The sequence below is a fragment of the Meles meles genome, chromosome 14, assembly GCF_922984935.1.
Source record: "Meles meles chromosome 14, mMelMel3.1 paternal haplotype, whole genome shotgun sequence".
Lineage (NCBI taxonomy): Eukaryota > Metazoa > Chordata > Mammalia > Carnivora > Mustelidae > Meles > Meles meles.
The window spans coordinates 75,106,468-76,019,597 of NC_060079.1; the positions used below are offsets into that span (position 1 = coordinate 75,106,468).

Sequence of the window (913,130 nt, forward strand, 5' to 3'; positions counted from 1 at the left end):
TCATGATCTCAGGGTCCTGCGATGAAGCCCATGTACAGCTCTGTGCTCACCGAGGAGTCTGCTTGAGATTCTCTCCCTCTCCCTCTGCCTGCCCCCCACCCCCCGCCAATTGCTGCTGCTCCTTCTCTCTCTCGCTCTCACTAAAATAAATAAATGCATCTTGTTTTAAAAAAAGAAATGTCAGGGGTGCCTGGTTGGCTCAGTTGGTTGAGCATCTGCCTTCGGCTTCAGCTCGGGTCATGATCCGAGTCCTGGAACTGAGTCCCGCAGCAGGTTCCCTTCTCAGCTGGGAGTCTGCTTCTCCCTCTGCCCTTCACCCCACTTGTGCTGTTGCTCTCATTCTCTCAAATAAATAAATAAAATCTTTTTAAAAAAAGAAATGTCTGTTGTTTAAGCCACCTAGTCCATAGTCATTTGTTATGATAGCTCAAGCTGACTCAAGTACTGAGGTTGAAAAATCCTGCAAATTGCTAAGAAATTGGACTGCAATGTCCTTCCTGCCTCAGGGCCTTTGCATGAACTATTCCCTTGGCCTGGAATGCCCTTTCTCCACTCTCTGCATGTCTCACTCCTTCTAGTTATCCATGGCCTGCCTTAGATCTTCTTTTCCCAGAGAAGTCCTTTCTGATCCCCCATGCTCAAGCAGTACCCCCCCCGGCACTCTCTATCCGATTTTAATTTTTCAAATATGCTATCTGGTAGCTCTCTTGTTTTACCTGTTTATCGTGTTTCTCTCACTAAAATTAAGTTTCTTTTTTTTATTTTTTGAATATTTTATTTATTTATTTATTTGACAGAGAGAGAGAGAGGGAATACAAGCAGGGGGAGCGGCAGAGGGAGATGGAGAAGGAGGTTTTCTGATGAGCTGGGAACCCAATGTGGGGCTCGATCCCAGAACCCTGGGATCATGACCTGAGCTACCCAGGCGCCCCCTCTCCCCCTTTTTGGGAAAGCATTGGGTTCTACCCTTAATTTGAATGTAGAGGAATAAAGAACTTGAACTTTCTTCAGCGACATGTTTCAGAGAGAAGGCAGGCCTGCCGCTAAGAGGCCAGTCCCAGAGCTGGACGCAGAGGCGGCCACCCCAGCATCAGGGGCAGACGGACACTGCCTCTGTCCCGCGCCGCGGCTGCGTCCTTGGTCATCCAGAGCATCAGCGTCCACTCTTTTCAAAAGTAGAGCCAGACACAGGATCCATCCCCGAAAGGAAATACCAACAATATATAGCCTCTCATTTTTTGAAAGGAAAAACTGATTTCCTTTGACTGTTTAGTCTAATGAGCAGGAACCTGGGAACCTCCGGCTCCATCCAATGCATCCTGAGGGTGGGGAAAATTCTGCAGGACTTGCAAGCCATCCAAGTCAAACGCGACAGGAGGTATGACTGAGAACGTCTTTAAGTTGCAGACATTTCGGAACATGTTGGTCTATGTTTAGCCCCCCTGTCCTTACATTGCTTTCGCCCCATGGACAGGCCTGACCAGCAAGAACGACACCCTCCTACAAGAAGAGCTTCCGGGAGAGTGAAGAAACCAGCAACCAGAGGAAGCAGCCCGTCCTCGCCCTGGAGTGCTCTTGGCTGTCCTCCCAGAAAGGCTGCCTGAGCAAAATAGAGGCCGGAGGCAGTGTCTGGGCCTGAGGGTAACCGGCTTCTCACACCTGGGTGGGGTTGAGCACCCCCCATCCCCGCACTCCCCGACTTCCGTTCCTGGCAGGTGCACCGGACAGAGTTCCCCAGTACAGGGCAACTCACCAGTGGCCGAGAGCAGAGGCCAAAGCTGGGCTTCGGGGGTCACAAGGAGACCATCGCCGTGGAAGAAGGTGGGGCTCGGGCTGGGAAGGACCGCATCAGGCCCCGGAGTGGAATGACCCAGGGAGGCTGAAGCTCCTGGTATCTGATCAAGACCCAGATAAGAAAGAGGAAGAAGGTCTCTTTCTCCCAGCTGCGGAAGTTGAGGGGAAAGGGAGGTTGGAGGGGGGTGTCCTTTCTGAAAGCTCCTCGAAAAGATGGAGGGAGTTAAAGAAAGTGTGGCAAGAACCAAAAAAACGAAAATCAAAAATCTCAGAGCGGGGAAGGGACAAAGAAGCAGGGAGGGCCGGTGGGGGGGGGGGGGTTGCTGAGAATCCCAGGGGAGGGCAGAGAAAGGGAGGGGGGAACAGCAGCTCTGCTGGAGCCAGGAAGGGGGGAGCTGGGGGGGGGGGGCTGGCTGCAGCCCAGAAACCTTTGCTCAAAGGACTTGTTTGAGTTTAATCCTCCCCTAGGACTGTGGAAGGGGGGAAAAAAGGAAGGGAGAAACAAGTCAAAAGTCTCCAGAGGAAGCTTTGTGTTGTAAAGGGCTACCTCTTGGGCCTGTCCCCAATTTTCTCAGTTTTGTTCCTGGTTTAAAAGAAGTTTTATGTCACCCATGAGAGTCTGCATTTTTGTGGGACTCAAATATTCCTTAATTAGGTGTTGTCTCTTTACGGAAAGAAAAGACGCCTTTTATTTCATTTTACTTTGCCATTTTAATTTACTCCCTTTCGTGTTTAATAACTAGGTAGGGAAATGTTAAACAGCTGCTGTAAAATATTACAAACGCTGCTCCCTGGGAATGTTGAGAAGGAACGTTCTAGAACCATCTCCCTCCCAGAGAGGAGTCCCATGGGAGCGGACCCACGGGTCCCAGCTTCGGGGTAAAGGTGGACGGAGGGGAAGGGGCACCCTTTCGCTCCACCCCACCGGGTCAGCCCTCACTCCAAAGGGGGCTTTGGGGGCGGAGGTCTGAATGCAGGGGGAGCGTGAGGGGAGCTGAGAAACACACACCCACCTCCTCCAGATGCCTCCCTTGAGGCCTCCCTTTCCTCAGGCACCCCCTTCCGACGAGTGCGGACACGGACACTACCTATCCTACCTACCCCGATCTAGGGGATCTGCCCTGGGAGGCTCGGGGAAAATCAGGAAAGAAAATAAACGTCAGAGCAGAAAAGCCGAAGTGGCCAGGAAACATCTCTGCTTGGCTTGGTCTGTTGGACGCTGCCTTTCTTATTCTGCCCAGGACGACATCCAAGGGATGGGCTGTAGTTTTTACACAGCTAGAAAAGTGGCGGGGGCGGGGGGCGACCCTCCGGCCAGGGCTCAGTAGCCGGCTGCAAACGCCCCGGCTTCCCCAGGGATCTGGAACACAAATTTGCAGGGCAGCACGGGGCACGGGTTTCCGTCGCCCGAGCTGTGTATGACGCTTATACGCTCATTTTGCTGGTAAAAGAGCCTGTCATAAAATGTAATACTGACTATAAAACAAATCAGCGCTTTGAAACGACTTGCTTCAGATGTTTTCATAAATCCCTCATGGCTCAGGCACTGCCTGCTATTGATAATATTAATGTGTTAATAGTTCCTCTGAAGCAGCGGCGCAGGGTAGGGCTGGACACACACGCACACGCACACACGCGCGCACACGCACGCACGTGGGAATACCATGTAACAGGAAGACACGAGGCTTTGGCTCTCCCTTGAATCCCAGCTGCACTTGGCTGAACTCGGAAAGCCAGATCCAAGTGAGAAATGCGATATTTAAATTATTGGCCGGAGCTCCCCTTTGGTTTACAGTGTTTTCCATCGGTTCCTAAAAAGCTGTATTATATAGGCACAGACGAACACATGCAAGCATGCAAGCACACCTGTGTTCCCAGCAGCATCACTCACAAGAGCCAGAAGGGCGAGAACAACCCAAACGCCCACTGACAGAAGAACAGATCAAGCAAGTGTCGTTGAGCCACGTGCCGGAGTATCACTCCGCCATGAAAAGGAGAGGAGATCTGACACCTGCTAGGACACGGACGCCCCCAGTCACACGAGAGGGCATACGGCTCCACTTCTGCAAGGAGCCGAAGGCGGCGAGCTGGCACGGAGACACCAAGTTGATCAGAGGTTATCAGTGGCTAGAGGAAGGGGCTGTACAGGGTCTTTGGGAAGATGACGAAGTTCTGGAGATGGGGGATGCTGATGGGCACGCCCCCCTGTGGATGCGCTCGGTGCCACAGAACTGGATGCTTAGCCATGGTTCGTGTGGAAATTTTCACGTTGTATTTATTTTACCAGAATTTTTTAAATGGGAGGAGAACAGCGCATGAGGGATGGATAGGCGGCTTCTCTCCAGTCTCCCATGCCCTCCCTGCCTTGTAGCCCGCCGCGCTGAGTCTGCGGCTCTGTCCCCAGGCTCCGGAGCTGCCAGGGGCCACCCAAGGCTGAACCAGCCACGCTGGACTTCCTTTCCCCTTAAGAAAATGGCAAGTGTGGGGGCAGCATCAGTGGATGGAACGTTCGACTTTCCATGTCAAGATTGAGTTTGAGCCCCACGCTGGGTGTAAAGATTACTTAAAAATAAAGTCTTTCTTTAAAAGATTTTATTTATTTATTAGAGTGAGAGAGAGAGAGAAAGAGCACAAGCTGGGGGGAGCAACAGGCAGAGGGAGAGGGAGAGGGGGAAGCAGGTTCCCCACTGAGCGGAGAGCACTATGTGGGGCTCGATCCCAGGACCCCAGGATCATGACACGAGCCGAAAGCAGACCCTTAATGGAGCCACCCAAGTGCCCCTTAAAAATAAAATCTTTAAAAAAGAGAGTGAAGGGGGGAGGTTTTGTATTTACACTTCCCCCAGACATCCAAGCAGCCCAGGAAAGCCTCCCCATGAAAACCCCACTCCTGCCTCAAAAAGGAACTTAAGGAACCAAGAATGACATTTTTTCATGAAGCCATTTCTCTGCTCCTCTCTAAGAGGCGTCATTCAGGTCGGAGAAATCTCAGAAAATCAACGCTCCCATCTCCCTGCCCGGGGCCACAGACACTTAAGTGTTTTCGAGGTACATTTCTGTGGGAGGCAGAAAGGGGTGGCCCAATCTGAAGGCAGCACCCACCCAGAAGTTTCCCTCAGTAACACAGCAGACACCGGATGCAGACCCCAGGTTTCGCTAACTTGTTCCTTGGGGTCGGTTTATTTAAGAAATGGCCAGAGCGCGGGCGGCGGGGCTAGCTCCGTGGGTAGAGCATGTGACTCATGATCTTGTGGGTTCGAGTCTCGTGTTGGGTGTCGAGATGACTTAAAAATGAGCTCGTGGCAGCGCCTGGGCGGCTCAGATGACTGGGCGTCTGCCTTCGGCTCAGGTCATGATCTCCGGGTCCTGGGATGGAGCCCCGCGTCAGGCTCCTGGCCAGCTCAGCGGGGAGACTGCTTCTCCCTCTGCCTCTCCCTCTGCCTCTGTGCTCTCTCTGTCTCTCTCTCAAATAAATAAAGAGAAAAAAACTTTTTTTTTTTAATCTTTAGTGGGGCGCCTAGGTGGCTCTGTTAAGCATCTGCCTTCCGCTCAGGTCATGATCTCAGGGTCCTCAGATCAAGTCCCAGGTCCGGCTTCTCCCTTGGCAGGGAGGCTGCGGCTCCCTCTCCTTCTGCCCCTCCCCACCAATCGTGCGCGCTCTCTCTCTCAAATAAGTTAGTAAAATCTTAAGAAAAATCTTTAGAAAAAAACGGCCAGAGCAGTCAAACCCAAACCCTCACCTTCTCCCCCAAAAGGAGAACACTGGCATAATCTTTCTCATTAAAAGTCTCCTTTCAACTTCCCTTATCCTCCATTACCCTGAGCCAGGCAGCCAAGAGCTCCTGGGTCCCCTTACACAGGCTTTGGCCCAGTTTGCATCTGTAACAGGTCGGGAAGATGAAACCCACAGCTGGTATGAGATGCGTGTTCGGAGCCTCCACAGAGATGAGGACAGAATGGAACACAGTGCCTATTAATTTTAGGCTGATGGACCCAATGGCAAGGACCCCCCCCCCCACACACACACACAAAGGGGAGCCCACCAGAAGGGTCCTACACAGCCTACAGGGGGAGCCCCACAGGAAAGAGGTGGGGGGCAGAGCACAGGGCTCCCCGTATGGAGGGAGGGCCTCAGGTGGGATGGCCCCAGGGTTCAGCCCAATTATGGCAGCCAGGATTTAGAGTAGGGAGAGAGATGCATAATCCCAGTATCACTAAGAAAACTTCACAGCCAGCACCCAGATTTTCTAAATCAACCACTTCACCAAATTCCCAGCCAGCCCATACAATCCTTGCCTGACTTGCTTCCTTTCTCCAAATGATTTTATTAAACGGTGTTGGAGGTGGGGGGTGTGGGGGAAGTAGAGAGAACTCAGGGGTCAATGACATTTTAATTTTATTTTAAATGCAGTCTCCCTTAGTTTTGTTTCCTTGAAGGCTGTCCTGAATCTGGTTAGGTCCAGGATGGGTAGATGTGTAGGCCCTGATAACTTGCCACGTTGGATTTAAATGTGCTACAATTGTGTGTGTGTGTGTAGACTTCTGTGATCTTAATATGGACAGGCACTCATTACACCAGAGCAGAAACAGGACAACTCCAAGAAGTATTTGTGTCTACAGTATTTGCAGATAAATTCCCAAAAAACTGTATTTTGCTTTCTGCATACACTTTGTTTTTGGTTGTGATTGTTCTGGAAGCCTGACCACTTTAACTGGACTCACTTGAGGGGCAGGGAAAGTATGCAAAGCTGCAAAGTGCTTTCATATTTAAAAGGCTTCTCCAGCATTGCGGGCGGGTGGGTTGATGGGTCTTCTCTGGATCCATTTCCTGTTTTTCAGGCCAACCCAAGGTCTCGGACTACCCGGGGTGGGGCGGTAGCCGCTGGGGGGTCTCAGCAGGATCTCTGCAGTTCAAGGGGCCTATTCCCAGACAGGATCTGAGCTACTGGCTGCCTCTTTCTCATCCTGGCGTCCAGCAGTCACTAGGCTGTCCAATACCCAGGGATTGAGGCCCAAGTGACCTGCGAGTCAACTTTACAATAAGGAGGCTGGAAGGAGGAACAGAATGAGTTTAGGACGGTGAAACCCTAGGAAAGGAGGAAAAAATGCGAGACTGAGGAGCTGGAGGCTTAAGACACCCTCCCAGGAGTCCAAAGAAGGAGTTGGCCTGGGTTTTGGCTTAGCCGACTGGAGGCCTGGGGAGCGCCATGTCTGGGTCCCTGACAAGCTAAGCTGCCTGCCTCAGGAGCACAGCCCCAGCCGGCAGCATCGAGTCCCCCCAGGTCAGCCCCTGTCACAAGCAGCCACCCACTGCCGTGCTCTCTGGGCCCAGAGCACAAACATTCCAGACAACTGATTGAGTCTGCGTGGAAACCACGGGCCAGAAGATGACCAACAAGGCAGCAAGCACCTTTATACGTTCACTAACTCCAAATATTTCACCAAGTCAAACGTGCCTGGCCACAAAAACCAGGGGGAGAAATTTAAGACCTTCTCAAAAACGCAGATACACGGGGGCCCACCTAGGAGGGTAACCTCAAGGACCCCCCCCCCCTCCATGGACCCAGGGCTTCTGGAAGCCCAGTCGTGGGGTGCATTCCCACGGGCCTTTCCCTGACCTCGCAGGGGTCCCCACTGGCCCGCTCCCGGCCGAATCGGACCATCATCACCGACCCTTCCTCTCCCCCGGCCCTCCCTGGCCTCGCCATTTCCTGAGCTGGGATCTCCCGCAGAAGGCGAGCGTTTCCCGTGCAGGAGGGACTTCTCCAGCTGGGTGCGGAAACCGGGTGTGGGGCAGGGACGCAGGGACGCCGGGGCGCGCCTGGCCCCGGAGGCCAGAAACAGTATTTGCAGAAAAATCCCCAAAGGTCCCAAAGGACCCCGCAAAGGTCCGCAGGGTGCTTGGCCGGCGCCGCGGCGCGTGGGGGAAGAGGGTTACAAACGCGAAAGGAATCACGACTCCGCGTGCAGCGGCAGCTCGCGTCGCTCCGCACGCTGGGGCTCTGGCCCGACTCTCCCCCTCCTCTCTAACCCCGCGGCTCCTAACGTGGGGGCCGCCGCGGAGCCGCGCCCCGGGCTGCAGCCCCTGGATGAGCGCGCTTCTGCAGCGGGGACACCCAGCGAGCGGCCTCGGCGCGCCAGGCCGGCACCTCCCGCCCGCGCTCGCCTCCCCGCCTCGGCAGCTGGGATGGATGTGATTTCACGCACATCCTGCGCACACACACGTGCGCACACACGCAGTCGCCCTCGGCGCCGCCCGCACACCGCACGAGCCTGGACGCTTTCCTTTTGTGCTCGCTTCGCAGGACGCGCTTCCCTGCCCCCGGCTTCCGCTTTTCGCCCCTTCCTCTCCCCGGCTGCGCCCCGGCGATTCCCCCCCGCCCCCAACACACCGCCCCGGGCCTGGCTCCTGCCCGCCCCCCGCCGGCCCCTCCCCCGCGCGGGGCCCCTCGCCCGCTCGGCCCCGGGAGAAGGGCGGCCGCAGAGTCGCCCCGCGCGCCCAGCGACGGCCGGGGTCGGCGGGCAGCTGGGGCCGCAGGGCTGGCCTCGGGCCTGCGCCCTGTTTGTTTTCCCTTTGCCCCCTGAATGCTAGATTAAGACGTAAAGATTACCCGCGCTGAATAATGCCGGGAGTCAACACTCGAGCAAACAAAAGTGCTTGCACAACTCCGCCAACCCCGCTGGGACCCGGGCCGCGGGCTGGGGGGAGAGAACGCGCTCCTCGCTGCTAATTACAAATAAATGATGATGTGCTCACTAAGTAATTGATTTAATGAAGTTCCTATGAAACTATTAAACCCGGGTGGAGGTCAGGCTGGAGGCGCCCCAGAGCGCCCATTGTGGGCTGTTTAACTCCACCAGGCTCCTCGGAAAGACATCGGGGCTAATAGGTGAAGTCACAGCTGCTCGCGCTGACTTCTCGGAGCGCCCGGCCAGCCGCGGGCACCCTCGCGCCCGCGTCCTGTCGCGCCCTCGTGCCCCGCCGCCCGCGCCCCGCGCCGGCCAGCTTACCCACGCCACTCCCAGCCCCGCCGCCGGCTCCCGAGGGCCTCTCCAAAGGGATCCCGGGTCTCGTTAAGAGCGGGAAGTTGAGCGCCGAACTTGTGCGCACCGCCGGCAGTCGGCCGCGTCCACCGCCGCCCACCCCTCCCTCCTCACCCCACCCCCGCCACTTCGTGCAGGAACTGCAGCCAGTGTGCCACGCAGGGTGCTCGCGCGCTCTTGGCAAGGTGCCTGGAACCCGAGCGTGTGCCCAGTGCACTGGCTAGGGCGGGGGCGGAGGGGGTTGAGTTGTACATGAGTCTGTGTGTGTGTGTGTGTGTGTGTGTGTGTGAGAGAGAGAGAGAGAGAGAGAGTGTGTGTGTGTGTGTGTGTGTGTGTGTGCACGCGCCCGCGCGCCCTTGCGTTTCGGGCCAAAAGGCCACGTTTTTACATCCCTTACCCTGGCCTGCGGCCTGTTCGTGCAAAAAAAAGTAGAGGCAGGGAGAAGGGGACCGAAGACAAAGGTGCAAAAAAGATCACTCAAGGGGACAGTTGGGCAGGGGAGCCTTAGTCTTGGGGTTTGCAGACCTGCTGCGGGAGGAGGGGGCTGGCCCTCGCCGCTCATCCCCACCTCCCACTTCTGCCAGCGCCCTGGCCTGGCCCGGCGGTTCCTTCCGAGAGCGACGCCTCCAGTTCCCAGGGGGGCTGACTGTGTAGGCCGAAGGCCCGAGGCTGTGGCTGAGAGGCCCAAGCTACCTCCCTTCCCCTCGCGCACGGAACCCAGTCCCTGCAGGAAGGTGGGATGGCTCTGGTGGGAACCGTAACCTCCCCTTATCCCAGAGCCTGGGCGGGGCGGGGGGGGGGGGGGGAACCCCAGGGGGGGAACCCCCTGAGGGCCACGGCCCTTAGGTGGAAAAGCAGACATTGAGAACGGATCTAAAGTTAAGGATGCTAGGGGCGCCAGGGTGGCTCAGTGGGTTAAGCCTCTGCCTTGGGCTGGGGTCATGATCTCAGGGTCCTGGGTTCTCAGCTTAGGGGGGAGCCTGCTTCTCTCCCTTCACCGCCTGCCTCTCTGCCTACTTGTGATCTCTCTCTCTGTGTGTGTCAAATAAATAAATAAATAAATAAATAAATAAATAAATAAATAAATTTTAAAATTAAAAAAATAATAATAATAAAGTTAAAGATGCTAACCCCTGCACTGGGCAATGAGGGCGCGACGGAGCGTTTGACCGCATCTCCCGACCCCTTCCCGGCACCTTGTAATGAAAGGGAAGGCCCACGTCCATCTGGAACTCCACAGCAGCAGACCAGGCTGCCCGTGGGGGTTCCGGCCGCAGAGTCAGTCGGACAGGGTTCCCTGCACCCCTCTCCCCAGCCGAGTCTCGTCTCTCCTTGTCAAGAACAGAGAGTTCACAAAGTTTCTTAAAAGTGCTCATTTCACTTATGTCACAGTGAGTGAGCGGTAAGCTTTTTTTTTTTTTTTAATGTTAGTACTTTCCAGCTGCTGAAATCAACTTCCATTTGATTTTGAGTCAAATGTTTGGCATTGGGGAGGAGGGGATGTTTTGGCGCAGTTCTTGACGCCCTTAAAGAGAACTCCAGTGTGTCTGGGCCTTTGGTCTTCCCATCGCCTGGAGGGGATATTGACACAAATCTTGCTTGAGGTCTCAGTTTCGCCATCTGTAAATTGGAGCGGAGGTCCTTGCCAGAGCTCCTCTGGGCTTTGTGATCTGGGAAAGGGACCTGAAGGGAAAGGAGGAAGTCAGTAAAGAAGCCTGTTCACCAAGTTTTTGCCTTTCTTTGTACCAGCTAGGCCCTTTGTAAAATAACGCGCGGCCTGAGGGCCTAACCCCGCAGGATGCGCGGGGTTGGGGGCGGGTAAATTTTCTCCACGCAGGAGCAGACCAAAGCGAGTGTCCCCACCCAGCGAGTCCCGCGTGACCCTCCTGTGCTAAACAGCACTGTCCCCCAAACGGGCCCGAAGGGGTGGGCGCCGGCGCACTCACCTCCCCGGCCCAGGGCAGCTGTTCCCATTTTGTTCCCGCCTCCCCTCCCCCCAGGCCCTCGTATTCCTTTAACGCCTGCTGAGGACGGCCTCCCCGCTGCCCTTCATGGAGGACGGGCCCTTCTCTTCGGCCTCCAAATGAGAAGTGACATTTGCACTCGGCTCAGCCAACGCGTGAGCACCGCGCGGGGACACAGGCCCATTGACCGAGCGCGGCCGCGGGGCCCGCGGGCTCGGCGGCATCCGAAGCTGCCTTAATTAATACCATCTTAAATAGTCCGGCAGCCACCGAAGACAAAGTTGAAGAAAGACTTTAAGGCTGAGTGCCCCTCGACAAGCTCTTTTTCCCCGTGTCATTCAATATTTAATGCGCCCGCTTCGAATGCTACTACTGGTGTTCCTTTCTCAGCAAGGACATTATTTTTTCACGGTGCCCATAGCCAGGGAAAGCCCTTTAGGCAAAGAAAATCAAAATGTTTGTTGTTTTGGATGACTTATAACTGTTGTTTAACACAAGCACTTTCAGCAAAGTGTAACAGGCGCAGCCTCCAAAGCAAACAACACAATCCTGGCGACAGAGTCCGACACAAAAAGCACATTGTCTTGCGGACTACCCCTTTTCTCTGCTGCTAGATGGGGGCCTGTCTCCGAGTGAACACCACGATGCCATTTCACTTTTGAACTATTGTTTCTGAGTTATGCCATGTGGCCAAAAGGAGCGAGAAGGGGGTTGTTTCCAGACTCATAAGACAAACGAGTTGCCTTTTCATTGAAATCCCCCCGCGATTCTTGAAAACGGAGTTTAAATGTCACCTCCGCCTTTCTAATGGGCACAGGGCTGGAGGCGACCCTTCAAAGCGCCTGGGTGATAAACGACCCTTATTAAATATAGCGGGGACCGCTGGGAAAGTCCCGCGCCGGGGCCAGCACGTGGAAGAGCGCCCCTCGCTGGAGGGCCCGGGAGAGGCCCGGCCTCCCCTGCAGTCCGCGAGCCCCGGCCGGCGGGGACCCGGCTCCGGCTGGGGGGGGGGGGGGGGGGGTCGGGGTGGGGAGCCCGGGTGAGGGGGGCCAGTTGTAAGACAACTTCTTATCTGCCGCCCCCAACACGCCCGTGCGCCCCCAATCCCCGGAGGCTCGGCGTGAAAGCTCGGTGCGTTTCCCCCTGACTTCTTTTTGTCCGTTGCCCAGTGGCGTCTGCAAGTCTGAGCTGCAAAGTTACTGATTTGCAGGCTGCATGTTAAGGCAGCCCATGTAAGTAATTTCTCCGGGCACCCCAGCAAAGGAGAACAAATCGCTGACAAAGGCGAGCGCTTTCGATTCAGCGGCGTCGTTAAGGCAACCCCGAAGTATTCCTCCTATAATAAGTTCCACTTCAAAGGGTTTCTCATTCAGCGGTGACTGCTTCGCACTTTTATTAAGTCCGGGCTTTTTCACTCGGAGGAATCATCTGTTTGGTTATTTTTCATCGTGTTTATTTTTCACCATTCACACAGTACTTGTATTAAATAAACAAAGAACAATCGCTCTGCAAATAAAAGTACTTAGGTGGGGAGAGAAGGAAGAGGAACTGAAGCCCGGGCGCCCCTGGCTCGGTCCCCGCCTCTGAGCGCCCCCACCCCACCCCCACCCCGGCCCGCTCTCCTCCTCTCCTCTGTCTCCCTTTCCCCTTTCTCGCCAGATAGAAGGTTCCACAAGTGGGTGGAAAGACCTGTGTTATTAGGGGTCGCGCGTCTCCGATTATATGGGCAGCGTTATGCGTAATACAGATATTTCCGACGAGGTGAAAATTGAGCGCGCTAAGTTGGCATGGAAGTACAGGTCACTGCAAACTGTATCTTAATAGAGTGTCTCGAATCGCTGTCGAGCCTCTGCCAGGGAGACCCCTGGCCCAGCCCATTGCCATAGCAATCCGGACGCTCCTGTGGGTGTACCAGAAAAGCAGGAGTTTGAATTTCAAAGAACATGCCTTTGAACTTCTCCCTGCCTGATTAGGCACTTGTGCCCTGTGTGAATGTGTGTGCCCCGGGAGTGTTTGGGCGCGGGCGTGGGCGTGGGGGGGGCAGGGGTCTGTGAGTTTTCCTTCACGCAGGGAAAGTGCTGGGCTGGCAACCGCAGGGCAGTGTCACCGTGGGTCTCCTTAGCCATCCCTCCATCTCGGAAGACTGGGTTTTCCTGGCCTTGTGCCCATTTTGGTAGATGATGGGTAGTGTGATGTGAGGGCTGACAGTATGGGTAAGTGTCTGGGTTGTTTGCTTCTCTTGTATTCAGCTTTCCTTTCCTCTCTGATTTAGATGATCCCTGGAGGAACCAGATTATCTCCCCCCTCTCCCCCCAGTCCTATTTCCTAACCAAACTGGGCTAAAAAATAGTTCAGGGGGAACATCTCTCTCCCATTTCATAGGGAAAGAGATGATAGATCGATAGACAGATTAGATGCTGGTAGGTAGGTAGGTAGGCAGGCATGAAGGAACCACTATGATCTCAAACAACTTCCCCCAAATGCAAGATCTGGTAAATGACAAGGGGGCTGATACCTGGGCCTCGCTTTCAAGGACTTCGGGCCTCCTCCTTTCCTGTCCCGGGTGCTATCCCTCTTGTGTGGCCATCTCCAAACTCCTTAAAAGAATAGAATTCCCACCCTCAAGCTATTTCTCCCTGCTTTAGATTTTTGGAGCAGGAGTTTTACCAAAGAAAATCCTGAATGGGGAAAAGATACATCTCCACTACAAATAGCCATGTACTGGAAGATTCTCCTAGCCCAGAAAACAAAAGGTAGATGATTTAAAATGTTTGTGAGGGCCACAAGGGCGACGTTTTGCCGAGGAGAGATGAAGTCTTTGATGATAGCCAACGTAGTGTCAATAGTGGCTTTCTTTGAGACATATTCAGATGGGAACGTCCTGCTTGCCAATTGCCATAGAAATCTTAACACACCATGAAGATTGTCCAAGCGCCAAGCCTTCCGTTCTGGACTAAATTACTTTGAAGTGGCGCGGGACGGGCAGTGGTCAATTTTAACTCTATAGACTGGACAGAGAACTCTGGGAGTGGGAGATTGTGCGTTTTAAAGCAGAAAATAAGAAGGGGAAACTTGTTTTATACACTCTATACAAGGTTCTGCTCATTGTCAGATATCTTTTATCTTTTATATTTCCCATGAATGATTCATGTCTTGGTGGCTTTGTGTCACCCCTTTCACGAGAAACTTCATTAGAGAGCTATAAGTTTTCCCATTGATTGGGGCCCTTAGCCATGAGTGTTTTTCACTCCGTGAGCTGGTTATCGTCATCTGGCTAAAAACAACTCATTGCAACGTGTTTCACCTTCACTACATCGGACAAATCTGACTTTTAAAAACCACCATCACCTTATGGAGAACTGCTTATGGATGTGACTACCAATTTTTCTCTTTTCTTTTTTAAAACGAGTTGCCTTTTATCAGTTTTCTATCAGCTCAGTGAAAAAAGCAAGCCCACAATCAAATCAGCCCTGTTCGTGTGGATAGCCAATTACATGAGTTTGAGCCACTGGGATATTTTGTGGCCATGAGTCTATAATTTCTAGCTACCACCTGCCTTAAAATGCTGAGCTAGGCTTCCCAGGTCAGCTCCACTTGCGAATGAACCAGTCAAACTGGAAGCCGCCCCCCCCCCACGCCCGCCCCCCATTACCTGACCCGTGAGAGGCATTTGATGCCCACCATCCATTCAGGGTGTTAAACTCCACACCTATCCCAGTTCCTGAGTTTACCTTCTTTGTGTCTGGAAGCCTCTCCCTGTCCCTGCCTCTTTTCTTCATTCTTTTCACCCTTTTACTTCAGAGGCTAGCCACCAAAGAAATGCTCAGATTCACTTCTCAGATTTTTGGTGATTAGAATCACTCAGGATATTATTAACCAATGAATGCAGTAACCCTTAAGATTTATGCTAGTGTTACATGGCAACTTACAGGGCTTCATAAATACACTGTATTTTCTAGATTAGATTGTAAAGTAAACCAAGCTATAAAAATGTTATTGCTTGGGGAGAGGCTAAGAATAAAGAGCTCAGGAGAACCCAGTGTCCTCTGGTCAGCAACCTGTTCTGTTTGTACGAGAATGGCAGAAACTTGCCATAAGGTAAAACATAAAACAAGATATAGGAAGAATACCTTTATTAAACTTTTTACTTCATAATCATTCTTGCTTTCTTTCTAGTGGAGGTACACATTTTTAAGTTTTCATTTTCGGTGTATCGGGAACCAATAAATCTGTGGCAGAGCGACCCTAGGCATGGCAAAATACATAAAATACATATTCCTTTGTTTCATAATAAATAAACCTGTAGCATAATAAAGAATAGTGCAAACTACCATTGAAAAAGTTGTATAAATAAAACAACTCATTATAAATCAGGAATATTTTGTTCTAATAAGTTTACGATACATAAATTATCCCCCCGAAGTCCATACCTACTTTGTCTATTTGAAAGAGCTCTGAAAGTGGGTATATGAAAAGCAAATAAACTTTAAAAATGTAGAATTATTTTATATTCAAGTTTTATGGTCTTTTTCTTTATAAAGGAGGGTCTGCATGTTTCATAGTCACTGTAACAATCTGAAGACAACATTGAAAGGCTTTCAAAGTGACAGCACCATGCACCGTACTAGTAATATAATATATCTATAAACTATATATAATCTCGTCAACACAATGCAAAAAAGACATGCAGGAAGAGCCCTGGTTTTCACATTACGTTGTTCATTCAAGTAAGCTTAAAAATAGATTCCCCCATTTTCTTTCCTTTTTCCTTTTTTTTTTCTTAAATAAACCGTAGGTCATAAACGACAATCTTTCACCAAAATGTATAATATAATTCTTTGGTGTGCTTTGAACTCTTCCAGGAAAAAAAACAAAGGATGATGTCTGAAAATAAATTAATTCAACTGTACAAATAATAGTGTTCACACACGTTATTAACAATGACGAGACTGCATCAACCACTCACAGCACACAAAACAAATTTCTACAAACCCTGGGGAGGGGGTGTCTTCAGGGTCTCTGAGGATAAATTAGTGCTCTTTAGTATATTTGTATGATGTTTATGATGGGCTATATTTTGCACGGACTGCAAATAAATTGACTAAGAGTTATTGTCCTAGGTCCTTGACCTTTTTTATCCTTGCTTGACAGCTCTGGCAAAGGTCACACGTTCATCAGTGTTTGGTGGCAACTATAAACCTTTTAAAAAATTGTAATATGTACAGCAACTCCCTCCCCTCTTTTAATGTAAATCATACACTTCACACACTGTCGTTTTCAAATGGGATCCAGTTCCGTGCGCTTGGTGCTCAGGTGGAGGAAAAAAACGCACAAAAATGCAGTTTCGGGCATTGAAAAATAAAGACTTTTTAAAAGGTTGATACAACAGTATAAAAGAGGGCTTGGCCTGTTTTAAAAACAACAGCTTTCCCCAAAAATAGGCATGTTGCCGACATCACACCTCCTTAGACCTGCCTGATAATTTTGACAATCCCCAAACACTTATCCAAGACTTATCTTTTTATTACATGAGAAGTTTGAACCCAATCAAGAGGCAGCATCTGAGATTTCAGATTAAAAAAAACAACAACAACCCATACAGGAAAAGGAGAGCACTTGAATTTCTTCTATTTCACAAAAAAATCACAGTTGCACAGTTGTCTACTGCAGCAGCGCTTTTCTCCACTTTTGCTGGAACAATCACAGTAGCACAATCAATGGAGACGTGTTAAGTCTGCTGCATCTTTTTCTCTTTCCGTCACACAGGCAGGGTACTGGGGAAACAATCCTGTATAAAAATAGTGCGTTAAGAGGAGATCGGTAAGAAAAAAGAGTGGGAATTTCAAATCACAACTATTCGAACTTAAAGGGTTTTTACAAATAGTTTTGGACACAGGTACAGTCTGAGATCTGTTGGCGATGCAGCAAGTGTGTGGCTTACAATCAAGAGGCCTTTTTAGACTTAGGGCCCAAGGAGGAGGCAAAGGGGCTCCAAAGCAGCCCAGGTTGTGGTGGTAAAGGCATTCTCGAGGCACTGCGGGAAATGCAGAGGGCCTTGTTGCTCTGTGCAGTTCTGACTTCATGCTTTTTCTCGCTCCTTCCAAAGTCTACGGATATTGCATTGGCAGTGTGGATCTCGATTAACCCTTGGCACATCTTCCTCCTAGCCCTGTCCCCCTGCAACGTACAAGTCCAGTTCGATTGGGGTTTTTTGTGTTTGTTTGCTTTCTAAGAAGAAGAAGAAAGAAAAAGCCCAAATATCTTAATTAAATTAATTAAATGTACAAACACCATAGGGTTTCATACGGAATAAATAGGGCTAATTAGACCCGGTGGCAAGTCTGAGTCAAGGGTTTGTCTCAGGCTCGGCATTGTCTCAGGTTAGGATATGGTCCAAGGACTCCCACTTATGACTTATTATTATCATCACGAGGAAATTCTAACGTATGGTCCGCGCGACCTCAGAGTTCCCATACATCTCCTCATCTTCAGACTCCGAGGTGGTTCCATTGCTGGAAGGTGTGTGAAGGTGGCTGGGGGCTCCGCTGGCCTGGCAGACGTACCACTCATTGAGGTTGGTCACCTGAGGGGACAGAGTGCTAGAGCGACTCCGGGCTGGGTCCAGCACAGGGGACAAGGGGGCACCCACTGGAGTCCCCACTGAGGAGTAACCAAGGGCTCCTGGAGAAGGCGGGGGGGACTTGCAGTGAATCTTCATGTGTTTCCTCAGAGAGCTGGGGTGAGTGTAGGACTTGTCGCAGCCCCGGATCTTGCAGTAGTAGGGCTTGTCGCTGGTGTGGACATGGGAATGTTTCTTGCGATCGCTGCTGTTGGCAAACTTCCTGTCGCAGCCATCAAATTCACATTTGAAAGGCTTTTCCCCTGCAACAAAACATAGGGAAGGTCAACAGTAGCTTTTCAGAGACTCTTCCCTCACTTGAGAGAGAAATCTTGGAGCGGAAATCTGGAGGCATTTTCCCATTCTCTTGAAGACCAACTCCCCAGCCTCGTTTCCATTCCTAATCCCTGTGTTCCAGAAGGCAGCAGGGTAGGGATCCTTCAGGGATGGGCCTGGAGGCTCTCCCTGGACCTGGGCTTGTGAGAGGCTGGATGTCAATCCCTGCAGCACCACAGGGCTAGGGGTGGGGAGTAGGGGGGTGGACACTGGGGGGGGGGGGTAAGGGGTGAGGGGAAATGGGTACAGCGAGGTCCAGGAGGCAACACGGAAACCCAACCAGGACCCCAATACCCAGGTTCTCACTGCCCTCAGGGTCTGTTCCCGCAAAAATACAAGCAGATCCCCTGTCAAGATAAATGCTGATAAAATGGTTCTTCCAAAGCCACAGCTTGGGGGAAGAATACAAGAAAAAGAGAAGGAAAGTAAGCAAGTCCACTAAATTAAAAGTGAAGTGGGGGGGGGTGCCATAAAATTATAATAATGGCATTTTGTTTCAGAGCGGCCCCGGGGTTCCCCTGATGAGAAAAGAAATGAAATAAAGATAAATCCCGTTCTCTTCAGAAACAAAGGCACCTGTGAAACACACAATCACGTTGCTTGATTTTTTATCAGCCTGGCTGGGCAGAGACTAGGCCAACCACCTCTTCATTCTACCACCTTCCCTCCCAGCTTGCAGGGCAATTAAGAGCCTGAGGAAGGGGATCTTAGCAAACATTAGCAAGGCCCTCAAGGCCCCACCAGAACCAAGGCCGCACCTGACCTTCCAGGGAAACAGATGCTGACAGCTTCCTACCTTACTTAACAGTCAGAAAAGGGACTATTTACCAGTCTTTGGCCCACGGCCCCTTGAAACTGCTCTAACCACCTCAGGGACGCCATGCCTTTAAGCACAAGGCCCCTAGTGCAGGAAGTGGAAATCCTCAATAAGACAATGCTTAACGGACACCCAGCCATATATGCCGGCATTAAAGAGCAAGAAAGAAGATAGTTAACAACACGGATTTTCTCTCTCACCTAAGCATCTACGAACTTGACGTATTCCAGTCAAGACTGAACAAGCCATCTCAGACACATTATTGTTCAATAACACTTCAATAATACTGTTTGTTCGATAAAATTTACATGATTTTTAAAATAAAGTTGAATTTCTCTACATTCTAGCAGCTGTTCTGCTGGCTCACGAGGTCCGGCTTTTTCCTTAGTTTGGGATAATATATATATTTTTTTAAAAAACAAACAACTATTAAAACAGTTGAGTGTATATAAATTTTTGTGAATTTCCTTATACAAATATTTCAGTGCAGTGCTTTCATTTTTTTTCTTTTTTAATTTCATCAATGCTAACTGCTTCAATGCCAGAGCTCTGGAAGTATTCAGATGGCTGGAATGTAATTTATCCCACCTGGAAATACTGTCTAAACTTGAAATTAGGTTATTATTCAAGCATACGGCCCTCATGGATGTACAGAGGGAAAAACACAATCTAACACAATCATCCCAACCTTCTCAGAAGATGACCTGCAACGCCAACAAAAAAATGTTAAATCACTTTTTATCGAAACATGTTATCTGTCCTGACTTCTGTGTTCTACTTTAAAAATTGAAGATAATATTAACTGAAAAGGGCATAATTTACAAAATTATAATCATCCTTTCTTCAATACATAGGCCTAAGCGGCTTTATTCATCCTTTGGAAACCAGCAGTGTTGTCCGGAGCTCTCCTGCTTCGGGGCTCCCTGCGTATCCCGGGTCGGGAAGAGAGCGCACCGGCTTCCACACCCGCCGCCTCGCACTGCCCACGACACAGAGACGCAATCAGGCCCAGGGAAGGAAGATGGGGGATAGGGGCGGGGGCGGAGGAAAGGAGGGATGAAGGAGGTAGAGGAAGAAAGCAGGGGCGGGGGGAGTGAAGGTGAAAGGACCGCCTGAAAGACAGGCGGCCTAAGAGGGACACTGAGCAAATTCTAGCTAACTGGGAAGGGTGAGGGACCCCAGTGTTTACATTTCAGATTCTGACCGAGGCGTCAATCAGAATTTAACCACTTGCAGAATTCGAGAGAGTAAGGGCCGTGCGTGAGCTCCTCTCTTGCCTGCTCGTTCCGTGCCCCGGAGGGAACTCGAGTCCGGCCCGAAGGAAGGTTATAAACCGAACTGGCGGCACGTGGGTCAGGAAATGGGCCTTCGGGAGCGGCCGGGGAATCACTCCCTTTGATCCGTTTGTTCCGGGATCCCGGATAACCCCCAAACGCGAGAAAGCCATGGTAGGGAAGGGGGTCCCAGATGGTCCCCCGCCGCACACAAGGCGCCAGGGCGAGGCGGCCCGAGGGCCCGGCGCCGGCATCGCTCCCCGCGGCCCAGGCGAGAACCACGCGGCTCCCGGCAGCCGGGAGGGAACCGCAACCCTGCGCACGCGATGGAACCAGAAAGCAGCTCGGGCCTGCGCCCCCCAGCACCCGGGATCTCCGCCCCGCCGTGCGCGCGCGCCTCTCCCCGGGGGCCGCCGTCCGAGGAAGCGGGGAGCCGGGCACCGCGCCCCCCCCCCCCCGTTCATCGCTCCACGCGGGCGGAAACGGCCCCCCGCTCCGGTCGCCGCGGAAAGAAAGCACCCCCCCCCCCCAAGCCTCTCTCCGAGGCCTGCAAAAGCGGGAAGGGCCCGGAAACGCAGGCTCTGCTCTCGGGGCCCACTGGGGCCGGGGGTTGAGGGCGGCTCCACCTCCTGCGCCCCGCGTACCCCCTTTAGGGTCCCAGAACCCTGTCCCGGCAGCAAGGGCTGGGCGTAGGGCAAACAGCTGGCTAAGCGGGTCAGGGACTTTCCCCAAAAGCCTCAAGGGAAGTTCTTCCTTTTGGAAAACTCCTTAGGGCGGACCGATCCCGATTCGAAAAATGGGAATGGCTCGGGGACTTCCTGGGAAGACTTCCTCCGGCCCCTCAGCGGTCCACCTGAGGCCTGCCAGGTGCTGGCAGACAGGGGCCCGGCCCCGGCCCCGGGCCACCCCGACCCGGCTTCCCCCGCAGATCCGCCTGGTGCCCCCGATGCCCTCGGCCCCGGCCACCAGCCGGGCCTGGGCCCACGCGCGGCGGGTGCCTCCTAGCCACCCAGCGCCGATAAATCAGCTAAATAATTACTGAACGTAAACTCCAGTTACTTAAGTGTCCTCCGAGGGGTAATATCGTCTGTCCCTATAAATCCCGACGGCTCGCGCTCATCAGCGCTTCCGCCCAACGCGTTAGTGCGTTTGACCGGGACGCACGACCCACAGGAAACACCCCACCCGCCCCGCCGCAGCCTCTTTCACGGGGTGGGGGGTGGGGGCAGGACCCGGGGCTGGGATGGGTGGGGTCGCCGCAGCGCCGGGGGTTTGCCCCCCAAGTTCCTCCGCGGGGCCAATGCCCGCAAGAGACTAGCTCCCACCCTGTCCTCCTCCAACTAGAACCTTTTCTGGAAGGACAGAGCGAATTTCTCCAGCACCTTCTAGGGCACGTGTGCGTGTGTGGCAGAGCTGTGTGATGCTGCGAGTGTAAGCATGGGTGTATGCGAAGGCGTGTAACTGAGGAAGTGTGCGTGCGGGTGTACGTGGAAGGAGTGTGCCAGCATGTGGGTGTCCAGCAACGAGGCGGAGGTGGGTGGTATGAGACACGGGTGTGTGAAGTGGTTTGGGGGCGGTGTGGGGTGTGTGACTGTGGGGGGGGGGGAGGTGGGGGGGTAGGGGCGCATTCCTTTGGCCTTGTGCACCACGCCCCGGAGGGACAGGACCCCTCCCCTCCTGTTAGGGCCGCCTCGAGCTGGGCCTAGAGGCCTCCACACTGGAGTAAATCCCACGTGCCCCCTCGCACGCCCGCTCTCCGGAGCACGGCGACCGCAAGGGGGTCCGCCACCGGCTGGGGAGGCGGGAAGAGCCACCGGGGCGGCTCCGGCCCCCCTGCCCCATCGCCCTCCCCAGGTTCCCGGGGCCGGGCGAACGGGGGCTGCCGACCGTCCTGGGCGCCTTCCTGCTCCGACTGCTGCTGCTTCCGATCCGGGGCGGCGGCGGCGGCGGCTGGAGCGCGTTGCCGGTCCCGGCCGAGGGGCTGCGGACGCGCTGGAGACTCCACCGTGTGGGAACCCAGCGCGGGGCCTGTGTGTGCTATCGAATGACTTATTCGTAGAAAAAAAGGGGGGGAGAGAAAAAAAAGAAGTCACATGTCCGGGTTATACGTATGCGAAGAGAAGCAGCAGAAGGAAGGAAAATGAAGGCGAGCAGGAGGAGGAGGAGGAAGAGAAGCAGCGGCGGAAGCGGCGGCGGCGCGGGAGGCGGCGGCGGCGGCGGCGACGCGGCCGGGGACAGACACCCACCTGTATGAGTGCGCTTGTGGATCTTGAGGTTCTCGGAGCGCGCGAAGACCTTGCCGCAGCCCGGGAACGGGCAGGGAAAGGGCTTCTCGCCCGTGTGCACGCGGATGTGGTTGATGAGCTTGTATTTGGCCTTGAAGGGCTTGCCCTCGCGCGGACATTCCTCCCAGAAGCAGACGTGGTTGCTTTGCTCGGGGCCGCCCACGTGCTCCACCGTGACGTGGTTCACCAGCTCGTGCATGGTGCCGAAAGTTTTGGAGCAGGGCTTGGCACCGCCGGCCGGGGGCGATGGCGGCGGCGGCGGCGGCCCGGCCAGCTCGTCGGGGTCGATCCACTTGCAGATGAGCTCCTGCTTGATTGGCTGCCGCATGTAGCGCAGGAAGGCCCCGGCCGCCCCTGGGAGGTGGGGGTGGTGCTGGTGCGGGTGCTGCGCGGGCGCTGGCGGCGGAGGCGGCGGCGGTGGCGGCGGCGGCGCCGGGGGCGGCGCGTGGTGCTGCAGGTGGGGCCCGGGCCCGGCCGCCGCGGCCGCCGCCGCCGCTGCCAGGTTCAGGTTTAAGTTCACCGCTCCGTAGCCGTGCAGGGCGGCGGCTGCGGCCGCCGCCACCGCCCCGTAGTGCGCGTCCCCGGAGCGCGGCGCGAAGGGCGGCTCGGTGCGGCCGTACAGCTCCGCCGCGGCGGCTGCCGCGGCCGCCGCCAGCCCCAGGCGCATCTGGCCGTTGAGCGGGTGCGTGTGGCCGCCGGGAGCTCCCGGAGCGTCGTGCAGCGCAGGGAAGAGCGCCGGGCCCCCGCCGCCGCTGCCGTCCGGGCCCGCGTAGGTGCCGCTGGCGGAGATGAACATGCCTGCCGAGTGGGGAGGCGGGGCCGAGTGCTGGGGGGAGCCCGTGCCAGACCGCTGCTCCCCTCCAAGCGGGACCCCGTGCATGGCCGCCGCGGGGGCCGTGGCGGAAAGGTCCCTCCGGAGGACGAAGTCCCTGCTGTGGCCTTTGCCGCTGCTGCCGCCGCCGCCACTGTCGGTGGTGGTGTAGCCCGAGAGGGCAGGAGGAGGGGGAGGGGGAGGAGGAGGGGGTGAAGGGGAGGGAGGAAGAGGAGGGGCTGGGGGCGGGGGCGCGGAGGGCTGCGCGCGGCTGCTGCCCCCGCCACCCGGGTAGGTACAGGCGCCGGGGTGCGCGACCGAGAGTGCGGCGCGGGCGGCGGCCGCCGGCGCCTCGGGCTGTGCCGGGAGCGCCTGGGAGGGAGGGCTGAAGCCGAGCGCGCTCGTTTGAGCCATGTGCTCGGGTCCGAGCGGAGTGATGGCCACGCCGGGGTCAGCGCTCAGGTCCCGAGGGCGGAGGTGCGTGGCTATGGCGCGGAGGTGGGAGTGGGCGGGCGGGCTGGCCAGCGCCGGGAAGGCTGTCATATTCTGAAGCGGCCTGGCCTGAGCCGTTGCCAGATCCGCTAATCTCAGCGCTGGCGGGTTCCTCTTGCTCAAGGGGGGCTCCATCAGAACCGCACAATCAGACCCATAGACCCTCACTGGGGGGACTTTTTTTTCCCTCTGCCCACCTTCAAAAACATTTATATATTAGGCTCTCTTTAACTTCTTTGTCCTGGCCTCCTAACTCTGCTTATTCCTGTTCCCACTCTGTCCTCCAGCGATTGGCAGAGTGAACACCACATTTGAGCTGCACAGTGGGACCGAGATTTTGGAAATGGCACGGGTGGGATTGGAGGGAACAGCGTGATTGGCAGCAGCCCCGGCTGCCGGATTGGCTCCCATTCAGTCCTCCGGCCCAGCAGGGATCCGCCCCCGAGCTCGCAGCCGCCTTCGCTTTCGCTTCGCGCCCCCTCCTCCCTTGGAGCCCTGCGTCCCCGCCTTCCAGGGGATGCCCAAGTTGCACTTGGAGAAAGTTTGCGCTGGGCCTGCGCGCGCAGCGCCCCGCGTTCCCATGACGCGCCTTTCCGAGAGCGTGCGCCGGCACGCGGCCGAAGGGCGCGGCGTGGGTAAGGGCTGGGGACCCCCCTCACCCGGGACAAAAGGAGGGAGGGGAAGAGCCCCCAACTTCAAAAACCCCCGCCTCACCGCACGCAGCGTCTCCTCCAGCATGCAAACACTTTCTACCTCCTCAGTTGGAAGAGCCCGGGGTTGCTCTCTGGAGGAGGAAGGTGAACAGAGTGTACCCGTCGTCCTACTTGTAGAGGGGATGCTAGAAACTTTTTATCTGGGAAGGACACCCACTCTGCCGAGCGCTCCCGTAGGGCGCAGCGACAGGTGACGAGATGAGGAAGGATATTAAAGTCCTATTGGTTGCAAAACAATTTAAGTGATTTGGCTCCACGAGACACCAGGTGAAGTCAAAATAAATCTTTCCCGAAGAGGAGCCGTTTTACCTCGACTTTTTAGCTCACGCAGTCCTTTTCAACGTGGTTCAAAGGAGTTGGCTCGAAGTGCTCGTGGGTTCTAGACCTGCCACTTCCAATTAGATCTACGGGGGTCGGGGTGGGAGACCATCGCCCCGGTTCTAACTTTTGCTTCTCTGAGAGACAGTGGCAGGGCAGGCCAAACGGCATCTCTCCAGAGGGAAGCACCTAAGTAAACAATGTCCTTTACGCAGAATTTCTTTCCGGCCCAGAAAGCACTCCATATGTGTGCCTCAGTTTCATTGAAAGGACCACAAATTAAAATTGATCCAGTAAAATGAATATTTTAAAATCAAGCAACACCTTTGCCATTTATTCAGCAATAGACTAACCCTAATAGAGTAGGCGAGTTGTCTTATTGGGAAAATATATAAACTGGCTTTAAAAAAAAAAAAGGCAAGCCCTATCCTTTCCAAAGGATTTATCATCACACCTCTTTAAAAAGAGAAATAGGTTCCTGCATCACTTTGTGGGGGGAGGGTGGAGAAATATGGCACCTCCAGACTTATGGGTTGTTGCTGCCCAAAAGTGTCACTTCAGTTCTTGAAAAGAAAGCATCTTAAAATTTTGTGATGTTCCAAGATGTTCAAACATTAGAGTCAGGGGTTTTAATTTTTATTTTGTTGTCCTGCATAAAATTATTTGTAAAAAAAAGTGATAATGACTAAAACGTGATTTTTCCCCCTGCTTCGGGGTTACAAAAAAACAGGTTACCAGCTTAATTCGTTTGCAGTCCAAGTAAAAATAGACTGCATAAAGCCATCATCTTTATGTTGCTGGGAGATGGTGCTGGAAAGTGGTAAGAAATATTTTCAAAAGAACTGATTTGATAGCCCCACTTAATGTCGGTCTGAGCAATGTTCAACAGGGAAATTCCCTGTGAGCCTTGGGAGTGTCATTCCTCTTATAAAACTGACAAGCAAACAAAGAAAATACTACAATCAAATTTCAAATAGGTTTTTTTCTTTAAGGCTCCATGAAGTTCAAATATGGGCAAATAAGAAAAGCGTGAGTGCAAACACAACGGAAAAAAATTAATAAACAACAGCGACAAAATCCGCATCTGTATTTGGAAAGGATGAGTCCTTTCACAGTTTTCCTCTCATTTAAAATGTCTCAAGCCAACCAGGCAAAAGGGTAGCGAGGGCTGCCTTCTCTATGGATGGTTTCCGGGAAAGCATCATATCTGGATTTTTCACCAGTGTCTTCATCCTCTCTAAGAACATTTCAAAGGAGTTTCCCCTTATTTGAATTCCTTGGCAACCATCATCACTACTTCCATAACAGCTTTGCATTCAATCCTGCAGGTTATAAGTAAAAAAAAAAAACAAAAAAACAAATAATGAACGAATAAAGAAAGAAGAAAATAAATATAACCCGCCTTTTAATATGGACTGTTGAGCATTTTTATTGTGCAATAAAATGGGCACCTCCACCCCCTTCAAAATAGCTTTTCCTTAAAATTATAACTGCTTTGTTTTATTGAATTGCTGAAATTTAATGGTTTAATGGGTGAAGGCATGAAGGAAAAGGCTGTAAAAATGTGAATAATGGTGCAGCAGAGCCGTGCAGAATCTGGAACCCGCCTCCTTCTACAACTCTTGTTAAACACAGTGTGATATGTATCTGTCATCGATTTAATATGTCTTAATTCAAATACAGCTCCCGGATCAATTTCTTTTTATGGAAGCCTTAAAAAAGAAGAGACTTTCTTAGGAAATAATAGAGATTTGGGTTGCGATTGGAAAGAGGGAGATTTACAAAGTGAGTTTAATGAATATTTGCAAATTTATGGCCAAACCCAGACTCTAAAAAGATAATTGACTCAGGTAAATCGACTTGAGATGCTAATTCTTAAAAGAAAGAACTGGGAGCAAAATTTCAATCAACACCAATAAGGAGCCAATAAACTGCCTGCCAATTAAACCTGAGAATAGGCCTAGCTAGATGGTCACCAGGAAGGCTCGCAGTGGATTTCCGGGATTGCCTTTCTTTATAAAAGAGCTTTTTATTTTGTAGACGCGCTTTTTGTTATTGTGATGACCCGCCTGACCCCAGGTGCGCCGTTTCTTTTTCAAGCGGTTTGGGAGCCAAATCAAACCCCCTTAACATCCCGAGTTTCTAAGGACCCAATAACTGTGTCGCACTTCCTAAATAAACACCAGCAATTTCCAGGGCGTTGAGGAAAATAATAATAATGGTTAAAAAAAAAAAAAAAAAAGGCAGGAGAGTGTAGAAGTCGTTACGCCAGTTCCCATCTGTGGATGCAGCCCCGTGTTTCCGCGGTGGCGCCGGTTGTCAGGGCTGACCCTAGAACTCGTGCCCTAGTCTGCTTCTGCGGCGGAGGTACCGGTGTGGGGGCAGAACGTGGCAGTCTATGGAAATGCCCTTTCTGGGGTCAACAGGTGCTCTTGGGGAGCATCGATTTTCAGACTTCCCTGTTACACCCGGAATCCCAGCCTCCTTGCAGAGCCAAACAAAGGCAGGAGGAGGCCGAGGAGGTACCGTAAACGCCGAGCTGGCCCGAACCCGGCGGCCCCGCCGCGCCCAGCTGCCTTGAGGCAATAGGACCCGGTCCCCGGGATGCCGGGACTGGCGCTTCTGGTTTCCCGCTGCGCAGGGCTGGTGGTGACCGAGGCCCCCCGGAGCCCTCCGTTCCTCGCTGAGCACAGCCAAGTTTCCTTGTGATGGGTGTGGGCGATTAATAAACTCTAAGGGAAGTGAATTGGACATTTCCTGGCTTTTGAGCCTTTGTCTGATTGTTTCTGCAGGCGGAGGGAGGGGGTAAGCCGGGGACGTTGAGGTGGACAAGAAAGGATCTGGGGGACCCACTGAGCTGCTTTTTATTGCCCTTGAGATTGCTTTACCTCTCACCAGTCCCGCGTGGTTTCCGCGAGGGCGGCCTCCTTGCCGAAGGACCCGGTGCCCGGCGGGCTGGCAGCGCCTAGTGGCATTTGGGCCACGCCAGAGGCACGTTCAAGGGCGAGCAGGGTGCCCTGAATTCCTCCGGGGATCAAAGGAACCCAGCCCAACGGCGCCAGTGGGTGCTCAACAGGGAGGAGGAGGGTTACTAGCAGACCCTGGAGAAGGTGGGGGAGAAGAACACCCAGACCTCTCCAAAGCCCAGGCAAGGTGGGCTAAGGGGCCCACAAAGATTCCTTTTCATTGAGCTTCGCCATGCCGGAAGTGATGAGGACTTTGGGTTCAAGGCGTCTCTCCTATCCGGCTCGCTAGGCATCTAGGCGGTGAGGTACTCAGCCCCCTCTCTCGGCCCCTGGCCCGGCTTGCTCTCAGCAAATACCCCCACCTTCCCGCCTTCAGCACTCGCGGTCTAACCTCCTGGGAGTTTCGAGCCAGCCCGGGGGCCTGGGTGCTCCCAAGCGCCGGGCAATTCTCAGCCCTCTGAGCGTGCCTTCCCGCCCTTCTGGGCTAAGAGGAATCTAAAAATGTGCTTCTTGCTAAAGTTTATGATCCCTGTTCCATATACCTGGAGACTTAATGAGGATTTTTTTTTTTTTTAAGACATAAGACTGAGATTATGTAGCTATGACTACATAAACGTTGGATCTAGGGTTTGTTTATTTTGGATAGTCAAGAATGGAGACCCATCCCATGTCTACCTGACCTTAGTGCTTAAAAGCCCTTGAAAAAATATGGCTCTCTTTACTTTCCCATTACTAAAAAATAAGTTGAGTAAAATTGGCCTGTCATCAAATATTCTCATTTGGTTATCAATCATTTTTACCCTCAGAGATGGGGGTTGTAGAAGAATGGCCTTTGACCCACATTTGACCATCAGGATTGGTAATTTCTTGGAAAATGCCTAATTCTTGTGCTTGAAAATATGCTTAGAAGGTCAAAGCAGGAAGCACAAAACTCCCTTATGTGTTCACGGTTCATATAACCATCCAATATTTATTTATACTAGATCCAAAATATGCTTCTTCTCCTTTTCATTCTTTATCTTTTAGGATGTTTTGGGATGGGAACTGAAGGAGGAGCCGAGGTTGTGTGGAGTGGTGTTGTGTTGTTGTTTTTTAAATCTCAGATTTTGTGGACACTTTCCCCCGTTCCACACCCTTTCCAATATCTATACCTCAGTATTTGAAGAAGCTGTTGAGACAAGTCAAATAGTGACACGTTGACGGATTTACTTGTGGAAGCAATATGGTTGACATATGGCATTGTTATTTATGAATGACAGCATAAATTGTATTACAAAGTCTATTGCAATAACACTGCCGTTTACTGGAGAGGGGCTCCCCTGTCACCAGTATTCAGCCTCCCTGGAAGTAGTTCATTTGGGAGCCCAAAGGATAACGGTCCTCAAAATAATTAAACACATTCATGTAAGCTAAGGCCTCCTGTTTTCTGGTTTGTTTTTGTTCTGCGGCAGTAGAAACACTCCCATCAGGAAAGAGAGGACAAAGTCAGGACAATTAGTTAGTTTCTTCCCTTTGCAAAACCACTACCACTGTCACACAGAAATGTTGACTGTTTTTTCCCCATGAGTCCCTAACGACAAATAGACCAACATTTGCATCCCTATCGCTAACCTGGCTGGTGAGCATGTATTTTATAGGGAGACTTTTTATAAGCCCAGTTACAGAACAGTAAATTTTAACAGTAGGAAGAAGAGAAGTTCTTTGAGCAGACTGGACAGGGCTTTATCCTCGGATGCCTCCCTACCTCCATTCCACCTCCCCCTTCTTTAAAAAATGGTATTTAAGTTACAACACTGGCTGAGATTTTCATGATTTCCTCTTCTTTTACATTACATTTTTTTTCTCTTTTTTAATATTACCCTTCTCTGAAGCTCTGACAAAGAACTTTTGTTCTAGGTGGGTTTTACAAAGGAGGGGCTCCCACCACACATGTGGTCCTTCGTGGGTCAGGGGTCGCCCAGCCCAGGAGTGGCTGAGAGGGCAGAATCAAAGGTGCTCTGCAACTTAATATCCTGTTGATGATCTTGTTGAATTTATGAGTCTGTGATACAGAGGATGGTGCCAAAATCCTCTTTTCTTTTTCTTTTTCTTTTTTTTTTTGGTCTGGTATGTATAGACAGCTGATTCTACATTTGTTTCTCTCATCTTTACCCCCATTCCAACCCCCTTTCCTTAAGAGGAAATTAAAAATTTAAATGGTAGGGCCACTGAGTGTTTCTGCTTCCTAGTGTAAAGATCAGTTGTGTGTGCTTGTTTGTTTTGGGCCTCTCCTGACTACCGAGATATACCTGTGTGTGTGAGTATGTTCTGTGTACGTATACACCATTTTTTTAGTGTATATACACGCAAAATTCTGGTCATGCTACAAAAGAAGTCAGTCAGCCATTCACAAAGGCCCACAGAATGCAGTGAGGTGCCCCGCGGATGACTGCCCGCGTGTTTGAAAGGATCTGCGGTTTTTGAAGACACCCCGAATTCTCTTTTGCACTGCGGGGGGCGGGGGGAATGGACGCCAGCCGGTGCCCAGGGGCCGGCCAGGCGGGGCCATCCGCATACAGCAAAGCCCCGACTCGCGCCAGCCCCAGGGCCCAGGTCGGCTCCGTGAGATTCTCAAAGAACAATTTTGGAAAACTTACAAAGAGGGAACCTATTTGCCGGATGGAGACAGTTGTGGGTCCCGTGGGTCTGACGCTGCCAAGGCGGGCCCTTCCAGAAACCTGTTGAAAAACTGATCACTCGCAGGGCGCAGAGCGCATCTTAGCCGCTTTTTTCCTTTCGGCCAAGGAGCCCAAATCTACTTTTGAGGCGATGAGTCTGAAAGCCTGGGCAGGTTTCTCCCCCTTGCTTTCTTGCTCTCGTCTCTCTCTTCCCTTTTTCTGCCTTAAAAATAAAGAAAGAAAGAATATTGTGTCACGGGGGAAAGGGGTTTTGTGGTTTGTAGAGAAATAAAGCACTTCTAAGAGGGGACGGCGACGTGACTTTGAACTTGGCTCAGCTCCTCTGTGTCCTGCAGAGAGAGGAGAACTGGAGCCGGGAAAGAACAGCCAGGAGGGCCCAGCCCGCGGCCTCTCCCGCGGGAATTAAGAAGTCTGCTCCACCACCCAGCAGCGCGGCGGCCCCGGGCATCCAGCGCCGGCGAGCGCCCGGCCCTGCCAGCCGGAACCGTGGACGCTGCAAAAGGGGAATCAAAGCGAATGGAGAGAACGGGGCAGAGAGGAGAGGGACAGACGACAGGGGAGGAAGTGAGAAAGTGGGAAAAGACGAAAACTTGCAGTCTGGTGGCCTGAAAAGAAGGGAAGCGAGGTTTCTAGATGTGAAGGAAGACCACTCTCTAAGAAAATATTTTGTTTAGTAAATATTTTTGGAGTAAGTTCTTTCAATGACTCCCCACCCCTATATAAACAGATGAATGAAGTAAACAAGTGTGAAAGCCTGTATACTGGGGATTTTTTTTTTTCTAATTGATACAATGCAGCAGGGCAGCCTTTCTCCTTGGAGACTTTTCTCTTTTCTCTGTCTCTCTCAGTCTAATGCCCTCTCTGCTTAGGGGTACACTTTGGCATTTACCACCCCCCCCCCCCCCCCGTGTGTGGAAATGAGGAACATTTCCTCCTTTCAGGTAAGGGGAGAATCTCCAGCTTCCAGACAAAAATCTTGGGCTTTCAGACAGGATGACCCAGGCTTTCCTCCTTCTTGCCCCACCTCCAACGGCAATGGGGTGGGGGCAGCGGGAGGACACAGGGCACCTCCGGGAAGGCTTCGGCCAGCTCCGACCTTCAGAAGCCGGCTTAAGCCGAGAGTGGCAGCCGGTGACCGCCGACAGAGCCGGTTTCTCCCAGCAACAGCGAGCTAGAGCTGTCTTCCCGCGTTTTTGTTGATTTCATTTCAACGTGAAAATTTTAAATGCATGCTGATTATCTCCTCCTATTTGAATTTTATTCCAACTCTCAGAGATTTGTAAATAAAAGAGGTTCTCTAGCCAACTAGGCGAAGAAAGGCGCTGGCTTCAGGCCTTTCATTCACACCTCTGCAGCCTCCGGGCCCGGCGTACGCTCTCGGGTTACCTCTGGGAGTGCAGGCTTTCGGCAGCGGGGCAGGAAATGTCCCCATCGGCCAACCGGGAACCCGGGGGTGAGGGGAGCGGCTGTAGCCCCAGAGCCGCGAGGCAGGCCTGGCGCGGCACTAGGAGCTGCCCGGCCCCGCCACCGCCCGAAGGAGGGGGTGGTGGTGTTCCCATGTCCTGCAGAAGGAGAGTGGTAAATATCTTCTAGAAGGTTTAAGCCCTACCAGTCTGGAGGTTTCTTCTCTGGAGGCCCTGAGCCTGACCCTCGGCCCAGCTCCAGCCCGAGCCTTGCTTCGCCGCGCGCCTCCGGCGTCCCCACACGTCCCACCCCACTGCGGCGGCGGCCGGGGCATCTGGGCATCCACCCCGAGGGTAACTCTGCCTTTAAACGACTTCCAATCAACCCCCCCGCCCTCACGGGGGCCGCTGCCCAGTGTTTACTGCTGTAATCGGAGCAGGACGCGACCGGCGGGGGGAGCGGAGCGCGCTGAGCCGCGGGTGGGGGCCACCGCCAGGCAGGGGGCGGCGTCTGGGTGAGTGTCCAGAGTCGGAGAAAGGGGCATGTCTGGCTCTCCCGAGGCCCACCATCCAGCACCTGTGTTTTCAGTGCCCCAGCCAGAGGAAGTTTAAAGGGGGGAGGGGGGAGTAGCTAGAGAGAATGCCAACCGACCCCGGGCTGGGTCTCCGGGCCGCTCCCCGCCGCGCGCTCCCGACTGGGCCCGGGGCCTGGAAAGTCCCGGCTCGTGGCACCTCCCGCCCGGCGACCCCGGTCGCTGGCCAAGTTCTCGAGTGACCGCGGCCGCCCGCTCTCCGTGCCTGCCGGGAGCGGCCCGGGTCCCCGGGGAGTCGGCGGCCTCTGCAGAAGGGCGCGAGTGCAGGGTACTGGCTCCTCGGGACCCAGCCAAGGGCACGGCGACCTCGCTGCCCGGGCCGGCACTACGCGGGCCTGCCGGCTCCGGGGAGAGCCGCGGCCGGCTGCGAACGGGAGCCGCAGCGCCGGCCGCGCGGCGAGGAGCTGTAGGCTGGCAGGCCGGGCTGGCTGTGACGAGCCGCGGGATCCGAGGCTGCGGGGGCAGCGGGGAGCTCCGGGAGAACGCGGGAGGAGGGGCGGACCCGCCGCGGGGCGGGGGCGCAGGATTGACGGGGCCTCGGCGGCCAATGGTGGCGGCGGAAGGGCGGGCGGGGCGGGAGCCGCCGTTAAAGGGGCGGTGTGACCGGGAGTCCGGGCCTGGAGCGGGAGGGAGAGCGGGAGGGAGAGCAGGCGGGAGGGAGGCCGGGGCGGGAGACGCGGGGGCGAGCGGAGGAGGGGAGAGGAAAAGGAGGAGACAAAAAAATAAAAAATAAGTAAAAGGCTGCGGCGTCGGCTGCAGAGCCCACCGCACCCGTGAAGGGGGGGCGGGTGAGGTGGGGGTGGGGACCTGCTTTGGCTTCTTCGCACTTGCTCGGATCTCGGACTCCGGTCGGTCCTCGGGAGCGCGGCTGTCCGCTCCGGGTCCAGAGTCTGTGACCGACGGGCGAGAGGGAGCGAGCGAGCTAGAGATCACTTTTTTATTGTTGTTATTGTTTTTCAGCCCAGCCTCCCCTTCTCCCCTCCCTCTGCAAGCCTTCTCCCCTCCCACAGCCCCCGTCTTTCCTCCTCCCCCGCCTCCTCCTCCTCCCGCACAACTTAAAGAAAGAGGGAGCGGCGCGGCAGCTTCCTTCATCTGGGGGAATTCGCTGCTGCTGCAAGTTTACTACGCGAGGCGCAGCCAATGCCAAGCGCGGAGGACGAGGAGGGCTAAACGCCGCGGCCGCTGCGCCGAACAATACCCGCGGCGCGCGGGGCGGCGCGAGTAGGGCCGCGGGGGAGGGAGCGGCCGACCCAGCGCGCCGGGGAGAGGGCGCCCGGCCTCCGCCCGCCGCCCCAGTGCCCCCGCCGCGGTCAGGTGGAGCTGTGGGCGCGCCGGGCCGGGGCGCCTAGCGCAGAGCTCGCTTCCGTCCCCTCCTCGCCCGCTAGCCTGGCCGGTGCACAGCCGCTGCGCTCGGGCACGGTGGCCCCGCCGCGGCTGTGATTTCATTCTGCGGGCGCCGCTCGGCGCTGCCGGGCCGGGGGTCCGCGGGGCGTGCGAGCCAGTGAGTGTGTGCGTGCGCGCGCGGGTGCGCGCAGGGGTGGGGGCCGCGGCGCTGCGCTCGCCCCCCGTTGGCCCCCCTCTACACTCCGCTCCCCACACCTCCCTCCCGCTCCCTCCTCCAGCCCGCCCTCCCCTGCCCTGCCCGCCCGCCCCCGCCGCAGCTCCTTTAATACACTTTGGTTCTCCGCCTGGCTTTGGACTCTTCTCCTCCTCCACCTCCTCCTCCTCCTCCTCCCGCGCCTCCTCCGCCGCCGCCTCCTCCTCCTCTTCCTCTCCGCGCCTTCGCTCCGCGCCCGGCCGCCCGAGGCAGATCCAGGCGGCGGCGGAGGCGGCGGGCGCAGGAGCGCGGCTCCCGGGGCTGAAGCTGCCGCCACCACCACCACCGCCGCCTGCGCTCGGAGCCGGGCGGCCGCTGGACGCACCGCGCGCGGGGCGGGAGTGGGAGCGGAGGAGGTGCGGGGCTCGCCGGGGCCGGCGGGGCGGGTGGGCGCGCTGGCCATGCTCCTGGACGCGGGGCCGCAGTTCCCGGCCATCGGGGTGGGCAGCTTTGCGCGCCACCATCACCACTCGGCCGCGGCGGCGGCGGCGGCGGCTGCGGAGATGCAGGACCGCGAACTGAGCCTGGCCGCGGCGCAGAACGGCTTCGTGGACTCGGCGGCCGCGCACATGGGCGCCTTCAAGCTCAACCCCGGCGCGCACGAGCTGTCCCCCGGCCAGAGCTCGGCGTTCACGTCGCAGGGCCCCGGCGCCTACCCCGGCTCCGCCGCGGCTGCCGCTGCAGCCGCCGCGCTTGGGCCCCATGCCGCGCACGTCGGCTCCTACTCTGGGCCGCCTTTCAACTCCACCCGGGACTTCCTGTTCCGCAGCCGCGGCTTCGGGGACTCTGCGCCGGGCGGCGGGCAGCACGGTCTGTTTGGGCCAGGAGCGGGCGGCCTGCACCATGCGCACTCGGACGCGCAGGGCCACCTCCTCTTCCCCGGCCTCCCGGAGCAGCACGGGCCGCACGGCTCGCAGAATGTGCTCAACGGGCAGATGCGCCTGGGGCTGCCCGGCGAGGTGTTCGGGCGCTCGGAGCAGTACCGCCAGGTGGCCAGCCCGCGGACCGACCCCTACTCGGCGGCGCAGCTCCACAACCAGTACGGTCCCATGAATATGAACATGGGTATGAACATGGCAGCGGCCGCGGCCCACCACCACCACCACCACCACCACCCTGGTGCCTTTTTCCGCTACATGCGGCAGCAGTGCATCAAGCAGGAGCTCATCTGCAAGTGGATCGACCCTGAGCAGCTGAGCAACCCCAAGAAGAGCTGCAACAAAACTTTCAGCACCATGCACGAGCTGGTGACCCACGTTTCCGTGGAGCACGTCGGCGGCCCGGAACAGAGCAACCACGTCTGCTTCTGGGAGGAGTGTCCGCGCGAGGGCAAGCCCTTCAAGGCCAAATACAAACTGGTCAACCACATCCGCGTGCACACAGGCGAGAAGCCCTTCCCCTGCCCCTTCCCGGGCTGTGGCAAGGTCTTCGCGCGCTCCGAGAACCTCAAGATCCACAAAAGGACCCACACAGGTACTGCGGGTTGGGACGGGATGGGGCGCAGGGAGGAGAGGCTGTGGTTGGTTGGCTGGGGGAAACGCGCACACCGCCAGCTCCTGCTCCGGGATGGGAGGTGTTTTTGTGTGTGCGAGACAGCCAGCGGCTTGTTTTTGTTGGAGGAAGAAAGAATATTATCGGGCTGGGTTTTTCCATGTACGGAAACTGGGTTTTAAATGGTCGGTGTAACATCAAATGTATGTCTTGGGGGGTGGAATCGCTTCGTTTGCTCAGCCCCGCTTAATAATTTCCGTTCTAAATAGAACGCACAAAATAAAACTGCTCTCCAATTCGGTGCCCGGGAATCGAGCCTAGAGAGGATTTTGCCAGCTTGTCTGGATGTGCTTTTCTGCTCCGACTGCGTGTCTGTGTTTGGGTGGCTTATGTGTTTTCCCACTTCTACTCGCGATCCAAAAGTCCTTCCCGGGACTGTTTTCCCCTTACATGAATTTGTTGTGAGCCCAAGTTGTAAGGTATTTCTCATTTTAAAAAAAAAAGAAAGAAAAAAGAAAAAGAAGTGTTTTAAAGCCCATTTCGGGGTAGATCGCGGGGCCTTACGGTGGGTTCGCAGTAGTTTGTGAAATTCTCTAATGGGTACCAGAGGGTTTGCGATTCCAAACGTAGACCAACAACCCGGTCAAAGTATACCCTGGGGCACCACGGCCCCTCAGGGCAATCGCAAGAGAAGAGGAAGCTGCAAAAAGAAAGCGCCTCTAGACTCAGATTATTCATCTCTGACCAGGTCCCAGCCAAAATCGTGCCAGACGATTTCCTAAAAGAAAGCCAAATGTTTTAGCAACTTCCCCCGTCAATATTTACTCCGACGTGGGGATGCGCCAGCGGCCCATTGTTCTCTTCCGGGAAGGGAGGGAGCCGAGGTGCGAGACAAGCTTTTAACAAGGTTTAAAATTTGAGAAATTTATTTGCATGAAATGCTTTCGAGTCCTGTGTCTGAGCGGATGTCTTTAAAAAACAATTTAGGTGCTAATGGAATTTAACGTTAAATGGTCCCCTTTCCAAGAGGAACGTTGTTTGAGTTCTCACACCTCTAAATGACTTCCAAGCATTTGGAATTCTGGCAACAGGATGCAGGGACCGCCAGAAAATTAAACAAGGAGATTTTGAAAGCCTTTGCAGAGCGCCCCCCCCCCCCCAAGCCTGTGCCTTTGCCATTGCTAGATGCTGTCTTATCTCTAATATTTGCCTTTTTCCCGACCTATTTTAAAATGACTAGAAGTGAGACTAAGAATAACCGTTAATTTAAGTCGCAGAATTTTGGATGAAAAATACTGGCTCAGTTATGATCCACAGCCCCATCCCCAAACAACATAGCAACTCCAAATGTAATTGCCTATTGGCCCCAGAGACAAACCGACAGCAGCCCAGCAGCCTGTGTGATTTTGATAATGCCCTAAATATTTTGTCATAATAACAGCTTCTCCATGGCGAGACCAATTTGTTAGAAACTGCGAGTCCAAGGAGTCCTATGGAAAGGTGGGCAGGGCCGGGTGCTACCTGAGATTCATTATAAATAGGAAGAAATGGGTGTCAGTCTGGAAGAAAATTAAAATATGAAATAAAAAAGCAGGACGGGCAGGTGGGAAGGCGGTTAATTTCATGTTAGTTCTGCCACAGAGAAAATCCGACCTGTGAGGGGACCCAGACCCTTCCAGTTCCTCTTTTCCTTCGGGAAGCGGCCTTGCGCCTTCCAGAGTTGGGGGGGGGGCTGTGGGGGCGCTCTGGTGTGCCGGCAGCAAGTGCCTATGTTTCTATCCACAGGGGAGAAGCCGTTCCAGTGTGAGTTCGAGGGTTGCGACCGGCGCTTCGCCAACAGCAGCGACAGGAAGAAGCACATGCACGTCCACACCTCCGATAAGCCCTATCTGTGCAAGATGTGCGACAAGTCCTACACGCACCCCAGCTCGCTGCGGAAACACATGAAGGTACCACCGCGGAGGCCGGGAGAACTGCGAGGCGGCTGGCCCGCGCGGTGCGGGGCCGGCCCGGACAACCCTGGCCAGCCCTGGGAAGGCCAGGGTTCCCTGGGGACCGGACGGCGTGGAAGTAAGGGGGGGCCTTTCTGGGGGTGCTCCCCCCGGGACTCGGCCCCACAGCAGCTGCACTCACACCCAGTCCCCTTTGGTCTCCCCTCCCGGCTTTTGTCTTGCAGGTCCATGAGTCCTCCCCGCAGGGCTCGGAGTCCTCTCCGGCTGCCAGCTCGGGCTACGAGTCGTCCACGCCCCCGGGGCTGGTGTCCCCCAGCGCCGAACCCCAGAGCAGCTCTAACCTCTCCCCGGCGGCGGCGGCAGCAGCGGCAGCGGCGGCGGCCGTGTCTGCGGTGCATCGGGGCGGAGGCTCCGCCGGTGGCGGCAGCGCTGGCGGCGGCTCAGGCGGAGGCAGCGGCGGGGGCGGCGGCGGCGGGGCGGGCGGCGGGGGCGGCAGCAGCTCTGGCGGGGGCAGCGGGACAGCCGGGGGCCACAGCGGCCTCTCCTCCAACTTCAATGAATGGTACGTGTGAGAGGCTGGGGCCTCTCTCCCTCTCCCAAGTCCCCACCCTGGCGCAGCCCTACCCGGTGGCCAGCGCCGAGGGCACCCTGTGATGTGTTGTTAAAATTACGAATCTGATTTTTATGATGATGAAAATGATTTTACCAGCAGAAGGATTTTTAAAAGTTTTTTTAAAAAAAAATCTAGGCATGAAAAGCAAAAATATCCCTTCCAGAGTCTCAGAAGCTGAAAACTTAAAATAAGAAATAAAAAAATGAAAAAAATAAAAAACCCATAAAAATATTGAACCAAACCCCCATCCTTAACCCACCTCCCCTCCCCCCGCCCTCTTTCCTTCTCCCCCAGTCCCCAGTCTTCTGACAAACTGTACATAGCGAACTCCTTCCTTCTCCAAGGTGGTTTTAATGGCTTCTTGGTGTATAGACGTTTGTCTATTTGTAACTCTCCGGATTGCGTTCCTTCCTGCCTTTCCTCCCTTCCCTTCCCCAAATGATGGGCTTTTTCTTTTTCTCTTTTTAGTTTACCGGTTTCTTTTTAAGTAATGTGGAAGAAAATGGTTTATTTTGTATTGTGGTATTGAATATTGTGTTCCTTTTTATGAGGCAACTTGATTGTAAACTTCACGCAACTATAGACTGGAAAAAAACCGAGCCGTGCCAAAGTCTCCCTTCTGTTTCTTCAACACATTCATCCAACAGCGCACACACACACACCACCACCAACGCTTGTGAATGTATTTTTCTGTTAGCTGGGTTTACATGTGATGTTTTAGTGCTTTTGCAAGTTCAATTTGTTAGTTCCTGTATGGAAGATTGTGGGGGAAATAAACGTTGTGCCGTTAGCTTTTCCGTAATAACACCCTTCCTTCTGTAAATACCCGTTACCATATTTATCCATTTGTAATTAAATTATGGTATTAACTTGCTACAGAGGAAACAATATTTATAAAGAATGTTTCTTAACTATAAATATGTACAATTGTGGGCATAAACTGTTTCAGATTTTTTATTTGAAGGTTTTAAGTGGTTTGATCATTTCTTGTGATATGTTTTGAGAGTAATGCATACAGAAATATAATAAAATGTGTTGAAACTGCATGAACATACTATTTTTTTCTAGCAAAGTTATTAAAGAAAACGGGAAGCTGAGGGTTGTTGTGGGTATGGATCGGCCACCTAAATGAATGGGAGGTACCACCTTGCATTCTGGGGAGGAAGGTATGTGTATGTACAGAAACCGGGCCAAACTGCCTCTTTGGCAGAAAGTCTCAAAATTATTTTCTATGTCCTTTGTTTGTAGCTGAGAGTGAATTAAATTTTTGGAAGGGTCCTGTGAGGAATGGCGGCAGGAACCTTCAGAGTTTCTAATGGCTCCATTATCTGAGGGAATGCCTTTCTTTCAGCTATTTGGACGGGATTTAAGAGCACTAAACATTTCCTTATTCTTTGTTTTCCCTCTTCCCTGCCCCCCTTTCCTCTCCCTCCCTCTGAAAAGCTGAGGTATAGTTATTTTTAATTGCACGTTTAAAACTGAGCTGAGTACTTTGTTTTTGAACTTGGCCCAGTGATTAGAGTTTTAAGGGCCCTTTTCTACCAAAAGTTTTTTCTTGAAATTTTAGAGAGCTTGCTCAAGAAATTTTGCTTATCTTCACAAAGCTGTGCACCAAAAACTAGGATGTCCAAGAGAAGGTGATAGCACATTTGAATTTAGGAAAGCAATAAACCGTTGCCTCCAGACAAAAGAGAGTCCCTTCAAGAATTCAGTAAGATAGAATAAGAAAAAGATTGAAATGGTCAGGTAGACCTGAGAGAGGCAGACTCCAAACGCCAGCTTTGCGCCCCTCCCCTCCAAGAACTGGTCTGGATTTCAAACAAAATGCTCTAAGAAGGTAAAAAAATAGTTTTAATAATCAAAGGGTAAGAAGGGGGGGGAATTATTTAAGTCCCTGAGACATCAAAACATCTCCATCTCTTCTGAGTATCTTCAGAGAGTCTCTTACAGTCCCTGAGTCACCCATCCACGCAAGCACAGCTGAGTAGATGCTGAGGGCGACTGTGGTGACCCGTCCCTAGGATGTCCCAGTGAGCTCTCTGGACCCTGCGGGGGGTGGAGGGAGACCCAGGGAGCGGGTGGCCGCTTCTCTCTCCTTTCCCTTCTTCCCCTTCGGCAGTGGCCTAAGCTGCAGGGCCCCGCAGGCTAGGCCAGAGGGCCGCTTGAAGAGCAGGGCAACCCTGACCTATTCAATGGGGAGGAAAAGACTCCAGCCTGGGGTGTGCATGCTTGTGTGTATGTGTGTGTGTGTGTGTGAATGTGTGTGTCCCCCAGAGGGTGACAGAGGCCTGGCTAGTCCTCTCCAGCGGCCCAACGAGCTGCCCAAGCACCAGCTCCTGAAGCAATCAACCCCCTATTAAATTCAAATTTATAACCCCTAATAATATTAAGGAAAATTACTAAAATAATTGGCATATGTTACTGATCCTTGGGAGAGTTCATTGAACACATTATAAGCTGTGAGGAAAAGCTTATAGTTTTTCAATCCCCACCCCCACCCCCTACCCCAGGCCACCTCCGGAGGAGGAGGGGGCGGAGGAATCAGTTTAAATATTTATCATAACTTGGGCAAGAGTGAGATGGTCTATCCCAAATGTTTTAAACTTAAAAAAAATTTTTTTTTGTGAAAATTATTGGTTTTGAGGCCCCCCACCCCCGTCTAAAGGGAAGAGTGGTATGGAAGAAGGGGGGCAACTTTAGTATCAACTCAAGGTTCGGGGCTTCTCTTCTCGTTGGGCAGAAGAAGGGAAACAGCACGAAGAGGCAGACGGCCTCGGTCTGGGGTCGGCGGGCCGGCTTTCCAGCGCCGAGTGTCGGACAGCTACCGCAGGGCGCTTTCGGTCCGGGGGCGCTGGGTCTAGTTTTCAGGGAAATAAAAACGGGAAGGCGCCCGGCGTGCGGAGGAAGATCGCAGGCTGCGAGCGGTCTCCCGGGCCGCCGCGAGGATGTGAGGGGCGAACCGGAGCCGCTTTCCCGCGAAATGGCTCCCAGGCCTGCGGCCCTGGCGTCCCACCGCTTTGTCCACACTAGTCACCGAGCCGGTGGTGTGGCCCACTCCACGCCTTTCTCTCCCGCCCTTCGAATCCCGGAGACAGGATGGGGGGAGGGGGAGATGGCAAAAGTGGTCAAGGGAGTCAGAATTGCTCAACTTGGAAAGCGCGAGGGGGGCTGGCGGCCCAAGATTCTGCTTCGCCAAGAGGCGCCTGGGCCTGGGGGGTGGGGGATGCGTCCGCCTCCCCCCACTGCCTAAATGGACCTGAAGTCTAACCGGCCCTCTTCTGGACTCCAGAACTAGAAAACTGAATCCCATCTTCGCTTCCCTCAGGGAGCCGGAGCTGCGCCACTGGTTCGCTGCCCGCGGGGAGGCTGCACGGCCTCCGCCTGGGGCCCGTTTCTGCCGATCACAGCCATCAACTTGAACTTCAGAGCCGCCGAGCTCGCTCCCTCTGCGCTCCGCTCCATCCACCACCAAATTACTCCCCTCACGCGAGAGCCGCTTTATCCAGAGGCAGCTGGAGCCCCCTCGGGAGGCCCATCATTATTATTATTAATTATCGTGATCCTCACTGCATTATTAATGACCACAATGATAACTGGCATCGGTATCAGCTTTTCCCGGTTCAATGAAGTCCCCCATGTCCCAGGCGGGGAGGAGGTCACTCTTGGAGCAGAGGCCGGGTTGATTCTGCTCGGGGCGCGAGCAAGGGGAGGCTGCTAAGGTCGAGGCCCCGCGGGACGCGAGTGGAGGAAACAGGTCCCAGGCCCTGCACACCCCGTCCCAGCTGTCCCGGCCCCTTTCCTTTCTGCCGGCACCTTCTCTTTTCCTCCTCCTCCCCACCTCCTGTCCCTTTTGTCTTTTTCAGACGGATGTTTTCGGGATCCAGTGGTGTATTTGCCGGCCCGAAACTGTGAGGTCTAGGGCAGATTACAGGCTGGACCGGAGTTTCGGGCTTCCCTGTACACTGCGCGGTTCTCCCGCATTCCAGGGGTGGCTGGGAAGGCCTGGGGTTTCCGAGGGATCGGTCGCCCGGCCGAGTAGGCAGGACTGATTGGGGGACGTGTGCTCTGGTCAGTCTCTGGTGAGCGCAATGGTAGCACACCTGGACACGCGGGGGCCGCCAGGTATGCCTTGGGACTGGGGTCCTACCCTTCTCTGTATCAGTCCACCGACCTAACCCACAGGGCACGCCAGGCCTGTGTCCAGGAGCAATAAAGGCCTCAGAACCTCACCAAGACTTGGTTGAACCCTTAGGTGCCTTTTTACTTAAATGGACACGTGCCCCGGAAAGCGACCCACGGGATCCAGAGTGTGCGTTCAATAAGTACTTGAGGACTGATTGATTATATAGTCTGATACCGCCTTGGTGCTACAGAAACTTGGAGCTCCTCGGCCCACTGTTACCCCCAGCAGACCGCAATGAACGGTTTCTATTTTTAACTGGCAGCTTAGAACAGGGCTGGAGACGCATGGCCCTCCTGGCTAATCCCCCTCTCCGTGCCCTCAACAGATTGTTGCAAGGGTTTTATTTTAGGGAAGAATCTATATCCTTCCAGCCTGGATCGAGTGATGGGGTATAAATCCTCAGGTCGTCTCGCTGGGCTCCTGTGAAGGAAAAGGCAGCCTTGGCAGTTTGAACAGGGTGTTACCAATGAGAACTTCTGTAAACCATAACCAGGGCAGCCTGAGGGTTCGAGTTCACGGTCAAGGCTGTGGCACGAAAGCTGCCGCAGCTTCCACGCCCCGCTCCGCCCCGCTCCTCCGCGGCCCAGATCGCTGCCAGGGCGCTCAACGCCAGGGTTCTCCCACTCCCGCCCCGCCCCTCAGGACCCAGTCCGGGAACTGTCGGTGCTGGGACCACCTCGTCGCCCCTGCACGGTTCCCTTTTGTTCTCAGGGCTCGAAGAGCTTTTTCAAGAGGTGACACCTCGCTTCGCCTCCAGCCCAGCATCCTGTCCTTGTCCCGCATCCCGCAGCCACCAGGCCGGAGCTGGGGGGTTGGGGGCCGCATTCACTTGCGTGCGTGCACACAGACAGATCCCATGCATAGACACACACATTCTCTTTCACAATCTCTCTCCACGCCTCAACGCACACACACACACACACACACACACACACACACACACACTCACTCACTCACTCACATATGCTCGCCTCCTTCGGTATCCCCCAGGCGCCCACTCGCGTGCGTGGGATGGACCCGAGCTGCAGAGATTGGGGGCGTGTGGAGGGAGGTCGCAGCAAGCGATGCCCCTTCACCCTTCTACCCTTTCCCAGCCTCCCCACCCCCTAGGGCCTCCCTCCAAAAGCCCCCCCCTCCCATCCCCTTTCTGCCCTGAACACTCCATCCAATTTGGCTTTTGAGCATCCACTGCCTGGGCCTTATTTCTGAAACCCGCACTTGGAGCCACCAGTGTGAGACAAGTTGGGCGGGGGATCCCCAAGCACAGTCCGGGTCCCTCAGCCCACTTCTCCGGGAATGGGACAGGCCAGACTGTGCGCCCTCTGCCCCTGACACTCGCTGGCTCCCGGGTGTGCGTTGGGAGGTCGCTCCCTTACCTCTCCGGTAAACCAGAAGGAAGGGAAAGAGTTTTCTAACCCTCGCCCCCTTCCTCCAAGCCCTGCCCTTAGCCTTTTCTTTTCCTAACCACTGGAAGCCAGTATTTCTAGGTCCCCGAGGCCAAACCGGGTGGCCCAGGGGAGCAGAACCAGGCGCCACGCCTCCAGAGAGGTTGCGGGCAGAAATAATAATAATAATGTTAATAATGTCAGAGATAATCATCCCAGTTAACGCTCCCTGACTGGGTTGCTCCTCAGAGGCTGGCTGAGGCCCCGGGGCGGCTACAGACCGCACAGGGCTGGGAGTGGGCGTGGGGTCCTCTGCAGGGGAGGGTGTGGCAGGGTTCTTATGTTGCCCCCCCGCCCCCATCTTGGGTCTGGAACCAGGCCGAGCCTGCGACCGCCTGGCCAGAAGTCGCGCTGGGCCTCTTGCTTCCACAGCGCTCGGGTCATTCTTTCTCTTTCATTTCTCCTGGCCCACCGGGCCCACAGTGGTTGGCGTGGCGGAGTGTGGTTTCTCGAAACCCTTTGGAGTCGGTCGGTTCTGTTTGCCCGTTGCCCCCACCCCGATCTCGCTAACCCAGGCTCGTTCCCCCTCCCTCTCCCTGCCGGCAGATGAATGGTGGCTTTAATGATCCCGGGCGCGGCGATGGCCCCGCGGTTCTGAAGATGCTCTGACCTGTAGGGAGGGCGCGAGAGGTCAGGCGCACGCAGGGCCGGGCTTGGGCTCCTCCCAGGCCCACGCTGCTCCGATATTGATCTTGAGAGAAAGATAAACAGAAAAGCTGGACATTCGGTCATGAATACTAATGAGCCAGGGTAGGAGTTTTAATTGCTATGGACTTCCTTTTTCCAGTTAATCTTTATTGCAGACTTCGGAGTCAGTCTTTCGAGCTTCGTTTTGTCTCCCTCTCTCCCCGCCCTCCTTCTTATATTTTCATTTGAAATGCCCAGGCGAAAGAGACCCGCGTCAACTTGACTTTGTCCCTTTTCCCAGTACCCGTGTGAGCGCGAGAGCCCACAGCCCGCGTTCCCAGCGGGGCGCTTCTTCTGCTCACTAATTCTGGAAATGTAGGGGATCCTATAAAATAAATTGTTTCAATGTGGCTTTGGCGAGTCTGCTTCTTGACTTCCTCACCCGTATTGTTTCAAAGACTTCGTGTGTCCTTGGCCTTTAAACTTCCTCTTGACAATTGCATCTTTTCTCCAGGCACTGAGCTCCTTTCTACTCCGAAGGGGTGTACTGCAACCCCAAACGTTCCCGTTTCTCCTCTCCAGGATCTGACATTGGCTGTGCCAACCGCAGTGTCTGAGTGTTTCAATCTAGCAGTGAATTCTTAGGCAAGCTAATTCATCAGCTTACATAATTGCAGTGGTTTCTTTGGTACCTATAAGCAGCAGTGAACTCGGAGACAGGCACCCAAGGGAATTTCCAGAACCATTTCTGCCTCCATTCTTAATATGCATTGATAACTCAGTTATACTGTTTTTCTTAAAGTAGACCCATTTTTAGTTGAGTTTTCTCTTGAAAATATATAAATGGACTGTAAATCCCATAAAACAATTTCAGCTATGTGATCAGGAGAGGAAAAAAAAAAAATGCAAGCCCATTTCTGAAACAGACTCTGCAACGCAAGGCAAAACCAAACCAAACCAAAACAAACAAACAAGAAAACAGCTATATTAGAATAATTTCCAGTATTATTTTGATCTTCAAAGTTTGGGACAAAATCAACCCGCATTTCACATCATTGTCCATACGTCTCAGCATTAAAGTCTCCTGAGGATTGTTTCACTTACACTTTTCAGTCCAAACTTTTTTTCTTCACACAATGATTTATTATGTAGGTAATTTTAGGGGATACAGTTTACAGCTTGAATTATTAGACTGAACACCTCTGGCTGACACCACGACGCCTTTTTTTCAGGCTGCAGCTGTGAGTCACAACCCCATTTTCATACCCAACCGCTGCACATTCCTCCACAATGTATATTTCCTTCTTGCAAAGATCAAACATGCTTTGGTCAAAGTGTTTATTTTAAAATACAGGAAAATTAAAACTAAACACAGCTCTACCGAAAAATCCCCCAATGTATCATATTTTTCCTCCTCCTGTGCCCACAAAAAAGTAACAAGTTGTAGCACTTTCTGGAATAAAATTTCAAATCGAAGGGGAACACACAGGCACATACAGACTCCATTTTCATTTTATTATTGAAACACATCAGGAAACCTCCCACTTCTCTTCATGTTTGAATACTGTTTGGATGTCTTTAGTTTTACCATAAAAATATCACAAGCAACAACAGCAGCGTATCTTTCAGAAGATGCTGATGGGTGTCTGTTTTATTCACCGACCTATGCACACATTATTTCTAGGATATTTTTCTATCTTAGTATTGTTCTTTTAATTATATCCTCCAGAATGTAACTTGAGGGAGAGAAGGGTATTTTGAAGTATTTACCAACAGGAAGGAAGAAAAAAAAAGTAACTCAGAAACAACATTTCCCAAGCATCTGGGTAGGTTTTCGGTGTGCGCATGTTTCCTTTTTCCCTTCGAGTTAAGGTGAAAAATGACAAAGTAAAATCACTCTTTTTCAGCATCAAAATTGTGTGAAGTGGATTTTAACTGCAGATTTTGATGGACAAGTTGTCCTTCTACAGCCTACTATCTGCTGCTTTTCTCAAGCTTCTCGGGATTCCCAAATGACAGGGGTATAGACCTTAGCCAATCCTCTCCCTGGCAGTTTACTCAGCTTCTCAAGCCACGCAGCTCCTTAACGGGGCAGAAACTGGTAGGCTGTTTTTAATCAAGACTGGAAAGCAGAATCTTTTCCCTCTGACGACTGTGCCCAGGGGTGGATCCGGCTTAATGTCTGGCTCTGCGGGCTGCAGGCTGGGCCACCCCTTTTTCAGACACAACACCAGAGAGGGGTATTGAAATAATCGTGTGCGGCAGAAATGTTTAAAAACTAGTATTAACCCTTCTTACTTCCCATACTTCTGAACTAAAAGGCAAAAGAAGCCAAAAGGAAATCTGAAATGATATTCATTTACCGGCCTAAGGCAGACCAGAAACTGCAGAGACTTGATGTTTTGAGAATGTACTTTGCAGAGTCTTTCAGATTAGATGCTGCTTAAGATCCATGGCAGTAAAAAATGTTTAGTGATTTGATTGGGTAAAACTTTTCTAGGTATTAGTGATAATGAATTAGGCTAGAAGTCTCTTTCTAGAAAGAATTGGGAGGGCATATAGAAAATAATCTGTATGTGAGCCTCTTCTTCCTGTTCTTTAAGGGTAGATAAATTATAGTGCATACTATTTGGATTTTTTTTAACCTTAGATAAATAAATAAATAAATCTACCTCTCACATGTTATTGAGAATTCTTTGCAAGAGTGGAGAATCAAGGATTTTCAAGATGAAGAACAAAACAAGGAATCAGATAAAATCTTCCCCTAAAATACATGTCTTCTTCTGCTGGGTTTTCAAATGATCTCTTTGGTGATTGTTTGTCTGAAGTACTTACTAAATTAAAATGAAATGAATATTTTCCCCTGGTTAACTTCTGAAATACAAAACGTTTCTAAAAGTTCTAAATGAAAATCAAAGATTTTTTATAAAGATGTAGTAACAATATTTCTCATCATGGCCAAACAAATTTATTGTGGACTTCCTTTCATCTTTGGTAAATTATCTGATACAAAAAAAAAAACCCAAAAAACCAAAAACCACCATCAACAAAAAAACAACTCACCTTGAAAATATCAGCTTTTCTGTCAATGTTATGAGAAGTTATTTTCATGATATGCAATTGGAATTTTAAAATTTCATTTCTTTTTTTTAATCCAAGAGAATTAATTTAAAAACTGATTTGGACTAGGGAAGAGATATTATTAATGAAAAGTCCTAAAGTATAAATCAGACATACCTCAGCTATCTCCCAGTACATCCATAAACACATCCTTTCCGAGAAAAGAAAATATCTGAACTAAAGAGAGCAGTCCTATCAGTCATCTGACTTCAAATGCTTTCTAGAAAAGTCTATTATGGTTATTTTACAACATAACAAAACTGTCATCTAAAGTTTCAAGGTGACATTTTTCTAAATTTTTACTAACTTCCTAATTCAGAAATGTAAAAAATCATTGATTTTATTGAGCAAAGTATTGTGTCATCTGTTAACATAAGTATCTCCCATAGAGTGCTCTTGTAATTTATGTAAGTTCTCTTCTTTTTGACAAAAATTCATTTGTAGTCTACTATTCTTTTGTGCCCCCCAACATTTTTGTAGTTAAAAGTTGAATGCTGAGCACTCTGAGGTTGGAAACCCTACCAATTGCTTTCTCTGGAAGCATCTGACAGATGCTACTTTAGGTGTCCTCTCTGCTAAGTGGATCTCAGAATTAAATTAGCTTCATCACTTGCCACTATTTTTCTAAGCTTTGTGGTCCAAGTGGCAGCCCTCTCTGAAACATACCGTAGGTTCTGTCCCATAGTGGCAAAGTCGCCTATCTTTGCTTCAAATTTTGTTTCGTGTTTAAAATACAATAAAGTCAGTTTAAAAATCATTTTTAAGAGAGCACTTTCAAGAAGCACTTCCTCTCCTCCTGCCAGACAGCGCTGTTCCCCCACCTCTTGGCTGGAACCCTTGCTTTCGATTTGTTTGTTTCACGCATTTCCCTAAAGAACCGGGCTCTTTGCGCTATTTAATTCTGCTTTAAAAATGCATCGCTCCTGCCTTGGATCTTTGTCTGAAACAAATTGCTATCGAAAGTGTATCAGATTCGTTCCAAATATGGAATTTAAATCAATATTCCCATACTAGAATATTTTAAAACTTGAATATTTTAAAAATTGTTTTTGCCATAAGAGTCCACACTTTTGCAATGTATTTTCAATTGAAGAAGTGCTGCCTGTATTTCTCATGATAAACAAACAAAAAGTAACGGTTACTGTCTGCTTAGACCTTCCTTTATTATTATTTTTAGCCCGTGTATCATTACCTAACTGGTATGTGTTATTCTGTCCAGCTCTTGATGATCTAGTTGTATTCTAGACATTGTGCCAAGAAGTGTATTTGAAGCAGATAAGTACGTATAATACAAATGCGTTTTGTTAGACCTGATGGATGCTATTTTTCTTTTAATAGGTTTGTAGCAAACTAACACAATAACACAATGTATTCCTTTTCAAGGTACATTGTTGAAACAGGTCTATTAAGAGCGCGTTGAGCTATTTCTCGCTTCTATTGAACAGTCTGTTGCTCAAACACAACAGCCAACAAACGCCAGCTGCCTCAACAAAAGTAGAAATCTAACCCTTTTATGTAATGTTTTAACAGAAAGGGTAGCTCTGTTTAATTAAAAACATTGATGATTCAGTGAAACAATGGAAACTCAAGTTCAAGTGGTGCTCTATTGATTTAGGATGATTTTTACTAGCAATGGGTATAATTCTTTTTTTTTTTTTTTGGCTCTCTCTTGTGTAAAGGGGTTCCTTCTTGTGGCATTATTTGGGTGAATAGGAAAAGACAGAGATGGCTATTGCCTTAGAAACCTGATTAACGCACGCCGCTTTGAGGGTAAGGTGTTTAATTTATAAGTGCACCCCATATTTTTTGTCAGTTTATTCGCGGTGGGGAAGCTTTGAAAGTAGCTCCTCTCAGCAGGTTAAAAAGTGAAGTCTGCGTCCTGGCATTTAAATGTCTTTGTTATTGTGTCAAGCAAGTTGTTGAAAACCGCATGCCCGGAATACTAAGGTTGGGCAGCTAGATGAGGCAAGTTGTGTGTGTGTGTGTGTGTGCACGCGCGCCCCTGGGCGCAGGGCTGTGTGTGCTAGGACAATTATTTTCATCAGGACAATTATTTTCATCAGCTGCTTGCTTGCCCGCGCCCGACCGCTCCTCTTTGCAGAACCGACGGCCTCCGGGCTTTCAAGTTTGAAAGGGAAGCAGGAGGAATTCCTCCCGGGAGACTCCCCTCCTTGGGAGCGTCGAACTCTCAGTGCCCTGGGGAGCGGGCCTCGGTCAAGGGTATCCGAGTGCCCTCCCTCCCCCGCCCCGGCAGGAGAGCACTCGAAGGCCACGAGATTCTGGGTTTCGCCCTCCCGCGACCTCCGCGAGGACCGCCCGGGAGGGGCGCCCCGAGCTCCGGAACACGGCCCTGGGGTCAAGGTGGGCGGAGGCAGGTGCTTCCCTCCGCCCCGGCGCTCTGCAGCCGGCGCCGTTCTGGCCGCCATCGGCGGCCTCGTTCCGCACTCCTTCCTCCCAGTCCGGCCCGGAGGCTGGTCTCCGCCACTCCCGGACCCCCGAGTGCGGGGGACTTAAGAGCGCAGCTTCCGTCGTCCTCCCTCCCGCAAAACAACCGGCACGAGGGCCCGGAGTCCGCAAAGCTGGCCTACAGGCCGCCCCCCAGGGCCTCAGCCCGGGTTCTTCCCCGAAGGACGCCCCTGTCCGCCGCTGAGGGAGGGGTGCGGTGGGCCAAGGGCAGCGGCCTAGTGGGTCCCCCGGGATAGGGGCGGCGACAGAGCGCCTCAGGCATCGCTTGCTTTACGTGGCGGCCACCCTCTTCCGGGCGGCGGCCTTGCAGCCGCTTCTTCCGGGCCTCGACAGGCCGCCACAGGCCTGGGTACAGGACTTCCGCCCGCTCCCAGCGTCCTACGCGCCCGGGGGTCAAAGGGCGCGGGCTCCTTCCGGCGCTGGGGAGTCGTGTGCACCTCAGGCCACCGCCCTGTGCCCCAAGGTGGTGGGCGGGTGGCCGTGTGGCCTCTAGGCCGCAGGTGGCAGCGCGTCAGGCCCACGTTCCCAGAAGAAACCCGGCAGAACGTGGCCAGAAAGGGAACCCGGAGGGAAACATCCACATGGGCCCCGCAGGCCTAGAGTGAATTATTTAAGCTGTTCCCGGTGTTTAAAGAGGTTTTTCAGTTTTTAAAGAATGTTGTAAAAAAATATCAGCCGTTGTTAACTCCCTCATTATGTGCTTTTCTCTCCTCAGCTGAACAAGCCATATTTCCTGAAACGGAAGAGCTATGTAAGTGTTTAAACATGTGTCAAGTGTCTTATAAATAATACAAATTCATAAAGAAGAGGAGGAGATTGAAGTGATACCTGAAGTTCTTGGCAGGGCTGCGTTTCGCTCTTGGGTTATTTTTGGCTGCGGGATCCTAGGAAGGAAGCTACGGGGGGATTGTGTGGCACCTCATGGAGCCCGCCCTTCCTCTTGTTCGCGTGGAGTCTGTGCGCTTCTCTGTCTAGCAGTACCTTTGTCTAGTCCATGAAAGACGCCCAAGCGCTCTGCAGAGTCTGTCAGATCCAGAGGTGACACCCAGCTCAGTATTTGGGAGTCGCCTTGCTGTCTTTCCCTCTCCGCTCCCGCTCCCCCCAGGTGCCCGCTCCTGTGACATTGCGGTGACATCCCGCACCCCCTTGTTAGGATGAAGGTTAGTGCTGCTTCTAGGGAAAAAAAAAGTAGGAGGGATGAGGTCTGGGCTTTAATTTGAGATCTGGGTGAGTGAATCGCTTAAGTGTTTCTATTTGTTCTCTTACCTAGAAAAGCTGAAAAAAGATGTCGCCCTAACACGATTTGAGAGCCTCTGAGAAAACGTAAGTACAGAGTGTTGTTTGACGGTAAAATGACATATGTTGTTTTAAAATTAGATTGAACTTCAGGGTTACCTCCAGACTTCAGTTCTTTGGATGACATTTTTCATATTGATCGTCATTCTGGGAGCGATTTCTGAGGGCTGTCTATTTCTAGCCATTTAAAAATGTCTAAACGCATGTCAGGCATCCCTTCCGTGTAGAGCGTTGCTGCTGCTTCTGGAGAGAGCTGGTGGTGAATGTAATATGCCAGGGCTCTACAGTGTTCATTGCTGATTATCCATCTTCCTTGTCAGAAGGTTCCGAAATACTCCGTAGATGGTTTTAATATAAAGAGTCTTTTTCGTTCTTTATAGTCCTTTCTCTCCTTAGGACCTAACTTTGAATCTAAAGTGGTCTGAGCTGGGAATAATGCCTCATCTCAGGAACTATGGTGCATTCAAAATTACTCATCTCCTCTAAACACCAAGACTTTGTTTCCAGATCAAGCTACCTAATCTTCTCTTTGCTTAAGATAATAAGGTTACTCCCCCGAGGTTTCTCAGTCTCTCTTGTAAATAGATTTCAGGTGGTTGTCTTTCTATTCTTTTTTTTTTTTTTAAGATTTTATTTATTTATTTGAAAGAGAGAGAGAGGTCACCAGTAGGCAGAGAGGCAGGTAAAGGGCGGGGGGGGGGGGGGGAGCAGGCTTCCTGCGGAGCAGAGAGCGGGGCTCCATCCCAGAACACTGAGATCATGACCTGAGCCAAAGGCAGAGGCTTAACCTACTGAGCCACCCAGGCGCCCTGTCTTACCATTCTTTCGGAATTGCTCTGACATATATGAACCTCAGTGATGGGAACAGCTTAGACCGTGTAGTTGGGGAAGAGTTGGGACTACTCCCCTTCCCGACAAGTCTGCTCAGAATCAGATCTACATGCATACTGACGAGTTCCCGGGTTGACAGGGGAAGAGTGTGCTGAGCTGAACAAATAGCTTTTTGATGTTTAAACAGTCCCTAATAAGAATGCCAACCATCTGTTGAAAGCCAAACAATAAGTAGTGAACAGAATAGTCAATGCAGAGATAATTTACTCATTTGTTATTTGTACTTAAACATTAGCCAGTTGTCAACAAATCGATATCCAGGCACTCTTTGAGCCAAGTCTCTGTTGCTAAACTCAGATAGGACATTTTGATCTTTTTCTTTCTGTGCCACTCATTCCATACGAGAGCATGGGGCCTCTTTATAGGAAAAGCTGTACAGCATTTACTACCGTATCAGGTAGCTTGTTCTCTAAGGGTGGAGTTAAAACAGTTACGTAAAATGACTAAATAATACAAAGTAAATAATATTAGAGAATGGAGAATGACTAAATAAAATAAAGCATAATGAGTACCTTAAAAGAAATGTTTATACATTGTTCAAAGTGTTCAAAGATGGATAAAATAACACCAGAAACTGTAAAAGGAACAACATATTGTTGTATACTTCAACATATTGTTGAAGTATACTTCCCAGTATAAACAGGAGACGTCTAAAGACAATGGACTACAATTTCAAAAGGGGCTGAGAGAAGATAACTGTAATCCAGAATGCCCTACCCAGGTAAGCTGTTATCTGAAAGTGAGGGCTAAATAAACATGTCTTCAGACCAAAAAAGGTGGGAACTTACCACTCGCCTTTGATAACGATTATAGGGAGTTTTAGGAGGTACAGGAGGAAAAGAGTTTGTTGAATTCAGAAGGAAAGTGTGGGCTGCAAGAGGAAATGGTGCACAGGGAAGTTTTTCATTGACATGTGGGAAATTGAACAGTTATTGCATATGTAAAATAACATGACGCTGGCTATTCAGGGGGTTCATAACATGATGGCCAACACAACTTACCCAAACGGAGAGAATCTGATATAGCAGTTCATGATAGAAACGCCTAGCAAACTAAGAACAGAAGGCATCTTCCTCAAGCCAGACAGAGCATCTACAAAACTCACAGCTCACATAATACTCAAAGGAAGAAACTGAATACTTTTTCTCCTCAGACTGGGAGTAACATAAGGATGTTAGCTCTAACTACTTCTATTCAACATTGTACTGGAGGGCCTAGCCTTGTATCCACTTGCAATAATTCCAGACAAAAGAAGGAAAAGGCATAAGGATTGGTAAAGAAGAAATAAAATTTACTTGCAGAGGACAGCTGTGTCAATTGAAGATCAGAATGAATCTACGAACTATCAAAAGCAGTAAGTGCATTTTGGTAAGATTAACTAGATACGAGGTCAAACTACAAAAAATCACTCGTATTTCTTTTTTTTTTTTTTAAAGATTTTTTTTATTTATTTTTTGACAGAGAGAAATCACAACAAGGCAGAGAGGCAGGCAGAGAGAGAGAGAGAGGGAAGCAGGCTCCCCGCTGAGCAGAGAGCCCGATGCGGGACTCGATCCCAGGACCCTGAGATCATGACCTGAGCCGAAGGCAGCGGCTTAACCCACTGAGCCACCCAGGCGCCCCATCACTCGTATTTCTGTATGCCAGAAAGACACAAATGGAAAAAGATATTTTAAAAATACCATTTGTAGGGCACCTGGGTGGCTCAGTTGGTTAAGCGACTGCCTTTGGCTCAGGTCATGATCCTGGAGTCCTGGGATCGAGTCCTACATAGGACTCTCTGCTCGGTGGGGAGTCAGCTTCTCCCTCTGACTCTCCCCCTTCTCATGCTCGAGTTTGCTCTCTCTGTCTCTCTCATTCTCTCTCTGAAATAAATAAATAAAATTAAAAAAATAAAAATACCACTTGTAATAACATAAAAAAAGGAGAGAAAAAAATCTAACATAGATATGAAGAGGAAAGTAAGTATTAATAATGAGTACAGAAATGAATGCACTGGAAATCAAATTAGGAGGCTCAAGAAAGTGAAAGTTGATTCTCTGAAAAGATTAATAAACTAATAAAGTACACAAACTTTTTTTTATTAAGATTTTATTTATTTGAGAGAGAGAGAGAGAGCACAAGCCAGGGGGAGGGGCAGAGGGAAAGAGACAAACCTGGTCCCCCCACCTCCAGCAGGGAACTAGATGCAGGGCTTGATCCCAGGACCCTGAGATCATGAACTGAACTGAAGTCAGATGCCCAACCGTGTTGCCCAGGCACCCCAATAAAATAGACAACATTTTAATTAATTTTTTAAAAATTGGGGAGGCTGTGTGGCACAGTCAGTTGGGTGTCCAGTTCTTGGTTTTGGCTCAGGTTGTGATCCTGGGGTCCTGGGATCAATCAAGCCCTGCATCAGGCTCCACACTTGGCCTAGGGTCTGCTTGAGATTCTCTCTACCACTCTCTCTGCCCCTTCTCTCGTGCTCTCTCTCTAAAATAAATAAATAAATAAATTTAAAAATTAATTTTAAAAGGCACAAATGTATGATGCTAGGAATTTTTAAAGGAGGCAAACTGTAGATATACCAGAGATCTTTTTTTTTCAAAATGATAAGAGAATTTAGGAACTTAAGTAATATAGACAATATCCTAGGATAATATAACTTATCTAAAGTGAGCACAGCAAATACTGCCAATTAACAATTCAAAATCCAGCCTTCTTCCTCCTTTATTAACGTACCTCTGATTTTGTTTGGAGTAATGTGCCCAAATACAAATGCTTCCCTAAATTCTTTTGTGGCTAGATGAGTCATGTGACACAGTTTTGGACAGTAAGATGAAAGCTTTTCATTTCCTGGCATGGGTGTTACCTCTTTCTGCTTCAGTTTCTTTCTTACCTAAAAAAAGTGAAAACTGGAAATACAAGCAGCTATTCTGAGTCCAAAGAGTACCAAGCATGAGAGGACGACCTGTAAGCTAAGGGTAGTAGAATGGAAAGTCAGAGCCGACTTTCCTGACAGCAGCATTAGGGGCTTTGTCGTCTCTGGACAGTCTTTATCTAGCCTTCTTGTCATGTGAGGGGAAAAGTGAGTTTTTTGTCTTTTTTTAATAGGGAGTCAGCTTTTCTTTTATTTCTAGCCTAATGTATCCTTTACTTGATGCATTGCTTCAAGAGGAAATTGCAAACCTGTGTGAACATATGTCCACTAAACAAATGGAATTATTGTCTTAAAGTTTTTCCACAGTTGGCGCAACGGCTGCCTTGGGCTCAGGTTGTGACCCGAGGGTCCTGGGATCAAGCCCCTCATGGGCTCCGTGCTCCTCTGCCCTCTCCCCTGCTCCTCTTGTGCTTTCTCTGCCCCCCTCTCTCTATCAAGTAAATAAATAAAATCTTTATAAAAAATTGAATTTTCCATGGTAAAACATACCAGGCCCATAATGCTTCTATTTATTTATTTCCCATAATGCTTTTATGTATTTTTATTAATTTTTTTAAAAATTTATTTATTTATTTATTTGACAGAGAGAGAGAGAGAGAGAGAGAGAGTGTGCACTCCAGAGCACAAGCCTGGAGAGCAGTAGAGGGAGAAGAAGTGGGATCCAGCTGAGCAGGGAGCCCAACACCGGGCTTGGTCCCAGGGACTTGGAATCATGACCTGAGCTTAAGACACAGGCTTAACTGACTGAAGCACCTGGGGAACCCCCCTAAGTTGTTATTTTTCATCCTATTTGCCTATACAGAAAATCTAAGAAAACCAAACCGTTAAAGTTAATAAGAGAATTCAGCAAAATTATAGGTTACAGGATCAGTATGCAGAAGACCAGCAAGATTCCTATGTGCCAACAGCAAACAAGTTGAAAATCCAGTTAAAACAAATACTATGTGACGGGGCACCTGGCTGGCTCAGTTGGTAGAACACGGAACTCTCGATCTTGATCTTGAGATTGTGAGTTTGAGCCCCACATTGGGTGAAGAGATTTGTTTCTTTCTCTTTATTTTTAAAAAATTTAAAATATTTATTTATTTATTTGAGAGAGTGAGAGCAAGAGCAGGAGGAACAGAGGGAGAGGAAGAGAGAATCTGAAACTGACTCTGTTCAGCACAGAACTCAAAACGGGGCATGATCTCATAACCCTGAGATCACGACTGGAACCAAAACCAAGAGGCAGACCTCTAACCTACTGTGCCTCCGTGGCGCCCCTAGAGAGTGCTTTAAAAAATTAAAAAAAAATTTTTTTTAAATACCACAAGAAATGGTGAAACAGCTATAAAGGACCTTGGGATATATGTAACGGAAGATGTTAAAAATCTTTATGGAGAAAATTGTAAGAATTTATTTAAATACGTAATGTGTAGACACAACATGCTCATGAGTGGGAAGACTTGATTTTTTTTTTTAAGATTTTTTTATATTTATTTATTTGACAGAGAGAGATCACAAATAGGCAGAGAGGCGGGCAGAGGGAGGAGGAAGCAGGCTCCTTGTGGAGCAGAGAGCCTGATGTGGGGCTCAATCCCAGGACCGTGGGATCATGACCTGAGCAGAAGGCGGAGGCTTTAACCTACTGAGCCACCCAGGAGCCCCAAGACTTGATTTTATGAACGTGTAATTTGTTCCTGTATTAACTCATTCATCCCTTGCACTTCCACCCTAAGTCACAATAGTTGTGCACGTGTATGCGTGTAATTTGATAGGTAGTGTTAAAATTTAAATGGAAGAGGAAAATGTCAAGAATTGCTAAGATAATTTTGAAAAATGAGTGATTTGTCCTGCCAAATATAAAGATTTGATGTGAAATTTAGTAATTGAACTGTTGTGACATTGGCACAAGCTTATAAGCAATGGAAGAGGGGACAGTCATGTTTGATGTATCACAATTTGGTATATCACACAGGTGATATTATGAATCAGTGGGATGGTATATTCAATAAGTAGTGCTGAAACAATCAGCTAACTCCATATAAAAACTATAAATCCTGGGACGCCTGGGTGGCTCAGTGGGTTAAAGCCTCTGTCTTCAGCTCAGGTCATGATCCCAGAGTCCTGGGATCGAGCCCTGCATCAGGCTCTCTGCTCCGCAGGGAGCCTGCTTCCTCCTCTCTCTGCCTGCCTCTCTGCCTACTTGTGATCTCTGTCAAATAAATAAATTTAAAAAAAAAAAAAAACAACAACAACAACTATAAATCCTTACTGCAGGGACACCTGGGTGGCTCAGTTGGTTAAGCATCTGCCTTGGTTTCAGGTCATGAGCCTGGGTCCTGGGATGGAGCCCCACATCAGGCTCCCTGCTCAGTGGGGAGTTTGCTTCTCCCTCTATTCCTAGCTTGTGCTCTCTCTCTCACTATCTCTGTCTCTCAAATAAATAAATAAAATATATTTTTTAAAGATTTTATTATTTATTTGTCAGAGAGACAGGGAGAGAGGGAACAGAAGCAGGGAGAGAGGAAGAAACAGGCTTCCCGATGAGCAGGGATCTTGATGTGGGGCTCCATCCCAGGATAACAGGATCATGACCTGAGCCGAAGGCAGACACTTAATGACTGAGCCACCTAGGTGCCCCAATAAATAAAATCTTTTTTTTTAAAAGATTTTATTTATTTATTTGACAGAGAGAGATCACAAGTAGACAGAGAGGCAGGCAGAGAGAGAGAGAGGGGGAAGCAGGCTCGCTGCTGAGCAGAGAGCCCGATGCGGGACTCGATCCCAGGACCCTGAGACCATGACCTGAGCCGAAGGCAGCGGCTTAATCCACTGAGCCACCCAGGCGCCCCTAATAAATAAAATCTTAAAAAAAAATCCTTAGGGGAGATGCAACATGGAGGTTTTTGGGGGGTAGGAAAAGAAAAAATGAAAGAAGATGGGATCGGGAGGGAGGCAAACCAGAAAAGACTCAGTCTCAAAAAACAGACTGAGGGTTGCTGGGGGCAGTGGGGAAGGGATAGGGTGGTGGGGATATGGACATTGGGAGGGTATGTGCTATGATGAGTACTGTGAAATGTGTAAACCTGGCGAGTCACAGACCTATACCCCTATGGATAAAAATACATTATATGTTTATTTAAAAACTTAAAAATAAAAATTAAAAAAAAAATCCTTCCCCAACTATAAACAAACCGCATCCCAGAATTAAAACCTTAATCTCAAAAACAAAACTTAAACATTTTTAGAAAAAAAATACCGGAGGGGCACCTGGGTGGCTCAGTGGGTTAAGCCTCTGCCTTCGGCTTGGGTCATAATCCCAGGGTCCTGGGATTGAGCCCCACATCAGGCTCTCTGCTCTGAGGGGAGCCTGCTTCCCCCTCTCTCTCTGCCTGCCTCTCTGCCTACTTATGAGCTCTGTCTGTCAAATAAATAAATCAAATCTTAAAAAAAAAGAAAGAAAAAATACAGGAGAGTATCTTTATGATCTCAAGAGGGATTTCTTTCTTTTTTTTCCAGGAAGCAAAATTCAACTTAATAAGTATTTAAGTGTCTGTTTATACATTTATTCTTTCAAATACTATAATTAATTACATGCCTACTATGTGCCAGGCACTGTGTTACATAGTATCAGCATCCCCTAGCAACTTAAAATTTTTTAAATTAACATATAATGTATTATTAGCCCCGGGGGTAGAGGTCTGTGAATTGTCAGGCTTACACATTTCACAGCACTCACCATAGCACATACCCTCCCCAATGTCCATCACCCAGCCACCCTATCCTTAACCTCCTCCCTCCAGCAACCCTCATTTTGTTTCATGAGATTAAGAGTCTCTTATGGTTTATTTCCTTCCTGATCCCATCTTGTTTCATTTTTTCCCTCCCTAACCCCCACGACCCTCTAACCTGCCTCTCAAATTCCTCGTATCAGGGAGATCATATGATAATGGTCCTTCTCTGATTGACTTATTTCGCTCAGCATAATACCCTCTAGTTCCATCCATGTTGTCACAAATAGCAAGATTTCATTTCTCTTGAAGGCTGCATAGTATTCCATTGTATATATATACCACCTCTTCTTTATCCATTCATCTGTTGATGGTCATCTAGGTTCTTTCCATAGTTTGGTTATTGTGGACAGTGCTGCTATAAACATTCGGGTACATGTGCCCCTTCGGATCACTACATTTATATCTTTGTGGTAAATACCCAGTAATGCAATTGCGAGGTCATAGCATAGCTCTATTTTCAACTTTTTGAGGAACCTCTATGCTGTTTTCCAGAGTGGCTGCACCAGCTTGCATTCCCAGCAACAATGTAGGAGGGTTCCCCTTTCTCCAGATCCTTGCCAACATCTATCATTTCCTGACTTGTTAATTTTAGCCGTTCTGACTGGTGTGAGGTGGTATCTCATTGTGGTTTCGATTTGTATTTCCCTGCTGCCGAGTGACGTGGAGCACTTTTTCATGTGTCTGTTGGCCATTTGGATGTCTTCTTTGCAGAAATATCTGTTCATGTTCAAGAGGGATTTCTTATACTAGACATATAGAACAGTTCTCCTAAAATAACTATTCATGTGCTAAGAAATTTTTTTTTAAAGATTTTATTTATTTGACAGAGATCACAAGCAGGCAGAGAGACAGGCAGAGAGGGGGAAGCAGGCTCCCCACCCAGCAGGGAGCCTGATGTGGGGCTCTGTCCCAGGACCCTGAGATCATGACCTGAGCCGAAGGCAGATGCTTAACAAACTGAGCCACCCAGACGCCCCTAATAAATTATTCTTATACATGTTTGGCTTATTTGGTTAAGTTTCTTAAAAAAAACAACAACAACGATGCTCTAATGCAGTAGCCAATTAGGTAGCTTTAAACTTTCTCTCACATAATAGTTCATGGTAGGAAGGAGATGAACTTTGCTCTGTGAGGCCATCCTGGAGATCTAAACTATTTGCACAGCTTTGTTACCCTCAACACGTAGCTTGCAAGCTGTTCTAGTTTTTAACATTCAACATGCCAGTGTGGAGGGAGGTGAAGAGACAGTGACTGAGCAATGTGTGCCTAGTATCTGAAGCCTTATACGAGAAGCAGCACACTTTATTGCGAGGCACATTCCATTATTGGCAACTGAGTCACCACGCTGCAAGGGAGGCTGGGAAGTATAGGTGACACATGTCTGGCTCCAGCTGTTATTGTGGAAGAAGGGAAAATGGCTGTTGCGTCACTGGAGTGGATGAGATGCTCACTGTGGCTTGCTGGGATCTGGATTGTGCCCCCCCTTTCTGGTCTCAGTGTTCAGTGGCCAATACTCAGTAGAAATGAAGTAGTAAAAATAGGCTGCAATGCAAAGTCTAAGGTAGGCTTACCCCCAACAATAACAAAAAGAGCCTTTTCCCCCTACATAGGCATGTAACTTTATGACCAAATAGCATTAAAAAATTTTTAAAAAAATCCCAACACTTATATAAATATGCTTTGGAAAAGTTAAACTCGAAAGCAACATAGTATAACCTGGGCCCCTGGGTGGTTCAGTTGGTTAAACACCTGACTTCAGTTCATGTAATGATCTCAGGGTCCTGGGTTTGAGCCCTGAGTCCGGCTCCCCACTTAGCTGGAAGACTGCCTCTGCCCCTGCTTGTGCTCTCTCTCTCTCTCAAATAAATAAAATCTTCTTTAAAAATTCCATAAACACAACATTTTCTCGCTACCATCAGTGTTTAAGATACAAACTAAAAATAATTATTGTGATGACCCATTTTAGCAAATTTTCTAGGTTATACAACTTCCATTTTTAAAAAAGATTTTATTTATTTAATTGACAGAGAGATCACAAGTAGGCAGAGAGGCAGGCAGAGAGAGAGGGGGGGAAGCAGGCTTCCTGCTGAGCAGAGAGCCCAATGCGGGTCTCAATCCCAGGACCCTGAGATCATGACCTGAGCTGAAGGCAGAGGCTTACCCCACTGAGCCACCCAGGAGCCTCACAACTCCCATTTTTTGAGTTGCTTAAATTTCTGTACTAATTAGTAGTAACTTAGTTAAATGTTTCTTTCTTTTTTTTATTTATTTTTTATTTTTTTATTATTTTTTAAAGATTTTATTTATTTATTTGACAGAGAGAGATCACAAGTAGGCAGAGAGGCAGGCAGAGAGAGTGAGAGGGAAGCAGGCTCCCTTCAGAGCAGAGAGCCGGACGTGGGACTCGATCCCAGGACCCTGAGATCATGACCTGAGCCGAAGGCAGCGGCTTAAACCACTGAGCCACCCAGGCGCCCCTCTTTCTTTTTTTTTTAAATGATTTTATTTTTAAGTAATCTCTACCCTCATCACATGAGGCTGGAACTTAAAGCCCCGAGATCAGGAGTCATACGCTCTACCAACTGAGCCAGCCATACGCTCCTATTAAATGTTTCTTCATTGTTATTCCAAAGTGGTCTTAGATTTTATTTATTTATTTGAGAGAGAGAGCGTATGCACAAGCAGGGGTAGTTGGCAGAGGGAGAGGCTTGACATGGGGCTCAATTCTAGAATGCTGGTATTATGACCTGAGCCGAAGGCAGTCGCCTAACTGGCTGAGCCACCCAGGTGCCCCATCTTAGTTCATTTAATTAAGAGAAAGAATGTCTTTTTTTTCTTTTAATTCAGTATAGTTAACATACAGTGTTATATTAGTTTTAGGTGTACAATATAGAGATTCCGCAGTTCCACACACCGCCCAGTGTCCATCACGACAAGAGCACTCCTTAATCCTCATCACCTGTTCCAGCCACCCTCCCACCCCCTCCCCTCTGGTGACCATCAGTGTGTTCTCAATAGTTGAGTCTGTTCTTTGTCTTGTCTCTCTCTCTCTTTTCTCCTGTGCTGTTTTTTTTGGTTTGTTTTTTAAGTTTCACATATGAATGAAGTCTTATAGCACTCGTGTCTCTCTGACTGACGAATTTTACTTAGCACTACACTCCCTGGCTCCATCTGCGTCAGTGCAGATGGCAAGACTCCGTTCTTCTTCATGGCTGACTGATACTACACCGTGTGTGTGTACCACATATTCTTTATCCGTTTATCTGTGGATACACACTTGGGCCACGTCCATCACTCACTATCGTAAGTAGTGCTGCTAGGAGAATGCTGTTCCCTCTCTCACCGCCTTTCTCTCTGTCAAATAATAGGCAGAAGAAGAAGCAGGCTCCCTGCTGAGCAAGGAGCCTGATGTACGACTCAATCCTAGCACCCTGGGTTCATGAGCTGAGCTGAAGACAGATTCTTAACTGACTGAGCCACCCAGGCATCCCAAACATATGGATTTTTAATTCTTTTTATTTTAATGAATCTAAATAAAGCAGTAATTGGCATTGCTAAAAGTTGTGTAGATTACTTGAAGTTTTCTTTTGCCATTTTCTCTGTATTTCTCACATTGGAATTTTCCCCCATTTGTGTATCAATGCAGAAATAAGAAAGGAAAGCAAGTCAACTACTCTTGACCCTTGAGATTAGGGAGCAACCTTATTGAATTATTAATATGCTAAAACAGGACATGATAAATTCTTTTGATTATGAATAACATATAGGGGCTCCTGGGTGGTGCAGTTGGTTAAGCATCAACTCGTGGTTTCTGCTCAGGTCGTGATCTCAGGGTGGTGGGATTGAGCCCCGTGTCAGATGGAGACCCTACTCGGTGCAGCGTCTGCTGGAGATTATCTCCCTCTGCTCCTCCCTCTGCATGTGCTCTCTCTCAAATAAATAAATAAAATCTTAAAAAAAAAAAGGCAAAGGGTACCTGGGTGGCTCAGTGGGTTAAAGCCTCTGCCTTCGGCTCCAGTCATGATCCTGGGGTCTTGGGATGGAGCCCCATATCAGGCTCTCTTCTCAGCAGGGAGACTGCTTCCTCCTCTCTCTCTGCCTGCCTCTCTGCCTGCTTGTGATCTCTGTCTGTCAAATAAGTAAATAAAATCTTTTCCAAAAACCCAGAAAAACATATTCAAGAACAACTTTAAACATCAATTTAAAATAAATACAAATGGAGCGCCTGGGTAGCTCAGTCAGTTAAGTGTCTGCCTTCAGCTCGGGTCATGATCCCAGGGTCCTGGGATCAAGCCCGCGTTGGGCTCCATGCTCATCAGGGAGTCTGCTTCTCCCTCTGCCTCTGCCTGTTGTTCCCCTTGCTTGTATTCTCTCTCTCTCAAATAAAGAAATAAAGTATTTCTAGAATAAGAAAAATTTACCAATAAAAAATAAACACAAATAATAAAAACTTATGCATAGCAATAAATACCATAAACAATGTGAAAAGACCAATGGCTACGTGGGAAAAATATTTACAATTCATACTACAAAAAGATAATATCCCTAAAATATAAACACCTTTTATTTTTATTTTTTATCTTTTTTTGAAGATTTTATTTTATTTGACAGACAGAGATCACAAGTAGGCAGAGAGAGAGGAAGGGAAGCAGGCTGAGAAGAGCAGAGAGGATGGGCTGAGCAGAGAGCCCGATGCGGGGGTTGATCCCAGGACCTGAGGTCCTGGGATGGTGGGATGGTGACCTGATGACCTGAGATGGGATGGTGACCTGAGCCGAAGGCAGAGGCTTTAACCCACTGAGCCACCCCGGTGCCCCATAAACAGCTTTTAGAAATAAATCAAGATCAGAGCAAGAACCTAGTAGAAAAATGTAGAAAACATTTTATTATTTTATTTTATTTTTTAAAGATTTTATTCATTTATTTGATAGAGACACAGTGAGAGAGGGAACACAAGCAGGGAGATGGGGAGAGGCAGAAGCAGGCTTCCTGCTGAGCAAGGAGCCTGATGTAGGGCTCAATCCCAGGACTCTAGGATCATGACCTAGCTGAAGGCAGATGCTTAACAACTGAGCCACCTAGGAGCCCCTAGAAAGTATTTTAATACATAGTTCAGAAAAAGAAATCTTTTAAATATGTGAAAAGATGTTCAGTCTCACACATAAATTAAAAGCATACTGAGGGGTTCCTGAGTGGCTCAGTTGGTTAAGCGACTGCCTTTGGCTCAGGTTATGATCCTGGAGTCCCAGGACCAAGTCTCACAGTGGGCTCCCTGGTCAGTGGGGAGTCTGCGTCTCCCTCTTACCCTCTCCCCTCTCATGTTCTAAGTCTCTCTAAATAATAAAATCTTTATGTAAACAAACAAAACCATTCTGAGATAAATAATTTCTTACCTATGATATGGGCAAAAATTCAGAAGTTTGATAGCACACTTTGTTGGAGAGATGGGGGGAAATAGTCACATTGCTGGTAGAAGTAAGAAAGGTACAAACTTTATGGAGGGAAATTTGGCAATATATAGAAAGCTTACATTTGACCGACACATGTACTTCCTGTTGCTGCTGTAACACATTACCACAAACTTAGTGGCTTGACCAACACAAACTTATTACAGTTCTGGAGGTCAGAAGTCTAAAAGAGCTCTAGAGGGTTGCAATCCTTCTGGAGACTCTAGGAGAGTATTAATATTTATCCCTTCATGGCCAAGGATTATACAGCTTTGAATCGCTCATAGTGCGTTGAGTATAAACTCAGTAAATACTTATTATTGGTGACAATGTAAATACTAGTGATCCTTTTTTTTTTTTAAAGATTTTATTTATTTAATTGACAGAGATCACAAGCAGGCAGAGGGGCAGGCAGAGGGAGACAGAGAAGCAGGTTCCCTGCTGAGCAGAGAGCCTGATGCGGGACTCAATCCCAGGATCCCGGGATCATGACCTGAGCTGAAGGCAGAGGCTTTAACCCACTGAGCCACCCAGGCGCCCACTAGTGATCCTTTCAATTAAACACTTTTATCTTTCATTTTTCCCTGATTTTTTTATTTTGAAACTTTTTTTTTAAGTAATCTCTACACCAAACCTGGGGCTCGAGCTCATGACCTCGAGATCAAGAGTCCCATGTTCTATCAAGTAAGCCAGCCAGGGACCCCATTTTGAAACTTTTCAAGCATATTTGCACAAGCGATTTGACATCATGAAACTTTACCCTAGCATGCTAAGAACGTTTCCTGGTAAACTACCATGTCACAACTTAGATACCATCCAATATCCAATTCATATTCAAATTTCTCAGTTGTTTCAACAAATGTGTTTTACAGGTTAAAAATAACAGAGTTTCTACATTCTTATCTCTTTAGTCTTTTTTGGTCTAAAAAAGTCCATCAATTTTTATTTTATTTTTTTTAAAGATTTTATTTATTTATTTGAGAGAGAGACAGTGAGAGAGAGCATGAGCAAGGAGAAGGTCAGAGGGAGAAGCAGACTCCCCGTGGAGCTGGGAGCCTGATGCGGGACTCGATCCCGAGACTCCGGGATCATGACCTGAGCCAAAGGCAGTCGTCCAACCAACTGAGCCACCCAGGCATTAGTAGTAAATGTTTTTGAAAGGTCCGGTCTACTTTTTCTTATAGTGTGTCTTGCGTTCTGTGTTTGATTATTTCCTCATCGTGTCATTTAACCTGTTCTATCCCTTCTCTTCTCTATAAACAAAGACTTTTTTTTTTTTTTTAAAGATTTTATTTATTGGTGGAGGGGAGGGAGCAGGAAGGAAGGGAGGGAAGAGTGAGAAGGACAAGCCGACTCCCTGCTCAATGTGGGGCTTGATCTCAGGACCCTGAGATCAGGGCCCCAGCCGAAGTCAGACACTTAGTTGACATAACACCCAGGTACCCCAAGTCTAGAGGTTTGATTAGACTCAGGTGAAATTCATGATGTCATTTTGTTCCATTATTAGTGATGCTACATTTGGTCACTTGGTTAAAGTGGTGACTGTCAGTTCTCTCTATGGTAAAGGTATATTTTGTCCTTAAAAGTATCTATGGAATGATAATTCACTACGGAGTGGAAATATAATATCCCTTCACTCAATGGATAAACACATTTAACTGTCTGTTTGGCCTGCTGTGATATAGGGTTGATTCATATTCATAGGCTCAAGATCAGAAGACACTTCCGTTTAGAACAGTGGTTCTCAAATGGGGGTGATTTTGCCCCACAGGGACCATTTGGAAATGTCTGGAGACATTTTAGGTTGTCACGACTGCGAGGGGGTGCATACTGCTGGCATCTAGCAGGTAGAGGCCATATCCTGCAAGGCACAGGAAAGGCCCCCCAGCAAAGAATTTTTCAGTCTGGCATGTCAGTACTTCTACTGTTGAGAAAACGTGGATGACATACATGTACAATTAAACTTCCTTCTCACATACAGTTCATTTCAGAGCCACTAGTAAAGTTTTAGAGCCTGTCTTCAGCAGTGGTAGAAACCAAGCAGATGTCAGAGTCCATCACAATTTTACCATGTTTCAGACCAGACAGGTTTTTACTGCCCACCTGTTCTTTCTTTTTCCTTTGTAGATATCTTCTCAAGAAGGATTTAAATTCCTTTTCTCTACTTTTTTGAAGGATTTTATTTTTTAGTTGTCTCTACACCCAAAGTGGGGCCGGAACCGACAACCCCAAGACCAAGAGTCACGTGCTTCACCAACTGAGACAATCAGGTGCCCCGTTTTTCTCTACTCTTTTTTTTTTTTTTTTTAAGATTTTATTTATTTATCTGACAGAGATCACAAGTAGGCAGAGAGGCAGACGGGGAAGAGGGGGGAAGCAGACTCCCTGCGGAGCAGAGAGCCCAATTCGGGGCTCGATCCCAGGACCCTAGGATCATGACCTGAGCCGAAAGCAGAGGCCTTAATCCACTGAGCCACCCAGGCACCCCTTCTCTACTCCTAATAAACTAATAACATAAGGATGAAAAGAAAAAAAAATCCCACTAGAATTAACGCACTGAAACAGTTTTGTCTGCTTTTGTGTTTCCTAGAAGATTTTGTAATGTCATCTTAGAAGCCCCAGAACCAGGGAAGAGAAAATGGAGAAAGAGAAATACCAAGTTAAGAATTCACTGTTACAAAAATGGTCCAGAGAGAGTAGCCAGAGTTCAAGAAGGGGCAGGGGAGTGCAGAGGGCATTTCCACTCTCACACCTGTAAGTTATTAATGACCTTTGAAGTGACTGTTGATGGAAGCGCTTGTACATTTGAGCTGCTTCATATGTATACGTTGTGCAGTCAGAGAACCGCCGAGCTCTGGAGGCCTGAAATATTTTCAGGCTGCATCAAAGATCAAACGGTGGGATCCATGACTTGGGAATATCACGTAGCCATGTGACATGTGGAAGGATCCAGAGTAAGAGAACCAGTGCCTAAACACTTACAATGTATATTTTTAACCCTGAGAGATTTAGCATCGCTTCTGTAACTCGTAAAATTGCAGTCTCAGAAAACAATGTCCCACAGTTTCAAGATACAGTGGTTAAGAGGAAAAGTTTTTATACATTTATTTCGGGTTCCTGTACTTAAAAGGTTAGACCGCAAGTTCCTTATTTTCATTCAGGGTGTCACTGGAGAGCTTGTACAGCATTTGCTCATCTTGGGTTTTGAACTCTTGGGACAAGGACATTGCCTTTCCCTATGGAGGGCTGAGTCAACAGTTTCATTTGCACTTAACAAATAGGGAATCACCCAAGTCTGACTTTTCTCTCTTGTGCCGTGGGGTGGGCGTGTGAGTGCGTCCTGCAGCTGTACTTACACTTTTGGAGAAAGCTGCAGAATCTCTAGGTCTGTGATTTCATTTTAATTTTTTCCCTATCAGTATTTCTTAAAATTATTTTTCCTGCTTTTTCACAACATACTTTTCAACTAGAATAACATAGCAATTATCATCCTGACGTGGTATGAAGAAATACTCCTAAGGAATTCAGTGGAAAATTATAGAACATGATTTACTTCCCAGGTATAATTTTACTTCTTATGAGTAGGCAAGTGTTTCAGGTGGGCAGTTTGATTAGAAATTAGGAATTAAAACTAAATCTAAATCCACTGATTATTATTACTGTTACCTTTTTTCTTGTATTTGCTCCATTTCTGTGAAGTATGGAAAATTGAATAGATGACATAGTATATGTCATTATTCTTTTATTTTTTATTTTATTTTATTTTTTTAAATTTCTTTCAGTGTTCCAAAATTCATTCTTTTTTTTTTTCCAGAATTCATTCTTTATGTGCCACACCCAGTGCTCTGTGTAATACGTGCCCTCCTTAATACCCACCACCAGGCTCACCCAACCCCCCCACCTCCTCCCTTCCAAAACCCTCAGATTGGTTTTCAGAGTCCATGGTTTGTCTGCCCCTCCGATTTCCCCCAACTCACTTCTCTCCATCTCCCCATGTCCTCTGTGTTATTCCTTATGCTCCACGAATAAGCGAAACCATATGATAATTGACTCTCTCTGCTTGACTTATTTCACTCAGCATAATCTCCTCCAGTCCCGTCCATGTTGATACAAAAGTTGGGTATTCATCCTTTCTAATGGAGGCATAATACTCCATAGTGTATATGGACCACATCTTCCTTATCCATTTGTCTGTTGAAGGGCATCTTGATTCTTTCCACAGTTTGGTGACTATGGCCATTGCTGTATTTTAATTTTTTCTAAATATTTAATTTATTTAGTTAACAGAGAGATACACAGTGAGAGAAGGAACACAAGCAAGCAGGGAGAGTGGGAGAGGGAGAAACAGGCTTCCTGCCATGCAGGGAGCCTGATGTGGGGCTCAATCCCAGACCCTGGGATCATGACCTGAGCTGAAGGCAGATGCTTAATGACTGAGCCACCCAGGTGCCCCATCATTATTTTTTTTTAATATTTTTTATTTATTTGACAGAAAGAAATCACAACTAGGCAGAGAGGCAGGCAGAGAGAGAGGAGGAAGCAGGCTCCCTGCAGAGCAGAGAGCCTGATGTGGGGCTCGATCCCAGGACTCTGGGATCATGACCTGAGCTGAAGGCAGAGGCTTTAACCCACTGAGCCACCCAGGCGCCCCCCATCATTATTTTTTTATATCATTCTCTATAAATGGGGGGAGGGACTAAAAAAAGGGGAAAATGGGGGGGCCTGGGTGGCTCAGTGGGTTAAGCCTCTGCCTTTGGCTCAGGTTGTGGTCCCAGGGTCCTGGGATCGAGCCCCGCATTGGGCTCTCTGCTCGGCGAGGAGCGTGCTTCCCCCCTCTCTTTCTGTCTACCTCTCTGCTAAGTTGTGAACTCTGTCTGTCAAATAAATAAATAAAATCTTTTTTTTTTTGACAGAGATCACAAGTAGGCAGAGCGGCTGGCGGGGTTGGGGGGTGGGGAAGCAGGCTTCCCGCAGAGCAGAGAGTCCGATGTGGGGTTCCATCCCAGGACCCCGGGATCACGACCCGAGCTGAAGGCAGAGGCTTTAACCCACTGAGCCACCCAAGCGCCCCTAAATAAATAAAATCTTTAAAAAAAAAGGGGGGCATCTGGGTGGCTCAGTGGTTAAGCCTCTACCTTCAGCTCAGGTCATGATCTCAGGGTCCTGGGATCAAGCCCCTTATGGGGCTCTCTGCTCAGTGGGGAGCCTGCTTCCCCCCCCCCCCGCCTGCTGCTTTGCGTGCTTGTGATCTCTCTCTCTGTGTCAAATAAATAATAAATAAAATCTTTAAAAAAAAAAAGAAAGAAAGGGGTTAACGGGGACTCCTGGCTGGCTCTTTCAGTAGAGCATGTGACTCTTGATCTTGCGGTTGTGAGTCTGAGCCCCATGTTGGGTGTGGAGATTACTTAAAGAAAAAAAAAATCTTAGAGTGTCTGGCCAGCTCAGTTGGTGGAGCCTATGACTCATGATCTCAGGGTTGTGAGTTCAGGCCCCATGCTGGATGTAGAGATCACTTGAAAATAGAAAAATAAAATCTTTATTAAAAAAAGAACTAAGGTGTGCTTGAGTGGCTCAGTCATTACACATCTGCCTTTGGCTCAAGTCATAATCCCAGGGTCCTGGGATCCAGCCCCACACTGGGCTCCCAGCTCGGCGGGAAGCCTGCTTCTCCCTCTCCCACTCTCCCTGCTTGTGTTCCCTCTCCCCTTGTATCATTCTCTGACAAATAAATAAAAAATCTTTGAAAAAAAATTGAAAAAACTAAATAGTAAAATCTTTTTTTTTTTTTAATAAGAGTTTATTTGTTTATTCGTCAGAGAGAAAGGGAGAGTGACGGCAAGCAGGGGTGAGTGTCAGACAGAGGGAGAAGCAGGCTCTCCGCTGAGCAAGGAGCTCTGTTCAGGATTCAGTCCCAGGATCTTGGGATCATGACCTGAGCTGAAGACAGACGCTTAACCGACTGAGCCTCCTAGGCATCCCTAAAAAGTAAAATCTTTAAAAAAGTCTTTAAAATGAAACAGGGAATGGGAAGATGATCATAGTAATTTTTCTAATGTCTCGGGTCTTATCTGTTGTCATTGCCAGTTCTTTTCCTTTATCTTTGAAGTTCTCATTATTCGTTATGGAAGAGATTAATTTAGAGCAACACCAAAGCTAACGAGGGTAGTACAAGAAATTATAGGCCCATCTCATTCATGAAGCCTAAGTAAATCTAAGCAAAATAAATCCATTGATAAGTAACAGTGATAAAATACATCATGACAAAATTGGATTCATCCCAGAATGCAAGTTAGTTTAACATTTGAAAGTAGATTTTATTGCAGTTAATATTTATATAATTTACTAGATTAAGAGACTAAAAGATAAAAACCATATGATCATCTTAATAAATGCAGAAAAATAAAATGAGAACACTCTAAATAAGCTAGAAATATAAACGAACCCTCGTAACCTGAAAAAGCCTACTTCTGGAAAATTCATGGCAAGTATACCATTGATCCTTGAACAATATGGAGATTAGGGATGCTGAACCTCCAGTTGAAAATCTGTATATAACTTTTGACTCCTCAGAAATTTAACTACTATTAGCTTACTGTTGACCAGAAGCCTTACCAATAACATAATCAATTCACACATATTTTGTATATTTTATGTATTATATACTCTATCCTTACAATGAATAAACTAGAGAAAATGAAATGTTATTAAGAAAACCATAAGGAAGAGAAAATATAAACTGTTGAAGTGCTGTACTGTATAAAAAAAAATCCACATACAAATGGACCTGCACAGCTCAAACCCATGGTGTTCAAGGGTCAATGGTACTTAATTTTGAAACATTAATAACATTTATTTTATATCAGGAACAAAACAGAGATTCCCCAAACTATCATTTCTATTCAGATTGTTTATTGAAGTTTAATCTCAAGTAATGCAAAAAGAGAAAGGTATAATTTTTGCAAAGAAAAAATTTGACATTTTTAGAGATGATATCATTGTTGATATGGAACAGTTAAATCAACAGATGAACCATTCAGATAAATAAGAATGTTTAGCAAGGACTTTGGATACAAAGCACTATTAAAAACTCAATTACATTTAAACATCATGAAAAATCTGTTAGAAATATAATTTTTAGAGTTTTTTTAAGTATTAAGCTTTTTTTTTTTAAGATTTCATTTATTTATTTGACAGAGTGAGAGAGCGCAAGCAGGGGGAGCAGTAGGAGGAGAAGGAGAAGAAGGCTCCCCGCCGAGCAGGGAGCCCAATGCGGGGCTTGATCCCAGGACACCAAGATCATCACCTGAGCCAAAGGCAGTTACTTAATGATGTGAGCCACCCAGGTGTCTGAGAAATATAATTTTTAAGAAATTCCATTTATTAGGGGCACTTGCTTTGGTCAGTCAGTGGAGCATGTGATTCTTGATCTCAGGGTTGTAAGTTTGAGCCGCATGTTGGGTGCAGAGATTATTTTTTTAAAAATCCTTAGGGGCACCTGGGTGGCTTAGTGGGTTAAGCCTCTGCCTTCAGCTCCGGCCACGATCTTAGGCTCCTGGGATCAAGCCCCGCATTGGGTTCTCTGCTCAGCGGGGAGCCTGCTTCCCCCCACCCCATGTCAAATAAATAATAAAATCTTTAAAAAAATTGTTTAAAAATTCCATTTATTACAGTACCAAAACTTTTACAGTACGTTAGGAAAATGTAACAAAAAGAATTTATTTAAAATATCTAAATAAATGTATGGCTATTTTATGTGAATGGGCAAGATCAATATTGTAAGGATGCTAATTCTGCCTAAAGAGTCATTGGAATTCCAGTGTCCCCAACAGAGTTTTTCTTTGAATTTAAGATGCTGAATCTGTAATTGATATGAAGGAGCAAAGGCCCAATAATATCAAGACACTTCTTTTTTTTTTTCCTTTGAAGATTTTATTTATTTATTTGACAGACAGAGATCACAAGTAGGCAGAGAAGCAGGCAGAGAGACAGATGTGGAAGCAGGCTCCCCGCCGAGCAGAGAGCCCCACTTGGGGCTCAATCCCAGGACCCTGGGATCATGACCTGAATGAACCAAAGGCAGAGGCTTTAACCCACTGAGCCACCCAGGCGCCCCAATATCAAGACACTTCTAATGAAAAACAGTAAGGTTGTTCCAAGCTCTTAAAATTTACTTTACACAGGGTGCCTGGGTGGCTCAGTCGGTTAAACATTAGCCTTCAGCACAGTTCATGATCCCACTGTCCTGGAATTGAGTCCTGCATACCGCTGCCTTCTCAGCAGGGAGACTGCTTCTCCCTGTCCCATTCCCCCTGCTTGTGCTCTCTCTCTCTCTGCCAAATAAATAATAAAATCTTTTTTAAAAATGTGCATCATTACAAATACAGTAATTGAGAGTATTGAACTGATGCAGGAATAGAGAAACAGACCAGTGGAACAGAATAAGGAATCAGACCTCCCAAATATATGACCACGGGTAGTCAGAGGGTAGAAGAAATGGTTATTGGGGCGCCTGGGTGGGTCAGTCGGTTAAGCATCTGCCTTCAGCACAGGTCATGATCCAGAGTCCTGGGGTCGAGCCCCACGTCAGACTCCCTGCTCAATGGGCAGCCTGCTTCTCCCTCTCTTTCTGCCTGCTGCTCCCCTTGCTTGTGCTCTCTCTCCGTTAAAGGAATAAATAAAATCTTAAAACAAACAAACAAACAAACAAAACAAAAACTAAGTCTGGTCCCTTCCTCAAACCATAAACAAAAACTAATTCTGAGTAAATTAAATATTTAAATATGAAGACAATGCTATAAAAATTTTAAAAGGCAATATCTTTATCACCTCAGGGTAAGAAAGGATTCTGTTAACAAAACAAAAAATTCAAACCAAAAATGAAAGATTAACCAATTGGATTACATCAAAATGGAAAAGTTCTGGGGTTTTTTTGTTTGTTTTGTTTTTTAGACTTATTAATTTGTTTGAGAGAGAGAGAGAGAGAACATACACAGGGAGGGGGAAGGGCTGAGGGAGAGGGAGAGAGAGAGAGAAAAATCCCAAGCAGACTCCCCACTGAGCACTGAGCCCGATGTGGGGCTTGATCTCAGGACCCTGAAAACATGACCTGAGTTGAAATCAAGAGTTGGCACTTAACTGACTGAGCCACCCAGGTGCCCCTTGTTTGTTTGTTTTTAAGATTTTTTAAAAGATTTTTTAAGATTTTATTTTTAAGTAATCTTTACACCCAGTGTGGGGCTTGAACTCACAACCCTGAGATGAGAAAAAGCTCTGTTTTAAAAAAGACATCAAGGGGCGCCTGGGTGGCTCAGTAGGTTAAAGCCTCTGCCTTTAGCTCGGGTCATGATTGCAGGTTCCTGGGATCGAACCCTGCGTCCCGTCAGGCTCCCTGCTCTGAGCAGGGAGCCTGCTTCCTCCTCTCTCTGTCTGCCTCTCTGCCTACTTGTGATCTCTGTCTGTCAAATAAATAAATAAATAAAATCTTAAAAAAAAAAAAAAGACATCAAGGGGCGCCTCGGTGGCTCAGTCACTAAGTGCCTGCCTTCAGCTCAGGTCATAATCCCAGTGTTCTGGGATTGAACCCTGCATTGGGCTCCCTGCTCAGAGGAAAGCCTGCTTCTCCCTCTTCTGCTCCGCTTGCTCGTGTTCCCTCTCTCACTGTCTCTCTCTCTCTCTCTCTCTCTGTGTCAAATAAAAAATAATCTTAACAAAAAAGACATTTTAAAAAGTGAGAATATAGACTGGGAGAATAGAATTCTTTTTTTTTTTTTAAGCAAGTTAGCTCTTTTAATTTATTTATTTATTTTACTTATATGATAGATCACCAGGAGGCAGAGAGTCAGGCAGAGAGAGAGAGGGGGAAGCAGGCTCCCCACTGAGCAGAGAACCCAATGCGGGGCTCGATCCCAGGACCCCGGATCATGACCTGAGCCGAAGGCAGAGGCCTTTAACCCACTGAGCCACCCAGGCGCCCCAAATTCTAAGATGTATAATTGAAAAATGATTATTCAGAATGTATAAAAAAGTTTTACAGATCAATATGAAAAAGAAAACCCAACAGAAAAAAGTAAAATTATGAACAGGCATTTCCTAGAAAGACAAACATAAGTATATGCAAGGAGATCAAGTTCATTAGTAGTGAGGGGGATGCAAATTAAACCATAATAAGATACCATTCATATTTGCCAGAATGAAAAAATTTTAAAGCTGGATAATACCAGATGCTGACAAAGGTTATGAAACAAACATGTCTCTCATTTGTAGCTGATGGAATGTAAATCGCTACAATCACTTTGGAAACACTTTAGCATTATCTAGTGGTAGTTTACAGTACTAGTCACCAGTAAAGTTGAACACTGGCGCATTTCATTCCAGCAATTCCATTCCTAGGAATGTATCCTAGAGAAAGCTCAGGCATATGTTTATCAAGATAAAAGTGCACAGGGGCGCCTGGGTGGTTCAGTAGGTTAAGCGTCTGTCTTGTGTTCACCCAGCGTTGAGCCGCTAGGCAGGCTCCACGCTCAGTAGGGAGTCTGCTTGTCCCTCTCCCTTTGTACCCCTCCCCACAAGCTCTCTCAAATAAATAAATAAAATCTTTAAAAAAAAAAGATACAAGTGCACAAATGCTAAGAGCAACATTATTTAATAATGAAAACAGGAGCACCTAAAAACATAGGAACAACTCAAATGTTCATCAAACAGTAGCTAGATAAATAATTAGTGTACCGAAGTTGTACACTGACTTATTTCATAGCAATGAAAATTAATGAGCGTTAACTGTATTCACTAGTATGAATTAATCTAAAAAATGTAGCACTGAGGGGCGCCTGGGTGGTTCAGTTGGTTAAAGCCTCTGCCTTCAGCTCAGGTCATGATCCCAGGGTCCTGGGATGGAGCCCCCAGCCCCAAATCGGGTTCTCTGCTCAGCAGGGAGCCTGCTTCCTCCTCTCTCTCTGCCTGCCTCTCTGCCTACTTGTGATCTCTGTCTGTCAAATAAATAAAATCTTAAAAAAAAAAAAAGAATAAGCTGCATACATTAAGCCTCTTTGTCTCTAGAGACTTTATTGTACGTTTCCTCGGAGAAAGATCCCTGTGTTCTGTGACTGCAGGGCTTTGGCTAACTCCAGGAAGTCTCAACAGGGAGACCTGAAGGACTTAGCATCCCCATTCCGGTTTGTCAGCGGAGCGGAGTCTGTCCCAGCGTTTGCTTCCTCCACTAGAGGCTGCAGTGTACATGCTGCATTCAGCCGTTTTTCTCAGTCTCTGCCATGTGGAACAGTTCTGGAGCCTGTCTTTGTCTGTCATAACAGTGGTATTTTTTTTTTTAAGATTTTATTTATTTATTTGACAGACAGAGATCACAAGTAGACAGAGAGGCAGGCAGAAGGGGGGGGCAGACTCCCCACTGAGCAGAGAGCCTGATGCGGGGCTCCATCCCAGGACCCTGAGATCATGACCCGAGCCAAAGGCAGAGGCTTAACCCACTGAGCCACCCAGGCGCCCCAACAATAGTAATTTTGAAGAATACTAAAAAAAATGTTTTTAAAGGAACAATTCTTATTTTTAGTCTGTTTGTTATTTTCTCATGATTAGACTCGCTTATGACCTTAGTCAAAATGCAGTATAAATGATGTATTTTTCTCAGAGTATCGCGTCTTGAGGTGCCTAATATCTATGTGCCCCTCACTGGTTACACTAAATTTGGCATCAGGGCTTGAGCTCAGGACCATGAGACTGAGACTCGAGCTGAGATCAAGAGTCAGACATTCATCTGGCTGAGCCACCCAGGTACCCCCGGTTTCACTCATTTTGATGATTTGGCCAAGGTGTTGCAGTTTCTCCACTATAAGGGAGAGGAATTTTTAAAGGAATTTCTTTGGAGAGAGTTTTTGGTCGGCTCTGAACCTTGCTCCCCTCCCAATGGAGAAGTAGGTACGTGATTTCCTCCTCACCTCAAGTCCAAAGTGAGAGGCTTCCACTAGGAAAGCCTAATGTATGTTCTCTGAGTTTATCAGGTCACAGTTCACTGGTGTCTGACTCCTTTTCAGGAAATCTGGAGATCAAGAGGAGAGCTGGCTTGTTGCTTAGAATGGAGCAGGGGAGAGTGTCTAGTAAATTGAGATCCGCGTTTTTCTAGAATTTGTTAGGCCATCAGCGCATGAATGTTCTCCATGAACCCTCTGTGAAAGAGAGCCTGTTTGGGGTCATTGCATAATCTGACTCAAAGGCCACATAAATGAGAAGCAGGAGGAGCCCCAGCGAATTCCTAGTGTTTTGGAGTGAATTAAGGTACTTGGAATAGAGCATATCCGTTCAGAATGGCAGCTGAGACTCCACCAATGATTTGTAGGGTGCATCTCCTAAGAACCCATGAAGAGCCCGAAAGAGAAAGAGTGAGCTTTAAATACCCACAAGCATAGAAGGCGTACAACCATCTTTTTTTTTTTTTTAAGATTTTATTTATTTGTTTGACAGAGATCCGAAGTAGGCAGACAGGTAGGCAGAGAGAAAGGGGTCAGGGGGAAGCAGGCTCCCTGCTAAGCAGAGAGCCTGACGTGAGGCTGGATCCCAGGACCCCAAGATCATAACCTGAGCCAAAGGCAGAGGCTTAACCCACTGAGCCACTCAGATGCCCCAAGCATACAACCATCTTTTGTAAAGTAAGAACATTTCTTTCCTCCTTTTGGTGGAGGGCGGTGGGTCAGAAAGAAAGGGTAGTCAAATCCTAGTAAGCAATGGTATCAGTTTGGAGAAGGGAAAGAGCGCCATGCTCCCCTCTGCCACTGACAGGAGTTAACCCACTGCAGAGCACATCAGCAGGACAGGGCGAGAGCTAGCATTAAACTAACCTTGAAGCTTCCTTTATTTTACAGGATCAAACATTTTTATTTAAAATGGAATTGAGACTATGTTTCTGATTTAGAGTAACTATACAAACTTTAATTATATAAGAATGATTTTTTTAAAAGGATTTTATTTATTTATTTATTTATTTGAGAGAGACAGAGATATTGAGAGCATAAACAGGGGGAGTGGCAGGGAGAGGGAGAAGCAGGCTTCTAGATGCGGGGTTGGATGCTAGGACCCTGGGATCATGACCTAAGCCTAAGACAGACACATAACTGACTGAGCCACTCAGGTGTCCCAGAATGATTTTTTAAAAAAAGGTTTTGGGCGCCTGGGTGGCTCAGTTGGTTGGGTGACCGCCTTTGGCTCAGGTCAAGATCCCGGAGTCCCAGGATCGAGTCCTGCATCAGGCTCCCTGCTTGGCCCGGAGTCTGCTTCTCTCTCTACCCTCCCCTCTCTCGTTCTCTCTCTTTTTCTTTCTCTCACAGAAATAAAAATCTTAAAAAATATATATTCTTATTTATTTGTCAGAAAGAGAGCGTGCATGCGCAGGCAGGGGAAGCAGCGGACGGAGGGAGAAGCAGGCTCCCTGCTGAGCAAGGAGCCGGGTACAGGGCTCCATTCCAGGACCCCAGGATCATGACCCCTGCCAAAGGCAGATGCTTAACCAATGAGCCACCCAGGCATCCCAAGAATGATTTTAAAAAGCATGTGACTGCTTTAGTCAAGGAAAAACCATATCTGAATAAATGTTATTTAGTTGTTTGAAAATCTATTTTTTTTAAGAGATTTTATTTATTTATTTGACAGACAGAGATCACAAGTAGACAGAGAGGCAGGCAGAGAGAGAGAAGGGGAAGCAGGCTCCCTGCAGAGCAAAGAGCCCGATGTGGGGCTCGATCCCAGAACCCTGGGATCATGACCTGAGCCGAAGGCAGAGGCTTTAACCCACTGAGCCACCCAGGTGCCCCTCTATCCATTTTTTTTTTTTAAGATTTTATTTATTTATTTGACAGACAGAGATCACAAGTAGGCAGAGAGGCAGGCAGAGAGAGAGGAGGAAGCAGGCTCCCCACCGAGCAGAGATTATGCAGGGCTGGATCCCAGGAACCTGAGATCACTACCCAAGCTGAAGGCAGAGGCTTTAACCCACTAAGCCACCCAGGCGCCCTCTTCGACCCATTTTTTTAAAAGAAGATTTTATTTATTTATTTGAAAGAGAGAGCACGAGATGGGGGAGGATCCAAGGAAGAAGCAGACTCCCCTCAGAGCAAAGGAGCCTGATGTGGGGCTCGATCCTGGGACTCTGGAATCATAACCTAAGTTGAAGGCGGACGCTTAACCGACTGAGTCACCCAGGTGCCCCAAATCTATTCATTTTTGAATAGGTAGTATATTACATGATTTAAATAAAAATGAGACTAAGAGTCTGCATGGAGTAATCTCCTCAGGTCTGTCCCCATCCATTCAATAACCATTCTCTTACAGGTACGCACTTCTATGTGTTTATTGTTAAATATTTCTTTATGCAAATGTAAGCAGATATGAATGTTACATCCCTATCTCTTACACTAAAGGTAACATAACTTTCAAAAGTTCTTTTTTAAAAATCGTGGTAAAATATACATAACTAAATTTATGTCCCCTTTTTTTAAAAAAAAGATTTTATTTATTTTAGAGAGAGAGAGCGCACGCGAGCAGGGGAAGGAGCAGAGGGGGATGGGGAGGGAGATAATAGCAGACTCTGCTCTGAGCCCAGAGCCTGACGCAGGTCTTGATCGCACAACACTGAGACCATGATCTGAGCTGAAGCCAAGAAGTCGTTGCCCATCTGACTAGGCTGTCCAGGCACCCCAAAATCTACCCTTTTAAAAAAATTTAATTTTTTAATTTTAATTTTAATTTTTTTAAGTTTTTATTTATTTATTTAACAGAGAGAGGCACAGCAAGAGAGGGGACATAAGCAGGGGAATGGGAGCAGGAGAAGCAGGCATTCCACCGAGCAGGGAGCCTGACGCAGGGCTCCATCCCAGGACCCTGGGATCATGACCTGAGCTGAATCAGACACCTAACGACTGAGGCACCCAGGTGCCCCCAAATTTACCCTTTTAGTTTTTTTTTTTAATTTTTTAAAAGATTTTATTTATTTATTTGACAGACAGAGATCACAAGTAGGCAGAGAGGCAGGCGGAGAGAGAGAGAGGAGGAAGCAGGCTCCCTGCTGAACAGTGACCCTGATGCGGGGCTTGATCCCAGGACCCTGAGATCATGACTGGAGCCGAAGGCAGAGGCTTAACCCACTGAGCCACCCAGGCACCCCTTGGTTTACCTTTTTGAGGAACTGCCAAGCTGATATTTTAGGGCGGCTGCTCTATTTTACATTCTTACCAGTAATGTGGGAGGATTCCAGTTTCTCAACACCCGACACTCTTACTTTCTGTTTGTTTCTGACAATAATCCATCCTAACTGTGTGAAGTGGTATCTCATTGTGGTTTTGATTTGCATTTCTCTATTGGGTACTGATATCAAGCATCTTTTCATGTTCATATTGGCCATTTGTAATATGGCCAATTTTTTTGTTGTGGTAAAATATACATAACATTGTACCATTTTGACCATTTTTAAGTGTTCACGTCAGAGGCACTAACCGCACTCATGTGGGTATGCAGCCATCACCACCATCCAGCTCTAGAAATTTTTTACCATCTCAAACTGCAATCTGTACCCATTAAACAAGAACCCCTTATTCCCTTTTCTTCCTCCAGCCCCAGGCAGCCATCATTCTACTTTCTGTCTCTGTGCACCTAACTGTTCTAGGTACCATAGATGAGTGGAAGCATACAGTATTTGTCCGTTTGTAACTGGCTGATTTTACTTAGCTTCATGTCCTCAAGGTTCATCCATGTGGTAGTATGTGTTAGGGTTTCCTTCCTTTTAAGCCTGAGTGATATTATACATCTCTGCTACGTTTTATTTGTTCATTCACCTGTTGGTTGACATTTGGGCCTTTTCTACCTTTTGAATATTGTGAATAATGTTGCTATGAACGTGATGTACAAACACCTGTTCTAGGGACACCTGGGTGGCTCAGTGGGTTAAGCTGCTGCCTTCCGCTCAGGTCTTGATCTCAGGGTCCGGGGATCGAGTTCTGCTTCAGACTCCTTGCTCAGCAGGGAGCCTGCTTCTCTCTGGGCCTCTGCCTGCCTCTCTGCCTGCTTGTGCTCTTTCTCTTTCTCTCAGACAAATAAATAAATAAAATTAACTACAACAACAATAAATACCTGTTCTAATCCCTGTTTTCATTTCTTTGGGGTGTACAGTTAGGAGTGGGGTTGCTTGATCAAATGGTAATTCCATACTTCCCTTTTTGAGGAACTTCCGAGCTATTTTTCACAGTGGCTGCACCATCTTATGCTCCTGCCAGTGATGGACAAGAGTTCCATTTTCTTCACATCCCACATTTATTTTTTTATTTTTATTTTTTATTTTTAAGTAGACTTTTTATTTTTAAATAGACTTTTAAGTAGACTGGTGCAGAGCCCAGTGCAGGGCCTGAACCCACAACCCTGAGCTCAACACCTGAGCTGAGATCAAGAGTCGGAGGCTTAGACGACTGAGTCACCCAGGTGTCCTGGTTTTTGATAATAGCCGTCCTCAAGTGAGTGAAGTAATGTCTCATTATACTTTTGATTTGCTTTTCCCTCATTACTGATGATGTCCCTTTTCATGTGCCTGTTGGCCATTTGTGCTTTTTTATTGTTGTTGTTTTGTTTTGTTTTAGATTTTATTTATTTGTTTGAGACAGAGAGAGCGAGCAAGATCAAGAAGAGCACAAGGAGGAGAAGCAGCAGGCGAGAGGGAGAAGCAGCTCCCTGCCGGCGGATCCCAGGGCTCCAGGATCATGACCCGAGCCCAGCAGATGACCAAACCTCTGAGCCACCCAGGTGACCCATTATTGGCTATTTGTATGTCTTCTCTGGAGAAATGTTTATTTCAAGTTCTTTGCCTACATTCGAATTAGGTTGTTTGTTTTTTGTTGTTGGGTTGCAGGAGTTCTTTATATACCCTTATTTTAAAGATTTTATTTACTTTGGGAGAGGGGGAGAGAGAGAGAGAGCAGGGGAAGGGGCAGATGGAGAGAGAGAATCTCAAGCAGACTCCACACTGAGCATGGTGCCTGATGTGGGGCTCAATCTCACAGCTCTGACATCATGACCTGGGCTAAACCAAGAGTTAGGCATTTAACTGAGCCACCAAGGTGCCCTTGAATTCTTTATATATTCTAGGTATGAATCCCTTATCAAATATATGATTTTCAAATATTTTCTCCCATTCTATTGTTTTTTCATTTTGTTGATATTGTATTTAGATATACAAAAGTTTAGTTTTGATTAAGTCCTATATATCAATCTTTTGTTGTTGCCTATGCTTTTGGTATTACATCCAAGAAATCATTGTCGAATTTAACGTCATGAAGATTTTTCCTGAAATACAGGCTGCTGTACGGCTGAGGGATGGTAGCTGCTATGCAAAAGGTTAAAATTCACTAAAATTTACCAGCCTTTTTGTCAGGCTCTGGCCTGGATGTTCCAAGTGTTTGACTAAACTTCAGGATGTCCAAGTATTTGCTTTAGACAAGTTCCTGCTTGATTTTATTTTATTTTATTTTATTTTATTTGACAGGCAGAGATCACAAATAGGCAGAGAGGCAGTCAGAGAGAGAGAGGAGGAAGCAGGCTTCCCGCTGAGCAGAGAGCCCGATGCAGGGCTCGATCCCAGTTCCCTGAGATCATGACCTGAGCCAAAGGCAGAGGCTTTAATCCACTGAGCCACCCAGGCACCCCAAGTTCCTGCTTGTTAAGTAGTTGTTTAGGTAGCGAGATGATTTCCTGGTATCTTTCTCAAAGTCTCCTTGTGCTTTTTTAAATTTAATTAAAAAAAATTTTTTTAGGGCGCCTGGGTGGCTTAGTGGGTTAAGCATCTGCCTTCAGCTCAGGTCATGATCTCAGAGTCCTGGGATGGAGCCCCACCTCGGGGTCTCTGCTCAGCCAGGAGCCTGCTTCTTCCCCCCTCTCTTTCTCTCTCTCTCTCTCTCTGCCTGCCTCTCTGCCTACTTGTGATCTCGTCTGTCAAATAAATAAATAAAATCTTTAAAAAGAAAAGATTTTATTTATTAGAGAGAGAGAGAGAGAGAGAGCGCGAGCATGCACAAGCAGGGGGAGGGGCAGAAGGAGAGGAAGGCTCCCTATGGGGCTCAATCCAAGGACTCCAAGATCATGACTTGAGCTGATGGCAGATGCTTAACCCAGTGAGCCACCCCGGCACCCGTTTTATGTTTCTTGTATTTTTTTTTTTTGTTTTGTTTTTTTAGACTCATCAGTCTGTTCTGGAGATCTGTCTGTATATCACTACCTGGAAATTTCCCTCATTTTCTTTAATAGATACATAATATTCTATAGTATGGACATATCATAGTTTATTCTACCTTTTCTCTATTGCTAAATACTTGGGTTTTTCTAGTCTTCAGTATTACAAGCAGTGATGCAATGAAAAATTGTGTGAGTGTATGACTTTGTATGGGTACAGGTTACATACACAGGTCTATCTGTGGGACTCGTTCTAAAAGTGGAATGGTTGGATCAAAGGTAAATGCCTCTGCAGTTTTGGTAAGTTTTGCTAAAAAATCCTCCATAGAAGTTATACCCTTATCCCACCAGCAATGTATGAGAGTGACTATTTTCCTAGAGCTTCAAAACTAATGTGTTTTAAACTTTTGGAATTTTTGTCATTTTAATTTGCATCTTTCTCTTTATGAGTGAGAGTATCCTTTCCAAGATTTAAGGGTCATTTCTGGAAAAAGACTCAAGAGGACACAATGAATATAAATAAAATTACTTTTTCATTGAATCCCTTGAATCTTTGTTGTTCAAATGCAGCAGTTATCGTTTTCCTGGGGGAAACTATCACTGGGAGCTTAAATTTGTTGCTGCTTCATAATAGAGACAAAGCAGGAGATCAGAAAGAGAGTCAGTTGAAGAAGTGGAGTAATGAACTTTCTGGTTTTTTTTTTAATACAGAATGAATATTGTTGAATGTGTGTGAGGGTGCTGCCGGACTTGAATGGTGCTTCTCAGCTCCCCATCCTTTCCTTTTAGTGGCTCTGAAGGAGGGCCCATGTGATTATTCTCGGAAATAAATAGCAATAGTTTTTAATGGGGCTTCAACTACACAGGATATTCAGGACTCTTCAGCTCGCCTCTTACTTGGGTGTTCTGAGTTATATGGCTTACATATAGCCTAGTTTGTAGTTATTAGCCTATTTCCGGCTGTTTTGAAATTGTGTGTGTGAATCCTGTTTTAAATAATAAAAATTGCAAAGGATTAGTAAGTTAGTTTGCATGTGTATTTGGTGACTGTTCCAAGAATGCTTGCTTGATAAGAATCTTAGATGGGGACGGGAGAACTGCAAAGAAGGGAGGTCAAAGGGGAATGGAGAAGCAGCACAGGGGACATGCACCCACAGCTGTTTCTCTGGCGGTGGGGGGGGATCAGATCAGGATCTGAATTTGCATCGGCGATAGAGAGCAGTGGAGGAGGGTCCACTTCCAAAGACAAGAACTGGATCCTTTTCAAGGAACATTCTCTGCCACCAGAGCAGAAGATCCTGGCAACATCTGGCTAGCAGAATTCCAAAGGTTCTGTGAACAAGTAACTGTCCTGTGTCTCCCATTCTTGTCTTTTATGATGGTATCCTTTATTGTGGTTATCCTTCTCCCATCTCACGATTGCATGTTGGATATGTGTGAGGCAGATGATTTTAGTCATAAGAGCAGCCACACCGAAGGAGTTGCACCTGTCTCTGATACAGATCTCAAAATCTTGGATTTTGAGCCGTGTGTTGCAATTGGATGAAAGTTACCCAGGCAAAGCACCACATGTCGCGATTGCATTTATATGAGATGTCAGTAAGATGCAGGTCTATGCACAGAATATAGATTAAGGGTTTCCTAGGACTAGAGATTGGGGTAGGGGGAATGTGACTGCTAATGGGTGTAAGGTTTTGGGGGCTGATGAAAATGTTCTAAAATTGTGGTGGTGATTGCACAAGTTTGTGATGAATATACTAAAAAGCATTAAATTGTGCACTGTTTTTAAAAAAAATATTTTATTTATTTTCTTGACAGAGAGAGAGAGAGAAAGAGAAGAAGAAGAAGACTCCTACTGAGCAGGGAGTCTGATGAGGGACTCCGTCCCAGAACCCCAGGATTATGACCTGAGCCAAAGGCAGACACTTAACCAACCGAGCCACTCAGGCGCCCCTAAATTGTGCACTTTTATAGGTAAATTGAATGCTGTGTGAATTAAAATTCAATAAAGCTGTTTTGTTTTGTTTTGTTTTGTTTTATTTTAAAGCGGACTCCATGTTCAGTGACGAACCTATGCCCTGAGATCAAGACCTGAGGTGAAATCAAGAGTGGTACGCCCACATGACTGAGCCTCTCAGGTGCCCCATTAAAACTGTTTTTCTTTTTTTTTTTTAATTGAGATTTTGTTTAATTATTTGAGAGAGAGAGAGCACAAGCAGGGGTTGGGAGAGAGGCAGAGGGAGAGGGAGAAGCAGACACCCTGCTGTGCAGGGAGCCTAACACAGAGGTCAGTCTCTGGACTCTAGGATCATGAGCTGAGCCAAAGGCAGATGCTTAACAGACTAAGCCACCCAGGTGCCCCAGGACCTGTTCGTTTTAAAAAGACTGTTCAGAAAATGGAAAGATTTAGCCAACATTGGGTATAAGCGTATGAAATAATATTTATCTAATAAAGGATTTCTATGATGAATATAAATTAGGCTTGATATATATATATATATATATATATATATTTTAAGATTTTATTTATTTATTTGACAGAGAGAGACATGCAGGGAGAGTGGCAGACAGAGGGAGAGGGAGAAGCAGGCTCCCTGCTTAGTGGGGCTCAGTCCCAGGACCCTGGGATCATGACCTTAGCCAAAGGCAGATGCTTAACTGACTGAGCCACCCAGGCGGCCCAGGTTTGTTATATATTTATTCATATTGACATTTTCATTACCATTCTTCTTTGTCTACACTAATACTTTCTGGCTTAAGGTTTACTTGTTATGTCTCAAAATAAAAAAGAGCAAAAAATACATACTTTTTTTTCTCATCTGACATGATCAGAAATCGATTTTGTGGGGCGCCTGTCTCTCTCTCAAATAATAAAGAAAATTTAAAAAAAAATCAATCTTGTGGTTATAGAAAGATATGTTGTAAAGTGAAGAAAAAAGGATATGTTTAGTTCTATAGATAAAGTTTATTTTATGTTGCCCAATATAACATCTTAGGTATATTCAATTATATTTGTTTACAGATCCTCAAAAAGAGAGTGACTTCAATTTTTTTTTGGAAAGTGGCTTCACTTTTTAGAAAGCTTTCGCTGAACAGTTTATAACTCGGAGTTTTAAATTTTAATTAATTGACTAATTTATTTATTTTTAAAGATTTTATTTATTTATTTGTCGGAGAGACACACATGCACAAGCAGAGGTAGCAGCAGGCAGAGGGAGAAGCAGGCTCCCCACTGAGCAAGGAGCCCAGTTTGGGTCTCAATCCCAGGACTCCAGGGCTATGGCCTGAGCCAAAGGCAGACACTTAACCAACTGATCCACCCAGGCATCCCTATAACTCTGATTTTTAAACTACGTCATGTATGTATACACACACACACACACACACACACACACACATGCATAGGCATATTTATATTTATTTTTTTTATTTTTTATTTTTAAGTAACCACTATACCCAGTGTGGGACTTGAAACCACAACCCTGAGATTAAGAGGTGCATGATCCACCAACTGAACCAGGTGCCCCCGTTTATATACTTCTATCTGGTTTGAAATCACTTAAAGAAATTAACTTCTATGATTTAAAAAAAAATACTTATCAGATACTAATATGACTATATCAGCTTCATTTTTAGCTGGTGTTTGTATACTTATCCTTTTTCGTGTTTTTTTCTGTCAACCTTTCTGTTCTTTTTTTTTTTTTAAGGTTTTATTTATTTGAGGGAGAGAGAGCGCATGAGAGTAGGGAGGGGAAGGTGAGAGGGAGAAGGAGAGAGAGAATCTCAAGCAGACTCTGCACTGACCCCAACATGGGGCTTGAACTCACAACCCTAAGATCATGACCTGAGCTGAAATCAAGAGTCGGACGCTTAACCAACTGAGCCACCCAGGCACCCCTCTATGTTCTTATATTTAATTTGGCAACTTGTGCATAGTATATGGTGTATTCTTATCCAATCTGAAATCTGTCTCTAAATTGGTTTTTTATATTTACTTGGTTATTGTTGTAATTGGATTTAAGTCTGTTGTCTTGCTTTTGGTTTTCTGTTGGTCTTCTCTGGGTTTTTGTCCCTTTATTCCTTCTTTTTTGCCTTCCTTTATATAAAGGAAATATTTGTATTCATCTGTTTTTCTCTTCTATTCTCTTTTCATTTATAACTTCTTACAATTCTTTTAGTGGCCACCCTGGAAATTACAATATATATTTTGGTGTATATATATTTATAGTCTACTTCAGTTAGTACTTTGAGGAATATAAGAATCTTATTATAGTCAAAGTTAATTTACCTCTTCCTACTTTTTGTATTATTGTCATTTATTTTACTTCTGCATGTGTTTTAAGTTCCACAAGATCTTACTGTTGTTTTAAGCAACAACATTTATTTATACTTAATTATTTTTTTAAAAGATTTTATGTATTTAAGAGAGAGAGAGAGAGACAGAGCACAAGTGCATGAGCAAAGGGAGGGGCAAGGGAGGGGTAAAAGGAGGGGCAGAGGGAGACTGAGCCACCCAAGCCCCCTATTTATACTTACTTATATCATGAACTTTAACATACTTAAATTTAGCAATACATTTTACCTCTTTATCTTTAAGCAGTTCTTTTCTTTCATCTGAGGTCACCCTGAAGAACTCTCTCTAGTATTTCTTAAAAATCAGATCTGCAGGACACCTGGGTGGTTCAGTTGGTTGAGCGTTGGACTCTTGGTTTTGGCTCAGGTGGTGATCTTAGGGTTGTGAGATCAAGTCCCAAGTCTGACTCCGCACTCAGCATGGAGTTTGCTCGAGATTCTCATTCCTTCTCCCTCTGCCCCTCCTGCTTGTGCACTCCCTCTCTCTTTCTCTCTCAAATAAGTAAATTAACTAAAAAAAAAATTTTTTTAAGGGGCACCTAGGTGCCTCAGTTAGTTAAGTGTTTGCCTTTGGCTCGGGTCATGATCTCAGGGTTCTGGGATTGAGTCCCACATTGGGCTCTGGGCTCAGCAGGCATCCACTTCTCCCTCTCCCTTCTGCCCCTCCCCCTTGCTTGTGTGCTCATGCTCGCTCTCTCAAATAAATAAATAAACAAACTCATAAAAAAAATTTTTTAAGTTGTGGAAAAGAACATGCAACATGAAATTTACCAACTCTTCATGTTCAAGTATACAGTTCAGTAGTGTTAAGTATATTCACTTTTGTGTAATAGATCTTCAGAACAAAAACTCTGTACCCACTAAGCAATAGCTCCCCATTTCCCTCTATCCCCATCTTCATATAATATTTGTCCTTTTTATGGTTGGCTTATTTCACTTAGCATAATATCCTGATGTTGTAGCTTGAGACAGGATTTTGATTTCAAGACTAACTAATAGTCTGTGTGTATTTACCAATTTTGTTTCTACATTCATCCATTTATGGACATTAGAGTTGCTTCTACCCATTAGCTATTGTGAAAAATGCTGCTATGAACACGTGTATATAAATATCTCTTTGGATTTCACTTTCAGTTCTTTTGGGTAGATATCAAGAAGTAGGACTGATGGATCATATGGTGATTCTATTTTTATTTTTATTTATTTATTTATTTTTTAAAAATATTTTTATTTATTTATTTGACAGACAGAGATCACAAGTAGGCAGAGAGGCAGGCAGAGAGAGAGAGAGGAGGAAGCAGGCTCCCTGCGGAGCAGAGAGCCCGATGTGGGGCTCGATCCCAGGACCCTGGGATCATGACCTGAGCCAAAGGCAGAGGCTTTAACCCACTGAGCCACCCAGGCGCCCCTGGTGATTCTATTTTTAATTTTTTGAGGAAATGTCATACTGTTTGCCGTGACGACTGCACCATTTTACATTCCTAGCAACAGTGTACATGGGTTCCAAGTTCTGATCATACTTGACAATACTTATTTTCTGTCTTGTTTTATATTTTAGTAATAATCATCCTAACAGTTGTGAGATTGTCTCATCAGTTTTAGTTTCATATGATTGTTGACCATTTGTATGTTATCTTTGGAGAGGACTAGTAGAAAGAAGTATCAGAAAGAATTATTCAGGGGTGCCTGGGTGGCTCAGTCAGTTGGGCATCTGCCTTCAGCTCAGGTTATGATCCCTGGGTCCTGGGATCAAGCCCTGCATCAGGCTCCCTGATGGGCAGGGGAGTCTGCTTCTCCTGCCTCTGCTCTTCTCCTCCTCTTACCTCCCACCCCCTTGTTCTTGCTCACACTCTCTCTCAAATGGGTAAATAAAATCTTTTCTTAAAAAGATTTTGTTTCTTTGTCAGAGAGAGAGAGAGGAAGGGAGAATGAGTGAGCACAAGCTGGGGGAGTGGCAGGCAGAGGGAGAAGCAGGCTCCCTGCAGGGAACCTGATGCTGGATTCCATCCCAGGACCCCGGGATCATGACCCTGAGCCGAAGGCAGACAGTTAACTGAATGAGCCACCCAGGCAACCCAATAAATAAAAATCTTTTTAAAAATAGAGAAAAAAATAGAGAATGAAAGAAAGAAGTGTTCAAGTTGTTTGCCCATTTTTGAATTGGGTTATTTTTTGTTGTTGTTGAGTTGTAGGAATTCTTTATATATTCTGGATATTAACCCCTTATCAATATATAATTAGCAAATATTTCCTCCCATATTAGACGGTAGGCCGCCTTTTTACTCTATTGATTGTATCATTTGATGTATGGAAGTTTTTAAGTTTAATTTAGTCCCGTTTGTCTAGTTTTGCTTTTGGTGTGGTGTCGTGTGTGTCATGTCAAAGAATCATTGCCAAATCCAGTGTTATGAGTCATTTTCCATCTTCTTTTCCTTCGGAGTTTTATAGTTTTAGGTCTTGCGTTTAGGTCTTTAGTCCATTTAAGTTGAAAATATCTTTATATTGTCTTTGTTTTTGCTGATACAGAATTCTGTTTTTTCTTCCAGCACTTAAAAAACGTTATTTCGTTGTCTTCTGACTTCCATAATTTCTTTTGAAAAATTAACTTTCAAACTTATTGGTGTCCTCTCTTTTTAATCTTTCTGTTTTTAAGATTCTTGCCCTTTTAATTTTTTTAAAAGATTTTATTTATTTATTTGACACAGAGAGAGAGACAGTGAGAGAGGGAACACAAGCAGGGGGAGTAAGAGGGAGAAGCAGGCTCCCCACTGAGTAGGGACCCTGGGAGCACGACCCGAGCTGAAGGCAGACGCTCAAGGAGTAAGCCACCGAGGTGTCCCAATTCTTCCCCTTTTTAAAAAAGATATTATTTATGTATGTATGTATTTGAGTGGAAGGGGAGGGACAAGGTGGAGGGAGAGAGAATGTCAAACCAACTTTGGGGTGAGCATGGAGCCCAAGGTGGGGCTCACTCCACGACCCTAAGATCACAACCCATGCTGAAACTAAAAGTTAGAATCTTAACAGACTGAGCTACCAGGCGCCCCAGCATTTTCCCCTTTATATTTGGTTTCCTTCAGTTTGACTGTCTTATGCCTAGCTGTGTTTTCTCTGTCTCATCTGGGACTTGTAGAGCTTATTGAATGTGTGGTTTAAGAGCTTTCATCGGATTGGGGGAATTTTTGTCTACGGTTTCTCCATAGATTGCTTCTTTTCATTCTTTCTTTCCTCTGTTTCTTCAACTTCAATTACATGGTTAGATCTTTCTATCACGTTCTGTAAGTCTCTTATACTCTTTTCGTGTTTTCTTTTTGTGTCTTTTTTACTCTCTGTGCTTCAGTTTGATGCACTGACCTGTTCTCCGGTTTACTATTTATCTGTTCTATTGTATTTAATTTGGTATCAAACCCATCAATTGGATTTTTAAATTCAGATATAATCACTTTCTGTTATAGAGCTTCCAGTTGGCATTTAAAAAATATACAGATTTTTATTTATTTATTTTTTATTTTTTTTAAAGATTTTATTTATTTATTTGACAGACAGATCAGAAGTAGGCAGAGAGGCAGGCAGAGAGGGGAGGAGGAGAAGCAGGCTCCCTGCTGATCAGAGAGCCCGATGCAGCCCCCAAAAAATATATAGATTTTTAAACAGCAGGTGTTAGAGAGGATGTGGAGAAAAAGGAACTTTGGGGGCGCCTGGGTGACTCAGTGGGTTAGGTCTCTCAGCTTTCGGCTCGGGTCATGATCTTGGGGTCCTGGGATCGAGCCCCGCATCAGGCTCTCTGCTCAGCAGGGAGCCTGCTTTCCCCCATCTCTCTGCCTGCCTCTCTGCCTACTTGTGATCTTTGTCAAATAAATAAATAAAATCTTAAAAAAAAATAAATACATAAGAAAAAGGAACTTTTGTGTACTACTGGGAATGCAAACTGCAGCCACCATGGAAAGCAGAATGGAGTTTCCTCAATAAATTAAAAATAGAACTACCCTTTGATCTAGTAATAACACTACTGGATATTTACGCCAAGAATATAAGGAAACTAATTCAAAAGGATATATGCAACCCTGTGTTTACTGTAGCATTATTTACATAGCCAAATTATGGAAGCAGACCAAGTGTCCACTGATAGATGGACAAAGAATATGTTGTATGTGTATATACACATATACCCAGTGGAATGTTATTCAGCCATGACAAAAAATCTTGCCATTTGTAACAACATGGATGAAGCTAGAGAGTATATTGCTAAGTGAAATAAGTCAGTCAGAGAAAGACAGCTAGCGTATGATCTCATATGTGGAATTTAAGATGCAAAACAGGCAAACAAAGGGGAAAAAAGAGAAAATCCAAAAAAACCAGACTTTTTTTTTTTTTTTAAGATTTAATGTATTTATTTAACAGAATGAGAGAGAGAGAGAGAGATTACAAGTAGGCAGAGCAGCAGCCAGAGAGGGGAGGAAGCAGGCTCCCTGCCAAGCAGAGAGCCCGATACGGGGCTTGATCCCAGGACCCTGAGATCATGACCTGAGCCAAAGGCAGAGGCTTAACCCACTGAGCCACCCAGGCGCCCCAAAACCAGACTTTTTTTAACAAATCAAGAGTACACTTACTATGATGAGCACTGAGTAATGTATGGAGTTGTTGAATCACTGTTATTATGCTCCTGGAACTAATATAACACTGTATGTCAACTATATTGGAATTAAAATAAAAAAACAATAAAATAAATATAAAATATATAGATTCTTCTTCATTAGTGAAATTCTTTATCCCTTCTTCTCTTGGATATAAATCATAGATGTTTTGTCCTTGTTTAATTACATTCCAAAAGCAAATTCACCTATTGTCTGGGTTTTTCTTGTTTTTTGATAATTTTTTAGAAGATTTTATTTACTTATTTGACAGAGATCACAAGTAGGCAGAGAAGCAGAGAGAGAGAGGAGGAAGCAGGCTCCCTGCTGAGCAGAGAGCCCCATGTGGGGCTCCATCCCAGGACCCTGAGATCATGAGCTGAGCTGAATGCAGAGGCTTTAACCCACTGAGCCACGCAGGTGCCCCATTTTTTGATAATTTGATCCTTTTCTTTTACTATGTTTTGATTGGATTGGGCCATCATGGATGATGACTTGTACTAATTCTATCTGACAGATAGAACAGCAGTGTACCAGCTTGATTCTAATGTGTTTCTCTTCTCTAATTGTTCATAAACTTGAACTTCTGCTTGTGTTTATTGCACTGCAGTGGCTTCATACAGTTTGTCTTAGGTTGGATTCTTCTAGAGGTTGACTCTGAACCAAGGATTTGGATAAAATGATTAATTAAGAAAATGCTTCCTAGATAAACCATGAAGGGAATGGAAGAAGCAAGATATGCAAGACGCCAAGGGCGGGTACCACATAGGTGAAGACCCAGGATCAGGCTCATCTCCAGAACACTCTGGAACATCAAATATCACCTTAGAGTTGCCTTACCCAAAGGCAAAGGAATTGAGCTTTTGTATCCCCACAGTAGTCTGTTATTGGCTCGGTCTGTCCTAGGGAATGTCACACTTTCAAGCATTTCTTTTTTTTTTATTTTATTTTATTTTATTTATTTCACAGAGAGAAATCACAACTAGGCAGAGAGGCAGGCAGGGAGAGAGGAGGAAGCAGGCTCCCTGCAGAGCAGAGAGCCAGATGTGGGGCTCGATCCCAGGACCCTGGGATCATGACCTGAGCTGAAGGCAGAGGCTTTAACCCACTGAGCCACCCAGGCGCCCCTCTTTCAAGCATTTCTGGCTCTCCTTATGAAAAAGCAACGCCAGTGCCCGTGCCCAATCCCCCAAAGCACAACTTTTTGTTCAAAACTCAACTTTTTGCTCATCATCACACCCTTAGTTAAGGCACTTTCTTAGGCACTTTTTCCCTACTCACTTTCTATGAATTTTTATTACTATAATTATACCATAATGTAAATCTACTTATATACTGTATTTTTATCTGTACTTTATACATAAAAAGAGTATGATTTTTTTTCTCCCAAAGAAGCAATTGTAGCTCCCACTGAGAACACATATGCTGAAGACTGCAGGTGTGAACTGTTAACAACAGAGTGCTTAGTGTTTAGTTGCTGGCGATTGGGTGCATAGGACTGGGAAAAGGGGTCCGAGGGGATTTGGATGGGTTACCAAGAGTTTTGCCACAAAGTTGTTCTAAGTATTTTCTGTAGTTATTATTTTGTGGGAGAGTTAGTCCAATACAAGCTATCTGATCATGGCCAGAGCCAGAGGGCTCCCACTTCTCTTCATTTCTTTCTTTCTTTTGAAGATTTTATTTATTTATTTGACAGACAGAGATCACAAGTAGGCAGAGAGGCAGGCAGAGAAAGAGGGGGAAGCAGGCTCCCTGCTGAGCAGAAAGCCGGACGCGGGGCTGGATCGCAGGACCCTGAGATCATGACCCGAGCTGAAGGCAGAGGCTTAACCCACTCATTCAGGAGGCCAAAAAATACTAGGTGAGTTTTCTTTCTTTCAGCATCTGGTTTTTGGTTATGTGTACCCTTTTTATTAACAGAAAGTTGAGTAAATCGTTAGTAGAAAAGCTGTCTTCCTGAGTATCCACTGAAATTGGGTGTACAAATGAGCTTTCTTAGATTATACAAGTAATTGTCATTTATTTTCATCTTACAACATCTTATTACATCTTACTTTTATTTATAAGGTTTGTTAATAAAAGTATCTCTTAAGGAGTACAGCATTGATACGGAGGACTCTAAAAAAATTAGTGTACAGTCTGATTTTAACAAAGTAAACACATCTCTGTCATCAATCAATGTCCGAATTAAAAAGGGTATATTTCAGGAACAGCAGAAGCCCCCTGGGGTTCCCTCTCAGTTACTGTTCCTCTGGGGTAACCACTCTCCTCACTTTTTCTTTTCTTTTTTTTTTTTTTTTTTTTTTTTGAGAGAGAGTGCAAGACAGGAGAAGTGGGGAAGGGGCGGAGGGGGAGAGAGAGAGAGACAATCTCAAGCAGCCCCCTCCTCAACCCAGAGTCCAACATAGGGCTTGATCTCACAACCCTGATATCATGACCTGAGCCAACCAAGACTTGGACGCTTAGCTGACTGAGCCACCCAGGTGCTCCTATCCTCTTTTTCTGATAAGGCTTTTTTGGGGGGGTACTTGCTTTTGTGCAACTCAAATATCATCTTCAGGAGCACCTGGGTGGCTCAGTCGGTTAAGTCTGAATTCTGTCATCTCATTTTTTACTTTCTCTAATTTTTACCTGTTTTCTCAAAATTTCTATTGTTTCATTAATTTGTTTTAGCTCACTTTGATTTATTAAGCATTTTCAGCTATGATTTTTCGGCTGTTTTGTGGGCATGTTTTAGTTATTTTGTTTCTTTTTTTAAATTTTTTAATTTTTTTTTTAATATTTTATTCATTTGACAGAGAGAAATCACAACTAGGCAGAGAGGCAGGCAGAGAGAGAGGAGGAAGCAGGCTCCCAGCTCAGCAGAAAGCCCAATGCGGGGCTCGATCCCAGAACCCTGGGATCATGACCTGAGCTGAAGGCAGAGGCTTTAACCCACTGAGCCACCCAGGCGCCCCAAATTTTTTAATTTTTTTATTAACATATAATGTATTATTAGCCTCAGGGGTTTAGGTCTGTGCGTCTCCAGGTTTACACACTTCACAGCACTCACCATAGCACATACCTTCCTAATGTTATTTTATTTCTTTAATGATTTTATTTATTTATTTGACAGAGAGAGACAGCAAGAGAGGGAACACAAGCAGCGGGAGTCAGAAGGGAGAAGCAGGCTTCCCGCTGAGCAGGGAGCTGGATTCAAGGACTCTGGCTTTGTGACTGGAGCCAAAGGCAGTCGCATGACCAGCTGAGCCACCAGGGCCCTGGAATGCCCACTCTAAAGGCACTTTGGATGCTGCCCTGCCAGAAGGAGGGCTTTTACATTCAGCGGGAGTTGCAAGAGGCAGAAAGGGGAGAGAGGGCCCAGAGCAAGTCCCTGGGGTGACCGGAGCTGGCAGTGTTCCTGGACTACTTAGGAGAGGCAATGGAAGAAGGTGAATTAGACAGGCCCCTGTGAGTAAGACCCGAATTCCTTATGCTTTGTGAACTCTGCCTTCCAGGGTTAACAGGAAAGGGCCCGCTAGGGTGGCCTTTGGGGGAGGAAGAAAGAAGACCCAGGGGCTGGCACCCCACAAACTTCCCCCAAAGCCAGAAGAGAGAGGAGGCCTAATGAACACAAAAGGCCAAGGCAGCTTGAAAAGAGCCGGTGAGGGCTGGCCAGGGGTGACCAGCTCTGTCTCAGACTGGCGCTGGTGGGCAGGAACCAGGTCTCCCGCCAGCACAAGTGGAGCCCTCAGGCCTGAGGGGAGCCCCTCTAGGGGCAGAGCCTTGGGAATGGGGTCTTCAAGGTCTTCCAGAGCAGCACTGTAGCCCCTTGCTCAGCCCCTCCCCCCCAACCAGTGTGTGGTGTGGGATTGGTGAGTGGGGGCTGGTGGGGAGGTGCTGTTTCCAGGGCCCAGTGTGGCCTCTTGAAGTCCCTGAAGGTGCAGATCCCGGAAGGATTGTTTTCACTTTTTGTCTGGGCCTTTTTTTGCCTTTGTCCTTGTGTCCCTGTACTGGTCCAGCGGCTTCTATTCCCTATGGTGTTATCTCAGTGTGAGCCTTTATTCTGTCCTATTTCTGATTTTTACTATTTGCGTTTCCTCCTGTTCGTCTTGCTTCTATCTGCTTCCTCACTCACAAATGTTGGTATTATGTAGATCTTGCGGCCTCTTGTGTTTTATTTTTTTCTACCCATTTCTGTTTTGGCATTTTGGGAATATACGTGACTAGGTAATCAATGTCAGAAGAAAGATCAGAGTGAAGAGGAAGTAATGATTAATTCTGCTGAGAGAAATCTGATAAGGTTTTACAGGGCAGATAACACCTGAGGTGGGTTTTGAATGACAGTACCTCAGTAGATAGGCCAAATAACTTAATCAAAGAAATGATTTGGGAGCAGTTCTCTTGAGATTGGTTCATTTTTCCTCTCCCAGGGCAGTATTTTCCTATAGTACAGCAACTCATATCGATCTTAATTTTCTTATAATCATATGTTAATGTAAATATGTCTAATAGAAGTCAGGGAAGTATATGGTTTTACTACTCGGAGGGATCAGTAGATTAAAAAGAGTAAGTTAAGAATGGAACTGCCTAGGGGTGCCCTGCTGGCTCAGTCCGTGAAGTGCCCGGCTCTTGATCTCAGGGTTGTGAATTCAAGCGAGCCCCACGTTGGTTGTAGAGATTACTTAAAAAAAAAAAAAAAGAAAGAAAAAAATGAGTACTTAGAGCATGTGGCTTTTTTTTTTTAATATTTTATTTATTTATTTGACAAAGATCACAAGTAGGCAGAGAGGCAGGCAGAGAGAGGAAGGGAAGCAGGTTCCCTGCTGAGCAGAGTCCAATATGGGGCTCAATCCCAGGATCCTGAGATCATGACCTGAGCCGAAGGCAGAGGCTTAACCCACTGAGCCATTCAGGTGCCCCCCCCCCTTTTTTTTTAAGATTTCATTTATTTATTTGAGAGAGAGAGAGTGAGTGCAAGTGGGGTAGGAGCAGAGAGAAGGGACCAGCCCACCGTGCTGAGCACGGAGCCCGACTGGGGGCTAGATGCAGGATTGGATCTCATGACCCCAAGAGTATGACCTCAGCTGAAACCAAGAGTCATGGGCCCAAAGACTGAGCCACCCCAGTGCCCCAAGAGCATATGGCTCTCGATCTCAGGATTGTGAGTTCAAGCCCCACATTGGGCAGAAAGCCTACTTAAGAAGAGGAGGGGAGTCACCTGGCTGGCTCAGTTGATGGAGCGTGTGACTCTTGATCTCGGGGTTGTGAGTTTGAGCCCCATGTTGGGTGTAGAGATCACTGAAAAATAAAATCTTAAAAAAGAAAAAAAAAAAAGAATGGAAACTATTTATCTTGAAATCACAGGTAGAAGAAGAGGGCACGGTGAAGGATACTAAGAAGTGAAATCAGAGAATTATAAGGTAAACCAAAAAAGAGTGGTCTCAGAAAAGCCAAGGAGGAAGAGAGTTTTAATAATGAGTCAGTGATCAATAATGTAAAATGTGGACAGGTTAAGTTGAACGTACCCTCAAGGCATCACATTTAGTGGGTAGGAAGTCATTAAGGATTCTTAGTGATTTCATTGGCTTCATTTTCCTTTAGATACTTGGGGGTTGCTAAATTTTTTTTTAAAAGATTTTATTTATTTATTTGACAGAGAGAGATCACAAGTAGATAAAGAGGCAGGCAGAGAGAGAGAGAGAAGCAGGCTCCCTGCTGAGCAGAGAGCCGGATTTGGGACTTGATTCCAGGACCCTGAGATCATGACCTGAGCCGAAGGCAGTGACTTAACCCACTGAGCCACCCAGGCACCCCGGGGGTTGCTAAAATTTAATCTTGTTTTAGATCTATGTAAAATACTTACATGGTTTCAAAGTCAAGTGTTTAAAACATGTCTGGCTTTCATCTGTCTTCTGTATCCTGTTCTTCCTCCCACCCCATTGATAACAATTTCTTTTTAATTTTATGATTTATTTTCCCTTTGTGTTTTAGAGTTGAAACTTTTTTCTATGCTCAAGTACATATGGGTAGGTGGCCCCACCTGCCTCTAGTCCCACTACCCTTCACAAGTAGGAACATTTACCTTCCATCTGTGCTTTAGTGAATGTCTCAGCTTTGGTAGCTTGTAACCAGGTCAGAGTGCAGGCAGAAGGGTTGGCGGCGTGGGTCTGCTTGGGCATCTAGTACCTGGTGAGCCAGTTAGTCTGACCTGGGTAGCGGCATTCCAGGATTAATGGTAGTAATCACCTTTGCAAGTCTGAGGAGTACTGAGGGAAATTTGTGCCTTGCCCTCAGCATCATAGCATTACCAACCTGCTGTCCAGATATTCCTGTGAAATCTTTTTTTTTTAAGATTTTACTTTTAAGTAAAATAAACCCATTATGGGGCTCACACTCACAACCCTGAGATCAAAAGTCGTAATAGGCTCCATCGACTGAGTTGGCCAGTCCTGTAAAAGATTCCTGTAAAATCTTAAACCAGAAATTATGAACTGAGGTCATCCCATGACTGAAGGCTTCTGTTGGTCACTGGAGAATCTCTTTAAGGATTGGTTTAGAGTCTTCGAATATTCTTTCTCGGGATATGGTTTTCTATCCCATTCTTTGGAATTTTCTTTGCTGGTAGCATAGACAAGTAATAGGAAGAAAATCAACAATCCAGGAATGGGACTCTCAGTTCAAGTCCAAGGGCAACAGCAGTTTGATCTGTGTGGAGCACAACATCAAACAAACAGAGTTCCCTCAGAAGTTTCTCATTCTCGTTGGCTTTTTTAGAAGTCGTCTTTGTGAAAATATAAGTAACTCTGTAGAAGTACATCTGGACCTTCTCCAGAGACGATCACCACGCTATCTGGGTTCTCCCGGATGTACTTGGAAATTAATATCTCCTGAAGTGTGAACTGTTGCACGGTTCTAAGTTTCCAAGGAAAAGGTGACTTCATTCGGTATCTGAATGCCTTCCTCCAAGTCCAAAGGACTTCATGATGTCACTCCCAATGTCATTTGCTGCCTTTCCAGCAGCCAGTAAATGAGGACCGTCTTCCAAGCCAACTGCAAGTGTCTGGAGAACATAGTCTACCAGAGCCTCTTTTCGCTGCTTCAACAGGGCGACAGCAGCCAAGCCAGAATCAGCGCCCCCGGATCAAAGACATCCAGTCCTTCTGCCTGTCAGGTAATGTTCCCGACCCATGGAGATGTACATGTACATGCATAAGGATCCAAAGGTAGACATGTATAGGAAGAGGAAAAGAGAGCATGAGTGAATCTGCTTCTGCAGGCAAATGTTAGTTACTTTACCACCGAGGAATCACAACGGGTTTGCCTTGAGCTTCCTTATTAAGGATCGGTGTCCCCTGCCCTTGCATCATCGGTTTGTCCTCTCCGCTGGGTGGCTGGGAGCATTTGCACATCCACACCCCCTGCACCGGCTTTCATCTTCCATCTCTCCCTCTCCTTTATAGCAAAAGTCCTTGAAAGGGTTGTCTGTACTGCTGCCTCCAGTTCTCACCTTCTCTCCAGTTTCCACGTCAAGACCCGGGAGTATGTTCTCCACAGTTGGAGAGGGCATGCAGGCGTTCGTTTCTACAGTGATGATACGTAACCATTTCCATGGATGCAACTTTGTCGCTTGACTTTAAATCCAAAATTTGATAGTGTCTCAGAAGAAAAGGCTCCACTTTTTTTTTTTTTTGAAAGTCTCCATTTTGTTAAAGGAATTGTGATGTGCTTCAGGTTAAAAAGCCCTTTAGCTTCTAAACGCACAGCCCCAAATCCATCTTCTATCATGGCTTTAAACAAACGTCTGACTCCATAGGCATCTGTGCCCAGGAATACTTTCTCATTGGTGGTACCCTCTGAAATGAACGCGAGCACCCCGTTCGACATAGATTATTTGTCCTGTTGTCACAACAGTGAAGGGTGGTCCCACCATTAATTCTGGCCTAGTGAAAGGTGCTTGGGGGGCTCAGTCATTAAGCATCTGCTTTTGGCTCAGGTCATGATCCCAGGGTCGTGGGATCGAGCCCCACATCAGGCTCCCTGCTCAATGTGGAGCCTGCTTCTCGCTCTCCCACTCCCCCTGCTTGTGTTCCCTCTCTCTCTGTGTCAGTCTCTGTAAAAAAAAAAAAAAAGATAATTTTGGTCTAGTGATTCAAGTCAAAATAAATTAAAAGAGAGAAAGGGTAATTGAAAAGGAGGTGTGTTTCATCTCCTTGTGCTTGTAGATTTCACCCCGTAACAGAACCATAAGTAAGGAGGTGTCTTCCCTCAGATTGGCTGCATACCAGACAGGTGGTCAACCACTGACTACCAGTGAAATCCAAAGCAGCAGTTGGTTCATCTGTCGACTTTCTGAAGCTGAAGTGAGTCTGGACCTCTGTGTGCTATCTTCACAGCACTCAGGTGGTGGTCAGAGACGATCGTCACTGCCCAAAAGGGCACAGATGCCACACTTGGCCCAGCGGAGCTGCTGGCTCTCTGGGCAGAAGCAGGTCGGACAGGCAGCAAGAGTGGAGGCAAGGGCTATGGATTATCTGTTTTTGTCTCTAATATAAGCATTACCTATATACCTGTATCTGTAGTCTTCCTTTCTTAGAAAAATGGTAGCTTACACACATACTTTTCTCACCTTGAGGTCTTCTTTCTTTCTCTTTTTTTTTTTTCTGAAGAAGGCTCCTACCTAATGTGGGGCTTGAACTCACAACTTTAGGATTACGGGTTGCAGGCTCTACCAGCTGAGCCAGCCAGACACCCCTGTCTTGATTTCTTTCTCTCAGGAATGTATCCTGGCAATTCCTTCACTATTGTAGATAGAGACTTTCCTGAGCAGCCTAGTACCCTATTGTATGGGTGTTCTGATATATTTTAAGACTAAGGGGACTAGGAAAGACTCAAAGTGGGAAATCTTTTGGAACAGGAGGCCTTTTATTTTGCTAATCTGTGGGTAATTCAAGGGTCCCAGAAGAGGCTTAGATGGCAGAGAGATGACCAAGCGTTATTAACACAAGATTGCTGCTGCTCCTGCATACTCTCTTTGTTCTTTGAGCTGGAGAGGAGCCGGAAGGGTTTGAAAAAAGAAACAAGCCTTTCCCTCTCCTCTATACCTCCTTGGTTTATATACTCTCTGTTACTCCATTAGGTGTTTTTGTTTTTGTTTTTGTTTAAGATTTTATGTATTTATTTGACAGAAAGAGAGCAAGAGAGGGACCACAAGCAGGGGGAGTGGGAGAGGGAGAAGCAGGCTTCCTGCTGAGCAGGTTGCTGGATGTGGGGCTCAATCCCAGGACCCTGGGATCATGACCCGAGCCGAAGGCAGAGGCTTAGTGCCTGAGCTACCCAGGGGCTCACTCCACCAGGTTTCAGAGCAAGCCTTGCGTTAACCTGGAGTATGGTGGCCTCGAACAGCAAAGACAACCAGCAGAGTACCATGGAAGTCCTGCTTTCACCTTGCGAAACCACTTTCAGGATTCTTGTTATTTGTCCTCTGACTCCTTCTGGAATCAACTCATTGGGCAGGTGAGGTGTCCCATTACAAGTCTCTGACGTGAGTAAAAAATAGAATAACTTAATTCCAAAGCCCTATTACACACTAAATTCCTATATTTAGTCTCTAGTCTGTTTCCCATCCCATATCATGTTCAGCCATATTGTCCAGTAAAGCTTACTAAAGATAGTGTTTTTTCTTTCTTTCTTTCTTTTTTTTTTTTTAGATTTTATTTATTTATTTGACAGAGAGAGAGAGAGAGATCACAAGTAGGCAGAGAGACAGGGAGGGAGAAGCAGGCCCCCCGCCTAGCAGAGAGCCCAACGCGGGGCTCGATCCCAGGACCCTGAGATCATGACCTAAGCCGAAGGCAGAGGCTTAACCCACTGAGCCACCCAAGCGCCCCAAAGACAGTGTTTCAATGACTACTATATGGCAGCATAGCTAGCAACATACACATGGGTAAAACCCTCAGTGGGGCCAACAGAACAAAACTCCGGGAAAGGAGAACACGAAGATACTTGGCTCTTCTAGTTCCCTCTGTCAGTCTACTTCCTTATCCCTCCTCCAAGAGAAGAGCTGCTACCATGGCTGGCCATCCTCAGTAGACCTAGTTATGCAGATGATGGGAAACGTTGTTTTGAGATGATGGGTCAAACAGGATGATTTGGAAACAGCCGTGAAAAATCACAAAAGTATGATTAAGCAAAAATAGAAACACATTCCTTGTCTTCGATAGGACCAATTAACATCATAAATATTTCAAGTGTCTCCAAGTTAATATGCTAACTTAAGGTAATTCCCCAAAAAGATGCCAGCAAAAATTTTCCTGGCCCTGGATCCTAAGCTTCATATGGAAAAATCAATAAGCAAGAATATGCAGGTATATCTTCAAAAGGAAGAGCAATTAGAGGGGTTGGCCTTACCATATATTAAAAATTACCGTAGGGACCCTATAATTAGAACAATGTGGTGTTGATGCCTGGCTAGCAGACAAACCAGTGGAAACAATTTCAAGTATACATGGAAATTTAGCATACAACAATGGAAGCATCTTAAATCATTGAGGGGAAAGATTAACGTTTAAAAAAAAAGGTACCAGCACAATTGGAGAGCCATTTGAAAAACAAAGAAATAATAATAAATAAATATTTTTAAATTTATTTTTAAAGATTTTATTTATTTATTTGACAGACAGAGATCACAAGTAGGCAGAGAGGCAGGCAGAGAAAGAGGAAGGGAAGCAGGCTCGCTGCTTTGCAGAGAGCCCGATGCGGGGCTTGATCCCAGGACCCTGGGATCATGACCTGAGCCGAAGGCAGAGGCAACCCACTGAGCCACCCAGGTGCCCCCCCAAAAATAAATATTTAGATTTATGTCCCTTATTTTACATTAAAATATACTCCAATAAACCCAATCGTGGGACACCTGGATGGCTCAGTGGGTTAGGCTTCTGCCTTCAGCTCAGGTCATGATCTCAGGGTCCTGGGATGGAGCCCTGCATTGGGCTCTCTGCTCAGCGGGGAGCCTGCTTCTCCCTCCCTCTCTGCCTGCCTCTCTGCCTATTGTGATCTCTCTTTCTCTGTCAAATAAATAATAAAATCTTAAAAACAAAACAAAACAAACCCAATCACACTGAGGAAATATTATTATTATTTTTTAGATTTTATTTTTAAGTCATCTCTACACCCAATGTGGGGCTCAAACTTACAACCTCAAGATCAAGAGTCATATCTCAACTAAGAGATATAAGCCAGCCAGGCACCCTGAGCCAGCCAGGCACCCTGAGAAAATAATCACTTAAAGTTTCTTTGGAACATAGAACATTGTAACATTTTCCCCATATAAAGTCTAAGGACAAATAAAAGTATAAAGAAAGATATTTTGAATTGCATTCTGTAGTTTATTGTTAGTAATATTGTTGTTCTTGTGCTTTTGCATATTATAAAATAAAACAAGGAAATATTAATGTTATTAGGAACCAAGATTTCCCAGTTAAGAAGATGCGGGGAAAAAAGCACTATATGGATGCCCCAGGTGGCTCAGTGAGTAGAGCATGTGACTCTTGATCTTGGGATTGTGAGTTCAAGCCCCATGTTGGATGTGGAGATTACTTAAAAATAAGATCTTAGAAAAAAAGCACTATAATGCTAACTTTGAGTTGGAATTATCAACATAAACTCATTCTATATAGTCATTCTATATAGTCCTATGAGTCAGGCATAGGAGATACAATGGTGAATCATAAAGGTAGAGGCTTTACTATGATAGAATTTATAGGCAGCTGGGTGACTTGATTAGTTAAGCATCTGCCTGCTTCTCCCTCTTCCTCTGTTTGCAGCTCCCCTGCTTGCATGCACGCTCTCAAATAAATAAATAAATAAAATCTTAAAAAGAAAAAAGAAAGAATACAAGTGCTCAGAGTGAGGACAACTTGTGCCTCAAATGAGCAGTTTGGATCACTCCACGTGTGTGGGAAGTTTAGGGTTTCTGGTGGGAGGAAAGACACACACAGGCCTGTGCTGAGTTGTTCAGGCTTGTACTGAAAAGCAGCAACGCCTGTCCCTCCCAGACAAGACTGAGAAATGTTCTGTGCCTTCCCATCTCTCTCTAATAAGAAACATCTTGCTTTGGAGCCACACAAGTTTCAAAAGGAACTGTCAGCTCGTTTTCAGCCCAGCCCAAAATTTTCATGGGAAAAGATATCTTGTGGCACTTGGAGTGATGGTGTCCCTCATCAAGATTAGTCCAGTGACTGAATTTAAGGTGGAGAAATCACGAGCTAAATCTAAAGTGAGAGAGCTCCAGGCCGAGCCTTCGTGTCGTGTGTCTTGTGTGGTGTGCGAAGGCGAGAGGACCTCTGTATATACCATCAGTTTCTGATTTTTTTTTTAAAGCTCTGCGACTGTGAAAATTTCCTTACAAAGCCTAGCACTCGTGAGAGATTTACAAGTGGAGACAGGAATCTCCCTTTTCATACAATGTGATAAGGAGTTTCAGATTTCTGGTTGTCTGGCCCATGAGGTGTTTGCCATCTAAAAAGTTAGTGGTTGAGGGGCGCCTGGGTGGCTCAGTGGATTAAGCCGCTGCCTTCGGCTCAGGTCATGATCCCAGGGTCCTGGGATCGAGTCCCACATCGGGCTCTCTGCTCCACGGGGAGCCTGCTTCCTCCTCTCTCTCTGCCTGCCTCTCTGCCTACTTGTGATCTCTCTCTGTCAAATAAATAAATAAAAAAATCTTAAAAAAAAAAGTTAGTGGTTGAGAGCAGTTACCCAGGGAACCAACAAATACCTAGGAACTGGTACCAAGTGAAGCTGGGTGGTCCCCAAAGGAAAGTGAACATGAAGTCAGCTGATTAACGGTGTGTTAGCCATATCATAAACAAACCATAGTCCGCTGGACATATGCTTGGGAGTGAGTAAGGACCCAAAGGGCAATATTGATGATGGGGACCTTCTAGGCAGTGGTGTGCAGGTAAATGCTTAACCGCAGATTCTCTGGGAGAGTGGGAGAGGCCCTGACTTATAGTTTTCTGTTTTTCCACCGCGTAAATGTTTTCACAGGTTGGTTTCAAGCTGCGGAGAATTTAACCAGCAAAACTCCTGACAATTCAACAATGGGTTCTCCTAAGCTGATTCTGTCTGGCCCAGCAAACCATTGCTTGCAGGTACCATAGTTAAGAGGTAACAAGCTGTCAACAATCCAGAACCTTAAACCAAAAGAGGTAAAGGAGAATGCCTAGGAAAATTACGAAAATACGCATACAAATTGAAGTGCAACGATGTGTAGTGCTAGTCCCCTGACTTCCCATGTTCCCTGGGTCTTGGGCTGTTGCCTTCATGCAGTCATTAGTTTATTCTGATAGTCTTGAGTGGAAGCTGTCTTCCTGCAGTTTTCTGCTTCCGGAGGACTCCTCAGAATCCTCAGATTAAGGTCTGTAGCAGGAATAGTCCTTCTGACTCAAGAAGGGCTGCTTTCTCCTCCATTAGCCAGCAGGGAAGCAAGGGTCAGCATTCTGGACAGCAGCTGCCCAGTTAGTTGCATATAATGCCAGCCAGGTATCATTCCCACTGAGGCCAAGGGCAGCCTTTTTCTCATGTCTCTTTAAGATGACACCTCGGAGTTTCATTTATTTCACTTTTATTTTTAAAAATATTTTATTTATTTATTTGCGATAGCACAAGAGAGTGAGCAAGCATGGGCAGGGGTGGGGAGGGCAGAGGGAGAGGGAGAAGCAGGCTCCCCACTGAGCAGGGAGGCTGATGTGATGTGCAGGGCTCAATCCCAGGAAGCCGGGATCATGACCCAAGCCGAAGGTGGATGCCCAACCAACTGAGCCACCCAGGCTCCCCTCCTCTGGGTTTTAAACAGTGAACAGGTTTGTTTTATAGGATGTTTTAGAAAAGCTACTCACATCTGTTGATAAAATTGTGTGTTGATTCCACTTACATGAGATATCTAGTCAATAGTCAAATAGAAATAGTCAAATTCATAGGGACAGTAGAGTGGTGGTGGCTAGGGTCTGGGGGAAGAGGAAAAGGGGCAGTTAGTGTTTATGAACATACAGTTTCCATTTTGCAAGATGAGAAAAGTTCTGGCAATGGACGGTGGTGATGGTTTATACACTGTACTGTACACTTACAAATGGTTAAAATGGTAAATTTTAAATTAATTATAATTTACCAGAACTTTTAAAAAGTTCAAAAACTGAATGTATCACATGAGTCATTTTGAAAATTTGGCTATAACAGCCTGTAATAAGGCAAAGTCTAAAACGGGGGACAACATTCCCAGGCAGATAAGATGCCTAACTATTAGTTAATAGGTTGAGAGTCAGTGGACTGGCAATGGAGTTGATTTCATTGTATTAAGGCAAAAGGCAACAGTTTAGGTCAAGTTCCAGAGTTTCTAAAAATTTAGCTAGAATTGAAAGTTCGATGTGTCTTTTCTGTATTACCTGGGGATTGAAGATGATGTGGGCAGTGAAGTAAAGTATTGAGCCTTACAAAACTTCTTAATAAAAATTCCAATGAAATGAATATTTCTGCCCCTAAAAAGAGGGGAAGCGAAGATTCCTTAGGTAGGAAACTCTACGCCATGGTAAAATTGTGGCTCCTGGAAAAGAGAAAACTTCATTTTGATGATAAACATATGATTACCAAAATACATTCATATCCCATTTTGGGGGCAATTTTATATAATGCATTCAGAAGTGCTCCAGGAAGCTTTGGTTCTATTCTCTTTCCTATCTTAAGTTTTGCCAGGATTTTATTGCAGTCGGGTGATGATATGCCCTAGAAACATCCTACACTATGCTTTGACGTGTTTCCACTTCCACTGGTGGATTAAGGTGGTCACCAAGCTGTCTTTGCTATGGTAGTGAGACTGAAGAGCTTGTCCGCTGTGTTAACCACCACTGCTGGGATGGGAGAGGATGGGATCCTCTCTTGAAGTGTGACACATCGTTAATTTAGGAGGATATAATCAATGGTTACTTTGGGAGAGAACACGTTATGGACTTTAAGGACATTGACAAGCCTCCAGGGTCTTTTTAAGTCACAAAGTATACTATGTTTGGCCTTGATTGACAATGGTATTAAATCCCAGATATGATAATTTATAGACAATTACCATGCCAGTTTTAGTTCTTAGCAGTAGGGTGTCTTAGCAATCTATTTTTTTTGTCTTTTGGTGTCAACAAACCTGGTTTAACATATATACTCACACACACATACCTGTACAGAGACGGCCACATCGCAGTGTGACAAATGCCCCTCTTCAACCAGGAGAGTAGCTCTGCCATGCTCTGGGCTCCTGGAGGCTCTCCCGAGGGAGCCGAGGCCCAGCAGTCTTCACAGCTGACACCCAATGGGGGCACTTTTACTGGACAAGTGGGAAGGGGCAGGGTGCACCTTGGGGTGTACACTGTCTAGGGCCTCACACAGGCCCGGAGCTCTGCTGCACCGTCTTCGTCAGCTCTTCATCCTGCATAGACAGCTCTGTCAGCTTCTTGCCCACCGCTCGTGGATGTCCAGGGACTTGGAGACACAGCGGTCCAGGCACACAGACTGGCCCTTGGACAGTTCTGCTTCCTTGGAGTGGGGAGGCACACACTTCCGGTGGCAGGCACTGGTCATTCTGTTGTACATATCAGCCATCATCTCTACCTCCAGCTCCGCAGCCAGCTGCTGGGCCCTGAGCGGATGCATCTCAGCCCTGCACCGTGGAAGAGAGCTCCTTCTGGCCTCCCAGTCCGTGCCACCATGTAGGCTAAGGTGGAAGCACGTGGGTCACTTCCGGGAGGGAAGTCCCGCCTCCTCCACGATAGGACACCTTAGCAATCTTTAATCAGGAGGTGGGAGCAATGAAACAGAGCCGAGGGGGTCAGTGGTAAGTGTACAGAAGGGAGTTAACACAGCAAGCCTGAAGTGACTCTCTTTAGAAGGGCCTGCTTGCAAAGTTGGCCCGTGGCTGGATTTTGGGAGTGTTCCCACTGTTCCCTACTGATAAGGGTGGTCTTATCACTGTGCTCAGAACATGCAAACAATGTGGTTTATGCTGAACACTTGCTTTCCTTCTGGGTATCTGGGGTTTTGGTACCTGCTAAGCAGAGGGTGCTTACACGACGAGTCCTCAATAGAAACATTGGTCCCTGAGACTCTAATAGTCTTCACTGGGCAGAAGCATGGCACATACACATTTTCACTGCTGGGTGACGAGTGTGCTCTGTGTGACCCTTCATGGGAAGGTGTTGTGGGCTGAAGGTGTCCTCAATGCCTTGAAATTCGTTGGTTGAAGCCCTAATCCCCAGTGTGACTGTATTTGGAGAGAGGGCTTCTATGGTAGTAATTAGAAGTTAAATGTGGTCATTAGGGTCAGACTCTGAACTGACAGGATTAGTGACTAGAAGGCGAGGTATTAGAGCTAGTTCTCTCTTTCCCTCTCCTCGCACAGGCACAGGGTGGAAAGGGGGTGTGAAGACAGGATGAGAAGGCATCTGTCTATAAGCCAAGGAAAGCTCTCACCAGAAACAGAATTGGCCCGCACCGTGATCTGATACCTTTAGTTTCCAGAACTGTGAGAAAATAGATCCCTGTTGTTTAAGCTACCCAGTCTGTGGTATTTTGTTACTGTAGCTCTAGGAAACACAGACTCCCTCAGGAAGGGCAACCTGTCTCGCAAATTCAGACCAGTATTCCCATACATTGTTTCATCCCTTTATTACTTATGTTTGTGTTCTCCAGTACTATGAGATTGTTTCACATATGTCAAAGCTGTTACGAAAGTAGTATCAAACTGGATATATTCTTCAGGAATTTATTATTTGTTTATTTATGCTCTCTTTCATATTTGTGAGATTTATCCATGTGGACACTTTTGTCCACAATTTTGTCCAAAATACTTTTTTTGGGGGTGGGGCAGAGGGAGAGAGAGAATCTTAAGCCGGCTTCAGGCCAGCGCACAGAGCCTGATGCAGGGCTCAGCCTCAGAACCCTGAGATCGTGACCTGAGCCGAAACAAGAGCCAGATGCTTAACAGATTGAATCACCCATGTGCCCCAATTTTCTGAAATGCAAGTGCAAGATCACTTTCTGGATTAAGATGCTTCAGGTTTTCCACCTCAAAATAGAGGGACGGGAAACACAAGCATCTAAAGAGAACGAGTAAAGGACTGAGTGTGGCACACGGCCATGTCTTTCCATGCTTTCAGGTGGGAATCCCTGCACTGTTAGATCTTTCGCTTTCTCAGGAGAAGTAGAAAATTTGGAATTTCATTTGAAAGCTACCGTATGTTGAATATAGTTAACTAATGCAACTTAACAAGCACACATACATGCACATGTGGGCACACCACACGCACGCACACACAGACACACACACAAAGGACTGAGACCAAACGTGGCCTTGTGCCACATGGGGCCCACATTTTGCCACATTGTGATTTCTCGTCTTGAAGATGAAAACCCCAAACTCCATAGTATAAAATACACTTTCTTCGGGATCTGGTCTTTCTTCTTCCTTCAGCTTTGTCTCCAAATACTCATTTGCTCAGAACATTCTCTGGCATAGAATGAGCATTCAATAAATATTATTATTTTATCCACTCTCTCTCTCTTTTTTTTTTAAAGATTTTATTTCTTTATTTGAAAGAGAGAGAGAGAGAATGAGATTGAGCATGAGTGGGGAGGGACAGAGGGAGAGGGACAGGCAGACTCCCCACTGCTCCCCGGGAGCCTGACTGGGGGAATGGGAGCTTGATCCCGCAGGATCATGACCTGAGCCAAATGCTTCACCACCTGAGCCCCCAGCCACCTTCGCTCTCTCTTTCATCTGAGTGAGAAATTGACTCTTTGCAGCTCTTTTCATCTTTTGGGATCCAGTCAAGTTTATTCTTTTTTTTTTTTAATATTTTATTTATTTTATTTGACAGAGAGAGGTCACAAGTAGGCAGAGAGGCAGGCAGAGAGAGAGGGAGAAACAGGCTCCCCACCGAGCAGAGAGCCCGATGCGGGGCTCGATCCCAGGACCCTGAGATCATGACCTGAGCCGAAGGCAGAGGCTTAAACCACTGAGCCACCCAGGCGCCCCAGTCAAGTTTATTCTTAATCTACACATATTAAAACGAGTAAGCAAGAAAGTTTCCTAAGTAACAGTATTTACAAATGTTACTGGTTCTCTCAGTGCAGATATGAAAGGGTTGGGGGATTCTTACATACTTTGCTAAAAGGCAATAGTCATAAAGCTATTCCTAATGGTTTTCTGCGAAAGTAAAAATTGTTATGCATAGGTACCAGGGCCCCACGCACATTTGAGAATTTCCCCAAGATCTTCTGTAAGAGTTGGTTTCAGTTCTCATGTCAATAACTTGTGGCCAGGGGCACCCTGATGGCTCCGTTGGTTAAGTGGTTAAGCCTCTTGATTTCAGCTAGGGTCATGCATGATCTCAGCGTCCTGGGATCAAGTCTCATGTTGGGTTCCAAGCTCAGCAGGAGTCTGCTGGAGATTCACTGTCTCCCTCTGCCCTTACCACTTGTATTCTCTCTCAAATAAATAAATCTTAAAAATAAAAAAAAGTTGTGCCAAATTCTCTACTTCCAGTGATGGGACATAATGGCATTTGGGGTCTCTAGGAATTAGTATCAGTTCAGAGGCAGGAATTCCTGAAAACCCTGGTTATGTTTCCTTCCTTGGTGCATTCTCACATTAGTCATCGGCCATAGGCTCCTTTCAGAGGATCAGAGAAAGAGCGATTAAAATCGATTGCTCGATGCATTGGCAAGGTAGACAAGTTGGAGTTTGAGGGATAGCTGAGAAGCCCAACATATCTGGTTGCCAAACGGGAATGAGAAGGATCTTGCAGAGGGGTCAGTAAGAAGCTGTTACCCCTGGGGGCACCTATGTGGCCCGTTCTGTTAGCCATCCAACTCTTGGTTTTGACTCAGGTCACGATCTGTTTGTGTCATGATCTCAGTTTGTGAGATCGAGTCCCTCCTCAGGCTCCTTGCTCAGTGCGGAGCTGCCTGAGATTCTGTGCCTCTCCCTCTGCCCCTCCCCTTGCTCTCTCTCTCAAATAAACAGTCTTAAAAAAAAAAAAGCAGTTACCTCTGGTTAGTTATCCCTCTGGCTCTGCGGTCAAGCATCCAGGGGTGGGGCCAGGGCTGCTGGTGGTTGGCAGGGCTAGCAGGTGGGAAAAACAAACGGGATACAGGGTTGTATCTGAGGACAAACTGAGACTTTCCAGGAAACTATGTTACTTATCTTATGGTAACAGCTCTTCTGGGAGAAATAGCTACTATTCACTCCCGCCTTCAAAGTATCTTACAAGATCTTCTTTTGGTTAACTCTAACCAAGAACCACAGAGGGAAGAGGAGTTGAGGAAACATGGTTTCCAATCCAGCATACCTAGTCTGGATCTACTCTGGCTCAAAGGAGCCAAATATGTGTAGCTCCAAAGTCAGGGTTTCTTGGTAGAGGGCAAACTCACTATTTGTTGTGCCTATGACGGCTCGTGACTCCCTGATTTACAACCCAGACTTCTCTCTGCTCCATACCCACCACACAATAGTATAGCAGCTAGGTAAATGCAAGAAGATACATTGGGGGGGGCGCCTGGGTGGCTCAGTCATTAAGTCTCTGCCTTCAGTTCAGGTCATGACCCGCGGTCCTGGGATCAAGCCCTGCATTAGACTCCCTGCTGGGTGGGAAGCCTGCTTCTCCTTCTCCCACTCCCCCTGTTTGTGTTCCCTCTCTCTCTGTGTCTCTCTCGGTCAAATAAATAAATAAGATCTTTAAAAAAAGAAGATACATTGGATCAAGAGTAAGAACTAGAACTCTGGCAGCTAGAAAATGATGTAAACATACTTTCAAAATTCTGAGTAAAAGTTACGCTTCTGCCGTGATGGGGTAACTGCCTCCAGCTGGCCGTATTGAGTCACTGTCATGATGGTTAACGTGGACAAAGTACATGGAACAGCTGTTTTCAGATATTTCAGACAGGAAGTGGGGTTTGGAGATCATAAACATCACAAATGGGTGGTACAGCTCAGACAGGGTAGAACTGTCCAGCTTCAAGTGCCGCTCAGTTTTCCTTTGAAAACACTGTGCTCAAAGTACAAGGTTGTATCAATGATAGCGATAATGAGATTGTCCAAAAATTGGAAAATAACCATTTTCCCAAAGAGGTATATTGCCAATAAGAGTCATTAGCTCTCTGCTTCTTGTTTCCTATTTTGGGGTTGTCCCTGTTATTACCATTCTTCTCAGATTTCACTATGTCCGCATCGCAGTTCTGGATACTAAATTATGAGCTGGTTAAGTTACAGTTTTGGCTGCTGTAGTAAAGGCAGAAATAACAATGGTTTAAACAAGATAAAAATCTGTCGCTGAACCCTCCCTGCATTAGACATGACCCCACGGAGTCAGGGTTCTGGGATCCTCCCATCACTTGTTCTGCCATCTTCAACATGGGGCTCCTGTCTTGGCGTCCAGATGGCTGCTCCTGCACTCACCAGTATGTGTAATTTCAGGAAGGACAGTAGAGGAAAGGGAGGGCATGCCTCTACTCTTCAAGGGCACAACCCTTCCATTCCATAATCAGCCCTTAGTCACATGGCCACATCTTCTGTAAAGGAGGCTGAATGCTGCAGCCTTTGGCTCAGTGGCCTGTGTGCAGCTAAAACTTAGGAACTCTCTTAGTTAAGAAATGAGCGGAGAATAGATATGGGACAAGTAGTTTTTGCCATAAATGCCTTTCACGAAAAGAGCTTCCATATGACAAAACAGACAAGCTCTAAAGAGAACCAATCCAAAGGTTAAAATAAGAAGAAAAAAAGAAAAGTAGATTTCTTGGTAAGAAGTGATTCCAAACTTAGATACATCAGTGAGAAATCCTGTGAAACTGATACTTTTTATTTTGTCGTGAAAATTCCTACTTATATTTTACAGTTCCATTAAGTGTCACCTCTCTGATATCCCTGAATATTTTGTTTGACCTCTGGGCATTTGCCATGCTGTAACATACTCTTGGTCTCTCCCAGCTTTGTAACTCTCTCAACGTGACTCTGAAGTAGCATCAGAATAACGAGAATCAGAGCTTCTGATACTGGCTTATTTGTAGTTAAGATGACCCGATGTCTGAGATTTGCTTTAAAATACTCCAGCGAAAGATGAAAAAGGGGGAACAGATGGAACAAGATTGACAAATGGTTGATTTGTTGGAGCGTGTAATGAGGAGGGCCTGGGTGATCATAACCCAGTTTCTCTCTTTTGTGTCTTTTGTGCCTGTTTACAAATTTGTAATATAACGAAGCAAAAGGCCAGTCCTTGAAGACAGCCAGACCTGGGTTCAAACCCTAGTGTCGCCACTTACTAGCTAAATGACTTTACCTCTCTATAAACTCGGTTTTTCAAGATGGAAATACTGTGTGGGCCTTCAGGGTTCTTGTAAAGATTAAATGAGACAGAATTGGAGACATCTAGCACAAGGTCTGGCCCTTAGTAGCGGCTGGTAAAGCAACAGAAACGGACCCTGGTTTGGGCCGATTCCTCTGACCCGCAGATACTACGAGGCAAAGGTAGATCTTGAGCTCTGATCCGTGATTTCTAGACCTAGAGCGTCTTCTGTTGCCACACTCATTCAGAAACCTCGTCTTGACTTGCACTTCATGCCTTAGAAGAAAAGGAACAGAGTCTGGAACTTGGGACACTCGGTCCTGCGAGGCGGCCCCGGGGCGTGGGTGGTTACCTGCCGCGGGCGGGGGGGGGGGCGGTCTGGCCGCGGGCTGGGAGCTGGGCGGACGGCGGCACAGGACCGGCTTTAACCCTAGCAGGCGCCGACCAGCTGCCGCCCGAACCCAGGCGCCCTCCCGGCCTCGCTCACCCCGGGGCCCGCTCGAGCCCGCCCCCGCCCGCCGCGAATTTCCCCGGGTCTGCGGGTCGCCCCCCTTCCCCTCGTGCGCGGTAGGGGGCGGGGCCGCGGTCCCGGCGCGTGATTGGCCGAAGCGCTTGCGCTCCCCTTCTCCGCCCCCTTCGGCGGGGTGAGAGGTCAGCGGAGCGCCGGTCCGCAGGGGTGACAATGGCGGGGCTCTGGGTGCGGACGGCGGTGCTGGTCGCGGCCGGACGGCGGGGGCGGCGATGGCCGCAGCCGCTGATGAGGGGCGCAGCGCTGTGGACCCTGAAGGTGAGGAGGGACCGGGCGCCCCGCGGGCCTGCGCTTCGCTGGGCTCGCAGCCCGCACCGCCTGGGGGTGGCCGGTCGGTTCCCCCGGCGGCGCCGCGGCCCGGCTCGGCAGCCGTCGGCGACCCTCGTCCCTCTCCCTGCGAGGTCGCGCTGGAGCGCCCCCGAGCCGGCGCCGCCCGCCGCAGCCCTTACCCCGAGGCTGGTGGAGGGCAGAGGGGCCCATCCCGCCGGCCGGCGTGCGCCTTCGGCTCGCGCGCGCGGGGAGCGGCTGACAGCGGCCGGCCGTGGAGTCCGTGCCTTCCCGGGCGCCGGTTCTCCTGCCGTAACGGCTTCGGCGTGATCTCGAGCTTCCCGGCGTGAATTTTTAAGGGTCCTTACAGTTTCCATTTTCTCTTGCCTCTTTCCGGATTTGAAGGGACGCTGAATTGCCGCTCAAGTAGAGTTAGGGTTGTGAGTTTATCTCAGCCTTCAAATATCTGCGATGCCAGGATTGCTGCTACCTTTTACGTTTGAGAGCCTGTTTTACTTGAATTACTTCGTGGTACGCTGTGTACGCACCCTGTGAATTTATTTTTCTTTTCTCTGTGGTAGCCGGAGTTTTGTACTGCGCTAAACTCATTTGCCACTGTTCTGTATGTCCCCGGGTTTCGTGGTGGCAGCTTTGGCTCATATGTTGGAGTGTTTGTGGGTGGCCGTTAACGTTTTATCTCGAAAATGGAATCTTACTGTTTCTGAGCAAAGACTACCTTACTTTATTAATAGGGTTTATTAAGTTATTGGAGCAAATTCCTTAAAATGAAAGTCTCCCTGAAAACCACCTGTCATCTGGTTCTCTCTGCTTGTTAAACTTCCTTAAAAAAAAAAAAAAATCTAAAAATAGCCACACAATGTGATTTATTGTCACTGAACTCTAGAATTGGAAGACACCTGAGAGACGATCTGGCCCATCCAACTCTTTTTTTTTTTTTTTTTTACAGATAGAGATCACAAGTAGGCAGAGAAGCAGGCAGAGAGAGCGAGGGGGAAGCAGGCTCCCTGGATGCGGGGCTCCATCGGAGATCCCTGGAATCATGACCAGAGCCAAAGGCTGAGGCTTTAACCCACTGAGCCACCCAGGTGCCCCCCATCCAACTCTTTAAAAGAGGAGGGAACTGAGGCCCAGGTGAGCAGTGGGGGAGCTGGTGCTGGAAAAGGAAGTAAGCACCTGTATTAGCTTAGGGTCAACTTTGAAATGCCACTCTGAAGATACACAGCGTTCTTTGTGTTGCCACAAAATTTACTGTTTTTAAATGCTGTCTGTGTTCTGTAATCATTTGTTGGCCCTATCAGTAGACTCTTAGGCAATTTATGTAGGAGACAGCATAGTGTAGTGGAAAGGCATGGGATTTGGAGACATGCAGATGAAGTTTTGCGTAGTATTAGACAAGTCACTTTGCTAGGCCTCGGCTTCTTCCTTTCAGCTACTTTTTTATTCAACAAGTCTTTGTTGGATTATTTCCTGTGTTCCATTGATAGGGAACAAATATAGTTTCTGCTGTCTTAGACATTTTAGTCTATTAGGGAGAGACAAATAAGTGTAAAATGCTATTAGGGGAGAGGTCTTGGTGCTGTAAGGAAATAAAGTGGAGGGATTTGACTGAGTCAGATTTGACCGGGTCAAGATTTTGAGCTCTGTGTCATAGTTACTGTTCTGGTGCTTTACTGGAATTAATTTATTAAATCCTCACAACAGCTGTATAATCCCCATTTATAGGTGAAGAGATTGAGGCACAAAGTGTTACGTAATCTGCTCAAAACTGTGGATTTAGTAAGTGGCAGAACTAGGATTTAGAACTCTAGTACCTGTACCCTTAATCATGCTCTGCAGCTTAAGGGAAAGAAGCATTTTCTTTTGCCAGTGAAAACTGAAACAAGTTTGGAAGGGTAAAATGACCTTTTTTTTTTTAAAGAGATTTTATTTATTTATTTGACAGAGAGAGAGAGGTCACAAGTAGGCAGAGAGGCAGGTAGAGAGACAGGAGGAAGCAGGCTCCCTGCTGAGCAGAGAGCCCCATGCGGGGCTCGATCCCAGGACCCTGAGATCATGACCTGAGCTGAAGGCAGAGGCTTAACCCACTGAGCCACCCAGGCGCCCCTAAAGTGACCTTTTTTGTAGGCAAAGAGAGAAGAGAAGGGTTTTGGCATATGTAAAGGTCCTGTGGCTGGAGGGAATGACAAGGTAGAAGCACCGAGAAAAACCTGGTTGGGTGGTGGTGTGCAGAGATTAATAGGTGGTTGTAGGGAGGTAGGTATGAATCAGATCATGCTGTGCTTTGTAGATCAAACTATTTGTTTTAATCTTTGTCTTTTAGTAATGGGAAGCCATTCCTGTTGGAGGCAGGAGGGATTACACTGATGTTTTAGATTGGTGAGGGTGAGGGGAAAGGTGTTACCGTACATATTGCTATACACTTACTATACACTATTGTGTAATATGTGGGCTTTGATTTTTCTTTTCCTGCTTTCTTTCAGTGTGTCGGCAGAGACGCTGTCTTGTCTATTTCTGTGTTCTTACGAAGTTTTGGACCCAATAGGTGCGGATGTGTGGTAGTTCTGACTGGAGTAGAGTTACACTTGTGCCAAGAAGGAATTCCTCCTGGAGGTGGGAGGAATCTCCGGAGTTCACTGTCGCTTCAGGGGAAGAACTTGGAAGACCTTGAATTGCTGCTTAGCTTCTTTCTGTCCCTCCCTTTCATGAATTTGAAATGTGCTCTGCTGAGCCTGCATTTGAAGCAGAACCATATGAAAATTTTATTCCTCTCATTCCTCTTTCCTCTCCTGCAAAGCATTCGGTTGGCTAGAAGGCAGCCTGGCAACTCCAGGCCTTAGTGTAATCATTTAGCCAGTTAACAGAAGTTTGTTTGCTTTTAGGGTATATGTAGAGTTTACCTTTTAGTCTTATTTGTTTTGTGTATTAGCCTTTTAAACACGTTCTGTTTAAATACCTAGTTTTTTCTCCTGTCTGCATTTTTCACGGGCTCAGGAACCATGGTTTTATGGTGATTGCTACAGTTGATTGAACATCTATGTCCCTTACATGGTTTTTTGTTTCTTTTTTGTTTTTTTCCTTACATGGTTTTGACATGTACTATCTCTACCCATCTGACAACTAGGTAAAAAGTTGCAGTTTTACAAATGAGGAAACAAAAGTTCAGCAGTTAAGTAACTAGCTTTAGGGCACAGGTGGGGCGCAGGTGAGGTAGGATGTAAATCTTGGGTGGTGTGATTTCCAAACTTTCTTTTACAATTACAAATTCTCTCTCATTTGAGTGATGGTCTCATTATATGGTGCCTGCACAGAGCTTAAATGCTTAAGCTTTATGTTCCGTAAAATCCAAGAATTTCTTTCCTAGTCTTGAAAAAGAATGTTGACGCCTATCCGAGTGCTTTAGAATTGCCGGAGGTAAATCTTTCCAATGTGCTGATAGATTTCTTTGTTTGTTTTTAATTAATTTTTTATTTTTTATTAACATATAATGTATTATTAGCCCCAGGGGTACAGGTCTGTGAATCACCAGGTTTACACACTTCACAGCACTCATAGCACATACCCTCCCCAATGCCCATAACCCCACCACCCTCTCCCGACCCCCCCCCCACCCCCGCAACCCTCAGTTTGTTTTGTGAGATTGAGTCTCATGGTTTGTCTCCCTCCCGATCCCATCTTGTTTCATTTATTCCTTTCCTACCCGCCAACCCCCCCACATTGCCTCTCAACTTCCTCATATCAGGGGAGATCATATGATAATTGTCTTTCTCTGATTGACTTATTTCGTTCGGCATAATCCCCTCTAGTTCCATTCATGTGGTCGCAAATGGCAAGATTTCATTTCTTCTGATGGCTGCATAGTATTCCATTGTAAATATATATACCACATCTCTTTATCCATTCATCTGTGGATGGACATCTAGGCTCTTTCCATAGTTTGGCTGTTGTGGACATTGCTGCTATAAACTTTCGGGTGCACGTGCCCCTTGGGATCACTACATTTGTATCTTTAGGGTAATACCCAGTAGTGCGATTGCTGGGTCATAGGGTAGCTCTCTTTTCAACTTTTTGAGGACCCTCCATGCTGTTTTCCAGAGTGGCTGCACAAGCTTGTGCTGATAGATCTCTGACAATCACTTGGGAAGAAAAATTTTCTAAGTTTATTACAGAAACCAGTTTCTGGTATAATAAAATGCTGTGGGCATTTGTGTATCTATATATCTGCTTTTGGATTTTATTTTGTTCTTAAGATGTTCAAGGGGTGCCTGGATGGTGCAGCTGGCTAAGCCTTGAGCTCTAGTTTCAGGTGGTGATCTTGGGGTCGTGGGTTTGAGCCCCACTTTGGGCTCTGTGCTCAGTGTGGAGTTGGCTTGTGTTTTTCTCTCACTCTGTCTGTCCCTACCTCCCTCCTTCTCTCTCTCAAGTAAACAAAAAAAATCTTAAAAATAAAAAAAGAGGTTCAGAACAGAGGAATAATTGGTAAAACACTTTTCTAAATAAGGAGGAAAGATAGGGGACAGTTTGATCCAAAGAGTGAGGGAAAATGAGTTGTTCAAATGATTCCAGTCTTTTTTTAAAAGATTTTATTTTTTTTAACATAATCTCTACACCCAACATGGGACTTAACTCAGAACCCCGATATCAAGAGTTGCGAGCTCTACTGCCTGAGCCAGCTATCCACTCCTGGGTGTTGTATAATTTAAAAAAATGATTTATTTTGGGGTGCCTGGGTGGCTCAGTCATTAAGCGTCTGCTTTGACTCTGGTCATGATCCCAGGGTCCTGGGATCAAGCCCCACATCGATCTCTCTCACTCTCTGTCAAATACATAATAATAAAATATAATAAATGTATAATAATATATAATATATATTACATGTCATTTTAATATATATTTATATACAAAGCATTAAAAAGATTTTATTATATTTTATTTTTATAATAATAGATAATAAAAATAAAATATAAATCTTTATTTATTTATTTTTTTAAATATAAATCTTTAAAAAATGATTTATTTTAAATTCCTATTGACAATTAATTAATTATTAAAGATTTTACTTATTTATTTGACAGAGAGATACAGTGAGAAAGGGAACACAAGCAGGGGGTGTGGGAGAGGGAGAAACAGGCTTCCTGGTGATCAGGGAGCCTGATGGAAGGCTTGACCCCAAGACCCTGGGACCATGACCCGAGCCAAAGGCAGACGCTTAATGACGGAGCCATCCACGCACCCCGACATTTTTTTTTTATTTTTATTTTATTTATTTATTTGACAGAGAGAGAGATCACACGTAGGCAGAGAGGCAGGCAGAGAAAGAGGAAGCAGGCTCCCCGCGGAGCAGAGAGCCCGATGCGGGGCTCGATCCCAGGACCCTGAGATCATGACCCGAGCCGAAGGCAGTGGCTTAATCCACTGAGCCACGCAGGCGCCCCCCCGACATTTTTATTTTTAAAAGAAGACAGAAACTGTGATGGAGTCAGTGTTCGTAAAATGAAAATACAAGTGAATTTCAAAAATGTTGGAAGATACAGAGTTATAATTTTAGTCAGGAAAACTAATACAGCATCCGTGGGACAAAGCTGGTAGCTTAAAACAACACACACTTATTCCTTCATAGTTAGGAGGCCAGAAGTTGGAAATCAAGATGTTGGCAAGACCATGCTTCCTCTGAAGGCTCCAGTGAAGAATGCCTCTTTATCTCATTGAGCCTCCGGGGGCTCTAGCCATCGCTTAGCTTGCGGCTACATTCCTCCGGTCTCTGCCTGTGCCTTCACATGGCCTTCCCTTCCTTTTCCCTGTGTGTCTTCTCCTCCTTTCCTCCTCCTCTTCTTTTTTAAGGTTTTATTTATTTGAGAGCGAACACAAACTGCAGGGGGAGAGGCAGAGGGAAAGAGGGAGAAGCAGGCTCCCTCTTGAGCCGGGCGCCTGACATGGGGCTCCATCCCAGGACCCCGGGATCATGATCCAAGTCGAAGGCAGGGGCTTAATTAACCAACTAAGCCATGCAGGGGGTCCTTCTTTCTTTTCTCAGGACACTTGTCTTTGGATTTAGGGCCATGACAGGCTCCAGGATGATCTCATCTTGAAACCCTTAAATACATCAGCAAAGACCCTTTTCCCCAGAGAGGTCACAGTCACAAGTTCTAGGACATGGACACCATTTTGGGGGGCAACATTCAACCCGCTAGACCTGCTGTGCGCCAGGTGCTGGCTGTGCTGTGCTAGAGCAGCGAGCGGTTCTGCCCTCCCTGTGGTGGTATCCAAGCAGGGGCCACTGCCCAGGGTCACAGAAACAGGTAAGTTCAAAGAGTAGTGAGGGCTCTGACAGGAGAAAAATAGGATGATGGGATAAAGAGTTGTGGCGAGGTTGAGAGCTGGTTACCCAAAGAAAGTAGCGGAGACATTTCTGAACATGTGGCATTTGAAGGAAAACGGACCCAGCCTGCCCTGTGACAGTCTTGGGCACTGGCAGTCCGTGGCACGGCCAAAGCAGAAGCTCTGAGACGCCATTGCATTAGGTAGAGTCAAGGGATGGATGTGGCCACCGTGGTCGGAGTGGCGTGAGGGAGGGAGGAATGCGAGGAGATGAGGTGGACAGGGCACCCATGTCGGGGCATGAATGTGGAATTGACCCGAATAGTGGGAGTCATTGGAGGATTTTAAGCAGATTGGATTCACGTTGGAGAGGAGACTGCGCCTCCTCTGTGGAGACTGTCCCGGTGGGGACTGGGGAGGGCAGAGTGGCAGCCGGGAGACCAGTCAGGAGGCCACTGAGGAAATTCAAGTTAGTGACCATGGTCGGGTGGTGGCCCTGGAGTTTGTGAGACCTGCTGAGACCTGGGATGTACCTTGGGACTCGAGCCAGGAGTACTTGCTGTGGGGTTAGAAGGGAGATGTCGGCAAAGAGTGGAATCAAGGACCCTTGAAAGGAAGGCACAGAAGCTGCCACATATTGTAGGGTTCCACTTACACGAGATGTGCAGAACAGGCAGATGCGTGCAGGCAGAGGGCTGACCAGTAGGTGCCGGGGCTGGGGGGAGGAGGGATAGTGGAGACTGCTAACGACTTAAGGGGTTTCTTTGGGGGGAGGTGGATGAAAAAAGATAGCGGTGATGGTTCCACAACCTTGTGAATATACTGAGAGGCCACACTATTGCATACTTCAAAAAAGGAGTTTTACGGTATGTGAATTACAGCTCAGTTTACATTAAAAAAAAAAAAAAAGAGTGACTCTTGGTTTGACCTAAGCCCCTGGGTGTGATAGTGTGTTAGAGTTAGGGAAGGCTGCAGCTTGGGAGAGAAGATGGAGACGGTAGTTCTGTAAATGATTTGATTGGATTTACAGCGCAGTGGGGTGGTTGACCTTATTTGTTGTTTGTGCGGCGATGAGTGGTTGTGGGCAAGGAGAAGTAGTTTGAAACCATCTTCTGGGGTCGATGGATGATTCTGGGTTTGCTGCAAATGGCAAAGGAGGAGGAAGGCTGTATTCACATTGAATTACCTACCAGTCCACCTTCAACGATTCTCATTTTCACAGCTGTTTCCCGGGGCCAGACAACAATGAAGTGGGAGATTCGGGATTCAAACTCGAATCTGACTTCAGTGCTTTTATTATATTAACAAATTTGACAAAACGGATAAAGGGGAAATTTATACGGCTTGGGCACGAAAAGTAGTTTGAAACTCGTAGTAGCCACAGGAAAGAGAAAAGCAGTAGGCCAGAAGCTGTCCTTGTCTTATAGTAGTAAGGAACATTCCTTCATCGGTATGAATAAACCTTGTCTTAGCATTGACTGCATAGAATACATTATATAAGGCAACTAGCAATCCAGTAAATAACTTTAGTATTTGTTTTACAAAAAATACAACGATCTTACCTATCTCATTGGTTGCTGCTGATCTGGCCCTTTGTGAAAGCTAGAGTTGTGGAAAAAACAGTTCCGTTGAAGGTGGGTGGGATGGTTAGATTTTCTAGAAGCAGAGCCTGGAAAGGGATTTTGTGCCAGAGGGTGGTCAGCAGAAGCGTGAAGAAAGCAGCATAGTGCAGGGGGGAAAAAAAGCTAAGCAAGGAAGGGGCCCCAGTGGAGACTAGCTTTAGTCTCATTCCACAGGGGAGCTCTGGAGCAGTGGTTCTCGAAGCAGAGACTCGGTTTGCAGCAGAAGCAGCATTAGCTGGGAACTTGTGAGAAATAGGGATTTTGCAGTGGCATCCCAGGCTGGCCAGTTAGAAGCTGGGGATGGAGCCCAGCAATGTTTTCACAAGCCCTCCAGGTGATAGTGTTGCGCGGGGAAGTGTGAGGAGCCCTGCTCTAGGTTATCCCTGTCCAATAGAAACGGGACTGTGAGCTGCAAATGTAATTTAACGTTTTCTAGTACTCACATTAAAAAAGTAAAACAACAAGGTCATGATCTCAGGGTCCTGGGATCGAGCCCCACATTGGGCTCTCTGCTCAGGAGGGAGCCTGCTTCCCTCTCTCTCACTGCCTGCCTCTCTGCCTACCTGTGATCTCTGTCAAAAAAAAAAAAAAAGGGGGGGGGGGCGCCTGGGTGGCTCAGTGGTTTAGGCTGCTGCCTTCGGCTCGGGTCATGGTCTCGGGGTCCTGGGATCGAGTCCCGCATCGGGCTCTCTGCTTGGCGGGGAGCCTGCTTCCTCCTCTCTCTCTCTGCCTGCTTCTCTCCCTACTTGTGGTCTCTATCTGTCAGATAAATAAATAAAATTAAAAAAAAAAAAAAGGTAAAACAAGGGGGGGGGGGCGCCTGGGTGGCTCAGTGGGTTAAAGCCTTTGCCTTCGGGGCGCCTGGGTGACTCAGTGGGTTAAAGCCTCTGTCTTCAGCTCAGGTCATGATCTCAGGGTCCTGGGATCGAGCCCCACATCGGGCTCTCTGCTCAGCAGGCAGCCTGCTTCCCCATCTCTCTCTGCCTACTTGTGATCTCTGACTGTCAAATACATAAATAAAATCTTAAAAAAAAAAAAAAAGCCTTTGCCTTCGGCTCAGGTCATGATCTCAGGGTCCTGGGATCGAGCCCGAATCGGGCTCTCTGCTTGGCAGGGAGCCTGCTTCCTCCTCTCTCTGCCTGCTTCTCTGCCTACTTGTGATCTCCGTCTGTCAAGTAAATAAATAAAATCTTAAACAAACAAACAAAAAAAAGTAAAACAAAGGGGCGCCTGGTGTTGCAGTCGCTTCAGCATCCAGCCCTTGGTTTCGGCTCAGGTCTTGATCAGGGTCGTGAGATTGAGTGGCATGTGGGACTCCCCACTCCATGAGGCGTCTGCTTGAGATTCTCTCTTTCCCTGTCTCTCTCCCTCAAACAAGTAAGAAAATCTTAAAAAAAAAAAAAAGTAAAACAAGGTGAGATTAATATTAATGTATTTTATTTAACTCAGTATATTTAAAATGTTATTTCAACATATACGTTAAAAATATTAATGGAGGGGCACCTCGGTGGCTCAGTGGGTTAAAAGCCTTTGCCTTCAGCTCGGGTGGATTGAGCCCCGCGTCGGGCTCTCTGCTCAGCAGGGAGCCTGCTTCCCTTCCTCTCTCTCTCTGCCTGCCTCTCTGCCTACTTGTGATCTCTGTCTATCAAATAAATAAATAAAATCTTTAAAAAAAATTAATGGAGCCTTTTGCATTGTTTTGGTATTAAGCCTCCAGATCTGGTGTGTTATTTTATACTTGGAGCACATTGGAATCTGGACTGTTGCATTTCAAATGCTCAGTGGCTGCATATGGCTGGTGCTGCCGTATTGGACAGCCCGTTCTTAACTACCAGATGGCACGACTGAATTGGTCCCACCTTGAGGTGAGTGGGGATGGCCTTTTGAACCCCTTGCTAGCCAGTCATTGGCTGTGGGCTGAGAAGGGGTAGCTCCCCGGCATGATGGAGAACTCGTGTCTGGTTCAGACAGATTGGCCAGACTAGGGGGCAGGTGTGCGCGGTGCCTAGTCCACGCAGCAGCTGGGGTGCTGCCCTGCTTGCTGAAGCGGCTCCAGGTGGGCCCCCGCAGCATCTGCTACAGGTGGGGTGGGAAGAATGGCCGGGTGGGGGTGATGAAATTTCAGAGCTGGTGTGTATAGTTTCCTGGTGCTCTAACTTCGGGGAGGCAAAGCCAGAGAATCGTGAGCTTTGATCATCTCTCAGACACCGGGTATCCAGCCTCGACTTTGACAGAAGGTCATGGCAGACCGTACAAGATTGGGCTGACTGGTGAGGCTCCAAAGACTAAATAGTTAGTGTCTGTTTTGAAGAAAAAGCCATGCGTAAGTGAAAAAGCCTGACTTCAGTGTTTTTGGAGGGCGTTCCCGCGGAAGGTCGCTACTGTTAAAATGCTGTTGTAAATACTGAGCAGGTGCTCCCTAGCTCCGTGTCCTGAAACATGGAGGGGACCTTTCCTTAGAAAGTTTGAAGCTGAGGGGCGCCTGGGTGGCTCAGTGGGTTAAAGCCTCTGCCTTCGGCTCAGGTCATGATCTCAGGGTCCTGGGATCGAGCCCCGCATCGGGCTCTCTGCTCCACAGGGAAGCCTGCTTCCTCCTCTCTCTGCCGGCCTCTCTGCCTGCTTGTGATGTCTCTCTGTCAAATAAATAAAATATTAAAAAAAAAAAAAGAAAGTTTGAAGCTGAAGCACTAGCTTATGTTGAACTTTTCCTCGGTAAGATTACCTTCTGGCTTCATGCTAATCCCGTTTTGAGGCTGCCGGCTGCTTTGAAGCAGAGCGCGTCCTGATGGTGAATTAGCCTGATGGTGAATTAGCCTGTTAGCAGACTGAAGTGTTACCATCGAAACGCGACTGTGGGTGTGTTGGGAATAACAGTAGCTTTGGTTTTTGTATTAGCGTTTGTTTTTAAACTAGTGTTTACTTTTTTCTTTTTTTAAAGATAACCCTGTAAGATTTACTAGTTTGAGCTGCCACCTGAGGCCATGTTCTGAATGTGAAAATAGGCGCTGTGTTCGAAAAATATATTTATTTCCCTGTTTGCAATGACTGGTAGGCTTGTATCCAGTTTGTTGAAAAGCTGTAGCATTTCTCCCTTTTTTTGGGTAACAGTTTTTTTTTTCCTTTAAGATTTTATTTATTTGACAGACAGAGATCACAAGTAGGCAGAGAGGCAGGCAGAGAGAGGAGGGGAAGCAGGCTCCCTGCTGAGCAGAGAGCCCAACTCGGGGCTCGATCCTGGGACTCTGAGATCATGACCCGAGCTGAAGGCAGAGGCTTTAAGCCGCTGAGTCACCCAGGTGCCCCTTGGGTAACAGTTACTGTGTACTTACGGTAACGTGCAAATCAGAGTGTGGACCAGAGCTCTTGACTGTTACTGCTCCAAAGGTAACTCCCAAATGGTCTGGTACAACTTTAAGAAGGGGACAGCTGCATTACTGGGTTTAGTTATTGCTTAATATCATATTTTGTTGGTGCTTTACAGTCTGTAAAGATTTATGTGATCCTTTTAACAGCTCTGGGAAAGCCGGGAGGTGTCTTCATATTTTATTGAAAGGAAACGGGTCCAGAGAAACTGTTTGCTCAAGTGGGGCGTAACTATGAGGCAGGGGAGTTAAGAGCCGACTCGGGTCTTGTGACTTGTGATTCTGGAGGTTCTGCTGCCTTCTATTTCCATTTCTTTACTAAGTGTGGGAAATAGAGGCAATCTTTACCTTGCCGAAGGGAACCAATGGTAAGAGGTTATTGGGAAGTCATTTGTACACACTGACCTTTCTCCTTTTGGCTGTGATAGTCTTTATAGTTGGAGTTGGTTAAGGTTTTTCCCTAGGACTCCCTGTTTTAGGAAGTACCTGAAAAGAATCTGAACTGCAGGCACCTGGGTGGCTCACTCGGTTGAGTGTCAAACTCCTGATCTCAGCTCAGGTCTTGATCTTGTGTTTGCGAGTTCAAGCCTCCAGCATGGAGCCTACTTAAAATTTTTTTGCGGAGCACGTGCGTGGCTCACATGGTTAAGCCTCTGCCTTCGGCTCAGGTCATGATCCCAGGGTTCTGGGATCCTACTTCTCCCTCTCCCTCTGCTGTTCCCCCTGGTTGTGTTCTCTTACTCTGTCAAATAAATAAAATCTCAAAACAAAAAATTCTTTTTTGTGTTGGGCTTATAGCCAGTTAGTTACATGCTTAACAAAAATAATAAAATTCTGTGTAGCGGTTCAAATTAGCAGATTTCTACTAACTGTTCTCGGTATTGGAAAAAAAAAATTAGGGTCCCCTGGCTGGCTCAGTTGCTGAAGCATGCAGCTTCTAATCTTGGGGTTGTGAGTTCCACTCCCACATTGGGTATAGAGATTATAGAAATAAATAGAAAAATTTTATCTTATATCTCTACAGAATTGTCTGATTTTTGGCTTGTATTCTTTATAACTTCAGGCTTCCACGAAGGTCTGCTGGCAGTGAACAGCAACAGACAAAGGTTTTATGGGGCCCAGCTACAAACCAGTTCAGACTGGCTGTGGAAGTGGCCCAAACAGATTTCTTTTCTTATAGTTCAGCTGTTACAGTTCTGCTTGGATCTTTTCTACTTCTAGTTATTTGGCTTACCGCATGTGTTCAAGATACATATATATATACACACACATACGTATATACATATATATATATTTTTTGTACTGATGGTAAGATACAGTCTTAGATCTTCAGAATCAAGTATTTTACATAGTAATAAAAGAGTCCAAAAAACCAGCTCGATCACTTAGACACAGTGCTACAGCTCCTGTATTTTGGCCGGTGTAACTTAGAGGGGGTTTAATTTTAGGAACTGTGGCATAGACATATTTTAGTCTAGTGTTGGTTTCCTAAAGGTAAGTGTAGTATAATTGAGGCAGCTGACCCAAATACTGCTCAGAGTTTGGCCGCTTGAGATTTCTGAATGGTTCTGGGAGAGAAACTTTTTCCTTTTGGGGTAAGTTTAGGTGGTTCTTCATGGGTTCATCTCACGAAATAGAATCCTGAGGTTTTTATTCCCAGAGGTAGCCTAGAAACTTAATGCATGATTCCATATTTATTAAAATCTATGCAGTTAGCTCTATTTCCACCAAGTAGCTCTGCATGTTTGTTCCTCTCCGAGTAGTTAGCAGGGAGATCTGGGTCCCTGCGTTCTTGGCCTGCTTGTTGACTTTGGTTGGATTGATTGCATTTTCTCCCACAATCGTCAGAGTTTTGTACATGTTAGGTAATCCCTGTGGCCTGCTCTTGTTTTTGGATAGTAGTGGTTTTTGTTAGTAGGAGACCTTATAGAAGAGTCATGGAAGCTTTCCTTCTTAGAACAGAGCAGAGACGTCAGAGTGGTTGGTTCAAGTCCTAGAGTTAGGGTTAGAACTCAGATTTCTTCTCCTGTAGTTCTTTTCGTTTTTTTTTTTTTTTTTAAGACTTTATTTGGCAGAGAGAGACCCAGTGAGAGAGGGAGCACAAGCAGGGGAGCAGCAGAGGCAGAGGGAGAAGCAGGCTTCTCACGGAGCAGGCAGCCTGATGGGGTTTCGATCCTAAGGACCCTGGGATCATGACCTGATGCTCAACGATGAGCCACCCAGGCGCCCCCTCCCATAGTTCTTTGCTGGGTGTCAGACTGCCTTATTTATGTATTTATTTGAGAAAGAGAGAGTGCTCAAGAGTGCACAGAGGAAGAAGGAGAAGCAGACTCCCTACTGAACAGGGAGCCCAAGCCAGAGCTCAAACCCAGGACCCTGGGATCAAGACCTGAGCCAAAGGCAGATGCTTAACCGAGCCACCCAGGTGTCCCCAGGTGGCTCTTTGCAGGTTCCCTTCCCCAGACATGAACATCACTATTGTTCTCATTCTCTGAAGCTGATTCGAATACCTCAGGTGTCCACCTCAGGTTGTGTTTCGTCTCCGGAAGACGCACATTTGGTTTTTGCCCATTGGGTTTTTGCCGTCAGGATTCACTTACAGCCTTTATTTGTTCGGGATGAAAGACAGGTTTGATTTTTGTTGTTTGTAAAAGTATTATGTTGATCTGTTCATGCAGCAGACCGTTATGTGCCTTACAGAATTAGGGAGAATTTGTAAAAATGTAAACTATTTTGTTGTTACATTTTATAAAATGGATAGGAAGCTGGTATCTTTATTTTGTGTAAATATCCCCGTGCTGCCTTGTAGCAGTATAAATCTGAGAAATTCCCAGGGAGCTTTTGCTTTTCTTTATTCTTAAAATTTGTTTTCTTAGTTTGTTTTCTGCTTTGGCTGAGGCTGTAAACACAAGACCTGATTTTTCCGGGAAAGAAGTATTGCCTTTATCCTACTAAGTCTGATGTAGGAGTAAAGTAAATACGTCTGTTCTGCTGAAGGCAGCGGAAGACTGAATTTTTATTGGGGCACATAGAGAGTGGCGAGACTCTCCGGGTAAATTTTTGTTTCCTCCTCAAATCTTGTCTTTGCAGAGACATTGGTGTTAATGTGGGAGGTTTGTTATTTTTTTATTTTCTCAAAATAAACTCCAGAATGCTTTGAATGGATCGAAGTGCTTTGAATGGATCCAAGCCTAAATCTTGTAACCATTACAACTTAGCCTGAGGACTTTAGACAAATTAAAATTCTCTGGACTCGGGGCGCCTGGGTGGCTCAGTGGGTTAAAGCCTCTGCCTTCGGCTCAGGTCATGATCCCAGGATCCTGGGATCGAGCCCCGCATTGGGTTCTCTCTGCTCATCAAGGAGCCTGCTTCCTCCTCTCTCTCTCTCTGTCTGCCTCTCTGCCTACTTGTGATCTTGTCTGTCAAAAAAAAAAAAAAAAAAATCTCTGGATTCCCTTTACTCATTTTTTTTTTTTTAAAGATTTTATTTATTCATTTGAGAGAGAGAGACAAAGCACAAGCAGGGGGAGAGGCAGAGGGAGAAGCAAGACGCCCCACTGAGCTGGGAGCCCGATATGGGGCTTAATCCCACGTCCCTGGGATCATGACTGGAGCCCAGCGGAAGGAGCTGCTGAACTGGCTGAGCCACCCAGCCCTGTTAGCTTCACTTTTGTATTAAGATTACATTTTGTAGTTTGGGGCTTGATGCTTTACAAATTATATGAATTTTTGAGTTTATTGAAAATTGTTGCTATAAAAACATTGGCTTCTTAATTGCTTTGTCTTCTTAGAAAGTTCTAAGAGGTAGTACCAGTTGCCTTTCACTTCCCCTACCTTCTTTTCGTCTTTTTTTTTTTTTTTTTTTTTTGGATCTAGCTTTATCAGTAACTACTGGGAAAATTGTTCTCTTAAACCTTTGACTATAAATTTTATTAATGTTGGTTGTTGATGTTTTAAAGCCTTACGGTGCATTTTTTCCACAAACATTTGTAATAATGGAGTAGAGGTGAACTTGATTATTACCATTACCTTTTCACTGCACGAGAAAAAGTAAAAAATAAGAAATCATGTTCAAGATAACAGCAAACAAAAAGTCGTATTACTTTCCAGTCCCTGTAAGCTCCTTAAAAGCCAAGACTCTTATTTTATGTTGTATGAAGTTCTGTGTGGTATGTGACCTTATGATCCTGCCGTGTCAGTCTGCCTAATCAGACCTTTTTTCAAATTTTATTTGACCCATTGACATTTGTTTTTTTAAAGTTTTCATTTTAATTCCAGTTAACATAAGTTTGTTATATTAGTTTCAGATGAACGGTAAGTGATTCAACGCTTCTATGTATCCTCCCGTGCTTATCACAAGTGCACTCTTTTTTTTAAGTTTTTATTTATTTATTTGACAGACAGAGATCACAAGTAGGCAGAAAGGCAGGCAGAGAGAGAGAGGGGGGAAACAGGCTCCCTGGTGAGCCGAGAGCCCAATGTGGGGTTCGATCCCAGGACCCTGGGATCATGACCTGAGCTGAAGGCAGAGGCTTTAACCCACTGAGCCACCCAGGCGCCCCACAAGTGCACTCTAATCCCCCACCCCTCTGGTAACCGTCAGTTCTCCATAATTAAGATTGACCCGTTGACTCTTATTTTACTTTTCTAGAGATCCTTCTGATGCCCTTTGGTTTCTTTTGGGTGCCAAAGGGATATGTCTGAAATTAGGATTTATCTTCCACAGTTATGGCATGTGGCTTGGAACTACATGTATTGATTGGTAAAATATTTTAGGTAGAAGCAGAGTGGAAGAATTAGCCTGAAAAAATTATTTTTAAAGCCCATTCAAGTATCTGTAATTCATTTCACTTATTTTTTTTATTTTTTATTTTTTTGGTAGCATGTTCCACACTACTCAAGACCGCACTTAATGGTGTCCCGTTGTCTCTGTTCAGCAGGATATGATTCTAATGAAAAAGTAAGTATTTAAATACTTGAATAGCAAAGTTATAATGGTTTTACTTTGTCTCCATGCTGTGTTCACTGGACAGATTGTAAATGTTATTAATGATGTATAATTACTGCTCTAATGTCATAGGTTTTATATGTGCTCAATCTTCCTTTCTTCATTGTGGGCCACAATCTGAGTCTTAAATTTTGGTGTCTGTACCAAAAATTGAATAAATTTATAGTGTTTCCCTTGTTTTCAGTAGAGTAACATAACATTCTTAAATTCTGGTCATTTGAGAGATTTTGATTAAACTATTGATTTTTTTTTCCCCCCACTTAATATTTATAGGATTAATTTTGAAGGCATTTTTATATATTGTAAATTTTGGGACAAGGGAATTCCAGTGAAAATCCTGATACAGGATAATGGTTGAGGCTGTAATATGAGATGGGTAGACCTAGAAGTGGTGATTGTGGAGGTAAAACATAATTTGTGACAGCGAAGGCCTCAGAGGGCAGAAGGGAGTTTTGGTTAAGAGAGAGTTCAGGTCGAATGTCATGAAGGTCAAACTGGTGAATGATTATTTGAGAATGAAGTAGCTGAGGTATGTTCTAGATCATATCTTGAAGTAAATAAAACTCAAAAGAATCTGGAGGCTTGGAGGGACGCTGGGGTGGCTCAGTTCAGTTAAGCGTCTGCCTTGGGCTCAGGTTACGATCCCAGGGATCTGGGATCAAGCCCTGTATCAGACTCCTTGTTCAGTAGGGAACCTGCTTCTCCCTCTGCCTGCCACTCCCCCTGCTTGTGTGCGTGCTCTCTCTTTCTCTCTGACAAATAAATTAATAAAATCTTAAAAATAAATTCTGGAGGCTTGGAGAAAGGGTCTAGTTCCTTGTAGTTGAGTAGCAATATAGTGACACAGTTGCAGGGCATATCATTTTAAATTTTCTCATAGTCACATTAAAAACATTTTCAACAGTATGTTTCAATTCTCTATCCAAAGTGTTACTTTTTGTATTGATTATATATTGAAATATCAGTAAGATACTTTACATTCTTCTTTTTGTTTTGTACCAAACCTACTCAATCTAGTATATAATTTTATACATCTGGCATTTTGATTCAGTTAGCCACATTTGAAGAGCTCAGGAACCTTATGTAGCTGGTGGTTACTTTATTGGACAGCACTGATCCAGATGAATTAGCTGTGATAAACTCCCTGTTATGAAATCCATGTTTCTTAATTTTTTTAATTTTTGAAGATTTATTTGAGTGAGTAGGGGGAAGGGTAGAGGGAGAGAATGTCAAGCCAACTCCCTGCTGCGCATAGAGCTGGACACGGGCCCACGACCCATGAGATCATGACCTGAGCTGAAAACAAGAGTTCGATGCTTGACCAACTGAGCTACCCAGGTGCCCTGAAATCCATGGTTTAATATGAAAACTTCAGCATGGATAGTATGCCTTGGGGTGCTTGTATGTGTGTGTATTTCTGCACGTGTGTTGAGTTCAGTCTAGTAGTGAGCTGTCCTAACTGGAAACATTGCACAGGGTGGTTAGCTAGTACTTGTACTAGAGGTCACAGTCCGAGTGGGGGAGCAGTCCAGAATACTACAAAGGGTCCAGCTATCTTTCTCCCTGGTGGCTCTGGTAGCCTTCCTCGTTAGCTCTAATAGTTGTTAGAAATGGGCTGTCATTGATGAAATTAGTGCTATGCAAGATACGTCTTCTGGCTCTTACTTAGTATTAATTCTTAGCTCCTGAAGGAGCAGAATGGAAGAGTCTAGTTGGCCTTTGTTTTTTTTTTTTTTTTTAAAGATTTTATCTATTCAGTTGACACAGAGACATAGCAAGAGGGAGTGCAAGTAGGGGAAATGGGAGAGGGAGAAGCAGGATGACCTGAGCCAAAGGCAGACGCTTATTAGCTTAACAACTGAACCACCCAGGCGCCCACGGCCTTCCATTCTTTACCTTTAAGATAGAACCTAAGCTTGATCCATAAATGAAGTCCTGTATGCAGCTGCTTGTCTGGGGGTTCTCCATAGCTTGAGTCTGACAGTATGACGAGCCAAATCAGATTATTGATGTATTTGCTTGAGGTGAAACTTTCATGCAGTCTGTTGGAGCATTACAGAGTGAAGGAAATTGAGACTTCACTGAGCTTATCCAGAAAATTTTAAGATCCTTTTTAATGCTTTTTTGTTTTTAAAAGATTTTATTTATTTATTTGAGAGAGAGCGCTCAAGAGTGGGATGAGGGGCAGAGGGAGAAGCAGACTCCCCACTGAGCAGGGAGCCCAGTGTGGGGCGGGATCCCGACTCTGGGATTATGACCTGAGCTGAAGGCAGATGCTTAACTGACTGAGCCACCCAAGAGCCCCACTTAAGATCCTTTTCATGTCTGCTCATAAATGTCTGTATGTGTGGCAGAGTTTGGTTTGAGACTTGTTTTTGCCATAACCTCATAGTGAGCTTATAATAATAGCTGATTCACGCCTCACCTTGGTGGCCACTGGTAATTACTAAAAATAAATGTATGTGGCTATCTTGGGTTAGGAAATTTACAGTACTCCTCCCCCTCTTGGAATCTACTGAGGTGCATATTTTGTTGTAAATGTCTGAAATCAGATCTGCCTGCTGTCTTTGCTGATGTGTCTGGGAGTGAATGGTCAAGAAAGAATTCTTGAGATGTGCATAAAAGGTGGTTTTATAAAAGCACAGGGCAGGACCCATGGGCAGAAAGGACTGCACTGGGTTTGTGGGGAGGGACTGCCCATATACCTTCAAGTTGGGAGACGGTTAGGGATAACGGAAGTGAGTAAGGACTTTGGAAGCAAGGTTTCCAGGGCCTTGAGGGTCATTTGCTGTTGTCTCATAAAATTAGTCATGACACCCTGCAGGTGGATACCAGTGTGCCAGATGTTTGGAGGATGATTGCTAACCTCTGTCTTGGGGGGAGGGGGCTGGAGAGAAAGGAAATCTCCAAAGGGATTTTAATATGCTAAAGAAGACTAACAGGATACCGGAGGTGGGGCTAATGTCAAGCTAAGGTTACCTTCTGCCCCGAGCAAAGTACTGACCTTGAGGCAGTTGAGTTCCTGCAGGAAGGTCACTCTGTTTGTCCCAGGCACTTGGCCGTGGGCCGTAAGTTGTGAGGAAGTTTAATTTTTTCTCTGTTTCTTCTGCCTTCATTCTCCACGTCATTGGCCAGCTCTTTTGCTGTACTGTTTCCTGAGGTAATTGTGGAGGAACTGTGTGGCATGCTTAGTCATGAAAAAGTCTGTGATACTTTTTGGCCCCTGGTGGTGGTTCCGTCTGTGAGGCTTTCAGACCACATTGAAGGCTTGCCATCATGTAGAGGGCCTTTCTGCTTCTAGGAATTCTTGCTTATAGCCATTCATTAAATACTCTACTCTTTTTTCTACTTTATTATTCCTGTCTTTTTTTTTTTCTTTTTAAAGATTTTATTTATTTATTTGACCGACAGAGATCAAAAGTAGGCAGAGAGGCACGCAGAGAGAGGGGGAAGCAGGGTCCCTGCTGAGCCAAGAGCCCTATGTGGGGCTCGATCCCAGGACCCTGGGATCATGACCCGAGCCGAAGGCAGGGGCCTTAACCCACTGAGCCACCCAGGCGCCCCTAAAAATGTACATTTTAAAATGAAGTTCAGAGAAGTATAATTTTTTTTTTTTTTAATATTCTTTTCAACAGGGATTTACCATGACCACTTGGGTGTAGAATGGCAGATGATTTTGCAGTCTCAGGCTGGGGGTGAGATTAGGATATTTTAAGGGCCCATCTGTGCAAGGCTCTGAATGATGCAGGGTTCTGTCAGGTTAGGAGTTTACCAATTTTTAAGGCAGAGACATGTCTCAGTTTGGTGGAATAAGCCATGTGTGACATGAAGGTTAGGCCAAGACTTTGAAAGCCTTTTCTGATGCTGATATTGTGACTCCCTGTTGGGTTAAAATACTGCTTTCAGTTATGTAAGAGGACTTTTAAGATCATATATGGCTTTAACTGTCTTTTGGAAATGTAACTAAAACTTTTTCTATAGTTCTATTTAACTTATAATAATTCACTAACCCAGAGATAATTGCATACTAAAATGTATCCAAATTACTTATAATTGTGTTTCTTTAAAAGGAGTAGCCTGTACAATTTTAGAATAGTAAGAGAACCATATTAGTTTCCCCCTTAGAATGTTATCAGTTTACATGTGGAAGTAAAGACTTGCAGAGACTGATTTGCTTCAAGTCAGATAGGTTATTGTTAGTGGCAAAGCTGGGCTAAGAGTTGAGGTCTCTAGCTCCACCCAGAGTGGATCATCTCCATTATGAGGCATCAGCCGCTTCAAAATGGGGCTATATTGTATTCAAATCGCATAACCTGCGTGGTCGGGGAATCTTTGGGTATAAGCATAATTAGTTTCTATTCTGAGTTACTGAAAATATCATTTAATGCCCAACAAAGATGATGGAAAAATTAGACTTTCCTTTGATGAACAACTCATGACCTTAGAATGTCCCTGAATCTAGAATATATATTACCAAGTAAGTGGTCAAGCAGTTCTATCTAAAGTTTTTTAGCATTCAGAAATATCATTTGAAGATTATCTTTTGGCAAGAGAATTTATAAATATCCCCTTAGTCTACTTATGATTTAATTAGTTGATGCTTTAACAGAGTGATTACAGGGCCAGATCCTACCAGATGAGTTTAATGGCAGCCTGGTTGTGGATGAACATATGTATAATATTTAATGCTACTCTAGGAAGTGATGTTTTTTAGGATCACATCCAGAGTTGTGGGAAAGCTTGTTTTCCAAAGTGAGAGTAACAATTTCTTACGTGTGTTTTTCTCTCTTTAGACTTTTGATAAAATTCTTATTGCTAATAGAGGAGAAATTGCATGTAGGGTGAGTAGAATTTTAATCTTACTTTTCCATTTTCCTTTGTGAATTTTATTATTAAATCCCTTTAAATCCAAATCCCTGATAATAAATAATGTTTATGTATTTTAAAATAGGTTATTAAAACTTGCAAGAAGATGGGCATTAAGACGGTTGCTATCCATAGTGATGTTGATGCTAGTTCTGTAAGTATATTTTTGCTTTATTTGAATCAGGACCTTATTTATTTGTAGTTAAAAAAAAAAAAGGTAGAAGATGTAGTTCTTTCCCCCCCTTGGCTCGAAAAGGATACACACAATTAAAAAAAAAAATTACTGACTCCTGCATTAAGCAAAATGGAAACATCAAAATGTCTTTAATATGTGTCTAAACTTTTTCCCCCCAAGGTTTTAAAAACTTAGAGTTTAAAAATTGCTAGACTTGGTTGCTAACCACGAAGTAGATTTGAGCAAAGCTTGAGGAAGTTCAATTCAAAGATTCATTAGCTGTTTATACCATGCTGCCTTTTTTTTTTCCATTTTATTTATTTTTTCAGCGTAACAGTACTCATTGTTTTTGCACAACACCCAGTGCTCCATGCAAAACGTGCCCTCCCTACCATGCTGCCTTTTGAGAGCACATTTTCCCACAGCTGAATTCTGGTTAATTGTTTTAACCTTCCTGAATGCTTCGTATTCAGTTGAAAATTTGATAAAAGAAGGATAGGCTAATACTAATTGAACATAGACACAAGGAATAGTATAAAGCAGTGAATGATACATTATTTTATTGGGAATTTTTAACCATAGCAGGCATTTTTAGCAATAATAAACTATGAAGGAGTAGAAAAAAAATCCGTTGAGAAAAGAATGTAAATTATTGGAACTTTAGGGGATAAAATATAAGAAGTTGTACTTTAATGTAAGTGTTTTTCATTCTTGCACACTACTTTTGGTAACAAGACCTATTGGTAATGTCAGCTTTTACTTTATAGTAGTATAATGGAAATTTTGAGTATTTGTGATTTCTTGTTTTACCTATACAATGTTGTTCATTTAGCTCAATTGTGACTGTCTTCCTTCTTTAAAATAAGAGGAGAACCCTTGCAAGCTTCTCTAATTTCCTGAAAATAAAGGTTAAGTATTTATCTTGTTTATTTGACAGATACATTTAAAATAGTTATTGTTTACTTAAAAACACTTAAATGAAGCAATTAAATAAACTTATTTTATGTATGTATTTTTTTTTTTTTAATAGTGGTTTCTGGCCTCTTTGCTAATAATTTGTTTTAACTGATAACTTCAATAGTAGTTTATATTCCTTACAAGATAGTCATGAAATAATGAGAAAACTATTACTTTAATCTCTTTCTTGATCACTAAACTAAGGCATTTATCAACAGCAAATTCCTTTAGAAAAAATTTTGGGTCACCCTAAGGCTAGTAATAGATTTAAAGTTCCTCCTCCTTGGGACGCCTAGCTGGCTCTGTTGGTGGAGTGTGCCACTCTTGATCTTGGGATTGTGAGTCTGAGTCCTGCATTGGGTGGAAAGATTACTTTCAAATCTTAAAAACAAAACAACAACAACAACAATAAAAAAAACCCAGGTGCGCCTGGGCGGCTCAGTGGGTTAAAGCCTCTGCCTTCGGCTCAGGTCATGATTACAGGACCCTGGGATCGAGCCTCACATCAGGCTCTCTGCTCAGCGGGGAGCCTGCTTCCTCTACTCTCTCTCTCTGCCTACTTGTGATCTCTGTCAAATAAATAAATAAAATCTTAAAAAAAAAAAAAAACCAAAATCCTGACAACAAAACCCTCTCCTTGTTCTGTGTTCATTTTCATTGTGTTCATGAGATATTTTCATTCATGGATGAATTGGGAGAGAAAAAGGTTTGAATTGTGGACAGTCACTGTTTTTACATCAAGTCTGATAGTAACCTTTTACTTATTTTTTCTCATGTCAAAGTACAGGTAGTTCTCTATCCTGTGTTCTCATGAAGAGGACTGTTGGCATGGATTGGTCCAGAATTATATTTTGATTTTTTTCATGTTTATATTTCAGTGTTGGTGTTCTAGCCCCTAATAGCATGACTACCTTTTCCCATTCTTAAATTTCTTTCTTTCTTTCTTTTTTTTTTTTTTTTTAAAGATTTTACTGATTTATTTGAGAGAGACAGTGAGAGAGAGCATGAGAGGGGAGAAGGTCAGAGGGAGAAGCAGACTCCCCGTGGAGCTGGGAGCCCCAAGTGGGACTCGATCCTAGGACTCCAGAATCATGACCTGAGCCAAAGCCAGTCACTTAACCAACTGAGCCACCCAGGCGCCCCCCATTCTTAAATTTTTGGTTTTGTGTTCTTGTTAGGTGGAAGCTAGACATGACCAGGGGAAGGAGTGCCCTGAGACAGAGTCCCAAGTCTGTCAAGTGAAATGATAGAGACATGAACTAGAGGCAAGGATCAGGATAAGTAAGCTACACATTAAAAGTCTGGGAGCACAATATCCTGACCCTGTGGCTTCCAAGGCCTTGGGACTGACAGACCAAAGAGCCCCAATTGCAGAAAATGTGCTCTCCTCTTCCTCTGCTCCAGGGTAACCCCTAGACTCATAAGACTTGCTTCATGGGTAGAGCCCCCTGCTCCTGCCATGGAGAAAGTCTGCCTTGACAGATACTAACCTTGTAGGGTCAAACCTCCTCCTTCCAACCTGTGGGAGGAGTTTCTGAAGCTGTTGAAGCCTTCCTGCATTAGAGACATCTGTCCTGTCTGTCATAGCTCCTCACAGCCGAGAGAGACCAGTAATACCCAGTCCTAAACGACCCAGAGGACTTCCTGCTCTCCCACCTTGAGAGGGTAGTTTCAGCTTTACTGAAGTGCTTTGCACTTGCTACTTTCAGGCTGTCTTTATTCGAATGCTGGTCCTCATGTAAATCTTCTCGTGGCGAATCCAAGTACCCAGACCTCCATTCACAGAACACAGACTCTCTCACTCGTAACATTCTGATCTAGAGCTAGATGTCCCTTTCCAGGCTTTGAAAAAACTCGTTTCAAAAGAGATGGTCTAAGTTTTAAGATGGCCTTTCATATCCTTCTAAAGCAGAGATGGTAGTTTCATATAGTAAAGACTTTTAGTCACTTTTTGCTGAAAGTGGAAAGGAAATGAGTCTACCAGATACTACAATACATCATTTAGAACAAGACTGACCAGGCCCCTTCAATGGAAGCATGAATGCTCAGCCAAAACTTCTCTTAGTATGATCTGCTTTAAGTCCTTTACTAAAAAGGTACTGTTCAGGATAATAACGCTAGTTGGAATGTTCGAAGTTCAATTTAGGCCTCAGCAGTAGAGCCATAGCTGCTATTTGCTTTCTGTGTCAGTCTCAAGAAAGCCACAGGGATGAGTTCCTCTGACAGTTTATTTTGCTTCCTTCATGTATGATTGAAAAAGTTTACCATTGAAAGAGTTTACCATCATATCTAATGGGCTTTACAGTATGGGTAATCTGAACAAAGTGTGCTTTCAGATGTCTTGTTAATGTTGCAATGTTTGTTTTCAAGAGGTGAGCATCGAAAATGTTACTTGGAGTACAAAAGTCTTATGTGTCTTATATATATGTTAATTTCTTCTTCTTTTTTTTAAGATTTTATTTATTTATTTGACAGACAGAGATCTCAAGTAGGCAGAGAGGCAGGCAGAGAGAGAGAGAGAGAGAGAGAGAGAGAGGGAAGCAGGCTCCCTGCTGAGCAAAGAGCCCAATACGGGGCTCCATCCCAGGACCCTGAGACCATGACCTGAGCTGAAGGCAGAGGCTTTAACCCACTGAGCCACCTAGGCGCCCCTTATATGTTAATTTCTTAAATGGAAATGTAAATATTGCAGTAGGAAAATACTGCAACAATTGATTGTTTTTAAGTGGCAAGTTAATAGTTTTCACAGACAATTTTTTAACATTTAAGCGGAGGTGGGGGGGGGAGAACGGATAACACTACAACTGTTAAGCAGTAAGTATCTTGCAAACAATGTGTAATGGAAAAAAATTGGCTTTTAAAGAAGATTATGTAGTTTTTCCCATGGGTCCTCTTTCCCTTGTCCTTTTCTTTAAAATTGTCTTCAGTATTCTTATCTTTTTTTGCTCTTCTGTGTGAATTTTAGGATAAGCTTATTAAATTAGGCACATCCACCAGTGTTTAGCTCTTGTCTTTGTGTAAACATAAACTTTCATTTCTCTTGGATAAATACCTAGGAGTGGAATTGAGCGGCAAAGCAAGCTTTTCCTGTTTGGATAGTTAATCTGTTTGTAGAGAAACGTATTTTAGACTTTGCAAGTCTCCTTTGTATGGTCTCCTTTCCATGTGCTTTTCCTTCTTTTTCTTAGGACCCTTTAGAAATGAAAAAATCATTCGTAGCTTGTGGGCTATAAAAAACAAAAGACCTGGGCGCCTGGGTGGCTCTGTTGTTAAGTGTCTGCTTTAGGCTCAGGTCATAATCCCAGGTTCCTGGGTTCCAGCCCCACATTGGGTTCCCTGCTCAGCAGGAAGCCTGCTTCTCCCTCTCCCATTCCCCCTGCTTGTGTTTCCTCTCTTGCTGTGTCTCTTTCTGTCAAATAAATAAATAAAATCTAACAAAACAAAACAAAACCCCAAAACACCAAAACTGTCCTTAGATTGGATTTGGCCTGTGGGTGGGTGGTATTTTGCTGACTCCTGGCACAAATGCATGTTTCTAAGAAGCTGCCAAACAGTTGTCCTACATGATTGTGCCATATTCTTGATTGTGCCATATTGTTCCCATCAATAAGGTGTTAGTGTTCATGTTGCTCCATATCCTTGCCCGCACTTGGTTTTATCAGTCCTTTTGATTTTTGCTCTTCTACTGGTGATGATGTGCTTTCTCATTGTAGTTTTAATTTAAATTCTCTGATGAATATTGATGTTGAATATGTTTTTATATCAATCGCTATTTATATTCTTGTTTGTTCAGACATATAATTGGAAGAGTAGTACAGTGAAGACTTGTAGACCCTTTGCCTCGATTCACCAGTTGTTAACATTTTGATATATTTGCTTATATCTGTATCTGTATGTATGAATATAAGTATATATTATGTTTCTTTTTCTTCCTCCCCCCCTTTTTTTTTGCTAAAGAATTTGAAATTATGTAACAGACACTGTGGCATCTCACCCCTAAATACTTTAGTTTTAATTTCCAGGGAAAGGATATTCTCTTACATATACCTTATCAAAGCTAGGAAAATTACAAGTTATTCTGTAATATAATATGCAAACTGTATTTGGATTTCCCAACTTGTCTCCAGGTCTTAAATTTAAAATACATATTTTAATATATTTAAGATTTAAATATATTAAAATATAGTAAAACAATATTTAATATTAAATTAATACAATAAATATATTTAATTTAATATTAAATATACTTATATATTAAAGTTTTAAATATCTTATTTTATTTTTAAAGATTTTATTTATTTATTTGCCAGAGAGAGAGAGCAAGCGAGCGTAGGCAGGCAGAGTGGCAGCAGAGGCAAAGGGAGAAGCAGGCTCCCTGCTGAGCAAGGAGCCCGATGCGGGACTCGATCCCAGGATCCTGGGATCATGACCTGAGCTGAAGGCAGCGGCTTAACCAACTGAGCCACCCAGGCGTCCCTAAAGATTTAAATATTTTAAATTTTCTTCTCCCTCTGTCACTCCTGTTTATTCTCTCTCCCTCTCTCTCTCTTGCTTTAAACAAATATATATATTTTTAAATTTATGAGTGAAAGAGAGAGGGAGAGGGAACAGGCAGGAGGAGTGGCAGAGGGAGAGGAAGAAGCAGGCTCCCCACTGAGCAGGGAGCCCGATGCAGGGCTTGATTCCAGGGCCCTGAGATCATGACCTGAGCCGAAGGCAGATGCTTAATCCAACTGAGCCACCCAGACACCCCAAATGTCTTTTTTTTAATGTATGCTCTACACCCAATATAGGGATTGAACTCATGACATCAAGATAAAGGTGCTCTAATGACTAAGCCATCCAAATAAATGTCTTTTATCTATATCTATATCTATATATTTAACTCAAAGTTCAATCAAGGTTCATGAATTGTATTTGTCTATTATGCATCTTTAGTCTCTTAATCTGAAATAATCCTCCTATCTTGAAATACCTCAGGTCTGTTCCATTTTGAACCTGCTTGTTGGTATTATCTTTTTCTCCTATGTGTTTTTTTTTTTTTAATATTTTATTCATTTGACAGAGAGAAATCACAACTAGGCAGAGAGGCAGGCAGAGAGAGAGGAGGAAGCAGACTCCCTGCGGCGCAGAGAGCCCGATATGGGGCCCGATCCCAGGACCCTGAGATCCTGAGCCAAAGGCAGAGGCTTCTTGTACGTGTTTGAGGCCTCCTGTCATGTCTTGCTCATTTTTAACTATTTATTTTGAAGCTTCTATCCTACTGCTGTAGTATCCCAACTTCCTAGGTGTCTGTTTCTGACTTTTGCTTGCAATGGATGATCTTCTCACATGTGTGGTTTTCGGCTTTTGACTTCTTAATTTGCAGTCTCTGCTGTTGAATCCTCGAATGGTTCGGCTTGCAGTTATGGCCCTGTTGGGTGGGTGCTGTATTTGTTTCTTCCAGGCTCTCCAGGGTATCCTTGATCAGGGACTAATTTCTATATTAATTTACTGGCATAGCATTTGCTGAATAGATTTTTTTAATTTTGAGCCGCAGCAGGTAATTTTAGATATTTGTCTTCTGTGTACTGAGTAGATTGGTATGTTCCCCCTTCTCACTTAGGGCATAACTTTTTGAGCAGCCTGGCCTTGTAGGGAGTTTTCCTTCTAATCTTTAACTCCTTTTCCTGAGAATTAAAACTCTGTTCTTTAAATTTATTTTTTCCTTACTAGATTACCAGTTTATTAAGAAAAGGTATAGTTCTAAAACGGCCAGATGGAAGACCTGAATAGGGAAGGTATGGGGAGAGGATGGGAAGCGTGCGTACCTTCTCTAGGCCCACTACTCTCTTTGAATGCCCACGTGCCCACCAACCCGGTTCTTTCGATCTCGAGATCCCTGCTTCCACTCTCCGTGGTTAGCTGTGATACTGGCTCTGCTGGGGATTGTCTGACTTTCAGCTTCCTCTTTGTTTTTGATCCTTGGGGATTGCTTATAGTTTCTTGTAAGCCAAGTTGCTCATTTAAAGGGTGTCTGTTAAATTCAATCAAGGGTTTCAGGTGCTTGTAGGGAGGGTTTGCAGGTTATCTAGTTGGCTTATTCTTGGATAGTCTTAAAATAGTATGATATCCTATCCTCTGTTGAGGAAGTTGTCCTGCTTTTTTTTGAGAAGTGAAGACTGATAGAGAGCAATATCAAAATCGGACTTAGGAAGGCCTTTCACCGACACTGATGAGATTACTGTGGCTGCGTCCAGGGATTGAGGCCAGAGTCCACCAGCAGTTTAATGGATTACAGTGGGAAATGGTCAGGATAGGAGAAGCAAAATGGGAATTATGCCTCTTACCACGTTATGAATTGTCTTTTATGTGTTCTCCAGGCCCTTATTATTCTTTGGAAGGATTTTTCGAGAATGATAAAGGGAAGATAGGCCTAGTGGAAGACTGTATCCTGCTAGAATTTTGGATTGTGTTGTATCTGCAGGTCAATTTGGGAAGTGTTACTCTCGACCTAAGTCCTCCTATCCATGGACTTGGACATTCCATTTGATGTGGTTCCACTTTGATTGCTTTAATTTCAGCTGTGTTTTGCAGTTTTCAGTGTTTAAGTTTTGTACTTAACTTTGTTATTTTTATTAGTAAGTATTTAGTATTTTTAATATTAGGATTGTAATATTTTAAATTTCAATTTTTATTAATTGCAAGTTAATAGAAGTACAGTCAACTTTGATACATGATCATGTGTTCTGATACCTTGCTGAACTTGTTCATTAGTTCCTGTATATGTATGTGTGTGTGTTTTTTTTTAATAGATCCTTAGGATTATCACTAGAAGACCATGTGCAAATAGAAACAGTTTGACTTCTTTCTTTTCAGTCTGAGTGCTTTTTATTTTGTATTCTTTCTTAATTTTCCTGGCTTTAACCTTCAGAATGATAATTGAAGTAGTGAGAGTAAGCATTTTGTTTTATTCCTCATCTTTGGGGGAAAGCATTCAGTATTTCACAATTAAGTTTGATTTAGCCTCTGGGATTTTCGTAAATTTCCCGTTATCAGGTTGAGGAAATGCCCTGATATTTCTAGATTATTGAGTGTTTTTTCATGACTGGACATTAGACTATTTCAAATGCTTTTTCTGTGTCTACTGAGATGATATGGTTTTTGTCCGTTATTCTATTGATAGGGTATATTACATTAAGTTTTGAATATTAAACCAGCCTTGCATTCCTGGGCTATGTCACACTTGGTCGTGGTGTATAGTTTTTTGTATGTGTTGCTGGATTCATTTTATTAGTGTTTTGTTGAGAATTTTTCATCCCATGATTATAAGAGCTATTAGTCTCTAGTTTTCTTGTGATGGCTTTGTTTTTGGTATCAGAGTGATCTTGGCCTCATAAGTTGGGAAGTGTTCCCTCATATTTCACTGTTTTGGGAAGAGTCTGTGAAGAATTGGCATTAATTATTCCTTAAATGTTTTGGTAGAATTCACCAGTGAAGCCTTCTGGGTTTGGGCTTTTCTCCATGGGAAATTGTGTTTTTTCTTTTATTTTGGAAGATTTTATTTTCTTAAAGATTTTATTTTTAAGTAGTCTCTCCACTTAGCATGGTGTTTGAACTCACAACCCTGAAATCAAGAGTCGAACACCCTATTTACTAAGTCAGGCAGGATCCCTCTGTGGATGGTTTTTCAATTATTAAGTCTCTTGTTACAGGTTTATTTAGATTTTGTTTTTTTGTTAGTCAGTGTCTGTATTTGGTGTCTTTCTAGGAATTTGTCCATTTCATATAACTTACCTAGTTTATTGATAGGATTATAGTATTTCCTTATTTTTGTTTCTGTAAATTTGGTAATAATTTCTTTCATTCCTGATTTTTAGGCACCTGAGTGTTTTTTCCTTGGTCACTTGAACTAAAGGTTTTCAATTTTATTGATATGTTTAAAGAGCCAATATTTGGTCTCATTTTTCTGTTTTTAATTCTTTACCTCATTTATGTTTAGTCTTTATAATTCCCTGTATTCTGCTTGCTCTGGGTTATTTTGCTCTTTTTAAGAGTTCCTTTCCTTTTATTTTTCTTTTCATCTTTATTTATTTATTTATTTATTTATTTTTAGATTTAGTCATTTACTTGAGAGAGAGAGAGAGAGAGCAGAGGGAGAGAGCAATCCAAGCAGACTGTGCTGGGCATGGAATCTGATTCAGGGCTCCAACCCACGACCCTGAGATCATTACTCTCACTGACATCAAGAGTTGGAGGCTAAACTGACTCTGTCACACAGAAAACAAAACAAAACCTTAAAATTTTTTTAAACTATTTTTTAAATTTTTGTTAAAGATTTTATTTATGTATTTGAGAGAGAGAGAGTGAGAAAGCTCATGAGAGGGGAGAAGGTCAGAGGGAGACTCCCTGCGGAGCTGGAAGCCTGATACGGGACTTGATCTGGGGACTCCGAGATCATGACCTGAACAGAAGGCAGTTGCTTGACCAACTGAGCCACCCACGTGCCCTCCCCTTAAACGTTTGTAAGGTAGAAGATGAGGTTGTTGACTTGATGTATGTATGTATATATGTATGTATGTATTTATATTTTTTTAAAAGTTTTTTTTTGACAGCACAAGAAGGGGGGAGCAAGAGAGAGAAGCAGGGTCCCCACTGAGCAGGAAACCCAAGTATTTTGGTATTTTGTTCTACATTTTTATTTTGAAAGTATTTTATTTCCCTTGTGATTTTTTGACCCACTAGTTATTTAGGAGTGTGGTGTTTAATCCACATTATTTGTGAGAGTCCCAAGATTGTCTTCATTCCTCATTTCCAGTTTCCTTCTATTTCGGCTGGACAGCATGCTTTCTATTTCTTTCTTTCTTTCTTTTTTTTTTCTTTAAGATTTTATTTATTTGACAGAGTGTATGTGCACAAGCAGGGTTGAGGGTAGAAGGGGAGGGAGAAGCAGACTCCCTGCTCAGTAGGGAACCTATGTGGGGCTCAATCCCAGGACCCTGAGATCATGACCTGAGCCAATGGCAGACCGTTAACTGACCGAGTCACCCACGCACCCCTCTATTTGTATCTTTTAAAATTTCTTGGTGTTTGTTTTATGGCTTAGCATATGTTCTATCATGGAGACTATTTCATGTGGCCTTAGTAAGAATGTCTGGTCTGCTGTTCTGTGGAGTGTTCTCTAGATGCCTTTTACGACTGGTTGGTTCACTGCAGTATTCAAGTCTTCTGTTTCCTTGTTGATCTTCTGGTTGTTTCGTCCATTATTGAAAGTGAGGTTTAACATGCTTTTAAAAAATGTTAAGTATTTGTTTTGTTTTGTTCGGAGTACAAAATTGGTGATAGTTATAGGCCTGTAACTGTGCATGGAAGAGCCTGCATAAGGTAAGAGATCACTGACTAAGGGACTCTGGGTTGTTACGGAAGGAATGGAGTAGGGTGTTCAGGTAGAGATTCCCACAAGAATTCTTTGCAGTGTCCAGTAAGCAAGAAATTTTGACACTACTAAAATTGCTGTAGACTAAGAGAAAGAAAAATAGATTTCCTTTCTAGAAAATACTTATTTTTTATGAAGCCACTGTAATAACTCAGCAGTCAAAATCTGGGCAAAGATAGTAGTGAAAAATAAAATTACAATGACTGTCATATATTGATAGAAGAATCCTAATAGGAAATAGGGTAACATAATTTATTTAAATAGTACGCTGCAGCCATGTGGAATGTGTTCATGACATTTCAGTATGGTTCAGTATTAGAGACTATTAATCTAATGGAATGTACTAATAAGTTAGTAGAGGGAAACTAGATGATCATCTTGATAGAAGCCGAAATGTCATTACAAGAAATTCACTGTCTTCTTGTAAAATCCTTAGTAAAACAGGATTAGATGCACGCTGCCTTCCCTTAATAAAAAGGTCATACCTCATGGAAGCATTCTTATGAAATTCAGGATGAAGACTGATAGATTTATTATCACTACTATTATTTAACAGCATTTTTTTTTTTTTAAAGATTTTATTTATTTATTTGACCGAGACACAGTGAGAGAGGGAATATAAGCGGGGGGAGTGGGAGAGGGAGAAGCAGGTTCCTGGCTGTGTAGGGAGCCTGATGCAGGGCTTGATCCCAGGACCCTGTGGTCATGACCCAAGCCGAAGGTAGAGGCTTAACGACTGAGCCACCCAGGTGCCCCAATAGTCTTCTAGAAGTGCTAAGTAATGCAGTTAGGCAAGCGTTGTAAAATGGTGGGAGGGAAAGGCAGAAATAGTAAGATTGTATTGAGTTTCTAGTTACAGAGTTAACTGAATAATTCTTCAGAAATAGTTAAAAAAAGTCACTCTGGTAGTTAAATAATATATATAGCTTTCCTGTATATGTATCAACAAGGTGGAAAACACAACTTAAATACAGCTTCATAGAAATAGTGGAAAAGGTAAAACACTTTGATATGAAATTTGTAGGACTTAAATTTCTTCTTTTTGTGTAGGGAAATTGTATAGTATAAATAGTATAAATATTAGTTATTTGAGGGGCACCTGGGTGACTCAGTCATTAAGCATCTGCCTTCAGTTCACATCTGGGTCCTGGGTCCTGAGATCGAGCCTGCTTGGTGGGAAGCCTGCTTTTCCCTCTCCCACTCGCCCTGCTTGTATTGCCTCTCTCTCTATTGCTCTCTCTCTCTCTTTTTCAAATAAATAAATAAAACCTTTAAAAATAGAAATATTAGTTATTTGAAAGTTAATATACTTTTTTTGTTAAATCCTAATATAATGTAATATGGTTTGGGAGGGGGGAGGATTGACAAAGGACTAAATTTGCAGAATGGCCTAGCCAATTCTGTGGAAAATTGAATAGGGACTATTCAATACTATTTTGACAGATATTAAAGTACATTTTAATATTTTACTAGCAGAAATAATTAGGGCCACTCCATAAAACATTGGAGCAAGAAGAGACAAACCTATGGAGTAAATTCATTAGATTTTAGGCAGAGGGCTGCTACAGGAGAACTTCTTGATTTGTTGATGAGGACCTTATTATTATATTGACTGAGAAGGCAGGAGAGGTAAGTTCTAGGGTTTTATGCCACTCATCTGTGATTTTAGGTAATCCCAGGGAAGTTAAGAAGTCTAAAAGATGAGAAATATTTGGGTTTAGTGACTAGGACTTTATAAATGGGAAGGTGGATCCTTCTTCATTAGTTTGGTGGATAATGGGAACAAAGAACTGGTGAACTTAAAGGTTGTACTCAAAATGCATGTTAGATAATTATTTACTTTTACAACTTTAAAAAAAAAGATTTATTTATTTTGAGAGAGAGTGTGCGTGTGAGAGAGCATGAGCAGGTGGTGGTGGGAGGAACCGAGGGAGAAGCAGGCTCCCCGCTGAGCAGGCACCAGTCGAGGGGCTCGATCCCAGGACCCTGGGATTATGACCTGAGCCAAAGGCAGACACTTAACTGACTGAGCCACTCAGGTACTCCTACAACTTTGTTTTTAAAAGACTAGTATGCTTTCCCATCCCATGCGAAATAGCAAGATACTGCTATTGATATCAAACCTCTGAAGTTATGGTTTTGATTTTTCTTAAAATGGATTAAATGATTCTGTATTTTAACCTTTGACTATATTTTCTATCTGGACTCCTAAATTAAATGTGTCACAATTTGGTTCCTTTGTGTACAGTAGTGTTGGATTTAAATGAGAAATACCTGATATTGCCTGCTTTAAAAGCAAAACTTAAAATCAGGGAAGTAGTCATCGTGCCTCACATCTTGGTCAGGCAGCCTGCTGTTTGAAGTATGAATCCTGGTGGGTATTGTAGTCTTACCCTTAGGATTCAGTAATGAGATTGAGCAGGGTTTCCTGTGAGCACTCTAGGATGATTGACAGTAAGGTGAGGGGAATCATCACTTAGCATGCCTACCCTTGATGCTATTTCCCTGCTGTCTGGGGAGGTGCCGAGGACAAATAGGACTTCGTGATGTCTATGTAATTAGTGTATGTTGGTTCCAGCTGAACAAACTGGAGGGTAATGATCAGGTAAATGAAGAAGGAATACATTAATGTAGGCTAAGGTATAAAAGACCTTTGGGAAAACCTTAAAATTTTTATGGGGTTGTTAGACTATCTTTATTTTTTTATCTTTGCATATTTTTGTGTCTTTATATTTTATTAATATGTTTGTTAGAATATTTTTAGTTTTTTTCTTAGAGGTATAGAGATGAAAGCATTTTAAAGGTAAAAAACTCATGCATTAACTTTTTATCATTTGTATGATAGACTTTTCAGGATATTTTTAAATCTTATGTATTTGGAAAAGAGTTAAAGTTCTTGAGTTCACAGTCTGTTAAGAACTTATTTCACATTATTATTTCACAGTCTCTTAAGAACTTATTTAATCATTGATCCTCAAATAGGAATAGATGACTAGGGATAGGTTTGTAAAACTTCGGTGATAACTGAATTCAGGTGGCCATTTATTATATGTGTGTGTAGTTTAGATGGTATGTTTAAATGACATTTTCTTAAACTGCTTTTACTAGTACAGAGTATTTTAAGATGGTGGCCATGAGGGTCCATTTTTCCCATCTGATCTTAATTCATTCAGAAGCAAGATTGCAGTAGAAAAGCTATAGGTTTCCTAATTCCTTCTCTGTATAAATACTAATTGTCATTGTTCAATGTAAAGTTTTCTTATCAGCAACATAAAGTTGTACAACAAAGCCTCTGATAGTTACTGCAATTGTGCATTTTATGGAAAGGGAGGAATTGGTTTCATTAATGTGATTTTGGACCTTGGGGTTCTGATAATTGGGTAATTAAAGGGTTTTTAAATGACATATTTGCTTTAAAACTTGTTTTTGTTCACTTTTCTTGAGAAACTTAGTGCTTTCAGTAACCTTTTTGGATTAAGAATACAGTGTATCTACCTATGCAAATTTAAAACACTAGACTTTCCAGTGAAGGAAAAGAAAGTATGTGAGATGGTCAGACATTTTCAATTTTTGCTTTTATTGTCCTTGGAAAAATGTATTTTGCAGAAACATTATATTGTATCAGTTTAGGATGTTTTGATTATCTTTGGCTTGGATAAATTTCTTTCTCTACATTTTTGGGTAAAATGGAATAGGTTAGGATTCCTGGTAGGGATTTGTTCACATTAATATGGCTCATCAGGGACATTATATTTAATTGGAGATCCTGCCGAATAGTAGCAGGAGGCTGAAGAGAATTATTTAGCATTAGCAATGGCTCGTCTGGGAGTTGTGCACTAATCAAGGAGCTTGAGTGTTAGCAGTGGGGATGATGGGAATTATGACGATTATGACATGTAAGCATGTCTGTGTGCGAACTGGACAGGCAATGAGTTAATCAAGAAGTATATTAAATGGCTCCCATGCTGATTCATTATTATCTACCATAGTGCCTGTTAGGTTGTGTATTTTAAAAATACAAATTCAGCCACCATTCTCGCTTTTCAGTAAAATAACCTCAAATTACCTAATACATATAAAATTAGAAAAATGAACCAACCCTGCTGACTGTGTGATTTGTGTATTATAGTATCTCTCTCTCTCTCTCTCTTTTTTTTTTTTAACATTTTAGAGTGAACCCTTAATTTCAGATTCATTTAAAAATTGCTTTGCCCTTTGATTTATTTGTTTAAATACTCTGGCTTATTTCTACTGCATAAAAAGTTTGGGTTCAAAAGCAAACTTTTTATATCTTTATTTTTCAAGATGAAAAGTAATTCCAGTATTTCCAAAAGATACCAATATTTAACATATGAAGCTGGAAACAAATCAAAGCATTAATCTTTCCCACCATCAAAATGCTCCAAAATCAGGGGGTGGGCGTGGTAGTGGTAGAAATTTCCTTTGCTTTAGTGGGTGGTCTCTTTATGCCAGGTAGACCCATTCTGTGCCCAGCATGGTTAGAGCCATCTGTTATGAAACTATCAGTTAGAAATGCTAGACGTGTACGTATTTTGGGGAAATGGAACTAATAAATTGAATTCCTTTTAGAAAATAAATTGAAATACAGCATAAATCCATGAGCAAACTGGATTATATCTATGGGCAAATTTATAGAGTTACTGTACAGATGAACACACAATTTCTTTCTTTTGTTGTAAGCAGTGCCAAATTTAATAAAACTTTCTACCAAACTGTGACCTTCATGTGTTAATTAAAGCAATATTATAGGTACTGCTCAAAGTGTTAACCTGTGGGTGGTGGTTATTGAAATCCATTATCTATGGAGTCCGTATTAGTGGTCAGCTGCATCAGAAATAAAACTTGCAACCAAGACCCTCCCTTGGGTGCTGTGAGCTCAGCAGGTTAAATCGTCAAAACCTGTCAAAGCTTCTTAAAGGACTGATAGTTTAAGCCCCCTGGAGTTAAAGGTAAACCAATCATTCCAGTTAGGAAGGACTATGACTTTAGCAGCAATGAAAAAATTACATTTGGATAGGAAAAAAGGATTTATATCAATATCTTCATGTATGAATTACTTTATTGACACATGTGTTTGCATTACTTGCTGTTTAACTTTAAAAAAATTCCAACTTTAAATCTGTGGAGAGTAACTTGTGAAAATTTTCCTTTCTAAATTGGAAAAGGGTATCCCAAAACCTTCTCAATTTTGTTAACAAAACTTAAACACAGTGAAATATTGTGCATATATTTTGTTTTTGTAGATTTCAAAGTTTCTGGCAAAATTTAAACAGCATAGTTTGAAAAAGAACATTATGTGTTTCAATGTAATTAATGCCTGATGGTAAGAAAAGGTACTTAATCATACTTTTTCCAAGCATCTGTTTAAGATGGTTTAGAAGTTTTGTTAGTTTTACTGAAAAAGGATGTCAAAAATATTTGAAAATATAGCTTACCCTTATAAAGGTTTTTATTTTTATTTTGTTAAATTCCAGTACAGTTAACATACCGTGTTACAGGAGTTTCAGTTGTATAATACAGTGATTGAATAATTCTGTACTTAATGCTTATTTTAAGTGTACCCTTAATCCCCTTCCCCTGTTTCAACCATTGCTTCACCCACCTCCCCTTTGGTAACCACCAGGTCAGTCTCTATATTTAAGAGTCAGTTTTCTTTGTTTCTTCATTTGTTTCTTAAATTCCACATTGAGTGAAATCATAACGGCATTTGTCTTCTTGCACTTAGCTTTGACTTCATTCACTTAGCTTTGTACCTGCTAGGTCCATCCATATTGTTGCAAATGGCAAGATAGATTGATTTCTTTCTTTCTTTCTTTTTCTTTCTTTCTTTCTTTCTTTCTTTCTTTTTTAATCGATAATATTCCTATGTGTGTTTGTGTGTGTGTGTGTGTACATGTACCACATCATCTTTACCCATTCATATATCTGTGGACACTTTGGCTGCTTCCATAATTTGGCTGTTGTAAATAATGCTACAGTGAACATAGCAGTGTGTGTATCCTTTGAATTAGTGTTTTTGTATTCTTTGGGTGAATACCTAGTAGTGGAATTATTGGATCATATGGTAATTCTGTTTAATTTTTTTGAGGAATCTCCTCCATGCTGTTTTCCACAGTGGCTGAAATGAGTTTGCATTTCCAGCAACAGTGCGCGAGGGTTCCTTTTTCTCTACATTCTCCCTAACTATTGTAGTTTCCTTTTTTCCTTAAGATTTTAAGTAACCTCTCTAGTCAGTGTGGGGCTCAAACCTACCACCCTGAGATCAAGAGTTGCATATCCCACTGTCTTCAGCCAGCCAAGCATCCCTTGACTCCTTGATTCTAGCCATTCTGGCAGCTGTGAGGTGATACCTTATTGTGGTTTTCATTTGCATTTCCCTGATGATGAGTGATGTTCAGCATCTTTTCATGTGTCTGTTGGCCATTTGTATGTCTTCTTTAGAGAGATGTCTATTCCTGTCTTCTGCCCATTTTTAGTTGGATTATGTGAAGGTTTTGGTGTTGTCTCAGTTCTTTATGTATCTTTTAAATAACTTCTTTCTCTTGATGCTTTTGAAGTTACCTGTTTATCACTACTTTTTGTCACTTTAATTACTGTGTGTCCGGGTGTGGACATCCTTGAGTTGATTACGTTGGGAGCTCCCTGTGCCTTCTGGATCTGGATGTCTGTTTCCCTCCTCAGATTCAGAATTTTTCAGCTTCAAATATATTCTAAAAGTTTTTTCCCTGTTTCTCTCTCCCCTTCAGGGATCTCTGAAATGTGAATATTATTAATGCTTGATGATGTCATTGACTTCCCTTAGTCTATTTTCATTTTTAATTGTTTTTCTCTTTCTCCTGTTTGATTGCTTTCAGCTATTCTTTCTCTAGGTTGCTGATCCATTTTTCTGCTTCTTCTGGTCTTGTATTTATTCCATCTATTGTGTTCTTTCTTTCTTTCAGGGAACACACACACACACACACACACGAGTTTTGCCATTTTGGGGGAGCTGGGCAGAGGGGAGAGAGAATCTAAGGCTCCATGCAGGGCACGGAACCTGACATGCGGCTTGATACCATGAGCTTGAGATCATGACTTGAGCTGAATCAAGAATTGGATTCTTAACTGACTGAGCCTCCCAGGCATCCCCCATTTAGTGTATTTGTAATTTCATTTACTGAGTTCTTCATTACCGATTGGTTCTTTTTATGTTTTCTTTGTCTTTGTTGAGGTCTGACTGAGGTCCTCCACTCTTCTCAAGTCCAGTGAGTTTCTTTATGACCTTACTTTAAGTTTCTCTCTCAGGCATATTACTTACTTCTGTTTCATTTTGCTCTCCTGCTGTGAGTTTTGTCTTGTTCTTTCATTTGGGACATATTCCTCTATCTCCTCATTGTATCTAACTCTGTGTGTCTGTTTCTCTGTGTTAGGAAGGTCAGCTATGTCTCCGGCTCTTGAAAGCGGCGGCCTTGTGAAAAAGAGGGTCCTTTAGTGCCGTGCAGGGCAGGGTCTCCTCTTTGGCAGAATCTGGCACTTAAGAGATGTCTCCTGTGTTTGTTGTGTGTGCCCTACTATTATGACTGAGCCACGTTTGCCTTTAGTCCAGTCATCTTCAATTGTAGTGTTTGCCTATTGTAGATAAGGTTTGGTTCTTGTGTTGTTTAATGGGCCAGTCTGGGTCGCCTTGGGTTTGAGTTATGGCAGACCGCATTTGTCAGAGTTGCAGTAGCACCAAACTGTAGGGTGCTTTCCTTGTGGGGTCCCCTGAGATGGTCCCCTGGCCTGTAGTCAGACCAGATGTTTGTCCCCATCTCTCTGAGCCCATAGTCAAACTGGTCTGTGTGGATTTTCTTCCCCTTCCCTGGGGCAGGAGTTAACTTTGGAGTGGCACTGGCCCACTTAGGGCTGAATGGGTGGTTCCTAAGAGAATTTTGGGTGGGGTGTGGAGTGTCAGCAAGGGCTCTGCTGGTCTGTCCTAGGAAGACACTTGCAGCCACCTGGGAAAACTCCTTCCCAGGCTGGCCGGGTTTGAGGGGGTGGAAGTCTGTGGGTTGGGGTTTCTTGTTAGCAAGCTAGGTATGGAGTGTTGAGCCTGCACTGGTTCCCATAGGTGTCCGTGTATCTAGGCTGGGGGAGGGGAGAAGGGAAATGGCACCTGCCAGCTCTTTTGTTCTTGGAGAAGTCTCAAAAAGATCCCTGCCCCTCCAGCACATGCTCTGAGATTATTCAACAAATTTCCTTCCCGTATCCTCTAGCTGTTTTCCAAACTGCTGCTTTTTTTTTCCCTCTAAGATTTATTTTAGAGAGAGAGAGAGAGAGACAGACAGTGTGTGTGCATACACACACATGTGCATACACATGGGGGAGGGGCGGAAGGAGAGTGAGAGAAAGTTCCAGACTCTGCTTGGAACCCCACATGGGGCTCAATCTCACGACCCTGAGATCAGGACCTGAGTTGAAGCCAAGAGTTGGATGCCTAACTGCTTGTACCACCCAGGCACCCCCAAACTGCTTCCATGCTGTGTTTCAGTGGTGCTCTTTTTTGTGCCATGTCTTTAAGGGCAGGTACTCAGTTTCCTACTGCCCTCCCAGTTCTCCTAGAGCTGACCTATTGATTTTTATTTTTATTTTTTATTCTTGTAGAGATTTTACTTATTTTTTTTTTTAAGATTTTATTTGACAGAGATCACAAGTAGGCAGAGAGGCAGGTAGAGAGAGAAGGGGAGGCAGGCTCCCCACTGAGCAGAGAGTCCGATGTGGGGCTCGATCCCAGGACCCTGAGACCGTGACCTGAGCCGAAGGCACAGGCTTAACCCATGAGCCACCCAGCCCAAGGCAGGACTTGATCCCCTGACTCCGGGATCATGACCTGAGCTGAAGGCAGTCGCTTACCCAACTGAGGTGCCCAGGTACTCCTGAACCTATTTTTTTTTTTTAAAGATTTTATTTATTTATTTATTTGATAGAGAGAGATCACAAGTAGGCAGAGAGGCAGGCAGAGAGCGAGGGGGAAGCAGGCTCCCTGCTGAGCAGAGGGTCCGATTTGGGGCTCTATCCCAGGACCCTGAGATCATGACCTGAGCCGAAGGCAGAGGCTTAACCCACTGAGCCACCGGGTGACCCTGAACCTATTGATTTTTAAAGTTCCAGTTGTCAAGCCCCCTTGTAAGAACACGTGAAATTAGGTCCTTATGGTTTTCAAAGCCAAATGGTATAGGATTCATCTCACCAGTGCAGATCCCCTGTATCTGAGGTGGCTGGTGTGAGGTCTGTTTTAGGTCCCCTCTCTGCACCTGCAGCATCCCTCCCTGCTGTAGACAGTCTCTTTGGTCACTTAAGCTTCTGACCACGTCTCTGCCTTTCTTACCCTCTTTGCATTTAGCTCTGGAGAGTGTTCTGCCAGTCTTCTGGTTGTTTTCTGGGTTATTTATACTGATGTGGATGTTACGTAGGTGTATATGTGGGATGATGTGAGCCTAAGATCCTTCTACTCCACCATCTTCCCCAGAAGTGAGTGTAGCATTTTTGATGTTGCAGTGTTTATACGACCATGACTTACCTTGTATCTGTCACATCCTTACTTATGTAAGACTTCTTATTGGAGGGAAAGGTATGATCATTCTAAGTAATAACTTATCACTTACTAAGTAGCTACAGTATACTAGTAAATTAGAATAATTATGTAAGTGAAGGATGATTGTCATCATTTTAAGTTGAGAAAATTAGGGCTTAAGATACAGCTTGCCTAAGTTCATTTTGCTAGGTAAGCCGTGGAGCTCCCAAGGTGTGCTCTTGCCATTGTATCTTCTCAATCGAAGTTTGTGGGAAATTCCCCTTTCTTCCCCCAAAGAAAGTCAGTTTATTACTTTGAAGGCTGGGTGTTTATTAGGACCTGCTGTGGGCCAGATGCTATGCTAGTTGCTTGAATTAGAATAGTGACCCCGGAGCAACATGATTTCTGCTCTCGTGGCACTTACAGTCCAGTGGTAAGATGTAAAATAAGAAAACGTATGAAGAAGTATTTACAAATGGTGGTATTATGACGAAAACCAGTTGTTGAAAGAGAAAAATGGGGAACTCTTCATTAGTAGGATGGTCAGAGAATTTCTCTCTGAGGGAGTAAGATCTAGGGTGTGACCTGATAGATGAGAGTCAGCGCTCAGCGAGGCAGTCAGCTAAGCAGTCAGCGAGGCAGATGGGACAGCATTGGCAAAGACCCTCAGCCAGTGCGGTAGACGGGGATCGAAGCTGTCAGTCAGCTCAATTGTCTAGGCACTTGTGTACTAGGTCTTGAGCTCTAACTGTAGCCAGTTCATTGAACCTGCTTGGGACAGCCGCTTTGCTGCTTGCGGCTGTTACTTCTCTGTGATTCCATTGGCAACTGCCAAGTGGGAGTAGCAAAAGGGATGAGACCAGGAGGCATCCTCAGGAAGATACAGAGTTGTGTGATTGAGGAATATGACACCAGTGGATTTATATCTGATGCATTTACCCGAACTGGCCTCTCTCTCTTCATTAGGATAGGCGTCAACTCAAACGAATACATGAGATACGAATTTGCCGTTGCTGTCTCCATTCATCTGTTCAGTGTGTTTACTGTAAAGCACTGTCCACATATAGGGAATGGGGTGTGGTCTAACAGATTTTGTAGTCTTTGGACAAATGGCTGTTTATATTATTTTCTTCTATTGCTTTAGGTTTATTTTGCTCTTCTTTTTCTAGTTTGTCAAGGTGGGAGCTTAGATTATTAGTTAGAGGTATAACCTCTTAAATAATATTTAATATAAGCACTGTGTAGGTATATCTAATACTTTTTTATATATTATATTTCCATACGTATGTATTTTCATACTGTTGAGTTCAAAGTATTTTCTAATTTTCCTCCTTTACTCATAGGTTATTTACAGTTTTTCAGCTTCCAAGTGTTTGGAGATTTTCTTTTTTCTTTTTTAAGTAAGCTCTATACCCAATGTGGGGCTTGAACTCATTACCCGGAGATCAAGAGTCTCATGCTCCTCTGCTCTACCAACGGACTGAGCTAGCCAGGCACCCTGGAGACTTTTTTGGTGTCTCTCTGTTACTGAGTTCCACTTCGATTTCTTGTATGGTCAGAGAACATACTTTATGTGATTTGTCTTTTTTTTTTTTTTAATGTGTTAAGGTTTATTTCCTGATGCATTTCTGGTATATCTTGGTGATTGTTTCATGCGTACTTGAAAAGACTTTCATCATCTGTTGGATGGATTAGTATGTAAATGTCAGTTAGATAGAGCTAATGCATTGTGTAGTTTCTCTCTATGCTGATTCTCTACTGCTAGTTTGTTGTGTGTCATTGAGAGAAGAGTGCTAGATTCACCAACAAGAATTAGATACTTGTTTCTCTTTAGTTAGTTCTGATTTTGCTTTATGAAGCACTGTTGTTAGGTGCTTATGTGTTAAGGATTTGTATATTGTTTTGTTAAGTGACTTGCTTATTTAATGGTATTTTTGATGCTTTGTAACTTCAAAGATTGCTTTGTCTGGTGGTAATAATGGCATTCTAGCCTTCTTTCTTTGAATACTTGTATGGTATTCTCTCCTTCTGCCATTTTACTTTCAACCTGTGGGTTATAATATACATACTTAACTTTCCATCATTTATTTAGAATCCATTTTTTATCACCTTAGTTGGAATGTAGAAATCTTTCTCTCATACAGGCATCTTTTCTCTTCCTTTTATGTTATGGTTCTCTTATGTCTGCCTTTGGCTCAGGTCATCATCTCAGGGTCCTGGGATCAAGTCTGCATCAGGCTTCTTGCTCAGCATGGAGCCTGCTTCTCCCTCTGTTTGCCACTCCCTGTGCTGTGCTCTTTCTCTCCCTCTCTGACAAATAAGTAAAATGCTAAAAAAAAAAAAAAAAAAACAAAACCCAAAAAACCCAAACTCCATTAGACAATCTTTCTGCTTTCAGCAAACACATTTTAAAGTATTCAAGAGGATAAGAATTTTTTATTATCATCACCCTGATGGTTGCTATTAGTGTTCCTCCCTCACTCCTGATGTTCCAGGTTGTCTTCTAATAGCATTTCCCTTCTATCTGAAGAACTTCATTTAGCCCCCTTTTTTAGAGCTGATCTGCTGGCAATTAATTCTCTTCATTTTCCTTCTTCTGAGAATGTCTTTATTTTTCCTACATTCTTGAGGGTAGATAGAGAATTCTGAGTTGATACATATATATTTTTTTACCCCAGAAGTTTAAAAATATTGTGCCACTTACATGGAGAAGTTGAATCACTATGTCATACATCTGAAATTCAAAGTAAAAATTGAAGGGGCACCTGGCTTGCTCAGTCGGTAGAGCATATAACTTTTTATCTTGGAGTCATTTATTTGAGTTCCACATTTTGGGGGTAGGGTTTACTAAAAAAATTTTTTTTTTTTAAAAAAACACGATGCCACCTCTTTTTGGCTTCTCTGGCTTCTATGTGAAATCTGTGGTTCTTAAAATTAAAAAAAAAAATGACATCTGTAGTTCTTTGAGTTCTTTGAATTCCCCTGTAATTAATGTATTGCTTTTTCTCTTTGTTTTCAGGATTTGTTTTCTTTGTCTTTAACTTTCAGTGGTTTGGTTAGATGTGTTTGATCACTGATTTCTTTTTGTTATCTTTTTGGGATTTTTTAAAAAGATTTTGAATCTGTAGTTTTATGCCTTTCACAAACTTGAGTTTTCAGCCATTTTGATTTCAAATATTTTCTCAGCACTGTGCTATTTTTCTTCTTCTTGTTCTGTGATGACCTGTATGTTAGACCTGTTGTCATTATGCCATAATTCTCTGAGCTTTGTTAGTTTTTTTCCCAATTTTTTCCTCTTTGACTCGTTTTGTTTCATGGATTTCTGTTGACTTATCTTCAAGTTTATTCACTCTTTCCTCTGCTATTGAGTCCATCCATTTTTTAAAAAATCCATTATGTTTTTAAAAAACTTTTTGGTTATATATTTAAAGTTTCTATGTGTTCCTTTGTTATTAATTAATTAATAATTAATTAATTATAATTAATTAATATATATAATTATATATATTATATATAATATATAATAATATATAATATATATAATATAATATATATAATATATAATAATATAATAAAATATATATAATATATATAATATATATATTATATATATATAATATATATAATATATATATAATTATATATAATATATATATAATTAATTAATAAAATAATAATAAAAAATTAATTCCTTTGTTAATTCTGTTTCTTACACTTTCTCATTTGTCTCAAGAGTGTTTACTCTTGTATTTTGGAGTTTTTTATAATCACTTCTTTAGTCTTTGTCAGATAATTTCACCAGTTTTGTCATCTTGGCTTTAGTGTCTGTTGATGATCTTCCTAAGAGTTGAAATTTACCTTGTTATGGGTGTGCTAAGCAATTTTGGATTGTGTAGTTGACCCTTGAACAATGCTGGGATTAGGGGCACCAAACATCCTTACATTAAAAAATCCACATATAACTTTTGACTTCCCCAAATCTAATAGTCTACTATTGACTTTCCTGTAACAGTCATTTAACACACACACACGCACGCACACATTTCAGCTTTTAGAAACTGTTTATTTCCATCAACCTTATTTCCATTTTGTTTCCTTTTGTGGAAATGCAACTTAAGACTCAGTGGTTGTTCCTACCCATTCAGCCAGTCTTTAGCAGCAGGCTGAGTGCTCCTATAGGGAGCACTCAGTAGGGAACTGCTGTTGAGGCACAGAGGGCCCCTGCATGTTTGTTTTTTTTTTAAATTTTATTTTATATTTTATTTATTTGACAGAGAGAAATCATAACTAGGCAGAGAGGCAGGCAGAGAGAGAGGAGGAAGCAGGCTCCCTGAGGAGCAGAGAGCCCGATGCGGGGCTCGATCCCAGGATCCTGGGATCATGACCTGAGCGGAAGGCAGAGGCTTTAACCCACTGAGCCACCCAGGCGCCCCCCTGCATGTTTTTAGATCAGTCTGCGACTTCACGTTGAGTTATCAGTGAACTCAGGAATTGGAACAGTCCGTTCACCCTGAAATTTCTCCTCAATCACAGCCTTTTCAGCAGTGGCCTGCTCTTTTCAGTCTCTTGAGGGTCTCTGTGGAAGTAAAGATTAGGCGTGATCTCCCAGATTAACACATACTTTGTGTCTTTTGTGTATTATATGCTATGTTCTCACAATAAGCTGGAGAAAAGAAAATGTTACTAAGAAAATCATAAGAGAAAATATATTCAGTGTTGTAAAAAAAAAAAAATCTGTGTATAAATGGACTTGTGCAGTTCAAACCAGGCTTGTTCAGGGATGCAGCTGTTTGAGATTGAGTCTTAAATTATTTTAAAAAGATTTTTGTTTATTAATTTGACAGAGAAAGAATGAGAGCACACAAGCAGGGGGAGCAGCAGAATGAGAGGGAGAAACAGGCTCTCTGCTGAGCAGGGAGTCCCATGCCGGGCCTGATCCCAGGATCCTGGAATCATGACCTGAGCCAGAGGCAGCTGCTTAACTGACTGAGCCACCCAGGTGCCCCGAGTCTTAAATTCTTGAGAGCATGTTCTTTTTGTTTTAGCAGCAATCAACATGGTTGGCTTTGAGTGAATGTGGTCATCCTTTTTCTGTTTGTTGTAGGCCTCTGTATGTCTCAAAGGTGTAATAATACCACCTGGTTAGTCAGTCCGAGATCTGTGGTCTGTTAGTTGAGTCTTAAAATATTTTTGGTGTGCTTACTAGGATCATATCCATACATGCCCAACCTAGGGATGGGCCGAGGAGCTGATAGACAACTGCGTTGGGTCACTTCAGGCTAGCTTTTCCTTCGTTATCTGTGCTTATTCCTCAGGCCTTCCGTTTTCATTCCTTTTACCGAGAAAGCTGGGATTTGGGTCACTTTGCATTGCTGCATCTGTGTCTGTGTTTGTGACCAGGGGCTGAGATGTTGAGAGTACAGGGGAGACTAAGGAAAACTCTTTTTACTCCCCACATTTCTGACACTGAATGTGTGGAGTTTTTCCCTCATACCAAAAGCCAGTTCTCTGGCTCTCTGGACACCCGCAGGACTTTGTGCAATTCAATTCAGCCCTAATACCAGCTTCCTGGAGTTCGATCCTGCAGGTTAAGCCTTGGGGGACTGCCCCTACTTCAGATGCCTTTCTCAAGTCCGGGGTTATTGATTGTACTTTTCCCCAACTGGCTATAAATTGGGTTTCCACAGCCCCCTCCTCAGGTTTGATAATTTGCTATCATGACTTCACAGAAGTCAGGCGAATACTTAGCATTTACTGGCTTACCAGAAGTGATATCCTAACAGATACAAATGGATAGCTAGGTGAAGAGGTACATGGGCAGGGTCCGGAAGGGTCTTGAGCACAGGAGGTTCTGTCCGTGGAGGTAAGGTAATGCCACCTTTCTGGCATGTGCGTGTGTTCACCAACTCAGAAGCTCTCTGAATCCCATGGTTTAGGGGTTTTATGGAGGTTCCATTATGTAGGCATGATTAAATTGTTGGCCATTGCTGATTAACTCACTCCTTAAGTCCCTCTCTTCTCCCCTGGGGTTAGGGGAAGGGGGTTGAGAGTTCCAGCCCTCTGTTTGTGCCTTAGCTAATCTGGTGACCAGCCCCCATCCTGAAGCAGTCTGGTCCCCCCCCCCCCATCTGATTAGCATACAAAAAGACACTCTTATCACTCCGGAGATTCCAAGGATCTTAGAAGCTCTGGTGTCAGGAACTGCGGTCAAAGACCAAATATTAGAACAAAAGATGCTCTTAGCCCCCTATTTATCAGGAAATAACAAGGGTTTTAGAAGTTCTGTGTCAGGAACTGGGGGCAGAGACCAAATATATATTTCTTCTTAGGTCAGAAAATAAAAAGGCAGTGGGAATTTACCTACCCTCCTGGGACTGCAATTTCACTGACGGGAGAAGAATGTTCCTTCTCTTGACTGTTTTGACTCCTGCAGGCTCCCATTTTGCCTCTTGGCTCCTGTTGCAGCCATAGAGTTACTTGGTGGCTGGAGCACAGAAGACTCAAGTTTAAAACAGTAACAAAAACCCTGGAAGATTTTTGTAGTGTTCTGTGTCTTCAGAGCTCCCTTTTCTGCTTGCTTAGTCAAGTACAGGGCTTCTCCTGGAGCCAGTCTCGGTCAGCACCCCAGTACCTACTTTGGGTATCAGATTTTGTTGATTAGGCAGGTGTAATCTTGGAAAATGTGAAAACTCACCACTGGCTTGTAGAAATTTGAAGTTTGTTCTTCCTCGATCTGCCTGCTACTTCTTGGGGCTCACAAGGAGTTGATTCATGTATTCTGTTCAGATTTCTTAGCTGCATTTAGTGGGACAGACAGAACGGACTCATTTACTCCATTTTCCTTGTAATTATAATGGCCAGGGTGTTTCGTAAGAGTCACTTAAAAACAAGTGTGCGAAGGCTTTCGATGTAGCTGAATGGGTGTTTGTGTCCGATATTATGCTCTATATTTTCTATTATGGGAAAAGTTTGGTTAGAAAACATTAGAGGAAAAGAAAAGAGGTTTTCACTGTTAACCGCACTGCCTGTTCAGTTTTATCTACGATTTGTGGGAGAGAGAGCATGTTTACAGCTAACTGCTTGGAGTGCCCCAACTGCGGGAAGCTCTAGTAAGCCGCTGTTGGTGATGAAGTATACTGGTCCTCATCTGAACAGTATTTTCTTCTCATCGGAGATAAATGTTGAGAGCCACGGACTTCCCAGTTAAGGCCTCAGCTCTTTACTAGGACACTGAAGATTGCTTTCAAGGTGGTTTCCTTTCTCGTCTTCCTGTCTTTCTTCCCTCATCCTCTCCCATCAGTACCTCTTTATACGCCTTTGCTGTCAAGCTGTTTTGGGGATGTCTGCGTAGGCTGGGCCTTTCCCATTCCCACCACTTTGAATACAGAAGTTGTCCATTAGTTACTCTCTTCACTTTTTCCATTTACTAGAAATTCCTTTTTATAGAACTTAACAGATTCTTCATCTTTCATTTTCTATATTAGCAATGTGTACCTGCTCTGATTTCTCGCTTCTGGTTGCAGTCAGCGTAGACGTCTGACTTTTGTGCTAGCCTGAACTCCCGGAACGGAGAGGGCTGTGCTGGGCCACCTCTGTGCACCCTGCTGCAGCGGACCGCCCGCGATGAATGTCTGCGTGAGTTGGGGAGGGGAGAGGCAGGTGTTCAGGGTCTGTTAATGGTGAAGGGACGGAAGGTGGGGGGAGCGGAAAATAGTTGGATTAGCAAAGAGAGTGCAAAGCCGAAACCAGCGCTGTACGAATGGAATTTGGAGCTTACGTTTTGGGGGGAAATGTTCTAGTACTTTGGGTTTTGGAAATAATAGTCCTTTTCCATGTCTTTTTATTCCATAGTTTTGTTTTTTGGCGGGACAGCATTTTCTCTTGTGCTTTCTGTCCAGAGAGCCAGCTGCCACATCCCTCTTCGGGGAGCCAGCTGCCACAGATTCTTCTGGCGTGTGTTGTCCAGATGTTCCTCTTAATTTGAATACATTTATTTACTCTTCAATACAAAGGAGGCATGTGGAGAGCTGCACCAAGTATTCTTTCCTAAGCCAGCCAGGCATTTGTATTTGCAGAGAAGTCAGATTCTGAAATGAAAGACAAGTCGCTTGTGCCTCTAACTGTTCATGTCTTCCTTGCCCGTTGCTCTCGGTTGGGCACCATTTTACCTTTGTCTTCATACCATGTCCTGTGACAAATCTATTTCCCAAAGTAAGGACCGAATTCATCCTGAAGTCTGAGATGCAGTGAGCCTTCCCACAGACTGGAGTCTCTGCCCTGGTACTTCAGTGCCCCTGGGAAGCTCTCTGAACTTAGGCACGCTTGGGCATTTATCTGGCGACATTTGCCCATGGCCTGGAAGGGTGGACCAGGCTCCCTTTGGGAGGCAGTACTGTGGGAGGCGGGTCATGCTACAACCCAGCAGGTAACTTGATCTCCCTGCCAGACATCGACTCCCATTCTCTACCTTCTATGATGCTTTAATTCGACAGAAGGCGGAAAATGGGAGCCCTGTCTTTGCCTCAGTCCTGATTCCCGAGCCCTGTTTATCTGATTTGGTTTCTCATAGTCTCCAGACTAAGTCCTCAAAGAAGCACTTCTCAGCTTTTACTCCGTTCCTGGTAGTCGCTAGGCCCAGGCATAGAGCCATAGGTAAATTCAGAAATTTCACTGGCAGAAATCACTTTGGATCTAATTATTGAGGGTAATTATTAGGCCTGGAGCTCATTCAAAGTATTCTCCACCAGAGGACGGGATGAAGAAATTTTCTTATTTGGGAGATGGTGAGAAAAAAGATGATTTATTTTTAGAGAGAGAATAAAAACATTTCTCAGCTATTTTTGGTGGCTTCGTGTATCCTCTCCCTGCTCACTGAGAATGTGCTGACAAAAACATTTTGAGCTCCTTAACTGCTTTTCATGATTGCTGCTTCATGTAAGGGAGCTAACTGTAGAGTGCCAGGAATTTTAAGAAGTAGACCATTTGTGTGGTTGATTTTGCAGTTTATAAAAAAAGACTTACTTATTTGAGAGCAAGAGGGAGAGACCATGAGCACACACGCATGAGAGGGGAGGGGTGGAGGGAGAAGGAGGATCCCAAGCAGACTTGCTGCTGAGCACAAAGGCGGAGGCAGGGCTCAATCTTGGGATCCTGAGATCATGACCTGAGCTGAAATCAAGAGTTGGAGGCTTACTCGACTGAACCACCCAAGGCGGCCCTCATTTTGCTGTTTTTTAATAATCATCTAAAGCTCTTGGTGAGAAAGCAAGCAGCCACAGACTGTATGTAAGTCAAGGGCTTTTGTGTCCTTTGTGAACCCAGCAGCAGTATTGGACGATTTGGGGAGCGGAAACTGAGGTTGAAAGGCCAGCTTTGGGAGCTTCTGGGAATGCCTTGGTATCTGGTAGAATGGCTGCTCTGAAAAGACTATCTGGGGGCGCCTGGGTGGCTCAGTGGGTTAAAGTCTCTGCCTTCGGCTCAGGTCATGATCCCAGGGTCCCGGGCTTGAGCCCCACATTGGGCTCTCTGCTCAGCAGGGAGCCTGCTTCCTTTCCTCTCTCTGCCTGTCTCTCTGCCTACTTGTGATCTCTGTCAAATGGATAAGTAAAATCTTAAAAAAAAAAAAAAAAAAAAAGACTATTTGGCATTTGCTGCAGTAATGGAGGAATGGTAACAGGTGCTCCTTAAAGCGAGGTTGTGTTTGTGGTTTTGATCATTGAGGTACTACGTGATGATTTTCACACGCCCCTTTTGATACCAGATTAGATTTTCAGTAGGAATTTGTTGCTGTTTTTCATGACCATCTTAAAAAGTTTTAACTTCCATTTAGAAAATAATATTCACAATTTTTGATTTTTTAAAATTAAAAATATACATGTATTTCCTGTGGTAAGAAGTACAAAATTTTAAGAATTCTGACATCTAATTTAAGCTGTGGGGATAAATCAGACCTCATCTTCCTGTCCCAAATTCCCAGGGAAGAGAAACACTTAAAAAACCAAAAGGAAAATAACCAGACTTCTGGTGCAGAACAGCGGGAAGTATTGTCCTGAAAACGATGAGACATTTCTGAAGGAGAGATGGCAGATGTATTCGCTGAGCAGAGAACCCCGGTCTGACAACACACAGGCAGGGGAGAATGGGTACAAAAGGTGGAACAGCTTCTGATGAGAAAGGTCCAGAGCAGGGGCAAGTGACAGGGTGTCTGGTTCCGAAACCTCAGAATGAGCATCCAGCTGGGTTCCTCCGTGCTGAGCGCCTATCAGGGGAATGGTTGGTAAACCGGGGAGCTGTAACTTGGAATTCTTCAGTAGCTAAAAAAGAATGAGGTAGATCCCTACATATTGACAGGACATCTCTAAGACATATTACAGATTGAAAAAAAAAATGTGTAAAATGGCACTAGAATCATACTGTTGGTGTTTTAAAAAAAACTCCACACTAAGAAGATTTTATAGCTTTGTAGTTAAATACATTACATAAAAGCAAAGATGGGGTCGGGGGAGATGCCCAACAGTGATACTATTGACATTGTGCACTGGATAATTCTTTGTTGTAGGCGGCTGTCCTGTGTGTTGTAGGGTATTCTGAATCCTCCCTGGCTTCTACCTAGCAGACACCGGTAGCGTCCCTGCAGTCCATGGCAGTGACAAGTAAAACTGCAGATTTGGGCAGCTGTGTCCTGCAGGACAAAATCGCTTCCCATTGAGATCCCCTGGCACAGACAAAGGTCTAAGAATGTATATTTACCTGAGAAGTGATTCCTGGACAGGGAAGATGTAATGGGGACAGAGGTATGTTTTGTGGGGTTATTAGTTTTATTTTTATTTATTTTTTAAAAAGATTTTATTTATTTGAGAGATAGAATGAGAGGAGAGAGCATGAGAGGGGAGAGGTCAGAGGGAGAAGGAGACCCCTTGCTGAACAGGGAGCCTGATGTGAGACTAGATCCTGGGACTCTAGGATCATGACTCGAGCCCAAGGCAGTCGCTTAACCAAATGAGCCATCTAGGCGCTCCTATTAGCTTTATTTTGAACAAGAATGATGTTTAGGTATTATGTGTAATTAAAAAAAAAAAAACAACCCAAGATACATCTTCGCTTCTTTGTAAGATCCCTATATTAAAGTTAAAAATGGCTAATAGTCAAAAGGAGAAATACAGATAGCTCACAAATGCCAAAATATGTCCAAAGTCACTAATTATTAGGGAAATACAAATTAAAAAAAAAAGAAAAGAGACGAATCCTTTTTTCCCCTCCGTTAGTTAATTAAAATCCAAAAGATCAATTATTCAGTGGTGGTGTGGGAAAATTCGTCCCTGGTAGACATGTTAATAAGCTTTTAAGCATGTAGTTTGTAGCATTTAAACTTTCAAATATTTTTCTTAGAGACACGTATGTACGTGTGCAAATCGGCATGTTCAGGGAAGCCTAGTGCTGCTCTTAGTATCTGCATATTGAAAACCATATCCATTATTGGAGGAATGGTTACGTAAGTTGTGGCTTACACGGGTTACTAGGACACTGTAAAGCAGTTAGGCAAGTTGCAGATGTTGTATAGCAGTTAAGTTGCAAGAATAATACATAGCATGATGGAAAGAAAATATTTTTTTTTTAAAGATTATTTGTTTATTTATTTGTTCACAAGTAGGCAGAGAGCAGGCAGAGAGAGAGGAGGAAGCAGGCTCTCCGCTGAGCAGAGAGCCTGATGCAGAGCTCGATCCCAGGACTCTGGGATCATGACCTGAGCCGAAGGCAGAGGCTTTAACCTACTGAGCCACCCAGGCGCCCCTGGAAAGAAAATCTTAAACATAAAATAAAACAATGCACTTTCATGCCTGCATGTACATTTGAAAATGTTTAGGTGAGTCCAGAAGAACATGGAACTGTTGGTAATTGCCTTTAGGGTCAGAAGTGGGATCTTGAAGGGGGTGGGAAGTACTGGTTATCCTTATTGCTTAAACTGTTTGTTTTAGGGGTGTGTGTGTGACTCAGTGGTTAAGTATGTGCCTTTGGCTCAGGTCATGAACTGAGGGACCTGGGATCAACCCCTGTGTCCCTCTCCCTGCTCAGTGGGGAGCCTGCTCTTCCTCTCCCCTCTGTTTGTGCTCTCTCTCACTATCTCTCCCTCGCAAATAAGTAAATCAGATCTTAAAAAAAAAAATTGAAGTAGTATGTTCATATATTACTTGAATGATTAAAAGAAAACCAAAGTTTAATACCGTCTACATGATTTGTTTTTATGCATAGTGTCATCAGTTAGTTAGAAGAGTTATAGTGATGGTGGGGCTCCGGTAGTTTTTTGAGATCTCATGACTTTGTTGGCTGTCTGTAGTTTACATGTACTGACATATAACTGTTCATATGCTCTGGAAATACTTTTTAAAAATTCCTGATTTGGACACCTGGATGGCTCAGTCATTTGAGTGTTGGACACTTGGTTTCAGCTCAGGTCATGATCTCAGGGTAGTGAGATTGAGCCCTGGCCCTGGAGGGGGGGCTCCGCACTCAGTGGGGAGTCTGCTAGGGATTCTCTACCTTTCCCTCTGTCCCTCCCTCTGCTTTCTCTCTCTCTCTAAAAGAAATAAATCTTAAGAATACCCTTAAGATTTGGCTCAGTTAGTTAAGCGTCTGCCTTCGGCTCAGGTCATGATCCCAGCATTGGGCTCTTTGCTCTGTGGGAAGCCTGCTTTTCCCTTTCCCACTCCCCCTGCTTGTGTTCCCTCTCTCCCTGTGTCTGTCTCTGTCAAATAAATGAATAAAATCTTAAATCTCTCTCTCTCTCTCTTTTTTTTTTTTTAATTTGAGAGAGAGCTTGTGCAGGCAGGGGGAGGGGTAGAGCGAGAACTTGAGAATCCCAAGCCGACTCCCTGCTGAGTGTGGAGCCTGATGTGGGGCTTGATCTCATGACCCCGAGATCATGACCTGAGGCAAAACTAAGAGTCCAGTGCTCAACTGACTCGGCTACCCAGGGCCCCAACAAATGGAGGCTATTTCTTAATCCTATTCCTCAAATTTCACTCTGCCATTGTTTCAGAAATATGTATTCTGAAATAGGCTGTACATGGACTTAAGTCTCCATCATTACAATCCCGAATGTACGTGTGCTAGCTTTTGTTCAGCAAGCGGAAGATGGTTACAGGCTAGAGCTGAGCCCATACTCTCGTTACTGGTATTTTCTTGTTTCTTCTTTTTGTTTTCGTCTTTTTGTCCCTCGCTACAGGTTTTCTTAGGTAGAACTATTTATATTTTTTACTATATAACTAAGCTTTACAAATGCATTCTTTCATAATTGCTTGTTAGTGATAGGCTGTATATTGTGATTGAATCAATATGGCTTTTGTTTTGTTTTTAAAATTTTTATCTTCAGGTAATCTTTAAACCCAGTGTGGGGTTTGAATCACAACCTGGAGACAAGACCTCCACACTCTACTGACTGAGCCAGCCAGGTGGCCCATATATATATATATATATTTATTGTAAGATATACAGGAAGTAAAATTTACTGCTTTATTAACTTTTAATTGTGTAATTCATTGGCATGAAGTGCATTTACCATGTTGTGTCACTATGACAACCACCGTTTCCAAAACTTTGTGATCAAATCTCCACAGATTTTATAGGATCGCCTTCTAGGTTGTCTTACATCTTTAAGGCCATATGTGTGGCTGCTGGTCATGGTTTTGTTCCCATCCTAGGGACTTCTAGCCATGTTGGTGAGGTGTGTATGCTCACATCTGTTAGGTATTTCTCTGGGGTGGGAGGATCTCTTTGAAAAGTTGTATCAGTCTGCAATCAGAAAGTTGTGTTGACCACCTTGTGTGTGTACTGAGCTTTCCCAGTAGTTACAGAGAAAGTAAAATGTCCTGCATTCCCCAGGATTATAGCTAAGCCCCATGGAAGACTAGCCTTCAGTTTTTCTTTCTTTCTTTGCATTTGCTCTTCACCTGGGGGAAGCCAGGCTTCTATTTGGTGTTCTACTAAGTTGGGCCCCACGGTTGCTGGAGATCTGATTTGTCACATTCAGTAGTTGCTTCTCTGAATCCCCGTCTTAGTCGGTCTGTCTGCGTCCTGCAGCACTGCGGACTGGTCCTCTGTTTCGATGGCTTTCTTCTCCTCCCCATCCCCTGATGTCTCTGGGCTCTGTGCATCAGATGCCTTCTGTCTGCTGCGGGAGCGGCCTTCTGAAGCATCTTCTATTGCCCGAGTCCTCTTTGTCAGGTGAATTCCGATTTTCTCTTTATAGCTGCAGTCACTGATCAAACATTTATACTTCATGTTACTGTGCTGTGCCAGAAGATCCTCACGTAGCACAGCTCAAAGCATAGTGGGTTAAAAAAATGAATATGAGGGGCGCCTGGGTGGCTCAGTGGGTTAAAGCCTCTGCCTTTGGCTCAGGTCGTCCTGGGATCGAGCCCTGCATCTGGCTCTCTGCTCAGTGGGGAGCCTGCTTCTTCCTCTCTCTGCGCCTGCCTCTCTGCCTACTTGAGATCTCTGTCAAATAAATAAATAAAATCTTTAAAAAAAAATGAATATGAAACTTCCTAATTTTTATTTAATAGTGTTATTGAGGTACAGTTTGCATATTTTAAAGTTTATGCATTTTAAGCGTACAGATTTAGTGAGTTATAGTCAATTTTCAGAGTTGTGCAACCCTTGCTGCTGTCCAGTTTCAGAATATTGCCATCGCCCACGCAGATCCTTCGTGTCTCTCTCGTGTCCATTTATAGTCACTCCTTGTTCACCTCCATCCACGTAGCCACTGGTCTGCTGTCTGTAGTTTTGCATTCTCTAGAAACGTCAACTAAATGGAATTGTGTAGTTGTAGGTATTTTTGTGTTTGGCTTCTTTTCGCCTAGCATAATGCTTTCGAGATTCAGTTTTGTTGTTGCATCGATCAGCACAGCCTCCCCGCCCCGCCTTTGGCTGAGTATTGTTCTTGGTATGAATGTAACACATCTTACTCTTTTATCCATTGCTGGGCATTTGGGTTGCTTCTAGTTTTTTTTTTGTTTTTTTTTTTTAAGATTTTATTTATTTATTTGACAGACGGAGATCACAAGTAGGCAGAGAGGCAGGCAGAGAGAGGGGGAAGCAGGCTCCCTGCTGAGCAGAGAGCCTGATGCGGGGATCGATCCCAGAACCCTGAGATCATGACCTGAGCCGAAGGCAGAGGCTTAACCCACTGAGACACCCAGGCGCCCCTGCTTCTAGTTTTTAATTACTATGAATAATGCTGTTATGATTATGTGTATACAGGTCAATGTGTGAGCGTATGTTATCATTTCTCTTGCATATATACTTAGGTTGGAATCGCTGGGCCATTTGGTAACTATACTTAAAACTTTTAGGTATTACCAGACTGTTTTCCAAAGTGGCTGCACCATTTTACATTCCCATGAGTAGCGTATGAGGGTTCAAATTGCTTCATTCATGCCAGTGCTTGTTATTATTTGTCTTTTTTTTTTATTACAGTCATACTAGTCAGTGGACATTGGCATTGCATTGTGCTTAATGGTGTCTTTAGAAGAGCAAAAGCTTTATATTTTGAACTCCAGTTTCTCAAATTTCTTTTATGGATCAGTCTGCAGGACACTGGCATCTATGGAGTCTATCACTTGGCCTTCCTTGCCCTGTGTTTCTGCTTGGCTGTTGGAAGATATCAAGCAGATCATGCTGCTCATCCTACCTCCACTTCTGTGCCTTGTCTCAGTTTTGACAGTGTCCACATTGTCCCGGGGTCAAAGCAGCTGTTGGGCCCGCGCCAGGACTGGGGTGATTGTGGCTTCCCACTCATGCTAATTTCTTGAACCTCACCATCTTCTGTTGGTTTTTCTAGCCCAACTCACATGTTCGTGTTATTTTTATGTAAACATGTGTGATCATTTGATTCCTGTAGAATCCTGACTGGCCCAGTTCGGACTGAAAAGCATTTCTGAGATGGGTTGGAATATGATGGCCTGTGAGCTAAATCTGGCCCAGCACATGGTTTTTGTAAATAAAGCTTTATTGAAACATAGCCATGTCCATTTGGTTTTGTATTGTGTATGGCTGCTTTTGTGCTACAAAAGCAGAGTTGAGGGGTTGGTGGGGTCTTGGCTCTACAAAACTTAAAATATTTACTCTGTGGCCCTTCACAGAAAAAGTTCGCTGATCCTAGTTCTGTTGCATGTAAGTTAGCTCACAGAATCTCCAGGAGGGCCAGAAGCCACGGACAACCCAGTCAGGTAAAATGAGTCTGTTAGGGAATAGCCTCAACTTCCACCACTGACCATTCTTGCCACTTCTGATATTCTGGGATGGACCCCAAAGTTCCTCTAGCTCGGTCCTAGAAGCACTGAGTCCTATAATTCTGTGCCTGGCCTGAGATGTAATCTGTCTGCAGGGGTAAAGCTACTTCACATTACTCTCATTTCTTTGGGTGTGCCTGTTTGATGGGGTCACATATATATGGGGAGGGATACATATATATTGTGAGAGAGTCTGGGAAATTTTTTTTTTTAAGATTTTATTTTTAAGTAATGTCTACACCCAGTGTGGGGGCTCAAACTTATAACCCTGAGATCAGGAGTCATGTGCTCCACTGACTAAGCCAGCCAGGCACCCGTGGAAATGTTCTCTTTTGCTTTTTGCCCTTGGCAGTCAAGGAAAGCAAGTTAGAGAAAAGTGTTGGAAGGGTCATTTAGTCTTCATGCAGCATGGGAAGTTATCAGCCACTATTGGCGCCTTTTGGTTTGAATACCTCTTGTTATAAAATTTAGTCTTATTTTCTCCTCATAAACACAAAGAAAAAAATCCCCTAAAATAGTTATGTCAGGGAAGTGACCCATGTCCTGGAAGATGGCAAGGATGACCTCTGCCACAATGCCGTCAGTGCCCCGTGGTAGAAGCGCCTGTGTGCTAGCAGTGGTCGTCCGCTCACAAGTTCCCCAGGGGCATGTGATCCTTCCGTTGAGTGGCGGCAGATGAAGTGGGCTGTGTCCCGGCTAAGGAGCGCAGGCCTGTCAAGAGCTGTGTTTTACTCTAATCTTTACTGTGAGATTTTACTCTCCTTGCACGCTAAAAAGCTCTCATGGTTTCATGGTGCTGATGGAAGATAAACGGCAACCGGGTCAGACATGAAGGACCGATTACTTCTCCCAGCCGTGGTAGTGGTCAGAGTCTCAGCATTTTTGCTCTGGTTCCCAATGTCCCAGTTCCCAGAAGGTGATATAAAGAGGGTTAGATGATACCTGTACATGAAATGGTTTGCGTTTAGCCTACTTCTCACATAGTGCATCTTTTGTAATAGACTATTACGTCTCTGCGCTTTGCCCGAGAGTCGGACACTGTCCTTCTCTTCTAGGGCTGTTGGCTCTTTAAACACTTTTGCAAATATACTTTGAGACAAAAGGTAGTTGGAGGCTTGCTCCTATGATGTGCAGAAATATTAAATACTCAGGGAAAGTTCTAGCCGACTTGACTCCAGGACTCGGCATGTTTTCTAACAAGCAGTAGACAAACAAGAGCCCCTCCATCAGAAGGCAAGTAGTTCTAGAATAGTCACCCTGCGGCTGCTTGGTTTACTTAGTTGCCTAGCTTATGTGACCAGCCGCAGAAACTGCTCAGGATCAGGTTCCTTTGCCATTTGGAACACTTGGCAAGGCTGTTTGGGGTGATCAGATCCCACGGTGAACGGTCTGGTCAAAAAGTACATAACAACCAGTTATTTCCATCTTTGACTCCGAGGACCTCTAAGATAGGCCTGGCCGTATTTTTATGAAATCGCTCTATCCAGTTCACTAATCTGGTTCTTCTCATTAAGAAGAATCGAGTTGGTGCTTATGGCAGTGATTATATTTGAGATATTATTTCAAGTAATAGTTCCTGATATTACAAAATACAGTGGTTTAAATAGGACGAGCTCATCTCAAATGTTCTCTCACGTAACGTCTCATTATTTTAGGTTAGGGTTGACAGTGTATTTCCAAGGATGTCCAGGGACTTTGATTATTGCTCTGCCATCCCCTAGGGCATAGACAGACAAATTTTGCCTATTTACTCCAAGTAAAATATTTTACGTGGCTGTCCCAAGTACTCAGCTTTGCAGTTACAGCACAAAAAATGCCATAGGCAGTAAGTAAATGAATAGGTGTAGCTGTGCCCCATGAAACTTCCTTTTACAAAAGCAGGCACTGGGCTGGATTTGGCCCTCACTGTAAGGGACTGCTGTCCCTTGTCCTAGGAAGTTGCTTTAGTTTGCGTTGTTGAACTTGGTTACTATAGCCTCTGTGTTCCAGATTAAGGGAAGGAATGCGGCCAAAATTCAGAAAAGAGGCTTATGTTTAAGTTGTAGAGAATTTGCAGTTTCTGATCCCAGTGACTGAAACTCTCTTAGTCTGATAAATCTTGTCTATACTTGGGCAGTCATGTGCCATGGGAGCAGGGAAATGAAGGTTTTTTGGGCACAGTAGTGGTCTGCACAGTGGTACTATGTCTTTATTTTAAACTCCTTCAGAATGGAGGGGCGTAAACCCTTGTGTTCATTTAAACTACATTGTAGGTCCATTCAGTTCCTCTTGCTGGGAATCAACACTCCAGGGATGACTTTTTTTTTTTTTTTAAGATTTTATTTGAGAAAGATTGAGAGAAAGTGCATACAAGCAAGGAGGGGGCAAATGGAGAAGAAGAAGCAGACTCCCACTGAGCAGGGAGCCTGACATGGGGCTCTATCCCAGGACCCTGGGATCATGACCTGAGCCGAAGGCAGATGCTTAACCCACTAAACCACCCAGCTGCCCCCCCCCATGGATGTCTTTTAAAAGCATTTACAACTTTGCGTATCTCAGTCAAGACTAAAGTTTTTAGTAAATGGGTTTTCATTGGTGACATTAGTTGTTTAATATTTAGCAGTATGGATATTAGAAATGGATGCTTATTAAGACCTGGAGATCTTACTAGATTTCTCTTGTTAATTTGCTTACTTATGCTCCCAGTGACCATTTCCAGCCCTTTTGATAATCTTATAGCACCCATGACTCCTCTTTCATTGTTCTTGTCTCTTGATTTACACACAAAACAGCAACTGCCGAAACCAGAGCCTCTCGGATGTGTACACCTGCCTGCACTTATGCCCGTTCTTGGCGTCTTCCGAACCCCCCGTTTGTTTTGTGGGATTAAGAGTCTCTTATGGTTTGTCTCCCTCCCGATCCCATCTTGTTTCATTTATTCTTCTCCTACCCCCCAAACCCCCCATGTTGCATCTCCACGTCCTCATATGAGGGAGATCATATGATAGTTGTCTTTCTCCGATTGACTTATTTCACTAAGCATGATACCCTCTAGTTCCATCCACGTCGTCGCAAATGGCAAGATTTCATTTCTTTTGATGGCTGCATAGTATTCCATTGTGTATATATACCACCTTTTCTTTATCCATTCATCTGTTGATGGGCATCTAGGTTCTTTCCATAGTTTGGCTATTGTAGACATTGCTGCTATAAACATTCAGGTGCACGTGCCCCTTCGGATCACTACATTTGTATCTTTAGGGTAAATACCCAGTACTGCGATTGCTGGGTCATAGGGTAGCTCTCTTTTCAACTTTTTGAGGAACCTTCATGCTGTTTTCCAGAGTGGCTGCACCAGCTTGCATTCCCAGCAACAATGTAGGAGGGTTCCCCTTTCTCTGCATCCTTGCCAGCATCTGTCATTTCCTGACTTGTTAATTTTAGCCGTTCTGACTGGTGTGAGGTGGTATCTCATTGTGTTTTGATTTGTATTTCTCTGATGCTGAGTGATGTGGAGCATTTTTTCATGTATCTCTTGGCCATCTGGATGTCTTCTTTGCAGAAATGTCTGTTCATGTCCTCTTCAGGCACAATTTTTTTTTTTTTTAAGATTTTATTTATTTATTTGACAGAGAGAGATGACAAGTAGGCAGAGAGGCAGGCAGAGAGAAAGGAAGGGAAGCAGGCTCCCTGCTGAGCAGAGAGCCCGATGCGGGACTCGATCCCAGGACCCTGAGATCATGACCTGAGCCGAAGGCAGCGGCTTAACCCACTGAGCCACCCAGGCGCCCTTCAGGCACAATTTTTATGTGTCCAAGTGTTTAAAGTCATTTGGAAAAAGTCAATGCAGCAGGTGATTTTTTTTTTTTGTTCTCTAAGTTGAAAAACACTTTGTTCTGTTAGATTATTATTTGGGAAATAAAAGCCAGGTTCAAGTAATTTTTTTCAATTTAAATAATAAAATTTAAAATAGGAAACTAAATGCTTGAGAAAATTACTGGAAAATTTTCTGAAGACTACTTCATACTTTAAATCTTTTTTCTTTTTGTAGCCAGCAATATCCTAGTTAATTGATGAGTTCAGTTTAATCTTTTCCATGATTGTTATATATTATTGAAGTATAAAAAAAGGAATTGGTATTTTTTAAGATGATGAAATTCTTGAAACATAAATCTATCTGGTCAGTGTAAGCAGTGATAAGTCGCTCTTCAGAAGACCACCCACATGGCTTGGATGCAGTTGATTTTTCTCCTAGTAACGCAGTAAAATTACCTCAGGCATTTAATACAATAATAACAAAATTGAAGTTTGAGTTTCAAAAGTTTTTTAAATTTTTCTTTCTGATTGAGTCAGAGGTAAGTATCTCCTTGGGAACTAAGGCAGCAGAGGATTCTAGTTTTTTCTTTCAAATGGCCTTGCCCAGGATTTTTGCTCTTACTGAACCTGGGCTTCACTGGGTTTGTTGAGATGCTAGTATAACTTCTGCCCTAAAGAAAGGTATGTTTCCAGTCAGCCATTTATATTTGTTTATTTAAAGATTAAAAAAATGTATTTGTCAAAGAGCAAGCAGAAGCACGAAGAACTGCAGGCAGAACAGGCATAGCAGGCAGAGGGAGAAGCCCGATGCGGGACTCATCCCAGGACCCTGGGATTATGACTTGAGCCAAAGGCAGATGCTTAACCAACTGAGCCACCCGGGTGTTCCCAGTCAGCCATTTAGAAACAGCATGTTTTGCCTTTTCTTTGTAAAGCCCATAAGCAGTTTTATCCTGCTTTCGACATTAATTTATTTGAATGTTTATTTGAATAATACTGATCATCTGCTTAAATATGTTAGACTCTGAGCTAGATAGTCATGTGATAACAGGAAACATGTCTATTAAGATGTTATAAAACAAAGGGATATAAAATTATATATGCGGTATGGTTGAAAAGTGTGTTTAGAAAAAACGACTAGGGGCGACTGGGTGGCTCAGTGGGTTAAAGCCTCTGCCTTCGGCTCAGATCATGATCCCAGGGTTCTGGGATTGAGCCCCGCGTCGGGCTCTCTGCTCAGCGAGAAGCCTGCTTCCCCCTTCTCTCTCTCTGCCTGCCTCTCTGCCTAGTGATCTCTCTCTCTGTGTCAAATAAATAAATAAAATCTTTAAAAAAAAAAAAACTAGAAGCAAGTAATTCAAAATACTATTTAGAGTCTCTTTTACTTTCTGATGCACGTTTATTAAAAGAATTTTGGACGTATAAACATATACACATACGTGTGTATGTGTCTTTTAATTTCTTTCTTTTTTTTTTTTAAGATTTTATTTATTTATTTGACAGAGATCACAAATAGATAGAGAGGCAGGCAGAGAGAGAGAGAGAGGGAAGCAGGCTCCCTTCTGAGCAGAGAGCCCGATGCGGGACTCGATCCCAGGACCCTGAGATCATGACCTGAGCCGAAGGCAGCGGCTTAACCCACTGAGCCACCCAGGCGCCCGTGTCTTTTAATTTCTTGCCATGCAACCTTCAGTTCCCGTATGTATTGCTAAGATTGGAGAATTTTTAATTTGGATAGACTTTTACCTCAAAGACAATGGCTTAGTGGTTCCTGTGTGGTTCACTTGGTTAAGCATCTGCTTTCTGCTCAGGTTGTGATCCCAGGGCTGGGGATCGAGCGCTCCATCGGGCTCCCTGCTCAGCGGAGGCCTGCTTCTCCCTCTCCCTCTGCTGCTCCCCCTGCTTGTGCTCAGTCGTTCACTCTCTGTCAAATAAATGCCATCCATGTGTATCTATGAGTTAATAAGCTTTTAGCACATTCCATTGTGCTGGGAGTGATTTTTTTTTTTTGTTTAAAAAGCGATTTAAGACATAATCTCTCCGTTGTAGGACCTTCTAATCTGGTTGAGGAGAGCTTCTCAACTGTAACAGACAGAATCTATAAACAGAATAACATTGCTAGGCAGGATGTAATTAAATGCCAAAATTTGCACTAAGGACTATCAGAGTTCAGATTAAAGGAGATTCTGAAGCTGAAGTACCTGGGAAAGACCCTTTGGCAGAAGTGAAACTTGAAGTGCATCTTTAATAGGTAGTACTTGGAGGAGAATAAAATACACAATGTGGATTTAACTTTACTTCATTCCCACCTGGCTAATGCATTCTTTTTAAAGGATTGCTCGGTGTTCAGTTTCTTTTTTATAGAAAAAAGCCCACAGCCACAATACAGCAACACAGTTGTTAGTAATAGGGGCTGAACTGGGAAAGCACAGTAGAGGAGGAACACTCTGGTCTGAGAGGAGAAGAACCACTTGAGGTTGGAGGGCTGGCAGAAGCGAGGCAAAAATAATCACAAGGAGAGCCTTGCTTTGAACATGGGAATATTTAGGATCCCTTCGTGAGCCTGGCTGATTTTTCTTACAAGGACACTATTAAAGATATTACAGAGTATATGTATCTGAGTATTTTCTATTAAAATATTGATGTGTAAATCTCTTGGGCACAATATAATCTTTTACTTACTGGAAAATATTGAATTGATAAATATAACTCTGAACTTGCTAAAACATGACTTAACTGGTTGTATTTTTTTCCAATTTCATTTAAAGCAATGCTTCTTAAATATTCATGGCTGAAGAATAGAACCTAGCAATACTCAAAAGTATTTTCCATCTTAGACTTTTGTATTGGAGGTGGGGTCATAAATGTCCAGGTAGATCTCGGTACTCTAGTTTTTTTTTTTTTTTTTTTAAAGATTTTATTTATTTATTTATTTATTTCACACAGAGAGAGAGAGAGAGAGAGAGATCACAAGTAGGCAGAGAGGCAGGCAGAGAGAGAGAGAGAGAGGGAAGCAGGCTCCCTGCCGAGCAGAGAGTCGGATGCGGGACTCGATCCTAGGACCCCTGATATCATGACCTGAGCCGAAGGCAGCAGCTTAACCCACTGAGCCACCCAGGCGCCCTCGGTACTCTAGTTTTTATGTCTGCCCTGTGAAATAAATTTAAACAGATTGGAAGTACCTTAAACTGGAAACCTGGAAAACTGTTTGGGAAAGCCTTTTCTTTCTTTTTTTTTTTTTTTTAAAGATTTTATTTATTTATTTGACAGACAGAGATCACAAGTAGGCAGAGAAGCAGGCAGAGAGAGAGGAGGAAGCAGGCTCCCTGCAGAGCAGAGAACCCGATGCGGGGCTCGATCCCAGGACCCTGAGATCATGACCTGAGCCGAAGGCAGAGGCTTTAACCCACTGAGCCACCCAGGCGCCCCGGGAAAGCCTTTTCAAAGATATATGAATCCCTTTATCATTTTTTAAAAGAATAGTTTCTTTTAGAAATAAGTTACTCTTTTCAGTAGTGAAGGCCTCACCTCCAGCAAAAATAGGTTTAAAACTTTGTACAGTGAGTAGTCTTAAAAATGTTGCATACACCCCAGAGACAAATAATACCTTATTTGTTAATTTAAAAAATGGAGCATATATTTTTAAGTTTTCAGTAGACTTAGAGTTAATGCACATATCAGCTCTTCTAGGAGTAAAAGTAAAAAATGGATGAGGATCAAATGTGAGAGTATTTAAATGATTGTCAAGATTTTCGGGCTCGTTGATATTGAACCCTTTAGTTCTGGACTTTAATTTGTGCCTGGTGCTGACCTGATGCTGTTCAGGGACACACACTGCATCCCTTCATTTAGTTTCTCTAATTATCCCCACTTCCTGGGGAGCTTGCTTCGAACTGGGCATGAGTGCTTGTTGGGAAAATATTGGGTTACTCTGGCTACATGTAACAGGGTAGTTTTTGATATGACTTATACGTAGATGAACTGAATAGGGGGCCAACGTTGTTTGCAGGGGTTTTATTTAATCAAATTGGTAGGGAATATTATGGACGTTATCTGGCTAGACAATGATTAGGCTTGTAATACATGAAAGTCATGGTTATTAGAGTTCCTGAGATGTTATGTTACACTGCTCTTTTTTTAGTGCACTTTCAAAAAGGAGCTCTGACTACCTGAATGATAAGGGAAACAATCACAAATGCAGTTTTGTGTGTGTTCACACATGGGAGTTCTCTTTGCTGGGAGCATCAGTAACGCAGAGATTTGTCTCTTCAGGTTCATGTGAAAATGGCGGATGAGGCTGTCTGTGTTGGCCCAGCTCCCACCAGTAAAAGCTACCTCAACATGGATGCCATCATGGAAGCCATTAAGAAAACCAGGGCCCAAGCTGTGAGTCTGAATGAATCTATCTGCCGCAGCTGTTTCATATATAGTGAGCAGAAAGCTAGAGTTTGTATTCAGAAAAAAAAGAAAGAAAAAAAAAAAAAGAAAGAATGATTGAAAATGCTGTTGCAGTTAGTTCACGTCACGTGAATTAAATGTGGCCGAATTCGCTACTGGAAATCAAAGGCTTTGTAGCATCTGGCAGTGTTGGTCGCTGATCCTGCAGGTGGCTGTTGGATTCAGCTTTCACACCAGGGAGCAGTTTCAGTTCATTTCCAAATTTGTTAGGGAAAAAAAAAAAAAAAAGAAATCCCAATTAGTTTTGAGTATTAACCCTTTCAGTGCAATAAGAACATTAAAAAGAATCTGTGTTATGAATAGGATCCGAAAGATTCTTGTTTAAATTGTTTTAATCATTTAAAATTACATATACGTGGTTGCACTTCCAGAAATAAAAGCTATGCAATTGGTAATAATTTTAGTTTGACAGTGTCAGTAGAACACAGTTAATGTACATGGAGATAGCAGTAATTCTTCCCCATCTCCAGTTCTGTTTGAATGGGCTGGAATCCGAGGAAAAAACTGGTTTCTGACATCAGAAATCGTGTTCTGTTGGTGCTGTGTGTGTGTGTGTGTGTGTGTGTTTGAGATCAGAGACCTAATTATATATAATGTTGTAAACTATGCAGAGTTATCTCTGAAATTGGTTGAAAACAGCCAGCAGCAGCAGTTAGCCTGGAGTGCTTCAGTTAGTGTTCACATGTCTTGTGAAAGAAATGTTTTAGTAAGATACATAGTGAAATAAATAACTGAATTCATGAACCCATATAATAGATGTTTACAGTTTATTGTCAGAGTTAATGAAGGTAAAACTCTTTAACCCTTGAGCAATAGCTTGTCAGAATACAATCTTTCGTTAAATGTCTCTGTAAAATGCATTTGGTGGAGTGAAATTTTCCTGTGATGCAGTTGTTTAAATTTTGTACGAAGTTCCTAAAGCTTAGTTCAGCATTTAAAAATCTCAGATGTGTAGCTACTTCTGGATTATGATATTGGCTTCTTGGAAATTTGGCTTTCTTTACAGTAGAATTATTTTCCTGGCAGTATGTCCAATCTTGACTGATAATAGAGGGCTAAATTTGTTCAGCCAGTGTGATAGGCCAGGACGATAGAACTTCTGGGATAACAGCATGGCTTGTGAGAGAGGATGGCGTAAAGTGGTTGTGAATGGTTAAGTGGGCCAAGGAGGGAAAGAAGAGTACATGTTAGCAGAAGGAAATTCAGTATATAAAGAAAAAGTAAACCAGATTTCAACTTGAGTTTTGACAAAACTGCTCATTGGGTGGCTGGAGTGTGTTCATGTCAGGAATAAAATATGTTAGTTGGCTTAGCCAGGTTTTTGGAAAGCAGCATTTCCCAGGAAGGTAAAGAAAGAGGAATTAAGAGTGTTTCATCTATCTCACAAATGGTTTCTTTTAACCTCGTTCTTTGACCCTCCAGCCATTAGAAAATTTTCCACGCTTGTGACCAAAATTAACCTCAGAAAACGTAGGGAGAGTTCAGGTTGTGTCGAAATAGATAGATGTATGTGGTGGACCAGGCAGATTTGTAGGTCAATGGTCCTGATTATGGTTGGGACAAAGGTAATGTACTACAAGTGAGTTATTACATGGGCAGTTTCTTGGAATTTGAATCTGTACTCAGGAATGTGTATTGAAGCTGTCAGTATGTAAGAGAAGTAACCTGACTCCAGGCCCTTGAAATATAAATACATGAGTATACTCTCTGTGTTGTTTATAAAAGTTTTGTGATAATGATAAAATTGAAAGTGCTGTTTGTTTTCATTTTTAAGGTACATCCAGGTTATGGATTCCTTTCAGAAAACAAAGAATTTGCCAAATATCTGGTAAGCGTGTAATGAACCAGAGTCTGTTAACTTATATTTCAGAAAGCAGTATAATGGTGTTGCTTTTGTAAATGTGGGTAGTGATGGGTTACAGGTTTTTAGAACATTTTTTATTTACTTGAGAGAGAGGAGAGTGACGGAATGAGTGGGGGGAGGGTGGTGGACAGTGGGAGAGGGAGAAGCAGACTCCCCGCTGGGCAGGGAACCTGATAAGATACTCGCCCCAAGATCCTGGGATCATGACCTGAGCTGAAGGCAGGTGCTTAACCCACTGAGCCCCCCAGGTGCCTATGAATTACAGAATTGTAATTAAGTTGTCAATTCTCTGAAAATTATTTGTGAAAAGTCATCTTTATACCTAATGAATGACACCAAGTTTCTTATATATTATATAGACTTTTAAAAAATTCAGCGCTTGAGTACCTGGTTGGCTCAGTCGGTTAAGCATCTGCCTTTGGCTTAGGTGGTGATCCCAGGGTCCTGGGATCAAGTTGCTCATTAGGCTCGTTTCTCAGTGGGGAGCCTGCTTCTCCCTCTCCCACTCCCCCTTTTGTGCCCTCTCTCTCTTTCTCTGTCAAATATATAAATAAAATCTTTAAAAAATATAAACATAAACATAAAAATTAGCTCTTCAGCAGCTAACTATGTCAAGAAGTCAGGTGACTTATTATTATACAAGAACGTTAATTTCTCTTTTCATTGCATATTGTGGCATTTAAGGTTAAATCTTACTACTTTCTATTTTGGGAAAAGACTTATGTATGATCTGAGTCTCTTTTAGATATTACTACCCTGACCAGGTAAGTTGAACTGATTTCCCAGGTGTATTTATAAATACATTCAAGATGGTACTGAAACCTTAGTTTTCTGGTGCTAAAATAGTATTTTTTGAATGCTTCGAGGAGCTGATTTTAGTTATCCCAGGTGGTATCTTAATTTATTATTCTAATATGTTATACTTTGTTTCAGTGAAATACTTGTGTTCTTTCACGGATTCAAAATTATTTATGAATGTACTTTTCTAGATGACATTTCCGCTTAAAAGCCATAAATTTAATTTGGGCAGTTTTTAAGAACCAAGAGTTCTAGTTTAGAATGATCTATTTTAACCTATTGAAAGATTGAAACTAGGGCCTAAAGATTAAACCGAGGCCTACAGAAATTGTGATGTAAGGTGACATACGTTGCTAATGGTGACACGTTGGAGGGCCGATTGGGTAGAAGCAGCCAAAGGTCCAGATTTACCAGATTGTGTGTAGTATAATCACATTTTCCCATTGACATTCTTTTCTGTTACCGTCTTATATGAAATTTCGGCTGAGTTCTGTCATTATGTCAGAAAGTGCTTTGAATATAACATATACGAAGGTGCCTGTACAATATAATGTACTAAGTTTAAGTTGTAGAGATGAGGCGTCTCTAAACCATGACCCATGGGCCAAATGCAGCCTGCCACCTGTTTTTTGTAAGTTACATTTTGTTGGCACGGAGTCAAGCTCTTTGATTTATGTGTTGTCTGTGGATGCTTTTGCTCTGTAAAGCAGAATGGTATAGCTATAGCAGAGACCGAATAACCCGCAAAGCCTAAAGTATTTACTGAGTGGCCCTTTTGTAGTAAAAATTTACCAATACCTGATATTCATGAATATTTGGGTCTCAGAGGAGTTAAAGGACAGGCCATTATGTTTATTCATGAATTCATTTAATCATTAAAAAAATGATTATTTGGTGTCTATCTTTAAGGTATCTGAGGAGGATATAAAAATGAATCAGATATGTGCCCTGCTCACGAGGAGTTCATAGTCAAGTCAAATAATTCAAGTACACAAATGACTTCAGTTCAGGGGAGAAAATATTACAAAGAAGTTCACATTCTCCTTAAATGAAGGTTATTTCCATCAGGGGTTTCATGTTAGAAGATTGTAGAATATGTGAATGACTGCCTTCCTTTCTCATGAATTTTCTTTCTGATCTCCTCTCCTCCATTTCCCTTTCAAGTCCAGAATTGTATGCAACTCTGATTTGATCTATGTGGGCTGTGATCTTGGTAACTTACAGAGGTGCTTTGTGCATGACTGTTGAAATTTATCTATATTAACGCTTAAAAATGTTGAGAAATAGGAGGGGGTTGTTTAGTAGATTAAGCCTCGGACTCTTGATTTTGGCTCAGGTCATGATCTCTGGCTTCTGAGACTGAGCCCTGCCTCTTGCTCCCAGTCTGGCATGGAGCCTGCTTAAGATTCTCTTTCCCTCTCTCTTTCTTTCTGCCTCCTCTCCTCCCTTCTCCCTTTGTTGTCACCACTGCCTCTCCTGCCCCCGCATGCTTTCTCTCTCTCTCTCAAAAAAAAAAAAAAGAAAGAAAGAAAAGTTGAGAAATGTTACCACTAGTATGTTTTATAGATAGTTTTAACTACATATGTTTTCTTAACATTAGTAGAATTCACATTTTGGACCCAGTTCTCTGACTTTATTATGTTAAAGTTAAAAATTTTCAGGAATGTAAAATCTTAAAGTTAAATCACATGTGTATGTTGAAAGAGAAGGTTTCCTTCGTCTGTGCAACTCTGACCCCAACCCCCATTTAATTCCCTGGAGGCTGCCACTGTACCATTGCACCCGTGTTTATATCCTGCTGGAGTGAGTGAGTGTGTGGGTTAGAATTTTGCTGTAGATTGTTATGTAGGGGACTCTTCATTTGCTGAAGTAGGATTTTGTTTATAAGAAAAGAAGTGGCACAGAACATTTCTTGCCTTCCCCCAGACTCTTAAAAATAGGTGTGGTTAATGCCAACCTTCAGATAACACTAGCACCATTCTTATTTTATCTTCCTGACAATCGGTGATGGTAAGTATTACCATCCTCGGTGTTAAGAAGAGAGAATAATCTCAGTAGTAAAGGCTTTGCTTGGTGTCACGTGGCTGGTAAATGAGACTTTAGTTTCTAACAAAAGTTAGAAATTCCCAGCTCAGTAAATGTTCCAAACTGCTTCAAAGATGAATTGAAGCTAGACCAAGTTATTAGTGTTTTCTGTTTTGTTTTTTGAAATGATAGCTTTGGCCGGTGCCTCTTTTTGCTCTTGGAGGCTTTTATCTTTTCGCTCATGCTTTCCCTCCATTGGTGCGTCATATTTAAGGTCTAAAAACAATTATTTTTGTTTTTCTGACCTTTTGCTCTTGGACACCAGTGAGGGTAACTGTCTGCACTTGGATTTGCTGACTTTATAAGTAAACTTTTTAAAAAAAAAAGGTTTTATTTATTTATTTGACAGAGAGAGGGAGACCACAAGAGAGGGAACAGAAGCGGGGGAGTGGGAGAGGGAGCCGGATGCGGGGCTTGATCCTGGGACTCCAGGATCATGACCTGAGCCAAAGGCAGACGCTTAAGGACTGAGCCCCCAGGAGCCCCCTGACTTTATAAGTAAAGTAGTTGAGTGAGTTGGTAGAGCTGTGGAATGGTCATTGATAACTTTTACTGCTCTATGATGTACTTACTTTGAATGAATTAATCTGGTTTCTATGGATTTAGAGGAGAAAGTTAGTGACTTTCCTTCTGACAGTTTTATAATATATTTATAATTATGACTCTTAAATGTTATGTTCCGGAGCATTTATGAAAACGTATGCAAGTAAGTTCATAAAACCCTTATAACAGAATGTCCTTTGAAATGTTTGAGAATATGTTTCTTTTCCTGCATGTCGGATTAGAGATTACTTTCCAGAATATTTGTTGAAGAATTTGAAGATGATATTGAGTAGAAATGTTCTAACATGAATACTTGCAAAGGAGAACTCTTCCTTTATTTCTAGGGAGTTTTTTAAGGGTGTAGATAAGGCAAATACATTTAGGATTGTGGGGTTTTGGTGACTTCAACAGGAAGATTAAGAATATGGGATTTTCTACCCTTCGCTTAAAGTTAAAATAGCTTGAATATTATACTTAAGCTTTCCTTTTCTCACTCCTTACTGTCCCCTTGCACTTACTAGCACAGTCTGGAATCAGAGTTAGAATGCTTGCTCTGCCTTTTTGTAGCTATATGATCTTGGACAAGTTGCTTAATATTAACTCCAAAGTCTTTTAAGTGTCTTCCGCTCACAGTATGCACGGTGTGCACTTCTCCGTCTGACTCCTTATATTGAAACATGTCTTTTGTAGCCAGCTTGTAGGTGGGTTGTACTTTTTAAATCATTCTCCTAATCTGTATCTTTAATTGTAGTGTTTAGTCTATTATGTTTTTTGGTTTGCCTTATTTTCTTTAATAACAGCTTTACTGAGATATAATTCCCATGTCCTAATAGTCACCCTTTTGTGATAAGCAGTTCAGTGTTTTTATTGTCATGGATTTGTATACCCTCAACAGTATGCAATTCCAGTAAGATCTGTTAACATTTAATATATTAGTGATGTCACTGGGTTTGTGGCTACCATTCTGTTTTCTTTTCCTGTCTTACTTGGATTATCTTAATTTTTGGAATTCTCTTTAAATTTATGTATGAAGACCTTTTCTATTTTTTAGTTGTTTTTCTAGGTACTGCAGCATGCATCCTTAACTTTTCATCATCTATTTAGAGTTAATGTTATACCATTTCAGGGGCACCGGGGTGGCTCAGTCAGTTAAGCGTCTGCCTTCCACTCAGGTCATGATTCCAGAGCCTGGGATCGAGCCCCGCATTGGGCTCTCTACTCAGTGGGGAGCCTGCTTCTCCCTCTCCCTCTGCTGCTGCTCCTGCTTGTTCTCTCTTGCACTCTGTCAAAAAAATAAATAAAATCTTTAAAAAAATATGTCATAGCATTTTAGGTGAAATGTAGAAATGTTGATACTGTATAGTCCCCAGTCGCTGCCTTCTGTCAGCGTTCTCTGTGCTACTGTTGTCATGTGTATTTCATCTGTGCATGTTACACATTCCATCAGGAAAATGTCATAATTTTTACTTTAAACATGTTTGAGGACATTTCTCATTAATGACCCAAATATCAGCCTCTTGAAATTGAGATTGATTTCTGTGTTGCTCTATTTTTAGGGTACCTTGAAGAAATTATGATGTTTTATTTTTGTCCTCTATTATGTACATATTTAATTGTGGTATATCATATATAACATAGAATTACCTGTTTCATCATTTTAAAAAAATATGGAATGCTGCATGAATTTGCATCCTTGTGCTGGAGCCATGCTAATAATCTTCTCTAGCCTCCCAATTTTAGTATCTATGGGGCCCTTCTCACCATTTTAAAAAAGAAATTTGAGGAGCGCCTGGGGGGCTCTGTCGGTTAAGTGTCTGCCTTCAGCTCAGGTCATGATCCTGGGGTCCTGGGATTGACCCCGCGCCAGGCTCCCAGCTTAGTGCAGAGCCTGCTTCTCCCTTTCCCTCTGGCCCTCACTCCCTGATCCCCCGCTCTGTCTCAAATAAATAAATAAATAAATATCTTTAAAAATTAAAAAAAAAGAAATTGAGAAAGGGAGAGTGAGTGAGTACCTTAACTGAGGGTGGGGAGGGGCAGAGGGAGAGGGGGAGAGAGAATCCCAAGCATGCTTCCTGCTGCTGTGTATGGAGTCTGGTTCCTGGGACCTTGAGATTATGACCTGAGCCAGAATCACTAGCTGGACACTCAGCTGACTGAGCCACCCAGTGTTCACCACTTTTAAGTGCATAGTTCAGTGGCATTAAGTACATTGACAGTGTGCAACTATCACTCCTGTAAATTCTTCATCATCCCAAACTGAAATTTTGTATCCATCAAACAGTAACTCTCTATTATTCCCACCCATTACCCCCCCCACCCCGCCCACTAAGGTCTGTTTTACTTTGTGTTTATGAATTTCCCTCTTCTAGGTAGGAACTCTTATAAGTGGAGTCATAGAATATTGTACCTTCTGTGTCTGGCTTGTTTGAGTGAGCATCATGTCCTCAGGCTTCATCCCGTTGTAGCGTGCGTTAGCATCTCATTGCTTTCTAAGTCGGATAAAGCCCATGGTACAGCTCTGCCACATTTTTATCTGCCGGCTGTTGATTGTCACCCAGCTTGCACATGAGTTAGAATGCTGAAATCATCCATTTTAATTCTTTTGTATCACTGAAGCTCTTAGTAGTACTTGTAACTATCCAGTATCAGAAGTTGCTGAATTAAAACGTGGAATCCTGGCAATAAATATAGAAAGGGCACATTGAGAAACATCCCTGTATTTTTAGGTTGTAACGCTATTTTTAACCTCTTAAAGTTGAATTTCATCTATTTATTTGTATATAACCCCTAAGCTTAGAAATCAGTAGGAAAGATTTTTTGTTGTTGTTGTTCTAGTGAAAGTAATAGATTGAAGATTTTGTCAGATGCAATGAAGTACATTAATTATCACTGTTACATATAGTGATTCTTATTGCCTCAGATACATTCTAAAATTAAGCTTTTAAGTGCATCCTTTCTAAAATGGGCAAAGAGGCAGAAATAATGAGATGATTACTGGGGTTTTGTTTTTGGACTGGACCTTATCTAAAGATATTGTTACAGAGTTCTTGAGGCACCATATTGGAACAGAGTGTGATATGCTAATTTGCCAACCAAAGAGTATTCTCTTCTTGTGTAGGCGTAATTCCCAGCATACTTAGGGCACATTTGTTTGAACCCTTCAGTGGGTACACATGTGTGCATTTTCTTCGCTTTTTATTTAGTTCTTCATGTGCTCATTGTTTCATTCCTTGCTCCCCAAATTTGAGAAATGCTGTGCCAGAAGGTAACTAGGTGACCTTTTTAGAGAAGGTAGTACCAAAAAATCTGAGTAGGTGACCTTTAAGCTGAGATACCATGGGAGAAGAGCATTCTAGTCAAAAAGCAAGATTTCTTTGAGTACCCTTCCCTTCCCTGCTTTGGCATTCTTTTCTGGCCTTACAACTATGTGTCATGTCAAGGGCCTTTATTTATTCATCTCTGAATTCATGTTGTTTACCACTTAACTTACTAGTTATATAAATAATTCTTTGCCAATTTTATTTATTTTTTAAAGATTTTATTTTACTTTATTTTATTTTTTTTACAGAGAAGAGACACAGCAAGAGACGGAACACAAACAGGGAGTGGGAGAGAGGGAGAACAGGCTTCCCTCAGAGCAGGGAGCCTGATGAGGGGCTCGAATCCTGAGATCATGACCTGAGCTGAAGGCAGATGCTTAACTACTGAGCCACCCAGGCACCTCTCTTTGCTAATTTTAATGGAATTGTTTATGTATATTTTCAAATATGAGACAAATTAGGAAAGAGGCTAATCTCCTTGCTGCTCACAGCCAGCTCATTGGAAATACAGTTTTACTTTTAGAAATAACAAATATTTATTAGAATCTAATTCCTATTTATTTTATATGAAAAAATCTTATATGGATACCTATATATGACTGTTAGTATAACATGGCTTTGTCTTCTATACATATTAATGGTAAATCACTTTTGCAGTCTTCATGCTTTGTAGTTAAAACTTGGGCCATAATTAATTGTTGAAGTATATACAGACTGTTGTTTTTATAATTATTGCTGCTATTACTATTGTTTATCACACCATTTAAAAGCAAAAGCAATTTATTTATTTTTAAAAATTTATTTTTTTAGAGAGAGAGGTAGGCACAAGCTGGGGAAGGGTGTTGAGGGAGAGAGAGAAACTCAAGCAGACTCCCTGCAGAGTGTGGAACCCCATGCAGGGCTCAGTCTCATGACCCTTAGACCATGACCTGAGCAGAAACTAAGAATCAGACACTTAACCGGCTGAGCCACGTAGTTTCCCCAAAGCAAGAGCAATTTTATTTATTTATTTATTTTTAAAGATTTTTATTTATTTATTTGACAGACAGAGATCACAAGTAGGCAGAGAGGCAGAGAGAGAGGATGGAAGCAGGCTCCCCGCTGAGCAGAGAGTCCGGTGTGGGGCTCGATCCCAGGACCCTGGGATCATGATCTGAGCCGAAGGCAGAGGCTTTAACCCACTGAGCCACCCAGGCACCCCAGCAAGAGCAATTTTGAAAGCGAATAGTAGGGAGAGATGAAATAAGAAATCTAGATCAAGTAAGAGTACAGGCAACAAGATTGATTGTGACCATGGTATAAATGGATGAGATTTCTACCAATGGATGAAATTCTACGCATAGTAGATTGTCAACTTGTTTTGAGTAGTTACGGTGTGCCGGGAGCTATGCCAAGCACTCTACATGTACTAGCTCCATTTGCTTTTTATTTTTAAATTTTTGAATTAAATTTTTTTTCTTTTTTTTTTTTTTAAGAGAGGGACCATGTAAAGTAGGCTCCACACCTGGTATGGAGCTGGATGCAGGGCTTGATCTTACAGCCCTGAGATCATAACTTGTGCTGAAATCAAGAGTCAGACACTTAATAGACCGAGCCACTCAGGCACCCCTCCATTTTTTTTTTTTTGTTTGTTTTGTTTTTTGTTTTTTGTAACTGCCCTGCAGGTAGATAGTTCTGTTTTAGCTTTATAGGTATAGGAAGGAAAAGGAAGGTGAGTGCTCAGGTTGCTCAAGGTCATTCAGCTGTTAGTACCAGGGCCAAGACTGGAATGCCAGCTTACCTACGCTCCTGTAGTAGTCTGACTGCTAGTGGGCTGTGCTCCCTCTGAAGGAGAGAATGTACAACTTGTTGCAGAACAACAAATAAAACCATAAATTGTTTTCAATTTTTTCCTTCACCCATAATTATTTTTTTCCCTGTAAGCCTATAATTGTATAATTTTTATAACAAGTTAAGCCTCTTGGTATCTTCAACTTGTAAAACATTGTCAGACCTAAAGGGACTCTATGAAGAGTTGTCTGTAAAAGTTCAGGTTTCTTCCCTGAAAGCCAGAACTGGGAAGAGAAAGCAGATGAAACAAGAGGAAAAACACAGAGAGGAAGGAGAACAGTGGAAAGCAGTAATGGTGGTTTGTAGTAGAATCTGCCATCTCTGGCAGCTACCGCAGCCCCAAGAGCACACATAGTAGAGGACTCACTTTCCAGATGCATTGACCAGTGTAGTTTTAATGAATGGGGTGTAGGGGCAGTAGTAGCCTTATCAGGATTTGGTAGAGGTTAAAAACAGTAATGGGGATAACAAGCTGCAGATATTAAAGATATAAAATAAGAAATAAGAAGAGCTAGAAGATAATACAGTTCTCCAAGGGGCCAAAAAAGTGACCAGTAATGCAGAAATTCATAGTTTAGAAGGTGGACAAATGTGTTTATCCCTTTAGCAAATTACTTGGATCACTGTACGTTTTCTTTAAGGTAAAAGAAAGTTGGAGCTACTGGACTCGTGATGCATAGGCAGGTGTACTTTTTTTTTTTTTTGAAAGATTTATTTGTTTGACAGAGATCACAAGTAGGCAGAGAGGCAGGCAGAGAACGAGAGGAGCAAACAGGCTTCCCACTGAGCAGAGAGCCCAATGTGGGCTCGGATGTGGGGCTCGATCCCAGGACCCTGGGATCATGACCTGAGCCAAAGGCAGAGGCTTTAACCCACTGAGGCACCCAGGCGCCCCTAGGCAGGTGTACTTCTAAAGGACCTTACTAAATGGGACTCTGATAGCAGGAAGGGGAGGATTTGTATTCCTAATGAGCTAATGAGTCTGTTTTTTGGGGATTGTCAGATAATATGAAAAGTGTTTCATAATGTGCTTTTTCCTCACTCTTTATATGCTCTGGTGATATCACTACCTCTAATTTATACATGAAGGAACTGAATCAAAATAATTTTCCTGGAGTGCCTCGATGGCTCAGTCTGTTAAGCATCTGATTCTTGGTTTCGACGACTCAAGTCATGAACGATCTCAGGGTTGTGAGGTCAAGCCCTGCCTTGGGCTCTGTGCTGAGTGGGGAGTCTGCTTGAGATTCTCTCTCTTTCAAAATAAAATCTTTAAAAAAAAAAAAAATGGTGGGTGGGGGGTGGCACCTGGGGAGCTCAGTCAAGATTAAGCATCTGATTTCAGCTCAGGTCGTGATCTGAGGGGCCTGGGATGGAGCCCTGTGTCTGGCTTCCTGCTAAGTAGGGAGACTGCTGTACCTCTCCCTCTGCCCCTCCCCCTGCTCATGGTCACTCTATCCCCCCCCCCAAAAAATAATAATTTTCCTAATCACGTGCTGGTAGATGATCAGTTCTTTTGATGTCTATTCTTTTCAAGATCTTGTAAAAAGCTGGTTTATCTGCACACATTGTATGGAAAACTAAAATTTACTCAGAATCAATGAAGAAAAAATATTGTTTTAATGTTTATGATATTGTGATTAATCTGGGGGGTGCTTTAAGAATCTGGCATACTTTTTAGGTCATCAGAGAATGATAAAATTATATTAAAACAATATTACAAGTGCTTACTTATCATTTTCTTTAGAAAAATGTCACGCAGTAACTGAAAATAGCAAATTAACATATTAATGATACCTTCATTCCATTATCCATTACTTTGAAATTTTAATTTTTAAAGTAAGCTCTGGGCCCAACATGGGGCTGGAACTCATGAGCCCAACATCAAGAGCCAGTACCTCCTACTGACTGAGCCAGCCTGGTGCCCCTGAAAAATCAAATTTATTTCAAAAGTTAATGATAGATACTAGATGTCTGTTTGCATTTCATTTTAGGTTTTCCTGTTGTAAATTGCAGATGATATTTTGGTGAGTTAGGCCAATATTTTGAGTGCCAATAAATGGGGCCCTTCTCATGTAAAGCAGGTATTTTGTTTATTTTGTGACCTAAATCATTAGTTTATAGGATGATTTTTTTTTTCTTGACAAACTTCTAAACTTTTCAGAGTTTTGCCAAGTCCCTGGTGAGCTTTAGATCACTAAGCCCAAATTTGTTGACTGATTAATGAAACCAATAATTGAGTACGTTGTTGGTCTTCCTTTTTTCTTTTCTTTTCTTTTCTTTTTAGATAACCAGAGATTTTATTTTCACTCTTAGGAAATTATTTGAAGTCAGGGTGGCTTTGGAACAGGTCCAGAAATCTTAACCAAAGCTGACCACGTTGACAGTCACGTTTTGCACAATATTTTTAGTTGAGGAAGGGTAGAAATTTTGTGTTTGTCTTAGCTTTTCGGTCTCTGAGGTATTAAAAGTGGTGACAGGGCTGCTCTGTTACTGTTTTGCAGCTCGCTCCGTTAATTGATGTTGAATTGTGGCCCTCCGTGCGCACAGGGTTAAGTAAAAGGGTTGCAGTCATCCAGCTAGCAGTTTCCTTTAATGTGCTCATTAGTGGTGGCAAGTCCAGGTTTCAGCACATGCCAGTAATTTACATTTCATTGCTGAGTGGCTGCCCTTGTTCCAGAGTTGTTTCTAAGCCCGATGAATATATATTGGGAATAAACAGAGTAGAAGAATTGAAAGCCAAATACCCTGCCAGGCCTTTCAGTGGGTTCTGAAGCTTCCAGTGGATCTCTGATTAGCAATGCATGAAGCAGGCTGAAAATGCAAAGATGAGGCCTACAAAAGTTGTTCCAGGTAGGCTAGCCCCTTAAATCCCCTTTTTGTGACCACCTTTCCATTTCATCTTCCCCAGATTCTTCTCTCAAGGCAGACTTTCTGTTAAAATGAAAATACCCTGTTAGACCTAGGAAGTGAACAATAGAGGATCAACCTGGTTCCTTTACCCCTTCTAGCTATTAAGGGAAGTCTGATTGTTATGCAATGAATCCACACAAGCAAAGGGCTTGATCGGCTTTACAGCTCCTAGGGACCCCATTATTGTGATTGGGATCTCTGTGGTGATTCCTTCTGGGATTCATTTTTCCCTCTCTGCCTGATTGGTACCAGCTTGTTCTGGCTTTTGAAAGCTTGCATAGATCATTAAAGGGTAATCTGGAGGCCGTGGTCAGTGTTCCCGGACGCAGCGACAGACTCGTGTTAATGTTGTCTTTGAAACTGGGGTGTTGGGGAAGATCTAGACGTTTTCTTTTGGTAGAAAAATTTGATATTTTATAAAAGCATTTTTAGAACTCAGCATTTTATTACAAGTTACTTTGTGCACAGAGGAGACACTAGCCTAGCTATCTTTAGAAGATTAAATATACGCTGCTAATTCTTACTTTCATATATATGGAAACCTGAGTTGCAAGAACGTGGGCATTAATATTGCCAGTTGCTTGTGTGTTTGATCATCTGGCGTCTGTTTATCTACTTGCTTATTTTTGTGCTGCGTTCCAAAACATTGAATTTAAGAAGTTTTGTTCACAATTCATGGTTAGAATCAAAAGTGAATTAATTTATGACTGACTACAGTATTAAAAGACATTGAAAAACATGAGTACTTAAAGTCAGATTATTATTATTTTATGGTAAATTCAAGTGGGATGTGATTTAGCTTTTGGATCACTTAAGCATGAAGGTACGTTAGCCACAGTTTATTAAATCTTTTCGTTTTTATTAGCTAGAGTTTTAATAGAGGAGCAACATGGTTTTGAAATCTTTCATTTGTATGAAGGTGAAGAGGAGAATCTTGAGACTATTAACTTAGTAATGTTCTGATCAGTACTTGAAGCCTTTGCAAAAATGTAGCAATAAATTTACCTTCTAGATGACTACTATTCTTTCTGGATGCTTGCCAGCTAAAATCCCATGGGATTAAGTTCTGGAAAATCACTTGCAAATTTGTGGAGGATATCAGTGACTTTGAATATTTATCTGTCTAAACTGTCATCTACGTGTGTTCTGTCTGTGCATTGGGTAAAAAAATTAGAAGTTTGTCAGCCAGTTAGAATTAAAGGTGACATCTGCTTTTAATTGGTGTTTTATTTTCTTCCAAGTCAGTAAAAATTCAGTAAGACGTGAATTATCAAATTTTGCAATGCTAAGCAACTTGTCAAGTGACAGTAAGCACTACCTTGAGCCCTTGTACAGATGGGAAGTGTTAAAATGTTGATTAATCGTTCCAGTTCTGATATTGGTTTTAGAAGGCTAAAGCTTGTGTAACCATTGCCAGCTTTCTAGTGTCAGAATAGCACTCATTTGTTAATTTTGTAGGCTTTTTTCAATTACCGGCAAATTGCCTCTTGTATAATGAGCGTGTAAATAGTTCTAGCGATACTTGGTTAGTAGACTTAGGGCCAGATAAAGAAATGTAGAATTCCCTGTTTCTCAGGTCCATTATTTATTTAGTAAACACTTTAGTTCAATTCTTCTTAGTAAAAAAGAAATTGAAAAAAAATTTAAAAGTGAGCTGTAAGATGGTATTCTTTTACACACACCCGTGATGTGCTGAGAAGGGTGCTGTATCTGTTTGAATCTTGGCAAAGGAAGCCTTGCCTGGCCCCCTGTAGAAAAAGAAAATTGATTACTTCTGTTTTTGCCATTTCCAAACCATTTTAAGATACAAAACATAAAGAAATCAGTTCCTTCAAGAAGAGAGTGTGAAAATAGCTCAAGACTTCAGACATTCTCAGAGCTTAAAAAAAAAAAAAAGACCCATCATACTGATTACATTTTGATATTCTTGTTACTGAAAATTTGAGCATGGTATTAAGTGGTCTCTTTTTATAAAGTGTGTCTTTAAAAATTTCACTGTGAAGGAGATTTTTTTTTTTACTGCTGTTAGATAAAAGGGGAGTTTCTCCTTATTTGTAAAGATCTGCATTGTAGAGGTAGAATTCTGTTTTAAAAGTGGTTAGGACTTGAAGCAACATTTCTTAGATTAGGTTCTTAATATTACCAGACTTAAGTTACATTCAGGTCTTGTTTTTTGTTGCCCACTTCTGAATATCTGATAAATGTTTTATGTAGTGATATAGTCTTCCTACCAGAGAACATAGGGTTATTTAATTTGATTCATAAAATTTTCCTGTTCGGTTAACTTGGATAGTGTATAGATTTTATTTCAACTTAAAAAAGTAGTTGAGATGCTTATGTAAATTCACTTAATTGTTTTTGTTGATAAGTAGCCTCTTAAACCCAGGAGCCAAGTTTAGCAGTTCTCACAGATTTTTAGAAAATAGTTGAGAAGTAGAAAATGTAGATGTTATTTAGCTCAACTGTACAAAACTTTCTGATGCTGGATAACTTCAGGATTCATTGCCCCTGTACATTTTCCAAATTATTTGGTTTTCAATGCATAAGACTTTAATTTACCTCCTACTCACACCCCCCAAATGGGTTTTTCAGAATTTTGAGAGGGGACCACTATAGCTGCTCTTAGAGCATGGTTTGGGTTGCTGGCCCAGACTCTCCTAAGATGCCCCAAATCTAAAAGGATGGGAGGTTCTGGCAACATCTACTGGGCAAATGTCTTCAGATATTTTCTTAGGTACAGAATTACTGTTTTCTGCAGTACTTTTGCTTCTATGAATCCTGTTTTAATGCCCGTTTATTTTAAGAAGTAACTTAGACATAAGATTTAGCAGCATTTTTTTTTTGCTGTTAACTTAGATTTTTGTCCGTATGATCTTTTTCTTTACCTTGAATTTACAGAATAATAATGAAGTTAAATATTTGTACCTTGAACTAATTAATTGCCTCTGTAAATAACTAATTTTATAAAGTAGAATTTATATGCTGATAAAAAGTACTGTTTTATTTTTTTAAGTTTAAATTTTGTCAGTTAATGTACAGTACAGTATTGGTTTCTGGAATCGAATTCAGTGATTCATCGAGTACATGCAGCATCCGGTGCTCATCATAACAAGGGCCCTCCTTTATACCCATCCCCCACCTAGCCTATCCCCCACGCACCAAAAACTACTGTTGAATAGTAACATCTCAAGTGCATTCTCTTAGAGATGCTCAGTGACTTTGTGTCCGCTTATGCTTGCTGTGTTTTTGAGGAATAAGAGAAACCGTTTGGTATCTGTATTTTATTGAAAAGAAGAACCTACAGCTGGTATTTGCATTGGGGCAATAACTTATTTTTTGGCTCCAAATGCTGTTACGATCTTTTAGGAAACGGAGAATCTTGATAGACTTGGCTGGTTTAATCATTTCTGTGTTTTCCGTTCAGTTTGGTCGCTAATTCTTGACTTGTTTTTTTTTATATTCTTGCTGCTCTTGGCGGGTAGCAGCAGTTCCTGTTGTTTAGATTACCAAGCTTTCTTTATCATGTGATCCTGTCCCTCTATTGACAATTGATTGGATCAGGGATTAGTGTCTGACCCAAAGGCAGTGCTCTATGGAGGGGTCATAGCTTAGGGGTGTGTGTGTGGGAGGGGGGTCGGGTAGGGGTGGTTGTTGATGTGGATATATGTGTGGTGGGACTCGTAGGTGGGGTGGGGTGCCGAGAACGTTGCGACACTTGAACTGAAATAACAAGATGAGAAGGAGCAAGCAATGTAAAGATCCAGGGCCAGCCCTCTCCACGCAGAGGGAATGGCAGATGTAAATGCACTGAGGCAGGAATGAGATGAGCGTGTGGCTTGAGAGAAAGAAGCTGGTGCGGCAGGAGAATAATGAATGAGGAGGCATGTAGTACAGTTTGGAAAGGTAGGCTCAGGGCAGATCAGTTGGGATTTTCATTTGTGTGGCATTAGGAAGCCACTGGGGGAATTAAAGTGTGTGCTGACTTAATGTGATGTACTCTTTTATTACTATTAGGAGAGTGCATATCAAATTAAGGAGTAATGTGATTAACAACGGTTATGATAATATGAGTGGAGAAATGTGAGTTCCATACTGAATATGACAAGAAGCAGTGCCCTAGAAGTGGGTGAAGTCTCACACCTGCCCACCTGCAGATGCTTTCAGGACACAGCTCTGTGAAAACAAAGCTATCTGCTAATTTATACTTTGCAAATCATGGACTTTTCAGTAAGCCCCACCCTTACCAGCAAAAGTTAATCTTATACCAAGAATCATTCCTCTTCCCACAATGGTTTGTTTCCCCAAGTCCAGATTATTCAGTCTTTGAAAAACACTCTAGTTAGACCGCTCGTGGGAACCTTTGACCTTCAAGTCCCAAGAGCATTTAGCGGCTAGGTGTGGATGCAAAGGGAATATATGGCATTCCAGTTTAAGGTGGCCATTTGAAGTTCTGTATCCTTTGATATCTTCCCACCAGTGTTAATTACGGATATGCTTCTTTGACTCTCTGTCCGGCTAGTGGGTAATTGTTGTACCTTGTAGACACGCTTTAATAAATGCTTGTAAGTGTCAGCTGTGCATGTGTGCCTGCGCGCTCCCATTGTAGTGGAGAGTTTGCCCGTCCAGCATCCTCTCTGCTATGGGTGATAGTTAAGCCAGTTATGATCACCTTATCTTCCCTGACCATTACTGATTCAGGGATGGGTCAGTGAAGGCTTGAGCCAGTTTGAGTCAATGAAACATGAGAAGCTTTTCTGAGATTCCTTAGGAGAGAAAACTTTCTCATTCTAAGCCTTAGCATCAGTGTGTCTCTCTCCTTCCTCCCCCTCTCCCCTTTCTCCTCCCACACATTTTGTGATGAGCTGACAGCCGAATCGTCACCATGAGGGTAGCCAGCAGAATGGGATAGATACAAGAGAGTGGCAGAGAAATCAAGAACTGTGAGATGTACTTTTAGAAGGATTTCTGTCTGAGAGGTTGGTGGGGTGTGTGTTGGCGGAGGGGAGAGTTGGGATGTTTCATGGGTTAACAGCATTTTGTGCTTTAACAGATATTTATTGAAAAGTATTCCCATCTCATTATGTTAGATACTGAGGAACTAATTTAAAAAATAGAGTACAGAACTTGCTTTTCCAGGAAATTTATTTATGGGTATTGGCTTTTGATTTGTTTTAAGACTGTCTATTTTTTGCTTTGGATTTAGGGACTGAGAAAACACTCTATTATTAATATTTAGTGAAAATTAGGAAAAAAAACAGCTTAAAGACTTAACCCTTAATTATTAGGGAACCAGTTTTAGGACTGTGAGTTGCTTTAATGATGTCTCCAGGCCGTCAGAACTATCTGCATATCGTGCACCGGTGTGTTGAGAGATCCAAGAGTTAGAAGATAGGTAGGCTTGAGGAAAGTATCAGAAACAGACGAGCCAGCTGTCAGCTCTTGTTTCTCTGTTTTTGCCTCTTTCTTTACAATCTTTCTGCATGCCTGTCGACTTTAATCCTCTGCTCCTCTACTCACATGGTCCAGTGTAACATGTCAGAATCATAGCCCCTGAGTTAGGTGAAAAGAGGAAAGCTGCGTTTTTCTTTGTCCTTGTTCTAGCTTTGAAGGGGACTAGGATAGAGTGAGTTTGGGTTAGCTGCTTTTTGCTCCAGTCGTCTGTGTTCAGGGAGCAAGATCATAGCATTCAGAAGGGCTGCGGCTGAGGGGTCTTTTGCTGTGGTTGGGAAAAGGACAGTTCAGGAAGGTTGTGAGCTGGCTAACTCTGCCACAGCTGTCTGTTACACCCCCCAATTACAGGGCAGTGTGAGAACTTCACCATCAGAGTGTATCTAGTGTAGGTGCTGCTTGGAAGTAGTAGTTAATTCTGGCGGGTTTGGGAGTGGGATAGCTGGAGGGAAAATTGTCAAACTTTAGATATAAGGTGCGGGAGCCCGCGTGTGTGTGTTCAAAAAGCTTCGTGAAGAAGAGTATTTCGTATGTGTATAGCTGTTGGTTTCCTCCTGAGGAACTGACACCTGTCATAAAAGCTCTGTGCCCCCGTAAAGCTCTGTTTCATGACTGTAGCTGCTTTTGGAGTTACGAAGTATACATGTGAAGAAAATCACAGAGTTTTTGAGCCAGGAGAAACTTAGAACTTAACTAATTTGGTGGTTTGGCTTATAGCTTTTGATGCGGTGGATGCTGGTGAATACAAAGATGGCGAAGGTTCACTCCCCTCATGAAGTTGGTAGAAGAGATGCGGGGGAAGGAGGTTCATCAGAGAGTCCTAGATGGCCTGTGGGGAAGTCAGATGAAGAGGTTACTTTTGATTGGGGAGCATTGTCTAGGGAAGCCTCCTGAAGAAGGCGGCATTTCAACTAGGCTTTGAAGACAGATAGCATTTAGATAGAGAAGATGGTAGAGGAAAAGCATGGACATACAAAAGGGGGGAGGATATTTCAGGAGGGAGGTTGATTTTCTTGGCTCTCTCTTCGAAATGAGCTTGGAATCTGACCACTTCTCCCCACTCCCAGCGCTACCGGCTATTCTGGTCCCTGGCATCTCTCATCCGCATCATTGCACTAGCTTCCGACTTGCTCTCCAGGTTTCCATCCTTACCTCCCTCCTGGGGATTCTCAAACCCCGATCAGAATGATCTGTCAACATGTAAGTCAGATATCAGAGCATTTCTTGGCTAAAAACCAAGCTACAAAATATCTTTATTTGCTTCCAATTTCATTCAGAATCAGAGCCAAAGTCCTTCAGGACACCCACCACCCTGCACTGTTCCGACCTAAAAATTTTATATTTTTTCTCACTTCCTTTGTGTTAGCTCTTTTTTTTTTTTTTTTTTTTACTCTTTTTTGAGATATAAGATATACTTGCAACCTCAGAGCCTTTTCACTTGCTAGTTTCTCCAGTGAATACCGCGCCTCCAGATAGCTCTTCTTCTTCTTCTTCTTTTTTAAGATTTTATTTATTTATTTGACAGACAGAGATCACAAGAAGGCAGAGACGGAGGAAGCAGACTCCCTGATGAGCAGAGAGCCTGATGTGGGGCTCAGTCCAAGGACCCTGAGATCATGACCTGAGCTGAGGGCAGAGGCTTTAACCTAGTGAGCCACCCAGGCGCCCCCAGATAGCTGTTCTTTTTTTTTTTTTTTTTTTTAAAGATTTATTATTTATTTGACAGAGATCACAAGTAGGCAGAGAGGCAGGCAGAGAGAGAGAGAGGAGGAAGAAGGCTCCCAGCCAAGCAGAGAGCCCGACGCGGGGCTCGATCCCAGGACCCTGGGATCATGACCTGAGCTGAAGGCAGAGGCTTCAACCCGCTGAGCCACCCAGGCGCCCCCAGATAGCTGTTCTTTAGGCCATTCTCCGAAGTTATTTTCTCGTAGAACTACTCTGGCTAGCCTAATTAAAATTGCAGGTCACCATTCTCCCACCATCTCATGTTCTTAATTCCCATTTCTTAATTTATTTTTCTCTGAAGTATGTATTGCTGCCTGATATGTATTTAGTAACCTACACAACCACAGGAATTGTTTATTTCTTTTGATACTTTATTTCCTCAGTGCCTTAACTATATCTGACTCATATATTTGTTTAATGAGCAAGTAAATGAGTAAGAGGTGGATTGTCTACCTTTGTGTTTGGGCCATTCATGGAACAGATTTGATACCCTAAATTCCTCTCAAGTAAGTGGATATTTATAAATGTACAAATCACTCGTACAGCTTCTGTGCAAGGTGGTTATTCAGCTGGCGCTCATGATCATAATGCTGGAATTTTAAACCTTTTATCGTATAAGCCAGTGTTTGGCAAACTTCATCTGTAAAGGGCCAGATAATAAATATTTTAGACTTTGCAGGCCATAGTGTCCCAGCTGTTCAACTCAGTTGTAACCATACAACTTTGCAGTTGCAATGTGGAAGTAGTCCTAGACGATAGGTAATATGAATGGGTATGGGTATGTTTTAATAGAATTTATTTATGGGCATGAACATGAGAATATTATATAATTTAACATGTCTTGAAATGCTCTGTTTTTGATTTTTTTTTTCCCAATTATTTTAAAAGTGTCCCTTTTTAGTTGGATAGGATTTGACTACTCTGTGGTCTGGGTGTGGTGTTTGAAACAGCTGTGTAGCTGCACAAATACATTTAGTCTAGTTCACATTCACTATCATGTTGGTAAGCACATACTTGGTTATGCCCATTAGAAAGAGACTCGGGGCAAATCAGAAAGCCCATGGTACAGTTATCTGTGCTAATGGATGGGGAGTGTAGAGTAATAGGGGAAATAAAATCAGGATGATATAGAAATAATCTTAGACTGTGTTGTGTAGTTTGCATGTGCAGGACCTGCTAATCATTTTCAGGTTTTTCAGTAACATTCGGTTTACGTTCTCTTTAGTGCACATCGGTTGAGAATGTGAACAGTGAATTCAGATGTGCTGTGGAGGAATTATTTTCAGAATTAAAAGTCTTCATGGATTGATTGAAAAATAATTGCATTGGTAAAATATATGTAAAATATAGTAGCTTATGTAAACATTAATGTTAGATTTAGAAAATGGTTTTCCCAGGTGATTTGAATGATGGATTTGAAGAGGCCAGGTTTCACTTTCCCAGCCCGAATAGAGTAAGGCAAGACTTGGCAGCATGGGAGATGTGGGATTGAAGCCTCAGGTTTAAACATAACCCATTCTATGGGTGCTTGATAAATTCATACCTGCTGATGTTTACTTGTATGGATTAGGTATTATTCTGTGTGATGAAAAAATTGCAGAAAGAGGGTAAACATGTAAGAAGGAATGAGAATTCTATCTTAGAATTCTAAGATAATTCTTAGTTGAGACTAATGTAGGGAAACGGAATTCTTGGATATAAAAGTCAAATGGGATCTGCGAAAGAAATGAGGTTTTTAGGCAGATACAGGGATTAGTGCTAATTTAAGTCTGTTTGTTTTCATGAAGCTGACCACGAGGTGGATGTAGTGTGATCTCTGGATGACCTATGACATCATCCCAAATTGTTGCAATAGGACATTTACATTATTTTAAATAACTTTTAAAAATTTTATTTACAAAATTACAGATGATTAAGTTTGAAGCAATTATCTTACAGATATATCTTGACTCTTTGGTAGTATGAACAATGATTCTAATTTTTTGTTTCCCAGTAGTATAAGATTCTTATTTTAAACTCATAAAGTTATCTTTCCATTCTAAGGTAATTTTTATGCTGTCCTCTCATCTTAGTAAATAAGTAAATAAATACCTCCCAAATCAATTTACATGTGGTTAATTTGAAAATTCTTTGTAGATTGGACAACCATACTGGAAAAGGACAATCTTTTGAGGGCTTTATTATAGGTAAACGTAAAGAAGACAGAAGACTGTATTTTAAATTAGTTGCGTCTCATGAGGTGCCGGCCTTCATTTCTTGGTAGGTCTTAACTAGGGTTTAGCCTCCTCTGATAATAGCTGGAAATTGCGGGTGACTGAAGACTCTTCAGTGAAGAGCACTGTTTTCTGATGGTATGGTGGGTGGACCTTTGTGTTCTGTGGAAATGCCTTTGCATGTCATCCCAGCTCATGGACTTCCTCCTTGACGGCAGTTTGTATGTTCTGCTCACTTGTCACATTCTCTCTGTTCAACTTCTTGTGTGGATATTGAAGGCCAGGATTTAAGAAGACCTTTGAAGTGTATTTGTAATTAAATAGCATTAAACTGGAGTTGAAGTCTTTGGTCAAGGAGAGCGACTGCAGTGTCAGAAGTGAGCTTCTAAAACAGAAAAACATCCTGAGTCCCGGAGCTTTCCAGCGTGAGCAGTAGTACTCCAGAAACACCCTTCTGGTTTCGGAGCTGAAATACTGAAGGTAGTAATAACGGGAGTAAACCGCGTCAAGTCTCAGAAGCATTTCCCGGCACCCGGCGGTGGAGGTGACGCAGTAGCTGTGAGGTTTTCAGTGCTGGTGATTGGTTTGGGTCTGATCCGCTGAGGACCCGGCCAGGTCGGGGAAGAATGTCTGCCCCCGGGGTCTCCTTCTGGCTGTCCTACTACTAAGCCACTAACAGGCAGAATGCATCTTTCTGTCCCCGTAACCAAACCTGCTTTTTGGTTCCGTATTTCAGGGGGCTTTTCTGGTCCCAACAGCCTTACAGTTCTGAGAGCTCCCCTCCCTCCCACTTCTCTCCAGAACCATTGCTGTGTCTCCTGTTGGTGTCACCGCAGCTTCTCTTACCCTTTCCGCCCCGGATCCCACAGTGGCTCCGGCACCCCCTTCCCTTCTTTCCACCTGCGCCGGGGCCTTTCCTCCTCGGGGCCGCCCCGCGCCGCCACCATGCTCCGTCCTGAAGCGCTTCGGCGCTCGCCAGGGCCTCCCCGGGGACTGGACGGCTGCCTTGTCCCTCTGGCGGGCCGTTCGCCGCCTTCCGTTTGTCCGCTTCCCCGCTTCCAGGACCGCCCGTGCCTCCCTGCGCGGAGTCCCCGAGAGCGGAGGGAATCTGGCTGCTGGAGCGCGACGTCGTTTCAGGGCAACCGGCTGACGCTTTCGCTGCCGGGAGACCGAGTCTCGCTCTTTGCTGGGAAGAAGGCTCGCCTGGACTGGAGCCGCGCCGGGCTCCGGCTGGGGAGGGGAGCCCGCCGAAGGACGCCGTGCGCCGTGTGGGGGCGGTGGGCCTAGCCTCTCGGGAAAGCGCCGGGGTCGCCGCGGCTTCCGGCTGACGGCGCGGCCCGGCCGAGTTCAGTCTGCGCAGCCGGGCGGGCGGGCTGGGAGTCCTCGCCGGCCGCAGCTCTGTGACGGGCTGCCAGAGTCGTTCACGCGCGTGTGGCAGCTTCCTGCGGGTCCCCTGCGCCCCGCGTGCTTTACACCTGTCACCTCATTGAGCCCCCACGGGTTCAGACTCGGGCACAGAGCGGGTAAGTCCCCTGCCAGCGGCCCACCGACCCGTTCGCGGTAGAGCTGCGGTTTCGGGCCGACTCCAAGGTCCCTGCGCTCAGCTGTTACTCTGCTGCTTCCGATTCCAGCCTTTCCTCCACGAAAATAATGAAAACCTGCCGACACTTGCGTGGGATTCAAGGGCCACGGAGGGGAGGGTGTATGGGTGGCGTCGGCTGTGGCTTCGGAACTCCCAGCGGCCGCCTCAGGCGGTGGTCACGTGCGCCGGAAGGGAGTGGCGCTGCCGCTGAGCTCGTTGAGAAGCTCCTTTTGCTGGGGTTCATGCCTCTGCCCACTGGATGTTGCCGCGAAGGCAAGCTTAGCCGTCCGTCTGTGATGCCCGTTTTCTTCTCATCAGTCACTGCTTGGACGTCGGCAGGCGCGAATCTCACTTACTAGGAGTTAGGAAGGCGCTGGTTGGGCATTCTGAGAAAGACAAATATCAGGTCATCTGAGGATGTTAAAATTAGAGCATATCGAATATAGTGGAAGGGAGAAATTTTCTGAAGCGAAGGGCAGGGAATTTCTGGAATATGGCGCTCCATGTATGGTCAACTTACATTAAGTTGGCTCACAAAGTTTCCACCTGCTTGCTTTATTGCAGTTGCCACGATTAGTTTCCCAGAATATTCTAGACTCCATCAGAGTCCTCATGCTGGGTTGTGATTTTAATTGCTTGTTGTATCACATCTTCCGAGTTGCTTTGTCAACTAAGAGGCCAGTGATACATCTCTGTCTTGCCTGTCATTTTATCCCCACATTTAGCACAGTGCCCGATACACACTGGGTATTTGGCAAGTGTTTGTAGAATGAATGCGTGACTGGCTGTTGAGCTGATAGCAGAGAAGTCTGTAATTGAGATCTGGTTGTTGCTGGACTTGAGGGAAAGAGGAGGCCCTTCCGAATGAGCGCTGGTGGTGTGTAACCTCCTCCTTCTCTGATGACCGTAGAACCCTTTGCAGACCAGTGAGCGCAGTTTTCCTGTGCTCTCAGGAAATGTGTGCTCTCCCATGCTACTTTTCCAGCTCCTAGTTGCCTAGCCCCTCAGATGCTTCCCTTTCTGTGAAGCCTTCCCTGGTTCCCACATTGGACTCTGTTGATAGTAGTGCCTTACTTATTTTTTGGGGTGCTTTTATTACTCTCTACCCTGTATTGTTTCTGGTTCTACCAGACTATACACTCCTTGTGGGCAAAACCCAGGTCTTGTCCAAACCGGCATGCTTCTGAGAGTAGAAAGGAGCGCTAACCAGGTGGTTCCTGGGGTAATAGTCAAGTCCGAGAACTGTGCCGGGCACACCTAATGTAAGAGCGGTGTTGGTTGTCCGTGCACGGTCTGACTTGTTGCAGACGCACTCGCCATCTGGACCTGTTCACAAGCATGAGAAGGTAGCAAGGTCTTAGTCTTGTTTCTGTCACTTTACCTGTTTATTAGTGACAGTGGGCAATTCATTTCATCTCTTGGATCCTAATTTTACTGACATATTCAGTGGAGAGGATTATCTATATCCTGCTGGTTTCTTGGCTCCCCCCCCCCCCCTTTGAGGAAAAGATACTAAAAAACCTTTAAAACTGTGAGATGTCCTACAACATAAGATACTACTGTAGAATTTAGAATAAAATGAAGATTTTCTGACTTTGTAAACAAACTAGAAGCTGAGGACTGAAGTGTTTATAAAGTGGTTTTTAGCAAAACCATAATACAATGCCCTATAGACAGTGTTAAATAAGTAAATTAAAAAAAATATTAGTGCTCGCTTCAGGAGCACATATAGTTAAAAAAAAACAAAAAACAAACCCACATTATTGGTGTTATTGAATTCCTTTTTCTTTTACTTTTTTTTTAAACTTAAAGAAGTTTCCCACCTAGAGATAACCTCTGTTTGGGTCATTCCTCTACGTCTTATTGTCACTTTCACTTCATTGCGTCCTTCTTAATGACCAAACTGAAGGGTGAAAGTAGCAGGTTGGTGGGTTAGACTGTGCTGAGGAGTGTGAGGAATTACTCAGTTGTTCCTGGCAATTAATTGGAAATTGTGATCCTGCTTTTTTAGCATTCCATTCAGTATTTGAAATAAGCTTTATAATGTCAGCTATCCTAGAGCATGGCAATTAAATGTGCCAACAAAAAAGAATATCCCAACTGTAGGTAGAACATGCTTTATTCAAAACATATGACTCTTATTTCCATCCAGTGGTGGTATCGAAAACTTGATGTGTTCCAGAAAGCAGTAAATTAAGCAAGCAGTACGGGAGGACTTGTACTTGTAGTACATTTTAAAAAGAAACACATAAATATTTTCAAAGGAAATAGGAAAAGTACATAATTCAGATCATATCCCAGACCAATTTAAAAAGAAAATTTTAAGTGAAATTTAGTATCTAATACTTGGACCAAACAAAAGCTCTCTAGCCTTTCACCAGCTTACCAAGTGACTATTCCTACTCACTACTGGCAGTAAATATTAACACTGTGAGGAATGAACAGGAAGCCGAGTCATGAGGCATCTGCATTAACATCCCCTCATGCTAACTGAAGTATTATTAAATCTTAAATTTTTTTACTTAGCACTGTGAAATTGCTCATCTAATTTCATAGTCATTATACGGTGTATTCCAAAATTGAACTGGGAAGGTATTTGTTTTCAATCCAAAAGTACCAATTAATTTTAGTATTCATGAAACATTAAAAATAATTGGATCAGGGAGAAATGAAAGCAACTCATTTTTAATATCCAGACTGTAGGGACATAAAATATTTTATGTGAAGTGCAAAAGAAGGAAATTACAGCTTCATAACTAGTTTCTGTGGCCAGTTTACACAAGGAGAACCTTAGCAACACATACAAATTTAAATGTGAAGCTTCTTACTTTGTTCTTTAAGGTACCCATTCTAAAAGGAAAACTTTAAAATTTGTTCCTGCATTTTAAATGAAAACTTTATTACTTTATAACATAAATTCTTGAAAATGCCAGGTAGGTCAGTAATAAATTTGACAGTTTCGTCTGAGAAAATTTAGTGTCATTGAATTGATCATCAGTATTTTGCCAGTGTATTTTTTTTAAATGTTCTAAATATTAAACCAGAATTTCTTTAAAGGAGGGAGGCTAAAATTCATCCCAACGCCTGACTTTTTTAGTTAACTTTGATTTTCTCAATGTGATTGCCAAGGAAATTATTGAATTCATTTTCTCTGGGTATCTTCTCTATTGCTTTTCTTTGATTCTTGCCATTGCAACCAGCCTGAGATTTTACATGATAAAGGAAATCTGTGGAACTAATCCTAGAAACCTCTTTCTGTTTTCTCACATAACACCTCCAGGCACAGAAAAGACAGAATACTTCATTTGCATTCTTAAACATTAGGATCTTAGAATGAGTCTTTCAGCTGGAAATGTTATTGCATCTACATTTCCCCTGAAGAAGAAGAAAAAAAAAAAAGGTTAACAGCCCACTCAGGTTTATGTGAACTCATCTTTTTTTAGTCTCCTGGTCTGCACTAAGAGTGTGATCAATGAAGCTTAAGTGCCCAGCATCTTTCTTCTTTATAATCAGTGAGCCTCTGGAAATAGATATCAGAGCTGATTACAAGGAACTGAAAAGAAGAAATCAGATATGCACAAAAGAGATGGCAAACACTGACAAACTTTAATCTTAATCTTCTGAAGTGCAAGGAACATTCCCAAAGGTGATACAGAATATAGTAACGAGAATTTAAAAAACTAGAATATCTTCCCTATGAGCTTGAAAAGTTTATTTACCCCAAAGGTACAAAGATATTCAGAGATTTATAGTTGATTTCAGTGGCTTTTATTAAATTAAGAAGTAACGGGGCGCCTGGGTGGCTCAGTGGGTTAAAGCCTCTGCCTTCAGCTCAGGACATGATCCCAGGGTCCTGGGATCCAGTCCTGCATCAGTCTCTCTGCTCAGCAGGGAGCCTGCTTCCCTTCCTCTCTCTCTGCCTGCCTCTCTGCCTACCTGTGATCTCTGTCTGTCAAATAAATACATAAAATCTTAAAAATAATTAAAAAAAAAGAAAAAAAGAAGTATCCCAAACCCTTTGTTTGCTCCAGGTACTTTTGTCAGAAACCCAAAACATTTAATAAAAGAAATGTAACCGTTCTCAGACTTAGTAATAGCTGAAAAGTAGACATGGACATCATTCCACTGTCTAATATTAGAAGTAGAAAGTGTTCTGTTGCTGTAATGCTCACTTCCTGTGAATGAAAAAGAGGGTTTTATATGTAACTATATTCCTCAACTAGAAAACCTGACTTCTGCCAATTGTTACAGTGGGGGCAGTTACTGCCCCTCCGTTTCCCTAACTAAATATTGTACATGGCTATCATCTGGAAGTAATAATATTGCTTGAGTGCATTGTGCCAAGTAGACACTTAATACAAAATATACACTAGCCCGAATGAAATCCAGATACTGGTGATATTGAAAGAGAAAGACACAGATTTCTTTGGCTAAATTAAGTCACAGCATACACGGTGCTCTGTACGGTAAATACAGGTTATAAGTATGTCATTAGATTCATTTGATCTTGCAATTAGCATCCCAAACAAATTAACAAGCTGTATTGGCTTATAAGTTTATACTTAGAATTTTAGAATGAAACCTTTGTCTCCCCTCTACCACCCACCCCCATAGCAGTCAAATGCCTTAGTGTTCTTAACCCAGTGAGTCATATAAATGAGTTCTAAATTCCCAGTGAGCTGACCTCACTTCAGAGAAAGTGATTCCTGTAAATGCAGAGGGTTCGAGACTGGTGGCACCCTTTTCTAGGGCTGTTCTGCACCTCTCCTGATTGACACCCCATAGTCAGTGTAGAGGAAAAAGAAATAGGATTTGGTTTCCAGTCTTCTCTAATCCCACATGTTCTGTTGGACCTTCTGGACCCTGTAGTAGAACCTTGAATGGTAGTGGCGGGAGGGCTCATTCACACCTCGTTCCTGTCTGCTCCTGGGCCAGCTCCTGGTTTCACTCCAGGAGCTGGTGTGGTCACTCTGAAATCACTTTAGAAAATTTTTATTGTAAAATGAAAGTGCGAAACTGCAAGACAAATGTGTGGCTTGCTTAAGGTAAATAACCTTGTAGTTACTGCTTGGGTCTAGATAGTAGCTGTTTGCCCTGGAACTTGTCCCTGTGGCCCGTCTCAGTCCCGTACTCGGATCTCTCCCTATTTATACTCACTACGTGACTTATCTAGTAATCCTTTTCTTGCGTTTTAAAATAATTTTTACTGTCCAGATGTGGATCCCTAGAAAACTATGGTTTGTCTGGTCCATTTGTTTTCAGATTTATGCCTTTTAAATTTCTCTTAATCCACAGATTCAGACCTTTCTTTGCCTTATAATTTTCTGTTGAAGAACCTTGGGTTATTGCCTTGTAGAATTTCTGTCCATCTTGACTTTGTTGAGTACGTGCTCATGGTATAGCTCAGGTTTTCCTCCATTCTTGGCATTTTCTGTAGATTGGATTCCTACACCTGAATTTAGAGATGGGATGAGGTCCGGGTTTGGATGCCTTCAGCCAAGACTGTAGGAGGTGCATAGTGTCTTGTTAGCACTTCTTATAATGGAAGCAGCTTTTGATGCTTACTGTCTGTATCGACTTTTTCACTGGATTGCAAAATAGTGATATTTTAACTCTGACATCTTTTTCGTTAATTGACTGGAATATATTTAGGGGCTCCTAGAGGCTCAGCTGGTTATGCATCTGACTCTTGATTTCAGCTCAGGTCATGATCTCAGGGTTGTGGGATTGAGCCTTGCCTGGGCTCAGCGTGGAGCCTGCTTAAGATTCTCTCTCACCCTCTCCCACTGTCTCTCCACCCCCTCCCCAACTCGTACTCTCTCTTTCTCTCTCTCAAATAAATAGGAATATATTTATAAAGAGACCCTTTGCCACATTTATTGTTTGGTTACCTTGTGGTACAATTCATACAGAAAGAGCAAGATAAATGCACAATTCTTTACCTTTATCTACTAGTTTTTGAGGTAATGAATGTTTCCTTATCCTTCAAAGTTGACCCAGCTCTTTTAAAAAGTATCATTATGAAGTCATGGATTGAAACCTATTTTGTGTGCTTACATCTGTTGGAATTACTAGCGAAGCCTAACTTGTTTCTCTTAGGCCAGAGGGGATCCAAGTTGGGTCATGGTCTTTTTGACTTGACCTCATAATCTTTTAGAGCTTCCTTGTTCTCTAGTCTGACAAGACATTCTAGGCTCACGTTTTACATTCCTGCTCCAGGCCTTTAGTCAGCTATCACTGTTGGTTTTTTTTTTTTTTTAAATGGTATTAGAGACCACAGTCAGGGTGCCAGGCATGGTCATTGCTGCTGATGGTCCTTGCTTCTAGGCCTTTTAGTTTATAGGACTAGGATGATATGTGTATTAATAGGTTTTTTTAGACATATGTTAATTACATATGATGTATGATTAACTATGTTCTGTTAGTAGAATATATAACATGCTAATATATTTAATATGTATATTTAGATATAATGCTATCCCCAGGCACAATTAGGGTGTATATAATGTAAATATATAATATAGTTATTGCATAATACACATGCTATATAACATAGTGTTTTTCATATATATAAGTGTACACACACACACACACACACAAAACTTGTAATAAAAGTATAATTAAATATACCCTGTACTTTACGTGAGATTAAAAATACCTTCTGTGGGGGTGCCTGGGTGGCTCCGTGGGTTGGGGCCTCTGCCTTCGGCTCAGGTCATGATCTCAGGATCCTGGGATTGAGTCCTGCATCGGGCTCTCTGCTCAGCAGGGAGCCTGCTTCCCCCGCCTCCCCCCTGCCTGCCTCTCTGCCTACTTGTAATCTCTGTGAAATAAATAAAATCTTTAAAAAAAAAAAACTTCTGTGTTCATGGTGATATTTTCAAACAACTTTTTTTTTTTTTTTAAAGATTTTATTTATTTATTTGACAGACAGAGATCACAAGTAGTCAGAGGCAGGCAGAGAGGAAGCAGGCTCCCCGCTGAGCAGAGAGCCCGATGTGGGGCTCGATCCCAGGACCCTGAGATCATGGTCGGAGCCAAAGGCAGAGGCTTTAACCCACTGAGCCACCCAGGTGCCCCTAATGGTGATATTTTCTATTTTTTCTTTTTTTTAATATTTTATTTATTTGATAGAGAGAAATCACAACCAGGCAGAGAGGCAGGCAGAGAGAGAGAGGAAGGGAAGCAGGCTCCCCGCTGAGCAGAGAGCCCGATGCGGGGCTCGATCCCAGGACCCTGAGATCATGACCTGAGCCGAAGGCAGAGGCTTTAACCCACTGAGCCACCCAGGCGCCCAAAAATTCAAGATAACCTCTTCTTTGTTACCCCTGCATCTTTGTTTTCATGTTTAGAGTTCTGACCGTCTGGGACAGGGGAGATGATAAAATTAGAATACTTCATGATTCCTTATGTAGTCAGTAGTAGACACACACACACACACACAGAACAGTCTGAAGATGACTGTGTCAGTATTAATATGATTACTGAAAACTCTAAAGAAGTTTTATACATCATCTTGCTGTTCTTCCCTTACTTTAAAAATAGTTGCACTGTATGTGTGTTGTTAGGAAATACATATGGGGCACCTGGGTGGCTCAGTCGGTTAAGCATAGGACTCTGATTTTTGGCTCTGGTCATTATCTCGGGGTTGTGCGATCGAGTCCTGTGTTGCGCTCTGTGCTGGGCATGGAGCCTGCTTAAGATTCTCTGTCTTTTGCTTCTTTTGCCTGCCTCCTCTCTCTCAAAAAGAAAAAAGAATTAAGGAAAAAAAAAAAGGAAATACAGCTGGTATAAAGCATACTCTCTCCTTAGCCTTCATTTGGTTTTAGTCCTGCAGGTGATCACAGGCCCTTTACTTGACCTCTTTAGTTATTTTGTTTTTCCGAAGCTCATTCTGTAGAAGGGAGTGGACAAACCTTTTTGTAAAGGGCCAGATAATTAAATATTTTTGGCCTCAAAAAACTGTTAAAATTACTCAGTCTTGACCATGGTAGCAAGAAAGCAGCCGTACAATGTGTAAACTAAGGGCACAGCTGCTTTCCAGTAAAACTCCTTCAGTTTCATGTGATTTTTTTTACATGTCCGTATACAGTATTTTTTTTTAATGCACTTTTAGATTTTATTTATTTTTGAGAGAGAGGAAGAGTGAGCACGGGCAGGGGCAGGGGCAGAGGGAGAGGAAAGAGAATCCCAAGCAGATTCCATGCGGGGCGCTGAGCCTGATGCTTAGTCTCACGACCCTGAGATCATGACCTGAGCCAGAATCAAGAGTTGGATGCTTAACCGACTGAGCCACCCAGGTCCTCTAGGATTCAGTGTTCTTAATTTTTTTTCTGAAAAATGTTGTTCCCCCCCCCACAGTCCATATACATATACGTAAATATATTATTTTTAAGTAGTCTGCACCCAGCGTGGGGCTCAAACTCCCAACCCTTTGATCAAGAGTTGCATGCTCCGCCGACTAAGCTGGCCAGGTGCTGCTGCCGCCATCCATTTAGGGTGGCGGACTGTGTACAGACAGGGAGCCGGCCAGCTGAGGCTCACAGTCTGTAGTTTGCAAGCTACAGGTTTATTCAGTTCCTCAGAAAGAGGCCCCGAGTTCTTGTTTGTTGTTACATTTTCTCTGTACTTTTTTCTTGGATGTCAGTTTTGTTGGATTTAAAAATCCTTGGCTCATACTTTTTCTTGACTATGTTACTCTGTTTTCTTTTGGCTTGGACGACCATTGTCCGAGTCTGGTGATAATTTAAACTTATCTTTTGTAGAAATCACATATTCTTTATTTTTTTTTTCCTTGTATTATTTTCTTCTTCTTGTAAGCAGTATTGTTAGAATAAATCGTGGTCATTCTGGATTGGAATTTCTCAGTTTTGCTCTTGTATGTCTTTTTGCTATCTATTTCCAATTTTAAAACTGTTTTCTTGAAATAAAGTTTTCGGTATTTTTTTCCTTTGCTTTAGTTTTCTTAAAAGACTCCTCTTAGCCGTATGTTGGATGTTCTTTCTCTTCAGTTCTGTCATTTTTCTCTTGTATCTTTTAAAACTAATTTCATTGTTTTGATAGTTAAATTCAGAAAAGTTTCTTCCTTTCAGTTTCTGTCTATTTCCTATGAGGCTTTATCTGTTTCCTTTATTCACTCTTGAGTTTCCTCTGGGTTAGTCTTCATTTCTAGAATGATATTTCTTCTTAATTTGTGATTTTATCTTGAGTTCTATCACCTCATTTCTGAACTTTTTTTTAAGGATTTTATTTATTTGACAGAGAGACAGTAAGAGCAGGGATATAAGCAGGGAGTTGCCAGAGGGAGAAGCAGGCTTCCTGCTGAGCAGGGAGCCGGATGTGGGGCTCTATCCCAGGACCCTGGATCATGACCTGGGCCGAAGGCAGACACTTAATGACTGAGCCACCCAGGCGCCCATTTCTGAACATTTCTAAATCTGATTTATGTTATTTCATGTCTTCTGTAAGTTTAGAAAATGTTTTTTAACAGTTTTGATCTGTTACATATTGTTACATTTTTCTCCTGTGGCCCCCCCCGCCCCGCCATTCATGGCTGTTATTCTAGTATTTATTTTTTTTCTTATAAAAACATTGTATGGGATTTTATCTTGATCCTTTTATTTTGCATAGTTTTATCTGTAAAGTTTTCCTCTGTATTGCTTTTTAAAGAACTGTATATATATATATATATTTTTTTTTTAATATTTTATTTATTTGACAGAGAGAAATCACAACTAGGCAGAGAGGCAGGCAGAGAGAGAGAGGAGGAGGCAGGCTCCCCACGGATGAGTGATACATGTCTAAGAAGTTTAAGTATTTGAATAGAGATAGCAGGAAAAGTTTTTCTGAAGTCTTTTTTTTTTTTTTTTTTTTTTTTTTTTTTTTTTTTTTAAAGATTTTTTTTTTTTTAAAGATTTTATTTATTTATGACAGAGAGAGATCACAAATAGGCAGAGAGGCAGGCAGAGAGAGTGAGAGGGAAGCAGGCTCCCTGCCGAGCAGAGAGCCCGATGCGGGACTCGATCCCAGGACCCTGAGATCATGACCCGAGCTGAAGGCAGTGGCTTAAACCACTGAGCCACCCAGGCGCCCCTGAAGTCTTAAAAAGATAAATTAACCTTGTAATCTCCGTTTTTTTCTTTTTTCAAATTTTTTTTCCTTAAGATTTATTTATTTATTTGACAGAGATCACAAGCAGGCAGAGAGGCAAGCAGAGAGAGAGGAAGGGAAGCAGGCTCCCTGCTGAGCAGAAAGCCTGATGTGGGGCTCGATCCCAGGATCCTGGGATCATGACCTGAGGTGAAGGCAGAGGCTTTAACCCACTGAGCTACCCAGGTGCCTCTCCCTGTTCTTCTTTTTGATGCTCATACTATTATCACGGTATTTGGGGGTAGCCTTTCTATCTGCTACTGTGTGCTTTTGACATAATCATATTAATTTTTGGAAGTTTTCTCTCGCTGGCTTACTTTTTTAACTCATGTGTTAAGTTCCCCATACCAGTCTTGAACTGACCTTTGCTACCAGAAACACTTTTTCCTTTTGGCAAGGAATACTTTAAAATCTAGAATCTGAGTCCTTTGTGCAATTCAGCAATTTTTTCATGGCTCTGTTTCTTGTCTGACCCTGGTTTTAAAGTTATCCAAATAGTATCGTGGTGAGCCTAAAGTGTACGCATTTAAAAGAAATCTGAATTTATAGTGTAGTGGTTTACTTATATATTTCTGAGAACGAATTACATATCATGCATTTTTTATAAATGATGATTATTTCTGTCCTTCATTCACAACATAAAGCCTGTTTTAAGTTAAATTTCATTATTCCCTAACACGCTATTCAAAACCCTTTTTTTCATTCTCTCAAAATTTGACCAGAATCATAAAATCACAGAATTTAGAAAATGAATCTTAGAGCAGTGATTTTGGCTTTTTGTAATTTCTTTCCTATGTAGTGCTATTAAAGTGGTTTTCAATGCTATTTTTAAAAAGGCCACTTTTTTTTTTAAAGATTTTATTTATTTATTTATTTGACAGAGATCACAAATAGGCAGAGGGGCAGGCAGGGGGAGAGGAGGAAGCAGGCTCCCCACGGAGCAGAGAGCCCGATGTGGGGCTCAATCCCAGGACCCTGGGATCATGACCTGAGCCGAAGGCAGAGGCTCTAACCCACTGAGCGACTCAGGTGCCCCTAAAAAGGCCACTTTAAAAAAAAAGATTTATTTAAAGATTTATTTATTTATTTTGAAAGAGAGAATGCAGGAGCGGGGCTGTGGTGGGAGGAAGGGCAGAGGGAGAGAATCTCAAGCAGACTCCCTGCTGAGCATAGAGCCTTATGCGGGACAAGACCTCGTGACCCTGAGGTCACCACTGGGACCAAAGTCAAGGGTCGGATGCTCAACACTCTGAGCCACCCAGGCCCCCAAAACACCCATGACTGTAATAATACCTTCAGGTATTATATTTGTCATTCAATGTAAATTTACAAGGATCTTATAAAGCATATATTTGGAAGTGTATGTTATTGCTATGGAATGTCAAAAAGACTTGTCATAAAGAGAGACAGAGAATCGGATCGATGACAAGAGATCCAGGGTGAACAAAAGATTATCAAAAGGGTAGTCATGATAAATTCTGGCCTTAACTTTGAAATCACACAGATGACTCTCGTCAAAAATCTCAGAACTTTTAAAACGTCGTCCATCAGGGGCACCTGGATAGCTCCGTGGGTTAAGCCTCTGCCTTCGGCTCGTGTCATGGTCTCAGAGTCCTGGGATTGAGCCCCACATCAGACTCTCTGCTCGGTGGGGAACCTGCTTCCTCCTCTGTCCCTGCTTGCCTCTCTGCCTACTTGTGATCTCTTTCTCTCTGTCAAATAAATAAATTAAACAAACAAAGAAACAAAAAAACATGGTCCATCATTTTGCAGTTGCCATACTGTCTTACCCTGACCTCATCCTTGCTCTTGTGGTCAAAGGATTATGGGAGTTAAGAACTAGGACACTGCCTTCTAATTTTGCCTTAATGACATTTAAGAGCTAACCTAGGGAATACTACCAAAACATCTAAAAGAAAGAGAAAATTAGTTCATTGAAACATCTGTCTGAATAGTTACCCAGCTTACTAATACTGGCTATTTTTCTTTTCTGTTGGATGGCACAAAAGAATAAGTCACTAAATCCTTGATGTGAGCTTTTTTTCTTGGTAATTTTACATTTTGGGGTAAGTAATTTGCCTCAAATTGGAATGTGTGAGAAAAATCTAGTTAACTAATCAGAGGTTCCTAGTTGTTGGGCTCCTGTTAATCAGAATTTTTACTGTATAATCATAATTTATGTTATTTTTTCAACTCTTTGTGTAGGTATTCTGATTACTTGATTACATCTGTCTACCATAGTGGTATTTAAAATGCATTTATAACACAAGTTCCTCCATCTTAGCAAATAAAATGAGACTATGGAAAGACAACCGATAGTTGAAACATTATTGTTTCCTCTTGACTTGGCTTGGCATTTAGTGCGTTGCAGGTTTGGGATGGAGAGACACGAATTTGATAACTGCTGTGGTCCAAAATGACTAGTTTATCCAGCTGGAGACACGTGGAATATGTGGAGCGTGTGGAGATGGAAGCCTATGACCATTTTGCTCTCTTACAGATCAGCTCCACTTTTCATGTGTTTACATTTTGAGGGTCTCACAAAAGATTCTTTTTTTTTTTTAATTAAGAAAATAAGGTTCTATTAGTAAAACTAAATACAAGCCTTTGGTGGGGAGGAACTTTATGGGCCTCTGTCTTGGCTGAAGACGCATTCTGCCATTTACAACTGGTAATTGTAGGTATTTGGGTTCCTATAATGTATTTTGAGGTCCTGTGGACCTAACTGTCTTACTTTTTTAATGTTCTCTTTTTATCAGGACTTCTGCTTAAGAGATAAGAACTGACAGTTTTAGCACTCAGCCAGGTGTTTTACATTATTATTTTATTTAATCTTTCAATCAAACTTGCAAGGTGGTTATTATTCCCATTGTCACACAAAGAAAAGGAGACTTTATTTGTTCAGAATCTAAAAATTCCCTTTTCTTCTGTGTTGGTTTTGGGCACAAGGGAAGATACACATCCCGAGTTTAAAGGCTTTGGTTTTTCTGTATATTTTATCTGAGTGATTTCATATATAACTTTTAATTTTCTCCTGTATTTAATGCCTTTGAAAATCCATATCTCAGCCTGGACTCATCTTAGAACCTCTAGACCTCTCTGGCAGCTTCCTGTACGCTGTCATAGACATCTCACCCCCCAATTCTTTATCTTCTATACATTGCTTCTGTTGATTCCCTGCTTTCCTTCCGTCTTCTGCTCTGGGTGGGTTTAATCCTCTTGGTTCCTAATGGCCGAGAGACCCGTCCAAGCAACATGCTGCCGTAGCTACTCTGGACAGTACAAGGAGAATGAAGCTCCTTCCCCAAGCCATGAGTCCTTTCAGGCCCCAGTTCTAATAGATAGAATGCGAGGCATAAAATACACGATGTATTCTTTATGCCGATCTGACCAGAGGTCATGGGAGAATCAACAGTTCAGGGCCTGGCCCTAACGGTGCCAGGGATACATTCTGGTTTTCCATTTTTCATATTTAATCTCCATCCTTCACCCAGTAACCTCCTTTACTTCTCTAGACGGTGCCCTGTGGTGGCACTCTCTGCATCATGTTTTGTTCTCTCCCTGATTAGTTTGTTGGCAAAATTCATTAGCATCTTGTTCATTATAATACCGTAAACGGATGATCCATTGCTTGGGAACTAAATGTGATTTATACAGAAGAGTTTTTGTTGAAACTATAACTCTACCTGGTAAATTCCCACTGTATTCTTGACTCATTTCTTGTAGTCACAAAGGATGTAAACATTCTGTACTTTCTTTTGTCTATTTCCCTGAGGTATTAGTGACCACGTTCCCTTGAATTAGTGGATATCCTGTGATTTTCATCCATGTCCCCTACATTTAACTCGAGGCCTGACACAGAGTTGGTATTTAATAAAAAAAGGACATTTGTGTTAAACTAGGCAGTGTGCTGTTGGGGAGGGAGAATGCAAAGATTTATGAGGTGTTTTAAAGGTGAACCTACTGTTTAGGTTAGGTGGCAGGATACTGTATATAAATATAATACTATAGTAGTGGCTTTCCCAAAGAATACTGTTAATATCACACAGGAATTCTTCATTTGTTACTTTTCTTTGGCTCGGCTCTGTTTCCTAGATCTTTGTGCACTTGTACTGTATACAACGCTGTATATTTTAATGTATTGTCTCAAATGCTTTGCTTTTAAGTTGCTTTTGGTATGTAAATAATTAGTAAATATACATATGGGTTTTTTCTTTTTGTAAAGTTGTGACTGTATCAAGTGCTGTATTGTGTGTTTTACACATTTCTACTTGTGTTATTCTACAGGCAGCAGAAGATGTCGTTTTCATTGGACCTGACACACATGCTATTCAAGCCATGGGTGACAAGATTGAAAGCAAATTATTAGCTAAGAAAGCAAAGGTTAACACAATCCCTGGCTTTGATGGAGTAGTCAAGGTGAGAAACTATGTTATTGTAATATACATGTCCTTAAGTCAAACATTTTGTGAAAAGCATGAGATAAAATGCAGTTACTACTAAATGCAATAATATAAATGTAAGACGAAATGCAAAAATATGGATGTGTAGGTTACAATAAATCAGTGTTGTTTACACTGGATTAGTCTATTTTTTTAAAAATTTATTTATTTGTTTTATTTATTTCTTTTCAGTGTAACAGCACTCATTGTTTATGCACCACACCCAGTGCTCCATGCAATACGTGCCCTCCGTAATACCTACCATCTGGCTCCCCTGACCTCCCACCCTCCGCCTCTTTAAAACCCTCAGATTGTTTTTCAGAGTCCGCAGTCTCTCATGGTTCATCTCCCCTTCCAATTTCCCTCAACTCCCTTCTCCTCTCCATCTCCCCATGTCCTCCACGTTATTTGTTATGCTCCACAAATAAGTGAAACCATAGGATAATTGACTCAGCTTGACTTATTTAACTCAGCATAATCTCTTCCAGTCCCGTCCATGTTGTTACAAAAGTTGGGTATTCATCCTTTCTGATGGAGGCATAATACTCCATCGTGTATATGGACCACATCTTCCTTATCCCTTCATCCGTTGAAGGGCATCTTGGTTCTTTCCACAGTTTGGTGACCGTGGCCATTGCTGCTATAAATATTGGGGTACAGATGGCCCTTCTTTTCACTACATCTGTATCTTTGGGGTAAATACCCAGTAGTGCAATTGCAGGGTCATAGGGAAGCTCTATTTTTAATTTCTTGAGGAATCTCCACACTGTTTTCCAAAGTGGCTACACCAACTTGCATTCCCACCAACAGTGGAAGAGGGTTCCCCTTTCTCCACATCCTCTCTAACACACGTTGTTTCCTGTCTTACTAATTTTGGCCATTCTAACTGGTGTAAGGTGGTATCTCAACGTGGTTTTAATTTGAATTTCCCTGATGGCTAGTGATGATGAACATTTTTTCATATGTCTGATAGCCATTTGTATGTCTTCATTGGAGAAGTGTCTGTTCATGTCTTCTGCCCATTTTTTGACATGATTATCTGTTTTGTGCATGTTGAGTTTAAGAAGTTCTTTGTAGAGGCGCCTGGGTGGCTCAGTGGGTTAAAACCTCTGCCTTCGGCTCAGGTCATGATCCCAGGGTCCTGGGATCGAGCCCCACATCGGGCTCTCTGCTCAGCAGGGAGCCTGCTTCCCCACTCTCTGTCTCTCTGCCTGCCCCTCTGCCTGCTTGGGATCTCTCTCCGTCAAATAAATAAATAAAATCTTTAAAACAAAAAAACTTGGGGTGCCTGGGTGGCTCAGTGGATTGAGCCGCTGCCTTCGGCTCAGGTCATGATCTCAGGGTCCTGGGATCGAGCCCCACATCGGGCTCTCTGCTCTGCAGGGAGCCTGCTTCCTCCTCTCTCTCTGCCTGCCTCTCTGCCTACTTGTGATCTCTCTCTCTGTCAAATAAATGAATAAAATCTTAAAAAAAAAAAAACAACAAAAACCCCCCAAAAAACTAAACAAACAAAAAAGAAGTTCTTTGTAGATCCTGGAAATCAACCTTTTGACTGTACTGTCATTTGTGAATATCTTCTCCCATTCTGTGGGTTGCCTCTTTGTTTTGTTGACTGTTTCCTTTGCTGTGCAGAAACTTTTGATCTTGATGAAGTCCCAAAAGTTCATTTTCGCTTTTGTTTCCTTTGTCTTTGGAGACATATCTTGAAAGAAGTTGCTTTGGTTGATATCGAAGAGCTTACTGCCTATGTTCCCCTCTAGGATTCTGATGGATTCCTGTCTCATGTTGAGGTCTTTTATCCATTTCGAGTTTATCTTTGTGTGCGGTGTAAGAGAATGGTCGAGTTTCATTCTTCTAAATATAGCTGTCCAATTTTCCCAGCACCATTTATTGAAGAGACTTCTTTTCCACTGAAGGTTTTTCCTGCTTTGTTGAAGATTATTTGACCATAGAGTTGAGGGTCCATATCTGTGCTCTCTACTCTGTTCCACTGGTCTATGTGTCTGTTCTTATGCCAGTACTGTGCTCTCTTGGTGATCACAGCTTTGTAGTAAAGCTTGAAATCAGGTAGCCATCCAAGCCTCCCTCAAAAAAATTGAAAAATCCAGAATACACCAGCTGTCTCTGCACCTTAAAGAACTGGAGAATCAACAACAAATTAAACCAACTCCACACACAAGAAGGGAAATAATCAAGATTAGAGCAGAGATCAATGAGATAGAAACTAGAGATACAGTAGAACATATCAATGAAACTAGAAGCTGGTTTTTTGAAAGAATCAGTAAGATGGATAAACCATTGGCCACACTAATCCAAAAGAAAAGAGAGAAAGCTCAAATTAATAAAATTATGAATGAAAAGGGGGAGAGATCACAACTAACACCAAGGAAATAGAAACAATCATCAGAAGTTATTATCAACAGTTACATGCCAGTATGTTAAGCAACCTAGATGAAATGGATGCATTCCTGGAAAACTATAAATTCCCAAAATTGAACCAGGAAGAAATTGACAACCTGAATAGACTGATATCTAGAAATGAGATTGAAGCAGTGATCAAAAACCTCCCAAAAAACAAGAGCCCAGGACCTGACGGATTCCCTGGGGAATTTTACCAGACTTTCAAAGAAGAAATAACACCTATTCTCCTGAAGCTGTTTCAAAAAATTGAAGCAGAAGGAAAACTTCCAGACTCTTTTTATGAAGCCAGCATTACCCTGATCCCCAAACCAGGGAAAGACCCAACCAAAAAAGAGAATTTCAGACTAATATCACTGATGAATGGATACTAAGATTCTTAACAAGATCCTAGCAAATAGGATCCAACAGCACATTAAAAAGATTGTCCACCACGACCAGGTGGGCTTCATCCCTGGGTTACAAGGATGGTTCAACATTCGCAAATCAATCAATGCGATAGAACAAATCAATAGGAGAAGAGAGAAGAACCACATGGTCCTCTCAATTGATGCAGAAAAAACATTTGACAAAATCCAGCATCCGTTCCTGATTAAAAGGCTTCAAAGTATAGGGATAGAGGGAACATTCCTGAACTTCATAAAATCTACCTATGAAAAACTCACAGCAATATCATCATCAATGGGAAAAAGCTCACGGCCTTCCCATTGAGATCGGGAACACGACAGGGATGCCCACTCTCACCACTCTTGGTCAATATAGTATTAGAAGTCCTAGAAACAGCAATCAGACAGCAAAGAGAAAAGGTATCCAAATTGGCAATGAAGAAGTCAAACTCTCTCTCTTCGCAGATGACATGATACTTTATATGGAAAACCCAAAAGACTCCACCCCCAGACTACTAGAACTCATACAGCAGTTCAGTAACATGGCAGGATACAAAGTCAATATACAGAAATCAGTTGATTTCTTATACACTAGCAATGAAAATACAGAAAGGGAAATTAGAGAATCGATTCCATTTACTGTAGCACCAAGAACCATAAGGTACCTGGGAATAAACCTAACCAAAGAGGTAAAGGATCTGTACTCGAGGAACTACAGAACACTCATGAAAGAAATTGAAGAAGACACAAAAAGATGGAAGACCATTCCATGCTCTTGGATCGGAAGAATAAACATTGTTAAAATGTCTATACTGCCTAGAACAATCTATACTTTCAATGCCATTCTGATCACAATTCCACAGGTATTTTTCAGAGAGCTGGAGCAAATAATCCTAAAATTTGTATGGAATCAGAAGAGACCCCGAATTGCTAAGGAAATGTTGAAAAAGAAAAATAAAACTGGGGGCATCACGTTACCTGATTTCAAGCTTTTTTTTTTTTTTTCTTTAAGATTTTATTTTTAAGTAATCTCTGTGCTCAACATGGAGCTCGAGCTTACAACCCTAAGACCAAGAGTCACCTGCTACACAGACTGAGCCAGCCAGGTGCCCCTGGATTATTTTAAATGGTATAAATTAAAAGGATTTTTACTTAAAAATTAAAAGGATTTTCTGGGGTGCCTGGGTGGCTCAGTGGGTGAAAGTCTCTGCCTTCAGCTTGGGTCATGATCTCAGGGTCCAGGGATTGAGCCCCGCATGGGGCTCTCTGCTCAGCGTGGAGCCTGCTTCCCCCGCCCCTCCCTGCCCGCCCACCCGCCTGCCTCTCTGCCTATGAACTCTGTCAAATAAATAAATAAAATCTTAAAAAAAAAATTAAAAGGATTTTACTTAAGCATTGTATTTCATGATCAAGAATTTATTTTAAATTGGAGTCTCATTGACACATAAAGTCACATTAATTTCAGGTGTATGACATAGTGATTTCACAACTCTCTACATTATGCTCTGCTCACCACAAGTGTAGCTACCATCTGTCACCAGACAACCTTACTATAGTCCCCTTGACTGTAGTCCCTGTGCTGTAGCTTTTATCCCTGTGACTAATTGGATAAGTGGAAACCTGTACTTCCCAGTCCCTTTCACCCACTTACCTTCCCTTTTGGACATTTACCAGTTTGTTATTCATGTTTATGTTTATGAGATTCTACCTTTTTAAAAAAATATTTATTTATTTATTTATTCAGAGAGAGGGCATACAAGTGCAGAGAGGGGGGAGGCAGAGGGAGGGGGAGAAGCAGGCTCCTGGTTGAGCAGGGAGCCGGATGTGGGGCTGGATCCCAGCCCCAGGATCACAACCTGAACCCAAGGCAGCCAGTTTAACCAAGTGAAGTCCCCAACTGAAGTCCCCCAGGCGCTAGGAGATTCTGCTTTTTGTTTGTTTTTCGGATTCTGCATATAAATGAAGTCATATGGTATTTGTCTTTCTGTGACTTATTTCACCTAGTATAATACCCTCTGGATCTATCCATGTTGTTGAAAATGGCAAATTCTCAGTCTTTGTTAAGGCTGAGTCATAATCCGTGTGTGTGTGTGTGTGTGTGTGATCGTGATCTCTTCTTTATCCATTCATCTATCAGTGAACACTTGGGCTGCTTCCATGTCTGCGCTGTTGCAAAGAATGCTGCAGTAAACATAAGGGTACATATATTTGAATTCATGTATTTGTTTTCTTTGGGTAAATACCCAGTAATAGAATCACTTATCATAAAATATTTCTATTTTTAATATTTAAAGGAACTTGCAGGGCATCTGGGTGGCTCAGTCGGTTAAGCCTCTGCCTTCGGCTCCAGTCATGATCCCAGGGTCCTGGGATTGAGCCCCACATCAGGCTCCCTGCTCAGCAAGGAGTCTGCTTCTCTCTCTCCCTCTGCCCCTTCCCCAGTTCATGCTCTCTCTCTCTCTCTCTCATTCTCACTCTCTCTCAAATAAATAGTTTTTTCCTTTTTTTTTTTTAAGGTACTTCCATACTGTTTTCCTCAGTGGGTGCTCTAGTTTGCCTTCCCACTGACAGTGCAGGAGGGTTCTTTTTCCTCCACATTCTCACCAACCCTTGTTATTTCTGGTCTTTTTGATTCTAGCCATTCTGACAGGTGTAAGATGATGATCTCATTGTGGTTTTGATCTGTGTGTCCCTGATAATTTGCGACGTTGAGCATCTTTTCATGTGTCTGTTGGCCATGTATTGTCTATTTTGGACAAGTGTCTATTCAGGTCTTCTGTCCATTTTTAATCAGATTATTTGTATTTTGGTATTGAGTTATATAGATTCTTTCTATATTTATTGGATATGTCATTTCATATATCTTCTGTTCGGTCATGATTAATATTGACTCATACTTTCATAGGAAAAAACTTGATAATTTAAAAGATGTTCTCTTAGCGCTCTGGATAGCATTTAATGATGGTATGTGTTTAACGTTTATAACATTATGATGTTCTATGTGTATCTTTGTGTTGAGCTTCTGTCCATATGCATAAAACATCAATTATAAATGTCTTTCTGGTAGAAAGTGGTATAGCTGTAGATGATTCTAGATCCCAAACATAACTCCTCATTAAGTAAGCAGCTTTCGCACCTGATGCCCAGGATCCCTCACTACATGGTGCTTCCAGTTTAGTGAAAAGAAATGTGGTTGTTCTCTTCCTAGAGCACAGTAACTCCCTGTCACTTCGTAACTGTCACCTTAGTCTCTCTTCCCTTTCACAGCCACAGGTCTTAGAAGAATTGCCCTTACTTGTTTTCATGTCTGCACGGTTCACTTAATCATTAATCTACCACAGTCAGGCTTCTTTCCTCATTCGCATGGAAATTTCTCCTGCAATGGCTACCAGCAACCTTTCCTTCTCAGTAAATTCAGTATATAATTTGTAATCCTGGTTTTTAGCTCTTCAGAGCATTTGAGTCTCTTGGTCACTTTTTCCTTCTTGAAATATCTACTTCTGGCACACGACTCAGTTCTAGTTATGTTTTTGTACTTTTCGGCTTGTTTTGAATGCTTGTTCTTAGTCTTCATGCTGATTGTTCTTCCTATCTTTGTTCTGTAAATGTGGTTTTATTTTGGATTCTGAGTAGGAAATGTTTTCTTATTGTACACTCTCTGGGGCAGCCTTACTTACTCATCCGGCTCACATCTCAATTCTCTATGTATTTATCTGGGCTAGATCTCTCCTGAATTTCAAAACTGCATGTGTGTGGTTGCTTCTTAAATAGTTCCGCTTGAGGCCCCTGAGGCATCTTGAAAGTATAAGTTAAAAGCTAAGCTAATAATTTTGTCTTTGATTAGCAATTGGCAAACTATGTCTCCATGCACGTCTGATTAATAAATAAAGTATTACTGGAACACAGCCATGCTCTCTCCTTTAGGGATTGCCAATGGCTGTGTTTTTCCACGAGTGACTGAGTTGAGAAATTGTGACAGACTGCGTCACCCAGCAAACCTGAAATATTTATTACCTGGTCCATTCAGAAAGTGTTTGCTGATGCCTGCTGTAAGCGTCTCAACCTGATTCTTTCCTCCCTGGGAAAGGGGCGGTATTTTCCACACTGTTTCTCGAACTAGAACCTTAGAGGCTTTACCAGCTGAGACCCCCAGGCGCCCCACCCAATTAGCTTTCAACACCGTGGCTTAAGTGACCTTTCAGAAATCCAGATTGAATCTGATGCCTGTGTTTAAAAACTCTTGAATGCCTACTAATTCAAATCATTTAAATAGCTGGGCTTTGTTTTTTCTCTTCAAACTGAAGAGTGCTGGTTTACCCTTTACATTGCGTATGCCAACCATATATGACGTCTTTCAGGTTCTTGAAACTTCTGTATTAGATTCTGTCATGCATGTTAATTCTGCTTCTCTCTCATTCCTTATTATCTCCTCATTGTTTGGCTCTTGGCTTAAACATACATTCCTCACAGAGGCATTCCTTAGCTGCCTAGATTAGATTAGGCCTTCTGCTATATTTTCTCTTAGTACCCTGTACTTCGCCCATCACATTTTAAATCATTCATACATTCATCTACTAATTAAATATTGAAGTGCATACTATTTGTCCAATGTTGTTTGAAGTGCAATGTGTATAGTAATGAACAACAATCATAAAAATATTCCTGCCTTCATGGAGCTTATACTGTAGAAGAAGGAGACAGACAATAGAGAAATAATGAAATACATAGTACATGCTATGGTGAAACATGAGAGGGGGGATGGGGGAAGGGGATGCTAGGAGGGTGGTGACAGGGCAAGTCATGCGGATCCCAGGAGGAAGAGCAAAGCGTATTAGGCAGAAAGAGTAACAAGTGTAAAGGTGTTGAGATTGAAATGTACTTGATGTTCAACAAACAACCAGGAATCTTGTGGCTTCTGTGATCAAGGGAGAGAAGAATCAGAGATGAGATGATTGAGGTAGGGTGTAGTAGGGAGCTCAGATTTTATAGGCCTTTCTGTCCATTTTAATGATGGGTTCAATGTATACTTCCTGCACGCATTTGTAAGCTCCTTGCTGGAAGGGATTGCATTCTTTTTGTTACTGCATCACTTACACATGTGGCTGGAACAGAGTCAGTGCTCATGAAATACTTGTTGGATGAATAATCTCCTAGGAGATGAATTTTTACACATATAACCGTGGTATACACACTATCTGTCATGCAATACGTATTTACTAGGCACACCAAAGAAAGGAAAGCATAATGAAAAACCGAGAGAAAACATAAAACAGACAATAGAAACAGATTCACATATGCTGTAGATACTGGAGTTGATGATAACTGTGAAATAAGTATGATTGATCTGTTAAAAAGGTTTTTTTGAAGAAAATGTGGAAAAAATAAATGTATAAAGTGGCTCAGTGGGTTAAGTTGCTGATTCTGGCTTTTGGCTCAGGTCATGATCTGATTCCTGAAGTCATAGGATTGAGTCCCATATTGGGCTCTGTGCTCAGTGTGGAGTCTGCTTGTCCCTCTCCCTCTGCTTCTTCCCCTGCTTGCTCCCTCTCTCTCTAAAATAAATAAATTAAAAAAAATTTTTTTAAAGAATTTAGCCAGGGAATTTGAGTCTCTAGGTAAAATTAAATGGAAAGTATGTAATGGCAAATATGTGGAGGTAAGGACTTTAGATAGGTTTAATAATAAACTAAGTAGAATATAGGATCCATGTGTAGTGTATATCAGTATTTGATTGCTTTTTATGGCTGAATAATATTCCATAATAGGATTAAACCACCCTTTTTTTTTTTTTTTTCAAGAAGCTATTCTTAGTTGATGGATGTCTGAGTTATTTCCATCTTTTGGTGATTATAAATAATGCTGCTACAAACATTTATGTGCAAGTGTTTGAGTATCTGTCTTGAGTTCTTTGGGGGTATTTACCCAGGAATGGAATTGCAGGGTCATATGGTAATTCCATGTTTAACATTTTGAGGAACTGTCAGGCATCCAGGACTTTGTATAATCCTCTCTTCAGTTTGGGTAAAACCTGTGACTTGCTTCTCTAACTGTTAGAATATGGCAAAGGGTGATGGCATGTCACTACCTGAACTAGGTTATATTATAGAGCAAAGGTGATTTGCTATCACTGCATTAACTTGTGTTGTAAGGCAGAGTAATTGAGTGTTACTGCTGTGAGTATGTTTCATTTCATTATGTAAGACTCCATTTTAGGAGACTTGAGAACAAATTCTAGTTTTTGACTTGACATAAGCAGCCATGTTGAGGAAGTCCACATGACAATAAAATTCAGGTAGTTTCTAAGGATCTGAGTTAGGGCAGTCTCTGTCTGAGAGCTAGCAGAAAGGTAGGGTGCTTGGTCATGCAGCCACAAAGAAATAAACTCTGCCAACCATCTGAATGAGCCTGGATTTGTCCCCAGTTGAGCCTCCAAATTAAAAGGCAGTATAGCTCACACCATGACTGCAGACTTGAAAGACTGAGCTGAGTGTGACGAGTATGACAAGTCTTTTCTGTAGTAGGCTGTCAACTGTTGTGTTTTTTTTTTTTTTTTTTTCCTTTCATTCTTGTTTTAGAGAGCTGTATAAATTCAGGTGGTGGTTTGGATGGGTTATTATGAACTGTGATCTATTTTGCCCCAGTATTTCTGCCAGTATAGTTTTAATTTTTTTCAACAAAATATCTGGCCTTCTTGAGATCTTCAGTGTGGGTTTGATTTTTGGTTACAAAGGTAGTAATGGGTTAGAGTCCAAGTTAATCCTGTCTTGATGATGAATAGCAGAGTCCTCAGGAATTCACACATGTGGTCATTAGGAGAGCATATGTTCTGGAAATTCTGTTTGTCCTACATATTCTTTCTCACAAAGTCAGTGGGTGTGGTGTCTTGGAGGAAGAAGATGACCTAAGCTGAAATCAAGAGTCAGATGCTTAACTGACTGAGCTACCAAGGCGCCTCTCAAGAGATTGCTTTAAAGTCTGGAGTAGAAACATCTCGTTTTATCTGTAAGGCCATCAATTTATTCTGCTTCTTATTCTGCTTTTGTGTATGGGCGCTTTCAAAATTTAAGGTATCGAATTAAAGATCTGTCTGTGTGACTCTTTCCATCCAGTTTTTGCTTGTTTATAAAATTTTCTGTTTCTGGCTTAAGGCTACTCACAAAAAGTGAGGAAGGAGCTGGATCACAGCTGCTTCGGGGGCCACTCTTGAATGCCTACACGTACTACAGAGACTGTTTCTGAGGTGCCCAATAGATGTCTCCTTTCTTTGCCAGGACAACTAGATCAGAGGCCAACCTATGTTCCTAGGAAAGATTCTGATAGTAGCTTCCCCAGGACCCTTCCCATTATTTCCAGTTTTTCTAAACCTGTCTGGTTTCCTGTACAATTAGGAGTCTGAAGTCACTCGTAGCTCTTACATTTTGCCCTTTTATCCAATATGTATGTATTTATTTAATCTCTGATTCTTTTTTTTTTAATTTTAAATTAAAAACATTTTTTAAAAAGATTTTATTTAACACAGAGATGGAGTACGCAAGCAGTGGGAGCAGCAGAGGGAGGAGCAGGCTGAGCAGGGGCTTAATCGTGGGATTAATCCCAGGACCCTGAGATCATGACCTGAGCTGTAGCCACCCAGGCGCCCCTTTTTATCTCAGGTTCTTTCTTTCTTTCTTTCTTTTTTCTTTTAAGAGAGCACTAGAGAAGAGAGAGCCAGCACAAGTTGGGGGCAGTAGGAGCGGAAGAAGCAGGCTCCTTGATGAACAGGAAGCCCGACGTGGGGCTCGATCCCAGGATCCTGGGATCATGACCTGAGCCGAAGGCAGACGCCCAACCTACTGAGCCACCCAGGCACCCATTATCTCAGGTTCTTACTAGCAGTGTGAGCTGATTCCTATCAATCTGGGGACCCTGGATTATTTATACGTTCCCCAATTTCTCTCTATAAATTTCTGTCTAATCTTTGTAAGCTTTGGAAAGTCTTTGGTAATGCTTCTTAGTTCAGAATGAGACCAAAGTTTTAATTTAGCCATCAAGGCTGACCCAGTTCTGAAATTAGCTTAATTTTAAAAGATAATGTAGCTTCGAGGGTTTCTGGCCAGTTAGAAGAAAGCGGGGGGCAGGTCAGTGCAAGAAAGAGCAGGGCAGAAGGAAATGGAGAAAACAGGATAGAGGAAAGGAACAGCAGGATAAAGACCATCGGGTTCGACAGAGTTTTAAATTTTTCACATTTTTCATTTGACTTTTACTATGCCTTTCCTTCTTCCTTTGAACTTTGTCTTCCCTGTGAATTTCATAAGGAAGCAAATTTGGAGTCTAAATTTCGTTTGGAAGCTTCCTTATTATAATGAAAAAAAATTACAGAACACTAGGTGTTTGAGCTTTTTATTAACTGCCCCCCTACCCAATCAGGTGACTCTCACATGAACCATTTATATCAAAAGCTTACAAAAGAGTCTGTGATAATTTTTAATTATCCTAGGTAAGATTCTGTTTTTTAGAAGCATAGGAACATAAACTTGATTTCTGGATTTAGTATCTTTAAGGAGAGGTTTGCTTCAGAGAGAGCATAGACTTGGCCTGAGACGAACCCATGAGAATCTTGTAATAACATATCAAATGTGTTGTTTGTTCACCTCATGTCTTGGGCCATCAGCGGAATGGTTGGCTGTCTCTAATGGTAGACCTGACAATATGCAATGCCTTGGTGGTTTAAATTTGGGAGGGCGCGCTCTCCCAGATCCAGGCTCCCATGGACAAAAGTCAAGACAAAAAGTTCTCAAGTTTTGTTTGTTTGATTTTACTTATTTATTAAAGAGAGTGAGTGAGTGAGAGAGCATGAGTGGGAAGAGAGGGAGCGGGAATAGTGGACTTGCCGCTGAGCAGGGAGCCCCCTGTGGAGCTTGACATCGTGACCAAAACCAAAGGCAGACACTTCACTGACTGAGCCACCCAGGCGCCCTTCAAGGTTTTGATGCAGGTTTCAAAGGAAATTTTATCCTGTTCATATACCAGCGTGAGGAGATCCTCTGAATACATCAGCTTCTGCAGCTCCATGAAGGTGAGCTTACAGGTCCTATACTTGTCTTCTTCCAAGTAAACTTTGTCTGTGGGCTTTGAACAAAAAATGTTGAGGATATTTTCTTTCTAATAAGGAAGTCTTCCTCTAGTAATAAACACTTTCAAATCTAATCCAAATATCAAAGGATTCCTCATTCCTGAGTTTTCCTAAAAAGGAAATCAGAGCTGTCCCCAGTGAGATTTTTGTCACTGTTGTGGTTGGGGACATCCCTGGGTCGGGGCTCAGTGGGCATCAGAGGAGCTCTGCGGGTTTTCAAATCCAGGGTCTTTAACAGAACTTAGTGGAACCTCCCAGATTGCCTCAAAGTGACGGTATTTGTAAATGTAGTAGGTATGATAAAGTTGGCTTTGCTTGTTCAGCGAGTTCGTCTTTTCTGGGAACTGCATTTGACAGTCTGCATTTGAACTCGCAGCTGCATTACTTTGTAAAATAGGGATCAGGAGCAAGTAGAAGAAAAATCCACTTACCTTGTCCGTTTTGTCTCCCGTATGCTTTAGGCCACTTTGAACATCCATTCATGGCTTCCCGTAATGGCAGATTCTCATTACCTGCGTCACTTTTGACTGTGGTGTATAGTTCTTGACACCTGTTGTCTGAATTTAGTTAAGCCCCCACTGAACATGCAGGTTATATTTTTCAGATAAACATTTAAAAATAATTTTAGGAATGCCCTTTTGTTTTGCTCCTAAATTTTCATTCTGGTTTTATTTCAAGCTTACTTTTAGTTATTTGTTATAAGAGGCTGCACATACTTTTAAAAATTTGGTTATTTAGTTTTCTTTTGTAGTAACTATGTTCTTTGGAACTGAGCTGTTCTTCACATTTTATAGTTTTAGATTTGTTACATAAGAGATTACTTTTAAGGGTATCTGTGCAGGTAGAGTTTTGCTGATGCAAGTAAATAGTATAAATTTTTGGAATACCTGTGGTTTTAGCAATTGCGTTAGCAGTCTTTTCCATTGGAAGCATGTATGTGTTAACTATAGGTAGTTCTATCTTTTTTGAATCTGTAGGTTGGTTTTTTGTTTTGCTTTAGTTTTGTTTGTTGTCCCTCCCCTCCCCCCCTTAGCCTGTAGTATCTTTAAGGCTAGATTTCTTTCTTTCCTTTTAAAACAGATTCTATTTATTTATTTGACGGAGAGAGCGAGAGAGCACACAGGCAGAGGGAGCAGTAGAGAGAGAAGGAGAAGCAGACTCCCCACTGAGCAGGTTGCCCAATGTGTGGCTCAGTCCCAGGACCCTGGGATCATGACCTGAGCTGAAGACAGTCGCTTAGCCATCTGAGTCACCCAGGTGCCCCTAAATTTCTTTTTTTCTTGACAACTGTTTTCTAGTTTTCCCCCCTAAGTAATGTTCACCTAATTTGAGTAAATTAATGTGGTTTCAGTTCGTTACATTTCTTTTTAAAACGTTTCTTCCTTTCCCATTTGAATATTTAGGCTAGTGTATGGATGGTGTATAGAGATGGTTTGCCACAGTCTTTAAAAACCTTGTGTGTGGTTTTCATTATGTCTTGTTCTTGAATCATTCTTTCGATTAGAGGGAAACCACATTATTTTAAGGTATAATCCTCAAGTAGTCATCTGATAACAAGTATTTGCCTTTAACAAGTGTTGTCTATTCAACATCTTACTGACTTGATCTCCAGAGCTTGGGGGCATTGTGGGGCACGCATCTGAAGCTGGTCGGAGACAGAGTTTGGAACCCAGCCCACTTGTTTAACAAAGAATGACGAGCTACAGACTCTGATTTCCAAGGGTTTTAAGTCCCCTCAGGTGACCTACAAGTAGACAGGCGATTTAGTACATTTTAATAATTCGAAGCTCAGAGTGCATGGGTCTCCAAGAGGAGGGCCGCCTAACCTAGTTTGAGGACGCCATGGCAGAGGGAAGTGATAGCTAAGTGATAGCTGAAGTTTGAGTAGTAGTGAGTTAGCTAAAAAGAGATGGGAGACACAGCTTTTTTTTTTTTTTTTTTTAAAGATTTTGTTTATTTATTTGACAGAGAGAGAGATCACAAGTAGGCAGAGAGGTAGGCACAGAGAGAGGGGGAAGCAGGCTCCCTGCCGAGCAGCCCCGAGACACAGCTTTAAGGTACACGAGAACACCTTATTGGTAAAGTTTGTTGTGGGGCCCCTGCGTGAGCTTTAGAAAAGTGCTGGTTGGGGCACCTGAGTGGCTCAGTGGGTTAAAGCCTCTGCCTTCGGCTCAGGTCATGATTCCAGGGTCCTGGGATCGAGCCCCACATCAGGCTCTCTGCTCCTCGGGGAGCCTGCTTCCTCCTCTCTCTACCTGCCTCTCTGCCCAGTTGTGATTTCTCTCTGTCAAATAAATTTAAAAAAAAAAAAAAAGTGCTGGTTGAACATCTGAGGCGGCAGAAAGAGTGAGCTGGAGAGAAAATGAGGATCCAGATACATGTGGCCTTGACTTCGACGTGCCTGGGTTTGGGGGTGGCTCTGTTCGCATTGGGAGCCTCTGAATGGTTTCCTGTAAAAAAGTTAACATAATAAAATTGTAGAACCAGGTAACTTACTTTGATTTGTGATGTGGAAGACGGATTGGAGCAGTGCAAAACAAGGTTGGTCAGTGAGTTAAAAGTACTTTTCCTGGGCACAAAATGATAGAGGCCTAAAATAAAGTAGAATTTGTCGTTTCTCTGATCTGGTACACGTCAGGAGTGGGGCAGAGGGAGGGATCACTGCATTTCGTGATATCAGCATTCCAGCTTTGGGGGGAAGTTCATTAAACATCTCTGAGTTCCTGTTGGCGGTTTACATCTCAGAGCAGAGTGTGGTAATGTATTTGAATGAGGTTGGTCAATTTCACAGTGTAGGCTTAAAGTAGTGATTGTTTTTGTCACCTAATTAGCCGGCTTTTAAAAACTGCACTCTTGCTTTAGCAAAAAGAGTCAAATAATAACAACAAAAACTAGCACAAAGGGAATCATTTTAAAAACCGAAATAGCCAAAAAATTGGAAAGCTGTGTCCTGGTGATTACAAAGTACATTATTAGACATCAGTATCCTTTTGTCCTGCTAAACCAAGAGTGACCCTCCTGATAATGCCTCAGAGGCTTTTTTATTTTTGAAAAAGGATTCAGTTACTTTTATTCTGCTGTTTTACGGTTACAAAAATGTGTATAAAGTGTGTTAAAATGGTATAAAAATGTTTAGAAAGATTTGAAAGGATATTCATACAGCCTTCTGTTTGATTCAGAGTTGTCTGGAAAACACAGTCAGCTAGAACCCATTTCCTGAACTCAGGACTATTGAAAGTTTTTGCTTTACTTTTACAAGAATGCAGAATAGTTTGAGTATGCTTGTTGTGTACAGATAAGTGTTTACCCATAGCAAATAGAAGAGTAATTCTTCCCCCCAAAACAGTTGCTGACTTGTTCTAGAACCAGCTGAGGAAAGTAAGCTCTTAAGTAGCTTTCCACGTGAATGAGTAGAAGGACTCTTACCCAGTGAGTACAGAATTCAGGGTTGGTAAGTAGGCGGTATTGTAGCAAGTGAGAAGGAAGATTTTTGGTCTGAATCACTGTTGGAGTGAATTGGGTGTTTAGCATCAGGGATGACTATTTAAATATGCCTGTCCATATTACCGTTTTTGCTTCCCTTCCCCACTCTTCTTCCCTACCCACCAGCCACAGTGAGTGCACAGATCGTCTGACCCCAGTGGAGTGTCCTGGGGATGCAGGTGCACATTTTTTGGCGGTATCGCAATGCTCGTATTAATTCTGCATTATACGGGTTCAGAGGCTGAATGATGACCACAAGATTCCCCGACCAAAGCCTGGCAGGCAAGGAGCAGACTTGGCACTCCGTGGTGGCGGGCTGCCCATTTTATCACATGTTGCCAGGCATACTGTGTGCCAACTAAATTCATCTTCTCAATGACCCTAGGAGACAGATTGCTACTATCTCCATCCTACAGATGAGGAAACCAGATTCCAGGGAGGCTCCCGGGGAGGTAGTGGGCTCACTGGCCAAGAGAGCCAGTGCGCCCGTGCCTTCTGGCCCAAGCACCCGCGTTCGTAGGCTTTGCACTTTGATGCCTCCCGGGTGGGGGCTGGAGAGTATGAACAAATAGGCTTGTAGAAAAGGCACCCGATTTTTCTTAGCCCCTTATGACATTTTCGTGATCTGCTTATTTGTTTATAGCAACATCGCCCACCCCTCCTGTCACTGAATTTTTTTTACTGTTTTGCTCTTGGGTTAAATGATGGCACTCCTTTATATAAGTCGTACTGAAAAAGAGGGGTAAAAGAGATGGCTAGTGGTTCTGGTACTGTCTTTGCTCTTTCTCCATTTCTGGAACTGCTGGAACTATATGGTTTAATATGGTTAAATATTACCTCACCAGGGTTCCCAAGTGCTCTGTAGCTTTAGAACTAAGATGTGGCTTTCTTCAAACTGGGATTATCGGCTGTGATTACAGAATGAACCACAGGGATTTGAATCAAATCATATTGTTGGACCATTCCTTTTTCCTACTCCCTGCTTTGAAGCCGTAAGACTATGGTTGCCAATACTTGGTTTCATTTGGTTTTGTGCTTTTCAGTGTTTTCTCAATTGTATTAACCTTTGATATGAAAACAGAAATATTCTATGTTCTTCATTTGAAAATTGTGTAAAGGCATCAGTGGCATTAGATTTGTTTTATTGCTTCTGTTGAAATTTTTATATTTGACTTTTCTTTGATTTTCAGGAGATCGTTGTCCTGCCTGTTAGAAATTTTCTTTTAATAAATTACAGAATATCATTGAACACCTCCTCAAATAGAATATGCTGTCTTAATCCCTTAATGTAGTATTTTCATATGTTGTATCATATGTCATACAGTTAGTAGATGTGGGAAATATCTTAAGAATGCTTTGGGGGGGTAGTGCGTTGGTGGCTCAGTCAGTTAAGTGTCTGCCTTCAGCTCAAATCATGATTTTGGAGTCCTGGGATTAGGGGCTCCCTGCTTAGAGGAGTCTGCTTTTCCTCTCCCTGTGCGCCTCCCTCTGCTTGTGCTCACTCGCTCTCTCTCTCTCTTGCTTATTACTCTCTCTCTCAAGTAAATAAAATCTTACAGAAGAAGAAGAAAAAAAGAATGTTCTAAGGGCACCTGATTGACTTAGTCAGTAGATGTGACTCTTGTGAGCCCCACATTTGGTGTAGAGATTACTTAAAAATAAAATCTTTTAAAAGCCCCAGAAGTTAGGGGCGCCTGGGTGGCTCAGTGGGTTAAGCCGCTGCCTTCGGCTCAGGTCATGATCTCAGGATCCTGGGATCGAGTCCCGCATCGGGCTCTCTGCTCCGCAGGGAGCCTGCTTCTCTCTCTCTCTCTGCCTGCCTCTCTGTCTACTTGTGATCTCTCTCTGTCAAATAAATAAATAAAATCTTTAATAAAAAAAAAAAAAAAACCCAGAAGTTAAAGCTAGGAGTAAGTAGAATCAGTTCTACTTTTTCTTCAAATATTGCCAGGTTGGATTTATGAAGAAATAATGATGTTTTGCTTAAAAGAGATTTGTTTTATATAAACAAAGAGTGAAGTATATTTGGTAAGATAAAATTTAATACTTATTTTACATTTTTATTAAGTGTCTGTTTTCTCTTACATTTTAATATAAACTTGTGGCCCTTCAATTTGAAAACGTATTTTCATAGAAAGTGATCTTTTAACTGACAGAGCCACTTAGGCGCCCCTGATCTTTTAAACTCATGAAATATGCATTTAAAATTACAGTTTTTAAGGGACTCCTGGGTGGCTCAGTTGGTTGGGCGTCTGCCTTCAGCTTGGGTCGTGGTCCCAGAATAATGGGATTGAGCCCGTACTCAGGTCCCTACTCAGCTAGGAGTCTGCTTCTCCCTCTCCATTGGCCATTCCCCCTGCTTGTGCTCTCTTACTCTCAAATAAATAAAATATATATATTTTAAAAATAACATTACAGTGAAGAAGTACTATTTTTTAAGAATAGGCTCTAAAAATAAGAATGGGTTCTGTGAAACCCACCCACGTTTCAACATTCTAATTTGCAGGACGCAGTAAGAAAAGTGCTTGACTGAGGGTTGAGAGAGGAGGGAGGAGGCTCCACGTGGGGCCGGTTTTGCCGGCAGCGACGGTGCGTCACGGAGCGTGCTTAAAGCCCAAGCCGAGCTGGTTCTGGAGCTCCTGCTCCGGACCGTGTGGCACTTGCTTGCTGTAAATCACGTAGGCATGCGCATTTGAACAAGCTGCTACCTCTCCTTGGATGGAAGTTGATTCGCGTACAGCTGGGGATGAGCCGTTCCGGTGGCGCCGGAGCAGATCCTTAGGCAACAGACTTGCTTCTGTGGAAGCTGATGGCTAGTTGTTGATTCGTTCAACAAATAACGTGTTGATGTGTCGCTTTGCCAGCCCTGGGGGGTTCTTAGAGAGCAGCTGACCTAGTCATTGCTGTCCTGGAGATTAAGTGACAGGGCTGTCATAATTGAAGGGCAGAGTGTAATCTGGTCATGCAGCAGTTGACACCTGACCTGTGTAGGAGGACTGGAAAGGCTTTCTGGAGAAAGTGAGATTTCAGTGAAACTTGAAGCACGTACCCCTGAGTTTAAGAGAATATGGTAGTTTTTCTCTCCTAGGCCCCTGCTTCCCAGCTAAACTCACATCCCTCTTGCCTCTCTCTAAACTCTTCATTAATTTCTTGGTTCCATCAGGCTTTCGTTCAGCAACAGCTGTTTCCCGAACGATGACGATGCGCCAGACAGTTCTAGGAATTAAAACCTATCCCTGAGCCAGTTAGAGATTGTTGCTTTTACGGAGCTTATACCTTAATGTGGTAGGGAGATGCAGAGGGTAGACAGTACTGAAAATAATAAGTAAATTATATGCTCCGATCCTTCAAAATGCAGCCATAGTGAGGACTTCTCATTTTCTTGCTCTCAGGCTCAAGTGCAGCCCTGCTCCACTCTGCGCTTGGCTGGCTCGCTGTTCCGGCCCCGCACTCTGTTCCTCCACGCTTTCATTCGTCCAGTCTCTTTCACAGTAGCTGCATCTGAGAAGTGTCCTGGACCTCTAGTTTTGGAATCGACATTCCCTGTCGTCACACGCCCTCTTCACTTTTTCTGCGTAACATGCATCTTGGTAATGGTTTCTTCGCTGCTGTATAGTCGTTTAAGGGCCTGCCTTTTCCTCCAGACTGTAAATTGCATGAAGACTGGGGTGGTGCCTTTCTTGTTCCCTCCTGTCTTCAGGGCCTGGTATTGGCATACAGGCCTGGGAGCTGGAGAATGTCTGGCGGGCTTGGGGGTGGGAAGGAGAGTCAAGGTAGGAAGGGACCTGGGGGCTGGCAGTGCAAGCAGGCAGGCTGGATCAAGTACTGACACCAAGTCACTTTACAACCACGAGGGTTTCTACAGTGGATTATTACCAAATGCTGGCAAAGATTTGGAGAAGTGAGAGCCTTTATACACTGCTCATGGGAACGTACAACAGAGCGACCACTTTGGAAAACAGTTCAGCGGTTCTTTAAAAGGTTAAATATAATGTTACTGTGGGACCCTGTGATCTCACTCCTAGTTATAGCGCCCGAATATGTATGTGCACTCAAAAATTTGTACACAGGTGCCCAGTGGAGCATTTTTCATAGTAACCAAAAATTCAGAACAGTCTACATGTCCGTCAGCTGATGGATGGATAAAAAAATGTGGCATATCCATACCAAGGAATAATATTCAGCAATCAAAGGAATAATACTGATACATTAAAAAAAAGACAAGGTCACACTGTACATATTCTCCTACAACTTGCTTCCCCCACAGCACACGCTATATTTGAGGTATTCTCGGAGTATAGGGGTTACCTTCCGAAACCCCAGTCCTCTTTCTCCGGCATGGAGCCAGGGCGTTTGGAACTCTGTGCTGAGTCCCAAAAGGTCCAGCCCATGGGCCGTGCCCGCCACTGGACTTCCTGTTGTCCTTTTCTGCCACTTGCTTTTTGTCTTCAGTTTTCACCTCATGGATTCTCATGATTTCTAGAACATAGGAAATACCTTCTGATTTTGGGTTTTGTTCATGTTGTTCTTTCCGTTTAGACTTCTTTCGCCTAAAATCTTGCCAAGGCAGTGTTTGTTCTCTTCAGGCTTCAGCTTACAGTTTACTTCAGAAGGACTCTTTCATTTTCTTCTTTAAAACAAATTTATTAAGTAGTCTCTGTCCCCAACGTGGATCTGGAACAACTCACAACCCCAAAATCAAGAATCACATGCTCTACTGATGGAGCCGTCCGGGTGCCCTGAGGAGGACCCTTTCTGGGCAGTGTGTTGACAGCATGTTCTCCCTGTCTGTCTCCTGCAGTCCCGGTTGTTTGCATGTAACGTTGATTTCAGCTCTCAGTTGGTCTGTTTGCTCTTTCGGTTTCCCTTACTAAGGAAGCCTGTGAGTTCCATGAATGCAAGAGCTATTTCATGTAGTACCACGTACGGCTCAGCCTCATCTTTCCAAAGACTGTGATGTATTCCATTTCATGTATGTATCCTTTTTGGTACCAGTCCCTTATTGAAGGCCTTCAACGTTGTTTTCAGATTTTCTTATCAAAATACTAGCCACAAATTAAAAATTGTTGATTTATATATCTCTGTGTGTGCGTGCATGTGGATATATCTATAGGAGAGCTTTCAAAAAATGAAGTTGCTGGGTTGAAAGATTGAGGTCTTAAAACTTTTGATAGATAACCAACAGTTCTTAAAAAGATTGTACCAATTTCATATGACATCAGTCGTGAGAGTCATGTCTGCTTACCTTCAGGCCTTCACTCCTGGCTCTCGGCAGGTTTTGGCAGATCAACTGCGGTGTCTCGTTGTTTTAGCTTGTATGCCTAGAATTATGACAAAGTTGTACATATTTCATATATTCTTGTGGATTTCACTTGATGGAAGCTTCTCATTTAATCTTTTGTCCATTTCCCCTGGTAACTGTTGATCTTCTTCTTTTTGATTTAAGGCTTTTTATTTACAAGGTTTTCCTGTCTAGTCTTCTCAGAAAGTTATACTGTGTCATATGTCATTGCCGTTGAATTTGGAGCTATATAGGGCTTTTAATCTCTTTATGGAGCCTGAGAATAGCTAAGTATGCTAAAAGAACACATTAGAGATGATTGTATTTAATAGTTTCTTGTTGAAACTGATAATAGTATGTAAGTGTCCAATATATAATATGTCTTGAATAAAATATCTTGGGATGAATGAGTCACAAAGGAAAAATGACTTTTTAAGACAGTTTGATTTTACTTGGAAATTTATTTAGTGAAATTTGCTTTTCATCGTAAGAAATACTTTTTTCTTAAGAGTTGCCAGATAGGGGCGCCTGGGTGGCTCAGTGGATTAAGCCGCTGCCTTAGGCTTGGGTCATGATCTCAGGGTCCTGGGATCGAGCCCCGCATGGGACTCTCTGCTCCGCGGGGAGCCTGCTTCCTCCTCTCTCTCTGCCTGCCTCTCTGCCTACTTGGGATCTCTCTCTCTGTCAAATAAATAAATAAATAATCTTAAAAAAAAAAAAAAAAAAAAGAGTTGCCAGATAAAAATATAGGTTGCCTAGTTAAACCTGTATCTTAAATAAACTATTATTTTTTTAAAAGTATGTCCTAAATAATGCATCATAGAAAGGAAACTTAACATATCTATTAGTTAAAAGCAAGATTGTTTCGAGACAGTTTATAGACGTGTTGGATTTGTGGTAGTTACCACAAAAATTTTTTTTAGAAGTTCTGCTTTGTGTAAATATATGTTCTGCTTTGTGTAAATATATGTCCACACATACATCCATAATGTGTATATGATAAATATGACTAATGAATTCTGTGAATTATCTTTTAATATTTGCCTGCTTGTCAGATCTCTCAAGGTACAGCTGTTTATTTTCTCTCCGAGTATACTTTGCAAATATACTATTGTATACTATATATACTATTACACATCTGAAAGAAAAGACATGTTAAAAGTTTCCTTCTAGGCTCTTATAATCCAGCCTCCATCAGCCAGCGCTCTTCCTGTATTTTGTTCGCGAGGCACTAATTGTCCGCATTTGGCAGGTTTAACACTTCCTGACAGAGAGGCTATTAAGGGGAAGTATTCTCCAGTAACTGTCACTGGCTTGAACAAAGAACCTTCAAACTCAATGTGTGGAAACCACTAACATTCTTAAATGACCCTTTTCATGGATTTTTATCCCTTTAAGCTAAAATTTGGAGAATGTAGGGTCAGCGAAAACAGCAAGGTGTAATAAAGCAGTAAACCTTGATTTTTGGGAGAGTAGAGTGGGAGGTATAGATTTATCTCTGCCTTGAAAACAATTGTTATTTGGAAAATCTCATTAGCAGATGTGACTGCTTGGAGTTAAAAAAAAAAAAAAAAGACTTAAAACTGATGTCGCTTTCAGGACCGCTTTGAACTTAACAAGCACCTATTTGTGGAGCAGACTGGCTAATGAAAGGAAATTAAATTTTTCTGACAACTTCCCCTGCCAACCTCCTTATTCAGGGGATGTTATTAGGTACTGAAGACTTTTAGGGAAGATTTTTTTTTTTTTTATTAGGCATAAATGAACCAGTTATAAACATCCCCTGCCCTTCCTTTTGGGGGAGGATTCTGACATGGTTACTCTATATTTTTAAATTACTGGCTTAAAAGCTTACAAAATACAAGCCTTCCCTTTAATATTTTAAAGTAATTTTCCAAAAATTCAGGCGTTCTCACTAGCTAATGGTTTCAAAACATTGTTTACATCAATGAGTTGTAAAGAAAAGCCACATTTCCTAGGAAGGCTTGGGTTTAACACGTTCTTTTTTAGCTTTCTCCTTATGGTTCTCGGGGAAATGTATCAGGAATGTCTGTGCTTGTGCGTTTGGTGAGCATTAATGATCAATGAAATGGTTTAGATTCAAGGGAACTGTTTCTTCTCTCAGTTGCATTGGTTGGTATTTATCAATAATTAATCCCTATATTCATCAACTAACTCTTACCTTGTACTTCTTTGGAAGGCATTTGCTTTCCTTGGCTTTTGGGAAGCTTCCCCCCACAAGTTGGTTCATGGAATTTAAGGTTTTAAATTACGTAACAAGATGTACCCAGTAAAGATAAAATATGTACCAGAGAAAAGGATGAAAAGAAAAGGAAAAAGTAATGGAGATTTCTAAAGGAATTTGTGGGGGGACAATTGGCAATTGCTGTAGATACTGGAAATTTACTTTTTATTTCTAGAAAATCTTGAGCCTCTCCCAAACAATAGAGAATCAACTCCCCCTGCTGACAGAATCCAGGAAAACATGACATGTAAATATCAGAGGGAAAGAAACAAGCTGGCTGTAGACAAGCTTTAATGATCTGATTTATGATTCAGTATTGATTGTAAACATCTAAATTCTGCTGTTAAATTCCAGCAACTGCACCAGATCATTTGGCAATTCTGGTTGTGCTTCCTGCCAGCTCATTTCAAACTGCTTTGAGTTTCTTAATATAATAATGATGAGGTAGAATTTACATTCCACTTATGGTATTAATTTTACATTTCTCTGAATGAAAAGAGTTAGAAGGTTGTAAAATCGAACATTAAATGAATCAGAGGAGACAGTAGTGCAATATATGACTGCCCTAGAGACATTGTGCAGTGGCTGATGGGATTAATGTTGGGTCTCATTTCCTGCTTTTACAGGATGCAGATGAAGCTGTCAGAATTGCAAGGGAAATTGGTAAGTTCTTAAATTAACTTTCGTAGCATTTCTGGGTCTTTCAGCAGATACGGTCGAGTAAACATGTAACAAGTGACCCTACAGAGCAAATAATATTTTAATACGTTTAGGATTTTGATTTCTTGTCCCTTTGGAAGAATGTATCAGCTGACTTACCACGTTCTGTTATGAAACATAAAGTGGACTTTAATTATAGCTCTTTTGTAAGTTGAAATCACAGGCTAGATAAAAGAAGGAGTTGTCTTAACTCTTGAGCTTGGCTGTAATGTAAATTTTATGCACTTACTTAGTAGAATACAACTTATTAACAACACAGATGATTAAAATGAAGATTTCCTATTTGACAAGGCCCTTCAAGTTTCTACCTTTTCTTAAGATGTTAAATATCAACTTTTAATAACTGTTCTAGGAAAAGGAATGTGAGAAATCAGGACTGAATATTATAAATTGGAGTAAAACATAAACTGAAGGACGTCTGAATGACGGTTTTCTTGACTGTTTTAGGTACAGTTACACTGGGCAGGGCTTATCAATTTTTTATTTTTAACAGATATTCCTGTTGCTCATGACGATTCTGTTTTCAGTATTTGCTAATTATATGTACTGCCGAAGCGAGCACTCAGTATTTGCTAATTAAAAAATGTATGAGGGCATATTGTTATCAGGAATTAGCAGTACTATTAAATAACTTCACAGTTGTATTAATCAAATTAGTATTTGTATACATTTGCCAGAACTTCCCTAGGTATTTGAGAGGAATCAGACAATTCTTGGCGGTCAGGAAATCTCAGCATCTTAGCATTCCTTCTTGGGTAGGGCCAAACTTTTCAGCATCCCACATTAACATTTCTTTAGTCCTGTTTTCTCATTAAGATTGATGATTCAGAATTATTTTTTTCACTGGGAGAGCATTTGATTTGGCAAAATTTACATAGTTGTGTGTGTACACGTGTACACGTCTAATTTCTGAAAGTAACCAATTGAGTTAGTAAATAACATTTTTACACTAGGCTCAGGCTAGCTTAACAGTTCTTCAGTGATCTGGAAAGTTGTTGGGTTCGTTGAGTTCCTGTTTCTAGTTGGGTCTGGCTAAATTATTTTGGTTTGACTCACGGTTAAGTGTGTTTTGTTTATTTGTTTTGCAAATATTGCTGCCAGTGATGTAGATTTGGACTTAAGACCAGGTCTTAGACAATCTTATTTTATCAGACTATAACATCTCTTAATCATTTCTTCAGACATACCAACATTTTCAAGAAGCATTTCAGTATTTCACAGGAAGTACTTGCTGAATAAGTTGGACTACATGGAACTGATTTGTGGTTCGCTCTTTGAAAAAATCAAAAACATCTCCCTGAGGTTTGAAATCACTGGCATTCATCACAGCGTTAGAGGCATGGAGCATACCTGTTGGCTTTTGAGGACACTTTTTTCTAAAGTCATTTCATTTTGTTCTGTTGTATACTCTTAGATTTAAAAAAAGTTGTCTTTCTGGTTTTAGTTTAGATAGTATTGTTATTAACTCCATAATATGGTTAGCACAGTAGTATCTACATAAAAAGGACAGAACGTTTGAAGGAATTTGAGAAACAAAACGGATTAGAAGAAAATCATGAATTACGTTGGCGTGCCATATTTCGAACTATAACTCAACCAACTCTTGAGCATTTCCTTTGTATAAATGGCAGTCTGCAGATTGCTTGCTTTCGTGTCTTGTCTTTTGCCTTTTTTTTTTTTTTTAAAGACTAATCTGTGACCTTTAAAATAATCAGTTAATCATAAGGGGACTCTGAACGGTTCTCATCACTTGGCTTTCTTCCCTTAATATTTTAATGTTCTGCTTTACTCTCCTTTGAGCTTACTCCTGAGGTTACCTAATTTGATCTCAGGCTCTTTTTTTTTTATATTGAGGCATAACCTTTACAACTCCTTCCTCTTTCCTATCTTCTAATTCTTCTCCAATTATGCCTTCTCATTTTTGAAATAAATGATCGTAATCATGGCTGTTAAGTGTCAGAGTGCTAGTTTTTGCTTATGCTGAAAGAAAGGGAAGCCATAAAACTTGAGGTGAAATAAAACATAATAAAGAACTAGGGTCATCAGCTTTATAAAACATTTGGAATTTCCCTGAAAATCCTTCTGAATCACCACGGAAACGGCCCATAAAAACCTTTTCCCCTCAAGTGCCAGGTTCTAAAATAAATGGAATTATATATTATTAGTCTCTTGGTATTCTGTTTCTTTTGGTGATTGATCAGTTTTGTTTTCTACTAATTTCATTGAGATCTATCACATTTTAACTACAATATGAGTTTGATGGGCCTTTCTGAATTCATTGAAGAGTTGAATTAAACATTGATTCCAGAGGAATCACAGGAAAATACGCTCCTAGTTCTAAACAGCTGAATTATAATCAAACCTTTGAACCTGTCCATTTATGGGTAGCTGATTGTCCTTGTCATTCATACCTATTCAGATTTCTGTGCTTCACTTCTTTCTGTGTTACATGGAGAAAATAAATTGATCGTCTTTTCTGTGGTTCCCTCCTCTCTTGTGTCTTTACTTCTCATTCTGGAAACAGGAATCTGTGCAGCCAAAGGAGGAAGCTAACTGCCTGGAGCATTGACGAATTAGGTGTCTTTTACATAATAGTAGCTCTTGTTTGTGGAGCGTTTTTTTCCTTGTTGGCACTTTGTGAATGTTATTTCTAATGCTAATTCTTGGGTTAATTATTTTCATTTACATTTAAGAAACTAAGGATTAGAAATGGTAAGTAATTTGCTCAAGGTCACAGACCTACTGAGTGGTGGGTCTGCTTTAAATTTAGGTTCATTTAGGGCCAAAGACGATTGATTTTTCATTATACTTTTGCAAAACTAATGGGCTTAGAGGATGAGAGCTAAGATTTGAGTCACCACTTTGTGTAAGATACTATAAGGCACTTAAGCATGTTATATGTGGAATTGAAGAAACAGCCTCTTATCGTTGATAGGGTGAGAGACCATCAAGGCTTAATATGTTACTTCTGCTTGCTTGTTTTTTTGTCTTCTTGTCTCTCTCGTTCTCACTCCTGCTACTTTCCTTTGACCTCTCCAAGTTTAGAGATACAGGGCTATAGATCCTCAGTTTATCTTTAACCTCAGAGATAGACAACAGTAATCAGTGAGCTCCATTTGCATTCAAGTTTGATCTTTTTACTCGATCAAAGGTCCTCAATACAATCAAGCCGAATTGATTGTAAAAAAGAAATTGTAGATCTAAAACCTGTCCTTTAACTACTTCTGGATTATTCTGAGTCTTTTCTTTTGCCGTCTTACTCAGAATCGCACATCTTTCTGATTTAAATAAAATTTTTTTTGATCTTCAGGTTCACCTTACACTAAGCCTGCTTCATGCAGTTTCTACATGTCAGCAAAGGTCACTCCGTTTACTCAGTGGCTAAAGCTAAAACCCAAGTTCTATCCTGGTGTTGTTGCCCTGTCATCCTATTGTCCATATATCAATAGATACTGTCAATCCTTCATTCAAAATAACCTCCGATATTCATTACTCACTATCTTTATTACCAGTACTCTCTCCCAAGCTACCATTGTTCTTGCAAGGACTGTGACAATAGTTTCTCTCCTCCTTTTGGTAAACACTTCAAAGTCATTCTTCACATAACTGTCAGTGTGATATTTTAAAACTCTAAGAAATAAGGACACACCCCATTTCATCCCATACTGTATCTGCTTTAAGCCTTCTAATGACTTTTCCTTGCATTTAGATAAAATCAAAATTCCTTCCCCTCATTGCAACTCCAAATGATTTGGCACCTGCCTTTCTCTCCAATCTCATTTTATACTACTCCCTTCATTGCCGTATGTGCGTTAGTTATACTCCCTTTCTTGAATACACCAAACTTCAGAGTCTTAGAGTAAGGTTTTTTGTGAGTGTCTTGGGGGGGGTTTGCATACTCTAGCTGGTACTTTCTCACAAAGGACTCCTTGTAGCTTTTCATATATTGGCTTACACCGCCATTTCTTCAAAAGAAGACACTCTCATATTGCCACTCAGTCATTCCTCTTATAACCATATTCTCAATCTCTGCATAAATGTTTTTCTTGTTAACTTTTTCCTCTCTTATTTTGAAAAATTAAAGTCATACTACATTTTGAAAGAATTTTACATTGTGTACCTATATTCCCATCACCAGGATTCCACTACTAATTTTTTGTAGATTTGCTTTATCATTTATCTGTCCGTTTGTTAATCTGTCTGGATTTTGGTGCATTTCAAAGTATAATTGCAGATATGTATCCCACTAAATTCTTTTTTTTTTTTAAGATTTTATTTATTTATTTGATAGAGAGTGGGAGAGAGAATGACAGGGGAGAAGGTCAGAGGGAGAAGCAGACCTCCTCATGGAGCTGGGAGCCTGATGTGGGACTCGATCCAAGGACTCTGGGATCATGACCTGAGCTGAAGGCAGTGGCTTAATCAACTGAGCCACCCAGGAACCCCTCCCACTAAATTCTTAAACATAGATTATATGCATATATATATATGTGTCCCAGATATCTCACTGGGGTATTGGACATGACTATCACCCCAGGGAGTTCCCTCATGCTCCTTCCAAGTCAGTCCTCACCGTCTTCCCCAGGTCCAGAATCAGCTAGTTCTAAATTTTTGTACTGAAGATTCAATTTTTTAAAAATTCAGATAAAATTTCAGTACTGTAAAAGTCTTTCAGCGTGTGCAGTTCAGTGGTTTTTGGTATGTTCACAATGTTGTGCAACCATCGCCACTGTCTAATTCCAAAGAATCTAGGTCCAGAAGAATCTCCATGCTCATTGGTATTCACCCCTTCTGCCTTCCAACCCTTGGCAACCACTCATTTACTTTCTGCCCCCATGGATCTACCTGTTCTGAATGTTTCGTAAATATGGCACCTTTTGTGTCTGACTTCTTTCACTTAGAGTTGTTTCCAGTGTTCATCCATGTTTTACTGTGTATCAGGGCTTCCTTTTTGTGACTGGGTCATATTCTGTTGCTTGTGATGAATACCACTTTGTGTTTATCCACACACTTGTGGGTGAACATTGGGTCATTTCCTCCTTTGACTGTTGCATCTAGTACTGCTTTGAACCTATATCTACATGTATTTGGGTACCTGTCCTTAATTCTTTGGCCTGTATACCTAGTTGTGGAATTGCTGAGTTGTATGGTAATTCCATGTTTAACTTTTGGAGGAACCACCAAAATGTTCTCCACACTGGCTGGACCATTTACATTCCTAACAGCCATGTTCCAGTTTCTTCACATCTTCACAAGCATTTATGTTCAGTTTGTTTTTTTTTTTAAATATGGCCATCCCTATGTGCAATGGTATCTCACTATGCCAGATATTGACAGAATGGATAAAAAAACTCAATCCAACTACATGCTGTTGACAAGAAACTCACTTAGATCCAGAGACAGAAGTAGATGGAACGTGAAAGGATGGAGAAAGATACCCCATGCAAACAGGAATCAAAAAAGAACTGGGGTGGATTTACTAATATCAGACAAAATAGACTGGGAGTCTAAAACCGTTGCCAGAAACAAAGACGTTTTGTACTGATTATTATAAACATATGTGCACCCAACAGCAAAGATTCCAAAATACATGAAGTAAACATGACAGAATGAAAGGAGAAATAGACAGTTCTGCAGTAATAGTGGGAGACTGCAGTACCACGTTCTAGGTAGTGGCTAGAACACCTCCAGAGAGGATCAGTAAAGAAATAGAGAGCTTGAACAACATCTAAACCAATTATATCTTATATATAGAACACTCTGCCCAACAGTAGAAGAATACACATTTTTCTCAAGTATCTCTTCATTAAAAGGAAGAGCGACTGACTGAATGATTGAGTTATAAAGAGTTTTTAAGGGAAGGGAAAAAACGATCAAACTGAAACAGGTATCTCACGAAGTGTGTTCCTCATCTTACAGTGTTCCCAGAACTTTGTTCAAAATGGAAATATCTTCCTTCCCCTTTCATGGAATTGTCTTGATGGATTACTTTTCTCTTAAAATTACATGAGATTCCCTGCATTAAATAGATTTTATTTGTCTTTGCAAATGATTGTTTTATGTTCATTTAGTTACTGTTTTGTAGATAGTTGACCATGTGGGTTAGTTTCCTTTGTATTTCTAGTACTTAAGACTATGCTTATCACAGAATATATATTCAGCAAGTGGTTATTCAGTGAATGAATCCAAATAAATGTGTGTATCAGTATACAAATGAATATACAGAATACAAATATACAGTATACAAATATACAGTATACAAATGAATAATATATCAGTATACAAATGAATATGTTTATTATAAATAAACACACATTTAAAATTTTTTTCCATAATATTTATAGATCATAATTTGACATTAATTTTCTTATTCCTTTTCCCTTGATCTTCAGTTTTGTAATGGAGATACCTGGGAAGAACAGGAATATTAAGTAAATTATGCTGAACTCTCAGCAAATAGATAATTAAAAAATAATCTAAGATTATTCAAGTAAATTTAGTATGTGCTTATTAACAGCTACTAAGCAATTCTTTTAGGTTGTTCTTGGATTCATTAGGCTGGGCTGATGGAAGCTTCATTTTAAGCTTCTTTCTTAAGATTCAGATGTATGAAATTATGGGACTGAATCTTACTGCCTTCTTAACTCTGATGCTGACATTTTACGTTCTCTGCAAGATAGGCTCTCCTATGTCTTGTCTTTTCTTCCTCCCTCCACTCAATGTGGGGCTCAAACTTAAAGCCCCGAGATCAAGAGTCTTGTGTTCTACTGACTGAGCCATCCAGGTGCTCCCTTCCATTTGTTTCTTTTTAATACTAGTCTACAGACTGCTTCGGCCTCTCTCTCTCTGGTGAGTGTGTAGGGGCTTACGTCTTCCTTTCTTCTCTGCCTGGGCCGTTTTCCTTTGCCTGTTCTTCCCACCTTCCTTTTGACATGGCGTTACAGTAAAGACGTTGCTCTTTTTTTTTTTTTTAATAAAAACAAATTGTCCACACTTAAGAGGGATAGAAATACTCGGCTAAGCCACCAAATCTTTTATTTCCTCTGTTTCATGCTGCTTAGGAAATTTTTCACACGTGGTATATGGTTGTGTGGTTAAAGATACATTGAAGAAACCTTTGAAAAAAATTATAATTTAGACCTTCTTCACAATATCATATTGTGTTAATTTATTTTCCAGTTTGGTCCTTAGTAGAAGATATGTTTCATGTGCTAAGGAGATTTAATAAGAAATGCCTGAAGAAAAGTTGTTTTGAAGAGAGTAGTGTTAAAGTATTGTTTGCGAAATCCATTAAAAAGTGAGGCTTTTTCCTTTGCTGTTTTCCCATTGATGAAAGAATGTGGTCATTTGAGGGCAGGATGATAATCCCTGGGAGATGAGAACATGAGTTCTGTACACACCCCCTCCGGTCACTTAGGGTACTTATTTATATTTTCTTTTATTACTCCAGCATAAGAGTTCTGGGTTTAAGCATGATTTTACAAGTTCCCACTGCCTTTTTGTTTTTCTCAGTCCTTAATCATCTTTCTTTTGTTTTATTGTTCTTTCTTGCATTCCTTTTCTTTTGTCTATTCTATTGCAAAAGGCTCCGCATAATGTTTTGATGATAATGTGAAAACGTGGAGCCTTTGGGTTTTGTTGGGAAACTTCCCATGAACCCCTTTTACTCTAATTTATCATTACATTGAAATGTGCTTGATTTCTGTTTCCTGGAGCAGAGTTAGGGATCTAATTTTTATTTGTCTGAGGGAATCAGGTAGACAAGATCAGTTTTTCTGAAAAGCATAATTGCTTTTCCTTGCCAAATCAAAACAATTAATGTTATTTATTGGTTTACTTCAGCTTATAACATGTCTTGATTGTATCTTTACGTGTACTGGGTCATTCTTTCTTAAGCTAAATATATTTATATGGTTATTTGTTTATGTGTGTGGATGGCCAACTTAGGAAGGGCAAACAACCCTGTGCCCTCTCACACTTTTTCATTTTCCAGTGGAAAAAATAATGTTAATAAGGATCATCTTCTGGTATCTTTTTTGGAGATTATATGTATGCTATATCTGTAGTAGTAGCAGAGATATGGATAATTCATAGCTGGACCGCAATAAATAACATGTTTACTTTCTACTTACTGGATGATTGTAGATCCCAGATAGTATTAACACATATGGGCTGTATCACCTTTGTCTGAAATGAGCGAACCCAAAGTATACAGCAAAACTAAGTTGATAATGTTAAAACTAGCTATAACTAATTTGTAATTAAAAGACAACAATAAGATCAGTAGAAAATTATGACCAAATATATACAGCATGGGTAATGTATTGATAATGGTATTTATTTCCCCAAATTGCTTGAATTTAAACTACCTCTTTGTGTACGCAATAGGAACTTTTCCATGTAGCCAAGTGTTGTATGGTAGCCACATTTCCTAGTGTATTCTGAATTGTATTTCCTTGGAAACTGTAGTAATATGCTAATTTCTATTTGAGTCTGTGCAGTTGTCGTTCGTTCATGAGAGTTCTAAGATTGCGCATTTGCATTGCTCTTTCCTTGTGATCTTAAGCAACAAAGACATTTTCTTCTTCCTGTGTGTTCGCTTCCCATCGGTCACGTTGTGGGGTTGGAAGGAGTTCTGTTCTGTTGCCAGCCTCATGCAGAGAATGAGGCTGATGGAATTTCTACCATCTGCAGTGTCATGGATCGCAGAGGCAGGAAGTAGAGAGGGCTAAATTGTGAGATCAGCAGTGAAGCTTTCCCCATGATTCAGTGCTCACTGCTAGATTTCAGCGTATGGTTTCACTATTCATGCGTGATGGTCATCACCTCCCAAATCCGGAATTCGTCAGCTTCTCTCCATTTCTCGCTGTTCTGTCTGTTTAAGCTAACCACTGTATAGCCTTCCAAATGTGTTCCTCTGTCACAGGTGGGATTCCTTTGGAAACAGGTTCTGGAAGTTTGTTGGGGAACATACTCTTGGGGCCAGCATGCGTGAGGGAGTGAAAGAAACTGGACTGAAGGAGAAGTTGAATTGAGTTGAGATGCAGATTCAACAAAGGCCATAGCTGATCCTACAGAGACCTCTGGTCTTTCATGGTTGTTGGAAATTGGGGGATTGAGCCTTTGTATACCCATGTCCGTTTACCACTGATTGTGGGCTGCCTCTAAGAAGGGACAAGACTTTGGGCAGAAAGCTGAAGACCAGTCTGCTATCGGTTGCCAACAAGACTTTCAGCAGCTGGGGGAATGGCCTAAAGTGGAGATCTCAATAGAGATCCCTACTTAACAATTTTGATATGTATTTTTCATGATTGCTCATTTCTGAGCTTTCAGATTTCCCTCCCTCCCTCCGTCTCTCCCTTTCTTCCTTTTCAGATTTTATTTTTAAATAATCTCTACACCCAATATGGGGCTTGAAGCCACAACCCTGAGATCAAGAGTCTCATGCTCTACCCTCTGAGCCAACCAGGCACCCCAGATTTCTCTTAGGATTTTTGACTTGTATTTCCTAAGAATGTATTTTAAAATAACTGAAAATTTTCTTTTTATTAATTTCTAAATTGTTTTCTGATCAGTGAATATTTTCTTTTGTATTTAAAATCTTTCTGATTTGGTGAGAATTATTTTATGGCCAAGCAGTAAGTTACTTTACATCTCACATATATGCCTGTAAAGAATTTATATTCTCAAATTATTGTATACTGTATTTTATAAATAACCAGTAGGTCAGAACTACCTATTAGGATGTTTAAATCTTCTGCTGACTTTTCAACTGTTTGATCAATTTTTGAGAGACTAGATTTCCCAATTCTTCCTTGCTTCTTAGGTTTTGCCTCTGTATATTCTTAAGGTAAGTTAATAGGTAATATAACAGTATAACAGGTGTCTTTTGGTAATTTTTACTTTTAATGAAAATGTAGTGAATTTTGGCTTTTAATATGATAATATGTTTAAACCAGCTTATTTTGGTCTTTTCCTTGTATGTTCCTATAACTTTCAGTCAACCAGTGAACCATTATTTTAGGTGGATCTCTTATAGGTGTTTGGACTAGCATTTTGTTCTGTTTCTATTCAGAGTGTCAGTGTCTCTTAATCAGTGAGTGTAGTTCAGTACATTTATTGTATTTACTACTGTATTTTGATTTATTTATATTGTCTGCTTTTTATTTTTGTTCCTCTTATGGATTCTGTTTTCTCTCCTTTCTTGATTTCTTTTTGATTGTAATGATGACTTAAAAATTTTTTTCTTGTTCTGTTTTTATTTTTCCATTTTCCCCTCCACTCCTCTCCACTGTGGTGATAATTTTATACTCTTGTTTCCATTCTTTTAGTGTTTACTATAGAAATGTCAGCTTTGTAGATATTCCTTCAGGTGTCCTTCATTCTCCTATATTAAACTTTATAAAACATTCACTTATCTTAAATTTCAGTCTAAAATTTATTCTCCTACCAAAAAAATACATTAATGCTGTTTACCCTTTATATGCTATTTTATATTTTGTTTTCTTATTTGTTTACTTCACTAATGAGACATTATAGGGTGTGATCATCCATTGTTTATTTAGCTTTATCCAAATGCTTATTGTTTTCGCTCATTTTTCCTTTCATCCCTGATTCTTTCTGTTTTTCTTGGAATTTACTCTTCAGAAGTTAGTATGGCTAGTTAACTCAGTGTTTGTTTGCATGAACTGTCCATTTTTCATTCTTTCTTGAAAAATAGTTTTCCTGAGTATGCAAATCTAGGTTGATAGTAGTTCTGTACCAGCCAAGTGCTGGAATGTTTGTACGTGTTATGTAGCTATTGAACGGATAGCTCTAATTTTTGTTACTTTGTAGGCATTCTATTCTTTCTGTCTGCTTCATAAACCATTTTTATTCATGTACACTTTATAAAGAATAAAATCTAGCTATTTTAAGTGTATAATTTAATGAATTTTGGTAAATGTAACCACAGTTAAGATACAGAACATTTCTGTCCTGTTTGAAAATGTCCCTTCTCCCATTTTACGTTACCACTGTAATGTAAATGTTCCGGTTATTCCAGCAAAACACTGAACATCACCTGTCTTTTTAGTTTCAGTCATCCTAATGGATGTGTAGTTTTATTTCACTGCGATTTAAAATTGTGTTTCCTTTTTAAAAATTTTTAAAAAGATTTTATTTATTTATTTAAGAGAGAGAGAGAGAGAGAGAGAGAGAGAGAGAGAGATCTCAAGTAGGCAGAGAGGCAGGCTCCCTGCTGAGCAGAGAGCCCGATGCGGGGCTCGATCCCAGGACCCTGAGATCATGACCTGAGCTGAAGGCAAAGGCTTAACTCACTGAGCCACCCAGGTGCCCCTAAAATTGTGTTTACTTTATACCAAATACTGTTGAGCATATTTTCATGTGCTTAATGCTGTCACATTCATTAATCTTTTGTAAACTATCTTTTCAAATTTTTGCCCCCTTTAAATAATTAATAGACTCAGTTATTATTATTATTTTTTTGCAGTTCTAGATTTACCGAATAGTTCGTTAAGTAAATGGAATTCCATCCGTACACCACCCCAGCCAGAGCCCTCTGCAGCTTTCCCAGTGTTAACCCTTGGTGTTAGTGTGGCACATTTGTTACAATTAATAAACAAACATTAATACATTATTAACTATAGTCCACAGTTTCCATTGAGTTTCCCTGTTTGTATTGTATAGTTGTGTGTTTTGACAAATGCATAATGACATGTATCTACTATGTTTCATACAAACTAGTTTGCCCTGTGCTTCACCTTTCCAACCCTCCTTTCATTACTCTTGACAACTCTTGGCTCACACTGCTTCCTACACGCTATGCTTTTGCCTTTTCCAGAATGTCCTATAGTTGGAGTCATATAGTACGTAGCCTTTTCACAAGGGCTTTCTTCACGTAGCTGTATGCATTTAAAAAATTCCTTCATGTCTTTTTGTGGCTTGATAGCTCATTTTTAAAAATTGTTGAATAATATTCCGTGGGATGAATACAAGATTGTTTCTCCCCTCACCTTTTGAAAGATACCTTGGTTCTTTCTGGTTCTTGGCAGTCATTAACAAAGTTGCTGTAAATATTTTTGTGTGTGGACATAAATTTTCAACTCAGTTCAGTAAATACCTAGGAGTATGACTGCTGGGGTCTTGGGTAAGAAGATTTTGCATCCCCCCCTGCCCCCCACCCCCCAGCGGTGAGTAAGTGGTCCTGGTGCTTTCCTGTTGCTCTGCACCCTCCATAGCCTTTGGTATTGTGAATGCTTTGGAATATTAGCCATTCTAATAAGCGCATAGTAGTATTTTGTTTTGATTTGTATTCCCCTGAAGGCAAAGATGTTGAGCATCTCTTCATATACTTATTTGCCATCTTGTATCTTCTCCACAGAAGTGTCTCTTCAAATCTTTTACTGATTTTTTGATTGGGTTTCCTTATTGTTGAGTTTTAAGAGCTCTCTTTTAGATACAGTTCTTTATCAGATAGGTATTTTGCAAAAGTTTTCTCCTAGTCTGTGACTTGGGCCTACACTCTTTTGAGTGTTTTTTTGTTTTTGATTTGATAGAGAAATGTATAATTTTAATAAAGCTCAATTATCAATGTTTTCCTTTTAAGGGTTGTGCTTCTGGTATTGTATCTGAAAACTACTTGTCAAACCCAAGGTCATCTAAATTTTCTCCTATTCATCTTCTAGAACTCTTCCTGTTTTTATATTTGGGTCTAAGGTTCACTGAGTTGACTTCTAAGGACTGTGTGTAGATTTACTTTTTTGTGTATGAATGTCCAGTTCTAGCACCATTTGTTGAGGAGACCATCCTTTCTCTGTTGATTGCTTTTGCTCCTTTGTCAGAGATCAGTTGACTGTATTTTTGTGTGTCCATTTTTAGTCCCTCTATTTTATTCCATTAATTGTGTGTGCTTTTACCAATACCATGCTGACTGTAGCTTTATAGTAAGTCTTGGAGTAGGGTAATACCAACCTTTTGAAATTGTCACTCTCCTCTTAACTATTCTGGGTCTTTTGCTTTTCTTTATAAATGTTAAAATCAGTTTGTTAATAGCCACAAAATAACTTGCTGGGAGTTTTGATTGGGATTGCATTGCATCTGTAGATCAGGTTGAGGAGAATTCATAGCCTACACATGGATATTTATCCATTTATTTAGATCTTCCTTAATTTCATTTGAATTTTGTAGTTTTCTTCATATAGGTACCATACATATTTTGTTAGATTTATGCCTGAGTTTTTTGGGGGGTGGGTGGGTGGGTGAGTGCTCATGTAAATGGTATTGGCTTTTAATTTAATTTTTTTAAAGTTTTTCTTAAATTTTATTTATTTATTTATTTATTTGACAGAGAGAGAGAGAGAGAGAGAGATCACAAGCAAGCAGAGCAGCAGGCAGAGAGAAAGAGAGGGGAAAGCAGACTCCTGTCGAGCAGAGAGCCCCATGCGGGGCTCAGTCCCAGAACCCGAGACCATGACCCGAGCCGATGGCAAAGGCTTAACGCACTGAGCCACCCAGGCACCCTGGATTTTAGTTTTAAAGTTAAGTTCTCATGTTGGTATATAGGAATGCAATCACCTTTTGTATGTTGACCTTGTATCCTGCAACCTTTTTATAATCCACTTACTAGTTCTGGAGTTTTTTGGTGGTGGTGGTTGTTGGTTCTTTCAAGTTTTCATTATAGAAATCGTATTACCTGCTAATGAAGAGTTTTATTTCTTCCCTATGTGTTTATCTGTTTCTTGTCTTATTGCATAAAATAGAACTTGTATAGGACATTGAATAGGAGTGGTTAGAGGGGACATCCTTACCTTGTTCCTCATCTTAGGGGGAAAGCATCTAGGTTCTCACCATTAAGTATAAGGTTAGGTGTAGGCTTTTTGTAGATGTTCTTTATGAAGTTTAAGAACGTTCCTTGTATTCGTAGTTTGCTGAACTCAATGGGTGTTGGATTTTGTCAAATTGCTTTTTCTCCATCTGCTGATATGGTCATGTCATATTTTTTCTTCTTCAGCCTGTTGATGTGTTGGATTATGGTAACTGCTCTTTGAATGTTGAACTAACCTTGCATACTGGGAATAAATCCCACTTGGTCATGGTATAATTCTTTTCTACGTTGTTGGATTTTTTCCCTTTCAGTTATTTTTATACCTAGGAATCCAAATGTTAATTTTTTTATGTTTTCTGTTTCTCTCACCATCATCATCTTCTGTTTATTAGAAAATTTTTTAAAGATTTATTTATTTGGGAAAAAAAAGATTTATTTATTTGGGGGGGAGAGAGACATAGCAGGGGAATGGGCAAAGGGAGAGGGAGAGGGAATCCTGAAGCAGAGTCCCTGCTGAACATGGATTATGTTGTCGGGCTTGATCCCAGGACCCTGAGGTCATGACCTGAGCCAAAATCAAGAGTCAGCCACTTATCTAATTGAACCATCCAGGCACTCCAAAAATACTTTTTTTTCTTGAAGTATAGTTGATAATTTTTTAAAAAAATCTTTTCCCATACTTACAGTGTTTGTAATAGCTTTAATTTATAATAGGTCTTTTAAGGTTCTTCATTTCTGGGTTTGTTTCTATTGACTGTTTTCTTCCAGAGGTGGATTACCTCTCATTTTACCTCTCTGTTGACATGTCTCTCTCTCTCTCTCTTTTTTTAAAGTAGTTACTAAGCCCAATGTGAGGCTCAAACTCATGACCCTGAGATCAAGAATCACATGCTCTCTGGCTGAGCCAGCCAGGCATCCCTCTTCACATCTTTTCTTTTCTTTTTATTTATTTATTTATTTATTTATTTGAGAGAGAGCACGCATGCGTGAGAGTGAGCGGGGAGGGGGTGGTGAGGTGGGGGGTTAGGGGAAGAAAGTCAAGGGGGAGAGGGAACGAGTCTTAAGCAGACTCCCCCTGGAGCCCAAGGTGGGGCTCCTTGTCTCAACCCTGAGATCACGGCCTGAACCGAAACCAAGAGTCATTGCTTAACTGCACCACCTGGGCATCTGCATGCATCTCTTAAGTTTTGATTGGATTGTAAACATTGTGAATATTATATTGTGTGTTTCGGTTTCGTCATGTTTGCGTAAAGGGTGTTAAGGTTTATTTTGTTTAATAAGTCAGTTAACTGATGTTCATAATAATATGTTTTAGCCTTTTTCTTTTATTTTTTTTCCTTTCTTTCTTTCTTTTTTTTTTTCTTAAAGCTTTCTTGGCTTAAGGCAAGCATAGCCTTACCTGGTATTGTGATTCAACAAGTATATGTTAGACCATCTCTCTGTACCTTCCATGCTTCCTGTCCTTGAGTTCATAATTTCTATTTCTTTAAACATCTGTGGTTTCTTGGTGCAATGTAAACTCAGTGAATGTTTTAGGCAAGAGAGAGAGATGATCATATATATATATATATATATATATATATATATATATATATATATATATTATATATTTGAGGATTCCAGTGACTGCAGTATATTTTGAGGCGACCAACTGTAGTGATAGGGAGCTGTGTTTGGAGGCTACTGTAGGTGTCCTGTGAAGAGGCAGGTGTTGGTAGTTTGTATAACTGTTGTGGTCATGGAGATAAAGAATAGTGAAGAAATTAGATTTTTCATAAAGACTTTATGACTTGCATCCTATCCAACAGTTATAGTCCTAGGTATATACTCTAGGAATTCTTATACAGGGTTCCAAGCAACACATTCAGAAATATTCATGGGAGCATTGTATGTATGCATCTGAATATCTCTTCCTAGTAGAATAGATAATGCTTCGGTTTGTTTGTACAGTGAAATAGATTACAGTAGTAAAAATAAAATGATTTGCAGCTACTGAAATTATAAATCAATACATTTACTTAGTACCATTTAATGTTCTCTTCTCCAGGAACTCTTAGCCACTGGAGAACCAACAGTGAGGAGAAGCAAAAAGTTGGCATCATTTTTTAAAACTCATTTTGCTACAAAAAGTGTAAAAATTATATAAAGCAAGAATTATTCACATTTATTATTACCGTTGGGTAGAATATAGGATATTGTTTCCAAGTGTCGATCTATAGATTATTTGCTAATTATAAACAGAAAGTGGCGTATTTTCCATGAGGAAATGGGCACCATCTGAATCAAATAATCAAATGTCATCAGGAAATAGACAAAGGGTCTTTTTTTTCTTTTTTCTTTTTTTGTTTTCTGGTGTCATAAGAATTAGGGTACCAGTTATGTGATATTTAATATTTTTATTCTGAATGTGATAACAAGGAAGCAATCAGTTAAATTCAAATTGTGGAATATTGCTTGCAATAGTCACCTAGGAATTTTCAAAAATATCACTTTCATGAAGGACATCCCTCCCACCTAACCCCTCCCCCCCACACATACACACAAACGCCAAACCAGAATCATAAGTGAACTCTTTTACATTAAAGGAGAAAAAGGGAATGTAACAAATGCAATGCATAATACTTGATTTCCCTATAATTATAATGTACAACTTTTATCTGGAGATTTCCTTCCTGGCTGTCTCAGGAACCGTGTCCCTCTTACCCCCCAGGTTCTTTTGTTCTCTCTTCTGAGGTTCTATTATCAGATCCTGTTCTCTCCATCTGGAGGACTGTCCTCCTCTCTAAAATAACTTTCGTTTTCTTTTAACTTGTAACCTTTCTTTTGGGAAATAAAGGCCTTGCAGTTTTAAGTGTTTTCCAGCTGTTTTGATTTTATTTATTTATTTTTATTTTTTAAAAGATTTTATTTATTTATTTGAGAGAGAGTGAGAGAGAGCTGAGAGGAGAGAGAGGAGAGGGTCAGAGGGAGAAGCAGACTCCCTGCTGAGCTGGGAGCCTGATGCGGGGGGGGGGGGGGGGGGGGGCGGGGGGGGGGAGGTCGATACTGGGACTCCAGTAGCATGACCTGAGCCAAAGCCAGTTGCTTGACCAACTGAGCCACCCAGGCGCCCTTCCAACTGTTTTTAAAAGAAGGCGAGGGGCACTTGGGTGCCTCAGTCAGTTGAGCATGTGACTTTTGATTTCTGCTCAGGTCGTGGTCTCAGGGTCCTGGGATCTAGCCATGTGTCGGACTCCTTGCTCAGTGGGGAGTCTGTTGGAGATTGTCTCTCCCTCTCCCTCGGCCTCTCCCCCTGTGCTTGTATGCAAATCTTTAAAAAAAAAAAGACCAAAAATTTTTATACTTTTTGAAAGATTTCTGATTTGCACCACCAAATTAGGAATAGGAAAGGTGAAATACTTCAGTTTTTTTTTTTTTTTTTTTAACTATTTGTCTCTGTCAGTCGTTAAGTTCTGAGAAATCTTAATTCAAGAAACCCTGGGTGAAAACTACATAAAATTCTTTATGACTGTTGCGTCATTAAGGCGTCACTTCGTTTATCAGCTTTATGTTACCAGGATATGCTGCCATGTATAGGGACAGGTTTTGCTCGAAGCGGGGAGGTTACGTGTGCGTGGGGCAACATGGTGCTATTAGTTGGTCCCAAAAAATTGATGTTTTAGACCTGTATTCCATAACAAAAGGAGAGAGTGCTGAAGCCTCTAGACTCTTCCTCCCTTTCCTTATCATCCATAGCCAAACATCCGAACTGTCAACAAATCATGCTGACTCTACCTCTGAACCAGTCAGCCTTTGTCTGTCTTCGAGCCGAGTGGGGGTTGCCGCTGGCTTTCCCTTGGAACACGGCAGAAGCTTCCTGCTCCGTCTCCCTGTGCCACCCTTGCCCTTCTACAGCTCAGGCCTTGCAGAGTAGCCAGAGTGAGCTTCAGAAATCCAACATTAGGTTGCTGCCTTCTCCTGTGTAATTTTCCTGCTCATTCCTTCCGTCAGGAGTGTTCCTTCCTCACTGGTTGTCAGACGACTGGCTCCAGCTGTCAGGCCTCACTTTCAGCTTCCGTCTTACAAAGAAGCCTTCAAGGAGAAGTAACCCTGATCACCCCCAATCACTTCCTTCTGTTGTTGTCACTGTCCCCATCTTCCGTGAAGTATGTGTATTACTGCACACACGTGCACCGGATGCATGTTCAGGCACGTGTGTACTCACGCATCTTTCTCCGCTAGATGGTAAGGGCCATGAGAGCAAAGAGCTTTTCTGAATTGTTCATTTTGTATCCCCCAGAGCCACATCAGTACTTGGCACATGAAATGTTTACTGAGTGTATATATTTGAGTTGATGAACGAAAATGTGGTGGAAAGTTAGCAGGAGGATTGCTGCTTTACGGTGGAAAGTAAACCTGCTGATTGCTGGGGGGACGGGAGACCAGACCTGTCCTTAAGGTCTGAGGACAGAAATGTAGGAATAGTGCTTTGGTAACCCGAGTTTCTGTATTTTCTTAAATAATTTTTAAAATTTAATTTAAAAAATTAAATTAAATTTTTTTCTCATGTAGTATTTAGTCCATTAGGGAGCATTAGGTGGAGGGGAAATAAAGACTGGAGACACGCTGCATGTCGGAGTTGGGTGAATCTCTGAGTGGTCTGGGTGGCGAGGTCAGGTAGCGGGGGAGTAGGCATCCGGGGTGAGGATGAGAAGCGTGAGGGAGAACTTGCCAGCACCACTAGGACCTGAGATGTCTTTTTTTAAAGCAGTCTTTTCATACCAAGAGATTTTTCTCCTTTTAAACACTTGAGAATTCTGTTCTGTTTGTTGTAAGGAAGGCGGTTCTGTTTCAAACCTATGGCAACCGAGGAACATAAATTAAAGATCCGCATCGTAGACCAACGCTGCATGCGGGTGTGAGTACTCCGGTGGATAATCAGTTGGGACAGAACAGTAGTGGAAATTTTGTGCCTAGACCAGGTAAAGTGAAGGAATGGTGACCGACAACAATGGAATATTTCGGATTTTTCCAGGAATGTCAACTTTTTGGCTGAATCTTCTTTTACCTTTTTCTTCCCGTTTGTGGTATCGTATAACTTATCCCAGTTAGAGTTGCAGAGACGCAGTAGGAAATAGGAAAGTAGGGATGAGAGACTGGGCTTTTTGATATGATGTAGCGTCATCTGCGTGGAATATTCTTTCCCCTCTCTTCAACTGGCGAGGTCTAGTTTCTCCATGGCACGGTGGCAACATAAAAATATGTTCTATCTGAAATTTAATGACTGACTTGGCGTAAGAAGTTGAGTAGAAAACCTTAGCTCTACATTATTCCCAATTATAGTTCAGAAATTGCATTGAATTGGTGACTGCAATGTCACTGGCTTACGCCAGTCTCTTCCTTGCTCCCAGCAGTGTTACATTTGGCCTATTCTGTCAGGGAATCCTGTCTTTCCGGGTTGCATGTATTCACAGGGCTGATGCTCCATTGCCTCCTGTTGGGGGACCATTTTGTAATTGCCTTATCACACACTGCCCTCTTTTTCTGAACATATAATAGTTTCTCATTGACAAGTTACTTTTTGTGTTTTGTTTCTCCATCTAGTTTCTTGTGACCAAGGACAATTTCCCAGTGTTATTTCGAGCCTCATAAATCACTGTATAGCCCAGACCCATAGTAAATAACCAAGACGAGAGTAATACTGGAATGAGAGTAACTGCAAATTTCCTAATTCTCAGAGGGAACTGAGAACAGAGATAAGGGATGTATATATCTTACCTCTTGTGGTTTCCTGTTTCCTGCTTATATGGATAAATAGTTTTGGAACGTGAATTGGTAAAACTTTTTTTTTTTTTTTTTTTTTGGGGGGGCATATGGATCCATTTGTTTAAATTTTTTGTGAAAACGTTTTCTCAGGCATGGTAGCTTCTCATTGTTAGATATTATTTCTTCACTGCTCCAAAACAGCCTAATTATTCTTTAATGAGTTCAGTCTGATCCTTTATGTGACATTCATGGTGAGGTTACAGCATGGAAGGAGACATATTCCCTTCTTCTCACTCTTGTGCAGGGTCTCGAATGTGCGAGAGGGACAAGCATATTTTCTCTCTTAATTTATATTTTAATTCTTTTTCTTCTGCCATCCCATGGATGCTCTCCAGCTGGATTATTTTAGTCATTTTTTTAAAACCAATTCCTGCTATTCCTGACTAAAATGTTCAAATCCCACTCATCCTTCATAGCCTCATGTTAATGGCTCTTGCTTTCCTTAATCTCTCTTCTGTTACCTTCTTATGATACCTTTCTCTTCTGAATTTCCAACGATAGACTTATTGAGTATTTCCCCCCTTTTCCTCCTAGAATCTTAGACTACCAATGTGAAAAAAGTATGTTAGTCTTTCTTCTCACTGCACTTAACATTGCTTTTAAAATGCTGTCCCACGTAAACGTAAGCAACGTCAGAATTTTAAAAAGTGAATGAAACAGAAAGCAAGTGCCATCTTAACTCAGTTGACGTTAAGCCTGATATTTGTGGGTTGGGGTTAAAGGTCTATGACATTTGGCCCTCTCTTCCTTTTCCTCTAGGATCCTGTAGTTAGAGTGTAGTGCTGTTTGAGCATCACAGGCTGGGAAGAGTCTTTCAAGCACTCACTGATCTTTCTCTTCAGAAAAGATCATAAACAAGTGTCTCAGACGTGAATGTATCCACCTTGTTTTTGGAAAACCTCTAAGCAAGGAGATTTTTTTATAGCCTTTCTTGATAAATTGATGCAGGTGACTCAAGCTGTCAAAATTTTTACCGTATAATAATCTAAATAGTTATTAATAATTTTATGATTTAATATTGTCATATAAAACTTTAGCTGGAGATCATTTGTTCAGGCCTTATTGTGTGTTTTCATCTTACTTGCTAGCGTACACATTCCCTGTCGGATGAGTGGAAATGGTGCAGTAGAGCCTTTTCACCCGTAACAGCGAGTCCTGGAACTTCTGTTTCTGCCCATAGTATAAAAGCGGTGTGACTTGATTTCCCCCCACATCATTGTGTCAGTTCTTGCTGATAAAAACTGTAGGGGTTCTCTGTGACTTTTCAGATAAAAATGCCTCAAATACTGTAAATCATTACTTTTGGAAAAGGGAATTTAATTTGTTATGCATGCAGATAGCACTTTTGGGGAATATTGTATGTGTATGTATATGCTTGATATTATTTAAAAGTTGCTTCTTGGGGCGCCTGGGTGGCTCAGTGGGTTAAAGCCTCTGCCTTCAGCTCAGATCATGATCCCAGAGTCCTGGGATCGAGCCCCACATCGGGCTCTCTGCTCAGCAGAGAGCCTGCTTCCTCCTCCTCTCTCTCTCTCTCTCTCTCTCTCTGCCTACTTGTGATCTCTGTCAAATAAATAAATAAAATCTTAAAAAAAAATAAATAAAAGTTGCTTCTTATCTTTGTTTAACTAATACTATATGTACTTCTGTTTTTGGAATCCATAGTCAAACAACTTATTTATGTTTCCTTAGCTTTTTATTTCATTACTGGGGAAAATGTTTTATTTATTTGATACAAACAGTCCTTTTCTTTTGAAATGCTAACACTCTTGTTTTTAAAAAATATGTGAGATCATTACACTGGTGCCATTTTCCTGACTCTAAAAAGGAACTTTTGAATAAATTAGTTACTGTCTTCTGCGCTGTTGAACATGTGGTCAGTTGTCATGTTCACGCATCCAGATGATCAAAGTCTGAACTTCCGTCTAATTCTTCCCTGCTCTTAGGCTACCCTGTCATGATCAAGGCCTCAGCAGGTGGTGGTGGGAAAGGCATGCGAATCGCCTGGGATGATGAAGAGACCAGGTGAGGTGCTGTCCAAAATCTACTTTTGATGAAAATTGCAGTTACTAGAGTTTTATTAAACTGACAAGTAAACAGATACCAAAAGTGTAATGGAATAATTACAGTAACCATCTCATTTTTACTCTTCTAGGTGGGAAAAAATGGAAATTATGCTGAAAACTTCCTGGTTTATATTTTGTTGATGATTATTCTGTTACCGAAAGGTTTTTTACTTTCTTAAGTGTTAATGAAGGATTGTCTTTTTTTTTTTTTACAGTATATTTTTAAAAATTATGGTCATCATTCTATTTCCTAGACAAAAGCTACTAATGTTTGATGCTGTATATTATGAATGTGCGGCAGAGATTTGAAGCAATTACATTTAAAAGGCAATCATGATTTCATTTGCTTATGTGTTACTCAGTACACACTTTCCATTGATTGTCTATAAAAATAGCAAACTACTTTGATAATTTTTGACCATGGAATAGATTTCTTTTTGAATTTGAAACTACTAAAGCCCAATGCATTATTTACATGATTAGAAAGTCATTTTTTGAAAACTGCCTAGTACAAACGGATTTTAGGGGATTCTCTTTAGGTTTGTGTTTTTATTGATTTTCACATTTGGCAGAAGAGACTTTTGTCTTTTTTTTTTTTTTTTTTTTTTTGAGGTTGGAGGAGACAAAAAATGACTTAATTATAGTGTTATGTTGCCTTTCAGTTCTCCTTCTCTACCCAGAAGTATTGTAGTCTTCCAGATGGTTCTCCTTTCTCCCTTTCCCTTGCTTTTCCTTTCCTCCCCACTCCCCCAGTCTCTAAAAGACAGAAGTCCAGAGCAGTTGATGCAAAAGTTGTCCAGTACAAACCTAGTCCCGAAATCAGGTTCTCAAGGAATAAGTAAGGTAAAAATGTCCTTGAGGCAATACATTATCCTTTAAAATCTCTTGGGAGGGCACCAGATTGCAGACTTGCACAGATGGTTTTATCTTTGCTAGAAAAGTGTCTCAGAACACTGGTGTTTCTTTGGTTGAGCACCAGAGAAATTAATCGTTTGTGTTATGGGGTGACAAGAGATGTACTACTGTTTAAACCCCAGTTTTACTCTGAATGTCAGTGGTAGCAGAGACGGACTGCACGAATTCATTCGGTGCATGGACTGATGATACTTGTTGAGAACCTGTGTGGCAGTCACTGTTTTAGTAGTGCTCCTGAATACAGCATTGAAGAAAAACAGAGTAAATCTTTCCTTTGTGAAGTTTATACACTAAATCACGAGTTCTTAAGCTTTGAGTTCCTAGTCCCATAAAATTCAGAGGAGTTTTACGCATCCAGAAGAGAGAAAACAGGACCTATTTCTTTCACTCGCCTTTAATGGGATTTAGTGTTTCCTCCAATATAGGCAGTGAACTACAAGAGTAGTAGTATCTTTGGAACTTTCTACCACTTTGGAAATCACATATCTTCAGCAACTGTAATGTGCTAATATATCTCTAAGTAACAGTGATTATTAGATTTGTTCTTGGAGCTTATTATGAGTAACGAACCCTATCCATATAGTATGTACCAAATTTGTCTTTAGAAAATAAATTGAGGGGGGGAGGAGTTAAGATGGTGGAGAAGTAGCAGGCTGAGACTACATCAGGTAGCAGGAGATCAGCTAGATAGCTTATCTAAACATTGCAAACACCTCCAAATCCAACGGGAGATCGAAGAGAAGAACAACAACAATTCTAGAAACAGAAAATCAACCACTTTCTGAAAGGTAGGACTGGCGGAGAAGTGAATCCAAAGCTACGGGAAGATAGACCACGGGGGGAGGGGCCGGCTCCCGGCAAGCGGCGGAGCAACGGAGCACAAAATCAGGACTTTTAAAAGTCTGTTCCACGGAGGGACATTGCTCCGAAGTCTAAACCGGGGTGAAGCCCACGTGGGGTCAGCGTGGCCCCAGGTCTCGCAGGGTCACAGAAGGATCGGGGATGTCTGAGTGTCGCAGAGCTCGCAGGTATTAGAACGGAGAAGCCGACTACAGAGACAGAGCCCCGGACTGAACTCTCAGCTCAGGGTTACCTTGAACCGGTCGCAGGCTCGGTGAGCTCAGAGCGCGGCTAGAGGCCGGGGATACGGGAGTGATTGGGCGCTGTTCTCTGGGGGCGCACTGAGGAATGGGGCCCCGGGCTCTTGGTTCCTCCGGGCCGGAGACTGGGAGGCCACCGTTTTCATTCCCGTCCTCCGGAACTCTACGGAAAGCGTTCAGGGAACAAAAGCTCCCGAAAGCGAACCCGAGCGGATTACTTAGTCCTGCCCCGGTAAGGGCGGTGCAATTCCGCCTCCGGCAAAGACACTTGAGAGTCACTACAACAGGCCCCGCCCCCAGAAGATCAACAAACTATCCAGCCAGGACGAAGTTCATCTTTCAAGGAAAGCAGGTTCAATACCTAGGATAGCAGCGGAATTCCAGAGGAGGTGAAAGCAAAGCACGGAACTCATGGCTTTCTCCGCATGATCTTTAGTCTTGCGGTTAATTCATTTTTCTTTCTTTCTTTTTTTTTTTCTTCTACTAAATTTTTTAAAACTTTTACCCTTTTCTTTTTTAATGTTTTTTGACTAGTTTATCTAAAATATATATTTTTTCTTTGTTTTCTTTTTAAAATTTTTTTCTTTTTCTTTTTTTCTTTTTTTTCCTGAACCTCTTTTTATCCCTTTTCTCCCCCCGACAATTTGGGGTCTCTTCTGATTTGGTTACAGCACATTTTTCTGGGGTCTTTGCCATCCTTTTAATATTTTATTTGATCCTTCATATCCTCCTATCTGGACAAAATGACAAGGTGGAAAAAATCACCACAAACAAAAGAACAAGAGGCAGTACCGAAGGCTGGGGACCTAATCAACACGGACATTGGTAATATGTCAGATCTAGAGTTCAGAATGACGATTCTGAAGGGTCTAGCCGGCTCGAAAAAGGCATGGAAGATATTAGAGAAACCCTCTCTGGAGATATAAACGCCTTTTCTGGAGAAATTAAAGAACTAAAATCTAACCAAGTTGAAATAAAAAAAGCTATTAATGAGGTGCAATCCAAAATGGAGGCTCTCACTGCTAGGATCAATGAGGCAGAAGAAAGAATTAGTGATATAGAAGACCAAATGTCAGAGAATAAAGAAGCGGAGCAAAAGGGGGAATTCGAGAGATAAGTGACACCATAAGACGAAACAACATTAGAATAATTGGGATTCCAGAAGAAGAAGAAAGAGAGAGGGGAGCAGAAGGTCAATTGGAGAGAATTATTGGAGAGAATTTCCCTAATATGGCAAAAGGAACAAGCATCAAAATCCAGGAGGTGCAGAGAACCCCCCCTCAAAATCAACAAGAATAAGCCCACACCCCGTCACCTAATAGTAAAATTTACAAGTCTTAGTGACAAGGAGAAAATCCTGAAAGCAGCCCGGGAAAAGAAGTCTGTAACATAGAATGGTAAAAATATTAGATTGGCAGCAGACTTATCCACAGAGACCTGGCAGGCCAGAAAGAACTGGCATGATATATTCAGAGCACTAAATGAGAAAAACATGCAGCCAAGGATACTCTATCCAGCTAGGCTATCATTGCAAATAGAAGGAGAGATAAAAACCTTCCAGGACAAACAAAAACTGAAAGAATTTGCAAACACCAAACCAGCTCTACAGGAAATATTGAAAGGGGTCCTTTAAGCAAAGAGAGAGCCTAAAAGTAGTAGATTAGAAAGGTACAGAGACAATATACAGTATCAGATACCTTATAGGCAATAGAATGGCACTAAATTCATATCTCTCAATAGTTACCCTGAATGTTAATGGGCTAAGTGCCCCAATCAAAAGACACAGGGTATCAGAATGGATAAAAAACCAAAACCCATCTATATGTTGCCTACAAGAAACTCATTTTAGACGCGAAGACACCTCCAGATTTAAAGTGAGGGGGTGGAAAACAATTTACCATGCTAATGGGCATCAGAAGAAAGCTGGAGTGGCAATCCCTATATCAGATCAATTAGATTTTAAGCCAAAGACTATAATAAGAGATGAGGAAGGACACTATATCATACTCAAAGGGTCTGTCCAACAAGAAGATCTAACCATTTTAAATATCTGTGCCCCTAATGTGGGAGCAGCCAACTATATAAACCAATTAATAACAAAATCAAAGAAACGCATCAACAATAATACAATAATAGTAGGGGACTTTAACACCCCCCTCATTGAAATGGACAGATCATCCAAGCGAAAGATCAACAAGGAAATAAAGGCCTTAAATGACACATTGGACCTGATTGACATCACAGATATATTCAGAACATTTCATCCCAAAGCAGCAGAATACACATTCTTCTCAAGTGCACATGGAACATTCTCCAGAATAGATCACATCCTGGGTCACAAATCAGGTCTCAACTGGTATCAAAAGATTAGGACATTCCCTGCATATTTTCAGACCATAATGCTCTGAAGCTAGAACTCAATCACAAGAGGAAAGCTGGAAAGAACCCAAATACATGGAGACTAAACAGCATCCTTCTAAAGAATGAATGGGTCAATCAGGAAATTAAAGAAGAATTGAAAAAAATTCATGGAAACAAATGATAATGAAAACACAACGGTTCAAAATCTGTGGGACACAGCAAAGGCAGTCCTGAGAGGAAAATATATAGCGGTACAAGCCTTTCTCAAGAAACAAGAAAGGTCTCAAGTACACAACCTAACCCTACACCTAAAAGAGCTGGAGAAAGAACAAGAAAGAAACCCTAAACCCAGCAGGAGAAGAGAAATCTTAAAGATCAGAGCAGAAATCAATGAAATAGAAACCAAAAAAACAATAGAACAAATCAATGAAACTAGGAGCTGGTTCTTTGAAAGAATCAATAAGATTGATAAACCCCTGACCAGACTTATCAAAAAGAAAAGAGAAAGGACCCAAATAAAATCATGAATGAAAGAGGAGAGATCACAACTAACACCAAAGAAATACAGACAATTATAAGAACATACTATGAGCAATTCTACGCCAACAGATTTGACAATCTGGAAGAAATGGATGCATTCCTAGAGACATATAAACTACCACAACTGAACCAAGAAGAAATAGAAAACCTGAACATGCCCATAACCAGTAAGGAGATTGAAACAGTCATCAAAAATCTCCAAACAAACAAAAGCCCAGGGCCAGATGGCTTCCCAGGGGAATTCTACCAAACATCTAAAGAAGAACTAATTCCTATTCTCCTGAATCTGTTCCAAAAAATAGAAATGGAAGGAAAACTTCCAAACTCATTTTATGAGGCCAGCATCACCTTGATCCCAAAACCAGACAAGGATCCCACCAAAAAAGAGAACTACAGACCAATATCCTTGATGAACACAGATGCAAAAATTCTCACCAAAATACTAGCCAATAGGATTCAACAGTACATTAAAAGGATTATTCACCACGACCAAGTGGGATTTATTCCAGGGCTGCAGGGTTGGTTCAACATCCGCAAATCAATCAATGTGATACAACACATTAATAAAAGAAAGAACAAGAACCATATGATACTCTCAATAGATGCTGAAAAAGCATTTGACAAAGTACAGCATTCTTTCCTGATCAAAACTCTTCAAAGTGTTGGGATAGAGGGTACATACCTCAACATTATCAAAGCCATCTATGAAAAACCCACCGCAAATATCATTCTCAATGGAGAAAAACTGAAAGCTTTTCCGTTAAGGTCAGGAACATGGCAGGGATGTCCATTATCACCACTGCTATTCAACATAGTACTAGAAGTCCTAGCCTCAGCAATCAGAAAACAAAAGGAAATTAAAGGCATCCAAATTGGCAAAGAAGAAGTCAAACTATCACTCTTCGTAGATGATATGATACTATATGTGGAAAACCCAAAAGACTCCACTCCAAAACTACTAGAACTTGTACAGGAATTCAGTAAACTGTCAGGATATAAAATCAATGCACATAAATCAGTTGCATTTCTGTACACCAACAATAAGACAGAAGAAAGAGAAATTAAGGAGTCAGTCCCATTTACAATTGCACCCAAAACTATAAGATACCTAGGAATAAACCTAACCAAAGAGGCTAAGAATCTATATGCAGAAAACTATAAAGTACTCATGAAAGAAATTGAGAAAGACACAAAGAAATGGAAGAATGTTCCATGATCCTGGATTGGAAGAATAAATATTGTGAAAATGTCCATGCTACCTAAAGCAATCTACACATTTAGTGCAATCCCTATCAGAATACCATCCATTTTTTTCAACGAAATGGAACAAATAATCCTAAAATTTATATGGAACCAGAAAAGACCTCGAATAGCCAAAGGAATATTGAAAAAGAAAGCCAAAGTTGTTGGCATCACAATTCCGGACTTCAAGTTCTATTACAAAGCTGTCATCACGAAGACAGCATGGTATTGGCACAAAAACAGACACATAGATCAATGGAACAGAATAGAGAGTCCAGAAATAGACCCTCAACTTTATGGTCAACTAGTCTTCGACAAAGCAGGAAAGAATGTCCAGTGGAAAAAAGACAGCCTCTTCAATAAATGGTGCTGGGAAAATTGGACAGCCACATGCAGAAAAATGAAATTGGACCACTTCCTTACACCACACACGAAAACAGACTCAAAATAGATGAAGGACCTCAATGTGAGAAAGGAATCCATCAAAATCTTGAGGAGAACGCAGGCAGCAACCTCTTCGACCTCAGCTGCAGCAACATCTTCCTAGGAACATCGGCAAAGGCAAGGGAAGCAAGGGCAAAAATGAACTATTGGGATTTCATCAAGATCAAAAGCTTTTGCACAGCAAAGGAAACAGTTAACAAAACCAAAAGACAACTGACAGCATGGGAGAAGATATTTGCAAACGACACATCAGATAAAGGGCTAGTATCCAAAATCTATAAGGAACTTAGTAAACTCAACACCCAAAGAACAAACAATCCAGTCAAGAAATGGGCAGAGGACATGAAAAGACATTTCTGCAAGGAAGACATCCAGACACATGAAAAAGTGCTCCACATCACTCGGCATCAGGGAAATACAAATCAAAACCACAATGAGATATCACCTCACACCAGTCAGAATGGCTAAAATTAACAAGTCAGGAAATGACAGATGCTGGGGAGGATGAGGAGAAAGGGGAACCCTCCTCCACTGTTGGTGGGAATGCAAGCTGGTGCAACCACTCTGGAAAACAGCATGGAGGTTCCTCAAAATGTTGAAAATAGAACTACCCTATGATCCAGCAATTGCGCTACTGGGTATTTACCCTAAAGATACAAACGTAGTGGTCCGAAGGGGCACGTGCACCCGAATGTATATAGCAGCAATGACTACAATAGCCAAACTATGGAAAGAACCTAGATGTCCATCAACAGCTGAATGGATTAAGAAGAAGTGGTATATATACACAATGGAATACTATGCAGCCATCAAAAGAAATGAAATCTTCCATTTGAGACAACGTGGATGGAACTAGAGATTATTGTGCTTAGTGAAATAAGTCAATCGGAGAAAGACAACTATCATATGATCTCCCTGATATGAGGACATGGAGATGCAACAGGGGGGGCTAGGGGGATAGGAGAAGAATAAATGAAACAAGATGGGATTGGGAGGGAGACAAACCATAAGTGACTCTTAATCTCACAAAACAAACGGGGGGTTGATGGGGGGAGGTGGGGTTGGGAGAGGGTGGTTGGGTTATGGACATTGAGGAGGGTATGTGCTATGGTGAGTGCTGTGAAGTGTGTAAACCTGGCGATTCACAGACCTGTACTAAAAATACATTATATGTTTATAAAAAATAAGAAATTAAAAAAAAGTGCAGACAAAGGCACAGGCAAAAACTGCCTGACCTCTGTGCCAGGAACATGAGGGCTTCCATGTCTACGGAAAATGTAGATATCATATTGGTAGATAAAGTTCAATAAATCCACTCTTAATATTTTCTTAAAAAAAAAAGAAATTGAAATTTCATAAATACGAATAAATAAATAACAATATAATTATATATTGTATATAATAAATAAATACAAATTGAAACCTGTATTTCAATATAATTTGTTTTCTGTGCAGTCCTACACATTTTTTTTTTTGCACTTGAAGCCTTACTTTGAGAAGTTCCTGTGCTGTAGGATTAGGCAAAAGTGTTCTATAGAGTAAACCCAAGAAATGGGAGATAATGCTGTGGCCATCTTTGGGAAAAATGATCTGTTTACTCTAACTTCTAGGTGGGGAAGAATGACATAGTAAGGATATTAAACACAACTTAATGGTTTTATAGGAGATGTGTATTTTACAAACTAACTTTCCTCCTTGTGTGGCCCTTTTTGTATGGCACTTACATAGCAATTAAGCTTAGCACTTATTTTTCATTATTCTTCTTGGGATCTCAGGTTTCTTCTCCCTCATTTCTCTAGCGCTTACTGATAGCAACATATTTTATGGTGAAGATAACTCTTCTGTTTCTTGGCATTGAGATTTGCCATGCTGCTGTTGACCGATGGATTTTATTTTATTTTATTATTATTATTTTTTTAAAATGTTATTCATATATTTGACACAGAGAGATCACAAGTAGGCAGAGAGGCAAGCAGAGAGAGAGGGGAAGCAGGCTCCATCCCAGGATCCTGAGACCATGACCTGAACTGAAGGCAGAGGCTTAACCCTTTGAGCCACTCAGGTGCCCTAACTGATGGATTTTAATGTAGCATTTGGTATTTTCAGAAGTCATTGTGTTCACTCACACAGTGGACATCTTTTTTGGGGGGAAAATAACCCTTTAAATGGCACATTGAATCTCAAAATATATTAATAAAATTAATCCACTGAGCCACCCAGTCGCCCCAGTAAAATTAATAAAAATACATAAATAATTTTCTGTCTAAAATATTGCTCTCAATTTGATAAAAGTCGCTCTATATCTCCTGTTACTTTGGAAGAATCTAAACTACAGAAAAATTGAGAGAATATAGAGTCACCAGTTTTTAATATGCCACATTGTATGTACTCCTTCCTTTCTCATTTCTTGGCTGGGGGGGAGGGGTGGTGGATTTTTTTGCATGATCCACAAAAATTTTACTCTTCTTTCTTTCTTTATTATTTTATTATTTATTACTTTATTATTTTATTCTGAGGAGTGTGTCCCTCTTGGAACCTCTTTTGTAAGTGTTTTCAGGAAAGTAGCATCTATGGCTTATCTTGGAATCTAGAACATTAAATTAGGGAGAGAATCAGGAAGGTTGTTTAAAGTAGGCTCATGTCTTCATATTGACCTCTGGCTTTCTTTTTCCTATCCACGTTTCAATGAAATATGGCGCAATGGAAAATTGACCACGTTTACGTTTTTGAATACCCCTGCTAGACTTTGCTTTGAGAGCTGTTTCTGCTTTATTTTGTATTCCCATCACCTAAATATGCCACGGGCTCATGGTTTCATGATGAGTAAAAAACTTGTTGAATCAGTGTGTAACAGAGCATAACAAATGTTTTTTAAAAAGTAGTTTTCCGTGAGCTCCAAAATATCCTGGTGATGCTTTTGAATGTGATCATTTATTTGGGTGATTTTGATTTTTTTCTCTAGCATTCTTGGTTTAATGCAACATGAAAACTCTTAGTCATTACAGCAGAGACAAACTGTAATGAGCTTTGTTTTTTCTTTATGAATCATCATACCCTATCTAATAAAAAGTTGGTCATATGGTACTGAAAACAGTAATTCATTGTGCATTAGTTTCTTTGAGGTTTGCAGTCTCCAGAGATCTAAAAGCTCCATTCCCCTAAATCAAAGAAGTAATAGAGGACTAAGAAAACTTGATACCTTTTCTCTGAGAACTCTGAGAAACGGGAATTGTTGCAATATGTTTTGAATTTATCTTCTGGTCATTGTTTACTTGCTGTGTTGTATTTTTTAAGCACAGAAACAAATGTGGTGTTTATTTCTAATAATGCCAGTACTCGCTTCGGCAGCACATATATTTCTAATAATGCCAGATGGAATGTTTGTAAATTAAAAGGTTGGACGAGTTTTAATGTTGTATTTAAGTAGAGATATTTAATCTGAATATTAAGAAACTATTAGTGACATGTAAAAGGAATTAAACTGCATTCTGAATATATCAGTGAGTGGACAATAATATACTCAGTTTTAGGTAAGCAAGTGTGCTTACCTAAAGCACTTTTTTTTTTTTCAAGTGTGCATTTTTAAATGTGAATGAGCCCATTTCATAGTATATGAATTCGGTGAGTGTACTTTAATTATAACAATTTAAATTATTGTAGTTTGGGAAGAAAATGGATAAAGCTATAATTATATCCATATTTTTATTTTCAAAAATTATGCTTTTATCTTTTAATTATTAATTTTGAACAATTTCAAAAGATGAAGTTGTTACGATGTGTATGGGTATGTGAGGGCAGTTACATTTATGTGTGTATATTTAAAATATCATGAAAAATATCATAAAATGTTCTTGAGGATCCTCCTCTTGTATGTTCATTCTCACTGAGTATTTCGTTATAGTTTTGCCCCAGTCGTGCCGTTGGCCAGGTTGGCCCTTTGCATTCCTGTTATACGTGTTCTGACTCTTGAGTCAAATGAATATGCATTGAAAAAAATTTTTATTAGTGGAATTTAAATATGTTAGGGGTGAGGAAATGGAATTTTGTGTGGTTTATTAAAAACATCTAATTTTTAACAGTTGGTGAACTAAGTCTTGGTATTCCTATTTCATTATATAATCTAAGGTCCGGGAAGTTAAATCATTAACCCCAGGTCACAAAGCTGGTGAGTGTAGGAATTGTTGGTCAATGAAAGTCAATTTAGTTATTTGTGCATTAAGTGAATTTTTCTTTGCTTTGTTCATAAACCAAAATAAATATTTAAGTGCTTTGTTTTCTTTTATATTGAGGGCTGTATTTGCTTTGTTAGTTTGATTGTTCTCAAACCCCCCCCCCTTTTTTTTAAATTAGGGATGGCTTTAGATTTTCGTCTCAAGAAGCTGCTTCTAGTTTTGGCGATGATAGACTACTAATAGAAAAATTCATCGATAACCCTCGTCATATAGAAATCCAGGTTGGTACATCTTAAGATGCTTTCTTATTATGACTTAAAAAAAAATAATTTCTTTCTTCCATTTAGAATGATTGTGAATTGTTCTAATATGTTTTAATAACTTAAGAATAGAAAATGTACATGAATTGATCACTTCCTTTTGGAATCTGGTATACTTCTCATCAAAGTGCCAGAATGTTAGTTAGCATAGGGAGTAATACAAAAATCCTGCATAGAAACAGTTCCAAGCTGTCTGACCAAGCTAAAAACATAGCATCTAGAGAGATTCATTCAGTCCCATTCTGAGAATGGGCCATGGCAGGGCTTGCTTCTTTTTTTTTTTTTGAAGTGCTTGATCTGGACTCCTATCATTTCGATTCACCAAATGTTTGCATGGCTCACTGAGATAGGCATTCTTTTAGGAGCTGCTAGTATAGAGATGAGTAAATAATTTTTTCTATTCAGATTAAGATTTTAATCCAACTGCTAAAGCAGTTGTGGGGTGTGGATTTTAGCAAGACAAAAAATTGGTTTTCTGAAATAACATGTGGAAGAAGACAGGGTCTCCTGAAGTTTTCATTTCTGTGAAGAATGTCTTCTGTTAAGAACCTTATGGCTGGGGCGCCTGGGTGGCTCAGTGGTTTAGGCCACTGCCTTCGGCTCAGGTCATGATCTCAGGGTCCTGGGATCGAGTTCCGCATCGGGTTCTCTGCTCGGCAGGGAGCCTGCTTCCCTCTCACTCTCTCTGCTTGCCTCTCTGCCTACTTGTGATCTCTCTCTATCAAATAAATAAATAAAATCTTTAAAAAAAAAAAAAAGAACCTTATGGCTGTGAATTGAATTAAAATGGATAAAATGTAAACACCAAATTTGAAATCCTCCTGAAGTTTAAGTATTGTTTTACTTATATAGAGAATTTATAGATATACTTATAGAATATATGTATATTCTATGTATATATAGAATATATAGAGAACAGAGAGCCACAAAATTAAAATAATAGGTTATTTTCTGTCCTTGCCCTTTCCAATGAGGCATAATAAAAGTCTTCAATTTTGTCATTGTGGTTTTTTAAGTTAATTATAATTTTACATAGCCTTTTTTAAGATTTTATTTACTTATTTGAGAGAGAGTGAGGGAGAAAGAGCACAAGCTGGCAGGGGGCAAAGGGAGAGGGAGGCACTGACCTCTCTTACCCCCCACCCCCAGAGCCCAATGTGGGGCTTGATCCCAACACCCTGAGATCATGACCTGAGCTGACGGCAGATGCTTAACTGACTGAACCACCCAAGTGCCCTAGATATTTTTTATGGGTAGAAAAATCTTCATCTAAATCCTCCAGTTTTCCAGAGTGGGGAAAAAATGTGCAGATATATCTAATCAGCACGTAGTCTTAAAACATTGAATGTAGTGTATTTCTGAAGTTAGTGGGGTTTTTGGTTGGTGGTGGTGGTTTTTTGTTTTAGGTATTCTGAAGTGAGGTATCACATCTCTTCAGTAAAGTCCACCAATCTTAAGGGTACAGCTCAATACATTCTCATGCACACGTGGCTCGCTAGCTGTGCGGCAGCCACCAGACCTGCGTATCGCACATTGCTGTGACATCCGAAGATTTCTTCATACAGTTTCCCCTGCGGCCCCTCGACTTGGCCGCCACAGTCCCTCCTGTTCTAACACTGCAGAGTATTTCTGCCTGTATTTAAACTTACATAGATGGAGTCATACAACATATTTTGGTTATCTCTGACTTCTTTTATACAACATCATATCTTCGAGATTTTTCCTTGAGGCTGTCTGTTACTGTTAACTCTAAAATAATTGCTCGGTGATATTTCATTGTTTGAATAACCTGCAGTTTACCCATTTTTCTGTTGCTGGATCATCAGGGTGTTTCCAGCTTTTTGATATTATGAATACATTGTTATGTCTTTTTATGGACATACACATATTTTTTTAGATACACTGAGGAGAAGTATTATTGGATTAGATGGCAATGTTATGTTTAGGTCTGATAAATACTGTATTGCTCTGTGTGTGTGTGTTTGTGTGTGTGTGTGTGTGTTTAAAGTATGCTTCCCACCCAGCATGGGGCTGGAACTCATGACCTTGAGATCAAGGAACATGCTTCACTCGCTGAGCCAGCAGGTGCCCCTCTCCTTTATGTTTTGGATATTAACCCTTATTATTAAACAGATAATTTGCAACATCTCCTCCCATTCAGTAGGTTACCTTTTTTCTTGTTGGTGGTTTCCTTTGCTGTGCAAAAGGTTTTTATTTTGGAGTAGTCCCAGTAGTTTATTTTTGCTTTTGTTCCCTTGCCTTAGGGGACATATCTAGAAAAATGTTGCTGTGGTTGATGTCAGGGAAATTACTGCCTGTGTGTTCTCTTCTAGGATTTGTATGGTTTCAGGCCTCACATTTAAGTCTTTAATTCATTTGGAGTTTATTTTTGTGTATGGCGTTAGAAAGGGGTCCAGTTCTATTCTTTTACATGGAACTGTCCAGTTTTTCCAACACCATTAACTGAAGAGACTGTCTTTTCCCCGTTGTATAATCTTGTCTTCTTTGTCATATTTCTTAGTACTCCGTTCTGTTGATGTGTGTGTCTGTTCTTGTGACGGTACCATACTGTTTTGATTACTGTAGCTTTGTAGTGTATCTTGAAATCTGGGATTGTGATACTTTCAGCTTTGTTGTTCTTAAAATTGCCTTGGCTATTTACGGTCGTTTGTGATTCATACAGATTTTTTTTTTTTTTTAAGATTTTATTTATTTGACAGAGAGAAATCACAAGAGAGGCAGGCTCTCTGCTGAGCAGAGAGCCCGATGCGGGACTCGATCCCAGGACCCTGAGATCATGACCTGAGCCGAAGGCAGCGGCTTAACCCACTGAGCCACCCAGGTGCCCCAGATTCATACAGATTTTAAGATTATTAGTTTTAGGTCTGTGGAGAATGTTGTTGTTATTTTGGTAGAGATTGCATGAAATCTGTAGATGGCCTAGAGTACTACGGATATCGTAACAGTATTCTTTCAGTCTGCGAGCATGAAATAGCTGTATATTTGTTTGTGTCATCTGCAGTCCCTTTTATCAGCGTTTTATAGTTCCCGGAGGACGGGTCTTTCCATACTCCTTGGTTAATTGGTTAATTTTGTTAATTGGTTAATTTTGGTTAATTTTGTTCCTTGGTATTTTATTCTTCTTAGTGTAATTGTAAATGGAATTGTCTTCTTAATTTCTCTTTCTGCTGCTTCATTATTGTATGGAAATGCAGCTGATTTCTGTATATTAATTTTGTATCCTGCAACTTTACTGAATAAATAGAGGTATGAAAGGGTAGGTGTTGAGTAGACTATTGGCTATTTAAGTCTGTAACTTAGGGGAGATATTTGGGCTGCCCTTTCTGTACGATTGTACAAGCAAAATTAATTTTCCCCTTCTCTGTATTCCCCACCTGTCCCATATGTTAGATGACCACTGATTTTTATCTTGAATTGTCTGACTTTTCGAATAGACCAAGAAGGCAGGTAAAGGCAGTTAGTAGGTCTTATTCACTTGTTGGTCCCAGCAACCAGGCCATTGTCTTTCACATTACTAATACTCAGTAAGTGTTTGTCAGATTGTGTTAAGTAATTATAGATCTACACCAGCTTTTAGTTTATTTTCATTAGCTCTCCTTATATAATCTAGGTGATAATCTTAAACAAACGTGAAAGTGTCTCCTAGCAACTTAAATAGGTAACATAGGTGTTTGCTGTATCTGGTCTCTGCTTGAAGTTTTTGTTAAATCATTTTCCTCAATTTGCACGTTTTTAATCATATATGAGGGAATTTGTGCGTATAATAAAGGACGTACAATGAAAAGTGAGCATTCCTTTCACCCGTGTTCCAAGTCCCCTGGTTTCTGTCCCCAGAAGCAGGCACTGTTACATGCTGCTGTTTTTCAGCTGCTGTGTCCTTTCTTATGCTAAGACTGCACTGGTGGCAGGTCGGCCGCGCTCTGTGTGGTTTAAAGCCCTGTTTCTGCACCTGGGCGCTCCTGGCAGGGTTGGCTCCAGAGATAATAAATGGCTTGCGTTTGGTGGACAATCTGTTATCATGAAGCTTTTTGCAGTAAGCAGTGTATTTGGGAGATTTTTCCACACTGAAGACCTGCACATTGTAAAAAGCTATATTAAAAGTAAAAGAAAACGGAACAAAACTCACGATAGGACACTGTCTTACTGAATCAGTCAGTGGAGCATCACTCTTGGTCTCCAGGTTGTGAGTTCTAGTCCCACACTGGGTATAGAGATTACTTAAAAAATAAAATCTTGAAAACAAAACAAAACTCATGAAGATTTAAGTATTAACTTCCCTTACAGGCACTCTTTGTATTGTCTATTCACTTAGTCTCTTCATTTATTTAGTGGAATAAGTCACTGTCAAATTATTTTTGTTGAGCATGCTTAGGTGGCTCAGTTGGTTAAGCAGCCAATTATTTACTTACTATGATTCTTAAAAATTTATGAGAGAGGATGAGCAGGGGGAGGGGCAGAGGGAGAGTGACAAGCAGACTCCCCATCGGGCAGGGAACATATTTGTATGGGGGGGATTCAGTCCCAGGACTCCCAAGATCATGACCTGAGCCAAAGTCAGATGTTTAACTGACTGAGCTCCCGGGTCCCATGCAGCCGACTCTTGATTTCTCCTCATGATCTCAGGGTCCTGGGTTCAACTCCTGGGTCAGGCTCCATACTAAGTAGGGAGTCGCCTTGAGGATTCTCTCTCCTCCTCACTCTGCCTCTGCACCCACTTGTGTGCTCAAATAAATGAATCTTTAAAAATACTATTTTTGGGGGCGCCTGGGTGGCTCAGTGGATTAAGCCGCTGCCTTCGGCTCAGGTCATGATCTCAGGGTCCTGGGATCGAGCCCCGCATCAGGCTCTCTGCTCCACAGGGAGCCTGCTTCCTCCTCTCTCTCTGCCTGCCTCTCTGCCTGCTTGTGATCTCTCTCTCCGTCAAATAAATAAATAAAATCTTTAAAATAAAAAATAAAAAAAAATACTATTTTTGTTGAATGCTTACAAAATAACTTTTTTTTAAAGTGGAAGTATGTCCCAGTAAGTATTTGGGACCTGTTTTTATTAAGGTTTTTTGTTTATTTGAAATTCAAATTCACAGGTGCCAGGGTGGCTCAGTTGGTTAAGCCTCTAACTTTTGGTTTCAGCTCACGTCAGCATCTCAGGGCCGTGAGATTGAGCCCTGCATCTGGCCCTGTGCTCTGTGGGGAGTGTGCTGGAGATTCTCTCTCTCTCCCTCTGCCCTGCCCCCTACTCATGTGTGCACCCACTCTAAAAATAAATAAACAAGTCTTTGAAATTCACATTCATCTGTGAATGTCCTGTTATTTTATCTGGCAACTCCAGCTTGTTTCTCAGTATTACAAACGGGAAAAATCATAATGTGTTTCATGTTAACCCCAGACCTTTCGTCAGTTTCTATAACAAAAATAAAGCACAGTAAAAACATATAAGAACAGAGTAATATTGGATGTAAATAAAATAGCATTTCCTGATCAACAGACACTTAATTATGTTAAAAACAAACATGTAATAACACTTATGGTTTTCCTAAAGCACCACGGATATCTAGAATGTATATTCTCTTTCTTGATACTCTATGTCCTTCACAAAATTTGTACAATTGCTGTTACATTCCCAGTGTACTGGGTGAAATATCATGTGAGAATTTTTTCCTCAAGTCTTTCTAAAACAGTAGTGAGTTTCAAGGTTGCAAATTAGGATTTCTTCTATTAACATCAACCAAAAGAGGAACATAATTGAGGGGTATGTATGTTCTGGGAGGTTCTGGTAAAAACCAAGGGGTGTTGCACGGTGGGAATGTTAATCGGGCACATACTCTGGAGGTATGAGTGTGCAGGTGTTCAAGCGGTATTGCTCTGTCAGGTTTTAGGTGACAAACACGGGAATGCGCTGTGGCTCAACGAAAGGGAGTGCTCAGTTCAGCGAAGAAATCAGAAGGTGGTGGAGGAAGCACCAAGGTAAGTGTTTTCCCTAATGACCGTTCAGAATAGAGCGTTTTCTTTAGCCTACTTCTTTCCCATTGTATTGGCGGAAACCGCTTCAGTAGCGATTCGGTCGGAGTGTCATGGTAGAGTCTGTTAGTGAGTATTTTTATAATCAAGAATTTGTCACTCGGTCTTCCTCAGTCCTTCAGTGCATGACACGTGAGAGACTACTTGGGGAGAAGGGGGTTTGTTTGAGGAGAGAGTTGGGTGGATAGCCAGCTCTGACTTCCATGAGCTTCTAGGTAGTCGAGACCCTGCTGGTGTTTCTGGGCTTGCCGAATGTCTGGGGATACATGCCTTCTAGGATCTTATGTTGGTGAAGGCTTCATAAAATTGATCCTGACGTTTTGAATTTATCCTACCTTCAGAAGGCTTCGGAAGCATGGATTTTGGGAATTTGCTGATTGAGTTCTTCTCCAAGAAGAACCTTTAGACTGTGTTTAGTGTAGCAATTTCAAGGAACTTCATTTCTAGTTTGATGCTAGGTTGGTATTTGTATATATTGTAGTTGGCTCTGCATCCTTAAAAATCCCCCAGTTGAATCTGTGTCGTTATTTTTAATAATCAGGTGATAAGGAGGGTAGCCAGTTGGAACTTAGTCATACCAGTGTGCCTTGATATGTATAATTTCTACAAAGAGTAGGTGTGAATATGAGTGAATTTTTAATTATAGGGTAATGGTCCAAAGCAAGCCCTGCTTTAATTATATTAGGTTTTAAACATATAGTATGGTGTGGTGGTTTTAAAATGTGGTTCCCAAGTTTTTTGCCCTTCTCTTGATGAGTGGAGGTAGGGATCTTTGTATAACTTCCCTTGATTCTGTGCCCCGAGAGTAGACTCCATGGGAGTGATGCTGTGTGCAGGCCTTAGGAACCTGCCAGCTTCCATTGCCTGCCTCTTGGGGAACTCAGCTTGAAATCCAGCCACCAGGCGGTGAGGAACAGCCCACTGCAGCTTACGTGGGGCATGACCCTACCTCACGGCCCAACACCAGGATGTAAGGGGGAAGGAAGAAGAAAAGGCAAAAGGAATGTTCTACCTGTATGTTTAAGGAAGGGCCCCAGAATCTACTAGTGCTGATTGCTTGGTGGTGATCTGAAGTTAGGGACTTCTCTAGGGAAGTTGGGAAATGTCTTTTTAAAATTAAGTAACCATGTACTCGGCTAAAATTCTAGTTGTGTGGAAGAAGGGTACATTGCTAGTAGATCAGGATTATCTCTGACACACCACTTCTACAGTTTTGTGTCCTCTTCTTATTCCGTCCAATGTAATTACCTTTTTATTTATTTATTTTTTTAAAAAATTTATTTATTTATTTCTTATTTTTTTTTTCCCCTTCCAAATTTTTTTTTTTTAATAAACATATAATGTATTTTTATCCCCAGGGGTACAGGTCTGTGAATCGCCAGGTTTACACACTTCACAGCACTCACGATAGCACTTACCCTCCCCAATGTCCATAGCCCCCTCCCCCTCTCCCAATCCCACCTCCCCCCAGCAACCCCCAGTTTGTTTTGTGAGATTGAGAGTTACTTATGGTTTGTCTCCTTCCCAATCCCATCTTGTTTCATTTATTCTTCTCCTACCCCCAACCCCCCCTGTTGCATCTCCACGTCCTCACCCATTCAGGTTTTACCTGTGATAAAAATCTTTCACAGACTGGGAACCTTGAACTATTACTTTGTTTCCTCTCCCTTTCTCTAGAAATAAAGTCTTTCATACGAACTCATCTGTTAATTGAGAGAAAATGAGGAAACTTTAAAGCAGTAGGAACAAAAACAACAAAAAACAAACCCCCAAATGAGAACTGGTCATTAATAGTGATTTGATAGGTATTTGTTTATTATTATTTGTAAAATCTTAAATAAGTGGAACATTCAGTTTTAGTTTCTAGAATAGAAATTTACTGCTGTGTTTTGAGTGCCGTCATGAGGTTGCTTACAGCTCTGAGTGTTACTAGCAGAGTTTATGACAAGAGAAAGGACAAGGTCAGATAGTACAAAAATAGTTTTTCTCCACTGTCTTTGAGATTCTCCAAATGTTATGATGTTAATTTTGGGATTCTTTTTTTTTTTTTTTTTTTTTTTGGTATTAATTTTGTCAGTTATCACTGAAATGTCATCTATGCCTATATCCATTAGGTTGATGCAGAACTGTTGTTTATGATAGGTAAATAAGATTCAGAATAACTAAGTTCAGTGATTAATCCTAAGCACCAAAAGGGACACATTAGGAGGTATTCTTCCCACCTGAGAAGTATCCATGCCTCCCCTCCCCCAGTTCAACCCGAAATCTATTCAGGGTTCTAGATCTAGCCAGCAGTTTATGAAAAATAGAAATATAATGCAGATGTTAAAATGCTGTGCAGCTCTGGGGTTGAACCAGATTGTGAGAAACGAGAGGAAAAGGAGCAGATCCTTATCTTAGAAAAAGGGGAAGAGAGCATTACAAGTTAAAAGAACTGTAAAGGTGTAAAAATAAATAAGCGAATGGAGTGACTGGACCTTATTTGAGTTCTGACTCAATGATATTACCTGAAAAAAATGGAAATGATCCGGGAGATTTGAATACTCACTGGGTATTAAATGCCATTAAGAAGTGCTTACTAATGTTTTAAGTGTAATTATGTTACAAATGTTATAGAAACAGATGGAAGTTTCTGTAGATGAAATGATATCTAATTAGGGATTTGATTTAAAATAAAATTTGTAAAAAACAAAACAAAACAAAAAACCAAAAACAGGTGGGCCTGGTTGAAAAGAAGATGTGTGGTATAGACAAGACCAGCTGTGTATTAATAATTGTTCCACATGGGGACCAGGTGCATCGAAGTTCATTGTGCTCTTCCATAATAAAGATTTTATAAATACACCTAAACCTTGATCCATAAGGTTTAATCCATGAAGAGAAAAGTAGTCAGTGTTCTATTTCTTAGAGTCTTTCTCTCATAGAAGCAAAATATGTGAAAACACACAAATGTTCTTTTTTTTAGGGTTTATTGAAGACATTTGAGCTTTTTTTGCCTGCTCGAGGGTAATTTTGATATCGTGAAACCAGAGTTTTGAGATTCACTAGATGTACAGTCAGTTCTTATCACAGAGTCACTGCGAGCCCTGAATTAGCGGATGTGTAGGGGAAGTACGGAGTTAGGTCCCGTGAGCCTCTAGTCAGGATGTTTGAATTAGTAGGTAACCCTGCTGAAAACATCCTGACATACCCTTGTTTTATATACATTTCTGTTGAAAGCTTCCTTACTTCGTGCGTGTTGTTGATTCATTACTGAGCTCCCCGTCCTGGTCAGGGCTCGCCCGACGGCCGCTCATCCGGCACATGTGTTCTCCCCAAGGCGCGTCTCCCCACTTGAGCTTAGGGAAGTTCTGAATGTGGGTGTTAAGTTCTACTGGTTGAAACAACTACTTATGCTAAAATGGGTGGAAATCGCACTGTCATGTGGGAAGTTCACATGTTGGTTTTATAAAAATCTGAAGCTGACTTATTTAAGCATGTTAGGCCTGATAATACAAAAAGCCTGTGTTACAAACGTATGTAAAGCATATGGTATAAAATCTTAAATTGATACAGATGATCACATTTGAGTAGACTTTAAGAAAAGTTTTAAGAAAAGTTTTTTTTTTTTTTTTTTAAAGATTTATTTATTTATTTGACAGAGATCACGAGTAAGCAGAGAGGCAGGCAGAGAGAGGAGGAAGCAGGCTCCCCGCTGAGCAGAGAGTCTGATGTGGGGCTCGATCCCAGGACCCTGAGATCATGACCTGAGTTGAAGGCAGAGGCTTAACCCACTGAGCCACCCAGGTGCCCCTAAGAAAAGTTTTATATGGTACATGCAAGAGGTGACTTTAGTTCAAAATGTTGATTACTCTTTCTGTGTTTGTAGCATTTTTCTGGATTCGGAGACTCGAAGAGCAATGGGAGAACAAGCTGTAGCTCTTGCCAAAGCAGTGAAATATTCCTCTGCTGGGACCGTGGAATTCCTTGTGGACTCAAAGAAGAATTTTTATTTCTTGGAAATGAATACGAGACTCCAGGTAACTTTTTCATTCCTCACCTAGATTCTTTACTTTCCCCTTCCTCTCCCACTCCTTTTTGTTTTCATGAAAGCCAAAAGTCCATAAAGTGTTAAATAAAGATATTATTTTTTTACACTTGTGCTAAGACATCTGTTGGGAACGACGGATAAGTATCAGGTTAGTTTAATGGTCAGTGTCTAGCCCTTCTGCCTCATTACTGTTAACACTCCATACTGGAAATTCCACTTTGGTTCTTTCACACCTCTCTTGATGACTTGTCTCAGGGGTTCACGTGCTGTTAAGAGAACTGCTGTTAGATGTGATAAACAGAAGGGATTCCGTGCTTCCAGATCTCTGAAGGGATGGAGGAAGGAAGAGTACCTAGAGTGACTTACAGGAATGGCACTCAGAACTCTCCCCCTCAGCCTGGCTTCCAGAGGAGCTGCCCCCTCTGCCACGGGGTTGAGGCTGAGATGTTCAACAGCAGCTCTGGAGCTATTGACTTAGGGACGTGTTCCTTCTGTTCCAACCAAGGTCTCTGGAGGACTCGTGGCTTTCCTTCCTTCTTGCCCCTTTCCTTTTATTCAAATTGTAACCTAATAGACACATACAGAAAAGTACATAAAGCACAAAAATGCCATGTAAACATCAAGTGGATCTACAAGTCCCCAAATGCCAGCACTTCTTACATCCCACCTGTCACCCGCTTCTCCTTCTAAGTGTTCTCATCCATCCTCCTAGAGCTCTTTACTGTTCTGAGTTCTAAATGCTTGCATTTCTGTATCATTTTTCCTTTTAATTATGCACACCTAAGAAATATATAATTGTACCTGTTTTTTAACCTTCAAATCAGTGGGATCATGTAATATGCAGTTTTCTATACCTTGCTTTTTTTCAACATTATGCTTATAAGATTACGCTGTGGGCTGGTTTTCATTTATTTATTTATTTATTTTTAAGATTTTATTTATTCATTTGACAGAGATCACAAGCAGGCAGAGAGGCAGGCAGAGAGAAAGGAAGGGAAGCAGGCTCCCCGCTGAGCAGAGAGCCTGATGCAATGCTCGATCCCAGGACCCTGAGATCATGACCTGAGCCGAAGGCAGAGGCTTTAACCCACTGCGCTACCCAGCGCCCTGGTTTTCATTTATTATGGCAGAATTTATGGTATCTAGATGCATTTGAAAGCAGTATCATAAATATTTGTAGAATTGTTTAAGTTATTGTTGTTCAAAACTTAAGATACTTGTGTTTGTGATAACTTATTTAGCCTATAATTTATCGGTGTGATTATCTTTAGGAGTGACAGAATTTTGTCTCTTAGAGATTGATTTGATTTTGATTAAAATTAGTTCTTATAACAAAGAATATCTAATTAGATAATTAGCTGAGAAATTGTGTTTTTGATTAAAATGGAGATTTTATTATGCCATGATGGGAATACTAGATTGTAATACGATTCTGAAGGCAATTGAGAGTGACTATAAGACATTTGTATTTTATTCCAGACAAAAGAGCTACTAGATGGTTTAATTAGGGCACTTAGCAGAATTTACAGAATTAATAACCAGTACTGTTTTAGGACACTTTATTACTATGTTCGTGTGTGTGTGTGTGTGTTTCTGGTTCATCTGTCTCAACCCATAAGCTTTTCTGGAGTTTGTACTATTGTTGGTTTTGGTATAAGACCTCTGGAAGTTGGGATTTATATCAAATAATGCTATGCAGTTGGTCAAAATCCTTAGATACTTAGGTTTATGTTTTATATCTTGGATGGTTGTCAGCAAGTTATGTTGTATACTTTCAAAAAAATAGTATAAATGAATTTAAAGAAAAAATTAATTTCATGAAGAGATTCATTTTATTATATCTGATAGTACCTCATTTTATGCTTTTTAATATCACACTTGGATTCATTTGTGTCTCCCATTTAATGTTTTAGTATTTCTTTACTGTGCATATATTTCCAGTGACCATAATCCTGTCAGTTAACAGATAAATTAATTTTGATTTTCTAGAAGCATCTTTGTGATGGGGGGGATATTTGGTTGTAGAGGCTGTGACGGAATGGGAGCGTGATTAAAGAACTTTGGATTTCATTGTATTCAGAAAGCCATTCTTAAATATTTCAAAGACCTCTGTCTGATATTTAATAACTCAAAGGTTCTTTTAATAGTAGATTTTCTTTTTCAAAATTTTTTACTAACCTTAAATTATAATACTTAAGGCACATTTGCCAAATTCTTCGTCTTCTGAGATATATGTTATCTCTAATTAGTGTTTCATTTTGAGCCTGGAGAGCTATAATTTTCTGTGTTCTTTTTTTGTTTTTTCCTTCCTTGAAATATCTTGATTGAACTGTCACTTTTTCCAGCTTCAAAAGTTACACACTTTTTTCTGGTAACAGAAATATGAGTAGCGTCTTTACTTTGCTTGGTATTTTTTTTAAGAGTGAAATTTGAAATAACAGTTTCTTCCTAAAGAGATATAACACTGAGAAAGTCACCAGGTTTGGTGTATGGATACTTGGTTCAGTTGACTGGTTTTGTTCTCAGTCTGGTTAAAATTTATTTATCAGAATTACTTATGCTGTCCTTATATATGTTGGTTTGTGTTCACAGCTGTTGGTTTTCTGTTTCTTACTGATAAAATTCAAGTGTTTCTGCCTTACAGGTCCCTTTTCACTGTGTCTTTCATCTTCCCCTCAGAGTCCTCTTTCCTGCCAGTGCCATTCTTGATGCACTAGTTCGGAGAGACTCCTTTCTTTCCTGAGTACGCCGTTCTGTTTGACCTCGGTGTGCCTTTATATGTTACTCCTTTTGCTCGAAATGTTCTCATTTTCTGTCCTAGAAGCTCTCATACATACCCACCCACACATACATATCTGTGTCTGTGGCACCTGTTTCCTTCCTTCTGCTTAGGAAAGATGGGTAGGGAGTTGGAGAAATACACTACCAAAAATCGTAATTTTGTTGAAATGCTATTTTAATTAACTAAATTATATGTAGTTTTGCTTGAATAATTTTAGTTTCTTATTGGATGATAAAACTAAGAATTGGCAATATTTGATAAAAAAGAGAAAAGAACAGAAAAGAAATCCAAACATTTCAAAACCGTATACAATGGAAGAGTAACTCTCCATACCACATTTTATCACAACCATTTGATTTTCCTCAAACCTGTTTTACTTAACAGGTGTCTTTTTTTTTAAAGATCTTATTTATTTATTTGACAGAGAGAGAGAGATGACAGGTAGGCAGAGTGTCAGGCAGAGGGGGAGGGGGAAGCAGGCTCCCTGCTGAGCAGAGAGGCCCGGTTGGGGGCTCAGTCTCAGGACCCTGAGATCATGACCTGAGCCAAAGGCAGAGGCTTAACCCACTGAGCCACCCAACAGTGTGTCTTTGGTAGTGTTCCACACTTAAAGCATTGTCTTCTTCATTTTTATGATTTAATACTCAGCTGTAGATGTAATCCTGTAATTTCACCAGTTTTCTGTTGGCTGTTTTCCCAGCATTTTGCTGTCACAAATACTGGCAATTATGAATGACCCTTTATATCATGATTTTGCACATGCGGAAGAGAATTTCTGGGGGAAACATGAATTTTAATAATTTAGTTAAATATTGTCAATGCCTTTCACTCCCTGGCCAAAAGGATCTTTGACTTCTGGTCTTTTTCTGATAGTGAGGGATAATATTTCATTTTCATTTTCCTTCTTACGAGTGAGGTGTAATTTTTCTTCATAGATTAACATTTCATTTTCTTTGAATTGACCATTAGCTCCTTTGCCCTTTGCGTTTTCTTATTAAAGGTGTCCTTTATTTTTTTTAAGCAGTTAGCCATTTGTGGTATCATGAAGAAGCGATGCTCCCTGAATATTTTTCACATTTCTACAGAGTCGTTAAGATAGCGTGTGCTGGAGAGTCTAATTTTTCCTTAGAGCCATTTGTTGACATTCCCCTTCTCGCCCAGAAAGATAGATGTACATTCCAGAAGCAAGTCTGCCCGCACTCCCATGCTTCCCCTCCACTGCCCCGCCCCCCCAAAGTAGAGGAAGGGCAAATAAAGCAGCAACTCTTCCATAAGCTCTGAGTTTAATAGTTTTGGGCTTCCTCTCCTGTGCTTCTTACCCCCTCTGTGCGGGGAATCAAATTGCCCCGCATGGAAATGAGGTGTGGGGAGTAATGCTAAGATGTTCTGTGAGTAAGTAATTGGTGTCTTCTCCCATCCACCAGCCATTTCCTGGTAAGATTATCAAATAAATGTAGATTAAAAAAACACCAAACCCAGATGTGATTTATTTTTCCTTCACCTGTTGCCTTTTCGACTTTGTATATTGTTTTTTCTTTCTATTTAGAAATTTTTTGTTTTTAAATCTTACAGTTGAATTTTAAATCTCTCATTTCTGGTGTTAAAACATACTTAAGCTTTTCCTACGCTTTCATAAATTAAACATTTTTCTTTCATGTTTTCTTTTAGTACTTACTGCATCACTCCTGGTGAAATTTTCATTCCATCTGGAATTTGATTTTTTAATTTAAAAAATGGCTACCTGACTGTCACAACCATTACTGAATAATCGTTCTTTTATGTAGTAATTAGAAATCATCTTACTTATATACTGAACTCTCCTATGTATGCAGATCTATTTGACTGTTCTTTTTTTAACCTGGCTGCTTAGTCATGTGCTAGTAGTACCACACTATTTCAGATGTTAAATCTGTGTTACAACACAGTATCCAACAGGACTGTTCCTTTCTCATTACTCTTATTTTTCCATATGATGTTTTAGAATTAGCTTATTTCATTTATATTTAACCAAAGAAAAAGAAATTAAAAATGGTGAAATTCCTGAAGTATTAGATAAATGTTTCGAATTTTCCACAGATAGTAATTCTTTAAAAGATGTTCTTAATAATAAGAAAAATGGTTATTAAAACCATTTATATTTTTGTCATCATATTTCTTCATACTCCAGTTCGAGAGAATGTAGTGTTTCCCTTTTACAGAAATGAATGGAAATTGGCATATTTATATTTAATCCTGCTGTTTTTTCCCCTAACTCTTCATTTTTCCTATTTTTATTAGTTTTTTATTACTGTAACATGACTTTTGTTCAGGCCTGGCTTTTCTAGTGTCTTCCCGGTTTGTGTTTTAAGTTGTTTTCATGGACACCATCCGCATCTCACTGTAGCTCTGTGATTAATCGGTTCTTCATTTTGATTCATCTTAAGGTTGGGTGGTTCTTCTGTTTCTTTTTAAAATCAAGAACTTACTTTTGAGAGGTATCGATGGGTACTCTCTGTTCTGAGTTCTTAGATGGGTGATAAGCTTATCTTTGTAACTGATGAATTTTCACCTGGTTATGAAATCATGGGGTTTAGAACAGCTGAATTGGCATGTTCCTGGCCTTTTGATCCAACAGCAACCTTTGAGTAACTCCCGAAACCCACCAAAAAAGGAAAAAAAAAAAACCCAAACAAACAGAAAAAGGAGAAGTGGGAGATCCGTAGAAAGAGGGAAGGCTCTTTAAACTGACACGGGTGGGGCCCTTTGGGCAGGGAACAGCCAGTGCTGCCGGGGAGGGAGGGAGAGGGAGGAGGAAAGCTCTTGCTGATCCTCTGCCTTTGTTTAGGGACAGTTATTGCCCCCCTCTCACAAGGGAGCTTAGTATTGATGGCTGTGACCAGTTTTAATTAATTTAGTTGATTCTTTTAATATTTTTTGTATCTTTTTAATCAGTGCATGTATATGGGTCTTTCTCCCTTTTCCACTTTCTTCTGTCAGCTTCCCACCCTGCCACACCCACGGCACAGTTGCACACTTCGGTCTTCCTGCTGCCACTCTGTCATGATTTGGGGGAGCTCAGTGTTTGGGATTTTATTATGATCACAGTGTGAATGCTATTCACAGCAGTCCTCTTGTCACCTAAGATTACTTGCACTTTCCAGAACCATTTTTTTCTTTACCACTAAAAATGATCTTTGCCAAGTTTTCAGTGTGTCTGTCCCTGATTTATCCACAAACTTGTCCCATGTTTGAATATATTCGGGTACATTGAATTTTCTGTCAGTTTTGTCTTTTTGTAGAAATATTTGTTTGTTTTCTTTTTTAACCTTCTAGAGTCTATACTGGTTGCCTTCTACTTTTGTATTTTGACTTTCTAGCTGAGATGTCCCTGCTTTGTCCTGAAGATTCCTTAAACATCTCTTTTTTGGATCTCTTTTTTCTGAGATTTTTGTCATGCACACTGTGGTTTATTCCCCCTTTTCCCGGGATAGATCTGTAAGTAACTTCCCGAGAATGAGTGCCCAGGAGCTAAATTATATGAGAATTAACATGAGTGCAGACGACTCTATTAACTTACTGGGGGAAAAAACCCAATAGTTTTTCTTGTGGTATAATCTGCAAATTGTAACATTCATCCATTTTATCTAGCTAGCTAGCTAGCTTTCTTTGAATCTTTTTTTTTTTTTTTAAAGATTAGAGAGCCAGACCACACACGCAGGAGGAGGTGGGGAAGAGACTCTGAAACAGACTCCCTGCTTAGTACAGAGCTCGGGTGGGGCGTGGGGCTTGATCCCAGGACCTTGAGATCCTGACCTGAGCTGAAACCAGGAGTCAGACGCTCAACCAACTTGAGTCACCCAAGTGCCCCACATTCATCCATTTTAAGTAGACAAATGCAACAGACTGGATGTTTGTATCCCTCCCAAACTCATATGTTAAAACATAAATTCCAAGGTGGAATTTGGAGGTGGGGCTTTAGGAAGGTGATTAGGTTATGAGGATGGAGCCCTCATGAGTGGGATTTGTGACCTCATGAATTCACTCCAGAGAGAAAGCTTATCCCTTCTATTACGAGTGAGTGACAAGACTGCCATCTGTGACCTAGGAAGTGACTCCCGCAAGACATTGAATTGGCTGCCACCTTGATCTTGCTTGGACTTTCCAGTCTGAGTATTGCAAGAAATAAATTTCTGTTTTTTATAAGCCACCCAGTCCATGTTATTCTGTTCTAGCAGCCTAAATGGAAGAGGACAATAAATCGGTGATTTTAGTTAATACACAAGTTGTGTTGCTAACAGCAGAATCACAGAATAGAACATTTGCATTGCTCATAAAGGTACCTTTGCACATTAATAATAGTCCTTCCCTTTTTTATTTCTTTAATTTTTTAAAAGATTTTATTTATTTGACAGAAATCACAAGTAGGCAGAGAGGCAGGCAGAGAGAGAGGGGGAAGCAGGCTCCTTGCCGAGCAGAGAGCCTGATGTGGGTGGGGTCAATCCCAAGACCCTGGGATGATGACCTGAGCTGAAGGCAAAGGCTTTAACCCACTGAGCCAGCCAGTTGCCGCAGTCCTTCCCTTTTTTACATCTCTGTTCCCAGGCAATTGTTATTTTACTTTCTGTTTTTATTGGCCTTTTCTGGACATCTGTATATATGAAATCAAACAATATGTAGTCGTTTGTGTTTGACTTAGCATAATGTTTTTGAGGTTTATTTATGCTGTAATGCATAGTAATCCATTCTTTTTTTTATTGCTGAGTGGAATTCCAGTGTGTGGATGTCATATAATTCCCTTATCTATTTACAAGTTGGTGAATATCTGAATTGTTTCTCCCTTTTGGCTGTTAGGGACAATGCTGCTGTAAAGATTGACATGTAAGTCTTCGGACAAATTGTTTCATTTCTCTTGGGTAGATACATAGAGTGGAATTGTTGGGGGTGTGGTAAATTATGAAACTGTCCAACTGTTTTCCCAGTTGGTGCATCATTTTATGTTTCTGTGAGTAAGGTGTTAAGAGTTTAGTTTCTCCACATTTCTATATCCTCCTGAACAGTTCTTTTTTTAATTGCTTTTTTATGATAGCCTTTCCAGTGAATACTTAGTGCTATCTTATTATGGTTTTAATTTGCATTTCCCTAATGCTTAATGATAACAGATCTCTTGTCTGTGCTCATTTGGTCAGTCATGTATCTCCTGTGGTTGCAATGTCCAATGTCATCCTTTGCCTAGTTTTGAATTGGTTCCACTTCTTATTGAGCTTTAAGAATTCTTTATACATTCTTGATACAGATATGTGGTTTGTAGATATTTTCTCCTAACCTGTGACTTACCTGTTTTTTTTACTTTTTTCCTTATTTATTTATTTATTTTTGGCTTATCTTTTTCTTAATGGTATCCTTTGAAGCACAAAAGTTTTTATTGATAAAGCCCAATTTACCCCCCCCCCCCATTTATAGATTGTGTTTTTGGTGTCATACCTAAGTAATCTTTGTCTAACCCAAGGTCACAAAGACTTTCTCTAAATTTTCTTTTAGAGTTTTGAGTATAGTATTCTGGATTGGAAATAACTCCTTTAGCATTTTGAAGGCTTTTTTTTTTTTTGCATTCTTCTAGTTTTGACTTTTGATATTGAGATGTATTCTGATTCTTAGTAGTTTGTTTAAAGTTGTTCCCCCCCCCCCATCTAGAAATTTGTAAGTTCTTATCTTTTCTCTAGTTGTGTCCAAAACTGCTGGTGGTCTACCAATTACTAGTAAGAAAAATTGCTTTTCTCTTTTAGTTTATTAACATTATAGCCTCTTGAGATAATTTTGCTTTATGTTCCTGGAATAAATTTTAATTAGACCTACTGATTTTCCTTTTGTCATTTTACTGGATTATAATATAATGATTTACAGTTTTTACTTTTTAAAATACTGTCTTTACCAGATTTGAGTAATAAAGCTATATGTATTTTTTTAAGCTAACGGTGGGAATAGTGTATAGGTAGGAATAGGCATTATCTGTTCCTTAAATATTAAAACTCAAATGTGAATCCATTTATACTGATATCTTTCTTAATAGTAGGTCTTTTTTTTTTTTTAAGATTTTATTTCTTTATTTGACAGAGTGCACAAGCAAGGGGAGCGGGAGAGGGAGAAGCAGGCTCCCCCCCTAAGTAGGGAGCCCAATGTGGGGGTTGATCCCAGGACCCTGGGATCATGATCTGAGCCAAAGGCAGTCATTTAAACAACTGAGTCACTCAGATGCCTCTGACTCCCCTCCGTTGTAGATTTTTTTTTTTAAGAGTTTATTTATTTATTTGACAGATAGAGATCACAAGTAGGCAGAGCGGTAGGCAGAGAGAGAGGGGGGGAAGCAGGCTCCCCGGTGAGCAGAGAGCCCAATGTGGAACTCAATCCCAGGACCCTGAGATCATGACCTGAGCCAAAGGCAGAGGCTCAACCTACTGAGCCACCCAGGAAGCGCCCCCCCCCCCTTGTAGATTTTTAAACATTGCTCTAATCCCTTCTTTGGTATACTTCCAGTATTTTGAGGTAATACAAATCAAGGTTTTTGAAGATTATTGATTGTTTTATTCATATTCCTCTAGATTTCTTTCTTTTTTAATTGGATCTGTTTGATTTAGAGATACATGGAGTTTTTATCGTAATTAAAAAAAAAATAGCCTTTATTTTTCAGAGCAATTTTAGGTTTACAGAAAAATGAGAAGTACAAAATGTTTCCACATACCATCCACTCTGAATTCCCCATTAGTAACATGTTGTCTTAGTGTGGTATATACGTTACAACTGATGAAATTGAAAATGTTGAAATAATTGTTGATGCAGTATTATAAATATTGATATAAATGTTGACACGTTGTTATTAGTTCAAGTCCATAGTTTGCATTAGGGTTCATTCTTGGTGTTGTACATTCTGTGGGTTTTGACAAATGTATGATGACCTGTATCTACCATTAGGTATCATACAGAGTATTTTCAGTGCCCTAAAAACTCTTGGATTCAAGACCTCTTTGCATTTCTTTCCTTGGCCTTTCCCCCCTCTTTCTTATTTCTTTTTCCCCTCTTTCCTTTCTTCCTTCTTTTTTTTTTCTTCCCTCTGTGTGTCCTTTTTTTTGTCCCTTTGACATGTGGTAATCTTCAAACGTACAGAGGTACTAAGAGTAGGAAGATTCATATCCCATAAAACTGTAACCTTTCTTCATGTTTACATTGCCAGGATTGTTTTATGCATACCTTCTTTTCCTTTTGCCACTTTCAGCTGGAGTATTTTAATGAAAGTTTCAGACATTATGTAATTTCATCTATTGCTACTTAAGTGTACGTCTGTATTCATTATACTGGTTTTCCTTGCATTTTAAATATTTGCGTATTTACCTATAAAATAATTTGATATGTATAGGTTTATGACTCTTCTATGTGAATTGTATACCTTTTATCATTACATAACATCTTCGTCCTATTCAAAGATTTTAATTTTAAATTCCACCTTGACTCCTATCATGTTTCCTTCCTTTTGTTTTACTTGCCTGTTTTATTTCAAAGCCTTCTTTATCACTTATTTTGTGTTTTTTAAAGTTTAAATGAAAAAAGAACCAATCTGACACTCTTTCTTTTTGTATGACAGTTTTGTCCTTGTAATATTAAGTACTTGATTTTATTTCATCTTGTATTTCAGTATTCCTTTTTTTTTCTGTTTTCCCCTTTTTTATTTGTTGCTTGAATTAAATTGCTAATTACTCTTGTTTCCCATTGGTAGATTGGAAATTTTCTTGTCCTTTAACATTGTATTTATGTTCATCTTCCTGTTTAGACTGGCATTTTCAACATTAATACTTGTAAAGAAGCTCTGATTGCCCCAGCTTTCCAGCACTAAAGATTCTCTGAGATCATCTCAGACCTCTAGGCTGTATTTGGATTTCCCTTGTAGTTGATCTCTTCTGTGTGTACACAGGTTTCTCATTTCTGTATCTTCTCTCTTTCCCTTCTTTGAGAGTTCTGCCCTAGTTCATTGGTTTCACCAGCATTATGACATTTCCTCAGCTGGAATCTGTGGAGGCTGTGCTCGAAAATGCCACATCCTCAAATATACTTCTTTAGCTTGAAGGGGAATGGTATTTTGAGTCTAGGATTCTTGGGTTTCTGTTTTTCTCTTTCAGTAGTTGATACACTCGGCTGTTTTCTGGCTTCTATTGTTAAGTCTGAGGTCATTCTGATTTGTCTTCCATTATATGTGAAGTTTTCTTGCTGTCTGAAAGGTGGCCCAGTTTCCTCTTGATCATTGGAACTTGGACCTTTTTTTTTTTTTTTTTTTTTTTGGTCTCCACCAGGACATGCCTAGGTATGTGTTTATGTCCATAAATTCTGCCTTTTACTCTGGGTATTCTTTGAAGTGTCCAGATGTAAGTGTTTCTTCATTTCAGAGAAAGTTTCTTCTGTTAACTGTTTTCCTTTTCTCATTTCCTTTTCTCTATCCATACTCTCCTTTGGGAATTCCTTTTATTGTGGGTTAGGTGTACTGGACAAGCCCTCTGAAGCTTGTGTCTTCTTGCTCATGATTACTCTCAATTTGTATTTGTGTTCTGTTTTTTGAGGTTAATTCTTTATGTTGCTCTTCCAGGCTACTAATTTGAGTTCTAATGGCGATCGTCCTCTCCTTAACGTAATCAACCAGACTACATAATTGGGAAATCATGTTATTTTATCCCAGAAAGTCTCCTTTCGTACGGGGGTATGTGTGCATGTATTGATACTCTTGAAGTTTCTAAGTGCCCAGTTACTCTTTGGATGCATTCCCCCCTCCCCCCAGCTCTCCCTCCCACCCCGCCCCAATCCTCAACTGCCTCTTGGTGTCTGTAGTCATTATTCTGAATGTAGCCCTGTCTCTGGTGGATAAGCCACTTGCCCTGGTTTTACTGTGGTTGATTTGGGTTCAGTACTGGGTGCTGTTTGGTATAATATTCATAGTGGCAGCAGTCCTTCCAGTGGTTGGAGGTACAACCGTATCTGCCGCTGAGGTCAAGAAGAGCATGTATCTCGGAGCATTGACTTCATCTCAAGGGCAGAGTCTAGCTAATATTTATTGACTACTCGGACTTCTTAGCAAAATGACAAGGGACTCTTGGAGCCTTTAAGTGACTGTTTTCAGGCCGCATGGATCTCCGCAGGCCAAGCTGTCCCCCGGACTTCTTTCACATCTTTCCCTGGAGATCTCTGAAGCTGGCCTCTGGGCTGCCCCCAGTCCATGAGAGGCAAGAGCTCATTACTTGTGATTGGCTCTCACTTTCCCCCAGATGTCCCTGTTGGCAATATCCTGTGTCACTCACTCACTCTAGACCGTGGGATTTGGAGTGGAGAGGGGGTGAACCATGCTGATTTTGCCATCTTCCCAAAGCAAAAATATTTAACCAGGGTTATCTGGGTGTCATTAATGAGCTTTGGGGGAGTCTGTGGACCCTCTGAAATTGGGTACATGCTTTTCTAGAGAGAAATTTAGTGAGGTTCTAGACCTTAAAATGGTTCAGAACAACCAGAGCTGATGAATGGGGGACGCCTTTAGTCATCGTTTTCATTAATTGCAACCACCCATGTTTTGACTTAGTGCAAGTAAATCCTAGCTCTACTCCTTCCTAGTTGTATGACTATAAGGAAGTTCCTTAACTTCACTGTGTCTCATTGTCCTCATCTATAAAGTGACAGTAACTGTAGCAAGTGCTTTTATAGGATTGTGAGCATTAACTGAGTTAATTCATTTAAAAATGCTCAGAAAAGTGCCTGGTTTAGACTGAGCACTCATTCTTCTTCCTGACTGTGAGAATCTCACCAGTAATAACTCCGCATGCCATGTTTGTTAAATATTGGTTAACATGTTTCCTTTTACTGTTGTCATTATTAATAAAGCTTGCCAGTAGTCAGTTATTTTTTCAGATGGCAAACTGAGCTATAAATTAATAACTTTCTTTTATTATTTTTCTGTCAGTTAACTGCAAAATTATTGTTATGAATGAACAAACATACTTGCAATAAACAACTTTGAAAGACATCTTTTTATCATAAGGATGTCTGTGTAAGAGTCTAAGAGAAAAATGGAGATGGAAGTCTTCTAAAATTGAAACTGATGGGTAAAAGTGTTAAATTCATAAGCTGTTTCTGCTTGGACCCTTGTCTTAAGATTAATGTTAGGACCCTCACTGTACCTTTCCAAATTCGTGTGTGTGTGTGTGATCATTTCCAAATGTAGGTTATGATTAGATTTTAGTTATTAGGAAAAACAGCCTTTTTGTAGTCTTACAAAGATTATAAACATTGGAACACTCTCAAGTAAGTAGAGAGGAATAACTTCTTATCATAGTTAATAGCCCAAGTGTGGTCAGCTGGCTGTTCCATATCCTTAAGAACAGAGCTGAATTTCCCACCTTTGTTAGACCTTGGTCAGTTGCTTATATATGATTGCCACAGTGAAGAAGGAATCTACTTTTGTGATGGGATAGAAGACAAAGTGCTATGAAATTGTTAAAATTCTATGGTAACCAGACCCCCCATCAGATAATCCTGTACCATGTGGGATCTTTATATTCTAGAAGAATTTTAGAAACTCTAAATTGATTCTTACCTTTTACTGTTCCACTTATTTAAAAATTAAGAATTATTGCAACCCATATTCTGGTTTCTTTGAGTTGACTGTAACTGAACAAATACCATGTTCTATTTTCAGAGTTGGAGCATTGATTGAAAGAATATCTGATAGGAGAAATTACAGAGAAATGAATTTGTGACTAATTCATAAAACTGCATTCTTGCCAGAAGGGGCATTTTAGATTTGGGCAGAAGTTGACTTTTTCAATTATTTTTAAAGTCACAGAGGCCAAGATTCTCAAACTGGATTAAGTAAGCCAGAACTGGGATGTTCTGGAATATTCAATGCCAATATCCTAGGAAACTGAGAATACAAAGCAAGGTATATTAAATTTTCCCTTAATATTTATTGTGTCTTATTAGAAAGTTGAAGGAGGGGCGCCTGGGTGGCTCAGTGGGTTAAGCCTCTGCCTTTGGCTCAGGTCATGATCCCAGGGTCCTGGGATCGAGCCCCACATCAGGCTCTCTGCTCAGCGGGGAGCCTGCTTTCCTCTCACTCTCTCTGCCTGCCTCTCTGCCTACTTGTGATCTCTCTCTGTCAAATAAATAAATAAAATCTTTAAAAAAAAAAAAGTTGAAGGGAAGAAGTTTTTTTGACATGATGTGACTAGGTAAAATTGTCAGATACTTTCAGGTGTGTGTTGTAAACTATTTTGGGTCTTTGAGTTCTGTACTCTTACCTAGATTTAAATTTTTCAGATTTGTTCCTGTATTAGTTTCCTAGAGCTGCCATAACAACATACCGCAGACAAGGTAGCTTAACCAACAGAAACTTACTTTCTCACACTTCTGGCGACTAGGAGTCTAAAATGAAGACATTTGCAGGGCTGCGCTCTTCTGGAGCCCCTGTCTTTGGCCTGCAGATCGCCGTCATCCCCCTGTGTCTTCACATGGTCTGTCTGCTGTTCTGTGTGTTGTCTGTGTCCTCATCTCTTCTTTTAAGGACATTAGTCATATTGGATTAGGGCCCATCCTAATGACCTCATTTTAACTTAATTACCTCTTTAAAGACCCTATCTCCAAATACTGTCAAATTCATAAGTACTAGGGGTTAGGGCTTAAACATAGGAATTGGGGAGGGGCGAACAGAGTTCAGCCCATAACAGCTTCCTTACCCTTTCTTCATCTGATTATTTGTGTTGGGGTCAACAGGGAAGCTCTGTAAATAGAATCTGTTCAGTTCCCACTGCCACCCTTGAACGTAGCCATTATTTTCAAGGTGAGTTTACAGGAATGGTATGTTGGGGCCTGTTTCCCAATGTGCTTTTTATCTTTGAGTCCTGTGGATCAAAATCTAGTAACTTCAGATCTTTATTCTGAAATCCTGTATTCTCAGGAGGTAGAGCTTTAGAATTTTAATAGGTAAATGTTAGAGTCTGTTCTGGACAAAGCAGTTCTCTGAACTGAAAGAGCAGAACCAAAAATAATGGCATCAGTTATCCTTTCGGGCTGGAATAACAATAAACTAAATGGAGACCTGTTACTGCCAAATACCGTTATGGAACTTAGTTTTACTTAACAGGACAATTTCCGTATAATTCAACAGGTCATCATGCCTAAACTGCTCTGCTGAGTTGAGTTGAACAAGTTCTGCTTACCAGAGGTAGCTTTCACAAATCAAGTCTTGTAATACGTGTCAGTGTAGACTTGGTATATTTAATAAAGATGTTATCTAAAATCATATTAATTTAAAATAACATTATTTGGATATTAGATATTCTTAATATTCACTCACCATATACCTCTTGTTTGTATCTCCTTTGCCTTCCTTGGAAAATGACAGTGGAATGTTGAGGAACAGCTTCATGCATTGGGAGGGGTTTTGTAAATTTCAGTGCCATTTGGATGTTAGCTACAGCCTGTTTGTTGGGTCTTCCAGCTTTGGGGACAGCTTCTGCTTTGACTAGGCAGTTGATCCACCATTCAGCAGCAGACAGTTACAGCCAAATATTCTTCCATTTAAGGAACGTCCAATCCTTCTCATCACCGTCCTTCTCTGTTAATGGCCAAGTTTACACATTCATGATCCGTCTGACTTCTCTCCACACTTTTTGTGACTTTTTTTTCTCTTTGGAACTTCCCTCAGTGTTAATTTTCATTGAAAGTTAACTTAAGCGTGTAATTAGAATTTGCCTGAATCTTGCTCCCCTGGAGGAAAACTTGCCTGGCACCTAGTTACCTGTTCTTAAAATCTTAGGAATTATTAGGTAAATAAACACAAAATATTTGTAAGTTTAAGTCAGAGAAAACCTATTGAATGAATCATCTGCTATTTATTATTTTTATTTAACAGAGTAGATTTTGAAGAGAAAATATTGATCAAATTGGATTATTTTTAATTGAAGATAAAATGATCAAATCAGTTATCTTTATTTTGGTAATAGTTTATTATATGTAGAAACAAACTAGTGATGTTGCTTTAATGACTATTAACTTTTATGTGAAATTATTTCAGATATAGAGAAAAATTGCAGAATGTTACAAAGATGTTCTGAACACCTTTGCCTAACATTTATGTTTGCTTTATCTGTTTTATCTGTGTCTATCTTCTTTACTTGAAACGTTCCAGAGTAAACTGCAAGCCTGGTGACCCTTTACTCCTGAAAATGTTTGTATTTCCTAAAAACAGGAAAATTCTTTTACATTACCACAGTAGCGTTATCAAGATCAGGATATTAACATTTACATATACCTATCATCCAGTCTAGAGGTCATGTTCAGATTTCACCATTTGTTCCATTAATGTCTTTTATAGTAAAAGAAACACATTTTCTGATTTGGGATCCTGTATTACATTTACTTGTCATACCTCTTTCTTTCCATTGAGAACAGTCCCTTAGTCTTTTATTTTACTTATTTGGTGGAGGGAGGTCAACTTTTACATTTTTTCAGGAGCATAGGCCCTTTATGTTGTAGAATATCTCTCATTTTGCATTTGTTTTCTCATGATTGTGTTGAGGCTCTGCTCATTGGCAAGTATTCTACAGGGAATGTTTTGTGCTTCTCTGAGCACCACACCAGAGAAGCGTGATGTCTGTTCATGCCATTACTGCTGAGGTCGGCTTGGTTAAGGTCGTGTCTCTCACATTTCTTTTCTGTAGAGTTACCACTTTTCCCTTTGTTGTCAATAAAGTATCTTCTCAGGAGGTACTTTGAGACTGGAAATGTCTCATTATACTTTCATCCACTAGTTGTAGGTAGTTCCTCGTTTGTATTTAGTGAGGAATAAGTCTAAAGATTACAGTGGCAACAGCAGACACAATGCCAGAAAGATATGTTTTCTAAGTTCATCACTCTGACGTTTTGAAGCAAAACCAGATTTACCTCACTGTTGCATTTGATAAACTCAGTTATTCATTTTTTGAGGTAAATACATTTAAAGCAACAAATACTTGTGAAAATAGTAGCAAGAGGTCTAAACACAATGATACTAGTGATAGCTTGATGGTGATCAAGAAGACAAAACTAAATTAAAATAGCAAATGGATGAATAAAAAGTTGGATGTTTGTGGCCATCTAATCTAGGCATGTAGAACTATATATACTCACTGTCGCATGATTGTGTGTGATTGTATTCCATAATACGACCTTTCATGATTGTAGTTGCCTGCACCTGTTCGAACAAAAGACTCGTGGAAAGATAGAGGCATTGCCAGCACAGACTGACTGATGAGCTACTGATAGATCTGCAGAGTGCACACTCTTTGTCTTTGAGAGTTTGGAAATTCTGACTTGGGGCACCTGGGTGGCTCATTGGGTTAAAGCCTCTGCCTTTGGCTCAGGTCATGATCCCAGGGTCCTGGGATTGAGACCCGCATCAAGCTCTCTGCTCAGCGGGGAGCCTGCTTCCCCCTTCTCTCTCTGCCTGCCTCTCTGCCTACTTGTGATCTCTGTCTGTCAAATAAATAAATAAAATCTTAAAAAAAAAAAAAATGGATAGAGGGGCACCTGGGTGGCTCAGTGGGTTAAAGCCTCTGCCTTCAGCTCAGGTCATGATCCCAGGGTTCTGGGATCGAGCCCCACATCGGGCTCTTTGCTCTGCAGGGAGCCTGCTTCCCCTTCTCTCTCTGCCTGCCTCTCTGCCTACTTGTGATCTCTGTCAAATAAATAAACAAAATCTTTCAAGAGAAATTCTGACTTGTTTTGGGCTCTTCTTTTCTTTCTCTCTTTGTGGCTGGGGGTGGGGGTTAGGTCTTTTGTTGACTAAATCATAAGACTTATCAGAATGTCAACATACTGATCTTCAAGTGCGGAATCATATTATTTCGTGTATCCCTTATTCATACGCTTCTTGAAACTATCACCCATTTCTATTGGGTAAAAAATATATAATGTATGAAGCCAAGTTCTCAAAAATTTGCTTGGTGAGGATAGTCACAATAAGGGAATTCAGTTTTGTATTTTGAATGTTTAAAGCATCGTTTCTAAAAGTGTGTTCCGTGGAATTCTCAACCCATAAGGGTATCCCGTAGAAGGGGGAGTGCGTGGTTAAAGTAGGCACTGTAGGATACCGTCCTCTTAAGAATCCCAAAGCATAGTAACTGATTGAGGAGTCCGAGGGATCTTTCTTAAAAGTACATGTTTAATGTAGTTGAAGTCAATGTTTTCCAAATAGAAGTGACACAGAAACCTTGGGTTTTTTTTTTTTTTCCTTCTACATGACAGCCTTCAGAATACACGTTTAGTGGCATTAGACTTGTGTGGATTTTTCCTCCAGGTGGAACAAGACAAACTCCTGAGCCTACCAGACAGCCATCTTTGATTCTCGTTCTTTGTATATCCTTTCTTTCCAGGTGGCTACTTCCATTTTCCAGTGATCCTCCTTCCCTCCCTCCCTTTCTCCTTCTCTTTCTTTCTTTTCTTTTTTTTTTTTCTCCTTTTAAAGATATTTTTAAAACTTCTGTTGAATTATATTTTGGCCTGGGAGCTGTTTTGTCTCTTTGTATATCTCCGTTTTGATCTCTTAAGTATTGAGTTTGACTTGCAGAGGGGACCTCTTTCCGAGTTCTCAGAAATGGAGCTGTACATGGTTATTTAAACAATGTTACGCCTACAAGATTCCTGGTGATAATAGTGCAGGGTCTAAAGGAAATGTTTCACACCATCCAGTTGAATAACTTCAGAATTCTACTAACATATGGTTAGAAAGATTTCTTTAACAATATATGAACCCAAGTGGATATATTTTTTAAATTCTGCAAGTAATCATCTTGCCTTTAGCAGCTAGTTATTATTCTAGTTATCTACTTCATTATTTTATTTTGAAATGCTTGCAGCTCACTAATTTAGATAGTGAAATGTGCTGTTTCTGTTCTATAATTCTAAGTTGTGGTTAAGTGGGTCCATTTTTGGATTCCATTCAATAATGGGTCTAATGTACTTTTTTCTTACACGGTTACAGTTTTCCAAGGTAAAACAGAGCCTTACAATGAATTTATATCTTTAAACTTTTATAATACTGTCTTTATAGAAGACAACAGCTCATAATTATGTAGCTGTTTATGTTTACTACATTTTTTAAAAAGTTCGTTATTGTTATTATTATTTAGTAATGTCTACACCCAGTGTGGGGCTTAAACTCCTGAGATCAAAGGTTGCATGCTGCACTGACTGGGCCGGCCAGTTTCCTACATGTTTTTATATATATTTTTCCTTGAAGAGAATAGGAAGGTCTACCATCTCTGGAGTGACCTCAATTCCAACCCTACCTCTACCATTTACTGTAGATGTGGCTCTGGAGTTGCTGCTCATTTATTCTTTCAGTATTTATTTATTTGCCTAGTGTGTAGTGCATACTTTTCTTAGAAGGAGTTAATCATAGATTGGAGTGAAATCATTCACTTAACTTAAAATTTTTTTTAACCTAATGAAGTGTGTGAATAGTATTGGCACACAGTAGGCTCACTTTGAATAGAGTGGTAAGATGGCTTCTCACACAAAATTTGTTTCTAGCAGTAATAGATATGCTTCACACTTGTTCCTTTTTTGTTATATTTGTCGTATGGAATCTTGTTTCTCAAAAAACTATAGTTTGCCTTCAAAAATTTATTATTTGAACTATCTAATAAGATCTTTATTTAGTGTCACATTTATTTTACAAAGGGTAGATGCTTATTTTAGTGATGATTTGTCATTAAAATTATGTCAAAATGTCTTAAAATGTTGTTGAAACTGTAAACAAACTCATAACACACACAGAGCTAATTATGGATGCCATCTGTTTATTTTTACAAAGCTTTTTTTTTTTTTAAGACCATGGCATTGTCTGCTGATGATAAGCTTCAAGATTATTATGATAACTAAGTCCTGTCCTTCAATTAGTGTAGTTGAAGATGGGAAGACATTTCTTTTGTTCATTGACCTTTTCTCGTTTCAGAGTGTATGGAATTAGACATGTCATGATAAAGAAACTGTTATGAAGTGCATTTAGAACATGCTTAATTTTTATAAGAGAAGAAATCGGTATTAAAGCAGGATATGTGGCCGAGCTTATATTTAAATATCTAAAACTTATGCAGGGATTTCAGTGACAGACAGATCATCTGGTCTTCATCAGTGCCATAGTGGCCTTCTTTTAGCTTTGTTAAGTTTAGGAACTTGTAAGCAATCAAGTTCATAATGCTGCGCATCCCTGTTAGTATCCCTATATATATGCCAGAGTATGTTTTTGTACGTGTGTGTCCCATGTGTGGGTCTGGAAGGCCTGGGATCCCCATGACAGCATCATCCAAGATAGTTATCAGCAATTTGCTGAGAGAGCAGAGTGATTTCACTGGCTCCGTTTTGCTATTGTGCATGCTCAGCACTCCCCATGTAAGTCTGAAGGGAAAACAACCTGCAGGATCCATCTGCTCCTTTCTGCTACACTGCACTGATGTAAGAGTACGCTAATCTGGTTGCTTGTCAGGACAGGTTAGTGAAAGCATGAGCCTGGGTGAGACTCGGCTCGCCTCGTGCTTTGAAAGATCCTAAGCTGCCTCTGTGGGTGCCATGCTAAGTGTAGCAGAAGAGCTTGATTATCTGCCATATGGAGGATTGCAGCTAAATACGTGATTTTCAGATAGGAAGTAGTTTCAAAATTGATGACAAATGGAGACAAGTAATACAGATAGTTTACAAATACTTTTTAGGTGTTTCTTTTAAAAAAAATCATGCCTGGATAGATTGTGTTTAATTTTATTTTTTTGGTTTTGTAGTTCATTGTGATTGAATGTTAGACATAATTAACCTTATTTTACCTCGAAGTTGTTGAACTTGTTCTTGCTTATTTCTGTTTGCCTTTTCCCACACCTATTGATGGGCTCATATCGGCCTTGCAGGTTGAGCATCCCGTCACAGAATGCATTACCGGCCTGGACCTCGTCCAAGAAATGATCCGTGTTGCCAAGGGTTACCCTCTCAGGCACAAACAAGCTGATATTCCCATCAATGGCTGGGCAGTCGAATGTCGGGTTTATGCTGAGGTAAAATGAATGATGTCGAGAGGAAGCATGGTGGTTGTGTCCCAAAGCCATGGGACCAGGTAGAGCTAAACAGAAGGTAAAGTTAGGATTTCAGAACTGGTGTCGAGTGTGTGCTTATGTAATAAAGAATCCAACTGGGGAAAAGGGTAGATAGTTTTGAGGTAATTCAAAGTAGTTTTAAAGATTGAGTTTGATTAAGTTCCATGTATTTTTTCTGCATGGGAAAAATAGCTCCCAGTCAGTTTAAGGGGCAGCAAAGCATTCGTTAAATGTTCTTGCTTTTGCTAAATATTCACTATGCTTGAAGGGACCGCGGTTTTTGTTTTGTTTGCTTGTTTTTCAAATCCCATTTGAAGTAAACAGAAGCATTTATTTCTGTGGTTTTGTTTGTTTTGTGCTTTTTGGTTTTTAGAGCCCACCCTGGGTGCACGAGTTATTAATTCAATACTTAAATTTTTGCAAGTTTGTTTTCTAATAATTTTATCCCTTATGCTTACATGAAAGTAGCAATTAAAATTTAAATTGCAAAGCTTTCATTCATGATTTTAATTATGGCTCTTACTCCTGAACTGTCAGTCTGGTACTTTTATACTATTTTATAACTCTATTAATGATCAGATAATAAAGCAGCAACATCTGAGAAGGCTTTTTTCAAGTGATTAAAATAATTCAAGGAAACATGTATACTATGTTTTACTTTTAGAACTTGAAGTTTGTCAAAACAAAAAGTAAATTTACTAGTATCTGTGTCTAAGGATACTGGAAATTGTTTTCCGGGGTTTTTTAAGGATATTGAGAATATACGTGGCTTGGTTATTCTTGCTTTTTATTATATTTTAAGTGGCGTTGTTGGGACACTGGACTTATTTAGTACTTATTCTGATGATCTAAGCTATTTACAAATGGAGCACATGCGAAGTTTCTTTCAGGTCTTTATCTGAAGAACCAAAATTCTCCAGTTTTACCATATGTGAACTGTTTTGAGAGTAAGAAAAACAAGTATCTTTAGTGCACTACAGTTGTTGTTCTGAACTGGGGGATGTTTTGATGTAGCGCCTAGGTTATTTTATTTTTGCCCGAAGCGTTCTAAGGAGATTTATAAAATGTTGGAATTTTACCAATTTCAATAAAGTATGCTAAGGTCAGGCTAAATTCTGCTTACAGTTCTGTTCGATTTTTAAATACTTGTCTAAGTAGTCTAGAGTGAGAATAAGACAGTAATATTCTGAAATCTGTGATTTGGTAAATACTGTCTGTTGAAAGTAGATCTATAAATGCTTCTTCATTGTATAAATATTTAACCTTACTCTGCTGATTTATATTTCAAAGACTGTGCTTCCTTTTCTTTGAACTTTCAGGACCCCTACAAGTCCTTTGGCTTACCGTCCATTGGGAGATTGTCTCAGTACCAAGAACCAATACATCTACCTGGTGTAAGTCATTAAACTGTAATACCAAGTGAGGGGGTAAAAACCTTGGTTTATGTCATACTTTTATGTTAAAGCATGTCATCACCAAAGGGTGTAAATTGAAGGACTCGTGGAATTCCTGGGAAATGACAGTTTTTGTTGTTTTTAAAAAACTGTTTTGTACTTTGTGATATGTGGGAAAGTCAGAATTCACTTCACAGGGGACATCCAGAGACATCTGACTTGTAAATAAACGATAGTTTACAATGTTCCCAATTCTTTTGAAAATTGTGGTGAAAAAGATCACAGAACCCTAAGAATGGGAAATGACTTTTCTGTATTACACTTTAATCTTTTCCCGAAATCTAACCCAGCTTCCCTGTATAGTGAGACATCAAAAATTCAAGCACAAAATCAGCCCCTTAATGGAAACGGATTAAGGAAAATAAAGTGTGCCTCATTCTAGGAAGTGTCACGGACTTTAAGAAGTACATGTTTGCACCGGTTAAGGAAAAGTGATCACTGTCCACATAATTCATAATTCTTCTATATTTAATAGCTGGTCTTTAAATAGTTTTTGCTGCATAAAAAGAACAAGGACATACCCTTTTTCTTAATCAAGGTAATAAGTGCATATATATATGACATTATGTTAACTAGTGGATGACAAGGCTGTAACATCTGTGAATATGATTATTCAGTTTGATTACTGGCATGAAGATGGTAAAAAATTACAGGAAGGATTCTAAACTCAAAGATGTTATTGGATATGTGATTTATTTCACTTTTTAAATTGTTTTTGCCCATATGCCTTCTGAAGAGACTTGACCCTTTCTAGGCTGGGAGACTCCATGCTGTGTTCAAAGCCTGAAGGCAGAAAAAAAATTGTAAAGATTTAACAGGCATTATGTGACGTTAAATAGCAGATGAGAAAACAAGTATCATAGGAACATATCTAAACATTTTTTTAATCAAACAAAAAAGTATTAAATAAGAATTCATAATGATTCCTCTAGTTGTTAGAAGTTTTCACCACGTTGTAATAGCTAACAAGATGTCAAACATTTTGCCCTCGCAAGTTTTTGCAATTTGCAATTTTCAAACGTGAGACCTGTTGAAAGTACAAGTGATAATGGACAAACTATACCCCCTACAGTCTTTGTCCCACCAAATCTTTCTTCAATTAATGCTGCAGCAGGAGTTTTATGTAATAACATTTGCGGTTGTGAGCCATCCATAGAAAGAAAAAACAATTAAAATGCCTTAAATGTTCTGCTTACTGCTGTTATTTGCTTGTGTGAATGTTGCATGTCAGCTAAATGGACCAAGGAATAGATAAAGTGATTGGGTGCGGGAGAGTGCACACCAAGCTTTGTCTATCATTATTGCTGGGAGCGATCAAATTGATGTCAGCAGGACAGTAGATGCGTTGACAGCTGTAATTATGTATCTCCATGGTGATCACTTTTGGCCCGTCATGGAGGCCCACAAGTCCCCTCCCTTGGAAGCATTTAATCAGATTGGGCTGTCACTTGTCAGGTAGACATGGCGGGCTGGGAGTTGGACTGAAGGGGAGAGGTGACTCGAGCATGAAGGGTGGGAGACGGCTGATAGTTTCACACGGTCCACCGTCGATACAGAAGAAAGACATTTAAATTATGCCAGAGCTTTCTGAGCGATGGCTTGGGACCCTCATACACAGGTGCCCGGGTGGTGGTGGGTGGTGGCTTTTCCTCCTTGCCTCTTTAGCTAGATCAGTCAGTTCGAACTTGGAAAACTCTTTTTGGCTGTTACCGTTTTTTGGTCATAAGAATACATCTTCAGGGTTAACTTACAGGCCGTACACTGCACATGCTTCTTTAAGCCTAAAATTTACTTACAGGGCATTGATGAAGATTTTTAAAAAACCTTTGATCACCACATTTTATAAATTTGTTATTTTCAGACAGCAGTTTTGTTCTGCTCAGAAATTTGGTTACATTTCCATTTGACTTTATTCTTAAAAGCTTTTTGTGCCAAAGCTAAAATACATTTTTTTGGGGTAGCCTTTGTTTCCATAAAGGAGTGGCGACTTAGTTTGATTTTTACTTCATTGTTAGAAATAAAAAATAAAAAAGCTGATGATTATTGGAAATAAAGCCATATAAGCAGGAAGTTACAAGTCAGAGTCTTCATGCGTTGTTACATTTTTAAATTAGAAATGTTGATTTGCTAATGAAATGTGTTTGATTAGAGATGTGTTTTATTATGTATTATATCTCTCGATTTTACCCTGTGTATTTTTAGATTAAAATGACATACCTTCTGTGATCATAATTTTAATGGATGACATGGTTATATCCAAGAGCCCTAGGTTACTTAACTTTTAGGATGGTGGTAGTAAAGATAACTAAAATGTTAAATTGTGAACTATAGAAGAAAGTAATAAATAATCTTTATTGTCTGTTATTTGACCAGTGGGCTGAACAGCAAAGTTCCACCCTACCCTTGTAGCAATTTATGTAGTAAATAGGATATATTTAAAGTCAAACATTGTAGGATTTGTACTAGTCTCAGTTTGAAATGCAGCTTCAGCCAAGCATGCTCTGGTTTTAAATAATAATAAATGGTGGTAAAATGAGCTCTTTAACTTTTTGCTACTAAAATTAAGAAAATGCAAGTTCAGAAGGCTCTTTTCTGTTATGTAAGTTGGTGGTCAGCTGCCGTTTGGGGGCTAATTGTGGGGGAGAGGGTAGATTATGATTTTATTGCTTTCACAGCTGTCCCATTAATTCTTTCCTAGTTTTTATAAACACTGTGAATTTCATAGAACTGAAGTATGTTTCCAGAAAATAGAAAGCCAAGATATGTTTAAGTGGGCTGAGTGACTTTCATTTAAAATTCTGATTTTCATGTATGAATGCGAATGTAAATACAAATATCTATACTTTTTGTGTTTGCAAATACAGAAATAAAAGCACTCTGTGTTTGTTACAATGTTATCTTCTCAAGCCTTATGAACAGAATAATAGTAGTGTGGATTTTTTTTTAAGAGAACGAAACTGTGCTTTATCTTTTGATGTCACTGTATAATAAAGCCATCATCATACCCTCATGTGGATATCCTAGACAAGAGGTTCTACATGCGGTCCCTTGATAATTGCCTAAATTAAAATATTAAAGGCCTAACAGCCGCTGTGTTGACCTTTTCCTGCCTCGCTGCAGACAGATGAGCTGCTGTTTATTAGGAAGTCTTCTTCCCACAGGTGAAGAGCTACGTGAGCTTCCGCTCTTCCCTTCCCACCCCTTTACAATGTCGGGCATCAAAGTCCTGCTGTTCTAGCAGCTTCAATTAAATTCCTCTATCTTCAAGACCCCTAGGACATGCTTGACAGTCTTAAGTATTTTGATTAGGTTTTAAATACTTCAGATTCCAAAACTTAGGCACAGTAATTTAATAAATATTTCATCCTCAGCAACTGCTCATTTTAAAAGTTTTACATGGCTAACCTCTGTGCCTTACTGCTGGTATCAAACTGGGAGATGAAAACAAGAATCAGCGATGTACTAACTAACTTGTTGGCTGGTTAACAGCAATCAGGCTCTTCAAAAGAATATTTTGAACTTGCGCTGTTTTTCTTTTCCCCCATGAAAATCACAAAATCGGAACTCTAATTGGGGCTGTGTCTTTACAAAGCAAAGCTATGAGAAAAGCTGTACAAACATTAAAGTCTCAGGGGACTAACAGTAACAGAGAAAAAAACATTGTACAGTTTGGGAGGGTAAGGCAAAAAAGGAAAGTGTTACAGACATGAAAGCCACAGGACCAGTGTTCCTGGAGAGCTGATCAGCAGAACTGCTGAGTCCTGCTGCCTGGCTTGACTGGGGTCCTCCCTGGAGCTCTCAGAAGGGTACAGTGGGGAGTGTGCCCAGAAGGGACGTGTCATTTATGCCATGCTTCAGTTGGAAGACCCCATCAGATAGCTACAAATGCATCCCAGGATAGTGATGTATGAAGTATTATCATGGTTATTTTTTGAGGTTTCTTAGTTCTTTTGTTTAGTGGAAGAGCAAAAAAATACGTTGTACTACATACAGCTCAAGACAATTTGGTCTCTGTATGGTTTAGATTGTGTTTCTCTTTTCTGGAAGCTGAACTGTTAACTTGAAATTAAATTATCCGTCTGTTCCTTAGAAATTAAAATTGTGAGAAAAATGGCTGCACAATATGAAGTTACTTTCATTTCTTTCTTTCTCCCAGGTCCGGGTTGACAGCGGCATCCAACCAGGAAGTGATATTAGCATTTATTATGATCCAATGATTTCGAAAGTTAGTTCAATTTCTTAATGGCTTTGTTCATTTTTCTTCTGAAGAAGTGGAAGTATTTAATTAAAAAAAATCTGAAATTGAGCTGTTCTCTGAATCATGTGCTATAATTAAACGAATAATTGTGCACTGATGGAAAAGTGAAAGCGGAGCAGATTTTTTTCCTCTGGAGAAATTTTAGTACTGTTATTTTGTAACACGCCCCAATCAAGTCAGTCATTGGCTCTTTCCCGTCAAATGGAATGATGATCCATTTAATTAGTTAGGTAACTATTAAATAGTTAGGTAACTAAGTTACCTAACCAGGGGCTCCAATGCAGCCCATACAGTTAGGATGAATTAAGTTGTATTTGGTCATTTCTGAAAATTACCTGAGATAGAAGTATGAATGGCAGACCATTATCAAGGAGTTGGGGTGATAAGTTCTGTTTTTTGGAGTACTTTTTACCATCTCTCTTCAGTTTTTATGAATCAGTAATTATTTGTGGGGATTGTACATAATTAAGGTTTATGTAAGAGTATAAGATGTCTTTTTGCCTACCTGTCTTTCAGAAATTTGACTTTACAGAATAACAACGCTTAAAGTCTTCCATCTTTTAAAATCTTTAGAATTGTAAGATATCATAAAATGTAGAATTTCTGACCACAGAATTTACTAAAAACCCTTTCTCAAGTTGATGTACTTACAGCAAGCAAACCACTTTTTCTTTATCTTTTTTAACTTAATTTTTTGCAGTAACAGTATTAAAGTGAACTTTAGTTATTTTGTTAGAGATGTGCTATTTAGTTTAAAAATAAAAAATAAATATTATAGATGGATTTTTAATAGATGTGGTTCCATTTTCGGTAAATACATTTCTGTTCAAAAACGTGACCTACAAATAAATTTTCAACCTGGCTTGATACTGAGGAACTAATGGAAGGCACTGAAGTAATTGCGTACTACCCATTGACTAATGTAATAATGAGAAGAATATTTTGTGAATACTTATGATCTTATTAGCAAGCAAATTAGTAATAAAATGTTACTTATTGCTTGTATTTAATTGCTAATTTGGTTAAGATTCCTCTAAATAGGCACAAAGTCATATAGAACAGGAAGACCCTTCGGATTTTCTAACACAAGAACCCTTTGCGTCTGTGCTGTTACGTGTAAAAGCCAGCTAGCAGGGTGTCAAACTTGGAAATGACATTCTCGTAGGGAGAGAAAAAACAAATCTTGCTTACTCCTTCCCTATCCCAGACGTTCATATTTTATCCCAAATCATGTTCACATTTTGATACCTTCCCTTTTAAACTTTTTATGCTTGTTTTTATTATATTGTGATTGAGCTCAAAAAGCTCTTTTCTGTGATAGTGAGTGTAGAAGAAATGTCTGAAATAGCTTGATTTTTGTATTTATTTAGTTTTAAAATTTTAATTGCCATACTTTATGTTACAAACTAAACCACTGTGAAGTTTCCAAAGATGTTCTGGGAAATCTCTTAGGAATTATTTTGATTTTTATTAGAATGCATTGTTTGACTTTTAGATAGATTGATAGATACTGATGTAAATTGTTTGTTTTTTTGCTTTTAGCTGATCACGTATGGTTCTGATAGAACGGAAGCACTGAAGAGAATGGAAGACGCTCTGGATAATTACGTTATTCGAGGTGAAAACAGACGTTTGGGTCTTAATATTATACGTGGTGTCCAGTTCTAGAAAACAGCTTGAAGATACACTAGAGAATTCAGTAGAAAATTTGCTTACAGTTTATTTCAATAGAAATAAGAAAAACTTGAATAAGAAAATAAGAAAAAATAAGAAAAACTTGAATTGAACTGATAGCCCTATACTTTATGTATATACTTTCAGTTATTTAATTAAACTTATGATTCATGACCTTTCATGACCTTTCCTAGGTGAGCTTTTCGTATTTTATGTACTGTATGGAAAACCATTCTATATTCTGAAGTCTATTATTAGCCAGTGCAGCAGATTAGCTATTTATTGTCTTTTGTCATTGTCGATGATGTTTTGAAGGATGAAACTTGAAAATGTATAGACATATAAAATATAGTGACCTGCATTTGACTGACTTGGGAGTAGAGGGTATAACCCTTTGTGTCTATAAGGGCAAATTATAAAATATTCTCTAGCAAATGCAGTTTTGTTACCTCATGTGCATATAGGTCAGTTCTATTGCTTAACAAAGTGTGATCCTACAAGCCTTTAGGATGTAACGCAGTAACTGACTTAGGAGCAACCATTTTACTTTTATATGTATATATAAAGGATTTTATCTTTAAGTGATCTCTACACCCAGTGTGGGGCTCGCGCTTAAGAGTTGTGTGCCTCGGGGTCGCCTGGGTGGTTCAGTGGGTTAAAGAGTTGTGTGCCTCACCAACTAAGCCAGCCAGGTCCCTTGCAGCCATTTTATTTAAATAATGAAAGCAAAGTTATACTTACTCCTCTTAAGGAGTAAGTTACCTTATAATTTGTATTAGCAACTTTTCATTAGTTGTGAAAAGATCATTTCATTTTAGTCCAACATAAATTATCGTCAACTTCAGAATAATGGAGTTTTAACATTGAATTTAAAGTGTAAAATACAAGTTCACTTTGAGTTGTGAGTGAGTAGTGGGGGTCTAAGCGCATTCCATGGGAAGGACTGGCCTGGTAGTTCTGCTCTTTTCTCATGGCTCATTAAAACAGTGGCGCTACGAGGCTGGAGTTCGGAGGCTGAGGGGTATAACAGTGGTGGCGTGTGATCACCTAGCCCCCATCCAGACCCTACAGAGCTTTATGCGGCTTCAAAAGGATTCCCTTCAAGGGGACATAGCCTGTAAGTCAGAAGGCTTGGCGAGTAGACAGCAACTTTGTGTGAATTAGAAAACGTGCTCTTTTCTCAGGTGCGTTCCGCTGTGAAACTGAGAGCCCCGCTTAGCAGTGGAGCGCGTTAAACCCTTAACACTGCACGGTTGACCCGGTGCCTTTGTGCAGTAAACAGTTCATGCGGGTGTGCAGTAGTGGCTCAAGACAGTTAAGTGACTTCGTTTTGTTTTGAGAATGTGAGCGGTGGGATGGCATGCTGGCCGGTTGAGGGGAAGGGCAGGGCAGGAGGGAGAGAGAGAATCCCAAGCAGCCTCCTTGCTGACATGGGGCTCCATCTAATGACCCTGAAATCGCCAGCTGAGCCAAAAATTGAGAGTCAGATGCTTAACTGGCTGAGCCATCCAGCGGCCCCTGGTGACTCTTTACATATCTACCTTCCTCTGCTCATTTTTGTCTATGGCGATTAGTCATCCAGTCCTCACTTTTCCTCATTTTTTTCCCCTCTTAGGGGAGCTGTTAGAGCTGGAGAAACTTCTTACCTCCCTTTCCTTTTACTGTCAGTCTCTTTTCTTAACATTTGTTAACTAACAGGTAACAGTGATTGTATCTAATCTTATGTGCTAGTGATTCACCTTTGTCAATGGAAGGAAAACAGTCAGCTCTCAAGTGAACTCAGATGTAATAAAAAAAAAAAAAAATCAGTAACATCGGTATCCAGAGCATGTACACATTTGAAAAATCCTCTTCACATTGTTTTTAGCTCATTCTCTAGTTCATTTTCAGCCTGAATTGTGGAGTAGTTACTATTTTTTTTTTTTAAACTCTGTCATGTTCCACCATAAGCAGCAATTACATATTTTCTCTATAGATTGGTTAAGTAAGCCTGGAGGGGTCTGTTTTCCTTAGAAATACTGTCCCCCCAAATGAGCGTTTGGAACACACATCTAATTTGGGTATGTGTTTTTCTCTATGTGTTTAACTACACACGCAGAGACATGAACAAGGTATTTGGGACTGTTACTCCCAGAGGCCTTTAAAGTATCTGTAAGAGTTTTCTAGATTCCTGCCCCCAACCAGTATTTTTGCATTTTTTTTTTTTTTAAGATTTATTTATTTATTTATTTATTTGACAGATAGAGATCACAAGTAGGGAGAGAGGCAGGCAGAGAGAGAGAGAGAGGAGGAAGCAGGCTCCCTGCCAAGCAGAGAGCCCGACGCGGGACTCGATCCCAGGACCCTGAGATCATGACCTGAGCTGAAGGCAGCAGCTTAAACCACTGAGCCACCCAGGCGCCCCTGCATTTTTTTTTAAAGTGATTCTTTTTTTTTAGGATTTTAATTATTTATTTGACAGAGAGAGACACACAGTGAGAGAGGGAACACAAGCAGGGGGAGTGGGAGAGCTAGAACCAGGCTTCCCGCTGAGCAGGGAGGCAGATGATGGCTTGCTCCCAGGACCCTGAGACCACGACCTGAGCCAAAGGCAGATGATTAACGACTGAGCCACCCAGGTGCCCCCATATCTTTGTAATTTTTATTGTGGTTGTTGAATTATTATATTTTGGCTAATTTGAGTTATGCTCTAGTGAGCTTGAGTGGTAAATTCATGAATTTGAGACAGTCGATTTGAGTAAGAATATTTTGTCAAATCACATCTCTATTAAACTTTGATGTAATGTAGTGACAAGACATATGGGCAGTTTGTCAGAATATTAGTGTTCTACTCTGGCTTCTGAAACGAATACTCTTTCATATTTACAGAATACACTTTCATGTTTTATATGTAAATGAACGTCTGCCACTAGTTATTACATGTTTATTTTATGTTTTAAAAAGATTTTATTTATTTACTTCTTAGAGAGAGTAGAGGGGAGGAAGCACGAGCAGAGGGAGGGGCAGAGGGAGGAAGCCGACTCGCTGCTGAGCAGGGAGCCTGATGCAAGCCTAGATCCTAGGGTCCCCAGGTCATGACCAGAGCCAAAGGCAGATCCTTAACTGACTGTGCCACCTAGGCGCTCCTAGTTACTACATTTTTAAATGAAGTGACTTAAGTATGGAGTGGTAGTAGGCTTGCTGTTACTCTCCTCTCTATGTATCATACGTAAAATAAAATGTGTTTTATTGAGCAGATAGTTTTTTTTTCCAGGCTGAGTGTGAAATTTCTGCCTTTGGTTCACTGTGATACAATAGAAAGAAATCAGACAGCTCTGGGTTCCTGTCCTGCCCTGACACCATCTAGGAACTGTGATTTTCGTTAAGTTACTCACTCTCTCTGAATCTCATACTCCACGTGTAAAAATGGAGTATTGGCCTCTGCCTTATAAGCTAATTAACTGAGAGATTAACTGAGGTTAAGTATATAAAAGGACTTGACACAGTGCCAGCTCTGTAACGTTAGGTCCTACCTTCTTTTGTCCCTCTCTCATTACAGTTATAAAACTACATATTTAAAGACCATGTATCAGAAGTTATTATCCGTCAGTTAGTGTGATGCGTGAAACTGATGAAGCCATAGATAAACAATATGGAAAGTCCATTGTAGGTCGTTCTTGGTGCTGTATCCTCCTGCTCTGCTTCTTCAAAGCATTTACCATAACTGTAATTAAAATACTAGTTGTCTAACTAATTGCTAAATGTCGGATTATCTCATAAGAAAGTTAGGTGCGGGGGCGCCTGGGTGGCTCAGTGGGTTAAGTCTCTGCCTTCGGCTCGGGTCATGATCCCAGGGTTCTGGGATCGAGCCCCGCATCGGGCTCTCTGCTCAGTGGGGAGCCTGCTTCCTCCTTTCTCTCTGCCTGCCTCTCTGCTTAATTGTGATCTCTGTCAAATAAATAAATAAAATCTTTAAAAAAAAAAAAAAAGGTGCGTGAGAGCAGTGATAGGTATTATCTTGTTTACTTGTATATTACTAGTGCTTAGCAGTGCCTGACACATGGTAGGTGAGTAGTACTTGCTGAATGAATTAATGAATGAGTGATAATATCCCTATATCAAGGAGTTTCTAGTGAACTCGGAATGAAACAGACAGATAACGTAAATTCATAGGTGTCCTAATGGTGGCGTGAAAAAATATGGGGGGAATTGAGATGGGGGGCTCTTTTTCTCTCCTCACCTCTGTGTTTGGTTCTTGGAAAGCATGTGAACACTGCCTTAGGACTTACCGGTGACTCGGTTGAGAGTAACTCACTTTGCGCTATCTTTGAGCGGTGTCTCAGGTGGCAGCATTTTTTTAAAAGACTGAACTCACTGTGGAGGGCAAGTACTGGGGATGGGCACACTTGGGAGTGTTTGGAGTGTGACTTGGTCTTATCTTTTGGGAAAGTGGCCTGGCATCAGAAGTTGAGAGTGCATGCTCTTTGACCTACCTGTTCAGTCTTTAGGAATCTTATCCTATGAGTTAAAAGACCAAATTGTGCAGTGATGTTGATGAGGGCATTTATGACAGCACTGGTTACAGTAGCCCAGTACTAACCAACCGAGGTGTCCAGCAGATGGGTGGACTGAAGGAATTACTATGCGTCCTCAGTGTAAATTACTGCTTAGCTGGTTCTTGAAGGCATGTCCGTGCATATTGTCAGGTAGGGAGGCAATTTGCAGAGTGAGGTATGTGCAGTCTGACATTAGTTAAGCCAACCTTCCCATCCTCCAGTATCTTTATCGTATTTGGATGAGCATAGAGAAGGCTGTGGATGTATACACATCCACATATATGTGTATACACATATATGTGTATAACACATATATAGTTAGCTCAAAAGGTTTATCAGAAGTTTGTTTTCTCTTGATATATTGCTCACAGGCTTTTTATTTTAGGTATTTTCTTTTTTTTTTATAAAGATTTTATTTATATATTTGACAGACAGAGATCACAAGTAGGCAGAGAGGCAGGCAGAGAGAGAGGAGGAAGCAGGCTCCCCGCTGAGCAGAGAGCCCAATGCGGCTTGATTCCAGGACCCTGAGACCATGACCTGAGCCAAAGGCAGAGGCTTAACCCACTGAGCCACCCAGGTGCCCCTATTTTAGGTATTTTCAAACCTAGAGAAAAGTTGAATGAACAGTACATTGCACACCGGTACGCTCCTTGTCTGGATTGCTAAGTTTTTTTTACATCTTTTTTTCCCTCCGGCTCTCCCTTTCTTTGTCTTCTCCTTTCTCCTCCTTTTAGCATGTCTTCTTCCCTTCTCTCCTCATTTTTTTCCTCAGCTATTTAGAAGGGAAATTGCAGACGTCATGATACATGACTCCTACATATTTCAGTATGGATCTTAAGAATAAGATCATTTTCCCATGACTTCCAAAATCACAACACCGTTACCACACTCAAGAAAATTAACAGGCATCTCCTAGTATCATCATGTACTGTCCATATTCCAGTTTTCCTTGTTCTGCAAAGAACTGTCTTGTTTAAAAAAATCTTTTTTTAATCCCACCCACAATCCATTTGGAGTTTACACATTGCTTTTACTCACGTCTCTTTATTATCTTGCTCTTTTCGTTTTTGGATTTCGTATCATAAACAGTAGAGTCCCGGGTAGCTGACTTGCAGAATATCTCACATTCTAGATTGGAGGTTTCATTATTGGTCTATCAAGGCACTTGGGGAATGAGGTGGAGAGATGGGGGTTGCAGCTAGAACAAGCAATTTAGTTTGAATTGGTGATTTTGAATATGGTGTAGTTAGTGAACCTTAGATGATTTCAGGGTGTGACTCTGGGACTACGTGGCTAAGGTAAGAGAATAGATTATTTGAAATGAGATCCTAGGAGCTGAGTGGTGAGGATGTTCCCTGAGTCATCCACGTAGGGTAACAGGAGTTAGGATCCGAAGGAAGGTCGTGAGTCCGGTGACATAAAGTCTGGAGCAAATACAGGGTTATGACGAGAATGTTGGTAGATGACAGGGAATTGGAGATTTTTTGATCTGATAAAATAAACCTCAAGGAAAAAGAAGTTTCTCCAAGGATTAGAAGAGGTAATGTTCTAGGGGCGCCTGGGTGGCTCAGTGGATTAAGCTGCTGCCTTCGGCTCAGGTCATGATCTCAGGGTCCTGGGATCGAGCCCCGCATCGGGCTCTCTGCTCCGCGGGGAGCCTGCTTCCTCCTCTCTCTCTGCCTGCCTCTCTGCCTACTTGTGATCTCTCTCTCTGTCAAATAAATAAATAAAAATCTTTAAAAAAAAAAAAAAAAAGAAGAGGTAATGTTCTAGAAATGGCTGTGGATCTCAAGGACATATGTAAGGGTTGCTGGAGAAGTGAGGTTTTCATGTCCTGGGATGCTCTGTCCCTTTCTTACCTGAGGACCTTCATAGTTAGGCTGTAATCTAAGCAGTTGTAACAATAAAACGTACAGTGACCTAGGAAAGATTTCTCTGCCATGTCATAATCTCAAAAGGAGATTGTCAAGGGCTGGTAGGGAGACGCTTAGATTTACAGCAGATGGTTTTCACTTGGGGGCCCCCAGAGCGGCTGCTTTTATGCCCGTCATCCAGCCTCAGCAAGAAGGTGGCAGGGGGAGTTCACACCCATTTTTTTTTTTCAAGGTATAACCTAGAAAGTACCTTTATTTTTGTTCCCATTCTATTGGTGTTTAATCACATGGTAGTACATTGCTTCTAGGAACTTGGGAAATGTAATAGGTGTTCAAGGGAGCCATATACTAAGCTAAAAAATGGCATTTCTTTTATTAAAGGAAAAAGAATAGATATTGGTGGATGACTGGGGAAGTAAAATATGTATGTGTGTGTGCTCATTTCTGGAAACACACACACAAGGGCAGAATGAGTACGATGGTGTACTTACAGGGTGTGGAGGGAGGATCAGGTAGAAATGTTTGGCAGATAGGAAACAAAGTACATGGAATGAAAAGGAGAAACTTCTTTGATTTCACTTTTAGAATTCTGACAATATTTCAAAATGAAATTATAACGTTCTGGGGAAGAAATTCAAAATGGAGTATAAGCAAACAGATGGATATACTCTATGAGTAATCATGGTGATGGGGTGGGGAGGAGGGAGAGGAAACAAAAATCTAGCCTTAGATAACTGCTAGCCATGTTTTGACCGGATACTCTCCAGCTAAATACAGCGTTATAAACATTAAACTCTGGTTAATAGGTTTGTGTGTCCTAGTTCATGGGTTAGCAGTTCTGAAACCAGTTTATGTATGTTCTGGGATTGAGGAAATAAGTACACGGATTTTGGATAAAATGAGTGACATTTCTCACTGTCCGAGAAAGAAGTTGGAGATGTGGAAATGGATGAGGATACAGTGAGTCCTGTGGTGTTGAGGTGAAACTGGGGGTGTCCGTGTAAATTCCTGGTTTGTAACATAGATTGGATGTAAGTGTACAGATATGTTTGTGTGTACATATATACACCTATTCTGGAGCTCAGGGTTTCGTTAGTATTACTGACATTTTGGGGTAGACAGTTTTTTGTTGTGGGGGGCTGTCCTTCACACTGTAGGGTGTTCATCACCACCCTTGGCCTGTACTCATTAAATGACAGTAGCGTCCCCTCAGTTGTGACAGCCAAGTATTTCCAGACACTGCCATATGTTATGAGGGAGGGGGGCAAATCACCCTCGACTGAGAACCACAGAGAGGTCATGGAAACATTGACACCCATAGCAGTGAGCATACCAAGAACCCAGATCTCTTTTTTCCAATACCGTTGTCTCATAAATGGAACCAGCACTCCATGGTAAAATGGCTGTTTTCTGGAAGAGTGTTACGATGAGCCTGAAGCATCTTGTATGAGAAAGCGTTCAAGTGCTCAGTGATGATGATATGTCGGAAAGACACAGAGCCGGCTCTCAGGGGTTCCCACTGGCCAGTCTGGGGAAACTTCAGCAACAGAATAAATAATGTTAGCAGTGGGTTAAAGCCCATTGTCATACTGGCATAAATAGATAAGAAAGATAAAAGAGGGAAGAGGCACAGCTCTTTTCTACACTAGATTTTTAATTAGTGTAGAAAAATGCCTACTTGTGCCAAGTTGTTTATTTAGGTAAGAATCATCAATGACAGATGCTAAAATGAGTGGGTGAAAATAGGAGCAACAGGTATTTGCATAGTTTCATAGTATATCCGCAGAAGATACTAATTAATTATAGTGGGGAATGAAATATCTTAAAGATGGACAGACCTAGCAGTTTACCCAAATGATCACAATTAGTATCACTGGTCGTGGGATACAGCAACATCACGTGCCTCTTGAGGTGTGATGCGCTGAAAATAGCACATGGTTTCTGTGATGTTCTCCCCAAAACGTATAATCTGGATATAATCATGAGGAAACAGCAGGTGAACCAAATTGGAAGATAGTGTATGAAATAAAGGGCTTGCAGTCTTCAGAAGTGTCAAGGTCAAGAAACACAAAGTGGATCAACCTTATCTAGATCAAAGGAAACCAAGGATACGTGACAACTAAGTGCAGGGTTAGTTCCTGAACCAGAAAAAAAAAAGTTTGTGTTTTGTAGTAAAGGTCATAAATGAGACAGTTGGTGAAATTTGAGTAAGGTTTGCAGATTAGATAATGATACTGTTATCAATGTTAATTTTCAGATCTGGTCATTGTACTGTGATTACATGAGAGACTTACCTTGGTTTTAGGAAATACTGAAGTACTTAGAGGTAAAGTACATCCTGTTTTTGACTCATCCCCACATGTTTAAGGAAAAGAAGTCTGTGTGTGTGTGTGTGTGTAAAGAGGGAAAAAATGAATGATAAAACATGTGTTAACAGATGTTACAATCGGTGAATCTGGGTGAAGGATATATAGTAATACTTCATACTATTTTTGTGAATTCTTTTATATTCAGCAATTATTTTTTAAAAAAGTTACAAAGATAGATGAAGAGGAGCATGCGCCCCCTCCCCCCAAAGCTAAGGAATTTCACTTAAGGAATAAAAACAGATGCTTTTGTGATTCTGTATGATTCATCTGATGAATTCTAAGGGCTAGAGGGCTGAAAGAAATTGTTTTGTAAAGGACAGGAAAGGAAGGACAACTTACTCTCTTGTTGGCTAACCACTTAGTTGTTCAAATAGTATTTTTTCTCCTAAGTCGATTGTGAGCTTTTGTTAACATAAAAAATCTTGAGAGCAGAAATGTAATTTGGTTAAAGTTAATTTCTGAATCCCCATGAAATAAGCAGTGGCTTTTGGCCTCCGTTTGATCCTGGCCCTGTGTGCAGCTAATGTCTGGCCAGTGTTTTGGAAACAGCAGGTAGTCAGGAGAAAGCGGCTCCTAGGGGTCCTCTCTTCTGTGGGCCTGGTCGTGATTTCCCATACAGATGGGACCCCGTGAACTTTGGCAGGGGTCATTTTGAATTCCCTGTCTAAAACTCAGAGCCATAATTTTTATGAGTATGTGATTAATAATATCGTTGAAGTTATAAACTGTGTCTCAGAGTACCTCTATGGCCAACTTCATGTTTGAACAAAGATCAGTTTAAAGAGCACTGTCTTTCCTGGGACATGGAAAGAAAGTAAACTCCATACGAAATGATAACTTTCAGATGTGTAGGCTATCTCTTAACAGTTCCATGATTTTTTCCCCATGATTTTTTTGTCTACCTGCTCTCTTGAGCTTTTAGGAAAAAAGAAAACAGTTTTTTGATTAGTCTCCCATTTGGCTTTAGAACTAATTACTGTACAGTAGTCTTTGGAGTCAGTGGAGGCCCCTAGATTTTGGTTGTCTGCCATCAGCCACTGTTTCATCTTCTAGTCCTTCGCAAAGAGAAACAGATAATGAGTGGATTTTGCATAGTAATCGGTAATATTTTATTCAGAGAACATTTTAAAGAGAAAGTGCTTTTGTGTAGTAATTTTATTCCTGAAGCCTCTTTTAGCAAGATAAAAGTCTGTTTTCATGCTCTATTTACTATTCAAGTAGAAAGATTTTTGAAAGTCTGGGCTTCATTTGTGTGCTTGAATGGCTCTGCTCTTTGATATCCAAAATGTAAATTAATATTTGCTTATAATAACTTTGACTTAACGTTTTCTAAAATCACTTATTTTTCATCTTTGAATGTGGAATAAAAGTGCAACGTACCATTTATCCTGTAAAACTGCATACATTTTAATTTTTCGATGTCTTCAGTCACAAATTGATCCCTGGGTGTCAGAAAGCAATCTTATTTTTGTTCAGATGATCATTATTTCTGAAATCCGTGTTGGGGTTTCCTGAGGACAGTCTGATGCCAGCTACTTTGGCATCAGCCTCACAGAGGAGCACGAAAATTTATACTGTTACTAGGCTGTCACAGGAGAGCCTGTAAAGTCAGATAGGAAATAGGAGTCCAAACAGTATTATCTTTATTTAACTGAAGGACAAAAAGCCTGAGAGTTTAGATTGCCTTTCTATGTTACTTACTATTCACACATAAACTAACAAATGGAAACATTCTGAAATATTAATTTGCACATAAGAACACTTTTTTTTGGAAATAAAATCTAGCTGCACCTTGACCTTCTAAGTTTCATCCTTTCCAGCTCCTTCTTTAATATCATATTTTTTCTAAAACTTCAGTTATGGTGCAGGAGTAAGTTACACACTGCTGGCTTTGTCTTGCATTTCTCTGTTCCCCATCCTGGATTCCTCCATGTGGACATCTGCCTCCACGCTTTCTATGTTCTGGGTGGCTCTGCGTCCTAATTGGCCTTCTCTTCTCATCTCTGACCCCTTGGACACCATCAGTCTCCTCTCCCAGGCTTCTCCAGTTTAACTTCTCCGTAGTGAATCCGAGGTTTTCCTCTCAACTTGTTTCTTTTCTGTGAAGTGGTGGCTTCTGTCCTGTAGCGCGCCAGAGCCAGAAGTGACTCATCACCCCCATTCATTTTTTTTTTAAATACAGGATTTTATTTTATTATTTTTAAAAAAGATTTTATTTATTTATTTGTGTGTGTGTGTGAGAGAGAGAGAGAGAGCACAAGCAGGTAGAGTGGCAGGCAGAGGCAGAGGGAGAAGCAGGCTCCCCACTGAGCAAGGAGCCCGATGTGGGACTCGATCCCAGGACCCTGAGATCATGAGCTGAAGGCAGATGCTTAACCAACAGAGCCACCCAGGCGTCGCACAAGATTCTGTTTTTAAGCAGTCTCTACTCCCAGCATGGGGCTTGAACTTGTAACTGAGATTGGGAGTCACATGTTCTTTCGACTGAGCCAGCCAGGCACCCCCGTCTCCCTCATTCTTGACATCCACTAAGTCACCATGCCCTTTCAGCCTGCTGAATCTCTTTCAGGCCCAGCCGCTTTTCTCTGTCTGTGTTGCTCACACCCTTGCTGTGGTGCCGGGGGTGTGGCGGGGGGGATGGAGGGGACTTGCCGGGTTTCTGCATGTCTCCTGCAGTTGTCAGCTCATGGTTTTTTCCATGCTCACTCCCCACCCCTCCCCAGTGCCCTTCCCAGCAGCAGCCTGCATGATTGCTGGAGCTCAGACCTGGTTGTACCTCCCCTGCTTCACTCGTTCTGGTTGCCCTCAAGGAGGGGTAAAATCACATGGCTGTCAGGCCGGCACACCGCTGTCGCACTTCCACACACACCCTCTCTCCTTTGCTCATGCTCTTTGGCCATCGTGTACTTCCTTCAGTTCTCCCCACAGAAATACCTGGTGGTTTCCATTTGCTTTTGACAACCGTAAGAATTCTTTTTTTTTTTTTTTAAGATTTTATTTCGTTTAGAGAGGGAGCAAGCACCCATGTGTGCACACGAGAGCAGGGGAAGGGCAGAAAGGAGGGAGAGGGAGAGAACCTCATGCAGACGCGGAGTCCTGAGCATGTAGCCCTCGTGGGGCTCCGTCCCAGGACCCTGAGATCATGACCCGAGCCGAAACCGAGAGTCCAACAGTCCACTGACGGAGCCACGCAGGCACCCCAACACCAGTGAGAATTCTTAAATATTTTAAGTTTTTCCTTGATATTACCTGCCTTTGTGTCCTTCTGTGTCTTTCTCTATTTCCTCTCCTAGCCAGGAAGTTTTGCGTTAAGTCTCTCCTACTTTCCTCTTCTTGGAATGCCACATCTGTTGTTGCCAGTGCATAGAAATCTCTCCGGCGAGGGGCGCCTGGGTGGCTCGGTGGTTTGAGCCGCTGCCTTCAGCTCGGGTCATGATCTCAGGGTCCTGGGATCGAGTCCCGCATCGGGCTCTCTGCTTGGTGGGGAGCCTGCTTCCCTCTCACTCTCTCTGCCTGTCTCTCTGCCTGCTTGTGATCTCTGTCTGTCAAATAAATAAATAAATAATCTTTTAAAAAAAAAAATCTCTCCGGTGAGCCACACCCTTTTCTTCTTCAAAAGTGCTTTAGTTTTGTCTGTAAAACATACAGCAAAGGATTCTGTTTCCTTTCATAGCCTCACCTTTTTCAAGGAGTCTTTTTTTTTTAATTTTTGCTTACTGAGTTCGTCTCTCTTAGCACTCCTAGCACTTCATTTTCATTTACCCGAATATCACCTGTAATAGAGGCAGGTGTCGCATTTTTGCAATGATTTGTTAGTTATATTTGTGTCATCAGGGGTTTTTTTACACCTTCCAATACTTTCCTCATAAAAATATGCATAATTGCAACAGCCTTCTGACCGTTAGTTGTCAGAAACTGTCTAAGTCATTACCCACAGAGCAGGGCTGGGAAAACTGTGCCTTTGTCCAGGGCGTGTCCTATGAATGGTACTTATTAGATCATTGTCTATAGGTAATAACTTCTTCCATGAAAGTTTAGCTAAGGGAGTGACGTTAATATTTTAATTTGGAACGTTCTTTAAATGTTTTGAGGCAGTTTGAATAGATTGCAGATTGTCTTTTGTAGAACTTTTAGTCACATGGTATCCCGAGGCAGGACTAGAGATGCTCAGTTTTGCACGTGGTTGCTAGCCAGCATGGTCTAGCGTGCAGACATGCCTAGAGCAGTGCCTGGTCGGATGTATTAAGTTGCTTGGCTCAGAGAGAGGAGATCAGGTTGAAAGGTGTGCCCTTCTCCCCTGCATGTATATATTAGAGTTCAGGTTAATGTACTGTAACAAAGATTCTTAAGTACAGTGGTATAAATAAGATAGAAAATTATTTACTACCCTTTTTTTGGGGTGGGGTGGGGGTGCAGTGGGAGAGGGAGAGAGAATCTCAAGGAGGGTCCACTCCCAGCACAGAGCCCAACATGGGGCTCGATCTCACAACCCTGAGATCATGACCTGAGCTGAAATTAAGAGTCAGACACTTAACTGCCTGAGCCACTCCGGCGCCCCCAAAATTATTTACTTCTCATTTAACTCTCTGGGCTGGGCTGTGCGGAGGGGGCAAGTTTGTGCTCTGTAGTCATTCCAGGAGATACACCCCTTCCCCCCCCAAACCCCTGTTGTGTTCCTGTGTTTCACAGTGGCGTTCCCGCCGTATCAGGAAGCCCATCGGAGGAGGCAAGAAAGGAAGCCCAAGCAATTCTTTCCAAGTAGCAAGGCTGGAGTTGGACGCTTTGCTCTACATTCCCGCCCCTCCTCTAGGAATTAGTCAGGTTCCCCCGTAAGATGGACGGGAACATGGAGTCTGCATCTGTGGGGTCCTTTTGTTCTGCTAAGGCTCTGTTACTGTGGGAAAAATGAGGAGGTCATTTTAGGGGAAACCCACAGGCTGCCATAGTTTTAAACATATATTGCTGTTGTAATTTCTGTTCTATTAAATTTGAGATAAGTGTTTCAGTGTCTCTGAATCATGATGTTCTTACTTTTAAATCTCGTTTCTCCTTGCAGTTTTCTTATTCTGTGACTGGTTACGGAAAGTTCCCCCAAATCGGGCGCCGTCCTGTTGTTCAGTGTTGGCTCACACTTTCTTCCTGTGATGCCTCATTGATACGGGCAGTAGCCACAGAGTCAGTGTTGATAGGTAACAAGTAATTCGCTCAGAGTTTCAACATTGCTGAAAACCTTATAGCACATGGGAGCAGCCCTTTTCCGGGAAGGGCCCGATAGTTAACAGCTTCCACTTGGTGGGTCACACGGTCGCTGTTACAACCGCTTGAGTCTTGTGGCACACACGTCGGCTGTGAACACTGCTGTATTCCAGAAATACTTGATTTATAAAAACGGGCTGGTTGGGTTTGCAGGCTGAATTTTCTGACTGTTGCCTATTAGGATGGCTGTGTCCTGTCAATAAAGAGTTGGAAACTTGGAGGAATGGGACCCGTGCCGATGTGAAACCGGAAGTTAGGGAGGGAGGTCATCGCAGAGGCTCTGGGTGCGGCAGGGCTGCCGTGGGATGTGTCCGTCCTGCACGCTGTCTTCTGCGCTGCGGCCGTCCTGCATGAAAGGATGACAACGAGCTCAACATTAATGTGCCAGCCCCAGTGGCTGGCATTGCCTTAAGCATCACCTCCTTTGGACCTCATGATGATAAAGCCAAATAACTTCTGTTGTGACCACCATTTTACAGATGAGGAAACTGAATCTTTGAGAGACGAAGCAGCTTACCCAAGGTCAGGGGTAGATCTGGTGCGTGAGCTTGACGGTCCGATTCTTTGCTTCCTTTGGAATTATTTTTGTGAAAGTGAGCACTCTGTAAGATTGAATAGCAAGATCAGAATCGGGCTTTCTAGGTTTGTTTCGCAGCAGAACCGTGCAGATGAGGACGGTAAGGAAGTGGGGTGGAGAAGGTGGAAGGAATTAGCAAATCTCATGCTCTAGTCCCGCTCCTCTTGTGGAAGCCTGAGCGAATTCCTGCTTCCCCTGGATTTGACAAGACCCATCCTGCCTGTTTATTCCTCTTTACATCTTTGTAATGGGCACGACCAAGACCAGATACTCCGTTCCTAAAGTCCTTCTGTCTCACAGAACTTCCCTGATGCCCTTCGAATGCTTCTTGTGGCAGTTACCACAACTACCACAACCAACTGAACTTTGTAGAACTCCTTGTGTACTAGGCTCAGTGTTTCTGAGTTTCCTGTTGGATCACAAGCTTCTCTCCCTTTCCCTCCTCTTCTTTTCTTTCTCTCGTTCTCCTCCTCTACTACTGACAGAAGTATACTTGACATAATGGACTTCTCTGATGTAGTGTTTTCAGATTAATGAGTTTTGACATGTGTCCACCTGTGAAGCTATCAGCACAGTCAAGCTACTGAATATTTCTATCACCTCCAGAAGTTTCCTCGTTGCCTTTGCAATCCTCTGTCTTTCTGTCCCTGTCCCAGTGCAGCCAGGTGATCTGCTTTCTGTTACTGTAGGTTGTTGAGACTTTTCTGAAATTTTACATTAATGGACTCCTACAGTAGCCTTGTTAAATTCAGCATAATTAGTTTGTGTATTTTATAAAAATTTTTAAAAAGATTTTATTTATTTAACTGACAGATCACAATTAGGCAGAGTGGCAGGTAGGGGAGTGGGGAAGTAGGTTCCCCGCTGAGCAGAGAGCCTGATGTGGGGCTCGATCCCAGGACCCTAAGATCATGACCCGAGCTGAAGGCGAGGCTTAACCCACTGAGCCACCGAAGGCGCCCTCATTCTTGCAAATTTTAGTAATTCATTTCTTTTTATTGCTAAATAGAATTCCATTGAATGGATAAATCGCATTTTGCTAGTTCATCTAGCGACGGATATTTAGATGGTTTCCAGTTTGGACTATTGCAAATGAAGCTAATAATCTTGTGTGCAACTGTTTGTATAGATACATATTTTTATTTAACTTGGGCAAATATTTAGGAGGTACTAGTCTGAATCATATGTGTGAGTCTGTGTTTAACTTTCTAAGAACTTCCCAGCAGTTCCAAAGTATTTGTGCCGTTTGTAGCCCCACCACGGGGTGTGACACGTCTGTTGTCGCACATCCTCACTGACACTGTGTTTGGGGCATCTCATTGTATTTCTTTGACGATGGTCATGTGCAGGAACTTTCCGTTTGTGTATCTTCTTTTGTGAAGTGTCCGTTCAGATCCTTTCCCCACTGTTACCCCTGTCATCTTACTATATTTTAAACATTTTCATATATTCCAGATGCAAGCTTCTTGTCTGATGTTTGTGTTTTGAACATTTTCTGTCAGTCTGTGGCTTGCATTTCATTTGCTTAACTGTATTCTTTGAAGCAGACTTTCAACTTTCGATAAAGTATACTTTCTTTTTTTGTGGCTCATGGTTTTTGTGTACTACCCAAGAATCTGTGGCCTACCTCAAGATAATCAGAATTTTCTCCTGTATTTTTCTGTAAGTCTTAGAGTTTTAGGTCTTACATTTGATTTGTGGTCAGTTTGAGTTAATTTTGGTGTATGGTCTGAGTTAGGTTTTTCTTTTTTCCCCAAATGCATATCTAGTTGTTTCAGTTTTTTCACCGTTTACTGAAAAGATGTTAATTTCCCTCCTGGATTGACTTGGCAGCATAAACTTCTTAAGTTTGTGTTCGGTGTTTTATTGCTACCATAGCTTCAGACATTTTTTGTTGTTACTTGAAGTCGAGGAGATGAGTAGTCTCGTCTGGTTTTTGCTTGGTCATAAGACACAGATGATAAATTGCTGTAGATAGGAAGAGACCTTTAACTGACTCGTTCTCTAATCTATTCTGATACTGCTTTATTTTTAGGTGTTACACATAATATTGCATTACTCAGAGAGGTGATAATCAACTCACGCTTTATTGAAGGAGACATCAACACTAAATTTCTCTCTGATGTATATCCCGATGGCTTTAAAGGTTTGTATGCACTGAAGTATTTTACTCTATTAAAGTTACTACTTTTATACTTTATTATCATGCATAATTTTTCTATTTTGGAATTAAGACTTTTAGCCCATACTGTACTTGATTTATTAACATAGAGTATCCTAGACTATTGACATTCGTGATTTTGAGTATTCATGAGTGACTCATGAATGTGCAAGAATCCATCATTTTGTTGAGTGAGGAATTGAACTCTGTGGAATGTGGTGTGAGTCCAGTGTTGAAGCAAAACATGTAGACACAGCATTAGCCTACCTGATCTTCTTGTTTCTGAAAGCCAATTCAAATTTGTATTCCCTGCTGCTCCATTATATGGGGATATGCAGGAACTCTAATGATTAAAACTTTATGAAAATTAGCACCAAAAATTTCAGAATACCACATGCTATTTGATGAAAATGAAGATGTTTAGGAAAATTATTGTTTTTTTGTTTGTTTGTTTGTTTGTTTTTTAAAGATTTTATTTATTTATTTGACAGAGAGAGAGATCACAAGTAGGCAGAGAGGCAGGCAGAGAGAGAGGGGGAAGCAGGCTCCCCGCTGAGCAGAGAGCCCGATGTGGGGCCCGATCCCAAGACCCTGGGATCACGACCCGAGCCAAAGGCAGAGGCTCTAACCCACTGAGCCACCCAGGCGCCCCAAGATTATTGTTTTTATTCATAAAGTGAAGCTTTTAATAAAGTAATGAGGGGAATGTGAAATTTAGCACTGTGGAGTTACCAGTGTGTTTCCTGTGGTAGAAAAATTGCTCAAGTGAGAGACAGAGAAATCCCGTTAGTGAGCGTTAAAAACGTGGTTCATATGTGAGATAAACCAGCTGGTCTTCCATGAGACTTAATAGAAATGTTATTCAGGTAAAAGTCAGAAGTATGTACATATGTTTCTGATGGATTTGGGGATATATGAAGATGAGATTTTTCTTTCACAAATGACAAGTGTTATTTATATCCATTTAGAGTGTTTTAGTGTGTGAGATAACTCAGTCATATTAGGCGCTGTGTATAAATTCAGGTCAGCTTCATGTATAAGGCTTTTGAAAACATTCACAAAGCAGTTTCTTAGCTTAGATTTTACAGGACAGAGTTACTGGTTTGATAGTTCTTTTAAAACTTCAGTGTTAGAGAGTTTTATCATTAGTATCAAGGGAAATTAAAAATGATTTTTATTTGGGATCTTGAAAGAAAAAAACTAATGAATAATATGTTCTTTTTCCTGAATTTTTGAATTTTTACAAATAAAACCCTAACATGAACTACACAGTTTTACACTTGTGTGATTAGCTCATTCAGATGTCTGTTCCTGGTTCATGAAGCCAGGAAGCACTTACGTTATTGCTTTTAAGTGTGCATCTGGCAATTCCAACATAATAGTTACTAAGTGAATATTTAATGAGTTAATGGTAAAAATCGTATTGATAGTACGGATGAGAAGGGACAACATTTGAACGGCACAGGCATCTAGATTTCCAGTGTGTTCTGTTTTGATCCTAACGTTCTGGCCTCTTGTCCTTTCTAAAGTTATACTTAAAAGTTACAGTAAGTTGCAATGTAGACTCAGGATTTCCGTATGCTTTTTTTTTTTTTTTAAATATATATATATATATTTTTTTTTTTTTTTTTAAGATTTTATTTATTTATTTGACAGAAAGATCACAAGTAGACAGAGAGGCAGGCAGAGAGAGAGGAGGAAGCAGGCTCCCTGCGGAGCAGAGAGCCTGATGCGGGGCTCGATCCCAGGACCCTGAGATCATGACCTGAGCCGAAGGCAGCGGCTTAATCCACTGAGCCACCCATATTTTTAAAGATTTTATTTATTTGACAGAGAAAGACACAGTGAAAGAGTGAACACGAGCAGGGAGAGTGGGAGGGGAAGCAGGCTTCCCACCAAGTAGAGAGCCTGATGCGGGGCTTGATCCCAGGACCCCAGGATCATGACCTGAGCTGTAGGCAGACACCTAATGACTGAGCCACACAGGCGCCCCCATCTGTATGCTTTTATGTCTACCTGGCTCATGCATCAGTGAAGGTGATGTGTTATCAAACAGTGGGCACAAGGAGACAACCAGGGAACACATCAGGGAACTTTTAGAACAAACATATATATGCATACATATATTTATGCGTATGTCTGTATCATACATATCTGGTGTTAGGTCTCATTACTGTGGAGAAGAAAATGAGGCATTTAGAATTTCTAAATTCTAAATATATGGGTTACTATGTACTGTACATTTGGCAGTAGTACAAAATGTTCCATGTTCTTCAGAAAACTCAGAAATCTATTTAAAAACCTAACATTGCCATTTTCCAGGATAAACTTAATATCTTACAGTTTTGTTTTGATAGGGCATTGTCAGCATGGACACTGTAATTCTCTTAATGCTAGTACGAGATAGGAACACAGTTTTAAAAATTGTTATAAGTTGTTAGAAGGACCATTATTGAATCTCGCCTTTATTTTGCATGTGAGGAAACCAAAGCTCAGAGAGATTGATAAGGCAACATGACCAGTAACATATTAAAGCCAGTAACTGAACTTAGAGTTTCCACTTCCCGTTTCGGTACTCCTTCAGTTCTGCTAGGACTCAAAATCCTAAATCATGATGGGATTTTAGAGTACGCTCTGTGTTGTTCCTGCCTGTAAGCCCTTCAAAAATAAAAACCTAGCTCTGGCGTTCTTAACGTGGACCTCTTGCTGTCTCCCATCATACCGTTTTCATGTCCGTTCTTCTCTGAATGGCTGCTATCTCTTGTTCTTCATATCTATTTCCGTCTCCGTGTTTTTCCCTAGAGCAGGTATTTGATATATCAAACTGTATCATCTTTGATTGTTTGATATACGTGCCTGAATGAGACAGCAGGAAGTGGCCACTGAAGTTAATCCAGAATCTTCTCCATATGTTTGAGGCCAGGTCATTTTGCCCCTTTGGGATTACCCGTCTGCTTCCCATCTGTCCAGCTATCCTAGGCACTGTTCACAGGCAAGTGCCTGTTTTTATGACTGCGTTAACATTTTCTGTTATATATGTTTATTATCCCAATTTATTTGTAGACTAGGACAGTGTTACTAAAGGTTCTAAGACTGACCTTTGGAATGACTGTGCTTAAAACTAAAACATAGGATACACAGGAATGTATTCTTCATATATACTTACTAGGTTCTGATGTTGAAAAGCTATTGTTCTTGGATTCTGGAAAGTAAATGAAAATGGGGAGGATAATATTTTGATTTTGGAGTAAAGGGAAAATGAGGAAGAAAATATTTCTAGAACTGTCATTTCAATTGGCCTGGAATGAACATTTTAGACTCCTTTCTCTGCTGCCTTGCTATAGTTTAAGCTCTAGCCCCATCAAAGAAAATGAGCAGAATTATTTTTCTCTTCTGGAAAGTTGCATATCTTTAGTGAAAATTTGATTCAACGCAAGTAATAGACCATTAATTATACTTCTTTTTTGCTGTTAAATTTAGTTCTGTATTTCTATACCTTTAGAAGTGGTGTAACGATCAATGAGTTTCAGTTTCACAGGATATTATGCCTGGAGGATCTTTTTTCTGAGTTAAGAGAGAAACTGGAAAGAAGGGTGTAAGGAAAAATTTGGGCCAGAGCTTGGTGAGCCCAGGCAGGTGGGCAGTAAAAGCTCATGTCTTAGGGTCTAGCTGGTGATAGTGATACTTTGATACTTGGACGGTTGTGTTGTCTTTGAGAATGCAGTCATTATGGGTACCTGGGTGGCTCAGTGGGTTAAGCCTCTGCCTTCGGCTCAGGTCATGATCTCAGGGTCCTGGGATCGAGCCCCGAATTGGGCTCTCTGCCTAGCGGGGAGCCTGCTTCCCTTCCTCTCTCTCTGCCTGCCTCTCTGCCTACTTGTGATCTCTCTGTCAAATAAATAAATAAAATATATTTAAAAAAAAAGAATTCAGTCATTAAAATCATTCAACAAATAATTGGTGTCGGCTCTCAAAGAAATTGAAAAACAAGCGACCTATTTTCCTTGCACTTAAGGAGCTTACATCACAAGAGAAGCACATACGTAAAAACTAACTACGCTACAGGACAAAATAAGCGCTAAGTGAAGACTGAAGCAGAGAGTCTGCAGCATGGAGGGAATCAAGGATGAGTTCAAGGATGAGGTAGCGTTTAGACCACTGTAGCTCCTCTCCAAGGGCTGTGTAAGGGTGCCGCTGCTCATCTCTGCCTCGTCTGTCCTTTCTCGTGAGAATCCTGTAGTTGGAAATCAGCCTTGGAGAAAGTACTTACCACAAGGAAACTGGCAAATGCTGTAGGCTGGTGGGTGTGCTTTCCCTTCATACCCAGCTTGATTGGTAATCACTTACCAGCAAACCAGTGCCTAACCCTTTGGCAAACAGAGCCATTAGGAGAAAGGAAAAGGATCTGTAGGGTGGAAGCCCTGGAGGAACCCCTGAAAACGGGAGGTGTGCTGGAACTCCTCAGGGAGTCAAATGACTGAGCTTACTGAAAACTAGTAGGAACAGTTAATTAAGGACATTAAATTAGAGGAGAAAGACTTTAATAAACTAAGAACTGTCATTTTTAGAAATGTTCAGCAAAACGAAACATGGGATAGACACTCCTAAGAACCAAATTAGTGACCCTAAGGAATAAATGGAAATTTCTCAAAATATGTAGTAAAAAGGTATAGAGAAGGAAATAATGTGTGAACTCAGAGATGTGAGGGCAGACCCAAGAGCTTTTGTATGTACGTAATAGTTTTCATGAAGAGAAAATGGACAAATGAAGGTTAATTTAAAAAGAAGTAATAGGGGAGGTTTCTTTCTTCCTTTCTTTCTTTTTTTTTCACTGTTCTTGAGAAAACCTTGAGGTGTCATTGGAAAGATTTGTTGAGTTTCAGACAAGATTAATGATAATAAGTAGCTCTTAAAGGCATACCTAGAACAAAACATTTTTGAAGTTTCTAGAAAGAAAAAAGAAACACGAAGTCATATGCGGAGAATATAGACTGAAATCATCTTCAGACCCCATAAACTGGAAATGAGAAAATCTTAAAATATCTACTTCATTAGAAAGAACTTGACCCAAGAGTACTATATACTCAACTAACATACATATCCTTTGTTTCTCAGTTATGGAAAGAGATTTTAAAATAAAGATTCAGAAATATATCATTATATTTATCTTTTGGGGGGAAAGAACTGAAGAAAGTGCTTTAACCAATTTGAGTTAAAGATGACAGGACGCCTGTGTGGCTCAGTGGTTAAGAGTCTCCCTTTGGCTCAGGTTATGACCCAGGATTCTGGAACTGAGTCCTGCCTTGGGCTCCTTGCTCAGCAGGGAGCCTCCTTCTCCCACTGCCTGGTGCTCCTCCTGTTTGTGCTTTCTCTGACAAATAAATTAAAAAAACAAACAAAAAGAGATCCTGAGTGGCTCAGTCAGTTAAGCCTCTGCTTTTGGCTTAGGTCATGATCCCTAGGTCCTGGGATCAAGTCCTATGTCAGACTCCCTGCTTGGTGGGGAGTCTGCTTCTTCTGCCCTTCCCTCCCTAACCCCATTCTCTCCTCTGTCTCTCTCTTGAAAAATTAATAAATAAAATCTTAAAATACATATACAATTTTCCCCAACCACTGAATTGGTTTTATTACTTATTGTTTTTATCATTTATTTATTTTTAAGTAGGCTCCCCACCTAACATGGGACTCGAACTCATGACCCTAAAATTAGGAATCAACACGATCCTCTGAGCCAGCCAGGCACCTTTGAATTTAGTCTTTTAAAAATGCAAGCCCAGGGGTGCCTGGGTGGCTCAGTGGGTTAAAGCCTCTGCCTTCGGCTCAGGTCATGATCTCAGGGTCCTGGGATCGAGCCCCGAATTGGGCTCTCTGCTTAGCGGGGAGCCTGCTTTCCTTCCTCTCTCTCTCTGCCTGCCTCTCTGCCTGCTTGTGATCTCTGTCTGTCAAATGAATAAATAAAATCTTAAAAAAAAATGCAAGCCCATAAGGACAAAGAAGAGATAACATTCTGGAAAATGAAGAGCCAAAAGATGATTCTTAACTGACTTAGCAACTTAAGAAAGTTGAATCCTAAGCTCACAATGTGAAAAACTGGGAAATAGCTCATTATCACCATGGAACCCTGCAGAAGTCTTAGCCGCTATTAATTTCAGATACCTTGGGGAATTCCTATAGGCAAGACTCTTAATCTAAAATCTGTGGAAGATTTTCTCTATATTTCCTCCCTTTTAAAGGGGGGTGGCCCCCCCCACCCCGGAAAAAATTTGAGATTATTCTCCATAGAGCATAAGATACCCTCTATCCAGGGACACCAGGCACGTTTGGACAGAGGATTGAGTCAATGTGAACATCCTGAATGTGGTGATGTCCCCTCTCAACCATCATTCCCCACATGGTTCCCAACGTCCTGGCAGGCACATACCCTCAGTCCCCATGGTAGAGTGTCCTCCTCTGAGAAACCTAACCGGCCATAGAGAGATTACTACGGATCCGCCAACACATGAAGCCTCCGTATGGAGCAAACGGCCAGCGAAGCCGCATCCCACAAAGGGAGGACATGCGTGGCTCAGGATCAGGATATCCGTCATTCTCGTTTAAGACAACACTGGATGGGAAGGGAGGCACCAGGTGACCGTTAAAAATAGCTGACAGAACTAAAGCCACTCAAGAGAACACAGATCCGGCTTCTAGAAACTGGGTCATGAACAGGGGGCTGATAACGGCATGAGGTTTACAGAGGTGTGTCACAGACCTTGGGGGTGCTGCTCTGTGATTGGACCTCCACGCGGTAACCACCAACTTAATGAGGAAGGCTGGGAGAACCTAGACATTATTTGGGGTTTGGGGCTCTTGTTTGAAATCCCCCCCCACACAGCTATTCCCCAATCCCCACAAAGGCTAAGAAGGTGAGGACTAATGTGAGGAGAAGTTCTTCTCCTTTCTTTCGCAAGTAGGTGCTGAATCCATTAGGTTAAAGATGGTCATCTAGGGTCTCCGGATACTGAAAACTGTTTAAAAAAGACCAAGGCTTTTTAAATTAGGAGCTGCACCTTTTTCCAACCTGTCGTCACCAGAGAATGCAGTAGAGATTTCAAGCTTTAATAAAACTCTTGAAGTTTTCAAAAGATGGATTTGAGAGACTCTTAGAGTTCCTCTCAGCTTAGGGTTCTAGCTTTTACGTGGAAGGGACTTGCTGCCATTGAAGACGTCTGCCACTGGGGTATGAGGCTGTGTCTGTCCTGTATGCCGTACTGGCGGTTCTCGGTGTTTCTGCCGCCTCACTGTTCAGGCCCCCCAGACTCCCAGGATCATGCTTGTGAATCTGCCCCATCAGGATTGGCAGAGGTGAAAAACAGGTGTTAGATTTCAGTGCTCTCTTGTTGACCTTCGCACTTGAGAAAGGGATAGGAAGAATCAAGAAGTATTTTTTTTTTTTTTAAAGATTTTATTTATTTGTCAGAGAGAGAGCGAGAGAGAGCGTGAGCAACAGGAAGGGAGAGGGGGAAGCAGGGTCCCCACTGAGCAGGGAGCCTGATGCGGGGCTCGATCCCAGGACTCTGGGATCATGACCGGAGTCAAAGGCAGACACTTAACGCACTGAGCCATCAGGTGCCCTGTATCAAGAAGTATTTAAATACACTTTGTCTACATCCTGAAGTTCTAGGTGCTTAGGATTTCTTGGTCAGCAGAAAGACTTGCTCTGTGTGGGGTTTTCCTTGCTGGGAGTTAATAGGCAGCAGGTGTTCTCAACCCCCCTCGTCGAAACTTGGCAGGTCTTTCCAGATGCGAACCTGCTCACAAATGGCAGTGCAGCGCGGTTGCCGTGGCTTATTCATGTAAAGCTGGGAATTGAATGCGGGCATGTCTCCATTCAGCACCAGAGTAGCACACCACCCCAGCCCGAGCTGCTGCCCTCTTGCCTGGACTCCGAACAGCCTTCTCATTGACCTCCTTCCTGCCAACGTTGCACTTTCCAGTTCATCTTCATTCAGCGGCCGGAGTTCACTTACAGAACCAAATCACATCTTCCCCCCTTACTTTAAAAGCCCTCGGGGCAAGTGTGGCTACACAAATTGCAGTATATTCAGGCCAAAGACTACTTCTCAACGTAAAAATGTTAGAAACTGCTGATTCATTACAAAACATCAGTGGATCTCAAAAATATTATTTTCAAAAGAAGCCAGACATAGAAGAGTGCATTTATATGAAACTAGAAAAGCATTTAGTCGCGTGAGGCCAGGGAGGGAAAGCAGGTGTAGAGGTTTTGATTGGAGAGACTCAAGGGAACATTTGGGAGTAGGGGAAAATTCCAAGTAGATGGTTGTGGTGTTTATATGGGCACACACATTTGTCAAAACTCTTGAATTGCATGTTTAAAATGGACCCATTTTGTAGCAACTGGTACCTTGCAAATGGTACCTCAAAGTTATTGTATGCATACAATACATTATATTGTACAATACAGTGTATTGTACTGTATTGTATGCATACAATACATATGGTACCCCAAGTTAAAAAGAAAACCCTAACCTTGATAATGGCATCCATTGCAATTAGAATAAAATAAAAACTGATGGCTTACCAAAAAAGTAATAAATGCTGGAAAGTTATTTGTTCAATATTCAGTTGCCTTTTCTAATTAAAACACACTCTGAAATCAAAATTAAACTAAATTTGACTAAAAACCAATTAAAAAACCAATGAAGTTTTAATGAAAAGTAGTAACAAACATAATTTTAAAGGAGATGCTATAAAAATTTCCCTTAAAGTCAGGACCAAATGAATTATGTAAAAGGATCATTGTTATCAATCATTGTTTTAGAGGATAAAAAGTCCAAAAAAAATTGGTGTAAATATTTTAAAAAGAAGAAATTTTGGGGGGTTCCTGGGCAGCTCAGTCATTAAACATGTGCCTTCGGCTCAGGTCATGATTCTGGGGTCCTGGGATCGAGCCCCTCATTGGGTTCCCCGCTCAGCAGGAGGCGTGTTTCTCCTTCTCTCGCTCTCCCTGCTTGTGTTCCCTCTCTCCCTGTCTCTCTCTCTGTGTCAATAAAGAAATCTTTTTTTTAAAATAAATTTTCTTTTTCTATATATATAATTGTGTCCCTAGAAAACCCAGAATATACTACTAAAAATTTCTAGAATAAAAGCACTTTTGGCAAGGTCTGAACGCAACAAGATAAACATGCAAAGTTATGTCTGTCTCTGTTAGTAAGAGCCAGCTTGAAATGAAAATGGAAAAAAAACAGCCCTATTCATATTAACTGTAGTATCTTGTAAAATGGTGGGGAGAAATTTAATAGGGAAGACATAGAATCTATATGATTCTGTAAACTATAAAATCTTGTCAAAGAAGAAGAAGTAAGATGTGAACAGTTGGCAAAACATAGGAATTATTGTTTGGGGACGCAAAAGTATAGGAGCGTCGATCTATCCCAAATTGATACAGAGATTTTATGTCATTTCAATTAGGTTCACAAGGTCCACTACATTAAGTGATTAAAAAGCTTACATGTATTCATAAGTTTCTGAAAATAGCCAAGGTAATTATGAAAAATAAAATTGTCCCTCTGTGTATTAAAATGTATTGCCAAGCCAGTCTTTCTAAGCAGTATAATATGAAGTATGAGAATGGAAGTACTTGAAAACAGAAAAGTGAATTAATAGTCAGTGTAAGGAATAGAGAGCTCATAAACAGAAATCAGTATATGTAGGAATTTTTCCTCTTACTATTTATGAAATGTTAACCCCTTAATTTGTACCAAATACAATGAATCCCAGATAAAGATTAATTATAATACATAAAGCTGAGGAGTCTAGTCACTACCTAGAGATTGAAGTGATCTTTTTTTTAAAAGATTTTATTTATTTTTTATTAGATAGTAGGGATGAGCGTGGGGGCTGGGCAGAAGGAGAAGGAGATGCAGACTTCCTGCAAAGGAGGGAGCCCCACATAGGGCTCGATCCCAGAACCCTGAGATCATGACCTGAGCTGAAGACAGTTGCTTAACCAACTGAGCCATCCAGGCACCCCTGAAGTGATCTTTTAAGGGTCTATTTCTGGGCTCTCTATTCTGTTCCATTGATCTATTGATCTATGTGTCTGTTTTTGTGCCAAAAAGGTTTTTTTTTTTTTTTTTTTTTTGAGAGAGAGAAAGAGTGTACATGTACGTGAGCAGTGGTGGGGGGACTGGGGACAGGAGGCAGGAGAGGCAGAGGAAGAGAATCTTAAGCAGTCTCTGCCCAGCGTGGAGTTTGATCTAAGGGCTCTGAGATCACTACCTGAGCTAAATCAAGAGTCCCGTGCTTAACCGACTGAGCCATGCAAGAGCCACTCAAAAAGATTTCTAATGAAAACTAATGATGCGACAGTGTTCTGTAAAATGGGCTGTCTCTGTGGCAAAATGCTAAGCCGTAAGTTAGCATTTAAAAAAAAATTTTAATTGGCCCATAAACTTGAAATTGAAAGCTGTGTGAAAAAAATGTTCGTTGTAAATGATCACCGTGTTTTTTGGACTTCATGTGTCGATTGCAAATTACTTGTTGAAATTTTGCATTTGGACTTTCTGTAAGTTTAAAAAATTACTGTGTATTATGCCTTGGAACCTACAAAAATAGCAGATATATTTTTAAAAACTAAAATAAGGTTTTTTTATATATTACATACTATTATATACCATAAGTGTAGTCTAATAGTATCTTGTATTGAGCCGTAGTATGATTACGTAATCTCTAGCCGCAGACTATCTCCACATGGTTCTGATGCTAAACAAAGCCCTTTACATTTGTAAATGTTACTGTTGTTAGAAAAGAACTAAAAAAGACTTATCTCCATTTTTTTTTGTTTGTGCAAAAGAAAGTGATTATGATAGTGAAAATCCTAATCTCTCACTAGAGTTGGTTTGAGAAATATATGTTGTGTGAAGAACTTTGAAGGAGCTCCAAGTGGTTAGCCTGGAGAATTGGAGACTCATTAATAAGGAACAGTCCAGCTGTCGTCAGTTCAGCCCACTTGAGCCCTAGGCACTGATTTATGTTTATTTGTTGACCGTGTCTGGCACAAAAGAGGTCACTTTTGTAGTTGGTAGGACATACCATATATTGATCACTCTGGTCAAAGAGCCAGATGATGGACTAATCCTCACCTCAAACGCAAGATTCAGTCAGGGCCCGTTTTTGCCTTGGACCAGCTTTCAGGTCCAAATGGTTAGGCTGGATTTGAGTCTGACCTAGTTAGAACAACATTTGGAACCTGTATTACCAGACATCAGGACCAGCTGGGTCAGAGATTTCGGCAAGGGAAAAACCAGAGGGGAAAGTGATGAACATTCAGAAGGAGTCCGAAGTCAGAGCCAGGGCGGGCATGTCATGGGCGTCAGGCCACGAGAGGACAACAGGTTATCAAGGCCCCTCTGATCTGAGATCAGGGGTAGCCTTATGCTGGAGCTCATTATCATAAAACTAGTCATGGCGGGCAGGGTTTATCTTTCAAGATTGGTAATGTGCAAGGGTAAGAAAGAAGAGAATTATTTGGTGTTAGGTCAGATTGGAAAAGTTGCGTGGAAGTCACAGACGGTGATTCAGTATGAGAAGTAACTATCCAGTGATTTCGAAATCTTCGAGTTTGTCGGTTTGCAGGCATTGGAGTTTTAGAGATCCTAGATAAGCACCTGTCAAACAGTTCTGTAGAAGGTGCATTTGTACCGTGTGGAGGATGAAGTAGATCTTCGCTGTTTCTGTTTGTTTTATTAGAGAGCATGTGCATGCAAGCCTGGGGGGCGGCATGAGTAGGGGAAGAAATGGAGGCAGAGGGAGAGAGAGAATCCTGAGCCTGACATAGGCTCGATTATGAAAGTAGTTTTGACCTTGCAGGCCCTCAGAGGCTCTTGGGGACTCCCAGTAGTCCCCAGGCCACATGCTGAGAACTGCTCTTGTAGAGGGTATGTAGTGAGAAGACTGAGACCAAATTTTTGTAATCCTCATATAGGGTAATTGTGGGATCATATGAGATGTTTTCATCACCGCTTAAGTGTTGGGGACAATCAGGAACTACTCTAAGCCTGTAAGAGTGTGGTTTAATCAGGCCATTGAGGGTCTATTACTGAACTTCCAGAACTAGTTGATAGATCCCACTTGGGGTTTTTTGTCTTATTTGAGAAATCTTGCTCCCTCTCCTCCCCCACTGCATGCCTGGTACAATACTAACCCCATAATAGATGTTTTATAAAATACTGATTTGCCTGACTAACACTTCTGTAAGATAGAAGCGCTAGATATTAACATGATGTATGTGATTGATTGATTGATTGATTTCCCTAGGGCACAAGTTAACAGAGAATGAGAGAAACCAGTTGTTGGCAATAGCATCATCATTGTTCGTGGCATTCCAATTAAGAGCACAACATTTTCAAGAACATGAAAATTCAAGGTATGTTAGATCATTTAAAACAGCATAAATGAGAGAAAAACACTGATAATCTAAGCAGCGTGGGAAGTAAGCATGGGAAATAGCTAATAAAAGATGTGACTGATCTTGGTTTTGAATCTTGTGTTTGGAGAAGCATAATACAATCACAGTATTTAAAAGTGATAATGTTTCTATTTCTTCAAATGATTTTTTCAAAATTCAGACAAAAAGGATCTTTTTGTCTCTAATTTGGACACTATTAGAGGTAGGAAGATGTTCTGAAACCTTATGGAATGTCTGTTTAAGTAATTTTTATTTATTTTTTCTGTTTTATACCTTCATTAATCTTGAACAAAGTTTTAAAAAGTGTTAGAGTGCAAAAAATTAGGATCGAATCTGAGCAGTTAAAATACACATGTGTGTTTAGGAATAAGAAATTCCTCTAAGGGGGAAAAAAAAAAATTCCTCTAAGATACCAGAAGGAATTAACACTGGGTTAAATTAGCTGTTTGTGAGCCCTAAGGATACTTTTTAGCTTCCTAGTAATGTAAGTGAGAGAGAAAACATGCTTTATAGCAAGGCAAGCAAAAACGAAGTCAGCATGACATTAATGCCTCTAAATGACAGGAGAATTTACTATGAATGTTTATGTCCTTGTCAGCATAATCCTTGCTTTAGCAAGTATAGTCTGTTTCTTACTTGCTAGAGTGATGTTGTTGATAAAATTGTGTCACTTCAACTTCTTTTCCATTCTTTTTGCTTTTCCACAAGAGGAAGAACAAAGATAAAAAGAGAAAAGATGGCAGGTGACTGAGCATCCTGAAGAACACAGATCAGAAACTCAGGTTACCCTTGAAGAATTAGGTGGAAGAAAAGTAAATTGGGTTTGGGCTATTACATCTTAATGGCTAACTGCTTTTACTCAGATAATCTTAGAGTAATTGGTACTCTTCATTTGTTCTCATTGTCAAGAGAACGTATAGGAAGCTTAATGTATGATTTTTTTTCACTTTTTTTTTTTTTTTTTTAAAGATTTTATTTTATTTATTTGACAGAGAGGTCACAAGTAGGCAGAGAGGCAGGCAGAGAGAGAGGAGGAAGCAGGCTCCCTGCGGAGCAGAGAGCCCGATGCGGGGCTCGATCCCAGGACCCTGAGATCATGACCTGAGCCGAAGGCAGCAGCTTAATCCACTGAGCCACCCAGGCGCCCCTTTTTTTTCACTTTTTTAAAAAATTGAAGTATAGTTGACACACGGTGTACCTTAGTTTCTGGTATACAATATTGTGATTGGACAGAGAGCTCTATACTTTACGTGATGCTCTCCGTCAACATAGTTACCATCTGTCATCATGAAACACTATTAAAGAACCACTGACTATGATTCATCTGCTGTACCCTTCCATAACTGGAAGCCTGTATCTCCTCCTCCCTTCCTCCCCTTCACCCATTTTGCCCATGCCCCCTCCCCTAATCCCTTCCCTGTGGCAGCCATCAGTTCTGTGTATTTGTGGGTCTGTTTCTGCTTTCTGTTTGTTTTGGTTTTTAGATTCCACATGTAAGTGAAATCACATGGTATTAGTCTCACCTTTTTCACTTAGCATAATCTGTTCTAGGTCCATCCATGTTATTACAGATGGCAAGATCCCATTCTTTTTTTGTGGCTGAGTAATACTCACTCTCTCCCTCGCCTTCCCCCGTCCCCCATCTCTGGGTATATAAATGAAGGAAATGGCGATTGTAAATAATGCTGCTGTAAATGTAGGGGTTTATATATCTTTTTGAATTAGTATTTTCATTTCCCTTGGATAAATACCCATTAGTGAAATAACATATGATCTTTTTTTAAGTTATGATTTGATGTCTAGGGAGAGATGAAAGATGATAGAATATCAGTAAATTACTGAATGACTGGAAGGAGGAGAAAAATGGGCAGTAGAGCCATGAATCTGATTTTTTTCCCCCTGTAAAGTTGTGCTGACCGATGTGGTAGCCACTGGCGATGTGTACTTACTTGAATTAAAATTAAATTAAAATTTCAGTTTCTCAGGCATGTCCATTGCCACCATTTGTGTAATCACCAGCCGTATTTCCTCCTGTACTGTGGTTAATGGCTACTGAATTGAGTAGTAGAAAGAACCTTTCATCATTATACTTTATTTCCATCAAGCTCTGTTGGGACAGGGGTGTTTTGGAGGTACATGCGTGTCTATCTTTTGTTTTAAAACCAGTATCATACCTTGTATTACTTTTTTATTCTTTTGATAAATACAGTACTTGTATCTTGATTATCTTCAGATGTTATTTGGACCTTGATCATTTCTGAAGTCCTGAGTGTAGCTAATGAACTGGTTTGATCTTCAAGAAATGTATTCAAGTCATTTTCAGAGGGTGCTGACTTGCCACTAGGAAGAATCTGAAAAAGGTTTAAGAAGGAGAAGAATAAAACTTACCTGTAATCCCACAAACTCTTCAGTAAACACGTTTTCACATTCTGATGTATTCCCTTCTAAGTGTATTTATGCGTGTCTATTGATAGACGCACATACATGTAGCATATATAAACCTTACATAGAGTCTATGGAGAATATAGTTTGAATTTTGTTTTTTTATTTATAATTTTATGTTGTAAATATGTCTTATTCCCTAGTCTTTAGAAGCATATTTAAAATTTTCATTACAGAATTTAAAACATATGCAAACTTTTGTTCTTCAAAGGGTATCACTGAGAAGATTATAAAACAGTAGAGCAAATGGTAGAAAGTATTCAGAGATATATAGATTTATATAAATAAGTATAGTTATGTATATAAGAGGATTGAGTCTGTAATATATAATTTTTAAAGTTCAGAAATAAGCCAGACACCCCAATAAAAAAAATAGATCTTTCTTAAAGAAGTTATATGATTGACAAGTTCATGAAAAAGTTGTTCAGCATTGTCAGTCACTAGGGAAATCCAAATTAAAATCACAGTGCTACACTAATGCACACCAACTGAAATGTACATTAAGTGGTAAGTGGGTAAATAATTGTGATATATCCTTATAATGGAATACCATTTAGGAGTAAAATGGAAAGAAGTACTGATACATGCATCATGATGCAAAAATCTAAAAAATAAGTCACGCTGAGAGAAACTAGTTCGAGAAGACTATCTAATCTGCAATTTTATTTAAAATATCTAGTAAAGCAAAAGTATAAAGACAGGAAGATGAGTATTTCCCTAGGTGCAAGTGTTGATTTCATAGGATGACATCTTTATACATTCTGTGCCCCAAACCATAAACCAATAATTATTTTAAATGTATTAGTTTTTTAAGTTATATAGAAAACAGAATGTGGAGTTTCAAGCCAGAGTTACCATAATACTAGGTTTTATAATTGTTCATGTGTTTGCCTTTACTGAGGGCCTTCCTTACTTGGCTTCCTGGTACTGTCATTTCAGGCTTGCAGGACCCTTACCAGTTACTGTGGGGAGGCCTAGCGTCACAGACTGCCTCAGCTTTTGTTTATCTGGAAACGTCTTAATTTCCAGTTTCAGTGTCTTAACCAAGTTTTGCGTTTAGGAATCTTGGTTGACAGTTTATTTTGGTTTCCTTTTTTCCTTTAACACTTTGAATATATCAGCCCACTACTGCCTCTGGCCTCCACAGTTTCTGATGAAAATCTGACAATCTCTTGACAGTCCCTTGTATGTGATGATTTACTTCTCTCTTGCCACTTGCAAGATTTTCTCTTTATCTTTGGTTTTTCAAAGTTCGATTATAATGTGTCTTGATGTGGGTTAGATGTGGGTCAGATGAGTTCATCTAACTTGGGATCCATTGAGCTTCTTGAATTTTTTTCTTTTTAAAGATTTTATTTATTTATTTGACAGACAGATCACAAGTAGGCAGAGAGGCTGGCAGAGAGAGAGGAGGAAGCAGGCTCCCGCTGAGCGGAGAGCCCGATGTGGGGCTCGATCCCAGGACCCCCGGATCATGACCTGAGCCGAAGGCAGAGGCTTTAACCCACTGAGCCACCCAGGCGCCCCTTGAATTTTTTTTTTAAGGTTTATTTATGTTTATATGAGAGAGAAGGAGAGCACGAGCAGAAGTAGACTCTGTGCTATGCACAGAGCCCCACATGGGACTGGATCTCAAGACCCTGAGACCATGACCTGAGCCAAAATCAGGAGTTGGCTGCTTAACCAGCCGTACTACCCAGGTGCTCCAGGCTTCTTGAATGTTTCTTTCTTTCTTTTTTTTTTTTTAAAGATTTGATTTATTTATTTGACAGACAGAGATCACAAGTAGGCAGAGAGGCAGGCAGAGAGAGAGGAGGAAGCAGGCTCTCTGCTGAGCTGAGAGCCTGATGTGGGCCTCGATACCAGGACCCTGGGATCATGACCTGAGCTGAAGGCAGAGGCTTTAACCCACTGAGCCACACAGGCGCCCCGCTTCTTGAATGTTTCTGTTCATACCTGTCATCAAATTTGGGAAGTTTTCAGCCATTATTTACATATTTTCTCTACTCCCTTTTCTCTTTCCTTCTGGGACCCCCATGATATGTACATTGGTCGGCTTTATGGTATCCCACAGAACCATTAGGCTCTGTTCACCTTTCTTTGATTTTTCTGTTCTTTATCCTCGAGAATTTCTCTTGTCTTGTCTTCAAGTTGGCAGATTTTCAGTTGCACTGTTCAGCTCTAGAATTTTTAAATTTCCTCCTAGGTTTTTAACTCTTTATTATTTTCATTTTGCTTACATATTGTTTTCCTAACTTTCTCTATCTCTTTAGTTTTTCGAGCATTTTAAAAAAGATTTTATTTATTTGACAGAGAGGGAGACAGAATGAGAACGAGAGAGAGAGAGAGAGAGAGAGCGTGCGCACAAGCAGGGGAAGCGGCAGGGAAAAAGAAGGAGGCTCCCCACTGAGCAGGGAGCCCAACACGGAGCTTGATCCTGGACCCTAGGATCATGACCTGAGCTGAATGTGGTAACTCTGGAACTCGGATTGTCCTCCTTCTCCAGGGTTTACTCTTTTGTTATTGTTGTTGTTGTTGTTAATTTCTGTTTATTTGTTGGGGGCTGTCTCTGTGCCAAGGATCAGCCTCAGGTATAAAGGTAAGGTCTTCTCAGGTATTTTCTGAGCATTTCCCTGTGCTTGTGTGGTCACTTGCCAGTTTTTCTCATAAATGCAGCCATTTTTGAATGTCTTAGTCTTTAATGTCTGGCCTCTAAAAGCGAAGAAAGCAAAACATATAGGAAAATGGGGGAACTGACCTTTTAGATCCCCTGGAAGTCACTTCAGCCAGAGGGCATGGGGCTCACAACAGTGGGAGAAGGTGCAGTAACAATGGCTACCGAACTTCTTTTCTGTACGTCTGTGATGAGAACAGTAATCAGTTCTCATAGCACAGGTCCCCAGTATTTGGAGGGGTCCCCAGTATTTTTTTTTTTTTTTTTTTTTTTTGGCCTACCTGGGTGCTCACAAGCTGTGTGTGAGCCGCCCCAGGAGTACATGCACAGCTTCCTGCCGCTGGCTGGGGATGGGGATGAGTAGCTGCCACTGGGCTAAGAGCCGAAATTGACCCAAATTTATTGTGGTTTACCATCCAGCTTTTCCCCTAAAATTGCAAGCCTTTGACTGGACTGGAGTTCGAAACTAGTTATCAGAGAGATCCTGCCAGTATGATCGTCATCTGGGTGGAGAGACATTCCTGGTGCTTCCTAGTCCACCCATCATCCCAGAGTCGTCCTCCTCTGTATGTTACTGTTGCAGTCATTACCCTTTACTTTTCTTTTAATCTTTTAAAAAAGATTTATTTATTTATTTTAGAGAGCATGTATGAGCGGGAGGAGCAGAAGGAGAGGGAGAGCGAGAGAGAGTCTCAGACTCCCCGCTGAGCGTAGAGGCTGTCGTGGTACTTGACTTGGGACATGATCTCACGACCTGTGCCGAAACCAAGGATCCTCTGTTAACGGACTGTGCCACCCAGGCATCCCTCGTTACCCTTTAAAAGTTGGAAAAAAGTACATTAATGATACAGATAGGATATATAGAGGCCAAAAAGTTCAGTTATATAGATAATTGTGCATGTCTTCCCTATATAACAATGATTTGTTTTTGGTGAATTTATTTTCTGCGGAACTTACTTATTTAGTAAGCCAGCTTATTGTCAAATAGGTCCTATCCATGACAACAGAGATCTGGAACATGCAGCAAAAATATATTGATTTATTTGACAGAGTATAATCTTACTTTTAGGCAAAGTGAATCTAAGTTACTTTTGCTTGTTTACTGAAAAGGCCCCTGACATCAAAGCTGATGTTAGGTGATCAAATCTTTATACTTCGCCTTAGGAGGCCTGTTTTCCTTATTGGCTTGGGAGTGGAGTCCAAGAGTCAGCCTCCAGGTGTGGCTGCACACTGCTCAGTCATGGGTGTGCTCACGTAATGTTTATGCTTCCAAACCCAGTAGCCCGCAGCCCTTCCTTTGTGTGGCTTGTTTTGGCTGCTGATCTGATTTTCCCAGTATCTTTATGGATTTTACTCTTTCATCATTTATGACTTGGAAAAAGACACTGACGATATGTACCCATAGTATTTGGATAGTAAGAAGATAGTGCATTTTAGGGGGGGAAAAAAGTTAATGTCAGAAACAATAGCAGTTTTTCTTAGGATAACCGTAAATAAATTTGCTAAACACAGTTTAGCGTCAAGTACATGCTAATTATTCCAAAACACTGCTGTTGACAGAAATGAATCCTTGCAAGCGGTGTTAAACAATCACCTGTTATCTGAAGCTAAAGTGATTTTGTCCGCGTTATAGTTTGATTTAATAATTTGTTGCACTAACAGATAATGATGAGAGGAAAAATTAGTGAAGGAAACTATTTAGTCCCTTTTAGTGATCTTTCATTTAGTTTTGCTCAAGATGCCTGTTTTCCTTAGGTCCAAATGCCGTTGGCGGGTCAGGATTTACTTTTCTGAGCGAGGCCCTTGCATGTCCTCCTCTGCCATCGCAAGCTTCTCAGGGGCTAGTGAGAACACCTCAGGCTTTCTCTAAACTTCTCGACTTCCGCCGTTCCCCCGTGATTTCTGCACTTGTTGCTCTCTTTTGTTAGATCTGGTAGCTAAGGAAGGCGTCCTCCAGGCTTTAAGCTTCATCACTTGTATTTCCTAATTCCGTGATTATTACTTGTTCAGCTGCCTAATTTGTCCTGTAATGATTATTAGTTTTGGGGAGAGCGGTGCCAACTTTCCTGGTGGTAGAATGGCTGGGGACCAAATCCCTTTCCCAGCAGAGGACTGTTTTGCATTCACTTACCTTGTCTGTTACAAGAAGTTGGCAGGGAGTATGGCTCAGAGTAAGCCCTTGACTCCTGTGAAGGCATCAGTCCTCAAGGCTGAGCTACACTGAGGTGGTTGTGGGGAGTGCTGTCTGTTTTTATATATTAAAGTTATTTTAAAGTGTTTCAAAGTAAATGTTGATTCCATGGGTTTTATAAAAGTATTTTTTTTAAACTGCAGTTACATGGTAAATTCATCAAAATTTCTTGGCTGCTTTTGCTTGTTTGCTTCATTTTCTTTCTTTACAAGTACTTTTCACCATTTCTCAGAGAACATGTTCATCAAATTCCTAAGCATTTACGGGGCACCTGGGTGGCTTGGTTGGTTGAGCGGCCAGGTGAGCCCCTGGTCCTGGAATCAAGCCACATGTCAGGTTCTTAATCTCCGTATCTTTCTCCCTCTCTCTAAAATAAATAAATAAATCTTCAAATTCCTAAACAATTCCATGTGAGCTATTGGGAAATTCAGCAACATCGAACTCTTTAATTCATTTGGAATTCACTTACATGTGGGTTATAAATGGGTTTCCTCATTGTGATTTGGCAAGCTTTTATTTATAAAATATTCCAACCGATTCCTCAAAGTAATATCTCTTCATATGCCCAAGAATAGTAAGACAGAAATACACATGAGGGGCGCCAGGGTGGCTCAGTGTGTGAAGCTTCTGCCTTCAGCTCAGGTGGTGATCTCAGTCAGGCTCCTGGGATCGAGCCCCGCATCAGGCTTTCTGCTCAGCAGGGAGTCTGCTTCCCCCTCGCTCTCTCTGCCTACTTGTGATCTCTTTCTGTCAAATAAATAAATAAAATCTTAAAAAAAAAAAAAAAGGAAATACACATGAACGTCATAGTCAGTTTGAGCCACTCTGGGAAGTTACCATTGACTGGATGATTTAAATACCAGACGTTTATTTGTCGTAGTCCTGGAGGCTGGAAGTCTGAAATCAGGGTGCTTCCCTGTCTGGGTTCCGGTGAGGGCTCCCTTCTAAATTGCTGAAAGTCCACTTCTTATATCCTCACATGGTGGAAAGAGGGCAAGCTAGCTCTCTGGCCTCCTCTTATGAGGGCATAATCCTGTTCATGAATGTTCTCATGACCTAATACCTTCCAAAGCCCCCTCCTTCAGATAGCATCACAGTGTGCGTTAGACTTCAACATAGGAGTTTCTCTAATGAGGACACAAACATTCAGTCAGTAACAGTCAGTGTATACTTATGTACCTACTCCCTCTCACTCCCTCTCCCCTCCCTTCTCTTCCCTGATGCCCTCCCTTCTCTTTCCTTCTTTTGTTCATTTATGTGACTCGTGCATGTGCGCAACCCCCCACCCATCTAAGTAAGGTATACATATGTTGCATAAATATATTCTGTGGTTTCGTGGAAAGAGTTAGAAGTCTGGTATTTAGTTACAGATATCCGTATTATTTATTAGTAATGTGACCTTAGGTATGTTACTTTACTGTAAGCTTAAGTAAAATGGGAATAGTGTGTATTCTGTACTGTTTTATAAAGTTTTTTGTGAGAATAATGCATCCTGTATAATGTTTCAGTACCCAAATTATTCTACCTAGTTTGTTACAAAGAAATAAAAAAGGAATTCTATATGATGGTACAAAACCAAGGAATGCTTTATGGATAAACAAAAACCATCAAGAATAAGAAATCCCTTTGTTTATATCAGATAGCTATAAATAGGACAAAGTAGAATTTGGGGTCTAATTCTCTTCATTGAAGTAAATGAGATGTCTTGTATTACAGTCCAGCAAGTGGGACACCAGTAGGGTGTGTTTTTAATGTTACTAAGACCGTTCTTTTTCTTTGTGGTTTTTTATTTTGCTTTTTCCTGCGAAAGACCTAAGTAAGGTTATATGAAGTACTTGTTTGTATTCTTTTTCCATTCTTTTGTAGTTTTCCTTTATTACACTGGTATTTCATATTTTAAATTTATTGTGTAGGGTGATATGAAGTTGAGATCTAATTTTACTTTTTCATATATTTAGCCAGTAGAATCAGTTCCAAAATTTTAATTCCAGTATAGTTAACATACATTGTTATATTTGTTTCAGAAATACAATATAGTGATTCCACAATTCCGTACATTACTCAGTGCTCGTCACGACAAGTGTACTTAATCCCCTCCCCCCTCTTGTTCTTTATAGTTAAGAGTTTGTTTTTCAGTTTGTCTCTTCTTCTTTGTTTCATTAGAGTTAGTTCATTTATTCACTTGTCTATCCTTTCCTTATTGATTATAAGTGTTACATTGATTCTACGCAAAATTCTTAAAGTATATTATGGTCTAATTTCCAAATTTTTCTCTTTATTTTCATTTGTCATTCTCTCCTTATATTAATAATTTATTATTTTCTTCTAAAATTTATTGATCATTCTTCTAGCTGAGCTTTGAAGGCACTTTGATATTGGAATTGCCTTAAAGTTATAGTAAGTTTGGGTAGGATAGACATCAAACGTTGAAGTTTTTTAAAAAATATACAACTATATTTATCAAAGTCTCTTTGTTTCCCTCATTAGAGCATTATAATTTTTTATTGTTGATCTCTTGTTATTCTTAGTTTATGTCTTTGTGTCATTATTCTTAGGTTGTTTATATGTTGTATTATGGTTGGAATTTTTTTCTCATTTTTAAAATGAGTACTTATTTGGTAAGGAGAAACTAATGATACTTGTATTTTTTTTAATTGTAAGAAAAAGTCAGAATTTGCCATCTTAACCATTTTTAAATCCACTGCGCGTTCATGCTAATTACGCACACTGTCGTGTGGCAGATCGCTGGAAGGTTTTCATCTTATAGAACTGAAATCCCACCTTCATTGAATGACTTCTGTTTCTTCTCCCCCAGGCTCTTGACAGCCGCCGTTCTTTCTGTTACCGTTGAGTTTGATTACTAGTTGCATTTCTTTTATAATAACTCTTCTTCCTAAACTCAAAAACAAATCCATTATAATACTTTCTTACTTGATTTCAAGAGGGGCAAGCCTGTAACCTTCTGAATCGCTGGGGATGCTTCTGGGTAACAGAAACCCCTGTTCAGACTGACAGCAGTTCTCACCTCACAGTGAACAGGGAGCTCAGAGGGGAGAAAGGACCAAGCTGAGCATGTTCCTCTGCCGGTGCCACATTCTCTTAGCCTCCCCTTCTTCTCTCCGCGGCTCTTCTGTAAGGCTGTGCGGGATGGCTGTAGAAGTCCCAGGAGCAAATCTAGATAAGGTTCCGAGGATTATGTCTGTCTCTAAGTGAGGACACCTTTCCCGGCTGTTCCCCAACCAGTTACTTCACAGAAGTAAAACTCCTGCCCGTTCCTAAGGCAGTCACTGCAAAGGGAATTGGATTGTCATGACTGTCTTGAACTGATTTTCTGGTATGAAGCAGATGTTGAGTCGTCAGCTAAAGTGGCCACGACATTTTCCAGTTGTTTCATGCCTTCCCCTCTGCGAGAGCTTCAGTACGGTTTCGTGTTTAGGAGCAAAGGCCTCTGTGCCAGGGACTTGGATTTGCCCTGCTTCTGCCAGTCCCCAGCTATTATCTTAGTATCTGTTATTTAATTTATTTTGAACTCCATTTCCTCATCTGTAATATGGAGATAATAGTAGTTCTTAAAGAGTTTATGTCAGTGTCAAATGACCTATAAAATACCCAATATGCCCTTTTAATTTTAGCTATCCTTGCCAATTTTCTTTTTTAGAATTCCTAATGACAAAGATTCTGTTTCAAGGATAATGGCCATGATGCATGCTTGTTTTATTTTTAACTAACTGAAATTCATTGAGTGTTTTAGTATCAAGATATATTAGCAATTGGTAAGAATTTTTTTTTTTCCTGCGTTAAGGATGTGTTCTTCCATTCCATTTTGAATAAGAGAGTCAAACACAGATATTAAGAATAATCATATTTCTTTTAATATCATCTATTGATTGTTGTGAGAGTTGAGTTAGAAAATTTAGACGATTTAGCAGGGAACAAGATGTTTTAAAAAAATCCTACCCGCACTGAGCTTACATTTAAGCAGACGGTAGATAGACAAAACAGGTCAGTAAGCTGTGTGATATGAGAATGATAATGATGATAAATATTTTGGTGATAAAACAGAGAAGGGCTATAGATTATCCTGGAGGTGGATGGTGGGGTAGTTGGAGTTTTAATTTGGGTCACAGGGCAGTGGATGGCAGGAAAGATCAGCAGGATGAGAAGATTAACTTTAGAGCAGAGATCTAGTGGAGGAAAGGAGCTAGTCACATGAAAATCTGGCAGAGGAATCTTCCTGTTAGAGGAGGAAGCAAATGCAAAGCCCCACAGGTTGGGGTGTCTGGCTGGCTCAGTTGGTAGAACGTGCAGCTCTTGATCTTCGAGTTATAAGTTCAAGCCCCACGTTAGGTATAGGGATTACTTAAAAATAAAGTCTTTGAAAAAACTCAAACAAAAAAATAATCCCAAAGGCCCCTGAGGTCAAAGTATGCCCCACTTGGTTGACAAGTACCAAGGAGGCCAAGGTAATGAGAGGAGTTGGTAAGCTACAGTAGTAGCGCTGGTGTTGGTTTGGGTAGACTGTGGGAAGGACTTGGGTTTTCAGTGAGTGAAGTGGGGAGGCCTTGCTGAGTCTTGAGCAAAGAACTTGTACCGTATGTAGTAACAAGGGCATTGTGGCTACAGTGTTGTAAATGACTCTAAGGGGGAAAGAGGGGAAGCTGGGAAACTGGTTAGGCCTAGAGGTCCTAGGCCTGAGCCCTGGGACACTCCACAATAACAGGTCAGGAAGGTGGGGCAGATCCAGCAATGAGGCTAAGAAGGGACAGCAGAGAAGATAGGCTGAAGAGTAGTCTGGGGTGAAGTTCAGAGGGCCAAGTGCGGAAAGGGTTCAAGGAGGCAGAAGCGTTCAACTGAAATACGGCATATTTGAAGAATGACTGCTGACCATTGAAGTTAACAATGTGGAGGTCATAGGGGACCTTGACAAGGGCAGTGTTTGAGAATGTTGTGTGGGAAGTGGTGGTTCAAGGTGGATTTGAAGGGGGTTGGAGAACAAGTGAGAGGAGAGAAAGTTGGAGAGTGTAAGTTCCAGCATCTCTTAAAAGGATTTGCCTTTTTAAAATAAATGTACTTGTAATGTCTTATTTTGATTTTTGCAGAAAATGGGCCATTCTGCTTGGAAGGATGTTGGTTGTCAACATTTCTCTGAATTAAATGGTTTTTGAAAAAGTGGTTTTCAAAGACTCTACAACATTAGTAGCTTGGAAAACATGAGCATAGAATAGGAAAACTTGTTCTTACAAAATTGATAAACCCAGAGAATTAGTTTCGATTAGGGAATGTGGTATATTAGGGTCCCTGCAGTGCAGGGTGAGACTATGTACCCCACATGTCTTACAAACACTGCAGATGTGTACCAGGAGTTCTGTCTGGCTTATTTTATTTATGGCAGTCCCTCTCTTCAGTCAGTTTGGCTAGGAAAATTATATCATCTTTGGTTCTTTTGGCTCCTTCACGGGCACTGAAATGTCGGTGCTTGGCATGTGCAGCGGAACCGGCACTGAATGATGCGGCCAGATTCAGGATTCTGGTCCCAGCCCTGCTCCCCAGTTTACAGGTGGCACAAGTCTGCATACAAATGCTTCAACTTTTGACTCCAGTTTCCTCCTCTGAGAAGTGGCGGTGCTGGATTGAATGGTTCCTGACATCCCCCCACCCCTTCCCAGCACTGATCTAAGTGAATTACATGAGGTCAAACAAGACCCTTTGACTCTCTGGTTTCTACTTAAGGCTTCTAGTACCTCTCTTGAGATTTCAGCAGAGGTGAAAGACTCAGGAACCGGAACTCCTTCATTGTGGTCAACGATAACACCGATGAAAAGACTTCAGCCTGATAGGTTTTAAAACATGTCATGTCCGCTTTTGGGGAGATTGCTCTGGGCGTGTGGAGTCAGTGTTTCACTACCCCTGGGAGCTGATCCCCAGGAGAACGTATCAGGGGCATTGACGGGGCTACAGAGCCTGCCCTGGGTTTCACTGTTCACCAGAGTAGCGTAATGGAAAGGTACGTTCGCCTGACTCATACTCGTATTTTCTTTCCTTCTCTGGCTTCCTGATAAAATAGAGAATCAATTTTGTAGTGATTTTTACCTAACACATGCAATTATCTTTTTTTTTTTTTTCCTCCTCTTCCTTCCTTTCCGGGTTGTGGGTTTATAATTAACTCACCTATTATTAAGTTTTCAGTTAGATAATCAAGGTTTGAGGTTTTACAATACTGCAAGCATGGAAAGATAGCTGGGGAAAGCCGCAGAATAAACAGCCCTGTGAAAATAGTTGCCAGGGAGAAGCAGTTTTGCTGTATGGTAATGGTTGGTTCCTTTACTTAAATGTCTCTGTGGAAAAGGACATAGCAGACTGTTAACACGCTTACATCATCTCTGACAATAAAGGACAACTTTATACATACTTGTTTCATATATCCCCTCAGGTAAGCTGCTTCCTTATGGCCGTGGAGTCCTCCTAACTGACTGTATAATTAAACCAGCAGTACTTTGCGTGTATGCTCACACTTTGCGTGTATGCCTTTGAAAGGGACCCGCTTTCATTTGAGCAAATCAGTCTCCCAAAAGCAACAAAAGGAGAAAATGTTAATTCAGTCATTAGCCTTGAAGCTTGCTTACCTTTTACTATCTGTCTCTGTTACGCTCTTTTTAGTTACTTAACATGAGTACGTCCTGGATGATTTGGACATCTGCGTGAGGTGGAGCACATAATACTAAGTGGCTGAGATGTCTTATTTATACATTTTTTGCTAAATATTACATTTAAAAATATTTTCCCTTTGATTCCACTATAACAGCTGAACGGAAGACAGAATCGCCTCATTATTGCGGGAGAATTTCTCTGTTCCCTGCAATGATTCCAGAAGCTCTCGCACACTTCATCAGGGTTATTGTAATTCTTTGGCTGCAGGATATTTGGCAGCTGTTGCACCCCACTGGCAAATCCTATTCAGACTTCGTTTCCATTCACCACTGCCATTGGAGAATTGATTTCTCTCTCCTCTACTCTAACCTTTCCCAATTCATTTTGGATTGTTCAATGTGAAACATTTTAATTTCATATCATACAGCTATTCAGCTCACAATCCCTTTTTTAACCTGTCACCAGGGTAACAGCATAGCATGCTTTCTTTAGGCAATCAAGTTTTTATTTCACATGCTTAATGTTGCATTAAATGTTTGCATTTTGTTTAACCCCCCTTAAATACTTTGAACTCCAGATACGTTTTGTAGGATAATAAATTCCTTGATTTTTGAATTGAAACTAAGTCAACACCATCACTCCATTCATAGTAAAATGTCAGATGATTAATTTACATAATTCAAAGATGATTAGTAGAAATCCAAGTTATTCGATCTGTGTAAGGCAATTTTCTGTAGGTAATGGAGGAATATTTGTGTATATTTATGTTTAGCCTTGTTCCAAAAGAAGATTTAAGGGGGGTTTAGATTTGTCAGAGAAGTTTAAAAGGGCAGTGGAATTGGTGCAAATAGAAAAATATATCTTTTGAAGACAAGACAGTTTTTCAGTATAATGCTCTTTTCTGTGTGTGTGTGTGTGTGTGTGTGTGTGTGCGTGCTTAGATGTATATACTATAATGATCTGTGTATTTGATGATGGATGAGGGGATCCACCAGAATGAGAGAGTTCTAGGAGATTGATTTTGGCATTATGTTGATTACCAGCCATTTATACATTGACGTAATAAGTACAGGCACACCTCAGAGATACTGTGAGTTTGGTTCTAGATGACCACAATAATGTAAATCTCACAGTAAAGCTAGTCAAATTTTTTGGTTTCCCAGCACATATAAAAGTTATGTTTACACTATACTGTAGTCAGGCGTGCAAAGCATTGTGTCTAAAGAAACTATTTATACACCGTACTTTAAATTACTTTGTCAAATAAATGCTCACCATCATATGAGCTTTCAGTGAGCTATATCATCACCGACCACAAATCACTCTAACAAATCTAATAAGGAAAAAGTTTGAAATACTGTGATAATCACCAAAATGTGACAGAGACACAAAACAAGCAAATGGGAAAGTGGTGTTGATAGACTTGCTTGAAGCAGGGTTGCGATAAACCTTCAACTTATTTTTCTTTAAATGCAGTATTTGTGAAGTGTAACAGAGCAGAGCACAATAAAATGAGGTGTGCCCGTACTACTTTTTCTTTAAAAGAAATAATCTAATAATGATAGGTTAGCAGAGATGAAAATGAATGTTTAGATCTTGATTCTTTGAACTGAATACACTTGAGTTTCTCTTTATAGAGCTGCTTTCCATCTTTGTTCAAAATAAGTTTCTGTGAAATTTGTTCTCTGAGTAAATTTTATGAAATTTGGAATATTCCAAGAAATATAAAGAAGTGTGTAAGAAAACAGAGATTAGTAATCCATGTTGTTTGAAAGCACTGTTAATTTTAAAAAAATTAGCATAGTACCTCTTTAAGTATCCTAATGTTCCCTTATATAATCATTAAAGTTCTCACATTAATCTATAAGAGAAACATGGAATTAAGATGCCCATTTAAAAAAAATTATGATTCAGAACCCTTTGGAATTTTTGACCTCTCACAGTGTGTCAGACTGATTTCATACCTTGAGTGCTCATGTGTAATGAATGGCTCTGAATCTAGGTAACATCGGTCTAAATGATCAGTGTCCTGACCTACCTCACAAAGGTCCTTTTCTTTTGGTAGAACAAATTCCTGAATATATATTTTAATGATAGTAACTTTTTGCCTTCAGAATTAGAGTTAATAGATTATTCCAAAAGTAGCAAATAACAGTCCTTGTGATAAGTTGCTCGGGCTTAGAGTAATAACAGTTCCTGCCCTTTAGGAAGCTTAAAGTGGAAAGGGATAGGCAGACATTACACAGAAAGTTGTCAGTTCTGAAGACTGCTAGAGGAGAAGTGCAGCTTGTCCTGGTGAGGGAGAGGAATCTCATTTTCAGGTTAGCCACATTATGTCAATGTCCAGTTTTCAGTAAAATGTCATAAGACATGCAAAGAAATTTGGAAGTTTGTTCCTTTTATAGGTTAAAAAAATCAATAGAAACTGTTGAGGAGGGAGCCCAAATGTTGTGCTTTATTATGCAGTAACCTAAAATAACCTGTTAAAAATATATTGAGAGGACCAAAGGAAACGAGATACAGAGAATTAGAGAACAGAATGACAGCCATGTCTCACTAAATAGAAAATATTGATAGAAATTTGAGAGATGAAAATACAGTGCCTACAAGAAAAAAGTACACTAGAGAGGACTCAACAGTAGGTTTAAGCTGGCAAAAGAAACCATCAGAAATTTTGAAAATATGTTAAGTGAGATTATCTAGTGTTAAGAATAGATAGAAGAATGAGTAGAGCTTCAGAGACTCATGGGACACCATGACATGTACCAGCACGCATGTGGAGTCCCAGAAGGCCTGGAGAAAAATGATAAAGGGGTGGAAAGAATATTTAAAGAAATCATAGCCAGGGTACCTGGCTGGCTCAGTAGATAGAGCATGCAACCCTTGATCTCAGGGTCATGAGTTTGCGCTCCAATTTGGATGTAGAGCTTACTTAAAGAAAGTCAGAACAAAACACATTCCAAATTTCATGAAAAACATTATATATTCAAGAAGCTTGGTAAACTAGGAGAAGCTCAAAAAGATCTCTGTCTATACACATCATTGGTCAAATTGTCAGAAACCAAACAGAATCTTAAAAGCAGCAAGAGAAGAAAAGACTCATCCTGTAAAAGGGACATTCACAATAGGATTAGGAGTTAACATCTCATCTAACATCTCATCAGAAACCATGGAGTCCTAAAGAGAATAGGATGGTATATATAAAGTGCTGAAGAAAAACAAAAAAAACCAGAATGCCACCAAAGCATTTTATATCCAGCAAAACTATCGTATAAAAATGAGGGACATTCCCAGGTAAATAACACCCAAGTAAACAACACCCAAGAGAAATCTGTTGCTAGCAGACCTCCCTCATCAATAAGACTTGCTCAACAAGAAATAAGAAATGGAGTTCTTCAGGGTGAAATGAAAGAACACTAAACAGAAACTAAAATACACATGAAGTAGTAAAGTGGTTAAAAATTACTACATCAGTAAACAAAAGACAGTGGAAATGTATTTTTACTTTGTACATCTTTTTTCTTCTGATTTAAAAGATAACTGCATAATGGAGTAGTTATAATTCTAAGTTGATAGGTGCACAATATATACAGATGAAATTTGTATGACAATAGGACAGATGAGGGTAGAGGAAACAAGATAAATTGGAGCAGATTTCCTTTATGATAACTGCAGTTGAGTTAACGTTAGTCCAAACTCTGTTTAAATTAAGTAAGGTACTAATTGTAATCCCTAGTGTAACCACTAAGAAAATAGTTTTCAAAAATAGTAGATGAGGGGTGCCTGCGTAAGTTCATTTGGCTAAGTTTCTGTCTTCAGCTTAGGTCATGATCCCAGGGTCCTAGGATTGAACCCCACATCGGGCTTCCTGCTCAGTGGGGAGCCTGCTTCTCCCTCTTCCACTCCTGCTTGTGCTCGCTCTCTCAGTGTCAAATGAATCTTTTTTTTTTTTAAGTAGTAAATGAAACATCAAGGGAATTTAAAGGGTACACTAGAAAAATACCTATTTAAACAAAAGAAAGCAGTAATGGAGGAATCGAAGAACAAAAAACACGTGATATACAGAGCAAAAATCAAAATAGATACAAATCCCACTTGAGTATATTAAATGTAAATGGATTAAGCATGCCAATCAAGGGCAGATATTGGCAGAATGGATTAAAAAACAAGATCAAATTATATGCTTTCTACAACAGACATACTTTATTATTATTTTTAAAGTTTTCCATCCATGTATTTACTTTCCATCATGATAAGTGTACTCTTTACTCCCCGTTCCTCCACCCCCTCCCTTCTGGTAAACCAACAGTAGTTACGAGTCTTTCATTGGTTTGTCTGTGTTTTTCCCTTTGCTCATTATGATGTTTTGTTTCTTAAATTCCACATATGAGTGAAATCATATGGTGTTTGTCTTTCTCTGACTTCACTTAGCATTATACTCTCTAGGGCCATCCATGTTGTTAAAAATGGCCAGATAAAAAAACAAGATCAAACTGAATGCTTTCTAGAATAGATACACTTAGATACAAAGATATAATCAGTAGGTTGAAAATAAGAGAATAGGGTTATCAGACAAATATTTACAATACTAATTTTGTTACTACTAATGCTGATACCAGACAAATTTTTTTTTTTTTTAAGATTTCACTTATTTATTTGACAGACAGAGATCACAGGTAGGCAGAGAGGTAGGCAGAGAGAGAAGGGGAAGCTGGCTCCCCGCTGAGCAGAAAGCCTGATGTGAGGCTTGATCCCAGGACCCTGAGATCATGACCTGAGCTGAAGGCAGAGGAAGGCGCCCGATGACAAAATAATTTTTAAAAGATTTTATTTATTCATTTGCCAGAGTACAGCAGGGGGAGGAGAGGAAGAAGCAGTGGCCCCGTCCCCTGCCCGCTAAGTGGGGAGCCTGTTGCGGGGCTTGATTCCAGAACCGTGGGATCATGACCTGAGCCAAAGGCAGACATGCAACGGACTGAACCACCCATGTGCCCCCAGACAAAATAATTTTAAGACAAAAATTGTTATTGGAGACAGGGAGAATTTATAATGCCACACGTGTCCATCAGAAAGCTATAAATGTGAACTAATTTATGTACAAAGTAACACAATTGTAGACTGTTGTACTTCATTTTCAGTAATGGATGTAGAACAATTGGACAAGATAACAAGGAAGTGGAAGACTTGAAAAACACAAACCAAATAGGTCCAGTACATTATCTATAGGCCAGTCCATGCAACAGCAGCAGAATATGCAACTTTAGGCAATTCAGAAATATGTGGAAATTAACCTAAATAATCAGTGGGTTAAAGGAGAAATTACAAGAGAAATTAGATTATATTTTGGAACGAATGATAACAAAAGCATAATATTCAAAATCTTTGGGACGCATTGAAAGTAGTGTTTGGGGGGCGCCTGGGTGGCTCAGTGGGTTGGGCCTCTGCATTCAGCTCAGGTCATGATCCCAGGGTCCTGGGATCGAGCCCCACATAGGGCTCTCTGCTTCACGGGGAGCCTGCTTTCTCCTCTCTCTCTGCCTACTTGTAATCTCTGTCAAATAAATTAAAAAAAAAATGTTTGGGAGTGTTTGGGAGGAAATTTAGAGCTATAAACATATTTTAAGAAAGAAAAAAGACACCGATCACTTCATCTGCCATTGTAGGAAAATAGGAGAAGAGCAGACTAAACCCAAAGCAAGCAGAGAGAAGGAAATTCTAAAAGTTCAAATGAAAATAAATGAAATAGAGAATAGAAAAACAAAGGAGATAAGTGAAAGCAGAATTTGGCTCTTGGGCAGATCAACAGAAATGCAAACCTTTAGGTAGACTGCCCAAGAGAGAAAGACTCCAGTTCAAACTGGTAATGAAAGAGGAGGTATGCATATGGACCTTATAGAAATTAAAAAGATTATAAGCTAATAACTTGAACAGTTGTATGCCAACAAATGAGATAACTTATAAAATGGAGAAATTTCTGGAAAGATGGAAGCTACAGGCATGGAATCAAGAGGAAATAGAAAATCTGCATAGATGTGAAAGAGACTAAATCAGTCATCCCAAAACTTCCCAGAAAGAAGAGCCTGGGAATAGAAGGCTTCACTAGTGAATTCAGTGAGGTAGTTAGAAGAGAGTTAATGCCAATTCCTTACAAACTCTTCCAAAAATAGAAATGGGAAAAATTTGCAACTCATTCTATGAGAGCAATATTACCACACTAAAATCAAATAAAGATGTTCTGTGAAAAGGAAACGAGAGACCAAAATCCCTCATAAATGTTAATGCAGTAGTCCTCCACCAAATACAAACAAATGGAAGCCAGGAATACATAAAATGATTAGCCACTGTAACCAGGTGAGCTTTGTCTTAGGAATACATAGTTGGTTTAACATCCCAAAATCAATCAGTGTAATAAACCATATTAATAAAGGACAGAAGTCACAGGATTATTTCAAATGCAGAAAAAAATTTGACAAAATCCAACAGCCTTTCTTGATAAAAACCACTCAAAAGATTAGGAATAGAAGGGAACTTCCTCATCCTGACAAAGCCCGTTTCTGAAAAACCTACAGCTGGCATTATATTTAATGGATATGACTGACTGTCTTCTCCCTAATATCAGGGAGAGGACAAGGATGTTTGTTAATTTTTTTCAGTGTTGTATTGGAGTTCCTAGGCCACTTTGGCAAGAAAAATAAAAAGTGTTAAGATGGGGAAGAAGCAAAATTCAAATGACACGATCTTGTATGTAGGAAGTCTTAAGGAATTTACAAAAAAATCTCTCCTCTCCCCCAATTAAAACAGGGAGTAGTTTATTTAAACCCATCAGAGCAATGGACAGCTTGGGTCTGTAACAAGCATTGTGTTTTATAGCATAGGTCAGTAACTGTATATGAAAATAGACATGGGTACATACACGTTAACTGATCAGAGCACAACTTCTCAATGTTCAGGATAGAATAAACTTCCTGTTAAAGCAGCACCTTTGTGACATTTTTAACTTTAGTATGCCTTTCCTTTTTCATGCTCTCCTTCAACAGAACCCACACCATCCTCCTCATAAGCCTTCTCAAGGACAGCCATGTCCTCACGGGCCCCCGAAAACTCTCCTTCCTCCATGCCCTCCCCCACGTACCGGTGAACAGAGGCACACGTGGCATACATCAGGTCAGACTTGTGGTCCAGGCGAGCCCAAGCCTCAGCGACGGCTCTGGTATTGCTCAGCATGGACACAGCTCGCTGGACTTCGGCCAGGTCTCTGCCAGGTGCCACATTGGGAGGCTGGTGATTAATGCCCACTTTGAAGCCAGTGTATTAATCCATACACTGGATGGTACGCTTGGTCTTGATGGTGGTAAGGGCTGCAGTACACCAGGCAGTAAGCCGTGTCTTTACCATGGCGAGGGGCACATTCTGCTGGCTGGCTGCTTGGCTGGCTCACGCGTGTATTCATGATCTCTGCTACAGAAAGCTGTTCCTGGTAGGCTTGCTGAGCAAAGGTGACAGGGACATAGTAACTAGAGGGAATTGGATACGGGGATGGGGCACCAGGCTGCTCTGGAATTCTGTCCGTTCAGCATTCTGGGCTTCAGCTGTGAGGGATGTAGCGATGGAGGACGGTTGGACCTGTTAACATGTTTAGGTGAGTGTAGCTTGGACATCCAGTACTGACATGTCAGTAATGACATGTCATAGATGGGCTCGTTGTCTACCATGAAGGTACGGTCGGAGTCCTCCGGGGCGATGTGGGGAGTGAGGATGGTGCTGTGGGGCTCAACTACGGCTGTGGGAACCGGCGGGGGCGGGGTTGGCACGGCTGGGTAAATGGAGAACTCCAGCTGGGACTTGTTGCCGTCGTCGACAGAGAGATGTTCCATCAGAATGCCGGTGAACCGGAACCAGTTCCCCGTCCAAAGCTGGGAAAACCAGGAAGACTTGAAGACCTGCGCACTGGCCGGCCCGTTTCTGAATTTGGTCCAAGACAAGGTCAGTGAGCTCCTCGCCAATGGTGTAGTGCCCTCTGGCATAGTTAGTGGCAGCACCGTCCTTGCCTGAGGTGAGCAGCTCAGGGTAGAGGAGCTGGAGGTGGGTGCCATGCAAAGTCATCATTGACTGGTTTCCAGGTCTACAAAAACTACTCTGGGTGCATGCTTGCTAGCACCCTTCTCCCTGAAGAAGGTGTTCTCCTCCCCCAGTGGTCTTGTCACTTGGCATCTGGCCATTGGGCTGAACGCTGTGTTTTTGGCAATAGAGCTCCCAGCAGGTGTTGCCCATCTGGACACCAGCCTGGCCGACATGGATGGAGATGAATTCACGCCTGGTTGCTGCTTTGCAGCTGACGAGCAGATGGCGGAGAGGAAGGAAGAGGAAAGGTGGTAGCTTCTTACAGTGCGACTCTTAGGTGGTCAATAGGAGAGAACCTCAGGAATGCACAAAAATCTATTAGAACTAATGACTTTCGCAAGGTTGCAAGATAAAAGAATGATACGCGAATATCAGTTTTATTTTTATACGGTACCAGTGTACAAACTGAAAAAGCAGTTGACGAAACAATTTTATTTACGATAGCACCGAAGAGAATATAATACTTAAGCTTAAATTAAAAAAAAAATAGAAGTGCAAGACTTGTGTGCTGAAAACCAGAGAACAATTGTTGATATAAATTAAAGACAACTAAAATGAATAAACTTTTCACGTTCAGGGGTCAGAAGACCTAAGATGGTAATACTCTCCAGCACGATGTACAGATTTTGTGCAGCCCCTCACAATCTCAGCTGTATGTTTTGCAGAAATGGTCATCTGATTACAGAATTTGTGTGAAAGTGCAAGGGACTCAGCGTAGCCAAAATAGGCTTGGAAAAGAACAAAACCAGGGAACTTTTTCCTGATCACGGAATTTGTTACAAAGCTGCAGTGATCAAGACAGTGTTGTACTGGCGTAAGGATAGATGTGTTGATCAATGAACAGAATGGAAGATCCAAACATAGTTAAACTATGGTCAGATGATTTCAGCTGTCAATGAAGACAGCTTATTTACATATACTCTTGAATGCTGCTGGGGCACCTGGGTATCTTCATGCAGAAGATCAAAGTTGGTCCCCTCCCTACACCACACACAAAAAGGAACCTAAAAAGAAAACAAATGACAGTTGTAAGAGATTTGTTAACTTTTGGTTAGATGATGATTTCTTAACGTAAGATGTCAGACGCACAAGAAACGAAAGGAAAAAAAACTTAGGTGCTTTAAAGGGCACCATTAAGAAAGTGAAAAGACAACTAACAGAATTGGAGAAAATACTTGCAAAACTTGCAAATCATGTATTTGTTGTGAGGAGACTTTTGTCTAGAATATGTAAAGAACTCTTACAACTCAATAATAAAAAGAGCCCAGTTTAAGAACGGGCAAAGGATATGAATAGAAATTTTTCCAAAGATGATACACAAATTACCAACAAACCCATGAAAACAGGCTCAGCATTATTGTCCTCAGGAAAATGCAAATCCAAAGCACAGTTAGCTACCGCTTTAAGCCTACAAGGGTGAGGGTAATAAGAAAGATGGACAATATCGAAGTGTTGGTGAGGACGAGGAGAAATCGGAACCCTCGTACGTTCCTGGTAGGAATTTGATTAAATGGTGCAAAGTTGGAAATAATTTGGCAGTTTCTCAAAATACATGACACGACTCCTGACCCAGCTCTTCTTCCGGGTTATACCCGTGGGAAATGAAATCCGATGTCCACACAAATGTATATAAATATTCATACTCACATTTTTCAAAATAAGTGAACAGAAACAACCCTAATGTTCCTGAAATGATAGATATATAATATTAAGTAGAAAGAGGTGTCTTTATAGAATGGAATATTTTTCAGTGACAAAAAAATAACATATTGACACTAACTACAGCATAGATGAAATTTGAAAACACTCTGCTAAATGAAGTCATTGTAACAGACTGTAGATTCTCTGATTCCACTTACATGAAATATCTAGAATAAGCAAAGCTATGGAAATAGAAGGTATATTAGGAGTGGTGTAGGGCTGTGGAGGTTGGGGGAGGGGAACATGGAGTGACTACCAGAGGTTTCCAGATTTTCCTTTTTGGGGTTACGAAAATGTTTTAAAGTTGCCTGGTGTGATAGGTACAGAGCTCTGGATATACTAAGCACGTTGAATTAAGAAGTTTGGAAGGGTTAAATTTGATGTGTGAATTTTATGTCAGTAAAGCTGCTTAGTATTTTAAAAACTTACTGTATTTTATACCCAAGAACTTATTTTCCTATTAGCATAAAATAAGTTTTAATTTTAGGAATTAAAATGAGATGATGTATCTTCTAATAGGATGGAGTCTTCTTTAAGATTATTTCTTCTCAAGTGTTTATATGACTGCTTTCAATTTAGTTACATGAATAATCTTTACAAGTATAGATGTCAGGTGTTCCTGGGCCACTGCCTGGTTGGTAGAAATGGTACAAATACGTGATCCAGTGTTCTTCCCTTCCTTGTTTCCTCCTTTGCGTTTGGACATTAGTGATACAAAGTTAAATTGGCATGGAGAAATTCCAGTTTCTGTAATGGTGGTATGGCTTATCTCTAACTGACCCTCCTCCCGATAGTAGTTACACGCTCTGGAGATTTGAAGGCCCTGGATAACAACTGAAACCAGTTAGAATTCGGATGGACTTCGAGCCTGTGTAGAAGGAAGCCACACTGGAGCTCGACCTGTGCATGGCGCCACCCCTGGAGGTGGTCACCATTGAACGCATGCATCTGAGCATGGCCAGAACTCAGGAGTTAACCACAGTCTTACTGACTTGACTCTGGAAGAACGATGCTCAGAATTGTAAGAATGGCTGAAAATTGAGCAGGGATATCATGCAGAATGAGAGCAACAGAGTGAGGAGTTCCGTATCTGAATTTAGCCTCCCTCAAATGGATGGGTGACTCCTGAAATGTGCATAAAGACTTCAAGAATCCCAGGATGTGAATCCTGCTGGAATGCAGAATGAACCGAGCTGAAATTTCCCCGCTGCCCACCGAGATGGTAATGTTTGGAGTTTGAGCCTCACCAAATTGGAGGAGCTTATAAATGCCTTGAGTTTTCCATGAAAACCCCAGAGGGACCGTGTCTTAGGGGAAACTCTGTGTTTCTGGAATGAAGACGTGTAGTGACTTCTGAATTTGGACTTTTAATTCCCTGAGAGCAAAACCAAATAGACATCCTGGCAGAGCACAAAGCTGAGTCTCCATGACTTCAGAGTGATCAGCTAGTAATTTAACTGCCTGCTGTAATGAGGTACTTCCCAGGAGAAGATAACAGAAAAATGCAGTGTCTACAACCTTTCCACAGCCTTGGATCCAAAAAACAATTCACTTGACCAACAGTTCAAGCATTAAAGTTGGCCCATGGTCACGTGAAAAAGCAGTCAGTAGAAACTGAGAGACTACTAAGATGTGCGTCATGGATGGGACTTTGACACAGTTATTAAAATTATTGTCAGATATTAAAGATCAAAATGAGGGAGTTGATAGGGCATATAAGCATAGATCTGGAAACTAGCAAATTACCAACTAGAAATTCTAGATCTAAAATGGCACTATCTCTGCAATGGAAAACTTGTAGGCAAGGCTGAAAGCTGTTGGCATTGGCAGAAGGAAGAGTTGGTAAACTTAGAAGAATAGAGACGATACAGGCTGAAGAGGGTACTTATTTTGCAAGTCTCTGTGACCTAAGTTGATAGGATTAGGAAGCCTAACTAATACCAATTTGGAGATACAGAAGAAAGAGAAGACGGAAAATGGGGGGAAATATCTGGAAAATATTATGTTATCTCCTTTAGGTTGGAACAGGACAGGGTTGGAATTTTTACTTTTATTCATCATGATACTAGAGATCCTGGCCAGTATGATAGGAAATTAAAAAAAAAAAAAGTTATGGAGATCAGAACTGGAGAAGTAAGGTCATTCCTCTTCACAGAGGAATTGTGTTTACATAGAAGCCCTTAAGGAATCTGTGAACACTGGAATAAATTTAGCAGGGTTGCACGATAAGAAGTCAGTCAAATATAAATTGTGTTCCGACAAACTAGCAACACTGAAAAAATGACTACTAACAGTTGTATTTAAACAGCATGCACAACTTAGGCAAATACTTTAACAAATTAAAATCTAGACGGTTACTTGTCTGAGTACTAAGGCTTGGAAAAATAATGAGGCAAAAGGGTTGGGGAAAGGAAGCTTTCCTGGACAACTTAATAGATTACCTAAGAAAACTCTTAAGGAATCTATAATACACCACTGATAAAACTAAAACAAAAATCAGTATAATTATAGCAGAAGAGATCCAAGACTGCCACACTTTGCCCAGAGAAATTAAAAATGTAAAATAGATAAGAGCTATTATTTTCATAGGATAAATACTGTTAAGTCGTCAGCTCTCCCTCCATGAATGAAGAGATTCTGAGCAAGCCCAGCCATAATCCCGTTAGGGTTGCTTTGGGGAGGATGGAGAAGAAACTGCCTGTGGGATTTGAAATTTGTAGGGAAATGCAAAGGGATCTGGGCTAGCTAATATTGTCTTACTGATGGACAAAGCTGCAGAACTTGGTCTACAGATTTTCTTGAAACAACTAGATGAACCTACCTCTTCCCCTTTCCCATCACACAAGAAGATGATGAATCACGGGTCTACATAAAAAAACTTCTAAAGGAAAATATGAATATTTTTTCTGGGCCTTGGTATAGTCAAAACAGTTCTTAGCAAGGGCATAAAAGCACTAAATATAAAAGGGAAAATCCATATGTTTTTACAGCTATTGAAATTTTCCATTAACAGCAGAGAGAGATGTTTGTTACACTAAAATCCTAAACACTGACAATACCAAATGCTTGTGACAACACCGGGAACTCTTGTTCATTGCTAATGGGACTGCGAATGGTACAGCCATTTCGGAATACAGTTTAGTGGGTTTTTTTTTTATAAAACTAAACATCCTTTTACCATTTGACCTGGTGGTTTTACTCCTTAGTATTTAGCTGAATGAATTGAAAATGTTGCTGCACTAAAAGCTGCCTGTGAATGTTTATAGTAGCTTCACTCATCATTGCCAAAACTGAGAAGTAACCAAGACGTCTCCTTCAATTAAGTGAATGGTTTAGTAAACTGTGGTACATCCAGGCAATGGACTTCCATTCAGCAATGAAGAACTATCAGCCATCAAGCCACAGAAAGACCTGGAGAAAGCGTAAATTCCTAATGCTAAGTGAGAGAGGCCAGTCTAAAGGTTCCATTCTGGCTCTACAACATTCTGGAAAAGGCAAAGTGTTGGAGACAGTAAAGATCGGTGGCTGCCAGTGATCCGGGGGATGGAGGAAGGGTTAAGTAGGTAGAGCATAGGGAATTTTTAAGATAAAACTATTCTATATGAGATCTTAATGGTGGAGACATGTCATTATACATTTGTTCAAACCTGTAGAATGTGTAGCCCAGAGAGTGAGTCCTAATGTAAACTGTGAACTTCAGGAAATACTAATGGATCAACATTGGTTCATCAATTTTAAGAAATGTACCATAGCAGTGCAGAATGTCAATAGCAGGGACACTGTATCCAGGGTGGGGTGAAGGATGGTATATATAGGAACTCTACTTCCTGCTCAATTTTCTGGAAAACCTAAAACTGCTCTTAAAAAAAAAAAAATTAAGTCCATTAATTTAAAAAAATCAACAAAAACTGCTGAAGGTAAGACATTTTTAAGAACATTTATAAACCATAGAGGGGGAGAAGGTATTCACAACACATAAATCTGACAGAAGCTTTCTAAAAAGGAATTCCCACAAATCAGTAAGACCAATATCTTAATAAAAAATGGGCAAATTTTTGAATACAAGTGACCAGTGAGACAAATATTGAGGTCCCCAGTGTTATTTGTTATAAGGGAAATGGTCATTAAACTGTAATGAGCTATATTCTCAGCCACTGACCTGGCTAGGAGTAGAAACCAACATGAAACAGTGGCAAGATTATGGGGCAAGCTCCATTGCGGGGGGTAGTATTGATATGTTTTAAGACCCTGTAACACGGGGTGGCAGTTTTTATAAAATTAAACATATGTTTACCCTCATATTTCCAATCCTAGAGTTTTCACCCACAAGAAAACAAAACATCTGTCTTCAAGAAAGGCTCATAGAAAGAATGTTTATAGCAGTTTTGTTCTTAAGAACCCAAAACTGGAAACAACCCAAGTGTGCATCAGCAGGATGAGCTAGTTTTGGTATGCTTGTGCAACAGAATACCACTTGGCAAGAAAAAAAGAGTGAACTGTTCAATATGCGTGAACCTCAGAAACATTCCGTGAGGCAAAGAAAAGCCACACATAAGAGCGCCTGGTTTTGGTGTCTCTTTACATGAAACTTTAATCTGCATTGAAACTACTGGGGGAAAGGGGCAGATTTCCTGGAAGGATAATGATGAACTTACAGTTTTGAGTTTCACGGTATATAAATTGTATATTAATATATTTCAAAAAAATTAACAGGTTGGAATAATAGAAGAGGATTTCACATATTGTACCAAATTTTAACGATTGATGGTAATAAATATTACTTAGCATTCTGTGCCATGCACTAATCTGTGTTACACGCATTATCTTTTTTAATGAAATGTGGATAGAGTGTTCTTACCATTTTGGCCTCACTGATCAGGAAAGATACCAAGGAGGCTGAGTAACTCGGAGAGTCACGTGGTGTTTGGAGTCCATGGTCAGCCCAGTCTCAGGGCTTGAAGGGGTGGTGGTTAAACTCCATCGCCTTTCATGACTAGTCATGCCCAGCGTTTAAATTGAGAACCCGAACCCTTTATTGGTGGCAAAAGAAATAGGGTTTGCATAATATTAAATTCTCTAAGATTATAAGTAATATTAGTATTCATTTCCTGATTCAGGTGTCATGTGTGGTGTCATTTGTAATGCTAATGATACCAAAGTCGGGGGCGGGCCGTCACGCTTTCTAGGCAGTGTTTTGTGATATACAGTCTTCTACACAGCCTCTTCTCTTTGAATGTACACATTTTAAATTGCATATAGGCAGGATTCTGTTCCTCTACTATGACAGTTTTAGCTTTGAAGAGGTTCTCTGAAAATGCTGCTTTTATCTTTCTTCTGCAGTGATGAACTTGAATGTTGGAATGTTGTAAGTTCTCACATAATACGGCTTAGATTTTTGTTTGCTTTGGCAGTAGACCTCTGTTTAAAATTCCTTTAATCTGTTCATTCCATGCTTTTTATATTCATTTTGATAGCTGATGGCTCTGTGAAGAATTTTATATGAATTTATTGAACTAATAAAACTTGTATTTGTAAATTTTTCTTCCATCCCAGTTGCTAAAAGTGAGTTTTTCAGCAAATTGCTGAATTTTTGTCTTTACTTTTTTTTTTTTCCCTCCTGGAGGAAATAAACAATTCATATGCTGAATCTAAAGTTTCATTAAAATTGCTTATGCCCCGTCTCAGGCATTTTAAGTGGGCCATCTGTCTAAACATCTCTCTCTTTTTTTTTTCTGATCATTTCCTCGACTTATTCATGAACCATGGGAGGGCTCCTTTGTAGTCTCTATGTAACTGCTTCCATCTACCCCCACTGAATACATCTATGTGCTTGCATAACATAGCTTTTCACCGTGCTGGCAATTCTCTGAACTTGGTTCAGATGAATGGCCCACTTTTCTGAAGGCCTTTTTCTTCCTGCAAAGATTTGTATGCAGAAGCTGACCTCTGTGGCCATGGAATGCAGCATTATTATTCTTGATCATTTTACAGACCACCCACTGTTAAAGTTATGATCAAGGATTGCTTAATGATTCTTTGACCACTAATATTGTTTTAACTCAGTATGTCACTCTTAAATAGGTAATGGCACCATTAAAAACCAGCTTTTCTGAGTCTCATAATACGGTCTCGAGATGCTTATGATCCTTGATAACCAAAATGCTGTGAGTGATGTTTCCATAAAATCTGCCCTAAAACTTGACATGTAGTAGCAATGTAGGTGGGTTAGTAGCATTTACACTTTTTTTGAGTAAAATATTCTAGTAAGTTAAATGTTTTAGCAGTAAGTAACATTTGTGATCATCAGCTGGCCATTTTTACTATAAAATACAGAAAACTGTTGTTTTATTGAACAGACTCATTCTGGTTGGCTGATGATAATCAGAGCGGACAGGTCTGGGTAAGGGCTGTTGTTTGACTTGCTTGGTGAGTTGCTGTTAATGTGAATTCCCTTGTCCTGGATTTCGAGGGTTTCATTTGTTTTTCGAAGTCGTAACTTCAACGATAATCAGCTTTGCAAGTAACTCATAAGCTGCACAGATGAAATTTGTGATCAGAGGGTACCCTCTTTCGGCGTGTAGTTCGGCAAAGAAGCTGTTTTCTGTGTACTGTTACTCTCGTGAGTTGTGTGAAACTTCTGGACCTTTTCTCTCCTTCCCCAGAGAGTTGTTTATAAAAATCTTGGAGACTGCTTTGGATTTAATGGATAAATTAACTCTTCTCTAAAATTTGAGATACCGCTCTAAAATATAACTGGTACCATTATAAGCGTGTTTGTGCCGGTGAGATTGATATCACTGTTTCAGAGTGATCGTCGCTACTGTAATTGCCCGGGATTTGCAGAAGTAGAACGCACGGTCTCTCAGGTTGGTATGTGTGATGAGCTTTATTTATTCATAATTTGTTGTAGTTTATTCCTGCCGCGGAGCTTACGGACCCTTATACTGAACATACATGCCACACCCGTCCTTTGTATTGTAAAACAAAACAAAAGGACTTTCAAACTTAGATGGAGCCAGGAGGGATCTTACTGAGTTGTGTTTGTGGGAGAATGAACTTCTAAGGAGAGTCCAAAGTGTGACCATTTTTAGCTCGTATCTCGTGGGCCTGCTTCCCCTCTTTCCCACGACCTCCTAACATGTCACCTAAAAAGATACGGTGTGGCGAGTGCCGCTGCAGGGGCTGTGTGCCCGGAAGAAGCCATAACTTCGCTGTCACCTCCCAGCACTGCGCCAGCCGGATTTCACAGGTGCGGACATTCCGGTTCCCAAGGACTCAGGGAGGCCCGGCTGCACTGTTAGTAAGAGAAGGGGCTGAGATGAAACCTCGGGATTTCAACTCAAAAGAGCCTGTGCTCTTTGCACAAGGTCCCTCTTGGGGTAGGTTTGAACATATATGAAACAGATGTGGATCAAAATAAGACAATGGAAAAATAAATAGTAGCTAGGTTCTGAAGGGTGGCAACTCTACCTCGCCACCATCTGTGGGATTGCTTTCTGTGGGAAAATGCAGTCTGGCTTCCAACAGGATGTTAGGATGAACTCCGCAGCTCCGCGGGAGACAGAGGCTTGTTGCATAGCTGAAAAGGGTCTCCAGGTTTACCGGCAAGAATTACCTCCTCCGGGCTACTGAGCTGTGAAAAATACTAAGCATGTCATATAGGTTAAGCAGAGGGGAGATGACTGAGGTTTGTACTAAGGTCAGTGCCTGTAACTAGGGAACAGTTTAGGAGAGCGATGATGGCCTTGAAAAATCTGTTAGTTTGTGGAGCAGAAGGAATCCAGGGTTTCCATGAAGGGCTTTCAGTTCTGGGGCTGGGGGACGGGCAGTGAGTGTTGGTCTAGGGTTGGGACTAATCAAAGTAATGAAAGTTACCATTTATATGCACTGCTTAACGTGGTCCTCAGCACATCGCTCTGATGGAGATGCCCTTCTATGTCTGGTTTGATATATACGGAGACTGAGCCAGCGGTTGGCTCAAGGTCAGGGCTAATTAATGGCAGGGCTGGGTTCTTTATCTGCTGCCTCAAGTCACCGGAGCCTGAGTGTGTGACCGCTGTGTTAGTTCTCTTGCTTGTTCTGGCTTGATCTGTGAAGTACTTTAAGAGTTTGGGGAAACCAGATACACAAGTCAGCATAATCAGAAATAAAACTGGATACGAAGAGTGGGGCCTTAATTAAACAGGAAACTTGACTGGTAGGTAGCTTGGTTAAGATTTAACCCAAGGTGAAGTAGAAAAGCATGGAACAATCTGGAGCAGGAGAGTTACGTAATTATTTTGATAGGAAAGATTTAAGAAAGCAGTGTGGCCAGTAATACTAGCTGTCAGGTTGTTTCTGTTGTGACAGTACCCCTGAAAAGGTCGGGTGTTAACCTCTTCGGAAGGTAAACAGAGGGAAGCCTAGTGAGGTCGTCTGTATAGTTCAAGAACATCCGGGTAGTAAGCCAGGAGCCTGGGGTCCATGCTGCTTTTGCAGGCACTCTGTCCCTTGGGGGACCTGGGCTGCCCCGGCAGTGCTCGGCCATAACAGGTGCTCCTCACATTCGGCCCTACGGACCCCTACCCCCCACCCTTTCTCCCCAGCCTGCGCTGGGTCCTGGGGATGCAAAAATAAGGTCTGATCTTGGTCTTTTAGGAGCTCCCAGGCCAGTGGGGGAGACCCACTTGGACAGACAGATGCCTGGTGGAAGAGAGTGCCAAAGTAGGGATGGCGTTGACACGCGGGAGCACTGTGCCCACCACGCTTTCCTCTCTCCTCGCCTCACTTCTGCCTCCGCCTCCGCCTCCCGTACGCTTCCCTGTTGTCCTTTCAAGCCCTCCTGTGAGAAGCTCTGTCCTCTGAACGCGTCCTCTTCAAACCGACTGAAGGGAATCCTCCGTGTCTCTGCCTTGTGTATTAGTGGTGATTTACGGATGCATTTTTAAACTTTTCTCTAATTTCCATTTCTAGAGTTTTAAAACATTTCTTCATCTTCAGAAAATAAACAGTGGGCCGAATACCAGTGTTCGCCTAAATTACCCATCCTCCTCTGTTAGACATTGTGTCTAGAGAGGATTTGATTATAATCATAGTTTATGTGACTGATTTTTTTTTTTAGTAGAATACGCAGAGAATCATTTTGGACTTTGGGGGATGGGGTGTTAAAACATAACCTGCAACATTTTTTCAGAGCTGTGACTTGAAACAGAATCTGGATACTACCTACTTAGTGTTTTGGAAATATTCTTTTACAACGTAAATAATGAAAACACAGTATTTAAATTAGGTTAATTCAAAAATCATTAAAATTTTGTTACTTTAAAAAATTGTGGGAAAGGGGCGCCTGGGTGGCTCAGTGGTTTAGGCCACTGCCTTCGGCTCGGGTCATGATCTCGGGGTCCTGGGATCGAGTCCCGCATCGGGCTCTCTGCTCGGCGGGGAGCCTGCTTCCCTCTCACTCTCTCTGCCTGCCTCTCTGCCTGCTTGTGATCTCTCTCTGTCAAATAAATAAATAAAATCTTTTAAAAAAAAAATTGTGGGAAATATTTATAGTCTAAAAATGTTTTTGTCTATTGACCGGTTTTTTCTGGACCACATAATGTGGCTCATTGGCAGGAAAGACCTTTGTGTTAAGACTAGCATCACTGAAGTTGTATTCTTACCCAAACAAACAAAAAACCAAAACAAAATGAAAGGATACAAGGAGACTTTTTTGGAGGTGATGGATATGTCTATTACTTTAATTATGGTGATGGAAACACAAGTGAATAACTTTGTCCGAACTCTCTAAATTATATGTTAATTTTATGCAGTTTTTTTGATAACAAGTATAACTCAGTAAACCTGGAAAAATAAGAGACTAACGTCGTAAATTTTTAAAAACTGCCTGGAACAGTAACCAAATATTGAAAAGAAATGAGTAGTTGTATAAAGTTCATTTTTGGAAGACTGTCACAATTAAATCGAAGAAGAGATGATGGTACTTGGAGTAGGTGGAGGGACCACACTTATCCCAGAATGATTGCTCTTCTCCTCAGAATGTCTGCGTGTGTTTTGTTTGTTTTCAGTTATTCCAGTTCAAACCTGAAAGGTTTTTTCCCAAGGATAGAATCTTTTAAAATAATGTTCTGAATTACGGTCTTTGGCTGTTTCACCCTGCACACTTAATGTCAAAGGAAACTCAGCTTACTAGGAGAATAATATAAAATGATTAACTCTTTTTCTTTTTTCCTACTTCAGAGTGCCTGTTGTTAAACCACAAGTGGCTAACTGGGAGCTCTCAGTAAAATTGCATGATGAAGTTCATACTGTCGTAGCATCAAACAGTGGGCCAGCGTTCTCTGTGAGTTTTATTTCTTTATTATTTTTTTGGCAATCTTGAAATTATCTGTGAATATTTAAAGCAGTTTTTTAACCTATTTATCTTTTGAATCTGTAACATCTTTTGAATCTGTAACACAGCTCTGTATTTGTCTCATCTTCTTTAGGAAGCTGAATGCCAATGGCAGTTTTTGTTGTCTCACGTTAATTAGGAAATATACATTCTGAGATTTAGGCACATTCTAAAACCACTTCCTGACACCTGATTCATTTTCCTTTTGTTATTGAGAAGTAATACTTCTGCTTTTGTGACAGAGAAGAGCATTTTTAAGTATAATTCCAAACATATGATAGCTGTGGTAGGTGATCATTCTTTTAAAACAAGTAATCTGAAGCCTATCTAGCATTTCTTGAGACATCATGTTGTGTGAGACATTCTTGAGGCTAAATTTACCTTGTGCTGACATTCCTTTTATTTCAAAGGAACTTGAACTTCAACCCCTTGGATGGTATCCATGATAGAACTGCTTTAGTTTAATTCTGGTCTGTACTGAACAGCATTACATTAAGATTTAGTATTTGTACTGTGGTATGAATGTTATGTTTAAGTACTGTGATTTGAGATTGCCAGAAAAATACCGTGAAAGGTTAACTCGCGTCCTTTTTTGCTTTCAGCATGAACCCACAGAAGCTGCTATGTAGTTAGTACAGTGAATATTTTATTAATCTACATTTCTCTTCTTGTGGCTAAGTTGTGATGAAACGTTGTTTTGTTGTGTGGGAAAATCAAAAGATTTCAACAGGATATGAAAATTAATAGAATTTCACAGAAATAAAACCTGGTGAGGCCGAGGTATATGGTGGCAGTTTTGTTTGTTTTTATGTAAACTCTACCCCCAAAGTGGGGCTCAGACTCCCCACCCCCAGGTGCAGAGTCCCGTGCTCTACCAAATTCAGCCAGCCAGACACCCCCTGGTGGCATTTTCCCGATAGAAAGTACCCCACGTTAAGAGTTACAGAGAATTCGTTAATGCAGCATATCCTTATTATGTACCTACTGTGTGCTAGGTAAGTGCTAGGCTGTTACCAGTTGAGAAGCTGACATTCTTATGTGGTGATCAGTCCCAGGTAAATGAGATTAACTCAGGAATTACGTGTAGGCTCCTTAAATTTGTGATTCATTCGATATGCCAAAATTGCTAAAGCATTTGTTCCTAAAAGGTATTTCAGTCCACTCTCTTGAAATGAGAACTATGGTGGAGTTAAACAATTGTCTTACAGTGTGTTTTGGGATGGACTTACGGGATTCTTTACATTCCTCTTTTCTATATGATCATTTTAAAAAGTAGCTTCATAAGTAGAGATTTAAGTGTGCATCGGGTTGAGAAGCAAATTATATATACTGAAGTAAGGAGCATAAATATTACAGTGCAGCATTTTCCTTGGGGAAGGTTAACTTTTCAAAAATGTAGACTTAGCATAATTTTCAGTTCTGTACTGAGTCACCCTGAAGTGTTACTGTTCATCGGATCCTCCAGTACAGTGTTTTTCTAAGCAGTGCCTTGCCTCAGTAAGAAAACTGCTCGGATTACTTCTCAGAGCTGTTATTCTTTGTGCTGCTTTCCCATTCCGTGTTGAAAACCAGAGACCATCAGCTTGAGTGGTGTCTTTGACTTCGCTATAGAATGACCTCCTGTTTTACTTTTTAGCCCACGGGCACAGCAGGGCTGTTTCAAAAAAATATTCCACTAAAAATTTCCCTGGAAAATATCCACCTTGATATATAGTATCAATAACTACTACCCCTGTTTATTGGCTTTGCTACTCTCAGAAGCGGCAAACGTAGCAAGAAGCAAGTACTCCTGACCGCGTGTACTTTCCCGACAGTGTGTACTTTTCTCCTAAGCACATTAGACTGCGCTTCCCTTGACATCAATCTTAGCGAAAAGAGTCAAGGTGAATAGTGTAGCCGAAGTAAAGGCTCATTGGTATGAAGTCTGTAATCGTGTGGAACCTCTGCTTTTTGGGTCTCAGGGGAAGAGCTGTGACTGTTGATTGTCTAGAACTCCCACTAGCCACATCAAGAAAAAGTTGAATTGTCCTAGAGGTGACTGTCTAGGTTAATGATCCCAGAAGTAGTACTGCAAGGTTTTATGCCTGTAGTAATGCTTTGGCTATCCCATATTTTCAGAATGATTTTAATTACAAAAATTTAAATTACAAGTTGTTTCAAATGAGGAAAGTACGCTGTTCTATACAGCTGTACAAATGTTCTATATAGGTCTCTAATGAAAGAAAAAAGATTCATAGTTACAGCTAGATCTTTTTATGCGATTCCATTCTGCCCTTTTCCTCTCCAGAGGGGACAGCCATCCTACAGATGCTGTGTGTCCTCCTTGTACTCATTGTTACACTTTCAGTGTGCATGTGTATATTCTAAGAATAGTAAAAAAGAAAGTTGTAAAACTATAAATACTTAATGATACACTTGTAAAATTTTGAAATACACAAAGCAAGAACAATTTCACTTACAGCAGCACCAAAAAAAAATAAGACACTTAGGAATAAACTCAACCGTGGAGGAGAAAGACTTGTACATAAGATACTACACAGTGTTCTTCAACTGAAGAAGACACAAACGTATGCAAAGTCCTCTTGTGTCCCTAGGTTGGAAGTCTTATGTTGTTGTGATGTCAGTACTACCCTAAGCAGTTTATAGATTCAGTACGATCCCTATCAAAATCCCAGCTGAAGGTTTGCAGAGATAAAGAGATCATCTTTATCTTAAGAGAGGGACCCCAAATAGCCAGCACAATTTTGAAAAAGAACAAAGTTGGAAAGCTCACACTTCTTGATTTTTAAAACTTATTACAAAACTACAGTAGTCACAATGGTGTGGTACCGTCATAATACAGGCACATAGACCATTGGAATAGAACTGAGAGCCCAGAAATAAATCCTTGGCTATCTGGTCAATGATTTTTGGTAAGAGTGCCAAGGCAATTCAGTGGGGGAGAGGATAGTCTTTTCAATAAGCAGTAGTCAGTGGGGTGCCTGGGTGGCTCAGTCGTTAAGCGTCTGCCCTCGGCTTGGGTCGTGATCCCAGGGTCCTGGGATTGAACCCTGCATCGGACTCGGAAGGAAGCCTGCTTCTCCCTCTCCCGCTTGCCCTGCCTGTGTTCCCTCTCTCACTGTGTCTCTCTCTGTCAAATAAATAAGTAAAATCTTTACTAAATAAATAAATAAATAGTAGTGGCGACAGTGTATATGCACATGCAAAAGAAAAAATTTAGATTCTTGCCTTACACCATGTACAAGATCAACTCAAAATCTATTAAAGACCTAAATGTAAGAAGAAAACCTGGAAAAGTCTCATGACATTGGATTTGATGATAATTTCTTGCACGTGATGTTAAAAGCCCAGGCAAGAAAATAAACATAAGTTAGATTATATCACAATTTAAAACTGATGCATTGGGGTGCCTGGGTGGCTCAGCCAGTTAATCATCTGCCTTCAGCTCAGGTCATGATCTTAGGGTTCTGGGATTGAGTCCCGCATCTGGCTCCCTGTTCAGCGGGGAGCCTGCTTCTCCCTCTCTCTCTGCTGCTGTTCCCCTTGCTTGTGCTGTCTCTCTCTTTCTCAAATAAATAAATAAAAAATCTTCAAAGAAATAAAAAATAAAACTGGTGCATCAAAGGTCCACAGCCAGCAACAGAGTGAAAAGGCAGTCCACAGACTGGGAGGAAATATTTGCATATATCTGACAAGGAGTTATTATTCAAAATATATGAAGAACTCTAGTAACTAAACAGCAATAAAACCAAAAAAACCAACCTGATTTTTAAAATGGGCCAAGAACTTTAAACATTTTTCTGCAAAGAAGGTACAGAGATAGCTGGTAAACACATGAAAATATGCTCAGCATCACTAATCATTAGGGAAATGCAAATCAGTACCATGATTTGCAAATCATGATTGCAAACCAAATGCAAACCAGAACCACCAACTCAGAGTTCTTAAGATGCTACGATAAAAAACCAACACAAAATACAGTAAGTGTTGGTGAGGCTATGGAGACCTTGGAATCCCTATGCAGCTGTTGGTTGGAGTGTTAAATGGTGCTGCTGCTGGAAAAACAGTTTGGTGGTTCCTCAAAAACTAAAAGTAGAATTCCCATATGACCCAGCCATACCACTGCTGGGTATTTACCCCAAAAGAATCCAAATCAGGGTCTTGAAGAGACATTTGCACATCCATGTTCAGCCGCATTGTTCCAATAGCTAAGAAGTAGAAGCAGCCCAAACGTCCAGTGACGGGTAAGTGATAAACAAAACGTGGTGTTTACAGATCACAGAATATTACTCAGCCTTACAAAAGAAGAAATTCTCATACATGCTGCAACATGAACGAACCCTGAGGACATTGTGCTCAGTGAGATAAGCCAGACACAAAAGGAGGGATACTCCCTGATTCCAAATCCTACAATATGCAGAGTAATTAAACTCATAGACAGAAAATGGAATGGTGGTTGCCAGGCGCTGGGAGGAGTGGGATGGGCAGTGGGGAGTTCCTGTTTAAAGGACATAGAGTTTCAGTTCTGCAAGATGAAAGGATGGAGCTGGCCAGTGGTGACTGATGCATAACAAGGTACACATATTTCATAGCACTGAACTGTACTTAAAAAATGGGTAAGCTATTAAATTTTATGTTATATAAAAAATTTTAAAAAGATGCAAACCAACACAGATGAGCATTTTTTATAAAATTTAAAAGCAGGAAGGAGGAACCTAGGAAGTGAAGGAAGCATGGTAGAGGAAAACGTGATGTGAAGGAGGGGTAGATGGAGTGAAATTTTATGTTTTAGGTCTTTGGTTCTGAATATAAGGGTCAGAATGAATAGAATAATTAAGTGTAAGATCTGCTCAACACAAAGTTGAAATATTATTTTACATAATAAGATGATAAACGTCAAAATACCAAAAACAAACTGAGTTTTACTTATATTTATTTCACGATTCTCTTCTGGATTCCCAAGATATCATCTCTTCTCTTTTACCCTGCGTGATGTGAAACTGATTAAAATAGTTCATGATAAAAGAAAAGATTAATGCATCTGTTATCTTAAAGATGGTGGCATAAATTCACATTGCAGACAGTTAGTTCACTTGGAAGAAAAATGTCAGGGCACTCCTGAAGTGAAGAAAATTTACTCAAGAATTCAGGCTTCCACAACCCGGGGCAGCAGCTCTTTCTGCCCACGGGTCCTGTCCCCGTGCTTTAATAAACCACCATTTTGCACCAAAGATGTCTCAAGAATTCTTTCCGTCATCGGCTCCGGACTTCAGCCCACCGAACCTCACCGAATCTAGAGTTGGATGCTTAACTGATTGAGACACAAGGGCGCCCTTGACTGTTCTTTCGTAAGTATTTAATCATGAATATTTAAACAAGTATTTTTAGACTTAATTATATCCTTGTTACTATGGTGGATATGTTCTACCTCCTAAATATTTCAAATAATGAATTTTCCAATAATAGTTGCTGAGCTCTGAGCAACTCGAAGGTGAATTAAACGGGAATATATATCCCTTTACCCTTTCTACAAAATAATTTGATAACATCCATCAAAGACCTTTAAAAATGTTCATAGAACTTTTAAAAATGTTCTAGAACTTCATCATATGGCGCCCGAATGTGGGGCTGTGAGTCTTTACATTTGGACTCTGAGCTTCGGTGCAAAATGGTGTTTCTCTACTTGGCGCCGAGACTCCACTACTACAGTGACTTCACCACGACAGATGATCCTTACGGTGCACAGAGACACTTCTTCACTGTCAGCACTGGATTCAGCTGCCTCCACCTTTCGTAACTCCCCTATACGTTCCTCCACTGATCAATGTTGACCCGAGTAGGTAGGGACAGCTCTACACCCCTATTCAGCAGGAAGAAGTTAACAGAAGATGAGACCTTCCACCTTCAACTACCTTAAAGATTTAAGGATCAGAATTGTTCAGGGGGCAATGATGAGGGAGCAGGAGGCTGGCTGAGGACAAAGCAAAAGCTGGCACCTTGCACCCCCTCTCCACCCGCTCCCCTCGGTAATATGCGTAGCATGCCTCAGGCACCCCTGACCGCCATAAACGAGAAACAAATAGTTAACTTGCCTGCAAGACAGGAATCTCCCAACTATCTGGATGTTAATGACTTGCCAAAAGACAACAGTGATCAAGCTGGAAGACCTCTGGGATACTCGCAGCACCTGGTAGGCCCTCTTTAGCATATGAAAACTCCATTGAAACCTCCCTTCCCCCTCACCTTCCCCCTCACCTTCCCCCAACCGCAGGGTACAGAACCCGCCGTCCCTCACAACCCGGGGCAGCAACTCTTACTGCTCAGGGGTCCTGTCCCCGTGCTTTAATAAACCACCATTTTGCACCAAAAAAAAAAAAAAAAAGCAGGCTTCCTAAAGACAAAAAAATGAGTACTGTACGTGCACTTAAATTTTTTTTTTGCCTGATACTTACGTTAACTACAAATAAGCAGAAATAATAAAGAACAGTTATATATCGAGTTCATGTTCCTAAATGAGATTTTTATTATTATTTTTTTGCTTCTTATGGAAAGGTCAAAACTTTCCTTTTGATAGCCATAAAATTTTGCTGCATTTTTGAATTACAATCAGAATCTTTTCATTCTTCCAATTGAAGTTATATATTGATAAAACTTATATTAAAAGTTAAATGGCAGAGATCCACTCAAGCAGTTTTGTGCAGCAAAGCAACTATAACTGGTGAAAGTTAGAAAAATCTGTATTGTAGGTGACACATTATTGTATGTAGAAAATCCTATGAAATCCATTAAGGAAATATTACAGATAATAAACAAGTTTAGGAAGGGTCTGGGATACAAAATAAATGCATAAAATCAGTTGCATTTCAACTTACTTGCAATTGAACAATCCAAAAATAAAATTTTGAAAACAGTTCCATTAACAAGAGTATCAAAAGAACGAAGAACAAAAGAAGTACAAATTTATACTGTGAAAACCACAAACCATTGAAAAAGAAGTGAATGGAAATCCAGATATAAACAGAAAGCATCTCATATTCCTGAATTGAAAGACTTAATATTATTAAGATGTCAGTATTTCCTAAATTGATCTATATATGCAATGCTGTTCCTTCCAGAATCCAACGTTTTTTTCCAGAAAGTGCCATGCTGACACTAAAATTTATATGGAAACTTACGGGACCCTGATAGTAAAAGCAATCTTTAAGAAAAGAATAAAGTTGGAGAACTCTATTTCCCTCTTCAAAACCTACCACAAAATTGTCTCATAAAGATAGTCTAGTTAGTACTTGTGTAGAGATACAGAAGTGAGAATCCAGAACTGAATCCCTGTGTGTGTGTTCAAGTGATTCTTGACAAAACTACTGGAGTAATTCAATGAAGGAAAGAATAATCTTGTCAGCAAATGGTATTGGAACAAGTGGGTATCTAGATGTAAAAGAATAAAGTTGATTCCTATCTCATATTGAGTTAATACACCAAAATTAACCAAAAGGGGATAAAAGATCTAAAGGTAAGAGATAAAACAATAAAACTCTTAGAAGAAACATAAGGATACATATTCATGACCTTGCACGTGGCAGTAGTTTCTTAGGACAAAAGCACAAGCAACAGAAAAAGTAGATAAGTTGGTCTTTGTCAAAATTAAAAACTGTGCTTCAAAGGATACCTACAAGAAATTGAAAAGATAGACCAGAGAATGAGAAAACACATTTGCAAATCATATATTCAGTAAAACACTTGTATATAGAGTATGTAAAACTGGAGTGCCTGGGTGGCTCAGTTGGTTAAGTGTCTGATCCTTGATTTTGGCTCCGGTCATAATCTCAGGGTCATGAGAGCAAACCCCATGTTAGGCTCCGTGTTAGGTGCAGAGCCTGCTTAAGATTTTCTGTCTTCTTCTCCCTCTGCCTCCTTCCACTCTGCTCACACACACACTCTCTGCCTCTCTCTTTCTCTAAAAAACAAAACATAAAGAAAACTTAAAACAGTAATTTAAAAAACCCCACTATAAAAATGGCATTTTTGGGGGCACCTGGGTGGCTCAGTGGATTAAGCCGCTGCCTTCGGCTCAGGTCGTGATCTCAGGGTCCTGGGATCGAGCCCCGCATCGGGCTCTCTGCTCCGCGGGGAGCCTGTTTCCTCCTCTCTCTCTGCCTGCTTCTCTGCCTACTTGTGATCTCTCTCTCTGTCAAATAAATAAATAAAAAAAAAATCTTTAAAAAAAAATGGCATTTTTTTATCTGAATAGGCATTTCTCAAAAGCATATCTACAGTTGTCAGTAAGGAAAAACAAAGATGCTTAATTAACATTGTTACTCATCAGGGAGATGCAGATCCAAACCACGCAGAGAGAACACCTCACACCCCTAGGATGATTGTGGTCCAATAGATAACAACAAGGGAATTAGGAGATGCGCAGAAATTGGAGCCCTCACCCACTGGTGGTAGAAACGTAAAATGGTGCCGAGGCTCTGGAAAACAGCTTGGCCTTTCCTTAAAGGTTTAAACATATGGGTTATCCAGATCCGTGACATAGTTTGGGGTTTGTTTGTTTGTTTGTTTATGAGTTTCATTTCTTTCAGTAGAGGCAGAGAGACAGCGAGAGAAGGAACACAAGCAGGGGGAGTGGCAGAGGGAGAAGCAAGCTTCCCGCAAGCAGGGAGCCGGTGGGGCTCGATCTCAGGACTCTGGGATCATGACCTGAGCCAAAGGCAGGCGCTTAATGACTGAGCCACCCAGGCACCCCAGTTTTGGGGGGATTTTTTGAGAGTGAGAGAGAGCATGGAGTAGATGTGGGAAGTGGCAGAGGGAGAAGGATAATCTTAAGCAGGCTCTGCTCCCAGGGGGCTGAGAGGCTCGACCGGAGTCCAAATCTAGAGTTGGATGCTTAACTGATTGAGACACAAGGGCGCCCCTGACTCAGTTCTTTCGTAAGTATTTAATCATGAATATTTAAACAAGTATTTTTAGACTAAATTATATCCTTGTTACTATGGTGGATATGTTCTACCTCCTAAATATTTCAAATAATAAATTTTCCAATAATAGTTGCTGAGCTCTGAGCAACTCGAAGGTGAATTAAATGGGAATATATATATCCCTTTACCCTTTCTACAAAATAATTTGATAACATCCATCAAAGACCTTTAAAAATGTTCATATTCTGTGGTCTGGTGATTCCACATCTAGAAATCTCTCCCAAGGAAGCAATGAAAAATTGCTAATGTGAACATGATATTATGTTGGAAAAAAGATGACTTAAAGGTAACTTGCTTTGGAGATAGCCATGTCAACAATCTCTAGTTGTTATGATAAAGGGAGACTTGGAAGTAATTAAAATGCGGTGATAAATGCTATAATAGAGGTTCCTTCAACCAGTTACATCTCAGAGAAAGATTTAAAAGAAAAAATGTGCTCATTCTTTCCCCCAGCCAGTGCTCGAGTGGCTGGGGGAAAGGAAGGATCTCCGTGAAGGTGAAGAAGTTCTCCTTGGCGCAGATGACTAATGAGTAATAGCTTAGAACGTGATTAATACGGAAGTCACGACTTGCCTTGGAAATGGTGCTATAAATAGGCAAGGCAAAGCCCAGGCCCGTGGTAGCAAGCTAAGTTGCCTGAAAAAAATCAGAGACATCTTCTAGAGATAACTTCGGTTCTTATTATGGAAGTGTGTGCTTCCTTAATTTTTTGTTTGTTTTCCACACACGGAGTGAGGATGGGGTTCCCTGGTCTTATTCTGATTGCAGTGTTGGTTTTGATACCGAGTTTAGCCTCTTTGGAGGTATTTTCGTGAAGTTGCTGATTACTTTGGTCTGCAGTGAAGTGTGGCCTGTCCCAGGCGCCATGGTAAGCGCCATATACAGCTTCTCTCTAAATGGGGCAGCAGGAAGACTGAAGGCGGGTGTTACCAGCCTGGCGTGGAGAGGGAGAGGCTCTGTCAAGAGCCTGTGAGCGTAGAATCTAAGAGAAAACCAAGGTTGGTGTGGTCCAAAGCCCACGCGCTGGTACGTCTTAGTAACTCATCTTACAGAGTCGTTTTGCTAGACAAAATTCTGGGAAATAGTAGCACTGTCATGGAAAATTGCAAGGAATAATGCACTTATTTCTAACCAGAATAATTCTGTCACAGGATACAAGGGGTTTTTTTTGTGATATGCTGAAAGTTAAGGCTACGGTCATACTGTTTAAGGAAGGTAGGACAGGGACACGAATAAAGCACAAAAATGTGCACAATATTGTATGTACACGTACCCTGTGGTGAAAAGTACACAGTCAAGGAATGCTTGGTTAGGAGAAGCTGTTAGGAAGCATTTTTAGTAGCTTATTAGCTCTTCTAGATGTAAACGGGTTTTTTGAATTGGCATTAAAATTCAGAGTGTTGAATTTTAGCAGTGATTTTAGTTTTATCCAAGTTAGTAATAATATTCAAGAGCGATACAGGATTTGAGATAAGTAAGATTCTGCATCTGAAAGAGTTTTCATTTTGGTTTCTTAACAGTGTTTGGTTTGGTTGATGTAAAATTGTCTCCTCTTTAGATGCCTGTGGTGGAGGGAGGGACATGTTTTGTAGGATTCATATCATTGAAATTACCACCCTATAGTTTTCTTTCCAAACAGAGAAAATGGTGATGAACATAAGAATAAAAAATAATAATTACATATGGATGTATAATAAGAAATAATTACATACGCATTGCCTGAGAATTTCTTACTCTAATCTAGCTTACCCTTTTCCATTTGTTCTACCACCACATATTTTGTTCTAGACTTCTTGACTAAGAAGACATCCCACCAGGGGTGCCTGAGTGGCTCAGTCAGCTAAGTGTTTGCCTTTGGCTCAGGTCATGATCCTAGAGTCCTGGGATCGAGCCTGGTGTCAGACTCCCTTGCCCACCGGGGAGTCTCCTTCTCTCTCTCTCTCTCTCTCTCTCTCTCTCTGTCAATTGAATAAATAGAATCTTTCAAAAAAGAAAGAAAGAAAAGATCCCACCAGTTTTTTGTTTTTTTTTTTAAGATTTTATTTTTAGGGGTGCCTGGGTGGCTCAATGGGTTAAGCCTCTGCCTTCGGCTCAGGTCATGATCTCAGGGTCCTGGGATCTCTGCTCAGTGGGGAACCTGCTTCGCCGTCTCTCTGCCTGCCTCTCTGCCTACTTGTGATCTCTGTTCAAATAAATAAATAAAATCTTAAAAAAAAAAAAAGATTTCATTTTTAAGTAATCTCTACACTTAACGTGGAGGCTCAGACTTAATAACTCGACCTTAAAACCCCAAGATCAAGAGTCACATGCTCTAAGGACTGAGCCAGCCTGGTGCCACCCCCCCCCATCAGAGGTATTTAGAGGGTACTTTTGCAAATATGGTTTTAAGTACATCTACTAAAGTATTTTTATGGAATATTTTAATAAAAATTAAGATTTAAATGAAGTTAGCATTTATCAACAAATAATTTTGTGCACAAAATCATATTTTCTTTATGTTTTCAATATGTATTTATACTTGCATTTTATTTCGTAGTCTCTGTTCCTTTTATCCCATTTTTAGAGTAGAAAGTAATGCCAAATCATGTAGTTACTGGAATTTCTATACGGACATGCTAAAAGCATGGTTCTTTTAAAGAAATAATTTTCAAATACTTCCTAGAATAAAATACAATATTATTCTTTCTTTCCTTTTGCCTGTATCCATGGTCAGTTTTTAGTGTAGACTCTTTTTTTTTTTTTTTTTAAATATTTTATTTATTTATTTGACAGAGAGAGAGGTCACAAGTAGGCAGAGAGGCAGGCAGAGAGAGACGGAGAAACAGGCTCCACACTGAGCAGAGAGCCCGATGCGGGGCTCAATCCCAGGACCCTGAGATCATGACCCGAGCCAAAGGCAGAGGCTTAAACCACTGAGCCACCCAGGCGCCCCTAGTGTAGACTCTTAATTTGAACGTGAAAAGGACATCAGCAAACAAGGTCCCTTCACTTTTACATATATGCCTACTGTAGGCTTTGTATTAGAAATTATATATGGCTAAAGTGCACAGTAGACAGAAAACATTTTGGAAGTAGCATTTAAAAATGAATACCATAATGCTCTTAGGTGCTTATAATAAAGGACTTTAATCCTAGTTAGAAAATTGATACATAGTACATGGTAAATGACAAAAATTGAGGTAAGTTTTTGAAGTCATGCAATATTTTATATTTAAGACTTTAAAATCAGGCACCTGGGTGACTCAGTCAGTTAAGCATATGCCTTCAGCTGAGGTCATGATCCTGGGGTCCTGGAATGGAGCCCCGTGTTGGGCTTACTGCTTAGTGGGGAGTCTGCTTCTCCCTCTCCCCCTGCTCATGCTTTCTCTCTCAAATATGTAAATGAAATCTTAAAAAAAAACAAAAAACTTTTTCTAAAAACAACTCAGCGTTATGATCATGTAAACTACATTTTTTGTTAGGTAATTTTTTCACTCAGACTCCCCCCCCCCCCGCAAGTTTTTAAAAATATGCTAGACAAAGTAGCAAAAATATTATCCTATTGGAGAAAAATACTCTCTTAATGAATTTTTTTCAGAAAACATAATATCGTGTGAACATGAAATTCTTTCACTTTGGCAAAAACATTTGTTTTCTTGATATAGTTATTTTTCCAGTTGAGAAAAAATTGGGAAATAAGTTGATGCTTAAAAATGTTAAATATTGGGGCGCCTGGGTGGCTCAGAGGGTTAAAGCCTCCGCCTTCGGCTCAGGTCATGATCCCAGAGTCCTGGGATCGAGCCCCACATCGGGCTCTCTGCTCAGCAGGGAGCCTGCTTCCTCCTCTCTCTCCCTGCCTGCCTCTCTGACTAGTTGCAATCTCTGTCTATCAAATAAATAAATAAAATCTTTTAAAAAAAAACGTTAAATATTTCCAAAAATGTAAAACCACCACAAGTAAAGCCAGCAGAGAAGCCAACCAACCAGAAGAGAAATTTGTCACTCCTTTGGTGACAAAAGGGAAATGTTCTAAATATATATAGAACTCGTTTAGATCAATATAAAAATGACCAACCTTCTAAGTAAAAAATGCTCACGTGGCTTGTAGCAAAGGAAATACATAAATGGCTCCTACACAGGTGAGAAAATGGGTCCATTTACACAGAGAAATTCAAGTTAAATTATGACATAACCCTTTTCCACCTGCATTTTGGCAAAGATGAAAAGCTTGATAATTCTCTAATGGCATAAGGTTATAGAGAAAGAGCCCCATGTATGTTTATTGGGGGTGTACAAATGGATACAGCCTCCAGGGAGAGCGGTTTGACAAAATGAATTTGTACTACAGGCTGTGTTCCCAGGTCGCACGTGTATTAGTATGTTCGTGGCAGTGTGGTTTGTAGGTAAAGGGCTGGAGACAACTGGAATGCCCATCAAAGTAGGATAACCGAGTAAAGCCCTATCATGAACGACTGCATGGCCGTCTCAAAGGTTCTGAATTTTCTCTGTATACTGATCTGTCAAGTGACAAAAGCCTTGGGTTTTCATTGTGTAAAAGAGAATATGTGTTTGTTGTGAGTATGGAATATCTTTGGAAGGAGCCCCAAGACACCGATTAACCATGGTTGCCTTTGAATTGGGGGGCCGGATGGCTGACCCCATGACGGAAGTACTTTTTGAATTTTGAGCCTATTTTGTGTTACCTGTGTCCCTACCCCCGCCTCCCCCCAAAAAGATGGTTCAAAATTGTGCAGTGGAAGGGTCAGGAAGATACGCGACTCTTGAAATAGTGGAATTTTAATAACGTGTCAGGAACCTCTTGGAATGCCTGCGGCATCCAGGGAAGCGGTCGCATGGGCAGCTGGCTCGTTGAATGACGAGCTCTGGCGCTGCCCACCTACGTCCACGAAGTACAGTTACCCTAGCGCCTTCAGCCAGCCCTCGCAGCTTGAAGGTAGTTGCTGGAGGTCGGGCAGGCTAGGTGAAGGGATTGAGCTAGTAAGAATAAGAGACTGGAAGAAGTGAAGGAAGGATGGTAACGTGGGTGAGAGAGAGGAAACTGAGTCCGAGAGATCCGGACGGCCTGTCCACCAACTTTCTGTTTTTTCCTCCCTCATGAGTGTCCGCTGTGCAGAGGTTACTGTCTGCAAGAGCCAGAGAGAGGTGTGTCTTGCTGATAGCAAAAGGAGTGAAAGCTTACTGCAGAAGTTCTGCTCGGGGTCCCAGAATTCATAGGAATCTGGTCGGTCCTGACATGTGCGTGGCGGAATGGAATTACTCTCCGCTCCTCTTGGGTTAAGGAAGAAGGCTCTCAGGTAACTCACTTTGCAGTGTGACTTACCTCAAGCTAAAGAATATCCTTTCAAGGCCAACTCCAAAGGGGAAAAACAAAAAACAAAAAAAAGAGACCAACTCCTTCAGATCAGCTTGACGTCTGATAGGAGGGGGTCAGGTAAACGAGGTCATCCGGGAATTGAAGAGTAACCTCGCACCGCTTGACCTGTCTACTTGCCAGACGCGCCCTTGCTCAGTGGATACGGCTCCGTACTTCGGAACCACAGGACTGAATTTTCACAAAAACGGGGAGGCTCCTGCCCATGTAATCTGGAAAATTGCTTGTCTGATTGGGTGCACAGTTGCACCCGGACCCTCTTGAGTGACTGTCATGTTGTGCTCGAGAGTCAAGGAACTTGTCATGTGACCAAATGAAGAAAACATTCGTTCTAAAATCCACTTGCTTTGGAAATGGAGAACTTCGTATGGTGCTGGTTGTTACCATATTAGAGTTGGCAGATACTGTCACTGAGACTTTTTCGTATTGTTCCCTGGTTTCAGCCACTTTCCGAAGCATTTCATTTAGAGTAAAACTGGAGTTTTCCTCCAGACACCAGGCATCCAGGCTGTGTCAGTTCCGCTTCATAAACTTACAGAAACTCTCTGTAGTCTCGTTGCTGTGGAGGGCACTGCCGGCATTTCTACCACAACAACTTCCTAAAAGTTATTTTATTCATTTTGTTTCCGGCCCCCCCACTTACTTACCCACGGACAGTGAAGCGAACCGTTAAGCGTGCCTTTGCTGAGTGACCCAGCCATGAGATGAATTCTGGTCTGCTGAGAGTCCGTACATGTTCATCCTCGCTGCTGTGATATAGTTCAGCGGCTGCTCGTTGAGCTCCTCCTCTACAACGGAGGTCCCGGAGAACCAACGGGAATCAAGACAGAAGATGTTTCACTCCTCCTAGAAGTTGTCTGTCTCTTGAGGGCGGTCGAGGAGAACAGGGGAGCTCATTGGGATTTCGGGCATGTTGTTGGCAGTGTTTGAGACAGACCAGGGCACCTGTCTACTAAGCCTTTGTATTAAGATTCCATGTTTTAAGCAAGTATTTTATGAAGGTGGAAAGGTCGGTGATGCCAGTGAATATTAGGAAGTCACCAAAAAAGAAGAAAACCGAGGTGTGCCTGTTGGATTTAGCAGAAGTAATTGATCATGAGGAGAGCGGGGCCTGAAGCAGGGCGCGGGGAGGAGGGGGCCGGCAAGCTAATGATGGGCAAAGCGGACGCACACGGCTCCCGGAGGGCCTTTTAAACCAGGAGTTTTGATTTTACTCGGAGGTGGTTCATTATCTCACCATCTCTTGTTAGAGCGTTTTATAAAGTCTGCTCTGGAAGAGGCCCTTGATCAAGAGTTTTTGAAAGCCTAAATTGTGTTCAAATTGATGTTTTATGAATTAATAGCCTGTGTACTTTGATCACCATTAGGAATGAATAAATTTATCCTACTTTTGGTCAATTCATTTTTTTTTAAATTTTTATTTATTTATTTATTTTTTATTTATTCATTTGACAGAGAGATCACAAGTAGGCAGAGAGGCAGGCAGAGAGAGAGGAGGAAGCAGGCTCCCCGCTGAGCAGAGCGCCCCATGCGGGGCTCGATCCCAGGACCCTGAGGTTATGACCTGAGCCGAAGGCAGCGGCCCAATCCACTGAGCCACCCAGGCGCCCCTGGTCAATTCATTTTATATCAATTTCTTTTACTCACTGATTCTGGCATGAGAAGACTTTTTTTTTTCGGTTATTGTTTTGTCTTCATTCTTGTTTTTACATGGAGAAGCAGGAAGAAGTTTTAGGTCCCTTAATCGTTACTTGCTATCATATCACAGTATTTATTTTCTTCGTTACACTTAGTGTAAACTCGAATTCTCTTTATTTCTTTGCCCACTTGTGTAATTGCAGCCTCTTTATACGAAACTCTAAGCTTCATAAAAAATGAGGGCCGGGCCCTGTTTGCCACTTGTACTTCTCAGGACATGTTGAGTGGGGGTGGGGTGAGGGAGGAGGGAAGGAAGGAAGGAAGGAAGGAAGGAGAAGGGGGTAGAGAGTTGGAAAATCATTCCCTGATGGTAGCATGAGGCTTCAGCTGATAAATTCGGATATTACATCTGTTACATGCAGGGTGATCTGCACTGGTACTTGCCTTTTGTATGCTCTCAAGCGATTAGTTACATAACAGGATATCAAATTCAGCCAATGTGTTTGCCAGTTTAATTTGTTATGATTAAAGAAAAGACTGATTTTATTTCTTACAAATTCAGCACCTAGGAAATGGAATTCCAGGTATCAAGCTTAAGCTCTCTTCATTTCAAAACTGAAAGTTTCTTAGAATGGATTTATGTATATAGTATAATTAAAACTATAAAATCACTGTAAGTATCATTAAAAGGGAGACAGTTCTTTTTATTCAGTAATGGAATATTCTGAGCTTTAAAATTTAAGAGATTTTTATTTGCCATCAGATACGTTGATCAAATGCAGTGTTTTCTGGCCTTTCTCGTGATCACATGGCAAGCATGTTGTCCTTCCTATATTGGTCTGCAAAAAAGCACCTCCAGAATGGGAGGGCCTACAAGTGATTGCCTTTATATAAGGAAGTGTAAGGAAAAATTAGAGTATCAGCTCGTTGTAGGGTAAACCAAACAGCCAACCAACCCACTCATGGGCACCTGGGTGGCACAGTAGATTGAGGGACAGACTCCTGGTTCCTGCTCAGGTCATGATCTCAGGGTTCTGTGCGACTGAGCCCTGCTTAGGGCTTCCTGCTCAGTGCGGAATCTGCTTAAAACTCTCTCTATGCCCTTCCTGCTCCAACCCCCCCGCCGCCGCCGCCCCGTGTTTGTGTATGCTCTCTTTCTCTCAAATAAATAAAAATTTAAAAACAAAAGTAGTTTATGGGACGCCTGGGTGGCTCAGTGGGTTAAGCCGCAGCCTTCAGCTCGCGTCATGATCCCAGGGTCCTGGGATCGAGTCCCGCATGGCCTCCTTGCTCGGCAGGGAGCCTGCTTCTCTCTCCACCTCTGCCTGCCTCTCTGCCTGCCTGTGCGCTCTCTCTCTCTCTCCTTCTCTGACAAATAAATAAAATAAAGTAGTTTAAAAAACCCCCACAAAATCCCTGCCGTTGTCACAGTCTGGCTATGCCATCTTTTGTGAGGTTCAGTTTTGGTTCCAGCTTAGAGGTTGGCCTGGGCTGTCTGGTTTGACGACGTTCAGCTGGGCTTGGGTCTAGCCCACCGGCCAACCTCAGCTTTTTCATAAAATGGGACAGGAGAACGGGAGGGCGAGTCATACCATGCAGACACACTGATAGTCTGATCTCAGCCATGCACAAAGTTTATCTGCCCAGAGCAAAAGACACGGCCAAGCGCATCATGAGTGTGGAGCAGTGTAGGCCTGCCACAGACGGAAGAATGAGTTCGGTGATATCCAGCCTACGGTCGAGAGCTAGCTAGTGAAGAATGCCCTGGCTCGGTCATTAAGCGTCTGCCTTCGGCTCAGGTCCTGATCGCCTGGGATCAAGGCCCACATTGGGCTCCCTGCTCAGCGGGGAGCCTGCTTCTCCTTCTCCCTCTGCTTGTGCTCCCTCCGTTGTCGTGTGCCTCTCTCCATCAAATAAATAAGTAAAATCTTAAAAAAATAAATGTGGCGTCCCTGCACTCTGGAACTTAACACAGTGAAGTACTTTGGCTTTGAACTTTATTTTTTAAATCCATCTTATTTTTCTTGTGATTATTGTACTCACCTATACAATTAATAGGCTGAAAAATCTTTCTTTAAATGTTATTAGCAGGGCACCTGGGTGGCTCAGTCTGTTAAGTGTCTGCCTTCGGCTCAGGTCATGATCCCAGGGTCCTGAGATCGAGCCCCATGTTGGGTTTCCTGCTCAGAGGGAGCCTGCTTCTCCCTGTCTCTCTGCTGCTCCCCCTGCTTATGCTTTCTCTCTCTCTCAAATAAATGAAATTTTTAAAAAAATGTTATTAGCAATAAAAGTGAATTTTTGTTTTGTATACTAAGTTTTAACTGCCAAGATTCAGTCTGTTTTTCAGGCTGGGAATGATGGATGTTTTCTAAAAGATCATTTCCTAAAGGACCATTTTAATGTCACCGACGTTAGTTACAGACTCAGATGAATCTTAATATACCATTAGGTGATTTTTGTTTTTGCTCACATAGGACTTTGCTGGAAAGCAAAAAGGAAAAACACACACCACGGATGTAACATCACTCAGAATATGCTTTGTGTAACCTTTCGGGTCCTGTAATAACAACCACCCTGAAATTGCAGGGACTTGGGTTTGTTTCTTACACACACTGGATGTCCATTGTGTGTCTGCTGGGGTGCTTCCTCGTTGTGAGGCCCAGGATGCCATGTTGTTAGTTGCCCCAACAAAGGGAAGAAAGAGGACGGCGGTCATGCCCTAGTCCTTAGAGTTTGAGCTTGCTTCCTTCTTTTCACTCCGCTGGCAAAAGCAGATCACGTGACTGCTCCCTCCACTTTAGGTGATGAGAGATGTAGTCCTATTGTGTGCCCACATGAAGGAGAACAGGCTTCACTACCGCCTCACAAGATATGGGGTTGGGGGGGAGGAAAAGCATTATTTTTGTTAGAAAGTTGCTTTTGAAGAAATAAAACACTTTTATGAGTCAGTCGTGCAGGATAAATATCCACTGCATATTTTGGTTGGAAGTTTTGAAAGTCTTTGCACTGAAAAGTATGTATATCTTTGAATTTTAGATTTCATTAGATTTTCAGTGAAGTTGTTAGCAAAGTTTGCAACTTAACAGGTTAACTGTTGCTTTACCAACGTGAAGTACCTTTTGACAGAATGTTAGCTAATCATTGTTAGGACAAATAAAAAAATATTTAGATTTATAACATTACGAAAATTTTTTTTAGGATACAAGAAGTTTGATTAATCTATTCCAATAATACTTCAGATTTCCTCAGGGCCTCAGGAAAAGCAAAGTAATAGGAAATTTTGTGTGTGTGTTTTTACGCAACAAAAGCAATTTAAAAGGCATTTGCCCTTTACCGAGAAGAACATGACTTCAGTCTCTTAAAAAGCAAAACTAGGGAACATTCAAGCTGATTAGTTTCATCTATGTGACTAGAAGAAGATAACCAATTAATGTTATATTTGGACATAGATAAAAATCAACAGCTTGAATAATACCAAGAGATGACTCGACAGTGGAAACTGCAGAGCCCCAGATGTGGCTTCACGCGAGGGAGCTGAAGCTCCGTGGAATGGCGTGTCACTGCGATGGGAGGGCAGCTGGCCGGCTCAGTGGACATTCCGTAGAGTGACATTCCCAACTTCCAACAGCCCTTTTTTTTTTTTTTTTTTAATGTATTTGACAGACAGAGATCACAAGTAGGCAGAGAGGTAGGAGGAAACAGGCTCTGCTGAGCAGAGCGCCCGATGCGGGGCTCGATTCCAGGACCCTGAGACCATGACCCGAGCAGAAGGCAGAGACTTTAACCCACTGAGCCACCCAGGCGCCCCTCCAACAGCTTTTATAACTTCACTTGTTTACACATTTTATAGATCTTATTAATTTAGTTCTGAGTGATTAGTAACATGGAACACATTTAAAGCTGTGCAGCGTACATGTTTTGTCTGGAATTTAGGAAGGTATTTTAGATTTGATATTCATTCAGCTACCCCAGTTTTTTAAAGATTTTATTTATTTATTTGACAGAGAGAGAGATCACAAGTAGGCAGAGAGGGAGGCAGAGAGAGGGGAAGCAGGGTCCCTGTTGAGCAGAGAGTCCTAGGCAGGGCTTGATCCCAGGACTCAGAGATCATGACCCGAGCTGAAGGCAGAGGCTTAACCCACTGAGCCACCCAGGTGCCCCCCAATTTTTATACTTAATGTTTCCAGCACTATAATTGGGACCCATGTGAATTAAATGTCTACTTTCTCCTATAACTGACGTTTTTTTCAAGTTCTCATTCACATTCCAGTTAACATACAGTGGAATATTAGCTTCAGGTGTAGAATTCAGTGATTGAACACCTCATACAGCTTGCAGTGCTCATCGTTGGCAAGTGCATCCCTATATCCGCATCCCCCCACGTCCCCTCTGGTGACCCTCAGTGTGTTCTCTCTAGTTAAGAGTTCATATAACTGACATTTTTTAATGCTAAGATCAGCTTCGTTTGTGGGTAATGCCTATTACTGAGTACAGATTCTTGAGTATATGATTCCAGGCAATATTTTAAATTAGATAATAATGTCAGTATTTAGAAAAAGTGGTTTTTTTCTTTAATCATTTTTCTCTTTCAGTAATACATCAGTGTGTATTTATTTCCAGAAATTATTCTCTGCTATGTAATGTCCTTTGAATTGAAATCTTTCCTTTGGACTTAATTTGCTAAACTGTCACGGTATGCCCCAAATTTTCTTGGGGCGAAAAAGGTAGCACAGAAGTGGGGCATTCGCATGTTTCTGTTCCGAGGCTTGTAATAAATGAGCATGCTTATTCTTAGTCTCTGTGAACTGAGATGCGGTGATCAAGGCATGGCGTTAGCTGATTTCTTTCAGGCTGGCGTAGAGGGCCACCCTGCTCTGCCTGCTGGGTCGACCGTGCAGTGACTGCCTTTCCCCGTAGCCCTGTGGACAAAACTATACCTTCCCCTCTGCTTACCTTCACTGCCTAACTTTAAATAATTCTGGGCTGAGTATGTAATTTTTTTGTTTTAATTACTCTTATTGAGATACAGTTGACAAGTTTCTGGCATCTGACATAACGATTCAGTTTTTGTATGTATTAATGTATATGCAGCAAGCCCAGTTAACATCCATCCCCATGCATAGGTACGTTTTTCTTTCTTGTGAAACTTGGAACATATGATACGGTATTAACTGTAGTCACTGTGCTGTATATTCTATCCGCACGGCATATTTATTTTATAACTGGGAGTTTTTACCTTCTGACCCCCTTCTTGCATGTCACCTACCCCTGGCAAGCACCAGCCCATTCTCTGTATCTCTGACATTGTGTATGTGGTATTTCGTCTTGTTTCACTTTGTTTTGTAAGATTCCATATTTAATGGGATCCTGTGATATTTGCTTTTCTCTGATTCATCTCACTTAATGCATTAAGGTTCATCTGTGTCATCACACATTGCAAGATTACTTCTTTTTTATGGCTGAATAATATCCTTCTGTAGGTGCGTGTGTGCGCGCGCGCACACTCTAGCACGTGCGTGCACACGCGCATGTAAACGTGTGCATGGTACCCATTTTCTTTATCCATTCACCCATCGATGGACGCTTGGGTTTTCCCCTTATCTTAATTATTATGAATAATGCTATAAGGAACATGGAAGAGCAGATACCTTTTTGAGTTAGTATTTTCATTGTCTTCGGATAAATACCCAGAAGTCGTGTTGTTGGATCATACAGTAGTTTGTTTTTTAATTTTTTGAGGAACGCCCATACTGTTTTCTAGAAGTCACAAGTATTTGACTCCCCTAGACCAGCTCCCTAGACCAGACCGAGTGCCTCACCCAAGTTATTAGGTGAGCAAAGCCAGAAGCCTCAGGTCCCCTAATGGCTGGTCCTTCTCTTTTTATTGGGTTTTCTATAGTGAGAAGAAATTCAAGTTTAGCAACAGTGAGGATGGTGTTAATTTCAAAGAAAACTAACAAAAAGTTGAAGGATTGGATTTCTTCTATTTAGAGAGTGTGCTGCCTACCCTCACATCTAATAGTGTTCCTTAAGAAAAAGATGTGATTGCTTAATGGGATTATAAGAGCCCACTATAACCAAGTGCAGAAAGTTAAAAAGTCTTGGTAGGATAGACACTTAAGTCTACTTTATTCTGTTGGGATGATATTCCTGATCTGAATATAACTTTCTTTTACCACTGTCTAGTCCAAATAATGGCTGTTAAATGGAATCTTTTTGTCAAATCAACAAGTTTTTAAACTTTTGAGCTCTTTCTGCTGGCTTTTATTAAACTACTCAAGAGTCTTAACATCAGAATCCTATGTCTTTCCTCCACCCCCCGGGAGAAAAGTTAACTGTGCAGCCATGGCTAATTTTTTTAATTAACTCTTTAACTACTTCCAGCCAACAAATATTTGAAACACTCGAAATATTGATGTATCTTCTCTGGTTTTGAGGGCTCATGAAAGATGTACAAAAATAGAGCTGGAGGCCAGGAAGAAATTTCAGATAGAAGTAAAAACGTTCGGCCTTAACTCTGATTTTTCGGTAATGAAATCATGTAAACTCGTAACGTTACTCTTACGGAGCTTTGTAGTCCATAAAAATAACATTGTCGTAGAGTCTCGATGTGCGTCATTTGTGACTGAGGGTTTTGATGTCTTTGCAGAAGGCAGACTAGTGCCTGCCTTTGAAATGTGTGAGGCGGTTTTCGACGCGCTTCTCAGATGGATTTAATTAGCCCTTCCTGGGACTGGGTGTCCGCTGGTTGCCACCGAATTCTCATTTCATTCACCCATAACTAGAAACACCTCGCTTCAAACGGGCTTCTTCAAAGAAAGAGGGCTTTAGGGTTCTATGTTTTACTGCTGTTTGATGTTGGTTTCCCTTTAACTGAGAAGACCTTCTGTTTATACAACTGTTATTATTAAGAAAACACAGCTTTCTTCACCGAGGCTCCTTTTGTATCAGTGCTGGGTGTTGGGGGAAGTCCGAGATCTGGGGAATAGCTCTGGCGCTGTCGGACTGTTTGAGCAGCTGCGTGTTCGCATATTTTGCTTGTGGGAGGCGTGAACCAAAATGGTGGCGTGAACCTATAGACTCTGTCTTCAAGCCCGAAATGGGAATGACGCCATAAGGTGAGAACTAGTAACTGAACATGTTAGTAGGGCAGTTGTTTGAGAAGCTGACAACATGAACCACAAGTTGTTTGAGAAGCTGACAACCAGAGCAAATCAGCTAATGAGGGCTGCCATAATTCAAGTAGTAATCGTGTTTTCATTTACTCTCCCTACAGTGCGTGGCTTGTGATGAGCTTTCAGTAAAGACGCTGAGAGGATCAAAGCGTATTCTCCATAGTAAAGTTACCTATTTAAAAAAAACTCTATCCTACTGGCAATATTTGGGGCCTTCACAAAATTATCCCTAAATCTTCCCATTTCATTAGAATAGTGACTTGGATTTACCCGGAAAATAATGCTTTTTCTTCTCTCTCTCTCTTTTTTTTTCCCAGCTAGTGTATCTAGGGTGTGGCATGCTTCATCATCAAGGCAGCTTTTATCTTCTGTGCCCACGATTCTAATTACATTTCAGGGGTTTGTGATCCCTCCCAGAATCCTGGTCACTCACTGTATTTAGGATGAAGTGCTTCAGGGGCTTTTGGGCGGTTCACTCCTGGGCACAGGTTTACATTTCATCTCTACAAGTTTTTCTTGCTTTAGCATCCTGATTTGTTAAAAAAGAATCCTAAAAAACAACAAAAAAACACCTCTTTAACTTACTACTTTTTTCTTTTTGTGGAAAGACAAAATTAATTTAGACTATTCATGCTTAAGATTGTCCCACAGCCACAGATCATGCTGAAAAAATGCATTAGCAATATACGCCACAAATTCTTTTCATGTCTTGTTTCAGTATTTCTGCCTAGTTTCTTTGCCATAACTGTTCTTTCCCGTGTTATTCACCAGACCAGTTGGGAATTGATCTCTGTGTCTTTTATTACACATTTGTGACTTGTCACTATTTTGGAGGAAGTCCTAGTGTTAAAATTATGGACATGTGGATCAGGAATATTTCATTAAATTTAGTAAATTTAATAATTAAAATTATTATCAATATGATTTATTTAAGTGTTCTCTTAAGGGTTCTGCCTTTAGTACGGTGTTAAATGGTTTCACAGTCTGTATTTCCTGCAAATGTTCTAAAAAATCTCTGTAAAAATATAAAATGTCAAATACAAAGGACAGAACACTGTGAATTTTCTTTTATATCAGTTTGCAAGACAACTTGTTACGGAACCCTATTTGTAACATTTGAAGTTAATAAGTAGCATGTTCCAGTTATCACGTTTTCTCTAATGCAGAGTGGGCCATTTTATAAAAAAGAAACATCAGAAAAAAAAAAAGAAAAATCAGTCACATTGGGTATAGGGGAACATAGGCAATCATATTCTTCCTCCGTGATTTTCAGTTATAGAAATTAACTGTCAGCATTTACTAACAGGTTTAGCTTGGGGCTAGGTAAGTGGGTGGTGGGGGATTACTAATGTAATACCGTATGGAAAACAGCTGTTTCAAAGACACATAAACCTCCTTACCAGTCACTTAGCAGTTATGTCAGCGTGGAGGGGTTCCCGAGTCTCTTCCAGCCGCTGCTGTGATAGGCCCCGGAACTCAGGAAAACCTAAAGCAGGAAGATGGAGGGACTTCAGTTTCTGTACCAGTCCTGCCATTGCTGGATGTGCGATCAGTTCAAGTGACTTCAATTTTCCAAGCCTTCCTTTTCTAACGTATGACATGGGGTTAATGTTCTCCAGGGCCTGGTAGAAGTCAGATGAGAGAAGTGTCTGTAATGTTTCGAGTACGGTGGCTGGCATGTGGTATGCACTTGAGAAACCATCTCCCCCTTGCCCACCCCCCAAAATAGACAACGTGCCGTTGAAGAGAATCGAGAGTAGGTCTGACGTTGCAAGCAGTTCTTTTCCATTGTATGAGAAATTTGTGAAAAGCTGTAAAGATAAGACTAAAAATGGATGTACACACACACATTGGCAAGACTTGTCAATACGGGTTAATATTTCAAGAGTCTCATATTCTTGGGTGGGATTGTAATACTCGTTTATTTTATGAAGCTCTTTTTGAGGCCGGAAGAGAATACCTAGAGAGCGGTTACAGAGGTAATCCTCACTACTTGGTGATTCGTCTTGGGGATATTTTGTCAAGTGAGACTCAGAGGCCAGTGGCTGTGGTCCCCACCCTCCCTCAGGATTCTGTTGTGGTTTGAAAGGCCAAAAAGCCTGCAGTTCCACCTCCCCCCACTACCAGGCTTGCAGGGCTGAGGGGATCAGGCTCTTTGGGGGATCTGTACCTTCTCCCCGTAGAGCCTTTTTCTTCTCCGTGGACTCTACTGATGTCTGTTAAAACCCAGGCATCATGGAATCACCATACCAGTTGTTAGAGTGACCATTTTTTGAAAAAATAATAAAAAAAAAAAATATATATATATAGAGAGAGAGAGAGCGCGCGCGAGAGCTATAGATACAGATATAGATTCTTGCTACTGGATTGTCCCTTCAAATGGATTTATCTCCAGATACCTAAATTGGCTCAGTTGAGGTATAGTCAGATCATCCTGGGTTTGGATATGCTACTTTGCTAGTTTTGAAGCCTTGGGCAGTTATTTTAACTTTTCTGAGCCTCAAGATTTGTCTTCTATAAAATGGGATTAAAACCTCTCCATTGTAGGATTGCTCTGAGAATTCAGTGAGTTTAGTGCTTATTAAAATATCTGATGGATAATTGGGCTTAAGTGCATGTTCCCTTTTATTTAGTCTAAGTTTTGTGATCAAGTGACAAAAGTTAGACAGCTACAAAGAAAACCAAGGGGCATTCATAATCTGGGTATTCCTACCATTGGAGCTTCTCTTCTGATTCAGTGTTTTCTTTTCTTTTTAAGGTATTTTACTTCTAAGAAGGAAATTGTAAAACAAACCATGCCTTTTGTTTCTAACCCAGTGTTTGAACCGCCCCCTCAAAAGTAGATATTGCTTAAAAATTTTAAAATTTGGTGCAGATGACTTGGAGCACGGCTCTGCGTGGGTATATTTGCGCTAAGTCGTATTTATCACGCGAGTGTGGTGGTGGCCATATATTGCTGTTCCCCATTTTGTCACTTGGCTTTCTGTAAAAACGGCTGGCTGTGTGCGGATGTGTGACGTGCGGTTGTCATATGGAACGAGAGTAAGGAAACCAGCTGGAGATTCAACCTAGCACAGTGCTCTGTTGTAAATAACCATCGGCAAACTTGTGTGTAGCTACCAAATTTACCCAGTTGAACAAAAAGTGTTGCGTGTAGCTTTTAAAATCTGGCGATGGTTCTTTGAGAGCAAGCTTAAATGTATCTCTTTAACCATACAGGTTCAGCATGATTAGTAGAAGAGTTGTTGCCTCTTGTTTCTATGATCAGATATGAAACGCAGTTGAGAAGAATTTGTGATTTGGTTTATGGCCAGCTCTTAAAACACCAAAGAAGCGTAAGAGCGGGTGGTGATTGGCGAGATTGCTGGCCGTGGCCCTGACGTTCCATTAGTTTATCAAAGACCAAGGAAAGGTCTGTTCTGTTGAAGCCCACACCCCTGCTTGGATGTCCCCGTCCAGTGATGAATGCACTAATGGAGGTTTCAACCAAAAGTTTGATCTAAATCAGGTCTTTTAGGTTTAATCTGTTCCATTGGGTTTTGAATGATCATATATCCATACTACACCACGGTCCACCGCAGCTTGAGAATTTTACCTCAACACGGAGGTGTTTCCTCTTTGTTGAGGATAGGATACCAGCTTGGAATTAAGCCACAGTACGAGACCTATACTGACTTCTGGGGGGAGGATATTCTTGCTAGCATTCTGTATCATCTGCTTATTCAACCATGTAAAACTTCAACAAGAGGAGGTAATTGCTTAGATTTCTTGATTTGAATTGTTCTACTATTTGGCACTCGGTGGAAAGAGGGAAAAAAAAATCATATTGAAAGCATTGTTCTGTTAATGAAGTTGCTTGTCCCTTTTTGTGCCAAATTTGGCAGGTAAAATTACCATTTATTCTACTTGCTAGAGCTGGAGAATAGATTGTTGAGGAAAAGTAGCAATTTAAGTAATGACACTAGATAGAATGTGCTACACTATATACATCTCCCATACTTTTAGATATTGACATGCAATTTTTATTTCTCTTTAGTAGTGCACTTTGTGTTTAACCACTGTATTACTTCCAGTAGCTTCCATCAGCGACATGCAGTTTGCTTCGATTGTGAAATTTGAAAAAATGCTATGTTACTAATTATAACCAAGTGAAGCGTTTTGATCTGAGGTTAAAATAACGATTATATTTTGTTCTGGGTATTTCAAAAGTATTGCATGCATATTAATTATGAACAATTACTTAAGAATTAGAAAGGATAGGTGAAATATACACTTTAATATGATGACATATAATTAATATCAGATTCTGGATGTCCGTAATTTCTTCCATGTTAGTTACACTTTGTTCTTTTATACATGCTTTAATATTTGGCCAATTCTGAAAGACAAATTTGAATCAAAAATCTTATTCTAAATTGAGAAGTGTCTCATTCAAGATATGAAAGGTATTTTTTTTAAACCATGTGTTTATTTATTTATTTTTTAAGATTTTATTTATTCATTTGACAGAGACACAGGGAGAGAGGGAACACAAGCAGGGGGAGTGGGAGAGGGAGAAGCAGGCTTCCCGCTGAGCAGGGAGCCCAATGCGGGGCTCCATCCCAGGACCCTGTGATCATGACCTGAGCCGAAGGCAGATGCTTAACGACTGAGCCACCCAGGCGCCCCAATTACTATGTGTTTAAATGATGCATAAATTTAGCATTTGTGAAACTCTGAAGTAAATCTGTAATCCCCTATATTTCTTGTAGATTTGATTCTCCCTAGTTATGAAACTTCGGGTTTTTAAAAAATTGTTACTGTTACAGTTTAAAATATAATGGCTAAACCTGCTCTCCTTCCAAAAACAAAAGAAATCCTCTGTAGAAACTGATCTGCAAAATACATGAAAAAAAAAAAGCCAGTTGGTGTATTTGTAGACGTGCCAGTGTGAGTGAAGAAAGAGAGTTTGGTGTTGCTGAAACTTGTAACCATCGGTCACTTCTTTCTGCCCACTAAGCTAACTGGTAGGCAGGTGCACACGCTACAGAAGCGAACATCGCAATTGACACTAATTGGCATAGTTGTTGGCAGTCTTATCAGAAAGCAAAGGGCTGAATGGTTGAATGGGTTTAGAGAACTTGAATGATAATAAGCATTTTTATATGCATCTTGAATTACTTTTGTGACCCAGACTAAAGGGACCACTTCATTCTGACCTCATCCTTCAATGAATAGAAATTATAGAAAGCACGATAAGCAGTGTGTGATTACTGATTATTTTTCAGGTAACCTTTTACAGCTCTGCCTGCTCTGCTGCTCCCTGTCCACCTCTCCCTCCCTTTGGGCTCAAAGACACCAAAGTGTATGTGTGGAAGAAAAAGGAGATAGCTAACTATTGTTACTGAATATTAGATTAATTTCTTGATGGATTTGTCGCCACAAGCTTGGTGCATGTCATAGTACTTTAGGCTCAACTTAAGGAAAAAATATTCAATGAATTTATGGATGAAAGAACAAGAAGTCTGGGATTGCTTCTAAATAGTCAGTTGGGGGAAGCAGTGGGGATGGAGGAGAGACAGGACTAGCTTTAAGGGGAAAAGCTTTGAGCAGGGGTGCTGGAACTGTGGGGGTTATTAAGCTCTTCTCACTGTTGATGTACTTGTTTGAAATTTTCCATAACAGAAGGGTTGTGTTTTTGTTTCTTTAATGTGCCAGTCACCTCACCCCTGCTTTGGCAAGGTCTTCTGTGCTCACCGGTTCCTTCCCAGTACCTGCTTTTAAATTTTTTTCCCAGTTCCTTTTATCAAAAATGTCTCTAAAATGAGAGCTGTATTACCCACGGAACTAATCTGTGTGCTCGTATATAAACGAGTTAATTTCTAGGCAGTGTGCATTTTATATGAGCTTTCTAAAGATAGTTTCTTGATTGAAAGGAATGACTGACTGTGTGGAATTTTTGTCACTGGGCTGGATCTTTATGCTTATTCCGACAATGACCCCTCACAGAAGGGTTAACAATTTTAGGTTTTCCATAATGATTGATCTTAGCTTTTTTGCGCTAGAGGCAATGGTGTGTTTTTCTCCTATAGAAATATTTTCCATGAAGTATTTTTCTTCAGTTAAGAGAGGGCATGACTGTATTGTTTAGCTTGTGTTTTTGGCCATGTAGGTATTTCTGTGTGTTTTGGTCCACTTTCCACCCCCAAATAATTTAGAATTACCAGTGTTAGAAATAAAGTCAAGTCTTCGTTGGCTCAAAGGGCTGTTTTGCAAAGGGACATCTGGGGAGGGGTGCTTACTCGAGGCTTTTGCTGGAAGGTTCAGTGCTGCGAGCAGTGACTGTCACCCTTCCGTCTACCGGTTATTACATAGATGAGTAGTTTATGTAAATTGTGTACTCTGCTCTTGAGCCAAGTTCCCTTGAGGTTTATTATGATCAAGTAATAGTAAACTTTTTAGGTGTTTGAAATGTCGATCCTTGGCTACTAAGAGTTGGAGAAACTAAATTTTTCAGACTGTTGCGGCTTTTCCACCCTTCTGATCTGTCCTGAGAATTGATTTGAGTTGAGCCTGATTTCAAAGTATCATTGCTGAAAATACCTCAGATTTTTTTTATAGCTTTCTAAGAAATTAAAATATAAAGATGTCAGTATTTCTGTTTCAGTTTGTATCTCTGGAGGTCCTCAAGAATGCATGCAGCTTGCATGCATTAATTTCTTGTGCTGTTCCTGGTCAGTGTCCATGCTTCCCTTGGCTCCATAGCTTTTTCTTTGGTCATGATAGGTGTATTATTTCTCGTAACTGCTACCCAAACTGATATATTACATTAGCCATACTGCTTTTCAAGGCTCCTGGAAAAGTGCCAGTTTTCCTGTCCTTTCCGTTTGGGAGCACAGTTTTAGGAATAATGGAATGGTCTTGCTTTGTTCGCAGTCATCAGAATGAAAAGGATTTATCTAACAATTTGAATAGATAATTTTATTTGTGTGGACATGAAAGTGAAACCTAGAAATGGGATAGAATTTTAAGTGGCATTTTTTATTTGTTTTGAAATTCTTTCTTTCTCTCTTTCTATAAATGAGCTATGTTAAATTTGGGGGGGGGATGGGGTGTTCGTCTCTGATACACTAGATCCTGTGTAGATTGTATAATCGTAAAAGGGCTTAATGGAGTGTATATCTATGATTGGAATAACTTTAATCTGCTACTCTAAGCACATGAGGGTTTTTAAATACAAGTATTAGCAACACTTCACAGGACAGTATGACTAAAAATACTTTGGTTTTAAAATTTTTATTTAAATATAATTTAGTTTGGCTACTGTGGACATTGCTATTCTGAACATGGAGGTACATATGGCCCTTCTTTTCACTGCATCTGTATCTTTGGAGGAAATACCCAGTAGTGCAATTGCAAGGCATAGGGTAGCTCTGTTTTTAATTTTTTGAGGAATGTCCACTCTGTTTTTCAAAGTGGCTGCACCAGCTTGCATTCCCACCAATAGTATAAGAAGGGTCCCCTTTCTCTACATCCTCTCCAACACATGTTGTTTAATGTCTTGTTGATTTTGGCCATTCTAGCTGGTGTTAGGTGGTATCTCAGTGTGGTTTTGATTTGAATCTCCCTGATGGCTAACGATGATGAACATTTTTTCACGTGTCGAGATGCCCTTCAGCAGACAAATGGATAAGGAAGATGTAGTCCATATACACGATGGAGTATCATGCCTCCATCAGAAAGGATGAATACCTAACTTTTGTATCAGCATGGACTGGACTGGAAGAGATTATGCTGAGTGAAATAAGTCAAGCAGAGAGAGTCAATTATCATATGGTTTCACTTACTTGTGGAGCATAAGGAATAACTTGGAGGACATTAGGAGAAGGAAAGGAAAAGTGAATTGGGGGACATTGGAGGGGGAGATGAACCATGAGAGACTATGGACTCTGAGAAACAAACTGAGGATTTTAGAGGGGAGGGGGGTGGGGGTGGGGTGCGCCTGGTGGTGGGTATTAAGGAGGGCACGTACTGCATGGAGCACTGGGTATTGGTGCATAAACAATGAATCTTGGAACATTGCATCAAAAACTAATGATGTATTTTATGGTGACTAACATAACACAATAAAAATAAATTCAGTTTAGTTAACATAGAGCACATTATTAGTTTCAGGGGTGGAATTTAGTGATTCATCAGTTGCATATAACACCCAGTGCTCATTACCTCACGTGCCCTCCTTAATGCCCGTCACCCAGTTACCCCTCCCCCACCCCCTCCCCTCCAGCAACCCTCAGTTTGTTCCCTAGAGTTAAGAATCTCTTGTGGTTTGCCTCCCTCTCTGTTTTTATCTTATTTTGCTTTTCCTTCCCTTCCCCTATATTCATCTTGTTTTGTTTCTTAAATTCCACATATGAGTGAAATCGTATGGTATTTGTCTCTCTCTGACTTGTTTCACTTTGCATAATACCCTCTACTTCCATCTCTGTCGTCGCAAATAAAAATACTTTCACTTAAAAGTCACTTTATTAGTCTTACCAAAAGCTGTCCTGGAGAGTTTTGAATGAGAACGATATTGTCAGTGGTCAGCAATCTAAGATAAAAGCTACTTATCTGAATAACACGCATTAAGGCTACATGAAAGCAAGTAATTTTAGTTTTGTCTGCTTTATGTTGTGATACTTAACTTAAAAAGCTTAGCTTTGGTAGCTCTCCAGCTACCAACTAAACAAATGTATAAATGAAAGTTATGTTTTCTATCTCAGTGAATTTGATAATTTTTATTTATTTTTATTTTTATTTTTATTTTTTGATAATTTTTATTTTTATGTATTTATTTGAGAGAGAGAGGGCATGAGAGTAGGGAGAGGTCGGAGGGAGAAGCAGACTCTCCACTGAGCGGGGAGCCCGATGCGGACTTGATCCTGAGACCCCCAGGCTCATGACCGGAGCTGAAGGCGGTTGCTTAACCAACTGAGCCTCCCAGGCGTGCTGATCATTTTTATTTTTAATACAATAGATACATATCAAAGAGCTCTCAGTCCTCAACATCACAGCACTGTGCTAAGCTCTTCATGATGTCCATGAAAGAAGAAGACACTAATCTGCCCCCATGAGCTTCTGGTTTCCTTGGGAGGTTTTGAGATATCTGTAATATAATGCATAATTTGATGAGTGCACAGAGATTCAGAATGTTACAGAAAGTCAAAGACTCCACGCAGTAGAGCGTAAGACTAGATGTGGTGTAGGTGGGTTTGGGGGTATGAGGCAGAAAGTCAGGAGCATATGGAGTAGGTAATGACAAACAGATGGGAGAAGGCTGTTCGGCTGAGTTGACTATTTCAGGTTTAAATAGTAAGAGTAAAACTCACAGTAAAGAGCTGGTGCACCGGGTCTCTAAGAGAGAGAGGGAAGAAGAAATGGGAATATGGTTGCCGGGTTGACACCGTCAATACTGAGGACCTTGAGGGCCCTGCTGAGAAGTTAAATTTTTATTTATTAAGCAACCAGAGGCCGAGGGAGATTTTGAGCCAAGAAAACTTGTAAGATAAAGCCACATCTTTAACTGCTCAGTGGAAGGAAATAGAATTGTTGTTAACTGCTGGTTGGGCTTTGGGAAGGTTTTCTGTCTGGACGGGTTGCTAATAGGAAAAGAAAGAGAAAGGGTTTGCCTTTGCTCAGTAGTTGATAAGAGAATTTGGGCAGATACGCTAGAGAGAAGTCAGCAGTAGTAGGAGGAGAAAGAGAAAGGGTCAAAAAAGCAAAACTCAGTAATCGGAGTATCTTTTCGAATGCGTCTGTTTCTCTGAACGCCACCTGGGATATGAGTCCGTCTGTAAAGTGTCTCTGCGATATGAGTCCGTCTGTAAAGTGTCTCTGCTTGTGGCCACCTTGGCTTGATAATTAATCACCGGTAGGGATTGGAATTCTTTGGTACCAAGTATGGCTGTCCAAATAGTTGGCCTGACCTGAGAATCTATGTTTTTAAGCTTTTTACTGTGGAAAACCCGAAGTATACACAAAATTGAAAGACAAGCACAATGAGTACCATGTGCTCTTATTTTTTCTGTGTTCACCTTTTAAGACCACGCATGCTATCAACGGACGATTTTATTGTTACTTATTTATTTATTTATTTGTTTTTAGTTTTTGGAGTACCAGGTCTTTCTGCGTCCCAAATTCCTAAACCCTTCTGCACTGATCATGTAACACACTGTTACTTTTTTCTCCAAAAAGAAACGTATTTTTTTTTGAAATTCACATTAGTGTCAATCAGTTGACCTTTTTTATAGTTTAAGCAATATCACATTCTTTTTCTAATACACACTTCCTGAATTATTGTGAAATATATTGAAGGAAGATTTTATATATATGTTTATATACATGTGTATATATATATGTTTATATATATGTTTATATACATGTGGACAAACGAAAAAAAAGTGGCAGACTTATTAGTTGGGTGGATGGGTAGTGGAAGGCAGGTGTCTTACTGTCAGAGAAGGGAGTAACAGATAAAGCATGGAGGACAGCTAGAATGTACCTAGCAGTGTTGAATGGTAATGAGAGAGATCAGTGTGAACTCACGATTTTTAGAGGTAGATTCTGAAACAGATGTAGATGCACATAGTACTTAATATGCCAGTGGGCATCACCTCCGTGGTTATGGGACACATTGACCATGGACCTCGTGGTATGATGCTGAAGAAAGCACAGTATCACTGTTGTATAGTTCCTGGTAAAAATGTATAATCATGAGGAAACATTCTTCTGAATTCAGGCATATTCTACGAAGTATCTGATTTATACTCTTCAAAAATGTCAAGGTCATGAAAGATCAGGCAGAATTAAGAAACTGATCCAGGTCGACAGAGACCAGTGAGACATGACAGCTAAGTGCAGGAGCATACATTAGATCTAGGATATGCCTAATGGGCATCACTGGGCCACTTTGTGGATATTTGAATACAGTTTGTGGATTTGATGGTAAAATTAGATCAGTATTAATGCACCGATTTTGCTGGTTATACTGTACAGAGGGCATCTGTGTTCTTAGGATTGCAGCTGGGCTATTAAGGGGGCAATGGGACATCATAACTGGCAAAAATTGTTAACAACTAGGGAATCTGAGCTTGGGGCTGCTTGCTGCAACAGTATGTACATTTTTAAAAACAATTTATTTTAAAGAGCACATGAATGGGGGGAGGGACAGAGGGAAAGGGAGAGAAAGAGTCTTCAGACTCCCCGCTAAGTGTGGAGACTGACTTGGGGCTTGTTCTCACAACCCTAACAAGATCATGACCAGAGCTAAAATCAAGAGTTGGCACTTAACCGACTGAGCCACCCGGGCGCCCCAGTTTTTTATGTGCATTCAAAATTACTTCACCCAAGAAGGAACAATGTAAAAAGAAATACTTTCCCAGACCATTCATTAGAATGATAGAAATGGATAGTACCGTTTTCCTTTAAGAAGCAATAGAAAAGGGGCGCCTGGGTGGCTCAGTGGGTTAAGCCGCTGCCTTCGGCTCAGGTCATGATCTCGGGGTCCTGGGATCGAGTCCCGCATCGGGCTCTCTGCTCGGCAGGGGCCTGCTTCCCTCTCTCTCTCTCTGCCTGCCTCTCTATCTACTTGTGATCTCTCTCTGTCAAATAAATAAAAAATCTTTTAAAAAAAAATATACAAAGAAGCAATAGAAAAATTGTGGTTACTCCATAAACCTTACCTTGTACCAGTACAGTTACACCAGTGTTTTATAGAGTTGATAAGCTATCCTACTGCCTCGTTCCAAGTGTGCCTTTTGAAAAACTGTGATCAACTTAACATATAGATTTTTATTAGTGTTTTTCTTGAGATATAATTGGGACTTACAGAGTAAAAGGCTGGTTGTTACCATATCCAGTGGGGGGGCTTGGTGAGTAGTTCTTGGGCATCAATTCCAGTATCTCACTTCTTACCACGACAAAAAAGTTTTATTGTTCATGCTTAGAAAACATTCTGTTACTAGATCTGCAATTCATGAGCAGTTTTAAGGATATAAAATACGTCCTGGTTTTTTTTTTTTTTTTTGGCGGGGAGTGCAACAAATTTACTACTACAATTTTAAAATTCAAGCATAAAACTACCAAATACATGTTACTGCTATTGTAGTAAAAAGAAAGAGATAATAAATATACCTGTATATGTATTAGGAATAATATCACCAATGGCCACAGGAGCCGAGAAGAGAGTGCAGGACTGGGAGTAAGCCTCGGCAGGTAGGATCACAGAAGATAGAAGAATATCAAATAAATTTGTTGTTGGCCTGGAGAAATGAACAGTTAGGGCCAGTCGTGTTTCTAAGGGTGGAACTAGAGTGCACAGTCACAGATGAGATAAAGGAGGTGGGATTAGGAAATGGCATGTCACCGTTGCAGCGTCGGGGAACGTAGGATGAAGAAGGACTTAGACGTTGCTGTGAAAGTGGTACAGACCACTCAGGTCTTGTGTGAGTGAACCGGTAACTAACGTCCTGGGATCTCGTTGTGGGGGGCATCTCTGGTAGCAAAATGCACCGGAAAAGCAAAAGAGATACTAGTAGAAATCAGATAAAATTAAAAGGATAAAAATGGAGGAGATATGAATGGAAGAACAAGCAGAAGTAGGCCTGTTGAAAAATGGATCCAGAATAATCGTTATTGTGGGGGGAGGATATAGTATCACTATATTCAACGTCTACCAACAGCCAGCATTTGCTGAGGGCTTACTACGTGCCTGGTACTGGTCTCAGTGTTTGACTTCATTCCTCATAACCACTCCGTGAGCACAGATTTAACACATGAGGACACAGAGACATGAACAGTTAGGCAGCTTGAAAACCTGAGATTCAAATACAGGCATACTGACTATTGACAAAAAACCATGAGACACTGTGCACTCTGAGAAACAAACTGAGGGTTTGGGAGGGTTTTGGGGTGGGAGGTTGGGTGAGCCTGGTGGTGGGTATTACGGAGGGCACGTATTGCATGGAGCACTGGATGTGGTGCATAAACAATGAATTCTGGAACACTGAAAAGAAATTTTAAAAAATAAAAATTTAAAAAACCACAAATCTACAGAGAGAATGCAAAATTCTGCCATAATTTCGTAGATTGAGTAGAAGAAAAGGCAGTTTCACTTGCTCCTTACGTTAAACTCATCTTCCTACGGTTATCCACTAAGCTGTGATGTAATTTACAGTATTAACTGCAGAGAATGACCTTATCACACCAATCCAAAAGAAACTACTACTATAATTAAAGTGTGGGCAAAATAATGTAGGATTTTTTTTAAAAAACCATACAGCTGAAATTACAGTTGTTACTGATCAATTAATGAGGCGATAATTAAAGAGAAATTGGTCACCCTGGCTGATTGTAGACCAGTACCTAAAATTTGTTTTTGTAATTCACATCCTTTGAGATATATTTAATTACATTTATAACACGTGCATATTTAATATAATCTTTTGTGACAGATTAACAGATCTTCATCATTGTGTCTAATCCCTTTTGATGTTTTTGTCATTATTGCGTTTTCTATTTGGGAGAGAAATAAAAGACTGTTTCCAGGGCGAAAGTGGTAAAGAAGAAACTTACCAAAATGGTTGTCTCCTTTTGTTCTCAGAAAACAAGCATCTCATTTCCCTCTGGAAGGGCAGTAGAGGTATCATGACTATATTTTGTATATTTAGTAAATAGGGGAGCAGGATAAAGAAAACCTTCCCTTTCTGTGTCATTTTACGATCTGTATTAAGGTTGTCCTGTGGTTTATATTAGAATGTTAGGAATTGTTATTAAAGTTGAACAAGAATGTTTGAGTTATTTTTGTCATGTTTTACCTGAGAAATTAATGTCGAAGCCAGTAACTTAGCAGAGTTATTGGATCTAAATTTTAGGAAAGTTATGTGCTTCTTATTGTCAACATTTTAACTTCAGAATTTTTTTAAAAAAGTTTATTTGCATTTCACTTATCCAGCGGGAGTGTGTGTAGAGGTCAGGGAACTATAATGATGGTGGATGGTGGTAATATCCCGTGTATTTAACTGCATGGTCTACAGATTTCTTTGTTATTAGGGAGTGTTGGGTAGGCCTCATCGATTTGATACACAGTTGAATAATATTTTTGTTAGCAGTCACTAAGAGATAAGAACCAAAAGGAACCAGTAAGCATCTTTATCTCCTGAATAGTCTTCTTCCAAGGTACAGATAAGCTATGAGTTTCTGCTACAGACAAGCCTTGTACCTTCGCGTATGAGTTTCTGCTACAGACAAGCCTTGTACCTTCGTGTTTACAGGTGTTACTTTTGCTTTTGACATGTGGATTTCAGTGAAGTACTCAGAATTGCAAGATAATTGCTTCTGTTGCTTCCATAATTTATATGGCTCTTTAATGTCCTTACATGTGTAATAGGAGGAGAGGGTTGGGTTGGAGGATGTTTTTCTAGGATCCTATCCAGCCTAATAGCCAAATCAGAAAACCGCAGATCTTTTTCCACGTTCTGTGCGGACTGATAATTTTTAAGGTAGGCTATGAAAGGGCAGACTAGTTATTCCTTTCTGGAAATTAGCTATAGCTTGATCAACAAATCCTTTTTATCCTTTATATTGTTTTCAGAAATAAAAGCAAAATATATGATCAAAGTCTTTTTTAAGTAGTGGAATGAACACCTTGATTTTTATCTTAGATCTAATTCTGCACAACACTAGTCTTAACATTTGATGCCAAAAAAGAATTTGTGTATAACCAAAAAGAAGAATTGTATGGTGAATCAGAAACACTCTTTACAGGCTGTATCTTCCCAAATTTTTATTATTTTTGGAAAAGCTTTTTGGCAAATACTTTGTTTTGTAAGTTTTTACATTCCTACCTTTGAAAAAACTCAGCTAGCAGGTGCTTACTGTAATAGAAGTTATAATATTTCAACTGTGTCATGAGGTACCTCTGAGGAAGTGCTTTTTTTGTTTTTTAATGGTAAAGGATGTCAGTAATCTCCCACAAATGTCAAATTAATTTTGGGTGTGTACTTTCTTTTTCCCTTATGATTACGTAGATAGGAAAATTGAATGTTCCAAACAACTCATGGAAAATATTCCACATCAACATTATTTGTACCACAAATGCAGTTAAACGTTTTTAATGGAGTACAGAGTTACCAGTAGACTGTTAAATATAAGACCATGCTTTCTTGGAATAGGAAAGAAACCATGTTTTTGAAGTGGTGTTTTAAACATCAAAAACATTCTTATGAATAACTTAACTGAAGTTATCCTCTTTAGGTGGGGGAAACTTGGCAGAAAAGAGTGTGTGTTAAGATGGATTGCGTGAATTCTATCTACTGTAGCCTTGCGCTGCTTAATTTGAACTTAAAATACCCGTACTTTAAATAGAACGTAATCTTTAGATGATTACAGAATGCTGAGACATACGATGGTCTCGTACTGAAGACTGCAGCCCCTGCACATCTGTTTTGGAGTTTATACTCTCCGGAAGCAGGCAGGACCTTTCTTTGGTCATTCTCACACTGTCGTTTTTTCCCCCCCTTTACCTCTGATTTTTGTAAATGATCGGGTTTATGTTCACCAGAGACCGTTCTGCCTGTAGTGCGGAGAACCAAGTGGCGGTACGGAAAAATACACACGGAGGGCTAGTCTCTTGCGGTGGTTCCGGCGACCTGGTGGTGGTGTTTTCCCCATAACACATGCACCTCTGAGATGGGAGGCGAGTTGTTTCCCCTAGTACCATTCTAGACCATGTTCCCCTCCCTCTTGTTCTTTGAAGTTCACGCTACATCACTACCTTCCCTCCTTGGCAACCTCCAAGTTCCCTCCCCTGCATTTGAAGGCGAGCAATGAGTTTGTGGTCTCTCTGCCTCAGGACAACCTATTTTCTCTCCATCCGTGGATCCCACTCCCGTTTTTCCATTCTTTATCCAGCTTAGATATCCTGGCCAATAATTAAAGTAATTAGCTTACACGTACTCTTCACTTCCGGCATTCCCAAACTTAGAGGAACTCGGCGTCCCAGTTTCTTTATTCCTGCATCGGGCAAATACCTGAGCATTGCTGGACAAAACGACACACCAAAGGCAGATTCATGTCATTATATGTGCACAAGGTCCCACTGTGGCTTAGCACCCAACACTGGGAGGCAATTCTGCTGCTTTCTGATAAGCTCGTCCCTCTCCCTTTCCTTCGTGCGTATTTCCTGATCTCCGTATTCAAACTTTTCACTTTCCTTCCCCAGTTTATACTACTCCTGAGTATCCCGCTTCTCCCCACGACCCACGGTTGGGACCCAGTCACCGTAATTTTCATTTTTATTTCCTCTGATTTGTTCTCCAAACTGTGGCTAGACTCATCTTTCAAAAAAAGACATAGCTGACAAGGGCACTTTCCAGTTGGAATCCTTTAGAGCTTCTCGTCACTCCCCCTCTCCAAGGTGCCGTGCTCGCCTGTGTTTTCTGTGCTCTGCACACTGGTTTCATACGAGCTGAGCTCTTTCTTGCCTCTGGGATTTTAATTTTTACACGAGGATATCCCCTCTGGACATTCCCACCTACCCACCACTACCAACCAGTTTCTCTACTCACTCTTCAGATCTTGGCTTAAATATCACCTCGTCCCAAGAGGTCTTCTTTCCTGCTGAGAAGTAAGGAGTAGTCAGAATTGAAGAAAGTATACAGTTGCTGAAGACTTGTGACCTTTCAGAATATAGTTTTAGCAGATAGATTGTATAGGAGGTTGTGGGAGAAGTTACTTGATAGGAAAATAGACACAGAGCCTGTCAGAGAAGAGAAGGAAAGAAGCAGTTTGGTGGTTGGAGGGCATAGTGGGTCAGGTGCCCATCTGTGAAAATATAAGGTGTTCGGTACGTGTGCGTGGCAGAGGGGAAACGGCTGGTGTGTGAGGTATCAGCAAAAGAAAGAAGGTCCAGTGATGCCAAAAAAATCGGAGGACTATGTCTCGTGGCTTCAGTTTTGGTTAAGAAAAGAAGACGTCATCTGCCAAGAGCATGGGTCGGAATTAATATGATAATTAATTTAACTTTGGTGCGCTTGAGTCCTGGGTCTGTTTAAACTACAGGCACGAAATCTTTATGTCTGGGTTAGTGTTTCTAAACAGAGATGTTGTATCTTTGGTTTGTTTTTTAAATAGAGTTTTATAGTAATTTAAAATATTTTAGTGTTTTCATAGTGCTTAGAACATTTCCACAATATTGTCTGCCTTGAAAGGGATAAAATTTTATTTGTGTCATTTTACTCTTGGTCTATTTTTGTTTAATCCCCACACTGAATTTGACTTAAATTGTTAGCTCTTATTGCTTGTCAAAGGAAAGATCTTAAAAATCTCCTTCCCTAAACAGAGGTGTTTGAGCACAACAGAGTCCCTTTCTAATATTGGAATTTGCCATGTCAGAAATTAACTAAGTGTATGTTAAATAAAAGGCCTTTACAACTATAAAACCATAGAATTTTAGCCTAGAAAGTGATCCTCAGCGTTGCTTATTCCGGTCCCTCGTTTCTAGGTAAGGAAGAGTTGATGCAGAGGGATTGTCAAAAATACATTATCAAATTGGGTGTTGGAGATGAATTCGATAAATCTGTGACCAGAGAAACTGAAATGAATATTGGTGTGTTAACCAGAATGAAGTTGTAGTAGAGCAGCTATTATGTATTGTGTGCCTTGTTAGTGAAAGGTATAAAGTAAATACTTCATGCTGCCATGAGAGAGGAAAATAGGCCCTTACACTTCTCCTTGCTTCTATAGTTTTGAATACATACCATACAGATCCAGAACAAAATTTTAAAAGTATGAATAGATGTGCAGTAAAAGGCAAGCCTGCCTTCTATCCCTGTCCCACAGCCCCTCTGTTCCTCATATATTTATCTAGAGGTGTTCTATACATTTAAAAAACACAGGTTTGTTTTTTTCCTTGGTTTTTTTTTTTTTTTTTTTTTCCCTTACCAAATGATAGCACACTCTGTATGCTCTTCTGTAATTTCTTGGGTATGGTTTCATATCAGTATATATGGAGATGCCTCCTTTTAAAATAAGGGGTGCCAAGTTCTCTTACATGCTACAAGGTATGTTGATATGATACATTTTAAGGACATGTTGGCTGGGTATAAAATTGGGGGGCAATGTTTTCCTTTTTAGTACTTAGACCATATTGCCCTGTAGCCTTATGTATCAGTTTTGCCCTTGAGAAATTAGGCTGACCTGAGGTTTTTTCCTTGCTTGTGCCTGCTTTCTTATTTTTGCCTAAATATCCACATAAAACTGTCTGTCTTCTTAAAGTTCCATAAACAACATCCCACAAATTCGAGGTTTTATTTATTTTCAAAAGTTTTATCCCATCATATCTTTGAACTTTCATTTATTCTTTTTTCTTTATAAGCCTTTTTGAGAAAGTCGTTCATATATTCTTTGGATCCATTTCTCCCTCCTCCATATCTGTTGTCTTCTCTATAAATTTTTATATTGGTAGTCTTGTCTGTTTCATTTTATATGGTTTCTCCACGTCCTTGTCTGTCTTTGTAGTCTCATTGATTCTATTTTTGGTTGCTTCTTAAGGTGGCTTTTATCTTTATAATGTTATTTTTCTCTTTATTTTTTTTCTGAGTTCTACCAGCTTGATTTTCATTTCCTTCTGTTGTTGTATGATCTCTTCTTTGAACCTTTGTTTTTCTTCTTTGAGCTCATTTTTTAAAAGAGGAGTCATGTTTCCTATGGTTGTCTTTGAGACTTTGCAGAATTATTTATCTGAACTCTTCCTGTGTTTCTCCGAGTAGTTCTTCTTGTGTTATAATACTCTTAATTTACCTTTTTCTCTTGATAAAAATATGTTTTGCAAATTGCATGTGAAGATCCAGCATAGGTTACTTTCTGATCATTATGTGCAGGAGGGTCGCTGGCTGTGTATAAGCATGGGCAACCTGTAGCTTTTCCTTATTAGGCCTGTTAGTCAAATACCCTTTCATCAAATCTGTTATTTCCATTGTCCTAGATTTCACTTTCCATTAGTTTCTGGCATGGAAAAGATAGGGTGGTGCTTTATGTCAGGTTCTCAGTGCTGTAATAGTGAAATGCCACTTCCCCTCCACACCTGCTGCTTCATCTCCCCTAGGCCGAAGAATTAGGTGTAGACAAATACACGGCATAGGAACAAGAATTCTTCAGGTTGGTTTGCTCCGATCTTTCCTAAAGTATTAAAATGTTCAAATTCCCGGGACACCTGGGTGGCTCAGTTGGTTGGACGACTGCCTTCGCCCGGAGTCCCGGGATCGAGTCCCGCATCGGGCTCCCAGCTCCACGGGGAGTCTGCTTCTGCCTCTGACCTTCTCCTCACTCATGCTCTCTCTCACTGTCTCTCTCTCAAATAAATAAATAAAATCTTTAAAAAAAAAATGTTCAAATTCCCTGCCTCTCCTAATGGCCTATACTTACATCTGGATTTCACTCATCTTGTGAAAGCTTCAATAGTATCATTGCATCTTCTGTCCTGAATTATGTTTCTTGGTGAAATCTGTTTACGGCTTGAGGCCTGAGAAGACACGTGATGGTTTACAGCACGTTCTTTTCTCGCATTTAAAATTTGCAGCTATGCTTCAGAGATACTGATTTGGAGCTCTGATAACCTCCTTGCTTCAGTTATATAGTGACGTCACGAAATTATGCTCATTACTTCCCAGGTGTGCAAGTAGATATGTATGTCCATCATGTAATCGTCCTCAGAAGCCTTTTGCCTTTAGTAAGTGGTGAGGGGGAGGAAATACTTTAGGTTTTGGTTTTTGTTTTTTAAGAATTTTTAAAAATTATTTAATTAATTAATTTATTTGACAGAGAGAGCAGGAGAGCACAAGCAAGGGAAGCAGTAGAGGGAGAGGGAGAAGCTGATGCCCTGCAGGGCAGGGAGCCCAACGTGGGGCTTGATCCCAGGACCCTGGGATCATGGCCTGAACCGAAGGCCGATGCTTAACTATCTGAGCCACCCAGGCACCCCAACACTTTGGTTCCAGCAGTGTCTTTCAGATGCCATGGCGTTTCGGGTTTCTTTCCCTTACTCCAGCTACCCCCGTGGTGTGGAGTTTGGGTGCAGGTAAAAGGGGCCTTTAGGTATATGGGTGGACTCACCTCATAACTGTAGAGGTGGGCAGGAGAACTCAGACCCGCAGTGTCTTTACAAGGTTTAAGGACCTGGACCCATGATTGTCAGGTGCTCATTCGTCCTCTTTGTCATGGAAAAGGCCTTTGCCACCCATAGTCCTGCTTGCTATTTGCCTGTAGACATAGAGTCCCCTGTACTATGTTGTCTTTATCCTGACCCAGACTTTGTCATTTCACTAAGCTAGGTAAACACTTCTGGACTCCTAACATGATGTGTTTGGGTCATCTATCCAGCTTCCTCCTCCATCCATACGCTTTTGATCATACCCCATGCCAGGGATGCCATGACACCAGGCCTACAGTCTGTCCTAGATGATGTTCCAGAAGTAGACCTTCGGCGTAGATATTTTTAGGGTACCTGATACCTGTCAGGATGTTTTCACATATCTCTCTCCGTTTCTACTCCCCTACGTGTTCCCAGGGGTCCACGTGAAAGGAAATGGGGAGGTCTCTGATCCCTGGTCTCTGATACTTTCATCTTCCCTCTGTGTCTTTCCTTCATGTAATCGACAGGACTTGAAAAGGACTTTCCCCCCCATGTTTCTGTCCAGAAGGAAATTTCCTTCTGTCTTTCTTCCCAAATTAACATTCACATCCACTCATCCAATAAGAGGATGCGGGGAGAGAAATTAATTTATCAGTAAGGGAAGATAAAGTTAGTTTAAAAATACCATTTTCAGTTTGGGAAGAGGCAGACTTTCCTCCCTCTGTTTTTGTTTTTAAAATCATTTTATTTTATTAAAGATTTATGTATTTGAAAGAGAGCAAGCAGGAAGGAGGGGCTGAGGTAGAGGGAGAGGGAGAGATAGAGTCTTAAGCAGATTCACTGCTGAGTGCAGAGCCCGCTGTGGGGCTTGATCTCAAGCCCCCGAGATCGTGACCTAAGCCAAAATCAAGTCAGATGCTTAACTTACCGAACCACCCTGTTTTTGTTTTTAAAAGTCAGGTTTATTGAGGTATAAATTAATAAAACATTTACTCTTTAATTGTATGGCTTGATTGAGTTTTGACAAATCTGTATAGTCCTATAATCACCACCAGAAATAAGATTTAGAACATTTCCGTCACCCCATAGAGTTCCCTCATGCACTTTCCTAGTCAAGCATATCCTCATACCCGAAGTCGCTAGGAGCTGCCAACCTGATTTCTGCCTTTTCCAGAATGTTCTGTAGGTGGAATCATACTCGTGTTCTATATGTCCTTTTGTGTGTCCGTCTTCTTTCACTTAGCATAATGCTTTTGAGATGCGCATTGCTCATTTTTGTTGTGTGGATATACCATATTTGTCCATTATAATTGGTTCATTGGACTTCTGGGTTTTTTCCAGTTTGAGGTGAATGTAAACTTTCTGTGTGTATATTTTCTGCTGTTGTAAACGAGCTTCCGTGAACATTCGTGAGCACTCTGGATTTGTACATATGTCTTCACTTCTCCAGGGTTTTCTAGAGCAGGTCTGCTATTTGGCGTTCCTACCCACGATGTGGAAAGGTTTCAGTTGCTCCACGCGTTTGCCAGCTCTTAGTATCATCACTCCTTTTCATTTTAGCCATTCTAGTGGGGGGTAGTGCTATTTCATTATAATTTTGTTTTTTCCTAATGACCACTCAGTGATGTGCTTGTCACCCATCTCTCTTCCTTGACGAAATGTCTGGTCAAATCTTTCGCTCATTTTTAGAGAAATTCAGTTGGTTTTCTTATTGACTTATAAAGGAGAATTGTTTATAGATTTTAGATTAATTCCTTTACCAGATACGTGTTTTGCAAATATTTTCTCCTACCCTGTGGTTCAACTTCCCATTTTTTTAACAGTGTCTTTCTTTTTTTTTTTATTTGTTTATTTACAGCATAACAGTGTTCAACAGTGTCTTTCTAATCTGTAACTTTGATGAAGTCTAATTCATCTATTTTTTTCTTATAGGATTTATATTTCTTATGTCCTAAGACATCTTTGCCTCTTCTAATTCATGAACATGATATATATATATATATATATATCCATCTGTTTTTTAGGTCTTTAATTTCTCATGAAATAGTGCTGCTGATTTTTTTAAAAAAGCGAAACCCCCCTCATCTGTTTTCATCTGTCACTTGTTTTTAACAGCGTTATGGAGATATAATTCACACGCCTATACTATTTATTCATTTACAGTGTGTAACTCGGCGGCATGCAGTAAATTCCCAGCCGAGCAACCATCACCACAGTCACTTTTAGAACAATTTCATCGTGCCAAGTAGAAATCCTGCACGCCATAGCTGTCACCCTTCAATCCTTCCATCCGTCCCCCCCCCCGCTCCAGCCCAAGGCATCCACTTACCTGTTTTCTCTCTGTATGGATTTTTCTCTTCTGAGCATTTCATTATAAGCGGAACTACGTAATGTGTGGTCTCCTGTGACTAGCTTTTTAGTCAGCATTTTTTCAAGCTTCAGCCATATAAGTAGCATATACCAGCATTTCATTCCTTTTTATTACCAACTGATAGTCAGTTATATGGGTGTGTCGCATTTTATTTCCACGTTCATAAAACTTCTTTTCTTAGGCCGTAGTAAATTGGTTTCTCTTCTACAGGATTTGAGTGAATTCGTTTATTTTTCCTCAATTCCCCCGATAAGCCCTAAAGATGACAATTACAGTTGCATTCTGTCACCCTTGTTGATTTAAAATTAATATCAAATACAGGGGCGCCTGGGTGGCTCAGTGGGTTAAAGCCTCTGCCTTTGGCTCAGGTCATGATCCCAGGGTCCTGGGATCGAACCCTGCATCGGACTCTCTGCTCCGCAGGGAGCCTGCTTCCTCCTCTCTCTCTGCCTACTTGTGATCTTTGTCTGTCAAATAAATAAATAAAAACTTTAAAAAAATTAATATCAAATACAAATTTTAAGTGCTTATCATTAAAAATCTTTCCATACAGCCTTTAAATTTCTTTTTTAAAAAATAAAACTTTTATAATTCTAACCTTTTAAATTTAGAAGCTATGTCAAAGCAAATATTTTTCCCAGTTTTAAAAGGTATTTTTAGCACTTAATATTTATAAAACTCTTATCTATTGGGAGCTTTTTTGGGAAATCTTTCATTACATAAGGAGATACTTAATTTGCTAAATAGATAATTTTAAAATGTATATTTTGATGCTTCTCAAATCTTTATCATCTAGTGTTTTAATAGTAAATAATTTATCAGATAGTGTGATCATCCGACCTTATTTTTAAAACTCATTTAAGGATGGTGGAACCATTAGGGACAGGAGAAGGGAGAAAATATTTAGGACCTACGTGACAGAAATATCGGTCGACCTTTTATATGCTAACTTCTTTAATCTTACAGCACCCTTCGCATGGCTATTTTCACTCTATTTTAGTTTGGTAGCTAAGGTTCAGAGAGGGGAGATGCTCCAGTTTAGTAAGCAGCTCTGAGTGAAACAGCAATGTTAGGTGAGACCCAGGCCGTTCCTTCCTCCTCTTTACTGAGCTGTGCCCCGTGGACACAGAGGCTGCTGATCCCGGAAGCACAAGCGAGTGCATTGCGTCTGTCCCACTGGTATTTTGTGACGTAGCCAGCAGCACATCTTCGCTTCTAGACTGTACGGCCGCACCATTGCCGGACCTCTATGTAGGTGAAGTCCATTAGAGGTCGGTGGGCACACTTGTTCTTCTCAATGGTAACATCTGTGTGCCTCTTAGTAAGTATTAAGAGAGAGTAAAGGAATCGTTAGGGATCATGTGTCTGGACTTTGCTGCTGCTTTATTTTGAACGTCGGGCAAACTCACATGTCCCTTTGTTGGGTTTTTACCAGAGAGTTAAAATGATACTGAGATTTTCTCTTCGTTCTCATATGTAAGAGTTGGGGAATCAGTGAGTGAAAAGGAAGCAGTAACTAACAATACTTTTTAATTTTAATTTAGCTTTGCTTTTTTTTCTTTCAGTTACTTTTATATTATTTATTTGGAAATTAGAATTCTTCTCTTAACAGTATCTGTTTTAAAAGACTATGGGGTTTTTTTTTGGCATTGTCATAAATTGATGGAATTACTCATTCGTGAGCAACAAAAATGTGACAGAACTTTTGCAAAGTTCAAATGGACTTTTAATATTCAACACCAAAGAATTTTGCCTAATTAAAGCTTCTGTTTAATGAAGATAACAATGTATAGTCCTTCATTAAAATGAACACAGAAAAAGTTCTTTCTTGGTCCTTGGAGAGGATATTATATGCAAGCCCTGATGTGTGGGTTGCAAAATGTCACTGGAATTTATATGCATTACTTGTCTAATTGCAGTAAATGTAGCATGTCCAGATAGGTTTAGAGTTAGAAGGCTGTTTGTTACTCACTGGAAAGCGCTTGAAACCTCAGTACCCAGAGGCAGCTGTGCCCAGGTCCTTCCCCTCTCCCCAGAGATGGCTAAGGAGACTCCTGTTGGACCCTGTCTTTCATGGCGGGAGCAGTAAACATGACAGGTTGTTTGGGAGCCATCTGCTGAGAATGGCTGCTGTTTGTATGCGGCAGTGAACTTGAGATCAGTTTTCTGTCTTTCTTCCTGGTAACAGTCTTATTTGGTGTCACAACAGGTGGAAGTTGATGGGTCGAAACTAAATGTGACCGGCACGTGGAACCTGGCTTCACCCTTATTGTCTGTCAGCGTCGATGGCACCCAGAGGACGATACAGGTAAACGTTCTGACGGTTTACTTCGAGGGGTCCTGCAAGTCCAGAATCCTTACCAGCAGCTGCCTTTAAGGTTAATTCTGACAGTTACAGTAGGGGAAGCTGCATATTATGCATCTCCTACATGTATGGCGGCAAACATTTTTTCTTTCTTTGGAGGATCTTGAGGCAGGTCTTCAGAGGAATCGATATTTTCTTTTTCCCGGCAGTCCGGGAAGGCTAGTGAATTATTACTTACTATATACTTTGTCGTAAATGAAGCACCCTGTGCGCTTTTCCAAAAATATTAGAAGATAGCCATTTTTGTTGCCACTGTGGGTTTTTAGTTACAAAATATGATTTGTTACCTTCCTTTTCATGTGATTGAGATCGTATAGTGCTGGATCAGTCGAAGTGTGAGCTGTGTATCGATTTGCCAGAACGCATTGATGCCTTTTAAAAATTGAGTAATCTCAATTTATTAACCTTTATTTTCCCTCCAAAGTAAGATTTCTTGCATCGAGGAAATGACTTGAAATCCAGAATTGATTGAATGTTCTTTGTCGTCGGTGACCTCCATTTTAAAGGAGCTATGAAAAGAGATTCTGCCAAAGTTTCTTCAGCTGACCTCATAGTTGAATTTTAGAGTACCAGGGAAAACAAAGCAAAACAAAGAAGACTGTGTAACATGTGGTGGTCACATGCAAATAAAAATCACAACCCCCCCCCCCCATAGAATTAAATAATGCTCATTCTTTATGTTGGTTTTTTTTTTAAATAAAAATATTTTTATGTTGCCCTAATTTGATTTTGCACAGAAAATTGATTTTTAGAACCCAGAGACATCAAGAGACTCACAGATAAAGATTTCGGTACATCAGATTCTCATATATACCTCTATTAGAGAGGGAGATATTCCAGACATCTCCAGAAAATATTTGATGACTAAACTAATTTCCAAGCCAGGCTTAATTGGCATATTATCTTTATGGATCTAAGAAATATGGAATTCTCAGGAACGAGCTGTATATTTTGACTTCAGTTTTGTAAATTGCCCCAGTATATTTTTTCTCTCTCATATTTTCTTTCATATTCTAAGGATGAGGTCGAACACTTTGAGACCCTTGGAAAAAATATCATTACATAATTTCACATTATGTAGATCCATTTATTTTTGTCTTCAAAAAACCTGGGTTTGTCACACTAGTTTATGTTCAGTCGAATGTGCTCTGCACTGAACATTCTGTGGCCAGACATGCGTGTTCCAGTCAGGGGACACAATACGATCTCCTAACAGTGAGCAGAGAGCGAGGAAGTCCTGCTGTCCAGATTGGTGTTTCATGATATTTTCAGTTTCCTTCTCAGTGACTGCGGGTAGGTAAGTTGATGGCACTTTTATACAGAGAGTTAGTTCTAGCTGTGTTAATACTGGATATGTACTTAGAATAATTCCCAGAAATATTTTCCCTGTCATTGGGAGAGTGTTCAGTAAATCCCTTTTCATTCTTTCTAAGTTCTTTGCTTTTAAAAAAGGCATTAATCTGAACTCAGTGACCCCTCAAAGCAGGACCCCCCCCCTTTGGAAAAGTCATTGCTTCCAGTTAAGTACTATTTCATTGGAAGGAAATAAACTCAGAAAGGTATCAATGGTATACTGGATAAAAACCAGACAAACTCATTTACCTTAAAAAAAAAAAAAGGCGGGCGCCTGGGTGGCTCAGTGGGTTAAGCCGCTGCCTTCGGCTCAGGTCATGATCTCAGGGTCCTGGGATCGAGTCCCGCATCGGGCTCTCTGCTCAGCAGGGGGCCTGCTTCCCTCTCTCTCTCTCTGCCTGCCTCTCTATCTACTTGTGATCTCTCTCTGTCAAATAAATAAAATAAAAAATCTTTAAAAAAAAAAAAAGGCGAGGAAACGTTCTGAGGAAAGTTCTTCCTTCCTAATGTTCACGTGCTGTGAACATCAGCATTTATTCACTTGTTAGGAACATTAGCTGACTTTTTTGATCTCCAAAACATAATGTGGTCCCCATGAAATTAATAAGATAATGAGAATAAATACTACACAGTACTTACTGCGTATCGGGTGCGGTTCTGAGCACAGTGCAGTTATATTCGTTTCATCTTCACCGCAGCGGTATGAAGTAGGTACTATTATTGGCACTTCTGTAAATGAGGCCCTTGAGGCTCAGAGAAGTAAGTGACTTGCTCAAGGTCACATGGCTGGTAGCTGGTAGAGCCGGGATTTAAGTCCGAGCAGACTTGCTGTGGGACCGACACCGCTAAGTGTCCCGCTCTGCTGAGGCAGTCTAAGCAACTGTTCTGTGATTACTTCCTAGGAGGAAGCTGGGCAGAAATTCGAACCTTGGCAGGGTGACCCCAGAGTGTGTGCTTCTAACCACTGTGCTATATAGTATTTCTTGGTTTTCTCCATCAGAGTTCTTCAAATAATAATTTGCCTTGCATTCATGGTTTAAACCAGTGATGCCCAAACTTTGGTGTGCTTCAGAATTACCCAGAAGGCTTGATAAAGTTCAGGTGGCAGGACCTACCCCCGGAATTTGCTCCAGTTCAGTTGGTCTGGCTCGGTGTGCATTTCTAGTAAGTTCCCCGGTAATGCTCCTGCTGCTGGGTCAGAGCAAGCCGTCTGAGAACCACTGCTTCCAGCCTTTGCAGTCGGAGAACAAGCTGGGTGTCCTGAGCAAAAGAGTGAAGTCGGTAGGAGCCAAGTCATTTGAAGCCTTGCTGATGACACAGTGTGGCCTCCGCTTTATCCTTGGCCGGTGGATCTGTGGACGAGTGTTCCTGAAGGAAGTGATGGTCTGGAGAGCGTCGGAGTTTAGGAAGAGCTCGGTTCGAGTTGCATCGTGGAGAGAGGATGGAAGGAAAGTGAAATTGGAAGCGGGGAGAGAAGTCAGGGCCTGTTCCAGAAACAGGAGGGGAATCATCTTCTCTCTGAATGTCTTCCGTCCAGACAAGAGCATTTGGGGTGAAGGGATTTGAAAAGACAGGAGAACGAGTGGTGGCTTCGCAGTGTTCTTTGTAGCTTTCTCTTGCGCCTGCTGTGAGCCTGGGCAGATCTTCAGGGTTTGTGCCCGGCTCCCTTTTCTCGGCGCTGACTTCCTGGGCTGAGTTGCCCAAGCCTTGCAGCTCAGTACCTCCAAATAGCTGTGAAAATGCTACTGTGTGTCTCAAAAGAAGAACTACGGGGTGGATATGACCACAAATGTTTTTCAGGTGATTTTATAGTAATAATGGCTGGCTTTTTTCCTCCTGGATTTTTGTGCTTACTTTTAAACTTTTTCTTACTAAATATTTTATGTACACAAACATGTATTAATTTGTATAAAAGCTAAAGAACACAACAAAAACCTGATTATTTACCATCTGGGTTAAACAAGGAAACATTCCCAGTACTGCTGCCTTTCCTCTGTGCTCTTCTTTAATTAAATCCTTCCTCCTGCCCCCTAGAGGTAACTACCATCTCAATTTTTAAATTGCACTTTAAATACATTTTAATGCATCTCTCCCTTCCTCTTCTGTAGGAATGTTACATGTCCATACTGTAAACAGTATGTTGTTAGCTTTTGAGTTTACATCGTTGGTACCTTACTCTCTGTGCCTCTATGAGTTGCTTAGGTTTGTGAGGTTGGTCATTGGAGGCGTGTAGCTTTCTTTATTTCCATGCTATGTGTTATTAAGTCACGTTAATATACCACAATTTATTCTTTCTCTCCTAGGTAGATGCTGTGTTACTTATTTTGTTTTCAGAAGAAACACTGCGTCTATGAATGTTTCTCTGTGTGTTTCTTCTTGAAATAAGAGTTTCTTCAAGGAATATGCAAATAGAACAGCTGGTTGCAGGGACTGTATTCTTAATCCTGCCCAGGAATGCTGAAGGGTTTTTCCTCTGTGGCTGTACCAATGTATGTGTCTACCAACAGTGCTGCTATCAAGAATATGAACAATAGGGGCGCCTGGGTGGCTCAGTGGGTTAAGCCTCTGCCTTCGGCTCAGGTCATGATCTCAGGGTCCTGGGATCGAGCCCCGCATCGGGCTCTCTGCTCGGCAGGGAGCCTGCTTCCCTCTCTCTCTCTGCCTACTTCTGATCTCTGTCTGTCAAATAAATAAAATAAAATCTTAAAAAAAAAAAAGAATATGAATAATAAGAAAACCTAATTGCACACTTACTGTGTCAGGCACTGACTTTTCTGTATAATTCATCTGTATCAAAGTGTTTAATCCTCACACCAATCCAGTGTACTAGTGTTACCCTGCATTTTGCAGTTGGGGAAACTGAGGCCTTAAAAATACTAAATTGCTCACCCAGAGCATTCTGCTAGTAAATAGAAGAGTCAGGATTTGGACCCTGGAACAATTTAACAATCTGGCTTCACATCCTAGGTAACTCTTGGTATCCAGACTACTTAAGTTTTTCCTGACTGGTGGGTTTAAGTGGTATCTCTTTGTGATTTAACATATATTGTTTAGTAATGACAATGAGCATTTAAAAGATATATTTATTGACACTCCTGTTTTCTCTTCTGCAAACTGCTTGTTCATGGCTTTTGTCCATTTTTTTTATTGCAGTATTTCTTTTTCTTATTGATTCATAAAAGTTCATATTTTTGTGAATCCTGATCCTCTGTTAGTGTCTCGTGTAGTAAATCTATGTTTAATATTTTAGGAACCATTATACTGTGTTCCACAGTGGCTGCACCATTTTATAGTCCTACCAGCGTTGTGCAAGGATTCCAATTTCTGCACATACTCACCAATGCTTGTTTTTTTGTTTTTTTTTTTCCTGGTGGTTTTGTTCTAATTAAACAATACTAATGGGTGTGAAGTGGTACCTTATTGTAGAACAAGATTCATTTAGTTATTGAGAAAACATCCTGAGTACTTCCTAATAATTGGCCTTCCTTTATCTTTTTTTTTTTTTTTTCTTAACCAGGTAACTACTTTACTGCACAAATGGAACTTTTCTAGTGCAAGTAGAAGAAACTTTTATTTATTTATTTATTTACAACTCTTCTTTTAAACCCATTTTCTCAGCTTATTCTTTCCTCCCCTGCATAAAATCATAAACAGTTCTGTCATATAATTGCTACAAGGGAGTATGCAATCAGTTTTCTACTTGGGGGAAGGTATGTTTATTTTTTTATTTTTTATTTATTTGAGAGAGACTGAGAGAGATAGAGTGCACCGGGGGAAAGGGAGAGGGAGAAAGAGACTCCCTGCAGAGCAGAGAGCCTGATATGGGGTTCCATCCCAGGATCGCGAGTTCGTGACCTACCCAAAGGCAGATGCTTGATGGACTGAGCCACCCAGGCACCCCAGGAGGGAGTGTGTTTGAAAATCTAGTTCATTGTAATGTCAAAACTGATATAACCTCTCTTCCTGTTCTTAGTTCCTCCTCAAGACAGAAATTTTTTGGAAAAGATGAGAGTATTGTTGCTTTCTTCTCTCTTGCTTTATATCCTCTCCCACTTCTTATTTGCCATCTGGGCTCTCTCCAAAGTTGCAGTTTGGGGTAAGGAGGGGAGGAACATGGTAGGAAGAACTTGAATGACCTGGGCTAATGCAACCTGTCCCTCATTATTCTGGGGGCATGGCAAACATCTAAAGTTGGCTGGTGTCTTCAAGGATGGTTTTTGTGGCTTTGGGAGAATTTCTCACCTGTAGAACCCGTAAAGCCTGCTCTGTCTTTTCCAGTTGACTTTGTCCCCCTGATGCTCATCCCTCCAGATTTTCCTGTGAGCAGGGTCTCTCATAATGACCCGGGCTGGGCCTCTTCTGCACAGTCCACATTGGGACACAAGAAATCATCATCAGTGCATGTCTCCTCATACTCTTCTCTATTTTGCCACCAAAACAACTTAACAATTGTTTATGTAGATGTCCCTCAAAGTCCAGGAGATGCATGGAAAACCAAGTGATCCTCTTAAAATGCCTTTCACTTAAAAGTGTTCAACCTTGAGTTCTTAGCTTAGCAATTCAGCCTCCACGGATTAATTTTTAATTTCTTTCATATTCTTTTGAGGTGGGAGATGGGCAGTTGTTGGTTGTGTAGTTCTTAGCATGTTCTACTAGGCAGCTAGTCCAGCTTCTTACTTAAGAAAATGTGAATACTTAGCACCTGTTTAGTTTTATTACTGAATCCCCGTGGCTACATGAAAAGTAGCAGTTAGCGTCTTTATCTGACGAGATGATAAAATAGTTGGGTAGAAAGCAAACCTTTGCTTTAGGAATTGGCTCCCTATTCATCCAATCAAATTCAGTTGTAGCACATTATTTACTTTCCTGGTTTTTACTGGTAAACCTCATGAGCTTAATATTATCCATTTCTTTCTTTCTTTCTTTCTTTTTTTTTTTTTTTAAGGTTATGTTTATTTATTTGCCAGAGAAACACTCAGAGAGGGAACACAAGCAGGGGAACAGGGAGAGGGAGAAACAGGCTTCTGCTGAGCAAAGAATCTGACCCAGGGCTGGATCCCAGGACACTGGGATCATAACCTGAGCCAAAGGCAGACGCTTAACGACTGAGCCACCCAGGTGCCCCTATCCATTAATTTCTTTAAAAAATAAACTGTAATTTGGTGTGTGCCATCATTTGGATAATGAATGTCATAGGTTACTAACTTCCTTTAATTGATTGAAGTTTTCAGTTTTGATTTACCCTTTAGTTAGCACTGCCCTGCTGAATTCTTGGCACATGGAAAGGCTCAGCAACCCAACAAATGGGTGAGTGGATGAGTGCATGGATAGTCATCTTGCATTTTGTAATTTCCAAAATAAATCTGCCTTGGGCGCCTGGGTGGCTTCATCGGTTGAACATCCGACTCTTGGTTTCAGCTCAGATGGTGACCCAGGGTTGTGGGATTGAGCCCTGTATCAGGCTCCACTCAGTGTGGAGTCGGCTTCTGCTCCCCACCCCCCGCCATGTGCTCTCTCACTCGCTGTCTCTCAAATAAATGTATAAATAAGATCTCCAACAACAAAACAAACCTGCCTCTTCTGTACTTTCAAGAGTTAGATTTTATTTCTCTAAGACTGCATTGAATTAGACTTTGTTCATATGACAGCCTTCTTAGCTGTCTTACCAATTCTCTTTAATTCCCAACTTTCTGATAGTTGCAGAATCTGTTCTCTATTAGAGAACATGGCAGCTTGGTCTCTCTGGATACAGAACCACCATAGTTCTTGGGAGAGCAAAGACCGACTCCCAAAAGTGTTGTGCTCACCAAGCACATTTCTTTCCAGTCAAGGAAATACCTTACTTTCCTACTCTGTTTAAGGCCAATAGTACCACCTATTGATGGGTATAGAAAAAGGTTCAGTTCAGACTGTTCCTGATTTCCTTTCTCTCAGAGGTTTGCGCGCCCATTGCTTGAGCTCTCTCTTCCCCAGCGTCACTAATAACTCATCGTTCAGCTAAGTCTACCGCACAACCTCAACTTACCACATGGCTGCTTTAAGTCTTTTTCTTTTCTGACGTCTAGAAAGTCATATTCGTGGACAAAAATTCTAATCATTGTTAATAACTTTAAGTGTAGAGCTAGTGATACGTGTATCTGAAAGGAGAACCCTGTATTTTGAAATGAAGTGATTTATACTGAAGAATGAGCACATAAACATCAAAAACTCTTGAAGATACTTCTAGGTCCTCCAGAATTTTTATAAGCTTTTAATCTATTTCTTCATATAATAATTAAACCAAGTTTTCCTCAGATATTCAAGGAAAATAAAATGAGAGTATTTCATATTTCTTTTTTTTTCCCCCGTTGGGTATATACCAGTATTTTTCTATTATTTCCATTGCAAATGGAGAGTCCATCAGTAATGATGTTTATAAAATAGGTCTTAGGGGTATAATCTGAAAACCTACAATCATTTCTCATTTCTGTTGTGGGAAGGTATAATCTCATTTTCAAATTACCAGTTTAAAAAGTTACAGAATGGAGCAGCATTGTCCAGTAGAAATCTAATGAACCATATATACGCAATTGTAAGTTTCTTAGTAGCCACCCTAAGAAAGTAAAAACAAGTGAGATTAATTTCACCAATCCATTTTAACTCAGTATATTCAAAATGTTAGCATTTCAAGATGAAATAATACAAAAAATTATTAACGTGATACCAGAAACAACACATATGCCTGGCGTGCATATATACCCATAACAGCTTAGAAGCAACAGAACTATGAATGTGAAATGCAGTCATACCAGAACAAGGAAATTTTGTGTAAAGAAAATTATATTCCACAGCGTCTATGCTTTAATTACATAATATTTTTTAAAAGATTTTATTTATTTGAGAGAGACAGAGCATGAGCGGGGGAGGGTCAGAGGGAGAAGCAGACTCTGCCCAGCAGGGAGCCCAGTGCCCGACTCCACCCTGATCCCCAGAAGCCAGGACCAGGACCTGAGCCAAAGACTGTCACTTAACCAACTGAGCCACCCAAGCGCCCTAAATTAATTAATATTAAATAAAATGGAAAATTGAATTTCTCAGTCACAGTAGTCTCATTCTGAGTCCTCAGTAGACACAGGTGGCTAGCAGTTCGCTTACAAAAGAAACTGTCATAAATAAGAGAGTGCTCCTCGAAGAAAAACGTACTGGGTTTTTTTTGTGCTCCCCTTTGTGTCAACCGCAGTTTTGGCTTTTATCATTTAAAATTAGGAGTAGATGAATTAAATTCATTTTTAAGCAGAAGATGAATTTACCCTCTAGTTGACGAACTTTTCACATTTTATTTTAGAAGTGTAACAAAACTTAGGACTACTTGTAATACGCGGAATGATGTCCTGCCTAGAGCATGTCATGAAGTGTTGGAACAAAAGATTTGCCGTGTTTTGTAGGTGTAGAGCTCGCTGTATTGTCTCCACACACCCTAGCACCTCTGTAGCTTGGAACAGGCTGCTCAAATAGAATTTTTTTATTTTATTTTATTGTAATTTCTGTGACTGTACTCTATTCCTATGCAGCATTCTTTTTGACCTTGAAAGAGGCTCTTCAGTGTTACTCTGAACAACTCAAATAGTTCTTCCACTTCTTATGGTGTAATTTGTCTGCTGGGATTTAATGTGTTGCTTCTTGCCAGCATTTTACATACTAGATTTTCGTTTCGCGTGGTCGCGTTGTTTGAACATTTGCAGGCAGAACTGCCACCTGCTATTGGCCTGTTTCTTTGTGTGGCATGATTTCTTCTATCCACCTGCTCCCAGCAGGTTGTCTGCAGGCCTGAAGAGTAGCTAAATACTTTGGAAAATATCCTGCGACCCTGCTAAGGTTTAACAGTCTCTGCGTTTGTGTGATGTGAAGCCATTCATGGTGTACCTTTGAAGGCTTTTCTTCTTTTTATTTCTCATATTCTTGTTTAAATATTTTCCAGAGAAGATAAATTTATGATAAATAACAGTGCAGAGCTGACTGCAGCACGAGTGCGTGCTGGATGAATAGGTTATTGATACTCAGCTAAGTGGAACTAATTTTCTATGTTAAAGCAGACACATTGGGAATAGTGTCACGGGCATGTCGTGTTCTTTACTGCAGAATGCCAGATTAAATGGATTATTTGTGCACTGATTGCGATGTTAAATAGATGACATAACGTGATAACTTAAAATGCTCAGGGGGCCTGTGTGATATAGAATATTATATATAAGCACATGAATATGGTAGAGCTGTAGTTGCGTTTGCAGGTTGAATAACTGTGATATGTTTGCAAATGCTTGTCTACCCAGAGTCTGAATAGATTTTTAAGTTTTAAACTTTTCTCTTTTTTTTTTTTTTTTTTTTTTTTGAGGAAAATGAATTGCGTCTCGTACCTCTTGAGTAAGAGACATTGAAAAGAAGCTATTTTTCTTGAAGTTTTTTAGATGAAAGCAACGCTCACATCCTCTGGGAAGATACTTTTGTTATAATCCTTATAAATGTGCATCGATGCTAACGTAAATATTTTAATAATATTTTAATTAGAAAATTAAATAAGTGGCTTATGTGTTTGCCTATACTTAGCCAGTATCAAAAAAGAAGTGGCTCTGCAAGCGATCTTCTGTTTTCAGTCCCAAAATAAATGTTTTCCGTGTTTTTCAGCTGTTTCTCCCCATCCTCTTAGATGTAATTAGCTGTTATTTTGTACTGTGTGCATGTGATTACTCTAGAGTTATCCAATGTAATATGAAACCATCTGTTTAGGACGTATAGGATATATAAATATATAACTTTGTACGTGGAGGTGGTATTTTTTTCCAAAGAAGTAGGAAATGAGAGAGTAATTATTAACCATCTCCTTTTCACATTCCTGAAAACATCAATTACAGTTACACATCTTAGAAACAAGCCCACCAGGAGAACAGAAATAACTCCTTTCACTATGCTTCGAAAAATTTAATCACAATTTAACAGCTGGGATGGATTTACAACTATAATTTAAAATATTAATTTTGACACCTCTACCTGCTTTTGTAATGGAGTCCCAGAAGCTTAGCAGTTTTCTTGTCTCTAGTGGCACTGGTTTTATGATTTGGAGCTGCTTTTAAAAATGAACTATAATGGGAAAATGTCATTCTGTGTCTCCCCTTGCTCCTCCCCCCACGTATTTTTTTTCTCCTCTATTATCTGTTTACTAGAAAATGATATTTTAGTAGCTGCCAGAAGGAGAGAATTTTGAATAGTATAAACACCGATTGTGTAAATGTGGAAAAGAATGCAAGCAGCTGCCGCGGAGAGCGATAAGACAAATCCCGTAGTAATTGGCCTTTACCGCACGTTAACGTGCTGGATATCAGCAAGGGGAAAAAGAAAACTATTACTATTTCTTCCTCTTACTGTTCAGTGAGATTACTTTTTAAAGGTGAAATTGCCTCTGATTTCATTATCCCAGAAAGATATTTTTGGAGCATTATTTTGTGAATGTTTTGCTTTTTTTGAGTGAACAGCCTTTGCTAATTTTCTATGAATTTGATTCCCGCAAATCCTGAAGTCGTTTCAGTAATCAAAGTCTTACTTCTTGAATGTTCTTTCTTTGAAGAAAAAAAAAAGGTGTATGTTTTGTAAATGTTGGAGCAGAGTATCAAAATAAGAACAGAAGGGGGCGCCTCCGTGGCTCAGTGGGTTAAAGCCTCTGCCTTCGGCTCAGGTCATGATCTCAGGGTCCTGGGATCGAGCCCCGCATCGGGCTCTCTGCTCCGCAGGGAGCCTGCTTCCTCCTCTCTCTCTGCCTGCCTCTCTGCCTACTTGTGATCTCTCTCTCTGTCAAATAAATAGATAAAATAAAAAAATAAAATAAAATAAAAAAATAAGAACAGAAGGAGTTTTTATCTAGCTCTAAAGTGCCACTTAAACTAGGAATAGGGATAAAAAATCACTTGGAGAAAATATTTGAATAAGGATGGGGTATGTTTCATGAAAATAAAAGTCTTAATTTTGATTTTACTTTACTTTCTGTTACTGGCTTGTCAAATGGTCTGTTCATCTTTGTTTTGGCATGTCTCTGACTCTTTGTAAGCTCTGATACTTTGTTCTTTGTGAATTCTAAAACCTAATTGTCTTCATCACGAACTGTGGGAAAATTGTATATTCCTGGTTTTTGTATAGGGATAAATTCCAGTTTGAATGAAATTTTATTTCTCCATTTTTTATTATATCAGTCCTTATTGCTGAGCTGTGTCAGGTTTAGGCAGTTCTGTTTTTTCCTCTCTCTCTCCCCCTCACTCTCCTATCCACTGCCTCCCCCCACCAACATGTACAACATTTACAATGGGGATGTAGATACCAAACATGTAAACACATGAATAAGGTAATTTGAGTACTAAGAAGGTCGATAAAGGCCATAAGATAGGATACTTCATAGAAAGTACCTAAAGGAAGTAGTTTTAGCGAAGGTGGCTGGAAAGTGTTTCTGAACAGCTTACATTGAGTTGAGACCTAGGAGGAGAAGAGGGCAGCCACGTAAAAATTTAGGGGGTGAAATTCACAATTGCAGGAATGGCAAGTGCAAAGGCTCTGAGACGGGCACAAGCTTGGTTTGTGCAGAGGCCCAAAGGGCCAACCTCTTGAGTATAGCTTAAGGGGAGTAGAAGAAGATAGACAGGGACTAGATTGTATTAGGGTCTTGGTAGGCCAAAAAGTTTGGGTTTTATTCAATTCCTACTGTGAACCTTTTGAAGGGTTTGAGTAGAAGAATGATGCGATGTGATTTTAAAATCACTGCTGTGAAGAGGATAGGCCATAGGGGACCAGTGGTGGGATTAAGCGGACGTTTGTTTGATCCCTGTAGCTGGCCAGGTGAAAGCCGCTGCAGGTCGAGACCAGGAGTTGGCCAAATCCAGCCCATGGCCTGTTTCTGTACGGCTCCCAAGTTGAGTGGTTATTACATTTTTAAATGGTTGGAAAAAATTTACAAGAAGAATAGTGATTCATGACACATGGAAAGTATGTGCCATTTAGATTCCAGTGGCCGTAGATACAGTTTTACTGGAATAGAGCCTCATTCATTTGTTTGTTATTCGCTATGACTGCTTCTGGAATTTGTAAGTAGAACCCGAATACCCTGGTTTTTCCCTATCACACAGCAATTCAGAGGCTTAGCAGTGGTAAAGTTTGTTGTGATGTTTTTGAGCTCAGAACCAAGATTTAAATTTTTCCGAACAAGAAGAACCACCCTGAGCCGCTGTTATCAAACATCGAATGGCTTTGAAAATTAGCTCGTGCTGCAGATTTGGTGTTTGTTAATGAACTCAACCTAAAATTGCAAGACAAAACAGTACTTACGTACAAAATTTATACTGTGGTAATACCATTTTGACAAGTAATGTTTGAATTACAGCTAATGTCAAGCTGCTTTTTACACTTCCCAGGTTGTCAGAAGATTAAAACAAGAAGTGAACTGCAGTTTCAGCAGCGTTTTTCAAACTTCAGTACAAGAGCAAAGGAAATATCCCTATTTAACATCCATCTCATTGGGCAGGCAAGGTCTTCCACCTAGCCTAGAATGGGAAGTGACCCACCTGCAGTGTACAGTGAGCCTGAAGGCACTTGTCAGGAGAGGAATCATAACAGAATCCTGTAAATGCCCTCCAAGCAATGAGTGTGCTTAAGGAAAGCCCTGTGCCTGTGGCTTCTTGTCCGAATTTAGCAGAACCTGTCTGTGGGGAGAACGTATTGTCAAAGGTGTAACAGTGGGGCCCCTGGGTGGCTCCATTGGTTAAGCCTCTGCCTTTGGCTCAGGTCATGATCCCGGGTCCTGGGATGGAGCCCCAATTCAGGCTCCCAGCTCGACAGGCTCCCAGCTTCTTCCTCTCCCTCTGTCGCTCCCCCTTGCTTGTGGTCATACACATGCTCTCTTTCTCAAATAAATAAAATCTTCAAAAACAATAAGGTGAAAGAGGTAAAATTGCATCGCAGATCAGCATTAACAGATGCACATTTGCTTGCCATTGATTTTGATGACAGAGAACACTAACTTTGAGCCCCAGTTAAATAGAATTTTATCCCTAAATAAGGATTCCATTTTCCTTATTAGTGTTACCAAAAAATTGTGCTTAGGTATTACTGTATTTTGAATGTTGTCCAAAAAATTGTGAAAATCTGTTTTCTTTCTTGTTCTGTAACTAACTACCTCATATCCTCAATTTGCCTCAGAAAGCCTAAAACATTGACCTCATGGCTCTTTACAGAAAGAGTTCATCAAGCCTTGGCTTAGACTAAGGTGGTAGCAGGTGAGATGGTAGGAAGTGAGCTACTTCGGCATTTATTTGGGTGGGAAGGCAGAAAGGATGGACAGATTAGATCCCAGGTATGAATGAAGACTAGGCAGCTGGGTGACGGATGGTCGTGATTACGAAGATGGGAGGTAGCGGAGGATTGGGGTTGGGGAGGCAAATCAGTAGTTCTGTTTGGACTTCGTAAGTTTAATATGGACATTAGAAACCCATGTGTCGAGGTCCAGCTAACAGTCATCTCTGTGAGTCTTGAACTCATAGAGCAAATGGGAATTGCAAGCATATATCCCATAGTCATAAGCCTGTAGATTTCTCTCAAAGCATGGATCTGCCACATATAAAAAGAACTTACACCATACATAAAGATGTACTTAAATGGATTAAAGACCTAAATGTTATACCTAAAACCATAAAACTTCTAGAGGAAAGTGGAGGCGAGAAGCTTCATGACACAGGAGTTGGGAATGATTCCTTAGATACAACACCAAAGTCATAGGCAACAAAGGAAACAGACAAATGGGACTACATCAGACTTCAAGATGTCTGTGCATCAGAGGTCACGAACAACAGAGTGAATGGGAGAAAAAATGTGCAAATCCTGTATCTGTTCAGGGGTTAATATCCAGAATGTATAAAGAACTACAACTTAACAAGAAGACGAACACTATCTACCTACCTATCTATCTATTTATAACGATTTATTTATTTAGGGACGCCTGGGTGGCCCAGATGGTTGAGGATCTGCTTTTGGCTCAGGTCATGATCCTGGGGTCCTGAAATAGAGCCCTGCATTGGGCTCCCTGCTTAGTGAGGAGTGTGCTTCTCTCTCTTCCTCTGCCCCTCCCCCACCACTTCTGTGCCTGTGTGCGCCCGTGGGCGCTCTCTCTCAAATGAATAACCCGTGAGTGTGCGTGCGCACGCTCTCTCTCAAATGAATAAATTAAATCTCTTTAAAAATAAGATTTATTTACTTATTTTAGAGAGGGAGTGTGTGAGCAGGGAGAGGGAGGGCCCGAGGGAGAGGGAAAGAGAGAGAATCCCCAGCAGAGTCCCCACTGAGTGAGGAGCCCCGACGTGGGGCTCAGTCCCAGGACCCTGAGATCATGACCCAAGCTGAAATAAGAGTCTGAAAAATCAAGAGTCATAAGCTTAACCGACTGAGTGACGCAGGTGCCCCCCAAATTAACCTGATTTGAAATTGAACAAAGGACTTAAATGGTCTTTTCTCCAATGGTGATATACAGACAGGCAATAAACATACCGAAATTTGCTCAACATTACTCATCATCATAGAAGTGTAAATCAAAATGACAATGAGGTAACATTCCACATCCTTTAGGATGGCTACTACTTCCCCCCTGCCAAAAAAAAAAAAAAAACCCAGAAAATAACAAGTTGGTGAGAACATGGAGAGAGTGGAATCCTTGTGCAGTGTTGGTAGCATTGTAAAATGGTACAACTTGTATGGAAAATAGTATGAGGGCTCCTCAGAAAATTTAAAATTAGTACTTCGTGGTCCCGCAGTCTCACTTCTAGATCTATATTGGAGAGAATTGAAAGCAGGTCTTAAAGAGTTATTTGAACACCCCAGTTGATTGCAACATTATTTAGAATAGCTAGGAGGTTAAAGCAAATAAAATGTCCATCGCCGATTAATGGATAAGCAAAATAGAGTATCTACATACACTGGGATACTACTCAACCATAAAAGAGAAAGAAATCCTGTCACATGGTTAAACCATGAGGACATGCTTGCTGAGCGCAGACAACAAACGACAAATACTATATGTGTCTGCTTGTATGAGGCACCTAAAGCAGTCAGATTCCTTGAAACAGAAGGTGGAGTGGTGGTTAGCAGGGTCTGTTGGGAGGGACAAAGGGGCAGTTGTTTAGTGGGTCCCAAATTTCAGATTTTCAAAATGAGAAGGCACTGAAGGTCTGCTTCACGACAACATAAATATACCTTTACACACTGAACTATGTACTGATGAATGGTTAAAATGGTAAACCATGTCGTGTTTTTTACCACACCCCCCAAAAATCCATTAGTTGAAAAAATCACAGGAGCCAAGCAATTCTAAAGAAGAAACAAAAAGTTGGAAGAATTATACAGCCTGATTCCAAGAATAATTATGAAACAGCAGCGTCAGGACAGCATGGTATTGGTAGAGAGATAGGTAGAAGAGAATGAAGTACAGAAGTACATCTAGACACAGGTGGTCCGTCGAACTGGCAAAGACGCTAAGGAATTTTAAACTAAATGACTAAAATGAACTCATTGATGAAGAGAGCAGATCAGTGGCTGCCTGGGAGCGTTGACCAAGATTGGACTATGAAAGGGCAGGAAGAACATTGTGGAGGTGGTGGAGATGATCTGCATGTTGATTGTGGAGGTGGTTTCTTAAAATTGTAGAAAGTTATTGAATTCTGTACTTTAAATGGAATGCAGTCTTTTGTACCTAAGTCATGCTTCAGTGTAGTTGATTTATTTTAAGATGGGCATGGGGATTGGGGGAAAGCATGGGGTATGGATGAGATGACACAGGGAAAGAGAAGAGAGCCGAGGACTGGGCTCTCCTGGGGCTCTCCCGCAGGTAGAAATTGAATGAGGAGACGAAGAAGGCTAAGAAAGAACTGCCAGGGAGGTAGGACCAAAACAAGGGGCATGGATGTCCTTGAAGTCAGTGGAAGAATTGTGTTTGGGAAAGAGAATCATTGGCAGTTTATAGCATAACATTGCCGGAGAAGATGAGGACAAAGCCTACTACTGATAGGGAAGTAGAAATCGTAAAGTGGAAATCGTACATGATCTTGATGAGAAGGCCTACAGACAGTGGGGGAAAAACACATGGGAACAGGTTCAAAGGAGAATGGAAAGGGACAATGTAGAGACCATGAAGAGAGACAACTTTTTAAGGAGACTGGCTGTGAAGGGTAAAGGGGACAATAGCTGGAGGGAAATGGCTATGGAATTTTTTTTTTTAATTCTTTGCATTTTACTTGTTGAAGGAATGGGATCGTTTGTCCTGTAAAGTTTTCCACTGTCAGAACTGAGCTGATTGCATCCCAGTGGTGTGGCTTAACATGTCCTGGTCCTTTGTTTTCTATAAATTGATAGGTGTAATCAGATTTGGGTGCCATTATCTTCCGCGAGACCGAGTCTTGTCTCTCCTCTATAAGAGACACTGGTCTGGTCGCCACTCCCTTGATGCTCAAGCTTCGGTCAATAAATTTATCAAGGTTTACAAAACAATGATGTTCCAATATTGTCATTTTTTTGTTCATTTATTACCAAGATTCACTCTTTTAAGAGAAACTCTACCTCAACAACTTCTTAGGTTATCCAGGACTGCAGTTTTCATAGAAAAGATAAACGCTGGACCCTTTCTCTTGACTTTGCAATTTCCAGAGAGTTGGTTCCCTATTATTCTCCAAAAGTGACTAAATGAGGGTGTTTCGTTTTTGTTTCTGGCATCCATTTTGAACTCATGGGATCAAACATACCTGGTCTGCTTCAGTCCATCGCAGCTATAATCCTTATTGACGGTCAGACGTCGCCAGCTCTGGCCAGGGAATTTTTTCAGTCCTTCTAATGTAGCCCCAGTCTTTGATAGCTCCCCTGCTTTCTGGTGTGACAAGATACAGCAGCCTCATTTCTGCCCCAAACCCAGGATCAGCCAGCCATTCTGCTGAGAAACCTTGATTTCTTGGAAGTGGGAAGTGGTATTTGTAGACAGCATTTGGGGTACTAGGGATATTTGTTACCCCGGGCCTCTTCAGTGTTTCTGTGGAAGATTCAGAAACTCTGCCTCCGCCGCCGCCATCTTCCCAGAATCCAACAGCCACACTTAAAAGCAGAAAATTTCTCACTCTGAACAGCTGTTAGGATTAAGTGTGTTGCTGCATGATAGAAGTGATTAATTGTGCTGATTCTGTTCTGGTAAATATGGACAGGATTCTGGATCTGTGCCTCAGGCTTCTGAGGAAGGAAGATTTAACTGCTGCTGGGTTGAGTCCTAAGTTTGTAGTAATGGCGATGCTTTCACTGAGTATTTTCCTCACTGCTCTTAAAATACCAGCAGCAGGGAGGTCAGCGGATCATTGGACTGCCTGTCCTCAGTCTGCGTCGTTCTACGGCACTTTCCCTAATTTCTTGACAGCCACACCTTGAACTCTCCCAGCAAAACTTCCACGAGATGGTCGAAGATTGAGAGATATGTAGGTCACTCTGGTCTTTCATAGTATGGAAAAATTTCAGAATTCCTGAAGATAGATTTTTTTGTTTTCATTTCTGTGGCCCTGACTTGCATGCTGTTGGGATTAAGGAGGAAGCGGAAGAAATGGTCCTTGCCCTTAAAAGAGCTCACCCCCTAAGTGCTGATCCGGTCTGAGGTTGTGGTGATACTGCATCGTGCACAGCAGAGCTGTCCCCACCCTGCACAACTGCTGGGGTTAGGATTCTTCTTCTCCTGTTGCAGTGTAGGCAAATTCCTTTTATATCGCTGCATCTTTAATTTCCTCATAAGGAAAACGAAATGTAGATTTTGAGATCCATTTGCCCTCCAAATTCTAAGTTTCTGTGAACGAAACAGGCTTAGTTCTGCTTTTGGGGTTCACCCCCCCTCCCCCTAGTGATTGCCACCTGCTGCATTTTCCTTGGTTTCCCAGCCCAGCTCCCCACCCCCCATTCCTCTGTATCCTCAGCCTTACATCAGACCGTCAGTTTTTCTAAAACAACCATGTTACTTCCAGTTTTTAAGTATAAGAGCCCAATTAAGTATGAACTCTATGCAAGATGGGACGTGGCTCTGGAACTCCTTCTCAGTTTTCCTCTCTTGCCCCTTCACTGATTAACCAAACCGATCTCTGGCCATATGAGACGATTCACCACGCCTTAAACTCACCATGCGTTTCCTTCAGCTGAAATTTGCATACACTGGCCCATCTGACCAAAAGTGTTTCATTGATTTCCCTTTTGGAGAATGTCTGCTCATTTTTTAGTACCCAGCTCTACTGTGTATCTGTAAGTCTTCCTTAACCTTTCTGGGCATCTAGCTGGTCTGGCCTCTTATCCATTAATACTTTGTACATTTTGTACTGTGGATTTATCATACTGAGTTATAATTTATTTCTGCACTGTACCACACACACCACGCTGAGTGTGCTGGTCAGACTACCGTTGTGCTGAGTCACCGGGGCAAGACTTGTGGGTGAGGTGACCATCTTCTTCTCTTGGTACATTAATCCACTTTCCTTCTGACTGATCTAACTTCCCTCAGTCAAGGAATCGGGGGCTGAACTGGAATTGTGGAGATTTTCTCTGGGTTCTAGGACTTGAGTGATCTTAAAACTGGGGTTGGTGGGGCGCCTGGGTGGCTCAGTGGGTTAAAGCCTCTGCCTTCGGCTCAGGTCATGATCCCGGGGTCCTGGGATCGAGCCCCACATCAGGCTCTCTGCTCAACAGGGAGCCTGCTTCCTCCTCTCTGCCTGCTTCTCTGCCTGCTTGTGATCTCTGTCTGTCAAATGAATAAATAAAATCTTAAAAAAAAAAAAAAAAACTGGGGTTGGTAAACCTACACTTTTTTAAAAGGAATAAAGTTAGCATATTTCTGTGGTAGTCCATGACAGGAAGCCCTCCCTCCCAGGCTACATCTGGGAACTTAAAAAAAACCCCACAGCTACCCCACAGTAGGGGTAAAAAACCCCACAGTAGGGCAAGCTACTTAGTTAGAACTGCTTAATTTTTTTGTGGAGTCTTTGAAGCCGTTGGACCCTTTCTCAGTAGCCCAGAAAGAAAGAATTTTGAAAAACAGGTGAAGAATGAACAGAGCAGTTTTACGGGTGAGAATTATCTGGGGAAAAATAAAAGTATGATTTACTTCCAGTGAACTATTTAGTTATCTATTTATAGCAAGCTAAAAATCGAGCAAGATACGCATAAGCCATATTGTATTCACTTTTAGCTTTTCCGTTTACAGATACTTGCATAACATAGAGGTTATGTCTGTTTTCAGTAGTCTCTGGATGAAGAAAAATTGTGGTGTCCTCTTGTTATTTTAAACAAATGCGAACTTTTTATGACAGGTTTATTGAGATAGATTCACATACCACACAATTCACCCAAAGTGCCCAAGTCAGTGTTTTTTACTGTATTTCCAGAGTTGTGCAACCATCTCCACAATCAACAACAGAACATTTTCACCAACGTGGAAAGAAACCCCGTACTAATTAGCAGGCATTTCTCATTTCCTCCCAGTCCTTGTCCCTCAGGCAGCTACCCTTCCTTCCTCCCTTCTTCCCTTCCTCCCTTTTCTTTCTTCTCTTTTTCCTCCCTTCTTCCCTCCCTTCCCTTCTAAAAGGAGTTTGATCTGTGCTTTATACCTGGTTTTTCTTCAAGTTTGGTAAAAGCACAACCACTCCCGTGATGTATCACTGCTTCAGCCGATCGATAAGTAAATTATCATTTGATTGAAAACACAGGTTCTTCAGGAAGTCGCTTACTTTTATCCAAGAAGAATATCCAGGAAGAATAATATGGTAAATTAAGAGTTCAGACTTACTGGATAGGACTTGACTTCTGGGCTTCAGAAAGAGGTGGAACCTCTTCCTGAAGGAGTTTTTCTTTATCCCCCTAGACTTACTGGCTTTAACGTGGGCTTGCTTCTCCAGTCTCAGTCAGATGGAATGCCCCACGTAAGGCATGGCGAAGAATCATTTCTTACTGTCTCTGTTACTTAGGTACTAAGGAGTAGACTTATGCTAGATGATTCTTCTAAAGATGTCTCTTACCCAAGCATGAGGTCTTAGATTTTTCTTGAGCAGTCTGAAGAAGCCTTAGGGCATCTTCTCTTTCTTGGATAGCTTTATCTAATGCATCTGTAGACTCTGCTGCCCTTTCTTGGGGCAGACTTGGCATTGGCAATCTCCGATGCTTGGCACCCTGCTCTAGAGTTAGGAGCACGTTTCTTTTTTCAGTGGGACAGCCAGAGTTTATGTGTATCTTCATTACTTTTGTTCCTGCTTGTTGAGAGGTCCGTGAAGCTCTCCCTTACCTTCCCCTCCCCCACCCCACCCTCATTTTCTTAGGGAATCAAGAAATTCCGTCAATCCTTTCCTTGACAAGCAGTATAAAGTAATCTACGCCGATCAAAAGATGTGACATTTTGTGTGTTCTTAGGCAGCCTGTGCCAGCCCAGGAAGTTGTGACGACCGGGAAGTCTCTAGGGCAGCTGCGGGTCTTCTGCATAGAACCGTCAGACTGTGTTAATCTACTTCCTGTCTCTGTGGATTTGCCGTTCTGGACATTTCATGTACAGTGGAGTCCTATAATACGTGGTCCTTTGTGACGGCCTTCTGTTGTCACACGTGTCGGTTCTGCCTTCCTTTTTATGGCCGAACAATATTCTATTGTGTGAATATAACAGATTTCATTTACCCGTGTACCAGTTGATGGACATTTAGATTATTTGGCTATTAGGAATAATGATGCTACGAACATTCATGTACACATTTTTGTGTGGATGTGAATTCATTCTATACTTCTTTTTTTTTTCCAGTGCCTTTCTCGAGAAGCAGGTGGAAACATGAGCATTCAGTTTCTTGGTACAGTGGTAAGTAAGTATGAAAGGATTGTTATTTTGTATATTCACTAAATTTACAGAGGGGGAAAAAGTGTCCCACTAGCTTTAGCCCTTGTATTTGAACTTGTCTTCGTCATGGTTTTATTTTGCTATTGCCAATCACACCAATGAATATGATCAAACAATATGGTACCTTATTGTTTTATTTAGCATTTCTCTGTGTACTGCCTATGTGATTTGAACATTTCTCCATGTATTCATTTGCTGTATATCATTTATAATCTGTAAAATGTCCGTTCACGTTTTTGGGGTACCTTGTTCACGTTGGGAATTCACGTTGGGTATTTCTGTTTACTCTATGAGTTTATTGAGAATATCGGAGGAGAGGCCTGTGGCTTGGATCAGAAGAGTCGTGATTTTGTAGCCATTGCATAGGAAGCACATTAATTGTGCATTTCTAGTTCACACGTGTATAAAGGCACGTGCAGTTTATGTATTGTGCGTAGGCACTGGACTAATGTTCCATAAATTTTAAGTGTTGCCCCTGAGATTTATAGTTATTTTTGTTTTTCTGATCAATGAGTTGTTCCTTCCTTTTTTTTTAATTTAAAATTTTAAAATACTATTTCAATGCATGTCCTAAGAAATTAGGGTTCTCCAAAGAAAGAGAACCAGCAGGATAAGTTTGTGGGGTCGGGGGTGGGGAGAGGAGGCAAGTCCAAAATCTGCACAGTAGACCAGGAAATAGTTGGAGTTCAAGTCCAAAGACTGTGTACTTGCAGTATTCTTTCTTGCTTGGGAGGTCAGTCCTTTTTCTTGATTTGATTGAATTATGCCCACCCAGATTATGGGGGGTGACCTGCTTTACCCAGGGTCTACTGATTTAAATGTTAATCTGAAAAATACCTTCATACAAATATCTAGAATAACGTTTGGCCAAAAATCTGGATACTGTGGCCTAGCCAAGTTGACACATAAAATTTACCATCACAGAAGTATACACATCCCATCCTCTAGAGGCATTTATATTATGAGCAATAGATATGTGGGCACACCTTGGAGATATTGTGAGTTTGGTTCCAGACCATGGCAAGAAAGCCTATGTTGCAGGGAAGTGAGTCAGATGAAGTTTTTGGTTTCCCAGTGCATATAAAAGTAATGTTTGCACTACAGTGTAGTCTCTTTTTAAGTATGCAAACCATTATGTCTAAAAACACAGTGCATATACCTTAATTTAAAAGCACTGTATTGCTAGGGGTGCCTGGCTGGCTCAGTCAGAGAAGCATGTGACTCTTGATTTCAGGGTTGTGAGTAGGAGCTGCACGTTGGATGTAGAGAGTACTAGGAATAAACAAACTATTAAAAAATAAATATAAAAATACTCTATTGCTATAAAATGCTATTCATCATCTGAGCTTTCAGTGAATTATGATTACTGATCACAGGTCACAGCAATACAGTAATAATAATGTATAGTCATAATATGAAAGTTTGAAATATTGTAAGAATTAACCAAAATGTGACTCGGAGACGGGACGTGAGCAAATGCTGTTGGGAAAATGGCGCCCACAGATTTGCTCAGTGCAGGTTTGCCACAAACTTTCAGTCTGTAAAAAAAACCCAAAAAACAAAAACCCACAGCATCTGCAACACACAATGAAGCAGAGCCAAACAGAATGTGGCGTGCCCGTGTTCTTCTGGAAATAGAACACAGAACTTTTCATGCAGCAGGTCGTGGGTACCTCTGTCTGCACTCGCTCGCTCCTTGGATTCTAATAGAATTCACCATGTCATATATTGAAAACTGAGCACTCTCCACAGGCAAAACCCACAAACAAAACAAAGCGTTTCTCTCGCAGTTTTTTCCTGTCTTGGAAAATGGCTACACGAGCTAAAAGCCCGTGCTCTCCTTGCTTCCTCTCTTCTACCACTTCCACTGCCCCCAGCCGGACCAAAGCCTTCTTCATCTCTCGTCTGAATACAGCAGCCGTCTTCCCAGCTCTGCCCCTGCTCCGTGGCCTGCTGTTAACTTAACCGGCAACCTGATCCTCTCAGACCATCAGTCAAGTCAGCTGGCCTTGTTACTCTTCTTCAGACATGTCGGGCACACACCTCAGGGGCTCCTCATCTGGCTCTCCTCCTCCGGGACTGTTTGCCCCGCCCCGACACCCGCACAGAAGTTTCTCTCACTTTCTTCAAGCCTTTACACAACAGCCACCGCCTCGGGGACGGCTTCCTGGCCACACCGTTTGAAAGTTGGACCACCTTTCCTCCGCTCTGTTCTTTTTCTTCAGTGGTTATCACTATTTGACATACTTTCCTGTTCGACACATTTTATTTTTTTGAAAAACTTGTTTCTTGGCCGGCTTTCCCACTTGAATGAACCAAGCTCTGGGAGCACAGGGCTCTTGCCTGGTGTGTCCGCTGCTCTTGCCCAGATCTCAGAACAGGGCCTTGGGCCCCACAGCCACTCAGCGAATGCTTGTCGAGTGAATTCGTGACATTGGCAAGCATGGGACCCAAGGATTAGACCTAAAAAAGAAGAAGAAAGCAAATACAGAAACAAATGGGGAAAAGGAAGAGCATAGGGGCCTTGGTAGTGAATCCGTCTTTCTCAGACAAGGAACTTGCATCGGAAAAGAGAGCTCACTGTGCCCACGGGTCCACAGCTAGTTGGTGGGCAGAGCAAACAAGGGGGCTCCGATTTCTCTGCTCTTTCTTTTCATCCACTTAAGACCCCTAAAATATGGTAGGAAACACACACACACACACGCACAGAGTCGCAAAAAACAAACCTGTTTATATAGCTGATTCCCTTCCCCCACCCCCGCCGGACATAGTTGCTAACAAACCCCAAAGATTTTTCCACATTGTTTATGTAGTTTGTACAGAGAGGGAGTGTCAGAGTTTAGAGTCATTTCTAAGTACTTTAAAATTCTGCATCACAGCAGTGGGGATGGCCACTGCGGTTTGTTACAATGCATTTGTCTGCGTGTTCTTTTAGCAATAATAGATCAGTATGGAAGAGAGAAAGCAAAGGTTTTGAGACAGCGGGACTGCGAGGACGGATGCACGGTAATTTCCAGCTAGCGTGTGCTGCTTCAATCCTCGTTTTCTAAAGCAGGTTCAGTTTCCAAAGCTTGCAGTCAGGAAGAGCACTAGCAGGTCACTTGGTAAAGGAAAGACTTCTCAAACACACTTTGTCTTTGTGAGAATCCTAGAATTTTCCATACAGGTTGGCTTTTGAATATTGTTGAACATGACATTCAGTGTTCCAAGAAGAGTTTAATTTTAAGAAGGACTTCTGCAGCATCAGTAAAGTTAAACAATGTTGTTATTTCAATTCAGAGAAGGTATAGACTTCAAAATAAGTAATTTAATTCATTTTTTACACACTTTGAACTTTAAAAACTACCATTTGATTATTTACCAATAAAATAAATCCCTATTAAAATTAGATTTTATTAGATATAGAAATATTAAATACGATATAAAATGTTACAAATATACTTTACATATTTGTAATATGTGTAAAATAACATAAAATCTTTGTCAGCCACAAAGAGTAATGATAAAGACCTGTATATCCACTGGAATTTTTCTAAAAAACACAAAAGTCATCATTAACGTTCAGGTTTACTATGTGCTCCTCAATCCTATCTGTCAGATATTCTTTCTCCCCCCTTCACAGAGAATGTCTTCCTAATTTTTAAAACTCCTTTAAAATTTTTCCACATAAATGCGATCCTTAAATATTAAACAGTTGAGCTTCGCATGCTTTAAAGCTTGATGTGCATGGGAGTATATTCAGTAGTTGCGTATGACTTGGTCGTTTTGGCTCCGTGGTGTGGGTGAGGTCACCTCCACTGTTGGTGGCTCCCCGGGTGGTCTCTAGTGTCTTGGCTCTAATTCCAGCTGCCCTAAACGTTTATGCCCACGAGCACGTGATCCTGATTGCATATGTGCAGAGGTTCGGTAGGGCCGACGAGCATCGAGTATGCGGCGAGTGAGTTCACGTGGTTCCCCATTCTCACCAGCACCCGCTGTCATCAGACTTGTGCATTTTTGCCGGCATCAGTAGTGTCCTCATTGTGGTTTTAATTAACCTCCTCACCATTAAGGAAGTAGAACATGTTTTTCTGCGTTTATTGGCCATTTATGTTGATTGACCATTGAGTCTGTTCCTCTTTCTGTGCAGTGAGACTGGATACATGCATGAGTTTAGTCTCTTTATGTCATTTGCACTTTTAATAAGGCACCGTGGATTGGGTTGGACCATATGACTAGCTCCAACCAGGAGCTGTGAATGAAGTGACTATCAAGAACTGTGGAGTGTTGGGGCGCCTGGGTGGCTCAGTGGGTTAAGCCTCTGCCTTTGGCTCAGGTCATGATCTCAGGGTCCTAAGATTGAGCCCCACATCAGGCTCTCTGCTCAGCAGGGAGCCTGCTCGCCCCCCCCCCCGCACCCGCCTGCCTCTCTGCCTACCTGTGTTCTCTCTCTTTCAAATAAATAAATAAAATCTTAAAAAAACAAAACTGTGGAGGGTCTGAGAGTTTTACCCTACTTGAAGCTGATAGCCCCCTATAGTCATGGATGCTGGTAGAAGAGACAAGACTCCGGGGTCAGAAATGAAGGATGGTTTATTACAACAGTAGCAGTAGCCAGGATGTCATTATTTTTGCATCATTTCCCTGAGCTCTGGTTCCCACAGGGTGGTGTGAGGAGGGCAGGAGGACACCTGCTCACACAGTGGGTTGTGGTACGGTAGAGGAACCCGAGTTTAGTTCAGAGAACCCCGAGCTTCTGTATGGGCAGTGAGCATGCCTTTCCTTTGTTCTGAGGGAGACATTGTCTCTGTCTTTGTATAGCAAACAGCCTTGAAAAATAGTCCAGAACGAAGGATAGTCCGTGCCTTGCTCATAAGAAGTAGAAGAGAAGCATGAGAGACTCAAGGAGAATTGTTTCCTTACAGTGATGTCTTTCACTTCCAGTCAGGGACAGCCAAGAGCAGGTGTGAGCTCCATAGATCCCCCACGGACCTACTTGCCTACTTGTTGAGTCCCTAGTAGCATGGGTCCCTGGGGAAGGTTGGAGCCTGGAGAAATAACACTGTACTGGACTGTGATTTCAGTGTTATTTCTGAAGCCTAACCTAGCTTATCCTAACACCCATCAGGTCATGATCTGGTCTGGTGTCAGGCTCCCTGCTCAGTAGGGAACCTGCTTCTCCCTCAGCCCCTCTCCCCTGCTCATGCTCTCTCTCTTTCTCTCTCTCAAATAAACTCTTTTAAGAAATGGTTAAGCAGTATTTTTATATAATGAAAAGCACTCTTCTGAATTAGTAGGAGGCATTGAGATGAAATTTGTGCCTCTATGATTCAGAGGAGCATATTGGACTTGACTGTAGGTACGAATTCAGACCATCCGCATTTTAACCTTCAGTAGCTGTCAATTTCATTACCATTCCCAATATGTAGGATATAGGACTGTATTTGTTTCCTAGGGTTGCCACAACAAATTACCACAGACTGGGTGGCTTCAAACAACGGAATTGTGTTCTGAGAGTTTAGGAGATGAGACATCTGAAATCAGGGTGTGGGCAGGCTTGGCTTCTCCTGGAGGTGCTCCCAGAGAATCGGCTTCATGTGTCTCTCCCAGCTTCTGGTCTTTGGGGCACTGGTTGCTGTTTTTGGCTTGTAGCTTCATCTTTCCCGTCTCTCCTTTTGTCCTCACGTGACTTTCTTCCCATGTGTATATTCAGTTGGAGAAATCTAAGCACACCCGTCGCTGGAAATCTCCGCACCCGTACATAGTTAAGACCTCTTCTTAGCTAACTACATTTTCGGAGACCCTCTTCACAAATGAGGTCACATTCCAAAATACCAGCTGGACATGAATTTTTGGAAGGCAGTGTTCAACCCAGTGTACGCTCTACATAGATGGGCATGAAAGTGTATTTGACATGTAGGAAAAGTTGAAAACCAACTCGGGTAATTTATCTGAAAGTATATTTTATAAACAGAGCATCATTCCTTTTTAATATCTGGCTTGCGTACTGCCATCTGTTTTCCCAAGGATTTTCTTACCTGTTACCATCACCTCTGCCCCACTCTCAAACATGCAGAAACACCGGTAAAGGGCATGCCTCACTTTCAGAAGACATAGTGAGCCTCGGCAGTTTGTGACTGTTCTGTGCTGAGAACTGGTGGAAACGGGATGCAAAACCAGGCCTCTGTGACTTGCGGGTAGAGCTGTTCGCCATCAGAGCGCCTTAAAAACAGATCACTTTACTGTGCGGTCCGGTTTTTGCCATAACTGCTAAGTACGAGTATTTTAGTTCAGGCCGCTTTGACAAAATACCATAGACTGGGTGGTTTAAACAGCAGGTGTTTGTTTCTAACAGTTCTAGAGGCTGATAAGTTCAAGGTCAAGGGCCAGCAGATTCGGTTCCTGGTGAGGGCTGTCCTCCCCGCTCCAAGGTGGCCACCCGATCGCTGTGTCCTCACACCGCAGACAATGCTGGGCTGTCCTCTCTTTTTTTATTTTTTTAAAGCTTTCATTTTCATTCCAGTCAGTTAACATACAGTGTTACATTAGTTTCAGGTGTACAACATAGTGGTTCATCTTTCTTCTCTTTTATAAGGCACTGATCCCGTCACGAGCGCCCCCCTCTCTTGACCTCATCCAACTAAACCCGGTTACCTCCCAAACTACTCACATCCAAGTAACATCATATTGGGGGTCGTTCGAGCTTAGGTGAGGGACACAAACATATAATCCATAATAGACACCATATATGCCAGTATATTTGCTAAGCTACATATCCCAGAATTTTTCTAAGATATATATACCTATTAAAAATTGTAAGTTGTCCGAGCTTTGTTTTATTTGCACGTTTTTGATGAAGCTGTGAATTTGTGTACATCAGATAGCATAAACTCACAAAGAAATGGAGGAAGTCGGTGTTTTACTTAACCGGAATTACTTACTTGCACTATGCTTTATTTATTTTTTTTAAAAAGATTTTATTTATTTATTTGCCAGAGAGATACAGAGCGAAGTAGGCAGAGAGGCAGGCAGAGGAAGAGGGAGAAGAAAGCTCCCCGCTGAGCAGAGAGGCCAATATGGGGCCTGATACAGGACCCTGAGATCATGACCTGAGCTGAAGGCAGACGCCAAACCAAAGAGCCACCCAGGCGCCCCTTGAACTTTACCATTAGAATGAATATTTTCTTAATTGCTTTTAATGCAGAAGTTACCATTTTATTCCAAAGTTTTGTTTTGTAATCATTGTTTACGTTTCATTTCTAAAGTACCATTATTTTTAAAATACTATAATATTAAACGTATCTCACCAAGACTGTTTTTTTTCTTGTGAAACAATGCATATTGCTCCAAAGCGAAAATAAGCTTAGAATACAATAAAGAGCTTCTTCATAGCTGTGCTATTGGCATTTGCCCAAGGACTCTTGAGGAACTATCAAATTATATGTCTTTGAAGCTTAGCCAGAGATCTTAATGAAACCAAATCATGCTGAAGTTCTTAAAGCTAATTTAAATCTCAAATTGTACATTTTAAATTAAGTTTTTATTGATAATAAATATACTTTATTTCTTATTAGCCTTGAAAGCTTGAGTGATAATATCAGTAGAATAAACATGTTTTACAAAGATTTACCATTAAGAATGCTATTAATATGACCCTTGATACGCCAGCACAATTAGATTTCAAAGTAAGCGTTTACGAAGTAACAGCGATTAATGACAACCATCGAAAACAATTTTGAACTCCATCAGTTTAACTCAGGAGGGTAAACTTAATATGATAATCCGTCTCGTTGAATTGTATCAGCTTAGCAGGAAAGTATGTAAATATGTGACCCTTACCTAGTTTCTAAATGGATGCTGTGCTGATAGATTTATCAGTTCCATTAAAGAACTTTGGGGAACTTTGGAATTTCAGCAATTGTTCCCTTGGAGGCTGAAAACCCAACCTGATCTCATACTGGGACCATTCTGGTCTGCATATTTCCATAATTTGCCTTTGCTACTAATATGACAGCAAGACACAAATAACTGTTTCTAATAATATCAGATGGAGTTGTGGAGGACAGCATTTTAATGTAGTAAAAGACCTCCCCGCGGGGTTGTTATTGCTACTATAGAACAGCAGCTACACAGTTGCAACTGTAGTCTCTTAATTGATTCGTTTAATTAGCACGAGCTGAAGCTTAGGCTGTATCTTGTCATCTGATAACATAGGATCCAGAATCTGCATTATTCATATTAATAGACGTAGAAACACCATCCGAAAGTTCTCGTCTTCTGAAAACTCACATATGGATATGGAATTTCGATAGTGTAAACTCCCATTTGTTTGAACTCCAAATAACCAGAAAATGAAAAGAACTGCATGTGTTAGTTTTTCTGTGTCTGTACTCTTGAGAAGGAAATGATGTCATACAGTTTGGGGTTATTATTGTCTTCCAAAAATAAACTTCCCAGGGAATTTGTTCAGTCTTGTATCCCTTACGACTTCGGAAGCAGCCCCTCTATCTAGATCATGTCTGACTCCTGTAATCTCCGTCTGCCGTGTCTCCCTTCTGTAGCCCATCCCTTTCTCTGATATGTATTAGTGGGGTTTGGGGAGTGAATGATGACTTATTAGGGTTTCTGACACGCTTGTCCGTGTCCCAGCCTGCCTTTGCAGCCACCCCAAGCGCTACCAGCTTGGGCTTTTCACTTGTGCCCACCACTTGACTTGAATTGCCCCCATGAGATTTGCTCCCCTGCCCAGCTGCGCCACTCCCGATTTCCTTGGATGGGGAAAACTAGGGGGAGATGGGAAGTGTCTGGCATAAAACCCCAGAGCCTTCATCAGAGGGCCACTTCTGTCCCATCTACACTGGGCTCTACCTGCACTGGGTCACGTTCTCTTTATTCCTGATCCTTTTCCTGTCCAGCCGTAGGCATCAGGTGGAGACCACGGAGCAGACATTCTGTAGGGGGTTGATGAGTCAGTCTCTCTGTTCTTTTTTCGTCGTTGTTGTTGTTTTTTTTTTAAAGATATTATTTATTTATATAACAGACAAAGGTCACAAGTAGGCAGAGAAACAGGCGGGGGGTGGGGGGCGCGGCGGGAACAGGCTCCCTGCTGAGCAGAGAGCCTGATGCGGGGCTTGATCCCAGGACCCTGAGATCATGATCTGAGCCGAAGGCAGAGGCTTAACCCATTGAGCCACCCAGGCGCCCCCCCCCCACTTTTTTTTAAAGAGTTGGAGAGACAGAGGCAGCGGAGGGGCAGAGGCAGAGGGATAATCTTAGGCAGGCTCCACGCCCAGTGCAGACCCTGACTTGGGGCTGAGACCGTGACCTGAGCTGAAATTGTGTTTGGACCCTTACTCCACTGAGTCACGCATGTGCCCCCCAAGTCTCTCTGTTCTTTAGATACATTTCACATACTACGGAAAAGTATTTCCATAGCATTCTATCTTGCCTTTTCCCCACATATGCAAAATTCCAGCCAAAATGTCCCCAAAAATAAGATTTTAGGAAACGGCCTTTACATGTAATCTTACTCTTGAACATTGTCTTCGTGGAAACATGTGTTCTGCGTACCATGTGACCAACCCAAGAGCAAACCTTTGGGAGGTAACTAAGTTTTCCTTTTCCAGCCTTTCAAATTGGCATGCGGTATATAATAGGAAAGCGCAATTATTAATATCCCATTATGTGATGTACTTTGCACAAAACTTTTAAAGAAATCACACACCACCTGCTGTACTGTGTGCTAGGAAGTGTCCTGGATGAATGTGATTTGGTCTCTGCCCTTAAGCAGTGTGCTGGCTCCGGGTAAACTCAAACCGGCATCATGGGTACACGGTAAGTGCCAAGATGGGTCACGTACAGGCTGAGAGTAGCAGAGGAAAGCGTACATCTAGAAGCTTCCTTTTTCTGATACAAAGACTGAGACTGTATGTCCGGAAGCTGTGCTCTGCGATGATAGTAGAGAAAGCAAAGGAAATAAACTAAATGAAGGCACGGAGGCTTTGAGGGTGCCCAGATGTTTGAGGACGAGCAGATTGCCTGCTGAGGATGGCAGGTGCAGCTAGAATGGCGGAAGCTAGGTCATGCCAGGCCATGCCAGGGAGATGGGACCTTGTTCTCTAGACTTGGAAGGATTTGAAAGAAGAGAGGTGTGGTCATTTTTGAGCTGATTTTAAAGGGAACTTGTGGGAGCAAATGAAGAAGAGAGCCTCCAGGAGGACCTGGGGTCCAGTTCTACGTGTCAGGCAGAGTTGAAGCTGGTTCTGAGATTTCCAGATGTGGTAACTGATTCAACCTGAGGGAGAAAAACAGGAAGAGGAGGAGAATTATACCAGAGAAAAGGTGGGATAGGTGATGAGTTGGATTTTTGACTGTTTTAAGTTTGAGGAGACATCACTGATGTTAGGACATTTCGAGTCCTGAGATGAGGAAGACGATTAAGGGCGAGCGTGTAACTTGGAGTTTGGTCAGCAAGTAGACGTGAGATCTGAGGCCTGCGGTGGCTGAGATAGCCCAGGGGGATGGGATGGTGAAGACGGAGAGGAAAGGCCCGGATTAGACCCCTGGGAAACGTCCACATCTGAGGAGGAGGTTCCGAGTCTCCCTAATATCATTCTTAAAATGACACTACCTATTGTCTAAATCATTTATATTATATGTGGCTATTAGAAACGAGTTTAGTTTTAGTTTAGTTTAGTACCCTCAGTCATGATTGCACAGTGTCCTAGGGTGTCACTAATATGTCAAAGTATCTCAAAATCCTGCTGCCAACTGCCAGAGAGCCTTAAAATAAAATTAATTTTATTTATTTATTTTAAATAAAATTAATTTTAATGAATAACATCGCGCCTTACATTTTTGTATGATGCTGTAGGGTTTCAGAATGCTTATTCGATTCCATTCACTTTCTAAGACAAGTAAGCCGTACAGCAGCTTCGACTTCATCTTAAAGGCACACAACACTCTGAAAGTCAGTTAAAAATATTTGCTATTACTGAGTTACATGTTCACAAGAAACTTCCAGAAATCACTACCAGGATGTTAGTGGATATTGGGGTGGGCCGGGATAAGGGGTGGAATGCTATTAAATTCAAGCTATTAAAGCTTGAATTAAAGCTTGATTCAAATCAAGCTATTAAAGCTTGATTCCCTGAGTCTGAATCTCCTGCTTACCCCCTTTGTGAATTTGAGCAAGTTACTTAACCTCTCTGGTCCTCAGCATTTTTTTTATCAGCAGGACATCTACTTTAATGTGAGTGCTGAAGGTTGAAGAAGAAAGTATTTCTAGGTGTTTGACATATAGTAGCTCAACTACTATTATAGCCCCCCCATATTTAATACACTTTCCACCCGCTTCATTTTGCCTTGCAGTTTTTCCTTCCTTTTTCATGTTTACCTGGAGACAGGCTAGCATCTGAATTTCTACTGTCCATTGAGATCATACCTGGTGCTCAGTCTGCAGAAAGATTCAGAAGAAAAGTATTTCTCTTTTATATGGGAAGTCTAATTATTGTTCTTAAGGTTGTGACCATTCGCCTCTCACAGTTAGTATACCAGTTGTCACTCAATGCTAAATATAAGGCACGTATTTAAACCTGCACCTGTGGCGGCCAGATGCTTAAGAACATCCACTTCCTTGAAGAGTAAGGATGTTCACCACAGACAGTCCTGACTGGGGAAATCTGGAGTTTGGAAAGACAAAATACTTCTGAGACATCACTATTTTATGATGGTGCTCACGGACTTTCTGTCTTAGACTGGCCTCACTTGGAAGGGATGCTGTTCCGGATAGGCCCTCTAAGGCCACTGAGGTGTAGTGCTCTGTGTTGCTGATTCCATATTTATAGCTGATTCCTTATTTATAAATTATTTGATCGTTGCTGTTTAACTTAGGGTGAGAATGATTCGGGAACAGCAACTCTTTTCTCATAAAATCAAAGTCTGTCAGTGGTTGTCAGACTTGAGCATATGTAAGAATCGCCAGGAAAGCTCGCTAAAAATGCAAATTCCCAGGCTCCTTTCTCAGCAAAGCTTATCCCCTAGGTCTCAGGTGAGACTTACAGATCTGCATTTGTAGAAATAGTTAAAAATACACCAGGACTAGGATTTAGAATCCATTTTGACACTTCATAGACTAGTGGTTCTCAACCCTGGACAGTTTTGCTTCTCAGGGACCTGTGGCAGTGTCTGGAGACATTTTGGTGGCTGTAAGAGACATTTGGTGGCTACTCCTGGAACCAAGCGCGGAGATTACCTAAAACTTGGAGCGAGCCTCACCAGGGACATTTCTGGGCATCCTGCAGTAAATGACACAGCCCCTACAGGAGAATTACCCGACCTAAAATCCCAGGAGTGCCGAAGTTGAGAGTCTGATTCGAGGCAGTAATTATGGAAGGGCCTAGAAGCTCCTGTGGCCATCTCCCCAGCCTTTCACAAAGCTGTCTGATGCCTGGCAAGCTTACTTGTCCCCTAAGTCCACAGCTGTCCCACCCTGCTCGTTCTGGATTTCCTCACCCAGCCCCCATTTATAAACTGAGGAAACTGCTGGCGTCTTGATCAAGCGCAGGAAGAACCGGGCCCCAAGTCCATGGATGTCCATGTATCGTTTTTGCTGTGTTGCCCTACTTTGATGACTCTCTGTGTATGCACTTGTCTCTTTACAAGGTTCCGACCGACGTGTCATCCCTCTGCATGAGATTTTCTCGTAATCAGGGTCTGCAGTTACCACCCAAAGGACCGTGATATTGTTTTCTTCTGTTCTTGATTGTGTCTGCATTTCATTTCAGAAGAGCTGATGTTTTTACATCTCAACCTTGCTTGTCCATCTGAGTTTGCTTGTTGCATCATCTCCGTTCATGCCGCAGCTCCTCAGAGAGAAAGATAGTTAGATGTTGTGGTCTCAATTTATCAATTTGTTGAAAATAAACCTATATAAATACATGCTGTGGACTCCATATGTGGACACGTGCCACAAAGCCCGGGCCTTCCTCGTGGCAGCTCTCGTGGTTTGAAGGCCGAGTTGTGAGCAGGTGAGTGCGGTGCCCAGGTGGGAGCTCCTTGGCCTCCAGCCTCCGGGCCCCCCCACACTGTGTGGCCTGCATTTCTGGCCTTCGGTGGTTCTGCAGATCTGCTCTTGCCTTGGCAGGGTGCTTGGAAATGTCCCTGTGGGATTTTAATTGATGGAAGTAATTGAGTGCCGATGCAGAGGTTAATGCTGTTGCAAGGATTACTTATATTTCCCAAGAGGAGGGGGCACCCCGCGCCAGACAGGGCACTGGAGAAGTACCAGGGTTTGTCATGAGGCAAAAAAGGAGCCACAGGGAATGCGTGGACAAGAGCCTTTATTGGGGTTTCCACAGGCAGGCGAGGTGTAGGGCAGCGTAAATGATTTGAGACTGTTCGTTTGAATGTCGGTGGGCTTTGGACTTTAGGGGATGGTCTCCAGCTGGCTGATACCTGGCCCTGGGATGAGTTAGGGTAGGGGAAATACTAGCTTGGCGTGTGAGCTAGATAGAAGGAATGGCTAGCTTGCAAAGGAAAGGCATGCTCCCAAGTTCTTCCTTGTCTTTAGGAGGAGTTTGCCAGACTGGGAGGGCCCATCTGTCCCCAAATCTGCAAGACCTCCAGGAGGTCAAAACAGCATAAGAAATAGGGGAGAAAATGCGACAATGAATACACAGAGAACCTGGAAATAATCAAATTCAAGGGAACTGACCTACAGTAACTAAACTCAAACAGACTGACATCTAGGGGCACCTGGGTGGCTCAGTCGTTAAGTGTCTGTCTTCAGCTCAGGTCATGGTCCCACGGTCCTGGGATTGAGCCATCATCGGGCTCTCTGTCCGCAGGAAGGCAGCTTGCTTTTCCCTCTCCCACACCCCCTGCTTGTGTTCCCTCTCTCACTGTGTCTCTCTCCGTCAAATAAATACATAAAATATTTAAAAAAAAAAAAAAAAGGGTGCCTGGGTGGCTCAGTGGTTTAAGCCTCTGCCTTCAGCTCAGGGCATGATCTCAGCATCCTGGGATCGAGGCCCACATCGGACTCTCTGCTCGGCGGGGAGCCTGCTTCCCCCTCTCTCTCTGCCTGCCTCTCTGCCTGCTTGTGATCTCTCTCTCTTTGTGTCAAATAAAGAAATAAGTAACTCTTAAATTAAAAAAAGACATCCAACCCAAAGGATGTGTTTATTAATTTGAGATGAGGTTTTGTTTTTGTTTTTTTGAGGTGAGGAATATTTTTTCCCATGACCAAATCTTTAAGTCTGTTCTCTGGAACATCAGCTGAATGGTGGTACCAGAATAATTAGGAAGGCCGGCTAGGCAGAAATATTTCAAACCTGGTCTGTGTCATCAGGGCAGAGAGAGGCCTAGTGTACCTGTGCGGTGCTGAGATCTGGCAAGTCACCTCTGACTTTCAGCAAGAGCAGCCTTCAGTGTCCCCGTCTGTGTCCCCTCTGTGCCTCAGGGCTGCGGCACCGGAAACAATAGCATGGACCCAAACTACAGAACCACAGTTTGGCTCCCTTATGCCGACACATGGGTTCCTTTGCTGGGAGTTGTGAGTGACCCCAACTCTTCGGTGCTGCACTGTCACAGATGGTTCGTTTTAGCGCTTCTGCACCAAGCTTTAACACGGGCAGCTCTGAGAAGCTCCTAGAATTTTCCATGTCTTAGATAAGCAGCCTCCTGCCCCACCCGGGGAGTCCGTATACTCAGAAGAAACATTTCACGGGAAGAGCCCTGAGAGATCTCATTTTAGCCCCAGTAATGCTTTAAACTGATGGTATGACCTTCCGGAACCTCTGTTTTCTTTGTTGTGCAATGAAAGGTTGGTGTCCGCGACCCCTGAGGTCTTCCCCCGCCCTGGCCTGCTCTGAGAATGATTACATTTGTCACAATATGGGGTTTGCTTCTCTACAACACACCACACGTGCATCTTATTATCACTGTCTTGTGATTTTCTTGAGTTTTTCAGCCTCATCTGGGAAACAGCACTAGCTTAGCGTACAACGATACTGTGTCTTGTCACTTAATTTCAGGGGACAGCACATTGTGTTGGCTCGGGCTCAGTGCTAATAGTCAAGATTATATGTTCTGCTTACTGTGACTTTTTTGTGGTTTCTGGGGAAAAAATGCAGATGCTTTTCAATTATTCCAAGGGAATTTTGATTAACCCCCTGGGTAGACTTCTCTGTACCACCTGCCACGGAGAAGCTAGTTTTATTGAACAGAAGGTATAGAATTGAATTGCTCATATTTGTTTTCTTTCTGGTGCCTATAGCATTATTTCAAGCTAAAGCATTTTAATAAATATTTAATCAATATCTGTCTAAAATAGGTTGAAACTGTTAGATACTAAGCCTCTTTTGTTCTTCAGTTTCAAATGCAGATGAGCTAATTTGACTTTTAAGTGGAATCTTCAAATTAAAGACTCATTTTTCTTTTCTGTTTGTAAATAGTAGTTATTTTTGACTGATGTAGTTAGGGTCCTGCTTATATCATAATTCCAAGTATCAGCCCCCGGAAACAATTTACTTATGTTTATTGTAGTGTCTCTATTTTTGTTTTTCTTGTAGCTATTTTGCATGTTCACTACTTGCCTCTCTTGTATTCCCCTTTTTACCTTTTGCCTGTGGCCAGAAGATGTCAAGTTTTTGATTCATAGAGCATTTTCAAATGGCTCACTCTCAGGCCTTTTTAAAAAAAGTTTTACTTTTTTAAAAAGCAAAAACCTGGCTGGCTCAGTCAGTGAAGCCTTTGACTCTTGATCTTGGAGTTGTGAGTTTAAGTCAACACATTGGGTGTAGAGTGGCCTAAAAAAAAATGAAAGTTTTATTGAGATGCAATTCACATTCTGCACAAACCACCCATTTGAAATGTACAGTTCAGTGGTTTTTAGTGTGTTCACAGGGCTGTGCAACCCTTAGTCCATTTGAGAGCATAACCTAGAAAGAAGCCTCTTTCCCTTTGGGAGATAACCACACGCCCCGCATTCTCCTTCAACTCTGCCAGCCCCTGGCAGCCTCTGATCTTTCCACCTGTGTGTATTTGCTTATTTTGGACATTGCATATAAACGAGAACATGTAGATGATGTTTTGTGACTGGCTTCTTCCACTTGGCTTCGTGTTCTCAGGGGTTTCTCTCTCTGGTACCTTCCAGTAGCTCATTTTTTGCCCAGTAACATTCCAGTGTATGGATATACCACAGTTGGCGTATCCGTTCCTCAGGTTGGATGTCAGGTTGTTTCCATCTTCTTAGCTATTATCAATAACACTGCTGTGAACATTCCTGAACATATTTTTGTGTGGACATATGTCTTCATTTTTCTGGAATGGATACCTCCAAGAGGGAATTCTGAGTCATATGGCAACTCTATGTTTAACTTTTTGAGGAGCTGCCAGGTGGTTTTCAGACACACCTGCCCCATCTTAATATTCCCACTAGCAAAACGTGAGTCATTTATTTTCTGCAACATCCTTGCCAGCACGTCCTTATGGTTATTGTTATTGAGGTGTGATTGACATAGGGCACTGTGTTAATTTCAGGTAGTCAGTATTTGTATATATTGTGAAGTGGTCACCACAGTAAGTCTAGTTAACATCCGGTGTTTCTTTTTTTGATTTCTAGCCACCTAGCAGGTGTAAAGATAAGACTCATTTTTAAATAATCTCTGTGTAGGAATCCTTCTTTTCTCTAGAACTCCGAATTCAAAAATAGCCCAAACATTGCGTTAGTTGCGTTTTTAAAACAAACTTAACCTTAATGAAGCAACAAAGAACATACATTTTAGTTATTGTGTATTTTCTATTGCATTGTTGTCTCTTCCTTCTGCAAATAAAATGTTTTTGATATTAAGCATGCAGTTCCTTTCAATTCCCTGGGCTTTTTTTTTTTTTTTTTTTTTTTTTAATGGTAGCACACACTGTGCGGGAAGGTCATTACACAGAGAGAAAAAAAGATTAATCAGCATTGAAGAGAAAGTTAATGCTGTTTGCATAATTCTTTAATAGGTATGTTGTAACATTTTGAAATTTAAACCCAGCTAATATTTTTTGCACATTAGTGGGCAGTTTCCTTTTTTGCCCATGAATTGATACTTTGCTTTGGGAACTAAGATAGTGAAAATATCAAGCTTCAAATACTTTGATTCCTTGGTCATTTAATCCCTTAGTCATTTAGATAGTAATTCTGTTCTGTAGACCACCTACATGTGTTTGTAAGGGATATAATAACTGACACTGTATTTAATTAGCACTAATATTGTGTAGAAGGAAAAACATATTAAGTATCTTTACGAGTCACTAGTTCAAAATTAGCGGAAGCTGGGAAGCAAAAGCCCTGTCTACACACCGTTGTTAATTTTGCCTGGCCTTGGAAGTTTGTGGTTCGTTCATTCATTCATTCACTCACTCGTTCATTCAGCAAGTCTTTGTTGGTGCATGGTAGGTGCCAAACAATGTTCCAGGTCCTGGGAAGATGGGCTAATTGACACAGGACCGAGTATAAATCACAAATAAGCATCCAGAGGCAACCAGCTGATACATACAAGTATACAAGCTGATGCAGTAAGTACGGATCTTCTCTGTTTAGAACAGGGGCTACGTGCTGAGAAATGCGTCATCAGTTGACAATATCGTCCGTGGAAAACACATTTAAAACACCTAACCTTCTGAACACCATGGCGCAGCCTGGCCTACGTTAAGTGAGCTCAGGACGCTTACGTTAGCCTACACTTGGGCAAAATCGTCTAACACAAGGCTCGTTTTACAGTAAGGTGTTGAGCATCCCACTAATGTAGTGAGTGCCGTACTGAAAGTGAAAACGTGGCCATCGGGGGCAGAGGGGTTGTCAGCATATGGCGGTTTACCCTTGTGATCCTGTGGGATCCGCCTGGGAGCTGTGCTGCCGCTGCCCAGCGTCACCAGAGAGGATCATGCCCCCTCTTGCTAGCCTGGGAAAGATCCAAATTCCAGTTCAAAGTGTGGTTTCTACTGAATGCATATCGTTTCAAGCCATCATAAATTCAAAAAATCATATGGGACCCTCCTAGGTCAGGGACCGTCTGTATAAATTCATATGCGTGCAAAATCACCTTTCGCAGCTTCTCGCAGCAGAACAGAAGGACACTGAGGTCTGTTCTCAGAGTTCCCAGGTGAGGGCGGGGGCAGGGAAGCTGAGTGAAGGGAGAGCTGAAGACTGGATTCTGAAGTTTGTCCCTTTATTCTCCCTTTTTAAAGTCAAAGCCATTTTTTGGTTTTGCGGTCTTTTCTTGCATTTCTTTGGGGGTTTGACTGCCTGACCGCAAAGCAGGTGCCTTTAGATATTACTCTGTAAATTACATTTTTAAAAAACAGAGTTTTTGTATTTCCCTCCTGTTTGTCTGCAGAAAGCAATTTGCTTGCTATATTCTCCCTGCCTGTGGGGGGCAGGGGGGATATAGGAAACCTCTCTATTTTCCACTTCATTTTGCTTAGACCTAAAAAACTTCTAAAACATGAACTCTGTTATTTAAAAATGTAATTTACAGAGTAATGTCTAAAGGCACCTGCTTTGCGGTCAGGCAGACACTTATTTATTGACTGTTTGATCTTAGCCTTACTTACTCTCTCTAAGGCCAGCTTCCTGGTTTGTACAATGAGAGCACTAAGTCCGTCTGTTGGGAGAATTAAGTGAGAGAATGCGTCTATGCCACTTATGTAATTCTTGGCACAAAGCAATCACTCAATAAATTTAACCAGCCCTTGGAAATCTATTTCACACCAAGCACTAAACTTTTTTTCACCTTTATGAGACATGAACCCAGGAACTTCCTAGTTGCTGTGGTTGTTGCCTGAGGACAACTAATGTAGATCTAGAGACTGTAACTCAGCGTGACTTGCTCTGTTTCTCCGTTCTATTATGAACATTACTGTACCACTCTGTCTTTTCCCCTGAAATACCTAACTTGGGGATGCCTCCGATAAGCTGTCATTGGGGTAGAGCCTTCCTGCAGCGGGCCTGGTGGAGAATGGAGGTAGCCATGGTGGAGATGGGTGGGGGGCTGTTGGTGAAGGAAAAGGGAGAAACCAGAGGGGATGCAGAGTCAAAGGAGAGTTTGTTTCCTCACTGGGAATGGCTCAAGCTTGTTTTTGGCTGAAGGCAAGCAGCCAGTGGAAAGAACGGTGTAGTTGATGAGGCAGGGTCATAGTTGATAAAGGAAAGAGTAGAGAACAGGCCAGAGGTTCAAGTGTAATGTCTAATGGCGAACAGGGGGAGCACTGCCTCCCTCAGCTAGGGGGACAGAGCTAAGGATGGGTGCAAATCGAGGAGAACTGGAGGGATGGTAGGCTGTCTGAGGAGCCCAGGGGGGCTTTTTTTCTTTGTGAAAATGTCCATCCATTCAGTAAGAGTTACTCTGTTGACATAACAAGCTTTTCTATTTTAAAAGACCAATGTGAGCACAAGTTTATTTTATCTGACACTCTTTAGAGTGAAAATACATACCATTTTTAAAGCTGTGTACCTTAGGTGCTCTTATTATGTTTATTATCTAATGTTTCTTAATAAAGGAATTAACAAAGAAGTGACTAAATCATCCAAATTTGACTTTTTACTATCATCATACTTGGCTTACTCAACACTCAACATCCCCTGAAGGTCAGCAAGAGTTGAATCTGCCCTAGACTGGTCTTTTCCTGCATTCATCACTTAAAAAAAAAAAAAAAAAAAGAAAGAAAGAAAGAAAAAGGAAGAGAGAAAGAAAGAACGAACGGTGAGAACAAGCCATCTTTTACTTTTATAATTTTTAATCCATCATTAAAAGTACAACTTGCTTTATGATCTAAAGAAATATCTAAGTCTTTATATTAGGAACAAAAGTGAGCCTTTCAGGAAAAAGGGAGGAGAGCTTAATCTGCATTAGCCTTTTGATGTATTTCTAGATTTTGAAAAGCTTCCCGCCGTTCCCAGCCACACTGAGACAGACCCAGCCGTATGTCCAGCAATGACACTGTCCTCTCTCTTCTCAGCACACACCACGCTAGAGAGTGGGCCTTTCGGGAGCGGGCCAGGCTTCTGCCATCAGCGGCGTGTTACCAGGGCCGGTTGGGAGTTTCATGGCTCATTAGACTTCCAGGGGAAGACTGCTAAGTTCATCATTGGTTTGGAAGCATAAACCATATCACCCTTTTCTTTGGAACATTTCTTTCAAATGTGACTGTCACCGGTGCATTCGGGGGACTGTACTGAGAGAGCAGTGGGAGAATCCTGGCTGAAGAAAGGCCTATCAGTCTATAGCTATGAAGTAGGGGTTGTGGTAGATGTTTGCTTTTAAAAATAAAAAGTGAAACCCCATTGTTTGAATTCTTGCCGCTTTTACTCCTTTGATTTCATTTCTTGTAACCTAGTTTTCAACTTGGGAGAAGTTCTGAACTTTATAAAGCAATTTCTTAGAAGCACACTTTCTTATGTTGTGTGGTGGAAAGTGATGGGTTCGTGTCTCTTTGTAATGCTCTTTCTATTCATGGACATTTTTGCCAAAAGAGTGCTTCGTGCCACCTAGTTTCGTAGATGGGGGAAAACAATCTGGGTTTCAGTTTCACAAAAGGAAAAACAAAACCTCAGAGGAGCAGGAAACAATTCGTTAGCAGTGGGCCACTGTGCAGAGAAGGATAACCTGCCTTCAAAGATTTTTGTTTCGAGCGCTGTAATATAATGTTTAATAAATAGTTTACTTCAAAGGACCTCACTACAAGAAAATAGGCAGCTTTCCTGCTATTCTTGTTCCCTGGTTCAGTTTTACTATAAGTAGCTCATATCCGGTCCTCTGTGGTCTCAGGTGGTCGTTTGTGTTTATGATCCTAACACTGAAATGCGAAGAATTGTGGCCCTATTTAAAGTCAGTAGCAAAGCCACAGTGTTCTGCAGGAACTGAGCGAGGCCCTCCTGAAACCCTTGACCCTTGACCCATCTTAAGGAAAGTGTTCAGATGCTGTAAGTGGTGAGTGTTGGATTATGTCCTCCAAAAATAGAAGACAACTAAGGAATAGAAAAACCCATCAACAGGCACCTAAAGTTTTTGATGTATTGTGGGGACGCCTGTGCTCCCATTCTAAACTTCTAAACAGTATGTATGTTCAGTATCCTTGAGATGAAAGCCTGAGGTTACAAAGGTCACTGAAGATGTTTGAATTTTTCTTTCTTCCTGTGGATATATTTGGCCTATGTAGACTTTGGGAGCCCACTATTAATATCAGTTTTTTCCCGATAGTACCAGATAATAGGTAGACAGATGGAACTCAGAAGAAACTGACGGAACTCCTAAAGCAACCATTATTTACAGTTTTTCACTGTGAATCCTAACCCAGCAGTGTATTGGGTTTGGGTGGAGCCTGACCATATCCACTGTGAAATGTTTTCCTGTGATTCTGGTGACTACTTCTATAAAACCGTGGTTGTAAACTCTTGTTGGTATGGTTTTGTTTTGCCTATTCTTTGTTGCTAACTGTGGGATGCAGATGAGGACCTAGGGCCATTCTTAGAAACACAGGCTTGAAATATTTTTACACTGGCTTACACCTCTTTGCATTCCTGTTCCTTTCATTCTCTCTCTGTTCAGAACCAAAGAGAAAGCATCGCTCTAAGATCCAGCAGTTGAAACAGAGAGCCTGAGGGGCTGGAGGAGGGGAAAGGGAGCGAGTGGGTGTATAGATGGGAGAAACGGTCCCATCCCACTGCTTTCATGATAGTGGAAAAGGTTTATGGATTGAGCCTGTGTTTCCACTTTAGCCACATTTTTCTTTAAAGCACTGGCTAGTAGAGCCATCTCATTTTCTCCAACTCCTTCTTGAGTGTTTACCCAGATCGTTCTGGCAGCTCTGGTGGGGAAGGGAGGTGCATTGTCAGTCCCGGGTGTTGTTTCTGAGACCCATACTGAACTTGAACACAGATGACTCAACCTTACTATAACAGCCATTTACACATCATCAGTTCATGTGTACCAAGCTTTTCTAGGGTTTAGGTATTCGGGTCAATTCTTTTAGAGAAATCCGTTCACACCAATATCCAGTATGAGTAACTTGTAATAGGAGATTCTCCAAGAGAGTTATATGTACTCCTCTTCAACATGGCCACCCGAACTCTAGGAATTTATCATGAGGAATTGTTTTAGTTAGGTTCTTTGCTTGTGGGAGATTCACTCAAGTTTCCCAAACTTATTACCAGGATGTATATACAGAAGCCTTTCGGAAAGGTCAATTGTCTAGGCCGAAGGGAATGCATTAACTGATGGTTTTCTGGGCGCGGGGTAGCTCAGATCATAATGCTAAGATTGTAATTATGAGAGCTAACATACATCAAGCACTCAGTATGTATGAAGCATTTAATTTGTCTTCTCATTGAATCTTTGATGAGGTAAATACTGAGGTAGATATCATTTGTGTTTTTGAGATGAAGGACCTGAGATGTACAGACATGAATCTTCCCAGGGTCATGTCCCCAGAATCAGAAGCACAGCTTAACCTCAAGGCCTTCTGATGGCAAAGCTATGATCGGAAGCCCATCAAGAGCAGCTTCTGGACCCTTCTCACTGGAGTGCACCCCCGTTAATGTGACTGAGTGCCTCTGCAGAGGTCTGCCTGCGTCCATCTCTGGCTTTCAGTTCTTCCGCTGAGTACAGTTCCTGCCTCATAACTGAGCGGATCGTGGCCTCATCAGCCATTTTCCAGATCATGCTCTCCCTGGAAGCTGCCTCACTCCAAGAGAGAGAATCAAACTATCCCATCTCATCTTCTCTCCCCTAGATGTATATTGGATCGCTGGATTATCGAAGTTCGCTGAAGTCCCATCAGGCAACACCAGGGAGAGAAGGTGGGACTCACATTGCCACTTAGGATGACTTGGACGGGAAGGGTCCTCAGACTGAAGTCCATGATGGGAACTGATTGGATGTGTTCCCAAAAATATATGCCTGTGATATTCATCACAGTGTTGTTTATATTAACAAATAATTGGAAACTACCATCCTGTCCATCAACAGGGGCTTGATTAAAGAAATCAAGGTGTTCCATATGGTAGAACATTAAAATGCAGCCATTAAAATTATGATTAGGTCAGTGTTTATGAACATGGGAAGATTTGGTGTGAACTACACTGACATGAAAAAATAAGGTTAAAGTTATATATATATATATATATGATACTATTTTATTTCAAAAACACAAACTTAGAAGGTGGGATCCAGGAATATAATAGTTGCTTAATTTGAATAGCTCTTCTTCTCTTCTTCTTCTTCATGCTCTTCTATTAACATCTTTTTTCTTTTTTTTAAGATTTATGTATTTGAGACAGAGAGAGGGAGAGAGATTACATGTGGAGAGTTGCAGAGGGAGAGAATCTTAAGGCAGACTCCCCACTGAGCATGGAGCCTGACACAGGGCTTAGTCCCGTGACTGTGAGATCATGACCCAAGCCAAAACCAAGAGTCAGATGCTCAGCCAACTGAGCCACCCAGGCACCCCAACATCTGATTTTTTAAAATAATGAACATGCGTACATATTCAGCAGCAGCATATTTGAAAAACATGTCAAGGTACAGAAGTTGTACTACTTAAAAGTAGCTGAAATGAAAAGTACTGATTATCGAGGAGAAAAACATAGGGGCTACAAATACAATGAATTACTTTTACCTGTATCATGCAACAAATTAAGGGTATAAGGTGGGGGGACTTATTAATAGAGCAGCATTATTTTCGTGTTATATGCAACTTATAAATCGTCAAACACTACATAAAAAACTACCGATGTACTGTATGTTGACTAACTGAACATTGTAAAAAAAAGAAAAAAGAAAATAGAATACCTTTATCACTAAAGAGCTGAAACAAGAAAACTACATTTCTTTAATAGGGTAACACTCTAGGTTTCTGGGGGTATCTCCCCATAGAATTTGTTTTTAATTTAACCTGGAATAACTAGGAAAAACTTGAAAATCACTGAGTGGGTGTTATTAAGTTCATGACTTGAAGTTTATTGACTCTTCGTTTACATAGAATTCTAAGAATTAGCTAATCCTAATAATTTGCGGGGAATTCTAGGAATTAGTTGATCTCAAAATTTAGGACAATTTTGCTAAGCAGTGTGAATGGTATTGCTTCAAAAAAGAAATTCTTTTTCAGATAATCTGGGAAAAGGTCAGTTAAGTGAAATAGTTCTTTGAAGGTAAACTCTGCTCTCAATGTGGGGCTCAAACTCATTGACTCCAGATCAAGAGTCACATGCCGTGCAGACTGAGCCAGCCAGGTGCCCCTGAACAATGTTGTTGTTGTTTTAAACAATGTTTTCTTACCTCCGGACTTCTTAGTCTTCACTAGAGTTATATTCCCTTTGCGTCTTTAGGACGGAATATGGAATGCAGTAGTAGTTCTCGAACTGACATTGACTGCTGATTTCCTTTTTTTCCACTGAGTATGTATTAGCTTTTCCCAGAATTCACATTTCATAGAGTAATATAGGAGATGCTGCCTTGGGAAATTTTATTTTTTATTTTTTGTTTATTTTTATTATTTATTTATTTTTAAGTAATCTCTACCCTCCGACATGGGGCTCGAACTCACAAGCCCGAGATCAAGAGTTGCACGCTCTGCTGAATGAGCCAGCCAGACGCTTATGCTTTTGGATCTCTTAAACTAGGAGTTAGAAGGGAGCAGGACAGTGCAGAGGACTGAGAAACAGAAATGATAGCTGAAAGGTCAATAACTTGGAAGAAGGCCCCCTCCAAAAAAGTCCCCAATGAAACTATACTCTTACAGGAAGGATAGTAGCACGTGACTTACAGGGATCTGTCTTAACTAGCATAAGCTAAATTATGCTCTCTATATCGTACTTCTGTAAGGAGTAGTCACATAGTACATTTTAGAAAGGTGACCCCATGCGAGTGTTTCAAATAATAGGTATTTTTGAAATAGTTGTTTTTTTTAATTGGTTTACTTAATAATTTTATAAATTTAAAGGCTACTTGTAAGAAGCAAAAACACTGACGTGCGACTTAATATAAACTCTCTGAGTTAATGTATGATGTGCGAAACCCAAAAGATATACTGCTGTCTGCCCTTTATAGAAAAATGTCCACCTCTGGCCCTGGATGACCACTTGTAGATAGTTGGATGTGCAGACTAATTTTACCTTCTCCTTTTTGTTCTCTAGCACGTACACACATGTATGTGTATGTGTGTGCATATACGCGTATATTCTAGGATATCGTAAAATGTCGAGTGTTTCAAATAACATTGTTAACTGAGAGTGGATGGAAACACCAGCCAAACTTGTTCATTATATAGTGTATCAAAAACAAAAGGCACTGGATAATTGAGAAGATACTCTTATTCAGGCTCTTATGAAAGGAAGAATGTTTATTAACAAGGAACGTCTTAAAGAAAAGGAAGGGCTGGTTCAGGTTGCGCAGAAGCAGGTCCGCAAGGGAGTCATCGTGAGTCTAATGGAATCTGTGACTTGTCCAGGTCACATGGGGAGAGTGGCTCTTTACCCTTAGCCATTTACCGGGCAGGAAGGAGGGGAAGAGGTCTGAAACCACGTCTGTTTTCTGGGAGCACAGCGCTCAGGGAAGGTTCAGCATTGACATTTGCCGACAAAATCAGTATTGAAAATACCTACTTGTATGTAGTTCTGGCACGGAAACGTGGTTGTTTGCTAAGGTTCTACCCAAGGTCACGTCTAGGTCTTCCTGTGTTTGATCTTGCATCGCTCTCTTGCCTGCGTCGTAGTCGATGGTCTGTGATGCATCATCGCTCACCGAAAGAGATAGCAGTCCTGAAGACTGCTGCTGTGAGAGCGAATATCCACGCTCACCGTGTGGAGAGAGGAAAGGGAGCGATGGCCGGGCAACGTAGCTGGGTTGGTTGCTTGTCAGTGTGCCATACTCTGGGGGATGTCGTTTTCCCATCTGTAAAATCTTCATAATAGGAGTGATGGCCCGAGGCCTCACTGACTTTTCTGAATCAGTGACGGGTCACAGCACAGATCCCACTCAAGACATCAAGGCAGAGTGGGACCCTTGCCCACGGAGGGGAGATGAGTTCTTTCTGGAACACGTACAGTTTGATGAATCTGTTTGAATGGCTTCGAAGATGAGAGGCGGCGCCCGACACGAGGAACCAGGCACTCTTCTACACATTTGTAAGTCTGACTGAGGTGTGCTTCCCAGACAGCACGTGCCCGGGTTAGTGGTAATCTGGCGATTTGTAAGAAGTTTATAGCCGTGTGCACCTGGCCCTACAGTTCGGCTGTAGAGATTCCCATCACCCCAAAAGTTCCTTTCCGCCTGCTGCTTGCGGTCGATCCCTGCCCCCACCAGGCAGCCTCCGCGAACCGCTGATGTGTGATGCTGCTTTGCTCCTCACAGCACCGTTGAAGAAAGGGGAGCATCACTCGCTCCGTTTTCCTGGTGAAGACCGTGAGACAGTGGGAGCACGCAGGGAGTGGATTTAAACACAAGTCCTCTTAGCGCGTCACACCAGAGCTCACGTCCCCATCCCCTGAAGGGCTTGTGAGAGCAGGGCAGCCCCCCCACCCAGGTCCCCGTGTCTTAAATCTTGGGCGGGACCCGAAGTGAGCTCTTCTAACAAGTTCCCGTTGATGCTGCTGCTCAGGGGACCCTGCTTTGAGAACCATCAGTCTCCACAGTCTCAAGCATTGTAAGAACCGTTTTGTGATGGGTCTGTTGTGTACGCTTGATGCCCATTGTGCCAAGTACTTCTGACAAGCAAATATGGCTAATTCTGGAGGAAAGGGATGTCCCTTGTGAGACTAAATGGTGAACAGACCAGTGATTCTCATCTGAATGGTGCTGTTTTTCAACACCTTGCTTATGGCTGCTTATAGTCTCTGTGTGTGTGTGTGTGTGCGTGTGTGCTTTGTCCATCATTTGGTGATTTGAATTCAAATGAATTAATGTGACTCTGTTTCCATTTCTGCCTTTTAAAAAGTAGACAGCTATTCACAGCAGCAAGACGCAGACCCAGACTTGGTTCTTACGCCCCTAGTCACAGGCATGACTGTCAAGGGTAATTTGCCCAAATAGAAGATAAGATGAAGAGGAAAAAGAAAGAATGAAAATAAAGTACTGACTCACAGCTGTAGAATGTTGCCCTTGGGATAGAGGTTAACTCAGTTGCGAAATAATGGCCAAAGCTCCCACCCTCCCAAACTTTCTCTTAGCCTGGGAGAAAGCACCTCCGTTTGATGCGAGATGCTTGGCAGAAGGTGCCGCCTGTTAGTGGCGGCCCGCAGGAGGCCGGGATTGAAAGCTCTCCCTCTGTACAAGCTCATTTGCGTTTGTCACGCTTGCATTTCAAGTCTTGTCTAAACATAAATATTTTGATCTCTTTCTATCTTTTAAAATAAAGATATTTTAGCGAATTTGAGCCTAAGTGAAGGTGAATCAAGTAGCTTCTCATGTGCCCTGACAGATCAGGTGTAGCCCGTGAGAACTCTCGAGAGCGATGTGCAGTCGTCTGTGAGCCCTTCCCGAGCCTTTCTGAGGCCGTCTGAGCCCCAGGTCAAGAGGAGAAGGAGCCCACTCGCAGGGAGCTCGGTTCTGAAGGCTGGCGCCGGCCTTGACCAAGCTCTACCCCCAGCGATGCCACGTGCCCGGGTCTCTCAAACCCACAGCATGACTTGAGAAAACCCACTATGGTCACTTTCACATCCACAGAACCAAACAAAGAGCGAAGTACAGGTCATCCATACACTTGGAAATGCCACACTTCTTGGCATGTGGGCATTGCTTGAATATTGCAGAATGCTCACGTTCTACCGTCTTTCAGGAAACGTGATGTGTTTTAGTCGTGTCCAGTGACTCATGTTCTCTTCCCTTCCCTATCCCCTGCTTGCTTGCTTCAGCTTCTCTTCAACCTGGACTTTATTTTTTATTTTTTTGAAAGAGAGAAAAGAGAGAGAGTGTGCTTGTGTGCATGTAAGGTTGGGGGAAGGGATTGGGTAGGGACACAGTGGGAGGGAGAGAGAGAGAATCTCAAGCAGGCTCCATGCCCAGCGTGGACCCGGTCGTGGGGTTTGATCTCACCACCTGAGATCATGACCTGAGCTGAAATCAAGAGTCAGAAGCTTAACCGACTGAGCCACCCAGGTGCCCCTTCAGCATGGACTTTAAAATGAGAGTCATGGGGCGTCTGGGTGGCTCAGTGGGTTAAAGCCTCTGCCTTTGGCTCAGGTCATGGTCCCAGGGTCCTGGGATTGAGCCCCGCATCGGGCTCTTTGCTCAGCAGGGAGCCTGGTTCCCCCTCTATCTCTCTGCCGACTTGTGATCTCTCTCTTTCTCTGTCAAATAAATAAATAAAGTCTTAAAAAATATAAAATAAAATGAGAGTCATGAGATTCTATCCCTCGGCCCTTTTTCTCTTAAAAGGAAAACGAGAACCATGCCTGTTTCACATGCGGAGAGCAGTGGCAGACAAGAAAGCAAACACTTGGGGCGCCTGGGTGGCTCAGTGGATTAAGCCGCTGCCTTCGGCTCGGGTCGTGATCTCAGGGTCCTGGGATCGAGCCCCGCGTCGGGCTCGCTGCTCAGCGGGGAGCCTGCTTCCTCCTCTCTCTCTGCCTGCCTCTCTGCCTGCTTGTGATCTCTCTCTCTGTCAAAGAAATAAAAAAAAAAAAAAAAATCTTTAAAAAAAAAAAAAAAGAAAGCAAACACTTCATATTTTTGAACGTGGAGGAGTGGATAATACGGCGTGTCACCTAACTGTCCAGGACCCCATTATTCTCCCAGAACATTGTCTCTCCCAGGACTGCATTCACCTTTAACTTTCCTATGACACGGTTAGGTCATGGATGCTCATCCAAGCAATGTTAACTTTTTGTTCCCTAGCCCTGTAGCTAGTATAGCTAATTGAATCTTGTCGTAGAAGGTGCCGTCTCTGAAATGACCAGCCCCGTAGAGAGGATACTGCCACCGGCTGGGGTGTCTGTCGACAACACACTATAATCCTGGCATGATGTAGGCTCCCTTGTCTTTTGTGTAGGCTGTTTGTGGGATGATTACCTTTAAGGTGGAGTGTGGGGTTTTTTTGGTTTTGGTTTTGGTTTTTAGTTTGTAAAGGCTGTGAGAAAAATATTTATTTGTAAGGCAGGTAGAGATCTCAGTATTCTTTGCAGTGTACTTGCTTCTCACGTATGACGACACAACTAAAGAAAACTCCTTGTACTGCTCTGCTGTCCAGTCTGTTGGGTTAATCTGGGAGATCGTGTCAGTGACCTGGAATCGTGCCAACTTCCAATTAGCACGCTGTGTAGCCCTGGTGTCATTTTAAAAGTAATTACCGCAAGGCAAAAAAAGTAATTACTGCAGATTTTCTCATCTACCCTGAACATAGCATATGTGTTTCTAATCCCATACATTATTGCTTTCATCTAAAAGGAAAATTTTCTTTGGGCTTTTGTGATTAAAAAAATGTTAAACTTATCTTTATATAATTTGTGAGTTCTAGAAAAATTGTAGAAATAGTCCAGTTATGAATGTCCATATAATTTCACTGATTCCCCAAATTACCATTTTATTGTGGTGGGCTTTGTTTTGTGTTGTCCCCCACTCCCATGATTATTTTCTCTAAACCATTTTAGTAAGTTGCTAATAATTTACCTTTTTTTTTTCAAATATATTTATTTATTTTAGAGAGAGAGTGAACAAGTTCTGGGAGGGGTAGAGGGAGAGGGAAAAAGAAACTCTAGCAAACTCCCTACTTGAAGCCTGACTTGGGGCTCGATCTCAAGACACAGAGATCATGACCTGAGCCAGAACCAAGAGTTGGATGCTCAACTGACTGAGTCACCCAGCGGCCCCACTGACAACTTGCCTTCAAGACAAGGCAGCATTTCCTTATTAACCGCAGTGCAGAAAAGGAACATTGGTATAGTACTACTGTCCAGCCTCAAAGCCTTTCAGATCTTACCAGTTTTCCTACTAACATCATTTATAGCAAAAGAAATTTTTTTTCTTGTCCAGACTCTGTTCAGAGTCACACATTGCGTTTACTTTTCATGTTCTTTTATTATGCTTCAGTCTAGAATAGTTCCTTGGTCTTTGTCTTTCATGACCTTTATGTTTTGTTTTTTTATTTTGTCCAATGGATCCTAATTTAGGTTTGTCTGGTGTTTTCTCATAATTAGATTAAGTTACAAATTATTTTTTAAAGATTTTATGTATTCATTTGAGAGAGAGCCAGGGCATGAGCAGAGCAGAGGGAGAGGGAGAAGCAGGCTCCACACTGAGCAGGGAACCTGATGCGGGGCTTGATCCCAGGACCCACAAATCATGACCTGTGCCAAAGGCAGATGCTTAACTGACTGAGCCACCCCGGTGCCCCAAGTTACACATTTTTTGGCAGGAGTATGATTGAATTGTGTTGTGTCCTCAGTATGTTCTATGGGGAGGCACATGTTTATCTTTGTCCCACTACTGGGGATATGACTTCGATTACTTGGTTAGTCGGGTTTCTCTGCTATTAAAGTTTCTATGTTTCAGGGGCGCCTGGGTGGTTCGGTTGGTTAAGCGTCTGCCTTCAGCTCAGGTCATGATCCCAGGCTCCTGGGATCAATCCCAGCATCCGGGCTCCCTGCTCGGCGGGAAGCCTGCTTCTCCCTTTTCTTCTGCCTCTCCCCCATTCTCTCTCTCTCTCAGATAAATAAAATCTTTGAAAAGAATGACTGTGTTTCCTTTTTGTGCTTGTCTGGTAAAGGAAGTAGACACTTAAACTGGTAATTTCAACACAGTATGGTAGCTGAGACAGATAGCCAGGGTGCCGTGGGAGCCACGGGAGTTCTCTGACTTGATGACACCTCAGTAGTTAGGGAATGATTGTGAACTGGCCCACCAAAGAAAACTGGGGAGGATATTCTAGAAGGATCCAGTACCGTGAACGTAGCCATGGCGCCATGAAAAGGCACGTTATGTTTAGGATACCACGGTGGTTAGCAACTTGAGTTCTAAGATTGAGTTCTCTGACTATGGAATCCTAAGATAGAAATCTGAGTGTGTGAGGGCTCATGGAAAGCCAGAAGCAGAGGTCATGCTCCCTCTCAGGGTTGGGGGGGGGGGGTCTCTTTTGTCTCGGAATTCTATAGTCTTCCTTCCCCTAATTAACAGAGCCAAACGTAGCAGAAAAGTGGGACATTAGAGGGAAAAATCACAGTATTTGATAGTCATACAAGTTACATCATCAGGGGGTACAATTTATTTTATTGCACTGGAAATTGATTTCCTTCTCATAGAAGATAATTATCTTTGCAGAAAATTATGTCACTTTTTTCTCTCATTTTTGGAGTGTAAAAATTATTGAAAATAAAAAGCAAAAATGTGCAAATAAAAAGTCAACCCAAACCTGGCTTTGCAATATATACCCAAGAAGCCTGCTTTTCTTTGGCTTGAGTAAGAAGTTAAAACTGTGGAATGGTGAGTGAGCATAGCCTGTCTGTGCTCTTTGGCACTTAGCCAATTTAAAATTTTGACTTTTAGTGGCAGCGTGTTGTTGAACTTACCCAGGTGTGGGGTAGCAGATCCATTCGGACTGGCCAGGACTTTCCCAGGCTCCTGTCAGGAAACTGCAGTCATTCTCTAAGAGTCTTCAAATTAAATCCATGTCAAGACATTTCCTTTCTCTGTCAGTGAGACCATCTTTGCAAGGTGAACATTAGTGATACCATGAGTAAGAAAAGGGTTATGAACCTCTGTCTAAATTTTAATGATGTCCAGGCAAAAATACATTTTCAAAAGAATTCCTTGAGGTTTCCAAGACCTTGTAAATTTCTCCCTAAGAGTAACTGCCAGGTGCGAGGCTCACAGAATCTTGTTCAGCATTGGAACTTTTTTTTTTTTTTTTAAAGATTTTATTTATTTATTTGACAGAGACACAGTGAGAGAGGGAACGCAAGCAGAGAGAGAGAGCGAGAGGCAGGCTTCCTGCTGAGCAGAGAGCCCGATGTGGGGCTCCATCCCAGGACTCTGAGATCATGACCTGAGCGAAAGGTAGAGGCTTTAACCCACTGAGCCACCCAGGCGCCCCATCATTGGAACTTTTCAGAGTTCTCTGCTTTTTGCATCTCCTTGCTTGGGCAGGGATATGTAGTGCTTGGACAAACTCACTATAAATTCTTTTCCTTTTTTTTATCCACAGTATTGACAGTCTTGTAGGTCCTGGGCCCTGGGATCCCTTTGTCACGGAGGTTGTTACTGTGTATTGGAGAAGACGGTGCAGATGACAGCCCGGAGGCAGTTAGCATCATCCGTACTCCTAGCTAAAGAGCCCTGTGAACGGGAATGCTTTCCAACATCCATGTGGCAAACCATATTCTTTGAATTGAGCTAAAATTTACATAACCTAAAATCGACGATTAAATGTCGTAAGACATTTAAAAGGTACTAATGGCGGGGCGCCTGGGGGGCTCAGTCGGTTAAGTGTCTGCCTCTCTCGCTCTCTCTCTAATCAGTTAGTTAGTTAATTAAAAATGTACTAACGGGGTCGCCTGGGTGGCTCAGTGGGTTAAAGCCTCTGCCTTCGGCTCGGGTCGTGATCCCAGGGTCCTGGGATCGAGCCCCACATCCAGCTCTCTGCTCGGCGGGGAGCCTGCTTCCCTCCTCTCTCTCTCTCTGCTTGTGAGCTCTCTCTGTCAAATAAATCAATAAAATCTTTAAAAAAAAAATGTACTAACGGCATTTAGTACATTCACAAGGCTGTCGCATAGGGAAACTCTAACTCTTAGCCATCACTCCTTCCCCTCTCTCCGCAGCCTGTGGCAGCCACTAGTCTACGTTCTGTGTCTGGATTTTCCCTCTAGATGTTTCATATCAATGGAATCATGGAACATGTGACTTTTGTGTTTGACTTCCTTCACTTAGCATAATAGTTTGTGTGGCTCACCTGTTGTCGCAGGGCTCTGTACGTCGTTCCTTCTTACGGCTGAATAGTACTCCACTACCAAGAGTGTTCTTAAAGAATGTTTCAAAACGAACTCCTCCCCGTTGAACTGTTTCGGAGAGAGATTTCTAGGATTGGAGCAGTTTCGAGAGCCAGCTCTGTTTTGTTAACAAATGTTTCTATAGTAAAGAAAAATTTTGTATTCTGCCCTCCAACCTTGTCCAAACCTTTTAACAACGCATTGACTCAGTTCTCTGGTTCTGAGAACTTGGCCGTGACAGCTGACAAGACTTGAATCAGCCCACAAAATCCCTGCTGTCAGTTCATGCCGTCGTGGAAAAGTGTGAGTTGGGGTGACAGGAGGAGGCTTTTCCACCTGTTACAGGTGGAAATCACAGGTGTGCAGTCTTTGCACAGACCAGTGTTTCCGTCCATTGCTCAGCATGGAACTGCTTCACCTTTTTTAAATACCAGCAGCCTTCGCTCTTCCCAGAAGAGGACTAGATGTCAGCATCAGTGTCCACATACCGGTAAAACCAGAGCGTATTGCCCTGGGAGAGTTTCAGTCCACGGGGTACTGGGCAGAGAGGACGGTTTATCAGTCCCTTCTGCAGGATACAAGATGTTAGTGAGATATTCGTAATTCCGATGTCGATGACTTTTAATGTTTGACAAAGAAACTCTTCCCACTTTTTTCTTCTGGGTCAGGAATCACTGTTTCTAGGCCACACGGCTTCATCCCTGCCTTCCTGGTACAGTTTGACCTCTTTTATTTGGCGCAGTAATAGGCAGCCCTCAAGACAGACATTTATGTTGGGATGAGTCATATTTCAGTAAAGTTCGTTTCAGCCTTTCATGCTGTGGCTTCTCATGATAAAGAGTGTGGGTTGCCACAAAGAGCAAAGCTCATATGAACTTTGACATACTTTCTAATATAAACAAATCTAAAGTATATTTGACCTTAAAAATAAAGCTTTTTCTTTCATAGATGACAGTTTTCAAAACAACACAGAAGAGGCCAAGAAAAACAGTATTTCGTGTTTCTGCTTCATAGGGTAATGAGACTTTTCTGGAGGTGTTATTATTTAATTGTCTCCAACATAAGAGTCTCTAGAGTTTTGAGGAATATCCAGTTAAATTATGCTTCTGGCATTCAGGTAAAATGAATAACAGACTTTTCTTTTTCTTCTTAAGACAAGACGAACAGTATTTGAATGCCATCGTCAAATCACTCCAGCTCTGAACTTTTTGAAGTAAGAAATCTTACAAGAATGGAATCCCACTGTCCAGGAAAGGAGCTAAACAATTCTGGTTCAGCTCCTTTTCTCCTGGGACCATCTTCAGATTGAGGCGTTTTAAAATGAATGGAATTTTCAGACTCTCCATGTTCTAAGAGGAGTGTAGAAAGGTTGAAAGTTACATCGGGGGGCACCTGGGTGGCTCAGTGGGTTAAAGCCTCTGCCTTCGGCTCGGGTCATGATCCCTGGGTCCTGGGATCAAGCCCCACATCAGGCTCTCTGCTCCACAGGGAGCCTGCTTCCTCCTCTCTCTCTGCCTGCCTCTCTGCCTAGTTGTGATTTCTCTCTGTCAAATAAATAAAATATTTAAAAAAAAAAAAGTTACATCGGAGTCAGACTGGTTGAGTGTATAATTTCCTCTTGCAGATGCCAGACCAAAGGCAGTAGTGATCTCGTACTTAAATTTGCTGTCATTTATTGAGACTAGAATTCTCCTTGGGATATATTATAATTTCTTTAATATTAAAGTTTCTTTTCAAGGGATTTATATTCAATAAGTTTGTGTAATAACATATGCATTCCTTTTGAAATTACCTTGCCAGCTTTTCTAAGACTTTTTAGCTTCCCCATAGTTTTTAATAAACCAAGAGATCAAATGAATACTCCCCCAGTTGCCCACATATTGGGTGGTTATGGCTGGTTTCGGCCCATCCACAATCTGTAAACATTGAAAGAGAACCCCTCTCTAGAAGATACTTTGAGCCCAGTCGTATTCTCCAGCTTCGGAAGGTTACTTGTAGAACCAGAGAAGCCTTCAATCTATTTTAGCATGTTTCTTTCCTTAATCTTACCCTTTACATAGTGTGTGTGATCTCATTCAGGGATCAGATAAGGACTAAAGAGAGTAACTACCGACAGTGAACACTCCCCAAATTTAGCAAAACTGGAAAGTTCCGAGTTAGCTAGAAGATTGTGGAAGCTATTTTTAATGACACATACCATAAAATATAATTATTGTGAGGGAGCTCACCTTATCCCAGAGAAGACTCTCATCCCACTTACATCTATGTAAATCCCAGCAATATGTTCAAACTACTCACAAAAATTTCATGAGACATTAGATGTAGCCACCAGTCCAAGCTATTTTTCTTGCTGTCAAAATTTGCCAAGATAATAAACTATTTAGTAAGCCAAGGTAGAATTAAAGTATTAAATTGAATGCTGATAACTCCGTGAAGACCTATGTTAATTAAACCAGCAAACTTAATTAATCTAGTTTTAATATTGAGTAGTTTTCCAGACCGAGTAAACTTAGAAAGCATTTGGGTGTGTTATACCTCTGAGAACTTTAGGAATACTTAAGTTATAAGTGCTTCATTTTAAGCCAATTAATTTTAGAGCGCTTCACAAATTAATGTTGGCAATAGCATCCAGAGGTAGAGAAATCTGACATATCTGTAGCATAATATACAGACAAACATAAACCTGCAGAGGCATACAAATCTTAGAGTTTTCATTTTCAAATTTTAGCCATGCAGCAGGTCTAATAATGCAGAACTTACTCATTTATAAAAGTGCAGTTGGATCCAAGTTGTGTTTCTGGCACGTGGAATATATTAAGGTCTTCTGCTCAGATGGCTGAAGATTTTAATATTTCTGGAGAAGACATTTAAGATTTTTCAGTATAGCCTGTTTTCCAGATAGCTTCCCCTTTCCACTGCCTCCCTCCTTTCCCAACCCTTCCGATGAGAAGCATCTCCGATGGCTCTTACATCCTAGAGAAGATGGAGGTAGAAAATCTGCATTACAAAGGTACATAGAAAGTATCCAGCTTTTCTTCAAAGAGTTTTGGGGTGTTCCTGCCAATAATCAGAGGTCTAGAATGATTACTACTTAAATTTTTCCTTTCTTTAAGTGTAAGACAATTCCCTTTCCAATGTCCTGATCTTCTGTGGCACCTAGAATGAATAGGGGAGGTTTGAGTTGCTTCTAGAGCCATGTTTCTGGTTTTCTAGAGATTCCTAAGACAGTACAGTTGTTTCTTATGCTCCAAAGAACTGGATTGCAGCTTGAATGTCAAGGGACTGACCTGCTCATCCAGTTAAATTATCTTCAGTTTGTTTCTTTGTTTCGTGGAGAAGATTTCCATTCCAGCTAAGGTGGGAATGAAAAGATTTCTGTGTTCTAGAACTTCAGGGTTTAACACATTAAGTCTTTTAAAAGTCTATATAAAATGTTTTATTTATTTTTTAAAAGATTTTATTTATTTGACAGAGAGATATAGCGAGACAGGGAACACAAGCAGGGGGAGTAGGTGAGGGAGCAGGGAGCCCCATGTGGGGCTCGATCCCAGGACCCCAGGATCATGACCTGAGCCAAAGGCAGATGCTTAACGACTGAGCCACCCAGGTGCCCCATATAAAATGTTTTTAAAAGGACTCTGGGGGTGCCTGGATGGCTCATTTGGTTGGGCGGCTGCATTTGGCTCTTGTCATGATCCCGGGGTCCTGGAATCAAGTCCCACATCGGAATCTCTGCTGGGCGGGGAGTCCGTTTCTCCCTCTGCCTCTGCTGCTCCTCCTGCTTGTGCTCTCTCCCTCTCTCTCTCTTTCTTTCTCTCTCTCTCAAATAAATAAAATCTTGAAAAGAAAAAAGAAAAGGACTTTGGATGCTCTCCTTCCTGAAAGCATAATTCAAGATTGACTTTTATCAGGACCTAACCATTAGTTTCCAGCTGATCATTTGTAGGAGGGCCTAGGAGAAATTTGGCTATTTCCTCTGTGAAGGGAGGGTTGTGAATGGCCACTAATCTTTCTAATCCCTTTGTAAATTTGGTAGGATCTTCTGAAAGTGGAGGTCAGGAGCTTTATAACTGAAAATATCTGTCGCTATCCAAGGGACGTGAATTCTTTGCATTGGGGGGGTCCAAGGGGCATCTGCAGAGAACATCGTATGCAAAGGCCTGGAGCCAGCAGAGCCTGATTGCTGAGCCCCGGAAAGAGGAGTTGTCAGACACAGCAGAGCTAGTCTGCAGGCCGTCACAGGTGCTTCTGCTAAGTAGCCTACCTGCTCTTGGTATTTCCATGAGTGACCTGCAAACCCCGGGCTTGGAGATCCGGCCATAGTGCTCTCTATGAATCCTGTAAAGAGAGGGAAGTCAGACAGGCAGCTGGATGTTTAGGTGACTTTTCTAAGGAAGTTGGAGGAGTTTTGGAGTCTAAGGGAATTTGTTGGGGTGTTAGAGCTGGATTTTGAGAAAGAGGAGGGGTTTAGACCAGGGCGCCAGAGATCCAAAAGAACTTCCAGAGGGTTGGGACAGGGAGTTGCGGGTATAGGGGTAGATAAGAAGATGGAGAAAGGGAATTTATGTTAGATGTGGACTCATATTATTGTTCTAAATCCAATTTCTGTTCTTTTTTTTTTTTTAAGATTTTATTTATTATTTGACAGACAGATCACAAGTAGGCAGAGAGGCAGGCAGAGAGAGAGAGAGAGAGGGGAAAGCAGGCTCCATGCTGAGCAGAGAGCCCGATTTGGGGCTTGATCCCAGGACCCTAGGGTCATGACCTGAGCCGAAGGCAGAGGCTTTAACCCACTGAGCCACCCAGGCGCCCCTAATTTCTGTTCTTATTCCACTTTTTTTTTTAAAGGGAGTCCTGAAGGCTAGTTGTTACACTCCTTCGTGTCCTTTTTTTTAATGTGATCTTTTCGTAGGTACCAGCATGACCATTGTTTAGGATGATACTTATCTAAAAACATACAGAAGGGTATCCAGTTCAAAGGATCCATCATCTGCCTGCCACGGGCAAGTAGAATCTTATTTTAAATCTCAATAACAACTCAAACCCATAAGCCTTTTGACAGCTTAACCTGGACTTCCTTCAGCGCTGTCCCCTCAGGAGAGTCCAAGAGCTGCAGCCCTTACAAGCCCAGAAGCTCACTCCCAGGCTTAGCTTCAGAAAGCAGACTTCATTGTCACAGGCCGTAGGTTGGTGTAGTGTAAACAGTGTCTCTGGTTTCCCTCAAGAATGTGAGATGCCTTTAGTCACAGACCTTCTCACCTGTGACGCAGGGCAGATGCTTTTAGAATGGAACTTCTCCAGCAGAGGTTGACTCCTCTGTGAGCTGGCACAGTTGGATAAAGGGAATGCTGATGCCAGTCCCAAGTCGGGACTGTAACCTGTCCTCTGACCCTCTGGCTATCACTGGCTCCCATGATCCCCTCTTGCTGTTGGACCACAGTCTCGTCAGCTGTCCGCAACATGCATCCTCTGACTCGTGGGGCCAGGGAGATTATTCTTGCTGGTCCAAAGCCAAATTCCCAAGACACAGAAGACAAAAAGAAAACCTCTTCTGGTTTTTCTTACATGCACATTAACAGCGGAGGTCAAGCCTTGGGTCTCAGAGCCAGATGAATCCCGAAGAGGGATGTGCCATTGGGTTGGGGGACGTGTAGTGTCTCACCGGGTGCCTCCCTGCACAGAAGTTTTCTCGAGGTTAGTGGGTGACCCAGTGTTAGTCTAACCCATGATGTGTCTGCTTCTAACACGAGAGTCTGAGTTAGGTGGCACGTGCTCTTTTTTTTTTTTTTTTTTTTTAAAGATTTATTTATTTGACAGAGAGAAATCACGAGAGGCAGGCAGAGAGAGAGGAAGGGAAGCAGGCTCTCCGCTGAGCAGAGAGCCCGATGTGGGACTCGATCCCAGGACCCCGAGATCATGACCTGAGCTGAAGGCAGCGGCTTAACCCACTGAGCCACCCAGGCGAGGTGGCACGTGCTCTTAAGAGCTTTGTAGGGTTCCACCCATCCCCACCAGTTTTGCAGCTTTTGGCTTCCAAGATGTCCCCTGGGACTGACCTTCACCTTGTGTGTACATTAACCCATAGCAGAGCTGGTCTAAACAGATGCTGGTCTGGTGAGGACGGTCTGTGCGGCTGGCTAGAACTGCGGGTTATTAGGGCACATACCTGCATTCCACCCTGTGATCTTCCTTCTTACGACAGAGGACCCAACCGACGGTGTAAAATAGTTGACCATCTCTGGGAGGAAAAGGATCAATAGAAACCAAGAGTACTCACAACAGATCTTTACCGGACTTGCTGTACTCAAGGAACTAGTTCCGTCAATGTTTTCTCGGGCTAATCTAAATTCAGAAAACCGAGAAAGGACTCTCAACACTGTGTTCCGTGGGGTGACTGACATGGTAGAACCCTTACCTCCCGCTGTCTCCGTGCCAGATCTCTCCGCCACCGCGGCCCTGAAGCCGGCGGGGTCCTGCCAGAGAAGGCACCTCTGGTCGCCAGGACTGTAGGGCGGGCAAATTTTTCCTTCTGCCTTTCTAGGTTCTTTGGTGGATCTAATAGATCAGTGGACAAAAGACAGAGTAACAGGAGGAAAACAGAAGTTTGATAACACGTACACCTGCTGTATACATGGGGGAAACGCAGGAAAGCTGAGTAACTCCCCGAGGTGGCCAGAGCCCACATCTTACTCCCCTCTCAGCTAATGACAAAGGAAAATGTTGGGGCAGGGGCGTGAGTTGTGGGGGGGTCACAGGAACAGCCTGGTGAGCAGGGGTAATGCTATGCATATCTAAGTCAATGCCTTGTCTGCTGAAAAGTTGCTAGAGATTTAACCACTGTGTTGTAACCTGAAACCAATGCAATGTGTGTCAACTATACTTAAAAAGGTTTCTAGAGACTTCGAGTCATCCCCCTCTTTCTGGTACAGGGAAGGAGATACACTTTCAAATGGATATTTCCCTTAGAGATGTGAACATTGCTTACCAAAGAGTATTAACTTCCACTCAGTTTTTAGAGTTTCACTTGTGGCTGACGTCTCTTGAAAATAACCAGCTTCAAATCGTCCGCATGCCAAAGAGACACAGTTTGGAGTGGCAGATTCTACTGTCCTTTCCCCTGTTCCCTTACACGGCCTTCCTCTGTGTGTAGACACTTCTGGGATGTCTTCCTCTTCTTCTAAGTACTTAGTACTTAGGCTCAGTACTAAGTACTACTTAGTACTCAGTACTGCTGCATTAGAACCCCTACCCTATGACCTCATTCAACTTTAGTTTCCTCCTTAAAGACCCTGTGTCCACATATAGCCACACAGGGGGTCAGAGCTCCAACACATGAATTTTGGGGAGATAGAACTCAGTTCATAACAACATCACAAGAGTCATGATAGTACCATTCACTGGGCACTTTGTGGGCTGGGGGTTGTGCCAGACAGTTTACATCTGTTATCTCATGAAAATTCTAAAATAAGCCTACAGTTATAGTATATAGGAAATTCTAGTTAGCTAACTAGAATTTAAATAAAAATTTGAAAAAAATTTTTTTACCACAACTAAAAAAATTCTGCAAGACAGCAGTATTCTCCCCCATTTAACAGATAAGGAAATCAGGCTAGAGGGCGCCTGGGTGGCTCAGTGGGTTAAGCCGCTGCCTTCGGCTCAGGTCATGATCTCAGGGTCCTGGGATCAAGTCCCGCATCAGACTCTCTGCTCAGCAGGGAGCCTGCTTCCCCCTCCTCTCTGCCTGCCTCTCTGCCTACTTGTGATCTCTCTCTCTGTCAAAAAATAAATAAAATCTTAAAAAAAAAAAAAAAAGGAAATCAGGCTAGAAAGTGAGGCAACATACTACAGATGACACGAGTGTCAGGATCTGAACCCATTTTATTGATTTTTTATTTTTTATTAACATATGATGTATTATTTGTTTTGGGGGTACAGGTCTGTGCATCATAAGTCTTACACACTTCACAGCACTCACCATAGCACATACCCTCCCCAATGTCCATCATTCCGCCACCCTCTCCCTCCCTGCCCACAGCAACTCTGTTTGTTTCCTGAGATTAAGAGTCTCTTATGGTTTGTCTCCCTCCCGATCCCATCTTGTTTCATTTTTCCCTCCCTTCCCCCCATGACCCCCCCACTCTCCCTTTCAAATTCCTCATATCGGAGAGATCATATGATAATTGTCTTTCTCTGATTGACTTATTTTCGGTCAGCATAATACCCTCTAGTTCCTTCCACGTTGTTGCAAATGGCAAGATTTCGTTTTTTTTTTTTTTTTCTTTTAAAGATTTTATTTATTTATTTGACAGAGAGAGATCACAAGTAGGCAGAGAGGCAGGCAGAGAGAGAGGAGGAAGCAGGCTCCCTGTGGAGCAGAGAGCCCGATGCGGGGCTCGATCCCAGGACCCTGAGATCATGACCTGAGCCGAAGGCAGCGGCTTAATCCACTGAGCCACCCAGGCGCCCCATTGTTTTTGTTTTTTTTAATGGCTGCATAGTATTATTCCACTGTGTGTATGTATGTAGTCCGTTGTATATATATACACACAAACACACACCACATCTTCTTTATCCATTCATCTGTTGATAGACATCTAGGTTCTTTCCATAGTTTGGCTGTTGTGCACATTGCTGCTATAAACATTCGGGTGCACGTGCCCCTTCGGATCACTACGTTTGTATCTTTAGGGTATGTACCCAGTAGTGTGACTGCTGGGTCATAGGGTAGCTCTGTTTTCAACTTTTTGAGGAACCTCTTTACTGTTTGACAGAGTGGCTGCACCAGCTTGCATTCCCACCAACAGTGTAGGAGGGCTCCCCTTTCTCTGCATCCTCACCAACACCTGTCATTTCCTGACTTGTTAATTTTAGCCATTCTGACTGGTGTGAGTAGGTATCTCATTGTGGTTTTGATTTGTATTTCCCTGATGCCGAGTGATGTGGAGTGCTTTTTCATGTGTCTGTTGGCCATTTGGATATCTTCTTTGTAGAAATGTCTGCTCATGTCTTCTGCCCATTTCTTGATTAGGTTTTTTGTTTTTTGGGTATTGATTTATAGATTTTGGATACTAGCCCTTTATCTGGTATGTCATTTGCAAGTATCTTCTCCCATTTTGTCGGTTGTCTTTTGGTTTTGTTGACTGTTTCCTTTGCTGTGCAAAAGCTTTTGATCTTGATGAAGTCCTAGTAGTTCATTTTTGCTCTTGCTTCCCTTGCCTTTGGAGATGTTTGTAGGAAGAAGTTGCTGCGGCTGAGGTCGAAGAGGTTGCTGCCTGTGTTCTCCTCAAGGATTTTGATGGATTCCTGTCTCACATTGAGGTCTTTCATCCATTTTGAGTCTGGTTTTTTTTGTGTGTGGTATAAGGAAACGGTCCAGTTTGGTTCTTTGCATGTGACTGTCCAATTTTCCCAGCACCATTTGTTGAAGAGACTATCTTTTTTCCACTGGACATTCTTTCTCCTGCTTTGTTGAAGATTAGTTGACCATAAAGTTGAGGGTCTATTTCTGGGCTCTCTATTCTGTTCCATTGATCTTTGTGCCTGTTTTTGTGCCAGTACCTTGCTGTCTTGATGATGACAGCTTTGTAATAGAGCTTCAAGTCCGGAATTGCGATGCCGCCATCTTTGGTTTTCTTTCTCAACATTCCTCTGGCTATTCATGGTCTTCCCTGGTTCCATATAAGTTTTAGGATTATTTGTTCCATTTCTTTGAAAAAAGTTGATGGTATTTTGATAGGGATTGCATTAAACGCATAGATTGCTATAGGTAGCATAGACATTTTCATGATATTTGTTCTTCCAAACCATGAACATAGAATGTTTTTCCATTTCTTTGTGTCTTCCTCAATTTCTTTCATGAGTACTTTATAGTTTTCTGAGTACAAGTTCTTTGCCTCTTTGGTTAGGTTTATTCCTAGGTATCTTATGGTTTTGGGTGCAATTGTAAATGGGATCGACTCCTTAGTTTCTCTTTCTTCTGTCTGCTTTTGGTGTATAGAAATGCAACTGATTTCTGTGCATTGATTTTCTATCCTGACACTTTACTGAATTCCTGCAGGAGTTCTAGCAGTTTTGGGGTGGAGTCTTTTGGGTTTTCCACATAAAGTATCATATCACCTGCAAAGAGTAAGAGTTTGACTTCTTTGCGGGTTTGGATGCCTTTTATTTCTTTTTGTTGTCTGATTACTGAGGCTAGGACTTCTAGTACTATGTTGAATAGCAGTGGTGATAGTGGACAGCCCTGCCATTGAACCCATGTTAGAGAGTACTAACCCTGTACTCACAGTTTCTTAGGTTTATCAGTGATTATCGTATATGAAGAAAGACCATGTCACGCAGAAGATTTTTCCACCCAGAGCAAGAGTGAAAGAAGCATTCTTTAACAGCGTGATGCTTGGCTGAGTCCAGGGAAAGAAAGACATCTCACTGGACGTGAGCTAAAATCCCCACTATAGACAGAATGTTTATGTCTCCCTCCCCCCAGATTCGTAAGTTGAAACCTAGCTCCCAGATGGTGGTATTTGAAGGGGAGCCTTTGGGATTAGTACCTTTATAAAAGGGACCCTAGAGAGATCCTTTGTCCCTTCTCCCATGTGGGGACACAGCAGAAAGATGGTCTGTGAACCGGGGAGCAGGCTCTTACCAGACACGGATTCTGCCGGGACTTTAATCTTAGACTTCCCACCCTTCATAGCTGTGGGAGATAAAAATTTGTCCTTCATGAGCCACCCAGCCATGGTTTTCTGTTACAGCAGCCCAGAGGGTCTAAGAAGGTCCACCTGGAAAGGCTGTTCCAGTAGTGGCGAAGGGTGCCTGCCGTCCACTCTTCTCAAGTGTGGCCCCAGATCAGCCGCTTCAGCAATTCCTGGGAACTTGTTAGAAATATAAGCCCCAACCCGGTCCTGAATCAGAGACTCTGGAGGTGGGCTCAGCAGGCTGTTTGAACCAGCCCTCTGGGCGAGCTTTGATGCTTTTGGTTGGAGAACCACCGCTCCTGCTGTCTCAGCAGAGAGCACTGCTGAACAGCGTCCAAATGCCCCCTTCTGCTGAGTCCGTATTTACGCGACAACCACGGACTGCAGTTTAAGGACCCACCTACACGTAGGGGATGTGCTGCTTCCCTTTACAAGGATCTTTCTGATCGGAAATTCGTAAGCTGGGTTTTACACAGGAATTTCTTGTGGGCTGGCTGAGCAGATCCATCCAACTGAGAATGACCCATTCTGTGCTATAGACGAAATCCAGTTCCTGAGACTGAAAGTGAGGCCCGACTCTGCTCAGGGGTGGGGAGGTTGGGGGGTTCACTAAGGTAGATGCCTCAGAGCGGGGTGGCCCAGCAGCAGCCCTCCTGCCCCACCCCTCCCTGGGCTCTCTCTTTCCTGTCCCTGCAATCCAGAGGAAGGACTTACAGGTCAGCAAAGAAGAGTTGCTAGTCAGCGCCTCTCATCTTTGCATCATGGGCACAAGCGAACTGTTGCCTACCTATAGCCTTATTGCATGGACTGCGGAGTGTTATTTAGTGGTTTGTAAAAGTGGTGGGTGTTTTCCAATTTGATTTGACAGCTATCAGGAATCAGTCCGTAGGGAAATGATCCAAACTTCTAGGACCAAAGCTTTTGGCAATTTCTTTTGGCATTCCCAGCCTTCTAGAGCAGCTTTATGTTGATTGGTGCGAGTTGATTTATGTTGATTAGTATTTGCGTGAAGGATGACTTCTAGGAAATTCTTGTGGAGTCATTGCAACCAGGCCGAGTTATCAGTTCCATCCAGATGCCAAGTCATGCTATTGGGGATAATTAGAGAAAATGAGAACAAAGTTGAGAAAAGGACAGGGAGATCGAGCAGACGGCAGAGTGCATGAGTTGTGGGTGCAGCCTTGGGAAGGAGGGTTAGAGAAGCCGAGGGGAAGCATACCCAAGGCCTTCTTACATTTACAACTGGGCTTTATAATCCTCAGGGAGAAGGGAGTTGAACTCTGGTGAAGAGGGGCCTACTGGGCCACGTGAAGCTCCTTTTCTACCTTCTGGAGTTGTCATGGCGGAGTCTGTGTATTGGGGGGTGGGAACAACATGGGTACATGGGGGTTTTCCCTCCACTTCAGGTGAGCTAAGCATGTAAAAAGAAAAATAAGTTACCTAAATTTCTTCCTGTGTTTAGAAGTTCATCCCTGTGTTTAAAAGCTTATAGTGATGGGGCGCCTGGGTGGCTCAGTAGGTTAAAGCCTCTGCCTTCGGCTCAGGTCATGGTCCCAGGGTCCTGGGATGGAGCCCCACATCGGGCTCGCTACTTAGCAGGGAGCCTGCTTCCTCCTCTCTCTCTCTCTGCCTGCCTCTCTGCCTACTTGTGATCTCTGTCAAATTAATTAATTAATTAATTAATTAAGAAAGATTATAGTGAGTCCAGGATGTTGAATGGCAAAATATCATGGCTTTCCCCCTTTGAAAAAAAAGGGGCTTCCTTGTTGTATTTGTAAAAGTAGATATGTGTGTTTATGTTTTTATAGATCTTTGTGAGTAGAAGATTTAGAATACAAATTATTTCATGACTTCAGGGGAGTCAGATTGGAGGGGGGATTGTTAGCTTGTTTTATATACCTCTTTATTGTAGGGCTGGTACAAGCCTTTAACTATTGCTGACTCCATAAAATACATCTTAAATTTTATAAGAACTTTGAAGGCTTACTCACAAACTCAGTTCCCATTTCTCTCTCTCTCATAAATCTCTCAATTTCCTCAAATATGAATTCTGCCATGAGAAATTAGAAACATAGACCCCAAGTCTGGGGAAAGATTATGATAGAGAGCATGGATCTGGCAAGATTTCCAGGCAAGAGGACACTCAAGAGAATTGAATGGAAGGCCAATTTATTAGGGTAAGGATGTTATCAGTGGAAATTCCAAATGAGAAGAAGGAGGCGTGACATGTGCTTCAGAGAGAGATTTAGATCTTTATGTTTTGATCACTTCTGGACCCAGCCCGTGCAGCCGCCAACATCTTCTCAGATAATACGCCCAAGAACTCTCGTGGCAGAATTTTGACTCAAGGAATGCCGTGATTTATAATGAGAACTATATGTTTGGTCTTTGTCCCATTCCTCAGTCCCTTGGACTTCCCTAAGTGAAATGAATGATGAAGGTAAAGGGAGCATCTTCCATCATTTCCACAAAGCCCCTTTCCACCAGACCCGAGCTTATGTGCATGAGGCGGCTTTGGGAAAGCCTCTAAAGATGGGGCCTAGTTGGGGCGCCTGGGTGGCTCAGTGGGTTAAAGCCTCTGCCTTCGGCTCAGGTCATGATCCCCCGGTCCTGGGATCGAGCCCCGCATCGGGCTCTCTGCTCAGCGGGGAGCCTGCTTCCCTTCCTCTCTCTCTGGCTGCCTCTCTGCCTACCTATGATCTCTCTCTGTCAAATAAATAAATAAAATCTTAAAAAAAAAAAAAAAAAAAAGACGGGGCCTACTTGTCAGGGATACCAAGAAGGCGATGAAGGGACTGGAACTTTCAGCTCCACCCCACCTACCGCAAGCCCTGGGGAGACAATAGAGGCTGGAGGTTGAACTAACGCCCCGCAGCCATGATTTATTCAGTCATGCCTCGGTAATGGAGCCTCCGAAAGAGACTCTACCTGAAGAGGTTTGGAGAGGTTCCCGACTGCTGACCACGTACGTGGAGGTGCCTGGAGGGCGGCACACCTGGGATGGGCGCAGAAGCTCCGCCGCCTGCTGCCATACTGTATTCTATCCGTCCCTTCTTTGTGGCTGTTCCTGGGGTGTTTCCTTTTGTAGTAAATGAGTAATCCAGTAGCTAAATGATCTTCCTCAGTTCTGTGAGTGCCTCTAACAGAGTGTCAAATCCGAGGAGGGGGTTGTGGGGACTTCGGGTTTATAACACGTCTGTCAGAAGCTCTGGTGATGGCCCGGACTTGAACTTGGCATCTGATGCGGAGGTGTCTTGTGGGACTGAGCCTTTAACCCGTGAGGCAGGTAGACAGTGTCAGAACCAAATTCTGCTGTAGACACCCGGGTGGTAGATACCCGGGGGGAGAATTGCTTGGTGTGGGGAACATGCCCACAGAGTTAGTGGCCAGAGTAGTCTGAGTATGAAAACGAAGTTTTGTTTCTTTTCACTTAATTTCAAGAGAGGGGCTAAATTAAAAAAACCTACCCCATATTGATTGCATCCTTTGTAGGACTCCTGTATATTTATATCTATATCATTCGGGAATGTCTTTTCTCTCTGGCCACTTGGTGGTGTTTGAGGTCAGGAGCCATTTTTTCCTATTTATATTATATTCTCATATTGCTCACATATGCTTGATAAATGGTTTCTGAATGAATGAACCAAACTGTTTCTCTAATTCAGTATGACAGTCTCTGAGGAGAGGGTTACCGTGGAATCCTTCACTGCCTGATCTGGAAGCCTCCTTAGTATCACAACCGACCTCCTTTCTTTGATTTTAGAGCCAGGTGTGGTATTTGAAAAATTTAATCTATTTGCTCCTGTGTGTGGAACCACAGAACTGGAACTGTAACAGATAGAAGTTGCCATCAAGATGTTTTACAATATGCAATGAAAAAATTAATCCTATCTACTACTGTCTCTTACTGGACAGTCAGAGATGTTTGAGATGGAAACAGAAAATAATATTTGGTGAGTAGTTACTGGGCTTGGCATCTTGCTGGTTAGTTTGCAAATCTTTGTCAGCTTAATCCCTCATTCATTTTATGCATGTTTTATCTGGAATTTAGAAATGAAGAGATTTGTTCCTTTTTTTTTTTTTTTTTTTAAACTTATTTATTTAGAGAGAGCACAAGTAGGGGGAGTGGCAGGCAGAGGGAGAAGCAAGCTCCCCACTGAGCAAGGAGCTCAATGAGGGACTCAGTCCCAGGACGCTGGGATCATGACCTGAGCCGAAGGCAGTCGCTTAACCCACTGAGCCACCCAGGTGTCCTGAAGAGATTTGTTTTGAGAGGTTAGGTCACTTGGTCAAAAGATGACATCAGTTGGGATATCAAAATTCAAGTCATTTGGCTTCAAAGACTTGCACTTTCTTTTTTCTCCCGTTCTCTTCTGCTGCCTCTAATACGGTGACCACGTCTCTTCCCTCAGCTGACCACATGGCTTTACAGATTTCTTCTGTCTTCAGTATTGTATGTTCCGTGTAACGCATGATGTGTGACATGCCAGAAGTCCGTTTAGTAGCACAGGTTAAACTTCTAAAATATGTCAGAATTTTAAACAACAAAATTGCTAAGCAGCCCCCCTGAGAGATTGCAGAGGTCAAGGGCAGACTACCCCAAGATGGGCCACTTTTGAGGTAAAACTATTCAAAACCCAGCAGATTCAGGAAATGCTCTTTACCTCCCCCACAACTGCTTGAAAAGAAATTTAGTTGGAGGACCTGCTCCAGGAAGAGAGCTGTCCCCATAGATAACTGCATCATACTGTGAACTCGGTCTGGTAGACAGGGAGGAACCAGAAAGGTCTGTTTGATCAAAGCCCTCTATGTCCCATTGTTTCTGAGTGGCCCAGCAAACATTTCTCTACCAAACATTTACTCTTTTTTATTCTTCCTGAAGGTTGCATTCCTTCCCTTTGAGGTCCCAGATCTGTTACTCGCTTCTCCGTGGTCAGCATGACAGACATACCTCATTTTGCCTCATTTTGCCTGTCTTTGCAATTTCATGTCTGTGTGGATTGCCCATACATATAATTTTAAATTTGATTTTCTCCTGTTAATCTGTCTTATGTCCATCTGATCTTTAGTACAGCTCGAAGGACCTTGAAGGGCAAAAGAAATTTCTTGCTCCCTGACAAGATGATTCCCAGTACTTTGGACCAGCGGTTGTTGGGTTGCGCAGGAGAGGAAGACTTTCCCCTCTGTCCTCTTAGATTCCAGGGCTTAGAGCCTTGCAAATCAAACTGACAAAAGGCAGAAAAACAAGAGAAAAAATAGCTTATATTACCCACTTCTACATGGGAATTCCAAAGAAATGGGACCTAAGGAGACATTTAGAATTGGGGGCTATATACTGTTTTTTGTTTTTTTGTTTTTTTAAGATTTTTATTTATTTATTTGACAGAGATCACAAGTTGGCAGAGAGGCAGGAAGGGAAGCAGGCTCCCCGCCGAGGAGAGAGCCCGATGCGGGGCTCAAGCCCAGGACCCTGAGATCATGACCTGAGTGGAAGGCAGAGGCTTAACCCACTGAGCCACCCAGGCGCCCTGGTATATATACTGTTTTTAACAAAAGACAGCATAGTGTGGAGGCAAAGGAAAGGGGGTTGGGAACTTCTGGGGTGAGGGGTAAGTTGTGGGAAGGTAACTAGGAAATGTATGATAACTATGGTTTTTAGAAAGGTTTATTGTGCAGATAAGAGCCTTCTCAGGGGATCAGAGTACCTTCTGGAGTAGTTCTCTTCCTTGTATGGGACAAAGACACCTGCTTTTAGACAGGAGGGGGAGGACGGAGAACTGCTTTCAGCTCAAAACAATCCTTGCACCAAAGGGGTGTATTTCGGGGAGGCAGACTATGATCTTTTGTAGTTTTCAGCTTTCATCTTGGCCAGCAGTTTACTACACAGTAGTATCATCTGTAGTTTTGTTTGCCACGCCTTGATAGATTTTAGTTTCAAGTTTCTGACCAATACAAGCCGATATTTTGGCTTATTAGATTCTGAGTTTCTTTAGTGAATTCATAATTATGAGAGTGTTTTATCGTTTTAAAAAATACATGTAGAACCACGAGTATTGTTGAATGGCTCCTGGCATTGGCACATTCCCCAGGCCTCTGGTGTTCCAGCTCAGGACTAAGAACTTACAGGGGGGGCGCCTGGGTGGCTCAGCGGGTTAAGCCGCTGCCTTCGGCTCAGGTCATGATCTCGGGTCCTGGGATCGAGTCCCGCATCGGGCTCTCTGCTCAGCGGGGAGCCTGCTTCCCTCTCTCTCTCTCTGCCTGCCTTTCTGCCTACTTGTGATCTCTCTCTGTCAAATAAATAAATAAAATCTTAAAAAAAAAAAAAGGAACTTACAGGGGAAGGCCAGGCTCCCCGTCTTTTTCCCCAGAGTTCTATAGGCAACGTTACTTTAACTTGAGATGAGCAAAGAACAATTCAAATAGAAGAGGAAATAGAGGGGTGGGGACCATAGCAAAACAGTACGCTTCCCCACCTATGTGGTTATTTACATAATTGTGTTTTTATAACATTTCCTGTACTTTTCTCTAAGCTGATGCTGCCCTAATTATAGATTTTCAAGAGAACACTTCATTGTACCCCAAATTATATAGTGCTTTAAAAAGGTACCTTCTTACTGGTTTACCAAATACCTTATAAGTGTGTAATTACGTAAAACAATTCAGGGTACAGAATAGAAACAGCCCGTACTGTTCACAGGTGTCGGTATTGTTACATAATGGAGTACAAGGCTTTCAAAGATGTATAATATTTTTCTTGTGTAAGAAAGAAAGGAATGACTCATTGTGGTCATAATGTGTCACAGAGACTCCTGCCTAAGTAGAATGCACGTGTTCCATTTCGTGAGTTCTCTCTAGTCCATTGTTAATGGACTTGCCTTTGTGGATGGGAAAGTGCCACTTATTCCAGCAAATTACCTTTGTGGTGGATGGACCTGCTTGTTAGATGGCTTGCGGGCACCTGCGTGAAGCAGGGGCGGGGCTCCTGTTTCATGGCCCACTTGTGCACAGCGTCCTCACCGCGGTGGACGCCAGGGAAGTCCCCCCCACACACACCTTTCACAGACTTACTCCTTGAGAAACCCACTGGGGACCTGTCGCCTGCCCCGCACACTGGGCGTGGGCAGGCTTCCTCCTGGAACTTAGCTCTTGTTCTTTTCCGTCACTTCTGAATCCATCTTGGGACCCCAGGGGTTCCAATCACAGGGACGTTGACCTCAGAGGAACACAACTGAGGAAATAGGATTTATTAAGTCCTGGATTCAATGTTTATTTTATTTTTATTTTTTTCTGGGTTCAATGTTTAATTTTCAAAGTCATTTTCAGCATTGTGAGAAAAAAGTTGCTTATCAGGGCATTAGAATTGGAAGGACTTGTGTTTCTGATGAAAAAACAAAATTGAAAAAAAATAGGTTAGGTTTTGTGTTATTGACAGCTGTCCCTGTATTTTTCTCTTCAGAGGAAATTGTCTTTTGGGAAGAAGCTGGAGCTACACACAAACTTACTCATTCCCACAAATGTTTTGATATTAGTCTTAAGATAGTCCTTTTCTCTAAGGAAACCTCTCTTTTAGCAAGAACTTCGAAAGATGAGTCGCGGAACTGGTCTTTGTGTATTTTTATTGTTTTTCCTCCCACCTCTGTTTTTATGATTCTTGCCTCAAAAACTGTCTTTAATGAGATCTTTGCACCACCGGTCTCCTTGTGGCGCATTGATCCATCCAGCAAAAGACTCAAGTTCAAGGACCAGCCTGGCCGCGAACCACGAAAACGCGGAGCGGAGATTGATTCCTAACTGTAAGCGGCCGGTGTTGAAAGTGGAGCATCCTGTCACCACCGCCTGTTGCCATTATCAATTATGTGTCATTAAACAGCTAACCTAACTGAATGATTTACTTCGCGTTTAACGGCCTTTTTCAATTAAAGGGAGCAAGTGCCAGGGAACTGGGTCGCAATATCAGAAACCATATATTTTCTCCTGTTAACACCAGCATCACAAGCTTGTGAGGGCCGGCTGCGCCGGTGTTTTGCTGCGGGCTGTACTGCTCTAGTTTAAATGGCCCAAACCAATGATTAATGATTGGGAGCAGGCCCTCACACTGCCCCCAGAGCTTTCCTTCCATGCACTTCCATTGATGTCCCCTCCCACGCGTGGGAGGGGTCCCTTTAGGGCAGATCGCGCTCTTTATCTTGCTGGCATTTGTTTCCATTTCGGGGACCCTTGATGTTTCTTTATATACATGGACAGGTTCGCTGTGTGTGTATTTATTTAAGTATCATATAAAGTGTCCTCTAAGTAATATATATAGTCACGTGGTTATTTAGCATCGTGAACTGACTCTTAAGCTGTGAACTTGGTAGTTGCAGGACAGGTGGTGTTGATAGGTCAAGACTACTCGGTCCGGGAAGGCACGACTCGCCCCCTACCCCCACCCCCCAAAGAAGCTCTCGACTTTTTTCTCCAGCTTTCAGTGGTGATAACTGGAACCAGACATTCTAGTTTCTTGGGACGTTGTTTTATTGTCTTGCAAGTTATTACGGTATTTGGATTTCACAAGGCTAAGCTACACACGGTACTTTCAAAAGTGCCTTTGCGATGGATGGATAGATTAACTGTTACTCTGAAGTTGAGAATTTGAACCATTAACTGACCCACTGTGTTTGCCGTCTGTGTAAAAGTTTGTTATAACAGTGCTAATTACCAAGCAGCTGGATTTGTGAAAAAGTGCACAGCAGTAATTTGCACCTTACTGTTGCTTTGCCATGAAGAAAATCCCGAGCACATAACACAGGGTGCACGCGCTTGATTGATGAACTTCCAGAGAGCCCGTATAGCTGGGGATCTGTAACAGTTTGACTTTTGACTATAGCATTTGGTTTCTATATTTGTGCTCATTTTTTACCCAAATAAGAGCTGTTGAGTGCCAAATAGGACATTTTGAAAAGAGAAGGGTAGCGTTCTATAATAAGACTCATGCTCTTAGGTTGCTATGTGCTTTTGTTTATATTTTGCTAGTTTTAGGGGGAAGAACAAGAAAAAAGATTTCCTTTCCAATTCCTTACTGTCGATGTAAAATCATGAACTGGAGTAGTCCGGGGTCAGTGTTCAGTGGTGACGGTGTAAAGTCCTTGTTTCACTGGCGGATCGAATGGTTCTGCTGGGCTCGCATCCTGAATAAATCCTCCTATATAACTGGAGCCCGCAACAGGCGTAAGCCAGCAGCAGAGTTTTGTGTTTGGTTTTGTTTGGGTGCATAAGAACAACTCGAAGTCTTGGGAAAGAATTTATTTTTGCCCTGTGGAAGGGACAGAAACATCTGCCTCAGGTGGTTTACAAGTGTTCCTTATTAACCCGTGAGCCAAAAACCCAGGTAGGGAGATCTGACTTTTGGGTGAAAATGACACAGCCTGTGTTTGTGTAAGTATATATATATTCAGATTAATTCCACATACCTCTCATTTGGATTTCTGACAGCCAGGAACTTTTAAAAGAAACGGGTGTTTTTAAAAAGGAATGTGAAAAATTACATTTTCTCTCCTAGCACAAGAGTTTTTCTGTACTTTTCAGAAATCGTGCTCGTGGGCAGAAAGGAAAGGTTTCAAAGGAACCTCATCTCCATATGGTTTTACTCGATAATCCTTTATCCAACATCTTCAGCCCTCATTCCTTTGCTTTCTTGCCTGTGGCTACATTTCTATCTCTGCATCAATTAGCACAGTGATTTATACAACAAGCAAGCAGTTTAGAGGTAATGGTACACAATTAACATCTCATTCCACCAGAAAGGGTATGCTAAATACCCCAGTCATTGCTTTCTCTGCCTGGAATTGAAATAAGTGTTTGTCCTAATTCATATGCTATCTGATGTGAAGTAGGCCTGCTTTGTACTGCACTACACCATTAATCTAATTATAGATAGCTGCAAATGAAGTGCTGTCGGAGCTGGGAGACCGAAGAAAATAGCCTTTTGTCATTTCGCCTGACTCTGTGAAGCGGGATCACACTTTACGGGGCAATACTGCAAAATGGAAATCTCCATAATATTGCTGCCTGTTGCATCTTTTCTAATTGCCGCTGCATTGTAAACACAACCGGGCGCTGATCTAAATAGAGCTGTAGATCTGCTGTCTTGTGGGCTGCCGGAGAGTCCTCCGAGTGCTGTTGGATTAAATGATGCGTCCTGATTGACAGCTACCTTGAGACTGCGCGGATGGAGTTGTCACCGAGCTCTGCTAACAGGCTGCAGCTGCGTAGACGCTGTTCTGTTCACTCACCTTCTCCGCCCCGGGCGTCCCTCCCAGAGAAGGGCTGCGAGCTGCGAGCTGCGGGCTCTGATTCTCCATGTTTCCTGGAGAGTTCGGTTGGGTTGGCTTTGCTGGGCCCGATGCTGAGGTCGAGGGGAACGCATTTTGCAGGGCGGTGAACCCCTGCTGTGTTGCCCCGCCCAAGTGTTAATGGTGTAGCGCACAGAGAATTTAGGAAAGGAAAAACAAAGTTGAATTAAGATTCTGATTCCACCTCAGTGTCACGTTTTGTAGCAAGTCGTTTCTGTCACTTTAAGGAGCTGACAGTTGCTCCCCAGCTCAGAGTTAGGAGAGCAGACTTCCAGGGGCACATGTGAGGGTCAGCGCTCGTGGCCACCCTGGAAATGAAGACACAGTTGAAGGTGGGAGACCCTTGGGGTCAGGAGGTGGAAAACTTTGAAGAAGAAGAGAGCCTTGTGTCGGAAAAGATGCGCCGCCACCTGACTTGGCGAGGGTCCACAGAGAGGGTGTTAGGGGACTCGATGGAAAATAATTACTAGGCAAGTTCATCATTCACCCGTGACCCAGATGGCCCACAGCTGCCCGGCAAAACCATGACCAGTTCAGCCAGTGTACACCAACTCCTTGTTTTGGAAGAACGACGCAGAAATGGAAAGCAGAGGTGCGCTGTGTGACGAGGAAGTCACAACTGGAAAAATACTCAAAGCACACTTAGTCTTCATCCTGCCAGGAGCCCACAGACCTCGGAATCGTGCAAGTGTGAGCACGTGGGACATGTCAAGAGGCTGGAGGGTTTAAGCTCCCTGGGGAGGTGCAGCGGCCTGCGGCAGGGTGTTCTGTGTGACCTCCTGAGTGGGGCATGTCCACAGCGCCGGCTGTTCTACTGGCCGTGGCACACACAGCCGTGTGCGTGCGTGTGTGTGTGCGCGCGCGCGCGTGGGCCTGGCACCGGTGGCCGGGCCCGTTTGCAGGGTGGTTTCCTTAACTGAGTGATCAAAAAGTATATATGCCTCCCAACCCATGACTGCTCCCCCAGCCCGTGTCCCCAGCTCTGACAGCTCCCTGCTCCCCAACTTTCCGCCCTTTTTTCAGGTTCCATGGTAAGACCTGCATGTTCATTTTTAGAACAGTTGCGTTGTGTCCCTTTTAATCATCCATCTCTTTAGTTTTCGTCCTGATCCTTTTATGTCTGGTATGATTCCCTTCTCTTTCTTCCTTTGGAACTTGTTGGGAGACACTTTCTTGTTGGGCATGGTTTTACTTTGCAGACACCAAACAGTTGATTTGCTTAGAGACCCGGGCTTGGGTCATTAGATGGCACCTGGGTCCTTCCCGTTATTGTCCTGCGTGGAGTCTGGAGAGCACCTGTTCTCAGCACTTGCTTACATGGTGAGCTGCTTTTTTTTTTTTTTTTTTTTTAGATTTTATTTATTATTATTTGACAGAGAGAGACACAGTGAGAGACGGAACACAACCAGGGGGAGTGGAGAGGGAGAAGCAGGCTCCCTGCTGAGCAGAGAGCCCAATGTGGGGCTCCATCCCAGGACCCTGAGATCATGACCTGAGCCAGAGGCAGACGCTTAATAACTGAGGCCCCCAGGCACCCTGTGAGCTGTTTTTCGAGAACTTGATCATTTGACTGTGGTTGGGGAACACCTCCCTACAACCACAGTGAGACTCCGTCTGCTCATGAACCCAGAGCGAGTCCGCCTCAGGCCCTGCACGGAGCAGCTTCTAATCCCCCATGACCTGGCAGCATGAGCCCCTTCTGGCCTCAAAGGATTATACTTGCATGTCCCCTCGACTAATCTTTCTGATCTTGGACTCCCACCCCGGAAGCATCCAGTTTGTGGTTTCCGTACTTGCAAACAGTAACAAGTTAGAATCCAGTCTCTCCAGGAAAGTTTCGCCGAACCCATTAGGGCTGTTAAATGCCTAGAGTAAAACCCCAGGGTTTCCTTGGTGCATCCCAGGGCATTTTCCTGAATTCTTTCAGCAAGTTGGCTGCTGTGCCTGTGCCCCCTAAGAATTCAGAGAAACCAATAAGTAGCAGTTTTGATCATTAGCTCTGAAGACCCTAGTGAACACTGTTAAATTACTTCTTTTCTGGCGGCATCTGAAAGCTCTTCTGGTTCGCACCAGGCCGGTGGTTCTGCGGGGCCTGCGGGGCCCAGATGCCGTGTCCGCCCTGCTCCTACCCCGGTTCCCACCCAGGCCCCCACCCCGGCTGGCGCCCCGTGTGCCGCTGCGCGGGCCTGGCCAGAGCCAAGCCGTTGTTTTAATAGGCCTGTTTGTGTGGGCACGCCGAAGGGGTCAGGACAACATCAAAGGTAATCTTAAAAAGAGAACCTTCTTGCTGCCTCCTCTTTTTATATTCAGAAAGGTCGTTTCTTCGCCAACTCTTCGCACCGAGGCCTCTCCTGAGGCATTTACCCCGTTGTTATTTTTCGCTTGTGATTACAATAAGTCGCTTATCCCCCAGACAGATTTAAGAACAATAAACAAATACAAAAGGAAAAGCAACATCTCATCAGTAACAAAGACTGCATCTGAAGGCGTTGAGTTTTGTGGCTGTTTTACATCTCTTTCCAAGCAAAGCAGGAGTCCCACGGAGAAAGGAATTCAAAAGATATGAAAATTATAAAAATAGTAAAAGGATCCAGTTTTAGGCAGGATCTTGTCATTTCTGGGGAGAAATGGAGCTGGGTACAATCTTAGCTCTTTATTTATATTAAGGCTTGTTTGTGATATAGCTAAAATTAGTTTTTAAGTCTATCCACTGTGGTGAAATGTGAGAAATCATATTATCCTCAGTGGAGAAAGATACTTTCCTTGAATTTTGACTTCTTATTTTGAAGTCAAATGGAACAAGGGACCAGGGGAGGTGGGAATCAGTCTGGGTACTGCATGGAACCTGGACATCTGGGCCCAGTGCTGGCCAGTCGCATGGAGGGAGCGGCGGAGGGCGCCGACAGCCAGAGAATTGACTTTTGTGTTCACTCGCCTCCTCCTAGTGATGTTGGATTTTATTTTCCAAGGTAGACGGAGCCCGGATATGAAAACTATGCAATTTGGTACAATTATATTCTCCCTTCTTTCGCTGTCCACCACCTCCCCCATAGTTTAATGAAAGACTTTGAGGTGCAATTCATTGCTGATAAATAGTCCCTCTTGCCCAGAATTGTGTATTAGACTGACAGCAGAATGCACTTTCCTTGCTTTTCCCTTGCCACTTATGACTCAGATGAATTTTAATAGGAGCAAAAAGCTTTTATTTGCACAGTAATTTCACTTAAGGATCATATCCTTCAGAAACTGGCAGACACTTGCATGTCCTGATTGTAAAACACACACTCAGGAGTAAAGAAACATGCAAAAGATGTTATTAGTCAACCTGTCACAGTGGCAAATCTGCCTCTCCTGGGGCCTTCCCCCACCCCTTTGGAATAGACCCTGCAAAGAGCAGGCTCAGAGAGGGCCCCCATCCCTGTCCAGAATGAGGGGGGTGAGTTCTGTTTTGCTTTTGCATCCCTGCGGTCAGGATGCCCACAGGAAGCTTTGAGTTAGGGCAGCGTTTTTTCCCCCAACAAAATGGAGCCGCCTGGAAGTTGTGTCTGTCTTACCCCTGGGGGATGCGATCCGCTGGGAATCCAAACCTCTTCAGGTGGTGGTTTCAACTTCCCCGAGGAACACCTCCTCAAACCGCTTTGGTTTGTTTCTTTTTGGGCAGACCGAACCGTGGCTCTGATACTTGGCCACAGAGATGGGGAGGGGTTTTTCTCGCAGGGGCAGACATTCTCCTTTATTAGAATGTTCTGTTGGACTGAACTTCCCTTTAATGCCCGTAATTGTTTGAGAGCCCCCTACAAAAGGTTTCATGGAAATGCTTGTGCGCAACGTGTCTTTCAGCGGTTTTGCAATCTTGGTGTTATTGTCTCTCAGTGTTCAGGATACTCATTCTGTCATCCTGATCTACCCTAACCGTCCTGGTACCTTGGAAAGGCTGCCTCACGTTGTGCCTAAAAAGAAAGCTAGCTTTTCCTGTAGTGCATCTAACATATTGTGTCCCTAGAAGAAAATTGAATTTTAAATATTATTTTGCCCCAAACGAACACTGAAACCCTTTGTCTTAACTACTTGGTGGCGCAGCCGTTCTGGAGGGGAGTGGAAAGCGCGAGACAGCGGTCTGCTGCCATCTGCTGGCAGCTGCTCGCAGAGTCACCCCTCTCCTGGCTGACCCAGACAGCTCCTAGGATTGGGGGGGTGGGGGCGGCGGTAGGGGGGCCAGAGATGCTTACAAGCGGTGAAAGGAATACAAGGAAAATTCTCACTGTTTTCTTTACAGACTTTTGAGATATTTCTCATAATGAGAAAAGGTGACTACTGTTTGTCACTAATTACTGGAGTTACTTCTATTTAAAGAAACTTCCTAAATCCTCCTACCCACAACATGTGCCAGAAACAAATGTATTCTTGGTTTTAAGTACAATAATTCAAAACCATTTGACTTCAAAGATGTTATCACTTAAATTTCAAGGCTGCAAATGATTCTGCATGGATGCTACATTTGAGGAAAAGTTCTTCCTTGAAACTCATTTATGTTTGTTTGTTTTTTCTCCCTTAAGTATCAGGTGCGTATCTTAACCAAACTGGCTGCAGAACTGAACAAATTTATGCTGGAAAAAGTGGCTGAGGACACAAGCAGTATTCTGCGCTCCCCGATGCCTGGCGTGGTGGTGGCCGTCTCTGTCAAGCCTGGAGACATGGTAAGGACCATGCCTGTCTGTGGGACCGGGTGGACTGAGGCGTGACCTTGCTCCGTGCAGCTCGTTCTTGACTGCTGTTCCCCCACGGAAAAGCGGAAGAGCTTGTGTGCATTCCCTGTCCGGCTGTTGCGCATTTGAGTTGGGTTGGTAACACTATCTCTTGAGTGCCTCCCCTCCCAAAGACCTGGGACTAGCATAGAAATAAGGCCCGATTCATTCTGTTAATTGGCGAATTTAGTATTTTGGCAATATTTTATTTAAACTTTTATTTAAACTGGGCTTTGAGCATCCTTGAAGAACTGATACCAAGAAATAACCCTTTGATGGGAACTTTCTGTGTGACTTCTGGAATAAACGGGAAGGGAACTAAGGAAAGTTAATGCCATAGACTGTGTAGTATCAGAGCCCTCCTGTTACTTGATACATGTAATGTAGGATCACAGTTTGAAGCTTTTCATCTCGACCTTGTGACATTAAGGCACAAATCAAGGCTGTATTAATATTTTCATACATATTTAGTCTCACGATAACATGCTGTTATAGTGGGATACATGCATTTCACAGAACATGGATAGAAGTCTCTGTGGATTTGCAGCAAAAATAAGAAGAAAACAAAGATGCAACCAGATTTCTAGGGAACACTTAGACACTAGCATTTTTCTTTATGTGCTGGAAAATAATAGCCAAACATGATCATCTTCGAAGGATGGTATGGTGATTCCATTTTTTATCTCTGGTGAGGAGTTTACATGTTCTCCTGTAAAGAGGCATTAAAACTGCCTCTGTGTTTCTATATTAACATAAGTAAAATAAGGTCGAGAAAAACTCATATAGTTGGCACTGCCTTCTAGAAAGATACTTAAAATAAATGAAAATCAAGAAAAAACAATCAGCTGCTTAAATAAATGGCCCTGAAACTGGTAAGCGACGTCAGAAAGCTGACTCCAACAATTGCTTTCACCTGAGGATACCGAAATAGACTCCACCTGCTTTTCTAGAAAAGCACAGAAGAGGCTCAGTAGCTGTGAACTGTTATCTTCACTTTGAGGGCACTGACATTCGTGGGAGAAAGTGCACAGTAAGACTGTCTTAAGAGGGTATCTGGGGCCTCAGTCGGTTAAGCGTCTGCCTACAGCTCAGGTCATGGTCTCAGGGTTGGGGGATGCAGCCCCCAGACAGTCCCCTGCTCAGCGGGGAGTGTGCCTGAGGATTCTCTCCCTCTTCCTCTCCTCCTCCTGCACACACATGCGAGCTTTCTCTCTCTGAAATAAATAAATAAATAAGTCCTTTTTTTTTTTTTTTTTTTAAAGATTTCATTTATTTATTTGACAGAGACAGCAAGAGAGGGAACACAAGCAGGGGGAATGGGAGAGGGAGGAACAGGCTTCCCACTGAGCAGGGAGCCCAATGTGGGGTTCGATCCCAGGACCCTGGGATCATGACCTGCGCCGAAGGCGGATGCTTAATGACTGAGCCACCCAGGAGCCCCTAAAATAAATTTAAAAATCCTTAAAAAATTGCCTGCCCTCTCACGCTGCATCATCAGAGCAGTCAGTGGAATCTTCTGGCAACTAGACGCGTAGGTTGGTAAATAACGTGGTGTGTTATTTTGGGGTTTTGCTTTTTTCCCCCACTTTTCTTCTTAAGCCTTTTCTAGAAGCTACATAGGCTGCCATCCTGAGCTTGTCAGTCCTAATTGTGCAGCTTTAATTACAAAATCACAGTTGCACTTTAAAAAAATAGAAGTGTGTAACTGAAATCCTTATTTTTCCAACACCTGAGTCAAAACCTGAAGGGGGATCAGGAGGGGGCTCAGATTGCGATCTCGTGCCTCCCCTTGGCACCAGGCTCCCTGGAGCCCTCCTGGGGCAGAGAACTGGGAGCCTGCAGCCTCCTTGTTTCCAGCAACTGCTTTCTCCCGGGCTAGCTTCTCCAGACACCAGGGGGTTTAGCCTTCATACTTTCCATTTCCTGGCTAATAATTTAATGTGGGAAAGCAAGGCATTTAGTAAATTGGAACAATGTGGTATTAGTCGTTGGTTCATTGGGATAGCTCAGATATTGAAAACCACCACCAATAATTAAATGTGGGTATTCGAGAAGGGTTTAATTTGAGAACTAACTGTTAAAAATATGTTACTGTGGTGTAATGGGACCTCTATTTTATGTAGTCCTTTAAAGTCAGTCGTGGGGGGTGTACCCCTAGCAAACTGGCTCCTGAGGTCTGTGCTGTTCGCCTTACCCAGAAAGGAATGCTCTTCGCACGCTCATGCCTAGGCTGGTCAAGGAGAGTGCCTGCTTTCTTTAATTCTTCTCTCCAGCTTCCCATGCCACTTGTGGTCCCTGCTCGACTTCCTTTCTTATTCTGTGCCATTGTGTTTTGATAAAATAGTGTTTTCTCTTGAGTTATTATTTGCGAAGTGTCCCAGACCGCTAATACCTTCCCCAAATGCAGGAGGAGAAGTTTCATCGTGGACTCTTAAGGGCAACTTCTATAATTAGATCGGCCTTGTGTCATTAAAAGCCAGGAAACTCTCCTTTGACCAAAGGCAGAGCACTTACATGAGGCCATTATGAGAAAAGAATACTGGTCACTTTTAAGTTTTGCGGTTTTAAATTATTTTAGCTCCGCGGGGCATGTTGTGTTGTGCTTAGTACCAACAATCGCTGAGCCCAAGTTCTACTTTTATCGGTAGAAAGATAATGGAATCAGTCCTCTCTGTGTGTTTTCAAGGAAAACAGGACCAAAGAGACAAATTGCAAATTCTTTGAATTTTTTTTTAATAGTTAGATTTCAGTAATCTGTAATTTTTATATTTAGGTTAAGTAAAATCTGACAAATCTTAGAAAGCTGGGCCTGGCAATAATGTGTTCTACAAAAGCATCACATAAATAATAATTAATAAATGTGTTTTGTGAGGTAAACCATCTTAACAGAGTTTAAAAAAAAAAAACAACAACAAAACCTCAGGGCAAAATGATGTGGGGGGGGGTGCTGTTTAGAAGTCATAAATGCACTCAGCTTCCTGTGGGAAAGTCTTTCCCCGCCCTGAGCACAGAGGCTGTGTTTTTTTTTGTTTTTGTTTGGATTCACACAGCAAAAGTTTCTCATATCTTTCAGGGTCTGTTACACAGTATTTGACATTAAATGTGGCAGTAAAGTCATTTTTTAAATGATTGTACAGTAGCTTTTTTTTTTTTTTTAACATGTGGGGAGGGGATTGTTGGTAACAGGCTATCAAATGCATAGAAATGCATAGACGCAAACAGACCCAACAGTAAACGAAGTAGGAGTGGCTTATGGAGAGTCACCCATTTACTTCAGAAAACAGTCGATAGAATGACTTTGATATGCCTTTAGTCTGTTGGGGTTTTTTTGTTTTTTGGTTTTGTGGTCATCCACCCTCTGAAAATATTTTCACGACTGATTTTAATGTCAGTTGGAAGAATATCTATTTTTCTGTATATTTAGCACCGTCATAAAATGAGGGCCTTCTAATCAAGGCAGTATTTTTTGTAACTTACTGTAATTTTAAAAATGTCTATCTTTATGATATCCTTGAACAAAAATATTAAAAACACCTTCTCTCAGAATAATGGCAGAGGGTACTTGCCCGCTTTAGGCTGAGAGCTGCCGAAATGTCACACAATTTCCATCTTGACTCCGAAGCGTAAAATAAAGTCATTAGGGGCACAGTTGTTTTGTTAGCCCTTGGATACCAGAAACAAAGCAAAAAACAAAAATAAAAAATAAGGCAGCCCAAGGGGAGGGTTTACTGTTGTGGTGTATCAGGATTTCTGAGTTAGCTTCCAATGCAGCAGACCGCTCGGATTTGGATCAGAAATATCCATCTTACTCAAACAGTAACAATTGAGACATGAATCGGAAGTGGGGGTGTCCCCATTTACATGTCTGTCTTTGGCAGTGGCGCGTTGTGACTTAACCAGTTTGTGAGACCAGGTCAGATCACAGATGGGCAGTGAGTGCCTGTTGCTGCTTTTCTTGCCCATAGCCTGCTCAGTAGCAGTAAGACAGGCCTTGGGAGTATTTTGGGGGGGCCAAGATGGGGAAGATCTACTGCAGAATGGAACCGGCCTTTAGCAGAAGGGGGAGTAGGTGTTTGGGACTGTTCTCGTGCAGTGTCTTGGGCAAAAAATGGAATCCTGTAATGTCTTGGGCAAAAAATGGGATCCTGTAAAGTACCCCCATAAGAACAGAAAATTTGTGATCATTAATAGGAGTACCACCCAGATTTTGCCCCGATGTCTGTCCTCCTTGTGTGTGCTCCTTCGGGGCTGCTAGGGGAGGGCTTCCAAGCGGTTGGATGGCCAGCGACCCGGAGAGACCCAGGTTTGCGTTTTGGAGTTATGGTATTCACACTGCCCCTTTGCCCCCAAACCCTCTCCTCTGTAATTGAGCCCATGGCTGGTCCTGGGGAAGTTGCAGATAAACTTGGCAAGAGACCTCTGGTTTTCAGGTCACAGATTTGAAGCCTCCTTTGCTCTCAGATATTTAATTAATTAACTAATTAATTAATTAAAGCTTTTATTTATTCATGAGAGACAGAGACAGAGAGAGGGAGGCAGAGGGAGAAGCAGGCTCCCCACTGAGCAGGGAGCCTGATGCGGGACTCCATCCCAGGCTCCTGGGATCATGACATGAGCCGAAGGCAGATGCTTAACCGACTGAGCCCCCACAGGCGCCCAGCCCTCAGGTATTCTAGATAAGAGGCCTTGGACTGGTCCCTCCTGCCCTGTGTCTGTCTGGCAGGGACCCGCTTACCTCGTATGGCCCAGTATCCACAACAGCATCTTTCCCTGGCCAAGGACCTGGCCTTGACAGATCCGTTTTCCTGTTTCTGGATACCTCGATTCATAATCCTAAAATCATTACAGTAATGAAATTTTCATATTTGATGGCAGTTTATTTGACAAGATGCCAGTTTTCCACCCAGACCTCAGATTGCATTCCAAAGCATGTATAAATAAATCTGTGCATTCATTGTTTAATGTTTTTAAACTCAGATTATAAAACATCACATACATAAAGGTCCAGAGAATAATAGAAATACTCAGATGCTCTCTGCTCATCTTTACTGTATTTGCTTCCCCTCGTACTGAACAATAAAAGGTCGCTTCCACCTTGAACTTGCCCTGGGCCCCTCCCTAATCAGATTCCTGTCCTGCCTTCAGCGGTGATGGCTACCCCACGTTTGGCCTTTTTGTCTTTTCCAGATAACATTCCTTTTTCAGTGTTAGGGTTAACTTTCGTTGGACGTTAACAAGTTGAGAAATCTTACAATTTAAGCTGATGATTGTCTGTTTTTAAGGTCCATCGGTAAGTTGAGTGTCGCGGGAGAGTCTCCTACAAGTTTGGCATTTTATTTTCCAAGAAATGATCTGCATGGAATTAGAGGCTGTGTTATCCTGCTTTTAACCATTTTTAAAATGGCAGTTTACAACCTTACCAAGATTCAAAAGATCTTTCCTCACCGTTTTGCTTAAAAAACAAAAACAAAAAACAAACCAAAACCCCAAGACGTGCAGTCGCCGAGTACTTGAAGACAGCGACTTCCTAGAGATGGATCCAGACTGATCTCTTAAAGATGCCGTGAGTTCTCCTCTCACTCTAGGGGCTTTGGCTGCAGTTCCCGGCTAACTTCCAGGGCAGGAGGGAGAGATGTTTTTCATTTTAAGGAAAACTGGACTTGTATTGGCCACGACTCTGTATTCGCTCCCCCACTTGGTCACCCACCGCACAAAGCCAGGGAGGTGGCTCTGGGCAGTGGGGGAGCGGGGCCAGCGGGGGCGGGGGGACAGGCAGGGACCCCGAGTTCCCCCAGCCAGCAGCCTGGTTGATGTGTCACCCCTTCTTGCGCGTGCCCTTCTCAGTGAGTCAGGCGGTGTGCACACGAGCCCATCGCGGGAGGGCTCCGGCGACAGGGGGTTTGGTGGCATTTCTGTCGCCTGCCTCCTCTTTCTTTGTAATTTGATGATGGTTCCTTCCCTCATCACTGCTTAAATACTAGACTGTCTCCGGGGTCTTTCTCCCTCCCCCTTTACATGAAGATGCTGGGATGTGAACGCACATTTCTTCTTGGGGAAATATCAGGGGATATTTACCAGCCTATCTTACGGGCTCAGAAAGAGGAAGTTATTATAATCAGATTCTAGCAGTGCCTTTTAACCAAATCTGAGAGGCCTTTTCCTTGTGGCTGTTCACTGCGTCTTTCTTCAGATCTGAGGGCTGTAAAATGCATTGCGTTCAGGCACCTGTGTTCTAAGTAGAACAGCCTTTAAAAATGTAATTGAAGGATTTTCACTTTCGTGGCGTCGTCAGCGGGGTTGATATTGATCCTCGCTTTCGGGTGGCCCCGGGCGGCAGAAGGGGAGACCGCTGCGGGCCGGGAAGCCCTCCGAGCCTTCTGTCTCATTTGGCAGAAAAACACAGAACACAGGACAACAAAAGGCGGCTCCCTGTTCCATAAAAATTCTTCCTCCCGCCCGCCCCTCTTCCCCGAAAAGGGGACTTAATTTTTCAGCTGCACACAGTGATTTGGTGCTCGCTCTTGCATTGAAACAGTTGCTGTCTGAACAGGCAGGAAACAGTTTCCTTTTAATTGCCCAAATCATTCGGAAGTGCTTCGTGCCCCGCTTCTGTACGGCAGATGCTGTGCATTAATTGGCCTGCGTAGAAGTGACCCAGGGTTCCTTGCAGCGGGCCCAGTTTTAGGCAGAGGGCTTAAATAGCTTGTTTATTATTCTGTATAATCTGGCGTACATTATGTGCGCCCGCACGTGTCGCGTTTCATGGTCTGCACTTTCTAATGTCATGTGGGTTTCAAAACCTGTGTTTCTCCGGTAATGTACTAGCAGCAGGTAAGCTCCAGATACCATCCATCAGGAGCTAATTTTTGATCCAGATATTGCAATGACTGATGAACCTGTCTTGTGTGTGAATGTTCAGCACAGGAGAAAGCCATATGCCACTGGCACGATTTCTTGTGCGTTCTTTACAGTTGCCGGAGAAGTGGGCTGACGGGGGCAAAGCCCTCTGCGACATTCTGTCCTCTTCCCTCCGCTGAAAGGATAACCCCTTTGAAACCGCCCTGGTTTGGGCCGACAGGAGAGCGTGGGGGCCGCCTTCGAGGAAATCCGACTCCCGTACTCATTTTCTTGATCAGAAATAGGACTGCACACTCTTAATAGGGAACCTTGTTTTGTTACTCCCCGTCTGTTCAAAACAGACCTTCGCCCATTAGAAGGGCCTCCCCTGTGTGGGAAGAGCACAGCTGTTACTGTAAACCTCATCCCGTCACTGTATCACCCCCATTTTGTGGCTCTGAAGGATGAAATTGAGAAATGGAATACTGTGCAGTCAGCCTTTACATCTCCAATTTTAGGCCTTTGCCATCATTTTCATGCTTTTATTCCAAATCAAATAACATTAGTGCGCTACACCACCTTCTGATGAATGTCTGCTCTCGAGCTCAGCTTTTCAAGTCTGGACTTTTGGGGGCTTCCTTTTATGTTTGGTGGAGGTCTTTCTTCCCCCTCTCTCTGCTCGTTCTCTTCCTGCACTTTCTTTGAGCTTTCTTCACGCGTTCGCAGTCTGAACGATACAAGTAGCCAAACGTCTCCCAGTCTTAGCGTGCTTTTGCAAGAGGGACGAATGTGGGGGAAGGTTCTGGGCCTTTTCATCTTTGGGGAAGGAGTGAGGCGAACTTGGTAGAAGGATATTGGGGGCTTTAATCAGAAATGAGAAGGGGTTTAAATCATTAGCACAACAAAGCGTACTATAAGCTTGAAGATGAAAGTCTCTGGGGAAAGAGTCCTCTGAAAATAAATGGGACTTGATAGATTTCCATATCATTTATAACTTCCCTTAATTACACTTGGAAGACTTGCCAGTAAAACTGGAAAATTGGCAGCCTATCTCCATTAGAGTCATTTTGCCGACCATGGCAAGCAGCTGGCTTTACTGGATTTTATTTCCCATCACTCACAATTAATCATCAGCAGGAGATGTCTGAAGCTCTTCAGCGCCGAGCTCTGCCGGGGACACGGAGGCCTCCTAACCATGCGAAAATCTGCTGAGTAAATGGGCCGGGTTTTCCCTCCAGCTTACTCATTCTGGAGCGAGGCAGGCCCCCGCTTAATGAGTGCGCTCTGATAATCGGATGCGAATGTGAACCTTGACCCCATGTCAAAGGAGAGGACGCAATAAGCCGGATGAAAGATCCAGGACTGGGGCCTCCAAACTTTACACCAATTAGACAGGGAACGGGGAAGTACATCAGGCTGACTAGGTTTATCGAAAAGACTTGCGAGGCTTGTGACCATTTTGTAAGCCCAATGTTGGAGACCTCCTGTCACAATCAGTGAGCCTTTATCAGATGACGCACAAAAGTGTTAGAGGAGTGTGCGTGCAAAGCCCTAGGTGGCCGTGCCCTCCGATGTGAGCCGTCCCGGCGCTCCCTGCCCACGAGCACCTGGGGAAACGCGGAAGGTGTCCCCACGACCCTCTGAGCACGAGCACCTGGGGAAACCCGGAAGGTGTCCCGACAACCCTCCGAGCACGAGCACCTGGGGAAACCCGGAAGGTGTCCCGACGACCCTCCGAGCCCTGCACGGAGATGGGCCACCGCCTCCGCACCCGAGGCTCCGGGATTGCGGGGGACACGGCGGGGGCGGAGGGGACACAACACGACCCCGGGGCGAGCACCCATGACAGCGTGGCCGGCGGTCTCAGGGCTCCTCCAGCCGGGATGGCTGAGGGATGAAAGACTGAATTTAAATCAAGTCCATGTGTGCGTGTAACACGACTCTGCTGACCAAGACGGCCTTTGCTATCGTGCGGGGTCTCAGAGAACAACTTCCAAGGGTTCTTTTTCTTCTAGGAAAACTCTGACTACAAAACCCATTGCTTAAGTGAGCAGGGAGGGAGCAGTGAATTACTTAAAGTTCCATCCAGACCTGAGTAGACATGGAGACCAGCAGACCTGGGGAGGGGACCGGGGAGAGGACCAGGAGAGGACCAGGAGAGGAGGATGGAATGTAGATTCAAGGCAGTGTTGCCGGCTGGGTCGCTTGGAATCCAGAGGCACTTTTAAGTCCTTTTAATCAAATTGCCAGTGACACAATAAAAAAGAGAGTATTTTAACTTGGGGACGTCCCCACGTCTCCTGATTACCTGTCTAAATCAGAGGTTTTGTTTTTCTGAATAATGTGATTGGGGACCTGCCGCTTGAATCACCCACATGCAGGGTACGAGCACCCAGAGCCGGCCAGGAAGGACGGCTGGCGAGGGCAGAGCCCCGTGAACTTGTGGCCGGTCTGCCGCTGCTGCTGCCCCATGCTCCCGCGGGCCCTGATCTCCACACTGGTGTGGCCGGCTCGAGCCCGGCGTGGAGTCATGGCCCACGCCCCGCCCCCCTCCTGCACAGGCCCTGTGTCATCCTCGTCGGGTTGGTCTGTGCCCCTCAGTGTGACCACTGGACATCTGCCGGGTCCATGTCTTTCTCCTGTTTGCATTAACTGTGAATTGCTTATTTGAAGATCCGGCGCAGACCCCATGACAGAGCAGGGCACTCTGGCCTGCGGATTCTGAGCCATGGGCTGAGCAGCTGAGAGGGGTCAGACCTGCTGCGGAGGGGGTTAGGTCGTGCCCCCTTCCAAGAAGCCCACCAGGCCAGGGATGGGCTCTCAGATGACAGCAGAGGAAGCCCAGCTGGGTGGGGGGCGTGGGCTAAGCTCACCCAGGTCCCCGCGGGGGGCACTCGTCTCCCCGGGCAGCAGAGAGCTACCACAGCCCAGAGTAGAGAGCTGATAACAACTTTGTGGAGAGGATTTCCATTCTGTCACATTGAGTTCCAGACCCACTTCCAGAAATCCACCGGGGCCCAGTTGCGAGCTATGTCGGGGGGCCGGCTCTGGCCCCTTGGCCTCTGAGACACCGGGCTGTGGGGCCAGCCCGCGGGGCTTTGGGGAGGGGGGCTGCATGGCAGGTGCTGCCCGGGGGGGGGGGGGGGGGGGGCTGTTCCCGTCTCCATCTCGCGGGCTCCCCACCTGCCTCTGAAAAGAAAAAAGGCCCCGAGGGATGACTTGAGGGGTAGTTGAGCCGACGCCCTGCCTGTGGTCCCTCTGCCTGCGAAGAGCAGCCCTCGGCGTGTGGGTCATTCGCTCTCCTCTCCGTCCGCGGAATGCAGATGCCCGGGGGGCGTGAATCACAACGGGCAGTGAGCGCGGAGCTTCCAGCCCAGCTCCCAGCACAGCGTCTCTCCTCCGTGCCAGCACCAGACTTTGGCATCCCCTCTCTCCCTAGATTTCTGTGCCAGGAAACGGCAGCCCACCACCTGATCAGCGGAGGAAAGGAAGGCGCGGGGCGCCGGCAGCCCAGACTGCCAGGGAGACAGCTTGTGCCGCGCAGGGGGCCGGGAGGGAGCTCGGGGATGATCTGGGGAGCGCGGGAGAGAACATTCTCCAGGCACTTATGCAACTCTGGGCCAGTACAGGCCCACCGGTGTGAGTGTCTGGGAGCTCCACCCCAGGATGCCCACCAGCACCCCGGAAGAGCCAGCCGGTTGCCCAAGGAACTCGGCTTCACCGTGTCGGAGACTGGGAGGCCCTTTTCGCAGAGAGAGGAGAGAAGCCCGGCCCAGCTCCTTGGAGCTCACCCATCAAGGGCAGCAAACAGAGACTGTAGAGAGCGGCTTTCGGGAACAGCTGCCTCCTGGCTGGAAGCCCCAGGCTTCAACCAGGGAGCCCATACCCAGCACCACCGGTCTACACTCCAGGACCAGGCACGGCTGTTAGCGGTCATTTCCCCATCAGAGGGCACCTTCCAGGAGCCACTTCCTTGTTACTCGGCCAGTCTTGCAGAGGTTGAGACAGGGGTACCCTGGCCGGCTGCTGTTCCCAGCTCCCCAAGGCTATGAACAGAAATGCTCTGGTTTTGGGTAATGGCTTTGTGGAGATAAAACCCCGCCCAGGGCAGTTTGGCCCCTTACGGTGCATGCTCAGTAGTTCTCGTCTAGTCCCAGCATTTTTTTTTTTTTAAAGATTTTTATTTATTTATTTGAGAGACAGAGATCACAAGTAGGCAGAGAGGCAGAGAGAGGGAGAAGCAGGCTCCCTGCTGAGCAGAGAGCCCCATGCGGGGCTTGATCCCAGAACCCTGGGATCATGACCTGAGCGGAAGGCAGAGGCTTTAACCCACTGAGCCACCCAGGTGCCCCTAGTCCCGGCATTTCTTATGCAACCATCACTACTGTCGATCTAGAACATCTTCTTCCCCACTCAGAAGAGATCTTGTGTCCATCAGTAACCATCTCCCCTTCTTCCTAGCCCCCGGAAACCACAGACCTTCCCATCTGGAGAGCTGTGCCAAATCTGGACGTTTTCACTTAGGAGGAAACATTCCATTTTGGCCACATCTCTGTGGCACTTGATGAGGACAGAGGGAACGGCCCTTCTCTGCTGCCCCCCCCCCCCCCCGAAGAGTCACTTGGAACATGAAGTCTTAGAGGTCTTTGCTGCTGTTTGGGTCAAACTGCAGAGCATCTGATAATCTCTTGATGGCTTCACCCTGGAGTGTTGTTGCAAAATCAGAACGATTTTAAAACTTGTCTCTTTTCTGTTTGTTTTTCCAGGTAGCAGAAGGTCAGGAAATTTGTGTGATTGAAGCCATGAAAATGCAGAACAGCATGACAGCTGGGAAAACTGGCAAGGTATGTCCCCAAGTTCCCATCAGCCCTTGCCAGCTCTGTGACAGGAAGCAGAACTTGCATCTTTGGATCTTGGATGGTTAGGGCTGGAAGGCACCGTGGAGGTGACTGACCCCTGCCAGCTCCTCGCTCCTGCAGACCAGACATGGGCGCTCTTTCTGCTTGGCACCCATGTGGCCCTGCCTCCTGGAGAGTCTGTCTGACGCGCAGGTAGTCAAAGAACAATTGTTCTTTCACCTTAATGTCTTTCCAATTAAAGGGTCTTTAATTTTTAATGTTTACATCTGTCTCAGAGGCGGTTAGTTGCCTGAGACTTAGGTAGCCCTGCAGGAACGGGTTAGAGAGATCGCAGAAATTAAGGTAACCCTTCAAGATAATTTCTCCACAAAGAGAACAATTCTAGACAATTTTAGATCAAGAGGAGCTGAAAGCCCCGTGTACATGTGGGACATAATGATTTAGGGAGGGAAAAGTGGAATCGTATTTGTTCTGAAACTTGTTAAGAGTAAAACTCACGTGTATTTTCTCCTTGAGGAAAATAGAAAAGTCCTTTTAGTGATAACTTCATTATTCTTCTTGCTTCTAAAAAGATGCCACCCACAGCTGAGGGAGGCTTTCCTGAAGGACAGTGTGGTTTGGAGGTGTCCACATCCTGCGGTGAGGGAGGGTGAGGTGGGGCAAGGAGAGGAGCAGAGACTGCCGTGGCCCATTCCGTGGGAAGCCAGGATCCAGCTCTGGGGCCATGGGTGTCCTGGCAGAGAGGTACTGCCTGCTCCCACTGTCACTTGCATCAGAGAGACACGTCCTCTGTCACCCCAACAGGAAATGAGGCTGCTGCCCAGACGGAAGGCCTGGCTGGGAGCAGATGCCCAGTTTGTGGGTGGCGGGCCCGGAGCTGGCTGCCGTTGGCAGGGCCCAGTCTCCATGGCCTTTGGGAGAGGAGAATGGCAAGATTTGGGAATCCTGGACTCTATATCTGATTCCTTTTCTAAAAGTGAACCCCAAAAAGGCCCTTGTTCTTATAGAAATTGGTGGTTTTGCTCCTTGCGATTAACATTTCTGCTGCATTAGTTTCATGTAATGTCCAGGCATGATGAGAACTTGATCTCATTTGGGGGGACCCAGAACATGTATAGATACACGTCTGATGCATGCCAAGGGCACCTGTTGCTGGACTGGGGTACTAAGACAAAAACTTAGGTGGCCTTAGCTTCCAGAAGGAGCGTGGAGCCCTCCTGTCAGTGTGTTCGGGGTCTGCCTGGTCTCACGGTGGCTTCTGGGTCCCCTGCGGAGGCTTAGCCCATCCCTTGCTGTCGGTGGCCCGGGAGCCGCTTCCAGGGTGTTGAGGGGCTCTGGGTCAGCATGTACTTTGGCCCGACCCCTATCAGCTGGAGCCCTTCCTGCCCATCCCGTTTCCTGCTGCGCCCCAGCAGGGCGCCCCAGGCGTGGCCAGAGCCCCAGTGCAGAGGAGTGGGCCGGGTGAGCCTCCGTTGGGCTGCTCTTATCTGGAGAGCCATTTTTCCTCCCGGAGCAAACGCTCACAATGGAAACCTGTCCTCCCTGTCGTCCTGTGCAAACAGCAGCGGCCTCAGATCCGCAAGAGCAGCCCCTCGGAGCCCGGAGCACCCTCCAGGCCTTTGAAGTCGTGGCGGCATGGCTTCCCGCGCTTCTGAGGGCCCCCAGGCTGGGATGCAAGGCCCACGGGCCCTTCTGGCCTTCCACTTCCCATCGGCGGCTCGGGGACGCAGGCCAGGCCCCCACCCCGCGGTCCTGGATGTCCCGCCGGTTCCCGGGTGCCCGGAGTGCCGGGCGGGTGTGGCCACCGCGGGTGTGCCGCCTCCGCCTCCCGCTCCCCGCTCGTTGGAGCCACCCGGGAGGCCGAAACCTGAAGCCCCGCCGCGCAGCCGCACGCCTTCGCGCGTTTCCTTTCGCTTTAGAGGGAAGCCCGTAGTCGCGGGCGGAGGACTTTCTCCTATTAGTGGTCCTCGTTCTGGCGCTTGTATCATTGCGTGAAGTTTTGGTTTGGTTTTGGTTTCTGAGCACGAAGGATACCAGGAACTCACCGCCTGAAGCCGCAGCCAAGTCTGGGAGGGCGGGCTGCTGAGAGCTCACGCAGCATCAGGGCGCTGGCTTTTAGGGGCGCTGCAGGCCCCCCCACCCCGTGCGCTTAGTGCGGGGCGGAGGGGGGAGGGGCAGCCGGTGGCACAGACTGTCTTGCACCTGCAGCTTCTAGGACAGACCTGGACAGGCGCGGGGAAGGGGAAGATGGCGAGTCACCACCCTCCCGAGGACCCCTGTGCTCTCCGTCCCCTCTGCCAAGCAGGAGCCGACTGTTGCGCCCCAAAGCCTGCCGGGCTGTCTCTTCATTTCCAGAAACGGGTGACGAGATGGCTCCCTCGTGGTCCAGTTAATAATACTGACTCTCCCCTCTTCTTTCTTTTCTTTTCTAATTCAAGGTGAAATCAGTGCATTGTAAAGCTGGGGACACAGTTGGAGAAGGAGATCTGCTGGTGGAACTGGAATGAAGTATTTATAGCCTTTCAGTCATCACCCAACTTAATTAGCCATTTGTATTATTCTTCTTTCACACTCAATTTAGTCGAGCGTTTTGCAGGAACACCCCTGTGCAGCAGATTTTACATGGTCATATTTATTCCACATATAGTCAAAACCAACATTCTGCCAAAAAATCACCAATGGAAATTTTTATTGATATAAATACTTGTACATATGATTTGTACTTCTGCTGTGAGATTTCCTAGTGTCAAAATTAAATCAATAAAGCTGAGCATTTGTCTAAATATTAGTTTGCCCTTTTTTTGAATGAAGACAATGTACATAAGAGGCTATGGGCTGTGCCAGTAGACTTGAAATACTAGTGCTTCGTGGTGATCCTTTAGAAAACGTTTCTGTGAACCCCATTCTTTGCCTTAGTCTCATTAAATTAGCATTTACCACCTTATAATCGGATTACCTGCTTCTGCCTGGCCGAGGCCCTCGCGCCCATCTGTGCCCATTCTGAACGTCCGTGGGGCTGCCGGGGAGTTTGGAAATCCATCCTGCTCGGCTCTCACGGGTGAGTGCAGAGCCCACGGGCCCACGGGTAGGCCGTGCTGGGCTCCCTCACCCCGGGAGGGGTGGGTGCGGCTGCCACAAGGCCATCCGTTGGTGCCCATCCTTGCCTTTTTGTGTTTTTGTGAAGCAAGTTTCCACTTAAGAAAATAGGGCTAAAAATACTGATCTGTCTTTGTGCTAGATGGAGTTAGTGAGCACGGTCTATCATCAAGTTGAAGAACGCGGGAGTCCTCCCAGCGGAGAACGAGGTTACCGAGGCCCAGCAGCTGCATTTTTCAGTTGCTTCTGAGGTTCTCGGGATCCGTCTCAGACTTGGCTGGTAAGTAAGCAGAGGCAGGGTCGTGTGCCGCTCGGGGTCTACGCGGACAGATCATCAGATGGAGGGGGAGTAATTGGTACTCGTGCCTTGCTAGAATTATTTTAAGTGCTGTTTGTATTTGGAAGCTAAGCTTTCTGTCAGGCCTGAAGAACAAATTACTAATGTGTTGGTTTTTCTCTGAAAGGCCCTCCCACCCCCTAAACGCAGCTCCCTTCGGAGGCAGGGACGGCACCTTGCCACTGGGCCTGAGGCCTGGGTGCGTGTCCGTCTGGAAATGGGGCTGTTCCGCATCTGCCAGCAAGTAGATGGCTTGTGATTTTGCTAGATGAGAATGAAAAAAGCCTTCTACCAAATAAGTAGAGCCCTCCCCACCAAAGTCAGTAATAGTACCAACACTTAAATTTGGTTTCCCAAAATATCCAGTTCAATATTATATGCTCGTCTTTAGTAATCCCTTTTTAAGTAAGCTTGATCTGAAAATTGTGAAAACTAATGTTTATATGGTTTAAAACTCCCCAAACACAATACGTTTTTCTTGAGGTTCTTGTATTACAGTGAGATAACCCCAATCAGTTAAAAATTCTTCTTGCTGCTACAAGTTAGAATCAATACAGCAGGGCTGCTGAAATCTACCCGCTACACAAAGTCTACAATTTAAATGTTATCTGCAGATCAAAGCAAAGCGAAAGAAAAATTTGACCTATGAATTCTTGAAATGTCATTTAGGGGAATTAAGACCCTGAATTTTCCTTATCCCATCGATTCAAGCCCGTGGCTTTCTAGAAGCAGCAAGCAACAAAGCGCGATGGGATAGACAGGCTTCAGGCATAATCTTGGGATCAGTGTGTCAAATACTGGGAGAATCAGCGGCAACTGAAAGAGAGATTGTTCCTTTTCCCGGACTGAGTTTTACAACTCTGTTTCCACGGACATTGAGTGCACCCAGTGCATGCAGACCAGGCCAAGGGTGTCCTCTCGTCACCGGGGCTCTGAACCCCACCCCCCACCCCGGCGGAGGAGCCGTCCTTGCAGTTGTCATCTGTTCTCCCGTGGATTATAGCGCAGGCCATGCTCCCCCTGGGAGTCGTAATCGTCGTGGTGCGGGAGGTGGACCCACTCGGGGGCGTAGGTGACCGTGCTGTACACGAAGCACTGCAGGGTCCCGTCGGCGGCCGGCGTCTCCTCGGGGGCCCCACGCGCGCCTTCCCACTCGAGGACGGCGACCCGCAGCGGGGTGCGCTGGTACATGTTGGGGCAGCCCTCGAACTCATCGAGGAAGCTCAGCATCCGCTCGTCCACCGCATAGATCTCGCCGAGCACACGCCGCCCCTGCCCCGGGAGGTTGAGCAGCCACGGGATGTTATGTTCGCCGGCGATGACCAAGGGGTAGGGCTCCAGCGTGCGGCCCCGGCCGCGGAAGGCGGCGCAGCCGTTGGCGCGGTCCCGCAGCACCCCGTGGTTGGGCTGGCCTCTCTTCAGGGTCCCATACACGAACACGCGGGCCATGCGGGCCACGGAAGCTGCGGGGGAGAGAGCGAGCAGACGGTACACACTGTCCGCGGCAGAGGCCGGGGGAGGAGCGTGTGGGCTTCGTGGCGGTTGGACCCCTGGTCTGGGGAAGGCCAGCGGCAGCTCCCAGCCCCCGCACAGCCCAGAGCCCACCGCTCTGGACCACCGCATCCGAGAAACACCTGCCACCCTTCCCTGTCTTCTGGGAAAAGGCACTTAGGTAAGAACAGACCTGTCAGAGGGAGCCAGCCCGTCTGGGGATCACTCTGTAGGCCTGCTGTTTTCTTAGACCAGTTAGGACTTTAGAAATTACACTGTAAATTTTTTTGTAGCTAAGTTAGAAATACCAATAAGCAAGTATTTATATACATATACAATGCATGTACACACACGTGTACAAGACAGTCACGCACAGTCAGCTACAAGAGATCGCTCAGGCTTCAGTCCTAAACTTACATTCGGGTCCTGCCAGTCTGACCCAGCCAGCCGGAGCGATCACACCTTCCAGCGTTCCTGCTCAAGGTCCCGGCAGGCAGTGAGGCTCCCCGACTCCTCGTGACTCAGCGCTGCAGCCTTGGCTCTCATGTGAAGGTGGGTATTTACTGCTCACCTGGGTCTGGGCCACAGATTGTTACATAGCTGATAAAGTCACCTGTGTGAACGTGACTCCAACAAACTAGAAGTTACAGTGGGCCTCTGGCTCCTCAAGGCCTGGCACCTCGCTGCCCTCCTTGCCCAGCGCTGCGCAATGATGGCAGGCTCTGGAAGGGAGACACCTTGCACGTGGAAACAAAAGATGAGTCCATCTGCTGGCAGCAGCCCGCCACCAGCCAGTAACAGCTGGAGGGCGACACCCCCTGGATGCCAGTCACGTGGCAAGTGGCCCTTGGAGAGGTCACACTTGACCCACAGGACTAACACTTTTTGGTGTCGGGGGTCTCGGCCTCACCCGGCCTCTACAAGGCGTCTGCGGAGGGTGCACGGCCCCCACAGACCCACACAGCTGCTGACGCCTGTCCCCTCCTCACCTGTCCACTGCCTCGGTCACCAGCCCGCGGAGCGTCAGGAGGTCATGTGTTTCAGGTCAGCTGTGGTCGGAAAGGCCTGGCCGTGCAGGCGCGCGCAGAGCCTTGGGCAGGACGGAGACACCCTGAGCAGGACAGGGACGTGGTGGGAGCTCTAGCCCTGGTGACTCTGGTGACAGAGGAGGACAGATTAGAGCTGTGGGGTGCGCAGGGAGCCATGCTGGGCACGGAAGTCTGGAGGTGAATCAAGGAGAAGCCGAGCGCAGGTACAGAGGGATGAGGACCGTGTCGGCGCCAAGGAGCCGAGGGTGGCCTGGCTGCCGCCACTGCCGCTACTGCTGGCAGGGAGGATGGGCCAACCTGGGCACAAAGAGGGCGTCCAGAGGAGCGACAGGGACGGAAGGGTGGGCTGGTGGGGCCAGACATTTGGGAGGATCCTCCTGAGTCCCTGACGCTTGCATCCCGGCCACTGGCACGACCTGCTTGCAGCTCCTCCCCGGGGAACCCAGGCTCCACCCGTCTCCGGTCGCTGTCACCGCCCTTGCCAAAGACTGCCCCTCCCCCATGGGCCTGCTTCTCTGGTCCCTGCAGCCTCCCCCCAGGGCAGCGCCCAGAGGGCCCTCAGCCGAAACGCCCCACTGCTCCCCCGTGGTCTCCTGCTGGGGGGCTGGCCGGGAGCGGCACCCACCCCGCCCTGCATCGCCCTGACAGGCTCTCCGTGGTGCCTGCTGGCCCTGCCCCCTGCCAGAGCCTTAAGAGCTGGAAGGAAACTTGGAAGCATCTCGTCGGGCCGTGCCAGCTCTCAGGTTTGGTGAGGATCTAAGAGTGCACGGCCCGGCGAAGCCAGTGGACGCTGGAGACCCGCTCTGTCAGTCACTGGGGCCCTCGCTTGTCTCCTCTTTAATTTTTAAACTAATGTGTGTCCATAATGTAAAAAGTCAGACAGCTTTGCCAGAACAGTGAAATTGCCTACCCCCTTCCACTCCCTGGAGGCAGCGCTTGCAGGCCTTTAAGCTGTGGCATTTGGTATTGGTCTTCATACCGCGGGGGACTTGGCTGCCGCTCCTAGAGGTTGTACAGTCCGTCTCCCTTCCCACCGCCCCAGCCGGGGCCCAGCAGTTTAAAGGGCAGACCTTAGAACCCAGTTGCCTGGCTTGTGGCTTTAGGCAAAACCATGTCACCTCTGTGCCCTGCTGTAAAAGGAAGTCCTAGCAGCAGGCTGGGGCAGAGGGAGGGAAGCTCCGTCCTGCGGGAGCTGCTCTGCGCCCCCAACCCCTGCCGGCGCACCCCTGCACCGCCCGGCGGCCCTCGGCTTGACTCCTGTCAGGGCTCCAGTCAAATCCGTATTCATCTCAGCACTAGAACTATGTAAACACTGCTCTGAGATCAGGCACAGAGTGTACCAGCATTCATTTCCTTTCTTGGACAACTTTTCTGTTTTGCTTGGAATGAAAAAGTCGCTTGCAGGTTCCCCCCTTGTCCCCCGCCCCCCACTCAAGTTTCTGTGACAGTAACCCGGCCTCTCATTTTCAGAAAGCGCTGTACGATCCATTCAGCCTTGAGCTCGGTAGATGTGAAGGTGTATTCGCCGTTCTGACCGCACTCTGGAGGCAGGCAGCCTCCGTCTGGCGCCGAGGGGGCTGCTCGGAGTTGCTGTGCAGACGGACGCTTGTACAGGAAGGCAGGTGGGGCAAGCAAGTCGCTAGCAAAAGACCGTTCCAGGCAAGGGGACCTTCCCTCGGTGGAAGCAGGACTGTCTTACTCCGCCCCGGTTCCTCTGGGGGTGGGGAAGGGCCCACGTGACAGGTGACCTCGTCAGTGCTGAGCAGAAAATTCTGACTGACCAGGGAAGTCTAGTTTCTAAGGAAGTGTCAGAGTACAATGACCGGAGACAAAAGTCCTAGTTTAGTGACTTGGCCTCAAATGCAGCCATTTGGGGCCTCAGCTTTTTTTGTTTGTTAAGTTTGTTTGTTTAAGTAACCTCTATACCCAACATGGGACTCAAACCCATGACCCCACGACCCCAAGATCGAGTCACAAGCTGTTCTGCCTGAGCCAGCCAGGCACCTGTGGGTTCCATGCACGGGGTGTCCCGCCATGCCACCCAGGGCTTCCCTGAGCCTGAACTGGAGCCCGGCCCCTGTGTCCCATGGCCCCTTCTTTGTTGACTCCCTCATTTTGCTGAAGCTCGTTCTTTCCCACTCTTAATTAATGGCGTGGCTTGGTAGAGAATTCTAGAAACAGTTTCCTGCAGAGCTTTAAAGGCATTCTTGTTTTCTGCGTTCCCACGCTCTTGTTGAGAAGTCCAACGCCGTGAGGCGCTACCATCCTCTGTTCAGGACGTGAGCTTTCCTCTCTGGAGCCTTGTGAGGGCTTCCTTTCCCGCTCAGATTCTGAGGGTATAGTGTATTTTCTTGTGGTTTTTTTTTTTTTTTTTTTTTTAAGATTTATCTGAGAGCAAGAGAGAGCACGAGTTGGGGGATGGACAGAGGGAGAGAGAGAATCTCAAGCAGACTCCGTGCTGAGCGCAGAGCCTGATGTGGGGCTCAATCCCATGACCCTGAGATCATGACCTGAGCTGAAACCAAGGAGTCAGACGCTTACCCAACAGAGCTGCCCGGGTGCCCCGCTTCTTGTGGCTGCTTTCATTTGCTATGCTGGGAATTTCTGTCTGAAAACTCACCATCTTGGACCATGGGGCGTTTCCTTCTCATTCTTACCTTCTTGTTCTCTCTCTGGTCTCCTAATACTCAGGTGTTATGTATCCTGGATTAATTTTCCTGTTTTTTCTCTCTCCGCCCCTTTCCCAAGTATTTTTTCTTCTAGTCTACTTGACTCCCAGTTCTTCTAGGAACTTGTATCATTTTTGCCATCATTGTTCTTTCCCAGCTCGAAGTCACTGCTCATCTTTGGGAAGGTATTATCACGTGTTTGGGGGGTTGGTTTACATTTTCATCTTTCCCCGCATGGCCTCTCTGTTCCAGTGTGTATTTCTTTAGAGGTTTTCTTCAATGCTGGTAATCCTTGGCTACTGGCCTTTGATGTTGAGAATCCAGACACCATGTGGGCAATGAAAGTCCTGTGTGCAAGGGAGAGGGCCTAATGGTGGGCAAGCCGCATGTGGGGGATCTGTGGGTTTGTGGGGAGCGGGGCTCCAGATACCAGAATCTCTAGGCATGCAGATTCTCCCTCAATCTCCATTTTCAGGGTACCGCCTCACCCTACCCTCCGCTGGGCCTGGTGTCCCCAGTACCAAGCCTCTCTGGACGGTATTCCACCTGCTCCCTGCCGGGAAGAGGAGGCTGGGCGTCTCCGCTCCCTACACAGACTCCACTCCTTCCTGCTTGCTCTTCCCTGACCCTCGGCTTCACAGGCCCGTGGTCTGGAGTCTGCCGGGCAGTCTGGCCGCTTGCTGGCTTCGCACTGCGCAGGGACTGACATGTCGGGTTTCTCCAGGCTGCTAAGTGATTTTCTGCCTTCCAGAAATTCATTGCCTTCCCTCGTCTTCTGTCATTATGGGTCACTAAAGTGGCATTTAGGGAGAAAGTGGGACCAGAAGAGCCTGTTCTCTCGCGTCTCCTCCTCGGGGAGCCCGCACTGCACCCCATGCCCCCCACTTCACGGGGCCCTCAGCCCCTTCAGCTTTCCAGACGCTCAGTGTGCAGCGGGATGGCAGGGGAGGTCTGGAAACCACTTGCCTAGAGGGGCGCTGAGGAAAGTTTACGGCACCACCGGCTTGCGTGTGTTTTCAGTTGCCAAGAGGAAGCCAGTGAGGTGGCAGTCGTGGGCCCAGAGTGGACTGGAGATGGCTGGGGGACAGAGGGAGTGCGCGTGCGGAGGGGCAGCGTGTCCCCTGAAGCAAGAGCATGCGGGGAGAATGGGAAGCAACCAAAGGGGAGGGAAAGGCCAGGGAGCCGCAGGGGGCCGAGTTCGTCACCCCAGAATATGCCTCTTTGGCTGGAGGATTACTTCAGGCTGATTATTTTTAAGAGACACAGGAGGGGCCGCCTGGGTGGCTCAGTGGGTTAAAGCCTCTGCCTTTGGCTCAGGTCATGATCTGAGGGTCCTGGGATCGAGCCCCACATGGGGCTCTCTGCTCAGCAGGGGGCCTGCTTGCCCATTCCCCCCCCCCCCCCCCGCCTGCCTCTCTGCCTACTTGGGATCCATCTGTCAAATAAATAAAATCTTGGAAAAAAAAAAAGAAACAGAGGAGAAGCTCAGTTAGAAGTGACCCATTTGAGAAGAGTCACTTAGGTTTCTAAGGGGTGTCTACGGAGTGTCTCCACTTGTGAGGTTGTCCCCCTACCCGTGCCAGCAAGAGGGGGATGGCCGTCCGTCTCTAGAAGCTCTGGCGGGTATCAGTCTACCCTTGTCTGCGCACGCTGCCTGCAGACCTCCCGCGCCTGGCTCCCGGGCCGGTCTTCCGCTGGAGAGAGTATCCACGGGGAGGGCGCGGGCCTTTCAGGGAGTGACTCGGTTCTCTGGGTCTCTCCATGTTCACAGCAGATACACACGTTACAGAATTTTTGTGTTTCTCTCCTGTTAATCTTCTACTCCAGGGAGTAATGAGGGTAGAGGGAAGATGAGGTTCTCTCCCCACGCAAGGAGTGAGATATATTCTCCCCTTTCCCGGTCACCGTGGAGGTCAAAGGAATTAGAGGCGTGAACAGGCAGCATCAAAACCAAAATAGCGCAGAGCTGCGGAGCGGGGACGGGGGAAGGTGAGCTGGCGGCATGGTGAGGGTCCCTGCCTCAGAAGGGACAGATGGGTGGCCACAGGGACGTTCATGCTGAGCTGCCTGGCCTTTCCTTAAATAGGTGAAGTCGTCTGCCTAGGCTGGGGCGGGCACCACCAGGGCCGAGGACCTGCGGAACGGAAAGAGGTTCAGAGCGGTCCTCCTGGGAGGGCCTGGGCTTTGGAATAAGAGCAACAAGATGCCAGAGTGGGCGCTTAGCAAAGACAGTGCCGAGCTTCCCTAACTCCGGGATTCATCTGCGAGGGAAGAGAAGAAATCCCTCACCCAGGAGTGGGCAAGCCAGCCTAGAGAGAGGGGCGCGGGGACAGCAATCGCGGTCCGGGCGCTGCAGAGGATGCCACGCCTTAAGGACAGGTGGTGGGACCCCACGGAGCCGATGGGGAAGCTAACGCGGCGGAGACGAGGTTCCAGGCACAGAGCCCTTGGCGGGGGCAGCGCCAGGGGCTGGGCCTGGGTGTGCTGTGCTCGCGGTGCCCCCAGTGCTGTGCACTTCCGGCTGACCCTGAGGCCACGGGGAGGTGACCCTGTCAAGGACAGGCCAGGACTCAGGCTCTGCAGTGACAGTGACGGTTTACAAAGGACACACCTCACTATGCTCTTTGTCTCCCCAACTTGTTTTCACTGAATTTTATTTGCTAAACCAGTTCCTTCTCTGAATTTATTTTCAAATACTTCAAGATTGTGATAAAATACACAAAATATAAAATTGGCCATCCGAACCATTTTGAACTGTACAGTTCAGTCGTGTTAAATACGCTCACACTGCTAACCCATCACCCTCGTCCATCTCCCAGACGCTGTCCAGCTTACAAGACTGAAACTCTACACCCATTAAATAGAACTCCCCATTTTCTGTCTCCCCGCCCCTGGCAATCCCATGCTACTTGCTCTCTCTCTGAGTCTGACTCCTCTAGGAACCTCATATAAGTGAAATTATATAATGTCTGTCTTCTTGTGGCTAATCTCATGGAGCATAATGTCCTCAAGGTTCGTCCGTGCTGGAGCACATGCCAGAATGTCCTTCCTGCGTGAGGCTGAGTGGCGCTCTATCACGTGCATTATGTATCCATCCACCAGCAGACGTCTGGGTTGCTTCCACTTCTCGGCTTTGGTGAACAGTGCTGCCATGAACATGGGATTGCTAGATCATATGGTTATTCTATGTTTAATTTTCTGAAGAACCTCCATCTGTTTTCTGTTAGCAGCTGTACCATTTTTATGTTCCCACCAACAGTGCGCAAGCATTCCAATTTCTCCACATCTTTGTCCGCACTTGTTGTTTTCTGTTTTGTTTTGCTTTGTTTTGCTAGTGGCCATCCTGACTGGTGTGCGGCAGTACCTCACTGCGGTTTCGATGTGCATTTCCGTGACTGGGGATGCTCAGTGTCTTTGCATCTGCTTATTGGCCGTTCGTGTATCTTCCTTGGAGGAATGTCAATTCAAGTTTTTCACTATTGTGTTTTAGCTCTCTGTATTTTCTGGATATTAACTTCTTACCGGATGCATGGTTTACAAATGTGTTCTCTCACTCCACAGGTTAACTTTTCATTCTGTTGGTTGTTTCTTTCTTTCTTTTTTTTTTTTTTTTTAAGATTTTATTCCTTTATCTGACAGACAGAGATCACAAGTAGGTAGAGAGGCAGGCAAAGAGAGAGAGAGAGAGAGAAGAGGAAGCAGGCCCCCCGCTGAGCAGAGAGCCCGATTCGGGGCTCGATCCCAGGACCCCGAGACCATGACCTGAGCCGAAGGCAGAAACTTTAACCCACTGAGCCACCCAGGCGCCCCTGGTTTTCTCTTTTAATGCAGTTTTGAATTTTGGTGCTGTCCAATGTATTTTTACTTCCGTTTCCTGTGTTTTGAGTATCATATTCAAGAAATCACTGCCAAATCCAATGTCATGAAACTTATGCCCTGTGTTTTCTCGAGTTTTACAGGGTTAGCTCTTACATTTAGGTCATTGCTCCATTTTGAGTTAATTTTTGTATGTGGTTTAAAGTAAGGGCCCAGGGGCGCCTGGGTGGCTCAGTGGGTTAAAGCCTCTGCCTTCGGCTCAGGTCATGATCTCAGGGTCCTGGGATCGAGCCCCACATCGGGCTCTCTGCTCAGCAGGGAGCCTGCTTCCCCCCGCCCCCCTGCCTGCCTCTCTGCCTACTGTGATCTCTCTCTCTGTGTCAAATTAAAAAAAAAAAAATTAACGTCAGGGCCCAGCTTCGTTCTTTTGTATAGGGAATAGCCAGTTTTCCAATTGTTGTAAAGACTGTCCTTTCCCCATCGGTCTTGGCACCCTTGTCAAAATCATTTATATATGCAACGACTGATTTCTGGACTCTGTTGTCTTCATTGGTCTATGTCTCTGTGTGTCTTGATGTCAGCACCACACTGGTTTTGATTGCTGTTGCTGTGCAGTAAGTTTTTCGAAATCAGGAAGTAGGAAACCTCCAACTTTGTTACGTTTCAAGATTACTTTGCTTATTTCGGGTCCCTGGATATTCCTTATGAATTTTAGGATGGATTTTTCTATTTCTGCAAAAATGCACCTTTGAGAATTTTCATAAGAGTTGCATTAAACCTGGAGACCACTTTGGGCAGTATTAGTATCCATCCTAACAATGGTCTTCGAATCCATGAACATGAACTATCTTTCCATTTATTGTCTTTAATTTCTTTAAGCAGTGTGTTGTAGTTGCTGGTGTATAAGTCTTTCACCCCCTCGGTGAACTTTATTCCTAAGTATTTTATTTGATATTACTGTAGAAGGAATTATTTTTTATATTTTCTTTTCAGATTTTTGTTTTGTTTGTCTGAAAAGATTTTATTTATTTATTTGACAGACAGAGACACAGTGAGAGAGGGAACACAAGCAGGGGGAGTGGGAGAGGGAGAAGGAGGCTTCCTGCTGAGCAAGGAGCCCGACGAAGGGCTCATTCCCAGGACTCTGGGATTGTGACCTGAGCCGAAGCCAGAAGCTTAACGACTGAGCCACCCAGGTGCCCCAGATTTTTCTTTGTTAATACACAGAAATGCAACGAATTTTTGTGCGCTGATTCTGTATCTTTCAACTTTGTTGAATTTGTTTATTCTAACAGTTTTCTTGTGGAAATCTTGGGGCTTTCTACATATAAGATAATGTGAATAGAGATAATTTTACTTCTTCCCTTCTAATTTGGAGATCTCTTATACTTGTTTGATTATTTCAGGCAGGACTTCTAATATGTGTTGAATAGAAGTGGTAAAATTACAGGGCACCTGGGTAGCTCAGTGGGTTAAGCCTCTGCCTTCAGCTCAGGTCATGATCTTAGTGTCCTGGGATTTTGCCCCGCATCGGGCTCTCTGCTCAGCAAGGAGCCTGCTTGCTCCCCTCTCTCTGCCTGCCTCTCTGCCTACTCATGATCTCTCTCTGTCAAATAAATAAATAAAATCTTTAAAAAAAAAGTGGTAAAATTACAAGCATCCTTGTCTTGTTTCTGGTCTTCAAGGAGAAACTTTGATTTTCATCTCTGAGTTTGGGGCTTTTTGTATATGGCCCTTATTATATTGCGGTAGTTTCCTTCTATTCCTAGTTCAAGTGTTTTTACCACAAACTGGTGTTGAATTTTGTCAAACTTTTTCCCCTTCATTCTGTTAATGTGTATTACATTGATTTTCCTAACGTTGAACCACCCCTGCATTCCTGGGTAACTCCATTTGGTTGTGATATATTATCCTCTTAATCTATCACTGAATTTTGTTTGCTAATATGTTTTGAATTTTTACATCCGTCCTCAGGGATAGTAATCTGTGGTATTGGTAACAGAGAATGCTGTCTCATTGAAATGAGTTTGGAAGTGTTCCTTCCTCTTCAATTTTTGGGGAGATTTGGTGGAATTCACCAGTGAAGCCCTCTGGTTCTGGCCTTGGTTTTTAAAGTGTTTAAGTGGTGGGAGAGGGAATCGCAGGCATGACCTGTGAGATCACGACCTGCGCTAAAACCAGGAGTCAGACACTTTAACCCACTGAGCCACCCAGGTGCCCCATGTTAAGAGGTTTTGATTACTAATTCATTCTCTTTTCTGATTATGAGTTGCTTCGATTTTCTGTTTCATCACAGCTCATCTCGGTGGGTGTGCTTCTAAGAATGATCCATTTCATCTGGGTTTCCAGTTTCTTGGCGCACAACTATTTCTTGTAATTCTTTTTATTTCTATTAAATGGGCTGTAATGCCCCCTCTTTCATTTCTGACTTACTTGTATCTTTCTTCTTAATAAATTGAAAAGTTTGCCAATTTTGTTGATTTTTCTCTGTTCTTCTGTGTTTTATCTCTGCTCCAATCTCTATTTTTTTCCTTCCTTTTGCTAGCTTTCAGTGTCGTTTTTCTTCCGTTCTTTGTCTGACATGTTCACCCCATGTCCAGGGGCTGCTGGGAGGGTCACGGCCAACAGGACATGTATAAAAGTCTATTACCTGGCCCAGGTAAACCCCAGCCAGGGCTAACCGACAACTGCCTGTGGTTCCCTCGGGTTGGGAGGGGCTGGCATTGCCGCTCCCGAAGCTCATCCATTACTGCGTTTCAGCCGGGTCAGAGTCTCAGATAAAATACCAAGGTGAGCCGCTTGGGCTTTTCCAGGGGAAACCAAAGAGTGACCTTTAGAAGTGGTTCTGTCTCTGCTTTAATGTACAGGACATACCCCCAGGTCGGCCTCCTCTAGGACACTGATGGCCGACCAGGCCAGCCCTGTGGGGCCAGCCCTTGCCGGGAACAAGGTCAGGCAGGGCAGCTTCCGTGTTCATAGATGGGCATGAGAGATCGCAGTGCCCGGTAAGAGAAAAGAAATGCACGGTGACAGGCCTGAGCCGAATCCCTGTCTCTACTGATTGCCGATGTCTCCGTGGCCTCAGCACCCAGTGAATGTTCTTTCCTCGGTTCTCCACCCCGCCCCCTCCCTTCATCAAGCTCTTATAAAAATATCTACTAACTTATATGCCTCTCAGTGAAGCCTCTTAAAGAAATAAAACAACAATGGGGCGCCTGGTTGGCTCCGTGGGTGAAGCCTCTGCCTTCGGCTCAGGTCATGATCTCAGGGTCCTGGGATCGAGTCCCGCATCGGGCTCTCTGCTCAGTGGGGAGCCTGCTTCCCTCTCTCTCTGCCTGCCTGTCTGCCTACTTGTGATCTCTGTCAAATAAATCAATAAAATGTTAAAAAAAAACAATGAATATTCTGCATAATAAACAGGAGAGGGAATCAGGCCATCTCAATTACCGGTTGGACCTTAATAATTTTTCAGAGCCAAGAATGCCCAGGAAGGCGGTGCTACATAGAAATGAACCTGGTTAGACCGCCGGCTGTGAACTTCAACTCGTGGAAAATCAGTCCAGTAGCTTTCTTCTGCAGAAGATAATTTTTTCTCATGAAAGAAAATCTGACAATGAACGTCTTTCCCAGGAACCAGTGCAGCCCGCTAGAATGACCAAACTGGACCAGTCTACAGTTCGCCTGTCCGACTGTATCCTTTACCACTTATGTAAGAGAAGGAAAAAGAATTAACGTTTTGCATTTCTGGCTCCTTTCACAAGAAAAACATCATTGCCTTTCTGATTGTGTTTTGAACAAATACAGATCCTTCAGGAAGAAACTCATCCCCGTGGGGATTGAGAAAGGATCAGAGTTAAGCACTGAAACAAGCAATTAATTCCCATTAGCGGATTAAGGCACTCATGTTCACTTTGAATCAGAAAAACAAATTGTGAAGAAAATCGTGTACAACCAAGAGGTGACTTGTCAAAGTTAATAAATGAGAGGACTGGAGGGCAACCTGGAAGGCACAGGAGAAGCTGAGCAGCCCGAGACGCACCGGCGAGCGAACCGGTGGGGTTCTGTGCTCGCGGGATGAGATCTGCCGTTCTCTTTAAATGCCACAGAATGCCTTCCTGTCTTCTGATGCTGTCTCGCCTCTAACAAACGCAGTCGAAGGAGAAGTCTAAAGTGTTTTCTACCCTGTTACGTCACCATCCCTACAATGCATGGATGTCCCTACAGAATTAATGAGAGAGACACGAGGGATGCTAACATTCAGCGTGGCCTGTTTCACTCGGGGGTTCTCCAGCCGACTCCGAATGCCCGAGCACGGCCTCTGCAAACGGCGGCGGTGGCGTGTCCAGGACCGAGCAGGAGGCCGCTGCTGTGCGGGGCTGCCAGCTCTTTCCCTGGGAACCGAAGAGCCGCAAAACCGAACCCCAGTCTCAAACCCAACCGGTCGGGAGGGCTGCGGACAGCCAGGGGTCAGCAGGGAGGTGGGACAGGCTCAGAGAGTTTCACGAAGTTTGACCTTAGCAAAATGCGGCTCCTCCAGCACGGTCAGTATTTAGGACAACAGAACCGCTGCCCGACGTGCCCCTCCGGCCGCCGCAGGAGCCGCCTGTCCCGCTTCAGACACAGCCGGCCTGTAGTTTCGTGTTTCACTGCCGAAGCAGGAATTCGAAGGGATTACAAGTCATTTCCTAATTGTTGAATTTTTCCTGCTTCATTTTTTTCTTAGCCACCTGGTGGCAAGAGTGTAAAAGGCAGGGCTCAGCCGAAGCTGTACCGTGCTAGTTCAGTCTGCAACCCACCCGCGCGCCGAGGCCGGTGCAGAAGCCCAGGCCACCGGGAATCGGACGAGAAACGAGAAACGGCTCGTGCTGACCGGGAGACGGAGCCGCAGAGGCCCCAGAGCACACCAGCTCGAACACGAGAACAGCCTCTCAGTAAAGGAGCCTCCGCAGACGCTGGGTCCGGGGTGGAGCAGAGTGTCACGATGCGGGGCAGTGTCGGTGAAGCTGTCACCTCAGGCTGTGGTCGCTGCGGCCATGATCTCCCGCGCGGTCCCACTGAGGCTGGGAGGGGCTGGGCTTCGGGGGCACAAGGGACCCGTGTGACCCGCGCTGCCCGTCACCCCTGGGGACCCCCGTGTGCCGCCGCCAGCGGCCGGGGTGACCTAGCGCGGCCGCGTGCGAGGACAGCGCACGGAGCGGGCCTTCCTTATGGCATAGACCCGTCCCGCCTCTCCGGCCAGCGGCTGCTTCTGCCCACTCTGGCCCGGCGTTGCTTCCCTGCAGAAATGGGCCGGTGGCTGCTACAGTGACACGTCAGCTCCTCAGAAGTGTCTCGGAACTGGAGGAAACAGGTGAAAAAACAAAGGGCCTTGAACTCTGAGCGGAGCCTGCCCGGAGCTTCGCGTCCCGCCTGCCCGAGCGGCTGGTGGGCGGCCTGCCGGGGCCAGCTCGGGCCGCATCCTGTGGCCGCTTTGATGCTGTCACTCTCCGGCTCGGGGGCTGCTTCACAGCCACGACGGGGGCTTCCTGCCTGGCGACCCTCGCCGGCCCCACTGACTGCCCCGGAAACGATGCCCCCGAGCACCTTTCTTGCATTAGCGGGCGGCGGCGCCTTTGAAATCAAGAAGTGAGGGTCTCCGCTCCGCTGTCCCCTCCCACTCCGCCCCCAGGGGTCCGGGAGATAAACTGGCGCTTTATGGTCCCTAATGCCACATGGGGTCCTCCGAGCGCTGCCTCGGTAGCCGGCCATGCCAGGCAGCTTACAAAGAGATTTTTCAATGCCAGACCACTGTCAGGCAGTTATTTTGCCGCGTTTAAAACAAAGTGACCAGTGAGGGTGACAGGACCGTCCCCTCCCACCCCCAGGCCCGCTCTGACAGTCTGGAGAGAGCAGCTGTAAAATCCCCGAACCAGGTCAGGGCAGGGGCTCCGGCACCGGGCTGGATGGGAACGGGGAGGCCTGGCCCCACAGCCAGAGGGGGCGCCGGCCTGTCACCGCAGGTTGGGGGGAGCAGACGTGCCGCCGGCAGGGCCGAGCCTGGGAAGAAGGTGCCGCGAGTCCTCACCGCAAAGGGGCCCCCGTGGCTCGGGGGTGGAACAGGAATGATGTCGCCTCGGGGAGCTGAGCGCTCAGGCCCCACTTACACTCTCAAGTTAACACTCAGTGGGACATCTCCGCACTCCCTAGGTTCTCCCCATTTCACAGATGGGGAAACTGAGACACAGCGACCTACACGGGTGCCTGGTTACAGCCAACAGAGCAGGTGTGCTTGCCTTCACACCTTCCCGCCCTATGAAGGCTCCCCCCAGCTCCGGGAGGAGGCAGTCCCCTCCCTGCCTTCTGCCCTCGACTGCCCCACAGGATCACCTCCCTGCTCTAAAGGACCCCGGAGCCGGCAGCCGGGGCCCCGGCTCCGCTCCGGGCTCCGTTTCTGTCCTCACCGGAAGGCACCCCCAGGTGTCTACGCAGCACGAGCACACATCCCTGCAACCTGCCAGCGTGCACCGTGGAATCAGTGCTCAGAAGCTGACAATTCTAGCAGTTTCATCTTTGACCTTGTGTGTTAAGTGAAGTCTGTTGGGACGCTAGCGAACAGAGTGGCTCTGTGCAGCCCCGCCAGCACACAGCCTTCCCCGTGTCCCAGGAGCACGCAACCCCTGGGTCCCACCATGGGCGATTCAGCAAGACTCGGAGCGAGGACAAGGTAACAAGTGACGTCGAGGACCAGCTCGGCGGGGAGAAGCCCAATGCCGCTGGAGGCAGAACAGGCTTGGAATGCAGGAGGGCGGCACACACATTTTCTGGAATGATCCACCTACATACTTAATGTGTGATTTTTCTTGTGTGTACAATTTTTTCTCAAAACTGAGCTAAAGAAAACGATGGAGATCATGGAAGGAACAATTTGCCAGCTTCTCAGTCTATAGTTACTATTACCAGTTTATATTCTCACCTGAATTCAACATGCTTCACGATCCCCAATCGACAGCACCACCTTCCCATCTTTTATTGAGGACTTGTGGTGGCCTCCCTTAAACTTAGACACCTTCTGAACCCAACATGCAGTAAAACGAGGCCAACAGACTTCTCGATTGTTCTTTGAAGCAGCCGAGGAGGTGCGGCCGAGGGTACCATGAGCTCTGAGGCAGGCTCCTAGGATTCAGATTCGGGCCTCTCCAGCTATCATGACCCACCGGGGCCTGTCTACACTGCCGCGGACCAGGCAGAGGTTTCCCACACTTGGCTCCGAAGAAGTAGAGCAACTGATTCGCAGTGGCTCGTGGGATACACTTGCAAGCCCGCTAGGGAAGAGTGCAGCTCACACGGACGGCCGGCAGTGGCTCAAAATATGTTCATTCTGCCCGGCACAAGGTCAAGGAGAAAGAGCCAAGAATCTGTGCCGTGTCCCAACCCGACGTCCACGCGCAGGGCATGGTGAAAGGGCTAAGAGGTCTGGTTCTGCCTCAAGGTAGGTTAACTGCCACCTACCTTGTTTGCCCCAAGGGTCTTTGTTTTTCTCAGTGATGGGCCAAAAGCAGTGGAGGGAAGGGGAATGACTTCGGTGTTCCATCTGAAGCATTTGTTTTTCAGAAACATTTTAAGGCTGGATTAACAAGGTGGTGGGGCGCCTGATGGCTCAGTGGGTTAAGTCTCTGCCTTTGGCTCAAGTCATGGTCTCAGGGTCCTGGGATCAAGGCCCGCATCCGGCTCTCTGCTCAGCAGGGAGCCTGCTTCCTCCTCTCTCTCTCTGCCTGCCTCTCTGCCTACTTGTGATCTCTGTCAAATAAATAAAAATAAAATCTAAAAAAAACCCCTCACAAAGTGGTTTTTATTTAACTGTTTTGCTTTCTTAGGTGAGAAATGGGGAGCTTGGAAATACAACTTAAATTTAAGTCTGAAGCAACACAAAAGCACTATTACAAAATGTCATAGGAGGTCATTCCTCTTTAGGTGGTTTGCTGACTATTCTAGAAAGAAGAGAACACACACCTATTTAAAAGATTTTATTTATTTATTTGGCAGAGAGAGATCACAAGTTGGCAGAGAGGCAGGCAGAGAGAGAGAGAGAGAGAGGGAAGCAGGCTCCCTGCTGAGCAGAGAGCTCGATCCCAGGACCCTGGGATGATGACCTGAGCCGAAGGCAGCGGCTTAACCCACTGAGCCACCCAGGTGCCCAAACACACACCTATTTAAACAACTCTTAGATAACCACTTTAGAAGTCAGGCCTACCCAAAAGTGAATAAAATTGTTTCGGATGCAGGTGAGGGTTCCTGGCTAGGCCTGAGCCCACACTCCCTGATTTAAGGCAGCATTTCATAGCTCTGGAGGAGCAAGCCTCCCAGAAGGAGCACTGGACAGGGAGCTGCGGTCAAAGCCAAGCCCTGCCAACTGTCAGAGGGACCTGCCTCATCCAGCCAGATGGGGCAAGGCCACAGGGTTGGTAGTGGGGGACGCCGGCATCCTGCACCTACTGCCCTGGGACCCAGGATCCACGGGACAGCCAGTCACAGGCCTCTTCAGTGACGCGGGACAGAATGAGCCGAAAGACTCTCAGATGACCTCCAGATACAGCTACGAAGCTCCAGAACACCACCCACGCTACCAAAGGAACCCCCTAGTGCTCCTCCTCAGGAACCACCAGCACACGTGCCCCCCCACCGCCCACCTCCCACCTCACTGCTGTGTCTGGTGCCAGCCAGGACTGCGCGCCCACCCCAGGACGCCCCCTGCTGGTCGGCACTGCCAGCCCGCGGGAGTCTGCAATGATCCAAGCTCCGTTTCCAGTGCGCTCTGGAATTCCGGACTCAATTCCTTTGGTAACAGATTCACCTTCCCAAGTAACCTTTTGTAAAGAATATTGTTAAAACCAGTTTAAATCCTCTCCAGAGTTGTTGGTTACCTGGAGGCGGTCCGATAGGCAAGGGGGAGGAAAGCAAACCAGAGGGGAGCAACCTGCCTGTTAGCGGAAGAAGGACCCCATGTCCACACGTAATGTGTGAATCTCCATTTTTAAAGTTTTAAAGAAGAAATGAGCTTTAAAAAAATAAAAGCTACGAAAATGAAGCCTAATGGGGTTTTTGATTAATTACCTGTCCCCCGAGCCTTTAAATCCTTCCAGTGCCCTTATTACCCTCGGTTCAACTCAGAACCGTGGGGGGAGCCGCTAAAACTCTGGACTCCGGGAAAGAGTGGGCAACAAATGAAGTTACTAAACGTTACTAAACATGCTGTTACTAAACGTGCTGCTAAACACTTGATGTAAAGTGGATCCATTTCCTCACGTTCCTGCGAGTCCTAAACCCGCGGCTGCTCACTGTGGCTGACAGCAGCCAGCGTTCTTTGGGTCCAAAACTACTAGAAAAACATGTTGTGTTGGGACGACTGGGGCTTCAAGGGAACTGGATGCACTGAACTAATTGAATCCAACCCTTTCATATACAAAACCTCCACCAGAAATGGTTTTTCTTTCTTTCTTTCTTTTTTTTAATCCTCCTTTAAAAGCCACATTACCGCTAGGCTCAGTGGACAGAAGCCAGCGGCTTTGAGGCCGAACACGCCGTTCTTCCTCTGGATTCGTGACACCTTGGCCTCTCCAGTGCTCAGGGGTGGATCCCGGGACCCCAAATATTACTAAAAAGCACAATCTGGTCTATACTTGGCTTTTCAAAAGCACTTAAAAGCTAACACAGAGTCTATTCAGGGAAGAGCAAAATCCGGTGAGAATCTAAAATCTCCCTGGTTGCTGCTTCGTGGTTAGCAGAGAACAGATAACTGCTCTGTTTGGTTTAAACGGTTCCTCAAACATTTCAGAAGCAACAGAACAACAGCTTTGTTTTCCCCTTACTGGACTTTTTTTTAGGTTTATAAATGTTCCTGCAATCATGAGAAGCAGAAGGACTCAGGGAAGCTACCACTGTGCTTACGCAGACATTTTCCTAATCAAACAGCCCAAGAATTGTAGTTTTCTGTCTGTAGGAACTTGGCCATTTTCCTTGTCCAAAATGACTTTCATATCTTTCATATATATAGAGACACCCAAGAAACATGTATATATGAATAACAAAGACAAGAAAATGAGGTCTGCCTCCTCTCCGCCCTCCCCTGTCCTGGGACCGCCTGTGGTCAGCAGCAGCAGGAACTACCTTCCCCGGGGGCTGAAGTAGCAGATGTCATCTGGTCTCTCAGGAGTCTCCCCAAAAAGGAAACAAGCGATCCCCCCACTTCCTAAGGCCAGGCGTCACAAGCCACAAAGGGTTAACGAGAGGCCTCGCTGCGGCGGCTGTGCAGCTCTCTGCCAGTCTCTCGAACGCGCCCCCACAGCCAGGACCCCTGGGCCCTGCTCTCCAGCGTGACCATGGCGCGGAGGCAGCGGGGCCGGGGGAGGGCCCCACTGGGCCACAGTGGCCCGAAGGAGCTGATCCTTCAAAATTCATGCCAGCTTGGCACTGTATTACGATCACGGTGGCTTCAAGTATTTTGGAGTTAAGGAATTTCTCTCCCTCCCACTGTTCCCATCTTGGGATAAAGACAGTTCTTGGGAGAGCTGGTCCTTATGTCCCAGAGGGAGCAAGACTGACGCAGCCCAGGCGGACCACACCTCCGCCCGGGTGCTAAGGCACCAAGGTACAGAAAAAGACGATGATGAGACGCACTGGGGAGGCCAGTGAGACAGGCCTGGGGAAGCTGGGCGGCACGCGTCCGGAAGGAGAGTGACTCTCTGAACAGCCCATCTTGGAGGAGAAACAGGAAAGAGGCGGGCACAAGTCAGGGGACGGCTACGGGACGAACAGGCGGTCTGCACAGTGGGGATGGCCTGGGCATGCCGGGGGGCCAGAGCAGGGGTGTGAGGCCAGGACCACAGGGGAAGAGGCTGGAGGTTACACGAGCCCTAACTCCCAGCCGTGACGGGGGGACTAAAGGTATGAAGCCTGGGGGAGACACGGTGAGATTTCTGTTTTTTTTTTTTTAATTTATTTACTTGACAGAGCACTCAAACTTGGAGCATTAACTTGGAGACTGGTTAAAAGCACTCAAAAAGAGCAAAAGATCTTAAGATCCGCCTGGTGGAATCAGGTGGTCACGGGTGCAGGTCTAAGCCCACGGTCCCAGGATGCTCACTGCTGGTGACCACGCATGCCAGAGAGAGCCAGGTGAGGACTCCAGTCCGTGGTCCCTGAGCCCGCAGCTTTTCACTGCTTGCCCCACTGCTCGGGCTGGGCGCACTCCTGCCTGCACCTGAGAGAACCCAGTGTGGGCGTCAGTCTGTGGTTTCTGGACCCGCAGCCTTCTGCGACCTGTGTGGCCGTGGGGTCTGGGCGCTCCCAGCCTGCACCTGAGAGAACCCAGCTTGGTCTCAGATCGGGGTCACTCGGCCCACAGCCCTCCATGGCCCGTGCCTCTGCCGGATATCAGCGTACCTGGTGTGGGCCTGGACTCCAGACAGCAGTCCTGGCAATAGCAGCCACCTGGGTCTGGGCTTGCCCGGACCAATATCGCTCACGGTTTTAGTGGCATGGGGGTGCAGAGACAAGCGGGGGCCTTGGGCGACCACTGAGACAGTGGCTGGGGGTGCACACCGCCTGTGGGAGGTCGTGCTGTTCAGTGGAGTTTGCAGAGGGGGAGTCTGGGTTCTGGACCACCCAGAGGGGAACGGTCTGAGGCTTCTCTCTGAGGCGGAGGTCTGGGTGCGGACAGTTTGCTTCCACTACAACTCCGAAAAGCTGCAAAAAGCCACCAAAGATGGCCCTTCTTTTCACTACATCTGTATCTTTGGGGTAAATACCCAGCAGTGCAATTGCAGGGTCATAGGGAAGCTCTATTCTTAATTTCTTGAGGAATCTCCACACTGTTCTCCAAAGTGGCTGCACCAACTTGCATTTCCATCTACAGTGTAAGAGGGTTTCCCTTTCTCCACATCCTCTCCAACACACGTTGTTTCCTGTCTTGCTAATTTTGGCCATTCTAACTGGTGTGAGGCGGTATCTCAATGTGGTTTTAATTTGAATCTCCCTGATGGCTAGTGATGATGAACATTTTTTCATGTGTCTGATAGCCATTTGTATGTCTTCCTTGGAGAAGTGTCTGTTCATATCTTCTGCCCATTTTTTGATATGATTATCTGTTTTGTGTGTGTTGAGTTTGAGGAGTTCTTTATAGATCCTGGATATCAACCTTTTGTCTGTACCATCATTTGCAAATATCTTCTCCCATTCCGTGGGTTGCCTTTTTGTTTTGTTGACTGTTTCCTTTGCTGTGCAGAAGCTTTTGATCTTGATGAAGTCCCAAAAGTTCATTTTCGCTTTTGTTTCCTTTGCCTTTGGAGACATATCTTGAAAGAAGTTGCTGTGGCTGATATCGAAGAGGTTACTGCCTATGTTCTCCTCTAGGATTCTGATGGATTCCTGTCTCACGTCGAGGTCTTTTATCCATTTCGAGTTTATCTTTGTGTACGGTGCAAGAGAATGGTCGAGTTTCATTCTTTTACATATAGCTGTCCAATTTTCCCAGCACCGTTTATTGAAGAGACTGTCTTTTTTCCACTGAAGGTTTTTCCTGCTTTGTCGAAGATTATTTCACCATAGAGTTGAGGGTCCATATCTGGGCTCTCCACTCTATTCCACTGGTCTATGTGTCTGTTCTTATGCCAGTACCACGCTGTCTTGGTGATCACAGCTTTGTAGTAAAGCTTGAAATCGGGTAACGTGATGCCCCCAGTTTTGTTTTTGTTTTTCAACATTTCTTTAGCAATTCGGGGTCTCTTCTGATTCCATACAAATTTTAGGATTATTTGCTCCAGCTCTTTGAAAAATACCAGTGGAATTTTGATTGGAATGGCGTTAAAAGTATATATTGCTCTAGGCAGTATAGACATTTTAACAATGTTTATTCTTCCGATCCAAGAGCATGGAATGATCTTCCATCTTTTTGTGTCTTCTTCAATTTCTTTCATGAGTGTTCTGTAGTTCCTCGAGTACAGGTCCTTTACCTCTTTGATTAGGTTTATTCCCAGGTACCTTATGGTTCTTGGTGCTATAGTAAATGGGATTGATTCTCTAATTTCCCTTTCTGTATTTTCATTGTTAGTGTATAAGAAGGCCACTGCTTTCTGTACATTGACTTTGTATCCTGCCACGTTACTGAATTGTTGTATGAGTTATAGTAGTTTGGCAATTGCACTACTGGGTATTTACCCCAAAGATACAGATGTAGTGAAAAGAAGAGCCATCTGTACCCCAACGTTTATAGCAGCAATGGCCATGGTCGCCAAACTGTGGAAAGAACCAAGATGCCCGTCAACGGACTAATGGATAAGGAAGATGTGGTACATATACACGATGGAGTATTATGCCTCCATCAGAAAGGATGAATACTCAACTTCTGTAGCAACATGGACGGGACTGGAAGAGATTATGCTGAGCGAAATAAGTCAAGCAGAGAGAGTCAAGTATCATACGGTTTCACTTATTTGTGGAGCATAACAAATGACATGGAGGACATTGGGAGATGGAGAGGAGAAGGAAGTTGAGGGAAATTCGAAGGGGAGGTAAACCATGAGAGACTATGGACTCTGAAAAAGAACCTGAGGGTGTTGAAGGGGCGGGGGATGGGAGGTTGGGGGAACCAGGCGGTTGGTAGTAGGGAGGGCACGTATTGCATGGAGCACTGGGTGTTGTGCAAAAACAATAAATGCTGTTACACTGGAAAAATAAATAAATAAAAATTAAAAAAAAAAAGCCACCAAAGAACAAAAACCTCTGGGGGACAAAAGCCTGAAAAACCGGTTTCCACGGGGCCCAGCCCCTTGATAGGGGCCAGGATGACTCAGCCCAAGCAGGACTGACTGAAAAACAATGTGACAGGCCCCTCCCCCTGAAGACAAGCCAAAAGAACAAGAGGACAACCACCACAGGGGCCCCATAAAACTGTAAAACCCCAACATCAGGGGGAAAACAATATATTAAGCTCCTGGAATTGCCCCAAAACCTGTATACTTCATAGATACAACTTTTTTTTTTTAATTCCTTCTCACCGTTCTTGTTCTTTTAATTTTTTTAACCTACTTACCATTACAACTAGAGGTTTAATACAACATATTCCATAATAACTTTTAAACTTGAGCTTTTTTTCATATATATACCTGTGTTTTTCTTTTCTTTCTTTCTTTTTTATACATATAAATATAAGCTTCAAGGTAATCCTTTTTCCCTATTCAATACTACCCCTATATATAAACTGGTTTTAATCTCCCTGTATCTCTGGAAAGTTGAGTTCTTTAACAAAGACAAGATTCACCCAGGAAGAATCGAAATAGCCTTCCTCACTTACATCAAGGGTTTATAACCACCTTCCCATCTTATTTTTCTGTTGGTGTTTCTGTGTATTTGTTTTTGTTTTTGTACTATATAAATCTTATTCTTCGGGTTCATTTTGGCTGGGTTTTCTTTCTTTTTTTTTTTTTTTCTTGTCTTTCACTTTCATCAGTCTTTTTGATTGTTCGTTTTTGTTTATGTATCTTATAAATCTTACTTTTGGGCTAATTTTGGCTGGGTTTTCTCTTTTTGTCTCTTTCTCTCCCTCTTTTTTCTTTTTTCTTTCTTCTTGGTGGTGACTTCCAATTGCTCCAAAACTTTCCAGGGTACACCTTGCCCAGATCATGGTTGATATATTCAGCTATACATCCCCGCAACCCCCTCACCAAAATGATTAGGAGGAGGAACATCCAACAGAGGAAAAATTTGGAGACTGTGCCCTCTGCCACAAAACTATTGGATATGGACATAAACAGTATGTCGGAAAGGGAATTCAGGGTAACAATTATCCAGGTAATGGCTAGGCTGGAGAAGACCATTAGTGGCAATATAGAAACTCTAAGGGTAGAAGTAAGGGCTGATCTGGCAGTACTAAAAAATGCTATCAATGAGATCCATTCTAACCTAATTACTCTAAAAAGCTAGGGTAACCAGGGCAGAAGATCGAATTAGTGATCTAGAAGACGAGCTGATAGAGAAGAAGGTCAGGAGGAGGCCTGGAACAAACAGCTTAGAAGCCATGAAAACCCAATTAGGAAAATAAATGATGCCATGAAATATTCCAACATCAGAATTATTGGGATCCTTGATGGGGTGGAGAAAGAGAGAAGACTAGAAGATATATTTGAACAAATTGTGGGTAAAAATTTCCCTAATCTGGACCCTGCAATTGCACTACTGGGTATTTACCCAAAGATACAGGTGCAGTGAAAAGAAGGGCCATCTGTACCCCAATGTTCATAGCAGCAATGGCCACAAACAGCAAACTGTGGAAAGAGCCAAGATGCCCTTCAATAGATGAATGGATAAAGAGGATATGGTTCATATATACAATGGGATATTATGCCTCCATCAGAAAGGATGAATACCCAACTTTTATATCAACATGGACAGGAGTGGAGGAGATTATGCTGAGTGAAAGAGAAAGTCAATTATCATATGGTTTCACCTACTTGTGGAGCATAAGGAATAACATGGAGGACATTAGGAGAAGGAGAGGAAAAGTGAATTGGGGGAAATCAGAGAGGGAGATGAACCATGAGAGACTGTGGACTCTAAGAAACAAACTGAGGGTTTTGGAGGGGAGAGGATTGGGGGGGCTGGGTAAGCCTGGTGATGGGTATTAAGGGCACATATTGCATGGAGCACTGGGTATGGTGCATAATCAATGAATCTTGGAACAATAAAAATAACATTAAATTTTTAAAAAGATAAGGAAATAAAAAACTTATTATTAAATAAGAATGTTCAGGATTTATGAGAGAAAAAATGAAAACAGTGCTTCAAATAAAAAAAAGAAATCAACAAATGATATACCATATTAATAAAATGGAAGATAAAACCATAAGATCATCTCAATAGAGGCATAAAAGCATTTGACAAAATATCCTTTCATGATAAAAACTCTCAAAAAAACTGGTACAGAGGAACATACCTCAACATAATAAAGGTCATATATGACAAACCCACAGCTGACATCATACTCAACAGTGAAAAACCAAAAGCTTTTCCTCTGAGATCAGGAACAAGACAAGGATGTCCACTCTCACTAGTCTTTTTTTTTTTTTTTAAGATTTTATTTATTTATTTATTTGACAGAGAGAGAGACCACAAGTAGGCAGAGAGGCAGGCAGAGAGAGAGGAGGAAGCAGGCTCCCTACGGAGCAGAGAGCCCGATGCGGGGCTCAATCCCAGGACCCTGAGATCATGACCTGAGCTGAAGGCAGCGGCTTAATCCACTGAGCCACCCAGGCGCCCCCACTCTCACTAGTCTTATTCAAAATACTACTAGAAGTCCTGGCCAGAGCTATCAGGAAACTGAAGACATAAAAGGCAACCATATTGGAGAAGAAGAAGTAAATCTGTTTTTGTTTGCAGATTATATTATCTGATAATCTTTGAAAATTATATAGACTCCTACAGAATCTTCTAAAACTGTTAACACTAATCAAGAAGTTTAGCTAAGCTGCAGGGTACAAAATCAACAAACAGAAATTGACTGTATTCTATATAATAATGACAAAATACCTGAAAAAGAAATAAAACAATCCCAGTCACAAAAGCACCAAAAATAATAAAATACCTAGGAATAAATTTAATCAAGTAGGTAAAAGATCAGTACACTGAAAACCGTAATACCTTGATGACAAAAATGGAAGACATGAATAAATGGGAAGATATCCCATGTTCATGGATCAGAAGCATTAATATTGTTGAAATGTCCATATTACCCAAAGCTATGTATAGATTCAGTGCAACCCTTATCAAAATCCCATGGCATTTTTCACAGAAATATAAAAGACAATCCTAAAACTTGTATGGAACCACAAAAGTCCCAAAATAGACAAAGCCGTCCTGAGGAAGCACTGAGAAAGAAGCTGGAGGCATCATGCTTCCTGATTTAAAACTATACTAGAAAGCTATAGTAATTAAAACAGTATGACTGTGGCATAAAAACAGACACATGGACAATGGAACAGAATTGAGAGCTCAGAAATAAACCCCGGCATATACAGTCAACAAACATTGGATGTGGAGCCAAGAATACACAATGGGAAAAGGAGAGTCTCTTCAATGAATGGTGTGAGGAAAACTGAACAGCCACATGCAGAAAAATAAAATTGAATACTCATCTTATACCACACATAAAAATGAACTTGAAATGGATTAGAGATTTAAAATAAGACCTGAAACTTAAATTCCTGCAAGAAAACACAGGGGGAAAGTTCCTTGACATTGGTCTTGACAGCAAGTTTTTAGATGTGACACTAAGAGCACAAGGAACAAAAACAAAAATTGATGAGACTACATTAAACTAAAGAGCTTCTATACAGCAAAAGAAACAACTAACAATGAAAAGGCAACCTATTGAATGGAACAAAATATTTGCAAACCATATATCTGATAGAGGGTTAATATCCAAAATATATTTGAAAAACTCCTACAACTCAATAATGAAAAAAACAAAACAATCTAATTAAAACATGAGCAGAGGAACTGAATAGACATTTTTCCAAAGACATACAAATGGCCAACAGGTACATGAAAAGGGGCTCAACGTTGGGGAAATGCAAATCAAAACTGCAATGTGATATCACCTCCCACCTGTTAGGATAACAGGTAAGACTGTAAGAAATTCAGACTTGCAGAAACAGAGAGTAGCATGGGAATTACCAGGTGCTGGGGCTGGCGGAAATGGGGAGATGTTGCTCAAAGGTTACGAACTTCCAGTTAGAAGAGGAACACGTTCTGGGACTCTGATGCAGAGCACTGTGAATACTGTATGTAATACTGTATTATATACTAGACAGTTAAGAGAACAGATCTTAAATGTCACCACAAAAAAGAAATGATGGGGCGCCTGGCTGGCTCAGTTGGTAGAGCATGCAATTCTCAATCTCAGGGTTCTGAGTTCAAGCCCCATGATCAGTGTAGTGATTACTTAAAATAAAAACTTAAATATATATATATTTTTTTATATATATATATAAATATATATATAAATATATATTTACATATATTATATATATTATATATATAAATATATATATAAAATATATAATATTATATTATATATATTATATATTATATATTATATAATAATATATAATATATATATATGACATGAGAGAAGTATTAGCTGACCCTATGGTGGAAATCATATTGCAATAGAGAAATGTATCAGATCAACGCACTGTATTTTAAACTTCTACAACAATTAGATCTCAACAAAGCTGGGAAAAAAATCAATGGGATATTCTTTTTGGAGTAATGGAAATGTTGCAGAATCGACAGTACTGATGGTTCCACAACCCTGTGACTCTGCTAAGAATGACTGAACCATGCACTTCGATATGGTGATTTTTACGGTATGTGAATGACATCTCAATAAAAATAACTGGTTAAAAAAAAATTAGTGGAACAGAATAGAGAGCCTAGACGTAGACCCACAGCTTGATAAAGGTACTAAGGTCATTCAAGAATAAACAGTCTTAAAACAAACAGTGTTGGGTAATAGGATACATGTATGCAAAAAAAAAAAAAAAAAAAGTAAAACTTTTATCTCACTCCATATACTTAAATTAACTCAAAGGGTATATACAACTGTAAGGACTAAAATTCTAGAAGAAAAGCTTTAACTAGGCCACAAAATATACAGATAATAAAGAACATGGGTAAGTTGGACTTCATCAAAATCAAAAACTTCTGCTCTCAAAATGCTCTGAAGATTAAATGGAAAAGCAAACTCCGACTGGGGAAAATATCTCCAAAACACACACAGGTAGACCTTGGAGATACGGTGGGTTCGATTCCAGAGCACTGCGATTAAGCAAACACCTCGACAAAGCCAGTCAAATGAAATTTTTGGTTTCCTGGTGCATATAAAAGTTAGGTTTATACTGTAGTCTATTAAGTGTGCAATAGCATTATGAATAAAAAAACACATGTTAATTTAAAAATACTTCATTACTAAAAAATGCTAACCACCTGAGCTTTCAGTGAGATATAATCACTCATCACAGATAACAAATACAGTTCACCCTTGAATGATATACGTATGAACTGCACGGGTCCATTTATATGTAAATTCTTTTAATAAATACAGTCCTGTAAATGCTTTTTCTCTTCCTTATGATTTTCTTAATAACATTTTCTCCTCAATAGCTTACTTTGTTGCAAGAATACAGCATGTCATACTTATAGCACACAAAACACATGTTAATCACCTGTTAATGCTATCAGTAAGCCTTCTGGTCAACAGTAAGCTATCAGTAGTTAAATTTGGGAGCAATCTAAGTCAAATGCAGATTTGGGGCTGTATGGGGCTGTGCAGGGGGTTTGGCAGACCTAACCCCTGCATTGTTCAAGGTTCAGCTGTTTAATATTAATGGGAAACTTGAAATATTGCAAAAATTACCAGAATGTGAGACAGAGACCTAAAGGGAACACGTGTTACTAGAAAAATGGTGCCGACGGACTTGCTTGGCACAGGGTGCCACAGACCTCTGATTTGTAGGGAAAAAATGCAGTATCTGCAAAGTGCAATAAAGTGACGGGCAGTAAAAGTGTATGTCTGTATATATCTGATAAATTACTTACATCCAGAATATACAGCATGAGCACAGGGAGGAGGGCAGAGGGAGAAGCAGGCTCCCTACTGAGCAGGGAGCCCAACATGAGGACTTCAGGATCATGACCTGAGCTGAAGTCAGACGCTTAACCAACGAAGCCACCCAGGCGCCCCTGCAAAGAACTCTTAAAACTCAAGAAGAAAACAATCCAATTAAAAATGGATTAATTAAAAACACTTTACTAATGATACATGAATCTCAGAAGCCTATGAAAAGATGTCTACTGTCACTAGTTATTAGGGAAAGGAAATAAAAACTACAACGAGATGTCATCCCAGAGCGAGTAAAATTGAAAAGACTCCTAATACGAAGTACTAACGAAGATGTAGGCAACTGAAACCTTTATACGTTGCTTTGAGAAAAGAGTGCGGCAACTGTGGAAAACAATCTTTAAAAATTAAACATATATTTACCATACAACCCAGCAATCTCACCTTGGGAATATGCCCCAAATAAATAATCTCACACACGTACATGAAGACCTGTCCATGAACGTCTAGGGCAGTTCTGTTCATAGCAGGCAATAGCTGGAAACACCCCGAATGTCCATGAGCTTGAGAACGCATAAAAAAATTGAGGAACATAAGTATAATAATATGGATATATGTCAATTGCACAGGCTGAGTGAAAGAGACCAGACGCAAAAAACACTATCTGATGAATGTCTACTGAAATTTTGGAAAAAACAAATCATAGGGACAAAAAACAGGAGTGGCTGCTCGGGCTGGGAGTAGGTTAGAGAAAATGGACTGCAAAGGGGCATGAGGAAGCCTTATGGATTGATGAAAACGTTCTGTGTCTGGTTATGGGTGAGTTCATGAGTATATTCATCTGAAAAATTCAATGAACTTTAAAAAAATTATTGAACGTGAAATATTAAATACGTGAATTTCATCTCCTACAAATCAATAAAGCCAGTTCATTTTTTTAAACACTTGCCAAGCATCAATATTTGTACAAAATCATTTTATCCACCATGCTTATGCTTTTTTTCTTTAAGATTTTTTTTTATGTTTATGTAATCTCTACACCCAATGTGGGGCTCAAACTCACAGCCCTGAGATCAAATTCGCATGCTCTACTGATTGAGTCAGCCAGGTGCCCCTGTACTTGCCTATCTTCTTCTTCTTTTTCTTTTTTAAAGATTTATTTATTTATTTGAGAGAGAGAGAGAGAGAGGGCACACAGGGTAAGGGCAGAAGAAGGGGGAGGGAGAGTCTTAAGCAGACTCTGCACTGAGTACAGAGCCTGATGCAGGGCTCCATTCCGTGACCCTGAGATCACAACCTGAGCCAAAACCAAGAGTTCGATGCTGAACCTGTGTCCCTAAGCCACCCAGGTGTCCCTGTACTTGCTTTTCTGTAACAGGTCAAGACTCCATAAATGTTCGGCCTTATCTTTACCGAACTGATTTGTCCATTCCTCTCTGTTTCAATTTCAATAAAGATGGTTGGGAAGTCTCTTCATATTCTTTTTTCTTAGCTTTTACCCAGGGCACCTTAACTCAAGTGTACATCCAGAAACAAGGCAGGATTGCCCCCGGGGCAAGTTCCAAGGCCCCCCGCAGGAGTACCTGGCTGGGTGAAAAGCCCCTTCCTGGGGCACCTGGGTGGCTCAGTGGGTTAAAGCCTCTGCCTTTGGCTCAGGTCATGATCTCAGGGTCCTGGGATCAAGCCCCACATCGGGCTCTCTGCTCCGCGGGGAGCCTGCTTCCCCCTCTCTCTCTGCCTGCCTCTCTGCCTGCTTGTGATCTCTCTGTCAAATAAATAAACATAATCTTTAAAAAAAAGAAAAAAAGAAAGAAAAAGAAAAACCCCTTCCTCAGCCAGGTCCTTGAGATGGAGCACCGGGTTTGGCCGCAGACACACAACACCTGTTTGACAAATGCCAGTTTCTACTGTTTCACCTAATGACAATGCCCCTCCCGCCCCAGTTAAGGACCCATATCTCTGCCATAATCACTTGACCTGTTCAATGCCTTTGACTTGCCTGGGGTTTTTTTTATTATAGACATTTCCATTTCTTCACATAATCTTTGTTTTCCTAGACGCTTGTCCAAGGGGTGTGTGTGTGTGTGTGTGTGTGTGTGTGTGTGTGTTCCTGGGACACGGTGTCCTACAATAGGGTGCATTTGCTTCCTAAAGCACTAGGACATGTGAGCTAACAAGACCGGCGTAGACGTGGGGAAACTCTTTGCTATCCAGACTGCAGCCCCCCTCAGCCCATCTCCTCCAGGGCTTATGCCTATGGGGATCATTTGATGAAACACGTGCCCCCCAACCCCCCAACAGTCACACACTCCTATCTGCCCAGTCCTAAGGAACGCCTCCCTTCTCCCAGACTCTGTATCCACTGGGGTGGATAAGCTCTTGGCTGTACTCACCTGTCTCATTAAACACTAATATTCCTGGAACATTTTAAACTCTGATTCAGTATTTCAAGTTACATTTCCTATTAACTCCCCGGGAGTGACCTAAACCTCTTTGAGCTCACCATTAACTATTTCAACTTCCCTGAGCTCTGTTGTATATTTCCTTTTGGTTCTCATTTTCTCATATCAGCAAAACTTTGTATTAGTCACACACCGTCCCAGAGACTCGCTCATTCCTGACTGTTACTGAGAGGAAAGACCTCTTTGTGCTCCATTACTCGCACTTCTCACCCATTTTAGAGCCTGTCCTGCCGGTGAGGGTTCTCCGAGACAAAACGGCTATTTTGAAATGTTATTCTCAAAGGCCAAACATTCTCCAAGTGGTTCCCTTTTGCTGATTCGTTTTGAATAAAAACGAATCTGCAGTAAACACTTCCTTTCTTGGAACTCAGCCATGCTGCTTAGCGGGGGGTGGTTTTCACATTTGCCCGGGGCCCCCCCCGAGATGGGCAGCACCGCCCACTGTGGGAATGGCTTCAGGATCCGACAAGCCTGGGCAGTGATACTGGAAATGATCGGACCTCTGAGCCTCAGCTTCCTTCTGTCCAATCACACAGTAGCGCTTCACGGAGGTAGGGTGGGCACCCCCCCGCCAAGATAACACAGGTAAAATACCCAGCATGGAGCCTCATGCATGGAGGTACCCAGCAAACGAGAGTCGGTCTGGGCTGTTACAACAGGGTAACTTACAAACAACACACACCTATTTCTTGAGGTTCTGGAGCCTAAGAAGTCCAAGATCGAGGCACTGGCTGATTCAGTGTCTGGGGGAGGCCCACCTGCTGGCTCAAGGATGGCATCTTCTCATTGTGGCCTCACAGGCAAGGGGGCCGAGGGAGTTCTCTGGGGTCTCTTTGGAAGGGCGCCAATCTCATCCTGGGGGCTCCACGCTCATGACCCAATCACCTCCCAAAGGAGGTTAGGATCTCCGCATATGAATTTTGGGGGCAGGCAAACATTCAAACCATAGCAGAGTTATTTTCTAGGAAATAGACAAACGAAAAATACTACTTCTGCTCAAAAGATCACTCTCCAGAGGCTTCCTGCTCCGAGAAGGTACTGGGAACAGAGGCAATAATAGCCTAGGGTCTTGTCCCAAGCTGTGTGACATACTCAGACTCAAAAGGACTTGACTCGGGGCCCTTGGGGGACCTCACTTAGTCTCACAAGGAGGAAATGCCCATCTTGCCTGCCTCACCGGCTCTGCCATAATGCTCAAATTACCGGATGCGCATGGAAACACCGTGACATTTTATTTTCCCATAAAATGACCAGCCCTGCCCACCCCGCGTGGTCCTCCGGTCACATACACTTGACAAATACTCTAGCAGTCTACTCTGTTAAGTTCGGGGGAGGCTGACATCCTGATTTCCATCTCAGACGTACACTTTAGTTTTGCAAGAAAAGCAGTATTTCCTTGCAAGCTCACCCGCCTCTCCAGACCCGGCGCGACTAATCACGGCCGGCACGTCTGCCACACGCAGAACCAGGTGTACTTCCAAGCACTGACACAGCTTAGTTGATTTAATTCCTATGGAAACCTGTGGGGTGTCTCCTTCATTCCACTCTGCCCCCGAGGGAGTGGGGACAGAGGGAGCAGCGAGGCAGTGCTCACCTGCCCCAAGTCACGCCCTGGAAGCGCTGAGTCCGGCTGACTCTGGAGCTCAAGCCCTTACCCCGCTCCAAACAGCTACGGGCCCCAACAGAGCTCCCCCTTCCAGGGGCCCCAGCCCTCACCTTCACCCTTAAGCCACACTGAGCTTCCTGAGGTGGCCTCTGGGGCTCCAGGTGGCATGCGGGACACCCCGGTGTCCTGTCCAGCTGTTTGCACTCCTGCCCTGTCACTGTAGCCCGAACCCCGCCAGCTTGTCCTGCTGCTGCTCCCTGAACCCTCCCCGGCTTCCCCGAATCCTGATCTTTTTTTTTTTAATATAAGATTTTATGTATTTATTTGACAGAGAGAAATCACAAGTAGGCAGAGAGACAGGCAGAAAGAGAGAGAAGCAGGCTCCCCGCTGAGCAGAGCCCAATGTGGGACTCGATCTCAGGACCCTGAGATCATGACCCGAGCCGAAGGCAGTGGCTTAACCCACTGAGCCACCCAGGCGCCCCCTGATCTTCTATTACTACCTGGACCACCGTACGTACACCTTCCTGCCCAAACCCAACCCGTCCCCAAAACCTCAGCTCAGATCCTACCTCTGTCCCCAAGCCTTCTGTTTGCATCTTAGCACAGGGGCCGTATTCTGCCCCTACATTCTGGTTCTCTTCTCTCTTACTAAATTCCCAAAGGACAGGTGACACATTTTAACTTGTTCCCCATAACACAGATGTTTGCCTGGTCCTGGGAATTCTCAGTTAGCCAATTGTTTTCTCTGTTCTGATCGGAAAGAAAGAAATGACAATGAAACAGTTTCCAAGCAGATACTTAGTTTCGAACTGCCTTCTCTGACATCGAGTTACAAGGACCCTTAGTTCACTGCAGACACACATGTTGTGTACTTACGGCAGGAGGAGGACACAAAGCGGTCACTTGGCTGCCCATCCTGGGTCTGGACGCCGGGCTCAGCATCCACCCGGAGCTTGCGGAAGCTGCAAGGACAGATGGGAGCCATGCCCTCAAGCTCCAAGTCTAGAAGGAAAGTGGGGCAGGTGCTTGGAGAGCTCCACAGTGGACGATGGCGTGAAAACAAAGTTGCAAAACAGAGACACTGATTGTTATGGGCTGAGTTGTGCGGCCCTTGCCGGTTTCATAGGTTAAAACCCGGGACCCCCAGCACCTCGGAACATGGCTGTATTTGGAGATGGGGTCTTTAAAGGGGTCACTAGGTTACCATGAGGTCTTCAGGGTTAGCCTTACGCCCCGTTTGACCAGTGTCCTGATAGGAAGAGGAAAAGTGGACCCGCAGACTCCAGAGACGCGGGAGCAGAGGAGTGGCCACGTGAGGGCACTAGGAGGGTGGCCGTGCGCCAGCCAGGAGGGAGCCCCCAGGGGAAACCCACCCTGCCCCAGGTTCCCCCCTCCACACACTCGCTGCTCGAGCCCCAGCCTGCGGAACTCGGTTACCCAAGTGCTGGGACCCAGTTCCAGCATAGCATGGTCTGCCATTCAGCGTGGCTGAGCCCAGAGCGCACCACGGGAAGGAAGGAGACCTCAGGTCACACAGCGTTTGGTCCCGTGATCGGAGATACGGGACGGTGAGTCCACAGATGTGTGGCTGCCAGGGCTGAGGGGAGCGAGGGCTGGGAAGCGACTGCCGGGCATACGTGGAGTTTTCTTTCAGGATGACGGAAATGTTCTGGAACTAGATGGAGTGGGTCATATATCATGATGAAAGTGCTGAGTGTCACTGAATTCTTCACTTCAAAATAGTGAATTTTATGGCATGTGAATTTCATTCCAATAAAAACCATACATTAAAAAGATCTTTAAAAAGATACCCATACAGGGCACCTGGGTGGCTCAGTGGTTTAAGCTGCTGCCTTCAGCTCAGGTCATGATCTCAGGGTTCTGGGATCGAGTCCCACATCGGGCTCTCTGCTCAGCGGGGAGCCTGCTTCCCTCTCACTCTCTGTCTGCCTCTCTGCCTACTTATGATCTCTCTCTGTCAAATAAATAAATAAAATCTTTAAAAAAAAAAAAGATACCCATACAATATACTATTAGGATATAATGTGTTGGGGCGCCTGGGTGGCTCAGTGGGTTAAAGCCTCTGCCTTCGGCTCAGGTCATGATCTCAGGGTCCTGGGATCAAGCCCCACATCGGGCTCTCTGCTCAGCGGGGAGCCTGCTTCTCCCTCTCTCTCTGCCTGCCTCTCTGCCTACTTGTGATCTCTGTCAAATAAATAAATAAACTTAAAAAAAAAAAAGAATATAACGTGTTGAGCGACCAGGTGAAAGTGTTCTTTGGGAAGGAGAGAGATGAATTCTGCTCGCGTGTGATCTGGACGGGAGCGGACCCTGGAGCGAGGGCAAAGGTCATCCCGGAGAGCAACAGGAGGGTGGCGGGGGTGGCACTCCACCGGAAATGGGGAGACCTGGGCCCCCAGGGAGGAAGGTGGGGTGGCTGGAGCCCAGGGTGAGGCCTGCCCGAGGAGGGGGGTAGGGGGAGCGGACTCGGCGGAGCTCCTGGAACACGGGCGAAGTCGCAGCACACCTGTTTCTGCGCGCCTTCTCCAGAGAGTTTAATTAGTAAGTCTGATGCTGGGAACAGAAACCCGCATTTATAAAAAATACAGCATTTTAGAAAGCTTCTCTAGTGACTAATCTTCTGGGAAGCCACTTATTTCTCAGTGAGTCTCTCCCTTTGGGGGAAGGGTCTTTCAGGGTTTTCCCCCCCCCAGCTTTACTGAAGTATATACTTGACAGTCACAGCTGTGCATATTTCAGGTGTGCCCGTGATGATCGGACACACGTTCGTGTTGCGGAAGGGTCACCACCATCAAGAAGCCCCCCAGCTAATTAGCACAGGCCTCACCTCACGGACGCCGCGCTGCCCGGAGCGCGTTCCCCTCAGCTGCGTCTGCACCTGTGCTCAGCAGCTCCCGTTTCCCTCTCCCCCGCGCCCCGGCAATCACCCTTCTATTCTCTGCTTCTGTGAGCTCAACCTTTTTGGATTCCACACAGAAGTGGTATTATACAGTGTTTATTTTCCTGTGTTTGGCCAACCGTACTTAGCATAACGTCCCCCAGATCCATCCATGTCGCTGCAAATGGCAGGATTTCCTTCTTTTTTATGGTTGACTAAAATATATTTTTATATATACATGTAATATTACATATCATATATACATATATGATATAGTAACCTAACATGATAATATCACATAAAGTTCCATTGTTATACACGTGTAACTCCATCTATCATGGAATATCGCACATACACACGCTTCATTCATCTGTTGACAGACACAGGTTGTTTCCGTATCTTTGCTATTGTGAGCAGGGCCCTTTAGTTTCACGCTGACGCTACTCTGGAATTACTAATTTTGCCGTGAAAGAGGCTTCATTATGCTCTGTATACTTTAAAAGCAGGGAAGGCAAACTAATTCACTTCATGAGGTTTTCTAGAAAAGATTTTTGCTTAACCTTCATCTATATGGAAAGTTCAATTAACCAGAAAAGCAAATTTTCCAGATATTAAACATTTAACATGCGTGAAAACCTGTATCTTCAAAAACACTTCAGTTGTCCAGCTGACACAAAAAGGAAAATAAAATACGGAAAAAGAAAGATAATGTAACAAGCTCCTAGGAAACCGGAAGGTGGTCCCTTCTGTGCTTAGGATGTAGCAGGCCTTCCAAGCGCCCCCTCGTTTTCAGTACGAGTGCTCCCCAAACAAGATCACCGGGCACAAATGTTCTCGGAGCATCATGTTTACAATCGCTTATGACTCAAGGTCAGCCTTAAGTCCAAATATTAGGCAACAAGTAGAACCATGTTAAAAATGTGGAATAAATTACATTTTTTACTTTTTTTTTTTTTTAAAGATTTTATTTTATTTATTTGACAGAGAGAGATCACAAGTAGGCAGAGAGGCAGGCAGAGAGAGAGGAGGAAGCAGGCTCCCTGTGGAGCAGAGAGCCCGACGCGGGGCTCGATCTCAGGACCCTGAGATCATGACCTGAGCCGAAGGCCGCGGCTTAATCCACTGAGCCACCCAGGCGCCCCCATTTTTTACTTTCAACACCTGGTGTTGCCAGCATGCCACAGCCCAGGGCTCTACAGGCTCTGAGCCGGGTGGGTGTGTTTGGGCTGGTGGCCGCCAGGCCTCCTTCCGGGAGGGAAGCCCGAGGCCCGGTTCACACCTTCCAGCAGCATGGTTTTGTTTTTTTTTTTTTTTTTTTTAAAGATTTTATTTATTCATTTAACAGAGAGAGATCACAAGTAGGCAGAGAGGCAGGCAGAGAGAGAGAGGGAAGCAGGATCCCTGCCGAGCAGACAGCCCGATGCGGGACTCGATCCCAGGACCCTGAGATCATGACCTGAGCCGAAGGCAGAGGCTTAACCCACTGAGCCACCCAGGCGCCCCCCAGCAGCATGTTTTAACCACTCCCCCCCGACGGCTAAACTCCCAGAAATCACCCAGGGTTAAAGGGCAGTCTTCACGCTTGTTTTTAACTTTGACCATAATGATGCAAGGGAAAGACGGGAGTGAAGCAAACCTGAAATGCTTTTTCTCTCTACAGTGTTCCACAAGGGATGGCCTGCGCGCCTCCCCTCCCCAGTCCTGTGGGCCAGGATGTCCACACCCCAGAGTCACAGGGAACCTTGTTTAGACTGGCTTGCTGATGACCTGAAATTAAAAACCCAGCATCTCCGTGAAAACAGGATTCTGTAAAGTCACTGGTGCTCAGGTCAGGTCAGCTGTCGAACAAAGGGGAGATGGAAGGAGGAGGGTCCTTCGGAGGCCCTGGCTGAAGATCCCAGCGCCGGGCCCACGAGGCACTGGCTGGAGCGGAGCAGCCCGCGAACCCAGCAACCTTCCACGGCTGCGTCACTACTAGAAGTCAGGGCCGGGTACCTGGCGTGACATCCAAGGAAAGGGACTGGCACAGCCTGAGCATGTATTTTTCAAACAAGGTAACAGCCCAGCAACCCTTGTTTTCCTGCAAGACTCCGCAGATGCTGGTTTCGAGCCACTGCTGTCCGTGAGCCAAGGTGGGCAGTAAGTCCTGGGAAAGTCGTGCCGCTGTGGCCGGCGCTCGCCCGGATCTGGGAGGCACCCACACCCCTGGGGGCCCCGGTTCTCCTTCCTCCCACCCCCACCACTCCCAGGTATTGGTAGCAAGGTCCCTTCCTTCTTCCCCACAGAATTATGTTGGATGGCCGCCTCCTAAAGGACCTCACTCCGCCAGGCTTGCCCTCACCCACCGTCCCCGCAGCTGTGTGCAGAACTGTGCCCTCCCCATTCCCGGCCTGGGCTCCGGGGGGCACCCTCTCAGACGGCCCCATCGATCCTGTGTCCCCCGGGGATCACGTCCTTGTGGGATTCCTGTCCCCCCGGGCAAAGGCTCAGTTGGGTGACTTGCTTCCAGTGAACACAACGCAGAGGAAGCCGTGGGCTGTTCCTTCTGCGGTGAGTTATGCGAACTGTGGCTTCCGCCTGGGGGACTCTCTGGTGCATTCTCTCCTCCCAACCCCTTGCCAGCAGGGAGGCCAGCGGCCATGCTGTGCGACTCTCCAAGGAGACACCCATGCGGAGAGCGACTGAGGTCTCTGTCAACGGCTGGAAAGGACCCAGGCCTGCCGGCTAGCTTGTGAGGGAAAGCCTCCCCGTCAGCCTGGAGATGCCCACAGCCCTGGCCAAGGCCCTTACTGCAGCTTCCTGGAGACCCTGAGCCGCAGCCCCGCAGCCCAGTGGCTCCCAGACTCCCACGAGCAGAAACCGGGGAACGACGCATGTTGTCCGCAGTCGCTGAGATTGGGGGGGGGGGGCTCTGGTAGGTGGGTACAGACAACACGGTCAAGTCTAAGTCAAGTCTAAGTCCCTGTGTGTGGCTCACATGGGCCAATCACCATCCAGCCCTGTTTTTCTCTTCAGCCACATGCAGGCCAAACACGTCCCACTGCTCCGTGGCAGGTGTCATCTGTCCCCTTCCTCACTCGTAAGGCTGCCACTGCCCCTCAGCAACTGCTTCCTTCCTCAGCGTGCTGCCTGGCAAACTCCTCCTCGTCCTTCACGGTTCCCAGGTGCCCCCAACTTCATCTCCGCTGTGTGAAATCCTTCCCCACGAGCAGGACCACTTCTGCCACCGAACCCTCAGAAGGTCAGAAGGCACCTCCCTGCTTGCTGGCGCACTTTCTCTGTCCCAGGCCTGGCACCGGCCATTTCTCCAAGAAGCTCTGCTCCTAGCTGTGCTGGAAAATGGGCTTTAGAAGCCACGATCTGGGCGGGAGGTGTGCTTCTTGCTGGTGTGGTATCAGCTGCCCAAGCAGGCTCCCTCGGTGTATACCCATATGTATGAACAGACACGTTTATATACACAGACACAGAAACACACACATATTTAGATGAGTGTGCACTGAAAACCATGAGTTCACACCCACACACTTGACCCGGTTCACAGCACGGCGTTCACGCTCGCTCTCGAAATTTCTGTACCGGCAACTCCCTTCAACAGCAGTAAGCCTGACTCCCATTACCTTTAGCACAGTTCATTATGTGATCAACCTTTCCACATGTAACTAACTTCCAAGGTCAGTGACAAGCATCTCCCCCGCAGGTAAACCCTCCTCTCCTGCCACTCCAGCTCTGACACCCCACGTCAACAAGGCCCACTGAAAGGATGGTCTTCTCAACCCGCTCAGCCCGGGATGCCTCACGCCAGGTTCACAGGGTGGAGAGAGGGATTCGCCTCTTTCAGGGAGGGGCTGCAAAGCCGCATCGGGCAGGCGCACTCACAAGAGCCAAGAAGGAATCGGAGGCCGCATGAGCACGCCAGGCCACCAGGCTCCTCTGTGTCGCTGGTAGCATGTGGCTTCCGTTCTCAAGAGCCTCCTATGAGAAAAGACGGTGGGCAGTCCGTTGGCCATAATGTCTTCATGCAAAGGAGGAGGAAGCAGGAAGGGCAGGGTGAGGAAAAGGACCGATTTCCAGGGGACTCAGGTTCCTTCCTTTGCAAAACTGCCCGGAAGTCCCACAGATTTCTGCTTCCCGTCCTTTACCATGACTCGAGGCACACCGCCACTCTGAATAAAACTGCGGATCGGGGGATGCCTGGGTGGCTCAGTTGGTTAAGCGGCTGCCTTCGGCTCAGGTCATGATCCTAGTGTCCTGGGATCGAGTCCCATATCGGGCTCCTTGCTCGGCAGGGAGCCTGCTTCTCCCTCTGCCTCTGCCTACTTGTGATCTTTCTCTCTCTGTCTCTCTCTCTCTCTGACAAATAAATAAATAAAATCTTTAAGAAAAAAACAAAACAAAACTGCGGATCGGTAACTCAGGAAGGAGAGACTGGATATCTGGCAGTGACCACAATTTCTGCCACTTTCACGTTCTTTGCTTACTGGCCAATACCCTGTATTCAGGAACTACTGAAGACCCAGAATGAATTCTTGGAAGCATTCTCGACACTCACCTATCTCTAGGATTTTAAATTCTCACTGTAAATCATTCTAAGGGCATGGGAACTCTTAGAGAAGCTTAAATGGTTGCTTGGACGCTGTGTCACATCATCTCTAGTAATCTAAAAATCCCACATGTGAGAAAATGTTCCAGTGGGTCTTTCCGAGAGCTTGCTGCTGCTCCAAGAAAACTTCCACCTCTGAGAACACCTTATAGCCCTTTACCTGTGTAAGAACACTATGCAAGGAGCAGATCAAAACTCCAACCCCAACCAGCACAGAGTTCAAGAGAGATGGGGGCAGAGAGCTGTGAAAATCGTCCTAGTTCTCTGCCAAGCCAGAGGAAAGGGAGAAAGGAAAAGGGAAAAATTATACGGTGCAAGATAACCTCAGAAATGGGGGGGCTGGCACATGAGAACCACTCTTCCGGAAGTCCTAGGGAGACTCATCTTATAAAATCACCCAGGAGGTAAGCCTTGATACACGGCAGACGAATTCATCTAAAATCAATGCTGTTTCCCTGCACGGAAGACCCAAGGGCCGCTCTGTAATGGGGAGGCACTACAGAAGTTCTTCTACTTATAAATTATTGTAGCAGTGTAATTTCTTGATATTGTCCCGACATCCTTCAGATCACTGATGTAGTGTTATTTCTGGAAGCAGGAGGAAGCACGGTATATGAGGAACACACACACTTCTGCGATAGATGTGGTTCGCTTCATGGTCAGGTAAACCCTGCTACCCTTCAGCTATGTGACACGTTCAAGTGTTTCATCTCTGTGAACCTCAGGTACGTCACCTAAAAAATGGGGAAAATAATGCCCACCTCAAGGGTTAGCATATGAGGATTATATGAAATAACATAAAAATTCTGCCACACTGTGATTTTCATAAGTATTAGTACGCTTCCAAGAGAAGGTCAAATCACAGAATTCCTCTAAGGACTAAACAACAGAATGTACCACAGATATAAAGTGACTGGCATAGGGCCTGTATGTCCAATAAATGTCCCTTTTTAACTTACACATCCTCATTCAAAGCCATATTTTCTAGCATGGTTGCATGATGTTCTTTATAACGAACTTTAGCCCTTTATGCACGGAAAATAATCGTACAAACCTTCTCCGCGTTCATCAACGTTATAGACTAACATACTTGTTCCCTGCAGCATTATTCACAACAGCAAGGAAGTGGGAGACACCCAAGTGCCCATCCTTAGATGAATGGGTAAATAAAATGTGGTCTCTGTATACAGCATTCAGCCTTTAAAAAGGAAAGAAATGCTGTCACATGCTACAAAGTGGGTAAGCCTCAGGGACATTACACGAAATGAAATGAGCCAGTCACACAGGGAAAAATACTGTGTGATTCCATTTACGTGAGGTCCCTAGAATCGTCAAATTCACTGATATGGGAAGGAGAACGTGGTTGCTAGGAGCTGGGGGAGGGGAGGGGACCTGTTGTCTGATAGTCACAGCTTCAGTTTTGCAGGATGAAAGTTTGGGAGGCGTGTTGTACAACACTGAATATACTTTACTGAACTGTAAACATAAAAATGGTAAGTTTTGTTATTTTTGTACCACAATAAAAAATAATTTTTTAAATGAGATGACTTGTAAGCTTTCATCCTAACACGGGATCATGGCACTGGTTAATTCCGGACTGCGCTATTGTCCGGAGATGAACCCAGAGCAAGCCTCAGGAGTTACTCTAGAGTCTGCTTTAAGTGAAAATCTGGGATTTGTTAGGATTTAGGTGCTAAGGGAAAAAGGGGAAATTGACATCTTTCGGGATATAATACGTATTAAGCCTCAGAATTTTAAGACGTGAAAGCTGGAAAAAAATTTCAAAATTGCATTTTAAAGGGAAGAAGTGAAGTCTACGCTGTAATCAAACTAGATGATTCGCCTGAGATCACACAGATAGTAATTATGAAAAGAGCCGGAAAGAGAAAACCTCTCCTGATCGCCCCTGCAATCTTCTGGGACAAGAGGACTCCCGTCTTCACAATGCCGCGCCTCGGAACCGCACTGTTTAATGCGCCGCCACCAGGGGGCAGCAGGTGTCTTAGGCTGGTGTTCTAAGACCTCAACCTAAGGCCCCAGGACATGCCTGTGGCCCTTTCCTCCACCCCCAGTATACATGCGCACTTATAGGACTTTATTAGTATCAACAGGAATAGAGTTTAAAGAACATCTATAATAAGTTTTTAAAACAAAACGAAGACTTAGGTCCCACGGAGGTAACAACCTTCCTACCCCTCCTCTATTTTTAATTTATTCCAATCCTAATTGACGTAAGTGTCAATTACTGCTAGTTTTAAACCAAAAATGACGTAGCCATGGAAATCCATCCCATTTCTTTACATTTTGAACCAAATTTTCCTAACACTTGGCCTCTTAGGCTTCGTACCACAACAGCCTCAAGCCCATCAGCAACTTGCCCTCCATCTTCCTTGTCAGGCTCAGTTTTTCTTTCTGACGCCGCTGTGTCACAAAGGCAGGTCTGTCAACAGGACTAACCCTTCAGCAACTTCTCAGAAGTCAAACACGGAGATTCTAGATGACAGTAATTTCCACTCTTTTTAAATACTGCCAACTGGAAGCTCAAACCATAGCAGCTAATGGGGCAGACGCGACAGGGCTGTTCCCTCAGCCACGACCCTGTGCACCCTGAGACTTCCACAGTTTGATCTCATTTGAGAAGGGAGGGACAACAACATTAGCAGCGACATTTTGGAAATTAATCCAGGAGGCAACTCCACACTTTGAGGCAACAGTGACCAGTGACTGTGGTCCCTGAATCATCCAAAGAGAGGCCCACAATCTTTATTTCACAAACAAATTTCAAATGGTTTTCTTCCTTGAGTTCAAAGTGCTTTAATAAAGAACAAGGTATTCAAATGCAAGCTTTCGCTACTGCCTCAGACACATGGGAACAGTCCGTTCTTAAACTACAACAGTGCCGTGTTCACTGTGGTTAAAAGGCATTCAGAGAAATTACTCTCTGCTTACATCCAGTTTCTTTCATGTAATTTACTATTCACAGATCTTTTTCTTTTTTTAATATAGTTGTCGTCGTCGTTGTTGTTTTTAGAGGTGGGGGGAGTGGAGAGGCAGAGGGAGAGAAAGAATCTCAAGCTGCTCCAGACCCAGCATAAAGGGCAGGGCCGGGCTCTATCTCAGGACCCCAGAGGAAATCAAGAGTGGACGCTTCACTGGCTGAGCCACCCAGGTGGCCCCCTCCCTGATCAATCTACCCTAACAGACAACTGATGGCAAAAGCAGTTATGGCACTATGGGTTACTAATGATACAACAGAAATGAGGCATGCCCAACATACAATGAATGGACCACTGAAAAATGTATTCTGATAGCATTCTGTAACCCTTTGCCAAGGACGGTGTCAACTGGTGGGACTTAAAGTCTTCTCCCTAAATAACATTCTGGTTTTAATTTAATATTTTCCATATAGAATATTTACCATATTTAATTATGGCATATCACCAGAAAACCAGAATTAATTATTTTTATAATAGGCATATAAAGTAAATTTAATTCAGTAATTTATTCAAGAGTTATTAAAAATAACTTTTTATAGTACTCAAAAGACTGAAATCAGATAATTAAAAAAAACACATCTATTAGAAGGCTGAAATGAAAACACCTGACAATATCAAGTGCTAACAAAAATATGGAGCAACTGGAACTCTCATACACTGGTGGCTGAGATGCAAGATGGTGGGGTATGGCCACTCTGGAAAAGTTCGCCAGTTTCTCAAAAAGTTAAGCCTACACATAACATATGACTCAGCCATTTTGCTCCTGGGAATCTGCTCTAAAAAGATGAAAAATTTCCATCACATAAGGACCTACATATCAATGTTTGCAGCAGCTCCATTCCTATTCCCCCAAACTGTAAAGAATCCGATGTTCTTTAACAGTGCATGGATCCATAAACTGGGAAATGCCCATAAGATGCAACACGCTCCTCAGCAATGAAAAGGAATATATGCATGGAAGAATCTCACAGAGGCTGTCTGAGTGAAGAAAGCCAGTCTCAAGAGTTGCATACTGTTTAATCTCATTTAGGTAACATTCATGATGTGACATGTGAAAAGGAAAAACTTTTCAAGATGGAGACAGATCTGGGCACCTCGGGGGCTCAGTCCGTTAGGCATCCGACTACTGGCTACAGCTCAGGTCATGTCATGCACTGGAATCCTGCCTTGCACTGGAATCCATACTCAGTGTGGAATCTGCTTGGGATTCTCTCTCTCCCTCTGACTCCAGACACCCCCCCCCAACATCGTGGGCTCCCCCTCTTGCCCTCTCTCCCAAATAAATAAACAAATATATATATAAAAAAGATGGAGACCAGATCAAGGATTGTCAGCAGTCAGGGGAAGGGGAAGGGTTTGACTTACAGTGGGACAGAATGAGGGAGGGCTTGGTATTTTTTGGTTTTGTTTTCTGGCTTTTTTTGGTGGTGGAACTGTTCTGTGACAGAACTGTGATGAAGGCTACATCAATCAATTTTAAAACCTACAGAATTATACAATGAAAAGGCCAATTTTACTTTATATAAATTCTAGTAATAATAAAAGTATGAGAGTATGTACCTACTCTAAAACAGAGTTAAAAATAAGAGGTAAAAGTAAGAATAAGAGAACTCTGAATTAAGCTAATGTCTGACATACACCAATATTTATTACTAAAATAGACTTAGGAGATGTGAAAACCAGATACAATGAATGGACTTTGTTTTGACTCTGGTTTGAATAAACCAACTGCACAGACCTTTTAAGGCAAATGGAAATATTTGAATACAGTATTAGATAATATTAAGGATTTTTCATTCATTGTTAGGGAGGACTATAGTTATATAAAAAACTAAACTTTAAAAAATTCATACCAAAATATTTAGTGATAAAATGATGTGATTTCTGGTATTTGCTTCAAAATTCTCCAGAAGTAAGCAAAAAACAAAAACTCAACAACAACAAAAAAAAACACAGGGAGAAGAGCTAACGGAACAAGAGCGGCAAAACCAGGATGGTGCATGGATTTCCGACATTGTGTCGGTTCACGAAGGGTTAAGGTTTACTGTCCTCTCCTTTTGAGTATGGCTGGAAATGTTCATAAGAAAATGCTGAGAGAGAAAAAAAAAAAAAAAACAATGACTTAGTCTTCACAAAACTCCCCCAAACTGCCATCTAACTGTTCTTTATTCATTTATAATACACACCACAGTCACCCTTGAACAACGCTGGAGCTGGGCACCAATATCCTGCATTTGAAAAATCTGAGTATAACTTCTGAGTCCCCCAAAACTCAACTACCAAGAGCTTACTGCCTTAGTGGTAACACGTGTGTCAACTAATGCGTATTTTGTATGTTATATGTATTACAACACTGTATTCTTATAATAAGTAAGCTAGAGAAAAGAAAATGTCATTTAAAAACTCATGAGGAAGAAAAAATACATTTACAATACTGTATTTATAAAAAAAAAAAGCTGCACATGAGTGGACTCACGAAGTTCGAACCTGTGCTGCTCAAGGGTCAACTGTGATTTCCCCTTTAGGCTTTTATAATCTGTATTTAACTTTACAGAAAGCCAAGTTGCGCGAGAAAGAGTTCCGGCAGTTGCGCTGCTTCTCACAAATAAGGGCTTTGTAATGGCACAAATAATGGCTCAAGGAATGCTTTTCAAATCTCACTTAATGCTCATAAATTAATAAAACTACCCCGAGATGTAGAAGTATTAATAATCTTCATTAACTCACCAGCTGCATCTTTCTAAGTGCACGGGACAACAGCAGGAAGAGGTAATTAACTCTCACCGAAGACAGGTGCAGTGGTACGAACACACGGAGAAGAGGACAGCATTAACAGGAGACGTTCTAATTTACGCTTCCTCTTTTATTCTGACATAATTCAAAATATCAGAGTTCCAGTAACACACTCAACCAACTGGAAATATTTTTCTTACTGGTGGCCTATTAAGCGGACGGTACCACGGGGAATCAAAAGAGGAAGGTACGGTTCTCATCTCAGCAGAGTTCGCATATGAGAAAATGCTAAATAGTTCAGCAGGACTTTTGTTTAAAATAGTCCAACAGGGTTTTAGGCTAGTGTGCAAAGGCAATTACATGGGCAAACATAGCAGAGAAAAGTAAATGGTTGAAGAGCCGTGAGCAGGAAAAGCCCCATCTGGGCGCAGAGGCAGGAGGGACCCGTGGGGAAGACGGGGCACAGGAGGGAGGTTCTGATGGCCTTCGGGGGAGCTCATCTGTCTCCGGTCACCCAGAAGCATCTCTCCCCAGTGACAAAGAAGAGGCCCCAAGCGTCTGGAGTCACCGGGTCAGCAGGGGAGAGCAAAGGCACCACGCCCCGGGGATTGGTAGCGCCTGGTAATGACCACCTGCTGGTCCCGACGTCTGCGGCGCTGCCCTGCCCCTGCAGCAGCCCCTGCGCCACGAGACGAGCTGACCGAACGCAGGCCTCCCAGAGACCCCCGAGCCGGTGAACATGGTCCCCCGCACGCGGTAAGAGATGGGAGTAACAGTAAGGGCCTTAAATGCAGAAATTATCCTGGATCACCCAAATGGGCCCATTTGCACCACGCCAGTCCTCAAAAGTGGAGCAGCCCTTCCTGTCTGGGGTCAGAGACAGAGCTGGGACCACGTGGATGGGCGAAGGGACGACATGCCACCTGTCACATGCCATCTCTCCAGGAGGAAGGAGGGGGCCGTGAACCAAGGAATGCGGGCGGCCTCTGGGAGTGGGAAAAGGGGAGAAAATAGAGTCTCCCCCAGAGCCTTCAGGAGGGGACACAGCCTCACTGATGCCCTGACTTCAGCCCACAGGGACCCATGTTGACTCCTGACCCAGAGAACGGAAAGACGAGTGACCTCCACTGCACACACACGCTCGGCCCCTAAGCCTCTCTGGCTCGCTGCCTGCTTCACTGCGGACACCCTCTCCTTCAGAGCTTACTGCTTACTGAGCACGGACTAAACACTAAGTACCACGAGAAGGATTTTTCAGGGCTTTCTCATTCACTCCTCCCCAAAACCCTACCAGGAAGACATAATTATCATCCCTCATTTTTTAAATGAGAAGCTAGTATCCGGCAAGGCCAGGACTGGAAGCCAGGTGGTCTGACACGGGAGTTGCTGCCCTAACCAGAGCACTGATACCTGTCTCCTGCACGAGAAACCTAAGTTCCAAGATCCTGTGGATTTATTAACCCCTCACCCCCAGTGTCCAACACAGAGAAACTTAATAGTTGCTCAGTATCAACAAATGGAACAAAGGCGGTTTCTCCCTCTGCTATTCCTTTTTTTTTTTTTTTAAAGAAAACTTTTTGATTATGGAAAGTCAAATCCATACAGAAGCGATGATATAATGACCCCCCAAATACCCAAATCCCAACTTCAACACTTATCGACCAAACAACACCAACATTTAATCGATTTAATATTATATTATCTAGTAGAAAGAGTCCCTTCAATTTTTTTTTTGAATTAATTTATTTTGAATTGAGAGAGAGAGTGTGCAAGCGTGGGGAGGGGCAGAGGGAGAGGGAGAGAAAAGCCCAAGCAGACCCCACACAGAAGGTGGAGCCCAGGGGCACCGAAGTGGCTCAGTGGGTTAAAGCCTCTGCCTTCGGCTCAGGTCATGATCTCAGGGTCCTGGGATTGAGCCCCACATTGGACTCTCTACTTGGTGGGGAGCATGCTTCCCCCTCTCTCTCTGCCTGCCTCTCTGCCTACTTGTGGTCTCTGTCTGTCAAATAAATAAATAAAATCTTAAAAAAAAAAAAAGGTGGAGATCAACATGGGGCTCAATCTCACAAACCTGAGGTCATGACCTGAACTAGATGCGTAACCGACTGAGCCACCCAGGAGCCTCTCAATATTCTTCTTTTACAGAATCACATGTTCCTAGTTCTCATCACATGCTCATTTACCTGTGTTGCTAAGACTTAAAAAAAAAAAAAGAAAGTCTTGAAATGAACAAGTTTCATTTTGTTTTGTTTTTAAAGATTTTATTTGTTTATTTGAGAGAGAGAGACAGTGCGAGAAAGCATGAGAGGTGAGAAGGTCAGAGGGAGAAGCAGACTCCCTGTGGAGCTGGGAGCCCTGTGCGGATTCGATCCCGGGACTCCGGGATCATGACTTGAGCCGAAGGCAGTTGCTTAACCAACTGAGTCACCCAGGCACCCCCGGACAAGTCTTTCTAAGCAAAACATAAATTGAGGAAACTACAAAGGGGAAACCGGTATTTTTTCCATATATAAAATTAAATTTTCTGCAGGTATAAATATTGTAAACAAAGTTTAAAAAATGGGGGAAACAGGTCTAACACCTATGACAAAAGACTAGCATCTCCAATGTATAAAGAATTCTTACAGGGGTACCTGGGGGGCTCAGTCATTAAGCGTCTGCCTTTAGCTCGGGTCATGATCCCATGATCCTGGGATCAAGCCCCACATCAAGCTCCCTGCTCAGTGGGAAGCCTGCTTCTCCCTCTCCCACTCCTCCTGCTTGGGTTCCCTCTCTTTCTGTGTCTCTCTCTGTCAAATAAATTAAAAAAAAGTAAAAAAAAAAAAAGAATTCTTACAAATCAATATGAAAAAGACCAATAACATGTTATCCAGAAAAATGGGTACAGGGATGAACAGACACACAGTTTCACCTACTAAACTTAAGCAACAGAAAGACAAGAACTTCCAAGTGACACTCTTTGTCAAGATACTTACTCTGGTGCTCTGGGATTTAGGAGTAAGACATACTCTAGAACAGAGGAAAAAACAATTCTTACCTGTACACTTGTCTCTTCAAAACTGTGTCACCCTGAAATCCAGCACCATAGTAAGTGTGAGAGCTTACAAAGCTTCTGACTTCAGAATCCTTCTAATGGGACAGCAGGATAAGAAGAACTCCATCCTCACAGCGTGACCCATAGACCATGGACCAGGTATCCAGCATTCAGTCCTGCTGCAGGGGATGAAGAGGAGGGCAAGTGAAGAAAGTTAAGTGTTTCAGAGACAGGGGGCTTCAAAAAAAAATCACTCAGCCCCTGCTGGATGGCATCTGAAACCCTGGTCCTGGGTCCAGGAAGGAAGATATTTCCAATCAGTGGGAAAAAGTGGTCCCAGCCAAGGGGCCATGGGGTAGTGTGAACAGAGGAGAGTTACCACTGACTTAGCTGAGGGGTTCAAAGTTCTCTACATCCTTGAGAAATAGCAATCACAGCCTCTCTTTCAAGTAAGGAAAATAAGATGAGAAAGAAAAAAAGTGTATTTTCAGCCATCAGGCAAAACCTATTTCAGGAATATTGAGCCTCTTAATGAGGGCTTCTGAGTTTTTTAAAGTCATAAATTTATATTAAAAAACAATTCAAATCACTTCTTTAGTACACCTGCCCAAAATGGAGAAACGGAACCTAATTAACCTAAACATTTAGATCTAACTTCCAGCTTACAGGAACTACAGGGGATAGAGGAACAAGCTAAACCATATTATACAAAAAGCCAAATAAATCTGGAATGTGAGCCACCTATAGGCAGCCAGCGGCCACCAGTAAATCGCCAGCACTAAAGAAACTCGCCAGGACCGCGACAGACCAGGGTCAGCAAACTCGGGCCCTTAGGTAAGTCCAGCTGCCAGTGGAGTTCAAACCCAAAAGCCTTGAAAACAAAATTTTATTGGGACATGGCCACCCTCGTTCACATCCATATCATCTCTAGCTACTTTTGCAGGAAAGCACAGTTGAGTGGTTGCAGCTGAGACCACACAGCCTCCAAAGCCTGCTCAAGTTAGTGTCTGGCGCTTGTCACAAAGTCTGCTGAACCCATGTCCTAGATGAAAAGAGGCAACAGCTACTCAACAAAATACTACATGTGGACCTTGTATGGATTCCAACAGTAAAAGTAAGTGCATTTTTGAGGCCATCAAGGAACTTTGTGGACTGGGTCTTGATGTCAGGAGAGGATGATGGTATTAAGGCTATATGAGAAAAAGACCTTTTGTTGGAAGCACGGACTACACTCTCTGAGGGCAACAGGACATCTCTGGAATTCAAACTGCTTCAACAAGAAAAAGGTGAAGCAGATATAGCCAAAGAAATTGTTTTAGCAAACTGATCGATCTACTTGTGGAAATACAATGGGGAAGTTCATTGTACTAGTCTCTCTGCTTTTGTGTTTGTTTTAATAAAAAAGAAAAAGAAAACCCAAACCTTGATCCAAAAGTAGAGTTTATAAGGACACCTAGGTGGCTCAATTGGTTAAGTGTCTGACTCTTGATTTTTGGCTCAGGTCATGATCTCAGGGTTGTGAGATCGAGTCCTGAGTCCTGCTCCACCGTGGGCATGGAGCCGGTTTAAGATTCTCTCTCTCCCTCTTCCTCTGCCCCTCCCCTTCTTAAAAAGAAAAGTGGGGTTTGCAGCCAGACAGCCTTTCTCCTCAGACAGGCCTCCCACCTCACCCCTTCTTATACAGAGTCCCGCCTCAGCACACCCCTTGCTCTGCTATCTCTGAACATAGTTATATTTTAAGCTCCTTATCTTGGTTCATGGTGTCTGCCAACCAGGAATGCCCCATTCCACTCCTCAGCCCATTAAAATTCTACTCTCTGCTCAAAGTCCAGAACAAATGTGACGGTAGCCAGGTCCTCCAGTGACCATTCACCTCTCTGCGGCCCAAAAGACCATCGTTTCTTTAAAATTTCTTTCGTCCTTAATGTGTTAGCTCTTTACTGTGTCTATTACCCCATGAGTCCATACAAACCCTGAGATTCCAAGGAACAGGGTCTTTCCTGTAATTCCATTGCAGGAGGGTAACACCTTACCCACAGTAAGCTCTGCCTACACAGTTCTCAGGTCCAAGGGCAGGTCCAAGCTAAACAAAGCTGTCCTGCCCTGAGCAGTTTCACTGACAAGAGAGAGACCTTCGGTTAAAAAGAATGAGTTTCTGTTAAATGAGAGGCTGGTCATGTTTACCTGGTGCTCTCTTAATAAAATCTCTAATTGCTAAGGTTTGCCCCTGAATAGAGAACGTTCTAGAGAAGAATGCTAAGATCGCTTGAATGTGTCCCTTATCGCCTCTCCTTGGGACCTGTCCCTCTGCAAACAAACACTGTGGCATTCACCTCCATACCAGTCCTCGGGGGCCCCTACCCCCCGGTAAAGTGCCTGGCTAACTCGGTACAAAGCCTTCCAGTCACTCCACTTGGAAGAGCTGACACAGGCCGGAACTTCCACGAGATCTCACTAGATTAAAAAAAGAAAGAAAGAAAGAACAGATAATTTTAAAAACAGTAACAGCTTCTGTCGCTGTTCTCTTCTACTTCCTGCTGCCCAGTATCTAAGACCAGCATGAATAACCACCCTCTCTAGTCTGATGCTAACAGTTAAGACCCTCGTTGGCAAGGTCAACTAGTCCAAAATATTTGACAAAAATCCACCAATTAGAAATTAATTTACCTTTACCAACTCAGCTTTTGAAATACAAATGCTCTCTACCAGGACCCTCTGCTTATTCAGGAACTTCTGGCTTCTCCTGGGAGTCGTTCCAGGAAAACAAGGCATTTTGGGAAAATGAGGGCAAACTGCAGGAGTTCTCCATATTAGCATTTCAATAAATTGAATGAGACCAGGGAGAATAGTCCTCGGTTCTAGGAAAAAGTACATAAGGACAGTGTGAGACCTACACTTTATGTAGGTCAATCCAACAGATTTAGAAGTGTCTCATTTCCTTTATTTTTCTGTTTTGCTTTTTTATTAGAGAGCGGGGAGGGGCAGAGGGAGAATCTGAAGCAGGCTCCACGTTCGGGGCTCGATCTCACAACCCTGAGATCATGACCTCCAGGGAAGTCATGAGTCTGATGCTTAACCCACTGAGCCACCCAGACATCCCTGTCCTTCCGTTTCTAACGCATGATTTCTCCCTAGAACATCTGGCAAAATGAATGATCTGCTTTCTAAAAAGTGGCTACAAGTCTCATGCATTTTTTTGTTTTTACCAGTTCTAGGTTAATAAAGCAAGCTTTATTAAGTTTATTAAAGCAAGTCAGGAAGGGATGTTTTAAAACTGCACTGACCGTGCTCGCTTCGGCAGCACGTATATTAAAACCTGCTCTGACAGGGTTTCAAGTACGATCACCGAGTCATCTCTGGGCGACAGAGCGAAAGGGCAGTAACCGCACTGGGTAACCACGGCAGCAAGAGAAATTTCTCCCCACGCCTCAGAGGGGTCACCAACAGCTCCAAGGAAATGCCAGAAGTTTGTAGATTTCTTTGGCAGCTTTTGGTTTCCTCACAGACAGGAATCTCCGAAATTAACAATTTCTGAAAAGCGCTACTACCCTCGTTCACCCGTGAGATCCTTTCAAAACCAGCTTCTGAATCACCCTCTCTCTCTCCTGGGTAGGAACGGGCAGCGTCCACACCTGCGGACGGGAACCAGCTTTCTTCGCCCACGCCCTCGCTGGCGGTGGCGTCCGCGTCCCGCCGCGTGCGGCGACTCTGGGGACGCGTTTCGTGGCCGGGTGCCCCCTCCCTTCCGGCCGGTCCCGCAGGCCGCCCGCGGCGCCTCCACGGCCAAGTTCGGTCCCCGGCCTCTTCTCCCCCCTCCCCGGCTCCTGCGGCCAACCGCGCAGGGACGGACGCCCCGAGCTCCCGGCGTCCCCAGAGCCCCCGCGCGGCGAGAGCGGGGACAGGTCCTCCCGCCCGGTCCGCGCGCCGCGCCTCACCTGCCGCACAGCGCGGCGCCGTCGGGGACAGCAGGCCGGGCAGCGAGCGGAAATCTGGGGCGAGACGGGCGCAGCCGCCCCGGGAGGCCGCCCCCGCCGGCGCCCCCTGGAGGCGGGCGCGAGCACACACCCACCACGGACGCTCCCGCGCTAAGGCGCCCCGCCTGGGGCCTCGCAGCGGACTTGGCTCTCACCGCGACAGAGACGCACCTGGGGGCACATCACAGCCACACACACACAGAGCCCCCACCTGACAGGTACACACATCACACACTCAGCGCCCATATCCTACTGGACACAGGTAATCACATAGTCCATACCAACACCTGTCTTCCAATTCTCCCTTTTAAAACAAAACAGTGGTTGTTGGGGACAATGAAAGAAATGACTTCCTGTCGGTCCCCGGCTCCTAGGACTAATCTTGAACCCCAGAAATTAGAAGAGTGAAGACCTAAAGCTGAAGGAGAATTTTTTCTGTAGAGACTTTTTCATCCTGCGTTTAAGCAACGCTCCTTTGGGGACCTAGGTGACAAGGACGGCACAGGGTTAGAGGTCCACTCCTGTCATCTCTCCCCAAAGACACAAATATCTAAGTAGTTACTGGAATAGCAATAATCCCTCTTAATCTTTTTCTGCACCTCCCACTGTTTCATGTATGTGGACTAGTTGAAATCTCATTACAATTTGATTTTTATCCAAACATTTCAGATAATGTAGACATGGTTGTGTTTTGAATGGATGTACAATTCCAAAAGAAATCTAAAAGATGAGATCCATAAGCCATAACTTATTTCAGAGAATTCTTTCTTGTCTTGAGAAGTTCCTAATTAAATAGAAATATTTAAAAAACTGTCTAGCATATATTTTTAACAATTTATTTAAAGAGTAGCAGTAAACATCTTATTTTTTTTAATAAAAAATGATTCCAGTCTTTTCTTTTTTGAGGGAAGTTGAGTTGTGTTGGCAAAAGAAAATAACCCACGTACATGAATAAATAATTCCGCTGGTGATAGAAAATTAAAGTCGGTGACAAGGTGAGTGTTCAGTTGTATTTATTACCAGGTAAGGCTAAAGAATCTGATTCAACATAGATTGGGCTCTATGGGATGAAGTCTTCAGGTAACTCTCAAAAAATAACTCATAGACAAATAGTTTAAAGTAGTAGTTTGCAAAATGCAAAGATGTGTAAAATGCAAAATGTGCAAAAATTCTGGATCCCAGCCCAGCAGTATCAAAGCATCTAGGAATTTAGAAATGCAAAATTTCAGGGCACACCCCAGATCTCCTGAACCACCAGTTCCAGGAGTGTGGCCTAGCATGTTAACCAGGGTTTATGATGCACATTCAAGTTTGGGAAACATGATTTAGTGAAGATTTGCTCTAGTGCTTCTCAAACTGAAATGTACATGTGAATCAACTGAAGATTTTGGTTTAAAATGCAGACTCCGGTTCAGGTAGACTGCAATCAGATCTAGAGTCCCAGGATTTTCTTATGTATGGGCACACACAGGGACAAGGTGTGAATACAACCGCCAGGCAAGGCAAGGATGTAGACTTCCTTTAGAAAGGTGAGAATCAGGCCGTGTTTCAAGGAAACTGAGTGGTCAGTTACAAGTACATGGCTTGTTAGTTTAGGATTGGTGGGTTACCTAAGAGTTACACAGCACTACTGCTCTGGTGGATTTAGGAACACAGTTAACACACGGAGGCTATCAGGTTGCATCCAAATTGTATGGATGAGTCACTGGCGGAAAAGGGGTCACCCACCATCAGCTGTTTTTGTGTTCATTCGGGTCCTTACTTTGCCATCTATAATCTCCAATATCCTCCAGGCTCAGGGTCAAGCCTGCAAATGACTTACGTGGGTTTAAAGCTCACCAGACATGTCCTTTATCAACTTAAATGATTCAAACCAATTAATTATCTTTAGTTGGAATTACCCAGTTTGCCCATCTTTGTTGTCTATATCCAAGCGGGTAATTGCCAAGCTCTGTTTTCCGGACTTCCGTGCAATAAGGTAGCCAAGGTAGATGCCTGATTTGTATTTATATTTGACTGAATAGACTGCTACTTGATGTGAAAGAGGCTGGCCCCATGTCCTGCTCCCCTCCCACATGCCTCCAACATTGCAAGTAACACACTACAGATACAACACAGCTTCATCTTTTGAAACTGTAGTTATGGGGGGCCTGGGTGGCTCAGGGGGTTGAGCCTCTGCCTTCTGCTCAGGTCATGATCTCAGGGTCTTGGGATCAAGCTCCGTATCAGGGGCTCTTCTCAGCGGGGAGCCTGCTTCCCCCTCTCTCTGCCTGCATCTCTGCTTGTGATCTCTCTTTCTGTCAAATAAATAAATAAAATCGTTTTAAAAAAGAAACTGTAGGTATAATGTGAAATAAATAACAGAACAAGGAGACTATATAAGAAGCTTGAAATCTAAATAACCCTGCAAAGTCTACTGAACTATTACCAAATTGTTCTAATAAATCATTTAAAAAAGTCATCGTTGGCCCCAAATGACCTACGACATATATCCAGCACTTGTTTTTGTATGGCCCATGAGCTAATGAGTTTTGCATTTTTAAGTGCTTGAAAGGAAAAAAGAATGCCTGCGACCCATGAAATTTACATGATATGAACAGTTCAGTATTCATAAATAAACTTTTACTGAAAACATAGTCATGCTCGTCCAGTCGAGGAGTGTGTGGCCCACAAAGCCTAAAGTATTTAGGGCATTAGCCTAAAGCATTGAAAACAAAAGGGCATCTCCCTTTTACAGAAAAGTCTGTCTACCTTGCCCTATAGTTTTTTGCTCCGGCTTCTGTTACGATACCCACCCCTCTCTGCTCTAATAGCGGGTTTATGCAACTGATTCCCTACTGGACTAGGTTTCCCGAGGGCAGACTTGTAGCCTTTGTATGAGTTTCCAGCACTTGCCACTGTGGTGGAATGGAATGGAATTAGGTATTCAATAATATTTATTTAAGTGAAGTTTAATTTGATCATCTTCCCTGTGTAAATCTGTATGAACTTAACAAAAAGGCTTTGCAGTTCAACCCAGGATCCATTCACTAGGCTAATTTAGAAAATTTTAGAAAATTTGTGGGCAAAAAGTAGAAACAAATACATTGTCCAAATAATTGAATTCCTTCCTTCCATTTCTAAACCGGGCTGTAAAACACTGTTGTTAAATTTGAAAGCAACAGGGTTATTTTTTCCTTCTTTTCATTCTGTCAAGTTATTTTACTTAGTACAACAGATCTCAATGCTAAACAATTCCCATGGCAAAGAAATTAAGGAACAGAGGGAAAAAAAACCTCATGAAGCTATGTTCTTTCATATTAAATTCAATCCTGGTATTTCTGGAATTAATGTTTTAAAGATGATGTGCGCTGCTGTCAGATTTATTTATTTATTTATTTAGTGCGAGAGAATGTACACGAGCAGGTTGGGGAGGTGCAGAGAGAATCCCAAGCAGAGCCCCATTGCAAAGCCCCATCGTAGAGCCCCATGAGGGGCTCAGTCTCATGACCCTGAGATCATGACCTGAGCTGCAATCAAGATTCAGACCATCAACTGACCCAGCCACCCAGGCGCCCCTTGCTGTCAATATTTAAAATAAAGCATTGACTTTTTCTCCATAAAAGAAATGCAGTGTCTTTTCTAAAAAGTCTGTGGACTTTTCCAGACAATTCCATTTGAAACGGTGTATGCTATTCATGCCTATCTTCTGTACTTTTAGGAATAATAAGCAAAGACTAGAGAGATTATATGTGTGAGATTATATCATTAGTTTTGGTGAATATATCCTTAATCATGAATTAGAGAATAACTGTAAGAACTCCCAGAAAAAGGGATTTGACCATCCATCATGATGGAACCTAATTACATTGCAGGGAATCATGGTTAGTCTACAAAGCAATCTGAGCCCATAATATTGTTGCCCCTATTCTTCCTAAAACCAGAATCAAGTAATTTGGTCCTGCTTGCCAAACAGTAACTTTTTTTTTAAGATTTTATTTATTTATTTGAGAGAGGGCGAGAGCAAGAGAGATCGCAGAGAGAGAGGGAGAGGGAGAAGCGACTCAGTGCCAAGCAAGGAACCCGATGCGGGGCTTGATCCCAGGACCCTGAAATTATGACCCAAGCTGAAGGCAGACACTTAATGGACTGAGCCACCCAGGCTCCCCCAAACAGTAACTCCTTAAAGGAAATAATGCTCACCTGGTGCCTAGAAATGTAGACATTACAAGAGAAAATGCAGCTCAATTCCCTTGATGTAGGAAATGGACACGTTGTGGGTGCTGTTATGTATGTGTTCTGCACAATTTGACTCTTCTCTCATTTTATCCCATGAACAAGAGCATGAAGCAGATGTTACCATTCCCATTTTACATATGAAATGTCTCCAAGAGGCTAAACAACTCTCTTAGGAGGCAAACTGCCAGCAAACAAGAGTGCTAGGATTTGAACCCATATCCAAGTGAGCCCCAACCCAAGCTCGTAACACGAGGGCTAAAATAGGGAAGCTGGGTGGAATACACAGCGATGTACGTCATCTGGGCTAATGGTTTCTTTTATATTTGAGCCTTGTTGTTTAAAGTACTAATTCCAATGAACAACCCTCTATGTGTAGTTCTGTCCGTGAAGAGCTTTCATAGCATGGTTACATCTGAGGCTTAGTCCTGTGTTGTATGATAAAGACCAGGCAGAGAATTTCCTCCACTTTACAGATGAGATAGAGCGCTTACGTCGCTAGCCTATCTTACTGACAATTCCAAATAGCAATGTCTCTTACAGTCAGTGCTTTTCCAGAGCAAGTTTTCTTAGTAAGAAAGCAGCAGTCACCCACTGAAGGGGGATATCTGACATCTCACTTCGGTGTATCCATGGGAGGAATGTGGTTTCTTGTCTATTTTGCAGTGAATATAATCTGTGCCTTCTCAGCCTGACGAATGGCAGAGGCGAATTCTCCTTTTTCAGTCTGAAGTATGTTTTACTTTCAGAATATTTTGAAGGACTAGAAACCTTGCAGATATTTTGTTTCCACAAAGGTGTTGGCATTTCAAACATTCTTACATTTCACAAGAAATTTTCTAACGACCATTTATATCAGCATCCAAGGCGGCTTACTTTTTTTAACTTTTTATGGTAGACTTCTTGGTACGATTTACGTTTTTTAGAAAAAAGGATTAAACATCTGGGGATGTTCGAAGACCACTGGCATAGCCCAAACTTCTTATTTCATAGCAGAGATATTAACAATAAAACAACAACCGCCACTACAACCATTAATTTTATTAGAAGCACCTTAGACATGCAGTAAGTAGTTAAGTGGCTCATTCCAGCTTCCTGGTAACTAATGGCAGGTTGGAAGTGTTTGTAACTAACAGGAAAATGACTTACTGCCTTGAACTTGACCCTAGGATAATCTCACACTCCTGGTGTATCACCTTGTTTGCTGATATTTGCAGATTCCTAGACCAGTACTGTAAAAATTATCATCCATTTACTTTATAAGAAAGTTCTAGAAACGAGTAGCTTTGATTTTTCTTTGAGACAAATCTCAAGTCCAGCCATAAAAATTAATGCTATAGAAATGTAGCTGCTGAGATGAATCTTTTTTTTAAAGATTTTATTTGTTTACTTACTTATTTATTTTTGTGAGACGGGGTGGGGCAGGGGAAGAGAGAGCAGGAGCCGGGGTGGGGAGGGGCAGAGGGAGAAGCCACCTCTCCTCTGAGCAGGGATCGTGATATGGGACTTGATCATAGGACCCTGAGATCATGACCTGAGCTGAAGGCAAATGCTTAACTGACTGAGCCACCCAGGCATCTGAGATGAATCTGTTTTAAAAGATGGATAGGGGTGCCTGGGTGGCTCAGTTTCTGCCTTCGGTTCAGGTCATGATCTCAGGGTCCTGGGATCGAGCCCCGCATCAGGCTTTCTGCTCCGCAGGGAGTCTGCTTCCTCCTCTCTCTCTGCCTGCCTCTCTGCCTGCTTGTGATTTCTCTCTGTCAAATAAATAAAATATTAAAAAAAAAAAGATGGATAAAAGTGCAATTTAAATCTATAGGGAAAACATTTTCTCAAACACTTATCACAAACTGGATGCAGAAAGCTTTATTGGTCCTTGAGAAATGCCCTGTATTTAAAACTAAAAGTTTCAGAAATGTGGGTTGTGTGAGACAGTTTGATAAGCAGTGTCACATTTAAAGCATTTGTGGGGCGCCTCTGTGGCTTAGTTGGTTAAGTGTCTGACTCTTGGTTTAGGCTCAGGTTGTGGTCTCACTATCGTGAGACTGAGCCCCACGTTGGGCTCTGTGCTGGGTGTGGAGCCTGCTTGGGATTCTCTCTCTCTCTCTCTCTCCCTCTGGCCCTCGCTCCCCTCTTCTCTGCTCCCCCGGATCCTGTGCACACACATGCTCTCTCTCTCTAGAAAAACAAATAAATAAATAAAGTACTTGCTAAATGAATCAGACTCAGAAGGTAGTGCTAAAAGTATAAATCAGAGATTGTTTCTGGGACATTTAATTACAGGATAAAAAACTTCAGGGAGGGGCGCCTGGGTGGCTCAGTGGGTTAGGCTGCTGCCTTCGGCTCAGGTCGTGATCCCGGGGTCCTGGGATCGAGTCCCTCATCGGGCTCTCTGCTCGGCAGGGAGCCTGCTTCCCTCTCTCTCTCTGCCTGCCTCTCTGCCTACTTGTGATCTCTCTCTGTCACGTAAATAAATAAAATCTTTAAAAAAAAAAACACTTCAGGGAAAGTGAGGGTTATCCCCCTTCGATTATTTATTGAATATTATTATGTGCCAAACACTTTTCTAGGGCTTTGCATACCTTTTCTCATTCAAACCTCCCAATAATTCTGTGAAAACAAGTAGTACTACCCCCCATTTTATAGACAAGAAAGCCAAATTGCTGAAACACGGGGTTACTTGCTGAACTAGTTTCCCAGGCTGCCACAAATTACCAGGAACTGGGTGGCTTTAAACAGCAGGCATGTTGCTCTGGAAGCCAGTAGGCTGGACTCACTTCCTCTAAAGGTTCTAGAAGGGATCCTTCCTTGTCTCTTCAGCTTCTGGTGGTTCCAGGCCTTCCTTGACTTGGGGCTGCCTCACTCCACCTTTGCCTGTGTCCTCCCATGGCCTTTCCTCTGTGTCTCTCTGTGACCTCTCCTCTCATGAAGCCACCAGTCTTTGGACTTAGGGCCTGTCATGAATCCATGATGATTTCATTTCAAGCTGGTTAACTCTATCTGTAACAATCCGGTTAACTCTAACAACCCTCTTTCCAGATGAGGTCCCAGGGGGTATAGCTCAGTAGTAGAGCATTTGACTGCAAATGAGTTCCCATTCTGAGGTTCCTAGTGGACTTGAATTTTGGGGTGATGCTATCCAACCCATTACACTTGTCTAAGGTCATACAATAGATAAATGGAAGAATGGGATTCACAGCCAGCTGGGGACATATTTTCTTCTCACACGCAAGCTGCATGCGCACAAAAGCCAGCTATTTCCAGACAACCACGAAGACAGTCACAAGCGTCTAGATTCTAGTGAAGACGTGAAGGCACAGTTCAGAGAAGAGTCTACATCGCACACACGTGTTCAGCCCGTGATCTTGAAAATACCACCGCTCAGCATTGTTCTGGAACCCCTGTCTCCCCAGAACCTCTCTTGTGTGTTGCGCAGTTTGTTGGGGCCAATTCCACGTTAAAACCTGTTAAACCCCTAGGGCCTGCCTGGGCCTACTTAGCCAGAGTGACTCCATGTTGCCTAGGTAGCCATTTTGTTGTTTAATAAAGGCCTCAGCAGTCATGGATATCGGTTCAGGTAACTGGTACTAAAACACACACCTAAAACAAGGCCAGACAGGTGGAAACATCCAATCAGCCAAAGCCACATATGTAGATATCTGTGTTGTGCCCTATAAAACTAGGCTGTAAGACCAAGGGGGTGTCGCTCTCTTTGGAGGCGGCCCTGGCCGGTCAGGTGAAGTCTAAGGGGGGAAGTTTTAAGAGAGCTACTTGTAAGATGCATGGAAACAGGGAAGAAGTGTAGCAAACAGACGAAGACCTCACAAGCTTTTCAGGATTTTGCGATTTTACCCTCACGGGGTGGCAGGATGAGGCTCAGGACTCTGAGAGTTCTCAAACTGGAAACTTCCCCAGCTCTGTCTGGACAACCCCCCATCCTAAACCCTACTGCGATCAGCAATAAAAACATTAAGATAGGGGCGCCTGGGTGGCTCAGTGGGTTAAGCCGCTGCCTTCGGCTCAGGTCATGATCTCAGGTCCTGGGATCGAGTCCCGCATCGGGCTCTCTGCTCGGCAGGGAGCCTGCTTCCCTCTCTCTCTCTCTCTGCCTGTCTCTCTATCTACCTGTGATCTCTCTCGTCAAATAAATAAATAAAATCTTTAAAAAAAAAAAAAAAAAAAAAAAACATTAAGATAAAATAAGGGGGGATCCGGGAGACAGCGTCCCCCTTCTGGTGGCCGGTGGAGTGTGGGGACGGCGACCCCGGGAGTAGAGGGTGGCCGCCCACAGGTGGAGAAAGAAGAGTGCTCGGCTCCGCAGAGACAGAAGACTGCCTGAAGCATCGATCAGATTAATGACTGTTGTCTCTGGGAGGAAGAGAGCCGCGACAGAAATCCCCAGAGATGGAGTGGTGACAGCTAAGGGGACCGCTTCTGCAGGCAGGGGTCCCGGATGTGCGTGTCTTGATTTGACGCGGAAGTTTTAGTATCTGTAGGGGAAAAAGAGTCCTGAAGGAGCTTTCACAAGAAATATTTTTCTTTACTCTCAGAAGGAAAGCACCGTTTTAAAGCAAGAAATTCGCTTTAAAAACAAAAAAGATCAACAAGCCTAGGGTGCATCTATTATCCACTGGGCTGAGGATGGTAGGAACATAAATAAGACTAAGACAGCTGCTGCCCCCGAGAGATCTATAAATTGTTACTGTTAGTTTGGGACCTTTTAAGAAATGTTTGAAACACAGCACTTTCTTTTCTGATGTATGTCAGACAGGATCACTTTCTTTCCTGATGTACCTTGAGCCATGGTAAGTTACGATTTCTAAATGGGAATTCTACGCAGATTTGCGCCCCGCCCCCCCGCCACCAAATGTGAGTGTAGAAAATTCAGTACGTCTCACTGTGGATCTGTGCATCCCATTCTCTAAACCTGGATAATTCCCGAGTGCAGTCCTATTATGCGGTCCCTGACACCAAAGAGAAGCCACATACCAGAAGGACGAATTGGTCACTTTGATTTCATTTTAAAGGGAAAGGAACACAAAGTTCACTAACTTGAAAATCATCTATTAAGAGGGCAATGCGACATCACACAATACCAGTTTGTGTAATAATTTTACTGCATAAGAAATTAGAGAGATTGCATAAATCATTAGCTCAACAGCATATACAGAAGAATAAAATAAAGCAGACATGGTTATTCTGGTCAAAAAAGACAGGAGAAATTTCAATTTTGAAAAGTACCACAAATACCCCAAATGCGGCTCCTTATTTTAAAAGAAAATTTACCTCTTGCATGTTCTGGATATAGTAATGACTGCAGTTCCATTAAGCCAAATGGAAAACTGCTTTACAGCTAAAAACATAAAAAAGCAACTTACATAGATATGTAGCCCTCTTAGTACTGGATACAACAAAAACAAAGACATCAGGCTGCCTGCTTTTGCCTAAAGCATGGCTTGGATTTCTATTAATAGTAACAGCTTATATAGAATACGAATACTACATAATTTCCTATGTTACGAAGCTGAAATTGGGAGAATCCAAAAATTATTGCAGGAGTGAGTGTCTTCCGATGGGGCAAAAAGTATATAAATACACTAGATGTTAAAATTTTCATTCTTCATTCAATTTTTTGCCCTGTTCAAAACATAAAAATACAAATAAATATATTTCCTTCCAAGTGAAGTACACTGCTAAAAAAAAAAAATTAAAAAACCAAAAATCTTAATTTACTCTTTCTTGCCATTAAATAAAAATTCTAATATACAGACACATTCGATATTTATATAAATTGTAGGCGTCAGTTTGTCATTCCTTGCTCACGACAGACCTGTCATAGTGCTAGTCTCTATACAACATGGCTCACACCCCCAGTGCAGGTTACATTCTATTGCAAGTCACTCCGGGTAATTTTTTTTCCTTTTTTCTTCTTAATTAAAAAAGATTTCACTCTTGGAATTTGAGAATTTACATTTGAGTCGTCTGAAAAAATACAATTTCAATGCAAAAACCACATCGAGCTTTCGAGAGTATATTGCTGGTGCTGTAATCTTTTTGCATGTCTTTGTTTTCATAGAAAAAAACCAGAAAAATAAACAACATGTAAGACTTTTAAATGGTTAAACGTAACCACGTAATAGTAATAATAGGCTTCATGCACGCAAACCAACAAAGAATGCAGACGAGAGGCTCAGACGTCTTTCTTTCGCATTTGTTCCAGCTTTCTTCTTAGCAGACCGTAATTCTCCTTGGTTCCTGATGCAGTGGGGTCAAGCTGCAGAGAGATTTCGTAGTGCTTTTTGGCCAGGTCGAGATGTCCCCAACGATGATAGAGCACAGCTGAAACAGCAAGAGATGGGTTTCATTGGAAATGCTCCTGAATACCTCGCAGTGTTCCCAACCGCTTGCAGGAAAAAAAAAAAAAAAAAAAAAAAAAAAAAAAATTACAGCACCTCTGCAAACAGTTCTCAAAAATCCTTGTTTAAAATAATATTGTTTGTACCACAGGCTTTATTTGTTATAACCACACTCCCTGGTGATTGTCTGTTTAACCACCTCCGGTCACTCCTGAGGTTCTGTGTATCACTAGAAATAAGCCTTCTCCCTACAGCAACATTATTACATAAAGAAGTAAAAGGAAGGGGTGCCTGGGTGGCTCAGTGGGTTAAAAGCCTCTGCCTTTGGCTCAGGTCATGATCCCAGGGTCCTGGGACTGAGCCCCGCATCAGGCTCTCTGCTTACTGGGGAGCCTGCTTCCCCATCTCTCTCTGCCTACTTGTGATCTCTGTCTGTCAAATAAATAAATAAAGTCTTAAAAACAAACAAAAAAAAGAAGTAAAAGGAAGAGTACGCTAAGGTTGGCAGGAAATTTCCAGGAAGTCAGGCTGCATCGAGCTGGGCTCCATCGCCGCTCAGAGCCCTGCAGCAGTCCAGCATCTGAATAATGATGCCCCTACGTCTTTTTGGCAAAATAACAGCTTGTTTGTTCCTTGCTGGAAATAAGGGCCCTAACATTAAGATCTGACCAGAAAAAAATGGCATCTAAAATCTAATTATTAGAATGGTAAAGCGTCTGATTATTATTGTGATTTTCTAAGTAAAAGTAACTTTTTACACAGGTAGGGGAGGAACGGTGGCTGCTTCGTGACTTTCCCGAGAAGAAGCTAGAGTCTGTAGGGAACAGGTTTGGTAAAAACACATTCACACATGGAGCGTTCCCAACATCCACACTATTATGCTCTAAAAATCTTAATTATTGAGATGTGAAAATGGGAGAAAGGAATTCTAAGGGATAAATCATTATAGACGCACGATTAGCTGAGACATGAGAGAACGTAAGAACAGAGGAGACTGGGCTATAACGGCAGGTCCTCCAGGGAAGAAGGGAAGGACATAAGTGAGACCAGACACTTCCAAAGTACTTCTCAGTTTAACGTTCTAGCATCTTTCATACAAAAGAAGAAAATCAAAGCACATCATAAGAAAGGGATAAACTGAGTGGGGGATTATTGGGGTTGGTCTGGTCATATCATTATGATTTGTAAATATGATTATTACATAGCTACCTTTTTAATGTGATAATTCCTTAAAAAAAAAAAACAAAAACTTAACACATCTTAGAACCAGATTATAAAGGTCAATACGTGCTAGATTTGAAAAAAACACATTCTCCCAACTTTGATTTTACAGAAAGGCACCCATTTCTTTCAACTTACACAGAATTTTGATAGGATCCAAACTAAAATATTTCCTTACCCAAATTGCCATGGTAACTTGCAGCATTTGGATGAGCTTTAATTGCTTTGAGAAATAAAGCTTCAGATTCCTAGAGAATGGTATAAAAAATAAGGTATTGCACGATGCAAAAGCCACACACAATTTTGCTGCTTACAGTTTTCACACTTTTAATGTCCTCGTTTAGTACCACTGGGTCCTTCCCACAGCAAAATCTGGGAAGGCCAGCGGGACCACACCCTGTTAAGAGGTTCTGAAGGGCAGTCAGGGAAGTGTGCCACGGGGCGAGGTGACAGGGCGGCAGTGAGGGGAAGATGGGGGTTGGCTGCAGAGAGAGAGAGCCCAGATACGCTAATGAGCTCTGCCTGCCTCCCGCAAGGGGATGGAATTTTGCAACTTGAAGGAAGTAGCTCCATTCAGGTTTCAGTGGAGAATGAACCAAAGTCAAGTGGCCAGGAAGGGGCCGGGTGGTTGGGGATGCCCACAAAAGCGTCATTTTCAGTCAGCCTCCATGAACTCACTTCTAATATTCTCAAGGTAGGAGCTGGGGCCAATTTAACCTCCCGCAAGAACTCACGACCCTCTCAGCAATCCATAAGCAGCCCATTGAGCTGGAAAAATAAGCGGAGAAAATGAGGGAGGGATGGCCATCTGTCATCTAAGCGGTCACAGTACTGTATATGACCATGACCAAAGGCCCCTGAGGCGCGTACACGGATGCCTGTATAGACTTGCACTTCCTCCAGATAGGGCTCGCTTTCAATCGCTTTGCTGCGAGGCACGGCCAAGTGTCTTCTTATCCTATCATTCTGGGACCATGGTTGCCTGGATGGTCCCGTTCGACCATAATAGCAGGAAATAAAGATCCCTGACTGTTCTCTGCGGACACCTGCTGGGGTAGCTCTTCACACCGTCTACATCTGTGTTCCCGAAAGGGACACACAAGCGTTAGTGAGTATCAAACACTAAGCTGAAACAACTCGAGTTGTTGGTTCAGGGACGGGTTTGCTCCTTCGAGATGCACGTTCTCAGAGTTTTCCAAGGAGGCTTCCCACATCTAGGATCACGGATTTTATAAAGCAGAGGAAGACAGATTTCTCTGTCCTGAGATGGCCTGTGGTACTCCTGAGAAGCAGGCGGGGCATTTGGGCAAACATCTCTGGAACCACAAGCTTTGAGAGAGAGCGGGCAGAGAAAAATTTGTATTTTGGAAATGTCATCCAAAAAGGACTGAATGAAGACATCGGGATAAGATACAAGATGTCAGCAAACACCACTTCCAGAACTCGGCGTCTACATTCCGAGGTAGAGTAGCTGAAACTCTTTCAAGGTAGTGTAAGGTTCTCCTGCCATGTTAGCTACATTGGGAAAAAAAAATCAAATGGATTGCAGAGATTTGTAGCTACGCTCTAAGTAGTTATGGTTTCTGACAACTTTCAAACATTATCATTTAGCCTAAAATCTGAGAAATAGGAAGGCCAGAGACTCTAAATCGACTTGAAATTTTCTTCTCTTTCCTTATCTTAGGCTCAGCACCCTGGCCTAGACAATTAGGATGCAAAATATCTAGAAAAATAGGAAACCCATTTCTCCCTTCTGCTCTATGGAGTATTTTCTACTCTATCTGGAACGATGTCAGCTGGAAGTTGGACCGTGGGTTCTGTCCCCTTAATAGAATTCCAGTTTATTGGGGCGCCTGGGTGGCTCAGTGGGTTAAGCCTCTGCCTTCGGCTCGGGTCATGATCTCAGGGTCCTGGGATTGAGCCCTGTATTGGGCTCTCTGCTCATCAGGGAGCCTGCTTCCCCCTCTCTCTGCCTGCCTCTCTGCCTACTTGTGATCTCTTTCTCTGTCAAATAAATAAATAAAATCTTAAAAAAAAAAGAATTCTAGTTTATAGACTATGGGATGATGGAAAAATCAATATAGTGGTTACAGAGGCTGTCTTTTGACAATGAGCGGTTGTTGCTGGTCGTCGCTGGACGTCCCGGCGTCGGGACAACCAGGGAAAACCAAAACCTTACCTTCCTCCCCCAGCTCTCCACAGGTGAACCCGCAAAACATAAAAATTCACCCCCCTACAAAGCATCTCTGGAGCCCACTCTAGAAATGTTGGAATGTGTGCTGAAGCTATTAAACTCCCTGGTATTTAAAAATGAGACGTGCATGAACTAGCCTACGGTTATCGTGGAAAACTATGCAGGTGATGATATCCTGGTGAGCAGAAGAGAAGTAAATAACGTGGAACGAACAGAAATTGATCACCTCCTTTGGCCTCATGTGATCAAAATCAACATAGCTCCGGATCCCAAAAGAAAATCCTTCTGTCATGAAGGATTAAGGCGCTGTTTCTGGAAGTGTGTTTTCTGTAACATCTGTGTTAGAAACCCAGTGCCCCGTGTTACAAGTGCCCGTGCCTGACTTTACGACGACGGAGACAGACCTCTTGTGCAGAGGGATCTGGGCTAACCGCAGCTCACACACTGCCCCCTTGGTTCTGGTGCATCAGTTTAAAGTTTGACGTCACGGGTGTTGGGCACACTGAGTCCCCTTAGGGACAACGGGTGTCATGCCGTGCCCCTTTTGATTCGTGGTCCACTCCTGGCCAGTCCTGGGGGCTGGGTCGGAGAGAGCGTGGATCTCATCTTGTGGTTCCGCTGGTCAGCTGCTGCCAGGGCCCGAGGACAGCCTACGACAACCCTACATGTGGCCGGAGGCAGCAAGTGCCACTCCTGTATTCCCCACGGGCTGTTACTCCTTTAGGGCAGAAGCCAGCCCCAACAAACAGCCCAGAGCTCCCGTCCGATGGCAGGGACAGCACCAGACAGCTTCGTGCCACAGTGGGGGGTGTTCGCGAGGACGAGCTGTCACTGGCTCCTCCTTGGGCTTCTCCCCACCCCCCCCCGACCTTTGAACAAGGTAATGAACTCGATGAGAAAGGACATGAAGTCTGACCCCGCAAACCCATCTTTGGGGCGACTTCTCCAGGAAGCAAACTGACTGAGCCACACCGGTGCCCTGCTCTCACTCTTTTGGCCTAATTCTGAGTTTAACTGGGCAGAAGTAACACTTATGGCTTCTGTCAGATGCTGGCATTAACCGCCAGAAATCACAGCCTGCGGTTTACACACCTTATATTTCTGGGACTTGCCCAGCACGTTTGCCAACGAGAACATCAGAGAATGATCATTAGGTATTAATTCCAGGGCCTCTCTTCCAACTGCTTCGGCTTGAGCTAGATTACCTAGGAGGAAAACACAGAAACATTTAGAAAAACATGTTAACATTGTACTGGTGTTTTATTCTGTCTAACAGTGCTTACGTGCATTGTACCCAATGGTGAGGAATGAAGAATGAATGAAGAAAATGAAGAATGCATAACACACATGTACACACACAATAGAAACCCAACAGACATGTGCACATACGACACACACAAAACACAGATGACACGCAACACACAGACGCACAATACACTTACATAAGCATATGCACAACACACACACACACACACACACACACACACACACACACACGATACAACCATTGCAAAACCAATGCAGTCCAGCACAATTCTGACATAATATATAAACCGCCTTTGATTAAATTCTGTAAAAGCACATAAAACCTGATTTTCATTTTTCCCCAGATACCAGTTACACCTAAACTGGAGAAAGGCAGTCTGGAGAATAACAGTATCCATAGTAACACTTTAATAAGTGAATATTTATCAGATCGAAGTACACGTTTTATACCTTCATTAGAGGCAAGTGTGTATCTCTTCTCCGCACTGCTTGGACAGCTCACTGGCTTGAAATTCTGCCAAATTAAAACTATCATTTCTTACAGGATGCGTGGATTTTTTCAAAAGAAGGGGAGGAGAGTAACTCCAGCTGCTGGAGCTAAGATCCGGCTCAGAAATCACAAGTCTGGTAGCATTATCTCTAGACTAAGAATCCATGGCTCTGAGTATAGGTTTGAGGGCATCTCTTTTAAGAAGAGTCCATGAACTTGAGAGCACAGACCTCACATTTATTAACCCCAAAGCCATTACTGTGCACTTTTGGGTACCTCCAGCATCCGAGATGACGGGCGATGCTAGATCGGTCTCCAGAAACGAGAGCTCCGTGCCCATCTTCCCCCATGGCTCAGCACTAATTCTAAGTCAAGTGTCATTTCCCCCACACATACATATTTCAATATGTCAAAGAAAACTGTTTTCTAGAAGATAATTTTTGGCATGTAAACTATTAGCCTCTGTTACTTTTTTTCCAAGTCATCCACACTAGAGAAAAAAAGCACATAGAATCTGTTCGGGCGACTTCTCCGGGAAGCACATCGACAAAGCCAATGGCGCCGCACTGGGGCGTAGTGTCCCCTGATCTACGCGAGGCGCCGTTCTGTACCTGTGTTGTCGAGCAGTATGATCATGTTGTTCCAAGCCAAACTGTGCTCCGGCTTCAGCACAGTTGCGTTCCTCCACGCGTTCAGGGCATCCACGTGGCGGTTGAGATCCGCATACTGAAAATAAAGCCCGGCCCCGAAAAATCAATATTCCAACATCGCTGCTTCCTCTCTCTGAGATACACCCAAAACCAAACCCTAAACTAAACAAAGCCTAGCTTGTGCTTACTGGGCTCCTAAGTTTTCACAGTGACTCAGCTGACCCTCAAAAGAGCTCATTGAAGTAGATAACCATCCCCCTTGTACAGATGCAACAACGGAGGCACAGAGAAACTGAAGTTAATTTCTCCAAGTTACACGCTGCTCACAGTTACGGGTCTGGAAGTGGTAAAAGAGGAACGAGCACCCATAGTCTAGTTTCTGAGCCTACAACCTCTTGACTATAATTTGTAATTTAGCAATTCCAGGTGCCAAATAATATTTGAGACTCCCGGAAAGACATAAATGAAAAACCTAATCATTAGTCTTCTAGAAACGCTTCACATAGTCTATCTTTGCTAAGGTATTATTTAAAGCTGTAAATAAAATATTTAATGCGATTAACAGCTACATATATTAAATTCACCTTGTGGAGGACTTCTAGCAGGGTCTTCTTGTCTATGTACAAAATGATGAGTGCATCAGACATACTTAGTAAACTCCTTGGAAAAGTCTCAAGTGGCAATGTAAAAACCCTTGGTGATTTTTTTAAAAAGATTATATTTTTAAGTAATCTCTACACTTAACATGGGGCTCGAACTCACAACCCCGAGATCAAGGGTCACCTGCTCTACGGATCAAGCTAGCCAGGCACCCTGCTTTGGCAATATGAAGCCTGTTTGCCTCCTATAGGAAGGACTGAATTTTCTGTGGCTTTCTTTTGAGAGGGCATGTTGTTTAACACTGATAACAACACACAATGGGTAGCTTTCAATGTGCATGGTTAGGAAGAGTATTCCCAGGGAGAAAGTGATAGATTTATTCTGGCCAGTGAGCCTCTTGCCCTCTTCCACTCAGTTCCAATGCCCATCTCATCTAAATGAACTTCGTTCCTTTACCCCTGCAAAAACTACGAATGATAACAATTTATCCAAGTTTAAGGCAATTTGCTTCCTCACTGGCAAGTCTGTCTTTTTATTAGACAACAGAAACATTCTCACTTTCTCTATGACCCACACAGCACACAGGTGGCATATTAGGTAAGGAAAAGAAAGGTTTAATTAGGGAGACCCTATGAATATCTATTTGCTGATGATGTTGTCAGATTTCCCATGAGACTCAGCAACTCAAGTCACAGTATCTCACCCTGTAAGTAAGGAAATGATGTGAAAAGTTCAAAAAGTAAAATAATTAAGGGTGTTAATTATGCCAGCATTTAATTGCTTGTATTGGAGTTTCCATTGGTTTCTTGGTCCATTCTCTCTAACAAGTGATATGCATTTGAGTCAGCCGGACAACTTCTGTGGTGACATTCTTAATACACAGGCAAACCAACAAAACTTCAATTACACAAAAACAAAATTCTTCACGTATTTTATTATTTCTTCTTATTATTACTATTTCCTCAAGAATAACAACAGATGGAATTAGGTAAAGTTAACTATCCTTTCATTTTGTCTCAACTTTCCCCTTCTTTTAGGATCTTGCATGAAGTGAACAAACACTAGTAGGGAAGCAGAGAAAAATGGGGATTTGGCCAGAACCACCAATCCAAAAAGGGGACAGGCAATGCACACATTATTTACCTACGAGCCCTATGCCCATCCTTCTGTACTCCATAGAACACATTTCTCAGGGTCCTTTGCCACTTGGTTCCTTGCTAGGTTTCTGCCAGGAGTCACAGGTGCCATCAGATGGTGGGGAGAGGGGCCCTTCCCCCACTCTCACACTGTCCCTCCTTTTCCCTGATCGTGCATCTGAAGGGGTTTTGTCTCTCCCTCCACAGTGCCAGGTTGGAAGCAGTAGTCCCCCTTCATGATTTCAGCTATTGAGATTATGGTGGCTTCTGAGATGGTAGCCCCTTCTCTGAGCCCTTATGTTCTGGTCGTGCCATTTCCTCCTGCTGGTCCCCCCCACCCTACAGGTTTCCTTATACTCTCAAAGTTAACATCATCTTTCCATCCTGTCATCCAGTCTTCCAACAGTTATCTACCCAAGTCCCAACACTGAATCTTCTCTATTTAAAAGACTTAGCACAGGGGCACCTGGATGGCTCAGTCCAAAGAGCACGTGACCCCTGATCTTCGGGTTGTAAGTCTGAACCCCATGTTGGGTATAGAGATTACAAAAAAAATAAATAAACTAAATATGATACAATATAATAATTAGCATTGTTTCTGTCTTCCTGACTGGCTCCTCACTGATACGATCAGGCTTGCATAATGAATCATCTCTAGTTAGTATCTCTGGTCACTGTTACTGAAATCCTCTAATAGTAACATGTCGCAAATAACCCAGTTTTCCCAATTTTCTATTTCACAAGGAAACTGCATTATATTCCCTTCTTATGTGGGTGCAGAAATCAAAGCACATTTCTGTCTCTCATTACTGAAGATTGACTGAGGAGGATTTTTAAAAAGAAAAATTTAAGTTATTAGCTTCGTCTTATTCACCAATATATAAATGTGTTGGTTGAGCTGTTAATGATTAAGCTCTTAATGCTTTTAAGCTGTCAAGCAGACAAAAGCTGGATAATTAAACAACAATGGAGAGCAAAATCTTTAAATAAGCAAGAACAGTTGGCAGAAGGGAACACAGGAAGATCATTTCACGGAAGCATAATTAGTAAACAATATACACAGAGAGTACTACGAAGTCTAATATACTTAATACTACAGATGATCCTCTACGCGGAAGTGGGAATGAATTCCAAGGACTGGAGCATATGTATAAAATCCTGACTTTCATAATCTGTTTTCTTTTCTTTGGACCTCTTACAGAGGGCTTATTAGCGTAAATTCTCTATTTCTCAAACCCCAAGGAACTGCAGTGACAGGCAGTTACTAGGGGAAGGAAAAAGCCTGCCAAGTAGTATAGCCTTAAGTGTAACCTGGAAGGCTGTAGGCAGATACACTCTGCAAATGGGAACCTAAAAGGCTACCTCCGGAACAGAAAAGTGGGAGAATTCATATGGACGTCATATATAACGTCGTGCAAGTCCTAGTGCAGTAGACACAGTACACAGAATCAGTCGTCCCTGCATGTGTTCAGATAACACCCAATTTGCTCCCATCCTCCGTTCTCACTTCACTGACTTTGCAAGGATCCACCCTGCCTTATGTGATTGAAGATTTTGGTCTCTACTTGTATCATTATGGTGAGGTTTTCCTGTCTTTCCAGGTGAGGTTTCTCTGTCCCCAGAGAGAACAATATAGAGGATCAAAATATGCTATCCCAAATATATCACCTGGATGTAAGGATCACTGTACTAAAGACACTTGAGATTCAACAGATGCAGAAAGAAGCATTCCTAGAGCTTCCCTTATGTGACCAAAAGCAGAAACAAGAGACATAAGGACTGCCGTAAATCCCCTCTCCTGGGGATGTTGTATGGCCTTGAAGAAGGACCCACACAAACCTTCATTAGTTTCCACCTGTATTTACCTTCTGACCGTTTGCCACCCTCAGAAGCCTAAAACCCCTTCCTTTCCCTTGTCACTTCTCTATAAATTTACTGTTCTTTGTTCAGGTGCTATATGAGCCCAAGTTCTAACCACCTCTTTGAGTCACTCATCACTGAGTTTTCCCCCAGGTGTATCCACAATGCATATGTGGATAAACTGTTTTTCTCTCTTGTTAATTTGTCTGTAGTCAGTCTAATTGCAGGGCCCCAAAGACAGAACCTAAGAGGGCAGAGGAAAGTTTTTTTTAAATCTGCCTTCAACAGCTTCTCACTAGAATAATTTCAGCTCTCCTTGGGTCTTCAGGTTTCACCGAGAAAGCTATTTCTACATCCGTGTTTGTAACTAGATCTAGTTTGTAACTAGCACAGAATTTTAAAATGTAAAAGGAAACAAAAATGTGGGAAAGGCCAAGTGGCTCTGGAGAAAGTTACGTGGGACAACAGGAGTTGCCTGCTGTCAATTTTCCTTGTTTAAACATCTTGCTGTGACACAGATTCAGTAATATTACCGCCACCTTCCTCCAAGCCCAGGAAGAAACAATTCCTCTTTTCCACACTAGAGTATGTAAAAAAAGATGGTATCTTCCCCAGATACATCGTAACTGAAACACGTTTTCTATTCTTTGAATAATAAACACACACAAGCTACTTCACTTGAAAACTTATAACACAGGCAGTACCTGCTCATTTAAATGGGTGTATGCGTAGTGGAAGAAGTGAAGCTTTACCATCATTAGCCACACGTTCTTGTCACTTAGTTTCCTCCATTCATAAAATTCTATCTCCACAACATGCAAAATCATTGCTAACCAATCCAGAAACAAAGCAGTTTAGACCAAAACACATTCCCATCGGGCTAAGAACGGAAGCCTGGATTTGTGATATCCTCAAAGCGACTCATGTTTCCTAGGCTGCACTCCCCAAACAGTCTCTTCTGCTCTGAGCTAGTCAGTCTGTCTTCTCAGTCCTCGGATAGATCTGCTTCCCAAATGCAGGGCCATCAACAGAGTATTGGGATGACTGGAGAATTTCATTGGTTTGTTTTATAAATACAAACCTATGTTTGTATCATCTGTGGAGCCTCTGATCCCATAAATCTGAGATGGGGTGGGAGGACCTGGATATTCAACCAGTTTTGGGAACCACTGGTTTGATAATGTAAGGATCCCATAAAACCAAGAAGTTTCTGGACCGACCCTTCAAGTGAGGACAAACAGGCATCGCTTTAAAAACTAACTTTGATGTCCTCCTCCCTGTGAGGCTAGGCTGGATGGAATCTGGGAAATTATATCTAAACTTTTTAAAAAAAATCATATCACTATTCATGTATTGCAGTTTGGCTAAAATGAATAAAACCCCTTTCTCTTAACAATCTCATTTAACCAAACTGAATATATTAGGAACATATACGTGAGTTTCTTGAAGCCAAACTGAAGGGAGAATATAATCATTCTTATTTAAAGACTTATGCTGCCTGTGGGTATGTCTTATTCCCTCCAGTCTTCCACAGGTATAACTGGCACAGAACCTATAGAAGTTTAAAGTGTACAACATGACGATGTGACGCCCGTGTATATATGACCCCAAAAAGGTTAGTTACACCACCTCCATCATTTCTCATCATTGTGTGTCCGGCTCTCTTCTTCATTAAGAAAATCCAGAGCTTTAAGGACTGAGCTGTGCATCCTAATGGAGGTTTCTCAGAAGCAATGACAGAATCCATGTCACCATCATTTTCCGATACACGCTTTCAGATTTTAACATTACTAAACTTATTGTATTAACTACTGTTGCAATATTTATTTGAATAAAGAAATAAAGTACGGGGAAGGAAAACCATGAGCAATCAGATCTTGAGTCAGTAACTAAGACGAGAAAGTCACCCTGGAACACACTCTTTCCTATTTCCATTGGACAATCTCGAAGCGGTTTCAAATAAATCCCCCCGGGCTTTCTGTTACAGGAAGAACAGCAAGTGCGGGCGCCCAGGACCGCAGGGGCTGTCCCTGGAGGAAGAAGATGGAAACTCAGCAGCCGTGTTACAGGTTTGCTTTGTTAATCTCAGCTTTTATTCATGTTTTTGAAACAGAGAAACTGATGTTTATCAGGAAGTGACCCTTGAAGTACTGTTTTACAGGGCACGAGGGACTTAAAAAAATTCTAATTTATTCCTTGGTTTAACCTGTGGCCTTGGAGATAATTTAACACTTGCCTAGTTCAAGTTGAACTGCTCTCTACTCCAGCTTAAAGAGTCACAGACAAAGACCTCAAATGGCTACCTTCACGGGACGAGCATGCGAAAGAACTTTATAGGGCGTACTGCACTGGCATGATGGGCGTTTCTACCATTTTATTATATAAAGGGAAAACCCAAGCTTTTCTTCTGCAGCCCTGGGACACCTTACACTTACCAGCCGCCCGAGGTTGTAGTAACAATCTGGGTACTTCCTTCTGTGCTTGATCGCTGTCCGGTAACTCTGCTCGGCAGCCTCGAAGCGTTTCAGGCTATTCTGAACGATGCCTAAATTCATCCACGCGGCTGCGAAGTCGGGCCTGGAAGAGCATTTTTTCAAAAAGAAAAAAGGAAAAGAAAGGCCCCGACCCCGGAACGCAGGTGCGCCTCTCTCTGCCGCTGGGATCCCACAAACCCGCGCTTACTGTATCTGCACGGCCAAGGAGAGCAGCTCTTCTGCTTCCTGTAGCTCATTCCTCTCTTTTAAGATGTTTCCAAGATTATTCATGGCATGAACGTACTTGGGATTTAGTCTAGAAGCGGAGAGAGAAACCGAGCTGTTAACGCTCAGTGGTCTTCACTGAACTGTCAGGAACGGGCAAGGGTATATTAAAGTCGGGGTCTTGGGGCTCCTGGGTGGCTCAGTGGGTTAAAGCCTCTGCCTTCGACTCAGGTCATGATCCCGGGGTCCTGGGATCGAGCCCCACATCAGACTCTCTGCTCAGCAGGGAGCCTGCTTCCTTCTCTCTCTCTGCCTGCCTCTCTGCCTGCTTGTGATCTGTCAAATAAATAAATAAAATCTTAAAAAAAAAAAAAAGTCGGGGTCTTTTCTGAATCCCTGACAGTTAAAACCAAACACGGATGTGAAAGAGACAAGAAGCTTGCTGTACCTCACGGCTTCCCGGTAGTATCTGATGGCGGCGGTCTGATTGCCTCTGTCGGCCAGGTTCTTGCCAACGTTGTAGTGAACCTGGAAATACAGATATAAACGTGGCCGTCGGTGGACAGGCTTCTTGGTTCAGAGCTGGGATACCTATCGCAGCTTCTCACCAAAAACCAAAGTGAAAGGGAAGACAGACAGACAAAACAAAAACCCCACACCACCAGAACTTTGGCTAAAACCCCACGGAGGGCAGGCCATGGTCACACTTTAATCCCCATCCTGTAAGAAAAGGTGGGAAGGACAGGGTGCCACAAGCAGATGATGTCACGCAGGGATGACAGAGAGATATTTAAGGAAAGAAACCTCAAAAATTACAAAGCAGGGTTATTTTTATTATTTTTTTTAAGATTTTATTTATTTGGCAAACAGAGATCACAAGCAAGCAGAGAGAGAGAGAGGAAGAAGCAGGCTCCCCGCCGAGCAGAGAGTCCGATACCGGGCTCGATCCCAGGACCCCGAGATCATGACCTGAGCTGAAGGCAGAGACTTAACCCACTGAGCCACCCAGGTGCCCCACAAAGCAGGGTTATTGCTAAAACCTTAACCCCCTCCCCCATACACCCATCATCCCCCTTTGGGGCTGAGGCAGAAAATCCACCCACACGTGGTTGTGAGAGGGAGAAGCGAGGATTCCGTATTTTAACGACGACAGCCCTTTCTTGTAGGACACCTTCCTGCTGTGGCACTGCAAACCTTCTAGTTTATGCTGATGGCATTCTCCCTCCCTCATTCTCTCAGCCCAGGCAGTGCTGGTGGTTAGACACTGGGCCAGCAAACCCGTCGGACCCCTGGCTCCTGGAGGCCCAGCTGTGAGGCCATCCTGTTGTAAAGTGTGTCGCTAGAAGGCAATTGGGGCTGTGGAGGGCGGTGGGTCCCCAGGGCGGCACCCGGTCTGGGCCAGGGGAAGTTGGTTTTTAAGGGGAAGGGAGGGCAAGGGCCCTCCCTCCTCTGGAGAGCTGCAGGGGGTCACGAGGTGAAGGGGCTGGAGTAAGCCTGCCGGTCAGAGCAGACAACAAGCAGGCCCCAGGATGCCAAGTGTTGCTGGAGTGCAGAGGACAGGGGGGCCAGGCCAGAGGGCGTGGGGAGCAGGCTGCACAGGGAACCCCAAGCCGTGACAGGTCTGATTTAGTCTTTGTCCAGAAGCAGTAAGGACCAGCACAAGGTCTGCGAGTGTGTGTGTTTCCCACGGCCGCCATAACCAAATACCACAGGCTATTGGGGGGGGGGGGGGTAAGGGTTGGGTTGGGGCATGTGGGGGGGTTGAGACAACAGAAATATATTCCCTCATAGTTCTGGAGGCAAAGATTAAGGGGCAGCAAGGCTGGTTTCTCCCAGAGGTTCTGAGGGAGACAGCACCTTTCCTGTCCTCTGATGGTCGCTGGCCAGCAAGCCTTGGCTTGTAGCTGTGTGGCTCCAGTCTCCCTGTCTCTACACGGCCTTCTCCCTGTGTGTCTGTGTCTCTCTTTACAAGGATACCAGTCGTATTAGATTAAGGGCCCACCCTGTACCACTGTGAACTCATCTTAACTTGTATCTTGATGACATTCGCAAGGCCTCTATTCATAGGTACCAGGGTGAGGATATGAACGTATCCTTTTAGCGGGGCACAAACCAACCTACAACAAAAGCCATGTGTAGGAACGTGGCAGAAGGTCCTATCAGAGTTATAACTCTGTGGGAAGTGTGAGTGGGGAAGTTATAACTCTGTGGGAAGTTATAACCGTGGGAAGTGTGAGCGGGGAAGAAGCGGATGCCAGGGTCCGGGGACAGCCTGAGGCACAGGGGAAGGGAGGATGCCAGATTGAACGAGGGTGGTGGGGAACGAGCAGAGGACCCGGAAGGACACTGTGGAAGCGATAAGCACAGAAACGGCTGGTGGCCTGAGAAGAGGGGGGAAGCACGTCAAGAATGACTCGGGTTTCCAACTTTCAGAACGGAATGGATGTGATGGCTTTGCGGGGAGACAGACAGGTTGGCTGGGCTTGCTTGGGGGGCTAGGCCATCAGGCTGATTTTGAAATCCTTGGAGAACCCAAGTAGAGAGACCAAGGTGGACCCGAGTTCAGGAGAGGAGCAGGCTGGGGATGCCAGCGTGTCAGGAGGCCGAGGCAGTGCAGCCACGGGTCCGGGACCACGCAGAGCAAGCCAGTGCGGGGAGGAAAAGATCCCATAAGACCTTCCTGTTTCAATCTCTCTAATCCAACTACCAGCTGGAGAAACCGTCTGGGGATAATGTAGCCACCGAAAGAGAAGCAGGTGATGAAATGTTCCAGAGCTGGAGAGAAGTGAGGGTCTGGCCACATTGTGAATGCTCTACATGTCACTGACCACTGTCCTCAAAATAGTTAATTTAAAAAGGTATTTAATAATGATCTTTGATTCTGAAAATCATTCTTTAGTTGTGGTAAAATAAACTTAGAAGTTACCACCTTAACCATTAAAAACACTGTTTTATTTGAGTACAGTTGGCACATGTCTCATTAGTTTTGGGTGATTAACCATTTTTTTTTTTTTTAAGGATTTATTTAACAGAGAGAGAGATCACAAGCAGGCAGAGAGGCAGGCAGAGAGAGAGGGGGAAGCAGACTCCCCGCTGAGCAGAGAGCCTGACATGGGGCTCGATCCCAGGACCCTGAGACCATGACCTGAGCTGAAGGCAGAGGCTTAACCCACTGAGCCACCCAGGCGCCCCGTGATTAACCATTTTTAAGCGTCTAGTTCAGCAGGGTTGAGTGCGCTCACACTGTTGTGCAACCCACCTCCAGAACTCCCCTCTTCTTGCATACCTGCAAGTCTGCACCCGGGACAAAAGTCTGCACCCGGACACAGTAACTCTTCCTTTGCCCTTCTCCCCCGCACCTGGCAGCCGTCGTTCTACTTTCTGTTTCGATGAATTTGATGACGCTAGATACCTTACAGGAGTGTGAGCATGCAGTATTTGCCTTTTGGCGACTGGCTTGTTTTACCTAGTGCAATGTCCTCAAGTTCATCCCCATGGCAGCAGGTGTCAGAATCCCCTTCCTTTTCAAGGCTGAGTAATATTCCACGGCAGGCATACACTATCTTGCCTTCATCCGTTCATCTGTCGATAGACAGATGCTTGGGCTGCTTCCACAGTTTGGCTACTGTGACCATGAGTGTTCACACATCTCTTGGAAGTCCTGCTTTCAGTTCCCGGGGATATGTCTCCAGGAGTAGGAGTTGCTACATCATACGGTACGTACATGTTTCATTTTTTGAAGACCTAACATGGTTAACTTTCTGTTATGAGAGTCTTGCCTCCATGTCAAGAAGAGAAGAAGAGAGAACGAGGAGAGAATTTTTAGTGATTGAAGAGGGTGGTAAAGTTGGCCGGAAGAAACTGGATTCACAGTTGCAAAGCCACCAAAAGTTCTCGGGTCAGCTTCTCATGAGGGCACTGGGGAGGTCAATCTACGGGCAACTGTACATGGGCTCAAGAAGAAGTTACAAGGAAAGGGGCAGAGACCCAGAATGACCCCAGGACAGCAGAACTGTAGACTCACAAGGACTATTATCAGAAGTATTTACGGACATGCCTTTTAGAGGGTTTACACATAGGCTAATCGCAATCTCAGAGGAGATGCTTCCCCAGAAATGTATTCAAATCAGGTGTGTTCAGCCTAGGTCCTGACAGGAGTGATCCTGGCAGCCTGCACATGCTGAGGGTCGCCAGGAGCCCAGTGTGGGGCCGGCACCATATATATACCTATGTGGCTTCTCTGCATGGCAGCCCCGTCACGTGGCCACTTTCGCACCCTCCCGAGTGTAGGGACTGCTGCAGCATTTGAAGCCCGGCTCCAAAACCTGTGTTCTCCTCACTGAGGCTGCTGGGTGAGAATGGGGCCCGCTGCTTGAGGTGATTTCTAGACGCACTCACTCATGTCATCTGCTATTTTTCTTCAAGAAAATAACGCTCCTTGTTGCATGTCAATGGCTGGAGTGTACCCACCACCCCCGAAATTCATTTGCTGATGTCCTGACCCTCAGCACCTCAGAACATGACTGTATGTGGAGACAGGACCTTTGAAGAGGAGATCAAGTTGACCTGAGGCCACCGGGGTGGGTCCTAATCCCATCTGGCTGGTGTCCTCCTAAGAAGAGGAGGTTTGGATACCAAGAGAGACACCAAGGTTGCATGCGCACTGAGGACAGACCACGTGAGGAGGCTACCGCCAGCAGGCTTCAGGAGAAGCCAACCCTGCCGCCATCTTGATCTTGGACTTCTGGCTTCCAGAACTGTGAGAAAACAAACGTCTCTCCTTTAAGCCCCCAGTTAATACATCATGAACTATGGTAATGGTCTGAGTACGTTTCAAGTAGCGCTCCGTCGAGTACTTCAAAAACCCTTCTGAAAATCTAACCACCTCCTGCCTTAGCAATCTTAACTGACAGTTACAGCTTGTCTTCAAAAACGCTAGTATTTCTGGAAGGGTATGGAACAGGGCCACATTCTTTTAAGCACGTAGGTACCAGATGTTTGTTTTTTAACTGCCCATTTTAAAGTCTATATGTTTATTTTTATCTAATCGGACAAAAGGAATCACAAACAGGGAAATCACAGGTGATAGAAATGTAAGGACTGTGCAGCCCACAGTATAACTTAAACTCCCCGAACCATATTATTGTCCATTCGGAGGTAGTCGCCTCTTCAAATGAGAGCTATAGCTATGGCTGTAGGGCGTGCTTTGCAAAGTGTGCTCTAAATGGTTTCATTTCGTGCCTCCCTAGTCCTAGCCTGGGTGTGCTGCCTCACCTCCCGTCCCACGCACAAAAGAACCAAATCTGGAGACTCCAACTGGTGAGCAAGGCCCTTGTGGTCCCCAGCATACAAATTCATCTTCTACTCAGACTTCCATACATGACTCCCGCCTCTTTGCCCCTGAGCTCCTGCTGTTTTCCTTTGTTTCGGGCAAACTCTGTTTTCTCAATAAAATGCTCAAAGAGTTCAACTGCCCTCTGCAGTAGACATGGTGTTCTGTGAGACACCCTGAATGCCAGCCACCAGATCAGGGGAGAAGGACAGTAAACTCCGGAAATTCAGACCGTACTTATTTCCATGGCTCTCGTTTGCTACAAACCTGACACAGCCCCAGAAGGCAAGCTGTCCATAATGAAGAACTGACATAAACAGGCTCACCCAGAGGCCAGCCTCATCCTGTGGGCCACAGGGAGGGAAGTATGTGAATGGCAAACAGTGGGGAACCCACTGTAAACAAACCAACCAATCCCCAAACCCTCATAAACAGTTTCCTTATAACAGCGTTTAAAGAATGAATGATTTTTGCTTCCATAGTCTGGAAAAGACTGAAAAACCCTGTTTATTCTTGAACTTTCCCTCTAGCCTTTGTGATTCATATGCTAGGCATCAAACCAGCACAGAAACTGCAGATTAAAAAAACACCATTGTAGGCCCATGACATGAAAATCAACAATGGAAGGTGTGTTGACACCAGAGCTAAAGCCAGTTTATTTCAAATTTTCTGTTCCCATTTGATGTTAAAATGTTTTAAGGAAAAAAAAAAGAAAAAATCTTATAAACCATGCCCGCTCATCCTTAAGGAAATACCACATCAGGGTATATGATCCTTTTCCATGTTAAAAGAATTTAGAATTGTACCTCCGAGTTGATACAAAGTGGCACGTACTTTTAAGCCTTAAAAACAAAAAGTGACTGTAAATGTAATTAAATATTTATATATTTATAAATGGGGGTCTCATCCACTGTAGGCTAAGGAACTTTTATTCCCACGCCGCTCAATTCCGTCACTAATACTGAGTGCCCACCATCTGCAAGGCAGTGTCGGTAATCTGACTGCTGACCAGGCACTGGCACTATAATCTTCTGGAAAAGATGAGTCTCAGTGGTAAATCTGAGCCTAATCTACAGCCAGGTGCCAAGTACTTACTTAGTATTCAATGAATATAAAGTGGAAACCAATACAGAGAATGTATTTCCTGCACAGAGCTGAATGAAACCAGTGTTTCCTAACTGAGGTTTCTTCCCTGAAATGAGTCTCACTTTTTTCCAAAAAAGAAAAAGAAAAAAAAAAAAAGAAAAAGGAGGTAAAGATAATTTAATGATACCACAATTTATATGGGAAAGGAAAACAAACAAAAACCAAAAAAAAACCCAAAACCCCAAGACTATTATCTTGCTCATACTGAATGGTAACACTGAAAAACGTTCTTAGAAAGGAGTGTCTCTGCTGGGTCCGTTCTGAAGATGAGGTCTTGTATGTATGCTCTATTTTATTCATTTATTTGAGAGAGAGAGTGAGTGGGAGGGAGAGGGAGAGATAATCTGAAGCAGACTCCCCACTGAGCACAGAGCCCAACGCGGGGCTCCATTCCAGGACCACGAGACCATGACCTGAATCAAAACCAAGAGTTGGATGCTTAACCAACTGAGCCACCCAGGAGTCCCACGTATGCCTTAAATTTAAAAAAGAAAACTACACATGCAGACATATGACTGTGTGTGTGTCCATGCGTCCACCCCTTGTGTTTTCTATAACATAAGAAATCACTTCCTAGGACAGACCTATAAGCTCAAACATCACATACGTCACCCCTCCCTCCCACTTACCAGCATAACCTGGGCAGCACATGAGACCAGGTCTCTAACTACCACCTAAATTACTCATCTAGATAACATCAGTTTCATCCTTCTATGCCTCAGTTTCTCCCGTTTGGAAAAATAAAGAAAAGAAAACCCTCTCTCTCTCTCTCAAAACCTTAGAGGGAGGGTAATGGAGATTAATTATAGAACCTCTACAAAGAAATCGGAGTTCCTTGTGGAAAAGAACTATATAAATAGAAGGGATAATTACTGCTATTCAAACAGTAAAGCAAAAATAAAGCAGATCTATTAGCATTTATGAAATTAAATCACAGGCAATTTATTTTTAGTAGCACAAAAATAAATGGAGAGGCAGCAAATCAAACTAAGGATCAAAGCTTGAAGAAATTCACTCTTCTATCTCAGTCTCTTAACTATAAAACATGAACAAGATCTTTTTTTCCCTTGAATCCAAGAAAAAGACAAACAAGGAGTTGGTACCTTTTACAAGATTCTTTACTTCAGGATCACAATAAGATGCCAACTGTTATTAGATTTATTCATATAATTTTGCCTGAAATCACTGCTTTCTCTTAAATATAGACTATGGAAATGAGAGAGAACTCCAAAGAGCTCTTTCTCTCCCCCTAGAGGATTACACTGAAGCATCCTAGGAACTCCTATTCTGAAGACCTGAGAGAGAACATACCATAATTCAGTAACAATCTATACCAATAGATAATTCTTCTAACCAAACACCCTGGACTCCTTTCTTGAGCAAGTATCAGTCTCCTCTCGCCATTGAACAAGACAACCAAAATGAAAATGAGCCCCAGAAAGCGAACATTTCTTGAGCTCCTACTATGTTCTAACTACCATGTTAGGGCTCTTTGCACGCCATCTTTCTTTAAGGCCTCACAAGAAACCCAACAGACAGACATTACTTCCCCTCTTACAGATAAGGAAAGTTCTAAACAGTTTAGTTTTGCCCAAAAAGGCACAGCTGGTTAAATGAAAAGACTGGATTCATCAAGAACACAAGTGAAACGAATTCCTACCAGACGGCTTCAACGAAAACACTGCCAATTCTAAAGTCTACACATTTATTTTTACCTAATCTGATGAAAGGAATCGCAAGCAGAGAAACCCCAGGCGACAGAAATGTGTACTATGATACACCAGACAGCGTAATTTAAACTTCCTGAACCAAAGCGCTGTCCACACTGGGGTTTCATGTTCATGTTCCACATCAGCGGAGGACTCAATGCTGTGGGCTAAGCACAGGCTCTGGGGTGTGCTCTGAAGGGACTGACTCTGCCCCTCCCCCAGGTGCCATCTGGATGTGTGCGGTTACCTCCCTGCCATCATTTCAGTGGGCGATTGTGCAGACCAACTAGAAGACGAGCAAAACTTCACCCAAGTCATCTGTGGTTTCACTGCCATTATCTGGTTGAATGGTTTCTTTGGAATTACTTTGGCTCCGTGGAATTGTAATAAGTTTTATCAAGATCATTAACAAAACCCAAGAAAAGAACCAAGTGTTTGGTCTTGGCCTTATCCTAGATGCTGTGTGAAAGTAAACATTTCTCTTACTCAGCTGCTGCACTGAAGTCTTTCCAAAGAAACATGGCGGCCAACATACCTTGGCATTGAGCGGACACACGGACAGGGCGCTTCTGAAGAGCTGTTCTTCATTCCGCCACTCGCCACTACGAATCACGCACCTCAGCACATTGATGAATAAAATTCCCAGGATGACAGCAGCAATCAGTTTCTTAGGAAGAGAGAGATAACAGTAAATGTCGTGAGGAGGATCCACCCAACAGTCTTGGTTACGAACACCACCGCTCTGGGCCAATACCTTTTTCTTAGTGTGTTTGCTGATCGCTCCGAATCCGAAAGTCAGCAGCATGCAGTACCCAGCACTGGGGAGGTAGAGGGCTCGCTCTGCAACCACAAAGCCCACTCGGAAGAACAAGTTACTTGCAGGAAGAAATGGAATAATGAGAAATCCCAGGCCCAGCGTAAGGATCCTGGAAAATGAGAAGTCACTGAAATGGCTGTTTTCAGACCTGCTAATAAAAAAATTCCTACTCAACATTAAAATAGTGATAAGGGCTCCCTTTTTTTGTGTCATCAATTGAGGAAACGTATCAGCAGTAGCAAAGAAATGTCATCAGTAGGGCCTAGGGTTTAGCCTGGCAGAAATAGGATAAGTCATAAAATCTCACTAATGCACTTAGCACCAAGCGCAGGGATAAGACTTATAAACTGTCCAATCCATATGAGTAAGGTTAGAATGATTAAATTTTATAAGGCCTTATTAATTCACCTACTTTTATTTTATTTTATTATTTTACAGAGAGAGATAGCAAGAGAGGGAACACAAGCGTGGGGATTGGGAGAGGGAGAAGCAGGCTCCCCACTGAGCAGGGAGCCTGAAGCAGGGCTCGATCCCAGGACCCCAGGATCACGATCTGAGCCGAAGGCAGATGCTTAATGACTGAGCCACCCAGGCCCCTGATTCACCTCCCCTTAGTGCCCTCTTCAAACCATGCAGTGTTGAATAGATCAGTGGGTATATTGGTCTCAATGAGTCCAATATAGTTTTCATGGGAAATAAGTCTGCCCCCCACAACAAACCTTACCAGGAATAATAATACTTGACTAGTTTAAACTTCATAAAATCTGAAATAAATGAAATTATTTTGGGGTGTTACATCACCATAATTATCAGTCAAGCAAAAAGAAAGCTGAGCAACAAAGCACGTCTGAAAAGAGGCGACAGGTCCAGTGCTCCATGAGACACAAGAACAATTAAGAAGCCAGGTCACATTTGGTGGCTCCCTGTCGGCGAAGCGTCTGCCTTCATCCCAGGTCATGATCCCGGAGTGCTGGGATCGAGCCCCGCGTCAGGCTCACTGCTAGTATGCATTCTCTCTCTCTCGCATGTGCTCTATCTCTCTCAAACAAGTAAATTAAAAAAAAAAATACTATTGCATGTGTATAAGTGAACTGGAACTAAAGGTAGTTGCCCTTTAGAATTATGAACCAGTTTAAGAGATAAACTTAAAACTTTATTTCGAGAATACTACAAAGGGACTCAATCACCTTAAATAGTTTTCTTTCTCATGAAACACATTTACTTTTCCCCCAATTATTTCCTTAATAACCTTTCCTTCACTCCCTCCCCCCCCCCCAGCAAAAAGGAATAGTGTCTTTGGGGCAGCAGTTTGTTTTCTTCGAAACCACACCAGAAGGCCTGGCTAGAACCCACCAGGGCTTTCTGAAGGAGAACTGTGAACCAACGGCAGGGCCCGCGTCAATTACACTGTCTGTTCTGACCATAAATTACTCTTTACCACCTGCGTGGGAAGGATCTCAAGACGCTACTTCGAGGGGACCACGGGAAGTGGAGAGCCGTCATCCCTCCCCCTCCTCCAAGGCCACGCCCCACCGGCTGAAGCTGGCAATGGACTCCAAAGGGACGGAGGTATGTCTGGGAAATAACTGTCCTTGGACATGACCTCCACAAAACCGCTAAAAGGGACAGGGCTGGACAGAGCGAAAAGCTCTGACTCAACCCTGTGTGCAAGTTAAAATTCGGCCTCTTACCTTCTTCTGTGCCTGTCTGCGGAGCACAGGGCTCGGCATATGAGGCCAATTAGGCACAACCAGAGAGCTGCTGGAGCAGTTACCCGCCAGTCGCCGGCTGACTTAATGAGGGGGATGCAGCCCATCGACCAATCGAAACAGAGCCACCACGGGCACAGCAGCAGCCAGGCGTTCAGTGAGTAGTAGTAGTTATAGTTTATGGCCTGTCAGTCAAAAGGAAAACAAACATTTACTTGACACAGAACTTCTACATGTATACACACACACACACACACACACACATATATATATACCTTGAAACTTCACTTTTGAGGCATTCATAGGCTTCTATTCAAGGAGAGCAGCAGCAGAAAATAAAATATTGCCAATTTCTATATTGGACACGAGGCCATAGTTTGCAGTGTATGAAATGTGTTCCGATTGTAGTAGACAAAAATACAGCAAAGCCAGCAGACTCTGCTGTACATGTTATATTTCTGGTCAAAGTATGTCCCCTTTATTGAGGGATGCCCAAAGTCTGTGACCCAGGAAATCTGAGGCTCAGGGTCACCTCTGTGTCTGACAATATAAGAACAGGGTTTTTCCTTCTTTTGATTTCTATCTCTATGAAATGCACAGCTAAGAATTTGCGGCTTGACACGCTTGCCTTCAGAAAAAGCAAACCTTTACAATAAAGAGAGTCCTCATACTGCTGGACATTTAAAGATACGTAACCGATGTGGTCATATTTTGTCTTAATCCCGCTGTATCAATTTTCTTTACAACAAAAGTAATGGGGTCAGGGGACACTTTACTGAGGCTGGCAGGGAACCTGATATTTGAAAGAACCCTTGCTCTTTTAATTTTGTTTCGAATGGAAATACAAAGGGCTTACGCCCTCCCCATCCCCTAATAAAACTTGGGTTTCATCCTAGAATATCCTTCGTGAGAGCAAACCGATGTGGAGGTGTTCGACCGAGGAGGGCTTCTGTGGGCGTGTTGGGGAACTAGAAGAGGAGGACAAAGGTGCAGGGACCTGGTGGGCAGAGAAGACAACCCAGCGGGGGAGAGGCTCGGCACTCACCCTGACCAACACGCTGTCGGCGAAGGAAGCGGGGTTGTCCACCTCGGTGAAGGCGGGCGGGCCGGTGCCCATGATTTTCCAGCGCACGTAGAGCACCCCTGCGCCCCCCGAGGCCAGAAGGGTCATTCTGAAGAGGAGGCCCCCGTTCCTGAGCACGCCAATGCTCTGAAAGGACAACGCCAAGCCCCTGATGGCACAGATTTTCAAAGAGAAGGAACGTGCGACAATGCCTACGCTACGCTGACACCGCGGCCCTCGAAAGGGCCAGCTATTTTAAGATTCAAAACGGCAAGAAATATTTTGAAAATGGCATTTTAAGTCAGCTGGTACTTGACATTTTCCACGTCTGGGCTGGAGACAAAGAGGACGTACTCACCTCTAATGATTTGTCTTTATGTAGTACCTTCTGGACCATTTCCAGAACATTTAATTTGCCTATCACCAAGATGTCAAAGATGGCATTCAAACCCTGAGGAAGCAAGGCAAGGCAATCAGTGATGGGAGCGCCTGGCTCTGATTAGGCAGCAATTACACTTCACGATTTTATTACTGACTCTCGACATGCATCGCAGTGGATAAGACAATCACGGAAGGCGTCTTCAGCTCTAAAGCAGACGCCCCACTATTGTTCCTATAAAATCAGCTCCTGGTAATGTATCAAATTTATTATCCAGTAAGTTCCCCTTGGTCATAATTTCATAGTCTGCCCATAAGAGTATTTTAAGGTTCAGGATAGCAGGACATTTGGGGTTCCCAGGAGAAGTTCTGCCGACATCCCTCTTCCCTTGTTTTTCCTTGACTAAAAAACAAGTCTCTTAGCTGATGCAACTGAGCGGTTAGCCGCACAGTAATTATGCCTCGGAAGATAAAGGCAGCCATCATCCTCGACAACCCAGCCACGGAAGCAATTAATCGCACCTCCAGAAGGCCAAGGGCTCGGTGATCTCAGCCAGTGCAGTAATAGCAGGCCGCAACACCCGAAACCATCTCGGAGGGCTTTGGAGGTGGCTGGGGTTCACCCTCCTCGCCGTCTGCTAGTTGTCAGTCCCTGCTGGCACAGCGCCGCACCGCGCCTCCCAGCAGGCCCCGCAGTCACGCTCTCACGTGACTGAGCGCCCGCCTCCGGAGGGCGGAGCGAGCGATAACGCGCCATTTTGGAGGTCAGGTTCTAACTGGGCGCTGTCTGTCCCTTGATGTCGCCTTCCAGCTGGCTGGGGTGGACACCATCAGGTCAGCTCTGGAAACCACACTCCCAAGATGGCAGCGCCTCCGCCAGCATGGGTCAACTGTGTGGACGACAGCCACCTCTGCCCACGGCCACCGGGCGAATGATAAGTAACCTCCTCTGGGTGAAGCCACTGGATTTGGGGAGGTGATGTAGCAGCTCCGCCTCTGCTGACAGCTTCCAGGAGCACCAACATAGCCTCTTTCTCCTGGGTGAGAGCTGCTTTTGCAACTGCTATCCCCAGACATGGACCGGATGCTAGATGAGCCTGGAGTCCCCTCTCGCCGTGGGCACTGCCATCTCGCGGAACTCCCTGCCCAGTCTGGATGAGGTGGTCACAGTACATGGGGCCTATCTGGTTAAAGATCCCCCCGTATGACTCTGGCCTTTTTAATATGAGGTTTTGTGGCGAAACAGATGATAAATCATCAGAAGCCAGTGGTAATTTGTGGCTTCCAGAGCAAGGATGCCATCCCTACTCAGCCCTTTCCCATAAATGCTGGAAGCCATTAATTATCCAATACACAGGCTAGTGCTGGGTTAATCACGTCAGAGAATTCTGATTTTATCCACTCATGCGATACAGGATTTTAGTGGGTCACAGCGGACCACTTCTGCCTGGCTGTAAACCACTTTCTAGAAGGCAGAAGCTCCCTGTTGAGCAGCCGCTGTCTTACACCATTTGTTTTTCTCCCTAGGAGCTATAAGACAGTCACCAAGGGGTGAGGGAATCTTGTCATCCCTTCTGGTTGGCACTCTCCAACTTCCCATTTAAATGCATCATCAAAATGTCCACATTCTAATCACACTTTAGGAAATTGCTAATTTTTACCATATTTTTAGTTACATAAAGTCAACCTAATTCTTTTAGTGCTTTTCAAATATTAATGGGAGTCACCTTGGGCCATGTTAAATGGAGATTTTGACCCAGCAGGACTGGGGGGAGTTGGAGATCCTAAATTTCTAATCAGCTCCCAGATGGTGTTGATGCTGCTGGTCTTTGAGAGGCAAGGGATTAGAGCAGTGGGTGGTTTTGCCACTGGGGGATGCCTGACAATGTCTAGAGACATTTTAAGTTGTCATAACCAAGGGAGTCCTACTGGCATTTAGGGGGTAGAGGCCAGGGATGTTGCCTAACACGCTATGATGCACAGGAGAGCCCTCCCATGAGAAAGAATGATCCAGCCCAAAATGTCAATAATGTCAAGGTTGAGAAACAGGGCTTTGAACAAACTCCAAGTATCTTTGCAGAGTAATTCTTTCTATGCCATTTTTAGCTATCTAACCTTAATCTTATAGACTGAGCCCGATAAAACCATGGATCTTTGCTTTGACTTACATCAAATCTCATATAACTTCATCTGCTTTCTTTTCCAAGCTATTCCTATAGGGCCCATTCAAATCCCATATCTTTGTTTTTCCATTTCTCCACCCTGATCATATCCTTAATTTCTAAATTTTCCTAATGTCCAGCATAAAATTGGCTAGAATAGTGAAAAAGGAAAGTGGATTTCAATGCTTCTCCCTCCCTGGGGCTTCAGTTCTGATCAGACAGAGGAGGTGAACATCTGTACTCTTCAGAGACTCCTCCTTTCCTCTTCGGGATTTCCAGTCCAAGCTGAGCACAACACACACTCGGTGCTTCTCTCTCCAGGACCAGAAGCACGGATGGGGTCAGCCCACTGGTGGATCTGGAACTGCCGAAACAGGAGAGCATGCCAGAAAACCTAAACTGTTCTTTCCTCTTTTTCTACGGCACCTTTCCATGAGAGCTAATTGCTCTTTTTTTTTTTTTTAATTTATTTATCCCAGAGAGAGAGAGAGAGAGAGAGAGAGAGCGTGTAAGAAAGCAGGAAGAGCAGGAGAGAGAGAGAGAGCACTCAAAGCCCAACAGAGGGCTCAATCTCACAACCCTGGGAGTTCGACACTTAACTGACTGTGCCACCCAGGTGCCCCAGGAGTGAATCACTTTTTTTTTTTTTCAGTTCAATTAGCCAACATATAATACATCATTAGTTTTAGATGTACTGTTCAATAATTTTCAGTTGTGGACAGTACCCAGTGCTCGTCACATCACGTGCCCTCCTGAATGCCCATCATCCAGTTGCCACATCCTCCTATCCGCCTCCCTTCTGCAACCCTCAGTTTGTTTCCCAGAGTCAAGGATCTCTCATACTTTGTCTCTCTCTCTGATTTCTTCTCATTTGGTTCTCCCTTCCTTCCCCACGATCCTCTGCACAATTTCTTATATTCCACATAGGAATTTCCCACTTTGCATTTCCCACTGGTTGCTAATGATCATCAACTGAGACAGCCCATTTCCAGGCAGTATCAGATGTACCGAAACCATGAGTAACTGGCAGAAAGGTCTATGACGGGCCAGCAGTGGAGTTGAGAAATAAGAGGCCAGGCCAGCCCAAGAAGTCTCTGCTGCAGGGGAAGAAAGGGCAGGCGTGACCGCATCTGGGGACTTACTAGCACGGTGATCCCTTGCTCTTTGCACAGCATGGCTACCGCTCCCAGAAGGATACTCAGCAGCACCCAGAATGTAGAATGTGTTCCCTCTTTGTTACCTGCTGATTCAGAGAAACGACAAACGTAAGTCATGCAAGCTCAGCCTTCCCAGCACCAGAGCTACGATTCTAAGCATGCACCTGAAAATAGCCACAGTTGAAAGAGAGTTTGGTTTCCTGATAGCACTTTTCTGTGAGCAAGTGTACTACGTTCCGCATTTCTGGTTAGACAGTACCCCCTAAATGATCTACACACCTGGTCTCAAGGTGGACCCTAGCAGGAACCCACTGCCTTTGGGAAGCATTTCAGTGAAGCCCTGGGCACAGAGATATCTCATCGCAGGATTCCAATGCGGCAAGTTCCTTTGTCCTAACCTGCCGGCACCTAAGACGCCGCTCGGACAAGCTGTGTTAAGAATTCCCCCTCGAGGATAAGCACTGCATCTGGTCACAGGCTGACCCCAACAGTGACCGCTGCTCCTAGCACAGGGGTGATGGCAGTGTCTGAGTGGCCCCGAGAAGCCCTACAGCCGCCCACAGAGGAGTCCAGGGGAAGGCACAGGCCAGGCTGGGCTGCCAACCCGCATGCGGATTCAAGCCAAAACATCCCTACGAATGTCACCTCTGTTGTATGAAGCCTGGGGTGAGACTAAGCTCGAGTCATCACTAAAAGTCCCTGAACTGCCTTCTGGAAAGGGAGGGTCTGGCTCCATACTGTTTGGTGGGAGATGTTTGCAACTTGGGGGCCAGAGCTGAACTGCTTGAAAGGAGAGAGAAGACCACATGTGGTGCCCATCTCTGTTCTTCCTTTGTAAGGCTCTCACCTCCTCAAACATTTAAAAAAGACATAGGTCTGAAGTAGGACAAAGTGAACCTGCTTAGAGAGCCAAACTGTTCGCTTGCCTGCGCTGCCTCTGCATCTTGGGTCAGTTCTGATGAAAACTGAATTCCAAATTCCAGCTCTACCATTTACTACGTGACCTTGAGCAAATTACTTACATTCACAATCTCAATGACCTCATCTATAAAATGGGAGCAACATTACCTACCTACCGGTATATCTGAGACGGGAAAGTTATCTAGAACTACCTGGCCATTTGTGTTAAAAATTACATAAACATTCTTGCCAATGTAAATCATATCTGGAAAGCATACAAGAACCAATCACAGTTGCTTCTGAATAGTTCTAAGAAGAAAATTTGGGGCAGCAGAGGGGTAGATGTCTTACTTTGCACTGTAAAGCCCTTTATGTAGTCTTTACATTTTTTTTTCCAACTATGTGCATGTGTGGCAGCATTTCTAGCTTCTAGCCCTGATACCAGCAGCACTCTCAGTGCTCAGTGGTGACAACCAAAAATGTCACAGGCTTTGCAACATTCCAGGGAGGAGGGGAAATCGCTTGTAGTGAGGACCACTGCCCTGAACCAGTGGTACTGATGGGTGTGGTGTGTGCACCTGCCCTTGGATCCTGGTCGTCCTGCAGGTTCTCAGGCCCCACCCACACCTGCGCCGTCAGAAACACGAGGGTGGGGCCCAGCATCCGGTCTTTTAACCAGGTTTCCAGGGGCTCCTGATGCTCGTGAAAGGTTGGAGAGCATCACCCAAGAGAGGAAGCTTGCTCCCAGCCACATCCCTGATGCCATGTGTGGCTCATGGGAGCAATTCAGACTTCTGCTCTTGGAATCCATGACACCTGACTGACTCTGGAAAGGCAACACGCATTTGGTGAATGAAACTGCCTCTGCGGTCCACCAGAAACAAATGCTAGAGCCACCCTGTGGGAACAGGAGCAGTCCCTCTTACAGGCTGTGCAGATCAGCTCCCTGGCACAAGTGACGAAGTGTTGGAAGTGCTGGGATCCTTTCCAAGACGCTTCCAGCAGGGGGCCACGTGGTCTTGACTTCGAGACCTTCCAGGATGGGGACTAACTTTCTGCAAGCGCCTATTTTGATTGGAAAGTGTGGGTCGTTGGAATATTCTTTTTTAGGGTGAGCCCACACCTATGTCCCTCAACATCAGGTCTTGGTTCTGCTCTGCTCTATTGCCTTTCCAATTGTTCAGGAGGCACAACTGTTCAGAAGTTTCTAGTTGTTCATAAGTTGCCTGGAAGCCAACTTCTCATTACCAACAATCATTCTAGATCAGCATACAGAGACCTGTCAAGCCAGCTGAGGGTCACTCCACCTGCAGAAATTAATGACATTCCACGGATAAACTGAACGACCACAGTTACGAGTCAGAAGAACCCCATTAAATGAATGACTGTATTTGAGTGTTTACATTTTTATGGAACTTACTATTTTGGGGAGGGATTTGCTAGTGATTATCAGCAGACAGCATCAAAGCACACGCCATCCTAGATACCAAAGCGTTCACATAAAATCACAGCCAAAATAACCGTAAAGCTAACCCTGGCTAGCTCCTTTCGAATGATGACTTTAGGAAAGGCCTCACAAGTTCCGGCAACACAGCCCAGGGGTCCCGCTGGCAGAATGGAGGTGATCTCAGCTCACTACGCACCACGCCTTCTGACATGACAGACAAGGATGGCAGATGCCAACCTTAAGGCTTGTCCTCTCCAAGCCAGTGGACACATGGTCCATTGAGCGTTTCTCCCATCGCACATCTCCCTGAGTCTACATCAAACCACACTCTGGATTTTCTCATATTAGCAGCTGGTGGGTAAAGAGGCGCCTTTAATTATAAATGAACTCATGGATTCCTGGGAGGGGGGTCTCTTCCACAGATAACGGGAGCAAATGACTCCCCAGTCCAGCTCCCATGCCCCTCAGGGAAGCCCCTCACAACAGAAACCTGCTCCAGGCCAGCGTGGAGATGCCCTGTGGGCCCCCAGCCTCTGCCTGATGCTTCCACATCCATGAAGCTTTAGGAACCAAATGGACCTCTCCCCCACTGCCTGGTTAGGGTTTTCTAAGCTTTCTCATTCTCACAATCTGTGTTTGGAACGCTTCATGAAACTTAACAAGGACTTCCCAATATAAGGCTCCCTGTTTTTAACATTTAAAGATGGTCCGATGGGGGCACGTGGCTGGCTCAGTCGGAGAGCGTGAAACTCTTGCTCTCGAGGTTATGAGTTCAAGCTCCATGTTGGGTGTAGAGATTACTTAAAAAAAAAAGTTACGAAAGAAGGTCTCTTGACCATTTTACCTTCCTTCCTAGAAAAACTGAATTAGCTTGTATTTTACATGACTGTAACCTGGATGAATTCCTCTCCTCCCCCGACCATGGACCAGTGGCTTTGAATAGTTAAAAAATTCCCAGTTTCTCCATTAAAACACCCAAAGGATAGCTCTTGAAGCACTCCATTAACATAAGTTAAATTGGTATAGAGATGTGGAAGTAATGGGCTCTTGTTCCACTTGTCTGGAATTTAAAATGGTTTTCTCCTTAGATGGCTAAATCAGATTTCACCAAATACAGAAAAAAAAACTTCTATAGAAAACAGATAACCTTCTCCCGAATCTCATCCCATAATTTCACCACACTTCTCAAACCCCAAGTTTCTGCAAGGGACGTGGACACCCCACACCTCTCGAGTCCTCTATGGTAATTCTTTTGGAAGAGTCCTACCCTGTAATTCCCTCTTATACTTTTGATTTGGTGCAGACATGTCCGGTAAAAGACGTGTGAGAGACAATGTTCCTTTGCTAAAGAAATTTCTTCAGTTACGGTGATGATTAAATATATTGCCACTTCTCAACAGTGGTAATTTCTAATCAAAGGCAAAATTTCAGTAGTTAGTTATAAACCCAGTGAGGGATTCATATTCGGAAAACCGAACTCGAGACCTCCGTTGTCCAGAGAAGGCATCATAGCCGATGAGCACCTGAAACTTACCAGTCCCTAGCAAGATGTGTCGTAAGTATAAATCACACACCTGATTTGGAAGACCTGGTATGAAAAAAAAAGGACTATAAAATATTTCATAATTTTTATATTGATTATTATACAGTGAAATTGTCGTATTTTTTCTATATTTGGCTAAAAGTGTAGTTAAAATTCATCTAACGGGGGTCTTTCTATAATGTGGTTACTAGCCATTTGGAAATTGCATGCATGGCTCATCCTGTATTTCTTGCTGTCTGTCCCACGTGCTCAGAGACCCAGTTCACAGATGAAACGATCTGTATGTGGCCTTGTTTGCATTCCAAGTCTGCCTTTGAAAACTCAGAGAGCATGAAGTGAGTCTGCCTCTTTAAATCTCTTTCTCCTGAAACTCTTACGGGATTGGCCATTTGACATTGTCGGGAGTCATAAGGCTAACCATGCACCAACACTTCAGTTTTTCCAGAATTCAAACAGGAAAGCTTAATTTAATGTTTCTCAATGATTTCCCATAAATCAAAGTCTTTGCAAATGTGTGGTTGGCACGTGCGTGATATGCCAAGGCCAAGTACAAAAGCACGGACAGTGTTTCCAGTGTGGAGGTGGTTGAGAAAGGGCTTATAAAGATTAAATACTCAACTGGGAAACTGGTTTTGAGCCCAGCCTAGTGGACTTCTGGTAACACGACCCATGTTAGCAAAGTTTTTACCCATGTAATTCCCAAGATTTAAAAAAAAATTCAAAGGTTTTATTTATTTATTCATGAGAGAGAGAGAGAGAGAGGGACACAGAAGGAGAAGCAGGCAGGCTTCCCACTGAGCAGGGAGCCCAATGCAGGACTTGATCCCATGACCTTGGGATCATGACCTGAGCCAAAGGCAGATGCTTAACCAACTGAGCCACCCAGGCGTTCCTAAAATTTTTTTGAGTCTTGATTTGTCAAGGTGATCAATGCTAATAGTTGTCAAGATACAGCATACCTAGATGAATGTGGACTTTGCATTTATGTGAGTATGCTCTTGTTTAGTAACTAATGCAAGCCATTCTCTTATTTCTAAGTTGGAGCATTTTAACAGGACAGCTGAAACAGAGATGACACCTCCAATACAGCTGGCACGCAACAAAGATCTGGGGAGTCAACTGTTTCATTTCTATGTCTACCAGAAGTCTTATTATATGGCCACATTTCTTATGCAATTGTGATATGTAATTTAATATCAAAAAGTTAATGATGGGCTCCATGTGAGGAAGCAGAGCCAGAAGTCACATCTCTTCATTCGACATCAATTTAATGTCTTTAAATCGCCTCACAATGGAAAAATCTCCATCATGAGATGAAAAAAATCTATTTTTAAAAAAATATTTAAAAAAAAATTACATAACCCTAATATAACACTGTATGTCCACTATATTGGAATTAAATTTTTAAAAAATTATGTAAGGAATAATAAAAAGGCAAAGCAAAAACTGATCGTATTAATTTTAAATTTAGAGCTGTTAAACACAGTAACAATAAATCCTGAGAGCCAGATGTCACCGTCAGTACAGTTGCATTTATGAATATTTTTATTCAAAAAAAAAATCTTCCCCGAGTAGGGAATTCTAACTAGTACATAACTAGACGCCGGCGTCTCGGGATGTTGTGTGTACCCAGAGTTCTCTGTCTCATCTCCATCCAGTCTGCTGACTTGTAATCACCAGTGACCCACGGGAAGAAGAAAAGAACCATTCCTACACCACGTGGCCTCTCTCAGCACGTAAGAAGACCACCTGCTCCAGGATAATTATGCAGCATTAGCAAACATCAACAGTTTATGATCCAGAACTTAATAAACTGGCCTAGAAAATGTTTTCCTTGTTTCTGTATATGCCTGCCATAGCTAAGAGAATGCAACCACTTAGATAAATGAAGGCAAAGGCTAATGGAGTGGAGGGAGCTGAGGGGGCATAAAAAACCCACCCCAAAATGAAGAACAGAAACACACTTGTCACTGCTAACACCCACAAGTGCCAACAGATGTGATCGATTTAATGAAGCATGTGCCTTGGATTTGGCACTACTTTCTGGGGTGGGGGGAGATCCTCTTTCAGAAAAAGCACCACATTGTACGAGCTACCCTCTTCACCGCTCAATGCCTGGCATCTCCACGGCCTTGAACCTGGCACGCCGTGTCGTGTGTGGGAACCACGCCACCCCGACAGGTGGCCCTGACTCCCTCTGCCAGAGCGAAACAATAAGCATCACACTCCCATTCCAAAAGTCGGAGCCAACCAGGCAGTGCCTCCCCCCGCCGAATGAAAGAAGTCAGACACGGCTATTCTAAAGTACCAGCCCATTTGGGGGGAAATCAAGCAACATAGGAACCAATGAAACATGAAGGCAGAGAATAGAAAATACACAGGAACACCACCGTCAGAGTTCAGTTGGCAATGACCCCCAATCTAGAAGCAAGAGTCTTGTGCTATCTATTTTTTTTAAGAACTGTATGATTCTAAGTCAAACAAACAAACAAACAAACAAACAAAAAAAACCGATGTCTTAAATCAGAATGAAAATGTGAGGGCATGATACTCCAAGATTAAGCCTTATCTTCCTTCAGCTGCCTGAACTACGTAAAGACAGCAATACAGCAGACAGAGTTTAAGGGCTTGCAACAACCAATCTTTGGGATCTTGTCTTTCGTAATAGTTTAGAATTTAAAATGGTTGTTCTGGATATGTAACAGATTCATTCCTCTCTTAAAACGGTTCTCTCCTGCCCAGCATAAATGAACTAGTTAAATTTCTCTTGTTAGTTTTAGCTTCCCTGAAACAAGTATTTTAAGTTATTTGTTTAAAAGAGAAATCGTGGGGCACCTGGGTGGCTCAGTCGGTCAAGCGTCTGCTTTTGGCTCAGGTCATGATCCCGGGGTTCTGGGATCTCGGTCCTGTGATGGAGACTTGCATCAGGCTCCCGGCTCAGCGGGGAGCCTGCTTCTCCCTCTCCTTCCTGCTCGTGCTCCCCCTTGCTCTCTCTGTCTCAATCTCTCAAGTAAATAAATAAAATCTTGGGGAAAAAATTGTTTTGGCTAGTCTACCATGTTTACTGTGCAGAGAGATGATCTGTTTCCAATACAAAATACTAGGCTTTAAAAGAAATGTCAGTGTTGACAAGATGTCTCATCATAAGAATAACACTTTTTGTTTGGGGCATTCAGAAATGATGACCAGCGCACCATCAACTTTATCTGACTTCCTGTTCTTCTTTTTGGAGGAGAACGTATGGTTTTCCGGGGTGCCTGGGTGGCTCAGTCAGTTAAGGGCCTGCCTTCTGCTCAGGGCATGATCCCACATTGGACTCCCTGCTCAACAAGGGAGCATGCTTCTCCCTCTCCCTCTGCCACTGCACACGTGCTCTCTCTCTCACTCACTCTGACTCTCAAATAAAAAGTAAAATCTTAAAAAAAAAAAAAAGGCATGGTTTCCCTTATAAGGACATTCACTTTCTTAAAAAAGGATTCTGTTGCAAAAGATCTTGCATGGAGATATTCTAAGCACCGTATAATCAAAAAAAAAAAAAAAAAAAAGAAAGAAAAAAAAAGCAGACAGTAATGTTATGTGAGTAGTTTTTTTCCATTTTCTTAATAAACTCTGGCAGTTAAAATTGTCCTGAGCTTTATAAAACAGATACTGAATCTATAAAGAAAGCTAATGAGGGAAATGTATCCCTTGAAAGAGCTTTTTAACTAGTTAAAACCACGAATTTCAGAGTACTCAATGTTTTGTTCCCTTATAAAAAAATACTGAAAACCTTTCTTGAACTACAGGTTCCTGTGTAGCTGATGCTAGACCTTTCTTTGAATTTATGTTCAGATCCAAAAAGAACAAAGACCAGGTCACTTCAAACCTTAAGTTTAAATAATAAATAGCATTATTATTTGTGTCCAATAAATACTGGACTGAACTGCTACCACAGAGGAGCTCTGATTCTCAGTGGAACACTTACACACACGTGGATTACACGAGCGACTGGCACTAGGAACCATCGTGGCCGTGACGATGTGTCTGACACATGTTTACCACTCAGCTTTTTGTGAAATCCACACTGACTAGACAGGGGAAAACAAAAAATGAGTGACTATTTCTTAATATAGCTCAGAGTCCAAATGAAAAAATATACACCTGAATTAGTATCAAGCTCTCTGCTCTGTTGGACTGAAGGAAATTGAACAGAGATGAAAGAAATTAGTAGCATAAACAAAACTACCATATGATCCAGCAATTCCAATTCTGGGTATTTATCCAAGGGAAATGTACTCCCTGTCGCGAAAAGATACGGCGCCCTCATGATCACTACATTATTTAAAACAGACAACACGTGAAATAAACTCTGTCCATTGGTGTATGAATGGAATAAAGAAAAATTGTTTTATATACATATATATATACACACACAGACACACATTCTCTCTCTATAAGATACTATATGTTACATATATATGCTATAAAATATGCAGCATATATACTACGTAATATTGTGGCATATTACTATATACTATATATGTATATACACATGATATACTATATAACCATCATATATATTATATATACCATCATATATATTATACCATCATATATATATTATCATATATATTATATATGTTACCATCATATATATTATATATTATATACTATATATTATATACATCATATATTACATACTTATATAATATAAAGTATTAAAAAACCCCAGTATAGTATTATACTATAAGATATAGAGTATAAATCACTGTACTATGAAATATATAATATATATGTATAAAATATATCCTGTGTGTACATATAGGTATATGTGCACAGTATAAACAGAACGGAATATTACGCAGATATAAAAAAGAAGGAAATCCTTCCATTTGCAACATGTTTGGACCCTGAGGGCATTCTGCTAAGTTAAGTAAGTCAGATAGAGAAAAACAAATACTGCGAGATGTCTCTTAGATGTAGAATTAAAAACCAAACTCATAGATAGAATAGACGGGTGTTTGCCAGAGAGTGAAGGTGGGCAGCTCAAAGATAAAAATTCCCAAAAGTGACAAATCCTGGGGATGAAATGCACAGCACGGTGTCCAGAGGTAACAACAATGTTGCATATTTGAAAGTTGCTAAGAAGTTGATCTTAAAAGTTCTCATCACAAGAAATGTGTTAACTATTTATGGTGATGGGTGCCAACTACATTTATTGTGATCGTTTCACAATATATGCAAACACCGAATCACTATTTTGTATACATAAAACCAATAAAATGGGAGATGTCAATTATATCTCAATTAAAGAAAAGAAAAAAATGCACATTCTAAGAGAAACGGAAAAAAAATTAACAGTGCAAAGGTCACAGCCATCAATTCTGCATAAACGTGCTATGACGAGGAGGGAGTACTTACTGAGTGCCCGCTTGGAGGTGTGAACGGGAAGGAAAAAGTTAACAAGGAAGTACGGAAAACCAGAACATTCTGCTTCTTGAGCATTGTGAATACTGACAGCTTTATTTTAATCAACATATACTAGATTGTAAGCTCTTTGAGGCCCAGACGGTTCTAGTTTTTATACCCCCAACTCAGGACACAGGAGCTGGTACAAAGGACACCCTCAATGTTTGGTTAATTACTGGTGAAAGAATGAATGACCCAAACTGATGTTAGCTTGGAACAGAATCAGAAAAAGTGTTCTCCTGGATGCCCTACCAGAAATACTTTTGCATCAAGGGCTCTGCCTGTTTCTTCTCTGCGATGTTGTTATTAGCGTATGAAAATACGCTCCTCTTTAAAAAGACTCTTAGCCACTGTAGGCATGAAGTTGCACCTTAACAGGATGTGCAAGGATTATTCCACAGAGTTGTTCTCCACAAACGAAGAAGTACTTTCTACTCTATTCTGTTTAATGAGCAGTATGGAAAATCTGAAATGCAGAAGCAGCTGAAACCATAGTCTTGGTCAACAGAGACTAGGAAAGGCTCTAGCACACCCCATGGACACCAGTCCTGGAGTCGGGGCGTGTGGATAATGAAGCAAATGGGCATTTGGGAGACGGGAGGGGAAGGGGACTGTCAGAGCAAAGGGGACTGTCTGATATGAGCAGAACATGGGGTGGGGTGGGGGGGCATGGGGGGCGCCATCCAGTCACCGTGTCCTATCCTGTCCTGCTATGTCTGCTCCCCAGTCCAGCAGGTGGGGCTCAGGGCGCAGAGCCACGTGGGGAGAAGGGAACCACAGAACTGCCGTCTGTTTCAGATGCGGGCTTCCCCCAAGCAAGCTAGTAACTCAGTGAAAGCTTCTTTTTCAAATCCGTGTTGCTCGGTGCCTCCAGACCTGCAAGGAACTTGGGAGGCAGAATTCAATCCTGCCCTCCATACTCTGTGGTGTGAAAACAATACATGGGAACGGAAAAGAGTATTGAAAACCATCTCAGAATGATGGGGAGTGCTGATTGAGGGGTGGGTGTTTTCAACCACCTACTTTAAACTCCCAAGGAAAAAAACGATCGTGCTCTGTAACTCAAAGCCTACCTTTGGACAAATGATACAGAGGACAGAGAGGACACAAAAGACCAATAATAACTCTCAGGATTGAGACCCCGAGGCTGGATTCGTGGAGGAGGGCAACCTCCTAGCTTTACATTTTCCAATGACTGAGTAAACTGAGAGGGACTGTAAAACACCATTCCAGTCTGGAATCAGGGCCACAGGCTTCATTTTCATCTATTCTTTCCTTTTCCTGAAGGGGGGTTCAAGTGAACAGGGAAACAGATCTCAGGAAGGTGTGTGTGTGTTGGGGGTTGCTGTAGACAAGAGGTCAGCACTTCTTTGAAGACCTTCTAATAGGTCCATTTGTCTTCTGTTCTAAGTAACTTCAACCTAATGAAAATCTATTCATATTCTTAAAAGTGGAAGTCACATCTGCTACCACTAGCTGTGTGCAAACATTAAATATTTCCCGGTCAACTTTCTCAAAGACATTTACACACATCACATTGAAGGCCCAACAATCTCCTTCCAGTTTTAAAGCAAACATATAAATGTCAAAAGAATGCTACCAGACCGAAGAGGAAAGGTCACCTTGCTACTACACTTAACATAGTTCCATTAGGACGGGAATACACCGCACCAGTTTCTCAAGCATCGATGTATTCGTTGAAGCGCCATCACACATCAGAGCACTTTTACCTTCGGTATTACCGCCCAAAGGCTTTATTAAAAAAATGTACCTTCTGTAAAGATGGCTCTTGGAAATAATTTTGTAATTTGCAACTGAATTCAAAATGGATGCATATATAAAAATATGCTCAGTTGGTTAAGCATCTGCCTTCAGCTCAGGTCGAGATCCTGGGGTTCTGGGTTCGAGTCCCGCATTGGGCTTTCTGCTCAGTGGGGAGCCTGCTTCTTCCTCTCCCTGTATCCCTCCCTGTGAGCGCTTGTGCTCATGCTCTCTCTCTCTCTCAAACATACAGCTTAAAAAAAAAAAAAAAAAAGAAGGTCAATGCTAAAGGAATCAAGAAAAGACTATACAACGTCTTTAGTTTTACTCCATTCTGCAGGAATAGTCCACATTAACGGAGGCCGATCAATGTATCCATTCATCTGACAGAAGAACGTTTAGTCTCGGGATAACGTTTCATTATTTCACCACAGTAATCTTTAGAAGTAGTGCGAAGTTTTTTTTTTTTAAGTTTTTATTTCTTTTTTTGAAGATTTTATTTATTTATTTGACAGAGAGAGAGATCACAAGTAGGCAGAGAGGCAGGCAGAGAGAGAGGAGGAAGCAGGCTCCCCGCGGAGCAGAGAGCCCGATGTGGGGCTCAATCCCAGGACCCTGGGATCATGACCTGAGCCGAAGGCAGAGGCCTAACCCGCGGAGGCACCCAGGCGCCCCAGTAGTGAGAAGTTTTATTCTATCTCCTAAATTATATGTCCCACATGTTAAATCTATCAACACTGAGGATTTTCTTCAAAAAACACTTCTGAAGGGTCGGGGGTGGGAGGTTGGGGGAACAGGTGGTGGGTAATAGGGAGGGCAAGTATTGCATGGAGCACTGGGTGTTGTGCAAAAACAATGAATACTGTTACGCTGAAAAAAATAAATAAATTAGAAATAAGCTCTTAAAAAAACACTTCTGATGTCTTTGACATGCATTCAGAACAAGAAATAGATTCTTTAAGGGAGGGATGTGTTAAAATTAATAAAATGATTCTTCATGAAACTTCAGAGTTGTCTTGGGGAAAGGCCAACGGATTTAATATCTAATTTTCTTTCAGAAAAATACAACTGATAAATTATTATCCTCTGTAATTGCAAATTCAGATCTGCGCATTGAAGAACATGAAGTAGCACCGTCTATAATGAGCAAAAGAGTGATTAGTAGCGGCACCTGGGTGGCTCAGTGGGTTAATCACCTGCCTTTGGCTCAGGTCATGATCCCAGGGTCCTGGGATTGTGTTCCACATCGGCAGGGCTGGGGGGTGTCCTTGCTTAACGGAGAACTTGATTCTCTCTCTCCCCTTCCCTGATGCTCTCTTTCTCTCTCAAATAAATAAAATGGACCCCCTACCCCTATTCCCACTCCCACTCAGATCCAGTCTCATGGAAGAGCCACAGGATGGCGCCGAATGTGCTATGAGGCTAGGGCAGGTGCACTCCTCCATCCCCCCTCCCCCACCAGATCCCTGGGGCCCTGTGTCCGCAGGAATTTTACGATCATGACAGGTAGGGAGGTCTCAACCCAGGAAGAGGTGGACGGACATGCCTTCTTGTTAAGTTAGGTTTCAGTCTCCAGGAAGAAAAGTCACCACCAATATTCTCTGTCCTGGAAGCTATTCTACTGAGCTGTCCCCAACCTCTCTGCTATATCAGAAACACAGGGAGTCAGAAGGAAATTGATGGTTTCATCTCAGTATGATAAAATAATGGTAACACAAGGGGGTGCAGATTGTGGCTGGGCGTAACCAACTTCTGAGGGAGCCTGGTACAGTCGGGGGCCACTGGGGTCACCCTTTGTGTGTTAGCAGAGCCGTTGGTTTGAGAGCACAGGTGCTCCAAGACAATCGGCCCCATGTCCAGCCTGTGCCGGATGGGAGGGAGGGGCACCGTGAATGAAAAACCTCATAGGCCCTCCCCAGTCCACCCCCGGAAACTATGGGCAGTTTCTGGATGGATGTTCAAGGTAAATAACGATAAATACCTAGAACATCCGAACAACACAGCCTGTGCTATTAGAGTTTACAACCCTGCCCGAATCTTTTTGTAGAAAAAAACCAAGGGTTAAAAGGAAGCCTATTGGGTACACCAATGTTCAAAGCAGCATTATTCACAGTAGCCAAAAGATGGAAACAACCCTTAAGCCCACCGACAGATAAACAGAAAAATGAGATGCGGTAGTGGAATTATTCAGCCTTGACAGAAATTCTGACACATATACTACGGCATACAGAACCTTGAGGCTGTTACGCTTGGTGAAATAAACCAGACACGAAAGGACAACTACTGTATGATTCTACTCACATGACGTACCTAGAACAGCTACGTGGACAGAAAGCAGACTGGTGGCCGCCAGGGGAGGGGGGATGGGGAGTCACTGTTTAATGGGTCCAGAGTTTCAGTTTTTCAAGATGAACAAGTTCTGGACATGGACAGTGGTGACGGTTACAAAACAAGGGGAATGTATTTAGTGCACTCAACTAGCACACTGAAAAATGGTTAAATGGGCACTTTTATGTTCAGTATATTTTACCACAATAAAAATAAGGAGGAAACGTTGCTATAGTGACTTCTATGTCCCCTTAACTTAGTGTAAATAATTATTGACTTCTGGCAAGTCTGGCAACATGCTTCCTGCCTCCTCTCAGAGTACTCTGAAGCAAATCCCAGACATTATTCCATTTCATCTATAAATATTTCAGCCTGTGTCTTTAAAAGGATCGTTTTAAAAATAAACCTGTGATGACATTATCATGCCTAATATTTTAACAATTTGTTGACAGAATTGAATGTGTCTCCTGGTTTGTTTTTTTATTTATTTGAGAGAGAGAGTGAGCGAGTGCATGTGTGGGGAGGTGGAGGGGGAGAGGGAAAGAGACTCCCAAGCAGACTCTCGCTGAGCATGGAGCCCCATACGGGGCTCCATCTCATGACCTTGAGATCATAACCCGAGATGAAATCAAGAGTCAGATGCCCAACCGACAGAACCACACAGGTGCCCCTCTCCTGGTTATTTGTAATAATGGTTTTGAAAAGCTTTGCCTCATCAGTCCAATGAATACAAGGAAGGAGAACAGCACAAGGCAGTTGGCCTTGGCTTTGAAGTGACTTCGAATCCAGTGAGTTAGACCCCAGTGTGAACCCAGTTCTGCTATAAACAGCTGTGTGAGCCCCCAAAAGTTACAGCAGCTGTGAGTCCTACATCTGGAAAATGGGAAAGTAATTCCACCTACTTTAGAGATTGTTCCATAATTAAATGAGAAAAAATAGATACACCTGTGTACCCATGTGCCAGTAGATGGTCAAGAAATGGCAGCTATTACATCAGCAGCAAAGTCATCTACGTTCCTAAGTAAAAACTGCTGGAAACTCCTATTAGTCAATCCAGAAAAAAGTTCTGGAACCCCTCAGACGGTGACAACGACCCTGGGAATCACCTGTCTCAGAGCCTGGCAAACCTTGCAAAGGATGCGGCAGGAAGCGTCTCAGGCTTTGAAGCCAGCGGGCCCGTGTGGACGGTGCGAAACTCCGCCGTGGCAGCGCCAAGCGGCCCAGACAACGTGGAAAGAAATGGGTGTGCCTGCTTCACAACACTTTATGGACAGACCCTGGAATCTGAACTTCATGTAACTTTTTTTTTTTTTTTCAAGATTTATTTTTTTGACAGATAGAGATTACACGTAGGCAGAGAGGCAGGCAGAGAGAGAGAGGAGGAAGCAGGCTCCCAGCCAAGCAGAGAGCCCGATGCGGGGCTCGATCCCAGGACCTGAGCCGTCCTGGGATCATGACCTGAGCCGAAGGCAGAGGCTTTAACCCGCTGAGCCACCCAGGCGCCCCTCATGTAACTTTTTGTATGTCACAAAATGTGATTACCGTTTTTTATTTCCCAACCACTTAAAAGTGTGGAAAATCAGAGAGCTGAGGACAAATCAAGCGCAGTCCAGGGAAACAGTGGAATGTACGGAATCCCCATGCCTGACGGCCGGGGCCCAGTCCCAGGGGCTCTCATCCTGCCCACCCGCCGCCTGGCAATCCTGCCGGTCCTCCGTGCCCCTGGGCAACTCCCCCAGCGGCTCCCCTTCTGGCGCCACAACGAGGTACCCAGGATGCCAGCCCCGCGGTCCTTGCCCCCCACCTGCTCCCGACCTGCCTCTTGTGAATCCCTCGGCACAGGCATAGGAGGAACCGGGAATGGTGACGGACAAGAAGACGGGGAGGAAAATGGAGAAAGCTCACAAAGACCCACAAACGCCATGAGAATGGCGAGCATCCCCCCTCCTGCTCTTCCGGCACAGACTCTGACCGAATCCAGAGCCCAGACCCTTGCATCAAGGCTCTCCAGGTTCGGTCTCCCATCAGGCTTCAGGTGCTATCTCGTGCTGGCGAAAATGACACCCTGTGTCCCTCCTCTGTCCAGTCTGAGTCTTCCACTGGAGGCCGTTCAGCCCTAACGGGCTAGGAAAAGCGAGAAAATAATGACCACGGGCTAGCGAAGACTCTTCTCACCCCTGGGATAGAACTTTTTAGCAGATGAGTCTAGTAGGAGAACCATTTCTTGAGGATGGTGAAACCTTTGAGCTAAATTCTGAAGATGAATTTAAGATCTATAACATGTGATTTCTTTTTTCGACTTTCTTTTGTAATACTCAGGGTTGTGAGGTATTGTGGAATTGAATTATGGGAGAAAAAGAAACTGCCCCATTTCTATAATGGTAAAAAAAACATGTAAAAATCATTATTGAAATTTGCTCTAGTGGTCATTAAATTAGGTAGTGATGGCTCAATGCATATTTGGAAAAAACAACTCCTTCTTAGCTTGCAGGCCGCATGCGAAGGGGTAGCGGGTTGGACTTGGCCCCTGGGTCCCTCTGTTTACGAACCCTGCGATTTCTGCTTCATCAGCCCCAGCACAGAGTTTGGAATGAGCGGTCTGCTCTGCAGTATCAATGAGAGATTATTTACGGAGGAAACCGAAGTACATATATTAGTATATGACAATCCTAGGAAAGGCCTGGCAGCCTAGAGTACACTTGAGCTTTGAGAAACTCTGGAAAAGCCTCAAGCAGGCCAAGGTCCATGCACTCCTGTTTAAAAGGCTCCACTCCAACATTCCAGAAGAATCATCCCACTTGCCTCTCCCGCAAACAGAAATCCTGACTGCGAGGTACGAGGAGAGCTCTGCAGTGCGTACGCTTCTGACTTCCTCAGATAACAGAAACGGAACGTAGAACTTCTGCAGGCGCTCGCAGGCATGACAGGTACATACGCTGAATTCCTCGCATCCAGTGTCTACGATAAAGCGACTGGGAAGGTCTGACTTGACTTGGGCCTAACTGGAATCCATGCACCGAGCAGAGTCCTACGGGGATTCTGCTGCATCTCAGTCAACACACCTGCTGGGCCGCTCCAGGCCACTCCTCCACAGCCCCCGCCCCGACACACACACTCAATGAGCTGTTGCAACACCAGCAACGAGGACTTTCTTTGTACGTGTTAATACCACGCCAATGACAAAACCAAGAATTTCATAATCCACGTCCATACCCATCGCTATTCGTTCATTTTAGACCTTTTTCTATTTCCCTCACGGAGAGGTTTTAAGAAAGAATAATAAAAGTGTTTCTCCCCCTGCAATTTTGCTGCAAATACAATGACAAAAATCGATCACAGCTGCATTAGGAAACTGCAGAAACTCTTGGTCTCACTACCCTAGAAGACTCCCGTGTGAATGCTAATGTATGAACTTTGTATTATTAAAAACGCAACGGAGTAAACACGTATCTGAAGAGAGACCTTTTGGCCCACATTCTCTTAAAAGGATAAAATTACATACACGGATAATTTCCCATCTCAAAATGAAGAAGGTAAACATCATGCTTACTTTCTCTAAACGCTTTACAGTAGCCAAGGAAAGATAACAGAAAGAACAGGGCCCCCAGGAGGTCTGCACGGCCGACAACACCAGCAACCTGGAAAGAAAGAGAAGAAAAAAAGATTTACATGAAAAAAAAATTTTTTTAAATCCTAAACTTAGGAAACAAAACAAATTTCTTAGAAACGAAAGGCAAAAACCATACTAGATTCCGCCATCTATTAAAATAACTGTGCAACAGTCCTGTGGTCGTACTTCCACTTGGTTTTTCTCTTCCCTCTGTGGACTAAGCCGTGGGTTAGCTGCTCCGAGAGAGTGGGATGGACACGACTGTACTGCTGCCCGTTCTGGGAGCAGGAGCCCCACCATAGCGCCCTGCACCCTAGAGCCCAGATGCTGGTGCTGCTGTCCCCCAAGTGGATTTTCAACAGAAAATGCTGGGAGCTCGAAGGGCAGAATATTGAGCAAAGAAAATCTGACCGGAAACATGCAGGAAAGGTGGGAAAGAAATGGGAAAAGTCACCAGGCGAAGAGAGAAAGGTACAGGGACAGCCACGCAGAGCCATCCCTGCCACTGCTGCTCCTTTCAAGACCAAAACCGACTCGTGGGGGCTTAACCTGGAAAGCAGAACGCTTCTCACCTGACTGAGAAGGAAGACGAAGACAGAATAAAGTGTCTCCCATTTCCTTCTGCCACGACTGCCCTTTCCTTCTTTACCTTAGTGATAACTTTTTTACCTTAATTCTTCTTTACCTTAGTGATAACTTTACCTTAGTGATAACGTCTTTACCTTAGTGATAACAAAGCAATGTAAAATCTGTGTCTCACGTCACATCTGGTAACTGTTCTCCAAACATCTCCTGGCAACGAAAGACCGAGAATCCCGTTCCGGACTGTGGGTCTGGCTTACGTGGCCTGCTTTGCTAACCAGCACTTAGATGCGACACATGCCACGTCCCACGTTCCTAGAATTCCGTAGGTATTACTCCAACGGGCTGGTAAGTTTATCTTTTCTTTCTTTCTTTTTTTTTTTTTTTTAAAGATTATTTATTTATTTATTTGACAGACAGAGATCACAAGTAGGCAGAGAGGCAGGCAGAGAGAGTGAGAGGGAAGCAGGCTCCCCGTCTAGCAGAGAGCTCGATGTGGGGCTCCATCCCAGGACCCTGAGATCACGACCTGAGCTGAAAGCAGAGGCTTAACCCACTGAGCCACCCAGGTGCCCCAAGTTGATCTTTTCTTAAAGGACATGAAATGTGGGACAGAATAAAGACTAAGCTATAATGGAGGTATAAGAATAACACAATTCACGTGAAAATTACTATATTTATATTCGATTCCCAACTGTTGTGGACAAGCAGTGGCTAAAGAGAATGCCTTTGAGCAACGATTTCCCGCTACTCTGGCTAGCTGTGAAACGCTGGGGATGATTATCCACTCTGATCGCTCATTTCTGACAGCAGCGCGTGTGGCCATGCAAGGTGCCCACGATCGTTAAGATTGAAGGAGCTGATGAATCCAGCCTGTGAATGCCGCCCACGCGAAAACCTCCGAAGAAGGAAGCTAGGGACAGACAAAAGTTCCACAGATCCGGACTAAGCATGCCAATAGGCGAGAGGGGTAAACGTACCATGACTCCGTGAGTGCAGTGAACACGTAATGAGAGTCCTTGAATAGTGTGGCCCGTGGCTCACTCACTCAGGCACCCGGGAAAATCGGGGCTGCAGGTCAAGTGAGCAGCGCTTGGCACCCAGGAGGGGCACCTGGCATGCAGCAGGCACGGGCTCACTGAGAGTTCCCCGCGGGAATCCTGACGCGCGCTTCCGTGAGCACCAGGAGCAGAGAGGACAGACAAACGGCACAGGAGCTCAGGGCCAGACACGGGTATAGGCTCCAGAGCACTGCGGTGAGGGACAAAAGGAACGGCTGGTCCCCTGGGCTCCCCCGCCAGGACAGCGAGAGGGAGAGGAAGGGCATCCTGCATCTGAGCCTTGCTAGAGGGCCCGAGGATGACCTTGAATCTCCAACCCTCGCAGAACACAGAGTAATCCGAACCCAGGCAGAGAAGCTCATCCAAGGGGGTCCCTCAAGCCAGGGGCTCGGGAGAAGCAGGGGTGGGGTGGTGAGGGGTCAGAGAACAAGGTTTACCGAAATGAGTGAGGGAGAGGGATGTGTTTGGGTAAATACCAGGGATGGGGCCAAAACCACCAGCCTAAACCACCTGTTACCTAGGCAGCTAGAATACACTTAAAGACCAGCACTAAAATGAACGTTAAACATGATAAACTTATTTTTTTTTAAGATTTATATTTGTTTTAGAGGGAGAGAGAGCATGCATGTGCGTGCATGTGTGTGGTGGGGTGCGGATCAGAGGGGGAGGGAGAGAGAATCTCAAGCAGAGTCCACGCTGCGCGCAGAGCCCGATGCGGGGCTCTATCTCAGGGCCCTGAGATCACAACCTGAGCCAAAACCAAGAGTCAGATACTCGGCTGAGTCACTCAGGTGCCCCCAGAATAAGCTTATTCCTAAACAAACGTTCTTTGGCTAATTGGTAAAAACACTTCCAAGTCCTTATGCAATGTACATGACATTATCGGACATAGAGACAAATTTTAAAAAGTATGGCAAATGTTTTAAAGCAAAAAGAGGTTTTAGCCCTTACAAAGAATTTTCGACATCATGATTAAAAAGTGACTTCACAGAAAAAAAAAAATTTTTTTTTAAGGGCTGTCCAAGGAAGTACTGAGTCCACTTGTTTGGGGAATGGGCAAGACTACACAGAGATTTTCTTTTCTTTTCTGATATTTGCATAGCATGTATGTCCAGGCAGAGGTCTTTATAACAGTCTTTGTAGGCTATTTTTTTTTTCTTACCAATGAAAGGGAGCAGACTCTGCCGTCCTCAGATACGCCACTTTGCATATTGATTATTTTGAATTAAAGGTACTTGAGAAAACAGCCAGTTTCTCAGAAGGATGATCTGACCATCCTTTGTCCCCCTGAAAGCAGGACACAAATCTCTCCCAGGAAAAGCACCCTCCCTCCATCAGAAGGGTAGAAGGCAGCCTCATCCCCAGAAGCAGGGAGTTTAGGGCCTGAGAAAGCTGTATAAACAACCCTTGTTACTCACTAATTCACTACCCCATGCCCAAACCCTTGTCCCGACAATTCTTCGCACATTTAGAAAACGTGCCTGCTTTGGACACTTCTTTGAATCTCAACTTTTATGGGCTCCAGTACATTTTAGGGGGCTCCAGAAATTAATTTTTTCTCCTGTTAACCTGTCTTGTGTCAATTTAATTATGAGGCCAAAGAACCTAGGAGGGACGGGAAAATGTTTCCACCCCTACAGAGGTAACCGTTAATGCTCATATTCGGGTGTTCTAGAGAAATCGGTGCAATTCCCTCAAAGCCATAGAGCAGGTAGTGGTCTCCCCGCTAGGAACAAACTGCATTGGGGGTGTTAAGAAGGAATGAGAGGAAGGGAAAGGGGGGATGCTTCCCCACCGATGCCTTCAGTGTTGAACTCTGGGTTTGTGCACAGACGGAACCCCTAAGGAGGCCTGCGTTTCCCTCTTTGATACCAAATCCAGGCAACCTGAAATCCCTACCAATACTCTGAGGAAAAGAAAAACGTACGGTGGCATTGGTGTCCTTGGGGTCTCCATCCTGATGGCCACAGACAAAGGGCCAGGAAACCCTCTCCCTTAGTTCTCCTCCCTCCCCTAATACCTAGGCTTATAGGCCTACAAATACCCCAGAGTGATTTGGGGTCGTATACTTGAAAATGAGAGACATTCATGTCAGTTGAAAAGCAAAAAACACTAATTATAATTATTTCATCACCCACTGGGGACCGGGAGGTGGGAAGACTGACCAACGCACCATGGTTTGCCTGGGACTGTCCCAGTTTTAAAGTGGCAAGTCCCATGTCCCAGGACCCCCTTAATAATGGGCAAAGTGGGGGGCTGGACACCCTAGAAGACTGGGAAATTCAGGTGCTTATATGCAGTGGACAAAAACATTCTCAATGCTAATATCAAGAAAGTATAAAGGCATAAAACACATGAATTTAATACAAAGAAATGTATATTACTAAAACCTGGAGGGGCCCCCGCTGCCACCGCTCTCCCTTAATAAACGTAAAGAGAAGCACAATAACCATCCAACCCCCAGTCCCCATCCTATGTCACCGTTCAGTTTGGGGGCGGCAGGGAGGGCCCTGGTCCAGAGTCCACAGCCCAGGGCTACTTCCCCGGCACCTTCCACCTAACTCCTTGGGTCCTGCTTTTTGCTTATTTCTAAAGCTAGGTTAAATGCAGAATGGGGCTTTACAGGGGGGTGAGATAGGAGGAAACTGAATACTCCCTATTTGCCAGAACAATGAATGATGAATGTGCAAATTACTTGTTTTAAGAATGCTGACTTGGGGGTACTTGGGTGGCTCAATCAGTTAAGCTCTGACCTCCGCTCAGGTCATGATTTCAGAGTCCTAGAACTGAGCCCTGCGTTGGGCTCCCCACTCAGAGGGGAGTCTGCTTCTCCCTCTTCCCCGGCTTGTGCACTCGCTCTCTCTCAAATAAATAATTAAAATCTCAAAAAATGCTAATTTTTAATCACCCATAATTTTTTCTTACAATTTGAGTTTCAATGACTGATAGAATGGAGGGGGTACATGAGATGAAGAGATTTTTCTCAAGTATTCCCTTCTCTCCTATAGCTAGACTTTCTTTAGCTTCTTTTTAAATATTTCAAATGTAGAATTTTAGGGTTAATATGTTCCCAGATGGCATTAACTGGGGCATGGGTGTGTGTGCACACATCTAGTTATACCTGCTGGCATTTCAAACTTTTCTAGAAACTAACTTCTCAACATTTAAATCCATCAGAAAGGAAGAATATCCAATTTTTGTATCAACATGGATGGGACTGGAGGAGATTATGCTGAGTGAAATAAGTCAAGCAGAGAGAGTCAATTATCGTAAGGTTTCGCTTACTTGTGGAGCATAAGGAATAACACAGAGGACATGGGGAGATGGAGAGGAGACGTGAGTTGGGGGAAATCGGAGGGGGAGATGAACCATGAGAGACTGTGGACTCTGAGAAACGAGCTGAACGGTTTGGAGGGGAGGGGAGGTGGGGGGTTGGGTGAGCCTGGTGGTGGGTATTAAGGAGGGCATGTATTGCATGGAGCACTGGGTGTGGTGTATAAACAATGAATTTTGGAACACTAAAAAAAAAAAAAAAAAGAATATCAAATAAAAAAAAAATCCAAAACAACAAAACTGACTTAGAAAAATCAAATCAAATCAAATCAGAATTTTGGAAAAATTTCTTTGGTTAATAATTCAACTACTTCATTTTGCTTTAAGATCACACTAAATTAGATGAGGACCAAAACTGTAAATCAGTACTTTTGCCAGAAATTCCCTTATTTCTGATCATGTGCACTATTTCTGGGTCCCAACAAATACTTATGCCATAAGGAGGACTCACATGGAAACAAATTCTAATTTGGTCACAGTCACATATAAATAGTCTACAATCAATCTTTTACAGCAGTTTCCAGATTGTCAGTCCTCTGAATTTGCTAAAGTAAAACATGAGGATTTTTTTAAGAGGTTTCAAGTGAGAAGATGCTAAGAGAAGGTTGAGATAACAACTCTGTACAATCCCCTAAATACTGAAGAACAGAGTTTAATAAAAGCAGATGCTAAAGGCAGGAATTCTGTTCAATATTTTGAAATTCACATCAAAATGCTCAATACATTTGGTTAAATGGGGGGATTTAAATACCCATGAAATGCAGAAATCTGTTGCGGAGAAGTAATAAGAACTATGTAGTATTTTACACTGGGTACATCAGGCTCACAGAATGAACGGCTAAAATCGAATCTTTTACTTAGCAAACATGCAGACTTTCACTTTCAAAGGGTTCCATAGTAGCAGGCCTTGGGCGGTTCTTGAAATGCCCACATATCTAATGCAAGCCCAGCACAATGTGCACCAAATACATTCAGTGGCAGCTCCGTGGAATAAAGGCGTGGCCCGCAGGACAGCAGGTTAGGACCCTGTGCCCCGTCACCTGGGCGTCCCCAGCCAAGTCTTCCAAGGGCAGGAGAGGAATGCAGGCACGAAGAAGAGGGGAAGGAAGGTGGGAGCGCTCACCCACCAACCCCCAGCATGGGGTGGGACCCACACCTTCCCAGCGCAACTCAAAGAGTGCAGGCCTCTCCTCCGTGTGAGACTGTCCGTTCTACCCCTGGATGGCTCATGCGAAGGTAGGGAAATTAAGTCCGACACTTTGCTGAAGACCTTGCTTTGGCCTTTAGACCCCCAAACCGGGCAATAGTCATTATTCACACTTTCCAGTGTGGTCATACAGGGGAGATGGGAAGCATCACCAGAGCTCACCTCATATGGTGATGACGAAGTCCTCAAGCCCCCCGCACCACTGCCCCGCCCGGGACCTGGCATTTTTCATGAGACCTGCTGGGTCTGTAAATAATCGTTTCAAGTGTGGGGCAGGGTGTAGCCCTGTATCCTTTCTACTGAGATGAGACTCTTCAAGGGAAGCCTGTTTGCGGGAATGAGCCAATGTATGACAGGCTCCTTGTCCTCACCCAAGGACAGACGCCCCAGACAGATGGACAGACACTACTTACACACTCTGTATGCACTGGATGCGTGGCGAACAGCAGAGCGGCCAGCAGGGACGACCTGGGGGCCAGGTTCAACCGCCGGCCTCTACTGGTGTACTGCAGGCCGCCGAGCAGCACGGAGAAGACGTCCAGCATGAGGACGGAGATGCCCCCGTGCAGGAGGATGTTGGTCACGTGGAAACTCACGGGGTGGAAGCCTCCAGACAGATAGTAGTTGATCCTGTAAGTGAAGGGGATTCACACCAGATGCGTGGAAGTGTGTAAAGAAAACACAAACTACCTGAAGAAGAAGGCTGGTGAGTAACAGTATTCCAGGGAGAAGAGGAAGTTTGTTGAAAGCAAGTAAACCTCCAAGGAATGTGCAAAATATGGAACGTTGCCCTAGCTAGCACGTCATCCTTGCAGAGGGGCCAATGCTCATCTCCTCCGTATCCTTCCACTCTCAGGATCAGCACTGGCAAAATCAGCCCTGGAGTCAGGTGTCCTCAAGCGCATTCTCTCCACCTTCCCGGGACCTATTCCTAGCAGCTGGGATTAGCACGTACTTCTTGGAGCCCCTATGAGCGAGGCCATGTTGTCCCCCAGGATCCACTGGCTCCGTGCCCGCGCACCCAGAGGCTCATCCCACTGAGCCAGGCATAGTACCCCGCCCCGCCTGCGCAGTCACACCTCACCTGAAAGTCAGGATGGTCAGCGGACGGTAGGACTTATGGCTCGTGTTGCTGCTCAGCCTGCTGCCCCAGAAGTCATGATGCCACAGGTCCCCGAGGGGCGTCTCTGCTCGGAGGTCCTGCGGGAACGCAGCAGAGGGCATCCTGAACAAAGGCGTCGCGTCCCCACCCCCACCCTGTGTCTCCGCCCTCACCGTGAGCTCTTCCTTGGAGCTCCGCGGTCCCCTCTGCTCCATCTCTCTCACCCGTCCTGGCCCAAACCACCATGATCTCTCACCTACCATCCCGCCAGGCCTCCCAGCGGGTCCACTGCGCCCTGGGACACACTTCCCAGGCTGATCTCTCCAAGACGCAAACCGGGTCACCTGCCCTATCCTGCTTAAAGCACTACGGTAGTTGCCGTCCTCCAGGACAGAGCCTAGCCCGGATGCGGCTGCCTCAGCGCAGGGCACTCTAGCTCCTGCCGAGCTCTGCCCGCTCATCTCCCTCAGGCTCTGACCTATGTCTCAACCCCACTCAGCACCTGCTGCCACCCATCCCAAAGGCTGGGCACGCGCCGGTGTCCCCCAGTTGCCCCTCAGCTCTTCACAGCCCAGTTCCTCCCACCATAACGTTCACTTAACTTTAATTCTTCACATCTTAACCAGCTGTGACCTTCCTCAGCTGACGCCGTTCCCCTTCCAGAGGTCGCTGGGCATCTCGCCCCTGTCCTTACAGCGCCTGGCACCTTGCCCCACAGGACTGGGGGTCAAGGAGGCCCGGGCCACATCGTGTAGGTGGGGAGTATACAGAAGGTGCTTAATCTATGTTGAATGTGCATAGTCCTTTCATATTCATATGATAATTTCTCAAAATTAGCCCAGTTAAAACATGAGTGGACGAGCATACATTGTTTATTTTTGATCATGAGCTAAACAGAAAAGTTAAAGATAAAACAACTCCCATGTAATTTTTCAAGATAAAAATCGCTAAATATTAAAAAAACGATACCTACCTTACTATTAAGGTGATTTAATTTTGTCCTATACTACAGATGTTTAAAAATGCATCTTTTAAAGAAACACTTAAATGTAAAACTGGGGGTGCCTGGGTAGCTCAGTCAGCTAAGTGTCCGACTCTTGATTTCGGCTCAGGTCCTGACCTCAGGGTTCTGAGATCGAGCCTCGCGTCTGGCTCCGGGCTCAGAGTGCAGTCTGCTGTTCTTCTCCCTCTGCTCCTCCCCCGACTCGTGATCTCTCCCTTTCTCTCAAATAAATAAATAAATAAATAAATAAATAAGTAAAATCTCCAAAAAAATAGATGTAAAACGAAATTGCTTAAACCATGTCTAACAAGAAGGGGCAGACACAGCACTATAGAGTAAGCAACAAAAGTGAAGGTTAATATTCTCTTTAAAGCATAATTAAACAGGAATATTTTAGGGACTAGCTAAGCACAGCGTATCAGTCAAGACTCTTTGTTGCATGAGCCAGAATCAACTCCGATTAACATAAGCAAAAAAAAAAAAAAAAAAAAAAAAAAAAAAAAAAAAGGAATGCTTTAAAGAAGAGGGCAAGGCTCACGGAATCCCAGGGAGGCTCCCAGGTTTGGGGTGCTGTGGCCAGAAGCACACCCACAAGTCACACCGCTGGACGCCCTGCGGAGGCTGCCCAGCCCTCTTTGTGGGACGAGCTCCCGATTCCAACAGGGGGAGTCTGCATCCAACCCCGACAGTCCCTGCAGCTTCTGACAACCAAGGTGGGGAAAGCCTCAGGCAGAAATACACCAAACAGGGCCGGCCGGGAAGAGCAACCGGTGTCTACGGCACGTGGGGGAGCTCGGGAGGGATTCGCGACCTCAGTGCCTCCTGACTCAAAGGGCCAGGCTTGCCGCTGGGTGACAGAGGCAAAGCTGGTCACCTGATACCTGCTCTGAGGGGTAATCCCTTGTGTGTCAGCTTCAGAGCCCTTGAGCGAGCTGTCCCCTCTTCTGAGGGTCGGTTGTGTATTTCCCGAAGGCCTCGGGAACCGCCCGCTAATTCGCTAATTCGGTGGGCTCAGTTCCGAAGCGGGAAGTCCACCTTCTTTTGCATTTGTCCCACAAGTACCCGTTCCCTTGTGAAGGAGCTGGGTGGAGGCTGCTTCCCTCCCTTCGAGCAGAAAAGGAACACCAGCGAAGCTCTAAATGTTTGATTAGGTGGAGCCTCCACACAGCAGGCACTTCGGGAGAGAAAGGTCAGTTTTTCCGCCAGTGATTTCCGGAAAAGACGTGTGCCTGACATTCCTGCTCGCGCCGCTATCTCAAAGAAAACCCTCATCTCGAGGAAAACGAGGCGACGCAACACTACAAGGAAGCATCTGGAAAGCGGTCTTTAACACCACGACAACCCCAGAGCAGCCTGTTTCCCATGACTGCGGGCACCGTGCCAAGGAGCAGAGTGGAGCCTTTCATTAGAGAGGAGAGGGAGAAAGGAGGGCTAGCGAGCTAACAAAGGGGCACAGTGTGATGCTGCAGAGAACACGGCCAAGACAATGGGCCGCGGAGCCACGGAACAGCTTCGTCTGCCTTAGCCCAGGCAGGAGGAAGAATGATGACCGCAGACCCCGGCATCCCCGCACAACCCAGCCCGCGCCTTCCCCCTCCTTGTCCATCAGGGCTCTTCGACATACGGCCTAAGGGAACACTAGACAGCCTCCACTTTGTCAAAGGAGAAGTCGAGAAACTCTCAACGAAATGAAGAACGGGTATTAAAATTAAGTCATATTCTCATATTCTTGTTAGAAAAGACAAGGACCGATTTAGCCACTGATGTGACGTGGTTGCTGGGAGCTACAGACGTCGCTACGCTTGCCTTTTTTTTTTTTTTTTAAGATTTTATTTATTTATTTGACAGATAGATCACAAGCAGGCAGAGGCAGGCAGAGAGAGGAAGGGAAGCAGGCTCCCTGCTGAGCAGAGAGCCGGACGCTGGGCTCGATCCCAGGACCCTGAGATCATGACCTGAGCCGAAGGCAGAGGCTTTAACCCACTGAGCCACCCAGGCGCCCTGCTACTCTTGCCTTTAAGCCCGGTTCCAAACAGAAGGGAACGCTGCGGTGACTTCGGGGTGAACTGGAGGGAAATGACCAGGGAAGATCCTGGATTAAAAACAAACATCAAGGACGCTGCAGTCCGTGTCATCGAGAGAGAAAATCAAGTAGAGACAGTATGTTACAAACACAAACCCGCACGAGTCGCCCCAGTCCCATCCCACCCTTGCCCCACAGAACACGTGTTGGCCACAGGAATTTTTCCCAACATTTTCAATATGAAAACGACTTTTGTTTTTTTCTCATTTGGAAGAATCCATGACTTGATGGATTTTTTTTTTTTTAAATCTTTATTTATTTGACAGAGAGACACAGCTGAGAGACAAATACAAGCAGGGGGAGCCGGAGAAGGGTAGCAGGCAGAGCAGGTAGAGGGAGAAGCAGGCTCCTCGCTGAACAAGGAGCCTGATGCGGGACTCGATCCCAGGAGGCTGGGATCATGACCTGAGCCAGAGGCAGCCGCCTAACTGACTGGGCCTCCCAGGCAACCCTGGATTCTTTTTTAAGAGCATTTTTAAGAGAAATTTTAAGAGCATTTGACCACAGAGTTGCGAAGAGTTGGGACAGTTGTATCTACCTGAGAGAAAGAGATCAGTATATCCGTCCAGGTTCTCTTCCCTGCCTAAAGCACACACGTGCATCATCTGTTGAGTGACTGCGCTGTCACAGAGACTCTAATCGGTGCCATGTCCTCATTCTTTCTCCTTGGGCTCTCCCTACATCCAAGTTTCTCTGTCTGATTTTCTTGAGCTCCCTTGAATCTTTTTCTTCTCTTCCTCCCAACCTACTTCTTCTTCCCTATCTCTAGCTAGTGAAAGACCGGATCATTTTTCCTGCCCTGATACAGCACCCACTGGTGAGCAAAACTAGCTGGGATTTTGCAAACTCAGCAAATCTGAGTCTCCCAATGAGAAACGAGCAGGAACTGCAGCTTCCGCGGACAGCACACTCATCCTCCAGCAGCTGCCTGCAAAGGACAAAGAAGGCGCCAACTCGCCGCCTGCTGCTAAGGACACACCTCTTGGCAGGTGAGCAGACTCGCCCGTCACAGCAGCCAATGCATACTGGGGTTGGGGGGGGGGGGGGGGAGAACAGCTGTGGCCTAGAATTCTGCAAATCTGTCATAAAACTTGAAATACTTAATCTGCAATGCCTTGCAACATCCTTCCTTGTGTGTAATCTGAGAGAAATGGTCTCTCTGATACATGTGTAGACCGGGGCCCTGGACAGGGCACGTGGGGAGGGTACAGCTTGAGGTCAGACGGAGGCTGGAGACCCTGTTTCCAACAATAAAAGGGACCCTAAATTGGGGAGATGCGACCAGACAGGTGAGAAATCTAGAACTCTACTGGGGCCCAGGCAAACGCGGAAGCAAAGTTTAACACAGAATTATTCAACGTGAACTTTGATTATTAATGAGAAAACAGGCAAATGGTTAATTAACGTAAGTTTCCCAAAAAGGAGTTATGATACGAACCTTATTGTTAACAATAGCTTCTGAGTCATCAAAGACAAAATCTCCATCGTAGCTACGTGCGAAACACACGAGGGAAACAAATCCCACCACTAGCTTAGCCCAGAAAGGCGGAAGAACTGAAGATGGAAGGATGTGGTCCAAATCGGTGTCCAGCTCGGCCATTTTGCAAACTGCCGGCTGCCAGCCTCTCGCTCCAGCATTATGCTGGTTAGAAATCTACAAGAAAAATGACAAGACACAAATACTCATAAACACACTGTTAGGAATGTTTGCACAGTGGACCATGCACCTTAAGTGTGTAAGAACTACACAGCCGTCTATGCTGCGAGCTTGTAGGATACAATCATTGCAAACTTCAAGTTGTGGTCTTCTGTGGGCAGTAGAGTCACCTGGGACACACGTAAACTCTCCTGAGCCCATCTGCAACTTACCAGACCAGATACTGGATTATCTTGGGAAAAAAACACTGATTTGGGGGAATCCTGTGTATATCAACTCCATAAGGCAAATTGTTTTTATAGTCCTTGAACCAGCTTATACCAGTTAAAAAAAAAAAAAGTTGCCATGTTGCTTCTTCTAATCAAGAGAAATCAATAAATACTCCTTGTTGGGTCTTAGCACATTGTGTGTTTGTGTGTGTGTCTGTGTGCATGCATGCGTTAGGGTATAAACATGGTCCTATTCTTTTTTTTTTTTTTTAAGATTTTTATTTATTTATTTGACAGAGAGAGAGAGAAATCACAAGTAGGCAGAGAGACGGACAGAGAGAGAGGGAGAAGCAGGCTCCCCGCTGAGCAGAGAATCCAATGTGGGACTCAATCCCAGGACCCTGAGATCATGACCTGAGCTGAAGGCAGAGGCTTAACCCACTGAGCATCCCAAACATGGGCCTATTCTGAAAGAGCTTACAGTCTCTCAAGTTACAGACACTCATGTCAGGTGAAAATTCAGAGAGCAGTTTTAACACAGATGACGAAGCCGGGCCCAGGATGGAAGGCCAGGTGAGAGGTTCACATACAGACAGGAAGGAGAGAACACTTAAAGACAATACCTTACTCCAGAAAGGGCTGAGCTGAGTTTTAGAAGAAAAGGGGGGAAGCTAGTCCAGGTAAGGCTATGACCTTCAATGTTGATGAAAGAGTCAAGTTAAGAACACACTCTTCTTTTTTAACTTTTTTTCCCAAACAGACAAAATGTTTAAGTCAGAAAGGGCTGTCTCTCCATCTTGCCATTTACTAGTTCTGTGGTCCTGTGCTTGTCACCTGTCCTTTTGGAGTTCGCTTCCTGTGCCACTCAGCAAAGCGTAAGAACTTCCCAGAGGTGAGAGCTGCCTGAGAGCTTTCTGCCTTGGACCTTGCCTGAATTTCAAACGACCCTGCAAGTCACATCTGATCTGTCCCTATCCCCACTATACCCTCAGCAGGTGCTTTGTTTGTATTTACCAGTATTCTGTTTGGCTCAGACTGCTCAGGTTCCAATCCTGTGTTACTCTGGAAAAATTACTTACCCTCTCTGGCCTCAGTTTCCTAACCTCTACAATGGGGAAAACTGTTCTCCTTTTCATGGTTGCTATTAAACAAAATACCCATCTGAAGTGCTTAGAACTGCTGCCTGGCTTTAATGACTGCTCAGAGGAGGTAACTATGATTATAAGCACTTTCTTTAAAAAGGGAAAAAGCACAGGCACAGAACCATTTCTTAAGATCCCCTTTAGTATTTTGGCTTATTGTCTGTACTAGGAAGGGACCTGGCCCCCCAGTCCTTTCACGCTAAGATGAAAGAGAATCCCAGAGCCCTTGGCTGGGAAGGCAGATTAGATGTATTTGTTTCCAGGCCTCCAAGGGAATACCCAGATGATGGAATCAATAAGAAGTCAACCAAACAGGCCACCCGAGGTCACAGGCATCTTTTCTATAGGCCTTCGTCTGAGAGAATGTGGAGAAAGACCCAACAGTCGATGGGGCACATCATTCTCTGACAACATTGCCCTTTCCCGGTGCCAGGAAGAGGTCCAGGTTACAACCCGGAAAGGCTCTACATCTCTCTCACTGCGGGTCTCTCAAGCTTCTCCCATCTAATGTAACTCACACTCTCAGCAAATGCTGGGGGAAATGGTCCAGCGACTCTCTGCTGCCTTTCTCTCCTCCACTGGAAGGACAGACCACTGGTGATACCCAAGTGACAGCGGCAAATTCAACACAGGTCACCATGCAGGCCCCTACCACGATGTCTACATTTCAGCTGAAGGAACTGCTATTAAAAAAGCAAAGCAAAACAAACAAAAATGTGAAAAAAGAAAAATCACAAAGACCATGCCGTTAGAAAGATACCACGACTTAACATAGAGGGAATAAAAGTGTTCTTAGAGGTGGAAAATGCAGTTCTTCTTGTTGTTTAAGTAAGGGTCTATCGAGCTCCAATGCAGGGCTTAGAACTCATGACCCTGAGATCAGGACCTAGAGCTGAGCTCATGAGTTGGACGCTCAACTGCCTGAGCCACTCAGGTGCCCTAAAACACAACAGTTTTAAATGCACAAGAGCTGTGAGCCGAGGAAAGGTCACAGAGCTGGTCTTGATGTTACCTGTCTTGGGCCCACATAGTTGAATATTATTCACAAAAGGTTGCCGTGAGGTTTCAATACCCATTCGGGAAGAATACCGAAACAAGAGATGACCTGTGCTCTTGAACGCACTGTCCTGCCCACTTTTCATTTCGGAGTATTTGTCATACAGGTGAATCGTTTTGGTACTCAGGCGACAGCCCAGATGTAAGGAAAGCAGACTGTGGACGCGAACATCGGCAGTGCCCTGCTGTGCCGGGCCCAGACTCCTGGAGCATCACCAGGATGGTTGAGTCAATCGCAGAATGATCTCCCCTTTTATTGCAGGGACATCGGGAACCTAGAGTCTGCCCCATTCCTCGCCCTCTACCTTAATCTTTTCTCCTGGCCTCCTGTCTCCTCATTGTAGCTTCTCTCCCAAGTCACCAAGGTTCTCCCCACTTTGCTGTACCATAAAATACTCAAAAATGCCCTTTTCATTGAAGCCATGATGACTAATGTATATACTAGAATAGTTCAGAAAATACTGTGGATTAGCAAATGCAATAAAAGCTTCAAAGTGCTAGGAAACCTATGCAAAGCTCTCAGGATGTCACCCAGGGGTTAAGAGCACGGGCTCTGAAGGCAGGCAGACTTGGACTTGCTACCTTTGAGAACTCGAAGATCGGTTCCTCACCAGCACAACAGGGTACCACCGCATACTTTGGGAGGTTGTCATAACGGTTGGAGGGGAGAATGTATGGAAACATTTAGTTCCCATTATTGTTACTATTTTGGAGAAACTGGTTCCCAGTGCCTGGTCCTGATCTCTCATCTGGGGAACGCCAATGGGGCCATCAATTCTTGATTCCTGCGGATGGGCTCCCAACCTGGGCCAGCAGCAGCCCATCGTGGTATCACTGAGAAAAGGGTACCCTTCTTTGGATGGGCCCAGGGCACTGTGTACTTGGCTGGTGTATGTCCAGTGTAAAACAGGGACCCTGCTCCCAGCCTCACTTCCTCCAACGTGAACTGGCCTCATTCTGGGATGCTCCCAGCTGGGCTTGGTGCTCAAGAGGAGTTCTGCCCAAGTGAGGTGGTGGAGAGGTGGACCCGCCCCTCCGCCTCTTCTGGTGCGCAGGCCATGAAAGAGGAAGGCGCACATTCTCTTTTCCTCTTGACAGGTCCCAGACTGCACTGTCCCCTTCCTGTCCTCCAGGTGTCCTGCCTGGGAGCCCTGGCTCTGGGCATGGCTTGATGGTAAATTCACCATAGGAAGTGAAAAGAAGGGAGCCTCATTTAGACCTCGGGCATAGAGCCGTCGCTCTGACCCGACTCCTGTGCTCATTTTGGACTGTTCAGAATTAACTGGCCCTCGAAGTAATCGAATTTGGAACAAAGCAAAAGGCCCTTTATTCTCAGTTTCGCAAAACTTCTAATATGAAGCCTCTACTGTCAGGGTTAAAACAAATCAAACCGTCATCAATGGTTAAAAAGACCTCAAACAAGGACCCCACCTCCAAAACAAAAATCACAGAGCTATGAACCTGGGGGACCCAGTGACAGGTGACGCAGCTGCCTTGGATTGCAGGCAAGAAGAATGGTATGACTAAAGCTAAAAGGTTCACCCAGAAACGTGAGCACCAGCGACTTCCTACAGAATATTCCTCCACACGCGTGGAAGTGCCTGCTGGCCTCTGGCCCGCCTTTCTACCTCATCAGTAACAATCCCTCCAAATGCAAGCTGCCCTCTGCCAGGCTGAGATGACAGTGCTTCTGGAAATCTGAGTAAAGTACACCCATCATTTCTGACCCAGCATCTTGGGTGCTTGAACTGGCCCCTCCTCTCTTGGGGCCCTCAAGGTATGGGAGCCTGTCTATCTCCATGGCCCTCCTCTGCCAGGCAGAGCTGGAAAAAAAAAATGCTACTCAAAGTATCTTCCTGTTGCCATAGCCTCTCCTCTTTTTAATTTAGTAACAGGAGAGAGCCATGCGGTCTACAGCAAGAATGACTGCGGGTGGTTCGACATTCACAGTTATACTGTCCCAGAAAGTTTCCAGCTTGCTAGCTTGTAGCCATTTTTCCATCGAAGTCAGCCGGCATCACTTCACCCCCCGTCCATCTAGGGGTGTGCCAGGCATGGTCAGGACCGCGGGGAGAGGGGACAGGGAGGGGATCCAGTCAGTCGTTACTGTAATCATTCCTCAAGGAATTCTCCCCATCCATCTTCTCTTCCAGAGATAACAGTGTGGGATGATTCACAGCGCGCTGGCTTGATTTTTTTTTTCCCCTAACTCCTCCTTTTGTGTGTGGTTTTAAAAAAAGAAAGAAAGAAAGAAAGAAAGAAAGAAAGAAAGAAAGAAAGAAAGAAAGAAAGAAAAAAACACACACACACAGAGCCCACAGTCAAAACATCAACAAGACCAGAAGCCCCGCGGAGTTCGCAGGAGGTGAGGCGGCGGCTGCGCCACCTGCTCGGCTTCCCTAAACTCCAAACCCGCGCGGGGAAGTGACAGCTCGGTGGCCCCAGGCACCCCGGCCGGTGGCACGCGGCTCTCCAGCCGCCGCGCTCTCCGGCAGGCAGCGCGGAGGAGCTGGCGCTGGCGGCGCTGCAGGGGACCCGCCTTTAACCCAGGGCAGGCGGCCAAGAGGCCCGGCTGTGCCCAGCCATCGCCGGCGCCGTGGCCAGCTGGCGGCCAGGCGCGGGGCCCCGCGGCCAGGTGGCCGCTCCGGGGACGCGCCGCAGGCGCCTGGTGCGCCCCGGGGCGACGGAGCGCCCGCGCAGTGGGGGCAGACAGGGGTGGCGGCTGTGACCACCGCCCGGGGCGGAAGGGGCGCAGGGGTCCGGGGTACGGGCGGGCGGAGCGCGCACCCTCCACGCCGCGCCCATTGTCCCGCGTGCAGCTTACACCGAGGCGCACGGCGCTCGAGGCTCGTGTCCCCCGTGACCCCGGCCCCGGCCGCAGCCCAAGTCCCGGAGCCGACTCCCGGCAGCACAGCCGCCGGGCCCGGGCCGGCCCCGCGGGGCTCGGGGTGCGGCAACAGCGGGGACCCCGCGTCCGCTCCGCGCTCAACTCCGCTCGCCTCGCCGCACGCTCTGCCGCTCGGCCCTGCAGGGGCCGCCCCGCGCGTTACCTGCAAGGAGCCCGAGCGGCGGCCGCATCTCCCTCACGGGCGCCGAAACTCCGGCCGCTCTCGGCGCCCGCCCGGAGCTGGGCAGGGGGAGGGGCCGCCCGCGCCGCGCCCCCGCCCCCCGCCGCGCCCCCTCCCTCCTGCGCCGCGCGCCGCCCGCACCGCCCGCAGCTCCCCACGCGCGCGGGCGCCCCCTCTCACTCTCCCGCCTCCGCCCGCCCTCTCCTCGCGACCATTGGCTGCTCCAGCGGTCATTTTCGCGCCGCAGCCCGTTCCTCTTCAGCTCATTGGCGGAGGCGCCGGTGACGTCGGGCCAGAGGGCGCTAGTCTGCGGCGAGAGAGGCGCAGGGACGGACGGCGTCGGCGGGAGTGCAGGAAGCGACTTCTGGGCGCGGAGGCCGGGCGAGGCCCGGCGGGAAGGGGCGGCCCCAGCTTGGCCTCCCGGGGCGGAGGGCGGGCGGGGCGGCCGGCCTGCTGCGGTCGGCGGGCGCAGGGCCCTGCCCCGGGCTGTGTCCTGCGCTCCTCGCGCTGTCGGCGGCGCTCCGCGGAGGGGCTGCGCGTCCCTGCAGGAGCGGGAGCTGGAGGAGAACCTTCCCGACTCTTCCGCTCAGGGAGGAGTTGTGCCCAGTCTGCGTCTCCAGTTCTGCCTGCCTGACTTCTTCCTGTCTGGGAGGAGTTGTCTCCAGTCTGTGGGTCTCCACTCGGTGCCTCTCAGAACAGAGCGGAGGCCGCGTCCTTCCATCCGCGGCCCTGCCGCCTGTTGTTAACGGATCCTCTTCCTCGGCTCAGGTCTTCGTTCTCCTGCTGATGCACGAACCCCGCCGGGGCCCTTCACCTGCCCAGGCGACCTTCAGGCGGCCATCACACCGGTCGTCACTTTGTCCGAAACTTTCCCTCCCAATCGGATTGCCTCTCCAGCCGCCAGTAACGCCCATGTCAGGAGATGACTTTGCTGCCTCTACAGAAAGAGAGAAATCCTTTTCCATTTTCCGCCCCCCAAAACACTCAAACTTCCCTAAAGCCCTGATTCCACCCTCCTTTCCCCGCTCCCCCCACCCCCAGTATCGCGGAGTCCAGTTTGAGATCAGTCCCTCCCTCTTGACGGATTCCAATCATCAGCCTTTAATCAGTCCCAAGAGTTCCCCTGCCCCTCACCCCACCCTTCCAGCGGCCACTGGATCCCCTCTCCGACTCCCCATAACTGAAGTTAAAAGAGCTGCCGGTCCCCACGGCCCCCTCCCTTCTCTGGTACTTCAATTCCCAGTCACTTCTTGGTTTCCATATTGCGCTGAAATTGCCTTTCCTATGGTCACCCGTAATCACTAAATCCAAAGGATGCTCTCCTTTCTCATTTTACTCCATCTCAGCAAAATTCTCCCTCAGACACACTTCTTTTGGTGGTAGTCATGTGCTGCTTCCTGTTTTACCCCAGTCTCCTTACTGTGCTCATCTGCTGCTCGATGACTTCCAAAGGACGTATTTTTAAGGTCTCAGCCCTTTCGTGCTACAATTTTCCCTTTATGATTTAATCCACTGACCGCGTTTCAATCAATATATCTCAGATTTACAGCGCCCGTCCTTATTTATTTGAGCTTCGAACCCTTTTCTGCGACTTCCGCCTGGTTGTGTCACTGGCCCCTGGGATGGAAGGCATCCCAAATAGAATACATGCTTTCACTGCTTTCGCCCCCTCTGGGTTCCCTGTAATAGTGATGCTACGGCCACCTGCCCAGTATTTTCCAAACCCTCGACATCTAACAAATCACCAAGATTGTACTTGCGCAGTGTCGATCAATTCTTCCCACTTCTTTCCATTTCCACTGCCACATATAAAAATGTCATGCTGCTGTGCTTGTGTCTTCCTAACCCCCATGCAGTGATGTCACACTGGCAGATCGCAATTGGCCATTGCTAGGGTATTTACACCATCGAAATTGGCCAATGCTATGAATCAGGGCTCAATTTGTTGTCTCGCTGATTGTCTCTAGGCGTTCTTAATTAATTAACTAATGCAGATTAAACTTTAAAATGTGTTGTGCTTAGTGCTGAAGTTAGGAGATTTTAGTTTAATGGGTTTATTTATAGAGGGTAAAAATAGTTTAACAGATCACAGATTGGATTTAGTGACAATCAGTTTATTGGGAAAAGACCAGATTGGGACATAATCCTTTTGTGAAATCATGGTTGAGTCATCCATCCAAGTTTTGGTTGGATACAGATACAAGCCTTCATGATGCTGCATGACCAGGCCCCTTGCCTACTGCTCTTGAATGGTCTCATGTGCCTGTCACCTGTATTTCCTGAGCTAAGCCACCTCGGCCTTTTATAGTCCTAGAGTGTGCTATGCTCCCTTCCATCTTGGGCTGTTCACATACCCAGCAGCTCTTTCTCCTGCTCTCCTTGTGACCTTAATTCATCTTCAAGGTTACTGCTCAAGCATCAATTTCTCAGAAGACCCTTTCCGGAATCATCTCCCCAAATACCCTTGGGTCCTTTTGTACATGCTCTCATTGTTCTTATCAGAAGTGTAACTAACTAACAATGTGATCATTGTATGAAGTCTATCTCCATCATTAGACTGTGAATTCCGTGAAGGTAAGGGCTATGGCGTCTTAAGTTCTGTACCCTTGCAGCGGCTGTGCCTCCCACAGAGCAGCAATGTCTCTCCAAAAAAGAATGTCTCTCCAAAAAGAAGTACATTTCTAGGGTGCCTGGGTGCCTCGGTCAGTTAGGCAGCTGCCTTCGGCTCGGGTCGTGATCCCAGGGTCCTTGGATCGAGCCCCGCATCGGGCTTCCTGCTCAGCGGGAAGCTTGCTTCTCCCTCTCTTACTCCTCCTGCTTGTGTTCCCTCTCTCGCTGTGTCTCTCTCTGCCAAATAAATAAAGTTAAAAAAAAAAAAACAAGAAGAAGATTTCTGAAAGTCATACTTGATATTGGTGATGCTGGAATTAGAATTGGAATCTCCTGGCTTAATCCAGCGGAATTCTGTTCCATAAATTGCTGAGCCAGCCGTGATCAAAATATCATTATTACATGCCAAGGAAGGGCAGGCTCTGTGAATATTAAGGTGAACATGGTGCTGATTCCATCTTTCACAGTCTTTTTTTGTTTGTTTGTTTTTTCTTTCATTTTATTTATTTTTTCAGTGTAACAGTATTCATTCTTTTTGCATCTTTCACAGTCTTATGGTTTATTTCTATTATTTTTTGAAGATTTTATTTATTTATATACTTGACAGAGGGAGCAAGAGAGCACAAGTAGGGGGAGCAACAGAGGGAGAGGGAGAAGCAGGTTCCCCGCTGAGCAAGGAGCCTGATGTGGGGCTCGATCCCAGGCCCCTGGGATCATGACCTGAGCCGAAGGCAGATGTTTAACTGACTGAGCCACCCAGGCACCCCAGTCTTACAGTTTATTAAGAAGTATGAGGTGCAGGGGTGTCTAGGTGGCTCAGTCAGTCAAGCAGCCAACCAGCCAACTCTTGATTTCATCTCAGATCATGATCTCAGGGTCCTGGGATCATGCTCCTCACTGGTCTCCACACTCGCTGGGGAGTCTGCTTGAGGATTCTCTCTCTCCCTCTTCCTCTGACCCTCCCCTCACTCACAGTCTCTCTCGCTCTCTCTAAAATAAATCTTTAAAAAAAGTACGAGATGCAGAGAATACCTTGTTGCTGCGTGTTCATACAGTGACCCCCACCCCATGGACAGGGCATCAGGGTCACCATCACACGTAGAAAACAGGTTGGTTGAGTGCTTAGTGTGTGCCAGGCACTGTACTAAACAGTTATTTTTTAAAATAACAGTTCTCACAAAAGCTCTAATGAGTGAATATCATTATCCTAATCCTGTGAGGATTTCCTATGAGGAAAAAGGGGCACAAAGGTCCCGAGTCAAATAGCCAGTGCATTTTTTTCTTTATTTTTAAAAAGCCAGTGCCTGCCTTTCTTTCTCTCTCTCTCTCTTTCTCTCTCTCTCTCTCATTAGTTTCAGAGGAAGAATTTAGTGATTCATCAGTTGCATAAAACACCCAGTGCTCATTACATCACATGTCTTTCTTAATGCCCATCACCCAGTTACCTTTCCCCCCACAGCCCCTCCCCCAGCAACCCTCAGTTTGGTTCCTAGAATTCAGTGTCTCTTATGGTTTGCCTCCCTCTCAATTTTCATCTTATTTTATTTTTCCTTCCCTTCCCCTATGTTCATCTGTTTTGTTTCTTAAATTCCACATATGAATGAAATCATTTGGTACTTGTCTTTCTCTGACTTATATACCTTCTAGTTCCATCCATATCATTGTAAATTTAGCCAGAGCATTTCTTAGTGGAGCCAAGATTGGGTGCACAACTGAGGGATATAGCTGGGGATTTATTTTTTTTTTATTTTTTATTTTTTATTTATTTTTTTTTAAAGATTTTATTTATTTATTTAACAGAGAGAGAGATCACAAGTAGGCAGAGAGGCAGGCAGAGAGAGAGGAGGAGGCAGGCTCCCCACGGAGCAGAGAGCCTGATGCGGGGCTCGATCCCAGGACGCTGAGATCATGACCCGAGCCGAAGGCAGCGGCCTAATCCACTGAGCCACCCAGGCACCCCTAGCTGGGGATTTAAAGAACCTGGAAATCCCTAACAAGGTTGATATTTAGGGCTGGAAAGAACTAAAACTGAGAAGATGTTAAGCATTGTCTTCCCATCCCCCCCCCCCCCATATGTTTTCTCTTTCTCTCTTCTTAGTAGCAGGTGTCAAAAGAGGGAGGGGCGCCTGGGTGGCTCAGTTGGTTAAGCATCTGCCTGCAGCTCAGGTCATGATCCTGGGGTCCTGAGATCTAGGTTCAAGTCAGGTTCCCTGCTCAGTGGAGAGTCAGCTTCCCTCCTCCCTCTCCCCTCCCCCACCGCTTGTATTCTCTCTCTCTCTCTCTCTCTGTCTCAAATAAATAAAATCTTTTTGAAAAAAAAGTTGTTCAAAGGAGATGAACCATTTGAGCCTCTTGGAGAGAATCTACATAATTGTTTGAAGACAGGTGGTGTGGAGCCCCTGCCCAGTGCTACACTTTTGCTTCTGACGGGTACATCTTGAGTGCTGGCACTACTATTGAGTGTATCTGGGTTCCTTGGTGGCACTTCTAAGTGGGGTGGGTGGCAAGCAAGCAGGAAACCAGAGTCCCTGTACACTTAAACTCTTGCCATGGTCAAGGTAGACAGAGGTTGTTTGCTCCAGGGTTGGCTCACACATCAAGGATCCAGGTTCTTTCCATATCCTTGCTCTGCCATCCTTGTTGGGGAGTCATTTCAGTTCCCCTCATGGTATAAAATGGTTCTCTCAGTTCCTAGAATCTTATTTGGAATGGAAAGATCTACAAGTAGGAAGGAACCTTCTCCTTTGATGTCTGACTCCTAGGAGGGTGGAAATCTTTCCTAGAAACTCCCAACCTGAGATCTTGGCAACGTGGACATCCTTAGGTCATCTACCATCATGGGAAGAGAACCAGCATAGTCTGATCAGGGCTTAACTGTAATGCAGTCTTCTTTCACTAAATCACAGGGTGTGGGGGGCAGTTGGTGGGTTGGCAATTTGGAGTTTCTGTTGGGAGCCATGGATGTTGGAGAGGTAGCTATTAGGATGTCTTACCAGATGGCATCTGGAAGAGGATAGAGTGTCAAGGGAGAATTTTACTATTAAGATATGAAAGATTTTAATTGGTTTTTACATTGAGAAGTAAGAACCAGAAGAGAGGGAGAGGTTGAAGATAAAGGAGGAAAAAAAATTATATGGACCATGATCTCTAAGGAGCTAAGAAGAAAATCAAAGGCAGGGTATAGGTTGAAATAGATACCTTTTTTCCTCTTAAACTAAAGAATATTTAATGATGCTAAATAATATACATCTCCCACTCATATGCTGTCTAATTTGGGGGAAACATATTTTCACCTATTTACCCAAGTTCAACAAGTTTGCTGTCTGCCCTATTCTTAAATTAACTACTTGCTCTCTTTCATTATTTCTAAATTTTCCTCTTTTCAAGAGGCCCATGATCATCTGTTTTTAGAATTCCCAAACTCTTGGAGAGTTGGTTCAGAACTTTTGTAGGCCAATCAATATTTGCCAAGTGTAGATATTTTTTGGTATAAACACTAAGAATGCTTAGGAGAGAAATGCTAAATGGTTTTATTTGCTTAATCTCAAAGCATTATATTTCACATAGTATTTCCATATATTTTCATTTTTAATGTGGATTTTCAACATTAGGCATATAATAATACATTAAGCAAACAAGCTTATCTAGCCAATGTAGTTATATTTGAATTTCCATTTTTAAGCCCTAAAGTAACTGGAGAAAACAGTTTGATGTCAGAGCAGGGAATAAAAAAGGGTTTACTCTGTGCAGGACTGTCCTAGGCATGTTCCATGTATTAATTCATTTGGTCCAGGCAACACCTTAAAAAGTAGACCTATTACTGTCCCGTTTTATAGACATGGACACTGAGGCACAGAGAAGCTAAGTAACAGCTGTAAGGGTAGAGCCAGGACTCAGGGCCAGGTGGCCTGGACAGGAAAGAGTCATGATTTAACCAGTTCTCTCTTTCACCCCTACACAGCCTGGGTTGCACATCAAGAATTATACAAACTCCTTCTCAAAACCTGCATTTTTACCTCTTTGGCCTTTTTTCCTCTCCTCCTCCTCCTTCTCCACCTCTTCCTCCTCCTCCACCTTCTTCCTTCTCCTCCCCCTCCTCTCCTTCTCCACCTTCTTTTTCTTTAAGATTTTTTAATTTCTTCATTTGAGAGAGAGAGAGAGAGAATACGAGCAGGGAGGATGTTCAGAGAAAGAGGGAGAAGAAGACTCCTGCTTCCCCATGTGGGGCTCCATCCCAGGACCCTGGGATTATGACCTGAGCTGAAGGCAGACGCTTAACCAACTGAGGCATCCAGGCACCCCTCCTTTCTTCTTTTCAATCTTCCTTTCCCTGATCTTTAATATTCCTTTGCTCAGCAACCTATTCTCTTTTCCTTCTCCCTTCTCCTTCTGTCCAGCTGTCTTAACATTAAATCTCTATTTAAAATAAATATTACAGTCATGGAATAATTCACAATAATAATGGTTAATCTTTACTGATAGCTTAGTATGTGTCAGACACATACATATGATACATGTGTTGATGGATGATTTTCTATGAACTTGATAACCCTTGGAGTGTGCTCATTTCCCCCATTTTACAGTTGTGGGAGTCGATCTTAGAGATGTTAGGTAGCTTGTTCAAGGTCATGCAGAAAGCCAGGGGCAGAGCTGGGATTTGCATTGGACAACATGGTGCCAGATCCCATTTTTTAAATCATTACACAAGATTGCTTCCTGAAGAAACAGTGATTACTGTTTCTTCAAATTTTTGCTTTTCTCTTCCAAAATACTAGAATCTTTCCCATATGCTCCCCTTTCTTTGGATTGAATAAGTCTTGCTCTTAAAACCAATGCGTAAGATTTGGAAAGAAATGTATCTCAGTTTAAGAAATCACTTTCAAGGAATAAATATCCAACCATGAACAGATTACCTGAACAACCAACCATCACGAGTTCCCTGTTAAGTAACATCTCCAAGCATAGGCTGAACAGACGTATGGCAAATGTACAAAGGAAGGAATTCTTTCCAGCATTTAAAGGGACACTGAGGGGCGCCTGGGTGGCTCAGTGGGTTAAAGCCTCTGCCTTCAGCTCAGGTCATGATCCCAGGGTCCTGGGATCGAACCCCACATCGGGCTCTCCGCTCCGCAGGAAGCCTGCTTTCTCCTCTCTCTCTGCCTGCTTGCGATCTCTGTCTGTCAAATAAATAAATAAAATCCTAAAAACAAAACAAAACAAACAAACAAAAACCCTCTTTGTTAAAAAAAAAAAAAAAGGACACTGAATCAGATGACCTCAAAAGGATATTTTGAGTTGATGATTCTGGTGCTGTTAAGGTATAATTTTCAAAAAAGTTGAAAACGTGACTCTCCCATACATGCATAGAATGAAAAAATGTTAAAGATGTCACTCAGCTTTCTAATGAAGGAACTCGAGATGTGGTAAGACCAGTCCAGTAAGAATTAGAGGAATAGGAATTACCTTCACCAGGAAAGACTTTCTGATACAACTTTGCTAAGTGTAAGATAAAAATGGCTAATGTCTACAGGGCAGTAACATCGTAACCTTTAGGATTATCCTTTTTACTAGGTGGAAGTTATTTGACTCTCTACTGGACAAGGTTTACAAGTTCACTATAAATACACAGAGATGGCGATTTATCTAAAAAGAAGTTGAAAAAGCAAATAAAGCGACAATCTCCTAAGAATTTAATAATACTTGGATGAATCTGTTAAACACTGTCCCAGTGTATTAAGCTTCCCAGAGCTGCTGTAACAAATGAACACAAACTGGGGGTGCTCAAGACACCAGAAATGTATCCTGTCACTGTTCAAGAGGCCAGACATCTGAGATCAGGATATCTCCAGTGCTTGTTCCTTCTGGAGGCTGTGAGGGAGGATCTGTCCTATTCTTCTCTCTTAGCTTCTTCTGGTTGCTGGCAATCCTCGGGGTTTCTTAGCCTGTAGACAGGTCACTCCAATCTCTGCCCTTCATAGGGCATTTCTTCCCTGTGTGTCTGTTTCTCCCTTTCTTCTCTTCAAAGGACACCAGCCATACTGGATTTAGGGTGCCCCCTACTCTGGTCTGACCTCATCTTAATTCATTACATCTGCACAATCCCTATTTCCAAATAAGGTCACATTCTGAGGTTCTGGGAAGGACGTGAATTCGCTGTGTGTGTGTGTGTGTGTGTGTGTGTGTTGTGTGTGTGTGTGTTATGTATTCAACCTAATATATCCAGTAAGAGAGTAAAGGGACATGACACCTACTTTCTTTTTCTTTTCCTTTTTTTGTCCTTATTTCCAAGTTTTACAGACTTTTTCTTAACAGCAGCAGTCACTTTCCTCGTCTCTCCACTGATGTCTGATGCGTTTCAGCCAGTCATCCTGCTGAGACTGGCTTTATGTGTACTGATATGATACAAAGGAAAGATACTAAGTGCACGTCTAATAAAAAAGTAAGGTCTAGACCACATAGGGATGCTTGAATATAATCATACAAAAGGCTTTAATAATAATAACAGGGCAGGTCTCCGGTCACTCGGTTACCATTTTGGGAGAAGTCATTGTCATGAGATGTTTGGGCATCTAATGTGCCCCTGGAATTATTAGGGGTAACTCAGGAAAGCAGGTCCTGACACACATTAAGAAAAGAGAAGGAAATTTTAAGTATATAGGCAGCTTCCCTGCCCTCTTTTTTCTGGTTTGTTTAAATGAAAGCTTTTTAATAGGGTATCTGGTTAGAAAGGATTTAGGATTTTGTAACAGAGGAGCTACCAGCACTTATCCGGGGTTGCCTCTGTAACAAGTGTCTTTAGAGTAGATTTTTGGGAAGCTGGAGAACGGAGTCACCTCAAGGGGCCCTCAGTCATACAAATGTAATTTGAATAGGAATCCATTCCTCTGGTCATTTACCAGGAGACTTTTTGGCTAGACCTTATACTGGAGAACTCTGGCTGCTGGAGATATTTACTGAAGTAGCAGGTGGGTAGATTTGGGAGTAAAGGAAGTGAGGCTCATCTGCTATCCTTTCACTCCTGAAATTCCATGTTCTTGAGGCTTTTTCTGATGAATCAAGATGGCTCTGACCCAGCTGAAGTCAATTGATGGGAAAAGTCACCTAGGACTCAAATGGAAACTCATTTATCTATCCATTTACCTACATACTTACCTACCTACTTATGTAATCTGTCTATTTGGGTGGGGATGTATCTGGGTTGGTGAACTAGGCTCAACACAAAGCTTAAGTATTTGTGGTTTTCCTAAATCTGTTCTAGCAGACTGTCATGCTGGGAAAAAATGGCCGAGCATGTGGTTGAACTAAAGGTGCTATAACCTACCTCAAGGTCCAGCTGTAGAACACAACTGTGTTGGAAACTGAGAAGCCATTGGATACCAACTGGGTATCTATCAGGCATAGTGGCAGACCCAGAGAGATGGTGCTGAGCTTGATCTGTGAAACTCAGATTTTCCTCTGTCTGGGCCTAGGGGGTGGGCAACTGAACTTTGAATTCTTGGCACTGAGATGGAGGGTATAAGGAAGCTTTCTGGAAGGTAAAGTCAACATTCGTTTGGATTTTGTAAAACATCCAAAATCCACTTACAGAGAGCTTTTATAAACAATACACATTCTCCACGGAGATAGGAGATAAGTTTATACTGAAGCAAAGCAAGCAATTTTAATGGGCACATAAGATACTTGCATTTTTAAAAGCTCTATTAGCTGTCTATAGTTCATTAAAGATGGCGACCAGTTCTTGGTCCTTCTCCCCTCTAGAAGATGGAATTTATTTCCCGTCCCTTTGAATCTGGGCCATCCTGGTGACCACTTAACCAAAAGAATGCTGTGGAAGTTAACCAGGGTCACTTTGAGGACTGGCAGCCTCTGCTTCCTCTCTCTTCAAAAGCTTGTCCCCCAAACCTGGCCGCCATGTTGTGAGAAGCTCTGTACAACATGCTCACCCAAGCTGCCAGCCAACTGCCAGCACCCACTGCCAGCCCTGTGAGTGAGCTGTCTTGGACATTCCAGTCTGCCTGAGTCTCCAGATGTTTGTAGCTCCAGCTGCCTGTGATACTATGGAAATGAAAACTGTATCCTAATGAACTTACAGATTTGGCTTAGCAGATGTCATTCGAGCTCCCAGATGACGTTCAGACCCAGCTCACATCATGTGTGGTGAAAGAAGCCTACACGTGAGTCCAGATTTAGGGTAGACTGTGTAAGAGAGAGGCATTGCTGAGGCAGCTGCCCATCCCTGGCTCTATCCCTCATCTCATTCCAACACTGCCCTTTTGGGCATGCTCCTCCCCATCTCTAGTCTTCCTGCCAGTCCAACCATCACTTCTCTTCCATTCTGCTTCTGGTCTCATTGAAATTACTTTCCCCCACCCTGGATCCTTTAAGCCTGCTGGTCCAGGAGCTTCAGTGAGCCGGAACTTACAGAGGCAGGCACTCATATTCTTCCATGTAATGTCAGTTCTCTCCCAAAGGAGGATTGAGGGAATGAAATTTTCTCTGCAGATGAATTAGGGATTAGTGAAACTCATTGCTTCCCACACATTCATAGCTGAACAACTTCTTTTCCTTCCCTTTTTCGTTCCCTCCTCTTCTCTTTCCTTCTCTTCTTCCTCTTGTCCTGCCTCCTCGTTCTCCTCACCCTCATTCCTCTGCACACCAAGAGGAGGTAAAACTGCAAATGATGGGATGCCCAGTTGCTTTTTCAGAACATTCACTGTTCCAATTCCAAAAAACAAATGACCTCACCGCAGAATTGCATACCCAGAGTCCATCAACAAGTGTTAGATGATGATGGAAATGAATTAGTTAATCAACATATTCACTAAGCACCTGTTCTCTGAAAAGTACTGAGCTAACCAATTAGGAAGAAATCAAAGTTTATATGACAGTGGTTCACACATTCTTTCTTCCCCCATTTTCGTTCTGTGCATCTCATGTACATGGCAGTGACTCTCATTCTAGTCTACTAATTTAAAGATGTTTATTGAGCACTCCTAATGTCTCAGTAACTATAGAGGTATGAGCTTTAAGGATGGTTCCTTTAGCTCCTTACACTGTCTCCTTGTACCAGTTTCCTAGGGCTTCTGTAACAGAGTACCACAAACAATAGTGATGGAGACCAGAAGTCTGAAATCAACGTGTTGGCAAGATCATTTTCCCTCTGAAGGCTCTAGGGGAGGATGTCTCCCTTCCTTGCCTCTTCCAACTTCCAGGGGCTCCAGATGTTCCTTGGCTTGTGGCAGCGTCCCTCCAGTCTCCGCCTCTGTCCTCAGATGGCCGTCTTCCCCCTGTGCCTGTATCCAAATGTCCCTCTTCATATGAGGACACCAGTCATGTTGGATTCATATGGCCTCTTCTTAACTTGATTAATTTTTCAAAGACCTTACATCCAAAAAAGATCATATTTACAGGTATGGGAGTATAGTAACTCCGACCTGTTTTCTGGCAGAGGACACAATTCAAAAACTCTTGTTCTGGGACGCCTGGGTGGCTCAGTGGGTTAAGCCGCTGCCTTCGGCTCGGGTCATGATCCCAGGGTCCTGGGATCGAGTCCCGCATGGTCTCCTTGCTCGGCGGGGAGCCTGCTTCTCTCTCCACCTCTGCCTGCCTGTGTTCTCTCTCTCTCTCCTTCTCTCTGACAAATAAATAAAAAAAAAATTAAAAAAAAAAAAAAACTCTTGTTCCCTTTCTCCATCCGTACCCTCCATTCTCATGTACCTCTGTGCAGACCAGCTTCCTCTTCATTTCCAGCTGTAAACTAAACCCTATGTCTCCCAGCGGTGATGCTCCCTCCCCTGGAGGTGGATCCTAGAGGCCCAGAGGTGAATAAAGGAGGGAATGTCTTTAGAGAGACAAAGGTCTCAGCAATACCGTTCTCTCTCCCACTCTCTCAGGTGTCCTGCCATCTTGAACATACCACCCACTGGTAAACACCGTGGGAGGAAAGAGCTGAGAAAAAAGCAAGGAGATAAGGATGAAGAAGTTCTCCAGATAAGTATAGCAGGCAATTAATCTAATTAAGCAAGTATTATTCAACCACTTTCATAATACCTGCCAGAATGGTGTCAGATTTTGATGAACTACAGCAGTAGATTTCTAAATAAGTAGGAAAGGATTACAGCTCTTAACTTTGGCAATAAAACTTTTAATAAACCCATCAACTCCATCTCACCCATTTTCTCTTTCCTCCAGTGGGTCCTGCCTTTGCTGACAAATGGGCTTTGCAATTAGACAGCATGTCATTGGTGCCTAAGACTTGAGTGATTTCAATCAGATCCACCAAAACACTGGTTCATGGAAATGCTGAGGAACACATCTTATCAAGCTGAGCCAGCTTCTGGTATCGAAGAGTCAGTGCCTCTGGAGTCTGCTCTCTTCACTCAATCACACAAGAGTGAGGGCTTGTGGTCAGACCTTAAGGGACAGAAGTGTATTACTTAATTGTTGATGAGTAATTTTCCAGTGTCTTCCTCCCACATACAGGGACATGAATGGCCTTCACTGGCTGGATTTCTGGCATCCCAGGTGGGAAAGTGAAGAGAACCATATTGTGATGACACATTTCAAACCAACTCCTCCAGGCGGTGAGCCAGCTCTGAGACAGGTAAGAAGGGCTGGTTTATTAGTTTGCTCGGGCTGTCGTAACAAAATACCACAGACCATGTGGCCTGGACAACAGATATGTATTTTTTCACAATTCTGGAAGCTTAAAGTCTGAGACTGATGTGTCAGTTAATTTGGTTTCTTCTGAGACCTCTCTCACTGGCTTGCAGATGGCCACCTTCTCGCTGCGTCCTCCTGCGGTCTTTTCTCTGTGTACACCCCTGGCGTCTCCTTTTGTGTCCAAATTTCTTTGTCTTATAAGGACACCAGCATGATTGGATTAAAGCCCACCCTGATGGCTTCATTTTAGCTTTATCACCTCTTTCAAGACCCTATTGAAAGAACGAAAAATAGTCACATTCTGAGGTACCAGGGGTTAGAGCTTCAACTGATGAATTTGGGAGAGACATCATTCAGTCCATAATAGCTGAGCTTGCCAAGACTGGTTGGTTCTGGAAGCGGTATATGACCCTTAACGTGGCTCTATTTCCTTCTTCCTGTCTTTACCCTCACCATCCAGAGTATTGTGAATACGAAAGGCTGAGGGGCAGTACCTAGGAAGACTGCCCAGGTCATTCTAAGGAACACTGACCTCTGGGGTGCCCGTGTCACTGTCTGTTGGTGATAACCGACTTTACAAAACCAACAATTGTTCACTAATTTTTTTAAAATATATACCGACATGCTATTCGATTAGAGGTCACAGAGAGAGAGAGAGAGAGACAGGGAGCTGATGTGGGTAAACTGTGCATAACCCATGCTATTGTACTGATGTTGTGACCAATATGGATGGACCATTACTGAAGCATTTAACAAAGAGTTGTGGTGATTATAAATTATTGCAGCTAATGTGAAAGTGCCACAAGGGTGTGTTCAGCAGGAGAATTTTATGTTATCATGCAGTTCTTCATAGTGAAATCAGAGCTTAATTGTTCTAGACGTCCTTTCTAAAACCAGTGAGATTTTATACATTTATCTACATATACAGCATTATAAATGTATGTGCCCATGTATGAATAGGTATATCCTGGTGTGTATATTTTTGTGCACATGAACATCTAAAAATATACGCACGTATGTATTTATGTGTGTGTACGTGTACGTGTGTGTGCAGTTTTCATGTATAATAAGAGTATGAAGCACCCTAACTACAGGTTTCAAGGAGATCCTTGGAGTTTCTGGTCCTGCGCTCATCCCTAGTTCCATACCCCAGTGTTAATTATCTCCATCTTGAAGTTCTTTGCCTAAACTCAGCACAGAGAATCGTTCATTTGCCAACTTTGTCATGAAGGTTGGCTTTCCTCCATGTTGCTTGGCCGCCTCTCTCGCCCTGTCTCTCTCCTTTAAATTACTTCCCATGCTTCTCCTCTGTTCTAATATCCACTCCAATTTTTTTCCTCCAACTCCCCAGGCAAGACTAAAACATTTATGTGGCTGAATTACATACAGCAATCTAGCTCTCTATCCCGATCCCAGACTGGGTTCTGGACCTTCCTTTGAATTGAGAAAAGTCATTCCACACATATTCATTGAACCCTGACAGGGGGCACAGTTGGAGGGGCCTGAGGGACTCCCGATGGGCTTCTGGTGTACAAGAGCATCCACCTTCAGAACGCAGAATGGGTTGAAACTTGGATTTTTTTGAGATGTCATATTTGGATGAGGTAAAATTCTTAGAACCCTCACCTATATCCATTGGGAGCATTTTTTTTAAAGTTCTTGTTGCACTTAAAAAAAATTATTGTGATCCTCAGAACCTTTTCATCATCCCTGTCTGAAACTCTACCTGCAAAACAAGAACCTGTCCCCCACTCCAGTCCCTGGCCACCGTGATTTTACCTTCTGTTTCTACAAATTTCCTGTTCCATCTACCTCATATAAGCGGAATTGTATGTTTTCCCTTCTGTGTCTGACTTTTAGTACCTTAGCATGACATTCTGAAGTTTCATGTGGAAACATGTACTGGAATTTTGTTTCCCCCCGCTTTTTTTTTTTAAGATTTTATTTATTTATTTGTCAGAAAGAGAGAGAGAGAGAGAGAGAGCGCAGCATGCAGAGCAAGAAGCAGACTCCCTGCTGAGCAAGTAGCCTGATGTGGGACTCCATCCCAGGACTTCGGGATCATGACCTGAGCAGAAAGCAGATGCTTAACCAACTGAGCCACCCAGGCACCCAATTTTGTTCCTTTTTAAGGTTGAATAATATTCCACTGTATCGCTATATCACATTTTGTTTATTCATTCATCTGTTCATAGACATTTGGTGCGTGTGAGTCTGAGTGTGTGTGTGTGTGAGTGTGGTGTGAGTGAGTGTGTGTGTTGGTTAGGGAAGATGTGTCGACATTCTGGAGCCAGGCCATGAAACTGGCCAGGCTTTGGGGAAGTGGGCATGAAAAGCTCCCTCCTAGCTACAGGAGTAGGACCCTGTAGGTGTGATAGACGCTGTTACTACTCCATCCAAATCGGCCCCCCCCCCCCATCCCTTTACCTTCTTTCATCTTCCAACCCCACCCACCTCTGCCCTTGGGTCAAAAAGTCTGCACCCTTGACCCTTCGAGGGCTTCCCCGGGCCACCTGGACCACTTTTGCCTCCTTGCACGGAGATCCAGAAACGTCTAGAGTTTATACCTCACCTTCCCTGCCCCGGCCCACCCAGTCCCTAGGGAGTCAAGGACTTGCTGGTGCAGGACTAGGAAAGTCAGTAAACTTTGCTCCTGGGGCTTACTAGAAAGCTGCAGACCTCCTCTGCTAGATCAGGCTTACGCTCCCAGAGCTCCCCTCCGTGGGAAATTACCCCCCATCTTTTTGAGGGAGGCATCTTCCCCTCCTGTGTCTAGCTTCCTCCATGAGTCAGTTGTACACTAATCCTCATGTCGGGGACTCTGGGGAACCCCACCAAAGAGAGTGGGAATGTGTGCGGGGAACGGAAATAGCTCACTTGAACTGTGGTGAGGAAAGGTAAGTCGTGGCCAAGTTTCGGAGGTTTGGGACACCCAGCAGCCACCAGTGCCTTATTCTGGAGGGAGTGGGCTGTCCTTAGCACTTTCTCAATATGAATTAGTCTCCGTGTGAGGGGGATTAATCAATAAGTCAGAGTGCAGGGAATCTGGACGCTGGAAGGCTATTTCAATAACCAAGTTACCGTCGGCTTCACATGTTTGTAGGATGTGGCAGCGGGCAGGGAAGGCTGGAACACATGCGTGAGGGGGACCCTGGGGGGCTGTGTGGGCACGTGAGGAAGCTAACACTGAGGACGAGAAGAGAAGGCCCCAAGCTTGATGACTGGTCCTGAGTCGCTGCTGTGGGGAGACGGGGGACAGCACAGACACAGAAAGAAGGGAGGGTTTAGAAGGAAACGGTGAACTTGGTCTCCGCATAGGGCCCGCCACCCTGCAACCACCCATTTTAGCCCAGAATGAGTATTTTTTCTCCTTACATGCCTCATGATTCATCTCTCAGGAGCAGACCGTCCTTGCCTAGTTGTCATCTTGCAAAAGTCTTGGATCGTGGTGGCTTAATTGCTGCTGGATCGTTCTCAGCCTCAGCGTTTCCACATCAAAGCAGCGTTTACAGCGGGGAAAAGGAGACCTCCTCGTTGCAGTGATGGGAGTTTCTCAGAGCTCTTGCATCAGAGCTTGTCATCCTCTCGCACAGGATCCTGAACGGCGTGCGTGGCATTTAGATAAGGCCTCACGCCACCGAGCAGCCGGCTGGGAGAACCGAGCTGCGAAACTGTTCCATTTCACCGTCCGGTTGAGTTTACTGCGCACTTAAAAAATGAACTGGTCCTGCTTCGTGATGCTCTGATGTACTCGTTATTCTGCAGAAGCAGAGTGGGCGAACTTGCAGGCCGAACGTGCCGAACAACACACACATAACCAGTGTGTCACGGACAATCATTTTTCTCGCAGACACAACACTGAGCTGTACTGTCAATGTTATTGAAGATTGTATTTTGCGTAAGAAAATGAGCCCACGGACTAAGAACTGAGGAACACTTAAAGGCGCTTCACTTTTAATTTAAACACGAGTTCAATGTACCGTCCCGGAGCAGGGATGTCGTCCTTGTTACTGCTGTATCTGGGGTTTATTGCTTTCCGCATTTACACGCCCCTCATGTTGAATGACGGTGCCATGCCCTCTCAGCAGCTCTCTGTGGGGGATCCTGAGGAGAAATGTTGTATTAGCAAACAAGGACCGAAACGCTGACCGATGCCGCCTGAATTAATTTAATCGTTCATGAGTTGATTTAGACTCAGCAACATTTTTGAATGCCTACAATGTGCGAGACACACATTAACACAACGAAACACAACACCGGCTCCTGCTGTACGAAGACTTGCAGGCTGGTCGGGATTACTGACATGGGGCATGGATAACTTCAGTGCAGTGTGGTGTGGTACATGGAGGTCTTCGCGCGCAGCAGAGAGGAGGGGACTCTGCGGGAGGTTACAGAAAGCCCATTCCAGGTCTCCATCCCCACCTGCATGTTTTAAAGGGATTGAACGCTCCTCGTAGCTGGCACTTTAGAAAGCGAGAGGACTCCTCAAAAAGTTAAATATAGAATTTTGATCCAGCAGTTCCACTCCTAGGTAGACACAAGAGAGACAAGAGAAATGAAAAGGTGTCTGCATAGAAACGTGTTGCCGCGTCATTCACAGTAGCCACGGACGGGGTGGGCACAACTCAGATGACCATCACTTGATGAATGAATGGACACAATGTGGTCTATCCATACAAGAGAATATTACTCAACTGTAAAAAATAATGAATTTCCGACGCATGCTGCATAGATGAGTGGATGAATCTCGAAAACATTATGCCAAGTGAAAGAAGCCAGACATGAAGGAGCATGTATTGCATGGTTCCATTTATAAGAAATATCCAGAAGGGATAAATCCAGAGAGAGGACACAGATCTGTGGTTGCCTGGGATGAGGGGGAGCAGGAAAGGGGATAGGCACGGAGTTTCCTTTTGCATAATGCAAATGTCTTGGAACTAGAAAAAGGTGATATTGCACAACATTGTGTACATCCTCATGTGACTGAATCGTACATTTCACAAGGGTCGATTTCATGTACGTGAATTTTCTTTCAGTTAGAGACAGAGAGAGAAGAGAGTCAGAGAGGAGAGAACTAGTTATTTGTGTTCAGACCAAAGCTACAGGGACAGCAATTAGGCAGTCTGAATTCTCTCACCTGGGAAAGCTATTAACAGGGGAGAAAAGGACCTCTTTAAAGTTACCTTTGGTTCAACCCGTTTTACATCAAAATATACTCAGTCTTTGAAATAGAAACAAAGGGATTCTGATTCTTACTGTTCCTTTTGCAAGGAGAGAAATGTGTAACAGGCTGACCTTGTGTTCTCCATTCTTTACCCTCCCTTCAATTCTAGAAGACGCTCTGGGCCAGTGGGATTTCAGAGGAAGCGTTCCAGAGAAGAAAGTTCCTGTCTGCTCGGGACATTGAAGGGTGAACCGGAGCCATTTAGATGAAGATTTTGGGAAGGAGGAGTGGGAAGGACGAGTGGGAAGAAGGAACCACAGTCAGAAGAAACAGCATGAACAAAAGAGCAGAGCATGAAAAACGTGGTGTATTTGGAGGAATACAAATGGGTCATTCTTACTGTAGGGGAAGGTGAGGCAGGGACTGGAAGATGGGGCTCCAGACGTAGAAAGGGAAGGCCTTCTGTGTGATGCTGAGTACTCTGGGTACTGGAGGCAGTGGCATCCTGCAAATGGCTTGCCTGTGCACGAGCTGATGGTGCAGATCTCCCAACTTGGAGTTCACCGGCCAAAGCAAGTGCTCCTTAGGTGTGTGAAGTCTTTGTCTTTGCACAAGAACTCATGTTTGGTTTAATGCTTTCTTATGGCTGTCTTGACATTCTGAATAATTTTTTAAAAAAGATTTTATTTATTTATTTGACAGACAGAGATCACAAGTAGGCAGAGAGGCAGGCAGAGAGAGAGGAGGAAGCAGGCTCCCTGCTGAGCAGAGAACCCGATGTGGGGCTCGATCCCAGGATCCTGGGATCACGACCTGAGCCAAAGGCAGAGGCATAACCCACTGAACCAACCACCCAGGCACCCCCTGAATAATTTTTAACAATCAACCCTACATGTTGTGCAGCTGGCCCCATAAATGATGTAGCTGGTCCGGCGTGGGAGAGTTTACACTGCAGAAATTGGCAAATGAAACAAATCAGGGCTTTGCCCTGTGGGAGAACCAGTTACCAAATAAAGATCCCCACACCATTGTCTGGAGGGAAACCCCTGACAGCTGCACTTTCCGAGGTGTGACTGGGTGGTTCAGAAGCCAGGAGGGAGGGGCGCCTGGGTGGCTCAGTGGGTTAAAGCCTCTGCCTTCAGCTCAGGTCATGATCTCAGGGTCCTGGGATCGAGCCCCGCATCGGGCTCTCTGCTCAGCAGGGAGCCTGCTTCCCCCTCTCTCTCTCTGCCTGCCTCTCTGCCTGCCTCTCTGCCTTCTTGTGCGTGCGCTCTCTCTCTCTCTCAAATTAATTAATTAATTAATTAGTTAATTAAAAAAAAAGAAGCCAGGAGGGAAGCTGTGTAATGAGTTCCTGGTTTAGGAGATGACATGAGTGTGATGTGAATTGTGCATCTGTTTATGTTATCAAAGAAGTAGGTGGTGACTCCCTGTTCTGCCTTCGGGTACTTTGCTAAGCACTAGGAACAAAAACCAAATAGTCTCGGGGAAAGAAGATCTAGCCACTAATTTGAATCATGAAGTAGAATGAAATTATGTGCAAAAGTGAGTGAGTAAGAGAATCTGGGTCCTGTTGGAGCCTGGTCCCTAGTCCCATATGGCTAACTTTGGGTGCTTCTAGAGGGGCAGAGTGGAGACTGAGAAGTGGTTAGAAGGCTGTTAGAACACCGAAACCATGGTCACAATTTTGACTTATTTGGCAGATAGTGAGGAACCCCGAGAGGATATAAGTAGAGTAGTGATGGGCCTAGATGTTCAGTGTGGAAAAGTCCTCTTGGCCAGTGTGGGGGGTTGACTGGAGCCAGGACACCAGGCAAGATGCCCTGGTAGCCATCCAGAATGGGACTGAGCGGTGCCCGCCACACCAAGGTGGTGACAATGGGAAGAAAGAGGAGAGAGGTGTTTGAAATATTTAGGTAATAGTGGCATTACAATATCTGGATGTGGGCAATGGCAGAGGGGTAAGAGGTTAGGATTATATCCAGGTTTGGGGCATGAATATCTACGTGGAAAAAAGAAAAAAAGAACCATTTTTAAAAATCATGAAACCATCTTTTCGATCCCTGAAAGTACCTATCTTGTTTTACTTAGAGAGGGTTATGTTAGTCCCACACAGGCCATCAAAATAAAGCTGTGAAATGTATAGTTCAATGAAAACATGCTCCGGAAAGAAACTATACAAGGAAAACTTGGTTCAATACAAATGCATCTTGTTTTTGAGCCAACCTGGGAAAGGTCGGTGCAGTTCTGTTTCATAACAATAAGGCACTGATTCATGAATCCAGTCAAATGGTATTCTGCATTTCATTGGTGACCTGTCACCTTAATTTCCACAGCTAGGCAAGGGGAGATATACAAAGCTGGGGAGAGGGCAGATGTGTAATTGAGGTCAAATCGGCCACAAGTAGAGTCTGGAGAGTTGTTAGCAGAGGGAGCTTGCTTCAAATGGAGGATGGTACAGTACTGCGCATTTAGAATTTTGTGCGAAAGGGAAAGAAAATTAAACCCCATGACTGTAATAAGGAAAATGAAATATAGTCAATTTACTTCCAAAATCATATATGTGAAATTGATTCAATTTAATTTTCAAAATAATTGTCTTAGACTCTGGCCCTTGGAAACACAAACACAAAGATTTGATCTCTGTTCTCCAAGAGCTTAAAATCATGAACATAAAGAGCCAAATCTAATAGATGAGAGACTGGATAGAAAATGGACAATGGCCAGACCTACGGTAAAACATTAAGCTATAAAAATAAAATTCTGACCTCAGATCTGCAGCAACCAGCTCAGGAAACCAGCCCACTATCTGCAATAACCAGCTCAGAAAGGCAGACTACTGTCTATAAGTTAGACCTGTAGGCGGTCAGACCACTATTTTTGGCAAACAGTCCAGGAAACCAAAGAATAACCCCGTAATGATTGGCCCCAAGTGGCAGGGATTTAATTAATATCTGACAGTTCCTTAATTTTTTTTTTTTTTTGTCTTTGCTTCCACCTTAGTAGCAATCAGAATAAGCCAAACAGTCTCCCCTAACCAACTGCTCAGGATTCCCTGCTCGTGCTGACCTACCTCCAGCTTCCCCAGGCCTCCAGCTTCCAATCAGGGCACCCCTAGAGCCTTCCGGTCTTCCATTATAAAGCGTTTCCAGTCTGCTGCCTTCTTGCCATCTTTGTGAAATGCGAGTGGTGGTGGCTCACTCCCTTGTCCCAGCCAGCTCTAAGTAAGTGGCCTTTTCTGGGTGCTCGGGTGGCTGAATTGGTTAAGCATCTGTCTTCAGCGCAGGTCATGATCTCAGGGTCTTGGGACCCTGTTGGGCTCCCTGCTTAGAAGGACAGTCTGCTTCCATTTCTTTTGCCCTTGCTCATGTGCTCTCTCTCTCATATAAATAAAATAAGATCTTAAAAAAAACTAAGTAGCCTTATCCTGTTCTTACTTGGGTGGTCTTCATGTATTGCCACATAGAGAAGGCAGAATAAAGTAAGTGCTAAAAATACAAATTTCACACTGCGTGGGAATAAAAGAAAGAGGAATCGGTTCTGTCAGGGAAGGTTGGGAATGCAAACTTGCAGCTACTAGCTGAAAAACACCCGCAGATGTTGCTTTCCTAAATAATTTCTCTTTTAAATTTTTGTACATAGTGTTTTTGACAAAAGGAGAGATGCTGTTTAACCTTCAAGGGGAAAGAGTAGTTTTGGCGGCTATGGCTTAGATCTCCCCTCCAAGCTTAGGACTCCAAGAAAAACTTGAATCACTGAACCTGGCAGGAGCTCCTCTAGACTTTGAGGCATTCTCTTTCAAATATGAACATCGGGGTGCCTGGGTGGCTCAGTGGGTTAAGGCCTATGCCTTCAGCTCAGGTCATGATCCCAGGGTCCTGGGATCAAGCCCTGCATCGGACTCTTTGCTTGGCAGGGAGCCTGCTTCCCCCCTCTTTCTGCCTGCCTCTCTGCCTACTTGTGATCTCTGTCTGTCAAATAAATAAGTAAAATCTTTAAAGGAAAAAAAATGAGCATCAACTGTTTTGAGTGAGAAAGGCTGTGTATTTCATTATTATTGGGTAAGTAGCATTTTGAGATATTTGTGTTTCAGTCCAATTTTCTCCCATTGTTCTGCTTATTCAAACAGATAGTGGACCCTGATGTTCCTTGTTCAGAGAAGGGTTGGGGCTGACTGTTTTGTTTCTAAACCCAAAATATTGAAGAAATAAGACTGTGGGTCTCTGGTAAGGAGCCCCTACTAAGACTGTTCTGTTTGGAGATCTGATGCTGTGGGGAAGAAGAACAAGAGGTGTGATGGAGCTTTCCCCTCTCCATCTGAGCCTCTCTCCACCATGATTAGAAAGAATTTAGATAAAAGTAAAGGGAAGTCTGAGAGTCTTGGAGGAAGGTGTTTTGGTTATGGCTTCCCAGAAGTACTTGGGCTCAAGGGAGAAATGGGAAGGGCAACCCTTAGCTTAGTTAAGCAGATGGGCTCCCACTGGGCCATGCAAAAAGAAGTGAGAACCTGATAACCCTTGTCCAGAGGACCAATCACAGAACTGTGACAAACCTCCATAACCTTGAGGACTCTCCAAGGAAACATCATGAAACTCTGAAAGTGATTGAGGTTACATTTTCTACCAGACTTGCTTTATTGGAACTGAATCAGAAATCAGATTGATTTATGTAAATAAAGAGATGGGAGGGTTCTTGCATCTGAATTTCTGGCCTGTGAGTCATGGATACTTACATGAAATTAACACCAATACAAGGACCACAGAATAAATACTTACAAATTATATCACATGGTGTGTGTTCAAGGTCACAGGATGGACTGTGTATATGGAAACACTTAAGACTTGGGGGGGATGGAAGACTGAGCAGGAGAGGTAGATCAGTTATCTAGCCACCACTGGCTGCTGTCCAGGAGGACGTTTGCTTACACTTCCATGCAGAACTTTTGCCCTTCCTTTCCCTTATTACAGATTTTGTGGCTGTTCTTTGTATCAGGATTTTCTCTGTGAATCGGGTAAGAAGTTAGACTCCCTTAGGGAAATACACTGAGTAGGAGTTGAAAGCAGAATAGAAATAAGGAAGTTAGGAAATATCAAACCTTTTTTTTTTTTTTTACATCAATTCTTGGTGTGTTTATATTACCTGGGTTTAGAGAAAAGAGAGCTGGAATGTATTTCTTTTAGGGGAGAAATTTTTCAAAACAAGCAAGATTTAGGGGGAATGCATCACCTACATCTAGAGATTATAAAATGCAATTTCATTAAAAATATTGACTGGCTTTCCAACCAAAAAGTGAACTGGTCCTGATATATGGTTTATACAGGTAATCCATGACTTCACAACTTCTTGTTGTTCCTGCTCTCCTGCCACCAGTTATAGTGAGGAGAATCTTTTTGGTGGCCGTGGTGGGGAGAGAATACAGGCAGATTCTGGTAATTACTGGTACTGGATCCTGGGGCAGAGCATGTTGGATAAAAGATATTTGGAGGTGTCAGGCAGTTCCTGAAATACTGCACAACTGTAGCACAACACCGGCCTGTGGGCGAGCTCCTGGGGAGGGAGGAGGACCGGTTTCTCCAATGGGTGCTCATGCCAAGGAGACCTGAGTTGCTGGCAGGACAATGGGTCCGATTAAGGAATCAAGGTGGTAGGTTGGTTTCAGGGCTGGTGCAGCACGCAGAGGTTTTCCTGCGTGTAGAGGGCTTGCTCTAAGCACAGCAGATCCTGCATCTGCTTGACAGCAAAGGAAACGTGGGGGGGGAGGTAGACAGAACGGTCCCCAAAGATGCCCACACCCTAATTCCTGAGCCTGTGAATATGTTACATGACGTGGCAGAAAAGATTTTACAGATTTCTAATGAGCACCCAGCTGACATGACGATAGGGGGACTGTCCTGGATCAAGTGGGGGAAGGAGTGGGGGACCTACGTGGTCATGAGTCCTTAAAGCAGAACACTTTCTCTGATGGAGTCCAGAGAGAAAGGGCAGAAGAAGTCAGAGAGTGCTCCAAGTGTGAGTAGAATTCCATGGGCCATTGTCTGGTTGAAGATAGAGGGAGAATCAGGATGAGGAATGCAGGCAGCTTTAGGGGAGTTCAGACAGGTTTCCAGAAACAGACTTTGGTCTTCTAGCTGCAAGGCTGTGAATTCTGCCAACAGCCTCAAGGAGATTGGAAGCAGACTCCCCCCAGGGCCTCCCGATGTGAGAGAGCCCGGGCAGGCCAGCATCTTGATTTTGCCTGTGAGACTCCAAGCAGAAACAGCTGAGCCCACCCAGAATTCCAAGAGCGATTATGCATTTTTGTATTGTTTTAAGCTGCTACGTCTGTAGTTATTGGTTACAGTAGAAATAGAAGATGAATACAGAGTAAGAAGGGATTGGACATTTTAGTAAATTCTGGCTACTATAACAAAAAATACCACAGGTGGGGGAGGGATTTAAGCAATAGGAATTTATTTCTCACAGTTGTGGAGTGTGGTAATTTGAGATCAGGGTGCTGGCATGGTTGGGTTCTGGCGAAAATCCTCTTCCGGTTTGCAGATGACTCTTGTTGCTGTGTTCTCACGCGGCAGAAAGAGCAAGCTTGGGTCTCTTCCTCTCCTTGTTGGCGTTCATCCCAACACTGGGCCCATCCTCAAGACCTAATGACCTCCCAAAGGACCCCCCCTCCAAATACTGTCAGTAGGGGCTTTAGGCTTCAACACATGAACTTTGTGGGGAACAACCTCCATCCATAGCACAGAGTGATGGATCTTGTCTAGCTTGATGGTGGAGGTGGCTTGGGTAATTCTGGGGTGTCGGACTGAATCTTTGGGAAGGGACATCTGTGATCCCAGTGCCAGAAGACAGAGATACCAAAAAAGAGCAGGAGAGGATAGTAACCCAGTAAGGCAGGATTCTTGACAAGTTCAGGGAGTTCAGGGACTTTTTAACTCAGCTGACTTGATCTGGGTGGTTGACAGGTTAATCAAGTTAGCTCATGGAGATAGCATTTGTACCCGATGGCGCAGGAATCAGTTACATTTTGTTATGCTTCATTCTAACTGTCCTATGTTTAATTCTCTTGCAATCTGTTAACACTTTTCCAGGAAACTGGTTGGTAAAACAAGACATCAGGTTGAGAAGGAAAGGGTTTTTCCAGCCATCATCTACTTTCCTTGCTATAGCATTGTGGAAGATAAGAGACGTCTCTCCTATATCCCATGTGAAAACTGCTGGAAAAGCTGTTCAGAAAAACAGAATTATGATTTATATTGTTTTTATCTATTAGAAAGTTGCAACAACAACAAAAAGATAAAGCCTAAAACCAACTTCCACTATTTCTTCCAAGTGATGTCACTTTGAAATATTTAAGACTCGAAGTTCTCTTTGTAATTACAAGTGGCTGCTTGATGGAAAGCCTGTGAAAGGACATTAAGGACGGCTGTGGATATGATGTACCAAATGCTTCACTTCGAATACAGCGTCAACAGAGTCTTTCCCGCTTCCCAGTGACCACAAGGCAGCTGCGGAGGCCACTTCTTCCTTTAATTTCTTAAGGTTGAATCAATCACTGTGTTCCCTAAGCAACCGCGTAGCTTTTCATCAGTCACACCTGCACAGAAAGTAGGTTGTGACCTCTCAAGAGCTCATCTATTAATTAGAACAGGAAATTGCTCTGGAGTGCCCAACAGCGGAGGTCCTTAGAACAGCTTCTGAGAACTCTTGCCTTATCCTGGAGGAGTATTTCTTCCTTTGCAGGTCTGAGCCATCTTTAGGCTGTGAGATGCCATGCTCAAGAGTTTATTGGCATATTTAAGTTTGCATTGTTCATGTGAGTAAGGGACAGGCAAGGCAAGGTAGGAAGAGACAGGAAGGGGCGATGTGACTAGGCTTGCTCTGGGGACTACGGATCCAGGCTCGCAGGAATCCCACATGTGGAGAGATGTTATAGAGGAGCTCTTAGCCAGAGAGAAGGGAGCATAACAAATCTACCTCCTTTGTTTTAAGTATAGATGAGATATTTTCATGATATTTACAAATCCACCTTCTTTTCCTCAAGGTTATAGACAAGATATTTACCAAGTTCCCTGGTCAGTTTTCTATGAAAGACTGGCCATAGACGTCCTCAACAGCGACCCATTCTCGGGACTGCTCTCACTCTAGAGAGCTTTCCTTTCTGTTCTCACCGTCCCTTGGTAGACGTTCCCTTCACTTTACCTTATTGTCCATGAGATTCATCATTCAAGTCGGTGAGACAAGAACCCTGTGACAGAGGGATGGCTAGCAATTTCAAATATTACAAGTAATATGGCTGATGGTGTGCTTGTCTGGATGTTTTAACACAGAACTGAGTGTCCCTGGTAATGCGCCAGTGTAACCTGACCCCTACCTCTCGGAGATTCCGTCTGCAAATCCTGTCATTTTTCTCTTTAAAATCTCCCTGAGATGTTCTCACTGCTGTTACTTCCACAAAAACCACCCTCATCTGAGCCCCCATCACATACTGTTTGGACTGACTCAGTAGCCTCCAAGGTGACCAAGTTACATCACTCGCCAGCCTTTTCCTCTGCTTTATTTGGTTCTTAAATAGCACCCCTAGGTGAGATTATGTTCCTTTCTAATTGGTTTGTGTCTGTTTCTTTACTGGGATGTGAGCTTCTGTTCATTGTTGTCTCTGGGGCCTATAGTAATGCCAGTCAAGAAGGAGGCGTGCGATAAACATGAGGTTGAAGTAAAAGTACCTGAAATTCATAGACATGTTTGGATTTATGCCTGCTGTCTTATTTGCATTGTCTTAATTACGCTTTCAAGTTGCTTTAACTGGATTAACTGGTATTGTTTGTTTTCTGCTTTTCCCTTCTATAGGTTTGGAAATGTACACATCTTATATGTAAACTTGGAATGCTTCCCCTGAAATGCTTAACATTGGCTAGAATGCATAATTATCTAGAAATAGCACAGAAATAATAAACTTTGCTTGGAATTAGTTTTATCTTCTCTTCTCCACATTCCCAACAAAAAGGTAAACTTTATTGCCTTTTGAGTTCCCCTTACCTACTCACAATCTCACTTGTCTCCTTCAAATTCCACTCTGCATGGGATGTCGTCCTTGAAACTTAAACATTTAATACTTATTTTAATGCAACAATTAATTTTACCACCATGATTGTAACTTGTTCCTTGATAAATCTCCTTTCTTCATCGTGAACCTCCTTTCTCCCTATCCTTATCATTTTCATTGTGACTCTTCAGGAAGGGTGACTGAATGGTAAACTTTAGGAAAGCTTATGTCTGTAGGTGTCTTTAGGTTAAAGCAGATGGCAGGAAACTTTTTTTTTTAATGTAAGCTCTACGCCTAATGTGGGATTTGAACTCAGGACCCTGAGAACAAGAGTCACAGGTTTTACTGATGAGCCCTCCAGGTGTCCCCAGGAAACTTTTAAAATTAATTAATTATTTAATTAATTAGTATTTTTTCAGTGTTCCAAGATTCGTTGTTTATGCACCACACCCAGTGCTCCCTGCAATACATGCCCTCCATAATACCCACCACCAGGCTCACCCAAACTCCCACCCTCCCCTCTAAAACCCTCAGTTTGTTTCTCAGAGTCCACAGTCTCTCATGGTTTGTCTCCTCCTTGGATTTCCCCCAACCCACTTCTCCACTCCTTCTCCCAATGTCCTCCATGTTATTCCTTATGCTCCACAAGTAAGTGAAACCATATGATAATTGACTCTCTGCTTCACTTATTTCACTCAGCATAATCTCCTCCAGTCCCGTCCGTGTTGATACAAAAGTTGGGTATTCATCCTTTCTGATGGAGGCATAATACTCCACTGTATATATGGACCACATCTTTATCCATTCATCTGTTGAAGGGCATCTTGGTTCTCTCCACAGTTTGGTGATTGTAGCCATTCCTCCTATGAACAGTGGGGAACTGATGGCCCTTCTTTTCACTACATCTGTATCTTTGGGGTAAATACCCAGTAGTGCAATTGCAGGGTCATAGGGAAGCTCAATTTTTAATTTCTTAAGGAACCTCCACACTGTTCTCCAAAGTGGCTGCACCAACTTGCATTCCCACCAATAGTGTAAGAGGGTTCCCCTTTCTCCACATCCTCTCCAGCACTTGTTGTTTACTTGTTGATTTTGGCCATTCTGACTGGTGTAAGGTGGTATCTCAATGTGGTTTGATTTGAATCTCCCTGATGGCTAGTGATGATGAACATTTAGGAAACTTTTTTTTTTTTTAAAGATTTTTTATTTACTTATTTGACAGAGAGAGATCACAAGTAGGCAGAGAGGCAGGCAGAGAGAGAGGGAAGCAGGCTTGCTGCTGAGCAGAGAGCCCGATGCGGGACTTGATCCCAGGACCCTGAGATCATGACCTGAGCCGAAGGCAGCGGCTTTAACCACTGAGCCACCCAGGCGCCCCACATTTAGGAAACTTTTTAAAATGTTACAAATAATAAGTGTTTTAGGCTCGCAGGCCATACGGTCTCAGTTACAGCCCCTCAACTCTGCCCTTGCAGTGCAAGCAGCCACAGACTATGTATATAAAGGCAACAGATTAAGTAAATGGGCACGCTGTGACCCAAGAAGCTTTCACTTATAAAAACAGGTGGCTGGCCACTGGCCATACTTTGCTGACATCTGTTTTAAAGGATAGTTTGTCTCAGTATAGATTTTTAGGCCCAAAGTTGTTCTCCTTTAGATACTGAAGGTAATAGCTTCAGTGTCCTTCTGTAGTCACGGTTGTAGCCACGAAGCCTGACATCAACCAGATTCTTCTTCCTTTGCAGATAATCAGTTTCTACCTCTCTAGAAGGTTTTAGGGTGTTCTTTTTATTTCAGTGAAGTTTCTCCATGGGTTTTTCAGTAGCCCACTCCCCAAAATGTCTACTGAAAGTAACTTTTTGATAAAGCCAAGCTGAGTTTATTAAACCTACTGTAGGAAGGGAGACCATCACCATGAGAGGTTCTTAGCAGTGTCTCAGAAGGGGAAATTCAGGGGGAAGATATTTATAGGGTTCTGGAGCCGGGGTAGGGAACTGATTAGGATCAGGATTGAGCAAAATTCCTAATGAATAGTTTAGGTTTGGTGGACACAGCGAAGCTCAAAGCAAATATTGATGTATAAACTGTTGTTGATAAATGAGCTGTTTGTTCAGGTGTAAACACTATTGTTCCGAGAGGAAAAGTGTTTGCCCAGATGCACACATCCTTTGCCCAGACAAATTGGTTTTCAGGAGTTTTTGGAGGTAAACAGCAAGTATTTATTGATTTACAGCCTTATCTATCAGGGCAGGGATTTCCTCGAACAAATAAGTCATGTTGAAACAGGTGGTCTTGGTTCTTGATCCCAAGAGCTAAGCTACAAGGACATGACTGTTCTCTAGTATCAATGGTGTCTGAATGATTTTTAAAAAAAATGATCTTACTGGGTAATGAGTTCTTCCAGAGGTCTCGTGTTTTACTTCAGTTCTGTAAATTTCTAATCAATTATTTCTTTACATTTTGTTTTTATTTCCTCGAGGCTCTTTTGTAATTCCTTTTTGTAATGGTTGCTGGAATTAGATTTATTCTATGAAGTCTCTTAATTTTGTGTCTTTTGAGCAAATTCTATGGCTTCATTTTCCAATTGATTTGCTCCTCAGCTGTGCCCATTCTGCTTCTCAAGGCATCATATTAAGTTTTCAATTTCAACAAGTATGATTTTAATGCTCAACAGCTTTTATTAGTTCTATCTATTCTTTTGATTGTGCTGTTTCTTTAAACCTTCGGTATAGTTACATGTCTTAAAAAAAACCTGTGATGTCTAGTGACGATGAGCATTTTTTCATGTGTCTGATAGCCATTTGTATGTCTTCATTGGAGAAGGGCTGTTCATATCTTCGGCCCATTTTTTGATATGATTATCTGTTTTGTGTGTGTTGAGTTTGAGGAGTTCTTTATAGATCCTGGTATCAACCTTTTGTCTGTACTGTCATTTGCAAATATCTTCTCCCATTCCGCGGGTTGCCTCTTGGTTTTGTTGACTGTTTCCTTTGCTGTGCAGAAGCTTTTGATCTTGATGAAGCCCCAAAGATTCATTTTCGCTTTTGTTTCCTTTGCCTTTGGAGACATATCTTGAAAGAAGTTGCTGTGGCTGATATCAAAGAGGTTACTGCCTATGTTCTCCTCTAGGATTCAAATTAAAACCACATTGAGATACCACCTTATACCAGTTAGGATGGCCAAAATTAGCAAGACAGGAAACAACATGTGTTGGAGAGGATGTGGAGAAAGGGGAACCCTCTTACACTGTTGGTGGGAATGCAAGTTGGTGAAGCTGCTTTGGAGAACAGTGTGGAGATTCCTGAAGAAATTAAAATTAGAACTTCCCGGGGCACCTGGGTGGCTCAGTGGGTTAAGCCTCTGCCTTCGGCTCAGGTCATGGTCTCAGGGTCCTGGGATCGAGCCCCACATCGGGCTCTCTGCTAAGCGGGGAGCCTGCTTCCCCCCTTTCTCTCTGTCTGCCTCTCTGCCTACTTGTGATCTCTGTCTGTCAAATAAATAAATAAAATCTTTAAAAAAAAATAGAACTTCCCTATGACCCTGCAATTGCATTACTGGGTATTTACCCCAAAGATACAAATGTAATGAAAAGAAGGGCCATCAGTACCCCAATGTTTATAGCAACAATGGCCACGGTCACCAAACTGTGGAAAGAACCAAGATGCCCTTCAATGGACGAATGGACAAGGAAGATGTGGTCCATATACACGATGGAGTATTATGTCTCCATCAGAAAGGATGAATACCCAACTTTTGTAGCAACATGGACGGGACTGGAAGAGATTATGCTGAGTGAAATAAGTCAAGCAGAGAGAGTCAATTATCATACGGTTTCACTTATTTGTGGAGCATAACAAATAACATGGAGGACATGGGGAGATGGAGAGGAGAAGGGATTTGAGGGAAATTGGAAGGGGAGATGAACCATAAGAGACTATAGACTCTGAAAAACAACCTGAGGGTTTTGAAGGGGCGGGGAGTGGGAGGTTGGGGAAGCAGGTGGTGGGTAATAGGGAAGACACATATTGCATGGAGCACTGGGTGTGGTGCAAAAACAATGAATACTGTTACACTGAAAAGAAACAAAAAAATAAATAAATAAAAGGGGAAAAAAAACCCCTTCTATGATTGCACTATTCAATCTGTTTCTTCAGTCATATGTTTTCCTTTTTCTGTTCATTTTCCCACTTCCCTCTACATTATGGTGTTGGCTCCCCCCAAATATTTGGTTCTTGCTTAGGTATCTTAATGTTAAGATTCCCTGTTACAGGGGCACCTGGGTGGCTCAGTGGTTTAAGCTGCTGCCTTCAGCTCAGGTCATGATCTCGGGGTCCTGGGATCGAGTCCCGCGTCGGGCTCTCTGCTTGGCGGGGAGCCTGCTTCCTCCTCTCTCTCTCTGCCTGCTTCTCTCCCTACTTGTGATCTCTATCTGTCAAATAAAAAAAAAAAAAAAAAGATTCCCTGTTACAGATCTGTTGCAACGATTTATGCAGACTGGTTGAGGGGGTGTAGGAACTGCCACTGTTTTCAGTGAGCATGGCAGTAGCTTCTGGGATGTGTCAGGACAGACTCTCTCACAGCTGGTCCTTAAGGCGTTCCAGACCCTGCCCTCTGTCTCTTGCTCCCGGAGTTCCTGTGCCCACCGCTTTGTGGAAAGTGAGAATGTGCCCCATGGCTGCCTGCTACCATGCCCGGGGAGGACGGGGGATGCTCGGGGGCTGCCCTCCTGTTCTCGCCTTGGTGGCTCTCAGCTGCTGCCTCCTCCTGGATTCCCTCCCGGTTGGTCTGGGGTACCTCTGAGGTTTTTAGCAAAATCCTCCGACCTTCATCCTGGGCTGCAGTTTTTTTTCCTCTTTAATCTACTCTCGCCTACTTTGTAATTTTAAGAGATTCTTTAGAGTTCCTGATTGACCCAGAGTTTTCTTTCTTTCCTCCCACCCTCTCTCACACACTCATTTTCCGCCTCTCCATCTTTGGGCTGTAATCTGCAGAAGAGCCATACATTTCCAGAAAAGTCTACTCTTAAGGAAAGGAAGCACGAAAGCTTTCCTGGAACAGGCAAAGAAAAATCCAGCAAATAAAATATGTAGCTCCCATTTCTTACTCATTTCTGCTACTCTTGTCTCATAACCTGTCACAGAATTCAGGAGTATAAAATAACCCTTCCATTATGTTCACAGATTCTGTCAATCAGGAGTTTGGACAGAGAAACGGGGCTGGCTTGTCTTTGCTCTATGTAGTCTAGATCCTCAGCTGGGAAGACTGGAAGCTACAGGGTAACCCAAGGCCAGGGCTAGAATCACCCATATGTGCTCTTCCACAGCATCTCCCCACATGGGCTAGTCTGGGCTTCCTCGCGGCATCCCGGCTGAGTTCCAAGCACCAGCTTCCCAAGGCAGGTGTGTGTGGCATTATTAAGCCTTGGAAGTCACAAGGAGTCAATTCCTCTTACTATACTGGTGAAGCAGTCAATGTCCCCACCCCGACTCACGGGGAGGAGGGAGAGACCCTCCCACCATGGGAGGGATGTCTAGGTCTCACTGTGAGAAGAGTACGTGAGGCAGGACCTGTTGTGGTGGTCATGTTTGGAAAATGCAATTTGGCTGAGGACTCCTTTTGGTCCCAACAATTCATGTGCCTTCCACATGTAGAATATATTCCCTCTCTTTCGCAAGAACCCTCCTATCAGCTCTTCCGCAGCATAATGAGGGGGTGGTTTGAGTAGCAGAGCGTCTGCCTAGGATGTAAGTCACAAGCTTCCTCCTGAAACCCGCCCCAAACCAACAGGCCACCCAAGTAAAAACGGTAAGCGTCTTGCTGCTACGAGAAATATTAGAAATGTCTTCAAGACATTGGAGAAAAGACAAAGCTACCAGCAACCCCAGAAAGTCCCCTAAATAAACATATAACCTGATCGAAACCTGGGTGCTTCTTATATGTCTTTTACCATCATTTAAAAAAAATTAAAAAGATACGTGCTCCATTTCAAAATGAAAGGAGGGGAGCTTCCCATGGTTATATCGTATTTGGAGAAGGAAGGCATTATGGTTGTTTTGTTTTCAGATTTACAGCACACAAGAGAAGTGTAGAGCAAAACATCCTTTTTCTTCTGTATAAAACCATTTTCTAGAATGACCTCAGCAAGGAGAACACAGTTTCGAATGTAAGCGAAGAAGATAACCTCTTGAGTCTGTTGTAGTTCTAAGTCCCATGATTGTTTTCTGAGTCTGAAAAGAGTAAACCCCAGACAGTATAAATTCTGACATTTATTTGCTGCCTTTTCCTGCACTCAGGGATTCTTTCTGACACAGATGTGTCTGGACCATGACAGATGGGAAAGAATCTTCTTCAGTGACCAGGATCTCTGCCGCCAGCCTTGGGAGCTCCAAGAAAGCTGCATTTATTCCCTTGGGCTCCCTGAGTGCTGGATGGAAGGAGGCGCCTCAAAATATTTGATGGTTGCTTGAATACAGATTTTGAGTGTGAATAGTTTTCAATTGTTCTCTTTGTTAGTAATACTAATGTGGATCAAAATCCAGGAGAATATACTTCTAAAAACTGCTCAAATTCTCTGCAGAATGTCACTGTATTTGTTGTTATTTTATTTGAATGTTTTATGGGCTAGGGCATTTTTACAAGGGATTTTTTTCTTTGTAGTTATGTTATTATGTCAGAAAACTGATTTGCGATAATCTGATACAAGCCTTTTTTTTTTAATTTTTTTTAAAATTTTTTATTTATTTGACAGAGAGAGATCACAAGTAGACAGAGAGGCAGGCAGAGAGAGAGGGAGGGAAGCAGGCTCACTGCCGAGCAGAGAGCCCGATGCGGGACTCGATCCCAGGACCCTGAGATCATGACCTGAGCCGAAGGCAGCGGCTTAACCCACTGAGCCACCCAGGCGCCCCTACAAACCTTTTTTATTTTCAAATTTCATTTATTTATTTTTTAAGATTTTATTTACTTATTTGACACAGAGAGAGAGAGATCACCAGGAGGCAGAGAGGCAGGAGCAGGGGGTGGGGGGAAACAGACTCCCTGCTGAGCAGAGCGCCAGATGCCAGGGCTCGATCCCAAGACCCTGAGATCATGACCTGAGCCAAAGGCAGAGGCTGAACCCACTGAGCCACCCAGGCACCCCTCACATTTTATTTTAAAACAATACTTCAAGGAGCTGAATAAAAATAGAAAATTTCAGAGCAATGATTACATTCAGATGACACGTGAACCAAAATAAATACTTGTACTATTTGATTCCTAGCATTGAATTGGCCCAGTAGGAAACCAAGGAAATTATTTTTCCTTTTCTTCATGTATTTCCCATCACAGGGTCCAAAAAAGGGGGCTTCTGCTATCTCAGCCTCCTTGCAACTGATCGTGTTGGACCTGCCTGAGAAAACCGGAAAGCCTTTGAGGACATGTCGCTTACAGCATGGTTATCACTGTTTCCTCCCCCTGATGTCAGGCCGTGAGGGTCTGAGCTGGGCTGTGGCAGACACCTTGCCAGCCATAAGGAGAAGGCCAGAACCTCCCAGGGTGGTTGATCCAGTGCCCTGGACGGATCAGCTTTGGAAACACCTGCATCGAGACTTCTCACTGTGTGTGCTAACAAAGTGCCTCTGTTATTTCAACAAATTCAACTCAGCAAAGTTTACTAAGCGTGTCTAATGTGTTTGGAGCTGTTCGAGGCACTTTAACAGATCTCGATGAACACAGATCCTTGGCCTCCTGGAGCTAAATCTAGCCCTTCTTAACCAAATACCATTACCTGTAGTTTAAAGCATTCCCTGCTAACGTTGGCCGGTAATGTAACCTTTTGTGAGTTGGGTGCAGTCGCATGCGAAAGCTGGCTCCTACCAGCCTGTAAGAACTTAGAGCTAAATCCAGACATTTTGAGAACCAGTTGTTAAACACAGCCGTTATTAAAAATTAAATTGTATACATTATAATTAAATCAGTTAGAGTAAAAAAACCAAACTCATCACTTCCTCTTTCCTGTCTAACCTTTTGAGGTTTTAGCATCTACTGTATTTGTCTGATACGAATAGTATAAAATGGTGTGCTACTGTGCCTCTCTCCTAAGTTCACATTCAATGTCACTTTGGTAGCTCGAAGTCTGCAATGGTGGGAGTATTTATAAAATCGGAGTTGACAATTGCTGCAAGTTTGGGTTTGATTTGTTGGTTTAATGACTGTCTAGACATAAGGGATGGAGAAAATAGTAATAATGCAGATTAAATTTTAAGATTGTCACATCTGTAGCCATTCCATTGTGAACAGCACCAAATTTTGAGGAAATATTCTTCCTGCACTAGAAAATGATCTGATTCGGGGCGCCTGGGTGGCTCAGTGGTTTAAGCCTCTGCCTTCGGCTCAGGTCATGATCTCAGGGTCCTGGGATCGAGCCCCGTATCGGGCTCTCTGCTCAGTGGGGAGCCTGTTTCTCCCTCTCTCTGCCTGCCTCTCTGCCTACTTGTGACCTCTCTCTCTGTCAAATAAAATAAATAAAATATTAAAAAAAAAAAGAAAATGATCTGATTCAACAAGGAAGTCAATAATGTCAATGATGACCAAGTGAAAGTCTAAATGTCTGGACTGTGTCACCTTCCTTGTTAATGTAAATAGAAACATCAACTAATATTCTTGTCAAAACTACATTTGCTTATCAGTTGCCACCACGGGTTGATGTAGACACAAGTTTGGCAAAAGATCAAGAGCAGTGTTCTGTGAGAATCAACGGACTAAAATTTATAAGGAAGAATATTGTATATTTATCACTTGCAAACTGTGATATACATCCTTTAAAAGATAAATTTTAAAAATGGCAATAAATTTTTGTACATATATATTTATAATTTTTTGGATAGACCACTGGTTGAATGGGATCAAGGGGGAAATAGAGTAAGAAAATGAGTAAGAGAAAGGGGAACGTCTTGGCTGCCCAACCCAGACCATTATGTAGGAATCCCTGTTCTTAGAAGCCCACATATGCAGCCAGACTTTGAATCAAGCATTGTGAGCAATTGTGCAACCTGATTGGAAAAGTTAATCCTCTCCCACTTGTTACTGAACTCACAGAGTCCCTCATTAGGAGAACTACAGAAACTATGGACCAGATGATTTTGATACAACATGTGTGATTTAGACTATAAAATGGTCCTGAGTATATGACCATGTTGAGAACATGTTACTAAGAGGTGATGGGGTCTGTTATCAAAGGAGCGAGACTGATACTAAGCGAAGGTCAAGCAAAGCTTTATTTTGCATCAGTATTGAGAATCAAACCGACTGGTCGGGGCTGTCTCTTACAGAGAGAGCGACAATCCCCAGCCTCACAGACTAGCTTTTATAGAGCAAAGGCCATGTGGTTGAGCCTGGCCACACACAGGTGGCCAATGAGATTGTAACACACAGAGAAAGTTGCATAGTCATGTTAGGTCACACGGGGGTGGTCAATTGAATTACAATTTACCCTATAGTAGCTGTTTGAACTAGCCTATCACTCTGGTCAGAATTGGCACCCAAGTTTGGCACCCAAAAGGTGGGGTTTACATTCTTTGGTGGTTAGGGAGATAGTATGTGTGCTTTTTACTGATTGGATGTCTCTACCTGGCCTGTCTCGTCCTTCTATTCTGGGCTCTGTTATTAGGAACTGGCTGACCATATTTTACTGGTTTCCCAGACTTTCTTTTAAGTAAGTTCCTCTGGGGGTGGGGGGCAAGGGTCAGTTTAAGTTTTACTGCACAAACAGCAAAATGGCTGTTTAACCGAGATGGAGTCGCTCTGGCTAAGTAGGCCCTTACAGAGGTCGTTCTGGCACCCAGTTGTAATGTGTCTTCTTAACATACCCCACCCCGTGCTGATGGCCTGTGCCCCACTGAGCCACTAGCCTGGGGAGAACATAAAGTAAAGCAGAGCACACAAGGAAAACACATACAAACACGAAAAGGCGTTATGGGACTTCCTTGGTGAAATGCTCCTTTACGAACCAAGGATGTCACCCACACATTCTACACATGTGATTACTTTTTCCCCTTGGGGGGAAAAAAGCTGGAATGAACAAATTCTAATTCTTACTATTTTTAAAGATTTATTTATTTATTGTTTTGGAGAGAGAGAGAGAGAGCATGAGCAGGAGGGGCAGAGGGAGTGGGAGAGAGGATCTCAAGCAGGCTCCTGGCTGAGACCAGAGCCCCATGCAGGGCTTGGTCTCAAGACTCTGAGATCAAACCTGAGGCAAAACCAAGAGTTGATGGCTCAACGGACTGCACCACCCAGGGGCCCCCCAAATTCTAATTATTCAACAAGTTACCAGGAGGTTCTGTAGGCCCTTCCTCAAAGGAGAAATACCTCAGCAAGGGAAGAACACGTAATATTTGCAAAATCCCTTAGAAAAATTTCTTCTTTATCCAGTAAGTTTGGTGACTGCTGCTCAATGGCGCCACTGGAGAAAAACTGCCCATTAAACTTTATCAAATGTGTTAAGAGAGCAATGACTGGATACACCATGACCCAGGTTACTAGCAAGGGAGCAATAAAGGGTAAGTAAGACACCTTCTCCTTGTGAAGCAGCTGGCTGAGAGTGCCATAGAGTTGGGCTGTGACTTGTCTACAGAAGCTTCTTTGTCCATTAACAAGACACCTTCTCCTTGTGAAGCAGCTGGCTGAGAGTGCCATAAAGTTGGGCTGTGACTTGTCTACAGAAGCTTCTTTGTCCATTAACAAGACTAGTCCAGGCCTACCTAGATGTTTGGGGGAAAAAAAAGAAAAGAAAAAAGAAAAACAAAAAAAAAAAAGAAGAAAAGAAAAAGAAAAGGAAAATAAAAACCAAAAAACAAAAAACAAAAAACAAAAAGAAAAAAAGAAAAATTCATCTCATCAGCAGAGGGCTAAAAACCTGTATGGATAATTTGTGCTTGTTGTTATCATTGTCTTAGACTGAGAATTTTTTTTAAAAAGTATAATAATCAGGGTACCTGGGTGGCTCAGTCATTTAAGTGTCTGCCTTCAGCTCAGATCTCCGGGGCCTGGGATCGAGTCCCATGTCGGGCTCCCTGCTCAGTGGGGAGTCTGCTTGTCCTTCTCCCTCTGTTGCTACCCCTGCTCGTGCTCTCTCTTGCTCTCTCTGTGTCAAATAAATAAATAAGATCTTAAGAAAAAAGTACAATAATTGTTGACTGTTTTCAACATTTTGGTATATTGAAACTGTCATCTGTAACCTTTTTCCCCATTCCGTTATTTTTTTATTTTTATTTTTTAAATTTTATTTATTTATTTCAGAGAGAGAGAGAGAGCACGAGAGGGGGGAGGATCAGAGGGAGAAGCAGACTCCCCGCTGAGTAGGGAATCCAATGCAAGACTCTAGCCCAGGACCCTGGGATCACCAAGCCAAAGGCAGATGTTTAACTGATTGAGACACCCAGGGGCCCCCATTATTTTTTATATAAAAAAAAAATCCTCTGTCTCTATTACAATTACCATGACTGTAGCATATTGACTGCACTTGAGTTCTTGTCTGTTATTATAATATCTACTTAATTGATTTGTACATGAGAATTTAAAATATTATTCCTTTATGTTGACGTTAGAAAACCTTACTTCAAAGAATAATTGTAGCTTATAGTAACAATACCAAGATGATTGTGTAAAACTGAAGTGCGATGCAGAGACTGACCTGATTACAAAGCTCTTTTACTTCCCACTGGAGACAGGAGACAGGTTAATACATTGCACAGTTTCATTCAGAACCCATTCTTTTGTTAAAGCTTTTGGTAGGCAGAGCCTAAGAGATGCAATCTCCCTTGATTTTAGCAAGACTTAAAATAAGAAGTTAGGAAGTATGGAAAGGAAAAAAAAAAACTATTGTGAAGACAGACAATGGTAAGCATTCAGTCCTTGGAGATGAGCTCGGCTCACTCAGAAATCTCAGTAGATTCAATGCTGTTTGCTTACTGTGCCCTCATACCCCATTTCTGCCTTTATGGAGAAAGGAATCACAGTGGGTGGAAGGAGTTGGCTAGATCCAGGTCCATACTTACCTTCCGCTACCTACTGCGTAACTTGGGCGAGCCCTTCCATCCCTCTGAGCCTCTGTTTCCTCATCTGTGTAGTGGGGACAGGAAGAGCTATGGCACAGGTTACTGTGTCTATCACGTGAGAAAATGCTGTCATGGCCTGGAACTCCGATGCTGAGCCAGACTCAAAGCTGAGTAAGAAATGACACTTGCCTTTAAGTAAGTTACAGGATAGCAAGCATTTGAAAACTGATTTGCTATGATTCAGGCATAATATTGTAGATTTCTTGCTTGCTGCTGATGGATGTTATTGCATTATTCTAGTGAGAGATAGTATGGTTGGAACTCCATACGGAAAAGTGGGAAAATGCTCTTTGGGACGGTGTGAGTGTGCTAACACCCAATCAAATAAAACATCTCAAGATTTAAAACCTAGTAATAACCTTCCTCTCTCCTATTCTATCCCTACCTTTACCTATAAAAGATAAAACCACACAGTCAACATCAAAACTCACAGTGGTTACTACCCAATTAAAAAAAAAAAAGGACAAAGGATTTAAATAGACATTTGCTGAATTGTGTCCCCTCCCTCCAAATTAATATGTTGACATGCTAACCCTAGTATCTCAAAATGTGACAATATTTAATAAGGTCTTTAAAAAAGTAATGAAGAGTAAATAAGGTTATTGGGATGGGCCTTAATACAGTAGGACAAGTGTCCTTACAAAGAGAGATTAGGACACAGGTAGGCACAGAAAAAAGACCCCATGAAGACATGGGGAGAGGACAGCCCTCTACAAAGCAAATCTGCCAACACTTTGAACTCAGACTTCCATCTCTCAGAACTGCGAGAAAATAAATTGCTCTTGCTTAAGCCACCTAGTCTGTGGTACTGTTACGGCAGTCCTAGCAAACTACTACCCTTCTCCATCTTCTAAAGAAGATCTACAAATAGCCAATGAGCACATGAAAACATGCTGAGTATTACTAGTCAACAGCACATTGCAAGTCAAAACCATGAGACACCATTTCACACTACTACAGCGGCTATAATTAAAAAAACAACTCCAGGAGTGCCTGGGTGGCTCAGTGGGTTAAGCCTCTGCCTTTGGCTCAGGTCATGATCCCAGGGTCCTGGGATCGAGCCCCACATCAGGCTCTCTGCTCAGCAGGGAGCCTGCTTCCCCCTCTCTCTTTGCCTGCCTCTCTGCCTACTTGCGATTTCTGTCTGTCAAATAAATAAATAAATAAATAAATAAATCTTTAAAAAAACAAAACAAAACAAAAACCCAACTCTGAACAGAAAATAAGAAGTGTGCTGGAACCCTTCCATGTTGCTGATGGGGCTGCAAGCGGGTGCAGCTGTGGAAAACAATTTGGTGGGTCGTCAAAAAGCTAACTGAACATATGAGCTGGCAATCCCACTTTTAGCTATGTATATGAAAGAACTGATAAGAGACTCAAATAGATACTTGGGGGCCGGTGTTCACTGCGGCGTTATTCATAAGCAGCAAAAGGCGAGAGCAACTGAAGTACCCATCAGTCAATGAATGGATGGACAAAAATCGTGCATACATACCATGGCATATTCATCAGCCATAAAAAGGAATTAAGTTTTAACACACATCGCAACAGAGATGAACCTTGAAGATATAATGCTGAGTCAAGTAAGCCAAACACAAAATGATAAAAGTTTTATGATTCCACTGACATGAAATATCTAGAATAGGCAAATTCAGAGGGACAGAAAATTGGTTAGTGCTTACCTGGAGCTGGGGGGTGGGTGGTGAGAGGAAAAGGGAAGGATGGGGAATTATTGCTTCCTGGACAGAGAGTTTATATATTATATATGAAGAGTTTGGTAGATGGATGTTGGTGATGGTTGCTCAGTGCGAAATACTTAATGGTCCAGAACTGTGCACTTAAAAATGGTTAAAACTGGGGCGCCTGGGTGGCTCAGTCCATTAAGCATATGCCTTCGGCTCAGGTCACCATCCCAGGGTCCCAGGATCCTGGGATGGAACCCCACATCAGGATCCCTGTTCAGCTGGGAGTCTGCTTCTCCATCTCCCTCTGTCTGCCACTCCCCCTGCTTGTGCTCTTTCTCTCTCTGTCAAATACATAAATAAAATCTTTTTAAAAAATTGTTAAAGCAGAAAATTTCATGTTATATATATTTGATGATAATAAAAATGATCTTACCCAAAATGGTTCAAATGAAAGGTTTTATGTTACACATATTTCACAACTTAAAAAAAATGAATAATGTGGGATGCCTGGTGGCTCTGTTGGTTAAATGTTTGCTTTCGGCTAAGGTCATGATCCCAGGCCCTTGGGACTGCTCTGCATTGGGCCCCCTGTTCAGTGGAGAGTCTCATTCTCCTTCTGCCTCTGCTTGCCATTCCCCCTGCTTATGCTCATGCTGTCTCTCTGACAAATGAATGGATAAAAGCTTAAAAAACGAATAATGTAATATACCAAACCTATTGAATTATACACTTTAAGTGGGTGAGTTATATGGTATGTGAATTATATGTCAATAAACCTGTTAAAACAAAACAAAACAAAACAAAACAGTAACTCCAAAACCCACAGTGGTTGAGAGAAGGAAGGTGAGGGAGAACGGGTGAAAGTAAGGAGGCTTCTGGGATTTTCCTTGATGAGCTTCTGCCTTCTAACCCACGGTGGAGGCTCCGGGAGCAGGGGGACAGCGGCCACTACTGAACAATTCAAGACTAGAAGGCAACACCGTCCGGGCGCTGCTTCCTGGACGGACCAGCCCTCTGCCCCAGCGGAGAAGGGCTCAACTCATGCGTCTCCTCCAGCCTCCTACACGTCAGGTAACACCTGCTTTCTGTCGCCGCTGCACACACCCCCCGAGACACTCTACTCGTGGATCAAACATCAATAAAGGGCCCAGCGTCGGGGCCTCTAAGCGGGCTAGTTATTTACTGTTATGTAGCATGATTCTGCCTGCTTCCACGCCCCTGGGGCTGTAGGATAGTATTTGCTTTCGGGGCTTGACAGGACGGTAGTTCTTCACGATCATAAAAAACAAGTGGAAATCATCTCCTGTGATCCGGCCTGCCGCCAGCTGCACTCTCCGCTTCTCCATTATGCATGACTCTCGGCTGCTCATACAGGAGGAAAAGATACACAATTCCATTAGTGCTTCCCGGGGTTATGCCAAGCATTTCCAGGCTACTGCTGCTAATTAATGTGAATACGGAACTGCTTACATATTCATGTCCTCAGCACATGCATCACGAAGGTGGCACAACCGTCCTCTTACTGAGGACTGATCAAGCCCGATGAAGCTGATTGGAAAGCTAGAGAGACAGGGCTTTGAGACGGATGGCTCTGGCAATGCCGCTTCAGTTATTTCTTTTTAAGATTGTATTTATTTGTTTGTCAGAGAGAGAGGGAGAGAGAGCACAAGCAGGGGGAGCAGCAGGCAGCGGGAGAAGCAGGCTTCCCGCTGAGCAGGGAGCCCGATGTGGGACTCAGTTCGAGGACCCCGGGATCATGACCCGAGCCCAAGGCAGACGCTTAACCAACTGAGCCCCCAGGTGTCCCCGCATCCCATGATTGAACAGGAGTCTGCGGCGTAGGTGACTGTCTGGGGCTGCTGAGGCTCCCGTGTTTGTGCTCCGGCGGTTCAGTAGGGTCCCTCTTCCCGGCTCCTCCCGCCACATTTATAGCATTTGATAACCAGTGTGGGGCCGGGACCCGCGTTCACTCATCCATGATCTGTCCACTCGTTCCGGTTCCAAGCTCCTCCCTGAATCACACACATCGTGCACGTAACCGCCCCCAACAGTGATGTCCCTCCTCCTTTTGGCTTTCTAACCTCCCTTCCTTTCTGCCTCCAGTCTACTTTCTGCTGTCTTCTAGAGAGAAGAGAAGAGAGACAGAGGTCTTCTTAATCGGCCTCATTTTTCAAAGTCAAAGACTAGAAGTGAGGGCCCGGGAGAGTGAAAGAAGCAAGGCAGAGAAGCCAGTAGAAGGGAGGGATGCTTGGCTGGTCACTGCTGGGGGCAACGGGACCAGTGTCCTCAGCCCTTCTGAGCTGCTGGAGCAGAACCGTCCATTCAAGGTCTTGGAGGAGCGTCTGCCCCGTGTCTATCACTCTGGGTTGCCCTGAGGATAGTAACTGCTCCCGGAACTCCCAAGCTCTGCATGGAAGTGGACAGGGGGTGCTCCTTGCCAGGTCTCTGAGAGGTGCGGGGTGAAGGTAAGGTCCTCGGGCAGACAATAGACTGAGTGAGAGCTCCTTGGGGCTTCTGTCTACACCTGCAGCTGGAGTTCAAGGTGAGGTGAGCACAGGAGGCATCTGCCGTATCGTCCAGTACACAAGAAGGCCCGTCTCAGCTGTCCCAGTGAGCCCTGACTGCCCGAGGATGTCTGTGACAGTGAAGGGAGGAACTCGGGGAGGGTTCAGGTGGAAACGAGAAAGTTGCCCAGACATCCTCGGGCAGCTTTCTCGTTTCCACCTGAACCCTCCCCGAGTTCCTCCCTTCACTGTCACACGCAGTCACAGCTCTGCAATCATCCATTCAAGCACTTGTGAGTGCGGGAGCAGGCCCTTTGCTGGCGCTGGGGGACAAAGAAAATCAAGGAAGGGACTATGTCTTAGAAGCAAGACACGAAGGCGTGGTCCCTGGAACAGACTGTAATGGGAGGAGACTCGTGCACCGGGTAAAAAGGCTCACGCACTTATCTGAGACATTTACCCTCGCCCCTGCCTCTCCCTCTTTCTCTCCCTCTCGTGAGGACACAGCGAGAAGATAACTATCTGCAAGCCAGGAAGTGAGCTCTCACCAGGAACCTAACGGGCTGGCACCTTCACTGGGACCTGCCAGCCTCAGAACCATGAGATGTAAGTGTTATTTAAGCCCTCCAGTCTCTGGTGTTGTGTTATGGCAGCTCGAGCTGACTGGGACACCTTACAGACTGGCAGGAAGGGGTGGGACCCAGGGACCTGAATATTTGAAGTTTCCCAGGTGATTCCAGTGCAGGTAAGTCGTGAACCTGCCTTGGTAAATACAGACAGTTCAGTCCTCTCATTTGACAGCCGGGAAGATCGGCCCAGAGAAATGAAGCCATTCGCTCAAGTCTCCTGCCGCCGGGACAGCCTCCTGCTGGTCCTGCTTCGAGCCATTACCCACACAGCGGTCAGAGTGACGTGTAAAGACCTAAGCTAGAGCCAGACAGTCCTTTTGTCAAAACCCATTAAGGGCTTGCCATTATTATACCTATGAAATCTGAAACTTAAGCAGTACAGGTAATTCCTGTAGGTTTTTCACCTGGCGTCCCCAAATGATAACATTTTACAAAACTGCAGTCCAACCGTCAAGTTCAGGAAATTAATAGTGATGCAATAGTCTTCTCCAATATGCAGGCCTTGGTTGAATGTCCCCCAACTGTCCCAATAATGTCGTTTTTTGGAACCAGACCCCACGTTTAGTTGTCTTTTCTCTTCATGTCTTCATCTGGAAGAGTTCCTCAAGCTTTGTCTTTCAAGACCTTAATGTTTTTGAAAATTATGGGTCACTTGTTTTGTAAAATGCTCATTTTGAGTTTGTCTGATTGTTTTTTCATGATTAATTCAGACGATGCAATAATAGGCAAGAATACCAAAAAATGATGACATGTCCTTCCCAGGGTTCCTATTAGGGGGCATATGATGACGATTATCATACCCCATTACACCTGTTAACTTCGGTGAGTTGGTTAACATGATGTCTGTCAGGTTTGTTTGTTTGTTTTTAAAGATTTTATTTATTTATTTGACAGACCTCCGTAGGCAGAGAGAGAGGGGGAAGCAGGCTTCCTGCCGAGTGGAGAGCCCGATGCGGGGCTCGATCCCAGGACCCTGATCATGACCTGAGCCGAAGGCAGAGGCTTTAACACACTGAGCCACCCAGGCGCCCCCTGTCAGGTTTTTTCACTATAAAGCTACTATTTTCAAAATATAAAACTGGTACCATGATGGAAAAACCTGCTATGATCTGGCCTCTAGTTACCTCTAGGTTCTGTCTCCTTCCACTGTTCCTTTCTTTCAGTTCCCCAAATACACAATCTCTTTCCTACCTCCTGGCTTTGTTCCAGCCATGCCCTCTTCCAGGACCTCCCTTCCCTCTCCCTTTGCCGGCTAGCTCCTTCTTATAATTTAGGCCTCAGCCTTTTGGGGCCCCACAGTTAAATCTAGGTCCTCCCCCAATTATTTCTTGAGGTCTTTTGCATTGTTTCTTACAACAGTTATCTACATTTTAAATTACACATAATCTGTTCAAAGTCTTTCTCCCTAGCTAGACTTCAGGCTACTTGGGGGAGGCTCCTTGTCACTTCTGTTTACTATTATGTATCTAGAACTTAGCACAGTCAGTGCTTGACACAGAATAGCCCCTCCGTGATTATTTTTATGCGAAGGTGCATACTACAATTTTTAGATCCATTTCTAAACTTCAGTGAATGTGCTCTATGCAAAAATCAGGAATTTGGGTTCATCACCCCAACTTTTACAGCAGTTATGAATTGGTCTACATTCTTTCTTTGGTCTTTTCAAGCTTATTGCTCTTAACACAGGAACGTCAAGGATTGGGTAGACTGGGGTGGGTAGCAAGGTGCTGGTATTTCCCAATTATGAAAACAAGCAAATCACCCAAATACAAAACAAAGATTCTCTTCTACCCAGTCTGCAGCACCCGCTCCCGCACATGGGCACCCGCACGGCACACAGATACACTCTCTCATACACGGCTGCCACAAAGATAGCAGTTTGGTTTTTGATGGAGGATTCTGCATTCCCTGTCTTAGGCTCTTTGCTCTGAAGAGAGAATTAGAAAGCCTCTTCTTCTTCTTCTTCTTTTTTTTTAATGGCAATTCCTTTCTTTTGCAACCCTTTTAGCTATAAATCAAAATGTCTCTACTGGGTTTTGATGCAAAGGAGCAAGTCCATGGCCTCTGGGAGCTTCTTGGCCACTCCCTAGCTAGACCCTGGGCAAAATAAATGACACAAATCATATTTTCTCATTCTCCTTTGGTCCCCCATAATCCTACATGTCACTCGCCCACTCCCCACAATGCACACTGCAAGAAACACCCATGGCTGGACGAAGGTCGATGATGACACGGCCTTCCCTCTCCTCACAGTGCTGTTCCGCTTTTCTCTTTCATTCCCCCACGTGGACCCCCCATCCATCATCCTGGTGCCGCCCCTGGCTCCCATCCTTTTCCAGGGGCCCTGGGGCCACAAGGAGGGAAAGACTTTCATGAATTTCTGAAGCATCCACGCACACTAGCCTTCTGCCAGAACTTGCTCTGAAGGCTAAAAGCTTGGAATTTCTCCAAGACAGGGACAGAGGGTTGGGCCAAGGTCACTGAAACATTGTTCTTCATTTTTCTCGGTGGAGCTTAACCTCAGTGCTGTACCCTTTGCCCCCTCACTGGGTGTTCAGCTCTTTGCTGTCTTTGCTGGTGGTCTCAAGCTGGAGAGGTCACCACACCTTTCACTGGGTGGGGGGGTCAGGGGGCAATGAGATCTGCACCCACTGGTACTGGGGGTTGCCAGGCGTTCAGGCTGTTCTTGCTGTTGGATGGCAGCTGTCGGAAGGCCAGGCGAAGCTGTGTAAGCTGAGTGTATGTGTGTTTCTCTGCCCTGGAGACCGAGGGAACCCCAAAGGTCGTCTGGCTTCCTCGTTTAGCAAGGCGATACGCCCTCAAGTAAAAGATGGATATCTGCAGAATCGCATCATCTAAACCCCTGCCCAGAGAGCAGTGCTGGTGAAGACCCTGCCCCAGAAAGCCAGTGCTGGGGTGATGGCATGTCTCCAAAGTTAGGGGGCCTGTGGGTCATGCAGTGCCCTGAGAAGCACAAGCCTTTGGCGCATCCACGACAGCCGCTGGCTGTTCTCCACTGCTGCAGGCTGCTCGGCGGCAGGAGATGAGCTAACGGTGAGCAATGCGGAGTTGACTCATGTGGGAAGAAGACAACCTTTACCTTGCCAACATACTTACAGTTGAGTTAGTTCACACATTGCTGACTAGCTGGCGTTGATAGAGTCAAAATGTAATCGAGAATTGAGGCAATTACCCACATTACTCAAGTCGCAGAAAACCTTTTTGTACAATCAGCAGGATATTTCTTTCTAGCGAAAGTAATTGGAAACCTTGAATTATAGCGCTAATCCCCTCAGTTAATTTGGCACTTTGGAGATATGGCCCATATTTCCAGAACAAAACACTTCCTAGAGGCACTTCCCCCTATAACATATGGCTTTAGCTTGTCCTCTACGCTCTCTAGTTCCTCTTCCCTTCTCGGCTCCGATATGTTGTGTGTGGGAAATATGGACTCAGCCGGGCTGTTGTGTCCTACCAAAAATTAAACTGGGCTTTGCATTTGTTTTTTTCTCAGTGAGAACCGTGGAAGTCCAGTTTGTAAAGGCTTGATGTTAGCCTTTGGTGTCTGGACGGCATGTAAGCATCATCTTTGGCAGGTGTCTTAGTCTGTCGGGGATGTTCTAACAGAAACCCACAGGCAGCACCTTATAAATAACAAACATTTATTTCTCATGGTTCCGCAGGATAAGAAGTCCAAGACGAAGGCGCTGGCATGCTCGATGTCTGCTAAGAGTCTGCTTCCTGGACACTTTTCTTTTCTTTGTCACCTCACATGTTGGAAGGGATGAGAGAACTCCACGAGATCCCTTTTATAAAGGACACTAATCCCATCATGGGGGCTCTGCCCTCATGACCTAATCACCTCCAGAAGGCCCCCACCTCCTAACACAATCACCTCGAGGGTCAGAATTTCAACATATGAATTTTTTTTTGGGGGGGACACAAAGTTCAGTCTATTACAGGTGATGAATTATCTCTAAATAGAGCTCACGACCATGTTATTAGGTTGGAAGCAGAGTTGCTTGAAGTCTGCAGTCATGTACACAATAAGGGGGTAGGAATCATCACTCCCAATCTCCCCCTTCCCTGAGAATGAGAGCCACAACCAAAGCTTTTCTTTCTCTTCCCTCTGGCAGCCCCCCAACAGCTAGATGTTGGTCCCAGTCGCACCATACTGGTCCTCAAAAGACACCTGTCTTTTTTTGGGTGTGAATTTCACAATTTCACACGCACTGTTAGAACCAGAAATATGTTTTTCTCGTTGGCTTGAGTTTAAACAGTTCTGGGGATGTTATGGCAGAAGGACAGTTTTCTCTATGGTTAATATATCAGGAATCTTGTAAAACCTCAATAAATGTGTTGGTCGCACTGAACACAAACACACACCATGAGCACTTAGGTTTTCACAGTGCATTTATTTTCCAAGTGGCCATTGATCTGTCGTACGTGTTCTAGTTTATAGCACCTTTGGCCAACATGATCAGGGGGTCTATTCTTCCAGAACAAAAAAATTCATCTAAGGGAAGGGATGGGTTTAATTATAAAAGACACTAACCATGATAATCCATGGTAAGAGCGGGAAGATCCCTATACACAGGAGGAGGACAGCCGTTGTGTCCATCTTTTCAAAGGACAAAGGATGAGTCCAGTAATTACCGAGCAGCTCCCTTTACCTGCTGTACCTGGATGTGACTAGGATGTGTCACCCCTCAAACAATTTGTGTTCACACAGAAAAGCACAAGGTGAGACAGAACAATCAGGCTGGCTTTGGGTAGAGTAGATGAATTCTTTTCTACAAGAGACAGAGGGGCTGAACAGAACCAAGTGTGTGCACCTTTCCATAACAACATTTTCATCATCGGGCTGGGAAGGTTTGGGCTGAGTCCTGCTACTCTTTGGTAAAGGGTGAGTTACTGAGTAATTTCCTGTCAGCCTGGAGAGGAGCACAACTGAGACATCAGAGAGGTCAAGTCTCTGGGTTAATTTTGTATAATTGTTGCTAGGAGACAGGCCACGCCCAGTAACAACTCTCACCTCCAGATACCGCATGACTGCCTTTAATGTTCCCATTCCTACACTGGGTCTCTCTGATAGTCAGTGAGCCAGTGATTGTGGTGGTCACGGCTTGTGCCCACATCTCTAAGACCGGTGGGAAGTGGCAGTTAACTAGATATTTTCTCTTTGCAACTTTGTGGGGGAAGGATTCTTGAATTTTTGCAAAACTGGCAACAGGCATATTCTGTTTGAAGATAACCCTCCTTCATAATTTGTCTTTAGACTTTGTTGAAAAGCCTCCCCCAGGCCCCTGCAACTGACTTTTTTTAATGACACAGTTTGGAAATTTGCGAGTTAATGATACCACGTGGGGACTTCAGAAAGCCCATGTACCACCTGAAACATGCAGAATAGGAATTTCAGGACACAGCTGACATTGAGAGACGAGAACCTCAGGCACGCACACACACTTATTTCTCATTACTACGAAAAGCACACTGGGAGGAAAAGGGAATCCTAGTTCCCAGAGCCAGCGTTTCTCTACCACCCGACGTTTTAAATGCACTGTTATCACAGCCCGTATGAAGACAGAGGTATCCTAAGAATCCCAGGGTCACAAGAGGAGGAGATGGGAGAGTTGGGACCCAAACTTGGCTTTGTTTGACTCAAAGCCCTTTTTTTTTTTAAAAGATTTTATTTATTTATTTGACAGAGAGAGATCATAAGTAGGCAGAGAGGCAGGCAGAGAGAGTGAGAGGGAAGCAGGCTCCCTGCCGAGCAGAGAGCCCGATGCGGGACTCGATCCCAGGACCCTGAGATCATGACATGAGCCGAAGGCAGCAGCTTAAACCACTGAGCCACCCAGGCGCCCCTCAAAGCCCATTTTTAAATCTCCACCCCTCCCAGTTTCAGTCTCTTGAAATAAATAACACCAGCAACCTGGTTTTTACCCTTTCACAACTCCTTTTATCCTTGAACAACCCATACACACATGTAAGGCTTAAGTTTTTGCTTACTTTATAAAAAGGGAACACATTTGCGTAGTTCTCTGTAATTCATATTAAGGTCATAGTAAGTATGTCTTCCACTTTTTTTTCCAAGGCCTAGAAAAGTCTAGGAAATAAAAATCTTCTCTTACCCAAAAGTTTGAAAACAGCAATAACACCAAAGGGACCATGTGCCTTTTTAAACACCAGCTTGTTAATATTCCAATCTCATCTCTTGGTATTGGTCTCTTGAGGTGTTCTACTTCTTGGATTGCTTTTTGTAATACTAATTTGTTTTTAGATATTCAAATGTATTATTATAAAGTGCATCTAGTATTTTTGAAACTTTATATACTTCATACCTGTAGTAAAATCTATTTATTCATTCCTAAGAATTATATATTAGCTTTCTCTTTTTTTGGGGATTATGTTTTTACAGGATTTTCTGTTTTAGGAATCTTTTCAAATAACAAGTGTTGGTTTTTTAATCATTCTTTCCATAATTTTTATCTCTTCTACTCAATTGTTTTCAGCTTTTATCTTTTAAAATCAATTTTCTACCTTTATTTTTGGCAAATTTTATTCTGTTTCCTTAAACTGAAAAACTTAGGGGAAGTCTAATGTAGTGATTAGTTCATGAACTGAACACTAGCTATTTTGGTTCGAAGTCTGGCTTTGCCAATTACTAGCTTCGTGACCTTGGATAAATTACTTTAACTCTCTATGCCTAAGTTTTCTCACCTGTAAAATGGGTTGTTGTGAAGATTAAATGAGTTAATATATGTAAGCTCTTAGGAAACTGCTGGCACATAGTATCTACTTGATATAAATATTTAGAAAGAATGAAGTGTACCCTTTTAAATAATAAGAGCTAAGGTGATATTATCATTATTATTATTATTTTTATTCCAGTAGTTAAACACAGTGTTATATTAGTTTTGGGTATGCAATATCATGATTCAACAATTCTGTACTTTACTCAGTGCTTATCTTAATAAGCATATTCTTTTTTTTTCAATTTTTTAAAAAATTCTTTTCAGCCTAACAGAATTCATTGTTTTTGCACCACACCCAGTGCTCCATGCAACACGTGCCCTCCTTAATACCCACCACCTGGATCCCCCAACCTCCCACCCCCGCCCCTTCAAAACCCTCAGATTGTTTTTCAGAGTCCATAGTCTCTCATGGTTCACCTCCCCTTCCAATTTCCCTCAACTCCCTTCTCCTCTCCATCTCCCTATGTCCTCCATGTTATTTATTATGCTCCACAAATAAGTGAAACCATGTGATACTTGACTCTCTCTGACTTATTTTACTCAGCATAATCTCTTCCAGTCCCATCCATGTTGATACAAAAGTTGGGTATTCATCCTTTCTGATGGAGGCATAATACTCCATAGTGTATACGGACCACATCTTCCTTATCCATTCATCCATTGAAGGGCATCTTGGTTCTTCCCACAGTTTGGCAACTGTGGCCATTGCTGCTATAAACACTGGGGTACAGATGGCCCTTCTTTTCACTACATTTGTATCTTTGGGGCAAATATCCAGTAGTGCAATTGCAGGGTCATAGGGAAGCTCTATTTTTAATTTCTTGAGGAATCTCCACACTGTTTTCCAAAGTGGCTGCACCAACTTGCATTCCCACCAACAGTGTAAGAGGGTTCCCCTTTCTCCACACCCTCTCCAACACACGTTGTTTCTTGTTTTGCTAATTTTGGCCATTCTAACTGGTGTAAGGTGGTATCTCAATGTGGTTTTTATTTGATTCTCCCTGATGGTTAATGATGATGAACATATTTTCATGTGCCTGATAGCCATGTGTATGTCTTCCTTGGAGAAGTGTCTGTTCATATCTTCTGCCCATTTTTTGATATGATTATCTGTTTTGTGTGCGTTGAGTTTGAGAAGTTCTTTATAGATCCTGGATATCAACCTTTCATTTGTACTGTCATTTGCAAATATCTTCTCCCATTCCATGGGTTGCCTTTTTGTTTTGTTGACTGTTTCCTTTGCTGTGCAGAAGCTTTTGATCTTGATGAAGTCCCCAAAGTTCATTTTTGCTTTTGTTTCCTTTGCCTTTGGAGACATATCTTGAAAGAAGTTGCTGTGGCTGATATCAAAGAGGTTACTGCCTATGTTCTCCTCTAGGATTCTGATGGATTCCTGTCTCACGTCGAGGTCTTTTATCCCTTTCAAGTTTATCTTTGTGTACGGTGTAAGAGAATGGTCGAGTTTCATTCTTCTACATATAGCTGTCCAATTTTCCCAGCACCATTTATTGAAGAGACTGTCTTTTTTCCACTGTGTATTTTTTCCTGCTTTGTCGAAGATTATTTGACCATAGAGTTGAAGGTCCATATCTGGGCTCTCTACTCTGTTCCACTGGTGTATGTGTCTGTTTTTATTAATAAGCATATTCTTAATCCCTTCACCTATTTCACCCATCCCCCACCCACATCCCTTCTGATAACCCTTCTGATAATCATCAGTTTGTTCTTCATGGTTAAGAGTCTGCTTTTTGGTTCATCTCTTTTCTCTTTGTTTGTTTTGTTTCTTTTCTTTTTTAAAGATTTTATTTATTTACTTAACAGAGAGAGAGAGAGAGATCACAAGCAGGCAGAGCAGCAGGCAGAGAGAGAGGGAGAAGCAGGCTCCCCGTCGAGCAGAGAGCCCAATGTGGGGCTCGATCCCAGGACCCTGAGATCATGATCTGAGCCGAAGGCAGAGGCTTTAACCCACTGAGCCACCCAGGCGCCCCGTTTGTTTTGTTTCTTAAATTCCTCATATGAGTGAAATCATGTGGTATTGTTTTTCTGTCTGACTTACTCACTTAGCATAATACCCTCTAGTTCCATCCACATCATTGCAAATGGCAAGATTTCATTATTTTATAAGGACTGAGTAATAGTCCATTAGTAATGTGAGTAATATACACACATGTATATGTGTTTATGTATATGTATATATATATATACAGACACACACTATTTTTTTAATCCATTCATCTATTGATGGACATGGGGGCTGGTTCCATAATTTGACTTTTTATAAATAATGCTGCAATAAACATAGAGGTGCATACATCTTTTTGAATTAGTATTTTTGGATTCTTTGGTAAATACCCAGTAGTGGAATTATTGGATTCCAACTAATAGTCCATTAGTAATGTGAGTAATATACACACATGTATATGTGTATATGTATATGTATATATATATACAGACACACACTATTTTTTTAATCCATTCATCTATTGATGGACATGGGGGCTGGTTCCATAATTTGACTTTTTAGAAATAATGCTGCAATAAACATAGAGGTGCATACATCTTTTTGAATTAGTATTTTTGGATTCTTTGGTAAATACCCAGTAGTGGAATTATTGGATTGGTAACTTTATTTTCAATTTTTTGAGAAACTTCCATATTGCTTTCCACAGTGGCTGTACCAGTTTGCATTCCCCAAAACAGGGCATGAGGGTTCCTTTTTCTATACCTTCTCATCAACACTTGTTTCCTGTGTTTTTTATTTTAGTCATTCCATCAGGTGTCAGATAATATCTCACTGTAGTTTTGATTTGCATTTCCTGATGATTAATGATGTTGAGCATCTTTTCATGTGTCTGTTGGCTATCTGTATGTTTTTGGAAAAAGACCTGTTGATGTCTTCTGCCCATTTTTAAATTGGGTTGCTTTTTGTACTTTGAGTTATATAAGGTCTATATATATTTTGGATACTAACTCTGTATTGGATATGCCATTTGCAAATATGTTCTCCCATTTAGTAGGTTGCCTTTTAGTTGTGTTGATTGTTTCCTTTGCTCTTACAGGAGCTTTTTATTTTGATGTAGTTCCAATAGCTTACTTTTGCTTTTATTTCCCTTGCCTCAGGAGACATATCTAGAAAAATGTTGCTATGGCTTATGTCAGAGAAATTATTGCCTGAGCTCTCTTCTAGGATTTTATGGGTTTACATCTTTCATTTAAGTCCTTAATCCATTTTGAATTTATTTTTGTGCATGGTGTAAAAAGTGGCCCGGATTCTTTCTTTCTTTTGTATGTTGCTGTCCAGTTTTTCCAACACCATTTACTGAAGAGACTGTCTTTATCCCATTGCATATTCTTGCCTCTTTTTCAAAGATTAATTGACCATATGACCGTGGGTTTGCTGCCAGGCTTTCTATCCTGTTTCTTTGGTCTGTGTGTCTATTTTTGTTCCAGTATCATACTGTTCTGATTACTACAGGTTTGTAGTATTTCTTGAAACCTATGGATATGATTTCCAGTTTTCTTCTTTTTCAAGATCACATTGGCTATTCAGGGGCTTTTGTGGTTTCATAAAAATTTTAGATTATTTGTTCTAGTTCTGTGAAGAATGCTGTTGGTATTCTTTTAAAGATTTTTTAAAAATTTATTTATTTGACAGAGATCACAAGTAGGCAGAGAGTCAGGCAGAGAGATGGGGGAAGCAGGCTCCCCGCTGAAAAGAGCCCGATGCAGGGCTCGATCCCAGGACCTGAGATCATGACCTGAGCCGAAGGCAGAGGCTTTAACCCACTGAATGGTTATTCATTCAGTTATTCAACAGCGCTGAATGCTGTTGGTATTTTGGTAGGGAGTGCATTAAATCTGTAGATTGCTTTGGGTAGTATGGACATTTTTAACAGTATTTGTTCTTCCAATTCCTGACCATGGAATATCTTCCATTTGTTTGTGTATCATTTTCAGAGTATAGGTTTTTCACCTCCTTGGTTAAGTTTAAGTTTATTCATAACTATTTTATTATTTTTGGTGCAGTTATAAATAGGATTATTTTCTTAATTTCTCTTTCTGCTACTTCATTATCAGTGTATAGAAATGCAATGGGTTTCTGTATATTGAGTTTGTATCCTGCAACCTTACTGAATTTGTTTACCAGTTCTAGTAGTTTTTTGGTGGAGTCTTTAGGATTTTCCATAGATAGTATCATGTCATGTGCAAAAAGTGAAAGTTGTACTTCTTTACCAGTTTGTATGCTTTTTATTTTTTTTTCCTTTGTCAATCTGATTGTTATGGCTAGGACTTCCAGTACTGTGTTGAATAGAAATGGTGGGAGAGGACATCCTTGTTGTGTTCCTGATCTTAGGGGAAAAACTCAGTTTTTTATCATTGAGTATGATATTCACTATGGGCTTTTCACATATGGCCTTTATTGTTTTGAGGTATGTTTCCTCTAAACCTCCTTTGTTAAGGGTTTTTAATCATGAATGAATGTTGTACTTTGTCAAATGCTTTTCCTGCATCTATCGAAATGATTTCTCTTGTTGATGTGATGTATGATGTTTTCTGTTTTTTATCTGTCAAATTCTGAAAGATGTATATTATAATCTCATTATAATTTTTAAAATGTTCCATTAAGTGTATGTCTTCTATTTCAGGTATTCTTTTATAACATTCATATTCTAGATTCCCTGACACCCTACTATCAATTTAGTGTACTATAGATTGAAGGATCATCTTTTCTTCTTTTGGGGTGTCTGATCTCAGTCAATTGGCATTTGCTTAAATCTTTCTATTTTCCTCAGCTAAGGAACATTGATAGTATATATATATATATCTGCAAGGATTCAGGAGATATATATATATCTCTATCTATCTATCTATCTATCTATATATATAAACTTGCCCTTATTGCAGAGGGATATGTTGGCCTGACTGGTCTTCTAAACCTCTTATCTTTCCCCTTGAGATTTCCATTCCATTGTGTTTTTGCTTTGGGATATGAGCTCTTGATTTTTTGGATGATTAAGTTGGTTCTCAGTCATGATCATCTTCTTTTTCAGTTCATACATTGGATATTTAAATAAAGATATCATATGTCTTAGTGATTTCAGGCTGCCACAACTAAATACCATAGACTAGGTAGCTTAAACAATAGGAATTTGTTTTCTCACTTTTCTGGATGTTTAAAGTCCAAGATCAAGGTGCCAGCATTTTTAGTTTCTGGTGAGAGCTCTCTTCCTAGTTTGTAGATATCTGTCTTCTCTCTGTGTCTTCATGTGGTAGACACACACACACACACACACACACATGGAGCAGAGAGAGAAAGAACAAGCTCTCTGGTGTCTATTATAAGGGCACTAATCCTATAGCCTGGGCCCCATCCTCACAACAGTATCTTAACCCAATTATCTCCCAAAACCTCATCTCCAAATACCATCACTCAGGGTTTAGGGCTTCAACATATGAATTGGGGGTGGGAGAGAGGTAAGCAATTCAGTCCATAGCACCAAAGTTTTTTCTTTCTTTCTTCAACTTCCAGAAGATGTTTTAGTTATTCTACTTAAATCTTCTTGGGGGTTCTTATTAGTCATGTGTTAAAAGTTATCTTTCACGTATTCCCTTAGTTCTCCCTCAATGGGAGCCCCCCACTGGAAGGCCAGACATCCCATGATCTGGCCTTCCTCCCTGTTTGTTTCTCTTTCTCTCCCAGGCTACTGAGTCCTCTTAAATACAAGTGTGTGTGTGTGTGTGTGTGTGTGTGTGTGTGTGTGTATTATTTTAAGATTTTATTTATTTGAGAGAGAAAAAAGTGAGAGAAAAAAAAGTGAGAGAGATCACAGAGGGAGAGGGAGAAGCAGACTTGCCGCTGAGCAGAGAGCCCAAGGCAGAGCTTGATCCCAGGACCCTGAGATAATGTTCTAGCTGAAGGCAGACACTTAACCGACTGAGCCACCCAGGTGCCCCTAAGTTTATGTATTTTTAACCTTCTAACTTTGTGAGAATTACAAAATGACACCTTGTGATCGAACAGTATCAAGCTGGTGAGCCCACAGTGAATAAACTGGAACATTGCCAAGTCTCCCTGAGAGTGAGGCCAATGACAGTCCTTCCCAGCCAAGGTCTCCCTGGATACTGACAAGAAGAGCATCCATACTGCTTTCTTTTTCAGAGACGATGGGAGAAACCATGGTCTCAATGCACCTCCAGACTCTTCCAGCTTTACTGGTGTTTTTGCTCTAGAGTGTTAAGGCAGAGAGGGGATCAAACCACCATCTTCCCCCAAGTTTCTCAAACCCATGCTTTTAGCATAATAAGCATGATGTTCTGATAGGATAATTTCTGTAAGAATGTGTTTTGCATCAGCCTTCTGTCAGGTGTGGAGATGGTGTGCTCTACCTTCTATCAATGGAGTTAGGACACGTATAGGATTGGGGTGATGTAGACATCCTGAAAGCTGTGTAAAGAATTAAGATCACTTGCATTATTAGACCCCAAGGCATTTTGGAGTATTGAGCATCTCTGAACAAGGAGGAAAAATCCACTGAGGAAAGTATTAAGGCTCAACCAAGATACCTTTCAGAAAATTTTGGGATCAAAGAGGAAGAGAGGGTGGCAGCCATAAGCAGTTTGGGATGAGCTCAGCCTGTCTGGGGGTAGAATGCTCCAACATAGCATCTGTCTGCAGAGATCTAGGATATGCAGAATTGGCTCCCACCGGCTGAGGTGGGGCCAGGTCTGGATTAGTGGGTGACACTGGGAGGAGGAACATCTCCCTGTGATGTGCAGACAGCACACACTCAAAGGAGCCTAGTAGAGGGTGCAGGTGGGGGCTAAAATCCCAAGAAAGGGGTTGCTTTTTTAATTTATTCACTCACAAGGTGTCATTTTGTAATTCTCACAAATGTGACCTAATAGTAGCAGTGACTCACTGCTACAATCTTGGAATAATTAGATCATGGAACTGAAGTTATTTTGAGTGTTAACTGTGGTGCTTAGGCAGAGTTACAGAATGAGACTTATTATCTGTTGTGAGATCTGGGACAAAGACAATGGTGACAGACTTCAAGAAATAACCTCCTGTCTTCGTGCCATGCACATAAGGCTTCACTGACATACCCAGTTCTAGTCTGTGTAGAGATGGCATTGACAGAAGGTTCTCGGTCAATACAGACTGAATGAACACATGCACAAAGACATAAATGAGTGCTGAAAAAATATCAGTCTTTTTCTCTTTGGAATATTAAATGTGCTGATCCCTCTATCTGTTCTGCATACTTAATTCCCAAACATTGGAGTATCACTTTTCCAAATGTGGGAGATATAGGTCCCTGTGGTAGGGGCTCTGGGTAGTCCAGGATGCAAAAGTTGTAACAAAAGTTATGTTACAGCAAGGAGTCATCTGGTTTTCGATGCTGGGGGCATTTATAGATGGGAATGAAAAATGTTAAATTCCCACTTTTAGTTAGGAATTTACATCTTGAATTTAAGCTTCAATAAATAGATAAATAAAACTGTGGTTCAAATAATGCCTTGTATATCTCTGTAGTCTCCAAATGTGTTGTAACCGAACTAGAGGAATTACTGAGAACAGATGCTAACCCATACACTACACATACCCTACAGCAAAAAAAATGACAGACTTCACCCTACTTGCCCAAGATACATTTAAATTTTAAATAGCCTTAATTGTTGCTCCATTTTTTATGCAATATAATGGAAGTTTACAGAAAGATCCAACAGAAAACAGTAGGTTTTGTAAAAAGCTTCAGGGCTTTCATGTGTGACAAACAGAAGCCACACATAGAGCAAGTGACTATCCAACTAGGATGTGCTTTTCATCGCATTTCTTTTAATAGAAAAATGCTATTGCCTACATATCTCACCATTATTTACATTCTAATCACCCTCTAGTGATGAATTCAGATTGAAGCATTTTTCATTAGACGGTTTGCCATGGCAACTCGTGTTGGGGAAGGCCCTTCTGCTGGTTCTGTCATTGGGCGGGCCGTGGGCTTCTCTCTTCTTCAGCTATCATTGACCTCCTGCTAGGATATTCATCTTCTGATATGCACTTGGTGGCAAATGGGACCAGAAAACCCCTACAAATTCTCATTTGGAAAGAAGAAAAGATAGTTTGTCTCCAATCGTTGGAAGTTCAATTATCTGTTGATAGACAAATACAAGGCTGGAAAGGCAGGCGTTAATAAAAAGCTGTAAAATCTTGTTTCATCCAGTCTGAGAAGGCTAAGTGGGATATGTCACTGTTGACCCCGACTGAGTTGCCATTAGCATGGCAGTTCTTAAACCGCCACATCTTTTGATCTTTTGAAAAGGGTCCTGGGTTTTCAACCAGTTGTCAGGAATGACTGAAATCGTTGGTAAGAAAATCTGGCTTTGGTAACTTGGTTGGCAGTTGCAAACAAAGACAAGGAGGTTTTCCAGGAATTACTGGGACCAGTGTAATTTAATACCTTTTATATGTGTTTCAGAGAAAACACGCAACGGCAGAAGAACAGTGAATGGCAAAGCAGGTTTTACATAGGTCCAAGCACTAATGTGGTTCGTTGATTACTATGCTCACTCTTAGTTATTCAAGAGTGTCTCTCATGAGCTAGGTTCCCGGCAACATTAAAATAGATATCTGTGTCTTTTGATTGTAGAAGGTCTCGTCTGTTCTCTGATAGAAAACTTCCTTTAGTCTTAAGGAGATTTTTAACATAAGGATGAAAGACAATAACAGGAAAAAAAGAAGGAATATATAATACATATATAATATATGTATTTATATATATTTATATATTATATAGAAATTTATATATACAAATTTTTATATATATATACAAATGCAAATATGTATATACAAATAATGGATAAAATACCCAGCTGTTGGGGTGCCTGGGTGGCTCAGTGGGTTAAGCCTCTGCCTTCAGCCCAGGTCATGATCTTAGGGTCCTGGGATCGAGCCCCGTATTGGGCTCTCTGCTCAGCAGGGAGCCTGCTTCTCCCTCTCTCTCTCTGCCTGTCTCTCTCCCTACTTGTGATCTGTGTCTGTCAAATAAATAAATAAAGTCTTAAAAAAATATATCCAGCTGTCAAAAACATTACTGAAGTGATGGGAGCATGTGGAGTTAAGAAGGAGGGATGGTTCTGATAAAATTTCATGGAAAAGGTAGTCTTAGAATAATTGGTCTTTAGTTTAAAGATTACAGATCTATGAATACATGCCATGTTTAAATATCACAAATACATCACGGTAAAGGTGAAAGTCTTCCATATAACCCCCTCTTACAATACCGTTGAGTAGAATCCTGTAACTTTTTAATACATATCTGATTAGATATTTTTAAATTAAAAAAATGATAAAAATAGGGTCCTGATACACATAATGCTCTTCGGTTTGCTATTCACCAAACAAAACCAGTATTGTGAGGTCCTAGGACGATGACCCGAGTTATCTGGAAGGTGGACATGCGATCAAATGGATGTGGAACAAAGGGGGGGGGTGACAGAAGAGGTCTCACAGTTTGTTTTTCCAGCGTCAGAAGAAAGGCAGCAACCACCAGAGTCCGGACGGCCCGTGAAGGGCTGGTGCTCAGCGGGCAAGGCTTTATGTTTATTAATACGGCTGTATCTTTTTACGGGAAATCTGGCTTGATTTTACATCTCAGTTTGATTAAAAAGGCAAAAGGGACTCTTACTCTCAGGAAACAAACTGAGGGTTGCTGGAGGGGAAGGGGGTGGGTGGGTGGACGGGGTAACTGGGTGATGGACACTGGGAAGGGTATGTGTTGTGGTGAGTGCTGTGGTTGTGTAAGACTGATGAATCATAGAGCTGTACCTTGAACCATGTAACACATTACATATTAATTAATTGAATTTAAATTTTAAAAAATGAAAAAAAGGCAAAAGGGAAGTATTATAGCCATGAGAAAGGACTCTTTGAAGAATATGAAAATAGTGATGGTTCTGTTTACAAACTGAAGAAAGGCGAAGAAACCGGAAGGTAGGGAAGCTCCAGGATGAGCCACATCATTCCAAAGGAAGCAGTGAAAAATGGAAGAAATACCTTGTTGAAACAAATTAAAACTCAGTGAAATTCTCTTTTAAAAATCATTCGCTTTTTGCTGCTTCTTTCTTTCTTTCTTTTTTTTTTTAAAGTTGGAATTGTTATGCTCTTCTGAATTCGGCTAAGATGACCCCTGCCACGGAAACAGTTTGTCTCTCGTTTCCTCCTTACTTTCATCCTGACACTAGCTTTGGCAGATGAGGGTTCTCATTCAGAGTTAGACAAAATAACAGGATAGGTTTGTGCATTCTTTGAAATTAATTCTTGATTTTCCTTTGAATGTGTCCTGTTGGATATGGGGTATGGCAATGGCATGGAAAAAAACTGCCTGATTGTTCACACCAGTGCAAAAATCTTGCTGTTTTGTTCTCAGCCTGATTCCAGGCTCAGTTTTCTCTTTATCTTGATGGCAAATAAAAACATACAATCTACACATATAAGGGAATCCTGCCAAACAGTTCTGGGGAGCACCAACAAAAATCCAAGTTGCTTTTGGTTTCGTTACACAGGCTCTGTAATTGAGTTACTGCGAGAAGCGGTTGACTGCACCTAGAATCAAACAGGCACGTGGGGAGAGGTAATGTAAAATGCACTTTGTACAAATTATTGTTGTGACATGCAAGCGAATGTTCGCTGTGACAGATATTCCATTTCTCCTTTTTCATACAAGGTAAATTTAAAATTTTTCGTGTTTTCAAAGCAAAACCTATACAACACAAACACATGTACAAGATCTCCTCTACCGAAGCAAACAAAAAGCATGGTTCTGCTTTGACTTTTTAAAAACCTAATGAACCTAAAATTAATGAACCTAATTTTGAGGAAAACAGTTTTCGGGTATGTTATACATTCTGGGAGAACCTGGGAGAGAACTTTCTTTTTGGCTCCGTCAGCCGTGTCTGAGTATTGGCTGACCGGTTACTCTATGTCCACTGCTGAGCTAAGGGGTCACTGGGCATCATCTCACTAAATCTTCAGAGCAAACTGTCTGGGACTGATACTGCTCTGATCCCCACTTTACAGTTTGTTTCATGCGAAGCAGTGGCTGGACCAAAGAACAACTGAAAATGGAAGGCTAAAAGTTCTACAGGTGATTTGGTTTTTCAAGGAGCCTTCTAGTTTTTTCTCTGCAAAACTCTTTACCCCCATATGGTTTCCTTGGAAACAAGACTTTTGTTCTACGACCTCTGCTACTTACTCACTCTTACTCACACCCCAGACAACTGCACCACGCTCATGGCTTCAGTTATGCTTTATGTAAATTTATATCCTCCAATTCCCAGCTCACACACCCTTCCCGAGGGACAAACACACAGCCAACAGCTCCTCCATTCCTCCCTTAGATGTCTAACGGGCTTTGCCAACCAGCTGAACACTCTCCAAACTGAATTTCTGAGAATCCTCTCCAGAATCCGCTTTTCCAGTTGCGTGCATCTCTTTGGGATGAGACAAGGTGGTTTATAAACGACAGCAATTTATTGATCAGTTTCGGTGGCTGGAGGTCCAAGATCAAGGCCCCTGGGGAGAGAGTCTGTTTCCTGGTTCAGGGACGGCTGTCTTCTCACTGTGTCCTCCTCACCTGGGGAAGGGGTGAGGGTCTGTTGATTCCTGGTTGTCTGTTAATTCTTTTTGAGACTGTTCTCCTGACTGCTCTGTTTAACTTAGCAGGCCACAGGGGAATATAGTGGTGGTGGTGGTGGGGGCTATTATTTGGATAAGTTGTTCTTCGCTTTTGGGGGATCCGTGGTCCTCCTTGGAGCTTGTAGCCTCCTGGGAGCCCTGGCCTACCTTCCCGGTCTGAGCCACGTTCATTCATTCATCAGTCCTCAGCGAGCAACGACGATTTGCCAGATGCTCTTCTAGACTGGAGGGATCTAGCAACTGAACAAAACAAAACACACTGCTGCTGTAGCCACCCAAGGCTAGAGGGGGCGGGAGCAGCTGCAGGTCTGTAACTATCCCCCTGCAAGGTGCCCAGGGCCCGTCCCACTGCTCGGCTCCTTGGCTCAGAGCCAGAAGATTCTCTTGATCTCTCTTGGGCTCTGATTTTTCCCTGTGAAATGCATCCTATTTGCATTTCATCTTTTAGACATTTACTTTAAAATTTCTTCTTAAATTAGGTGCTCAGTCTCCTTTCTTGATCTAATCCTCTGAAAGTCTTCTAGAATCCCCTCCTGTCCCCCTCTGCCTAATGCATTCATCATCTTCAAGGGATCTTTATAGAATATTACATTGATTGTATTACTCTCCTCCTTAAAACACTTCAAAAGTGTCCTGGTGCCCTTAGAACTAAGTCCAAAATTCTTAGCATGGTCTACAGAAACCTAGATGATCACAGCCTCTGCTTGCCTCAGCTAGTACTATTTCTGCTTCCATCTTTCCAGCTAACCTACTTTTCTTAATTTCTGAAATATGCCATTGTTCCCTGTGAGGAAGCCTAGGACGCATGGAGAAGCAAGGCACTGTTATTCCTGCTGACAATCTCCGCCAAGATCTTGGCCAGTATCATCCACAGACCGGTAAGTGAATTAAGACCATGTCATGTGATTCCATCCTCTAGCCTCTGGGTCTTTCAGCTAAAGCCCTAGACATTGTGAGCTGTGATAAGCTGTCCCCTGTTGTGTCCTTCTGTGAGCATAACAGTGGTTATTTCACAGTACAAAGTTTTGGAATCATCTGTTATGTAGCCATGGCAACTGAAACACAAAAATACACAGTATGGATTAGCATATGAGTCGCTTCATTGACCTCTTTGTCACACTAGGTCCTAGCCCTTCAGATACTGGAATGTACATTGGGTTAAAGAGATCTGGAAGAGCAATGCCGCGTGGCTGGGCTCAGGGGACGTGGGCTCAGGTGACCTACCTTCTTTATGCTCACCTACTACTTATACTCCTCTTAAGACAAGATAGATTAATGGTTTGTGGCAATCCTAATGTGTCCACAAAAAAAGGTAAGTTGAAGTCCTAACCCCCAGTATCCCAGAATGCGACCTTATTTGGAAATGGAGTAGTTGTGGATGCAATGAAGATGAGGTCGTGTGGGAGTAAGTAGGGTAGGTCCCCAACCCAATATGACCAGCACCTTTATAAGGAGACGGCCATGCGATGACAGGCATGAACAGAGAGAAGAGGATGCGCAGACACACAGGGAGGAGACGGTCTTGTGGCTGGAGTGGTACCTCCAGCCCAGGAATGCCAAGGATTGCTGGCAAACCTGGAAGCTGGGAAAGGCAAAGAAAGATTTTTCCCGAGAGCCATCCGAGAAAGCACAGCCTTGCTGACACCATGATTTTGGATTTTTAGCCTCCAGAACTCTAGGACAATATATTTCTGGTCTTTTCCCACCATGCAGTTTGTGGCATTTTGTCCCAGCATCCCTAGCTCACAAATACAAACCTTGAGAGGGGTTTGCACCAAGCTACCTCAAATCCAGCTGGGTTCTCCTGTGCTTCTTGCAGATGAGGCTGATTTCACCTGCTGTGTGGCTCCCCCCGACACACTAGGTAAAGTGTGTATGTGACGAACATCTGACGCCTCATCGGTTCACCCGGCAATCCGATGACTCCAGCAAAGCCAACCTGCTCTCTTTTTTCTTCTCTTCTACTTTCTTACCTTTTCTTTTTTTTTTTTTTACCTGAAATTCACCACTAGCCGTTTCTGATATATGGTAAGCCCTCCGTAACTGTTCTTTCATTCATCCATTTGTCCATCCCTTCGTTTCTTTGTTTTCCTTCTTTCACGGATGCTTTTGAACCTCTATCGTCTATGATTTCAGACACACTCGAATTTCATTTTTGAAAAGGATCTTTGGGGGGTATGTGCTATGGTGACTGCTGTGAATTGTGTAAGACTGATAATTCACAGACCTGGACCCTTTGAGCAAATAATACATTATATGTAAATAAATAAATTAATTAAAAAGATAATCTTTCTTGAGCCTGCTGCTTTCTCTTTTCTCTTGAACAGTCTTCACCACCTCGTCTCTTTCCTCACTCTCTTCTTCTTTCTTGGCTCCTGGACATTGTCACTTGACTTTGTCACTCTCAGGAGGCTGATCTCTGAAAGGTCACAATGCTTTTCTTGCATTTGTCCTCATCTCTTTTGGCCTTTGTTCATTTCTGCCCAGCCCTTTCCATTTATAACATGTCTACTTATGCTAAGCCATTTCTCCCTTCTTGTTTCTTTTTTTTTTTTTTAAGATTTTGTTTATTTATTTGACAGACAAAGATCACAAGTAGGCAGAGAGGCAGGCAGAGAGAGGGAGAAGCAGGCTCCCTGCTGAGCAGAGAGCCTGAGGTGAGGCCCAATCCCAGGACCGTGAGATCCTGACTTGAGCCGAAGGCAGAGGCCCAACCCACTGAGCCACCCAGGCACCCCACTCCCTTCTTGTTTCTAATATACTTCTTTTTTTTTTTTGATGAATAACATGCCTATGAAAAGTGCACCAAATATAAGTGTATAGCTTGGGGAAGTTTCATAGAGTGAACATACCCTTGTAACTACTACCCAAATCAAGGAATTGAACATTCTTAGTACTTGAGGTGCCCCTTCTCATCCATTCCCCTCCTTGTCTCTGAAGGTGAGCAACATCTTAACTGTAATGCCACAAATTAGTTTTGCCTGCTTTAAGACTTTATATAAATGGAATTATACAATATTAACTTTTTTCTTAAGATTTTGTCTACAAGAGTAAATCATATTGTTGTATGTAGTTCATTCGTGTTCATTGCTATACAATATTTCATTATATAAATATACTGAAATGTACTTCCCCATTCTACTATTGGTGGACACTTGAATAGCTCTGAGTTTTGGGCTCTTGTGAACAGCCCTGCTTTGAATGTTTTTGCACATGTCTGCTGTGCTGTTATGCATATATTTCCATGGGATAGATTTTAGGGATATAATTGTTGTGTCATAGGCAGAGGCTCACCATTGATGAACATTAACTGTTTTCCAAAGTGACTGTACCAATCTACACTTAGACCAGCAACGTATGAAAGGTTAAGTGGCTCCAGGTTCTTGCCAACTATCTATTAAATTTCTGTTAAGTTCTATTTAATTTCAGTTTTTCTGGCAGGTGTACAATGGTATTACACTTCATTTTCCCTGGCGACTAATGAAGTTAAGCTCCTTTTAATATGTTTTTTGGTCATTTGAATATTCTTTTGTAAAAAGCCTATTCAGCTCTTGGACTATTTGTATTTTGCAACTCTTTTTTGTTAATTCAACTTTTAAATTAAGGTTAGTATATTTTATGTCCTGTTTAAGAATATTTTTCCTACACCAAGGAAATAAATATATCCTTCCATCTTATCTTTCATAAAACTATCAGCTTACTTCTCACATTTAGATCTATCTGGGGAAGGTTCTTCTACATGGTGAAACAAATAGGGAATAGATATGCTTTGTTTTCCATGTGGCTATCTAACTAACCTACACCCTAAAACTGCTTTGCATTGCTTTGTCATAAAGTAAGTGTCCCTATGTTAGAAACCCAAACTTTTCAAATGGCTGTATTACTGATGCTTCACCAATTAATCATCCTAAAAAACCAAACCAACCAAACCAATAAACCTCTCACCAGATTTCACTAGATAGTATTTGACAGGGAGGCTTCCAAACAAGAGACACAGAAGAAGGAGCCTGGACTTGGGTTAGGCTATGTGTCCCAATGTTAGTTTACTGTTTTACTCATCAATCGCTCTGTGTAGGTTACCTGTGAGTGGCCTTTCTCATCTATAAAACAAGAATAATAATAACGACCTCATCCAGTTATAGGGATTAGTAATAGGATAGCTAGCAAGGCTTGGCACAGGCTGGCTCTCCAAAAGTTACAGCAGTTACTAACACTGTGAAAGGTGTAGGAAGGGAGAATTTGAGGATTCATTTCCATTTCAGAAAGACCTCAGTCGTCTTTGGAACAAGGAAACGGCTTTCATCTGTTTGCTTTGTTTGGGGGGTTGAGGTAGCACAACACACTCCAAGGACTATGAGCTTTTTGGTTCCTGCCTGCGTTTGGCTTGAGAAAACCAACAGGGACTCAAAAGACAGCATGTTTGAGACAACACATGGACGCTTTTGTTGTTACCTTCACGCCATTGCGGATGTGCGCGTGTGTGCGCGCGCGCGCGCGCGCACACACACGAAAAGAAAAGAAAAAAAGAAAAAAAAAACCCATACAAAAACCAAACTATTGCTTTGTGTTCACAGGATTTTTTTTTCCCCTTGGAGGGACAAAAAGCATATTTAGATAATATTTCTGTAATTAATTAATTATTTACTATTGGTTTTTAATTTCCCCTAAAGAAAGGAAAACATTGATTGATCTGAAAATAAAACACAGCAAAAAACCATTTAAAAAGCCATAGGTGAGGACATTTTTCCAAAGGACCTCTAGCCTCCAGATTCCCATGTCACTGTTTTTATAGCTCTCACTAGCTTTGACCCTTCCCAGCTGGCTGGGAAAGCCTGGAACATACCATAGTGTGCATACTTAAGACATAAAATTTTTATACCTATTGCTGTCAGGATTATTGATATTGTAGTAATTATTATGTTAGAAATCTCCTTGGAAACCTGGAGGAAAAAAGCGGTCTTTACAGCGAGATAGGAAATCACCTTTACAGCTGGACAGAAAAACACAGCAGACCCATATCTGCGTTGGGTTCTCCTACCGAGTTAGTGGTAAGGGTGGAAACGTGCTGACTTCTGGACTCATTCTACTAAAAACTCCGAATAAAATGGTGAAAATAGACATAATTAAAAGGTGTCTGTTGAGTTTCTCAGTCATTTTCATTAATTTCATTCCGAATGCACACATGAGGTGTTCCAGATCAGCGATTTCCCCCCCCTCCTCCCCTTTTTAAAAGATTTTATTTTTATTTATTTGACAGAAATCACAAGTAGGCAGAGAGGCAGGCAGAGATTGAGAGAGGAGGAAGCAGGCTCCCCGCTGAGCAGAGAGCCCGATGTGGGACTCCATCCTAGGGCCCCGGGACCATGACCCGAGCCGAAGGCAGAGGCTTTAACCCACTGAGCCACCCAGGTGCCCCATCTTCTTCTTCTTCTTTTTTTTAAAATAAGAGGATCATCTTCTATTGCAAGATAGAAATTAAAAACCAATAATAGGGGCACCTGGGTGGCTCAGCGGGTTAAAGCCTCTGCCTTCGGCTCAGGTCATGATCCCAGGGTGCTGGGATCCAGCCCCGCATCCGGCTCTCTGCTCGGTGGGGATTCTGCTTCTCCCTCTCTCTCTGCCTGCTTCTCTGTGATCTCCGTCTGTCAAATAAATAAATAAAATCTAAAAAAACACCAATAATAAATAATTAATAATAATAAACAAACAAATAAATAATTACAGAAACATTATCTAACTATGCTTTTTGTCCCTCCAAGGGGAAAAACAAATCCTGTGAACAATTTTTACTCCATAAGCTATGATTTTATCATCATCATCGATCAATTTCTCGGAGACTGTGTCCGCTCTCGGGATTATTTCTTTACTACTCCCTGAAAGTGCACAGTGATACAGCCCTTGCTTTCTGCAGCTCAAGGGCCCGCAGGGTCACAGCCCTTGACCTCAGTCACCTGTTTGGTCCCCTTTAACTAACTGCTCTACGGAGCGGGGCCAAGCAGTGTGACAGGAGGGAAGAAAATGGGCAACCCCGGAGCGTGAGGGTGACAGGACCCCGCCGCGGCTGTGGCTCGAAGGGTGCGGGCCGCCTGCCCGGCGCCACCGCGACTGATGCGGCTCTGCGGGCGCCGCTGCCGACGCAGCTCGGCCACGCGGGAAACGCAGACGCATGCGCGCTGTGGCACAAGGTGGTCAGGAGCGTCGCACCTGACTGGGGGCGCCTGGAAGCAGGTAGGAGCCGCTGCCAGGTGCTGGGGTGAGGCCCTTGGCTGGCGGGCTGCCGCCACGAGGGGATAGAGGCCCTGAAGGGCAAGGCTTTGAGTCACATCTGGCGCCCCAGCTTCTAAGACCTGCACCCGTGTAACGAGCCCCCCCCCCCCCAAAAAAAACCTCTAGCTTGCAAGCCCCAGCTCCCAGCTCCCACCTCCAGACTCCCGCTGGAGCCCCAGGACCCCAGACCACGACCTGAGGACTCACCCTGCAGGGCTAGGCGACCTCCGTGGTGGAGCGGCGTCTGGGCTGACACATGGGTGTCTGCGCTGTCCCCGCGCTGTCCTGGCCCCAGGGCCGTGTCTCCGGGGGGCTCCCCTTGCTGCTTGCCCGGTTTGCTTCTGGGCTGGCATTTTACTCCTGGGGCTCTGGTTTTACGTCCGCCTCCATTTGTGTCTGGGTCGCGAGCCTTACATCCGGGTCCCAGTGTCACGGGGCTTCCGGTTGGCGTCTGGCCTCAGTGTTGGGGCGGGTGGTCTCCTCCCCCTTTGCTGCCCGAGCCCGGGGGCTGCTCCTTGGGGGGCTGGCTCTGGGGACCTGACGCTTGCGACGCCACAGGACTGTCATTTGTGCCCACTTTAAAAGCTGCTGCTTGAGGGACTGGCTTCCAGCCAGCCCGAATCTGGGTGCTGACTGAGATGGACCCTTGGGGACACCAAAGGTCTCGGTACACCTTCACATACTGGGAGCCCTTAGGAATAAAATAGGCTGCGTGGACATGCAGAACTTTGAGAGACAACCGGGAGCAGAGGTCGGGTTGACTGGCAAGGATTCTCTCCTAGAGGCGGCCTCTCCTTCCAAACTGTGATGCGTGGAGACCAACACAGGGTCCCCCAGAATAGGAAACTAGCCGCACCCTAGTGCAGGAAACCAGCCGTCCTGCATGTGCTGTGCTACACGCAGACGAGAGCGGGCCGGGCCTGGGCTCACTTCTCAGCCTAGAGGCACACACCTTCAGAAGGTTGCAACTCCAGACGGGCTTAATAGAGGAGTGTCCTTCAGGGCTCCGCCCAGAGCCTTTGGCATACTCAACGCCATTGACAAAGGAGATCCATATTCCATGCCAAGGCCAAGTTCAGCCCCCTGGGAATCTGACTGACTAAATCCATGGTGCAAGGCAAGGCTTATTTCCGTTGAGAACTGCTTCCTTCAGTGCTCATTATCTTGCAGTTGTCATGGAGTGTCAAAGCCGTACCTTGTCTAAAAAATTGAATTTGTCGCTTTTTCTGCCACGGTGCTGTGTGTGGTCGACTCTGTTCCTCGCCATGTCTTCTCATGACTTTCAGGAACAAGCTGAATCTACATCAGCAATTTATTATGAAAGGACATAACTTAGGAACGACCAGATGGAAGAGGGGTATAGAGCCAGGCATGGGGAAAGGGTACAGTTTCCATGTCCCCTCCAGGTGTCATGTCCCTGAATCTCCACGTGTTTGCCAACCTGGAACCTCAAAGAAATTTCTTACTATTGCTCAGTAAATGTTAGTGTGTCAACCCCTTGAACCTCTGGGTGACATGTAAGAGCCAATGGGGATATTTCCTTTCTAAATTGTGGACACACCCTAGGTTAGGGGGGATGCAGAAATGATTTCTCTCTGCTTATAAAGGGAAAGAGGCAGCTGTTCTTAATTCTTCTGGAGCATAAAGAAAATCCCTCCAGGAACGAGGTAGTCCCGTGTGACTTGATTTTATGTCCAGAAAGATAATATGTCTCCCCAACATCCTTGGAGCTAACTTTGGTACCTATTCCAGGATAATGATTTTGCCTTTGGGGAGGTAAGAGAAGATTTATTAGCTTTTCTGATAGGAGCAATTAAGTAGACGAATGGCTATAGATCTACCTCTTATGGCATGTGGATAGTCTCTGGAGGGTGGGGCTTTCCCAGGAGCACTAGAATTGTTCCTTCCGTCTGATGTTTACTTGTAGTGAAGGCATCAGACAGGTGACAAGGGCTGTTTTCTCTAAAGTGTAACAGTGATCACAGAATCACTACTATCGGGATGAGTGCAGAGAATATGCTGGCTGTTAGTGGGATGGGATAAGAAAGCCTCCCCTCCCTCTATTATAACAGAAGAGCCTCTTTTTTTTTTAAGATTTTATTTATTTATTTGACAGACAGAGATCACAAGTAGGCAGAGAGGCAGACAGAGAGAAAGGAGGAAGCAGGCTCCCTGCTGAGCAGAGAACCCGATGTGGGGCTCGATCCCAGGACCCTGGGATCATGACCTGAGCCGAAGGCAGAGGCTTAACCCACTGAGCCACCCAGGCGCCCCAAGAGCCTCTTTTTTATGTAAAAATTTCCAGCTGTCAGGATGCTAAGTACAAATAGAGTCAAGAGCCAGTAACTGATTATATACGCCTCTCTCCTATTACTCCCTTCATCTGTTGTGCTTAGGTGAGTTATTTCAGTTAATTACTGGGGAAGGTGAATGGCATCAGTTCTTATCTATAGCAAAGGGACTTTTGGTTACATCCTTATTCTATGATACTATAGTTCACAGGCTGGCAAAATTTTCCCCTAAAGGGCCAGATATTTTTAGGCTTTGCTGTCTATACATGGGCAATGTCTCATATTCTTCTTTGTTTCTCTTACAACTAGTTAAAAAAATAAAAACCATTCTGAGCTTGCAGGCTATAAAAACAGACCACTGGCAAGATTTGGCCCTCCAGGTTATTATCTGTCTAGAACCTCTTCTCACTATGGTTGGGTATTCATATTTAAAGGAAATGTTTCAAAAAAAAGATTTTTGGAGGATATGATTTCAATGCATATTTTACACTATTGTGTCCTCCTTTACAATGATGTAATTCTCAGAAGACAGAATGTGGATATTCTATTTCTCCCTCGTTACTGGATCACCAAAGTGATAAGATCTTTGTGAATATTTCTTTCCAAATTCCATCTGATTGACTTGACATATTCACAATTTAGCTGCATAGAGTAGGTAACTTGATACCCGCAGATCAGATATCAAACACATTAGAGTGTCTATCTTTTCTGATCGGAACATTAAAGAATGAAACAGAGTTTAATCATTATTTCAGCTTTCTCAGATCGGGGGTTTGGAACAGGGAAAACAGACACAGGCTGAGAAAATGGAACTGGAGGAGGAAGAACATTTTTTTTTTTCCCCAGGAAGGAGATAAACCTCGAAACAAACAATAACTTCGTAATAACAATAACAACAGGTGGCATTAAACACCAAGTGATTGGTATAGGGCATGAATGCAGGACACGGGCTGGATGACTTCTGAGCTTTCCGTGGCCCTGACCCTGTGACAAGTCTGTTTTGTCCATAACATGTCAATATCTTCTTCTCAACAATTTCCAGCCGGGTAACTGGGCTAGCCAAGGTTATCAACAACAAGCTGGGGATCAAAGATAACATTCTATCCACACCGCAGCTTTTGGTTCCCATCACTGAATTACGTTTTTAGTTCTTATTTGTTTTTTTGGAAGAGGTTTTGTGTTTATGTGACTTATTTGGTTAGTCCGTAATTTGGGGGAAACAGAGAACCTCATTTTCCTGCTGACTTACATATGCAGTGTTTGTATTAGGAAGGCTATGGCAGTGCTGTTCTATACAGCACTATACACGGTGAGGTCCTGTGGCATGTGCATAGGGAATAGCCATTTAGTGGGAAAAAATATTTCTGTTGCCTAAAACCCCACAGTCTGTGGTACTTGGTTAGGGCAGCCCAAGCAGACTAATAGGAGGATCGTGGTCTGATACCCATGTGACAGGGGAGGGGAGTAGGCAAGAGTGCGCCAAGTTGTGTCCCTTTGGGGCTATCTTGGTGATAATTTACTCAGTAGGTGGGATAGGAAAGGATCTGGAATCTGGGGGAGATCAAGAAACCTGTACGTGGTTAAACTGTGTGGGTTCCGTGCCTCCTGAATTCTCTCTGGCCCAGCCTGCCTCTGCTCGTAGATGGTAGCCTAAGCAAGATGAACCCTTCGTCAGGGAGCAACGTGCTCCTGCGGGGGGTCAAGGCCATAGAGGGATTGTGGTCAACCCTATAGGTCAGTTACCCCTCATCACGGTGAGTTTTAAGTTTTTTCTGAGTACTAACTTTGAAGGTTTGGCTTTTGTTTTAATAACAAAAAGAGGAGAGAGGGAAAAATGCTAATTCCTTAGGAATCAGGACAAAAAGGACTGAGAATTTTCTTTCCTCATGGATTTGTGCCCTCTTTTCTGTCTTGTCTTGCTTCAGGTACCCCTGATGCCACCTCAGACAAGAGTTCTCACATGTGCACACCTCCTTCTTATCCTTACTCTTAAAAAAAAAAATATATATATATATATATATATATTTAAATTCAATTAGCCAACATGTAATACATCATTAGTTTCAGATGTAGAGTTCAGAGATTCATCAGTTGCGTCTAACACCCAGTGCTCGTCACATCACCTGCCTGTCGTAATGCCCATCACCCAATTAATTACCTCATCTTCCCCCCCCCGCCCCCCGCACTCCCCTCCAGCAACCCTCAGTTTGTTTCCTACAGCTAAGAGTCTCTCACGGTTTTTCTCCCTCTCTGATGACTCCCCATTCAGTTTTCCCTCCCTCCCCTACGAACCTCTGCACCGTTTCTTACATTCTATGTATGAGTGAAACCATATGATAATTGTCTTTCTCTGATTGGCTTATTTTGCTCAGCATGATACCCTCTAGATCCATCCATGTAGATGCAAATAGTAGGTATTCATCCTTTCTGATGGCTGAGTAATATTCCATTGTATATAAGGACCATATCTTTTTTATTCATTCGTCTATTGAAGGACATCTTGGCTCTTTCCACAGTTTGGCTATTGTGGACATTGCTGCTATGAACATTGGGGTGACGGTGTCTCTTCTTTTCACTAGTTCTGTATCTTTGGGCTAAATATCTAGTAGTGCAATTGCTGGGTCTTATCCTTATTCTTAATGACCATCTCTCTCAATCTTTGCTCAGATCCCTCTGGTAAATACAAGCCCATGGTGGTCTCCTTTTTCATTCCACTTATGGACTGAAGCACCTCTCGGTCTTTTTTTCTTTTTTTTAAAGATTTTATTTATTTATTTATTTGACAGAGATCACAAGTAGGCAGAGAGGCAGGCAGAGAGAGAGGAGGAAGCAGGCTCCCCGCTGAGCAGAGAGCCCGATACGGGGCTTGATCCCAGGATTCTGGGATCATGACCTGAGCCGAAGGCAGAGGCCTTAACCCACTGAGCCACCCAGGTGCCCCACCTCTCGGTCTTGACACTGAACTAAGGGTATGGACACATCTGTACTGAGCCAGAAGTGGAACATGTAACAAAGGCCAGGCTTTTGTCCTGGAAAGTCCTAGAACAGCTCTTCTCTAAGACCCACTGGAAGACCCGCAACGTTTGCTGTGCTCCCCACCTGCCTTTAACTGAACTGTTTCTCCTCAAGTACTAGTGGCCATTTACTTGTTTGTTTCATGATTGAGATTGCCAATGAGCTTTTAATTTTTTATTCTAAATATATGTATAAAATGTCCATAAACCCATTAATAATATATTCTTTTTTTTTCTTTTAAAGATTTTATTCATTCATTTGACAGACAGAGATCATAAGTAGGCAGAGAAGCAGGCAGAGAGAGAGGAGGAAGCAGGTTCCCCGCCGAGCAGAGAGCCCAATGTGAGGCTCGATCCCAGCCGAAGGCAGAGGCTTTAAACCACTGAGCCACCCAGGCGCCCTGATATATTCCTTTTGTAAGGAATCTGAGAGCTTACCTTGCTGACTAGTGACCTGTTCTGCTGACAAGAAATCTATCACCTCTTAAAACAGTCCATTCCCTGGCCAAACAACCTGAATTTAGAAGGTGCAAGGAACGCCTGGTTGCTTCAGTCCGTTAAGTGTTCAACTCTTGGTTTCACCCCAGGTCACGATCTCGAGGTTGTGAGATCAAGCCCTGCAGCAGGCTCTATGCTCAGTGTGGAGTCTGCTTTAGATTCTCTCTCCCTCTCATTCACTCTCTCTCTCTCTCAAATAAATAAAATGTTAAAAAAAAAGTGCTTCTGTCCCCATGTACCTTCCGTTTATGGGTTTATGTTAAATTGCTATTAGAATATCAAAGAACTGACTCCCAAATTTTGAGAACCTAATCTGTCTGAGACTCCTAAAGGTTGAAAATGCCTACTGCCGTGGTTTAAAAAATATATGTTGGAAACCAGAAATTGTTGGAGTTAATGAACACCTCTCACATATTGTCTATCAGAGAGAAGTGTACTTTTGCTGTGATTAGAGGCTGTCCTCCGGCTGTGATCTCAGCAAGGCCAAGCTGCTGAAGAAGGCAGCCGAATGCCATATTTGGCAGCACCCTGGCAGAAGTCTGGGAATGGAGGAAAACAGATACCACACAACGCCCCCACTCCCAAGGCCACAACAAGCAACCCCTTTGATCTGGGGACAACCATAGATCTGACTTCCTAGACCAGCTGGGGCATGATGAATTGTGGAGAGGAGACAGTCTCCTTCCAGAAGGAAGAGGAATGAGCTGCTCTTGAGTGGCCTGGGCTGCCTGCCAGCATGCAATGGCCCATGGTCTGTCCAGGGAGGAGAGCATGAATGTGCTAATGTTGCCTCTTGCACGTGAAGCATTTGGCGTAGGGAAAAGTTCCATGGTAACATGAAAGAAGAAAATTCTAAGAACACTCCTAGTACCGAGGCACCTGGCGAAGACAGTCCTTCTCCAGAGTTGCTTGCTTAACAAAGAATCAGTATGAGTTGAGATGGAGAATTCTGGTGGCTGCTTGAGGCTTTTACTCTATTATTATTATTATTTTTTTTTAGAGAGGGAGGGGTTATGGACAGATGGAAAGAGAGAGAGAGAGAAAATCTTTTTTTTTTAGATTTTTTAAAGCTTTTTAAAAGATTTTTATTTATTTATTTGACAGATCACAAGTAGACAGAGAGGCAGGCAGAGAGAGAGGAGGAAGCAGGCTCCCCGCTGAGCAGAGAGCCCGATGCTGGGCTCGATCCCAGGACCCTGAGACCATGACCTGACCCGAAGGCAGAGGATTTAACCCACTGAGCCACCCAGGTGCTCCAGAGAAAGAGACTCTTAAGCAAGCTCCATGCCCAGTGCAGAGCCCACTGAGATCATGACCTGAGCCAAAATCAAGAGTCAGACGCTTAACTGACTGAACCACCCAAGTGACCCATTTTTCTCTACTCCTTTTTTTAAAAATAGAGTGACATACTTAATGACTATTAGACATGGTGTTTTCCTTCTTGGGACTGCATATTATAAATGCTGAAAATTCTAAGCCCCCCACACTCCCTTTTATGATAACCTTTCTTATAAGTTAGAGAAATTCACCAGTTCAAGGTCCCTTGCTTCCTGTGAGTCATGGTTGTGACGACAGCTTAACTTACCTTAGTTACGTTTTAGGATGCCTACTTTGGGACTTTCCAAGTCGTCAGTAAATTTTCTCCCCCTCCCACCATATGATGGCTTGTTTCTAGGAAGGTTTTGGGAGATGACTAATTCATTTGCTGCTTCTAGTAATTTCTCTTTCCATTCTGGAATAACAAGTTAGCTTCACGGCTTTCAGCCTCTAACAATCCCTTTCAGACTTTCTTTTTTTGACTTGGGCGTGGGAGTGTCTGTGTATGTCTTTGTTCAGTGCAGCATAAACATGGTGAGACTCTTGTTTGTAAGACTTTGATTATTTTTATTTCTCCCTCCTGACTCTACAGATTGAAAATCTGTAGAATTTTTAATTTCAATGGTAATGCATTGCACATGGTATTTATGTCTTTAATATAAAGTGTGTTTATTTATTATCATGTACAAGTGACTTAAATAGTGAGCCTTTCAAAATAAGGAATTTCTTCAAATTTTTATCATTTGAGAAAAATGTGCTTTCTGGGGAATGAACTCTACAATGAATATGGTTTATTTTAATTTTTGTAATAAACCATGTCTACAGTAGAGACCTCTGAGAGTAACAACAACAGCTAATTTATTTTTAGCTGTTATTTGCAGAGAAATGTCATTTACAAAGTATATGTGATTTTAATTGATATTCACGAAAACCTAATGAGGCAAGATGCCTTCATATCTTCATTCTTTTATTCATTCAACAAATCACATTAATCGCTAGCCGGTGCCAGGCACAATGCAAGGCACTATTGGTTCAGTCGTGAGCAAGGTAGATCTGGTCTCAGTCTTAGGGAATTTTCAGTCAAGCATGAGCAAGTATAATTATCATTCCTGTTACCAGAGTTCAGGTAAATTTGTATCTGTCTGTAACTTAGAATCTCTGAGACCTCATTCATATTCGACTGCCCCCGTCTTATAGAGGTGAGATGGCTAGGAAGCAGGTGTTAACTCAAGAATGCCTCCATGAGGCACTTAGGCAAGGAGGAGCTTGGAAAGTGCTAGAAGCTATGTGCAGGTCTTGGAAAAAACTCCTCCCTGAAAGTGGGATTACTTTTGAAGGGGGACGGTAAGGCAATATATTTCTGATTTAGTGGCTTAAGGATGTCATCCCCTTCTGGGTGTGGGACTTTCAAGGACCAGAGCTGAGCTTTTGGATCTGTATAGACCTCTAATTGAATTTCTTTGGAGCCAGCTGGGCACAGAGGTTTGTACTTATTCCACTTAGATGAATACAGATACCCTCAGTCAATGTCATTAATGAAGGGGGTTTTAGACAAACAAAAGGCTGCTGGTGTCTACTTGGCAAAGGCCAGCCTGCCCCAGGAGGTGTCCATCTGAGGAGCTCCCTGTGGTTTTGATGGTGCTGTGGGTCACTGACCACGAGGACAGGCACGTGCGAATTTTTAAATGCTTGTGGAGAGTGTAGAAGTCGCTGTGGCAGAAACTGCATGGATGAGGCATCCTCTATCTGGGTCCATAAACCGTTAGAGGGTGGACTTGGCATTGGAGGAGTTGTCCGCTTCTCAGGACAACTCTTGAGACAGGTTTGTAGACGGGGTCAATTCCCTTGACTCCGTCTGCCCATCATGCTTCTGGGGTGTCCTGGTGCAGCTTAGTAGACAACTTCTGGAGAAAAAAGCTCAGCCAAAGCCTATTTAGTTTAGGATTTTAAAGGACGACAAAAGCATCAATTGTAGGACACCAGTTATGAAAAGGCTCAATGAGATTAAGTGGGGTGGATTTATAGACCATACCCTGTCCCCCCTATAGTCACTCTATTCACCCCCAAACACGTGTTGAACATTATCTAGGGAGTGAGGTTAAAGAAAAGGTCCAATTTCCTCATATCACCATCCACATACCATATTTCTGATTATTTCCCTTTGCATAAGTAGAGTTCTGGGATTTTTACCAGCTTCGTGGGTCTGGGAAAATTGCTTGAACTTTCAGAATCTATTTTGCCTCTGCAGAATAGGGAAAACCAAAGCACTGTCTTCCCGCAGGATTTTATCCCAGTGCCCACTACTTGATGAGCACCGACTAGGCACTCTCAGTTACCCATTTCTTACCCTCTGCTTTCTCTTTGCCAGATTTTGGTCAGAACTCTCTCTTTCCGATAAGGCCTTGAACACTGCCCATGCCTTAGTCGGAGCAGTGGACCCTGTCTCTCTCCTTAGTTTCTCCTGGGAATCAGCTGGCAACAGCCAGACCCTCTTCCAGGCAAACCCAACTGGTCATTTCTCCTTGCCTGCCTAGATTCCCCTCCAAAGATTCTGCTTATCTCGGCCTGCCTCTTACCACATGAAAGAAAACCCTTTTTCTGTTTGATTTTGAGCTGCCTGGAGACTTTATGATCACTAACCCCCTCCCTCTATCCCGAGAGCCCCTTTCCACCCCTCACAATAAGCCTTTGAACAGAAGTCTCTCCTCGCTGAGTCCTGGGATGTTTTTCTCTTGACAGCACTTAATATACGGTAGCTGGTAACGATGAACGGTCTCTGATCAGCTGGCCAGTTTTAACCAGTGTCAAGATTCAGGGAGAGAAAGCCAGGCAGCCCAGGGCCAACCAGCTTCCATTGACAGTATCTGGTGGACTCAGAAATGGCTAATGGTTTAAGTCTTTGGGTCTGACTAATTTTCCAAAATGCCCGGCCTTTGGTGGTTGCATTTTTTCCCCAAGCAACAGACAAGAGATGATATACACTGCTTTACTCTTTTGTGTCTGAGTATTCAGGTGTCCACTTGGTTTGGGAAGAATATGAGTTGCTCTCTAGTTCTGATTGAGGGGTGTGTGTGGCACCCAGGCTGGGTGCACCCACAGTTTCTGCAGGGGACTGATGGTAAGGTTAGAGGCCGCACTTTGAGGAGACTGGTGGGCATAAGCCACCTGGTGAGTCTATGCTTTGCTGGGCTCAAGGCTGCACCACTCGCTTCTGTGCTGGCCAGTGGGCTCTCAACGTCCAGGTAGTGTCGGGCTGTGGTCCTAGGTCTGGCTTCCTGGGTATTCCTTCTCCTTCGAATTGTTTTGCTCAATTAAGGAAAAAGGGAATTCTGCTTGGAAAACGACACTGCAGAAGGTGCTTTTTGGCGTTTAAGGACCCCCTGGATTTGTTTTAATAGCAGAGAAGGGGAATGAGCCGGGACAGCATTGACAGACTCCCATCACCCCTTCTGATGGCTTAATTCCCTGCCCCAGTTTCTCCCTGCTGGCTCTCCCACCCGCCTCACGGTTTCCTTTCTTTCTTTCCTGCTCTTGGCTCCCTCTTGGGTAAATGGCACTTTCCTTTGACTCGGCCTGCCTGTCTACACCTGTCTATACCACAGAACCAAAACGAGGCACCAAGAGTTACAGAAACTTCTTTATAACCTTTCATATTCAAGGCAGCAGAAAAAATCCCAAATGGGGGGAGATTTTATTATCGGGGTAATTTACGGGTCGACTCCACAGCCTTGAGGCGATCCCCAGCCCAACAGCTGACAGTGTCTTCTTGACCAAACTTCAGACTCCGAACCCCCTTTCCACTAGGCCCTTGTCCTTGAGCCTTGTCTCGTAGAGCCCAGTTGTCATCAGAATCCCGCTAAGTCAGTCTCTCGAGACTCCCCATCCTTTCTGTCTGATCCCCCTGGATGTCGGATCAGATTTCCTCCCCCTCCACCATCCCTCCCGCAATGGTCTCTGATCACCCAGGTCTGTCTTCCCCAAGAGTCTATTACTTTGGCTCTGTTTAACCAGATCCCCTCCAGTTCCTGATGTTTCTTGCTAGGACTTTTTCCTTCACTGACCCCACCCTGTGCCTTGGCTCTAAGTCCCCGCATGTCCCAAGGGCTGTTCAGGAACTAAGCCAGTTCTATACTGAGGTCTTTTCCCCCCCCCCGTCATCCGTTCCTGAATAAAATCTGTTTACTGTTTTACCCCCACCCCTGGTTGTCTTGAAGGGCTACAGTAAACACTCTGTAAATCCTGTTTTAGGTGTTGTTCATAATGGCTGGGAAGTTACCTTTCAAAAATTGTTTTTATTCCTCCCAACTCAATTTTTTGTTTTTGGTTTTTCTCCCTAAAGAAATCTATCCTCCCTCTCCTCATTAAAAAAAAAAAATCCCACCCAATTTTTGATCACGTGGTTGAGTTTTGCATACTTAAAGCACGATTTCTGAGTAACTGGACACCCAGAATAAAGACAGAAGGCTGTATTTGTAGTCCAAATTATCACACAGCAATTGACAGTTCTGTTTTGATTTAAAGTTCTGTCTCTGATCATATAAACAGGATCACGGTTTATCTCTGGCTGTAAGGCTTTAGAATGGTCCTGTAATTCAAGGCTTATCTCTGGGAAGGCATGGCTTTTAAAAGTGTAAATCTTTTCTCAGTGGCGATAGTTGCCGTCTTCCCATGTGAGACAGAGCTAAGCTAAGGATAAGAATGTCAGTTTTAGGGGCACCGGGGTGGCTCAGTGGTTAAGCCTCTGCCTTCGGCTCAGGCCATGGTCTAGCCTTGCATTGTCTGGCTCTCTGCTCAGCGGGGAGCCTGCTTCCCTCTTTCTCTCTGCCTGCTTGTGATCTTTCTCTCTCCGTGAAATAAATAAAATCTTAAAAAAAAAAAAAGAATGTCAGTTTTATGTTTTGAGGTCTTAGGAGCAAATTTTACCCTGATGACATAAATTGGACCAAATATGTCTATTCTAGAGTTTCTGAGTTAGCATAATTAACTTGATGTTCTGTTCTATTTCGGTGGTTTTATTGATAAAAAAAAAAGATGCAGAAAGAAATGGTGAAGACCTGCTTGTCCTACGTAAGATGTTAGGGCTGAAGGGTGAACTGGTGTCTGTGACCGCCTTGCAAAACCCCAGGAGTCACATTTTTGATCATTTTTATTATGCCAGATATATTCTATAGTGCCTTTCATTGTTTGTCTATTTCCGGTCCAGGAACCAAGAATACTTACTGGCTTTCTCCTGGCAGTCCCTGTGTCTGTAAGGTTTTCTTCTTTCTCTGAGATTCCGCATGTGACATAGAGGGTTTAGCCTGCTATAATAAATGCCCATGGACTTGGTAACTTATGGAGCACAGAAATTTCTCATAGTCTAGAGGCTAAGAAATTCAAGATCATGCGTGAAGACCATTTGATGAGAGCCTGCTTCCTGGTTCATATATGGCTGTCTTCTCGCAATGCCCTCACCTGGCAGAAGGGATGAGAGACTCTCTGGGGTCCCAGTACCCTTCAGGAAGGCTCCATCCTCATGACCTATAACCTCTCAAAGACACCCACCTCCTAATACTATCACATTGGGGGTTAGGATTTCAACATGTGAATTTGAGGACTATGCAAATAGTCTATAATAACATGTTTGCATGTCCTGGGCTGCCAGGAAGTTGGAATCTTGACCCCCTTTAAGGCTGGGACTCTGTAAGCCACTGATCAGGCATTAGGGTAGTTTCCCTGGAAGATTTTGTAGGCATCATTGCCACCTAAGAAGTACAGTCTTTGTTCCTTAATAAATGGGCTGGTCATCCTCAATTAACGGGATTTAAACCAGACATTTCTGGAATGGTTACAAGTTTGGTTTATCCAATTATATCATTACAGATTCCTACTAAACCTATGCAAATGGTCACATAAGGTACAGCCACGAGAAGGAAAGGCATTTGGTGAAGGCACTTTGATTGTTTGGAATAGTTTTGCAGGCAAAGCCAAGCAATATACAATGTTTTCTACAGACTCATCATGCTTAAGGTCCCTTGTTGATTCATTAGCTTATCACTTATATTAAGATTTCTTATGAAGTATTTCCCCTGGGTTCTGTAGAGGGGTTTGGAGCAAGACACCATTCAATGCGTGTTTTCTTATAGTTTGTACAAGATTAGCCTGCTAAATTCTAGAAAGAAAAGAGAGAATAAAGATGAAAGAAAGGGTCCCCTCCTACATGACCAAAGAAAAAGGGCATTTACCACAATTAAATTACCCTTTTCCAGTTCCATTTAGTACTGCATGGTTGATCCCTGTTCCTCTGGATCTTGGGTCAGCAGTTGGCTTTCATAAAGTCACCAGCTTCTGAGCTATGGGAGTCTAGGGAGTTCTTTCTCGGTCCCCTGGGGCAGTCTGACAGGACATGATGTCACCTCACAGTGGCATCATGAATAGGTGAAACAGTGCACTCCTGTACATTCTTTTGATGTTTCATCCAGAAAGTTCAATTCCTGATCTGGAGCTTCTAGCAGGGGCATAAGGGAAAAGGGAACCACCTTTCCGTGGTAAGACTGAATGATTGCAGTTAACTGATTACAGTGATGTCAAAGAAGACATCACAGATGCGGGATAATGGCAGCAAGACAACTTGTCTTCAGTTGACTTCAGTAGGGATCAGAGACTTATGTATTCACTGAGCTCCACTCCAACTCAGACATAGATGACTGCGGTTTTTAAAGAGAGAACAGAGAGGGAATGAAGGGAAGCACTAGGGCGCTGGGGAAGGCAGAACAAGAAAGGGGACTAGGGAGGACATGCGGAAATGGAAAATTGCAGGAGAGTGGGAGAGAATTACTGAAAATAGTGTGGCCAAGCTTGGCAGCATTGTGTTTTCTTGAGCAAAAACTCTACCTGGAGTGCTGGGCTCAACTTTAGGGACATGGAACAGTACAGACGGAAGCTGAGCTGAAGTATGGTCAGCACAGGGAGTTCAGAGTGACCAGCAATGAAAGAATAGACTAGAATCTCCTGTTGGAGTATATTAACTATTTTGTGGTGATTGATTATCCTGAGAGTAACAACACTGATGTCTTCAAGGACACCGACAATTCTGCAGGACTTTCCAATCCAACAGGTAAAGAATATTTAATTTAATTTAATTTTTTAAAGTTTTTATTTATTTGAGGGAGAGAGAGAGAGAACAAGTAGAGGGAGTGGTAGACAGAGGGAGAAGCAGGCTCTCCACTGAGCGGCAGCCCGATGTTGGACTGAATCCCAGGACCCTGGCAGAAGGCAGCCGCTTAACTGACTGAACCACCCAGGTGCCTGGTGAAGAATATTTTAAATACAAGGACATTTTAAATTGAAGGGGGAAAAAATCTTAAAAATTAATTTGTTAATAGGCCATTCCTTACTTTTCAATGTGTGATATCTCTCACATCCTCCAGAACTTGTTCCTGTTGCATTAGTAAGACTTTGTACACCTTAACCAACATTTCCTCCCTTTTCCCTCCCCTCAGCTCTACTATTCTACTCTCTGCTTCTGCCCGTCTGACTATTCTAGATTGTGCGTGTGAGCGAGCTCATACAGTATTTATCTTTCTGTGTCTGACTTATTTCCCTCAGTATGATGTCCTCCAGGTCCAGTCATATTGTCACAAATGGCAGAATTTCCTTTTTAAAGGCTGAATAATATTCCATCATATGTTAATACCACATTTTCTTTATCCATTCATCTACCGATGGATATTTAGGTTGTTTTCATACCTTGGCTTCTGTGAATAATGTTGCAGAAAATATAGAAGCACAGGTATACCTTGGAGATCTTGATTTCAGTGTCAACTTCTTTGGATAAATACTCAAAGAGAGATGGCTGGGTCATATGGTAGTTTTATTTTTCTGAAGACCCCTCATACTGTTTTCCATAATGGTTCTACCAATTTACATTCCCACCAACAGTGTGCCAGGGTTCCCTTTCTCCATATCTTCATCAATACTTATGAATATATTACACAGCCATCCTAGTGCATATAAGGTATATTTCATTTTGGTTTTGAGTTATAGTTCCCTTGATGACTGAGCACTTTTTAATGTACCTGTTGGCCGTTTGTTGTGTCTTAATTTAGAAAAATGTCTATTCAGGTTTTGCCTATTTTTCAATTGGATTATTTGTTTTGTTTTGTTTTTTGGCTCTTGACTCATATAAGTTCCTTATATATTTTGGATAGCAACCCCTTATCAGATATATGGCTGCAAATATTTTCTCTCATTCTGTGGGTTGCCTTTTCATTTTGGTGATTGGTTGCTTTGCTGTGCAAAAGCTTTTTAGTTTGATGTAATCTCATTTGTTGATTTTCTTCCTTTGCTGTGTGTGGTTTTGGTAACATATCCAAAAATTTGTTGCCAAGACCGATGTCAAGGAGCCTTTCTTCTTATGTTTTCTTCTGGAGTCTTATGTGTCTGTCTTAAATCCATTTTTGTGGATGTTTAAGATAAGGGTCTAGTGTCATTTTTTTTTGCACGCGGCTGTCTAGTTTTCTGATACCATCTGCTGACACTATCTTCTCCACATTGTGTGTTCTCGGTGCCCTTGTCAGAGACTAGTTGACTATATATGTGTAAGTTTATTTCGAGGCTCTTTATTCTGTTTCATTGGTCTGTGTTTCCATTTCTATGCTAGGACCACACTGTTTTGCTTCCTGTAACTCTGTAATATAATTTGAGATCAGGAAGTGTTTCGTCACCAGCTTTGTCCTTCTTTCTCAAGATTGCTCTGTTATTCAGGGTCTGTGTGGTTCCCTATGAATTTAGGATTGTTTGTTCTATTTCTGAGATTTATTTATTTATTATTTATTTATTTTTTTTCTGGAACAGGGCTCCGGGACCTTTCATTTGACTCCCAGATTCTCACAGTGGTACATCTGTGCACGGTGGTCATAACGCGTGCTTCTGTGCAGGTATGAGAACTGGAATCCCCATTCTGCCATCTTGCGGAAGCACAGCGGTGAATGTGGAATGAACACCCTTCTCTGTGCCCCTCTGGTTCTTTGACCTTTCACGAAACCCAACTCCTCAGGGCCTTATTTCTGCCTCCATTTATAAGAGTTTCATATTGTATTATTTAATTCTTCTGATTCTTTATGTTTTAGGGTTTTAAAATTTTATCAAAATCTCATGTTTTGAGGGACATTAGAATGTTTCGACTGTAAACAGAAACCAAAAAAAAAAAAAAAAGCAATATTTATCTTTGCTGAGAGGAAGCAATTGGCCATGGCTCTCCAGTTTGACTTCCAGAGCATTCTTTTGTCTTTTCTTTGTTTCTTGTCTTTTTTTTTTTAAAGAGAGGGATGGAGGGAGAGGCGGCAGGAGAGGGGCAGAGAGAATCTTAAGCAGGCTCCATGCCCAGTGCAGAGCCCAACGCGGGGCTTGATCTCATGACCTGAGCCAAGACCAAGGGTGAGATGCTTAGCTGACTGAGCCAACCAGGTGCCCCAATTTCCAGAACATTATTATTATTATTATTTTAAAGATTTTATTCATTTATTTGAGAGAGAAAGAGAGAGCATGAGTGGGTGAGGGGAAGAGGGGCAGAGGGGGAGGGAGAAGCAGACTCACTGAGCGGCCAAATCCCGGACCTAAGCAGAAGGCAGACTCTTAACCCACTGAGCTACCCAGGTACCATACCCAGAGCATTCTTAACTCAAGTGCTTTCTCTGGCCAATTTCTACTTGAATATCTACTGAGGCAGAGTTTTTCCTTGATGGATGATCTCTTCTCACTGCCCACAAGCACCTTGGCCCAGAGCTTGGTTCCTTCCATCTTACAAAGGCACTGCCAAATACAACAGCCTCCAAGCTAATGTTCCTGCTTCTAGCCTCACTTAAAGTCACCCTGAGTGTTAATTTCCTGGAAATGCCATAACAGAGTATCGAAATGTGATGGCCTGAAACAAAAATGTGTTCTTTCGCAGTTCTGGAGGCTAGAAATCAGGAGGCTGGGTGAAGTCAAGATAATCAGCAAGGTCACATTCCCCTTGAAACCTGTAGAGAAGGATCCTTTTCCAGCTTCTGGTGGCCCCATGGACCCCTCAGGTGATGCCAGCCTTAACCAATTTCAGCCTCAGCCAAGGTCACCCTCTTGCCGTGTGTCTCTGTCTCCTGTGACATTCTCCTCTTGTTTCTTGTAACAACATCAGTCATATCAGATGGAGGGCCTGCCTTACTTCTTATGACCTCATCTGAACGAATTACACCTGCAAGTACCTATTTCCAAATAAGATCACATTCACAGGTACCAGGGGTTAGGATTTCAACGTATTTTTTTTTGGAGGCAGGGGAGGATACAATTCAATGATGAATTCCTTGTTTACCATAAGCACATGCATCTTTCTGGGATACTCTTGTTTTCTTTCCATGTCACTATTATAGAGAACTCAAAGAAACAATCTTGAGGTATTTCTAGCAAAAACCTGAAGAAAAGAGGGGGAACAATTGTCTTCTCATAGCAAAACTATACACAGAGACTAAAGACACAAAGCAGATTCTAGCCTAAGACCCAGCAGCAACCCGATCAATGCTGTGTTTACTCTGTGTGTGTGTGTGTGTGTGTGTGTGTGTGTGTGTGTGTGTGAGAGTAGATGCTGGATTAGTTAGCTATCAAAGCCAAGACAAGGGAGAGCAGACAGACCCATGAAGGAGAGATCTTCTCTAAGCCCATGAGGTACAGATGCTGAGCCACAGTGTCCTGGGAAGCTGGTAGCAGAGGAATTAAGATCTGGAGAGTCCCAGATCTATGTTCTTCCCCCCTTTCTTCGTAGCTGGGTGACTTTGGACAACATGCTTAAGCTCTTTATTCCTTAGAGAGCCTGTCTTTGCAGTGGGAATGGCCAGACCTCCCTTTGGCTGGTTGTGTATACAGGGCACTTGGAGTGTCTGGGGTGTGGTAAGTGTGAGGCAATGGCTCTCACAATAATGATCACACACCCAGTATGTGTTAGGACCCTGGGTACAAAAGGTAGAGCCAGCTTAGTCCAAAGTGGACAGTATTGGTGAGTTCACGATGGGCAGCAGGCAGAGCAGCTAGAATTGGGGCGTGAACGTGTACCCGAATGTTTATAGCAGCAATGTCTACAATAGCCAGACTATGGAAAGAACCTAGATGTCCATCAACAGATGAATGGATAAAGAAGATGTGGTATATATACACAATGGAATACTATGCAGCCATCAAAAGAAATGAAATCTTGCCATTTGCAACGACGTGGATGGAGCTAGAGCGTATCATGCTTAGTGAAATAAGTCAATCGGAGAAAGACAACTATCATATGATCTCCCTGATATGAGGACATGGAGAAGCAACATGGGGGGTTAGGGGGATAGGAGAAGAATAAATGAAACAAGATGGGATTGGGAGGGAGACAAACCATAAATGACTCTTAATCTCACAAAACAAATTGGGGGTTGCTGGGGGGAGGTGGGATTGGGAGAGGGGGAGCGGGCTATGGACATTGGGGAGGCTAGGCGAACCATAAGAGACTATGGACTCTGAAAAACAACCTGAGGGTTTTGAAGGGTCAGGGGTGGGAGGTTGGGGCAACCTGAGGGTTTTGAAGGGTCAGGGATGGGAGGTTGGGGGAACAGGTGGTGGGTAATGGGGAGGGCACGTTTTGCATGGAGCACTGGGTGTTGTGCAAAAAGAATGAATACTGTTACGCTGAAAAAATAAATAAAATTGAAAAAAAATTAAAAAAAAAAAAAAAGAATCGGGGCGTGAAAGTCACCAGGGCTCTGGGCCTCGGTGGATTATGTGGGACCCTTTTCTAAAATTGTGTTGCCTGCATGGATGAAACGTCCCAAATCCTTTTCCTCAATCTTGGGCTGGGTCGAAGAGCTTTTAATCCTCCTCTCGGCATCCAACTCCCTCACCCTCTAAGAAAAAAGGCAAGGAAATGAATATTGCTTTGTTCACAAAACCTCTACAATAAGGATAACTTTAATTATGGAGAAGTTGAAACGATCTCATGAAACTCCCGTTTCATGCACACACCAAAAGGCTCTTTATTTACATACATGAGCCTCACTCACGATTTGCCTAGTTTTTGCTCTCAGCGACCCATTTATCGCTACGTTCTGAAGCTTTCGGTCACAGCGCTTTAGATGTGCCCATGGGTCCTGACAACGGAACCTAGTGGTCTTCTCCCTTGGCTTCCCTGTTTACTTTACCACCCAGCTTTGTTTGGGATTATTAAAATAGTGGATGCTGTGGAACATTTCCACAGGAAAGAAGAGGAAAGAGAAGCTACACCAGGACTTACCTGTTTTCAGTTTTGCTGAGACTTATTTTGTCTCTGCTCAATAGCGTTTCTTGCTCTCGGTGAGAAATGGGAGTGGCAATAAAAGTAGTCTCTTGGGAAAACGATATCACATTATCAAGCCCAAACTAGCAGATGCAGCCGACTTCCAAGCTTCTATATGAAAAGCATTCTTAGCTTTGGTTTCCATTGTCTTTTGCTTTCCCTTTTGGCTATTCCTGGAGGAGATGGAATACTTCACTTGAATTAGTAGACCGAGAAAATCGTCTAATATAATTGTTTTGTTTCTTGAGAATACTTTTATGTATATTCGTGGGATATAAAAATATCATAAACACAAATGTGATTTATAGACATGTTCACAGATGCACACACGAATGCAATAACTAGCACTTTGATAGCTGAACCCAAGACCCTAGCGAGATGATAGTGTTTGGAGCCATCATTGTCCCTTTTCTTCTTTACGTTTTATTTATTTATTTGTCAGAGAGAGAGAGAGAACACAAGCAGGGGAGTGGCAGGCAGAGGGAGAAGCAGACTCACCACTGAGCAGGGAGCCTGATGCAGGACTCGATCCCATGACCCTGGGATCATGACCTGAGCGGAAGGCAGAGGCTTAGGCAACTGAGCCACCCAGGCATCCCACCATCACTGTTCTTATACCTGCTTTGGAGGTTTGCCATATTAACATGCAAAACCCCACTGCATCTACATTCCTTCTAACCGTTCAAGGTTGATTATTACCCCGATAGGAGCTGTGGAGGAGCAAGCATAGTCACTCTTTTCCAACCCTTTGTTCAGACTAGACCCAGGCCATGGCGAGCGGAAACTGCTCAGGTGTAGTTAGCTGCTGCTGTGCTTACCCACTGACAAAATGATGAGCTTTTCACTCTGCTAGTACCATAAAAAAATCCTGTTGTCTGTAGTATGTTCTAGTAACCTCCGTTCATTCTGGGATTTAGTACTCTGAATTCCCATGGGATGTAATGAGCTGTCTTAGCATAGATTTTGATAATGCTTAGAACTGCTTCTCTTGGACACCGCTGTTGATGGAATACAATAAAAAAAAAAACAAAAAAACCCAGATCTGTACTTAGCAAGCAGAGACTTTATTCTAAAAGATTGCAGGAGTGGGAGAGAAAGCATAAGCATAACGTCTATAAGTGTCTCAAGAGTCAGGCAAAAAAAAGAAGAGTTTTCTTTTGTAGGGATGAATAAACGAGGCTAGGAGGACCAGCGAGGGAAATGGTTAGATAATGGATCAGAGACTCTCTGACCCTCAGGCCAGCCTTTTCTTGGAGGGGCTGTGTGTGGCTCAGGTGGAGGGTGGGCCAAAGTTCAGGGGCCTGGAGGAAGGAGAGACGCTTCACCACAGTTGGGTGAAAAAGCATTTTGTTTCGATTCATCATTGGGCATTAGCAGTTCAGCTAATTTTTTTCGAAGCCAACAATGGGAATGGCAGGGTGCAGATCTGGCCTCGTCCTTGGTAAACAAGGGGGGGGGTGGACATCTGTGAGTCTTACCTAAGGAAGGGGGCTTCTTTGTAGGAAGTCGCAAAGAGTGAGGGCATTCCTTAACCTTCACTTTTTCCAGAATCGCTGGGCTCAGGTAAAATCCAACAGAGTCAAGAATTGTGTTATAAGGGATCTGGCATCTTTATAAAGGCCAGGTTGCTGGCCTGAGCTCTAACTTAACCTGGGAGAAAGTGACCCCCCACCACCTGTGAAGGAAAGACTTCCTAAGGGAAGTTAACCACAGGAGTGCCTCTGCTCAGGAAAGGCTTTTATTTAGGGGGAAAGATTGCCCTGGAGAGATTTTGTTTTTATTTTCCAAAGCAACCTTTTCCCTAAAACCCAAGGAAGGAGCAGACCAAGACTTCCTTTTCTTTGCAAAAAAGGAACAAAATCATGTTAATAAGGCAATTTTAACAGAGAATTATGAGTGGGGCTTAGAAGGGAAGTAGGTGGCGATTCCAAAGCTGAGAATGGGTATCCTGGAAGGCAGGTTTTATTTTTGTTTTCATTTGGTCTGTGTTTGATATTGGTCATTTATGATGTCCGTTTCTGGTCTGCATCTGCTTGGGTACTTAGAAACACTCGATTTTTCATATGTGCAAAAACTGTGGCGGTTCTGCGTGTATTCTTAGTTGTTAAAACCTGTCCTGCCCTGGCTTTGGTGTATTATAGACATCAGGAAGGATTCATCTCACAGCTCATAAAATCAGAGCATAGGCCAGGAGAAGACAAAATCCCCTTCTTGGATTTGCCCCATTCCTAACCCGTGACAGGAATAGCAAACCCGGCTGAGGTCAGCTTCTATCATCTATCTTAGGATTTGTGCTTCCAACATCAACCTTCAAGCAGCATATACAAATGATGAAAAGGACTGGATATACTCCTTTCAATTTATGTGTATCACATAGGTTCTATGTTTTATGCAATTAAATAAGAAAATTATTTTATAAGTAGGGCTTTTAAAACTCTGGTGTATATGTTGATTACTAAGCTTGTCTGTACTTGGAAAAAAAAGCAATAAAATTGTAGCCCATCTTTCATATTTACAGACATCATAGGAGATTTTTATATGCAAGATTTTGTAAAATTGGATGGAGCCTTTATTCTGGAGTCTCTCTGTATGTGGCTATCAAAGACATCATTTTCTCCTTTTCCTCTTTCTTTTTGTGTTTTGTGTTTTCTGCCTGGTACGTTTAATCTTTCATATCCCCTAGCTTCGGTATACATGAATTGATGATTGAATAAATTAAGGATAAGCATACTGTTCTGTTCTTCTAAAACCTGTATTTATTGCTGTGATTTATCTAACAATTTACATAAAGTGCTAGTTAGTACAGCTGAAATTATTAATTCTTCAGAGAATGAGATGTTCAACTGTTTCCACAGCTCCAGGCAATTTTTCCACATTGAAATGCAGGAATTACACAGACCACAACTTGTTTTTTGAATTAAAATGCATCATTGATGCTAATTTTAAGGAAGTCTCTATATTGTACTCCTATTTAACCAAACATCACATTTCCTCATTAAAATATCAGCATCCATAATGAAGTACTTTGCTTTATAATTTAAAATGTCCCACTATGTTGGAGGCACATTTGGACATTTAAATGTAATTCTGCTAATGTACTGATTAATTTATGTTATTCTCTGCCACTCACGTGGCAGATTTTAATTGCAATTAGTTAGCTGCTGTCGGGTCTCAGCATGCTGAAGGCTCAGGGAAAGCCTGATCACCGTGGAACAATTACCGGGACTTTTGAGCAGGGCTTGCATTAGAGGGGGGGCGAGAAGAACCATCAAAGTTGTGAATCCTCATTCTCCTGGTAATAGCTATGCTTGGGGGGTCAGCATTTGCTCCGAGGAAAAAGCCAAATAAATGGGAATTATCTGAGCACCATAATACAATTAAGCTGTCACAACAACTTTGGGGACTGATCTTTTGTACTTGTTCCATGTCCGTCCGGCTGCTTGGGGGCTGGTGCAGCAGGGAACGTGCTCTTGCTAGCGTCCATGGCTTTTGATGTGTGTCATGTACAGCTGTAACAAGGCATGGGGTGCAACACCCGCCTTTCACTCAGTGTTGTTGAGCTACAAATTCATGTAATTAATTTTAAAAAGCCATTGCTTTGATCTTCATAAATATGCCCAGGATTCACATGGAAAACCTCAGGGGGAATTTTCTCAGGAGGATGATGATAGGGCCAAAATGCAGTTTCATTAGGGTCTACTTCTTGTCTATGAATGAGCCCTCCCCCGCCAACCTCATGCTTTGTTTTAGGGGCTTCTAGTCCCAGCTGCACTGCTATATTATGCAGAAAATCTGCTTGCTTACCCTGCAAACAAATGGCCTTGGTTCAATGAGCTATTTGTAATGCTATGCTAAGCTTTGCAATATATTGCTATAATTTCGTTTAAAGCACTTTCGGTGCTTACGCTGGTTATATTGTCTTGACTATAGGGCAGTGGTGTTTAGCGATAAGATGAAAACATCGTCTGCAGTATTCATTACTAGCGAGGCGCAGAGGAGGGAGATCTGGGCTCCTTGAACCTGGGTTCTAATCCTACCACTGCCACTTTCTGCTCTCTCTGGACCTCAGTGTTCTCCGCTCTTGGGTGGGGGTGACGAAGAATGATTCCTAGCTCAGGATAGTTTTGTAGGGCACATTATAAATGCAGATAAAGGAGTTTTTGTGAATATTAGACTGCTATGTTGAAGGCTTGCTGTTACAGCAATGTTTTTACCTCTGGGTGGTTTTTTGTTTTTTTTTTTTTTATTGTCGAAGTGATTTTAACTTATAATAAAAATGCTGGGGAGCCTGGGTAGCTCAGTTAGTTAAGCAACTGCCTTTGGCTCAGGTCATGATCTCAGGGTCCTGGGATCGAGCCCCGCATCAGGCTCTCTGCTCAGCGGGGAGTCTGCTTCTCCCTCTGCCTCTGCTCCTCTCTCTGCTCATGTTCTATCTCCCTCTCTCAAATAAATAAAATCTTAAAAGAAAAAAATGCTGCCCTGAAGAGATGACCCCCCTTCTCATTCTTTAGTACATTGTTTCTAATAACTATAACAAAGGGGGTAAATTAAATAGGAAGTTTTAAGTGGTTACATTGTAGGGTTTTCAGAAGCCATTATGGAAATGAAATTTACCCCTTGTTCTATAAAATGCAACAAGATTGCAAGCAATCCCCAAATTTCAGTGGTTTAAACAATAGAAGATTATTTCCAGCTCATGCTGCATGTCTAGGGGTTTTACGGGCTATCGACACACTGGGACCCAAGCTAACAAGACCTGATCTTGTCATTCCTTTTATTAAAAAAAAAATAAAGAAAAATTGTGGCAAAATACACATAAGATGAAATTTGTCATCTTAATCATGTGTAAGTGCACAGTTTAGTGGTATTAAGTCCATTAGGATTGTTGTGCTGCTAGAGACTGTACCTGGACGTGCATTTCCAAGGACAACAAGGCAGGAAAAAGGGAAGAAGGGACATGTGCTCTTCAGTGCTTTCATCCTGCAAATGATGCAAGAAACCTCTGCTCTCATTTCATTGGCCCCATCTGGTCAGGTGGTTGTTCCTGACTTCAGAGAGGGCTGAGAAGTGCCTCCTTTTGTCCCCTGAAAGAGACGAGAATTGAAACACTTGGTGCGCAGCACGAATGACCACCACACTTTTCCTCTGTTGAATTTAGGAAAATGGGTTGTCCACCCCTGGGAAGCCGACTAGCCCCTGACAGCCTGGGAAGGGGCATCAGAGTGCAGCGAGGGCGGTTTTGGTGGTAGGCACCATCTTCCTCATGGGAGGGGTATCCCCATCACCAGATACGTCTGTTACCCCCTCTGGGTCTGTTTCTCCTGCCATCTTAGCCTCTCAAATGGAGCCTGACCGTAAGGCCTAGGCCAAACCTTGTGTGTGCGAGAGGAAGTCCCAGGCCACTCACTCTTCGGCTCAGGGGCCCATTCACTCTCCCCCCCAGCTCTTAGTGACCAAACCGTCTGACACCGTCCTGGGCGTTAGGGGTATAAAAGGAATATCATCTTACAGGCCGGGCCCTTGACCCTTTCTTCCCTGAACATTGTATAGTTTTCCTTTAGTTGCCTTTTGTTCACAATCCCAGGCTCTAGGCTGCCTTATTTTGTTAGACCTTCTGGCCTCAGGAGTGGAAAGGAAATATTTGGATAACACTTGGCTTTGTATTGTCACATTCTAAGTGAACCCCTCTTGGATTTGGCCCCCAGAGTGATGGGGTCTTTATCTTTATTTTTGAAGATTTATTTATTTTTAGAGAGAGAGAGAGAGAGACAGGATGAGAGAGAGAGAGAGAGAGAGAACAAGTGAGGGGCAGGAGGAGAAGGAGAGAGACTCCTGAGCATGTCCAGGGCAGACCCCAACATGGGGCTCCATCTCATGACCCAGAGATCATTACCTGAACTGAAATAAAAAAGTCAGACACTCAACTGACTGTGCTACCCAGGTGCCCCAGACTGCTGGGGTCTTAATAATGGTCTCTGAGAAGGGGTTATGGACTCTAGTGTCTTTTGGTTTCCACATTATTTTTATAAGCTCTGATATCCAGACTTGGTTGCAGAGAACACTTCTTAGAGACGATAGTCATCCACTCAGGGAGCATAGCTTGGGTGACAGTCCAGAGGCAAGTGAGGAAGCTGTGTTTATGACATGAAAGAAGTTTAGATGGTGCTGTAGGGCTGCTGTGTATGATTGTGTAGGTTGTTCACTGAACAACCATGGGGTGGGACTTTCGCCCCATAGTGTTTGTGATTGCCCCCTGTACCCTGGAGTTGGACAGTGACAACCTGTTCAGACACACAGTGGCTCCAGGGGCTTAGAGAGACAGGGAGAGAGAAAGAGAGAGAGGAGGGAAAAATGGTGGCAGAGAGGATCAGACATGCCACATAACATAATACACAGAGCCTTGCAGCCGTGTTAAGGAGTTTGGAATTCCTCCAAAGGCAAGTGGAGCCAACGAAGAAATTGAAGCATGAATGGGGCATATGAAGAATGGATTTTAGAGGGGCCAGCATAGAAGTGGAGAGACCAGTTGGGAGAGACCGTCATGGGAGAGATTTTGTCGATCAGGGTCTTAATGATAATGTGGATGGTGAGAAGTGGAAGACTTGAGAGACATGCAGGTACCCATCACTAGGAGGCCTTCAGCCTGGCCTTGCTTGGACACATTCTCTTTTCTACCGATGTTTTCTTTATTTGCTTCTCATGCACGTTCTGTTTCACTAAGTCCATTTTGATCATCTTAAAGACAGGGATTGCATGTTCAATTCCTTGGACATAAATAAGCAGACTCAAAATATTCAATAAATGTTAACTGACTCATCCTTCATTCGCTTGCCACCTGATCCAAGTGAGCATGCCAGGAGCCAGTCTCCTGTGCTTGGGTGGAAGGGATGACCAGAGAGAGGTCCCAAGTGGACAGGTGCTTCCCCAAGAAGCATTTCTAAGGAGCCTGATGCTGGTGGAATTTCCCTAGGCCACCAGACAGATAGACAGAGATAAAGTGATGCTTCTAGAACTTTACAGATACTGTCACTGGGGTTATTTATCTTGATGCATTTTACTCGCTCACCCAAAGGGTCACTTAATCAAACTCAGAGAACTCTTCCAAGAGAAAGGTTGTAGGAGATACAGCAATTCAAGCCATAGCCCCTGCTTGGAATCAACTGATAGTCTACCCAAATACACTTCCTAAGAAGCGAGGCAGAAGCAATGGAACAGCTAACCGAATAATACCCGTGTCTCTTGCACGTGTTAATTTCCTATTGCTGATGGAGCCAATTGCCACAGACCGGGTGGCACAATACACATTTATTACCTTCTAGTTCTATAGGTCAGAAATCTGATACGGCTTAAAATCCAGGTGTCAGCGGGGCTGTATTCCTTTCTGGAGACCCTAAGGCAGAATGATGTCTGTCCGTCTCCAGCTGCAAGGGCTGCCTTTTCCTGTGACTCCTTCCTCCATCTTCATGCCAGCAGCTTCACATCTGTCTCCTGCCCTCTGCTTCCATGCACATCTTTCTCTCTGTCCTCTTCCTCCCTCTTCTGCTTTCCAGGACTCTTGGGATTACGTCACTCCTATTTGCATAATCCTGGATAGTTTGGGTCCATTCCAAGGTCCCTAATTTAACCACGTGTGCAAAGTCCCTTTTGCCATGTACTCTAACACAAGCTCTGGTTTTGGGGACTAGGACTGGGCCCTTTGGGGGCCATTATTCTGCCTCCCGCATGGACTGACAGTGGGTCAGAGCCCTTGTTCTGGACCAGAGTCTGTTCCTCCTTTGTATGCATTGTCTCTCGCAGTCTGCCCTGCGCTGCGAGGCAAGATTGTGCTGTCCTTGTGAGCAGGTGAGAAAATCAAGGCTGAGCAAATGACTAGTAAGAAGCTGTGGTGGGCTTTGACCCTGCCTGTTGCAGGGGAAAGAACATGGGTTTGGGAACAGGACAGGCAAAGGTGCGACTTCAGGTTCCCATCCTGCTTACCTGCGTGATACGTGGCTCTTCGGAGCTTCAGTCTTCTCACACACACCATGCCTGCCATGTGGCACGTGGCTTTCATTATTAAGAGAACAGTGCCAATTAAACAAAACTGAGCCATGTCCCTAATTAAAACAAAAACAAAAACAAAAACTGGAAAAACAAAAGCCAAAACAAAAAACTGAACCCACCCCCCATTGCATGGGATACTATGGTGGAAAAAAACACAGGATTTGGAGCAAGACTGATTCGGGGTTGAATCCTGGCTCTTGCTATACAGCAGGCTCACCGTTGTGCGGTGGTCATGTTTCCATTAGCTAATAGATAGAAGTTCCCTTTTCTTCTGTCATTCATTGAACATGTTTGCAACAACAAGCTGGACCCTGGCAGGTGTGAAGACTGGCATGGCTTTCATCATTATTGTCCAGAGGGGTGGACTCCTCTATTTCCCGAGAAGTCTGCGCTCCTTCACATTTTTTTAAAAAGATTTTATTTCTTTGAGAGAGAGAGAAAGCACGAGCAGGAAGGAAGGGGTCGAGGGAGAAGCAGGCTCCTTGCTTAGCAAGGACTGAGGGATGCTGGACTTGATCCCAGGACCCTGGGATCATGATCTGAGCCGAAGGCGGATGCTTAACTGACTGAACCACCCAGGCGCCCTTTTCACCTTTTCTTTCTTTTTTTTTTATATTTTATTTATTTATTTGACAGAGAGAGAGGTCACAAGTAGGCAGAGAGGCAGGCAGAGAGAGGGAGAAACAGGGTCCCCACTGAGCAGAGAGCCTGATGCGGGGCTTGATCCCAGGACCCTGAGATCATGACCTGAGCCGAAGGCAGAGGCTTAAACCACTGAGTCACCCAGGTGCCCCCCTTTTCACCTTTTCAAAGATTGGTGCTGTGGACCAGAAAAGGCTGCATTCTAGTTAGATTCAAGCATTTCCTTCTGCTCTCTCCAGGAGCCTCCCCTGCTCCTTGCCTCGCGTGCTCCCTATATTCTAGTTTGCCAGATCATTACTCTCTCCCTGCTCCTAGCATCTGGCCCGCGTCATTATTTCCTGCCGAGTCTACCCATCGATGCCTCTCCTCCTTCTCCACGCCCACTGTCTCAGCCGCCATCTTCTCTTAACTGGGCGTGAACCTTCCTATGGAGTTTCCTGTCTCCAGGCTGGTCCCCTGTAGTCTGTGGTTCGTGGTTTGTAACTTTGAAGACCCCTGGGCTCTCTGAATAAAGTGACACATCAGTCCACCTACACAATGATAACAGAAATTCTTGGGGATAATGGTTAGGAGGGTTATCTGGGTCTCATGCTCCCCCTCTTCCGTCCTGGAAATTTAGCCTCTCCATGGGGATGCTGTCAATCATGGCTGCTACAAAGGTAGCAGGAAAAAGCCCTGGCTTTTATAGCTCTGTTTTCTTACTGCCACTTTGGGACATGGACCCTTTGTTTAATTTTCCATCTCACAGCTGAGACCGGCATTGACATGCAAGCATATGAAAAGCCTTTTCTGGGGGTGCCTAGGTGGCTCAGTCGGTGAAGCATCTGCCTTTGGCTTGGGTCATGATCCCAGGGTCCAGGGATCAGAGTCCCGCATTGGGTTCCCTGCTCAGTGGGGGCCTTCTTCTCCCTCTGCCTGCTGCTCACCCTGCTTGTGCTCTCTCTCTCTCTGACAAATAAATAAAAATCTTAAAAAAAAAAGCCTTTTCTGTCCATGAAAAAAACACAAAATGACAATACAAGGAGTCATTTTGTATTTGTTTCTTAGGAACCTCTTGAGACCTGTAGGTGCTCTCTGTTGGCTTCTGTGCTTCTATGTTCCTGAACTAGGGCAGAGACCACATTTCCCCTTCATGCAGGGAGTTCCTCTAAGCTTCTGGAATCTCCTTTCCTTTCTATCTTATGACAAACCTCTAAGTCCTCAGTTCCTGCTCTAGGATCTCAGTCTTCCCAAGAGGGCTGTTACTGGGGCTCCACTCCCTTCAGGGCAACTGCACCCCTCACCTGGAGGGGCGTAGCCTAGCCTGGCAATCTCAACCTGAAAACCACATCCAAAAATGATAGTCCAACCTCATGACAAGTGGAACAGGAAGAGTAGCATGGGCATTAGTTCCTGAAATCTTCCTAAAATGCAAGTTCAATCAAGTTAATGACTATTGATGAGTCATCAGTATCTCTCCATTGCCTGCTGAATAATGTCTGATCTCTTTGATGTAACTTTCATATCTAAGAGGCTTTCCAACATATATCATATTCTCTATCCATATTGAAATGCTTAATGCTCCATGAGGCTTTCTTCTCTCTCATGCCCCTGTGGTTTGCACCTGCTGTTCCTTCTGCCCGGAATTCCTTCCACCTGGCAAATTCCTATATTCTCTTCAAGACACAGCACAGGCAGCCCCTCTCTCCTCTGTGAATCTGTCCCTAGCCTTTCTCTCCTGTCCCTTCTTAGAGATAATCTCTTTCTTCTCTCTGCTCCTAATTCCCTTATACATATCTGCAAGGGGAGAAATATTTACTCTCTCAGGTTCAGTGACTGGGGATGTGTGTGTGTGTGTGTGAGTTATATTGATGAAGGACAGATTAATAGAATAAAAGGCATATATTTCTTTACTGATGTTAACATTTTTACATGCATGGGGGCTTTACAGGAAAGAAGTGAAAACCTAAAGAAAGGGTTAGATTTGAAAGCTTATATAGCAGCATTACGAAGGGCAATGCATCTTGAAGTGACTCTATAAAGGAGAGGGAGATGTGGTCTTCCAGGGGTGGTAAATTGTGGAAAGGTAAATATGTGAAAAGACTCATGAAACATGAGGGGTATATTAGTAAGGCTTGTGTGTGCAGACTTAGACTTATCTTGGGGCTGAGTTTCCATCATCTTCATGGTCATAACATTTCCCCTGGTAGAGTTTTCTCAGAAGTTCCTGCTTTTAGTCAAATAAGAAGAGCTCTGAGAGGGTCTGCGTCTGTGGATTCTCAATTGACTCCAGCTCAAAATAATCTGTATGCCGAAGTAGCATATTTTGGGATGGCATTTTCCCCTTTCGGATCTCTAATATGGCCCAGGTCACATTGTTTGCTAGTCTGCTTATCTGTTTATTCCTCTGATAGATCATCCAGAGCTCATCGGGCACCACACCTGTGAATTATCTATCTTTGCATCTAAATACTTACTGAGGCTTGGATCCCACATCCCCAGATTCTGATGTAATTGATCTGAGGTGCTGCCTGGGCACTGGGATAATTAAAAGCTTCCCAAATGACTCTAACCTGCAGGCAGAGTTGAGAAGAACTGCCTCAGACAGTATTTTATTATTTTTTCATGTTTACTTAAAAAATATTTTATTTATTTGAGAGAGAGAGTCAGAGCGAGAGCAAGCACAAACAAGGAGAATGGCAGAGGGAAAGGGAGAAGCAGGCTCCCCACTGAGAACGGAGCCCGATGTGGGGCTCAATCCCAGGACCCTGGGATCATCACTTGGAGCAGAAAGCAGATGCTTATCCGACTGAGCCAACCAGGTGCCCCTCAGACAGTATTTTAGATCCTGCCCTTTTCCTAGCATTCTCCCAAGCTCTTGGGGACTTTACTCTCAAGGGTTGTCAGTGATGGAGAGGAGGGTGCTAAAACCAACCTCAGACTTTGGTTTTGTTTTGAAATCAGAGTATGTGTTGGGGAGAAAGTGGGGATGCTAAGGAGAGACCTAAAATCATATGGGTGCCATATTGGAATGAGGGTTGCTTTCCAGGCCTCACAATTAGAATGAATTTTAAGGTGTTCTCTAGATCAGTCTTCTGTTCTGGCATTTTGGGACTAAGATACTTGGGTGGGGGGACACTCCTAACTGAAAACAACTAGATTCTAAATAAGATGTACTTTCTGATGAAAGGCTTAGTTTGGAGCATGGAGGGGATTCCCCCCCCCCCACACTCCCTGTCCCCCAGCTTTCTCCAAAGGAGCAAACGGTGAGTGACTCTGGCAGTAGGAGCCAGCAGGAGGAAAAGGTTATCCTGGGAGCAAATGCCAACAGCAACATCTTGATGAACAAGTGGGTACTAAACTGAGGACCAGAAGCGAGAGGGCAGCTGGCCCGGAGACTTGGCATTGACTCACTGGTGGAGTGTTTATTGGCTAAAGCACACAGACTGAGAATATCAGAGTCACACATCACAAAGAGGACTTTGACCATGGGCTGTGGAACTTTAAGCTGTATGGTTTGGGGAGAGACATAATAGCAGTATGATGTGGCAGAACTTTGGCTTCATCACTGTTCTGTCAAATCCGTGTTTATGGATGAGGAAATGCAAGCCCATCCCCTGGTATGGTCAGAGGGCTACAGGCCAAGCTTCGAGGTTGACTAGGATTGATCAATGTGAGCACTGAGCCATGACTCATTTTCACATTGCTTTGCAGGAGGCCAAGGCCTCTTCTAGGAGGCCAGCCTTCAGGGAATCTGTCTCGGACAAGTTAACCCTTGCCACTCATAGGGAATGGAATCACAGAGATGAGCAAGCGATAGGAGACATCAGGAATGACCAAGAAGATTCATAAAAGAGCAAGATAAAACCTCTAAAATGGAAACTGTCGTTGTAGGAATATTAAAAAAAAGGAAAAACTTCAATGGGGCCAAAGAAATAGTGAACTAGACACACTTAAAAAGCGAATTATTGGAATACATATCTGAAGACATCACAGAGTACAGAGAGAAAGGAGATGGAAAATATTGCAGAAAAGTTAAGAGGGAGCATAGAGCTTGAGAGATTCTTGAAAAGATAATGTGAATCCAGTGAAGCAACATTTAAACAGAGAATCGCTGAGAATTTTGCAGAATACTGAAAGAGGTAAATATACGGATTCTATACCCAGGCAGAGCATAGTGAAACTTTAGATACTAAGGCAAAAGAGAAAAATGTAAAGTTATCAGAGGAAAAAAAAAATGGATCACCAGAGAACAAAGACAATTAGAGATTAGGTTTCTCAATAGCCACAATAGAAGATATAAGACAATAGAATAATATTTTCATGAGAGAAAATAGATGTCTTAGAATTCTGTACCTAACAAAATTATCTTTTAAAAGCGATAGAGAAATAAAGACATTTTCAGATTAAAAATAGGTAGGATTTACCACCACCAAATTAGCATTAAACAATCTATTTCAAGAAGAAAAATGATCAAGGAAAGAAAGAAAGAAAGAAAAAAATGAAAAAAAAACAGAAAGAAAGAAAAATGAAGGTCTGAGAGGCAAAACGGAATGGTGAGCCAAAAAATGCTAAACCTATAAATTTAAACAGAGTTTGCAGGTAAGAGAATAATGATTAACTTTTGTTCTTAAAAAAGACACAAAATGGGGGTGCCTGAGTGGCTCAGTGGGTTAAAGCCTCTGCCTTTGGCTCAGGTCATGGTCTTAGGGTCCTGAGATCGAGCCCCACATTGGGCTCTCTGCTCAGCGGGGAGCCTGCTTCCCCCTCTCTCTCTGCCTGCCTCTCTGCCTGCTTGTGATCTCTGCCTGTCAAATAAATAAATAAAATCTTAAAAAAAAAAGACACAAAATGAAAGCACTTTTCAACTATGAGCTTCTCAACAGTATTAAGGAAAGGATAACTCTGTAAAAGTGTCCAGAGTCCTTTTATTTTGGGTCAAAAGTGTTTATGATATAATCTATTATTTGATGTTGGTAAGTTAAATATGCAATTGCAGAATAATCACTAAAAGAACAAGTTTAGAGTGGTATAATTTCCCAGCTAGTAAAGGGAATAAATGGAATAATAATATGAAAACAAAAATCCGGTCAGTTAAAAAAGGAGACCAAGAAAGAAAAACGTGGCATTGAAAGGGAGACAAATACAAATTAAAAAGATGGTAGAAGCAAGTTTGACTGTATCAGTAATCTCAATGGCAGTAAATAAACTGGACTTAAAACTTAAAAGAGATTGTGAGAAAAACAGAATGGGGGAGAAATACTAAAACGAATCTAATGCTGTGATGTTTCCAAAAAACACACTCCCAAGAACAGAAAGCTTGAAAGAAGTTGGAAAAAATGTATTTTTGTCAGATACAATTAAAAAGAATGCTGGGATAGCCAAATTATTATCAAACGAAAGTAGATTCTAAGACAGAAAACATTATCAGGGAATGAGAGGGTGATTTCTTAATGACAAAGATTCAACTCACCAGGAAGATTTAATATTTTTAATGCTTATGTACATAATAAAATATCTTTAAAATATATAAAGCAAAAATGGATAGAACTAACTTGAAGAACTAATTAACAAATGTACCAGCACATCTCTCTCAATTATTGGTATGTCAAACAGGCTAAACAATGGTAAAGAAGATTATCTAACACAGTCACCATGATTGATTTATTGAACATATGCAGAATTCTACTTCAAGGTACATTCTTTGCAAGCACAAATGGAACATTTACAAAAATTGACCACATAGTAGGCCTTAGGCAAGTATCAACCACTTTCAAAGAACTGGTAATATTCAGATCACATTTTCTTTTCCACAATGCAGTTCAGACATCAATAGTAAGATTAAATCGAAATAGATCCCTATACATTTAGAAATTAAACCACATGTCTGAAGAGCCCGATGGGTTAAAGAGTTCATAACACAAATGCAAAAGACGATCCAGAGTGGGGAATCATCCAGTCTAGTCCTATAGGTTCTTGACCCACAGAGCCAAGTGGGAGGGACGACAATGGCTCTGGGAAGCTCTGGAGAAGATAGATACTGAAGCAATTAAGGCAAAAGCAACCAAATCTCTGACCTGTGGAGGTTTCAGGTCTCTCTCTCTCTTTTTTTTAAAGATTTTATTTATTTATTTGACAGAGAGAGATCACAAGTAGACAGAGAGGCAGGCAGAGAGAGAGAGGGAAGCAGGCTCCCTGCCGAGCAGAGAGCCCGATGCGGGACTCGATCCCAGGACCCTGAGATCATGACCTGAGCCGAAGGCAGCGGCTCAACCCACTGAGCCACCCAGGCGCCCCGGTTTCAGTTCTCTTATGGATTGGTCAAATGGCATAAATTGCCTAGCTTGGGTTGTTTCTTCTCTAATTGAGGATAACAGTGTTTCTCTGTTGCATTGCGTGATGTTGGGAAAATAGCCCATTGAGCAGACCATGCAGATGTTGGAAGTATGTTTTTACCTGGCTTTTGGGCTGCCTACTGGACTGTAAGCTCCAAGCAGGCATCCACTGTTTATTACAAGGCTGCTAACACGTAGGCAGGGACTTCTGGGCACCACAGGAGAGGGGTTTTGAGGCCTGGAGACAGCTGGCTTCCTTCAGTTTAATTATCAAGAACATCCTCCACTCAAGTGTTCAGTCTCACAGCTGAACTGCCTTTGGACTGGCAAGCTAAAAGAATTGATGGGACCCTGGTCTTTTCTCCATCTTCCCTACTCTACTTGCTGTTCCTGCTTGCCCTGAAGGAGGGCGCCATGGGAGAAGCCCGCATTTGTTTTCCTGTCTTAAGAGATCGCAAGGAGTGTGGGGTGTATCTGCGCCAAGCATTGTGCAAACTGGCCAGTCCAGTGAGCACCTGTCATTTTTGACTCTGATCTTTTCCTATGTTGACCGAGAGAAACTCGGCATTGTTTCTTCATTCTAATGCTGGCCCATAATGTTAGGGTAACACCTAGCAATCCAAATTATTTTTCAACTTATTAACATTAGAATGCAAATTCGTAGATGATAATCTTTCCTCTGTCTAGTTCACTGACTCTAATTCGCTCATATCATTAATGAGCTGCCTAATCCTAAATGATTAATCCTAAAATTATAATGAAAATAAAGTCAAACCTCCTACTTCCTAAATGCGGCAAACTGTCATAGGAGCCAAAATGATGATTACTTCAGTCTTTTGTGGATGGTGCATAAATACGAACTCCTTAAACCATATTTTTGCGCAGATGGGACTGGCTAAGAGTGTCACAACTAGAAAGCCCTGTCTGGCTCTCTTAACTGAATTTTGAAGCACAATTAAATATCCTAGAAATTTAAGCTATATTGTCTGCCTTTTCCAGGTGGCTAGTAGCTGGTATTTACCTCTCCTTATGGAATAAATTTATGAGCAAACAAATTACATCTCCAACCAAATCCTGCAACCAAATTAGGGCAAATATGCTCTTGCTATACATTTCATCTGCTGTTCAAAATAGGCTGAGAAAAGAGGCATCGTGCTGTCTTAAACGGCAATTTTCAAAAATGAGTGGATTTGAATAATAATGTCTGAATAATATCAGGAGAAAGAATAGCCACAGCACACCCCATAAGCAAATGGAGACATAAGATTGCCGAGTCTTATTCACGCAGTAGCTAGGTCTAGAAGAAGGGGAGGGAAAACACACAGGCACCACTTGAAGCAAGAAAATGATCCAAACAGAGACTATTCTTTCCTACCCCTGACAAAATTGGTATCATTTCCCTGTCTGTTTTCCCGCTTGCTCGTGGCCAGTGCTCTAATTAAAAGGCCTCCCTCCAAGGAGCTCAGAGTGCTTTGAAGACATGGTCTAATTAATCCTCCTGTAATGTCCACAAGCTCCAGGCCCTCCTCTGCTGGGAGAACAGGCAGCCCCGCCTAGGTGTTCTTGAGAGGTGGATGAAAAGTGACAGTGGCCGTCGGAAGCAGCCTCTCTTTCCCAGAAGCTGTGAGCACAGCCTTTCCTCAGCGCCAGGGCCGGTGTGTGTCAACTGAGGGGCCCCACAGCCAGCAGTCAGCCCCCAAATGCCTACTCCGCACACTCACTCTTCCCCAGAAAGCTCTGTGGCCTCCATTGTGGCTGGAGCCGAGCCTGTCACTAGGCAGCAGCTTGTTTCAGAAACTTTCAGCCAATTCATCTTCCTAAATGAATCTTTTTTGACCCTAGGTGTTGCTTTGTTCCTTATGATCACTTACCTGGCTTGTTCTGCTTCTTTTCCAGTTTTATCATTTGTGAGATGGGAGACGCCATTGCTACACCATTGATGATGATTATGGGTGATTTTCTGTGTAGTTCTAATCCTCATAGTGTTAAATACTTTCTTGGCCACGCAACCCCAAAGACATGTTGGGATGATGGTTTTCACATCGCTGTCAACTACAACTCTAGATCTGCTTCCCACCCTGGGTAGGGAGTTCATCGGAGAGCCCTGAGTGCTGCTTGTCTAGTAGTAGGTATGAATGCCTAATAAGTGGGTTTTTGGAATCTCATAATTAGGTTGGTTAGTTTTCTTTGAAGTACGTTTTGTTTTCCCCTCTGTCATTTCCCCCCACTCATTCGTATCATTGTCTGAGGTCTATGATGGTGATGAAACATCAAGACAGTCTTCTAAGAAAGGGTTGCAGAGTCTGTACTTTCTAGTATCCAAAAGAATGTTTCTCATTTATTATTTATTCCGTCACCTGATAGTTGTGTGGCACTTTGATATACTCAATATGGTATTTTATTTTATTTATTTTTTTAAAGATTTTATTTATTTATTTGACAGACAGATCACAAGTAGGCAGAGAGGCAGGCAGAGAGAGAGAGGGGGGAAGCAGGCTCCCTGCTGAGCAGAGAGCCGATGGGGGGCTCGATCCCAGGACCCTGAGATCATGACCCAAGCCAAAGGCAGGGGCTTAGCACACTGAGCCACCCAGGTGCCCCATTATGATATTTTAAAGAACACTATGAAGTAGGTACAATGGTAAGAACATTTGCCCTCGTGTCCTATAGTGAAATGAAGCTCAGAGAGGTTAAATACTGTTTTCAAGATCACAGAAGTCGGATTCAGATTTGCTTTTGTATAATATCAATTTTCTTCCCACTCTCTTCTGTCAGTATGCACTCTTTCCATTACCACCTATTTTTTATTCAATAATTGTTTACTTTATGTTATTTTTTGGTGCCATATACTGTGCTAGAGGCGAGATATACAAAGATAGACAAGATATGCTAAAAAAAAAAAGGTATTTGATGTGGGAATCGTGTAAATGATTGATGTGGTACTGTATGGTTGAGGCTATGGTCAGACGGTCTGCACAAGGTGGGAGGAATTCTAGAACTGAAAATAGAGGGATAAGCAGAGAAGGGAAGAGGATATGAAAAGACAGACGTAGACACCAAGATGCAGGGGCTGGAGGAACTCTAAATAGTTCGGTTTCCAGAGCTGGGTCAGGATGCAACAGAAGAGAAAGCTGGAGTGACCATTAGGACCACATCATGGAAGCCTTGTAAGCCATTCTGAGGAGTTTGGACTTTGGTCCTCAAGACCATGAGAAGCCATAGAAATCTTATATGCAGGAAAGTCACATGATCAAGACTGCTGATCAAGCTTTTTGTGTTCTTCTTTGAGCCTACCCAAGGGACAAAGATGGACGAAGTTGACTATGTTTCATTTCGGTGACAGGGCATCGAAGTAGAATGTCTTACGAAATTTTAGTAGAAGTGTCTAGTGATACATGGTTGCTGGAAAGAACTTTGGCAATAATGTAGTAAGAACCCTGAAACAATCCATTTTATTTTACTCAGTAGGTCTACTTCTGCGAATGCATTTTAGGGAATTTATCTCAAAAAATGAATATTTCAGGGCAAAGTTGTTTGGGTGACTGTTTTTTAATAGCAAGACACTAGAATTACCTAAAATGTCTAACAATGGGGGTAATAGTTTGGAATATAATATACTCACCTATTTATAATGAAGTGGATGAAAAGTTTTAAATATAATGATACAGTAGACAATTGCATGATTATTTTGCTACCCAACATACATGCACGCTTATTTTTATTTATTTTTAATTTTAATTTTAATTTATTATTGTTTAAGTTTTTATTTAAATTCCAGTTAGTTTGCATACAATGTAACATTAGTTTCAGGTGTACAACATACATGTTTATTCTTACAAAAGAGTTTTGCTTTCTGTCTGGCTCCAGGTGTAGAATATGGGTCTGAGATTAAACTGTAATCAACACTCAGCACTTCATTTATTAATTGAATGAATAAACAAAAGATGATTTATTTGGAGGATTCTCCTCCTATCTTAAAAATGACTTTCCTAGGGGTGCCTCGGTGGCTCTGATGCTTAGTTAAGCATCACAGTCATTTTTTTTTTGAAGATTTTATTTATTTGTTTGACAGAGAGAGACACAGCAAGAGAGGGAGCACAAGCAGGGGGAGTGGAAGAGAGAGAAGAAGACTCCCCATTGAGCAGGGAGCTGGATGTGGGACTTGATCCCAGGACCCCGGGATCATGACCTGAGCTGAAGGGAGCCGCTTAATGACTGAGCCACCCAGGCGCCCCAAAGCATCAGAGTCTTGGTTTTTACTTAGGTCATGATCTCGGGGTCATGGGTTCAAGCCCCAAGTCGGTCTCTGCGCTCAGAATGTAGCCGGCTTGTTTCTCTTCCTTTATCTCTGCCCTAACCCCACTCATGCATGTGTGTGTGTGTGTGTGTGTGCGTACATGAGCGCACGTACACACACACTCTCTCTCAAATAAATAAGTAAATAAATAAATAAAGTCTTTAAAAAATGACTTTCCTATGTAATATACAATATCAAGAAGCTGGAACAAAATATTAAAGAAATTTCCAAAGATTCAACATTAATCCCATTGTCACACTCTAGAGCGAACCTTTGTTAATTGAAATGGGAAAAAAGTCACTTTCCTTCGAGACTTGCTAAGCTTCAGTGACCAAAGCTCCAGGATTGTGGAATGTGAGATTTAGGCAGCAAAATGTGGTCTCAGAGTAGGGCTTTGCTGATTTGACTTGTGTGACCTCAAGCAAAGTCTCTTAAATTTACCTCTTAGAAAAGCATAGGTTGATTTCCAAATCCGAATCGCTGTAGGCTTACTCTGTGTGAAGAACTGAGAAATCTGACACAATATAAAGTGAATAATGTAGAGGAAATTATTTTCCTGGGTATGGATTTCAGCCTCTGTTTGTCTCAGGAATATTTCATTTGGCCATTTGGGGATATTAAGTTTGAAGGTGACAGGTAGTCCTCAAGGTCATTGCTGTTCCTTGCAAAACACAATAAAAGCTTGCAGGAGGCTGAGGGTTCTGTGAGAAAATTAAGTATTGATTGAGGAGTAGATATGATGTTGTGCAATGTAGTTATCAGGCTCCATTCAGTGCTGTTAATTTGAGGTCTCCCACTTTCTCAGAAGATTACACCAGTTAACAATACATTATTGAAGTCTGGAGATGCTTTCGTTCTCTGATCACTGCATCCTCTTTTCTCAGCCGTGGAAGACTACTTTGCCCAATCGATATGCTTTTATTGAACATAGGTGCATATAACCACTCAACTCAAATACAGTCACTTTCAGGAGCTTGTGACACTTGGCGAAGTCAACTTTTCTTGCAGATACTCTCTTCCTGTCAGGAAATCGGCAACTCTGAACTCCATTGTCCTCATTTACAGATCCCATGAATTATAATGGGGCCTCGGGAAAGTGGAAGAAAGGAAATTCATCCTTTTGCTTTTAGTGATTCTCTGCCATTTGCAACAGAGCTGAGCTGGGCAAGATCCCTGAACGTGGGAAGGGGCTCGAAGTATCAGCAACTCAGACCAGAGAATGGAAAAAAAATCCTCCATAAAATCTTAGAACTGGAAAGAGCTTTAGAAACCACCCAATCAAGTTCCTTCATTTTACAGATGAACAATTTCATTTCCAGAATGGCTGTGACATGCTTAAACTCTGCAGCTAGTTAGTGGCAAGCTTGGGCGAGTAACCGAAGTGTCTTGACTCCGTGTTTCTTTCCACTGTGTGTTCTGCTGGCACCATTGTCTTGGTTATGGACAGCGAGAATCTCAGAATCAACAACCCCCTTATGAACATGTACAGTTTATAAAAAAATGAAATTTACATGAGATATCTTTCCCCTAATCCTTAAATTCCATATGCAACTAATACTTAGACTTCTGAAAACCTTGTGCATGGTTTCGTTGTGTTTTCTACCAACTCTGTTTTATAGGGAGTGAACATTCTAACTGTCCCCACTCCACTGAAGACAAAGCTCAGGCCCAGAAAATCTAAGTGGTCGACAGATAGATTCTCAAGCATGAGTCTTTATACTCCAAATTCAGTGCTCCTTCTACCGTTCTAGGCTGCCTCCATTGCATACTCTAAATCTGTCCTTCCATAGGCTGCAGGCGCTTAACATTTCTCAGGTTATTCTTCCCCCAAGTCGTGTGTTCTAGAAGAGGCTACTGTGTAGCTCAGTATTTTAACACGTACTCTGACTTCACGCTCATAGTTAGAATTGAGGAGAGAATATGGTATTATTTCTGGCTCCTCTGGGCATAGCAGATATTGTGCTGATGACTCCGTGTTTGGAATCATTTTCATTATACTTAATAGGAACATGATGCACAATATATGAGTCATTTATTAACCTCTCTAAATTTACATCTGGTACCTTTCCTCGCAACCTACACAGTGAATACACCCAGCCTCACTTGTGAGAAGAACCACAATCTCTTAGAAGCACCATTCCTTCCTCAGCCATCCTCTGGGACTAGCTCTTTCTTTCCCAAGGAAAATCACTCCGGTTGACAAGGGCTTCTGGTGTTGAGCTCCTTTGGAAGTGATCACAGTTTATCTTTTCCAACCACCAAATGGGAACAATTTGTGTTTTCTTACAACTCCAGAGCTGCCATAAATGTGGGGTAATAGATTTTTCAATGCCTAGTAAGATAATCGCCCTGGGGAGAAGATTAACATGAGGGCCAGGAGCTGTGAAGGCAGCGCCCCTCCATCCTGGTCCACGTGGCTCTCCCAGACGACCTAGAAAACAATGCTGGAGGAAGACAGCTTTCAATTCCTCATGCTAAATTAGTTCTGAGATGCTTCTGGGCAAAGACTGCCAACCGAACTCTGTTTGGACTGGGAGAATATTTATAATGAAACATGATGAAGTAAAATTCAAGTCCCAAGTTGTGCCAACACGGAAGCACCGAAATTGCAATTCTGGTTATAGTGACACCTCCAATTACTGAAATAGGAAGTAATTCTCTTTGGAAATTGACTTTACTTTGAGGAAATGAATACTGAGTAAGGGTTATGACACGCACATCAGGGGCTTCAAATCCTCCCTCTGGTGTGACGGCTGACCTCAGACAAGCAAATTGGACTTGCTGCGTCTGTTTCTCCCTCTAGAGGCAACAAAATTACCAACAAGAGGCGTTCTGAGGCTCACCAGAGGGCTGTGAAGCATCGTCAAACAGCTCCAGGAATGAAAGCACTGAGCATAGAGGGAGTATTTGCAGTCCTCACAGTTGATAGGATGTAATTTTCAGTGCTGCCTCTTACTTTTGTAGGGAATGCCCATGCTTTTTGACAAAGCTTTTCAGTGCCATTGCTTTGAGACTGAGAGTCAAGAGCGAACAGTATTTCTGACACAAGCTGATAGTGGCTTTATTTAGTAATGAATGAATTCAATTATCCCTTTATTCAACAAATATTTACAGCACGCTTACTGTGTACCTGAGGTACTTGATGCTGAGGGTGTAGCAGTGAGTAAATCTGATGTGGCAATTTCCTAATCAGATATTAAGGAAATATACAGTCAGCTTTCGACGTTCAGGATAGTTATGTTCTGTGATTTTCTGCAAGCACTGAATTTGTGCATGCTCAACCATTGCTCCTATGGGAAATACAGGGTTAGGTTCCTGTGAGCCTCTGGTCTCAACATTTTTGTCAGCTGATCAATGCATAACCTTGTTTTATGTGTGTTTCTGTTTAAAGATGATCCCTGATGCTGGAATGAAGCTCACACATATTTTCTCTGTAAGGTTCATCACAGCTTGCTTTCTTTTGGGAGCACTAGAGAAAAGCAGTTGTGCAGAACCAATCTGACCTTGGACAGATTTCTCTGGGAAACATAATGAACTCCCTGAGACTCTTGTAACATCTCAAGAAAGCTTTTTTCCCACCCCTCACAGAGTGACTGAGACTTGCTTTCTATCCCCTGTAGCAGCTTAGAGCCAAGTTATATTCTAATTTCCCCACTAAAAGAAAGAGATCATTTCCTATACTTTGAATGTTGCAAAGCAAAATCATACTGGCATGCTAGTAAATTAAGCAGGCATCTTGGTTTTATATATTCAGGTTTTTTTTTTTTTTGTAATTACAGAATGTGTCAGCTGTAGCATCAATTACATTGTGTTTACTCATTTATACTGACAAGAAAATGATATGCCTTCAACTTGTTTTACAAGCCTTTTGATTACCCGGAGAGGAAATTTTCAGTTTGTCATGGTTTTATTTTATTATGACCAAATACACATAACATAAAAATTTACCATTTTAACCATTTTTAAAGTATACAATTCAGTGGCAATAGGTACACTCACAGGGTGCCTGGGTGGCTCAGTGGGTTAGGTGTCTGACTTCCATTCAGGTCATGATCCCAGGGTCCTGGGATCAAGTCCCTCGTTGGGCTCCCTGCTCAGTGGGGAGTTTGCTTCTCCCTCTCCATCTACCCCTTTCAGTCACTCGTGTTTTCTGTCTCTCAAATAAATAAATAAATAAATAAATAAAATCTTTAAAAAAAAAAAGCGTATTCGCAATGTTGTGCAATCATTATCATTACCCATTTCCAAAACTTTTTCATCATTCTTGAACTGAAACTCCAAACTCTTTCAACAATAATTCCCCATTTCCCTCTCCCCTCTTCTACTTTTGTCTTTGTAAATTTGACTATTCTAATGATCATATAAGTGGAATCAAAGAGTATTTGTCCTTTTGTGTCTGGTTTATTTCATTTAGCATAATGTGTTTAAGGTTCCTGCATGTTGTAGTTTACATCAGGATTTCATTCCTTTTTGTGGTGCCTGGGTGGCTCAGTGGGTTAAGCCTCTGCTTTTGGCTCAGGTCATGATCTCAGGGTCCTGGGATTGAGCCCCACATCGGGCTCTCTGCTCAGCCGGGAGTCTGCTTCCCCTTCTCTCTGCCTACTTGTGATCTTTCTCTCTCTCTGTCAAATAGATAAAATCTAAAAAAAAAAAAAAAAAAAAAAGAAAGAATTTCATTCCTTTTTAAGACTGAATAAATATTTCAGTGTTCTACTCTTCTATCAGACTCTGAGTTCCTAGAGGGCAGGGATGATGTATAGTGTGTCTTTCTACTCCCAGCATGTAGCAGTGTTGAAGGAAAGAAAGGACACATGGTCTTTATTGATAATTCAACAATAGGCAAGGTGTTACAGGCCCTCTATCACTTGGAGGCATTTGAACTTGTCATTAGACCTATATCTACAATTCTGAAAGATGAGGCTGTCATCTTTAGCTGTGTCCTAATAGGGCAGCCTTCTGGGGACCAAATGCTTACCCTACTTCTGTGTCTTGGGGGAAAAGCATGGCATACAGTGGCTTTGCTTTGTCTGAGGTTTTGCCTCATACAGAGCAAGCAGGCGGGGGTTGGGAGGTTAGACAGAATTCAGGTAGAAACGCCTCTGACTCACTGCTTAATAGTGTAAGTGCATAAATAGCTTCTGAAGGGAAATTTAATTTTTTGCCTTCTCTTGGATTTTGCAATACCCTCTTTTAGGCCAGATAATCAAATGCGACCTTTGGAATGGATCCAGTATTGAATGGAATGAAATAAAAATTGATCCTGCCAACTTAGTCAAAGATGGCCTAGTAAATAATATGCCTCAGACTTTAAAAACAGCTGCGAGAATTTCTGCAAATACAGAACTAGCTGGGCGGTTGTGCTACGTGATGGAAGATATTTGCTTCAGCGCTGTCGTTCACTTGTGTTTTTTATCCTTTTCTGCCTGGGGCCTGTGTGTACATTTATTTCGAGTTTGACAACCGTCACATATGGCTTTATTAATGCCCAAGAAAGAAAGTCCTGGTGAAGATAATTGAAACGTGTAGACAGTGAAACCAAGAAACTTGTGAGGGAGCAGAGGCCGTGGCCGCCGTGTCTGCAGGCGGACAGACCTCTAGACTGGATTCTCAGCCTGCATCTCAGTAGCTGGGTGACCACGGGCAAGTTACTCTCTAAGATGGAATTTTCTCCTTGTAGGATGGATTGGAGAATGATATTACATATTTATAGGAACCACGCACAAAAAGTGATTGTCATACAGTAACTTTTAATATAACTGCTAATAATTCTTAAAACATTTTGGAGTCTGTATGATGTAGTTCTCTATTATACTAGAGAACAGTAGATCTTGGAAGTATGTCTGGCCTTAGGGGAGGAGAAATATGGAGCTGCCAAGATATAATTTAATGAGGTTCTAATATATAGGGTTGCCAGATTTAGCTAATAAAAATGGGCACTCCATTAAATATCAATTTCAGGTAAGCAACAATTTTTTTTTAGCTTAAGTATGTCTTATTCAATATTTGGGACATATTTATACTAAAAAATTATTTGTCATTTATCTGAGACTCAAACTTAACTGGACATCCTCTATTTTTATCTTGCAACCCTCCAGGTAGGGCACCTTATCTAAAAGATCTATTTTAGATTCATTCCTGTGGCTCTTAAAGGTTTATTTTATTTTATTTTTCTAGGGCATTTCTTTATTAACATGCCAGTTTAAGCTTCAGTAATATATAGACAAGTATTGGTTTGATGATCCCTACTGAGGGCAGGCATTGTGAGAATAAAGCTCTAGCCATATCCCTGTCTTTGGATCCTGCCTTGCCTTTGCTCTATGGCAAAGAAGAATTATGGTTGCAGGTGGAATTGTTTGCTCACCATCTGTAGGGAGATCATTCTAAATTATCCAGGTGGGCTCCACAGGATCACATGCGTCCTTTAAAGGGGAAGAGGAAGGTAGCAGAGAATCAGAGAGAGGACAACAGGAGAAAAACTCGATTTGCTGTTGCTGGCTTTGAGGATGGAGGAAGAAGTTCAGGAACCAAGGGCGGTGCAGGGGAGAGAGGGTGGGTGGAGTAGTTTCTAGAAGCTGGAAAGGACAAGGACACCGATCCTTGCCTAGAGCTTCCAGAAAGGAAGACAGCTCTGTTAGTGTCTTGATTTCAGCCCCTTGAGACCCACTTCAACTTCTGACCCAGAGAACTGTAAGATGGTAAGTGTGTCTTAGGTCACAGAGTTTGTGTTTGTTATGGCAGCAGTAGGAAACTAATACAGGGACCAGTGCAAGGCAGGAAGTGGCCAATGAAGTGGCTCAAAGAATAACAGGAGCTGGGAGTGTGCACAGTGGTCTTAATAGCAACCCTAGTTAGGGGAATTGTCTACACCCAGAAGGTAATGGATTGAACAAACATCCTGCCCACAAAGAACCATCAAATAGAATCCAGAGAGGGTAGAGTCTGAAGAAATCCTAGGAATCCTCTAGTCTGGCCTCTTCATTTCTCCAGGGACACGTCCAAGGCTCAAAGAGACAGAATTGCTGGAGTTCACAGAGCAAAGCAGGGAACGAGCCAGAATGAGAATTCTGTTCTCTTGACCCTTTGGCCAGCGTTCGCTGCACCACATCCCACTCCCTAAATCATTATTTTCAGATGAAGGGATTATCTATTTAAAATTCAAAGAAATCTTTAGGAATATTTTTGAACCCTCCAATGTTAATTCATGAAATGACTCAGAGCGGGGAAAGCCATTTTGCCTCCAGGCCTCGCCATGACTCTGTCTCTGCCTATGGGGTCCTCTCCCTACCTCTTCTTCTTTTTTTTTTTTGTTAAATAAATATTTCATGTATTTATCAGCAACACCGAGAGAGAGAGAGAGAGAGAGAGAGAGAGTACAAGCAGGGGGAGGGCAGAAGGAGAAGCAGACTCTCCGCTGGGTGGGGAGACTTATACATGGCGGGGTCCCAGGACCCTGAGATCTTGATCTGAGCCCAACGCATCATCAACTGAGCCACCCAGGTGCCCCTCCCTACTTCTTATTTGGACCCACAGCTGTGTGTCCTCAGGACGCAGCTCACCGACTGTCACCTGCTCAAGGAAATAGAATAGGGTGTTAAGAGAGCCTTTGTGGGCATTGGGTCCAGGTAGGCCTGTGTTCTCATCTTGGTTTTGCCCCTGACGTGATATGGTGTATCACTTAGAATAATGTGGGTAATCTCTTGGAGACTCAGCATCCTTATCTATAAATGGGGATAATAATTGAATTTAATAGGATTTAATACGGTAATTCCTATAAAGCATTTAGCACAGTCTGGGACATAGTATTGTTCTTATTGAATGGTATCACACAGGGCTGTTATTTACTTGAATTTCTCACTGCTCTAGACTATAAGCAACTTGGAGTCTGTGTTCATGGTTCTTCGTATTCTTATATTTCCCAGCACCATGTACATACAGTACCTGACTCAAAATTTGACCAAAAAACCAAAAACCAATAGCACTAACATTTATTGTGTACTTATCATGTGCCACTATTGTACATACTCCACGTGTAATAGTTCATTCTACCCTCATGGTACACCTGAAAGATAGGTACTGACTCATTTTATAGATGAGGAAACAGAATGATCCGTTTCCCAGTCTTTCCTTTATTCCCTCCTTCTACATTTCAAGTATTTGTCAAGTTTTCTTTCTCTTCCAGCTAGATCACTTAAGCTACAGAGTTTTCTAGAAAGAAGCATGGAGAGGTGGCTGATGAAGCTGGGGGGCCAATTACAAATTCCAGGGGGGTTATATGCAGGCACACAGAGGCTTCCATTTTTTTCTTTTTTTTTTTTTTAAAGATTTTATTTATTTATTTGACACAGAGATCACAAGTACGCAGAGAGGGAGACAGAGAAAGAGGGGGAAGAAGGCTCCCTGCCAAGCAGAGAGCCCAATGTGGGGCTTGATCCCAGGACCCCGAGATCAAGACCCGAGCCTAAGGCAGAGGCTTAACCCACTGAGCCACCCAGGCACCCCTGAGGCTTCCATTCTTGAAAAATGTCTGTGAATGGATTAATAAATGAACAACATATATATTGTATAAAAACAAAACAAACCCGTCAATTAAACAAACAAAAAATAACCTGGGACAGCATCCTTTAATACTCTATAAATAACTCCATCTCTAATGTGGCCTTATTTGAAAATAAAGTACCAGTGTGAAATCTCCTAGTGTTTCTGGTTAGTCTTCCAAGCATAGCAGACAGGTAATGACTACTAATTAGTTAGCTATTGATTTTTCAGATTTTGCCTTCCCAGTGTGGGTAAATGAAATTCTCAGCGAGGATGGGAAAGGGTGATGATTACTTTGATTTCTAGAAGCTCTCTTCCAATTCTAAGATCTTGTAGGCATTGACATTGTTATATTATACTTGCATTTAATTGGAAATTTGCTTTCTTGATCGTACTTGTATTCTATGCAGGATTAGATATTTAGTGAGAAAATATTCTTATGAACATGTGACACTGGGAGGTTGTCACTGACAGTTCCCAGTAGACTCTGGGAATGGTTCCTGCTACTGGATTCCCTATCAGACACGCACCATGGTGCTCCAAGTGGGATAGGTATTCCCATACTGTAGTCTGATGGGGAAATTTGTTTTCAAATGAACTCTGAGATTTGGAGAATATACAGATCTTTCAGGAGCTATAGTGAATGACATCTTTATAGTTTTGGACATTGAGAAAACTGAAAAGAAGCACCCTCTCTTTCAAGTATAGAAATGAGCTGATACCAACTGAACTCCCTTGACTTTTCTTTTGTCTAAAATTTCTAAGTGATATATGAGGAGAATTTCTCTTCATTCTCATAGTCGGAGGAGGGTGCTGATTCAACTGTTGGACTTGGTTTCAAATGGAAATAGAGTGGAATAGCCTTATCCTGCTCTCACCGTGTGGTTCTGGATCTTTAGTTCCAAGAAGTGCCTGGGAAGGCTTACCATTAGCTGGTATTGATGAAGGAAGTTATTTGTCTACCAACATTTGTCTACACACTTAACGAGTGGAGGGAGAGAAGCTTTCTACCTTCTCTGAGCCCAATCCTCATAAAGGGATTAAAATCTTGGAGAAGAAGTTTTGTAAGTAAGGATCTCTAATTATTCATGAGACAATTCAAGGAGTTGAAATAATACTCCTAGTCTACTAAGAGTGGTTTGGCTCCCATGGTAGATAAATATGCAAAGGACAGGAGATGATTATTTTCTTAAAAGAACTAATGGTTACTCTACCTTATTAAAAGATAGTCAACATCATGAGTACTGGAAGATGAAAATTAAAGAGAAAATGTAGGATTGTTTTTTGTGAATCAGACTTGCAAAGATTGCCAAGATCTCTTTCCAACCAGGAAGCTAGGGTGAGGGAAGGGGGATTCCCTTACTCTCGTACAGGGCAGAGTTCATGAGCATTTGTTTTAGTCTTCTTGGGCTGCCGTAACAAAATAGCATAGATTGAGTGGCTGAAACATTAGAAATTTAGTTTTTGAAAGTTCTGGAGGCTGGGATGTCCAAGATCAAAGTGCTGGCCAATTCAGTTCTGAGGGAGTTCTCCCTGTATTCACACATGGCAGAAATTCTCTTTTTCTCTCTCTTCCTTCCTTTTCCCCTCCCTCTTCTTTTAAGGGCACCAATCCCATCAATCCCATGCTCTCATGACCTTATCACCTCCCAGAGTCTCCATCTCCTACCATCGCACTAAGGTTTGGGGTTTCAACAGGACAATATGTATCAAATCTTTAACAAAGAGATCACTTCGCTCCAGCAATTCCAGTAATAAGAATTTATCCAAAGTGGGGCACCTGGGTGGCGCAGTCAGTTGTGTCTAACTCTTGGTTTCGGCTCAGGTCATGATCTCAAGGTTTTGGGATCGAGCCCCATGTTGGGCCTTGCACTCAGTGTGGAGTCTGCTTCAGATTCTCTCTCCTTCTCTCTCTCTCTCATGCTCTCTCTCTCAAATAAATAAATAAAATCTTTAAAAAAAAAAAGAAGTTATCCTAAGGGAAAATGTGGGCCAGTTTTGAAAAGTGTGTCTACAGGTTGTTCTCTGCAGTGGTGCTTATCTTAGATGCTGGAAATGCCACACATATCCATTAATCTGGGATGAACTAACCAATTTATGATACACATATACCAGAGGTCAGTACTTTTCTTAAAGGGCCAGATTAAAAAAACTTAGGTGTTGGGATCAAGAGGCAAAATTGAGGATATTATATAGGCAGTAATATCATAATTTAAAATTATGATATAAAAAATGTAAAAATCATCTGTAGCTTATAGGTATACAAAACCAGAGAGCTAGATCTCTGGTCTATATAGTAGAATACTATAAAGTTATTGAAAATAATGATATAGATCTATATTTGTTAACATGGAAAGATAGCTACAATTAATTAGGAGAAAAGCTTATATAGTATGACTATATAGTATCGTATGTGTGTACGCATACAAAACAGCATGTTAATTATATCTCTATTTTTGGGAAAATTAACTTTTGTGTACAAATACATATGCATACAAAGTTTAAAAGGCCACAAACAAAAATAATAACTGTGGTTAACTCCAGGCTGCGCTGTGGATTGGATTGATTTTTATTTCTTTCTTTAAAAAATTTTGTATTTTCTGATTTGGGAAAAGCAATGGGCATATATTAATTCTAAAATAACATGAAACTATTCGAACTTTTTAAGCACCTCCATGAAACAAACACAAATTAAGAAAACAAGGTGCCATTATACAGAATATTGCTAATTGCTAGGTATTATGCCAGAAATGGGGACCAGGAATTAAGAAGAACTCAATATGTTTTTCAGATGCTAGATTTAGGATAATGTTTAGACATGAGAGCATTAGCAGGACTTTTCCCCCTACATTTTCTAGAAAGTTACAAGTACAAATCTAAGGGAGAGAATGGTCTGATTAAACCCTCAAGACCTTTTCTAAACATATGATGCTTGCTATTGCTTATGTTATTTTAAAAAAAATTTAAAAAAGATTTTACTTATATATTTTACAGAGATCACAAGTAGGCAGAGTGACAGGCAGTGGTGGGGGGGGGAGGTTGGGGGGGATGGGGTGGGGGCGGGTTGGGGAAGGAAGCTCCCGACTGAGAAGAAAGCCCAATGCAGGGCTTGATCCTAGGACCCTGATATCATGACCTGAGCCGAAGGCAGAAGCTTAACCCACTGAGCCACCCATATGCCCTGCTATTGATTGTGTTAAACGCAGGTTTTAGAATCCACACTGGAGTAAAACTCTTGTAAGACAACCTCAGTGGGGATGGAAGACATGTTGATATTTTCTGCCATAAAGTACATTGGGGAAGTTTCCATTTAATCAGAGCTTTCAGTTTTAACAGGAGAACATTGCAAAGCCAGTGAAAATACAGTCATCTTGCCAGAATAAGAATGTAACCAGGGAACAGAAATTTCAGAAATATGACACTTAGCTATTTAGCTAAAATCAATAGTAACTTGTTTTTCATCTCAAATGAATTAATTTCCCAGTGCTTGCAAAATATTTCTCTTGGATGCACTCTTTAAAATTAGCTTTTCGAGACTCTTGACTTTGGGAAACAAACTGAGGGTTGCAGAAGGGGAGGCGAGTGGGGGGATGAGGTAATTGGGTGATAGGCATTAAGAAGGGCACGTGATGTGATGAGCACTGGGTGTTATATGCAACTAATGAACCAATGAACACTACATCAAAAACTAGTGATGCACTATATGTTGGCTAATTGAATTTAAATTAAAAAGTGCTTGTTTTTAGATTAAAAAAATAAAATAATGTTAGCTTTTCAAGTTTTCAGCACAACCAGTAGAAGAAATTCCCTCTCTGAGTGGATTCTCTGAATTGTCAATTATCCCTAGCGATGGCAGCTCATTTTCTATGGGAAATGCTGGTGTGTATGTGTGCTGATGAAAAGGTTCTGAATGAGTGGAGGTCCGTAACTTTGAGGAGCTTTTAGTTTGTCCAGGACATAGATGTTTAAATGTTTTGAGCTAAGTAGTTCTGTTTTATAGCAAGGCCAAATAACGGTAATCACGATAATAGCAAAAACTTTCATTTATCAAATACTTACTAGGGCAGGCACAATATGAGATCTCAAGTCTGCTAGGACACAGATGTTACTATATTCATTTTAAGATGTGGGTTAACATTTAGAGAGGCAAAATCACTCTTGAGGTCACATAGCTAGTAAGTGATAGAGATGCAGCTCAAACACAGACCTGCTTTAATTTTATCCACTTTCTGCTGTGCCAAACTGCCCGCCATATAGTATGAATATAAACTATCATTGTAGTACTAGTCTGTTCTTTTTACTCTTTAGCACACTAAATGCCTTAGTCAGTTTAAACACTATAACAGAATACCATAGACTGGGTATTGATTGGCTAAAACAACTAACATTTATTTTTCGGAGTCTGGAGTCTGGAAGTCTGAAATAGTGTGCCAGCATGCTTGAGTTCTTGATGAGAACCTTCTTGGTGATCATGTCCTCACGGAGCCGTTCCTTAGTGCACCCCCTTTTTTTAAGGACATTAATTCCATCAAGGGGCCTCCATGCTGGAGACCTCATTTAAATCTAATTACTTCTAAATACCATCATCCTGGAGGTTAGGGATTCAACATGGGAATTTGGGAGGGACGCAAACAACCAGTGCATAGTACATAGTATGTAGTCATGAGTTGATTGCTGCTTCAAAATGGTATCTGAAAGGTATGTTATGAATCTTATGAAACCATGATGAAGCTGTAGAACATAGAAGGGACCCAGTCTTGATTATTAAAAGACAGAAGCCATGTGCATTGCCTCTGTGAACATTTGTGGTTATCAGTCCCTTTTCCCTTCTCACAGAAATATGCCCTTGACATTGTGTTGTCCTTGGTAATGGATAGCTGCTCTCAGACCCTCAGCCTCTTGTGATGTGTGCTGCAGACTCAGGTCTTAGGGCAGTCACATGCTTGTAATTCACAGACTGTTCTCTGCAGCAACCCCTTTTGCAGCCTGATACATGATTAATTGCTTCTTAGATAATCACGTGTTCCAGAGATCTGGCATTTACAAAAATGAACTGAGGAGAAACAGACATTTGAACATACAGTTTCATGGTCGGGGGGTGGGGGAGGAAGAAACCCAACAAACAAACAAACAAAAAAACTTTTCTCTGTTCTTTGCACATAAACTCTAAAACACATCCCAAACTTTGCTCTTGGGTTTTCAAAACATTCTCATATTTCCTTTTCTTAGCCAGGGCCAGCACTCGTTCATTTATTTGTATAAGCCCTTGATTCTCTCCTGTTCATTCATTCCACCATTGTTTACTGAATGGCTGTTCTGGGCTAGGCATTGTCCTAGATATAGGGCACAAAAACCAAATGAAAGATGGTCCCTGCCCTCCAGGGAACTTTTGGTTTTGTGTTATATAGTCATAACATTTATATCGTGACAACAAGATATTATAACATGGATGAAAAAATGAGATCTGTATAATGGTTAGCTATCAGTCATCACAGTGATGTTGGGTAGCATACCACTCCCAAACTCACAAACTACTCCCATTGAGTTTGGGATTATTGGCTCCAAACAATAATCATTTACTCTTATTCATGTGAGAGTGTTGGGTGATGTGTATTGGTTTCTTAGGGCTACCATAACAAAATACTGCAGACTGGGTGGCTGAAACATCAGAAATTTATTTTCTCACACTTCTGATAGCTAGAAGTCCAAGATCAAGGTGTCAGTAGGTTTGGTTTCTTTTGAGGCCTCTTAACTTAACCTTTAGGGTGACCTTCTCTTTGTGTCTTCATAGGGTCTTCCTTCTATGTGTGTTCATGCCTGTGGCTTAATCTCCTCAGATTGTAAGGATAGCAGTCAGATTCGATTAGGGCCAACCCATCTGAACTTATTTGGCTTTACCTCTTTAAAGGTTCTATCTCAAAATACAGTCATATTCTGAGGTACTGTAGGTTAGGAATTCAACAATAAATTTTAGGGGGACACAGCACAGCTCACAACAGATGGGGGGTAGTTGATCTAAACTGGGTTTGATGGGCTTGGCAGGTCTCATTTTTCCCAGTCTCCTGATGAGGTGGGCTAACTGGATACATTCTTCTCATGGCAGAGGTTGGAACCTTGCAGAAGGGTGAGTAGAAACATGCAGTGCTTCTTAAGGTCTTGGTTCAAGATCACTTCCACGCACATTCTGAAACAAATCCATAGCCAAATCTAACTTCAATAGGATGGGGAATAGACTTTACCTCCAGTAGAAGGAATTGCAGTCACAAGACAGAGTGCGAGGACACAGGGAGGGACGAAGAATGGGAAACAATAATGTAATCTACCTTGAAAATGGAATGCATTAACTTACTCTGGAGTTTTCACTACCTGACAAGAACTGAATATTTATTTTGCTTCTGAGTATTCAGCACTGAGTAGTTTCTTTGAGATTTAAATGTGTGCCAGTATGCTTGTACTATTTGGGTAATTTCAAAGTTCTTTTCTGAAACAACCACATTAGCCATCATATTAGTTGAGTAAAAATGATCACAACTTAGTATCCAGTTGTTTCTCTCATTAGGTAGAGCTGTCTAGATACAGAGCAGCACACTGGTGTCCCAGGTCTGATATACACATAATTTCTAGTTTATAGCTGTAGAATCTTGGAAGGTTCTCCATCTGATGTATGACAGGAGGAGAGACCAGCAGATGTTTGCTGTCATTACTACAACATTTCAAAATGAAGTTCCCTGACAAGGGGTCAGTAATATTTAGAACAACCTGAACTAAGTAATAATGTGGTGTAAATCATTCAAATACCCTGGAAGCAACTGAAGTGAAAGGAGCAGTATGATAAAAAGGAAGTATCATCAATGCATTTGCTGAGAGAGAAAATTAGAATGTCTCCTCTTTTAGTTACCTAGTGGGTAGCCCTTGGGTTATTACATTACTTGGCTCAGCCAGGTGGCTTGGGCTCTACCAGAATAAGGAGGTAGGAGAGGTGGGAGATTATTATCTGTAGCATTTGCTATTAGACAAGAGAGAGGAAGTAACACAGATTGGGAGAAAAGGACATTTATGGGAACAAAATAATTTCAACAACTGACATGGAGAAAAGTAGGTAGAGAAATGAGAAAAGGCTAGATTGAAAATGTCCAAAATGGTTTTTCTGGCCCCTGGAGCTTATGGTTACATTCTCTAGGGTCCATGAGTTTTGTACAACTTTACAATTTTTATACTTTCACTTCTCTTTGTTTGATGGCAAGCTAAAGAAAAATTAATCAAAGAGTTTCCTAGGTGACCCATATGATTATCTTTTAACTGGCTACTTTTGGGAAATTTCCGGCTTGCATCTTTTGTAATAACCATAATATTTGTGTGAAACATGAGCCAAAGAAACATGTTAGGACCTTGGGTAAAGAAGTGATTCATAGTAGTTCAAATATGAAAAAAATGGCAGTTGAATTGAGTAACACTTGTTATGTGGCTGCTTAACACACACAAAAAAGAACATATTAAAGTGTTGATGTTGCTCTGATCCTGAATGTGTACAAGCCTCTTTGCAATAATTTATTAGCAACAATCATAGTATTAAATATGACAGTATGAATTTTTTTCTTTCAATCACATAGGAAAAGATTCCAGTATTTTGGTTTTGGATGTACTGTTACATGGTCAGACCCATCAGTAAAATGGAGTAGGATTGCATTTTAATTTAAAAATGGAAATCAAAAATAGTGAAAGCTTCAGTGGTGGTCCATCTTGCTGACAGTCGAAAGAATCAAGCCAACGTAGGGGCCAAGGACAGATAGCTCCAAGATGGGCCATGTTGACATAAGATTATTGTATTGATGTTATAGTTTCATTTGTATTTACTCTGTGAATTTATTTTGGTTATAGAATTCTCTAAGAGCTATAAATGCAGAGAGTTTATACTTAGTTTAATGTTTGTCCATGTTTTTGAAACATTATAATTATTAACATTAATACCACAGGTATTTGAAAATTTTTTTCCCCTATAGAAGTAATTTGTTTTTAAGTTGGTGAAAGATGGAGATGATAGGAGACAGGTAATGAGTCAAAGTTTTCTAGAAGGATAATAGAAAGTCGAAGAGAATATATTACCTTCCTACTGTTGCTGTAACAGATTTAGGGGCCAGCAGCAGGCAGATCCAAGATGGGCCACTATGGCATGAACATTATTTTGAGTTAAAAGCAATCAAAATGCAGCAGATTCAGGAAAAGCTCTGTACCTCCCTTTGACCACATGCTTGTACCAGGAGAAGAGCTATTGACAGATTCCTCTTTATCTAAGAAACTTGTCTACATAATAGGGCAAACTTTGCTTCCCTAACACCTCCTTTCACCTTCTTACTAATGGCCTTTCTCCCCTTTGTATTCTCAAACTCTTACCCTTCTCCTTAGCATCATGTTGCCTGACTGTCTTTGGTGTTACCATGTCTGTGTGGGTTCCCTGTACATATGCTACTATTTTTTTTTTAAGATTTTATTGATTTATTTGGAAGACAGAGATCACAAGCCGGTGGGGGAGAGGCAGAGGGAGCGGAAGAATCGGACTCCCCGCTGAGCCATGAGCCTGACGTAGGACTCAAACCCAGAGCTGTGGGATCATGACCTGAGCTGAAGGCAGACATTTAACTGACTGAGCCACCCAGGAGTCCCTACATATACAATTACATTTGATTTTTCTCCTGTTAATATATCTCATGACAACTTGGTTCTTAGTCCCGTAAGAACCTTAAAGTGTAGGGGAAATTCTTCCTCCCCAACACAGATTACCACAAAATTAGTGTTATAAAACAACACAAATATATTCTCTTACAGTTCTGGAGGCCAGAAGTCCAAAATCAGACTCACTAGGACTAAAGTCAATGTATCAATAAGGCTGGTTCTTTTTGGAGGCTCTAGGGGAGAATCTGTTTCCTCCCCATATCCGGCTTCTGGAGACCAGCTGCATTCTTCGGTTCATGATCCCTTCCTCACAGGGCTCCTCATGTTCTGTTGTCACATCTCTACTTTCTCCTGTAACCCCCTTACCTCTCTCTTAAAAGGACCCTTGTGATTCCGTTTGGGTCCATCTGGATAATCCCCCATCTCAAGACCTTTAACTTGGCAAAGTCCCTTTTGCTATAAGCTAATAATCAAAACTTCCAGGGATTAGGATGTGGACATCTTTAGAGACAATTATTTATCTTACCACAAAGGGAGGTTTTAAGGCCATATTAAGATCCAAGTTAGAAGAAGGAATAGGGGCACCTGGGTGACTCAGTCAGTTAACCTTCCAACTCTTGATTTTGGCTCAGGTCATGATCTCAGGGTGGTGAGATCAAGCCCCATGTTGGATTCTGCACGCAGCAGGGAGTCTGCTTGGGGTTCTCTCTTTCTCTGCCCCTTTCCCTGCTCCTGCTCTCACTATCTCTCTGAATTAAATAAATAAATAAATCTTTTAAAAAAAAAAAAAGAAAGAACACGAAATAGGATTGGGTATGAGAGGTGGTTCCCCCATAGAGTAATGTGTCTAGTATTTATGTAATTATTTGTTGGTGTAAGCAGTTTTTGTAAGTAGAATCTTTAGAAAGAAACACTGAACACAAAGAACATCTTGGAAATAAATTTTGGGAGAATGTAAGAGTAATGCAAATGTTTTTTAAAATGTAAAGACACAGTTTTGGTAATTAGCCATTCTCCTTATCAACAACTACTGGATGTTAGTAACCACCTATTGTGTTGAAGGATGCAAACATGCCACCCCAAAAAATGACTCTTTGGTTTAAGAATTATTTTTGAGAAACAGCAGACATCGGAGAAGCTTGGAAGACAAAGTAGGAACTATCCTTTTGTAAGGGAAATTTACATTTATAAAGGGAATCTCAATTTATAAGGGTGTCTCCCTCTCTGTACCTGGGAAGAAAAGGGTAGCTGTAAATCACAAAAGAATCTTATCAATAGAGAAGGCAGTGATTTAAATCTGCACAATAATCCTTACCCTTCCTTAGGGTGCTTTTCCTTGTTTACCCCCACAACTGGCTCCTTCCCCCTCTCACCCTCCCCTCCCAAACCTTTCTTTTGTCATTAGCTGAGGATGGTATTCAAGGTCTCCACTTTGGGCCATGTCTGGGTGTCACTCAGTTTTCCTGGGTATCTCCTAAGTACACAGGAACACAGGACGTATACATGTTAATAAACTTCTGTTTGTTTTTCTTTTCTTGTTAATCTATCTTTTATTGTAGGGGGGTGGGCTTCAACCAAGTACTGAGAAGCATAGAGGAAATATTATTTTTCCTCTCCTACAGTTCAGATAAACCACAGAAATATTGGGTTATATTCTAGAGAAAGGAGGAAAGTGTCATTGGTTTTTTGATCAAATAAAATAATTACTGCAGTAAATTTCTAAAAAATGTTTTGCGATCTTCTGGAAAATTTAAAGATGGAGATGAAACATTATGCCATTGAAGGTACTAGGAGACTATGAGGAGAGGCACAGTGTGATGTGAATTTAATTTTTAACTGCAATGAGTCATAGCTGGCCCTTTCTATGGTGCCCTTCAATATATAAGTTTGTGTCCGGCCTTTCTTGTTGTTCAGCTGACTTGGAAGAACTTTCTGGCACATAATGACTGGTTCTATCTTCATGGAAACAGAGTTACAGACTTCTGTTAATAGCTTCTTGAAGCTTGGGGTAGTCATGACCATGTTTGCCAAGCACGACAGTAGAGAGTTGGTGAGGTCCTCCTGCATTGGGTGTAGATAGCAACCCCCCAAGGTGGGAGTCCCAGCAGGGCTGCTGCAGCATAGGGCAGACTGCGGACAGCTTGTGCACCCGCCAGCCTTCTGCGAGCGCACTCTGTGTGATTGCCTGGGATCTCTGTGGTTAGAAAGGACCCCTGCTCCCTTTAATGCTATGTTGTCGCCATCTTGAAAATATTGATAACTTTCGAACAAAAAGACCTGCATTATCATTTTGTACTGCAAATTATGTTCCCAGCCCTGCCTGCACAACTTCATCCAGGGTCCTCGTCACTCACCTCTGCATGGTGAAGCCTGTCCAAATTAAAAAAAAAAAAAAAAAAAAAGCATGCCCCTGAAAATCATGAAATGAGAGTAGAAACAGCAGTGAAACAGTTAACAGGTTCTTAGCTATTATGCCTGCCACTGTTAGGCAACATTTCCCATTAACTCTCACAGCAATTCAGTAAAGTCCATGTTATTGCTCTTATTTCTTAGAACAGGAAACTGAGCCTTGCTGCCAGAAAACTGGCTCCATTCTTTCACAGCTGGTACACAGCAGAGCTAGAAATCAGATAGAAATCTGTGGTCACAAAGCTTATGCTTCACCAAAATCAACTGTCTTTCCCTGGCAGGCATTGTACTTGTTGGGGAGCAAGAATTCTTCCCCCTGAAGGTCCTTCTGGCTGGACTAAGAACGACGTCTCCATGAGACAGTTTACCAGGAGAAAATCAGGTTCAGTAGGTGTACATATGGGGAATCCACATGGACGTGGAAAAGTCCAAAGTCTGGCAAAATGAGGTTTAAGGAGAAGGGGGTCTGGGATTTCAGAGGAAAGGAATGCATTTCCCAGGGCAATTAGAGGAGTGGGTATTTGGTAATTAGATGTTTGCCCTGCATGAGGATGGGTCACTCAGATCAATAAAATTGATCTCTGCTAGTAATCCTTATTGTGGGAAAGACCCACAATGTAGACTCATCTGTGTAGTTAAGGGAGGGGCCAAAGTTTGTCTTGAGCCCACAGGGTCTCAAGTGGGTTCAGCTCAAAATTATCCACATGCCAAAGTGGTACATTCTGGGGTTGGGGTTGGGATGGGGAGCTGTCCTGAACCCCTTCATACTTTAGCGGGGATAATTGCCTTCTTGGTTATTTTCACAAGGGGACTTGCTTTACTTTTGGAGATCTCCAACTGCAAGATAGTTCTTGCTCAGTGTGAAATATAGAAAAGGCGTTGTACACAGGGATACTTACCACAGCTTCGTTTAAATATAAAACAATGCAAACGGTCTTAATAGCCAAGAATGTCTGGTGGTACATCTACAAAATGGACTGTCATATAGTTACATAAATTGCATTTATGGAGATTTTAATGATGTAGAAAATATTTTTTTGTAAAGATACAAAATTGTTTATTTAGACCATGTGAAAAGTGCATGAAGACAAGACTTGAAGGGAAAATGCTAAGATAGGAATACGGATCATCTCAGGTTTTGGATAATTTAGATTTCTTCTTTTTGCTTTTTTGTGCTTTCCAAATGTTCTAAAATCCATCTAAATTTATTAATAATTTAAAAAGGTGGATGGAAAGTATGTCATGTTACTTATCCAATAAGGATTTATCGAGGACTTATTATGTGCTAGTCACTGTTCTTGGCTCTGGTAGTGAATAAGAATAATTTAATTTAGGTTCTATAATTCTTTTTTTTAAAAGATTATTTATTTATTTGACAGACAGAGATCACAAGTAGGCAGAGAAGCAGGCAGAGAGAAAGAGGGGGAAGCAGGCTCCCCACTGAGCAGAGAGCCCGACACGGGACTGGATCCCAGGACCCCAAGACCATGACCCGAGCTGAAGGCAGAGGCCTAACCCACTGAGCCACCCAGGTACCCCTAGGTTCTATAATTCTTATTTTAATGAAATCTGTTATCATTACTTAGACCTGGACGTCAAGCTAATAGACGCTCTTGGATTTATAGACAACCCAAACTTTAAGTGTGTGTGTTGGTGTGTGTGTGTTTAAATGAACTGTTAAGTCAATCTTGTTCTTGGAAAGTTGATTTTTTTCACCAAATAGGCCAGTCTCTTGAGATGTTTTTACTTCAGGGGCTTTCATTCTGATAAAGTATATACTTCTAGCATTGAGACATTTATACATTATTCAAGCATATTTTCTCTGACTTTTGCAGGGAAGGAAAATCTCTCTTCTACCTGTCTTAGGTTTTCTAGCTGGGCCCTTTAAATTAGACCAACGTAAGAAAGACTACCTAGAGAAAAGCAAACAGTTTATTAACATGTCCACCACACATAGAACACATGGGAGTAGCCAGAGATGTGTAACTCAAAGGTATAGTTAGAACTTGAGTTTATAGGGGCGCCTGGGTGGCTCAGTGGATTAAAGCCTCTGCCTTTGGCTCAGGTCATGATCCCAGGGTCCTGGGATTGAGCCCCTCATCCCATCGGGCTCTCTGCTCAGCAAGGAGCCTGCTTCCTCCTCTCTCTCTCTGCCTGTCTCTCTGCCTACTTGTGATCTCTCTCTGTCTGTCAAATAAAAACAAACAAACAAACAAACAAACAAACAAACAAACTTGAGTTTATACAGCATCTTAGCAAAAGAACAATAAGTTTTTAGACAAATGACAAGACAAAAGAAAAGGATCCTGTATCCCTCAGGGCAGCAAGTAGAAGGAAGGCAAATAAATACACGGAAAGTGAATGGTGGACCAAAGCTGGTGGGTGAAGTTTATTATGTGGATTCCTCTGGTGCCATCTCCAGGCTGATGAAGGTCTCAAGTTCTGTCTGGTGATTAACTTTTCTCCTTCACAGTAGAGAAGGGGAAAAGAGACACCTTTGTAAACTGATGTCTCACTTTTAGCAAATATGGGGAGGATGGGAAGCTTTTCCTGCATTTGCTCCTTCTTAATTGTCTTTAGCTCAAAATAATTCTTGCATCCAAGAGGCATATTTTGGGGTGATATATTCTGATTTCCTTCACATTATTCAGATCAACACTAGAAATAATAAAGGAACAATGCCAAATATGGAGTCAGAGCTTACCTTCAAGTCCTCCCTTTGAATCTCCGGTACCTCCATAAATTCTGGATGTGGCTGTTCAAACAGCAGGTTCATCTACTGAATATGTCTGCTAGGAAGTCATGAAAGATTTTTTCCCAAAGCCTATTGACATTGAGATATATTTATGGAATGCTCCTGGTAAGTCAGTCTAGCAACTCAGAGAAGGAAATGAGGGCAGTTGGGCACATCACGTTCTAAGAGAGCCCACATCACTTCTTAGGGTCCACGGCCAGTGCGCAAGGTATTTTCTGAATACCTACAAACCATCTGTTAAGTAATTCATCATAGAATTTCCCAGTGAATAATATTAAGTTCATCTGTCTACGGTTTGGGAATTTGCGTTTTTGTAAATCAGAACAATATTTTCCCATAATAAAGTCCTTGATGGGCTGAGTGGAGAATCACAAATACCTTGATAGGTGGTCCTTGAGATGGAAAATAGTCTCTAATCCTGATTAGCCAGAAGACCATAGAATGTCTTGGCCTCCCCTCTGTGGTCCTGAAGGCCCTCTGAGAGAGGTGAGCTCTGTTAATTAAACACTCTTCATCTAAAGCAAAGCTTGCCGGCACAGGGAGATTTCAGAAGAACCATAAATGTGAATTTTATTTTGCATTTAAAAAGCCACGCTTTATGCAATTGACATGTCGGAGAAAAGATTGATAGGGGAACTTCTTAAGAACACGAGAGGGCCTGGCAATTTGCATATTAATTTATGTACCCAAAATGAATGCAGACAGCCATAAAATGCACTTGTAATAATTATACTACCATTGAACTGTGGGCTTTTAATTAAATGGAATGTTTTTATCTTGTGTTTTTCACGTTAGCCACGTTGCTATGGGTGTCAAGCTGTTCTTGCAAATCAAAGCACTGGAGATGCCTGATCCTGGGCTTTCATCGCTCTGGGCCCCGCAGTGGCCCGCATTCCAGGACGGTGGCAGCTGGGTCTGGTGCTCTGGGCAAGCTTTGGGCACCTCTGCTTTATGCACACTTTAAAGAAGGGCGCTGGGGACCTAGCTCAGTCACACTGGCACGGGACAGGCATGACAAACCCCGGCTTTGGAAATGAGAAAGAAAGGAGGCTTGCAACCTGTGAGCCTTTTAAATAAATCAGAAAACAAAACCGTGGGTGTTCTTCTTGAGACCGTTTTGCATTATTTGTTTGTCTGCGCTCGCTATTTTGATCTCCATCTACATTGTGGGCATATCAGTGTTCAAGGCAGAAGCTGTGTTAGACAAACGATCATTTTCACACTTTTCAATGCAGCAACAAGAATGCTCTTTTCTCCTCTTTTTTCTTTTCTTCAAAAAGCCTGTTAAGTGGGGACACTCATGACTGATGTAAATGATTACAGTTGTGTTTGATGTTCTGAGCTGCTTGTTTTTTTTTGTTTGTTTTTTTGTTTGTTTTTTTAAATCTGAGTTGCACTGTCCCAATCCATTATCATAATGGCAACAGAAGAGCCTGGGCACATCCCAGCCAATGACAACCAACCATATTTTCCAGGAAGGGCTCGAGGGCACTCGAGCTGGGCCTGGAGAATGTCTGTTGAGACGCAGTGAGTAGCACGCATGCGCAGTTCATGCATACAAGGAACTTCACAGCGAGAGTGGTGTCCTGTAGGTGCATGGTGTTAGCGTTCGTGTGACTTTTTGCTACAACTTACACGCCCAGGATTTTCTACAATGGCTCTGCACTGTATTTTCTCTTGTTTTAAAATAACAGAAGCAACTGAAGTTAAAAAGGGGGAATTTACATAAGGGCACAGTGTTGAATTAATTAAATAGGGGGAGCCATTGGACTAGGGTGGTTCTGATGGCTTAGTAGCTACTGAAGCAAACACAATCAAAGCCTAAAATGCCTCAAAGTTCCTAAATTGAAACCTGAGGACAACCAACAGTCAACTAGGCTTTAAGCTCTAGCCCATCAATCATTTTCTGGCTTTGCCTCCTTCTCCTGTCAGGGGAGTGCTCCTAACCATTTCTGCTTTGCTGATGCCTGTTGCAAAATGATCTTTGCTCAAACGAACTCTCAAAATTTTTAATGTGTCTCAGTTTAGCTTTTAACAACAAGTAGGTATGTTTAATAGAACTTAAGGGCAGGGATGGGACTGTGATTCAGAGACGATCATTATAGGAACCAGGAATTTGGCCAAACCCCAGGGAAAATTCTGCCCATCTCTTGGTCTGTGTTTCTTTCTGTTGTTAGTTCTTCACTCTTTTCCCATGGCAGACTGGACCTTTCTGCTGCTTTGTCTACAGGGCATGCAGAGCCGGGGACCACTGAGACCACCCGAGTGAAGATCCTGCCTCAAACATGTCTCTGTCTGGGTCACACTTTGCTTCCCTTAACTCCAAATTCCCAGAGGAGGATCCCTCCCTCTGCCAGGATCGATGCCTTCCCCCTGTCCAATCAGTGGTGGCCCAGGGTGGGGGAATGGGCGTGAGCGTGAGTGTGTACATCTGTCTGCATGGAGAAACAGCTAGCTGATAAATATGACTGTGACTAGTGGGGTCACCAAGTACCCTTGTCTCTCTTCCTCTGCCTCCTTTTACTGTGACCTGCTCATTGATTCGATCTAGGAGTCTTCCTAACATGGCAAAGGTCACGAAGAGTGGGAATCATGATGCTGAGTCTTGGCAACTCCTATCTTTTCAAAGCTAGGGGAGCCGGGAACACATGTCTTCAAATGAATCACTTAGGCAGCAGTAGGGGAACCACAGTGTGGTACCCAGAGTTGACAAGCTAGGAGGGAGCAGAAAAGGGTGATGACCTCTCAGGCTGACTCCAAGGGGCTCCAAGTAGATCCATGCCAGCACACCATTTCTCCTACATAAAAGAAGGATTTGGTCAGAGAGCTCTCTGAAATTATAGGCCTCATGTACTGAGTAGCCCACGTCAAGCCCATCCTTATCACAGCAACAATGAAAATTGTTCAAGGAGGGCTGTAGGTTTTATCTGTGACTTCCGGCCATTGCTTAAATTTTAGTTTCTGCCTTGTCCTATTAGTATTTCAAGCTTTCTTCTCCCTCTTTTCCGGCCTCCAAATTTATGGCAATGAAGTCGCATATTCAATGGCTCCTATACCATATTTTTCTCGAAATAATTCTCAAAAGCTGCAAACATCTTTTTTAGGCTGTGGAATTAAGAACTGGAGAAGGACTAAGCAGCAACTGTGAAGCTGTAATTATTGCTATTATGACAGGAATTATCATGGGGGATAATCAAAACATAAATTGCTAACTTAAGAAACAAGGTAAAATAAGAGTCCACGATGGTGCCATGATTTGTCAGGGAATTGGGAGTTATTCTGTCACCTCTGTCATTATAAATCCTGAGTGACACTATCACAGAAGATGCATAGACATTACCAAGGAAACACACACCAAATGGGGAATGACAGTGTGATTTGGTTTCTGTGTCAGTTAGACATCTGGCTTTCCTTCTATCTCCGAGTCCCTTAGCGCGTTCTATCTCTATAGTACCACAGTTTGCTGTGGATTAAAATCATGTGTACTCATACCTCGTGTTCCTTCGTAGATTGTAATGGCCTTAAAGGCAGGGGGTGTGTCAAATTATACAAATTGACTCTGTAATTAGGTGCTGGCTTACGTTTTTCCTTCTGTCCTTTCTCCTGAGACTCTGTGGGCAACTTTGAGGGAGCCTATGATGCGTTTGTGCGGGCTACATGTAAAACCACCTTCTCAAGTACTTCTAATTAGTTTATTTTTGTTGTTGCCTTTTTAGAAAGAGTAAGAGAATGCAAGCTGGTAGATAAGGGCAGAGAGAGAGAGAGAGAAACTTAAGCAGTCTCTATGCCCAGCACAGCACCCAATGTGGAGCTCGACCTCATGACCCCAAGATCACGATCTGAGTCAAAATCAAGAAGTGGATGCTTAACTGACAGAATCACCCAGGCGCCCCTAGTTTATTGTTTTAAATTCAAACCCAGAGTTTTGTGCTGGTACTGCGGGTGGTGCCAGCTGCTCTCCTGGCCATGAAAGAGTTGACTGGATGAGGTGGGCCAATCACTCCTGAAATGGCGGCACTTCCTTTGCCCAGAAGAAACCCTCTAAAATTCAGGGTGTAATTAACGTGTTTCTAGTCTCACTGTGGAAGAACAAATAGAAAGCCATTAAAGCAGCCCAAGCTCAGTTCAAGTTTGCTGCAGTCTCAGATGGTGGAACAAGTTTCCTGTTTGCTTGTGACACCTGCCATGTGTGAGAGTCAGGAAAACTGGAGCCTGAGGTGACTGTTCTAGGGAGGGGGCGGTTTCTCTCTCTACCTCATTTTACTGAGTTTGTTTAAAATAAACCGTTGTGGGCTGAATTATGTTCCCCCAAAAGGTATGTTGAGGTTCTAACCTCTAGGACCTCAGGATTGGGGTCGGATTAGGGCAAATGTAATTAGTTAAGATGAGATCTTACTGCAGTAGGGTGGCCTCTTACTCCAAAATGGCTGGTGTCCTTGTAAGAAGGTGGTGTAAAGACCGATTCACATGGAGAGAAGGCCATGTGGTGACAGAGGCAGAGATGGGAGTGATGTGGCTATGAGCCAAGGAAAGTCAAGAACTGATGGTCCCCCTCAGAAGCTGAAATAAGACAGGAAGGATTCTACCCTTCAGCATTTCAAAGGGAACATGGTCCTGCCAACCCCTTGATTTTAGACTTCCAGCCTCCGGAACTGTACGAGAATACATTTCTGTTGTAAACCACCAATCTGTGGTACTTTGCTCCAACAGCCAAAGGAAAGGAATACAGAAGCATTCATGCCTGTGAAGTGATTTCTGCTGCCCTCCGCCTTGAGATTCCGAAGGTCTAAACTCTCTAGATCCTCTGAACGTATCTCATCTGCAAGTCCAGAAATTCAGGAGTCAGAGACATTAAGCATTCTTCTCAAGCATCGTTGAACCTGGTTTTGTCTGAATGCAGAGCTTGTGAGTGACTTGACCATCTGTACCCGAAGCTCCAGTCTGATACACTTGTATCAGATGGTCTATAACGGCACTGGTTTCTCCTTTAGTCATGTCTTTAGTGGATGTTTGATGCCTACACACATATGATGTCCTTCTCCCGAGTACCTCGTTGGGGAGTCGTCCCTTCAAGCTTGCTTTTGTAGCAGTCGTGTTGTGTGATGTCAAATTATTCACACTGGCCAGGAATGCCATGTGCCGCCATCTGCAGCAGGGCCACCAAGAGGTTGTAGGCAAAAGCCTCAGGCTCTCGGGCAACTAAGATTCTGCTTTTTGTTTCATAACAGGATGCCTGTCATATTGGATCAGGGCTTACCCTAATGACCTCATTTTACTTAATTACCTCTTTAAATACCTTATCTCCAAATACATTTTGAGGTAGTGAGCATTAGAATTTCAACATATGAATCTTAGGGGTGAAATTTAGCTCCTCACAGTCTCCTTGAGCAGGTAGGACTTTTCGTAAGCACGGACTGAGCTTCACACGTTTTGATACCTCTGTAGCCTAACATAGAACCCAACCCCAAGCGTGTGCTTAACTCTTTTGTTATGTGAATGTGCTTTGATTCTTAAGGAAGAAACAAAAATGAAAACAAATCTGGCGTTCGCTTCTGGGCTTGCCATACAGAGCCCCCCAGTTCCCGAACTGAAATTCACAGTATTTGTTGAAAGTGTGCACACAGGATGAGGAAAGTAAGCAGGAAAAAGAGACAGACATGCCAGATGGGAAAGGTATGTGAGCGCATAACAGTAATAATAATGGCATATGGCTTCTTGTTCTCAGTGCAGTGCTCTCAACTGCGTGAGAGTTGCAAAACGGAAATATGCCCTTGGATATATTACGAGCTTTGTTTCATAATCAAGACCATGAGGTGATAGAAAACAGAGAGAGGAGACATGTTCCACACCTGGGAGTTGTTGTCTTTCTCCACTATGGCCAGACAGCACCAGGCAAGCTGAGTTGCTAAATGCTTTAGCACTTCTCTCTTCTGCCCACCCACTTTCTGGTTGTCCCAGTCCAGCCAGCTCTGCAGAGCCGCTGGGCCATTCTGTGGTTATCCTATTCTCAGAATAGCAAACTGCTTTCAAATTTGAATTCTTTCCCCCCAAATTAGATAGAAGTAGGTGCAGACATGTTTGGTATAACTTATGAAAATATAGGATACCTCCCTGAGAGAAATGAATCCTTCATTCATTTAACTTTTTTCATTCATGTATGCATGTTTGCATTTGACATTATCAAGAACCTACGTCATGTGCCAAATACAGAGTTAGGCATTGTACGTCTAGAAGATTTTTCCTCCCTATAATGTAGCCACTCCTCCCTTAACTTGATTTCCTTTATGTCCAGAAGCAGGTTATTGTAAACTCTAAGTCAGTACTTCCTTTACTTTCCTGTGAATGAGATTCTCCTGGGAAGCTTAATAAAAATGCAGGGATTCTGCACAGACTTCCAGTTATAGAATGAAGAAATCATGGGGCTGAGAGGTGCGGCACGGGGAATATAGTCAGTGATACTGTAGTAGCGCTATATGGTGACGGAGGGGAGTTGCGCTTGGGGTGAGCAGAGCACAACGTACAGACTTGTGGCATCACTATGTTGTGCACCTGACACTGATGTGACATTGTGTGTCATTAAAAATTGCAGAGATTTCTCAAAGATTCTGACTCAATGGGTCTGGTGCGGAGCCTCAGAATCTGAATTTTTGATAAATATGGGAGATTCTCGTGCAGATGGTCCATGGACGAAAGGCCTTTGAGAAACTCTGCTCCAGGGTTGGAAGTGCAGGTCGAGGGTGGAGGCCAGCAGCCACTGAAGGTGGCAGCCCGGGGAGGAGAGCGTGTCGGGATGGGACCTGCGGGGTGTGTCCAGGGGATGGAGCATGTGTTTGTGGGCTGGAGAGGGCACTGGGCATCGAAAATGAAATGGGTCTCCCTCAGCTGAGACCCACCTTCCCCCTGTTCGTTTCCTCCAAGAAGTCTTGGGTTCCAGTGACCATGCCACACATTTCTTCCTTGGCTTCACGTCAGTCCATGTGGCTCATCCAAGTTCAGCATCGAATTGTTTTCTTTAGTAAAGGAATTTAATTTTCAGAGTGTGAAAATATAATCAGGGGGCATGGCCCTTTGACTTGGGCCTTACAGCAGCTTCTCATCAGTTTATACTAACTTGTCAGTGATAAGATTCGAGCTGTACCAGGAATTCCCATGGAGAGTTTTTCTTGGCTGCTCTGAGAAGCGATCGTTTTCACGCCCATTATTTCCGGCGTAATTTAAAATGTTTGCTGTGGAGGGAAATGGCCTTTGCTTAGTATGCTGGGAGGTCTTGTGCTGAGATCTGAGGCTTCTGTGTTTACAGAACGAATATTCTAGCTTGGATGAGCAGTGATTTTTATCCCCTCCCTATGTTGAAAACTAAATGAGGAAATAAACCCAGGATAACTAATGGGGAACCACACCACCTATGGCAACTCATTTCAGCATATAAATTTGTTTTCTTTTACCTTCAACATAAAAATCCTTTGTAAGTCTCCCATGGTAGTATCCAAAATTGCATGTCTGATCTTTTATGCGCCAATCACTCCCTAAAATATCCCTGCAATTTCAGTGCTATCTGGAGCAGTTACTGTCCATATTCTACGTAAAGGTCTAATGGAGGAAAAGGAATAAATATTATGGCGATTATTATTATGAGACTTTATTTTAAGAGGCAAAGCCCAAGATTTCTACAGAGACACAAGTATATCAAACTCTATTTTTTATGGTCACATCTAAACTGGGCAATAATAGCATATCAATAAACTTCAATTACACTGAAGCAAATACCAAAAGCGAACCTCTAGTGATGCTCAATAAAGTGTACAGGCACATTAGAGTTATACAGAGCAGTGACTATCCATCTGGTATTTTCGGTGACTTCTAGTCAATTACCGCATTTCATCATGTGTAATCCTCTTTTATCTCCAGTTCCTGCTGGTGCAGTAATTCTCACTCTGCTACATCTGTGGCTTTACTGTGAATTTTTATCGCCTGCAAGGTAGCTCATTCCTTCCCGCTCCTGGATGTTGTTGAACTGTATCTGTTGAAGATTTAATTGCAAGGTGGTATAAAATATGGATTTAGAGACACCTAGGAAATATGTAAAGCAATTAACTTAAAAAAATGGGCATGCTTTGAAATAAAAAATTGTATTACAGGCAAAGTATACATTCCATCAGAACATTAGACCCAGGGTTGGCAATGTTGTTTTAGAGGGTGAAAACTAAGGAAAAGAAAACAAAAACAAAGAAACCAGATCAACCCCGTCCAATGGTGGTCTTTCAGAGAGGAGATTTTGGGTACATGTTTTACAATGGGTGTAAAATGTTCTGTGTATGATGAACATGTACACATACAAATGTAAAAGGCATGTGTTGTTTTGTATAATTCTTAGAAGGCATCTTCTGTTTTGGAAAGCTGACTGTCTTTTTTTTTTAACTTTAGTTTTCAGAGCAGTTTTAGGTTCACAGCAAAATGGAGAGGAGGATACAGAGAGCTCCCACATTCCCCCAATGTCACGCATCCAGATCTTACCTCACAGTCAACATTCCCCACCAGAGTGGCAAGTTGTTCCCAATAAATGAACTTATTTGCCAATGTTATCACCCTAAGTTCATAGTTTATTTTATCGTTTTCTCCTGAAGTTGTATATTCTAAGTCTTTTGCCAAATGTGTTTTCACCGAAACAGTATTTTATAGAGTATTTTTAGTGCTCTAAAAGCCCTGGGTGCCGCACCTACTCATTATTCACTCTCCATTTGCAGTCTGCTCTCCTCATCCTGTGGTAGTGGCTCTATCATGATGCGTATCCATTCCTTCTTCCTTCCCTCTCTTCCTCTTTTCCTCCCATTTTCCTCCCTCCTCCCCATTCCTACAATCTTTCCAGAACTATTGATCATGCATGAGCTGTGTGCCAAGTTCTCTGCTAGATGGTGCAGGTACAATGGAGGGCAAAACAGACACGGTCTCTGTCCTCATGGAGCTTAGAGCGTGGTCAGGGAGACAGATTTTAAAGAGCGCTCACCAAATACAAGCATAGTGACGTAATTGCTGGGAATAATGAGGAAAGATGTGAGGAGAAGTGGTAAAGAGGGGACCCAATTTGGGGCTAGAAAATTGAGGAATCACATTTCAACTGAGATCCGAAGGAAGAGTGAAGAGCTCACCAGGAAGGTAGTGTTCTAAGCGAAGGGAATACACTCCCTTCTGGACTGGGAACCCTCTCAAGATTTCCTTTTATTTGCTTGCTTTGAAAGAAACTTTTAAGTTTAGAATAGTTTAAGATTTACAGGTAGTGCAGCGATAGATTAGCAAAGATAATACAGAGAATTCCTGTGAACCCCTCCACTGGTTTCAGTCGGATGTTGTTATTGTGTTACATTACCATAGTACATTTGTCCCAAATAAGGAATCAGCATTGGTCCATACTATATATATATATATATATATTTTAAGATTTTTATTTATTTAATTGACAGACAGAGATCACAAGCAGGCAGAGAGGCAGGCAGAGAGAGAGAGGAGAAAGCAGGCTCCCTGCTGAGCAGAGAGCCCAATGTGGGGCTTGATCCCAGGATGCTGGGGTCATGACCTGAGCCGAAGGCAGAGGCTTTAACCCACTGAGCCACCCAGGCGCCCCTAGTCCATACTATTAATGAAACCTCAGACTATTCAGACTTCACAGCCTTCCCTTAATGTCTGTTCTATTTCAGTCTGGGACACCACACTGCATTTAGTTGTCATGTCTCCTGAGCCTCCTCCAGTCTGTGGTGGTTTGTGACATCCCTGGTTTCTCAGGACGTTGGCGGTGTTGAGGAATACTAGTCAGGTAGTTTGTAGAATATAGGTCATTTGTAGAATGTCCCTCATTTTGGCTTTGTCTGATGCTTTTCTCATGGTTAGACTGTGGTTATTGGCTTTGGGGAGAAAGACAGCAGTAGCAAAGTGTCCTTCTCATCACGTGCTCTAAGGGGACATGTTTCATGCTGTCAACATGACTTGTCACTGATGACATCACTCTTCATCACCTGGCTCGTTTTCATCAAGGTTCTCCAGTGTGCTTTTCCCGCTGCTTGCCTCTTGCTACTCATTGGAACCAACGCACTAAGTGCAGCCCACATGCAACCTCCTTGAGGAGGGAGTCTTTACTTAAATTATCTGGATTCTTCTGTATGGGAGATTCGTTTCTTCTTTCCCATTTATTTATTTAGTCAATCATTTGTATTAGTAGGGATTCATGCATATTTATTTTATCCACTGGGTTACAATCTAATACTACATTATTTATTTTGTTGCTCAAATTCTTCCATCCACTGGGAAACCTTTCTGGCTGCCTTCGGTATCCCTTTTACATACTTCATTAGTTTATTTTTTTGAGCACTTCCTGACTTTCTGGCTCGATGAGATGCTTGTTCTAAGGAATCTGCCCCAGCCCTAGAATCAGACATTTCTCCAAGGAGCCCTGGTTCCTTTTATCGGAGAGTGGTATTAAAGACTAATTTGTGACACACATTGGGTGTGTTCATTGCTGCTGGGCTGTCACTGTTTCTAGGTCTTTTCAGCTGAGACAGCAAAGAAATTTATGTGTGCACACTCACCTGTACATATACACGTATCTATAAATATTTCTATATGTATCCATTTGCATCTATATTATATTAAACATGAGCTCATATTGGTGTCTCCAGTGCTAATCCATCACCACATGGATCATTCCAGCCTTCCTTTGCTTGTTTGTAACCTCCCAATCCTATGGTGGAAAACCTGGCCCCCACCATCTGCTCTCCATTTACTTCCTTGTTCAGTTCTAGTATACAGATCTAGTATACAGATCTTCTCTGACTTAGGCTGGGGTTACATCACCATAAATCCATCCTAAGATAAAGACCATAAAGCAAAAATGCATTTAATACGCCTAATCTACTGAACACCATGGCTTAGCCTGGCCTAATTGACATGTGATGAGAACACTTACAGTAGCCTACAGTTGGGCAAAATCATCTAATACTAAGCCTATTTTATAAGAAAATGTTGACTATCTCATCTAATTCATTGAATGCTGTGCTGCAAGCAACACACAGAATGGTTATACGGGTACAGGAGGGCCAGAAGTGTATCTGTGATCGTGTGGCTGACTGGGAGCTGCTTGCTGCCACCCGGCATCACGAGAACGGACTGTAATGTGTATCGCTAGCCCAGGAAACGATCCAAATTCAAAATTCAAAGTGTGGTGTCTATTGAATACAAGTTGCTTTCTCAACATTGTAGAGTTAAAAAATTGTAGGTTGAACTATTGTAAATTGGGGACCATCTCTACATGCATCATGGTTTCAAAATTGTTAACCTATTTGTGCATGGGAAAAACTTGACCAGCTAGAGTACCATGCTTATGTAGGGTTCCTTCTGCCTTCAGTCTTGCAGACTTCCCTCATTTCTGAAGTTACTAGGTCAGCACCTTTTTCCCTCCCACTCCTTATATGAAGTTATTTCATACATTTGTGATAACGTTAGATTCTCCTGGCTCCATTCTATCCTGGGAAGCCCTGAGCTCCTAAGTAATTTTTAAATTTGCTTACACTGAAGTTCACTCTCTTGTACCATAAAGTTCATGGGTTTGACAAATGCATAGCATCATGTATGTAACACCACTGTACCAGGCACAGTTACATGACCTTAACAAGTGCCCTGTGCTAGGGGCACCTGGGTGGCTCCGTGGGTTAAGCCTCTACCTTTGGCTCAGGTCATAATCTCAGGGTCTTGGGATTGAGCCCCGCATCGGGCTCCCTGCTCAGCGGGAGCCTGCTTCCTCCTCTTTCGCTGCCTGCTGCTCTGCCTACTGTGATCTCTCTCTGTCAGATAAATAAACAAAATCTTAAAACAACAACAAGAAAACAAGTGCCATGTGCTTCCAGTAGTCAAACACCCCTTTTCAAACTCCTGGCAACAGCTGATCTGTTTTCTGTCCTTAGAGGCTCCCCCCGACCCCAGAATGACCTACATCTATAGCCATTCAGAGTAGTTTTTTTTTTTCCACTTCACAAAATGCACTTAAGATTCATTCGCGTTGTGTGAATTAATAGCTTGTGCCTTATTATCACTGAATAATATTCCATTTTATGCATGTACCACAGTTTATTTATCCATTTTGCATATGGAAGGACCTCTTGTTGGTTCTGGTTTTGGCAGTTATGAATATAAAGCCGCAAAAAACAGTCATGCTTGTCTTAGTGTCTTAGTCAGTTCAGGCTGCCCTGGAATGAAGCAGTGGAGATGCACCGGTCTACAAACAACAGCACTTTATATCTCGTAGTCTGGAAGCTGGAAGTCAGAGATCGGGGAACTGGTATATCTGGTTCTGGGGAGAGACCTCTTCTGGGTTGCAGACTCTGACTTCTTTCGCCTCCTCACAGGTAGAGTGCAGAGAGGAAAGCAAGCTTTCTTCTGCCGGTTCTAAGGGCACTAACCCCATCATGAGGACTCTACCCACTTGACCCCATCTAATTCTAATTACCTCCCAAAACCCACACCTCCTAATACTACCACATTTGGGACAGGGGTTGTGCTTCAGTGTATGAATTTTGAAGGGAAATAAAGAAATTGCCAAACTGTCTTCCAAAGTGACTGTACCATTTTGAGTTTCCACCAGGCACGAGTGAGAATTTCCGTTGCTTTGCATCCTTGTTAGCATTCAGTGCTGTCAGGTTTTTGGACGTTAGCCATCCTTCGAGACTGTAATCATTTTTATAGTCTCAGTGGCCAGCATAAGGCATGCCATTAATGCAATGAATCAATGAATAACCGAATAAAACAAGAAGCTATGATTTTATAGTTTCTATCTTAGAGATTCCTCTATTATTAAAGAGGGTGCATTGGGACAGGGGATATATTTGGAAACAGACTGCAAGCTCAAATGCTTTACAAAGTGAAACAGAATGGGTGTAAGGACAATAGGGAATGGTGGGGACTGTGGCAATGTGGAGACTCCCAGAGAATCCATGAACCCAGTTTTGCCAGATTTTCCAAATTTTTAGGTTCAGATTTAAAATCAAATGTATAAGAAATCTCACAATTTGTATATGTTAGTAATCAACTAGGTATCAGATTTAAACAGTAAACTACCATTTTTAAAAAATGATTTTATTTATTTGAGAGAGAAAGAGAGAGAACATGAGCTGGGGGGGAGGGGCAAAGGGAGAGGGAGAGAAGCAGACTCTCTTCTGTGTGGGGATCCCAATGAGGGGCTTGATCCAAGGACCCTGAGATCATGACCTGAGCCAAAGTCAGATGCTTAACTGAGCCACGCAGGAGCCCCAAGCTACTGTTTTTTAACCTATGTGTTTTTAATCCCTTCTGGTATGGCATCAAGACAAGTGTCCACAATGACCTAAGATTCCAGTCATTATTTTATCAGTATCTATTATTTGAGGTTAATTTTATTTGAGATAATCAAAAGGAGTTTGGGATGTAGAGGATAGCACTGAGGAGAAGAGGAAAACTGATGTGAAGATTTCAGTATGGATGGGAAGCTAGACAATGTGACGTTTGGCCTGGTTTACAAGCTTATATTAAGGACCATGTTTAATAGGTAATTATTTGAATCTTCATGAGTAAGAGAACTCTGCGTTTTGAAGTCACCTGGATCGAACAATTTTATCCTGGAATGTGAATGCTTCAGAGCTTTGAGAATCTCCTTCATTCTTCCTTGTGGGGTTTTGTGGGGGAAGAGATCAGGCAGCCACCAGTGTGGGCCCAGCCATTTCAATGACCCACTTTCTTCCTTGTCTTCCTACACTCTCCCCGCCTGGTGATGCACACAATGTGAACACATTTTATAATTTATGGGGAGAGAAGAAATTTTATGTCACATGCACCAATCTCGTAAATATTTATAAATTTTCTGCTTCTTAATATGAAGCTACGAACATAACTCCTGATTCCATATTAGCAATTCCCATAAGTCTGAAGAAGACAAGAAACCCACATCCCTAAACAGGGTCTCTGTGTCTATACAGCAGTGTTCCTGTGGAACAGTATCTGTTTTGACATGCCTGACTCCCTTCTGTTCCATTACTGTTCTTTCTAAGAAACCCCGGAGCTCTGTTTCAATGATATTAGACACGGTGAAATGGTTTCTGTATCCCACGTGGCATGGACAGCAAGCAAGTCAAATGCCCCCTCTGTAATTTTAATTAGAATTAGAAGGCTCCCCAGGCTGGTTAGCTCCACTCGTGGGAGCACCCTGCAGATGCCACGTTCTGACCCTCCCATGAGCCAGTGAATTTGGCTGAGTTCAGTAGCCACAGCTTGTGGCTCTGGCTTTGGAGTCATCTGGAGAACATGTCCCTTTAATTGTTTAGGAAACAGAATGCCTAAGCATGGATGCTTTGTCACTTCCGGCAAAACCACTTAAAGTGCAAGCCCTTCTAATATCTGTGGTCAGTACCATTATCTTGATAGCCAAAGAAGAGAACATTATACAGAGAAACCCGCTTATTATCTGCATGATAATTACCTTTCTTCCTTGATCTTTCAGAGCCACTTTCCTATCAGAAGTTGGCAGTTAGGATTTAATGCTATCTTGTCTGTAGAAACTCTCAAAATGTAAAGAGCTATACAAATCCAGTACAGGATTGTTAACTATGGTTGATCTCCATGGAAAATAATCTCCAGTCATGGTAACAGCTTCCAATGGAAAATCTTCACTCTGTTTCAAGAAATAAGATGTCGATCTCATCCCAGTTTGATGGTAGGAACAAGCGGAGGGTTTCAAGAGCTCACTTTGAACAGAAATCCACACTTATCCACTAATTCTCCCCTCCAGAGTTGTTCAGACCTGGCTCTATGGTAACTGTGGTACAGTCCTCCCTCCCCATTCTGGAACGGCAGGAGAGGGTCTCATGAGGGTGGGCATTTCTGGCTTTCCTACCCTGCATCACTCCCATAGGAAAGCCATACCTTCCTTTGCTTTATCCACAGTGAATATTACTCACATAGTATTTTGTCTAAAGAGAGAGTCTTGCTATATTAAAAAAAAGCCATATTTAGAAACCACCAAAGACATTCTAAACTATACCATGGAAATGCAAACGACAACATCCAGACTGCAGGAAACTTTACAGGATAAGTGATCTGGTGTCTTCAATAAATATATTCTGGGGGGAAAAAGGAGGTGTCCATATAGTCTATGTTCTCTCTGTCAACCCTTGTCTCTCCTGCAAAAGTTGGCTTTAATCCATTTTCTTTCAAACGTATTGTTGCCATCCACATAGAGACACATTATCATTGTTCCACTATTAAAAATATAAATTTCTCTTGGCCTGACTGAGGCCACCAATGCAGCTCCTTTCTTTGCTTCCCTTTGCAGCCAAGTTCTTTGAAAGTATTGTCTGTAATTGCCTCCAATCTCTCTCCCCTCTCTCTTTCTAGAAAACACTCCAAATGGGTTTTTGCCTTCATTATCATTGTTCTTATCAGTGTCACCAATGATCTTGGTGACATTACTGAGTCCAGTGGTCAATCTCTGGCCTCATCATACTTGAACTATCTTCCAAATCTGGCATTGTCTGAATCTGGTATTGTCTCCTTCTAGAAGCACTGTTTTCACCCGGTTTCTGGGACGTGTCCCTACCTGGTTTCCCCCCATCATTCTGTTTTTTCAATCTTTTATGCATTTTTCCTGGTTTCTGTTTCTTGTCTCTAAAGGACAAGACAGGACAGCAGAAAGGAAAACCATGTCAGGAATCACAATTCATTTTTTAATGACACAGACTCTCAGACTGAATTTAAAAATCCAGTTATGAGCTGTATACAAGAGGCAAATATAAAACCAAATGATGCAGAAAGTTTGAAAATAAAGGGAAAGAAAATCATATGCTAGGCAGACATTAATAAAAAGAAAACAGGAGTAGAAATGTTAAAATGACAAAATATAACTCAAAGGTGAAAGCTTTGAGAAGGAAAAGGAAAGGTGCATTATATTAATAATTCACCTGCCAAGAAGATAGAAGAATCACAGAGCAATTTACAGTCTTCATCATTGCTTTGAAATATAAATAAGCAAAAGAATAAATTGAAAATCTTACATTCATGGTGAGCGATTCTAGCATCCTTTTCTCGGAAACTGGCAGATCAAGTAGATAAAAAATGAGGACACAGAGTATTTGGATTATAGAATGTTTGAACACTGGGTGAAAATGGTGCCCCAAATATGTATCTAGAGGATCATGAGGATTTAAAAAACCAAGAGGCATACGTGGAGATGATGAAAATTATCTTATGTTGTATATACATTGTCTAAACATGAAGAGTCGGTTGAGAATCCCTGTCCATTTTCTTTCTTTCTTTCTTTCTTTCTTTCTTTCTTTCTTTCTTTCTTTCTTTCTTTCTCTTTCTTTCTTTTCTTTCTTTCTTTCTTTCTTTCTTTCTTTCTTTCTTTCTTTCTTTCAAGATTTTTATTTATTTTAGAGGGAGAGAGTGCACAAGAGTGAGTGTGAACAAGTAGGGGAGCAGCAGGGGAGAGAATCTTCAAGTGGACTGAGCACGCAGCCTGACCTGGGACTCGATCTTATGACCCTGAGCTCATGACCTGAGCAAAAACCAAGAGTTGGATGCTTTACCGACTGAGCCAAGCTCCCCAACAGTCCATTTTCTTAATCTTTTGGCACATTTGTATCCTGGCATGGCACAGAAGAGTGATTCTCAAAGCAAGAGCTCTGGATTAGCTGCATCAGTATCATGTAGGAATTTGCTAGAAAGACAGATCCCTGTGTCCCAGCCCCAGACCCTCTGACTTAGCAACTCTTAAGGTGGGCCCAAATGTAACACACACTCCAGGGGCTTCTGAGGCCACCTCAAGAATTAGAACCTCTGGCATAGATCTAACCTCAGAAGCCTGCCTGCCTTCTTTGGTTTGGATGTCCTCAAGGCAACAGAAAAATAAATGCTCACGCATCATCCACATTTCTACTCCACAATTTCACTGATGGTCTGGTTCATGGTAAAGCTCTGGTCTGGGACTTCAGGTCTTAGATCATCCTGATAAATGCCTGGTAACTATGGCCTGAATCTTTATACTTGAATTTTATGTAAGTGAAGAGAGACAAAATAATAAGGGGTTTTCATGCTGTGAATATTAGAAGTGCAAAAATTTAAAAAAAAAAAAAAAGAAATGGAGCAAAATCAGTCTGTTATGACAATATGTCATGCCTGAAAATCTGTGCACGGATTGGGACCACAATCTTCACCCTTACCCAGCACTGGCTTTCCAATGCCTGGGTCTGTACTCATGGCCATCTCTATGAGGGAAAACACCAAAAAACCAGGCAAAACTGTGAATAGAGAGAAATTAATTCCCTGACCCCCCTTTTCTTCTCCACTCCTAAGTAACATTCTTTCTCTGTTTCTCTCCAGGTACATGCTTTCTAATTAAAATGGCAAACACTGCTCAGTGGGAGCATTGGCAGCATGAAGCAAAGCATGTACTTTGGGGGAATATTTGTTTTCAAAAGTAGAACAGTACAAGGTATGCAAATTAAAATTTTGTGTATGGGTATGGACTAATTTTGTCCACCTCAATTCATGTGTTGAAGCCCTACCTCCATATGTGATGGCATTTGGAGATGGGACCTTTCGGAGGTCAATAGGTTTAGATCATCTCATGAGGGTGGGGCCCTCATAATGCGATTAGTGCCCTTAGAAGTAGAGATACCAGAGAGCTTGCTCTTTCTTTCTGGTTTATGAGGACCATGTTGAGAAGGTGGCTATTTGCAAGACAGTAAGAGGACTTTCAACAGAAACTGACCATTCTAACACCTTGATCTTAGACTTCCAGCTTCCAGAACCGTGAGAAAATAAATTTCTATTGTCTAAGCCACCCAGTCTATGGTCATCTCTTGCTAACTGCGCTGCCCCTCAGTTGTCATTATTGTTTCTGTGCTTCTACTGGAGAGTGTTGTAAAGGCAAGGTAGCAGATCACTTTCCATCTGTGCATCAGCTTTCACCAGAATGGTCTACTTATGCTCTCAGATGATACAAGCTAATGCATGTTGACTGCTGGTATCACTGACCACTTATCTTTTAGAAGCCACCTGTACTATTTTCCCCATTGAGGACCCCATGTTTTCAGACACAAAGTGCTTCCTGTTCTCTCTTTCTTTTATACCTGCCCATCACAATCAAGTGGACTTCCAGAAATTGATTTATTCACCAATTTTATGAGGTTGGTTTTGGTGAGTTTAAAGTTCTTATCAACTGTTACAAAAGGTACTGAAGCACACAAGTGTGTAGGACACTTCTATGGGCTGGAGGTTGGAAAGGTGGAATCGATTTACTCCTTATCTAAAGCCTAGATCCACAAGCTGAGAAAATGTAGGATAGGAAGTTTTTTTTAGAAATAACTTTAGCTTTTGGGGCGCCTGGGTGGCTCAGTTGGTAAGCAACTGCCTTTGGCTCAGGTCATGATCCTGGAGTCAAGGGATTGAATCCCGCATCAGGCTCCCTGCTCCACGGGGAGTGTGCTTCTCCCTCTCACCTTCTCCCCTCTCATACTCTCGCTCACTGTCTCGCTCTCAAATAAATAAATGAATAAAATCTTAAAAAAAAAAGAAGTAACTTTAGCTTTCGAGACTGGAACACATCTAAATTTGGAGGCTAATTATAAGCTAACTTAAGCTATGGGCCTGATAGGATTTTGGACTTATAAGCAGAGATATAGCTCTGGGTTTGGGGTAGGCAGACAGGAGTCTGAATCTTAGCTAAGCCACATACTAGCTGTACTACCACAGACTGAGTACTTAATTATTTCAAATTCAGTTTTCTCATCTAAGAAACTGGGATAAAGAACTCCCCAATTTACAGATTTTTTGCAAGAATGAAATAGGTCACTGTATAAAGAAACTAGCAGTGTGTTAGGTGCAGAAGTCTGTTTCTTTCCTCGTTGGTGGAGAGAGCTTTATTAGACAGTAAGCATGGGATCCACACATGTTGCCTGGTATTATTTACAAAGAGAAGTATGGCTAGAAATGATAAAAATCTTTGTGGATTGATTCATTTTATTGGACCCTTTTTGGACAACTTTTTTCAGTGGTTCTCAAACTTATGGAACATGGTTCTTGTCTAGTACAGTTGTATAGACATGAGAGAAACAAACTACCTTCCACATCTCCTCCTCTCCTCTGTTGGCCTCTCTCCACGGCCCCTCCACCACAGCACACACACACACACACACACACACACACACCACAGCACACACGCTTGTCTATTTTGTAGCAGTTGGGATCTGTGATTTTGTGGCTTTTAGAAGGAGGCCAGACTCAGCATCTGCCCGTACTCTGTAGTGTGACTGTGGGCGAGTCTCTTAAATATTTTTTTTAAAAAGGAAACTAATTCTAGATAATTTCTTAGGTCTCATCTCACTCTTATACTTTCTAATTCTGCATTTAAATATTATAATCCTCTTTCAATCCAATCCTAAAGATCATTCTTTGACCATGGAGAATTAACGTGGGGGCGCCTGGGTGGCTCAGTGGGTTAAGCCGCTGCCTTCGGCTCAGGTCATGGTCTCAGGGTCCTGGGATTGAGTCCCGCATCGGGCTCTCTGCTCTGAAGGGAGCCTGCTCCCCTCTCTCTCTCTGCCTGCCTCTCTGTCTACTTGTGATCTCTCTCTGTCAAATAAATAAATAAAATCTTAAAAAAAAAAAAAAAGAGAATTAACGTGATACTTAGCTTTGCTACTGAAAGGGTAGTCCATGGACCAGTAGCGTCACCATCTCCTGGGAGCTGGTGAGAAATGCAGAATCCCAGGCCTCACCCAGAATCAGATTTCACAGGATCCCCAAGTGATGTGTATCCCATTAGAATTTGAGAAACACTGCTTTAGAGAACTGCAACTCACTTTTATTTGTTTGTATGAATTCACTGCTTTGATCTTCAAAGTATGTCTCCAGAAACCACATCAAATCCTGTAAAATTCCAGTGAGGAGACTCACATTTTGACCATTTTAATGAAGGGAAACTGAGTCGGAGAATAAAGGGGGCTTGCTGAGGGACTGGGGGTGATGACTGTCACATTGAGAATGCGATCCCAGTCACATTGAGACAGCTGTCATGGTCTCCTGGCTTGCTGGACGTAATGTTGGGATCCCCATTGGAGCCACATCAGTCTTTTGACACCTGAGCTAGTTAAACAGAATAATGTGTGTCATTTGCACAACATGGTGCCCTTTGGAAGTTGTTGAAGTTCCTTTTGAAATGAAAGACAAGAATTTGTACACTGGTATTTTTAACACTTGATAAATGTCATTCTATTTATTTTGGCCGCCTCTGTTCTTTAATTGTAAAATTGCTCAGTTTGGAATGAGACTGTTGGCTCCCCACCTCTGCCAAGTTTAGCTGAACACGTTTCTCTCTGGTCTCTTGTTGTGGTGTGTGCTTCAAAGTCAAAAGCAAACCGACTTGTTCTCAGACTCTTGATCCTTCTTTCTGTCTTTAGTAGTCTTGATTTTTTGAGGACAAACACTGATTGCTTCTGCTGCGGCCAGCTGCTTACACAACCCCTTCGAATGAGCTTTCAGGGAGACAGATTTCATTTGGCCACTAAGTGAGCAGATGGACCTGAGCTGCTTCTTTCAGACGATTGGTTCTGCTTATCTATTGGCCTTGGAATGTGAATTTTCCTTCTGTAAAAGGGAGGGAGTGGACAATGAGTAGTGTGTCCACCTAAACCACCAAGAAATACACAGGAAGTATGGAATCTTCTGCAAACCTGAGAGCAAGTGGGAAATGTTGTAGTACTATTTTCTCTTAGAATCTTTCCCCTTATTCTCTATGCCCTGTGCACTCTCCCAAGCTGACTTGTCATCATCCGGAGATTCTTCTAGCTCATGATTTTATAAAGGGGGTGTCTCTATCCCATCTTGCATTCATCTCTGATTCCTAAGGAAATCACAGCGATTTTGGGGGGGGGGTAGAAGTAATGGGAAGTGATACTTGGACAAATCCCTTGACTTTGACTTTTGACTACCTCTGGAACAAAGTGGTAGTTTTTTAATGATGTATTTCCTAGACATGGTTATGTCAGGTGTCCTTCTATCTTACCTCTCCCCATTGCCTCCCACTCATCATTTTTTGGTTTATTTGAAACTACTGTATTTTAGACTTCAGTTTCCTAAGGTTGTTTTTTGTTTTGTTTTGTTTTGTTTTGTTTTAAAGTAAGTAGAGGCCAACCCCATAATCTCTGCTGTATAGACAGTTTTTGTTTTCCACTCTTAAATCTTTGAAATAAACATTCAACATGCTTTTTAACACTTTGTCTCTGGTGAAAATTAAATGTTGCTTAAAATCACACCATGGCAATTTTGTGCAGGATATGAAGCTTTCACACTACTTGATATTATTATAAATCATTCATATTCAGTAAATGTCAAAGATGACTAAGAGTTAGTAGCTTAGGGAATAATATACTTTTTTCCCCCACTCTTATCCAAAGAATTCTAATGTAGTTTGAAGATCTTGAGAGATGAGTTTAACTCTTCTATGATGATGGAAGTGTTCTCTTTGTGCTATCTAATATGTAGACCACTGGCCGTGTATGGTCATTGAGGACTTGAAATGTGGCTAGTACAAATGAGGAACTGAATTTGAAATTTTGTTTTCTTTGGTGGGGGGGCATCACAGAGAGAATCTTAAGCAGGCTCCATACCCAGCACAGAGTGCCACATGGGACTCAGTTTCCTGACCCTGAGGTCATGACCTGAGCGGAAATCGAAGTGTCAGATGCTTAACTGACTGAGCCACCAGGCATCCCTGGATCTTTAAATTTTATTTTATTTTCATTAGTTTAAATTTAAACAGCCTCATGTGGTTAATGGCTCAATATTGGTTTAGATCTGAGGTTGATAAATTATGGCCCATGAGGCAAATCGAGGATCCTACCTGTTTTTGTAAAGAAAGTTTTATTGAAACTTAACTCTACCCATTCATTCACATGTTGTTTTGGTTGCTTTTGAGCAACAGCAGAGTTGTATAGTTACAAGAGACACTAGTCCACAAAGCCCACAATATTTGTTATGGAACTGTTCACAGAAAAAATTTGTCCACTCTGGTCAAAATCAATGTTCAATGGTGTAGGATCTGTAGGACATTAGAAAAAGCAGTCATACCAATCCAGAGATGTCTAGATCTAGACACTAACTATAGTCTTGAAAATTATATTAACAGATCGGTGATTTCTTAATTAGCATTTTTCTGTAAAAGTAATTCATGGTCATGGTAAAACGTCAAGAAAATGATGAAAGGAGAAGGTTAAAGTCATTTTCCATGCATAGACAAGTATTATATAAATGTGTTATATATATATTATCTATTATTATATACAATATATGCTGTATATATTATATAAGTATTATATAAGTGTGTTATAGAATAGAATATATAATATCATTCCATAGGTAGTATCTTACAGATTTCATGTAAACTCCTTTTAACACTTTATCTTAACATTTTAAACACTTCAAACATTAACCTATACCATTGCCATGGCAAAAATTTACTTTGATGATTATTTCCTTTTTTTCACTTTCTCACCCTCTGAGTGGGTTTTGTAGTATCTGTGTGCAAATGTGGAAAAGGGAGTTTCAAGTGTCTGGCTATGTTTGAAGTCTCAACTAAAGTTTTATCCCTGGATGTATGTGTACTCCAAATATCAAAGACAGGAGTTTGATGATATTTCTTATTAGTAAGGGTTAAATGTGAGAGAAAATTTAAACTTTCTATTTACTTCTGCATCTAGTAACAAGCAAGAAAAGTAAGAAATGGACAATAAATTGATGGATCAGTAAGTAAGAAAACAAATGTGTGATGAGAGTTTATTTGTACCTTTGAAAAAAATACGCAGCTTTATTTTTCACATACTGGGAACTAGGCATATTGTATAAGAAAGACATTGGTTCAGCCAAATTCTTGAGGCACCAACTCAGTGATGGCTAACAAGGTTGTAATATAAATGGAAGATATGGTAGGGTCTTGGTTTATGATACCTCTCAGTATTTAATTATATGAGAGTAAAAAGCAAGACAATATATGATCAGAACTCATTTGGGTAATATAGTAAAGGTCAAGGAACATCTATTGTTGCTAATTTTAACCTGCGCTATGGCACATAAACCAAACTGGGCACTTTTATGGGAAGGTCCAGATCAAGAAATGAGTCTTGCCTCCCGGGAGGGCAACAACGATTTGGTGCATGGGAAAGTTGAAACTTGGTGAGTACAGTGGAGGATAATGTGCAAGAGAAAGGAAGGAGCGTGAAAGACTGTATGGTGGAAATGCCAGGGGCAGATGCAAATGATAATTATAAACACACAGAGACCATACATTGATAATACTTGAAAATTGAAAATACTGCACAATTTTCATTTTTCTCCATAGTCATCTTTTATGTAGAATATACACTATGATTTAAACTATGTTGGAAGAAGAACGCTCCGAAGTTGTCTGAAATGAAACCATTTGGGAGAGGCTAAAGAACCTGATTATGTCCAGGGTAGAGAGATGGGAAAACCCGGAGGAGGCAATTAGCAGCCTGTATATACTTAATGGGCTGTTTTAAAGGGTACTGGTGATGGTTAGCTTGGTACTTATCCTGTGCCAGAAGGAAGTCATTTCAGTTAACACCGAAGTTTCTTTGTGCAGATTGTTGTTATAAATAACATTTTCCTTTGGCTAGAAATGACTCAGCAATGTCCTTCTCCAACCCCACTGTGTCATTAAGAGGTTGTGAAGGAAACTTATTCCAGGTTCCCTGGGGACAAGGTGAGCGGGTAATGAAGGCAGAGAATGGCTTTCCTTGGGGGCAGAAGGGCATCATGAGGAAGCCCATGGTTAGCAATGTGAAGACAGCAGTGTTCTGTGCTCCTGGATAGAGTAGGCACTGTGTGTTTTGGAAGAAGTATCAGAGAGGGTTGCTGAAAGGCCTACGCCCTGCTCGTGTGACCTTGAGCAAGCCATGCAACCTTTCTGTAGGTCAAGTTTCCTTTCATTTCTCAGCACCATCCTTCTACCTCTCAGTCAATAAGAGGAGATGATGATAAAGAATGCTTTGGAAAAGGGAATAACAAAAAAACCTATATAGGTAAGAAATCATAATTATTCCACAGTTAGGTCTAAAAGTGAAGATCTGAATTATATATGACCTCGGGGAAAGAAGAAGGTATCACTTAAAATGTTCATCTCAGATCTGATTTAGGTGCTCAGTCTGAGAACTACTTTGGGGTTAGAGTCTATTCCATGAATCTATCTACTGTGTTGATCTATGTACTATAGACCACGAGTTATAGAAGGTCCACCGGGAAAGGCCCTACACTGGGCTAACTTGAAAAAAAGTCATCCTCTCAGTGTATCAGTATGAAGGTAAATGCAGTGTTTAGTTGTCAGTGATAGTCCTTGCGTTTGAAACTGGGAAGGACAAGCTTGAGTTGATAGTTGTGGAAATAGACAAAGACAGAACAGGAAATAAACAAGATGATGAGAAAAGCAAAAGCTATTTATTCAGCGTGCCGGAAGAGCAGAGTCATCCATTGTCACTTGGGTTTGGCAGACTCTGGCACGCTGAGGAATGGGGGACCTTCAAAGAGGAAACAAGGGAAGGCTCCAGGTGTGCCTGATTGGAGACCATGGGACTGGGGAAGCTGGCAGTGGGCCAAGTAGGAGGGGGGTTCTATGTGATTGGTTAGGATATATACCTGAATTTTGCTGATTGGCATTAAGTTGGAAGTGAGGTCAAAAGTTAGGAAAGCTAAAACAAAACAAAACAAAAAAGGAAACCTGACACTTTTTAGGTCTTGGCCACTGGGGCCAATTTGTAGCGAAGTTATTGCTTAACTTCCTGAATTGTCACTAAAGATAGCACTCTGGCTTCCTGCAAGTCTGGCTTATAGTAGGCCGGCTTCCTGGGATGTTTATTGTAGATAGAGAGTTGGGTTCCTGGGCAGGCTGCTGTAGGTTTTGGGTCTAAGGTTCATTTTCATGTATGGTCTGGCTGTTGTTTATTTTATATTCAGTTAAGACCAAATATCGAAGGATGTCTTTAAGTTCTTGTTTTGCTATGACTTGCATAACCTTGAGCAAGTCAATTAACTTCTCAGTATAAATGAGATCAGATTACCTGACCTGGCATAGCTCACAGGTTTGCAGGGAGGTCAAATGTGATAAACTACCCAAAATGGTAGCCTGTTTCCTAGAGTGCTGAATAGATTCTAATGATGACAATGATAGAGACCAGTATGGAGTCATAGGTGTTCTCTTTCCCCTTCCTTGTTTTAAGGTATATGAGACCATATTGTTATTGGTTGGAAAAGGCTAGTTCACATTAATTTAGCATTTCTGGCATTCACTAAATTTTGAACCACTTTCTCCATGAGTCTCCCAGTTACTAAATAAATAAGATGAATGTACTATCCCTTAAACCCTCCTATTATTAACCACTTTTGACATGATCTGTTTGAGAATTTGATGAAAGTTGTGGGTCCTGTCCCAGGAAAATACCTATATGCACATACACCCAATTTTATACAGAATTTCAGAGGGTCCATTCAGGAGGAGTCCATTTATATAGATATTTTGAGGCAGAGAGTCTCAACTTGGGTTGCGTATTAGAAATATCTGGGTTTTTTTTAAAATCATGGGATTTTTAAGCAAGCTTCACTCCAAGCTACTTAAATCAGAATTGTTGGGGGGTGAGACCCAGACATCAGTCCTTTTGAAAGCTCCTCAGGTTTAAAGACAGTAGTTCTCAAGCTACAATGGACATTTTAATAATCCAGAGGGCCTTTTTAAACCTGGTGGTCAGTCCTTACCTGCGGAGTTTCTGATTCGGTAAGTCTGGGGTGGGAAGTGGACATTTATACGTTAAAAAACTCCCGCGGGTGATTCTGATACTAATCTCAGATTGATAGCCTTGGAGGAGGGAAATCTGGGTCCAGCCTGAGACCTGATGGTATTAGAGTAGCTCAAATGTCGAACTAATGCATCAACATACCATTCTTAGCCTCAAGGGGACATGGTGCCACCGGGCTGTATACTGTTTGAGTGGGAGTAATAATTAGACACTTGTGTTTCTCCAGGGTTCATCACCTCAGAGGGGAGAGAGAGGACAGAAGGCACCTCCAGAGCTCTGTCCTAATGGTAGATTTGCTAGTCCTATTCCCTCCCCTGGGTCCTTCCATTCCACATGGCCTGTTGTCTCTCAGGATGTAGGCAGGGTGCCCAGTACTACACTCTGTTGGGGAAATAGAATTAAGAACAAAATCTGCTCCCAATCCAGAAGCCCTTTCCACCAAGGTAGTAGAGAGAGAAACTGCTTTTATTATGAAGCATGAAATCCGAACATGATGTGTATCAGGGTCACCTTTAATAGGTTGTAAAGACAGAAAGCAATCCCATCCTTTTCTAGCCAAACAGATCACACTCATGACAGACTTCCTCTCAAGATAAACAACTAGCTCTCAAGGAAGGGGACTTGACAGCACCATTTGTCACACATAGTTCTTCCTAACTTTATCTGGTAATTGGGGTGGCCATCTGTGTGAGCTAATTGGCTTTATCCAGAGGAAAACCAACTTGTCATATCTTTGGGACTGGAGGTTGCTGTACTACTCAGAGCCAGGCACCCACAGACGTTAGGTTCCTACTCCCACCCTCAGAAAATGGGGATTAAAGGTGTTATCAACCTGGACATTGGCATTTCAAAGAGTTGAGTCCCAGGTCTTTGAGAAAGACATTTCTGGGTCCTAAAAAAGACAAAAAAAAAAAAAAAAAAAAAAAAAAAAAACCTATGTAGTTTTTCAAGAGGATTTATCTATATTTTAAAGAGAGGAAAAATTACTTATAATTTTTGGTTTGGAAGGAAGGAAGGGGGATCTTTTCTATTATTTCCAACAGGGAAGAATATGCCTCTTATTTTAAATTAAATTAAATTTTTATACTCTGTCTTAGTTGTGGGCTATCATAACAAAATTCGGTAGACTGGGTGGTTTAAACAACAAACATTTCTTTCTCACAGTCCTGGTGGCTGGGGAGTCCAATCAAACTGAAGGTGCTAGCCGAGTTGGTGTCTGGTAAGAATCCACTTTCCAGCTTGCAGATGGCCACCTTCTCCCTGTGTCCTGACACGATGGCAGGGACAGAGAGAGAGAGAGAGAGCAAGCGTAGGAACTCTTCTTGTAAGAGCATCTCTTCTTGTAAGGACACTAATCATATGAATCAAGGCTCCACCCTAGGACCTCATTTACATGGAGGACGTATCTCTAAATACAGTCACATTGGGGGTTAAGATTTCACATACGGAATTTGGAGGGATACAATTCAGTCCATAGCACACATAAAGTCCAAGGATTGTGTTCACCATAACTGCCCTGCCCCACCCCATTGTTGGAAACTTTCCAACATAGCCTTTCTGTGCCCGTTAACACTGGCAGCTGCTAGGCCAGATCAATACACTGGAATGGTTCTCTCTTGCTTATCATGTCCCTACCATCACTTCCTCCTTGGGTAGCAGTCTTTTCTGCCTTACCTTCTCCTCACATCCAAGGATTTTAAAGACTTTGAGGGGACCGAGGCCAAACTTTATCTAACAACATCCCAGATGAATTTGGAGAGTTCTCTTTGCTCCAGTGTTCCCCACCAGAGCATCCAGTAAGAATTCAGATCATGTGCATTGTGTTGTAGATTTACTTCTAACAACCCACTCTTTGATCTTGTACTTTGTCTCTCTGGATCAAGAGAGAGGACAAATAGGCAGTTTCTTGGGTTCTAAAACCTCAGTGGAAATGTAATAAGATTTAGAAATTGGTCTTTACTAGAACTTTCCTCAGGGAATTTAATACTTTTCTGGGAGTAAAATTGAGACCCCTGAAGTATAAACTTGAGTGACAAACACAGGCTATAACCTTTCCTTAAATGATGTGCTTGGGTTAGCTGTAGGGACAGCTGTGTTGCTAATAAAGAGGACCCATCAGAGCCCTATTCTCCTGCCCTCCCAAAGGTGGTGCCCATTCTCTCCTCCAAGTAAGTGGTGAACAAATATTTAAAAAATGCTGGCTTGGAGGCTTCCTAATTACGTGGTTTTACCCCCCAGGTTGCCCATAATTCTCATTCTGGGCCTTGTCTTTAACACACACACACACTCCCTCTCCCTTCTCCAAGAAGTCCTCTTCTTCTTGAGTTGTCTGAAATCCTGTGTTTTTTAAATCCAAATCTTTATACTACTTATATTAGTCATGTCTTTAAGACTATCAAAATCACAGTGATTAATTAAAGTACAACATAAGGCAACATTCCTCAAATTCTTATTCTTTGTGTTCCTTTAGCCAGACTTTCTCTTTCTATACTTTTGTTAACCTCTTGGTCATCTAGCTTGGTCCACGTTCTTATCCCAGTAGGACAGCAAAACCTCCAAGGTTGGCCAAGACAATCTCACCCTATATGTTTTCAACAATGTCCCTCTTCAGGCTGCCTGGGTGGCTCAGGGGGTTAAGCCTCTGACTTCAGCTCCGGTCATGATCTCAGGATCCTGGGATCGAGTCCTGCATCAGGCTCTCTAGAGCCTGCTTCCCCCTTTGTCTTTGCCTGCCTCTCTGCCTACTTGTGATCTCTCTGTGTCAAATAAATAAATAAAGTCTTAAAAAAAAAACAAAACCCATGTCCCTCTTCCACACCGTTATTTATTGTTTAAAAAATTTATTTATTTATTTATTTGACAGAGGGTGAGATCACAAGTAGGCATAGAGGCAGGCAGAGAGAGAGAGAGAGAGAGAGACAGGGAAGCAGGCTCCCTGCTGAGCAGAGAGTCTGATGCGGGCCTCAATCCTAGGACCCTGAGATCATGACCTGAGCCAAAGGCAGAGGCTTAACCCACTGAGCCACCCAGGTGCCCTCTTCCACACATTTAAAAGTCTGTGAGATATTTGTCTAGCTACTCGGTAGGAGCAAGAGCAGAACCACAGGAATAGTATAGAATGGGGAAAGAGATGTTTTACTATGTTGTTTTTTCCAGAGGTAATAATAGCAACAGAAAAACGACAAGGAATGATGAGTGCTCACTATGTGCCCAACACAATACTTCATATTCATGATCTCATTTAATCCTTACTACAGTCCCAGAAAGGAATCAAAATTATGGCCAGGATTTATAGAAAAGGAAGAAGAACACTAGAAAGGCTAACTCCCACTTATAGTCTGTGGAACATAGAACACCAGGCGGAGGCAGAGGCTCCACTTTGTTTAAAGCTTCTCTCCAGAGATGCCTGGGTGGCTCAGTCATTAAGTGCCTGCCTTTAGCTCAAGTCATGATCCCAGAGTCCTGGGATTGAGCCCGTCATCCCTCGTGCTCCATTAAGCAGGGAGTCTTTTTCTCCCTCTCCCACTCCCCCTGCCTGTGTTCCCTTTCTCGCTGTGTTTCCCCTCTGTCAAATAAATAAATAAAATCTTTAAAAAAGATGAAAAACCAAACCAAACCAAACCAAAACTCTTCTCTCCAGAGCTGCCTGGGTAGCTCAGTTGGTTAAGCATCTGACTCCTGATTTCAGTCTTGATCTCAGGATTATGAGTTCAGGCCCCATGTTGGGCTCCATACAAACAAAAACCAAACAAACAAAACCCTTCTCCCCAGAATTTGGAGTAGAGTCCAGAACAGCACTGTACAGTATAAATATAATGAGATCTATACATGTAATTAAAAATGTTCTAGTACCACATTAAAATGGAAAAAGAAATATGTGAAATTAATTTTAACAACACATTTAAGCCAGTGCATAAAAATATTACTGCTTTAACATGTCATTAGTATAAAATTACAAGGGACATGTTTTTAATTTTTTTTTCATACTACATTTTTGAAATCTGGTATGTGTTTTATATGTACAGCACACCTCAGTTTGGATCAGCTACAGGACAAAGCACCCAATAGCCATATGCGGCTAGTGGTTACCATATTAGATACCAGATTACAGTGCAGGTCTAGAATCTAGTGGGTGATTGTAGCACAGTACCGCTCAGCAAATATTCCATGTGCTCCACTACATTTCCCAGCCCCTCTTGGAGGTGGGAGGGGATGTCATTAGTTTTAGTCAGCAGACTGTAGGCAGTAGTTACATGTGCCATTTTTGGATCAAAGCATTTCACTGTCAGTGAGAACCACCCCCTCTTAGATTTCTCCTTTGCTGTAGTAACTGAAGAGGCCTGTGTTATGTTGGTGAAGACCCAGTTGAGGTGGCCTGGATCTCTAAGTGGCCACATGGTAGTGGCTGCCCTTGGGATATACTGGACTTTGCAAAGGGAAGAGATAAACTTGCACTTGGGTTAAGACACTAAGGTTTTGGAATTGTTTGTTTTGACATCAGGGCCTAGCCTTATCTGACTAATGGCGTGGTTACAGATTTTGGTGAATGAATGAGTGAGTGAAGGGACATAATGAGAAGAACCTCATATTCCTCCAGGGACCAGAAGAACAGGGGGAGTTTAGGCCAACCAGCTAAGGTGACCTTAATCCAGAAATACCAGTGTAATTACAGACTGTGCCAGGCCTGGTGATTTCCTCTCTGCTGGATGTAATGAAGCAATCCAAGATGAGGTCCAGAACACCAGGATCCTGGCCACTTATCCCTGATGATCTCACCTGAATAAAGTTTGTGCCCTGATGTCTCCTTTTCCTGTAGCAACAGTTACTCCTGGTTTCAAGTATTCTGTTTGCTGGGTAAAGTATACTGGTTTCAAGTATTCTGTTTATACTGGGTAAAGTATAAAAAGAGAGAAGCATCAGAAAAAAATCCATAAAGTAAAGAACAACTCTTGGACAAGAACCTCTCCTCTGGTGGGTGAAAGGTTTCTCCACTTTTGGTAGAGGAAGCTAAAGAGAAATCTGATTTCATCCAGTAAACTGCAAACCACAATCCAATAAGGCACAATGTCAAGGATCTAGGACCTAGATGGCTTTGCAGTTAAAGGCTACCTATCTCGGTTTTCAGCTTCTCTTGGAAAGGTTGTAAAAATTTATTGAATCCATTGTATCAATTTATTCCTGAAGTGTCATATTTAGCTTATAAGGCTGTCAGCAGAACCACTCCTAATTCATCCAAGATACCTTCAACTCGTGATCGCGGTGTTCCCTTGATGTTGAACTGCTTATAAACTACAAAGATTAATGTTTTCCGCATCCAGAGAGATTGTTTTATTAATGTCATTTCTGCTTGTAGTCCTGTTTCACCAAGGTCAAAGACTTGTGAAGCCGTCAATGCTGAGTCATTGTTACTGAGCACTTAGCGTGTGTCCAGCATTTCATGTGTGTTTTCTCCTCTAATCCTCATAACAGCTCCATAACATAGACATTATTATCCACCCTATAGATAAAGAAACTGGTCCCAGACAGAGGAAGTACCTTGCCCAAGGGACTTCCTTCAGGGAGGGAGTGGTGGTGTGGCAATTCCAACCAAGCCTTATCCGACTCCCAACACATGGTTCTACCCAGGGAACCGTGCCGCTACCTAATGTGGAATGGATATTGTATTAGTTTGGTAGGACTGCTGTTACAAACTACTATGGACTGGGTGATTTAAACAACAGAAATTTGTTGTCTCACAGTTCTGGATGCCAGAAATCCAAAATCAAAGTTTTAGCAGGGTTCGTTGTTTCCGAAGGCAGAGACCCAGGTCTCCCTCCTTTGCTTGTAGATGGCCATCTTCTCCCTGTGTCTTCACATTGTCTTCCTTTTCTCTTCTAGGGACAGCAGTCATATTGATTAGGCCCACCTTAATCATGTCTATGAAAGCCTTATTTCCAAACATAGTCACAATCTGAGATATGGGGATTAGGATTTCAATGTATGACTTCTAGAGGGGACACAATTCAGCCCATAAAGATATGCAGCCAATTTGGTTTTCTAAGAAGTTGTACTACCATCTACTTTAGGGATTTGACATTCATTTGATTCTGACTGGAATTTCAGTAATCAGGTCAGAGTTTGAGCTGTGTCTGATTTGTATTCAGCCTCTTTAAGGCTGAGTTTGACAGTGCCACCTGGTAATGATAGCTGTGGCATGGAGGCATGCCTGTCTCTTCTTCAGTGTGCAAAGGCAAACGTGGAAAAGTTAGCCTTAGGGTATTTTGTTTTATTGACTCTCCAAGTCACTGTTTCTTCCTACCTTGGAGGACTATTTAAAGATTAATTGAATAAAAATTGCAACATGAGTGGGTAGTTGGGACTTGGAGGCAGTGATTCCTATACTCCACAGGACCTGGTATTAATTATAAGCAAAGGCCGGTATACTTACCCTTTTCTGTCACTAGCTATATGGAAGGCACATTTGATTTTGATTGAGTTTGAATGGAAAGAATAGAAGGTTTGGAACAGGCTTTGGGGTTTGTTTATGAATGTGTGTGTGTGTGTGTGTGTGTGTGTGTGTGTGTGCACGTGCGCATGTGTGCATGCATATGTGTGTGTTTGGGGGAAAGTATTTGAGATGGGCAAATCACAAAGATAAAGAATGACCTAAGAGGAACAGTAAGCCTGAGGTAGAGTGGGAGCAGGGAGGAGGACCCACTAAAGGAACACCAAAGACCATCTTTGTTGACCCTACTGACCTTTCCAGACAGAGATCTAAATCCAAGAGCAGTGACACGTTCTCAGAAGACGAGGTCCCAAGTTGACTTCTTTCCTCATTTTCCTGAGGATGAAACTTTGGGACACTCTAAGGCCTGGATTGTGTTTCACCAATGCCTCTTTCCAGCCTGAGATTTTGCAAAAATACTTTGTGACAAGGGGCTCATCTATCTTTTTCAGAAATGGACCTGCATCCTGATGGTGTCTGTCTCAGCTTTGTCCTTCTTCCTGGATATGAATTCTAGAAAAAGTCAAGCTGAGTGTTATGCAGCTTACACAGTCACCTTTTCTGTTCTCGAAACACAAGCACATTGTGTCTGACAAAGATCATACAATAATCAGAGTTCTTTGTTGAGGATAGAGCTGCCTGAGTTATCCCTTGGGGATGCAGTGCAAAGTAGAGAGAATCCTATATTATACCATTTTCAGAGTAGCCATCTTCTTGCTCTTGTTGATGGCTCCCAGTGGCTCTGTGTCTGGACCATGCTTGGGATATGGAATCTGACAGAGTATGTAGAATTGTTTATGATCATTAGGTAAAAGACATTCGTTTCCCAAAAGGGATCCTTATTCTGCCTCCGAGTAATTCGGCTCTTGCCTGAGAGTATCAAAGCTGTTGTCCTTGTGTTCTTGTGAAGAGAAATCTTTGTTTTCTGATCTCTAGCTGGGTAGCCCGAATTCAGGCTGAGATGAAATTCTACCTTTTTCTTCTGTCATAGTCAAGCTTTTCAGAATGAAGCGTTAATGGATGCAGAAACACATTTACATGGCTGGAGAATTGTTCTCATAGGAGGATAAGATGTAATGATCCTCGTAGAAGTCAGCCTGGTCTTCAGAATGAAACCTGTCAACACCAAAGCTCCGCACTGTGTAAACACCTACACCTCCCTTGCTTGTATTCTTCCTGAGGTGCTGTCTCTTTGCAGTTCACGGTTTTCTCTTTGTTAGGTACGCCCTTGGGGTTATTTCTTTTTCTTTCTTTTTTTTTTTTTTTTAAAGAACATGAACTCCTGAGTGAACACAATGGTGTCTTTCTAACATACTTGGTTTTGTATTTCCCACAGCCCCATAGAAATGTATAGGCATGTCGACTATGTATTTCGCTTCATGAAAAAGTATCCCAAAACTGCTGGGAATTGAATTTGAAACTCTGTAGATAGATCCGGCATGATAACCAGCCATCCACCTGCCATCTGCATTAGAAATGCTAAAAAAGAGAGGCGCCTGGGTGGCTCAGCTGGTTAAACATCTGATTCGGGTCGTGATCTCGCATTGTGGAACTGAGCCCAGGGTCAAGCTCCGTGCTCAGCGTGGAGTCTGCTTGTCCCTTTCCTTCTGCTCCTACCCCCACTCACGCTCTCTTTCTCTCTCTGTCCTCTCTCAAATAAATAAAATCTTTAAAAACATGCTGAAAAGAACAGAAAGTGGGTCTAAAATCTGATTCTTTCTAAGGATAAAATAGGAAGAGAAGGATGATAAGAGATGGCCCAGCCTCTGGCTGTGTGATTCCACTAACCTGAGGCAGGACTGATTCCAGGATGTGACATGAGAATCGTGGGTCTGCAAGAAATAGGAAAGGGCTATGGTCGCTAGTCTGTTGTGCAACAGAAGTTTCCTTAGTCGTCTCAGTCTTTTTGAAGGACAGGATAGTACTGGGGCGCCTGTTGACTAGACTATACTGGGAACTAGAATAAAGTCAGGGCTGGAAAGGTGAGAAGGCTAAGCTGTGGGTATAGGAAGAGACAAGGTTCATGTGTATTAGTTATCTATTGCTATGTAAAAAGGTACCCCAAACTGTAGTGTCTTAAAACAACACTTTTAATATCTGGCAATTTCTAAGGATGAAGCCTAGCTGGATGTGCCTGCCTCTAGGTTTTTCCAAAAGCTGCCATCTTGTTGTCCCCCGGGCTGCCATCTCATGTAAAAGCTTGGCTGAAGGAAAATCTGCTTTCAGACTCATTTGTGAGATTGCTGGCAGGATTTCTGAGTTTCTCATGGGCCATTGAACCAAGGACCTAAGTTTCCTGCTGGTTGTTGGCTAAAGATCTCCCTTGGTTTATTGCCACATGGGTTTCTCCATGGAGCAGCTGGCTTCCTCAGAATGAAGACATAGAGAGCAGTAGAGGTGTCCAAGATGGGAGGCAGTCTTTTTGTAAACTCATCTCAAAAGTGGTATCTCATAACTTCTGCTACATTCTTTTCCTTAGAAGTGAGTTGGTGAGTGTAGTCAAGACCTAAGGAGAGGGTATCACACAAAAATGTGTCTACCGGGAGATAACATCATCACGGGCCATCTTAGAGGGTTTCCACCATATCAAGGCAGAACATGATAGGAATAGCAGAGTCACATGAGCAAAAATATGGAGAATTTAAAGTCTGATAATGAAAAGGACAAACTTATAGGAGTTTGGGCTTTGTACAAATGGTCAGAAAGGATAGATGTGAATCAATGAGATCTTATGAGCTAGGATAAATTTTGCTAAATTCATAAAAAGGGCAAGGAACACAGTCTTACAAAGATTCATATTTGGCATAAGGCTAAGTAAGTACAGTGCCTTGTAAATATTTGTTGAAGACATGAAGCAGAGAATTTCATATTTTTTCTTATAGTGCTTGATCGTTTTCATTTCTTATAATTGTTTAAAGAATTTGATTATCTTATAGATTAAAGCCAGATAGAACCAGGTGTTTCTGATTAATAGGGTGGCTAAGTAATATGTTGTCCAAATATTTTGCCAACATTCACCTCTGAGAGTAAAAGGGGGAGCTATTAATGACTTGGCATGGTCAGCAGAGGTACACTAATGTCTTCCAGGAAACTGGGATATCTAGTCCTTCTAGATGTTACCCAAACTCCCTCAACAAAGCATCCTAGGATCTGGGACTACCTTTCAATGACTCAAGAATCTTCTGTTTTAGGAAGACCAAAGAATACTGGGACAGAGAACTTGCCAGAAGGACCTTCTTCCTCCACTCTGGGCCACAGCTACCTTGTTTGTGGAATCAGAAGGGAGTGAGACACTGTCCTTTTTCCCTTGGGAGTTGACCCTGTTATATTTTCCTCTACTCTGGAGATTAATATAATTTTGGGGATCTCCTGGGTATAGTGAGTAACTAGGATATTAATTAACAAAGGATTGTGTGTTGAGCAACTGCCCAGCTCAAGATCAAGTCCTGACTCTGAGACCACTTCACTCTGATGGCTGTCCCTTTTTCTTTTCCTGTGATATTTAAAGGAAATCTCCTTGTTCTGTAAATAAAAGTAAACAGCTCCTGTCCTACAGTGATAGAAATAAAGATTCTAATTGGTTTCAAATATTTTTTAAATAAAACATATGGAAGAAATGAGAATTTAGCACTTATCAGAGTATTTACAAAGAGACCTAGATTCTCATCTCAAAATCAGTATCTTTTGATGATTGATCATTGAAGCTGTGGGGTTGCTTTTCAGACTAAAGCTGTGTCTTGTGCCAGAACTTCCCCTGATAAGGCAAAAGCATCAGGTGAGTAAAGCCTCACAACTAACTGAGATATGAGCAGTTATCTGAGGTAGCTTGAGGAGAAACTATTCTCAGGTGACATAAAGGCTGATGCTCTGAACCATTTGATTTTCATTGGTCAGTGCCTTCTTGAATTTTCTGGAGATCTGAGTTAGAATCTGAGTGTGTCTTATAAATCGATGATCTTTTTCCTGATCCAGAGCCAATCCACCTTAATGGGAGGGGAAATACAGTCATGTCCCTATCTTAGCCTTTTTCTTTAGCCAAAGTATGAGATTATGAATTGTGCTACTACCGATCTAACTCCGTTGATATTTCTAGGAAAGGTTCATCTTATTTATAAAGTTGGAAGAAGATGGAGACCATGGAGAAAGACAATAGATTTTTATGGTATGGTCATGGCAAAATGACAAATTTTACAGTTTATCTCATGTAATAGAAAGAGACTCTTGAACAGAGAGTCTTGGATAGAGCAATTTCTTTAAACCAAAATTATGCACAGATAGATAAATGGTACTTATTTAACAAATACAAGCAAAAGTAATCATTTAACCCATAACATTATGTTCAACAGAGTTGATATGGAGGTGAGAACAATGGGCTGAAAAATGCAAAACTTCCTTTGGAAGAATTTCTGCTGGATCTGGCCAATTTCTTTTGTCATGCATCAAGAGTCGTATTTCCATGGCAGGCTCAGAATTTCACAGCTTTTGTGCCTTGTGACATTCTGATTTATGTGGAGATTAAAGAGGAAGAACACACCAGACCAGAAGAGCATGATCACGGAATGAATGTGGCACAATTGAAATCAAGGATGTTTCTTTTTTTCTGAGGCTCCACTGACATCTCTGTGGCTCACACCCATATTTGTATCTTATCCACACCATAGGACTTCTGTGGTGTTTTCTTGATGGACCTCAAAAAAGATCCATTCAACCTTGGGGAGAAGGCTTGTGGTGGGCACAGAGCCTGGCCTCCATTTCTTCAGAAGAGAGAATCCTGAAGGGTGGAGGCAGTGCCTTGTGGTGGAGGGGTAAGGCATAAGCTACAGAGTTTCAGAGAAATGGGATTTAGACCCAGCCTTGAACCTCCTGGTTGTGTGACCAGGGGCAAGTCAATATCTCTAGAGATGGGTTTCTGTCTCTGTAAATAGGGAGCAATAATTAAACCCACCCCAGAGATGAGATGGAAAGTGAAAGACTGCTCATGTAATTACATGAACGAACACATAAAAGCACAGGCACATGCAGTTATCAGTAGCTGTTATTATTGAAGCATTTGGGGGCATCCTCCAGATGGTCTTTGGGTTGGTCTTTTGAAGGATGAATATTTATAACACAATAATAGTTGTATCTTTTTTCTAGACCTAAAACTTGTGTCACACCAAAATGAGGAAAATTATTTTCATCAATGCCTCTGATTTTTGGGGGGCAGTGGCAGGTGGAGATGGGAAACATTGAGGGACTCAGTGGAGACTTTAACCATTATGGACATTTCTGTGGATTAAAAATAATTTGGAGAGCTATTGTTTACTTTGAAATTGGTGCAATGTTCCCCCAATCTGCAGGCTTCTGGGGTCTGGGGTGGGGTTGGAGGATGTCTTCCTTATTTCCTGTACTTGGGAGGAGGTAGGTTCGAGCCACCTCCACCACCTTTTAAAATGTTTTCTTGGTGCACCATTTCAGAACCTTTCCTCCTCCAACATGTAAAGCAATAAAAGAGTTGTCCCATCCACCCCACTGAAGGCCGATTGCTGGTATTCCTCACCCTCCTAGCTCAATTCTCAGGTGTCCTTCACCTGTCACCCTCGCCTTGCCGACTTCCCAAGCTATTTCTGACCAGTGGAATAGAGCCGAAATCTCAGTTCACCAGTTGGAGCCAAATACCCATTGAGAGCTTCTTGCTGGCCAGGTCCATTCATAAAACCAGGACCCTTCACTTTCCCTGGTCCTTCTCCAGTTTCTTGTGGGCACCCCTGGAGGTGGCATCTCTGCTCCCCATGACCCCTAGTTGCTGACTGCTTCCCTGGAGACCCCAGAGACTTAACGTATTCTGTGCTGCTGGTCTGGTGAGGCTAACTACTCATAATGGCTTGTTGAGATTTTACTTATTGAATCCTGTTTGTTCCCACTTGAGTTTGGTCTTCCTCTTTCATCCTCAGCCAGACACTGAATGTTGGACAAGAGTTAGTCTTCTGCGTACCCGGCACTTTATTCACCTCCATCCCCTGTTTCTTCTGTGTTCTCTCTAACTCATAATTCAGAAGTCCTTGCTGCCTCACACTTGAGAATGTCCTAATGACTCTTAGAAGTAAAAAACAGAGAATCCTGTTTCCTTATAGACAGACAAAGGTTTAGCTACCAGCTAACTGGAACATCAATACAGAAGCCCAAGTAGAGGGGAAGGTATGTAAACTTTGGGTCCGACAGACTTAGGTCCCAATCCTGACTCAGCTTTGTGCCCTTGAGCAGGTTACCTAATCTCTGTCAGGCAACATTTCCTCACTCTCAGAAGATAATAAGGATACTACATTTTCAGGATTGTTGGGAGGATTAAAGAGATAATGCACGTATGTAAATTTGGCACTCAGCAAATACACTCAGCAAATACACAGCCATTATTAGATATGTTAGATATTATTTTTATTACATAATTACATAATACAGTTAGATATTATTTTTATTACCATATTAACAACTAATTACTGCTAATTACTAATAACTAATTACTAAAGAATTTAGATACATAACACCACTTTCTAAATAGGGTTTCTGAACTGGGTTCTAAAATAATCTCAGCCAGGGAGGAGGGACCCATGGGAAGTTTTCATGAAGAATCAAAATGTTAAGACTGAGTAAAATTTATTAATTCTTTCTTGAAGAAGGATAGCAGCTTATTTCATGGGGTGGGGAGATGGTGGGAACCCTTGGAATTCTCTAGTTGAATTATGTTAACATGTTGAAACATGAAACATGATGAAAAAAATGTAAGATTATAGACTATACAATGGCATCAAAGGATGAATTCTGATTAAAAGTCAATAGATGCAGCAAAGGAAACAGTCAACAAAACAAAGAGGCAACCCACGGAATGGGAGAAGATATTTGTAAATGACAGTACAGACAAAAGGTTGATATCCAGGATCTACAAAGAACTTCTCAAACTCAACACACACAAAACAGATAATCAGATCAAAAAATGGGCAGAAGATATGAACAGACACTTCTCCAACGAAGACATACAAATGGCTATCAGACACATGAAAAAATGTTCATCATCACTAGCCATCAGGGAGATTCAAATTAAAACTACACTGAGATACCACCTAACACCAGTTAGAATGGCCAAAATTAGCAAGACAGGAAACAACGTGTGCTGGAGAGGATGTGGAGAAAGGGGAACCCTCTTACACTGTTGGTGGGAATGCAAGTTAGTGCAGCCACTTTGGAGAACAGTGTGGAGATTCCTGAAGAAATTAAAAATAGAGCTTCCCTATGACCCTGCAATTGCACTGCTGGGTATTTACCCCAAAGATACAGATGTAGTGAAAAGAAGGGCCATTTGTACCCCAATGTTTATTGCAGCAATGGCTACGGTCGCCAAACTGTGGAAAGAACCAAGATGCCCTTCAACGGATGAATGGATAAGGAAGATGTGGTCCATATACACAATGGAGTATTATGCCTCCATTAGAAAGGACGAATACCCAACTTTTGTAGCAACATGGACAGGACTGGAAGAAATTATGCTGAGCGAAATAAGTCAAGCAGAGAGAGTCAAGTATCATATGGTCTCACTTATTTGTGGAGCATAACAAATAACATGGAGGACATGGGGAGATGGAGAGGAGAGGGAGTTGAGGGAAACTGGAAGGGGAGATGAACCATGAGAGACTATGGACGCTGAAAAACAACCAGAGGGTTATGAAGGGGCGGCGGGAGGGGGTGGGGTGGGGTGGGAGGTTGAGGAACCAGGTGGTGGGTAATAGGGAGGGCACGTACTGCATGGAGCACTGGGTGTGATGCCAAAACAATGAACACTGTTATGCTGTAAATAAGCAAATAAAAATAAATTAATTAAAAAAAAAAAAAAAAAAAAAAAAAAAAAAAGTCAATAGATGTTCAATAAATCAGTGATTCACTTAAAAGATTGTCCTGTTGTATTGTCCCTATCACTCACCAAGACTCAAAGTAGTCCCAGAAAAGATCTTATGTGTGTAATTTATCTTTGAGATACTTGTATGTCTAATAAGTACACAATGGGTCCTTAATGGTACAGTTTTTTTTTTTTTCCTTAAAAAGTAGACAGGTTGGTGTAATGACTACTAAAGGAATATGAGACATAAGGAGGGATATGCTCCCTATCAACTTAGTAGAAATATAGGGACAAAGTGGTGGGGGTCATTTCCACAGTCTTATCATCTACTTTATGAAGGGAGAACACACCGACTGACCTGAGGATATTGGTGTCCTAATAGATGAACTGAATGCTTTGATTTGGCCACTCACAGTCAGACTGTGTCAGTAAAGGAAGAAGTATTGTTCTCTGGGAGAGTCCATTATTCTGTGAATTGAGAACAAAATATGAGATCATTAGAAGTTTTTGATATGTCACTGTATATTTGAATTCCTACTTCAGAGGTACACTTAGGCCAATTTTGACTTCTCCTAACAAATAAGGATAACATGGTTTACTTACGCATCAAATAAACCTCAATATAAGTGTGATAAAAATATATATGTACAGATTAAAAATAGTAATAAAATGAACACCTGTGTACCTGTGCCTTTGAAGCTTCTCTGTGAGACCTGTAGTCTGACAAAATCAGGTTCATTGGCCCTCTCCAATGAAGGAAACCACACACCAAGAACTAATGGAAAGGATTCTCATGAGCAGAGTGTGGAAAATGAGCTGGAAGTTAGCTGGAAGGGAAGGGAAGTGGCTGGGGTAGTGTGGAGCCCATTGTGGTCTATCAGCAGAGAAATAATGACAACTTGGCCAAGGGTGATGTGCTGTGCCAATTAAAACAAATTTAAATAAGGGAAGGAGAGACTTGGCAGGAAAGGATTATTACAACAGGGAGGAAAGGGAGCTATTGCAGTAGGGAGAGCTCTTTGGCTGTGAGATCTCCAAGCATCTCCAAGGTCAGGCAGAAAAAGCTTCTTTTCTATAAGGAGGAGTGAATAAGGCTAGAATCTAGAACCCAGGTGGAACATGTACCCAGAACTAGGTGTGGGCAATGGGGTGAATGAGGAAGGTGGCCTGATAGGACGTAGCAGAGAATGATTTACCCCAAGGTCAGCCTATTTAGGGGAGGGTCCTGTATGGAGGGGTTGTATGCCAACTCAGGTTGAGGGTGAGTTCAAGTTCAGGGACATGGAGGAAGGACAGAAGCTTAACTAAAGTTTGATCAAGTCAGATCAATGGACATTTTTTTCTTTTTGATGAGTGGGCACAAACAGTTCATCTTATTGTTTATGAGGCAAAGAATGGGAACATGGAGGGTTTGTGTCTTTTCTTGTCACAGGTGAACATGGGGACATCCGTGAATCTTTTCTACATCATATGAAGAAAAGGGAGTTCTTTTCAATAAGCTGTTTCCTAGAAGACAAGACAATGGGGAGGTTGTTAATCATCAATGATTTACATAAGCACAGGGCTCAAATAAAATTCAAGATTGTCAGGTGGGTTGGAAGAAGTGAGTGTATCTAAGAAATAATGAGCAATTGATTTCTTAAGATTTGCTGATAGACTGAATGTCAGTTTAAGGATAAGAGAAGAATTGAGAACATCTCCCAAGTTTCTGTCTTGGGCTCTGGGTGAGTTATAGTGTAAAAATGCAGATAGTGACAGAGATAAAAGTAACTCGATGTGATGGGAAGATGGAGGAGATGCCCATGGGATATTTTCAATTTCCCTCCCATGAGTATCTTCTTGGTCATCAATTTCTTTAATGTTCAGCCTTAAATATATCTTCAAGCCAGCTCCTCTGCTGCTGCTTGAGTTCAGATTTCCATATGTTGCCTGAACTTCTAAATTAGCTTTCTAAGCAGGCCCCTTGCACCTGGCTTTGCTTCCACACTCCCAAATACATGTTCCATGTTCCACTGGGATAATCTATCCAAATAAATTACAGCATGCTTTCAAGAGTTTGCCAATTGCACATGTTTTTGATTCTGGAATAAACTTTCTTTCTTAGTCAATGGCAAACTTTCATTTATCATTCAAAACTCTCCTGACCCTTTGGTGAAGCTGTACCTCACCATACCCCCCTCCTCAACTCAGTTAGTATATTCCTCTTTAAATCTTCACATTCTACTCTGTTAAATTGTTCATCTGTTTCATTGGATTTTTGAGCTCACTTACGAAGGGGACCAGTGTCTTTAATCTTTGTCTTCCCAGTGCTGATAGTTGTGCTTGGTGTATAATAGATGCTCAATAAATATTTGTTGAACTCTTGGTTGAATTAGATGCATGGAGATCTATTTGAATGGGGTTCCTTCAGGCTGTTTCATACTAGCTTCTTTTTTTTTTTAAGATTTTATTTATTTATTTGACAGAGAGAGAGATCACAAGTAGGCAGAGAGGCAGGCAGAGAGAGAGGAGGAAGCAGGCTCCCTGCGGAGCAGAGAGCCCGACGCGGGACTCGATCCCAAGACCCCGGGATCATGACCTGAGCCGAAGGCAGCGGCTTAACCCACTGAGCCACCCAGGTGCCCCTCATACTAGCTTCTTAAACTCTACTTTATCTGGTAAGTGAATGGGGTCTCTCTTATGGGATGTGATTTGAGGACAGTTGTGAATTTCCTCGCCCCTGTTGTTTTGGATCTCTCTTTAGATGCTTCATTTTCTTGTTTGCCCTTTCCCCACATCTCTCGAGAACTGTCATGAGTGAACCATGACTCCTCCATATACCTTAGTGTGAGCTGGTTCATCTGGTAGCCTTTCTCCTCAACAGAAGAGATTACTTTGTGTTTGGTGAGTGGGAAAGGAGGCAGAAAGAGGGGTGAATAATGCTGAAGGCTGGTTTGATTTACGTCATGGTCTCTCTTGAATAGCCCTGCTGAGAAGCATTCTTCTATACTAGTAATTTAGTACACCAGTTACTACAGGCATAAGTGTTGAAGGATGGGTTTCCAAATGCATTCTGTGGAGCCTCAGCCTTCAGTAAAGGGGCTTCTGAGACTTTGACTCTTGTTGGGTGGGGACAGCAGATGACCAGTGAATGGGGTGCAGGCCTCTTACCCTCAGTCCACCAGTGCATTTCCCTGGATTCAAACCTGGATTCACACCTGTCCCGTATAAGCCAGTAATCCATCCATACTGTTTTATTATTATTATTTTTAAATATTCATCTCTTTCCTGGGAGAGACAGGTCCTACTTTTCCCTCTATTTTATCCTACAGAATTCACAACTTATTTCAGCTAAGATATAAAAGGAAATTTTCAGTTTTGGTGTTTTTTTTTTTTTAAGATTCTTATTTATTAGAGAGCTAGAGAGTGGGAACGCACCTGTGCATGCACGCAGGGAATGGGAGTGTGAGGGAAGGACAGAGGGAGAAGCAGAACCCCCTCCCCCCCGTGCTGAACAGGGAGGATGATGCAGGGCTCCATCCCAGATCCCAAGATCATGACCTGAGCTGATGGCAGTTGCTTAACCGACTGAGCCACCCAGGCACCCTGGGCAATTTTCAGCCTTAATTATCTTTGCCTGGCCTTCCCATTAGGCTCCTGATTCTGAAGATTGACAGGGAAGGCCTGATTCTGTTCCTCAAAATGTATAAGGGGTCAAAAGAGGCTCAAGAAATCTCAGAACCCAACAAGAGAAATATTTTGCAAACCAGGATCTTTTGAGACCTAGGGTATCGCAAAGGCACTCAGGACCTTCCTGGGGGGCTGAGAAAATCACCTCCTCTGTGTTCTAGCTAAGCAGCACGACTTTCATCTCTTTTAGTTACTGGGACTTTGTGGAATATTTCACTTGAAAACAGGGTTCTGCTGCTTAGAGGGAGTTTGAACACCACTGGCCTAGAAGGTTACAAATTAATGCCTGTTTCACCTAAAACACGTGCACCTTCTTTCTTATGAGGCAATGATGGAAGGGAAGTCATATCCTTTTTGTCGTAGAGCCCATAAACCATGGCTCATGAAGCACGGAGATTGAGCTCGATGGCTTTGCCTCTGAGCAGCAGATCCGAGTGTCTCTAACATGATAGAGAAGCAAGAATCTCAGTTGTTGGGAATGCATTGTGCATCTGAGTGTGCCTTTTAATGCCGGTGTCAGGGCAGACTTCCACCAACTGTCTGAACATTTACTGAACCAAACAATAGCATGCAAATATGTGGGTTTCAGATATTTGCCATCTTAAAACAGCACTTAGTCATTAATTTAATCATAGCTGCTATATGCCAGCCAATGTATTGTGTTTGTAAACAACGCATGTGCTCCCGGCAACCATTGGGAGCTCTGCTATGGGCGTATGGAACAGGCAGGTTAAGGCAGAGGTGAGCATACAAAAACTTTGAATGAATGGGCCCATTTCTCAGACTGGCACTGTTGACGCAAGTGGGGAAATAAAAACCTGGGCTTTATCCCATGTCAGGTGCTGCCGTCATGGTTTTTCTCTCAACAGAATTAGGTGTTCAGTTTGGAGAAAAGCCCTGATGTCCCTGATCATGTGTTCCTTTGAAATGGGACACATCCTTTAAATAGTTCACTGTTGACCCTTTGTTATGAATATTTGTGTCCCCTGCCCAAATTCTTATGTTGAAGCCCTAAACCCCTATGTGACTGTATTTGGAGACAGGGGCTGTAAGGAGGTGACAAAGATTAAATGAGATCCTAAGAGTGGGGCCCTGATCTGATAGGGCTGGTGCCCTTATAAAAATAGGAGGAGACACCAGGGCTCCCTCTCTCTCTGCCTAGTGAGGACACAGCAATAAGGCAGCGGTCTCAGGCCAGGAAGACGGCCCTCCTCAAGAACCATATTGCCTGGTACCTTGATCTTGGGCTGCCAACCTCCAGAACTGTGAGAAAAAAATTCTGTTGTTTAAGCCACTCAGTCTGTGGTATTTTGTGATGCCAGCCGGAGCTAACTAATGCACCTTTAGTTTTTGTTCTTTGAATTCCTTAATCTTTTTCTTAATGTCAATGCATAACCCTGGGGCTTCCGCGTCTTGACCCTTGCTTCTCATTACTCAGTAGCTGTTCCAAGACATTTAGTTTGGCCATGCCACTTGTTCTCTTCCTTTGGCATTGAATGAATCTCTCAGTGTCTGCCTGAGAGAAAGTATGGTGACTTCTTATGGGTCCTGCAGTATGGTTTAAGCCATTTGTTCCCCTCACTGTCTCTTCCTAGACTAGGCCCAGGGAGTCAGATTAATTTCTTTCTGCTTTGAAGTTGTATAGATGACAACTGTTGATCGTCTATGCAGTGTCCGTCCCTCCTGTCTGGCTTGCGGAAGGAAACCTGATTCTGCTCTGGGTGATAATATGCCCTAGCTCTAAGAAGAGAAATAAAAATTGGTCTAAATCAAAATCAACGATTCTCTTTTCTGGTTTTCATGGGGGTTGTATGTGACCTGCTTTGGGCAAAGCATGAGAAGCCAGAAAAAAGAACTGTGAAGTGGAAGACTGATGAGAAGAGGACAGATGAAACTGGTGTTGTCCTAACACCTTTATCCTGCTCTTGATATGGGTGTGATGTCTAGAGATGTAGCAGCTATCTTGTGACCATGAGAATGGAAGACAGGATGGGAGGAGTGGTGGAACTGAGAGAGACAAAGAGCCTGGGGCTGGGAGACCTCACTGAACTATTGGACAATTTAGTAACTGCCTGCTCTGGACTACTCCTTCTCAGCATAATATTTTGGAGACCCATCTCTATTGGGGGAGGGCTGATTTCTTTTTATTGTGTATAATCTATTATATAGTTATATCCCTGCTACCCATTCTCCCGTTGATGGAAACTTGAGGGGTTTCCCCCCCAGTTTTTGGTTACTGTTAATAAAGTTACCATAAAGATTGGTGTACAAATCTTTTTCTGGACATGAGTTTTCAATTCGGTGGGGGGCAGGAAGGAGTAGATGCCCCGGAGTAGAATAGCTGCTTTGCAAAGGAAAATGTATATTTAATTTTATAAGACATAGCCAAACTGGGCTTTCCATTTTCAGTTCCTATCAGCAATGATATGTATGAGGATTCCAGCTGCTTCGTACCATCTACCTGCACTTGGTATTGTCAGTCTTACTCATTTTAGCCATCATGTGGATGCTAAGTAGCATCTCATATTCCTATGAATTTGCCTTGCTCTCATGCCTCATGATGCAACTTTTCCCCATGACCACTGGCGATTTGTATACATATTTCTTGTGTGATGTGCCTGTTCAAGACTTTGCCCATTGAAGTAAGTTGGATTGTTTGTCTTTTTATTATTGAGTTATAGGAATTAATGATACATCCGAGATATAACTCTTTTGTCTGGTATAGGTGTTGCAAATATTTCTTCCCAGTCTATGGCTTGCTTATTCTTCTGCTCAAAAACTTCCTGCCATGCCCCAATGTCTGTAGACATTTTTTGCCATTCTCCAACATCTCTTGCTCCCATCAAATTGGTTTTCTCCTCAGCTTTCCAAAGTGCTGTGCTCACTCCATGACCTCACCTGTCTGGATACCTGGCTACCTCTGCACCCTAGGGTCACTCTCTTCCATGAGTGGCAGCTGAACTTGTTGTTTATAGGGTTCATGTTTGCCTGCCTTGTTTATATTCATGCTCTGTGTCTATATGTTTTGTCTTACCACTCGGAGGTTAGCTTCTTGAGGATGGGGCATGCTTCTTATTTTCTCCTTGGTCCATCTAAAACAGTGCTGTGCAAATATACGTGAATCCCCTGTGTGCAAAATTTCAAGGTAGAAATCCTCTAAACAAGAGACTTTGGAAAAGATCCTCTTTCAGTTCCTTTGTTCAGCAAAGTTGGCTGTTTGCAATTTCTTCCTTTCATTTAAATGAGATAATGAGTCAGTTTTATTCATCCACAGAGTTTCTCCACCAATTCATGATGCCTTTTTATTTTATAGCTCCAAATAGTTCATTAAGTATGTGAAGATTTGGAAGTATAGATACCTTTTATGAGACATTATACCATTATATTCTGGCTTTAGGGAATTGAAAGAATTGCATACTCCCAAACTCACATTTCCAGAATATCATTATAATACATTTTTAGGAAGTAATGAGAAGAAAAAAATAACTTTATTGATCTTTTGGTTGTTAACTTAAGGTGTCTAAGGGTGCTAGGTTAGGTTCTTAAAGGCCATATTGACACCCAAATCAATTAACCAGATAAGAATATTTTGAGGAAAATGTTATTGCTTTTTTGGAGAATGGAAAATCTAGGAGTAATGTAAGATGCTATCCCCTTCTTGGAAAATTTATAATCTACTTACTTGCCCAGAATCTCTTTTCTCCCATCTACAATAACAACAGCAATAACAAAAACCCTCTTATAAAATTACATATTTCTATGGTTCCTTCCGTTTCTCATCCCACATAGCCACATTGGGAATTCCGGGCTGTGAGTGATGATCCATTGGAAGAAAGAGTGAGAAGAATGTTGGGAATTTTTCAACTATCTATCCATTAATTTATTCAGCAAAAATTACTGTGACTGAAATGATGAAAGCAAAAGAGAGAGTTAAGGATGGATTCGTGTTATGGGTAATTGGGGAGCACAGCCCTAAATGCTGGAGATCATTTCATGGAGTACATCTACGCTATCCTACAAAATGTTTAAACATCTCTTGCCTTTGAAAAAACAGCTTGCTGACATCAGTAGGGGAACTGGTACAACCAAGTGAAGCATTTCCTGTGTTTATTCAAAGTGATAAGATGTGAACTGGGTTTGTATGTGCTCAGGAATACAGAATATAGATGTGACGATTTGCTTTTAATTTCCATGATTACAGGTTTATAGAAATCAGTAAACTTATCACAGGCTACTTCCCAAATATACATCTGGAGTTTTAATTACTTCTAGGAGATAACTGTATTAGTGCATAATTTCTATCTGTTCCTCTAGATCTGTTCTCCATTGAGCACGTGCTCTCTGCCTTGGACAGTTGACCGTGGGAATAATGTCAGGGGCTTCCTTGTCAGCTGGTTTTCACTTGGGTTTGACCAGTGGAGATGCTGGTAGATTACTGAAGGGAGTAGGATAATGAGGCCTTTTGTGGGGGGGGGGGGCGGTATGGGAAAGGCAGATGATGAGGGGAAAAGGGAGAGAGAATCTGTTTTTCTTTTTAGAGAGAGTGTTTGCACATGTGCAAACAAGGTGGGAAGGGGCAGAGGAGAGGAAGAGACAGAATCTCAAGCAGGCTCCATGCTCCATATGGAGCCCAATGCAGGGCTTGATCTCAACCATGAGATCATGACCTGAGCTGATTTCAATAGTCGGACATTTAACCGACTAAACCACACCAGCACCCCTAATGAAGACATTTTTTAAACCGTTGGCTTTCTCCCTCTGGGGTTGCTCTAGGCTGGCTGTGTTCCTTGATTAAAAGTCATTGCTCATATCAAAGCGGCTTCTCAACTCATCTCGCCCCTTATGGGTGCAGATAGCTGCTTTCTCCCCTCATGACTTTGGCCTAGGTGTGGTAATAGATTTGGGTGTTAACACTAGGTTACTGTACTATTCTTTTTTTTTTAATTTTATTTATTATTTTTTATAAACATATAATGTATTTTTATCCCCAGGGTTACAGGTCTGTGAATCGCCAGGTTTACACACTTCACAGCACTCACCATAGCACATACCCTCCCCAATGTCCATAACCCCCCTCCCCCTCACCTCACCCCCCCTCTCCCCAGCAACCCTCAGTTTATTTTGTGAGATTAAGAGTAACTTGTGGTTTGTCTCACTCCCAATCCCATCTTGTTTCATTTATTCTTCTCCTATCCCCCTAACCCCCCATGTTGCATCTCCACGTCCTCATATCAGGGAGATCATATGATAGTTGTCTTTCTCCGACTGACTTATTTCACTAAGCATGATACCCTCTAGTTCCATCCACGTTGTCGCAAATGGCAAGATTTCATTTCTTTTGATGGCTGCATAGTATTCCATTGTGTATATATACCACCTCTTCTTTATCCATTCATCTGTTGATGGACATCTAGGTTCTTTCCATAGTTTGGCTATTGTAGACATTGCTGCTATAAACATTCAGGTACATGTGCCCTTTCGGATCACTACGTTTGTATCTTTAGGCACATCTTCTTTATCCATTCATCTGTTGATGGACATCTAGGTTCTTTCCATAGTTTGGCTATTGTAGACATTGCTGCTATAAACATTCAGGTACATGTGCCCTTTCGGATCACTACGTTTGTATCTTTAGGGTAAATACCCAGTCGTGCAATTGCTGGGTCATAGGGTAGTTCTATTTTCAACATTTTGAGGAACCTCCATGCTGTTTTCCAGAGTGATTGCACCAGCTTGCATTCCCACCAACAGTGTAGGAGGGTTCCCCTTTCTCCGCATCCTCGCCAGCATCTGTCATTTCCTGACTTGTTAATTTTAGCCATTCTGACTGGTGTGAGGTGATATCTCATTGTGGTTTTGATTTGTATTTCTCTGATTCCGAGTGATGTGGAGCACTTTTTCATGTGCCTTTTGGCCATCTGGATGTCTTCTTTGCAGAAATGTCTGTTCATGTCCTCTGCCCATTTCTTGATGTTTCTAGGAAGATGTTGCTGTGGCTGAGGTCAAAGAGGTTGCTGCCTGTGTTCTCCTCAAGGATTTTGATGGATTCCTTTCTCACATTGAGGTCCTTCATCCATTTTGAGTCTATTTTCATGTGTGGTGTAAGGAAGTGGTCCAATTTCATTTTTCTGCATGTGGCTGTCCAATTTTCCCAGCACCATTTATTGAAGAGGCTGTCTTTTTTCCATTGGACATTCTTTCCTGCTTTGTTGAAGACTAGTTGACCATAGAGTTGAGGGTCTATTTCTGGACTCTCTATTCTGTTCCATTGATCTATGTGTCTGTTTTTGTGCCAATACCATGCTGTCTTGATGATGACAGCTTTGTAATAGAGCTTGCAGTCTGGAATTGGGATGCCACCAACTTTGGCTTTCTTTTTCAATATTTCTTTGGCTATTCGAGGTCTTTTCTGGTTCCATATAAATTTTAGGATTATTTGTTCCATTTCTTTGAAAAAAACGGATGGTATTTTGATAGGGATTGCAATAAATATGTAGATTGCTTTAGGTAGCATAGACATTTTCACAATATTTATTCTTCCAATCCAGGAGCATGGAACATTTTTCCATTTCTTTGTGTCTTCCTCAGTTTCTTTCATGAGCACTTTATATTTTTCTGCATATAGATTCTTAGCCTCTTTGGTTAGGTTTATTCCTAGGTATTTTATAATTTTGGGTGCAATTATAAATGGGATTGACTCCTTAATTTCTCTTTCTTCTGTCTTGTTGTTGGTGTAGAGAAATGCAACTGATTTCTGTGCATTGATTTTATATCCTGACACTTTACTGAATTCCTGTACAAGATCTAGCAGTTTTGGAGTGGAGTCTTTTGGGTTTTCCACATATAGTATCCTATCATCTGCGAAGAGTGATAGTTTGACTTCTTCTTTGCCAGTTTGGATGCCTTTAATTTCTTTTTGTTGTCTGATTGCTGAGGCTAGGACTTCTAGTACTATGTTGAATAGCAGTGGTGATAATGGACATCCCTGCCGTGTTCCTGACCTTAGTGGAAAAGCTTTCAGTTTTTCTCCATTGAGAATGATATTTGTGGTGGGTTTTTCATAGATGGCTTTGATAATATTGAGGAATGTGCCCTCTATCCCTACACTTTGAAGAGTTTTGATCAGGAAGGGATGCTGTACTTTGTCAAATGCTTTTTCAGCATCTATTGAGAGTACCATATGGTTCTTGTTCTTTCTTTTATTAATGTGTTGTATCACATTGATTGACTTGCGGATGTTGAACCAACCTTGCAGCCCTGGAATAAATCCCATTTGGTCGTGGTGAATAATCCTTTTAATGTATTGTTGAATCCTATTGGCTAGTATTTTGGTGAGAATTTTTGCATCTGTGTTCATCAGGGATATTGGTCTGTAGTTCTCTTTTTTGGTGGGATCCTTGTCTGGTTTTGGGATCAAGGTGATGCTGGCCTCATAAAATGAGTTTGGAAGTTTTCCTTCCATTTCTATTTTTTGGAACAGTTTCAGGAGAATAGGAATGAATTCTTCTTTAAATGTTTGGTAGAATTCCCCTGGGAAGCTGTCTGGCCCTGGGCTTTTGTTTGTTTGGAGATTTTTGATGACTGTTTCAATCCCCTTACTGGTTATGGGCCTGTTCAGGTTTTCTATTTCTTCTTGGTTCAGTTGTGGTAGTTTATATGTCTCTAGGAATGCATCCATTTCTTCCAGATTGTCAGATTTGTTGGCGTAGAGTTGCTCATAGTATGTTCTTATAATTGTCTGTATTTCTTTGGTGTTAGTTGTGATCTCTCCTCTTTCATTCATGATTTTATTTATTTTGGTCCTTCCTCTTTTCTTCTTGATAAGTCTGGCCAGGGGTTTATCAATCTTATGAATTCTTTCAAAGAACTAGCTCCTAGTTTTGTTGATTTGTTCTATTGTTTTTTTGGTTTCTATTTCATTGATTTCTGCTCTGATCTTTATGATTTCTCTTCTCCTGCTGGGTTTAGGCTTTTGTTCTTGTTCTTTCTCCAGCTCCTTTAGGTGTAGGGTTAGGTTGTGTACTTGAGACCTTTCTTGTTTCTTGAGAAAGGCTTGTACCGCTATATATTTTCCTCTCAGGACTGCCTTTGTTGCGTCCCACAGATTTTGAACCGTTGTGTTTTCATTATAATTTGTTTCCATGAATTTTTTCAATTCTTCTTTAATTTCCTGGTTGACCCATTCATTCTTTAGAAGGATGCTGTTTAGTCTCCATGTATTTGGGTTCTTTCCAAATTTCCTCTCGTGATTGAGTTCTAGCTTCAGAGCATTGTGGTCTGAAAATATGCAGGGAATGATCCCAATCTTTTGATACCGGTTGAGACCTGATTTGTGACCCAGGATGTGATCTATTCTGGAGAATGTTCCATGTGCACTAGAGAAGAATGTGTATTCAGTTGCTTTGGGATGAAATGTTCTGAATATATCTGTGATGTCCATCTGGTCCAGTGTGTCATTTAAGGCCTTTATTTCCTTGTTGATCTTTTGCTTGGATGATCTGTCCATTTCAGTGAGGGGAGTGTTAAAGTCCCCTACTATTATTGTATTATTATTGATGTGTTTCTTTGATTTTGTTATTAATTGGTTGATATAGCTGGCTGCTCCCATGTTAGGGGCATAGATATTTAAAATTGTTAGATCTTTTTGTTGGACAGACCCTTTGAGTATGATATAGTGTCCTTCCTCATCTCTTATTATAGTCTTTGGCTTAAAATCTAATTGATCTGATATAAGGATTGCCACCCCAGCTTTCTTCTGATGTCCATTAGCATGGTAAATTGTTTTCCACCCCCTCACTTTAAATCTGGAGTTGTCTTTGCGTCTAAAATGAGTTTCTTGTAGGCAACATATAGATGGGTTTTTTTCTTTTTTAATCCATTCTGATACCCTGTGTCTTTTGATTGGGGCATTTAGCCCATTAACATTCAGGGTAACTATTGAGAGATATGAATTTAGTGCCATTACATTGCCTGTAAGGTGACTGTTACTGTACATTGTCTCTGTACCTTTCTGATCTACTACTTTTAGGCTCTCTCTTTGCTTGGAGGACCCCTTTCAATATTTCCTGTAGAGCTGGTTTGGTGTTTGCAAATTCTTTCAGTTTTTGTTTGTCCTGGAAGCTTTTCCTCTCTCCTCCTATTTTCAATGATAGCCTAGCTGGATAGAGTATCCTTGGCTGCATGTTTTTCTCATTTAGTGCTCTGAATATATCATCCCAGATCTTCCTGGCCTGCCAGGTCTCTGTGGATAAGTCTGCTGCCAGTCTAATATTTTTACCATTGTATGTTACAGACTTCTTTTCCCGGGCTGCTTTCAGGATTTTCTCTTTGTCACTAAGACTTGTAAATTTTACTATTAGGTAATGGGGTGTGGACCTATTCTTGTTGATTTTGAGGGGGGTTCTCTATACCTCCTGGATTTGATGCTTGTTCCCTTTGCCATATTAGGGAAATTCTCTCCAATAGACCTTCTGCTCCCCTCTCTTTTTCTTCTTCTTCTGGAATCCCAATTATTCTGTTGTGTCGTCTTATGGTGTCACTTATCTCTCAAATTCTCCCCTCATGGTCCAGTAGCTGTTTGTCCCTCTTTTGCTCAGCTTCTTTATTCTCTGTCATTTTGTTTTCTAGATCACTAATTCTTTCTTCTGCCTCATTTATCCTAGCAGTGAGAGCCTCCATTTTTGATTGCACCTCATTAATAGCTTTTTTGATTTCAACTTGGTTAGATTTTAGTTCTTTTATTTCTCCAGAAAGGGCTTTTATATCTCCAGAGAGGGGTTCTCTAATATCTTACATGCCTTTTTCGAGCCCAGCTAGAACCTTCAGAATTGTCATTCTGAACTCTAGATCTGACATATTACCAATGTCTGTATTGATTAGGTCCCTAGCCTTCGGTAGTGCCTCTTGTTCTTTTTTTTTTTGTGGTGAATTTTTCTGCCTTGTCATTTTGTCCAGATAAGAGTATATGAAGGAGCAAGTTAAAATACTAAAAGGGTGGCAAAGACCCCAGGAAAATGTGTTTTAACCAAATCAGAAGAGACCCCAAATCGTGGGGGGGAGAAAGGGGATTAAAAAGAGGTTCAGAAAAAAAAAAAGAAAAAAATTAAAAAAAGAAAACAAAGAAAAAATATATATATTAGATAAACTAGTTAAAAAACGTTAAAAAAAGAAAAGGGTAAAAGTTTAAAAAAATTTAGCAGAAGAAGAAAAAAGAAAGAAAAGAAAAAAATTGAAAAAAAAATTAAATTAACCACAAGACTAAAGAATCATGGGGAGAGGGGCGCCTGGGTAGCTCAGTGGGTTAAAGCCTCTGCCTTCGGCCCAGGTCATGATCCCAGGTCCTGGGATCGAGCCCCGCATCGGGCTCTCTGCTCGGCAGGGAGCCTGCTTCCTCCTCCTCTCTCTCTCTCTCTCTCTCTCTGCCTACTTGTGATCTCTCTCTGTCAAATAAATAAATAAAAAATATTAAAAAAAAAAAAAAGAATCATGGGGAGAAAGCCATGAGTTCCATGCTTTGCTTTCTCCTCCTCTGGAATTCCGCTGCTGTCCTAGGTATTGAACCTGCTTTCCTTGGTAGATGAACTTCGTCCTGGATTTTTTGTTGATCTTCTGGGGGAGGGGCCTGTTGTAGTGACTCTCAAGTGTCTTTGCCCGAGGCGGAATTGCACCGCCCTTACCGGGGGCCGGACTAAGTAATCCGCTCGGGTTCGCTTTCGGGAGCTTTTGTTCCCTGAACACTTTCCGTAGAGTTCCGGAGGACGGGAATGAAAATGGCGGCTCCCAGTCTCCGGCCCGGAGGAGCAGAGGGCCCGGGGCCCCCACTCCTCAGTGCGCCCCCAGAGAACAGCGCCCAATCACTCGCGTATCCCCGGCCTCCAGCCACGCTCCGAGCTCATCCAGCCTGCCACCGGTTCAAGGTAACCCCGAGCTCAGAGCTCAGTCCTCGGCTCTGTCTCTGTAGCCAGCTTCCCTGTTCTAACACCTGCGAGCTCTGCGACACTCTGACACCCCCGATCCTTCTGTGACCTTGCAGGACCTGGGGCCACGCTGACCCCGCGTGGGCTTCACCCTGGTTTAGCCTCCGGAGCAATGTCCCTCAGTGGAACAGACTTTTTTTTTTTTAATATTTTATTTATTTATTTGACAGAGAGAGAGAGGTCACAAGTAGTCAGAGAGGCAGGCAGAGAGAGAGGGAGAAACAAGTTCCCCACCGAGCCGAGAGCCCGATGCGGGGCTTGATCTCAGGACCCCGAGATCATGACCCAAGCTGAAGGCAGAGGCCCAAACCACTGAGCCACCCAGGCACCCCAGTGGAACAGACTTTTAAAAATCCTGATTTTGTGCTCCGTTGCTCCGCCGCTTGCCGGGAGCCGGCCCCTCCCCCTGTGGTCTATCTTCCCGTTGTTTTGGATTCACTTCTCTGCCAGTCCTACCTTTCCAAAAGTGGAAGTGATTTTCTGTTTCTAGAATTGCTGTTCTTCTTCTTCGATCTCCCGTTGGATTTGTAGGTGTTTGCAATGTTTAGATAAGCTCTCGAGCTGATCTCCTGCTACCTGATGTAGTCTCAGCCTGCTACTTCTCCGCCATCTTCTACTGTACTACTCTCATGGTTTCCCTCCTTCCTGGCCCAGACCTTTCTTTGTACACAGAGTCTTTCTAAATAAACCTCCTCAGATGATCTTGCTATGAGTATATCACCTGGCTAGTATCAAGGCTGATATATCAGAGTACAAAATTACATTTTATTTTACACATTTTATAGTTCTTTACTTTTTTAAAAATACAAGTAAACTCATTGTGATTAACTTCTGGCATCATCCATTCCCTTAGACCCATTTTGTGTGCACCCGAAAATGGCTTTTCTGAGTCTCTGAGGGCAGTGAGAGGTGATTACTCTTTTAACCTATGCTAAAGACCTTTAAGTGAAGTGATTCTTGTGATTTTAATTCAAGAGCTAAATGTTAACTTGTGGCCAATAGGGATGTATGGGCTAAAATAAAGGCAACTTCGACAACACTCAGAGATGCTGGATAAAATATGGCAGCAATTAAAAATATGCCCAACCATTTCACACCCATGATGATGGCAATTATCAAAAAAAAAAAAAAAAGGAAATAGTTTTGACAAGGTCGTAGAACTCTTGTGCACTGCTGGTAGGAAGGTAAAATGGTATAACTGCTGTGGAGAACAGCTTGGCAGTTCTGCAGAAAGTTAAACATAGAATTACCATATGACCCAGCAAAGCTGTTTCTAGGTATATAGCCGAAAGAATTGAAACAGTCAAACAAATACTTGTGTACCCATTTGTTCATAACAATATCATTGTCAGTGGCCAAATGGTGAAACAATTGTTCATCAATGAGCAAATCAATAAACAAAAAGTGGTATACACTTAGAATAGAATATTATTCAGTCATAAAAAGAAAGAAATTCCAATACATACTATAACATGGATGGACCTTGAAAACATTATGCTTAGTGAAATAAGCCAGACATAATAGGACAAATATTATGATTCCACATCTATGAGGTAGTTAGAATAGGCACACTTACAGAGACAGAAAGTGAAATAGAAGTAACCAGAGCCTAGGAAGAAAGGGCAATGGGAAGCTTTTTGTTTAATGGATACAGAGTTTCTGTTTGGAATGATGCAGAAGTTCTGGAAATGGATAGTGATCATGGTTATACACCAATGAGAATATACTCAGTGCCACTGAACTCTATGCTTAAAAATGGTTAAAATGGCAAATTTTACGTTATGTATATTTTACCACAACAATAAAAAAAAAAATCACTCCCACAATGTGTCCAACCTGAAAATAAGGAAGCGAAATCTGCAGGTCCCAAAATTTAGGAGCAAAACTTCAACTAAATTGAGCAAATTTAGGAGCAAAGAGCAGAGGCTGAATGCAAATGCCTTACAAAGATAGTGAGGGCCGATATCAGCTGACACTCACTGTAAGCCGTGGTGTCAACCTCAGCTGAGCATTGAAATCACCCAGATTGCTTAATAATGTACTGATTCTTGGACCCATCCCCCAGAGATTCTGATTCAATTGATTTGAGAGTAACCTGGACTGCCTTTCCAAGAAGGTGCTGGATATTTCCTTGGAAATGAATTTTCTCTGAATATGAATTCATAACCAAAATTACAAATTACATGAAGAAAAGAGGGAGGGTCAGCAGACATAAAATAAAGGGAGCATTTTCAAGTCCACACAAAAGATAAAAGAATAATATAAAAAAGAATTTAAAATAAATGTACTTTAAAGGATCAAAGATTTAAAGGAAGGCATAGAAATCACAGAGTAGGAATTTGATATTGTAACAAAGAACAAGTAGATTTGAAAAAAAACCAAAACAAATAATTCAGAAAGTAAATGGAGAGAGATCAAGAGATTGAAAAATTGAAAGAGGCTTGAGTAACAAGCTCCAATGTAGACCTAAGAAATGTTCCTGAATGACAGGGTAAGAATGGAGGAGAGACACAATGGTGGAGAACATTTTATTGAGGACAGATACACATTCTCAAAGTGAAGGAACACACAAGTCCTAAGAGAAAAATAATAATGATAATAAAAACTCACACCAGATGCTTTGAAATTAAACTGTAAGAAACCAAAGACAAAGAGAACATCTTATACTCTCCCTGAGTAGGAAGACTGATGGCTGATTCTAGATGGACAGCTGCTTTCCCCTGGCAACAAGAGCTGCCTGAAGACTGTCTTCAAGAGACTGAGGGAGAACTTGCATCATTTCACTCATATAAGAGTTAAGGCAAAATTCTAGACAGTTTCACATCTACAAAGGGAAAAAAAGTGTCCTGCCTTTAGGCCTCTACTGAAGGGGCTACAAGAAAGGATTTAGCAGCAGGAATATCACATAATTTTTTAAATTAAATTAAGGCACTATTAATGCTTGTGGCCAAGCTAAAGCATTTACTTAGGGAGATATTTGTAGCCTTGTAGGTGCAAATTAGAAAATGAGAAAAATTGAAGAAAAAAAAGTGTCCAAATCAAGAAAATGACAAAGAAAAATAGAGTAAACCAAAGCAGAAGGGAAAATATAATAAAGATAGAATCAGTAATTAATGAGCTAGAAAACAAAGAAATAATAGAGATGGTTAACAAAGTCATCTGGTCTGTATAGCAGTCAAATGATTACAGAATCTCCATCTCTGTATGTATCTATCTGTATATCTGTCTCCTCCAGAAATCAATTAGAAAAACCTAAAAAATAATCTAAAAGAGCAAAAAGGCTATGAGCAGTCATTTCATATATAAAGCAACAAATGAAGTGGTTAATAAGCATGGAAAAATGCTCAGCCTCAATGCTAATTAGGAAAATGACAATTTAAAATTTGATCTAACATTTCACACCCATCAGATTGTCAAAAATTAAATGAAAATCTGTCAGACCTAGTAAGAATGTGGGGGACGCAGGAACTCGGATCCAGGCCTGCTAGCAATGTAAATTGATTTAATGATTTTAGAGGGTAATTTGGCAGCTCTCTGCTGAAGCTGGAGAGGCACCCAGCCAACATTTCCACTTCCAGGTGAATTCCCTCGATATTCACTGCAACATTGCTTTTGTTATAGCAAAAAGTTCAAAATTTCAATTTCCAGCTCTTGAGTAGCGGGTAAATTATTGTTTCTAATATACTGGAAAACTATACAACATTTAAGGTGACTGACCTGGGGCCCCTGGGTGGCTCAGTGGGTTAAAGCCTCTGCCTTTGGCTCAGGTCATGATCCCAGGGTCCTGGGATCGAGCCCCACATCGGGCTCTGCTCCGCAGGGAGCCTGCTTCCTCCTCTCTCTCTGCCTGCCTCTCTGCCTAGTTGTGATTTCTGTCAAATAAATAAAATATTTAAAAAAAAAGAGTTTAAGATGACTGACCTAGAGTGTCAATATGTGTTGACATCAAAAACCCAATGTTGGTTTGCTAAGTGAAATAAGCTAGAAAGAAGGACAAATATCATTTGACGTCCATCTCCCTAGAACGGGCAGATTCCTGCGGACAGAAAGTAGAATGGTGGCAGCCTGTGGTCGGGAGGAAGGAGTTACGGTTTAATGGGGACAAAGCTTCTCTTTGGGACAATGAAGAAATTCTGGAAATGGATACCAGTGATGGTCACACAACATTGTGGATGTGATTAATATCCCTGAATTGTGCACCTAAAATTGTTAAAATGGTGAACTGCATGTGTATTTACAATAAAGAATTAAAGAATCTGTAATGTTGAAGAAAACAGTCGGTAGAAAGATAGATACATGTTCTACTTAAAGACTTGTAAAATTGTTTATGATACATGCATATGTATTAAAAGTATAACAGATAGTATTTGTACCAACTTCAAGATAACCATTCATCTGGAGAGGAAAAGTGCCAAATGGGGGGGCCTCAGTTTTATCTATGATATTTCATTAAACGATAAAAGTCCGAAGGAAATAACAAAATGTTGGCCCTTAAATCTTCATGGTGATACATGTATGTTTGAAATATTTATATTTTTTAAATGTCCAGAAGTACAGTTTGGGGGGATATTCTGATCATTTTGTTGACTATTTCTAAAATTTACAAAACAGCAGGATATTGGGGTAGAAGTGGGGGAGGAATGTCAGGCTCCAGGCACTACATACCTCTCATACATTTTTTACCTCTTTCTTACTCCAAAGAATTTAATTACTAGACATTTCCATGTATCGTGGTAGACCAGGGGTGACAAGCATGGTTCCCGGATTTCAGTAAATGAAGGCGAGCCTGTCTTTTGTGGAAGACCTTCCATACGAGGTCCTCGAGTGAGGGAAATCATCTGGCGCCTTCTGGCTGGCTGACTTATACATGGATTCTAGCTAACTGTAAATAACCATGAACAAAGAATATCTCAGTAGCCAATATTTTTCTCTGCTGGTATCAAATGAAATTCATTTGGTATCAGCTGGAGTTTTTATAGTGCTAATGGAAGTTATTTTCAGTTATCACGTCAGTCCATAAGTATACAAAGGCTGCAATTTCACTGGTAATCTGGAGATCAGTTTGTATGTAGGGGGCATGCTTTAGACTCTTTCTGCAGTGTAAGCTTTTATCTTAAGAAATGTTGGGGGAATCATAAATAAAAAGGGAATGGTGAAACAGAACATCCAACAAGGGCTAAGGTTGGCTTGGCAACATTTCATAGCGTGAACATCTAAACTCCAAGATATGGCGACATCCAGGAAGCTCTGGGCACAATGGGGAGCTTGCGCATCTGAGAACTCATTCCAATGAATGTTAGTTAGCCTTCCCCCCGCCCCCATTCCAGTGATAGCTCTTTAAATGCTGACAGTTCTGCTACGCAGCCGCTGTTTGATCTCATTCCATGGGGCAGAGGAGGGAAGCTGGAACCATCAATTTTGGTTTTTTAATAAACTCATGTAATTTTGCCATACTCCCACCAGGTATAAGAATGACGATAGAGCCCTGTAAATAAAAATCTGCTCCCCGCAGGATTTTAATTATTTATGTTCTTTCAACAAACAGAATATCATCCGTTGCGAGGAGCGCATGTATGGAGATTAGGAGATCAAAACGCAATGCCCAGCCTGTTAGCCTGGAGAAGGGCAATTTAATTTTTCCCCCCTCTGAAAATGGACATGCTGCATGGCCGAAGTATTTGTACCATATATCATAGCTGGTAGCCTTGCAGAAAACTTTCTTTTTGTACTAAGGACGCCAGAGCCTAAGGGATTTTTTTCCTCCGGAAGATCAAAGATAGGGTCATCTGATTCCCATTACCGTGCCATGTGTTCAACTTCTTGTAGAAGAGAACACTGCTTTTTGAAGGAGTAAGCAAGAATTGTAAAACAAAACATGGTTTAAATGGTAAATTTTGTGTTACATATATTTTACCACAATAAAAAAAAAAACACAGGAAAAAAATGAGTAAGCAGGTAAACAAGGGTTAGTAAATGTCGGTTCGGCATGTACACATGCCAGGTATTGTAGGGAAATGGTAAAGATTCCTTGCAGCAGGCATGCTGCCTTAATTCCTTCTTGTCTCTGCTGTCCTTAGGATTCTTTCTTAGCTTTGAGTAGAATGCCTGGCTAACACAGGCAAACGAATGTTTGTTGAATGAAATAAAAGATAGGCTCCCCATTCTCAAAGAGTAGGGCAGAAAGAGCACTGTTTTTGTTATTGTGAAATCTAAGAGGAATTATTTATCTACATGTATATATCCTTTGTTTGAGTGCATCTGGGAGCATAGGCTGGGTCTTATGTTTGCATCCTCAACCCTTAGTCCAGTGTGTGGGTGTGCATAGGGTGCCACTGAGACCCCCACCCAAACCCCTTCACCAAGCTGGCGCACCAGGACTCTGGCTGCTGGGATGCTTGGCACTTAGAGCTCACAGCCGTCTTTGGCCAACTGAAGGCCACCTGTCCCTCCTTCTGATGGCTGCATTCTTGCTTAGTTCTATTTTTCTACTTTATCTCACTCCTCTCATTCTCCTTTTGAGTTCTGTTACCCAATAGTGGATCTTCTTGGTGGGAGGTCGAGGTGGTTTACGGAAGTGGTCTCAGTTGGAATATGTTTTTCGAGGAGTATAAGAGCATGGAAAATCATGTTTAGATCTTGAATTCTATAGGAAAGAGGTTTGCTACAGCTCATTCCTGGAGCAATTGTCTGAGTTCACAACAGTCCTTCCAACTGGTAACCTGAAAACAGATCCCTAACTCATCCCAATCTTCCCCATGGGCTGGAAGTGTAAAGATCTCTTGGGTTTCCAATAAAGAGAGGCCTTTTAAAAATGTTAAGAAGTTTTTGAACCTAGGAATTCTGCATTTCTCTATCTTAATCACTATTCTGTTGAGGGTGAAATTTGGTGTTTCAGACCTGGGTTGGAATGTTCTGGTACAGCTGTAGGAATAAAGAGATTTATGACAATTTTTGTTAAATGACTTTGTCTTTTCCATTCCCTTCCTTCTGCCAAAGGGTCTGTAAGAGCAAAGCAAAGTGCACTTTAAGTAAGACCTATTGAGTGCTGAAAATGACCTTTCTTGTGGATGTAACTGTAAGCAATTCTTTTCGGCTTTTCTTAGGATTCATCCTTAGTCTGTTTTATTAGCTGGAAAGAAAAGATCTTTGAACAGCCCACCAGTAAGGTAGTGTTGCAGAATCTTTTCAGTATAACTGGAATGTTTCTAGAACTATCAAAATTTATAGGCTACTTTACATAGACTCCTTGGGTAAAGCTTTTACCAAATTTCTTTTAGATTCAGGATGTGTTCAATTAGATAATTAAAATTTATTTTATCACACTATATTATAAATTATTTATTTATTCAGGTATGCTCAGTCTTAATCATACTTCATATTGTAGAATGTTTAATATTTTCAACTTCTTGTTAACTTAAATATATATAGTATAATGGATTAATTTTTAATGGTATTGCATTAATAGATGATTAATTTCCAATGAAATTTTTATTTTAACAATTATTCATTTTTAAAAATTTAAAATACATTTACATTTTTGATCTGTTGTTTGCCAATAGTAATTTTAATAATTACATAACATGGAAAGATTTTAAAGACTTAGAACATTATGATCATAGAAAATGAAGCAAAATTTTAAAACAATTTCTATCAGCACATGTTTGTTGAATAAAAAATAATGGGGTGATCAATAAAAGACTTCTAAGCATTAAGCTTTATCATGTTAGGGCACCAGTCTAAAGGAGGAGTAATGGAAATAGACATAAAAGAAAGAAAAAGAGGCCATCTGAATTTCTGAAAGTTTGGAAGACTCATCCATTGATGAGTCTTTTATCACCATTGATAAAAGTGGTGTCAAGAGCTGTGAAGGGTCTTGCGATTTTACTGTCCTTGCAAGTGAGCGAGTCAGCCTGCCACAGTTTTCTGGCTACTGGTGGAAGACACAAGACTCCTGGGTCAGAGACAGAAGACTTCATCATTCAAGATACAGCAGGCAGCACAGGCTTCATGTCTGGGCTGGCACCCCATGACCAGCAAGGACTGTGGCTTTGTCATGTGTCTGCTTGCCTAGGCTGAACCACATCTCCCAGAATTCTCTATCCTCTATGTTTCTGGCTAGGGTGGGAGACTGCAGGGACAAATGGAAGAAGCAGCCATTTTGTGTTTCAAGCACATTGTTCCTGATCTACTAATTCACCTTGTTGATGGGAGGCAGTAGCTGGGCCTGCAGGTGTTCTCCCTTCCCCTGGATCCTCTTTTCTCTCTCTGATACCTGAGCCGGGTTTGAGTGTTCATCTCTGGGATGAAGGGCCCTGGCTTATGCAGGATACCTTTGTCACCAGGGTCAGAAGCAAGGAGAAGAGGCCAGTGTCTCCTAGGACAGGTGGCTTTGAAGCCATTAGGCAACTTGGATTCATTGCATATATTTAAAAGGATGCCATAGCTTTCATTTTTAAACTTCACCATTTATAATCTGTTAGAAATCACATTTTTTTACAATTATTTAAGGTAATGAAGAAAGAAGTTAGCACCTAATTTTTCAAAATAATTTCAGAGGGTATATTATAATTTTAATGTTTAGAGCAATCATGTTTGAGACTTCTAGTTTATAGGATGTTTTTATAGGACAGTCAAATTTGAGTATGTGGCTCTCTGGTGTTTCTGGTACCCCAGGTGGCATCTGGAATCAGGGCAGGGCCAGAGGCATCCCTCACTGCAGTTTCTCTTTCTTAGAATCCCCTCTGTTAGAAGGTCCTTAGAACTTTACTCTGAGAAGGAAACATTTAATATAAAGCTTTCTCATGTAAGCAAGGAGAAACAGTTTGTTGGTGGTGATGATGAAAAACATTCTCCACAGAGGACATGATCAGGAGTGTTGTTACAGAGCTTCTGGGTTGTTGAACCCATTGAGGTGCAGGGAAAGTTGTCCCGGAGGGGGCGTGGAAGCTCTGCTCCCCTTCCCATACACTCGGTCCTGTGCATTACTCTCATCCACCTGTTCCTGAGGTCTACCCTTTTACAATAAACTGGTGATCTAGTGAGGGAAAAAAAGAGTGGTGTGATAGTAACAGGACCACATAATGTTAAGAAGAGCAGGTGAGCTGGTGACAAGTGGTCCAGTCATTTCGTTGGCCCTACCCATGCTTGCGCCTGCAGACTCTGCTCCAGGCACCTGGGCCGGGGTGGTCACTTGGTCAGCAAGGACAATGAGAATCTCTTTTCCAGGGATCTGTAGCAGGAGATAGGGAGTTAGAAGACCTGATGTATGGTACACTTTCTGTGTGCCCAAGGGCCGATCATTGAACTGAATTTTCTATCTGCATCTCTGAAATAGTAACATTAACAGAGATACTCTGAAAACTAACCAAAAATGCTTTGTAAAGTACAAAAAGCTACAGAATTTAATCTGTGATTCCTACCGCTCTCACCCTAAGGCCTCCGTTTATCTGCATCCTTGCTTAGGGCTTGTTAGAATATGGACTTGTCCGCTTAGCCCCTCTGTGATCCACAGCATGATGTCTATGAAGAAAATGCAGGTGCCGATGTCTAGCTGAGCCACTGGCGTGTTCATCTGTGTGGAACAATCAAGTATAAGATACGTGGTTCTTTTAGGTTTGTGTTTCCAGATCATGTTCTTAGTATGCATGTTTTTGCATTAATATCTGTGAACAGGTAGACTCATTTTAAAGATTTTTCTTTTCCTCTTTCTCCTTACCAGTTCATGAGGCAATTTCCCTCAGACTTGGTATGGGAGCCTGAAAAGGCACCCAGACACTTAGGTTGATTACCTTGTCAAGTGCCTGTGCCTTAAGGCCTCCCGCATAAGGGAGAGGAACCCAGGGTCCACCACCAGGTCTTGACTCCTGTGGTGCAAACTATGGACCTTTTAGCAGATACCATGAATGATTCTAGCCCTGGAGGATGAGCTCTGCAGGGAGAACATTTTCCTCCTTTCTCCCTTTTCTTCGAGAACAAAGGAAAGAAAGGTGGTGGCTAAGGCTCCCAGAACCCAAGCCTCTTGCTTGAAATTTATAAAAAAGCAAACTATTGGTTAATACAGCTTGTAGAATGCGGCTACAAGTTGAGATTCTGAGAAGCTAAGCTTCCATGCTCGACAGACATCTGTGTCAGCTTCCTAGGGCTGTCTCCAGAAAGACTTAAAACGACAGAAGTTGACTCTTTCACGTTCTGGAGGCCAGAAGTCTGAAATCAGGGTGTGGAAGGTTTGGCTCCTCCAGGAGGTTCTGAGCTAGGACCTGTTCTGTGCTCTCTTGGCTTCAGGTGGCGGCTGGCAATCCTCAGTATTCCTGAGCTTGGGCACACGCGACACAAATCTCTGCCTCCATCTTCATGGATCTTCTCCCCATCTGTCTCTGTGTCCAAATTTCCCCTCTTCTTATAAAGGCACCAGTCACCTTGGATTAAGGGCCCTCCTACCCGAGTATGACTTTATCTTAATTTAACTATCATATTTTAGTGACCCTGTTTCCAAATAAGGTCACATTTTGAGATTCTAGGGGTCAGGACTTCCACGTATCATTTTTGAAGGACATGATTCAAGCCACAAGAATATCTAAGTGCTGAATGTCTGCTCGGGGGATCTTCATCTGGATATTCCCAAACAGCCAAGCCTTAGGTCCCAAGCCACGTGTTACTATTTCCAACACAAACTTTTATATTCCACAGTGCTTTTATTTTTGTGATTCCTTTACTGGGAACAGTTAGGAAAGAATTTTTCAGTGAAGATTTAACAGCAGGCATTCAATTTAGTTATGGTTTTTAAATTCAGAGGAGAAAGCACTGATCTTTTAACACAACAATTTTTTTTTTTAATGGAAAGAGTCAGGGATTTAAAGCTCAATGATTATAGGCTAAGGAGATATGATTGTCTCTTATTCATTCTTTTAGGTGAGTAAGAGATCTTCTTCGAGACCTTAATTAGACCTTGTAAGATTTCATTCTATTTTTCTTCTCCTATAGATTATCCCTTAAAAGCCGTTTGGATTTGTGCTTTTGCAAGCATCAGCATTTTGGATTTCACACTTAAAGCTGTGACTATTGATCTGAAAGATATTTTGTTTTCAAGACTGAATTTCTGGTAAGAAATCATTTACAGAAATGGTCTTCATGTTTTTTGTTGTTTTTCAGCATAGAATAGATGAACATTAACATAACCATTTGCTATAATTATAAATACATCAGATGTGATGCAGTTTTAATTATACAAGTCCAACTGAAAATGCAAAACATGAATATCTTATTTTAATTAAGAAACATGCATAATTACGAGGGGACTTCTCACAGAGAGGAGCACAGGAAAGTTCATTTTCACTCCTCTTTCCCCCTCTTCCTTTAAATGTTATTCTTGTTCAACAAATCCCCTAATATCATGAGAAATGTTCTGCTCCAGTTTTCCTTTATTGCCCATAGACACTAGGAGTTACAACCCAAATCCAGCTGAAAGCCTTGTGAGAGCCTGACAGCCTCACTGTCTTTAGGAGAACGGCGAAGTGGCCCACTGTCTGTCATTTATTGTCACCGGACAAAATCTCAACAGAAGTGGATTTCTGACCCATCGCCCATTTAGTGAAGATATTTACATAAACATACACACAGTAGGAACGATATTACACTATGAAATTATAAAAGCTTTATACTTTGTTTAAAGATGGGAGGCTGCCCTCTGGGTGCATATGTCTTTATTAGTTAGCGTGAACCTTGATGTCTACATCCACAAATCTATACCTGAACTTTGCAGATAGTGAAGCATACGAAGGCTCCGTAAGCAGACACATACTGATAACATTCCTTTAGAGTCACCTTTATTTCCTTTGAATTGAGTGTGATTAAATACCTATTTACTTTGTTAATAACTAACATGAAGATGTGAATTTCTTTTTTTTTTTTTCAAGATTTTATTTATTTGCCAGACAGAGATCACAAGTAGGCAGAGAGGCAGGCAGAGAGAGAGGGAGAAGCAGGCTCCCTGCTGAGCAGAGAGCCCGATGCAGGGCTCGATCCCTGGACCCTGAGACCATGACCCAAGCCGAAGGCAGAGGCTTTAACCCACTGAGCCACCCAGGCGCACCAGGGTGTAAATTTCTAACTATTAGCGATAACTATCAATTACACAGTTAATCTTTAACAAATATATAAAAAAATGGAATGTGGCCTCCTTCGGTGTTCTCCTTGGAGACATAGGCCAATAATGAAACAAGATGGGATTGGGAGGGAGACAAACCATAAGTAACTCTCAATCTCACAAAACAAACTGAGGGTTGCTGGGGGGAGGGGGGGTTTGGAGAGGGGGAGGAGGGTTATGGACATTGGGGAGGGTATGTGCTATGGAGAGTGCTGTGAAGTGTGTAAACCTGGCGATTCACAGACCTGTATCCCTGGGGATAAAAATACATTATATGTTTACAAAACAATAAGAAATAAATAAAAAATTTTTTAAAAAGAAAAAAAAATACCATTTCTCAAATTAGGGAGACCCAACAGCTGGTGCCTTGAACCATGAATCTCAGTTTCTGGAGGCAATTCACAGTTTCTTCCCTTTCTTTCTTCTTCCAGGATGATCTTAGAACTGCTTTTACCTGCGGTGTTAGCATAATGCCAAACACAATCATTGTCTTCTATCTGATTTTCATGCATCCTAACAAAATCACGCATATCATTAAATATTAGTCAGAACTGAGGTAAGATTTACTTATTGCTACACAAAATTCTATTTTCATATGATCAGTTAATGTATTTTGTTGCTCAAGTAAAAACGGTGTTCTAGTGAGAAAACAAATTAAAGGGGGAGCACGTTCATCAATCTGGTAAAAACCCGATTTGGGATGATTCTTGGAATTGCTTAGCAACAAAGCACTTTCGTTTTACAATACTGAGTGCAATTTGACTACTCAAAACACAATGAGAGGGAAATTTTCACTCATCCACTTAAAGATTTTTCACTGTTATTGCAAATGTTTAAGTGGATTTCTCAGAAACATGTTGGAATTAAAAACAATAGCCTCCTTTTGAATTAGTGCCTTTTTATCTTTTAGAGGTATTTTTTGGGGAAAACTCAATACCCTTTCACCAGTAACACAACAATCATTATGAAGATCATTTATCAAAAGTACTTATTAGGGGTGTCTGGGTGGCTCAGTGGGTTAAAGCCTCTGCCTTTGGCTCAGGTCATGATTCCAGGGTCCTGGGATCGAGCCCCAAATCGGGCTCTCTGCTCAGTGGGGAGCCTGCTTCCCCCTCTCTCTCTGCCTGTCTCTCTGCCTACTTGTGATCTCTGTCTGGCAAATAAATAAATAAAATCTTTTTAAAAACCCACTTATTAGAAGCATTTTCCTGGATTGAAGAGTTTCATTGCTGTGGGAAAGAAGTATTTCTTCGAAAAGTACCTTAAGAGTGCAAACGCATCTCCCCAGCCTTCCGTGTTGCTTTCCCTGGAGGCATTTTGATGAGCAGTCAGTGGGCATGGAGGCTGGAGAACAGCATGTGTAGTTTAAGTCCTGCCAGATTTGACTCCCCATGATTACCTCCTTCCTTCATTACAAGACACTGAAGATGATTAAACTGTGTCATTTTGCCATACAGAAGTTTCTGGGTGTCTGACTGTGTGTGTCCATCGTTTAGAGAAGGATAAAAGGCAGAATTGTTGCAGTGCCCACCCAGAAAGTGGGGAAGGGGGGCTTCTGGGTTGTGTGAGAAACCCAGGTTTGCCACTTACTGGTGTTCTCTGAGAATGCGGCGTGAGATCCCGAGGGGCACAACTTTCTAACCCTCCTGCGATACGTGCTTATTTAAGTGGAATAGTTGGCGGCTGAGTGCTCTGTTTAATTGACTTTTTTATTAATAGGAATTTGCTAAAATACTAATCTTTTTTTTTTTAAGATTTTATTTATTTATTTGACAAACAGAGATCTCAAGTAGGCAGAGAGCAGGCAGAGAGAAAGGAGGAAGCAGGCTCCCTGCAGAGCAGAGAGCCTGATGCGGGTCTTGATCCCGGGACCCTGGGATCATGACCTGAGCCAAAGGCAGAGGCTTTAACCCACTGAGCCACCCAGGCGCCCCGCTAAAATACTAATCTTGCCTTACTACTTTTCAATCACGAATTTTCAAACAATTAGAAAAATGCATTGAGTGTAAAAACGACAGTGGACATAATCTGAAACTTCACCTCTGGAAAAAGCCTTTCCTGACTGTCCCACCTGGTTACCTCCCATGCCCGTTTTAACCAATTTCTATTCCCAGACTGGGTTTTATTTCTTTTTTCCCATAGTACTGAGCAGCACCGGAAATGATGAGGAATGTGTTGGGTGACACAGACACTGCATTTGCTTTGTTAGAAAACAGGTTCCATGAAGACCCAGGCACAACCCATGTCCCGTCCATGCAGCACCTCAGATGCTGACGGGCTCCTGGCATCTAGCGGGAACTCAGTGTGTTTGTTGAGTGAAGGGGTAGATTTCAGAGTATCTTAGAGTAAAGATTTTCCAAACTGCATGTCAAGGAAGATCATTTCTAGGGAATTTTAGTAAAGATTACATGATGAAGGGGATCTGAGGTCAAATAAATTTGGGAAACGATGGGAGAAATATTGATGTCGTAAACCTCGGATTTTGAAGCATCTTTACAAATCCTAATTATCTCAGCACAGAGCCCTCTTTTGTCGAGGAGCCTCTGGACTGACATTCAGAGCACCAGACTTTCGGAGACATTGTTGAGGAGAAAATGAGGACATGGGCACCCGGGTGGCTAGTCAGCTGGACTTTCCAACTCTTGATTTCAGCTCCAGTCGTCATCCCAGGGTTGTGGGGTCACGCCTGTGTCTGCCTGTGTTGGGCTCTGCAGAGGGTTCCACACGGGCCTTGGAGCCTGCTTAGGATTCTCTCTGTCTCTCTCTCTGTTCATCCCTCCGGCTCGTGTGCTCGCTCTCTCTTAAAAAAAAAAAAAAAAAGTGAAAACAAAGACAATTCTGTGGTGATTTGGATTCCACATCCGTAAGAATACATTACAGGACATTAGATATGCCCCTTTAAGTGAAGCAATCCATATCAAATGGCCAATAACTTTGGAAGTGTGTGGGGAGAAAAGGTGGAATTGTGGTAAGCGAGCTTTGGGAATGGCCGAATCCTAAATCTCACCACCTTGTTCATTTCTTGATCCTAACGATTTCCTGGATTTCCTGAGGACAGCTCAGGGTCATATGGCAAAGCATGAAGACAAGAGAAGCCAGAGCAACGGTTCTGTTTCTATATTTTGACCTTCTGTGACCTTCATGTATCCGCAGTGTATCCATTCAATAAGATGCCTTTTACTTTTTTCTATGACAGCCCCTTTTACTGGGCTTTTTTAATCACAATGCTTTCTATTTAAGAATCACCTTTTGACCTTGATCTTGGGTGTACATTTTTCTCCTGGACTTTCAATAAGTTTTTTAAAATGATCTTTTGACTTCTTATGGGATTTTTTCTTTTTCTTTTTTTTTTTTTACTTTTTTCAGCTGTGTATTTGGTATTATTTCCCTAACCAATGCTGTTATTTTATAATAGCACCTTTCCCCAAAATTGAATAATCAAATTTTTTTCTCTCCCTGGTCACGTCTGTCCTGATATTATGTCAAATTTGATTCTGTGGTGAGAAAATATTAGAGTTGTTCTACCTCAGATGTTTTCTGCATCATTTTTTATTGCTCAGAGCCTCATCTAATTTCCTTCTTTTTCTTTTGTATACCAAAATTGTCTATTCTGTAGAATGACAACTTATCAAAAAAAAAAATCCCAAATTTTGCATTCAGTCCTGATGAGTTATTTTGCTTCCATGTAGAAATCTAAGATGCTCCTTATCACTAAATGGTCTAATTTTGCCTCTTTCTTGAAGAGGCATAAATATTTCCTTGTAGTCTTATTGCTAGTAGGTGGTCTCTGTCTGAGGTTCCCAATTTGCAGACCACGAATTCCAGTGAGTGGCTGAATTACTTCCCGAGTCCATGTAGCTATCAACCATGTCTGTATGCTGAGTGATGTCTTGGATATCAAGGATTAGTATTTTTCAAATGGAAGTAGCACTTAAAAGTAATTAATTCAAATTATTTAAGAACATTAACAAATTCATATGGGTTTGTCTTTCATGTGTTTTCTTGGCCAAAGATTATAAAGTATACCTATGATCTCAGAAGGGCCTAGGAAATGTTTTGGCGTTAAAAGCATCCTGTGTGTTTCTTCCCTCTTTCTGTAAGATGTTTACCTATTACAGTACATCTGGTTTTCCTGCACATTTTGCTCTGCATAATTCTACATTCCCTCCTATTCCTTTCTTGTTCTTAGATTTTATACCCAGCAGTGTATCAAATGGTTTTAAGAGTGCGGAACCCCTTTCCTTTAATAATACCTGGTCATTCATTTTTCATACGTTGAAAATATGCATAAGGTGCCCACTGACTGGTTCTCACCGCTGGCTGAGCGTAAGAATCACCTGCAGAGCTTGAAACGCCACAGACGACCCCCACCCACTGGAGGAGCATCTCCTGGGGGGAGAGGCTGGTTGGACACCTCTGTTTTTGGAGTTCACTGGGAGATTCAAATGCATAGCAAGTGGGGAAAAATAGCTACCAGCTGTGGGCCAGGCATTCTTGGTGCCCAGCTTCACAGGAGTGAACACATTAGATTCAGGAATCATCTCCGTCCAAGAACCTGGCCTTGTGGGAAATCTCCCAGCAACTTCTCTTTGAGTCCAGTCAGCTTGTCAAAGTTTGCATTGTATCTCAAGACCCTTCCATTATTGCATAAAAATTGTTTCCTTAATTAGAAAATGCCAGATATAAACGTTTGGTTCTTGGCCTTCAAAGCTCAGATACCAGACTGTCTGGCTCTGGGCTGCGTGGCTGGCAAAGCAAGGGCATAGTGCCTGGCACACGGGCATTCATCAGTAAATGTTTGTGTGGAATAAACAGTCAAGTAAAAGAGCAGTGCTTGGAATAAAGAACTTGATTGCCAGCTTCAGAGTTTCAGTTATTAGTCGTGGGGGAAAGAGTGCCCAGAGGAAAAACTCCTGATTCACAGGAAGTGGTCACTTGCAAGTGAGGCTGTTTCTGTTACGCATCCCAAGCCTATTGCCTTTCAAGCATATGAGAGTCCTTACTGCAGAATATGACAAATTTTCCTTAATTCTGAGCAGAATGGACTAAATTTAGGCTTCTTTTCTATTGAAGCACTTCACAATTTTTTTTCGGTTGCTGTTACTGGTCCATGTTTGCTTTCCTTCCCTCTCTCCTTTCCTTCCTTCCTTCCTTCCTTCCTCTCTCTCTTTCCTTCCTTCCAAGACTTTCACCCACCTTCTTGCCTACTAGAGAACTTTGGGAAATCTGGGGAGGCTTCGTCCCCTTATTTCCTCATCTGTAAAATGGAAGTAACAGTATCTACCACATCCTGTTTGGGGACACTAGATGACATATAAAAACACATTAGACATGATACATAGGAGGCGCTATGTGAATGTAAATTGTATCTAGCGGTACTCTGAACCTCTCATTTTATAGAGGAGGAAAACGAGGCCTAGAGAGTTGTGCCAACATGCTCAAGGGGTGGCAGAAGTAGATGCTCCGGGGAGGGGAGTACCTTGATTGTAGGAACATCTCTAGTAACAGGAAGGTGGCCTGGGTAGGGCTCTGTAGGAAGCATGTATACATCTGTAATGTAATTCCTGAGACTAGAAGTGAGGATAATAATGAAAGTAGTAGAAGAGAGTGACTACAGGTAAGAGGCACATTGAGACTTTGGTCACATGGAAGGCGAGTAGAACAAAAAAAGAGGGATGGTGTATATGTTATTTATTTCAGAATACGCTGCACAAGAAACTGCTCCCAAACCCAGTGGCTTAAGATAGGAAGAATGTATAGTTCATGTGTTGGGGTGGTTGACTATCTGTCAGCTGATCTGGAATGAATTTGGGGAATTTGGGTGGGAAGACTGGGGCAGCTCCGTTCTGCTCCAGATAACTTATCCAGATGTCTTATCTTGTATCAGGCTGACCCAGGCCCACTCTTCCAGATGATGGCAGAGGTCAGGAGTGAGTAAACAACAATGCACAAGCACGTTTCAGGACTGTATTTGCATCATACCTGTTAGTATCCACTACTCAGGGTAAGTCACAAGGCCAAACGTGCTTTGGGAGTGAGGCATGTGCCTTGATAGGACATAGATACTGCTTTTTTTTTTTTAAATATTTTATTCATTTGACAGAGAGAAATCACAACTAGGCAGAGAGGCAGGCAGAAAGTGAGGAGGAAGCAGGCTCCCTGCAGAGCAGAGAGCCCGATGTGGGGCTTGATCCCAGGACCCTGGAATCATGACCTGAGCCAAAGGCAGAGGCTTTAACCCACTGAGCCACCCAGGTGCCCCCATAGATACTGCTTTCTAAGAGTGGTTCTCCAGTCTGCTGTTCTCCACAGCTCTTATCTCTGCTATCTGAGTTGTCCTCATTTTTGTTTTCCTTCTTGGCTATTTCTGAAGAGGGATTGGAAGATGTACCCTTGGAACAACTTTCTCAACCTACTTCTTATATCTTGAACAGTTGGTTCTTTTTAGGTTACTCTATGTGTTAAAAACACAACCCACAATTTTGTGGAGACATCTTTCCTTCTCTATGTAATTCTTGATGTTTTCTTTATTTTATATTGCTGTGGGACAATGCCCTTAAGAATGTTGAGGGGCACCTGGGTGGCTCAGTTAGTTAAACATGTGACTCTTGATTTTGCCTCAGGTCATGATCTCAGGGTTGAGAGCTCAAGCCCCATGATGGGAATGGACCCTGCTTGAGATTCTTTCTCTCCCTCTTTCTCTGTCCAGCTCCCCCATCCCCTTCCACTCTCTCTCTCTTTCTCTCAAAAAAAAAAAAAAAATCTTGAAAGCCCATTTGTTGAGCTTTGTGGGTCTGCCAGAAGTCTTAACAGAAGGTCTAACAGACACACCCTTAATTTGGTCTTTACCCGTGGCCATGTCTTAATTTGAGAATCTTTTCTGGCTTGAAAGGTTGGAGATGAAAATCGGTTTTATTCCAAACTAGCAGAGTCTGGCACATCTATATTATTTTCTGAGTTCATCTCTTCCTTGTAATTCTTCATCGTCTACAGCTAGTTAGAAACAGCTGGCACTTTCAGTATTCGGCGTCACTTTTCTTTGTTCAAGTCTAGAATTTCATCAGGAGCATTTTCTGTCTTACATTACACAGTTTGCCACTAGGACAACACGAGTCACCAACTTCCCATCCTCCTAAAACGGTTTTCTTAGCACTTTTTAGAGGCTTCTAGTAGTTTTATTTCAATTTTTTCCTAGGTTTTACTTAGCAACTAGTCACAAACCACATATTTTGAGTTGGATTATAACAACACCTGTGCACCTGTCTACTGATTTCTGAGTCTGTTATTTATTGCCGTAGTAATGGTACACAACCAGCAGCCCAAAACTCATGGCTTAAAATAATGCGTTTTTATTACTTATGGATGTGGGTTCTTGGGTGGGCTTGTATATCTGGAAGTTGGCTGACTGTCAGCTGTTCTAGGACACCCTTTGCTGTGATCACTGGGGAAACTTAGCCCTATTCCATACTCTCATCTTCCAGGAGGCTAGCTTGCTATGCTCTCATACTGGTAGCAAGTGCCTGAGAGCAAGCAAGCACCAACATGCGAGGGCTTTTCAAGTCTCTGTGCTACATTGGCTCACATCCCATTAGCCAAAATGAATTGCATACTAAGTCCAGAATTGGGGAATTTACCTTGCCTGCTAAAATGTGTTGGACAGGCAAAGAATTAAGGCCATCAGTGTAACTAATACAGATGGAAAGTAAGAAAGGACATTATCTCTAATGCTGACCTATGAAGGACATTTGGGATCCAAGATCCAGCAATCAACTGGGAATCAAGTACAACTCTACAAATCAGAAGAGATAATCAACTTTTTATATCGGAAGAGAAAGTAAGGGTCTAATTCAGCAGCAGGACACCATGCTCATAATGGAAATAGGCCAGACAGCAAAGTGGAAACAAAGAGGGTGTGTGATAGGAGTGCCTGGGTGGCTCAGTCGTTAAGCATCTGCATTCGGCTCGGGTCATGATTCCAGCGTCCTGGGATCGAGCCCCACATTGGGCTCCCTGCTCAGCGGGAGGCCTACTTTTCCCTCTCCCATTCCCCCTGTTTGTGTTCCCTCTCTCACTGTCTCTGTCAAATAAATAAGTCAAATCTTAAAAAAAAAAGTAGGGTGTATGATATTGCAACTTTAGGTAGTTTGTCTTTTCACAGAAAAGAACTCATTCAGTAGGAAAGGGATATTGGGAGCAGAATCCGGTCTTCTAGAAAAAGGACTAATGAGAACTAGTAGGGTCTGATGGCCTTAGGTATGCTAGTTAAGATTCAAAGTTAGGTTCCATCCATAGTGGGGGGAAACTAGAGGACTTGTCAGGGAAATAGTGGACTCTTGAAAATGGGAAGACAAAATGTCAGGGACTGTCACATTGGAGAAGCCCATCACCAGCATATGGGCCCAAGTATACCAAAGATAACTGAGCAGAGACTCTACATTTATTGCTTAACTAAATGAAGATTCTTTCTTACAGTAACTAAAGTGGGGTCATTTATGGCCCATTTGCACTTGTATCATTTTGTTGGTCACAGCCTGTAATAGACATAAGAAACATTATCTCAAATTTTTTTTCTTTTAAAAAAAGATTTATTTACTTATTTTATTTGTTTCACTTAAAAAATAAATTTAAATTTAAAAAATTAAAAAAAATAAATTTTATTTATTATTGTTTACTTATTTTAGAGAGCGAGCAAGCTGGGGGAGGGCAGAGGGAGAGAGAGAATCCTGAAGCAGACTCCCTACTGAGCGCAAAGCTCAGTATGGGACTCATTCTTACAACCCCAAGATCCTGAGCTGAGCCAAAACCAAGAGAAGGGTGCTCAACCCACCGAGCCACCCAGGCACCCCTCAGATTTGTGCAGGAGAAAACTGGGGTTCAGAAATGTTGCAAGGCTTGTCCAGTTACCGAGATGGTAGGTGACAAGACTGGATTCAGAATCCATCCACACTCATCCGAGATGCCCTCTGCATTCCTGAAGAACAGTTAGTGAGGAGTGACATTATGCTGGTAGGGCACTGTGGAAGGCCTTTCTGGAAGAAGGAGATAGGGGGTTCTTTTCTCATGTGGGTTGTAGGAATGGCACAGAGGAAAAGCAAAATGGCCGTCCTCCATTTTCCAGATACCTCTGGAAAGTGCATTCTAGTAAAAGCAGAGAATTTGGCACATTCTTGTTCTGCCTTACTTAGAAAGTAGAGGAATCGAAGAGGGGGTAATTTCTCTGCTGGAATATGTCTCATTATCAAAGAAAGGGTTAGGGTTGTGGAAATTATGGAAGTCTATGTGGAAAATGTTAAGTTTGAAACCGAGAAGAGTGTGAGATTCACCCTCCTTTACAAGTGGACAGATGAGCCTGCCACAATTATAGATATACCAACAGGAAGCAAACATGAGGTTTCTGGATCAGAGACTGTTGATTACTCAGGAAGCCCTGAGCACGGATTTCCAAGCCCCAATCTCTACAGAGCTGCACAGTGAGGTACTTACAATGTCAGAGTTAAACCACTACAGGCCAAAGAAAATTACTCTTCTCTCTGAGTATGGTCACAATAGCCCCATTGATAGGAGTGTGGGTATGACTAGGGGCTGGGAGGTAAGATGGATGTGAGGTGGGGAAAGCAAGAATAAGCTAGGAGCCACAGGTACTAGCTGGGATCCGGAGGATGGACTGGAATCTGTGTTGGTCTCTCATAGCCTTCTAACCTCCAACTTTGATGATGGGCTTGTATACCAGGAGCAGCTGGCATCCTCTGTCATGAAGCTAAAAACTCTCCTGGACACAGAGTCACGGAAGTTAAAGGAGGGGAGCCAGCTGGAGCTAGAGTTGCATAGGCCAGCGAGGTAAGTAGGCAGATCAATAATGCTTCCAGCCCGGCTCTGGTCTTCAAAGCCTTCAAAGTAATATGGCTACCATCTTCCAAATCTCCTGCAAAATGACTCTTACCCTCCCCACAGAATTACATACACACGGGAATTCTGGGAAATGTAGTTTTAGCTTAGCTAAATCGACAGTCTTAATCCCCATGCCCTGATCTGTGTTAGTTAGACTCAGGAGATGCCTCTAAGCATCACTAGGGTCTTTCGTGTGGGTTTACAGACTGTTGATAAATCATTTAGTCTTCTCTTCTCTGCACTATGCCATCCTAAGCCTCTGTCTTTTCCTTATATTTTTGCTACTCTTGAATCATCCTCCTTCTCTTATTTGTATTCTCCAAGACTTCCCATCACTCTAGATGATGTGGCCAAGTGCCAGGCAGTACCCTGGCAAAGGCCCAAGCGTCTCGGCTTATAGGAATGAGAACCTCATGGTTCCCATGCTTTGTTCTATGTCCTTACGATTCTTAGGCTGTGTTTGTGCAGAGCTAGGTATGCATTGTGTTTCTGCAGTTGAGCATGCCTCGTTAGGAAATCTGTCTTGCATACAGATTTACTGAACCTGGTGCCGACTGCATCCCCTGATTTCGAGAGGGTCAGAGTATTTTTCCTAACAAAGAAAGGCGGTATTCTTTGGCACAGCTGCTTGGTATTTTTCCTAGAATGCTGGAAGGAAGCAGACATTCATTTGGTTTTGCCAGTCTCTCTTTGTCTAAATTGTCCCATTTGGCTTAGCCTGTTGGCTTTAGTCTATTAGGATAGCAATGTAGGAAGCTGTTCCTCTTGGTTTATGAGCTTGAACCCAAGTATATCAACATGTGCCTTCGCAGGACAGAGATTTACATAAATATTTCTGGGCTATCAGATCTCTGCAAAGACCATTTCCACGTTCCAGATGTAGGATATGAATGTGCAAATCCCACGTGGAGATCACAGTTCACAAACTTGTGGATGGTCCCGCAGAGTAAAGAAGTGATTCAGTATAATGACTCCACACCCTGTGGACGAGAGACCCAGAAACCACCATTCTTTTGGTGCTGTTGAAAATTTGGGCAAGGAGCCACGTTTCCGAGGCAAGAAGAACTGCCTTTTCCTTTTCATGATTAAAAAAAAAAATCCTTAGCCTTTCGGAATAAGCAATATTCATCTCTCAATTAGTATTAACAGCTAATCAGGGTACAGCAGGGTGGTAGAGCTCTCGTCAAACAGCAGGCAGCTTGTTTTATTTTTTCAATGCCACTTAAAGATTATTTGAAAAATCTCCTTCAGAGACCAGTGTGTGCGGAGCCACGTACCCTCAGTCAGAATTTAAAGTGATCCAAAATACAATATTAATGATTGATGCACCAGCTCACAGTTTGGCGCTGGGGTTTAATTAGATAAGCATTGCAGCTGTTTTCGGGTGGAGGCAACTTGATGGGATGTAAAGCTGTTATGTGACTTCCCAACTACAGGGTATCTGCTGAAGCGGAAACAGAAACAAGCTACTAGGAATTATGATGATGACATTCTTTTTTCAGTGCCGAAATGAGTGGAAGTCTGATTATGAGGGAGAGAAAAGCATTTTATAATTAAAAAGGTAGGCTCGGGTCTTCTATTCCATTTATTGATGAACTGAACATGCATAAAAAGCAGTCAGTGCCACCAAGCCACGATCTCGTGAGACACGTGCGAAGAGCTTGCGTGGATGGCTCTCTCGGTCCATACTACTTTGTAACATACAAAATCCTCTTGTTTCAAATCTGTCCTTCACCTTGCAGCCATCACCATTGTGGTCAGGCCCTCTCGTGTCTTATTCGTGCAGACGTAACACCTGCAAAAGCTGCTCTGAAATCACTCATTTTCCTTGAAAACTTAAGAATTTAAACTGGGTTTGATAGTATTTCATTTCACTGAGTCAAAGAGATTGCCAACGTCTAATTACTGTAGGAGTTTGGAGTCTTCTGTGTCTTGAGCTGGAAATGACTAGAATGCACCACATAGTGCCTGTCTGCAGCTAAGCTTCTGCATGTGTGCGCGTGACCTCTATCACGTGAAACAGTTACAGAGTACAATTTATTGAAGCTCATTATAAGTTAAATGTGCAAGACTTCAAGAATGCATCCCACCAGACTGAGGCTGGGTGCTCTCACGTTGAAAGTGGTATGGTTAAATTGGCCTGTAAAACCTCTCTTTCCAATAAAAAAGAAGCCTGTGTACGTGTTCTGTGTTGTGAAATAATTATAATAGCCATCTATGAAATAAATGCTTGATAGCTTCTTGTCAGTACCTACAAAATGTGAAGTTACGCATGAATGCTAAGTATTTTATTTTTGTTGTATAGGTGAAGCTTATTGAGCCTTCTCCTGATTGTTTTAAATCGATTTGTGAGAATGTAGAATAAACCTGACTCTTTCAGTGTAAGTAGGGGAGAAGTGAATCTTTTGGGAGGTACATTAAATCTCTTGGGTTATTAAATTGTCATTCCTTGCACTGAGAAGGGATTGGTGCTCTGCTTTGTTCCTTCTTGTTAAAGGTCTTGCAAGGTGAACAACTAGGGATTAGAAAAGTTGAAAAATAAGTTCTGGTTTGGCCCTTCTCTGGCTTTGTGATCTTGGTCATTTTGCTGAATCTGGAGCCTTCCTTTCCTCATTTGCAAAATGGGAAGAATGGTCCCTTGCCTCCTTATCTTCCCGGAGAATTTTGAGGATCCTACTGGATGAAACATGTTGTTAGGTTAAGACCTGAAGTTGACTATGTCTAAGATTCTGCAAATGCATTTGTAATAAATTAATATTGGTTTCTGTGAGGCAGATCCCCATAGTCCGCACCATAAAGCTTCTGAGAACAGATGGCTGTCTCTTAAACTTTCCATCAAGCAAGGACATTGGCTGTGTTTGGGCTTCCAAAGCTTTTCCCAATGGTAATACTATTACTACCTGCTTGTTTGGAGAATATGAGGAAGGAGTGTAAGATAATTCACACAGAAACAGAGATGAGGAAAATCAGATTTTGTGCACAGTTGATTAAATTACAAGTTAAAGCTCGGACCCAAGCATTCTGGTTCCGGGGTGAGTGTTGTCCTCTTTTTAGTGGGTCGTCTCTGTGGACAGTCTGCAAATAAATGGAAATGGAGAGGTGAACTATTGAAGAAATGTGTGGTTGACTTTGGAATTGAGTGCAGATGTCAACAAAGCAGGTAATTCATTAAAGAGGATCAATAAGCTTAGCAGCAGGGTTGCCATGAGGACCCTGAGGATAACGGCCTTGTATATACATGTCAGTTGACTATGTTGTGGATTTTTTTAAAAAGATTTTATTTATTTATTTGACAGAGATCACAAGTAGGCAGAGAGGCAGGCAGAGAGAGAGGAAGGGAAGCAGGCTCCCTGCTGAGCAGAGAGCCCGATGCGGGGCTCGATCCCAGGACCCCGGGATCACGACCTGAGCCGAAGGCAGAGGCTTTAACCCACTGAGCCACCCAGACGCCCTACATTGTGGATTTTTTAAAAAGTAGAACATATTCTGTGAATAGTATTGCAGTTCTGGCTTGTAATAATCAGGGCAGTCTAAACATTTGCTATATTAAGACCACGCATGTGTCCCCAGACCTAGTTCTTCCCCTAGGTCTGGTTTTATCAATACTTATGATAAGCCAAGTCTGATTTATATGATGCCTCTTACGTGGGAAGGGTCTGTGGCTCTAGGTGTCTGATCATCCTTGAGAAATGACAGCGTAGCTAGTGTGATAACTTTTGAAAATAACCATTGCTAATTTGGTGATCACCAGTTGCCATTAAATGAGTTGTAAAACTATTGTGTTTTATTTTCTAGAAAAAAAGTAGAATGTACTCCTTTTAGTTGCATGGAATAATTGTTGAGCACTTGCAAGGGATGTTTCTATACTTGCTCCCTTGATAAAATAATTGACAAACATATGGTTCCTTGGTGTCTTTTCTAATTGATGCTGATGGAAAAGCTGACAACAGCAAGCTGTAGGAATACTGCAGTACTCCATCAAAATCTCCAAGGATAGAGATGGATTACAGTGCTTTAACACCACCATACATCTTAACGACAATCAGTAAAAATTACTGATGCTGGACTGAATCAAAGAGCCAAACAAAGCTTGGTGGTATACTGAAAGACAGGCATGAATTTTCTGGGTGGAATGTGCGAAATGCTATTAAAAAGTTAATGCAAAGGTAATGTACACAGGTCTTGAAATGTACAAACCAACAGTTAACTTGTAGAATATTAGTAATTGTGATGAATGATAAAAACAATTGCTTTTGTTTATTGGTGTTTATTCATCTTACAATCCAGTGAATAATTTTTCCTAGAGTTCTAGTTTGGAAGAATAAATGAAATAAATGAAACAAGATGGATTCTCTTTTCTCTCTTTATAAATCCTCTCCTTGGCTTTCATTATCTGCCCAAAGGCTAAATTTAACATCTGGGTAGCAATGACCCAACTCAAGTAATCGCCCCTGTACCTCAGGCATGCACATCTCTGAACACCCTTACAGCATTTTTCATACGTCTTCTACATCAGGCAGTTGAAACCATGCATTTGAACATTTGGCCTAAAGAGACAAGATAAAGTAAGAAAGGTAGAAGGCTTACAATCAACAATGAAGGAAACCCAACATTTAAAAGGCTAAGTAAATGAGGATTTTGGAGACAGAACATGTGACTGAGCAGAAGAGTAGGAGCGTGATCAAGAGAGAGTGGTGTCACTGTGAAAATCCAAAGGAAGAGAATGTGTCCTGAAGAAGGGTTGGTCAGTAGGACTGAAATGTCAAATAAGATAAGGACTGAAAATACTGGTAGCATCAAGCAACACAAAGACGAGTAGTGTGCTTGGCCAAGACCTGTTTGAGTGAAATGCAGTGGGCAGAAATCAGATCCCTGTGGGTTTAGAAGTGAGTGGGAGTTGAGTAAAGGGAAACAGAAAGTACAAGCAACTATCTCACCTAGAATTATTTTAAAACCAATGATGCCATTTTCCATTTATTCCCTCAGAGTCACAGTTAAGACAAGCTGTAAAGGGTTCCATCCAGGAAGGCCTCCCATCAGTCTGGAGCTAATGCTATTTCCAGCATTCAGCGAGCCTCCTGTGAACCAAACAATCTCGTTGCCAGCCCACCTGGTCTAGGATTTCCAGGAGCAGCTGGCTTGTTCCAGAGAGGTCCAAGTCCTTCAATCCATCAGAGACCTCAATCCATCAGAGACTTCCAGGCCGAGTTCTGTGAAAATTTCTAGGCCAGTTATTTTCCCCATCACTCATCCATGTTTTTCGTCCAAACTGAAAAATGTCCTCCAGTCACCTTCCTCTCCAAAATCCCAACCCCTGTGGCTCTTTGTCCTTCTCCCTGAGCCACACATGGCTCCTCCTAACCTTTTCCACGACACTCTTCACAACCTTTACTTTTTTGCAAATAACATCACGTACACTCTTAATCTCGTCCAGATGTGTCATCCGTTTCCTGGCTATCACTGAAAACTTCCTTCTCAAGTGACATTCTCATTTGGGCTGGGGTCCTCCTTGTTCCCTGAGTAATGCACAGATTTTTACTCCTCCACAGTACCGTTACGTCACTCCCTTCTTTTGGGAAGCCTCTGGGCTCGCTGTCAATCTTTTCATCTCAGGTGTGGAGAATCTACCCTTTATCCTAGGCTCTTGGCTCCTTTTCTTCCTCAACAGACCAGGAAGCTGGTAGGACCTAGCATCCAAATATATCCCAGAGCTGACCCTCCTTCTTCTGCCTCCACTTCTGTCACCTAGCCCAGGCCACCATAGTCTTTTACCTGAGCGGCTCATCTCCCCTGTTTCATCTCCTACATTGTCCACATTGCTCAGCCTGCTCCCACCATACTGGAAACTTCTGACTCTGCCAAGCTCATTCCCTCCTCACAGGCTCTGCCTGTTGAGCTCCTCCAGATATCCACAGGGCGTCTTACTCCATTCAGCTCCTGTTCACATGTCAATGCCCCAGAGAACCCTCCCTGATCTCTTCATCTAGAATACTCTCTTCCTCTCCCTACCCCCACCATCAGTCTCAGCATGATGCTGTGTACAATTTACCACCACCGTTATAATGTCCATGCATATTCATGTTGACTTCTTTCCTCCGTTGGAACGTAAGTGCATTGAGGTAAGGCATTTGCCTGTCTTGCTCACCTTTGTCTCCTCAGCACCTACAGTTGAGTTTAGCACATCACATGTGCTAAATAAATGTGTGTTGAGTGAATAAGCAAGTTCTTCTTCACTCATCCTGTCTTAAGTCCATAAAACAAGTTTTGGTGGAGTCTCAACTTGTGGGGGAATAGACATAAAATACAAATTCTTCTCCTGAAAGTGTTGTTACTGAAGAGCAGACTTTCTTAGCATGACTCACACCTGTGTGCTCACTCCCAGGCCTTAGTAAGCTTATTCTAGTCCTATCCTTTCTAATCTTTGTCTATGATTTAAAGGCCTCTTTCCTACCAGCCTGTCACTCTAGTCCCAGTATGTTAGTCCATTCAGGCTGCTATGACAGAGTTTCATACTCTGGGTTTATAAACAAAAGAAATTTATTTCTCACAGTTCTGGACATGGGACATCCAAGATCAGGATGCCAGGATGGTCAGGATCTAGAGAAAACCCTCCTCTGGGTTGCAGATGGCTGACATCTTGTATCCTCACTTAGCAGAGAGCAGAGGGAAGGCAAGCTCTCTGGCACCTCTGGTAAGGGTGCTAATCTCATCCATGACCTCGTCTAATCCTAACTACCTCCCAAAGACCCCACTCCCAATACAGCCCATTGAGGGGTAGGGTTTCAACATACAAATTTTGGGAGGACAAAGCATTCAGTCTGTAATACCTGGTTTAGACTGGAGGGAAGAATGTAGCCTTTTCTCCCTGTATGTTCTTCCCCTTCTACTGGGTAGGAACAAGTGGAAATTTTGTGTGAGGGTCAAAGGAGGCAGACTTTTGTGACTGACAGCTGGTGTCATGGTTGTTGGCCTCTGTCTACTTTGTTAGTCTTCTGTTTGCAAGGATGCCTCCCAGAAAGCCTGAAGGAGAGGTAACTGCTCAATAACCGGAAATTTCTCTGAACTTAAAAAGTGGGGCTCTTAGTACTTTTGTACTTAGCTTTGGGCCTAAGTTGTAATTTTGAGAAGGAACAGAGTCCCCATGTCATTCCTTCAAGCTAATTGTCAGGAACTGTGCAACCTCTGAAGCCATATAGTAAATACTTTCCTCTAACCTCAGCTTTCCAGGCCCCTAGCATTATCCTCTTTGACCCTCTCAAGACTTTCAGCCTCCTTATCTGCTGGGCTTTGGAGTCTTTCTTCATTCTCCATCCTGCCTAGACCTTACGGGTCACCACTTCAACCTCTTCAGAGAGCTCTTCCTGGACTATTCCTAATACACAGCTTCCTCTGCACCACTATCAGCAATTCTGATTTTCTTGTTCACAAACCTGTTTGTTTCTGCTTTGTCTCCATGACACAAATACCATCAACAACCCTTGCCTTTTTTGTTTACCTCTCTCTCTAATGCTTAGAATAATGTTTGTTTATTTATTTAAAAAAGATTTTACTTATTCATTTGATAGAAAGAGAGAAAGCACAGAGGGAAATTGAGATGGAGAAGCAGACTCCCCACTGAGCAGGAAGCACAACTTGGCGCCAGATCCCAAGACCCTGGGATCATGACCTGAGCCAAAGACAGATGCTTAACCAACTGAGCCACCCAGGCACCTGCTTAGAATATGTTTAGTATCTGTCAGGTACTCAGTAAATATTTGCTGAATGATTGAGTACATTTCAACAACCCTCTTGCCAATACCCTCAGTAACTTTTGTTCTAAATTCTGTCCATCCACTCACCAAAGGCCAATTTTGGTCCATCTGTCCATCTACCTTTCCTGTGCCTGTTGAGCATTGTTGGAGAAAATGGTACAATGCTTGAAATGCAGCTACTACCCACCCGTGACCGTGATCCCCACCTGTAGCTGAGGCAACAACATTTCCTGTGGCCTCACTCATCTCACTCCCACATGCCACAGTATTTGCTTTAAGGCTTCCTCACTTTCCCCGTGCTCTTCCCTATGGAAATGGAAGACATCAGATGGGAACTATCTCAACTGTGTCATCTCCCTATCACTTGCCTTCATTCGTCCTCATACCGTCCATTCATTTCAATATGGAATGAACTTCCCTTCCCTCCTCCCACCTAAGCACTTGCCCTCCACTGGGCATTCCCCCCCGCCCAGGGACCTCCATCCATCAATTAGCCTTTTTGTCTCCAAGCTACTCAAAACATCTATCTCCAACCAGCTGCAGCAGCTACTCCAAACTCCTGGGGTAGCAGCCTAGGACACTGAGGACTCCATGACTTTTCGTAAGACGCACATGGAGCCTGGGCAACTTATGAAATCCACCAAAATGATAAGAACAGGAGTTACTCCAGTTCCTGTGAGAGTTCTAGGTCATTATTATTATTATTATTATTTTTTCCAGGTCATTATTTGTACCACAGGTTCTGAGAGGAAATCTCGTGGTGCAAATACATGTAAGACCATTTGCCTCTCCCACCTCCTAAAAAGTGGAGCTGGGGCAATGGTCCACGCTTTTTGGAGATAGCAATGCTCTGCAGGCACAATTGGATTTTTTTTTTTTTTTTGAAGGCTTGATTTTCACACCCTCATTAAGTCTGTCTGGGATAGGGAGAAAAGAGGAGAGAGAAACATTTGGAAAGAGAAAAGAAGGAACTAGTGGTATGAAAGCCAGAGGAAGATCCATGGTGGAAGGGGTCTGGAGGATGGATGTGTTTTGCTATGTGGGAAACACCAGGGCTGACATGTAGTGCCTTCTGTTGGTGGCATGATTTTGCTAATCTCTACCTCCATGTTCCTGAATTCCAAAATAACACCACACTAACTGCTAGCTCACAGCCTCTAGTCTGACATTTTCTTCCCCATGAATTTCCTATTAAATTCCTATTCCTTCAAGTCTCAGCTCAAATGCCACCTCCTCTGTGAAGTCCTCTCTGATACCTACATCAGCAACCCCACTGGAATGAACTTCTCCTTCTCGCTTAGTCACCCTAGCATTATACAGCTTTTCTTGAGAAAGAACATGGGTTTGGTTTAGAGAAAGAACATGGGCTTTATAGAGTCAGTCACCCCTGTGTTCATCCTGAATTGGTGATTTATTCTGTAAGATGTTGGGCAAGTCACTTAACCTCCTAGAGCCCCAATAGCCCCACCTTTGGAAAGGTGGTAATATCCAAATCAGAGGGTTGTGGTGAGGATTACATGAAATAAAGAACATCAAGCTCTCTGCACATGCTTGGTAAGGGTGCACACCTCCTCCCGCCGGCCCTGCCATATCCTCCTGGGAGCTAAAGTGAGTTGTTTAAAGATATTTATTTATTTATTTGACAGAGAGAGAGATCACAAGTAGGCAGAGGCAGGCAGAGAGAGAGGGGAAAGGAGGCTCCCCACTGAGGAGAGAGCCCGATGTGGGGCTCGATCCCATGACCTTGGGATCATGACCTGAGCTGAAGGCAGAGGCTTTAACCCACTGAGCCACCCAGGTGCCCCTAGAGTGAATTGTTTGTCTTTCTTATTTGATGGAAAGCTTTGTGTGGGCAGGATGACGCCTTTATCAATGTCATACTCTCCTAGAGGGCCTAGTGCTATATGTAGTAAGTGCTAAATTGATGTTTAACATAGTAAGCCTGATTTTCTTAGCATGTTACCTACCAGATTTATTCACCTCCTGCTGTTTATGGAAAGTGATATTGGTATGGAATACTGAGGTCACCTGAAAGGGCTTTGGGGCATCTACATGGGCTTGGTGAAAATACCAAATCCATTTCCTTTATCTTCTATAACTATGATAAGGAAAATTAAACATTGAAAAATATATGAAATATTTTACTTATGAAATTTTAAAATACAATCTCTTTCAATTACTGAACTCAGGAAGCTTCTAGAGGATGCCATCAAAATAAAAAAATACCTTTGGGTGATTTTGAAAACATTGTGTTTTACATTTTTAAATCACTATAAAATATTTGCAAATATTAGTAACTGCCAGGACATGGGCAGTCTGTTCTGGGGAATATGCAACAAGAAGATCGACTTTAGTCAATGTTTGTCCGAAGTTGCAGACTCTTCGGTAAGTGAAGAAAGTGGTGCCTGAGTGGCAGGCAGATCGGAGCCAGGGGCAGCAGCAAGAAATTCGGGTGGCATTGGCCTTCTGTACCCAGGCGCTCAGCTGACAATCAGCAAACAACATTGCCCGAATATCTTTTGACTTTCATCTGAGCCCAATTTCCTCTGCTTTTCTTTAAAAAGGAACATTTGATCCACTAAGGTACAGGGATGTCCTGTCAAGGTCATGGATGTGTTTTGGGCATGGCTCACGTCTATGACTCTGGGCTTCTCATTCTGGGTAGCATGTAGGTTGGCCTCGATTACTATACCATTCTGGAATGACTTTGAAGGATACTGTTGATTCCAAGGGACCCACTGCCTGCCAAAACCATGTTCCAGGAAAAGAGACGGAAGGGAAGCAGAGAGGTACAACCTCAGGGATTGGGAAATCAGACAGACATAGCCATCTGTTACTGCTCCCATCTAGCTCTTGGGCGGCTGTTTTTCCAAGGCTATTTTTATAGGTGCATATTTGTGTTCTGTTTGCCCTCCACTTGTCTTTCTGGGTTCATTTTGAAGCACTTGAGGCCATGCAGGGAGCCCTTTGGCTCTGTGAAACAGCAGGATGGCTCAGAGCCCTGCCTGGTAGGGGAAGATCTGTCCTGACATTCTGGTGCACATCCACATCCAAGGATGGGAAGGTCATGTGGTGGCAGAGGTGGGAGCAAGGGGGGCACCAGTTTGGCCAGATGAAAGACACTGAGCAGACATCCTGGATTATCTGCAAGATACTTTCAATTCCCTTCTATATGCCAAACTGAAGTAGTTGGGGGCCACGTGAAGCCCAGTGAGGCAGAGTCCAAGCAGAGTAAAATAAACTCACATATACACGGGCGCAAAAGTATTTCCATCTTTATAATCGGACCCTACAGGCCATTGTACATAATGGGCCAAATTGCCTGAGCCTCAACAAACTTCTTTCCTGGTTATGGCTCCATTTTGCTTTTGGAAGTTTCCATTCAAAGGGATGCTTAGGTTGTACGATCTCAAGAGTCCCAAGTTTCTCTGTCTGGCACAGATTTTTATCATTTGCTAATGTTCTTCTTGTATTAAATGCCAGACAGTGATTAAATATTTACCATGAAGCCAGCACTCTGGTAGGTGCTGGGGACACAAGGCTGGATAAGATGGCTGAGTGGGGGAAACAGATTTAAGACCAATTTATCCTGTGATTTGTGCTATAATAAAGGCAGTGGAGCACCATGAAAAGAGACAAGATGGCTCTAGAATCAGCCTGAGCTGCCAGAGGAGAATCCTTTAAGAGGTCATGCTTATGCCTGAATTGCCATCTCCATGGATTAAGTAAATACTAGGTGGCTGAAGAACATGCAGAGAATAGAATTGTGGTCCAAGCAGATGGAACAGCCCATGCAAAGGTCCTGAGGTATAAAACAGTCTGGTCCAAACAGGCAGTTTGGTATGGCCAGAGAACAAAATGTATAGAAGGAGGAAAAGCAGGTGAGTCAGGGGATATAGGTAAGTACTAGAGCACAAAGGCTTTTATGTAACAAACCAAGGACTTTCTTTTGAAAGCAATGGGGAGCTGGTGAATAGTGTGAGCAGGTGGTAGCATGGTTATATTTGAGTTTGAGAGCAATCAGTTGGGGGGCAACAAGAGGATAAACTGAAGGGCATTAAATTTGAGGCAGAATGACCAAGAGATAATGAGGGCCTGGACTGTAAAAGTGGTAGCAGGGATGGAGAGGGCTTTGAGAAATATTTAGAGAAGGTGGGATAGCTAAGAATTAGTGTCTGCATAGACCAGGGACAGGGATATGTTAAGGATGACTCCAAGTTTCTATGTAGGGAAATTGGTGGGTGGTGTGTTTAAGAGAGATATGAATTCAGTGGAAGAGGATATGGAATGGGGAGAAGAAGAAGAATTCCAATGGGACACCTTGAGTTGGAATTGCCCAATGAATATTTCTTAAATTCTATTTCTGCATGAAGAACCCCACTGTTCAGAGAGTGAGCCTGGCACATCGTATCTTTGAGAGCTGACTCCTGACCTGCTCTTCTGTTCTCTGTCCCCCTGGCTCCTCCGCATGAACCCACTGATCTAGGGCGCCTTTCCTCCACCTTGCCTGGGAGTACTTCTCTTTTGAGGCCTGTTTGAAAGCTCTCCATCCTTATATGATTTCCCTTGATGGGCAACCTAACATTAATGTCCCCTGAGCAGCCCCGTGTGGCATTACATGTTATTCTGTGTTTTCGTCCTGTCTTCTCTGACAGAGGTGGGGCATCTGACTTGATGGGGGTGGTCATGTGTAGCTGAGGCGAACCTGGATTGCTGATGGGAAAAGGGTCCATGTCAGAGGGTACTGGAGGTTGTTGAATATCTGTTAGCAACATGAGATCAAACTAGTGAGGTGGACTGGCCTGTGCAGGCGGGGAGGCTCACTCATTCTTCACATCGGTCCTTACATTGGCAGCCGCACCCTTGTGCTCTGGATCTTGCTTTCACAAGGAGTCTGGATCTTTGCTTTTGGTTTGGGATATGACTTAGGCCCACAAAGGGAGAACCAGCAGATGTCTTTCCTCCCTTGGTCGGCTGGCTGCCCCTGACTTCATCCAAGGACGTACTTCTTCACATTGCTTTTGCTTTTCTTTCTCTCTTTTTGATGAGGTAAGGCTAAGCAATCTAGGAAGAGCATCTGGGACTTGGAAAATTAAGACCTCCTGGTCATCAAGTCCTCCTTCCAGTAAGGGGCAGCGCTGCACTTTTGCAGGCTAACAGGCCTTTTGGTCTGGGCGCCGGAGATGGTTATCAGGATTCTCCCATCCTCCATCAATGGGATTTTCAGCTGTGCACTTGACGTATATTGTTAACAATATACGAAGCTCTGGAGAGTTAATATACAGCTGTCTCAGATGACATTTGCTTTTAAGGGTAGAGACCTTGCCATATCACTTTAGTACCTTGCATTTGGTATATAATAGATGCTCAATAAATATATGCTATTGTAAGAGAATTTGACTGGGTAGATTTCCTTGAAACAATCATTAAGAGTAATATTGTACACAGGCACACATATATAATATGATCCTATTTTCACTTTGTTGTTATTTTTTTAGTATCCATTGTATGTTGGGCATTGTTCTAGGTACTTTATGTTATCTCTAATCCTCTCAACACTTTCATTAAGTGTGCTCCTCCTGGCAATTATTATTATTATTTTCTTAGTGGGAGAGAGAGAGCACAGGCTCAAGCAGGGTGGCAGGGAGGGGCAAAAGGAGACAGAGTATCTCAAGCAGGGTCCATGTCTAGTGTGGAACCTGATGTGAGGCTCAACCTCACAATCCCGAGATCATGACTTGAGCAGGAATCAGGAGTTGGGCACTGAACTGACTGAGCCATCCAGGTCCCCCAACTCACCCTGTTTTAGACATGTATTTATTGAGATTTCATGAAGTTAAGTTACCTGTCCCAGTCACAAGTGTCCTGACATGAGGTTTAAATATATAGGTTTATCTTTCTCCCTGTTCGTGATCTTTCATGAGCTCATTCTTGCCAGCAAATATCTTTGACAATAAAGTCTGTGTCAGCATCACATTCTCCCTGGGTCTGTTTGGCTCCATCTGTGTTTCCTGTCACAGACAGCCACCAATCCCAAGCACCCGCATGCATGTACATGCACACCTGTGTGTGTGCATGCACACACACACACACACACACACACACACACACTTTCCTCTGCCTCTCACTCACTCATACCCTACGCTCCACTGGGGATGGGACCCTTAGTCGTTCATAAGATGTTCAGTGCTTTCTTTCCTCTCTGCTTTTTCATTTGTGCATGCCATTCTTTCTCATTAGTTTTTGGTTACTCAACAGTCGTAAGAAGAAATGCTCATTAATGTGTGAAATGTTCATAAATAGCTTTTCGCTAGAGTTATATAGTCCAGCTATTCTTGGGGGGTGGGGGAAGAAGGCTGGTTCTCTAATACAAATCATTTCGGTTTGCAATATCTTTCCCTGACATGTTAGTCTTTATATTTCTTCTTCATTTTTTTTTCTTCCTTTTTTAAGCCTCCCTTTTTTTCGATATTTTCCTTTTGAATCTGTTGGGACTTGAATATTGGGATTTTCTTGGAGACTTGTTACTGTAAAATACTGAGCCATTTTATTGTAGGACTGGGTAAATACTGTGACTTATTGTGGTAAGATCAATTTAATGGCAAGGAAATGCTTATGTTCCAAGACCAATAATTACAACCCATTCCTCACTAGCTTCCCTGCTTCTAGCATGGCTCCCCTGCAGTCAGTCCTTCATGCAGCTGCCAAATTCATTTTTCTCACCTGCTGCTCTGAGAGCGTCACCTCTCTCATCAAACCCCCATGGTGGCTCGCTATTACCCTTTATGGCCATCCATACTCAAAGCCATGCCCTTTACCTTCAAGACCCTAACTCTCTCGAGTCTCCCAAATTCTAGACCTACCCAGTAGTCTGTTGTGAATGCATTCACATTAGCTCTAGCGGCAGTCCTCAATATGTCCCCAAACCACTGGGAGCATGCCAGTGGATTCGGAATGGAATACATGTGGCTCCCTTTACTTCGCTATCCCTTCCCAGAATCCCAGCCCCCAACCCCACTCTCTGTCAAGGGATTATCTGCTGAAATTTCACTTCTTTCTCAATATATTGTACTCCGCATACTTCGTTGTTTTTAATTGTGGTAAAATACATACACAATTTACCATCTTCACCAGTTTTAAGTGTTCAATTCACTAGTGTTAAGTAGCTTCACTTGGTCATGCAGCAAATCTCAGGAACTCTTTTCATCTTGCAAAACTGAAATTCTGTGCCCATTGTAACAACTCCCCATTCTTTCTCTACCTTCAGCCTCCTGCAACCGCTGTTTTACTTTCTGACTCTATGCATTTGGCAGTTCTGGATTCTTCATGTAAGTGGAATCATCCTTTGTGCCTGGCTTATTTCACAGAGCATAATGTCCTCAGGGTTCATCTACGATGTAGCATGTGTCAGAATGTCCTTCCTTGCAAAGGCTGGATAATCTTCCAGTGGTATATGGATACACCCCATTTTGTTTATCCATTCATCTGTCAGTGGATATTTGGGGTGCTTCCATCTTTTGGCTCTTGTGAATTGTGTTGCTGTGAACATGGGTATACAAATATCTCTTTAAGGATCTGCTTTCAATTCTTTTGGGCAGATACCCTTCTGTCCATCTTTAAAACTTAAAACATAGTTTTCAATCATTTGCTTGAAGTGGGTTTAAATAGAATAAGACAAAAGCAACTATGTAGCATTTTTAAGTGATTCATGGTATGGGATTTACTAATATGCCGCATGGCATCGCTGCTAATGTGGCTCCTGTCCAATTTGTTCACACCAGATTTTACCTTTAACTCTTAGTCCTCTGTGCACAAAAGGAGACAGGAAAGAAGACTCCAGGGAAAACTGCACCAAAGTCAAAGATTGTCCTCTCAGACGCAGGGCAGAGCTGGCTCATGCCCCCCTTCTCTCTTGCAGGCAGGAGACCTCTTGAGGCTACGCTTCAGAGGCCTTTCCATGTAGAGACCAACTTTCTAGTGTCTTCTCTGGTCACAGGTAAGCTTCAGCATTTGTGCCATAGCTCTCTGTCTTTGACCTTGAACTTATTGCACAACACTTCTCCCCAGGTGCATGGCCTTGGGCTCCTATCTACTCTTAAGCGTAGATGCCATTAAATGCGTCAGGTTGATGCCCTCTGGGTCCCACAGGATTTGTCCCACACTCCCGGGTGAGGTTTGACTTATGTAGCTCAGATTAAAAAACAACAACAAAAAAAATGAGATCACTTCACACTCAACCAGCACACTGCAATTTTGCACTGCAGTTTTCTTTCTTTAGCTCCCCATGTACAGATGCTAATATAAACCCATTTCTTGAGATGATTTTGTTATGCAAGAGAAGACTGGGATAACACATTGGAAGCAGAGTCCTCTCCACCCACTTGCTTATTATTTCTTATATCTTCTTCTGGATCTGACAGCAAATTCAATGTCCTCTTCTACTTCTGGCAGTGCCATGGAATTTCTCACAGTAGAGCTAATCTGAAAAACTGATCGATATTTGCTTAAAGAGCAAATTGGAGGCACTGATCTCATCTGAAAGTTAAGGGCCCTATGGGATCAAATTGGAAATCCAAGCTTCCTTCATTTTCGGCCCGCCTCCCTTCTCTCTCTCCAGGACTTAATTCTCGTCATCTCACCTTTCTGCTTAATCCCCAGCCTCCCTATGCCATCCACTTTCCTGGACTTTTTATCTGGGATCAGGATTTGTAATTGGTCTGCATCCTTACTGTTATTCAAAACAGGTCGAAGAAAATGAAAATAATAAAGGGATTCCAATTCCTTACGAGTCAGCGGCTTTGCAGAACAGACCTCTTGCTTCTCTTTAATATGGGGCCAGATGACGGGAAACTGTTAGGAAAAAAAGTATCTTACAGAGTCTCTATGACCCCCACTCACCCAAAGAATCAAGATGTGGTTTTCATTACTGGATCTTATTTTCCATCATAATTTCTTTTGGTGGCTTTAACTGACAGTGCCACATCTTTTGACATAAACTCAATAAACTGAATGAGGGGACCCCAGGAGAGGGTGTTAACGTGGCTGCTGTGATAGTCCGGCCAGTGGAGAGGATCTGTGCAGCGCCCTGTTTATCCTTTCAAGTCTCTGAGCTCTAGAATCAATGAGACCCCGCATGGCACCTAGCGGAAGTGACCTGCGCTCTTTCTGTGGTCATCTAAAGCTTGTGTGTATCCTACTGAGTAGTTCAGGAATTTTGTACATTCCATCTTCCCTAATGCCCCATTCATAATAAAGTTAGAGCTACGCTGGGCTGTGTGTGTGTGTGTGTGTGTGTGTGTGTGTGTGTGTGTGTGTGAATACAGATATCTGTTTTCTCAACTACCTAGAAACTAGCTATTGTTGACCTCCTTTTACAGATCTGAAAACTGAAGGTCAAAGACCTGACGTAGTAATTAGTGCGACGTCTCACAGTACAAGACAAAGCTGGGATTTGGGCTAGGGCTCTCCACTGCAAAGCTGATGTTCTCTCCATCCATACCATGCTGTTGCCTTTGGTTGTGAAAACAATGATTATCAATCAATCTCTCACCCCACCATTTTCTCTCAAATAATGTCTGGCTGATAATAGTAGCCCAACAGTTGTTAATTCCATTCCCTTTCTTTTCCTTCCTCTGTTATTCGGCCAATTTTCTTTGTTGAGAGTGCTCACAGACTATCAAAATTCCCCAAACAGTTCAAACCAGTTCTGTGTATGAGCAGAATACAGTATCTGTCATAATGTTGGCCACCCCCAAAATTATGTTTTTATACACTATGCTTTTCAAATTGGGGCCAATCAACTTGTCATTCACTGAAATGTTTTCAGCAGAGATTATGCTGATGCACAGGGATACATATGTCACGTTTATAGGAAAAGTTTTAAAATATCATCATCCCACTGGCATCAATTCATTGTTAACCAGACATGGGGTTATTTAGATGCATTGAGTGTGGCTTTTTTGGATCACTCAGCTACTTATGATTTTCCCCAGGCTTAAAAAAAAAAAATTCTCCTGCAAGGATATAAAAAACAAAATTGCATCCTCCTGATAAAGTAGGGGAAATGATTAAATATACTACAGACCTTAGAAAAATGGTGCCATATTCCGTCAGTTGCAGGGTCTGTTTGTAAGGTCCACCTAACACAAAACTGTGTCTCGTGTCTGAGGTTCTGTAATGGGGTTTCTGCTATATGAAGTTGGGGAAGGAACCTGTTGATTGAGAATCCCTTAAGATAAATTGGAGGGTGACTGGTTATTTTTCCTAGAACTAAGGCCAGTGCAGATTTGAGGGCAGCAGGAGGGTACTAAAGAGTTAATCTGACTACGTGTTTCTTATCCTGGAAAAGTCCAAGTTGTGGATGTGGGAAGTATGTCAAGCTGGGATGACACTGGGAGTTGATGTCTTAGCAAAACAGTGTCTCCTGAAGTCTAGACTTGCGGTCCAATAGCCTTCTCAACATCTCCTCCTAGAGGGGCATATTTCACTCAACTTATCTTGAACTTGTCTCTCCTCCCCAGACCTGTCTTCTTAGTATTATTTCCCTCAGTGCTTAACAACGCCATGTGCCAGGTGCTTAGGCCAAAAATGTAGGGCTTCTCTAGATTCCTCTCTTTCTCTTACACCACACATCTAACCTTTCAGGATCTTCTGTTGGCTTTGTCTCCACAAATATCCAGATTCTGGTCTTTGTCACCACCTTCACTGCTAATCCTTGGTCCCAGCCACCATCATCTCAAGCCTGGATTACCACAATAAACTTCTGGCTTCCCTGTCCCACCGTTGTCCTAGAGAGGCTATTATCAATCTAGCAGCTTTGTTAAAACCCAAACCAGATTATTCTCTTCATCTTTCAAGCTTTCTACTGGCTCCTCATCTCTCTCTCAGTAAAAGCTACAGTCCTCATGATCTACAAAGCTCCACGGTCTCACCTCTGTTCCCCTTTGGTCTCTGTGACTGTTATCTCCCCACCTCCCTCTGCTCCAGCCCGAGGTGCTTCCTTGCTCTTAGTCTCAACCACAGACTCAATTTCAGTCTGAGTCTGGATTCATTACTGATGTTCCATTGAGTGACCTCAACTAGAGCCTTTTGAATGGTTCCAAAATCATCTGAACACCTTCTGGAGAAAATGTAACCCATCCATCCAGTTTATCAGTGAGACGAATCAGCTCTACTTCCAAAATATCAACTAATGGGTTCTTTTTGTCATCATCTTCACTGCCTACCACACTCTCACCCCTACCAATATTTATTTCTGGACTAGTGCTTTCCAGCTCTGTCTTTTCTTTCTCCCTGGACTCACCTCCCAGAGCTATTTGTACTGCTGATTCCCTCACCTCCTTTCAAGTATTTACTCAAATGTTTTCTTTTCAGGGAGGCCTATCTTGACTACTCTATTTGGAATTATAACCAGTATATTTTCTATTAGAATATAAACTCCATGAAAGCAGATCTCATTGTCTTTTGTTCTTAAATTGACATATCCTAAGAGTGTAGAGCAGTGTCTGGCAATAGTAGGGACACTGCATAGATTACTTTAATGAATGATTAAACTAGGAAACCCTGGTTTTAGACTTGGCTTTGATATTGTGGAACCTTGGGTAAGACACTTCAATCTCTTGAAGTCTGGATTTTTCACTTATGGAGAAACCATGGTATGCAACTCCTACTTCATGACTTCATGGTGATTCTCAGATTTCCAGGAAAACATTTAAAAATACAGACATGACTATGCAGTTGTGATATGGCTAAAGGGCAGAAGATACAGAAGTCTTGGATGTCACAGTGTGCTCATGCTCAGCCCGGGAGCTGCCCTGACCATCAGCCCACCTGCTCCCTAGCTCCTCTGGAAAATAATCATTGCAGTCTTGTCAAATTCTAGCTCAGGGTCAACGTGGAGCTGCAGTCTGACTGAACCAGGAAAATTTGGACCATGGAAGGACTAGGCAACTGTAATGTTTACACACTCTTGTTAAAAAGCCATTGCTATGGAGGCTTTCCACTTTATTTTTCATGTATAGCATTCTGAGAGTGACTGGCCAGAGTGATATTTCTCAATCCCAGCAATACAGAAAGTCACAACTCAGGTTAACACGAAGCTGAGTTGTGACTTTCTGTATTGCAGCCTCGTGTTAATAATTGTGCTCTGAAATTCAAAAATACTGCTACCTGAAGTTTATAATTTTTTTTAAGTATAAGTAAGTTCTTTATGAAACACACTTGTGTTAGAATTGTTCTGCATTTCCCAAAACTGATGATTTGTAATTAGAGTCAATTCACTGGGGTGTAGAATTTTAGGAATGCTATATTAAAGAGTTCTTGCTCATTTTTAATGGCTTTCCTACCTTTAGGCATTGGGTTATATGCCTTTTTCATCCTGAGATTTATAAGCAGCTTAAAAATGAAATTTTTAATTCTTACTGAGAAGAGTAGTAGACATTTAGCCATAAATCTAAGACTTTTCTAGAAAGGAGAGAAATGGGTTTTGCCCATTCACCTTGGGAACTCCTAGAACTCTTTGGAGAGATGTTTTAGGGTGGCTGGAGTTCCTGCAATTGTTGGTGGAGATAGAGGCAAAATATTTCGTTCATAGTCTATTCAGTGTTGTGCAGCTATCACCACCATCTGTCTTCAAAACTGAAATTGTGTGCTCATGAACAACCCCCATTCCCTCTGCTCCCAGTCCCTGGCAACCATTATTCTGCTTACTGCCTCTATGAATTCGACTCTTCTAGCTATCTCATAGAAGTGGAATCATACTGTTTGTCCTTGTGTGTGGCTTATTTTACTTAGTGTAAATGTTTTTAAGATTCATCCATGTTGTAGCATGTGTCAGAAATATATTCTTAACGGTTGAGTGATATTCCATTGTATGGATATACAAAATCTTGGTTATTCATTCATCTGTTGATGGACACTTGAGTTATTTCCACCCTTTGGCTATTGTAATTAATGTTGCTGTGAACATGGGTGTTTAATGTTTGTCTGAGTGCCTGCTTTAAATTCTCTGGAGTATATACTAGAAGTAGATTTGTTAGAACAACTGGACATTCTATGCTTAGATTTGTTTGTTTGTTTGTTTAGGAACTACCATACCCTCGCCAGCTTTTAAATAAAATTTCATTATTGCTTGTTAATAAAATTTCACTCATCCTCTAAGGAGTACTTGAAACTCTGCCTTCCCTCTTCCCGGACCGATTATAAAGTAGGGTCATGGGTTGAGTGAATTAAATGATGGGAAGAAATTGGAAAGGGTCCCTACTTGTCTGGTTAAGCTCTCGATGTCCTTTTGTGGTGGAGAATGCAGATAATGAGCAAAGACAAGCAGAAATAAAGCCAAGAACGAAGACGAGCTCCATAATAAGAAAGCTGGGGCAGGAGAGAGGAGGTGAATGTCAGCAACTTGGCAAGGGAGAGGCTCTGGCAGAGTTGCAGGATTGACAGAAGACGCGGAGGAAGGAAGCTTTTAAGAAGTGTTCCTGCTGTGGGTTGTGAGTTGTAACTGCTAATTGTTCTTAAATAGACCTAAAGTTTGGAATTCCTTTTGAATTTTTTTCTTGGCCTCTGAGTTGGGTTCCTGACATTTGATTCTCTGCAGAGATGGAGCCCTATAAAGCCCTGAGATACATGAGACTTACACCTGAATTGGCCAAAGTAGCTCAAGATTCTGCTATTGGGGTAGCCAAATCCCTCATACTTAGTGAATGAAAAAAAAAAAAGAAAAAATTACTCGTTTAGAAGCAAGGTAACAAGGTAATAATAAAATATTTATCCTTTTTTTCTTGTGCCTTCAGGCTACAACCTTTTACTTAAAATAAATGTAACTTTGAGAAGATTATTTTTGTTGCCTGTAGCATAGGCTTGAAGCTCCGATTTTCACCAGAGCTGTGCATTTGAATATTCATAAGGATGAGTTGCAAACTCAAATCAGGATTGTTTTTATAGGATACAGACTACAGACAATGTCACCAGCTATTTGGAAAAAAACAATATGGTGTGTGGGATGGAATGAAGTTTTGGTAACAAAATTTTCCTAACCCTAAATTGGGCTGTGTTCTGACACATGGTCTGATAAGGCAAAATATTTTAAATCAGTAGAGTCCTGGAAAACCCAGGACATATGGCAGCCTGAGTTTTGGTACTAAAATAGGATCCCCTATTCAGACATGGTTTTTTCAACAAATTAAACAGCTATACCCTACTATGTTTATGGATTCCTTGACTTATCGATTCAGTCACTTCTTAGCAAGGTGTAGGCCCTCTTCAACGTGTTTCCAATCTCATCTTTTGATTCTACCCACTCTCACAGTCCACTCCCCACCCATCCAAAACTACTTCGTTTCACTGTATATGCCATGCTGTCCACACTTTTATTTTTTATTATTTTTTTATTTTTATTTTTTTAAGATTTTATTTATTTGACAGATAGAGATCACAAGTAGGGAGAGAGGCAGGCAGAGAGAGAGAGAGGAGGAAGCAGGCTCCCCGCCAAGCAGAGAGCCCGATGCGGGGCTGGATCCCAGGACCCTGGGATCATGACCTGAGAGAAAGGCAGAGGCTTTAACCCACTGAGCCACCCAGGCGCCCCCTGTCCACACTTTTAAAAGTGTTCGTTCCTCTGTGGAATACCTTTCCCTGCTTTCTTTGCCCAGATAATCTCTGCTAATTTCTTTAGACTTAGTATAAGCATCATCTCCTAGGGGAAGACATCTTATGCCACTTTCTTATCTTTATCTTTTTCCGTCCTGGTGCTTCTCTGTGCCTTTGTGTTAACCCGATAAACCTCTATCACAGTGTATTGCACATAGTACTGTGAGTGTTAATTTACTTCTTGTCATCTGCTCCGGATACTAAGTGGTTTAAGGATGTATTTGTTTGCTAGGGCTGCCGTAACAAAATACCATAGACCAGTGGCTTAAATAAGAGAAATATATTTTTTTACAGCTCTGGAGATTGGAAGCCCAAGATCAAGGTGCTGGTAGGGTTGGTTTCTACTGTGACCTCTCTCCTTGGGTTGTAGATGGCTACCTTCTGTGTCCTCACATGGCCTTCTCCCTGTGCACAAAAGCATTTCTGGTGTCTTTTCCTCTTCTTATAAGGACACGAGTCATGTTGGATCAGGGCCCCACACTTATGACTTCATTTTACCTTAATTAGCACTTTATAGATCCTATCTCTGAACTTAATCATATTGTGGGGGTATGGCTCTAACATATATGAATTTGGAGGGTAGGGACATAATTCAGGCCATAATGAGGACAAAGTCTATTTCGTATTAGAATTTATATATCTGTTTCCTTTCAAATTGTTTGATACCCAGTAAGCAAACAATCAAATACATAGTAAAGGACCCATAACAAGTGGATGAATAAATGAGTAAAACAATGCAAGACTGCTCTGTCAAGGTTTAAAGGAACCAGGGCTTAAGAGGAGATACTTGCAGAGGTGACAACTTAAGTTGCTGTGAAGGACATGATCGCAGAGAGAGTTTGTAGAGAAGAAAAGAAGAGAGATGTGACAAATTGGGAGAGGTGATGAGCAGTGTGGACTGAACCTGGAATAAATGAATTTATGATGGAAGGGAGGATGTCTGCAATGTTAAATATTGAAGGAGGATGAGGTTATTATCTGATAAATAAAAATCATTGATGCACACCTCCAGGATGGCTAAAAGAAAAGAGATGAAAAAAATACCAAGAGTTGGCAAGGATATGGAGCAATCAGAAACTCGCACGACACTTGTGGGAGTGTATATTGGTACAACTACTAGAAACTGGCAGTATCTATAATATTACAACCGAAGATATGAATACTCTATGCCCTCCCAACTTTATCTCTAAATATATATGCAACAGAAATGTGTACATATGTTTATTGAAAGATGTATACTAGGATGTTCACGGTCTCACTGTTCATAAATCTCCCAGACTGGAAGAGATAACACCTTGCAATATATTCACACAGTGGAAAGTTCCAGGATTGCGATGGATGAACTGGACACAATGACATGGATAAACATATGATCCCAATGTTGGATGAAGGAAGATACATGCAAGAGAACACATCCTGTATGTTTTCATTTATGAAAAGTTTACAAACCAGGAACACTATTGTATGGTTTCAGAAGTCAGAATAGCAGTTAACTTGTTGAGAGAGAGGGCAGTAAATGAGAAGAGGACATGAGTAGGAAGTTTGGAATTCTGGTAATGTTCTGATTCTTGGTCTGGGTGCTGGTATATAGGTGTGTTCAGCTTGTATACATTCAATGAGCTTTTCACTTATGATTTGTCCACTTTATGTATATTGCTCTTCAATAAATGTTTTAAAAGTGATTAAAATTCAACAAGGAATGAAATGATGTAGTATTCTGATGCTCTGACCTAAAAAAAAAAAAAGGAATTATAAGGTATTGGTGTGCAAGAAAGCTTTACTGTGGAGAGGATGACTGTGAGATTTTGTTGGTGGAATGAAGAAATAGATTATGAGGATTTTTGTCTAACTCAAGACATTTGGCAGTAGGAGAAGTAAAACAGAACAATGTCAGCATAGCTGGGTCAGAGAAAGAGATTTTATTTCATTTCCCTTTTTTTTTCTTTTGGTTTAAAATAGGGAATAACTCAAGGACTGAAATGTATTGCAGGGGAAGAAAAAATAACTTTTCCTCTATCCTTCTAAGTTCTTGGTTGGGGCCATTGCAACAAAAGACAGATTAACCCAGGGAAGAATAAACAGAAGTCTATCACCATGCATATCTCATAGATATAGAAGATGTGTATGGCTGAAAGACATGGTTTAGAGTTCAGGCTTAAATAACGATCTTCAGCTAACTCAAAGAAAGAAGGGTGTAGGGGAGGCCAGCTAAGGGGAGGTGACCAGGAACAGCACAGTAAACAAGGGTAAGATTGGTTATGAAGATTTAAGTCTTCTCCATTGGTAAAAGTCTCTTATGACTTAGAGCTATCCTTCTCTTCCTGGTACAGAAAGGGAGATACACTTAAAAATGGAGATTTCCTTTACAAATGTAAATTTCCCTTACAAAGGGTCACTTACACCATTTTCAGAGCTTCTCCTGTGCCTGCTATTTCTCAAAATAATCCTTATGCCAGAGAGGTATATTTGGGGTGACATCTTCTGGTTTCCTATAGTATCAAGGGGGGAGAAATTTGAGGTATCATTGAGGAAGAATGATGAAACTAAGTCTCCGGGAAAGCATGAGGATGAGATTAGGGGCAAAGGGAGAAAGTGTGGGGCCTTAGATGATGAGCAAGCCCTCTTCCTTAGAAATAGGATGGCCAGCAAGAGAGGAAATTGAAGCTCCTATAGGTATCCAAGTCCAGTGTAGGAAATTAAATGTGGGCGTTTGGTGTGGAGATGGATCTTGAAAGAGTGGAAGGTTAGTAATCATGTCAGCAGGAAACATACTCATATGAGACAAGAGAAGAATACATGTGTTGCATGAATCTGTAAGGGCTCCGTTAGCATGCTATCCTTGTTTTGTGGTGCAATGCCTCGGAGTTCAGGGTGAAATGGAGAGAGAGTGGTCAGAAGGGTTGCCCACACAATGCTGGGCATAAGTGAAAATCTAAAAGGTGAGCAGTTCCATGGTGTTAGGAAGGAGCTTTACAAAACAACTCTGCACGGTCTCCAAGGTTGTTGTTTGGCAGGGGTCAGCTGGAGTTTCACAGGAGAGAGGGTCCAGGGGACTAGGGGATGGAGAATGTGTTCAGTGCCTGCAGGGAATGGAAGAGATCTCTGTGACCCTGGGAGAGATTTCTGGTCCTTCCTAAATTTCAACTTTTTCACCCTCATTCCAGAGTGAACATTTTATTGTGGTCATAATGTCTCTACATAAATCCCCTCAAGAAATGGAAATGGACTCAACTTTTTTTTTTTTTTTTTAAAAGACAAGTCCCTCATGTTCCACAGCAGTGGTCCTCATGGTTGTATATGGATGGATTCACATCTGGAGATCTTATCAGCCCCCCAAAGGCCTGTGACATTTTGTCCAATATTCTAATGCAGAAGGGGGTCCTGAAAGATTGGTGACTCTAGTCAAAAGGTCCCTGTGTCACCGGAGAGCTGCAGCTAGCCTGGTTTTCTTAGCCAGAAGCCAGGTCCTTCATTTCTACATACACCACCAGATATGTTCTTTTTGCTTTTTAAAAGTAAACTTGAAAATATATTTTTTTGACTCATGGAGCCATTTAAAAGAGACTCATTCTAGCACTTGGGTTGTTAGTCCTGACTAGCCTCTCACTAAGAGCTAGGTTTTATCCACATAGAACCCTCTGTCACCATCATCATCATTTGCTGTTTCTACCCCAATTTCTCATATTACACAGTACCTGCATCATTACCCCAAATTGAAGAATTTCAGGCAGAATCATCCGACAAAACATCAGAGGTAAAAATAAGCCGTTATAGGCTGTCGATGCCGTGTTTGCTACTTTTCTGCTCATTTTACGGCACTTAACCCACTAGAAAAGGAACTGAATTATAATCAACTGCAATTTACCGGTGTTAATGGAGGGGAGATGAGGCACCGACAACTCAAGATTGCAGGTAATAAGAGAGAAATGTAGGAAAAAAGACAACGTATGCATATATGCTCTTCAGATAGTGTAAGTATCTGCCCTGATAACTTTGGCATTCAACGAGAATGTCTGCGGCCTGGGATCGGGAAGGCGGCGGAGCAAGACTACCTGGGGAGAGCGTGCGTGGGGGTCATTGGCAGGGGCCAGGGGAGCTGTGTTAGAAAACACAACAAGCAGCAAACTGAGAGCTGGCGTGCGCAGCCCACACAGTGGAAAACAGACGGGTATGTCTGAGCCATGTTGATCTATCATGTTCATTTTCTCATTTAAAAAATGGTCACATTATTTGTCTTCAGTGACTGGTTTTCCTCTGACTGCCCTGAAAGCAGACCTTACGTTTTGGTGTGCTCCAGGGAAAATCTGGATGTGGTAAGGCTCTGGACTTCTATTCCTGTAGAAATGGCCATGCAGTGTGGCTCGTGCAGTCTGACGAAAGGGCATCCTCAAAGGATGCACATGTGAAATGGGGGGACAGGCTGTGGCCGTCTGTGGACGGGACGCCACATTCTTTCCACCCTGACATCTCATTTCCAGAGAAAGGCGTGGCTCATTTTGCTGGATTCTGCATATAAGTCGAAATAAATCAAGACCCGCATTAAAACAGAAATCCTGATTACTTTTCCCGTCAGCTTTGCTTGGGCTGTCCACACGTAAAAAGGGCAGACACAGAATGTCAAGCAAAGCAACCTTTATTATTATTATTTTTTTTTACTTTTTGTATTTTAATTGTAGCCAAAAGATCAGCTATATAGGAACTTAGGGTTTTAAGGGGTGAATGTGAGACAAATCTAAGATTCCTACAGTTTTTCCCTTTATAAAATGTCATTTCCTCTCTTGTCCTTAACTGTCAAGTAGAGTGTCATGTCAACCCATGACACACCCTTCATCCTTGAGAGCTTATACTCTAGAGTCACGGTTTCTTAATATTTGTTTGGTTTAGTGCCACCTTTTAAGACCCAGTTATTACTGCAGCCAATTAACTAGTTCACTGGCTCATGAAAGCTGTAATGCTTCTGGAAGCAATAAAATTAAAGCTCAGAGCTCCTTTAAAAAGGCAGAGAGAACTGGCAGGACGTTCTGTTGTTGTTGTAGGGATTGTTAGCTGTCCTTCATGTCTGAGAAGGCTGAGCTATCAAGAGTTTTACTGTATCCTTTGATGTATGAAGAATCCAATATAGAGCTTAGTCTGCGCATATTTTCCAGAGACCAAGCCAGGTATTTGGCTAAGGGAATGGTATTAGCAAGGTCTTCACAGCAAAGGTTCCCCCCCCCCCCAAATAAATGTAGCAGAAACTGGTTAGCTCCTTATTTCTCTTTCCTCTGAGTCTAGAATTAGATCACATTTTCTAGCTCTACCCGCCCCCCGGCCCCTACAGATCAAGATCTGTCTAGTGGAATGTTCTAGAACTCATGTTCATACCTCTAGGTCTGGCTCCATGGTCTTTCTGGCTTGGTACAAACATGGTACCTTGGAGAACCTGGGGTTGAAGATGATGGAGCCATGTGATAGAGGGAGCCTGGGTCCTTGAATCGTGGCTCTGAGGCCATCTGTCCACTGGTTTGGAGTAAACTTTATTGAGAAAAATAAACATCTTTCCCCTGAAGCCACTGAGACTCTGGCTTTTATCTGTTACGTCCTTAGTTTTTCTTTAGCTAAAACTCCAGACCAGCATATGTCTCAATTTAATGCATATTGACAATATTTCGGCTCACCACGACGAGCAATTTTTGATTCCCCTTTGTTAAAACAAGTGAAGGTCTGTGCTTCTGCAAGAGTTAATGTATTCCAAATCCCTGTGAGACACGAATTTTCCAAAGGGCGGTTAATATTAGCGATCAGAGCCCGAGGTGGTAAAGCACTCTTGAAGACGTTGGGTCGGGACAACAGTTACAGGACACATATGATACTACAGGACACATGGAAACAAGGGTGACAGAAAAAAGTGCACACGCTCTGTAACTTAAGGTTCGGAACCCAGAAGGAATGGTTCCCAGAGGGGCCCATTTGAGGGGGTTTGAGACTTCATTGAGCTGACGAACCAGGGCTTGAACTCTTGGATTTGAGTTGATTTGGGTTCCCTTCTGGGGCTGCCTCAGGCCTGAGGATGCAGATGGGGCCGCAGACAGCGACAGCCATAGGGAGAGTGATGGCACTTTTCACCCAACGTCCCACCCACGAGTTTCTCTTGCTTTTTCGCCAGAGAGCTTTGTTATGAGGCTTCCCAGACATACCTTAGTCCTTTCAGGGTATTTTTGTGGAAATAAACAAAGACCCATGCCATGAGAAAAATGGGCTGTTTATTCTGGGTCTGTGGTAGCCAGAGAGGCAGTGACTGTCACTTGGCTTTGGCAGAGACTGAGAGCAGGCAGAGGACAGGAGAGCTTCCCAGAGGAGAAAGGGGGAGCTCCCAGGGTGCCCTGACTGGAGGCTGCTGGCCCAGGGAAGCTGGAGATGGGCTAAGCAGAATCGGGGTGACCTATGCAGTTGGGTTAGGATGCACGTATGGCTTTCTCTGTTGGTCCCAAGTTGGAAGTAAGATCAAGTATCATAGAAGTTGCCAGTTATTAATTAAGTCCTGGCCATTTGGGGTAGATTCTTATGTAAGTTAGCTTCTTGGATTGTCTCTAGGGCTCACACTCTGGCTTCTCGGTTGGCTTCCTGGGCTATTTATTGCAGATAAGGGGGGTTGGTGTCCCGTAGATCGGGGGCAGGCCGCTGCAGGTGTGGGTCAGAGTCTGTTTCTTACATATGTCTGGACAGTGCCTGCTTGCATAGTTGGTCTCTTGCTTGTTTATTCATTTTAATGATTTGTTTTTAAACAGGCCCCTTCCTTACAGGGACAGCTGGAGGTCCTCTTCCACTGTTGTATTAAAAAGCCACCTTCCCCGATGATCACAGATCTGTCCCCGAGAGTGGGTGCCAGGAACTTCAATGCCCTCCCTACCTGGGAGCAAGTCCCCTTGCTTTCCTGGAGTACCTCTCTCATAAACATTTGGGGGTAAAATTTATCTCCACACAGTTTTAATTTCATGAGTCCTTAAAATCTTTCTTTATTTCTGTTTTTCCTGGGGGTTGTGGCATCCTCATGTAAGCTGGTCTCTTGGTGGCTGCCCCCTGTGACCCACTCCTGGGTGGCCAGGCAGGGCAGGCCTCCTGTTATGTTGCATTAAAAAAAAAAAAGGAAGGAAGAAGATAAAGAGCTGTGCTAACAAGTGGGTATACTATTAGGTGTGTATAAATTCATGCATATTTTTCTTTTAGAGACTATATGTTTATTCTGCTTTTAAATCAGAACTGTATCTGGCCAAAAGAAGAAAATAAGATAGTTTACATTTCCTTCTCATGTTCTTGTTTCAGCTGCTCAAGGCTGATGACAGAAAACCCCCCAACCCATTTAGTATTCTATGTGTTTAAAAGACTCTCAAGTAGTAGCTCTTTGGAAGCCCAGCATTTTCAATTTTGCAAAATAGGCAGGCAGGGCACGGTGCCATGTTTCCAACTCCCTGGGACTCATTTCAGGAGTTTGATTAACTCTTTGGTTCAAAGTATCTGCTTTGAAGAAGAGGTAGGGGGCATTCAAATGAGGGATGCTGTCTGCCAAGATCAAAGCAGCATTGCATAGTTTAAAGAGTTTCATTCAAAGACCCTCGGATTGTTGTAGCACCAACTTGAAGCCTGTTTGGTCAGAAGTGGTCACTTGAGCAGTCTTGGCTGTGGGCAAGGGCTTCTTTGTTTCAGAAAGTGCTTCCCACCAGGAGAAGGGAATGTGAAGTGAGGGAGCCCTCTTTTGGAGGAAAGTTAAGGAAGAAAGTCAGAGACAGTGGGAAAGACCTGGTCAAGGCTGGGGAAGAGCACGTGAGCCAGGGACTCTTGGTTTGCCTTTATTGGCAGGTGGCTCCTCAGGAGAGCTAGTAGTATTCAGATCACGGGAAAGCCAACAGATGTTTTCAAGACAAAAGGTAAGGGGTATACTACCCACAGAGAAGAACTCTTCCAAATAGATCTAGATATGCGTTACAGGGTTAGAATATTTTCTTCTTGTTTGTTTGGCTAAAATGAGGAACTCTACAGGTGGGAATGTGGTCGGGGGAGGTGGGCTGTGTGTGTATTACAGGGAGCCGGCATCAGGCTGTCCTTTGTTAGGGCATGAGCATAGGGGGTGCCATTCTAATGTATCCCACTGTGGTTCAGGGGCCACTTTCTTGGCTTTCTACAAGACCAACCGGCATAGGTGGTCCAAGTGGAAATAATCCATGACAGTTTTGAGTACTAGCTTTGATGAGTGTGGTAAGCGGCTTCTGACAGGCTGCACCTCCTAGAATTCATACCCTTGCTTAGTCCCTTCCCCTGGAAAGTGGGCTACAATGAGAGACTCACTTCTAATGAGTAGAACACAGAAAAGGTGCTGGGAGGTTGCTTCTGGATAGGGTTATAGAAGACCATGATTCTCACCTTGCTCACACTTCTCTCTTGTCCTGTCGCTTGCATGCTTGATGAAGCCCGCTGCCCCACGGGGAGGACCACATAGCAAGGCAGTCTCTGGCTAATGACCAGGAAGGAGGTGAGGCTCTCAGCCCAACAGCCTTTGAAAAATTGAATCTTGGCAATAACCATGGCAGTCCATCCTTTTCCTGGCAAGCCTTGAGATGAGTCCAGTCCACAGTTCCCTTGATTTTAGTCTGTGCAAGGGTGTGAAAGAGAGGGCCCAGCTAAATTATGACACATTCTTGAGTTACAGGAAACGTGAGTAATAGATGTTGTTTCTGCAGGAAGAGATAACTAATACACGGAGGTATTTTGCTTCACCAACTGCTTCTCCCTGACTCTGTATGTCCACTTGGCTGCAAAGTCCCATAGGGATTTTATCTTTCTGCAAAGTTTTTACCTCTTCCCTTGCCTCTAATTTTATAGCCACAGCCTATTCCAAAGAAAGATTTAACCTTCTTGGGGGGGAATTATAGGAGCATAGATTAAGAGCCCTGATATTTGCAGAATGTCCTCCAGCCTCTTGTCCTCATTACCTACCCATTACCCATCCTTGGTTCTTCTAGTTCATCAAGTCTCATTTAGCTCTGCCCCAATGATATTGCCTTCAGCTGCAAGAGACATAAAATCTGAAAGAAAAAATAGTGGATTATATCAGCAAAGGATTTATTTTTTCTCACGCAACACAAAGTTTGGAGTTAGGTGGTCAAGGATGTTCTCTGAACAGAGGTTGGCAAAACTTGGAAAGGCCCAGAGAGTATTTAGGCTTTGCAGGTTTTACAGACTCTGATGTAGCCACTCCAGTCTGCACTTGTAATGTGAAAGAGCCATAGACAAGAGGCAAATAAATAACAGAGAAATAAATGGTTGCCATAGGTAATGTAAACAAATGGACATGGCTGTTGACTATAAAACTTTATTTATGGGGCGCCTGGGTGGCTCAGTGGGTTAAGCCTCTGCCTTTGGCTCAGGTCATGATCTCAGGGTCCTGGGATCAAGCGCTGCATTGGGCTCTCTGCTCAGTGAGGAGCCTGCTTCCCCTGCTCTCTCTGCCTGCCTCTCTGCTTACTTGTGATCTCTCTCTCTGTCAAATAAATCAATAAAATCTTTAAAAAATATTTATTTATGGATGGTAAAATAGAATTTCATATAATTTTATGTTTCATGATATATTCTTCTTCTTTTGATCTTTTCCATCCATTCAAAAGTATAAAAACCATTCCTCTCACAGGTTATATCAAAACAAGAAGCAGGTTGGATTTGCTGACTTTCCTATTAGCCTCCTTCTATATTCCTACACTCACATTCTCACTGCATGGTTTGGTCTTCACGGACCCATCATAACTGCTACTGTTCCAGTCACTGTGACTGCTCTAGACAAAAATAAAGGGGAAGGGGAAGAAAGAAGGAATGGTACCTAGATCAGCTCATCAGAAGCCTTCCAGAAGCCTGCAGCTTATGGGCAGAACGGTGTCACCTTATTTTAGCTGGGCACAGTGCAAACCTGATCAAGTTTGAGATTCTGTCACTAAGAAAGAGGAGAAAGAATGGATGTTGGAAGGGCAAACAGCACAGTGTGCCAGAGCCGAGTTCTTGCTTTACCCTCTCATATGTGATCCAGAGGCAATATCCAAATGCACATTGTCTATAACAGCATAGATCTCTTGAAGCCTGATTATGCAAAATGCTACTTCCCCATGTTCAGTGGTAATTCATGTTCTATCAGGGCACATCGATGAGCTTCAGAAATTTTGATGAGCAAGTGTTTCATGAACTTGGCTCCTGATTTTTATTATTGCCCACCGGATTGGCAATGCATGGGCGTATCCCCAGGACTGGGTTCATATGAGGAGATTCGAAGTACAGACGCAGCGTTAGCTGGTGGAAACAGGGTGCTTCTTGCCTTGGACAGCTTGTTAGGGCGCAATGTACCAAAGTAGCGACCAAAATGCTTGCAGCAGTACTTGGTAGCTCTTTGCTATTTTGAGTCCTTAACTTAAACAGGTTCCCGACATGGATTTCAAGTTAGGAATTGAAACAATTTGTTTTTGTTGTTAGATTTTGTGCAAGTTCCACAGAAGCATCTGTTTTGGGAAATCGTTGGAGACACCAACTCCACGAAGGAGGGGCAGTTCACCTCGCACTCACTCTGTGGATGGCCACATGGAAATCACAGGGTCTCCCCCTGTTGGCGTGGTCTGCATGTGAACAGAACACCAGATTCTGTGGTCTATAACTAGGACACTTTCTAGAAAGGAGAGACTTTAGGTGGCATAGTAAAAGAGATAGCTCTGGTACATGTACTGGGATTGGGACATTCAAAAATAAAACCTATGAATGAAGTAGCACGACAAAATGAGGATCATTGCTATTCAGCCATCGCCTTCTGGCTCTCTGACTAGCTGTGAACTCCAACAAGTCACTCATTCCCTTTATGTCTTGGTTTCCACTTCTCCTTCTCCTGTCTCGCCTTAAAATGATATAGGATAATGTACACGAGCCCAGGTTTTGGCATCAGACAAACTTGGGTTCAAGTTTTGGCTCTGGCACTTTCAATCTGGGGGAGCTCAAACAAATTGCTTGATCACTGGGAGCCTAGAGTCCTCCTACTGTAAAATGGGACTAACATGATCAATTTCCTACTTTGTTTTCAGGATAAAATGGGAAAATATATGTAATACTCTTAGCATAGTACTTGACAGTTAGTAAGCACTCAAAAATTTGTCACCTGCTAGGAGGCTTTTTGTACACGTATATCATTTTTTCACTTAGTATTTCTTAAGTTCCTTTATGTAACACACTCTGTATATAAAAATCTGTATTAAAGTCTTTGCTCTGAGAGCTCACTTCATTAGACAAGCCCAGTCAGTCTGTGTGATATTCTGGAATTCCCTTCCCAAAGAATAGCTCACACTTAACTGCATGCTTATGATGTACCAGGCACAGTTTTAAATACTTGTATTATTTTATTAAATCCTCACAATTACCACATAAAGAAAGGAGTATTCTTATTATTTCAAAGATTTACTTATTTACTTGAGAGAGAGAGCACACAGCAGGAGGGAGAGGGAGAGGGAGGAGAATCTCAAGCAGACATTGCCTTGAGCACAGAGCCAGTTTGGGGTTCAATCTCATGACCCCGAGTTCATGACCTGAGCTGAAACTTAACTGACTACACCACTCATGTGCCCCAAGAATGTATTATTAATCCCAACATTAGGAAGGAGGGACTGAGGCACCCTGAGGTCACCTTTCTGAGGTTATTTGGCTGCTAAGTGGTAGAATGAGCAGAACCAGGAAGCCAGTGGTGGCAGGGGGCCACGATCCCCACCTTGACCCTCCCCATGGAATATTTAGCTGCATTTCCACAGGTGTCCCAATGGGCAGGAGGGTGCCCCCCGGTAGGCCCCCAAATAAGGAATTATCCAGCACAAATGTCAATAGTGCCTAGATCGAGAAACATTTCCTGGGCTGTCTGATTCTTAAACTCATGGTCCCAGCTATTTCTTAATCCTGTTTCCATGTATTGTGTGCAGATCTACAGATCAAACAGAGGTAATTTAAAGACAGGGTGATAACTCATGAGTTGTAGCCATTCTGAAAAACTTTAGGGGTGAGTAGTTGTCTAAGAATGGTTACGATTTGGTTTTTCAAAGCAGTTCATTGTAGAATGAAGACTGTTAGCCATCCAATGTAACATTTGGAGTACCAGAAACGAACAAGACCACCCCTTCAATTCAGAAAGAGCAAGTTTCTGTGAGTGCAGGTTGAAAAGCAATGCTGAAGTGATGCTTCAGTGAATTCGCAAGATGCTCAGGGAGGTGGCCAGGTGGGCGGTGACAGTGACATGAAGTAGAGGCTTCCCTTCTCCGGAAGGCTGAAGAGCGAGGCAACAGGTAACAGAATTAGCAACAGCCCTGGAAAAAAGCCCAAAACACCTTTGAGGTAGAGGCATGGGAGATGAAGAGCGGGAAGGAGAGAGTTAAGTAACGCTAGGACCAGGATTGTGGCAGAAGAAGGTGTTGCAGAATGGGAGGGCTGGTACCATGTTAGGCAGGGACTCTGGGAAGCCCTTTCTGGGAAGATACCATTTGGGTAGATACCCAAACAGAGGGAGGGAATGAGCCACACAACAGCATAGGGACAGTTTTTCCACAAAGTGATGGAGTCTGGGGACAGGAGAGACTATATTTTTTTCCCTCCAGGAAGAGCGAGAAGCCTCGTGTGGCAAAGAGAAGATAGCAAGGAGAGCTTGATGGCAGAAGTTCAGTAGGACCCAGCTAGCAGGGCCTGCAGGTGGTGGTGAGAGCTGAGGCCCTATTCTAGGTGAGGGAGTAGAAGTGAGGGGTGGTGAGCAAATGTGCAATTTTGCAAAAGAATCACCTTGGCTACTCTGTTGAGAACCAGTGGGAGGGGCCAATAGTGGAAGCACGGCAATGAGTAAGGGGTGTTGTTTGGTTACAATTATCGGATCCTTCTTTCAACTTTAGAGGGGAAAGGCATGATGAAGATGGACTGCGGGTGACCCTCCGTCCTGGGTCTGAGTCTTGGCTCTATCATCCCACCTTGCCTACCACCTCTGAGACATATTTCCCTCATGAAATGAAGACATGGACAGTTACCCCACATGACTATTCAGAGAATAGTTCTGGGGAATTGTTATGGCATGTACCACGGTTCCTGGCATTAAATGTCATAAGTGTTTATGAAGTGTTCATTCCATTTCTGCAATGGGATGAATGTTTGTGTCTCCCCTCACAATCCATATGTTGAACCCCTAACCCCCAAAGTGATGGGATTTGGAGGTGGGGACTTGGGAGGTGAGTAGATCATGAATGGGACTAGTGCTTTTATGAAAGACTCTGAAACCGCTCGACTTTTCCACCTTGTGAGGACAGAGCGAGAAGACTGCTGTCTATGAATCAGGACGTGGCTACTCACCAGACACTCAATCTGCCTTCATCTTGGACTTCCAGCCTCCAGAACTGTGAGAAATAAGTTTGTTGCTTAAGCTACCCATGCCATGGTATTTTTGTAATAGCAGCCTGTAAATACTAAGATAGTCAGTTTGATCGGAGAGGACATCTCTCAACACCATATAAATGGCAACATCCACCCAACACCAGACACCCCAAAGCTTCTTCACCTGATTCTGTTTCTCTCTAAGCCCCACAAGGAATGGGAACACCTTGAAGGCAATGACTTGTTTCCTTGGTCGCTCCTTTCCTACCATCTACATTGGTGTTTGGCATAAATACTTATATCTCAATTGATATCTGATGAATGAAAAAATATGAATGCATTTGCATTTGAGTATCTATTAAAATGAGGACCTTGGACTTGAATCCTTAGCAACTCCAAATGTTACCATCTTCAACTACCACCCAGTCAGTAGTCAGGGTTGATGGCCAATAGGCATGATTCAGCAAGAGGCTTTCTCACTTATTCATTACTCCAGTTATATCCTCCCCAGATTTGAATGGTCCAGCAGGGTGGTGATCTGGCCTGTAGATTGTTTTTCAAGCTAGAATAGACAAGAAGATTTGCTCTCTTTTTAGAATCTCTGAAAAGGTTTCGAAGAGATATTTTGGATTAAAAAAAATCAACCCTCCATCCTTTATTGTCTGGTATGTAAATTTGGGCTCAGAAATTGATAATTGGAAGCAATTTCTGCCAATCAACCTGACAAGAGAAAGTTCAAGAAAAGGGAGACAGGAAAATGCTGGAAGTGACATTCTTACAGGACTTTATAACGTCACATTTCCCAGGATTCCCCCTGTTTGCTGATAGTGATAGAAAGCAATATTTCTTGGCATGAATTGGCAAGTAAGATGACAATGGCCAGCCTGAAAAAGAGGGTATTAGTAACCTTGAGGACTGAGGTTATCACATGGTTAAAGATGCTCTCCAACTCCCCTCCCCCCTCCACCATCTTCTTGATAGGTCATCTTTGCCATTAGTAACTGGAACAAGAGTTAAAATGCATGTGGCATTTCTAAAATGCCATTTCTTGTTGAAAGGTTAGCACCATAATGAAGTTTCAGGGAACGTATGAGGCCATTTCTCTTGTTTTCTTGTAAGTATGTTAGACAAAGCCTTGTTGTCAGCAAAGTCAAAGATTATATGATTCCAATATTGGTAAAACTTGGTTTCTAAACCTTCAATGAGCTGACATCACGAATGGTTAGGGTGTTGGAAGGATGAGTTATTCTTTTTACACATGCATTCTGACTGTAGGGAGCCTCTTAGTTAAGATCTCTACAGAGTGGTTTCATGGTGATTGACATAATTCTCCTTAAATCTCAACTGTATGTCAAAATAATCATAAAGTCCAACACCAGTGGCCTGTGATAAAAATAAACTGTTCTCATCAAGAAAAATTCTGCATGGAATAAGGGGGAAAGGCCCTTAAAATATTTCCTTTTACTGTGAACGGTTCATCAGAGAAACTAGGTCTACCTGAAACTGGAAGAGAATGAAACTGAATTTGAAGCGACACAAAGTGACTGATAGGACCAGCCACCTGTCATACCTGAATCAAAGTTCGAGGTAATTGCCATTTTATTTTAATGGCACACCTTTACCAACAATTGATATAAAGAATGAAGAAGGAATAAAATGTATAGAAATTATGAAGCACTGAGTAAGACACATGAAACAGACACTTAGCACTTTTTACTTTACAAAGTCCTTCATATCTTTTAGCTTATTGAACCCTCAAAACAACCTCAGAGCTGACGTTTCTCTTCCGCTCATTTTATAGGAGCTCAGGTCTAATATTTAGGAAAGTGTTCCAAACATTACTTTTAAGAGGCAGAGCCTGGAATCTCTGTGTGTTTTTTCTACCGTGTCATGCTGCATAATTAAATCTGGCAAGTTCTTTGCTTTGCATAAATGTCTGCTGTTTAAAGCTAGGTATCACAGATGTGTAAATGAAGGTGGCAGAAAACACTCATCTTACAGCAAGGAGGTGATAAAATAAAATAAATATTTTAAAAATCATTTGGAAAGCCACAAGAGGGAATGAGTCCAAAGAGCAATTAGGATATAATCCTGTGTCATTTACCTGAACTCCTTTCCAGGAGGAAGTGGGCGTATTTCACCTACATTTAAAAAATCATTATTCTGAAGGCAGCTCGCAATGGGCACGCTTGTTGTTTTGTTTTCTGTCTTGTTTGCTGGTCTAGTCCATGTGCCTAGACAATGCCTGGTGCTTGGCAGACACTCAACAAACATTGGTTGAATGAGTAAGTAGAACTTCTGTTATAATGATCACATAAACATAGTTTATTGAGAATTGAGGATCTTCTGATTACGTTTCCTTCTCTATAGTTCCCATGTCATTACCTCCATGCAAATTAAGGGAAAACATTCAAATTGATTCTGTTTTCTTTTTCTCTTCTGAAGCAAATAAATAGAACAGAAGGAGGCATGGTCCAAATAGGAGGCAATTCGAAGGTGGCATGATTTCAAGCAATTGTACTTTTTTTTTCATAATATCTCTCCTCTACTGTAAAATGTCTTTATTCCAAGCTATTTTCTAACAGAGCTTGGGTACATTCCTATAGACCCTTCCATTCTGATCAGTGTCATGAAGGCTCTCATGATATTCTTGAGACAGGAAGCAGATGATAATATTAGCTATCTCCTTTGGGTGCCTACTACGGACAAGATTCTCTGTACATAAACCAGTGTTCCCAACCGCTTCCATTTACTATGTGGCAGTCAAATGCAAACTCCTGTCCCAAATGATTGGGAAGTCACCCTCTCCCCCTATGCTCTTTGGAGGGTCCTCAGGCCTGGTTTGCATTTTGCCAGCTCCCAACACCCAACTGGTCCAGCTCCTGGTTATCTTGGCTCAACAGCAGCTTTCTCACCATGCTCAGTGATCACTTGATGGTAGCATAAGGAAATCAAAAATGGAAAAGAAAAGGAAGCTCTCAGTAACATGTATCATTGTATCTGAAGTCCATAGACCATATTCCCACGTGCATTTTCTTTTGCTAGTTCTGACCAAACCTCTTACTGGGACCCACTCCTGCTGAATGGGCGCATTCTCCTCATGCCCTCCCTTAGGGGAACTGGATACAGGGAACTGATCTCCCTGTCTCCATGAAGTGCCTAGTTCAGCCTTTTGTCCAATTTTCCATTAGTTATCTGTCCTTTTCTTTGTAAGGAAGAGAGGGGTAAGTTATGGGGCCGCCTGATCTCCAGTCCAAGACAAACCACATTTATCCTGCAAATAATAGAAGAAACTAGAGGCAATAAAGCAGATATTCAAAGTAACTATGTTTGACTTTAGTTTGTACTGAAGCAGAACAGACGGGCATGAAGCAGGCTATATCTTCACTTACTCTATTCTGTACATGCTTCAGGTCAGTATTACTCCTAATGTTAACTTCTGGGGAGTTAAGATATTATAGAAGTTTAGAGTTAATTGCATCATGTTGTATGAATTAATCTAATTTAATTGTTTTTCACAAGACTGAGTAGTTTTTAGCTTCATAATACAACTTAAAATGGAATTGTCTGGAGGAACATATACAAGATCTATCAGAAGATATCTTTAATTAACAGCAGCCTATGATATAGAAGTGATGTCTATTTCTATTTTCTATTTTCCCCAGAAATCAATATGAATATCATTAGTCTGCAGTTTCAGGAATCTACCTTGCTTTAAATATGGAAACATAGTTGCTGTGCATGCTTTTTTTCCCCCCAATACTACTTTTATTTTTTTGTTTTTTATTATGTTATGTTAGTCACCATACAGTACATCATTAGTTTTTGGTATTGTGTTCCAAAATTCAGTGTTTGTGTATAACACCCAATGCTGCATGCAATATGTACCCATCACTGGGATAACCCATTCTCTCAGCCCCCTCTCCTCTAAAACCCTCAGTTTGTTTCTCAGAGTCCATAGTCTCTCATGGTTCATCTCCCCCTCCAATCTTCCCTGCTTCATTTTTATGTCCCTTCTAATGTCCTCCATGCTATTCCTTATATTCCACAAGTAAGTGAAACCATATGATAATTGACTTTCTCTGCTTGATGTATTTCACTCAGCATATATCTCCGCCAGTCCCACCCATGTTGATGCAAAAGCTGGGTATTCATCCTTTCTGATGGCTGAGTAATATTCCATTGTATATATGGACCACATCTTCTTTATCCATTCGTCTGTTGAAGGGCATCTCTGTTTTTTCCACAGTTTGTCTATTGTAGGCATTGCTGTTATGAACATTGGGGTGCATATGGCCCTTCTTGTTACTACATCTGTATCTTTGGGGTAAATACCCAGTAGTGCACTTGCTGGGTCATAGGGAAGCTCTATTTTTAATTTTTTGAGGAAGCTCCACACTGTTTTCCACAGCGGCTGCACCAGCTTGCATTCCCACCAACAGTGTAAGAGGGTTCCCCTTTCTCCACATCCTTTCCAACATTTGTTGTTTCTTGCCATTCTCAAAACCACCTCAGTGTGGTTTTGATTTGAATTTCCCTGATGGCAATGATGGCCAATATCTTTTTATGTGCCTGTTAGCCATTTGTATGTCTTCTTTGGAGAAGTGTCTGCTCATGTCTTCCACCCATTTTTTGACTTGATTATTTGTTTTTTAGGTGTTGAGTTTGAGACGTCCTTTATAGATCTTGGATACCAGTCCCTTGTCTGTAGTGTTATTTTCAAATATCTTCTCCCATTCCATGGGTTGACTCTTTGTTTTGTTGACTGTTTACTTTGCTGTGCAGAAGCTTTTTATCTTGATGAAGTCCCAAGAGTTCATTTTTGCTTTTGTTTCCTTTGCCTTTGGAGACTTGTTTTGAAAGAAGTTGCTGTGGCTGATGTTGAAGAGGTTACTGCCTGTGTTCTTCTCAAGGATTTTGATGGATTCCTGTCTCACATTGAGGTCTTTCATATATTTTGAGTTTATGGTATGTATGGTATAAGAGAATCATCAAGTTTCATCAATCAATGTGATAGAACAAATTAATAAGAGAAGAGAACCACATGGTCCTCTCAATTGATGCACAAAAAGCATTTGACAAAATAAAGCATCCGTTCCTGATTAAAACTCTTCAGAGCATAGGGATAGAGGAAACATTCCCCAATTTCATAAAATATGTCTATGGAAAATCCCACAGCAAATATCATTCTCAATGGGGAAAAGCTGAGAGCCTTTCCCTTAAGATCAGGAACACGACAAGGATGCCCACTCTCACCACTATTGTTCTACATAGTACTAGAAGTCCTAGCAACAGCAATCAGAAAACAAAAAGAAATAAAATGTATTCAAATTGGCAAAGAAGTCAAACTCTCTATCTTTGCAGATGACATGAAGCTTTCTGTGGAAAACCCAAAAGATTCTACCCCCAAATTACTAGAACTCATACAGCAATTCAGTAATGTGGCAGGATACAAATTAATGTACAGAAATCAGTTGCTTTCTTGTACACTAACAATGAAACTGTAGAAAAAGAAATTAGAGAATAGATTCCATTTACAATAGCACCAAAAACCATAAAATACCTTGGAATAAACCTAACCAAAGAAGAAAATGATCTATCTTCTAGGAACTATGTAACACTCATGAAAGAAATTGAAGAAGACACAAAAAGATGGAAAAACATTCCATGCTCATGGATTGGAAGAATAAACATTGTTGGATGGGACTGAAGGAGATTATGTTGAGTGAAATACATCAAGCAGAGAAAGTCAGTTATCATATGGTTTCATTTACTTGTGGAATATAAGGAATAGCATGGAGGACATTAGAAGAAGGCACGTAAAAATGAAGGGGGAAAGATTGGAGGGGGAGATGAACCATGAGAGACTATGGACTCTGAGAAACAAACTGAGGGTTTTAGAGGAGAGGGGGGTGAGGGGCTGGGTTAACCTGGTGATGGGTATTAAGAAGGGCACGTTTTGCATGGAGCACTGGGTGTTATACACAAACACTGAATCTTGGAACAATACATCAAAAACTAATGATGTATGGTGACTAACATAACACAATGAAAAAAATATCTATGCTGCCCAGAGCAATCTATACTTTCAATGCCATCCCAATCAAAATACCATCAGCATTTTTCAAGGTGCTGAAACAAACATTCCTAAAATTTGTATGGAACCAGAAAAGACCCTGAATCACCAAGGAAATGTTGAAAAAGAAAAACAAAGCTGGGGGTATCACATTGCCTGATTTCAAGCTGTATTACAAAGTTGTGATCACCTAGACATTATGGTACTGGCACAAAAACAGACACATAGACCAATGGAACAGAATAGAGAGCCCAGATATGGACACTGAACTCTGTGGTCAAATAATTTTCAACAAAGCAGGAAAAAATATCTAATGAAAAAGACATTCTCTGCAATAAAATGTGCTGGGAAAATTGGACAGCCATATACAGAAGCCATGCATTCTTTTTTAAAATAAATGTTTTCACTGAAGTACAATATAGGTATGGAAAAGTCTCCATGCTATAAGCACACAGTCTGATGTGTTTTCATAACACATTAGTGTGTCCACAATATATATAAAGAGGTAGAACATTAACAACCAGAAGGTCTCTTCATCTCCCTTTTAGTTATTATTTTCCCAAAGGTAACTGCTGTTCAGACTTCGAACACCAAAGATGATTTTGCTTGTTTTTGCACTTGATGTAAATGGAATCCTATAGTATGCAATTTTTTGTGTGTATGTCTACTTTTGTTTTTGAGATTATCGATATAGTTAAATGCAGCATGTTTTCATTACTGTATACTACTCTATTGAATGACTGTACCACAACTTAATAATTCATTCTAATATGGATGAAATATCTTTTGTTGCACTTGGATGCATTTCTGTTGAGGATATGTGTACTTGAAGCTTCAGCAGGTATTACCTAAGAGCTTATGAAAGTTCTTGTATTATAGCACTTGCATTAAAACCCCTGTATTATCGACTACCCCCAGCATGAAATGATAGTACTAACTGCTCTTCAATCTTGCTAACATTTGTTATTCTTCATCTTACAAAATTTTACTCATTCTAACAAGTGTGTAGTGGTACCTCATTGTAGTTTTAATTTTCATTTTCCTGATGATTAATGTGGCTGAGGATCTTTCCCTGTTTATTGCCAATTTAGATGCTTTCTTTTGTGAAGTGCCTATTTAAGTCTTAACTGTAACGTTCTATTATTTATCTGTCTGTCTTTGTAAGAATATTTTAAATAGACAGGATTTAAGTCTTTTGTCAATTTATATGTATTACAGATATCTTCTCTCACTTGTATTTTGTCTTTTCATATACTTAATGTTGATTTTTTTTTTACATACAGAAGTTCCTAATATTAATAAAGTCAAATTTATCAGTATTTTCCTTTAGAGGTAGTGGTTTAAGCACCTGTTAAGAACTTCTGGCTACTCCAACTTTATAAATATATTCTCTTATTATATAATAGGAATTGATTTTTCCTCATGGAAAAATGGGGTCGAAATTAATGTTTTCTTCCATGCGGATATCCAACTGATTACTTAGCAGAGTTTGCTTAACTAATAACAGTGGATTGATAACACTTATGATGAGAGTTGAGAATTTGCAGGATGATACTCAGAAAACTATATCATAATAAAAGTAAGCTACACGAAAGTAAAATCCAACAAAGAGCAAAGACTGGGTGTTTGGCCAGGAATGAAGGCCATATTGGGGCATATGAATATCATACCTTCAAAATTATTGCCTATGTGACTGGAAAATGCACATAGAACCTCTTTTTGTAAAGTAACCTGACTTCTAAATTCATCATACCTGGTATCCCTGTGAACATGACATTTACACAGAGGTATTCAGAATTCTTAACCATATATAGCCTCATTCCTTCCTAGCTTCATGTTCTTTTACATTATATGATATCTTCTACATTTATGTAATATTAATTCTCTATTTCCCATCATTTCTTGTATCCTATGATGGGAGGTGAAGGAAAAAAAAACTTATATAAAAATGCACAAAGAAAAAACTTTAAATTCTATTTTGTTGATTTGTTCCAGAGAGTGTATCTACTTTTCTTTTTTTTTGAATTTGGAATTGCTACTATGTAGTTCAGTGGCCTCCTTTGACCACAGGGGATACCTTCCAAGATCCCCAGTGGATTCTTAAAGCCATGGATAGTACTGAGCCTTATATATACTATGTTTTTTCTTTTAAGTACATATCTATGATAAAGTTCAATTTATAAATTAGGCACAGTAAGAGGTTACCAGCAATAACTAATAATAAAATAGAACAATTATAACAATATACTGCAATAAAAGTTGTGTGAATGTGGCCTTTCTCATATCTTATTGTACTGTACTCACCCTTCTTTTTGTGATGTTGAAAGATGAAAAATGCCCATGTGATGAGATGAATGACTTAGGCATCATGATGTAACGATAGGCTACTACTGATCTTGTGATGATTCACCAAAAGGTTCTTTGACTTCTGGGCCACAGTTTACAATGGGCAGTGGAAACCTTGGTAAATGAAGCCATGAGAATGTGGGGGACGACTGTGCATTTTAATCCCCTAGCATATTATTTGAACAGTCTATTAAATTATGCTTCTATGAGATGTATCCATCCTTTTGCATATGAATATTATGTAAAACTATGGTCATGCATTTCATTTGCTCACCACAATGTGACTTGTGGGGTACAGTTTGTCTCTGAGCATTTAAAAACTAGTTACAGCCTAGTGGATCAGATCGGAGAACAAAACATTTGATCACTTGTAACTTTTTATTAAGGATAATAAATGTAAATGCATGTTTCAGAAGTATTAAAGATGGCTATCTTCATAGCTTTGATTTATCAAGGGACTAGAAGAAGCTGACATAGAATTTAAAATGAGAACTATTTTTTGACTGCTTATAGGAGGTGTCCTGCAGGACAGGGGTGTTGGTATGTGGTTGTGTGGTGTTCTGTGATGGAGGGAGAACTCTGGAAGCCCCAGGGTGAGGGGGTGGAGTTTTAGTCCCACTTTTAAGCTGAGCTATACATGATTTTAAAAAGTTAGCTTTTCCCAACCAGTGATTTTTTCAGTGACCTTAGGAAACCTGCCCACTGGACAGAATTCAGGCATTAATTAACTGATCTTATGATGATTCACCAATTAATTAACAGAAAGACCAATTAATTAACAGAAAGACCAAAGAATAAGCTTGTAAAGGAGATGACAGAATTAAATAGGAAGGAGGGTCTTGTTTCTCGAGAAATTTGAGGAGATGTGTCTCTGTTGAATGTCATGTACTGAATTTAATTCAGTTTTTCTGCTCCCTTTGCTGGAGCAGACATCAACAGAGTGTAAAATAGGGGATGACCTTGGGCTTGGACTTGGCTCATACACACATCAACTGTAAACTCCACCGCCTACCCCAAACAGATCTCCAACTAAAAGCAAATAAAAAATTAACTCTGCTCTGCAAGTCTTCTCTATAATCCATGGCCTGTAGTTTTATCCTGCTAATGAAATATTCAAGTATTTTGTTCATTTAAACTCCTATTTTGTGTTTGAATTTCCTTTTACCTTCTTAAAATTCTTACCTTGATCACACTTCTTTTTGTATCTGTGACTCTTTCCCCAGCTGACTTTCCAATTCGTTAAAAAAATGAAACAAACAACTCCCCCAAGAGTCCTGTGTATTTCCCAAATGTGCCTTTGCTTTCTTTTTGCTTAATTTAAATTTGTCCTACTTTTCAGCAGGACATACAGCTATAGGTGTGGCTAGAGTTCTATTTTCATGTAGAATCGTGATCTGACAGATGTTTACCATGGTATTAAATTTTGCAATTGCTTTTTCAACTGTTTCTTCTCTTTATAGTGGCCTCATGTGAAGCCCTGAATTCTTTTGCTAACATTTCACAAATAATTATTTTAGTTGTCTCTGAAATACTATGCCTGGAGTTAGCACCCCTTAGCCTCTTGGAATATGTATACAAATCTATTTTTTGAGGTCCATGCCTAATAAAACTGCAGCTATCTCTCTCTCTCTTAGGAGAAGGAAGGGACAAAAACTCTTGAGTAAGAAATATCACTCAGGAATAAAAATACCAAAACGACTTTGTTCCCCACATTCAAAATGTGGTTATGTGAGGGTAAAGAACCTCTATTCCTGAGAATTGAAGAGAAAAAAAAAATCAGGAAATCGGGGGCTTTCTACTGCTTTCTCCCTGAATGAGACCTTTGAAGACATGAAAGTACTTTGCAAAGACACAAACTCTGCTTTTGAGTTTCACTGGAAGGAGACCAAATCTACTGCCAGTGGGGAGGTATATCCTGATACAAATCCAAGAAGCTGCCATCTTGTGGTTGAATGATAACAGAGATATCTCTCCTGGGGAAGATTTGAATCAGAGAGTTAAAACAGAACTTCTGTAAGTTCCTCTGTTTTTCTTTCAAGGGAAAGGGATATTTATGTTGTATTGTGTCTTTTTTTTTTTTAATGTTCTTCGTTATTGAGACCAAAACTATGGCTCCAGATCAGTTGACCCCCACTCCACCCCATCTCTAACATTATAGGGTCCAGCTGCAGTTGAAACCCAATGCTATTTCCCAAATGGATTTCATATTGTCCATCTGGCAGCAACTAAGTGACAGGAAGCTGGCTTATTGATGGATATCTTGGAATATTCAAATTCTTGCTTCTCAAGGTGGGGAGGCCAGTAGAGGTGGGGTGGTGGGGTGGGGGTGGGGCGGGGGGAGAGAATTAGTGAAACAATAACAAAAAGCTGCTGACCTTTGTCACCCTTTTGCAAATAACCTCTCAAGCTCTGATGAGGTCTCAGTGATCTCCCATGTGAAATTAGGGTAGAGGCACTGCCCTTGAGCTCAACTTCCCAGAGCCTCCGTGTGGGCTGCATCTTGCTGTCCCACTGGCCATTAGCAGGAGGGAATTTGATGTTCCTCTCATCTTGGGATGGGTGGTAAGAAACTGATGAAAATCCTGGATCCTGGTGCCTAAAAGAGGAAATTATAGCTAAAAAGCAAAATAATCTAACAGATGACAAGTGGCATAGAGCAGTGACTTATCGTCTTGGTAAGGAATTTGTTCATTAGTGCAGTGGGCATCGTAAGGTGAGGGCTGGAAAATTACTCCAGAGGATGGAAATGGAGGTGATGTCTCCAAGGGAGGTGGCCATGTTCCAACAGGGAGTCAACACCTGCAGCAGCATGGGGTGACTGGGATTGGCTTAGGGCAAAGGAGGTGGAGGAGGTCAGTTTGCCCAAGGAACCCTAAACTTTGTGGAAATTGGAATAACACACCAAACGCCAGGAGGAAAAACTACTGAGGACCATCTTGCAACAGAAATGAGTGCTGGCTGCATCCTTTTAGATATCTTATTGTTTCCTCTAGGACATTATGTATTCTCTCCCCAGATTTTTCAGTTGTGTTCTATCTTCAAAAGAAAGGACAAAATGCTTCCCAGAGTCCAGAGGGACTACTACTGTGACCGCAGGATCTCTTTGGCCCAGGGAAAGGGTCCACCCAGACAGCATCAGATTGGAAGAGGAAGACTTCCAAATGGAATAAAGTGTCACTATTGTGTCCTGGAAGGTCCAACTATTTCCACTTAGAAGAATCTTACACATCTTGATAAGGTTTGGTAAGATGCCCCCAATACCTACATTGTCCTTTTGGCTGTGAGAATTAGGAAGTTTTGTTGTATGAATCTATAGGCTTGTATAAGTTTCAAAGCTTCCAGAGGTTTAGAAACCGTCATTCCCAAGCAGTTATGAGGAAGCCTGTTGTCCTGCTGCTTGATATTGAAGGACAAAGGTCATGCTTCCTGGAGCAGGATGAGGACATTGCCTACCAGTGTGATACACAGTGAAGTTCATTGGGGGAATGGGGAACATTCAGAAACAGGATCAAAAAGTAGTAGTTACCAATAATACAAAAGAGAGGGAAGAATCAAAGGTGATGTAGAGATTTCTAGCTTGTTAAAGTAGAAGATAGAGTATGGAGTACCTTTAGCTGCTCAGTTGCAAGGACCAAGGAGGCTAGTGTCCAGCTGGTTGGAGTGAGATGGCTGTAGAGGTTATGGAAATACTAAAATATTTCCATGGTAAAGAGTTTCCATTAAATATCTGCATTCCATTCAATGTCATTGAAGCCCCCCAAGCCACTGTCATGTCCTCCAGGGTCCCTTGATTTACTTTCCATTTATTAATAGTGGTGGCCCTGATGCCATAATTGGAATCTGTGCTCATGTTCTAACACTTTTTAAATATTTTGGATATCACCGTTGGTCCCGAGGGATGAGGGCATTGTGGAGAGGGTGTCCATGGCTGGTGTAGGAGAAGAAAAGAAGAAGAAATAGAAATGTATGTCTCAGAAGGGTGTCAAGGTATGTTAGTCTGCTTGGGCTGCCATAACACAGCCCCACAGACTGAGTAGCTTAAACAGCAGGATTTTATTTTTTCACAGTTCTGTAGACTACAAGCCCAAAATCAAGGCATTGGCAGGGTTGGCTTCATTCTGCGGTCTCTTTCTTTGACTTTTACATGGCTGTTTTCTCCCTATGTCTTCGCATGGTCTTCCCTCTGTGTGTGTCTATGTCCTAATCTTTTCTTCCTATAAGGACATGTCATGTTGGATTAGGGTCCACTGCAATGACCTCATTGAATCTTAATTCCCTCTAAAATAAGGTCACATTCTGAGGTCCTGGGAGTTAGGACTTCAGCATATTAATCTGGGGGAGACAGAATGCAGCCCATAACCACAAGGCAAAACACTAGAATGTAAATTCAGACCACATTGGGAAAAACAGATCCAAAACCAAAATGCAGCATCAGGAAAAGATGAAAAGGTGGGTAGGGGCATGAGAGGGTGGCCAGGAGGAGTGTAGGAGCTAGAGTGCCAGGTGGAGGGCTTTAGCAGACCCTAAATAGTTTCCTTGATTATGGTAATCAAGAGCTATTGGAACATAGGACAACCAAAAAACCAAGCTCTGGATTCTGTTATGGGAAAAGTGTCCTTAGGATTTGCAGTTGGAAATTTTCAGAAAGCTGTTGGATTCCAGAAAGAGCCTGAGTTGAGAAGGATAATCTTCTCTAGAGTGCAGATTTAGAATTCAGCCACAGTTGGATGTTGAGGGATCCTACTCCTACCTCCAAAAGTGTGGGGGTCTGTCTCAGGGAAGTGGGCTGTTTCTGGCTTGCTTTGTGGGCTCTCATCAGCTGCCATAAATATTATGCTTATTGGGGGCTCATTGTTAGTCAGTTGGTGTCACCTTGAAATAACAAGCTGGGCTTCCTGTAAATCAGCCATAGCCACTCAACTCAGAGATGCTGCCTGAAGGGTCTAAATTCAGAACCATTAATTAATTCCTTCCCAGTGTCCAGGGCATGGGGAGCTCAAGTCCTCCCATTTCGCCTTATTGCTGCTGGCTGGGTAATGTCATGCAGGTCTCCCTTTTAATTTAGCAATGTTTTATTTGACAAGCATCTAGATCGCCCTTACTTACCCTGTTTTCTTGAGCGAAAGAAAGAAAACAAGAGATCAAGGCACTGATGCATCTGCCCTGCAGAAAAATGGCAAAGATTATAATATGTTATATTTAGATTCACAGTGTACCTAAGGAAGATAATTGGGAAATTAAGTTGCCTGATTGGGAAGGCAGCAGTCTTCTGTTTTCATCTGGCTGTGCAGTCTTGTAAATGTTCAGGGCTTCAGTACATCCAGGCACTTATAATTAATTTTAAAAATTGGAAGATTCTGTGTATAAACTTCCTGATTTAATGAGATAAGTCAAAAGGGGAAATGGCGGCGGGGGTGGGGTTGGTTCTTTCAGTAATTGGTTGTTATATTTTCCACATTGCCTTTCTAATCCATTCTGTTGCAAAAAGTTAGATTTTCAGATCGTAGAAGTCCACGGAAATAAGTACTGGTTAAGATGGAGAGAGGGAAGTCTCCACCACACCCGGGGAGGTTCCTGGGAGGTCAGGGCCCTCTCAGCCTGCCCTGTTTTACAGGGGAGAGAGTCTGCCTTCCTGAGAAGTGTTTCTGATGGCAGACTTGAGGTTGGAGTCATGGACTAGGGAGGGAAGTCTTAATTGAAAGCTTTCAATATTAGATTTTTCTGGAGACTCCATTCAGCCAACCCTTCAACAGGGAAACCAATCCTTTTTTTACCCAAACTAGAAAAGAAGTGTCCTCTCAAATAAGGTCATCTCTGAATTTGAGAAACACTAAGATGGCGTGTTGTGTCAGTTTGCAAGGGCCATCCCAACAGTGTACCCCAGGCTGGGGCTTAAACAACAGAAAGTCATTTTCTCACAGTTCTGGAGGCTGACGGTCTGAGGTCAGGCTGTGGGCAGAGTTAGTGGACACTTCTCCAAAGTGTCCTGCCTTGGCTTGCGGGTGGCCATCTTCTCCCTGTGTCTTCACATGGTCTTTCCTCCATGCATGTCTGTGTCCTAATCTCTCCGTGTTGGGATTAGGGCCCACCTTATTTGACCTTAAAGACCTCTTTAAAGACCCTGTCTCTAAATACAGTCAGATTGTGATGTCCTGGGGGTTAGGACTTCAACATATGGATTTTGGAGGACACCATTCACCCCATAAGAGATGTGTATCTTATTTTCAAAAATAAAACTATAGAGGTTTTCCCTCTTATTACATATTTCCTTTTTCACCATCTCTGCATTTCCTGTGTCAACTTTGATAATGATTCAGATTATCAGCTCTCTCTCTTTCCCTCCCAATTTCTTACACACACCCACACACCCACTCACAGACAACAGTCTTTCCTATCTCCAAGCCATTTTCTGATTATTGAAAGCAGAAATGCATTCTTCTTTCATATACGCCTTCCTGCCATTTCTGCTTGGCTGCTGGGATCAAAGGTGAGCCAGACAACTCTATCAGGTCAGGCCTGAATAAAGCAAAATCCGTAAGTTCCGTAAAACATCTCTTTTGTTACCTCCCTTAGGATGTTTTGCAGAGAGAGGCGCTGTGGGAAGCTGTGGCCCTCCATCAATGACAGAGGCAGCCTGGTCACAGGTTACTGCAAAGGGCAAGTGACGATTCAGTGAGATGCTCCTGTTCCTCTTGCTTCAGGGGCTGTGGGAAGCACGGTCTATTTATTCAGAACTTTCTATGGCAGGGGAATCCGCCACCATCACTGGCATTGGGCAGACTTTATGGGAGGCAAGGAAGTGGAAAGCTTTATAGAGAATGAAAAGTAAGCTTCAGGGTGCCTGATTAGAGCTTGGGAGAACTGTAGGTAAGCTAGGTAGAAGCAGGGCCCTCTGTGTGACTGTTTAGGGAAGTGCATCTGACTTTCTCTGGTTGTTCCTGACTTGGCAGTGGGGGCAAAAATCCGGGAAGCTGCCAACTATTCAACAAGCGTTGGGTGTCTTGGGCTGATTGCTACAGGTTAGGGTCTGGCCTCCTGGGCTGCTTGCTGCAGAGGTGTGGGTCCAGTCTATTGTGGGTAAAACAACACCCTCTAACTGAAGCCAGTTTGTCTGACTACAGGAGATTCCTGGTGGTTGCTGGTGACTGGACTTGGACAACTGTATGAGTGCAAGGACAATTATAAGAATCCCAGAGTAAGCTGGGTTTTGTTAACTTCATTGAAGCCTTAATAAAAGAAAATGATAACCTCCCATCAGCCAACTGTGGGAAGCTGGGGGCCTCTAGGAAGGGCTCCAGGGCCCCAGGGTCTCTCTCAGCCAGGGGCAGGCTAGAGATCTACGAAGACATGGCCTGGAGCCGTGCCCCTCAGGGGCCCCTCAGATATACTCCTGAGGCCAGCCATCTGTTGTCATTGGCAGACCCATGACCAGGATCAGGTCTCAGAGCCCTGCAAACACAGGGACAGAGCAGTTCCTGGTCACCATTCAGTTATGTGTTCTGTACTCTTCACGTCGGCATGGGCCACTGCTGCTAAACAGCTGGAATGCTGTCTTTTCTTTCACTAGAAGTCATTCTTACAGTTGGGAGAAGCAAATTTTTTCTGTAATGGACCAGATAGTAAATCTTTTCATCTTTGCAGGACATCTGAGCATGGTTGGCCCTCCGGGACTCTGCCACCAAGTCAACACAATGGCAACACTCCCACGGCTGGGCTGGGTGAGGCTAGGTTCTAATAAAATGGAAATGGGTAGTGGCCACATCTGGCCCATAGGCTGTGTTGTGTCAACCTCTGTCTTAGGTAATTATTCAGTCTCTCAGATTTCATTTCTACATGAAGGGAATGAGAGTATCGATCTCAGGCAATGCTTCTCACATTTAAGCAAGCACTAGAATCATCTGTGAAGCTAGTGAAAGCACAGATTCTTGCACACTACTCCCAGAGATTCTGATTACTAAATTTCCTTGCCTACTGACAAGCCCTTAAAATGGGCAGAGTGACTCTCCTCTAGGGACTCAACTATCCCCACCTTAAGGCTTTGCTAAGGGCAAAGGACAGTCCTAGCCTGACTGACCCCCTACACCCAATCAGGATCCTGTAAGTCTACTTTAACAATTCCTTTGGAAACTTTATCTCTAAACCTCCAAGATAGTGTCAGCAATCATTCCCAAGCATATGGCCCACTGATATACATCTAAAGGGTCTCACGGAGAAGGTTTTATTACTAGCAATGAATAACCTTTTCCCCCAAACAATAGCTAGCCCCTCAAGGTCCTAGAAACCTTGCTTCCAAAATTCCTTAGAGACTTACGCCATCCCTAATCCCCTCCCTAACTTACAGGTATATAATAGACTACTCCTCCCATCCCTGGGGCAGCATCTCTTCTTGCCCATGGGTCCTGTCCCTGTGCTTTAATAAACCACCGTTTTGCACGAAAGATGTCTTGAGAATTCCTTCTTGGTCATCGGCCCTTGTCCTCACCGCACCGAACCTCACCTATATTCTAGAACTTCATCAGTTTGGCCTTCTAAGAAACTCCTTATAAGGCACTGCTATTCCTTTTTTTGTGGATCATGAGACCAGGGATTGCAAATGCCTATTTGTTCAGGACATTAAAGGCAGAAAATGGCAAATTAAGGACTGAAGAACAGCTCTTGACTCCAAATCCCCTACTTTTCCCTTTAAATCATCACAATCCATTATTTTCTTGTTTAGATCATTCTCATTATCTAATTGGGAAACAAATTTACTGGGACAGAATAAAGAAAGTAGCAGAGCACTTCCCAATTGGATGTAGTGTTTGAATGCTACTGTGAGTCTTGTGGAGAAAAATGGGCCCACCTGTTATGCTAATTGAAGATGAATTCTACCCAAATGCAGAGCAATACTCTCTCCATTCAATTCCTAAAACTTATTGTTCGTAAAGAAGATAGTCAACAAATTTACAAACCTAATTTAGAGAACAACCAATTCATGAAACAAAACCTTTTTACTGAAATTGCAAGTCAATCAAGCAATTGTTTTTGAGAAATGACAGGATTTTGGATATATGTCCTTTGTGATTAGGGAGTTAGCCCCCTCACAGAAAAAACTTAAGAGGAGATCATGGAAACACCCTCTTGCCAGAGACTCTCTTCAGTTCATTCTCTTGTTTCTAACACAGAGAAAACAATGTAGCCTGAAAGAATGCTCCTCCAATTAAAAAGCTAGGATTCTTCTGGAGGTCAGAAGGATGGCTCCATGTTAAGTTCTCCTGAGCATGACCAACTAAGATGTAGGCCTATGGAGCATCTCTCAACTGAGTCCCATACACTCTAATCATTTTTTTCATCTCCTCTTGGGGCAAAAGTTGTATCCAGTGAGAAACTATCTTTACATTGCCAATTAAGAAGTTATTTTATGCTTAAAGAATGGCCTATCATTTGTTCAAATTAAAAAGGCTAGAGATTCAATCGTATCCTGGGCTGCTTTCCTTGTCATCATTTATAGATGCAAGGACCTCTGTCACCATCTGGGATGCAGTCTATGGGTTAGAAAAATTATGGGAAGAATTCGGCCTCAGTCAGGTCAATTTTGTTAAAAGCCTTCAGATCTTGGAGGATCAATGAACGTAAGAGAAAGGCTAACCCCAAGGGCTCCTGGTTGGTGAACAAACACATCAAAGATCAATCACATTGTTCCCTTGGCCAACTTCTGATGTTGCTGTAGCCAGTTAATTTCAAGAGACTTGGAATGATAAACATGGACAGGTTACAAACATGGGACTCTTTCGTTATCTCCATTTAGCTGGGACTTTTATCCCTTTATTTTTCATGAGGTGGGTTATTTTAACAATAGATGCTGGTAACAACAGTCAACGCCCAATCTGTCATTTCCAACACAGTCTTTCCTAAGAGGGTATTTCTAGCATATTCGACAGAAAGCATGATTTATCCATCATTTCCATAGACTGCTGTGGGCTCTCAGGCAGAAAAACAAGGTGGCTCTAAGGAGGAGTTGGGGGAGTAGGTCATTTCTGGCTCTTTATGTTGGTTTGAGAGCATCTGGTCTTTTCCAGCCATTTTTTGGAGGGAGAATTGGTTGTGAGAACAAGGTGGATGTTGATGGAGAAATAGAAGGTGGGCCAGAGGGGTCAGTGGTCTAGGTGACAAATGGCGATAGGGATGTCATTTTCTGAGAATGTGACTGTTAATGCCCAGTAGCACACACGCAAAGATAATTAGGGCATGGTCCCCTCCATCAGTAATGTACTACTGATGGATTAACATTCTAGAATTAATATTGTAGATTTGGTCATTTAGGGAAGGTCATAGGTAGGTACCTCCAGCACAATCATTTAAGCAAATGCATAAAATGGATCTTCTCTCTAGGATATTTCTGATGAATTTGCTTCTACAGGTTGGAAATTGGTGCTCAAGACCCTACTGAGAAACTAGCGTGGACATTTCATTCAGGGAATCAAATGCAAAAACTGTCATAGTTATTTGGGTTTTATTTATAACAGGGAGAAGATTTAATAAACTGACATTACATTTGTTCCAAATCTAAACTCAATGTCCCATTTTGGGAAGATCTGTGTCAGCTGTACTCTGATGAGTCAGAAAAAAACAGAGACAAACACAAAACCAGCCCAGATACCAGCAGTGGCCCATGAACCAGTGGCCGGTCAATACAGGAATCAGCTGGCTCTTCCTCTTCCGGGGTCAACCTTCCCTTTCCAACCAGAGGGTTTTAGGTTTCAATCTCTTCACTCCATTGCTCCGAGAGGCAGAGGTCTTCAAACTCCATCCCATATTTCCTTTTCGTATAGACCTTTCTCTTCTCTCCCTTCCAGAGACATTGATTGTCTTCCTTGGGTTTCTGAGAAAGTTTTGTTCCCCAGACATTTTTATCCAGCTTGCTGACCAAAGCATTATTCACACTTCTCCCATGGCCATGAGGATGTGACACCTGCTGGTAGGGGCTCCGGGCTCCTTCCTCTGAAGGCCAGTGGTCTGGATTTCTGACAGGGGCCATGAGAAACCTTTGAGTGAAAGTGATGTAAGAGCTCTGATCTCTGAGAATGTGAAGACTTTCACAAGTTTTTGCTTTACTTACCACTGCCTTTTAGATGGTGTCTTCCGTGAAGTTCTAAATTCTTCTTAATTCTTTGCAGACTGGGAATGAGCTCAGAGGGGAAGTTGTACCTCCCCATTGTGAGATATACCAAGAAGCCCTCAGCATATCTCACCGCAGCCTCCCACACAGCAAACTCATTACCTCTGTGAGGAATGCAGATGTTATGAATGTCATGACAGCAAGGGTGATCTCTGAAACTCATTGTGAGCATGGAGCTGAATGGCCATCATCAGAGATCACAATAGCTGGCATTATTCATATGGGCTTTACCAGCTATAAAACACACTTAGCAACACATCTCATTGTATTCTCACACTCTCAATGAGAGGCAAGTAAGGCATAGATCATTCTAATCTCATTTTACAGAAGAGAAAAGAGCAGCCTTGCAGAGGTGAAGCAGCCAGGGGGACACCAGCCCTGTGCTCCTGGAAAACTCACCCTCTTGTGTGGAAAATAGCTTACAGAAAGGAGTCATCCTTCCCCCGTGACTTACACATGACTCACAGGTGTCTCCTTATTTTCCCTGTGAAGGGGCCAGACATAGACCCTCCTGTTCCCTGTCTTTGCCCCAGAAGGGATTAGCTCTTTGACCGATTGAGACAAAATACCTGCTAACTTGACTTAGTCAAACTCTTACCAGACTTCTCTTCTTTCTGGGTTTGACCTTTGAACTTTGACTCTCCTGAGGTTGAGCCCCATCAGGTGGTAGACCAGCTGCTCCCTGAGAGAACGAGCTGACCTCAGGAAAGACCTGTGGAAATGTCTTTGGAAAGACATGTGGACATGCGAGCTATCTGATCAAGCTGTCCAGTCATCCCGCTCCCCATTCCTGGTTCTTGCGTTCCCAGCTTGCCCTTCCCAGAAAAGATCATTCCTTTTTGCCTGACCTTTGGAGGATCTTCTGCTGCAGTAGTCACTGGGAGTACAGTTCCTCCTCATCTACGTCTTTGTAGATGATGGGGTACAGGCTAAGGATCAAAGGTGGCTTCCTGTCACCCAGCCATGGTCATCGCTGTGGTCCGCTTGCTGGGGTGGATGGTTGAATTGTGGCCCTAACTGCAGGTTCCAGGCTTGTTTCTCATGGCTCACTTGGAGCCCTTGCAGGACCATGCCCTGCCGGGGTCTCTGGAATGAAGCTCTTGCACGGGAAATGGAGAGGATTCTCCAAGGACACCGGTGTTCCAGGGAAGACTTACGCTGCCGGGTTTACACTGCTGTCTTACCTCAACCTAAGAACAAGTTGTCTGTGTCCCACAAAGGAGTGAGTGACAAGGAAGAATGGACAGGAATTGGAGATGGAAAAATGAGTCATCTTCCCAGTGGTTCTGTTCCATTTGGGAAAGAATGCCAGGGATGTAAGGCATCCTTACTTGGAGGTGAGCTCAAAAACAATCCAAAGAAGCACGATTCTGTTGAGCTTAGAGCAGAGCTGAGAACCGCATGTGTGCCAACATGCCGTTTAGAGATGCTGGAGGCACAGGGATGGATGGCTCATCCTTCCCCTGAAAGGCTTCATGGTCTCGTGGAGGATCTGTGTACATACCCGGATTCAAGAAACGAGTGCAGAATTCCCTGCAAAGTGGGCAGCCAGCGTTCTGGTTCTTGGCTAATCGTCCTATAGCTGTGCAGCTTGTTGGCTCACTTCTTACACTTCTCTTTTCCATAATGCCAACCACGGTGGAAGGAGTTCATGGAGAAATTCTGAATTTTATTATTGTATCACTTTATAAGGCAGATAATCAATGGACTTCGCTGCCAGGATTTCTGTAGCTTGTTGGTTCCTGTGGTGGCTATGGGTCACCACTCGTTCCGTACTCCCAAGGGTGCTCTTCTCTATGAGCCACCTGCAACAAACATTACCTGCTTTTGTGGCTGGAGTCCTTAAAATCCAATATATTCTGAAGGATGTGATCAATAAGCAGATGGTTCAGGCCCAGGCCCATGCCAAGAAATGAGGCATCTAATTAGCAGTTAGGCCAGGGTGTGAGGCAGTTGCAGAAGGGGGGTGGAACCCCTGCCTGGGCTGGGAGACCCCCGGATAAGACAATCAGGGCTGGTGGTGTGACGTGTCGACACAAGGTAGTTGTTCGAAGTGAGAATACAGCCTGGACCTTCAGGCTGTGCTCATTAGGGCTTCACAGAATCCCCAATTATCTTTTGACCTGGCCCTGAGCTAGGCCCCTTTGCATTGCCCTGAAAAAGGAGTCCATGGATCAAAAGAACACCCACTTGGAAATTATGCATGGGTTTGGCTCTGAAGCTAAGTTGGTAGAACACAGAAAAGGAGCATTCTCTGCAGCCAGTAATGGCCACAGGAAGGAGGAGAGGCGACATGGAGGCAGAGGCAGGTGTCTGCAGGGTGTGCAGTGTGGTGTCCTGCACACGGGTGGGGAGGAGACAGTTCTGGGGAAGAGGCCAGCATACAGCCTGCAATGAATCCCGGAGGGAAGTTTCAGTTAATCTACGAGTCTCACTAAACATGTCAAGAGAGTAGGGATTCCTTCCCCTTCCCGTCCCCCTGTCTCTGGGCTCAGACAGAACAGAAGGGGGCTTTTCTCTCCTCTGTGCCTGGGAGAACCCACAGCTGAGTGTCCCCTGGCACCAGAGGAGAGAACTGAGCTCACTCTGACAGCACTTCATGCGATAGGTGAAATATACTATCGACCCATCCCAGCCTGATGTTCCCTAGGGGACTGTTTTGTTGTGGTTCCAGTGTTTTCCTGCGTAGGCCCTACATGATGCTTCTAACATGAAATGCAGACTGTGAAAGAGAAGACAGTGTCTGGAGTCTGGTCTATCCCAAGGCAACTGTACTAATGCTCCTGGCATTAAGACAGAGGGCGTCAAGGCTGTACCTGTGGGAAGTGACATACCTCGCAAGTCCATTGACACAGCTCTATGAATTAGGGTTAGCACCTTGACAACAAGTAAACATATTAAAAAAAAAAAAAAGTCAGTGCAATGTTTCTCTTTCTCAATCTGGTTTCCCTTCTTCCTCATCATGCAAGAAGCCGAGAGAATAAAATCAACATTCTTTGCTTCTTGCTCTGGGAGAAGAAAGACAATTGGTTGGATTCTGTAGGCAGATGAGTGACTGTATCTAAGGTTGTACTAACCGACCACAGGTTGTAAAATGATATTCATTATGATGTTTAAATTCTTTTTTTTTTACATATGACAATTCCGTTGGTCTTTTTTTTATCTTTATTTTATTTTTTTCAGTGTTCCAAGATCCATTGTTTATGCACCACACCTAGTGCTCCATGAAATACATTCCCTCCTTAATACCCACCACCAGGCTCACTCATCCCCCCCCACCCAAAAAACTGATAATCATGTCAAAAAATGGGCAGAAGACACGAACAGACACTTCTCCAATGAAGACATACAAATAGCTAACAGACACATGAAAAAATGTTCATCATCACTAGCCATCAGGGAAACTCAAATCAAAACCACACTGAGATACCAACTTACACCTGTCAGAATGGCCAAAATCAACACGACGGGAAACAACAAGTGTTGGAGAAGGTGCAGAGAAAGGGGAACCCTCTTACACTGTTGGTGGGATTGCAAGTTGGTACGCCACTTTGGAAAACAGTGTGGAGATTCCTCAAAAAATTTAAAATAGAGCTACCCCATGACCTTGCAATTTCACTATTGGGTATTCACCCCAAAGATACAGATGTACTGAAAAGAAGGGCCATATTTACTCCAGTGTTCATAGCAGCAATGTCCACAGTTGCCAAACCATGGAAAGAGCCAAGATGCCCTTCCACAGATGAATGGATAAAGAAGTTCTGGTCCATATATACAATGACGTTTAAATTAATTGTGTTGTGTTGTGTTGTGTTGTGTTGACTTGGCAAGGCTATAGTGCCAGTTGTTTGGTCAAACACTAGTTTAGAGGTTGCCATGAAGACATTTTTTTAAAGATGTGATTAACACCTAAATCTCTAGGCTTTGAGTGAAGCCAGTTACCCTTCATAATGTGAGTGAACATCATCCCATCAGTTGGAGGCCTTAAGAGCAAAGACTGAGGTTTCCAGAAGAAGGAATTCTGTCTCAAGACCATAAACATAGAAATCTTGCCAGAGTTTTTTGTTTGTAGATTTTGGAATCAATATTACAACATTACAAATCTCACTGAATTTCTAGTCTGCGAGCCTGTCATATAGATTTTGAACTTGTCATCATCCCACAAAATCACATGAGCCAGTTCCTTAAAATAACCTCCCCCCCATATATATCCTATTCTTTCTTTCTTTCTATCTATCTATCATCTATCTAGCTAGCTATCTATCCTATTGTCTCTATTTCTCTGGAAAACTCTAATACACTCATTCTGTCTATTCCAGAGGAAGTGCTCTCCCTGGCCAGATCCACTGGCTAACATTCTAGTCTAGTTGCCCACAAACATGACATAATATGTTCTTTTTCCAAGAACGGAGGGTAGAGTAGAGACTACATCCCCTCCCACCCATCTCCCTGTTCTCTTAGCTTCTGTCCTTATTTCAATCCTCCCAACCTACTCTTCTGCTCGTAGAGTGCTACCTACATTAACTCTTACCTCTCCAAAATTAAATAAACACAGCCTACAGTGGCTGCTCCGGCTTGGACTCCCACCAACAGTGTAAGAGCGTTCCTCTTTCTCCACATGAGATATCTACCCCAGATAAATAGTGAAAAGAAGAGACACATGCACCCCAATGTTCATAGCAGCAATGTCCACAATCGCCATACTGTGGAAGGAAGCGAGATGCTCTTCAACCGATGAATGGATAAAGAAGATGTGGTCCATATATACCATGGACTGTTGTGCCTTCATCAGAAAGGATGAACACCTATCATTCGCGTCGGCATGGATGGCACTGCAGGGGATTATCCAAGCCAAATAAGTCAAGCAGAGAAAGACAATTATCATATGGTTTCACTCGTATGTGGAACATAAAGAATAGCACGGATGACCATAGGGGAAGGGAGGGAAAACTGAAGGGGCTGGGGGATGAGGGTTTCAGAGGGGATGAGGGTGGGGGATGGGGTAGCCAGGTGGAGGGCTTGTGTTGTGATGAGCACTGAGTGTTATAGGTAAGTAATGAATCATGGAACACTACATCAAAAAATTTGATGTACTTATGGTGACTAACTGAATATAATAAAAAAAAGTCTAAGAATATGCAGATAGTTCAAATCAAAAAGCTAACTTTCTTGGCTATAATTTATGGGTACAACTCTCTTCCTTGTGATCTTCACTAAAGAAGACTTTTCTAGGGGCGCCTGGGTGGCTCAGTGGATTAAGCCGCTGCCTTCGGCTCAGGTCATGATCTCAGGGTCCTGGGATCGAGCCCCGCATCAGGCTCTCTGCTCTGCAGGGAGCCTGCTTCCTCCTCTCTCTCTGCCTGCCTCTCTGCCTACTTGTGATCTCTCTCTGTCAAATAAATAAATAAAATCTTTAAAAAAAAAAAAAGAAGAAGACTTTTCTGGAAAATATTACTCTGCTACTCCTGGCAGCCCTTGGTCAAGGGGCTGATTTATTATTTTAGATGGTTTTGATATGACTTGGAATGTAAAAGTACATCTTTTTATATGTATTTATTTGCAGAGAACCCAT

General features: G+C 42.9%; 5 protein-coding genes, 2 non-coding genes and 2 pseudogenes across 25 annotated transcripts; 3 read left to right on the plus strand and 6 right to left on the minus strand.

Annotated features, from left to right (window-relative positions):
- Window positions 1-14,938: 14,938 nt before the first annotated feature.
- ZIC5 (Zic family member 5) lies at window positions 14,939-23,637 on the minus strand. The gene is made up of 2 exons (XM_046028175.1): window positions 22,095-23,637; window positions 14,939-17,684 (listed from the first exon to the last, which is right to left on the minus strand). Exons 1-2 carry the CDS (start codon window positions 23,569-23,571, stop codon window positions 17,242-17,244), a joined length of 1,920 nt encoding a protein of 639 aa, XP_045884131.1. The 5' UTR covers window positions 23,572-23,637; the 3' UTR covers window positions 14,939-17,241.
- Window positions 23,638-34,059: 10,422 nt separating this feature from the next.
- ZIC2 (Zic family member 2) lies at window positions 34,060-38,814 on the plus strand. Of its 2 annotated transcripts, none has more exons than XM_046028212.1 (3): window positions 34,060-35,177; window positions 36,981-37,144; window positions 37,335-37,461. In XM_046028212.1, exons 1-3 carry the CDS (start codon window positions 34,106-34,108, stop codon window positions 37,377-37,379), a joined length of 1,281 nt encoding a protein of 426 aa, XP_045884168.1. In that variant the 5' UTR covers window positions 34,060-34,105; the 3' UTR covers window positions 37,380-37,461. The 2 variants fall into 2 exon arrangements, with proteins under 2 accessions (XP_045884168.1, XP_045884167.1); XM_046028211.1 differs by having other exon boundaries at window positions 34,061-35,177; window positions 37,372-38,814.
- Window positions 38,815-49,855: 11,041 nt separating this feature from the next.
- Window positions 49,856-98,302, minus strand: LOC123956093 (annotated as a pseudogene).
- Window positions 98,303-106,531: 8,229 nt separating this feature from the next.
- LOC123925315 lies at window positions 106,532-106,843 on the minus strand (annotated as a pseudogene).
- Window positions 106,844-113,146: 6,303 nt separating this feature from the next.
- PCCA (propionyl-CoA carboxylase subunit alpha) lies at window positions 113,147-518,736 on the plus strand. Of its 2 annotated transcripts, XM_045978130.1 has the most exons (24): window positions 113,147-113,274; window positions 129,486-129,563; window positions 134,405-134,452; window positions 134,563-134,631; window positions 178,934-179,047; window positions 180,894-180,947; window positions 217,874-218,005; window positions 241,580-241,616; window positions 263,250-263,328; window positions 274,322-274,424; window positions 280,353-280,447; window positions 284,370-284,520; window positions 305,253-305,396; window positions 306,755-306,829; window positions 311,046-311,114; window positions 312,690-312,765; window positions 329,471-329,581; window positions 341,915-342,023; window positions 376,064-376,166; window positions 424,109-424,207; window positions 445,464-445,517; window positions 504,073-504,213; window positions 515,865-515,942; window positions 518,396-518,736. In XM_045978130.1, exons 1-24 carry the CDS (start codon window positions 113,170-113,172, stop codon window positions 518,462-518,464), a joined length of 2,193 nt encoding a protein of 730 aa, XP_045834086.1. In that variant the 5' UTR covers window positions 113,147-113,169; the 3' UTR covers window positions 518,465-518,736. The 2 variants fall into 2 exon arrangements, with proteins under 2 accessions (XP_045834086.1, XP_045834087.1); XM_045978131.1 differs by lacking the exons at window positions 113,147-113,274; window positions 129,486-129,563; window positions 134,405-134,452; window positions 134,563-134,631 and adding an exon at window positions 170,734-170,740.
- Window positions 518,737-518,878: 142 nt separating this feature from the next.
- Window positions 518,879-572,423, minus strand: GGACT (gamma-glutamylamine cyclotransferase). 15 transcript variants are annotated; one of them, XR_006814902.1, is made up of 5 exons: window positions 572,032-572,315; window positions 571,067-571,257; window positions 568,403-568,575; window positions 521,871-522,036; window positions 521,305-521,618 (listed from the first exon to the last, which is right to left on the minus strand). XR_006814902.1 is itself a non-coding variant. In XM_045978136.1 (4 exons), exon 4 carries the CDS (start codon window positions 520,837-520,839, stop codon window positions 520,369-520,371), a length of 471 nt encoding a protein of 156 aa, XP_045834092.1. In that variant the 5' UTR covers window positions 520,840-520,853; window positions 521,299-521,458; window positions 521,871-522,036; window positions 568,403-568,582; the 3' UTR covers window positions 518,879-520,368. The 15 variants fall into 15 exon arrangements, 9 of the variants coding, with proteins under 9 accessions (XP_045834092.1, XP_045834090.1, XP_045834096.1 ...); XR_006814900.1 differs by having other exon boundaries at window positions 568,403-568,578; XM_045978136.1 differs by lacking the exons at window positions 571,067-571,257; window positions 572,032-572,315 and adding an exon at window positions 518,879-520,853 and having other exon boundaries at window positions 521,299-521,458; window positions 568,403-568,582.
- Window positions 572,424-581,608: 9,185 nt separating this feature from the next.
- Window positions 581,609-645,201, minus strand: TMTC4 (transmembrane O-mannosyltransferase targeting cadherins 4). 3 transcript variants are annotated; one of them, XM_045978315.1, is made up of 18 exons: window positions 645,056-645,201; window positions 639,380-639,595; window positions 634,838-634,953; window positions 634,167-634,383; window positions 627,511-627,598; window positions 610,519-610,616; window positions 607,195-607,287; window positions 606,819-606,983; window positions 605,756-605,958; window positions 604,002-604,173; window positions 603,783-603,914; window positions 595,509-595,588; window positions 595,044-595,151; window positions 594,797-594,938; window positions 588,727-588,841; window positions 587,452-587,564; window positions 584,344-584,413; window positions 581,609-582,927 (listed from the first exon to the last, which is right to left on the minus strand). In XM_045978315.1, the coding sequence occupies exons 2-18, from the start codon at window positions 639,539-639,541 to the stop codon at window positions 582,779-582,781; spliced, it is 2,223 nt and encodes a 740-aa protein (XP_045834271.1). In that variant the 5' UTR covers window positions 639,542-639,595; window positions 645,056-645,201; the 3' UTR covers window positions 581,609-582,778. The 3 variants fall into 3 exon arrangements, with proteins under 3 accessions (XP_045834271.1, XP_045834269.1, XP_045834270.1); XM_045978313.1 differs by having other exon boundaries at window positions 610,519-610,619; XM_045978314.1 differs by lacking the exon at window positions 645,056-645,201 and adding an exon at window positions 641,468-641,590 and having other exon boundaries at window positions 610,519-610,619.
- Window positions 634,526-634,631, minus strand: LOC123925387. The gene has a single exon (XR_006814984.1). It is a non-coding gene; the product is annotated as a U6 spliceosomal RNA (small nuclear RNA).
- Window positions 645,202-855,672: 210,471 nt separating the features above from the next.
- Window positions 855,673-855,803, plus strand: LOC123925389. Its single transcript, XR_006814986.1, has one exon. It is a non-coding gene; the product is annotated as a small nucleolar RNA SNORA72 (small nucleolar RNA).
- The last annotated feature ends 57,327 nt before the right edge of the window (window positions 855,804-913,130 follow it).

Bases quoted from the DNA above. Each gene is read 5' to 3' on its own strand.
- ZIC5 (XM_046028175.1), bottom strand. From the start codon at position 23,571: ATGGAGCCCCCCTTGAGCAAGAGGAACCCGCCAGCGCTGAGATTAGCG. The intron at 17,685-22,094 runs GTGGGTGTCTGT...GTTTTGTTGCAG, and splicing joins CCACAAGCGCACTCATACAG to GGGAAAAGCCTTTCAAATGT.
- ZIC2 (XM_046028211.1), top strand. From the start codon at position 34,106: ATGCTCCTGGACGCGGGGCCGCAGTTCCCGGCCATCGGGGTGGGCAGC. The intron at 35,178-36,980 runs GTACTGCGGGTT...TTCTATCCACAG, and splicing joins CCACAAAAGGACCCACACAG to GGGAGAAGCCGTTCCAGTGT. The intron at 37,145-37,371 runs GTACCACCGCGG...TTTGTCTTGCAG, and splicing joins CGCTGCGGAAACACATGAAG to GTCCATGAGTCCTCCCCGCA.
- PCCA (XM_045978130.1), top strand. From the start codon at position 113,170: ATGGCGGGGCTCTGGGTGCGGACGGCGGTGCTGGTCGCGGCCGGACGG. The intron at 274,425-280,352 runs GTTGGTACATCT...TTGCTCTGTCAG, and splicing joins CTCGTCATATAGAAATCCAG to GTTTTAGGTGACAAACACGG. The intron at 280,448-284,369 runs GTAAGTGTTTTC...CTGTGTTTGTAG, and splicing joins GTGGTGGAGGAAGCACCAAG to CATTTTTCTGGATTCGGAGA.
- GGACT (XM_045978132.1), bottom strand. From the start codon at position 521,013: ATGCGGTGGTCCAGAGCGGTGGGCTCTGGGCTGTGCGGGGGCTGGGAG.
- TMTC4 (XM_045978313.1), bottom strand. From the start codon at position 639,541: ATGGCCGAGCTGGACACCGATTTGGACCACATCCTTCCATCTTCAGTT. The intron at 607,288-610,518 runs GTAAGTCCCCAG...TTGCTTCCTCAG, and splicing joins AGCAAGGGATCACCGTGCTA to GGTTTGAATGCCATCTTTGA. The intron at 595,152-595,508 runs GTACAGCAAGCT...CTCCGCTTCTAG, and splicing joins TACTACCGGGAAGCCGTGAG to ACTAAATCCCAAGTACGTTC.